Source organism: Hemiscyllium ocellatum, chromosome 6 (genome assembly GCF_020745735.1).
Source record: "Hemiscyllium ocellatum isolate sHemOce1 chromosome 6, sHemOce1.pat.X.cur, whole genome shotgun sequence".
In the NCBI taxonomy this organism is placed as follows: Eukaryota; Metazoa; Chordata; class Chondrichthyes; order Orectolobiformes; family Hemiscylliidae; genus Hemiscyllium; species Hemiscyllium ocellatum.
Genome location: NC_083406.1, coordinates 83,479,414 through 84,572,990, shown reverse-complemented (window position 1 = coordinate 84,572,990; position 1,093,577 = coordinate 83,479,414). Strand labels below are relative to the sequence as shown.

Below are 1,093,577 nucleotides of genomic sequence, written 5' to 3'. Positions count from 1 at the left end.
TGCTGCTGACTACCACGTCCTTGAATAATGTTGATGTTTTGAAAACAATTCGAATTACAGAAGAAAAAGTACTGGAGATCTTAGAAAATATACAGGTGGATAAGTCTCTGGGACCTGATCTAGTGTAGCCCAGAACTTTGCAGGGCCTCTTGCAGAAATATTTGTTCCATTTATAAATATGGGTGAGGTGCCAAATGACTGGAGAGCGGCTAACATGTGTCTTTATTTAAGAAAGAATGTAAGGATAAGCCTGGGAACTATAGACCTATGAGTCTGACTTCAGAGTTGTTTGAAGTGATTCTGAAAGATAGAATTTGGATAGTCAGCATGGTTTTATGTGAGGGAAATAGTGTCTCACAAACTTGATTAAGTTTTTCCAGGAAGTAATCAAGAAGGTTGATGAGGGCAGAGCAGTAGACATTGTCTACTTGGACTTTAATAAAGAGTTTGGCAAGGTTCTGCGTGGCAGACTAGTTGTTAAAGTTGGATCACATGGGATTCAGGGTGAGCTTGCTGTTTGAATGCAAAATTGGCTTAATGGCAGGAGACAGAGAGTGAGGGTGGAGGGTTGTTTTTCAGACTGGATGCCTGTCCAGGGTGTTTCAAAGGGATCAGTATTGAGGTCACTTTTGTTTGTCCTTTATATAAATGATTTGGATGCAAATATAGAAGGCATGGTTAGTAAATTTGCGGGATGACACCAAAATTGGTGGCATAGTAGACAGTGAGGAAGCAGAGAGATCCTGATGGAATCTCTGTGGAGTGCCAGATGGAATTTACTTTGGATAAATGTGAGGTATTGCATTTTGGTATAACTACCCAATGTCCTACTTTTAATTGTATAAGTCTGGCCTTTGTTTATTGTGTTGAGCAAAGAGACCTAGGGGTTCAGCTACATAATTCTTTGAAGTTTGTATCACATATAGACAGGTGGTTAAAAAGGCATTTAGTATGCTTGTCTTCATTGCTCAGACTTTTTGATTATAGGAGTTGGGATGTTATATTGAGATTATACAGGACATTGGTGAGGTCTCTTCAGGAGTGCTGTGTCCAGTTCTGGTCTCCTGTTATAGGTAGGATATTATTACGTTGGAGAGGGTTCAGAAAAGATTTACCAGGATGTTGACAGGAACAGAAGTTTGAGTTAAAAGGAGCGGCTGGATAGTCTGGGACTTCTTTCACGGGAGCATAGGAGATTGAGATGTGACCTTATAGCAGTTTATAAAAAAATTAGATTTGATTACTTACAGTGTGGAAACAGGCCCTTCGGCCCAACAAGTACACATGATCCTCCAAAGAGCAACCCAACCAGACCCATTCCCTTTCATTTACCCCTTTGCCTAACTCTATGGGCAATTTAGCGTGGCCAATTCACCTAACCTGCACATTTTTTTGGACTGTGGGAGGAAACCGGAGCACCTGGAGGAAACCCACGCAGACACGGGGAGAATGTGCAAACTCCACACAGAGACAGTTGCCAAGGCCGGAATTGAACCTGGGTCTCTGGTGCTGTGAGGCAGCAGTGCTAACTACTGTGCCACCATGCTGCCCGGTGTGAATGGCAGGTGTCTTTCCCTAAAGTGGGGGATTTCAAGACGAGGAGGCATATTTTTAAGGTGAGAGGAGAAAGATGTTAAAAAGACATTAGGGGCTAGTCTCTTACACAGCGCGGTTTGCATATGGAATGAATTTCTTGAGAAAGTGGTGAATGTGGGTGCAATTACAATGATTAAAAGACAAGAACAAGAGATATGGGCCAGAAGAAGGCAGGCAGGGCTAGTTTAGTTTGAGATTATGTTTGGCATGGACTGGTTGGAGAAAAGGATCAGTTTCCATGCTGTATGATTCTATGACTCCTTTGCCAACATCTGGGGACTTGAGCTAAAATTGGGAGAACTGCTCCACACAATCACCAACAGCTTGACCGACAGAGTCATATTCACTAAATCATATGTTTCAAACAATTCTCATCAACTCCATTCCCAGGTATGCCTTGTCCCACTGGCAGGACAAACTCACTGGAAGAGGAGGCACAATTGTGTGGAGTTGGGACTTGGGAGATCTCAAAGTTGGCTCTTGAAGTCTCATGGTATCAGGAAAAAAGAAATCACCCTGCTAGTTATCACCTCAGCTGATAAATTTGTGGTAACCCATCTTGAACATAATTTGGAAGAAGAATTGAATGGCAAGAATACAGATTATGTTTCGGCAGGAGAACTTCAGTGTACATCTCCAAGAATGGTTTGGTAACTCACTGCTGATTGTGTTTGCCGAACTTGAAGGACTGGACCAGTAACAGTTATTGATGGTACCAACAAGAGAAAAAAAACTGATTAGACCTGTGCTCAAAATGCATGGAGGCAGGAGGTGAATTTGTCTCTAAAGTCATAAAGACATTTGGGAAAATTCAATCATGAGGAGACCAATCAGAAAAGTTAAGTAGAATGGATAAGATTAGTGAGAGGCTGCTCTTCCAATCAAACCTAGTTCTCTCCTGTGCTTCCTGGAGTGAACCTATCAGCAATAAGCACAGGAGAGAACCAGACTCTGATTGGAGGAGCTGCTAGCACAGTAAGTAAATAAAACAAGAGAGATGTTGGGGAAGCCTGTGTCTGAGGTGCTGGGAGAAAGAAGCTGCACTCCACATCAACACATTTATACCTGATATGTTCCCGTCTGTAAGAAACTTCATGGTATATCTTCGGTCATCTTACAGGATGCTGCAACACTTCAATGTTGCACCAAGGACACTGAGCTCAGGGCCATACATGGAGCTCAAGGATATGATAAGATGATAGAATCCATAGAGTGCAGGAAGAGGCCATTCGGTTCATTGAATCTGCACCGACCCTCTGAACTGCATCCCACCCAGATTCACCTCCCGACCCCATCCCTGTAACCGTGCATGGAATTTTTCCATGGTTAATCCAGCTAACCTGTACATCTTTGGACTGTGGGTGGAAAACAGAAGCAACCGGCAGAATGTAATGCAGACACGGGGAGAACTTGTAAACTCTACACTGACAGTCACCCAAGGATGGAATCAAACCCGGGTCCTGTCACTGTGAGGCAGCAGTGATAACTACTGAGCCACTGTGCTGCCCAAGTATGTTCTGATTCCCTGACTGGGCAGTATGTGGCAGTGTGAGTGCGGAATCCTAACCACAAGACTATAAGGGAAGATATAGTTAGAAAACGCATTAGGCCTTTTTGCAAAAAGCGCAATGAAACGCACACATAGGGCCAAATCTTATATTTTCATGGCAATGTGATTGTACCATTTAATAATGAATTAAAGAGAATGAAAAGTAACTCCTGAAATTCAAAAGGTAGCACTCAAGACAATTTCATGAAGAACCTTCATAAACTAAATTATGTCCTACCTTCCTTTGGCAGTTTCACCTATCCATGCAGTGATTGGCAGGAGTGACCACTTTCAGGAGACTAAGTTCTATCTTCACACTGAGGATAGCCTCCACTCTATTGTGTGGCATAATCACAATGCTACATCATGTTGTGTAAGTAACAATTATGCAGCTAACTGGAGCAGGAAGTGATACAAATATCCCTATCTTCAATGAGGGATCTCTGAAATTAGCACAAAAGACTGAAGTCTTTGCAACCATCTTCAGCCAGAAGTGCCAAAGTGACATCCTGGGAATTACCATTGGTAAGAAACAACTGCATTGACTGTGAGTACTGTAACCAAAGAAGCAGACTGAAGGCTGCAAGTCAGTCAGCAATCTGCCTTTGCAAAGCACGCACTTAATTCTATGTGCTGACCAGCGTCCCTCATTCAATGCAATCATTTCAGAGCATTTATCATCTTGCTGTACAAAAATGACTGGCATGTTTTCCTGCAAAAATGGTCACTACTCTTAGAACATAACTTGGTGGCTGTAAAAAGACAGACATTTTAAGCATGTAAAGGCACCACATAAATCCAAGTTAATTCTTTTCCCAGTTTATATTGGCAGACATGATATTTATATAATGTCAGGGACAGAGACGTTTTTCGATGTAGAAACATAGTATGTCTGGCATTATCTGTCGGAAGAGAAAAGGCAGTTAATGTTTTGAATCTGGTATGACTCTCGTTGCTGTGACTGACTCCTACAATGGTGAGGTCGGAATATGTGGTGGATTCATGTAACTTATTAAATAGTGACCATATTTCAATTTCTGAAACTAAAATTGCAAACAATGGGCAAGAAAGAGTGGCATCTGACATTTTAAAATATGAACATAATGCAATTGACGTTAAAAAAAATACTTGCAAAAGAGACTAAATATTTTAAATTGCATAACAAAAGAGACTAAATATTTTAAATTGCAAATTGTTTCTTTACAAAATACTTTATCATCACAGGATGTGGCCATACTAGCATTTATTGTCCATCCCTTGAGTGTTGTCGGAACTGCGTTCATCCAGGTAAGTGGGTGTGTAGCACCACACTCCTGACTTGTGCATTATAGATGCTGGACAGGTTTTGACAAATGTCAGAAAAGTAGCAACGATTTGCAGTCGTTATTGTGTTAATTAAGGGTAGCTTTCATTCAGTACTTGGAGATGACTTTAAAGTGCAAGGAATATAAAGGTAAGCAGTCCGCTGTGGAGTAGTTTTAGGCTGTCCTATCAGTAGTTATACTCTCGGACATGGGATTTATATGAAATGTGTCACAGTGATTGTGGGCGACTTTAATGTATTTGTAGATTGTAACTTAGCAAAGGCTGGTTAAAAACTTTAGTTTATAGATTATCTTGGAGATAATTTCTTGGAGGAGGACATTCTGGAGCTAGCGAGCAGGCTGTTCTGGATCTAATAATTGTACAATAAGACCAGATTAATCAGTAACCTTCTGGTCATGCAACCTGTGAGTGACAGTCATCAGATCATGGTAGAATTGCATGTTCAGTTTGAAAGGTAGATTATTGTTTTGAAACTTAAACAAAGGTAACTATGTAGGCAAAGTTGAATAAGGAGACCTGGGAAACTAGGTTAAAAAATCAGTAGAGTTGCAGAGTCAGACTTTATGGAGCTATTTGACTGGAGTGGCACAGTGGCTCTGGTTAGCAGTACTGCCTCGTAGCGCCAGGGACCCAGGTTCAATTCTAGCCTTGGGTGACTGCCTGTGTGGGATTTGCACATTCTCCCTGTGTCTGCATCGGTTTCCTCCCGGTGCTTCGATTTCCTCCCACAGTCCAAAGATGTGCAGGTTAGATGAATTGGCCATGCTAAATTTCCCATAGTGTTCAGGGATGTGCAGGTTTGGTGCGTTAATCAGGGGAAATGTAGAGTAATAAAATATGGAAATGGGTCTGGGTGGGATACCCTTCAGAGGGTCTAGGTGGATTTGTTGGGCCAAATGGCCTGTTTCCACACTGTAGGGAATCTATGATGACTCTCAACAAAGATATAATCTAGTGAGAAAGAAAGGCACTTCAAGGAAAAGCTCATCATCGATGGCTAAATAAGGAATTTACAGATTGTTGTTTCTGTCAATTTAATACTATTTGCAAATTGACAATTGGCAAAGGTCAGTGTTAGGTAAGAGGACAGATTTTTAAAACCCAGCAAAGAATGAAAGATATTAAAAGGCAGGAAACACAGTATGAGAGAAAGCTGCCGAGTATGATAAAAACAGATAGTAAGATTTTCTGCGAGTATTTGAATAGGACAATTATAACTAAAACCTGATGTTGATGCTCTAGAGCAAATGTGTGGGAAATTAATCATGGAAAACAGAGGTGAAGGAATTGGGAAAATGGGATGGAGTTGTTGTAGGATACTGAGTGGGAGGAAGTGTAGTCCAGGTAGTTATGGGAATCTGTGGGTTTGTAATAGACATCCATCTGGAGACTGTTGCCCGAGATGGAAATGGAGTGATCAAGAAAGGGGAGGGAAGTGTCCGAGGTGGACCAAATGAATTTGAAGGTGGGTGGAAGTTGTGGGCGAAGTCGATGAACTGCTCCAGTTCAGCCTGGGTGCAGGATGCAGCACCGATGCAGTCATCAATGTAAAGGCAGAAGAGTTGGGGCACAGTGCCTGTGTAGGTGCTGAAGTGGGACTGTTCCATGTAACGAACAAAGAGGCAGGCTTAGCGGGGACCCATATGGGTGCCCAAGGCCACCCCCAGGATTTGGAAGAAATGGGAGGAGTTAAAGGAAAAGTTATTGAGGGTAAGGACCAGTTTGGCGAGGCAGAGGAGGGTATTGGTGGAGGGGGACTGTTGGAGAGAAAGAAGCAGAAGGCCTAGAGGCCATCCTTGTGAGATATGGACGTGTATAAAGACTGCAATGCATAATGAAGATAAAGCACTGGTGGCCATGGAACTGTAAGTTGCTGAAGAGATGGAGGGTGTGGTTGGTGTCACGGATATAGGTGGGAAGTGCCTGGACAAAGAGGGAGAGGATAGAGGCGAGGTAGCATGAGATGAGTTCGGTGGGGCAGGAACATGCCAAGACGATGGGTCAGCCAGATCAGTTGGGCTTGTGGATCTTGAGGAGCAGGTAGAACCAGGCGGTGCAAGGCTGGGGGATGGAGTATACTTATCAGTCACTGAGATCATGAACTGGAATGGAATGCTCTCAATGTTACGCGATGGCTGGAAAGAAATGTCTGTTTATCCTATGTACAGGCAGTAAGAGTTTTGCACAATATTCCGGCAAGAAAGTTTCATAATTGCCCAGTTTAGGTCTCAAATGCCAACCATCAGTTTTCTAGGGGTGGGGTTTAATCTGCAGAGAGTCTCAGGCCCTGGTCAACAGCAGCCGTCTTGGTTCAGCTGGAGGGGGAATGCGCAGGCGTGGTCAGCCTGATGATGTCACAGTGAGTGGGTATGGCTGTGCATAGCCCTTCCCCAGTTTCCTGAGTTCCCTCTTCCTCTTCCCCTCCCCCACTCTTCACCCATCTGTCCCCAATCTGACCTAATGTCTCCATCTGGGGCTCTGCTGTTTTGTTTGATTACTTCCAGTGGAAGGTGGAGTTACTGCGGTCAAAGTGCAATATGAAGGGGAGATGAAGCTGGATGTGAAAAAAAACAGCAATTCCACCAGAATCCAACTCCTGTAACCCCCAGTAAATTTACAGGGCTCTCAGCAGCTGAATATCCGACTGAATCCTTCCTGCACATGGAGCAGGGGGAATGGTCTGTGCCCAGTGTGATTGCACCATTGGATGACCAGCTCAGCTGGGCAACTGTATCCCTGTCATCATCCTGATATTTCTACGGGATCTCCATAGTGTAGGGATCTTTTGTCTCTTCTGGCTGGATGATCAGATATATTCTTATCAAATGGACAGAGCATCCATTTGGATTTTCTCAACCATATGTGGTGGAAATTTGCTTCAGTCAAAGTTGAAAGTTCTTTCCACAGCCATTGCAACATAGTCACTCAAAAAAAATGTAAATTGTCAGTTCAATTAAACAGTTGCAAACAATGGATGCCAAAGCTTTGTTCAATCCTTGGCTAATAGGTTGTTGGGTTAGTGGATGGGTATATGAATAGGGAGGGTTTAGAGGGAAATGGGCCAAGTGCTGGCAAATGGGACTAGATTGGTTTGGGATATCTGGTCGGCATGGACAAGTTGGACTGAAGGGTCTATTTCCGTGCTGTACATCTCTATGACTGTGAATGGTAGCAGCTTTGAACAGGCTTTTCGACTGTCATTACAATAGGAGACACAGTAATTGACCAAGTAGAATTTGTTCTACATTTTGTGTACAAACAGGCCTGTGCTGTTTTCAAGTTACTGGATAGAAGCCAGTGTTGTAGCTGTACTGGGACAGATTGGCTCAAAGCGAAACACGTTTTGGAGCAGAGGTCTTCAGTACTACTGCCAGAATATTATAAAGATCCACAGTCATTGCAGTATTCTATACTTTCAGTCATTTCTTGATATAATGTGGAGTGAATTGCATTGGCTGAAGTCTGGCATCCATGATATAGAAATCCCTAGAGGAGGCTAAGATAGATCATCAAGGAGAAAGTGAGGACTGCAGATGCTGGAGATCAGAGCTGAAAATGTGTTGCTGGAAAAGCACAGCAGGTCAGGCAGTATCCAAGGAGCAGGAGAATCGACGTTTCGGGCATGAGCCCTTCAGGAATGAGGAAAGTGTGCCAAGCAGGCTAAGATAAAAGATAGGGAGGAGGGACTTGGGGGAGGGGCATTGGAAATGCGATAGGTAAGGTGAGGGTGATAGGCCGGAGTGGGGGTGGGGGCGTAGAGGTCAGGAAGAAGATTGCAGGTTAGGAAGGTGGTGCTGAGTTCGAGGGTTGGGAATAAGACAAGGTGGGGGGAGGGGAAATGAGGAAATTGGAGAAATCTGAGTTCATCCCTTGTGGTGGGAGGGTTCCTAGGTGGAAGATGAGGCACTCTTCCTCCAGCCGTCGTGTTGCTATGGTCTGACGATGGAGGAGTCCAAGGACCTGCATGTCCTTAGTGGAGTGGGAGGGGGAGTTGAAGTGTTGAGCCACGGGGTGGTTGGGTTGGTTGGTCCGGGTGTCCCAGATGTGTTCACTGAAACGTTCCGCAAGTAAGCGGCCTGTCTCCCCAATATAGAGGAGACCACATTGGATGCAGTAAATGATGTGTGTGGAGGTGCAGGTGAACCTGTGGCAGATATGGAAGGATCCCTTGGGGCCTTAAAGGGAAGTAAGGGGGAGGTGTGGGCACAAGTTTTGCATTTCTTGCGGTTGCAGGGGAAGGTGCCAGGAGTGGAGGTTGGGTTGGTGGAGGGTGTGGGCCTGACGAGGGAGTCGCGGAGGGAGTGGTCTTTTCGAAACACTGATAGGGGAGGGGAGGGAAATATATCCCTAGTGGTGAAGTCCGTTTGAAGGTGGCGGAAATGATGAAGGATGATACGATGTATATGGAGGATGGTGGGGTGGTAGGTGAGGACCAGTGGGGTTCTGTCCTGGTGGCGATTGGAGGAGCGGGGCACAAGGGCGGAGGAGCGGGAAGTGGAGGAGATGCGGTGGAGAGCCTCGTCGACCACCTCTGGGGGGAAATTGTGGTCTTGAAGGAGGCCATCTGGGTTGTTCTGTATTCCAATACCGGAAGTTTAGGTTTTGAGCTATGGGAAGAAACTGAATAAGCTGGGGCTTTTTTTCCCTGGACCGTCAGAGACTGAGGGGTGACCTTATAAAGGTGTATAGAATTATGAGGGGCATGAATAGGATGAATAGCCAAGGTCTTTTTCCTATGTTGGGGGAATCTAAAACTAAAGGATTAAGGTGAGAGGGGAAAAATTTGAAAGGAATCCAATGATCAACATTTCATGCAGAGGGTGGATGTGTGTGGAACAACCAGAGGATTGTGGAGGCTGGTACATTTACAATTACGACATTTAAAAGGCATCTATGAATAGAAAGGCTTAAGAGGGATATGGGTCAAATGTTCACAAATGAGACCAATTCAGAGTGGGATATGTGGTTGCTATGGATGAATTGGACACAAGTGTCTGTCTCCATACTGTATGACACTTGTTGCAAATGCTTTAGCCTTGTCCTTCACAATGAAGTGCTTTACTCCCCTATCATTGTAAATAGGGGAGATTTATGGAGGCTGTTCCAATGTATTGATAATTGTCCACCAACCTTCAAACCAGGATGTGGCAGAACTTAAGATCTGATCCATTGGTGCTGGAGTCACTTAGCCCCATCTAACACTTATTGTCTATTCTATTTGGCACACAAATAATCCTGTGTTCTCGCTTCACAGATGGACAGCTAATCTTTAAGTTTGCTTCGTGCTAGTTCGAGTTTACCATCTTTGAATGACAGTTGATCCCCTGGCTGGTTGGGAATGGTAGAATGGGGGAATACCCCAAGCAGTGAAGTTTAAGATAGTGCTTAATTGCAGTTCTGCTGCTGTGATGGCCCACAGTGCCTCCAGGATGCCCAAAGTTGAGTTGCTAGTTTGAGTTTGAAATGTAGTCCATTGAGCATGGTAATTGTGCCAAACAACATGATGGGAATTGAACTGAATTTAATTGTATTAGCTTTATCATCATATGTACTCAAATGAGTACAGTGAAAAGTTTATAATTCACCACTTACAGTGCCATCTAGGGTAGCAAGGTACTTAGGTCCAGTTTTTTTGGTTACAGATTAATTACAGAGTAATAATGTCACCAACACATGGCACCATCTTAGGTACAGAGTACTTAGGTGCAATCCTTAGTTACAGAATAGAGATTTGAAAAGTTACATTACAGTATAACTGTAGACCAGAAAAAGAAGAGCTGAAAATGTGTTGCTGGTTAAAGCGCAGCAGGTCAGGCAGCATCCAAGGAACAGGAAATTCGACGTTTCGGGCACAAGCCCTTCATCAGGAATTTGTGCCCGAAATGTCGAATTTCCTGTTCCTTGGATGCTGCCTGACGTGCTGCGCTTTAACCAGCAACACATTTTCAGCTCTGATCTCCAGCATCTGCAGACCTCACTTTTTACCAGAAAAAGAAGAGACAATGTTAAAAAGGCAAACGTCACAACCTGTTTCCAAGTGCTGTCTGCAATGGATCGGCGCCTAGGGACCTCCGTGGGGTCTGAGCACTGGCTGCTGTCCCCACTTCACTCTGGCACAATGTCCCCACCCCCTACACCGGGCTGCTGTCCCTGGGGGACTGTCCCCATCTTCTACACCGGGCTGCTGTCCCTGGGGCACTGTCCCTACCCCCTACACCGGGCTGCTGTCCCTGGGGGACTGTCCCCATCTTCTACACCGGGCTGCTGTCCCTGGGGCACTGTCCCTACCCTCTACACTGGGCTGCTGTCCCTGAGGGACTGTCCCCATCCTCTACACCGGGCTGCTGTCCCTGGGACACTCTCCCCACCCACTACACTAGGCTGCTGTCCCTGAGGGACTATCCCCACCCTCTACACCGGGCTGCTGTCCCTCGGGGACTGTCCCCACCCTCTACACCAGGCTGCTGTCCCTGGGACACTCCCCATCCTCTACACCGGGCTGCTGTCCCTGGGACATCTCCCCACCCTCTACACTGGACTGCTGTCCCTGGGACACTGTCCCTACCCTCTACACTGGGCTGCTGTCCCTGGCATACCGTCCTCACCCTCTCCACCGGGCTGCTGTCCTGGAACACTGTCCCTACCCTTTACACTGGGCTGCTGTCCCTGGGATAACGTCCCCACCCTCTACACCGGGCTGCTGTCCCTGGGACACTGTCCCTACCCTTTACACTGGGCTGCTGTCCCTGGGACACCGTCCCCACCCTCTACACCGGGCTGCTGTCCCTGGGACACTCACCCCACCCTCTACCCCGGGCTGCTGTCCCTGGGACACTGTCCCTACCCTTTACACTGGGCTGCTGTCCCTGGGACACTGTCCCTACCCTTTACACTGGGCTGCTGTCCCTGGGATAACGTCCCCACCCTCTACACCGGGCTGCTGTCCATGGGATACCGTCCCCCCCTCTACACCAGGCTGCTGTCCCTGGGACACTGTCCCTACCCTTTACACTGGGCTGCTGTCCCTGGGACACTCACCCCACCCTCTACCCCGGGCTGCTGTCCCTGGGACACTCACCCCACCCTCTACCCCGGGCTGCTGTCCCTGGGACACTGTCCCTACCCTTTACACTGGGCTGCTGTCCCTGGGACACCGTCCCCACCCTCTACACCGGGCTGCTGTCCCTGGGACACTCACCCCACCCTCTACCCCGGGCTGCTGTCCCTGGGACACTGTCCCTACCCTTTACACTGGGCTGCTGTCCCTGGGACACTGTCCCTACCCTTTACACTGGGCTGCTGTCCCTGGGATAACGTCCCCACCCTCTACACCGGGCTGCTGTCCATGGGATACCGTCCCCCCCTCTACACCAGGCTGCTGTCCCTGGGACACTGTCCCTACCCTTTACACTGGGCTGCTGTCCCTGGGACACCGTCCCCACCCTCTACACCGGGCTGCTGTCCCTGGGACACTCTCCCCACCCTCTACCCCGGGCTGCTGTCCCTGGGACACACTCCCCACCCTCTACACTGGGCTGCTGTCCCTGGGACACCGTCCCCACTCTACACCGGGCTGCTGTCTCTGGGACACTGTCCCCACCCTCTACACCGGGCTGCTGTCCCTGGGACACTGTCCCCACCCTCTACACCGGGCTGCTGTCTCTGGGACACCTTCCCCACCCTCTATGCTGGGCTGCTGTCCCTGGGACACTCTCCCCACCCTCTACACCGGGCTGCTGTCCCTGGGACACTCTCCCCACCCTCTACACCGGGCTGCTGTCCCTGGGACACTCTCCCCACCCACTACACCAGGCTACTGTCCCTGGGACTGTCCCCACCCTCTACACCAGGCTGCTGTCCCTGGGACTGTCCCCACCCTCTACACCGGGCTGCTGTCCCTGGGACACTCTCCCCACCCTCTACACCGGGCTGCTGTCCCTGGGACACTCTCCCCACCCTCTACAACGGGCTGCTGTCCCACTGTGTCACTGGCCTCCTTACTTCGGGTCAGGTAAAACTTCATCAGAACAGTTCTGAGGCAGGGTCACTGGATCTGAAATATTAACTCTGCTTTCTGTCCTCAGATGCTGTGTTTTTTCCACAATTTCTGATTTTTGTTTCTGATTTCCAGCATTTGCAGTTCTTTGTTTATTTAAAATTGAAACTGCCCACAATGGGCATTTGAATGTTATAACAATGTTATTTTTATTTCTTTTAGGTATTTGTAATCAACCTTTTGGGATGTGTCATGATCCACCTTTGGAATAGATGGAACCTGAACCTGGGCTTCCAGGCTCATTTTACTGTGTTCCGAAGAAGAGTCAGACTTGACCCGAACAGTTAACTCTTGTTTCTCTTTCTACAGATGTGGCCAGACCTGCTGAGTTTCTCCAGCATTCTCCTTGTTTGTCAATGTGATAAACTGATGGTTACAATATTTTAATGGGTTACCAGTTCCTTTTCCCAGCCTCTGTTCCAAAATCAGAAGCTGTTACAAAGCTGGCCAGTGTGAAATCGAGGTGCCACGTGCATCTGCCCCTAGCCCTGTGCATGGTGATTTTCGTGCAAATTGTTTCTTCCTTCTTATGATTACACAATAACCTACCAATCACCAATAAGCAGTTTCTGTATTAAACACGTCAACTGCATATACAGAATGCAATTTTTATGAGTGAAAGATTTTACAGAATAACGGAACATCATCTTTCCTGAAAAAATGCAGTGCTTGTAAAAATGCTGCTGACAATAATACCTATATTTAATAAGCTAGTAATTCTGCATTTTCTCTCTTTAATGTAAGCTCTCAATAGTTCAGCTTGTAAGAGTACTGTTGTGAAACGTATCTGCACAAACTAGGAATACTTCAATTACAATCGCCAGTTTGTAATGAATTAACTGACCCAACTGGGGCAGTGGCAGCAATTCCACTCCCTGCAGTGGCAGCAATTCCACTCCCTGCAGTGGCAGCAATTCCACTCCCTGCAGTGGCAGCAATTCCACTCCCTGCAGTGGCAGCAATTCCACTCCCTGCAGTGGCAGCAATTCCACTCCCTGCAGTGGCAGCAATTCCACTCCCTGCAGTGGCAGCAATTCCACTCCCTGCAGTGGCAGCAATTCCACTCCCTGCAGTGGCAGCAATTCCACTCCCTGCAGTGGCAGCAATTCCACTCCCTGCAGTGGCAGAATGGGAATCAGTGAGGGAATGGAAATATGATTAAAAGCATTCATTGATTAAAATTATGCTCTAGTTTCAGGATGTTAAACTTGCGGTAAATAAAAAATTCTGTGTTTCACATTACATTGAAACCAGTTCTATACTCTGCAATGTGAGGACGTAACTGATTGTATTAAAGATGATATTAAATGAGTTCCATTTTTGTAAATTTCAAAACTAATATGTGCTTTTCTGTCTACTGCTTTATGTATCTCATGATTGTCCCCACCCCTAACAAGGACTAGTCTCTCAAAGATATGTTTATTTCTGACTCCCAATCACAGAATCCCACTTGTCTACATCTTTCAATACAGCAATATCAGTGTTATTCAAGACAGCTTCATCCAGCAATATATCAATTGTGCAAAAGCACCAGATACTGATGACCCTCGTGAATCCCTTCACTTTGTGGAACCACCCCCTCCCCTATTCTCTGGATCCCCCCTGTAGAGTGACTTGATGGTGATGTCACAAAACCTGGGAGCCCTCTTCTTCCCTTGCTTCTCCCTGAATGATTGTACCACAATTATCCAGCAAACTGCAGTGCATTGCAGAACTCACCTTTTATCCTTTTGTGGGAATTGCTGGAATAGATGGTTTCTCAACTAATGTGCAGAGCCTTCTGGAAGGTGCAGAGGATATCTGCACTGGAACAGGGCCAGGGCATCATGGGGGCTGCTTACTGGACTTGCTGCAATCGTGGCAATAAAATTGGGTGATAAATTTACAGTTTTATCTACCTTATTATCCTCGGCATGCAGGGAATCATGACCTCCAAGTTCAAATAACAGATGTATTTTACAAGCCTTGTATCTGGAAAGTACTGGTAGAATACTTCTGTCATCTGTGATTATGTTGCATGTTTAGAAACATTTTAAAAAATGCACAAATTTTATGAAATCCAAATAGTGCCAAGGCTATGGCTCATGTGGGCTACTCTAGTTCTTCTAAAGCTTTGTGTTAATTGCCTATGTAATTTTTTAGTCAGTGTAGATAATTACAGGCACAATCCATATAGATAACTTCTAATTTAGTAATACCCCCTCATTAAACTAAACACAGTAATGTGAGTAATTATTATACAAGTCTTCAAGTAAGTTAACCTACCATTATTCCCAGCAATGGCAACATTCAAGTCATATTACAGAGAAGATTAGATGTTTTGAATCAAAAGTTGAAGTACATTTGCTCCATGTGTGACTAAACATTTCAAAAAGATTTTTATTATTACAATGGTTTATTAAAATCTTTTGAGCATTACTTATTAATTTAGCCACATTGTACCTTTGATCCCATCTCTGCTGCATGCAATTAGCAGGTTAACTTTTATTTATGTTTAATGGGATGTCACTGACCAGGCAAACGCATATACCCCACTCTGAACTGTCCTTGAGATAGTAACCTTGATGAACTGCCTTAAGCCGCAAAATCTATGTGGTGTGGCCAGGCATTTGCCTGATGGGTGCATCAGAGCCCAATAGCCATGCCCTGGCACTCAGGTCTGCAGTGTCCAGATGAGAAGTAGAGGGTATGGTGGAACTCTCTGGGTCAGGATCACCCATGTTCTGTCCCTGGATACAGATATACCCACAGTGTTGTCAAGAGGAAATTGTAGGATTTTGAGTCAGTGACAGTGAAGACAATATCTTTCCACGTCAGGATGTATGTAACATGGTGTCATACCTGCAAGTGGTGATGTTTGCATGCAACTTTTGCCTGTCCAGGTACTAAATTTGTAGGTTTGTGAAATGCTACTTCAAGTAGTTTTGGCAAATTTTTGCAAATGATCTTGTAGATGTCACACTTGTGATATGGAATGCCAATTAAGTGGATTACTTTATCCTGATTGATGTTGGCCATCCTGTGTGTTTTTTGGTGGTAAGTAGGGAATATTTCATCATACTCCTGACTTGTGCCTTTTAGGTGATGGGGAGGGTTTGAGGAATCAGGAGATGAGTTACTCGTTGCAGAATATTCAGCCTCTGATCTGCTGTTGCTATAATATTGAGGTGGGTGGTCCGGTTAAATCTCTGATACTCATAATGTTGATGGTGGAGTATTCGATGATGATAATTGATTTGAATGTCAAAAGGAGATGGTTGAACTGTCTTGATGCAGATAATCACTGCCTTCCATATATCTGGACCTGCCCTTATTGCAATTATAAGTCCACTTTGTCAAGTAGATATCAGTGTTGAAGCTACACTGGAACAGATCGATTAGTGGTGTGGCTAGGTCTTCAGAATTACAACTTTTCCTGTCAATAGTGCCCAAAAGTATTACTTGATTACACATGGAGTGAATTGAGTTGGATGGAGACGAGTAATTGGTGCTGAAACCACAGGGCAAGGCTGAAAGGGATCATCCATGTGGCATTTCTGGCTGAAGTTAGTTGCAAATGCTTCATCCTTGCCCTTTGCACTGCTGTGCTGGCTGCCTCATAATCTGAAAATGGGAATATTTATGGAACTTACTCCTCCTATTGGTTAATTATACGCCACCATTAACAACCGGATAGGGCTGATGGGCTTTGACCTGATCAGTTGACTGTGATAGGATCACTGCTGTGAGCAAGCGCTTTTGCTGTTCAGCATACATTATACTCCTATCTTTATCGTGGAATCCCTACAGTGTGGAAGCAGGCTATTCAGCTGGGTCCACACTGAACCTCCAAAGAGCATCCCACCTGGACCCTGTAACCCTACTTTTCCCATGGACAATCCACCTGACCTACACATCTTTGGACTGTGGGAGGAAACAGGAGCACCCAAGTCACAGGGAAAATATGCAAACGCCACACAGGCAGTTACCTGAGGCTGAAGTTTAACCTGGGTCCCTGATGCTGTGAGGAAGCAATGCTAACCACTGAGCCACCGTGCCATTGAAAGGTTGCGCTAAATTAGTACTTACTTCAGAATGTTTCACTCATGCTATCCTATTCTCAATGAATCATGATTGGTCTAAAATCAAAAACTGCTGGAGAATCTCAGCAGAACTGGGGCAGAGACCTTCATGACTTTTGAGCACGACATGACATTGAGCTCTTCTAATGTCGCTTTTGCCTCCGTGCCCATTTCTTTGAACAAGAGTTTCTCTCCACATCCCAAAGACCCTTTCCCCATCTCCAACATTCTCCCTCTACCTGTACCCCTTCCCCTGGCTTTTTACTTGCACTCGACCTGTTCATCAAGAACTATTGACGTGACATTGCTCTCCTCAATTTCTCTGCCTCCACCATTCTTACCTATTCCAACCTATCTCCCCATGAACTGACTGCATCCATTCTCTCAGATCAACCCTGACTTCGTAATCAAGCCTGATGACAAGGGTGATGCTGTCGTCTGGCACTCTGACTTCTACATTGCAGAGGATGAGGGCCAGCTCTCAGATACCTCCTCCGCGCTCTCCTGGACCATGGGCCCACCATTGAACATCAGGTTACTGTGTCCACAATGATCACTAACTTCATTTTTATCTGATGATCTCCCCTCCAATGCCTCCCAAACCTGCACAGCTCACTTCTACCTTCTCCTCAAAATCCACAAACAGGATTGCCTGGGGAGACTCGTGAGTTCTGCCTGCTCCTGCCCCACAGAACGCATCTCTTCCTACCTTGACTTGGTTTTCTCTCCCCTTGTCCAGTCCCTGCCCACTTCCATCCACGATTCCTCTGATGCTTCACGTCAGTTTCAGAATTTCCAGTTCGCTGGCAGCCACCTCCTCTTCACCACGGGTATGTAATCCCTTTACATGTCCATTCCTTATCAGGAGGATCTCTTGAGAAAAAGGCCCAAACTCTCTCCATCCACTACCACCACCTTCGTCTGACTGAGTTTGTCCTCGCTGTGAACAACTTCTCCTTTAACTCCTCCCATTTTCTTCAGGTCAAAGGGGTGGCCTTGGGTACCCATAAGGGCCCCAGTTATGCCTGTCTCTTTGTGGAACATTCCTTCTTTCTGTCCTACTCCAGCCCCCACCTACAACTCTTTCTCTGATATATCAATTATATCATTGGTGCTGCTTTCCTCTCTCATCCAGAATTGGGAAAGTTTATCAATTTCACTTCCAATTTCCACACCGCTTCACCTTCACCTGATCTATCTCTGACTCCTTCCTTCCCTTTCTAGACATCTTTGTTTCCATTTCTGGGGATAGGCTGGCCACCAATATCCACATAAACCCACTGACTCTCACAGCTACCTGGACTGTACATCCTCACACCCTGCTTCTTATAAAGACTCTATTCCATTCTCCCAGTTCCCCTGTCTCGGTCACATCTGTTCTGCTGATGCCAACTTCATTAAGGGGGCCTCCAAAATGTCCACCTGCTTCCTCAGCCGAGGATTCCCCAACTCTGTAGTTGACAGGGCCCTTAGCTGGGTTTGACCTATCTCCCGCACTTTGGCCCCCACCCCCACTCTCCCCTCCCACAACAGCGATAGGGTCCCCCTTGTTCTTATCTATCATCGCACCACATCCACATCTAGAAGATCATCAGACACATATTCCCCTTCCCTCACTTGTCTGCCTTGTGTAAGGACCGTTCTCTCCAGTACACCCTGGTCCACTCCTCCTTCACTCCCAACACCCTCCCACAGCCCCACAGCAACTTCCCCTGCAACTGCCAAAGGCATTACACTTGCCTGCTTACTTCCTCCAACCTCAGTATCCAAGAGCCCAGTCATACCTTCTAGGTGAAGGAGCACTTTACCTGCACTTCATGCAATTTAGTTTACTGCATTCGCTGCTCACAATGTGGTCTCCTCTACATTGGGGAAGTGAAGTGTAAACTGGGTGACCACTTCACAGAACACCTATAGTCTGACCACAATAAAGATCCTAAGCTTCCAGGTGCCTGGCACTTCAACACACCAGGCAGATGCTAGAGATGAGAATCAAGGTTAGAGTAGTGCTGGAAAAGCACAGCAGGTCAGGCAGCATCCGAGGAGCAGGAAAAATATTCCCTGGCCAACATCTCTATCTCAGGCTTGCTGCAGTTCTCCCTCGTATCTCTGCAAACTGGAAGACCTGCAAATTGCAAACTGCACCTGAGAACTCTACAGTGGAACAAATGGACTTAATATTGCATTCAACAATTTTCAGGTTTGAGGTACCTTCTCCCATGCCCATTACCCAACCCCCCACACACCAGGCCTTGTTATTCACATGCTGTGTTCCCCACCCGGCCCAACTAACTACCATCACTTCTGAAGAAGGGTCACTAGAGCAGAAACATTAACTCTGATTTCTCTCCACAGATGCTGCCAGACCTGCTGACATTTTCCAGCAATTTGTTTTATTTTCTAATCTATATCACCCACAGTTCTTTTGGTTTTTAATTTACGAGGTGATGGAATACTCTACTTGCATGGGTGGGTGCAGCTCAAACACCACTTAAGAAGCTAAACATCAATCCGGAAAAAAGCTGATCATTTGATTTGCACAACTTTCACTATGTACAACACTGGCTCCCTTCATCACTGATGCACAATGGCAGCAGAGTGTGCTACCTATAAGATGCACTGCTATAACCCACCAAGGCTTCTTCACTGTACTTTCTAAGTCCACTACCTATAACACCTGGAATGATAAGGGCAGAAGTTGCAAGGATGCATTACAGCTGACAAGTTTCCCTTCAATTCACACACCTGTCTGATCTGGACCCACGTTGTTATTCGGTGTTGATGGTCCTCCAAGTGCACTTGATGTTAGTCTCAGTGTGCTTCCCTAGGAACAGAACAGGCAGCACAGAGTCTTGCATCATAGAGCTGCGTGCGATGAAGCTCGACAAAAACCACTGCACCTTTCTCCAGACTTCCTTTGCAAAGGGTCACTCTAGTGGGCGATGTGTGATAGTTTCTATTCTCACACAGCTGCTTCGAGGGCAGCATGCGTGGTGCAGAGTCCGTCGTGCGTTAAGGATCACCGGTTGTGTCCCTCTTACCACCAGCCAAGCGATGTCATGGCCCTTGTTGGGAAGTTCTGGTGATGAGGCATTCTCCAAATAACAGTCTGCTCAGGGAACCACCTGACAGGATCCACCCTATCCTTTTCCCATAGGGTCTCAAGGACGCTACATGGTGACCACTTCCCCTGAACCTTGTTGGTCTTCTAAAGTAAGTAGTTGGGACTCACCAAATGTTGCAGACTGGCACATTCCAAAGTCCAGGACTATGTGTTGAGGGACACATTAAAGCCAGGGGCAGCTGCTACCAAGGCACAGTGGAGAAGGACCACTGAGTAAGGTCTTTCTGACCAAGTTAAATAGGGTTCTGTTCAAATATCAAACCCTCTCAGTGTGTAAATGTAGGTAGTCTTGTAGAAATAAGAAATGTCTTGGGTTTGTTTGTTCAACATATGTAAGGACTGGGTACAGAGCTGAACTACTGTACTGACTTTGTATGCAAAGATATTTTGTGAATAAGGTATGTTTTTGAAACAAAAAAAAATCCTTTACTTGCTGGGTCAAAGTCCTGGATTGCTCTTCTTAATGGAATTATGGGTGTAACTGCACCCCAAGGGCTGCAGCATTTCAATAAGGCAGCTTGTCACCACCTTCCAAAGGGCAATCAATCCTAAACTAGCCCATACCTCGTCAACGAATGAATAAAAATAACCTATGGGACAGAGTTATGAATAAGTATTAACAAGTCAGGTTTTTCAATCGTGCAATATCACTAGCATACAGCAATAAAGGGAAAACTGGGTGCAAAGGCAGTCCGCAAGAAAGTAGCTAAACCATGCTTTTTTTATTTCAATAACAGAGACCTGAAACAGAACAAAGGAATGTATATAAGAATCAAGTTATTGAATATCAACTGCAAGTGGGTAATCATGTTTTTCAGCCTGCATGTCTAATCCTCATCAAAAGCAACAAGAATGAAAATACATTCCATACACCCAGACTTCAAACTCCCAACAGGAGTCCTGCCAGTGGCTGGGTAATATTACAATGCCCACTCAAGCAGTGAAACCTTAAAAATAAAACATAAGCCCTCAGTTATTGAAAGTCGACTGACCCCGAACATCAAACAGATGAAAACTGCTTCTAGCGTGGCCTGTGATATGAAGAATTGTTACTTTGTTGTGGGCTCTTTGAGAGAGTATAGATTGAAATTCCTATGATGTGCCTCCAAGAAACAAAACCTTGCAGTGAATTAATCCCCAACGTTGAGTACAATGACTGAAGTGTAGATTACTACCTGCAGCACATTCCGTTTCATGGGCCACTTCAGTAAGAGAGAAAACAAAGAGCCTTTATATTGTGTGACCACGTACATGCGACTTTTCATGGCTAGAGAATCAGAATTGTGTACAGTGTATAATACAGGGACAAAACTGTATAATGCACGCTTTGTTTTAAGGAAATGCAATCTGACCCATATTAGTTGGGGTGTTAGTATGATCTCTCCAGCATCAAACCTATATTGTGTATCACCTTGAGCCATTTATTTACCACCAGGTAAAACTTTCTCTTGTCCATTGTCTCTCCTCATTTTAACATTGTAAAATAGGCAAAATATAAGTTCCAAACAATTAAGGTTTCTTGAAGTGAGATGCATTAAAATATTCTGTATATGTTTCTGTCTTTTTACATTCTTTCTTTTTATGATCACACATGATCTACTCTGCCTTCTATATCGTAAATCCCTAGCAAACTTAAAATCACATCAACCCCTTGCTGTAAGGTTCATAAGTCCATAGCCAGGCTTTATCTCCTGGTTACAGACCCTTTATCTTTTTATCTCTTACTTCAAAATGATTTAAAGTGATACAAAAACAGAAAGTGCTGGAGAAACACAGCAGGTCTGGCAGGATCTATAGATAGAAAAGCAGAGTTAATGTTTTGAGTTCAGTGACCTTTCATCAGAACTGAAAATAGCTGGGAAAGGATGATATTTACGCTGATGGCAGAGTTGGGGTCGGGGATAGGGAGCGTTGCGAGTTAATATTGGTGGGGAGTGAGTAGAGTACATGGAGACAGTGCCCAGAGAGAGACAGAGACACAGAGAGAGAGAGAGAGTAAAGGGATAGCAAACAAAGAGATGGCTGATGATAGAGAGAGAAGGAGATTAATACCAGTTGGGTTGCTAATGAGAATGGAAGCTAGTGATTCCAAATAAATCTGTTGGACTATAACCTGGCGTTCCGTGATTTTTAACTTTTGCTAATGAGAAGTGTGAGTGGTTGGAAATGGGTTGGTTATGCAGGGAGCAACACACACCAAATACAAAACAGGAGCTGTGGTGTCAATGGAGGGTAACAAACATGGAGGAGGGGGGGTTCACGCTCTGAAATTGGAAAACTCAGTGTTGAGTACTGAAAGCTCAGGTACTGAGGCAGCATTATTCCTCCAATGTGCACTGAGCCCTTGCTGCAGCACTACAGCAGGCCTGAGGTGGAATTGTTGGCAAGGAAGCATGGGTGGTGTGTTGACGTGGCAGACCACTGGAAGTTTGGGGGTCATTTTTACAGACAGAGAGTAGGTGTTCAGCAAAGCAGTCCCCGGTCAGTGATTCACCTCCCCAGTGTGTAGGAAACCACATTGTGAGCAGGGAATATGGTACACCAAGAAGATTAGATTAGATTAGATTACTTACAGTGTGAAACAGGCCCTTCGGCCCAACAAGTCCACACCGATCCGCCGAAGCGCACACATCCGGACCCATTCCCCTACATTTACTGCTGCATCTAACACTACGGGCAATTTAGCATGGCCAATTCACCTAACCTGCACATTTTTGGACTGTGGGAGGAAACCCACGCAAACACGGGGAGAATGTGCAAACTCCACACAGACAGTTGCCTGAGGCAGGAATTGAACCTGAGTCTCTGGCGCTGAGAGGCAGCAGTGCTAACCACTGTGCCACCGTGCTGCCCACACGGGCAGATGTGTTGGGGCATTGGATTGCGAAGACAGAAAGTAATTGGACAGGTTTTACACCTTATGCAAATGCATGGGAAGGTGCCTTGGGAGAGAGGGAGGGGCTGGGAGGGGGGGAGGAGTGGACCAAAGTGTCCCAGAGGGAAGGGGTATATGTGTCTGGTGATGGCATCCCACTGGAGATAATGAAAATGGTAACTTATGATTCTTTGACTACAGCGACTGGTATGGTGGGAAGTGAGGTTGAGAAGAGGGAAGGAGTAAGGACAAAAGTGTGGGAAATTGATCAGGTATGGCTAAGGGCTCTCTAAACCACAGTGATAGGCAATCCCTAGTGAACATTTTTGTGGCTCCCCTCCAAAAGGTGGCATCCTCAGAACAGATGTGACTGAGAACACGATGGAGAGAATGGGATGGAGTGCTTTCGGGAGGCAAGCTGAGGATTTATAGTCAAGGTAATCAGGAGTCAGTGGGTTTGTAGTGAATATCATTGACCAACCGTCCCCTGGAATGGAAACAGAGATCTCGAATAAGAGAGGGAAGGAGTTTAGAGATGGACCTGTTGAAGGTCAGAGTGGGGTGGAAATGGAAGTGAACTTGATAAACTTTTCCAATTCTGGACAAGAGAGGAAAGCAGTACCTATTATACCATTGATGTATTAGAGAAAGAGTTGTGGGAGGGACCTGGGTTGGATTGGAACAAGGAATGTTCCATCTACCCCACAAGTGGATTAATGTAAGTGGGCCCCTTGCGGGTACCCCCATGACCAACCCTTTCATAGAATCTGTACGGTGTGGAAACAAGCCATTCCGCTCATCGAATCCACACCAGCCATGTTAAGACCCTCCCACCAGACACACTTCCACCCTACCCTTGTAATCCTGCATTTCCCATGGCTAATCCACCCAGTCTGCACATCCCTGGACATTGCAGGGCAATTTAGCATTGTCAATCCACCTAACCTGCACATCTTTGGCCTGTTGGAAGAAACCGAAGCACCCAGAGGAAACCCACACAGACACGGAGAGAATGTGCAAACTCCACAGCTGTACCATCAAGATCGGAGATGGTCATAGAGAGTGGTGAACTCGGCCCAGATGATTACAAAGGCCAACCTCCCATCTATAGAATCCATCTACCAGGCCCAGTATTCTTAATGATCCATCCCACTCTGGCAATGTTTTTCTAAAATCCCTCTCATCATGGAGAAGGTACAGAAGCCTGAACATACTCACCAGTCGGTTTCATAACAGTTTCTACCCTGCTGTTGTCAGAATACCGAATGGACTCACAAACTCTTAACATTCACCTGTGTCTGTGTTTCTGTTTTTGCCACTATTTACCTATTATTTACTTATCTACGCAACTTAACTCTGTGATCTGCCTGTCCTGCTCGCAAGACAAAGGTTTTCACAGTACCTTGGTACACGTGACAATAAATTAAATTCAATTCAATTCAATTCAACAATTACCCACAGGTGAAATCAAGCTCAGGTCCCTGGTGCACTGAGGCAGCAGTGCTAACCACTGAGCTTCTATGCCTGCTCCTTTGACCTGAAGAAGATGAGAGGAGTTAAAGGAGAAGTTGTTCAAAGTGAGGATGAGCTCAACCCGGCGGAGGAGGCTGGTGGTGGATGGAGACAGTTCAGGCCTCCACTCAAGGAAGAAGCAGAGAGCTCTGAGACCATTCTGATGGGTCTGAAACAAAGGGTCTGCCCAGACCGTCTTGTTTGTGAGTTTTGGGAAGATGATAGAAGCAGGTGGTAGGAGAGGTGGTTGCGGCCGATGAGGTGTGAATCTGTGAGTGAGGATCCCCAGATGAGATGTGGTTAGTGAAGGTTACAGAAACAAAAGCCTGGTGTTTGATGATGGGGTCATGGTCCAGGAGGAGATATGATATGGAGGTGCTGGCATTAGCCTGGACAAAGTTAAAAATCACACGACACCAGGTTATAGTCCAACAGGTTTATTTGGAAATACAAGCTTTGGGAGCGATGCTCCTTCATCAGGTAGCTAGTGGGGCAGGATCATAGGACACAGAATTTATAAGTGAAAGATCAAAGTGTCATCTAACTGATGCAATGTATTAGACAAACCTAGATGACGGTTAATTCTTTAATCACTTAGAATGGGGATGCAGGATTTGATTAATATGTAAATCTCAGAATTTCTTTCAAGTCACAGCTTGAGATAACTTAAGGTTTTATCAATGGATAAAAAAGGTGATATTTCAGCTCAGACAATACGTTAAAGATATGAGGTTAGAGTCTGTCTGGATCCCAATCTGGAGTCAGACTGGATTTATGTCCAACCTTCAGGACTCAGCTTTACAATTAACAGTTTCAGAACATGAACACCCTCTTCTGTACTCGTAACCACCCCTCGCACACCAGGTCCTGTCTTGTATGGATTGCTCCCAACACAGCCAACCCATTTTCAACCATTCACACTTGTCACTAGCGTCCTACCTGGCATTATAATCAGCAATCTCTTTCTTTGCCTATCCTTTTATTTGCTTTCTCTCTCTCTCTGGGCACTGCCTCCGTACACTCTATTATTCCCCCCCACCTTTAGATTTTTAACATCCTTTGTTTTTGTTTCTGATTCAAAGTGATAACTGTTATTTGCAATATTGGGTTTGTGTTGGTCAGTATCAGTGAGGCTGGATACACGCTGGGAAATTGGGAAGTTGCAGTATTGTTTATTTTGAAAGGCAGCACAAAAGAATGGATTGTTATTTAAATGGAGCAAAACTACAGAAAGCTGCAACATATGGGTGTTGATGTATATTTTGTTCCACAAATCCAGACAGCACAAGTTTCTGTACAACGGTAGATATTTTATTATCGGACAGCTGGCGAGAGATTCAAAATGTCCCCAAAGTAGCCGTGCGTCTACTTGCGGTGACACTTTTTCACAAATCTCTGCCCTACACACAGTGATAGTATATTTTATAGGAATTAAACAAAAGGTTTATCAGTCACATGGACGATTGTCATCACATAGTTTAAAGTAGGTAATTATGAACTTACAAAGAATGTTGATGTCCTATGATAACATGTGAATGGATTATAGAAACTAATTATCGTATTCTTCATGATTATGTATTGATGGGAAGAGATTAAAGCAGAAGGGTTTTGCCTGCTGCAAATGGAGGATTCACATACCCATGCTAATATGGAGGGAAGTAAGACAATGGTAGCAGGAGGCAGTTTAACTGGGTTGTGGCCAAGGCGATCAGTCTTGTCTGGAAAGGGCAAATATCTCTGTCTGGGGCTACAGGGGAAATCCACATGTGTGGCTCCACTAGGCTCTATTTCTAAGATTTTGGATTAGTGGTGCTGGAAGAGCACAGCAGTTCAGGCAGCATCCAAGGAGCAGCAAAATGGATATTTCGGGCAAAAGTCCTTCATGAAGAATAAAAAAGCTATTTCTAAGATACAGTCCGCCTCCCCCCTAACTGAGATGTTCTGTCTGCATTGTAAGAGTACAGACTTTCATTAAGTCTGTTGGCAGTGAAATGTTTAACCCTTGAGTCCTCAATGTGTCCTGAAAGAGAAGCAAAGCATAGAATTGACCCCTCTGTGGTATTTTAACCTCTTCAAGGGTACTAGGGGGTACTTGTACGCGAAACACAGAAAGCTGGCACACAGTTACAGCAGGTAACCAGGAAAGCTAATGGAATGTTGCCCCTTATTCCAAGAGATTTGGTATATAAGACTTATGGAAGTCTTACTACAACTATACAAGTTGTTGGTGAGACCACACCTGGAATACTGTGAGCAGTTTTGATCCCTTATTACAGGAAGAACCATTGTTTTACTGGAAGATAATTCAGAAAAGATTCACAAGGATGATCCCCAGTATGGAGGAATTTCCAACACCTACAGTCAGACCCTACCACCAGAGATGTATATAACCCTCCCGAACCCATCTGCATTCCGTAGAGACCATTCTTTCTGTGACTCCCTTGTTAGGTCCACACCCCCCACCAGCCCACCCCCCGCACCCGACATCTTCCGTTGCCACCACAAGAGGTGTAAAACCTGCACCCACAGCTCCCCCCTCACCTCCATCCAAGGCCTCAAAGGATCCTTCCACATCCAGCAGAGATTTTCCTCTGCATCCACCCACCACGTCTATGTGTCCGTTGCTGTCGATGTGGTCTCCTCTACATTGGGGACGCCAACTCACGGAACGTTTCAGGGAACATCCCTGGGACACATGCATCAAACAACCCCACCTCCCTGTGGCCGACCACGTCAACTCTCACTCCCACTCCATCAAGGACATGCAAGTCCTGGGCCTGCTCCACCGCCAAGTCCTAACTACCCTACGCCTGGGGGAAGAACACCTCATCTTCCGCTTTAGGATCCTTCAATCACATGGGATCAATGTCAACATCACCAGTTTCCTCATCTCCCCTGCCCCACTTCATCTCAGATCCAACCCTCCAACCCACACCCACCCTCTTGAACTGTCTTACCTGTCCATCTTCCTTCCCAGCTATCCATTCTACCTTCCACTCCAACCTATCACCATCACCCTCCACCTGTATCTACCTATCACCTTCCATGCTACCTTTCCCCCAACCTTCTATTTATCTCTCAGCCAACCACACCCCCCCTCCCCCCCCGCCCCCGACATTCCTGATGAAAGGCTTGCGCCTGAAAAGTCGACTGTCCTGTTCCTCGGATGCTGCCTGACTGGCTTTGCTTTTCAAGCGCCACACATTTCGACTTGAACATGGAGGGATTGTCTGACGAGCAAAGGTTAAACAGTGTGGGACTCTTACTCACTGGAGGTGGTCTCATTGAACTACATAGAAACCTTCAGGTACTTGACAGGATAAATGCTGAAAGGATGTTTTGTCCTCGGGGGAGAGTCTCGTAGCAGACGGTATAGTCTTGGAATAAAGGGGCACCAACTTAAGACTGAGATGAGGAGAAATTTCTTTTCTCAGAAGTTTAAAAGTCTTTAGAACTCCTTACCACAGATGGCTGTGGGAGCAGAGTCCTTGTGTATAATTAAGGCTGAGAAAGACACATTCTTGATCAAGGATTAGGGGAAAAAGACAGGAAAGTGGACAGAAGGAATGCTGGGTCAGCCATGATCCTATTGAATGGCAGTACAGGCTTGATTGGCCTACTCCCGTTCCTATTTCTTATGATTTTATGGTCTTTTGCAAAGACTTGAGTATTAAAGTGCAGCAGCATTGCCATTACCCCCTGGGAGGAGTGTGATCCTCATGTATTCACTCTGTGGTCACACCAGTCAACATGACACATACATGTGTGGTCCTCCTGCTAGCTCAGGTTTCCTGTGAGGGGCTGTCTGTGGAATGATTGTAAACCAACTCTGGCTGATTAGCTTTCTTCCTCTGCCAAAGCAATCCTTCTTTATTATTAATTTTCACAGCAGAAGCATGATAATTTAACCAGGGATTAGCTCGCAATATTTTGAAAGATCTAATTACAAAGGATGCCACTATAACCATCTGTGCCTGCATCAACCAGATCAGATTCTCAGGAAGTTAGGCTCATGAAGCTCAGCTCCTATACCAGTTTGTAAACATTCTAACGCCAGTGTTTGGCCAAATGATGATTATGGACCCTGGTTTATTTTGTTTCAGCCTAACTGCACCCGAGTCTCTGGCGGATGCTTATTTTTCAGTTCACACACACAGGAAACTGTCCCGTTTTCACACTTATAGGATGACTGCCAAAGTTTTTGCATTTGTTAAAATCTCCATCTCTTTTACACTTTTTGAGCTAATTGAGCATTTTGTTAATGAAGGTCCAGATCACAATCTCTCATCTAATCACCTTTAAAATGTTTTTACTCGAAGGAATGAAATAGTTCATAAGAATAGTTCATCACAGCAAAATTAAAGAAGCATTCAGTCATGGTATTTAGGTTAGTCCTTGTTAATTAGCAGAAAGCATAATGTAGAGATTTCCAGGATTCTTACAGTCCCCCAGAAAGTGTGAGCATTCTCACGGTCAAATCTCCCCATGGGCTTCCCTCTCTTTTCAGCGTAACCCCACCGGCCCTTCACCTTGTTTTCACAATCATCTCACACTTGATCTTGTTGCACATATTTTCTGCCCTTCCAACACCTGTCTCCTTTGTTTTCTTTAGCTGTTTCCTCTCTTGTTTTGGTTGTTATTCCTTCAGGAATTTCCATTTTCTTTAGTACAACCTCAGCAAACATTGGAGGCAAGTTTTGAGCTAATGAGTTTTATTCGAAAGTCTGCTGTATTTCTCCTTCCAGACAGTGAAGGTCACTCTTTGGGAGGCTCTTTATGTCTTGTGGCTGTGCAATGAATTAATAAGCATTGTAGCTCCAGTTGACCAGTAAAAGAGGGATGTATGTCTAAGCTGGTAGACAGAATGCTGATCAATCCAATTACTTTATCCCAGATGGTGTGAATCTACTTGGCTCCTGTTACATTTTCTCATGTCCAGCTTTACCTACATGCAGATTTTGTATTATCTAATGTGTAGCTGTTGTCCAAGATGGCAGTGGGTAGGATGCTCCAGCCAGAGCATCCACCTGTTTTTCTCTTCCTCTCTTATTTTTTCTTTATTGTTGTTTTCTTTTTTCTCTCCCAGCCTTTGGCCTTGGATGACTGGCGACCTCCTGGTTGGCACAGTGGCCTCCCATAGCGGCCTCCCATTATGGCATGATGATCTACCAGCCTGGCATTGCGATCTCCTGGTGTGATGTGGTGACATACTAGGCCGGTGTGGTGACTTCCCAATGTGGCATGGTGACCTACCGGCCTGGTGTGGCGACCTCCCAGACTGTTGTAGTGGCCTCCCGGGGGGCCTCCTGACTCAGTGTGGTGGTCTGAAGCAATCTCCCAGGCTCATGATCCTCAAGGTGAAGCCCACCGCAGTCTGGAGCCAGAGCCCTGTGCAGTCTGGAACCAGGGCCCTGTGCAGTCTGGAACCAGAGCCCTCTGCAGTCTGGAGCCAGGGCCCTGTGCAGTCTGGACCCAGGGCCCTGTGCAGTCTGGAACCAGAGCCCTCTGCAGCCTGGAGCCAGGGCCCTGTGCAGTCTGGACCCAGGGCCCTGTGCAGTCTGGAACCAGAGCCCTCTGCAGTCTGGAGCCAGGGCCCTGTGCAGTCTGGACCCAGGGCCCTGTGCAGTCTGGAACCAGAGCCCTGTACAGTCTGGAGCCAGGGCCCTGTGCAGTCTGGACCCAGGGTCCTGTGCAGTCTGGAACCTCCCAGGGACCTGTGCAGTCTGGAACCAGGGCCCTGTGCAGCCTGGAGCCAGAGCCCTGTACAGTCTGGAGCCAGGGCTCTGTGCAGTCTGAAGCCAGGGCCCTGTACAGTCTGGAGCCAGGGCTCTGTGCAGTCTGGAGCCAGGGCCCTCTGCAGTCTGGAGCCAGGACCCTGTACAGTCTGGAGCCAGAGCCCTGTACAGTCTGGAGCCAGGGCTCTGTGCAGTCTGGAGCCAGGGCCCTGTACAGTCTGGAGCCAGAGCCCTCTGCAGTCTGGAGCCAGGGCCCTGTGCAGTCTGGAGCCAGAGACCTCTGCAGCCTGGAGCCAGAGCCCTGTACAGTCTGGAGCCAGAGCCCTCTGCAGCCTGGAGCCAGAGCCCTGTACAGTCTGGAGCCAGGGCCCTGTACAGCCTGGAGCCAGAGCCCTGTACAGTCTGGAGCCAGAGCCCTCTGCAGTCTGGAGCCAGGACCCTGTGTGGTCTGGAGCCAGGACCCTGTGCAGTCTAGAGCCAGGGTCCTGTGCAGTCTGGAACCAGGGCCTGATGCAGTCTGGAGTCAGGGTCCAATGCGGTCTGGAGCCAGGGCCCGATACGGTCTGGGGTCAGGACCCAATGCGGTCTGGAGCCAGGGCCCAGTGCAGTCTGGGGCTTGATATGGACAGGAGGCTAGGTGCCACTATGGTCTGGGTTGGAAGATCATTTTCTGAACTTTTATTTCTGCAATGCTGGATGTTCTATTTCTCCATTTTCTAAGATCTTGTGACTAAAGAAGTACTAAAGTACCTTTGAACCTAAGCCAGTGCTGTAAGTGGTGACGTATAAACTTTTCACTATACTCATTGAGTATATGTGACAATAAAGGCTACTTCAATTCAATTCTATTAAATTCAATTCAAATTGTAGTAGAGTGAACAAAATACTCTTTACAGGAATGTATCATGTGCCAATACCTTTCCCTGTCTTTGACTATCTACTCCAGCAGACTGTGATTCAGATTCTGCCAACAAGTGATTTATTTGCAGAAAACAGGTGGATGGTATAAAAACAATGGTATAAAACAATGGTATAAAACAATGAATCATAGATATTTGAGAGCTGACTTAAAAATAGGTGATATTATGCATTTTCAATAAATTATAATATAGACAATTTCTAGGAGTTCCTCCCATTCTTCTGATCCAGCAGTACTGGAAATGCTGGTCACTCCCTCATTAAGAAGTAGAGTTTTCACCGCACGTACAGTGATATGCTTATAGAGGAATTTATTATCGCCTGTGGTGGATGCATCCAGTAGCTGGAGAGGCAGAGACAGGTCAGCCATAGCTATTTCCAGGAGTCCTGTCTGAATCAAATTCCAAAGAAGTGGTCTGCTGTCAGGAACCCCAGTTCCCGTGCAAGGAATGACCTGCCTCTGAGAGCTGCTCACCAATCAGAGGATGATAGACTTTCAATACCAGCAATGGTCCACCAGAGGCGCTGCAACAGATCAGGAGATGGACTGCTAAGTGGGTTTAATCCACCAAGGCTCTTGGAAAGGGCTTTCTAAAGTGTCTTCCAGTAGGGCAGCCCTACCAGGCCTGTATTCCTGATGAAGGGCTTTTGCCGAAACGTTGATTTTCCTGCTCCTCGGATGCTGCCTGAACTGCTGTGCTTTTCCAGCACCACTCTACTCCAGAATCTGGTTTCCAACATCTGAGTCATTGTTTTCCCTTGCAGATATGCCTACCCTCAGCTACTGATAGAATATTGGCATTCAGGTGGGAAGGCCAAACTTGCCTATGACTTCCTGGATTTAATAGGAGGGGGACAGAACAGTGACAAGATCTGTAATCTGGCCTTCCTACCCCATTGTATGGTATGGTATCTCCAACCACTTCCCATCCAGCTCCTGGGGTGACTGGGGCGTTACATTCTGCCTGAGGTAATTTCAGGTCATTGATGTTAGACTATAACTCGCATACGGTGTAGGTGTACCTATACAGTCTCCAACGAACTGAACCTCTCTGCTGATTGACTAAAACAAGTTTTTTGAATCCTGGCTACGGATCTGCAGCTCAGCCCATACGATCATCCTGACATCCTGATCTAAATGCACAAAGTTAAAAATTGCACAACACCAGGTTATAGTCCAACAGGTTTAATTGGAATCACACTAACTTTCGGAGTGACGTTCCTTCATCAGATGATAGTGGAGGGCTCAATCCTAAGACACAGAATTTACAGCAATCATGTACAGTGTGATGTAACTGAAATTATACATTGAAAAATACCTTGATTGTCTGTTGAGTCTTTCATCTGTTTGAATACCATGATAGTCTCACTTCTTTCCTGTGTAAATCACAAAACCTTTTTTAAAAGTTAAAAATCACACAACACCAGGTTATAGTCCAACAGGTTTAATTGGAAGCACACTAGCTTGAGGAGCGACGTTCCTTCATCAGGTGATTGTGGAGGGCTCGATTGTGTAACTCTGCAAGTACAAATTCACCCCACAAAATATATGTGGATATGTGGGTGTTTGTCTGTGTGTGTGTGTGTGTCTGTCTGTCTGTCTGGGTTGTGTGTGTGTGTGTGTGTGTGTATACAGTGCAATGGTGGTCACCTGTAATGAGACGTGAACCCAAGGTCCTGGTTGAGGCCATCCCTATGGGTCCTGAACTTAGCTCGCTCACGTTTCGCTGCTGCCTGTCCCGAGGTCCACCTTGGAAAATGGTCACCCGAAGGTCCGAGGTCGAATGTCCTGGACCGCTGAAGTGTTCCCCAACTGGGAGGGAACACTCCTGTCTGTTGATTGTTGTGCGGTGCCCATTCATCCGTTGTCGTAGCCTTTGCTTGGTTTCCCCAATGTACCATGCCTCAGGGCATCCTTGCCTGCAACGGATAAGATAGACAACGGTGGCTGAGTCACATGAGTACTTACTATATACAAGGTGGGAGGTGTCCCCACGTGTAATGGTGGCATTTATGCCCACACTCTGACACGTCTTGCAGCGCCTACCGTGACAGGGTTGTATGGAGGTGTTCTGAGAGCTGGGCAGCTTGCTACAAACAATGATCTGTTTGAGGTTTAGCGGTTGTTTAAAGACAAGTAGTGGAGGTGTGGGGAAGATCTTGGCGAGGTGCTCATCCTCATTGATAATGCGTTGCAGGTCACGAAGAACATGGCGTAGTTCTTCAGCTCCTAAGAAGTACAGAACAATGAAGGGTACCTTGTCGGTTGCAGCAAGTGTCTGTCTCCTGAGGAGGTCATTACAGTTCCTTGCTGTGGCATGTCGGAACTGGCCGTCGATGAGTTGGGCATCATACCCCGTTCTTGTGAGAGCATCCCTGAGTACTTCCAGGTGTCTGTCACGTTCCTCCTCATCTGAGCAGATCCGGTGTACGCATAGGGCTTGTCCAGAGGGGATGGCTGTTTTAATATGCTTTGGGTGGAATCTGGAGAAGTGTAGCATTGTGAGGTTATCTGTGGGTTTGCAGTAGAGCGTGGTGCTGAGGCGCCCATCCTTGATGGAGATGCATGTGTCCAAGAATGAGACAGATAGTCGAGAGTAGTCCATGGTGAGTTTGATGGTGGGATGAAACTTGTTGAAGTCCCTGTGTAGTTTTATCAGTGACTCCTCGCCATGGGTCCAGAGGAAGAAAATGTCATCAATGTACCTGGTGTACAATGTTGGTTGGAGATCCTGCATAGAAAACAAGTCTTGTTCAAACCTGTGCATAAAAATGTTGGCATATTGGGGTGCAAATTTGGTCCCCATGGCTGTTCTGTGTGTCTGGATGAAGAACTGGCTGTCAAAGGTGAAGACGTTGTGATCGAGGATAAAGTGGATGAGTTGTACGATGGTGTTTGGAGATTGGCAGTTGTTGGTGTTGAGTACTGAGGCTGTTGCCGCGATGCCATCATTGTGGGGGATGCTGGTGTAGAGTGCGGGAACATCCATTGTGATGAGGAATGTTCCCAGTTCGACTGGTCCATGGGTGCTGAGTTTCTGTAAGAAATCCGTAGTGTCGTGACAGAAACTGGGGATCCCCTGTACAATAGGTTTCAAGATGCCTTCAACATAGCTGGAGAGATTCTCACATAGGGTCCCATTGCCTGATACAGTGGGACGTCCTGGTGTGTTGGCTTTGTGTACCTTTAGAAGGCAGTAGAAGTCGCCTACACAAGAATAATGTGGGATGGGTGTGTGTAGGAAACACTGAAGGACTGGATCCAAAGTTCTGGACACCTCAGCACCACACTCTACCGCAAACCCACAGACTACCTCACAATGCTGCACTTCTCCAGGCTCCACCTAAAACATATTAAAACAACCATCCCCTATGGACAAGCCCTATCTATACACCGGATTAGATGAGGAGGAACGTGACGGGCACCTGCAAATACTCAGGGATGCTCTCACAAGAACAGGGTATGATGCCCAACTCATCGACTGCCAGTTCCGACGTGCCACAGCAAGGAACTGTAATGACCTCCTCAGGAGACAGACACGTGCTGCAACCGACAGGATACTCTTCGTTGTTCAGTATTTCCCAGGAGCTGAAGAACTACGCCATGTTCTTTGTGATCTGCAACACATTATCAATGAGGATGAGCACCTCGCCAAGACCTTCCCCACACCTCCACTACTTGTCTTTAAACAACCGCTAAACCTCAAACAGATCATTGTTCGTAGCAAGCTGCCCAGCTCTCAGAACACCTCCATACAACCCTGTCACGGTAGGCGCTGCAAGACGTGTCAGATTGTGGACATAGATACCACCATTACACGTGGGGACACCTCCCACCTTGTACATGGCAGGTACTCATGTGACTCAGCCAGCGTTGTCTATCTTATACGTTGCAGGCAAGGATGCCCGGAGGCATGGTACATTGGGGAAACCGAGCAAAGGCTACGACAATGGATGAATGGGCACCGCACAACAATCGACAGACAGGAGGGTTCCCTCCCAGTTGGGGAACACTTCAGTGGTCCAGGACATTCAACCTCAGACCTTCGGGTGACCATCCTCCAAGGTGGACTTCGGGACAGGCAGCAGCGAAAAGTGGCCGAGCAGAGGCTTATAGCTAAGTTCGGTACCCATAGGGAGGGCCTCAACCAGGACCTTGGGTTCATGTCACATTACAGGTGACCACCATTGCACTATACATACACATGGACACTCCTACACACACACACACACACACACAGGCACTCCTATACACACATACACACTGACACATATATAGACAGACATGCACACAGACACCCACACACACCCTTACAGACACACACACACTCCCACACTCACACAGGCATCCTCTCAGAGACTTAGACCGCTCTACAATCATGCACACACATATACACTCTCTTTCACAGACACTCACAACCCCCCACCCCAGACATGCACACACACTCCCACACTCAAAATTCCCCCCCGCTCACAGACTTAAGACACTCTACACTCACTACACGCACACACACACATACACTCTCTCTCTCACACTCACACCCCCAACCCAGACAGATAGACAGACAAACACCCCCATGCACACATATATTTTGTGGGGTGAATTTGTACTTGCAGAGTTACATTGTACTTTGCTCAAAAACTGCATGAATTCATGTAAAACTCCGTTAGCTCGCTTTTTAGATTAGAATCAATCTAAACAGCATGCCATCAACAGAGAACGGAGGGGGCTAACACCTTCAACATATTTCTAGCTATCACACATTGTTATAGCTAACCTGAGAATGCAACTTTTAAAAAAGGTTTTGTGATTTACACAGGAAAGAAGTGAGACTATCATGGTATTCAAACAGATGAAAGACTCAACAGACAATCAAGGTATTTTTCAATGTATAACTTCAGTTACATCACACTGTAAATTTTTGCTATAAATTCTGTGTCTTAGGATTGAGCCCTCCACTATCACCTGATGAAGGAGCGACGCTCCGAAAGCTAGTGTGCTTCCAATTAAACCTGTTGGACTATAACCTGGTGTTGTATGATTTTTAGTTTGTCTTGTGAGGATTAGTTGAGGACTCTGTGGGTCTGTACTCAATGGAGTTTAGAAGGATGAGGGAGGATCTGATTGAAACATGCAGAATACTGAAAGACCTCGATAACGTGAATATGGAAACAATGTTTCCATTAGTAGGAGAGACTAGGATGCCACCTCAGAGTGAAGGCATGACCATTTTGACCCTTTTGACCCTGAGATGACAAGGAATCTCTTCAGCCAGATGGTAATCTGTGGAACTCATTATTGCAGAAGACTGTGAAGGCCAAACCATTGAGTGTATTTAAGTCAGAGATAGATAGATCCTTGATTAGTAAGGGGATCAAGGGTTTCAGGGAGGAGGCAGGAGAATGGGGTTGAGAAACATATCAGCCATAATTGAATGGTGAAGCAGATTTGATGGCCTAATTCTGCTCTGATATTGTCATATGATACATATGAATCTGCATCAAGATGGCGTTATACCACTTGTGTCTTACACTGAAATGAGATCAGTTCATGAATCCATGTCTTATTATTACATTGGATGAAAAGGACATTCATCAGTAATGAATAATGGTAATAAACTTTGACAATGAATATTAACAGCATTACCAATGAAGTGTATTAACAAAAAAAAACTCTCTGGTTCACTAAGGTTCCTGAAGAAAGGAAGTTTACTTTCCTTTCCCCATCTGGCCTATCTGTGCCATACCAGCGTGGTTGTCTTAACTCTCCTCTGGTTGTCCACTAATCCATTTGACCAATTGTAACGGTTCAATAAAAAGTTCAAGCACCACCCTTGTGGAGTAACTAAGGATGAGTCATAAATGCAGCCTTGCTAGAATGCCCACATTCAAAAAATAAATAACTTTCAAAGCATTGTATCAGTGCAGTATATGCTGGCCTTCTAAACTCAGATCAGAAGTACTTTCTTTGACCAGTGCCAAATGAGTTTGCATTCTCATGCAGTACATGCTATACTTCGTCTCAGAGCATTTGCCCTTATTAACATTGGATACATGTTCTACCCATCATCAGGGACATGTTCCATCTTGATCAGCTCAAACATTCATTTCCTTTACTCAACAAGGAAATACAATTAATGGAGGTCATAGCACGTATTTGTTTTAGTCATTTCTGTTGATACTGTCGTTATAAAATGCCCATAATTTGCTGGAGAATCTCATGACATGCCTAGTTAGTAGGATTTGTACCTGCACCCTTCAGTTAAAATATATTCTTCTCAGAAAGTTGCTTCAGTGCAAGTTGAGAATGGATCAATGAATGATGCAGGGTATCGGGAAGGTCAAAGGAGTACCACCTTCCCCAGTGAGGAAGGAGTGAGAAGAATTCAAATAGGTAAGTGTTAAATCAAGTACAGGAAGAGAAATAATGAGAGGAAATGAAAGAAGGAGGAAAAAGAGATAACTGTAAAAATGTAAAACTTTGCATTTTCAGACATTTCTGAAGATGGACTTGTTGTGCCGTGGATAGTGTTCCTGCCTCTGAGCCAGAAGGTCTGGGTTTTAGTCCAGTCCAGGATCTGATAGCCAAGGTATGTTTATAATGCAGCCAAACAGGTTGCCCTGAATGTGATATGGCCTTTCTGTTGTGGCAAAACAGCAGAGAATCCTGCAAAGTACAAATCCCATCCCTGAACATGGCACTTCCCATTTTTCGGGGGGTTGTGAATAAGGTCAGGTCAGGACTCATAGTGCACCATCATCTCATGGTTGGTGAACAGGCTGTGGAGAGTCAGAAGGTGAGAAACCCCTCTGTCACATTCATAGCCTTGAACTTGCTGTTAATGATATGGCTGTTCCAGTTCAGTTTCAGATTCGGTGTAGTGATAGCTTATGTAGAATACAATTCCAGTTAGCAGCTAACAAACTTACATAGGGCAGGTTAAGGCTTTACATGAATAACTGATTTGATGTGGAATTCTCAGTTTGCCCATTTAATATATCAACAAAAGAAAAGAAATTAATATTTTCACAGAAATAGTTGTTCATTAGACATAATTTAACATGATTTAAATAAAAATCATAGTTGAAATTTTGTACATAAAAGTATGTTTCAAATAAATGATTTTATTACAAATTAATTTACTTTCAAGGGAAGGACATACCTTTTATACTCCAGGTTCAGCCTTATTAGATGCATCACAGTCTGTGGTTTGGGAAAAAGCACTGGTTAAATTGCAGGTCGATAGCAATTCTGAAGCTAAGGATCTGTACATGTAAGGGATCATCTAGAAAGGCACGCTAAAAAAGATTGACAATGTGCATCTATAGATTTTGTGTTAAATTACTTTCAGAAGGTATTTGATAAAATTTTACACAAGAAAATATTCAGTAGGAAAGTAAATTGTTAAGAGAATGTAAGAAGGCTACAAATGGATACAGATAGATTAACTGAATGGGCAGAGTGCCTGGACAGTATTAAATGAATGGGCAGTATTATGAAGGCTTCATATTTAATTTTTTAAGGACCTGAGTATTGAAGGGTTGTGAAGCAATTAATTTAATGTTCTGTGAAGGTGGCCAGATCTGTTTTGTTTTTAAGAAAGGACAAATAAAGGACTTCTGGAATATTAAAAAAAAACTTCTGGAAAATCACCTGATTTCATCTATTGGCTTCGACTCTCTTTTCAGAGATCACCTGCTTGGGTTCGATGGCTCTATTTGAACAGTATTTTGCAGGTGATGGACATTGGTTTGGTTTTCATTTGAGAGTTGTTGTCCAGCCTGAACAAAATAAGCTTCCAAACTTCTCTCTCCTGTTTCTGCAAAATCTTCTCTAATACAAACTGTCGTTTAGTATAGAAAGTCACAAATCTGAATTTGCTGCTGACACAAAGTTGCAAACATTGTAGATGATAGCATAACATTACAAAAAAGCATTGACAGACTAACTGAATGGGCAAAACTGTGTAAGATGGAGTCCAGTATAAGCAAGAGTGAGGTTATTTATTCTGGAGCGAGAAATGATGGACCAAGGTACTTTCTAGATGGTATGAAGTTAAGTACAATTGATGTACAAAGAGACATGAGGTTTCAAGTGCACAAGTCATTAAAATGCCACAGGCAATTGCAGAAAATCATTGCAAAGTCTCATGGAATACTGCTCTTTATATTTAGAGAATTGGAATACAAAATACTACAGATGTTGTGCTGCTGTTAGACAAAACCCTGGTTAGACCCCACTTGGAGTACTGTGAGCAGATCTGAGTTTAATTTGACTTATTGCCATGTGTACTTTGTTACAAAATGCATTGAAAAGTAATGTTTACTGTCGCCACTCCCTGCTGCCATCTTAAAACACACAGAAATAAATCAGAACATAGAATATAAAGGCAGAATGATAAAGAAATACAGAAAACATGTTCAGCTTTACAGTCCTTCATGTTAAGTGTTCTGCCAATGGCCTGGTAGGCAGGCATGAGTCCTTTCTCCATGCCACCACTGGAATGAAAGTCATCACCCTTCAGCACCATCTCATCTCCACTGACACCGTCACTAGTATGAGTCCTCACTGGACCTTGCCACACCAGTCATCACAGATACCAGCTACCGCACTGGCCCAACACAGGTCTACAGTTGCCATGAGTCTACTTTGGACCCACCTCACCGATACAACCACTGCCGATGCCACAGGCTCTCATAGTGGGCTCAAACCCACCTCTGCCGCTGCCCCCATGAATCTGTGCTGGACACAGATGCTGCCGGGAACCCAACTCCCTTCTGCTGTGGCAACCACGGGTCAGCGCCAGGACCGCCTTGGTGATGCACCCTGTCTCTGATGCTGGCCGCTACGGGTCCACACTGGGCCCACTTACTGAGCACCACGAGTCTATGATAGGCCTACTTATAGAGTCATAGAGATGTACAGCACAGAAACAGACCTTTCAGTCCAACCTGTCCATGCCAACTAGATATCCCAATCTAGTCTCACCTGCTAGCACCTGGCCCATATCCCTCCAAACCCTTCCTATTCATATACCCATCGAAATGCCTCTTAAATGTTGCTATTGTACCAACCTCCATCACTTGGTCTGACAGCTCATTCCATACATGTACCACCCTATGTGTGAAAAAGGTGCCCCTTAGGTCTCTTTTATATCTTTCCCCTCTCACCCAAAAGCTATGCCTTCTAGTTCTGGGCACCCCTACCCCAGGGAAAAGACCTTGTCTATTTACCCTGTCCATGCCCCTCATCATTTTATAAACCTCTAAAAGGTCACCCTCAGCCTCTGACGCCCCAGGGAAAGCAGCCCCAGCCGATTCAACCTCTCCCGATAGCTCAAATCCACCAACCCTGGCAACATCCTTGTTGATCTTTTCTGAACCCTTTTCAAGTTTCCCAACATCCTTCCAATAGGAAGCAGATCAGAACTGCATGCAATATTCCAAAAGTGGCCTAACCAATGTCCTGTACAGTCACAACTCCTGTACTCAATACTCTGACCAATAAAGGAAAGCATACCAAATGCCTTCTTCACTATCCTATCTACTTGTGACTCTATTTTCAAGGAGCGATGAACCTGCTCTCCAAGGTCTCCAAGAGTTAATCAGCAACACTCCCTAGGACCTTACCATTAAGCGTATAAGTCCTGCTAAGATTTGCTTTCCCAAAATTCACCACCTGCCATTTATCTGAATTAAACTCCATCTGCTACTCCTCAGCCCAATGGCTCATCTGATCAAGATCCTATTGCAATCCAAGGTAACCTTCTTCGCTGTCCACTGCACTTCCAATTTTGGTGTCATCTGCAAACTAACTAACTATATCTCTTAAGCTCACATCCAAATCATTTATATAAATGATGAAAAGTAGTGGACCCAGCACTGATCCTTGTGGCACTCCACTGGTCACAGGCCTCCAGTCTGAAAAACAGCACTCCACCACCACCATCTGTCTTCTACCTTTGAGCTAGTTATGTATCCAAATGGCTAGTTCTCCCTGTATTCCATGAGATCTAACCTTGCTAACCAGCCTCCCAAGGGGAGCCTTGTCGAACGTCGTATTGAAGTCCATGTAGACCACGTTCACCGCTCTGCCCTCATCAATCCTCTTTGTTACTTCTTCAAAATCTCAATCAAGTTTGTGAGATATGATTTCCCATGCACAAAACCATGTTGACTATCCCTAATCAATCCTTGTCTCACCACCACAAGTCCTCACTGAGCCCACATTTCTTATCACCACAAGTCTGCACTGGGCCCATGTACTGACCGCAATGAGTATGCACTGGGCCCACTTACTGACCACCATGAGTCCGCACTGGGCCCACCTACTGACCACCATGAGTCCACACTGAGCCCACCTACTGACCAGCACGAGTCTGCACTGGGCCCTCTTCCTGATCGCCATGAGTATGCACTGGGCCCATTTACTGATCAGCATGAGTCCGTTCTCAGCCCACTTACTGACCACCATGAGTCTGCACTGGGTCCACTTACTGACCACCATGAGTCCTCACGGGGCCCACTTACTGACCATCTTGAGTCTGCACTGGACCCACTTACTGACTACCACGAGTCTGCACTGGGCCCTTTTACTGACCACCATGAGTCCACACTGGGCCCATTTACTGACCACCATGAGTCCACACTGGGCCCACCTACTGACCACCGCAAGTCTAAACTGGGCTCACTTACTAATCAGCATGAGTCCGTGCTCAACCCACTTACTGACCACCATGAGTCCTCACCGGACCCACTTACTGACCACCATGAGTCTGCACTGGGCCCACTTACTGACCACCATGAGTCCGCACTGGATCTAATTGCAATCACCGATGTTGTTGCCGTTATCTTCTAAGCTCTTCAACAGGAGCTAAATAAAATGGAGAAGAGAAAATGAGAAAATGGAAGAAAAGGCAATAAAAGCGCACTCAGTGGACGGAGCTGATGGAGTGGACACAGGGAATCAAGAGGACGGAGGGAACAGAGGGGACAAACTGGACTGAGGGGATGGAGGGGACGGAGGGGATAGAGATGGCAGAGGGAATGGAGGGGATGGAGGGAGCAGAGGGAACGGAGGGGATGGAGGGAACAGAAGGAACGGAGGAGATGGAGGGAACGGAGGGGATGGAGGGAACAGAGGGAATGAGCTTTGGGCTCAGAGGCCCTATTCCATCGCCATCTTACTGGGCACTACACTTTAGGAAGGAGGAATTCCAATATAGGTTTAAAAGATGATACCTGTGCTCAGGGGTTAATTTATGAAGAGAGATTAATCAAATTAGGCCTGCCTGCTTGAATAATGCCTATGAAGAACTTGACGCCTTCCCCAGAATTTTAAAAATGGCCAGTGCAATTAGATAATTTTCACTGGCCTTTTAAGGAACTGGTGCTGGAAATTACTGCACGTGAATGAAATTATAGTCTCTATATTTAGGAGTCTTACTGCATTCAGAGAAATGAGTTTTAGTCAGTCTGTCCTAGAGTCGAATGAAGAGCTGGATGATGAAAGTTATAACTCATCACACCACCCAGTCACTACTTCTTTGTTAAAGAATCTGTAAACAGATGAAGGCAGACATTACTCATGGATTACTCTTTGCAGGTGTTAACTACATCAAAGAATAAGGTATACAACAAAGGAAGACATCATTTTGAAGTCAAGTACATAGCTATCACAATAATATATTCAGAAGAACATGTTCAAAGATAATACAGATGGAGGTTTTTTTAAATAACTTATCCTTTCCAGCTAGCTTTTATAAGTTTCATCTGCACTCACTTAAGCTTTGAAAAATAATGTCTTAATAAGAAATAATTCCTTACATTCTATCACATTACAAAATTCAATTGAAATTGGAAAATGGCACTATCATCTGAACACAGACAGTGAGCACAGGATTAATTTGGAAGTGACTTCCTAGATGGAGTAGATTGGTTAGACAAAATCCAGCAGGCCTGAATCTGTGATCATAACTCAATTGAAATAATTGATTTAGACATTTGGACGAGAGATCATCAAGCTGCACGCCCAACGAATCAGATTTCAACTGTATTTAAAAGGCCAATGCACAGTTAGAAATTGGAGGTGTTCACAATATTCAGGATAGTTGCAGTATGTTGAACAAAGGGACCACCCAGACACAACGGCAAACCATTTGAGTTACTATTGTATGATGTCAGGAGTGGGAGGACCACATCTTTCCTCAGTATAGGACTGAAGATATAAGAAGCCTACACCAACAACAAACATACAAACAAGGAGCAGGAGTAGGTTGTCCAGTTCAATGAGCTTGCTCTGCCTTCAATAAGGTATTGACTGATCTGAATGTAACCACAATTCCTCATTGACCCCTAACACAGATAACCTTTCACCCCCTTGCTTACCAGGAATTTATCTACCTCCAAAAACATTCTAGGACTCTGATTCCACTAGCTTTTCAGGAAGAGAATTCCAAAGACTCACGACCAGGGCAGGACTTATTCCTGATGAAGGGTTTATGCCCAAAACATTGATTCTCCTGCTCCTCGGATGCTGCTGACCTTTTGTGCTTTTCCAGCACCACACTCTCGATACAGGACTTGTACAGTTAATGGTAGGGCCCTGAGGAGAGACCTAGGGCTGCAGGTGTGTCGTTCCTTGAAAGTGAAGTCGCAGATATACAAGATGGTGAAGACGGTGTTGAGCATGCTTGCTTTCATTGGTCAGAATGGGATTTCATATTGCAACACCTACAGAACACTTTTAGAATATTGCATACAATACTGGCTGCCCTTCTATAGGAAGGATGTTGTTAAACTTAAGAGGATGCAGAAAAGATTTACAAGGAGGTTGCTGGGACTGGAGGGTTTGAGTTATGGGGAGAGGTTGAATAGGCTGGGACTTCTTTCCCTGGAGTGTCAGAGGCTGAGGGGTGACCTTATAGGTTTATAAAATCACGGTGAATGGCAAAGTCTTTTTTCTGGGGTGGAGGAGTCCAAAACTACAGTGCATAGATTTAAGATGAGAGGGAAAAGATTTAAAAAGGACCTGAGGGGTAACGTTTTCATGCAGAGGGTGGTGTATGTATGGAATAAGCTGCCAGAGGAAATGGTGGCAGCTGGTACAATTACAATGTTTAAAAAGCATCTCTATGTGTATATGGATAGGAAGAGTTTAGAGGGATGTGGGCCAAGCACTGGTAAAAGGGACAAGGTCAGATTGGGATGTGTGGTCAGTGTGGACAGATTGGACTGAAGGGTTTGCTTCCACGCTGCATGACTCTGTGACTATAATCTCTGAGAGAATCATTTCACTTTTTTTAAAATCAGCAGCTCCTGGTTTTTAAGCAGTGACCGCTAATCCTGGATTCTCCCATAAGAGGACATATCCTCACCATTCTGCAACCTGTTCAGTTGTAGGGCAGCAGCCTTCCATTAGCCACTGGTGAATCACCTTTTCTGTGCCCAAGGAAAGGCAAAAGACACAAGGAGGGCATGTACTTAAGGAATGTGCAAGGGTGGTTAGTTTAATTTTAATGACTAGATTGTACAGGAAGCAATATATTAGCAGAAGCTCCTCTGAGTACCGCAGAAGTGAACTGTTCCCTAAGACGTTGATGGTGTGTCCCATAATGTTTCTGGTGACTGCATGGCCTTCATATGATGCTGACACACATGTGGTGCAAGGGTTCTAGACCAGAGTCACATGCAACATCATACGTGGATAATTTTTGTCTCCCTGCAGCCCAGCTTTGACCAGTCAATTTAATACAGCTAGGATAGAGGACTGTCAATAAATTAAGAAATTGTGACTATTGCTGGGATATTGGACACTTGGTTGTACGGTGCTCTGCCTGTGGCTCTACATTAACTGTAAATTGAGGAAGAGACATTCTTCCTCAGTTTAAGAAAATAGGTTCACATGAGTTGCAGGAAAAGTAAGCACATGCAGCCAATGAAAACATGCCAACACTTGCAATTTCACAGTAAAGTAAAGCCTCTTGCGTTCTTGCAAGAGGGCTTTCAAGTTTCATGATTTTGCCCAGGCTGCTCCTCCCCTGGGTGAATCATGAAGACAATGTGCCCAATAGTCAGTAACATTAGGTTAGTATAGACCTGGTGACGAGGCTGAGGTTTGGGCATACATAGGGTGTTTTATGTCTGCTCCCATTGTGACTGACTGGTGCAGCTTTAATATAACTAGCAAGTTCCCCTCCAGTTCACACATGATCGTTACTTGGAAATATATCACGATCCCTTCACTGTCGCTGGATCAATATCCTGGAACACACTTCCAAACAGAATTATGGGTGGCCATACACTCCAAGGATTGCAGCAACTCAAGAGACAGCTCAGAGCTACCTTCTACAAAGAAATTAGGGATGGGCAATAAATGTTAGTCCAGTCAGTGATGCTCATGAACAAAATTTTTTAAAAGTCTGCCCCTTGTTGCATGGCCCCTCTTTATTTTGCTATTGCTACTCAATTCCCTCAAGAAGCATTTGATCAACTTTGTAGCTGTCCATCTGCTAGTCCACAAGGCGCATAGGACAGAGAGTAATGTTCTTGCTGAGGCAAATGTCTTGAAGTTTGTGTACATTATTAAGTGGTTATATGGTTGCTTTATTATAGAATTACACAGAGTCTGGCTTCTATGCTTACCGAGGTTACAGTACATTACACAGATATAGCTGACAGACAAAAGACACTACACTGAATCCACGACACAGAGAATGACTGAATGTGAGGTGGCTACGCTTGTATTGGCATGTTACATTTTGTGATTCATGTAATTGTCTTAAATAGAGAAACCTATCTTATCTGGAATGGACACCATCATACAATAGCACAAACAGCAAAACATATCCATCTATAAGCAGCCTGTTTCAGCATTAAGTTAAAATTCGCACAACACCAGGTTGTAGTCCAACAGATTTATTTGGAGGTACTAGCTTTCAGAGCGCTGCTCCTCCATCAGGTAGTTGTGGAGTATAAGATCATAAGACACAGACTTTATAGCAAAAGTTTATAATGTGATGTAACTGAAATTATATATGGAAAAAGACCTGGATTGTTTGTTAAGTCTGTCATCGGTGGCACAGTGGTTAGCACTGCTGCCTCACAGTGCCAAAGATCTGGGTTCAATTCCCACCTCAGGCAACTGTGGAGTTTGCACACTCTCCCTGTGTCTGCGTGGGTTTCCTCCCATAGTCCAAAAATGTGCAGGTTAGATGAATTGGCCATGCAAAATTACCTGTAGTGTTAGGTGAAGGGGTAAATGTAGGGGAATGGGTCAGGGTGGGTTGTGCGTCAGTGTGGACCTGTTGGGCTGAAGGGCCTGTTTCCACACTGTAAATAATCTAATCTTTTAGAATGACCATGTTGGTTTCAGTACTTTTGTATGTAAATCCCAGAACATTTTTTAAAGTTACATTCTCAAGTGTACTTTAACTGTGCGGGTCATGTCAGCTCAGATAATGCATTGAAGGTGTGAAGTTAAAGTGTGTCTGTCTGTTCAGACTGATTCTATTTCTACAAAAGGGATTTACAGACTCTTACATGAATTCATGCAGTTTTTGAGCAAAATAAAATATAATTCTGCAAATACAAATTCACCCACAAACCCGTGTGTGACCACACTGACCCTCCAAAGAGTAACTCACCCTGACACATTCCCCTCCTCCAGACCTGGGCATTTTACGGCCCGTAGGCCATACCGGCCCTTTGGTCGTTCCTGTCCGGCCCGCATGAGGTCAATTTTAAATTAGAACATAAATGAAAATGTATTTATACCATGTAAACAATACAACTGTGTTGCTTTTGTTTTGAAAAGGATGCTTTTTTTATTTACGTATGGACGTACATGCGCGTGTATGTGCCTGCATGAACAGCTAAACGTAATACTTGCTGGCTAGCCCTCAAAATGTCAGCAAACACCAAGCCAAGTTCTGTCATATCCCACAAAATCGCCAGAAACAGTAAACCGTTTTCTGATGGAGAGTTTATTAAGGAGTGCTTGTCGAACTCTGCAGAACTAACATGCCTGGAGAAAAAGGAGGCATTTGAGAATGTGCCCCTCTCCCGACGCACTGTAACAAGAAGGACTGGGGACATCGCGAGAAATCTGGAGCTTCAGCTGCAGCACAGAGCGGTCAACTTTGACTTGTTTTCCTTGGCTTTGGGTGAGAGCTGCGATGTACGTGACACAGCTCAGCTACTCATCTTCGTCCGTGGGATAACTATGGACTTTAAAATCACGGAGGAGCTGACAGCCATGCAGTCAATGAAAGGAACAACAACTGGTAATGATTTGTTCACGGGAGGTAAATGCATGTTTGGACACTTTGGAACTAAAATGGGACAAGCTGGCGGGTGTGACAATGGGTGGTTGTCCAAATCTAACGGGAACAAAACGTTGGACCCTTAAAGAGAATGCAGGATAAAGTGACAGAAATTGATCCTGAACAGAAATTGATATTTTTGCATTGTATTATAATCAGGAAGTGTTGTGTAGGTCAGTGTTAAAAACTAACCATGTAGTTGTTGTTGTAATTAAAATAGTTAACTTCATCAGGGCAAGAGCTTTGAATCACAGGCAGTTTGTTGCACTTTTGGAGGAAAGTGAGACCTTACATTGTGACATAGGCTACCACACAGCTGTCAGGTGGCTCAGCCTGGGCAAGATGCTGAAAGGTGTATGGGACCTGAGAGAAGAGATTCAAGATTTCGGTGTGAAGGAAGGGAATGGCATTCCACAGCTTTCAGATGCAGACCGGATTGCAGACCTTGGTTTTGCTGTTGATGTGACTGCACTTATGAATGAACTAATTGTGAAACTGCAGTGCAAGGGCCTTTTTGTGCATTAAATGTACAACTTGGTGAAGGCTTTTATGAGAAAGTTGCAGCTTCTCTCAAGGCAAATGGAGGACAACATTCTCACCCACTTGCCAACACTGAAAGAAGCCACACCTTCAGCTGATCACCTCCACAGGTACTGTGCATGGTGAATCTTCAAGGCGATTTCAAGACTTTAAAACGGTTGAGAATGAAATGTACATGATTTTTTTCCCCATTTATATGCAGTGTGGAGAAGGCACCTAGTGATGTTCAGCTTGAACCCATTGACCTGCAGTCTGACACACTTCTGGCAGAGTACTTTAGGTCAGTCTCACTGCTTGATTTTTACTCTTCCCTCAAAGAGGAGAATTTTCCGCACATGAGGAGGCATGCTCAGAAGATTCTAGTCCTTTTTGGATCTACCTATATATGTGAACAGACATTCTCAGTGATGAAGTTCAACAAATCCAAATCCCGATCCTCTATCACTGATGATCACCTCGCAGCTGTCCTTCACATATCCACCTCAGACATTCAACCAGATTTCAGTGCACTTGTTCAAGCTCAAAACAGACTGGATTTTTCTCACTAAACAAGTAAAATGAACTGAAAAACATCAAAAGCACTTATTGCTTTTTGTATAGAGTTGAACAATAATGAAACAACTTTTCATTATTGGTTTGTGAGATTAACATGTTAAAAATAAAATGAAATACTGAAATTATTGTTTTTACAGTTTATTTCTTCTATATTTGACCTACTCCACAATTTCATATCTTTATTGTAACAGAATATCCTTATTCTTTTGATTATAAGTTTCAGTGCAAACCTATAGAATTTAGTACTTTTTACAATGGGAGAAAATTAATACTGAGCAGAATTATGTTCAACTTATTGTTGGTTTGGCCCTCCAACACAACTCAAGTTTCTCATATGGCCCCTTGGAAGAATTAATTGCCCACCCTGCCCTACTCTATTATCCTATATTTACCCCTGATCAATGCACCTCACCTACACATTCCTGAACACGATGGGCAATTTAGCTTGGCCATTCCACCTAGTCTGTACATCTTTAGACTGTGGCAGGAAACCGGAGCACTTGGAGGAAACCCATACCAACACGGGGAGAATGTGCAAATTCCACACAGACAGTCAACCGAGTTTGGAATCAAACCCGGGTCCCTGGCACTGTGAGGCAGCAGTGCTAACCACTGAATCACCGTGCTGTCCAGAAAATCCATATAGACAGTCATTCGAGGCTAGAATCCAACCCGGGTCACTGGCATGATGAGGCAGCGGTGTTAACTGAGCCACCATGCCACTTAACCATTAACCCAAGGTCCCTGTTGAGGCCAACCCCATGGGTACTGAACTTGGCCATCAGCTTCTGCTTGGCCACTTTGTGTTGTTGCCTATCAGGATGGTCGCCTGAAGTTCCGAGATCGAATGTCCCGGACTGCCGAAGTGTTCCACATCTGGAGAGAATACTCCTGCCTGGTGATTGTTGTGCAGTGTCCAAATACTCAAGGATGTCTTCATAAAAATGAGGTATGATGCTCAACTCATCGACCGCCAGTTCCAATGTGCTACCGCGAGAAACCATAATGACCTCCTCAGGAGATAGACATGGGCTGCAACTGACAGGGTACCCTTCATAGTCCAGTACTTCCCAGGAGCCAAAAGACTACGCCATGTTCTTCGCAGCCTGCAACACATAATCGCTAAAACCTTCTCCATGCCTCCACTTCTCGCCTTTAAAAAACCCACCAAACCTCAACCGATCATTGTTCAAAGCAAACTGCCCAGCTTTCAGGACAACATCATACAACCCTGTCATGGCAGACGCTGCAAGACGTGTCAGAGTGTCAATACGGATACCACCAATACACATGGGGACACCACCCAACATGGACGCAGCAGGTATTCATGTGACTCAGCCAACATTATCTATCTCATACGCTGTGGGCAAGGATGCCCTGAGGCATGGTACATTGGTGAGATTGAGTAAAGGTTGTGACAACGGACGAATGGAAACCGCACAACAATCAACAGCCAGGAGTGTGCCCTCCCAGTTGGAGAACACCTTCAGCAGTGTGAGGCATTTGACCTCGGACAATCGGGTGACCGTCCTCCAAGGTGGAGTTCAGGACAGGCAACAACGAAAAGTGGCCGAGCAGAGGCTGATAGCCAAGTTCGGTACCCATGGAGATGGCCTCAACTGGAACTGGAACAAGTGACCCCACTGCACTACACACACATGCGTATGCGCGCAAACTCTCTCATATGTTCACACATATGCACCCTCTCACAGACTTATATCCCTTTACACTCACTCACACAGATATATATACACACACACATATATATAGACACACTCCCTCACAGAGTCACACCTCCTCACACCCCCCCCTCACACACACACACACACACACACACACACACATATAAGTTGGTGGGTGAATTTGTACTTGCAGATTTATATTTTAGTTTGCTCAAAAACTGTATGAATCCATGTAAGATTCTGTATTTCTCCACAACCACCTGATGAAGGTGTGGCTCTCTGAAAGCTAGTGTGCTTCCAATTAAACCTGTTGGACTATAACCTGGTGTTGTGTGATTTTTAACTAAGATTCTGGAAATCCCTTTTGTACAAATAGAATCAGTCTGACCATTGGGACACAGACAGGTAGACTTTAACTTCACACCTTCAATACATTATCTGAGCAGACATGACACGCATTGTTAAAGTGCACTTGAGAATGTAACTTTAAAAAGAAGTTCTGGGATTTACATATGAAAGAACTGAAACCAACATGGTCATTCTAAAAGATGAGAGACTTAACAAACAAACTAGGTCTTTTACAATATATAATTTCAGTTACATCACACTATAAACCTTTGCTCTAAATTTTGTGTCTTACAATCTTATACTCCACAATCATCTGATGAAGGGGCGGTGCTCCGAAAGCTAGTGCTTCCAATTAAACCTGTTGGACTATAAGTTGGTGTTGTGTGATTTTTAACTTTGTCCACCCCAGTCCAACATCGGCACCTCCACATCATGTTTCAACACAAGATGCTAAATTACCAAAAACTATTTCAGCACCAGCCAGACCATTCCAAATGTTAGCCAAGTATAGGAAAGCTTCAAATCATGTAAATTACACCATCAGTCAAAAGAAATTATCCAACAATTATCCTATAAGTGGTTAATGACTCCTTTAAATAACACTGTTGAGTGCTCTTTAGCCTTACATTCAGCTTTTTGTGTTTAAGGCAGAGAGCAGGCAGAATGTTTGTAAGTGGCAGCACTGGTGTCAAATCAACATTGCTCACTGATTTGCTTCACCCTTTCATTATGCAATATGCTGCCATGGGCTGTTAACATACAGATCTCTTTACTTAGATGGTGTGCTATGTATTTACTGTCAGAAATGCGTGAGCGTTTCTGAGACTGTATCTGTGATTTCTATGTAGCTACGTGCTGTATAACAGCAGGTACTGCCCTTCTAATTAAATGGTCACACACCCAGTAATTTGAGATATACATCAAAAGCAGTGGAGAAGTTTGAGCTTCAACTTGGTAATAATTTCCAAACACTTTCACAGCGTAACTGACTCCTCCTGAAGGTCCCCGAGGATATCTGCAGTAATTTTCCCATTCCTCCCATTCTGTCCACACTCTGCATGGTTTTATATAATTGTACCTCTGAGAGAGATTGCCGCACACCCTCAGTATTGTGTTGGAGAGTCAGCCTTGATTTATTGTGTGTTCAATTCCACAATCTTCTGACTCAAAGGAGAGAGAGTTCCACCAACTGAGACCACCACTGCTCTTCAGATGACACAGAAGACTCTATGAAAAACGCCTGTGAAGAGCAAGGGACTTATCCCAGGGTTCTGGCCAATTCATAGCACATTAATAGATGACCTGGTTATTGTGACATTGATTTTTATGGAAGTTCATTATGTATATATTGGCTGGTGCTTTTCCCTTATTAATGGAGATTTTGTAAAACAGAGGATGGTGTCTCAGAAGCTGTGACAGAAGTGAGCCAATAGTTGTGAGTTCAAATACTTGATGGTCCCTCTAAGTTGCTGGGGAGCTCCATGCACACCGATCGGCATGTCTTCTACTATTGGAGGCCACTGCCATACGTGCACATTGGGGTTTGCACAGCCAGAAGACAAATAGAGGGAATGTTACTTGTTGAACAAGAAAGGTGTATTCTCAATGTGGCAAAAATGGTTGAGCATCTAATTGTAAAATCTTCCAACACACATTGGGAACAATACCTGGTTAACCCTGTGTTGGAAAGAAAATGGGAGCCTCTATCATCATTATCCATAGCAGCAGAGTGCAACAAGCATGTAAAAGTACATGTTTCCAGAGCAGCACTGTGGGTTGATATTTCAAAATCACTTCACTGGCTGGACAGTGCTTTGGGATGTCTTAAGTTCTTAAAAGGGGTTGTATAGATATAAATCCTTTTTTCTGGAAGTAACAACAAATGGTTGAATGAGTATCTGCAAAGCTATGAGGCATAGTTTGTACTTTCTCCCGATGCAGAGAGGAGATGGTATGTTTTGTCAGTTTAAAAGACTGCAGCTACTTCACAGCTGGAATAAATATATAAAATATATTTATTGTTGCCTGTGAAATTGTACAACTGAGTAATAAGTACTGATAGATATCCTAAAGCTTTGTTCACAGGTGTCTGAGCATAGTCTGTGGTTTTTGATGTTCGCTGCAGCCCCACTAGTCCAAACATGACAACAGTTAACAAAACACATTTGCTGATGTTCTTGTTATGATCCCAGCTAATGGTAATGCTGGGAAAGTCAGATCCTGGAATGACAGTCAGCTTGACAAACCATTATTTTTATTTTTTTCTTTATTGTTAATCATTGATGTCAGTCATTTACCATTTTCAAAAGAAGCTACCAGTGTACTTTAAACAAAATAGCATAAAGGTTTACTACACAAAACAAAAACATTAACCATATTACAGTTCACAAAAACTATTGTGAAATGAACTAATTACATATAATACAAAGTGAAAAATCACACAACAAGCTGTGGTTTCAAGTAAGTCTTTTGAACTATAACCTGGTGTTGTGTGATTTTTGACTTTGCCCATCCCAGCCAAATACTGGTTCCACCAAACAATACAAAGAATCACCTCTTTTACTAGAATAAACCATTGACAGACACTCAAGTGAAGTGACACCTCTACCTTCATGCTAATGCTCATCGGTCAGCTGGCTTGGCTGTAATCAAGTCCCAGGGAGGATGTCTTCCTCTCTGATACCTCAACAGCCTTCTGCTTCTGCATTGTTCTCCTCAGCAATTCGAAACCTCTTCCCCAGCTCAGCCCTAACTGATTTAGGAGATTGCTCCCCATGACACCTCTTCTCTTTGAATGAACCTGCTCCACACTATCACTGGTTTATAAAACTCAAGTCAGCACAAACTTTAGTGATTATTTCCTGTCAGGCTTGCTAGACATTTAGCTTGAATGAAATCCTTTCTTGGAAATGCTAGTTTTAGCTCACTGTGGCAAATGAATTTCTGAACCATTAAAAATAAAACAAATCAGACCTTCACGAAACTGGAAGCTAAAAATCTATATTTTCTCCACTTCAGAATCTAAATTTCCAAAATAATATTAATAATAAATCACAAACCTTCGTCACACTATGGAGCATATGAATGATGTGTGTACATACAAACCCCCGAATGTACAGACCAGGAACAGGAATAGGTCCTTCAGCCCCTTCAGCCTGCTCTGCCATTCAATAAGATATTGACTGATCTGATTTGAGATTATTAGGGATTAAGTATTTCATCCCTAATATTTAAAGATATTTAAAGATAAAGATCTGTTTCTATTTTTGTTTTTTCTATTATTTCACAGAAGTGTTTTGGACAAAGATAATTTGCCTCTATGTAACCCTACTAAATGCACAGAAACAGTCCTATAAGCTTCACTGAGATGTGAGAAGAGACACATTGAACCATAGAAATGAGTACTCATCAAAAATAATGTTAAAGCTACATTGTGAGAAGGTGGGAGGTTTACAGTTAAGAATATCAGAGCATTGGGCTGAAGCAGTGAAAAGAGAGCCATCAACCGAAGGGGAAAGGTGGGACTGTATAGGTATAAGTCCTTTTTTCTGGAATTAACAATGAATGGTTGAATGAGTATCTGCAAAGCAATGTAGCATAGTTTGTCCTTCCTCCCGATGCAGAGAGGCGATGATATGTTTTGCCAGTTTAAAGTTTGCACACAAAGTTTTAATCAGAGGAACTTTCCTGCAAGCAATGTAGAAATCCCTCCTCATGTATGCAAATCAATAAACTCAGTATGGTGGAACTGAATGATGGAATATAGGCCTGAGGGTGGGGTCATCTGGAGAACGCAGTGTAGCTGGTTTCCAAAGTATGCAGAACAGCATTCTAGAAGTTCTAAATGATATTCAGTTGACTCTCTCTCTTTCAATGGTTTAGACTAGATTAAATTCCCTACAGTGTGGAAACAGGCCCAACAAGTTTGCACCGATCGTCTGAAGAGTAGCCCCACCAGACCCATTTCCCTCTGACTAATGCACCTAACAGTATCTCTTTGATTTGTTGAGGCATATTGTCCTATTGTTAACCAGTATCCCAGCTATTTCCAAACCAAAGACAAATATTGTCTACGCAGCTTAGAGAGCAAGTGGACACCAATAGAGCTCCACTGAATTGTTCATCTTTGCAAAATCAGACAGACAAAACAAATTCATTACCAAGTCATTATTGTCTTCCAAGTCTGATAGGGTACTGATAAATGAGAGTTACAATGTTTTGCTGTGGTCACATACACCTCAAGCCTTTGGCTTGAGATTATAGTTGGCAGGCTTTAAATAGGTAGAGGCAATTTCACATGAGGTTGCAGAGTGTCAGATTTAAATAGTGTCCTTCTAAATTCTATAACAACCAACAAGATCTTGCTGTAACGCCTGTATGGCTCTGATTGAGGAACAGTTAATGTTGTGATGTTGAAGCTCAGGAACAGGATGTGGCCAGGCAGCGCTCAATTGTTCATTTACCACTTAGGCCACAAGTCATAGAGGAGAGGTAGGCCATTTGGCCCACTTTGGCTCTGCTAGTCAATGCGATTGATACTGATCTGATAATCCTCAACTCTACTTTCCTACTTTTCCTCATAACCTTTGATTCCCTTACTGATTAAAAATATCTATCTCAGCCTTGAATATACTTAACAACCCAGCCTGGGCAGTCCTGATACCACAGATTAGCCTCTGAGAGAAGAACTTTCTGTTTATCTCTAATTTAAATAGAATCTCTACCATGCAGAAGGAGGATATTCAGCCCATCAAGTCCACACTGACTGTCTGAGCATCATACCATCCAGACCCTGCCCCATCCCACCATATCCCATAGCCCTGCATTTACCATGGCTTAATCCACCTAGTCTACACATCCCTGAACACTATGGGCAATCTCAGCATGGCCAAACTAACCTGCACATCTTTGGACTGTGAGAGAAAACCCATACAGACAAAGAGAGAATGTGCAAACTCCACACAGATAGCTGCCCGAGGCCAGAATCACATCCGGGTTCTGGGTGCTGTGAGGCAGCAGTGCTAACCACTGAGCCAGTGATAAAAAGGCATGATATACGCTTGAGTTTGAATTTTCTTCTTAAAATTCATTGTAAATCTGAAAACTGTATTTTTGTATTTAAAATAAGATTTTAAAATGTGCAAACTTACTCTATGGATGTGAGTTGTAAAACCAGTCTGGCAATATTAATTTTTGATCACACCATCAAATATACGGATGGAAGTGAATAACAAAAAAAATGTAAAACTGAGTACATCAACTGATCATAGCGAGTTTTGAGAAGATTTGTAGCTCAGGTGGAGGTTCTGGATATAGGTTTGCTCACTGAGCTGGAAGGTTCATTTCCAGACGTTTCGTCACCCTACTAGATAACATCTTCAATGGGCCTCAGGCGAAGCACTGTACATGAATCCTGCTTTCTGTTTATATGTTTGGGTTTCTTTGGATTGGTGTTATCATTTCCTGTGGTGATGTCATGTCCTGTTCCTCTTCTCAGGGGGTGGTAGATGGTGTCTAACTGGATGCCTTTGTTGATAGAGTTCCAGTTGGAGTGCCATGCTTATCGGAATTCTCATGTGTGTCTCTGTTTGGCTTGTCCTAAGATGGATGTGTTGTCCCATTCGAAGTGGTGTCCTTCCTTATCTGTATGTAAGGATACTAGTGAGAGAGGGTCATGCCGTTTTGTGGCTAGTTGGTGTTCATGTATCCTGTGGGCTAGTTTTCTGCCTGTTTGTCCAATGTAGTCACCACCCTGAGGAAAAGAACAGGAAATGACATCACCACAGGAAATGACAACACCAACCCAAAGAAACCCAAACATATAAATAGAAAGCAGGAATCATGTACAGTGTTTCACCTGAATCCCACTGAACATGTTACCTAGTAGGGTGATGAAACATCTGGAAATGAACCTTCCAGCTCAGCGAGCAAACCTACATCCAGATTTACTGATCAGTTTTAGACTTTTTGTGATAGTTGTCAACGTCAAGCCACAGATATTCTAATTTATTGAAAGCACTGTGAGGCTTTCAGTTTACGAACATCTAACTTACAAATGCTCGAATTACGCAGGGGTGTAATTTTAAAAACCTGGGATCTGAACATTTCCTGCACTTACGAACGGCTGCTTTCCATTATGTTTCAACTTGCGTACAAATCAATTTTTGAATGGACTCCAGAGTGAAATCCATTCACTACCCAAGGACTGCCTTCAACTCTGAAATTAGTCCATGAGAAATGGACATGCAGTCCACTTAAACATATGTTGTAGTGAGGCAGTTAAGAAGAATTTTATTTGCTCTAATTTGCTGATTTAATCTCTAAAATACAAGCTAATCATTCGTGAGCATTGAATGGGGGAATAGAAAATAATTGTTGATGCTAATTATTTTTTTAAATGCTGGATCTCACAGGACAGCAGGTTGTTACCTTGCAGACTTCCTTCATTAATTTGACAGCTATATATATTGGTACAAGTCATTTTGTACTTTGCAGTTAATTCTGTTGTTTTAACTTCATAACCTTTAGAAATGCCTGATGATGCATACTCCTCACCAACCCCCTCAGTTATACTGGCAACATGTGATTCAGAAGAGATGAACATTTCCCTTACGCTGACACATTTCCCAGCAGTCGAAGAAAAAAAAAGTTCACTGATCTTTTGCCAATAATTATCTGAAGGAAAGCTTTGAAGAAGCAGTGTGTACATATTTACAAAATCTGCAGGGTTGCAGGCTGTATCCAGCAGCTGGGAACATTCAGTTACTGCAACAATTCTGCAGATGTTTTTCAAAATAGGTTTTCTTTATCCTTCTTCCCCAAAGTAGCTAACTGTAAAGTGTGAGGACAAAGTGGAACTCCAAAAGGACTTTGGCAAATTGGTGGAGTGGGTGGATAGGTGGCATATACGGTACAGTGCATAGAAGTGTGAGGTGATGGACTTTAGTTGGAAGAATGTTGGAAGGCACTATATAAGGGCAACAATTCTAAAGAGAGTGCAGAAGCAGAGGGACCTGGATGTATTTATGTACAACTAGGCGAAAGTGAGGACTGCAGATGCTGGAGATTAGAGTCAAGAATGTGGTGCTGGAAAAGCACAGCAGGTCAGGCAGCATCTGAGGAGCAGGAGAGTCAGGTGATTCGCCTGCTCCTCGGATGCTGCCTGAAATGCTGTGCTTTTCCAGCACCACACTCTTGACTGTATTTATGCACAGACCAGGTGGAGAATGCAGTTAGTAAAGCACACACTGTTCTAGGTTTCATTAACAGGACCCAGTGCTGTAATAAGAGCAAGGAAAAATGTTGAATTTTTACGAGACATTTGTTAGACCTCAGCTGGAGTTTTGCATATAGTTGTATCCGCCACATTATAGGAATGATGTGAATGCACTGAAAAAAATGCAGAAGCAATTTCCAAGAATGGTTCCAGGAATGAGAAACTTTAGTTGTGAGGATACATTGAAGAAATTGGGTCTGTTCCCCTTTGAGAGAAAGCTGAGAGGAAATTTGATCGAATTTTTTTTTAGATTAGATTACTTACAGTGTGGAAACAGGCCCTTCGGCCCAACAAGTCCACACCGACCCACCGAAGCGCAACCCACCCATACCCCTACATTTACCCCTTACCTAACATTACAGACAATTTAGCATGGCCAATTCACCTGACCCACACATCTTTGGACTGTGGGAGGAAACTGGAGCACCCGGAGGAAACCCACGCAGACACGGGGAGAATTTTCAAAATTATGAGCATGGGCAGGGAGAATCTATTGCTGCTCATAAATGAGAGGGCATAGTATTAAAAGTGATACATAAAATAAGAGCAGTCTGAGAAAAAAATCTTGTATCACTTGGCCATTTAACATGATTAATCCTGGACAATTGGTGACTACAGCCTATACACTGTAAAAGTAGAAGTCATTTCTGCTTTTGACATTTACTTACACACACATTTCATTTTGGGATTGGTGCAGAGAAAATCCAGGCTGACTTTTCCACTCTGCACCACAAAAGTGGTAGGACCATGGCATTTTTGAAACGGGGGAATGACAGAATGTACCTAAACAAGATCAGACTGAGGGACTGCAAATTATTTCTATAATCATGCCAGGAGTGAAAGAACTAAGCACAAACTGTAAATATGTCATTTGACAGGTTCTGTCCGCACTCTCACAAATTAGCTTATAAATTTTCATAAACATTTGGTAAAATGAGTCTTGTATTTGTTAGATATGGGCAAATCTGATAGAAGTGCAACAATGTTCAAAGGAAGCAAAAGACTTGTAATAATTATTTCCAAATAATATATTACGTAGAATTCAAAAGTGACTGATTATTCAATAATCGGTATATTTCCACCAGTATTGATGATGTGGAGGCTAGATCACTGAAATTTTTGAAACTGGAGGTTAATGACTTTTTAAAAAAAAATCAGGCAGTTGAATGCTTTAAGGAGCCGGCGCACAAGAGGAGTTGAGACCTGGAGTAGATCAGCCATGACCATATAGATTGGCCGGGCAAACTTGAGGGGGCAAATATCTTGTTGCTCCTTTTTCTTATTAAGTGTTGGCTTTTTGCTCAGTGGTAGCTCTCTTAGTTCATTGAATCAAAAGGTTATGTGATTCAACCTGTATTCAGGGCTTCAGTACATATTGTGCACTAACTATTCAGTGCAGTGCCAAAAGAGTGCTGTAGTGTTTGAAGTCCTGTCTTAGATGAAGTGCTAAACTCAATGTTCCATCTCCTTCTTACTGCGATCTAAAAGATATGATGGCAGAAGACCATGAGAATTCTCCAAGCTACTATTTATACCTCTGTTTAAAGGGATAGAACCGATTATTTAACTCCTTCATGTTTGTGAAGTTTGCAGCAGACTTCCTGCTGCATTTGCCTATTTATTAGTGACCGGTGTCAAAATATTCATCAGTTATGTCACATTCTGGGTTCTCCTGACACTGTGAAAAGTGATATGAAAGGCTTATTTTTAACCATTCTTCAATATTTATTCCTAATGCAATTTTAATTTTCAGGTTGTATGACAAAACGACCTGATTGTATTATAAGGTCCATGTGTGCTCCACTTATTTAAGCCCACATTTTCCAGATACTTACTGAAAAAAGACACTTTTTGTCAAAGCTTTTTGCTTGCACTCATCAAGACAATTCAAAAGAATATAAATGTTAAGGGCAACAGCATTTTTATCATGTATGGACAGTCCATGTCGATTAATTAAAGTGGACTCAGATTGGTGGAAGTGTTGTCATGGAGAATGCACCAGTTAGATGATGACTGCCAAATAATTGCTAAGTTTTGTTCAGTCGAAGCCAGGCATGTTGATTTTAATTAGTCAAGGCTTTGTCCTGAAGAATGAACCAGAGAATGGATGCCACCTATCTTGCTGAGTTGAAACACATACAGTATATGTGCACATTTTGTCTATCTGCAAAGAACAGAGCCCTATGTATTAATATTTGCAGCTTCCAGTACGTGCAGGCAAACCACACTGTAAACCTGCCTGGCAATTTTAAATTCTGAGCACAATTGTGATTATTTAGCATATGTTGTCCAACTGCAGAAATGTTTTGACAAAATGTGTATTCTTTCTGCATTGCTCAAGTTCAGTACTCATAAACAACTATTTTCCAGATACTGGATTGGCATTTTGCTATTACAGTGTTCCAATGTGCAGGACAATGAGTGATCATTTGGAATAAGTATAAACCCCTAGCTGCTTAAGCTCAGATAACAATGCAGTATAAACCCATCATTTAGGCAATACTGTTATTTAAAAGATGCACTAGAGAGACAGAAAGGTAGGATGCATTTTCTTGTACTTTATTGAGTTTGTAGCCATTAGCTAAAGAAGTCTTGAAATCTACTCAGATGCACAGTTGGCCATCCTTTTTAAAATAAATTGTATAAGCACCAAAGTTCGACATTTAATATTAATAAAAAAAGCCATAAGCGTTTGAATGATGTGATTCAACTGAGTAATCCAGTCCTTTGAAGGGAAATGGAATATTGTATGATGAACAAACTTATTGTCTGGCCACTTATGGCATGCACTAACATGTATAAACAAAAGTCATTCAATTCCACCTCCACATTGTTCCAATATTTAGTGCACAATCAGCTAGGCCAATCTAGCTTCCCTTAGCAAGGAGAACGATAAACACATCATTCACAGTGACAGGTTTTTTTTCATTGATGCACTATGGTAGTACAATGGAAGAGGTGGAACACAATATAAATGGCTACCGTCTTCATTTATAATTATTTATACTTAACAAAAATTCATTATCTGCAATGTATAGTGGCAACTTTCTAAACAAAACATTAAAGTGTACAACTTTTTTCTAAAGCTTTAATAACAAAGATTTATAGTTAGATATCTAATAAATCAAAATCATTTTTGTGGACCCCCACTTCCCACAATCCTCGCCAGGCAGTGTCTGTGGCCACACTTGTTAACACTTCACTGTCACATGTAAGAGCCAACCACAGTCAGAGCTTTAACACACTGGTTGCTGTGTGAACCATGGATTTCCTTGTCATTTATCTTCAGAAATCCTTTAGCAGTTTGAGCACAATGACGTTTTGACAGAGTTCTTCATCACCACCACTGCATTCGTAAACATTCCTCCCAAGACCTTTGAACAACGTGCCAAATGTTTCATACAAAAAAAAAGCAAATAGTAAATCACCACTGGTAGAAATAGACTGCTGCTTAAAATGAAGCACATATTCACTGGGATGTGGTTCCTGTCTGCGACAAATTCAGACCAATTGATGTAGCCCACAGTTTGCCATAGTTGGGCTGAGAAAACCATATAATCCTGAAATTTCAGGCCTCGGTAGAATGTATCTTTAGCTTGAAAGAGTCAATGGAGAAGGATAAAAAGGCAGACATTCCTGTGATACCATCAAGATGTGTTCTAGACACAGTTCTGGAAAGAGAAAATTACAGTCAATACAAAGTCAAAAATAGGTTTTCACTGACACGTTGGAGAAAATTAATGGCTAACCTTTTCAGCACATCAATCAAGCCAGTTTAAAACAAAACTTCCTTTATTCCAATACCAGTAACAACATGTTCAATTTGACATTTCTTTTCCTTCATTTTCGGGGTGTCGCTGGCCAGGCCAACATTTATTGCCCATTTCTACTTGCTCAGAGGGCAGTTTTGAGACAACCACACTGCTGTCACATGTAGGCTGGGCAAACTTTCCACCTTAAAAGACGTTAGTGAAGCAGATTCTGTTTTGATTGACAATTGGCAATGGTTTACACAGTTGTCATTATGCTGGGTTTTTATTTAATTTAAAAGTTTACCATTGGCAGACTAGAATTCAAATTCACGTCCCCCCAGAACACCAGCATAAGGTTCTGGATTGCCAGGCCAGTGACATTACCACAACACCAGCACCTACCCTTATATTGAGCAATATGATGCTCTCTCTGCACCAGCCTTTAAAATGAAATACGTATTGTTTTGAAGCACACAAGACAATGTGACACTCTAATTAAAATGTATAGACGAGGCATTCTATAAACATTACTATTAGTAAGCCACTATAAGTATCTGCCACCACTGGTTACAGACTTCAACCTTCCAGATTGTGTGATGCCCTGACTTTAGAATGCTTTTTATACAAATTTGAACACACTCAATTACTTGCTTTGAATTTGAACTATTTGTAATTGAGGATAGTTCATAGGATCATAGAATGGTTATAGTGCAGAAGGAGGCTCTTTGGCCCTTCAATATAGGCTCTCTAAAGGAGGAATTCACGTTGTGATATACCCTCACCATCTATTCTCATGGCCCCGCACTTTTATCCTTTTCACGTTATAATCCAATTCCTCTTCAATGCAATGGCTGGACACGTTTTCACCACTCTCACAGGTAATGCATGCTGGATCCTAACTATAGGTCAAAACGGAACTGGCAGAAAGGGCATTGGTGACCACTAAGCAGAGTACAGGAAGGCAGGTAGTGCAGGGGTCTCCTGTGGCCATCCCTTTCTACCAGACGTACCAATGTGGATACTGGTGGGGGAGATGACTGCAAGGAAAAGCAGTGGAGCCAACTTCATGATACCATGGGTGAGTCTGCTGCCCCAGATGGAATGAATGGCTGTGCTATATTGGTAGACAATTCAATTGTAAGGGGAACAGACAAACATTTCTGCAGCCTCAGGAAGAGACTCACAATACCTCCTTACAGTGTTAAGGGGATGGCATGTTGCCTCCCTGGTGCCAGGGTCAAGAATGGCACTGAATGGCTGCAGGGCATTTTGAAACACAAACAGACTGAAATCGTAGTCCATTTCGTACTGGTAACATAGGGCAGAAAAAGGGATAAGGTCCTGCAAGCAGAATTTAGGGAACTAGAAAGTTGATTTAGAAAACGGGATCCAGAAGGTCTGGATAATTCCTGCTAATATGCCTAGTGATTTTAGAAATAGGAGGCTAGTCCACATAAATAGGTGGCTGGGGAGATGCTGCTGGGGGGAGGTGGGAAGGGGCTTTAAGTTTCTAGGACATTGGGCCATTTTTGAGTGTGGTGGGACCTGTAAAGGGCAGACGGATTGCATCTGTTCTTTCCAGAGAGGTTAGCTAGTGTTGTTGGGGAAGGTTTAAACTAGGAGAAAGTGATGTCTGCAGATACTGGAGTATCAGAGCTTAAAATGTGTTGCTGGAAAAGCGCAGCAAGTCAGGCAGCTTCCAAGGAACAGGAAATTTGACGTTTTGGGCATAAGCCCTTCATCAGGAATGGGTTTAAACTAACTTGGTAGGGGGGGTGGGATCCAGAAAGCAGTTCAGCAGGGCGAGATGAACAGCCAGAATTAGAAGAGACAGAAAGGGAGTCAAGAAGTTATCAAAATTATTGGCCAATTGCAAAGGAGTTTGGCAAAGTTAGATGGCATTTATTTTAATGCCAAGAGTCTGGCCAGCAAGAGTATGAATTGACAGAACAAATTAAAACAGGAAGTATGATGTCAGTGCAGTCGCTGAGACAAGGTTGAGAAAGGGGCAGAGACTGATAGCTCAATATTCCAGGATATAAAGTCTTCAAAGAAGACAAAGGGTTCACGCAGTATTGATCAGGGAATCAATACAACAGTAAGGAGGATGGTTTCTCCATTGGCTCCTCAAGTGAAGCAATACGGGGAGAACTTCAAAACTGAAAAGAGACAATCACAATGCTGGGAATGTACTGCATTAATACACCGAGAGAAATAGAAGAGCAGATATATAATCACATTTCAGAGAAGTGTAAAGTAGGGAATTTCAACTTGCTCAGCATTAACTGGGGTAGTCGTAGTTTGAAAACTTTAAAAGAAGCAGAATTCTTGAAATGTATCTGGGGAGCTTTTTAAGCATATACACACAAGGCTCCACTGGAGAGGGTGTGGTCCTGGATTTAATTTGACAATACAAAGCTAGACAAATGGTTGAAGTATGGTTAGTGAAACTGCCCTCAGTTCCCCAGGGTTAGTGAAACTGCCCTCAGTTCCCTGTGTCAGTGAAACTGCCCTCAGTTCCCCCGGATTAGTGAAATCGGCCTGGGTTTCCTGGGTTAGTGAAACTGGCCTCAGTTCCCTGGGTTAGTGAAACTGCCCTCAGTTCCCCCGGATTAGTGAAATCGGCCTGGGTTTCCTGGGTTAGTGAAACTGGCCTCAGTTCCCTGGGTTAGTGAAACTGGCCTCAGTTCTCCCGAGTTAGTGAAACTGGTCTCAGTTCCCCTGGGTTAATGAAACTGGTCTCAGTTCCTCCATGTTAGTGAAACTGGCCTCAGTTCCATGGGTTAGTGAAACTGGCCTCAGTTCCCCAGGTTAGTGAAACTGGTCTCAGTTCCCCTGGGTTAGTGAAACTGGCTTCAGTTCCCCTGGGTTAGTGCAACTGCCCTCAGCTCCCCACGTTAGTGAAACTGGCCTCAGTTCTCCCGGGTTAGTGAAACTGGCCTCAATTCACTGCGTTAGTGAAACTGGCCTCAGTTCCCCGGGTTATTGAAACGACCCTCAGTTCTCTTGGTTAGTGAAACTGGCGTCAATTCTCTGGGTTAGTGAAACTGGCCTCAGTTCCCCCGGGTTAGTGAAACTGCCCTCAGTTCCCTGGGTTAGTGAAACGGCCCTCAGTTCCCTGGGTTAGTGAAACTGGCCTCTGTTCCCCCAGGTTAGTCAAACTGCCCACAGTTCCCCCGGGTTAGTGAAACTGGCCACAGTTCCCCAGGTTAGTGAAACTGCTCTCAGTTCCCTGGGTTAGTGAAACTGGCATCAGTTCCCCGGGTTAGTGAAACTGGCATCAGTTCCCCCGGGTTAGTGAAACTGGACTCAGTTCCCCTGGGTTAGTGAAACTGGCATCAGTTCCCCCGGGTTAGTGAAACTGGACTCAGTTCCCCCGGGTTAGTGAAACCAGCCTCAGTCCCGTGGGTTAGTGAAACTGACCTCAGTTCCCCGGGTTAGTGAAACTGGCATCAGTTCCCCCAGGTTAGTGAAACTGGACTCAGTTCCCCTGGTTAGTGAAACTGGCGTCAGTTCCCTGGGTTAGTGAAACTGGACTCAGTTCCCTGGGTTAGTGAAACAGCCCTCAGTTCCCCTGGTTAGTGAAACTGTCCTCAGTTCCCCCAGGTTAGTGAAACTGCCCTCAGTTCCCCTGGTTAGTGAAACTGGTGTCAGTTCCCTGGGTTAGTGAAACTGGACTCAGTTCCCTGGGTTAGTGAAACAGCCCTCAGTTCCCCTGGTTAGTGAAACTGACCTCAGTTCCCTGGGTTAATGAAACTGCCCTCAGTACCTCAGGTTAGTGAAACTGGTGTCAGTTCCCCCGGGTTAGTAAAACTGGTCTCAGTTCCCCGGGATAGTGAAACTGGCGTCAGTTCCTTGGGTCAGTGAAACTGGCCTCAATTCTCCCGGGTTAGTGAAACTGGCCTCTGTTCCCGCGGCTAGTGTAACTGCCCTCAGGTCCCTGGGTTAGTGAAACTGCCCTCAGTTCCCCCTGGGTTAGTGAAACTGGCCTCAATACCCTGGGTTAGTGAAACTGCCCTCAGTTCCCCTTGGTTAGTGAAACTGGCCTCAATACCCTGCGTTAGTGAAACTGGCCTCCGTTCGTCTGGGTTAGTGAAACTGGCCTCAGTTCCCTGGGTTAGTGAAACTGACCTCAGTTCCCAGAGTTAGTGCAACTGCCCTCAGTTTCCCCACGTTAGTGAAACTGCCCTCAGTTCCCTGGGTTAGTGAAACTGCCCTCAGTTCCCTGGGTTAGTGTAACTGGCCTCAGTTCCCTTGGTTAGTGAAACTGGCCTCTCTGTTCCCTTGGTTAGTGAAACAGGCCACAGTTCCCCCAGGTTAGTGAAACTAGCCTCAGTTGCCCAGGTTAGTGAAACTGGACTCAGTTCCCCAGGGTTCGTGAAACTGCCCTCAATTCCCTGGGTTAGTGAAACTGGCCTCAGTTCCCCCAGGTTAGTGAAACTGCCCTCAATTCCCAGGGATGGTGAAACGGCCCTCAGTTGCCCAGGTTAGTGAAACTGCCCTCTGTTCCCTGGGTTAGTGAAACTGGCCTCAGCTCCCTGGGTTAGTGATACTGGTCACAGGTCCCCCGGGTTAGTGAAACTGGACTCTGTTCCCCCGGGTTAGTGAAGCTGCCCTCAGGTGCCTGGGTTAATAAAACTGGCCTCAGTTCCCCAGGTTAGTGAAACTGGTCTCAGTTCCCGGGTTAGTGAAACTGGCGTCAGTTCCCTGGGTTAGTGAAACTGGCCTCAGTTCCCCCGGGTTAGTGAAACTGGCCTCAGTCCCATGGGTTAGTGAAACTGGCCTCAGTACCATGGGTTAGTGATACTGGTCACAGGCCCCCCGGGTTAGTGAAACTGCCCTCAGGTGCCTGGGTTAGTGAAACAGCCCTCAGTTCCCTGGGTTAATAAAACTGGCCTCAGTTCCCCGGGTTAGCGAATCTGGCCTCAGTTCCCCCGGGTTAGTGAATCTGGCCTCAGTTCCCCCACGTTAGTGAAACTGTCCTCAGTTCCCCCGGGTTAGTGAAAGTCGCCTCAGTTCCCTGGGTGAGTGAAACTGCCCTCAGTTTACCTGGGTTGGTGAAACTGCCCCAATTCTCCTGGGTTAGTGAATCAGCCCTCAGTTTCCCTGGGTTAGTGAAACTGGACTCAGTTCCCCTATGTTAGTGAAACTGCCCTCAGTTCCCCGGGTTAGTGAAACTGGCCTCCGTTCCCCTATGTTAGTGAAACTGCCCTCAGTTTACCTGGGTTAGTGAAACTGGCCTCAATTCTCTGGGTTAGTGAAACTGCCCACAGTTCCCTGGGTTAGTGAAACTGCCCTCAGTTCCCTGGGTTAGTGAAACTGGCCTCAGTTGCCCCGCGTTAGTGAAACTGGACTCAGTTCCCTGGATTAGTGAAACTGACCTCAGTTCCCAGAGTTAGTGCAACTGGCCTCAGTTCCCCAGTGTTAATGAAAGACCCCTCAGGTCCACTGGTTCGTGAAACTGGCCTCTGTTCCCTGGGTGAGTGAAACTGCCCTCAGTTCCCCAGGTTAGTGATACTGGCCTCAATTCCCACGGGTTAGTGAAACTGGACTCAGTTTCCCCACGTTAGTGAAATGGCCCTCAGTTCCCTGGGTTAGTGTAACTGGCCTCAGTTCCCGCGGGTTAGTGAAACTGGACTCAGTTCCCTGAGTTAGTGAAACTGGCCTCTCTGTTCCCTCGGTAAGTGAAACTGGCCACAGTTCCCCCAGGTTAGTGAAACTAGCCTCAGTTCCCCCAGGTTAGTGAAACTGCCCTCAATTCCCAGGGATGGTGAAACGGCCCTCAGTTGCCCAGGTTAGTGAAACTGGACTCAGTTCCCCAGGGTTCGTGAAACTGGCCTCAATTCCCCAGGGTTCCTGAAACTGGCCTCAATTCCCTGGGTTAGTGAAACTGCCCTCAGTTCCCTGGGTTAGTGAAACTGGCCTCCGTTCCCCTATGTTAGTGAAACTGCCCTCAGTTTACCTGGGTTAGTGAAACTGGCCTCAATTCTCTGGGTTAGTGAAACTGCCCACTGTTCCCTGGGTTAGTGAAACTGCCCTCAGTTCCCCGGGTTAGTGAAACTGGCCTCAATTCTCTGGGTTAGTGAAACTGCTCACAGTTCCCTGGGTTAGTGAAACTGGACTCAGTTGCCCCGCGTTAGTGAAACTGGACTCAGTTCCCTGGATTAGTGAAACTGACCTCAGTTCCCAGAGTTAGTGCAACTGGCCTCAGTTCCCCAGTGTTAATGAAAGACCCCTCAGGTCCACTGGTTCGTGAAACTGGCCTCTGTTCCCTGGATGTGTGAAACCGCCCTCAGTTCCCCAGGTTAGTGATACTGGCCTCAGTTCCCCCGGGTTAGTGAATCTGGCCTCAGTTCCCCCACGTTAGTGAAACTGTCCTCAGTTCCCCCGGGTTAGTGAAAGTCGCCTCAGTTCCCTGGGTGAGTGAAACTGCCCTCAGTTTCCCTGGGTTAGTGAAACTGGCCTCAATTCCCCGGGTTAGTGAAACTGGACTCAGTTCCCTGGGTTAGTGAAACTGCCCTCAGTTCCCCGGGTTAGTGAAACTGGCGTCCGTTCCCTGGGTTAGTGAAACTGGACTCAGTTCCCTGGGTTAGTGAAACAGCCCTCAGTTCCCCTGGTTAGTGAAACTGCCTTCAGATCCCCGGGTTAGTGAAACTGGCGTCAGTTCCCTGGGTTAGTGAAACTGGACTCAGTTCCCTCGGGTTAGTGAAAAATGCCTCAGTTCCCCTGTGTTGGTGAAACCGCTCTCAGTTTACCCGGTTTAGTGAAACTGGCCTCAATTATCTGGGTTAGTGAAACTGGCCTCAATTATCTGGGTTAGTGAAACTGGTGTCAGTTCCCCGGGTTAGTAAAACTGGTCTCAGTTCCCGGGTTAGTGAAACTGGCATCAGTTCCCTGGGTTAGTGAAACTGGCCTCAGTTCCCCCGGGTTAGTGAAACTGGCCTCAGTCCCATGGGTTAGTGAAACTGGCCTCAGTACCCTGGGTTAGTGATACTGGTCACAGGTCCCCCGGGTTAGTGAAACTGCCCTCAGGTACCTGGGTTAGTGAAACAGCCCTCAGTTCCCTGGGTTAATAAAACTGGCCTCAGTTCCCCGGGTTAGCGAAACTGCCCTCAGTTCCCCCGGGTTAGTGAATCTGGCCTCAGTTCCCCCACGTTAGTGAAACTGTCCTCAGTTCCCCCGGGTTAGTGAAAGTCGCCTCAGTTCCCTGGGTGAGTGAAACTGCCCTCAGTTTACCTGGGTTGGTGAAACTGCCCCAATTCTCCTGGGTTAGTGAATCAGCCCTCAGTTTCCCTGGGTTAGTGAAACTGGACTCAGTTCCCTGGGTTAGTGAAACTGCCCTCAGTTCCCCGGGTTAGTGAAACTGGCCTCCGTTCCCCTATGTTAGTGAAACTGCCCTCAGTTTACCTGGGTTAGTGAAACTGGCCTCAATTCTCTGGGTTAGTGAAACTGCCCACAGTTCCCTGGGTTAGTGAAACAGCCCTCGGTTCCCCCGCGTTAGTGCAACTGGCCTCAGTTCCCCAGTGTTAATGAAAGACCCCTCAGGTCCACTGGTTCGTGAAACTGGCCTCTGTTCCCTGGGTGTGTGAAACTGCCCTCAGTTCCCCAGGTTAGTGATACTGGCCTCAATTCCCCCGGGTTAGTGAAACTGCCCTCAGTTTTACCACGTTAGTGAAATGGCCCTCAGTTCCCTGGGTTAGTGAAACTGCCCTCAGTTCCCTGGGTTAGTGTAACTGACCTCAGTTCCCGCGGGTTAGTGAAACTGGACTCAGTTCCCTGAGTTAGTGAAACTGGCCTCTCTGTTCCCTCGGTTAGTGAAACTGGCCACAGTTCCCCAAGGTTAGTGAAACTAGCCTCAGTTCCCCCAGGTTTGTGAAACTGCCCTCAATTCCCAGGGATGGTGAAACGGCCCTCAGTTGCCCAGGTTAGTGAAACTGGACTCAGTTCCCCAGGGTTAGTGAAACAGGCCTCAGTTCCCCAGGGTTCGTGAAACTGGCCGCAATTCCCTGGGTGAGTGAAACTGCCCTTAGCTTCCCGAGTTAGTGAAACTGTCCTCAGTTCCCCTGGGTTAGTGAAACTGGCCTCAGCTCCCGGGTTAGTGAAACTGTCCTCAGTTCCCCCGGGTTAGTGAAACTGGCCTCAGTCCCATGGGTTAGTGAAACTGGCCTCAGTACCCTGGGTTAGTGATACTGGTCACAGGTCCCCCGGGTTAGTGAAACTCGACTCTGTTCCCCCGGGTTAGTGAAGCTGCCCTCAGGTGCCTGGGTTAGTGAAACAGCCCTCAGTTCCCTGGGTTAATAAAACTGGCCTCAGCTCCCCAGGTTAGTGAAACTGGACTCAGTTCCCTGGGTTATTGAAACTGCCCTCAGTTCCCCCATGTTAGTGAAACTGCCCTCAGATCCCCCGTGTTAGTGAAACAGGACTCAGTTCCCTCGGGTTAGTGAAAAATGCCTCAGTTCCCCTGTGTTGGTGAAACTGCTCTCAGTTTACCTGGTTTAGTGAAACTGGCCTCAATTATCTGGGTTAGTGAAACTGGCCTCAATTCCCTGGGTTAGTGAAACAGCCCTCCGTTCCCCTGGTTAGTGAAACTGCCCTCAGTTCCCCGGGTTAGTGAAACTGGCGTCAGTTCCCTGGGTTAGTGAAACTGGCCTCAGTTCCCTGGGTTAGTGAAACAGCCCTCAGTTCCCCTGGTTAGTGAAACTGGCCTCAGTTCCCCGGGTTAGTGAAACTGCCCTCAGTTCCCCGGGTTAGTGAAACTGGCGTCAGTTCCCTGGGTTAGTGAAACAGCCCTCAGTTCCCCTGGTTAGTGAAACTGCCCTCAGTTCCCTGGGTTAGTGAAACTGGCGTCAGTTCCCTGGGTTAGTGAAACTGGCCTCAGTTCCCTGGGTTAGTGAAACAGCCCTCAGTTCCCCTGGTTAGTGAAACTGGCCTCAGTTCCCCGGGTTAGTGAAACTGCCCTCAGTTCCCCGGGTTAGTGAAACTGGCGTCAGTTCCCTGGGTTAGTGAAACAGCCCTCAGTTCCCCTGGTTAGTGAAACTGCCCTCAGTTCCCCGGGTTAGTGAAACTGGCGTCAGTTCCCTGGGTTAGTAAAACTGGACTCAGTTCCCTCGGGTTAGTGAAAAATGCCTCAGTTCCCCTGTGTTGGTGAAACTGCTCTCAGTTTACCCGGTTTAGTGAAACTGGCCTCAATTATCTGGGTTAGTGAAACAGGCCTCACTACCCCTGGGTTAGTGAAATTCGCCTCAGTCCCTGGGTTAGTGAAATTGCCCTCAGTTCCCTCGGGTTAGTGAAACTGGCCTCAGTTCCCCCGGGTTAGTGAAACTGCCCTCAGTTCCCCCACGTTAGTGAAACTGTCCTCATGTCCCCCGGGTTAGTGAAAATCGCCTCAGTTCCTTGGGTGAGTGAAACTGCCCTCAGTTTACCTGGGTTGGTGAAACTGGCCTCAGTTCCCCCCGTGTTACTGAAACTGCCGTAATTCTCCCGGGTTAGTGAATGAGCCCTAAGTTTCCCTGGGTTAGTGAAACTGGCCTCAATTCCCTGGGTTAGTGAAACAGACCTCAGTTCCCCTGGGTTAGTGAAACTGGCCTCAGCTCCCCGCGTTAGTGAAACTGGCCTCAGTTCCCTGAGTTAGTGCAACTGGCCCTCAGTTTCCCAGGGTTAATGAAACTCCCCTCAGGTTCCCTGGTTAGTGAAACTGGCCTCATTTCCCTGAGTTAGTGAAACTGGCCTCAGTTTTCCAGATAAGTGAAACTGGCCTCAGTTCCCCGGTTAGTGAAACTGGCCTCAGTTCCCTGGGTTCGTGAAACTGGCCTCAGCTCCCTGGGATAGTGAAACTGGACTCAGTTTCGCCGGGTTAGTGAAACTGCCCTCAGTTCCCCAGGTTAGTGAAACTGCCCTCAGTTCCCCCAGATTAGTGAAACTGCCCTCAGTTTACCTGGGTTAGTGAAACTGCCCACAGTTCCCTGGGTTAGTGAAACTGCCCTCAGTTCCCTGGGTTAGTGAAACAGCCCTCAGTTCCCCGGGTTAGTGAAACTGGCCTCAGTTGCCCCGCGTTAGTGAAACTGGACTCAGTTCCCTGGATTAGTGAAACTGACCTCAGTTCCCAGAGTTAGTGCAACTGGCCTCAGTTCCCCAGTGTTAATGAAAGTCCCTTCAGTTTCCCCGGGTTAGTGAAACTGGCCTCAGTTCCCCTGGGTTAGTGAATCTGGCCTCAGTTCCCCCACGTTAGTGAAACTGTCCTCAGTTCCCTGGGTTAGTGAAACTGCCCTCAGTTCCCTTGGGTTAGTGAAACTGGCCTCCGCTCCCCGGGTTAGTGAAACTGGCCTCAGCTCCCCAGGTTAGTGAAACTGGACTCAGTTCCCTCGGGTTAGTGAAAAATGCCTCAGTTCCCCTGTGTTGGTGAAACTGCCCTCAGTTAACCTTCGTTAGTGAAACTGGCCTCAATTCTCTCGTTAGTGAAATGTTCTCAGTTCCCCAGGTTAGTGATACTGGCCTCAGTTCCCCCGGGTTAGTGAAACTGCCCTCAGTTTCCCCACGTTAGTTAAACTGGACTCAGTTCCCCGGGTTAGTGAAACAGGCCTCAGTTCCCCTGGTTAGTGAAACTCGCCTCAGTTCCCTGGTTTAGTGAAACTGGCCTCAGTTCCCTCGGGTTAGTGAAACTGGTCTCAGCTCCCCGGGTTAGTGAAACTGCCCTCAGTTCCTCAGGTTAGTAAAAAATGCCTTAGTTCCCCTGTGTTGGTGAAACTGCCCTCAGTTAACCTGGGTTAGTGAAACTGGCCTCAATTCTCTGGGTTAGTGAAATGTTCTCAGTTCCCCAGGTTAGTGAAACTGGCCTCAGTTCCCCCAGATTAGTGAAACTGCCCTCAGTTTACCTGGTTTTGTGAAACTGGCCTCAATTCTCTGGGTTAGTGAAGCTGCCCACAGTTCCCTGGGTTAGTGAAACAGCCCTCAGTTTCCCTGGATTAGTGAAACTGACCTCAGTTCCCTGAGTTAGTGCAACTGGCCTCAGTTCCCCAGTGTTAAAGAAAGTCCCCTCAGGTCCCCTGGTTCGTGAAACTGGCCTCTGTTCCCCAGGTTAGTGAAACTGGACTCAGTTCCCCGCTTTAGTGAAACTGTCCTCAGTTCCCCCGTGTTAGCAAAACTGCCTCAGTTCCTTGGGTTCGTGAAACTGCCCTCAATTCACCCGGGTTAGTGAAACTGCCCTCAGTTTCCCTGGGTGAGTGAAACAGGCCTCAGTTCCCCCTGGTTAGTGAAACTCGCCTCAGTTCCCTGGGTAAGTGAAACTGCCGTCAGTTCTGCTGGGTTCGTGAAACTGGCCTGAATTCTCTCGGTGAGTGAAACTGCCCTCAGTTCCCTCGGGTTAGTGAAACTGGACTCAGTTCCCACGGGTTAGTGAAAAATGCCTCAGTTCTCCTGTGTTGGTGAAACTGCCCTCAGTTAACCTGGGTTAGTGAAACTGGCCTCAATTCTCTCGGTTAGTGAAATGTTCTCAGGTCCCCAGGTTAGTGAAACTGCCCTCAGTTCCCACAGATTAGTGAAACTGCCCTCAGTTTACCTGGTTTAGTGAAACTGCCCTCAGTTCCCTGGATGAGTGAAACTGCCCTCAGTTTACCTGGGTTCGTGAAACAGGCCTCAGTTCCCCCTGGTTAGTGAAACTCGCCTCAGTTCCCTGGGTGAGTGAAACTGCCCGTTGTTCCTCGGGTTAGTGAAACTGGCCTCAATTCTCTGGGTTAGTGAAATGTTCTCTGTTCCCCAGGTTAGTGATACTGGCCTCAGTTCCCCCAGATTAGTGAAACTGCCCTGAGCTCCCCCGTGTTAGTGAAACTGGCCTCAATTCCCTGAGTTAGTGCAACTGGCATCAGTTCCCCAGGTTAGTGAAACTGCCCTCAGTTCCCCAGGTTAGTGAAACTGGCCTCAGTTCCCACGGGTTAGTGGAACTGGTCTCAGCTCCCCGTGTTAGAGAAACTGCCCTCAGTTCCTCGGGTTAGTGAAAAATGCCTCAGTTCCCCTGTGTTGGTGAAACTGCCCTCAGTTAACCTGGGTTAGTGAAACTGGCCTCAATTCTCTGGGTTACTGAAATATTCTCAGTTCCCCAGGTTAGTGAAACTGCCCTCAGTTCCCCCAGATTAGTGAAACTGCCCTCAGTTTACCTGGTTTTGTGAAACTGGCCTCAATTCTCTGGGTTAGTGAAACTGCTCACAGTTCCCTGGGTTAGTGAAACAGCCCTCAGTTCCCCCGCGTTAGTGAAACTGGACTCAGTTCCCTGGATTAGTGAAACTGACCTCAGTTCTCTGAGTTAGTGCCACTGGCCTCAGTTCCCCAGTGTTAATGAAAGTCCTCTCAGGTCCCCTGGTTCGTGAAACTGGCCTCTGTTCCCTGGGTGTGTGAAACTGCCCTCAGTTCCCCGGGTTAGTGAAACTGTCCTCAGTTCCCTGGGTGAGTGAAACTGGCCTCAGCTCCCTGTGTTAGTGAAACTGCCCTCAGTTCCTCAGGTTAGTGAAAAATGCCTCAGTTCCCCTATGTTGGTGAAACTGCCCTCACTTTACCTGGATTAGTGAAACTGGCCTCAATTCTCTGGGTTAGTGAATCAGCCCTCAGTTCCCCTGGGCGAGTGAAACTGCCCTCAGTTCCCCTGGGTTCGTGAAACTGGCCTGAATTCCCTAGGTGAGTGAAAGTGCCCTTTTCCCCGGGTTAGGGGAACTGGCCTCAGTTCCCTGAGTGAGTGCAACTGGCCTCAGTTTTCCAGGGTTAATGAAACTCCCCTCAGGTTCCCTGGTAGTGAATCTGGCCTCAGTTCGCTGAGTTAGTGAAACTGGCCTCAGTTCCCCAGGTTAGTGAAACTGGCCTCAGTTCCCCCGGGTTAGTGAAACTGCCCTCAGTTCCCTGGGTTAGTGACACTGGCCTCAGCTCCCCAGGTTAGTGAAACTGGACTCAGTTCCCACGGGTTAGTGAAACTTCCGTCAATTCACCCGGGTTAGTGAATCAGCCCTCAGTTCCCCTGGGCGAGTGAAACTGCCCTCAGTTCCCCTGGGTTCGTGAAACTGGCCTGAATTCCCTAGGTGAGTGAAAGTGCCCTTTTCCCCGGGTTAGTGAAACTGGCCTCAGTTCCCTGAGTGAGTGCAACTGGCCTCAGTTTTCCAGGGTTAATGAAACTCCCCTCAGGTTCCCTGGTAGTGAATCTGGCCTCAGTTCGCTGAGTTAGTGAAACTGGCCTCAGTTCCCCAGGTTAGTGAAACTGGCCTCAGTTCCCCCGGGTTAGTGAAACTGCCCTCAGTTCCCTGGGTTAGTGACACTGGCCTCAGCTCCCCAGGTTAGTGAAACTGGACTCAGTTCCCACGGGTTAGTGAAACTTCCGTCAATTCACCCGGGTTAGTGAATCAGCCCTCAGTTTCCCTGGGTTAGTGAAACTGGCCTGAATTCCCTAGGTGAGTGAAAGTGCCCTCAACTCCCCGGGTTAGTGAAACTGGCCTCAGTCTCCCAAGGTTAATGAAACTCCCCTCAGGTTCCCTGTTAGTGAATCTGGCCTCAGTTCCCTGAGTTAGTGAAACTGGCCTCAGTTCCCCCGGGTTAGTGAAACTGCCCTCAGTTCCCCCACGTTAGTGAAACTGGCCTCAGTTCCCCCGGGTTAGTGAAACTGGCCTCTGTTCCCCGGGTAAGTGAAACTGCCTTCAGTTCCCCTGGGTTAGTGAAACTGCCCTCAGTTTACCTGGATTCATGAAACTGGCCTGAATTCCCTGGGTAAGTGAAACTGGCCTCAGCCCCCCAGGTTAGTGAAACTGGCCTCAGCTCCCACGGGTTAGTGAAACTGCCGTCAATTCACCCGGGTAGTGAATCAGCCCTCAATTTCCCTGGGTTAGTGAAACTGGACTCAGTTCCCTCGGGTTAGTGAAAAATGCCTCAGTTCCCCTGTGTTGGTGAAACTGCCCTCAGTTCCCCTGGGTTAGTGAAACTGGCCTCAGCTCCCCAGGGTTAATGAAACTCCCCTCAGGTTCCCTGGTTAGTGAAACTGGCCTCAGCTCCCTGAGTTAGTGAAACTGGCCTCAGGCCCCCAGGTTAGTGAGACTGGCCTCAGTTCCCCCGGGTTAGTGAAACTGCCCTCAGTTCCCTGGGTGAGTGAAAGTGCCCTCAGCTCCTCAGGTTAGTGAAACTGGCCTCAGTTCCCCACATTAGTGACACTGGACTCAGTTCCCTCGGGTTAGTGAAAAATGCCTCAGTTCCCCTGCGTTGGTGAAACTGCCCTCAGTTAACCTGGGTTAGTGAAACTGGCCTCAGCTCCCCAGGTTAGTGAAATGTTCTCAGTTCCCCAGGTTAGTGAAACTGCTCTCAGTTCCCCCCGGATTAGTGAAACTGCTCTCAGTTCCCTGGGTTAGTAAAACTGGCCTCAGCTCCCCGGGTTAGTGAAACTGCCCTCAGTTCCACCGGTTTAGTGAAACTGCCCTCAATTCCTCCGGTTATTGATACTGGATTAAGGTCCCCCGGGTTAGTGAAACTGCCCTCAGTTCCCCGGGTTAGGGGAACTGGTCTCAGTTCCCCCGCGTTAGTGAAACCGCCCTCAGTTTCCCTGGGTTAGTGAAACTGCCCTCAGTTCCCATGGGTTAGTGAACCCTGATCTCAGTTCCCTCGTTTAGTGAAACTGCCCTCAGTTCCCACACGTTTGTGAAAGTTGACTCAGTTCCCCGGGTTAGTGAAACTGGCATCAGTTCCCTGGGTGAATGAAACTGCCCTCAGTTCCCCAGGTTAGTGAAACTGGCCTCCGTTCCCCTATGTTAGTGAAACTGCCCTCACTTTACCTGGGTTAGTGAAACTGCCCTCAATTCACCCGGGTTAGTGAATCAGCCCTCAGTTCCCCTGGGTTCGTGAAACTGGCCTGAATTCCCTAGGTGAGTGAAAGTGCCCTCAACTCCCCGGGTTAGTGAAACTGGCCTCAGTTCCCAGGGTTAATGAAACTCCCCTCAGGTTCCCTGTTAGTGAATCTGGCCTCAGTTCCCTGAGTTAGTGAAACTGCCCTCAGTTCCCCAGGTTTGTGAAACTGGCCTCAGTTTCCCCGGGTTAGTGAAACTGGCCTCAGTTCCCCCGGGTTAGTGAAACTGCCTTCAGTTCCCCTGGGTTAGTGAAACTGCCCTCAGTTTACCTGGATTCATGAAACTGGCCTGAATTCCCTGGGTAAGTGAAACTGGCCTCAGCTCCCTGGGTTAGTGACACTGGACTCAGTTCCCACGGGTTAGTGAAAAATGCCTCAGTTCCCCTGTGTTGGTGAAACTGCCCTCAGTTAACCTGGGTTAGTGAAACTGGCCTCAGCTCCCCAGGTTAGTGAAATGTTCTCAGTTCCCCAGGTTAGTGAAACTGCCCTCAGTTCCCCCCGGATTAGTGAAACTGCTCTCAGTTCCCTGGGTTAGTGAAACTGCCCTCAGTTCCCCCCGGATTAGTGAAACTGCTCTCAGTTCCCTGGGTTAGTAAAACTGGCCTCAGCTCCCCGGGTTAGTGAAACTGGACTGAGTTCCACCGGTTTAGTGAAACTGCCCTCAATTCCTCCGGTTATTGATATTGGATTAAGGTCCCCTGGGTTAGTGAAACTGCCCTCAGTTCCCGGGTTAGTGAAACCGCCCTCAGTTTCCCTGGGTTAGTGAAACTGCCCTCAGTTCCCATGGGTTAGTGAACCCTGATCTCAGTTCCCTAGTTTAGTGAAACTGCCCTCAGTTCCCACACGTTTGTGAAAGTTGACTCAGTTCCCCAGGTTAGTGAAACTGGCATCAGTTCCCTGGGTGAATGAAACTGCCCTCAGTTCCCCTTGGTTAGTGAAACTGGCCTCAATACCCTGGGTTAGTGAAACTGCCCTCAGTTCCCCTTGGTTAGTGAAACTGGTCTCAATACCCTGCGTTAGTGAAACTGGCCTCCGTTCGTCTGGGTTAGTGAAACTTCCCTCAGTTCCCTGGGTTAGTGAAATGTTCTCAGTTCTCCAGGTTAGTGAAACTGCCCTCAGTTTCCCCAGGTTAGTGAAATTGACCTCAGTTCCCTGGGTTAGTGAAACTGCCCTCAAGTCCCCCACGTTAGTGAAACTGGACTCAGTTCCCTGAGTGAGTGAAACTGGCCTCAGTTCCCCCAGGTTAGTGAAACTGCCCTCAGTCTCCTTGGTTAGTGAAACTGGTGTGAGTTCCCTGGGTTCGTGAAACTGGCCTCAGTTCCCCCAGGTTAGTGAAACTGCCCTCAGTACCCGGGTTAGTGAAACTGGTGTGAGTTCCCTGGGTTCGTGAAACTGGCCTCAGCTCCCCCAGGTTAGTGAAACTGCCCTCAGTACCCGGGTTAGTGAAACTGGTGTGAGTTCCCTGGGTTAGTGAAACTGGCCTCAGTTCCCCCAGGTTAGTGAAACTGCCCTCAGTTCCCCTGGTTTAGTGAAACTGGCCTCAGTTCCCCCAGGTTAGTAAAACTGCCCTCAGTACCCTGGGTTAGTGAAACTGGCCTCTGTTCCCCCGGGTTAGTGAAACTGCCCTCAGGTGCCTGGGTTAGTGAAACTGGCCCTGTTCCTCGGGTTAGTGAAACTGGCCCTGTTCCCCGGATTAGTGAAACTGCCCTCGGTTCCCTCGGGTTAGTGAAACTGCTCTCAGTTCCCTGTTAGTAAAACTGGCCTCAGTGAACATGGGTGAGACTGTGTAAATGTAGTTACTGCTTTGATGATGATTTCATAATTTTCCACTAGTCCCTCTGACTCTCCGTGTTTCACACTTAGCTTTGGAAATATGATTGCAAAAATGCACTTGCATTGCCAACAGTGCAGTGAGGAGGCAAGCTGAACTAGGAATTAGATTGTTGGCTGGAAAGAAAGACGATGGTTTGAGAGTGGCACAGCGCATTGTTCGTTTATGGAGCTGCTGCAGACATAATAGTCAAATGTTCTCCTTCTGCACTGTTAACAATCGTGTGATTCAATATCTTCCAGACAGAGTAGTCCGGTGACATTCATTATCTGGGGTCATGAAAAATGTCTATGAATGTTGCCCCATCTCAGAGGAACATACCACTCAGGAGTAGGACTAAGCCAATCAGTCTATTGAAATTGCTGCAACCTTGATTGGCTAATCCCACTGGGGTCTGAATTCCACTTTCTTTGCTGCTTTTTTTAATCCTGACTCCACTCCCTATTAAAAATCAATACAACTCAGCACAGAATAAGCTCAAGGACCATGCCTCTATTATCTTCAGGGAAGTAGAATTTCACAGATCACCAACTCTCTGACTAAATGAAATTCTCATTATCTCCATGTTAAAAGCGGGGCCTCGACTCCTTAAACCATGTCGCTCAACTTTAGTCTCTCCCGCAAAGCGTGACTACCTTTCAGAATCCCATGGGATGGCAAGGCATCGATGGCATCAGAAGAAAGGAACAAAACCAGTGGAAAAAAGATGAATAAAGACTTGCGACACTTGTAAATAAGCAAGTGAAAGATTTAGATTTGTAGCACTCCAGTAAAGTTTTCAGAATATTCTTTGAATATTACGGAAAATGTAATTTTCTAATGTACTGAGATTCGGGCCAGGATTTTTATGTCTCCTTGACATGTAGGTGGGACAGTATTGATTTAAAAATGGCAGCCAGCTGGAAGGAGGTGGATGTGAGAAGTGAGCCCTGATTGAGCAACTCTAACATTATATGCGCCACTGCGAGGTTGAGTATTTAAGATCCCTGGCTACTTTTATGGAGTCAGTCCCATTTTGGTAGGACACATAGTTCACACCATCTCAGAGTAATCAAGGACCATTGTCCAGATTTGGGAATCTTTTGAAAGATAAGTCACTGTGCATTCTCATATCCCACACACCCACTTCATGGTCACTCATGTCTCCTATGCTCTTGTTTCATCTGCCATATCACTTACATAACCTCAGTGCCCTTTCCCATACCACCCTCTGCATTTTCCATGTCCATTAACTTGGTATGCACTATGTATATTGAGTCGTATAATAAATAATGACAATTATTTGAAATGCTCATGAAAATAACACCCATTTAAAAATCATCCTTGAAATAAATTGCTGCTCTGACAAACTAATAGAAGTGTTAATCAGCACAGTCACTCAAAGTATCAACAATAGAAGCTTTATTCTATTTCAGACACATAGCTGTAAAAAGAGGTCAAAAGAACACACAATTTATTATGACATCAAAATGATGTCAATCAAAGTTAGAATGTCCTGTTTGGCCATTTGTTTCCATTGATACAGTTCCCAGATGGCCTCATTATGAATATCTGATTGAGTTCCAAGGCTCAGTAATGAATCAGCTCAACTGGGTTGCTTATGCAATTTGAAGAGGAGTGATAGGTCTGATTAGTGAGGATAAGGCATGGGTGTTATGTGAGGGCTTGGGGGACTTGAGCGGGCATTAGGGTGTTTGGGACATTGAGGAAGTCTAAAGAGTAAGGGCTAGAAGGCCTTTAATACACTAAGGCTGAAGTCTCGAGGAACTGAGGTTAGCCTTCTACAAGCATGCCTCAGTACTCACAAACCTCATGGTCACCTGTAAACTGTTTCCAGAGGCAACGGGGCTGACTCCATCCCACAATGACCTCTGAAACCTAAAAATACCCTTGTAGGGGCCCTTTTAAAAGAAATGGATCTGTCAGGCTTGTTTTCAGACTCAAGCTTCCCAACTTCTTGATAAAAATCCAGACGTTGATGCCTATCAAGATTATATAAACCAGATAAGTGTAAGATTTTAGTCAAACAAGCACAGATAAAGCAATTGTTGATTATTCCACCTTACCTCGATTTCTTCATTTGGAGCATTGTTCTCCATTGGGTGCTGCTCTTTGTCTCCAATGTCCAATGATGGGGGATCACCTGGATCTTCTGCACCTTGTTGCTTTCTGAGCCCTACGACAGTTCCACTCATCTCCACTGAAAGGGGCTGCAGACAAAGTGACTCAGATTGATCTTCCTGCCTTGGACACGTATCTGAAGGTGGGATATTTGGAGTTTTCGACTGTAGGCTAATACTAGTAACGTCCTCTGGGGAAGCCTCAGGGTTTGATGGGTTAAGAGAGTCACAGAAAGAGGCAGCATCACTGCAGGCAGAGTCTCGTATTAGAGGCCAGGCTTCTGAAGTGTCACTACCAAAGGACGGTGTAAAAACATCAAGGAGAGAGGGCAGCATTTCACCACCACATTCCACATTCCTGTTTGTGACAAAAAGCAATATTAAACTTAATATTTGAATTAATCAACACTAACTTGACATTCTTTTGTTGTTAAATATCACATTCTGTATGGCATCAATCAGTGACTCAGTAGAAGTGTCCCAATACATACGCCATAATGATACAAATAACTTTCAAAAGACATTACAGCATAATTTCCTCAATAATTGTTTGACTAACTGCAATTTTAAAACAACTAATTATTCACTAAACACTATGCTGTCAATGATTTTTGAAGAGCATAATTTGTCATGAAATGTTAATATCAAATTCAGGGTATCTTATTGGAAGATGTTTATTCATCAGCTCCTATAAAACTAATGTAATGGTATCTGAAATGCCTCATGGGAATCCTACCTGTTTGCTCAATACAGAAGCAAATTACACGATGGCTTGGTGGGTTAGGCCCAGCGTTTTGTTCTTGGGTCAAGGGTGCAGAGGAAGCAGAATCCCAGCTCCACGATCCTGATTTTTAAAAGTAGCTGTCTGCATTTTGGATTTTGGGTCCAGGTTTCCTGTTGGATTGAGAATGGGGCCAGTGGACCTGGGAAGAGTCTGATTCCTGAGGAGCATTAGGCAGAAAGGCTTCCTTGGGACTTTGGTACATGGGCAACATTTAAAAATAAAAATGTAAACTGAAAATCTTTCTCCTGCTCTCACCCTCTCACATTCCCCACTCGCTATGCCCATCCATGTGCTTCTTTACCCCGCTGTGGCTACTCCTATGGCCTCTCATACCTCAGTGCCACCCAATGCCCATCTCACTATGCCCCATGGTTCTTCATACTCGCATTGCCAATTTGTGTCCCTGTGGCAACTTCCATTACCCTTCACATCCCCTCTGTCACTCTCTGCCCATCCACCCAGCCCTATAACACATGACACCCAATACCTCCTGCAGCAACCTCATATATCCTGTGCACACTGTACCCTGAACTCATACCGTAATGGTGCCTCATACCCAGTCCCCACCATCAGGGCCTTCATACTCCATAATATCCCAATCATCCCCATTGCCTCTATAGCCCCAATACTAACCCAGGGCCAATATACTGTGCACTCACTACCTTTCTCCTTCCCTCACTCCACCAACTCATCTACTTTCCTGCATAAGCATTTTTCAGCATCATTACACAAATAAAGTTACCAGTTTATTGATAATGTCACTACCAAAAAAAAGTAATCAATACAAAATACAGTGAAATTGTCCCCTTTAGTCCCTCACAAAAATAAACATCTCACTCGTGGTTAATAACCTATATCAAAAATTGTCTCACCTGTGTCTGTAAAAACTTAATGTCATTAAAACTTCTATTCAATAAGCAGGTGGAGCTATCCATCAAAGATAGCCCACTGTGATAGTTTGATAAATCAAACATGCAACACCATTCATATCATGGCTCTATAAACCCAGACACTCTGTAATAGACTAGCATGTCTTCCATTAACTGAACACGTTTTTGGACAGTTTATTGAAAGTCCCACACATCTCAATAAGCTTATGCGCTTTTTGAACATATCATTTCACAATTCTAAAGGATGCCTTACTTCCTCCAAAAGTAACTCAGGAGCGAATTTAAAAGTGCACCATATCTTTCCAAGAGGGAGAATTAACACCTCTTCCAAAGCCCATGGGCCTTGTAACCCCCTCTGCTAACTTAGTGCCTCCTTTAATCCCCTAATGGTTAGCACTGCTGTCTCACAGCGCCAGGGATCTGGATTCAATTCCCACCTCGGGTAACCGTCTGTGTGGAGTTTGCACATTCTCCCTGTGTCTGCGTGGGTTTCCTCTGGTTTCCTCTCACAGTCCAAAGATGTGCAGGTCAGGTTAGGTGCATTAGTCAGGGGTGGGTTGCTCTTCGGAGGGTCAGTGTAGACTTGTTGGGCCAAAGGGCCTGTTTGCATACTGTAGGGAATCTAATCTATCCTTACTCCCTTCATCTACCATGGTAAAAGAAATCTTGGATGAGCTCAACACCATCCACGTCAAAGATTACATGATCGGCACGGCATCCAATATCATCAATATTCATTTCCACCACCAATGATATACAGTCATAAGCTTGTGTACCATTTATATGATACACTGCAACAATTCACCAAGGTACCTTTGGCTGCGCTCTCTACCAGTGAGGAGGACAAGGGCTGAAGATACAGGTTAAAACCACCTGCAACACCATTCTGACTTGGAATTAAACCCAAACATTCACATGTACCATGCATATGAATTTTTATATTTCACACCACACTTTATTGAGAAAACACCATTATTTGACTAAAAAAAATTTCACAGATTATGGGCATCAGCTGGCTCTGCCAGAATTTATTGTATATTCCCAGTTGTCCTTTAGAAAGTGCTGGTAAGCTGCTTTCTTGAATCGCTGCAGTCCATGTGTTGGTACATCCATTGTGCTATTGAGGAGGGAGTTCTAGCATTTTGATCTCGTGACAGTGAAGAAATGGCAATATAGTTATGAGCCACTATTGGAAGAAACTTACAGGTCAGTTGCCCTTGGCCTTCTAGGTGGTCGAGATTGTAAGTCTGGAAGATGCTATTTAAGGAACCTTGGTAACTTGTCCCTGAACATCTTGTAGATAGTACACACTGCAGCCACTGTCAATGGTGGAGGCAGTAAATGTTCAATGTGTCATATGGGGGTGCCAATAACGTGGGCTATTTTGTTCAGGATGGTGCAAGTTTCTCACATGTAGTTGGACGTACACTCATTTAGACAAGTGGAGAATATTCCATTACACTCCTGATTTGTAGGGGGAGGACAGGTTATGAGGAGTTGGGAAATGTGTTAATCACCATAGAATTCACAGCTTTGGTCTTGTAGTCACTGTATTTGTATGGCTGGTCCATATCAGTTTCTGGTCAATGGTAACCCCAAGAAACTTCTTGACAGGTCAACGTTTCTTGATACTTGTCGATATTCCAACTGTTGTTGGACAGTTTCAAGGAGTTGATGCACCATTTACACCCAGTTTTCTCCAGTTAACTGTCCCAAAGGGCTGACCACCCCTCATGACCAAAAGTTCCCTGAACCTCACCCACAAGCTGGCTTTGCACCACATCAGCAGATCTCCAAAGCAGTCCCCTGGCTACATACAAGAAATGTACTGAGGACAGACCCGCTCTTACCTGATCTAATCTCCTAACTTCCACACTCCAAATTGCCACTTTGGTGGAAGAAGCTAATTATTTAAATTGCCCACCACTGTGAAAGATTGGCTTGGGGCAGGACTTACAATTCCTGACAAATTCTGGCACTAGAAAGGAAAACTGAGAGCCACAGGGAAGGCAATGGGCAGGGCCCATATTGTGGGATTTGCTTCAGGCACCACATCCTCTAGGGACAATTCTGGCTACAGTCTATTACAATATTCTGCACAAATCTGGCTACCAGACTCCCAAAAATCACTCAGTCAAAACATCAAACACCAACTTTGTGGAAGCCTTTACACCCATCTGATTTTTCTCAATAACCCAAATTGTTAACGTTCACAAATACAGACCGATACTGAATAAAGTTATATTGTTAAATATTTCACAGAACCTAACTTCCCAGGATGTGTGAGTGAGCACTGTTCCACCAGTAGGATACGATCCTTTGCTGCTCACTGTTTCAGTTCAGTAGCTTTTCATTAAATTATTTTGAAGCAACAAAACATTTCAAAGTCTTTATTGAGTCAAAATTAGCAGTGAAGGTTTTTTCTACAGTATGTAAAATTGATGTACACGTCCAATGCTACACTTACTGAAGCTTTTGTTTGTCTTACAGAAAAAGAGGGGGGTGGGGCGGGGGGCGGGGGGAGGCGAGGATGCTCACTGCTGATCCTGATATCAAGGTCAAACAGAGGTTAGGATCTTGCCCCCCTGCTGAGGAAATCTCACCTAGCTGTGACTTTAGCCAAATTTGTCACTTTGCTACCAGCAAGTGGTCTATATGTCTAAGTACAACTGATTCTGGACATTGAAGGGCCAAGAGATCCCCTCTCTCCAACATGTTAATGTTTTAAAAGATATACTAGAATCACTAACTATCCACATCATTGGTGTATGGCTACAGCTGAAGCCCAGTAGGTGAGAAGGATGTCAAAGACTGCCTGGACTCCTGTCCTCCAGGTCTTCCACCTTTGAGAATGAATATTGCTCCTCACTGGCTGACTGGAAAATCTGACAATCAATATTTTTTTCAACTCAATTCAACACAGAACAGGAACAGGCCCTTCGGCCCACCAAGCCTATGCCAATTCCTAATCCTTAGACTTGCTACTTATTGCCCATGCATGGCTTCTATCCATCGGTTCATCTGTCTATCAAGATATACCTTAACGTGACCGCTTCCATTACCGTGGGCGGCACGGTGGCACAGTGGTTAGCACTGCTGCCTCACAGCGCCAGAGACTCGGGTTCATTTCCCGCCTCAGGCGACTGTCTGTGTGGAGTTTTCACATTCTCCCTGTGTCTGCGTGGGTTTTTTCCGGGTGCTCCGGTTTCCTCCCACAGTCCAAAAAATGTGCAGGTTAGGTGAATTGGCCATGCTAAATTGCCCGTAGTGTTACGTGTAGGGGAATGGGTCTGGGTGGGTGCGCTTCGGCGGGTCGGTGTGGACTAGTTGGGCAGAAGGGCCTGCTTCCATACTGTAAGTAATCTAATCTAAAAAACCTCCACTGCCAGTGTGTTCCAGGCACCCACCACACTCTGTGTGAAAGATTTTCCCCTTTTCACCTTGAACCTATGCCCTCTTGTAGTTGAACTTTCTACCCTGGGTAAAAGCCTGTAACTAACCACCCTGTCTATGCCTCTCCTAATTTTGTAGACCTCTATCAGGTCGCCCGTCTGAACAGACTTAGTTGGCTGTCGGCCACTTAAGTTCAGCCTAGAGTGTCTCAGGGAGAGAAAGAGTATGGGAGTTTTACTTTATTTATTAACTCAATTCAAAATCATTTATTAAGTTTTGAAAATAATAACACTGATGTTTGAAATGGTCAGAATTAATCAAAAACAACTATGGTGCAGAAACATTTATTTTTAAAGGTTACCCCTCAGGCTCTTTTTAAATCCTCCTGTCTCACCTTAAACCTATGCCTTTGGGTTTGAACTCCCCGGTCTAAGGAAAAGGACCTTGGTTATCCATGCTCCTCAGGTTTTATAAACCTATATAAGGTCACACCTCAGCCTCCAACACCCCAGCTTATTCAGCCTCTCCCTACAATGCAAACCCTCCAGTCCCAGCAACACCCTTGTAAATGTTTTCTGCATCATTTCAAGTTTACCAACATCTTTTCTATAGAAGAGCAACTAAAATTGAATGCAGAAGTCTAAAAGTGGCCTCACCAACACCTTGTAGCGCTGCAAATGACATCCCAACTCCTATATACAATGTTCTTACCAACGAAGGCAAGCATTCCCTGTCTACCTGTGACTCCATGTTCAAGGAACTATGCACCTGCAGCACTAAATCTCTTTGCTTGGCAATAATCCCCAGGGACCTACCATTAACTGTCTTAGGTCCTGCCCTGGTTTGCCCTACCAAAATGCAACACCGCACATTTATCTAAATTAAACTCCATCTGCCATTCCTCAGTCCATTGGCCAATCTGATCAATGTCCCATTGTACTCTGAGATAATCTTCTTCACTGTCCAATACACCATCTATTTTGGTATCATCTGCAAACTTACTAGCCATACCTCCTATGTTCACATGCAAGTCATTTATATAAATGACGAAAATCAGTGGACTCAGCACCAATCCTTGAGGCACACCGCTGGTCACATACTTCTTTGCACTTTCTGCTGAGCTGATTTGAAATAAGGAGACTGTATAGGATTAAAGGTGAAATAAATGAAAATGGGATAATGCACTGGGGAACTCTCAGGGGTTACTTTGGTCATACAGAGGGCAAGTGGTAGATGTAGCAATACATCTGATGAGGTGGTAGGAATAGAAATGAGCCATACAACGATAACGTGGTTCAGGAAGTCAATGGAAAGACAGCCACATGGAAATGCATTTGTTGTTCTGTCTGTGTCACATAATACCGCAGTGTATCAATCAATTACGCTCCTCCAACATGCAGGCAAGAGAAAAAGGCTAGGGAAAAGTAGGATAGTGTGAAGAGAAGCAAACTAAGCATGCCTTCATCACTTAGTCCTTTGAGTACAGGATTGAGAAGTCACGTTGAAGTTGGACAGGACATTGGTGAGACCTCTTCTGGAATATCGTGTCCAGTGCTGGTTGCCCAGTTATAGGAAGGATATTATTAAGCTGGAGACGGTTCAAGAGAGATTTACCAGCTAGGTTGCCAGTTATGAAAGGTTTGAGTTATAAAGAAAGGCTGGATAGACTAGCACTTTTTTCACTGGAGGTTGAGAGGTGACCTTATAGTGGTTTATAAAATAATGAGGGGTATAGATAGAATTAATGGTGGTTGTTTTTTCCTCTAGGATGGGGGATTTCTAGACTATGGGGCACCGTTCTAAGGTAAGAGGAGAGAGATTTTTAAAACGGGCAAATTTTTTACACAGAGGGTGGTTCCTGTGTGGAACGAACTTCTTGAGGAAGTGGTGGATGTGGGTACAATTACAACATTTGGATAGGAAAGGTTTGGAGGCATATGGGCCAGGAGCAGGCAGGTGGGACTTGTTTAGTTTGAGATTAGATTACTTACAGTACGGAAACAGGCCCGCACTGACCTGCTGAAGCACAACCCACCCAGACCCATCCCCATTCCCCTACACCTAACACTACAGGCAATTTAGCATGGCCAATTCACTTAATCTACACATCTTTGGACTGTGGAAGGAAACCGGCAGACACAGGGAGAATGTGCAAACTCCACACAGTCAGTTGCCTGAGGTAGGAATTGAACCCAGGTCTCTGGCACTGTGAATGCAACAGTGCTAACCACTGTGCCACCGTGCCACCCACGGTGATCAACGTGGACTCGTTGGACTGAAAGGTCTGAAAAGTCTGTATGACTCTATAACTATGGACAGAAAAGCAGCAGATAAGTGAAAGAAAAAATACTATTTGTAAGCAGTGGGATAATCAACAACACGAAGACATCAGAGACAAATCTGTGATCAACTGTGTACAGTATCACAGGAGATTAATCATTTAGAACTAGTGAAATGATTCAGATGAAATTCAAACAAAGTACTGTGTGGACGCTGGAAATCTGAAATAAGATGAGAAAGTGCTGAAGAAAGTCTGCAGGTTTGGTAAATCTGAGGAGACAGAAACAGAGATAACATTTCAAGTCGCATGTGACTTCTTCAGAACACCTGACTCAGATGTTACTCCCTGAATGAATGGAATGAGAAATTGACGTAACTAGTCAGACTGATCACAGTTGGACACAACTACTGAGGTAAGTTCTGCTGTTACCTTTTAAAATTCACCGATTCAGATGGAGGATAGGTACTCTCACTGCTGTACTCCAGACTACAGGCATCATCAAAACAACAAGAGGGAACCAGGTGAACAGGTCCTAAAATAAAATAAATATTGTTAATGAATACAAATTGAATAGGGACACTGTTAGTTGGGTATAGGTAATGTTCATCTATTTTCATCCTCAAACTGAGAATCCTTTGAATCCATTTTACTCTCTCATTCTGTAATTTATAGTAAAAGTTTTGAATGTAAAGGGCATGACATCTGAGGTACAAATTAATCATTTATCCTTAAAATTGCTGCCATTTGTCACTTAATATATGAAGCTGAATTTTACACTTATGGGTAATGGATTTAGGAGAAATTCTTTTAATTCCTTTCAAACACCATTTACAGAGGAATCTCGATTATCCAAATATCAATTATCCAAATATCAATTATCCGAATATCAGATTATCCAAAGGGGAGTTCAAGGTCCCGATACAAACATTATGTCAAAGAGCTGTTTCAACCCTGATCGCGTCTTGCGTTCACAGGTACAATGATGAAAAACAAACTTTGCTGCTGAGAACAGTTGTGGGCAGTCCAGGCACTGTCACCAAATGACTGACCACCCACCCTCTTTTTGTCTCCCCCACACTTTCCCTGGAGTTCTACACAGGGATGTACCCTAAACCCCCTTCCTCAGATAATCTCTCCAACATTGTCCAGTACAGGACAAAGATGGAACCTGTCAAAACATTTTGTGTGTGTGTGCGCGCGCGAATGGATGGGGGTGCTGTTTTGGGGGTGGGTGGGGAGTCGGACTGGGGGGCGGTGTTGGACTGGGTAGGGGGCAGGCGAGGGTCAGGGTGGGAGCGGATGGAGTTGGGGTGGACGGGGTTGGGGTGGGCAGGTCAGATGTGAGTCGGACGGTGGGTGGGGATGGATGGGTGGGGTGGAGTCCCATGCGCAATGTGCTTTTGCCTAGTCTCCTGAACGGGGATCAGACTTCACAGAAAACTCCGAGCCCTAGAAGAAACCAATTAACCGAATAATCAATTATCTGAACAAAATAGTACCTGCCCATATCGTTCGGATAATTGAGGTTCCTCTGTACTTGAAAGTAAATAGCATTTTCAAGTGAGGTAGATTTGGGGGTGGTGATTTTCAGTGGACTGAAAAACTAAGTGTTACCAGGGGAGGAGGGGCTATTGAAAGAGCAAAAGTGTTTGCCCTAAGCACCCCCAAAACCTTCGGCAGCAGACTTGCTACCAGGCTGAAACTTGGCACTCAAGGATTGCCATCAGTGCATTCGTGAAGCCAAGACTTCACTCACCTTCCTCATTTTGGGCACTGTGTGAAAGCCCCCTCTTACATCTCACGTGGCACATCTGTGGTACCTGCAGCTTGTCCACTTATTCATCATTTTTGAGTTAGTACTATGCCAGAAAAGTAGCTACAGGAGCACCCATAATGTGGTCAAGTTAGAATCATAGAGTCATAGCGATGTACAGCATGGAAGCAATTTGTTTCAACTTTGGTCAAACTCTTCCACGTCGACCAGATATCCCAACCTAATCTAGTCGCATTTGCCAGCACTTGGCTCATATCCCTCTAAACCCTTCCTATTCATAAATCCATCCAGATGCCTTTTAAACGATATAATTGTACCAGCTTCCACCATTTCCTTTGGGAGCTCATTCCATACACATTCCTCTGTGTGAAATGATTGTCCCTTAGCTCCCTTTTAAATCTTTCCCCTCTCACCCTAAACCTATGCCTCTAGTTCTGGACTCCCCACTCCAGGGAAAAGACCCTGTCTATTTATCCTATCCATGCCCCTCATGATTTTATAAACCTCTGTAAGGTCACCCCTCAACCTCCGATGCTCCAGGGAAAACAGCCCCAGCCTATCCAGCCTCACCCTGTGGCTCAAATTCTCCAACCCTGGCAACATCCTTGTTAATCTTTTCTGAACGCTTTCAATTTTCACAACATCCTTCTGATAGGAAGAAAACCAGAATTGCATGCAATATTCAAAAGTGGCCGAACCAATGTCTTGTAACCATAACATGACTGCCCAACTCCTATACTCAATGCAGTGACTCAAAGCAATAACAGAAAGCATACCAAACTCCTTCTTCACTACCCTATCTACCCGTGACTCCACCTTCAAGGAGCTATGAACCTGCACTCCAAGGGCTCTTTGGTCAGCAACACTCCCCATGGCCTAACCATTAAGTGTATAAGTCCTACTCTGATTTGCTTTTTCAACAGGCAGCACTTCACATTTATTGAAATTACACTCCATCAGCCACTCTTCAGCCCATGAGCTCATCTGATCAAAGTCCCGTTGCATTCTGAGGTAACCTTCTTCGCTGTCCACTATACCTTCAATTTTGGTCTCTTCTGCAAACTTACTAACCATACCTCCTATGTTCACATTCAAATCATTTATGTAAATGACAAAAAGCACTGGACCCAGCGCCGATCCTTGTGGCCCTCCACTGGTCACAGGCCTCCAGTCTGAACAGCAACCCTCCACCACCACCCTCTATCTTCTACCTATGAGCCAGTTCTGTATCCAAATGGCTAGTTCTCACTGTATTCCATGAGATATAACCTTGATAACCAGTCTACCATGAGGAACCTTATTGAACGCCTTACTGAAGTCCTTATAGATCATGTCTACCGCTCTGGCCTCACCAATCTTCTTTGTTACTTCTTCAAAACACTCAATCATGTTTGTGAGACATGATTCCCCACGCACAAAGCCATGCTGATCCCTAATCAGTCTTTGCCTTTCCAAATACATGCACATCCTGTCCCTCAGGTTTCCCCAGTTTGTTTTCCATAATTGATTTTTATTTGCATGAAGTCATTTTCCTAAAGAATGTAAAGAATAGGCTGCTTCTTTGATCGAGTAAAATTAGCAACAAAGGAGTTTTGGGTGGCTGCTGTTATTGTCCTCTGTTGCAGTTCATTGTTAAGCACAGCCCCATGCTGTTGTATGTATAGTGCCAAGCTGGATATTTGTGCTTGTATGCATCTGTGGAAAAGCATGAAACTGTCCCAATTATTAGAAGAAATATTGTATTTCTTTGGACCATCTGTGATTCATAAGATCCATCAGCAAATCAGTGCCTTTGATCAAATCCCTGGTGTTTTGTCTAAATTTAATCTTGTGCAATATTTTGTTAATTCCTGATCAAGCAATTATCTTCTTTGTCATTTGAACTTGAGTTGAAATGTGTTTGTCTTTTTTGATCAAGTTGGGAACTATGTCCCTTGGTGATACGTTTTATATTCTGAATGGGATATTGCAAGTAAAGTCAGCAATTGCTGCCCGTTCCTAACTGACCTTGAGAAAGCGAAGGTGAGCTGCCTTCATGAACTGCTGCAGTCCATGTGGTGGAAGTATACCCAAAGAGCTGTTAGGAAACTGCTTTCAGAGTTTGACCCAGCAACCATAAAAGAGTGATTATGTAGTTCTAAATCAAGATCATGTGTGTTGTGGAGGGCAATTGCATGTGGTGGTGTTCCCCTCTGCTGTCTGTGTCTTTCTTGGGGATAGAGGCCATGCATTTGGAAGGAACAAGGCTTGGTGAGTGCCTGCAGTATATGGTTTGCACATCAGTGGTGGAAGGAGTGAACGCTGAAGGGAGTGGGTTGGGCCAATCAACCAAAATGGACTGCTTTGTCCTGAATGGTGTTCTAGCTTTCCGAGTGGTTGGAGCTACTTTCAGGCAAATGGTAAGTATTCCATCACATGCTTGAGTTGTGCCTTGTAGCTGTTGAACAGGCATTGGGAGACAAAAAGTGAGTTACTCACTGCAGAATTCCTAACTTTTGAATCGCTCTTGTAGCTACAGTATTTGTATGGTTGGTCTAGTCCATTCCTGCTCAATGGTAACCACCAGGATCATGGGTCTTGCAATAAGGAAACACATCAACGATTGTGTTCACTGGCAGTCACAAACCTGGCTTTCTTGTAGGACTAATAATGACCAAGAAATCAATATTCTCTGCCCTCTGGATAGACTGAGACCTATTTCACTGGGACGTAGGAGGTTGAGGGGTGATTTTACAGAGGTTTATAAAATTATGATGAGTATAGATAAGTTGAATGGCTGGTGTCTTTTCCCTAGGGTGGGGCATTTCAAGACTAGAAGACATACTTTAAGGCGTAAGGAGAAAGATTTAAACAAGACATGAGGGAAAATATGTTTAAATAAAGAGTGGTTCTTGTGTGGAATGAACTTCCATAAGTGATGGATGTGGGTACAGCTGCAATGTTTAAAAGACATTTGGATAAATACATGAATAAGAAAAGTTTGGAGGGATATGGGCCAAATGCAGGCACTAGGTTAGCTTGGGATTATGGTTGGCATGGACTGGTTAGACTCTATTTTCATGCAGTGTGACTCTATGATGATGACTCTGTGCCCCATTTGTCCTGTTTTCCAGGCCTATGGGATTACCATTTCAGACCCTAGGGTGTCCCAAAGCAAGGTTGACATGTTTGGTTTGGCTAAACTATGTTTTTCTTTAAAATTGAAGCTTCTAAAATCAATTTAAACATGCTGGAAAACACTCTGGTTCATTCTCCAGCTCTTTGTTACATATCAGTAATGACATGCAGTTGTTTTAAGGACAGTACTCATCCTTTGCTGACAGATATTTCAATAACAGCAGGAATTCTTTTAGCAGTGTGGGAAATTCCAAAACAGCTTGGTTCAGAAAAACATATCTGATTGAAAAATCAGATTGTTAACTTAATTAATATACCACACCATATTAAGATTTGATCGTCCTTAAATAACTGATACAGTTGAACTGATATTTAAGCATTATGTCCTTATTGGATCCCTCTTTGTTATTTTCTCTCTCTCCTTTAGTTCTTTTGTACCAAGATCAAAAGGGATAGGCAGATGGCCTACTCCCTGGACTCTGTGAAAGCTGCTTTGTAATTATTTCCATGGAGGCATAAGGGCCTGTCTGGATAAGTCTGTTTCCAATTCTTCCTTTTATTCTGAGAAAGCGGTCTCTTGGCAGGAAATTTCCCAACTCTCTAGCTAACTTCCTATTGGAAGAATTATCCAATGATATCCAGAATCTTCCAAAGACTAGTCACTACTGTGCATACTTAGTGCAGAATGAAAAAAATATGAAGAGATCGCGTGCATGCAGCGACAACAGTATAACTGCTGCGAATGTTACTCTGTGAACAGCTTCTGTGAAGTGGAGCATGGCAGGCAGTATTAGATTCCACCTCCAAGTCCACGAAAAAACATTGGCAGAGTCTCTGCTGTAACTTGATCATAGGGAGAAGGACAGTAATTGAGCCAGCCTCGTTCAAATGACAAACAAAATAAATTGTTTATCAGTTTACCACAAAAAAACACACACATTTACTTTTGGTCAAACACCAAAGATCTTGTCATGGGTATCAAATCAATGAAATTACTTACATTTGTTAGGTTTTATGTATCAGGGAATAAAAAAAATAAACAAATAGTGTTTCTTTCATCAACTGGACATGTTTTATCTTCCTGTTCCCAATGCACACAAACATAATGAAAACTGCAATTTTTGCAGTACCCACTATCTACACATACATCTCACATTGCACATAAAAGGTGATTGTCAACTATCTTAAACACTTAAGGGATATACTTAGGAGAAAGCACATCATTCAACTATAATGGGAGTGTCAACAAGTCTCCTTGAATAAAGAAGTCCTCTGAGGATTCTTTCTTTACACCTACCATAAGCCTGTGCTGGACCTTGTTGACAGTGTGTGCAGGTTCTCTGTGGACTCAGATTAATCCTCTGTCTGTCAAAGGAAGACAGTTCTGCCCCATTTAACGGAGTATCCTGCAGCCTCATTGACCCTTTGAAGTGGGGGGTGGGGAGGAGACAGAGAGAGAGAAAAGGTATAAAAAAATGATGTTTTGACAGACCTTCATAATTCCTGTAACCTGCTTCAGTCACTCCTACCCTCCCTTTAGTATATTTCATGGTCATTCTTGTTGATTGTGGTCATTGCATTTTTTTCAAATATTCAGTTTTTCCTGAGATCAGAGCAACAGAAACAGTATTGTGAGATAAACAGTTCTGATTGCAAACACAAGGCCTGGGTTAGTCTCTGTTTAAAAAAACAACAATGTGGCATGCCAGGGAATACCGATTTATCCAAAAATCTCAAATATTTAAAGACACTCAGAGTGAGACTTGTTGGATTTTGCTTGTAACCAATGCGTGCACAAATGGTAATGCTAGAGTAAGCATTAATACCGTTGAAGCACAGTGACCTTGTGTAAAGGACATAGCAAGGAATACTCTAGATATTTGTGTTCATCCAAACCAAAGATGCTTCAAATGAAGCCACTGGCATTCTATTGCAAAGACGGTTAAAAATATTTAAATAAACACACCCAAGTCTGCAACCAACAAACTGAAAACTTTTAACACTTGCATGCTTCATTTCATTTAAAATCAACTCGCCTTTTCAATAAAAGTTAATAGTGAAACATGGCAATTCTTCCTGCACAAATTGCATCAGACTACTGCACATAGTTCATCTGATAGTGTTGGTCGCTTCACTGGGGTTTTTGTTTTAATATAACGTAATTGAAAACATGCGCAAATGTCTTTTTAAGCTTAGGAGCCTTCTCAGCCAAGCCTGGACCTAATCACGGTGCTCGGCAGGTCATCTGCCTCCCAGATCAACCTTTGAAATACACAACTTGTTTGTCTAGATACAATATAACTGCTGTTTACGGGTGGTCTGCATCCCTGATGTTAGAAGCAACTTATGGGCACGTTCAGATCCAATCTCAATCAGATGTTGCTTGTACAACAGAAAGCTGTTCCATTTTTCTGCTTATTGGGCGCAGTGCAGTTAACTGCATTTGGTTTAACGAGAGACCGAGAATAAAATGACATTTCCCCATTATCATATTCAAATTCATCACACCAGCCCGCAGGTCTTTTACACTGAGCTTTCTATCTCCCTTATGAACAGGGATTCTGCTGTATTTTGAACCATATGCATGTAGATCGGGAGCTTTCTAGTTTCTTGAGAAGCACGCTGCTTTCCAATCTCATTGGAAGAATCAAAACAGCAAGCAATCGAGCGAAAACAGGAATTGCTGGAGAAACTCAGCATGGTCAGGCAGCACCTGTGGAGAGTAAGCAGAGTCAACGTTTCAGGGTCAGTGACCTTTCCAGCTCAGAAAAGTGTCATTGGACCTGAAATGTTAAATCCGTTTTCTCTCCACAGATGTTGGTGGAAGTGAGGACTGCAGATGCTGGGGAGTCAGCGTCGAAAAGTGTGGTGCTGGAAAAGCACAGCAGGTCAGGCAGTGTCCAAGGAGCAGGAGAGTCGATATTTCGGGCATCAGCCCTTCATCAGGTACGATGCCCGAAACATTGACTCTCCTGCTCCTCGGATGCTGCCTGGCCTGCTGTGCTTTTCCAGCACCGCGCTTTTCGACTCTTCACAAAGGCTGCCAAACCTGCTGAGTTTCTCCAGCAATTCCTATTTTTGTTGCAGATTTCCAACGTCTGCAGTTCTCTATTTTCGGTGCCGCAAGTTCCATTTGATTTTTCTGTTAAGACACTCATTCATGCACAGATCTCCACCCAAGTCACTGGATATTACATTTGTCCCGTCTCTGGCACAAGAACATTTATACCAATTTTACTCCCTCCCTCACCTTCGAAGAGAGTAGTTAGCTGACCACAGACCAGAAATTAAACCTGCACTTTCTTTAGGTTTCACAGCTTCATCTTAGACTAAGTGCATAATCTAAAACACCATTTTGGGGGAAGTCAGAAACATTGTTGCAACATAAAACTTACAGTTGGGTTTTTTTTCCATAAATTGCTTCTTGCAGTAGATGATGCACAGGATAAGGAGAGCTAGCAAAACCATGGCCAAAGCACTGCATATCACAGCTGCTAATGCAGTATCACGCGGGCTGGAGGCAGTTGATGGGATCTTCACCAGGTTTACTCTAGTGCTACCTGAAACCAGAAACAGCACATGAGGAATTATAACAAGATCGTAACATTTTTAATCCCATACCTTAGCCAGAAACCAACTTTTATACCAACTTCTACAACACATGGTGTTTATATTGATGCATTCTGAACATTTTGTGTTGACAATGCTTTAAATCCTTTTCCATTCATTTGTTGGGATGATGTTTAACAATTCCAAATTTCAAACGTTTCAGTTGCTATTGCATTATTTTAGTTGAATTGATTTTACGAACAATATTAGGCAGGACTGGAATTGTCTCTTCCGCACTCTGTTGACATAAATTATTGTTTCAGGCAAAAGCAATTAGTATGTGAAATGGTTAACGAACAACAAAAGGTAAGCTCTGCTCATCAGTATATAAAGACATGTTGCTGTGAGGAGCAAACCAGTCTTCAGCATGTATTTCAGTGATGGTTAGTGTTAACATCATGTTGTTAAAGCAGTAACATGTACAGGTATCTGTATTTACTTTTAAGGTGAGCCTGATGCCTCAAGAGTCAATCATATATCTTAGATGAAATGGAACCAGCTACTAAACAGTATGTAATAAATATATTGACTACTCATTAAGACAAATCTACATTCTGCTTGACATGTCAAGTGGACATCCTCCCCAACATGGTATCAGAAGCTGAGCTTAATATCTGAAAGAAGGATTTGTGTTGGTGGATCTATCCAAGTTATCCCAGATCATATCTGACCATATAAGATGGCAACTGAAGTGAGGACTTTTCAATTATAAGATGTTAGTAGCTGACTCCAATTATAAAATGAAGTGTGACAAAGTCTGGAATGTCACCTGCTCTGACCTAAGAAGTATCTCTTATCTTGGATATGGTCAGATACTGTTTGCTAGAATACAAGCCAATCCACCCTTTGGAGATAGAACTGCAGTTTGCCCCTCTGACACAAATCCCCAAACCACACGGAGGTCACACTACTTCCTTTTTGTTTTAACCCTAACATGACCTTTGAAACAAAGAGTTGCTTGTAATGTGATGGATAGATAGATAGAGATTTCTGAACATACAGTAAGTGAGGTTGAGAAAGTGGATTTGAGGATTGTCAGACCAGCCATGATCTCATTGAATGGCAGAGTGAATTCGATGGGCTGAATGGTCTACTTCTGTTCCTACTTCTTACGGTCATTGGTATCCAAGTTGTGCAAAGTTGCTGGCCTGAACAATTTCAGTGAGTTTAGGCTGAAAGAAGAGCCCATGCTGACCTTTCACTGCAGTTACCTGACTACAGGTTTGTCAGTTTCACCGTGTATCCTGCTCATTTCAGGGCAGTTTCCAGGGCTGGGTCCCTGCCCTGCATTCACCTTCCCCTCTCTGGTCAGCTGCAGTATGCTGAATAAGGCTCTTAACTGCCATTTAAATAACCACATTTGGCTTCCTGTCAGACCAACAATGATTTCCTGCTGAACTTACAAGTCACTGTGGAGAAAGCTGGGAACAGGTAGGATCACTTTGGGATCCAGTACATTGCCATTTTTTAGACAGTTCCCTGTCCGACTTGCTCCTAATACTGCTCCCAGCAGGCTACCAGACTTATTCAACATTTCCATCGTTTTCTGTTTCTCTTGCAATTTTTCAGATTGAGCTTGGACAATAATTGTATAAGAGCAAAGTTCATGTGGTTAAAAAATACAATGCTTGAACATACCTATAACAACAGCACATGCAAAGTTAATTTTTAGCGTTCATGCTTTTTGGTTTGTCACTGGATAAGCTACATGTTAAGTCAGTAAAGAAAATAAAACTTGCAGTGTTGCCCTCTATGGCTGAGTCAAACAACTCAGCTTGTCAAAACGAACAGGGTGTATGCCATGTCAACAACTTGATACCTTTCACTGCATGGGTTATTTTTGGGTAGGGAGAGGGGAACTTCTTTTGTAGGCCCCTTAAGCCAATTCGAGGAACTATGGTTATTCCCATGTTTTCATCCTCCCCCACTGGCCTCTTAATCCAACTCTCCCAACCCACCCTGATTTAGGGCACAGATTTATCAGCATCCCTCAGTTTGGTGGGACTGTCTGTAATCCCTGAAGTAGCATCTACTCCCAGTTTCACTGCTGGGTTTACAGCGTTACCAACGTCCAATTGGTAGGCAGTTCCCTATGGGAGAACTTCCTCATAGAAAGGGGCAGCAGTCTCACCTCAAAGCAATGAATGCAGCTTCCAATGTTAGATTCCTTTGGGTCAGCAATTGGGATTGTGGGCAGGCTCTGCTTTGACAAGTAATGGGAGGACAGCTAGAAACCAAGGCACCAGGAAAATCCAGCTCATTATCTCATGTGCCATGAAAATCAAACATTTGATAAAAAAAATTGCGTATAGCTTCATGCAATACATTACATAGCTGTAGCTGAGAACCTTGTGCAATATCTAGAAACCATTCTCCTAAGCCTTTTCATTTTGTGTTTTCATTTTATTATTTTGAGGTGCACAATTTATTTGTAATTTGATAATCAGATCATAGGCAAGCGTTATAGTGCCAAACTTTGTTCTTCTGAAGCCAGAGATGTAAAGCAATTATAGATATGAATTTCAGATTCTTGCCAATACGTGTGAAAACTACTAAGTGACAAAACAATATCGTTATACCAAAATCCTGGACATTGAAATACAACCCCTGCTATGTACAATATTTAAACTCCCACATATAAACAAGTGATTTCCAGACATACAAGTAAAACATGTTCCTCATATACAAAAGGCTGAAGTTGATCATACACAAAACTTTCAGCCACACCCTCGCTCCCCGTGCGCCTTTTCTTTAACTGTCCCAGGAGTTTAACAGCTGCAATGTTTCATCCTCAGGACTTTACTATGCAGGGACTCAAGGACCGCTGAAGGCTGATCCCTGATTATTACCAATGGCTAATCTTGGTCTAACTTCTCCCAACAGGGATTGGGAGACTCCTCCCTGTTCTACGCAGTGGAAAGGACTGAAGCAGAACGAAAGGCGAAATTTGTTTTGCATGCAAATGTGCAATGTCAAAAGGACATTGTTTACCTACGTGTTCTGTCCAACATTGTGCCTAATTGAATTGGTTGCTGTATGTGCTGATCTCAAGGCTTTGCAGGTCACCCTCCATGTTTCTATGGGAAAGGCTCTATGTTACAATTCTGATTTTTGTGTGCCGGTTGAAACTTTGTCCTGTTTTTGGAGAAAAGCCCCTCAATGCTTGCAACGCGAAAGATTTGTTCAGGATCAGAAGATCGTTTACATTTTGTAATTAGTGTACCTTCTCATTTAAGGTAGCACCAGGCACTAGCTGAACTTGTTTGCTTCATAATATTGCCATTAAAGTTGGGGCTTGATGCTTCCAGTTCCTGAATATAAATGCAGCACATGGCTCTCTTTTTAACAGGCTCTTGGAGCAATCCTAAGTACACATTGCATCTCAATTTAAACTTAAAATAGCCCAGTTGGAACTTCGGTGGTCATTGGTTGTGATCCCTCAGTGAGAAAGTTCAGAAGAAAGGGGCATAAAGTTGAACATTAGAGTTTGACCATTCAGGGCTGTTATCAGAAAGCAATTCACACAATGGGCAGTGGCTATCCAGCACTCCGGCCTCCCAAGAAGGCACTGAGGTTAAGTCAACTTGAATTTTCCAAACTGAAATTTATGGTACTAAAATGGGTAGATGGAATTAAAATACGTAATCTAACTGAATGAATGTCAGAACAGGCTTGAAGGATTGAGTGGCATGTTCCTGTGAGGACAAAATGGACAACCTCTACGAATTGCTTTCAGGCTGGAAAACGAACCTGCAAGTTGAAACAGTATTTTCTGAAGTGTGCTGTACTTGCAGTTACACCCAAAAGGTTCTGTCTATGTACTTACTGAATGGTGACAGGCAGAATCTTGAACTAGGATGGGTAATAAAGGCTGAGTTGACTCATGAGAATTCTTGCAAACTCCTTTGAAATTATTTAAACAAACAATAAAAAGAATAAGTTGATTAGGTTCATCTCCGCTGAATGCAAATTGCCAAGTGGGCTATACGCTGATGTAGGAGGATGTCACCACGATGAAATAATGGATTTGGCTCTAGTTTCCTATTTAGATGCTCAAACCTGCCTGGTTTTATGCTTTGTTCTAAATTGCTTTGACTCAATATGATGTAGAGCAAATTTTCTTTTACAGAACATAGATGATTTTGCTGCACATTTAAAACTACTTTTAAAATAACATAACAAAACTCTTAGCCTTGTTAATCTTTTGCAAGGGTGGGGCATCAACAGGGCTGAATAAATGCTATCTCAACTTCAACTTTCACTCAAATGAGGCGCTGCAAGGCAAAAACATACTACTCTCTAAAAATGCCAAAGCTCAAAAACAATAAGTCCGAAGTGAACAAAATCTCAGTTTTGACAGGTCTGGATACGGATCATCTTTGCAACAATTTTATCAAAAATGAGACGATTGGCCTCAGAGGCATAGTTTTACAGAGTAAAATCCTGGAACAAAGATGTCTACTTAAAAGAAATGTACAGAACATAAAAAAAGATTGTTGTTGATCTACATTTTGATGGGGATCTTAAAGTTTTGACTTGTTGTCCTTTCCAGCAGAACAGCTTGTTACTCTGAGAGCTAAGTATTGAGCTGTTGACAACGAAAATGTGAAAATGTGGCACGTGGCTCAGTGGTTAGCACTGATGCCTCATTGCACTAGGGTCCCAGGTTTCATTCCAGCCTTGGGTGACTGTCTGTGTGGAGTTTGCACATTCTCCCTGTGTCTGCATGGGTTTCCTCCAGGTGCCCTGGTTTCCTCCCATAGTCCAAAGAAATGCAGGTCAGGTGATTTGGCCATGCTAAATTGCCCATAGTGTTAGGTTCATTAGTCAGAGAGTGAAATGGGTCTGAGTGGGTTGCTCTTTTGAGGGTTGGTGTGGACTGGTTGGGCTGAAGGGCCTGTTTCCACACTGTAGGGAATCTTATCAAAAATATAGGGTTGTAGATTGCATTATTCATCTGACTCTAACTGAACATTCTTTAAACAGAGTTTTTTTTTTACTTACTTTTCACCTTAAGATAAATGTCTGACTGGTAATGAATCTAGCAAAGAGATAACAGATGTGCGTTCTCACTATTCAAATTATTTTTTATTTGTTTGTCTTACAACCAGAAATTCAACTTAAAAAAAAGGTTGTGACTCATAAAATTTGTTTTATTTTCAATTAAAAATGCCTGAGCTCAGAAATGGTGTCAATGATATGACAATGAATGAATACCCAGATCTGCAGCCAGAGACACTAGGTGGGAATGCACTGGCATGCCAATTAGTGTGCATGAACCCTCAGGGTAGTTGCACGGTGAGTGTCTTGCCCCTCTCCCTCCTGGCACTGTTACGAATCAGCACCTCTTCTTGCCAGACGTTGCAAAGTCAAAGGGCACTTTTAACATCTCCTCCAGACCAGGACCTGAATGTGCTGGGGGCGCAAATCATCCCGTAAAATGTTAAAACAAAACCCATTAGGCTGGTAGGTCAGTCTTTTTCTGTAAACAAACCCTCTCAGAGCTGCAGGGATAACCGCTTTGTGGCAGTGTAATTTGGATGGTTAGGCAAGGATAGTGGCCTCAAAGTCAGACAGTCAGGGAGGTACCAATAGGATCAGGGTGCAGGAGGTTTAGGAAGCAGGATTGGTCACTAGTAGGAGGTATTACAAATAGAAATATATACATTTTTTAAAAATTGAACTTTATTTTAAAAGTTATTTCATTGACCAATATAGGAATTTTAACAACGTAAAGTACTTCAATTAATTTTGTATGTCATTTCTTGATAAAGAAGGTCCTATAAAATCTAACTCCAACTTTAACTTTGATTCCTAGCAAAACCCAAGTTTCACTTCATGTTGTTTTACTTAAAGTCACAATTTTCAGGAATGGATCCATAACTTGTGAGTTCTCCAATTACACATTAGTGGGCAGCACAGTGGCACAGTGGTTAGCACTGCTGCCTCACAGAGCCAGTGACCCGGGTTCAATTCCCGCCTCAGGCGACTGACTGTGTGGAGTTTGCACGTTCTCCCCGTGTCTGCGGGTTTCCTTCGGGTGCTCCGGTTTCCTCCCACAGTCCAAAGATATGTGGGTCAGGTGAGTTGGCCATGCTAAATTGCCCGTAGTGCTAGGGGCATGGATGGGTTGCGGGTCCGTGTGGGCTTGTTGGGCCGAAGGGCCTGTTTCCACACTGTAAGTAATCTAAATATGTTCTCTTCTTTTTGCAAGATCTTTCTTGCCTCTTTTAGCTTTCCCATTCACCAATCGAGGGTCTCCTGTTCCTGACCCTCCACTCTAGTAGATGTCCTCTGGAGGTCTTTACACCAGACGTGTAGCACAGCCGACAGGACAGCATTAGAGAACCACCAGGATATCCAGTACTAGTGAGGATCTAACAAACTGTGTCTGTCAATTTATTATTAGGTTAAAGCCACATATTTCAGTCACTTACCTACTTCTGTGTTAAGCAACTGTGTGGGGCACAGAACATCAAGGAACACTGGCATCAGCCACCAAATGATAACAGGGCAAGAGATGGCTGTTGCCAAACAGGAACTAAAGCCTGTTACGCATAAAAGCTGCTCAAAAAGGTATAGGACACATTTCTTCTTTTTTTTCTTTCTCCACCTTGATAAATTTAGTTGATGATATCTGAAGTTTGCTGCATTGGGCACGAAAGCCACTCTGTACCTTTGTATAGCTGCCTATTTTCTTGATTTCCCACAAACATCACTTCCTGCTTGAGCAGAATTCCATCGTCCTTCAGTGACAATGCTAAAAATAACACATTGCAAATGTGTCTGTGGTCAATGAGGTCTCCAGTATTGATTGGTTAGTAATCTGCATCTTCTTTGAAATATAGATAAATACTGGTAACAATGCTCCAATTATTGTGCAGCAATCATTGATTGAAAAGAAAAGTCTATTTGATAGACTCTGCTCCCATATGTCTGATCCAAGTTGCTTGATAAAAGCACTCCTGGGTTTTTTTTAAAGTAATTGCTTTTTCTAAAGGAGATGAATCATTAGTATCAAAACAATGGAGAAAAGTCTGGCCTCTCCCACAATAGATCTGTTGATACAGGATTATGTCATGTGTTTTTAACTTTGTTCCTAAACCTGAATAATTTACTATATCTTTAATTAAGCACTTTTAGCATTACTTATAATGTTGATCATTGAAATGTCTATACTTTTAATTAATTAAAGGGAGTAAAACATAAAAACTTGTAAATATTTGTAATGCAAAACTAATTTTACAACTTACTTAACAATTCTATTTGAAATAATCAGATATGGGTAGATGAAGAATTTTAAAACCACAATAAATGGATTTATTTTGAATGAATTTTCATCATTGGTTGATCTGTTTTTAAATGATTTGTTCACCGGGTGTGGCATGTCCAGCATATCTCAAATAAAAGCAAAGAACTGTGGATGCTGAAAATCTGAGATAAGACCAGAAAATGCTCGAGAAACTCAGAGGGTCAGGCAGAATTTCTAGAAAGAGAAACAGGGTTAACCTTTAAAGTCCAACGTAACATTTCTCTGAATTTTAAGGGAGATGAAAAATGAGTTTTTTTAATGCTGCAAGACCAAATGCTGACTCAGTGGCCACTTTGCATACTCTCTGTAAGAACGAGCCTGACCTTCCAGTTACTTACAATTTCATTAATAATCTGACTTTTATGCTCTCATGTCTGTCCCAGACCTGTTGCAGCCCTCCAGTGAAGCCTCCCTTGATGGAGGAACAGCACTTCATTTTTAGCTTAGGCACTTTACAATCTTCAGGACTCAACACTGAGTTCAGCAATTTCAGACCATGAACACTGTCCTCTGCTTTGATTCCACCCTCTCACCCCTCAATGTCATGTTTGCATGAGTTTGCTCTTAGCAAAGACAATCTACTTTCTACTGTTCACGTCTACTGTTACCACCTACTTTGCATCTATATTATCTCCTCTAATACTATTTGTTTTTGTTCTGTGCATTCTCACTGTCTGCTTCACTTGCTCCTTCTCCCACTTTGTCAACAGCAGAAAAATAAGCATCTCATGCTCTCTATAACGGCAAAATATTGTGGCTGCTGGAAATCTGAATAAAAAAAAATGAGAAGGCTCCAGAAACTCATCAGATCTGGTCACATCTGTAGAAAGAGACAAACAGAGTTTGCATTTTGAATCCAGCTTGACTTCTTCAGAACTGCAGGCGATTTCAGGAAGGACCCACATTGCTGTGGCTCTGGACTCACATTTAGAACAAACGGAGTAAGAATGGCAAATTTCCTTCCCGAATGGCCGCAGGAGGCTTTGTGCAGCCTGCAAATCTTTTGGCAATGCTCCAGCCATTCAAATTTCTGGAGTTTGTGTGGAACTGTAATGAGGGAAGGTGTAGTGACATGACAAGATAAAGGATATCAAATAAACAAAGCAATCCATTAGTTGCATGATCATATTACCAATACTAGTTTTTTTATTATTCCAGACTTATGTTATCAACTCAATTTAAATTCCTTAGCTGCCTTGATGGAATTTGAACTCATATCTTTGATAAGTTACTTTGGGCATTTGGTACTAATCCAGTAACATAATCATTGTGGTATCACACTGGGGATATCATTTGCATATCTTATTTTTTTAAGGTAACTGATGATTGCACAAAGAGGAGGAAGCAATGAGTAGCAAAGTAATGGTGCAGTAAAAGTGGCTTAAACGTTAACAACATTTCCACTAATTGTTTATTACTACAAGACAATAATATTGTGTAAGTACCCTATCTGTGTCCTGCTCAGAAACAGCTCTGAACAAGTTTTACAGCTTTCGGGCATCCTGTATCACATATACTATTGAGAGAGCGAACTTCCTACATGCTTGGAAATCCATGCTTCCTATGTGCTGTCAACCCTCCCCCTTCCATGCCAATGTATTGGGGTAAATAAAATTTTCCCTCGTTCTTGCACTGCAGTAGAGACTGGGAGTCACCTGATGCGTACATTGCATAATATACTCAGCTTAACACTTTTGTGCAATCTTCAAAGCCCCTAAACAATGTGAACATTGGTGAGTCAAATGGTAAAATGTGGTGAGATCAGAAGAAATGGATTCCGGACATTGAGGAAAAGAAATTCTGAAACCAGGTTTTCAGCAGCAGGATAAGTATATCATCAGAAAGCGCTGCAAAACCTATTTACATCTATTTTGGTGATATCAGCACTAAATTCTCCCTCATTGGTATACAATTCTTCCTCATGGTAGATAAAACTAGACAGTGAAAACATCAGATGTGAAAGTCACCAAGTGGGTACCTGGTGGTTCTAGCTTGCTGCTTGCACCTTGGGCCTTCATCTTGGGTAGCCGTCCCCAACAATCTCAAGGCACTTTCCATGGACAGTGACTACCCTCAGCCTGCTCAGTGTGTGGCAGTGGTGGGTACAACAAGCTGGACAGGTCTGTATTGAGACCTGCTTCTCATTGTGAGCTGTTGCTGTGACCCCTCATTGACTGTAAATTTATTATTGCTCAAAAGGCAAGCAGTCCCCATCTATTTCCAGGAGCAAATGCAACTTCTTTTTGCTTGTTATTTTTTCTTTGTTTTTGGCATTGTTGAATGAAAGCGAATATTGTCAACCATTTGAATGCTTTCCAGCATGTGGTGTTCATACCTTGGTCAATGGAAAGTTGTTATGCTGCTGTAAAGGAAAGAGTAACTCTCTAATACCGGGTTTCTCAGGTGAAATGATACTAAGAATGTTGTAGTTGTAGTTTGATTCTTATAGCTGCAATTACAATGATAGTCAATTAGACATATCATGATGAAAAGGACAAATATGATCTTGAATTTGCAATGAAGTGTCATCCATGCCCTATCCTTTTCTCTCCCCTCTCACTAGATGCCGTGTGAGGGACAGCTCGTGATTGGCAGGACTGAACCTGATGTACAACTGTGCTTTAAAAATGGTGCCAGCATTGGAAATACAGGGAGGTCCAGCAGTGGCAAAAATGTCTGTCCTTTCTGAGCACATGATAGTGTGAGTGGGGCACCATAGAGACATGATGCATAGCTAATGGAGCAAACAGCAGAGAAAACTGTGAAAGAATCCACTCGAATTCACAGAGAGAGATCATCCATGAAACTTCCCGAAATTGACACTTGGCTGATCTCTGGCAAAATCCAGCCTCTTTTTGCTTACCTTTGACTGTTGTTGATTTTGTCCCATTGCCTTTTAAAGTCTAAATCCTAATTTTCAAAGACCCACCACCACCTTGCTCCTTGAGTCGCATGTGAGTAGCACCATCATGTTAGCTGACGAGCTGACAATACATCTTATAGCAGGTAACAGCATTGGTGGCTAGAATTCTGAGGCAAATTTTCGAACAACATTTTAAATTGCTTTTGATGAATAGCAATCGGAAACATATCAAGTGCAAACCATGAGAAGTGACAGAGGGAAACAACCAATTCATGCACACAATGTAAGGAAGCCTCTGGGTTTGGTGGACCTGTCTTGGGAGAATGTCAGTCCACGTGGGCAGGTACATGCTGGGGTCAGGTCCATCCACCCTCTGAAACAGTGTGTAGGCAATCAGAGAGGTTACATTGATTGATTAATTTACTGTTGTCACATGTAATGAGATACAGTGAAAAGTGTTGTTTTGCATGGTATATAGAAAGATCATACCATACGAAGTGCAAGAAGGTAGCAGAACAGAGTGCAGAATACAGTGCTACAGCTGCAGAGAAGGTGCATAGATAGAGATCAACATTAACATTCGAGAGGTTCATTCAAAAGTCTGACCACAGAGGAAGAAGCTGTTCTTGAATCTGTTCACACATGTTTTCAAACCTTTATATCTTCTGCCAGATGGAAGAGGGTGGAAGAGAGTATAATTGGGTTGGGAGAGGTCTTGATTACATTGGTTGCTTTCCTGAAGCCACAGGAAGTATAGATAGACTTTACTGTTGGAAGGCTGGTTTGCATGATGGACTGGGACGTGTTCACAACTCTCTGCAGTTTCTTGTAGACTTGGGAAGAGCAGTTGCCATTCCACGCTGTGATGCATCCAGATAGGATGCCTTTTATGGTGCATCTATAAAAATTGGTAAGAGTCCTTGTGGACATGTCAATTTCCTTTCATCTCCTGAGGAAGTAGAGAAATTGACATGTGTGGACTAGGACAGATTGTTGGTGATCATCATTCCAGGAATTTGATGGTCTTGATCATCTCCATCTCAGCAGCATTGATGCAGTCAGGGTCATACCCTCCACTTAGCTTCCTGAAGTCAATGACTGGCTCCTTCATTTTGCTGACGTTGATGGAGAGATTGTTTTCTTTACACCACGTCACTAAGCACTCAATCTCCTTCCTGTATTCTGTCTCATTGTTGTTCGAGATCTGACCTGCAATGGTGATGTTGACAGAAAACTTGGAAATGGAGTTGGGGTGGAATTTGTCCCCACATTTGTGAGTGTATGAGGAATATAGTAGGGGACAGAGTAAACAATCCTGCTGGGCACCGGTGTTCAGGATTATGGTGGAGGTGTTGTTGCCTAGTCTTACTGATTGCGGTCTATACGTTAGAAGGTTGTAGATTCAGTTACAGAGGGGGCAGCCGAGACCTAGGTCTCAGAGGTTAGAGATGTGTTTGTTTGGAATTATGGCGTTGAAGGCAGAAATGTAATGAATAAATATGAGCCTGATGAAGGTGCCCTTGTTATCCAGATGTTCCAGGGATGAGTGTAGGGTATCTGTTGTGGACTCGCTCCACCAATAAGTGAACTGCAAAGGATGAAGGCAAGCTGGGAGGCTGGAGGTGATGTGAGTCATGACTAACCTCTTGAAGCATTTCATAATCATGGAGGTCACAGCCACAGGACAGTGTCATTGAGGCATGATGCATGATTTTTCTTTGGCAACAGGATGATGGTGGTCTTCTTGAAGTAGGGGGGGCTTCAGATTGTAATAAGGAGAGGCTAAACATGTCTGTGAATGCCTCCACAACAGGATCTGAGTGCACGGCTGGTGACTACATCCGGGCCAGTCATTTTCTCTGCATTCGCTCTCAGGAAAGCCACATGTGGTGATGACCATAGGCACAGATGCACCCGAGGATGATGGGATTGGTGACATCATTTCACTGCCCACCTGCTCAAAGCAAGCATAGAATGTATTCAGCTCATTGGGTAGTGATGTACTGTTGCCCGTGATTCTGTTTGACTTCGCTTTGTAGTCCGTAACGTCGTGTAAGCTTTGCCGGTAACCGTGTGGTTGGTCTGGGTCTTGAGCTTTGTTTGGTATTGCCACTTAGTGCCCCTGATGGCCTTACAAAGGTCATAGCTGGATTCCTTGTATAGGTCAGGATTGCCCTACTTGAATGCGTCAGATCTAGACATCAGTGGGGTGTGGTTCTCCCGGCTCCTCCATGGTTTCCAGTTGGGGAACATTCAGATTAACTTCTTTGGCACGCAGTCCTCTACACGCTTGCTAACGAATTTTGTAACTATAATGGCATACTCATTTAGGGTTGATCATTGTGTTCTTGAATATGGACCAGTCTATCAACTCTAAGCAGTCCCGTAGAAGCCCTTTCACTACCTCAGACCTACACTGCACTACTTTCTGTCCTGGATTCTCATGCTTCAGTTTCTGCCTGGAAACTGGGAGGAGGGACACAGCATTGTGATCTAGTTTTCCAAAATGTGGATAGGGAGTGGGGTGGTAAGCATCTTTGATAGCTGTATAGCAATGATCAAAGATGTCTGGATCTCTGGTGGGACTAAAGATGTATTGATGGCATTTTGGTAGCATGTTCTTCGGGTTGGCCTACTGGAAGTCACCGGCTACGATGAACAAAGCCTTGGAGTGTTCTGTCTCAAGGCTTTTTGTAGTGTTGTATACTTCATCAAGTGTACTCTGCACTTCCATATGGGGTGGGATGTAAACCACTGTCAGGGTAGTGGAGGTGAACACATGTAGTAGGGATGGCTATTCACTGTTAGATATTCTGAGTCTGGGAAGCCCTCAATTTGTGAGGCACAGTCAGTTGTCGCAGGAGTGAGTCATGTCTCTGTGAAGCAGAGCACATAGCAGTCTCTCAATTCCGTCTGGAAGATAAGTCTCGTTTCATGAGTCTCCACTCCACCACAACCATCTTCGAACATTGTTCATCTTGTATAGTGAGATTCCACACTTTACCTCGACTGAATGGAAAATCCTAGAAGCATCCAGTAGGAGCCTCTGGATTGCTGAGCAAGTCTGGTGTCCTTATTAAGTCTGATCTTCTGTCACAAAATAAAAACAATCTGTAACGTAAGGCTGATGGCTCAAAGGTTTGACAGCACTCAATGATTTTGGCGCGATCAATAATCAATAGGTTTGGTGAATGACATTACCGAATTTCATCAACATGGGAGAGAGAAAGTGGTGGCTCTGCCTGTAGCTTTTCAATTTATGGCAGACATTAGTCAATCTTTGCTCAATACATGGTGCAATCCTACTCATTCTTGCCAAGATCTCAGGTGAACTAATTTTATAGAATTGCATAGAGAGCAAAAATGGTACCTTTCCATCTGATCAAAATCAATTTCTCTGCATAGACATGAAAGATATTACGGTTGGTGCCTGTTCACGGAACAGTGGCAAACACTTCAACAATATTTCCTTTGTTTTCAACTGAAAAGCAAATTCCAAAGCTTTCAAGATCACAATCTCCACATTCTCTTCTATGTTTTAAGTTCAGATTCAGAAAACAATTCAGTTTGCACACGTACAGATAGGGGCTGGGGTAGATTGAAATTAAATAAGCATACGATTATTTGGACATTAAAGGTTGCGCTACAACATCGGGAAGTTTTTCTATTTGGGATTGGAATCCCAGTGTTGGCATCAAATGTGGGTCCTGACTCCACACTGTCTCAGGATCAACCCAATGTTGACTTGAAGTAAGCAAATGCTGGTCTAGGGTGGGCTAACCCAGCTAATTAAGATTGAGGGATTGGCTGTTGAAGCTGAAGGATCTCCAGAAAGAGAGGAGATCAGGCGGCTGATGTAGGTAAGAGAGAGCGAGAGGATTGCCCCACCGTCAGGCCCCCCTGCTATCAATTTTACAACATTTGAAACAAAACATGGCCACAGCCATTGGGCTGGCATTGTAGAGAGGCAACCTGGACTTCTCCTGTCACTGGCCTCAATATTTAGACTTTAGATCACCAGTGCATTGTAGCTGCAGAACGTACTTCTTAGAGAATGCACTGTTTTCTTTTTCAAAAGATTATATCAAAACACTGTCCACGTTCCATGGAGAATGCTAAGAGCCACGATATGTTGGAAAGCCATCACCTCCGAATTCCCCTCCAACTCTCATGCTTCACTGGCCTGTGTCAAGTAACAGTGATGCTGGCTGGTTGTTGCATCATCACAAGAAATAACAGTAAAATAAGAAGGCTATATGCCACGTTTCTAGAATAATTAGGGACAAGAAATTCTTGTGACCTTACTGGCATCACACAAGTTATGAGAAGAAACGTGCTGATCCAATCCTAGGATAAAATCTGGAATCTTTCTAATCCATGTGATGTATTACAATGATCAATAAGCAGTGTCAGACAGGACAGTGTAATTTAGTCATTGCAAGGACCTTGGGTAAGACCAGGCTTGGCTGTGATGTCCTCAGTAAGTAAACTGCCTTTCAATTCTTACTGCCAGATTTACACATGAGGAAAAGAGGGGATAAGAGGAGTGGAGGGGCAACGATAATGACAGTAAGACAGGAAGAAACAGAACATTAGGAGGAAATGCAAAAAAATTAAGGAAATCTCATGTAAACAACAATGGGGGAGTTTACAGATAAACATGACAGGTCAGTATAAACGAGGTTGGATGTTTCCAATGTCAGAAGAGAAAGCTGAATTGTATGCCTTCTTGCAAGTGAATAAGATTTCCACGGTAGAATTCAGTTAAATCTCTTGCATCAACTATTTTTCAAAGAATTACTCAGCTGCAAAATAAAAAGCTTTTACCGAAGTACTTCATTATGATATTGTGAGCAGTTGGAGTGATTTGTCAGCTTATTTCTATTTATTTTCACACCTGAATGTGTGCTTGTTCGCTCTGGAGCACACTGGCCTGACCACAAGCAAACAGCAACCTTCTGAGGATTTCCATAATGGGATAAAGATGTATTAACAATCAGTAGTGTCTCCCTTCCATTCTTACTAAATTCTATTTATCCTTCTCACAGAACAAAACTGACAGGTCTGTCATCAAATGAATTTACAAACAACTTATTAAGATAAAGGCACTATCAAAACAAACTTACAGCTTGGCAGAAGGGACCTAGTCTTTACTTAATTGTTCAGGTAGAAAACGTTTTTAACAAAAATGAAAGAAGGAAATAACCTAACAGACTCACAAAGAGGGCTGACTGTTGATGTGGATTCAACTACTTAACATTTCAGAGGAAGAATTTCAATAAGCAATGCTGGAAAACAGTGAAGGAATGCGAGTGGACAATTTGTTATCCAAACATAAAACTGTCACCACTCGGGAGGAAAGCTCTTGACTCCACTTTACTGTCTTTTGGTCTGGAACATCACCAACTCACTCACACCCACACACGTACACTGCAGCAAACTCAAGGGAACTCTGTGTTCCTTCGGTCCTTGTCTTATGTATATGTATGGAATTAATCTTCAATTTGTCAGTTGTGATACTAAGTTGTCATCCTTTGCTTTAAAGACAACTTGGGAGATAATGATATGAAGATTCTATTGACAAGTCTAATTAGTAAATAGCAAATCTACAATTTGCTGCAATTCTAGTGCAGTTTTTTAATGTTAGAAAAGTGCTTGAGGTACAATGGCTGTCGAATTGTTTGAAAGTGAAGCCAATGTAGCTTGTGGTAATACTCATTAATCACTGTCTGCCTCTCCGAAATATTAAAGAAGCTTACATTACATAGGCATGCTTGAGTTAACACACCTGTTCTCGTCTAATCTCGATGTGATCACGGACTCCAATTAATTGCCTTTCCACACTGAACTACTTTCAGAAAATTACTTTTGACACCACTTAGGTGATTCTTTCCATTTTCTAGCTGACTTTACCGATCTACTGGATATCTCAGATCTGGTAAGTACCATATGCACATTTAACGCTTTGTGAAATAAGCAAAAGCCCAAATATTGTTTTTGAACTGTTAATTTCCTGAGTTTATTTTATGTTTAACTGTCTCTTACATATTTCTGTGATGAGCTTTGTAATAAGCTGATGCTTAAAATGGAATACTACTCATGCATACAGAGTTCTGAAAACCATCGCGACCTTTCACTTTATGGTATTTAGTCAAGCGTAAATAATAATAAAATAATTCAAATGAATCAAACACAAATATCTCAAAGTAGTAAGATGGATTTAGCCCCATTTAGTGAAACCAAAACTGAGCATGTGACTTTTCAAATGACCTTACATCCTATACAAAAGACCTCTCAAATGTCATGAACTGTGAACTTTGCATACATTTTTGGTCAGGTAAGCTGCATGCCTGAAACCACCTTCAATATGCTGATCAATGATTGGGGATGTTGTTGATCTCCCAATACCCAGTTTTAACATGGGCTGAATGCACGAGGTCTTGGAGGTTTTCCCACAAGATTGAAGAGAGTTCAGACTTGCCAGAAGATGAGACTCAAACAACAAATACTGCTAGTTTGTTTTGTGCCCCCAGAAGGGGAGAAGGTGCATTCCAGACTTCACAATCAAGGCCAGGGCCTCTCCCGTCCAGCACTGTTGTTTAATGAAGGAAGGAAAATTTACAAGTTGATGTCACTCAATGGGATTCAACATCATTCAAACGTACAAAGAATTGAACTGGTTGTATGTTTTTGTGAATCATTTTTATGTGTGGCAATGATCTGTTTGAAAGAGTTAATGAGAATTTCAGCAGGACCATTTAATATGCATTTTCTAGAACTCACTTTCAACCAGATTATAGTTGCATGTTTTATTTCCTGCATATGCCTGGATATAAACAATTCATCTTGACATTCTGCCAGTACTTCCTGTTGAATTTCTTTTTTCATAATGCTGGATGCATGAAACATTGACAAATTGGTGCTTAGAAAGGCTCTGTAATATTCACTCAATATCCAAACCCTTTAGGATTATTTGTAATCAATCCCAAAGCAGAAGAGATTTGAACCCAGACATGCCAGAGGTTGGAACATTACCATGTGCCACAAGAACCACTCTGCACTCGTCATATGCTTGTCAGTGTTGGCAGTAAGTAATTTGAGATCTATCCTGTTTCTACACTCTGCATACCAATAATTGTTACACTTACTCTATAATTAAAAAACATTGGACAAAGTTAATAAAACAAAGGAACTCATACGCTTTTCACAACGTCTGGGCATCTAAAAGTGTTTTTCAGCCATTGAAGGAGGCAGGCAGAAAAGTGGGTTTAAAGCCAGACTCAGATCAGCCTTCATCTTGTTGAATGGGGCAGTAGGGTTAAGAGGCCAATGTACAAACATGGAAACATCGAAACAAGGAGCACATCCAATTGAGGTACAGAAGTAGTTCATTCAGGCCCTCGAGCTTGTTCTGTCATTCAAGAAGATCCTGGCTGCTTTGATTGTTTTTTTTGAATTCCCCATTTCCAACTACTCAGGCAATTTTTGATTCCTTTGCCTAACAAGAATCTATTTACCTCTGCCTTTAAAATATTCAATGACCCTGCTTCTAGACCTTCCTGAGGCACAGCATTAAAAAATTGCCCAGTCTAGTAGACCTCCTCTGAAGTATCTCCAAAGCATTTACATCCTTATTTCATTAAGCAGAATGACGCATGGTATTTGAGATGAGGTTTCACCAAGTCTTAGAAACTGAAACCTATCTTCCTCACTTTTATGTTCAAAATTCCTCTGACAGTGAAAGGTAGCCTTCCTGATTAGTTGCTGTCCATACAAAGTAACCTTTTGCGACTCATGTACTGGAACAACTTGGTTTGAATGGGCCTACTTCTTGGCCACCAGCTTATGATCTTATATTTTCTTGAAGTGTAGTCATCATTGTAACGCAGTAGAAGCAATGAAAGGTGTGATTGAATGGCATGATTGCCAGGTGTATTTTATATAATTTTATAGTTAAATATTAAATATATTATATTTTATTATTCTAATGTACTTTCAGAAGCTATTGGTCCAGCTCCAGCTGGAAATGAATTTACAATATCAGGGGTAGGTCTGAAAGATATTTATGTCAAGGTTGTTTACTTACAATGAGGCTCATAAGCAGGAGGAGGGTCCCCACATGGAATGCACTCCATTTCTTGAAAACCACCTAATTTGGTCTTCCTATAAAATCTGGAAGGAGAGAAGGTCGTGTCAGTTTTGTGGAACACAATTTAATGGGATCTAGCAGTACACTCAACATTTGTCTCTCCCATTTTGAAATGTAAAGCCAAGCACCTGGGTGCCACAGTAGTCCCACCACCCAGATACTGCAGCTGGCTCATTCTTTGTTGTCAAACCAGCTGTAAAGCCTGAAGACCTTAAAAGGGGAAAGAATGCTAACAGGACGGAAATATTGCATTTCAAAATGTAAAGTGCTTCAAAATTAATAAAGGGAAAAAAAATACACTTAAAATGGAGCTCTGCTTGTTTTTGACTGTGATGTAATTTATAGTAAAATTGTATGCCAAGACTTATTAGGAGCCTCATTTATTAATGGTAAAAGGAAAGGGATTTAATGGTTCCAGAGAGGAAGAAAAAGAGACTAAGAGAATTGTGCAATACAACAAGGTAGATGAATCATAAAAGATTTAGTGATTAAGTAAAGACATTAGTATATTTACACATTGCCACATGTGATTAGTGTTGAACGAAAGCACTTGAAGGGCAGAAATGTTGCATTAAGTTAATACATTTGAAGCTGTAGACAACTCTTTTCAAAAATAAACTAATTCTGCTTATTTCAGTACTACCATCTCCTCAAAAATCTAGTGTAGGACACAGTGTTGAAGCCAGATGCTCAACACTAAATATTGTGCACTGTAACAAATGTAAATTGAGGTATTGCTGCAGGATCAATCATGGAAAAACTAAAGATTGTAGTTTTAAATTTGAGGGAACTAAAGTTCTTCATGAAAAAATCCATTATATTATAAAACTGCACTTCTGAAAAGAAACCTGCATTAGCTCAATAGAACTTTTAATTCTTTACTGTAATGGTTCAAACTGATATCACAACTTTTGATAATCTTTGTGGTAAGCACCGGCCCAATTCATGCATCTGCCCCTAAACTTGATTCAATTTGGTACTAAATATGGTACTAAACTGGTCACAAAGTGGCCACTGGATTTTGAACAGATTGGAAATCATGTACTGAAGTTAAAGGCAAGACATACTGTTGAAATAAAGGGAACTTTATTCAAGATATAGCCATGTTATACATGACCTTAAAATGCTCATTCCATAACTAAATCTGAAAAGTGTCCCCCCAATACCATCACCTCTTATTCTGATAATTATAAAAGAATGGAAAAGCTAGCTATATGACTAATGAGGCGAAAGTGAGGACTGCAGATGCTAGATCAGAGTGGTGCTGGAAAAGCACAGCAGGTCAGGCAGCATCCGAGGAGCAGGAAAATTGACGTTTCGGGCAAAGGCCATTCCTGATGAAGGGCTTTTGCATGAAACATCGATTTTCCTGCTCCTGACCTGCTGTGCTTTTTCAGCACCACTCTAATCTAGACTTATATGACTAATGATCCTTCTTCAGCCCTATCCTTCAACTTCCCTCACTCCATTGTCACCTTTTCTGTCTGTATTTTCATGGAATTATTATGGACCAGAGCTCCTCAAATCTCTATCACGAGTCTCAAATACACCCCATCCTCAATATTCCTCTCCTTCTCTTCCCATCTGTTGAAATTCAGACGTGTTCAATTATCTTTCATGCTATGCACTTCTTTACTCCTCTTAGACTTCTGTTCCTTCTATAATCTGCTAGGTTTTGACAAGCAGAGTTTGTGATATCTAATTCTTACTTTATTGATTTGACTAAGTTTGTTTCCCACCCTTTTCAAACTTGATGTCATCTTCCATTGTAAGCCATTGCTTCATCAGTCAGCAATCCAGTAATTGTTGAAAATAGGTTTAGATTTTAAACAGTTGCAAATGTGTTGCTGGTCAAAGCACAGCAGGCCAGGCAGCATCTCAGGAATAGAGAATTCGACGTTTCGAGCATAAGCCCTTCATCAGGAATAAGAGAGAGAGCCAAGCAGGCTAAGATAAAAGGTAGGGAGGAGGGACTAGGGGGAGGGGCGATGGAGGTGGGATAGGTGGAAGGAGGTCAAGGTGAGGGTGATAGGCCGGAGTGGGGTGGGGGCGGAGAGGTCAGGAAGAGCCTGGCCTGCTGTGCTTTGACCAGCAACACATTTGCAGCTTAGATTTTAAACAGCAAAGTTATTGTTCTAAAGGTATTCTAAAGATCAGATGGAACAGCTACGGTAAAGCTGGCTAAATCCTATGGGAAAAAAGCTTGTGATTTCAAATAAACCAGTTGGACTATAATCTGGTGTCCTGTGACTTCTGACTTTGTACACCACAGTTCAACACCGGCACCTCCACATCACCAAAGGAAATGATTTAACAGTTGGGGAGCCCTTTATTACTTATAAAACAGACACAAAACAAAGACTTGCATCAATTTAGGTTCATCAATAATTTCACACACAGGACATACACTAGGAAAGCTTGAGACTAATACATTTCATTTGTCTGAAATACATATGCCATCAGATTGCAAAAATCACCACAGCAAAACTGCAAATTATTCCGCTTATGCCTCAACAGAAGGTGATTTTGATTTTAGAGGAATTAGAAGGAGCAAAGTATTAAAATAATTTGTTTGTTATTCCCTTTCGTACAGTCATGAATCCTGAACCAAATATTTAAGAAGTCTTAAATTTCTTAAACGCTTGTGTCAAAACTGTGGACCTGCCTTCTGCTCTCAGTCTTCCCTTGTATCCAACAACTTACAGGATTTTGAAATCCAAACTAGGCATCAGTTAACTGTTACTTGTTTCCACAGACACCTCATCTTTGATGATATGGTGCTGGACCCTACAGCAGGGATTCTTAACGAATTCTAAACACCAGAATCATACTCTGGAAGAGGTTTTTGTTCTACTAAAATGGAACACACAATAAGGTTAGGAATGCTACTTGGCTATTTGAACAACTGTGGAAAATTCTTAGTATCCACCCTTGTTTACAGTTCTCACTTCCTGAGTTAATTCCTCACAAAAGTAAATTGTCAAAGTATTAAATTCAACCATTTAAATGGAATGATAGACACTACATCATACAAACTAACCTTCCATTACCTCTTTTAAAAGATTAGTTAGTGAACAAAGGAATAGTTAAAGTAATGCAACAATTAAACATCAGGCTGTTCATCTCAGACTGAGCAATAAACAGAATGGCAGGCAATAAAGCTGTGAGACATGCTAATGGCTTGTAAAAAGTCTTCTTTAATTGGCACAGTTGTCAGTGTTAGCTAAAGGATCAAGAGATCACACATGAAAACAAATAAAACATTAGTGGTAGAATCTGGAGAGTTTCTGTGGCTTGCAAAGAGACTGGAGGTGAGGAGGAATGAAGGAAAGCCAGTATCTTTATCTAAACTCTCCCTTTCCCTATCCCTTAACTTCCCCTCAAATCCTCAATCTAAAATGAGGACACACCACGCAGCTCCTGATCTTTGTTGTGATTCTGTGGTGAAATCCTGAGGCAGTTTTGAATAGAGGGGAAGAGCAAGAGAAAGAGAGAGAGAGAGAGAGAGAGAGAAAGGTGCTGAGGGGCACATATCATCATCAGTTGTATAATTCAAGGAAAATATGAAGAATATAACTTAGAAAGACAGAGTTGCCATTCAGAGAGAAAGAACATATTTTACATTGGATTTTTGGTGGATTTGTCCCAGATCAGACAATACGTAATCTGTACACACAGCCTTGTTTAATTTTCTATCATCAAAAAAAAACTTACCTTGGAAAGTGGAGTAAATGACATCGATTTGAAATGGTTCCGTTGGATTATTTTACAAAAGTGCATAGGCAATGAATGGATTTGTTTTGTTAACTAATGTCCCGTGGGAAGCGTTCAGTAGGAATTTGACAACACCTCAAGGTTGAGGGAGATTGAAATTGGGTCATCCCAGATACATAGTAAGTATGCAGAACAAATCTGATGCTCCTTGAACCTACCCTGACAAGCAATCTCCGCACACAGCATTACTGGTGGCTGTGCAGTTGGCCTTTTGGATGCGGTTTACGAGAGCACAGTCCAGGCATGGCTTGCACTTTTGAAATCCCCAGTCTTCCTTGAACCTGCTTGGCCTGCAGGTCACGCACTGTCCATCATCCCCATATCCAAATCCACATTCCTGCAAGGATTAACAAGAAATACCCACTGTTAGAAGAAAAAAGGAGCGTGAATAAGGAGAAATTACTACGATAAAAACAAGAGGCATGTGTAATGATTACTGCAGACAGGCCTCAGTCAGGAGACAATGGCAACCTTTCACTGAATTCCAATGTCCCTTTCAGTGCTAATAATCTCCCTTACTGCTTTAATCAACACTTAATCATTCCGTTATTTCACAATACACAGAAAATTTGAATGACAATAAGGCTTGAGGTCTCCTACAGCTACATTATTAATAGCTATAGTGGAGTTATTTTTTTAATTAAGTCAGTCATGTGAATGTCCAGGAGCAGGGCGTAAATGAAATGCTTCTGCATTCATTCATTGTGCTGTTCCAAAATCAGAACAGTGGAGGGATTCATTTGTTTCTGAGGAATAGATTATTTTTGTACCTTTGACGACTCTGCTTGAGGCTTAATTCTATTTTCAAATTATAGTGCTCGAATTAATTTGTGTGCTCACAAATGTCACTTCCAATTCCCAGTCCAATGAGCAAAGCCATTAAAGCAGTGGAACACTGAGAATAAAGTAACAATTCCCTTATTTCATCTATTCCATCATTAGGTTTCCATATGTTCCATTACTGACAAACAAATAACTATTGTCATCCAGGATCTGTGCTTACTGCCAGCAAGCAGGCCCCAGATTTCTCCTGACAAGCCAAAATCCTAACTGCTTTAGGCCTGAACCTCCCACTGATTTCCAAAGTGCAGTGCTGCATGCCAACCAACTAATCAAGTCTTTTGTTCCCCGACATTTTGGTTGCCAAACTAAAAACCTGGCATTGTGAACTCATTTGGGTCATTTAGTTCTAACTGTAACTCAAGGTCACTACTCCCTCGCTGAGGATTCCCTGCTAGGCTGCAAGTTGCATCATTCCATCTTATTGGAGGAGAAAGTGAGGTCTGCAGATGCTGGAGATCAGAGCTGAAAATGTGTTGCTGGAAAAGCGCAGCAGGTCAGACAGCATCCAAGGAACAGGAAATTCGACGTTCCGGGCATCCTGATGAAGGGCTTATGCCCGAAACGTCGAATTTCCTGTTCCTTGGATGCTGCCTGACCTGCTGCGCTTTTCCAGCAACACATTTTCAGCTCATTCCATTTTATTGTCATCTAGAATCAAGCGCTATTTCCTCATCTTATGAGCTCACTCAGGACAATATCCTTTCTCTTGTCCACTTTGTTTCTGATCCTATTATTAATATGTCACACATTACCCTTCTGACTGTCCATTCAACATTTTACTGTTCCTATGCCCATCGTTCCAGCCACTGTACCAAGGTTGCTCCTCTAATCCATTTCCCTCTTACAATATCTTTTGCTTCAGTTGCTTTCCCCCCACACGAAGATTTATCATATGTTCCATTAACAGCCACCATCAGATTTTGTATTCATGCTTACTCCCCTGGCATCTTCTATTTTGAGATTTCAGTGTTGCTGGGTCAAAGTTCTGGGAAGTCCCTCCCTATGTGCATTGTGGGTCAACCCACAGCAGGTGGATCATAGTAGTTCAAGAAGGCAGCTCATCATCATCTTCTCAAGGGCGACTAGGGACGGGCAGTAAATGCTGACGAGCCAGTAACACCCACTTGAGCTAAAAATGTGTTGCCTGAAAAGCGCAGCAGGTCAGGCAGCATCCAAGGAGCAGGAGAATCGACGTTTCGGGCATAAGCACTTCTTCAGAGATTCCTTGGATGCTACCTGACCTGCTGTGTTTTTCCAGCAACACATTTTGCAGCTCTGACCTCCAGCATCTGCAGTCCTCACTTTCTCCTAGTAACACCCACTTGTTATAAATGAAAAAAAAAGTATGTCCCCCTACAATTATTGCTGAAAAAAAACCCCAGAAATGTTCTTGAAGCTTTTTTTCTTAAACTCATCAGGGTAAATGCAATAATGTCAAAGTTCAAACAATCACAACAACTTATTTTTCAAGGCAATAAAAAGGAAGCTGCTTGTTTGGCAAGTCAACTCTGATTGGTCAAGCCATTGCCACAGAGAAAGTAACAAAGAGCTATTGGCTCCCTAATTTCCCAGGTAACTCGAAAAAGGCAGAAATCTTGAGTATCTTCCTTTTGCTTTTTAAGAAAAGATCCCTGCATATAAATGTTGCTACTGAAGTTAATATGAGCCTACATTAATGTCAACTGGTTTAGCTGAGCTTGATTCCTGTATTCTTGCTCGAAGTAACATTCCTATGCAGGACCAGATCTTTGCTGAATTAGTGCAAATACTATAAACCTTAGCCTTGAGTTCAAAATAACCTTATCAGAGACAATTTGGATATCAATTAACAATTGTTGACAAAACACAGCAGGTTTCATAGCATCTGTAGAGAGAAAGAGAGTTAATGTTTTGAGTCCAGTGATTCTTCGTGAACACAGAACTGGATATCCTTAACATGTGCTACAGATGTAAGAATGTAAGATTTTACTACAGGGCTGAGGTTTGCCCTTCAGGATTGAAACAATTTTTGAGGTGTTCAGATGACAAATAATTTTAATGGAAACATTACCATATGAGTCTGTTAAAACAATTTAAAACCTAGTGAGGAACTGTTTACGATGTAGTCTCACTTTACTTAGCTGCTTTAATTGTTTTTTTCTAGTTTATAATGAAATATTATTCATCTTACATGGCATACTGTGGATGCTGGAAATTTGAAACAAACACATCTGTGAAGAGAGAAACAGAGTCAACATTTTGAGTCTGTTATGACTTTGCTGATGAAACATTAATCTACTTTCTCTCTACAGATGATGCCAAACCTGCTGGGTCTCTCCAGCATTCTCTGATTTTGCTTATTATTCATCTTTTAGTTGCTTTAAAATATTTAATTGGTTCACTATTTAGAGAAGGAAGCCCATTGAAGTCAGAATTCAACAGGTTTTATTGAGTCATTTAGTGAGCATTGCCTTTTAAAGCTAACTCTCAACTGATTTAATAAAAGATAGTTGTGCTCTTGCATTACCTCACAGTTAAATGTAAAGAGAATCAGAAATACATTGTTTAATGAGATATTGCCACTTCCAGTCTTCCACACAAGGTCCAAAAGACATGCCCCAAACAACTATACCAAGGGATCTTGCACATGATCAAATATTAAGATAAAAGAAAACATCTCTTTTACACACAGAGGCTACGTTCCAACTGTGCAGATATCCAAAATCAACCACTGAAACTATGCATCTCCTCTGGTCAAGGTTATGCCTGAAAAATTTCTAACACTGAATATTTTAGTACAGGTTGGAAATTATTTTCAAGTACTTCCTTGAATAGCTATTGGTTAAGGCACTGTCAAATGCAACACTAAGTCAGGCAGACAAGTAGGTTGCTGGCTCAATAACTAGCCTGTCTGAGTTGTAGCCAGGACAATTAAGAAAACAGAGTGTAAAAATAAATAGGAAGCTTTCAGGTTGACAGGCTGTAACAGCAAAGAACCACAAAGATCAGTACTTGGGCCTCAGCTACTTACAATCTATATGAATGACTTATATGAGGGGAATTTAGAGTGACCTTGATAGATTTGCTGATATACAAAGTTAGGTGGGAAGTTAAGTGATGTGAACACAACGAAGCTGCAGAGGGATATAGTTGGGTAAAGAGATTTGGCAAGAACATAGAAAACAATATCAAGTTTGAAGTTAACGGCTCTGGTAGGATTTTTACTTTTAAGAATATTTTCTTAATTGTGACAAACATGGAAGTGTCTACATTCAGAAACGCCTGGATGTCTTTGCACATGAATTATACAGAAGTTAGCAATGTAGGTACAGCAAAAAATTAGAAAGAAATATGTTAACTTTTGTCACAAAGGGATTGAAGTATTAGTGTTAAGAAGCTTTATTATAATTATATAGACCATTTGGGAAGCCATGCCTGGAGCTGGATTAAATGGGGTGCCACGGACTCAAGTGAAAGGTCAGGATGGATGAGGAGCCCTTCCTGGCAGCGGCCCCACTTACCCAATGTGAACAACAATGAGTGGTTGGAAATGGGACATTATCCTTTATCCAGGGAGGACATCCACTCAGGGAGTTGCTGACAATCATACAATACCAACAAGGGGTATTGTAACCTGGTGGTTAGTCCAGGACTTTTACCAGGGCCAGGCTGGACACATCCTGATGTCGGAATGGCATGCTGGATTTGAGAGGTCAAGTGGAGGATAAAGTGAGGGTACGACCTTGGGGAAACATAAAGGGGCCACTGAAGAGCCATTTACATTGCCATTAATAGATAGTAACCCAGTTTCAATAATTTCATGGTCACTATTACTAAAACTAGCTTTCAATTTCAGATTTATTAATTGAAATTAAACTCAGCCAGCTATCAGGGTGAAATTTGAACTCAGATATCCTGATATAGCTTCCACCTTATTCCACGTACATGGCCCAGCAAGCCATGAAGTTGTAACAACTGACAAAACGACTATAAGGTATAAAACTAGGCAGACCACTGGGACAGAGTGATGCTCAAAGGTCTTCTCACTGGCACCTGGGAGTTTGTGTTAAAATAGGGAAAGCTGTCTCATATACTAGTCTAACAACAATCTGACAAGGCTATACTCACAGAATTTTATAACTAATGAACCAGATTCCTCCATAGCCAACCCTGGTTATGTCCTGCTCCAACAGACATAGTGGCACCAGCAAAGAGGGATTGGCCCTGGAAGTGATCAACATTGTTTATGAATCCCACGAAGGCATCACATCAAATACGGAAAGCCTACTGAGTTCTGAAGGATACATCTGTTAGACTGGATATGCAGCAGTTGATGAGAGAACTAATAAGAGAGAAAGGCCTATTTAACCTTAACCATCAGCAAGCTTTTTCCTTGATTGGGGTGGGAGCCTTATTGGCCGGGCCAGCATTTATTACCCATTGATCAGCGCTATGATGTAGAACATTATTTCCATGTAAAATGGGGTAGGTTAAGAACAGATTTGCTATGAGCACTGTGGGACATCAGCAGCAGCAGCATTATATTCAACCTCAAGCTGTAATCTAATGGCCTGGCATATTCTTCACTTTAGCATTGCCATCTGATTTCATGAGAAGTAACACCAGCTATATGTTAAAATGAGGTGCCAACTTACTGATGCTACAACACAGGAATACTAGCATGCAAGCAACAGAAGCCGCTGTGATTTATCCAGCTAAACCATCCCAGAAGCAGCAGATCAAAGTTCTGCAATCCTGTCACATCTAGTCATGAATGTTGGGTGGACAATTAAACAACAAAATATGGTGGCGGGAGTTGAGAAAATCCCTACTTTCTGGGTTGGGATAGCCCAGTATGCTGATGCAAAAGACAGGGCTGAAACATTTGAAACCATCTCCAGCTAGAAATGCCAAGTGGATGATCCATCTTGGCTTCCTCCTGAGGTCCCCAGCATCCCAGCTGTCACTCCACTATCAGTTTGATTCATTTCAAACTGCAAATGGCATTGGAAGGACTTTGGACCCTGACAACATTCTGGGAGCAGTACTGAAGACTTGTGATCCAGAATGAGCCATGCCCCTGGCTAAGCTGTTCTAGAACATGTATCAGAGAGAATCGGCGAAACCCTACACTGTGGAAAGAGGTCATTCAGCCCATCGAGTCTGCACCAACCCTCCAAAGAGCATCCCACCCAGACCCAGGCCCCTAACCCTGTAACCTTGGCCTATCCTAGTAAGCTTGCATTTATCATAGCCAGTCAATCTAAGCTGCACATCTCTGGACTGTTGAAGGAAACAGGAGCACCCGGCGCAAACCCACGCAGAGACAGGGAGAATGTGCAAATTCCACACAGAGAAGCTCCAGGTCTTAGCAGCTAGAAGCCTGATCTTCATCTTTCTCTCCCTCTCAAGAGTCTCATCTCCTGAAACCACCTCAGACTTCACCTGCCAAACTAGGCCGATTCTCTGAGTACAAGAAGTATTGCTACAGCTTCATAAGAACATAAGAAATAGGAGAAGGAGTAGGCCACCTAGCCAGTCTTTAAACTCCTGTACCCTAGCTCCCAGGAGAGGAGCTCGGTTACAATATCAACTGACTTACAGTCTCCAGCTGGACAGTGACTGACTGTACTCACTGTAGTCATGTGAACCAATATCAATATGTTTGATTTTGAATGAAATTCATAAGTTGTAACTTCTTTCCTTCCTTTTCTCTTTCTTTCTACCCTTCGTATATGTGAATGCAATACTGAAGCAACTCCCTGGCATTTTGAATGTTTCGTTAATAAGATCTACCTTTGATTTCATCTTAAAGCTTTCTGTTGTGAGTTTGTTTTCAAACTTAACATGTGAGAAATGAGGATTTAGGGAGGACCTTTGTGCTTACCATGGTAAAGGAAAGAAGTAAAAAGGAAAATAGGGATAAATCAAATAATACCTCACCATTGAAAATGCGTTGCTGGTTAAAGCACAGCAGGTCAGGCAGCATCCAAGGAATAGGAAATTCGACGTTTCGGGCATAAGCCCTTCTTCATTCCTGAAGAAGGGCTTATGCCCGAAACGTCGAATTTCCTATTCCTTGGATGCTGCCTGACTTGCTGTGCTTTAACCAGCAACGCATTTTCAACTGTGATCTCCAGCATCTGCAGACCTCATTTTTACCCTAATACCTCACCATGCCAGGCTTACAAAGGGAATGGGCTGGAAATGTGTTGCTGGAAAAGCGCAGGTCAGGCAGCATCCAAGGAACAGGAGATTCGATGTTTCGGGCATAAGCCCTTCTTCATTCCTGAAGAAGGGCTTATGCCCGAAACGTCGAATCTCCTGTTCCTTGGATGCTGCCTGACCTGCTGCGCTTTTCCAGCAACACATTTTCAGCTCTGATCTCCAGCATCTGCAGTCCTCACTTTCTCCTCAAAGGCCTTACAAAGGGAATGGAACAAACAATCCTCAATTCCCACTTTGTTTGTGACACCACCCACCCCCCCATTCCTCACCCATTGCTCCTTTATGTCTATCACTGGCAACTATACAATAACATGAAAAAATTACTCTGATAAGTCCGATCCACAGAAAGCAGAAAGAACTCAAATCCAGCCAACTTCTAGCATGTTCATTTACTCTCAATCATCAGCAAAGCAATGGAATGTGTAATGAACAGTACTGTCAATCTGTACTTATGCAGCAATAGCCTCTTTTATTGATGCTCAGTTTGGGGGCTACCAATAACTTCTGGTTCCAAATTTCAATTTTGATAATAAGAGCTGAATTCCAAAGGTGAGCTGAGGGTGAATGCGTTTAAAATCAAAATCAAAGCAGCATTTTAACAAAGGTGGCTTAAAGGAGCCCGAGAAAAATTGATGTCAATAAAAATCATGGGGAAAATTCTCCACTGGCTGGATTGATGCCTAGCAAGAAGGAAGATTGTTATGGTCGTTTGAGATCAATCATCTTTACATCAATACGTTGTTGCAGGAGTTCCTCAGGGAACTGTACTCAGCCTAACTATTTCAGCTCAGCTCAGCTCAGCTCAGAATTGGGGATGTTCACTGATATTCACTGTATTGAGCAGCCCATTCACTGCCTCCATCCCTCCCTATTGGCTTACGGTTCAGTGATTTCAGCACTATATATTCAGCACTTTAACATGTCAATTCAGAGAGATCAGATCAGATTCCCTACAGTATGGAAACATGGCCCTACAAGTCCACACAGACCATCCAAAGAGTAACCCACCCAAACCCATTCCCCTATCCCCTGACTAATGCACCTAATACTATGGGCAATTTAGCATGGTCAATTCACCTGATCTGCACATCTTTGGAGTGTGGAAGGAAACCGGAACGCCTCAAGGAAACCCACACAGACACAGGGAGAATGTGCAAGTTTCACACAGACAGTCGCCTGAGGCGGGTATCGAATCTGACTCTCTGGCACCGCTGGCAATAGTGCTAACCACTGAGCCACCATGCCACCTGAAAGGGTGAGATCAGGTAATGATTAATAGAATCCTACAGTGAGGAAGTAGGCCATTCAGCCCATCTTGTCTACACTGACCCTCTGATGAGCATCCTATCCAAACTCACCTCCTTCACTATTATTGCATTTCCCCTGGCTAATCCAGCTAGCCTACAGGGTAATCTAGCATGGCCAATCCACCTAACCTGCATATCTTTGGACTATGGGAGGAAAGCAGAGCAGTTCGAGGAAATGCATGCAGGAACGGGGAGAATGTGCAAATTCTACACAGAATATCACCTGAGGGGAGAATTGAAACCAGGTCCCTGGTGCTATGAGGCAGCGGTGCTAACCACTGAGCCACCGTGCTGCGGTGGAGGACACCGGAAGTATATTCAATCCTGTCCTCACCCAATATTCACGTAGAATTTCCAGCAGCAACTACTGTATAAAAAGGAGAAACCAGACTGATTTTTTTCCTTTGTAAATAAGTGTTGATCCAAATTGGCCACAATTGTCCGAATGAGACCAGCTATCTACACACAGGATAATTGAATATGTTTTCTGGTTACCTTAATCAGTTGCATGATTTGCAGCGCTGGTATCATTCATTGATGTTTTGAAAGATTATTTTGACATGTTATTTCCCTTAACAAGGAGATAGTGACTAGCCCTTTTCTTCTGCTGTATACTCCTCTTGTTCAGTTGGGCCTGTTTTAAAAATTATTTTCCCAAAATATATGGAATAAAATCCAAACAAACCTCATTTGTGAACGTCCCCAGCCAAAGAAAATGATGAAGGAGGCCTGTCAGAGTTGGGCTGCAAGTAAGATCTTAAAAATGATCAGTTTATATCAGAATGCACGGAAAACGGAGCACTGTCAGATTCAAATTATTTATATATAAACTGCTGTAATATTAACAAGGTCAGATTGCTTTGAAGTGTTCGCCAAGCATGGATAAAAAAATACAAGTGGCTTTGTGTAAAGCCTACTTCCTGACAGTTTGTTGAAAAGAATATATGGTTACATTTAGATAAGACCAAAGATGTGAGTTGCAAAGAGGTAACACGATTCTTCAAAAATAATCCTTAAACCCCATGCTGGACTGTGGAAATGATTTATTCTGTTATATAAGTGTGATCTTTTGAAAAAACTGAAACATCTCTATACATGTTAGATTCTTTGTTGAAAGCTGGTAAATTTTCTTTGTGCAGACCAGATTATATATTCACTCAGGCTTACAGTGGAAGTGCACATTTTGTGCTGTATTCCTTTTTTGGCTGCAGTGCACTGATTCTTTTGGCTTTCTGTCTGAAATGCAAAGCAAGTACAGTATTAATTTAATAAAGTTAATCGTTTGCTGCTTAAAAGCATTTATGCATTATCCTGTGGGTAGGAATTAATGACTCACTGTTTTTGGAATTTGCCTCTTGATTTGAATGAACTTAGGAACCTCAATGATCAAAGTACAGGTGATGGGTGACAGAATGAAGTTAGTACCTTCAGTTCAAACAATGTAACTAAGAATTTTAGAAATACTGTGGGCCATCGGTGAATTCTAAATATTTGGTTTGTAGATTTTTTTAACATAAAAGAAATAATCTTTATTTATACAATGCCTTTCATAACCTAGGACAATGGGGAGAATTGCCCAGCTCTTCTTTGTATCAGGTCAAAGGGTCTATTTATGTCTAATAGAGCAAATAGGGCCTGATTCAACAACTGCACTGAAAGGTGACATCTTCACTCCATCAGAATTGTGCTTGAATACCAACCTGGATTCGTGCTCAAGTTTCTGAAGCAGGACGTTTCTGACTCAGAGCCAAAAGTGTTGCACCATGAAATTTTGTGGAACATCTCTTCAGTTGTGTACCAATTAGAAATCTATTGGAAAACTCCCAGCCTCAGGTTGGACTCAAATTCCTGGCCTCAGCATGGACTCAAATACCTGGATTCAGCGTGGACCCGGACTCAGCCTCAGAGTGGACTGAAAGACCTGGCCTCAGAGTGGTCTCAAAACACCCGGCCTCAGCTTGGACCTGGACTCACAGCGTCAGGGTGGACTCAAACACCCGGCCTCAGCGTGGACCTGGACTCCCAGCCTCAGAGTGGACTCAAACACCCGGCCTCAGGATGGACTCAAATTCCTGGCCTCAGCATGGACTCAAATACCTGGATTCAGCGTGGACCCGGACTCAGCCTCAGAGTGGACTGAAAGACCTGGCCTCAGAGTGGACTCAAAACACCCGGCCTCAGCTTGGACCTGGACTCACAGCGTCAGGGTGGACTCAAACACCCGGCCTCAGCGTGGACCTGGACTCCCAGCCTCAGAGTGGACTCAAACACCCAGCCTCAGTGTGGACCTGGACTCCCAGCCTCAGCATGGACTCAAACTCCTGAACTCAGCATAGAATCAAATTCCCGAACTTAGCGTGTGCTCGAACTCGGGGCCTCAGAGTGGACTAGAACTCCTGGCCTCAGGGTGGACTCAAACCCTTGGCCTCAGTATGGACTCCTCACCTCACTGTGATCTCCTGGTGTCAACACAGACTCCTGGCCTCAGCATAGATTCAAATCCAGCATTCCTGGCCTTGAGGTAAAGCCTGATGCGGTCTGAGTTAGAAGAACTGTTATTCTGAACTCTTATTTCCCTATTTTTTTTTAAATTTATTGCTGGAGTGAGTACATGTGACAATAAAGCTAATTCAAGTCACAATGCCTTCTTCATTTTCACAGATGCTGCTGCACTCATCCTACATGACTAAGTGTTGTCAAACTGAAATGCTAAAGCTATCTTTGTCTCACCACAGATGCTAGGGTCTAGATTAGAGTGGTGCTGGAAAAGCCCAGGAGGTCAGGCAGCATCCGAGGAGCAGGAAAATCGACGTTTTGGGCAAAAGCCCTTCATCAGGAATGAAACCACAGATGTTGTTAATCTGCAGCGTGTTTCCAGTACTTCTTCTTTTTCACAACATCTGTACTATTTTAGTTTTTTTTTCTGGACTGGAAATTCTGAAGGATATCAGTGGTAGCCCAAATAGATGAACAATAATTGTATTATTCAATGAAAAGATCAAATAAGGTTACAAAATTATTGTACTGTGAAATTGGGATATACATTTTTTTTAAATCACGCATTTTGTTATATGTTCTTTTCATTTTAAGCTGCGCGGATTGTTTTCTGAGTTGCTACAATAACACACCAATTGTAGTTCACAAATGTATCACAATATTAGCACTGATTGGGAAAGCCATTGGCACCTTGTTAATGACCTTTCATTTAAACAATTTCTTCTGCATTTTGGATCGTAAAATAGAATTCATCTGACAGCACCTGCCAGAAATGAGATTTCCAGCACTATCCTACTTCAATTCCAAAGTAATAAAGGTTTTAATGTATTTCGTTTATTTTTACAATACATTCCTCAATGTAAAAGTAATCCTCTAAAGTCCTTTTATAAGATTATTGCTAATTAAATCAGAAAATGAAACAGAATAATTGACTCCAGGCCTCAATTTTACCATTTTCGATGATCAAACATGTTTATACTTCTAGACTAACATTTAACATTTTTCATTCAGTCCTCAATAGGATCTTGACTAAACAAAATGGACCACATTCAGAGTAACACCTTTGATTTTATTCTTTAATTCAGTCTTTTTTGAAGTGCTTCTACCTGTTTCAAAATGATTAAACTGGAAACAAGCAAGCTAGAGACCTCTACTTCCTAAAATGTCTTGTGTGAATATAGGTCAGTTTTCTGTTCAAACCATCAGGTCTCAGAATTTTAATGCAGCAGGTCCAGACCTTTTATACTGTGCTTTGACAACACAATGCAAGTTGTTGTTGTTGTGAGGTGTTATCGCCTGCAGCCAATGGGTCGAGTGACGATAAATCTGCTCCAAAGGGTCTGCAGTAGTTTAAGAAGGCAGCTCATCACTTGATCTTCTCAAGAGCAACAAACAATCAATGCTGGCCCAGCCAGCAACATCCACATCCTATGAGTGAATATAAAAAAAAGTAACAAGCTATCGATAAAAGAATGCAATAACAGATTTTCAAGTTATTGCAAATAAAATGCTCTTGGTTTATGAGGTAACATAGTAAAACTGACAGAAGATTGGCTTGCTAATAGAGTCAGCAGAAATGGGCTTTCATCTGGATATCAAGATGTGACAAGGGGTGTGCCACAAGGATCAGTGCTGGGAACTCAAGTGGTAACAATTCATATACCTGTAAATGATTTGACAGCTCTGAATGTATAATTGCTAAATTTGCCCATGACACAGGTAGTTTGAAAGATAAGTTGTGTATAGATGTAAGGAAGCTACAAAGGGTAATATATAGCTTAAGTGAGTGGGTAATATCTGACAGATGGAGTGTAATATGGAAAAGTGTCAAATTGGTGAATTTTGGCAAGAAGATTAAAATAATGGCACATATTATCAAAATGGTGAGAGATTGTAGAACCCTGAGATGTGGAGTGCACCTTAGTGGATGAATTATAAAAGACTAGTATGTGGATACAGAGGACCCTTGATTATCTGAATATGAATTAGCTGAATATCAGGTTATCCGAAGGAGATCTTGAGGTCCAATAGAAACATTACATCAAAGACGTGTTTGCGGCACTGATTGTGTCTTTTGTTTACAGTGATTAAACAGGCACCCACCCCCAAATGACTGACTGCCCGTGCTCTCTCTCTCTCTCTCTCTCTATCTCTCTCCCCACACTTTCCCTGGACTTCTACATAGGTGTACCCTAAACCCCCCTTCCCCAGATAATCTGTCCTGTACAGGGCAAAGGTGGAACCTGCTAAAATGTTCCAGTGAAAAGATGTGTGCATGTACACGCGCACATGTGTGCGTGCTATTTGGAGACTCAGCCCCCAAAAGTTAGCTTCAGCAACAATCTTATTGGTTTCCAGTCTGGCTGCCCCGGAGAAGGGGGAGGGGTACATGGGGGGGGCGGGCAGGGGTGCGGAGTTGGACGGTGACGGCGGCGGGGGAGTGGTGTTGGACGAGGTTGGGGAGGGCGGGAGGGAGTGGTATTGGACGGGGATGGGAGGCGGGCGGAGGGAGCGGGGGCTCACGTGCAGTGTGCTGCTGCTTTGTCTCCTTGATGGGGAGCAGACCTAAAATACTCTGAGCACCAGAGGAAAGGCATTTAATCGATTAACCAAATTATCAATTATCCGTACGAAATAGTGCCCGCCCGTCTAAAATTGGATAATCGAGGTTCCTCTGTACAGCGAGGAATTAACAAAGCTAATAAAATGTTAATATTTATTGAGAGAGGAATTGTACATAAAGATAGGGAGGTTATGCTTCAGCTATACTGGTACGATCACATGTAGTGTACCGTGTGGAGAATTTGTCTCCTAATTTGAGGAAGTGTAGAAATGTATTGGAAGCAGTTCAGAGAGCATTTACTAGACTAATACCTAGAATGGATGGGTTTCATATGTGGAAAGGTTGAATAGATTTTGTAGTGTAGGTGGTGTAGAACAAGCATTGGGAAGACAGATGTGGAAAAACAGGATAAGCCAGTGAGTCTTGTTGAAGTGGTAAAGGAAAACACAGTGGAAGCTAAAAAGCTGCAGAAGAATGTACAACTTGATCAGGGGTTGGTTGAGAAAACAAGTGCCAGATCTCTTTTAAAGAATTTACCTGTGTGGGTAAGGTTTACTCATGTATGCCAAGAGAGGTAAGGGATGTGGGAACAAATTATTCTTTGATGGCGAGAGATGAGGAGATGTGTAATTCATAAGGAGTATTGCAGAGAAAGTGTTAAATGTGGAATGTATGGGGAAAAGAGCAGTTTTCCATTATGTAAAGTGAGGTTGGACAGTCTGGTGTCAAGTGGTGAAATGGTGGTAGGAATAGTAGAGAAATTCTCGGTTCTGGGAGTACAGTCTATCCCTGGTAGTGACACAGCTGCGTCACAGGTGGGAGTGGTGCCTACTGTGGTTGAAAAGCCAGTGGAAAGCCAGGTCACTGAGATGTTACCGGATGTATTTTCTGGGATTTCCCCTGACAAGGTCACAAAAACACAGTTGGAAACAGGAGGAAAAATCAAAGAATCAAAGAATAAAGAACTTCAATTATCCAAAACTATGCTTGATCAAATGGTTGCAAAAAAAAACAAATGGAGGAAATAGTTACAACCGAACGAGGAAAAACTAAAGCAGTTTTATCAAAAAGCATGTACAGAAGAAGAATCTGAGTGTATCGCAGAACATTACTACCTTAAAATTTAAGTCTTGATGAAGAAGTAGAGATCATCATATGATGAAAAACGGGCACAAGGTGTACTACTGGTAGGTTATAGATATTGCGGGTAGCACATAAAAAATATTTTTATTGGGCCGGACTGCAGAAGGATGTGGTTGACTTTTTCTGGACATATCATATGTCTCAGGTAATTGGAAACCTCAGGCAGTAATAAAGCCAGCACCCTTAATACCCATTCCTGCATTTGAGGAACCTTATACAATGGTCTTAATTGATTGCATAGGACCCCTACCTAAAACAAGTGGGAATTAGTGTTGGTGGCCCGTCTACTAGATTTCCAGACGCTATTTCATTACGCATATTGCGGCTAAAAGGATTGTAGAAGAGTTATTCAATTATTTTACTAGATACGGACTACCTACAAAAATAAAATTGAATCCAGGAATCAAATTTTACATGAAAATTCTTCAAGGAAGTTATGGATTGCTTGGGAATAAGATGATTCAAATCCACTGCGTACCATCCAGAATCGCAGGGAGCATTAGAACAAAGGCCGTATTGAGAGCTTATAGTCAAGACTATCCAGAATATTAGGATAAAGGAATTCCATTTGTACTTTTTGCAAGTAGGGATGTACCTAATGAATCAACTAAATTTAGTCCATTTGAATTATATTTTGGGCATGAGGTGAGAAAACAACTGAAATTAATTAAGTTGAAATTGGTAGATCAGAGTTCAGAGACCACACATTTGGACTAAGTATCAAAACTTAGGGAAGGGTTAAGTAAAGTGTCGAGACAGCATTTGAAAGTAGCACAATATGTGATGAAACAGGAAGCAGACAAGAGATCAAAAATTTGTAATTTGGCTAGTGGAGCTAAAGTGTTGCTGTTACTCCCAGCAGTAGGTAAACCTTTAAAAGCAAGGTGTTATCAATTCGAAAGGAAGTTGATTGATAAGAATGCCAGTCTCAGAGTGTGTCACTGTGTGCAGTTCTGGTCTCCCTCCTATCTGAAGAATGTTGTGAAACTTGAAAAGGTTTAGAAAAGATTTACAAGGATGTTGCCAGGGTTTGAGGATTTGAGCTACAGGGAGAAGCTGAATAGGCTGTGGTTGTTTTCTGTAGTGTGTTGGAGGCTGAAGGGTGACCTAATGGAGGTTTATAAAATCATGAGGAGCATGGATAGGATAAATAGACAATCTTTTACCGGGGTGGGGGAGTCCACATTTGGGTGAGAGGTGAAAGATTTAAAAGGGACCTAAGGGGCAACTTTTTCATGCACAGGGTGGTGCATGTATGGAACGAGCTGCCAGGGAAGTGGTGGAGGCTGGTACAATTGCAACATTTAAAAAGCATCTGGATGGGTATATGAATAGGGATGGTTTGGAGGGATATGGGCTAAGTGCTGGCAAATGGGGCTAGATTAGGTTAGGATATCTGGTCAGCATGGGCAAGTTGAACCAAAGGGTCTATTTCTACGCTGTACATCTCTATGACTCTATGTGAATCTGCTCAAAAGTAGAATGTGTTACTGATTACAACACAGAGTGAAGAACCAAGTTCAGATGATTCTGAATTCGATATTCCTCAAATTAAATTGGATTATGAAGATAAATTATTGGATTACCTTCCAGAGGAAAATCCAAAATGACCTGAAAGTGTTATTACAATCACACGGGAAGATATTGGAATAAACTGGGAAGTACTAATCTGATTACAAATGATGTAGATATATAAAATGCTCTTTCAATTAAACAAGGTATTTATAGACTTAACCTGCTAAAGTTGGCACAAGTTCAAAAAGAGATGTTATGCATGCTCAAAGATAATTTAATCAAAGTGAGTTGCAGTAATATTAATGAAGTCAAAACCAGATGGTACCCAACGATTATGTGTGGACTATTGCAAAGCCAATGCAATTACAAAATCTGATTCATATCCTATTCCACTTCGGAAGACTGTATTGTGAAGGTGGGATGAGCAACTTATATTTCTAAGTTAGACTTAGTCACAGGTTACTGGCAGACAGCTTTATCTGAAAGAATGAAGGAAATTTCAGCTTTTGTGACACTGAATGGACTAAACCAGTTTAAATGATGTCATTTGGTATGAAAAGTACGCCAGCCACATTTCAAAGACTAACCAATAAAGTCAGGATTATCTAATGGCATGGTGTACATCAATGATCTGGTGATTGATATGGACAAATGGTTCCACAGGATGTAGAAACAGAGGTTACTGGGGAGTTTACCATACCATCAATGAAGAGGGAAGTATTACGATCCCCGGGACTGAGTGACTTTTATCAGAAGTTCGGACCGAATTTTAACAGTGTGGATGCTCCACTGTTGAAGAAGTGCAGAAATTATCAGTGGACAGAGGAATGTGAGAAGGCATTTGACAGCCTGAAGGCGGTGTTAACCACTGCCCCAGTGTGGCCATACCCAACTATGCAAAGCCATTCAAGACAGCTATTGATGCGAGTGATGTGGGTGTCAGTGCTGTACTGTTGACGAAAAGATAGAAAGACCTATTGGGTATTTTTTCCATCAACAGAAATATTCCACAATTGAGAAGGAGATCATGAGTTTAGTGTTGGAATTGCAACATTTCAACTTTTATATTGCTAGTAATGTGTCTGAGACAATTGTATATACTGATGATAACCCCTTCATGTTTTTTAAAAAATTAAGGATAAAAATTCCAGACTGTTTAGATGGAGCTTATTATTGTAGCTCTACAAATTTAAAATTTAACACGTGGCAGGATGAGAGAACGTAATTGTCGACGTGTTGTCATAACTTTGACGAAGGAAGATGACGACATTCAGTGGCGGGAGAAAATGGACTGAAATGGACAGTGAAGGTGAACGTTTGCATGCTTAGAGTCAATGTAGTGTTCAAATAAGCGTAAGGCTGACCATTTTTAATTCTTTGAATATTGACGTTTAATTTCTTTAAAGGTGGCAGGTGTGGCGATATTATGGCTTTAAAAGGTGTATTTTATCCTCTTTTATGAAGAAAGGTCGAGCAGAGGTAGAATAGTGTGCTCAAAGTGAATAAAGTAAACAACATGTGAGGCCTTGACTGTTAGAAGAGAAGCAGCCTGATTGGGTGGGGTCAATCTCCCAGAGAACCAGGAGTTTTCATTTTAGCTTTCTGCGGATGCTTGGTCTTGAAGCTGGATATGAAAGCACTTATTCCTTTCTTTTTTATAGCCAAAAACCAGGATCCTCTTCCGGCTGCTAGAGTTGCATGTGAGACAAAGTATTTTACTGAATTTGCCTTTGGAAAAGGTGCATTTATGGCATGTCACTACATTGGAACAGTTAATTAGCAGTAGTAAAAAGTTAGGGTCTAGGCTATCTTCTTGATCTATTTTGAGGGGGTTCAGTCTGATCCATAACACTTGCAATAAAGACCAACTTGTCCACTTGCCTTCTCAATTTTTAAGACCATAAGATCAGAAGTAGGAGAAGTAGGCCTTTCAGCCTCTTAAGCCTGCTCTGCTATCCAATCCGATCTGGTAATCCCATCTCCACTTTCCCCACAGCCCTCAATTCCCTAACTAATTATGAATCTGTCTGTCTCAGTCTTGAATAGATTTAATGATCCAGCCTCAACTGCCCTCTCGGGGAGGGAAACCCACAGTCTGAACACCCTCTTGATGTAGAAATTCCCCCTTATCTATGTCTTAAAAATGTAACACCCTTATTTGGAGATTACAGCCCCTAGTCCTAGACTCACCCACAAGGGGGAGAAGGTTTCTGTATCTGTCCTTTCAAATCCCCTAAGAATCTTGTATGTTCAATACAGTTGCCTCTCATTCTTCTATTTTCCAATAAGTACAGGTCAAATCTACTCAAACTCTGTTCATAAGATGGACCCTCCATGTCTTATATTGTCCAAGTGAACCTTCTCTGGACTGCCAACGCCAGCACAGGGGAACCTCGATTATCCGAATGCCAATTATCTGAAAATTGGATTATTCGATGGAGGTCCTGAAGTCCCAACAGAAACATTACATCAAAAACACGTGCCCTACACTGATCACATCTTATGGTTACAGTGATTTAAAGTGCTGCCGAGAACTGTCCTGGACAGATAGCAGCGCAGGTACCATCTCTAAATGATTGACCTCCCACTCCCTCTCTCTCTCTTCCCACACTTTCTCTGGAGATCTACGCAGATATGTACCCTAAACCCCCCTTCCCCAGATAATCTCTCTAACGTTGTCCAGTACAGGGCAGAGATGGAACCTGTCAAAAAGTTGCAGTAAAAAGGTGTGCGCGTGGTATTTGAAGACTCACCCCCCAAAAGGCAGTAGCAGCAGCAGCGGTCTGGCTGTTGGTGTCCAGTCCGGCTACCCCAGGCTGGACGTGGGGGTTGGGAGTGATGTTCGAGGCAGTTGGGCGAGGGCCGGATTGGGGGGTGGGAGTGGTGTTGGAGTGGGCAAGGGGGGCAGTGTTGGACAGGGTTTGAGGGCGGCAGGTGGTGGGCGATGTTGGACGGCAGAGTCGGGGGGGGCGTTGTTGAGGTTGGAGGCTGGTGGAGGGGCGGTGTTGGATGGGGTTTGGGGGGCTGGCGGAGGGGCGGTGTTGGATGGGGTTTGGGGGGCTGGCGGAGGGGCGGTGTTGGACGGGGTTTGGGGGCGGGCAGAGGGGCGTTGTTAGAAGGGGTTTGGGGGGGCTGGCAGAGGGGCGGTGTTGGATGGAGTTTGGGGGGGCTGGCGGAGGAGCAGTGTTGGATGAGGTTTGGCGGAGCAGGTGGAGGGACGGTGTTGCTCGGGGTATGTGGGGGCTGGCGGAGGGGCGGTTTTGGACGGGGTATGTGGGGGCTGGTGGAGGGGCGGTTTTGGACGGGGTATGTGGGGGCTGGCGGAGGGGCGGTTTTGGACGGGGTATGTGGGGGCTGGTGGAGGGGCGGTGTTGGACGGGGTTGGGGCCGCGAGTGGAGGGGCGGTGCTGGATGGGGTTTGGAGGGCTTGCGGAGGGGCGGTGTTGGATGGGGTTTGGGGGGCTGGCGGAGGGGCGGTGTTGGACGGGGTTTGGGGGCGGGCAGAGGGGCGTTGTTAGAAGGGGTTTGGGGGGGCTGGCAGAGGGGCGGTGTTGGATGGAGTTTGGGGGGGCTGGCGGAGGAGCGGTGTTGGATGAGGTTTGGCGGAGCAGGTGGAGGGACGGTGTTGCTCGGGGTATGTGGGGGCTGGCGGAGGGGCGGTTTTGGACGGGGTATGTGGGGGCTGGTGGAGGGGCGGTTTTGGACGGGGTATGTGGGGGCTGGCGGAGGGGCGGTTTTGGACGGGGTATGTGGGGGCTGGTGGAGGGGCGGTGTTGGACGGGGTTTGGAGGGCTTGCGGAGGGGCGGTGTTAGATGGGGTTGGGGGGCAGGCGCAGGGGCGGTGTTGGACGGGGTATGTGGGGGCTGGTGCAGGGGCGGGGTTGGACAGGGTTTGGGGGGAGGGCGGAGGGGCGTGTTGGACAGGGTTTGGATGGGGTTTGTGGGGGCTGGCGGAGGGGCGTGTTGGACAGGGTTTGGGGTGGTGGGCGGAGGGGCGGTGTTGGACGGGGTTTGTGGGGGGGCCTGGCGGAGGGGCGGTGTTGGACGGGGTTTGGGGTGGTGGGCGGAGGGGCGGTGTTGGATGGGGTTTGGGGTGGTGGGTGGAGGGGCGGTGTTGGACGGGGTTTGGGGTGGTGGGCGGAGGGGCGGTGTTGGACGGGGTTTGGGGTGGTGGGCGGAGGGGCGGTGTTGGATGGGGTTTGGGGTGGTGGGTGGAGGGGCGGTGTTGGACGGGGTTTGGGGTAGTGGGCGGAGGGGCGGTGTTGGACGGGGTTTGGGGTGGTGGGCGGAGGGGCGGTGTTGGACGGGGTTTGGGGTGGTGGTTGGAGGGGCGGTGTTGGACGGGGTTTGTGGGGGGGGCTGGCGGAGGGGCGGTGTTGGACAGGGTTTGGGGTAGTGGGCGGAGGGGCGGTGTTGGACGGGGTTTGGGGTGGTGGGTGGAGGGGCGGTGTTGGACGGGGTTTGGGGTGGTGGGTGGAGGGGCGGTGTTGGACGGGGTTTGGGGTGGTGGGCGGAGGGGCGGTGTTGGGGGGGTTGGGGGTGGTGAGCGGAGGTGCGGTGTTGGACGGGGTTTGGGGGGCTGATGGAGGGGCGGTGTTGGACGGGGTTTGAGGGCGGGTGGAGGAACTGTGTTGGACAGGGTTTGGGGGCGCGGGTGGAGGTGCGGTGTTGGACGGGGTTTGGGGGCGCGGGTGGAGGTGCGGTGTTGGACGGGGTTTGGGGGCGCGGGTGGAGGTGCAGTATTGGACGGGGTTTGTGGCTGGATGATGAAAGAACTAAGCAGTAAGATGAAGCAGAAAAAGAGGACGTATAATAGATGACAGAACTGTATTTCAAACAAAAACCAGGTTGAAGATAAATAATTCAGAATGGAAATGAGAGCATGAGAGGAGTCTGGCAGCTAACTGAAAAATGGATCTAAGTCAATCTAAGTCAATAGTAGGTAGGCATGAGGCTGGAAGGAGGCAGGTGATTCAGTGGTTAGCACTGCTGCCTCACAGCACCAGGGTCCCAGGTTTGATTCCAGCCTTGGGCGACTGTCTGTGTGGAGTTTGCACATTCTCCCTGTTTCCACTGGGTGCTCCGGCTTCCTCCCACAGTCCAAAGATATGCAGGTCAGGTGAATTGGCCAAGCTAAATTGCCCGTAGTGTTAGGTGCATTAGTCAGAGGGAGATGGGTCTTCGGAGGGACGGTGTGGGCTGGTTGGGCCAAAGGGCCTGTTTCCACACTGTAGGGAATCTAATCTAAACACAGCAAGCCAGGCATCATCAAGAAGTGGAGAAGTCAGCATTTCGGATGTAACCCTGCTTCAGGACTGGGGTGGGGGGGTGGGTGTAGGGGGTGCTGCAGATAAAGGGGGTGTTGGGTGCAGAGTGATGAAATGGGGATAGGTGAAGACAGGCAGAGGGTATGACCTTGTGGTCAATGGGAGGAATGAATCCGGTTAATGGCTGGCAGGAGTGGAAGGGAGGGGGAGGGGCTGGGAAGGGAGTCGGGGGATGGGAAGGGAGGTTATTTGGAATTGGAGAACTCAATGTTGAGTCCTCCAAGCTGTATGCTGCCCAGGTGGAAAATGAGGTGTCGTTCCTCCAATTTGCGGTTTGGTTCATTGTGGTGACGGTGGAGGCCAAGGATGGTCATGTGGGAAGGAAAATTAAAATGGGTGGTGACTGCGAGGACCGGTTGGCCCCTGCAGGACGGGCTGAGAAGCTTGGCGAGCCATTCCCTAAGTTTACGTTTGGTCTCCCCGATGTAGAGAAGACCACATCGGGAGCACCTGATGCAGTAAATAGGTTGGAAGGGAGATAGTGAACCTCTGGCTCACTGGAAGGACTATTTGGGGCCCTGAAACGGAGGTGAAGGGAGGGGTGTATTGTACCGCCAGGTTTTACATCATTTCCGGTTGCTGGGGAAGGTACTGGGGGTTCGGGGGGTTGGTGGGGCGAATGGCACTGACCAAGGACTGTCGAAGGGAACAGTCGTTGTGGAAGGCAGAGACGGATGGCGAGGGGAAGATATTCTTGGTGGTGGGGTCTAGTTGGAGTTGGTAGAAGTGTTTAAGGATGATGTGGAGACTGGTGGGATGGTAGGTGAGGACAAGAGGCACTCTGGCTTTATTGTATTGGGGGTTCAGAGCAGTGGAACAGGGAATGGAAGTGGCGCGGTGGAGGGCTTGTCTGGATGACAGAGGAAGGAAAAGTATGTTGTTTGAAACAGATGGACATCTGGGATGCTTGGGAGTGGAATGTCTCCACATCTGAGCAGATGTGGCCGGAGACGGAGGAATTGGGAGAATGGAGTTCTTGCAGGATACTGGATGGGAGGAAGTGTAGTCCAGGTAGTTATGGGAGTCTGTGAGTCTGTAGGACCAAGCAGACTGGACCTCCCAGTCACCGCCCCATTTTAATTTTCTTTCCCACTCCCTTTCTGACATGACCATCCTTGCCCTCCTCCATTGCCACAATGAACCAAGCCACAAATTGGAGGAACAACACCTCATCTTCCAGCTGGGCAGTCTACAGCCTGGAGGAATCAACATTGAGTTGTCCAATTTCAAATAACCTCCTTTCCCATTCCCTGACTCCCTTCCCAGCCCATCCTCCTCCTTTCCACTCCTTCCAGCCACCTACTGGATCCATTCCTCCCATTGACTAACCAGGTCATACCGTCTACCTGTCTTCATCTATCCCCACTTCAAAGGCAAAGGCTACACAGTCAGTTAGTTGCCTGAGGCAGGAATTGAGCCCAGGTCTCTGGCCCTATGGGGCAGCAGTGCTAACCACTGAGCCACCGTGCCGCCCATACCATTGCTTTTCTTGGCATAATATCAATCATCTAGACTTGGGCACACAGGATGCAATTTTAAAACCTAAAAATGCTAATAAGTTTGGACATTTTGTGAATTGTGAAGTGGACCATTACAGGTTTTGAGAAGGTACACAATCTGACCCAAGGAGCATATGTGTGGCACACGTAATTTAATATAAAAAAGGATGAGGGATACATTTTGATAGGAAGAATGAGGAGGTACAAATTAAGTAAAGAGTGCAATTTTAAAGGAGTTATAAGAAGAGAAAAGTGAGATCAAGTCAGCGTAGATTTACCAGACCACATGGGCTCGCCCATGAGACAGAGACAACTAGTAGTGGTTTAACCTTAAGGTCACCATGCCTCAGGTGAGGGGGCAAGTCCATCATGGCAACCTCAGCTGGTATGGGAATTAAACCTAAACTGTTGGCATTGGTCTGCATCACTGAGCTAACCCCACTGGGAGGAGAAAGAATTGGGATATATGTGCATATATCATTGAAGGTGGCAGGGCAGCTTGAGAAATGAATTTAAAAGAAGCACTGGTGATCTTGGGTTTTCTATGTAGAGACATAGAAATCAAAACTAAGGATATCGTGATGAACCTTTATAGAAGATTTGCTTGGCCTGACATGGCAAGAGAAATGACTTCCTCTGCTCCAAAGCTCTTGGATCTCATTTAAATCATCATATGTTAATAGTTTTCGATACCTGACGTAAACCAGATAAAGCTCTCATTTGATGAATCAAAATTTAGATGTGAACATAGGAGGTACACTTAGTAAGTTTGCAAATGACACCAAAATTGGAGGTATAGGGGACAGTGAAGAAGGTTACTTCTAAATACAATGGGATCTTGATCAGGCAGGCTAATGGGCTGAGGAGTGGCAGACAGAGTTTAATTTAAATAAATACGAGGTGTTGCATTTTGGAAAGGCAAATCATGGCAGGTGTTTTACACTTAACAACAAGATCCTGGAGAGTGTGGCTGAACAAAGAGATCCTGAGTGCAGGTTGATAGTTCCTTGAAAGTGGAGTCACAGGTAGATAGGATAGTGAAGAAGGTGTTTGGTATGAGTGCCTTTACTGGTCAGTGCATTGAGTATAGGAGCTGAGAGGTCATGTTGCAGCTGTGCAGGACATTGGTTCGGCCACTATTGGAATACTGCATGCAATTCTGGGAGGATGTTGTGAAACTTGAAAGGGTTCAGAAAAGATTTACAAGGATGTTGCCAGGGTTGGTGGGTTTCAGCTACAGGGAGAGGCTGAATAGGCTGGGGCTATTTTCCCTGGAGTGTTAATGGCTGAGGGGTGACCTTACAGATGTTTATAAATTCATGAGGAGCATAGATAGGGTGAATAGACAAGGTCTTTTCCCTGGGGTGAGAGGGTCCAAAACTAGAGGGCATAGGTTTAAGGTGAGAAGGGAAAAATTTAAAAGGGACCTAAGGGGCAACTCTTTCATGCAGAGGGTAGTGCATATATGTAATGAGCTGCTAGAGGAAATGGTGGAGGTTAGTATAATTACAACATTTAAAAGGCATCTAGAGGGATATATGAAGGGTATAGGAAGGGTTTGGAGAAATATTGCCCAAATGGGACTAGATTTATTTAAGATCTCTAGTCAGTTTGGACGAGTTGGACCAAAGGATCTGTTTCCATGCTGTATAGCTCTTTGACGCTATGACACATCATTAAGATTTATACAAATTAATCCCTGTGTAATCACTTTACATATTTATTGAATTGATACCTTGTGTAATTGTTCAGTTTGTAAGGTAACATTTGTTCACGCATTCATTGCTTGCTGCAAGTATACTGGATAATTTAAACAGATAAAGTAGGCTGTGTTTGTAGCTGGCAACAGTCCCAATTTTGTCAACATTATGGCTTAATGCCTAAAGCGTGCATGTGTACAGCAAGCATCAAGCAGGAGTGGACCAAAGAAACTTATCAGTGAGAAATATTGGAATTTTTATTATAAATGGGCTTGAATAGCTAAACTGGCATTTTCATTTTTATGGTGTAATTATATATAATTATTGTGCATGCTACAACAGGAATAGCAAACTATTCATTAGGTATATCATTTAAACAGCTATTTAAACTTAGAAACATGGAACTGTGTTATCATGTATGCATTCTAATGGTCTCACTTTCATTCATTATTTCTAATAAGAGTTTAATGAACTTCCAACAGAAATTTAGGCTTAGCTGCCATCCAATTCATTAAATTCTAAATGTTTGAAGAAAAGATTTTCCAATCGGTGAAATTGACGTATACGTGCTTAATATGCTTCAACTACATTTGAAGTGTTCTTCTTTTAAACTACAGATATGCTAAATGGATCTCAACACAGCTCATTTGGAATTTGTACAATTGTGTTGAGCAGTTGGATGGGCATTTTGCTGATCAGAAAATCTATCCTTTTTAAACTGAAAACCTATTCTTTTTAAACTGAAAATAGCGCTTAGAAAAAGTTGGGAATCTCATAATCATATTACATTGGCCTTTGGTTTGTGCTGAAGCATTCAATCTGAAAAGTGTTCGTTAAAGGAGTTAGGAACAAAATGGGTGTTACTTGAAGTTTGTAAGGCTTGTAAGGTATGATGTGAGAAAGTAATATTGGTGACAGGTAATAAATAAACAATTATGCAAATAATTATAAAAAAGTCTACCATTTATCTTGCATTCTATCATATCCTGAACTAATTAATTCTTTTTAAAATGCAGTCATTACTGTTATATAAGTAAATGTGGCAGGTAGGCAGCTTACATATTGCAAGATCCCATAATTAAAATGACTGAATGACGTGATCATTGATACTTGGTTTGTTAACTAGGAATATAGTAAAACCCCTGATCTTTTTCAAATAGTGCTGTGAGATCTTTTACATTCTCCCAAGCAAGCAAACTTGGTTTAATGTCTAAAAGATAACACAGTATGATTCAGCACTTCTTGATAATATATTTTACCAGGATTTCACTCAGTGACATGTGTAACCAGCTAGGCTTAACTGACTGAGCAAGGGATTATTTAAAAAAGCCAAAGCAATGTCTAAACCATCCTTTTTTGGAGTTATCTCTTGATAGCTAAGACAAATGGGTTGCTCTTTGAGGGGGTGTTTAGCATTAGCAACAGACAACATAGAACTCAATGGTGGAGTGATTAAAGTCCAAAATGGTTAAGAAACCAGAAACTGACATATAGTCAGTTCCTGTGAAGCACTTTGGAACCTTTGACGATATTACCTTTGCGACATGTTGTTGATGCGAGTAAACAGGATAGATGGCTATTTGATTATCTCCATAATCAAGAATCAACCAATGGTTTAATTAAATTGAATTTTTTCACAATGTTTCACAAAATAATCCTTGAATGATGTGACTTGCTTGTTCTGAAATAGGACAGTTACCCTCCCATTAACAACATTCATAAACAAGGAATAAAATGTACATCAATTCACTTTGAGTATTGCTGTTGCTGGTTATGTCCAAGACATAATTCTCTGTTTGTCTTTATAATATGCCTTATATTCTCCAACCTCCACTAGAACCACCAGAGCATACAGTCAGAGTGGATCAAGCAAAGAGGTCTTCAGTTTCCATCTCATCCAAAGATCAGCATGTTCAGTGATGCCACATTCCCTCTATGCTTTACAGAAGTATCAGCCTGAATTATGAGTTCATTCATTGTTATGGAACTTAAATCCATATCCTTCTGATTCACTTAGAAGAGAGCTCTGAAAGGGCCCTAAAGTTACAGAAGGCATCACAGCTGCCTCAGTTTAATGTCCACACATGCATTTTCCAGCATCAATGAACTAAAGAGTGATCAAGAGCTGATATTTTCACTCCTTAGCCTAGGGGCACTTAGCCCAATTACAGTGCTCCTGCTGCTTTGTTAGCTGAGATTAGCTAACTCAGCACACAATGGAATTAACTGTACAGAAATATTCGTTGCAAAGCTAAAAGGTACAAAAGAAAGACAGGGAAAGGATTGTTGGAATATCACAGGAAAATGATGATATTGTAAGTAGGAATTACTAATTCGACTACCCTTGCTTAAACTTGTGTGTAATTTTGTTCCTCAGTTCCCGGGCCAATGATCAAAATTCGTAATGGTCCATGAACAACAAAGAGTTAGTTGAGCACAAAGGCACAATGTGCACAAGAACAAACACTTGAATTTGAATGGATGACATGGCATTCTCACAAACAAAAAGTCACCATTGTCCCTGACTTCTTAGCATGACCATGTAAAGCAGTTCTAATGTGGGTAGGAACAAGATGATAGAACTAAAGATAACTTGAAGCCAAAACAGTCCTCTATGTCTGACAAAGTAAACAACAACTTAATCTAGTTTCCCCAACAATGGGACTTCTAAATCACTTTTCTCTCTCTTTCCCCTCCCATTTTCATGCTAATCATTAACCGATTTAATCAAGGCGCATTTTAAATCAGGATTTTAAATGCTTCAAGCCAATTTTGATCACTTGATAGCAAGCTAATTAAGCACTGGCGAATTGTGGGAGCATTTGAGACTTTTTTTTAGAAGTTAGATTTCTGCGGGGCGATCCAATTAACTGGCAACATTTTAAAACTTCATTATCTCCATTTTCATTTCAAACCACACAGCCTTTAGGATTTTTTTTGAAAATAATAGTGTTGGGTTATCACATTCTGAATATTAAGAGTTAAAAGAACAAATGAGTTATTTATTTTAAAGTACAGTGTATGTTTCTAATATTCTTTGAAAAATGGGCCCTTTTAATCAGTTCTGGACCTGAGTTTCATTTTCACAGTGAATCTGGAGTCAATTCTGTTCACTTTTATTTTGAACTTGCAGCAGGAATTGGCAGAGCCCCCAGAAGATCTAAATCAAGCTAACCCTCAAATTCCAGCATTGGGATGCCAGACCCAGAGCCTGCCTTATGCATGCACATCACTGACAAAACCTCTGGCACACACATTTTGAAAACACCGCCTTCAACCATTTCATCAGATTGTCTGACAGCACGAAACAAAACATCAGGTTAAAAAGCAAACTGAGTTCTGGTTCAATTCAGAGTGTGTCTTTTTGGCAATAATTCCAAATTTATTCCAAAATGAGCTCAAGACCCATTTACAGCAGGTTTTATTTCAACTTGAAAATTTCTTTATTGCATCTTGAGTATGTGCCCCATATGCAAATGGAGTTTCCAGCAAGCCTTGTGAATCAGTCTAAGCCCCAGTGTGTCAAGAGTTGATTTTACTACATATGCACAAAAAGACAATGCCAAGCACAGTGGGGCTCCGTGCCTGACCTTTTTGTATTCCCTTGTGATCTCTGAACCAATGTCCCTTTGTGTGCCAGGACCCATAAACAAACCCAAATGACATGAACTCACTCACTTTTCAAGTCTAAGACAGCAACTGATTTAAATTAATTGTTTCAAATATACACAAGGGAAGGAACATTAACTCACAGCTTTCAGCGCTGGCTATTGGTATGTGTTTTGTACTCTGCCAGTACTAGTCTTCAGTTCCATTCACTGAAAACTTGTGCTGGCAAGTGTATGTAATGGAGATTCAAATTTCAGAATGAACTTGCATATAATATGTTTAATCTGATTTAACGATGCATCCTATGATTATAGAAAACAGAGGATGAAACCAGAGAAACAAATCCTTCAGCTCTTCATACCTTTGAGAGTTCTTGCCCTGGACCACACTGTTTGCAGGCCACACAGTTTCCAACTTGATCTCTGTATTCCTGCTCCCGGCAGTCTCCTGTCTCACCTGCAGCTTCATGAATCTAATGAAAACAGGAAGATTTACGAAAAAAAACCTCAGTTCCATAAGCGTTTTATCTTTTTCACTGAAGTTGAGATGAAAACTGTTGCTTAGTTATCACTGGTTAATTAAGAAAAAATATTCCTTTCTGTATGCATAATGGCAATCTGCAAAGTAATATTTAATATTGATATTAGCAAGATATAATCTAAACGTATTAACTTTCTGAAGCAAGCAAAAACAGAAATTGCTGGAGAAATTCAGCAGGTCTGGCAGCATCTGTGGAGAGGAAACAGTTAACATTTTGAATCCACTGATATCTTCTTCACAGCTAGTCCTGAAGATGTGTCTTTGAACCATAAATGTAAATTTGTTTTCTCTCCACAGATTCTGTCAGACTTGCTGAGTTTCTCCAGCAATTTCAGCTTTTGCTTGTTTCCGATCTCCAGCATCTGCAGTTCTTCATTATATTAATGCATAAATGTTCTGGCTACCCTAAGTCAATGAGGAATCAAAGCAGATAAAGTTTGAGGAAATATCTTTTAAACTCAACACCAATTAACTGCTTTTTGTTCTTTCAAGATGCCACCTGTCTTTATATAACATGCAATCTTTTAAGTTTTGGTTTTCATGTGTTAAGATCTGGAGTATTCTGATGGTTGATGCTGGGGGAAGTCTGACATTGCATCAATGTCTGAGTGAATGTTGTATTGATTCCAACTGCAAGCTTGAAAGTAGCAGTTCTACTGAAAATAAAGCTTGTAGCATGAATGTTTGATCTGTGCCATTTGCTTTCAGGACAATGGGAGGCTGGCAGTCTGACATTAGAGTTTTTCAGTCTGCTCTGTTTGCTTGCATGGTTTGACTCCATGGTCTCATGCCTCTAGTGATGTAAAAGTGGGGACATCGAACATCTCAGCCGATTCCAGAATGAACCAAACCCGCATAACTTTGCTCTGGGAGGTAATACTATATCATCAGCGCAGTTTCCAACATCAAAACATTCTCTGACAAAAGGTACATTATTTCTGGAGCTCCTAGCATTTGGGTTATGCAATGGCCTCAGCACGATATCAAGTTAAGTTCCAAATTTATTATTAGACACTGCCTGTTTGTTCTCCTGAGTGCTATTCTAGTAATTCCTTATCAAGTTGCCTTGATTTTACTTAATTCAAAAAGTTAAAACAGGTGTAAGAATATGTGGTTAAAATTCAGCAATATAAACTGTGTTTTGTTGAAATCTGAAAAAAGATATAAGGGGTTAAGGAACATCCAAGCATAAAAATCCTTGGCATTCATTTAAAATTAAAGGATAAACATGGCTTTATTAAAGTGGCATTGCAGAAACAAACATCTGTGAATTGTAATGTAATTTTTGTGCAACTGCTGCTTTGTGATATATAAAAGGATATTAGATGGTCCAACATGACAAAGATATTGAAGAATCTGCTTGAGAGATGAGAATTATTTGAGGAAGTAATAAGCAAGTTAGATAAATGGGAAGCAGTAGAGGTGATATATTTGGATTTCCAAAAGGTAGTTGATAAGGTACCATGCAAAATACTACTTAACAACATAAGAGCCCATGGTTTTGGGGACAGTGTATTAGCATGGATAGAGGATTGGCCAATAGAAGACAGAGAGTTGAGATAAAGAAGGCATTTTCAGGATAGTAAGCTGTAATTATGCAGTGTCACAGGGATCAGAGCAGGAGCGCCAATTATTTACAAAATAGGTGAGTGACGTGGACACGGGAAGCTGACACAAAGATTGTTGGGAAGGCAGGGAGTAAGGATGACACAAAAAGTCTACAAAGGGATATAATCAGGGGGTGTAAGTGAGAAAAATCTTGGCAGATGGAATATAATGTGGGAAATATGAGATTATGCACTTTGACAGGGAGAATAAAGAAGCTGAATATTATTTAAATGGGAAAAGACTGCAGAAAGCTGCAGCACAGAGACTTGGGATTTCTTGTGCAGAAAGCACAAAAAGCATCCAAGTTCAATGGATATTAAGGAGTGTTGGCCTTATTTCAAAAGGAATGGAGTAAGAAAATAGGAAGTCCTGCTCAAACTATACAAGGCACTAGTCATACAACATCTAGAAAACTGAACAGTTTCATAACTAGGTAAGGATATACTGGCTTGGAGGCAGTCAGAGAAGGTTTACTGGCTTGGTCCCATTTATGAAGGAAATTCCTTCTGGGGAGAGGTTGTGTGGGTTGGACCTGGACTTATTGGAGTTTAGAAGAATAGGATGCAGTCTGGTCTCCTTTCCTATCAGAACGATGTTGTGAAACTAGAAAGGGTTTGGAAAAGATTTACAAGAATGTTGCCAGGGTTAGAAGAATTGAACTCTAGGGAGAGGCTGAACAGGCTGGGGCTGTTTTCCCTGAAGCGTGGAGACTGAGGGGTGACCTCATCGAGGTTTATAAAATCATGAGAGGCATGGATAAGTTAAATAGACAAAGTCATTTCCCTGGGGTGGGGGAGTCCACAGCTAGAGGGCATAGGTTTAGGATGAGAGGGGAAAGATATAAAAGGGACCTGAGGGGCAACTTTTTCACACAGAGGGTGGTGCGTGTATGGAATGAGCTGCCAGAGGAAATGGTTGAGGCTGGTACAATTGCAGCATTTAAAAGGCATCTGAATAGGGAGGGTTTAGAGGAATATGGTCAAGTATTAGCAAATGGGACTGGATTAGGTTAGGATATCTGGTTGGCACGGATGAGTTGGACTGAAAGGTCTGTTTCCGTACCGAACATCTCTATGACTCTATGACCAATTGAAAGAGAATATTTTTAGCAGACTTCACAGAATGGATGCAGAGAGGCAAATATACAAGATGTTACTCAGCCCACAGCTGGAATACTGTGACCAGTTTTCGGCCCCTTATCTAAGGTAAGATATTCTGGCATTGGAGGCAGTCCAGACAAGATTCACTAGGCTGACCCCAGATAAAATGGGAGTCTCTTATGAGCAGAAGTTGAGTAATTTTGATATGTATTCACTGGAGTTTAGAAGAATGGGAGATGACCTTACTGAAACACACAAAATTGTTAGGAGCTTGACAGGGTAGATGCAGAAAGCTTGTTTCCCCCATGGAAGAGCTTATGACCAGCGGGCATAATCTCAGTATAAGGGGTCACCCATTTAAGATAAAGATGAGAAGGAATTAGATTAGACTTACAGTGTGGAAACAGGCCCTTCGGCCCAACAAGTCCACACCGACCCGCCGAAGCGTAACCCACCCATACCCCTACATTACCCCTTACCTAACACTATGGGCAATTTAGCATGGCCAATTCACCTGACCCGCACATCTTTGTGACTGTGGGAGGAAACCGGAGCACCCAGAGGAAACCCACGCAGACACGGGGAGAACGTGCAAACTCCACACAGTCAGTCGCCTGAGTCGGGAATTGAACCCGGGTCTACAGGCGCTGTGAGGCAGCAGTGCTAACCACTGTGCCACCGTGCCGCCCTTAAATTCTCTTCGATTGTAGTGAATTTGTGAAATACTTTATTGCAAAGGGTGTGGAGACTGGGTCATTAAGAGTATTTAAGGCTGAGACAGACAGATTTTTAGCCAGAAAGGGAATCAAGGGCTAGATGGAAAAGACAGGAACATAAGAGCTCAGGATTATCAGATTAACCACAATCTTGGTGAATGATGGAGCAGACTCAATGAGCCAACATCTACATCATGTGTTCTGGAATCTATTACAGCAGTGTTCTGAGATCCCTAATCTCCTACAAATGCATTTACTCTGATTTATGTTTTAGTAAACACTACTCACTGAGGAAGATTTCATTTTGCATAATTAAAGGGCTGCATTTTTCCATGGCCCCAATTGGACGTGCCAAGTACACAACGGGATAAATTATAGGACATTAAAGTGACAAGACAGGCATATCTTCAGACTAGGAGGTCGTTTTCAGATTCATATAAGCCACAACAGTAGATGCGGGGCAAGGGATTAGAAGTAATAATATTAATAACTTACAAGTTGAAATGAGATAAAAGGAGGTGCATTTAAGGTCTAGACCTGTTGGACCAAACACCATATTCCTGCTCTGTAAATTCAGCGCAATTTGACGTATTCAATTAGGTGAAACTTTGAGTTGAGTGCATTTTGAGAGATAACTTGTAACCCTGGAAGCTTTTATTCATTTTTTAATTAGCTTATCAACTAGTGCAGTTAGTCACAATTCAGCTAGTTTATTCAAAAGGAATTAGAGAGATTTATAATTCAGCATGGAGTACAGTGAAACGGTTTGAATTAGAAATTAAATGGGATTAGCTCAGCGCCAGTCCTGAAAATCATCTTAATTGGGCAAAGAATTCTTATGTTACTACTACATTGCTTGGCTCCTTTCACCTTAATACTTAAACATAACTAGAACCAAATGTTCTAGTTGAATTATCTTTGCTCAAATTATTAATTTGAAAGATTATTAAATTTTATTAGCATGCCTAACATACTGATGGCTTACAACTAAGACAGCTTGCGACAAGTGAAGCAATTGATTGATTTATAAGTTTCAGAAATCCTTTTACTGGAATGACAAAGTCATACTTGCATTCATATACTGGCTTTAAAACAAAAAATGTCCCAATGAAAGGAAACGCTATAAAGAGGTAATCAAAAGTTTGGTCCATGAGATAGGTTTTGTGGATAGACTTCCAGTGATGGGAGGAGTGGAAAGGTGGAAAGGTTTCAGGAGACAATTCCAAAATGGCTGATGGCTTGGCTACTAATGGTGCGGTGAAGGCGATGGAAGACTGTACAAAGGGGCAAAGTTCATGGAATGTGAGTTCCAAACATTTGTTGGAAGCATCAAAGACACAAAAGGGATATTGAGGGATTAGGAGCCAATGCAGATCATTGAGGAATGAGTCAACAGGTCTTGATCAATGACAACTTGCACTCTGTAGAATCTTTACATAATAATATGTGACAAACATTTCTCAGAGGCACTATCAAATAAAACTTGAAATCGAATCACTCAAGGCGCTATTTGGGTAGATGATCCAAGTCTTGATTAAAGAGTTAGGTTTTAAAAGAATATATTTTAAAGGAGGAATGAGGGGCAGACTGCTGGAGGTGTTTAGAAGAGCATTCCAAAACTTAGGTGCTCAACACCTAAGATCACAGAGACTGACAGCACATCAAGTAAATCAGGGATGCACAGAATTAAAGGAACACAGATTTCCCAGAAGGTTGTATGGCTAGAGCAGGATACATAATTAGAAATGGGTGGGTCTAAGGACAGATTTGAAAACAAAGGCAAAAATATATAAACTGATGAGTGTCCCAACAGGGAGTCAATGTAGGTCAATGCCTGTAAAATATTAACATGATATTTAATGGTACACCATTACTTCATATGAAAATTTTAAAATAAAGAAAAGGAAATTTATTTTGCACATAGTAGCTGCTTTATGTAAATTTTACAGTTTTTATTCACATATTTTGTTTGTTCTGTTTCTGCCAACAAAGAATAACTCAAGACCTGAAATATTTTAGTGACAGGAAGCTGTTTGGCTGTGATCTAAGGCAAAGGCAAAACTTGTTCAGATTCAGTGAAAACATAATTCCAAACATTTTACTCGGACAAATTTGCCCTCTGGTCAAGCAAGAGCTATCTTTACATCAAAAGCCAAATTCCTGACAGCTATTCTGCTATGAATCCGCAATAACAAAAGTTGACTGTATTCAATGGGTCCTGAATAAATTTTATTAATAAACTAACTCTTTTCCAGACCCTTCCCAATGAACAAGGAGTCTAAAAAAATCTGTGCAACTACTCAGTACTTTGAAGGGTGAATGGTATATCAGTTTGGAAAGGATTTCTTGCTCATGGGTATTTGGCCAAAGGAGTGTAGTCTTTACTTTCTTGGACTGACTATATTGACAATCTTTTGCGAAATTATAACAAGAGACTTTGTGCTACCTGCTTCCTGAGAATTGGAGCTGGTAGCAATACTTTTCATATTTCTCAGTATACACTTCAATCTGCAGAAAGGAACCAATCTGCCTTTTTTGGTTAAAGTCTTCTATATTTTAATACAAAGCACACCCCGATTATATTTGGACGTAAAATACCATAATCATTGTTTTGGAATCTTCTGATAGCGTTCGTCCCTGTAATGATGCAGTAATATTCCACACTGTAGGGAATCTAATCAAATATGCTGGAAAATCGAGACTTTTTCAAGGACTGGTGCAAAGACATAATTATAAAATCCTTACCAGACACAACAAAGCGATCAGCAGGTGTTGCAACATGCATTTCTGTTTGTGGGACATCCCGACTCTCATTCCTGCGGTAAAAGGTATCTCCACTGAGATCTACCTCGGCTTTCTCATCAAGAAACAGAGAAACTGGGGGGGAAGAGAAGCTCTCTAGTAAGGCTCAAGTGGATAATGGAAGTACAGATAACTAAAAACTGCATCAAACAACAATCGGTCCTTAGACCAGCAACAGAACAAAACCTCAAGTGAAGTGCTTAAACAATTACTGCTCATGTGACAGCGGCACAAAATCTGTGCATTTGAAAGAAATCCTGGTGTGGACAACTACGATCCTTTCTAAGAATTAAACAGCAGCAAACGCCACTTTTTGTTTGCATGTAAACGGATGCAATACTTCTGATTAACTTACGAACTAATCCTGGGATCCACAGCTTCCCCCACAGCCGTCTGCATTAATTGTATCGTTTTAACCTAAACATTTGGGAAGTTGATCACAAACTCGAGTGGAGAGGTCTCAATGCCGGGCGGATAGGATGAAATGTAAAGGCGGCGGCTTTGCTCTTTCAGAGTGTGCGTTCACCCCACACCGAGTGGACAAGCGAATCCAAATCTCAGACTCAGCTGGCTGGATGCTCGGGGAGGGGGGAACAGAGGAAGTCTTTGAGGAACAGATTCCCCAAAGTGGTGAGCGAATTCTGAGCAACTTCGCCTGAATTCCGGTTGGATTGGGAAAGCTGGGGTCGGGGTGGGGGGAATCCCACGTGTCCCACAGTTTGTTTCTGTTAGCGACAGCCTGAGTACATGTGGGGCTGGGAAAGAGCGGCTGATGGCGCTCCCTGTTGTGAACAATCCTTTCTCCTTCAGAAACACTGCGGTATGTCTCAGGGAAATTGCTCTTCAACTCCAGCCCAGCTGGTGGCTTTCTTAAAAAAAAATTCCACAAATGGATCCTGAGATTTCACCCACACACACTCCTTGGGGTGAACTTTCTGTCCATCATTCCAAGCTCCTATCCCCCAGGGCTGGGAGCTCGCTTCTTCCATTGAGACACACTCTACGCCCATGTAGAAAGCCAAACACTTCACATCTAAAAGCTTTACCCCACCTCCCCCGTTCAAATCACTGCCCAGCCACAAAGGGTGACACATTCAACAACAAGCCGCCCCAATTCTTCCAGCTCCTAACCACCTTGATACCTGCCTTTGCTTTCCTCAGCTCAAGCTTTAAAATGCATCCCATCCTCCTCAGCTCCGAGCCTCTCCCCCCACCCCCCAGCCCAGCTCTGCCTGTGATCGCCCGGCAGCGTCTGAAAGCAGTGCAGCCCTCTGGTAATCTGATCTGGGATCAGTGAGCAATCAAAGACCGCAGAGAACCAGGTACAGCAGCAAGCGCACAGACCCCATTTCATGTGGCGCGATACCTCGAAAGTCGCTTCCTGTATTTGGGTTTCTTCTCTCGTTTGGAGATCCCTTTTTGCTCGTCTGTAGCACTCCGAAAGGGAAAAAAAGCGAGCGAGCTTCCTGCGCTGTGCGATGGTGGGGGTGTTTGATCTGAGTGCAGTGGTAGCGGCTGTGGTGGCTCTGCACCGTGTCTGTCTGTGTGTGTGTGTGTATGAAGCACTTCACAGCACCAGTGGTTACACTCTTATCCCTTTCATCTCCCTCTTCAGATCCCATGACATCATCTAAACTTCAGACTGCAAAGGGATTGGTTAGGAATGAGGCATCCTGGGGAAAGTTGGTCATAGTATAGAACAAAACTTTAATCCTCCTTTAGAGTGATTTTGTACACATGTCTGCTCAAATTGAGAACGTAATCCTGACTAGCCCTGGACAAAGACACAAGCATCGCAGTCAGATGCAGCATCCTGCTTACTGTCAATTCACGCTTCTTTGAAAATCTCGCCGAATCAGTCGGAATGCGTGAACGAACTTATTTATAGCAATGATAATGACCTCAAGATTCTTATTGTTGGAAGTGCTTTGCATGGAGTATTCCCTCTGTAATGAGCCAGAAAGTGTGCAAAGTTATATACAACCACACCATAGACAAAGCACAATCCATTTGTTAGTGCTTACAAAATCGACAACAAATGGACAACTTTTCATAATCTTGACAATGCGGGGATTTTAGAGGGAATTTGACTTTGATTTTATTTGTGTTTGCTTTTTCTCCTGCCCTTTTCCCCCTCTTCCACTGTTCAGTAGGTGTTGACTCCGAGACTAAGGGTCCAGTTGCTCTGCAGTTCTTTGTCCATGAATACTGGGCAGCAGCCTCCAGCCTGCAAAACTGAGCGAATCCCACGTCCAAACATGTACCATTCCAACAGGGTTTGTTACCAGGCAATCAAAAGTAGGAATCCTGGTAATAATTGCACTCCTGAAGCCAGGGAGGGAGCTGAGTGCTGCACTCTGGCTCACAGTTTCTAGCACAAATTACAATGAACTTTCAGTTCTGTGTAATTTAACAATTCACGAGTAAGATGTCAAGGGAACTTGGTCTGTAATTTAGAATCAATGCAGGAAATGATTTTTCCATTAGCTCACCTTTTAACACATTTTTTTCTGAATTTACAAAAACAAACTAACTGATTTTTCAGGTTGATCAAGTCAACTGTTGTTTCATTCTCCAAAGATGCTACCTGGCCAGCTGAGTGATGCATCCTCTACTTTCGTTTCAGATTTATTTCAGTCCGAAGATATGGATTGGCTAAGCTATTATTGGCTAAGCTAATGTCCAGGCATGAGTAGACTAGATAGAATAGCCATGGCAGGTGTAGGGATAGGGTGGGTCTAGGTGTGATCAACTTGTTGCGCCGAATGGCCTATTTCCACACTGTAGGGATGCTATGATGTCCAGGATCCATGGTATACTAATTTTACAGATTTTGTACTTGGCAAATATTTGCAGATAGATTGCCAGCACTGCCACACTGTGGATACCTAACACAGTTTTGACTTAGTCATGCTTTTGGTTATTTTGCCACAAATACATTATTCTATAAATCTTCTGCTGTTGACTGAAACAAATTTTGAGACTATCTTCATTTAAAAGTATCAAAGTATCACTGAACATAAAAGGTAATTCAATATAACACAATCTTGTGGCTCTTTGAATGTGTGATCTAATTTGACCTCCTCCACAGTCTATTTCATATAATCATGTATAATTTCCTTTTCAACTTTAAGTACAAATACTTGAATAAGGATAAAAAACCCTCTATATTTGCCATGTGTATTGCATATTGAAAGCAAAATGTGACAATACATTCCTTCCGAAGAATCATTGTAACAAAAAAATGGGAAAACAATCACATTTTTTTTCTGAATTTCAGACATGCAGTTGTTCTGCTCCTTTTCAAGAAGATACATGAACAACCTTTCAAATCATTTACAACAAATAAACAAGAACTTCTAATGTGGTGCCTGTTGTTTTCTGTGAAATTTGTCCAACTGCTTAGGGTGAACTTCAAAAGCCAGATTAACTCATTGATATTGCTGGCTGAATGATAAAAGAGTTGCCACAAGCAATTGTACTACATGTGCAGGCATTGGTGATTGAACCCCTGGGTGGCAATGCAGTTCAGATTTCATTTTGATGAGATAACTGAAATGTAGGAAATATTGATTCTCAATATTTTTAAGAATGTTTAATTTACAAGTTATCTCTAGTTTTTTTTTCATACTAACTATCATCCAGAATTGAGTGGATTACAGGGAGTACATGCCAGGCACTTGCCTCGTGCAGAACATTGATTGCAATCCAAAGTGCTAAACTCTCAGTTGTACTGCAGTTAGTGCACCAATGCATTATTCTTTACATCTAGCTTAATTTGTTTTACTGTCTACAGCGCTAACACTGCCACTGCAGAAGAAAGTTTGAGGAGATCTGTATTTACTTCACACATCTCAATACCATTCTGAAAGGAGGAATAGAGGTTAGAAAACATGGCAGACTAAGTGGCACATTTTATCCTCTGCAGTCTGTCCAAAATTGTAGAATCCCTACAGAGTGGAAGCGGGCCAATTGGCTGATTGAGCCCACGCCAACCATCCAAAGAGGATCCCACTCAAACCCACCCACACTATCTGTGTAACCCTGCATTTCCTGTGGCTAATTTAGCTAGCCTGCACATCATAAGCAATTTAGAATAGTCAATCCACCTAACCTGCACACTTTGGGACTACTGTGCACCTGATGAAGGAGCGGCGCACCGAAAGCTAATGCTTCCAATTAAACCTGTTGGACTATAACCTGGTATTATGTGATTTTTAATTTTGTACACCCCAGTCCAACACTGACATCTCCAAATCATCAACTTGGGACTGTGGGACAAAACCCACACAAACATGGGAAGAATGTGCAAATGCCACACTGACAGTTACTTGAGGTTGGAATTGAACCCAGATTCCTAGCACAATGAGGTAGCAGTGCTAACCACTGAGCCACAGTGCCACATGAAGCCATATTAGTCTCAGACCTTTATGTTCAAACTCTTCAATCATTCAAGACTGCCTTTGCATATCTTTACAGCCTTCTTTGTGAAGATTTTCAATTGCTTTCATATCTTTCAGTGTGATAGTAAACATTTCCCCAATTTGTTTTGGCACCAAATCCTCTTGAAGTACTTTTGGGAAACTGCACCGTCAACTGAGACAGGCATGGGTGTGTTTTTCAAATAAAGCTTTGGAGTTTGGCAGCACATAGAGAGAGGGGGGAGGGAGTTATAGAGTTGGACCACATTGTTAGATTCCCTCACCTTGTAAGACACCTACCATCCCCATTCCAAGATATAGTCCTGTCTGCCCCTTTTGTTGGTCCACCTCTTTCAGCAGATCTTAAAATTCAAACCCTTTTGTTCAGATGCTATCCTGTTATACCTAGTGTGCACAAGTTGTGTTTTATAATGGTTCTAGCAAGATGCACATAAGCTGAAAATGGGAGCTGGCCAGTGTAGATAAAACACAACTGGGTTGAAGAACGAACCTGCAAAATCTCTTTGCTCCCATAAGGACATGACAAACAAGAGTAGGTGTGGATCCCATTGGCCATCAAGCTTGACCCATTATTTAATATTATCATGGCTGACCTTCTGTTTCCATGCAATCTTCATACCTACTCCCACATCCCTTGCTATCCTGCAATACCAAAAATATACTTATCTCTACCTCAAGTGTATTCAATGATGAAGCATCTACAACTCTCTATAGCATAGAATTTCAAAGGTGTACAAAAGTGCACTGAAGAAATTTCTCCTGATCTAAATGATCAATTCCTTGTACTGAGGCTGTACTTCCACATTCTGGATTCCCCAGCCAAGAGAAATGATCAGTGAGTGTGCATGCTGTAAATCCCCTGCCTCAGTGATTTGATAAAGGCTGTAGCCTCACAGAAGTGCTGCACTTTGATTTGAAATTTTCTGGCGCCAAGTCAATTTACTTTGCTTTAGAATGCACATTATGAAGGTATGGGCTTTCAACTTTTAACTTCCACCATCTGCTTGTTATGCCTGAAACATTTCTTGGACTAAAATAGATTTCTAAAAAGAAGAATCATGGCTGCATTGATCGCGTGACCACAGCTTTGTGAGACCCATGGAATAAACAGGCAACAGAGTCAGTGACAGGAAATTTATCTCCTGTTTAATTCACAGGTGAATGGTGATTTCAAAAACTGGGAGGTGAAAGGCTCAACTAACCAGCTTAGAAGACTATGAAGCTCGACATCAGGATACGTAATGAACTATATTTTAATAGCTGCTTTTGTGCAGTACAACAGAGAGAGAAGAAAATATTAACTTGTGGTATCAAGAGTTAGTTTCTCTTATAATTTCAGAATAAAACATCCATTGAAATAATAAAGTGGTAAAACAACTATTCACCAAGAACTCAAAAGAACTCAAACTACTGCTGACAATATAACCATTAAACCACTGTGATCCCAATTAAGGATCTAACATCTAATTAACCCTAAGGAGTGTTCAACTACATGACTTTTATTTTCTGCCCATACAGCCATTTTCCTTTCTAAATTTAAGACTTTTTCTTCATGAATATGATGTTACTTTTTTTTTAGTGGGTATTAAAATTCCTTTTTCATTTATTCAAGAAAGCTATGGTAAATAACTGTGACATACACTAGTGAACTACATGTTATTTGAAGTGTAATATCTATGTGCTCAAAAGAAATAATAATATTAGTTTAACTCAGCTGATTGGGGTTGTAAAAGGGAAGGTGTTCGCCCTCCGCACTTGGTTGTGACATGCAACAAGTTTTGCTCACATTTTAACTGAAAGCAAATACACCAAATAGACAGATGTTAGATAATGAACCTTGACTTGTGATAGATCTATTTCAGAATGGTGCCAAACAAGAGACTTCACTGTGGACATGCAGAAGTGAAGTTGAAATATCAGACAGTACACACTAGTCTCTAAACAGTTCAATTTACAAACTCATCTTTCCCAAACAAGCAGAGTCTGCAGATTGTCTGTTTGACTATCAGACATCCCAAAACTCATCAAACCATTCTGAACCCTTGATCTAATTCTCCCAGTGAGGAGGCAATCGGAAGAAAGACACAGATTCAATCACATTGAATGAGGCCCCAATGGTCTCAGGAGAACCAGGTTCATCATGGTGTGATGGAACATGGGCAAGAAGGCCACATAAGGCTAAGAATGCAGCCTAATATTCACAGAATGGATTATCCAGGTCCAGTGTGAGAGCATCTATAGTTAGTTTGGTGGAGATCTGAGAGCACCAGTGTTTCCGAAGACTGTATCCATCTGGTAAGTTTAACCTGGAGGAGGAGTTGAGACCACTGGGATGTGCTCACAACCTATTGCTTATGGCAATGAAGCTGATCAGGATGCTCAACTTTTACACCTCAAGTTAATATTAGTGATCACCTGGAGACATTTGTGTCATTTCACAGTAATAGTCCATCATTGCATTAAGCACGCTGTGGTTTTCAAATTACTTGTAAGCCTTCATGGATGGAAATTGTGTGACAAGGATATGCGTTAAAGACAAAGCTGTTTACACCTGAGGAGATTTATATCTGCTGCCATGTCATGGGACATGATGTGGAAGTGCCGGTGTTGGACTGAGGTGGACAAAGTTAAAACTCACAACACCAGGGTATAGTCCAACAGGTTTATTTGGAGGCACAAGCTTTCAGGGAACTGCTCCTTTATCAAGTAGCTAGTGGGGCAGGATCATATTACTATAAATCCTGTGTCCGAAGCTAGTGCTTCCAAATAACCTGTTGGATTATAACCTGGTGTGAGTTTTATATTTTTCCCACATCACACTCCATTTGCCAACTTTTTGCCCACTTACTGAATGTATCAATTTCTCTCTGCAAACTTTTTGTATCCTTCTCAAACCTACCTTTCTATCTGTTTTTGTGTTGTCTGCTAATTTGTCTACAATCCATTCAGTTCGCCCTTCCCCCCACCCAGTTCATTGATATCTATTGTAAACAGTTGTGGTCCCAGCACAGATCCCTGTGGAATCTCATTGGACACTGGTCATCTACCTGAAAAAAACTCTTATTCCCTCTCACTGCTTCCTGTCCATGAGCCAGTTCTCTATCCATGCCAATATTCTACCTCCAGCACCGTGGGCTGTATGACCTAACCTTTTCTGGAAAGCCTTCTGGAAAAGTCCATCCACAATACATCTACTGGTTCTGTTCTATCCACTCTAGTTGAGACTTCCTCGGAAAACTCTAATAAATTAGTCAGACATGATTTCCCTTTCATGAAGCTATGCTGACTCTGCTAGATTTGATTGTGATTTTCCAAATGTTCTGCTATTACTTCTTTAATAATTGATGCCAACATTTTACTACAAATATGGAAAATAATCTCATTGCCTATGGTTACCTGCTTTTGCCTCCCTATCTTATTGAATAGGGATGTCACATTAACAATTTTCCAATACTTTTCCAGAATCTAAGGATTTTTGGAAAAGTACAGTCAATGCATCCACTATTTCTGTAGCTACATCTTATTGGATCCGAGAGACAATCCATCAGAACCAGGGAACCTATCTGCCTTTAGCCCTATTAATTTGTCTACTACAATAAGTCCTGTCAGAAATGTATGCACTTCAATGAGATGTCCTCTCATTCTTTTAAACTTTGGTAAATGTAAACTTGGTTGACCCAATCTCTCTTCATATGACAAGCCTGCGATCCCAGGACAATATGCCTAGTAAACTTTCACTGCACTTGCTCTGGGGAAAATATATCTATTTTTTATGTTAGGAGACTAAAGTTGCACAAAAGGTCTGTGCAACTACAATAAGACTTTCTTGCTCTGTACTCTACCTTTCTTACAATGTAGGCCAATATATCATTTGTCTTCCTAACTGTTTTCTGTACCTGCATATTTGCTTTCAGAGTCTGGTCTACAATGATACTCAGGTCTCTTTTTACACAAACATTTTCCAATCTATCCCCATATTACTACTTGCCATTCAGTTTGTGTTACTGTTGTGGTTGACTTCTCATTTACCTATGTTTATACCACATTTACTATGTATTTGCTTACCCACTCAAATTGTCTAATCCACCCTGAAGCCTCTTTATATCCACCTCACCATTTTGGTGTCATCAACAAACTTTAAAACATTATACCTGATTCCTTCATCCAAATCATTGATATAATATGAATAGCTGGGCCAAATATTGACCTTTGCAGCACCTCACTTGTCAATGTCTTTCTTTCTGAATATATTCTTTTCTATCTGCTAGCCAAATCTCGATCCATGCCGATGTAATCACTACAAATCCTATGTGTTTTGATTTTGTGCATTAAACTCTTACGTATGATTTTATCAAAAGGTTCCTTTAAATTGAAATATACCACATTCATTGGTTCTCCCTCATCTATTCTACTACTTACATCCTCAAACAAAAGACCCAAGTGGGTTTGTAAAACATGATTTCCCTTCATAACTCCTTGTTGAGTTTGTTTAATACTATCTGTTATTTCTAAGTGTTGTACTATCTCATCCTTTAGTACAGATGTGGTGATTATAATGAGGTCAGTCAGATATACCTCATCGAGTACAAGTTTCCTGTTTGGGGCTTTTGATCTAGTCCAATTAACAGCCCCAATCAGGAAAGTCATATCCTCTGAGGTCTGCCTGGCTGACATTGTTAGAATCACTAAACCTCCCTCCTCTGTTCCTTCAGACACACGTTCCACAAGTTTATTATCCATTTCCTGATCTTGCTGACGTGTGGCACTGGGAATAATCCTGAGATTGCTATCTTTAAGGTCCTGCTTTTTAATTTATTCAATGTTCCCATATTCTGCTTTTAGGATATCATCCCTCATTTTTACATTTGCAATTGGAACTGACATGGAGCACAACTTCTGATTGTTCTCCCTTCCCCTTCAGAATATCCTGTGGCCACTCAGTGACATCTTCTTACATTGTGCCTAGGTCCTCAGCCTTTCTGGTTGATGGTGGCCTGCCCCTGGTTGGGCTGATAAAATTCAGAGGGGTGTCAATCAGCTCATGGCATGATTTCCATCTGCGTCTGGCAGTTCCCAAGCTGGCAAGGGACTGGCAATAGGTGGAGGTTTTGTGGGAATATATCTGACAAGTCAAAGAGGGCTGTAAAGGAACACACTCTCCCTTGCCAATCACTAAGAGGTGAGACCTGATGAGCTTCAAACTTGGCTTCGTACCTCACCCACTATGGAAAAAAATTGCGATAGTGGCTTCTGTTCTCTGAAGGAAAATAAGTAATAAAATTAGCAAATGAGACAAACTCATCCAACTCGTCTTGTAAACTTCAAATACAACCCAAGAATTATTGGTATTATCCTGACTTTTCCCTCTGGGTAAAATATTCCCCATGTAAAATTGCAGGGGACTAGTTGCTGGGAGTAATGCCCAATTTCCTGGATCGCATTTACCGAGCTCTTTATTTTGAGTGTAAATGTTGAGATTACAGGACAGTCAGCTTTTACCAAACACAAGCTACCATTCTAACAGCATTGAGAGCAGCTCTGCATGTGATCTGAAGATACAATAGAGTGGACCTTTGCTCAATATTGAATTTTCAACCCTCTCGGCAGGCCTCGTTACAAACTCAGGATCTACTTTTATCTGTTTTGTTCATTACTTCTGTGAGGAAACACTGCCTCTCTCAAGGGCATTGGCTAGACAGCCTGCTGAAGACAGATAGATCATTGCCATAGAATCCTGAGTGTACCAGCTGGTGGCAGGGATGTTGGAAGTTTAATGAGGCACCAGTGCAATGCTCACAGAATAAGTTAAAGTAGTGCTATGTGCTTTCATTTAACTTCTGGTGGAGAAATACCAGTGCAGATAACATAGAGTTAAAGCAGACTGATTGCTTCACCCTTGAGAAAATACTTCAGTGCAGCTCTAGGGAAAATGACCAGGAAGCAACATTATCAGATTTGATGGGAATCAGTAACATGAAGAAAAGAACAGGAAGATACAAAGCAGCTGCTGAGTCTGGTGATTGAGATCAAAAGTGATTTTTACAATTTTGTTTTCGGGATGTGGTATGCTGGCAAGGCTGCATTTGCTGCCTGTCCCTGGATGCCCTGGAAAATTCTCCTTTTACTGCTGAAATCTTGATGAGGATGATCATTCCACAGTCCAGTCTGGGAGAGATTTCCAAGTCATTAGTCCAGTGATAGTGGAGGGCCTGCGGCCTATTTTCAACTGACAATGGTGTGTGGCTTAAAGGGAAACCTGGAGATTGTAGAATTCCCATGATTTTACTGATTATTTGTTTCTTGGGATTTGAAGCAATGGGACGAGAGATTGTGATGACGTAAGATTAGTAACTTTCCAGTGATAGCAACATACTAACCTGTGGGGGGATGTGGCAGTCAGTTGTGGATTACTGATCAACAAAACTGTTTTGTCTAGATGTGGAGGTGCCATTGTTGGACTGGGGTGGATAAGGTCAAAAGTCACACAACACCAGGTTGTAGTCCAACAGTTTTATTTGAAAGGAGTGCTGCCCCTTTGTCAGGTGAAGTTCATGGGTCATCCATTTGACATTTCTGGCTGAAGATTGCTGTGAATACTTCAGCCTTAACTTTTGTACTAATGTGATGTGCTCCCCATCATTGAGCTTGGGGGGAAATTTATGGAGTAAGAGTTGTTTAATTGTCTACCACTATTCAGACTAGATGTGCAGAGCTTTGATCTGATCCACTGGTTGTGAAATCACTTAGATCTGCATATCACTTGATTCTTATACTGTTTGGCAACAAGTAGTCCTGTTTGGTGGCTTCACCAAGTTGATACCTCACTTTTAGATATATCTACTTGTAGGCTGCTCATTTCTCTGCTCTGATATATTAAACCCTTGGGAATTTGAACCTGTAAGGGCTCTACCAAATGCTGCCTCACTCTTACAGTGACAGGTGGTGTTAATAGGACCAAAGACAGCATGTAGGATTAACTGAGGAAAGCTGTTGGGGCAATGAGGGAAAAGTTGAGGATTTGGCTGGAGGAATGAGAGTGATTGAAGCAGAGTTCTCATTTCCAGGTCCTTTCATGGCCTTTCGTACTTTCTTGCAATAAAGTTTGGAGAGCACTTTTTTACAACTTAGTGTGGTGATGAATTGTTAAGATGAGGCTATCTTCAATTCTGTTTAAACTGGCAGACTGAGTATACAGGCCACCGGTCAGATCGCTTGTCACCTCTAATGGTCAATGCAGGAGGCCACTCCTTCCATGGCATTGATATTAGCTTAGAAACTGAAACATCATGGATCTTATGGTGAAAAGAAGCTCCTCCAATCTCTCTCTGATGCTGCATTGTGTCCCCAGACATGACCTCATTCTTTTTCTATTGTTGCTCTAGAATAGTTCCTTGAGGCTCAGCATTTGATTGCAGTTAAGCAGTTTGGAGAGCCTTGCGCTGTTTGATGGGCTCTCTTCACTACTGGGCCTGCCTGCAGAACCTGCTCCTGCTCACTTGGCAAATAAGTCTCATCATGGGACCACCCAAGTGGGACTTGAAGGTCCCAAGAGGTGCAAGTATCTGAGCTGGTGGAGCACGTACATAAGTCATGTGACAACGCACTGTTAGAGTACGCAACCTCCTTCATAAAGTTGTCCTTCAGCACTAGCTCCTGTGCAACATTTGCAAGACTTGGGGGAGATATGGAAAGCGGTAGGACTGACAATGTAAGAGGGTTTTCAACTAACATTGAGCAGATCATTACTTCTCAATGCCTGTAATTGTCAAATCAATAGAAGTAAGTGCAGGCAACTGACTTCAGGCAACTGGAAGACGCCTATCTGTCTAACCCTAATCGCCATGCACGCAAAACCCTGTTTATCTCCAGTGCATCCAGAGACCAAGAGTCATGATGGAGGGGCACCCCTGGTTTTCTGGTATTTTTCACTATCTCTGTGCTCTCTTCTGTAAGTAGACAAAGAAGTTTCAGAAGTGGAGTGTTGAGAGGACCGGAGAGACTTATTTGTGGAGAGGAATAATGAAGGACGATGTGGGATGACAAAAGAATTAGGATGAGTTTCACTAGCACCTGCTTAAATGGGAAGGTGCCTCAAAAGGGAGGGTTGGAGGCATCAGCAAGGTGTATTGATATAATGAGAGATGACTTGGGAAACCAGAGTGAGGGGTTTGGCACTGGAATGTGGCATACCTCTTATCTTTCCTTCCCTGATCTGATCATTGAATCTGTACTATATCCATCAGCACAGCACCACACTCCTGCTGTTCAGCTCCTCCAGCCACTGTCAGCCATTCCTGCGTTGCTGCTGAGGCAGGTTTCTTCTTCGAGTCTGCTGGGAATCTGTGAGATCTACAGCACTTAACATGATGGCCATGAATTCATCGCAAAATTTCATTACTCCAACTTGTCAGTTTTTGAGTTTTGCTGGGAGAAGGGGTTCATTAACCAGTGAAACTTCAAAAGTTATGTCCAGGCTATAATCAGACTATAATAATTAGCAAACATCAGGTGGGTTACTAAGGGAATAGTTTCATTAAAGAACCACCGAAAAACCAATTGCTCCAATTTGTATGACTTTGACCCATTACTGACCATCCCTGCCATTAATGGATATGAACTTTGAAATTTATCCTTTTCATTCTGTTTTTCTCTCACTCTATAGAAATGCATTTAGCCTCCAGTTACCGTCTTTCCCAGTTAGCTGTCGATAGCTGGAACTCTTTGTACACTGAATCACAGTGAATGCTAACAAAATATTTACCATGTGGACCATTGCAAATAAATCTGATATCGTTTTAGATAAAACTGCAAAGTCAACCCTTCACTCCCTTTGCAATGAACTGAGGTCAGCAGTTGTCTTAATGACTAATTAGTACTGTCAGTGCAATTACTAATTTAGCTGTTTGATCATCATAGAATCCCACAGTGTTTGACTTATATTAATGTAAGAACTATATTGCTACATGGAAATAAATTGGATTTAGTTCCAGTTTTGATTTTGATTGAATTTGTGCAATGACTTGACTGATGTTTACAATAGAGTTGGTGTAATGTATGGTGCGAATGTCATTGATATTGTTCTGCGTCAGTATTTCTGGGTGTAACTGAGATATTTTGGATTCTGTTGATCCACACTTATTACGGTTATGCAAACTATGTATGAGTATAAAATTTCTGAGAGTAATGAGTCATTTCACTGTTTTAATGTTTTTATGTCATGAAGGACATGAGAGCAAAAGCTAGAAAATTAGCAGTTAAAGAAAGTAGCTGGGCAAGATTAAACATCAAAGTCTGGTGAAATGAGAGGCGTGGAGGACGGTGAGAAAATGAAAGAGCAGAATGCATGATTTGAAGGATGATTAAGAACTTCAAAAAAACCCATTATAGCTAAAAGAAGCACTGCCCAGTTTTATAACTGGTTGAAATGGGTACTGCAGATGCTGGAGATTAGACTCAAGTTTAGAATAGGGCTGGAAAAGCACACCAGGTAAGGCAGCATCTGAGGAGCATGAAAATCGACGTTTTGGGTAAAAGCCCTTCATCAGTATTATAATTAGCGTCCATTCAGAAATTAAGGTCACATTGCATTGTAAATGATGCCCATTGTTACTGCATTACAGAGAACTCAATTAATCCCCCATGTTGAAATGCATTTAAATTAAAGGTTTGTGACTTTCTGCTACATTTTTGGAATATTGACAATTCCGGAAAAGAACAGTATAATTTCCAGTGTAGGAAACTCAGTTGAAAGTCATTTTTTGCTATTAGTATGCTTCCCTTTGCATTTATTTTGCATTCTTGGACATTCTATGTTTCGCTCGCTGGCCTTGTTCACGGGCATAGCCTGTCAGACATTGGTGCCATGGATCCAACTTTCTTGGTATAATTCAATTCAGATGGGTAGCTCCAGTCAGAAAATTTCTCAGCGTGTTGGACCCACCTTGGTAAAGATGATGCACACAATGTTTGCTGATGGAATGGGTGTAGTATAGAGCTGGGCTGCTGACCCCAGAAGAAGAGCATCAGTGGGCAAGGGTCATACTTTCGTATCTCTTTAGAAGGTCCATCATTGTTCTCTGGGACTTTGTCCCAGTTGAGTTAAAAGTGTTTTAAGCCCACTAAAGCTCACGCCCTTGCACACATTCAGCTAGCCCTTATGGCTCCTTATAGTTTCCATGCCTACTCACGTCAGCTCATTCACTCACATGACCCTTTACACAGTCCATCTCAATGCTAACTCAATTGTCCTAACCACTCCCTCCATGGATACTTGTACTCTCCATGCTAACTCAATGCCAATGCATGCCCCACCATTCACCACTATAGGCCCTTTATACTTTCCATCGAATTTAATGCCAACTCATACCCCGTCCATGCCATTCACACTATATGTACTAAGTACATAACCGAAAGGTCACTTATTAACAATGGCAGATGTAGAACTGTGAAGAGCAAAAAAAACACAAATCTTCTTTAAAATGGCAATCAGACAGACCATTAAACATGTATAAGAGAGCTTTCAAACACATTACATGTTTTAATCTTGTCCAAATAAACATTGAGACATTAAGAAAAGAGATCACAGAGGGAACACCTTATTATAATCACTTGAAGCTATCAATCAAGCAATGTCAGCTATTCACTTCAATTGTTAAGATAGAATTCTCTGCTGAGCTATTGCGTTTATTGGTCTGAGTTCATATCTGATCTTACGGCGCTGTCTGACAAAACTCTGAACCAGTTTAGCAATTACTGAAATGCCTGTGCACAACAGTGCTGATCTATGAACTGCCATATTGGTGATTGTTGCAGTCATTTTAGCCTCATATTTGGGTATAACAATCTTTAGTTGTGAATTCAAAATTTCTTAAACACATTCTTTTCTATAACCTGCAACAGTCATTAGTTACATTCTCATCAGTATCCAGTGTAAAGAATGACCCTTCACATTTCAGTTTAATGGAACCTTGATCTTTATTACCATTATCACTTCTCTGGATAAAAGCCTCTGACCGGGGGGCTACAAGAGATGACGTAAGTACCACAGGTAAGTATTTGGAACAGAGACAGTCAGAAGAAAATGAAGCAACTGGAAATGGTGAGAGACTTGGTACTGATTCTCCTCTTTCCCATTATCTGCATAGACCTTAAGGGTAAAAAAACTTTCAAGTTTCTCCTTTATCTCCGTTTGTTGGCATTTTCATTTTTCTTTGGTTGTGTATCTTGTAACTGTGGAGCACCTTCAACGGCCAGGATGGGCTGAATAGCCACCTTAGGGTGACAGAAGGAAGAAGCAGGGAGTGTATTCCTCTCAGGATAATGAAGAGGCTGGAAGGTTGTGTCTGTGTGGTACTTCACTAGGCTAGTAGGCCAATAACCTAGCTGCTGAGTAACTCATCTAGACCTAGCATGATGACCTAGACATTACCATTTCCCACATTTCAAGCCAAGTCAGTGTCCTCATTGCAAGAAATGGACCTAAGGGTAGGGATGATATTCCTCCTCAGGCTTGACTCAGCGACCCTCAACATCATCCTTCAATGTCACTCTTCCATTTTACAGACGTATAGGACTGTCTTCGCCTAATTCCATTCTTATCTATTCAGTCATAGTGGTTTAAAAAAACCCACAATGGTTACTGGTCCAACTCTTGCAAGTTGTTATTATTGAATTTAATGACACCGTCTCTTGTGATGAACTAAAGTGATGGAAGTTAGAGCTTGCAATTGAGTAGCATGAGACAACATCAAGTGGTATGAGGCAGATAAAGAATGGATATTGGAATCATGAGAGTTATAAACAGAAAGAGGTGATGCCAAAATTCTGTAAGGAGTTTCTTGTGTGTTGGAAGAGATGTGTAACCATAATGCAGGATGTGTGATTCGGGGTTCATACAAAAGTTCATGCATACAGAACAGGCACAGAGGTAGGCCAGGCGGAAGTGGGTACTGCAGATGCTGGAGATTAGAGTCAAGGTTAGAGTGGTACTGGAAAAGCACATCAGGTCAGGCAGCATCTGAGAAGCAGGGAAATCAATGTTTCGGGCAAAAGTCCTTCATCAGGAAAGGGCTTGATCCTGATGAAGGACTTTTGCCCAAAACATCAATTTTCCTGCTCCTTGGATGCTGCCTGACCTGCTGTGCTTTTCCAGCACCACTCTAATTTTGACAGAAATAGGCCATTCATCCCTCAAGCCTGCTCTGCCATTCATGAAGCTCATGATTGATCCATGTGTGTTTCAAATTCCACTTTCCCATCTGATAGCCCCCTGATAACTTTTGATTCCCCTGCCTAACACGAAGAAGGGCCACTGGACCTAAAACATTGACACTGTTTTCTCTCTAAAGATGCTGCCAGACTGGCTGAGTTTCTTCAGCAATTTCTGTTCTGTTTTGAATTTTCAGCTTCCGCAGTTCTTTGCTATATTAAAAATTATTCACCTCTGTCTTTAAAAAATATTCAATTATCTGCCTCCAATACCATCTGAGGCAATGAAACCCAAAGTTGCACAAACCTCTGAAAAAAATTCTCCTCATCCCTGTCCTAAAAGTGTGATCCCTAATTTTTAAATAAAATGCAACCCCCAATTCTGGACTAATGCACAAGAGGAAACATCAGGCTGAACTTTCCCAAGATTTGGCTAAGTATCAATTTCAGGAAGTTTCATAAAGCACTTCTCCCTGTGAACACTAACAGGTTTTCTTTAGCAATTTTAATGTTTTTATCTCATTAAGCATGCACCATGTCTCTAAGGCATCTCTCCCGCACTATTGTGTACTCACCTATAGTGGGAGGGCTCAGCCCTTCCAGGGTCTAACAGGATCCCCACCGCCATTCCACATTTAAACCCCAGCTTTGTACCAAGCAAATTGCTGCCTCCCAGGACCTGCCATTCCAAGTTGCAGTCTGTGAAGAATTGCCATAGAGATCGTTGATAGATGCAAGTTGTCACCCATCATCTACTGATAAGGACCTGGATGACCTGGTGGAAGGGGTGGTGGGTCCAAGTGCCGTCCTCAATCCTCAGACCACTCACCAGACCCTGCCAGCCTAGCCTGATGATGCCATCCAGGTCAGTACAACATTCACAATGCAAAGGATCTCCCAGCAGTGCAGGAAGAAGATTAGTGACCATTTTTGCTCTATATGGGTTCCTGCCACTATGTACTTTCTGCTATTTCGCACTCAGTCTGCCTCAACCACCTCCCACCAAGACTGTGAAGATGACATTCCTTCTGGTCACTGTCCCCATTGTCCTACTCACTGCAATGCTGTGGCTCTCACAGATCTTCCATGTCCATCACAGACTTGTTGTGTCTTCTGATTGTCCAGAGCACATACTGTGAGTACTATATGGTGCTGCCTGACCCCAGACCGGACCAATCATTGCAACCTCATATTGATGAGACGTCATTTGGCCCTTGACGGTCCCATAGGAAAAATATGTTGTGTTGCATATATATGCTAGTGTGGCATTCTGATCATTACCTGTGCATAGTCTGTAGCACTCTGTAAGTGCAATGCTGCATTAGATGACACAGTTTCGTCATGGTGTGCTGAGGCCAAAACGTTGTGTTTTCAAGAAGGAAGTTAATGTGGCTCTTGTAACTAAAGGGACCAAGAGATATGGGGGGAGTGTGGGATTAGGGTATTGATCTCAATGTTCAGCTATGATCATATTGAATGGTGGAGCAGGGGTTGATTGGCCCCTACTTGTTCCTGTCTTCTATGTATCTATGTTTATATGTGAGGTTAAAAGGGGACGTGGAGACTCTGGGATACCAGGAGGAAACCAGTGCTGACAGTGTCCACTGTGAACTGCATTCCCTGGCATCACTTTCTGTTCACTGGATGCGAAGTGCAATGGAAAGTGGTTGGGACCAGGCCTTAGGTGGGTGAAGTCAGTGTCAGCTTGATGGATGATGAATGAGATTCTCATCTGCTGGATATTGAAGGGGCAAGCACATGAAGCATGAATTTGTAGACTGCAAAAGCATTTAATTTGCAATCATTTATTGTCCACATGCAACACACGCAGAGTGAATGTATTCAGAGTTCAATGCTTGTCAGAGGCGATTTGCATTATGTCATTGGTCTTGCAAATTGAATATGGACACCTCAGTGAAGCAGAAGTGAGCAGCAATGACCTATAAGTTGGTGAACATGGACCAAAAGTGAGTCTTAACTTATGAAGCTTCCAAGGGTGCTGTGGGAGGCAGAGACAATATTTTCTTCTGTCATGTAATTATCACCATGTATGTGACTGAGTGTAATGATAGGTTTCATGTGTTGATGTGGGTCTAGAATGGGAAGTGGATAATAACTCAGCAGGTATCTCCTTGTTGTGTCAGTCACCCAGCTGTCATGGCACCTTCACCAGGTTCCTGCATGTATTGAGGCTGAAGCTAAGTGAATGATGGAGACATGGCCCTTGCTGCATGTCCCACTGTCTGCAGGAGTGTGTACAGCCCTCATCTGCGGGGTGTTCCACCATTGACTGCCCTCAGAGTCAGGAGCCTGTTTCACTCCTTATCTTGTCAACAGAGGTCATTGCCAGCAAGAGTCATGCACTCAGTCACTGGTGGGACATTGGTTGTTGTAGCCAGCTTCTCAGGACGGTGAAGGTAAAGCAGGAGGATGTGCAGTAAGCCCACCAGGAGCAGCAGCATCAGATGCCCAGCTCAGGGAGTGGTCACTGCTGCTGACTCAGCATTCACTGGGTCCACTGGAGGATTAGAGTTCTTTGCCCTGAATTCAGTTCCTGGGGATGAGCGAGGTGCAGTGTTGATGTGTGCCCTGGGACACTGTGTTCGATCTATGTCGGATGCTAGAGCCACAGCCATCTCTCACTGTGAAGGTGACAGTCACTTTGAACACCTTCATTACTGGCTCCTTCCAAGGAGTGAAGGGTGACTTGTGTGGGATCTCTCAGTGGTACATTCACAAATGTATCAGAACAGTGACTGATGCCATCTGTGCAGGATCCCAGCAACTCATTGAACTTCCAGTGCTGCAACTTGGGCAGTGGGATTCTGGAACCTAGTACAGGGGGCCATCGATTAGACACACTTGGCACTAGGAGGGCTGTGTCACAACACTGAGATCTTCAGTGGGAAGGGGTTCCATTCCATGAATGTTCAGATGATTTGTGAACACCCTGCCAAATTCTTGGAGGTGCCCACTGCCCTGGCAGCTACTCTGACCCCTACATCCTATAGCGCTCTTGTGTTCTTGGTTTACATGAGAGTCCAAATGCCTTTCTAGGCTGGTTACTACAGAACAACATTGTAACTATGGATCATGACACATTTGCATGACATCCTGACTGAATGCATAATGCAGATGTAATGTTGCACATTCTTTGACCAGAGACCATATTGGAGCACCTGATAGAGCTGCTGAAATCTGCGACAGTTCTGTAGCTCGACCTGGTCTGGGCTGAACCCTAGTCCAGTCCGGAGAGAGTGTGCTGCATCATCCTGGCATGTTGTGCTTCAGAGCTGAAAATGTGTTGCTGGAAAAGCGCAGCAGGTCAGGCAGCATCCAAGGAGCAGGAGAGTCAACGTTTCAGGCATGAGCCCTTCTTCAGGAATCCAGGTCAGGCAGCATCCAAGGAGCAGGAGAGTCGACGTGTTGTGCTTCATACCATTAGAGCAGGTAATATGACAATGCTGAGGAACTGGAGGAATGGGAGCAGTCTTCCAAGGAGGAAGGCAAGGGTGAAGATGAGGACACTGTGGAGGAGGAAGCTGTGCCTGTACATGATAGAGCTCAGCCGTGTTGGCTGCTGCAACTAGACAAGATCTGACTGATTCTTGGATCCAGTCGATGATGAGAGCTGGATGCAGCAGACCATCAAGGAATGTGAAATAGTCATTGCTCAACTTGCCAGCATTCTGTGAGCATTGTGGGGGTGAACTTCAGCCTCAATTGGTTTTGTTTGCATTCCATTTTGCTGGCTGTAAATGCAAGCTCATGTTTGGATTTGTCCAGCATCGTTGTCTGCCTCCATGCGATGCTTCCCCATGGGACAATGACAAATTGTGCATCTACAGCCGGCATTCGAGTCAGAGTAGCGGTGACCTTGAGAGAATGTTTGGATGGCATTTAACTAAAGACAAGGAGATGCGGTTGTATGTGCAAGGGAGTGTCAGCCATGCTGGCTTTGTACTGTGAGCAGCATGCCTTTGTGGTTACTGTGCCATTACACTGCCAGTGGTGGGCAACGGCAGATTGCCAACTCCTGTCTGGGTGCACAGTGGCCTTTAAAAGATGGCACTTGTGGCAGGGATGCTGGTGTTTCAGCTGATATCTGCTCCATGGTGATTCTTTCTTAGAATAGCAACTCGTAAGAGGGCTTTAGAATCGAGCTAGAGGGAAATCATGAGGGTTTGGAAGCTAGTTAATGAGGTGAGTTTGATAAAATGCAGTGAGCAATCTTGCTCTGCTTCAGAGCATAAACCACCCAGGAAACTCAATGAAACTGACAACTGAGATTCAGTCCACAGGTTTAATACCAGTTATAATAAAATCTTGTATTACAGACAGGAATGAAAGAGAACCAAAACCCTAATTCCCTTCCTTTACTGTCTATATTCTGTGTGTTTTTGAAAGGAAGACTTTGTGTGTTTCTTAAATCCTGAGAGGGTGACATTTTGAATAAACAGCGCAAAGCTTTCGTGTGTTTAAATAAAGAATATTATTTATTCATGCATTCACCCTGAAAGTTTAGCACTATGTTACTCACTCAGCACTCACGCACACACACTTGAGGAAAAGTACAGGTGTATAGAACAGCGCACTGTTATGAGTAAACAGAGCATAGTCTGTAATTGACATGTTCGGCTTGACAAGGACGAAGCATACACTGTTGGCCCAGCAAAGAAAGTGTTTCAATCCTGACAAGTATTCCAGGTAAATTTAATACAAAGTATTAAATACAAAGTGCAGAATTCACTCAAAGAAATGATTTTGAATCAAGTCACAACATTTCTGGCTTTTTGTCTTATCACTCGGCGTTTGATTATCGGTATTAGTAGTCTTGAAAAGAAACAGGCTTGAAGATTTTAAGGTGTGCAGTGTGTCATTTTAAAGGCACAAGTATTGCTACCTTTCTTTCTGCTATTGTCTATAGTTCCAACCCCACCCCCCACCCCAACTGTCTGGCTATGTTCCACCCCCTTACAGTTCTTGAGGTAATAAGATTCTTTAGTTGTTACCGATTCTAATTACTTGATCAATATTTCAATTTTCTAATTGGGACAATTGAAGTTCAAAGCCATTGTTGCACAATGGGAGAAAAATGTTGGCCATTGAGACCCGGTTCAGATAAAATGGATCTGGAAGTTTATTGATATTGAGTTTTGGCTAAGTCCACAGAAGTAAGAGGTGTGAATTCCACAGATGGGCTTCACTTTGGCATGCCCATTCAAGGGAGCACCACCTCCACCATCTGTGGTCATTTAACTTTCGGTAATCTATGCAGAAATTGGCTCAGTGGTTATGGGCGGCATGGTGGCTCAGTGGTTAGCACTGCTGCCTCACAGCACCAGGGTCCAAGGTTTGATTCCAGCCTCAGGCGACTCTCTGTGTGGAGTTTGCACATTCTCCCCCTGTCTGTGTAGGTTTCCTCTGGGTGCTCTGGTTTCCTCGTACAGGTCAGGTGAATTGGCCATGCTAAATTGCCCATAGTGTTTGGTGCATTAGCCAGAGGGAAATGGGATTGGGTGGGTTAATCCTCGGAGGATCGGTGTGGACTTGTTGGGCTGAAGGGCCTGTTTCCACACTGTAGGGAATCTAATCTAAATTGCAAAAGTCACATGACTATCAGCAACCTTTTAATATTCAAACATCAGACCAGCATCCACACCCAAATGAACATTAGCCACCATTTCTGCCACCTCCAACAGGATGCCACTTTCCACTCCGGGACCCTGAAGCCTTCTGGGCCTATTTTCAAGTTCAAAAACTTTAGAGCTTGAGCATCTTATCCCACATCTTTACTCCAACGCCCACACACCAGGCCTGTCATTACATGGCTGCTACCACACACAACCCATTGTCAGCCAGTACTCCTCTCAATCCCCAACCCATCTTCAGCTTGTATATCAACCTTTTCCCCAGCTAAAATCAGTTCTAAAGAAGGGCTATTGGGCCTGAACTGTTAACTCTGCTTTCTCTGCACATATAATGCCACATCTGCTGAGATTTCTGTTTTGATTTCTGATTTCCAGCATCCACAAGTTCTTTTATTTTTGGTCTCGCCTTTCAATGTCCATTTTTTAAAGAGACAACAATTCCAGAAAGTTCTACACTGAATGCAGTTCCATGTTTGAAGTAATGAATATGACATGCCAATAGTCGACATGACGTTTATTAGTTACACTTTTAAAATTGAACTGAGTTGGTCCACATCTTCACCTATAACTCATAAAAAATTAATATCACTTAATGATTTATGCCTTGCTTAGAAAATTGTTTGAGGAAAACAGATTATAGAAAGTGTTTGGTAATAATTATAGTCCAAGATAAGATGATTGCTATTCAGCCATATAATTAATATTAGTCATGATGTCTTATTTTAATAATACTTAAGCAGTAAAATAAACCTCAAAATTATGTTTTGCATGTTAACTAACTCCAATGATGTTGTAACACAATAACTGTAGTCTATGTAACAACTTCTGACAGATGGGTTTTGGATAATGAGGCATTCATCACCCTGTCTGCCAATTTGGAGTTGATTGTATGGAGTGAAATTGGAAATATTTTGCACACACTAGAACAGTGCCAAATCTAATTTTGTAACTTTTATTTTATCTTGATTTGTGTAATAGTTGCTGAAAATGTGTTGCTGGAAATGTGCTTTTCCAGCAACACGTTTTCAGCTCTGATCTCCAGCATCTGCAGTCCTCACTTTCTCCTTGTCTAATAGTTGATCATTTATCCAACAGCTTCAGTTTGATTTGATTTCTGGAGTAAATTCTGTACCCTTCCAACCAGCAATTGACTTGATATAAGCTCTGAGTTGCTAAAAATTTTCCGTTGAATTTGCATTATTACCAAATTTAATTTGGCATGAATTTAGTTCTGATAGCTTAGTATTAGTGATTCATCAAAACAACACTGTTTAAATTTAATCAGTGCGAAATAATGCCTCAAGGCTATTATACTTCTGGATATAATGTGAATTATGCATGATTAGAAGTGTCATAAACTCAATATACCTTCCACTCTACAGGCATGAACATGCCATAAAAATTGTTTACATACCTGCACACACAAGTGGAATTGCTCCAAGCATTGACAAAAATCGGAACATCTCACATATGTGGTCCTATTAATCTGGCCACACACATTATCTACCTTTTGGTGGAGAGGTCTATGAATCTCTGCCTGCATTAATTAGATATTGAATGGTTCATTGTGTGTCAAGAAATCATAATGAAATAGTGTGGTATACTGGGGAAATACTATTAAGTTGAAAACAGAGTGATATGAAACAGACGCAGACCGGTACAAATGTATTTGTCAAGCTCTAAATCACAGCAAATTGAATTAAACTGAATCACTAACAAGAAAATCTGAGTATTATTCAACTAGCAGTGATTTGGAGATGCCAGTATTGGACTGGGGTGCACAAAGTTAAAAATCTCACAACACCAGGTTTTGGTCCAACCGATTTATTTGGAAGCACTAGCTTTTGGAGTGCTGCTCTTTCATCGGGTGATCACCTGATGAAGGAGCAGCGCTCCGAAAGCTAGTGCTTCCAAATAAACCTGTTCAATTAGCAATATCACTCAAAACACAATACAGATGGTCTGTGAAAAAAAATTCTGGATTTCTTTGAGGAATTGATAGCCTATGTTTCCTGCAGTAAATATTGTGTTCTTTTGCTTCCAAAAGCTATTTGATAAAGTTCCTTGTGAAGAGCTGCTAATGAAGCTCAAAGCTGTGGGTAGTGAGAGTAAAATTTGAGAATGGATCAAAAGACATTAATAAGTTATCACCAATCGGGGAAGTATTTAATGGGCCACACCAGCGTGCTAGTATTTCAAATTTCACATGGCAGATTCAAATTCAGAAACTCAAAGGAACGTGCTCACATTAGGGTTGATCCGACACTTAGAAGGAGCAGAGAAGCCAGACCAGAAATTATAAAACGAGTTGAATGGAAGAGTGCTATTGACAAAATCTGCTGAGATTGAGTTGGAGATGTGGTTCTGTTCGCCGAGCTGGGAATTTATGTTGCAGACATTTTGTCCCCTGTCTAGGTGACATCCTCAGTGCTTAGGAGCCTCCTGTGAAGCACTTCTGTGATGTTTCCTCCTGCTTTTATAGTGATTTGTACCTGCTGTTTCCGGTTGTCAGTTCCAGCTGTCTGCTGCAGTGTCTGGTATATTGGGTCCAGGTCGATGTGCTGATTGATTGAATCTGTGGATGAGTGCCATGCCTCTAGGAATTCCCTGGCTGTTCTCTGTTTGGCTTGTCCTATAATAGTAGTGTTGTCCCAGTCAAACTTATGTTGCTTGTCATCTGAGTGTGTGGCTACTAAGGTCATGTCAATTCGTGGCTAGTTGGTGTTCATGGATGCGGACCATCACAGAAGCGCTTCACAGGAGGCTCCCAAGCACTGAGGATGTCACCTAGACAGGGGACGAAATGCCTGTAACACAAATTCCCAGCTCGGCGAGCAGAACCACAACAACGAGCACCTGAGCTACAAATCTTCTCCCAAACTTTGAACACCTATGGGCGAAAGACACTAAGACAAGCCAGGAAATGGGAATCCTGTGCCAACCGCCTAAGCGCCACATACGAACAACTCCAGTTCCTGTACAAACGCCGAAAGAATCGAATCCTTCCACCATGTGTCAGATACAGACCACTAGTCAACAACCCACAAGCCAGGGACACAGCCAGACAGAATGGATTCAGGATGATCCAGGTAATGATTACAGATGCACACAACAGACTACACAAATACAGACAAGAAATTGTGCGCCAAAAATCGTTAATTTCAAAAACCACCAATCAGGAATGGACCCGGACCATAGAACAGGCCATGACCATAGTACAGAATAGGACCACACACCGCAAAAAAATGGCGCTAAAAGAAAAAAATGGCCAAACTAACACACAACAGAGAGGACACCACAACACACTCCTGGATTAGAAACCTCTCCCAGAGACAGCTCACGGACACGGAAAGAACAATACTGGCCAAGGGACTCAACTACAACCACAGGGACGCCAAGACAGCAGACTTCCTAGCAGCATTAGAATGCACACTCAGAAACAATGGATTGACAGAAGAGACACAACAAACACTGAGATAAAGTATTGTACCCCTGATAACAAGGAAAAGACAAACATATAACCTCAACATCAAGGAGAGGGAAGCACTAAAAGCACGAAGAAACGATAAGAACATAATCATACTACCAGCAGACAAAGGCAGAATGACAGTCATCCTGGACAAAGCAGACTACATCCAAACAGCACAACAACTACTTGCAGATACCAACACCTACCAAAAGAGGGAGTTTGACACCACCACCAATAGGATAAACAACACGTTGAGGAACCTACAAAAAAACGGACAGATAACCAGGTCTGACCTACAGAGAATGAAACCTGAAAGCAACAACACCCCCAGATTCTATGGACTACCTAAAGTGCACAAACTAAACATCCCACTCAGACCCATAGTATCACTATCAGGGACACCATCACAAAAACTGGCTAAAGAACCACAGCAGAAACTGAAACACCTGATCAGCGGATCCAGACACTCTATACAGTCAACACAGGAATTCTTGGACATCATCAGATATATACACATAAACAAGGAAGAAACCATGGTCTCATTCAATGAAACGGCACTGTTCATCTCTCTCGACAAAACCCTAGCCAGAGAAACAATAGCCAACCTGCTGGACATACAGAACAGACAACAAGACAGGGAACCTATCAACAAAGACTGCATACTCAAACTACTGGACCTGTGCCTCACAACACACTTCACATTCAACAACCAAATATATGAACAAATCAACGGCACACCCATGGGCTTACCCATCTCTGGACTCAGATGACAAGCAACATGAGTTTGACTGGGACAACACTACTATTATATAACAAGCCAAACAGAGAACAGCCAGGGAATTCCTAGAGGCATGGCACTCATCCACAGATTCAATCAACAAGCACATCGACCTGGACCCAATATACCGGCCACTGCAGCGGACAGCTGGAACTGACAACTGGAAGCGGCAGATACAAATCACTATAAATGCCGGAGGAAACATCACAGAAGCGCTTCACAGGAGGCTCCCAAGCACTGAGGATGTCACCTAGACAGGGGATGAAACGTTTGCAACACAAATTCCCAGCTCGGCAAACAGAACCACAACAATGAGCACCCGAGCTACAAATCTTCTCCCAAACTTTGAATTGAGTTGGAGAGCTTTGCTGAGGTGAAATTACATTGAAGTTTGCACATACTCACTACCACAAGCCTGAAAAGAAAATACCAAATTAACCAATGCTATTAGTAACTATTATAGATTGTAACAGGGCATCCTCGAGCATCTCAAAGGTAAGCGAAATTGAAGTATTCTTCAATTTATTCACATGCTTACCTATAGCTGGACAGGTAAGATCAACTGCAGATATAATGATTCCCAATTTGAAGGTTGAGAGCCTCTCAATGAGACTGTTAGGAGAGGGGAGCCATAGCAATTGGATGGACTCAGCAGGACAAGCTGTTGTTGAAGGCAAGCCAGATTTGGACAGAGCACAACATGTTAGATGCATTCAATTCTCTACAGAGGATGTGTGTCTATGGCACCTGTGTGGGTCTTTAATACCAGCAGAAGTTGCTGACCACTCGGATATAGTTGAAGGCATATTCTCCAGCAGGTACAGCAGCAGAGGAGGAAGGAACAAGGGCTCCAGCTACACTGGAAACATCATGGCATATACAGCCATGCCAAGACACTCTAGACCTAATTCCACCATATCTTCCACCGGCAAAGATACCCTCACATCAATGAGTTTTCATGTGTCTGTTAAACAGCTGAGAAAGAGGAGGTCATGAAACTCAAGGCAGATGTGAGCTGCTTCCTTTTAGCTTTGTGAATGCTCCATAGAAGCAAGCATGGAACTGTATAGCTTAGCATTGAGATTATTTCCCTGGGTGATAACAGTCTGATAGCTGCTAAAACCTTTAATGTTCAACAAGAGCTAAAGATCTTGGCATTCAATTTTTTTTATTTTCCTGCAACATTGGAGAGCTACATATGTAAAGCTAAATATATGGAAGCATGTAAAAGTGGGATCCTGAGAGAAAGCCTTGGCTGCCAAGTAAGGTTACCTCTGGGGGAGAACTTTTTGTTTTGGTGACTCCTTGCATTTATCCTGAAGTATCTGCTAATAAGAGAGATGGTAGTCTCCCTCCCATGGACATCACTTCCATTGAGATAAACCCTGCAGTGCCTTCTTTGTTAATTGACATATTTTGAGGTATCCCATGCTCATTCCCCTCATAAAAGGATACAGCTCACTCAGTCTCTTCCTCTGCATTCATCACTACAGCACTCTGGGGCACCAGGTTATGCAATGAACAACAGACAACTGTAATGAAAAGAGCATGTTGTCTAGTTCCCTCAAATTTACTGAGGCTTTGAAACCTCATTTTCAATGACCGATGGTGACCCTTGTAGTTATTTGGCAGTGTTTGTGAGTGTCCTGTGCTGCCGTGTTCAGGAGTTAAGGCTGCAAGGTGATTCCCCAGCTTACTCAAAATGTTGCACTTCCTCAGAATGTGCCTTGAAGGGAATCGGACTCTTAGCCTTCATTATATGCTCATGCCTTTGAAGTGTGGAGTCAAGTTAGAAAGTTCAAACAAGAAGACTACCACTGAATAAAGGCTGAAAGCCACAGGACACAGGAATGTTGCCAAAATCATTGAAATGTTTTAAATTATCTTTTTACCATACCCTATACTGAAGGATTTGAAAAAGATCCAGTTTTCAATTAAGCATTGACATAAATAGAACAGAATACTGGAATAATCAAAACAATGAGGCTTGCGAGCAACATCTATCATTGCCTTGTAAATAATTTGTTGTCTGGCTCTTGCCACTGGCTCAATTTTCTTAAATCTCTTGGCACTTTCACTTGGGAGAGTGAGAGGAAGCCTTTGAACTGTTTTACTGTGACTCTTAACTGGAATGCATCAACAAAGATCTTTACTCCAAACATCTGCCTTTCAGAGTGCTTCACTGGCAACATGACGAGAGAATAGATGCCAGTTTTTAGCAGCTGCCACCATCAGTCCGACACATTTGCGCCACCTGCTGGACTTTAGATCCTCCCCACTGTACAGAATTGACTGGCACTATGTGAGATTAAAGGCCAACTCTATTCAGATTTGACCAATTTGAATCTTAAAAGGTGCAACTTTCTGTCTGACCATTGCTTTGTCTGTTTAATAAAAACATAATTTGCCATTGAAATTGTTCGTCTTTTCTTCTCATTGGATTTTTAGGTGCCCATCATTGAAAAGGTAAGGCTTTCGCAACAATTTTCAGTCAGAAATGTCGAGTGGATGATCCATCTCAACCTCCCCCAGAGGTCTCCGGCATCACCAAGACCAGTATTCAGCCAATTCAATTCACTCCATATGGTATCAAGAAATAGTTGGTGACACAAGATACTACAATTGCTGTGGGCCGTGACAATATTCCTGAAAAGACTTGTACTGAAGACGTGTGCTTCAGAACTTGCTGCGCCCCTAGCCAAGTTTGTTTCCTTACGGATCCAATGCTGGCATGTAGCTGACAATGTGGAAAATTGCCAAGGTATGTCCTGTACACAAAGAGAGGATGAAGCCAACTTAACCAATTACTGCCCCATCAGTGTATTCTCAATCATCAGTAAATGATGGAAGGCCTAATTAACAATGCTATCAAGCAGTGCTTACTTAGTAATGACCTGCTCGCTGATACTCAGCTTGGGTTCCACCATAGCCACTGACCCCATTTTAGTTTTGGTCCAAACATGGACAAAAGGAGCTGAATTCCAGAGGTGAGGTGAGATGAAAGTGACCGTTCTTGACATAAAAGCACATTTGACCAAATGTGGCATCGAGGAGCTCTGGCAAAACAAGAGTCAATGGGATAGAGGGAAAGCTCTCTGCTGGTTGGAGTCTGGAACAAAGGCAGGTAGTTGTGGTTGTTGGAGGTTGATTATCTCGGCCCTGGGATATCTCTGCAGGAGTTCTTCATGTTATGGCAGGATACTAGGAAGCTCAGAGAAAAAGAAGGAGCTTGGGGTACTTGCCCACAGACTCCCACAGGCAGTAGGGTAGGTTAAGGTCATTAAGAAGGCATATGAGACATTTGCCTTTAATTAATCAAGGAATAGATTATAAGAATAGAAAGGTTATGTTGGAGCTGCATAGGACTTTGGTTAGGCCACAGTTAGAAAACAAGAGTGCAGGTCTGGTCATCATACAATGAAAGGATAAGATTGCACTGGAGGAGGTACAGAGGAGGTTCACCAGGGTGTCGTCTGTGATGGAGCATCTTAGCTAATCAGAGAGGCTGCATAAGCTTGAGCTGTTTTCGTTGGAGCAGAAAAGATTGTGGGGGGAGGTGGTGGTGGGGGGAGATCTGATAGAGGTGTATAAGATTATGAGGTGCATGGACAGGATGGAGAGAAAACAGCTGTTCTTCTTAGTTGAAGGGTGAATAACAAAGAGGCACATGTTTCAGATGAATTACAAGATTTAGAGGAGACTAGAGCAAAATGTTTTTCACTCAGAGGGTGGTGGGGGTCTGGAGTGTACTGTCTGGGAGGCATGGTGACTCAGTGGTTAGCACTGCTGCCTCACAGCGCCAGGGACCCAGGTTCAATTCCAACCTTGGGTGACTGTGTGGAGATTGCACATTTTCCACGTGTCTGTTGGGTTTCGTCCGGGTGATCCAATTTCCTCCCACAGTCCAAAGATGTGCAGGTTAGGTGAATTGGCCATGCTAAACTGCCCATAGTATTTGAGGATGTGTAGGTTAGGTGCATTAGTCAGGGGTAAATACAGAGTAATAGGGTAGGGGAATGTGTCTGGTGGGATATTCTCTGCAGGGTTGGTGTGGACTTGTTGAGCCAAATGGCCTGATACTACACTGTAGTGATACGGTGATATTTGAGGCAGGTAACCTCACAAACCATAAAAAGTACTTGAAGTGTCCTAATGTTTAAGGCTATAGGCATGGAATCCCTACAGTGTGGAAGAAGGCCATTTGGCCCATTGAGTCCATACTGACCCCCACCCCCCCCATCCCTGAGGATCCAACCCACCCATCCCTGGATAGTATGTGTAATACAGCATGGCCAGTCTATCTAATCTGCACAACCTTGGACTGTGGAAGGAAACTGGAGCACCTGGAGGAAGCCCACACAGACACAGGGAGAATGGGCAAACTCCACCCAGACAGTTGCCTGATAGAACATAGAACATAGAAAAATACAGCGCAGTACAGGCTCTTCGGCCCTACCCCTAATATCTGTCCTATACCAACCTCCCCTTAATTTAAAGCTGTGTCCCCTAGTAACAGCTGACTCCATACGCGGAAAAAGGTTCTCACTGTCAACCCTATCTAAACCCCTAATCATCTTGTACACCTCTATCAAATCTCCCCTAAACCTTCTTTTCTCCAATGAGAACAGCCCCAAGTGCCTCAGCCTTTCCTCATACGATCTTCCTACCATGCCAGGCAACATCCTGGTAAACCTCCTCTGCACCCCTTCCAGTGCCTCCACATCCTTCCTATAGTATGGCGACCAAAACTGCACACAATACTCAAGATGAGGCCGCACCAGATGTTAGAATTGAACTCAGATCTCTGGCGCTATGATTCAGTAGGGCTAACCACTGAGCCACTGTGCTTCCCCAAATGGTGCAAGAAAATAGGACTATTGTAGATTAGCGTAGCTTTGGTGGCAAAGACTCAATGGACTGAAGGGCCTCTTCTTTACTACATGATCCTATGATATGCTGGTCATGTCCTGTGCCCAACCATCTTCAGCTGCTTCATCATTGACCATCCCTCCATCTTAAAGGTCCAAAGTGGGCATGTTCACTGATGATTTCACAATGTTCAGCACCATTTGCGTCTCCTCAGGTATTGAAGCTATTGAATCCAAATGCAGCAAGATCTGGTCAATATCTAGATGTGGACTAAGAAGTCTTAAGTAACATTTGCAACACACAAGTGCCAAGCAATGACCGTTTCCAACAAGAGAGAATCTAACAATTGCCCTTGACATTCAATGGCATCACCATCACTGAATCCTTCAACATCATCATCCTAAGGGTTACCTTTGACCAGAAACTGAACAGGATGAATCATATAAATATTGCAGCTACAACACCAGGTCAGAATCCAGAATTCTGTCAGCCAATAATTCAACTCCTGACTCCCAAAGCCTGTCCACCATCTACAAAGTACAAGTCAGAACTCTGATGGAATACTGTTCACTTGCCTTGATTTTGAAACCATTCAGGACAAAGCAGCCCACTTGATTGTCATCACATCCATAAACAGTTATTCCTTCCACCATCGACACTCATGAATATCACTGTGTACCATCTACAAGATGCACTGCAGAGTTTCACCAAGGCTCCTGAGCAGCACCTTCCAAATCCATGACCCATCGAGATGAAACAAAGGCATCAAAACATGGCAACACCAACATCTGCAAGTTTCCCTCCAAGCCATTCACCATTCTGACTTGGAAACATGTCATCGTTCCTTCTGTTGTTGCTGGGTCAAAATCTCAATATTCCCACAAGGATTTCATTGTTGGCCTCCTTATACCACAGGGACTTCAGCGATTTAAGAAGCTGACTTTAAATCTCTTGAAGGGCCCTATGAATGAGTAAAAAAGTGCTGGCCTTGACGGTGATGCCTACATCCCATGAATGAATTTAAAAAATGGACATCCCTGAACCTGACAGAGTAGCAATGTATCGAAAGGTTCGATTTCTGCAACCAGCTAGTTACTCAGATAGATCCCCTGCTACAGGAGGAATTGGAAGTAGATACTAAAGCATTGCTTTAGTGATCATCATGAATTAGCCATTGATGAAAAAGGTAAGCCTATGTACACCTGGAGGATGATTTGCATACATTAAAATCTGCAGGGTTATTGTTCTTGTTGAAAGACTATAGTTCTAGTTTCAGTCAAATCTAGTTTCCCTCCCAGGAAAACCTTAAACATTTCTGACATTGCCCCTCAGACATTTGAAGGTAGTTGGTGTCTGCTCTTAACCAACTCCTTGGCAACAAAAATGGCTTGGTTGCCTTTCATCTGTTTTCAATGTTTAGACAGAACAAGACCCTCCTCTGGTGAATTCTCTTCTCCAATGCCCTCGGTTGCAAAAATATTAGGTGTGTGAACCCCATTGTGAATCCATAATGTGAACTCTGTGAGGAAGCCAGGCGTTAATGAGAGTACCTCTGTTTACGTGGTCTTCATTCCTTGAGCCTCTACTTTTGACTAATTAGAAAGCATAACCTTGCGCTGGACCACCCTCAGAACATCTTCCATGTCCTAATGGCCTCCCTCCCACAGAATGTAATCTCTTGCATGATAAAAGTTTCCTGGTAACACCTGATCTCCAGTGAGTCTTCTTAGCAGTTTGTCACAGTAGACATTAATACTATGATACTATAGTTGCAGCCCATCCACTTCCTGTTCCATGATGACCTAAAATCTACCATCTCGTTTAATCCTTCCAACAACTCCTTCTTCCAATTATTCCAGAGCATCCAATTATCCCCCAGGATCTGGAGCTATTGACCCTACACTCTTGAACTCTGTCACCCTCAATCGATCCACCCTCGCCTTCAACCTTCCTGCTTTCAACCATCTCTCAACCCACCCTCATAGCCCATTGATCTACAAACCAATCCTGGAGAAACACTGCTTCACTGCTTTATGTTCCTTCCCTTTCTCTTCACTGACCAAACAAAAAATTATTTGGAGGTTGGTCCCAGGTCACCGCTTGGATGAATGCTGTCTCCACGTTGCAGAGAACCAGACACCACGTTGCAAGAAGATCAATGATCTTTCCTACTGCATCAGTTAAATGTCGCATTTTTCCCTCAGTTATCTCACTTATTCTGCTAATTGCTGCTAGTTCACCCACCTCCCATCAAGGCTCGTGGTCTACCAGTCCTGCTATTACCTGCAACATTTTCCCTAATTTGCTGTCACCCACCCCAACACCACACACTGCTAACCCTGCATGCCCACTGCACTTCCTCCTCACTCCCTCAGAACACCTCATCACCTTTCCACCACCTGTGCCAGCACCAACCATGGTGCCATCCACTGTTGCCTTAACTCAGTTCCTCCCTTTCTCCCATTATAGGGAAAGATGGCCCATAAAAATGCAGAAAGAGCTTCTGCAACCGGCCATTCAGCTCCTCACCTATGAGGAGCGACACTTGACCTCACAGGAGAATAAAATTGCTCCATTGAAAATGCTGAAACATCCATGCCCAGCCTAATGTGTAAATTATAGAATCCCTACAGTGTGGAAGCAAGCTATTCAGCCCATTGAATCCACATTGGCTCTCCAAAGAGCATCCACCCAGACCAACCACACTACGCAATCCCAGTAACCCTGTATTTCCCATAGCTAACCCACCTAGCCTGTACATCCCTAGATTCTCTGGGCAATTTAGCACTGCCTAATCACCTAACCTGCACATCTTTCGGCTGTGGGAGGAAACTGGAGCAAGCCCACACAGACACAGGGAGAATGTGCAGACTCCACACAGACAGTTGCCTGAGGGTGGAACTGAACTCAGGTTCCCAGCACCGTGAGGCAGCAGTGCTAACCACTGAGCCAACGTACGAAAACAGCTGCAATACTGTAACTCTCACTTTAATAGCACAGCCATTCTCGTTTGTTGCAGTCCAATTCTAATCACTGGCTATGACATCTCAGGGCAGCATGGTGGCTCAGTGGTTAGCACTGCAGTCTCACAGCATCAGGGACCCAGGTTCAATTCCAGCCTTGGGCGACTGTCTGTGTGCAGTTTGCACATTCTCCCCATGTCTGTGTGGGTTTCCTCTGGGTGCCCCGGTTTCCTCCCACAGTCCAAAGATGTGCTGGTCAGGTGAATTGATCATGCTACATTGCCTGTAGTGTTAGGTGTATTAGTTAGAGGGAAATGGGTCTTGGTGGATTACTCTTCAGAGGGTCGGTGTGGACTTGTTGGGCCGAAGGGCCTGTTTCCACACTATAGGGAATCTAATCTAATCCCATGTGTCATGTGTGTCTTGCAGACTCCATCTGCCACCCCGTGGAGTAACGCACATATACCCAGAATGCTCTCCTGAATGTCTGTTAACAAAAGTACTAAGGCCTCAGAGAGAGCATTAGCTAGGCTGCCTCCTGCACTCCCCAACCAGTGCAGATGTTGGCACCTCAATGGGAACATCAGGCTTGGAGAGAGTGTGGGATCACAAACTAGTGAGCACATCACTGTGACAGCTCTACAGTTGGCTGAGGAAGCAATATTCCAATCCTCTGGCACTTAGAAAATGATTGGAGACCAAATATCTGCTCAGCCTCAGACAGGAGAGGACCCTGTGCAGTCAGCAATCACATACTTCATCTCACTTCCCAGGCTGGGCAATAGCAATGGCAGGCAGGTATTGGAAGATTATGGTCCTCATTGCCCAGAGCCTGCAGCAGTGCAGCAAATCATTCCAGTGTCTGTGTGTCCCCCTGGGTTGGTGGCTGCTATGTGGAGAGCCAGTCTAGTACAAACCTACACTTCATTGCCTCACTTGGTAGCCCTCAGGACTGACAGCATGATGAAAGGGGAATGGGGAGCCTCGACCCCAGGCTCACAGGGTATAGGGTGGTGCCAGGAGGCATGAGTTCTGGAAGAGAAGCCACACATGCCACAGCGTCAGTCCAGGATCTGGGGTCTATAAGGGGTTTAGGGAGGTATAGTGCAGATATGTGCAATAACTATGATGCCTTCCTAATACTTATTCAGGAGTTAGACTATGTATTAAATAGTCTAACTTTTCTTCTGCAACTATTTTGCTTAATTTCATTGGAGGAACCCATAATTTCCAGGAATTGCCGTGAAAGGATTCTTCATTTTTCTAGGTCATTACCTTGGAGTCTGCTACAAGGAGTATTCTACAGGGCCCCCATGAGCACCTCCACTCGACATTGGAATAATGGTTATCTGACCAGAGGAAAATATGCCCCTTTGTGATTGCCTGTTCACCATGACAGGAAAACATTTTCGATTCCATTTCAATATTTTGTTTATTTCAATCATGGGAATGTTGTTTTTACTGGCAAGGCCAGCATTCGTTGCCCACCCCGAAGTGTCCTTGAACTGAGTGGCTTGCTCGGATATCTCAGAGAGCAGTCAACCACATTGCTCAGGGTCTGGAGTCACATATCAGCCAGACTGGGAAAGGATAGTAGGTTTCCTTCTCTAAAGGACATTAATTAACAATGTGAGTTTTTCCTTCCCATGGATAATTGGAGAAAGCTACAGCTACAGGCTAAAAAAAACTTGAAACTTTGTTGCAGCCAATCAGGGAGATTGGAATGAAGGGAACTGATACACCCCTCCTGACCTGGTCATAACAAATCGAAGAGGGGGGAGGATGTGGAGCTCACTAACCCAGGGAGTGGTTGAAACAAGTAATACAAGTCCATCAAAGGGAAACTAGACCAAATGGATGAGGGAGAAGGGAATCATTGGTTACTGAAATAGATGTTAGCATCCTGTCACAAAGTCACCCTTTATTTACACATGAACAATCACTGACTATAGTACAGCCTCATACAGAGCATCAGTATCTCTGATGCTTACTCCTGTTAGTCAGGGCTCCCTGATTGGACCAAGTTGACTGTCAATTTGCAACGATGCCACAGATTTTCTACTACCTTGGCCATTTTTTTCCCTGTTCAACAGCGTTTATGATCCTGTCTTTTTAAAATTGAGTGGGCCAAATGAAACCAAAACCTCTAATTGACAATAACTTCCCACATAATGAGCAATATTCAGATGTAATGTATCCAATCTAATAATTTACATTGTGCTTAAAAATTGCTGACCAATTCTTTTGGCATACCACTACCATTTTGCCTTCCATTGTAACCCCTTTGTTATATAGGTGCTCTTGCCCACCACTGTAATCATAAACCTTCCCTATATTTTCTCTTTCCTTTCCACAGTATCTACAATAAAATCTATTCACCTTCCAGTGATGATGAAAGGGTGATCCATCCAAAATGTTAACTGTGTTGCTCTTTCCATAGATATTGAATATTTCCAAGTTACTCTGTGTTATTTTCTATCTTGCCCAGATAACAAAGTCTGCTTCTGGTACACATTTACATTATGAACCCTCCTGTTCAATTATTCACCCATTGTTGGTTTGTCTTTCCAATTTGTGCCATGCTATGTAGAGTCACCACAATATTGGTTGATCACCTCCACATCAATGACCACTTTTGGTTTTGGCACGGTTAACACTTTTATTATGTTTATTCCTGCAATGCAGGCGCCATAGCATCCCTACAGTGTTACAAGAGACTGTTCAGACCATTGAATCTACACCAACTCTCCAAAGAGCATCCCACCCAGACTCAGTTGTTCATTCTCTCTTCATAGGGCAATTTATCATGGCCAACGTACATAACGTGCACATCATTGGACAGTGGGAGGAAACTGGAGCACCTGGTGGAAACCCACCCCAAATACAGGGAAAATGTGCAAACTCCACACAGATAGTTGGCCAAGGTTAGAATTGAACCTGGGTCCCTGGCGCTGTGAGGCAGCAGTGCTAACACAGGGCCACTGTGATTAGGATATCTGGTTGGCATGGATGAGTTGGACCAAAGGGTCTGTTTCCCTGCTGTACATCTCTATGACTATGAAACAGAGTTTGTGTCAGAGACTGAAACCTCCAATAAAATAATGCAAAGACTGAAAACAATCCTTCCAATAGTTGATGAGAGGCGCCCCATATCACTGTCAAGGCTGATGTATATTGCCCATCTCTAATTGCCCTTGAACCGAGTGGCTTGCCAGACTATTTCAGAGGCAGTTAAGAGTTAATCACATTGCTTTCTGTCTGGAGTCACATGTAGGTCAGACCAGTAAGGATGGCAAAATTCCTTCCTTAAAGGACGTGAATGAAACATTGGTTTTTACAACAAAAAAGACATGGTCATCACGAAACCAGCTCTTTAAAATTTCACCATAATCCATATGGGGTTTGAACCCATGTCCCCAATGTGGGATTCTTGATTACTAAACCAGTGCCAGATACCTCTCTTGTTGCCAACCCACTCCACTTATCCATTAACCATACTCACTATCTTGCGTGTACCAGTGTCTGACTTCTATTCATGTTAAGAAGTCCGAGAGTGGACCTTGAACCCAGCCTTGGTAGTTTCAAGACAGGAAATCCACCCACTAAACCAATCCAGCTTTTATTTAGCCATCATTTAATTCTGTTTAGCCCAACTAAATTCTTATTCTCTGCTTTAACCCCAAGCTCACCCAGTAATTGAGCAAAGGAAGGCACATTGCTTGCCGGAACAAGATGGTTCTTACTTACAGGAGTGGTCTGAAATATTAATCTTGTGGAAGAAAAATGTAGTACTGCTCTCAGTAATTCTCTCAATGACCTTTACCCTGAATTATGATCTATAATGCTGCAGTTGTGGGTTCCCCACAGAGCCTTTTTGTGTTCATTTGTATATTAATGAAATAGAAGGAACTGCTGAATTGGCAATAGAAAAGCTGTCTTAGTTTTGACATGAACCTGTTAATCAATCATTCCACCCAGAGACTATTAACATCAAAAGGTAGCTTTTGTATTGAAGTAAAGCTGTTTATCACCTGTATGATTTCAAATATAGATTTTACTTGTTGGAACAGTGCCTCAAATAATTACCTCCATTTCTTTAACTGTTTCTCTCACACCTGGAACACTGCAAATATGCTGACTTTTATTGAAGGGGGATAAATTGTTTTCAGTGTTTGAAAGGTCAATAGCTAGAGGCACACAGATTTTGGGAATTTTGTATTCTTCTTGTTAAAAAAATGAGAATGCTGGAAATACAGGTTTTGGTCGAATGACCTTTCATCAAATTGAAGGTGATTAACAGAAACACCAGCGGCAACAGGAGGAAAAATGTTTTTGGAGAATGAAAGACTAAGAGTTGGAGTGCAATATCTGAAAAGGTGGTGGGAATAGATTCAGTGGTGCTCACAAACTGGAGGGAGGAGAAAAACATTGCAGGGGTGTATTGGAAAGAGTGGAGGCATGAAGGAGAATTGATTGTTTTTCAAAGAGCTGGCATATAAGTGATGGAGCAGAAGGTACGTTTTCGTATTATGGTAACTCCTTGGTTTTCAGAAATGTAAGTGCTGAAGGTCCTATTCTTCCTTTTTAATCTTCGTAAAAATAATGAGTAACTCAATGTTGTGGGACAAATCCTAACCATGTCTCACTATGTTGAATGAGGTAACTGGACTTTTGATGACAATGAACTGTTAGCATCCTTTGCTGTTACCACCCTGTTTTTGGTTTGTATTTGCTGCATCTATTTTCTCTCAGGTGGTAGAGGTAAACCATCTATTGAGAAAAGATTATTTTCTTAAACAAGCTACAGTTTTTTTGCATGACAGCAATCTGTATGATCTAATTAGTTACTAAGATTATGAGGCTGCCTGACTTGATGAGCATTTCCAACATTTTTTGTTTTGTTTTACAATAGCGTGTTGCTTGTCTCAGATCCAGTGTTGGAGAAACCAAAATTCCCTCCCATCAACTATTGGGAGGATTATTTTCAGTCTTTGCATTATTTTATTGGAGGATTCAATCTCTGACACAAACTCTGTTTCATAGTCATCCCTGTTGAAGGTCATAGTCAGAGACAGAATCACTCCAAAGACAGTGCAACACAACCACTGATATCCTTCTCCCTTTCTTGCAGGACAAATCATCCCATAACAGGATGAAGCAGTGTAGAATTGGCAGGGAGCATGCTCTCCTGTATTATCTGAACCCTGAGGAGCAGATCGTGGTCTGTATCATGGGAACAGCTGGAAAAAAATGGCCATCACATGAAGTACTGGTAAAAATGTATAGTATGTTGTGTCACATTCAGCTCCTCACCTTCATCCTGCTGTTTGGAATGTGGTGCAATTGCAGATGGTAGGACTATGGACTTTTTCACATGTTGTGTCGTCTCCCCAACCTTCCCCTTCAGTATTTATGTTTTCAGTTTCCCAAGAATTGCCACTGGCTAGCCAGACAGTGTTATGATGATGGGAGATGGTTATAACTGATCTGTGATGAAGGATTATCATCACTTAATCCAACAACAATCCCAGCTACCAGCTCAGAGATTGGGCACTGTGTGTACCTTAGAGGGTGTTAAAGATTTGGATTTAGCATGTGCTAAGTCACTGTGCACAAGTGGGCTACAGCCAGGAGGAATGGACTGTTCATTTACAGGGAGGGGATGCATGCAGGTTCTGGTGTGATGAAGACTTTACTGGGATGGAGTACAGGAGAACGTTGACGGGTATGAAAACACTGCTGACTGCCTCACACCGCTGTCAAAAAACATGCAGGAATGTAGCTTCATGAGTTGGTACAGGGTTTCAGACAGAACTTGGAGCCCATCATTTCCAGTATAGAAGTCACATCTAACTCCAGGATAGCATTTTGTGGACCACCTGTGAGGCAGGGTGTGGCGGTCGGTTTCTCAGGTTCAAATGCACCAGAAGCAGAAACCAGTCTCAGTGTAGAATGGAGGTTCAGACTGAGGCCCTGGGATCCATGCTTTATACAAACCCAGCTTGGTGCTGGGATGTGGATACCTGTGCTCTAAACTGGCTAGTCAGTTGTGCTCCAGCAGTTTACTAGCATTGCTGAGGGGTCACCTCAGGGGAATAGCAGTGGCACCCAATGCTCTCATCATTGCTACTCCACTAGCATTCTTGTTGTTGCCTTTCAGTTAGCTAATCCAGACTGCTGCCTTCAGACAGTATGGTGCAGTAGGAAGCTTCGCCCACAAGGCATAGAACTGTGTACCACCATCCTGCATGTTTACCTACAGTCATTGCCAGTTCAACTCAACCCTCTTCATCTTCTTCCACTCAGGCAATCCCTTAAGATTAAGGATGTATTTTCACCACTTTGGATTTGTGGATTTTGATTTGACAGTATAGTCCGACGTTGGATCTGAAACTGCAACAGGAACTGAACTATACTTGCTGTTTAAATATGGTCAGTTCTGCTATAATAGTGTGGTAGTTCAATTCTTGTGCAACCCATATTATAAGAAAGTCGTGTAATAGCAGCACCATTTAAGCTAATGGGACCAGAATTGTGTTATAACCAATACATGCTTTAAAGGTTTGTGCTATAGAAACAGTGTCTCAAACCCATCAATAGTGTTATAGGGAATTCGCATTAACGAATGTGTGTTCTTGCAGAACAATCCGTAGTGGATACAAGAGCAGGCTAGAGTCTAGGGGATTCTGTAGGTTATTTGGCCAGTACTTATTGCTATAATCTATTGATTGCTGCTTTTGGACAGAACTCATGAGTTCCAATCCATGATACACATTATCTTTGCCAGAGGCCTCCCATGCCTTCCTCACAGTTAGACCTGTGTTTTTCTTAATCCGTAAGTGCAGACATTCCACAGACAAATCATATGTAAGTCTGCTCCTTTTGAAACATAGCTGTGTACAAATTAGATGCTGCATTTATTTACAGTAAAATTAATCTTGTGGTGATCTGGAATGTCTTGATATCTTGATAAGATGCAACATAGATTCATGTTTGTTCCTTTTCACTGCAGCGATTCTCTACCTGATTTCTGCCTATTGTGGTCAGAGTGTTGAATTGGATTCAGGGCTAACAATGCAGCTAGATTCCTGCAGCATTCATTTGTCATTACATTGTATGTTTGCTAAAAAAAAACAAAATGTTACCATGCAAAATTCAGTTCAAAATTGCTGAAAAATAGATCTTTGAGCTGGAAAGTGTTTTCCTTTACGAAATGAGACTGACAGGCTATATTAATGGTACATACTTGTTTTAACGAGGAGTAACAATTTCAGAATAGCTTAGTTTCATTGACATGATTGTGTTCATTCTTGCCCACATGCTGCTTGTGATAAATCCAATGAAGACAATGAGGATGCCTCCATCTAGTGGATTTATAACACATTGTACTTACTGTTCATAATATGTTTCCGTTTACTTGGAGTAAAAAAATGATGTGAGCCAAGTTCTTCCATTGTAGCTTTTGTTAAAAGTGATTTTTTAAACTTTTTCTTTCACTGACGTTATCAGGGTCACCAATATGTTGTAAGAGATAAAATGTAGCTGGGCTGAAGATGCATCTTTTCATAGAAACTTGAGACCTACCTGCCTTTTCAATAATTCAAAAGACTTTTCTTCTGCTTCCAAATTCAAAAGACTGTTCTAGACTCTGATTTCTGTATATTTGAAGAAGAGCTTCCTAATATTAGGGCACAGCTTGGCTTTGATCACGTGACATGGTAGTTCAGTGGTTAGCACTGCTGCCTCTCAGCACCAGGGATATGGGTTTGATTCCACCCTTGGACAACTGTCTGAGTGCAGTCTGCGTGGGTGTACTCCAGCTTCCTCCCATGGTGCAAATATGTGCAGGTTAGGTGGATTGGCCAGGCTAAATTGCCCCATAGTGTCCAGGGATGTGGACGCTAGGTGGTTTAGCCATGGGTAATGCAGTGTTACAGAGCTGGGGATGATCTGGGTGAGATGATCTTTGGAAAGTTGGTGTGGATTCGATGGGCCAAATGGCCTGTTTCCACACTGTAGGGATTCTATAATTTGTTTTGCAGAATCAACCATTGTTTTCTTATTTGGCATTTTATAAATCTCCAAAATATACTGTTTCATTCACCTCCTCTTAAGACTGAAGAAGCAAACATTTCTAATCTTACATTATAACTTTCATGATCCTCATGGAGACCAATAAACTAAAAGAAATGGAAGAAACTATGTGACAAGACGTCATGTTCTATTGCTAAAAAAGATATATTTTGCAAAGATTTACATCTTACACTCATCAGGTCAATTTACTAGAATACCAATTTTATGAAAATGCAACATTTTATTGTAGGAGAGAAGAGTGCTGATTGGTTGGCGAACGCACTCTAATTGGCAGAGGGGTTGCTATGGAGAATGTACCAGTTAATGATGATTAATGGATAATTGTCAGCTTTGTTTAAATTATAAATTTTATCCCAGGCAAATTGATTGTTCAAGATATTATCCTGTGAAATAAGCCAGCAAATGGCTAACCCATATTTTATTGAGTTGCAACAGATATAAGACGTGTACAGGTTTTTCCAGAGCCTTGTGTATTAATACATGCAGCTTCTGGTAAATGTAAGCATGCTACACTGCAAACACAACTAACAAATTCGTTGTCAGTGTAATTTTTCACACACTCAAGATCCTGAAAATATTGTTTGTCCAATGCAAAATCACATCTCATAATGGACACCAAATTTTGAGTTTCATAAGCATAGACTGGTTGGGTAGAGTCAGTATTGTATATACCTTGTTTGTTGCAAACAGCTGATGATATATGCTGTTTGATATGTCCACTCATGTTTGGGACACATAGCCTGCATCACCGACATCACAGCAGCACTGAAATTCAAGTACCACATTACACGTGGTGTAATAGGCAGAATGTCTTTTTTCCTTGATGGAGCAGTGGTAAAATCATTTGTGTTGCTACTGTATAATCACAGCATGAAATAGCTATTGTCACCTCTTGTTTGAACATTTGACACTCCTTACTCTCACCCAAATCTGAGATAAACAGAACACTTTCCAGAACCTAATTTGATGTATTTGCATTATACTTCACAAGAAATATCTGATCAAGGTAGTCATTAACCCACAGGATTGCTTTGTTAGGCCCTATCTCAGCATCAAGCTTGCATCGATTTACAAGGTTGCCAATAAAACCAATCTTATCCTGAATTGAATTGGGAAATTTGTGGTACAGTAGTTATGGCCCTTCCTCTGGGGCAGGTGGCCTGGGTTCAAGTCCCACTTATACCAGGGATGTGACATAACATAGCTGGCCAGGTTGATTAAAACATCAATCGTGCGTAGAATTGTAGTAATCCCTAGGCAATCCTTAACAAACACAATACATCAGTAAAATGCATACTAGTCTTAATTTATTCAGCTTGCTTTCAAGTCATGCTGAGTAGCAGGTCCAATGGATACAAATTTAAATCAACCATTAAGAACAGTTTGTTACTTATGTAAGAACAATGGGCTGCTGGATGTTATAAACAATGGGATTCGTCTTCATAGTTCACTGTATCAACATATCTCTGGACTATCCAAGATACTTGATAGTCCTTTTATGCCCTATCTTATCTATGACCAGTTGGCATAAAATGAATTTGCTAAAACCAATGTTGAGCAAGTTTTTCACTTATAGGATGAAGGATCCCTTCACATTTGTGAAAACCATACAGGAGTTGGATATCAATAGCAACTGAGCATCCATGTCCATTTGACTTTGCTAACCTATTCATCAATGTACCACTGAAGGAAACCATAGACATCTGGTGACTATGTTAAACCATTTCTCATCATTTTTTGAACTTGTATACAATCTTTGACAAAGATAACCACACCCAATTCTGCTGATTTCTCTCCAGCCAACGTCTCTCTGTTCTCCAGCCTGGGGACTGCTCTCGGATCACTCCCATATCTATCCTGTAGTAAGTGAAGAACCACCTGCAATAATATCTTTTCCTGCTCCCATACTTTTACTTTTGGAAACCATGACAGCTATCCTTGGCCTCATGCTATTTCTATTATATCCGTTGCCTCATGGTGACATCATTCAAAAGAGAAGGATGGTGAAGGATTGTTTAACAGGATCAACAGATTACTATGCTTACAATGTCAGGTACTATATGTGCAACCCAGCTCTATCTCATCAACAATTCTCTTGAGACACCACATTCATTGGTTTGCCACTTTGCCTATCTCACCATTACTGATCCTAAATAGGTAGCAATTTCCTCCAAGGAAACATTAGGAAGTCCAAAATGATGGAGGAATTTGAAATAACACATGAATGGACTGATTATTATTATTATTAGTCAGTGGCTCGATTACTTAGTGAAGACACGGAGATGAGTGAATGAAATATGGTGTGAGTTTGATGTTGGCAGCAGAGTTTTGGATGAGTTCAAGGGGGCAGGGGCATAGTGGAGGGCCGAGAGTTTGTTTCCTTTCATGGGATGTGACACAGTTTGCTGCCTATTCCTAGTTATCCTTGAACTGAGTGATTTACAAAGACATTGTCGAGGACTGTTAAGAATCAACACATTGTTGTGAGTCTGGAATTATATGTAGGTCAGATGGGGTACAGGTGTCAGATTTCACAAACTAGATAGATTGTTATCAGTTAGTTGTAATTGTCATGCACCCTATCACTGAGATTAGCTTTATATTCCAGATTTAATCATGAGTTTAAATTCCAACAGCACCCAAGATGGTAATGAGCCCATGTCCCCACTGCATTATTGTCAGTGTCTGGGTTACTAGTCCAGTGTCAACATGTGTGGCGCTGGAAAAGCCAACAGCCAGTCAGGCAGCATACGAGGAACAGGAGTGTCGACGTTCCTGATGAAGGACTTATGCTTGAAATGTCATCTCTCCTGCTCCTCGGATGCTGCCTGACCTGCTGTGCTTTTCCAGCATCACACTTTTTGACTCTGATTTTCAGCATCTGCAGTCCTCACTGTCTCCTTACTAGTCCACTGACATTACTGCTACACCATCACCTGCCCAGAAGTGGAACAGTCAAACCTCAAGTAACTAAAGCCCTGCCGACTCTATCTCTGTAACCTTCACCAGTCATGCAACCTTTTCAGATCTTTGTGTTCCTCCAATTCTGGCCTCTTGTGGATCCCAGTTTGAATTACACAGTATTGGTATCAATCACATAATCTGTGCCCTAACTCTAGAATACCCTGCCCCAACATCTCCTCCTCTCCTCTTGTGAAATTAGGGATGCTTATCACGCATTGCAAAATACTTAATATCTATGATCCCTTAGATACTGAAGCAGACCATGACCCATATTCAGCAAGACCTGAACAACATGCAGGCTTGGGGTGAAAACTGGCAAGTAACATTCACACCGCACAAGTTCCAGATAATGACTATCTCTAATAAAAGAGAATGCAATCATTGTTCCTTGATGGTTAATGGTATTACCATTCCTGAATCCCCCATTATCAGCATCCTGGGGATTACATTGACAAGATTAATAATAAATCTTGTCTATAGATTTATTTATATAAATAATATTTATATAAATAATATTTATATATATCTATAAATACAGTGATTACAAAGCAGGTCATATGTTAGGTATTCTGTGATGAATAACTAAGCACGGGAGACCTTGCGTTCTAAAAAAGCAGTATGACTCGTACCTAGGCTGGCAGCCTGGAACTCAGGGCATATGCTGGATGATTGATACAGACACAGTAGACTAATGGCATTTTTCCATGATGTAAAAGCTCAACGAATTTATAATTCTATAAGGTCAATGTGCACTTAGAAAGCAATATGAAGTGTTAAAGCGATTGAGTGCGAGGAAATGAAGCTAAATGCGATAAAATGTGTGTGTAAATGGGAGTGCAACAGCAGATGTATACGATGCACAGTGACCTGGCAGAACCATCCAATTCACAGGTGTTTCTGAGCTCCAAAGTGAAGCCTGAAGAACTGAAATGATGTGTGAGTTGCTCAGAGAGCCAAGATGATGACGTGGTGAGGCTGATGGCTTGCTGTAGCCAAATTACAGAAAGGAAGGCTGAAGGATGACAGTGTTGATGAAACATTGTGATGAAGATATTACTGTCTGAAAGTCTGGGGAAGCAGGAGGTGAGTTGCAGCTGTGACTGTGACTTACTTGTTGAGGAGTTGCCCTGTCCAGTGTCTCAGGGAAGGTGAGAAGAATTGTAAGCTGCGTAGAAATGAGGTGAGTTAGGCTAATACGAGATGCGAATACATCTTGTAATAAGGTAATCATGCTTATTAGCAAGATTCTGAAGTTGCTAATCAGGAATTGAGAGGAAAGTCAGGAACACTTTTGTGATGCTGAGAATCTGATGTTTTCATTCTTGCCTTATTCTGTCATCATGCTTGCCAGACTAGGAGGAAAAAATTCCATTTTTTTTATTTGAAATGGAAAAAACATTCCATTTACAAGAACTGATTTTCCTTCTCTTGAAGTGAACAATAAAAGAAAAATTTTTAAATGGAAAAAAAAAGTAAGTTTTCTTTAATTTTCCGAAATCTGGCAAGGGAAAATTTGCTAGAGATGAATCACCATATAGTAATCCATGTTAGAAAGGCCTGCTTAAGGATATAGCACAGAATCAGTGTAGTGATTATTGTAGTGCAGAAGGAGGCCATTGAGCCCTATTGTTTTACTCAGTCTGTGCTGAGGTAGCCTGGATTGTCCAGGCACAACAGCTGCATTTAAGCTAGAAGGTCACCATGCACACATTGCTAGGGGTGTAGAACACACTGAGCAGTCTTCTTTTTTGCAATTGTATTCACTCTCCATCCTCTTGTTCACATCTGAAACAGTGCAGTCAAACACTACAACTGGAAACATTTCATCGCTGCTTCTGCTTAGTAAATTTATCTATACTTTTTGATATATTTTTAAACTTTTTGTATCTTGCTTTTTCTCAGGTATGTTATTTCAGGGTCACAGAGAAACCTAATATGATTCCTTTAGCATTTGATGAATTCTGATGTAGCCTTTAGGGAATGTGTCTAAATGACCCTATGGGATCTTACAGGATTACATCATCCCATAAAAATGTAGAAAGAACAGCTGCAGTGAAAATAAATCCAACTGAATGGATTGATACGTCGGATTTGCAAGACCATTCTCTGATTATTATTTAATAACAACTGGGAGCTGTTTGCTCATATCGGTCTACATTCAATACTACATTTACAGAAAACGTTTTCAGCAAATTGAATGTCCTAAAAAAGTTAAATATTTTGCCTCTTTTTAAGCCTACTGTAATAAAAGACAAACTCTTGTTGAAGCATTGAGATCTCAACAACAACTTGGAGAACTGATGAGGGACTAACTTTGTCCCTTCTCAGGAAGGCCCATCAAAATCCAAACCAGTCATCGCCCTCACCTGGAAAATATCATAATTCCTTCAGTATTACTGAATCAGGATCCTGGAACTCTCTATCTCACAACATTGTTGGTGAACTTATACAAAATGGACCATATCAATTCAAAAAAGACAGTCACCACCACATTCTCAAAGGCAACTAGGGATGGGCAATAAATGGTAACCCATTCAATGATGCCCATGGCCTCTGAAGAAATAAAGAAGAAATTGGCTCTTAAGATGGTGACTGGCCTACCAAGAGCTGTTGGCCAATGAGAGACTTGCACTTTGTGAGGTCAAAGCGCCACTGAGAGGCTTTGGGGTCCTACCAGATTGCCATCATATCGCCATGGAGCAATCCAACTCACCGGTAAGTAATAAGTGGGGGTTGGGGTTAGGGTGGTGGTTGTTTTCCAGAGGGTGACTCTCTCTTTTGGTATCACCTGCTGTCACTGCAGCCTTAGTTCAATCATGGACAAAATGTTGAACTTCCAGAGGTGAAGCAAGACTGACTATCAAGCTGAAATGTGAGCATTATCAAGGAGCATAACAAAACTGGAGTTAATGGGAATCAGGGAAACTTTCTGCTGTTGAGGGTCATAAAAGAAGATGGTTTTAATTGTTGGAGGTTAGTCATCTCAGCTCCAGAATATCTCTTACTGAAGTTGTTCAAGGTAGTGTCTTACACTGCACCATCTTCAGCTGCTTCATCAATGATCATCCCTCCATTTTAAGGTCAAATGTGTGGTTGGTGTGAGGATTGCATGATCTGCAGCATTACTCATGACTCCTCAGGTACTAAAGCAGTTCTTGCCCAAATGTAACATCCAGACTTGGGCTGACAAGTGGCAAGTAACATTCACGTGACAGAATTAGGTGGATTGGCAATGCTAACTTGCCAATAGTGTCCAGGATGGTGCATGCCACCTGGATTAGCCATGGGAAATGCAGGGTTACAGGGATAGGGTGGGGGATTGGGCCTGGGTGGAATGCTCTTTGGAGGGTCGGTGTGGATTTAGTGGGCTGAATGGCCGTTTTCCACACTGTAGGGATTCTATGATTCTGGAAGTGCCAAGCAATGATAATCTCCTCCAACAAGTGAGAATCTCATCATTGCCTCTTGACATATTGTCCAGAAACTGAACTGGACTAGCCATGTAAATACTATGGCTGCAAGACCAGGTTGGAATTTGGGAATCCTGCAATGAATAACTTACCTCTTGACTCCTCAAAGCTAGTGTACCATCTACAAGTCACAAGTCCCGCTTATCTTGATGATTTGGAGATGCCGGTGTTGGACTGGGGTGTACAAAGTTAAAAATCACACAGCACCAGGATATAGTCCAACAGGTTTAATCAGAAGCACTAGCTTTCGGAGCACTGCTCTTTCATCAGGTAATTGAAGGTGCTCCGAAAGCTAGTGCTTCTGATTAAACCTGTTGGACTATAACCTGGTGTTGTGTGATTTTTAATTTTGTTTTGATGAGTGCAACCTCACCAATGCCCAAGTGGCTTGTCAATATTCAGCATCAAAACATTGATTGATAGATGTCGCATCTACAAACTTTTACTCCCTCCACCACTGACACTTAGTAGCAGCAATGTGTACAAATTACAAGATGCACTGCATAGACTCCTTTGACAGCATCTTCTAAACCCACAACTAACATTTTGAATGACAAGAGTGGTAGATACAGGGGCCTTTCTGTTCTGAACATAGTTTTGGCGAAGGCTGAAAGGCAGTGGCTTGAGGCAAAAACAAGGACAGAAATCATTTACCCTACTGCTGCTTTTGGTTTGATCCTCCCCTACCACTGAAATGCACACAACCTGTCTCTTCGAGCTTTGACTCCTGTTTATTGAGCCCTCATGTACCCTCTTTCTGGGCTCTGAGATCATTTATGCCATCATCTTGCCATACATGCCCTCCTGTAGCACCAAGAATTAATACTTTCATATAAATTGTCATTCTATATAATTAGCATTGTAATATTGTAGTAGATCACATGACATCAGATTCTTGAGAAAGGTGTTTCTCTGTCAAACATTGTGTTAAATTTTATCTCATAAATAGTTTGTAGAATGTTTAATAATAGCTAAAGCTACAAATAACCTAATTTCTAACAGTCGAAGGACACACCTTTTCTAAGAGCTAGGGTAAAAAATGAGGTCTGCAGATGCTGGAGATCACAGCTGAAAATGTGTTGCTGGTTAAAGCACAGCAGGTTAGGCAGCATCCAAGGGATAGGAAATTCGACGTTTCGGGCATAAGCCCTTCATCAGGAATGAGGAGAGAGTAGCCAAGCAGGCTAAGTTAAAAGGTAGGGAGGAGGGACTTGGGGGAGTGGCGATGGAGATGTGATAGGTGGAAGGAGGTCAAGGTGAGGGTGATAGGCCGGAGTGGGGTGGGGGTGGAGAGGTCAGGAAGAAGATTGCAGGTTAGGAGGACGGTGCTGAGTTGAGGGAACCGACTGAGACAAGGTGGGGGGAGGGGAAATGAGGAAACGCCTGGGAATCCTCCAACCACAAGGAATGAACTCAGATTTCTCCAGTTTCCTCATTTCCCCTCCCCCCACCTTGTCTCAGTCGATTCCCTTGAACTCAGCACCGCCCTCCTAACCTGCAATCTTCTTCCTGACCTCTCTGCCCCACCCCCACTCCGGCCTATCACCCTCACCTTGACCTCCTTCCACCTATCACATCTCCATCGCCCCTCCCCCAAGTCCCTCCTCCCTACCTTTTATCTTAGCCTGCTTGGCTACTCTCTCCTCATTCCTGATGAAGGGCTTATGCCCGAAACGTCGAATTTCCTATTCCTTGGATGCTGCCTGACCTGCTGTGCTTTAACCAGCAACACATTTTCAGCTTTTCTAAGAGCTATGCAACTCTGTACCATGAAGATATTACTAATGAGCAGAACATCTTTGATGTTTCTGCAGCTTTTGGTATTTCGTGAAGAATCCAGATAAAAATATACTAATTCCTGAGGAACTGGGAAATAAAACCCTTCATTCTTACCCATAGTGGTATTCCATATGTTGTGAGAATGGTAGGAGACTTTCAATAGTTCAACTTCCATAATCTGGTTGTTGATACTTGAGATCTCATAGACTGTGAAGAAGAACAAATACGACTGAAAGTGGCTGCCATGATCACCTGACTGTGTTAAGACAAGCTCATGAAATGCTCAATAAGCACGAATCAGAATAAGCTGAAGATTAGCATCATCAAAAAAATCCGTGAAACCTCAATCAGTCTCCCAGTTGATTCACTCTGTACATGCTCCTTATCCTCAGGTTATGTTCCTAGGTCCTAGTCTCGTCAGCCTGTGGAAATATTGAACTTGCATCTGCACAGCAATACCTTTGTAAGGTTTCAATCAGATCACCTCCCGGTCTTCTAAACTCGAGCGAATACAGACCCGCTTTCCTCAGTCTCTCTTCGCCTTCCTCCCTGTACTAGCCATCACCTTTGCTTGTATGTATGTTTGACACCAGGTTTTTGTTATTTCCTTACGTAGTAGGTAATAAAATTTCTCCTTACACTCAAGAAAACTTTGTATTTCACACCATCATTTTGATTCTATTAATTATAGGTTAATTGAGGTATGATAATTCCAGAAGTAATTTTTTTTAGCATAAAACTGGTTGGGGGTCATAAAGATCACCCATCCTTGTGGGATTGAACCATGGAAAGAAGAAGAAATATTCTATTGGAAAGTGGTAGGAACTTCAATATAAATTTGGAAAGCATCATTTTGGTGCCTCATGTGCATTCTTATATCCTTTTCAGCAGTTTAGTCCAACTTAAATCTAATCAATCAGGCAAGGCTTCAAAGCCTAACAGTGAAAAGAATGCTGTGGTTCTGTTCGCCGAGCTGGGAATTTGTGTTGCAGGCGTTTCGTCCCCTGTCTAGGTGACATCCTCAGTGCTTGGGAGCCTCCTGTGAAGCGCTTCTGTGATCTTTCCTCCGGCATTTGTAGTGGTTTGAATCTGTCGCTTCCGGTTGTCAGTTCCAGCTGTCCGCTGCAGTGGTCGGCATATTGGGTCTAGGTCGATGTGCTTATTGATTAAATCTGTGGATGAGTGCCATGCCTCTAGGAATTCCCTGGCTGTTCTCTGTTTGGCTTGTCCTATAATAGTAGTGTTGTCCCAGTCGAATTCATGTTGCTTGTCATCTGTGTGTGTGGCTACTAAGGATAGCTGGTCATGTCGTTTTGTGGCTAGTTGGTGTTCATGGATGCGGGCCGTTAGCTGTCTGCCTGTTTGTCCTATGTAGTGTTTTGTGCAGTCCTTGCATGGCATTTTGCACACTACATTGGTTTTGGTCATGCTGGGTATCGGGTCCTTTGTTCTGGTGAGTTGTTGTCTGAGAGTGGCTGTTGGTTTGTGTGCTGTTATGAGTCCTAGTGGTCGCAGTAGTCTGGCTGTCAGTTCGGAAATGCTCTTGATGTATGGTAGTGTGGCTAGTCCTTTGGGTTGTGGCATGTTCTCGTTCCATTGTTTTTCCCTTAGGCATCTGTTGATGAAATTGCGCGGGTATCCGTTTTTGGTGAATACATTGTAAGGTGTTCTTCTTCCTCTTTTTGCAGTTCTGGAGTACTGCAGTGTGTTGTGGCCATTTTGAATAGTGTCTTGATGCAACCTCTTTTGTGTGTTGAGCAAAAAGGAAAAACATAATAACTGACACCAATTTTATACATAACACCATAAGATCTAGAAGCAGCGCTGGTCATTCAGTGTATTGAGTCAATATTTATCAAGTAATGTTCAACTTCTCTATTCTTCCTGCCAATGTGTATAACCTTACATTTCCATGCATTATATTCTCACCCCTTAACCAATCTCTTTGCCTCTGCCGACTCTGTTATTGTCCTCAACTGACATGAGTCAGCACAAACTTCCAGCAGAGAGGTGAACGGCGGCTCAGAGCATGAATTGTGGCTGATGTTCTTCTCCCTGGATGAATGAAATAAGTTGTCATGCCAGCCAAGGATTAGTTGGAATCAGCTAACTCAGCACAATCCAAGGATTGAACCTGTGACCTTCCTAATCTGCATGTTCAGCTGTTTGCTCAGAAAACTTGCTTTGAATGATTTAATAGAGGTATGTAAGATTTTTCAATCAGCATTAGTCATTTGGGGATGACAACAATGGAAATCTATGAACAGACTTTCTTGTATGTTATTCATTTTATAATGCATATGTTATTTTCCAGTAGGTGCATGCTGTACAATTCACTACTGGAACATAAATTGCTGGTTTCTCCAATGTAACAACTGTACACAGCTCTAACTCTACACTCATACAACCAGATTAGGCTAATTGAAAAACTCTGCCTCTTTAAAATAACAATATTGAAGTGTGGCAGGCAGATTGTGCATGACATTTATACTCCTGGCTCACTTTTCATTTATACGCTTACAGATCACAAAATTGGATTGTCTGAGTATTTTCTCATCAGAATACAATAAAGAGATTGCATTTATTTAATGGCGGTCGCTGCAGGAGGCCAACAATACCAGACATCAGAGCTCGCAGCCTGGGGAGCACTGCAGCACATGTGGAGAAATGTCACAGCAACTGGAGAGTATGTCATCGTGGGCTTCCCATTGCTAATCCCACAACCAAACAATGCAACAAAATCACCCGTTTTTATGAATACAATGGTTTAATTTCAAGTGACAAATGTTGATGAGAACAGCAAACTTTATTGCAGTACATTCTTTAGTCTCCTGTGTTTTGCAAAAATATTTCAGAAAGATCTCTTTTTAAGTGACTCTTCTGTTCCAACCATCGACTGCCAGGCATTGAAGCACCTAGTACCAAACTGCAGTCAGACTGACCAGTACAGCAAGGAGCCACAGTCCAGGAAGGACCAGAGCTATCTCCCTCCATGAGAAAGAGACAGAGATAGACAATTGATACAGAGCACATGTTCAAGAGGGTAAGGTAGATTTACAAGAATGTTGCCAGGGTTGGAGGATTTGAGCTACGTGGAGAGGCTGGATAGGCTGGGGCTGTTTTCCCTGGAGCGTCAGAGGCTGAGGGGTGATCTTATAGATGTTTATAAAATCATGAGGGGCATGGATAGGGCAAATAGACAAGGTTTATTCCCTAGGGCAGGGGAGTCTAGAACTAGAAGCATAGGTTTATGGTGAGAGGGGAAAGATATGAAAGAGACCTAAGGGGCAACTTTTTCATGCAGAGGGTGGTGTATGCATGGAATGAACTGCCAGAGGAAGTGGTGGAGGCTGATACAATTGCTGTATTTAAAAGACATCTTGATGGATATATGAATAGGAAGGGTTTAGAGGAATATGGGCCAGATGCTGGCAAATGGGACTAGAGTAGGTTGGGATATCTGGTGACATGGACGAGTTGGACCGAAGGGTCTGTTTCCGTGCTGTACATCTCTATGACTCTAAAGAGGCAGGGTCCTCTTGAAGTACTGTAGCCATAGTATTATTCTGTAACACACTCTAGTCATCTTGACAACTGAGCTAACCACCAATGTTGAGTATAAAACAGATCTCTCTCTCACACACACACACACGCACGTGCGCACACACTTATGACATCCTGCTAAAAATAAATGTAATAAGTTTTGCTAAATAGTGACAGCATCATTCTCAGGATCTGGAGGATGCTTCATGTTTTCAAAATAGCAAGAGATCATACTATTTATTTTCACACGCATAATAACAACTGCAAGAAGAATGTAACCTTTTATGGATGGTCACTAATTCTTAGTGTTGAGATTTTGGCTGGCCATCAAATATATTTGGAAGTATGACTAAAGAGACAAAGCAGTTAATGTTCAAAGTGAAGGCAGTAATGCAAGTAGATGATTGTTGTACAAGGTAATGGCTCTGAAAGAGTTAATGTTGAAATTGCATTAACTCCACCCTATCTGATGACGTCACACAGTCTGGATGAGACAGTGAGTTCTGCATGAGCACCTGAAGGGAGCTGACGTATTCTGTACAATTCCCGAGAGTGCCTATCTAACAATATAAGTTGTAGCTATTGTTATCATAAAACAAACTCTCTTGTTAACAAAGACAAGTACCTTTACTATTTTGGCTCACCAGTTGTTTATTCTCTATCACTAATAAATAGACAGGCCCTAGATACAGTTATGAAAATCCATGATTAGGCCTTAGAAAATGTAGATTCATTGTAATAATTACAATAAGGTCGGTCAGGTGGACCTCATAGAGTATAAACTCCCTGATAGGGGCTGTTAATCTGTTTCAGTAAGGAAGCCCTGGCTGACAGATAAGAACAGGAATTTTAGGAGCTCTGCTCACTCTGAGAGCTGGCTCTGAGGGAGCTTTCAATATTAGAGTGGTGCTGGAAAAGCACAGCAGGTCAGGCAGCATCCAGGGAGCAGGAAAATCAATGTTTTGGGCAAAAGCCCTTCATCAGGAATGATGCTGGGAGCGTCCAGGATGGAGAGATAAATGGGAGGGGGGTGGGGCTGGGGAAAAGGTAGCTAAGAGTGCAGTAGGTGGAAGGAGGTGGGGATAAAGGTGATAGGTCGGAGAAGAGGGTGGAGCGGATAGGTGGGAAGGAAGATTGGCAGATAGGGCAGGTCATGAGGATGGTGCTGAGCTGGCAGGTTGGAACTGGAGTAAGGTTGGGGGGACGGGAAATGAGGAAATTGATGCCACATTACCAAAGTCCACATTGATGCCCTGGGATTGAAGTGTACTGAGGTTGAAGATGAGGTGTTCTTCCTCCAGGTGCCGGGCGGTGAGGGAGTGGCAGAGGCCCAGGACCTGCATGTCCTCGGCAGAGTGGGAAGGGGAAATTGAGATATTCAGCCACGGGGCGGTGGGGTTGATTAGTGCGGGTGTCTCGGAGCTGGATCAGTGTCAAGGACTCTCCACATGTAAATAAAGGGTGACTTGGTGACAGGATACTGGCCTCTGTGGAGTTATTTCATTGGTGACGGGAGAAAAGCAGGCTCGTGATGAAATTCGCTGACAACAGTTGTCTTTGAGTTGGGGAAAGCATTTCTGGCATCATGTAGTCACTTGGGAAGCTTGAATCATTCGATCCTGCCATCGAAGACTGGGCCCAGTATGTGGAGAGAATGACCTATTTTTTTCTGAACAATGACATTGGGGCAAATGAAAAGCAATAAGTAATTCTCCTAACAGCTTGTGGACTCGCAGCTTTTTGGGTTATTGGGAGCCTAATTTTCCCTGCAGGTACCAGATACTAAAACCTTTCAAGAGTTGACGGATTTAGTGAAGGAACATTACGACCTCAAGCCTCCTCTAATTCTGAGATGTTATTGACATCAGCAATTTGAGAACCAGAGGAATCCGTATCAGGTCTTTGGATTAAGTTAAGATGACTGGTAGAGGCATGTGACTTTGGTTTACCGCTTAATGAGATGCTGAGAGACTGTCTGGTATGTGGGAGTAATGATGTAACCATACAAAAACATCAAATAGCTGAAGCCCAACTGGACATCAAACAAATACTAGAACTGGCTTTATCATTGGAAAATGTGGTACGTGGAGCATATGGCTGCAGGGTATTCTGATGGAAGTGTACACCCTCACCAGGCTGACTGAGTTTGGGGAACACCACTTGAATGGAGGCAAATGTGGACTCAAGATAGCAAAAGAGTCCCACTTGACCTCAACTGAGTACAAGAACTCTTGGACCAGTATCCATGATAGTGCATACCTTGGAAAGTCGATCCACATCTGGTTTGGAGTGGTTAAATTGCTTAGCAGCATCCAAATAAGAACCAAATGAAATAAACATTTGGTTAAATGGTGACCCAGTTCTAATGGAGGTTGATACTGGCATTGCCGTTTCGGTGATGACAGATACAGTCTTTAACAATATTCACATTGGACTCCATCTCTTAAGCTTGTGTAAGACCTTGGCTAGACTGAGAACCTACAGTGGGGAGCTTTCACCGATTAAGGGTATTACTTCGGTTCCTGTCCCTTCTGAGAGCAGCTAATTCCATTGCTTGTAGTAAAAGGCTTGGGGCCCAGCTTGATGGGTTGGAATTGATTGAGAAAGATTGACTGCCTAAGTGAAATCCTCATTAAATACTTAGAAGTTTTTCAGGAAGGTCTTGGGACTATCAAAGGAGTCGAGGCCACCTTGCATGTTGACCAGGAAGCAATTCCACAATTCTGCATGGCACACCCAGTACCATTTGCCTTACGGTAAAAATTAGAGGCAGAAGTCAGAAGGCTGGAAAGTGAAGGAATCATCAAACTGGTCCGGTTTGCAGAATGGACAGCACTGGTCGTACCTATTGTAAAACCTGACAGGTCAGTTAGCCTTTGTGGGGATTTTGAACAAACGGTAAATCACATTTCATAACTGGATAAATACCTAATCCCTCACATAGAGGATTTATACGCAAAGCTGGCTGCAGGGGGCGGGGGGCTGGGGCTGTCCTTCATGAAGCTGGATACAGGTCATGCCTACTTGCAATTGTGGTTAGATGAGGATTCCCAGAAATATGCTACAATTAATATCCATAAGTGTTTGTACCAATAAACAAGACTGCAATATGGTGTATCATCAGCCTGTGCAATATTTCAGTGGATGATTGGAAAACATTTTACAAGCGTTACTCCAGATCACTGTTTATCTAGATGACGGGCTAATAACAGGGAAGACCAATAAGGAGCATTTTGAGACTTGGACATAGTCCTTAGATGCTTCTCCTGAGCTGGTGTATGCCTAAGAGGAGAAAAATATGTGTTCCAGGCATCCCAACCGACCTGCCTGGGCTGCAGAGTCAATAAGACTAGGTTACACCTGTTAGAAGATAAAGTGAGGGCAATCAAAGATGCCCTGGTTCCCAGGTCTGTACTAGAGCTTAGGCCTTTCTGTGGGCTGGTGAATTATAATAGAAAGTTCCGACATAACCTGGCCTCCACCTTGGCATCAACTCTTAAAAAGGATCAGCCTTGGAAATTGTCACTTAACTAAGCCAAAACTTACAGGGAAGTGAAGAAATAGCCTTCATCTTCTAAAGTGTGGGCACACTGTGATCCCAAATGAAACCTGGTATTGACTTGCAATGCCTCCCCATACAGCATCGGGGTAGTATTAGCTTATAGGTGGCCCAACGGAGCTGAACGCCCAATAGTGTATACATCCAGGACTTTGGCTGATGCAGAGCATATACATGCCCCCTAGACAGAGAAGGAAAGTGTTGGAGTCAGATGGTTCCACCATTAGGTTTATCTTTACAGACATAAATTTGTAATAGTAACGGAGCACAAACCCCTGCTAGGTCTATTTAAAAAGGACAAGTCAGTGTTGCCCAGAGCTTCAGGCTGAATTCGGTGGTGGGCTCTAAGTGCATGTAATTACAAGTTGGAACACTGTCTAGGAGGCGAAGTAGCAAATGCGGATGCATTGAGCTACCTCCCACTGGCAGATACACCACTGGTGGCAACACCACTGGAAGAGTCCATAAAGGTTTTTAAATTTATGGACACCCTTCCAGTCACAGCTGACAATATCAGACTTTGGATGCAGAAAGATCCGGTCCTGGCAAAACTGAAACAGCAGGTGGTGATGGGGGGAAACCAAAGGGCAGTCACAAGCAGAATTGAAACCTGTTTGGACACAGAGAAACCTGCTCACAGTAGAGGATGGCATATTATTATGGGGAGATAGAGTGATGTCCTGAGCAAAGGTTGCTGCCAGATATGGGCTGAACTTCACCAGGGTCATCCAAGGGTTTACAAAATGAAGATGTTGGCGAGAAGTTATGTCTGGTGGCCAGATGCAGTCACAGCCATGTTGGTGGGGCAGTGCCCAGAGTGCCAACAAAGGCTAACATTACCGCCAGCAGCTCCCTCCCGCACTTCGTGGGAATGGCTGGGTAAGCCCTGGACTCGGTTCTACATTGACTATGTAGGTTCTTTCATGGGTTCAATGTTCTTAGTCACTGTGAGCAGCCACTCAAAGTGGCTTGACATGCATGGAGTTCATTCGTCAAACACAGGGATGAGGATAGAAAAACTGAAAGCATCATTTGCAATATACATAGAACATAGAACATAGAAAAGTACAGCACAGAACAGGCCCTTTAGCCCACGACATTGTGCCGATATTTAATCCTAATGTAAAATATAATAACTTAACCTACGCACCCCTCAACTCACAGCTATCCATGTGCATGTCCAGCAGTTGCTTAAATGTCCCCAAGGACTCTGCTTCCACCATTTATTGCTGGCAACACATTCCATGCATTCACAACTCTGCGTAAAGAACCTATCCCTGACGTTTCCTTTATACCTTCCTCCTAATATCTTCAAACTATAACTTCTCGTCCCAGTCAATCCTGCCTTGGGGAAAAGACTCTGGCTATTGACTCTATCTATTCCTCTCATTATTTTGTACACCTTGAGCAGACCTCCTCTCTTTCTCCTTCTTTCCAAAGAGAAAAATCTCAGCTTATTCAACCTTTCTTCATAAGGCAAGCCCTCCAGTCCAGGCAGTATCCTGGTAAACCTTCTTTGCACACTCTCCAAAGCCTCTGTATCTTTCCTATGGTAGGGCGACCAGAACCGGACACAATATTCCAAGTGTGGTCTCACCAGGGACTTGTAGAGTTGTAGCAAATCCTTGTGGCCCTTAAACTCAATCCCCCTGTTAATGAAAGCCAAAACATCGTATGCTTTCTTAACAGCCCTATCCACTTGGGTGGCAAGTTTTAGGGATCTATGTACTTTCACACCCAGGTCCCTCTGTTCCTCCACACTGCCAAGAATCCTGTCTTTAATCCTATATTCAGCATTCAAGTTCGACCTTCCAAAATGCATCATTTCACATTTATCCAGGTTGAACTCCATCTGCCATTTCTCAGCCCAGCTCTGCATCCTGTCTATGTCGCGCTGCAGCCTGTAGCAGCCCTCTATACTATCGATGACACCTCCAACCTTTGTGTCATCTGCAAATTTACTAATCCATCCCTCAACCACCTCATCCAAATCATTTATAAAAACTACAAAGAGCAGAAGCCCGAGAACAGAATCCTGCGGGACCCCACTCAACACTGTCCTCCAGGCAGAATACTTTCCATCTACAGCCACTCTCTGCCTTCTGTCAGCCAGCCAATTCTGAATCCAGACAGCCAAATCTCCCTGTATCCCATACTTCCTGACTTTATGAATGAGCTAACCATGGGGAACCTTATCAAATGCCTGGCTGAAGTCCATATACAACACATACATAGCTCGACCATCGTCGACCTGTCTTGATACCTCCTCAAAGAACTCAATAAGATTTGGGAGGCATGACCTGCCCCTCACAAAACCATGCTGACTGCCTTTAGTCATACTATGCTTTGCCAAATAGTCATAAATCCTATCCTTCAGGATTCTTTCCAAAACTTTGTCGACCACAGACTGACTGGTCTGTAATTGCCAGGGATTTTCCTATTACCCTTCTTGAGAAGAGGAACAACATTCACCTCCTTCCAATCCTCCGGTACGACTCCCGTGGAGAGTGAGGAGGCAAATATCCTCGCCTGCGGCTTAGCAACCTCCTTTCTCGCTTCCTGGAGCAGCCTCGGATAAATCTGGTCTGGCCCTGGGGACTTATCAATCTTAATGTTTTCCAAAATTTCCAGCACATCAACTTCATCAACCTTGATCTGGTCAAGACTGCACCCCATCTCCTCTAAGTTTTCATTCACAACAAGGTCCCGTTCCTTGGTGAAAACCGAAGCAAAAAACCCATTTAAGGCTCCCCCTATCTGCTCAGACTTCATGCACAAGTTCCCTCCGTTATCCCTGATCGACCCTACCTTCTCCCTGATCATTCTCTTATTCCTCACGTATGAGTAAAATGCCTTTGGGTTCTTCCTAATCCTTCTTGCCAAGCCTTTTTCGTGCCCCCTCCTGGCTCTCCTCAGTCCATTTCTGAGCTCCTTTCTAGCAAGCCTGTAATCCTGTAAAGCTGTGCTAGATCCTTGCTTCCTCCACCTTACGTACGCTGCCTTCTTCCTTTTGACGAAAAGTTCCTCTGTTCTCGTCACCCAAGGTTCCTTCATCTTACCCCTTCTTACCTGTCTCAGAGGAACAAATTTTTCATCACTTGCAACAACTGCTCCTTAAATAGTCTCCACATGTCTGCTGTGCCCTTTCTATGGAACAATTGCTCCCAGTCTGTACTGCCCAACTCCTGTTTGATAGCGTCATAATTTTCTATTCCCCAATTAAATATCTTCCCTCGGTAACTGCTCCTTTCACTCTCCAAAGCTATGCTAAATGTGAGGTAGTTGTGATCATTTTCACCAAAGTGCTCTGCCACCGCGAGATCTGACACCTGTCCTGGCTTGTTGCCAAGCACCAAATCCAAAATGGCCTCTCCCCTCGTCGGTTTGTCTACATACTGATTAAGGAAACCCTCCTGAACACACCTGACAAAAACGGCTCCATCCAAACCATCTGCACTTTGGAGGCTCCAGTCAATATTGGAAAAGTTGAAATCACCCATAACAACAACCTTGCTACTTTAGCAATTTCCCAGAATCTGCCTGCCTATGAGATCTTCAATTTCTCTACTGCTATTAGGTGGTCTGTAGAAAACCTCCAATGCGGTGGTTGTTCCCCTGCTGTTCCTAATTTCCACCCATACTGACTCAGTAGACAAGCCTTCCTCAACAACCTTTGTTTCTATAGCTGTGATGCACTCTCTGATTTGCAATGCTACACCTCCTTCTCTTTTTCCACCCTCCCTATTCTTTTTAAACATTCTAAACCCTGGAACATCAAACAACGATTCCTGCCCCTATGCAACCTATGTCTCTGTTATGGCCACAACATCATAGCCCCAAGTACTGAGCCATGCTCGAAGTTCCTCACTCTTATTTCGGATACTCCTTGCATTAAAGCAGACACACTTTAACCGATCCCTTTGTTTCATCGTGTGAGAAGACTTCCTGATAAATTCAAGATATCCTGTCACTGTCCCATCTGCAACTGGCCCCCTCTCAGACATGTGGCTCTGATTCCCACCCCCCCGCCAATCTAGTTTAAACCCTCCTGAATCACACGAGTAAATCTTCCACCCAGGACATTTGTTCCCCTCCAGTTCAGGTGCAACCCGTCCTTCATGTACAGGTCCCACCTTCCCCAGAAGGTATCCCAATGGTCTAGGTGAAGTGAAGTGTTGGTCACAGATAATAGGCCATTTTTTACCAGCAGGGAATTTTGAACATTTCCTAAAGTCGAATGGTATTCGTCATGTAAGGACAACTCCATACCATCCAATGGCCTGGCTGAAAGAGCAGTCCAAACTTTGACGACAGACTTAAAGAAACAACCTACAGCTTCACTAGATACCAAACTGTCCCAGTTCCTATTTGATTATAGGATCACCCATCACACAAGGGATAGCTCCAGCAGAGTTGCTGAAATTGAGAAGACTCCACAACAGGTTAAATCTGATCTTCCTGGATCTGAATGGGGAGACTGAAGCAGCATCAGGAAGGTGAATGTTGGATGCAAGACCCCAATCAGTGAGAGACACAGTTTACTTCAGGGATTGAAATTTGGGAAATATGGGAATGAGGCAGCACGGTGGCTCAGCAGTTAGCACCGCTGCCTTACAGCATTAGGGACCCAGATTCGATTCCAGCCTCAGGCGACTGTCTGTGTGAAATTTGCACATTCTCCCAGTGTCTGCGTGGGTTTCCTCCAGGTGATCTGGTTTCCTCCCACAATCCAAAGATGTGCAGGTTAGGTAGGTTGGCCATGCTAACTTGCCCATAGTGCATTTGTCAGGGGAAGTGTAGAGTAATAGGTCTGGATGGGATACTCTTTAGAGGTTGGTGTGGACTTGTTGGGCCAAATGACCTGTTTTCGCACTGAAGTGATTCTATGAAAGGCTCTGCATGGGTAAAAGGCATCATCAACGAGAGGTCAGGTTCAGTGATATATAAAGTTCAGGTAGGTGCGACAGTCTTGAACAAGCACGTGGGTCATTTGAAAGCTGCAACCTTGCAAAACGTGCCATGGTTATTCCTGTTTTGGTCAAACGTTGAAGATATCTCGGAATCTGAGATGGACACAGTGTTGTTGCTACCTCGGTGCCTTTGCCGCCTGAAGAAGAGAATGAAGTTCTTTCGAGATGCTCCGGATGCAAGAGATGAGCTATAACATGTTACACCCCACACATATGGGGGCAGCACTGTGGCACTGTGGTTAGCACTGCTGCCTGACAGCGCCAGAGACCCGGGTTCAATTCCTGCCTCAGGCAACTGTCTGTGTGGAGTTTGCACATTCTCCCCGTGACTGCATGGGTTTCCTCCGGGTGCTCCGGTTTCCTCCCACAAAGATGTGCACATTAGGTGAATTGGCCAAGATAAATTGCCCGTAGTGTTAGGTGAAGGGGTAAATGTAGGGGAACGGGTCTGGATGGGCTGTTCTTTGGAGGGTCAGTGTGGACTTTTTGGGCCGGAGGGCCTGCTTCCACACTGTAAGTAATCTAATATCTGAGGCAGAGTTGGAGGAACCTGACCCAATGCTAAAACACATCAGAAGGAACAAACGAGAAAACCTGCCTTTGTCCTCAGACTCTGAGGGGATGGGATGTAATGATTTAGCAGCACGGTGGCACAGTGTTTAGCACTGCTGCCTTACAGTGCTAGAGACCTGGGTTCAATTCCTGCCTCAGGTGACTGACTGTGGAGTTTGCATATTTTCCCCATGGGTTCGCTCCACATGAAAAATGTGCAGGTCAGGTGAATTGGCCATGCTAAATTGGCTGTAATGTTAGGTGTAGGGGTATGGGTGGGTTGCGCTTCAGCGGGTTGGTGTGGACTTGTTGGGCTGAAGGGCCTGTTTCCACACTGTAAGTAATCTAATCTAAGATACCTGACTGCACTAAGTGTTCTGAACAAGATACAATGTAACCTTCTGGTCCAGCAGCTGGTGTAGTTGGTTGCCTGAAGACAAAAAATAAGAAATATGAGTGTCAGAGGTTCTGTTCACTCTGAGAGCTGGCTCTGAGGCAGCTAGATCAGTGTCAAGGGCCCTCCATGTGTAAATAAATAGGAGTTTGGTGATGGGATACTGGCCTCTGTGGAATTGCTTCACCCATAATTCATACCTTGTCGCCTATTGTTAAGTGTTACGACACAGTGGTGAACACTTTTGCTAACTAAACTAAATATCAAGAAAAGGTCACCTTGCCTCATAATCTGTTAAAGTATGAGAGACAGAGAACTCAGAAATTCCACTATTTAAAGAAAAAGCATCAATTTATTCTTTAACTCAAAAATGAACATTAAACAACAGCTATTTACAATTCTAAGCCTACTTTCTCTTAAATGTTTGTTATCTACCTGCCACTCTATAACAATATACTGGTCTGATAAAACCCATATTAAAATTACATCAACTTAATTTCAAAACCACACAGCGGCTGTCATCATCAGTGCCTGTCTTTCTCTGGCTATAGATCTCCCTGGGTCATCTTTGGTCTTTTGCTGCAAAGATGTTTCATATGAAAAAGGTACTTTTGATAGAGAGTATGTTGCTGGCAGTTATTCTGGTGATGGCAGTTGGTCTCTCTGTCTAACTGTCAAAATACCTGCTTCTTTATACCCCCAGCATTGATCATCTCATTGGTTTGATGTTTGGCAAAACAATAAATTAAAAATTGATTGGTTTTTAGTATCCTGGGGCATAATTTAAACTGATTGGTTCAATTTTAATTGTTGTAAAAATAGCAACCAAAACCCAGGTATTTGTTTCATAGCCAAACGTTACATATTTTCAAGTTTGCAGTACACCCTGAGACTGCTAGTCAGTCACAAGACACGTGCCTGCAAACTTTCACTGCAAAACAGCATTCACTCTCTCTTAAAGGTACAGTACATGCCTTCACCTTCATAACAAAAGAAAGCCATTGAAGACAAGTTTTAACACTGCCTTCAATGTGCCAACTCAGGTTTTAAATGCCTGAGAAAGAGAGCATTTGAAGACTAGGAGCTCAAACATAGCACCAAGCTTACGGCCTACAGTTGAGCCGTGATACCCACCTTCCTATATGGCTCAGAGATATGGACTATAAACAGTGGGCATCACAAACCAATGATGCCTTATTAAGATCCTGAAAATCCTTTGGCAGGATCGATGTGCAAGCATCAGAGTTCTTGCTCAGCTCAATGCCCCAGCATCAGAACATTGGCCATGCTTGACCAACTCTGCTGGGTGTGCCTCATAGTCCATGAGACTCCTGACACTAGCACTTTCCTCAATGCATCAGCACGGCAAGTGAGCCCCAGATGGGCTGAGGGAACACTTCGGCAACAACCAAAAGCATTCCCATTGACATCTGGGAAACCCTTACTCAAAGACTGCCAACAGTGGAGAGAAAGTATATGGGAGGGATATTGAATCTCATCATCAACAACACGCTGAACTCAAATATTGACATAGAAAAGAGCATCTCACCCTCCCAATTTGCCAACCACCATCTGTTCCACTGCAGGTCATGCGCTGGACTCTTTAGGCACCTGAGAACTCATTTCAAATCTGGAAGCAAGTCAACATCAACCAAGAGGGACTGCTTAAAAAGATGGATTGTCAAAGGAGGACTGATGGCAGTAAACCTCATACAAAGTGAATGAAGTCATGGAATATTGGTGTACGAAACCTGATGGATGCTGTTGAAATTCTTCTCTTCATTACTTTAATAGTGACATTAACGTAGCAGCTTAAAATGGATTAAGAGTTCTGCTAGAATTGCAGACTTACAAACAACTTCATTGGTTTACTAGTACTTCAGAGTATAATCTTTGGACTATTTAACAAGCTCTGCTCCCTCCTATTTCTCCAGCTGCTGTGTGGATCTCTGCAGTTCCTGTGTGGCAGCAGCTGGAGAAATGGTTAGTGACTGCAGCAGCATGATGTTGGTATGCTGACTGCCATGCACAGAGCTGCAGAGAGGCTGCACAATCACCTAGCTCAATCCCAATCCCCACGGGACATAACGACGCAGAGAAAACACGCCTTTCAGCTTGTTATGTATTAGTTCTGTCTCTCTTTCAGCCTTCCCTTCTCTTGAACAATCATCAGCTTTTTAATTTGCGTTACGTAGTTATAATTTTTAAAAAAATCTAGAATAGCCTGTCATCTTAGAGGTTTGCATCCTGGAAGAGGCACATTTTAGACTTGTATTGCAAATTGACGCATGAATGGAATTAAAAGTGAAGGAAGACATTCTGTGATGTGAAAACAATATTTTAGGGCATTTGAATTCAGTGAATGTACTTCTATAGCTCAGGAAAGGTAACATGATCTACACATAAAAGGATCCTCAAAGTTAAAGTCATCACAGTCTTACCAGGCCATTGGGTTTCCCTCTCGTTACAGAGAGAGAGAGAGAGACAGAGAGAGAGAGTCAGAGAAAGAGAGAGAGAGAGACAGAGAGAGAGAGAGAGAGAGAGAGAGAGAGAGAGAAAGAGATGACTGGTGATGGCATCACCTGAGCGTCACCATGCCGAAGGTGAGGGGAGAGGTTGAGAAGGAGAGCTCTTCATGATAACCTCAGCAACATGAGAAATTAAACCCATACTGTTATCATCACTCTGCATCATGAACTAGCTATCCAGCTAACCAACTCCCTCCCTCAAAGATAAGGTCCAAATAATCACATTTGACCATCCACGGGAGTTAAATTTTATGAACCCCAAAACCAAAAAACAATAACGTATTTACTGATGCCTGTCCTTTTTGATTAAAACAGCAGACCAACTTCACGCTACCTAAATGGCTCATGCTGGGTTATGACTATTTAAAATCAGCTTTCACTGCTTAAAGTGAGTGTGCACGTCTTGAACAGAAGGTACATTCCGGATGGAGCAGATGCACAAACTACTGGAGATAGTCAGAGCAGGGTGAAGGGTAAATTATGGTGCAACAGGAGACAAGAGTGTGCTCCAAGATTTTAACATTGCACTGAAGTCTTGGGGGCAGAGGTTGAGAGGAAGAGATAGGTCACCTATCTGCAGGAGTCCAGGATATCTACCAGACAAACTGCATGAAAACAAAGGAACAGTGAAGGGATCCCAGCTGTCTCAGCCTTTCCTCCTCCTTCCAAGGTGGCCTCTTAAGACCTGGTAGCAAGGGCTGCATCTTCAAGGTTGTGGAGGATGGAATAGGCCTTCAGAAACATGGAGACATGTTCCAGTGAGTACTGGAGAGCACCTCCCAAGAACCTCAGGCTGTTGACTATTGTTTTGGAATGTCAATCGTAGTTCCATATACTGCTTGGTTGCTGTCGATGTTCAGTGTAGGTCTGCCCTTCTCCTGTAGTCACCAGTTGGAGGGGGAGGCACAAGACAGGTGTGAAATCGGTATCTTTTATCACCTAGTAATCAGTATCTGGTTCTTCACAGCATGCAATGATAGCCCTTGCAGTTCTGGTAGTCTGTCTATTATCAAGGGGGGCCCTCAGAACTACATGCAGATAGTTGATTATACCCTACACTCCTGCTATTGTCCACCAGCCAAGCAAATCCATCTGCTCTCTTCTCCTGTTTCTCTCTAGCTGGTACAAAAATGATGATGACCCCTCTACAAGGCCTCAGTCACCTTCTTAAGTTAGTAATGAGAATTGGATACCACCTCTCTACTCAGAAGGCTGAATGAAAGGGAAAATAAAGACCATGGTGACCTCGACAGCACTAGCAGCAGTGTACTTTCCCTGTTGAGTGGCTGAAGACTAGCTATTAGGTGTGGTACAGTCCACTTGTCTAGAAATGTCATCTTAAGTTTCTGTAGCACTGGTTTCTGTAGCACTGGCCCTTACATCCAAGCTTCCCACCTCTCATCATTGCTAAACCCCTGGTTAGGAGATGGTGGCAAACTTAAGAATCTTAAGCATTTAACTGATTACATCCCCAGAGCTTCATTTTGCTGCCTTGCTAGTTTCATCCCTTGTTGAATTGCTGCAGTCTTTATGCCATAATAATATTCCAGGATATTGCCTCAGTGATGTGTATAGGCAGTGGCATATCTCCATTTCAGGTTTGTGTGTTATTTAGAGGGGACTTTGAAAAATGATGATATTTCTGTGGAAATGCTACTCTTCTCCTTCTGGGTGATGGATGTGCTGTGGCCAGGAAGTGCTGACACAGACTTGGTGAATTACTGCAGTGCATCCTCTACCTTGTAGGTCCTAAACTACAGTGCACTGGAACTTACAGGGGGAATAGAGTCTTGTGTAAGCTATCCGAAAGTGTTTAATCTCCCTACACCTCATAACATTAAACTGCGCATGTATGAAACTGTTCTGATGAGATGTGCACATAGTATTTTAAGTACAATTATATTAATAATTTGCAATGATAATGATTCATACTGACTCAAAAATAATATTGTAAGGCATACTATAATCTGATTTATTGTACTTAGCCCACTGAGCATTGTTGTGACACCTTCAATTTACCTGGTCACTGTTATATTTCATTTTTCAAGTTCATTAATTTATTTTCTGTTTTAAGAATAGTTGTTACTGACCTGATTTGTTCTCTGTAATCCCCTCTGCAGTTCTCTACTTTGAATTTTAACTGCTTCATATCTGCCCAATTCCATTGTTCAACTGTGGCTTGAGAACATTCACTGGCATTGTACTGCCTGTAGGTTTAGCCACTCTAGTCTGTGACTCTTAGCTTTATAATGAAGCAAAAGAGGTTCTAAAACAAACCTCATGTAGGACCCCACTGATAACGTGCTCCGAGGCTGATGACAATTACTATAGATTCGAGCAGATGATCATTGAAAAATATTTCCACTAATTTCCATTTCCTTTATTTTCAAGAACAGCCTAGCTCCAAATAAATTGCATGCACTGTCTTATCATCATCAAGCTCCATTTGAATTTATCCAACAATGTTCAGTAACTCAGGGTGGTAACCCTTTGAAGTCATGGGGCCATATTGGCTTTAACTTTATTTCTATCCAGACCTTTCACGTTCAGTAAGGATTTATTTGATTTTGTCCACAATGGATATCAAACTCATTAACCTGTAGTTTTCTGGGTCACTTTTTACTGTAACATATTTCTCCAGTTCTCAGGATCCACTCGAGCATTCATTGATTTCTTCAGGATTTGTACTGGAGTTCGTATAATTTCGTTTCTCATTTCCATCTGTTCACAGATACATCATGACAATATAATAAGAAATTCAGATGGTTTGGCATCACAGACTGGACCAGCATTTAATGCCCACTCCTCATTGCCCTCAATAAGATGGTGTCGAGATATCTTCTTGAACCACTGCAGTCCTTGCAGTGGATGCACCCTCAGTATTATTTGGAAGGGCATTCCAGGTTTTTCATGCACAGTGACAACCTTCTATTTAATTAATTTATAAGTCATTTCTTTTTTTTAACTGTGGAGACTCTTTAAAATAGATTCAATATTGTTGTAGAAATCCTTATAAGAACATTAACATATATTTGTAACGACTTTTCTCTTGGTAATGGAAGTTATTTACAGCAGTAAACCAATGAAAAATAAACATTGTCAGCAATATCAAAAATATAAAAAATATTAGTAGTCAATCTTATCCAGATCTGAAATCCTAAGATTGAATTTGGTTGTTAAATTTAATTCACTATATGTTTAATTTTGCAATATGACAAACGCTCTGAATTTTTAAAAAAATCAGTGTTTTCCTTAATAATGGAAGTTTCTCTATGACCTTGGAATCACTTTCAATAGAATAGCAGATACTAGCAATTTTATGGAACAGATAATGGATTATGTGATAGCAGCTGTATCAAACTATTTTTATCAATATGTCAGTGAGACATTCAATCCTTTGCATCTGCCAGAAGAAGACACACAGTTTAAAACTGTGGAATCTTGATGTTGTTGTAAAATCACAGAAAAGTCTCACAGTGACTTATTTGAAAAACTCCACAGACAGTATTTATTTTTATAAAAGAATGATGCATAAATTTTTATTCTTCTTGTGAATAAATTGAACTTTTTGGACAATGTGTAACAGTTATGAGTGAATTGGCAACCCACTTTACACTAACACACTATATGAACATTAGCCTGTTTATTTCTAGTCCTGGGAAGATATGCATCCTGGTGTATTGTTGTTCTGCAGGTAAAGGTATCTCTCTAATAAGTGTCCAGATGATGAATCTACTCAACTTTGATTATGAAATTCAACGGTGAGATCAGTGTGGCTAAACCCATTCTATATGGCTTAAAAACATAAGAAACAGGAGCAGACGCAAGTATGCCATTCAGCCCTTCATGCCTATTTGATCATTGAATGAAAGCATGTGACATTCATGATGTTTTCTCAACAGTAGTTATGAAATAGTGAGCAGGGCAATTTTTTTTTGTTATTCCTTCAAACTCAAAATAGTGAAATAAATTGCAGTACCTGTAATCCTCAACAACTTAACTTAGGTTGGTTAACTTGTCTTTTTTTTAAAAACAAATAACACTCCTATTTTAGGCTTTTAATCTAAATAAAAATCTCAATGTGCTTCACAAGAGCAAAATCCAATATTGCACCACACAGGTGAGATGACAGCAGAGACCAGAATTAGGTGAGCACAAATGTTCGAGCGATTCATTGACCAGGAGCAGATGACAGCAAGGTCATGCAGAAACTTCAACCAAGGATAGGGATTCAGACTAATCAGTGAACCACTGTAAGTCAGAGGTACAGTATGGCCACACATAAATCATAGCTGTATTTGCTTTCATCAGCTCAAACCGCTCATTAATCCACAATCAAAACCCTACCTTGGCAGTGAAACAGCCCTAATTAAATTTTAAATGATGTTCTCTACAATTCTAACAAAGGTGCATTTTCGAACTTTGACCATAAACCTAGATCCTTGCTACTTATTCCATCTGCCCTCAGCACTGTGTCAAGTCAAATCATAAATGTGGTCGTCTTAACATTCTTGTTAACCCCAAACAGAACTTCGATACCATGTCCTTTAGGTTACACAGGCCACCTAGTTACACATATATTCTAATCAATTTTGTTTTCTAATTTTTGATGGGATATGGATGTTGTTGCCTTGGCAAATGTTGATTGTCCATCCATAATTTCCCTTGAGAATAGTAATGGCAAGTGCCCTACTTGAACCATCACAGCCTGTGATGTACAGGAGTACCCACAATACTGTTAGGGAGGAACTTATGGGATTTTGACCCAGGGGCAGTGAAGAAACTGATCCAAGTTGGAATGCTGTATGGTTTAAATGAGAACTTGCAGGTTCAAGTAGTTCTATGTATCTGTTGCCCTTGCTCTTCTGGTAGTGATTGTGATGTTGGAAGGGGCGGTCAAAGGCACCTTGGTGAATTGTGCAATTCACATTGTGGAGGGCACACTGTGTGTCAACGGTGTAGGGAGTGAATACAATGTATTAAATGGGTGGCAATTAAGCAGCTTACTTTGTTCTGGAGGTTCCAAGCTTCTTGAATGTTGTTGGACTGCACTCATCCAAGCAAGTAGATGGTGAACAGGCTCTTAGGAGTCAGGAGGTGCGTTACCTACAGCAGAATTCCCAGCTCTGACTTTCTATTGTAACTATAGTATCTGTATGGTTCTGCATCTCATCCACTTCCTGCACCTCTGCCCTCGAACCCCACTCCTCCAACCGCAACAAAGACAGAACCTCCCTGGTCCTCACCTTGTACCCCACCAACCATCATATACATCGCATCATCCTCTGCCAATTCCGCCACCTACAAATGGACCCCACCACCCGAGATATATTTCCGTCCCCATCCCTATCCACTTTCCGTAAAGACTATTCCCTCCGTGATTACCTTGTCAGGTCCACGCATACCCCCTCACCCAACAACCACTCTCCCCTCCTGGCACCTTCCCCTTCTACCACAGGAATCGCAAAACCTGCGCCCACACCTCCGTCCAAGGCCCAAAAGGAGTCACAGCCATCAACGTTTCACCTGAACTTCCACATGTGTCATTTACTATATCTGTAGTCTCCGCTACATTGGGAAGTCTGGACGCCTACTCGCAGAGCGCTTTAGAGAACACCTCCGGGACACCAGCACCAACCGACCCCACTGCCCCTTCAACTCCCTCTTCCACTCCGCCAAAGACATGCAGGTCCAGGGCCTGCTCCATCGCCACATCCTCACCACCCGATGCCTCATTTTCCACCTTGGAACCCTTCAACCCCCATGGCATCAATGTGGATTTCACCAGTTTCCTCATTTTACCTCCCCCTACCTTATTCCAGTTCCAATCCCCCAGCTCAGCACTGTCCTCATGACCTGTCTCACCTGTCCATCTTCCTTCCAACATATCCGCTCCACCCTCCTCTCTGACCTATTACCCCCACCCCATCCACCTATTGCACTTTCAACTACCATCGCCCAGCTCCACTCCCCACCCATTTATCTCTCCACGCCCGAGGCTCCCAGCCTCATTCCTGATGAAGGGCCTTTGCCCGAAACGTCGATTTTCCTGCTCTTTGAATGCTGCCTGACCTGCTGTGCTTTTCCAGCACCACACTCTTGACTCTAATCTCCAGCATCTGCAGTCCTAACTTTTGCCTGTTCCTGTTTAGTTCCTGGTCAGTAGTAACAAACAGGATGTTGATATTGGGAAGTGGTTGAGGTTGGGGGCTTGTTTTCACTGAAGGTAATGCCACATGTCAACGGATGTTTTATTTCATTATATGGGCTAGACATAATGTAAGTTGTTGCTTTCAAGAAAGTTGAGGAATCTACCAGGAAACTGATCCCAGGCAGCTTATGATTGTTCCTCGTGGTATGCCAAGTATTTGGAATCAGAAAGAGATTTTGGAGGATATGATAGATATGGATTGTGAAGTTAGTGATGGTTGGGATAAGACCATCATGGGATTTAAAGATGAACATGAGGATTCTGGGTAATCCAAGATGGAGGACAGGAAAAATTTCTGGCTGTAACAGCTGCTCCTTTTTTTGAGGTATTTTAGGTGCTGGAGGTGATTTTCTCAAATTCCGGGAGCAGCAATTACTGATTTATATGCTGTTGCATTGTTTTGTAGTGGACAGCGAAGAAGGTTACCGCAGATTACAACAGAATCTTGCCAGATGGGCAATGGGCTGAGAAGTGGCAGATGGAGTTTAATTCAGATAAATGCGAGGTGCTGCATTTTGGGAAAGCAAATCTTAGTAGGACTTATACACTTAATGATAAGGTCCTAGGGAGTGTTGCTGAACAAAGAGACCTTGGAGTGCAGCTTCATAGCTCCTTGAAAGTGGAGTCGCAGGTAAATAGGATAGCGAAGAAGGTGTTTGGTATGCTTTCCTTTATTGGTCAGAATGCTGAGTACAGGAGTTGGGAGGTCATGTTGCGGCTATACAGGTCATTGGTTAAGCCACTGTTGGAATATTGCATGCAATTCTGGTCTCCTTCCTATCGGAAAGATGTTGTGAAACTTGAAAGGGTTCAGAAAAGATTTACAAGGGTTTTGCCAGGGTTGGAGGATTTGAGTTATAGGGAGATGCTGAACAGGCTGGGGCTGTTTTCCCTGGAGCATCAGAGGCTGAGGGGTGACCTTATAGAGGTTTACAAAATGATGAGGGTCATGGATAGGATAAATAGACAAAGTCTTTTCCCTGGGGTCGGGGAGTCCAGAACTAGAGGGCATAGGTTTGGGGTGAGAGGGGAAGATATAAAATAGACCTAAGGGGAAACTTTTTCAACACAGAGGGTGGTGTGTGTATGGAATGAGCTGCCAGAGGTAGTGGTGGGGGCTGGTACAATTGCAACATTTAAAAGGCATTTGGATGGGTATATGAATAGGAAGGGTTTGGAGGGATATAGGCCAGGTGCTGGCAGGTGGGACTAGATTGGGTTAGGATATATGGTCGGCATGGACGAGTTGGACCGTTGGGTCTGTTTCTGTGCCGTACGTCTATATGACTTTATGATTATTACAATTTGAAATGTTAAAAGGCTGGGAGCCAATAAGGTAGGGTGTTAGTGTGATGATGAGAATTTATGAAAGGTGCCAGCAGCAAGATTTAGCCATACTGGAATTGATAAAGGAAGAAACGTGGTCAACAAAGAAAAGTTCAAGTTTGGAGGTGGCTCATGAAGTAATTGAGACATAATGGAGTTTGATGTGGTTACGTCAGACTGGATTAAGCCAGTTGTGCAATAGGTACCTTTGCGTTAGAGGGAAGCAAGTTACCGGCGGAATGACACAGGCCGGAGTCAATGGTGATTTTCTGAGTGAGAGGATTGTGTTATGAGTTGGGGAACTTGGAATAGGCAGGAAGCAAGGTTATAAATCAGAGAACTGGCTCATGAAACAACCATGTGTATTTTTGGAGTAGAGAAAACAAAACACAAGTCAGAGAAGTTGTCCAGCTAAGAACCAATTAATTAATTGTCTTCTGAATGACATATAAGCTTTAGAATTACGTTTTTCTCCTTAACCTGGAAGACAGTTCCACCGTTGAAGAAACTTCCGTGAAAGTCACTGTCTTTGAACCGTTGATTAGCAAGCGTAGAAGGCCATTCAATATCTCTTATGAACTTAGCCTGGCTCGAGAAAAAGGTAGTTAATACAGCATCTCAAAACTGTAAAGTTTCTTCTTTAATTTCCATCCATCATTTATCAATGGAGGATTTACCGCTTTAAAATATGAATCATAGTCATTCAAGACTTAAAGGCCTCTCGGCCCATCACGTCCAAAGTGAAGTACGTAACCAATTAACAGTGGTGATTATAAGTGGTGGAGGCTGGTACAATTGCAACATTTAAAAGGCATTTGGATGGGTATATGAATAGGAAGGGTTTGGAGGGATATGGGCCAGATGCTGGCAAATGGGACTAGATTGGGTTGGGATTTCTGGTCAGCATGGACGAGTTGGACCATGGGTCTGTTTCTGTGCTGTACGTCTATATGACTATTACAATTTGAAATGTTAAAAGGCTTTAATTTCCATCCACCATTTACCAATGGAGGATTTACCGCTTTAAAATGTGAATCATAGTCATTCAAGACTTAAAGGCCTCTCGGCCCATCACGGCCGAGTGTGGCTGGCTGTATCTGTGCACAGTTAAAGTTAGATTTAACTTTTAGATTTCATTGACACGTGTGCTCAAGTACGGGAGTACAGTGAAAGTGTCTAGCTTTGAGGTATCAGGCGTTTTGACCAATCGGACAGTCAATGAGATATGATCTGAGGTAATAGATTTAATTCTCCCGCGACTTCTGCGATGTTTTTGACTGTACGGCACACAAAGGTCATTCTTGTTGCTTGAAATGAGCTAGACGCCTGCGCAGTGCAGTGTGCAGGAAGAGAGAGAGAGAGAGTGGGTATTGTTTGATGCTGCTGCATTGGATGTTTAATGATGTGGTTGCAGCTGAGGCTGCGGCACCCTCAGCATACATTACCTTCTACTCATTTCATCCCGGAAAACCGGACTATGTTCGGTTACAGCGCGGAGATCCCCTGCCAAACCTGCAGTGGCACCGATCTGTCCTGAAGCAACACTCCACTGTTAAAGACTAAAGGATATTTGAGGATACCTCCAAGACAGAGAGAGGAACTGGGGCAAAAAGTGTAAGTACTGCCTTTATTTCCAGAGCTGATATTTATGTTTTAGAGGTCTCATTAGCACAATTTTGGAAAATGGATCAGCCCTGAGGAGCAACAATGATCATAGTGCAGTGCTGGCCAGTCCATAGGGACAGGAACCTCAGCAATCTCCTCTCCTCTGCTTTTTTTCCCGGCGCCGCAGTCCTTTGTGCATGTTTACATACAGGATTAGTACTCAGGGCTGTACCTCATGGGGGTTTCTCACCCTCTGATGACAGCTCTCGATGCTCAATGCGCAGCAGCCAACTGCGGTCATCTCGATCAAAGCCGTGGATGTGGTGCAGTATGGTCGAGGCATGGAAATAAACGGCATCTGATAGGCGGTGGACCAGTGTACGCTAGTTAGTTCGGAAGTCCTAGTTATAAAGGTAACAGGTTAACGTTGCGTTTCTGGACCATAATTAATTATTTTCATCTCGTAATTAAGAATAAAAAGCTAAATATAACGTGGAGAGGGTTTGGTCTTGCCTGATGGCAACTCAAATATTTAAACCAATTACAGTAATTGAATTAATCTTTGCTCGGACAGATATTTTAATGAATATTTTAACCCCAAATGGCATTGACCTTCATCGTTCTAAAGAATCTGCATGTTTTTCTACTAAGTAGAAATAAGGAATTACGTTGAAGATTAAAACTTCCCCTGACTTTTCCAATATCAGTTTCATTATTCGAGAGTGGGGAATTATTTGTTTCACTGGCTGTTGAAATATTGTCTTCGGATCTATGTTGCTAATTGTTGCAAAAACAAAATTCTAAAGCTTTCTGGACAAATATGACATTTTGTTATTTCACGATGGTTATTCGGCAGTGCAATTAACATTGAAGCTGTTTCCTGAATTAAGTCACCGGTCTGGAATTACAGTACCTGCTGTTGCTTCAAATGCCAGGAGATTTGAAGGTTGTTTTGCTTGTAAACGTGAACTCAGAGTCAAATTAGAGAAGCAAAGAATACCCACCTGGTGCAGCGAAGTGAAGGCTTTAGCACTTTCAGTGAAATAGATATAATTTTGAGAAGGAGGGCTTTAAGTTCTAAAACATTTTAGTAGAATGATTACATGGAATGCAGTTGCATGCTTTGCTTTGTGTGGTTCTTATTTCTTATTGAAGGGAATAAAAAGGCCTAGTTGCCGCGATGTATATCGTAAGTTTCCAATCAATTTTACAAAGTGCATTGTCAGAGAGATCTACAGCACAAGAAAAGGCCCTTTGGCCCATTGCACGCATACCATTCAAAAACAATCACTGGACTATTCTAATCCCATTTTCCTGCACCTGGTGCACAGCCTTGTAAGCTTTGGCATTGCATTTGCACATGTAAATTCTACTTAAATGTTATGAGGACTTCTGTCATTATCACCCTCAGAAGCAGTTAGTTCCAGATTCCAAACACCTTTTAGGTGAAAAAGGTTTTCCTCATATTTCCTCTAATCTGTGCTTACTGTAATTCCATGCCCCCGGTCACTGATCTCTCCATAATGGGAACAAGTCCCTTCCTCTCTATCCTGTCTATGCCCCTCATAGATGTATCCATTCTCAATCATGTCCCCTGAACTTAAGGAAAACAACTGCAGTCTGTTTAAACTCTTTTCAGAACTGAAACTTCCTAGGCAACATCCTGGTGAATCTCCTCTGCACCCTCTCCAATGCTATCACATCCCTCCTGTAATGTGAATTCGAGAGCTGTACACAATACTTTAGTTATGCCCTAACCAATGTTTTATACAGTAACCTCCTTGCTGGAAACTCTGCACCTCGACTAACAAAGGCAAGTATCCTATATGCTTCTTAACCACTTTATCCACTTGTCATGCTACCTTAAAGGACCAATGTACATGCGTACCAAGATTCCTTTGATCCTCAATGTTTCCCAGTATCCTACCTTACATCCTGTATGCCCTAGCCTTGTTTTTCCTAAAGAAATGTACCCCCAGTTACATTAATCAACTTTTCTAGACATGTTATGATACACCTGGTAAGACTTGAACTCAGGCCTTCTGGCTCAGAGATAGGGACTCTAGGATACTGTTCTGCAAGACTCCTCAGAATTTGGGGTTAACATGAATGCAAGTGATGCTGAATAGTGTGAGGATTGAACCAACAACCTTGGTAATTACACTCCAGCCATGGAGCTAAAGACCTAAAGAGACGTAGGCTACCCTTACAAGTAAGTGAGGTGCTAGTTTTCTGAAAACATTGACAAAAGTAAAAGTTAGCAAGACATTCTAATGGGAAACCGTAATTGGCTTGTCATTTGATATCGTTACTAGTTGCGACTTGGAGTAAACTCACAGAAATAATATTCATTAACTGTGCTTTTTGCACAGATGGCATTAGAATTTGAATTAAATTCAGAACTCACATTAAACCGACATTGTGAAAAATGTCAATATTATAGAGGAGGAGGTGCTGCAAGTCGTAAAATGCTTAAGGTGGATAATTCCCCAGGACTTGATCACGTGTACCCGAAAGCCCTGTGGGAAGCCAGGGAAGTGATTGCTGGGCCCCTTGCTGAGATACTTGTATCATGGATAGCCACAGGTGAGGTGCCAGAAGCCTGGAGGTTGGCTAATGTGGTGCCACTATTTAAGAAGGGTGGTAAGGACAAGCTGGAGAACTGGAGATTTGTGAGGCTGATGTCAGTGGTGGGCAAATTGTTGGCGGGAATCCTGAGGGACAGGATTTACATGTATTTGGAAAGGCAAGGACTGATTAGGGAGAGTCAGCATGACTTTGTGCATGAGAAATTGTGTCTCACAAACTTGATTGAGTTTTTTGGAGAAGTAATGAAGAGAATTGATGATGGCAGAGCAGTGGATGTAATCTTTATGGACTTCAGTAACATGTTCGATAAGGTTCCTCATGGTAGACTAGTTAGCAAGATTAGATCACATGGAATACAGGGAGAACTAGCCATTTGGATACAGAGCTAGCTTAAAGTTAGAAGACAGAGGGTGGAGCTGGAGGGTTGCTTTTCAGACTGGAGGCCTGTGACCAGTGGAGTTCCACAAGGATCGGTCTTGGTCCACTGCTTTTTGCCATTTATATAAATGATTTGGATGTGAACGTAGGAGGTATGGTTCGTACGTTTACAGTCAGTTTGGAAGTGTAGTGAATAGCGAAGAAGATTACCTTAGAGTGCAATGGGACCTTCATCAGATGGGTAAAAAGTGAGGTCTGCAGATGCTGGAGATCAGAGCTGAAAATGTGTTGCTGGTTAAAGCACAGCAGGTCAGCATCCAAGGAACAGGAAATTTGACGTTTTGGGCCAGAGCCCTTCATCAGGAAATGAAGGAATATTTGAAGGAATATGAAGGAATGCAGGAATATTTCCTGATGAAGGGCTCTGGACCGAAACGTCGAATTTCCTGTTCCTTGGATGCTGCCTGACCTGCTGTGCTTTAACCAGCAACACATTTTCAGCCTTCATCAGATGGGCCAATGGACCAAAGAGTGGAGTTTAATTAGATAAATGTGAGGTGCTGCAGTTTGGAAAGGCCAATCTGGACTTATATACTTAATGGTAAGATTCTGGACAGTGTTACTGAACAAAGGGATTTTGGAGCGCAGGAACATATTGAGAATAGAATTTATGTTGCAGTTGTAGAGGACATTGGTTAGGCCATTTATGGAATACTGCATGCAATTCTGGTCTCCCTGCTACAGGAGGGATGTTGTGAAACTTGAAAGGGTTCATAAAAGATTTACAAGGATGTTGTCAGGTTTGAAGGGTTTGAAATATAGGAAGAGGCTGAACAGGCTGGGGCTATTTTCCCTGGAGCATCAGAGGCTGAGGTGTGACCTTACAGAGGTTTATAAAATCATGTGGGGCATGGGTAGGGTAAATAAACAAGCTATTACCCTGGCATTTCCAAAACTAGAGGGCATAAGTTTAAAGTGAGAGGGGAAAGATTAAAATGGTTCCTAAGGGGCAACGTTTTCATGCAGCGGGTGGTGTGTGTATGGAATGAGCTGCCAGAGAAAATGGTGGAGGCTGGTACAATTAAACATTTAAAAGGCATCTGGATGGGTATATGAATAGGAAGGGTTTGGAGGGATATGGGCCAAATGCTGGTAAATAGGACAAGATTAATTTCGGATAAATCGTCAGCATGGATGAGTTGGACCGAAGGGTCTGGTTCCATGCTGTACTGCTTTACGACTCTATGTCACTATAACACTAATGATTGGGGATAGTCAGATAAAGGAAAGAAATACTTTGGATGTATATGCACAGGGAGTACTTTGGGTGAAATGCGCCTATCTTCCCTTTTTCACAATTGTTGGTGGCAGCCCACCACGACTTCTGCTGACAGAATCCAATCAGGTTTCTGCTGATTCTAAAGTGCATCAGGTATGTCTCCAACACACGAACAAGTGTTGTGCTGTTAGACTTGTATAATTGAACAAGCAAAAGGAGACTCTGCAATTACTCCGGCTTCCATATTGGATAATATAAATTATTTCAAAAGAAAAGTTAAAGCTGTTGTTCTTGTTTTCTATTGGAGTCAGGTCAGATGTAGCCATATGAACAATAATCACCAGAAGCCAGTATCTTTCATGCAGATGGCCGTGCAATGGTCGAAACCTTGCAGGTGGAATGAGAATTTATAAAGTTTGTGCGTATATGGTAGTCTTAACCTCTATTATTCTTGGCTGTCTCATCACTAGCCTGTTCCTAGTGACTTCATCCCTTTCCATGGCAACTGTCTGACATTAAACCTGTACTTTTCAGGCCCTGGTTTCAGAATTGATTCCATACTGAGCTTCTGACCACATTTCTGCACTCACATAAAGAATACCTGACTTAGTTCCTGCCTGAGCTCATCTATAATTGAATTACTCATGTATGCCTTTATTTGCTCTACGCTTGACTATTCTAATGCATTCCAGGCTTGTCTTCCATCTTCCTCTCTCCATTAACTGAAGGTGAGATAAAAATAAGCCCATGTCTTATGTCACCAAGACTTGTTCACCTGTCATCACTAACCCTCCTGACCTACAATGGTTTCTGGTCTGGCAATGACTTGATTTTAAAATTTTCTTCCTTGTTTACAAATTCGTCCATGGCCTTGCCCCTTCAATGCAAGACTCTTGAACATCCCCGATTTTATTTGTGCCATTATTACCCGCTATGTGTCCAACTGCTGAGGCCAAATGCTCTGGAAACTGCTCACTAAACTTCTTACAACTCATTTTTCTTTCAAGGAGCTCTTTAAGACTTACTTAGAGTCAAAGAGTCATAGAATCATTATGCTGAACATAATCCCAAACTAAACCAGCTCCACCTGTTTGCTTCTGGCCCATAACCTTCCAAAGCTTTCCTATTCATGTATCTATCCAAATTTCTTTTAGACGTTGTGTTGTACCCACATTCACCACTTTCTCAGCAAGTTCATGAACCACCCTCTGTATAAAACCTTCGTCTCTTATGTCATTTTAAAATCTCTCTCCTCTCATTTTAAAAAGATGCCTCCTAGTCATGGAATCCCCCATCTTAGGGAAAAGACAACAGCCATTAACTCTATCTATAACTCTCCTTATTTTATAAACTTCTATCAGATCGCCTCTCAATCTCTGAAGCTCCAATGAAAGAAGTTCCAGCCTTTCTTTATAACTCAAACCTTCCATACCTGACAACATCCTGGTAGATCTCTTCTGAACCCTCTTCAGCTGGATAATATTCTTTCTATAACTTCCTATTACTTCTTTGACAGCTTTGAACTTTGGTTTTAATACGTTGTTAAGGGGTTTGTGCGTAATTGCGGCTGGTAACACTTATTGTGAAATTCTTTGACATACTTAAGGTTGTATATTAATATATGTTATTGTTGTTAAGTGAAACATTTTGAATGTGGGCATCTTTGGCACAAGTCACACTGGCTTCCCTTCTCAGACCAGAACTAAAATTATAATCCAAATGCAATTACATCCTTAAACCCCGACTGGCATCTTGAAAGAAAAACCTCAGTAGCATCAGGGAGATAGGTGCAATTGTTGCTTGCTCAGGGAAATGGGTTAAAATTGAAGACTGGAAAAGGCAGGGTAAATAAATGTAAACTGGTTAGATATTCGAGAGCTATAGGGCAGAGTCTAAAATTTAGGACAAGACCCTACAGGGGAAGGGTATGTAGGGAAGCAATCCTACATCCGATGTCTGGAACTCTCTTCCACAAACTGCAATGGATACTGGGTCAGTTGTTAATTTTAAACCTGAAATAGATGTATTTTGTTAAGCAAAGCTGTTTAGAGATATAGTCCAAAGGCAGGTATATGGAGTGAGGCTACAGATCAACCATGATCTTATTGAAGGGCGAAACAGGTTTGAGATGCTGAATGGCCACCTTTTGTGCCTATGTACCTAAGACAATATGATCCATTGAAAATTTTCTTTTTAATAGTCCACCACTGGTTTCTGTCAGGTGGCTAAGTTTAAAGTTGTCCCTATAATGTCTGCACCTAAATATCTTGCTGATATGTATTTCTATACATGACCTCATCTCTAAGACAGTAGGATTTTTCTTACTCACTGGAATGCACTCATTCATTTTTTTAATGCGTGTTCTTAGAAATTCTATAGCAAAAATTTAAAATTCTCTCTATTCTTATCATTCATCTCCTTTTCTACTTGATAATATATTTCTGTACATGACCTTCATTTCCAAATGAAGACAGGCGAATCAGTTTTCATTTTCAAAGACTGAGACATTCACTTCCCACATGGTAACTTGAGATAAAGAAGGACAATTGGACCATTTGAGTCCATCCTTCCACAATAAGAACCCAACCGAGTTTCACTTACATCCATTGTTTTGTACAAATGGGCCCAGACTACTGGATTGGACCACCATTCCCAACACCCCTTTTCAATCATTGCACCATTCTTTCCACAAGAAGTAGTTCCTTTTGCATGTTGCTTGTGAGAATTGCTATACCTCAGTTGGTACTGTCCCTTCCTCTGAACCAGAAGGTTGTGGGTTCCTGATCCGTTCAAGAACTTAAGAATAAATGTTAAAGCTGATATTCAAATGCAGTCCTCGAAGTTGCGAATCTTTTGGAAGTGCCATTTTTTGGATGAAATTTTAAATCTTCTCAGGCAGTTGCGAAAATTCTCAGGATTCCATTTCAGGGAACCATCCTTGCTGTCCTGTCTCATATCAAGCTGAAAGAAGGTCTAATTAACTTATGGTTGTTGACAATTAAAATCTTCCAGTGTTTGGAAAATTAGAATATACTGCAGATACTGGAAATCTGAAACAGAAACTGGGGATTCTGGAGAGATGCAGCAGATCTGGCAACATCGATGGAGAGAGAAACAGCATATGGTGTCCAGAATAACTTGTTCAGAACTGAAGAGTTGTGAAAAATGTTTTTTAGATACTTTTGACAGAGGTGGACGAGGAGCAAGGGGAAGGTGGTGAAGAGGTTCAGTGTAAAGGTCAAAGGGGTTATTGATAGTGGTGAATGAAAAAGAGAATTAAAATGGATGGAAATTAAGATGTGACAGGGAAAAAATGGGCCCTCTCTACTAATAGCAAAGTAAGAATAAGAGAAATAGATGTCATGTGGTCAGTTTCTGAAGTTATGGAATTAAAATTGCAACCTAAGGGCAGTAAAGTGCCTATGTAGAAAATGAGGTGCTGTACTGCGCATCATTGGAGCATTGTAGCAAGCCCAGCACAGAAATGTTGGCATGGGAGCAAACATTTGCTTTTAGTAAACTATTTGGATAATCAAACTGCTCAGAGGTACTATTGCACACCTCTGGAGTAGGTAGGATTTGAACAAGGGGAGGGACATTACCAATACACCAAGCAAGATGGATTCTGGAAACAGCAGGCAGCTGGGAGGTAAGGGTTGTTCCTATGGACAGAGCAAACATATTCTGGGAAGTAGTCACCTGGATTGCATTTGGTATCACCAGTGTGGATTGTGAGCAGCAAATGCAGTAGACTGCTGTGTTGTGAGTAGTCACTGGCAGCAACGCAGTCTCCTTTACACACTTTAGCTTGGTCTATTTATTGCTTTGGGTTGTGTGGATATTCCACTATTATTAAAAATCCCTGCTTCCTTTTCATGCTTTTGCTGTTCCTCTTTCAAGTGCTGTTGTTGGCAGATCAAGATCGACTTCTCTTACAGTCACAAAGTCATAGAGATATACAGCACGGAAACAGACCCTTTGGTCCAACTTGTTCATGCTGACCAGATATCCCAATCCAATCTAGTCCCACCTGACAGTACCCGGCCCATATCCCTCCAAACCCTTCCTATTCATATACCCATCCAGATGCCTTTTAAATGTTGCAATTGTACTAACGTCCACCACTTCCTCTGGCAGCTCATTCCATACATGTACCACCTTCTGCATGAAAAAGGTGCCCCTTAGATCTCTTTTATATCTTTCTCCTCTCACCCTAAACCTATGCCCTCTAGTTCTGGACGCCCTCACTCCAGGGAAAAGACTTTGTCTGTTTATCCTATCCATGCCCCTCATGATTTTATAAAACTCCATAAGGTCATCCCTCAGCCTCAGTCGCTGCAGGGAAAACAACCCTAGACTATTCAACCTCTCCCTATAGCTCAACTCCTCCAACTCTGGCAACATCCTTGTAAATCTTTTCTGAACACTTTCAAGTTTCACAACATCTTTCCGATAGGAAGGAGACCAGAATTGCACGCAATATTCCAACAGTGGCCTAACCAATGTCCTGTACAGCCACAACACGACCTCCCAACTCCAATACTCTGACAAATAAAGGAAAGCATACCAAATGCCTTCTTCATTATTCTACCTACCTGCGGTTTTCTGGATATCTGCCATTCCAAATCAGCAAGCTTCTTGTAAGGAAAATAGTTAATGTTGATATCTCAATAATTCTGTGTTAATGAGGCTCAGCCACAAACATTGCTTGTGGTGTCTTCAAATCATAAATTTTCCATCTTTGCAACCAGCAGGTGAAGAGATAAGAGACACTTTCTGAGAAAACTCATTTTTTTGCAAAAGCAATTAATGAATTTGCCAAAGTAATTCCAAAGTCTTAGACTTCCAGCTCAGGTCTTCAAATTCCACAGTTCATCCCTCTTCTAATGCTCTGAAGTCCCTAGACTTGACTGGTGTTCCTGAACCCCATGTTTTTTTCTCTCAGCGTGCTTAAATGGCAGCCCTCTGCAGCATTTTGCTTCTTTTTTTGCTGTGTGTTCTCGACTTTATAAAAGATAAAATAAAGTTTATGTATAAAGGAATGTAAGCACACAATAATAATACTCGTGGTCACTGGCGTATAGTTCTTATAGAAAAATGACCAAAATTCCAGAATTCAGACTTAAAGAGTGAACAACTATATTCTACCTTCACCATGAATTAGAAATTCTGACAACATATTGTAGCTCCGACAATACTAATTTTTGCTAAATTCCTTGGATGCCGTTTGAGTGTGATGACACATCCAGAAGTGAATTTGGCGATGGGCCTCATTTCTGTCTGGAACCAAATCAGAGTAGTTACGTGCACAATGTATCTGTATCTGTATTAAGTTAGAATAATAGAGTACCAGAAAGGCATTTAAAACATCTTTATATATATTTGGAGAAGGATTTGCCTCACATTAAAATTCTGCAAACCTGATTTGGAATTTACAATACACATCTTCTTGTTTGGAATTGTATTGGGGAGGAGTACTACAGGATGATGAAATGGATGTGTAGCAGGATATTCTTTCATTCAGCATGGGAGTGTGGCTGTTGGTGACAAGATCAGCTTGCATGGCAGATCCCATGTTGCCTTTGAGAAAATGTCGATGGGACCACTCTTGAACTGCTATTGGGTAATTGGTTTGTAGTAAATGGATGCAGTTGATTATTTACTTGGAGAATTTGCTGGGCAATTAGTCAAACCATGTTGGCGTGCATCTCCAAACTGACCAGTGAATTGTTTGCATTTATGCTGTTCTCCAAATCATGTATCTGTCTTGCACTTGTCCTTCCAAATATTTTTGCATTGTCTGCAAATTTGGCTGTAGTATATTCACTTTCTTTTTCCAAGTCATTAATATAAATATCGTAAGAGGTTGTAGTCCCCGTGCTGAACTCTGTGGAATTCCATTGGTCAAGACTGCCAACTTGAAAAGGAACCCCTTATCCCTCCTTTTGTTTCCTGCCCATGATCTAATTCTCTATCCACACCAATATATTACCTTACATCAGTGTAGGCTCCTATCTTATGACTTAACCTACTCCCCATGGACTATAGTGATTCTAAATGGCATGTTCTCAAGGGTAATTAGGGCAAACAATAATGCTGACCCAGACAGTGATGCCCACATCCCACAAGTGAATATTTAAAAAAATCCTACTTCTCACAGGTCCTTTCCTTGAACATGTGACCTCTGGTTGAGGTATCATATGAAAATTATATCTACAGCATGCCGCTGTAGAATTTCAATCTTATCATGGTGTAAAAAGTTGCTTTGGCTAAGTGTAAGTGTTACATTTCGTTGCAAATTATATTACACATTTTCTATTAGTGTTTAATTACTCACACAGATTTGGATAAAGTACATCTATTTAATTCTATTGTTAACTTTACTATGTTAAAAGCAATTAAAGAAGGAATTCTGTACATTTTCAGTCCAGTAGCGGGAAAGAATTAAACTGATTTTACTTGGAATGTAAGGCATGTGAGTATAAACAGGAGAAAGAGAGAGAGGAGCTCATGACAGTATGGTGGCATAGTGGTTAGCACTGCTGCCTCACAGCGCTAGGAACCTGGGTTTGATTCCAGCCTTGGGTGACTGTGTCAATTTTGCACATTCTCTCTGTGTCTGCATGGACTTCCTTCCACAGTGCAGGTTAAATGGATTGGCCATACTAATTTGCCCCAGAATATGCAGGTTAGATGGATTAATCATAGCTATTGCGAGGTTATGGGGATAGGTGGGTTTGGGTGAGATGCTCTGTGGAGGATTGGTACAGACCTGATGGGCTGAATGGCCACTTTTTGCACTGTAGTGATCCTATGATACCATGAAAAACTGTTGGATACAAATTTTAAAATAATAGTAGAAATCACAGCTCAGCAAATTTAAAAAAGTCATTTCCTTTGTATTTACTTTCAGAGGTACTGCACTTATTTTTGTTAGACTTTTTTTAACCATTTGAATAATTGAGTGCATTGTGGTATAGTCTCTCACCTATCATCAATATTACCATGTTCTAATGATGAAGATGTTATAATGATGAAGGTTATTTGCAGGATCGTTGAGGGTTCAGAAACTCAATCCATGGCTAAATGAGCAGACAGAGCTGCACTTTAGCCGCATATATATCTAATTAATTTATGTTTCACAAGTGACCTCAGGCAGAAGTGATGTACAGTATCAAATGCACATTGAAGTGTAATTCTCCAGTGGGACTAGGCTATTACATCATTGCTGCACACCACTGTCTACCATTCAAACCCTATTTGCAAAAGCCTGATTTTGCTTTCTTCTAACAATTCAACAAGAAATAATTTTCCTTATTTCGATTATAAAAATAGGCTTTTACCTCCGGTGTTAGGTATTGGTAATAACTGGAACTTCGGTCAATGTAAGCCCTTACCTTTTCCCACTGAAACCACTCACATTCTTCTTGTTAGCTTCTGCCACTTAGACTGTAACAACTCGTATCCTTAATTAGAAGATAGTAATTTGGTCCTGCAGCTACCTTTTAGCATCTTTCAATGTTGCATGAAAAGGTACTTTGAGCTATCTGGATAACTTTGCCTTAGGCTGTCAGTACTGAGAAAAGTACGCTGAATTTGGGAAACATGAATATGGCGAATATCATAAAATGGACAATACACTGCCCTTATGTTCTTTTGGCTGGACCGATTGGCCCAGTTTATACGCTGGTATGCCAAAAACTGGTAGTCCCCAGCAATACAGATACCAGTCTTCAACTGATTTGATTCATTCCCCGTGAAATCAAAAAACGATTGGAGGCACTGGATACTGTAAAGGCAATGGGCCCTGACAACATTCCAGCAACAGTACTGAAGACTCATGTTCCAGAACTTGTCATTCTTCTAGACATGCCTTCCTGTAAAGTTACAACACTGGCATCTATCCAACAGTATGGAAAATTGTCCAGCTATGTCTTGGACAAAAAAAGTAGCACAATCCAACCTGACAAATACTGCCCCATCAGTCAACACTTGATTATTAGTAAAGTGATGGAAGGTGTCATTAACAGTGCTATCAAGCAGCACCTGCTCAGCAATAACCTGTTCACTGGCACCAAATTTAGGTTCTGCCAGGGCCAATCAGCTTTTGATCTCATTACAGCTTTGGTTCAAACATGGACAAAACAGCTGAGTTCTGGAGAGTGACAGCCCTTGACATCAAGACCACATTCGACCAAGGTGGCATCAAGGAACTCTCGGAATTAACAGCAATCAGGGAGCAAACTCTCTGTTGGCTGGAGTCATAGCTTGGTTGTGATTGTTGGAGGTCAGTCATCTCAGTTCTACAATGTCTATGCAGGAGGTCCTCGGGGTAGTGTTCTAGGCCCAGCCATGACCTTCCCTCTATCATAAGGTCATAAGTGAGGATATTCACCGATGTTGTAAATGATATTCAGCCTCATCTGTGACTCCTCAGATACTGAAGCAGTCCCTGTTTCAATGCAACAAGATATGGACGATATCCAGGCTTGGGACGACAAGTAGCAAGGAACATTTACTCCACACAAATACCAGGCAATGACCATTTTCAATAAGAGATAATCCAACCCCCAAATCCTTCACTTTCAATGGTGTTACCATCACTGAGTTCCCCATTGTCAACATTAAAGGAGTTACCCTTGACCAGAAACTCAACTGGACTCGCCACTTACATACAATGCCTACAAGATCAGGTCAGAAGTTAGGAATACTGTAGCGATTAGTTCACCTCCTGACTTCCAAAGCCTGTCCACCATCTAAAAATGCACAAGACAGAGTGTGATGCAATACTCCCCATACTCAAGAAGCTTGACACCATTCAGGACAAAGCAGCCTGCTTTACTGGCACCACATCCACAAACATCCACTCCGTCCACCACAGATGCTCAGTAACAGCAGTATGCATTGTCTACAAGATGCACTGGAGGAATTCACCAAAGATCCTCAGGCAACATCTTTCAAACCAATGACCATTCCACCTAGAAGAACAAGCGCAGCAGATATATGGGGAATACCATGACCTCTCGTTCCCCTCCAAGTCAGTAGCCATCCTGACTTGGAAATATATTATCGATCCTTCACTGTTACTGGGTAAAGATCGTGGAATTCCCTTCCTAAGGGCTGTGTGGGCCAACCTACTGCACATGGACTGCAGCAGCTCAAAAAGGCAGCTCACCACCACCTTCTCAAGGGCAATTAGGGATAGACAATGCCCTTGTCCCACGAGTGATTTAAAAAAAAGCAAAAATCTTGGATCACTGAGATGAATCCATTTACAAAAGAATAGCCGTTGGCTTTAGTCATTGTAACATCGATTCGAAGATTGGTGGAGTTGTGGATAGTGAGGAGGGCTGTTATCGGCTGCAAAGGGACTTAGATATTATGCAGAGCTGGGTTGAGGAGTGGCAGATGGAGTTCAACCCTGTCAAGTGTGAGGTTGTCCATTATGGAAGGACAAATAAGAATGCGGAATACAGGGTTAACGATAGGGTTCTTAGTAAGGTGGAGGAGCAGAGGGATCTTGGGGTCAATGTTCATAGCTCTTTGAAAGTTGCTACTCAGGTGGATAGAGCTTGTAAGGAGGCCTATGGTGTATTAGCGTTCATTAGCAGAGGGATCGAATTCAAGAGTTCCTGAGGTGATGTTGCAGCTGTACAGGGCCTTGGTAAGGCCACATTTGGAGTACTGTGTGCAGTTCTGGTCGCCTCACTTTAGGAAAGATGTGGAAGCTTTGGAGAGGGTGCAGAAGAAATTCACCAGGATGTTGCCTGGAATGGAGAATAGGTCGTACGAGGATAGGTTGAGAGTGCTAGGCCTTTTCTCATTGGAATAGCGAAGGATGAGGGGTGACTTGATAGAGGTTTATAAGATGATCAGGGGAATAGATAGAGTAGACATTCAGAGACTTTTTCCCCGGGTACAACAGTGTTACAAGGGGACATAAATTTAAGGTGAAGGGTGGAAGATATGGGGGGATGTCAGGGGTAGGTTCTTTACCCAGAGAGTGGTGGGGGCATGGAATGCGCTGCCTGTGGGAGTGGCAGAGTCAGAATCATTGGTGACCTTTAAGCGGCAATTGGATAGGTACATGGATAGGTGCTTAAGCTGGGACAAATGTCTGGCACAACATCGTGGGCCGAAGGGCCTGTTCTGTGCTGTATTGTTCTATGTAACATGTTGTTTCTTGTTGAATTGATTATTCAAAGCTACAGCAGACTTTGTATTTGGCAGCTTGTAACTGTAGTCAGCTTATCTGTGCTGTTGCAGTTGCATGTAAATAGGTCAGTACTGTAGTTGCAAAAAACACTTTTTAACATAAATCATTCCTTTTATGTCTCCTCGTCTTATTTTCTGTGAAGAGGAGCAGTGACTGAGAGAAATTGTATCGAAATACATAGGTCATCACATGTGCATGCTGCCATTTGAGGTGAAAATGCTGAATGAGTCTTTCTCCTCTGTAAAGAACAAAAGATTTGCCAACCACAATTTCATGAAAACAATACCACTTTTGTCATCTACTTTTCTGTGTAATGCGGAATAAGTAAATTGATGCATTGTACTGTGACTTGTTTTCTGTTCATTCAAATGTTTTACAGAAAATAAATTTGCTTTTTAGTTTACTGATCTGACTTCTTTGATAGCTTAGTAAAGTCATTATTTATATTAGTAATAAACTTATTCGTTTCAATTTGAATAATTCAGCTTTGTTTCCCTATGTCCTGAGTTAACGGATTTTCAATAGGATCACATTAGGGTCTATGTAATTTTAGCAAGGTACCTCATGGCAGACTGATCAGGAAAGTAAGAGCCTATGAGAGTCAAGGCAAGTTGGAACGTTTGGCTCCAAAATTTTCTGAGAGGCAGGAAGCAGAGAATGATGGTAGCGGAATGTTTCTGTGACTGAAAATCTGTTTGCATTGTGATTCCACAGGGCTTGGTGCTGGGACCCTTGCTGTCTGTGGTGTACATAAATAAATTGGACTTAAATATAAGGGTTATGGTCGAGACATTTACAGATGACTTGAAAATAGGCAGGATGGAAATAGTGAGCATGTTAGCCATAAATGTCAGGAATATATCAGTCTGGGGGATATCATTGGACTGATCAGGTTGGCAGAGCAGTGGCAAATGGAATGCAACTGGAAATATGAGAAGAATTGTGTGAGGAGAGGACTAATAAGATAAGGATTACACCATGAATGGTAAGATCCTGGGAAGTACTGATGATCGGAGGGAACATGGCGTCCGTAGATTACTGAAAACAGCAAGCAGGTGGATAAGGTGGTTCAGAACGAAATGGGATACTTGCCTTTACTGGCAGAGACACAGAATACAAGAGTAAGGTGGTTATGCTGGAACTATATGAAACACTGATTAGGCCACAACTGGAGTAGTGTTGTGCTGTTCTGTCACCACATTATAGGAAGAATTTGATTGCATTAGAGAGGGTGCAGCTGAAATATACTGGGAGGGTCTGAGCTATGAGCAAGAATTGAGTTGTTTTCCTTGAAACAGTGTACTTTGAAAAGTCATGAGGTGGAGGTACCGGAGTCGGACTGGGGTGGACAAAGTTAAAAATCACACAACACCAGTTATACTCCAACAGGTTTATTTGGAAGTACTAGCTTTCGGAGCGCTGCTTCTTCATCAGATGGTTGTGATGACGGAGCAGCGCTTCAAAAGCTAGTGCTTCCAAATAAAGCTGTTGGACTATAACCTGGTGTTGTGTGATTTTTTTTGTTTTGCTTTGAAAAGGGACTTGATAGAGGTGTATACGTTTGTGAGGGACATAGATAGGATGGATAGAAAGGCACTTTCCCATTGGTAGAGAGATTGATAACCAAGGGACTTAGATTTAAGGTAAAAGTTGGAAGTACAAGAGGAGAGTTGATGTGAAAATTTTTAACTCCGAGGGAACTTCTGGAGTTTGCTTGGCAATAAACTTATGTAGTTTCATTCTTAGCGACTAGATTGTTTTACTGAGAAGAAGGTACAAGGTATTGACACTTGGAGACAATGAAATCTATCTCTGGGTTTGCAATGGCTTGAATGAACCAGAAAGGTGCTGATGGTACCAAGTTGTAAACAGTTGTGCTCTAAACTATTCATTTACCTCAAAGATTAAAAGTGAGCTGGGATTAAGAATATTTAGTTCGCATTTCTATTTTGTTATAATGTCAATGTAAATCATCCTGTCACATGGAAAAAAAGCATTGGAAATCATTTTTGAAACATTACATGCTTCTGCATAAATCACTGACAAGTATTCTGTGTGGTTAGCACAGAGAAATGGCTGCTACCTCTTACAGCCAGTACAGGAAAGGGATGGTATCTCGTAGAAGAGATATATCCTTCACTCTTCTATGGATAAAGTAACTTTGTTCTGGTATGACTAAGGAACAGAAAATCATCAGAACATGCTTTATTGCTGGTGGTAGATTTAAGAAACCTGTGGAAGGCATTTGAAGACTGAGTGAAACAGAGAGGTAGGGATCATTGGAAATTGGAAATAACTGTGTACAGTTTGTTCTAAGGAATATAATTTTGTGAAGAGTGTGACGTGTGACAATTATAAAAGTGAGTGATTGTTTTCAGTGGTTTAAAGAATCAATAGCCGACTGTTATGGCTGAAATGGGAGAGTGCCATGGTCCCACTATTCCATGGGTTGTAGCATAACATGAAAAATATTTTGCTTAAATTTTGATAAGCACTTGTATGCTTTCTCATCGAAGAGACTTAGAATAACAAGATCCATTAGCCAGGTTTCTTTAATAAAAGGAATTTACTCAATTTATTGATTTATAATCAAAACCATTTTCAAGGAAGATGCAGAATTGGTCAACACGTAGTTTGTAAAATGAAGATATTGAATAACTCTGTTGAGTCTGGTAACCCATCACCAACTCACGCTTTATTTACACATGCGCAGAACATGGACTCTGACCAGCTAGCTCAGAGCCAGTCCCCAGAATGAGGAGAATCTCTGAGATTCCTCTTTATATCTGTCAGCCAGGGCTCCCTGCTTGGCCTAGGTTAACACCCCAACCATACTTAATGAGATCCACCTGGCCCTCGTTCCACAAACACTAATGCAAATATTTCAGATAAAGGGAAAATAGACTTTATTCTGCAAATATTGAGTTTAAACAGAAAAACAAAATTCTGGTCAATGGCAGTTATACTTGAAGGAAAATGATAAAGAAGAATAAGGCATAGAATATTCTGGAGTTTGTCAATCTGATGTTCTTACATATGTGGCCAAGTCACTAATCACACACAGTTGTCTCTGTCATCTTGACCGACACAGCTTGTTCAGTGAACACAATATTGAGAAGTTTTTTTCAGTCACTTAGAGAAGATTGATCCTGATCTCTTAGCTAAGGTTTTAGAATCAGGAGATATTAACTGAGTTACTGGTTCTCTGGGAGTCTTTCTCCAATTGAAAAACTCAAACACAAACTCCAAGCCTGCAAGCATACCTTAAACAGAATAGCCACAAAACCCAGTCATAGTGACTTCATGCAATTATCTGAAGTCACATAATTTCTAAAAAGTCTTGCTTTAAAAAAATGTTTCAGAGTCTCAAGGCTTTTCAGGGCCATCTTTTACAAATCTAGCCAGTGTTCAAATACATTTTGAAATAGATCAGTTTTGCAAGTCCTTCAAATCTCAAGTCCACAAATATTATTAAGTATGAAACATTTTCACAACACTACAAAAACAATTGTTTAGCTAATAGTGCTTTCAGTCATTTGTCGCAGTAAATGTTTTAAAGTGTGAAATTTTACCATGTAATTCTTTCAGTTAATAGCAGACAGTAACTTTTTAAAAAAAAGTTTATCAATATCTATGCAGATTGTAATAAAGTATGTGATGTGTTATTGGATGTAAAATGTTTTGGGGGATGTCCAGTGGTTGTGAAAGATGCTAAGTAAATGCAAGTCTTTCTTTTAGGTTATGAATGTAAGTACTTGTGATTGAACAACTTCTGAGTTTTTGTGCTTCATGTTAGCAAGTACTCTAAGTCAATTAGAGTGCAGGTTAACTACAAAATGAAGCTTGCTTTATTCTGCTTTTTCAGTTCTAATCACAGAAGAGCACACCAAACTACTGCACAAATTGTCTTCCATTTCCCATCCAGGCCTTGTTCATACTGCTTCAGCTGATATCTCAAAATGAACTATACACTGTTTAGATGGACTTATTGGTCCAATTGGCTTGTTTTTGCGCGATGTAGTCTGTGCAGAACTTACGTTGAAATTGCCCAAATTTTTTTCGTACATTTCTAGCCAACAGAGGGCAGTTTTGTACTAGCAGTTTGTTCTAAATTTCAACGACTTTCATCAGACAAAAGTCTACTATTCTACCCCATTGCATCACTGGCTTCACTCATTTTAGCCACCATATGCTTTAGGGCTTAAGTGTTCAAAGACTGGTATTCATGCATACAGTTATGCAGCAACCTCCGCAATTATTTAACAATGATTTTTATTACCATTGTTATAATTTCTGAAAGAATGTCCTTGTGTTTAACTTTTAAACTAACTTCAGAATAATGATGGGATTGGCACATGACCATTACCACTGGGATTGTGCAAATAATAAATAACAGATTATACAACTGGGGTTATCAACCAGGCACATTATCTTATAGAAAACAATGTAGGCATGGGCATGTCTTTAGGATGTTAAAGTCATTCAAAAAACACAAATTGCAACATTTTGAGGATTTTAAAGTTGAGCTAAAATAATGTCAATAGAAAATGACTACCATCAATATTTACTAAATCATGAAGGGTATAGACAGGGTGGATAGAGACAAGCTTTTTGCCAGGGTGAAGAATTCAATGAGAGGTCATGCTTTCAAGGTAAGAGGTGGAAAGTTTAAGGGGAATACACGCGGCAAGTACTTCACACAGAGGGTGGTGGGCGTTTGGAACGTGTTGCCAGCAGAGGTGGTAGAGGCAAGCACAGTAGATTCATTTAAGATGCATCTGGGCAGGTGCATGAGTAGGTGTGGAGCAGAGGGATACAGATGCTTAGGAATTGACCAACAGGTTTAGACAGTACATTTGGATCGGCTCAGGCTTGGAGGGCCGAAAGGCCTGTTCTTGGGCTGTAAATTTTCTTTGTTCTTGTTCTTTGTATTTGTCCTCATTTCCAGTTCACTATGGTCTAATGCAGTTGTTTTGTGCAATACCTGACCGAAATATTTAAGGTGCCACATGGTATTTTAAAGGTGGGATTTCCTCAGACCCCCTTTCACTCTGCCACTGTAAATGGAAATAAGCTGGTGATCATTTACCAGTGAGGTTTCTGAACTTGCTGTTTAAGCCTTAATAGGAAAAGCCGAAATCCTTTTTCTAAACATTAAGTTCTGATTTTATTTTTTCATTTCCACTATATTTTCCACATTTCCCACCATTGACCATACCATTCAAGGGAATTTAATTTTTTTTTCAGAATGCATTTTCAGGAAGGAAGAAAGAAAGGTTTCCTTATTCTCATTTTTAAGTGTCCATTATCTCAGGATGCATAAAGCACCTTATGGCTATTGAAGGGCTTTTGAGGAATGGATATAATCTCAGGAAACATGGCAGCAGCTGATGAGTAAATGACATCCAAGACACTCAGAGAACTCTAGGTCTTCTTTAAATAGCTGGGCTGGAATCTGCATGTGAGGGCATTTCTGTGCATTTAAAATTGCATCTGGCTTTCAAGGTACTGATACACTTGGGAAGAAGGATGACACATGAGTTTAAAAGCTTTCTTTGAAATTAGCTGTATACCAGGAATGTGAGTGTGATGTCACATTAGAGATTGTTTTGATGCAAGCTCTTGCCCTTGCATCAAACTTTCTGTCTGCTCACATCTGAAAACCTTGTGAACATACCTATGCACCATGGTCTACAGCGGTTGAAGAAGGCAGTTCATCACCAGCTTCTCAAGGTCAACTAGGATCGACAACAAATGTTGCTCTTGACAGTGATGCCCACACACCCTGAATGATTTGGGAAAAACAGTGCTTTGCCTTTACTTCTTTCACCATATATATTTTACATAAGTTTACATGGTGTTGTTTCACTCTAAAGATAGTTGATAGAAAATTTGAAATCAACATTCTGAATCAGTCTGTCTGTACTTGTGGTTCCCATTTAAGCACAAATCTGACTCTATATTTTACCTTGCTGCATTTCTTTTAGCTTTCTATAATTCTGTCAATGAGAGGAAAGTAGGGATGCTGGAAATGTTTGATTTGTGGCACTGCATTTGAAACGTAGCCAATACAACAGAATTACACAAATAATCGTCAATGTTTTGGCATGATTCACAGCCAAGACTGTGTACTTTGATTGGAATGTCTGTAAACTCCAGATGAAATTAACACAGTCAGCACATTTTTGTACCATTGCCCATTTAATTATTCAAATAAGTCGATAAAAAAAGACAATACGAAACACCGCAGAAAGGATATACTGGAGCAGCTAGAGGTGCTGATGTCTTTGGCAGCTGTTAAATACATATAATGGTTAAAAAAAACACAGAAAAGTGAGGATTATTTTGCCCCTAGGTCAGGATTATGTTTACATTTTATGCATGATTGAGGAATACTATACAATGGGAGTGGCTAGAAAATGTTTTCCTTAATGTGAATATGTAAATGCCTTGAACAGCAGTTGTGTAATAGAAATATCATATATTTTGACAACTTAAAATATTTTAATTGAAAACTTTAAATATCTTAAAATGCTGAGATTGAGACAGACATTTTGTTTTTGTTGAATTTTTCATGTCTTTAATGTCTGTTGTTTTTCTGTACCATCTTTACTAAGATGACAAGCACTCTCAGCTTCCTTGTCTGGAGTGCGCTGAAGTCACAGATTTATCCACATGTTAAATGTTCCATTCTCCCAACTGAAACTTGCAGAACCTTTCTTCAATACATCCCCTTTGGTGCAGCTTAGGCTAAAAACACAGTCCAATTCTTTCACTACATGAGACAGTGTTTGGAGCACCAGCCCACAGTGTAATCTTATTGCCCATTTTCTGGATATTGCAAGTTTGCATGTATACTAAATGAATTATAAATCTAGCTGAGTTGTAAACATGATATTGCAAATTTGAACATGGTTTGAGTGCATGAATATTATTAACATTAATGTTGTTTGTTGGTCAGGCAGTACACTGCAATGCATAGATTAGAAAGTTGCAAGTTATGAAGTAATTGACATTTAAAACCAAATACGTATGCCAAGGAATCTCTTTTGGCATGAGTTATTAGGCAACAAACTCTTTAGTCAGTTTTTCCAGCTCCCTCTTCCTAATCTCACAAAATTTGAGGAGCTCATGGTCTTCCTAGTCATAAAGATTTTATATACCCATTCAGCTTTAGCAAATACTCCCTTTTCCAATTATCAGCAAGCCAAACATCCTTTAAAATTCCTCTTGTATCCTTGCCCTGAATATATGTCCTTCCTTAATTTCTTGCATATTACCTCCACACCCACACATTTCCCTACTCTCCTGCTCCCAACTCAACATCGTCACCATCAGGAAACAAGCTGCCCTTGATTTGATCTAAACCTAAGCATGTACCAGAGTTATGGATGGAAGATTCTGGGGTATTGGCTGAGTGTGGTTTTGTGAGTAAACAGTTGCTTGACTAATCTGTGACACTGCCAGCCAAGATTAACATTGTCCCTTGAGATTCACAAAGGTAACTTTATAAGGCTGAGCAGGCTGAGATGTTTTGGTGAAATGGTCCAATTTCAACAAAAAAATGTTCCTTTCAATCTGTTTGAGTACTACTTCAGAAGCAGTTAACCACCTCAGTATGATAGTGGAGTCAAAGATAAAAAAGGGAATAAACTACATTTGTATAGTGCTTTCTTGGGATGTGTGAAAATGCTCTACAAGCAATGAAGTACTTAAAGTGTATTTGCACTTGTAATGTGGATTTCAAACTGGGTGACGATGTTGGGCTTTGCAATCTGATAAAGAAAATAGTGAATTAGTTGAATTACCAACTTCTTATTTCCAAATCTTTTAAACCTAAATACAGTTTTCCAAATGGACATGCTAGATCAAAATTTATGTTGCCCAGATTAATGCAGTAACATTAGCTCTATACTATCCTAACCAACTACTGGTCAAATCTGGTCTGGTAGCATCTGTGAAGAGAAATCAAAGTTAATGTTTCGGGTCCAGTGACCCTTCCTCAGACCTGATGGTAGCTTGGGAAGATATGGATTTTTATGCACAAGGTAGTGTGGGGTAGTGGGTAATGAGTAAACTGTAGGTGGGGATAGAGCCCAAAGAGAGAGGAAAACAGTTGGACAGACAAAGGAGTGGGTAATGACCTGGCTAAGAGGGTGAATTGTTGGAGACTGTTAATGGTGAACAATGGGTTGTGTGTAATAGCAGACTATGTGCTGCCAGACCTGCTGAGCTTTTTCAGCAATGCCTGTTTTTGTATGAGCTTACAAGACCTGGTGTGTCGGAGTGGGGGTTAGGACATAGGAGAGTTCAATCCCTAAAGTTAAAAATCAGGTGGTTGCGATGAGTCTGATGAACTACCTGATGAAGGAGCGTCGCTCCAAAAGCTAGTGCTTCCAATTAAACCTGTTGGAGTATAACCTGGTGTTGTGTGCTTTGTACCTTTGTACACCCCAGTCCAACACTGACATCTCCAAACCATCAAGCCCTAAAGTTATTGAAAGCTATTCCCCCACCTATATCTCTGTCTCTGATATTTTGATGATATCATTGGTGCTACTTTCCTTTCTTGTCTGGAATTGGAAAGGTTCATCGATTTTTGCCTCCAATTTCCCCTCTGCCCTCACTCTCACCTGCCATCTCTGACTCCTCCCTTCCTTGACATCTCTCGTTTCTATTTTTGGGATTAGACTGGCCACTGATATCCATTATAAACCCACCAAATCCATCCCCAACCCCATTCATCTATTGTACTCTATGCTACTTTCTCCCCACCCCCACCCCCCTCTCATTTCTCGCTCCACTCTGCAGGCACCCTGCCTCTATTCCTGATGAAGGGCTTTTGCCCAAAACGTCGATTTTCCTGCTCCTCGGATGCTACCTGACCTGCTGTGCTTTTTCAGCACCACTCTAATCTAGACTCTGGTTTCTAGCATCTGCAGTCCTTGTTTTTACCTACTGTCAAAGGGAGACTTCTGACCAGGCTGCATTGGCAGTTGTATCAAAGACAAAGAATTTTTGTCTTTCCAAGATTAAAGTGTGATTATTGTAAACATCTGGAAGTCACAAGACAACCAGATGGTATAACACTAATTGTTAACAATGAAATTGCAGAAACTTGTTTGAACTAACATAAGATCCTACTATAGCACCTTTGGCACAAAGGACAAATGGAATTACATCTGAGCTTTATCTATTGTTATAAGTATTCAACACTGAATACCCATTTATCAACTCCACATTATCAAAATCCTAGATTGACTGCTATCTTCTCTTTGTACCCTAACAGATGATCACTTACTCCTGTACATTTTCTCAATGTAAACTGAGTACCTTTCCAAATATTTCTAGGCATTTTTCTGCCTGTTGTATGTAGCAAAACATTGCAAGCTGCTTCTGAAACTTAGAAACTTTGAATGCAAACAGTTGAAAATAGTTCTGGCTTGTGCAGGTATCCTGGTTACATGAAGCATTCAGGACTCCGCACATTGTGCAGATCAATGGTATTGTATTAAACTCTGCATTTCAACAAGTTAGCAACTTAACTACTCATGGCTGCCTTTTACTTTAGCTAATTTTCCTGTTGATACTAAAAAGAAGATTCTTCAATTTTCCTCTGCTTAGGCTGAATCATAGAATCCATAAAGTATGGAAGCAGGCCATTCGACCCATCAAATCCACACTGACTCTCCGAAGATCCAGACCCACACCCCCATCCTGTCCCTGTAACCCTGCATTTCCCATGGCCAATCCATCTAATCTGCACATCTTTGGACTGTGGGAGGAAACTGGAGCACCTGGAGGGAGATCACATAGATGTGGGAAGAATGTGTAAACCCCACACAGATAGTGGCCCGAAGTTGGAATCACACCTGGGTCCCCAGTGCTGTGAGGCAGCAGTCCTAACAACTGAGCCACTGTACCAACCCTCCTGCAAAGTTTTAAGTTTTTTACTAGTTGTTCCCTAAAAATAGGGAGCTTTTAATAAAGTGTATTTCTTCCTGCTATGTGGCCTGAAAATTGATGATGCAGCAAATCTCAGAGCTCCATTGTAGAGATCTCTCCATTGGAAATCTCTGCTACTGAATCTGAAGGACTTTTGAGATCATAAGGTCATTCGCGAGTGCGCATTGGGATACACTAGAGGTACAGGTTGGGTGCTTATCAAATGAAACTTGTTGTGATGGCTCTGGGAATAGCCCTGGGTCTTTGATGCATCAAAGTTGGTCTGAGCTTCAGTAGCAATGAGTAATTATTTTGGAAATGCTGTAATTGGAATTCTGGGGTTGTATAGCATGGATGAGTTCCTCTCCTTTAACATTACTGCGAGGAGGAACCAGCAGAAGGAACATCAGCTTGGAATTAGTTCGGTGATTTCTGGGGCCTGATATTCATGAGAAGGTGAGGCAGGAGCAGGGATGGATGTTTCCAGGAGATATAGATGCCTTACTGAAATCATGGGCAGGCATCCATTATCATTAGTCATTGCTCAGCCTTTATTTAACCCCATCCCAGCCTAGCAGCTGGTTGGATTGAAAGGCTGGCTGCCTGCCAGGGAGAAAAGTTAGCCAATGCACTTTGTCAACTATGATGTGGAGGTCAGACTGGCAATAGGTAGGGACTGAAGAAGTTAAATTTGGGGAATGGGGGTCAGACCAGTATTTGTGAACGATGGGAGATTGGGAGAAGAATATAAAAAAGGATACCTTTATACCATAAGCATCTCATTGTCCAAATTCCAATCTTGCTTTATACAAATATAAAAAATACTTCTTAAATACAATCTAAAATATTAAATGTAATGTATGATATAGGCAGTCTATTTTAAGTCATTTTTAATGTTATTAACTTCATTGTCACCTCATGAGGGAACAATTAATCTTATCTTAAATGTTATTGTTTTCCTCATTCTCCATCAGATTCTGTCACCTCCTGTTTTAAATCTCTTCTAACTTCAAAGCCCCTTTAGAATACTGTTGTTAGCATTACCATCTATCTGTGCAAGATTGCTTATAAATGCCCGCTGACAGTAACTGCTAGGATGTATAAGGTCCATCTGCTATTAAATAATTCCTCAGAAAGCAGCATTACTGCTCCAAACAATCTATATTTACAGATACATGATCTTTGACAATAGCACTACCTCTGACTAAGTCAGGCATTCGGCGGGGGGGGGAGCGCAATAGCCCTGACATTCGCTCTCTCCAACTCAGTAGATCAGGACGGTGTTTTCCCTGGGTAAGGGTCTAGAACAAGGTTATATTGTCTCAGACTAATAGGTTAGTTATTTAGAACTAAGATGAAGAGCAATTTCCTTTCTCAGAGTGTGTGAATTTTTGGAATTCATGCTTCAAGAGGGTTGTTGAGAGTAATTCACTGAGACAGATCAAGAAAAAAGATGAATAGATTTCTAGATATCACTTCTTGATGTCATGAGGAATTAAGGGCTATGGGGAGAATGCGGGTAAGTGGAGTTGAAATACCCATCAGCCATAATTGAATGGCGGAGTGAACTCGATGGGCCGAATGGCCTTACTTCCACTCATATGTCTTATGGTCTTATATTGAAAACATTAAGGATTTTTAAGAATCATGCAGAAAGTGTTGCTGAGGTAAAAGATTAGGCATCATTTGATGAACAGCAGAGTTAGCTCAAGGGATCATATCAGCCAGCTCTCCCTGATTTCACCAGATTAACAACTCAATCAGGAAACTCCAGCCGGCTGATCTCATTATAATCACTATGTTAGAAGATTCATTAATTGAAGTCTGTTCTTTACTCTTACAGTAGAAACCTCCATTTAACCTTTACAGTTTAAATTCATTCTAACACAATTAAAAAAAAATGCCTGGTATATCTGCCTGTCGGTGCTTCCCTTTCACAATAGGGTTTGTCCAGTATGGTTAATGCTCAATTCAAATAACTGTCAGAATCTCAAGAGCAGTGACACATTATAATTGTAAAGCTGCCTCTCCAGAGCAATTACCTGTGCGCTTTCAAACCCATTGGGGTTAAAATGGAAGGTATGGACTTGACAGCTTTTAGTAGTGGATAAAGTGAATGGTTCCAGACAGGATCACAGAAATTAGTGGCAAGAATAGGACATATGGTCCCTTAAGCCAACTCTGCAGTTCATCAAATTGTGCCTAATCTTCGACCTCAGCAACATTTTCTGCATTATTCTTAAAATCCTTAATGTTTTTAATATCTATTCATCTTTTTTCTTGATCCACCTCAATGAATTACCCTGAACAATCCTCTTTTGGCATAAATTTCAAAGATTCACACACTCTGAGAAAAGAAACTGCTCTTCATCTTTGTTCTAAATAGCCAACCTATTAGTCTGAGACAATATAACCTTGTTCTAGACATCTATCCAGGAAAAACACCTTCCTGATCTACTGGATTGAACTCTGTAAAAATCTGTATTTATCAGTGAGATCAACTCTCAATAGAGAACATGGGATTGGTCTATTTAATCTTTTATCACAGGACAATCCCATCATCCAGGAATCAATTTGGTGAACCTTAGTTACCTTCCCTCTAATGCAAATATATTATTCCTTAGATAAGGATATAAAATCTTGTAAAACTCATTCCTAGTTACATATAAACAATTATATTTGATGTTCTGTGATTGATTTCTGGTTTGTAACACAGTGGCTACATCGTTTCCTGTGTCTGTTTCTCTGGACTATTTGGGTCCTTATCACAATTTGTTCTTCTGTCTGTGTCTCATAAGTGTCAATTGTTCAAACGTCTCCATTATCTAACTACCAGATGATAATAAGATGATAAAGAAAGCTTTTTCACTGCTAGCTAAAATAATTTATTTGTTTCGCCTTAAATTATAACTCAAATTAAGATTTAGAAAGATGGTGAGTGTTGTTACTTTTGCCTGTCTGATATGTTCTAGGCTTCTCCAAGTTGTTTCATGTGTATGAGTTAAACTTCCAAATGACAAAACACAGGCTTTGGTTTGAGGCTTGATGTATATTTTCAAAATTCATATTGCTTGCTTTATTAATGAAATGAAACTAAGGTGTGAAGAATCTGTGTATGATAATCTGTGACATTTTAACATTTTTGAAACGTTCAGATGATGTACAAATATCAACTAAAAGGAATTTCCCTTTATGTAATTGTTTTTACATCCTTAAGATATGTCAAAAGATTAACATTCACTTAATTATTTTGAAATGCCACTGTTATATCTGTAAATATGGGCAGACAATTGATGCATTAAAGTCACACACACAAAACAATCGATATTAATGACTGGTCAATACATTTTCCTGAGGGAAACCGGAAGGTGGGGTTAAGGCCACAGTCAGATCTGCTTTAACCTTATAGAATAATGGAGCAGGCTTAAGATGCTCAAAGGCCTCCTCCTGTCCCTAACTCTTATGTTCTGGCAGTCATGTATCATCAGTTGGCTAAAGAAGAGTCTGCTCACTGGTCTTTCAACTGGTGTGGGAAAGTTACTGATCCACTGTCAGATTGGGCATGTTGGGTGGTCAATGGCTTGGCTGTGGGTGGAGGGAGGAGATCATGGGATGACATTTCTGGGGATGTGTCTGGCTGGAGCTGACAAATTCCAGAGGTTACCTGTGAACTTTCTCAGTGTGAGTGAAAAAGTCCTAACCTCCCTTTTCAATCAATCATGGTTTGGAGGTGCCGGTGTTGGACTGAGGTGTACAAAGTTAAAATTCACACAACACCAGGTTATAGTCCAACAGGTTTAATTGGAAGCACACTAGCTTTCGGTGCGTCGCTCCTTCACCTATCACCTGATGAATGAGTGTCGCTCCTAAAGCTAGTGTGCTCCCAATTAAACCTGTTGGACTATAACCTGGTGTTGTGTGATTTTTAACTTTGAATCAATCATTGTCTCTACACTTTGACAGAATTTTCCAGAATTAATGCATCATTCTGCAGAGAGGAAAAAAAAATGCCCCACAATACTGGGATTGGAAGGATCCTGCATGAAGAAGGATCTGTCAAACTGAAGGAGTAGGAGGTGGGCCGACGTGATGTGACATTGCAATGGTTTGGAGACTACAGCTTCCAGCATGCAATGTCCAGGCGCTGAGTAATCCTTTCCCTGGTGCGCTTGAAACTGAGCGGTTTATAATTAGTAACGCATTTAGCGTTACTGTAGCAGGAAGTGACTGACCTCTGACTCCTAATGATTTCCTTTTAATTTTTTTTGTGTGTGTAGTGCGGATCAGACGCAGAAGGAGGGAGCCGGAACCAGTCCTTTTTCAAAAAGAAATTACAATGAAGAGCCGAGGAGATTGATTTGGAGGCGCGAAAGCCAAAAAAAAAGTAGGACCCGTTTCGCAAGGATTTGAAGCACAAATTGCGGTGGGAGAGTGGAATGATTTGCAGTGGGACCTTCGAAAGTGCAGGCTCAGTGAGAAAGGGCAGTGTATAACGGTGCTACAGGCGGATGGCTGCAGGGACCGCTGTCTTTCTGCGGGAGCACTTAGAGCGCACTGTGTCCGTGAGCGGCCCCGGCTCCTAGCAGCTGAGCAAGCGGCAAGGGATGGAGAACCGGCTTGGACTGAGGTAGGGTCACAGCAAGGCACTGTCACTCGGTCAGGCTCACGCTGCGCGGCTGCTGCTGCTGTTTTAAAACAAAAAAAACCCCTTTCAAACTGAACCGTCACTTGCAGTTAGCCAGTGAAATCCCGGGCTGGTTTGAGTTTGAATGAGAGGGGAAGGGGAATGCTCACTAGATTGTCACACTGCCGTTTCTTTTCCACTTGTGACAGAATGGCCTGATCCCTCTCCAGGGTATTCCAGGTCCTGGGGACTTTAGGGGAAATGATTCTGCTTATTAATCGTGGCTATACTTGACGGTTGAACACCGTTGTCGCCCGCTTTTTGCAAATCATATCCAGTCTGTGAGTTGGCACTTAAAAGCAAAACTACAAATGTACATTTCTCATTTCTAATGAATTCTAAGATGATGGATATTACAGCTATTGAACACTGTCTGGTCAGACATTGTACATCATTGCTCTCCCCAGTTATAAACAAAACCCAGCTGCACTGGTGTGGCATTGGCAATTCTCATCCCAAGATGCCATCTGGGGTTTATACAAAGCAATACGAGGCCATTTTAATTCATGCAGCCAAAGACTTGCTTAAAGACATAGATTTTATGGAGCATCTGAAAGGAGGGGATTTCTTTTATGCCAGGAAAACTTGACAGTGTATTGAATCCGTGAGCACCCTGACTCATGGGAGAGAAGTCACACAGCACGGAAACAGACCCTTCGGTCCAACCAGTCCATGCTGAACATAATCCCAAACCAAACTAGTCCCACCTGCTTGCTCCTGGCCCATATCTCTCCAAACCTTTCCTATCCATGTACTTATCCAAATGTCTTTTAAATGTTGTAATTGTATCCACATCCGCCACTTCCTCAGGAAGTTCATACCACATGTGAACCACCCCCTGTGTAAGAAAATTTGCCTCTCATGTCTTTTTTTAAATTTTTCTCCTCTCACCTTAACGTGTCCCCTAGTCTTGAAATCCCCCATTCTAGGGAAAAGACAACCACAACTAACTCTATATTTACCTCTCATTATTTTTATAAACTTCTATAAGGTCACCTGTCAACCTCCTGTACTCCAGTGATCAAAGTTTCAACTTCTCCAGCCTTCTTTTATAACTCAAACCTTCCATACCTGGCAACATCCTGGGTATCTTTTCTGATCCCTCTCCAACTTAATAATATCCTTCTGGGTGACCAGAACTGGACACAGTCTTCCAGAACAGGCCTCTCCAATGTCCTATACAATTCAACATGACTTCCCAAATCCTATGGTCAAAGGACTGAGCAATGAAAGCAAGCATACCAAATGCCTTTTTAACAACCCTGTCTATAAGTGACGTAAACTTCAAAGAATTATGTACCTGAACCCCAGGTCCCTCTGTTGTACAACACTACCGAAGGCCCTACTGTAGTTTCTTATACCAAAATGCAGTACTTTGCATTTATCCAGATAGAGAACTAGCTGATAAATGAGTTAAGATCACAGCACTGCCAGCCAATGAGGCTCATGTTGTGAGCTGCTGTAAAACCTTCCTTTCGAACTAAACCTTCATCCCTTTCAGAAACCGAGTGGATTATGGATGATCAGTGAGAAAGTAGAGCCCGGCGCCAAGATAGCTGAAGGTGTGGCCATCAGTGCTGGAAAAATTACAATTAGAGATGTTCAAGAGGCCAGAATTAAATTAAGGCAGACCCATTGACCATGTGTCCTGATGACCGTGTTGTCTGCTTGAGGCCAGGGTTAAGTTTATCTCCTTAGAGTTAGAGAGGAAGAATCAGTTGCCATTGTCCACATGGGTACTAACAACACAGACAGGACAAGGAAAGAGATTCTACTGAGGGATTACAAGCAGTTAAGACACAATTAACAAAGCAAAACCACAAAAGTGGTCATTCTTGGAAGACTACAAAAGTCACAAGCAAATTGGCATTCAGTAAACAAAATTAAAGAGGGTAATGAGTGTTGCAAAGAATGGTGTGGGAAAAGTGGGTTATAATTCTTGGGAACTGGACACTGGTGAAAGAGAGAGCTGAACTGCTGGGAGAATATTTGTCTGGACGAAGTTGGGATCAGTGTACTGGCAAATGTTTTGGCTAGGCATATAAGGAGGGCTTTAAATTAAATAGTGAGAAGAGGATGGTTCACATGAGCGGAGATTTCATAAATTGGGGAGGACATGGCAATAGTACAGGATTGCAATGAAGTTAACGATAATCAGAGTGAGGCAAGAAGATTGTACAAGGATTTTATCCAGTATCAGAACTGAACCTGTGTTGATGTCAAACTGCATAACAAACCAGCCATCTAGGCATTTGAGGTAATAGACCCCACCAAAAGAAGACGATTTTTCTTAGCCCTATCCTAAAAAGGTGACACTTTCTTAAAAGAGTGTGGGGAGACAGGATAGTTAGGGGGACATGTCATCTTGTTCCCTCTCTCAGTCAAAGCAAAATGCTCAGAAACACAGTGTAGTTTTACCTCCTTCATCTTTATTCTGGGCCCTGGAGGGAGAGAGAACAATTGCCCATGTGCACAGAGACATGAGTTCACAGTCTTCTCTGGAACAGCAGTTTCTCAATTAATTTTTTTTGGTCATTCTGCAGGGAGGAGCATCCAGATAAGACAACATACATACTGATTAGGTGACCGTTAGAATCAGCAAGTACCAACAGCCATTAAGCCATCTGCTGTTGCACAATGAATAACTGACTTCACGTAATGAATACTTTTCACCTTGTTAAACTGTCCTCACATACTGAATGCTTCCTCATCTTGTTAAATGACTTCAAATAATGAATGTTTTTCCATCTTGATAACCCATTACCCTTGCTTCCAGCACCCATTGTTAATTGTAGGTTCTTATCTGATCCGAGTCATGCTCGGCTGAACCTCTTGTTTCACAAAACTCAGAACTTAACTCTTTCCTTGCCTGCTTATACCGTGCACACATTCTCATTCCCTCCTTTTATCATTTCATGATAACTGATGGCTCTACCAGCTTTCATAAAACTCTGACAGCCAGTATTTAAGCAAGTTATTGACACATAGCATACAATGATTATAACAACAAAAATTACTAGTCTGTAACAGTAATTAGAATTTGAAGACTCCTGCCATATGGAAAAAATAATTCACCAGTAAAGTTTTTAAATCTTCAGTCCTTAGTGACCACTCCAGCCCCTCCAAGTCAAGTGGAAACGAGCCAGTTCTCCAAAACCTCCATTAGTAAAGTCCAGCCTGAAAACAAAATTCAGTCTATTCTTGCATCACTCCTCGGAGAAATCTGAATTCTTGGATAAGGGCAATTAAATACTTTACAAAACTGATGAGACTTCCATCTTTTCAGAGGTCCTTCAGATGGAGGATACCAGCACATCTGTGTAGTGCAGCAGCTGCAGCTGCAGGCTAGGTGGACACTGCATTCCTAGCTGCTTCTGCTCCCACTCTGCTGTTAAATGTAACACACACCAATTGGCTGCTGTGATGGTAGTTTGATCAGTGAACCTTCATATCCCTTAAATGATTGAAAGACAAGGTAAAAATCAAGTGGTTTAATGTCCATAGGAAGGCCACTGACAAAACGTGTACCAACCTCCTCTTTACTGTTGTTAGCTTCTTCCCTTTTCATGGTCATGACTGGGATGGTGATTGAATCTGTTGGATCAAGCTGTGGAGGGGTGGGTGGTAGTCCAAAAGCGTGCTTTACCTGTGAATGGAGAAACTCTAGAGACAATGTTAGCTGCTGAAAGTATCTCTGCATTTCCCTTCTCATTCCCTCCTTGCCAAGGTGGATATCAGTATGAAGACAGTCACACAGTTAACTACACTAAATTGCGTCTGCCTATTTCAACATGTTTTGAATTCTTGAAGTCTGTTACTCTGTTCACTATTTATATTTCCAAGTTTTATACAATCCATAAACTTCTAAATTGTACTGCCTAAACAATTCAGTCAATTGTAAATAACAATCAATCGTCCTAAAGTTAAACTCTTTGGTACCTCATTCAGGTTATTCAAAAATTATTTTCCTTTAACAACTTGATAGTTGGCTAATTTAAAAGCTGTCTGGAAAAATATTATAAAAATCAGAAACAGCAAGAAAACAACAAAATGTTTCCTGTGCTTTAGCAATTGAAGAGGAAGTTTCAGTTCAGATTTAAATCGTGAATATTCGTGGGAAACAAATGGTGAATATTTTAAAATATGTTCTCCACATGAACGTTCCCAAATAAAACAGTCGGAATTGCAGTGGCAACTTTGGTAGAGATCAACATTCTTTGAATTTGCAATATGAAGGGGGCCAATGAAATCTTAACATTAATTAACAGAATCTCCAGGGTAATAATCTCTGGATTACTAGCCGAACCACAGGCAAATTGGCATAGGTTAAATAAAGTCAAAGTGTTAAGCATGTATTTAAGAGAATGGTGGGGGTGGAATGGCTTTCAGTTTATGCAGCATTGACATCCGTACTGGGCTAGAAGGGACTGTTCTGGTGGAATGCACTTTGTTTGAACCCTACTGTGATCTGTGTCTTGGCAAAATGAATAACTAGGGCTGCAGAGTGGGCTTTAAATTAATTGGAATGGGGGAGGGTTCAGGATAGGAGAAATGTAGTCTTGCATGGAAAAGGTTATGAGTGCAGCTATATGGAAAATGATACCCTCAATGTGACAGGAAGGGATGGAGTATGCAAACATCGAGGAACACCAGTAAATAGAGTCAGTGGTAGTGGGGAAATGGTAAAAAGGCTAATTTAATAGCACTTCACTCAAATACATGTAGTAGTTGAAACAAAATAAATTAATTAAGACAAATGCAGGTTATGATCTTGTAGCCATTAGAAAGGTATGATGATAAAGTGATCGAAGTTGGGAACTAAATATTCAGAAGTATGAACTTTTAGAAAGGAAAGGCAGGAAGGAAAGAGTGGTGGGGTAGCATTATTGGTTTGGGACGGAGTAAGTACAAATTGCAAAAATGACGTTGGATCAGAGGGTGTGGAATCTGTATGGGTGGAGTTAAGAATTAAAAAATGGAAGAAAACACTGGAGTATCTATAGGCTCCTTAACAGTTGCAATAGTGTAGGATAGAGAATATATCAGGAGATAATAAAGGCATATAAAAAAGGCAGTACATTAATCATTGTTGACTTTAATCTTCATGCAGATTGGGATAGTTATTGATAGAGGTAGCGACAAGAAGAATTCATAGTGTATTTAGAATAGTTTCCTATTTGGATTAGTGAATATACATCAGTGCTGTGAAGGGCTTCTATGCTGCATGGCTTTGACTCATTAATACGGTATATTGTGAATCCAATTTGGAATTAAGCTATTTTGGGTCTGGTGATGTTTCATTAATGATAACAGAGTAAAAGATTTCCTTGAAAACAGTGACCATGACATGGTAGAATTTACTATTCATTTTGAGAGAGAGACCCATGGGTCAGAGACATCTGAGCTAAGCTTAAATAAGGGTAATTACATAGGGATGAGGGCACAGCTGACTGGAGTGGACTCAGAAAGGAGTTAAGCAGCAAAGGGAGCTGAGGAACAGTGACAGACACTTAAGAAAATAGTTCTGGCTAACAATAAAGACATACCCCAGTGAGGAAGAAAGATTCTAAGAAGGGGATGAACTAATGATGGTTAATCAGGGTAGTCCAGGATAGCATCACATTGAAAGAAACAAATACAACGTAGCAAACATCAGTGGTAATCCAGCAGATTGGGTAAGTTGTAAAAAAAAGCAACCAAAAAATAGAGACAGAGAAGGTAAGCATTTAGGGTAAACTTGCAAATAACAAAGTTGGCAACAAGACCTTTTTTAAATATATAAAAAGGAAGAGGGATGCCCAAGTGAACATAGAGAATGGGAATAGGGAAGTAATAATGGGGAACCATGAAATGATAGAGGAAGTGAATAAACACTTTGCATCAGCTTTCACAGGAATAGATATGACTAGCAATCCAAAAGTGCTAAATAATCAAGGGACAAAAGGAGGAGATGAAATAAATACAAGAACTATCACAAAAGAGAATGTGTTCAAGAAATTGATGGCTAACGACTGACAAGTCCCTGAATCTGATGGGATGAATCCTGAGATATTCCACGAAGCAGCTACAGTTATAGTAAGTGGATTGGTAGTAAGTGGATTGGGCGGCACGGTGGCACAGTGGTTAGCACTGCTGCCTCACAGCGCCTGTAGACCCGGGTTCAATTCCCGACTCAGGCGACTGACTGTGTGGAGTTTGCACGTTCTCCCCGTGTCTGCGTGGGTTTCCTCCGGGTGCTCCGGTTTCCTCCCACAGTCACAAAGATGTGCGGGTCAGGTGAATTGGCCAAGCTAAATTGCCCGTAGTGTTAGGTAAGGGGTAAGTGTAGGGGTATGGGTGGGTTGCGCTTCGGCGGGTCGGTGTGGACTTGTTGGGCCGAAGGGCCTGTTTCCACACTGTAAGTCTAATCTAATCTAATCTTCCAGCAATTCTAGATTCTGGAAGAGCACCAGAGGGTTGGAAAACTGCCAATGTAATGTAGTAGGGATGCGTTAAAGAATCTGCAGAGGGATGTAGATGAGGCAAGTGGGTAAGAACTTGGCAAATGGAATATAATATGGGAAAATGTGAGCTTATACACCTTGGCAAGAAGAATAGAGGAGCTGAACATTACTTAAATGGAGAAAGACTGCGACAGCAGAGAGGGATTTGTGAGTCCTTGTGCATAAATCATAAAAGCTAGCATCCAAGTTCATTTCATAAGGAAGTCCAGTGTAATGTTGACCTTTATTTCAAAGGGAATGGAGAATAACAATAGGGAGGTCTTGCTAAACCTTTCCAAAGCACCCGTCAGACCATAGCTGGAATACTGTGAACAGATTGGACCTTTTTTTAAAAAACAATTCATTGATGGGATGGGAGCATCGCTGGCTGGGCCAGCATTTAATGTCCATGTCTCATTGCCTCACTTGAGAGTCAGCCACATTACTGTGAGTCCAGAGTCACATGTAGGCGAGAACAGGTAGGGATGGCAAATTTCCTTCCCTAAAGGATATTAGGGAACCAGATTGGATTTTCTGACAGTTGGCACCTTTTGTGGTCATCATGAGACTCTTAGTTCCAGATTTGTTTTATTATTGAATTTAAATTCCATCATCTGCCATGGTGGGATTTGAAACTATTACCTGGGTCTCTTGGTTAATAGTCAAGTGATAATGCCACCACGCCTTTGCCTCTTCCATGGAAATGTGTAAGGAATACAGCTAAGGACCTATGTAATGTCATTGAGGCAGTCCTGGATATGGAGGGGTTGGCGTGTGAGGAAACATTGTTTAAGTTGACCTGTGTACTCATTGGTGTTTAGAAGAATGAGTGGCGACCTTATTGAAACATCCATTGGTAAAATTCTAGAATCCATCATTAAGGATGAGGTTTCTAAATTCTTGGAAGAGCAGAGTCTGATTAGAACAAGTCAGCATGGATTTAGTAAGGGGAAGTCGTGCCTGACAAACCTGTTGGAATTCTTTGAAGAGGTGACAAGTAGATTAGACCAGGAAACCCAGTGGATGTGGTGTATCTCGACTTCCAAAAGGCCTTTGATAAGGTGCCACATGGGAGGCTGCTGAGCAAGGGGAGGGCCCGTGGTGTTTGAGGTGAGCTACTGGTATGGATTGAGGATTGGCTGTCTGACAGAAGGCAGAGAGTTGGGATAAAAGGTTCTTTTTCGGAATGGCAGCCGGTGACAAGCGGTGTCCCGCAGGGCTCAGTGTTGGGGCCACAGCTGTTCACATTATATCTTAATGATCTGGATGAAGGGACTTGGGGCATTCTAGTGAAGTTTGCTGATGATACGAAGTTAGGTGGACAGACAGGTAGTACTGAGGAAGTGGGGAGGCTGCAGAAGGATCTAGACAGTTTGGGAGAGTGGTCCAAGAAATGGCTGATGGAATTCAACATGAGCAAATGCGAGGTCTTGCACTTTGCAAAAAAGAATAAAAGCATAGACTACTTTCTAAACGGTGAGAAAATTCATAAAGCCAAAGTACAAAGGGATCTGGGAGTACTAGTCAAGGATTCTCTAAAGGTAAAAATGCGGGCTGAGTCCATGATTAAGAAAGCGAATGCAATATTGTCACTTATCTCAAGAGGGTTGGAATATAAAAGCACCGTTGTGCTACTGAGACTTTATAAAGCTCTGGTTAGGCCCCATTTGGAGTACTGTGTCCAATTTTGGTCCCCACACCTCAGGATGGACATACTGGCACTGGAACATGTCCAGCGGAGATTCACACGGATGATCCCTGGAATGGTTGGTCTAATATATGAGGAACGGCTGAGGATCCTGGGATTGTATTCATTGGAGTTTAGAATATTAAGGGGAGATCTAATAGAAACTTACAAGATAATACCAGGCTTGGAAAGGGTGGACGCTAGGAAATTTTTTCCGTTAGGCAAGGAGACTAGGACCCTTGGACACCGCCTTAAAATTAGAGGGGGTCAATTAAGAACAGAAATGTGGAGACATTTTTTCAGCCAGAGAGTGCTGGGCCTGTGGAATTCATTGCCGCAGAGTGCAGTGGAGGCCGGGACGCTAAATGTCTTCAAGGCAGAGATTGATAGATTCTTGATGTCACGAGGAATTCAGGGCTACGGGGAGAATGTGGGTAAGTGGAGTCGAAATGCCAGCAGCCTTGATTGAATGGCGGAGTAGACTCGATGGGCCGAACGGCCTTACTTCCACTCCTATGTCTTATGGTCTTATGTCTTATGAATTGTACAGGCTTGACAGTGTAGATATGGAAAGGATGTTTCCCCTTGTGGAAGGGTATAGGACCAGAGGGCATAATCTCAGAGTTAGAGAATGCCCACTTAAGATTGGGACGAGGAGGGGAATGAATCTGTGGAATTCTTTACCGCAGAGGGCTGTTGAACCTGGGTCATTTAGTATATCCAGGGTTGGATAGAGAGATCTTTAATTATTAAGGGGATTGAGGGTTATGGAAAAAAAATGCTGGAAATTAGAGTTGTGAATCATCAGATAAGCTATAGTTTTAAAAAAACACATGAAAATCCCAGAACGTTTTAAAGTTACATTCTCAAGATAGCTTTTAACAATAGGTGTCATCTCAGCTCAGATAATGCATTGAAGGTATGAAGTTAAAGTCTGTGTCTCAATGTTAGGTCAGACTAATTCTATTTCTAAAGTGGGAATTTTACATAGATTTATGCAGTTTTTGAGCAGAATAAAATGTAATTCTGCAAGTACAAATTCACCCCACAAACTTGTGTGTGCGTGCTCATGACAGACTGAGTGTGTGTGTGTGTGTGTATGCGTGTGTTGCGGTGTGAGTGTCTGTGAGAGAGTATCTGTGTGTGTGTAATGTAACTCTTAAAAAAAAGTTCTGGAATTTACATACAAAGGAACCGAAGCCAATATGATCACTGAAAGATGAAAGACTCAAGCTAAATTTGTTTAATATTACATTTCAATGACACTGCAATCCTGTTGCTATAAATTCTGCGTTGTATGATCCCGCTCCACAACCACCTGATGAAGAAGCAGCGCTTCGAAAGCCAGTGCCTCCAAGTAAACCTGTTGGAACATAACCTGGTGTTGAGTAATTTTTAACTTTGTCCACCCCAGACCAACACGGGCACCTCCAAATCAGATAAGCCATGATCTCATTGAATGGTGGAGCAGACTTGATGGGCCTACTACTGCTCCACTATTTTCTAATCATACCTCCTAGTTCTAGATTCAACTGTAAAACAAAACATCTCTTCCACATCCACATGAATTGTATACCTTTTAATCAAGTCACCCCTCGATCATCTAAACCCCAGTGGATGTAAGCCTAGCCTGTCCAACCTAGCTTCATAAGACACTCCACTCATTCCAGGTGTCAATTTTCCACCAATCATGTGCAACAAGGATCAATGATGCTCTAGAACTCCTTCCCAGACTAACCAGTTTGATAAACTTTTTTTGTATTTTGAATGGACCATCAATTAAATAATAATGTTCACTTTCCGTTATGGGATTTGTTTGTGCTATTAAAATGCTGACAAGTATAGTATTGTTCACATCTATTAAAAGAACATCTGCCCTTGGTCTGATGACCCATCGGTTGTGGCCAGTTGCATTGGTTACTGTAGCATATTACTGTTTTCAAGATGTCTCAAGATTCGTATTTTCAATGGATATCAAATATTTAGTTTTTTTTTGTTGGCTAGCCTAGCATGGTTGAAAATCCTTTTTTAGTTGTTTGTCTGTTTTTGAAACTATTTAAAGACTCTTGTTGAAATGACTAATCCAGATTTATCCAAATTCCCACATGAATACATCTGTTGTACAGTACTCTCGGTACCATGTTGAAATATCCATAAGAGCTTTAGATATGACTGCACATACCTTTAAACTGATTTCATTAAGTTGTCACGGTGCAGGTTAAATATTTTCACAATTTAAGTGCTGTTTAAGTGCACATGACCTATAGTTTGAAAGTGAAAGTAAAAAAAAAGTATGATTGGGTTTAAAAAATAAATAGGTAAAAACGATGACTGCAGATGCTTGGAAAAGTAAATAGCCAGACTTGTGATCTAATTTTTTTTAGATTTCTTAGTGTGGAAACAGGCCCTTTGGCCCAACAAGTCCACACCGACTCTCTGAAGAGCAACCCACTCAGACCCCTACATTTACCCCTTCACCTAACACTATGGGCAATTTAGCATAGCCAATTCACCTAACCTACACATCTTTGGACTGTGGGAGGAAACTGGAGCACCAGGAGGAAACCCACGCAGACACAGGGAGAATGTGCAAACTCCACACAGACAGTTGCCAGAGGTGGGAATTGAACCCAGATCTCTGGTGCTGTGAGGTAACAGTGCTAACCACTGTGCCACCGTGCCACCCATTTGATGTGAAACTTTGGGAATGTGAAATTAACAAATTTTGAACTTGGCCTCCCTTCTGTGGTGCTGCTAATATATGATTCCGTATTGTAATTAAGGAATGAAGTGAAGCAGAATACTGGATAATAAGCTAGCAACTAAAACATGAGAAAATGTGACATGAGAAAAGGGAGTAACTAAAACTAACTTGTGTTATTTTTTTCTCAGTGATGTAACAGACAATGTCTTTGTTAGAAATGCGTACTATCTAATCACTGTTCTGAAAAAGAATTGCTTCCAATTGGTTCCATTTATTTTGAACTCTGTATATGGGTGAAACAAAACGATGCCAATGTTTTAATAAAGCTGATGACTCTAAATTTAACTTACGATATAAATAATTTTTAAAAAGCTGATTGTAGAAACAGCAGCTTTTCTTTCACTGTATCTTGCATTTGCTGGAGAAACTTTGTTTTTCTTTCTTCAAAGGCTTCCAAAGGTCACTGTTCTCCATGAATATATAGGGAGAAGAGTGTATGAAGTTGTTCCATGTGCAACTGTTCAAGACATCAAGGAGTTAATCTATGTGGAAACGGATTTTCCTGTTTCAGAACAGCGGTTACTATACGATGGGAAAGAGGTAACCTTGACTTTGAGTTGAAATGGTATGGGTGCAACAATGTGACTTCCTTTATTTAATTATCCTTATAAAGCCATAGAGGGAAATGTAGTTCTTTCCTACTCAGATTGGTAAAGTATGGCCAAGAAGGGACTCAGATTTTCACCAAAACATTTGTTTTATGGTAAAAGTACAGGTATTTAATGAAGCAAAGTGCACCTGAGATTTAAATTTTATTCACTGCCATGGTGCTGTGCCAGCTTACCTGGTCCTGGTTCACCATTTGATTAAATCACTTATACCTTTTTAAGGCCCATCTGAGTGCATTGTCTTTGCTCAGTTTCATTCCTATCTGTCCAATGGAGCAAGCAAATAAAAACCAAAATAACTGCTGATGCTGGAAATCAGAGACAAAAACAGAAGTTGCTGGAAAAGCTCAGCAGGTCTGGCAACATCTGTGAAGAGAAATCAGAGTCAATGTTTCTGGTCCAGTGACCACTCCTCAAAATTGATGGTAGTGAGGAAAATGGTAGTTTTTGTGCAGAAGATAGGGTTGGGGGAGAGGGTAAGGAGAAAACAATAGATGCAGATAAAGCCCTGACAGAGAGAGAGGACAGTGGACATATAAAGGAATGTTGCAAGCACCCTTTTTCTAACCCTTCATGATCACTTTGGATGCTATTAGAAGCTTAATCTCAAGAAAGCCTCTAATCCTGAGTTATATGTTGTCCCTGCTGACACCCTGTGATGTAGGCAGGAGATCAGTTTTTTTTATGTTACTGGCACCCAGTTCCACCTCTCTGCTTGAACATTCTCCAGCTCAACATTGGCAAGGCTGATCAGTCTGCTTCATCGCTGCCAAGAAGTTTAGGAACATAGTTTTGGATTCTACTCCTGTCTTGCTGCTTGCTCAGATTGAACCTAATGGTGAGAAAATTTGGTGTAGTGCTAAACTACAAGCTGGTTTTCTGCCAGCATCCTATCCATTATTGCAACTGTATGTTTCTGCCTTGATAGTGTCATCTTCCACCATTAGCTTTACTGCCATCCTATAGCTGAAACCCAGTCTGCGCTTTCATCTCTAGGCTCAGATTCTCCAATGTTCTTTCTTGTGGCCACTTTGAACATCATTCTATAAATGTCCAACTCATCAAAACTTCACTGCCCACAACCCGTCATACGGTAAATGTTTTGTTTCTTTTTCACTTCAGTTCTTGCAATTATTTGCTGCCTCCCCAGCCACATTCTTGTAATTGACACAGTCACTCTTATGTTGGAAACGCAGCTTGACCATGAACTAATATAATAGTGGAATGTATTTAAAGTACTTTGTACCCTGGTTCCTGTATATGATCATTTCTTGACTATGTGTCTGAGAAAATAATGAGATACCAATCCAAATAATCAGAGGAATCTTTAGTGATTCAAGTAGTTCTGCCTGTTCTAATAGACCGGTAACCACCCATGTCCCACAAAAATGTATTTGTCATTCATATTTACTGTTAGTTTATTTAAAATGAGAAGCCAATATATAGGCCCCAGGCTCATAATGGAGGAGGCAGAAACAGTTAAAACAATAAGCAGTTAAGGAGAGGACCACAGATGAGATCGTTCATAATACATGATGAATTCCAGTTTTGAATGAATCTGTATGATGTCTTTGTGCACTTGCATTAATTACGAGAAGGAGATGATAATAATTTCCTATTAGCAACTGTGTTTCATGTGTTCACTGTGATGATTAACATAATTGAATGCAATTTTGCCATCGATAAATTTGCAATGCTTATAATGGGATTTTGTTGCTTGTAAGATTACCATATCTTTTTAAGTTGTAATATAGTGAAGCACTTCAGTATTTAAATATGGATTTGGTTTATGTTTCTGCATGTGTGGTGGAAGTTAGCAGCTTAGCGCAGAGTGTCCTGTTTTTCCACTGCAGTCTGTCAGATCTGTGCCAGTCTTTTTAAAAACATAGAAACTAGAATCAAGAGTTACGCATTTGGCCCTTTGAGCTTTCCACCATTCATTAACCCCATCTCCGTTTGAACCTCAGCTGAATGCCATATTCCTGCTTTCTCCCCATACTCTTTGATGCCTATAAAATATAAAAGTATCTATTTTTTCTTCAATATATTCAGTGATTTGGTCAACACAGCTTTCTCTGGCAGAGAATTCCAACAGTACACTGTTTGAATGAAGAAATCTTTCCTCATCTCAGCCCTAAGTAATCTACCCTACATCCTGAGACTGTCTCCTGGTTCTAGACTTCCTGGCCAGGGAAAGCATCATCTTCCAGTCCTGTTAAAACATTTTATACATTTGAATCTGGTCCTCTCCATGGTGACTTATTAGTATCTTGGAGATCATGTCCTTGTTTTGACCCTCACTTTGAGAAGCCCTGGTCTATATGTATAAGGACACAAATCAATTCTCAGTTAATCCTCATCACTTGCATATAATTAAAGACCATTCACGTCCAATGAACAGTAGAAGAGATGACTGTCAATCGGACATTTTGCCTTGAGTTGCATTGAACTTCTTCAGAGAGGTTAGAGCTGCATTTATCTGGGCAGATGAAGGATATTCACCCTCTGGGCATGGGGCACAGTTGAAATAGTAGATGGTTAAGGGTTCAGCACTGTTCCTCACCATATTGACTGATAGAATCAACACCAGTAACCAGCAACAAAAGAAAAGCCACAAGCCTGTAAAAAGCAGCACCTGTATTTATGCACTCTGAGCAAAAGCCATCTTTTGACAAAACAGTGGAATCTCGTTTCAACGAACCTTGCTCAGAAGTCTTACAAAGGGATATTTAATGAGAATATACTGCCTGCAATTCCTTAACTGCTGAGTAACCAACCAGTCCGCCCCCACAAGGACATTGAGACTGCAAACTCCCATTTTTGGTTTTTGGCCTCCATCTTAAAAATAAAGACGCTGATTAACTGGTATCTCTCAGTTTTTTGTATTTGTCATTATGAATTGAATAATCCCTTTATCTGTTGCGGTTCTGTCTTACTTTGTAAGTTTGTAAGTTTGTAATTGTGATTGTATTGCAACATTTCCCCCATGCCCATGAGTGTGTGAAATGCAACCTGTTTCTGGTTTAATGTTAACACAATGTTGTTGCATTGCCTGCAACGTCACAGCCTGTAAACACAGAGTGGGAGCAAATGTGCCCCACTGTGGTTTTTTAATAAAGGAGAAATTTAAATAAAAATTTACTTGTGGATAGGGGGTGACGTTAGGGTGGGAGATTTGTTTTAAAGATCGCAATCTGTGCCTAACTGAATACTCTCCACCTGCTTGAATGAGTGTAACTCCAACAGCACTCGAGAAGCTTGAACTATCCGGGACAAAGCAGCCATTTGATTGACATCACCCTCAACATTCACTTCCTCCAGCACTGATGCACATGTGAACCATCTACAAGATTCACTGCAGCAACCTACAATGACCCTTTGAAAGCACGTCCCAAACTTGAGACTTTACTTAGGACAAAGGCAGTAGATGCGTTGAAGCACTTTTACTTGCATGTTCCCCTGTTAGGCACGCACACCCTGACTTGGAACTATGCCATTATTCCTTCAGTATCACTGATTAAAAGTCCTGGAGTTTGCTTCCTAACACTGCTATGGTGCACCTTCGCCTCTGTGGTCTTCAGCGGTTCAAGAACACACTTCATTCCCACCTTCTTGAGGGGAATTGGTGATGGACAGTACATGCTGGCATAGCCAGTAATATCCACACCCATTGAACAAAAAATTTAAAATAACTAAACACTGCAACATCAGCAAATGCTCCCACTTTTCTCTTATAATGGAAGGAAGATAAAGCAGCTGATAATTAATTAGCCTTGGAAACTCATTTAAGGAAGGCCTGTAGCAGTGCCCTCTGATTGACCTCTTGCCACCACTAATCTTCCTTGATACTAGATATAGATACTAGGTAGTGTAACATTTCCCTGCTGGAATTCCCATTGACTTGATTTTTAAGGGCTTGCTGATATTACACTTGCTCAAGTATTGCCTTTGTCATTCAAACTTCTCTGGAATTCAGGTCTTTTTGCCAGTGTTTGAACTAAAATTAGAATTAGATCTGGATTGTATGAGGTGTGGGTCACTTCACACCCTGGCTTCTGAGTTAGACTACAGGTTCAGGTTTCACTCCTCTAATCACAACCATCTAGATTGAAGTTCCAGTGCTACACTGAAGATTTACTTCACTGACACAAGTTCCTACATTTGATTGAGACAATTTGAATGCACTTGTAGCTCAGTGGTAATGTCCCTACCTCTAAGTTCGGAAGTCTGTGTTCAAGTCTCACCTCCATGCGTCATAACTCATCTGAACCGTTTGATTATAGATATTTTTAATGAGATCTGGAGCACGAAGATGCACGTAGAATCCAGACTGAGTACAGTTGGTCAGTTTATTGATGAACATGTGCAACTTGATAGCACAATCAATGACTCAGAATAGACTGATGAGGTGGTAATTGGGTGGATTGAATTTCTCCTGTTTTTTTTTGTGGACAGGATGTATCTGGATGCTTTTCCACTTTGTCAGGTAGATGCCAGTTTTATGGCTGTGCTGAAAAAGTTGGGTAGAACTTGAATTTCCCTGATGGGAGGTTTCAAGGCTTGGAATGGGAGGAGCCCTGAGTCAGGCAGTAAGGAACCTGCTGCCTACCCACTGCCACCTGATTTAAGTCCTGAATGGAAGGCTTATGGATGCCCTCCTGCCCATTTACTAGTTGAGGCCTTTATGTTTGCTTCAGCCAATGTACAATGAGCACATTTATAGGACCTTTTGACTTTTGTAAGACATACGAATGAAATGTTTTGTGCAAATGAACCAAGAGAATTGTTAACCTGTGATATTCACTTTTAATTACTGAGAATTATTCACTTCCCGACTCAGGCGACTGACTGTGTGGAGTTTGCACGTTCTCCCCGTGTCTGCGTGGGTTTCCTCCGGGTGCTCCGGTTTCCTCCCACAGTCCAAAGATGTGCGGGTCAGGTGAATTGGCCATTCTAAATTGCCCATAGTGGTAAGGGGCAAGGGATAATGTAGGGGTATGGGTGGGTTGCGCTTCGGCGGGTCGGTGTGGACTTGTTGGGCTGAAGGGCCTGTTTCCACACTGTAAGTAATCTAATCTTAATTGAGGGCTTTTACTGATGGGAAACTTCTTCCACTTTTTTATTGCTCAGTGCCAGTGTTTATCACCATGTTGAGCTGTGTGAAATTCTTAAGGGACTTGACAGGGTAGATGCTCGGAGGTTGTTTCTCCTTCAGGGAGAATCTAGTATCAGAGGACATGACCTGGAGTAAACAGTCACCCATTTAAGACAGATCAGGAGGAATTCCTTCTTGCACAAGATAGTGAGTTTGTAGAATTCTTTACAGTACAGGGCTGTGGAGGCTGGGTCATTTAGATTAGATTAGATTACTTACAGTGTGGAAACAGGCTCTTCAGCCCAACAAGCCCACACTGACCCGCCACCCACCCAGATACATTCCCCTACATTTCACCCCTTCACCTACTGCTATGGGCAATTTAGCATGGCCAATTCATCTAACCTGCACATTCTTGGACTGTGGGAGGAAACCGGAGCACCCGGAGGAAACCCACGCAGACACGGGGAGAATGTGCAAACTCCACACAGTCAGTCGCCTGAGACGGGAATTGAACTTGGGTCTCTGGTGCTGTGAGGCAACAGTGCTAACCACTGTGCCACTGTGCCGCCCTAAATAAATTTAGTTTATTTAAAGCTGAAATAGAGAGATTTTAAGCAGTAAGAGAATAGGCAGAAATGTGGGAGCTAAGGGTTATCAGATTTGTCATACGCTTATTGAATGGTGGAGCCATTCAATTCATAGAGTCATATAACACGGAATCAAACTCTTCGGTCCACCAGTCCATGCCGAACATAATCCAACCCGCCTGCTCCTGCTCCAAACCTTCCCTATTCATGTATCTACCCAAATGTCTTTTAAACACTGTAATAGTACCCACATCCACTATTTTCTCAGGAAGTTCATTCCACATGTGAACCACTTTGTGTAAAGACAATTTGCATCTTTTTACGTTTTTTTAAACTTCTCTCCTCTCAGCTTTTAAAAATATGCCCCCTAGTCTTGAAACCTGCCATCCTAGAGAAAAGACAACTACAATTAATTCTATCTATTCCCCTTATTATTTTATAAACTTCTATAAGGTCGCCTCTCAATCTACTATGTTCCAAAGAAAAAGGTCCCAGCAAATGCAGCCTTTCTTTATAACTCAAATGTTCCATACCCGGCAGCGTCTGGTAAATCTCTTCTGATTCCTCACCAGCTTAATAATGTCCTATAACTGGCTGATCAGAACTGGACACAGTATTATAGAAGAGGCCTCCCCAATGTTTTGTAAAACCTCAAGATTATGTCCCACCTCCTATACTCAAAGGGCTGAGCAATGAAGGCAAGCCTTTTTAACCTCTCTGTCTATATATGATGCAAACTTCAAAGAATTATGTACCTGCACCCCAAGTCCCTCTGTTCTACAACACTATCAAAGGCTCTACCATTAATTGTAAAAGTCCAACACTGTTTGTTGTACCAAAATGCAATACCTCACATATATCCAGATTGAACTCCATCTGCCATTTTTCAACCCATTGACCCATTTGATCAAGATCCCTTTGGAACCTTAGAAAACCTTATTCACTGTCTAAAATGTCAGCAATTTTGGTGTCATCTGCAAACCCACTAACCATGCTTTCTATATTGTCATCCAAATCATTTATACAAATGACCAACAAAAGAGGATCCAAAACCGATCCCTGTGGAACACCGCTGGTTACAGGCCTTCAGTCGGAAAAGCAACCTTCCATTATTACTCTCTTTCTCCTGCCATTAAGTCTATTATGTGTCCACTGGAAAGCTCACCCTGAATCCCATGCGATCTAACTTTACTAATTAGTCTAATTAGTCTACCATGTCAAAAGGCTTTACTAAAATCTAAATAAACAATGTTTACTGCCCTGCCATCATCAATGTTTTTGGTAACTTCCTCAAACAACTCAGACACAATTTTCCTCACACAAAACCATGAGTCAACATCCCTGAATCAATTTTTGCCTTTCTAAATATACATCAATCCTATCTTCTATAATCACCTCCCACAATTTACCCACAACTAAATCTTGACTTTCAGATCAATAGTTCACTAGTTTCTCCTTTCAATCTTTCTCAAACAAAAGTGCAACATCAGCCAACCTCAAGTCACCAGGCATCTCATCTATAGTTATAGACGATCCAGATATTTCTGCAAGGGGTCTTGTAATGTTCTCCCTTACTTCCCACAATGTTCTGGGATATGTTAGATCTGATCCTAGCAATTTACCCATCTTTATATTCTTTAAGACCTCTCGTAATTTCTCTTGTGTAATATGATCTGTTTATGAAACATCAAAGTTTATTTTTCTGCACAGATTTGTTTCTCCACAGTAAAAACTGATATGAGTTGATGGCATGACTAGCCTATTTCAGCTTCTACATCTTATGGTCATATCTGCATCAATACTCCCAGATGAGCAATAGTATGATCACATGTTGAGTAAAGGTCCCTTCACGCTTGTCTTCTAGCTTAATCTCAGCCTCCAAAACAGTACACAACTGTGAATCAGTGTAATCGTTCACCCTTCTTGAACCATTCCAGAATGTACACAATAGTTCAAGTGTCCATTTATATTCAAATATTATCAGAAATTACCCAGGTTAGGCTGTTATATCTTTCAGGTGGTCAAAAAAACAGTATGATAATAGCCTGTGTCAATTAATTCCTCCAGCATTAACAAATATTGACTAAAGCTGAGTTTAAGGAACTCATGCATTTGCTCTGTAGTTAAAGCAGTGGTGCAGTTTGTTTTAAGTGTCTCACAGAGACGTGCCAGCTGAAGGAAAAAGCGTTTAGTGAATATACGAGATTCATCAGCAGGAACTCAGCTAAGACAGTGCCAGTAAAAAGTGAGGCCTGCAGATGCTGGAGATCCGAGCTGAAAATGTGTTGCTGGTTAAAGCGCAGCAGGTCAGGCAGCATCCAAGGAACAGGAAATTCGACGTTTCGGGCAAAAGCCCTTCATCAGGAATGAGGAAAGTGTGTCCAGCAGGCTAAGATAAAAGGTAGGGAGGAGGGACTTGGGGGAGGGGCGATGGAGATGTGATGGTGGAAGGAGGTCAAGGTGAGGGTGATAGGCCAGAGTAGGGTGGGGGCGGAGAGGTCAGGAAGAAAATTGCAGGTTAGGAGGGCGGTGCTGAGTTCCAGGGAATTGACCGAGACAAGGTGGGGGGAGGGGAAATGAGGAAACTGGAGAAATCTGAGTTCATCCCTTGTGGTTGGAGGGTTCCCAGGCGGAAGATGAGGCGCTCTTCCTCCAACCGTCATGTTGTTATGTTCTGGCGATGGAGGAGTCCAAGGACCTGCATGTCCTTGGTGGAGTGGGAGGGGGAGTTAAAGTGTTGAGCCACGGGGTGGTTGGGTTCGTTGGTCCGGGCGTCCCAGAGGTGTTCACATCATCTTTTGCATCCGCTGCACCCGATGTGGCCTCCTCTATATTGGGGAGACGGGCCGCCTACTTGCCGAACGTTTCAGGGAACACCTCTGGGATGCCCGGACCAACCAACCCAACCACCCCGTGGCTCAACACTTTAACTTCCCCCTCCCACTCCACCAAGGACATGCAGGTCCTTGGACTCCTCCATCGCCAGAACATAACAACACGACGGTTGGAGGAAGAGCGCCTCATCTCCCGCCTGGGAACCCTCCAACCACAAGGGATGAACTCAGATTTCTCCAGTTTCCTCATTTCCCCTCCCCCCACCATGTCTCAGTCGATTCCCTTGAACTCAGCACCGCCCTCCTAACCTGCAATTTTCTTCCTGACCTCTCTGCCCCCACCCCACTCCGGCCTATCACCCTCACCTTGACCTCCTTCCACCTATCACATCTCCATCGCCCCTCCCCCAAGTCCCTCCTCCCTACCTTTTATCTTAGCCGGCTGGACACACTTTCCTCATTCCTGATGAAGGGCTTTTGCCCGAAATGTCGAATTTCCTGTTCCTTGGATGCTGCCTGACCTGCTGCGCTTTAAGACAGTGCCAGCCCAAGTAAGAAGACTTGGTGTGGAGATAGTGTCCTGTGTTTCTAATGGTATTGCTGAGTAAAAGGAATAGTGTGAATTTGATTCTTTTTCTGGTGTTTGTAATGAAATGTTTTCAACCTTTTTTAGTATAATATAGCTCATGTTTTTATTCTTTGAGAAGAAGTATGCCAATTTGCGTGAACATGCTCGGTGACTGACCTCTACAGTTTGAGAAAACACAAAACTTTGATCAATCAAGCCAAGTTTCACTCTGGGGTTTGATTTGTCCAATATTAACATCACCTTGGATCATACCGTTTGCCTAATTTCTCTTACCCATGGTAATAGTGACTGCGTAAAGAATTTGCATCTGGATTTGTAAATTATTCTATACGAGGCAGGCAATTACTTCTTCAGATGCGTACAATAGTGTTCAAATTTAATGTGTCTGTAACACTCTTGAACAGACTCAACAGCCAGACTGTGCATTAGTTTAAATCCTAGCCTTTGGGCAATTTCAGTAAGGATTTTGATTCCCATCTTGCTTACAGGTTGGTTCTTAGCTTTTTAGTAAATATATGTTTTTTTCTCTCTGTTCCCCACCAGTATTTACAAACTGAAATCATTGTCAGAGCTAAGGAACAGGAGTAGACGTTTCAGCCCCTTGAACTGGTTCTGCCATTCAGTGGGGTCATGGCTGATCTGTGCCCTAAGAGTTCCAAAACTCTAACCTCCTTTTTCTGTATAAAAGTGCATCTTCGCATCTCTCCTGAATGGTCTAGCCCTAATTCTCAGATTATGCCTCCTAGTTCTAGAAACCCCAACGAATGGAAATAATTTATTTTTTTTCTACTGTCTTTTCCTGTTGGTATCTGGGAGACTTTCATCAGATCACTACTTGACTTTCTAAATTCTAGAGCAAACGGACCTAATTTGTGTAATCTTTCTTCATAACATGACCCTTGAATGCCAGTTATCATTCTTGTTAATCAATGTTGTCCTCCCTCCAAGGCCATTATGTCCTTCCTATGGTGTGATGCACAGATCTGCTCACAATACTTCAAGAGGTGGCCAACCAGGGTTTTGTCTAACTGCAGTGTAACTTCTGCGTTCTTATACTCCAGTTCCCCGGACGTAAAAGCGAGGATTCCATGTGCTTTCTTGATTATTTTCTGCACCTATTCATGATATTTTAAATTCCTATACACCTGAACCCCTGAGTTTCTTTGGACAATCACTATATTTAACCTCATACAATCCAGAAAGTACCCATGATCTTCCTTTTTTGATTTAGGTTCAATCTTCTGTGGAAGTTTGTTTGCACTACTCATTTTTTTTGGTGGAATGCTGCTTACTTTGAAACATTGCCAAGCAAGTGTTATTATAGTTGAAATTGTGAAATTAGTAATTGAATAAATAGTATTAAAGCTGATTTTCTTTGAGGGGAAATATAGTCTTGAGTGATCAAATATTTTATTTATAAAGCATTTCCTATTTTTGTTTCTATATATGAATGTAAGCTATTACTACAATTGTACCTGCCAGCACATTTGATGGAATAGTCATTATCAAGTTCACACAAGCATTTAATTTGCCTCTTAATTCTAATGCATTAGTTCAAAATTGAATCACATACTGTTTATCCTGTTCTCTCTGTTAGTTGTACGACTCAGCACAGATTGAGAATTTGTTGCAAACTGGAACCCATGAGATTAACTTGACTTTACAAGGAAGAGGACTTAAGGGAGGAGGTAATCAATTGATTTACAATGTCTAATGCTCAATAATATAAATAATGCTAACTATACGGACATTTTTAAAAACTAGGACATCGGAAAGGAAACAGATTAACCTTGGTAAATTTAATATTACTGATCTGCAATAGTTTGAAATTGATCTTGGGTGCAGTGGGAGGATCCCAATGCAGTGACAAGGAATCAGCAAATCTCACTGGTATCCTGAAATGCTTGTATGGTTATAATAAAAGCTTCCATATGGGGTTCTTTCTTTCCTTTGGTACTTGTGGAATTGGTCTATTTTCATTGATTTTCTGTGCCTTTCCTGATGGACTGGGAGAATTGAAATTCCCCTCTTGTCACTACAAGGCTAACTGTAAATCTTCATATTATTACTGTTGTAGCCTTCTTTCAAAATCAATGTTCATAGTTTAAAATTGTGATAGGAACAAACACTAATGAAACCTTCTTCTTGAATTAGGAACTGAAAGCTATGTTCGCTTTTACAGGCAAATTTGGACAAACAACACCACCACTTGTAGACTTTCTTAAGGATATTCTGAGGAGGTATCCAGAGGGAGGACAGATTCTTAAGGTGAGCATCTTTATTACTTGTTTGGTTCTATTGAAATGACAGTGTTGGGTCCTTTGTGGTTTTATGTCTCTGGCAACCCAGTTGGTTGAATGTTGGTAAATAGAGAGATAAAGTATTCAAACCAGAGATGCCAAAAAAATTGCACATTTCTCTTTGTGAGAGACTCAGCAATTGGAAGAAATTAAACTTCAGCCATTTGACTGCCAAGTGGAGATGCTTCGATATATTGCAGAGTACTGTACCATAAGGAGAAAGTAGGGACTGCAGGTGCTAGAGATCAGAGTCGAAAATATGGTGTTGGAAAAGCACAGCAGGTGTGGCAGCATCTGGATACAATTCCTGATGAAGGGTTTATGCCCGAAATGTCAATTCTCCTGTTTCTTGGATGCTGCCTGACCTGCTGTGCTTTTCCAGCACCACACTCTCAACTACTGTGTCTTAAGGTCATACAGCTTTTGGCTAGCACCGTATATTTAATCAAACTGTGACTAAAAATGGATATTTGGTATTTTGTTTGTGTAACATTGCAGAAGCCTGTGGACACTGTACTCAATGAGACATAGAACAGAGAACAATACAGTGCAGAACAGGCTCTTTGGCCCTCACTGTTGCACAGACCTGTGTACTAATCTAAGCCCATGCCCCTGCACTATTCCATCATCATCCATGTGCTGATCCAAGGATTGTATAAATCTCCCTAATGTGGCTGAGTTAACTACATTGGCAGGCAGGGTATTCCACGCCCTTACCATTCTGAGTAAAGAACTTGCATCTGACATCTTTCTTAATCTATCACCCCTCAATTTGTGGCTATGCTCCCTCATACAAGCTAATGTCATCATCCTAGGAAAAAGGATCCACTGTTGATCCTATCTAATCCTCTGATCATCTTGTATTTGTCTCTATCAAATCCCTTCTTATCTTCTCCATTGAGAACAGACCCAAGTCTCTCAGCCTTTTCTCATAAGACCTTCCATCCAGACCAGGCAACACCCTGGTAAATCTCCTCTGCACCTTTTCCAATGCTTCCACATCCTTCCTGTAATGGGGTGACCAGAACTGTACACAATATTCCAAGTGCAGCCATAGTAGCATTTTGTATAGTTGCAGCATGACATCGTGGCTCTGGAACTCAATCCCTCTACCAATAAAACCTAACACACCGTTAGCCTTCTTAACAGCACTATCAACCTGGGTGGCAACTTTCAGGGTTCTGTGTATGTGGACTCCAAGATCCCTCTGCACATGCACACTACCAAGAATCTTGCCATTGACCTAGTATTCTGCTTTCCTGTTATTCTTCCCAAAGTGAATCATCTCACATTTATCTGCATTGAACTCCATTTGCCACCTCTCAGCTCAATTCTGCAGTTTATCCAAGTCCTCCTACAACCTGCAGCATTCTTCCACACTGTCCACTACTCCACCGACTTCAGTGTCATCTGCAAACTTACTGACCCATCCATCTATGCTTGCATCTGAGTCATTTATAAAAATTACAATCAGCAGTAGTCCCAAAACAGATCCTTGTGGCACACCACTAGTAACCAGACTCCAGGCTGAATATTTTGCATCAACCACCACTCGCTGCCTTCTTTCAGAAAACCAGTTTCTAATTCAAACTGCTAAATCACCCTCAATCTCATGCCTCTGCATTTTCTCCAACAGCCTACCATGTGGAACTTTTGCTATTGATAATGGAAAAGGTTGAAAGTATAGCAACAAGAATGTAAGGGTCTCTGAGAAGCCCTCTGAACAACCATGAATGAATGGGAAAGAAGACTAATCATAAAACTTTGACCTAACTTTTAAAATATCTTTGAAACTATTGGAAAATGCATGAGAGAACCAGGAAAAACTGTTGGAATAAATGCAAACTTTGCTTTATATTAAAAGTAGGGAATGAGAAGCGTACATAAAGTTGGGTTAAAATAGTGGTTACAATGGAATGAATAGCTTTTCAATTTTTTTTGTAGCACCTTTTGAATTGAGTACTGGATTAGTTGGATGTTTTGATTGTAAAGCTAGGCCATATGCTGTGAAAACTTCAAAGCTTACTTAAAAAACTCTGATAGGCAATCTGCACAAGGTGCATAAAAATCAACTGCATTAAATATTTTCCTTGATTAATAAGATGTGTAATTTGTTGGTAACGAAGAATCAATGTAGCATGACTGGTGTTAACATCTCTGTTCTGTTGTGATCCATAAAACATACTTTAATGTGAGCCCGAAGCGCAAGTTCTCATGTTTGTAACTTGACCTAGTTTATCAATTTCACAGTCAATTTCAGAAGGGACTTGTTGATGACATTTGGACTGTAAACAGACTGGAGTTCAATGAAAAGTTACGTACCTAACTGTGTGCCATGGAATAAATACAGAAGATGCAATAAATGCATAGCATATTGCCATCTGAAAAAATATGGCATTGTTTTGGTTGGAAACTGGGTTACACAGTAGTGTTTCCAACATTTTCTCACTCTCTTGCAATGCCTTTATATATTTCTGTTATTTTCTGGCTTCCACAGTTAACTATCTTTCCGCATGCTTGCAGGTTCTTTTGCCTTCTGCCGTCTCCTTTCTCCCTCTTCCTTCTCTTCTTTTGCCCCTGTATTCTTTATGCAAATTGGTTTTCTTTGCTTTACAATGCTGACATTGGCATAATGAGTACCATTAGCAGCAACAAAATGACTGCTAAGGTTGAGATCTAGTATTCTTTGAGGATCCCAGAGTTATTATGGAGGTGTGCAGCAGCTGGGAAACCCACAGAAATAACAAGTATATTCTCATTTAATTCTTTGCTTTTAGGAGCTGATACAAAATGCTGAAGATGCTGGAGCTACTGAGGTGAAGTTTTTATATGATGAGACAGAATATGGAGCAACTTCACTCTGGTCAGAGTTGTTGAAGGAATATCAAGGTAAGACATCACCTGAACAACAACAATGGATTCAAAATACAACTGAGACATCTTGCAGCAGATCCTGTCGATAAGATCAGTGGGAGAATAGTGGGCATTATAGAATGCCTTTTAATATTATTTTATATCTTAATCAGTGTGGTTAGATTTATCAGTAGCCACTGCAGAAGGATCAAGGCCTGAATCATTGAAATTGTTGCTTCGTTTGTTATTAGATGGCTGATTATAAGCACAAATGATCCCCTTCCCCACTCATTCAAACTGTAATGCTGTGTTCCTGTTAACACTTCTGAATGTTTGTGGATGTGGTACCGATCAAGTGGGCTGCTTTGTCTTGGATGGGGTTGAACACGTTACTTGCCTTGCTTTGTCTCTCCAGTGTTGGTTACCAGGGATCCCCCACAGCTGTCACCAGAACATGATTAACAATGGGAAAGGTGATATCCACATTGCAGAGCCCACAGTAGGCTGTTTCCTTTGAGCCCAGGCAGCGAGCATCATTCTTAGGTCGCTGACCACAAATGTACCCAAGATGGATGATAAGTTAATCCTTGAAACAAGGAAACCTTAAGCTAGTGCGATCCATTGCCAAAGCAGTATTGGCTGCAAATGTGTTGAATTCGTAAGGTGCAGGCAGGAATATACTTTTGTGATGTAAGTTTCAACGAGTATGCACAGTTTTCCACCTCGATGACACTGGAGTGCCTGGATAGATTTTAATTAAATAACAACTTTGATTATTTCTTCAGGCCCAGCCTTGTACTCGTACAACAATGCTGTGTTCACTCCTGAGGACTGGCATGGAATTCAGGAAATAGCAAGAAGTAGGAAAAGAGATGACCCCCTGAAAGTTGGGCGATTTGGAATTGGTTTCAATTCTGTTTATCACGTCACAGGTAGGTGAATTGTCTGCGCTTTGCAGTGTTTTGAATAGTACTTTTGTTTAGTTTACAGCTCCTTGGTGCAAGATTAATTTAGAATTGGTGCTGGATTCTCCCCCATTTTGTTGTACGTTGTATCTAGTTTGTTTTTGATAACCTGCAGTGCATTAAAGTATCTAAAAGAGAAAAGAAAGCATTTATTTTATGATGTTCACTTTGTATTTGGAACTCCAATTTCTAGGCATCCAGCAGTCTGTTCCTCCCCACCAGAAAGATTCATGGTAATTGGCAAAACGAAACAAAGCCAACTTGGGGAAACAAACTACATAGTAAGATATACAGGTGTGGAGAAGGCAGACTCAATAATTTATTTCAATAGATAGTTGGATAAACGTGGAAACAGAAATTTACACGGCTGTGGTGAAGGAGCAGGAAAGTGGTACTATTCACAAAGTTCATTCAAAGAGATGGCATTTACACAATGAACTGAATGGCCTCCATCTATTCAATCTTATTCTCTGATTCAAAAAGAAGCTTGTAGATCTAGAGAGGTGTTTATTTACAGCAAGTAGATTCTTGGGCAGAAAGACGCAAGCCACGTTAAACATCTCAACAGAGTAATAGTGTAATGCTCCAGTCATTAAAATATAGCAGCCCACAGGAGAGCAGCAAATTGGACTGGATTTCGAATGGCTGCAGAGGAAGAATTAGAGTGACTGGGTAAAATCATCACGAGAGAGCAGCAGGTCAGTGTATCTGCATCTTCCTGCCTCTGCGGTGTTTTTCAGGAGACTCGTTTGGAGACTACCCACCTGCAAACTGCAGGTAACCAAACTGAAGCAATTAGAGGGCCTGTCAAGGCCTGTCTCTCATGTCTTCTGCAATTTTCCATGTCTCGAGAATAATTGAAAGTCATTTTCTGTCCCCTGATGGTGCAAATAAATGGCTACAGCTGCAGGCACAGACCACCTTCGCAATGATGGATTAACAGCTGTGACTATTTTTATTTTCAAAAGTTTAAAAAGTGCTGAGAGGCTGCTTCTATCCTGAGGTGCTCTCAATCTCTGCCCTCGCTCTCTCTGAGCATGTTCCGGAGTGACTGATTCATCCAGTCAAGGAATATCTTTATTTTAAATTCACATCTTTGTTTATAAATCCCCAGTGCCTTCATGGCCTTGCCCACCCTTCTCATGCTAGTCCTTTCCAGCTCAATAACTCTCTGTTATACTAATCTTCTAATTCTGATGTTTTGAACATCACCAATGTAATGAATACACGGCCTTAAATTTTGGAATTCTGTTCCTAAACCTCTCTACCTCTGTTCAGACACTCCCTAAAACCTTCCTTTTTTTGGCCAAGTTTTTTATCATCTTGTCCAATAATATCTCCTTACGTGTCTTTGTGTCATGCACTGCTTGATAATGCTCCTCTGAAGCACTTTGGGCTGTTTCATTATGTTAAAGGCGCTATATAAATACAAGTTGTTGCCTTAAATGATTCTCGAGATTTGGTTTTGTGTGGTATCAGTTGTTTGGAGTTCATTTCTATTGTTGCATCGAAAGATGTCTTGCAAAAATTCATTCAGTTATTAAAAAGGAAAGCAACCTGAAGCCAAAAATTAAGTTTGGGCTCCGTGAAGCAGACCGACGGTTCGGTGGTCATGGGGCAAGGGTCTTCTCAGTCCCAAGAGGCCAGTTTTATCTACTTCACATCCAAATTCATCTCAAGACATTGGCCTCCAAGGAGCACCCAGATGCAGCATCATGATGTAAAATGGACCAAAAGTATTGGTGCAAGCATGATACTGAGAAGACCTGGTTGATTTGTCATAAAACCGTCATAATTCAACTTTCCTGTACAGGACCATGACATTGATGTTTCACAAAATCTGGTAGCAGTAGTCACACAGTGTTATTTTTGGTGGTGACTCTAAAGGCACATGTTTATGCGTGGAATGACTGAGGTTGCCAGGAAAACTAGGGGAATGTTGTGATGAAATGCTGCAAAGGGGGAGGCCTTTGGGGAAAAAAAGATCTGAGGGGGGAGGGGTAGGAAGCAAAATTGCAGGGAAAGCTTATCCATGTCTTTCCTCCCAATTTTAAAATTTCATCTATCTGATTCAAGCCGATGCATCCCTTTTTAAATCTGCTGCTTATGTTCTGCTGACGTGATCGGAGCCTGCTGTGCTATTTTAACACAATGCCTGAACGAAACAACACAGAGGGGTTTTGTTGCTAGGCTGAGTCTGTGGGAGGCAGAATGAGAGCATGGGGGTGTACCTCACTAATGTAAAATTATTTGCTCAGCTCTTCATGGTAGTAACAGGGAGTCCCATGTTGCTCAGTAATATTCTTCATTGCATATGGGGGTTGACATTGTGCTGGTGTTCGGAGAAACTGGGAGTCCCATTCGGAGAAATTCAAAGTCCTGTCATATAAACAGAACACTCCAAAAATAGATCAGGCAGCATTGGTCGAGAGAGTCAGTCATTTGAAGTTAAATTTATTCTCATCTCAGATTTTAGGTTTTCAATTTATTTTGGATTTCCGGCTTCTGTAATATTTTAATTTTGTATATCCATGGTAGCGATTGTTGCAATACTTAATCTACTGTTGTGTTTAGATTTCCCAGGATATATTAAATAGTATTATTTCTTGTCCACAGATGCACCTTGCATATTTAGTGGAGCGCAAATTGGCATATTGGATCCACATCAATCGCTCTTTGGATCCCACGAAAGCGGGCAGAGTTGGAATTTAGCAAGTGATCGCGAAGAGATTAATGGGCACCCAGACCAGTTTGCACCATATGTTGGAATCTTTGATAGCACCAAAGAAACCTTTAAAGATGGTTTTTTTCCAGGTACCATATTCAGATTCCCTCTCCGTAAGAAACCATCCTACATCAGCAACAATGTGTATAATAAAGATAAAGTTCTTGAGTTGTTTGAGTCATTCAAAGCAGATGCAAGTTCTCTTCTACTTTTCCTGAAAAATGTGCAGAGTGTTACTTTATATGTCAGGGAATCCAATGGCACAGAGCAAATCCTCTTCCGAGTGACTGTCTCTGAGGGGAAAGAGCTGAAACATGAGAGGTCAAACTCCTTAAAAATCCTAAGGACTGCTGCAGATCGCTACTGCAATAATATTCCAAACAACAATATAACATGTGTGACATACCATGTGAACATTGTGACTGAAGATGTAGCTTCAAAGAATGTAGATGAAATGTCTTGGCTTGTTTGCAACAGTGTAGGAGGCAGAGGGATGTGCAATGAATTGGACTGTTTGGCTGAAGATTTGAAGTACATTCCTAATATTGCCATTGCCATGCCTCTGTTGGACAATGAGGATGTGAAAGGAGCTGTACCTCAGTTCATAGGGCGAGCATTCTGCTTTCTTCCTTTACCACCCAGTGAAGAAAGCAAGACTGGCCTGCCAGTACACATCAGCGGCTTCTTTGGATTAACAGATAACAGAAGGAGTATTAAGTGGCGGGAAGTGGACCAGTGGAGAGACCCAGCTGCGCTATGGAATGAGCTCCTCATTAATAACGTGGTTCCCAAAACCTATGCTACCCTGGTTCTAGAAGCTGTCAAGCGAATGCAAACTGAAAAAGACCACGCTTCTCCATTAACACCTGAGGCCATTCACAAAGTATGGCCTGATGTCAGCAAGATCCGAGTGCACTGGAAGCCAATTTTAGAGCCTCTCTTTAAGGAACTGATTGAACATCCTGTCATCTATTCAATGAGCAATCGCTGGGTGAAAGTTGACTTGGTTTATTTCTGTGAAATAGACAACAGCAAGGAGTGTGCAGAAACTGTTCTCAACTTCCTTAATAAAGCGGGTATACAGATAGCCCGAGTGCCTGAAAATGTCTTTAATGCTGTCCAGGCCTACAGTTCAGACGCGAAGAACCTAAAGAGAGTCAGTCCTGCTCTGGTACGGCAGGTGATTCGGAAATTCAGACACCGAGGCAGTGCGGAGGAAAAGCTCCAGCTTCTGGAGTATGTGCTAACTGACCACAACTTTGGAGAATTGATTGGACTTGAGCTACTTCCACTACAGAATGGGAATTTCATATCTTTTGATTCATCTGTAGCAGATAAGGATGCCGTTTACATTACCACAGATGATCATCCCAGGTACGTTTCTGCAAGATGCTACATATTCTTAGAGACGTACAGCACGGAAACAGACCCTTTGGTCCAACTCATCCATGTTGACCAGATGTCCGAACCCAATCTCGCCCCAGCTGCCAGCACCCTCCAAACCCTTCCTATTCATATACCCATCCAGATGCCTTTTAAATGTTGCAATTGTACAAGCCTCCACCACATCCTCTGGCAGCTCATTCCATACATGTACCACCCTCTGCGTGAAAGGTTGCCCCTTAGGTCTCTCACCTTGAACCTATTCCCTGTAGTTCTGGACTCCCCATACCCCCACCCCGACCCCAGGGAAATTACTTTGTCTATTTGTCATATCCATGCCCCTCATCATTTTGTAAACTTCTATAAGGTCACCCATCAGCCTCCGATGCTCCAGAGAAAACAGCCCCAGCCTGTTCAGCCTCTCCCTATAGCTCAAATTGACCAACCTTGGCAACATCCTGGTTAATCTTTTCTGAACCCTTTCAAGTTTCGCAACATTCTTCCAATGGGAAGGAGATCAGAATCGCACGCAATATTCCAAAAGTGGCCTAACCAATGTACAGCCACAACATGACCTTCCAACTCCTGTACTCAATACACTGACCAATCAAGGAAAGCATACAAAATGCTGCCTTCACTATCCTATCTATCTGCGACTCTACTTTCAAGGAACTATGAGCCTGCACTCCAAGGTCTCTTTGTTCAGCAATGCTCCCTAGGACCTTACCATTAAGTGGATAAGTCCTGCTAAAATTTGTTTTCCCAAAATGCAGCACCTGTCATTTATCCAAATTAAAATCCATCTGCCACTTCTCAGCCCATTGGCCCAAGTGATCAAGATCCTGTTATACTCTGAGGTAACCTTCTTCGCTGTCCACTACACCTCCAATTTTGGTGTCATCTACAAACTTACTAAGTCTACCTCTTATGCACACATCCAAATCATTTATGTAAATGACAAAAAGTAGAGGACCTAGCACCGATCCTTGTGGCACTCCTGTTATAATGACAAAGCATTTTAATAATATCCTTCCTATAACCGGGCGTTCAGTACTCGATGCAGCACTCCAGAAGAGGCCTCACTAACATTCTGTCCCAACTCTTATACTCAAAGGTCTGAGTAATGAAGGAAAACATGCAAAACACTTTCTTAACCATCCTATCTATGTGTAACTCAAACTTGATAGAGAGTGGGGAGATACCAGCCCCATGAAAAGGGGCGAGTACGAAGTATATGAAGACATTCCCAGTAATTGCACTTGCCCAGTTTAATGCCAGAGATGAGGAAGGTATTACAAACATTAGTAAAGGGGTTTGGGGGCAATATCGGGTACTTGGAGAGGCCTGAATTAAGAACGGTCAGCATTTATAGAAGACAGATGAGGTGGTGATAATGTCACTGGATGAGAAGTTGAGATCTAAAGTAATGCTGTGTGGGCATGGGTTTAAAATCTACCATGACAGCTTGTGGATTTTAAGTTCAGTTAATTAATGAACAAAAAGCTGGAATTGAAAGTTAATGTCAGTAATGTCTGACATAAGTAATAGTGACCTTGAAATTATCATTGATTGTCTTAAAAACCCAAATGGTTCACTTATATCCTTAAAATGAAATGATGGCCTAGTGGTGTGGTCCCAGACTATTAATCTAGAGACTGAGGAAATGTTCTAGGGCCTGAGTTCAAGTCCCACCATGGCAGATGGTGGAACTTGAATTCAATAAAAATTCAACTTTCTGTGACTAAGAGTTGACTACAAAACTGTTGTTAGCTGTCGGGAGAAAACCCATCTGCTGATCCTATTAGCCTAGCCTACACGTGACTTCAGATCCACTGCAATGTGGTTGACTTTTAACTACTCTCAAGGGCAATCCACAATACTCACATCTCATGAAATTGAACTTGAATTTTTTTTCATGAAGTATTCAAGAAATTTGATGAAGTAAGTACAGTGAATGTTATCTATATGGATCATATGAAAGTGTGACAAAGTATTAACATCTTCCAAGCTCATTCCACAAGTCCATTCCAACCTATGTAGGAATACCACCACCTGAAAATTCCTTTTCTAGCTACACTCCATCCAGACTTCAAGCTGTATTGTCATTTATGACCAAAACTCGGAAACTCCCTTCCTAATAATACTGTGGGTGTACCTACCCAACATAGACTGCAGAATTTCATGGAGGTGAACACCCTGGCTTTCTCAAGGCAAACGAAGCCCACAATCCATGAACAGATTTTTTTTTAATAAAGTACTTATAAAAGATTCTTTAAAGGCTGTTTAACTTCCACATAACTTTATATCTGTGATAATGAGTTGGACCTTGCTCTCTATGCAGGTGTTGGAAGTGAAGTAGTCTCTAATTTCAAAAGGAAATTGGATTGAAAGTGGAGGGAAATAAATGTCCAAGGCTGTGGGAATAGAATGTGATAATGGGATTGAAGAGATTAGAGAGAGCTAGTGTGGAAGTGATGGTCTGAGGGACCTGCTTCTGTGCTGAAATGACTCTTTGATTCAAAGAAATGTATTACAGAGGAAAAGAGGTAAGTCTGAAATAACTGACAGTTAATTACAATCCAACAATGAATAACTTTGATTTGGCCATTCTAATTAGACTAAAGGGAGTTGAGACAATAGGGCTAGATGACATGCATCCTGGAATCTCAAGGTAGTAAATTGTCTAAGCCTAAGTAATTACACCAGATTTCTGTTGAATTTGTAATGAGCTCGAGGGCTGACCAATGTGGCTTGTATCTCTTAGGCAACCAGGATGACTTGCATAATCCGAGTAATTTCAGCCTCTCAGCATCTGTCTTTGGAGAACATTGAAGTCATTACATACCTAGGTGAAAAGAAACTGGTTGAAAGTGTCCAGAATTTATCTCAAAAGATCTTTCAGGAGAGTAGCATACATAACGGAATAATAGATAGATGTAATTTACATTGATTTAATACTTCCTCAGATGCAAGGTTTTATTCGTGAATGTTAAACGATATGGAATTAGGTATCATTTATAGTTGGTAACAGTTACAAGATTTTGTTTTGGGGCCACTTGAGTTTACAACGTATCATTAAGTTTAGATATAGGCTTGAGGGAATTGTGTCAAAATACCAAATTATTCTGCGTAGAGGCAAAAGAAACAGTAATCCATGAGAAACCTAACAAAGAAAGAAGGCTATAGAACTTAATGTAAATGTGTGATAATGAAAAAAACATGGGAATAGCAGTCTAAGCAGAAGAAGGACTAGTGTTGTTGGAGAGCAGAGGGATCATTGGCAGATGGAGTGACCTGGAGTCACCCATGTAGAGACAGAGGTGAGCCAATGCCAAAGCGACCAAGTAAAAGACCTGCCTAAGGTCACACGGTCATCAGCCCAATTTTTCAGATCAGCCCAACGGCTCTCGTTATCCTTACCCTTTAACCCTTCACCTCTATTAACCCATCCAGCCCCCTAAACTACTCACTCATCAAACAGAACACTCAAGCCCTACAATAACAATGGGAGTGAAAATTCCATTGGTGTGGCAAATTAAACAAACATCGTTTGAATATGGTGTTGAATTTTAGTAGGATCTAAACCTTTAAATGTAATTTTTATGGCAACTCATGCCCATATCAATAGTCTATCTGTCCCCTTTCCACTGTTTCTTTTCTCATTGCAATTATTTGTACTGCTACAAGAATTTAACTTCTTTGAATGCCGAAGAGCAACCTTCTTGCAAATGGTAGCATAACTGTTTTCAGTTATGTTATTTTCTGAAAGCAGAAGTGACTGTTGGTTGCTGTTGGATCCCACAATGGATTCTTATCAGTTATTCAAAATGTTTTCCTACCAATTGAATGATGAAACAGTATGGTGCCTCAGTGAGGTGCAATGGTCCCGTTGACTGTGAAACAGAACGTTGATTTTGGAGCATGTTGTTTACAAAGGCATATGAGAATCTAAGCTTTGATTTTCCAATAGGTCTCTTTTCCCCGGATTGGAGAGAAGATTGCTAGCTGAAAATCTGAAGCCATCCGTGTCGTTTTTGCTGAGGAAAGCTGCTGAAAGTCGAGGTAAAACACTTGCTAAATAACTCCAGTTATTTACAGCAACTTTAAACAGGGCTGGTTTAAATTCAGGTTTGGCTTCATTGAAGCAGAGTATTATCAGATTGTAATATTAACAGTCTGCAAACCCTCAGGCTGTAAGGTGGCGTGAGACTTGTTGCTTTGCAAATGTGCAGTTCTGTTAAATGGAATTTTCTCCTTGCTTGGGATGAGCTTTTAAGGGCTGAAGAGTTCACATAACAGTTTCTCCAAAAGCATCAGGTTGAGGGTGGAACCTTCACTTCTGCTGTAACTCTGGTGGGTGAGTTGTGAGTGGGAAGCTTGGGTTTCGATCAGCACCAAATTATTGATCCACATGTAAGGCCAGTCTCATAAAAGTGCCCTGGGCCAGAAATGGCGCATTCCTAGGCTAAGAATTTCCACATTCTTGGTCATCAGAGAAATAAAGGGACCTTCTCTGACCTCGCTAAATGGCAGTATCAGCAGAAGAATCTCAGTGTTGGTGAATCCTGGCACTTGTACCTCCCCCCTCAATGGATTTTATTTCAGCTCAGTAGTTTATAAGCACTTTGTTACAAAGTAACATTGGCGTATTTTCACTCAAAAATACATGTTTGACCCAGGAGTAAGTGCTCATTGAAAGGTAGTGCAGCATATTTTTTTAATAGCTCTATCTTTATTTTAAAATCTGTATAACTTGGTTTGAATACCTTTTAAAAAAAAGCAAAACCTGCAAGAAGTGTGGTTGCTGGAAATCTGAAGAAGAAACAGAAATGGCTGGAGAAACTCAGCAGGTCATAGAATCCTAGAATCCCTATGATGCAGATAGCTGCAGTTAAGCCCGTTGACCCTCTGAAGAGCATTCCAGCCCCCCCATCCTATCACTGTGACCTTGCATTTCCCATGGCTAACTCATCAATGTGCAACCCTGGACGCTACAGAGCAATTTAGCATGCCAATCCACCTAACCTGCACATACTTGGACTATGGGAGGAAACTGGAGTACCCAGAGGAAACCCACATAGACATGGGGCGAAGGTGCAGACTCCACGCAGACAGTCATTTGAGTCGCAATCAAATCAAGGTCCTTATCACGGTGAGGCAACAGCGTTAACCACTGAGCCACCATGCAACCCAATATAAAAAACTGTAGCGTATAAAATGAAAAGGTCTGGCAGCATCTGTGGAGAGAAAGGAGAGTTAATATTTCAGGTCCAGTGACTTTAGAACATCTTTTATTGTTTCAGCAATCTAGATTCACGTGATACAGGGTAGATACGGCAAACGGATTCTCTGTTGACAACACGGCCTATTTCTAAGAGGGAGAAGAAATTTAGAACCTCTTGTTTTGTAGTGGGGCCTAGAGAAGCTCAGCTTCTCTTCCAGGCCCACAAGAGAAATTTCAACTGAATATTCTTTTCTTGGTTTCTTTAGGCTTGTAGCCTCCTTCTATCGGGTTTTCCTTGTGCAGTCAATACTGTACCTGAGTTGCATGGCCAGTACTAGCCTAAAATGTGGTGTGCCTTATGGCATCAGAACATTTTAATGCCATTAAGGCCTCGGCCTACCTGTGGTGGGGGAATCTAAAGCTGCTCAGACTGTGCCCATTTAAATGGTATGAATTGTGAGGTGTCTGATGGATAAGGTGACAGAATTTGGCAGCATGGGATAAAAAAAATAGATCGAACATGACTCTGCACCAAATTCTAGCCTGCCTGCCTCTTTAATGCTGCAGTGGGTGAACTGCAGTAGTCCAAGAAGGTGACTCACCACCACCTTCTCAGGAGCAACACGGGACAGGCAATCTGTCCTACCCAGGCAGCAATGCCACAAATTAGTGTTTTTTTTTAAAAGAAAAAGCTGATTTTTTTCTTTAATGCTCCTGGCCTAGAAATTTCTGACATGGTCTGTTTTAAACCAGATTATAAACTTTGGGCAATTGATTAATTTTGTATAAGAGCATATTTTGAAACCTGGAGTATTCAGTTCTTTGCAGGACAGTGTCTAATAATATATACATGCCTTAGTGAGAGTAGACTTTTCACCTGGAGTTTGGTAGCACTTTTGGGAAAATGTTAATCTCTGTATTAATGCAAAGAATCTGCCAACAGGGATCCTATATGTTCACTTAGTGGTTTAAAAGTGTTTGTTTTTGATATGGATCCTGTGGATCAATGATATTCATAATAGAAAATCATACTCAAACAGAACTCATTTTCACCGATGTTGAGCAGAAATCACTAATGGGACCAATGGTTATTTACAATACCATTATATGGCTTGCGAGTTATGTCTTCTGTATGGATTTAGAAATCCTTTTATCAATTTAGTTAAATTACAAGTCCATTGTAGTGACTGGTCTCTTTTTGTCTTATTACTATGTACCTGTAGCCTAATTATTTTGCTGGTATTCCATAATTTCTTTTGTTGTTTTTATGTTAAAACTTTGAAGCTTCACAATGCACTTTCTGGAGCTCTAGTCTCTCTCTCTATGTATATTTTTTAATATATATGGTGCCTCCAAAGATTAGACAAAAACACATTGCAGATGAAATTGTTTGCTTGAGAATATAAGGGTGGATAGTTTGATGTCAAATTCAATGGTGTAAGATACCCTTTAAACATTAAACGTGACCAGATGATTTGTAACTAACTGTCTGAAATTCAACCATGTATTTAGTGTATCCTTGTTTATAAGATATATAATATTTTATTCTGCTATAATTTGCAATCTAGATTGTGGAGAGAAGACGTTTGTGAAAGGGTCTTCACCTCCCAGTAACATATTTCATTGGATCAGATTCCCGAGGTTGATATCTCCAGGCCTCCTAAAATTGAATCAAACCTCTCTGAGGCATTCCCAAAATAATAGGCACGTTAACAAGGAAACTGGGCTGTAAGGTGGTACATAGCGAAGATGGCAGTGGCAAGACAGGAGCCAGGTAAATACTATGAGGCAGAGAAGACAAAAGAATGCAACCAGGGTTTAGAAAGTGCAGGCCCTGGAGCAGCGTGTGGGGAAAGAAACAAAATAATCAGTAAAGTAGCAGAAATGTCAAGCAGAGGTTGTAAATGGAATGGCACATTGAGGCAGTAGGCAATGTAATAAATAACCAACAGTTGTAGAAGGAGGGGGACTCTGGGCAAACATATACATAAAGGTCAGTAATCAGATAGCAGTGTGACGAATAAGAGCAGGATGGAGCCAGACCTTGAGGTGACATGACAGGTCAGAAATTGCACTACATAAAAGCAATAAATATGACTCTCAAATTGTGCACTCTTAAAAACAAAAATGTATTCTATATGCAATTATATGATTACATTTGTGATGTATGTTTTGTATATCTGTGTTATGCATGTTATGAATTAATAGTCTCTTTAGAATTTATCAGAAGGAACTCATGTTCCGAGTTTAAGTTCAGTGTGCCTGTGTGATTTGCCATAAATTAAAAATAACATATTGGGAATGGAAGAACATGCGCAAATTCTAAAATTGTGCCCTTTAATGTGAAGCTCTGCGTTAGGAGTTTTAAACGAGTTGTAAGAAGATTTGTAGCTCGGCTTGAGGTTCTGGATGTAGGTTTTCTCACTGAGCTGGAAGGTTCATTTTCAGATGTTTCGTCACCCTACTTTCGTCACACAACAAACACACTGAGTTAGACCCCATCTACCACCTCCTGAGAAAAAGAACAGGAAATAACATCAGCAACCCAAAGAAACCCAAGCCTATAGATAAAAATCAGGACTGATCAACTGTGTTTCGCCTGAGGCCCACTGAAGATGTTACCTAGTCGGGTGACGAAACGTCTGGAAATGAACCTTCCAGCTCAGTGAGCAAACCTACATCCAGAGGAGCTTTAAAATTTACCCAATACTTTTAAGTAACATTTGAGAGAATGCATTGAGCCTTTGATTTTCAAGTTTGATATTTGTAAAATTGAGCAACTTTGATATTGTATATTCTCGAGTAATAGTTGCTTTTGTGTAACAGTCAACAGTTATTTGACATTTGGCCAAAAGTTATTCTTTGTACGCCTCATGTATAGATTGAACTAATGTATTCTAGTGAAAGAAGTCCAAGCATATTGTATTTTGCACCTGCTCACTTCCGAAGTCAGACTTCTCCTGGTGCTAACCTCCTTGAATGAACCTTCCGATAGCAGTCCATGCAGGGTGGCAGTCCAGATTTTCTTCTCTGCGCAGTATGTTTCACTCTTTTTGTGCTACTTAGGAGGATGGGTTCGGTCAGTTTTTGTCCTCGCAACACTGCAATATTGAGAGAATCGATTTCAACTACTTCAAGAAGGTTGAATGTATTGGCACGGTTTTAGTCAAATAAGCAGAGGTTGAGAGAAAAAAAAATCCCTTTTAGTGCTTTTGGAAGAGATTTGTGCTACTGTTCATCTGCTTGTGAATTTTGACTTGATGCTTCAAAAACCCAGAAGAAATATGCCCTGCTGCAGATCACTTTCACACTTACAGTTTTAGAGAAGAGCAGAGTATTTGTTTACTGAGCCGCTTTTAGGTTGTGAATGACAACAAGAGCAGTCAGGGATAACATCAGTCACTTTGCTCTGATCTTTTTTATTTAACTTAGTCTAGAAACTATTACTCTTCTCATGGATTCTGGGTAAAGATGTAAAATGACAAGACAATGATGGATGGCTTTGAGGGTGATACTTGTTTTGATTGCTTTCTCTTTTAACAGTAGACTATGATTTTTAATAAACAGCAGTCCCTTCTGTAACCTGACATTTGCTGTAATTAGCCCTGTGAATTCCCAGTTGACTCTCTGAAAGTTCTAACTGATGTGGCAAATACAGCAACCACCATATCCACGTGTCTACAATATATAAAAATAAAGTATTGCAGATGCTGAAAATGGAAATAAAATCAGAAATGCTGTGGAAACTCAGTGGGTCTGATGGCTTCTATGGAGAGAGAAACAACAGTAATATTTTCAGTAATATTTCTTTTGAACTGGAAGGAGGTTGGAAAATGATACGTTTTACGTTTTTTGATAAATGGGGAGAAGGAGCATTTGGAACTGATTGTGAGACTGCTCGGAGGAGGAGACAAAGAGAGTGCTAATTGTAGTGGAGGAGTGATATAGGCATTTAATAGATGCGGATGGTTGGTGTAAATAGTAGAAAATAGTAGAAAACTTACTGAGAATAAACTCTTGTAAACCAGATCCTGGTGGAAGAGTGAATATAATCCAAATTGAGGACTGCAGTGTATGACAACATTGAACTCCACATTGAGTTCTGAAGGCTGTAGAGTTCCTACCCAGAAAATGAGCTGCTGTTCCACTAGCTTGCATGGGCTTTGCTGCAACACTTGCAGTCAACTGAGGACTGAAGTGTTAAGTGTTATGATTTGGGACATATCGAGCAGAGAATTGTAAAACAAAATCTGTAAATGTGCCTGGTCCGGGAACTGAGATTGGTGTCTGGGGTAGGGTGATTGCTGTGAGATAAATAATAAATGATCACCAAAAAGGATTAATAAATTAGTTATAAAATACTTTGTTTCAAAACCCAATCAAATTGAATTACTACATTTTCGCAACAATAACAGTGTTGTTGAGAGTTAATTTTTGAGATTTGACCTGTCTTGTGACTTCTAGCAATGCATTCTCAGCAGAATGTCCTTGCATACATTCCATCTCACATTTCAAGTATATTAAAAACAGAAATGTCTTACTGCGTTAGCAATTGTAACTAAATTAATTATCACCCATGACTCAACATTGTTTTTTCACTGATGGAATATGCCAAATTTACCAGTTTGTTAGTTCCCCATATAAGTAGTCATTTTGTAGCCAACATTCGAGCTGAACAGTTTTCCTAAGGGGGTGTAACTGATACTGCTCTGTGTTAATGGAACTTTTAAAGTGATTTTTCATTCATTCATCTGCTTCAGTCAACATCTGGCACCTAACTTTGGATTTGGTCTTTCCTGTCTCATTTTTTCCTAATACTGCCATAGGCCAGTACTAGAGATTAATAGAGTTACTATTTATTTGATATACTATATGCTTCGGACTCCATCCAGGAAATTGTCTATGCAGCCGCATTAAATGGCAAGTTTCACACAAGCCATTTTCTCAATTTATACCTGATGATTTCATAACTTGCTTTGGTACTAGTTCCAACAGTAACTTTTTGTCCTTATTTACTCTGATACTTAGATACTCCTGCTTTCCCATGTAGAAGTAAATTCTTTGCTGCATTCTCAACAATTTTCAGCTTCCTTTCTCCTTCGGCTGTCCCTTAGGGTTGGGGGTGTAATGACTTGCTTCCACTCTGGGAGGTTGGGTTCTACAATGGCAAGTTAGATTGGCCCTGAGCTGCACACTCTGCTGCAGGCAGGATAGGTGGTGTTTCGTGGGTTGATGGGAAGCTCTGGATCCTGCTCTTTCTGCTGCTTGCGTGTGACCTCAATGTGCTCCAGTGCACCACGCTCAAAGTGGTTGGCACTTTTCGCAACTGCTTCTCCGGTTTTGTGCAGTGCTGGGCATGTTGTATTTGTCCAAGGAGGTTGTCGGGGTATCCTCTGTTCTTTTAGAGCAAAAGGAGGTTGTTCAGTTCATCTGCCTACGCTAATTGCATTTTCCAGTTCTTGGCCCATAGCCATGGAAGCTGTGGGAATGCAAGTGAATGTCTCAATCGTATTGAAGTACTCCAAGAGTTTCTGACTCACTACTGTTTTTTCAGGCAGTGAGTTCCAGACAAATTTCTCCTCCACTTTCATGTTCGCCTTCGAGCTGTTACATGAAATCTGGTTATTGACCCCCTCTACTAATGGAAAAAGCGTCTTCCTATCCACCCTATCTGTCTCCCTCATGAGTTTATACACCTCTAGCAGCTCCCCTTGCGACCTTTGCTGCTTGAAGCAAAACAGTCCCACCTATCCGTCCTCAAATAACAGAGGAGTTGAATAATACTTTGCATCAGTGTTCACAACAGAAGGCACTAGTAGCTCTTCAGGATTACTAAATAATTAAGGCCAAAAGGAAGAGTGGATGTAAATGCAATAACTACCACTAGGGAAAAATTGCTGTGGAAATTAATGGATTCAAAAACCGATAAACCCCCTGGATCTAATGGGATGCATTCTAGGATGTTAAAGGAAGTAGCTACAAAGATAGTAGATGCACTGGTAGTAATCTTCCAAGAATCCGCAGATACAGAAAATATTCTAGAGGAATAGAAAACTGCTAATATAATACTTTTGCTGAAAAAGGAAAGGAGACAAAAAGTAGTTCACTATAGGCCATTAGTTTAATGTCTGTTATTAGGAAAATGTTAGAATTTATAATAAACAGTGTGATAGCAGAGCATTTTGAAATACATAGTATGTTCAAACAGAGCCTGTATAGCTTCATGAAGGGGATATCATGCCTGACTAATCCATTAGAATTCTTTGAGGAAGTAACTAGCAGGATAGTTGAAGGGGAATCCGTGGATATAATATATTTGGATTTTCAGAAGATTTTTGATGAGGTATACATATTTGGTTACTTGTTAAGATATGAGCCCATAATGTTGGAAATAATATATTAGCATGGATAGGGGTTTGGCTAACTAATAGAAGAATAGGGAGGGTATTTACAGGATAGCAACCTTAAACTAGTGGAGTACCACAGGAAACAGTACTGGGGCCACAATTGCTTACAATATATAATAATGACTTGGATGAGAAAAGTGAATGTACTGTCGCCAAGTTTGTGGCTGAGTAAGTGGGAAGTCGTGAGTCTGATGCAAAGTTTATAGAGGAATATAAACAGGAAAAGCAGGTGAACAAAAACTGGGCAGATGGAATTTAATCTGGGAAAATGTGAGGTTATGCACTTTGGCATGAAGATAGAGGAGCTGAATGTTATTTAAATGGAGGAAAACTATAGAAAGCCGCAGAACAGGGGATTTGGGAGTTCTTATGCATGAACCACAAAAAGCGAGCATCCAAGTTCAATGGGTAATAGGGAAGGCAAATGGAATATTGGCCTTTATTTCAAAAGGAATGGAGTATAAAAGTCGGGAGATTTTATTCAAGTTATACAAGACACTATTCAGGTCACAGTTGAGATACTGTGAAAAGTTTTGGACCCCTTTGGCTAAAGAAAGATATATTGGCACTGTATGCAGTCCCGTCCAGAGAAAGTTCAGTAAGCTCTGATTCCAGGTATGGAGAGAGTTATGTATGAGCAGAGGTTGCATCTGTTGGGCGTGTACTCATTGAAATATAGAAGAATGAGAGGCACCTTTGCTGAAATACACATGATTCTTAGGAGACTTGACAGGGTAAATGCAGAAAGGTTGGTTCCCCCTGTGGGAGAGTCTAATACCAGAGGGTGTAATTTGGTAAGGGATCTCTCATTTTAAACAGATGAAAAATTTCTTCTCTGAAGTTAATGAGTCTGTTGAATTCTTTACCACAGAGTGCTGTTCAGGCTGGATCGTTAAGTACATTCAAGGCTGAGACAGGCATTTTTTTAATCCATAAGGAAGTATAGGGTTACAGGGAAAAGCTAGGAAAGTGGAGTTGAGGATTATCAAATCAGTCATGATGATTTAATTGAATGTTGGAGTGGACTCATTGAGCTGAATGGTCTGCTTCTGCTCCCACATGTTATGGTCTTTCCTTCTAGCTCAGTTCCTCCAGCCCAGGCAGTATCCTGGTATTTCTGGTCTGCACCCTCTACAGTGCAAAGATATCCTTCCTATAATGTGGTGACCAGAACTGCACACAATAGTCCAGTACTCCATTACTTGGGTCATTTGAATGATTTCATTTGACAAAATTCATTGATTTCAAAAGCAAGAACAAATGCTGTGTCTGTACATATCCAGGAGTTTCACAGCATCAGCTAGTAATTGTTAGTTTGATTGAGCAAGTTATTCTAAATCATATGTAAGCGAGGAATAGAAAGCAAAAACAAAATTACACAATAATATATTCTTGAATAAGGTATTTACTATAATAGTGAGGTTTACTTAAATAATTGGAGAGCACATTCCTGTATAGTGTGTTTCAAGTTCATTGCTATATTAATATTTTATTTGATTTAAATTACAGTTCAGCAGCATCTTTTGGGATGTCCAGGTAGGAAAGATTGCAGTGTTGTGTTGGGGTCTGATTTCCATGCATGTTCATATTGGAGAGTGCACAAAAAAACATGCATGCCCTTTGCTGTGTGTATTTTCTTGGGTAATTATGCTACGCAACAAACTATTAAACAGACTCTTTTAAAGAATTCTAATTTTAACTTTATTGTTGCTGTGAAAGACATTTGTGTGGTTTGTGAAGATAGATCCTGCAGGACCTTTAAGGCTAACAATATAAGTTTTTTTTTAGATTAATTCAGCTTTTTTTTATAAAATTGTCAGTAAAGCACTGTAAAGGAAACTGCATGCTTTGGTGAAAACCATACTGTTAATTATGATACTATAGAAAGATGGAATTGATAGAATATCAAAATAACTTGTCCAAAATAGGTCTGGTGGTACTATGCTCACTGAAATTGTTGGTTCTATATTTATTCAGATCTACTCTGATTAATGTGATAAGTTAGATGATTCCTGAAACCTAGAAACTTAGAAAAGTAGACCAGGAGTAGGCCATTCATTATGATCATGGCTGATCATCCAATACAATAGCTTTTCCCTTTTTCTCCCACATTTTTTTAGCTCCATGTACTTTTCCCTTGAAATCATACACTGTTTTAGCCTCGACTAATTTTTTTTATGGTAATGAATTCCATAGACTCAGCACTCACCGGGTGAAAAGATTTCTCCTGTCTCAGTCCTAAATGGCCTATCCCATATCCATAAGGCTGTGATCCCCTGGTTCTGGACTCCCTCAGCAATCCTTCTTGCATCTACCCTGGAAGGGAATTTTATAGGTGTCCATGAGATCCTGAATTCCAGTAACTGTAATCCTAACCGATTCAACATCTCCTCATATTTCAGTCCTGCCATCCCAGAATTCTGTCTTGTAAACCTTTACTGCACTCCCTCTATAGCAAGAACATTCTTGCTCAGATAAGGAGACCAAAATTCACACAATACTCCAGATGTGGTCTCACCTGTCGAATTGGTGCAAGGCATTCCTGTTCCTGAACTTGAATCCTCTCACTATATGAGGGCCAACATACTATTGGCCTTCTCAAAGTTGCTCACAATTGAAGCCTGCAATGTCCACATTCATGTGCAATATACTCTGTATTTACTTGGCAGATGAAAGTAAATTGACATCTTAATGAAATAACAAGTTAATTTTGATAGGTCGCAATGCTATGCAGTCACTGAAAACCAACAAGATAGTGATGACCCTTTTGTACATTATTCCAAAGAAACTATTGAGAATGCAGGCCGTTCATTGATGTTGGAAGTTGCTTATTATCCCTATGTTGTAATACAGCTTCAGCTATTTGGGGGTTATGTATTTCATGTCACCTAATGAAAATAAATGAGCAAACAAATTGTTTGTCTCCAGTTAGAATATTTGCTTGGTGGTTTGGATAGTCCGGGCTATGAATCTTAACAATAATGGCCGGTAAAGTTTCCGATAGTTATAAGACCATGAGCTCAGGAGCAGGAGTAGGCCATTTGGCCCTTTAAACCAGCTCAGCTGATCTCTTTGTGGCATCACTTCATTTTCCTCACTATCCCTCAGCTGTTGACTGTTTTTTCTATCCAGAGCCTATCGAATTCTGCTTTGAATAAATTCCATGACCCAGCCTCCACTTCTTTTTGGGGAAGAGACCCCCACGTACTGACAATCTTCTAAGAGCAAAAACATGTCATAGTTTCCAATGTAAAAGGGAGACGTATTTTTCTTAAATTGTGTCTCCTGGTCATCCCACATGAGGAAGCTATCTCCCGGTATTCATTGTATTAAGTCATTTTAGGATCTTAGATGTTTCAGTAGAATTGCCCCTTATTCTTCTAAACTCCAGTGGGTGAGAGCCCAGTCTGTTCAACCTTTCTACTGAAGGTATGCTGGTTACCTTCAGCATGTATTGAGTGAACGTCCTCTGAACTGCTTCTAATGCATTTTATTTTTCCAGAGGAGGCCAAAGCTGTTCAGAGTGCTACAGATATGGTCTTACCAACGGCCTTTCCAGAAGTGGTAAACTTTACTACTTCTGTATTCCATTCCACCAACAATAAACATCAACATTCCATTTGCATTCCTAACCACTTTTGTACCTGCATACTAACTTTTGTGATTTACCAGGACACCCAAATCCCTTTGTATTACCAAATTTTGCAATCTCCCTCTATTCAAAGGATATACTGCTTTTCAAATCGTACTGCCCAAGTGGACAAGTTTGTATTTTCTCACGTTGTACTCCATCTGTCAATGTTTTGTCCACTTGTCAAACCTGTCATTATCCCTTTGCATACTCTTCTCTTGAAAACTTACTTTCCAGCTATCTTGGTGGCATTGGCAAAATTAGCCAGCATAGATTCATTCCCTTCATCAAAGTCATTGATAGAGATTGTAGAAAGATAAGGCCACAGCACTGCTCCCTGTGGCTCTCCACTAGTTACACCTAGTCAACCTTAAAAAGATCAATTTATTCCTGTTCTTTGCTTCCAGCTAACATGACAATTTTGTTTTGCAACCCTCTCATCTTCCTCTTTCCAAATGTGTGCACTATTTAATTTGAAATCACTTCATGTAATGGCCTAAATAACTCTTGAGATTATTTCAGGACAAAAATATGTTTGAGGATCAGTATTATAAAACTAAATATATGATGAGGTTTCTTTTTTAAAGATAGTTCTGATTTAGGTTTGTCTTTAAGGTAATCTGGAGGTGTCATGTCATCTGAATTGAGGTCTGCCTGACAGAAGCCTGGGTGGTTTGTTTGTTGAAGATTGTTTTAGTGGGAAGAAAGTACAAAGTGTTTGTGCTTGGAAACAATGGATGCAATCAGTGCTCTAACAGTGGATTGATTGGGAATCACCAAAGACCCAGGAAAATGGTGAGGATTGGGTAGAATACTAACAGCTAGACCAAAGCCTCTCCAAGTTGTGTTGCAAACTGAAACGGCTCAGTGGTTAGCACTGCTGCCTCACAACACCAGGTTCAGTTCCAGATTTGGGTGACTATCTGTGTGGAGTTTGCACATTCTCCCAGTGTCTGTGTGGGTTTCCTCCAAGTACTCCGGTTTCCTCCCACAGTCCAAAGATGTGCAGGATAGGTGAATTGGCCATGTTAAATTACCCATAGTGTTAGGTGCATTAGTCGGAGGGAAATGAGTCTGGGTGGGTTACTCTTCGGCGGGTCGGTGTGGACTGGTTGAGCTGAAGGGACTGTTACCACACAGTAGGAAATCTAATCCAATCTTATTGGGGCCACAAGCTCAAGATAACAATGGCTGCAGTGGAACTTTGACTGAGTTCCAACAGCTACCCTCCAGCAGTAACCTCCAGTCTCCGTATGTGTCATTGAGAGGATAGGACAATTTTCATGCCTCAAAAAGGGATTGCAGTAAGTGGGAAAATATTTGGGAATTCCTGAACTAGATCTCAAAAGTCTTAGTTTTTTGGAATGTGGTTGGAAGCTTCTGCTCTGATTGAAGACACCAAATTCACCTGGAGTTAAAATGAGGCTGGGAGGTTTGCCTAGCTTAAGTTAGAAGGAGATGTTTCCAGGAAAACATGCAACATGATAGGCAGTTTTGGAGTTAAAAGCTTTTAGGTTAGGAAAGGAAGAGATCAGATGTAAATCGTCAGGGACAAGGAATTATTTTAGACGATATCTGAGTGAATTCAATGTTTACTTAAAGGATATGTTAACATATAACTGCAAAGTTTGCTTTTTTTCAGTTGAGCTTATAATAAAAGCGGGGGTGGGGGGTTGGGGGCAGAGCAGAGAGTGTGGTGATAGTCTCTTCCATAGTTTAAAGTACACATTACCCAGTTAAAAAGGTAGTGTTTAGTGAGTAGCACTTTAAGTCACTAGTGAATAGCATTTTGTAGGAGAGACTAGGACCCAAGGGGACAGCCTTCGAGTAAAGGGAAGCCCTTTTAGAATGGAGATAAGGAGAAACTTCTTCAGCCAGAGAGTGGTGAATGTATGGACTTCATTGCCACATAAGACTGTGGGGAGGCCTGCTCAAATGGAGATAGATAGGTTATTGAGGATCAAGGGTTATGGGGAGAAAGTGGGAGAATGGGGTTGAGAAACTTGTCAGCCATGAATGAATGGCTGAGCAGACTGAATGGCCTAATTTCTGCTCCTATGTTCTGTGGTCACTATTATTAAAATGACAAAGCCAATGTCAGAGTTTGAGCTGTTAACTGAAAATTTGCATTTCTTTCTTCTTATGGTGATTATATTAGCATCGTGAAAGTATTCACTGAAGGAGAGTATCATGGTTATGCCATCTATCATAGCAGATGCTACAACTGCTATGCATAAAATTTGCATGGATATCCAAGAATGGCTTAATGGCTGAAAGAAATAAATCATCATGGGTCGATGCTGTGTATGTAAGGGCATAAAGTGAGATGAAAGAAATGTGTAAAACACTAATAGTTATCCTGAAGGAGTCAATGGAAATCAGGAAATGTAGTTTCAGTTTTCAAGAAGGGGAATAAATATCATGAATAACTCCACTTAGTGTTGTCTTACATTAATAACGGGTAAAATAATAGAATTGATGATTTGAAACAATGCTGAAGATTACTAATGTGGAATTAGCTTAGTAAGTGTCTGTCACTAAATTAAAGCCATTTTCTCAGTTATCATTGCTGTTTGTACACTTCCCATTGTCCAACAAGTAAACCTCTCCCTTCCCTTCAACAATGTTGTTCTCTACACTGCCCCTTATCCCATGGCCTTCCTTAGCTTCTTAACTGATTCCAGCTACTACATCCTCTCCAAACTGATCTCATCTGTTAGACCCACTTTCTATTTCTCTAACCCTGATATGTCTTATCCCATACCAAGTTTTGCTCATCCTTTACTCCTGTCCTTGATGATATAAACTAGCTCTTAAGATTTCAGTACCTTTAGACTCTGAATAATCATTCTTGTCTTTAATCCCACCTTGGCATTATCACTCCTATTTCTGAATCCTGATCTTATCTCTCACTTGCCCCTTGCTTAAGTTTTCTTGTTCTTTTTCCTCTAACCCCACTATTGTCAGTCATGATTTCAACTGCACAAACACCATAATTTGGAGCCCTCTCCTCCCCTTTTCCCCCACCCAAAAAAAACTATTTCTCCATAACTCCTCTTTACCTCTGTGACAAAGTGTTTGGATATCTTCCCATGATATTTTTGTCAGCCTGGGGGTTAATTTTTGTTTGGTTATGACTTTGTGAAGAAACTTGGGGCCATTTCCCTACTTTAGGGATATGGATGTGATGGATATGGCACTGTGCACCCACTGCATAATTCCTCCTCCTTTGCCTCAGTTGTTAAAGCTGAGGTTTGGACTGAAGAGGGTACTACATAGCTTCAAGTGAGTGGGGTACTGGAGAGGAGATGATGGCAGAGTAGAGAAGGACATTGAGTTTCATACAATGCTGGATATTCCTCCATCAGCTGAGACTGCTTCAACGCAAGTGCTGACCTCTAGTCAGGCTGGTGTGCTCGTGTGTTGAGGTCTCCACTGCTGCTCCTGGGAAAGCAGGGAAATCTGTGTTGTTGCCAGTCCAAGAGGCAGCACTTTTAAGACCCTGCACAAAAAGCAGGGCACCACTTACCCCCTGTTTGCCATGTGCAGAGTCCATGTAGGGCACCATGGGACTGATGGTACTTACCCGGGTGCATGGTGGGATTTTGAAGATGTCAGGGCTTTGCATGGGTGTGTGGTAAGATGGGGTCGAATTCTGAAGTGAGGGACACTGGATGGGGTAGGTAATTAATGAGGTGGATTTGATCAGATATGAAGAGGGAACTTGTTAGACTTCACAGTGACAAACCCTCCAAAAATTCAGGTGTAAGATTCAATCCTGTTATTCCGCTTTATTTATTGATTATTGCTTTGCTTTGGATGTAGTCTGTGTTGAATTTATAGAAGGAGCAATTGGCATTTTCTGACAGTCAGTTATGCCAAATTCCCCAGGTGGTTGCAGTTGCAAGGGTGAATTTGCCCCATTGGCTTTCTTCTTCCTCTATTCAGAGCATTCTGGCCACTAATTTAAGTCACTTGATTTCTTGTAGAGAATTATGAATAAAGAACTCCATCATTGGTTTGCAGCCTCTTTAAAGATACTTCTCGAATGTATCTTTTTTTAAAAAAAATCATATTGTGTAGGTTACTCTGCAGACTCAACTTGTGCATTTGCCTATAGTTATCAGCTAGACCAAGAAGTCAAGCTGTACTTTAGTGAAGCAGGGCTGTTAATGTAACGTGTTTCAACCAGAAAAATAAGAGAGAACTATTTGTTGGTTGTACAGACACAAACATTATTATTATTTTGAAGACTGTAGGGTGTTGGGAAGTGGAGTCTTTGTGTAATTATGATATCTTGAGAATGGTAAGCAAATCTGTCATGTCAGTCACATGGGAAATTAATGGGTCTCATCAGAATTCAGTTGTATTCCTTGTTGATTGCTGCCTTAACTAGCAGAGGTAATCCACAACTTGTGCAGTTAACATTTTCTCCCACTTGTGACTAGACAGTTACTGTCAATGGAGTCGACAGGTGATATGCAGCAGAAATATAAATTCTTTACATCAGCTTTGCACAAACTTTAAAACAAATCACAAAATGATCACATGTATACCTGAGCACAGAGCACCAGATGTCTGCTTTTGAGTGCTATTAATGTGATTATTCACATAAAAGTTAAATTTTCACAGTAACAACAACGTTGACCTTGCATCAATGATGGACTAAAACTTGGTTACAAAGAGTAAATCTACACCTTGGAGTGCCAGAGATGGAGAGTTAAATGTACAAGGAAAACATTGTTGCAGTTTGAAGTTTGGATCTGATACCTAATCTGGTAAGTGCTGCATTATTTTTACAAATCCATGTTTTGTTATTTCAATTATCACATACAGTATCCAGTATTTCTGTTCAATAAAAATTGCAAATCTTCTCTCTCATATTTATGTATTAACTGGTCCAATATGTGATTTCAACACTTTCAGCTTCTGTAAAGTCCCTACAATAAAGGAATAACTGTATCCTTTTATACTTTTTCAGATAGTTCCATGAGATTTGTAACCTTGGTTTGAAGAGACTAGCCTGGGTGAGGATGACCTACATACCAAAGAGATGGGGGAAGGATCTGACACTACCTCAGTTACATAACAGACAACCTCCCATCGGTGGAAATATCTTTTGGAGGAAACTTGTAAAAGGCCACAATTCCCTCAGAATATGCAGTTGATGCCCTTTTACCCCTTTCACTGAAAGATCAACATATTAACATGAGGGAGATTGATATCTGTATTTCACATCTGATTTTATATTGCATCAATTCACTTGGGGCAATTGTGGGATTTTGCTGGATGGAAGATTGGCATTCATCACCTATATTTCTAAATTCTAAACGAGACAAAATATGAATTTTTAGGAAAAATCAAATTTTAGTGAAAGGATTTATCTTTCTCCAAATTAATATCATACATTTAAATATATAATTCAGCTCTTTAACTGTGTTATTTTGGTCAAATAATTCTTGTGTTTTCAGTTTACAAGTAATGTTAATTTAGCTGCATTCAGTTTATAAAAAATGTTAAATTTTTCTCATTGTCATGTTTTCTCTTACTTGGAAATAAAACTGTTATACCAACCTGTCCTCCTATATCCTGCTTTGATGCTAATCTTCATTCCTTCATGTTTTGTATCGACTGCAGATGACACAATAGGTGTCAATGTTACCTTAATGAATTTCTCTCAAGTGCTTGTTTCATGATTTGTATTATGTCACCTCACCAGTTTTTAAAATAAAAGTTTATTGAACCATTGAGTCATATGTCTCATTCATTTTCTGCTTTTTAGCTACCCAATTGTAATATATAATATCTTTTTCCCCTAGTAGTTTCTGTGTCTTCTATGTATGAATATAATTGTGAAGGAATCCATCAATTGAGCATTTCTGAAAAAAAATGCTTAGTCAATGTTTATAGTCTTGTGGTCATCAGGACAATTCACATTAAATACCAGAGTAGGAGGAGAACAATAGCTAAAACGATTGAGAAGTGACTGTTTGGTTGGCAAGTAAACTTCTTGAGGCATTGTCATTGGGCAAGAATATGCATGCTGCACCGATCCAACTCCACAGAATAAGTGATAGCTGATCTATGCTTCACTTTTTAGGGCAATGCCTTAATCGATCAATAAATCTGCCTGGTTTAAAATGTAAACAAAGTTTGGCAGTTAACAGTCAGTCGTCACTAACTGCTGTACGCTCAATATCAACATCTCCACCAATCCAAATTCCCTATCAACCAATCGACACTCTCCTTGTGTAAATGTTTTTTCCTTTTACTTTGGAGTTTGCTTTAATTATCCTGATGAAAAGCTTCAACTAGTTGTGTCTCTTTTCAGTGAAATGCAAGTTCTGTACTGCTAAATGAAAGTTTTGAATAATGTTGAGTGTTTAGCAAATCCTACAGTGTTCCTACACCAATGTTGGTTGGCCCTTTAGTATTTACAAGAAAATATATCCATACAGCATGAGCACCTTGACTACTGTATATCCTTCAGCACTTTCTAGTGATTTAAATGTGAGATTAAAAACTAGCAGATTCTTTAATCTGTCACATTAATTTCAATTGTTCATCAGGGATTGATTAGCTCTGTTGGGTAGTTTATTGGGAGCTTACACATAGTAAGTTAGGAAGTGGGCATTGCAACTGATTTCTGTATGTGCAACTTGCAATTACCCATAGCAGAATAACTGTCCGATGGAGTCGCAACATTCTGTACATACAACACAGGAAATCCTCAAAGGCAAGTTACATGTACAACAAAACCTATTGCATGCCTTTCAAGCCTTTAACATTCAGATTAACTAGTTGGTGGTTCTTAAGGAGTTTATTTCAACAGAACTAGTTCAATTTCTGCACTGGCTGAGGTTACAATGAAAATTCTGCCTTCTCACTCTTATCTGTTACCTGAGGTGTGGTGACCCTCAGGTTAAACTCAACACCAGTCATTTCTTTCTGGTGAGAGAGCAGCCTTATGGTCCTCTGTGACTCTGGGGCTTAGTTTACTTCAACTGGTAAAGTCCGAGGACTGTGTTAATGGATGAGGAGCATCCTGAGAGCAAAAACCGAACTGAAGTCTGAGAATTGAATTTCAGATCTGTTTTAAATCATCAAAATATTTCATTGAGACCAATATAGCAGTAATGCAGCCTCATTTTCAGAAACAAATCAGCTGACATAAAATTAGATGAAGTGCAGATCAATTTTAACAATCTATATCTGTATCCAACAAAGCTCCAGTTCTTTGTGAGGCCCTGCAGAGCCATATTGACTAATAATAACATAAAAACTGCAAACTTAATGCTGTGCTGCACTTAACCCATGCCAAGTCTATAGATCTGAGCTTTCTCAGATGTGATTTGATATAAACCCTCCTTATGATTCAATTGTTCTACATACCAAGTAGGAAAAGAGATAAGTGTCAACAGTTTTGTTTTCTTTCAATGATCCTTCAACTGAAAAGATATACAAATTCCGAATTTATATTTAGAATTGAGAATATATTTATCTTGGTTTGTTAGTTATGGTTAAATTTCATAAAGTACCCTTGATATTTCCAAAGCTATTTTTACCAGTGCAGTTACACTGCAGTAATTGTCGTCTTCTTGTTCTAGAAATTTGAAGATTTGTATTAAGCTGGCTGATTAATTTATTACTATCCTGTTTATCTGTCCTTGTAATTGAACTTGACCAGAGACTTAGCTGGATCAGCCACATAATTGAGGTGGACATTATAGCAGATCCGAGGCCGGATACTCTTGGCAAGTAGCTCATCTGCTTACACAAGCCTGTCTATTGCCTGTAAGGCATAATCAGACAAGACTATGCTGAAATACTCTTCACTTACCTGGGTAGAGGCAACTGCATCAAACTGGAGAATGCAATTCACTTGAACGTCACCTCAATCATTAACGTCAGTAAATATTTCTTTTGCTATGGTGGCTGCAATGTGTACCACCCACAACATGCAGCCCTGCTCAGATAGCTGAGATCTAAATATGATAAGTGCATGTCGAAGGGCCAAGGGAAGGAGGGGCATAGTGCACTTGATACCTGCAAGTTCCACTCCAAGTGCCCCACTATATGACTTGGAACAATATCCCTGTTCCTTTATTATTGCTGCCTGGAACTGCCTCCTCCCCAGCACTGCGTGGGTGCAACCAGACTGCTGTGGTTCAAGAAGCTGGTTCGCCACTGCCCTCTGAGGGGCAGTTAGGAAAAGCACTGGAGAAATCCTAGCATGAGAAATTTTAAAATGAAGATATTGAATCCCAGTCATTGTAGATTGGCCACGGTTTGTAACTTAGCGATAGAAATATTGAAATGTGTGCAGTGAGTTCTCTGGCCATATATCATAGATTTGGCTAGCCTGAGCATCAGTCCTGAAAGGAGTCACTTCTGGCTGCTTTGAAAACAAAACGAAAGCAATTGAACGTAATATTCTTGTGAAAGTAGCTGTGACTAATTCTCTTCCCCCCAACCATCACCACTAACTTGTAGGATATTGAGAAGCAAGTCACACTGGGGCAATCAATTGGCCAGATATAACTCTGGCCTGAAAATGGCTCTCTCCTCTTCAATCCTGGGACAAGAGTATTTTGGATTATGTCATTTATAGTATCCAGTCTAGCAGAGGTGAACAGTCAGTGATCAATGTGACCATATATTCAGAGCTCACTGGGGTTTCATACTTGCTGCTTTACTGAGATCATGTAGCTCAGCACTGAACAGCAATCAAACCTAGGACTATCACACCATTGGGTCAAGTTTCCATTCAGCTAGGCAGGGTGGCATCATGCCTTTAGAATGTTTTTGTAATAAACCATCATCCATGTTTTACCTTTGTCATTATGGTTGTGTTTCTGTTTTAACAATATAAACATGATATTGATGTAGTTCCATTGCTGGCTACAAACTGCAATGGTTTCTGACATTTGGCTAAATTTTCAGCCTGGTTAGACATGTACTGCATTCAATAGTGCTCAAAGCTCCTGGCCCACTGATTCACCTACTGTCTGTCCTGATGAAGGGCTTATGCCCAAAACATTGAATTTCCTGTTACTTGGATGCTGCCTGACCTGCTGCGCTTTTCCAGCAACACATTTTCAGCTATTGTCAGTCCTCCACAAGATGAGGCTTTCGGATTCTTTTGGGTTGCTATTTCTTGGAAAACATTGATTCGTCATCTGAATGGAAACTTAATAGGCATTCATTGCAGGTTTAGAAAGAGCATGTAGGATTTTCTATCAGCTTGTACAAGATTTATTCATTTTTCAGTTAAATCTGCTTGATGTTCTGCAGTTGATGTAAATTAACAGTCCTGTCTTGTTCAAAGTATTAATCAATTACTCTGTGAAGCTTTCAGGGTCTCTAATAGATTTTCTAAAATAGCTCCAGATTCAAAGCAATTCCTCATGTAGAATAATTCATCAACTTCTTCATGGCAGCCTTTTTTTTGTCAAATCAAAAGAAATTGTATCACATATTATTTTACAATGTTACATTGTTGAGCATATTGACTGTTGGTGGAATTCAGTTCTGTCAATGGCAAATGTCCTCCAGAGAAATCATACCTTACATAAGTACATAAGGGTAATAGAACAGAATGTGGAATATAGTGTTAACAGCTACAGAGAAGGTGCAGAGAAAGATCAGCTTTAATATTCGAGACATCTGCTCATTAGTCTGATTACAATGGGGAAAAAACTGTCCTTAAATCTGTTTTACATGTTTTCAAAATTTTGGTATCTTCTGCCCAAAGGAAGAGGGTGGAAGAGAGCATGACAGTGGCTGGGAGGGGTGTTTGATTATGTTGGCTGCTTTCCTGAGGCAGTGGGGAGCATAGATTGAGTCAGTGGGAAGAAGGTTGGTTTCTGTGCTAGACCAGGCTGTGTTCACAACTCTGTAAAATTCTTGCCGTCCTGGGCAGAACAGTTGCCATACCAAGCTGTCATGCATCCAGATAGATGCATCTATAAAAATTAGGAAGCATCATTGTGGACATGCTGAATTTCCTTTGCTTTCTGAGGAATTAAAAGCATTGATGCGTTTTCTTGACTCTGGTGTCAACATGGATGGATCAGGATAGATTGTTAGTGATATTTGCTCCCAGGAACTTGAAGCTGTCAACCACTCAGCCTCAGCAGGTGGGCCTGCCCTTCACTCTGCTTCCTGAGGTTGATGGCTAGGTCCTTCATTTTGCTGACTTTGAGGGAGAGATTGGTGTCTTTACACCATGCCATCTCAGCACTCAATATCCTTCCAGGACTCTGTCTGATTGTTGCTTGAGTGCAAACAGAGTTAAAAATGTGTTGCTGGAAAAGCGCAGCAGGTCAGGCAGCATCCAAGGAACAGGAAATTCGACGTTTCGGGCATAAGCCCTTCATCAGGGCTTATGCCCGAAACGTCGAATTTCCTGTTCCTTGGATGCTGCCTGACCTGCTGCGCTTTTCCAGCAACACATTTTCAGCTCTGATGTCCAGCATCTGCAGACCTCACTTTCTGCTGCAAACAGAGTTAATTGACAGACCAGTAAACAATGGCGGACACCAGAATTGAGTATAATTGTGCTGTCTGCAACTATTGGCCATGCATTCTGGGTTGGCGGGTAACACATAGGAGCAGGATGGTTTGTTTACCTTTAACTTTCCTCATTAAAACTAATCCCTGTGAAAAGTTTGGGTTTGAAATATTTGCTTAGTTTGGGTTTGGTTGGCAGGTGCTGTGGATAGAATCCAATTTATTTGCTCAGGCCTGTTGTTACTAATATAGGAAAGTGCCTAGCCATTTGCTTTCTAGGTATCGAGTATGCGCAAAGTTTTTCTTTACTGTCCCTTGAGTGATAAGTCACTTTCTGCTGATAACACCCTGGCCTGCAGTGCACTGCTAACACAGCTTCAACCAGCTTCCAGAGACAGCTGAGTATGTTTGAAAGCCTGGTCAGGACAGCAGCTGGCACTCTGACAAAATTCACAAGTGTTTCTTTTATTTATTCCCCCGTGCAATTCTTCCAAACACTTGACAGCAGAAGATGTTCTTCTTTGTGAAGTGCTTACTGAAGTGTTACCTTGTGCAAGTTTGAATTAACTTGTTGGCTGTTGGAACCCACCAGTGTCCACAGGATATTAATTCAAATGTACCTCGGCTTTGAATACTAATGGCCTATGGCATAGTTATGCAGCATGCTTTCTTTAAAGAGCAACTGAAGTGCTGTTCAACTAATGAAGCATTCTGCTGGAGATAATCGGTGGAATTTAATACCCTACCCCACATTCAAGGGAGTTTGGTGGCATTGGGTTATTTTATTAAGGCAGGAATATAGCAGATGGGCCTCTAATGTCTTCCTGCCTCCATCCCAATTACGTCTAAACATTTTCACTCAGTCAGTAGTTAAGTGGTTCTTAAATGGGCAGCTATTACCATTCGATAAATGCCATTCAGTAGGGCTTTTGAAGGCATTTGAGGATGGCACGGTGGCCCAGTGGTTAGCACTGCTGCCTCACAGTCCTAGGCTGGTTTGATTCCAGTCTTGGGCAACTGTCTGTGTGGAGTTTGCACATTCTCCCCGTGTCTGTGTGGGTCTCCTTTGGGTGCTCTGGTTTCCTCCTACAGTCCAGAGATGTGCAGATCAGGTGAATTGGCCATGCCAAGATGCCCATAGTGTTCAGGGCTGTGTAGGTTAGGGGCATTAGTTAGGGGAAATGTAGGGTAGGGGTGCGGGTCTGGGTGGGATACTCTTCGGAAGGTTGGTGTGGGCTTGTTGGGCCAAATAGCCTGTTTCCATACTGTAGGGAGTCTATCTAGATTCTGTCGAGGCTACCCTGGACTCTCTGAGCCTGGAATCCTTGACCCCCAAAGCTGTTTGTTGCAATTACTTTTAAAGATCACAGCCAATGCCTGGCTATTCTGATCTCTTTTGGCTCGTGATTGAAGCTGTTTTGACATGTGGGTTTGGGGCAGAATGTAAAGGACCAGATGATCAGATGAACTAACAAATGATGAAATGTTGTGGCCTCGGCGTACTGGCGTAATGGATAAAGCGTCTGACTTCTGATTAGTAGATTGGCGATTCGAGCCCCGCTGGGCTCAAGTGCAACTCCACGTCCTTGTTGCTTGTTAACGGTTTGGGCCAGCGCCTACGGCCATAATGGTCTGAAAACGTCTGATCTCAGAAGCTCAGTAGACTCAGGCCTGGTTAGTACTTGGATGGGAGATCGCCTGGGAAGAATAGGTGATGAAATGTTGTGGAGAGTCATCGTCATCGAGATGTACAGCACGCATACAGACCCTTCAGTCCAATCGTGAATGTTGACCAGATACCCCAACCTAATCTAGTCCCACTTGCCAGTACCTGGCCCATATTCATCCAAACCCTTCCTATTCATATACCCATCTAGATGCCTTTTAAATGTTGCAATGTATCAGCCTCCACCACTTCCTTTGGCAGCCCATTCCACACACACACACACACACACACACTCACACACACTCTACGCTCTGCGTGAAAAAGTTGCCCCTTAGGTCCTTTTTATATCCTTCCTCTCTCACCCTAAACCTATGCCCTCTAGTTCTGGACGCTCTCCACCCCAGGGAAAAGACCTTGTCTGTTTATCCTATCCATGCCCCTCATGATTTTATAAACATCTATAAGGTCACCCCTCAGCGTACGACATTCCAGGGAAAACAGCCCCAGCCTATTCAACCTCTCCCTATAGCTCAAATCCTTCAGCCTCGTAAATCTTTTCTGAACCCCTTCAAGTTCCACAACATCCTTCCGACAGGAAGGAGACCAGAATTGCATGCAATATTCCAACAGTGATCTAACCAATGTCCTGTACAGCCACAACATGACCTCCCAACTCCTGTACTCAATACTCTGACCAAGAAAGGAAAGCATACCAAACGCTGCCTTCACTATCCTAATGATCCAATAAATTTGGTAAATGTTATTAGGACAAGGCAGAGTCTGGGCAGAGCAGGTTTTAGGATGTATGGAGTTATAAGAAAAATGAGGGAGTTTTCCATAGATTAGTTATGTTTCAAGGGAGATCTCAAGATAGAAACAGAAAGAAGAGACTATCACTGCTAATAGCTTGAAAATTGAAGCAAGTTATTGGCAAGTGAAAAGAATGGTACAAGATAATGAGACGCCGAAAGACAATTAAGAGCCAAGGATCCACCTTGAAGATAGCACACGATGATGATGAGTGACTGAGATAACAAGGAATTTCATTAATGAAAGTGGAAAGCTGGTTTATATTTGAAAAATAAATGTCACGACACTGGTATGTTTAGCTCTCCTCTGTAAGTCTGGCACTGAATTTAAAGGTCATGGACTTTCAGAAGTGAATCATGGTGCTCTGAAACGAAATCTTGTTGAACATAATATTGCTTTGTAATCATTAATTGTGTTTCAGTTTAAATCTGAAAGCTAAGTAGTGTCTTGACCTTTAAAGTTACTTGTTTTTTTTTGTATAAATGGTAAAGAGTGAAGTCATGTACATTGTACCAACTTAAACTAATTATGACAGAAAACAGTGCAAGTCAAAACATGGATAATCTCAAGGATGGGTTTTAAAAGTTAGAAGGTTGTATTAAGAAGGAGAAATTAAATGAGGTGGGTAGTGTAACAGTTCTGAATGTAGAACAATTTTAAAAGTTGTCCAACATGATCAATGGTGTAAAATCTGAAAGAACTGTGAATACTTAAATCAAAAACAAAAATGGAAATTGCTGGAAAAGCTCAGTAGGTCTGGCAGTATCTGTGGAGAGAAATCAGAATTAATGTTTTGAGTCAAGTGATCCTTCCTCAGCATTGATCAATAGTGTGTGTCTTTATTCCATTCAAACCTTCAGCAACAGATCATAGATATTTTCAACCAGAAATATTTCTGACCAGATTTGCTGTATACTCCAACAGTTCCTCAATGATGACTGGTTAGACCTCACATCAGCTGGGTCAAATGGGAAGAGCATGTAGGCTATGCCCACTGTCTATTTGCACTTGGAAGAAACACGGGATCTAGATTTGCATATGCAGTCAGCGTCCAACCTACTAGGGGGTGGACATACTGAAGACACCCAAAGTGAGCTTTGGGTATCCAAGAGATGGCCACTGATCGTTCTGCCATTTTTATTTGTATGCTGTAAAGGTATCAGTGAAATCACTCTGTGTGTGATGGCTCCTGGTTTCAATAGTGTACAACTCGGGAAGAAGAGGAAATCTAAAATGGTGTATTTTGCCCTTTGGTGGGGCAAGAGAAAAGAGTTCAGCAGAGCATTGAAATTTATAGCATTAACCAAACAAAGGCAAAAGGATTTGCGCATAAATACAACTTTGTGCAACTAGGCCGAATATCCATTAGTAAAAATTCAGCATGATCTGAATTTACTTATCTTTTTGAGAATGTTACGGTGAATGGGGGAGGTGTCACTAGCCCACTGAGCTAAGATGACGACAGTTTACTGCAGAATAAAACAAACAGTGTGGGTTCAACACTCATGCTGACACCTGCATGGTAGTTCCTGAACACCTGCCCCCTCACCTTACTCTGTACTCCTGTAGTGGTTAGTTTCAAGTGATACGCTTTATTAGCAATAAGAGGAAGGTAGATTATTATCTGAATTAATAGATTAGGAAAGGGGTAGGTGCAACAAGACCTGAGTGTCTTGTACATCAGTTGCTGAAAGTAAGCACGCAGGTGCAGCAGATGGTGAAGAAGGCTGGACTTCATAGTGAGACAGGAGCAGGGATGTCTTGCTGCATTTGTACAGTGCCATGTGAATCTTCACCTGGAGTATTGATCTTTTCAAACAGGGCCCAAGATTCATGAATACAGTCTTGGAGGCGCTCATGGGCTGCTACATGTCACTGTGTGGAGAATCTCATTACCAACCAATATTGTGGTACTGACGCATAGAATATTCCCTAGTATCTGTCCAGATTGCTCATGCATAGGTTGTTAGGTTTTGGACTGATGGAGGCAATCTGACACTGCAGATTTGCGTTTTTGTGTGAAAAATTAGTGTTTGAGATGCATAATTAATTGTTTGCAAGCTTTTCAAATGTGACTTGCACATGTGTACACAAATGCTTCACATTTTGCCTTAAAGACTTAGTACAAAATGGAATCACTTTCAAACTTTTCTGATCGATTTCGCAGGCTGGGAAACCAGATAGACGGGGGACTTCAGCTGGGCCTCAAATCCCCAGCTGCTGCTGCAGGCAGCTTTGAGGTTGGAGACCGTCTTCTTCCTTGCCGCCTCCATCAATATCATCTTCATTCAGTTGAGAACGATCCTATCCAAAGGTTCTCTCTTTTGTGGAAATTCTATTCTTTCTAGATTGCATTGCAAGTAGCTACCAGTACAATCCAGACTTTGGACCTTTTGAAGTCTTCAGTGCTTCTTTTCCCCCAGAGGCTTTTGTTTGATGGTGGGTTTGATTGTAACACGTTACAGCTGCTGAATTTGAGTTCCCGATTGGAACCACAGACTATGAGTACAGAGGTTAGCTCTCGTCTGCGCTGTTGGTCATTACATAGGAGTTGCACATTAAGGAATGGAAATTGTCATTTGCAACTTGCCTTTGGGAGCAACATGGATGCATTCTGTGATGCCTTGAATTTGGGTGCTTCTGGAACTGGCAGAATACCCAGTGTTATATTCCCTTATGAACATGAGGAAAGTGACAAAAAATATTAGTTGTAGGAATTACCTATTTAATGCAAACATGATCTGCAAACTGGCTGATGTTATCGGCAACCTAAATGGAGCTTTAGGCAAATAAGTTGAGGACAGCAATGACCTTTGATGCAAGAAATAATATTGTGACAGTAATTGTGATTTGATTGTAAATCTGTGATTTCACCAGAGAAATGAAACCTTCTTACTAACTGCAGGTATGCTTTCCTCTGTCTGTGTGCTGCTGGAAAGTTAAAAATGCTTGCAAACATTCTCTCTTCTCTTCACTCACGACTGAAGCTCTGTTCTCTTCCTTGCTGCTGCTGTTCCTCTTGCTAGATTGGAATCTTCAGATCATCTTCCCAGAAAGGATAGCGATCACTGCAGGAGACCTTTTAGGAATTTATACACCCCAGATGATGCCTCCTTCTCCCAGTTCATTTGGTTCCTTAGTTTGCCAAATCCATCCACCCGTCCAAAACAAAATTTAGAGCATTTTTGTACATAACGACCCTTCAAATGTCTCAGCAAATGGCTGTCTCTCAATTTGTGCAAATCACGGTTTTCAATTAGGAGCAGGAAGTGGCAGGAGCAACATGGGCAGGGAGAAGAATGATGTTGTGATCTTGAGAATGGCATTTAGCTTTGATTTTCTGGTTTTTGTTGGTGGCCCAATCAAGGGCTACCCTAAAATCTGAGAAAGTAAACAGATAAAGTCAGCCACCAGTTATATTTTGCCCGCAGCTCAGAGATACATTCATGCAGTAGAGAGATGTCAATCATCCCCACAAAATTTATCTTTAAGTTTTATTTTAAAATGAAATTCCAACGGTCTTTATGAAACTAATATCTCTGGATATTGAGGGACAGTCAGTTATTCAATTCTCATCTCTGGTCACCTTGCAGTCGTGTCTCCATAATCTCAACAATATTACACCTGTTCATACCTATTTGCTCAACTAATTCATTCATTTTAATGTGAATTGTTATGTGCATTAAGAATCCGGGGTTGCACTGACTGCTTGAAATGTTCCAATGTATAAAAAGCATTTTACTAAACACTGATGGACGCAATTCACCTTTAACCATTGCTGTGTGCTTCCATATTAGATTAGATTCCCTACAGTGTGGAAACAGGCCCTTTGGCCCAACGACCCTCCGAAGAGCAACTCACCCACACCCATTTCCCCTCTGAGTAATGCAACTAACATGATAGGCAATTTAACATGGCCAATTCACCTGCCCTGCATATCTTTGGATTGTGGGAGGAAACCGGAGCACCCGGAGGAAATCCACGCAGACACGGGGAGAATGTGCAAACTCCACATAGACAGTTGCTTGGGTCTTTTAAAAGTTTGTACGAGTCAGATGTTCAGTGTTTAGAATGTATTGCCCCAACTACTATAAGTTGTCTATTGATGTGAACCATCTTTTTTTAGAACTTGCACTTTAGGCATTAAACATTAAGGACTTTTCCTCTAGCCACTGAAATTGTTACTGAATATCACATTTTCGCAAAATGAGCACTTGTTTTCAGAAAAGCTGCATCTACTTCATTAAATGCTGCAATTATTGTACCATTATTTTAACTTGATTTATAGTCAAAGAGGAGAAAGTGAGGTCTGCAGATGCTGGAGATCAGAGCTGAAAATGTGTTGCTGGAAAAGCGCAGCAGGTCAGGCAGCATCCAAGGAACAGGAGAATCGATGTTTCAGGAAGAAGGGCTTATGCCCGAAACGTCAAATCTCCTGATTTATAGTCAACCATTGCATGCTATTTTAGGATAGTCCCAACAATGGAAACAATCCAGACTGTCTGAGGTGAATGTCTTGACATAATCCCTCCTCCTTCAATCAACTTTGATTTTGGATGTAATCTAATTTTTAAGTAAGTTGGTTGACTCCACATTGACAGTTCTTTGAAGCTAACTATAACTTGTCCATGGGTGAGCTTTGCATATTTCAATGAGCAAGTTTAATATATAATATTTTTTTTTAATAGATATTTTTATTGGGAATTTAACATTTTGACAAATTTACAAAAATAAGCAGAATTTTCAAGCACAAACATTAATATAAAAATAGATCTTAAATATATAATCATCAAAATTCAACTAATCCACAATCATCCAGAGTGTATAGTTGAGTCGCTTACATCCTTCAAATAAGAGAAAATGTTCTCTAATACACTCATAACAGTATGATAAAAAGGAAGTTATTTCCAAACAATAAGAACAAAAAAAAATTAAACATGTTTGAATGGAGATCTTCCCCCTTGTTCTCAGGGGGCCTTACTACCTTTCCAACGTTCCACCATATCCTCTTCCAAACAGTGTCCCACCCTCGACCCGGGCGCTCCTTAATAGGATTTAGATATAATACCGAGCTAGAGTTAACAGTGAGCTCCGCACCCCCACCCCTCCCCACCCATACCTGAGTATATCTGCTAGCATCAATGCCACGTACAAACACATTTTCAGCTCTGATCTCCAGCATCTGCAGACCTCACTTTCTCCTCTTTGACTATAAATCAAGTTAAAATAATGGTACAATAATTGCAGCATTTAATGAAGTAGATGCAGCTTTTCTGAAAACAAGTGCTCATTTTGCGAAAATGTGATATTCAGTAACAATTTCAGTGGCTAGAGGAAAAGTCCTTAATGTTTAATGCCTAAAGTGCAAGTTCTAAAAAAAGATGGTTCACATCAATAGACAACTTATAGTAGTTGGGGCAATACATTCTAAACACTGAACATCTGACTCGTACAAACTTTTAAAAGACCCAAGCAACTGTCTATGTGGAGTTTGCACATTCTCCCCGTGTCTGCGTGGATTTCCTCCGGGTGCTCCGGTTTCCTCCCACAATCCAAAGATATGCAGGGCAGGTGAATTGGCCATGTTAAATTGCCTATCATGTTAGTTGCATTACTCAGAGGGGAAATGGGTGTGGGTGAGTTGCTCTTCGGAGGGTCGTTGGGCCAAAGGGCCTGTTTCCACACTGTAGGGAATCTAATCTAATATGGAAGCACACAGCAATGGTTAAAGGTGAATTGCGTCCATCAGTGTTTAGTAAAATGCTTTTTATACATTGGAACATTTCAAGCAGTCAGTGCAACCCCGGATTCTTAATGCACATAACAATTCACATTAAAATGAATGAATTAGTTGAGCAAATAGGTATGAACAGGTGTAATATTGTTGAGATTATGGAGACACGACTGCAAGGTGACCAGAGATGAGAATTGAATAACTGACTGTCCCTCAATATCCAGAGATATTAGTTTCATAAAGGACAGATATAAAAGATAAGGATTGAGGTGAAAGAGGAAATTATTGCAGTAGTGAAGTGAAATCTGTATGGGTAAAACCTAGAGACATCAATGGGCAGAAAACAACAGTAGAGGTTGCAGTTAGACGCCCAAACTGAAGTGGTAATGTTTAGGGAAGACATTCAAAAGGCAATTAGTAACACAGGCAATAAAGATATGGCAATAAAGGGTTCTGAATTTAAGCTAAAGAAACTGTGATGAGAGGAGATGTGGACTGGTTATGATAATTTTGGGAATGTAACTAAAAGGGATAGCAATGGTGAACATTTAAAGAGTGCAGGCAACAATTGTTATTCCTGCTTGGCACAAAAATAAATGGAAAAGGGATCCCTAACAAAGGAAATTATGGATAATATTGAATCCAAGGAAGGGCCATACAAATTGATAAAAAAAGTGTAGTAGACCTGAGGATTGGGAGCCGTTTAGATTTCAGAACAGAGGATTGGTTAAAATTGGGGGAGGGGGAGGGGGAGGGGTTGTGGTGGGGTTGGTAATAGAGTACAAGAATAAGCTTCTGAGCAGCATGTAAACTGACTGTAAAAGCTTCTATAGTTATGTGAAGTGTAAAAGGCTACAATCAGAAACTAGGGAAGTTATAATGGGAAACAAAGAATTGGCAGATCAATTAAATGCATATTTTGTTTCTGTTGTCATGAACATAGACACAAATAACATCCTAAAAATGTTACAGAACATGGGGTCTTGTGAAATTTGAACTGAGCGAAACTAGTAATAGTAGGGAAATGGTGTTCAGGAAATTGATGAGATTAAAGGCTGATAAATCCCCTGGGGCTGATAATTTATATATCACTGTACTTAAGGAAGTGTTTCTAGAAATAGTGGATATATTTGTCATCTTTCAAGATTCAATAGATTCCATGGTTGTACCTATGGATTGGAGGCTAGCTAATGTAACCCGACTCTTGAAAAAGGAAGTACAGAGGAAGAGGGGAATTATAGACTGGTTAGTCTGGCATTGGAAGTGGAGAATATGATAGAGTCCATTATAAAAGATATAATAGCAGAGCATTTGGAAAACAGTGCAGATATATCTAGTAGAGTTGGTAAAGGGAAACCTGTTGGTGTGGTTTGACTTTCAGAAAGCTTTTAATAAGGTCCCATGCAAGAGATTAGCATATAAAATTAAACCATGTGGGATAGGATTGGCATGGACAACAAACTGGTTGGCAGACAGGAAACAAAGAGTAGGAATAAAAGGTCTTTTCCAAGTGGCAGCCAGGTGACTAGTGGTGTACCACAAAGATCGGTGTTTGGACCCCAGCTGTTCATATATATTAATGATTTAGATGAGGGAAATAAATGTAATATCTCCAAGTTTGCAGATGAACAAAGCTGGGTGGAAGACTAAGTTGTGAGGAGGTTGCAGGGATGCTTCAGTGTGATTTGGGCAAGTTGAGTGAGTGGGTAAATGCATCGAAGATGTCGTGTAATGTGGATAATTGTGAGGTTATCCACAAAAAAAGAACAGCAGAATATGAATGGTGATCGATTGAGAAAAGGGAAGTGGAACAAGACCTGGGTATCCTTATCCAATCGCTGAAAGTAAGATGCAGGTGCAGCTGACATTGAAGAAAGCACATAATATGTTGACTTTAAAGCAAGAGGATTCAAACACAGGGGCAGGCCTGTCTTTTTGTACAAGGCCTTAGTGAGACAACACCTGGAGTATTGTGTGCAGTTCTGGTCTGCTTATCTAAGGAAGGAATTTGTGGCTATGGAGAGAATGCAGCGATAGCTTTACCAGACTGATTCCTGGGATGGCAAAAACTGACCTATGAAGAGAGACTGGATCAGTGAGGACAGTATTCACTGGGGTTTAGAAGAATGGGATGGGGGTTGGGGTGAGGAGGACAGTTTGGGTGGAGGGAGAGGGGGCTGATATCTCATAGTAACCTATAAAATTCTGACAGGACCAGGCAGGTTAAAGGTAGGAAGAATCTTCCCAATGACCAGGAAGTTCAGAATCAGAGATTACAATTTAAGGATTTGGGGTAGACCATTTAGGACTGAGATAAGGAAAAATGTTTTCACCCAGAAAGTGGTGAGCCTGTAGAATTCTCTGCAACAGAAAACATTGAACATTTTCAAGAAGAAGTTAGATATAGTCCTCAGGGCTAAAAGGACCAAAAGATATAGGGACAGGAGAAAGTAGGAGCAGGATACTGGATGATCAGCCTATCGCTGCTCCTATTTTCTATGTTTCTATGAAAATTACATCTTTCTCAAAGTATTCTTTGTTGAATTTCCACAGAATTATCTTGTAATGTTGATGTTTGTTTACAGATAAGCTGCAATCTGTAACAGCAACTCCAGCTTACCCTGAAGCCTTTTTGAAATATTGTCGGAAGAAGGTTTAGGAGTAACATGGAAGAAGTTTGTTTTCCCATGTTTTAGAATATGTCAAGACATGACCTTGTCAGGTCAGGAGATATGAAACATTCCATATAATAAATGAGTGAAGAAGGAAACACTTCCCGAAACCATTTGAAAGGATTATATATGTATCGATGGATTTAAAAATTTTGCCCATGTTTGTGATTTTATTATCTATGTGCATTTTACAGATTTTGCCATACTTTTAAAATGATGAAAGTTGTTAATGCACCTTTTCTTCTCTAATTATACTGTAAACTCGAATGTATTGTTCCCATTAGTAACAATTTCTCATGTCTGTATAATTAAGTTAATTTTTAAAAAATTTAATTATGAATTGCTCCTTTTAACTCTTTTATTTTTACTGCTGCTAATATATAGGTCGGCTGTGCACACAACTGCAAATAATGACCTCCGATCGTTCAGCACGTCTTATTAAGGAACTGATGAATACTTGCTGGCCTGGGAGAGAGATGATGGTGCAGTGGTCGCCAGGAAACGTACAGAAGAAGCACCCACCCATGTCTTGGCTGACAACAGTCTGGAGATACTTATACCACAACTTCCCTGAAGACCTGACTCTGTTTGAAGAATTACCATTGATCCCCAAGATGCCATTGGACGAAACTCAAACCACAGTTAATCTTTTACGTCTCCGAGATCCATCTCCCATAATCATGGAAGCTGACAATGAATCCCAACTCCCTGAGCTCCTACCAGACACAGTTAAGAAACTTGGTGGAGTTGTCATTAAAGAACTTGACCCATGTTTGCAGCACCCCCTTATAAAAAGATACATCCATTCTCCTTTGCCTAGCACTTTGTTACAGATCTTGGATAAGGCTGCACCACAAAAGATTTTCAGTCAGGTTATGTTACTACCTCCAACACACAAAGTTGCACTGAGATGTTTCTTAGCTAGTTTGCCAGAAGTGAATGATCGAGACAAGAAAATTCTTCAGGAATTGATGATTTTTAACAAAGTCGAACCATCCTTTGAGAAAAGCAGCCGCAGTTTTATCGCGTTAAAAGGAAGTAAAGTCTTGCATCACACTGCAAAGCTTCCACCAAACATCCGACTATCCATTCCAGTAGTAAATTGCAGCGATGAGGCTTCAATCCGGCTTGTTACCTTGCTGAAAATTGAACAATTAAAAAGTACAGACTGCTTAAAGATTATATTACAAGACATTGAGAAAACCTTTTACTCTACTAAGGACATCACAGATATTGTGGTTTGGATTCTGATCAATTTAGCTTTCCTCAAGGAGGAAAATGTATTGTTTGTGGAATGGCTGAGGTCCTTGAAATTTATATCTACTTCTCAGGGAAGATTAATGTCAGCTAATGAATTGTTTGATCCTGAAATAGAAACATTACAGAACTTGTTTTACGCGGATGAGAAAACATTTTTTCCTCCAGAGAGTTTCACCTCAACGCCAGATATCTTACACGCTCTGAGACAAATAGGTTTAAAAAATGAAGATCAGATAACTGAAAAGGAAGTTGTACAAGTGGCCAAAAGAATTGAAGTGCTGCAGAGCAGTAACAAAGTTGAGCAAGATCTGGTGACCAGAAAAGCTAAAACATTACTTGCGATTCTGCACAAACAAAAAAGTTTGTTGTTTTCGACTGAAGCAAAGGCAACAATGCAGAAGTTAAAGTGGGTTCCAGTCTGTAAGAAGCGCCCTTTGAATTACCCTCAATCCCTAGCTTGGAAAGGAGATCTGTTAGATTTTCACAAGGCGTGTGAAATGCGAAATGTATCTGAAGCTGTATTATTGGGCTCTGCAGTGCCCCTTGTGGAGAACATCTCCTCGGAGGTTAGAACATTATTGGGTTTTTCCAAGGAGCCCAGTCTGAACAAGGTTTTAGGGCACTTGAAGAATGTTGTCGATTGGCACACATCTCAGGATTTCAATGATGATGAATGGTACCAGTTTCAGCATTTTTTGCTCGATATTTATGAGTATATGCAGGGCAATCTGGAGAAAGGTAAAGAAGCATTCAGATCATTGACATTTCCCTGGGTGTGGACAGGAAAGCTTTTTTCTGTTCCTGAGCAGGTAGCTATAAAACCAATTCCAGATCTTGATCTGGAGCCTTACTTATATATCCTTCCAAAAACCATGGCAAAGTATAAGAAGTTGTTTACCTTCTTTGGAGCACTGGAAGAGGTAAATACTGAGTATGTCTTCAGCATTATCAAGAGTGTCAAACAACAATGTGGTGATGAGATTGACGAACAGGCAAATAAACAAAACCTACTTCTGGTACTGAATATCTTAAGATGGTTATATAGTAATCAGATCCAAGTTAGCCTTGATACTCCAATACCTATTCATTATGGCAAAGATCGCAACAGATTAATAATGGAACCCATTCACAATTGTAGCTACTGTGACATCAAAATAGATGATCTTAATGAATTGCTTGATGATTCTTCAGAGCCCATCTACTTAGTACATGAGGACATCCCTATGAAAATGGCTGAAGCACTGCAAGTGCCATGCCTTAGTACCAGGCTCATTAACCCAGAGAACCTGGGCTTTGAGCAGTCTGGACAACGAGAGCCACTCACAGTGCGCATCAGAAACATTCTTGAAGAATACCCATCAGTTGCAGATATATTCAAGGAGCTGCTACAAAATGCAGACGATGCTGAGGCAACTGAGTGCAGCTTTCTGATTGACACACGGAGAAACGCAGATATCCGAGAGAACCTTCTGGATCCAGGAATGGCTGTGTGCCATGGGCCTGCCCTGTGGTCATTTAATAACTCTGATTTTACAGATTCTGACTTTCTCAACATAACCAGACTAGGTGGATCACTGAAAAGGAGTGAGGTTGACAAAGTTGGGAAATTTGGACTTGGGTTCAACTCTGTGTACCATATTACAGACATCCCTATAATTTTAAGCCGTGAGTTTATGATAATGTTTGATCCAAATATCAATCATTTGGGAAAGCATATCCGTGACAAAACAAATCCTGGGATTAAGATCAATTGGAACAAACACCAAAAGATGTTAAGGAAATTCCCCAATCAGTTCAAGCCATTTGTGAATGTATTTGGTTGTGATTTGCCACTTACTGTTGAGAAGCCTTTCTGCTATTTGGGAACTCTTTTTAGACTTCCTTTCAGAATGGAGGAGGAGGCAACTGTCAGTGAAATTAGCAGTGTGTCCTACAGTACAGAGGATATCTATTCTCTGGTTAATGAGTTTAGCTTGTGTGGCCACAGGCTAATTCTCTTCTCTCAGAATGTAAATACCATGTTCCTAAACTACTTAAAATCAGATGAAACTGATCCTGCCTTGGCACAGACCATCATTGCCATCAAGAAAATAGTGTGTTCATCGAAAGCTGTGACAACACCGATGAACATCTTAAAGGAGGCTGCAAAACTGATGAAAATGCTTGCTAATACAAGACAGCTTCCATCTGAAGCACCGAGGTGTGCCTGCATAGTACAAATTGTGGTAGATGAATTTTTTCAGGTGTTCAGACGGATTGTAGATCTCCAGTCGCCACTATTCAGAGGTCCAGAAGAAGAAACTACACCTTTCTTTGAAGTTTCAGCCAAAACAGCACAGAACAAAAAGGTAAATGAAGACCTACCACAAAAAGTGACTGAATCCACTACTTGGTTGATATGTTCATGCATGGATATTGGAGAAGCTCTGATATTTTCACTGCAAGAAAGTGGAAGAAGATTAGGACTTGTCCCATGTGGGGCTGTCAGTGTTTTGCTGTCTGAAACAGAAGACAACAAGTGGAGCATTAAAACAAATGGCAGTGCTTATGGGGAAGTGTTCTGTTACTTGCCTTTGAGAATCAAAACTGGATTACCAGTGCATATCAATGGTTGCTTTGCAGTTTCCTCCAATCGAAAAGAAATCTGGAAAACAGACACAAAAGGGAGGTGGAACACGATATTTATGAGACATGTGATTGTTCAAGCATATTTAGAAGCTCTCGCTGTGTTACGAGACATGGCTGTTAATGGAGAACTTGTTAATTACAATTATTATACCCTCTGGCCTGATATTGCCTTGGTTCATGATGACTTTGCTGACGTGTGGCAAGGCCTCTATGAGGACATTGCCAAAGGAAGAGGAAACAAACTGACAGAAGTATTTTCAGATGGCACTTCCTGGGTTTCAATCGAAAACATTAGATTTTTGGATGATGCTTTGCTTCACAGACCAGTTGTTGGGCCTTTGGCTTTTGAGATACTTTTGAAGTTCCTTAAGAAGGCAAAGCCTCAACCATTGTGTGCTGTGGAGCTTCCATCTTGGGTCAGAGCTGGCTTTGAAGAGGCAGAATGCAAGAGTATATTATTGGAGAATACCTTTTCTGAAAGGCAGTTTTTTACAGAGGCATTTTTCCCATACATTGAAGAGCTTGAGGCAGAGCTGCGAGATCCTTTAATGCTTTACGTTCTTGATGAAAAGGTATTGGAGCTTTCAGGGTTCCTGCGTGTTACCTGTTGCATACCATCTTCAGGGGAGCACCACCAGCTATCTGTTCCCTCAAGACTCATCCATCCAGAAGGTCGAGTCGCTAAGTTATACGAGCCAAGCGATGGGCGATTCCCATTTGGAACTACACAAGACTATTTGAACCCAGTCCGTTTAGTAAAACTGGTGCAGCTTGGCATGATTAAGGATGACATTTCGTGGGAGGATTTACTAGAGCGGGCAGAGTCTGTGGCAGCACTGAATCAAAGTGACCATGGAGCAGCTTGCCACCGTAGCAGCATCGTTCTGAGTTTAATTGAAGAGAAAGTGAAGTTTCGGGATCACAGAGCCAAAGACTTTGCTGAGAAATTTCAATCCATACCCCTCTTTCCTTTTCTAAAAAAGCCTCCTGGTTTCACATTGCAGTGGAAAGGAAATGACTTTCAGCCTGAAACCATGTTTGCAGCGAAGGAGCTTTACACCGCTGAGTACCAGGATGTAGTTTGTCTTCTACATCCTATTTTAAATGAAAATCCCCCCAGTAAAGGATGTGGTCCCCTATCTTCTGGTGTCAAAGATCTCTTTGGGTTACTGAAAAAACCACCTATTCTTGTAGTGTTGGATCAGTTAAAGAAAGTAGCCACTTGCTCTGATGGTATTACCCTGTGCCAAGAGAGCATCACAAATGCTTGTTACAAATACCTTCATGAGGCCATGTTGAAGAATGAAACTGTAAAGTTACAGCTTAACGAAGAACTTCAGAATTTTAATTTTGTTCTGGTCGAAAACACCTATGTTGAGTCAGCCAAGGTTGCATTCCACCTCAACTTTGATGCAACTCCTTACCTGTATCAGCTCCCAAACAAGTACCGGAACAATTTCCGTGAGTTCTTTGAAAAACTCGGCGTCCAATCTTCGTTCACAGTCGAAGACTTTGCGTCCGTCCTTCAAGACCTAAAAACGGAATGTGCCCAGGAGCCCTTAAGCGAGACTAATTTTCAACTCTGCCGAAGAATCATTAGTGAAGGTGTGTGGGGTCTCATTAGAGAGAAAAATCGAGACTATTGCAAGAGAAAGTATGGAACGCTTCTGTTGCCAGACAGTGAGCGGTTCCTTGTTTCAGCGAAATCCCTGTGTTACAATGATTGTCCTTGGATAAGAGTAAGTGATAAAAGTGTGAAATACTGCCATTCTGACATACCAAGAGAGGTAGCGGTTAAACTTGGAGCACTCCCGAAGCGCCACAAAGCTTTAGAGCGTTACGCGTCCAATATCTGCTTTGCAACTCTTGGCAGTGAATTTGGACAGAAAGAGAAGCTAACCAGCAGGATTAAGAGCATTCTCAATGCTTATCCTTCTGAGAAAGAAATGCTGAAAGAACTACTCCAAAATGCAGACGATGCCAAAGCCACTGAGATCTACTTTATCTTCGATCCTAGAGAACATCCAGGAGATCGAATCTTCGATGAGAAGTGGGCCCCCCTCCAAGGTCCTGCAATTTGTGTTTACAACAATCAGCCATTCACAGAAGATGATATTAGAGGCATTCAGAATCTTGGGAGAGGAACAAAGGAAGGGAATCCAGGTAAAACTGGGCAGTATGGAATAGGATTCAATTCTGTGTATCATATAACAGACTGCCCAGCATTTATTTCTGACAATGATGTACTCTGCATATTTGATCCCCATGCAAGGTATGCTCCAGGGTCCACCAATGTTAGTCCTGGGCGTATGTTTCGGGATTTGGATTCAGACTTCCGAACCCAGTTTGCAGATGTGCTGAACCCATTTCTTGGCACTCTTTTCAAACTTGAAAACGCCACCATGTTTCGGTTTCCAGTACGAAATGCTGAGATGGCCAAAATGTCTGAAATCTGTCAAGTTCCTGTTTCAGATCAAATGGTACAGAATCTTTTGGACAAACTGCGTAGTGACGGAGCTGAGCTTCTAATGTTTTTAAATCACATGGAGAAAATTTCCATTTGCGAGATTGAAAAGGCAACTGGGAACCTAAATGTTCTCTATTCTGTGAAAGCTAAGATTACGGACGGTGACAGATTGAAACGGAAACAGTTTCACATATCTGTACTTGATAGTGTCAATAAAAGGAAACAACTTAGCCAAATCCCCGTTCAACAGATTACTTACACTATGGACATTGAAGATTCCGAAGGCAACCTTACAAGCTGGTTAGTTTGCAACAGATCAGGTTTCTCAGATATGGAGAAAGTGTTAAAGTCTGTTATATCAGCCCATAAAAATGAAGACATAACCCTTTTCCCCAGAGGAGGAGTTGCTGCCTGTATCAGCCACAACTACAAAAAACCTTACAGAGCTTTCTGCTTTCTGCCATTGTCATTGGAGACAGGGTTGCCTGTCCATGTAAATGGGCACTTTGCTCTGGATTCAGCCAGGAGAAATTTGTGGCGCGATGACAATGGTATTGGAGTGCGCAGCGATTGGAACAATAACCTTATGACAACGCTGATTGCTCCAGCCTATGTGGAGTTGCTGGTACAGGTACGGAAACGCTACTTTCTAGGTGCTGACCCATCTATAACAGTTTTGCACAATACACCCATTCATGTTTTGAAAGATTTAATGAAAAAGTATATGACCTTCTTCGCTGCTAATAAAGCTGACATACAGCCAGATTGGTACTGCCTTGTGAAATCTGTCTATTGTTGTCTTCATGATGATCTCAAGCGTCTTCTGCCAATAGTCCGCATACCAAATGCAGACAGTGGAGAACTGCAGCCTACAATTTTTATTAGCTGGGTGAATACGTCCACAACGAACAGAAATCGAGCTTTCTTTGACAATTTGCTACAAGATGAACTGCAGCACATGAAAAACACAGAATACAATATAGCAGTGCGGAAAGCCATTGCTGAGAATGTTTACAGGTTGAAAAATCTGCTTCTGGACATAGGATTTAACTTAGTCTACAGCTCTGATGAAACGTCCAACATTTACCACTGTTTTGAGGAGTCAGGAGCTCCTGTGCAATATGTGACACCTGCTGACGTGCGCGAGTTCTTGCACTCGTTCACATCGCCTGATTCAAGCTGTCACCTTGGAAAGTTACCCAGTCGATTGCACCAAACTACCTTGAAGCTGTTCCACAATTTGAAACTCTTGGTTGACTACTGCTTCAAAGATTCGGAAGAGAATGAGATTCGTGTGGAAGGCCTCCCACTTCTCATTACTCTCGATAATGTCCTGCAAGTGTTTGATGCAAAGCGCCCAAAGTTCCTGACAACCTACCACGAATTGGTTCCATCACGTAAAGAATTGTTTATGAACACACTCTACATGAAATATAATAACATCCTGCTCAATTGCGGTGTTGCAAAAGCTTTTGATGTCAGCAGCTTTGCTGAGTTGCTATCATTTGTGCTGCCGAGAGAATACAGAGCAAAATCTATTGTGAAATGGAAAGACAATTTTGGAAGTGAATCCTGGTTGAAGAACTGCTGGCATTTTATTAGCGACACGATTTCTATTAAGGAAGGGGAGGCTGAGATCAGACCAACATTTGAAACGATCATTGAGATATTAAAAGACTGGGCTTTGTTGCCTTCAATAAAGTTCACCGTTTCTAGCAATAGGATGCTAGTGCCAGAGTGTGATGTTCTGGTACCCCTCAGTTTGATGACTGTCCCTATCTACCCGAATGGCCAGAATGAAAAAGTTTTCAATACTCTGATGAAGGCAGGTTGCATTCAACTAGCATTAAGTAAAATTTGTGCTAAAGATAATATTTTAGTTTCACAGTTGTCCTTGCACATGGCAAATGTTGAGAGTCCCGCGAGCATTCTGAAGGCTCTTGATTATATGATCCGAACGTCAACACTCAGGACAGATCACTTGTCCGACAATGACTTTGATGTGCTTCTGATGTACTTCAACAGCAACTTGAAACAACTGACAGCCCAAGATGACGTAAGGATTCTGAAGTCCCTGCCGTTTTATAAAGCAATTAATGGCAACTATGTCAGTATTTTCAAATATGGCTCATGCTTTGTTCTAACAAAGAGCATTCCTCTAACTGGGATCGATAGATGGGCAATGTCTACTGCTTTTGCATTTCTTGCAGACAATCCCCACCTGAAGGAGCTGTATGCTTTCCTCAATTGTACTCCTATCGATGATCTTGAAGTATATTTGAAGCACTTGCTGCCCAAGTTTGATAACCTGTCCAGTTCAGCTAAGATCGAACATCTGGTGCATTTGAAGAAGAAACTTTCTAACCTGGAGGAAGGAACCGCAATCAGGGAAAAGCTGTTTGAAAAGCTTGAAAGTCTCGCAATTATTCCGGACACATCGTACCGCTTAAAGCCTGCAAAGAATTTTTATGACAGAACAGAAAATGTTTTTGAAGTTATGCTGCCAGAAAGCGCTTTCATTTCTCAGGAGTTTTTTCGGAAACTGGAGCAAGTGGAGAAACCTAAGAACCGTGCGGCGTTCCTTACGTCATGGATAACGTTCTTCCGAAACATAGGATTGAAGTACTCAGTCTCCCAACAGCAGTTGTTGCAGTTTGCTAAGGAGATTGGAGCTCGTGCTCAACCAGAGAATTGGTCCAAAGAGACCATACAGAACAAGGTTGACGTCCTGTTAAATCATATATTTCAAGAAAGGACAGACCTGTTTTCTGGAAATTTTCTGAAGGAGCTTTCATTGGTTCAGTTTATCTATCCAGAACGTGCACCAGCAGATCTTTTGAAACTTCACCCCCAATTTCAAGAATTAAATGGGATCCTCCCTCTAATACAGTTCAATGGCTCTCAGGTCAATCCCAAATTCAAGCAAACTGATGTTATGCAGTTGCTGTGGACATCATGTCCAATTCTCCCAGAGAAAGCAATACCTCAAAGTATTAAGGAGCAGGAAAATAGCAAACTTAGTAACCAGGAGCAAGTAGAAGAAGTCCTGGCAATGCTCAATGTCAGTCTGGATCCTCCACCTGACAAAGTCATAAGCAACTGCAAAAACATCTGTAACATTGCAGCTCCGGAGGATGACATGATAAAAACAAGAGTCAAAGTCTTACGCAGTACTTATGAATATTTGAATGCAGAGAAAAAAGATTTCCGTTTTCAGCTTCGAGGTGTTGCCTTTGTGATGGTCGAAGATGGTTGGAAGCTGCTCAAACCTGAGGAGGTTGTAATAAGCCTCGAGCATGAATCTGATTTTAAACCTTACCTGTACAAATTGCCTTTAGAACTGGGCACTTTCCATCAGTTGTTTAAACTTCTGGGTACAGAGGATATTGTTTCCACACGACAGTATATTGAAGTTCTTGGACGTATATTTAAAATATCTGAGGGGAAACAGCTGGAGCCAAATGAGATGCGAACTGTCAAGAGGGTTGTCTCTGGTCTATTTAAGAGCCTTCAGAATGACCCAGTAAAAGTCAGACTTGATCTTGACAATGTTCGAGAATTAGGTCTTTATCTTCCAAGTAGTGATGGTAGATTAACAAAGTCCAACATATTGGTTTTTGATGATGCCCCACATTATAAAAGCCGAATGCAAGGTAACGTAGGTGTCTTAATGCTTGTGGATCTCAGCCAGTGTTACCTCGGCAAAGACCATGCTTTTCACACAAAACTAATCATGCTACTTCCTTCAAAGTTGAGGCCGAAGTTACTTAGTGGAATCTTGGAAGAGACCCTGGATGAAGAAACACCAAAAATATGTCAGTTTGGAGCACTTTGCTCGTTACAGGGTCGTCTTCAGTTGCTGCTGTCTTCTGAACAGTTCATCACTGGTCTCATCCGGATAATGAAGCATGAAAATGACAACGCCTATCTGGCGAATGAGGAAAAAGCCAGTCGACTCTGCAAGGCCTTGCGTGAGGGTTTGAAAGTTTCTTGTTTTGAGAAGTTGCAGACAAGTCTTCGAATAAAAGGATGTAGCCCAATCCCTCACAGTAAGAGTGAAACCTTAGCATTCCTGAAGAGATATGGAAATGCAGTGATACATCTGTACATCCAGCATGCAGAGAGCAAGGATATCAATTTCCTCTTAGCTCTAGCAATGACTCTTAAAACTGCAACTGACAACTTGATTTCAGATACCTCCTACCTGATAGCTATGCTTGGTTGTAATGACATCTATAGAATCAATGAAAAGCTGGACAATTTAGGTGTTAAATATGATTCCTCTACTGAACCTTCAAAACTTGAGCTGCCTTTGCCAGGTACACCTATACCAGCTGAAATTCATTACTTACTCCTTATGGACCCTATGAATGTATTTTACCCAGGAGAATATGTTGGCTATCTTGTTGATGCTGAAGGTGGTGATATTTATGGATCATACCAGCCAACCTACACTTATGCCATTATTGTACAAGAAGTAGAAAGAGAGGGAAATGAGAATTCTAGCTTTTTGGGTAAGTATTTCCAAATTGATATTGGGTACAGTGAGTATAAAATTGTAAGCTCTCTCGACCTGTATAAATTTTCGAGACCTGATGAAAGTTCCCAAGGACGAGACAGTACTCCAACCACACCCACAAGCCCCACAGAATGCCTTTCACCCGGTCTCCGGCCAATTCCTCCCCATTTTCCTGGAAGGGAAAGCCACAGACTGCCAACTTCAAAGAGCCAGTCTCCAAAGAAAATAAAACTGCACGCTCTGCCTGAAATCCTTCGAGAGGTCACAGCAGTGTTAGAGCAGGCTTGGAGGCTACCTGAACCAGAAAGGAAAAAAATTATCCGGCGGTTATACCTCAAGTGGCATCCCGACAAAAATGCAGAGAATCTGGAGATTGCAACAGAAGTCTTTAAACACCTGCAAAATGAAATCAATCGACTAGAAAAACAAGGACTTGGAGGTTCTGATTTCGGCTCAGACCGGGCATCAAGGAGGGCTTATCCCTCATCATCTGCTCGGTTCCAATCAGAAAAGTTTTCGTTTCAGAGGTTTTATACTTCATGGAACCAAGAAGCAACAAGCCATAAATCAGACAGACAGCATTTTAAAGGGAGGTTTGCTTCAGCACCAGGTTCATCACACTCCTCGCGGTTTTTTGTGCCTCCAACTTATAAAACTGTGGGCAATCCTATAGAGGCGCGAAGGTGGCTCAGACAGGCTCGGGCAAATTTTTCCGCAGCCAGGAATGACCTGCATAAAAATGCCAATGAGTGGGTGTGCTTCAAGTGTTACTTAGCAGCAAAACTCTCTTTGATAGCAGCTGAATATGCAGTCAAAGGCAAGTCTGACAAAGATGTCAAGCCAATTGCACTTGCACAGAAAGTGGAGGAATACAGTCAAAGTCTGGCAGGACTTGTAGCCGATGTAAGTACTCTGGAAGCGTATGGTGTTGATGGATTGAGGACCCGGTATCCAGACCTCCTCCCTTTTCCTCTAATTCCAAATGATAAATTTACATCTGACGTTGCGATGAGAGTGATGGAGTGCACTGCTCGGATCATCATAAAACTGGAAAATTTCATTCAGCAAAAATTATAAGTTCACACTCAGTACAATTCACAAATACATGAACTCTAACCAGGGAAGTAGTTCATTATAATCAACTTCCAGACTGCTCCTAGCATTTAATTCAGTCAAGTTTTGTTTCTGGGAAAAGAGTGATATGAACATCTGAATGTTTTCCTTATTTAATCTTAACACTTGCGTTCATTGAGACTATTAAATTATTTTTATTTAATGTAATAAAATGAATAATATTTGAAAGCTGAACTCAGATCCAAGGCTCCAGCCAGAAATATCAGTAGAATAAAGGAGCAATTTAAAGTTGATATTGTAGTATGAGTAAAGCAATACACTGCATTTCCTCAACACTACAGCATTGCAGTGGGTCTTGAGCCTAATTTGCTTTAGTAATGGAGAAAGTATTGTTTTAAATATATACAGTAAACAATGCTAGTTAGTTTACTTGCTGCAAACTGTACGTATGAAATTGCTGTAAAATAAGAAATTTTTTAAAAAATTGCTTTAATCATGTAAAGACAATTAAATTATCTGATAAGTTACGTAAACACAGAACAGTCCTCCTTTGATACAGGAGGTTGTTTTCTACAATTGGTTCAATGCTGCACATAATACATAAATGTAATTTCATTAAGGTCAGAATGTTTAATTATAAGCCATACAGAAAGAACATCTGATGTAAGGTAATTCTGATTCAGCAAAGGAAAATAGTTTTTTTTTTAAAATACAGAGCTACATTTTCAACCCTAATTAATACTCTGATCATTTATCTGTCATTGCCATCTGTTCGGTCTAATGATGAAATTATTTCAGTGACTTAAGGCTCCAAGTAAAACTTCCAAATGATCGTCTCACCTTTCTGTGCCCTCGGGAATTGAGTAAAGCTTTTCAAGCTACTGTTATTTACCTTGAGAGACAAGTTTAAGTTTTATTTTTAACAAAATAGTTCTGTTTTCCCAGTGCAATTGGCAAAGCATGATTGAATTAGCCTTTTTATGCATCATCTGATTGTAACAGTGGTGAAACATTGTGATGTTTGCTGTATCTTCATAATCTGGAATATAGCAGTGTAGGGTAAAGCTGAAATATATACAGCTGCTGGAATTGAGCTACTGTACCCTATATACAGGCAAGCTTATTTTCCATTGTTTTAATGCCTTAAATACATGCGACAGGTTATGGTAACTTGCACTAGATTAATTGAAGAATTACTTAACCGTGCTCTTTGGGGGTTAAGGAGAGTGTTAAGATTTAATTTTCTGTAATGCTTGCAGTTGAACTCCCAATGGCTGTTATTATGCAAACAGGTTATTTTTGCCAAATATATACAGTAGAAAGTCTTGACACTACCCATTCTATAAGTATTCACAAATATGGGCTGGGTCCAAACTGTGGACTATAACAATGTGTTTCACACCATAGTTTTACAGAATTAATTAAATATAAGCAACTGTTTTCAGGTTTTAGATGGACAAATTCTATTTAATTGTTTGATGAAAAAAAAACTCATTTTGTATATGCAGCATTGTGCAATATTTATGTTCTTCAAAGTGTTTGAGTACTTGATGTCCCTAATTTTCCAAAAACACTTTATTCATTAAATCAACAGTCAGGCCTAATGGACAGATATATTTTTGACTACGTCACATGACATTTTCATAGCACGTTTCTGCTATTCGTTATGCAGATGAGGTGTGTTTTAATGTGTTTTCAGTTTTACTTTTATATTACTGTATTTTATTAGTGAACAAATGGTAACGGTGCTGGTCTGCATTTATATATTAATGTGTTTTGTGTATTTTGTTTACGACGTCCTCATATTTCTAGAATTTATTGAAGAGATGGGTTAACTTTTTCGCCTTATTGTGTTTGTAATGAATGTAGTAACAAGATGTACTTTTGTTTTAGTTTTAAATATAGGTGGATTGGCCATGCTAAATTGCCCATAGTGTCCAGGGACATGTAGGCTAGGTGGATTAACTATGGGAGATGTAGGGTAACGGAGAGAGTAGAGGGGTGGATTTGGGTGGGATGCTTTTTGGAGGGGCGGTGTGGACTCGATGGGCAGAATGGCCTGCTTCCACACTGGGGGATTCTATGATTATGTATGTATTAGCCACTGTATTTGGCATCCTAGATCATTGACCGTGAGATGTGTTTTCAATTTTGGAAACATTTAGAACTATTGTTTGGGTTTTTTTTCCCGATGTTGAGTACTATTCCAGCTGTTTTGCTGAAAAATGTTTTTTCTCCCCTGTTGTAAAGATAACTTCTCTGTTTGCCATACAGAACACGGTTTTCAGCATTACATGACAAAGCAGTAGATATGGACCATTTATGTTGACTCTCACTACCCAGTGAATCCCTTACCTAGTGTTTCATGTGTATCAACAGTCATCCTTTGTTGGTCTAATCCTAGTGTTGCATTCTCTCTGAGGAAATAATTTAAGCATTTTTTTTATTTCCGTAACAAGAAACTGAGGCAGAGTTAGCCATCATCTCTGACTAAGCACAATGTTCTATAAAAGTGACACTTTGCTGATTTCTAAGAACACATATAATGTCTGTAAGTTTTCTATGCATAGTGACATTTGAAACACGTGGGTGCTTTATTTACACGGAATATTTGTTGTAATTTGCTCACTTCTATTCTCTGGGTTTGGATTTCACAACTGCTGTCACAACTACGATAACACAAATGTCAGTGACTCAAAGCAAAAATTGTGCTCAGTACTCGGGATATCAAAACACAGACAGGACTGTGTGGCAAGTTAACCATTATACTTTCTTGACATTCAACAGCAACTTCCGTACCATTTAGGTACATTGTACCATAATCACATGTAGAGCATACTGTCTGAATTGATTTTGCTGTTGTGTATATTTGACAGAACTGTTACTGCAAGACTATGGTGTGATGTTTACGAGCAGCTGATAAAATTGTGTACAGGCTGCTGTGATGAGAAATGCATTTTGAAGAATGATTTTAGTACTGCTTTTGAATTTGGAGCTGTTAGCACTGTTAGCTGATGCACCAAGTACCAATGACAATAAAATAACTTCATTAAAAAGTTGTCTTCATTATTATAACTACTAGAACAACAAATGCAATAATCTATGCTACTTCTAAATTTGGAGATGCTGGTGTTGGACTGGGGTGTACAAAGTTAAAAATCACACAACACCAGGTCATAGTCCCACAGGTTTAATTGGAAGCACACTAGCTTTCGGAGCGATGCTCGTTATTTTCCAAATAAGCTTCTTCACTACTTGCCACCACATTTAATAAGAACTGGGTTCCCTCCTTTAATGCTTCTTTTCCACTGGTGAATAGTGTTAGTCAACGCTGAACAAATTCATAATGTGCTATTTATTGATATATAACTATTGGAAATTGTTCCTGTACAGTAAGGGGTGGAGGGTTAGACATCCTTCTGTAATCTTTACAAAATTCGGTAGAAAATAGGAAATAATACATCTGCCCCAAACAGAGATAATCACTTGGGGTGAAATTGGCTTTGGGCTGTTGCTGGTCTCACAAAAAAAAAGTGCTGAAGCATATCTGTTGATCACTCTTCTGCTGTATCTCCAACATATACACCAAAATTGCAACTGGGATTTTATGTCTGTCACAGGCCTTGATTAACAGAGTAAAGAGTCAATTCCCTGATTGGATTGGTGTACCATGACTCAACTCTTAGCCCTGTTTGAGAATAACAGTGACTGGAACGCTATGGAGTAGGGAGGGTAAGTCATTTTGGGGTCCCTAATCTCCTGTTTACATCAAGTAATGTTGAATGAAATGAATTCAAGTTATAATCTACCCAGACCGAGCCTTCATTTAGATGTGGCAAACTTTAAACCCAAGTAGGAAATGAGATATTCTCATCCCATCAATCATTTTCAGTTCTGAGAAAGAATAAAAAGAACTTCAGTATGCAATATTTTATTATTTTATTGACGTTTTTGAAAAATATGATGAAAAGTTGAGACCTCAAAAGAGATTCCAAGGACACCTGAGACTGCATACTTTTTATCCTCAGTATCTAGACTGAATTCTACTAATTGGCTGCTAGAGCCAGAAGTAGCCATAATGGAACAGTGACTGCAATCCTTCCATAGGTACCAGTGAAGGAGTTATTTTGTGAACCAGGGAGATGGGAGTCTGCAGTAGGAGGATTCACAGTAAGACCTAGCTGGTATTCCACTCTGAGAGTTGATGCCATTGAAACAGGTGAAAGACCATGAAGGTGCTACTATAAGTTCTCTGTAACATTAGGAAAAAGTAAAAATATTATCTGACAGTTGTGGTCATGCATTTGGTGTGGGAAGGAAACTCTTTACAGGCTGGATTGTAGCCAAGGCAGTGTGTATCACAGAGGGTCTCTGCTGGGTTGACTGAGAGGTGGTGTTAATAGTCCTTCTCTCCCACCCTCCCTGATGACAGGTGGCCACCTCTGGTTAAAGGCTGTCCTCCAGATATCATCACACTATGAATCTTCCCCCAGTTGGTCCATTCATGCTGACCTGCTGCAGCCAGGTGGATACTGCTGTTACATGGACCCCCCCTCAGCCAAGATCACTCAGAGGTGGGTATGCTGTTAGTGGGTGAGCTGATGTACTACTTTACAATTTCATTCCCATTCCTGTCTCTGTGGGCCTGACACTTAACTCCCAGCCAATTTCTTACCCATTCCACACGGTTCCCTCCAATTACGTCACTTGTGCTCCTACTCTCTGCTGCAGAACCCCATCAAATATTTTTAGTCAGTCTGCATAAATAATATCCCTAAACTAAACACTGAGAGTTACACAATTTAAACTGAGGACCATGGGAAGAAATTTAAAGTGTATTTATTTTATATTAAAAATGAATTAAAAACATATATTAGCATTATTAGCTGCTTCTATTTCTGGTAAGTTTATCACTTTGTGTTTAGTAGGATATTTCAAATGTTTAATTATATGAAACAAATAAAAATCTTTTCAGACTGAATTGAAAATGATACCTCATGAGTGATAACTTTGACATGAAGCGCTGAGAGTTGTTGGTGCACTGCAAAGGTTTATTTTTAGTAACATACTGAAAATGTAAGTATCACAATTCAAAGTGCATTTGAGACAACTACAAACCTGTCTTACAATGTCCTTAAATTTATACATTTCAAGCTTGGAGCCATTATTATACAGTACTTTGAACTGCCTGGAGGTGGCATCAGTGCAACACGATTCACCACAGCAAGACAACTCACACATCTGAAGGAAGGAAAATAGTAGCCCAGAGAAAAGTTGTTGTATGAACTTTTGCCCCATTATAACTTCAACCACTGCAGACTGTTTAGTAGCACAATCTCTTGATCATTCTTGTTTTGAAGTCATGCTAAATGCACACAGGTAGTTCTTGATTAACATGGTTTCAAAAATTTAGTCTTTTTTTCGCCAATCTGCAGAGACATTATTACACAATACTGGAGCAGGTGGGACTTGAACCTGGGTCTCTTGGCTCAGAGGTAGGGACATTATCACTAACCCAGTCTTTATTTTGCTACCTTTGACTCAAATCATGTGCACTTGATTTTCCATAATGTGGTTCATGCCTGACATCCAGCAGCACAGAGAAATAAATGTATAACAAAACTTAGCATTCCTGGGAGCTTTCCAGTTTATTTAGCTCGATTTGACTATTGCCTGCCTCAGTGAATACTGGGATTTTTAAAAAAATTTCCCCCAAGGACACTCAATAGTCCAACTACAAAGCAGCAGCACAGCAGACTCATCATTCTTCCCTTCAACTTCGAGAACTACAGATGGTTCAGGTGATGATCCACAGCCTTCCCACCTCCAGGTTTTGTACATGCAGCAAGAAATATTTTAAGATACCCTTTTGCATATTTTTAGGTCTAGTCTTATTTTTTATTAACTCTGTGCTCACACTCTGTTTATATTTGATATTCTGGGGGATATAATGCAGTTTCACTTAGCGTGATTTTCAGGAATGTAACTACTGTGTCAACCAAAAACTAACTATTTCCCAGTTTTGCCTGCTTCTGTATGTTTTTGTGTGGGAACATTTTACTGCCTGCAGAAACAATGAATGCTGTGGAGTCCAAAATGGCATGGTTTATCAACAGGTGAAAAATACTACATGGCATATTGGTTAGTGAGCCTGGATTTATTTTATATTGTATGTTTGTTATGAAGGTGTAGGTGTGTACTGTACTTTAAGAGAGAGAGGAAGCTGGCAAGGACTGACTGAAAGCACAGAGTGTGCTGAAATATTTAAAAATTTGGTAGAAATGATTGGCTGGAGTTGTGTTGCCATGGCACAAAAACAAATTCAAATTCGGCTAATCAGTTTAAATTTTGCCCGAGATTCAAAATCCGATCAAATTTGAATTTTACTGTTTGGGAATGACATCAAACCAATGAAATGATCTGATATAAAACTGGACATTTTGAACAGTTGGGGGAGAATTGCCAAGAACATCAACAAGTACAGACTGGTAGCCAAATAGCTCTCTGAAAGAAAAGTTGTGCAGCCAAAGACCGAAGAAGTGACGACCTAGGAAAATACAGAGAAAAATCTACAAAGGAGAATTGACAAAGCTGTCTGGTTTGAAATATGATTTTTTTGTTTATAGATCTTAATCGGGATTTTTATCCGACCAGTATTGTAGAGTCAGAGGTAAAAGATAGGTTTAAGAGAAAGGAGTTATAAATAGCTGTTGTTTTAGTGTTCTTGGTTGGACTTAAAGACTAAAATTGTTAATTTTTACTTCAAAAGGTGGCACCTGGGATAGGTCTTTGCCTCTCGATACTTAACAGTTTATGGCATGAGGTGAGCTGTTCTGTGTATTGGGTTTAAATTAGCAGAGGGGTTTACCTGTGCCGTAAAAGTTTGGTGGCTTTTGTCCGTGATTTGAACAGGTTTAGACAGATCCAGTCTGAGATTTGGACAGATTTGAATCGATTTGGGGTACGAGAAAAGCCCAGTAGATTTACACACTTGCCAGTTAGTGTCCTAGATCTTCAAATGGAATGTAGGTGAGACAAGCTTTTTATTTTTGTTTAGTTGTGGTTGGTTAAATTAAAAATGAGAGAAATGGCTCTTAAAATGACGAAAGAGGTTCTGGGTTTTGAAGATGATTCCCAAATTTGCCAAGAAGGTGGAGAAAGAAAAGATCATACTCTTAGAATTAGCAATGAGGTTAGAATTGGGTTTAACCAAGGGCAAAAGTAAAGCTGAAATTGTAAGGGAATTACTCAAACACTTTGGTATGTCAGAGAAATAGACAAGTGCAGTAAGTTGGAAAAACCTAAATTACAATTGAGGAAAATTCAGTTAGAAGATAAACAGAGAGAGAGAGAGAAAGAGAAAGAGGAACAAGAGAAAGTTCTTAGCTGAGCAAAGAGGGAGAGAGAAGGAGAGAAGGGAGAGAGAAAGAAGGTTCTTCGCTGAGCAAAAAGAGAGTTTGAACTGGAAAAGTTGTGACTTAGTCAGCGAAGTCAAGTTAACAGGATGGAGATTAAAAGAAAAGGTAGTGAAACACACAAATATGTCAAAACTCTCACATTTTGATGGGAAAGATGTCAAAGCCTTCTTTATTTCATTTGAAAAATTGTCTGGGCAGATGGTGTGGTCTGAGGATTTATGGGTAATGCTTGTTCAGACTCTACCTAAATTGGTAGGCAGAGCTAGTGAAGTATCTGCCGCACTGTTAGATGAAGGTTCAAGAGATTATGAAGAGGTCAAACAGATTGTTTTAAGTGATTATGAATTGGTATCAGAAGTGTATGGACAGCAGCTCAGACATAAAGGAGGAAGCAGGTCAGTTTGAAAGAATTAAACATAGACATTTTGATAGGTGGGTGCAGGCCTTACAGATAGATAAGAACTATGAGGCTGTACGAGAGATTATTCTGCTGGAGGAGTTTAAAAGATTACTTCCAGGGATGATAAGAATTAATTTGGATGAACAGAAAGTTTGGGAAGTGAGAAGGGCAGCAGGATTAATAGATGAATCAATGAAGACAAACTTCCAGCCAGAATTTCATCCTGTGAGGGATAGACGTTGGGAGAAGGGGAGATCCTACCCTACGAAACCAAGAGTAGAGAACACTGATAAGTGTTTACAAAAGGTTAGAAAAGAACCTCAAGAGGGTGGAAAGAAGGTGAAAGGCTTCAGATGTTTCCCCTGTGGTAAAGTGGGACATGTAAAGTCACACTGCTGGTCATTAAAGAAAGGCACTGTGGGAAAAAAAATGTGGTGAAAGAAGCTAAGCCAGTGGTAAAGTAGTAAAGGAGCCCCTAAGATGACCTGAGGAGCTGCAGGAGAGTGCATTGCCTAGGTAGGGGCTGATTATGGAGTTAGTGCCTGATCTCTATAAAAAATTCACCTGTATTAGTAACGTTCCCTCAGAAAGAACAGGGGGAGAAGGGCAAGAAGTTATAATGTTGAGAGATACAGGATCTAACCAGTCACTGATAGTAAGAGATGAGCAAATTTGCACTCTTTCTGATCTGTTATCTGAGATTGTGGTAATTTGTGGGATAGACATTTAGCATTCCCCCATGTAAGATCAGATTGGAGTGCTAACTCAAGACTGGGGAAGTAAGAGTGGGAGTGATTGACAGAGTATCAGTACTAGGAATCCAGTTTGTTCTTGGGAATGATTTAGCAGGATCGGGGTGGGAGTGACACCGCTTATGGAGAAGCCCAAGGAAGATCAAGAAATTGAGGAGTGAAAAAAGAAATATTCTGGCATTTTCCCAGACTGTGTGGCAACCAGATCCCACTATCATGTCACAGCATAAAGCAAAAATTAAAGGGAAAGATGAAGGAGTTGAGGTTCAGTTAGTGGACAGCCTGTTTGACAGTGCAGGAAAAACCTGAACAGGCAGAGGATCAGACAGAAGTGTTTAGTCCTGAAAGGCTAAGAGACTTGCAATGAAAAGACAAAATGATGAAAAAAACATATGTGGACACATACTTCGAAAAGGAGGCAGAGAATAGTTCTGAGGGTTATTCTCTGAAAGATAGAATCCTAAGACGGAAATGGAGACCACAGCAGATTAATGCAGAAGAGAAATGGGCCGAAGTGCACCAAATTGTGTTGCCAGTAACACAGGTAGCACTACCTGTAGGAAGTCACTTAGGGGTACAAAAGACTAGGCTAAGGTATAAAAACATTTTTATCAGCCTGGAATGCACAAGGATGTGGTTGACTTTTGCCGTATGTGTCATACATGTCCAGTAGTAGGTAAGCCATAGGCAGTAATTAAACGAACACCATTTTTTATCGACCTTTCACATGGGTTATAACTGAGTGTGTAGATCCCCTCCAGAGAACTAGAAGAGAGAAAGAACTGAAGAAACAGGTATTAGTTATTGTCCTACAGAGTGAGGAATCAAATCCAGATGTTGTTGATTTTGATGTGCCTCAAAATATGTCAAAAAATGAAGAAGTCCTTGAGTGGGATAGGTTAGTAAACTTTCTGTCTCAGGAGAAAAGAATACAGTTGAAAGGTTTGTTAATGCAGTACGAGGACATATTTTAGGAATCAGATGGGGAGGACTAATGCTATTGTATATGAAGTAGCTGTAGGGAATACTGCTCTGATAAAACAACACCCCTATCAGTTTAATCCTTTCAAAGCCAGACAGGTTGAGAAGGTGTTGGAGGCCATGCTCAATGAGGGTATCATTAAACCAAGCCAGAGCGAGTGAAGTTCACCGTTTGTCTTAATTCACAAACCTGATGGGACTCAATGATTTTGCGTGGATTATCTGAAGGTCAATCCCTCACAAAATTGAACTCATATCCAATACCGAGATTGGAGGACTGTATTGACAAAGTTAGACTAGCCAGTTACATCGCCAAGATGGATTTACTGAGTGGTTATTGGCAAGTACCTTTATCAGAGATGGTGAAAGAAATTTCTGCGTTTTGTAACCCCATATGGGCTACATCAATTCAAATTGATGCACTTTGGAATGAAGAATGTACCCGCCATATTCCAAAGACTCATGAACAGAGTTGTGGCAGGGTTAACAAACTGTGCAGTCTATTTCAATGAAGTTGTGATCTTTAGTAAGTCCTGGGAAGATTACATGGTATAGTTGGCAGAGTTCTTTGAACGACTACGAGAAGCAAATCTAGTAATAAACATAGCAAAACTGAATTTGCGTAAGTAGGGGTGACTTCCTTGGAACATAACATCAGTCATGGAAGTTTGACTCCACAAAGATGAAGGCCATTGAGGAATTTCCATGACCAACCTCGAAGAAAGAGGTGGTTACTCAGCAGATTCTATCAGAAGTTTGTCCCAAGCTTCAGCAGTGTAGTGGCACCGATAATCAATTTGCTGAAGAAGAACAATGCCAGGAGACATTCGACCATTTGAACACAATATTAACCACTGCACCAGTTTTGGCTCTGGCAAACGTCTTGAAACCCTACAAAGTTGCCATCAATGCTAGTGACATAGGAGTTGGAGCTGTACAGCTACAGGAAGATGATGATAGGATTGAACTGCCAGTTGGTTACTTTTTGAAGAAACTCAACATGCAGCAGAGGGAATACTCCACGACTGAAAAAGAACTATTGAGTTTGGTACTGGCCTTACAACATTTTAATGTGTACATCACGAACAGTGTGTTGGAGACAGTTGTGTACACGGATCACAATCCTCTTACATTCTTGGAATGCTTTAAAGCCACAAATATGAGACTATTTTGTTGGAATCTTCTGTTACAGACTTTTAATTTATAAATCGTGCATGTTGTGGGTCGTAAGAATGCAATTGCAGTTGTGTTATTGCAGATTTAACTGATAAAGTGTCGATGAGATTGATATCTAGTCAATGTTATACATATGTGGGAAGAAGTTGATATGAACTTAGATTAAAGTCATATGTATGCCATGGTGATGTGGTTAAGGAATAGAGAAAAAAATTAAGCCATCTTTTCATTATGATGCATGTTTTCATAAGTGGGAAGTTGTTATGAAGGTGTATGTGTGCATTGAATCGTTAAGAGAGAGAGGAAGCTGGCAAAGACTGATTGAAAGCACAGAATGTGCTAAACAATTTAAAAATGTAACACTTGGTTGAAACAAATAGCTGGAGTTGTGTTGCCATGGAACAAAAACAAATTCAAATTCAGCCAATCAGTTTATATCATGCTCCAGATACCAAAATCCAATCGAATTTGAATTTTACTGCTTGGGATGACAGCAAAGCCAATGAAATGATCCGATGTTTTGGGGTATAAAACCAGACATTTTGAACAGTAACTGTCAAGAACACCAACAAGTAGAGACTGCTGGCCAAATAGCTCTCTAAAAGGTACCTGTCCATAAGAAATGTTGTGCAGCAGAAGACCGAAGATGAGATGACCCAGGGAAATACAGGAAAATCTACAAAGGAAAATCAACAAAGCTGACTGGTTTTGAAATGTGATTTTTTTTTGTAAATCTTACTTGGATTTTTTTTATCGAACCAGTATTGTAGTGTGGGAGGTAAAAAATAGATTCAAGAGAGAGGAGTTGAAAATAGTTGTTGTTTTAGTGTTCTCTGTTGGATTTAAATAATAAAATTGTCCACTGGATCTGTAATGCTAACTTTGATTTCTCTTCACAGATGCTGCCACACTTGCTGAGCTTTTCCGGCAAGTTCTGTTCTTGGTTTCTGATTTACAGCATCTGCAGTTCTTTCACTTTTTACTCTATGGATTGCCTTCTGATAAGACCACTGACTATAGTCACCCAAACCCCCAGGACTTACTTTGGACCCAATCCTGGAATAACCTGTGAGACAGCCCTGACTGATCATAGTCCACTCCCAGACTGATGTCTGTACAGCTCCCTGAGTGACTTACTTATAATCCCTCAACTAGTTAGGCTTGGCCTGCAAGACTGACTGTAACCCAATCCCTAGACAGTAAAGACAATGATCCAGAGACAATGACAGGACCAAATGGCTGACTGATTGACCGTAGTCAAGTCCTTGCACTATAATCAGCTAAGCCTCTTGATTACTTCTGACAGTATGACTCTGAATGATAGTGTCTCCTTTGACCTCTTTGACTTTCAGACATGGCCATTTGATTGAACAGTGTTTATTATATCAGTAAATGCAGATGGTTAGGTGTGGCACTGATGTAGCATAGTACCAAACGGCAACGTGTCCAGCCCCTTGACTGTTTGGTGCTGTCTGCCTTTCTGTCTGCATTGAAGGCCAAGCCAAGTCAGAGATGCTGAGAGCCTGTAAACTCTCATTGAGCATGAAAAGGCACTGCAATCCAGAGATGCTGTGAGCCTCAAAGTAAGCAGACGTGGAAGAATCCTGTGTAGGTAAATGAGGGACACATGTCCCTGCAAGCAAAATGACCTGCCAGAGGCGTGTAAGTGTCATTGAGATCCCAAGTGAAGGTCAGAAGTGATGGGTGCCATCTGTTCCTGGAGTTGAGCAGCCCTGGTGAGCCTGTTGACTTAGCAATGCTTCCGTGCTTGGGCAAAGGGTGCAAAAGTCCGTGGGACAATCAGGGAAATGGTCAAGATGGAGCTGGATGAAGGTTCAGAGAGGCAAACAGCAAGCTGTGCCATCAGATAACCACACAGACTTTCATAGTGACATTGATGTTATTTGGATTCTTTGGGAAGGAGGAGAAAATAGTGGACTGCACAGAAATAAATATAATAAGGGAATAACTGGACAATTTTTCTCAATATCAGAAAACTGACCTTTAATGAGAATAAAGGAAAATACAAGGGGTAGAAAAAAAAGGCAATAGATTAGTGAAAGACCTATTAGGTACCACGGCTATAATGTGATGTGGTCCTGGAAGATAGGGGCATAGTTCTCAATGAAAACTTTGCATTGGTCTTCATAATGGAAAAGGATGATGCAAGTATAGACATCAGGGTGGAGGATTGTGAAATATTAGATGACTTTAACAGAGAAATAGGAGGCAGTAGCCAGTTTGGCAGCTTTAAATATGGATAAGTCTAGAGGCTTGGATGAGATATATCCAAGTTTGTTGAGGAGGCAAGAATGGAGAATTCAGGGGTCCTGGCAGCCATTTTGAGGTAAGGTGCATGAAGACTAAAGGACTGTTAATGTTGTCCATTGGGATAGACCAGGAAATTACAGGCCAGTCTGTCTAATCTCACCGATGGGGAAGTTATTAGAAAGAATTCTCGGACAGAATATTCTGCACCTGGAGAGACATGGACTAACCTGGCATAGTCAGCATGGGTTTGTTAAGAGAAATGGGACTGGAAGTCTATTTCCAGTGGGGAACTGCAGGGCTCAGTGCAGGGGGCCCTTGCTGTCTGTTGTTATGTTAATGATTTGAACTTAGGTGTAGGGGGCATGATCACAAAATGCACAAATGACACAAAATTGTAAGGGGGGAAGTAGTGAGGTGGATAGCTGTAAAATGTCCCGCCCTTTCAGGCAGTGAACTTCACATAATGACCACTTGCTGCATGAAAAACATCTTGTTGCCTCTCTTGTTCTTTTGTCAATTATCTTAAATCCTGCGGTCAGTGACCATCTCATCACCTCATAGCTAATGTATCTATAGGTTAAAGCAATGAAATATAACTTGTTGCTAAGTAATAGGGATTGAAAAAGCAGCCAAATGCAAGTAGGGATTGCGTACTTTTATTTCATACATTTCAACATAGCTTTTATAAAAAGACTAAGAAAGGGTACTGCAACTTTAATACTGTGGTTTACATATAGATGGTAAAGCTTTGGGTATTTTATTCCACGTTGTAATTTTGTACAAAAAGCACAGCTCTTGTGGTTCAAGTGTTATTGCAGGAAAAAAAAAGTTATTGCATAGAGATCAAACGGACACCGGTCAAAATCAACCCAGTCCCCGCTGTAAGTGTATCAAAATTTAATTAATACAATGTAGTTTAATTGTTAAAAAAATGAATCTTAGATGTTGGCATACGATTTGGATGATGTCGAAGTTAGTTTGATGCACTGATAGAAAATGTTGATTTATAATTCAGAGTCCATATAGCTTTCCTATAAAAATCAGGTTCAATAATCAGGTGATCATCTGAAGCAACTGTTTATAGTACATCATGTCGCAGTCCATTATGTGGAGCGTTTAGTAATGTTGTATGTGCAACAATGGCAATTGAGTCCGAGTTAGATTTCTGCTTCCACTATTTGAAGTTAAGAGTTTTGAATTGTGCTCTTGTTGTCCATTTGCAAATTGATTAATTTCGGTTTTTCTGGGGCAATAGGGATTTCTGTTTAATGTCTCAGATTAGATGTATTGGTGCAGGGAAATATTTTACCACTTTTTTTAAAAAAAAGATTATATGGCACTGATACTTGCAGCTGCATTTACTGAAGAAAATTCAAACGTTTTCAAAATTGCTGGATGAAATGTCAAGTTCTCAGAAGATTTCAGAAGACACCAAGATGTGCTCACTGGCACACCCGGCTGTATTCCTGGCAGGTGGATCCCACTCCTGCGACCGACAGGTACAGTTTTCCATCTGGACAGACACAAACTTCATAAAGTCCCTGAGGATTTCCAGATCCCCCCTGAGCCCCATGAGGCAACTTGGGTAGTTTCACAGTCTCAGCATCTAACATTACCTGTTGAAAAATGGGACAAAAAGTCAAATTAATTACGCTGCATTACATATTTCAGGCTATAGGAATATAGGAAGAGAAGTAGGCCATTCAGCCCATTGAACCTGCCCCATTCCTTTTGCCCATCCCATTATTATTAATGTCTGCTGTAACTATATTCAAATACTCCACAGCCCAGGAATTCTAAAGGTGGACCACACTCTGATTAAAATAATTTCCCTTATTTTCAAACAGTGTCACCCAGGTATAAACTCCCCAATCAGGAGAAATATGAGGTCAGCACTTTTGTCTCGCAGCACCAGGGTCCCAGGTTTGATTCCAGCCTCGGGTGACTGTCTGTGTGGAATTTGCACATTCTCCCTGTGTCTGTGGTTTCCGCCCACAGTCCAAAGATGTGCAGGACAGGTGAATTGGCCATGCTAAATTGCACATAGTGTTAAGTGCATTAGTTAGAGTGAAATGGGTCCGGGTGGGTTACTCTTTGGAGGGTCGGTGTGGACTGGTTGGGCCGAAGGGTCTGTTTCCACACTGTAGGGAATCTAATCGAATCTTACCTGCATCCACCATGTCTATCCCTTTAAGTATTTTCTAGGTGGCAATGAGATCACCTCTTATTCTTCCAAGAGAATATAGGCCCAGTTTGTTCAATTTCTCTTCATAGGACAATCCCACCAACCAGGAACATGTCTGATAGGCCTTTATTGCATTCCCTCCATTGTAATAATACTTGCCTGAGGTAAGGAGACTAACAATACTCTAGGTGCAGTCTAGCAGTGTTTCTATGCAGCTGAAGTAATACTTCACTACTCCTGTACTAAAATCCTTCTGCAATAACAACCAAAGTTCCATCAGCCTTCCTACTAACTTGCTGCACCTGCATGTTAGTCTCCCAGGGACTTGCTATAGAGAGCACAAAATTGGATGATCTCTGAAAGCAGGAGCAAGGATCAGGATGGATGATTGATCTATGCCCAATCCTTCTGCTATCGGCTGCTTGGAAACATCCTGCTGCCTGCCTGTACCAGGATTGCAGCCTATAGCTTGTTCTGAAAGTGCTCAAGTGGCTCCACACAATAATCAGAAATTCCAAGTTAGTGTAAAGATACAGATCACAGAACACCAGGTTATAGTCCAACAGGTTTATCTGGAAGCATGAGCTTTCTGTACAGTATCTGATGAAGGAGCAGTGCTCCAAAAGCTTGTACTTACAGATAAACCTGTTGGACTATAATATGGCGTTGTGTGATTTTTAACTTTGCCCACCCCCATCCAACATCGGCTTTTCCACATCAATGTTAGTGTCGGGCTGGTACTTAGTAAAAGAACGATATATTTTCATTGGAGGTAGTCCACAGGTTGACTAGGTTGATTCCTGGGATGAAAGGTTTGTTTTCTAATGAAAGGCTCAGCAGACTCGAGGCCAACGTTCATTGGAGCTCAAAGGAATAAAGGGATATCTATTTGAAACACAAATTATTCTGAGGGGGCTTGTCAAGGCCGATGCTGAATGTGCTTCCATTTGTGGAGAAATTCCTACTCACAACATGTCATTTATGTTTGAAATGAACATAGAAGGCTGGGTCATTCAATATGTTCAGGAAGCAGGAAGACAGATTTTCAATTGGGAAAAGAAGAGTCAAAGGTTATAGGGAGTTGGAAGGAAAGATGAATTAAGGTTACAATCAGATCAGACATGATTTTATAAAATGTCAAAGCAGGCTTGAATGGTCCATTCCTGTTCTTGTTTCTTATGTGCTACTTAAAGTCTAAAAGGAAGGAGTATTCTCCTGGAGCTGGTGATGGAAGTAGATGGCAAAGTGTATCTGTGCACAAAGAACATTGACTAATGTTTGAACATGGCAAAGCCCTTGTTCCAACTATCTCGGATGCATCAGAGCTGGCAGCAAGAGTGGACAGTCATCAATGTCAAGAGTGTGGTGCTGAAAAAGCACAGCAGGTCAGGCAGCATCTGAGGAGCAGGAAAATTGACGTTTTGGGCAAAAGCCGTTCATCAGCGATGTCAATGTTAGCATTGCAGTCCCAAAGATAAGGATGTTGTGCCACAAGACATAAAATGATCTTGCACAATTAGTCAAGGTCAGAATGCATTAGAATGCTATATCCTACCAATTGAACTATTAACCTTACACACTGCTCAATATCCAACCTCCTCCTTAACTCACCTATTAACCTGCTTCACAAATACATTAGGACAGGAAAGTCTCGATCTACTCCTGTTTCAATAATAGGAAGTCAGATGAGAGTCTGGTCTAATGGATGCCTCCCTACTTTAGTACCAAGCAATTTTCTGTGATAATTTCTGCCATATTGAGGAAGTTTGGATGGGTTCAGGGTAATGAGATAATTTATTTTCTGCTGTTCCTACTGCATTTTTGCCAGGGCCTAATCACGCCACTATAAACTACACAAGGAACACAGTACACTAGCTTGAAGTAATTTTAAGCCAGTATGCTGCAAGTTTAAAGGGGATAAATTTACTAATTTTCTGTTAAAACCTTATGACTATGTCGTTTTCTCTTGGTGAGTACTTTATTAGCTATCGAAATACAACTGTTTTGAGACTGCCATTAACTTGTCCTTTACCAAATAGGTTACTTTAGGTTTGTTTTAGGGATTCCACATTTGTGTTGATTCTTAGAAGTAAGCAGAAAGACAGAGTACAGACAGTCCAGTGACAGCAACAGACATACCTGCCAATGCCTCAGATTACAAGTGAAGTGGTTTGACCTGCATTTCATTAAGAAGCATTGCCTGCAGAGAGGTACAATTTATAAAGCAGGATGTGACTTAGTCAAACTACATCCTACATGTGGAGCTGCAACTCAGGCTCATCATATAGCAGAAGCTATTAAATTCAGCACCACATTTCACTTGTGTGAAGTCATTTGAGGCTGTTACTCAGTATCATTGATTAAAGAGCTGTGACCTGATGCTCTGGGCAAATTATCAATACGTTGGTTACTACAATGAGACATTTTGTCATCTTCTTGCAGCAACATGGCAGAGTGCTGATACATCTCCGATTGGCAGGATTCTCTGAGATCTAAGGAATCAACGTTGACACACAAACATGTACTTTCCCCATCAATGCCCAAATATACATCACCAGGAAAGTGCATCATGTTTGTGCAACTTGTTATGACTCAGAAAACAAGGCTACACAATGAATACTCACTCCCAAAAATAGCTTGACATAAGGGCTGTCTACACTTCCAGCTGCCTTCATGCAGATGGAGAGGTGGCTATATGTAGAAGGAATCTATCCTCTACAGCCTTACTTGATGTCATTGGTTTTTTTTGTCAAGATCATAGCCATTCATCCCACATTCATCTGTAGTGTCTTTACAATTCTAGACGAGTCAGAACTGAATGAGGTGGGAAACACAGCACCAAACAAATCAACTCAGAGACATGCTCAAGAGGAAATCACTCTCTGCTATTTGTCACCTGAGGCCTGTATGGCAGCAAATAATGTCCTTTGAGATGTTTCTGCAGCTGTTACTTGCTCCATGATGAAAGTCAATGTTGTCAAATAGCATTCCAATGTGCCGCTCAAATGAGCTCCTGTATCCAAATTGACAGATATAGTCCATAAGAGTCTATATTAAAATGGCGCTGGATTCATGATGAAGGGCTTTTGCCTGAAACGTTGATTTTCTTGCTCCTCAGCTGCTGCCTGACCTGCTGTGCTTTTCCAGCAGCACTCTAATCTAGACTCTGGTTTCCAGCATCTGTAGTCCTTGTTTTTATTTTGGTATAGTCCGTAATGCTTGCTTCTGTAAGGGTAGTGGCTATGGACTTCTAATCCCCAAGAAAGCCTAGCTAACTACACCATGTCTTCCCAAGTATCTCAATATACTCAGTGTTCTATCCCTTTGGCAGCAGAGATCTATTTTGGGAGAGGTAGGCTTGAAACCTACCAATATGTTTGAATGGACAGAGATAGCTGTTGCATCCTGGAAGACCAGGGTTCCTCTGCAGGGCAGAAAAATATTCAGCGATCTCAGCTATCATGAACTCACTCTCTGATCTTCCCTTGTAGTTTCTTACATGTGAGGCACCTCCATAATTTGTAACTTAAAGGATACCAGAAGAGTCAGAGGTGAAAATGGGATTTGGCAATGGGCAACGGAGTTCCACAGAATTCAACCCAAAGGTTCAGATCTCAGAGGTGTCTGCTTAATTAAATAGCAGAATGTTCAAATAGGCAACAGAATATCATTAGACACAGATTAGCCTTTCAAACAAGGTTAAAACATTGAAACTGAAACAGCTTTTGCAGTACAGCCACAAAATCCATAACTTAAAACCAAGAAGAATGGTCTTGGCTGACTTAAAAACAAAATTCACATTTGTGCTGATTAAATGCTTCTTAACCTGAATCTGTAACAGAAAGCCAGTGTCATCTTGAAAACATTTCCAAGTTTATTATTTTGTAGGTATACCCTGACCAGAATGGGAGGTACCAATGTAAACTCACCATTCCTTCACTTGTATGGAAAACAATGTCCCTCTGAGAAGAGGCTTCAACATTTCCAGCTCTTGCTTTGATCTGAATTCCTTTAGGTGCGTCCATGCACAAAGAACGTGTTGGAGACTCCAGCCTGAAAACAAAAGAAGGTTATGTTTGAGAGCTAATATCCTCAATTCCCACAGAATGTAAGAGAAACATGTTTGCCAGTCTGTAAATAATACTCTAATGAAATCCAAATCAGTGTATTGGAGAAAAGTTTGCTTTTTGTTGTCTTTAGAATTCAAGTTAAAACTATGTTAACAGATAAAATATCCATGACAGTAAGTTTTCTGTTTCAGATCTTTACTGCTCCAGCTTTTCATACAGTTGCACAGATTACATTAGATTCAACTTATAAATGTTACATAAAACAAAACAAACAGCAATTTTTATTGCATGATAAAAGTGCTTCTGAAGTGCTATTCTTACAAACTTGTTTCTAGAGGAATGTTTTCCAGTTGTCCTGAGGTTTGCACCATGCACATAATCGAGAAGAAGAGGATGGCTTGTGAAGCAGTCAACATCAGGCATGCAGATTTGGGATAGAGCTTTCCTTACTTTCATGAAGGAGACACTGAGGCCAGTTGTGGTGTGGCAGAGTTCATAGTGGTAATGTTCGAGAATGATTCAACACAACGTAGCCAGGCGCAATTGGGGCATCTGTACCTGAAGAAGCAGGTTCTGATCATTGTGCTTGAACCTTTCTCAGTTTCGAAAATCTGAGGAGGTCAGGAGTCCAGGCAAAGGATGCCTTCGAAAACAAGGCAACGTTATTGTCCCGATAAAGATCTTAAGGCCTGGAGACTGGCAGTCAGTCCAGGATTTGATGGGTGGATGAAGAGAAACAATTTCCTTTTATTGGTGAGTCCGGAACAAGGGGACTGTCATGACCAGGTTCCTGGGCAAGGTTCCCCAATTTGTTCCGGCTTCAGACAGGATACTGCAAACCTTCCAGTTCCCAAATGAGGGTGTGAACCCTGCCCTTTAGTTGGTCAAAATAAGGTGAATATAAACAGGATCCCATCCCTTGTGGATATTTTTCTCTCTGTACTCAAACTAACTAATATCTTGAAAGGATTCAATTTAATTAAATTTGCTTGACTGAACAAAAAAGTGAATTTATTAATTACGAAATGCAAGCTGAAATAGTAATGCAACACGTAAGGCTGAATTTTATGTTTCTTGGCTCAGTGTTAATTTCCTGGAGGGTTTCTCTCAGGCGATGCTGCTGGGGGCTATCATCCCAAAGTTACCTCATTAACTTTGAACACTGTCCTTGTGACAATGAAGCAAATTCAATTCAATTCAATTGTGACACCCCCTTTCTCTGATGCTACTCGCCTGATTCTTCCACTTGTTGGAAAAATACGCCATTATTTGGCTGTGCCTAACAACATCCCTGTCACTGGAGCTATCTTAGAAAAATTTTTTGCACACCCAGCCAAGCGCCATCAGTCTAGTGCTGCCCTGTGTGGTGGCATTTACCCTGGACATTGCAGATTTGACAATGGCTGATTGTTATTGGCACCTTGCTTTGTGCCTGGCACCCAGAAGGCCTGGTGGATGGTAAGTTGCAGAGGAGGGCCATCTTTCTCCCCCGCCTATCCCTTGCACTGGTAGCGGAAATGGTGTCACCAGACCTTGCCAGCCTGCTCTATGATTGCCAGCTGGGTGATTGGGGTCTTGGCCATCTTGAGGAATACCCAGTAAAATACAAAGAAGGTCAATGACTTTCTCTGTTTCCTAAAGGTAGGCAGCACCATTCTTCTCGCTCTATCTCTGCTACTGTCCCCAACCCCGATCAAGCCTCATCCTCTATCACTCTCCTATCACGTGCAACATCCCCTCACCCGCTTTCACCCTCACCTCTTTCCAAACCCACATACTGCCATTCATGCCTGGCCTCTGTACCCACTACGAACACACTACCAATCCCCTATGAGTACCAACACTGACAGCTGCCTTAATATCTCCCTTTCTCTTATTCCAGAATACAGGTTACAAAAAGGAAGGACCAGGATAGATGGTGGGCTATCTGACATTTGGCTGTTCACCCTTTACAAGGATACGATCCTGACCATCATGGATAGGATAAATAGACAAAGTCTTTTCCCTGGAGTCGAGGAGTCCAGAACTAGAGGGCATAGGTTTAGGGTGAAAGGGGAAAGATATAAAAGGGACCTAAGGGGCAACTTGCTCACGCAGAGGGTGGTATGTGTATGGAATTAGCTGCCAGAGGAAGTAGTGGAGGCTGGTACAATTGCAACATTTAAAAGGCATCTTGATGGATATATGAATAGGAAGGGTTTGGAGGGATATGGGCCGGGTGCTGGCAGGAAGGACTGGATTGGGTTGGGATATCTGGTCAGCATGGGCGAGTTGGACCGAAGGGTCTGTTTCCATGCTGTACATCTCTATGACTCTGTGACTCTGTGACTCTAATTGGCTCACTGACCATGCCCCAAGCCCTAGGACTGCTATCAGAGTCTGCTCTGAACTTACTTTACTGGAACATACAGACCGAAGGCGATGTCTGTTGACTTGTCTAAGACTGCTGCCAACTATGACAAGCTGCTTGGTTTTGTGCTCATGTTAAATGGCAAGGCAGTGAGCCTGGTAGCTCTAGCTGAGCCTGCAATGTGCAAAAAAGGAGGACATGGCAAGGAATGGATGCTTTGTTCATCAAGATAATAGCACTAAGACATTGAGTTCGAAGACAGATACAGCCAAGTCCAGCTGTGAGCTGGGGTGACTGTTCCTCTGTGGTCTATGTCCTTGTGACAGCAATGTGAAGATAATGGCTGGTGCACCTTAAGGTTCAGCATGGCTATGCAGAGGCATGGTCCAAGTGGATTGGAGATGTGCCATGTTGATGCGAGGGTGAGCAAATATCTGATGCCAAAGTGTGTGGAAATAGGAGGCATGCAGTCACTGCTCCTGAGTGTACCTCTGCTGGGTTTCCAAGATGGAGGTTCAAGCATGGAACCAGTGATCTGGAATCTCAAGGTATCTTCTTCACTATCTCAGTGTTTAGTTTTCTTGCCTGGGGTTTGGATAGGAAGCTGCATATTAATGAGGCAAGATCTCCACTAAATGAGGCTGAAAGCCAGCAATAGTCTCTCTCTTAATAGGCATCTTGTTGCTCTCTAGATAGAATCTCAGCTTGAAGCCCAGTGTTGCTCCTGACATTGGGAAAGGTCTCACTGGACTTCTCATGCAATTCTGCCAGATGTCTTGCCATAGCCCATGTTATCAGGTCTCTGAATGATTCTAGCCAAATACACAGATTGGACAAAATATATGAGTTCAGTAAAATACTGTCTCTGAATTGTTCATTAAGTGGAATATTGTGGCTATTGCAGTGATTTCCTGTAGCCTTAACATTGGCAGTTGAACAATCAATTTTGAGATTCTTGGCTTTTCAGATTGATTGAAACTCATTTTTCCTTTTCTTTTGACAGTCCAGAGTGAGAGATAAGCTTTTTCTTTTGTATTACTTGCAATGACCTTCCCTCCTTCATAAAGTCAGAAGTGGGGATGTTCACTGATGATTGCACAATGTTCAGCACCATTTGCGATTCCTCAGCTACTGAAGCAGTCCATTTTCAAATGCAGCCCCTTGACATTCAATGGTGTTACCATCATTGAATTCCCCACCGTCAACATCCTGGGGATACCATTGATCAGAAACTCAACTGGACTCACCATGTGATTAATTCACCTCTTGACTCCTCATACCATTCCTGAAGAAGGACTCATGCCCGACTCTCCTGCTCCTTGGATGCTACCTGACCTGCTGCGCTTTTCCAGCAACACATTTTCAACTCCTCATACCTTGCCCACTATCTACAAGGCACAAGTCAGGAGTGTGATGGAATACTTCCCACTTGCCTGGAGGACTGCAGCCCCAACAACACAAGAAGCTTGACACCATCTAGGATAAAGCTGCCCGCTTGATCGGCACCACATCCACAAGCATCCACTCCTTCCACTGCCGACACTCAGTAGCAGCAATCTGTACTCTGTACAAGATGCACCGCAGAAATTCACCAAAGATCCTCAGACAGCACTTTCCAAACCCATGATCAGTTCCATTTGAAAGGACAAGGGCAGCAGATACATGGGAGCATGCCACCACCTTCAAGTTCCCCTCCAAGTCACTCACCATCCTGACTCGGAAAAATATTGCTGTTCCTTCCCTGTCACCTAGTCAAAATCCTGGAATTCCCTCTATAATGGCATTCGGGAACGTTACATGTTCTTCGAACTGTGGTCTTCACAGCACACTAATCCACATACTAGGACATCAGGCCATTAACACATGTACATTAGGGTCGAAACTCACTTCTAAATCCTATTCCTGTGGGAAAATGGAAACAGATCTCTCATCCAGAGTGATGTTTTTTTAAACATTATGCTCACAGTCTGAGATACTCCAGGAGTGTACACATTCAGTTTGTAGTATATTTTCTCCCTTTGAGCTTTCTTTGACATTCCAAAGTCTCTGTCTGTCTTTCACCAGGCAGCCACTAAATTTTGACCAGCAATCACTTTTGCAGTAAGTCCTTGTTTTAAAGGACCCAAAAGAAAACATGTTTTAATTAAAGTTCAACAAGTGCACAGGCAATCCATGGTTATGCTCCATGGTCATGAAAGGATGTAATATTGTAAGGTGTGAAATCAGGAAGCACATTTTCACACAAAACGTAGTATAATTCCAGAACTCCATCCACAAAAAGGTGATGAATGTTTGTTATTGATTGAACGGCAATGGGACAGGAAGACCCAAGAGCCTGTCTGCCACTGGCCATCACTGAGGCTGAGGCAGGAAAGTGATGGGGTCCCACCCAGCTGCATAAATACCTCCTCCACTTTCAAATCTGCCTTAGGACAGGACATTAAATTCTGTCCAATGTCTACCGAAACACCAGGATTTTCATTGTGTTCAATCCTTATCCTAAGGGGACTGAAGTACTTTCTATCCACCACTGGATGTTCTGACTGATGTTAGTTCACTCAGCATAGTCTGGGAATTAGGACAAACAATCAGGCAGGATATTAAGGTGAGCTGTTTTGATGGGATCTCTTGATCCATAACACAGAACGTTTTTATCCATTAGGCCATTGCAATGACTCCAAATATCGGTTTCTATATCAGTTATAATGTACAATGATGAGGACTCTGGAATGGGCATAAAATGACAACTGGATAGGTTATATAGATAATTAGAACTAACGTTATGGAAGCTAATTTGTTGCTTAATTTATCTGTATGACATAATAGCGTGTATGTAAATTCAGAAAGTGTATTTTTTTAAAAGAAGTTTGCCATTGCTGACTGGCTTCTGATAAACAGACCTCTGTGCACATGGATTGCTTGGGGCACAGTCAGTTACACATGGTGTGCCCGAATCAGCAACTTGAAGTTGCATTTATATCATGCCTTTAACACTAACAATGAGCAGCTTTGTAATGGATGAAATAATGCTAAGTGATGGGAAGCCAAGGTTCGAGTGAGTGATAGGTTAGCAGTGGTCAGGGAAATAAAGGTGGGAGAGGTTGCAGGTCACGGCTGCATAGATGATCTGAATGTTAAGAGTTGAACAAACTCTCTTTGGTGTTAGAAACAATGTTGAACAGATGGGGAGAAAGCAGTTTGAAAACATGCGTGTTATGGAGCAAAGGGTTTGATTATTCCTTTCCCAAATGATTTAATTAGATTACTTACAGTGTGGAAACAGGCCCTTCAGCCCAACAAGTCCACAGCGACCCGCCGAAGCACAACCCACCATACCCCTACATTTACCCCTTACCTAACACTACGGGCAATTTAGCATGGCCAATTCACCTGACCCGCACATCTTTGGACTGTGGGAGGAAACCGGAGCACCCAGAGGAAACCAACGCAGACATGGGGAGAACGTGCAAACTCCACACAGTCAATCGCCTGAGTCGGGAATTGAACCCGGGTCTCAGGCGCTGTGAGGCAGCAGTGCTAACCACTGTGCCACCGTGCCGCCCATAATTATTAAACTAAGGTTATATGTAAATGTGTTCTGACAGGTGGGTAACAATTTAAGTTAGAAATGCTTGCACTGCTCCAGAAATGATTATTCAAAAGGAATGGAGACAAATAGGGAAAGGAGCAGGGAATTGTAGCATAGGAAATTAACATTAGAAATATTAAGCAAGTTTTGGGGCAAACAGGATAATAACTGATTGATATTTTAATTAATTAAATGATGAGCTAAGTTTGAAATACTGTTACTGGAAGGATATATACTTGAACCATCAGATGGCGCTATTTGTTGAAGCCAGGTTTGGACCCTGAAACTTTTTTTTAGGAAAAATGACAAATGCACAACGTTAATGCACAGTAGGTTAGGGTTAGGGTAAGACAGGTATTCCAACAAGCAAAACCATATTGTGAAGTGTAAGTTTCAGTGGTAATTTAATTAGCAAACTGTTAAACTTTATTACCATTGTGTTTAAAAAAAACTTTGCAATGATTTAATTGGCTAATAAGGACATTAAAAATACTAAGTGCTTATGTTTATATTTCACTTTGTCTATGTAACAACAAGCAATCAAGGCCAAAGGAAATTGATCCATACATGAAGATCATTCAGATCCTTTAAAATGAAAAATGCTGTAAAAGGAAATGATAGAATATACATTAAAATGCTATCCAATACAGTTTTAATAGTAGGAAGTAAGGTTAAATGTAAATGTGTTTTGGCAGGTGGGTAACAATTTAAGTTAGAAATGCTTGCACTGCTCCAGAAATGAAGCCCAAAGTATTTTAATTCCTGATATAAGGGTGCAAGTGTTTGAAAGGGTTAGTGGCGAGGTGTGCACAAAGCACTGAATAAGCTGATGATACATCAACTTGTGCAATAAAACACGTTTGGACCTCAAAGCAATAAAACCTAATTTTAAAGGACCCCAATAGTAACACTGTCTTTCATACCAGTACAACTTACTGTCATGTAATAAAATGTACCTTTTAAAAGAAGAGCTTCTTCTTATAAGACTACCATGTTCTTTTCCTGTGCAACACTAGACTCGCCAGGCTCTGAGCATTCCTACCACTAGAGAGGATGGTGGCAGCCTATGTACCAGTTACACATAATAACGTGATGAACTGTGGTGACGGTCCATCATGTTCATATGGTACCAGTATGGGCATGACTTCATCTTATAAGTAAATAGCAAGTGGTGGAGGTCTAAAGAATTTTCAGAGACAGCTTTAAGGAAGCCCTCTAGCTTTTAAGAATCCAGCAGAAGAGACATTTGTGGCAAGATGCTTCAAGGCAGAATCAATTGCAAAAAGGTGTTTCAGACCTGGTAAAAGACATGCTGCAGTGCGAATAGACAATAGGTGCAGGAGTATGCCATTCTGCCCTTCGAGCCTGCACCACCATTCAATATGATCATGGCTGATCATCCTTAATCAGTATCCTGTTCCTGCCTTATCTCCATAACCCTTGATTCTACAAGGTTAGGAATTTCCTGGGACTGGAGAATTAGTAACTCCAAAGCAGATACAGGCAATGGTCTGTGGGAGTATTCCCATGTTGGAGTTTAGTCAGTGAGCAAACAGTCATCAGAGGCTTTGTGAGTAAAGTTTAAAATCTCTGTTGGGCAAGGGTAAAACTGTAAAAACAGCACAGGTACAGGTTCTGTTTAGAAGTAGGTGAAGTATTATAGTTTGGATCCAGTGTCGCTGTCATAGTGGTTGGACACCAAGAGGACTGATTGTAGCAGGTAAATCAAAGGCCATGGAAATAAGTTAAATTTAAAAACAAAATTTGAATGTAAAACCTGGCCACAGACCTGGTATTGTTGCCTAGCCAGAATTAAAGTGATAAAGGGCATATTAGAGTTATGTAGGATTTCATGGAATAAGACATTTAGGACATTATTGGGGCCTCAGAGGGTGCAGGAGATCCATTACTTCAAATCATTTTAAAGGCAGGAAGCATTTACTTTCGCTATTCACAGCAGGACTCATTCAGAAGAAAAATGCGAACAAATAAGTACGTTTTTACGAGCACTGCAAACAGCATAAATCATCTTAAGAAATCTGTGAAAGGTACAGGATTTATCTTATTGAGATACAAAGAGTAGGATTTATTCAATATTTCCATTAAGAGAATGGGCACCATTTATTAAAAGACATAGGAAGGGAAGTCACTCAGTAAAGCAATGAAGGAAAAGGGAATTGTCCAATGGGCCAATTGTCCAATGGGCCACAATTAATGGGATTCATCTGGCGAATACGCAAACGAAGGTAAACATCACTTTTGCTTGCAAAAGACAGGAATCATCCATTTTTGCACAAAGTAGAATTTTCCATTTGATCACATAGACATGAGGAAAGCTTCCAGTACACATCAGCAGCATAATTATCCTGTAAATCAAAAACCTTTAAGGCAAATGTATAACTGTATTTGGAATATATAGAACACAGAACAGTACAACACAGTGCAGACCCTTCAGGCCTCGATGTGGTGCCGTCCTTTTATCCTACTCTAAGATTAGACTAACCTACTCGCTCACATGTCCCTAATGTATCTGACTCTACTCCCACTACTGGTGGTGCATTCCATGCACCCACCACTCTCTGTGTGAAAAGACCTCCCTTTGACATGTCCCCTAAACCTTCCTCCAATTACCTTAAATTATACCCCCTTGTGATAGACATTTCTGCCCTGGAAAAAAAAGTCTATGGCTATCCACTCTATCTATGCCTCTCAACATCTTGTACATCTCTATCAAGTCACCTCTTACCCTTCTTCACTCCAATGAGAAAAGCCTTATCCTTTCTTCATAAGACATAGACTCCAGTCCAGGCAGCATCCTGGTAAATAGCCTCTGCACCCTCTCGAAAGCTTTTAAATCCTTCCTATAATAAGCTGACCCAAATTGAACACAACATTTCAAGTGTAGTCTAACCAGGGCTTGAAAGAGCTGCAGCATAATCTCACGGCTCTTGAACTCAATTCCCCTGCTAATGAAAGCCAACATGCCATATGCCTTCTCAACAACCTTATCAACTTGGGGAGCAACTTTGAGGGATCTGTGGACATGGAACCCAAGATCCCTGTGTTCCTCCATATTGCCAAGAATCCTGCTTTTAATCCTGTATTCTACCTTCAAATTTGACCTTCCAAAGTGAATCACTTCACATTTTTCCAGGTTGAACTCCATCTGCCACTTCTCAGCTCAGCTCTACATCGTCAATGTCCCGTTGCAACCTACGACAGCCCTCCACACTATTCACAACTCCACCAACCTTCATGTCATTGGAAAACTTACCCCCCCACTTCTTCATCCAAGTCATTTCTATAAATCACAAAAAGCAGAGGTCCCAGAACTGATCCTTGCAGAATGCCACTGGTCACTGAGCTCCAGGCTGAATATTTTCCATCAACTAACACCGTCTGTCTTCTATGGGTCAGCTTATTCTGTATCCAGCCAAATTTCCATGTATCCCGTGCCTCCTTATTTACTGAATGAGCCTACCATGGGGAACCTTATCAAATGCCTTGCTAAAATCCATGTACACCACATCCACTGTTCTACCTTCATCAATGCATTTTGTCACATCCTCAAAAATTTCAATAAGGTTTGTGAGGCATGACCTGCCCCTCTCAAAGCCATGCTGATTATCTAATCAAACTATGGTTTTCCAAATAATCATAAATCCTGTCTCTCAGAATCCTCTCCAATAATTTGCTCACCACAAATGTAAGACTGACTGGTCTCTAATTCCCAGGATTATCCCTATTCCCTTTCTTGAACAAGGGAATAACATTTGCCACCTTCCAATGATCTGACACTACTCCGACGGACAGTGAGGATTCAAAGATCATCATCAAAGGTAGAGCAATCTCTTCCCTCACTTTCTGTAGTATTCTAGGGTATGTCCCATCTGGCTCAGGGGATTTATCTATCCTTATGTTTTTCAAAATTTTCAGCACATCATCCTTCCTATGACAGCCGACATAATATTTCCAGGAAGTTATAAATTCAGAAAAGAACCAAATAAAACATGGAGTTGGATATCATGGAGAAAATTATTAGCTCAGATACAGAATTGTTTTTAAAGTGGATTCTAAACCAGAAGCTGAACAAGTAAAGAAACATTTATATCCAAATAAAATTACAGCTGACAGTATTATAAATTGCCAAGGCATAAGAGAAGCAATAACTATGTTTAATGAAGTTATGCAAGTTTTTAAGACTGTTATTTTAACATTACATAAAATAAAATTCTTGATTAAGCAAGATTTAATAGAAGAGTTCAGCATCTGGGGAATCCATAGATCGTATATTTAATGATCTCTCCAAATCAAAGTGGAGAAAAGTGACCATTAAGTCAGAATTCATTGTAGTTGGAATTCCTAATAAGGAAATCTTTGTCAGATTTAGTACATTTCAAGGAAAATTTGACTTTGGAAAAAGGCATTCAGATGAGGAGCAAAGCAGAAGTCCAGAAACTACACAGATCAATCCTAAGTGGATTTGATTATATTGATCAGCAAAATCTGTTCATTTCTTAATAAAAACTCAGAGAACCCACATGATAAGCCAACAAAGAGTATAGGCCAGATAGCAGATACTTCTGTTAATATCCGCAATATGGAACAAAAACACCTCACAAGTACAAGCAGTGTCAAAAAGGGTTTAAAAAAGAATGCATCCTGTCAATGTCCCTTTGCAACCTACAACAGCCCTCTATGCTATCCACAACTCCACCAACCTTCATGTCATCGGAAAATGTTGTCACAAGGTCACTTCCACAGGAAGTGTCAAAGTATGACTAAGTCAAGATAAACAGGAAGTTAAACAGCTACTCACACAAAAATTCATGTTATAGAACAAGCTACAATTTTAAAAAAAGCGAAAGCTATTACAAGGGAAAATAGATGATCGAGAATTAAACATTTGACAAGAACATATTTATGTTAATAGAGACCCCACTAATTTTAAGCTTGATGTAGAACAACTATCAATATATTATCAGCTGGGGTAACATTGCTTACAACCTAGAACAGTAACTACATAACTACATGGTTCAGGAGGGATACCACTTCAGATTAAAGGTGCGCTACAAGGGTGTCCATGACGAGAAAAAGGGATGTAGGATAAGGGAGCACAGAATTTTGAAGTCTTATCTCAGTACATATGTATGACTTTACTTCAAAACTCTTGAAATGGCTGAAGGTGTTAAACTAGTATAGTCAAGCCATAACTGTTCAAAGAACAGCAGTCAGGGAAGTATTGACCAAAGACATTTCAGTTCCTGAGTAACTGGACATGGGACAACAGGTAAAATATTTCATAGGGCTTCCTAGACTCTTCATGGAACCCAGATAGAAGATAGAATCCATTGTAACTAGTTAAGTTGGCATGAGAAATTTATTTCATATTGTTGATAAGAGATGGTGGCCAGCCAGTTTAATCAGCTTCATCAAATATAAGACAGACAGAGAAGCAAATTAGACTATGACACCATTTCTTGGTATTTTGTGGAAAGATAGCCAGATCAAAGGTCCATGGTGTTGGTGATAAACATATGATTTGAGCACCAACAGCATTTCACAGTTATAGGTGACTTGCTGGCATATAGTGGAAAAATGCTTATTCCAGCTTCACTATTGGATAAGTATCTGGGAAAGTATATACTGGTGATGGTTAAGACATTACATTGGTAGTGCCAGAAATTGGTCCTGATGTAGTGGCCTGAAATCACCTAAGATCTCATAACACTTTGTGAAACTTGCAACCAAACAGGATTGGCAGGAACGCTTTCCATTCTTATCGGTGAATGGAGTTCAGACTGCTAGAATCAGCAATGCGTGTGAGGAAGTATAAACAATGGGAAAGCATATGAGCAGAGTATCTCACCTGAGCTTACTGAAGAACCTTCAGCTAATTCTTTATCACAGATTGGTGAGCAGAAATAATGGCAGATTTAAGTCTGATTCAGATGCTGAGAAGATGTGAGTTCAAGCAGAACGTATAATTTCTTTACCTTCACAGGGAAAATCAGCAGTTTCACAGAAACACATCATGCCAATCAAGAAGCAGTCACTAAATAAGACATCGGAAGGAGTGAAAATACTGATTTCATCATTGATGTAATCACCAATCACAAAGGGCAAATGAGAATGTTCAACCCCAGCTTTGAGGTAAAGATTATACAATTCAGCACAGATTTTCTACAAGATTAAGAATAAAATCTGTTTTTACAGATTGAAGCTGCAGTGTATATAACTCCATAAAAGCCACCACTGAGATGAGGTAACCAATATCCACAGAACAAGGTACTGTCAAAAAGTAATGGAGTTTTGAAGAATGAATTGGAATCTCATTGAAACCTGTAAAATTCTAACAAGGATAAATGTGGGAAGGATGCGGCCAATGACCAGGGAGGATGCATCCAGGAAGTTACTGTTTAAGGAACAAAATCAGAAATTACTGGAAAACCTCAAAGTTAAAAATCACACAACACCAGGTTGTAGTCCAACAGGTTTAATTGGAAGCACACTAGCTTTCGGAGCGTCGCTCCTTCACAATCACCTGATGAAGAAGCGTCATTCCGAAAGCTAGTGTGCTTCCAATTAAACCTGTTGGACTACAACCTGGTGTTGTGTGATTTTTAACTTTGTACACCCCAGTCCAACACCGGCATCTCCAAATCATGGAAAATCTCAGTGTGTCTGGCACCCTCTGTGGCGGGAAAGCAGAGTTAATGCTTTAGGTCCAGTGACCCTTCCTCAGAACAGGTTCAGTTTTCCCAGCAATTTCTGATTACCAACTACTGCAGTTCTTTAATTTTTTTTATTCACAGTTTAAGGATCTGAGTAGGCTATTTAAGACTGAGTCAAAAAATGTAGCACTGGAAAAACACAGCACATCAGGCAGCATCCGAAGAGCAGGAGAGTTGGCGTGTCAGGCATAAACCCTTCATCAGGAATGTTGACATTCCTGATGAAGGGCTTATGCCTGAAAAATCGACTCTCCTGTTCCTCAGATTTTGCCTGACCTGCTGTGCTTTTCCAGAATCACACTTTTTGACTCTGACTCTCCAGCATCTGCAGTCCTCACTTTTCCTATTTAAGACTGAGACAAGGAGAAATATCTTCACCCAGAGAGTGATGAGCCCATGGAATTCTCTGCCACAGAACGTGGTTGAGGCCAAAATGTTGAATATTTTCAAAAAGGAGTAAGTGTAAGTTCTTAGGGCAAAAGGGATGAAAGGGTATGGGGAGAAAGCCTTAGTGGCCTACTCATACTCTTAATTTTTGTGTTATTGAGTCCTTCGCAAAGGAAATCCAGGAGATTTTCAGTTTGAAAGGATATACTCTGTCCAGAACAGAGTCAAAGTCAACTGTCTTCAATGCAGAGGCCTTTGAGGTTACTAAATATCAAGTCTGAAGTGAACACTTTCTTACAGAATAGTGAAACCTACACACTACCTGAATTGTGATGTCAAACACTTACCATGAGATGGGATAGTCACAAATTATGTTGAAAAAAAAAACTTAGAGTGGGATGGGTGATGTGTAAAGGTCTGAAATAGTTAATGCTCAGGAGGGCATTAAGCACCACCCTACACTATGATGTCACATGAACTCAAGCAGAACAGCTTTGGACTGCAATGGATTAATCCCTAAAACTGAGGTTACACACAATCTTAGTAACTATGCCCATCACACAATGTGATTTGCACTGAGTTGCTATCATTATAATAAATTATATCTTGTTTAACAAAAGAGCGTCTTCTTTTTAGATTATTAAATGGATGTCCTGGTACCACACAAGGTCAACCAAGTTCTGCAGATCACTAACAGAAAAGAGGATGGTGGCAGTAAATCTACCTATTAGATTTATATTACATCCTAAGGGGTTATGTTGAACATCCGCTATGTAACACCAGGCATCTTATATTCCAATGGAATATATGACAATAAACCAGACAGTGCATCCTCTGGAGATCCCACAGTACAGGATGGACAATGAGGTTAGTAGGGCAATAATACACTGATCTCTGCCACATTTTAGAATGGAGCTGTATTTGGACCCCCCTCTTCTGGTTGTTTAATCTTCCACTACCATTCACAACTGGACATGTTAAGGCTGATATGATCAGTTTATTGCAGGTATTCTTAGCTCTCTCTCTATTGGCCAGCATGTATGGAGACTTGTGTTGTAGCTTCACCTCGTTGGCCCCTCATTTTTAGATTAGATTAGATTAGATTACTTACAGTGTGGAAACAGGCCCTTCGGCTCAACAAGTCCACACCGACCCGCCGAAGCGCATCCCACCCATACCCCTACATTTACCCCTTACCTAACACTACGGGCAATTTAGCATGGCCAATTCACCTGACCCGCACATCTTTGGACTGTGGGAGGAAACCGGAGCACCCAGAGGAAACCCACACAGACACAGGGAGAACGTGCAAACTCCACACAGTCAGTCGCCTGAGGTGGGAATTGAACCCGGGTCTCAGGCGCTGTGAGGCAGCAGTGCTAACCACTGTGCCACCGTGCCGCCAACTTGCTGCAAGTAGTCCAATTTTATTGATGCTCTGGCTATGTAGGAGCTAGCAATTTGTGCAAGGAATATAAGTTCTTATTTCTATGTTTACATTAAAATTAACTGACTTCTACTAATTCATTTTGATTTCTAGGTTTCATGTTTTAAAGCTGTACAATGGGTGTGGTGTACACCCATGTGATCTGATCTCAATGTCCTGAATAAACTAAAGGACTTGTAGAAAGACACAAGAAATATGTTATAACATCTATGATACAATCACTTAACATTTATAGTTTATAACCACAGTTATTAGCCAGCACAAAAATCAATTCATTATTGACTTCCCACTTTGTAAGTGTACCGAATTTCACTTAATAACAAATTGAATGAAGCAAAGAATAAAATCTTGTCATTGAGATGCTTTGCACCAGAAATTTCACTTTCAATTCTTACTAAATAATTTGAAGCTTGATATGTTTAATTTTTAAATCGATTGACTTGGTATAAAAAGATATCCAATGAGAGATAATCAGATTATTCCATCAGCCATGCAAGTTATCTAACCCGCTGAACTTGATTACAAAATGCAGCCCTTGTCTATCCATCTGCTAATGATTGGTGATTTTACAACTGCACTGAACATCAAATATTGGCACAGCATGCTAGATAGCAGGAGTGTGGTGCAGGATAATGTCTGGTTAAATCCTTGCATCGGATATGATCATTCATAGTGTCCTGACTCATTCCCTTCCTTGATGCAGAATGAAGAGAGTAATGTGGAGGTAAGGGTGTGCCCCCACAGACTTCATTTGCGGGATGTACGTCCTGCTTCAGCTCCCCGAGAACCATGGAACTGGAACTGGAGCTGGTTGAACTTTGGATTATTCGGGAGGCTGAGGAGGTTATTGAGTGGAGTTACAGGGAAGCAGTCACACCTCAGGTACAGGAAAACTGTAGCTGGGTTACAGTCAGGCAATGGAAAGAGAACTGCAGACAGTGCAGAGATCCCTGTGTCCGTCCCCCCTAATAACAAGTATACAGTTTTGGATATTGTTGAGGGGGGGTCTTATCAGGGGTAAGCAATTGGGCACAGGTCTCTGGCACAGTGTCTGTCCCTGTTGCTCAAAAGGGAAGGGGGGAGAGGAGCAGAGCATTAGTCATTGGGGTCGAGAGAGACTCACATTTGGTGAGTTGTCACCCAGGTGCTAGGGTTCGTGATGTCTCAGTTCGTGTTTTCAGGATCCTTGAGGGGGAAGGAGAGCAGCCCCAAGTCGTGGTCCACATAGGCACCAACGGCATAGGTAGGAAAGGGGATGGGGATTTAAGGCAGAGATTTAGGGATCCAGGGTGGAAGCTTAGAGTTAGAACAAACAGAGTTGTTATCTCTGGTTTGTTATCCATGTCACATGCTAGTGAGGCAAGGAACAGGGAGGAGTTGAACACATCGCTACAGGGATGGTGCAAGAAGGAGGGATTCAGATACCTGGATAATTGGGGCTCATTCTGGGGTAGGTGGGACTTCTACAAACAGGGTGGTCTACACCTGAACCAGAGGGGTACCAATATTCTGGGGGTGGGTGAAATTTGCTAATTGTCTTCAGGAGGGTTTAAACTAATTCAGCAGCGGGATGGGAACCTGAATTGTAGCTCCAGTGTACAGGAGGTCGAGAGTTATGAGGTCAGAAATAACGTTTCAAGGTCGCAGGATTGTACTGGCAGGCAGGAAGCTGGTTTGAAGTGTGTTTACTTCAACCCAGGAGCATCCGGAATAAGGTGGGTGAACTTGCAGCATGGGTTGGTACCTGGGACTTCGATGTTATGGCCATTTTGGAGATATGGATAGAGCAGGCACAGTAATGGTTGTTGCAGTTTCAAGGATTTAGATGTTTCAGTAAGAACAGGGAAGGTGGTAAAAGAGGAGGAGGTGTGACATTGTTAGTCAAGGATAGCATTATGGTGGCAGAAAGGATGTTTGATGAGGACTCATCTACTGTGGTAGTATGGGCTGAGGTTAGAAACAGGAAAGGCAAAGTCACCCTGTTGGGAGTTTTCTATCGGCTTCCGAAATGTTCCTCCGAAATGTTCCAAAGATGTTGAGGAAAGGATTGCAAGGATGATTGTGGATCGGAGTGAAAGTAGCAGGGTAGTTATTATAGGGGCCTTTAACTTTGCAAATATTGACTGGAAACGCTATCATTCGAATACCTTAGATGGGTCAGTTTTTGTCCAGCGTGTGCAGGAGGGTTTCCTGACACAGTATGTAGACAGGCCAACAAAGGGTGAGGCCACATTGGATTTGGTATTGGGTAATGAACTAGGCCAGGTGTTAGATTTGGAGGTAGATGAGCACTTTGATGATAGTGACCACAATTTGGTTATGTTTACTTTAGTGCTGGAAAGGGATAGATATATACCGCAGGGCAATTATGATACGATTAGGCAAGATTTAAGATGCACAGGATGGGGAAAGAAACTGCAGAGGATGGGCACAATTGAAATGTGGAGCTTATTCAAGGACTAGCTACTGCGTGTAGTATGTTGCAAATATATACCTGTCAGGCAGGGAGGAAGTGGTTGAGCGAGGGAGCTGTGGTTTACTAAAAGAGTTGAACCTCTTGTCAAGAGGAAGAAGAAGGTTTATTAAAGATGAGATGTGAAGGCTCAGTTAGGGTGCTTGAGAGATACAAGTTAGCCAGGAAGGACCTAAAGAGAGAGCTAAGAAAGACCAAGAGGGGGCATGAGAAGTCTTTGGCAGGTAGGATCAAGGAAAATGCTAAAGCTTTCTCTATAACTGCTTGGCACCTGGGAAGCAACACACCAACCATGAGTCTCTCTCATTCCCAAAGAACCTCCTATCTCTCCCCCTAACTATGGAGATCCCAATGACAGGAATAAAAGAATGACTAGAGTAAGGTTAAGGCCAGTCAAGGTCAGTAGTGGGAAGTTTTACGTGGAGTCTGAGGAGATAAGAATGGCACTAAATGTATATTTTTTGTCAGTATTCATACTGGAAAATGACAATGTTGTTGAGAATACTGAGATACAGGCTACTAGATTTGACGGGACTTAGGTTCATAAGGAGGAGGTGCTAGCAATTCTAGAAAGTGTGAAAATAGATAAGTCCCCTGGGCCAGATGGGATTTCTCCTAGGATTCTCTGGGAAGCTAGGGAGGAGATTGCTGAATCTTTGGCTTGGATGTTTGTGTTATCAGTCTACAGGAATAGTGCCAGAAGACTGGAGGATAGCAAATATTGTCCCCCTTTTCAAGAAGGGGAGTAGGGACAACCCTGGTAATTATAGACCAGTGAGCCCTACTTCAGTTGTGGCTAAAGTGTTGGACAGGATTATAAGAGGTAGGATTTATAATAATCTAGAAAGGAATAATTTGATTCGGGATAATCAACACGATTTTGTGAATGGTAGGTTGTGCCTCACAAACCTTATTGAGTTCTTTGAGAACTGCAAATGTGTTGCTGGTCAAAGCACAGCAGGTTAGGCAGCATCTCAGGAATAGAGAATTCGACGTTTCGAGCATAAGCCCTTCATCAGGAATAAGAGAGAGAGAGCCAAGCCGGCTGAGATAAAAGGTAGGGAGGAGGGACTAGGGGGAGGGGCGATGGAGGTGGGATAGGTGGAAGGAGGTCAAGGTGAGGGTGATAGGCCGGAGTGGGGTGGGGGCGGAGAGGTCAGGCAGAGGATTGCAGGTTAGGAGGGCGGTGCTGAGTTGAGGGAACCGACTGAGACCCGGTGGGGGGAGGGGAAATGAGGAAGCTGGAGAAATCTGAATTCATACCTTGTGGTTGGAGGGTTCCCAGGCGGAAGATGAGGCGCTCCTCCTCCAGCCGTCGTGTAGTTGTGTTCTGCCGGTGGAGGAGTCCAAGGACCTGCATGTCCTCGGTGGAGTGGGAGGGGGAGTTAAAGTGTTGAGCCACGGGGTGATTGGGTTGGTTGGTTCGGGCGGCCCAGAGGTGTTCTCTGAAGCGTTCCGCAAGTAAGCGGCCTGTCTCACCAATATAGAGGAGGCCACATCGGGTGCAGCGGATGCAATAGATGATGTGTGTGGAGGTACAGGTGAACTTGTGGCGGATATGGAAGGATCCCTTGGGGCCTTGGAGGGAAGTGAGTGTGGAGGTGTGGGCGCAAGTTTTACATTTCCTGCGGTTGCAGGGGAAGGTGCCGGGGGTGGAGGTTGGGTTGGTGGGGGGTGTGGATCTGACAAGGGAGTCACGAAGGGAGTGGTCCTTGCGGAACGCTGATAGGGGAGGGGAGGGAAATATATCCTTGGTGGTGGGGTCCGTTTGGAGGTGGCGGAAATGGCGGCGGATAATACGTTGTATGCGCAGGTTGGTGGGGTGGTAGGTGAGAACCAGTGGGGTTCTGTCTTGGTGGCGGTTGGAGGAGCGGGGCTCAAGGGCGGAGGAGCGGGAAGTGGAGGAGATGCGGTGGAGGGCATCGTCGATCACGTCTGGGGGGATGTGGGGTGGTAGGTGAGAACCAGTGGGGTTCTGTCTTGGTGGCAGTTGGAGGAGCGGGGCTCAAGGGCGGAGGAGCGGGAAGTGGAGGTGGGGTGGTAGGTGAGAACCAGTGGGGTTCTGTCTTGGTGGCGGTTGTGGGGTGGTAGGTGAGAACCAGTGGGTGGGGTGGTAGGTGAGAACCAGTGGGCCTCAGATGGCCTCCTTCTTCAAGGACCGCACAACCCAGATGGCCTCCTTCTTCAAGGACCGCAGATTCCCCCCAGACGTGATCGACGATGCCCTCCACCGCATCTCCTCCACTTCCCGCTCCTCCGCCCTTGAGCCCCGCTCCTCCAACCGCCACCAAGACAGAACCCCACTGGTTCTCACCTACCACCCCACCAACCTGCGCATACAACGTATTATCCGCCGCCATTTCCGCCACCTCCAAACGGACCCCACCACCAAGGATATATTTCCCTCCCCTCCCCTATCAGCGTTCCGCAAGGACCACTCCCTTCGTGACTCCCTTGTCAGATCCACACCCCCCACCAACCCAACCTCCACCCCCGGCACCTTCCCCTGCAACCGCAGGAAATGTAAAACTTGCGCCCACACCTCCACACTCACTTCCCTCCAAGGCCCCAAGGGATCCTTCCATATCCGCCACAAGTTCACCTGTACCTCCACACACATCATCTATTGCATCCGCTGCACCCGATGTGGCCTCCTCTATATTGGTGAGACAGGCCGCTTACTTGCGGAACGCTTCAGAGAACACCTCTGGGCCGCCCGAACCAACCAACCCAATCACCCCGTGGCTCAACACTTTAACTCCCCCTCCCACTCCACCGAGGACATGCAGGTCCTTGGACTCCTCCACCGGCAGAACACAACTACACGACGGCTGGAGGAGGAGCGCCTCATCTTCCGCCTGGGAACCCTCCAACCACAAGGTATGAATTCAGATTTCTCCAGCTTCCTCATTTCCCCTCCCCCCACCTTGTCTCAGTCGGTTCCCTCAACTCAGCACCGCCCTCCTAACCTGCAATCCTCTTCCTGACCTCTCCGCCCCCACCCCACTCCGGCCTATCACCCTCACCTTGACCTCCTTCCACCTATCCCACCTCCATCGCCCCTCCCCCTAGTCCCTCCTCCCTACCTTTTATCTCAGCCGGCTTGGCTCTCTCTCTCTTATTCCTGATGAAGGGCTTATGCTCGAAACGTCGAATTCTCTATTCCTGAGATGCTGCCTAACCTGCTGTGCTTTGACCAGCAACACATTTGCAGCTGTGATCTCCAGCATCTGCAGACCTCATTTTTTACTTGAGTTCTTTGAGAAGGTGATCAAACAGGTGGATGAGGGTAAAGTGGTTGATGTGGTGTATATTAGATTAGATTAGATTAGATTAGATTAGATTAGATTACTTACAGTGTGGAAACAGGCCCTTTGGCCCAACAAGTCCACACCGACCCGCCGAAGCACAACCCACCCATACCCCTACATTTACCCCGTACCTAAAACTACGGGCAATTTAGCATGGCCAATTCACCTGACCCACACATCTTTGGACTGTGGGAGGAAACCAGAGCACCCGGAGGAAACCCACGCAGACACGGGGAGAACGTGCAAACTCCACACAGTCAGTTGCCTGAGTTGGGAAATGAACCCAGGTCTCTGGCGCTGTGAGGCAGCAGGGCTAACCACTGTGCCACCGTGCTGCCCACATATGATTTCAGTAAAACATTTGATAAGGTTCCCCATGGTAGACTATTGCAGAAAATATGGAGGCATAGGATTGAGGATGATTTAGTAATTTGGATCAGAAATTGGCTAGCTGAAAAAAACACAGAGGGTGGTGGTTGATAGGAAATGTTCATCCTGGAGTTCAGTTACTAGTGGGGTACTGCAAATATCTGTTTTGGGACCACTGCTGTTTGTCATTTTTATAAATGACCTGGATGAGGGTGGAGAAAGATGGATTAGTAAATGTGCAGATGACACGAAGGTTAGTACAGTTGTGAACAGTACTGAAGGATGTTGTAGATCACAGAGAGACATAGATAAGTTGCAGAGCTGGGCTGAGAGGTGGCAAATGGAGTTTAATGTGGAAAAGTGTGAAGTGATTCACTTTGGAAGGAGTAACAGGAATACAGAGTATTGGGCTAATGGTAAGATTCTTGGTAGTGTGGTTGGGCAGAGAGATGTTGGTGTCCATGTACATAGATCCCTGAAAGCTGCCACCCAGGTTGATAGGGTTGTTAAGAAGGCATATGATGTGTTAGCTTTTATTGGTAGGGGGATTGAGTTTTGGAGCCATGAGGTCATGTTGCAGCTGTACAAAACTCTGGTGCAGCCGCACTTGGAGTATTGCATACAGTTCTGGTCGCCACATTATAGGAAGGATATGGAAACGTTGCAAAGGGCTCAGAGGGGATTTACCATGATGTTGTCTGGTATAGAGGGAAGATTTTATAAGGCAAGGCTGAGGGACTTGGGGCTATTTTCATTAGAGAGAAGGACGTTGAGAGGTGACCTAATACAGACATGCAAGATCATCAGAGGATTAGGTAGAGTGGATAGTGAAAGCCTTTTCCCTCAGATGGTGATGGCTAGCACAAGAGGACATAGCTTTAAATTGAGGGGTGATAGAAATAGGACAGATGTCAGAAGTAGTTTCTTTACTCAGAGAGTAGTAGGGGCATGGAACGCACTGCCTGCAACAGTAGCAGACTCACCAACTTTAAGGGCATTTAAATGGTCATTGGATAGACATACGGATGATAATGGAATAGTGTAGGTTAGATGTGCTTCAGATTGGTTTCACAGGTCAGTGCAACATCATGGGCCGAAGAGCCTGCACTGCACTGTAATGTTCTATATTCTATGCCCATGGTCAGATAATTGCCATTAAGCTCAGTACAATTTCAGGTTCTTCTTAATTTCCTTTGTTCAGCAGTCTTGACTACATCCACATCCCAAAACCTGCAGCCCAGTTTCTGGTAAGGGCCCACAAAACAGGATTAGGCCTGTAATTAGCATATGCTTAATTCATGTTTCAAATGGACACCTGAGACTTTGTCCAATCCAAAGCTGGAAACTTTGCCCAAAGGAGTCACAATGTCCCAAATTAAGTCCTGTTCTGCAGATTTTACACCTATCAACAAATCATGTCATGGACCAATTTTTATCCTCTGGCCTTTTGAGTCAGGGTGAGTCAAAATCTGGGTCCTTGCTGTTCATCTTCTTTTATGTTCAGCATCATGGAAACACATGAAGAAGACCTTTAGTCATGTTGTATATTTCAAGCTATTGCTTCACATTTACTGCTCACCCATGCAGAAATCTGTCACAAATTTCCAGTTGTGTCATTGCTCCCTCATTGCATAGCCGCCACTTCGTTTACCTCCCAGTCATGATATGTAAGCCAAATAATTGAAAACACAAATACTTGTTACTGAGCAATGATGGCTCACTTGCTGACATGCTGTTACTACACATGGATAGAGACCATGCTTCAAATTTTAACTTCTCCAAAAGAATTATTTTTCTGCTGGAAGATGTCACATCAAGGGTGCCTTGTGAAGCATAGGTACATATCATTTCTGACAAACCCAAACATCTCACATGGATCTGTGGTTCTGCATTTTTTTGTTGGTAAACTCACCCACATGCATACATTCCCCTAATTATTCCCTTCCACCTTCTCTTCATCTTCAAGCTTCCCTAAGGGATGAGGAATTCCCAAAGGATTATCTATTCCACTAGCACAAGCCACAGTGTGGATTGGATAACACCAGAAAAATAGTTGGTATAACACTGAATTCTATGGTTGTGTTAATTTTTAGGTAGCTAACATAAGTTAAATCCGCAATAGGAGTACTTAATGTGTATTTTAATCTTAAATATTCATGTTAACTACACAATTTTCTGTCTCCCAATGGATTCCAGTCTAATCTTGACTAAATATTCTGCATTTATTGCCTTTCCATTCTGCCACCAAAGAACATTTTTTCTGCTAAGTGGTTGAAATAAATATCTGATAACAGTCAAATTCAATTACTTTAAAAGCTGGTGCAAATAGCAAATATATCTTAGATTGTGGTTCGTGAGAAAATGCAGCAGTTGAAAGAGTCATTCCCTTTCGTTATTTGGCATCTTAGTTACAATTACATGTTGATTGGAGATAATTGCTGCGATATAATATAACTTGCGCAACTGCAGAATTAACAGTCAGCTCTTAGTTTATGTTTTTGTGTGAGAAAATTAAGTTGTTTTATTTAAGTACGGAGTGCTGTGATGCAATTTGTATTACTACTGTTGCATTATACAAACATTCCAAAGGTACACTTCTTTATGCACGTTGCCCAGCCATTAAAAGACAAGTAAGTAGCAAAATATTTTTGTGTTATTTTTGTTTCACAGTCCATTTTGACATGGCAAAGTTCCTCAGGAACACTGTAATCCTCCTAACCTTCTATGTCTGGCTTTGTTGGAGACTGCCTCAAGCAGCTGCCATCTCATTATACACTTCTCTCTGTATCTCTCAGTTATAGAGTCATAGAGCCATAGACACATACAGCACAGAAACAGACCCTTTGGTCCAACTCGTCCATGCCGACCAGATATCCCATCTCAATCTAGTCCCACCTGCCAGCACCTGGCCCATATCCCTACAAACCCTTCTTATTCATAAACTCATCCAGATGCCTTTTAAATGTCGCAATTGTACCAGCCTCCACTACTTCATCTGCCAGCTCATTCCATCCACATACCACTCTCTGCATGAAAACGTTGTCCCTTAGGTCTCTTTTATATCTTTCCTCTCTCACCCTAAACCTGTGCCCTCTAGTTCTGGCCTCCCCCACCCCAGGAAAAAGACTTTGTCTATTTATCCTATCAAGCCCCTCATGATTTTATAAACATCTATAAAGTCACCCCTCAGCCTCCGATGCTCCAGGGAAAACAGACCCTGCCTATTCAACCTCTCCCTGTAGCTCTGCATGATGTGTTTGTTTTCATTAGCATGGGGATTGCATTTAAGAGCCACGGGGTTATGCTGCAGCTGTATAAAGGCCTGGTTAGACCACAATTGGAATATTGTGTTCAGTCCTGGTGGCCTCATTATAGGAAGGATGTGGAAGCTTTGGAGTGGGTGTAGAGGAAATTTACCAGGATGTTGCCTGGATTGGACGGCATGTCTCATGAAGAAAGATTGGGCGAGCTAGGGCTTTTCTCACTGGAGTGAAAAAGGATGAGATAAAGGTGTACAAGATATTGAGGGGCAGAAATAGAGTGGATAGCCAGAGACATTTTCCTCAGGGCAGAAATGTCAATTATGAGGAGACATAATTTTAAGGTGATTGGAGGAAGGTTTAGGGGAGATGTCAGATGTAGGTTCTTTACTCAGAGAGTGATGTGTGCGTGGAATGCACTGCCAGCAGTGATAGTAGAGTCAGATACATTAGGGACATATAAGCGACTCTTGGATTGGCACATGGGTGATAGTAAAATGAAGGGTATGTAGGTTAGTTTGATCTTAGAGTAGGATAAAAGGTCTGCACAACATCGAGGACTGAAGGGCTTGTACTGTTCTATATTCTTTTGTCTATTTCATTGATGTGCTGGCCCCCTCCATCCTTAGGAATAGGCATGTTTGTGTGTAGCTTTCTCCTACTGTCAGTTGTCACTCAAAGAATGTCAGTTTGTTGTCTTCTTCTTTCAAGGGGTATGACAGTTTACTTGCTGGCTGGTTGCCCCTTCATTTCTGGGTGCCACACAGTTGGAAAGCTATGAATGAAGTGGATGACTGCAGGAGATGTTTGTAAGAATGGAATGAGAAACTCCAGGTATGAAGATAAATTGGAGAAAATGGGACTCCTTGAAGAGAAGATGTTTTCCCCGATCGATCTTCTCTACTGTACAGCCCAAGAATCAGTTGTTCTTTGAAGCTGTTATCCCACTCCACCCCTCTCCTCCTCTTCCATTGTAATGACAAGAGAGCACAGATGACTTCCAAGAGAGTTAGGAGTGCTATTGCAGATTAATGCCCTAGGCAAAATAGACTAATGGGAATGTGGGAGACAAGACCGGTATTCACTCTAATTTTATTCCCTCTGAGGCCCCTGTGTGGCAGAAACTTCCAGATTTGGAAGTCAGTGCTGTGATCGGTGTGCCCCTGTGCGGATCATCATAGTGACTGTGCACATGTACAATTGTGCAGTTTTGAGGGAGCATTAGTGAAGAGCTAAATGTTCATAGTTAAATGTTAATGTTTAATGGACTGTAAAAAAAGCCGGGGAATTGGTGGCTTAATGAGTTTTACCTGTGTCTTTACTCTGACAATAACTACTGAGCATGTTCATAAGCAGCTATGTCATTGTGACATCAGATCACATGGAACTGAAGCCTGAGCCTTGAGGGTTCCAGAAGATGTCCTCTCTTAATATCACTTATCTGTTGTAAAATGTAATGAGGCTTGTTAATGTTCACTCAAGAGTAAGGTCCTGATCTTGCCACAATACTCACCTCCTAACTTTCCCAAAGCCTGTTTACCATCAATAAAGCACAAGTCAGAAGTGTAATGGAATACTCTCCATTGTCTGACTGAGTATAGCTCCAACACTCAAGAAATTCAATAGCATCCAGAACAATGCACCTGACCCTAGTTCCTACCACCTAGAAAGATAATGGCAGCAGATGCATAAGAAAACCATGATCGACAGGTTCCCCATCAAGTCACAAATCATCCTGACTTGAGACTATTAAACCATTTCTTCATCCACAGGGTCAAAGTCTTGGAACTCTCTCAATCCCAGCAGTGTGGATGTACATTTCCCTCATGTATTGCAGTGGTTCAGGAAGGCAGCTTAACAAGGGTATCACCTTCTCAAGGGTAATTATGCTGATGACAGGTGTCAGGTAGGAAATATAATTCCGAGTCAAGATTAGAGTGGTGCTGGCAATGCACAGCAGGTCAGGCAGCATCCGAGCAGAGGGAAAATCGACGGTCCAGGCCAAAGCCCTTCGATTTTCCTGCTCCTTGGATGCTGCCTGACCTGCTGTGCTTTGCCAGCACCACTCTAATCTTGAGTCTGATCTCCAGCATCCGCAGTACCCACTTGCGCCAATATAATTCCGAACAGGCTAAATAAAAAATGTTCAGAATGTAAGCGTAACAGCAAATAAAAGAAGCAAAACAGGAATATGAGAAAAGGCTGGCAGCCAACATAGAGAGAATTCCAAAGTCTTCTATAGGCACATAAGTAGTAACAGGATAGTCAGAGGAGGATAAGGGTCAATTAGGGACCAAAGAAATGATTTGTGGAAGCTGGGATTATGTCTACATATCTTATATTTATCATTATAAGATAGTCACAGCAGAGAGATTGGAGTGTGAATCTACCTTAGCCATTTAAAGAGACAAGACAAGAATGTCCAACCAGGAAAGGTGGTGAAGGCAGATCTAGTTGAGGCATTCAGGAAGGTATTAGATGACAATTTAAATAGAAATAACCTGCCAGGCTACAGGGGAGAGTTAAAGATTGGCAATAAGTCAGGGTCAACAGCAACAAAAACAGAAATTGCGTAAAGACTCAGCAGGTCTGGCAGCATCTTTGGAGAGAAAGCAAAGTTGATGTTTCGGGTCCATTGATCCTCCTTCAGAACTGAATGCAGCTAGGATAATGTTGGTATGTCGGCTGAAGATGGGTGGGTGGAGGACACATGCATGAGTAAACAATGGTTGGAGATGGAGCCCAGATAGAGAGGAAAATTGTTGGGCAGACAAAGGAATGGGTAAAGGTCAGCCTGAGAAAATGAATAGCTGCTAATGGAGACCATTAGTGGTTGACAATGGGTTGTTTGTGATAACAGCCCATGAGATGACAAGACTTAGTAGGATGGGCTTGGAGTAAGGACATGAGAAAAGGTGCTCAGGCCCTAAAATTATTGAACTCAATCTGGAGTCCTGTAGGCTGCAGAGTCCCCTTGGAAAATGAGTTGCTATTCTTCTAATTTGAGCTGAGCTTTATTGGAGCACTGCAGCAAACCCGAGTCAGAAATTGGAACATGGTGGTGTATTGAAGTAGCAGGTAACAAGAAGTTCAGGGTCATTATTACGGACAGAATACAGATGTTCTGCAAAGTGGCCACCCAGTCTGCCTTTTATCCCCCCAGTGTAGACGCCACTGATGCTCTTTTGGAGAGTTGGTCCACACATGATGAAACGACCTTGTTCCTCACCGTAACAATTCTGTGATATATTGATTATACTGCTGTTCAGCAAAGGGCAATTCATTGAAAATTAGCGCTATTTTCTTCATTGTTGTGATAACAATCAGTGCCTTGATCATCATGTAATTGCTAGTGTATAGCGCTAGCTGCTCGAATGGAATATGCCTCTGTGAGGACGGTCAGCAAGCAAACTGCTGTCAGACTTTGACAAAAACTGCACGAAGGCTCTCTGAAATGTTTAAAAACAACTCCTGGTGACTTTTCTCTGACATTACATCAACTGCCTTGACAAGTGACTTAATGTCTCACCAGACAGCCTGACTGAGATGTATTACATGTTGACATTTATTCTTTCCAGAGTCGTTATAACAGCAGTGGGAAATGATTGATGTTTGCAGTCCTCTCGGGTAAAGTTGTGAGCTTCACAAACCACCCTAGTCTGTCCTGACTGACATCTGCCATTTTCTTCGTATAGTACATTATTTTGGAACAAGGTGACAATCAGTTGATGGCATTTGAGTCAAAATAGAGAATGCTCCTGATGATTCAAAGTTGTGGAACCATCCATTGGCACTTTGTGGTTGGGCTAGAGCGCTACAATCAATTCTTCTTTCTAAACTATTTCTAAGGGCCGTTTGGTTATTTGGAGAGGATGAACCACCTGTGGATCTTAACAAGAAGAAGCACCAGTCTTAACAACAAGATGTGGTTCATTGATCATAGCAACCGGTACAATTTACATTGGCTAGTTAGACGTAATTACAAAGATGATCAGGAGCAAGAGTTGACACATCTGCTTCATTGGGATTGAAAGCTGGACTCTCTGCTTCTCTGCCAGTATTGCGTGACATCAGATTGGGTGGCACATAATGTAGTGTAAAAAATTAGCCCTTTCAGAACCAGGATCTCATACAACACCATCAGAATGCAAGTGATCACTGCAAAGTTGTGCAGTGAGCAACATATGGTGGCCTCTCTGTGGCTGTCCTTGACCAGCCCTTAAATCTTGCCTGTTAACCAGTGAAAAAGGACATGTAAAACCTGAAATTAACTTAGTTGCTGTAAAATATGGCACAGATTTGACATGAATATTCAAAACTATGAATATTTTATTATTTATCAACATTAAAACATTTAATATATTTCTTCATAACACACCTGTTTTCCATCCAGCATTCACTGCACAGATCCGATGCATTTATCATCTCCAGTCTTGTATAGCTGTTCACAGCTAGCACAGACCCACAGGGATCAGGCATGGATCATGAAATTTATATCCTGCTGCTTTTTCTTCACTTATCTAGGAGCAGTTAATGTTTTACTGGCTCTTGACAACCAGCATCACCTCTGCGACTTCCTGCCAAAAGTGACCACGTATATTTGGGCTGGGTATCATTATTAGGGAGAAAATGAAATAACTTCTCTTTGAGAATTAACCAACCAATTTAACAAATCACCTACTTTTCCTGTTCAAAGAATTGAACAGTTACCTGTCGCACCATTGCTACAGCCAGGAGACAAGTTGGAAATTCACCCCAGGATGTTCAGCGGACATGTGCAGCAAAAGACATTGGGCCTTTTTCACTTTTCAGTGAGTGAATTGCAAAATGCATAGCTACCCTTTCAGGAAGCAAAGAAGTCCCAGTTATTTGAAACCGCAATCTCACTTGAATCTGGTAAGACAATTGCAGGACATCTACTGTTGTGCAGCCCACAAAAATAACTGCCTACTAACAATTGGCAAACCTCTTTGTTTCCATCACCATGTCACAGTACCCCACTTTCTGGATTAAAGGGAGTCTGAATCTGTAATGAAGAATTGACAGGCAGCCACTTTGGACACCTAACACTTGGCCCCTTGTGAAATGCACTAAGTTACATGGCATTTAGTTGCCCTGTTAATGCCAGGTAAAAGTAGTCATATTCCATCCCTATTTTGTGCACCATAGAAATGGCTTTCTACTATAAACTTATGTAAACTAGCATATTCATCCAATACATTTATCTATCCAGAATTTTGCTACCATACTGCTTATACCTTGATAATTTTTGCCATGTCAGCCTCTCAAAGTCAGCCTCTCAGATGTACAACAGGGAAACAGACCCTTTGGTCGATCTTACCCATGCTGACCAGATACCCTAAATTAATCTCATTCCAATTTGCCAGTATTTGGCTCATATTCCTCTAAACACTTTCTATTCTTGTACCCACCTGGATGCCTGGTGTAAATGTTGTAATAATACCAGCCTCCATCACCTCCTCTGGCAGCTCATTCCATACACACACCATCCTCTTCATGAAAAAAATTGCCCCTTAGGTCCCTTTTAAATTTTTCCCCTCTCACCTTAAACCTATGCCCTCTGGTTATAGATTCTCTTACCCTGGGGAAAAGACCTTGCCCCCCCCACTTCTTCTAATGCTGTTTCGAGTTTAAAAATTTAACCAACCCTTTCATGTTTGAAAGCTGAAGATGATTAAGTGGTTAATCACAATATAATTATTCTGATGCTTTGCTGTTTTGTTTACTTTTATCAGGTGGCAAATATCTAATTTCTAATGTCTTACCACTAACTGTAAAAGACATTCACAATAGACAAAATCAGATACAAAATTAAAATCTAATAAACATATTAGCTGTGATTGAGATGTAAATAGTGCACTTGCCTTTTATTCTCACAAAGCTGGAATGCATTGAATGGCTAGCAAATGAAAACAATGCCACCATCAAACTCTCTGCCTGCCAATGTGACATTTTTAAGATTTGATCCAAATTTCTTTCGAATTTCCTCCAGTCTGCTTAATCAACTGCCTTGGCACTTTGCAGCCAATCAGTAAATTATTCAAATTAGATTTGGTCTATAAGTAATTTATAAGTGTTATCATCCACTGAGAATGCTTACAATATTGACAGCTCTGTGATAGAAAGACTTTGAATAAAATAAAAGCTAAGATTTAAAATTAATGGATACTCCCTGGAATATCTTAAACTCTTAAAGATATTTGGAAGTGATTGTGCCGCAATATCCATCTATTAGCATAATTACATTTCCATTTTAAAGATGTTGCAATGTATTTCTAGAACCGTGTGTACAATTTGTCACTGTTACAAACCAGTGCGTGCCTGTACCCACTAAACACACCCAATGATCCAAAATTAAACATCTAGTGACCTAGTGATTTCAGATCAAATTAATTCCTTTTTTCATAAGTATCCAGAGATTCATATCAAACTGATTGAATAAAGCAAGCAGCAGAGTTGCCGATGGACTCGCAGAAGCAAAGGAATTATTTCAAGTCAGAATCTAATCTAAGATTCCAGTTCATTTGACATTTTGAAGTTTTTCAAGCATGCACACACTTTAAATCAAATCTCCAGATATCACATAGTACTCAAGGCAAACCTAAAACTCTTGTTATCCCAATCAAGGTCCTTTATTGCCAGGAGCCTGTGCAATTCCAAGGCTTTCTGCTTCTTATAGCAATGCTCTCCCCCAGAACTTATTATCAATATTAACATAGATCTGCATTTACGGAAGGTACAGCAACAGAATGGGCCATTTGATATAACTAGCTGAAAATGTGTTGCTGGAAAAGCGCAGCAGGTCAGGCAGCATCCAAGGAACAGGAAATTCGACGTTTCGGGCATAAGCCCTTCATCAGGAATCATTTGATATAACTAGTCTGGGATGATTGACTGTAAGGTTAGCAAATAAATCTAAATGCATTTCCACTGTTCTTCATGCTCTTTTCCATTATTCACTTAAGCAACTTCATCTCGAATGTAGACAGCATCTCTGCTTCGAGTATCAGTGCTGAAAAACAATTTCCTAGCCTCAAAATTGTGTGATACATCTGCAATGTCTTCCACTTGTTATCATCCTCAGGAATTGGTAATAATGAAGTCCTTAAATAATTTTATAGCCTGTCCAATTTCATTAAGTTTACAATTCCAGAGGCAGCCCACCTTGGAGAAGGCTTCATGGTGTCAGGAATAACGCTGGAGGAGTTCTCTGCAACTTATTTGCCTGATCCTCACCCACCACTAGGCCAAAGCATATCTCCATGAAGCCAGAAAAACCTCCCAAACAGTCAGAAAACATGACCTTTGGCTTATAATAGGCCAGATCATGGAAACCACTGCCTGGTGATTGTTTCTGCCAGAGTGACAGGTCAGCCCTCTGACTTGAACCTGAAAAGTACTAAATTAGATTAGATTAAATTAGATTACTTACAGCGTGGAAACAGGCCCTTCGGCCCTACAAGTCCACACTGACCCGCCGAAGTGCAACACACCCAGACCCATTCCCCTACATTCCCCCCTTCACCTAACACTACGGGCAATTTAGTATGGCCAATTCACCTGACCTGCACATTTTTGGACTTTGGGAGGAAACTGGAGCACCCAGAGGAAACCCACGCAGACACGGGGAGAATGTGCAAACTCCACACAGACAGTCGCCTGAGGCGGGAACTGAACACAAATTGACACAATTATTAAAATCCTTGCCTACTTCTTGTGGGCTAGAGCTCACAACCTTTGATCCAAATGTCATGATCAAATCATCATCTCAACCATTGTTGACATTGCTGAGACGATAGCTAACTCAGCACAGGCTGACATCAACCATGTTCAATTTTGTTTTTATAGGACTAAACTACAGTCTGCTTGCCTCCATTGAGAATTGGCATTTTTAATGTTAATTAATACCAATAATATTTATTCAGGGTTGCATTGGGATTTAATGCTTACTAATTAGAATTGACTGAACATGAGAGAAAAGAACTACAACCCAGAGGGAAAAGCTGAAACCAAAACAGCAATGCTTAGAAATGAATGCACTGGTCATACCAGAGCTCCATTGGGAGTTATAGAGGATGAATTGAACCAATATGTCATTTGCATGTTTTACTTTTTCTTCAAAGAAGGCAGGATAAAAATAACAACCACACATCACACACAGTCAAACATGCTATTAGAAGTGGATTCAAACATTATTTCCAATAAAGGTGCTGTGGAAACATTCATTGCTGCTTTTCGTTTAGATATTACAAAACCATTTAAGGAGACATTCTGGAGTGTCACTGCTACAAAAGGCTTGCTCTAATTAGAGTTGGTCTAATGTTCTGTTATTAATGTGCAAGTTTTATAAGGTCACTTTTGCTCATCAAAATTTCAGGTGACAATAACCAGCTCAAGGTCTGAACCAGGTAAACAGCTGAAAAAGCCACAAGTGAAAAAATTCATTTGGGATTTATAAATGAAAAGCACTCTCCTAGTAATATACAGGAAGATTGATTCAGTTCACATAATCAAACTTTAATGTTGCTTTGACAGTAAGCTATTCAACAAAACCAAATGTATAAAAACTTCAATCTTCATAGATGCTATTTGGCCCATCAGATCTGTGCTGGTAATCAGTGATCAGACTACACTAATCTCATTTTCCAGCTCTTTGCTCACAGCCCTGGAGGCTGTGGCAATGCAAGTGAATATCTAAATACTTCTTAAATATTTTAGGACTGTTTGCTTGAACCATCCTTTCAAGTAGTCAGTTTCAGGCTCTGCTATCCCCGGGTGAAACAGAAATCTCCTCAATTCCTCTCTTAGCATTCCACCTTATGTCTATTCTCCCTGGTTATTGACTCCTTGACTAATGGAGAAAAGTGCCTTCCTAAGCACATATATTCACCCCTCATAATCTCACACACCTCCATTAGGCTCACTCTCATTCTTACCCCAGGAGTGCCTCAGAAGAATTTCATTCTCTTCTTCTGGAGGAGAAGGCATAGAGGCAGCTGCTTACATCAAGCCTGATTCAGGGGGCACATCAACACTTCATGGAGGTGTGCCATCTGCAAATTTGCAGTTTTCACATGGCCCATGGGCTTATTCAGGATCATCATATCTACCCAAACATTATACGTCACTGGTCGTGACCTGTATCGACCATGTCTCTTACCCATGTGCGGCCATTTCCATGATTCCTACTTCAAACTCTGTCCCCTGAAGTAACCCGTCTCTCTCGCTTGTCAGAGTCTTGTATCCGGCATTGGTGTTCCAGATGCCATTTCACATCCCCACCCCCCCCCACCCCCCCGACCCAACAAGGTTTTGGAAGATCAGATTTGACCTAGTTCTACCCATTAACAACTCTGCTGGTGCTCTCCCTGTAATTGCATGGCGAGTCCTACAATCAAATAAGAACTGTGACAGCTTGGTATCTCGCGAGGCAGTGGGCTGTTTCTTCAAGGCAGATTGCTAAGTTTGAACTGCTATTTCTGCCAGACCATTGGATGATGGGTGGTATGGAGGTGACCTTATACGTTGAATCCCATTGGACTTTCGGAAACACCCAGATGCTGGTAAACGATGACCTTTCTCTGTGATCAACACTTCTGGGACTCTGTGTGTTGAAATACATATGCACTGTTTTTCTATTGTTGTCCCTGTGTTCGATTAATTAATTCTATGCAGGTCCAGCCATTTTGTGTGGGCATCAAGAATGACAAAGAACATTGAGTCATGGAAGGACCTGAGACCAAGTTTTACCCAGTCTTTCCCACTGATGTGAAGGAGCTGTTGGCAGTAAATTTTGACCTTGTTGGCACTCTGGGCACTGCTCTACCAACGTGGCTATGTCTGCATCCAGGCCTAGCTACCAGACATAACTTCTTGCCAACATCATTAATTTAGAGATCCCTGGATTGCCCTGGTGGAGTTCACTCAGTATCTGGTGGTGACTTTTGCTAGGGACAGTCACCCTTGCTCCCCATAATAATTTGCAATCCTCTACTATGATCAGGTCTCTCTGGGTCCAAAGAGATTACAATTCTAGTTGTGATGGCCCTTTGGTTTCCCACAGCACCATCAGTTGTTTCACTTTTGCCAGGACCAGATCTTTCTGAATTCAAAGTCTGATATGGCCAGCTGTTACTGGAAGTGTGTCCAGAAAATTTAAAACCAATAAGGATTTTTCCAGTGGCGGTAACATCAGTGGTGTACTTGCCAGCAGGAGGCAACTCAATGCATGTGTATTCGCTACTCTGCCCCACCGGTACTGTTCTAATTTGTAATTATAAACACTTAGTATTAGTGCCCACCACTGAACATGAGCCAAAGCTATGGGCAGCATTTCCTTGTCCTCTTTAAGATGACCAACTAGGATTTTGTGGTCTGTTATTGTCACCAAGTTGTGTCTATAAAGGTGCACAGATTAGATTAGATTGCCTACAGTGTGGAAACAGGCCCTTCGGCCCAACAAGTCCACACCGACCCTCCAAAGAGAAACCCCCCCCCCCCCCCCATATTTACCCCTGACTTAATCCATCTAACATCACGGGCAATTTAGCATGGCCAATTCACCTGACCTGTACATCTTTGGACTGTGGGAGGAAACTGGAGCATCCGGAGGAAACCCACGCAGTCACGGGGAGAATGTGCAAACTCCACACAGACAGCTGCCCGAGGCGGGAATTGAACCCAGGTCCCTGACGCTGTATGAGCAGTGCCCAGAGTGCCAGAACTTCCTGACCACCAATCCTTTCCCTACTTAGGTGCATTTACGCTCTGTATTAGCCAAAGTTCTGGATGCATACGCTGTTGGGCGTTCCCCTCCATTGGGCCACTTATGAGCTAATAATACCCCAATGCTGTGCAGGAAGGCATCTCATATCGATACTAGATCTCCCTTCAGTTCATAGTGTGTCAACACCTTACAGGAGAGTTTCTTTACTCCACTGAAAGCTAGGGCTTTTCTATGCAACTTTTTTCAATGTTGACACTTTTCTAGGAGTTGATGCAAAGGTGCCAGGATGGAGGCCAGGTTATGTTTGAACTTCCCATAATAATTTACCAGCCCGAAAAATGACCTTAGCTCTTGGACAGATGTAGAAGCTGGGGCACCTTTGATCGTCCTCACTTTATCTTCCAATGGTCTTATCAGTCTTATCAATTCTGTGGCCCAGGTAGGTCACTTGGTGGGCCTGGAACACACATTTTTCCTCTCTGAGACATACATTCACCTTGGAAAAAACACCTTAAGGCTTTGTCCAAGTTCTCTAAGGGTTCTTGATTAGTTTTTGCTGTCATCTATATAAATGGCAACCTGGGGTAGACTTTGCAAAATGTCCTCTTCTGTCCACTGAAAAATTGATTAGGCTGATGATACCCCAAATGGCAGCATTGTATATTAGTACAAACCCTTATGTCTATTAATTGTAGCATACTTCTGAGAATCCTGATCTAACTACAATTGCATGGCTCATGTTCACGTTTGTGAAGGACTGCTCCCCCTTACTGAGGGATTGGGTATTCATTCATCTTGGTTTACTATTTGTTTAAAATTCCCACAAAGGCAAATCGACCTGTTGGGTTTCACAGTCGATATTACCGGTGCTGCCCATTCTTCAAACTGAACTGGTTTGATGATTCCTTCACTTTCCAACCTTCTGATTTCTGCCTCTACTTTTGCCCGTAAGGCAAATGACACTACGTGGGCCTTGCAAAACCATTGAATTGCTGCCTGGTTAACATGTAAGGTGGCCTTAGCTCTTCTGATAGTTCCTGGATCTTCCTGGAATACTCCTAGGTACTTAATTACTCAGGCAGCCACTTTCTAATTGAAACATGTTTTGCCAATCTCAGTGAGTCTCTTGCAACTAACCTCATTCCATCAAGCTTGGGCCCAAGCCTTTTATTACAATCAGTGGTAACTGAACCAGCTGCTTTTCGGACAAATTGTACCCTTAATCTGTAACAGTTCCCTGGTATTGGTTCTCAGTCTAGTTGAGGTATTTGGCAAGCTGAAGGGCTGGAGTACAGCTGGAGAATTTTGTTAAAAACAGGTTCTGCAATTATTGGTATGGCCATACCTGCATCGACCTCCATTAGAACCACTTAATAACCATGAATTTAATTTAGTGACCATTTAACCAGAGATTTATTTTGACTAGTTCTGATCTGGATGTTCCTGAGCAACATAACTGTTCCAAACCAGATGTAGGTGGTCTTTCCAGGGATGAACTCTCATGGATACTGGCCCATGAGTTATCATATTCAATTTAGGTCTATTAAGACTCTTTCACTGTCTTGAGTCCGCATACCGGCTGCAACTCCAATAGTTTGCTAGCCAGGATCCTGAAGACAATTTTAACCTTTTGGCTGAGGCTTGGATTTGTTTTGGGGTTTTGCGGGGGGTTGACCTAGAATCCCTATGTTCAGAATATGTCCTGAGGGAGGCTATGCAATTGCCTGCAGTCACGTGGTGTTCCTCAGGTCAGTTGGACTGGCAAGGGTGCCTACATCAATTAGAATATGCTGAAATCATATGCTACACTCGCCAATTTTCCAATGATAAAGCCAGTTATCATACCTGTTTGAAGCCCAGTCTTCAACCAGTAGAACTTTTGCATAGTTATTAATCTCACAGAGCAGATGGTCTCTTATGGATTAAGCCAAAATCGCATGCTTCTGCCAGTCATTTTAACCTAGTCAAAAATCCCGATACGGATTCCCCTGGTTCTCAAATTGCTGAGTAAGAACAACAGTACCTTAGTATTAGAGCAGACTTGGGGTCATAATATTCTTTCACTGTGTCTGTCAGTTCTTGAAAAATGTTCATGGCTTCTGCCTCAGGTCAAGTGAGGCTCCTAATAACAGGAAAAGCTACCACTCCACAAGCTGTCAGGAGAATAACTTCTTGCTGTTCATCTGCCACAATGCTGATTGCCCAGAAAAAATAACGCATACTTTCCACATGCTGGGCTCAGTCCTCAACAGTAGGATTAACAAAGGCAAAAAGTAAAAAACGCTTACCCCAACTCAAAGGTGACTATTGAGAGTGAGTCTCTTCAGGAACATGCTTTACTCTCGTTGCCACTGAAATGACTCCACAGAGGCTTGTGTCTTGTCAGCAAGTCACCCTTTAGTTACACATGGAGAGTCCTTCAGAGTCAGCTGCCAGCTGGCTGGTCTTGTTGCAATCACTAAACTAGTTTATCAAGGGCTCCTTGATGACACACTCATTAAATGCATTCACTGATGTGAAGGGCTGTCACTTTCACCTCACCTCTGGAATTCATAACTTTCATTCATGTTTGAACCAAGGCTGTAATGAGGTCAGGAGCTTAATGGCCCTGGTGGAACCCAAACAGGGCATAACTGAGCAGATTAAGTTAAAAATCACACAACACCAGGTTATAGTCCAACAGGTTTAATTGGGAGCACACTAGCTTTTGGAGCGACACTCCTTCATCAGGTGATAGTGGATGAAGGAGCGTTGCTCCGAAAGCTAGTGTGCTTCCAATTAAACCTGTTGGACTATAACCTGGTGGTTGTGTGATTTTTAACTTTGTACACCCCAGTCCAACACCAGCGTCTCCAAATCATGAGCAGATTAATGCTGAGTAGATTCTGTTTGATAGCACTATTGATGACACCTTCTGTGTTATCACGAATATACTGATGGGGCAGTAATTCGCCTGGTTGGATTAGTCCTGTTTTGTGTGGCCAGGACATACCTAAGCAGTTTTCCACATTGTATTATAGCTGGATTAGAACAGCTGGCTAAGGGTACAATTAGTCCTGGAACACAAGTCTTCAGCCCTATTACCATAATGCTGTCAGGGCCCATAGCTTTTGCAATTTTCAGTGTCTCCACCTGTGTTTTTGGTAGTGACATGGAGTGAATCAAATTGGCTGAAGACTGGCATCTGTGATGCTGGCGCCCTCTGGAGGAGCTTGTCATGGATCATCCACTTGGTACTTAATGACCAAACAACTGTTGCAAATACAGAGGAACCTTGATTATCCAGCATTCAATTATCCAAATATCGGATTATCCAGCAAGATTGCAAGGTCCCAATGCTTAGTTAAACTATGTTATCCAGCATTCGATTAATGGAACAAAATGCTCCCCACCCTTGTCCTTCGGATAATCGAGATTCCTCTGTACATCTGCCTTTTACTTACACTGATGTGCTGAGCTTCCTTCATCATTGAGGATGGGGTTAGTTGTGTAGCCTCCTCCTCTTATAGTGAGTTATTTAATTGTCTACCATCACCACACTCAGAATGTGGTAGGACTTCATTGTTTGGATCTGATCTGTTGATTGTGGGATTATTTGCTCATGCTAAACTTGCTGCATATGCTGTTTAGCATGTAAGTAATCCTGTTTGGTAGCTTCACCAGGTTAGAACCTCATTGTTAGTGATACCTAGCAGTGTTGAAAATGTGTTGCTGGAAAAGCGCAGCAGGTCAGGCAGCATCCAAGGAACAGGAAATTCGACGTTTTGGGCATAAGCCCCAATACCTAGCATTGTTCCTGGAATGCCCTTCAGTTCATTAACCAGGATTGATCCCATGGGTTGTTGGTAATGGTAGAGTGGGGGATATGCCATGCTGTGAAGTTGCAGATTGTGTTGGAGTATAATTTTGCTGATGTCCCACGGTGCCTCACGGATGTTCAGTCTTGAGTTGCTAGATCTGTTTGAGATCTCTCCATTTTGCATTGTTCCCACTTCCATCACACAATGTTCACATTTTGGCACCTGTTTCCCTTCCATATAAAGACATAGGAGCAGGAGTAGACCATTGAACCTACTGCACCAGCTTAGATCATGGCTCATGATAAGCACTTTGCTTGCACTTTCCCTTGATAACATTAGTTATCTAATAAACTCTATCTTGAACATATTCAACAATGGAACTTCCACAGACCTCCAGAGTAGAGGATTCCAAAGATTCACTATCCCCAGAGTGAAGAGCTGCTCCCTCATCTCTGATCTAAATAGCTTTCCTCTTCTTGTGAGACTGTGTCCCCTGCCAAAGGAAACATCCTTTCTGCCTCCACCCTGTTTGGTCTTTTACAAGTCTTGTAAGTTTTAATAAGATCATCTCTCATTCTTCTTGACTTTAGAGGGAAGGGAAGAAAGTATAATTTTAAACAGGCAGGATGATCTCAGGTTGCTGTAATCTGTGACCTTCATGTGGGATTGGCCTGCCAGATTTACAGCGTAAAGTCCAGCCCAATTTCACCATTTGTCTGAGTGTCTAAATGGAGCAATAATAAGAGACACAAACAGCAGGAGAGGTACAGTAGCTAGCACTTCCATCCAGAACTATATTTAATAGCATTCCTAACAATGAATGACATCCAACAATAGGATGAGTCATTCCATGCTTTCGATAAGGTAACCTCAATCAAATTGTCATAAAAAAATGAGATTTCTATTATTTTATTTGTTATCCCTAGTTATCTCTTAATAGCAGTGAAAAGCATATATTGCATTTTAATCAGTCCATGAGTGAACTTCTTAAAGCATCAATTTTATTATCACTTTTTGATTCTTCTAACACAGTAGTAGAATTCTGGTAGATACCAAATGTTTTCACAATCATTGTATGCTTTTGCTGCTTTTAATTTCATTCGGTATCAGTGCAGTCATGAAAATTGAGGGTGGTGACGTTGCTCTTCAAAACATTACTGCTCATCACTCTTTTCAAAAAGTACTGGTTGTCTTTTTAAAATCATATTAATATTATAATGGATTATGGTCTTTGTCTCTTGTCCTTTGTGCCCAAACTCAAATCACTGTCTGCAAAGTAGAATGTTCAAATATACACAGGTATGACCAGAGGCATTACATAATAGATACAGTACATGTACATTGTTAATTGAATATCAAAGGAGTCCTGGTGAAAATAGGTATATTATTAGGCATTCTACAAATGTGTCATTCACATTTTGTGTCATATACCCTGTACTGTAAACATCTGAAATGTGAACTTCGGAAATTAATGATGAACCGTGATATCTAAGGTGAACTTTCAGAGATATAAAAAGCAATGTTGCATTTTGTCGCAACTTGAGTGCTTATGAAAACCAACAGTTGGCAGTAAGGATAATAAGCATTGAGTTACAATGAAATTTGAGTACAGGGTATTTTCGATGCTGAACTAGTCGTCTGCCTTTGATGGCAATTCTTAAATTCATGTCTGCTTTGGTTAATTGAAAGTAATCTTTAGAAGATGCTCAGAATTTTCTTGTACATTCTATTTCCTTTCTACAACAGAACTAAGTGGAGTCTTATTGTATTCATTGAGGGAATTTGACAGGTAGATGCAAAAAGAGGCTTTCCCATTGTGCAGGAATCTCAAACTAATGGACCCAGGATCAGCCTCAAAGTTAACCTATTTAAGGTCGCTAAGATGAAGAATTTCTTCTTTCTTAGGTTTGCTAACCTTTGGAATTTTTTCACCCTAGAAAACAGAGAAGGTCATTGAACATATTCAAGGTTGCGAAACAGAACTGTTTGAATTTCAAGGGAGTAAAGAGTTGTGAGAGGATGAGGGAGGGAAGTGGAGTTGAGGCACAATTGGATCATCGGTGATCTTACTGAATAGTGGAGCAGTTGTGGGGAGCCACGTATACGACTGCTACTCCCAATTTGTATTATTTTCTCTTTTCTTTCAAAGGATGGGGGCAATCAATTGGCAATTCCTGATGATACCATGGAGTTCAATCTACCCATTTAAAGAGGACCTTGTCAGCTAGCAGCATGTGATACTGCAATTCAAAATAAGGGCAGGAAAGGAATGGATTTATCCCGTGTCCTGGTTAACTGTCATCTCCAGCCAGGGTGTTTTTTGTTTTTATCCATTCACAGGATGAGGACGACACTGGATAGGCCAGCATTTATTGCCTATTTCCAATGGTGCAGATAACTGTTAAGAGTCAACCACTTTGCTGTAGGTCGTATGTCACTGATAGACCAGAGCAGGTAAGGATGGCAGTTTGTCTTCCCTAAAGGACAGTAGTGAACCAGATGGGTTTTTCAACAGTTGATAATGTTTGCATGATCTCCATTACAATGGTTTTTCTTTAATTCCAGAATTTTCTAAACAGCTGACATGGTGGGAGATAAGCCTGTGTTTCTATACCACAAGTTGATGACCTCGTGATATTATCACTGGGCTACTAATTCAGAGACCCAGGCAATTTTCTGGGGACCTAGATTAAAACTTGGAATTAAGAGTCAAATGATGACCATGAATCAATTGTTGGAAGAACCCATTTGGTTCACTATTGTTCTTTAGGGAAGGAAACTGCTGTTCCTGCCTGGTCTGGCCTAGGTGTGACTTCAGACCCACAGCAATGTGGTTGACTCTTAACTGCCCTCTGGACAATTAAGGATGGACCATAAATGCTGGCCAAGCTAGTGATGCCCTCACCCTGTGAATGGATACAAATAAAAATCACCTGAAATAGTGACCCTGGCAGGAGATAACAGTTAACCTGGACATGGGGATAAATCTGTTCCTCTCCTAACCTTATTTTGAATTACAGTATCACATGCTGCGAGCTGACAAGGTCCTCTTTAAATGGGTACATTGAGCTCCATGCTATCATCAGGACTTGATATGTTGTAACTTGAGGTTTGTGCTGGGATGTACAGTGGCTTTTTAGCCTGGCCAAACCAGCTAGAAAACTAAATAGAAACCACCAACAAACAAAACCTTAAAATGTTACATTTAGGTTTCCTTATGGGCCAGGTGTGTTTCAGCAGTTCCATTCATTATTTCCATGGCTTCCTAGCATTGTCTTCCAGCTTGCTGAATGCCCCTCTGATCAGTGATGTCTTTCGTTAAAAGGATGCCAGGAATTACAATTTATTTGGGATTTGACCAATCACAGACTGACCTTAATCAGATTCAAATCGGAGTTTCTGTTTTGAAAATTATTTCTTGTCCAGTGCATGGATGTGTGCATATTACTTTCGGCTATTTGAAAACATGAAGCAATGTCATTTTCAATAAAAACCAAAGAGCTGGTGAAACCTGCGCAGTCCACTTTCTGAAAAGCTATTGGATGATGCTCACTCCAGATGTTTCAAGAATAGAGATTAAATATAAAAAAAGAATAATTTAAAGAAAAAGATTGAAGACAATGATAACTTCATAATAAAAAGTTAAAGAGATTAAGAAACAGATGAGATTTAGGGCAAGTTCAAAAATCAGAAATATAAATGAAATATTCTGCATTAGTTTTTATAAAGGATAATGTGAATGAAATATACATGTGCTAGAGCAGGTGGTGGAACAATTATATTTCTAACTATAGAAAAGACATTGGTTCTTGCAAAATAACTAGGTTATTAGGTGGATAAGCCATCAGAGAAAGAACTAACAGAGACTATAAACATTTTTGTAACAATTTTATTCAAGCAGGGACAAATGGCATCACTGGATATCAATGTATAGTTAATCTAACATTAGTCATGAGCAGACTGTTAGGTCTAAATTTCCACAGAGACAGAAGGGGCTCTGTTCTTAGCCAAACGGGTGCTGAAGTGTCAAATGCTGAAATCCAGTGCCTGTATTTTTCACCTGGCATATTTGGTGCTGGGGGTTGAGGGAGAGGATTCATACAGTGGGGCATATTGCGCACTTGTGCAATTCATGGAGCAGTGACACATTTAAAACTGCAGCTGCTTCAATTCAGAAACGAGTTGGAAACCACAGTTTCTGAAGATAACTCATACAACTTATAAATTTTAAGAGAAGACCTAAACCTACAGATAGCTTTGGAGAAGCCAGCTACCCTTTTGGAATTGTTGGTATTTTGAAAAAGATGGAAAAGACTTGGGTAACTGTAAAGCTGTCAATTTATTTAAATAAGCTGCCTTTTAAATGTTAAACCAAAACGTTTGCAGTGACTTGCAGGCAAAGGAAGTAGTGCTTACAATTCTAATAACCTGTGCATTATTAGTGAAACTGACAGCTCCTGTAACTTACCATTACCACAGCATTGTGCCTGTAACTACAGTTTGTTTGACAACTCCGAGTACTTTAAAGGTATTAGTTGTCTTATGCGAAGTTATAAATGCAAATATTTGTTAAAAGGGATTATGGACTTGAAAGGATTCAAAATGTCTTGAGTTTGCTTTTATTAAAGAGGTATATATTTAAATATGGTGAAGTCTGCAATAGATATTCTGAATGTAATTTTGTCTCAGCATGGTTCCTGACGTTTGTCTATTTTGTTCCCAAAAGGGCCTTTTAGCCTTCATTCCTTGCACTGCATTTCTCATCAATGTCACCTCACCCCCCCAAGCTTATCTCCATGGCCTGTCATCTTAATTGCCAACCTGTAACCTCTAGCTGCCTTTCACTGCCTCTTTACCCACCTTCCACAATTACTCATACCCTTCACACAAACCTATACTTCTCTATTTAATCTTCAGGGCCCCATATGCCCTGCATGTCAACTTATCCAGGCTTCATCATTAGCTGCACATTTTGAACAGCCAGCCTTGACCTGGCAGCTGCTATGTCTACCTCTGCACTATTACCAGGGTGTGTAGACTTTACAAATATATGAATTAGGAGCAGAAGCAGGCCATTCGGCCCTCTAAACCTTCTGCACCGTTTAAATAGATCATCGCTGATCTGAGTTCCAAATTCCACATTCCCATCTACTCCTGGTAATCTTGGTTCCTTTGCCTAAAAGAATTTAGCTACCTCTGCTTTAAAAATATTCGATGACCCCAGCTCCATCACCTTTTGAGATAGAGTTCCAAAGCTGCACAACTCTTGAAGGAAAATGTTCTCGTCTATGTCCTAAAGAGGAACTTCGAATTTTAAAACAGCATTGCTCAGTTCTAGATTTATCAAAAGAAACATTCTTTCCACATCCGCCTTGTCAAGACCAACCAAATCACTCTCGCCCTTCTAAACTCCCGTGAAAACAAGTCCAATTTGTCCAATCTTTCTTCATAAGACAACTTTCTCATTTAAGATATTAACCTACTAAGCCTCCTCTTAACTGCCTCCAATATATTTACTGTATATGCTTCCTTAGATAAGGAGACCAAAACTACAGACAGTATTTGAGATTTGGTCTCACCAATGTCCTTCAATAGAAGCGCAATATCTTTACTTTTATGTTCAGTTCCTCTCATATTAAAGAATAGTATTTTGTTAAACTTCTTAATCACTTGCAACACCTGCATTCTAACTTTATGTGGCTCATCAATAGGACATCTAATTTCCACTTTACTTTACAGTTCCATAGTTTTTCTCCATTTAAACAATACTGTGTTTCTAATTCTTCCTTCACATTTTCCCACGTTAAATTCCTACTGCCAGAAATTGCCCACTTAGTTAACTGGCTGCATTAATATTGTCATCTTTACAACATACGTTGCTACCAAATTTAGCCACAATACCTTGTTATCCCCATCAAATTCATTGATAAATTGTAAACATTTAAGGGCTCAGCACAGAATAATTCAGAGCCCCACTCTTCTGAAGAAGAACCATACAGACTCAAAACATGAAATCTTTCTCTTCACAGATGCAACCAGGCCGGCTGAGTTTCTCCAGCATTCACCTTGTTTGCCCCTCTTATCACATTCTGAAAAAAGGTCCACACTTATACAGACTCTCTGTTTTCTGCCAGCCAGCCAATCTTCTACTGATGCTAGTATGTTACCTCATAATATGAGCTTCACTTTGTGCAATAAACCTTTTATTAATCAATTAAAGAAATGGAACTTTGCTGGCTGAACTAGCATTTATTGCCCATCCACAACTGCCCCGAGAAATGATGAGCTGTCTTACGGTATGACTGCAGTCATGTGGTATAGGAACATCCACAGTGTACTGTTAGGAAGTGAGTTCCTGCGTTTGATCGCAGAACAGTGACAAATCCACAACACAGAGTCATATGTACGCATGAAAACAGACCCTTCGGTCCAACCCATCCATGCCGACCAGATATCCCAACCCAATCAAGTCCCACCTGCCAGCACCCGGCCCATATCCCTCCAAACCCCTTCTATTCATATACCCATCCAAATACCTCTTAAATGTTGCAATTGTACCAGCCTCCACCACTTCCTCTGGCATCTCATTCCATACACGTACCACTCTCTGTGTGAAAAAGTTGCTCCTTAGGTCTCTTTTATATCTTTCCCCTCTCACCCTAAACCTATGCCCTCTAGTTCTAGATCCCCATCCCCAGGGAAAAGACTTTGTCAATTTATCCTATCCATGCCCCTTATAATTTTGTAAACCTCTATAAGGTCACCCCTCAGCCTCTGATGCTCCAGGGAAAATAGCCCCAGCCTGTTCAGCCTCTCCCTGTAGTTCAAGTCCTCCAACCCTGGCCACATCCTTGTAAATCTTTTCTGAACTCTTTCAAGTTTCACAACATCTTTCTGCTAGGAAGGAGGCCAGAATTGCATGCAATATTCCAACAGTGGCCTAACCATCAGGATGGAGTGGGCCTTGGAATGGAACTTGCAGCTGGTAGGCACTCATGTGCATCTGCTCTCAATGTCCTTCTAAAGCCTATGCGAATTTTGCTGACACCTGTCAGCAAGGTGAGTAATGAATGCTATTCTTTTAATGCTGGCCATACAATTCAAGCCAATATCCTTGTCTATAAGTAGCCCTCAGGACCAGTGGCAAAAGATGGACAGTTATCTCATGTTTCTGATATATAAGATCTAAACAGATCTAGCTACTCAGGAGTGGGTATCTATGAGCTGCTGTGAGCCATCAGCAGCAGCAGAATTGTACTCCAACACAATCTGGAATCTCATGATCTGGCATATCCCCACATAACCATTTACCAACAAGCCACGTGGTTCAATGAAGAGTGCAGCAAGGCATGCCAGGTTCAGGACTAGGCATACGTAAAATGAGGTTCAACCTGGTGAAACAACAACTTGGTATTATTTATGTGTCAGACAATATAACCAAGTGATAGACAGAGCCAAGTGATTTCACAACCAATGGATCAGATCTAAGTCTGCAATTTGTAAATGATAGTGGCCAATTCACTGGAGGCTCCACAAACATCCCCATTCTCCATAATGGAAGAGCTCAGATTGAAGCATTCGCAGCAGTCTTCAGCCAGAAGTACTGAGTGGATAATCCATATTGGCTTCTGCCAGTGGTCCCTAGTATCACAGATGTCAGTCTTTGTTCTATTTATTCTCTCCATGTGATGTCAAAAACAGTTGGAGGCAGTGAATTGCAAAGGCCTGATGACATTCCGGCAACAGTACTGAAGACTTGTGCTCCAGAACTTGCAGCTTCCCTAACCAAACTCTTCCAGTACAGTAACACCTCTGGCATCTATCCCACAATGGAGCCTGATAACTCCCTCCTGACTGCATACCCCTGTGCTGCCATCTCTGGTAGATCTGGTCTGCTGATGAGACAGGACACGTCCAGGTGATAGTGTTTTCTGGGATGTTGTCTGTAAGGTCTGATTCCATGTGTATGACTGTCAGGCTAGTCTGTGGGACAACTCTCCCAATTTTAGTACAAGCCCCCAGATGTTGGTAAGGAGGATGTTGCAGTTGTCAACAGGGTTGGGTTTGCTGTAATAAAAATACAAGTGCAAGAGAAACCCTGCCAGCCTGGCAGCATCTCTGGTGAGATCAAGAATGTTAACATTTTGAATTTAACATGACTCTTCTATGAAACTGTTTGATGTTATTTCTGGTGCTTTTGGTTGATACCGGGCGGTCTGGCTGACTTTGTAACAGTATGATACAACAGAGTGACTTTCGAGGTAATTTTAGAGTGCATTTAGGAGCCAATGGCATGCCTAACATTTTTCAGTGGTACTTCATATTTAATTCACATTTTGCATTTTTTTTGCTTAGTTTGATATTATTTTGAAAGGTGAAGTGTTTTGATTATTCTTAAAACATAGATAATTGTATAAATATGTTGGAGTAATTATTGTTTCTCCACTTTCCAAAAACTAATCCAAATATTTAGAAGCATATTTTGCTAAGTTAAAAACTGCTTTGTCAATGCAGGCGCACTCACTCCTTAGTTAAATTCACATGAAATTTATGCCGAATCCATTAGGGAATAAAAGGAATAGTGTGGTGGTGCAACTCAATATTATTAAGTACAATTAGTAATATAAACTGAACATCTAAGGTATGTCTAAACCATTGTGATATATCTCTGCTTTAAAAAATGGACAGAAACACAACCATGCTTAAAGAATTATAAATGCAAACTGTTTTCCTGTCTCATCCTGTATTGAGGTGCTCAACTGATCTATATCCTATGAATGTAACCACAGACTGCATGGGTAAGAACCAAGGCTTCACTGAGTACTAACTGTGCACAGGACTATTGTTCAGGTTTAACAATACAAACATAATTCGTTGGCTGCTGCTTGTGCAGCTCGGACCTTACAGCATTCATTGTTATCTGGAAGTCAATGGGAAGATCCGATGTCCCTGGTGACAGACTTACCTGTGCAGGTTTACTGCTGTATTGACTTGATAAAGTATCAAATGATGAGCTAGCTTTTAGATTTTTTTATCGAGACAAAACAGAAACATTCAGAAATTCAGGTACAGCACAGATTAAAAGATGTGACACTTTCAACCTTTTTTTTATTGCACTATGAGCACTTTGAGCAAACTGGAGTTTCTTGCTTATTCTATTTGATTTTGACTGCCTTGTAATCAAAATTAATTATCAGGGAATCAATGGCAAGAAGCTAATCAGATTAAATTCTGTTACCATTGCTTTTGAAGAATTTACATATGTTTGGACATAGAAAACTTTCACTGTTTTGTGTACCGGATATGATTATTATAGAAGGATGATTTTAAAACATCTTATTCTGGGACTAAAATAAGCAGGGGCTTATTACATTAAGTTTTGTACAATGATACCAAGTAAAAGTGCCAAGATGTTGTCACTTGTTAATGATTAATGATTAATAATCATCTTGTTAATGATTCATGTTTCTTAAATGCCTAAAATTATTGAAATATGTTATCAGTATTTCTCATTTAACTTTAGTAATCAGGAATTAATTGAAAAATCTATATGCAGAAATCTCACTATGAACAAAAGTTTATAAATTACCTCCATTAGTTTATAAAAGTTTGGTCTAAGTAAATGCATTAAAGGATGTAACGCACAAATTAAATGACCAATTATGCTCTAACATTTGAAAATTATTGCTGCAACAATTGTATCAGCATTATGAATCTACTCAAAACAATTTTGCATTTTTGAATGGTACTTGCAATTTTGTTGAAACTACATTAGAATTCAGACACACAGCTAAAACAAGTTGGTCTTTGTTATTTATGAGTTTGTTTCCTACCTGAGCTGCTTGAATGGTTCAGCTCTGACAACTGGTGTCTCCACAGAATGTTCAAAGAGAGCACCTTCTGGCCCTGGATAAAGAGAGACATAATAAATGCAATTCAGTTGAACCAATGACACAGCATCAACACAAGATCAAATGAGGAACTTGGTTTTCACATCAAATACAACAGTTGCAAATCTCTGTTGAGTAAACTTAAAAGTGCTGCACAAGTATGGATTGAAGGCCTTTCTGTCACCAAAATAACAACTGTAATGTTTGTGATTAATCATAACATCAGCTCAGTAAGTTATCGTTAACTGACAGCTGTAGAGCACAATTTTCTTCTTGAGTTCCAAGTCTGTCACCAATGTAAAACAAATGCTTTCCTTCTTCATCATGTAACTGAAAACAGGGTCAAAACTTCCTTTCATTGTTAGGGGTGTGAGAAATGGCTCTCACTCTTCAATAATTTCAGTCTGAGTCAAATTCCGAAGCAGGTATTTATTAAAACATTCTTATAAGAATGGGTGACAAGTAAGCACCCCAATTAACACGTTACATAGCAAGTTATACAGTTCAGCTGAGTCTCTCAGTACTCCTCTTTTACCTTATTGGCTTAGCATGCAAAATGTTAAATCTATCATTAGCTACTCACTTCACTCCTCCTCTGTTTACTTCTCCCACTACGCTAAGCCTGTCGCCCCTTACTCTTGTTTGTTTCTTGCCTTATTTGGCCTTACACGTGACAAAGTGCAGGTGTTAGCTTGACCGTTTCATCACATCCCTCTGTGGTCTTTTGTAAGCGTGCGCCCCTTTTCGCTGCAAACTGTGTACATGCTTGCTAGGTTAACACTTCTCCCCCACACTGAGCCTTATGACCTGTTTGTGGTTTTGTGTATGTGTTTGCTAAGGCAACATTTCGTCCCCTATGGTCCACACTGAGCCTTATGACCTCTGATTGTGGTTTCTGCAGCACTGTGCCTTATATTTTACACAAAATTTATTTTTCACAAGCATATTCTCCACAGGGGTCAGTGACAGTGAACGATTTCTTGCATTCTTGTTTTCTGTCAAAATTTACGCCCGCTTATAATTTGGTGGGAATAGCAAAGGTAGGAAATCTCTCTACGCTTCTGAGGTTCTTTAGTGAGCAAACAAGAATTCTCTACTAAAATTAAAATAGAACAACATCACATAATTTGTAATATTAAGTGATTAGAACATGTTGGGAAAATGATTACAATGATGAGTTTCTTTGCTGCCATAGAGACTTCATCATTTCGGAATGGGTTATAATGTTTTCAAAGTCAAGTATGATTCACATTCATGAAAAGAAAATAGGGCTAGGAACTAATTGGACAACAGGATAACACATGGTTGGTTAGAGATAGACAGCCAAACCAAATCAGCCTTTCTGCCTCTGTATTCACAACACAGTAAAATTAAACCTTTGGAGACCCCCAGCAGTTACTCCCATGGTTCCTAATCAGGTTTAGGAATATCCAATCCCAGACTTGTAAATATTTAATTCCAGACATTGATTTTTGCATCTCAAGCAAAAGACTCAACCATTTATTAAACGTACAATACCTTTAGCAGAGAGAAAGAGAAACACTAAGGCAATCTGATTAATGTCTGTGCTTTAAACCCAAAACATTTGTTCTCAGCCCCTAGTCACACAAAAGACAGCCAGCCAAACACAATTAAAAGATAAATAAAGTAACATAACTGGTCAGATTATTTAAATGCTTTTCACAATGTGTTGTTTCACAGGCATTGATGTGAACTCCTTGGTTGCTTTTCTGGAACTGTTGATCAGGGTCACCTTCTCAGTTCAGTCAGATAAATGTAGTCATACTTTTAACTCAGCCTTCCCCTCTCTGAGATCCAAAGGCCTGTGTGGGAAATTAGGTGGGGAGCTTTCAAATCTTCATGTTGTGTTGTCAACAGTCAAGGTCATTTCCTTCACACAAACCACAGTTGAAAGACAACTCTAACTCTGCTTCTGTCTCATAGACTGATTTTCTTTTCTTGAGGCTTCAATTACCACTGAACATCTGCCATCTGCTTGAACATAGGATCTCATCCAGACATGTCGAACCAATTCCGAGGAACTGATTTGGTTAATAACTTGCTGTGTCAGTTCAAAACACTTTGATTAAGGCTCATCCTGCAATGAGTCTGCAGGCCTGGCCTTACAGACAAACAGAAGCTTGTTTTGATCTGTTAATTTACCTTTTACTACAAACTGTTTCACAAAGTACACAAGTCATCTTCAGCCCCCAAACCAAAATCAACAAAAAAAATATTAAAATAACGAAAAAATAATGAGGGTTCTAACATCATTCTCTGCTATTTTTTGCATTCAGGCCAGTCATCTGACCTGCCACTCACCTTTGCATAATTAAATGCTTTCTCCTTAAATTCTTAAATTCTTCAGTTAACCACAGATGGTGAGTCCTCCCCTTGAGAATTCATCATGGTGGTAGGCATAGATTTATGCTGAATTCTCTGAAATATCCCTTTAAATGTCTACCGCTGCTTTTTTTCTGATCTATCTTCTGGACAAATATTGCAATTCACTTCAACTAATTCAGCTTTCATGCCCAGTTGGTTGCCGTTTTTAAGTTCAAAGTATAGTCTTAAACATACCCTTCTCCATTTTAAACTGGATAGAAAATTCAATCATGATGTGATCATTGTTACCTAAGGTGACTTTACTCAGACGTTATTAAATAATCCTGATACTTTGCATAGAATCGAGTCCAGTATAACCTCTAGTCTGTGTTCTGAAGCTGAGTCATATCAGATTCCAAAGGCTTACTCTGATTCTGTCTCCAGAGATGCGACCAGACATGCTGTGTTTCTCCAGCTCTTTTGTTTTTGATTTTTATATTAGCCTGATCTCTGGTCAGTTCCAGAATGTTGTACTCTCAGGAACTCTCTCAACAGCATTCTATGGTCTCTTCATCAAGGCTGCTGTGACAAGTTTATATTTAGATTAAAATCATAAAAATTAGTGCCATCCATTTATCTTAAGCCAATATATCTCAAGCACTTTTTGTATACTTTGTCCTACATCATGGTTACATCATAGAATCAGTAGATCACTCCCAAAAGTGATCTCTTTTGTTACGACATGGAGGTGAACCCCTCTCCTAATCAAGTCAAACACCCAGAAAAGCGTGCCTCGCCTTGTAATCTGTTCAAATATGAGGGACAGAGAACTCCCCAAATTCCACTATTTAAAGAAAATAATATTAATTTATTCTTTAACTCTAAAAGTAAATATCAAACAACAACTATTCACAACTCTAAGCCCCCCTTTCTCTTAACTGTTTATTATCTGCCTCCAACTCTATAACAATATGCTGTTCCAATACAACACTTATTAAAATTGCACCAATTTAATTTCAAAACCACACGGTGGCTGTCTTCTCCAGTGTCTTTCTTCTCCTGGCTGAGGATCTCGTTGGGCCGTCTTCTTTCTTTTTACTGCGATTATCTTTCATATGAAAAGGTGCCTTTGATAGAGAGTGTTTTCTAATTTCTTTGAGAGCAAGATGTTAGCTCTCCATGAGTTTCTTTTTTTATGGCAGTTACTCTCTGACCCAACTTCAAAATGTTTGCATTTTAGATCCCCCCCAACCAATGTCAGATTGTCTCATTGGTTTGATGTTGGTAAAACAATAAATTCAAATTCAATTGGGTTTTAGCACACTGTGACATAATTTAAACTGATTGGTCAAATTCAAATTGTTGTCAAAACAGCAATCGAAATTCAGGTATCCATTTCACAGCCAAATGTTACGTATTTTCAATTTTCCAGTACACTCTGGGTTTGCCATCTAGTGCTTTACATGGGTGCTTGTAACTCTCTGTCCAGAACAGCATTCTGTCTCTCTTTAAAGTACACTACATGCCTTCAACTTCACGACACTTTCCTCTACTCTTTCCATCTCCACACAAACTGACTGTACATCCTGATCTCCTGAGCAAGGTTATTTCTAACTATTGCACAAAGACCATTTTGACTAGCACTGATAATCCTCCATATACTTCAGCCTTTCTGTTCTTCTTGGAATATTCCTATATTCCTCTTATTTCCTGGCTATCTTAACACTCGCTCACCTTGCTTAGACATGATGAGTTATTTGGGCTAGTGTTGGGATATTAAAGCTCAGAATGAGGGCATGACCTTTTGAACTTGCCTTTCAAAGTTTTCCTCATTTATAGAGTCATAGAGATGTACAGCATGGATACAGACCCTTCGGTCCAACCCGTTCATGCCGACCAGATATCCCAACCCAATTTAGTCCCACCTACTAGCACCCGGCCCATATTCCTCTAAACCCTTCCTATTCATATACCCATCCAAATGCCTTTTAAATGTTGCAATTGTACCAGCCTCCACCACTTCCTCTGGGAGCTCATTCCATACTTGTACCACCCTCTGTGTGAAAAAGTTGGCCCTTAGGTCTCTTTTATATCTTTCCCCTCACACCCTAAACTTATGCCCTCTACTTCTAGACTCTCCAACCCCAGGGAAAAGACTTTGTCTATTTATCCTATCCATGCCCCTCATAATTTTGTAAACCTCTATAAGGTCACCGCTCAGCCTCATGATATCTCAAGGTTCCATGAAACACATGCTTCATTTAGCACTTTAAACTGTCTGACTCCATGAAAACTGCAGAGAAATAAGAGATGCTGACCCCTGGCTTGGAATTGGTCAGATGGGAGTCATGTTGAGGGCTTGAGATCATCGTAAAAGTTTTTGTAATGAGTTTATGTCGAGAATTTGAACACAAAAAACAGGGTTTGGGGAAAATCCCTTTAGCCTACCTTAGCAAGCAAAGGGAGTAAAAGGAGAGATGAGTAATTAAATAATACTTTGTAGTCTTGAGCTTAAGAGAGAAAAAAAATCTAATTCAATTTCACCCCCAATCTCCCTTTTTCTGTAACATCCATGATGATGTTTTTAAATTGTGTACTGATACCTGAACCATACACTTGTTAACATAATCCTGATCATTGGTTCAAACCATGATTTGAGAACCTCAGCACTTGGCACCATTCAAAGAATAGAGACATGCTCTGAGATTGTATACTAAGCTGTATCATTCCAAGAGTTATTAAATATGGATGGAATCATAGACAATATTTAATAGTGCTCAGATAAAATTTCAATTAAGTTAATTTACAAACATTGATTTGCAGAAGTATAAATCCAGCAGATTATTCAATGCATCACTGGTGCTGTTCAATTCTTACATTTCTATTGGTTGAAATCAGTACTAGAACGGAATTTTAAATCTCTGGTATCAAGGATTTAATAGACTATAAAACCAATGGTAGCTTAGGCCTAATAACGATAAGGGATGAAAAATGACAGGCAATACTGGAACAGTTACAGTTGACTCTAACTACTGTATTCCCTGTTGTGTATTTTCATCTCTTGAATATCTCTGTCTGGTTAATTTTACATTTCATTCTTCATCAGTTCACTTTGCTTCACATCTGAGGAGACTGATCATATTATTTGTCAACAAGCAAGTCATTTGACACACTTATGAATGATCGTTCAGCAGAATAAGATCTTTACATCCTCTGGATACTGAGCATAATCACTAAACCAATTGCAAAGCCCTTTAGTAATTTACCACATTTTCAGATTCTTTTTCCTTTCACCTTGGAAACTCAGTTTCAGACTAAGAGCCGAATTTTATAAGAAATTGTCAGAGCGTCAGTTTTATTGAGTTGCGTGAAGGGTTTCCATTTGTGAGGCGTAGCAGGTTTTCCCATCCAATCTTATTAACTACATGCCATGCCCTATGGCAACTCTCTTATCTGATGCTAGCCCATTTTTCCCATTTATTGTAGCCAGAAGTACTTGCCACTGCCAGGGTATCCTGAGATCTCTTGTTAAAAGGTCATTGCACTTTTGGTCAAACACTGGCAGCTCAGAACTGCTCTGAAATTTAGGAAACATTTGCCCAGGACATGGCAAATGGGGAAAACTGCTGCCCTTTTTGCACACAGGGACATGGAGACTACATTCCCTCTCATTTTCCTAGTGTTGCCTGGACCTCCATGATTCACATGTGGTAGCAGATTCCAGAACTGGAAATCAATGTGTCCGCACGCTGATCAGCAAATGCTGACACTCCGAGCGGCTGTGCTGTTGAGAGGGAACATTGCTTGAAGATCCTGCTGGAAGGGGTGATGAACAAGAGGGAGGTCCTCACCTCCCCCCAGACAGGCAGAGGGGGCGACGACACCAGATCGGCCAGCCTGGTCTGAGGCTGCCAGCCAGGCCAGTGCCATAGTCTGGAAAAAACTCAGCAGCTGGGCCTAAAGAAAGCAATGGACCTTCCCCGCTGTGACACAGTAAGAGCTAACATCTTCTGTCTGCTACCTCATCCCCACTGTATCTGCATCCAACTCCACTGAGACTTAGGCTGTCACCTCTAAGCTCTTCCCTCACTTGGTCTTACACCCCTCCTAAAAATCCCCATTTTACTAACCCAGAATGGAGGCTGCGCTGCCTACTCACCTACTAGAGGGTTACAAATCACGCAACACCAGGTTATAGTCCAACAGGTTTAATTGGAAGCAGTATCTTTTGGAGCACTGCTTCTTCATCAGGTGGTACTCCGAAAGCCAGTGCTTCCAATTAAACCTGTCAGTCTATAATCTGGTGTTGTGTGGTGTGTAACTTTGTACACCCCAGTCCAACACTGGTATCTCCAAATCATAACCTACTAGAGGGGACTTCGCCAACCTCCCCAGCTGTACCATCCATGTTCATCTGAGTCAATCCCATGGTTTCTTGCATTTCAAGTGAAAACAGTCCATAGGAGGAGAGAAAGAGCCAGGGACACAAGGTGGGGTGCTGAATATTAGTCTGCTCACTTGCTCTGGGGAGAGGATTCTGTGTCACCTTTGGGCATGAGTGACCTACCCATGGTCTTTGTGATCAAGAGGCTGACCCCACAAGCCATGCCCTCCTCCATCTCTGAGGAAGAGAGTAGAGGTACCAGTGAGGAAACACCAGCAAGGCTGCTTTCTGCACCCACCACCAACTCAGATCTGACACCTTGGTGGTTATTTTATCCAGATTAGAGGTGCGTGGAGCTGTTGGTGATCTCTTTACTACACATTTCCAAAGTTGACTGAGGAAGAAATTCACCAGATTGCTGGCACTCGGAGAAGTGGGATAACACCCAAGACCTGGTGTAGGAAAATGGGACTAGTGTAGGTAGTAGGGTCTGTACAGGCTCAATGGGCCAAAGGGTCTCTTCTGTATTGTATGATTAGATGATTCAAAGACTGCCAGAAACCAGGCCCATGCTCAAACCCCAGGTAGGAGAGCATCCCACATTATTGGCAATTTCGCACTTCATATTGCTGCTCAAGGCAGGTTTATCAAGGAGACAAAGGCTACCTCCACGGACAGGTTGGTGATTGCCTTGTATAGACAGGCCCAGCACCCTGATTTACATGTAGACCCACACTGCATTGCTCAAGCCACCGGTGCTCACCACCCACGCTCAGTTGACTGGGGGATGAGGGAGCTTTGACATCACTCCGGGTGCCCCTTCCTCATAAGAAATACAGGGCTGGTAGACATGTCATTTGAAATACATTTTTATATCTGTAAATATATTTTCACTTTTCACTGTAGGATTGAAGGTACAGGGCCCACCCAATCTTAGTGCTTAAAGTTCAACGGTACGTGTTGTAAAATGAGCTGCTCCAGCATCTCATTTTGTGTAAATGGCAAGTGACTGCTGCTTTGGCAAACAAACGCTCTCTTCCTAGGCAGGCAAACATTGTTGTCATGTCACAGCCATTAGAGGGATTATCTTTCACTACATGGTCATGGTATGGGGCAAGGATTTGGACAGCACACAGCAGGCTAATGCCTTTGGTTCACAAAATAAGTATTACTCAGAGGTGCACTGTCCTTCCATGGAAGTAAGGATGCTGCTTACAGTCAATAAGCCCCATCTCCCTGCATTAATTAACCCTTTCCCTCCTGTGCTTTATCATTATCCCTTCCTTGTATATTGAGTTGTTGCCTTCACTACTGTAATCCACTCCGTATTCCAGCATTTTGACTCCACTCCCCACAATTAAGTTCCTAAGTCTCCCTCCTGTAACATTAACCCCTGATATTTCCCTCTGGAGTTTTAGTGAATGGATCTCCAGGATTGATCTTGTGGTCCCCCTGCCCTCTTTGAATGACTTACTTGGAGAGCCTAGAACAATGAGTGATGAGATCCCTGACTGGTATCTATACAACACCCTTGACATCCTGAGATTGGATTCACTGGACCCATTGGGCTGAGCATGGCCCACTTTCCTATATGAAGAGGTACAGACCCTCTGATGCTGACTGCCCTGGCAATCAGCTGACTGTGCAAAAGCCCCTGCATTGGTATAGGAGGCTGCCATTAACTAACTGTGCATGGACAACCACATTGAAGGATGTCTCCCGGCACTTGACGGAATACGACTCCCCTCTGACTTTCAGAAATGGCTGACTACCTGCTGCCCATGTAATGTGTTTGGCATATGGCGCAGGTATCAGGTTGACCTAGCAGTGTACCACAGAGCAGCATGGCCAGCCCCTTGACAGATGATTACTGACCAGTGTGACAAGCTGCTGGCTTTGTGTCAACAAGATCAAAGAACTGTCAATATTTAAGTTCTAGCAGAGGGGGCAAAACCCAAAAAGGCAAAGCAGGAATATGTGAGCATCCAGGTAGTGGGCATTAAGACACCAAGCAAACAGCTTGAAAATGCAACTTGGTCTAATCCATCAGCTGAGTGTCTGTCCCTCTTTGTAGCAGCATCCAAAGAGAGGTACTGGTGTGCTGCAAGGTATAATATTGAAGTACAGGACCATGCCAGAAGTGGATCTGTGATGTGGTGAGGTTGATATGTGTCAGATACCAATGTCTGTGGAAATGATATTCTTTCAGCTGCTGCCTATGGAGTGTGCCCTGAGACGTTGGTGCTGGATATCCAAGATGGCGACCTGGAAGAGCAAGTGGTGAGTCTTGGAGTGACCAGGTATCGATTAAGCCTTTCATGGCATAAACTCTTGGTGTCTAGTTTCCATCTGGTGGTTGGTAGAATAGGAGAGTCCATATTAATGAGATGAGATCAGATAGTAATGAGGGTGGTAATGAGTGATAATCTTCAACTATTGGCTTCTCAACACTCACTGTCTAGAATCCCAATCTTGACATCCAGATCAGGAAGTGTGTCACATCCTCGAGATATGCCTCACTTATTACCTCCCCAAATTTTCCCAAATTTCTTGTCATAGCCCACATTGCTCAGGGTCTAGGAAGTTTCTGTCCTCTGACTTCTTTCTTGGCTTAGAGACAAACCACGAGAGTAATTTATTTTGCTGAGCTGCAGAAAGCACAGCTCGCTGTAACTCGGTGGTAAATAATTCATGTATATTAGTAAGCTATTGTCCAGTCAGTACATTTTAAATAATCCCACTGTACTCAGGAGACTACTGCAGTTTCAGTTATGTGCCACTTGTGTCACTCTATCCCCAACATGTTGTTTTCATAGTGCAGAGGATTAATATGTAGTTGTATAATGTACTGTTCTACAACGATAGAGATATGTAAATGGCTATCACAGCAGTGCCAATAATCACCATGATTATGTAAATAACAGAACTTGCATAACTGCTATTTGCTATTTAATGAAAATCCTTCAGGGAACCCTATTTCCATATATAGAATAGCATATTCCCAGTGATTCCTGGGAACCTACTATAAATTGTAGGCTATTCTATGCAGAGGCTGGGTTTCCTTAAATGTGGGAATGCCTTCAGTGAGGACAAAGATAAAAATCGCACAACACCAGGTCATAGTCCAACAGGTACGTTTGAAAGCCCTTGCTGTGTTTTGGAACCATGGCAGAGAAGTTGTAAAATTTACTAATGTAAACTTTTGTATTCATTACAACTAGCATTTTGGGATTTCATACTAAACACATTAAGTAGACAAGCTTAAGTCCTTGCCTGCTGAGTGTGTAGTGAATTAAACAGTTACAGACTGTGCTGTTGAAATCTGCAGTTGCAAGATACAAGATTCACAACACTGTGAGGAGAACTGAATTACTGATAAGAACTCAGTATGCTTGCTTGTCTGTACTGAGTCACAGAATCCGATTGTCTTAATCACGTACTCAAACTCAAACAGAACTGATTCTCTGTCTGACTCCTTCCTTACAATGATGAAGACTAGTACAAATACAAATCACACATACCTTTTAAATTAGGATAGTTTTCTAACACTCTGATCATTTGGTTATATTCAATAGTAATACATTTAAGATTTATTTTCCTGTTTTTCCACAAAAGAAGCCATTTAACATGTTTTAACATCTTCAGAAGGTTAACTAGCTATACTGCATGAATAAGAGGAAACTTGTTTTCTGGAAGTCTCACAGGTAAGGCGAAGCACAAAGTATGACCATATGTTTCCAGTTACTGACCACAACAGCTGAGCCATGAAGGTGAGAGAAAAAGCTAGTGACTGCCCTTTCAATCAATTGAAAGGGTTATGATAGGTCCAGACATGGCAGAAGGATGTTCAGAATTAGAAATAATATAAAAGAATCCAAGTCATCTTGGGCATCATCATTACCATCACTTTTATAGTGACAATACTCCTGAGATATAATAAAGCAAGACAAAGAGAAGGAGAATTGTGCCATTAATGTTCAAGGGGTCCTTAGACTTTGAGGATTAATCCATGCTGTCTTCACTGCTGGGAGAAAGTGAGGACTGCAGATGCTGGAGTTGATAGTGTTTTGCTGGGAAAGCACAGCAGGTCAGGCAGCATCTGAGGAGCAGGAGAATCCTGATGAAGGGCTTGTGCCCAAGACATTGAGTCTCCTGCTCCTCAGGTGCTGCCTGACCTGCTGTGCTTTCCCAGCAACACACTATCGTCACTGGTGGTCAAGCATATTTAGCCTTCAAGAAATTCTGCTTTAGTTCATCATACTGTTTGTCTCTTTCTCTCACTTCACTATATTTTGCAGGTTTGTTCAAGAGGGCTCATTCATCTAAGCAGTGAATTTAGAAGTTAGCATTAATTTGCCTAAAAAGTATCAGACATCCTCAATGTGAAACTGGGGACAGACTCAGATACAGTTGGATAGTGGCTTCAGAGGAAAAGTAAGAGTTATAACACCATCTTGGCAACAGGAGCTGTGACGTCTTAATTGAAATCCATGCTAAGTGTAGTCAATTATTGCAGGAAGCATAGGACGTGCATCATAATTTGGGCATGTATAGTCATAAGATCCATTTTTCTGTTCACCTATGTTTTTGTATAAAATTGGCAACTGTGAAGGGGTTTAACTGGAAAATGTGTCTTTCAGGGATAGAATGCTACATTCAATTTTGACTAGGAATAGTGGAGGGACTCTGTTGGAGTCTTTTAAGGCATCAATCCGAATAATTCAAAGTTCAAGCAGTTCAGCAGTTAATTTGTCAGTGAGAGAGAGGGAATTAGAAGGATGTGAAAGTGTTGCTGTTAGCTGATGCCATGCAGTTAAGAAAAGAAGGTGGCCATTGGCGGTAGAGTACTGTGCTATGCAGCGAGAGAGTTGTGCCACTGATTAGATGCTGGAGTTTGGTCTTGTGAAGCCCAGTGGAATGTAATTTCAACAGCAGCGATTGCATAGCTGGGAGATCAAGAATTTTGTGCAGCAGTTTATCTGAGAAGCTGGAAATTCAAGTCCCAGGAGGTGATCAGTAGCTGAGAGTGTGCATGGAAGAATCCCAGAAGCAGTATTTGCACGGAATGCTTGAGAAATATTGGAGTTTTAGGGAAGGCTGGGAGCAGACTACCTCAGTGAAACTAGCAGTATGAAAGGGCTGGAATTGTGCTGTGAGTAGGTGCTGGAAGGCAATCTCAGGAATCAAGTAGAATGCACTGTTAGGGCAGACATGATGTGAGCTGTTCATGATAGATTGGCTTTTGAGTGAGGTTCAAAGCTGGATCTTTGAAAGTGAAAGAATCCTTTGCAAAGGAGGCAGTCTTAATGAATTTCATGACCCTCGTGTCACTATTGCCTGGGGAGTTGCTCACAAATATGTGGATTCTGTCTTGACTGCTTCTGCTATTTAATGTAAGATGTTCTGCAAGCAAACTCAAATGATCTCATATTAATTCGGAATGTTTGAGCATAAGTTGTGGGCGTGTGTATTTGTATGTGTGTATTTGTGCATATGTATATTTTAATACTTTTCTAATCTTGTTAAGTAAATTATAATTTGTGTATACAAACCCATGGAATCAAATTGTTTTACTTTCTTACTATGTTCTAGGGTTCACAAACATTGCCTACTTGAAAGATCACTGATCCACAGCCAGATAATAATTTAGAGGACTTGCCTCAGATTGTTACAGGATAAAAGTTAGATTTTGTTTCAGTGATGCCATGATTATGTGATTAAAAAAAAAGGATGCAGCAATATTTCAGATCTTGATAATAGAGGCCAACAGGTTGAGAGGGGGAATAACACACACACACACACACACACACACACACACAGTTCAACATTGATCCTGACTGAGGCCAATGCAGTTTTATCCTCTTTTATATGTCTACAGACTGTAAGCAATCAATTACAATGATACTGTAATCCTATTGAAGGTAACTTGGAGAAAATGTCAAAGCTTCTGACCTTTAAAAGTTGGATAAAGTTAAATGTAAACTTGTAAATCCCAGGTTTAATGTGTCTTATGGAGGTCTGAATCTGTGTCAATTTGTACATTGAAAGAAATCTTGCAATATTTTCTAAAACTTAAAATGGTATCTTTTAGAAGTAATGGGTGGAATTTAACTTTTCCAGAAGATGGTCACCAAACTCAGAATAATCTTTTAAATTCAGGTTTTGGTCATTAGTTAAGGTGACTGATTGGAAAAGCATCTAAGGACCTGAGCACTCTACTTGAAGAAACTACACAGCTGCCTTGCCTTTCCTAACAAAATAAACTTCAAAGTCCTTTATTCATAAACCCCCCTTATTTAATTTGACTGATTATCGCATATTCGCATATCATAGAATTCCTACATTAGGGAAACAGGTCATTCATCTCATCACGCCCACACGGACCCTCCAAAGAGCATCCCACTCAGACCCAACCTCGACTCTATAACTATGTATTTTCCAGGGCTAATCCAACTAGTCTGCACATCCCTGGACAATTTAAAATGGCCAATACACCTAACCTGCACATCTTTGGACTCGATCAGAGCACCCAGAGGACACTCATGCAGACATGGTGAGAACGTGCAAACTTCAGACAGACAGGCGCCCGAGGGTGGAAGATTCTAGATTAGAGTGGTGCTGGAAAAGCACAGCAGTTCTGGTAGCATCTGAGGGGCAGGAAAATCGACGTTTCGGGCAAAAGCCCTTCATCAGGAATAGAGGCAGAGTGCCTGCAGGGTGGAGAGATAAATGAGAGGGGGGTTGGAGTGGGGAGAAAGTAGCATAGAGTACAATAGGTGAACAGGGGTCAGGATGGAGGTGATAGGTCAGGGAGGAGGGTGGGGGAAGGTAGCAAAGAGTACAATGGGTGAATGGGGGTGGGGATAAAGGTGATAGGTCAGAGAGGTGGGTGGACTGGATATGGAAAGGAAGATAGGCAGGTTGGACAAGTCATGGGGACAGTGCTGAGCTGGAAGTTTGGAGCTGGGGTGAGGTGGGGGGAGGGGAAATGAGGAAACTGGTGAAGTCCACATTGATGCCCTGGGGTTGAAGTGTTCTGAGGTGGAAGATGAGGCGTTCTTCCTCCAGGCGTCGAGTGGTGAGGGAGCAAGCGGTGAAGGAGGCCCCGGACCTCCATGTCCTCGGCAGAGTGGGAGGGGGAGTTGAAATGTTAGGCCACAGGGCGGTGTGGTTGATTGGTGCGGGTGTCCCAGAGATGTTCCCTAAAGTGCTCTGCTAGGAGGCGTCCAGTCTCCCCAGTGTAGAGGAGACCGCATTGGGAGCAATGGATACAATAAATGATATTGGTGGATGTGCAGGTAAAACTTTGATGGATGTGGAAGGCTCCTTTGGGGCCTTAGATGGAAGTGAGGGAGGAGGTATGGGAGCAGGTTTTGCAATTCCTGTGGTGGCAGGGAAAAGTGCCAGGACGGGAGGGTGGGTTGTTGGGGGGCGTGGACCTGACCAGGTAGTCATAGAGGGAATGGTCTTTGCGGAAGGTGGAAAGGGGTGGGGAGGGAAGTATATCCCTGGTGGTGGGGTCTGTTTGGAGGTGGCAGAAATGTTGTCGGATGATTTGGTTTATGCGAAAGTTGGTAGGGTGGAATGTGTTGGTGAAGTTAATGAATTGCTCAACCTCCTCGTGGAAGCATGAGGTGGTGCCAATGCAATCATCAATGTAGCGGAGGAAGAGGTGGGGAGTGGTGCCGGTGTAACTATGGAAGATGGACTGTTCTACTTAGCCAATAAAGAGACAGGCATAGCTGGGGCCCATACGGGTGCCCATGGCTACCCCTTTGGTCTGGAGGAAGTGGGAGGATTTGAAGGAGAAATTGTTAAGGGTGAGGACCAGTTCGGCCAAACGAATGAAAGTGTCGGTGGAAGGATACTGTTGGAGACGTCAGGAGAGGAAGAATTGGAGGGCTTGGAGGCCCTGGTCATGGCAGATGGATGTGTAGAAGGATTGGATATACATGGTGAAGATGAGGTGTTAGAGAAATGGAAGTCTTGGAAGAGGTGGAGGGCATGGGTGGTGTCTCGAATTTATGCGTAATCATACCCAGGTCCCCAGCCCTGGGAGGCAGTAGTGCTAAAACTGAGCCACTGTGCTGTCCTACCATTTCAAAATATGTCCTCTTCTTTCATATGCTTTCATGCTTCAATGATGACAACAGCTTGATGAGACCTTGAACATTTGAGCAATACAGGATGAGATTTTAGCATGAAATTCAATTATAGAATCAGCCCACATTTTGACACTAACTGTAATACTCTAGGGTAGAGATTCAGTTTGGGTGTTGGCATGAAACAGGCTGTATTGGATTAGCCCCCATTATCCACAGTGATATTCAATTCCACTGACTGCATTGTACACATTTTACCTTTTAATATATCTTGCAACCTTTAATGATCTGAATGACTGGTTGTACATGGGTCTGAAACTTGGGAGTTTGAGGAGTGCCATAAACACCATCCACTGTAGCAATGTATGTATTTGTTTGCACAACATTTTCAGATCTCAGAGGAGTGAGCCCTGACATCTGGTCACCTTCAAAGTCTTTATTAAGCTGTTCGATTATATCACTGCAATCTGTAACTAGTTGCTAACTTTAAATGAACTGTATTTTGCTAACTACAATAAACCTCTCCCACTTCTTCTGTTCATTTAGGGATGTGAGCGATGCTGGCTGAGCAGCATGTATTGTCCATCTCTAATTATTGCCTTTGTGACCTGCCAACCTCCTTCTCATGTCGATAGACTCACAAGGTTGTGAGGAAGGAAATTCTAGGATTTTGATCCAGGGACACTGCAGGAATATTGATAACTTTCCACGTCAGGATGGTGAGTGGCTTGGCTGGGGGGGATCTGGTGGTGGTGTTCCTATTTACCAGTTGCCCTTGTACTTCTAGATGGAAGTGGTTGTGGATTTGGAAGGTGCAATCCAAGACTCTTGGTAAATTTCTGCAGTGTATCTTGCAGATGGTACATACTGCTACTACTGAGTGTTGGTAAAAGAGGGTGTGAATGTTTGTGGATGTGGCTTTGCTATATAATCCTGGATGGTGTCCAATATCTTGAGTACTGTTGAAGCTGCAACTCGTCCAGATAAGTGGGGAATATTCCATCACACTTGTGCCTTGTAGATATTGAACAAGCTTTGGGGAGTCAGGAAGTCAGTTACTCATTGCAGTTCAGTTTCTGGTGAATGATCACCCCAGAATCTCAGTGATGGTAAAACCATTGTATGTCAAGAGGTGATGGTTAGATTCTTTCTTCCTGCTGATGGCCATTGCTTGTCACTACTGAATCATAAACATTACTTGTCACTTATTAGAACAAGCCTGGATATTGTCCAGGTCTTGCTGCATCTGAACATTTGAACTGCTTTAGTAACTGAAGAGTCATGAATAGTGCTGAACATTGTGCAATCATTAGCAAACATCCCTTTTTCTGACCTTATGACGGAGGGAAGGACATTGATGAAGCAGCTGAAATGGTTGGGCCTAGGAAACTATCCTGAGGAACTCCTGCAGCAATGTCCTGCAATGGAGATGACTGACACCAAACACATCCATTTTCCTTTCAGCTAGATATGACACCATTAGTGGAGAGTTTATCTCGGATATCTATTGACTCCAGTTTTTCTGTGGCTCCTTGATTCCATTCTTGGCATTGTTTTCTTGATATTAAGGACAGCCACTCTCACCTCACCTCTGGAGTTCACCTCTTTTGCCCATGTTTGAACCAAGGATGTAATGAAGTCAGGAACTGAGTGGCTCTGGTGGAACCTACGCAGAGCATTTGTGGGTCATTGCTAAGCAGGTGCTGCTTGGTAGCACTGTTCATGACTCCTTGTATCACTTTATTGATAATTGAAAGTGGACTGATAGGGTGATAATAAGGTAGTTGAATATGTCCTGGCTTTTGTAGACAGGACATAATTTCTCACATTGTCCAGTAGATACCAGTGTTGCTACAGTGGAACAGCTTGGCTCGAAGCAAGACAAGTCCTGAAGCACAGGATTTCAATAATAAGGCTGAGATGGATCATCCACTTAACATCTAAAAATTGCTGCAAAATCTTCTAGCTTTTTTCTGTCTTGAATGGGGGAATCTTTTCCTCATGGCAGAAATATCTAGGATTAGAGGGCATAAGTTTAAACTGAGGAGCAAGTAGTTTAGAGAAGATCAGAGAAAAACATTTTAACCCACAGGGTGGGAGAAATATGGAATGTGCTAACTGAGAGGGTGGTGAAGTCAGAGGCACCATGTCATGAGGTGAGATGGGGTGGGGGCCTCTGCAGACAGAAACCTGCGGGCTTGAGGCACCCATTCAGTTCTGAGTTCCAAAGTCAATAGGAAAATCCAGCCCAAGTATGCTGTGGAGAGATGTGGACAGATTAAATAAATATAAAAGCAACCATTCACAGGATGAGGGCGTTGCTGGCTCGGACAGCATTTATTGCCCATCCTGAATTGCCAAGAGGGCTGTTAAGAGTCAACCCCATTGATGTGGATCTGGACTCACATGTAGGCCAGACCAGGTAACAATGCGATTTTCTTTCCTAAAGGACATTAATGAACCAGATGGGGTTTTCCTGGCAATTAATTCATGGTTATCATTAGACTCTTAATTCCAGATTGTTCTATTGAATTCAAATTCCACCATGTGTCATGACAGGATTTGAACCTGGGTGTCCAGAACACTGTTTGGGCCTCTAGATTAACAGTCTGCAATAATGCCAGTCGGCCATTACCTCCCCACAACTGGGCAGCAAGGTTTGCATATGGAATGTAACATGGGACATACGAGGTTATTCACTTTAATGGTAAGAAAGGAAAAGCAGAATATTTTTAAAAGGAGTAAAACATGTACATTTTGCCATTTGCACTGACTTTGGTGAACATACAGGTGCAATGAACAGCTAAGAAGGAAAATGGTACATTGGCCTTTATTGTGTGAGTTTGATACAAGCTGTGCTAATTAAACAGGTGAATGCTGGAAATCTGAAATAAAACAGAAATGTTTCAAGTCCAATGACTCTTCTTTGGAAAAGCAGAAGAGTCATTCTGGACTCAAAACAAGAATTCTGCTTTCTCTCCACAGCTGCCATACCTGCTGAGTTTCTCCATACATTTCTATTTTTGTAATTAAACAGGGGTTTGGTGAACAGTTTTCATCCACATATCTAAGGAAGATTTTAATTGCTTTTGAGGTCTATTGCTCTGGTCAGTATGCTCAATCTTGTGATAAGAAGTAGCCCAGTAATGCAGCTCAGTAAACTGAGTTTACATTCTTTGTCATTTAGAAGATTGAGAGGCAGTCTCATTGAAATATATCACATTCTAAAAGGGCTTGACAGGGGATACACTCAGAGGTTGCTTCCTGGCTAGATAACATAGAACAAGGACACAATCTTAGGATAGATAGCCTATCATTTATGACTGAGATGAGCCTCAAAGCATAGTGAATCTTTGGATTTCATCTATACCAGAGGAATGCCTCATCTTTGGACACCTTTAAGGATGAGATAGATTTTAGAACCCTCAGGGCAAAAAGGAATTTGGGAAGTGTGTGGGAAAATGGAGTTGTGGCAGTGGATCAGCGCTGATCAACTTGCATGGTGGAATAGGTTGCAAATGCCATATGGTTTCCCCCTCTACTACTTGCATTTTTTTCTGATTTTAACAACAGCGCCATAGCAGACCCTGATGTCAAACCTGCAGATGCATGGTGTCCAATGCCTTTTAGCATTTGAAACGTTTCTTATTGATTCATTTTGAAGGAATTACTTTTCAACTCCTGTGCTCAAAAGATTGAGGCAAGCTGACTGACAAGTATATGCAGATAACAGCAAACTTGTTTGACTTTATCACTTCAGTGGCCACCTTTTAATGAAGATTCTGGAACATTATTCATTTTTTAAAAAGCAAGGTCCTTCATTAATACTTTGCAATACAATGAATTAAATAAATCAATAGAATTTGAGTGATTTTAATCTACATTCACTGTAAATCATTGTCATGCTTAGCTTTATTATTGTGATTTTGAAACAGCAAGAAACTTCTATTAAATTTGTTGAAATAAATCATGGGTCTTTGAGTGAATCGACTGGTAATGAAAACAACCGTACTTCCACTCATTCATTTTAATTGTAGTTGGCAAAAATTAATTATCTCAAACCATATTATGAGTCATGCATCCATGTAATTATGCTGTATTTGGCTTAGGTGTGCATGTTAAATATTGCAGCATCCGGACATGCAACCTTTCAGTTCAAATGATTTGTTCATGAGTTCCACAGCAGCATCGCTGTGCTGATTCTTATCAATTTAAATGGTGCATCAGACAATGACTGAAATGCTAGGCTGTGAAATGTAAGATTTTCTCCAGATATTGCATTGACAATTATTGAAAGAAGATTAACTGCTGCCTGCTGACAAAATTTTGTGTCAGTGAGTTTTCTTTCTTCTGTTTATCTCTCCCAGCGAAAAGGCTGGTTTGTGTTGAGACGTCAGAAATGTTAATAAAACAGAACTCAATTTTTGCTAACGTTAGGAAATTAATAAACAAAAAGCCTTTTGTAGCACATTAGTAATTATTCTTATGGTCCTTAAGGAATGGTGCTAAAATTTCTGAAATAAGAAAATACCTCATCTGGAGGCACAATACAGAGTATATATGCACTCTCATATTATCACATACCAAAGTGCACTAGTAAGCCCGGAAGCAAATTTACAGCTAATAATGAATTACGCTAATAAAATTTGTTCCTTTTCCATTAAACAATCCTGATATGTTTTCATATAATTTGAGTTCCTTTGGTGAGACCCTAAGGCTGAAAATACGTAGGGTGGGGCACTGAAATACCACAGATGCTCCTCAGGTAGGACTGGCAAACAAAGTTTCGGGGCATTGGAGTTAGTTGACCATTTGAACTGTTTCCATGGGTGTTCTGGCAATCCCTAATCAATCACAGTGGGCAAATATCTCAACATTTTTGCCATAGCATCTTGTACACATTGCAGGTATATAAACTCCCAGTGAAAATGTATTTGAAGTATTTCTTACTAAGTTGTAGTTAGTTTCCAACTAACTTACTCCATGTCATAAGGTGACAAGTGGGGATATTCATTGATGACCGCAAATGTTTAGCACCATTCGTGACTCCTCAGATACTGAGGCAGTCTGAGTCCGAATGAAGAGGGACTTGGACAATATCCAAATTTGGGCTGACAAGTAGCAAGTAACCTTTGTGCCACACAAATGGCAGAAAATGACCATCTCCAACAAGAGAGAATCCAACCACTGACCCTTCACATTCAATGGCAGCAACATCAATATTCTGGAATCACCCACTGTCTTCATCCTTCTGTTACATTGATCAGAAACCGATCTGGACTAGCCGTATAAATATTGCGGCTACAACAGCGAGTCAGAGGCTAGGAATCCTGCAGGGAGTAACTCACCTCCTGACTCTCCAATGCCTGTCCACCGTCTACAAGGCACAAGTCAGGAGTGTGATGGAATACTCCCCTCTTGCTAGGACAGGTGCAACGTCAACAACACTCAAGAAGCTTGACACTCTCCAAGACAAAGCAGCCCGCCTAATTGACACCACATCCACAAACATCCATTCCCTCTATCTCTGATGCTTAGTAGCAGCAGGATGTATTATCTAGAAGGTGCACTGCAGAAATTCACCAAGGCTTCTTAGACAGGAAATAGTCATAATGTTTATTTCTTCAAATGCTTTCAAGTTTTCAACTCCTGCTGAATTAGTTAGCTTGGTCATAGGAGATGTGGTGAAACAGTTAGAGAAATGGCTTTGGGCACACATGGTCTTGGATAGAAGAGAAATGCAAGGTCAGCCGTGCCTCCTTTGGAGTGACCGTGGAGGGAACTATAGGTCTTCTCAAGACATCATCTCACTGTGACTTAAGTTTTATTTTATTGAAAAATGAGGATAACTAGCTGGAAAAAGCAAATGCGAGGTCTTGCACTTTGGAAAAAAGAATACAGGCACGGACTATTTTCTAAACGGTGAGAAAATTCATAAAGCCAAAGTACAAATGGATCTGGGAGTGCAAGTCCAGGGTTCTCTAAAGGTTGACTTGCAGGTTGAGTCGTGGTTCAGAAAGCAAATGTAATGTTGCCCTTTATCTCAAGAGAGTTGGAATGTAAAAGCGGCAATGTGCTACTGAGACTTTATAAAGCTCTGGTTAAAGTAAAAAATGAGGTCTGCAGATGCTGGAGATCACAGCTGCAAATGTGTTGCTGGTCAAAGCACAGCAGGTTAGGCAGCATCTCAGGAATAGAGAATTCGACGTTTCGAGCATAAGCCCTTCATAAGGAATGAGAGAGAGAGCCAAGCCGGCTGAGATAAAAGGTAGGGAGGAGGGACTAGGGGGAGGGGCGATGGAGGTGGGATAGGTGGAAGGAGGTCAAGGTGAGGGTGATAGGCCGGAGTGGGGTGGGGGCGGAGAGGTCAGGAAGAGGATTGCAGGTTAGGAGGGCGGTGCTGAGTTGAGGGAACCGACTGAGACAAGGTGGGGGGAGGGGAAATGAGGAAGCTGGAGAAATCTGAATTCATACCGTGTGGTTGGAGGGTTCCCAGGCGGAAGATGAGGCGCTCCTCCTCCAGCCGTCGTGTAGTTGTGTTCTGCCGGTGGAGGAGTCCAAGGACCTGCATGTCCTCGGTGGAGTGGGAGGGGGAGTTAAAGTGTTGAGCCACGGGGTGATTGGGTTGGTTGGTTCGGGCGGCCCAGAGGTGTTCTCTGAAGCGTTCCGCAAGTAAGCGGCCTGTCTCACCAATATAGAGGAGGCCACATCGGGTGCAGCGGATGCAATAGATGATGTGTGTGGAGGTACAGGTGAACTTGTGGCGGATATGGAAGGATCCCTTGGGGCCTTGGAGGGAAGTGAGTGTGGAGGTGTGGGCGCAAGTTTTACATTTCCTGCGGTTGCAGGGGAAGGTGCCGGGGGTGGAGGTTGGGTTGGTGGGGGGTGTGGATCTGACAAGGGAGTCACGAAGGGAGTGGTCCTTGCGGAACGCTGATAGGGGAGGGGAGGGAAATATATCCTTGGTGGTGGGGTCCGTTTGGAGGTGGCGGAAATGGCGGCGGATAATACGTTGTATGCGCAGGTTGGTGGGGTGGTAGGTGAGAACCAGTGGGGTTCTGTCTTGGTGGCGGTTGGAGGAGCGGGGCTCAAGGGCGGAGGAGCGGGAAGTGGAGGAGATGCGGTGGAGGGCATCGTCGATCACGTCTGGGGGGAATCTGCGGTCCTTGAAGAAGGAGGCCATCTGGGTTGTGCGGTGTTGGAATTGGTCCTCCTGGGAGCAGATGCGGCGGAGACGAAGGAATTGGGAATATGGGATGGCGTTTTTACAGGGGGCAGGGTGGGAGGAGGTGTAGTCCAGGTAGCTGTGGGAGTCAGTCGGTTTATAATAGATGTCTGTGTTGAGTCGGTCGCCCGAGATAGAAATGGAAAGGTCTAGGAAGGGGAGGGAGGAGTCTGAGACAGTCCAGGTGAATTTCAGGTCGGGATGGAAGGTGTTAGTAAAGTTGATGAACTGTTTAACCTCCTCGTGGGAGCACGAGGCAGCGCCGATACAGTCATCGATGTAGCGGAGGAAAAGGTGGGGGGTGGTGCCAGTGTAGTTGCGGAAGATGGACTGTTCCACATATCCTACGAAGAGGCAGGCATAGCTGGGGCCCATGCGGGTGCCCATGGCAACTCCTTTAGTTTGGAGGAAGTGGGAGGATTGAAAAGAGAAGTTATTCAGGGTGAGGACCAGTTCAGTCAGTCGAAGGAGGGTGTCAGTGGAAGGGTACTGGTTAGTGCGGCGGGAAAGGAAGAAGCGGAGGGCTTTGAGTCCTTCGTGATGGGGGATGGAGGTGTCCTTCGTGATGGGGGATGGAGGTGACCCCTCCAAAGCCCTCCGCTTCTTCCTTTCCCGCCGCACTAACCAGTACCCTTCCACTGACACCCTCCTTCGACTGACTGAACTGGTCCTCACCCTGAATAACTTCTCTTTTCAATCCTCCCACTTCCTCCAAACTAAAGGAGTTGCCATGGGCACCCGCATGGGCCCCAGCTATGCCTGCCTCTTCGTAGGATATGTGGAACAGTCCATCTTCCGCAACTACACTGGCACCACCCCCCACCTTTTCCTCCGCTACATCGATGACTGTATCGGCGCTGCCTCGTGCTCCCACGAGGAGGTTGAACAGTTCATCAACTTTACTAACACCTTCCATCCCGACCTGAAATTCACCTGGACTGTCTCAGACTCCTCCCTCCCCTTCCTAGACCTTTCCATTTCTATCTCGGGCGACCGACTCAACACAGACATCTATTATAAACCGACTGACTCCCACAGCTACCTGGACTACACCTCCTCCCACCCTGCCCCCTGTAAAAACGCCATCCCATATTCCCAATTCCTTCGTCTCCGCCGCATCTGCTCCCAGGAGGACCAATTCCAACACCGCACAACCCAGATGGCCTCCTTCTTCAAGGACCGCAGATTCCCCCCAGACGTGATCGACGATGCCCTCCACCGCATCTCCTCCACTTCCCGCTCCTCCGCCCTTGAGCCCCGCTCCTCCAACCGCCACCAAGACAGAACCCCACTGGTTCTCACCTACCACCCCACCAACCTGCGCATACAACGTATTATCCGCCGCCATTTCCGCCACCTCCAAACGGACCCCACCACCAAGGATATATTTCCCTCCCCTCCCCTATCAGCGTTCCGCAAGGACCACTCCCTTCGTGACTCCCTTGTCAGATCCACACCCCCCACCAACCCAACCTCCACCCCCGGCACCTTCCCCTGCAACCGCAGGAAATGTAAAACTTGCGCCCACACCTCCACACTCACTTCCCTCCAAGGCCCCAAGGGATCCTTCCATATCCGCCACAAGTTCACCTGTACCTCCACACACATCATCTATTGCATCCGCTGCACCCGATGTGGCCTCCTCTATATTGGTGAGACAGGCCGCTTACTTGCGGAACGCTTCAGAGAACACCTCTGGGCCGCCCGAACCAACCAACCCAATCACCCCGTGGCTCAACACTTTAACTCCCCCTCCCACTCCACCGAGGACATGCAGGTCCTTGGACTCCTCCACCGGCAGAACACAACTACACGACGGCTGGAGGAGGAGCGCCTCATCTTCCGCCTGGGAACCCTCCAACCACAAGGTATGAATTCAGATTTCTCCAGCTTCCTCATTTCCCCTCCCCCCACCTTGTCTCAGTCGGTTCCCTCAACTCAGCACCGCCCTCCTAACCTGCAATCCTCTTCCTGACCTCTCCGCCCCCACCCCACTCCGGCCTATCACCCTCACCTTGACCTCCTTCCACCTATCCCACCTCCATCGCCCCTCCCCCTAGTCCCTCCTCCCTACCTTTTATCTCAGCCGGCTTGGCTCTCTCTCTCTTATTCCTGATGAAGGGCTTATGCTCGAAACGTCGAATTCTCTATTCCTGAGATGCTGCCTAACCTGCTGTGCTTTGACCAGCAACACATTTGCAGCAAAGCTCTGGTTAAGCCCCATTTAAAATACTGTGTCCAGTTTGGGCCCCACATTTCAGGAAGGACATACTGGCACTGGATCGTGTCCAGTGGAGATTCACATGGATGATCCCTGGAATGGTAGGCCTAACATATGATGAATGGCTGAGGATCCTGGGATTGCATTCATTAGAGTTTAGAAGGTTAGGGGAGATCTAATAGAAGCTTACAAGATAATGCATGGCTTAGAAAGGGTGGATGCTGGGAATTTGTTTCCATTAGTTGAGGATAGTAGGACCCATGGGCACAGCCTTAGAATTAGAGGGGGTCAATTTAGAATGGAAATGAGGAGACATTTCTTCAGCCAGAGAGTGGTTGATCTGTGGAATTCATTGCCACGAAGTGCAGTGGAGGCCGGGGCGTTAAATATCTTCAAGGCAGAGATTGATAAATTCTTAATCTCGCAAGGAATTTAGGGAGAGTACGGGTAAGTGGTGTTGAAATGCCCATCAGCCATGACTGAATGGCGGGGTGGACTCAAGGGGCTGAACGGCCTTACTTTCATATCTTACGGTCTTAAAATATATTAGAAAATACTCACAATTTTGCTGACATCCACCATTAGGTGATTGAGAATGGTACATTGTCATCCACAAAGACCCAACAAGTTATAATGTCTAATTACAGAACTCTCTCAACTTATCTTAGTTATAATTGAGTTATTTCTCCATAAAACTGATTAATAATTTTGAGTGTAACACCAAAAATTCTCTCTTCAGTCTTTAAGAGGCATTACAGTCATTTTCTTGATTATTTTAACTCATTTATGAAGCTATGATTTAGCATACGACTAAGATGGAGAAAGGAGAAGAAAAATATTGCAGTGTTTTCTGTGACTTCTGCTTCGCTATGTTAAAATCTACTTATTAATTAATCTTAGCAGCCTAAAGGAAGGTCTGACCCTTCGTTTCTAACATGCCTTTTGGATTATGAATAAAATTTGCACAACAGCAGTTTTCTGATAACAATATTCTACCATTGAATGAATGGCAGCATGGGAATGAATTGGTGGTTTCTGTTCCTCGCTTCTTGTATATTTTATATTCTGTTTCCTTTTGATTTAGGTCTGATTGAATTGTTGAGTCTTTCTCTCATTCAGATGAAGCATGCAGATTTAGTAGCTGCATGATGCCTGATCGACATCACAACTGAAATCAATAGTTATGGCAGCTGACCATTTTTCTTATTAATAACAGATGATCATTGAAATGATGATTCAGGAGACCAAATCCATTTTTCCCACCGCAGCAATCTAACAAAATCCCATTATCCTGCTCTACATCATATCTTTTCATCAATGAAAACACAGGAAATCCACAGCAGGTCAGTCAGCATCTGGAAAAATGATTAATCGCTCTGTTTCCTGAGAGTGAACAAATTCCAACATTGTCTGACTTATTTCTGCTTTCTTGCATATGCAGCTTGTTTTAATTTTCATCTAGCTCTTAAAATAAGCCAAAACAATCTAAATTAAACCAGGTTAAGGGATGCCAGCCCATTAAAGTGGCACCGGAACAGGAGTGTGCAGAGTTAAACAAACAGCATTCAAATTAAAATGATGTTTTGAAGGTAAGCACTGCACTTCAGCCACTGCACTGTGCAACAGTAGTATGAAGCCTCCAGAGCTCCAGTGGGTACCACATGATCCATTCTCCAGGACACACAGGTACAGAGGTTACCATGGGCCGACAATCAGGCTGAACGATACCTCATATGCCTGCTGTCGGGACGTGTTCATTAACCATCTCGACCAGGCCCAGGAGTAGATTCACAAGGAGGCCCTTGGATCTGCTCACTCGCCCCTTCGCAACACGTGGCTAGAGGTTAGAAGTGTGGGGCTAATGGGCAAACAAAATTTGAGGAGCAGCTCCTTCAATGAGTCAAAGAGACACTGAAAATAACTTGCATGGGGTTAATATGTGGCAAACAGACTCTTTGAGATCACAATAATCACAATCAGGTCTAGAGTCTGGAGGAACCTGAATCTTTTATTACACAGGACTACTGCATGCAACACCTTCCATGCCAAAGCCCTGGAGATGTTTACGTTTCACCTATGTTTGATGTAATATTAATCACAAATATGATTTTTTGAATGGTTCTGTTAGTCACAAGATGCACTGTGGTGCCAAACCTATCAGGTGTAATGCCATATTCAAAACTATTTCAAAATAATAAACTGAAAACCTTTATGAGTGTTATGTAGGAGAAAAATATTTTTGAATTCCTCACCCTTAAAATTTAAATAGGCCATGGGCATGTCCTGGTTATTAAGCTTGCAAATTTGGACATGTTAATAAGCAATTGGGATCACAATTTTCTTAAAATTCCCATTGGAAACGTTTATTGGTCAAAGATTCAATGCAGCATTTTTTTCAATTAATGCTACATTTCACCTGCAGATGGGGCTGTGGTGCATTTTATGTTTTATTGTTGAATGGAGTAACTGCACTTTCTCTTATTCTAGTGGAAAGTATTTATGCGATAGACCTGTAACCTTGCTCTTAGTGAAACGTAAAGTATATGATTCAGATGGGCTCATTGTATCTCTACCAACACTCTGCAATCTTGGTCTTAATTCATAAATAATTGTCTTTTATTGGTAATTTTGCTAGGAAGATACTAGAGAAAGCAAGAATGCATAAAACTACAAAGTTAGAACATAATTCATGGGAAATAATTCTTCAGTCCATGGTAACAATTTCAATGCTTTAGTTTTGTTTTGGATAGTTAATCTGTTTTAAATAATTTTCCTGACCTCAACTGCACTAGTTGGAGACTATCTCCATTGAATGAACAGGCTAAAAACCCTTCAAGTATTTTCTTTAACTATTTTACAGTTTGATTGGATATTGTAGGCTAGAAGAAGGCCATTATTTCTGTTATGCCCATGTTACTGTTACAAATTTTATCAGATGCTTATCAGATTGAATCTGTCTCCATCACACACTCAGGCGGGAAATTGCAGCTTCAAACACGCCACTGTATGAATGTTTTATCTTTGAGATATTTTGGTTTTTTAGCCAATCACCTTTATTCCATTGGCACTCTCTATTTATGTACTCTTTTGCCAATCTAAATAGTTTCTTTCTAACTCGCGCTTTTTTTGCATAAGCAACATGTTCAGCCAGCTCAGTTTCAGAAGTACTCAGTCAGCGCTGGAGTTTAAATTCTTCCTGGAAAAAGGATACTGATATGAGGCATGGATTAGGTAAGCCATGTAAAAAATGCTATTGTGGAATATATTCAATAAATAGCTCTTGGATAAATGCAGTTTGACCACTTACACTTAATTGTGACAGAGAGAATTGAAACTTCATTTAGAACCAAAATTCTATAAAGTTCAAGCTACCATGACTTTTACTACTGCTGGCATTCATTATGGCTGTTCTTTATTACTATGAAGCATAGTTGCATGTTATGTTGAAACAGTTGTGAAGAAAGGTGAATTATATATGTATTATGTATGCACAGATAATATTTGGGATTTGGATTTTAAAATAGAGGCAGATGGATATAGGTTGTTCTGTGAATATCTTTTTTTTAAAAAAAACAGGTCACAGAGTCCTTTGAAGCAATGACCTAAGTGTATCAATTCAGAAGAAAGCAAGTCACTTTACTCATGTGTTTGTCAGGACTCATTGCACAGAAGAATCAATCTTTCAAATCCGTGGAACCAATCACCTTGCCCAAAGTGCTTTAGGTTTTTGTTAAACACTCATGGGATGTGGGCATCATTGGCAGGGTCAACATTTATTTCCCAGCTCTAATTGCCCTTGAGAAGGTTGCGGTGAACCACCTTCTTGAACCATTTTCATTCATATGCTGTAGGTAGACATAGTAATACTGTGAGGGAGGGAATTCCAGAATTTTAACCCAGCAATAGTAAAGGAGTGGTGGTACATTTCCAAGTCAGGATGGTGAGTGACTTAGAGGGGAAGATGCATGTTGTAGTGCTCCCATGTATCTGCTGCCCTTGTCCTTCTAAATGTTAGTGGTTGTGGGTATGGAAGGTGCGATCTAAGGATCCTGATAAACTTCTGCAATGCATCGTGTCGATGATTCATACAGCTACTATTGGCAAGAGGGACTGAATGGTTGTCAATATGGTGCCAATCTAATGGGCTACTTTGTTCAGGATGGTGTCAAGCTTCATGTGTGTTTTTGGAGTTCCACAAGCTTTAGAGAGTCAAAAGTTGAGTTATATGCTGCAGGATTCCTAGCCTTTCGCCTGTTCTTGCAGCCACTGTCTTCATATGATTAGTCCAATCCAGTTTCTGGTCAGTGGTAACCACAGGATATATAGATAGTGGGGGATTCAGTGATGGTGATGATATTACATGTCACGAGTTAGATTCTTTCTTATTGGAGATGGTGATTGTGTGGCTCAAATGTAATTTGCCATTTGTTAGCCCATGCCTGGGTATTATCTAGGGCTTGCTACAGTTAGATATGGACTGCTTCAATTTCTGAGGCATTGTGAATGGCGCTGAACATTGTGCAGTCATCAGCAAACATTTGTCCTTCTGACCATATGATAGAGGGAAGGTCATTGAAGAAGCAGATGAGATGCTTGGGCCAAGGGCAGTTTAGTTTTAGAAGCTTCGAAGCTGGGAGAGCTTGGATAGAAGAGTAAAAAATGAGGTCTGCAGATGCTGGAGATCACAGCTGCAAATGTGTTGCTGGTCAAAGCACAGCAGGTTAGGCAGCATCTCAGGAATAGAGAATTCGACGTTTCGAGCATAAGCCCTTCATCAGGAATAAGAGAGAGAGAGCCAAGCCGGCTGAGATAAAAGGTAGGGAGGAGGGACTAGGGGGAGGGGCGATGGAGGTGGGATAGGTGGAAGGAGGTCAAGGTGAGGGTGATAGGCCGGAGTGGGGTGGGGGCGGAGAGGTCAGGAAGAGGATTGCAGGTTAGGAGGGCGGTGCTGAGTTGAGGGAACCGACTGAGACAAGGTGGGGGGAGGGGAAATGAGGAAGCTGGAGAAATCTGAATTCATACCTTGTGGTTGGAGGGTTCCCAGGCGGAAGATGAGGCGCTCCTCCTCCAGCCGTCGTGTAGTTGTGTTCTGCCGGTGGAGGAGTCCAAGGACCTGCATGTCCTCGGTGGAGTGGGAGGGGGAGTTAAAGTGTTGAGCCACGGGGTGATTGGGTTGGTTGGTTCGGGCGGCCCAGAGGTGTTCTCTGAAGCGTTCCGCAAGTAAGCGGCCTGTCTCACCAATATAGAGGAGGCCACATCGGGTGCAGCGGATGCAATAGATGATGTGTGTGGAGGTACAGGTGAACTTGTGGCGGATATGGAAGGATCCCTTGGGGCCTTGGAGGGAAGTGAGTGTGGAGGTGTGGGCGCAAGTTTTACATTTCCTGCGGTTGCAGGGGAAGGTGCCGGGGGTGGAGGTTGGGTTGGTGGGGGGTGTGGATCTGACAAGGGAGTCACGAAGGGAGTGGTCCTTGCGGAACGCTGATAGGGGAGGGGAGGGAAATATATCCTTGGTGGTGGGGTCCGTTTGGAGGTGGCGGAAATGGCGGCGGATAATACGTTGTATGCGCAGGTTGGTGGGGTGGTAGGTGAGAACCAGTGGGGTTCTGTCTTGGTGGCGGTTGGAGGAGCGGGGCTCAAGGGCGGAGGAGCGGGAAGTGGAGGAGATGCGGTGGAGGGCATCGTCGATCACGTCTGGGGGGAATCTGCGGTCCTTGAAGAAGGAGGCCATCTGGGTTGTGCGGTGTTGGAATTGGTCCTCCTGGGAGCAGATGCGGCGGAGACGAAGGAATTGGGAATATGGGATGGCGTTTTTACAGGGGGCAGGGTGGGAGGAGGTGTAGTCCAGGTAGCTGTGGGAGTCAGTCGGTTTATAATAGATGTCTGTGTTGAGTCGGTCGCCCGAGATAGAAATGGAAAGGTCTAGGAAGGGGAGGGAGGAGTCTGAGACAGTCCAGGTGAATTTCAGGTCGGGATGGAAGGTGTTAGTAAAGTTGATGAACTGTTCAACCTCCTCGTGGGAGCACGAGGCAGCGCCGATACAGTCATCGATGTAGCGGAGGAAAAGGTGGGGGGTGGTGCCAGTGTAGTTGCGGAAGATGGACTGTTCCACATATCCTACGAAGAGGCAGGCATAGCTGGGGCCCATGCGGGTGCCCATGGCAACTCCTTTAGTTTGGAGGAAGTGGGAGGATTGAAAAGAGAAGTTATTCAGGGTGAGGACCAGTTCAGTCAGTCGAAGGAGGGTGTCAGTGGAAGGGTACTGGTTAGTGCGGCGGGAAAGGAAGAAGCGGAGGGCTTTGAGTCCTTCGTGATGGGGGATGGAGGTGTACAGGGACTGGATGTCCATAGTGAAAATAAGGCGTTGGGGACCGGGGAAGCGAAAATCCTGGAGGAGGTGGAGGGCGTGGGTGGTGTCCCGAACGTAGGTGGGGAGTTCTTGGACTAAAGGGGACAGGACCGTGTCGAGGTATTGGGAGATGAGTTCGGTGGGGCAGGAGCAGGCTGAGACAATGGGTCGGCCGGGGCAGGCAGGTTTGTGGATTTTGGGCAGGAGGTAGAAACGGGCGGTGCGGGGTTGTGGGACTATGAGGTTGGAGGCGGTGGATGGGAGATCCCCTGAGGTGATGAGGTCCTGGATGGTCTGGGAGATGATGGTTTGGTGGTGGGAGGTGGGGTCGTGGTCAAGGGGGCGATAAGAGGAGGCGTCCGCGAGCTGGCGTTTGGCTTCAGCGGTGTACAGGTCAGTGCGCCAAACTACCACTGCGCCTCCCTTGTCTGCGGGTTTGATGGTGAGGTTGGGATTGGAGCGGAGGGAGTGGAGGGCTGCACATTCTGAGGGTGAGAGGTTGGAGTGGGTGAGAGGGGTGGACAGGTTGAGTCGGTTGATGTCACGGCGGCAGTAGTCCCTCCTCCCTACCTTTTATCTCAGCCGGCTTGGCTCTCTCTCTCTTATTCCTGATGAAGGGCTTATGCTCGAAACGTCGAATTCTCTATTCCTGAGCTTGGATAGAAGTCAAGTTGTTACAATTGAAAAGGTTTGGACCATCAGAATTATGCAAGACTGATGTCAGTGCATTTGGAGCTTTATTAAAACATTGAACAGTACAGCTCAAGAACGGGCCCTTCAGCCAATGATGTTGTGCAGAACATAGCGCCAAATTAAACTAATCGCTTCTGTTTGACCCTAATCCATATCCCTCCATATTTTGCATCTTAATGTGCTGACCTAAATGTTCCTTGAACACCTCTATTCTATCTGCCTCCACCACAACCCCTGGCAGCACATTCCAGAGAGGGCTTTTGCCCGAGATGTCGATTTTCCTGCTCCTTGGATGCTGCCTGACCTGCTGTGCTTTTCCAGCACCACTCTAATCTTGACTCTGATCTCCAGTATCTGCAGTCCTCACTTTCACCGAGCATGTTCCAGACTCCTATCACTCTTTGTGGAAAAACCTTGTCCCTTACTTCTGCATGCCCGCTAGTATTAGACATTTCAACTCTGGGAAAAAGATTCTAGGCATCAACCTTATCAATGCATTGCATAATTTTGTAGCCTTTTATCAAGTCTCCTCTGATGCTCCAAACCAAGTTTTTCCAGCTGTCCTTATAGCTCATACCTTCTAATCCAAGCTTCATTCTGGTAAACCTCTTCTGCACCCTCTCCAAAGCCTCCATAACCTTTCTGTAATGTGGTGAGCAGAATTGAATGCAATACTCTAAGTGTGGCCTAACCAAGTCTGATAAAGCTGCAACATGACATCCTGATTCTTATACTCATTTCACCAGCCAGTAAAGGCAAGCATGGCATATGCCTTCTTTTCCACCCTATCTACTTGTGTGGCCACTTTCAGGGAGCTATGGACTTGAACCCCAAGATCCTTCTGTACATCAATACTGTTCAGGATCCTGCCATTAACTGTATGCTTTCCCTGGACATTTGACCTCCCAAAGTGCAGCACTGCATACTTATCCGGATTAAACTCCATCTACCATTTCTCTGCCCAAATGCTGCAACTAATCTATACCCCGCTGTATTCTTTTAACAATCTTCCATACTATCCATAACACCGATCTTTGTGTCGTCTGTGAAATAAACATATGCTCTATTGTTAAAGAACACCTTCAGTGTCGAGTGAATCAATTTCAGTGACTAACTATTGCAGTAATCAATTGCAAAGCTGAAACATATCAAGCCACTTTTAGATTTGACTTGTCCAGTTTTACCATCAATTTGGATTGTAATGTAGCATTTAATTGCTATAATATTTCCAAAAGCAAGGCTGGAATCTGTGTTGTAACAAGCTGGGGGAAACAAAATGGATAGGTGCACCTAGTTGTGCAGGAGGTGAAATGTTACTTCCTAAGGGTGGGATGAAAGTAGGGGATAAAGGTCACAGCAGATAGAAGGCAGATAGGTTTCCCAATGACAAGGAGCAGAAATCTCCTTCCAGTACATTAGCAAGTAATGCATGCTTATTAAAACTCCATGTTGTTAGATTAAGTTCTACATTTACAATTAATTGTAGTGAATTAGAAGCATTTGCTTTCAGATTCACGGTTGATTAATGATGGCACACGGTCGGTGATGTTATATTGTTAGCCAACTTGGAATGAGTAGAAGTTTCTTTTCTTTAATGGGGCACTTTGCTTGACCACAGGAGAGGAAGAATTGAGATTGGGTGGTGACTGTTCAAGAGGCTCAAGACATGGTTAAACAAGGGAGGGCAAGGAGAGGGAGGGGGAAGGTGTTAAGGGGATAGGGGCTTGGCTCACTGAGTGAGGGAAGTAGGCAAGGTGCTGGGGGATAGGGACATGAATCACTTTGGGAGGGAGGGTAGGTTCATGCAGATATACAAGTGTTCACGGGGGACAGAGGAAGGTGGATCTCGAAGGAAAAGTCAATATCTACAGATGATAGATAGTGAGGACTGTAGAAGCTGGAAGTCAGAGTCGATAAAATGTGGAGCTGGAAAAATACAGCACAATCCCCCCACAATCGTAGAGTCATAGAGATGTACTGCATGGAAACAGACCCTGCGGATTAACCCGTCCATGCCGATCAGATATCCCAACCCAATATAGTCCCACCTGCCCATATCCCTCCAAACCCTTCCGATTCTGATTCAAAATGTTGACTTTCGTACTCCTCTGATGCTGTCTGACCTGCTGTGCTTTTCCAACTCTGTATTTTATTGATTTTATAGATGGGAAGTCAATCATGAAACATGAAAGGGTTCAGAAAAGATTTACAAGGATGTTGCCAGGGTTGGAGGATTTGAGCTATAGGGAGAGGCTGTACAGGCTAGGGCTGTTTTCCCTGGAGTGTTGGAGGCTGAGGGATGGCCTTATAGAGGTTTACGAAATTATGAGGAGCATAGATAGGGTAAGTAGACAAAGTCTTTTCCTTGGGGTCTGGGAGTCCAGAACTAAAGGGTATTGGTTTAGGGTGAGAGGGGCAAGATATAAAAGGGACCTAAGGGGCAACGTTTTCATGCAGATGGTGGTACGTGTATAGAATGAGCTGCCAGAGGAAGTGGTGGAGGCTGATATAATTGCAACATTTAAGATGCATTTGGATGGGTATATGAATCGGAAGGGTTTGGAGGGATATGGGCCGTTTACTGGCAGGTGGGACTATATTGGGTTGGGATATCTGATCGGCATGGGCGGGTTGAACCGCAGGGTCTGTTTCCATGCTGTACATCTCTATGACTCTACGATTGTGGGGGGATCCAGGACTATCGAGAGTTAATGGTGATGTCCTGACAGCAGAGGGTTAGAGAAAGCAGGTTAAAGGTGATGGAAGTTCAATGGATGATGGCATATCAAGGGTAGCTCAGTGAGGGAAAAGCTCAGGGTGATTGAATGTTCAGCAAGGGGAATGGTGGATAGCTTGAGGTTCAGCAAATGCAAGATGAGAAGGATGGAGTGAGTGCCAAGATAAATGAAACAAGGGTCAATATTTGACTGAGTAATAGATTCATAGAGTCATAGCAATGTACAGCATGGACCCTTTGGTCCAACTCGTCCATGCCGAACAGATATCCCAACCCAATCTAGTTCCATTTGGCAGCATTTGGCCCATATCCTTCCAAACCCTTCCTATTCATATACCCATCCAGATGCCTTTTAAATGTTGCAATTGTACCAGTCTCTACCACTTCCTCTGGCAGCTCATTCTATACACGTACCACCCTCTGTGTGAAAAGTTGCCCGTTAGGCCCCTTTAATATCTTTCCCCTTTGACTCTAGATCTATGCCCTCTAGTTCTAGACTCCCCCACCCCAGGGAAAAAAAACTTTTGTCTATTTACCCAATCCATGTCCCTCATAATTTTATAAACCCATATAAGGTCATCCGTCAGCCTTCGACACTCCAGGGAAAACAGCACCAGCCTGTTCAGCCTCTCCCTATAGCTCAAATCCTCCAACCCTGGCAACATCCTTGTAAATCTTTTCTGAACCTTTTCAAGATACACAACATCCTTCCAATAGGAAGCAGACCAGAATTGCATGCAATATTCCAACAGTGGCCTAACCAATGTCCTGTACAGCCGCAACATGATCGCCCAACTCTGAGACTCAGTGCTCTGCCCAATAAAAGAAAGCATACCAAATGCCTTCTTCACTATCCTATCTACCTGTGACTCCACTTTCAAGGAGCTATGAACCTGCACTCTAAGGTCTCTTTGTTCAGCAACACTCCCAGGGACCTTACCATTAAGTGTATAAATCCTGCTGAGACTTGCTTTCCCAAAATGCAGCACCTCACATTTATCTAAATTAAACTCCATCTGTTATCCTCAGCCCATTGTCCCATCTGATCAAAGTCCTGTTGTAGTCTGAGGAAACCTTCCTTGCTGTCCACTACACCTCCAATTTTGGTACCATCTGCAAACTTACTAACTATACCTCCTATGTGCATATCTAAATAATTTATATAAATAATGAAATGTAGCGGTCAAAGTTTGTGAGAAGATTTGTAGCTCGGGTGCTCGTTGTTGTGGTTCTGTTTGCCGAGCTGGGAGTTTTTGTTGCAAACGTTTTGTCCCCTTTCTAGGTGACATCCTCAGTGCTTGGGAGCCTCCTGTGAAGCGCTGCTGATTCTGTGCATTTATAGTGGTTTGAATCTGCCGCTTCCGGTTGTCAGTTGCTGTCCTCTGCACTGGCCGGTATGTAGGGTCTAGGTCAATATGTCTGTTGATAGAACTTGTGGATGAGTGCCATGCCTCTAGGAATTCCCTGGCTGTTCTCTGTTTGGCTTGCCCTATAATAGTGGTGTTGTTCCAATCGAATTCATGTTGTTTGTCATCTGAGTGTGGCTACTGAGGATAGCTGGTCGTGTCGTTTCGTGGCTAGTTGGTGTTCGTGGATGCGGGTTGTTAGCTGTCTTCCTGTTTGTCCTATGTAGTGTTTTGTGCAGTCCTTGCATGGGATTTTGTACACTATGTTGGTTTTGCTCATGCTGGGTATTGGGTCCTTTGCCCTGGTGAGTTGTTGTCTGAGCGTGGCTGTTGGTTTGTGTGCTGTTATGAGTCCTAGAGAACACCGAACGGAGAATTCACCACGAAGGTATACAGAAAAGCCACACACACAGACCAAGTCCTGAACTATGAAAGCAACCACTCCAACACACACAAACGAATTTACATCAGGACATTATTCAAAAGGACCACAACACACTGCAGCACACCAGAACTACAAAAAGAGGAAGAAGAACACCTATACAAGGTATTCAACAAAAACGGATACTCGCGCAATTTCATCAACAGATGCCTAAGGGAAAGACAAAGAAATGAGGACATGCCACAACCCAAAGGACTGGCCACACTCCCATACATCAGGAGCATTTCTGAACTGACAGCCAGACTGCTGCGACCACTAGGACTCATAACAGCACACAAACCAACAGCCACTCTCAGACAACAACTCACCAGAATGAAGGACCCGATACCCAGCATGAGCAAAACCAATGTAGTGTACAAAATCCCATGCAAGGACTGCACGAAATACTACATAGGACAAACAGGAAGACAGCTAATAACCCACATCCACGAACACCAACTAGCCACGAAACGACACGACCAGCTATCCTTAGTAGCTATTCACTCAGATGACAACAACATGAATTCGATTGGGACAACACCACTATTATAGGGCAAGCCAAACAGAGGACAGCCAGGGAATTCCTAGAGGCATGGCACTCATCCACAAATTCTATCAACAGACACCTAGACCCTATATACCGGCCACTGCAGCGGACAGCAACTGACAACCAGAAGCGGCAGATTCAAACCACTATAAATGCCGGAGGAATCAGCACAGAAGTGCTTCACAGGAGGCTCCCAAGCACTGAGGATGTCACCTAGAAAGGGGACGAAACGTTTGCAACAAAAACTGCCAGCTCGGCGAACAGAACCACAACAATGAAATGTAGTGGACCCAGCACCGATCCTTGTGGCACTCCACTGGTCACAGGCCTCCAGTCTGAAAAACAACCCTCCACCACCACCCTCTGTCTTCTACTTTTGAGCCAGTTCTGTATCCAAATGGCTAGTTCACCCTGTATTCCGTGAGATCTAATCTTGCTAACCAGTCTCCCATGGGGAACCTTATCAAACACCTTACTGAAGTAAATGTAATCTGCCCTTATCAGTCCTCTTTATTACTTTTTCAAAAAACACAATCAAGTTTGTGAAACATGATTTCCCATGCACAAAACCATATTGACTATCCCTAATCAGTCCTTGCCTTTCCAAATATGTGTAAATCCTGTTCCTCAGGATTCCCTCCAAAAACTTGCCCATCACTGACGTCAGGTTCACTGGTGTATAGTTCCCTGGCTTGCCCTTACCACCTTCTTAAACAGTGGCACCACGTTAGCCAACCTCCAGTCTTCCGGCACCTCACCTGTGACTATTAATGATACAAATATCTCAGCAAGGGACCCAGCAATCACTTTCCTAGCTTCCCACAGAGTTCTGAGATATACCTGATTATGTCCTTGAGATTTATCCGCTTTTATGCATTTCAAGACATCCAGCACTTCCTCTTCTGTAATATAGGCATTTTTCAAGATCTCACCACTTATTTCCTCACATTCTATATCTTCCATGCCCTTCTCCAAGTAAACACTGGTGCAAAATATTCATTTAGTGTCTCCCCCAACTCCTGCGGCTCCACACAAAGGCTGCCTTGCTGATCTTTTAAGGGGCTTATTCTCTCCCTAGTTACCCTTTTGTCCTTAATGTATTTGTAAAAACCTTTTGCATTCTCCTTAACTCTAGTTGCCAAAGCTATCTCATGTCCGCCTTTTGCCCTCCTGATTTCCCTCTTTCTGACATATGCTTCTGACATATTTTTCTAAACCAAATCCTCAATTTCTTTAGTCATCCAGCGTTGCCTACCCCTACCAGCCTTTCCTTTCACTCTAACAGGAATATATAGTCTATGAATTCTCGTTAGTTAATTTCTGAAGACTTCCCATTTTCCAGCCATCCCTTTACCTGTGAACATCTGCCCCCATCAGCTTTTGAAAGTTCTCGCCTAATACTGTCAAAATTGGCCTTACTCCAATTTTGAACTTCAACTGTTAGATCTGGTCTATCCATTTCCATAACTATTTTAAAACTAATAGAATTATGGTCGCTGGCCCCAAAATGCTCCCCCACTGACACCTCAGTCACCTGCCCTGCCTTATTTCCCAAGAGTAGGTCAAGTTTTGCACCTTCTTTAGGAGGTGCATCCACATACTGACTCAGAAAAGTTTCTTGTACACTCTTAACAAATTCATCTCCATCTAACCCCTTAACACTATGGCAGTCCCAGTCTATGTTTGGAAAGTTAAAATCCCCTACCATAACCACCCTGTTATTCTTACAGATAGCTGAGAGCTCCTTACAAATTTGTTTCTCACTTTCCCACTGACTATTAGGGGGTTTATAGGGGGTTATAATACAATCCAAATTAGGTGATCATCCCTTTCTTATTTCTCATTTACACCTAAATAACTTCCCTGGATGTATTTCCAGGAATATCCTCCTTTAGCACAGTTGTAATACTATCCCTTCTCCCATAAGACCAGCTCCTCAGCCACATATTCATCTGCTCTATCCTCCTATTCCTACCCTCATTAGCTCCTAGAGCCAGGAGTAATCCAGATATTACTACCCTCAGGACCTCCTTTTTAAATTCCTGCCTAACTTTCTATATTCTCCCTTCAGAAGCTAATTTTCTTCCCTTCCTGAGTTGTTGGTACTAATGTATACAAAGACCTCCTGGTGGTCCCTCTCCCTTTTGAGAACATCCTGCACCTTCTCTGAAACATCCTTGGCACCAGGGAGGCAACACACCATTCTGATTTTCCGCTGTTGGCTGCAGAAACATCTGTCTGTAACTCTGACTAGAGGGTCCCTTAGCACAACCAATCACTTGGAGCCTGACATACTCCTCATTACATTAGAGCCGGTCTTGATACCAGAAACTTGGCTGTTCGCGCTACCTTCCCCTGAAAGTCCATCACCCCCTACATTTTCCAAAACAGCATACTTGTTTGAAATGGGGACAGCCACAGAAGACACTTGTACTACCTACCTCTCCTACCTTTCTTGGAGTTAACCCATCTATCTGCCTGTATCCATGGCTTTTCTCCCTTCCTATAACTGCCATCTACCACATCCCCTAGCTCTTATAAGTTCCTTATTGCCTGTAACTGTTGCTCCAACTGATCCATTCGATCTGACAGGATTCACAACTAATGACATTTGTTACAGATATATTCCTCAGTAACCCTTAAACTCTCCTGAAACTCCCACATACCAACAAGAAGAACATATCGCTCTACTAAAGGCCATTTTGCTCCTTCCAATTTATAGACCCAAAATGTAGCACCATCTTATTGCTCTACAGACCACTGCTTTAGGCAAACTTACTACTTACAGCTTATATTTTTAAAAATTTAATGAAGACACAGATCCCATTAAAAACATATAATCAAAAAAGAACCCATTCTACTCACTATTGTAGATTTACAGCAAGGCTATACTGTAGCTTATTCACTGATCTGTTTCTGTGCTGTGACCTCTCCCAAACAGGTTCCTCCAAGATCAGTTGTGAATTTCACTGTTTGTTAAGTTTTCCTTGATACACTCCGATGTCCAGTTATACATGAAATCTAACAGCAAAGGCAGTGACTGTGCAGATTCACTGCTGGTTCAGTTAGCAGTGTGGGTTTCTTTCTCTCTCTCCCTTATAGACCATGTGCTTGCTGCCTTTCTCCCTTTAAAAAGTGCTGTTGTTTTGATTTTTTTCTCTGAAGTTCCAACACAATTGCAACAGCATATAAAACAGTAATTGCTGCTCCTGGAATTTGAGGAAATCACCTCTAACACCTGAAATATTTCAAAAAAGGAGCAGCCTGTTCCAGCCAGAAATTTTTCCCATCTTCCATCTTGGATTACTTCATGTTGCTGGATGATGGTTTTCAGCTTCAGGGTCAATGTGGGAGTTCCACAGACAGAGCAGCAGTACCACAGAGAGGTTTCAGCAGTGCAGTTTAAGGATGGAGATAACCACAACAGTGGTTATGGCAGAAGAGTAAATATGCAAATGCTGGACAAGCAATATCAAAGATGGCTGAGACATCAAGAGATTCCGCTACTCATCTATGTGATGAGACTTAGGATGATCCAAGCTCCCATGCACTGGAGACAACTCAATGCCAACAGCTTTAGAGGTCCTTAAAGTCTTAACTTTCTATGTCACTGGAATGTTCTCCGCCTCTTGAGGAGACTATGGTGACTTCTCACTGTCAGCCATTCAAAAGTATCAAGGAGGTCACCTTTATTCAATAAATTTAAAAGATTCATCACTGCCTGAGCTGTGGGATTTAATGTTATTGCTGGATTTTACAGATACAAGGGGCAGCTGACTGTACATACACAGAGTCAAGAATGAGATATGCCTGGAAATAGCCAACAGCATTATCCATAAACTGAAAAGGCATGCAATCTCTCAAAGTAGAATTGATCTGATTATTGCAATCTTACATTCGAGTGCATGCAGGCAAGTTCCATCAAATTCCTGACTTGTGCCTTGTAGAAGGTGGGAGACAGAAGGAGAACTACTTGCTGCATAATGCTGTAGTTGCCTCATATTGAAAGATTGCAGCTCCAATTACCCACAAGGTATTTGGATAAAACATCTTGCAATGAAACTTCACACTGTAGCACCTTTCTTTTCAGTGCTGAGGGTGTAATTTTGCAGGAAACATTGCAATTATAGCTCATGTGCCAACACCAGTGCAGGCCATTTCCAGACACTGTTTTGATGAGAGCGTTAAGACGCATGCCGGAAACATCTATCAGAAATGTCAGGAGCTGTGATTGTTCCTCATTGTTTATATGTTGCTGCCGTTGGTTATATATCACCTTGTCCTGCAAGACAGGTGTAAGAGTGTACTGCATTTGGTATCTGTTTGCCATTCATTGAAAAACTAGTAGTTTACAAGCAATGAAATGTTAGTGTGAGCTTGCAGCACAATGATGATACTACTAATCCCTGGCCTGAGTCCTGATTGATAGACAGGTGATAGATATTGTGTTGTTAGCTGTGTGTGAAACCAATGAGTAACACAGGAAGTTCAACTTATATGAAGTCATTGAACTTGTTGCAGCACCGCATCCAGAGTCTCAGGGCCTTGACTGTTGATATTGGCTGGCCTAGTCACCTGGGTTCATTGTCTTTGCAACATTTGCTCAGAGAGTCCTCAGTGGAAAAAAAGTCAGCTTTGGTCCTCTCAGAAAATCCCAAATCCCATTCTCTGCCATGTTATTTGATTGGTGCATTTTCTCAGGTAAGAATCAGTTATAAAGAGACAGCTCCTGTCAAAATACATCGCCCTTTTAAAGGGAACAGGTAGGGTTTACAAGTCAGTTGCCTGGGAATCATCATTTTCTGCCATATTCTTCCTATTGCTCAGCCTTAACAGAGGTAGTTGCACACTACAATCATGTAAATGGCAGGAAAGAGGGCATTTTATGTGCAGGCTGCATTGGAAATCAAGGGGTGTGGATTTATGACATGTTGCAACTTGATGCCTATTTTCAAACATATCTAGGCTTCATGAAGTGGGCCATAGAGTATAAAAGCAGTGAGCTTCTGATGGACTTATATAATGCACAAGTAAGACCCGAGGAACTGCCTGAGGCAGTTCTGAGGAAGGATCACTCCGCTCGCAAAATAAACTGTGATTTCTCTCCACAGATGCTACTAGACCTGCTGAGCTATTCCAGCCATTTCTGTTTTTGTTTCTGGTTTCCAGCATTTTCAGTTCTTTCAATTTGTACCAGTTAGATCTCAGCTGGAATATTGTGTAAAGTTTGAGGTGCCACACTTTAGTACGGGACTGAATGCATGAACAGAGTGCAGAAGAGATTTATGAGAATGGTTTCAGGCATGATACACTTCAGTCATGAGGAAAGACTGGAGAACTTGGGACTATTTTTATTGGAGAGGAGAAAGGTAAGAGGAGATTTGATAGAAATTTTTAAAACCATGATGGGTTTGGACAGAATGGTCGGGAGAAACTGTTTCCATTCTTAAGCAGACTGAGAATTAGATTTTACAGCAAATGTGAGGTGAGAAAGAAACACTTTCATGCAGTGAGTGGTTAGGGTATGGAACGAATTGCCTGAAACTAAGGTGGTGGAATGTTCAAGTGAGGCACTCAAGAAGGCTTGAGATGAATATTTAAATAGAAACAGTGTTATAGGGAAAAGACGGAAGACTGGCACTAAATTAAAATGCTCAGAGAGCCAGTGCAGACATGAATAGCTTCATTTTGCACTGTAAGAATCATGTGATTGATTCTGTGACATTGAACTGTTCAGGACTGGCAAGATTGTGACTCGGCCTAGAACACTGGAAACATCAGACAGTTAGAAACATGAAACCTACTTAAATAAGTATATGTGTCAGATTAAATGGGAAAAATCAACAGTTCCACACAAAACTTATATTTGTTGCAAAAGTATTTTTGAAACCTCGATGCACAGTGTAGCACATTAATTAGATGTGTTGATTATGATGGAGTATTGGCATGTTTATTCAGAATTCAAAGTCAATCTGGATTAAATGCACAAATTAAAATGAACTTCAGTATCAATTATCTATACCCTTCCTACACCTCCTTTCTCTATCAATACATACTTTTATCTGATTCTGATAATAAGTTGGACTGAATCCAAATGAACGATCTCTATATAAATGTTAATATTTACACAATCCTCTAAACCCTCTGAGATTTCTTCATTACCTGAAGACACCACTGATGCAGAGAACACAAAGTATTAGTCTAACAAATGGATCATTCCCTGTTATTCTCTTCATTCTTTAATTAAATTGGTGAGTCACACTAGCAGATAGAACAAATACTACTTGGATAAAATATAGCCTTTGCAGTGAAGTGAAAGCTAGTTATCTCATTTAAGATAGTTATGTTCACTATCCAGTTAGGTCTAATGGGAATTAAGACTTAATTGCAATTCAGAGATATGTTCAACTATATTTCTATTAAAACAGTATTATTAGTAAGTTGCATTGGTGGATAAGTGCTACAGACTTGACTGATTTGATGATATTAGCCTCCAGATCTTTTGGATTTGATTAATAACTAGGAAACCTGCCCATCTTCAAAAGGACATCAGTGAGATAGTGTTAATATGGACAAGAACATCAGATAATTCTGGGGCTTAAAGCCTAAGTTCTGAGATAAGGCTGGAATTGAACTTATTTTAAAGTAAAGAAGATTGAAAGACATGACAATGAGTCAGGGAATTTATATCTTTTTCATTTCTCCTTTTCAATAAATCTTGAGCACATTTGTTCTCATTAAGGGGAGGGATATTAGTAATGAAATACAACAATTTGTGAAGTGAATGTTCAATATCAGCATGTAGCATTTTTACATATGTATCAGATTCGGGATAAAATATCCTTCTATTCTCTCTCCTAGCCTACGGCCATACTAGTCTGAAAATGCCTGATCCTATCTGATCTCAGAGGTTAAGCAGACTCAGGCCTGGTTAGCACTTGGATGGGAGACCGCCTGGGACCGCAGAAGGCTTTGGATGGCACAGTGGCACAACGGTTAACACTGCTGCCTCACAGCACCAGAGATCTGGGTTCAATTCCTGCCTCAGGCAACTGTCTGTGTGGAGTTTGCACATTCTCCCTGTGCCTGTGTGGGCTTGCTCTGGTTTCCTCCCACAGTCCAAAAATGTGCAGATTAGGTGAATTGACCATGCTAAATTGCCTGTGGTGTTAGGTATAGGGGAATGGGTCTGGGTGGGTTGCTGTTCGAAGGATCAGTGTGGACTTGTTGGGCCGAAGGGCCTGTTTCCATACTGTAAGTAATCAAAATCTAGTTAGTCACGTTTTACATTCAGTATCAGGGGACGAGGAAAACACATCCATTTTCGATGCCACCCACCAAAGTAGTTTGAAGATTACTTTCTGATAACATTGTTTTGGACAGAAATACCTTTACCCTAGGAATTAGAACAGCCATGAAGGATTTTTTGAAAGAGAAAAAGCCTCAGGCGCTCAGCCTGGCACACATTGTTATTGCTCGGTAACCTCTTCGGCAAGTCCCATTCATGCATAAAAGCTGAATAGATTTACTGAAAGGGAAGGAAGTCAGAAATGAACAAAGTTACTTACAAAATCTACTTTGAGTGCATTGCTGACAATCACGATTTCCATCATTGCGGTGAATGACAATCTAGTCTTGATCTCTAATTACTAATTGGGGTCCTACTTGAGTCCAAAGAAGGATTATCATGAAGAATGCTTTTCCACACATGGGATATCAAACATCAGACTTGATTTCCTCTGGATTCTTTACTTGTTCACCAGCTGGTTATGACTTTCATTTTCATAGCACAGGGAAATTTTAAATATTTTCCTCCTCACACATTCTATCCTATGTCAATTAATGTGCTGTATATTTGTGGTTGGTGTTTTTAGGCAATCCTAATACTCTTTGAACTGACAGCAGGAGAGTGTTTATTAAGTTTCAGCCCTATGAATACCCTCACAGAAAATCTAGGACTATATACCCAGGCTCATAGATCAGCTCACTTTAGTTGGACCTTTCAAATCTTTCCCTCTTTGGGTACATTTGCTCTTCTGAAAAACTTTGAGATCAAAATCTCAGGCCATAGTCAAATTTCCATAATTTTTCAGAGGAATTTAGATGGAAAGGATTAAGTTTTGTGGTGTGGCCACTGTATGTGGTACAACTATAGGACAGCAAAGAAATTGTAACTATTGCTTTTATTCAGAATTGGTGCTTATGGCATAAGGTAGAAAACAATCAGGCCAAAAATAAATTTTAGCCCCTCATTATAGAAAAACATTACTTGCAAGGTGGGAGCATTGCTAGTTAGACCAGTATTTATTCACCATCCCTGATTTTCCTTGAGAAGATGGTAGTGAGCTGTATTCTTGAACTACTTCAGTTCATCTGGTGGAGGTCCACCCATGGTGCGGGTTGAGGAATTTTTCAGTCGGAGTAGAATAATTGAAGCATCCAACCTACCTATTAATTTTAACTGATGAAATAATCAGGGCTTTAACTGCGAGCTGTGAACAGTGTGAGATCATCTCATTACCTCAGAATACCTTCTTGCATATACCTACACTGCCTGTTTGCTTGTTTCAGTATGCTTGCCTATATTTCCAGATGGAGATTCTCTGATTTGCAAGCTAAGTGTGGGGAAATGGGGGAAAAAGTCATCCGTGACTGAATCTCTGCCCCCAATCATTGAGCCAATCAGCTTCTTTACAGCTGACCAATGAACCTCTGAACCTGTGCTGCTGGCTATTCAGAGTTACAGCAGCATCAGTTTCCAAAGGTCATTGGTCAACTTTTGGTTTTTGGGGGTCCAACAGCAAGAAGGTAAATGATTTTCCTAGAGCAGAGGCAAGAGATGACTTTCAGAAGACACCCATTTGTCCCTCATCCGTGTCTCTGATTATCTTCAAGTTGGGGAAAAATGGAGGTACCCCAAAGTCAGCAAGCATGTGACCCTAGTTTGCTAATTTTGGAAACCAAAGAAGAACAATGAACAATCCAGCACAGGAACAAGCCCTTTGGTGCACAAGCCTGCGCCATCACATTTTGCCCTTCTGTACTAAAACTGTCTTCACTTACAAGATCTGTATCCCTCTATTCTCTTCCTATTCATGTATCTGGCCGGATGCTTCCTGAATGCTGCCATTGTGTCAACTTCAACTAGCTCCTCTGGCAATGCGTTCCAGGTACTTGCCACCCTTTGTGTGAAAAACTTTCCTTGTACATCTCTTTTAAACTCCCCCCCCCCCCTCACAACTTGAACCTGTGTCCCCTAGTAATTAACCCCTCCACCCTAGGAAAAAGCCACTCTATCCATGCCATTCACAATCTTATAAAGTTCTATTAGGCCTCTACTCAACTTTCTCTGTTCCAGTGAAAACAAAGCCAGTCTATTCTACCTTTCTTCATTGCTAAAATCCCTCATACCAGACAACATCCTGGTAAACCGTTTCCGTATTCTCTCCAAAGCATCCACATCCTTCTGGTAGTATGGTGACCAGAACTGTACACAATATTGCAAGCATGGCCTAACTAAAGTTCTATAAAGCTCCAGCATAACATGTCTGTCCTTATACTCAATGCCCCTTCCAATGAAGGCAAACATGCCACAGGCCTTTTTCACTACTTTATCTACCTGCGCTGCCACCTTCAGTGATCTGTGGACCCGCACATGCAGTTATCAATACTGTTAAGGGTTTTGCTATTAACCGTATAATTTCCACCTATCCTTGACCTTCTAAAATGTATTGTGTCACATTTGTCTGGATTAAACTACATCTGCTATTTTTCTGCCCATGCCTCCAACTGATCTATATCCTGCTGTATCCTCTGACAATTCTCCTCACTATCCACAATTCTACAAACAATCTGTGTATTGTCGGCAAACTTACTAACTAGACAGCCACGTTTTCCTTCCAATCATTTATGTAGATCACGAACAGCAGAGGTCCCAGCACTGATCCCTGTGGAACACTGCTAGTCACAGACCTCCATTCTGAAAAGCATCCTTCTACCTCTCTCCTATGACTAAGCCAGTTTTGCATCTATCTTGCCAGCTCACCCCCGATACCATGTGACTTCACCTTTTGTACCAGTCTGCCATGAGGGAACTGGTCAAAGGCTTTACTGAATGCCATGTCGACAACATCCAACCCTCAATCATATTCATCACCTCCTCAAAACATTGATCAAGTTAGTGAGGCACCACCTCCCCCACACAAAATCATGCTGTTTATTGCTAATAAGTTCATTTGCCTCTCAGTGCATATGGGTCTTGTCCCTGAGAATCTTTTCCAATATTTTCCCTACCATCGATGTGAGACTCACAGACCTGTAATTTCCTGGATTATCCCTGCTACCCTTCTTAAATACTGGGAAAACATTGGTTATTCTTCAGTCCTCTGGGACCTCACCTGTGGCCAGAGAGGATCAAAGATGTCTATCAATGCTTCAGCAATTTGTACTCTTGCCTCCCTCAATATTCTGAGATAGACTCCATCAGGACCCAGGGATTTATCTACCTTAATACATCTCAAGATGCACAATATCTCTTTCTTTTTAATTGAAACTTGCCGTAGAAACTTGACACTACCCTGGGATCATCCTCCACTAATTCCTTCTCTTTGGTGAATATTAACACAAAGTATTCATTTTGGACCACATCTGTCTCCGTGCATAGACTCCCTGCTTTGTCCTTGAATGGCCAACCCTTTCCTTGGCTATCCTTTTTAGATTAGATTAGATTTTCTACAGTGTGGAAACATGTCCTTTGACCCAACAACTCCACACTGCCCCTCCAAAGAGAAACCCCACCGAAACCCATTCCCCTACCCTATATTTACACGTGACTAACACACCTAACACTGTGGGCAATTTAGCATGGCCAATTCACCTGACCTGCACATCTTTGGATTGTGGGAGGAAACTGCAGCACCCAGAGGAAACCCCATGCAGACACTGGGAGAATGTGCAAACTCCACAAGACAGGCAGGAATTGAACCCAGGACCCTGGTGCTGTGAGGCAACAGTGCTAACCACTGAGCCACCGTGCCGCCCATTTTGCTGTTTATATATTTAAAAAGCCTTGGGATTTTCCTTAATCCTGCTTGCTAATAACTTTTCATGACCCTTTTCAGTCCTTCTGATTCCTTGTTTAAATTCTTTCTTACTTTCCTTATGTACTTCATGGGCTTAGTCAGTTCCCATTCTCCTACACTATACATATGCTTCCTTATTCTTTCTGACCAAAGTCATAACATCTCTGGTCACCCAAGGTTCATGTAACTTGCCATAACTATCCTTCATTCTCTCAGGAACATGCCACTCTAAACTCTTATCAACTGCTGTTTGAAATACTACCACATGTCCACTGTAGATTTACCCTTAAACTGCTGTCTCCAATCAATATGGTGGTATGGTCGCTACTCCCAAAATGCTCCCCCGCTGGAACTTCACTCATCTGGCTTGGCTCATTTCCTGAGACCAAGTCCAGTATAACCCCCTTCCTGGTTGGACTGTTTACGTATACAGTTCCACACGGATGGAACACTAGCAAACCATAGATCAATTTTCTTTGTCTAGCACTCCCCAAAATCTTCTCTCTTTCCCGAAGAATGACCCTGGAAGCAAAGTCCTGAGACCACCAGTGGAAAGCAGAAAGCAAAGGCCAACCCAGGTATATCACCCTGAGACAAGAGCCTCCCAAATGAACTCTATGAATTATTGAGGCCTCTGGTTGTTGTAGAGCAGTGACATAACTCCTGAAAGTATTCAGTCAAATTGAATTTATACAAGTCACACAACAACACTTTGTCGAGAGATTTCTCACGGGTCTGGCCAAATGCACACTACAATGATAAATGTCCACTAGCCAATAATTAACTTGAATACTTGAACACCAGTGGATACACTTCATCCTATGTAGGTATTGAAGTCAAACCAGCAGTACAACTCTATCATCATAAGCAGCAAGACACTTGATATTGAGAGAAGGTTTCAGTGTAGAGTTACATAGTTTATAGTTTATATACAGTTCATAATTGGCTTTTTTTTTGCTGACCGCCAACTGACTTAATTGATGTCTTTGATATTTGATTGACAGTCTCAGTAATTTAAGGACCCCTTTGAGTGACTGATCATTTACAGAACCATCTTAGAGGCAGCCATGTGAGATTCAGCTTTATTAATACTGACAATGACTCAGCTGTTAAGATTCCGCTTCACAAGCTTTTATATTTAAGAAGTAAACTTCACCAGCAGAGCTTCAAAGGAATAGCAAATAAAATTAGTATGTCACACTTCTACCTTTGACTCTGCCTCAAATCTCCACTGCATCTGACCAAGGTAAAATAAATCACCCCAAAACTGTGAAATCCTCCAATACTAAGTACAATAAAGTAAAATCAAACAGTAATCATTCGCTTGACTGAAAGACCTGGCCACCAATCTCATTCAGGAATTAAACTGCCTATCTTCAATTACAGCCTAATCTAATCTTGAGCATCATTACTGTCTGAGCAAAACACATCACGTCTATGTAATATTTATTTTTATACACCAGTTGCATTTTGAATACTGAAGACTCAAATTCAGATCATTGAATGACATTCTTTTTTGGATTTTAAGGACGCAGTTGATGCTAATTCATTTCAAGTGTTTATTAGTAAAAATATGCTAGTATAGCTCAGAAGCTGTCTCAGTGATCTGACTTTCAAACAAATTAAATTTGAGAATATATGTCTAATTGGTGTAGGTAGTCTCATATCACCTTGTGCTTTCATCCAGTTGTGTTATACCTTTGAGAGGCATCACCAGACAGAACATGACAGAAGGTGAATGTGACAAAATGTGAATGCTGCCTGCTTGATTGGCAGCACATCCACTGGCACTCACTACAGCAGTGTGAAGTATCTTTTTGATGCCCTGCAGAAATTTATGAACGCTCCTTCGACAGCATCTTCCAAATCCACGACCACTTCCATCTCAAAGGACAAGGGCAGCAAAGACATGGGAACACCACCACCTGCAAGTTCCCCTTCAAGCCACTCACCATCCTAACTTGGACATACATTGCTATTCCTTCCCTGTCACTGGGTTAAGAAACTGGAATTACCTCCCTAAAGACATTGTGCATTGTTATGGACTAGACCAGACCCCCTCAAAATATATTATTAAGGTAGCCTAGACTTTTTCTTACATTCAAAGGTAAATGTTAAGTGCAGTGTTCCAGATACAATTTGATTGGTCAAACTACTCAATGTTCAGCAAAACACAATTTATTCAAACACTATAGTTAAAATACAACAAAAGAAAGAAGAACTTGGAATAACTTAACTCTACTGGAAAGCTTAACAGAAGAATAGATCCAGTAACTATTACTAATTAACTGTTCCAATAACTTCCTGTAAACACACCCCTTGCAAAAGGCAAATGCAGAAAACTGATTTTGCCTCACGTGTAATTCAACAGCTTAGGGATAGAATGCCCAGACTTTGGTTGCAATCGAGTGAGGGAAAAATGGCATCTACTTCAAGACCAAAACAGCAACTGGTGCTGAAAACTAAAAGCTAAAAATCCCCGGTTCGTTGGGTGGGAGCTGCACCACACCCATTTAGGCTGCTTTGTACTGTTCCAGCTTTTGAAAAAAACACCCAAAACTTCACAAGCTGGTTATCCTCTCATGGACTGTTCAGCATCTCTCCCCCAATCTCTTTCTCTGGGGCTGTTTCTAGTTCAAGTAAAGTTGAACCAGGAGCCCAGCGCAAGCCAAGTTGGAAGAGGCCAGAACAAAAAACACACCTCTTAAATTATTGCATCATCAGCACATGGCCTGCAGCGGTTCAAGAAGGCAGCTCACCATCATCATCATCTGAAAGACAATAAATGCTGGCAAACCAGCAATGCTCATGTTCCAAAAGTGAATTTTAAAAGTGCTCAGACAAAGATACTGCAATTAGTCACCCAGCAGTTATTTTATATATCGTTTTATGCCTCCAACTAAAATAACTCATCTAATTTGAGTTGCCAATCCTTGGTAAGTGGTTGGTGTCTTTATGTAAGGTAGAAAATGTAATAAGGTAACAGTGATGGTGTTTGAAGATTTGAAGATTTTGCAGAACCAGCAACACTGAACCACTCCATATGCAACAGAATTTTAAAAGCTTGAGTAGCTAACAATTACACCTTGCAGCTCTGGGTCTTTGCAACACTGTAGGCATCCATAGTGTAAAGCAAATCTGGGTAGTCAGGCCATCACACCTTTCTCCAATAGTTGGGCTCTGGGAAAAGGTCCGAAGGAATGTAAATCTGAGTCAACAGCTTGTACAACAAGCTTCCAGCTTCCAGCTCTCCATGCTTCCAGCTCACTGCCTTTATTCCTGATGAAGGGCTTTTGCCCGAAACATCGATTTCGCTGCTCGTTGGATGCTGCCTGAACTGCTGTGCTCTTCCAGCACTACTGATCCAGAATCTGGTTTCCAGCATCTGCAGTCATTGTTTTTACCAGCTTGTACAACAATTTCAAGTGAACCAACTGAATGAAATGCACCACTGGACTGGGTTCCATGAACAGGGGCGACTGCTTCTCTTGCAGTTTGAAAGTAATTGGGGAGGGAGGAGTGACCAAAAGATTGCAATAAGTGAGGCAAAAGAAGCCAGCTAGCAGTAAACTCCAACAGCTGGCTGGAAAAGAACCATCACCACTGTTAATTTCTTGAAGGGTCAAGGCATGTCTGTGCCAAAACATTTCTTTTTGGTCATGGCCTAGGAAAAACACAGGGTGCCAGTAACAGCACCATCCATCCTAATTCTGACAGTCGGATGTGCAGAGTCTGGCTGACAGAAAGCAAGTGGACTCACAGAATCTAAGCTCTGAAGAGCAGTACAGTCTGAGTACTTGCTGCTGCTACTGGTACCACTGAAACACCTGTGAAAACTGACAGGAAACCTCCATCTCAGAATTGAGCAATGGCAGGCCATCTTACTGAGTTCAATTTGTTCAGGCAACAGATGAAACCATGTTTTCTGGATTTTGCTCTCTGTAAACCCAGTTAGACTAGGCATAGGAACAGAGGTCTCTGCAGAATAAACACACCAAATTGAAGAAGTTGAAACCTATTCTCCTGGAAGTGAAAAAGGCTCAGAATGAATCTTACAGAGGTTTTCAAAATCATGAGCCATCTCAGACGGAGGAGATAGAAACAAACTATTCCCACTGCTAAAAGAAACAGAAATGAAAGGACATAGGTTTAAATTGATTGACAAAAGAAACGAGGGCGACGTTTGAAGAAACCTTTTCACTCAGTGAGTAGTTAGGGTGTGGAATGCACTGCCTGGAGGTGTGGTGGAGACACATTCCATTGGGTATTCAAGACAGCATTGGATGATTATTTGGATTGAAAAAGTATGGGAGAAAACAGGATACTACCACTAGGTAATGAATATTTCTGATGAAAGGCTTGTGCTCGAAACATCGACTCTCCTGCTCCTCAGATGCTGCCTGACCTGCTGTACTTTTGTAGTGCTGCACTCCTCAACTAGGTAAAGTTGTTCATTTGAAGAGCTGGTGCAGGCACAATGGGCCAAATAGCCTCTTTCTACAATTCTACAAATCTGTAACCCTCAAAAGACAACCTCAAAGATCCAATCAAAATCTGAGCTGTGCTGGAAGATGGACTTGGAGCTGATGCAGATATAAGAAGGATGATTGTGACTCTTCAGAAACAGAATCATGATGTTGGTGATATCTTTGACCCCAATTAGAGCATGTCAAGTAGATCCTATGGACCATCAAAAGAGGTTACAGCTTGGAAGCATTGCTAAAAAGAAGACACAAATATGACACAATCCCTTGCGGGTTGACAGACTTTACCAGGCTGTTCATTACATCCGCCATTGACACAGTATCCATTTCCAACAAACCTACTGAACCCAAGCAGGCTGTGCAGTTTCAGCCAGAAATCCCTCAGCTTTCCATGAAATATACAAGGCATGTGGCATCAGAGGCCAGAAGCCAAAGCCAGAACAGATGGTGTAACACCATGATCAGACAGAGTCAGATGCAAGGTAGGTATAGCAATTCAGCAAACAAGGGAAACATACCAAACATCACAATGAGCAAGTCTACAAAGATGGATGTTTACGATGCGCACTAATACACAGGTAGGCACTGCATTCAGTCAGCATCACTGAACATGTTGGCATGATTGTGCTATCTGAAATCTTTGCCCCAATTGTATGCTCACAGAAGCCCGAGAAGCCGATGCTTTAGCAAAGATCGATATAGGGTGGGTGCCAACATTCTTCCTCTACATGTACTGAAAAGTATGAAGCTGCGAAGATGACTCAAACACCCACTGCCAGACCACATAGCGTTGGTAGGTGACCTTCCCCAAAGGAAGGAAGGAAACACTCTTTTTTTTTATATAACCAGATTCAAGGCCTTCAAGGCCATTTGCCCCTTTGAGGGGTTTTGGCAATTAGGGTCATTAAGAACCTTTTTTAAAGATATAGGATTCTCCAGTTTTTCCAAAATGACAGAGGCTGGAATAACTACCTTGAGAAGGGCATCTTGCAGCAGGTCACAGTGCCAGTTCTTCTGGTGGGTACACAGTCCCTCCTGCCTACCTGGATAGCAATGTAGCCGTAGGACACTCTTTGAAGTCTCAGAGAAACAAATGACAGGACACCTTCTCTCAGTTGCTTATACTGCTCTGTGCCCTGCAGTTTCTCTGAAGTTGGGAAGTTTCTGGCTGGGCTTACACCTTTTAAGAGTCTGCCTGTCTCCCAGGAACAAGAGACTCTTCTTATCAATTCAGAGCTCACCCAACTGAAAACCTTGACACTAATTAGTTTCCTATTGGAGGCATATTAGGGGCCTGAAAGCTAGTTCACATCTGTATGGGATTATTCAGCCTTGTTCCAGTTTCACTATGTGATTTAAACACACGTCTCAGAACTATTACCTAGATTATTACATAGATTTCTCCTCCTGCAATGCCACCATGACTCGACTGTTCCTGAATCTCTTTGATCTTTTGAGATCATCTGTCAATCTGTCTGCTTCAACACATCTCCGTCACCAAAACAGGCTCGACTCCAAGTTATAGAGATTCAGGTAGGAGTCTTCAGCAATTGAATCCTGTGAGGTTGCTTGCTAGATATTTCGGGTGCTAAAGGAAACAAAAGTCATTTTCTGCGATTGTGTTGCAATTTCCAGGGACATTTTAAAAGTTTACTTATACCTGCTCTAGATTTTCTCTTGCAAAACCAGAAATTGCTGGGAAAATTCAGCTGGTCTGGCAGTATCTGTGGAGACAAAACATAGTCAGTGCTACAGGACCAGCAACCCATCATCGGTTTTGGCATTCTGATGAAGGGTCACTGGACTTGAAATGTTTACTCTGTTCTCTGTTTCTGTTTTCGTTTTAGATTTTCAGCATTCACAGTTCTCTGTTGTATTTTCTGTAACTTTGCACAAACATTTCTAGCTGAAAATGTGTTGCTGGTTAAAGCACAGCAGGTTAGGCAGCATCCAAGGAACAGGAAATTCGACGTTTTGGCCCGAAACGTCGAATTTCCTGTTCCTTGGATGCTGCCTAACCTGCTGTGTTTTAACCAGCAACACATTTTCAGCTCTGATCTCCAGCATCTGCAGACCTCCCTTTTTACATAAACATTTCTAGCCCAAGTAATTCCAAGATAGGTGTTTCGAATGTGAACATTAAATGAGTTAAAACCCTTATTTTCATCATTAAAGAGGAAAACATATCCTATTAATTTTGTGATTTCCATTGCTCCTGGTGTTTACATTGATTTCATGTAAAGACTTTCGAAACTTGTGTGAAGTTAAATCTGTGTATATTGTGCCACTTGTGGCTCCATTTCCTACATTTGAAGTCACTTCTATAATGTGGAGGCAATGACTTGTAAGAATTAATATTATTTGAGAGTTTTTCATAACTTTCATTGGTTTCATTTCTATTCATCATAAGTAACTTGGCTTTGTTTGTCATTTGTTTTTATAAGTTACTTTTACTCAAAATAGACTGAATTAACAAAATAATCTGAACACTAAGAAAAAGGAAATACATTTCATTTGATTAGCTGCTCTGAGAAGACTGTTATGAGAACATAAAGGACTTGAAGCAAATAACATTGAAACTTTATTCCCTGCAAATTGAATGACGTTACTGTGCTAACTTAGAGTCATAGAGTCATAGCGATGTACAGCATGGAAACAGACCCTTTGGTTCAATGCATCCATGCCGACCAGATAACCTAACCTAATCTAGTCCCATTTGCCAGCACTTGGCCCATATGTCTTTGAACCCTTCCAATTCATATGCCCATCAGATGCCTTTTAAATGCTGCAATTGTATCAGCCTCCACCACTTCCTCTGCCAGTTCATTCTATACACGTACCACCCTCTGCGTGAAAAGATTGCCCCTTAGGTCCCTTTCATATCTTTCCTCTCTCATCCTAAAACTATGCCCTCTAGTTCTGGACTCCCCCACCCCAGGGAAAATACCTTGTCTATTTATCCTATCCATGCCCCTTATGATGTTATAAACCTCCTTAAAGTCACCCCTCAGCCTCTGACGCTCCGGGGAAAACAGCCCCAGCCTATTCAGCCTCTCCCTGTAGCTCAAATCCTCCAACCTTGGCAACATTCTTGTAAATCTTTTCTGAACCCTTTCAAGTTTCACAATAAAAATAACATTAAAAATATATTTAAAAAATGACATGATGGGCAGGATCTTATGGGGCTTGAATGATGTGGGCTATGGCAAGTTTTGTGGCAGAAGCAGGTGAGAATTTTGTTTTATCAAGTCCCTACAGTGTGGAAATAGGCCCTTTGGCTCAACAAGTCCACTCTGACCCATCGAACAGCATCCCACCCAGATCCATCCCCCCCACCCTACATTTTCCACAGCTAACACACCTTCACAACTCTGGACATTATAGGGAAATTTAGCATGGCCAATCCACCTAACTTTCATATCTTTGGATTGTGGGAGAAATCCAGAGCACCCAGAGGAAAACCACGCAGAAACAGAGAGAATGTGCAAACGCCATACAGACAGTGAACCGAAGTTTGAATTGAACCCAGGTCCCTGGCACTGTGAGGTAGCAGTGCTAACCACTGTGCCATCTTCAATCTCAATATTGGGAGTAACTCACCAGATCTTTTATGCATTTGCTGAGCAGTGTGACAAATTTCTCACTAGGCAGCAGAGAATCACCAGTTAATGGGGATCTTAGCTTAATGTACGCCTTGTAAAATATTTGCTTGTTGAGTATCACTATGTCACCTGTTGAGTGAAAATGATGAGTTCAATGCTAAATTTCATGGTTGATGTTGGTCTGGCATGGGAAGGAGTTCAGAGCCCAGTAGGCACACCCTTATGATGTAATGTGTTGATGACTTGGACCTTCGGAACACATTCTGCCACCAGGCTGTGTTATAGCAAAAAATGGGACTTCTCAAAATATAGTTCTACAGTTTACAGAAGTCTGGGGAGGTCCTCCAGCATAGAATGTGCTGCATTATCCTGGTGTGTTGTACTTGGCACAATTGGAGCAGATAATGAGGCCGGATGCCAAGGAACTGAAAGAGCAGGAACATTCTTCCAAGGAGGAGGATGTGGATATTGGGGAGGAGGAAGCTTTCCTTGTGCATGATGGAGTTCAGCTGCGTTGAGTCATTCAGGACATGATGGAAGCTGAGTGCAGCAGAATATTATGGAATATTACACAGTTGCTAGTCATCACGCCAGCATTTGCTGTGCATTGTTGGGGTGAACTTCAGCCTTGATTGGTTGTGTTAGTGCCTGCCTTTGTTTGGAAATAAAAGCTCCTGTTTAGAATTGTCCTGTATGTGTGGCTCCCCCCCTGGACAATGGCAAGCTGTGAGTATACAATGGGCATTGAGGATTGAGTGGCAGTGACTTAGAGCGGGTGGTTAGATGGGATGTAGCTTAGGAGAGGTGACATGTGTAGCCTGGAGGCTAAACAGTGACAGGATAAGAGAACGAGGTTGTGTACGCGAAGGATTGTCAGCCATGCCAGTTATGTGCTGTGGGCAGTGTGGCTTTATGGTTGCTGTGCCTTTACGTTGCCAGTGAGGGGCAGTGCCGGATTGCGAACACATGTCCAGATGCAGTGGCTTTTCAAATTTGACACAGGTGAAGGTACAGGTGATGCCAGTCTTTTGGCAGATATCACTGGGTGGTGAGCTCTTTTGGAATGGCACATAAGATGGGAATCAAATTGGCTGAAGGTAGGCTAGGAAGTTAATGAAGGGCGTTTGGTAAAATACAACAAGAAATCTCACTTTAAAAAACCTCCAGAAAACTCAGTACAATTCACAAATAGCCAAAACAAATGGAAGATTCAGCCCGGTAACTTTCTAATCGCCTCCCGCCCACTGCTGATCCTACTTCTTTGAACCTCCTGTTTACCACACACCCCTTTGGTTGACCCCCCCCCCCCCCCACCCGGTGACTGTAGACCTTTCCTACATCCCTCCACCAACCTGCAGCCTCTCCTCTAACTTTCCTTCTCACTGGTCCTTGCTGTCACTAAATTTCCTGCAGATACCTCAGATGGTTATGGGGATGAAGGAGAACTGTGGAGATGGGTCGATGACAAAGCCAAGGAGGCGTGTGAATCTCAAGTGACAAATTTTGTTCGCCCACTCTCTGCTTCCCTCTCCAGAACCATGGCAGTGAACGAGAGCTTTGGAGGTCAACAGTGAGAAACAGACTGAGCAACTTTGGCCTGATCCCATTTGTTCATTTTATAGACCTTGTGCTAAGGCCGCTGACCATGTTTCTATTGCTACTCTGGCTGAATACAGCAAAGACGAAGGGCATGAGCAGGTGAGACCAGAGGAGTCTGTGCCAGCCTGTTCCTGCTACCAGACATAGTGCCAGTTTGCTGGCATTCTATAACTGCTGGATCACTTAGGAAGATGTGCAGGGGCAGAGAACAGTAGTGATAACAGCAACCCTCACACAAACAGGGAGTCACCATTTAAACCAATGGGAGGGCCTTTTCAGTCTATTCTCCTGTGACATACTGGGATCTTCCTTCTGCATGTGAGCCCCTGCTAAGGCCATAATGTGGTTGGTGAATAGAACCAGCTTTTCGACAACAGATTGTGAAGGAGAGGTTTGTGCTGTCTCCTGCAATTTTATAGCTGCTGCATTTATCATTGGTGTCACAGCTGCGGCCATCTTGTGAAGGACTTCTTCTCTCCAATGGCAGGACGTTTGAGACTATACTGATCTGGGTGGTAACCTGGAAAGAGTCTGATGAGGTCTGATGCCATAGCCTCCTCTGTCAGTACAGGAAGAAGTGGATCCTCCTGTACACCACCAGGATCTTCAGCTCTGTTCCACAAACTGGGTCACCACATTTCCCTCACGTGCCATATCCAAAGCGAAAGTCATGAACCTGCAGGGCAGGTGTGGACTAATAGAGCTTGGCTAGGTGTACACAGACTTTGTAAAAATGCTGCCAGTGCCGGGAATCCCAGGATGTCCTGCTCATGGCAAGTACACTACAGCGAAAGGAACAATCAAATCAAATTGGATGTATAGGGCATCAAATGTGTGTGCTAATCCGTTAATGAAGAAAGTGTGAGTTTGGATGGTAGTGTGAGAAAACTTTCCTTTCTAGGCCTTGCAGAAAGAAATTCTCCATGAAACTCCTCAAAAATGACACTAAGATGATTTCTGATAAGCTTCAGCCCATGATGTGTATACAAGCAAAGTCCATCAGTCTACTCAAGGAAATACATTGCTGTCACATATTTAATAATTATGTGGGCCTCTTGTGCTTTTAGTATGGAGAGTTAGTCTAACTAAATGAATTAGCATGGACTGCGGACAGTTGTGTGGGAATAATGGATTAACTAAGCCATTGATGTCTATTTTGTGTGCCTTTTGATTTCTGATAGACGTGAAACTGGAAAGATTTTTGAGCAGAAATGATATCCTGCAACATTTAAAAATCAGATGATATCTTAGATTCTCTTAAAATGACATTTTAATTGAATGTTTCAAATATATTTTTTGCAAAGTGAAGCAGCATAAAATGGAATCATAATTAAACGCACTACGTTCAATGTAATGTCAAACCATGTACAGGCTAAATTTTACAAGCCTGCAGAGTAGTGCAAACAATTTTTAGGATACTAACATGGCAATTAAAATTTTCCGGATGAACAGGCTTGTCCCCAGGACAACAGTGGTCTTTTTGTGATCAATTACTGACAGTTTTAGATACTAAAACCAAGAATTCAGGCTAAGGTACAATACCAGACATTATTATCAGTTTTTGTAGTTTTTATGAAATTCATATATTTTTGCTTCAAAATCCCAATCTGATCAAATCTCTTCTGAAAGGCCTGAGTCAGATTTTAATGTTATCCAAACCTATTCTCCATATTCTAGTCTCCCCTAGCCAGCACAAAATGTCTTAATCCGTCTACCACATCAATTCATTTCAAAATCCTAAAACACTTCATTTTTCAGCAAAATGATAGAAAGTGTTGTCAAAATGGCATTATTGAGTGGCACATACTCATTAATGACCTGCCCACTGACACTCAGGTTGATTTATGACAGGGTCTCTCAGCTCCTAACTTTATTACAGCCTTGGTCCAAAATGGATAAAAGAGCTGAAGGCCAGAGGTGAAGTGAAAGTCATTGCCCTTGACCGGCTGCGTTTGAATGAGGGTGGCATCAAAGAGTCCTAATAAAACCAGGGCCACTGGAAAGCAGGAATTGAGAGTATTGGCTGCTTACAGCCGCACCTAGTGTAAATTAAGATTGTTGTAATTGATAGAATGCCCAGACCATCTCTGCAGGAGTCCCTCAGGGTAGTGTCCTGGACCCAACCATTTTCAGTTGCTTCATCAATGACCTTCTCTCTATTACGAGGGGATGCTTGTTGATAATTGTCCGATGTTCAGCACCATTCATGACTTCTCACTTACTGAAGTAGCCCATGTCCATGTGCAACAAAATTACTAGCTAGGCTTGGGCTGATAAGTGACCAGCAATGTTCCCTCAATTTTTCTTTTCAGCTCTGTAGATCTCTGGCATAGGCATGGCAGTGAATTCTGGAACTGGAAGTCAGTGCTGCGATCCATGTCAGCCTGCCAATCATCACGCATGGAATGTCAAAGTGGCAAGTCGTATTTATGCCACACGAGTACCAGGCAAACACTGTATCTAACCGTCTCCCTTTACATTCAGTGACGTTATCATTACTGATTCCTCAACAGAGCTGAAAATGTGTTGCTGGAAAAGCGCAGCAGGTCAGGCAGCATCCAAGGAACAGGAGAATCGATGTTTCGGGCATGAGCCCTTCTTCAGCTCTGATCTCCAGCATCTGCAGTCCTCACTTTCTCCTAGAAGATTGATTCCTCAACAGCCTTACTGTTGATAAGAAACTGAACTGGACCAGCCATATAAATCCGGTGACCTTCACACTACACCACACCCTCCTATCTTGCAAATCTGCAATTTCTACCACCTAGAAGGACAGGTGCCGCAGATATACGGGAACATCATCACCTGCAAGTTTCTTCACATGCTATACAACATCCTGATTTGGAAACTCATTGCAGTTCCTTCACTATCAGAGGTTCAATGGCATGAAACTCCCTTCCTAATAGCATTGTGGGTGTACCCACACCTCATGTTCTGCAGCAGTTTCAGAAGGTGGCTCACCACCAGCTTTTCATGGACAATTAGAGATGGGCAATAAATGTTGACCTCGTCAGTGATATTCACATCTTGTAACTTACTGAAGAAAAGTTTTAAGGCATTCCAGCTAAGAATGATCAGCAGGCATAGAACGGCTGGCTGGTTGGGTTTTTAACATATACAACCCAGGAGACATATCTCGGCATAGATCTCTAGTTTGCAGCTCTCCCTCCTAGCACAGGGAGCCCTAGACATGAAGAGCAGCAGTTTGAATGCCTTAAGGCCTGAACGTTATTTTTCAAGAGAATGACAAACTTCAAAATTGACAGTATATTGTACCAGATGAAGCTATTTGATCTTTGACCTGCCCTTCAGGTTTCTCTGTAGGCCGTTGTGCTAATTCAGCCATCCTCTTCTCGCATCTTGGACTTTTACATGATGCAGGATTTGTGACATCAGATTGGGAATGCCCCTTCCTACCCACTTACATGGACGAAGTCTGTGAGTCCAAGCTTGGTCTTGGTGCAGTGCCAGGACTGCCCATGAGGGACCAACATAGAAGTGAAAAGAAGCTTTATTGCAGGAACAGGCCATGGGCAATTAATCCATGTCGGTCAGGGTTCACATTTCAAATGAGCAAATATTCAGTCATAGTCACTCATGCTGCAGTCTTGTTCCTTCATCTTCTTTTCTTCATGCACTATTTCCAAACTAATCTTGAAATTTGGCACAGACACTAAACATGCAAGTAAATTCCACAGCTTCACATCTCTTTTGGAAAACTTTTGTCCTGCCCTCTGTTCTAAATCACTTATGTTAAATCATCCAAGATCACTTATTTTTGATGGCTAAACATCTGGAAACAGTTTCCACATACCTGCCGATCCTTTTGTCCCACCAAACCCTTTTTCACACAAAATTTTCAAACTTTGATGTTTGTATTTTCCCATTTACACAAATCTTGGAAACTTTGCTAATTTTCACTGATGTGAAATCAATGCTGACTGTAATAGTCCTGCAGGTTTTTTAAGGATTAGTGTAAGTTTATTGTAACAGCTTGACTTTTATATTTTAAACTTTGAGATGAAACTGAGAATTATTGTAATCCAAGTTTAGCAGGTAATAGAGAGATCAAATGGAATGTTGGTTTTTATTTCAAAGGGATTAGAATAGAAAAATAGAGATGTCTTGCTAAAAATATACACTAAAACTGCAGCTGGAATACTGTGAACAGTTTTGGTCCCGTTTGAAAGGAAAGATATACTGGCTCTGGAGAAAGTGCAGGGAAGGTTCATTTGTTTGATCCCAGGTTTGGAAGGATTGGTTTATGAGGAGAGGTTGAATAGATTGGGTTTATATTTGTTGGAGTTAGAAGTTTAAGAGGTGACCTTATTGAAAAATACAAGATTCCTAGCTGACTTAATGGGGTAGATGCGGAGAGGATGTTTCTCCTTATGGGAGATTCTAGGACCAGAAGGCATATTCTCACAATAAAGAACTGTGTTTCTAAAACAGGGATGAGGAGGACGTTCATCTTCGAGAGGGTAAATAATTAATGAAATCTTTTCGCAGAATGCTGTGAATGTTGGGTCATTAAATATTGTTAAGACTGAGATAGAATATTCTATCAGTAAGAGATTCATGGTTTTATGGGATAAAGGTAAGGAAAAGGGAATTGAGGATTATCACCTCAACCATGTTCTTATTGGTGATGGTGATCAGGCTTGACAGGCTGAATGTCCTGCTTCTGTCCCTATGGTCTTACAGTCTAATACAAAAATGAAATACTGAGGATCTTATTGGAGATCTGAAATAAGAACAAAATAAGACAGAAAAGCTCAACAGGTCAGGCAGCACTTCAGAGAGAAACAGAGTGAATATTTCAGGACAATAACCTTTCACTAAAGTTTCAGTGAGCCGCCGTTGTTATTAGGTCATGAGGTCAATCAATCATTTCAGCTACAGACCAGGGCAGCTCCATGAACAAGGAGTGAAAAGCACTCATATCATGAATTTTTCAGAAACTAATTTCAATATCCATATGTCAGCCAGGGGCAACCTGCATCCATAGAATCCGTACAGTGTGGAAGCAGACCATTCAGCCCATCCAGTCCACACCAACTCTTTGAAGAGTGACCCCCCCACCCCCCCTCCCCAAAAACACTGCATTTCCCATGCTAATTCACTTAGCCTATTTTTCCCTGGACACTATGGGCAATTTAGCATGGCCAATCCACTTAACATGCACATCTTTGAACTCTGGAAGGAAACTGAAGCACCCGACGGAAACCACACAAACGTAGGGAGAATGTGCAAACCCCACATTGACAGTTGCTTGAGGCTGGAGTCGAACCCAGGTCCCTGGTGCTGTGAGACAGCAGTGCTAATCACTGAGCTCCGTGCCACCTGAGGTGGTGGTTATTGAACTGTGCCATTTTCTTCAAGAAGGCCAGCATTCTCATACAAGAGTAAGGTTGGCCACAAAGCTTTCACAGTTTGCCATCTATCACTACAACTGGGAATGATAAAGGCAAACTATGTGAAACAAAGTGATTTTTATCCTGGTCTATCTAAGCAGAAAGAAGGGGAAGGGGGCCAGGCAGACTTTTCAAGGAAGTGGTATTTTGAATGGTGAAGGCAGCAGTTGACAATACACATCTAGCTCTGCAGGCTCCAAATGTCAACCCAGCAAAGTACAGGAACTCTAAGGACTTGCTGCACAATTGCATCGATATGCTATTATACAAAACCCTAATATTACAGAAGCCTGGAAATTTGGAAGTAGCTGGTCTACCATCACTCTGAGATATCTTTGGACTTCCAGGAAGTATCAGAGGGTTACTACAGGGTACTCTACATGTGACCGATGGACTGATATGACTCCATTGCTGGACCACAAAAGGACAATGGGTGTAAATGCAAGCCATGCAGCTGTCAGAAACATCTTGCAGCAGACCAGGCAATAGCTTTGTGGGCAGCACAGTGGAACAGTGGTTAGCACTGCTTCCTCACAGCGCCAGAGACTCTGGTTCAATCCCCGCCTCAGGTGACTCTCTGTGTGGAGTTTACACATTCTCCCCGTGTCTGTGTGGGTCTCCTCTGGATGCTCCGGTTTCCTCCCACAATCCAAAAATGTGCAGGTTAGGTGAATTGGCGAGGCTAAATTGCCCATAGTGTAATGTGAAAGGGTAAATGTAGGGGAATGGGTCAGGGTGATTTGCGCTTCGGCGGGTTGGTGTGGACTTGTTGGGCCGAAGGGCCTGTTTCCACACTGTAGGTAATCTAATCTGTTCAAGGTGAGTGTCTTGCTAGAGCAAGTCCTCAAAGTCCTGCTATATCCTTGACAATCCTGCCATGAGGCTGCAGCCATTATCACCAGGCATTCAGAGGTGAAGCAGTGGAGGGGTTGGAGCTGATAAATAGTTGATGGTTTATATGTTATTTCCTGACGCTCCTTTTTGTGCCACTGAGGCAGCACAATATATTGTTACCCAGGAATGGATAGTTAACATACAATGTAAAGGCATGGCCTTTTGAACTGATGAACTAAACTAAAGAAAAGGACAACATAGTTAACTCTTTAACTTTTGTTTGCAACTAACTTGCTTTGTATTTTCACTGAGGATTTGGGTGCAACTAACATTTTTAGTGACTGAGGCCACAAGGACATAAATGCCAGTAAATTACATATTTAGCTAGTATCTGTTGTATATTTTGTTTGTAACTGTTGTATATTGTGCACTAAGCAAAACTGCCTTTTGAGTTTTAACTTTCTTATTTAATTTAAGATGTGAATCACTTCAGAAAACAAAACCTAAGAGCTTTAGATAAGTGCATTTATATGAAGGGTTACTATATTAGTGAACAACATGCTATCAACTTTCAATGTACACAAGTATTTTAGTACCTGAGACCTTCACTGAGTAAAATGGTTATAACATGGAAGAAACGTGACTTAAACTCACTGCAATGATCACCTAACAAGGATTGAGACCAATTCAAGAAACAATGGTGGAATAAACAAGTTGCCTAAACTAAAATTATAATTTTTACAGAAGACATGGAAACCAGCCAACTGAGTCAAATGTCAAGAAAGTTGTATGTCTTGTTGTAATATACACTTGTACGAGAAGTTACACATAATATGAAAAGGCTGCCAGCTTGGAAAGACAATGGAGCCAGACTCAAGAATAGATAAACTTCAGTATCTATTTGGCAGAACAGCAGAAGAAACTGGATTTATAAAGAACCGAAAGACTCTATCTATTTTTCTCTCTCTCTCTATCTCTCTCCCTTGAAAGCCAATACTGATGATAAAATGAATCAGATAAACACCAATTCAATGAGGAATCAACCACCTTAGAAAAACAAAAGAACTGTGGGTGCTGGAAATGAGAAACAAAAACAGAAATTTCTGGAAAAGCTCAACAGGTCTGGCAGCATCTAGGGAGAGGAATCAAAGTTAGTGTTTTGGGTCCATTGACCTACCTTCAGAACCATCCTCATTCTGAGGAAGGATCTCTGGACTGGAAACATTTAACTTTGATGTCTCTCTACAGATGCTGAGTTTTGTTAGCACTTTCTATTTTTATTTTGTTATTCTGTACCAACTCTAAACATTTATGCAACTTATTTTGTACAGTCATAGAAGTGTACAGCACAGAAACAGACCTTTGGTCCAACTCATGCATGTTGACCGGATAACCTAATTTGCCAGTACCCAGCCCAAATCCCTCCAAACCCTTCCTATGCATATACCCATCCAGATGCCTCTTAAATGATGTAATTGGACCAGCCTCCACCACTTCCTCTGGCAGCTCATTCCATACATGTACTACCCTCTGCCTGACAACGTTGCCCTTTAGGTCCATTTCAAATCTTTCCCTTCTCACCTTAAACTTATGCTCTCTAGTTTTGGATTCCCCCACCCCAGGAAAAAGCTCATGTACATTTACCCTATCCATGCCTCTCATGATTTTATAAGCCTCTATAAGTTCACCGCTCAGCCTCTGATACTCCAGGGAAAACAGCCCCAGCCTATTCAACCTCTCCCTATAGCTCAAATCCTCCAATCCTAGCAACATTTTTGTGAATCTTTTCTGAACCCTTTCAAGTTTCACAACATCCTTCCTATTGAAGGGAGACCAGAATTGGATTCAATATTCCAAAAGTGGCCAAATCAAAAGTGTCTGTACAGCCACAATGTGACCTCTCAACTCCTATACTCAATGCATTAACCAATAAAGGAAAGCATACCAAACACCTTCTTCATTATCCTATCTACCTGAGACTCCTCTTTCAACAAACTATGAACCTGCACTCCAAGGTCTCTTTGTTCAGGAACACTCCCCAGGACCTGATAATTTGACATCAAGATCGTGACTTGGTTTACTGTCCCTGGGGCAATTATTAATGGTTATGAGCTGCAGGACTTCACTTAAACCAAATGGCTATGGTACCTGGATCTGATAATGTTTGAATTTAAAATATGTAAACATCCAACGTGTAGAATGTTCATCCATCCTTAAACCAGACCTTTCACTCTTTGAAAAATTAATTGAATTTGACAGAGTGAAGGAGTTGAACTCAATTAACATTGGTAGAGATACGGTCATTAACTTTGGGATGCTTCAGCAATCTTGTCACTTTGACTGTACATTAATTCAACTCCATCATACTGTCAGGTTCAGTAGCTCCTCCACAATAAATACTTAAATTTAACAAAAATATTTACTAAAATGGGGAAATCAGCATTCACTTTAATTTTTCCTCATGGTTGAGCATGAAGTCTGATAAACTTAGAATATGTTGTTTCTCGCAAATTTTGAGTCTTCTAAGTCAGGAAGTGGAATAATTAAACTGATCCATTTGAAGGGTTTGTAATTGATTAAAAATGAAAGGTAAAAGACACAAGGGGCGAAATATTCCCAGGCCATGAATGACAGGGAGACTCTTGATGGTGAGACTGAAACATCCCATTTTCAACCCTAGGTGTTGTAGGGGCCGAGAGGTCTCTGAACAAGAATATAGTTCATTATCACTCTCTTTATTACTTGAGCTTGCCTGATTAATATGGGCTGCCATTCTGTCACCAACCAGAAAGAAACTAGAGGTTGAGAATTCCTAACATGTAAGTCAGAGCAGACTCACTGCTTGCTCTATCTTGGATTCCTAGCACTAATGTCTCAGGGCACGATCCACTGAAGTTGGCATTTGATAAGTATCATCTTCAGTGCATCATCATGGCTCATCTCCAGGCTAGTTCACTTCCACAGCAGAAGGAGCGGTGAGAGTGAGAATCGGGTAAATTTCCCTCTGAAAGCGTCAGCACCCTTCATTTGCAGCAGCGGTGGGAACATTGAAAGCGAGGAGCTGAGTGGGAGCAGTCGGATTGCACTCTGTGAAGGTGAGTGAACTGATATGTTTGGGCAGCAGCTGAACCCAAGACAATACATGTGTAGTGTCTCCTACCCACCCTCCTCCTCTTTGTGGTGTGCTGATAAGGTAAGGTTTTCTATTTCTTTTTTACTGTGTCATTGGACTAAGTTAAGCTTAAGATTAAAAATGGCAGGAGATCTCAGACCTGTGTTACGCTCCTCCTGCTCAAGTGGGAGCTCAGAGGTGCGGCTGATGTCCCTGACTCCTTCACGTACAGGAAGTGTGTCCAGCTGCAGCTCTTGTTAGACTGCACGACAGCTCTGGAGCTGCAGATGGACTCACTGTGGAGCATCTGCGATGCTGAGCGGGTCATGGATAGCACATTTAATGAATCGGTCACACCACAGATTAGGATTGCTGAGGGAGAAAGGGAATGGGTGACCAAAAGGCAGAGAAAGAGCAGGAAGGCAGTGCAGGTATCCCTTGCAGCCATCTCCCTTCAAAGCAGGTATACTGTTTTGGATACTGTTGGGGGAGATGGCTCACCAGGGGAAGGCAGCAGTAGTCAGGTTTATACCACCATGGCTGGTTATGCTGCTCAGAAGACAGGAAAAAGAGTGGAAGGGCTATAGTCATAGGGGATTCAATTGTAAGCAGAGTAGATAGGCGGTTCAGTGGTCGAAAACGGGACTCCCACATGGCATGTTGCCTCCCATGTCCGGGATGTCTCAGATGAGCTGCAGAACATTCTCAAGGGGAAGGGTGATCAGCCAGTTGTCTTGGTGCATATAGGCACAAGCGATACAGATAGAATATGGGATGAGGTCCTACAAGGAGAATTTAGGGAATTAGGAGCCAAGTTAAAAAGTAGGACCTCAGAGGTAGTAATCTCAGGATTGCTACCAGTGCCACGTGCTAGTCAGAGTAGAAATAAAAGAATTGACAGGATGAATGCGTGGCTTGAAAGATGGTGCAGGAGGGAGGGGTTCAGATTTTTGGAACATTGGAAGCATACATAAGGTCTGGGAGACTGGAGACAAATAAAGATTTGGAAGAATATCAGGAATGTAGGACCAATCTGAAAATAGGAATTTGGAGGGTAAAAGGGATCAGGAAATACCTTTAGCAAACAGGGTGAAAGAAAATCCCAAAGCCTTTTATTCAAATATAATGAGCAAGAGGTAACTAGAGAAAGGGTTGGCCCACTCAAGGACAAAGGAGGAAAGTCATGCATGGAGTCAGAGAAAATAGGTGAGATTCTTCACGAGTACTTTGCATTGGTATTCATCGAGGAGAGGGACATGGTGGGTGTTGAGGCTAGGGATAGATGTTTGATAACTCTAAGTCAAGTCAGCATAAGGAGGGAGGAAGTGTTGGGTATTCTAAAAGGCATTAAGGTGGACAACCCTCCAGGTCCAGATTGGATCTATTTCAGGTTACTGAGAGATGTGAGAGAAGAAAAAGCTAGGACCTTAACAGATATCTTTGCAGCATCCTTCAACATGGGTGAGGTCCCGGAGGACTGAAAAATTGCTAATATTGTAGCAGGGATAACCAGGTAACTATAGACCCGTGAGCCTGACATCAGTGATAGAGAAGCTGCTGGAGAAGATACTGAGGGATAGGATCTATTCCCATTTGAAAGAAAATGGGACTACCAGTGGTAGGCTACATGGTGTTTTGCAGAGAAGATCATGTCTTACCAACTTAATAGAATTCTTTGAGGAAGTGACAAAGTTGATTGATGAGGGAAGGCCTGTAAATGTCATATACATGGACTTCAGTAAGGCATTTAACAAGGTTCCCCATGGTAGGCTGATGGAGAAGGTGAAGCAGCATGGGATTCAGGGCATGCTAGCTGGATGGATAGAAAACTGGTTGGCAACAGGAGACAGAGTAGTAGTGGAAGAGAGTTTTTTTTCAAAATGGAGACCTGTGACCAGTAGTATTCCACAAGGATCATTGATGGGGCCACTATTGCTTGTGATATATATAAATGATCTAGAGGAAGGTACAGGTGGTCTGATTAGCAAGTTTGCAGATGACACTAAGATTGGTGGGGTAGCCGTTACTGAAGGGAAGTGTCATAGAATACAGCAGAATATAGATGGATTGGAGAGCTGGTCAGAGAAATGGCAAATGCCAGGTGATGCATTTTGGAAGATCCAATTCAAGAGTGAACTATATGGTAACTGGAAAAGTCCTGGGGAAAATTAATGTACAGAGAGATCTGGGTGTTCAGGTCCGTTGTTCCCTGAAGGTGGCAATGCAGATGGATATGGTCAAGAAGGTAAATGGCATGCTTCCCTTCATCGGAGGGGTATTGAGTACAAGAGGTGGCGGGTCATGTTACAGTTGTATAAGACTTTGGTTCAGCCACATTGAGAATACTGCATACAATTCTGGTTGAAACATTATCAAAAGGATGTGGATGCTTTGGAGAGGGTGCAGAAGAGGTTCATCAGAATGTTGTCTGATATAGAGACCTCTAGCTGTAAAGAGAGATTGGGTAGATTAGGATTATTTTCATTAGAAAGATGGAGGTTGAAGGGGGACCTGATTGAGGTCTAGAAAATCATGAGAGGTATAGACAGGGTGGATAGCAAGAAGCTTTTTCCCCAGAGTGGGGGACTCAATTACATGGGGTCATGAGTTCACGGTGAGAAGGGAAAATTTTAAAGGAGATATGTGTGGAAAGTTCTTTACGCAGAGGGTGATATGTGCCGGGAACATGTTGCCAGTGGGGGTGGTAGAGGCGGGCACCATAGTGTCATTTAAGATGTATCTAGACAGATACATGACTGGGCAGGGAGCAGAAGGGTACAGATACCTAGAAAATAGGCAGCAGGTTTAGATGGAGGATCTGGATCGGTGCAGGCTTGGAGGGCTGAAGAGACTGTTGCTGTGATATAATTTTCCTTGTTCTTTGTTCTTCTACTTACAGCACTGCCAGATGGCCATTTGGAGCATTCTGTCACCTTTTATTACAGTCAAAGGGCAGTCTGTATGCATGCACCCAGCTCACTGGCTGGACCAGGCTGCATCTGAAAGCATGCTTGCTTGCTCTCTTAGTGCTGTCTCACTTTGCACCATTAGTATCGTGGACAGATGAAGATTGTGATAAGCCCTGAATGTGTGGAACTTGTAAAATTGAATGACCTTCTGATCTGCAGAAAGCTAAACCTTGGGCAACAGGATGAAGGGCACAAGTTTACTTTCCATGGAATAATTCTTGAAGGAACATTTCCCGGATCTCTGACCTCAGCATTAATCAAAGAAAATCATTACACAGTCGTTTATAGGCTACTTCTGTTTCTGTTTATCTTCTTCATGTGAAAGTTAGTTGTTTTCCTGACATTGTATTTGAATAATGGTACATTTGAGTATTTTCATTTTTGTCTTTTGCAAACTATGGGCTGAGTATTATTTTTGGCAAAATGTAATTCCTGACAATTTCAATGGAGTGTTTCTCTCCACCAGGTCTAGCGAGTTTTCTCAAATGATTGTTCCATTAACAAGGTATCGGGTGCCCATGGCACCCATTGTGTCCAATGTTATCCTGATTCACTCACACACTGCAGACAGAGGGATTGCTCCTGTAAGGATTACCGAGAATAAACCATCATCCTTGGTGCCTATATCATCATTACAAAGCCCTGTACACCCAGACAAGTGCTGGCATTGTAGTGTTCCTCTTCACGGTGGCACAGAGGCACAGTAGCTGTGAATCAGCAACTCTCACAGCACAGAGGCAGGGTGGCTGACAGTGCATTGCACGATAGCAGCCCATCCCTACCCTAAGCGCTGTTTAAACACCAGACCGCACACTTCGCTGATTCTGAGGTACATCCCATCTCACATCTTCTGTAAGTCACTATTACTCTTTTCTCAACGTCCACATAGCACAGCATCTTATTATTGTTCACCGTGGGACCTTCGCATACAAGGAAGCCTTCAAATGTATACTTACAAACTCTAAAAACAGAAATCAGACAAACAGAAGCTGCATTTCTCTCCTGTTTGCCTGTTGAGCACCAAGTATTCTGCAGTCACTGAGTGATCACTGCTCCCAGCTCTCATCAGCTGGAATTGAGCATTGATTACATTCTGTCTGGTTAGTGGCGGTCTGACATGCACAAGGTGAGGATCCTCCTGCTCCAGATGCTCATTGTCCTCATCAGAAGATTCATCTCACCTTCCCAATTCCTCAGGACCGACCACTTTCCCCTTTTGCTTGCTCCAGTTGTGTCAGGCACAGCATGCCAGGATGATATGGTACACTGTCTGGGCTGTACTGAAGGGCCCCATTGAGACTGGTCCAAGCGGTGAAACACCATCTTCTAGAGGACTGCTCTCTGTTCTAGGATGGCCTCAGTCGATGAATGAGCTGCATTTATTTACGCTCCACCTTAGTCAGGAGTTGTGTAATGGAGTTGATCATGATCGTAGAGAGTAACCCTAGTCCCCAAGTAACCAGCCTTGCATGGCTTTGAACCCTTGAATGTAGCAGGAACATATGAATTCTTCAGGATGTAGCAACCATCGCAGCCCCCAGGGCACAGACCTTTAGGAAGTGACAATGATCATCACAGATCACTTACACACTGATGGGATGAAAGCCTTTCCCATTGATGATCTCAGCTGCATTGTGATATAGCCCTCCCAGCACGATGTGTGTACAGTTGATGGTGCTCTGTATGGGGGCGGGGGTGTAGGAGGAGTGGGGGTGTGGGGGGGAGGGTGGAGCGATGGGAGGCAGCTATGTTCCTGAGGCCTAGTGCCTGGCCTACAGCACTGCCCTCGTCACGGGGAAGGGGAACAGTATGATTGAGCACAATGACCATTGGTCACAGCACGATGTATTTGTAGCTGGACAATTGAAAGATCCTACTAAGCCCCTCACCCCCGCCACTCCCACTCACCATGGCTCCTTCAGATAGAAGTCCATTGCAGGTGTCGCCTTGACAACCACTGTGATAGGATGGCTACTCAGGTATCAGGTCCCTATCCAGCAGCTGGGAAAGTTCAGTCATAGTGTCCTGGGACACCCTCAGCCTGGGAAGATGCTAAACCTTGTTCATCTGAAGGAAATGGTGTCGTGGACAACAAACTCTGGCCCTCATCATGTCTCCAGTACATCCTGAGGGGCCTTTGAGCTGTGACCTCTCATGTGGTGGACGCTGTTCAACTGCTGATAAAGCCTTTCCTGATGAAAGGCTTTTTGATTTTCCTGCTCCTTGGATGCTGCCTGACCTGCTGTGCTTTTTCAACACCACACTCTCAACTCTAACCTCCAGTCCTCACTTTTGCTGTTCAATTGCTGCCTGTTGCTCCTGGCCTGGATTTGTTGGCACATCTGTACCTCCTCCAACTTCCTGCACCTTCACTGCATGGCAGCTATAGTCCCCATAACCCCTGATGTGGCTGGGTCCATCAGCCAAACCAGCAATGAACCTGTGTCAGCAGCAAGAAGAACAGAACAGGTTATTAGCAATGAGAGCAGTCAACAGTCACATCCTTTACCAACGACAGATTAATATACACCTCCACAGAGTGAGACATGTTGTAGTCTAACAATGAGGACCAAGGAAGGATTCAACTTTGCCATTGAACCTTAGTTCAAAGAGTGCTGCACTATTCATGTGGAAAAGAGATAGTATGAGCACCGAGTCCTTCCCCTCCAGCCCCAGGTCACCCATGAAAGGCATCTTTGCACATTCGAGAGACTTGCTTGATATTTACAATTCACATAGAGAGAGAATCAGTTCCAGGTCCCTGAGAACTTGGGAGGCTTTGCATTAGCCGTGCACACTGGGGCCCCAGGTGCCTCTTTTAAGGTTGGCTGTGACCATTCTGTTTCATAGAGATGTCTCTCTGTGGTTCGCAATGGCATGGTTGATATTGCCTGTTCTCAGCATTTTCCCCTCAAATCCCTATACACGGCATGTCTTTCATCTTCACCATGGATGATTCTAACTGATGTAAACCTACATTCTGCAAGTTCATGATTGATACAATTACCCCTTGAAGGACCTTGCATCACACACGAATAGAGCCTGTGTTTTTGATCTCAAACTGACACTAGCTCCACCCACTCTGGGCAGAGTAACATCCATTTTCCAAATGCAGGTCTCTTCCACCTATTGGCAGATCGTGGGAGACAAAGCAGGTCATGACTGAGAAGCATAATAACACAACAGCAGGAGAGCTATACTGGACAAATTGGGGAAGGAGATGGAGATGATGACGGACATCTTATACCCCAAACTTTGTCATCCCTGCTCAAATCCAATATCACCCTTCCCACCTTGATCTTTGTTTCTAAAGCAACTTTTGCCTTGAATGCTTTTTGAAATAAATATTAGGCCGAATTTTCCCCACATTGTCTGAAGTCTTGCTGATGGGAATGAAAGGGGGCGAGTTGATCTTACTGTGATTGATGGTGGGACTTAAGGAGAAATATTTTCAGTAAACGTCCCTCATTTGGATGTTGCTGGGGTTGCCATCCATATTAAGGACAGGGGTCCACCTCCAAGGGCTGTCGATCCAATCAGAGGGTCAGTGGCTCAGCAGTGTAACCACTGATGATGGGCAGAATGGAGGCCGCAGTTCTAACAAAAAGGAACTACAATGGCTGGATGGCCTTGAAGAGATGCAAGTTGAGTTGGTGACTGTACAAGCTAGGCAGGCAGCCCCCCCCCCCCCCCCACCCCCCAGTTAGGTAGTGTTTGAGGTGGGGGTCATGAGGAAAAGGCACTTTGTTGTTACTGGCTGGTGATTGTCACCAGAATGCAACCCTGTTGGACACTCTGCATCAGAAAAAAAAGGCTTCAGAACCCATTCCAGCAGCAGTTTCACAACGTAACTAATTTGCCAGTGAAGGCGGGACGTAGCCCTTCAACTGGCATCTTACCTGGCACATTTATACTCCGGGCAGGCTTCTTTCCAACTGCTGCCAGGACGGCAATAAGCCCAAAGACCACTCTTGCCACTTTCCTTGCCTTTGGTAAATGCCTGGTAAAATTTCAGCTTACAACTCTCTTGAACACTTCATGACTGTTGTCAACTGTTTGGTCTATAATTCTTATGTAATGTTTTAAAGTCAGGATTACATCTGTTCCAATAATACAATACAATCTCTCAAATGTTCTTATCTGGCTGTAACATGTCTTCGGTTCTTGGGTGATTGTTTAAACATGCTTTTAATAATAAATATTTCTTTCTTATTTTTTGATTTGCAGGAATCGCTTTTACTTCTGGAGTTCCTATAAAAATGAACAAGATCTTTAAGATAGTTGGTAAAAGAACCAGAAAAATGATGAGAAATTATTCTTTTATGTCGCAATCTATGAGCTGGAATTCACTTCTGAAAGGATGGTGGAAATTCAGAAGTGACTTTCAAAGAAAATTGGACATGAAAATGAAACATTTGCAGGACTGGAAGAAAGAGTGTGACTTTCTATCCAGAGGGATAGAAATGGGTTGAATGGCCTGATTCTATAATTCATGTATTTTCTTGCTCATTTCTTTAAAGACTTCACAGGGGTGAGATTCACAACTAATCATTCCAGTCAATAGTTTTTGAGTCTTAGCCCCGACTGATTATTTTCATCGGTGTTATAACACCAAGCAACCAGCCAATCTGACCCTGAATTGCCACATCAGGCTGTCTGCTGTTCTCTGGTTTAGTACCCCAGAAAGACCAAACCTTCCCTAATACCACGGGTTGGCTAATAGACTCCTGCATTGATTACAGATTACTTACAGTGTGGAAACAGGCCCTTCGGCCCAATAAGTCCACACCGACCCGCCAAAGTGTAACCCACCCAGATCCATTCCCCTACACCTAACACTACAGACAATTTAGCGTGGCCAATTCACCTAACCTGCATATTTTTGGATTGTGGGAGAAAACCAGAGCACTCGGAGGAAACCTACGCAGCCACGGGGAGAATGTGCAAACTCCACACAGAGAGTCACCTGAGGCGGGAATTGAACGTGAGTCTCTGGCGCTGTGAGGCAACAGTGCTAACCACTGTGCCACCCATAATTGGATTGTTCAGAATCCTTTCCAAAGACCCAAGTCAAGAATTCATTTCATGTCTGCTATTTTAAAATTCCTCTTTCCACAAACAAAAAAAAGGCTTTTTTAAAAAATTCGTGTTTTATGTTGCTGCTGAATTTTCTTTGGATCGTTTACTTCTGCCCCTTGGCACCAAATCAAGATGGTGGACTCAGCAGGTTAGGTGGTGTTTGGGCACCTGGCCCATCCACTCCCTTTCAGCTGACATCCTTTTTTTTATTATTTCTTCTCATTTCTTAATTTGATATTTTGTATCAAATGCCTTTTTCCTTTTTTCTGTGGCTGAGATGTGGTAATTTCGGTTGGACAGCCCCCATCCTTGGCAGTTTCAACAGGCCCCCTGTCCTTGATATTTTGAGAGGCCCCTGTTTTTTGGCAGTTTCGAGAGGCCCCTGGTCCTCTGCAGTTGGGCAGGACCCGGTCCTCAGAAGTGGCTGGTTCGGGAAACCAAGAATTTATAAATAATGATATTTGTCTTCGCTTTTTCTCATTCTTTTATGGTCAGAAGCCACACGACATCAGGTTGCAGTCAGGTGACAAAGGAGCAGCGCTGCGAAAACTTGCAAGTTCAAATATACCTGTTGCACTATAACCTGGTATCGTGTGATCTTTGACCTTGTCCACCCCAATCCAACACCGGCACCTTCACATCATTTTTTTAATGCATAATTTATGTAATTAAATGAATGGTTTTTGTGGTAACTTATGACACATTTTAGTATATTTTCACAAGTACAACTAACAACAAATTTCGATCTATCTCTCAATTCACTGATTGAGTCGTCAGTTTACCAAAGCCTGTATCTCCTCTGGGTAAGCATTTTCCTGGCACCCTCTCAATGAGAAACTGCTTTCCTCAGGAACTTGTAGCTGACAAAATATTTACAAGATCTGAAAATGTTTTGTTCTTGCATTGCACTTGGATCAGAATGGATTTGTCTCTGGCAATCTGAAGGCTTGGGAGACCACACCTAACAAGAGGCTGTGTAAGAGCAGATATAGCACCAATAGTAGGCGGAGGACTCCCAATGCATGTTCCTTTGTTTGGAATTTGAATGATAGAATAAAGGTATCAACGATAGAATCCCCACTGTGTAGAAGCAAGCCATTTGGCCCGTCGATCCCATACCAACCCGCTGAAGAGCATCCCACTCAGACTCAACTCCTCCCCTCACACCCCACCCTATCCCTGCATTTCCCATGACTAATTCACCTACCCTGCACATCCCAAGATGATTTTGCATTTGCCAATCCACCTCATAGAATCATAGAGTCATAGAGATGTATAGCATGGAAACAGACCCTTCAGTCCAACCGTCGATGCGGACCAGATATTCCAACACAATCTAGTCCCACCTGCCAGCACCTGGCCATTTCACACCAAACCCTTCCGATTCATATACCCATCCAAATGCCTTTTAAATGCTGCAATTGTACCAGCCTCCACCACTTGCTCTGGCAGCTCATTCCATACACGTACCACACTCTGCGTGAAACAGTTGCCCCTTAGGTCCCTTTTATATCTTTCCCCTCTCACCCTAAACCTATGCCCTCTAGTTCTGGACTCCCCCAACCCCAGGGGAAAGACTTTGCCTATTTACCCAATCCATGTCCCTCATAATTTTGTAAACCTGTATAAGTTCACACCTCAGCCTCTGACACACCAGGGAAACAGTCCCAGCCTTTTCAGCCTCTCCCTATAGCTCAAATCCTTCAACCCTGGCAACATCCTTGTAAATCTTTTCTGAACCCTTTCAAGTTTCACAATATCTTTCCGATAGGAAGGAGACCAGAATTGCATGCAATATTCCAACAGTGGCCTAACCAATGTCCTGTACAGCTGCAACATGACCTCCCAACCCCTGTACTCAATACTCTGACCAATAAAGGAAAGCATACCAAACGCCTTCTTTACTATCCTATCTACCTGCGACTCCACTTTCAAGGAGCTATGAATCTGTATTCCAAGGTATCTTTGTTCAGCAACACTCTCATAAGTCCTGCTAAGATTTGCTTTCCCAAAGTGCAGCACCTTGCAGTTATCTGAATTAAACTCCATCTGTCTTCTAACTTTGAGCCAGTTCTGTATCCAAATGGCTAGTTCCCCCTGTATTCCATGAGATCTAACCTTGCTAATCAGTCTCCCATGGGGAACCTTGTCAAACACCTTACTGAAGTCCATATAGATCACATCTACTGCTCTGCCCTCATCAATCCTCTTTGTTGCTTCTTCAAAAAACTCAATCAAGTTTGTGAGACATGATTTCCCATGCACAAAGCCATGTTGACTATCCCATATCAGTCCTTCCCTTTCCAAATACATGTACATCCTGTCATTCAGGATTCCCTCCAACAATTTGCCCTCCACCCAAGTCAGGCTCACTGGTCTATAGTTCCCTGGTTTGTCCTTACCACCCTTCTTAAACAGTGGCACCATGTTAGCCAACCTCTAGGCTTCTGGCACCTCACCTGTGACTATCGATGATACAAATATCTCAGCAAGAGGCCCAGCAATCACTTCTCTAGATTCCCACAGAGTTCTAAGGTACACCTGATCAGGTCCTGGGGACTTATCCACCTTTATGCATTTCAAGACATCCAGCACTTCCTCCTCTGTCATATGGTCATTTTTCAAGGTGTCACCATCTATTTCCCTACATTCTATATCTTCCATATCCTTCAGTAAGGCATTTGATAAGGCTCCCCATGGTAGACTAATGGATAAAGTGAAGTCACATGGTATGCAGGATGTTCTAGCTAGGTGGATAAAGGACTGGTTGATCAACAGGAGACAGAGAGTAGTAGTTAAAGGGAGTTTCTCGAAATGGAGAAAGGTGACCAGTGGTGTTCTGCAGGGGTCAGTGTTGGGGCCACTGTTGTTTGTAATATACATAAATGATCTGGAAGAGGGCACTGTTGGTATGATCAGCAAGTTTGCAGATGACACAAAGATTGGTGGAGTATCAGAAAGCACAAGGGACTGTCAGAGAATACAGGAGGATATAGATAGACTGGAGAGTTGGACGGAAAAGTAGCAGATGGCTTTCAATCCGGACAAATGTAAGGTGATGTGTTTAGGCAAGTCAAATTCTACAGCAAATTATACAATGAATGGAAGAGCCTTGGGAACAGTTGATGGGCAGAGAGGTCTGTGAGTGCAGGTCCATTGTACGCTGAACGTTGCTGCCCAGGTGGATAGAGTGGTCAAGAAGGCATATAGTATGCTTGCCTTCATTGGACGGGGTATTAAGTATAAGAGCTGGCAAGTCATGTTAAAATTGTACAAGGCATTAGTTTGGCCGCATTTAGAATATGGTGTACAGTTCTGATTGCCACATTACCAAAAGGATGTGGACGCTTTGGAGAGGGTGCAGAGAAGGTTTACGAGGATGTTGCCTGGTATGGAAGGTGCTAGCTATGAAGAGAGGTTGAATAAGTTAGGTTTATTTTCCCTAGAAAAAAGGAGATTGGGGGGACCTAACTGAGGTTTACAAAATCATGAAGGTTATAGACAGGGTGGATAGAGATAAGCTTTTTCCCAGGTCGAAGAATTCAATAACGAGAGGTCATGCTTTCAAGGTGAGAGGTGGAAAGTTTAAGAGGGATACACGTGGCAAGTACTTCACACAGAGGGTGGTGGGCATTTGGAACATGTTGCCAGCAGAGGTGGTAGAGGCAGGCATGGTAGATTCATTTAAGGTGTGCTTGGACAGATGTATGAGTAGGTGGGGAGCAGAGGGATACAGACGCTTAGGAATTGACCGATAGGTTTAGACAGTACATTTGGATTGGCTCAGGCTTTGAGGGCTGAAGGGCCTGTTCCTGGGCTGTAAATTTTCTTTATTCTTTGTTCTTTTCCACAGCAAATACTGATGCAAAATACTCGTTTCGAATCTCCCCTATTTTCTGCTGCTCCACACAAAGGCCGCCTTGCTGATCTTTGAGGAGCCCTATTCTCTCCCTTTTGTCTTTACGAATTTGTAAAAAACTCTTTGGATTCTCCTTAACTCTATTTGCCAAATCTATCTCATGTCCCCTTTTTGCCCTCCTGATTTCCCTCTTAAGTATATTCCTACTGCCTTTATACTCTTCTAAGGATTCACTCGATCTCTCCTGCCTTATGCTTTCTTCTTTTTCTTAACCAAACCCTCAATTTCTTTAGTCATCCAGCATTCCCTACCAGCCTTTCCTTTCACCCTAACAGGAATATACTTTCTCTGGATTCTCGTTATCTCATTTCTGAAGGCTTCCCATTTTCCAGCTGTCCCTTTACCTGCGAACATCTGCAAACACCGAACCTGCACATCTTCGGAATGTGGGAGGAAACCCACGTAGACACGGGGAGAATGTGCAAACTCCACACTGACAGTTGCCTGAGGCTGGAATCGAACCTAGCCACTGGTACTGTGAGGCAACAGTGCTAACCACTAAAATATCAATGAAGGATAACCCCAAAGGCAGTATCTTTAAGAGACTTGCATGAAAAAGAAAGCACTTGACTAAATAGTTAATAAGAGTGCTTTACAGTTAATGCATGAAAACTGCAGCTAAGTTTTTTATTCATTTGTGGGATGTGGGCATTGCTGTCTGAGCCGGCCCATTAATTGCCCAGAAAGTGGTAGTGAGTAGCTTTCTTGAATCACTGCAGTCCATGTTTTGTAGGTACTCCCCACAGTGCCATTAGGGATGGTACACCTACTGCTACTGAGCTCGATGACTCTGCCATCCCAAAATGCATGGACACAGAGATTTATTGGAAGTGACCGTCAACAGAAAATGGAGGCAAAAGAAAGCATGGATGCAGCATAATGAGGACTGTCACATCATGAGTTCCCCAATGACTACCCAAACAATTAGCAGGACTCAATTTCAAGAGTTGATTCTGACCGTGCCTTGCTTAAAGTTGCAAAATAAGGGGCTGTATCATGAGAGGCGATAATCTGTCCCTGTTGTACCAAACTTCAAAGGACTGAGGTGATCCTCATCTCAAGGCAGTTTGTCCATGAGCTGGAGCTGCTATTGGCATTGTATGTGAATCTGGTATCTGGACACTCTTTTATCTATCAGGAAGATCAGATGCCCTGTCTTGAAAAATGGCCAGCTCCTGTATATTACATCCGTTCTGATGGATTATGGATCTCTTATGATTGTTAATTAGCAGGATGGCTTGCTTAATGGCAGCTTCAAAATACTGAATATCTTAAGTAGATCCACATGCACCAGGAAATGTTTAAAAAAATGGATTGCTGAACCATATAGTTAACTGAACAACTCTCTATCAATGTCCAGATTGTTTATTTGTTCAACAGTAGCATTTTATTACCACTTTTAATAGTGTCGCCCTTGATGACATTGGCAGCATCCAGCTATTTATTTACACTGACTCACTCATTTCTATGGATTGGAGGGTAGCTAATACAATCCCACTATTATATTAAAAGGAAGTCAAGAGAAAACAGGGAATTATAGACCAGTTAGCCTGACATGATTAGTAAGGAAAATGCTCAAGTCCATGATAAAATATTTAATAACACGGCACTTGCAAAATCGTGACAGGGTTGGATCGAGTTTGCATGGATTTGTGAAAGGGAAGTCATGTTTGACAAATCTACTAGAGTTTTTCCAGGATGTGGTTAGTAAAGTCATATGGGGGAGCCAGTGGATGCAGATAACTTGGACTTTCACAAAGCTTTCATTAAGATCCCATGTAAAAAATTAAATCATGTATGTAAAATTAAACCAAGTAGGAACTGGAATAGTGCACTGACATAGATAGTGAACTGACTGGCAGATGGGGAACAAAGAGTAGGAATAAATGGGTCTATTTGTGAGTGGCAGCCAGTGACTATCAGTGTACCACAGGACCATACAGTCATGGCTGATGTGTTTCTCAATCCCAGTCTCCTGCCTTCTCCCCACAACATTTGATTCCCTTGCCAATCAAGAACCTATCTAACTCTGTCTTAAATACAATGAATGACTTGGTGTCCAGGTCCTACAGCGATAGTAAGTTCCACAGAGTCACTGTCTTCTGGCTGAAGAAATTCCTCCTCATCTCACTTCTAAAGGGTCATCCCTTCACTCTGAGGCTGTGTTCTCTGTTCCTAGTCTGTCCTGTCAGTAGAAACTTATTTATCACGTCCATTCTGTCCAGGGTCTTGCGCGCAGTGTGCTTTTGCCCAGTCTGTTGAATGGGGAGAAGACTTCACAGAAAACTCCGAGCCCCAGAGGAAATCAATTAACTGAATGATCAATTATCTGAATGAAATAGTGCTCGCTCATCTCGTTCAGATAATCGAGGTTCCTCTGTACCTCTTCTCCCTTCCTATTCATGTATTTGGCCAGGTGCATCTTCAATGCTATTGTGTCTGCTTCCAGCACCTCCTCTGGCAATGCATTCCTGGCACTCACCAACTTTTGTATGACAAACATGCCTTGCACACCTCTTTTAAACTTCCCTCCTCACACCTTGAACCTGTGTCCCCTCGTAATTGACCCCTTCACACTTGCCATGCTAAATTGCTGATAATGTCCAGGCATGTGCAGGCTAGCTGATTAGCCATAGGAAATGCAGAGTTACAGGGATAGGGTAAGAGGGTGAGTCTGGCTGGAATGCTTTTTGGAGGACCGGTGTGAACCCGATGGGCCAAATGGCCTGCTTTCACATTGTGGCGATTCTATGATACTGCCTTAGGAGTGTATCCCTGGTCTTGTATTCGAGCCCTCTTCAAATGAATGCTAACATTGCATTTGCCTTCCGAATTGTCAACTGAATCGACATGTTAACCTTTAGAGAATAGAGATCAGTGCTAGGACACCAACTATTCACAATCTATGTTAACTGAATGTAATATCTCCAAATTTGTAGGAGTCACAAAGCTGTTGAGAGGGTGAGCTGTGAGAAATGCTTCAGTGTGATTTGGACAAGTTGCGTGAGTGGGCAAATGCATGGCAGTTTATGTATAATGTGAATAAATATGAGATTATTCACTTAGGCAACAAACTACAGGAAAGTCAGATGATTTCTCTGAATGACAATAGATTAGGAAAGTGGGAAGTATGATGAGACCTGGGTACCCTTGCACAGCAGTGGCTGAAAATAAGCATGCAGGTGCAGCATGTGATGAAGAAGGTACGTGGTATGTTGGCCTTTATGAAGTGAGAATTTGAGTACAAGAGCAGGGATGTCCTGGGATGGCAGGACCAACATATGAAGAAAGATTAGGTTAAAAAGGACTATATTCACTGGAGTTCAGACAATGAGGGAAAGATCTCATAGAAACCTACAGCATTTGAACAGGAGTACATAGGGTAAATGCAGAGTGGTTTTCAATGGACGGGGAGTCCAGAATCATAGTCAGAATCAAATGATACAGGATAGGCCATTTAGGACTGAGGTGAGGAGAAACTTTGTCAGAAATAGTGAGCCTGTGAAAATGATTGAGGCCAAAACATTGAGTGTTTTCAAGAAGGAGTTAGACATCGTTCTTAGGTTTAGTGAATGGTGGTGCAGGCTTCAGGAGCGGAATGGCCTACCTGTTCCTATTTCTTATATTTCTCTATTGCTTGGAATCTCACTGTTTATTCAACCTTATACTCCATACTCGTATAAACCTGAGTATCACTGTGGCAGAAATTTGAAATATTCACTTAAAGCCAGTTTGCTCATGATACTGTTTTAATTAAGTCATGATACTAAACGAATTTGAATGTACACTCCCAGCATATAAAGTTATATTTGATTTGTTAAAAAAATCCAATGAAGATATTGAAAATGAGCACAAGGCAAGAATTAATTTCAGGATTAACAGACTCCAACTCATGTTACACGGACAGCAACCCCAAAAGGCTGTTGACCAGTTTGCCAGAAGATGCCATGGCAAAGGGCAGGAGTGACTTTTCCAAAGAGGAACTGTCAATAAGGCTCATTGTGTCTATTTTCATGAAAACCCTAGGCAGGATCTTTCGGCAAGAAAAAGAGCCATCTCATTGACACTTTAACTTCCCTCCCACTCCGCCAAAGACATGCAAGCCCTATGCCTTCTCCACAGCCAAACCCTAACCACTCGATGCCTGGAGGAAGAATGCCTCATCTTCCCCTTTGGGACCCTCCAACCAGGATCAATGTGGATTTCAGTAGTTTTCTCATTTTCCCTCCCCCACCTTATCCCAGATCTAACCTCCCAACTCGGCATTGCCCTCTTGAACTGTCCTACCTGTCCATCTTCCTTCCCATCTATCCACTCCACCACCTTTTCTGACCTATCACCTTCGTCCCCACCTTCACCTACCAATCGCATTCCCAGCTATCTTCCCTCCAGCCTGATCACCTCCCATTTATCTCTCAGCCCCTTTGGGCCACAAGCCTTATTCCCGATGAAGGGCTTATGCCCAAAACGTTGACTCTCCTGCTATTCAGGTGCTGCCTGACTGGCTGTGCTTTTCCAGCGCCACACTCTTTGACTTCAGTTGAAGATGGACAGAAGAATGAGGCCATTTTGGCAATAATGACATAGTCTGGCCAACACTAATGTCACCATTAAAATCTGTAACAGATGCAAGTTGTTACACTGACCCAAAGCTGTTCAGTTTTTTGTCATGGTTAGAAAAAGTCTGATACCATGTAACCCTGTTTCAAAGGCAAATGCAGATTCCAGAACAAAATGCAAATGATCAACAAGATATACAAAGATGAACAGAATTCCTTTTTCTCAGAGGGTCATGTGTGACCTTGATTTCCCTGCCTTAGAAGGCAGTGCAGGCAGGGTCTTTAAATATTTTTAAGACAAAGATCGATAAATTCTTGTTAGGCAGGGGATTAGGAGTAGGCGGGAATGTGAAAATTGAAACACCGACAGATCAGCCATGATTTAATTACAAGGTGGAGCAAGCTTGATGTGCCAAGTGGGCTTCTTCTACTCTATACATTTACATGTCATCCCACAGCACTGGTAACAAGGCAAGTGTTAAGAAGGTGCACAAATGCAAATACATCAATTCGGAGTTAATCAACAAAAGACAAATTTCAGAGGGTGGTCAACATTTTCACATTGTTAATCCCACAAGCCAAGCCAATGTTTCAAGATTAATGGAAGCTTTTACAATGATGAAAATTATACGTCTTAAAAAGGCAAGACTACACAGACTAAAAGCTGAAATTCACATGTGAGCGAGTGCCAACAAATTACCATTGCTCAACCTATAAAGCATATGCTTCAGCAAGTGGTGTTTCATGGTATAGCCTATAAGAAACCAACTCTTGATATGTAATGGATCATCCATTCCATACATAAGTGCCAATACTCAACTTTCCAAAACCTTCTACCGGGTAAATACCAATGGTTAAGTAGTGGACTGCTACCAAAATCTTGGTGAAGTCACAATTCATGAGATTCAAACCACACCCATTGTAGCAGAACAGACTACATGTGATGCAATCAAATCTCAACCCCTGTTCCCAGATGGATTTGACGTGACCAGCGATTTTAAAGCTGATACAAGTTTGCATCTTGAGGATGATACTACCCCATTAATTCAGAAAGTTCAGTGTTCACAGTCAGGAGAAACTTGAAGCAAAGCTGAATGAGTTCGAGCGAAATGTATAAGTAGGAAGTTCAGCCATCAGATAGATATAGCTCCATTTAAGTTTGAATGAACAGTAACACCATAACAGTATGCCCAAATGCAGTCAGTCCAAGTGACATTTTATAAATTCCTACTTTGGGAATAGAACCAGTCTGACTCAAGGTTGGGCTACAGGCAGACTGTAATCTCACACCTTCAATGCATTGTCTAAACTGAAAATGTGATCTTTTTCTTTACACTGATAAAACCTTAGGTTATCTCAGGACTGTGGCTTAAAAGAAGTTCTGAGATTTACATAATAATCAATCGAAATCTGCATCCCCATTCTAAATGATGAAAGACTTAACAGCAATGTAGGTTTGTTCAATACATTGCATCAGCTATAGGACACTTTGATCTTTTATTATAAATTCTGTTCCCTATGATCCTGCTCCAATAGCTACCTGACAAAGGAGCAGTGCTCTAAAAGCTTGTACTTTCAAATAAACCTGTTTGGACTATAACCTGCTGTTGTGTGATTTTTAACCTTGCTCCAATTCAAGACACCTCAATCTTTCCCTTAAAAGTTGTCCAGACAAAATAACGACACTGGAAGAATTAAGTCCTAAATTTTTTGGAGCTTTTGCTGCTTTATCCTGGATTGTGTTAAGCTTCTTCTATCATTCTATCATTAAATCATTTAATTACTTACAGCGTGGAAAAAGGTCCTTCGGCCCAACAAGTCCACACCGACCCGCCACCCACCCATACCCCTACATTTACCCCTTACCTAACACTACAGGAAATTCAGCATGGCCAATTCACCTGACCCGCACATCTGTGGGAGGAAACCGGAGCACCCGGAGGAAACCCACGCAGACATGGGGAGAACATCAGTCGCCTGAGGCGGGAATTGAACCTGGGTCTCTGGTGCTGTGCGGCAGCAGTGCTAACCACTGTGCCATTATGCCGCCCTATCATACTCCTGACTTGTGACCTATAGTTGGTCGACTAGCTCTGGGAAGTCAGGAGGTGAAGTACTTGCCACAGAATTCCTAGTCTCTGACCTGCACTTGGAGCCATAGTATTTATAAAGCAGGTCAGGTTCAGTGAAGAAGTGATGGTTCGATTCTCACTTGCCGAAGATAGTTATTTTCTGGAACTTATGTGGCATGAATGTTACTTGCCACTTGCCAGCTCAGGCTTGGATGTTGTCCAAGCTCTGCTGCATTTGCCCAGTTTGGTCATTGCTGTTGATGGAATCTCCCTCTGGGCAAATTGGCTGAATCACTTTGCTGCATTACAGCAGAGGCTATACTTCAAGAGTATCTTACTGGCTGTGAAGCAGTTTGGAAAGTCCTGGGTTTATGAAGGGCACTATACAAATGCACGTTTAGTCCAACAGACTTAAGGTTTGAAATGCACAGGTAATATGAGACAATTGGCTGTGGACCAAACTAAGTCAGATGGAGTACATGCAAATACAATGGAAATGTGACTTATCCTCTGAGACAAATGCACATCAGACAGGGTGCAGCGCTAGAAGTTAGGCAGAGACTTCCTCTAAGTAACCAGTCTCCAGCAGCATTAATCAAAATAATTGTGGTGAGTGTCTGGGGATAAAGGGAGGACCTTTTGGCTGCTGTCCATTAGTAACAGAGATTAGGCCTTCAACATCAATCATTTCTCCAGCGATCTTTGAAAAATAAAGGTCATCTCCCTTCAATACTTTGTGCTTGCTTTTTGATTTTAAGTGCTTCTGAAAGTCTATTCCACTGGGAGCAACTGTGTTATAACAATGAAACAAAAGGACAAATGAAACAGGAGAGGCATAAATCTGTTTTTTCACGTAATTTACACAGCGCTTCTTACCCTGTTTCAATAGCTCAGTGGAACTCCTAGTAAACAAATTGGAAATGAAAGTGTAGCATTGGATATATCCTCCCCTAATTTGTGCAGAGCTTACCCAAAGAATAAATGTTCTCCAAAGGAAAACTAGAGGATATCAGCCTCAATGTGGTACATTGTAATCTGACTGCAGCAATGTCATTCCTCTCAATTTTATCTATTACTGCTGAGTACAGTCCTTGAACCCTCTCCTTATTAGCACTGTGTGGGTATATATACCACATGGACTGAAATGGTTCGAAAAGGCAGTTCACCTTCTAAAGGGCAATTAAGGATCAGCATTAAATGCTGTTCTTGCTTGAGATGCTGACATCCCATGAACAACTTTAAAAAAACTGCATATTGCAATAATTCATTTCATCCTGAAAACTACTGATGGTTGTGACTTTTCCTTTTGAAATGGGTCAAGTGCTTCCCAATGATCAATAAATCTTTTGGATGGGGTGGGGGTGGGGGGTTGCTGGGGAGGGAGTGGACACTGAATTCAAGAACAGCAGGGACAAAACCAAGGGAATGAAGATCACAATAATCAAGGCGAGTTTGTGATTGGTAAAATTGATAGTTTTTGAGCAGCTTGTACAGTGAAGTATATGGGTAATCGATGTAATTGACAGGCTTTTTTTGGACATTAAGGGAAACAAAGGATAATGAGATAGTCCAGGCAAGTATTGAAGTAAAAGATTCTCTGTGACCTTATTGAATGGTGGAGCAGGGTGAAGGGAATTCCTGCTGTTATTTCGAAAGTGATATTCTTATAAAGATGTTCACCATACTATTTTGATTGAAGCATTATTCAATCTGATCTAATTGGCTAAAACTAGTGAAGGGAGTTGTTCGACACAAGTACATTAAGTATTTATGGAACACTATGATAGATTGTTTTCAGCCTTTTTGTTTATCAGTGGGAGTAGGACAAAAATGGGCTCAATGGAAATATCACAAACTTCTCCTGTTCTTGAAAGTTCCAAATAGAATTCTTTGGCATTCTGGGAGACTTTATAAATTATAAATGGCAATGTATCTGCCCAATAATAAGTAGATTACTTCTAAATACTCACAAATGAATTAAACAGGAATAAAATTCTACTTTAGTCAAATATATTTTAAAAACTGCTCTAAATGTGTAGAAAGTACAATTTTTATGGATGTCTTAAAGGGAAATAAAACATTGTTTACCTCTTTATACATGACTATCACATGGAGGTGGAAAATACTTCATGCAAATATAAAGATCCAAGTTTGGACATAACATCAAAGGATGAGATTAGCAATGATATAACTGAAATTACAATAAAAAGAGAAATAACAAACAATCGAATTCAAAGAGGATAAGCCTCTATTATGAATGGAAGATGTAATAAATAATTTAATTTAAAGATGATAAACTTCTGCTATGAATAGATTGCTGAGAGCAATTTAGAAGAATCAAAGAAAGAGATAGCAGAGTTACTATTCTACATATTTAATTATTGTTAGTAAAATGTGTAATGCCAGAGGGCTGGTAAAGAACAAATGTTTTTTTTTAATTTTGTATGAGAGATAGGTCAGGGATTTGTAGAACTGTCATTCTGGTACTGGTAAGATAATCGAATTCCCATTGAAGACAAACAAAGAAATACCATATAGAAGCCAAAACCATAATTCTGAATATTCCACATGGATTTCAAAAGGGAATGCCTTTCTTAATCAACCTCATTTCATTCTTTGATGAGATATTCGGGTGAGTAAACAAGGATAATTTATTAGATTTAATATCTAGATTTCTGAATAAAAATTTCAGTGAAGTATCACTTAATAGACTAAAAAGATGATCAGAGTATGTGAAGTCTGGCAATGAACAGCTGAATAGATGCCTTGCTGGCAACAAAAGACAGAAAGCAAAGAGTAGGTGGAAAGAGTAGTTTTTCAGCATGGTATAAGATGGGAAATGGGTGTGCTGGGGGACATGGATCAGAGGTTGCATCACTGCTATTCATAATTTATGGTTACTCTTTAAATGCTGAAAAGTGAAATTTCTGGACATAAATGAATGGGAATAGTCAATACTGACCAATATTGACTGTGCCTAATTACAAGAAGATGTGCAGAATGGGCATGTATTTGTTAATTAATTTCAACGAACATGAGTGTTAAGAAGGAAAGTACGAGATCATATATTACTTGGAAAATAAGGAACTAAATAAGATAGAGGAACAAATATAAATACAAACACAAACATGAACACAAATATAGGAATCACTAAAAGGAGCAAGGAATTTGACTAATTATGCCATTGAAAAATTATAGGTATTTATTTCAAAATACTGTATATCAAAAAGTAAGTAAGGAGGTAAGTTATGCTAAACTTGTATTAAATCTTGGTTACATCAAGAGTTCTGGGCATCATTTAGTAAAAGGGATCTGGAGACAATGGAAAGGGTTCAAATCGGGGACAATACTGATATTAACAACCCAAAACTATGAGGCCATGCCTCTTGAAAGGATGAACAAGCTATGTCTCCTTAAAAAGATGAAGACTGAGGGATAACCTAAAATAAGTTTTTAAAAATGTCAACCTTTCTCAGAAGACACAGAGACTGTTCCATTTCAAAGGGAAGAACAAAAATATGGAGGTTGATATAAAATAAACTCAAAAAAAGTCAAATAGGAAAATCAGAAGAAATGATTTTGTCTCGAAATTAGTGAGAATGTGAAAGTTGCTATCATGAGGAATACTTGAGACAAACTGTGTTGCTTAATGTCTTGCAGCAGATATGTTACATACCTTTAAGGCACATGTTCAAGATGATATTACGATATTATGGCATGTGACCTAATGGCATGACACTCTCCATCATTCTGAGCTCTAATTGGTTGCAGCATGACACACTGAAGGGAGCATGCTGCAGTACATCTGAATTGCTTCGCTCAAGTCCAGAGACACAAGTGCCTATGATGATAATATTCATACATAAATACCAAGTCCTTTAATAAAGGTTCATTGCATTCTTCAGTAGTATGTGACCCGTATCTTGTCCTTATGTTACAGAAGCCAACACAATTATCACAGTGCATTGATGGCAGATTGTCGGTAAATCATAACACATCATGTCATGGTGATATAACATGTAAAACAATGTATATTCCTTTTAGGGGAAGCTGCACTACACATGGAAGAGAAGAGAATAGAGGGTTATGCTAGTTAGATGAGCAAAGATGGGAGGAAACTCACATCGAACTTAATGCAAATGTGGACTGGTTGAAGATGTAGAAAATATAAGTTTTACATGTGGAGTGTACTAATTTAATCAAGTTATCATAATTAAATTTTGCTCCATTCTCAAATCAGTGAAGCTGAAAATAAATGCTGATGTTATGCATTTTCCCTTATTACCACTTTAACTTCGCTATCACAAAACTCTGATCTAAAGTGATTGATTTAACCTTTCAATAAAGAACATATTCACTAAAGTAAGCCTTTTACAATGATGCCCATTTTATGTCGATTTGAAGCCAAAACTGGAAAGGGGAATTTTTATTATTAGTGATTACTTCTAATAAACCTGCCCTGTCTTGATGTGGTTATGTAGCATACCTTTCATTCAACAGGCCCTGTCCTGTTGGAATAATGATATCACTGCTTGTGCCTGGTATAGTAAACTGCCATTATAATGTATATTTAGGAAAACTAGAACAAGCCTAAGCCATGTCACTAATGAAAGATTCCCCACCTTGTAATACTTTCTCAAGAAGCTTACTGTGACATTTTTAGGCTTACAATCAACTTGCTGATAAAGCCATTAAAATACAGTCTATCTTATGTCTGCTGTAAATTAGGGTACTGCTTCAACAGCAGCACTTTAAAGTAAATGAAGTGGTGCTGGGGTTTCTAGAGCTACCAAGTGCTACATGAAGAGATGTTCTTTTGCCTGCATTACTGGAGAAAACTGCATCACAGCAACAATTATGTTTGATGCAATCAGAGGTTGAAAGAGTGTCTTTATTGCCGATGGCTGAATTGAGTGCTCAGCTCAAAGCAGAGGTCAGAAATGAACAATAGGATTTTCAGAGTGGCTGAGTTATCACAAACATAATTGCAGTTAGACTTGGCTGCATTGCATAGTATGGAATGTAAAAGTGATGTTTGGATTGAAGTGCAATCAGATACAAATGTCCTCTTGGTTCAGCATAGTCATCATGACACACACACACACAAACACACGCACACACACATGCATACACACACATGCAAAAACACACACACACATACACACACACACAAGAATTGGCTGGTTATAGTGATGTCGGCATCATAATTATTGTGCCTTACTGTTTTGAAGAAACTCTCTCTCTCTCTCTCTCCCTCTGCAGGAAACCACTTTAAAGGCACTTGAGAAAATACCTTGTGTTGAACACATTGCCATGTTGTACGTATGAAACATCATGTCAGGGGTTGAGCTGAGACTGTGGGTGATAAAATGCATAGCTGCTGATGGACAGACACAGAATGGTCTACAACTATGCAAGATACCCCTAAAAGAAAGTGCAGGAAGAACAACAAATCAAGCCATAATTGAAACACTGGTTTAGAGAAAATCATTGCACATTTTTCTCTATTAACTCCAGTTGAAATGAAAACTGATGTTAAGCAAAACTAACAGCTTTTCCAAGTCCAATAGCAGAATTATGAAATAACAACTGATTTGTTTAGCGAGCCAGGGCAATTATGAGTAACTGCACTTTTATCAATTTTGGGTAGAGACTGAAGAACAGTAAAAGCAGATTGCAGACAATGTGAAATCAATGAAAAAGCCTTGAATACATGCCATGAGCCCCAAGTGAAAGATACCTATGAGACGCCCATGTTCAATACTGTGTATTTAAACAAGCCTCTTGTCATTCACCAGTGAGATTCAGAAAATCAGATCTTTTCTCTCAACACTGATTTGCCATTGCCCATGTCGTTCAGGGCTGGGAAAGTCCATCCCTCAGTGTTTCAAATGCAAGAAGCAAAACCATTTGCAAGTAAGCCTTTAGTTGGGTCGCAGACAAACAAACCTATAAAGAATATAGAAACAATTACCAGAGTGATTTGGATGAAGAGTCAAATAATTCAATCTGCACCTTAGAGCAAGTTGGAAATATCAAATCTAAAGGAGAAAAATGGTTTGTAAGTATTGCTTTGAAGACAGCAAAATGAGAGCATCAAATCAATATGAAGTATCAAATAGAAACTGTTTGGGCTTTGTATACCAGCAGAAAGTTCCACCAAATAGCATCCATAAGGTAAATTCTCGAAGATAATGTTGAGGCTCTGTGTTAGAACAACTCTCACCTTGAGAGGACAAATTAGTCTAAGAGGTCAATGTGATACCAAATCTGAAGATCTGGTATTACAGGAAGCTAAAACCACTCAAAAGACAAAAGTTCAAACTGACAACTCTAAACCCCCTTTGAAGTGTTCTGAAGGCCACACGGACTGACAAACAGATGAACAAACAGCTCAAGGCAGCGAATGCCCAACTGCAGGAGCACAATCTAAGCTTGATGCCAATGAAAGAAAAGAACAAAAGATTGCTTAGCAGGACACAGCTAATGTAATTAAAGGATAGAGATCTCCAAGACAACAATGTAAATTGTCAGTCAGCTGAGAAGATTTTGAAACTGCACCACGGAGCAACTCATTCCTATCAGTAGATATTGAAAAGTAATCTGACAACTTGTATATTTATCATCACAAGACCCAAACATTTTAAAGATACTGTGCTTGTAAATAAATGGATGAAACTGGGATGACATCAACACAAACAGTTGTTAATGGCCAAAATCAGTTAGTTTCATCATTTGGAACTTGGGTAACAGTTCCAAGTAGCACATCCAATTTTTTTCTCTTTGTTATGGGAAGAGGGCAGGAAACTGGACTTGAGGAATGTAAAATTGGCCATGATTCAATTGAATACCAGAGCAGGCTCAAGGGGCAGAACAACTTGCTATTTGCTATTTCTTCAGGTCTTAGAGTTCTAAAAAAGGGGGCGTTTGAATTGAAATGCGATCATATCCAAATGTTCGTCTTAGTCTGCCAAAGTCATGTGACCTCTACCGTGAGGCACACACACTGCAGGGCGCCATCTTCGAGGCACTTTAATAAAGACCTTGTGTTGAACACACTCCTGTATTATGCAGAACAAAGTAATGCTGAATTGTAAGAGTCTTTTTTGAAAGCTACAGCAGTAAATTATTTTTTGTAATCAAAGATTTTGGGCCATAACTTTCAGCTGAGGGTAGGTCACCACAGGACAGCATCATTTTGAGACTCAGAAAATATCACGTCATAATAAAGGCCCCATGTTTAACAAAATTACCTTTGGATGCTCCTGAAAGTATAACCTGGTTTGTTTCACTATTCCATTTAACCTGGATGTATTATCCAGAGCATCAAAAGTGGATAACACTGCAGTGCAATTACATCATATTTTTAGTTTCATTTTAGCATCAGCAGAAACAGATCCTCTGCTGAAGTTGTCTATTGTTCTATTTTGTTTTCCTTAGCATGGAGACATCAGCATGGGGCACAGAACACTTGAACTTACTTCATCCCAGTTGTCCCAATATAAATTCTCTTGCCACTCACTTGAAACCAAGGTTCCTAATTACTTGCTGCTGAACTCTATCAGTTACACAGAATCATCCTTCACCCTAATAATCCAGGTGAGATTGAAACCATGACTCAGATGTCAAGGTTCAGTATTCTACATTAGAGTGAACCAGTCTGCAACGTGTGGTAACAGGAGGTCAAGTTACCAGTCCTGCTAGGTTTTAGCAGTAGTTTAACAACATTCAGTTAACTGTCATCTTAATTTCTTGAAACACTGATTTTAATATATTTAAGGCTGCTATACACTGATTTTTAATCAGTTAAGGATCCAAACATTATGGAGAAAATACAGGAAAGTGTAGTTGGGGAATATTAAGTAGTATCTGATCTGGATCACATCCCTTTGCTTGTCTGGTGCTCTTTTCTACTTTTGGACAGCGTTGAGGTATTGAGTTGGTTGTTTCCATTTTTCCCTGCTCTTCCTAACATTGAGGGTGGTTGTTGCTCTGGAATAATCATGTTAATACACAAAGGGGTGTTCTTCCATCATCATTGAGTGACAGTAATATTCAGATAAGGTGGTTATCTGAAAGATTCAAAACAAGTAATGATCTCATTAAAAGGTGGAGCAGACTCAGTGGGCTGAATGGCTTTTTTCTGCTCTTATGTTTTATGGTTTTACCTGTCATGAGTTTAAAAAGAAACCTATCTCATTAAAATGGCTAAATGTGTGTGTTACATGCTCAACTACGAATGCAAAACTACTATTTAACTGTGCCCATAGTCATTCTCATTATTATCTGGTTAAAATTGGATTCATATTTTTAATTAGAATATTTAAAATCTATTCAGTGTTAGATATTATGGACAGAACACATTGCATACCTTCCCCTAAGAATGGCCTATGAGGCCAGGATCCTTAGATTTGGGTAGGAAAGGTAGAAAGGGTGGTTCAGTGGCTAGCACTGTTGCCTCACAGCGCCAGGGACCCGAATTCAATTCCCGCCTTGGGCAACTGACTGTGTGGAGTTTGCACATCCTCCCGTGTCTGCATGGGTTTCCTCCGGGTGCTCTGGTTTCCTCCCACAGTCCAAAGATGCGCAGGTTAGGTGAATTGGCCATGCTAAATTGTCCATAGTGTTAGGTGTAGGGGAATGGTCTGGGTGGGTTGCTCTTCAGAAGGTCAGTGAGGACTTGTTGGGCTGAAGGGCCTGTTTCCACACTGTAGGGAATCTAATCTAATCTAAAAAGGAAAGAGATATAGAGTCTGTCATCCTACTGATTCCCTTCCCACTCAGTGTACCTGATTCAATCAGAGGTAGGGTGAGTTTAAGTTCCCACCCCTAGGCCAACTGATGTCCTTAAGTGTCCAATTAACGACCACTTACTGGTCTCAAATTGTTAATGCCGGTCTTTCACCAATGCTGGGGCAATATGCAATGTGGGAAGGCCCCTAGACTTGCCCTGTCAGTTGCCCTGGGTCTGGGAATTGAGCATCCTTGGCAAGTGGCAATGGCTGCCTCCAATAGAAATCCTCTTGTCATCCTCCACATTCTCCACCTTTCGATGGGGCCTGCTTGCCTGGCACTGGGAAATCTGCCTCATTCGTGGGTGGCATAGTGGTTAGCACTGCTGCCTCACAGCACCAGAGACGCGGGTTCAATTCCTGCCTCAAGCAACTGTCTGTGTGGAGTTTGCACATTCTCAATGTGTCTGTGTGGTTTCCTCTGGGTGCTCCGGTTTCCTCCCACAGTGCAAAAATGTGTAGGTTAGGTGAATTGGCCATGTTAAAATTTCCCATAGTGTTAGGTGAAGGGGTAGATGCAGGGGAATGGGTCTGGGTGGGCTGCTCTTCGAAGGGTTGGTGTGGACTTGTTGGGCCAAAGGGCCTGTTTCCACACTGTAAGTAATTTAATCTAAAAAAAACTCTCTTCAAGGACTTTCATTAATGCTGCTTCTTGGTTGGGGGGGGGGGGGGGGGCGGTGGGGTGGGGGGCGCTGATGTAGTTCTAAAGGTGACCACCATTTCTGGTGGCATTGCTGAGACTGAAGAGTTTGCAGCCATCTTATTGGCTCGCAGCTTCTCAACATTGGAGCTGCACTTTTAAAGGCACAGGGACCATTATAGGAGGTCCCCTGTTAGGAAATTAATGCACTCAAAATGACCCAATGCTGATGTTTTGGCTGGTGAATAGAGTCACCACCATCACCATTGAATTCAACCCAACTTGTGTGAAGCTTTTGTCTGTTGTACTATAAAGGTTAAGGAGTTACATTTTCAATTTAGAGAGGAGTTTTTAGGCTAACATTTGGCATTTGCTAAAATCCTTCATGGACTCAAGTGTCTGTGACACACACTGACTGCAGCAATACAAAAACAAGCCAGTAGGACTGATAATGTGAAAGAAAGAATATCTGGCAAAATCTAGACATTTAGGCAGCTGAATTTCCCCAGACCTTGGGCAAGGAAATGTTGAAAAGTTTGGCGTAGTTTATTTGCAGGCAAGATAACGAGAGTTCAAGGTCTATATGTTCCTGTGAAGGTGAAGGACAAGGTTGACAGGAATAGGGAACACTAGATGACAAGAGATATTGGGGCTTTGATCAGACAAAAGGAGGTATGGTTCAGGTACAGGCAGCTGGAATCAAGGGAATGCCTGGAGGTATACAGGGGATACATGACTTTACTGAAGAAGGAAATCAGGAGGGCAAAAAGGGGACACAAGATAGCCTTAGCTGAGAAGATCAGGGTGAATCCAAAAAGGTCCTTTAAGTATAGTAACGGTGAAAGAATAACAAGAGAGAGAATAGGGCCCCTCAAGAACCAACATGGATATATATGTACAGAACTGCAGGAGATGGGTGAGATACTCAATAATTCTCCTCTGTGTTTTCCATGGAGAAGACATGAAAACATGGGAACTAGGGGAGGTTAGTGGTGATATCCTAGTAGAGGAAGTGTTGGATGTATATATGAAGGTGGATAAATCTCCTGGTCCTGATCAGATATATCCAAGAACACTGCAAGAGGCTAGAGAAGAATTTTGGGGGGGAGGTTGGCTGATATTTTTGCATCATTGTTAACTATGGGTGAGGTCCCAGAAACCTGGAGGATAGTAAATATTGTGCCCTTATTCAAGGAGGGCTACAAAGAAAAATCTGGACACTATGAACCAGTAAGCCTAACCTCTGTGTGAGGTAAGTTACTTGAGAAGATTCTGAGAGATAAGACATACATGCATTTGGAAAGACAGAGTTTGATTAGGAGTAGTCAGCATGGCTCTGTGTGTGGGAGATCACATCTTGCAAATTTGTTAGAGTTGTTTGATGAAGTGACCAGGAAGGTTGATGAGGGCAGGATGGTAGATGTAATCCACATTGATTTCAATAAGGCCTTTGGTAAAGTTCCATCTGGTAGGCTGTTCTGGAAGGTTAGATCTCATGGAATCCAGGGAGAGTTGGAAAATTGGAAACACAATTGGCTTGATGGTTGAAAGCACAGGGCAATAGTGAAAGGATGCTTGCCAGACTGGAGGCTTGTGACTAGTGAAGCACCTCAGGGGTTGGTGCTGGGCCCATACTGTTTGTTATGTACATCAATGATTTGGATGAGAATGTACAAGGTATGATTAATAAGTTTGCGAATGACACTAAAATAGGAGCTATTGTGGACAGTGCAGAAGGCAATCAGAAAATGAAGCCGGACCTTGATCAGCTGGGGAAGTGTGCCGAGGAATGACGAATGGAGTTTAATATAGATAAGTGCAACTCTGGACTCCCTCCTAACGGAAGGATGTTGTGAAACTTGAAAGGGCTCAGAAAAGATTTACAAGGATGTTGCCAGGGTTGGAGGATTTGAGCTATAGGGAGAGGCTGAATTGGCTGGGGCTGTTTTCCTTGGAGTGTCAGAGGCTGAAGGGTGACCTTATGTTGGTTCATAAAATAGTGAGGGGCATGGATAGGGTAAGTAGACAAGGTCTTTTCCGTGGGGAGGGGGAGTCCAGAACTAGAGGCATAGGTGAGAAGGGAAATATTTGAAAGAGACCTAAGGGTCAACTTTTTCATGCAAAGGGTGATGCGTGTATGGAATGAGCTGCCAGAGGAAGTGATGGAGGCTGGTACAATTACAACATTTAAAAGGCACCTGGATGGGTACATGAATAGGAAAAGTTTAGAGGAATATGGGCCAAGTGTTGGCCAATGGGACTAGATTAGGTTAGGACATCTGGTCGGCATGGATGCGTTGGATAGAGGGGTCTGTTTCCATGCTGTACATCTCTTAGACTTTATGACACTAAGTGTGAGGTCTTGCATTTTGGAAAGTCAAATCAAGGTAGGAGTTTCATAGTGAATGATAGGGCTTTAAGGAGTGTAGTGGAACAGATAGACCTTGGAGTTCAGGTGCATAGTTCTTTGAAAGTGGAGTCACAGGTAGACAGGGCAGTAAAGAAAGCTATTGGCGCAGTGGCCTTCATCTGTCGGGTCATGGAGTATAGAAGTTGTAGTTCTACGGGACATTGGTAGGGCCACACTTGGAGCATTGTGTTCAGTTTTGGTCACCTTGTTACAGGAAGGATGCTATGACACTGGAAAGAGTGCAGAAGTAATTTACAAAGATGTTGCCAGGACTGAAGGGTCTGAGTTATAGGGAGAATTTGGAGAAGCTAGGACTTTTTTCTTTAGAGCGTAGGAGACTGATGGTGAATTTTATTGAAGTGTATAAGATCATGAGAGGCATGAATAGGGTGAATGCTCTCAGTCTTTTTTCCAATTGAGGACTCGAGTGCATCAGTTTAAGGTTAGAGGAGAAAGAATAAAAGGAAACCTGAGGTGCAACATTTTTACACAGAGTGTAGTACCCACACGGGAGTAGAAGTAGTTGAGGCGGGTACATTAACAACATTTAAAAGACATTTGGACAAATACATGGATAGGAAAGGTTTAGAAGGATAAGAGCCAAATGCAGGGAAATGGGGTTAGAGTGGATGGACAATTTGGTCGGCATGAACCAGTTTGGGCCAACGGGCCTGTCTACATACTACATTACTCTAATGTGGAAAGAATGGAAAAATGAGATTATTGACGTTCAGAAAAGAAGTCTGATTTTTCACTTAAAATCTGATCAGAGAGGTGTGAATTTCACATTCTAGCTTCAAGTACTTCATTTCATGCACTTGCATCTCATGGTTAGCTAGTTTAACCTTGTCCATCTTGCGATGTGCGATTCTCCCAGGTGCCAATGAGAAACTAAATTGCGGTTACTTGGCATATGCCACACGCTGGTATCTTCTCTGGGCTCTCAATGAGCTTCATTCCTTGCCACCTCATGGCATACACTCTGGGCAATGTCTGCCTCCACCTTCCAACCATGGAGTTGGCATCAGTAAAACATCAACTTCATCAAATCATTGTGGATGATCTTGGCCTACACCCATTAATGAAGCAAGCTCACAGCACTAAATCTCTGCCTGTTCAATGCATGCGATTGGTCTGTTTCCTTGCATGCAAACTGCATTGCATGAGAATTGGAACGTAAATTGCTAATGAGCTCAAAAGTGTATTAGATGCCATACAGCTACCACATGGAGAAACTTCAACAGAAGATCCCCTCATGATAAGAAGGGAATTTAGCAAATCCAGAGCGTGCAATCCTTAATATGTAAGACATCGTAAAACCATAAGACTTATGAGAAGAAAACACAAGGCTGGAATGAACTTTCGCTCCCAGAAAAGTGTAATCGTAGTCGTTGTCATTCACAACCCCTGGCTTATGAATGGGATAGAATTTAGAATAGAAATTTATTGTCTCGTGTGCTTTTACATGAACAATACAGCGAGAAGTTTTATACGTCGCCCCACCACGGTGCCTACATCAATAATACAAGTCATATATAACAAAAAAGTAAAAACAAAAAGTAAAATTAAGACAAAGTTCATCACAGTTCAGTTAAGGACTCCTGGGCTCATGGAAAGCTGATTAAAGAATAATGGAATACCCTGAAGAAGCAGCCAGGATGAGATCACCATTCCTGGATGAAACCACCTGCCGGGTCATAGGAATACTTGGAAGAAGACGTTCGCATGGACATGAGACCTCCACGCCAGGTCAAGACCGCCACACCAGGAGACTGCCAAGTCGGGCCCATAACATCACTTCTCCTACTTCAGGTGCTCGGGCCTAGTTGCAAACCTGGAGCCTAGGCCTAATCTGTGAGTCTGGGCTGGGGGGGGGGGGGGTGGGTCAGCCTGGGACCTGCTCCTTGCTTGCTGGGAAATCCCAGGCTGTGTGGCGCCATGTTCGGCTCGTCCTGATGTTGTTGCTGCCACTGCTGGACGCTTCCTCCTTCACTCGCCGCTCTCCAGGTTCGTTGCCTTACTTGGACACAGGCTCTGCTGCTGAATATGAGCATGTTTGTACACCTCAGAAATTCCTAGAAAATGTAGTTGTATACACAAAGTGGCTGTAAGTGTGAAACATGAGTGGATGCAAGTACCGTTCACAGAGTGTTCCCGTTAACGTTTTCATCACTAATCTTCTCAAAGTACGGTGTCTTGGTTGCAGTTGCAGTTCTGAATATAAAGAATAAAGGATGTCTGAAACATGTAACTATCCAGGTGCATTCTCAGAAATCAATTCTCCTTGGGATGTAATGAAATGGCTGTTTAACTCTGAAATAGTATCCAGTTAATTCAGTACTGCTCTGTCCTCAGTGTGCTATTTTTCAATCCACACTGATACCTTATCCCCAGTACTTTGAACAGTAAATCAGATAGATCTTCAGAATTGAGTCATACTGGCTTCAAAACATTAACTCTGTTTCTCGCTCCACGGAAGTTGCCATATATGTTGAGTTTCTTCAGTATTCTCTTTGCTTGTTTCAGATTTCCAGCATCCACAGTCAAAATTCCATTTGTCTTTTTAATTACTTGCTGCATCTGCACATTAGCATTTTATGCTTCATGCACAAGAACACCCACAAACGTCTGTGCTGCACTTTTTGGAAGTCTCTCTCCATTTAAATATGGTTTGCCTTTGATTCTTTCAACCACAGTTGTGCATAACCTCACACTTTCCTAGATTAAACTCCATTTACCAAGCTTCCGTCCAATCACTCAAACATCCTTATTACAACAAGCCCTTCTACCATCAAAAAATCTGTATACAGTACACCTGTCTCTTCCTATAAGTCACTAATATTGATGGCAAATAATTGAAGGCCTACAATGTGATTTTCCATTAGTTACATCTTTCCAACTGGAAAAAGATCCATTAATCCCAATTCTCTGTCCTCAGTGTGCTGACTATTTTTCAATCCACACTGATACATTATTCCCAGTACTGTGAACTCAAACCTTTTGCAATTATCTTTTATGTGACATCTTATCATTTGCATATTTTTATTCAGTCACAGAATGTGGGCATCACTGGCTTGGCCAGCATTTATTGCCCATCCCTAATTGTCAAGAGGGCAGAGTCAACCACATTGCTGTAGGTCTGGAGTCACATGTAGGCCACAGGTAAGGGCCTTAGTGAAAGAAATGGGTTTTTCTAACAATCAATGATGGATCAATGATCATCATTGGACTCTTCATTCCAGATAATCAATGAACTCAAATTCTACCATCTGCCTTGTTGGGATTTGAACCTGGACCCTGCAAACCTTAGCTGGGTTGCTGGAATAATGTTCAAGTGATAATACCACTAGGCCATCACCTCACAAATTCTAGCGTCCAAATACTCTACATCTATCAGTCCCCCTTTATCAACTCTACTTGTTATACCCTAAAAGAACTCTGGCAAATTTGTCAAACATGATTTCCCTTTCACAAAACAATGTTCATTAGTTTGATTGTGCTTATACTTTGCGAAATGTCCTGCTAGTTCTTCCTTAGGAATGGACTATCATTTTCCCAACTCGTGACATTAGACAAACTGGCTTTCTGTTTCTGTTCCTTCCTTGAAAAGGAGAGTCACATTATCCAAATTCTAAACCACTGTAACCTTCCCAGAATCTAGCAGGTCCTAGAATATTTTGACCAATGTCCCCATCATCATTCCATCCAGTTCATTTAAAAGCCTTGGATGAAACCATCAGGTCCTGGCAACTTGCTTCTCTTCAGTTCCATTAGTTTGTCAAATGCTTTGTCCCTCTGACAGAGACTGTTATAAGATCTTTCCTCCTGTTAGCACCTTGTTTATATGTTTGGGTTTAAGTTATGTTCCATCACCTCATTCCTTGTAATTAATTCCTCAGTCGCATATTCCAAGGGTTGCAAACTGACATTCGATCCTGTCTTTGTATATACCCATAGAAGCTCTTGCTGTTATTTTTTATGTTTCTTTCCAATTAACTTCCATAATCAATTTTCTCCCTTTTGATTAGCTTTTTAGTCATCTGCTGCTGGTTCCTAAAATATTTTCAATTCTCTGGCCGACTATTAGCTTCTGCTGCTTTGCATGCTTTAGCTTTGATTGAGTACTCTCCTTCACTGACTTTGTTAACCATGGGTGGTTCATCCTTCTCATCAAGTCCTTCTCCTTAACTAGAATAAATATTTGCTGAATGTTCTGAAATTTCTGCTTAAAAACCTGCCACTGTTCACCCACTGACTTTCTTCTTTGTTTGTTTTCCAGCCCACTTTAGACGATTCTTTCTTGATATCCCTGTAATTACCCTCATTTCAGTTGTGGACACTCGTTTGAGACCTGAACTTTCTCTCTCAAACCAAATTTGAAATTCTACTAAAGTTATGATCGCTACTCCCCAGAGGATTTTTATCTGCAAGATCTCTACTGCCTCCCTCATTATGTACATGGAGAGAGAAGGAGCATGAAATTTAAATGGGATTCAGTTGTGACATGGTTGGTGAAGGTGGTGTTTGAGAATGCGAGAGGGGGAAGTGAGGAGGCAAGTGGAGAGTGAGGATGTGGAAGGGGGCAGGGAAGACATTGGTTGGGATGGAAGACTTGGGATAGAGGTGTTTGGATGTGGGCAGGGGAAGGGAAAACCTGGGAGGGGGGATTGAGGACTTGACAGGGTGTTGCATGGATGTGGGAGGGTGAGTGAACACATAGGAAGTGAAGGCCCAGGAACTGTGTGTGGTGGGAGGGGAGAAAAGGCCCAGCAGACTGGGAAGGAGAGCACGAGAGTCTGGGATGGGGTGGGTGTGGAGAGAAAAGTCCCAGCATGGGAGGGAGTGTAGAGAAAAGGCTAACGAGAGATAGTGGGACAGGGGGACGAGACAAAAAGCTTGCGAGGTGAAAGGAGTTGACTGAGAAGGATGGTTTCCTCCCTGCCAGGCCTTTTCGATATCTTCCTTCTGGGCCCTACCTTCCTCGCTGTTTTGCCCAACAGTACCAAGCACCCTTTCTTTCTCCTCTCCACATACGCCACCATATCCCTGGCTCAATCCTTGGTTCGCTCAACCCTTATTCACAACTGCTACCATTACCCAGGCATTACTGCATATGGCACGCTCGTATCAGCAAGCACGGTCTTTTAATTTAACCCTGAATTGCTCCTGATGCCTCAGCAGAACCTCTTTCCAGTCGTACACACACTGTTGGTATCTATGTGAAACCTTCCCCACCCAACTCCAAATTCCTCTCCAGCCCAGAAGAGTTGTCCTGAACTTTAGCATCAACTAGGCAACACAGCTGTTGGGTCTCTCTGTCTTTGTTGCAGAGAACTGTATCTATTTCCAAAATTCTGCTTTCCCCTATTGTTATGACTTTCATTCTTTTCATCTGTGACTTGGATGGCCACAGTATAATGGTCAGTTCACTTGGCCTCCCTACAGTCTGTGCCATTGTCCACACCAGAAGCAAGAACCCCATACATATTGGACAAGGACACTTGCTTAGGCTCTGCCAAAGGTGAATTCTAGATTGCCATATCTGCTTCATTTGCAGACACTCCCGTCTGCAGCTCCAAACAAAATTTGATGTAATTGATCTAAGGGGTGTGACTGTCTCTTGAGACAGTATCTCGGTAGCTCTCTTGCTCCCTGATGAGTCGCAGTGTCTGCTGCTTTGAGCTCATGTTCCTCAAGCAGTCAATACTAACTGCAGATGTGGTCACTGTGGATCATCGCATTGTCCACCAGCTCCCCCATGCTACAGCTGCAATGCATTACCTGCCCAGACATCAAAATTCTATTCCATAAATTAGTTTCGCCATTAAATATTTCTGCCCTAAGAACATTTACTAATTTAAACCAAATGGCCAATCAAAAGAGACAGTAGGAATGTCTACCGATTACCTTACATAGAACATAGAACATAGAAAAATACAGCGCAGTACAGGCCCTTCGGCCCTCGATGTTGCGCTGATCCAAGCCTACCTAACCTACACTAGCCCACTTTCCTCCATATGCCTATCCAATGCCCGTTTAAATGCCCATAAAGAGGGAGAGTCCACCACTGTTACTGGCAGGGCATTCCACGAACTCACGACTCGCTGAGTAAAGAATCTACCCCTAACATCTGTCCTATACCTACCACCCCTTAATTTAAAGCTATGCCCCCTCGTAATATCTGACTCCATATGTGGAAAAAGGTTCTCATGGTCAACCCTATCTAAACCCCAATCATCTTGTACACCTCTATCAAGTCACCCCTAAACCTTCTTTTCTCCAATGAAAACAGCCCCAAGTGCCTCAGCCTTTCCTCATACAATCTTCCTACCATACCAGGCAACATCCTGGTAAACCTCCTCTGCACCTGTTCCAGTGCCTCCACTTCCTTCCTATAGTATGACGACCTAAACTGCACACAATACTCCAGATGCGGCCGCACCAGAGTCTTATACAACTGCAACATGACCTCAGGACTCCGGAACTCAATTCCTTTACCAATAAAAGCCAGTACGCCATATGCCTTCTTCACAGCACTATTTACCTGGGTGGCAACTTTCAGAGATCTGTGTACATGGACACCAAGATCCCTCTGCTCATCCACACTACCAAGTTTCTGACCATTAGCCCAGTATCCATCTTTTTGTTACTCTTACCAAAGTGAATCACTTCACACTTAGCTACATTGAACTCCATTTGCCACCTTTCTGCCCAGCTCTGCAGCTTATCTATATCCCGCTGTAACCTACCACATCCTTCCTCACTGTCAACAACTCCACTGACTTTCGTATCATCCGCAAACTTGCTCACCAAACCTTCTAGCCACTCCTCCAGGTCATTTATAAAAATGACAAACAGCTATGGTCCCAAAACAGATCCTTGCAGAACACCACTGGTAACTGGTTACCTGTTTTCCTATGGTCTCTCTCCTTGGCTCTCACAGTGAATACAGGGCTGATGGGGCTGTCTGCCATCAGTTTTTATCTACTACACTGCAGCCCTTCTCAAGCAGGTCCATTCGTCTCTTTATGAAGTGATAGCGTTACACTGTATGGGAGGACGTACAGACAAGGTGATGGCACTTACCTTTGCAGAGCACAGGAGGTCACGACCTTCATATGGCACTGCTGTGCATTGCTTCCAACCCAGGTAACTATCTCTGTCCACACTGGCAGTGTCTGCTGTTGTGGTAGCTACTATAGCTATTGGTGGATCTGGGAAAATAAGTTGACATTCCTGTCAACCACCCCATCGATTAAAACCTTCAGATCCCAGTTGGCAAACCACAGGGTTCCATTTTCCGGTTCTCATCCATCCCTTTTTGAATGCAATCAAAGGATACACTTTGAATGGTTAACTCCAGCTTACAGTGTTTGAACTTGTGCGCAGCTGGAGTTTAAAAATGGAAGACATAGAAGGTCCCAGTGGTGGCGAGTAGAAACCATTAAGACCAAAAGATGTAGAAACAGAAGCTGGCCATTCAGCCCATCAAGTCTGCTCCACAATTCAATGTCCATAGAGGTAACCCTTCTAGAAAACAGCTGAAATTGACACTTGGACAAAATTATTGAAAGATTCAGCCCTTGCTATGTCTTTTCTTTATAAAGTTTTTTTGTAGCGTGTACTTTGAATTTGGAACTTTAGTGAGTCAACTTCGGCAGAATGCATCAACCATTTCCCTTGGTGCTCAGTTGTGAAGAACTAGGTGAAATTATGCTGAAGGTGAGTTGTAAAAGAACATCCTATCTTACTCATCATTTCAGGGAATTGTCTTACACCTGAGGGGCAGGCAGTTCTTATTGGAAACTTACAATTTCCAAATTTTACAGATAGGTTTATTTTTTAGATTAGATTAGACTTACAGTGTGGAAACAGGCCCTTCGGCCCAACAAGTCCACACCGACCCGCCGAAGCGCAACCCACCCATACCCCTACATTTAACCCTTACCTAACACTACGGGCAATTTAGCTTGGCCAATTCACCTGACCTGCACATCTTTGGACTGTGGGAGGAAACCGGAGCACCCGGAGGAAACCCACGCAGACACGGGGAGAACGTGCAAACTCCACACAGTCAGTCACCTGAGTCGGGAATTGAACCCGGGTCTACAGGTGCTGTGAGGCAGCAGTGCTAACCACTGCGCCACCGTGCCGCCCACATTTTCTTGATGTCCATCATTTTAATGCATGTTTCAACAAACTTAGTGATTACAAAGAGTACAGAGAACAGTACAGCACAAGAGCAAGCCCTTTGGCCCACCACAATCTAACACATGTTGTCTTCTGAACTTAAAAAAACCTTTTGCCTCTACATGTTCTGTATCTTTCTATTCTCTGCCTATCTGTCAAGATGTCTCTTAAATGTTGTCATAGTATCTACCTCCACCACCTCCTCTGGCAGCTCATTCCAGGCATTTGCCACCCTCTGTGTTAAATACTTGCCTCTCACATCTCCTTTAAAGTTTACCCCCTTTTACCTTAAACTTATGACATCTCTACACTGAGACAAAGACCTCAACCATCCATTATCGCTATGCATCTCATAAACCAATAAACTTCTATCAGGTCTCCTCGCATCCTTCGATGTTCAAACCTAGTTTGTCCACTCTCTGCTCATAGCTAATACCCTTTAAACTAGGCAACATTCTGGTAAACCTTTTCTGTACCCTCTCCAAAGCCCCCACATCATTCTGGTAGCATGGCAACCAGAACTAAACGCAATATTCCAAATATGTCCTAACTAAAGTTCGATATGGATGCAGCATGATTTGCCAAATTTTATACTCGACGCCATGACCTATAAAAGCAAGCATTCCATGTGCCTTCTTGACTGCCTTATCCATTTTATGTTTCAGGGAATTATGGACCTAACTCTATATATTGATGCGACTGAAGGTTCTACCATTTATTGCATATTGTACATTTTAGATCTTCCAAAATGTATTGCCTCATATTTGTCTGGATTAAACATTACCTGCCATTTCTCTGCCTAAGTCTCCAGCCTATCTGTATCCCTGCTGTATTCTCTGGCAATCCTCCTCACTTTCCACAGCTCTACCAATCTGTGTTTCAACTGCAAACTCACTAATCAAACCACTTACATTCTTCTAAAAATCATTTATGTATCTATGATTAACAACCGGGAGACCACCGCTCGCAGATCTCCACTCAGAAAAAAACCCTTCCACCTCTACTCTCTGTCTTCTATGACCAAGCCAGTCCTGTATTCCAGGACCAGCTCACTGTGGGTCCTATGTGATTTTTTAAATTCATTCACATAATGAGGACTTTGCTGGCTAGGCCAACATTTATTACCCATTCCTAATTTCTCTGGGGCAATTAAAAGTCAATGAAAATGCTGTGGGTCTGGAGTCACATGTCGGCCAGACCAGATAATTATGGTAATTTTCTTCCCTAAAGAACATTAGTGAACTAGATAGGTTTTTCTAACAATCGACAATGGATTTGTGGTCATCATTAGACTCCTAATTCCAGATTATTTAATTGAAATCAAATTCCACCATCTGCTGTGGTGGGATTCAAACTCAGGTCTCCAAATATTATCTGGGTCTCTGGATGAATAGTCCAGTGATAATACTCAATCAAGTTTGTGAGGTAGGATCTTCCCTATACAAAGCCATGCTGCCTTCTGCTAATAAGTCCATATTTTTCCAAATGTGAGTAAGTCCTACCTCTAAGAATTTTCTTCAATAATTTCACACATTTTAATTGCCTTGTAATTTCCTGGATTATCCCTATTGCCTGTCTTAAATAAAAAACAACAACATTGGCTAGTCTCCACACCTCTGAGATATCTCCTGTGACCAAAGAGGACACAGAAATTTCATACAGGATCCCAGCAATTTCCTCAGCTGTCACTTCAGCATGCTGGGATAGATCCCAACAGGTTCTGGGAACTTGTCTATCTTAATGCTTTTCAAAACACCCAAAACCACATCCTTTTTTTATATTAGCATGCCCCAAAATATCTGCACACCCCTCCCAAGATCCACCACCCACTATGTCCTTCTCCTCAGTGAATACTGATACAAGTATTCATTGAGGACCTCACTCATTTCTTACAGCTCCACACATAACTTTCTTGTGTGGACCTACCCTTGCCCTAGCTACCCTCTTGCTCCTTATATATTATAAAACACCTTGAGATGTTTCTTCATTTTGTTAGCCAAAATCATTTCATGTCAACAGTGTGGTGCTGGAAAAGCACAGCAGCTCAGACAGCATGAAAGATGCAGGAAAATCAGGAATGAAGATGAAGGGCTTTTGCCCAAAACGTTGATTTTCCTGCTTCTCTCATGCTGCCTGAGCTGCTGAGCTTTTCCAGCACCACACTCTTGACTCTGATCTCCAGCATCTGCAGTCCTCACTTTCACCTAAAATCATTTCATGGCCCTTTTATCCTAATGCCTTGTTTGAGTTCATTCCTGCTATCTTTGTATTCTTTGAGGCATGTATCTGTCTTCAGGTTACTAAACCTTACCTATCGCTCCATTTTCTTTTTGACTAAGCTCTCGATTTCTATTTGTTGAAGGTGCTCTGAATCTTGCCATTCTTATCCTTCATTTGAACTCTAACCAACAAGACTTTAAAAGTTTCCCACATGCTAGATGTGGAGTTACCATCAAACAGCCATTTGCAAATGATATTCCCCAGCTCCTGCTAATATTGAGATAGTTAGCTTTCCTCCAGTTTAGTACTTACCATAGATGACTACTGTCATCCTTATCCATAAGTAACTTAAAACTTACAGAACTTTTTTTGAAATGCTCCCCCACTGAAACCTCGATCACCTGGCCAGGCTAATTCAACAATATCAGGTCTTATATAGGCTTTTCTCTAGTTTGATTATTTACATATTGGTTCAAAAAACTGTCCTAGAACATAGAACATAGAAAAATACAGCGCAGTACAGGCTCTTTGGCCCTCGATGTTGCGCCGATCCAAGGCCACCTAATCTACACTAGTCTACTACCCTCTATATACCTATCCAATGCCCGTTTAAATGCCCATAAAGAGGGAGAGTCCACCACTGCTACTGGCAGGGCAATCCATGTCCTATTCTCACCCATCTAGACTCCTGGCCCTAAGCTTGTTCCAGTCAATATAGGGGAAGTTAAAATCATCCACCACAACAACCCTGTTCACACTTTTCCATAATCTGTTCACATATCTGTTCTTCTATCATCCATTGGTTCTTGGGAGGTCTGTAATACAATCCCATCAAAGTGATTGCACCTTTCCTATTACTGAACTCTACCCATAAGGTCTAGCTGGATTAGCCCCTGTGAATGTTCTGCAATTTTTAAAAAGTTTTTGTTGACCTAATTCAGCTGTTCATACCATTAAACATTAAATTCATTTGGCTTAATTCATCAAATATCCAATTTAAAAAAAAACTAAATATGCAGTGCCTTCTTTTGCTCTAATTCATTGTTATAATTCTGCTTTGCCTCTAAGCTTTAAGAGTGCCTGTGGGTTGCAGAAACATTAGAGCTCACTGGTTTGCCAGATTTGCTTACATGCTGCTTATCAGGATGCTGAAATAAAAGGAGCAATAAAGCAGAAATGAACCCATTAGAACAACAGTAATACTATATTACAAGAACAACCTTAAATTTCATCAAGCAGTGCAGTTTAGAAATGAAAATAAGCCCTTACATCATTAGCAAACTTCCCTCCTGTTCACAATGACTGTCATACATCTGCATCGAGACAATCTGCTACCCTGAGAGTCTGCAGGTGCCAACCTATTCTAATGTTAAGCTGGGGTTGGTGGGGTATATCAAGTCCCTCAGAAAGGTAAAGTGCAGTAGCCTAATAGCAATTGCTTGTTTAGGATGTGACATACATTCAAGAACCATTCTTCATACATAAACCTATAGGCATTAAATGTTTGCAGACTACTCGGTCTGGTTAAGATAGGCACATACCAGTAAGGTGTATTGGAGGTTGATGAATCTTAACCAATTAGAACACTTGTTTGGTTGGTCTAGGTGCATGATTTTAGAAATCTTGTGGCACAGTGGTACTGTCCCTACCTTTGGTCCAGGAGGCCTTAGTTCATGTCCCACATGCTCCAGAGATATGTCATATATGCCTGAGCAGGTTCACTAAGAATATCTGAACCCTAGCTGATATTGTATTTTCTTCTGCATAATTCAAATGCACTGATCCCAATTAACTTGCTCTTCCTTCTGCCTTTGATGCAATGTAGCTTGTGTATCTAACCTGGAACTTATTTCCCTATATCATCAGTATTATACCATTTACTGGTCAAATCTGTACTTGCTTATTTTGCTGGAGTTTCTTTGAGTTCAAATCAATGTACAGCATGACTGGAACATCACTGGCAAGTCATTGAAGTCGACGTACATGTAACTTTGCGAAGCAGATTTTAAAGCCCTCTCTTTTCTCACTGAAATAAATTTTGGATAAAGTTATTGTATAACCCAAGTCTCTGCTTCACTTTCAGTGAAAATACAGTACTAAGAGTAGAAGTGGGCGTTTTGGGCCTCCATCTTTGCCTCATCCACTCACCCTGAATTTGAGTTTCACAACCTCACAATTCTTAATGTAAGAGCGATTTCTCCCACACTCCAATATAAAATTCCTTCAGTTACACTTGTTTCTATGAATTTAAACCTGAACATATTGGGAACCAACTTTAAATTGTGGCAATGAATGGTACAATTTTAGCATCACTGCATGAAGGCAGAGGCCTTACTTTTATGAAGGTCAGAAACAGAGCATAATGCCAGAAGCAGGTTAAAAAAACCTCAGGTTTAAAAATATAACAGTGGGTTTGTGTACTCTCCATGAGGTTTACTGTTCTTGCATGAAGGCATGAAGAGTTATAATTTGATGATTTAGGTTCTGTGCCTACTGCTTTGTCTTTTTGAAATGAGTCGTTTCTAACATTCCATACCTGTGACCCGAAGTCTGTCAGCACCAACCACCACCTCATTCTCGTCTGCAGAAAACAGCATTCTGCCTGTGTTTGAGTTGACTTCAAAATGTTTTCCATGAGCTTGCACTGTACTGGGACCTTGAGCCAAAAGATAAACAATATCAAAATATCAGGAGCTTGTGAGATGAAGTATTCCTAAAGGGAGAAATAGAAATCAATATCAAATCACCTGTGAGAATGCTTCAAGAATGTTATTGATGTACTTTGAAAAAAAAAATGGCAACGCTTTCAGAGTAGATATTTTGAAAGGTTTCTGTTCACTTTTTGTCTCTTGGATGTTTCAAACAAATGGTCAAAAAGTGACAATTTTCAATGGTGACCTTAATAGCATTCTTGAGAAAAGAGTTATAAAATGGCAATGGAAAATATTCTGTCACAGGATTTTACAGTCAGCTAATGAACGGTTCTTAATGGAGTGTACATTAAAATAAAAAGACAAACTGGACAGAACATTAGGAATGGAGATTCCATAATCAGCAAATAAAGACAAAGGAGAAACAAAAAACATTATCAAAGCATTTCTCTAATTTAGTATTATTCTGTACATTTGCCAATACCTTTTCTACCTCCATCTTATTGCAAAATGGAACTTTACTTTTCCAATTCTTTGTAAACCATTCAAGTTTGGTATAAAAATTACTTTTATCTGGGTTGCCACATTGCTTTTTATCAGTTGTGTGGCATCTGCCTACCAGTGTGAAGTGTCAGGGTTCCAATGTGGTATGCTACAGATGGTAGATTTTATACTGGAGTCTCTGCATCTTGTATTTGTGAGTTTATGATCTCTGCTATTCCAGAGAAATTAATAGCAGAGCCCCTCAGGCTGTTATAGTCACAATAAAATTAGTAGGACACCCTGAGGGGAAGACTGCCAGCTTATTGGTTTGCCAAGAGAAATAAAAAGGGAGAGACAGCAAAGTCCAGTACATTTTCCTCTCTCCCCATTAATGATTTATTTCTGTGACATTAGGATGGCCTGACTTGAAGCAGAATTCATAGCTGTTTTAAACCAGCATTACTGAGGACCGAAAGAAAAGAAAGTTGAACTTGCTAAAATTTCGCTGCAGTGCATCAGTGTGAACTGTCATGATTGGCTGAATTTGATTTTTAATATTCCACCCAACTTTCAGTGATGCTGTGGTACTTGTATTTCAGAATTCAGGCTGGTGTTCTTGGGAAATGGGTTCGTATTGCACCATGACAGATAGTGAAATTTGAATTCAATAAAATTGGGAAGTGAAAGCTAGCCAAATGATGGCTAAGTAGCCACTTGTTGATTGTTGCATAAACTCACCTGACTCCTACACAGAAGCAAAGAAAATAGGAGTAAGTTGTTTGATTCTTTGAACCTTCTCCATCATTCAACATCTGATCATCTAAGTCAAAATGTTCAATATTTTAACCTCATCTCTGTCAGTGGCAGAGAATTCTGAAGGTTCACCACTGGCTGGATGAAGAAATTGTCTCCTCATCTCAGTCCTCAATGGCCCACCCTGTATCCTGAGTGATCCCTGGTTCTGAACTTTGCTGTCATCAGGAACACCCTTCCTAGGTTTACCCTATTAGTCCTGTTAAAACTTTAGAGGTTTCCAGGAGAACATTCTTCTGAATTCAAGTGAATATTGTCCCAACCAATCCAATCTCTCTTCATAAATCAGTGTGCCATTCCAAGATCAGTCCAGTAAACCTTTATTGTGCTCCATCCAAAGCTAGAATATCCTTCCTCAGATAAGGAGACCAAAACTACACACAACATTCCAGCTCAAGTCTCCCTAAGGCCATGTACAAATGCCACAGGATATTGCCACTCCCGTACTCAAATCATCCCGCTATGAAGGCCAAGATATCATTTGGCTTCTTTACTGCCTGCTGCCCCTGCATACTTATTTTCACAGACTGGTTGAGAATGACACCCACATCTTATTGCACCTCCTCACTTCCCCAAACTATTACCATTTAAATCATAACCTGTGTATCTGTTTTTGCTACCATTGTGGAAAACTTCACAATCATCCACATTAGGCTTCATCTAGCATGAATTTTCCCATTCCTTTAACGGGTCAAAATTACACTGAACCATCTCTGCATTCTCCTCACAGTTCACCCTTCCACCAGCTTTGAGCAAGAACACTCTCTAGGGAAGGAATTCTACCAAACCTTGCCAGGTCTGGCCCACAAGTGATTAGACCTACAGCAATGTGGCTGACTCATGAGACTCTCTTCTGGGCAAATAGGAACAAACAATATATGATGACTCAGCACACATCCCATGTGTTTGTTCCCATGGGTGTTCATCCATATCCCATGAACAAATAAAAGATCTGAGCCAAACAAATCAAGTAGAGCAGAACAATCAGGTAGATTCCATCGTAAGCTGTGAGGGCCCATCTAAGAAAAAGTGGTGCCTATTTCTCAGCTTACAAGACAAGATTTCTCAAAGAGAAGGTTTGAATTTGGATTGGGAGAAGGCAGGTTTGATTAAAACAAAGCAGGATCTGGCTAAAGTAGACTAGAAACAGTTATTTAGGGGTAGATGTGCAACAGAACAAGGGGAGGCATTCAAAAAGGTATTGGCGAGCAAATAGGCCCAAAATGTTCCCATTAGGGTGAAAAACAGGAGCAGAAAGCCCAGAGAACTCTAGAAGTCAAATGATATCCAGAACTGGATAAAGAGGAAATGAGAGGCATATAACAGGGACAAAGGCAGTAAATCTATTGGAGCTTGGAGGAGTGTAGAAAGTGCAGGAGGGATCTTAAGAAAGCAATTAGGAGAGAAAAGAAGGGTCATGAAAATCCTTGGTGGGCAACCTTAGGGTGAACTCTTAAGATATTTTACATGTATCTCAATGAGAAGAGAGTAACTAGGGAAAGAGAAGGGAGGAAGGATGAAATCTGTGTGTGGAGTGAGAGGATACTGATGTAGTGTTACAGTGCTTCATATTAGTCTTTAATTTGGCGAAAGAGGATGTAGGGACAGAATTCAAGAAGATGTAAGGACAGAAGTTGAGCAGTTTGACATCAAGAATGAGGATGTATTGGGGGATTTGACAGCTTAAAAGCAGACAACCACCAAGGTCCAGAGAAGTTGTATCCCAGGCTGCCGTAGGAGATAAGGAAGGAAATTACATCAGCTTGGACCTAAATTTTTACTTCCTCTCTGATGGCAGGGAAGGTACCAGAAGCCTGGAGACCAGCTATTGTGGTTCCACTTCTCAACAAGGGTGGTAGAGATCGACTTGGAAACTACAGATCGGGGAGTCTGACATCACTGGTAGGAAAATGCATTGAGAAAATTCTGAAGAAGGAAATTAATATTTATTTCGCGAGAAAAGGTTTGTTCATGGATAGTCAGCATGACCTTTGATAGGGGGAGGTCATGTCTTACAAATCTGGTTCAATATTTTTACAAGGTGACCAAGTGTGTAGATAAGGGGAGTGCAGTTGATGTAGTTTATAATGGATTTTAGGAAGGCCTTCAACAAGATCCCACATGGAGATGAATAAGGAAGGTGAAATTAAGTGGGATCCAGAGTAAATTGGCAAATTGGATCAAAAATTGATTGGGGTACATCCAGTAGCATAGCATTAGGATCAATAATGGGTCACTTATTGTTTGAGATACATAAATGATTTGGATGAGAACATGGGGGTGAATGATAAGTAAAGTGAGAATGACACACAGTTTGACAATGAGGGAGTAGATTTCAGGCTACAGGACGATATAAATAGATTGGTCAGATGGGCAGATCAATGGCAGATGGAATTTAACTCTGATCAGTGTGAGGTGATGCACTTTGAAACAAGACAATGAGTATACAATGAATGGCAGGACCTTAAGAAGCTCAGATGAACATAGAGATCTTGGAGTGCTTGCCCATAGATCCCTGAAAGTGGCAGGACAGATTAATGACATAGTGAAGAAGGCATATGGAACTTGCCTTTATTAGTCCAGGCATAGATTATAAGAGCAAGAAGATTATATTGGATCTGTACAGGATTTTGGGTATGTCCACAGCTGGAATACTATGTGCAGTTCTAATCAGTACACTATAGGAAGAATGTGATTGCACTGGAGAGGGTGCAGAGGAGATTCACCAGGATGTTGCCTGGCTTAGAACATCTTGGCCACAAAGAGAGGCTGGATAAACTTAATTTGATTTCTTTGGTGCAGGGAAGGTTGTGAGGGCGATCTGATGGACGTGTATAAGATTATTTGGGCTGTGAAGTGGGTGGATAGGAAATTGTTCCCCTTTGTCGAAGGGTCAATAACAAAGGAGCATTACTGTACAATGAAAGGCAGAAGGTTTAGAGGGGACACAAGAAAAAATATTTTCACCCAGAAGGTGATAGGGGTTTGGAATGTACATTTTGGAGGAAAGTTGACTGGGGTAACTTCACAATGTTGAACAAGTGCATGAGCATTTGAAGTATATGCCATTTTGAAGGCTATGGACCGAAGCCTCTATTGTACCGATGATTCTATGACCTTATTATTCCTCCGATGAGAATAGCGCAATTCTGCTCAATGTTGCCTGTTTTACAGAAAATCTATTTTAAAAGCTGTAGTCATTACCACACTGATATTCACTTCGAAAGTAAGTCTGTTTCATTAAAAATGTAATAGAGCGCTAATGAAGCATTCTGTAAAAGTGTGTAAGGGTTTAACAATGGCATGGCTGGGAAACCCTGCAGCAAATTTCACAAAGTTCAGCTAATTAATAACGTCATAAAAATCATTAGCATTTTCTTTTCAGTTGTCTGAGAACACATCCATTAAAAAAAATCATTGAGAAAAACAGCCATTTGCTTGATAAAGATGAAAGCATGCATTTTTGTAATGCTGAAGGAGATAATTATTTGTGCAGTTTAATCCATGTCCAGCCAGGTTGTAAGACTAATCATAACAAATAGTGAGCAGACAAGCTACAAAGGTGAATAGATTTTTCTATGACAGATAAAATGCTTTTAGTGACTTTTTTTTGGCTGCAAAGTCCAAAACACAGCAAAGAAATATAATGTTATATTTTAGAAACTAACAACCTATATCTACAAAATGGTTTTAAATGCTTCACAGGGATAATTTTAAATAAGATTTGATGCATTTCATCAAATGAGTTTTAAAATGTATTTGTTAGGCTAGAATTTGTGTGGCATTTAACAGAGAGCAAGCAGACACAAACTGTCTTCCCAGGCGACAGTTCCAACACTTCACTGCTAACAATTTTGTTCCTCTTTGCCAATACCAATCCATTTCTGAACATATGTTAGACTGCTAGGTGAAAGATTCCCTTCCGGCCACTGATTTCATTGCGTTATGCTGCCATATTGATAGGCTTGGGTACGTGCCTGTGTCAGAATGAGTAAATGCACAAGCAAGTAGATAGAAAAGCAGTGCAAAAGTGGTGCTAACTCTCAGCCTGGAGTAAACCTTGGCTTTCATCTTATCAATGGTCTCCATTTGTAGAGTTGTGGTCATGGTTTTCTTGAATGTTGCCAACAGCCTGACATTGCTGGGGTCTCCTTCTTTTTGCTTTGATTTCTCATTATCTTGTCTTGCAAACAGAGAAATAGGGACCAATATTTCCTCTCTGGGTCACTGCTGGGTCCTGCATTGGCAGTTCACTCCTTTCAGAGGTGAGTATCTAATACCGAAGGCAGCTCATCACCCCCTTTTCCAGGGCAATTAGAAATGGGCAATTACTCACCCTGCCAGTGACACCCATACCTCATGAAAGAATTTGTTAAAAGTTCTGCTTCTGGCACTTTGGCTTGTTCAGTCATCAGATCGAGTCTGTAATCTGCCCAACCCCTCTGCTGCCATTTTGTGGCATCCTCTTTGGTGCTGTCCCTACACAGTATTATCGTTAAAATGCTTTAATGAGTGATCACTGATCATACCTTGTGGACTCCAGTTTGCAAACCCATGGCATGGCAAGATATGATTTTATGTGCTGCCATATTTCTAAATAACTTGGGAAAGCCAGCAGGAAATAGCTTCTAGGAGTAAAAGGTTAGAACCTGTGACGCAGGTTATATGACTGCATTCCTGTCATTTAATCAAACTCTGATGGCTTTGCAGTGATATTCCCGAAAGAATATGTTGCACCCATATGTTTCTCATGCAAATCATGCACAAGGCTGTGCTTGAAATTCTGGCACATGCACAGCTAAACAAAAACATAGCTATCCAAACATAGCTATCCAAAAACATAGCTAGTCAGCCAAGCTATCCAAAATAAAAATTGGTATGTTGCTCTTAATGTATGCTGTATTTCAATTTTCAATGGCAATGCATACACTTTAAGCAATAAATTGGTGTTGCCAGGGTGGGAATAAGTCAACCTTGCAAGAGGATTCGCAGTAGGGTTAAAATCAACGAGGTAAAAACAATGACTGCAGATGCTGGAAACTAGATTCCGGATTAGTGGTGCTGGAAGAGCACAGCAGTTCAGGCAGCATCCAAAGTGCAGCGAAATAGATGTTTCAGGCAAAAGCCCTTCATCAGGAATAAATCATGGTTACTCTGCAAATGCTAAATTTCTATAGATCAACAGATGTTTCAGATTTTTTTTCATAATGCAGGTCGAGGCTTATTCATGTGAATGTCTAGAAATATGGCTATAGGTGGAATCTAAGCAGGTAAGGAGAATAAATGAAGCACAGCTATTTTAGGTCCCCTGCCTGATGTTACTGGGGTGTAATTTAGAATTTCCTCTAAGCTAATTAAATAACCAAAGGTTGTGTATTTTCAGCATTTTACAATTTTTTCTACATTTATTGGATTTATGTGATAATTTCTTGAGAATGGTAATGATATTTGTTGCTTTTCACTTTAAAGAGACAAATGGGCTGAATTTTAATCAGCAGGAAAGCATAGTTTTGGTGTGAGTGGGACTTAAAACGACTGAAATTGAGAGGAGTTCGAGAGTCAGATTGCCACTTGATTACTTTCACTTTTCACTCCAGTCCACCTGACGGTGTGCACGCACTCGTCATGTGTTAATTGTTCAACACAAGCAGTTTTACACATCACTTTTGAGTTTAATGTTGGGTCCATGGGTTTTCTCTGAGCTTTCTGAAACTCAGCAAAGAAACCAAGTTGAGCACATGCATTTAAGGTGTCAGATGCAATGTCAATGTAAAAGTGACACTCAGTATTCACAGCTGCTTTCTTCTCTGGCAGCACAAGAGGATTTATTTACAGTATTTTTACTTTGAGGTTATATTGTACAATTTACAGGTTACTTTCCACACTTCGGAGGCTTGTTCTATTAGATTAGTTCAGATGTCAGATATATTGCCATTGATTGGGTATCACAGAAGGACCACTATGTACATCAACAGTACTTGCAGTTACCCACAGACCTGGAGTTTCAAAGCAGAGAAGAAACTAGACGCTATACAAGGTCCACACGTAGACAGTTTTCTTGTCAAACCTGAACAGTAGTATCTCAAGTGACTCCGAATATCATGTAAAGTAGTGACAGATGTCTGCAGCTTACTTGAGGAAGACATACTCAGTCTGGTGGACATGGGCTGCCAGAGACAGTCAAAGATACCACTGCCCTCAATATTTTGCCTCCACATCCTTCCAGGATTCTGCTACATACTTACCCCAGATTTTCCTGTTGACCGCACAAAAATATATTATAAACAGGAGTCCTGAGTTTAAGAACATGGGTGCGAGGTGTGAAGGGCCTCACATTGGACACAGAAGGTAGGAGTGGGATGAATGTACTGGATGTCTTGATAGAGAGGGTAAGGTATTAAGAAGTACCTTTCAGCTACAGATGCTGGGGAGGAGCAGTCAGAAGTTGAAAGGAGGTCTTTGAGAAAGATGGCCCCCTCCCACCCAAGGCTAGAACAGGTGACCTCCAAAGCATGCTGCCTGCCTCATAGTACATATCAATAATTAGCCAATTCAGAGTTATAGAGTCACTTAAGGCTCTCAACTGGGGCAATTTTAGCTTTGCATGCCTGGCCCAGTTTACTTAAGGAAATTTGGCGATGGGCTAGTGATATTATCACTAGATATTAAGCCAGAAACTCAGCTGTGCTGGGGACCCAGTTCTAATCCTGTCACAGCAGATGGTTGGGATTTGAATTCAATAAAAAAAACCTGGAATTAAAAAAATGGACTGATGACCATGAAATTATTGTTGATTGGAATTAAAAAAATGGACTGATGACCATGAAATTATTGTCGATTGTCCGAAAAACCCATGTGGTTCACTAGTTCTGTTCAGGGAAGGAAATCTGACATCCTCAGCCAGTCTGCCCTATATGTGACTCCAGTCCCACTGCAATGTGGTTGACTGTCAATTGCCCTCTGGCTTACTCGACCATTTCATTCATTTGTACCAGTCACTACAAAATCTTTTCAAGAGCAACTAGAGACAGGCAATAAACGCTGGCCAGCCAGCGACGCCCACATCCTGCAAATGAAACCCTTGCCCCCTACCCCCCCAAAGTGGAGACCTTGTCACTCATGTTAATCCCTGTAAAGACATATCTGGTTCACTAATGTCCTTGAGAGAAGTGAGTCTGTCATCCTTACCTGATCAGCCCTAAACATGATACATCTGACTTTACCAACTGTGATGTGATTGCTTCGTAACTCAATTAGGGAAGAGCAATAAAGCCTGGAATCTCCAAATAGGTTCATATACCATGAAAGAATAAAATAAAAATCAGGGATGGGTAGGAACGTTCCCCAGGAAATATTATGAGTGCTCACCTTCATACACATCAGTAAGGTCTTTGTGTTTTTGCCCATGTCTCTATGAGTCTCTACCACAGACACCTTGGTCCTGATAGTTACACGGATGGATTTTGAGAGAGGAAGATGGAAGGTACAGCAGCAAAATCCAAAATGTGGGTTTCCCTTAACAGAACATTAACTCTACACCATTACCTTCCCCCCCACCTCCCCCACCATATTTCTTGCCTGATAGTTGGCCTGATTGACAAACTAGACTACCGTCAAGCAAGAAAAGCACCGAAGGATGGTGTGTATGGAATGAGCTGCCAGAGTTAGTGGTAGAGGTCGATACAATTACAACATTTAAAAGACACGCACGACCCTGTGTGAAAAAGTTGCTTCTCAGATCCCTTTAAAATCTTTCCCCTCTCACCTTAAACTTGTGCCTTCTAGTTTTGGACTACTCTACTCTCGAAAAAATATCTTGGCTATTCAACATATCTATATCCTCATGATTTTACAAACTTTCCGAAGATCACTCTTCAGCCTCCTGTGCCCCAGTGAAAAAAGTCCCAGCCTGTCCAATCTCTCCTTCTAACTCAAACCTTCCAGTCTCAGTAACATCCTTGTCGATCTGTTTTGCACCCCTTCCAGTTTAATAACATCCTTTGGATAGCAGGGTGACAGGTACATGGATAGGAAATGTTTAGGGGAATATGGACCAAATGCAGGCAAATAGGACCAGTTCAGTTTAGGAAACCTGGTCAGCATGGACAAATTGGGCCGAAAGGTCTGTTTCCATACTGTATGACTCTACAATTCTCGACCTAGTGTTTGAGTGGACTGCAGTGGTGATGGGCAGACAATTGCAGGGGAGGAGCAGCATCTAGTGGGGAGTGTGTGTTGGAATCTATAAGGAAAGATCACTGAGGTCGGAGATCATGAAGAGTTTTACGGCATTGGTGATTTGTGGGAGGAATTCAGTGATGGGCACAATTCTGGGGAGAATTTGGAGGTGAAGAAGACCCTTATGGAGTGAGCTCAATCTTTTTTTTAAAGGTTGCATTGAGATTGGATTGATCACCCACTCTTCTTCAAAACTTCCTTTAAAACCAAGAGAACCGAACTGTGAGTTTGAGGTGGTTTGACTCCCTGTCTGAAAATTTCAATCTTTTACTTTCTGACTGAAAACATTTCATCTTTTTTTGGGTGGGAAGGTTGTGCACTTAAAACAGCCAGTTATAAGAATACTTTAATTTTTTCAACCTTATTAAATGTTGACTATAACCTGTTTCTCTTTCAGCTGTATGAATGGACAATGAAGGGAAGTTCAGGAATAAAATCAAGTGGCAAATAATCAGGCAATACTTGTCGATGTCTGGAGATTAGAAAGAACATGGTTATGCTGCGTGAAACCATAAGTGCACTTAACTCAAATGAAATTGTGGAATATTTTATTATTATAATAGTCCACTTATCACTGTCTATTTATTGTCATTGATTATTATCACAACCCATTTCAGTGAAGCACACATATCTGACTTCATAATTTCATATTTTCATTCTGTATTTCTACTTACTGCCACATGTGCACACATATTTCCTGAATGTAAGCACTTTATTGTTATTTCATGTTCCTCAGCATGCAGTTAAAGTGAAGTGATATGAAATGACACTTGAAAAGGAGTTTATTTTTCCAAACCATTAATTTTGACTATTACTTAAAAATTACTGCAATTTGTCGACTTGTAAGTCTTGTGAGAAAGCCCAGTTTAGAAAGAGCAATGGTGACATATAAGGTACACAAGGAAAATAGCTCAGCAAATCAGAAGCAAGCAATTTCATAATTTTAATGTCATTGTGTCATGAATTCCTACGCAACTCTGCATGAATAGTTTTGCTTATCTCCCCTGGAGCCAGAGTCACAGAGTTATCTATTAATGTTTTCTTGCAGATATTCAGATCTCCATGAAGCTACAGTAGCAATCACTGGTAGAGGGATTTTCATACACATAGTGACTTTCCTGCAAAGTGGCTTGTCTCTTTTACTCTGTGGTTAGGTTATACAACAAATGGAGGGAAAACCTGCATGACCGTCTCCAAGACATTGATGAATATCAAATAGTAAAAATGCATATTGCCACCATTTTGAACCAACTTTTCATTGGTATAACCAGGTAATTAGCTTCTGAAATTAATGCAACACTGCAAAACATTTTTTTTAGATTTAGGCTTAGACTTTATTGTCACGTGTCCTCAAGTACAAAAGTATAGGAGTACTGTTTCAATGTTGCCACACAAAGCACCATCTTAAGTACAAGTACCTATGTGCAAAAATTTAAGAACACGGTAGAAAGACATAAGGAGCAAAATTTAAATTTAAATTTTACAGTCACTCTTAATATAGCGTTAAAGAAGTTAGCATTATAGTCCTTCTTAATATTGAGTCACAAAATAAAGAAATAAAGCTAAAAGTTCAACTAGTGCTTAGCCATGCTGGGACTGCACTTCCACAACAGCTCCATTCCCGTCACTTTGGCATGCTTTCCCCATGCTGGCTCAATCCCTCCTGCTATCAATGTCACTGCAGATTTCAGGGGAAACTCCATTGTCGTGTTGGATCTCAGACTGCCAAAGCCCCAATCCAGGTGCCTGGCACTTCTATTGGTTGCCATAAGATATACATTTGAGTACACAATGTTGGGAATACCTAGCTCATGGTTGACGTATTTATTTCCGTTTTAAGAATTGAAGTTTAACTGTAGAAAATGGGATAATGCAATTAAGAGAAGCTTTGAATTCCACAATACTTAAAATGATGGTGCTATGTTAATAGTAGAGATTGAGTTGTAAAATAACAGTTGGGCGAGAGTTAGCTAGAGTTGGAGAGGTGACCTTTGCAACCTTTAATGTAATAGCATTCCAGAGAGATGTTTACATTTTGGGAGGTCGGGTTAAATTCAGTTAAAATCATTTAATAAATGCTGAAGTGTTGTGAAACCCATTTATTTAGATAGATTAAAGATAACATTTAAATGAGAAATGAATAATTATCCTAAAGGTCAGTTAAAGGATAGCCCAGAGTGTGCTACATTATCATGGAGATGGGTAGAGCTGAGCAAGGTTCTTTGGTTTTAGTTTTTCTAAGTCATTCTACTGAGAGAGTCAGTTACAATTTGGACCTGATAAGGTTTGCAATTCACTATGAGTTGGTACAGCTGAAACCAATGGAAGGTAGTCTCTAGAGAACTCTGATACAGTTGTGGCGATGCCTACAGAAATCAATAACTTTAAGATTGATGTGTCTTAAAAGAGAATTCTCAGAGAGATAAGAAGCAAACTTGAGTTAATAACAGATGTAGTTGTAAAACATGTAACTAAATTAATAATGCTTGTTATCATTAATTCTTTTGTATGCATTCAAGCCTATTTTGTAAATAAACTGAAATCTTGTGGCATAGTTCTTTTGGTTACAACAAAACTTTTTGATTTATTTTGAAAAGTTAATGGTCCTAACTGGATTGCAACCAAGTGAAATGGCCTGCTAAGCAATTGCTGAAGTCAGGTATCTTAAGCTGTAACTGTGTAGTTGGCTTTAAGCAATTGTATTTTCATTTATTGCAAGCCTTGATGTTGATTACCCTTGTGTAATTGAACCAAAAAGTATTCAAAACACTCAGTAAATTTTGCAGCATCTGAGGCAGCAGGCATTATGGTTTCAGATTGGACTTCCTCTCAGGTACTACAGATATTGAAGTGCACCAAAACATAGTGGAAAATCAGGAGTCTCAGGGACATGAAATCATTTCACTATAATATTTTTATATGATTTTGGATTCAGAGTCACTTGATTTCTGGACTCATGTCTAGAATGTAACCTTACGACATTCATTAGCGGCTTGTAATAAAAAAAATGACTTGAGTGTACTGTTTGCAGTATTATGCATGAATGATTATAACATTCGATGCTTCTCTATCACCTAATTAAAAAAAGATCATTCATTTAGTTTAAAATGTCTGTGGAAGAACTTGATTGGAAGGATGCGAGAGTTGGAAACATACACCTGATGCATAGGAAGATGGTTGTGGCAACCGGAGGTCAGTCATCTTGACTCCAGTACATTTCTGCAGGAGTTCCTTAGAATAGCATCCTAGGCCCAACCATCTTCATCTGATTCATCAATGACCTTCTCTCCATCATAAGGTCAGAAGTAGTGATGTTCACCAATGACTGCACAATGTTTAGTGCCATTCACGATTCCTTGGGAGCTGAAGTGGTCCATGTTCAAATGCAACAAGATCTCGACAATATGCAATGGTGCTAGGGTGAGAGGGGAAAGATATAAAAGAGACCTAAGGGGCAATCTTTTCACATAGAGGATCGTATGTGCATGGAATGAGCTGCCAGAGGATGTGGTGGAGGCTGGTACAATTGCAACATTTAAGAGGCATTTGGATGGGTATATGAATAGGAAGGGTTTGGAGGGATATGGGCTGGGCGCTGGCAGGTGGGACTAGATTGGATTGGGATATCTGGTCGGCATGGACGGGTTGGACCAAAGGGTCTGTTTCCGTGTGTACATCTCTATGACTCTATGACTATGACACACAAAAGCCAGGCAATGACCATCTCCAATAAGAGTTTAGATTACTTACAGTGTCGAAACAGGCCCTTCAGCCCAACAAGTCCACACCGACCCGCCAAAGCGCAACCCACCCATACCCCTACATTTACCCCTTAACCTAACACTATGGGCAATTTAGCATGGCCAATTCACCTCACCGGTGCATCTTTAGACTGTGGGAGGAATCCAGAGCACCCGGAGGAAACCCACGCAGCCCTTTTGCCTGAAGCGCCAACTTTCCTGCTCCTTGGATGCTGCCTGACCTGCTGTGCCTTTCCAGCGCCACACTCTCATCTCTAATCTCCAGTATCTGCAGTCCTCACTGTCACCTAGTTGATTTTAACTTCACTTCGAAGCCTCTTCTAAGGATGCCTACCTTGAAGAAGTGCTCCTCCTAAGGGCTTATGCCTGAAATGTCAACTCTCTTGCTCCTCGGACGCTGCCCGATCTGCTGTGCTTTTCCAACACCATACTCTCGACTCTAATCTCCGGTATCTGCAGTCCTCACTTTTGCCATCTTCATTAAAAGACAATTTAACCATCATCCCTTGACATTCACCGGTGCTATCATCACTGAATCCCCCACTAGCAACATCCTTGCAGTTACCATTAACCAGAAACTCAACTGGACTCATCACATAAACAGAATCTTTCAAACCAACAGCCACTACATCTAGAAGGACAAGGGCAAGCAGTTAAATGGGAACATCACCACCTGCAAGTTCCCCTCCAAGAGACTCACCATCCTGACCTGGAAATATATCACCACTCCTTCACCGGAATGCTATTCTGCTATTCCTTCCCTAAGGCAGCTCACCATCACCTTCTCAAGGACAACTAGGGATGGGCAATAAAATGCTGGTGACATCTACATCCCATCAGTGAATAAAAATGGGATAGGTGTGGTCCATGTAATAATTAAGAATATACATTGAATTAAGCAAGGTTGGTGGAGAGTGTTTGAGCACCTGGATTTGAAACTAAGCAGATTCTTCAAGTAATAATCTCTCGATGACTACTTGAGTTTACCTGAGATTGATATAGGGTCAAGTAGACTAGAAAATGTAAATGTCTACCTGAAAGAGAACAGTGGGAAGGTGGATTCTGATGCATGGATCACTAGCACTTGTACTGTTGTTACATTGGAATGGGTTCCATTTAAAGCAGACTGGGATCGTTGTCCTGGTGTATCATGCAATTAGATTGGATCTTAATGACAAGAGGAGTGATGGTGGGTGTTGGGTTGGTTAGGAATCAAATGAAAGCAAATTTTGAGATATACAGAAAATGGTTCAGGATACAGAGCTGTGTTGCTGATTTGGGTAAAAACAAGTAGAGAACAATGAGAAGGTAGAAAGTTTAGTATATCCATGGACAGGTTCATACAAAGAATAGTAGTTAAAAGAAAAGTTCTTTCTCTGAACACGTGAAATATGTGTAACAAGATAGATGAACTGTTGTCTGAAATAAAGACAAATAGTTTTGATCTTATTGGTATTACAGAGATCCAGTTGCCGGGTGATTGACTATAAAGATAGAAGTAAGAAACGAGCTTGGCTCAGGTGTTTGGGAACTAGAAGTGGTATGGGTAAAGATTAGGAAAAAGAAGGGAATAAAAATGCTGGGAGGTGAAGTTTGGAACTCCTTTAATATAATTATTCCAAGGGACACAGTATTCAGCTGTGGTTGATACCACAGACAACCCATTGTCAGCTACTAATCATTAGCAGCTATTGATACTGCCAGGTTGACCTTTACCCGTTCCTTAATCTGTCCAACTGTTATTCTCTCTCTCTCTCTCTCTGGGCTCCATCCCCGTCTGTTGTTTACTTTTCCCCCTTCCTCTCACCCCATTTTTGGCGAAAAAAAACCATTTTCACTGCCACAATTAGTTCCGAAGAAGGGTTACTGGACCTGAAATGTTAACTCTGCTTTCTCGTCACAGATAGTCATAGAGTCAGACAGGACAGAAACAGACCCTTTGGCCCAAGTCACCCATATCGACCAGGTTCTCCAAACTGAACTAGTCCCATTTGCCTGTGTTTGGCCCATATCCCTTTAAACCTTTCATATCCATGCATCTATCCAAATGTGTTTTAAATGCTCTAATTGTACCTGCATCTACCATTTCCTTTGGCATATTCCTCATTCCATACGCACACCACCCTCTGTGTGAAAATGTTACCCCTCAGGTCCATTTTAAATCTTTCCCCTCTCACCTTAAACCCATGCCATCTAGTTTTGGATTGCCATATCCTCACCTCATTTATGCCACTCATGATTTTATAAACCTCTATAAGGTCATCCCTTAGTCACTTAAGGTTCAGGGAAAAAAGGTCCTAGCCTATTCAGCCTTTCATTACAACTTAGACATTCCAGTCTCAGTGACATCAATTTAAATCTTTTTTGCACCCTTTTCCAGTTTAACAACATCCTTCCTATGGCAGGTCGACCAGAATTGTATGCAGTACTCCAAGTAAGGTTTTACCAATGTCTTGTACAGCTGTAACATGACATCCTGACTCCGATACCCAGTGCTCTAACCGATAAATGCAAGTGTGCCAATGCCTTCTTCACCACTCTGTCTACCTGTGACGCCACTTTCAAGGAACTATGTACTGAACCCCTAGGTCTCTCTGTTCGACAACATTCCCTAGGGCTCTGCCATTAACTCTGTAAGTCCTGCCCTGGTTTGTCTTACTAAAATTAAACATCGAATCTTTATCCGAATTAAACTCTATCTGCCATTCCTCAGCCCACTAGCCCAAATGATAAAGATCCATTGTACTCATAGATAACCATCTTCACTGTTCACTATACTATCTATTTTGGTGTCATCTGGAAACTTATTAACCATGTCTCCAATATTCTCATCCAAATTGTTTATATAAGTGATGAACAACATTGGACTCAGCCCCCATCCTTACAGGACACTGTTGAACACAGGACTCCAGTCCAAACAATTAGCCCCTACCACAACCCCCTGTATCCAATTGGCTAGCTCTCCCTGGATCCCTTGATCCTGATCTAACCTTATTAACTAACCTACCATGCTGAACCTTATCGAAGACCTTGCCAAAGTCTATGTAAACAATGCCTACTGCTCTGCCTTCATCTATCTTCTTTGTCACTTCTTCAAAAAACTCAATCAACTTTGTGAGACATGATTTCTCACACACAAAGCCATGCTGTCTATTTCTAATCAGTCCTTGCCTTTCCAAATGCATGGAAATCCTGTCTCCCAGAATCTCCTCCAACAACTTACCCATGATTGACGTAAAGCTCATCAGTCTGCAGTTCCCGGGCTTATTTCCTTTCTTAAATAATGGTGTAAAATTAGCCACCTTTCAGTATTCATGGCTGTTGATTATACAAATATCTCTGCTAGGGGCCCTACAAACTCTTCCCTTGCTTCCCGCAATGTCCGGGGACAAACTTGATCAGGTCCTGGGGATTCATCTACCTTTATGCACTTTAAGGCCTCCAGTACCTACTCCAGCTCGTACTCTTCTGTAATGTGGACTCTGTTTCAGCCACCACTATTTGCTTCTCCAAGTTTCTTAGCTTCCATGTCTTTCTCCAAGATAAATACCGATGTAAAATGTTTGTTTAGGATCTCACCCATCTCCTGTGGCATCCCACATTGATGGTATCGTTAATCTTTATGGGGCCCTATTTTCTCCCTCGTTGCTCTTTTGCCCTTAATATATTTGTCAAACCTTTTTGGACTCTCCTTTACCCTATCTGCCAAACCTCACTCATGTCCCTTTTTTGCCCTCATCGTTTCCCTCTTCAGTGAGCTCTTCCACCCTCTGTACTCTCAAGGTTCTTTATTTTAAATTTGTCAGGCATGATTTCCTCTTCATTAAGCCATATTGACTCTGCTTGATTATATCTTGTATTTATAATTGCTCTGCTATTATGTACTTTACAACAGAGTCGAACAATTTCCAATGCCTTATGTTAAATGGCCTATAATCACCTGTTTTTATCCCCCCCTCCCCCTTTTGAATAAAAATGTTACATCGCCAGTTTTTCAATCATTCTGGGATTTTTACAGACCATAGGGATTCTGGAAGAGCTACAGAAAGATAGACAGAATAGGTCCCAAGTACTTATCAACATGGAAGGATGGTGGGGGTGAGGGAGGCAAAGTGAGGCATAGGCAGGGCAGGGCCAATTTGAGGGATTGGGTTTACTTAACTTTGATCTTATTTTCACCTCAGCAGGTGTATATGCCATGCTGTCTTTGGCAAAATTCATAGCAAAGTGAGGATTGGCAGGGATTGTCCTCCTCTCTCGGGGTGCTTTGTGGATAGATTCTTGGTGAGGAGGAGTTGGGAACATTGGTCTGTGTCTGGCTCATTCAGTCTCAGACCTCACATCTCTGCTTCCTCTGTCAAATACTATGATCATTTCCTTGTTCACACACACACACACACACACGTACTCACATACAGGCATACACACACACAAACAGAGGTACACACACACACACACACACACACACACACACACCAAGACACACATAGAGTCATAGTGTCAGAGATGCACAGCGTGGAAACAAATCCTTGAGTCCAACTCATCCATGCCAACCAGATATCCCAACTTAATCTTGTTCCATTTGCCAGAACCTGGCCCATATCCCTCCAAACCCTTCCTATTCACATATCCATCCAGATGCCTTTTAAATGTTGCAATTGTCCCAACCTCCACCACTTCCTCTGCCAGCTCATTCCATACACGTACCACCCTCTGTGTGAAAAAGTTGCCCCTTACGTCTCTTTTATATCTTTCCTCTCTTACCCTAGTCCTATGCCCTCTAGTGCTGGACTCCCCCACCTCAGCGAAAAGACCTTGTCTATTTATCCTATTCATGCCCTTCGTAATTTTATAAACCTCTATAAGGTGACCCCTCAGCCTCCGACGCTCCAGGGAAAACAAGCCCTGCTTATTCAACCTCTCCCTATAGTTCAAATACTCCAAACCTGGAAACATCCTTGAAAATCTTTTCTGAACTCTTTCAAGTCTCACAATTTTCTGAAAGTGGCCTAACTTTATGTACAACATCCTGTACAGCCACAACATGAACTCCCAACACTTGTATTCAATGCTCTGACCAATAAAGGAAAGCATACCAAACACCTTCTTCACTATCCCATCTACCTGCAACTCTACTTTCAAGGAGCTGTGAACCTGCACTCCAAGGTCTCTTTGTTGAGCAACATTCCCTCGGACCTTACCATAAAATGTACATGTCCAGCTAAGATTTGCTTTCCCAAAATGCATTTATCTAAATTAAACTCCATCTGCCGCTCCTCTGCCCACTGGCCCATCTGATCAAGACCCCGTTGTAATCTGAGGTAACTTTCTTCGCTTTCCACTACACCTCCAATTTTGCTGTCATCTGCAAACTTACTAACTATACCTCTTATGCTCCCATCCAAATCACTTGTATAAATGACGAAAAGTAGTGGATCCATCACCGATCCTTGTGGGGCACCACTGGTCACAGGCCTCCAGTCTGAAAAACAACTATCCACCACCACCCTCTGCCTTCTACTTTCGAGCCAGTTTTGTATCCAAATGACTAGTTCTCCATGTATTCCATGAGATCAAACCTTGCTAACTACAAGCACCCTGAGAGAAGAGGACAATCCCTGCCAATCCTCACTTTGCTATGAATTTTGCCAAAGACAGCATGGCATGTACACCTGCAGAGGTGAATGTAAGGTCAAAGTTAATTAAACCCAATCCCTCAAAGTGATCCTGCCCTGCCTATAGGGAACCTTGTTGAATGCCTTACTGAAGTCCATACAGATCACGTCCACCACTCTGCCCTCATCAATCCTCTTTGTCACTTCTTCAAAACCTCAATCGAGTTCATGAGACATGATTTCCCACACAGAAAGCCATGTTGACTGTCACTAATCTGTCCTTGCCTTTCCAAATATGTGTAAATCCTGTCCCTCAGGATTCCCTCCATCAACTTGCCCACCACATCAAGCTCACTGGTCTATACCTCCCTGGCTTGCCCTTACCACCTTCCTTAAATAATAGTACCATGTTAGCCAACCTCCAGTCTTCTGGCACCTCACCTGTGACTATCGATGATACAAATATGTCCAGATACAAGTGTGCACAGATGCACATGTTCACACACACATTCACACACGTACAGACACGCACACACACAGGCAGACACACATACGTATGTGATTTTTGGAGGTCTAACAATGAATGCTGTATAATTCCACTTATCTTTCTTTCCTCTCCTGCTTTTCTCACTGATAGCTTTTCTCAACTGGCTGATACTCATACTCTACTTTTCCTGTCACACACAGCTCAACTGGCATTCATTCTTTTTCTCTCTGTCTGCTCGATTCTCATGGACGTTTTTATCCCCTTTTTTACCCTCACTTCATTTGAAGATAGCTGTTATCCCAAAACCCAGTTCCTCAATTCATTGTATGACTTCCACATCATGCATCTGAGTGTCAACCATTGCACAGTGTGCCATGCCCCTTGAGTAGTAAAATCAAGGCTGGCACTGCTTGATTTGCTGGTACTGAGGGAGCTCCACACATCTGGAGGTGCCATCATTAAGTTAAACCCTTATCTGCCTGAAAGGATAATGGCCTATTTTAAAGAACAATAGGGGAGTGACTTGTGGCCAATATTGGTCTCCCAACCTGCATCAACGAGAGAGATTATCTGGCCATTTTCACTTTGCTGTTTGTAGGAGTTTAACTGTGTGAAAATTGGCTGCTGTATTCCCCACATTATAACAGGAACTACACTTCAAGAAGTACTTCCTTCATTATAATGTATTTTGAAGCTTCCAGTCATTATGAAAACTACAGAACTGCAAGAAACATAAGAGAGAGGAGACAGTGAAACCTTTTTTACAGACCATGTCCAATTCAAAATCCTGGACCAAAATCCAATTACAGGTGGCAGCCTGCACCTCCAGTCCAGCTCTGCTGCCAACCCAGCACAAGCAATATGGTCATTGCTGTGGCTGCAAGGGAAGAGAGAGTATACTTTCACCCTCATGGGCAAGTTATAAACCTATTTCTCTGTACTAGGGCCAGACAAACAGGTAAATGGATCACCCTAAGTGGAATATCAAGCCTCCAGAAAGGGAAGGCACCTTCCCACATCCTGAAATGCCTTTGGCAGATGTCCTTGGTGAAGCTGGCATACTATTCTTATGCTGAATGACTCATTCTGATGCTGGGCAAATGCTGAGGAGTATTGTAGAATGGCCAGTAATCAGTCGGTTAATTAGCTGTCTACCTCAAGCCGACATGAGGCAGAGCTTCTGTGATAATGATAACACATCAGGCTTCCCCACTGACGAATGACACTGCCATTTTACAACCTTCCATTCTCTAGCCCTTCTCTAAGGGGTTTGCAAAATTCAGCTTGATATCCTGTGGGAAATGCTGTCAAAAAGAAAAGCACTGTTGATTGACTGGTGTGATTCTGTCCTTGGTAATATATATATAAAATGCTCTTTATTTATTTATAATTTAATTTTCAAACTTCAACTCCATTCCCTTGTTATAGCCTGAATCATGCCATCATATAAAAGAGTAATAATACGATAATGGGTTGTCAGACTGCTTCTGATCATTGTGTATTTAGTTAAAAGCTTTGGAAGCTACATGCATATTCAAGGTGTCACAATTTTATGAACACCAACAAATCAGAACTTTAGAACTATGCAAAAAGAGCAAGCAATAAAGTTGCTTTTTTTCTGACCTTGAGTGAATGTAAAGACTTTATCATGAGAGGGCATACAGCATTTTAAGTGGGGAAGGGAAACAGTCAGACATCATAGTCCATAATAATGACATAGGAAGGTAAAGGTTCAGGAGCTACTGGAGGAAATTATAACGTAGGACCTCAAGGATCATAATCTCTTGGATTATTCCTAGGATCACGTGTTTATACATGTGGGAATAGTGGGATAAATAGATTAACACGTAGTTAGAGAAATGAGACAGGAGAACAACCCTGACCTTCTGCAGGTATTAGGGCATTGGAACTAATTCTGAGAAAAGAAGGATTTGTTCAAGATGTTTGTGACAAATATATTAGGGTCTTTTGAAGTTGTAGTGAGCTGGGCAGATGAAGAGGAACCAACTAATGTGGATTATTTAGAATTCCAGAAAACAGTTGATATGGCATGACTTCAAAAGTTACTGTCAGAAGTCACACGATACCAGATTATTGTCCAACAGGTTTATTTGGAATCACAAACTTTTAGCGAGTTACTCCTTTGTCAGAAGGAGGAGTGCTCTGAAAGCTTGTGATTTCAAATAAATCTGTTGGACAATATTCTGGTGTCATGTGACTTCTGACTTTGTTCACCCCAGTCCAATATCGGCACCTCCACATCATCAAAGGTTACTGAGTTGTTGGTCATATATTAGTGTGGGATGGAGAATTGCTTAACTAACACAAAACAAATATTTGGATTAATAGGATATTTCAGGTTGGCAATCCATAATTAGTAGAATGCCATAGAACCTGTCTTGGTGTCTCAACCATTTACAATTTATGTTAATGATTTGGATAAAAGGCCCAACCAAACCTGCTGATAAAGCAAAATTAGATTAAAACCCTATGTCTGGATAATTAACAGTCAATGCGGTGGGATGATTTTCATTTGCAAGTGACCGAATTGGGTAGAGAAGAGCTTGAAGCCAATTAGTGAGGTTAAGACGAATAGGTTTTCAATTTATAGTGGAGTCAAAGGTTAGAGAACAGGCAGCAAAATGGAGTTGATGCCAAGATCAGGGCACCCATGATCAGAAGTGGAGCAGATCTGAGAGGCTGCATGACCCTATTCCTGTTCTTATTTCTTGTTGCTGTTCAAACGGAGCTTGCTACAATGACCTCAATGGTCAAGTTAAATCACACTGTGGTCGAGGGTTTAAATGAATTTGCAAAGGGATGGGCACTCCAGGGAAACATGAGAAAGAAGAAATAGAGTACCGTGGAGGTAAAAAACAGAACTCGAGTAAAAGAATAATTTAGAGCTCAGAGAGTTCAGACAGTTGGCAAATAGAAAATTATTTAAGATGGTTCAGAGCGCATGCACGTGAAAATGCATAAAATGGAAAATAAGTTTTGGTGAGAACACAAGAACTTGATAAATTGGAGCAGCAGCAGACCATTCAGCTCTTTGACCCTATTTCACCATTCAGTGAGATCATAGATGGCTTTTATTACAACTTCACCTTCCTGCACATTTAACTCCTGTCGTACCCATAAGACTATCATCTTCTGTGCTGAACATATTCAAGCACTATACATCAATGGCTCTGTGGGGTTCAGAATTTTATAGATTCACAAGTCTTTCAATAAGAAACGCCTCCTCATCTCAATTCTGAACGACAAATTCTTACTGTCGGACTTTATGGCTCCCTAGTTCTGAGCTCGCTAGAAAGGGGAAACATTTCCTCAACAAGACTGTTAAGAATTTTATTTGTGGCAATTATGTCATCTTTCTTCCTCCAACCTCCAGAATATACAAGCCTACCCTAGAAATCTCTCCTCAGGAAAGAAGTCCCTCATCCCAGGAATGGATTTCATGGACCTCTCGGTCAAGTATGCCTTCCATAGGTAAGGAAAGCAAAATTCCATTCAGGACTCCAGGTACTCAACGAGGAGGCCTCACCAATGTTCTGCATACTTTAATAAGACTATTTTAACCTTATATTTCAATTGCATTGAAACAAAGGTTAACATATCATTTACTTTCCAAATTGCTTGGTGCACCTGCACATTACCTTCCTGTGATTCATGTATACAAGGACATCCAAATAAAATCCAAACAATCTTCCTTTGCAGCTTATTTGCATCAACCTCACTCATGACTTTCCCACCAAACTTTGTGTTGGCATGGATAGCTTACATAGTCCCCTTATCTAAATCGTTAATGTAGGTTCTAAATTGCTCAGGTTCAAGTACTGATCCTTGTGATCATCCATTAGTTAGGGCTTGCCACCTGAAAATGATCAATTTATTCTTACTCTCTGTTCTCTGCCTATCAACCAGTTTTCGATCCATGCTAATATATTAGTCTAATGTCATGATTTCTAATTGTTTTTGCAATCACTTCTTACTTGACATATACCAAATTTATAAAAAATAAATTCATTACATTGATATTCCTCTTATTATCTTGCCAGTTAAATCCTCAAAGAACTCTTAACACAATTTCCTTTAGGTAAATCCATGTTGCCTATGCTTAGTCATGTTATGGTCTTGCAAGTGGTCTCTTACCGCAAACTTAATAATAGATTCTAGTATTTCTTCTTCTATTGACTACGGCCCAAACATCAGACATTCTAAATTGACCCACAGCCTTGGAAATCAGGCTTGACAGAAAATTAGTCAAACTAAATTAAGCAGCAGCCATTGGCCACAGAAAACAGTGGAAACCAAGATCAAAGAGGTTACAAAGATTCAAGGGAAATCAGTTACAATCAGTGTGAGAGTTGTGCATGGGAGAAGCATCAATCAGACATTCTGGCATCCTGACTGCCTGAGTATGTATACTTTACACCTCCTGGCATGGCAACCATGACGCATGTTGGCACTACCCCATTGACTGATTTGAACCTAGCCTATTGGCCAAATGCCTCTGAACATTCTGGAAGGTCAGGGGCAAGGGGAGATGAGAACACATACCTCAACACCACCTCTTCAATGAAGGTCTAATTTGGTCCAGGAACAGAGTGGTTGGGAGAGGCGGGAGAGGCGGGAGAGGTGGGAGAGGCGGGGGGCGGGGGGTTGGTGGGGTGGTGGAGGGATGGAGGGATGGAGGGAGAGAGAGAGAGAGAGAGAGAGAGAGACAAGGAAAGAGAGAGAGTTGTATCTGCCCTGACCTGCGAGACTCACCTGTGTGAAGGAGGCTCCAACAGTTCAGCTCAAACACATGAATTGCTGCAAGTAATATCACTATCCTCAGTATTCAGTTTTTCTATTGTATGCCAATCCTTGGAAATTGTTCAAGAATCTAAGGCATTCAGGAGGTTCAGAAGAAATACATTCACTTGTCACAACAGTTACTTCTTTTAAAGCCTTAGAATGCAGGTTGTCAAATTCCCTGAGTATTTGTCGCCATTTCATCCCATTAATTCTTCTAGCACTTGACATACAGATTTCTTGGAAGTTCCTCATTCTCACCAGATCCATTTGTTTCTAAGATATCTTTTTGATGCTTTCAGCCATGAAAAACATACAAAGTATTTAAGTATTTATGTATCTGCCACTTCCTTATAGTCCTAGTATAGTTTAACAGTATTTGCATCTACCTTCACTCATCTCTTCATAGTTAAAATATCTATAGAAATGATTACAATTTGCTTTGGTCTTTTGCTAGTCTGCTCTCATTTTCTCTTTCCTTATGAAATTACACTCCTGCTTTGCTGAATTCTAAATTTTTCCCAGTACTCAGGGATATTAATTTTTCGAAAAATAATATAGGCCTCCATTTCTGATCAAATATTACCTTTAATTCCTCTTATTGAATTACTTTTTCTGTGGGGATTTTGTGCCTGAAAGGAATGCATATTAAAATTGTAAATTATGTAGTAATTATTTCATTGCTTGTCTAACATCATAGCTCTTAATGTAGTTTCCAAATCTATGATAAGCCAAATTGCCCCACATACATATGTAGCTTGAATTGAATTGAACACCGTCATTTTGGACTTGAGTAAATAACTTTGAAATTTAATATGGAATTCCTCATATTGTGACCACTCTTTCCTGAAGGTCCAATTTACTACGGTTAACCATTTCTTACTGCACAACAAGAGAAAGTCTGTTCCTTAGCAATGGTAATACAATTTCGGGATTCATATAAAAAAAACTTTTCACTGTCATTTCTATCTCTGTGTGTTCTGATGCTGAAAGTTTCTCTCCTAAGCCACATGATCTATCCTTGACATGCTGGTGTAGAAAGTGATCTTTCGAATATTACATTAATGTATTCTCCACAGTACAACTGTACTGAAAAATTGATCGGCATAGTTTATGTGATGATTAAGGACCTCATGATTACTGTATGATTATAATATGTGCTGAACTAAAGGCACAAGTCACCACAAAGTTCTTTGAGCGAGTACCAAAAACAGAGACCTGGTCCAAAGAAGAATATGAAATATTCCTGGCTACAAGCTACTCAGGAAGAAAGATAGGGAAGGGAAAGGACCGAGTGGCAATATTGATACAAAGAAAAATTAATATAGCAGTGGAAAGAGATGATATAGTGGATGATTTACTCGCTGAGCCGGAAGGTTCATTTTCAGATGTTCCGTTACCCCACTAGGTAACATCTTCAGTGGACGCATTTTGTCTGCTTGTTTGGATTTATTGCTGAGAAATCTGTGGACTGTGTTCATTGGGTACCCATTCTTTTTGAATACAATGAACACAGTCCGCAGATTTCTCAGCAACAAACCCAAACAAGCTGACAAAACATGTCCAGAAATCCTAGCCACTCTCCCCTACATCAAAGACATATCGAAATGCCTGCCAGACTACTCAGACCCTTTGGCATCATGGTAGGCCACAAACCTACCAACACACTAAAACAGCAGCTAATGAACTTGAAAGACCATACACAAACAAGCAAAACTAATGTTACTTACAAACCTCCGTGCAAGGACTGTAATAAACACCACAATGGACAAACAGGCAGAAAACTAGCCACTTGGATACATGAACATCAACAAGCCATAAACGACATGGCCCTCTCTCACTAGTACCCTTACACACAGATGAGGAAGGACACCACTTCGGCTGGGACAACATATCCATCCTAGGACAAGCCAAACAGAGACACACACGAGAATTCCTAGAAGCATGGCATTCCAACCGAAAATCTATCAACAAGCACATTGACTTGGATCCCATTTGCCACCCCCTGAGAAAAAGAACAGGAAATGACATCACCACAGGAAATGACATCACCAACCCAAAGAAACCCATAAATATAAATAGAAAGCAGGAATTATCAACAATGCTTCACTGGAGCTATTACCTAGTAGGGTGACGAAATGTCTGGAAATGAACCTTTCAGTTCAGTGAGCAAACCTACATACAGGACCTCAACCTGAGCTACAAATCTTCTCAAAACTCGCTAAAGATGATATAGGTCAGGGGCTGTTGGAAACATTAGCTATTTTTATAATTTCTGGATCATTTTTATGTTTTGTGGTCAATGGATTATTTCCTCTATATTCTTTAGTCCTTGGCAGTGGAACCGTTAATCTCAGATGTATGAGGAAATATTGTCTGTGTGACTTTGAATTGGATTCATGATTTAATGGGAATCGATGGTGTAAATTTATAAGGCAAACATGAAAAGACCAGCAGAGACCTAATGTCTGAAAAATGTTATCAGTTATGGGATGTGTGCATCGCTGGCTCTGTCAGCATTTATTGCTCATCCCTATTTGCCCTTGAGAAGGTAGTGGTGAGCTGCATTCTTGAACTGCTGCAATTTACATGCTGCAGGTAGATCCACAAAGAAATAGGGAGAGAATTCTATAAATTTGTAATTGAAGTCATAGTCAAAAGGTATGCTTTGAAATGTATAGATCAATGATTTTGAGGCTATAGTTAAATCAAATAGTCTTTGGAGGAGCAGTGCAGGTATACTGCGGCACAACTCTGACCTGCTACTTTCAAGGGTGTCTGTCATTGGTTCATACTGGCTTGTTGCATTTCCACAAAGATCGCCACATTATCCGGGTGCAGTATTATCCAGAGTGGGCTGGCTCTACTCCTTTTGATGTTGAATTGAGAATGATGGTGAAGAAGAGCAGGTTGAGGACTCAGGTTTGACAGGCCCAACCTTTACCTTGAAGTTTCTTGAGTCGCCAGTGCGACTGCTCACTGACACCAACAGTCCCTGTATGTGTCCCAAATGAGCCTCGTGTATCTTTCCAGGACACCACTTTCTTTCAGACATTCCCACATCTTTCTCCTTGTGTTCTGACATACACTTTTGTCAGATTAAGTGAGCTAGGTATGAATCCTGTTGCCCCTTGCAATTTGTCTTGACCAATTAGTACGCAGTGAAAATTGGGACCATGGTGCTTGGTCCTGGTATGAAGCCAAACTGCCCATCACTGATCTCTATGATCATTGGTAGGGGAGAGTCAATCTCACATTATCACACACTGGCGGTGTGGGATGTTGGCATCATCCCACTGCAGTTTCTGTATGTTTGAATGATTTGCTCTGTTTGAAAATCAGCAGCAAATATTTCCTTTCTGCTCATCTGGCTCATTCTCCCTGGCTATAATGACTGTGTGTGTGTGTGTGTGTGTGTGTGTGTGTGTGTGTGTGTGACCCAGCACCATGTGTGTGTGTCACCCAGCACCTTCCAGGCCTCCACCCTTGATGGAGGGAACATTGCCCAGCAATTGTATACTGCAGTGCCCTACATATTGAGAGATACTGCTACAACTATCAGCTGCAGCAGTGTAAATCTATGGCAGGAAAAATAAGAATCATGGTCAACTCAACGACCAAAGCCAGTGATGTCCATTCCCTGGTTTGCACCTCCAGTTGTGACTACAGTAGGTAACATAAGTTGATAACAGCCATTTGGTGAAATCAATGTGGGAAAAGTGCTTCCTGGAGACTCTGTATGGACATAGACCTCCATCGCAGTGCCACACTCCTCACACTCTCCTGCCTACTCTCCTTCTTTCTCCAGCTCAAAGCCTGACTCATGGCTTGGATAAACTGTTTCCAAATTTGACTAAAATAATCTAGTCGCCAGCACAACATTGTCAGTGGAAATCAGAATCCATTCATAGATCACAGAAAACATAGCCTGAAGGGAGTGCCAGAGGCTATGTAGTATCCTTAGAGGGCAAAGCAGCAAGTAAGCATAATGTAGGAATGTACCATGTATATGGTGCTCTTGAGTGTTCCTTACTGATTGTTAACATTATAATTTGCTGGTTGTACATCAATTTACTTAAATATTATACTGAGAATATTTAATGCTTCAGACACAAGCTATGGACGTCATGGTGCAGCTTGACTTAGTATTGTTAAAATTAAAATCTGCTGGACTATAACCTGCGATTTTTAACTTTGTCCACCCCAGTCCAACACCGACTCCTCTTGTTTGGCAGCTGATGCTAACCAAAGGTTCGAGTCCAGAAACTGCATTGCAGGCCCAACCTATATGTGAGTAATTCAACAGGAGATCAGTCAATTCAACTATTCAGTGTGCTTTAGCCAAAACTAGGCCCCAGGCTCATTGTTTGCAGATGGTTCATTTGATCTTAGTCTGTGCTGGTTTACCATAGCATTCCAATCTGATGAGATGAATGAGATGGCACATCCCAATTTTACCCCAGACAGAACTGGAAATGAACACATTCTGCTGATGTTATTCTGAACCACACAGTAATCACTTAGCCAAATGAGCTAACTGGCTTCTAATTCTTTGACTATTTTATCATCACAACAGAACACAACTGATAGGGATTGAGTTGAAGACTGCTATTTAATCTTGGAGTTCAGATTGAATCTGCAAGTGACTTGAACTTCATCCCCCTTGTTAATTATGTTCTCACATCTCTTGATTAAATCTTGGCCTCATTAGTCCCTCTAAAATCATCACGATTCGAAATACAAATAATGATTTACTTCATCCACCTGAATAAATTCCTTATGAAATTCTTTACACGTCCTTTTTTCAATTTGAAACAAGTCTTAATAAATTGCCAAGTACATCATTGTGTTTAAAGTAGCCACAAAAGTTATGTGCAGCAGTAGAAAAGATGAGTGACAGGCCTGAAGAACAGGCAAGAAAATGTGTAAAAAACATATTTTAAAGAGGATACTGATGATCTTGCCAACTGACCTTTAGTTTACAGGAACCCAGTGAGCAATCCAATCATTGATTTATCTTCTCTTAAATTCAGGTGACATTTACTGATGCCACAATGCTTTTACCTCTAGAATTATGATTAACTGCACCTCATAAATGCAAATATCTCAATGTATTACATGGAAATGAGTTGTGGTATAGGTTGTACGATTGCACAAGATTGATGACTGGGGTTGATCACACGTGTTGCCAAGGATAAGCAAGGGCTTCCAATAATGTGACAAATGTAACAGTTGCCCAAACAATTGCATAATGTGAAAGAATAAAGACACATGCAGTGTTATAGCATTGTCTCATTTCAAACGTTTTTGACCATTTTTCAACAGAAGGAATGTGAGTAAAAGAATTATGTTTTAAGGTTGGGTTTTGAAGCAAAGGTTAAAAAAGCAGTGAGATAAAAGGTATTAAAAATGCCAATGAGCTAAACTCTGGTGTTAATGTCTCAACGGCTGTAAACAATAACCAATTCATTAGCTTGTCTTTTTATTTGATAAACATTGTTTTGAGATCCCCCTGAATGAGGTACTTCTACTCAGAAAAAGACAGATAGTCTTTTATTTAAATAGAAAGCAATAATACTGAGAGTATTAAAGTGCAAGATTATTAAAAGAAGCTATGTTGTTTAGAAGAATATTAAGATGATTCGCTAATTTACTCCTTATTAAAAAATATGTTATTAAGTCAGTTTTTACCAGTAGAACTAAGTGACTCTGATAATTGCTGCTTTGTTTATTCACTTGATATATAATAAAGCATACTAATGATTCTTATCTTGCCTCACCTTTACAAAATGCTTTTTCTTCTCTGTTTGCGACATGTATGAGAGATAAGTATCTTAAACCACTATATAGTTGGATAGGTAATATTATCAGCACATGTGAAGTTCTAGTTGCTATGACCACCAATGCCAGGCCCAAAATGTTTCACAGCTAACTATATTAGGAATTAGCTGTGGAACCCTGATTTATGATTTACGAAGACAAATGTAGATACAGTCAGAACAACACAATAGAAGCCCAATTAAATACATACTTTAGTTTAGTCCTCACAAAATAGGACACAAACAAGGTCCTACAAATATTGGGAAACACATACAGTCATACAGATGTCCAGGATGGAAACAAACCCTTTGGTCCAACTTGTCTGGGCTGACCAAAATCCTAAATTAATCTACAGGGGAACTTTGATTATCCGAACACCAATTTTCCGAAAATCGGATTATCCGAAGGTGATCTCCTGGTCCCGATGGGAACATTACATCAAAGATGTGTTTCCAACAGTGATCGTGTCTTTTGTTTACAATGATTAAACAGACACCGTCTCCAAATGACTGTCTGCCCGCTCTCTCTCTCCCCACACTTCCGCTGGAGTTCTATACAGTGGTGTACCCTAAACCCCTCCTTCCCCAGATAATCTCTCCAACATTGTTGTCCTGTACAGGGCAAAGTTGGAACGTGTGTGTGTGTGTGTGTGTGTGTCCTATTTAGAAACTTACCCCACAAAGGCAGCAACAGCAGCAGTCTTGTTGTTGGTGTACAGTCCAGCTGCTCTGGAGAGGGGGCGTTGGTGTGCGCGGGGTTGTCGGGCAGGTGGAGGGGCGGTGTTGGATGGGCTTGGTGGTTGGCACGTGGTGTTGGGGCAGGGGGGCGGGGGATGGTGTTGCACGGAGTTAGGATGCAGTGTTGGGGGTGGGGGAGGCGGTGTTGGGGCAGGAGAGGGGTGCGGGGGTGGGGGCGCGGTATTGGGGCAGGGGATGGTGTTGGGGCAGGGGGTGGTGTTGGGGCAGGGGCGGTGCTGGAGGGACAGTGTGGGGGTGGGGGGGTGTTGGGGCAGGGACGGTGTTGGGGGCGGGGGGGATCGGTGTTGGGGCAGGGGCGGTGTTGGATCAGGGAGACAGTGTGAGGGCTGGGGGGCGGTGTTGGGGCAGGGTGGTGTTGGGGTGGGGGCATGTGGAGGCGAGTGGGCAGTGTTGCACGGGGTTGGGGGCGGGGGCGATGTTATGGCAGGGGCAGTGTTTGGGCAGGGGTGGTGTTGGGGAGGGGGCGGAGTTGGGGCAGGGGTGGTGTTGGGGGTAGGGGCGGTGTTGGGGGCTGGGCCAGTGTGGGGGCGGGGTGTGGTGTTGCATGGGGTTGGGGCTGGGGTCGGTGTTGGGGCAGTGGCGGTGTTAGGGCGGGGGGGCGTTGTTGGGACGGGGCGGTGTTGGGACAGGGGTGGTGTTGGGGCAGGGGTGGTGTTGGGGTGGGGGCGGTGTTGGGACAGGGGTGGTGTTGGGGCAGGGGTGGTGTTGGGGTGGGGGCGGTGTTGGGACAGGGGTGGTGTTGGGGCAGGGGCGGTGTTGGGGGCGGGAGCAGTGTGGGGGCAGGGGGCAGTGTTGCATGAGGTTGGGGGCTGGGGGCGGTGTTGGGGCAGTGGCGGTGTTAGGGCGGGGGGCAGTGTTGAGGCAGTGGCGATGTTAGGGCGGGGGCAGTGTTGGGACAGGAGTGGAGTTGGGGCAGGGGTGGTGTTGCATGTGGTTGGGGCGCGGTATTGGGGTGGGGGCGGTGTTGGGGCAGGGGGCGGTGTTGCACAGTGTTGGGGGCAGGGGGCGGTGTTGGGGCATGGGCGGTGTTGGGGGCTGGGGGCGGTGTTGGGGCATGGGCGGTGTTGGGGGCTGGGGGCAGTGTTGCATGGGGTTGGGGGCTGGGGGCGGTGTTGGGGCAGTGGTGGTATTAGGGCGGGGGCAGTGTTGGGGCAGGGGTGGTGTTGGGGTGGGGGGCGGTGTTGGGGCAGTGGCGGTGTTAGGGCGGGGGCCAGTGTTGGGGCAGTGGCGATGTCAGGGCAGGGGCAGTGTTGGGACAGGGGTGGTGTTGGGGCAGGGGCGGTATTCCATTGGGTTGGGGGTGGGGGCGCGGTGTTGGGGTGGAGGCGGTGTTGGGGCGGTGTTGCACAGGTTTGGGGGCGGGGGGGCGGTTTTGGGCAGGGGCGGTGTTGGGGCAGGGGCGGTGTTGGGGCAGGGGCGGTGTTGGGGGCTGGGGGCAGTGTTGGGGGTCGGGGGACGGTGTTGCACTGGGTTGGGGGCTGGGTGGACGGTGTTGGGAGTGGGGGGATCGGGACCTCATGCATCATGAGCTGCTGCAATCTCCTGAATGGGGAGCCAACTTTAAAAGCTCCGAGCCCCAGAGGAGAGGCATTTTAATCAATTTACCGAATAATCGATTATCCAAACGAAATAGTGCCCGCCTATCACGTTCGGATAATCGAGGTTCCCCTGTAGTCCCTTTTACCAGCATTTGGTCATATCCCTTCTCATTCTTCCTATCCATATACCCATCCAGGTGCCTTTAAATGGCGCAATTCTACTAGCCTTCACCATGAATGGGGCAGGAGGACAGTGATAATCTACATCATAAAGTACTTAAAGAAGTGGCCCTCTTAGAAATGACTGATGTATTGGTTCAAGGTTCTACAGTTATGGAATAGTTTCTTTGGATTGGAGTGGAGCTAATGTCAGCCACTGTTTAAAGGAGGAGATAGGGAGAAACCTGAGTAATTATAGACTGGCTAGCTTAACATCAGTCATGGGGGAAAAGCTGGAGTCCATTATAATAGGATTTAATAGCAGAGCAGTTGAATAACAGTGTAGGATCAGACAGAGTTAGCATGGATTTACAAAAGGGGTATTATGTTTGACAAATCTACTGGAATGTTTTTAGGGTTGAGCTAGCCAAATTGATAAGGGGGAGCTAGTGGATGTGATTTACTTAGACTTTGAAAAGGCTTTCAATAACGTCCCACGTAAGATATTGGCATGAAAAACTAATGGGATTGGAGGTAATTTACTGACATGAATAGAGAATTGGTTGGCAGACAAGAAACAAAGAATAGGAAAAAGAGGATCTTTTTCTGAGTGATAGTCAGTGCTTGGACATATATTTTGATATTCGTATCTAAGGATATGGGGTAGGCAATTTCAGACTGAGATGAGGAAAAATGTCTTCACTCAGAGAGTGGTATGCTGTGGAATTCTCCATCACCAAACATAATTGAGCCTAAAATATTGAATGTTTTCAAGAAGGTATCAGATATAGTTCTCAGGACGAAAGTGATAAAATGATATGGGGAGAAAGGGGGAACAGGGCACTGATCATATGATCATATTGTATGGCACAGCAGGTCTGAAAGGCTGAATGGCCCATTCCTGCTCCTATTTTCATATTTCTGTTATTATCTATTTCATTGGAGAAGCTAAATGTAATATCTCAATTTTTCAGATGATACAAAGCTGTGCAGGAGGTTGAGCTGTGAGCAGGATGCACAAATGCTTTAGTGTGATTTGGACAAGTTGACTGAGCGGGCAAATGCATAATGGGTGAAGTATAATATGGATAATTGTGAGGCTATTCACTTTGGTAGCAAAAACAAGAAGCCAATAGATTGGGAAAGGGGCAATTGCAATGAGACCTGGTGTCCTTGTACACCAGTTGCTGAAAATAAGTAAAGAGGTGCTGTGTACAAATGGTATGTTGGCTTTCACAGTGAGAGGATTTGATTACAGAAGCAGGGATGTCTTGCTACAATTGTATAGAGCCTTGTGAGACCACAACTGGAGTATTGTGTGAAGTTTTGGTTTCCTTATTTGTGGAAGGATGTTCTAGCTATGATTTGAATTGATTTGATTTGATTTATTTATTGTCACATATATCTTGCCACAAAGTACAGTGAGAAGTGTTGTTGGTGTCACTATGCTCCGGTACCATCTTAAAACACAGTATAATAAAGCAAAACATAGAAAATAAAGGTTGAAAAATTAAGATATAAAGGAGGTGTTCAACTTTACAATCTTTCTTGTTAAATGCCCTGTCATTGACCATGGGCCAGGTGGCCAGGCATGAATCCCCTTTGCTGCGCTGCCACCTTAGAATGAAGGTCACCGCTCGTTGGTGCCATCTCACCTCCACCAATGCTCTTGTCACTATGAGTCCTCACCGGTGCTCATCGATGCAGATATCACCAATGCTGCCAGATCCTGAACTAGCCCAAACGTGACTCTACCGCTGCCATCAGTCCACTTTGGACCTAAACTCATCTCCGCCTCCATGAATCTGTGCTGAACCACACACTGCTGGGATCCAAGCTCACCTCCACAGCAGCAGCCATGAGTTGACATTCGGACTGTCTTGACGTTGCAAGAACCTGCCAGGAACCAAAACTCTCCTCTGATGCTGCTGCCATAGGTCTGCACTGCTGGGGCTACTTGAGGCCCTGCTGCTAGGCCAACTTGAATTTATGCTTCTGGGCCTACTTCAGCCCCTTTGCTGGTTCTACTCGAGTCCCTGCTGCTGTGTCTACTTGAGTCCCTGCTAGTTATTCTACTTGAGTCCCTGCTGCTGGGTCTACTCGAGTCCCTCCTGCTGGGTCTACTCAAGTCCCTGCTGCAGGGCCTATATGAGTCCCTACTGCTGGGCCTACTTGTGTCCGCACTGCTGAGCCTACTCGAGTCTGTGCTGCTGGGCCTACTTGAGTTCCTGCTGTTGGGCTACTCGAGTCCTTGCTCCTGAGGCTACGCAAACCCCCCCGTTGCTGGGCCTACTCGAGTTCCAGCTGCTGGGCATGTGCGAGTCCATGTTACTAGGCCTACTCAAGTCCCTGCTACTGTGGCTTAGACGTATTCACGCTGCTGGACCTACTCGAGTTTGCGCTGCTGGACCTACTCGAGTTTATGCTGCTGGTCCTACTCGAGTTTGTGCTGCTGGTCCTACTTGACTCTGCATTGTTGGGCCTACTCGCTGATGCTATCACCGCAACCCAACTCTTCACTGAAGGATGAGTATAATAAAATCGTACATAAAAGACACGAGAGAATAAAATGAAAACAAACAAAAAGAAAATTCGGCAGAGCAGATGGGCCCTGGGTTCAGAAGCCCTACTCCACCACTATCTCACCGGAAGTAATGGAGTGAATGCAGGCATGGAAATGTAAAAAAAACACATTCTTTCATAACACAATTTATTCTATAAACTATTAGACAGCTTTATTGAACAGTAAATAAATATATGAATGATAAGTACAAACAAATAGTAGATGTATAAATTTATATACTTGAGCGCAGCTTCTCAGGATATTAAAAACAATAAAATGGTTTCTCTTGCATCACACATGGTAGATTAAAACTTTGAAATACAATGACAGTTCATTGTTGGCCTGCTCTTATCTATGATGACTTCAGAATAACTACTGAGCTGGGCATAGACTTTCAAATATAAATCCATATCAAACTCTTTGTACCTAGAAATTTGTTCTACAAACAGAATGCCATTACAAATTACCCACTCCCCCGACACCCCTGAACTCCTATTGACCTGATTCAAACCTAGCTTCCTATCCTATAACAAGCTCAAAAAGGTTCACAGCATTTTGCAGTTCCACCAACTGAGGTATTACAAACCCCTATGAGATGTTCTTGTGCATTCCTAAAGTTAAGGTGGTCTGAGAAAGCACCTCACATTAAGTCACATTTAAAGTGACTGCTAGCCTCCTATACAAAGATATTAAAATATATTGCTTGTCATTTTATCACAAACGTGACTCCAACTCTCTATATCATGCATATCAAATGGTCACTTGAATTTATTTATAATGTTTTAGATAAAAAGTTAATACTTTGAATACACTATCAGTCTCTGATATGTATCACAAAAGAGACAGTTCTTTCTCTACAGCCTTTACAAGCCGACACTATTGTACAATTTATATTTTTCTAAAAAAATTTATCAATTCAATAATTTCAGTGACAAGCAGCACAGAATAGTGTCTGTATATTGTGACATGATGTATAGATTTACACTTGAACTACTTCCCAGGATACTCATACTGTGCCAGATTTATTCAGACACTCAAGTAGAATGCTCATAAGCCTGGAAGAGACTACATTTCAACATAAATCTTGATAACATGCAAGGCAATAGACAAGCTGGCAACTTAATCAAAGTCTGGTAATGGTTACTGCCATATGGTCTCGCAAACAGCAGCAATTATTGTTGGTGTGAGCTTTTCTTTTAGGAAAACATGATCAAACTATGCTGAATTTTATAGACAACAATTTTGTAATGCAAGTTGAAGCTTTTAATTCCATCATTTCTGTATCAGATTTAGGCAATCTAAATTGAGCCCCTTTGTCCAATTCTCTCTTCATAGACCTGTATTGTTTTGCTTCAATTACTTATCCATACTTCCCTGTAAATATGCAGTTGTTGCTTTCACAACTACTGCCTGTGGCAAAGCATTACTGACTATGGAACTCTCTGTATATTGAATTTCTTCAATCTTCACTCCTTTCTCTCTTTCCAATTGACCTCTCTTCATTGTTTTTCCCAACCAGAATTCTCCTCTCAATTTCTCAAAATCTCCTTTAGGATAGCTGATAGCCATCTTAGCTGCTACGAAACTACTATCAGTGCCTCCTCATCCTCGTGAATCTACATGCTATATGAAGTTAAAGGCCTTTTTTCATTTAGGTGACCAAAATCAATACCACCAGCAACTCAATATTTCAGATTGATACAATGCTGCTGAACTAGAAAAATATCCCTCATGTTTCACAGATATGCAGTAAGAAATGGATGTTAAACCAAGGAGAGATATATTATAAGCAGTGAGTCACAAAATGCTTGAAAAGGGGGCAGTATTCAAGAAGGTCTTAACATAGGAAAGGATTTGGGAAGGTGGGGTTTAGGCAACTGAAGACATGGCTGTGAATAAAAGCATTGGACTCGCAACATTGATGCTGTTTCTCCGTGGATGCAGCCAGACCTACTGACTTTCTCCAGCATTTTCTGTTTTTAATACAGATTTCCAGCACTTGGAATATTTTACTTCTGTGTGGCTGTGAATACTAAGTTATTTGAAGGAATGGGATTCCTGAATCAGAGGAATAGCAAATTTGGAAATTCATGTCTTTGAGGTGGAAGGAACTGGAGGGGCTGGAGAATAAAGACGAGAATTTTCACTTTGAGACACTGTTGAACTGTGATTCAAGATCGGTGAACAATGATGGAGGTGATGACTGAAATAACTCCACAGAGACTAGTATCCTGTCACCAGGTCACCCTTTATTTACAAGTTGAGAGTCCTTGACACTGATCCAGCTCCCTCAGAGCCAGTTCCCAGACTGAGTCTGACATTCCTGTTTCTATCTGAAAGCCAGGGCTCCCTGATTGGACTAGATTAACAGCCCCAATCAGGGAACTCATATTCTAAGAGGTACAACTAGCTGACCTTGTTATGATCGATGAGAATGTGCAATATTGTATGGAATTGTGGTACCAGAGGTTTTCAAGAGTTGAAGCTTATGGAGGATGGTAGAAAAAAATAAGACTGTAAAGACATGCTCAAGTCAAATATTTAAAGAAGTTTTCTACAAGGAGTGGTGTGAGATCAGCAGCAGTTCTATGGAGCTGGAAGCTAGCTGTCTTTTATTTAACAATAGTATTGGACTGAAACTCAGCACAGATTTAAATAGAGTCATGAGGTTTTAAGTTTCTTTTTACTCGTTCTTGGGATATGGCTGTTGCTTGCTGCACCAACATTTATTGCCCATTCCTAATTATCGCTTCAACTGAGTGGCTTGCTATGACTATTTCAGAGGGCAGGAAAGAGCTCAGCACATTTCTCTGCGTTGGAATCATGTATAGGCCAATCTAGGTAAAGATAAGAAATTTCCTTGTCTAAAGGAACTAGTAAACCAGCTGGATTTTTACCACAATCAGCAACAGCTCCATGGTTACCACTAGGCTTACATTTTTTTGAAGAATCCAGATTTTCACTGATACACCTTCTGCCATGGTCAGATTTGTACCCAACCCTCCAGCCTTGGTCTCTGTACTATTAGCTCAGTGACAATATCACTATGTCACCATCTCACCTGAAATATTTGATAAAGGCTGGGGAAGTAGATAGAACCAGTGAAGAAGGAATAGTACATATGGCAGAGTCCAAAAAAATGACTTAGGTTTCCTAAAATTCAGCTTAAGGCTGGGTGTCAAATCTAACAGAGCAGTGACATTGGAAAAAATGAGAGAAGTGGTCAGAGTGGTTCAGTTGGAACACACTGGGGAGAAATTTATTCTTGTGGTATTGCTTCAGAAGCACAGTGTCAGTTCCCCAGAGATATTCAGCACCATGGTTCACTACCTGCAGAGTCCATTGATTTAATAGTCGATATTATGGAAAATTGCCACATGAAGGAAGGAAAGAGCAGTTGATCGAACCATCTGTTTCCAGGGAATTAATGTAGGGTACATGGCAAAGTAGCAGTCCCCAAAATAAATTTCAGTCCCCTTTCTTTCTGAAAATCTATACACACACATGTGCTGCAATTACTTTTATTCATATGGTCACTTATTAAAACAAAACTACTCATATCTGTCAAATATGACTTGCCTGAGACAACTCAGTGCTGAATCTCAATTGTTACTCAATGCAACTGTAAATGGTCATAACCTATAATTCATAGCAGCTTACGCTGGTTATCAGTTTGATTAACTAAGGACGAATGAATGAGAGTACTAGTAATTTATCTTGGAAACACACACACAAAATTCTGGTCACTAGTTAGCAAGGTGGGAGTACCTTTAACCTCCCTAATCTGTAAACAATGAGGTCAGTTGCAGTTCCCTGTGACTATTCTTGCTGAACCTAAAGAAGCCTGTGTGCAATCTGGACAAAATCACAGCCCCTTTAGTTTCTAATGTGCAGTGTTTGATGTAATGTTGCATAATTGCATACATATCGAGCAAAGGAAGTTACTCATGGAGCTAATTTTGCCATTCAATGGGCAACTTCCTGCTGACATCTAGCAGTTGAAAATTAAGGAGTAAAAACAAAAATGGTTTCAGTACCACCTGGTGCATTTACGCATTGAATCATGAGGGAGACAAGTCAATACAAATTTTGCAAATGATATTTGAGATACAACTGAATTTCATACAGTTATGTCACAGTATGAAGTTTACATGTAGACACAAAAGAACAATTCGTCCTAAGCAGTCATGTGACTTTCTCATCTAAATGTATTCTAAAATGTAATAAACTGGATAGATATTCCTATCAGAAGTTCATTCAATATAATAGTTTTCAAGCATAACTTTTAAGGTCCTAAACAGTCTAAGTCCACAATGGACATCAACTTCAAAAAGATTTCAAGTTATCAATGCTAATGATTTTGCTTTTATCTTTTGGCATCCACTATTAGCCCAAAGCACTTATATTATCAAGTACAATTCATAAAGGTTGAGCTTTCGTTCCATTGGATTAAGGGCTACCAGTACAATGTAAACAATTTCTTTAAATGACCCAAATGACGCATTTTACTTGCAGACTCCAATGTGCACTGCTTACCCCTGCCAACCATTTGGCCTTTTCATGTGACAATCTCAAGATGGTTATTGTTGAATTGATTGTGTTCTTTAAAATTGTGAGACATATTTGAGTGAGCAGGTATGTAAGCAGATTGTAAAACAACACTCACCCACTGTTAATCTGCCAGTGATTTGTCCTTCAGAGTTACGAGCATTAACAGTCACATTCTGTGAAGAATCCACAAGCAAGGGGGAATCCTGCAGGAATTAAAAAAAAAGGAATTTGCTTTGAATATTTAGGTATTTTGTGGAGAAAAAAACTGACCAAAGCATCCTATACAGGGGCCAACATTACCAAAGAATTATGAAATAGAATACAAACACCAAAACTAGGAATAGGAGGAGGCCATTTAGCTCCTTGAGCCTGTTCCACAATTCAATATGATCATGGCAGGTATTATATCTCAACATCATTTACCTGCATTCTCCCCATACTGCTTGATGCTTTTAAGAACTAAATATTTATCAAACTCTTATTTGATTATACTAAGTAACCTGGCCTCCACGTCCTTCTGTGATATCAAATTTTACAGGTTGATCACAGTCTGAGTGAAGAAATGTTTCCTCATCTCAATCCTAAATAGCCTACACCACATCTTGAGGCTATGACCCCTGATTCTAAACTCCCCAACCAACGGAAACATCCTCCCTGCATCTAGTCTGTCTTGTCATGTTAGAATTTTATACACTTCAATCAGATTCCCCTCTTATTCCTCTAAACTCAAGTGAATCCAGGCCCAGTTGAACCAACCTGTCCACATTGTATAGTCCTACCATCCCTGACATCAACCTATTGAATCTCTATTGCATTCCCACTATGGCAATGTATTCAAATGAATGTGAATGTTACGAGTATTGCTCTGGCAAATGGGAGTAAATCTCCCAAGTAATAATGGAAGACTTTGACAGCTTAGTCAACAAACTAACTAAAGTCAGGATCACCAATTTGTTATACCAGCTATCCAATTTGCAATAGCTCTGAAACAAATAAAAGTGGTTATCAAATGTTTCCATAATGGAAATCCATTTAGTCCGTTTACCAAAAATAGTGAGCATAAAAATTGCCCCAATTAATTTTATTCTTTTGTCCTTTATTTTTAACATGCAATATGTAAAGGCAGCACATCACCAAGATTAGAAAGATTAGTCAAAGTAAATCAAAAGTTCATGACTGACTAAGGTCCTTTTACAAAATTATAATACTTCAAAAATAATTCTCTATATACTGTAAGTGTCAATTTTTATTCAGCTCTAATGTTCTCAATAGATTATTGCAGTGATGATATTTTAGAATGCAGTAATTTGAAGAGAAGCAAAAATGTAATGTTTGTAATTACAAAGTGCGGATTCAAGCTATCAACCTTGAATGTAGGATTTTAATAATTGACTTATTAGCTGTCAGTTTTTTAAAGGTATTCAGGCAATTATAAGCATTAATACATTTGAATAAACTTGTGTAATAAAAACAGAAAATATTCCATCTTCAGCAGTCGTTATCTGCAAAGAAAGAAGACCGGTTAAGACATTTTTTTATGAACTTTTCAACTGAATAGACTAGACATGTTTGAAAAAATGTCATCTGACAGAGATAGCAGGATCTTTGTTAATATCTCTTCTTCCAGTGTAGCACTCTCTCAATATTGCCACCTATCTCGATTATATGCTCAAGCCATTGAAGTAAAGCTTGAACCAATGACCTCCTAATACAAAGAACAGAGTGTGACCAATGAGGCAAGTGCGACTCATTTTTGGAGAGAATAATGGAACTTGGGGGGTTCCCTTCTCAAAAGAAAGGTTTGCTTTTTGACCTAGACAAATATTACATGGCTTTCAAAAAGGAGGTAGAGCAATCATTTAACATTAATGCTGGATGCTAATGATTTCACTAGTTCCTTTACTCCCAGGCTTGTTCATGAGAATGCACAAGAAAAGATTTTAAATATCCCATTAAAAATATATAAAGCTCTCAGACTTGATTGTTGAACATCTTTGAAGTTCTGACCTCAATTCCATCTTTGAACATGTATTAAAGTATAACACAAAAATTACAATAGAGTCAAGCACAGGCATCATGTTCAATATTCTAAATTTCTTGTCATGAAATTTTAAATCTTGCATAACCCTTTTGGAGACTTATAAATGTCCTTGAGAAACAGAGAAAATGAAATGAAAACCATGTAGATATTGCAATGAATTGGTCCTATTCAATCTTGAATTGCTGAGCAATACTCTATCAGTAAAAGCACAATTTACAACTAGATTTTAAACCTTTTGTAGAGATATTCCTTAAAAATCTTAATGTGGATTATTATTCAACCAAGACATCGAGAACAAGTTATACACTCCATCTTATATAATTATTAAAAAGGAGAATAAAATAACAGATGACACATGTTAACAAAAAATAAGACTTGACATTTCATAATTTCAGCAGGTGTAAAGTGACAAAAATATGAAGGCAAACTGTTACTGTTTAACAACTTCAGTGTTTCACCATTATTTAACAAAATCATGCAGATGTTCTTAAGACTTCTGCAGATGCGGATTATGAGAACGATGTGATACTCACATCCCTTTTCTATTTTTTCACATTTTAACCCAACTTTTCGAGTTCACAACAGTGGTGAGTGCTGGACATGTTGATGAGTTAAGAGTTAATAACTAAATGAAAATAAAGTATATTCATAACTATTAGACATCCCAAAGCTCTTTACTGTCAATGAAGCAATTTTTGAAGTGTGGTCACTATTGTAATGTAGTTACCACGACAGTCAATTTGCGCACAATAAACTCTTACTAAGGAGGAGTAAGGATGGCAGAGCAGGTTATGAGTTGCAATTGCAAAATGGGAGTGCTTTGAGGTGATCCAGGATGGACACATCTGCAGTAATTGTTTTCAAGTGCAGGAAGTTCAGTTTGGAATTTATCAGCTGGAAGCCAGATGGCAGATGCTATGATGCATTAAGGAGGGAGAATGTTACCTAAGCACTTTGATCCAGGAGATGGTCACACACCTTGGGGTATTTTGATTTGGTCAGTGCTCACTGACAGCAAGTAGGATTATGTGTGAGTTAGTTCCAGGGACTCAGAGGCTGCCTTTTCAGGGAGCCTCAGCCTTTCCAGTTGTTCCATAGACTCTAAGTCTTTGCAGCCTGTATGAATGAAAACAGTGACTGCAGGGTAATTAAGCAAACTGATCATACCACCAATGTCTGAAACCCTTTCAAGCAGTGTGAGTTAAAATTTATGTATGTAGGAGGGGAATAGGTAGGGAATACATATTATTCTCTTTCTGTTAAGAGTTTGAGTCCAAATAGCAATCCTGATGAAGGGCTTATGCCCGAAATGTCAAATTTCCTGTTCCTTGGATGCTGCCTGACCTGCTGCGCTTTTCCAGCAACACATTTTCAGCTTCAAATAGCCTGCCAGGATTTGGGATGTTTGCAGTGGAATGGCTAGAATTTAGTTGTTTTGGTCCATGCAGGTGCCAGTAACATAGGTAGAAGTAGGGGAAAGATGTTGTGCTGAGGGATGATGAGGAGCTAAGGGCTTAGCTATAAAAATAGAAAAGTAGGCTGAATCAATTGCTCTTTACTTAAACGTGCATAGAGTTCAGAACAAAATGGATGAATTAACAGCACAAATGCACATTATTGGGTGCAATTTTATAGTCATTTCACAGATATGGTTATGAGGAAATCAAAGCTGACAACTGAACACTCAGGGGTTTGTGACCTTTCAAAGGACAGGAAGAAGGGAAGGGTATTGGGATAGATTTGTTGTATTGGGGTAGCTTTGCTGTATGAGGTGGAAGCAATGCAGTAGCAAGAAATGGTCTTGGATTGGATGATGTAGAATCTTTCTGGGCAGAGGTAAGAAATAACAATGGAAAGAAGACTCTGGTGGGAGTATAGCTGTTCTACAGAACAGAGAATAAATCTATGGATAATGAGAGCATGTAAAATAATACAGCACATTAATCATGGGTAACTTTAATTTTCATGTAGATTGAGAAAATCAAATTGGCAAGGGTGGCCAGTAAACAGTTTCCTCGAGCAATATGTTATAGATCCAGCCAGGGATCAGACTATTTTGTAATGCATAATGGGCCGGTGTAATGAATAATTTCAGAGTAAATGACACCTAGGCAACTGTGAATATAACATGATTGAAGTCAGCATTCAGTTTGAAAGGGAGGAACCTGGGTCAGAAACATTGGAGCTGAGGGCAGAGTTGGCTGGAGCAGATGAGGAAAAGAGTTCAGCAGAAAAGATAGCTGAGAACAGTCATAAACAGTTCCAGACTCACAGCAGAGTTAAATCTCAGTGAGAAAGAAGGATTCGAGGAAGATGGATAAGCTGATTGTGGTTAACCAAGGAAATTAAGGAGAGTATCAAATTAAAACAAAACAAACATACAGTAGAGCAAATATCAATGGGTAAGCCAGATGATTGAGAAAGTTTTAAAAGCCAAGAAAGGGAGATCAAATGATTAAAAAAGGGGTCAAAAACAATCTGAGGGCAAACTGGCAAGTAATATAAAAGCAGAGTAAAAGCATCTTTAGATGTAGAAAACGGAAGAGACAGGACAAGGTGAATGTTCTATAGCCAAGTTTGTGAATGACAGAGAAATAGTGCCAGAAGGGGACTAGTCAGTATAACACATAGAGTCTGCAGAGGGTGCATATACAGGGTAAGTGAGTATGCTAAGTTTTAGCAGATGTAATATAATGTGGGAAAGTGTGAAGTTAGGCAGTGTGAACAGATGAACAGAGGAGCTGAATATTACTTAGCTGAAGAATGACTGCAAAATGCTGCAAAGCAAAAAGATTTGGTAGTCCTTGTGCATGAATCATATAAAGCTAGGATATAAATTCATTGGGTTATAGGGACGACAAATGGAATGTTGGCCAGTATTTCAAAGGCAATTGCATACAAAAATGGGGAAGCCTTGCTAAAAATATACAAAGCACTAGTTAGACAACACCTGGAATACTATAAGCAAGGAGAGAGATATTGGTATTGAAGGCACTCACGGGTTTTCTTATGAGGAGAAGTTGAGTACTTTGGGCTTGTATTCATTGTGGTTTAGAAGAAGGAGATCTGATTGAAACTTGGTAAAATTCTTAGAGAGGGTACATACTCAAAGGTTGTTTTTCCTTTTGGGAGAGTCTAGGACCAGAGGAATAATCTCAGAGTAAGGTGGCACCTATTTAAGATTTAGATGATGAATTTATTCTTTCAGATGGTAGTGAATCTGTAGAGTTCTTTATCATAGAGACCTGTTGAGGCAGGTTTGTTAAGAATATTTGAGGCTGAGACAGGCATTTTTAATCAGTAAAGGAATCAATAGTAATGAGGAACAGGCAGGAATGTGGAGTTGAGGATCATCAGATGAGCCAAGATCTCATTGAATGGTGGAGCAATCTTAATGGGCCAAATAGCCCACATCTTCTCCTGTGCTTTACATTTTTATGGTGGTTGAGAGTGATTTGGGTGTCTTGGTACATGCATCACAAAAGGTAATGCAGGTGTTGGAGACCTAAAATGAGAGAACTCTAAATTACTTCTTAGATTAGATTAGATTATTCACAGTGTGGAAACAGGCCCTTCGGCCCAACAAGTCCACACCGATCCGCCAAAGCGCAACCCACCCATACCCCTACATTTACCCCTCACCTAACACTATGGGCAATTTAGCATAGCCAATTCACCTGACCCGCACATCTTTGTGACTGTGGGAGGAAACCGGAGCACCCGGAGGAAACCCACGCAGACACGGGGAGAACGTGCAAACTCCACACAGTCAGTTGCCTGAGTCGGGAATTATTGTACAATACTGATTGATCAACTACGAACCTTCATAAACCTTGCATCAACTACACTATATGAACTTAGACTGTACTGTACTGAATGTCAGCATTGGAAACCGAAGAAGAAAGGATATTGATTAACAATTGGCTCAACTCTGTTTTACTGCCAAAACTCCTTTTTAAAAACTTCAGTTCCAAATAAGAGTGTTTAGACTCAAAACGTTGATTTGTATAAATGTTAATCATCCAGGCCCTTTAAAGTTTCAAAACTTTGAGGAGACAAAGTGTCGCAAACATTGTAAAATTGATAGACATCAGACTGGCGGAGATGTCCATCAAGTTAGAGTGCAGCTCTTTTAATTATTTAATATTTGTCTGGACAAATTGTCATACTGAAGATCTGCTCAGAATCCAGAAAATCATTCGATAATTGAAACATCTAAATCCTTGCATGAGTGACAGGCCTATTGAACTATACAAAATTATGAACTATCCACCTACCATAATAATAAGCATTTCCTTTAAGATCCTAAAATGAAGACCTTTTGGTCTTGTTTCAATTGTTTTCACAATCCCTTTCCCTGATGATTGTAGTTGTTCTCTCCTGTTTAACTCCTGATTCATAAGTATTTCTGGGATGTTATTTGTGTCTTCTACGATGAAGAAAGGCACAAAATATCTGTTCAACATTTAATTCTCCAGACTCCTCACTAGAGGACAAACAGCCACTTTAGTTGTTTTTTTTAAGTCCTTTTCTTCCTAGAGCTCCTTGAATCATTCCACTGTCTATAAATGGTATTTTTCTTTCAAGAAAACTAAATCATATGTGATTTCTATTTTTAATTGCTTTGTGACTGGCTGTCTTTTAGAGTGTTTGAAATTGAAGCCTTGTATAAATTGAATATGTTGAACTCTTTACCCTGTAAACACATCATACGTTTTCTTAGGTTCAACTAATGCAAGGTTTCATATTATACACCGGTGTAGCATATTAGCTATACTGTGTTTGAAAAAGTACTTCTGAAGTATCCATGTTGTGTGTTTGATGACTTAGATGGAATTTTATATAACATGCAATTTAAATAAAAGTAAACCTGAAGCAAACATGTTCTGTCAACCTAAACAAAATCTTGACAGTGATGTTTCAATCAATTCAAGTACTCTGTTTCTACTTAGCTTACATTGAAAACTTGTTTCAGTTTTATTCATAATGATTTTTTTCTCTCTTTGTCATTTTGTTAATTTAATTTGGTTGCTTCTGCTTTTTTCTTTCAGTTCTTGCCTGTTTTCTAGACAACCTGTTGATCTGGTAGAGTTGACTCAAAAATCTCATGGGGTTACGACAATAACGCTCATGCATTTTCATGAATAAATTCAGGCAGTGTGCTAGGATATAGTTATCTCCCATGGATGATGAATACAGGAATATTCTATACAGGAATATAGAAATGCTGATTATGTTCCTGAATGAAAATATGACGTGACTAAATATGCTGCTATTGTTTGGAATTAATAATTTTCACCAGTCTCATTGCAAATTGCTCTGAATTTAAATGCTAGTTTTATCTGTTAATAGCTTGAAACTTTTAAAACTATTTTCATACATAATTAAAATGATCGCTGGTCAGATCTTCTGCACAATGGCAATGCTAGGGCAATCATTGTTGATGGTGAAAATACTTATCGCTGTACCTTCGTCCTTCATTGCAGATAGGTCCCTAGTTCAGTCATCTATAGGGAGCAATGGGAAAACGGAGCTGTGGGATGGTCACATCACCTTTTTACCACACTACTTGCCATATTCGGGTATGTTATTAATGGTGTTGGGGTTTTTAATGGGTCGGTAAGCAGATGAGTGAGTCGGTCAGAGAGTGAGTGGGTACATGGGCAGGTTGGGAGGGGTTGGATAGTTAGATTGGAGATGGACAGTTTTAGGGGCATTTTTAGTTGGGTCTATAAGGTGGGATTCTAAATGAATGGCTGGCTGCTTGGAGATGGATAGTTGGTTCAGTTTGTCAGAGCTTCAGAGTGGGACAATACTAGTGTCATTGAAAGTGTAAATCTCTGGAGCAACGACTGTACATTTGTAGGCATCAGGGTATTCAAAGATTTCTGATTTGGGCCCGTATGTCTCTAACTTTCTTTCTTCAGATGAGGTGTCAGGACAACCCAGAACTTAATACTTACTGGAACATATTTCAGACACCAATACATAATATATTGAGGCAGCAAATTCTAGTTTTCATTTTCCCTGAAATAGAAATGCAGACTAACATTCAGCCTGCTTATCCATTTTCTCAACTGAGGATTTATAAAATACAGTAGAAATTGAGAATAGCAAGTTTTACTGTCAAGAAATTGGAGACAATAGTCCATGTCACTGCTTTGTAAAGCACTGTTCTTGTCAGTAGAATAACTGGCTATCTTTGTGCACAAAACACTTGAGCTGAGAATATTAGGTGGCAATTGTATTTGGAGACAACTATCACATTTATAATCCTATACAGTTGTACCAACTTACTACCAAGTGTCTGCAAAGAGGAATTAAATTCACTCATCCAGTTAGATAGTGAGATATCAATGTACATCTTGTTGCTGATTTCATGATTCCCAATGGATTTGTGTAAGCAATTTAGATGCATGTCAGTATAACTAGGACAGTTGAAATGGACTGAGATATTCTTGTTTTACACGATGATTTTTACAAAACTCAGAGCCAAACAGCAGTAAATTTGGTGTGAAATTGCTATTTAAGCCAAATAGTAGAGCAGTCTCTCCACTGTTAACTACATCAATATAGTATGTGGATTGTGACAATTGTTTTTGTACAAACTATTACTACATGTGGAGAAATTGATTTTCCCATACAAACTATAGCATGGAGCACTGCTATTCTCAGTGTCAAATATAAAGTTATCTCAAAATATTATGTAAACAGTTGACAAATTACAATATTCTATCACAGAAATCATAGCAGCAAAAATGATGATGTTATAGTGATAGAGCTAGTTAACTGGGACAAATAATGTGTAGTTATGGACAGAGCTGTTCCAAACACGTGGCTTCTTGTGTCTTACATAAACTTAACTGGTAAGGAACACATTTTCTTGCAAGAAACAGCTGTTAGGGACTGTCTGTAAATGGTATATATTAGAAAAGTTTATTATTAAGCATGAGAAATAAATGGAAGTCAGGAGTAACAAAATAAAGTAATATAAGTCAGCCATAGCTGGATAAGGGAAAGAGAATAAATCTAATATAAGGGAAGTAAGTTTATGACTAAGACAAAGCATGGCAGGCAGCTCAGTTCCATGTTTTACATGACCTGCAGTACATGGGAAATCTTAGATATTCCTTATAGTCTGGATAACCACATCGGCATGAAGTGCCATTAGTTTGATCAGCTTCAGCACTGGGTTTTCGAACTTGAGCATCAGCTGGAATTGAAGAGTTTTGTCGTCAGTGTATTTTTAGATGTGGTTATCCCGCAGCTTAATGAGGTGCAGTCAGGGAAGGAATGGATGACCAAGAGTCAGAAAAAGGGAGGCAGGCAGGAAAGCCCCAGGAGTGCATCACACTGAGGAACATTCTTCCGTGTAATAAAGTGCTGACAATGATGGTGCCCCTGGGGAGTGCAGCCACAGCCTGTTGGTACATGTGAGGAGCTGAAACAAATGGAGAACAGTAGTAGAAGGAGACTCAGTAAGAACGGTACAGGCAGACATTTCTCCAGCCACAGATGTGACTCCAGGATGGTGAGCAGTCAGTGATCCTGGTTCTCATTAGGGCCAATGCCACAGATAGTGAGAAGCATGTGGTTCTTCAGCAGGAATTTAAGGAGCATAATAACAGCAAGACCCCCCAAAGATTATAATCTCTTGTTTAGCCACATGCTAGTGAATGTAGGAATAGGCAGCCAGAACAAATGAATGCGTGGCTGAAGAGTTGGACAGGAGAGAGGGCTTCAGATTCCTTTGTCACAGGGTCCAGTTCTGGGGAAGGTGGAATGTAAAAAAATGGTGTAAAAGGGATAACATAAAGTTCTCTGCTGAATGCAGGTTGTTCAACATCAGAAAGGGGAAGGTCAGAGGGTATAGTGAGTCCATGGCATGAAGTGAGACTAGATGAAGGGATAGAGTTGGAGAGCAGGGAAGGGGATAAAGATCCATATCCCGAGAGATGTTGGTACTTATGTGTTTTGGAGGTTGCATTTCTTAACTTCTGAAAGAAGAAGAAAAGGGGTTTTTTTGTTAAAGCATCAAGTAAGACAAGGAATTAAATGGAACGGGAGACTGGGACAGCTTTAAGATATCATGAGGCAATGCTGATGGAGAGCGAAGTCAAGAGTGTGCATGTGGAGATGAATGGCACTGAGTGTGGATCTCTGGAGAGTTGTTTGTTTTGGAGATACCTGTCATTTTGATAGGGTAAGTAACAAGAAGGATGGAGCTTCAGTTGGAATCCATGCAGGGTAAGGCAGAGCCCAGAACATTCTCTGAGGAAGCAGATGTGGCTGTGAAAATGAATTTTGATAAATACTTTATCTAACACTAGGAGATAAAAGGCAATGAAGGTGAATAACCCACAAGATTCAAACTTTCAGTTCTGGAGAAGTATCATACTGGGCTTGCAACGTGCACTCAGTTTCTCTCCTCATAGATGATGTCAGACCTGAAGAGTTTCTCCAGCATTCACTGTATTTCCCCTCAAACATAAAGTTGCTTTTCAGGGCCAGTGAAGATGTTAACAATCATAGTGAACTTGGGACATGATTAAAAACCATGTTTCATCTCATAAGGTGCAACGTTTTTCAGGGATTTTGTGGTGAGACAAATAGCATTCGAAGGAAGTACTTATTAAGTCAAGATTACAAGGACAATATACTTTGTGGGAATGTTTATAACGCACATTACGGAGCTTTCTGCACTCACTGACTGAACATTTTGAACTTCTCTGTCCTTCTGCATGCTTAAATTTCTGAAGTTGTTGGTAATGACAATGGATGGATAATGGAAATTGTTGAGGGTTTCCGTCACTACTGAAGCTAAATCCAGGACATTTTTTGCACCGTGGAATGTCTAATTCTAAGAAATGGCCGAAGTACAGGTGAGTTTCATAAATAGGAGAATGCCATCACATTTTAAAATGTAAGAAATATAAGACGGACCTGAATGTCACAGGAGTGTGGGCCATTCAATCAGTAATAACATCAGCACATCCATCAGAAACACAGTGAATAGATATTGTGTTTCGATAAGTAAAATTACCATTTGTCAGGCACACCAAGAGCCTCGTTAAATGCTTTCCACATTTGTTGTGTTAAAAATACCATACTCAGAGGTAGGCAGGCAAGTGGAATTGAGGTCATGATCAGATTAGCTGTGACTCATAGATTCATAGAGACATGCAGTACTGAAGAGGGCCTTTGGCACATGGGTCTGCAAGACAAAAACCCATCACACTCACCCCATCTTCCCACACTTCGTCCATAGCCTTTAATGTGCTGGCATTTCAAGAACTCACCCAAATACTTTTTGAAGGTTGTGAAGTTTCCCATGTCTACTATCCTCCAACGCATTAAAATTACACCCCCTCATTATGGACCCTCAACTAAATGGAACAGCTGCTTCCTATCCATGCCCCTCACAATCTTATAAATCTCAATCAGGTCTCCCCTCAGTTCCCTCTGCTTTAAATAAAATAACCCATCCAGCCTCTCCTTGTAGCTAAACCGCTCCAAGCCAGGCAACGTCCTGATGAATCTCTTCTGTACCCACCTCTCCAGTCAATCACATTCTTCTTATAGTGTATTGATCTGAACAGCACACAGTACTCTAGTTGTGAGTGTGGTGCTGGAAAAGCACAGCAGGTCAGGCATCATCCGAGGAGCAGAAGAATCAATGTTTTGGGCATAAGCTCTTCATCAGAGAATCTAAAACGTCGATTCTCCTGCTCCTCAGATGCTGGCTGACTTGCTGTGCTTTTCCAGCACCACACTCTCGACTCTGATCTCCAGCATCTGCAGTCCTCACTTTCTCCTAGTACATTGGTTATGGCCAAACCAAAGTTCTATACAGCTCAAACACAACCCAACTACTCTTCTAATCTAATCTGTGTCAACTGATAATGGTAAGTGCCCCATAAACTTTCTTAACTACTCCATTACCTTGTCCTCCCACCTTCAGGGATTTGTGGTCAAGCACTCCAAAATCCCTCTGTTCCTCTGAGCTTCCTAGTGTCCTGTCATTCATTGAGTACTCCCTTATCTTGTTACTTCTTCCAAACTGCATCACTTCTCACTTTTCAGACCTAAGTTCTATCTGCTACTGATCTGTCCACCTGATCAGTCTGTTTATATTCCTCCATTAACCAAAGACCTTCCTCTGCACTCACTTTCGTAAACTTACTTATCATCCTTCAGACATTCTCAACTGCATTATTTATATATATTACAAGCAATAAGGGTCTCCCTCACAGATCCCTGTGGCATGCCAATGGACACTGGCCTCCAGTCACACAAACCATCACCCTCTGTCTTCTACCAAACCAATTGTAGATCCAACGTGCCATGTTACCCTGGATACTATGTGCTTTTTCCTTCTTTATCAGTCTCCCATGTGAGACCATGTCAAATGCCTTGCTGTAATTCATATGAACTACATCAACTGCACCACTCTCATCTTACACAGCTGGTCACATCCTTGAAGAATTCAATCAAATTTATTGGGCATGACTTCCCTCAGACTTGGCCATGCTGATGATGCATAATATGGCCTATTTCTGAAACAAAGTGGTGGAGGAACTCAGCAGGCCTGGCAGCATCTGTAGAGAGAAGAAGAGTTAACAATTAATATGACAATAAAGGTTATTCTACGCTAAAGTTCGAGTCCAGTTATGAAGGGTCACTGCATTTGAAATATTAACTCTGTTTCCTTCTCACTACAGCTGCTGCCAGACCTGCTGAGTTTCTCCAACACTTTGTGTTTTTGAGTCAGAGTTTCTCCATCAGCAGTTTTTTTTCTGAATTCACATTTTTTTTAATGTTCGGATAGGCATATGCAGCTTCATTCTAACAAACTAAACGTGGTTTAAATGCTCATGTCTGAGTCCTTAGCATTACGTCTTACTGCTTGCTGCCTAAATAGACTTGAATGCCTTGCAATTATAAGGCTTTAACTTCAAATGATACCAGAGATTTCCTACTGAAGTGAACTTTATTTGTTTGACATTCTGTAGATCTCTTTGAAGTGTAAGTTTGATTGGCAGCTTTATCTGAATTGGATAAATATGTTTTACTTCCCTTTGTTCTCAATATAATCAAAGGAATTTGAAAATGCATTCAGAGTTATTTCCAAATTTCCCCTCATTCTGAAGATGACAGTGATTTATTTGATTCATTTATTTGATTTTATTTATTTATTGTCATGTGTATTTTGTTATAAAATGCAGTGAAAATATAGTGTCACTACTATCCAAAACCATCTTAAAACACACAAAGTTAAACCAAAACATGGAATATAAAGGCAGAAAAATAAAGAAGTAAAGAAAAAGTGTTCAACTTTACAGTCCTTCTTGTTAAGTCTGAGGGCTTATGCCCGAAACGTCGAATCTCCTGTTCCTTGGATGCTGCTTGACCTGCTGCGCTTTTCCAGCAACACATTTTCTGCTTCTTGTTAAGTGCTCTACCATGGACCATGGGCCTAATGGTCAGGTTATGGTGCCCTTTGCTATGCTAATAGAACAGACTGGGAACTCAATGGTAATAGAGTGCCATGTAAGACATAATGAACTGTGGGACTGATTTTCCTACATTGGTAATGTGTGTGTACCACATTGGAAATAGGTTGCACCTGGGAATATGAAGAAGTAGCAGAATTTCCTGCTGATTCTCAGCTGCTTATTGAGGGCTGGCTATGTGCACATGTAATGGCGCAGATGGATTCCTACGAACAACAAATTTGTGTACACTCAGGTCTTTAAGGTCTGACAGATACATGGGGCAAAGGAGGATACCCAGCTTCAATAGGCCTTGGGTTTCTTTCAAGATGGTAAGTGACTTGTAGCTGTTGATACTGTATTTTAAAAATGTGAAGGAATAAACTTTGTGAAAGTCTTTATGTGAGTTGATTTCACCATATTCACAACTTCACTGCAATGCTTGTTCTTGCTGTTTTTGAAGTTATACTCTTTACTATTGATTTTCTGTACATCTGATGCAGCTGGCTTATACCATTGTGACAGACCATGCACTGGGCTAGCACTTAATATAGAAGAAAAAGATGATCCAGGGTAAACTGTCAATATGGATCATCAGGTGGTGAACAGACACAGAGCAATGTGAGAACATTGGCTGCGGCTAAAGAAAATAGAATGCTTATTTGGCCTCATGTATTTCTAGGCACAGGAGCAACTATGTTTACATCTTGTATGACAGGTATGCATAACATAATAAAGCAAGGAAAACAAAGGCTACTGCGATGATATTGTCACTTCAACAAGGTTATTTTGTCCTTGGGTTGTTTTCAAAAGAAGTCATAAAGGCAGAAGTGCCGAAATGTCTGAAAAGGCTCTAGTTTAACAATGGCAGGGGAGTGACCGGTTCTCCAAGTTCAGATTTTGTTTCTCGTTTGGTTTAGTTGTAGCAGAGAATCTGTTTCCATGCTTCAGCAGATGATCCCTGGCTGACTTCGCTCTGAAATCTCTCCTACCTGTAAGAACCTATGTTGAATTTACATTTTGGCAAGAGATGTGTTTATGGGATGTTATGAGAATTGGATCACCCCCTCCTCAGTAAAGTTGCAGTATTGAGTTGGTTTTCCAGTAGTTGAGTTATTCTAAATTCTGTTTTCTTTTGCTCGTGTTTCAACTGGAGTGTTTAAATAATTCTGTTTTGCTTAAAGCCTGTGGTTTTACCAGCTGCATCACACATGGAATGTCTACTTCACATCTGTTACTAAAACAAGAAAAAGTTAGGGTCTAGGCTACCTTCTTCAAATATTTTGAGGGGGTCTGGCCTAGTCCATAACACTACACAGATTGATAAAGTCACCATTGAGGAGCAGCCGAAGATTGTCGGAAGGTAGACAGCAGTGGTGGACCCTCCACCAGATAGAAATTTATCAAAACTAGCTGGATGAAATATCTGCCAGAAACCATGGCAGAGCGAAATGGACATTGCACCACATATGAAGACAGTCCCAGAGAAATCACTAATTCAGTCAGAAGAGGCAAGATAGGACACATTTTGGCAATACCTCTGATCAAGAGAGAAGACAGCCTGTGGCATGCAGCTCAGTATATTGTCCACCTCACAATCTCTTTTGTATGTATCCTGAAATCCTGAAGTCTACATTCTTTTAAATCTGCTTTCACCATCACCAATTTCTACTGTGTCAGTCTCCTCAAAATAACAAACAACTTTTCACCAAATGAAATACTACACTTTATCTTATTATTCATTCATGGGATGTGGACATTGCTGGCTAGCTGAGAATTTATTGTTCTTACCTAATTGCTGCAGTGCAGATGATGGTGAGGTGCCGTTTGGAAGTACCGCAGTCCATGGGGTGTAGGCATACCTGCAGTGCTATCAGAGCTATCAGAAAGAAGGTCCCAGGGACACCTACAGTGCAATTAGAAATAGTGTTCCAAGGATACCTAAAGTGCTGTCAGAAATAGAGTTCCTGGATTACCTATAGTGAGAAAGAAGGTTTCAGGATTATATATAGTGCTGTTAGAAAGAGAGTTCCAGGATTACCTGAGGTTCTGTTAGAAAGAGAGTGCTAGGATTACACACAGTGCTGTTAGAAAGAGGGTTCTAGGATTACCTACGGTGTAGTTATAAAGAGGGTTTCAGGGTAAACTTCAGTGTTGTTAGAAAGAGGTTCTAGAATTACCTACGATGTTGTTAGAAAGATGGTTCCAGCATCACCACAGTGCTGTTAGAAATATAGTTCCAGGATTGCCCAGAGTGTTGTTATTAAGAGGGTTCCAGAATTACCCTATAGTGTTGTTAGAAAGAGAGTTCCAGAATTACCAATAGTGCCGCGAGAAAGAGTGTTCCAGGATTATCTATAGTGCTGTTCGAAAAAGGGTTCAAGGGTCACCTATAGTGTTGTTAGAAAGAGGGTTCTACAGTCATCTTCAGTGCTTTTAGAAAGAGGGTTCCAGGGTCACCTACAATGTTGTTAGAAAGAGGGTTCCAGGATTACCTACAATGTTGCTAGAAAGAGGTTCCAGGATGACCACAGTACTGCTATAAAGAGAGTTTCAGGGTCGCCTACAGTGCTGTAAGGAAGAGAGTTCCAGGATCACCTACAGTGTTGTTAGAAATTAGGTTCCAAGATTACCTACAATGCTATTAGAAAGAGGGTACCTGGATCACATTCCACCTGATGAAGGAGCGTCGCTCTGAAAGCTAGTGTGCTTCCAATTAAACCTGTTGGACTATAACCTGCTGTTGTGTGATTTTTAACCTTGGTCACATACAGTGTTATTAGAAAGAGGGTTCCAGCGTCAGTGTTGTTAGAAAGCGGGTTCTAGGGTCACCTACAATGCTGTTAGAAAGAGGGTTCCAGAATTACCCACAGTGTTGTTCATAAGATGGTTCCAAGGTCACTGACAGGACTGTTACAAAGAGGGTTCCAGGATTACCCACAGTGATGTTAGTAAGATGGTTCCAGGATTACCTACAGTGCTGTTAGACAAAGGGCTGCAGGGTGACCTATGGTGTTGTTATAAAAAGGATTTCTGGGTCACCTACAGTGCTGTTAGAAAGAGAGTTCCAGGATTACCTACAGTGCTGTTAGAAAGAGGGTTCAAGAATTCTCTACATTGCTGTAAGAAAGAGAGTTCAAGGGTCACCTACAGTGCTGTTAGAAAGAGGTTCCAGGATTACCTTCCATGTTGTTAGAGAGAGGGGCCAGGAATACCTATCGTGGTGTTAGAAAGAGGGTTTTAGGATCACCTGCAATGTTGTTAGAAAGAGGGTTCCAATGTCATCTACAGTGCTGTTAAAAAGTAGGTTCCAGCATTACCTATAGTGCTGTTTGAAAGGGGGTTCCAGGATTACCTACAGTGTTGTTAGAAAGAGGGTTCCAGGATCACTCACAGTGTTACTAGACAGAGGGTTCCAGGGTGAACTATAGTGCTGTTCGAAAGAGGGCTCCAGGATTCCCCTCAGTGCCATCAGAATGAGGGATCCTGGGCCACCTACAGTGTCATTTGAAAGAGGGTTCGAGGATAACCTATAGTGCTGTTAGAAAGAGGGTTCCAGAATAATCTATAATGCTGTTAGAAAGAGGACTCCGGGGTGACCTGCAGTGCTGTTAGTAAGGGGGCTCCAGGATTATCCATAGCGCTGTTAGAAAGAGGTTCCAGGATTATCTATCATGTTGTTATAAAGAGGTTCCAGTATTACCTACGGTGTTGTTATAAAGAGTGTTTCAGGGTCACCTACAGTGTTGTTAGAAAGGGTGTACCAGGATTACCTACAGTGCTGTTAGAAAGAGTGTTCCAGGATTACCTATACTGTTGTTAGAATGAGGGTTCCAGGGTCACCAACAAGGCTGTTAGAAATGTGGCTCCAGGATTACCTACAGTGCTGTTAGAAAGAGGGTTCCAGAATTCTCCACAGAGTCATCAGAAGGAGGGATCCAGAGCAACCTACAGTGCTGTTTGAAAGAGGGTTCGAGGATAACCTATAGTGCTGTTAGAAAGAGGGTTCTAGAAATACCCACAGTGTTGTTAGAAAGAGGGCTCCAGGGTGAACTATAGTGCTGTTAGAAAGAGGGTTCTAGAAATACCCACAGTGTTGTTAGAAAGAGGATTCCACGGTGACCTGCAGTGCTGTTAGAAAGGATTATCTATCATGTTGTTATAAAGAGTGTTTCAGGGTCACCTACAGTGGTGCTAGAAAGTGGGTTCCAGGATCACCTACAGTGCTGTTAGAAAGAGTGTCCCAGGATTACCTTCTGTGTTGTTAGAAAGATGGTTCCAGGGTTATCAAAAGTTCTGTTAGAAATAAGGTCCAGGATTACCTACAGTAATGTTAGAAAGATGGTTCTACGATTACCTACAATGTTGTTAGAAAGAGGGTTCCAGCCGTCATGTACACTGCTGTTAAAAAGTAGGTTCCAGGATTACCTACAATGTTGTTTGAAAGAGGGTTCCAGGATTACTATTAGCGTTGTTCGAATGAGGGTTCGAGGATCATCTACAGTGCTGTTAGAAAGATTGTTCCAGGATTACTTACAATGTTGTTAGAAAGAGGGTTCCCGGGTCACCTACAGTGTTTTTAGAATGAGGACTCCAGGATTACACACAGTGCTGTTAGAAAGAGAGTTCCAGGATTACCTAAAGTGCTGTTAGAAAGAGGGATCCGGGGTTACACCCAGCAAAAATGAAGGAAAATGGATCATCTGTGACATGGACAGGAACTTGTGAATGGTTATTCGCAGCGGGTTGTGGTAACATCACCCATTTCTGACATGGGGTTCTTTGAATTTTCTTGTTGGCATGAGATAATCTAATTCCTTGTTTAATTTTATTTTACAGGACACCATCTTACACAAGATCACCTGTTAATAAGAGGAAGCGGCAAACCCTCCTGGAATAGACCTTTCACCAAATGACACCATGCCACTGAGTACATAGAGACTTGAGAAGGAAGTGAGTGACTCCTAGTAATGGATAAGATTCCCACTGCTCCCGACCATTACCTACCATTGAGGACTCTGATGGGGTTTACATGACTACTGAAAAAAATGTAAAGTAAGTATGACCTTCTCAGTTTGTCTGTCACTAACATTTTCATGTACTTGCATGATTTCCTCATGTAATACCTCCTGAGACTCATTTAACAAATACTTCCATTTCATTCCTATCACTGTGTTCCAAAATCACAACTTAGGCATTTCTTGGGCTATCCTTTCATGGTGGTTTACTTCTCAGGTGCTCCAGGGTAAGTAATTATGCTCTCATAACCTGCCTGTAATACTGAGTGAACATTCAAACTAAGACTATTTTCCAATCTCGATTTGCACTCAATTAGTTACTGCCTTTCTGTGGACAGTCAACAAGCAAAGATGAAAGTGAGTCTGTGCGCTGAAGATTTGGGAATAATTGGTTCTTGTAAATTTGACTGTGATTTATATTGATTGGGATATAATGGAAACCTAGATTTCTAATCCATTGGATGGGTCTCTGCAGAGGGTCAAGTTACATATTCTCAGCAGCTTTGGGAGGTGGTTGCAGCTATTGCTTTTATACCACTTGCAAATCTGTCATCTTTGAAAGCAGAAGGCGAATGTAGGGGTATTTGAGAGAGATTTGTGCACAAAATAATGAGAGTTACAGCATTCAGCAACAATTTCTAAAGTTGGAGAACCATTGCTTGTTGAAAGTGACAATAATAAGTGCCTTTTGTCAAAAGGGTAGACTGCACCTCGAATGTAGAACACACCTAAATGGATGTTTTTGAAGTTAGAATTCTTGCTTCAAAAAGAAGCATTTTATTCCTAACCTGCACCTGGTGCTAAAACAGGAAATTGGAGTGCAGAGGTGTAGGTTATTCATTTGCAACAATTTAGTTTGCTGTGCTCTATTCAGGAACAAGTAAGCCACTCTATGTGAAAAACTATCTAAATACAGAATTGGGGATTTGCCTGGAGTTGTCTGGAGCATGGTGGGGATTTAGTTTGTTGGAGGATGGGGGAATGTGGATTTGGATTTCCATTGATGCTCTGCATAATAGCCATTTTCCAGAGCCATTTTGGTATTAATCCCACAATAATTGCTCTTTATGTTTCAAAATGTCATTGCAAGTGCTGAGAGGAGTAATAAGTAATTGATGTAAAACTATTGGCTGCATTTAATTTGATTCATCCACCTGTTTAATGCTCAATAAATCTGTCTAGTAATTTGTAGCCTGAGGCATGGTCTGATAGCGAGTTTAATCTTCCACATTTCAAAGCTCATAAAGGGCTACAGTTCACTATAAAGGCAGAATTGTGGTAGAGGCAGAAAAGTTAAATAATTGCTCACATTTGTATCCAACAGTGTTCTTTACAATGCTCAAAAGCTTGAGCTATACAAATGAACATTAACTCATTTTGAGGCTGAAGACCACATACCAACAAATGCACAGGCAAAGGCTGCATTGGGAGTACCACAGGTCAAGTTAATGTTTGGCAGGCTTACTAAACTGGAAAAAAGTTGAACACAATATTAACTTGAATATCACTGATAAAGATACGGTAAAGTCACCACAGCCTTAACAGACAGTAGGGTTGCTCTCTTATTAGAGAAATGACTGGTGGTGGTTTAAAACAAGAGTCAGGCAAGGGGAAAAGTTGAGAAGGATATTGGTGGTAAAAGACACAAACGTTTGGAGCTTTTTGCCCTGCATTCATCTATACAGAAACAAGATTGCCAAATTTCAAATAAACTACAATTTCTACAACATGAGAAAAGAATGCTGAAAAGAATGCACCATGATTCTGCCTGATTATGCCATTGCCAGGGAGAACATACCAGTGATCTATTGTTCCTTATTCTTTTATTTAGTTCAGAAATGGCACAATCCTAGACATGTTCTTTTTGCTTACAGATGATTGTTCCCTGCGTATGAATATATGCAGCTTCTAGCAAGCATAAGTGGGCCACATTCTGAGCTTGATGATTGCATTGGTTGCTTATGTAATTCTTAGCAGACTTGGAATTGTTCAGTGAGTCCTGTCGTATTGTAGAATCTCTTCAGACATTATATCTTAGGTTTTGCAAGCTTGGTTTGGTTGAGTTGCTTGTACTCTGCCTATTGCGAATATCAGAAAAGACATGATTCAATCTGCCAGACACAGGAATATATGGCCTTTGCACCTGACATGACACTGGTACAGGAATTCATATACTGCATTACTAACTTGTGTGGCAGGTTGAACTTCTTTATTCAGGAATACTCAAGCTCTGTATTACCAATTGACAATAGAAATCCTTCTAATTCATGAAAGTTGCAGCATTTTGGGGAAGCTCCTGGAGAGCAATTGGTTAATGTCTTTTCATATTCTGGACCTGAGGTACTGTCTTCCCATATCCTTGTTTTATAGAAAACACGGCAGCGACAGATGTTACCAATGACCATGTAGATTATCTTTTTTGCAGCTCCATGCACGATAGTAGAAGCTGCAGTGTCTCCTGATGATCCATCAGTCTGAGCCTCCTCACACTCCCCTGGTATCCATTAGGGTGGGCCACATTATCCTACATTCCCACTTTGGGAAAAGACATGTCTTCTTTCATTAAACACTGAACATGGAGCTGAACATGAAGCTGATCTCTTAAATGGCTGCATCCTACAAGCTTCCTTCTATGGTGCAACATTGACCTGTGTGCAGTCAGGCCTCAGGTTGGAAAACTTTCAGAGCCAACAAGATTCAGCCCATGATGAACATTGGCATTTGAGATCTACTTGTGTTAAAGTGTTTTGGAATTAGTGAAAGCAGCATTATGTGTATTAATGGATTAAATGCCATGTTTGAAAAGTCAGAGTTTAAATTGAGAATGATTTACTTAGAAAGCGCTGTGCGATTAACACAGCAATCTTTCCAAACTGACATTTAATCTATCAATATAAATCAACCAGACTTCAATCATTCTTTAATTACAATTACAAAACTCCAAATATAAAATGGATTTTAGTTGTTTCATGAATATGCTTCAGAGACACCATGACTGAAAGACTATGCAGATTGACTTCTCTTCATTTAATGCCCTTTTCTAGTGTTACAGCTCAGATACCTGTATATATGAAAAGACATAACCTATGGCTAATGAAATAAAGTGACAAGTCTTTTTAGAAAAAGCTAAAAGATTCAATTTGTAAGAATATGCAGTCAATTGCTTTATGGCCAAATAGCTTAAATAAAATTCTCTCTTTTACAGCTGGAAACCACATTTATCCATGACCACAACTATTGAATGCTATATACATTATCAATTTAATTGTTATTTTAAAATGATAATTAACTATTTTTTGTGGAAAGCATGCTTGGTATTTGTTATTTATTATGATGCTTCATTTCCTACCCTTTCTGGAAAATTCCTATGCATAAATATTAATAACATGTGAAAGTATCTCTCAGAATAACTGTGGAAAATTACATCACATGCTGATGATATCACCAATAACTCAGTGGCTGAATATGATGTAAAAATAATTTTAAATTATGTTATGCATAATGAAGATACCTCATTTCCTTAGCCAGCTGTTCCAGTGAACCTATAACACTGGCATCTGGCTGGCAATATGAAAGATTGAGTTAACAAGTGTGGTGCTGGAAAAGCACAGCTGGTCAGGCAGCATCTGAGGGGCAGGAGAATCGATGTTTTAGGCATGAGCTCTTCATCAAGAATGTTGGGGTGGGGTGAAGAGGGGGTAATGGGGGGGTGGGGAAGGAGGCTGAGGGATAAACAGGATGTGGGGGTGAGAAGAAGGTAGCTGGGAAGGCGATAGGTAGATGCAGGTGGGGCATGATTGTGATAGGTCACTGGGGAGAGTGGAGTGGATAGGTGAGAAGGAAAATGGACAGATGGGACAGGTCAATAGGGCAGTGTTGAGTTGTAATGTTGGATCTGGGATGATGTGGGGCAGAGAGATTCGGAAACTAGTGATGTCGACGTTGATCCCAAGTTGTTGAAGGGTCCTAAGGGAGAAGATGAGGCGTTCTTTCCCCAGTCATCACGTGACTTAGGCTTGGCAGTGGAGGAGGCCAAGGACTTGCATGTCCTTGGTGGAGTGGGAGGAGTAGTTGAAGTGGTTGGCCACAGGATGGTGGGGTTGTTGGGTGTGTGTGTGTCCCAGAGAGGTTTCCTGAAATGATCCGCGAGTTGGTATTCTGTCTCCCAATGTAGAGGAGACCATATTGACAGCAACGGACACAGTAGATGAAGTGGGTAGATGCGCAGGAAAATATCTGCCAGATATGAAAAGATCCTTTGAGGCCTTGGACGGAGGTGAGGGAGATGTGGGTACAGGTGTTACACCTTTTGCGGTGGCAAGGGAAGCTGCCGGGTGTGCAGGCTGGGTTGGCGGGGGGGATGTGGACCTAACGAGGGAGTCATGGATGGAATGATCTCTGCAGAAATTAGCTAAGGGTTTGGGAGGGAAACATATCTCTAGTGGTAGGGTGTGGTTGTAGGTGGCGGAAATGTTGGAGGATAATGCACTGTATCCAGAAATTAGTGAGGTGGAAGGTGAGGACCAGGGTGGTTCCATTCTTGTTCTGGTTCCTCTGAACTAGGTACGTTTCTGTGCAGAAAACAACTTTAAACTATTATAAAGTTTGAAATGGTGTACAAACACAATTCACAAATAAAATAAACGTAAAGATAAAATAAACTTTAAAATAATAAGTAGAATATAAATGCAATTTGCAGAAATCAATTAAAATAATTAAATGTATCTTGATAAAGTTTTAATTGATTAGTCTCCATCTCATGGTGGAGGTTGATCAGTGTGGATAGAATTACCTATGCCAACGAACCCCTGCCATTAGGTGAGTCCAGCACTTCGCTGCTAGTTCAGAATGGCAGCCAGGATCAAGTGGACTCTGGAGGCTTTAAATGTATGAACAAAAAGTGGAATTGGAGCTTGGGGGGAATCTGTGGTTAGAGGTTGGTCGAAAGTGTTTGAGAGTAGAACTAGAGGACAGCCAAGGGGTTGAGTCCAGGAGCAGAAACATAGGGAAAAGGCAAGCTGCAGAGTAAATCTGGAACAGGTAACACTCAATTGAAACTCAGAACATCAAATTACTATATTGTCACAATGTTACTAAAGAAAATGTTACTTTAGACAGAAACGCACTGAGTTTGATTACACGCAATAATGGTCAATCAAATGACTAAGTAAATTACATTTTGTTGAAATGTAGTTTATAAAATATTGATGTCACACCATGTTGTCTGTCTGTATGCTAAGTGAGATTTGTAAATTACCTTCGGGTCAAGACAAGCAAGTGGTAAACAACAAACAACTAACTGTTACATTTATAGCTGTGTCAAAAGGCAAATACTAAATCACAGCTTTGACTTCTAGGACATTACTAAATCTTAGCTTTATTTGGTTTTATAACTTGGCATCTGTAACAAGGTTATACATTGTATTGCAATAAGTTATATAATCAATTTTGTAGCTATGGTTATTTTGACTTTCATGTATTTATGGAGTGTATTGTGATATGATACTTCACTACATCAGTTTTAACACACTTCAGTTCAGTAATGTGGTTTGGTCTGCTATGGTCCAATGAGAAGTCTGGTAAACCATGTCACCCCTATATCGTTGAAGAACAAACAGCAACCCTGAAAAGACAGTATAATCCTTTCCAAGTGATTGACACTTCAGACAACCAGTCAGGAGCTAATAAGAAGTGATATCAGTAAGATGGCCATCACTTTTAAGAAGCCGAATCAAGCTGTTTTGACCCGTTAAGTTGCTCTGGTATTCACTGATATTGTGGCTGATTTGTTTATGCTTTGAATTCTACATTCCTATCTAAGCCTGATAACCTTTGATTCCCTTGTCAAATGTATGAACATGTGAACAAAAGACTGGAGTAAGGCCATTCAGTTCATTGACCCTTCTCTGCCTTACAAAAAGATCATGTACGGTCTGACTTTAACCAAAAATCCACAATCCCACCTACCCCAGATAACATAACACCTCATTTCTTACCAAGAATCTATCTATCTCTGCCCTCAAAATGTTCAAAGTTTCAGCTTACATCACCTTTTCAGGAAGAAGGTTCCAAAGATTCCTGACACTCTGTGAGAAAAAGAAATTAATTTCTTTTTTCAATGGGTAAACCATTCTTGTTCAACAGTGAGCCCTGGTTTTAGAATCTCCCATAAGAGGAAATATCCTCTACAGAGCTACCTTGTCATGAATCCTCAGGATCTGATGTGGTTCAATCAGAAGTTGCCTCTTACTCTTCTAAATGCCAGCAGATATAAGTGCAACCTGTTCCAACTTTTTCTCAAAAGATAACTTGTCCACTCCAGATGACATATGATCTCTAAACTGCTTCCAATGCATTTACTTCCTTGTGTAAATCAGGTCACCAATGCTATGCACAGTACTCCTGAAGCACTTTCACTTGTGCACTGTATTATTGAAGCATAACCTTAATCCTTATTTCAAGCTATCTTGTTTGAAAGGATACTACAACATTATCCTTCATAATCATTGCTATACCTGCATATTAACCTTCTGTGACTCATGTACTGGCATGACTAGTTTCACAGTGCCATCCTTGATTGACAATACTACCTCTTCACCTTTACCTATTGTTGTATTCTTCATGAGTATTATATACCTCTTAATACTGGATTCTACCCTTATCATCATATAACCGTGTTTCCATAATGGCTATCAGGTTAAATTTATTTACCTCAATGTGCACTGTCATTTAATTTACTTTCTTACGAATATTATGTGCTTTCAAATACGGAACTCTTACATGTCTTGTTGTGTTGATGTTAACATATATTGATATATATGAATGAACTCTACCCACCCGTCTCTTCACAGGTGGTGGGTTGAAACGTCAAATGCTTCTCCAAGAATCATCAGCATAAATAAAAATCTGGGGTTAAGAGTCAGATGATGATCATGTGTAGTGATTGGAACCATGGCCATGTGAAACTCATTGGCTAGGAAATTCTTGATTGGAATTGTTAACCTGAGCCAATCAGGGAGCTCTGGCTGTCAGGTATAACTAGGAGATTTGACTCCTGTCCTTATACACATACAGCAGAGGCAGTAAACAAAAAAAAGAGAGAAAAAAAAATACAATGAACAAGAGATACAAAGGTTCTCCTCAGTCAAGAAATTAGCTTTGAACTGGTTGGTTGTAGCCCACGTACAGTGTTCAAATAAACAGAGGATGACTTGGTGATGAGACCTTGAAACCATTAGCAATTGTTGGAAAAACCAATCTGGTTCAGAGAAGGAAGCTGCTATCCTTGCCTGATCTGAACTACATGTAATTCAATTCACTGCAATGTGGTTGACTTTCATCATCTGGGTGATCAAGGATGGATAATAAATATTGGCCCAGCCAGCAATACATAGCCTTTGAAAGAAAAAAACGTCTTGCAGACACTTTAACTTTGAACTTAAACTCATCTAATATTAGAGATGCTAAAATTCCATCTGATATTTCCTCCATCTTGAATACTATCTTCTATTCACCTGAAATATTCACAATAGGCAAAGAAACCCCTTCATTTAATGAAATTGTTCTCTCTCTGCATTATGTAATAGTAAGTGTATGTACCTGCTTCAGCATCAGCTGTCATCTGAGGACAAGTGCAGTGCCCATGCGATCTCTACATTTTCTTGGAGAGGGAAACAGTCTCACATTCTGCTGCAAACATTAAGCCAAATCTCCTCCCACAAACAGAGCATCAAGGAAATGAAGATTGAAAGAGTGTACACAATGGAATATCATTGTGTTCTGTGTGTTAATGTACAAAGAAATAAAATTCACAATGTCTACAAGAACATTGGTACTTTGAAGGAGCCAAATGGTGCAAAAGCATGAAAAATTCTTCTGTATCCAAGTTTCAGCAAGTTAAACATTGATAAAAGGTCTTTAAGTAATCCTTTCCCTGTCTAATATGGGCCCAGAAATCAAGGAACACTCCTCAAGTTACAGCACTGCCTTTTGCAGAGGCTGAGCAGGGGAAAGTAGATTGAAAGAAGTTCCTTTATAACAGCAATAATTATACTGTAGGTAGCATGCAACAGGCAAGATGGCACCAGGTACAACCAAATGGCCATGTGGTGATTTCAGTAGCCTTATTTTTAAATTGGGATAGGACAGTCTGATTCCTCATTCTGAAATGACTTAACAACAGACAATGAAAGGAAGATCCAAATTACCTTGATGGAAGCTGAAAATTTCATTATTTAATTTGGAAATCCCAGTCTTCAGTATTCTGGCTGGTTTAATCGAGGAAGTTCAGCCACAGCTATAACATTCGGTAGACTCCATCAGCATTTGAATGCTAATGTTTCACTCTATGATGCCAGAGTGCTAACCTTCAAAATCTGCCATGCCATGCAGTCAAATTCCAGACAAAAAGAAATGACCTGACAATTAAGCAGCTCCATCCACCCAGCCAAAGAATGCAGATTTACTTGGATTTTGGGTTTCCAGTTTATCAGTGGAAAACTGCCAAGTAACTATTCAGACAGAGTTCAGGGAAACTTTCATCAAAGCATTCCATTCACAGGCTTCCAGTTGAACATACAAGGGGAAAATAAAACACCATAAAAAGGAAAAAAATGAGGGAATCAAGCAGGTTTTTGGTACTGGAACAAAGCATTGCTAGTCATGCAACTGTCAAGACTGAGATAGTGATCCTAAAAAGGACTCTGAAAAAGAAGTTGCGATCAGACTAACCTCCTAAGAAAGTAAAGTGATATTTTAGATATAGTGATAAACTTCAGTGAGAAATGCATAAAAATACAAGACAGCCAAGGAGTCACTTGACAGGCATACAGTGGGGGTGCCAAACAGTCTGCACCAGGATATGCTTGTGTCGTTGCTGGCTCTCACTAATGATGCACGAGAGGTTTATTAAACACTGAAAGATTTATTGACTCACAATTTCCCCAGAGTTGTCTAAGAAATAGCACAGTGTTCTGTGCCAACAATAGGTCACAAACAAAGAATTCCCAATGTGCAAGGTCATGTTTTCTTGAAGCTGGAGCAAGTTGTTTCACTAATAATTGTATTTTTTGACATTTTTGTTGCCTTTAACATTTGATTTGTAACAATTATTGGCTACTTCATTCATTTTGTTCTCAGATTGCAACATTTAATCAAGCTTCAACCATTTTCATGCATCATTAGGCATTCCTCATATTCCTACTCCTGAGATGGGTGACAGGATCTTATTTGTTGATGGATTGTGGGTATTGGTAAACCCAGCATTTCTTGATCATTCATAATTGCCCTTGTGAAGGTATTGGTGAGCCACTTCCTTGAACTGTTCCAGTCAATGTGGAATTGCGCTACCCCACTGTGATTTAGGAAGGAAACAGTGAAGGGACAGCAATGAGGTAATAATTCAATAATGTCGGAACTTGCCTGTTGTGCAAATGCCCTGTGCATCTGTAGCTGTTGTTCTTCTGGGTCATAACGGCTGTGGTTTGGAAGATGATTGATGAGTTGCTGCCTTGTCTCTTGTAGATGGCACATATTTCCATCTTTGTGCATCAATGGTGGTGCGACTGAATATTCAAAGTAATGAAATGGTATGCCAATCAATCGGGTTACTTAGTGCTGGATATTATTGAGCTTCTTGAGTGTTGTCAGAGTTACACTCATCCAGGCTTAGGTCACACTCCATCAAACTCTGCAGGAATGTAAGAACATAGGAGCAAGCACAGGCTATTCTTCAGTCTAGATCCTCTGGTTCGATCATAGTTGATCATTTACCTCAATGCCAACTTCCTGTGTCATCCCTGTATCCTTTGATGTAATTCGTATCTAGACATCTGTCAATTTCAATGTTAAGTATCTCCACTGACTGAGCTTCCATAGCCCTCTGATACAGTGAACTCCAAAGACTCATCATCTTCTGATGAAGACGTTGCACCCCATCTCCATTTAATGGCTTGTGTCTTATTCTGAGCTTATTTGGCCTGGAGGTCACCACCCCACTTTTCAAAATCTCTCTTCAAACATATCTCCCCCCCCCACCCACGAGATTAGCCTGATGAATGTGCATTGCAATCCTTATATAATAAAGACATTCTTCCTTAGATGAAGAGACCTTAACTCCACATGATACTCCAAATGTGGTCTCAACAAAGCTATATAAAATTGCAGCTGAAAATATGTTGCTGGGAAAGTGCAGCAGGTCAGGCAGCATCCAAGGAGCAGGAGAATCAACGTTTCAGGCATGAACCCTTCTTCAGAAATGCCTGAAACGTCGATTCTCCTACTCCTTGGATGCTGCCTGACCTGCTGCGCTTTTCCAGCAACACATTTTCAGCTCTGAGCTCCAGCATCTGCAGTCCTCACTTTCTCCTATATAAAATTGCAACAAGACATCTTTAGTCCTGTACTCCAACCTTCGTTGCAGTGAAGGCCAACACACCATTTGCGTTCTAATTACTTGCTGCACCTGTATTATTGCTTTTACTGACTCATGAACAAGGACATCTGGTCACTTTGGACAACACCAATTCCCAATCTATCACCATGTAAGAAATACTCTGGCTTTCTGTTTTTCTAAATTCACAACTTATTCACTTTATATTCCAGCTGTCATGTTATTGCACCTTCCCTTAGCTTGACTAAATTCCCTCAAAGCCTTATTGTCTCCTTCCCACAGCTTTCATTCTGAGGTAGGTTTACAGCATCAGTAAGTAATATTTCGGTCCCCTTATCCAAATTATTTATATAGATTGTGAATAGCTGTGGTCTCAGCATTGATCCCAGTAGCAACCCCATGAATCACAGCCCGCCTGAGATCTTAAAATCTGAGAATGACCTGCTTAATTGTCTTCTCTGTTTTCTGTCTGTCAACCAATTCTCAATCCAGAGAATATTACCCCCAAACCCATGTGATCTGATTTTGTTTACTAACACCTGAGTCTTATCAAGAGTCTTCTGGAAATCTAAATAAGATAAAGCTGCCCGAACCCTATTAGACTATATGACTGCTCACTTATTAGAGAAAGATGACTGGCTAACCTAAGGACCACAACACCTCAGGCAAGGGGAGAGGTTGAGAAGGAGAGTCATCATGTTCGCCTCACATGGTGTGGGAATGTGATGGGATCACTCTGCATCACAAACGAGCCAGCAAGCCAACTGAGCGAGCTAACACCCCCCCTACAAACGTCCTTCACTGGGACTCAAAACTGAGCCGCAGTGGTGAACATGTTGAATGCTAACTACTAGACCACAATATCCCACATATTTTGGTTCATCTTTACTATGCTATAAATAGAATCCCCAAAATACTTCATTAGATTTGTCAAATATGATTCTTCTTTCATAATTTCATGATTCTGTCCAATCATGTTATTATTTTCTGTGCTGAGTTAACATATTCTCATAATAGGATCCAGCGTTTTCTGTATTTCTGATATCAAACTAATGGAATCAGAATGCATGCCATTGTGTGAGGTTGAAAGCAAGACAAACAACATTTCTTTGTGGAGAATTTAGATATTTTCTAATCAACTTGTTCAGAGATTACACACGTCTCAAGCACATGAGACTTGGCACCAGACCTTGTGGTTCAGATGCAGGTCATTATCATAAGAGCCCTCACAGCTACTTGTATGTTTCAGATAATTATTTGTCTCCTTTAACTTTAAACAAGCATTAACAACTACCAGTTTGCTGTAATCGTCACTTTCTCTCTTCCTCCCTTCTTTAAAAGTTTGTTACTTTCCAGCCAGTATAATTATCCACAAAGTGTATAGCATTTTGGAAGATAACCACCAATGCATTCATTATGTCTTTGATCACTTTCTTCAACACTCTGGGAGGTTTCTCATCCTTCAATCCAGTTAATTTTTTGAGTAGCAGTTCTTCTAATACAAATTTCTTTGTGTTTCTAATGTTTCTAAAGACAGTACTTGTTTAGTTTCTCTGCCAGCTTTCTATTCTCCATTATAAATTTTCCTGCAGCTACCTCAAATGGACCCACATTTGTCTTCACAAATGATTTATTTTTTAGATATACCTAAAAAAATGTTACAACACCTATATGTTTCTCGCTAGTTTTTATTCATTTTCTCTTTTCACTTTCTTTGTCATTTGCTTGATCAGCCTTTGCTGGATTCTAAATAGCTCCAAGTCCTGAGGCTTATCAGTTTTTTTTGCCAACTTTATCAACCATTTTGTTTGATCTAATGCAATTTTTCATTTCCCTTCTGAGATTGTTGATTCATCTTTCCTATTGGGCTTTTAAATCCTAGAGGACTGTACATTTGTTTTAGATCATGTAATGCTTCTTTAAAGACTGAACATTTTCTGTCTTCTGTCAATTCTTTTGAGTATTTTTCTAATCGACCGTAGTTAACTTGCCCTTCACATATTCTAGCTTCTTTCATTCAGACTGAAGACCCTAGTTTCAGAATTAATTATATCACTTTCAAACTTAGTGTAAACTTTTATCATATTATGAACACCGTTTTCTAAGGTTCCATTTTTAGCAATGTTATTAATTGGTCCTTTCTTGTCACATAATCTAAATGTAAAAGCTCAAACCCGTAGCTGGTTCTTCTAAGTACTGTTCCAGGAACCTATTGCATATATAATCCAGGAAATTCATCCCCCACAGCATTTGTGCTCATTAGATTTGCCAGTCTAAATGGGATTTTAAGGTGCCCATTATTATTGCATTACCCTCTTACATGCACCTCAAATTTCCTGTTTGTACTTTATCCAACATTGTTAGACAGCTTTTCTTCACAGTTGTCACGTGATGTGGACATGTGGGCATTTATTGCTCATTTCTAATTGCCATGGAGAAAGTGTTGATGAGCCACCTTCCTTCAATCTCTGCAGTCCTTGGCATGTAAGAATACCCATACTGTGTTGGAAAGGGAGTTTCAGTGTTTTGGCTCAGCCATGGTGAAGGAATGGTCATATACCTTCAAGTCAGAATAGGGATATTGCAGGTGGTGGTGTTCTCATGCATCTGCTGCCCTTTTCCTTCTAGATGTTAGAGTTCATGGTTTGAAAGGTGCTGTTGAAGGAACCTTGGTGATTTATTGCAGTGCATCTTGTAGAAGGTAAACATTGCTGCTTCTGTGTGTCAGTAGGAAGGGAGTAAATATTAAAGGTGGTGGACGGAGTGGCAATCAAATGGATGTCTTGTCCTTAATAGAGTCAGCCTTCTTGAATGTTGTTGGAGGTATACTCATCTATGCAAATAGAGAGCATTCTATTATATTTGTGATGAGAACATTGTATATGGTGAATAGGCATTAGGAAAAGCAGAAGAGGTTTACTTTCTGCATAATTCCAAGCCTTTAACTCATTCTTGTATCTTTTATATGACCAGTGGAGTTCACTATCTGGCATGGTTCTGGTTCTAGCAAAGGTGGCATGGTGGCTCAATGGTTAGCACTGCTGCCTCACAGCACCAGGATCTGAGTTCAATTCCTGCCTTGGGCAACTGTCTATGTGGAATTTGCACATTCTCCCCGCGTCTGAGTGGGTTTCCTCCAGATGCTCGAGTTTCTTCCCATAATCAAAAGATGTGAAGGTCGGGTGAATTGGCCATAGTATTAGGTGCATTAGTCAGGCATAAATATAGGATAGGAGAATGGGTCTGGGTGGGTTACTGTTCGGAGGTTCAGTGTGGACTTGCTGGGCCAAATGGCCTGTTTCCATTCTATAGAGAATCTAATCTTAACATTGGTTAGTGGTAACCTGCAGGACGTTGTTAGTGGGAGATTCAGTCATGGTGGTGTCATTGGTCATCAAGGAACACTGGTTATATTCTCTCTTGTTGGAGATGATCATTGCCAGGCTCTTGTGTGGTGCAAATGTTAATTGCTACTTGTCAGTCCAAGACTGAATGTTGTTCCATTTAATCATATGAATGATATGAAGTGGAATGGATCTACATATGAACTGAGATCACTTCAGGACCTGAAAAATCCAAAATGGTGCCAAACATTGTTCAATTGTCACTGCACATGTAGCCTTATGATGGCTGGATGCTCATTGATAAAGCAGCTGAGTTTGGTTGGGTTGAGAATTCCGCTGTGAGGAACTCCTGCCGAGGTGTCCTGCGAATGAGATGGTTGACCTCCAGTAACCACATGACCATCTTCTTTTACATTGCATAGGACTTGAAACAATATAGATTTCCATTGACTCCAGTTTTGATGGTGTTCCTTGATACCATACTTGGTCAAACGGTGTCTCGAATTTCAGGCAGTCACACTCAGGCAGTTACCTATAAATAACTACTATCGATGTTTACAAAAATCTCATATTTGAGGAGTTGGGCGATCACAGATCTCCCACCTCTTACCAGCTCTTGTAGCCACAATATCCATATGGCTGGTCTTGGAGTCATAGAGATCTATAGCTTTGGAAAAAGCCCTTCAGACCATCATGTCTGCATCAGTCAAAAAAAAATCACCTCATGATTCTAATCCCTTTTTTTTTAGCACTTTGCACATAGTCTTATAAGCCTTGGCATCACAAGTGTACATCTAAATTCTTTATAAATACTGTGAGAGTTTCTGCCTCTATCACCCATAAAGGCAATGAGTTCCAGATTCCCACCATCCTGTGTATGAGAAGGCCCAGTTCGCTTTCTAGTCAATGGTAACATTGTGGGGGAATGTAGCAATCATGATCCTGTTGAATATCTTGTTGGAGATAGCCATGCCTGGGTCTTCTATGACAGAAATATTACTTACCACTCAACAGTCTAAGCCTGAAAGATGTCCAGATTTGCTTAATGTGAACATAGACTATGCCAGTATCTTTGGAGTTGTGAATGACATTGAAACTTGTTGATCTCCACTAATCACAACAATCTCCCTTTGTGCTTGGTTAGTATGACTTCATAAGACCGTAAGACCACAAGACATAGGAGCAGAAATTAGGCCATTCAGCCCATCAAGTCTGCTCCGCCCTCCAATCATAGTTGATAAGTTTCTTAACCCCATTGTCCCACTTTCTTCCTGTAACTCCTGATCCTCTTGATACTCAAGAACCTATATACCTCACTCAATGACTTGGCCTCTACCGCCTTCTGTGGCAATGAATTCTATAGATTCACCACTCTCTGGCTGAAGAAATTTCTCCTTATCTCCGTTCTAAAATACGTTCCCTTTACTCTAAGGCTGTGCCCTTGGGTTCTAGTCTCTCCTACCAAAGGAAGCATCTCCCCAATATCTTCTCTGTCTAGATCATTCAGTATTCTGTATTCTGTATGTTTCATTTAGATTTCCCCACATCCTTCTAAACTCTATTGAGTATAGACCCAGAATCTTTAAACTTACCTCGTATGTTCAGCTTTTCATTCCTGGGATCATTCTTGTGAGCCTCTTTTGAACATGCTCCAAGGCCAATACATCCTTCCTAAGATAAGGGGCCCAAAACTGCAAACAATACTCCAAATGTGGTCTGGCGAGAGTCTTATAGAGCCTCAGATGTACATCTCTGCTTTTATATTCAAGTCCTCTCAAAATAAGTGCTATCATTGCATTTGCTATCCCAACTCAACTTGCAAGAATCCAAAACTAGATCTCCCAAGTCACTTTGCATTTCAGACTTCTGAAGTTTCTCTCCATTTAGAAAATAGTCCATGCGTCTATTCTTCCAACTGAAGTGCATGACCTCATAAAGGTCCTAGGGAGTGTTGCTGAACAAAGAAACCTTGGAGTGCAGACTCATAGCTCCTTGAAAGTGGAGTCGCAGATAGATAGGATCCTGAAGAAGGCATTTGGTATGCTTTCTTTTATTGATCAGCGTATTGAGTACAGGAGTTGGGAGGTCATGTTGCGGCTGTACAGGACATTGGTTAGGCCACTGTTGGAATATTGCGTGCAATTCTGGTCTCCTTCCTATTGGAAAGATGTTGTGAAACTTGAAAGGGTTCCGAAAAGATTTACAAGGATGTTGCCAGGGTTGGAGGATTTGACAGGGAGAGATTGAATAGGCTAGGGCTGTTCTCCCCCTGGAGTGTCAGAGGTTGAGGGGTGACCTTATAGAGGTTCATAAAATCATGGGGGGCATAGATAGAATAAATAGACAAAGTCTTTTCCCTGGGGTGGGGGAATCCAGAACCAGATGGCATAGGTTTTGGGTGAGAAGGGGAAGATATAAAAGAGACCTAAGGGGCAACTTTTTTACGCAGATGGTGATTTGTATATGGAATGAGCTGCCAGAAGAAGTTGTAGAGGTTAGTACAATTGCAACATTTAAAAGGCATCTGGATGGGTATACATATAAGAATGGTTTGGAGGGATATGTTGGGTACTGGCAGGTGGGACTAGATTGGGTTAGGATATCTGGTTGGCACGGACAAGTTGGACCAAAGGGTCTGTTTCCATGCCGTACATCTCTATGACTTTATGTTCCCATATTGTATTCCATCTGCCACTTCTTTGACTACTCCCCTAACCTGTCCCAATCCTTCTGCAAGCTCCCTGCCTTCTCAATGCTACCTATCTTTGTATCATCTGCAAACAAAGCCAGAATGCCCTCAGTTCCTTCATCTAGATCGTTTATATATATCGTGAAAAGTTGTGGTTCCAACACAGAGCCTTGTGGTTCCAACACTGAGCCAGCTGCCATCCTGAGAAAGACCCTTTTATCCCCACTCCCTGCTTCTGTCAGACAGCCAAGCTAGCATCTTGCCTCTTGCCCTTATCTTACTCAGTAGCCTCCTGTATGGCACCTTGCTAAAGGCCTTCTTGAAATCCAGATAGATAACATCCATTGGCTCTCCTTGGTCTAAACTGCTTGTTACTTCTTCAAAGAATCCTAGAAGATTTGTCAGGCATGACCTCTCCTTAATGAAACCATACTGACTTTGCCCCATTTTACCATATATTTCCAAGTATTTAGAAATCTCATCCTTTACAATAGATTCCAGGATCTTACCCACAAGTAAGGTTAGACTAATGAGTCTGTAATTTTCCTCTTTTGCCTTACTCCCTTTTTAAGCAGAGGTGTCATGTTAGTGATTTTCCAGTCCTTTGGGACCTTCCTGATTCCAACAGTTCCTGAAGGATCATCTATCATTATCCCTTCAGATATCTCCCTTAGAACTCTGGGGTGGAGTCCATCTGATCCAGGGGATTTATCCACCTGCAGGCCATTCAGTTTTTCTAGCAATCAGTGGAGAGTTTCCCTTGATTTTCAATGCTTTCAATTTAGCTAAGTCTTTGCGTTAACACACTCAGTCACATCTGATTTGACATCATAAGCAATCGGTCTCACCATTATTCTCGGAAACTCAGCATCTTTTGCCTGCATATAGACAGAGGCTGTAATGAGATAAGGGGGTCGAATCATTTCTGCACTGATCACAGTTGCAGCTCAACAAATGTTGTAAGGTTCTTTGAACAGATTTGTAATATGTCATATGTCTTCAACGAGTTGTATAACTTTGGACAGATCAGAACTGTGTATTCAACATGACATTTTGTTGTCGAAATTGAAAAGTCACCTTAAAATGTTGGAAGTTAATGGTGGACATGTGTTTTTATTGCTAATGTTTTGGATCCAGTGACCCTTCCTAAGAAAGGAAACGTTAACTCTAAGTTCTTTTCACAGATGCTGCCAGACCTCCTGAGCTTTTCCAGCAACTTCGGTTTTTGTTTTTGATTTACAGTATCCACAATTCTTCTGGTTTTTATGTATATTGATTGATATATTTGTAGCCCGCAATTTTTAATCACCAACTTCAATAATTGATTATGCATCATGTAATTTTGCAATGACCTGCAGCGCTCTTACTGCAAAACAAGTATATGAAGCAAGATTTCAATTGTAAATTGCATCTCAAAGTTGTAGGCCATGCAAGGATGAGGTATGATTATGCAGAGGATGCAGTGAAACAGTTGCAGTTTTGTGCAGAGACTTGGCATGGCGACAGGACATAAATTCATCGGAAATGTGCATCCACAATTTTGATGCACGTTGTCACAGGAGTTTCTGATTGAAAAAGCAAACCTTCATCCAGAACAACAGAGTTGATTTAACTTCCAACAAGTTTTTAGGCAAGTAAAGGGTGGATGCACACAAAATATACCTGTATGCATGATTTCAGATCCAGTCTTTTGTTAATTCATGAGCCACTGATCTATATTATGAGTCGAAGCACATGGGAAGCACCAAAATAAAACCAAGAACTGCAGATGCTGGAAATCTGAAACAAGAACAGAAATTGCTGGAGAAACTCAGCATATGGACAGAAAGCAGAGTGAATGTTTTGGGTTCAGTGTCCAATTGTCAGAACAGAAGCACCAACTTCCATTAGCAGATGGAAGTGAGAGTCTGGCTAACAGATGTTGCCTGATGTACAAGGTATTGGTCACTGAGAAAGTGCTCAGCGCAGAAAGGGGATTAGGTCCAAGTTAACATCTGATCAGTCCCATTGTTATGTCTACTTTCATAAACCATTCACCTCCTTCCTACTTAGGTTGGCACCTCAGATACCTATTTACTGTGAGATGTTGAAACGATTGTTCGCAGAATTGGGCCGTTAAGTACTCACATTTCCTTTAAATACTTTCTGTCTTGGAATATGATTTATGGCATTCATAAAATTGCAAAGGTAAATGCAGTTTCCGTTTGCTACAGATTATTCTTTGTACATGGAAAATGGTTTTATTTCTAATGCGTATCTTAGGCAGAGAGAGCATGTTGTGAACATTTGTCCCCTGGACTCTTCCATATAATAGTGTAGAAGTGCAGTGTAACACACCAGTACTTTCCACATTGTAATTCAAATTCTGTTACTTGCCTGCAAAACACCAGACTAACTTATCTCTGATGACTCTTATCACAAATACTAGTCTTGAGTCAAGCATGTCTGCAAAGTCTGCCAGTCTATATGACTGTACCATCAGCCAAGCTCCCAGTTAAACCTGGAAAGACTGGACTCATTGTTGCAACTTTGATTTTTACCTGCGTCAGCTCCTGCAACACTCTGCACACCAACAGGAAGCTATGGGGTTTTAATGTAAGGATAAACTTGGTGGTCATTTGAAGCTAAATAATACAAACCAGCATAAAGTGTTGGCTGCTTAACTCTCAATAATCTCAGGGAAATGAATAATTCAGATGACTCTTGTTGTCCACCAAAATGGCCTAAAACGCAGAAAGAAGTCATTCAGCCATCATGTCTGCACTAGCTCTCCAAATAAGTGATTCACTTAGGTCCATTCTGTCACCTTCTTCCCATATCCCTGCTAATCTTCCTTTCCCAAGAGCACTCAAATTGAGTGCTTCAATTGACCTGCCTCCACCACAATCTCAAAGTTTGTCCCTGACCTTAATTAGTGGAAATGTTTTTTTTCATGTCACTTTTGCTTTTTTTTTGCCAATTATTTTAAACCTGTGCCTTCTTGTTCCTGATCCTTTAACATACAGGAACAGATTCTCCCTATCTCCCTGTCAATGATATGTGGATTTCACCAGGTATAAATCTGGTGCATTATATCACACATTTAGGTGATTTCATAATTTGACTTATTCTGATTTTAGTCAATGCACAGATTTTTTTTTTCCACAATTAAATGATAAATTATTTACATAATGGTACTAGGGTAATTTTGGACTATTCTAACACTGTCCCACCCACTTCTGGCTCCTTCCTGCCAACTTTGCCAGGATATTGAAACAGGTTTATCCCCACTTATGCAATATGATTCTAAAATGGTTTTAAATCTGAGCAGAAACTGTTCAGAGAGTGTAGCATTTATTTAGTCAGGAAGAAAACAAATATGATATTAAAATGTAAGCCCCGTTGTAATGCCATTTCAAGGATCCAGAAGTCTGATTACTGTTAGCTTAATCTTTTGGAGCTTTTTTACTTGCATAGAGCCTAGAAGTAATTTGGAATATTTTTGGAGGTGCCATGAGTTTCTCGATTTCCTGGATAGTGCTCCTACATTTTCACAGGGATAGGGTTGTTCAGAGGAGTTTGATGACCTCTGCACACAAAGAATGGAACAGGCATGAGGGCCGCAGATGAAGTGTCTCTGGGTCAGCAAGACAACAAAGTGATGGAACAGAGGCCAGCGAGACAATGAGTCTGAATCAAAACCCCTTCTAAGCTGGTGCTGGACTTCACCATGCTCTTTAACAGCCTCAGGAGACTGGTTGGCATGCCTGCCAATTCACCTAGCATCTTGGTATGTTTGCTTATTCAATATAGGCTGCCCCATGGACGTCCTTATTTGAGTCAACTGCAATAGTACTCACCTACCACATCGGCTTCTGGTAATGGGCAAACAACCTATACCTTTACCCTTCGATGAATGATCCCAAATCAATACGTGCCTCTAGATACAGGCAATGGCATTATTTGAGCTGGTGTTAACGGTCAGATTAGATAACAAAGATACTGCATTAATGCTGTGCAACTGTTCTTTCTCTCTCCTGAAGCTGCATGAGTCCATGAGACCACATCATTTAAAAATTTGTAATTTGACCTTCAAAGGTTTTAATTTGGTAGGTAGGTTTTGGGTAAAAGAACAAAACAGATAGATGGAGTTATGGCACAGATCATCCATGATCTAATTTAATATAGAAAAAGCTCAAGGACCTGAATGGTCTATTTCTGTTCTTATGTCTTTATATCAATTCATCGCTCTATTACTTTAATTTATAGGCAGTAGCCCACTTAATGACATTAATGAAGTAACAGGGAGAGGAATTTGATGTAAGCCTGTTCAATGTTTGCACAATAAGATGACCAGTTATAATTTCCAGGCTTATAAGCCCATTATTACATTTCATGGAGCATTAGCAAGGACACCTTCAAACTTTCTATGCTCTCCATTACCATCCCATTAGTAAACACATAATCGGTGTTCTGCCATGAGCCAGAAATCCCAATGTGCATTCCCAATTTTGGAACTTCTGCAAAGGAAGCATTGAATCATCAAATTTATTCTAATGGAAAGATAAATTGTCCTTGAGCTCTGACAATAATTGCCAGTTGGATTCACAAGTTGTTGATACGTTTAACATTTCACAGCACTTAATAATGGTGAACATTAAATTCTCTTACTTCACTGGAGTTCCATACAAGATTATTACTACATACCGTTCTGGAGCGAATTTCTTTGGCATACAACGGGAAAAGAAATTCCGACTCTCCTTCCAGACGAAGTCCATTTTCTGTAACTCTCAGATATCCCATTCCATCCTGCAGGAAATAAAATCAAGCACAAATCAAACTCTAGACCATGCTGCAGAGACTGATGGGAAATTTCAGAATTATATCTAAGAGGAGACATAGTAGAGGCCTTATATATTCTGAATGTAATTAAAGACCCCAATGGAATCATAGCTATTTAGATTACTGAATACTGTAGTTAGCTTTCTATACCATTATCTCCAGCATAGTGAAAATCCTGTGTGGAACGATAACACAAAAAGCAACCAACAAAAAAAAAATTACTGAACACTTTTGTCTCACATTTCAATGCCCCCTTAATCTAACCCCAAGCAAATATCAGTAAAGTTTATTTCAACCACAAAACAGGCAGGCTAAAACAAGTGACAAAGTGCACAGATACGCAATCATGCAGCATGAGTGATTTTAACAGCAGACTAACTTTTCATAGATCACCCCTCATTGTCTGAAACTGGCCCAAAGTTCATGGGAAGTAAAAGGATCAAAAATTTCAATTTCACATTTAACTGTCGATTCCGCACCTAGTGAATGAACATTAGTAAAATTGTCACTGGTATTTCAATCCCAGGCAGTGGTAATCCAGGACAAGTCAGATCTCAAAGTGAAACGTGACATGATAGACTATTATTAGTTAATGTGGTGGGCAGTCACTGAACATACTCACATGAGACTGCCACTTTACCTTTAAGGAACAAAATATATCTACACTAATCACTTAAAAGAAGAATTAAACAAGCTATGATAGTGTGAAAGTATCGTGTCAGAAACAGAGGAAAAAGCCCTTTTTCCCAAAAACATAATTTACAGACACTCAACTCCAATGAAGTATCTCTCCAATTTTTTCTGTTTAATGTCTTACTCAATTGACAAGTTTGTTTGCATTTCCTTTCAGAGCTTCTTCACATTCATCAGATGTCATTATCTCCTTTAGTCTCAGAAACAGTAAAATACAGGTTAACCCTATTGATTTTTCTCACAGAAACTTTAGGATATTCAGCATCTTTCCCAGCCTTTCTCCTTGATATGCTAATTAAAAATTATTTCAAGTTGGAAGAAGTTCATTATGTAAACAGTCTTTCTGCTGAAATTAATCTTTCCTTCCAAACTCAATTGGCTAGCAACATTTGATTACTTTTCTGTATATCACAAAATACAACTTTGTCAACATTTCATCAATTAACTCCCCATATAGATTGCTAGCCATTTAAATTAAGTCACTAATTTTCTTGGGAATGGTGTTTGAACTCTGTTAAAAAAAATCTGATTTCTTAAAAAAACACAAGTCAATGTCACAGAACTGAAAACTAAACGTCCTTTTTCCTCTACTTTTGAATCCAATCTCCCAAATAATATATCGTAAACCTTCATCATACATTTCGTCATCACCCTATTCATACAAAGGTACTTTAAGAGGCATTGTAATTTGCTATGACAATATATGAAAATCACTAGTTATATTTTACTTTGACAGCATTAAGATTTAGCATTAAACACACAAGGATTTGCATAACAATCATATTTTTACACAAGGCTATTTTGATGACAATGTTAATTTTCTTCCATGACTATTCTAGGCAAGATATCTGCTATCCCACTCTTTTTTTAAAAATCAGAAATCAGTTGCAGAACTCATTTTAAAATGATGGGGCTATTGTGGCATTAAGCTCTAACGAAACTAATCTCAGATTTTTATTAAGAAGTTTCATTAGAAGAATGATTATAGTCTATACAAATAAATAAACAGTGATGTATGAAAATGTGGTTAAAATCGCTCATGCTGCATGATTTAGTATTTGTACACTTTATCTCTTGGTTGAGCCTGCCTGTTTTGTGATTGAAATAAACTTTACTGATATTTGCTATGGGTTAGACTAAGGGGGTATTGAAATGTGAATTATTTGATATGTACACTTGAAATAATGTAGAACTAATGCCAGGTCTTGGTGTCTTTTTCTTGTCTGCTTAATATTTCTGTTGATACACATTTCATTTCCTGCAAAAATAACCGATTGGTCATTCTGAGACCCATCTCAATTTCTTGTAACAGTGCTGCAACAACATTGAGGTTGTTGGCATCAACAGCCAATTTAAATTGCTTATGATACTTGGTATTCCTAGGACAGTTACAATAGTCAGCAAAGCTTTCATATTGTCAAAGACACTTGGATATTCTTTTGCCTGTTCAAATTTCTTGTCTTTCTTTGATAAGCTTGTCAAAGGAGATACTATAGCGTCGAAATTCGGAATGAAGCTTGGATAAAATGCACACATATTACAAAATTTCACTTCGGCATGGAAAAGCCCTTAGTTTTACTTTCTAAGTGTTATGTAGCTTGTCCCATGGTAATGATTCAAATATGTCATTTTTTTCTTTGGCAAATGCACTTTTAACCAAATTTATGACCAAATTTGCCATTTGTAACTGATCAACCAGTTTGTCAAGTGTTATAAATGTTCTTCCCAGGTTAGACTGAAAGCAACCAAATAAACAATATAGACAACACATTTGCACAACTTTTAGTAGTTTTGCCAGTTAATAATTGAAACATTGCTGATACATTTTATCTTCCAAACTGCATGACTTTACATTGATAAAATACAGCAAGTGTTACAAAAACTAGTATTTCTTTGGTTGTTTCAGTCAATAGAATTTGCCAGTATTCCTTTAAATACTCAATCTTCATAGTACATTTTATTTTTCCCATCCCATCAATATAATCATCCCATCAGGGAATTGGAAATGAATCCACCTTTGTTATCACATTGACTTTGCAATAGTTGTGATCAATCTACTTTCAACATCATCACCATAGGTGAGATCCAGCTACTTGTTATGCCACATGGGATAATGCTGGAAAATCAAGTCTCACAATTTCTGGAGGCATCACAAGAGGTAAAGATTTTTAAGAAGTATGCAGAATTGCCCATTTTGCCTGTCGATCCAAGATGACAGAACGTTTGGACCAACTTTCTGTACCTAACTATCTATTACAAATAAACAGATTCTGACTACAAACAATTATGAAGCTCTAATCTACTTATAAACTCACCCTCTGCAAACATACGCTCAGGCACAAATAATCATGTTATTTACGGGGGAGGGGAAGACTAGGGAAGGAGTTTAGCAGTCTCTATTCAGAGGGTTTGCTGAGATCTTCCTTTTCCTGATCAGAGCACTACTTCGTAACTTTCCTCTTCCAAGTACTTTCAGGAGGCACAGGGCAACTGCGTCATAATTTATAAAAGTCACTGACATATTTCTTAAAAGTTACACCATACAGTAACTGATGAGGGTAAATAATCTGGTTAACTTCAGGCATGAGATGCCTTTAACTGCACAGCAAAAGCCATTCCTTACCTTCCAGCGGTCTGATGGCTTCTCCCTCAAACATTCACACCGATAAGCTGTTCAACAATCTGGGAGCTAAGCACAATGTTGTTGGCAAGCAGAAGGCCTTTGACATTAATAAGTTGCTGCCATGCCACAGCTATTTGTTGTGCATCAAATCTCCATTTGTGCTCACCTTTGGCTTTAACTCACTTGCAACTAGTATTGCTGCTTAACTACAGCGTACACAATCAGCTATGTAAACAAAACTTACAATGAGTGTCAGACTGTACTTGCTCTTAAAAAGTACAATCATCCTTTAACAATCTTTGCTTTTAAAAATAGTTCTCTTCTAATTTCAGTCCAATCAAAATGCAGAAAACTAAAAAGATAGTCTTTACATGCGATAACTCAGTTCAGTAATGTTACTGTTCATCATGAACTTAATTTCTTTGTTTTATTAAGCTAATTTATTTGAGTTGAATCTGTAAGGATGCTATTTTATGGTTAATGTATTCTCTACTTAACATTATCTATAGCCAAAGATGTTTACCCTAGCATGTTTACACAAATCAATTCTTAATTATGGATGAAATTTTGTTCAATAATTTCCTTGGAGATAGGATACTATTCTATATACATTTATCAACACCTTTGTATTATCCAATTACTAAAGGGACAACTTTCGTATTTTCAATTTCTGATTCATTTATTAATTGTTCTGATCTTTTTTATTTCACTCCCTATTTCATTCATCTTTGCAAACCCTATTCTGTTCAAACTATCCTCCTTGTCATAGTATCATTTTAACATATTAACATGACATAATTACTGATTTTCCATTGTCTGCAATACTCCCTACATAAGTTTTATCAATTTTTATTTGATAAGCTCCAGTGAAAAATTGCTTTCAATGATTCCCCAAGGATTCGACTAACACCTTATCCCAAACAACATTCTGAGTTTTTGTCTTTGAATCTGTTCATGATTTCCTTGATTGTTGAACACTTTTCAAATATAACCCACACATTTTGATTCTGTTTTGAACAGAAACATGACAAATATGTTGTCTGAGATCCAATTTATTTCTCTAATTTCTGTAATCAATTTCTTGCCTAAGTCCATATAGCAGTTCAAAAAGACTGAACTGTGTAGATTCATTGCTTATCTCTAGTGGAAAACAGGAACAAGAAAATTCTTTTATCCCAATCGTTAGAACAGCTATGACAATGATGTCTAACCATGGTCTTTAAAGTTTGATGACAACTTTCCAAAGCTCTTTGAGATTGTCGATGATAAGCTCAAGATGTAAATTGTAATACTTCCAAATTATTCATGATTTCTTTGAATATATGTGACATAAAATATTAAACTGAGCTGATTTTATTTCTTTGGGTAATTCAAATCTTATAATAAATTTGACTAACTTCTGCACTTCTGTTTCTGTCAAATTTTTCTCAACTATACTGCTTCAGGAAACTCTGTTGAAACAGATCTTGTTAAAAACACAAATTTCCAATCTTGGATTTAGGTAGGAGTTTATACAATCTATTAAGACTTTTAAATGATTCTTTGTAAACTGCTATTGGAAGTAAAAGGCACAAGTTTAATTTATTGTTAGGGTTTCTCCACTTTTTGACATGTCTAACTAAATTTACCATGCTGTTATAAAATTCTGCCCAATAAAGCTGTTTTTGTATTTTAGCCCTTATCTTCCTAATAGCTAAGTAACCTGCTTTCGGAATTTCCTATGTAACTCATAAATGTATAAGTGACACTCAAAATACTGCCCATTCTTCATTGGCTTGTATTTGAGATTTTCTACATTTCCTATTTGCACTTGACTTGCAAGTAATAATACTCAGATACTGATTTTGATTCAATTTCTGAGTAGGCTGTTTGATATAGCTCTCTCAAATCAGGATCTGTCTGTTACATTTCTATTAAAGATGATGGCTAAATACATCAGCCTATTTTCACTTTTCCTTCATCCTTCCTGTTTAATTTTTTAAAAAATGTGTCAGATAACAAAAATTCCAAATCATGCCCTTTTTCATAGATTTCATTTCTTCCTATCTAATTCCATCAGCTTGAGGTCTAGTCATAACAGTCAGGAAACAACCCATGATGTTCCTTCTGTAACAGAAAGTTGCTCTATTGGTTGCTTCATTACCTTCATAAAGGCTCATATTTTTGAACCAGCTAGATCATTTCTCAAGATAAAATTATTTCCTTCTAATGGGCTTTGTTATACTATTCAAACTACAACAGCTGAATTTACTAAGTCAGTTTTAAACCAGTTCTGTATTATGGGACTACTTTGTAATAACCATCTTTCTCTCCAATTAATACATTATCTTTGATTAATAACATTTGGAAGCTAACTTTTATATTTAGCTGACTTCTACCAGGGATTCTCAATATCTTTACTGGTTGCAGAGAAGAATAAGAAAATATCTCTTCATTTGAAATAAAATACTCGAATCCTACAGTTTTCTGATTGTCTTCATGAAGAAAACATTTTCTTGCCTGTCCTGAGTCATCTCTCCCTTCCTAGTAGTTCAGAGGGAACGTGCTAAACTGGTACAAGTTTTTATGTGCATTTTATTTCATGATGCAGGCATTTCAATCGACTCCTTAGGTTTTCCAACCACTGCAATATCTCTCCTATTTAATTTCCAGCAATTAACTTTAGTATCTCCAGACTTTTTCCCTTGATGAAGGGATCAATTTCTGAGATGAGGGGGGTGGGGGAGCATATATGCAAGGTAAGGGGCAGAAGGTTTAGTGATGATGTGAGGAAAAGCTTTTACACACCCAGAATGTGTTGGGAATCTAGAACTGTTAAGGTGGTGGAGGCAGAAACCCTGACACCATTTAGGAAGTATTTAGTTGTACGTTTGTGATGCCAAGGCATATAAGGTTATGGCCTAAGTGCTGGAAAATTAGAATTGTTAGTGATTGTTTTTCACTGACGCTGACACAATGGCCTAAAGGGACTTTTTCTATGACTCTTATAACAGTGAAAGCATATTAATGTCTTTACATCACTTCTAGGTGTTCTTGTGTTTCTCCTTTATCATTTTGGCATCTTTCTGTTTGCTCTCTGAAATTAATCTCTTATCCATCCTCAGATTTTCTATTCCTTCACTTTCCTTGTGACTGACATCTGAATATTTCCCCATATGTAACCGTCTGTATGAGATTACGTCAGCATCTGCCAGAATTAATGCATCTTAGATCTTTAATACTGATGCTTAACTAACTAAATCTTCAGAGTTGCCAGATTACTATTTTGGAATTATCCCTAAGCATGATTTCCCTTATATTTTTAATATTTTTTTTAAGAGCAGTGATCAAATGGACCATTCCCACAGTATTTGCTTTTCTCTTACAAATCCTACAAATGTCTGATTTGATTTTTTTCTTAAAAGTCTTAAATGTTAATTGATAAGTTTCAGAGACAAGCTCATAGAGTATTGTCCTTGTCACCATTTTGTATTCTGCAGATTATTCTTCTGATACACTAATGTACACATTCACAACTCAACTTATGAAAACATCTTTTGGCCATCTCATCTTCCAGGTACTTTTTCAAATGATGTGAAGTAACTTTCAATTTCTTGACTGTCTATTTAGGCCCTAAACATAGATTGCTAGATAAATCAAATCTCTTACTGAGGGAATATAGTTTCTAACCACAAACTAAACTGACTTCTGTAGAAATATCGCTAATTTATTCTGAACTTAACTTACATGTTGTCCTTGACAATCTGTTTCTCCAAAGTTGTGTACTGTCTTGGAAATGATGTTTGAACTTACTTTAAAAAATGAATTCTACCCTCTCTAAAATATTCACCAAATGAAAACTAAAATCCATTTTTCTTCCACTTTCAAATCCAATTTCCTAAATAGTAAAAATATATTATATACATCTACATCACACTTGGCACTATAAAACGTGAGTATTTTTGGAAAAGTGAGAGAAACATTACAAACTACAAGCAGAAGTAAAATATTCGGCCCTTTGAGTTTGCTCTGTTACTTGATATCATGGCTGATCCTCTATCTCAAAGCCATATTCCTGCTTTTCCTCCATACACCTTGAATCCTTCAATATCTAAAAAATTATCAATGTTTTTCTTGAGTATACTCAGTGACCCAGCCTCCAGTGCCTGGTGCAACAAAATCCACAAGTTGACCACCCTCTAAGTGAAGAAGTAAGATATGCTGTCAAAGCTTTTTGTGTTGCACACATCAGGAGAGGCACATGAATGCTCAATGTCAAAGACAGCAATAATTTACACTACGTTGCTGAATAGTTGGTGAATTGACTCTGATTGGTCAAAGTCTTGCCATGGAGACTTTACTACTGACCCCCATGCTTTCATTTAGATTAGATTAGATTAGATTACTTCGATTAGATTAGTGTGTTTGTTTGTGTGCTTTTTTTTATTTGTCTGGCAGATTTAATTCAAAAAAAGACATAAGGCCTCAACAGATTCTTTTTTCCTGAAAGGCTTCGAGTCTTATGTAATGATTCTAACTAGAAGAAGTCAGCCACATTATGGGCCTGACAGATAAGTTTAAATTTTCTGAAAATATTGCCCAAGTTTTCTCAAGACAACATCTATATGGTATGAGAAAGCAAGGCTAATTGGTTGGCAATTGGACTCTGGGTAGAGAGGTTGCCATGGAGATGCAATAATCATGTTCTGTGTTACAAAATGACTGATCTTAAATGTGTTGTTAGTAAAGGACCTCTGTAACGCTTGACAGAGTGATTGATTCAACTTGAAGAGAATGGCAAGTATTTATCTTTAAACTCCTTTTAAAATATTTTGATGCTGAAAGTTCTATTCGCACAATGAGGTCACTAAGTGTTTGTTTGTGTGCTAATTTTTTTATTTGTCTGGCAGATTTATAAAATGGATGACCTGAACTTTTAACAGGCATACTGCACATCTGTAAATTTACCTCAGCTTTACTAGAACTCTTTTGGATTTCTCCCCAAATCATAAAGCACTCAGCTATCTTTTAGCAGAAATAACTTTGGCATAAATTGAATTTTTCTTACAGGTCAGGATGACTTTATGGCTCAACAACTACATAGTTGCAAGTAAATTAAGACGTTCTTCTTTGTGCATGGGATAAAATTAGTATCTCACTATGACCAACCCCATCAAATTTTAAACAGACTAAATTAGCATTCATTAGAAATTGAATTTCAAGTCCACTCAGCTAGTTGCAAACTGTTAGATGGATCTCAACAGAATAGTAAGTATAGAAATTATATCACTAATGTATCATTGGTGTTTTAATGCATGGCATACATCAGAAATTGATGAATAAATTGTGGTCAATTCATCCTGTTTTAGTAAAATCGTGGGCTGAATTTTCCCAGCCCCTGAATGACATGGGAAATTATGACTCAGTTGGGGAAATACGTTTAGATCAGAAAATTGAAGATTCTCAAAATCAGGAAGAAACACCCCATTTTTCACCTAAAGGCTAAACAGGGAGACCAGACTGACACTAGTGAGCTGCAAGAGGCCCATTCCCATTCATTTATTTCTCATTATCATCCAACCTCACCTCATTTATATGCAGTTTGCTATTCTCACATGTGACAGAGAGAAACAAGATGGCGAAAATTTGGTCATGAAAGTCAGCTTACTTCAGAATACAGTTATTCACTTTAATGCTGAAAATTGCAGCAGACTAACAGCTTTCACTGTACTTCAATGTAAGCAAGTGGAACAGAACATATACAGGCCATTGGGTCCTGCTGACACCATTGCCTCACATCTGACAATATCCTTATTCTTCCCCTGGCCTTTCTGTCCAAAGATGTTGGTGTAAATGAGGTAGTCACTGATGTTTGGGGCAGGGAGATGTACAGCACACAGGGAATCAATGCATTAGGATGACCAGGAATTAGGGAGCCCATAGATCTGTGTCCTGTAAAGTGCACGGGTTTGAGTGTGGTGTTTGTTTTCCTTCTAAAGGGCCTACAGCAGTGGGCCTTGCAGCTCCCTTACTCATAGGTCATGACACTTGCCCCATCTACTCCGGGTAAAGTCACAGTTGTGTTCTTTCCTACTGTGGAGTTTGGATTTCCTGCATGATAGAAAGTGACAGCCAATGGTCCCCAGCTGCTGTCTCTAAATATCGGTGAGGTCTTGAACATTCAGATCCCCTTCTGTACACCATATAGCCTTCACACCTCTTCAGGTCCCCATTCAACCCATTGACATGAGCTTTCACCTGCCAACCTATTACCCTGGCATTTGGGTTGACCATGACCAGTGTGGTTTTACACTGCTTCCCGTTGGAACCTGGGTGCTCCTGACAATCTGACATGACTCCTTTCTTGCCGGCTTAGAGCAAGGATGAATAACAATTGTCAGCGGGTGAGCAACAGTGTCTGTAAGGAGGGACACGGTAAAGCATGGATTGGAAAGGGGTCACCAGACACTGGCCTCATGTGGCTATTTGGAAATCTAGATGTTAATCACATTTCTAATGAATAAAAATGACACCATTATCAAGCAAGTGATTCAATATCTCAGACTCACAGAATGTTTAAGGCACATGAGGTCACCATTCAGTCCATCATGCCTGTAACAATTCTATTATCCAATGGAAATCTCCTGCCTATCCCACATATCCCTACACACCATTTGTATTCAAATAATTATCCAATGCCCTCACAAATGTCTTAATTAAACCTGCCTCCACCAAATTTCCAAACAGCATATTCCATACTATAACAACTCACTGCGTGAAAAACTTTTCTCACTCATCACCCCTTCTTATTTTGCACATCACTTTAAACCTGTGCCCACTCACATTATTTTCTATTATGAGTTTTCCCTAAGTACTCTGTCTAGTTTATTTAGCAATTTGAAAACCACTTTCACATCTCCTCTCAGCCTTCGTCATTCCAAGGACAACTGTCTCAGTATTCACATTTATGTCATATGGGAATGTGCTTTTTCAACTTTTGGTTTATTTGTTGGTAAAATATTTGTTGCTGATGAACAGAAATGTGGAAGTCACTTTTTTTTACTGTAAATGTTACTACTTCTAGGAGAAAGTGAGGACTGCAGATGCTGGAGATCAGAGCTGAAAAATGTGTTGCTGGAAAAGCGCAGATTCCTGAAGAAGGGCTTATGCTCGAAACGTCGATTCTCCTGCTCCTTGGATGCTGCCTGGCCTGCTGCGCTTTTCTAGCAACACGTTTTTCAACTGTGAATATTTCACCTCCTTGAAGTGGTAGATGTTTGTAAATTAAATATAAAAAAATCAAAAATATTTACATGTGTTGTGTGAGTGCGTGCATGGTAGCTTCAACTTAAATTCTTCTATGTGGCTCATCAGGGAGCCATGGTTGTGATCTCAATCTGACAATTCTACCTCATTGGATCAGAAACAGGATATTCTTTTTTTTCCGCAGTCTAAAGATTTTTTTTTACAGGCATATTCTATTAACATTCACTTGGTTTTTAATGTCTCACTGGTTATTTAACAAAGCTGACAATATGTTGGCCTAACACAGTGTGTTTTGCTCTCTGTTTAAAGATCAGATCCTGGCCTAGCAGGAGTCACATCAATCCTTCTTTGGATATATTCTTTATCCATAATATTCTTTCAAAACGTAGAAGTTGTGCTGCAATTAATTTCAAGTCAAAATAAACCCTGTTGTAACGGGCATCTAGTCAGTAGCTCAATGTAAGTTAAAGGTTAATTGCATAGTAGGCATGTAGTGATAAGCTCACTTAATAGTACTTCTTGCTTGAGCATGATCGGGAATGGACTGTGGATAATATTACATTCCAGTAATTAATCTTTGCACAATAATCCTGAAGCATTTAGATTTTTGGATATTAGGCAATTGGTTCTGGTTCAAAGTCAGTTTGACCTCTATTAATATTGTTTGTTGCTGAATTGAAAGGCAAACTCCCAGTTCTTGTTAGCTATCTCATTGTACATAGTAACAAATACTTATAATGCTTGGAGAGAAGTTGTTCAGTTTCTACAAGGCATAATTAAATTTTAACATAGTGGTTGCAGCTGTGCAGTGCTCATTTGATTCTTAAAAATGGTTTGAAATATTTTTAGTTAAAAATCACACAACACCAGGTTATAGTCCAACAGGTTTAATTGGAAGCACACTAGCTTTTGGAGCATTGCTCCTTCATCAGATGATTGTGGAGGGCTTGATCGTAACACAGAATTTATAGCAAAAATTTGCAGTGTGATGTAACTGAAATTATACATCGAAAAATTGATTGTCTGTTAAGCCTTTCATCTGTTAGAATACAGTGATAGTTTCACTTCTTTCATGTGTAAATCACAAAACCCTTCTTTTTAAAGTTGCATTCTCAGGTTAGCTGCTAACAATGGTGATAGTGAGACAATATGTTGAAGGTGTTAGCCCCCTGTGTTCTCTGTCTATGACCTGATGTTTAGATTGATTCTAATCTAATAAGTGAGATAACAGTGTTTTACATAACTTCCTGCAGTTTTTGAGCTCAGAGTTCTACATGAATGTATGCAGTTTTTGAGCAAATTGTAATGTAACTCTGCAATACAAATTCACCACACAAAATATATGTGTGCGTGTGGGTCTTTGTCTGTCTGGGATGGGGGTTGTGAGTGTGAGAAAGTTGTGTGTGTGTGTGTGTGTGTGTGTGTGTAGTGGGTGCAGAGTGTCTTAAGTCTGCGAGGGGGTGCATATGTGAGCGTGGGAGTGTGTGTGTGGGTGTAAGTGTGCACGTCTATGTGTACCTGTGTACGTGTGTATGTGAGCTAGTGTGCTTCCAATTAAACCTGTTGGACTATATCCTAGTGTTGTGTGATTTTTAACTTTGTACATCCCAATCCAACACTGGCATCTCCAAATCTTGAAATATTTTGGCTTTGTATTTGACCAACATATCAGAATTAAAAAGTATGGGAAAAGGCACCTTAGCTCAAGAACAAGGAAGAGGACAGTTGTCAAATAAATGATCGTTTAGAGTCATAGAGTCATCGAGATGTACAGCATGGAACAGACCCTTCCGTCCAACTCGTCCATGTCAACCAGATTTTCAGATTTCCAGATTTCCAAATTAATCTCGTCCCATTTGCCAGTACTTGGCCCAAATCCCTCAAAATCATTCCTATTCATATACCCATCCAGATGCCTTTTAAATGTTGTAATTGTATCTGCCTCCACCATTTCCTGTGACAGCTGTCACAAAGCTAGTCCCTTTTTTTCTAAAAGCTGTTCCTGGCTCAAGGAGACTCTATCCTTGATTTTTTTTTCAGAGGGGTAATAAACCGGACTGGGCTCCAATCAGTCTGGTTTGGCACAGTGATGAAAAATATTTTGAGAGCCTTTTGTTTATATGTAAACAGATGAGATTTCAGGCCAAAGTGGTTATGTTTTAGAAGTGACCTGTATAATGAAAGGGGAATGGCCAGCTCTTCAGCTGAGCTGACCTGAGCTGTTTTTAGTTCAGTTCTGAACTGGAAAGTTCAACAGGGAGCAGTGTGGAAACTCTCTCTCTTTTCTGCCCTTCAACTTCAACCTGTAAGCATGTGTTCCATTTCTACTGGGTTTTAAAGAGAGTTTGCTTATTGGGGCTGTTGTATATATTCAGGACAGCGTAATTAAGTTTAGCTGGATAGGCTGAGTTCTGTAGGGGTTTTTTTTATTGTTTGTGGTTCAGTGTATAATTTTGTGAATAAATATTTTGTCTGTTTTAAAATCTTGAAGTCAACCCAACTATCTTACTCCGGGTAATTTTCACTGTCCACTTACTGAAGCAAATTGCAAAGTTATGATTTGGGGCTGCATGCTTAAGAATATTTTGAGTGGTCTGGCCTCATCCATCACACAGCTCATTCCATACACGCACCACCCTGTGCCTGAAAAAGTTGCCCCTTCAGTCCCTTTTAAATCTTTCCCCTCTCACCTTTAACTTATGTTGTCTAATTTTGGTCTGTCCCATCCTGGAGAAAATACCTTGTCTATTTACCCTATCCATAAACCTCTATAAAGTCACCACTCACCCTCTGACACTCTAGGGAAAACAGCTACAGCCTATTCAGCCTCTCCCTGTAGCTCAAACCCTCCAACCCTGGAAATATCTTTGTCAATCTTTTCTTGAATCTTTTCAAGTTTCACAACAGCCTTCCTATAGATGGGAGACCAGAATTGCATGCAGTAAACCAATGGTCTATCCAATGTCCTGAACTGCGTAACATGACCTCCCAACTCCTATACTCCATGCACTGACCAATAAAGGTGAGCATACCAAACACCATCTTCATTATCCTGTCTACCTGTAACTCCACTTTCAAGGAACTGCACTCCAGGATCACTTTGTTCAGCAACACTCCCCAGAACCTTACCATTAAGTGTATAAGTCCTGCTCTGATTTGCTTTTCTAAAACGGAGCAACTCACATTTATCTGAATTAAACCCCATCTGCTACTTCTCGGCACATTGGTCCACCTGATCAAGATCTTGTTACACACTAGGGTAACCTTCTTCACTGTCCACTAATTTTGGTGTCATTTGCAAACTTACTAACCATACCTCTTATGTTCACACTCAAATCATTTATGCAAATGATGAAAAGCGTATGAACATATGAAATAGGAGTAGAAATAGGCCATTCAGCCCTTCAAGCCATTTAGCAAGATCATAGCTGGTCTGTTTGTGTTTCAAATTCCATATTTCCATCCATTCTAGATCATAAAACTCTTCTCTATGGCTGCCTTAAAAAAATTCAATGACGCCTCTTCCATTCTTTGTTCAGTGAGGTGCAAAGTTGCACAACCATCAGGTAAAAATATTCTCCTCATCTCTTTCCTAAAAGAGGAACCCTCATTTTAAAACAGAGTTGTCTAGTTCAGGACTTATCCTTATTAGGACACATTCATTCCAAGTCAGGAGCATTCAGTATTTTATGCATTTTAATTATGGTCTCCATTACTCTTCAGAATTCAAGCAGACGTAAGCCCAGCTTCTCCAACCCATCCTCACAACTCAACCCATGCATTCCAGGTTTCAATTTCATAATTTTGTTCTGAACTGCCTCCAATAGTGAGGTTTGTGCCAGAACTGCTTGTTTGGGGGGGTTGCATGGGCAGTGGGGGCAGTACTGCTAGAACGAAATGGGGAGGCAAAGCAAAGGGGAGAAAGCAGAGGCATGTGCAGAGATGGGGAGAAAGGGAGTAATGAAGGCAAACTTAAGGTGAATAGTGTTCAGTCAAACAGCACTGGGGTGGGGGGTTCATTGGTTAGTTGTGGTGACAGGACTCAAGGCAGCTGAAAACCAAGTTCAATTGGGAGTGGGAGTATATGCATAGAAATGGACTGTCAGTGATAGTGAGTGGTAGAAGGGGATATGGAGGATCTAGTGTGGGGGGAGTTAGGGAAAGTGTGCACCTGTTGGCCAGATAGAGCGCAGTGCTGATAGAATCTATATTGAACTGCATTCTCCGTGATCACATGCTGCACAAAGTAAGTGTCCTTTAATAAGGGAAAGGATAGGATCCACACCTATTGGACTCTAGGAATTTGACGGGCCAGTAACACGAATTGTAGGTTTGTAAAATCCAAATACATTTGACTGGCAATAATTTCTTCACTGATTTGCAATGCGTATGGAGTGAAAATACTAAAGATACAAGTGCTGGTTTAAGACAATGCCAGTGCCATCAAGAAATGGCCGAAGGCACTGGATACTCAAAAGGCTGCGGGCCCTGACAAAATTCTGACAAAAGTTTTGAAGACTTGTGCTCCAACAATTGCTGCTTCCCCAGCTTGCAAGCAGCATTTGCTGAATAATAATCACATCCAGTTTAGATTCTGCAAGGGCCACTCAGCTCCTGCAGTACTGGTTCAAACATGGATGAAGATATTAAATTCTGTTGGTGAGGCGAGAGTGAACCCTCTTGACACCAAAGCCCCAGTTGACCAAGTATGGCAACGAGAAACCATAGCAATCTGGAGTAAAGAGGACTCAGGGGAGGCAAAACCGTCACTGGTTAGAATCACATGGCACAAAGGAAAGTGCTGTAGTTGTTGAAGGTCAGTCATCTCAGTCTCAGGACATCTCTGTAGGAGTTCATCAGAGTAATGTCCTTGGCCTAACCATCTCCAGCTGCTTCATCAATGACCATCTCCACCAGAATATCAGAATATGGTGCTTGCACAATATTTATGACTCCTCAAATACTGAGGCAGTCTATGTCCAAATGCAGCAAAACCTGGACAATATCCAAATTTGGGCTGAAAAGTGGTACGTAACAGTCACGTCACACAAATGCCAAGTAATGACCATCTCCATCAACACAGAATCTAAGCATGCCCCTTGACATTCAATAGAGTTATTATCTGAGTATCAATCTCAGCATCAACATCCTGGAGTTTTCCATAGACCAGAAACTTAACTGGGCGAAAGTGGGTACTGCAGATGCTGGAGATTAGAGTGAAGATTCAAGTGGTGCTGGGAAAGCACAGCAGATCAGGCAGTATCTGAGGAGCAGGAAAGTCGGCATTTTGGGCAAAAGCTCTTCATTGGGAATTCCTGATGAAGAGCTTTTGCCCGAAACGTCGATTTTGTTGCTCCTTGGATGCTGTCTGACCTGCTGTGCTTTTCCAGCACTGCTCTAATCTAGAAACTCAACTAGACTGGCCTTATACATACTGTCTTCAAGGAGAAAGTGAGGTCTGCAGATGCTGGAGATCAGAGCTGAAAATGTGTTGCTGGAAAAGCGCAGCAGGTCAGGCAGCATCCAAGGAACAGGAGAATCGGACTTATGCCCGAAACGTCAAATCACCTGTTCCTTGGATGCTGCCTGACCTGCTGCGCTTTTCCAGCAACACATTTTCAGCTTATACATACTGTGGCTGCAAGAGCAGGTCAGAGACAAGGAAACCTGCAGTGAATAACTCACTTCCTGATTTCCCAAAGCCATCTATAAGGCTTACGTCAGGAGTGTGATAGAATAGTCCCCTTGAATGACTAAAGCTTCAGCAACATTCAAGAAGCTTGAAATCATCCAGGACAAAGCAACCTGCTTAATTGGCACCACATTCACACACATCTACTCCCTCCACCACTGAAGCTCAGTATCAGCAGTGCACACTATCTGCAAGAAACACTGCAGAATTCACCACAGCTCCGAAGGATGTATCATTCAAACCGACAACCACTTCCATCTAGAAGGACAAGGGCAGCACATAAATGGGAACACTGACGCCTGCAAGTTCACCTCAAAGTCACTCAACATCCTAACATGGAAATATATTGCTTTTCCTTCATTGACGCTGAGTCAAAATCCTGGAACTTCCTTCCTCAAGGCATTGTGGGTCCGACTACAGCACACGGACTGCAGTGTGGTTGAAGAAGGCAGCTCACCACCACCTTCTCAAGGGCTACTAGTGACAGACAATAAATGCCAGTTAAGCACCCATATTCCATAAATGAATTTTAAAAAAATTACAGTCAGTACTTAAAGCTCAGATCAAGCATTGTTGCCATAGCAGGTAAGCTCTGTGAAGCACAGTTATAGCAAGGGAAATTAAGGGTCACAAAAGCAATTTAAACAGAGCTAAGGATAATGCAAAGCCAGAATTAAAGCAACAGACAAGCAGATAGGGAACCTAAGCAACCCTAGTCTAACGGAATAAGAAAGTACACAACAGTATTGCCTGCTTAATCTCTTTTGCCCTGGTAAGATAAGTAAAATCCATTGGCAGGGTGAAAATTGAGTTTTTTTTATTTACACAAGCATAGTTGAAGAAAGCATAATATTGGGGCTGAAGAGTTTTCGTTGTAAATAAGTGGGGTTAACTTGTACATTGTAATTTATGGTGAACTGAAAATAATACAGAATATATATAATGTATTGGTGGCACTTGGGCAACTTATACATCATTTGAAGGATACCTCAGTAGCAAAATGGTTCAGAACTGCTGCAAATAGGCCACATTTTAAACATTAACTTGTCTGTCTTTCTAATACTTTACAAACCTGCAAGTAGTATGATGTCTTTTGCTGTTATTTCAGTTTTAAATCCTTTCCATTCACTTGGAAGCAAACATCGATTCTCTTCCACGTTTTTAAATATTATTCAAATTATCCAAACATTATTCAAACCTCTAAACGTAAATCTTGATGGCTTTGAAATGCAGTGAAATGTGCTAATAGCACAGGTGATTTGGACTGTTAACTATCAAAGGTTTATGAAGTATAGACTGTACATAAGCTCGCTGAGCTAGAAGATTTATACTCAGATACTCCATCGCCATGCTAAGTAACATCATCAGTGAGCCTCTGCTGAAGCGTTGGTGCTCTGTCCCACTTTCTATTTGGTCTGTCTTGGTTGTTACGGTGGGTGATATCATTTGCGGTTCCTTTTCTCAGAGGTTGGTAAATGGGGTCCAAATTAATGTGTTTATTGATGAAGTTGTGGTTTGAATGCCAGGCCTCTAGGAATTACCGTGTGTGTCTTTGTTTAGCCTGTCCCAGGATGGATGTAATGTGCCAGTTGAACTGGTGTCCCTCGTTGGTCTGGGTGTAAGGATACTAGTGATAGTTGGTTGTGTCTTTTGATGGCTAGTTGGTGCTTGTGTATCCTGGTGGCTAGCTTTCTGCCAGTCTGTCTGATGTAATGTTTGTTACAGTCCTTGCAGGGTATTTTGTATATGATGTTTGTTCTGCTGGTTATTGGTACAGGGTCCTTTAGATTCATCAGTAGCTGTTTCAGTGTGTTGATAGGTTTGTGCGCTACCATGACGCCAATGGGCCGGAGTAGTCAGGTCATCATCTCCAAGATGTCTTTAATGTATGGTAGTGTGGCTAGAGTCTCTGGGCGTGTTGTGCCTTACATAACAAACCTAAACAAGAAGACACATTACACCCAGAGACTCTAGCCACACTATCATATATTAAAGATATCTTGGAGATGACGAACAGACTATTCCGGCCCCTAGGCATCATGGTAGCCCACAAACCTACCAACACACTGAAACAATTCTTGATGAATCTAAATGATCCTGTACAAATAATCAGTTGAACTAACGTTATGTGCAAAATACCCATCAAGGACTACAACAAACATTACATCGGACAGACTGGCAGGAAACTGACCACCAGAATACACGAGCACGACTAGCCACCAAAGGACACGACCCACTATCACTAGCATCCTTAAACACAAATGACTGGGACATTACAGCCATCCTGGGACAGGCTAAACAAAAACACGCAAGGGAATTCCTAGAGGCCTGGCATTCAAACCGGAACTCAATCAACAAACACATTGATTTGGACCCCATTTACCAACCTCTCAGAAAAAGAACCAGAAGTGATATCACCCACCACGACAGACCAAGACACATAAATAGAAAGTGGGACAATACATCAATACTTCAACGGAAGCTCACTGATGATGTCATCTAGCATCATGACTAAACATCTGAGAACAAACCTTCCAGCCCAACCTCAACCTCAACCTCAACCTCAACCTCAACCTGAGCTACAAATCTTCTCAAACATTGTTTATGAAGTATTTTCTGTAAACTTAGCTGCCCTCAGAAATTTGCCAACACCTTCCACTTATTCCATTTGGTCATGGTGATAAGGATGAGACCTACTTGCAGTAGTTCTGAACATTTTACTTTTGAAATGTCCTTGTTAAAATTCCAAAATCCCCATATAACATGTATATTTTCTGTATAATGTTTAGATACCATAGATCACAGAGTACAAGTTTGACTTGGCCTATTTATGATCTAAGCAGTGATATTCACCAATCGAATCATCACAGACCTAGTTTCCATAACGATTGGAGATAAACAAGATTGTGTTATTGTATCAACCGTCTTCTCACCTTCATCACTGTAATACTGTGCCACACCCCCATCTAAGTATCCATAGGTACACTGACACTCCCTTCAATCCATCAAAATCTATTAACTTTATCATTGAGCTCCAGTATGCAGTTAATGTCCTATTACAATTTTATTACAACTTTTTCTTTAAAAAAATTTGAACTCGAAGTGACCAACTGAAAAAAACTACATAAGACTTTTATTGTAGTAACCAACTTAAAATCAATTATCAACTGATCATTACTAAGTATGCAATTAATACCCTAAATTACAGAAACAGTGGGTTATTAATGTCCTAATGAGTCTAAGTTGGTCTTTGTAGGTAATTGTCCATAGTCAATCGATATGACCACTCCTGGCACCTTCCCCTGCAACCACAAGAAGTGCAAAACTTGCGCCCACATCTCCCCCCTCACCTCCCTCCAAGGCCCCAATGGATCCTTCCATATCCATCACAAACTCACCTGCACCTCCACACACATCATTGACTGTATCCGTTGCACCCGATGTGGTCTCCTCTACATTGGGGAGACAGGCCGCCTACATGCGACACGTTTCAGGGAACACCTCTGGGACACCCGCACTAACCAACCCAACCGCCCCGTGGCTGAACACTTTAACTCCCCATCCCACTCTGCCAAGGATGTGTAGGTCCTTGGTCTCCTCCATTGCCAGACCCTGACCACACGACGCCTGGAGGAAGAGCGCCTCATCTTCTGCCTAGGAACCCTCCACCACACGATGAATGTAGATTTCTCCAGCTTCCTCATTTCCCCTCCCCCCACCTTATCTCAGTCCCAGCCCCCGGATTCAGCACTGCCCTCTTGACCTGCAATCGTCTTCCCGACCTCTCCGCCCCCACCCCCTCCTCGGCCTATCACCCTCACCTCCTTTCACCTATCGTATTCCCAGTGCCCCTCCCCCAAATTCCCTCCCCTCTACTCTTTATTTCAGCCCGCTTGGCAAACCAGCCTCATTCCTGAAGAAGGGCTTATGCCCGAAATGTCGATTCTCCTGCTCTTCGGATGGTGCCTGGCCTGCTGTGTTTTTCCAGCACCATATTTTTCAACTCTGGTCTTCAGCATCTGCAGTCCTCACTTTCTTCCACATGACCATTCAAGCCATTTCCCTCAATTCTCTGAGAATTCCCAAAATGACTTCCAACAGTAAGGAGAAAGTGAGCATTGCAGATGCTCGAGATCAGAATCGAAAAATGTGGTGCTGGAAAAGCACAGTTGGTCAGGCAGCATCTGAGGAGTAGGAAAGTCAGCATTTTGAGCATAAGCTCAACGTCGATTATCCTGCTCCTCAGATGCTGCCTGCCCGGCTGTGCTTTACCAGCACCACACCCTTCGACTTTCAACAGTAAGGTCACTCCATTGATCACTTCTCCCAGCCTCGTCAAGGCAAATCTTCCAATGTCCTTAAATCCTTGGGGTAAACAATCTTTCTCTAGCATTCTGTCTGGTTGGTAACACAGAAATTAAAATTTTCCTTTGTAGATTACAGCACTGCTGTTCTATTTCAGTTTCTCTCCCTCTGTGTCACGGTTTTTGTCAAACAGACTATCTGGAATCCTGAAAGGCTTCACAAGGTAAAATACAGAAGTCTCTTTGTGTTCAGATGTGAAAAATAACGTGTTCAGTAAGTCACACTCTAGAATCCTCTTTCCTATGGTAACCATCACCCGGCCTGTTGTTGGCTTCATCAAATACAAATTTGCAACATCCTTTTTTCCCAGGCCATTCTGTTTCAAGTTAAAAGGGAAAATTTAAAAACAAATCTTGTAAAATCATGTATTCATACCAATGCACTCACTCCGAAACTGATCTCCCAGTCATTGTCAACTCCTTCTCCAAAGCACATGAGAAAATGTCTTTCATTTAAAAAAACGCTGAAAATTAAATCCTATCCCAAGCAGACCCTGCAGCACAACACTTCTCCCTGTTGATTGAGATCAATGGACCATTTCTATATCTTAGGAGCTTCCTCTTGACCAAGTTCGATATAGATGACAACATTTATCACTGCTTCCATTGTGTCAGCTCAGCCTTGTCAGACTAAGCACGAGAATATTTGAGGACCAGGATCTCAAGATGTAGGTCATGGCATACCAAGCAGTGTTCCCAAATGTTCACGAAAGTTGAACAACCAATAGCAGGAAACCCAAAGCACTGGAGAAGGATTGCTAGTGATTTCTTTGTAAATCCGATGGCACAAAAGGATATTAAACATCATCCCGCCCCAAACCAGCTTCCCCAGCTTTGAGATGCTCATCACTCAAAAAACCAGCATCTCTGGACAGAACATGTTGATCATTCCTGAAGCAACTATTTGGAATTTGATCATGGCCGGAGAATGCGGGGAGGACAGCAGAAACACTTTAGAGATGCTCTCAAAGTATCCCTGAAGAGGTTAAACATCCCCACCACCTGTGGGAGACTTGGATAGTAAAAGAGCAAGTGAAGAAGGCTCATTTAGTACCAAACACATCAAGGGATTTTGTTGGGAATAGGCAGAAACCAATGCATTGTCTGAAATGTCACAGTAACTTGTGCACTCAGCTCTGAAAGAACCATGACCTGCATGAGTCTGCGTGGGTACTGGATTTATCAGCCATTTCAGAAACTGTCGAACTGGAGTCGATGCAAGGCATCTTTGGTCCTGACTGCCTCAGAAGAAAAAGGCATAGTCCTCAAATTTAACAACATACAGGATACAACTGAAACCGAGCAAATCGAACTTTTTATAACACTCGGATAGACAAATGTAGCACAGTATTGGTTTTACACTGAGCTAATGCTTATTTGATCACATGCCTTTCAATTGAACACTGATTGAACAGTTTATATCCTGACAGGTATTATAATTTATAATGCCAACTGCTGATCCAACAACAACTATCATTTATATTGCCATCTACATCAATCACTTAGTACTTGGGAATGCCAGTATATTGGCATTCCTATTAATGATGCTGGCAAAGGCAATTGAGAATACAATCTCATATATCATCAGTCCATCAATATTAACTCATTCACGCAAATGTTAATGATTCAATCTTTGTTGTTTTCCAATAGATTGTACTGCAGAGGAGCTGCTCTGTCCATGACTCAGTGACAGAATGACTATTTGTTGATTGAAAATCTCTGTTTTTCATTACGAAAACCATGCTAAAGTTTAAAAAAAGTAATTAAAATGTATCCAATGAGAACCGCTGTGTCTCAATATCGTCTTTGACATCAACAAAGCTTCTGGTCTGTGACAAAATAAATTAGCATATGGACCTGACATTTCCTTTCAGCAGTTACAGTTGTTTCTCCATAACCTTATCAGCCGTGTGCTAGAAAAAAAATGGAGTTTCTGCCTCATTTGCATGAAGCTTTATTGATAGTGTGGGAGAAATGCTGAGGAAAGTCTAGGCCATGATGTTTCTAGTCTTCCATTCAAACTAAGGCTTCCAGTATGAGGCAGAACATGCAGTTTTATAAAGTCTCCTATTCAAGCTTGTGTTTGTTAGCCCCTAGTTTTGACCATTCCAACATGATCCTAAGTGGCCTCCAATATTCCCCCTTACACCTTACCCATCCTGGAATCTGCTGACTGTATTCTAAGTTGCACCAAGACCCTTCACACATCACTGAAATGTTCACTAATCTAACTGGCTTCCCTTCCTATTTTCAAACCCTTCCATGGTCTTGACCTTTTGTAACATGCTTTGAAACACTCCGAAATGTCAGTGTTCCTTCAGTTCTCTCCTCTTGTGTGTCCACTAATTTTATCACTCCATCATTGGCAACTGTAACTTCAGATGTTTATGCCTCAATGATAGAATGCAAATTTTCTGGCCTCTTGAACTCACCCTATTTTAGAAGGAAACATATTTGTAATCAAATTGCTAACTCTCAACTTCAGGGCAGGGAAGACTTGACTTTGGGCCAAGATATAGGGACACTGCACCATAAGACTCTTTACTCTTCTCCTTCAAAATGCTCCTTAATAATACGTCTTTGGCCAAGCTTTTGGTCAGCTCTCTTGCATTTACTATTAGTGTGGATGATGTATATCTGCAACAAATATATAAAATATCAGCGCTAAAAACATCTAGAACAGTTAGGTCACAATAAACATTATTAGGAAATTAGCAAAGGCAGTGCAGCCATGCAAGTTAATTGCCGGTGCTCATCGTTGGAGGGGCTTGTAACTCCATGCTGGTGTCCCTGTTATGGGACTGGAAGGTATATTTTCATATTCCAGCTGTCTCAGAGGTGTATCATAGCAAGTACAAACCAGCTGATAAAATAATTTTTCTGGATGTTCATTATTTCTATCCTTGGATAGACAAATACTCAAAAGTGTGAGACAAGGATTAGGCAATTGACTCACAATACCTTTGCACAAGTGGCAGCAGATATGCAATTCCAGGAAAGGACTGCATGTTACTCAGCTCCACAGAAAATAAAGTTTCCAGACTAAGAAGCTTACAGGAAACTACAACTGGCCAATATGCTACTGTTTCATTTCATGCATCTGGGAAGATTGTGGTGAGTGGAGGAATAATGGTGGAAGAGTTGTAGGAGCAGAATGATGTAAATGAGATTCAAGGTATTTGCTTGCATAGTGGACAAATGCTAACATAAGCAAAGTGTAACCCATTGTCAGCTGCTTCTTCAGTTGGTCTTAACAATAAAACAGAAGTTTATTACATAAAATAAATGAAAATAGTACAGAACAAACCAAGCTATATATAATTTAAGGTTATCAAAGCTGGCAGAACAATGGCAGAACAAAATGCCATCTATCCCAACACCATCACTTTATAATATCCAAATACGAGAAAGAAAAAGAGAGAGAGAGAAAAACAGAGTTCATTTCTCTATCACATCTATAAATTTGTCTTAACTGTTTCTTCTCCAATTCAATATTTTGAGAACTTAGTGCCCTTTCCTTGATTCTTCACATACTTGACCATATACTTTCTCAGCTTTAATTAACCCTTCATGGTTCTAACCAAGCACTTCTGGCCTGGAATTTTCAAACTAAAATCCTTTTATTGAGGTAACCTATCTCCTAATTATTCTGAACTAAGCTTTTCCTCTATGCAAGTCTCTTCAATGCTTCTTTAATGACCTTCCCTCCATCATAAAGTCAGAAGTGGGGATGTCAACTGATGATTGCATAATGTTCAGCACCACTCATGACTCCTCAGATGCTGAAGCAATCTATGTTCAAATATAACAAGACCTGCACAAGTCAGTGTGAACCTGTTGGGCCGAATGGTCTGTTTCCACACTGTAGGGATTCTATGAGTCTAATATTCAGGCTTGGGCTGACAAGTGGCTAGCAATATTCACGCCAAACAAATGCTAGACATGATCTGCCTTCAGTGCCATGATGCCAGCATGGATACCACCAGACATCATTAGGACAATTCATATAAATATTATTGTCATAAATATAAGAAGCTCCATTATAAAAATGACATACATTCTGTAGACATCGAAGGCCAGAAGACATAATCTGAGACATTGGATTGCAAGAGATAAGCATGGGGAGTAATGGGAAAGGCCCTGGAGAGATCTGAAAATAGTGATAATGAATTTCTAGTAAAAAGTGAGGTCTGCAGATGCTGGAGATCAGAGCTGAAAATGTGTTGCTGGTTAAAGCACAGCAGGTTAGGCAGCATCCAAGGAACAGGAAATTCGACGTTTCGGGCCAGAGCCTTCCTGATGAAGGGCTCTGGCCCGAAATGTCGAATTTCCTGTTCCTTGGATGCTGCCTAACCTGCTGTGCATAATGAATTTCTAAACAAGAGAGACAGCTGAGATTGTTGAGCACAGAACTAACAGGGGGATATATAAAGACCAGAATTTTATGTTTCATTAATGGTGTGCTTGAAAGTGATAAGCATTGAAATCCAATTCTTACTGACCTACTTGTCAAAGATTTGTCTGCAATTTTCTGGGTAGATTGGGATGCATTGGACTGCTTGCCAGTTTTCAACATACGTAAGCTTGTAAGTTAGTAAATAATAGCCCCTTAAGGACCTCATCCTGTTCCTGCTTGCATCTTATTTGTAGGTGGGGGGAAGGGTGGGGGGGGGGGGGGGGGTGTGGTGATGTGGCTCAAAACAATTTGAGAACTTTTAGCTGCGCCATCAGAGACAGTTGCCTCCAAATTCACCCCCATTTTGACTCTCATCCTAGTCTCTTGATTTGTCCTCTCCCTTGCCTCCATCCACCCCTCTCACTGATATCCTGACCCTGAATTTACTTGGACACCTAGCATAGTAGGATCGACTATAATTCCAAGGCTGGCCCCCTCTCCAGTCTGGTACTGCTGGGAGCCATCAATTGGCCAGCAAACTCCTGTGGTGGGAAAAAGGCAGAAGGTCACATTTTAAAGCAATTAGTGCCCCAAAAGTGAAATTGCTGTTGGACAGCCAGTGGGATCATAGCCAGGTTGCCTCCACCCACAAAGTTTGAGGAATGCAGAAGCCCATAAAATCCAGCTTGAAAGGTTAATGCACAAATTACACAGATTTTATATTGAGACATTTCCTGCAGAAAAACAGGCAATAGATGCAATGTTTGTATATTTAGATTGCATTTTTACAAGTAGGAAAGAACATTAAACTTTATCCAAAGGCTGAGCATAACAACGTGCCTGCATCGTTCTCGTTCATTGTAGATGCACTGCTTTTTTCCATTTAAATCTATTCTCCCTTCACACTTCACTACATTGTAAAGTCATTAGTTAAAGCAGCTCAGTAAGTTAAAGCTGTAATATACTTTTTGGCATTTCCCTTCAGTCCTTATTTGCAACAGAATTTTATCATCATTTCATGCAGCAAACAAATGTAAAGCAAGCCAGTCCATTAGTGAGCTTCCCCGAGTGACACTTCCTCTTATTGCCTATCTGAGATTTCAGAATCCTTCATTATTCTTTTATTTATATTCAGCAGAGCCATAAAAACTATTAAATATCCCTGAAAGCTTACAGATTTTTGTCAAGCTATATCTCTCACCATCACATTTACTCTAATCTAAAATATGTCAAAGTTAAGCAAGCATACAAGCCAAGATCTTGCTTTCGCTTTCTCCTTCCCCTTTCTCAGTCCGAGTTCCAGTCTACAATAAGAAGATAAGTAAGCAAGGAATAAGGAAGATGGTTATTCAACCCATCAGACTTTTGATTCTGTCATCCATGTAGAACTCGCTCTTTCACTTTACCAATTCTTAATAAAGCTTTCACAAAGTTTCTTCCTGCTCTAATCATGATGAGTCGAGCAAATCTCCAGAAGACCTTTCTAATTTCTAATGTTACGCCCTACATCATGCCTCCCTTGACATGACATATCCAAGGTTCCAGCAGCTCAGGAACAATCATGCTCAACAGAGCTTTTGATTATTTCCATCTGAACCAGGGCTGCTGTGCAATGTAAAACAAAAACATCGATTAATCTCACGACTAAAACAAAAATTAATCACAGCTAAATTTTTGTTTTAAATGTTTTAATTTCACCGGTGCATTTACTGAATCAATCTCACAGATTAATATGGAATTTGTTTAAATGATGTATGATTATAATAAGCTGTTTATAAATGATGAAATGACTGGGAAAGGGACCACATATTATTACTGAAAACAGAACAACAAGACCAACTGAACTGTAACATGGGCTCGGCCCAACTCATTGAGCTGAGGTATTAAATGAAAAGAGCATGTGAACCTCTGCTGCTTGTCATTAGTTACATCACAAATCAGCAAGATATTAAAAAGACATCATTTAATTAAAACCTTAATTATTACATTTAGAAGCTTCACAACTCTTACATAGGCAAGAGCCAGCCGTGGAATAAACTCAGTCTGTAACTGAAATATTAAAGACCTGCCTCAGGGTGAAAATCCAACACAGTGAATTTTGCGAAGGTTTCTGCTGTATAAAATTTATTATTGCTGCTTTCAGCAAATATGTTAGTTAGCTATATAACAGAATAAACAGATTTTTCCCACATTCATGAACTCTTTGTAGAAACAATAAATCAAAACAACCAAACTTATGGAATCATACTGAAAGGAGAAACGACCAATGTGATTTCATTTTTTATAACTATCACTTTAAATGAAACTTGACCAAGGTAACATGATTTACCAGGTAAATTATAGTTCAAATTAAAACCAAAGTTAAATTACACTTTTAAGTAAGTGATACAACAGACACATATCTCACAAAGCTATAAACATCCACGGAATTCCATAGAGACATATGGGACAGCATACAGTTCCAAAGTTCTTAAACTCAGCCTCTGGAACTTTTTCACTCAATTTATTTGGCCTTCTAGTGTTATCTGTTGGCAGAGATATTCAATTTGAATAGCCGCATGCAGAGGCAGTCATCACCCAAATGGTACAATCCTACAAAACCTCCTTAGCTAGGTTCACATGAGTCTGATGGACCAGATTCCCCAGAGACTCCTTTATCAAATTCTGTAACAAAACCCTGTTAAGTAGTCTGGTCAACCATGGCAAAACAGGAGTAACAACACCAGCAATAAAATTGTCAACTTAACAATCCATGCTCGAACCCTGTCTTCAGATTTCTGACCTGCTTAAACAGATTACAAAAACACTCATCCTCTGTTCCACCTCAGCAGCAGATTTCTTTGTTCACTTCAGCTCTCTTTGTCTGTCTTTGCAGTATCTAACCTTTCATATGTACCTTCATTCCAACTGGTAGTTTTCAGGTCAAGACCTATCCGGTCACATGGATTAGTGCTCCTTATTATCCAAGAAAATCACAACTGGTCCCTTTACAAAAAATGCAAACTCTTAAAAGTCCGTTTGAAACTTTCTTCGAAAACAATTACAGATTTCATCGACCATTTAAAGAAAGCACCAATGTTTCTTACTGTATCGCTTCCAGGTTAATATACCATACACGCTTTCTGCATGAGGACAACAAACCAGCCTGATTGTAAAGCCCTGTCGGATACTTCATGGTTTTATATTCAAGCCCTTCGTTAATACACTCACATTCAAAACCATGATTATAGTTCCCCGTGAGAATCACTCAGGTGGGAGCCAAGGTGGACAGGAAACTATCAGGCCCTTTGTACATCCGTAGTGTAGAAGATATGAAGTTCTGGACCACATTGCTATGATTCTCACTTTGCCAGTTTTCACCAGGTGTATTGGTGCTGGCTCTCAGCCAACCCTTGACGCTCAGTATTTACTACAGCGGACTTGACTCACTGGCATTGCTGATATTTCGGCCTTTCATTTCAAGCAAAATGTCAAAGCTACTGAGCAACATCTATGAATCATATATTTTATGAGTCTTATTGTTAACAGCTCTCACCCGCTCAGCTTTCAAACAAATGTTCATTGAGCCAACAGAGAATGTACTAATTCAACTGTGTTTAGTAAAGTATGTCCATTTTGTGATTTAAGAACTGGCAAACATCTTTGATCAGGAGAGCTACAGATACCTTTGAGACAGAATGTGCCACGGTGATAAAGGGTAGCATGGTGGATGTGTGGTTAGCACTAGTGCCCCACAGAACCAGGGCACTGGGTTCAGTATCAGCCTTGGGTGGAGTTTGCATGTTCTTCCTGTGTCTGTGTGGTTTCTGCTGGGTGCTCCATTTCCTCCTACAGTCAGAAGAGGTGCAGGCGAGATGGATTAGCCATGCTGAATTACCCTGTAGTTTAGGTGGATTAGCCATGCTGAATTGCCCTGTAGATTAGGTGGATTAGCCGTGCTGAATTACCCTGTATATTAGGTGGATTAACAATGCTGAATTGCCCTGTAGATTAGGTGGATTAGCCACGCTGAATTGCCCTGTAGATTAGGTGGATTAGCCATGCTGAATTACTCTGTAGTTTAGGTGGATTAACAATGCTGAATTGCCCTGTAGATTAGCTAGATTAGCCATGCTGAATTGCCCTGTAGTTTAGGTGGATTAGCCATGCTGAATTACCCTGTAGATTAGGTGGATTAGCCGTGCTGAATTGCCATGTAGTTTAGGTGGATTAGCAATGCTGAATTGCCCTGTAGATTAGGTGGATTAGCCATGCTGAATTGCCCTGTAGTTTAGATGGATTAACAATGCTGAATTGCCCTGTAGATTAGCCATGCTGAATTACCCCGTAGTTTAGATGGATTAGACATGCTGAATTGCCCTGTAGATTAGGTGGATTAGACATGCTGAATTGCCCTGTAGATTAGGTGGATAAACCGTACTGAATTGCCCTGTAGATTAGGTGGATTAGCCATGCTGAATTACCCTGTAGTTTAGGTGGATTAGGCATGCTGAATTGCCCTGTAGTTTAGGTGGATTAGCTGTGCTGAATTGCCCCGTAGTTTAGGTGGATTAGCCACGCTGAATTGCCCTGTGGATTAGGTGGATTAGCCATGCTGAATTGCCCTGTAGTTTAGGTGGATTAGCAATGCTGAATTGCCCTGTAGATTAGGTGGATTAGCAATGCTGAATTGCCCTGTAGATTAGTTGGGTAAACTATGCTGAATTGCCCTATAGATTAGGTGGGTAAACCATGCTGAAGTGCCCCGTAGATTAGGTGGATTAGCCACGCTGAATTGCCCTGTAGTTTAGGTGGATTAGCCATGCTGAATTGCCCTGTAGATTCGCTGGATTAGCTGTGCTGAATTGCCCTTCTGTATATTAGGTGGATTAGCGGTGGAGAATTACCCTGTAGCATAGGTGGATTAGCCATGCTGAATTGCCCTGTAGATTAGGTGGATTAACTGTGCTGAATTGCCTTGTAGTTTAGGTGGATTAGCCATGCTGAACTGCCCTGTAGATTAGGTGGACTGGCCATGCTGAATTGCCCTGTAGATTAGGTGGATTAGCCGTGCTGAATTGCCCTGTAGTTTAGGTGGATTAGCCGTGTTGAATTGCCCTGTAGTTTAGGTGGATTAGCAATGCTGAATTGCCCTGTACATTAGGTGGATTAGCCATGCTGAATTGCCCTGTAGTTTAGATGGATTAGCCATGCTGAATTGCCCCATAGATTAGGTGGATTAGCCGTGCTGAAGTGCCCTGTAGATTAGGTGGATTAGCCACGCTGAATTGCCCTGTAGAGTAGGTGGATTAGCTGTGCCGAATTGCCCTGTAGTTTAGGTGGATTAGCCATGCTGAATTGCCCTGTAGATTAGGTGGATTAGGTGTGCTGAATTGTCCTGCAGTTTAGGTGGATTAGCCACGCTGAATTGCCCTGTAGTTTAGGTGGACTGGCCATGCTGAATTGCCCTGTAGATTAAGTGGATTAGCCATGCTGAATTGCCCTGTATATTAGGTGGATTAGCCGTGCTGAATTGCCCTGTAGTTTAGGTGGATTAGCCGTGTCGAATTGCCCTGTAGTTTAGGTGGATTAGCAATGCTGAATTGCCCTGTACATTAGGTGGATTAGCCATGCTGAATTGCCCTGTAGTTTAGATGGATTAGCCATGCTGAATTGCCCCATAGATTAGGTGGATTAGCCGTGCTGAAGTGCCCTGTAGATTAGGTGGATTAGCCACGCTGAATTGCCCTGTAGAGTAGGTGGATTAGCTGTGCCGAATTGCCCTGTAGTTTAGGTGGATTAGCCATGCTGAATTGCCCTGTAGATTAGGTGGATTAGGTGTGCTGAATTGTCCTGCAGTTTAGGTGGATTAGCCACGCTGAATTGCCCTGTAGTTTAGGTGGATTAGCCATGCTGAATTGCCCTGTAGATTCGCTGGATTAGCCCTGCTGAATTGCCCTTAGTTTAGGTGGATTAGCCTTGCTGAATTGCCCTGTAGATTTGATGGATTAGCCGTGCAGAATTGCCCTGTAGATTAGGTGGATTAGCCCTGCTGAATTGCCCTGTAGATTAGGTGGATTAGTGGTGCAGAATTACCCTGTAGCATAGGTGGATTAGCCATGCTGAATTGCCCTGTAGATTAAGTGGATTAACTGTGCTGAATTGCCTTGTAGTTTAGGTGGATTAGCCATGCTGAATTGCTCTGTAGTTTAGGTGGATTAACTGTGCTGAATTGCCCTTAGTTTAGGTGGATTAGCCATGCTGAATTGCCCTGTAGATTAGGTGGACTGGCCATGCTGAATTGCCCTGTAGATTAAGTGGATTAGCCATGCTGAATTGCCCTGTAGATTAGGTGGATTCACTGTGCTGAATTGCCCTGTAGTTTAGGTGGATTAGCCACGCTGAATTGCCCTGTAGATTAGGTGGACTGGCCATGCTGAATTGCCCTGTAGATTAAGTGGATTAGACATGCTGAATTGCCCTGTAGAATAGGTGGATTTACCACGCTGAATTGCCTGTAGTTTAGGTGGATTAGCCATGCTGAATTACCCTGCAGTTTACGTGGAATAGCCACGCTGAATTGCCCTGTAGATTAGGTGGATTAGCCATGCTGAATTACCCTGTAGAATAGGTGGATTTACCACGCTGAATTGCCTGTAGTTTAGGTGGATTAGCCATGCTGAATTACCCTGTAGTTTACGTGGATTAGCCACACTGAATTGCCCTGTAGTTTAGATGGATTAGCCGTGTTGAATTGCCCCATAGATTAGGTGGATTAGCCATGCTGAATTGCCCTGTAGAATAGGTGGATTTACCACGCTGAATTGCCTGTAGTTTAGGTGGATTAGCCACGCTGAATTGCCCTGTAGTTTAGATGGATTAGCCGTGCTGAATTGCCCCATAGATTAGGTGAATTAGCCATGCTGAATTGCCCTGTAGTTTAGGTGAATTAGCAATGCTGAATTGCCCTGTAGATTAGGTGGATTAGCAATGCTGAATTGCCCTGTAGATTAGGTGGATTAGCCATGCTGAATTGCCCTGTAGATTAGTTGGGTAAGCTATGCTGAATTGCCCTGTAGATTAGGTGGATTAGCCATGCTGAATTGCCCTGTTGATTAGGTGGTTTCGCCATGCCGAATTGCCATGTAGATTAGGTGGGTAAACCATGCTGAATTGCCCTGTAGTTTAGGTGGATTAGCTGTGCCGAATTGCCCTGTAGTATAGGTGGATTAGCAATGCTGAATTGCCCTGTAGATTAGGTGGATTAGCCACGCTGAATTGCCCTGTAGTTTAGTTGGATTAGCCATGCTGAATTGCCCTGTAGTTTAGATGGATTAGCCGTGCTGAATTGCCCTGTAGTTTAGATGGATTAGCCATGCTGAATTGCCCTGTAGTTTAGGTGGATTAGCTATGGTAAATGCATGTTAAGGGGTGGGTGGTTGGCATGTTTTTTGCAGGGTCAGTGTGTGGTAAATTGTGACTTTCCACACTGTAGGGATTATATGAGAATGACAAACGAGCATGGGAAGAGGAGCTAGATTCATTGTCCCCAGTGGAGATTATAACCTCAGCAGTACCCAATATGACAGAATCCATTTGTCACAAAAAGCCTGACTAGCCTCCAGCAGGGCTACTGAAGATTAATACAAACTTCCTAAAATCTTCATCTGCAAATTAAAGCTGACAGAGGCAGTTAGAATATTTTGATGAAGTCAGCTTTAGGAAAATCTGAACAGCAACAAAACCTAATAACATGCAATGATTTTGGCTCATCTCCCCAAGGAGATTTCACCTTGTTGACTTGAGGAACCTACCACCCAGCCAACAGAGGTGAAGCTGAATCCCTGAAATGATTGGATTGGGTTGTGTTAGATGCTAAAGTTTTACAAACTTCCAAACACAACTGTTCCTGCTGTTCCAGCTGCTCAGTAAAACACAGTTTGGGTTTCACCAGGGTCACTCAGTTTCTGACCTCATCATAGCCTTCGTTCAAGCATGGTCCAAAGAGTTGAACTCCAGAAGAGAGGTGACAGTGACAATCCTCGACATCCAAGCTGCATTTGACCAAATGTGGCATCAAGGAGCCATCACAAAAATCGAGTCAGTCAGAATCAGGGGTAAAATACTATGTTGATTGCAATCATAAGAGGCACTTAGAATAATGCCCATGGTTGCTGGTGGTCAGTCATTTCAACTCCAGGAGTTCTCTGGGTAATGTCATAGGCTCAATCATCTCCAGCTGCTTCAGCAAGGATTATCCCTCCACCATTATGTCAGAAGTGATTTGATTGTGGTGATGGTACAATCTTCAGCACCATTCACAACTCCTCAGATACTGAAGTAGTGTCAAAGTGCAGAAAGACTTGAACATTATCCAAACTTGAGCTGATAAGTGGCACGTAATATTTGTGCCATCCAAAAAAAAACAGGCAATGATCATCTCCAACAAGAGGGAATTCAACAATCACTCCTTAAAATTCAATGGCAGTGCCATCACTGAATCTGCCACTATCAACATATTAGGGGTTGATATTGACCAGAAACTGAATTGGACCAGCCATATAAATACAGTGGCTAGAAATGCATGTCAAGTCCAAGAATCCTGCAGCAAGTAACTTCATTCTCGCCTTCCTGATGCCTGTCCACCATCTTCAAGACACATGTTGGGAGTATGATGGAATACTCCCCACTTGCCTGGATGACTGCAGCTGCAACAATAGTCAAAAAGCTTGATATCATACAGGACAAAATAACCCACTTGATTGACACCACATCCACAATTTTTCACTCCTTCCACCACTGACTCTCAGGAGCAGCAGTGTGTGCCATCTATAAGATGCACTGCAGAAATTCATCAAAATTCCTTAGACAGTACCTTCTAAATCTATGACTACTTTCATCTAGGACAAGGTAAGCGGATACATGGAACACCACCATTAGAACGTTCCTCTCTAGCCATTTGTGATCCTGACTTAGAAATCAATCAATCTTACTTCAGGGTCATTGGATCAAGAGGCAGCTCAACATCACCCACTGAAGAGCAATTAAGGAAAGGCAATTAATGACCAGCCCAGGCAGCAACATCCCATGACTGAATAAATAAAATCATATTATCAGCCATTGTCATGTAATGTCATAGATGATCCTGTTTTCTCATTATTACTGGTATTCAAAAGCACCAAGATGAGAGAGATTTCTCCAGGGAGAAATGGAACAATGAGGTCAAGTTGTGCTTCTCATACCAGAAATAAAGGAATATCCACCTTGCAATTATCATCCTTTTGTCAAAAAGTCTTCTGTGACTAGTTTCATCTAATCTCAGAGACACATTTTGTGTACAAATCTGAGAAAACAAAATCACAGCTCTTTCACCATCTGAATGTCAACACAGAAACTGGTTTATTGTTACTTTAAAGTCCCTGCACCATTGAATCCAATAGCCTTAGCTGATTATGCACTAGCTTCTTTAATAGCGAATACAACATTGTCAGTTTTAGACTGCTTGTACTTTTGTAATAAATCCTGTAGCAGAGGAATTGTTGTTGACATAATATAGCTGTAATTAAAAGGGAGTAATGTGATTTTACAACTTAAAAGCATGACAGGCAATGAAAAAAAATGCTGATAAATGGAAGAATTTATTCTTAATAGGAACTCAGTGTCATTGAGATGAATAAGGACGGTGGATAATCAACACTGGAGAAAACTTATTTTTATAAAGCCCTTCATGTACCCTTCTCTCCTTTGTTTCTGATGGCCTGTCTGTGGAACCTTTTATTTCTTTCATTTCCATGATTTATCCAATCCACCTGAAAAGAGCAGGAAAATCAAAATTCTCCACCTCTCTCCAAGGTTTCTTCCAGACGAATTAAGTTCTCATTCTGACATATGAATAAAGACTGGATTGACTAGGCTTGTACTTTCTGGAACTGAGAAGAATGAAGGGAGATCTCACTGAAACAAGAATGTTTCCTGATGTTAGGGAGGTCCAGAACTGGGGGGGGGGGTCACAGTCTAAGAATAAGGGGTAAGCACTCAGAACTGGTATAAGGAAGAATCTCTTCATTCAGAGAATTGTGAAACTGTGGAATTCTCTTCCACAGGAAGCTGTTGGGACCAGTTCATTACATACATTCAAGAGGGAGCTAAAGGGATCATGGGGTCTGGAGAGAAAGTGGGAATGGGATACTGAGTTTACATGACCAGCCATGATCATATTGAACGGTGGTGCTGATTTAAAGGGCCGAATGGCCTTCTCCTGCACCTTGTTTCTATGTTTCTATTCACAATTTCCTTGCAGATGTTAAACTGACATTCAGACTTTGTCAGTTATTTAGCTTGTGGGTGGTAAACACATTATCCCTTTCCATGGTCTGCCTATATTTTCCATTCAGAGCCTAACCAAGTTAAAATTCTTTTCATTGGATCACTCTACCCTGTCCTCCCTATTCTTTGCCAACTCCCATTCACCGAACATCAATGTTTCTTATCTCATTGTTGTTCAAGTCCACTTTTTCAAAACATTTTGTCATTCACCTAATTTTTGTTAAGGCTAATCCAATGCAATATTTATCACTGTTGAAGGCGTGCAGCCTGGTTTGGGCCCATCTATCCACATAGCATTGCAGCAAGATTATTCTTCACCTCTGTTTTCTCAGATCTACTGTGATTTCTAGTCCTCGGTGCCTCACATTTAAAATTCTTTTAAAACTGCGAAAGTCCTCAATGGCCTTCACCCTTGCAGCCTTGTAATCTCCATCAATCTTACAATTTTCTGACCCAGGCCTTTGTGGCAGAAATTTATATGTGTAATGCCACTTCTTGCAATACAATACAGACTGAAGTCAAATCTCCAGGGGCAGGGAATTCTGTGGGCCACTACCTGCATATTTACTGTTATCTACTTTGATGATACAATGAAAAAAGTTATATGGGCTGCTGAAGTAGTAACTCTACTGTGAGCTCCTAGGGAACTGAAGTAATTCTGTGTCATGCTGTTAAATGTGGTGCTATGCAAACAAATTGTCTGTTTTGGTTCCTCTGCCTTCTTCTTCAGCCCTATCCTTTAATTCCCCCCCAATGATCTTTCTAGTTTATTCTCATCTTATGTGGCTCTCCTTAAAATACTTTTATTGAATAAGGTTGCTCCTTTCTCACTTTGCTTTGACTTGATGCCTTTTGTTTCCTTATCTCTTTGCATTCAGCCGTCAGATATTTTGTATATTTGAGGTGCTAAATTAATGCGAGTTGGTGTTTTGGTGGATCCCACAAGAAAAATAATTTCATCACATTTCAGTGGGAAGAGCCTTCTTAAATATGTTGGATTCAGAAACTCATATTCTGCTGTGCTCTACATTGTCTAGTTCTGTTTGCTGAAATTATGCTCTTGAAAACTGAAACTGCAGATTAAAGATAGAGAGCTTTAAATTTAAATATTTGACCATGAAAAATGCCCTTAAAAAGACTCTCCATGTCTGCAAACTGCAATCTGAATTCTAAATTGCATCTCTCCAACCTACTTTTGAATCTGAATATCCTTAATACTGCAATAGATTTCTGAGGACAGGGTGATGGAATTACAGTCTAATGGTTGCGACTGAAGTAACGCAGTCAAATGGAACAATACTAATTTAGTGCAGAAGCTTGAAATGCAAACAGAAATCTAATCATCCCACAATTACTGGGTACTGCAGAGGTTCGACTCCACTATCGGGTAAACAGAAACCTGGTTAAACTGGAGCTGAAATAACATTATTTCTGCACAATGAAGGAAAAACTAATTCCAGAGAAAGATTCAAATTGTGAAAGGAAGGACAAGACAGGATGAATAATTTGATAGAAGCAATGCAATATCAGACACTGCAGACACTGTAATCAAAAAAATATGGAATTTGTTTATTTCAGCATAATGAAAGAATGAGTTTTTGTAGCAACAGTACAACAATGAAGTGAAACCACTTTATTGTTTACTTTGGAGGTAAATTACAAAGACAAGATTTTAATGAAGAGCTTGCAGAGACTGCAATAATCCTGTCAGCTCTTAAGCTTGCCAAAATCTATTTATTAATGCATTAGTTTTTCCCTATTAATAGTTTTGGACATACCTTTGTACAATATCAGCATTTGGATTCTGGAATTAATTAATTACTATTGTTTAGACCATTTACAATTAAGCATTCCAAGTTCAAGTAGTTATAATATGAGGGCAATACAAGGTGACATGCTATAATATTACAAAGATGGGCAGTGGGTTTTGAAAATATCAGAATTTGGATACTGACCCTGCCCCCCACCTCCAGTACCCTTACCCTTGAATGAATTTGTGAATGTCCTGTTTAAAATAAATAATACTCTTAACATTGGAAGTTCTTGTATTCCAGTGGATTATGTTCCTCCCTCTGACCTGCTCCCACTCCAGGACTTGAAGGCCAAAGAAGGTGTCAGATCACAACATGAATCATACAATCCATACAATAAGAGTTGAAGAGAATCCTGATTAGAGTAGAATACAGAAGAATGAAAGGAGAATTCATTGAAACATATACAATTCTTAGGGGACCTGACAGGGAAAATGGGAAAAGGTTTTTTTCCCCTTTGTAGGACAATCCAGGATCAGAGAGCATAATCTCAGAAAGATGTGTTGTCCATTGGAGACAGAGATGAAGAGAAGTTTCTTCTTTCAGAGGGTTGAGTGGCTGTGAATTTTGTTTTACCACAGAGAACAGTTGAGACTGGGCCATTAAACATATTCAAGGCTGAGGAAGACAGGTTTTTAACCAGTAAAGGAATTGATAGATACGGGAAAAGGGCAGGAAGGTGGATTGAGATTTATCAGTTCAGCCAAGATCTCATTAGATGGCCGAGCAAACTTGATGGATTGAATGGCTGACTTCAGTCCCTATGATTTCAGGTCTTATATGATGGAAAGGAATTTGAAGTCTTTATAATCATTATCCATTGCTCCAAACTACAACATGCATGTGAATTAATGTAAAATTCATATTGTCACTGCAATTCCTTGACTGAACTGTAAGACGCCACAATTAGTCTCAACATCTGTAAGCAGAATTTTGTTGATCTCAGGAAACCCAGCAGCTCGAGAGAATAGAGAGTAGAAAATGCCTGGATCCATTAAGTGAGTACTGTTAGAGTACATCTTGTGGAACAGGAGAGATTCCTCACCTTACTTCCACAGCTTATTTCTTAGTTTATTAGGTGACCGTTAAAAGGACACTTTCCTGAATCCATTGTGCCCATGCGGGTTTGATTGCCACATCTAAACTCTGATGTCCTACTCATCTCCTTCCAATGTCTAATATCTCCCTGATCTTGAAACTCCCTCCAGCTCTGTTGTCTGTTTTCCACCACCACAAGCTTTGACTGCACACCCACAGCATCTTGAGGTCCAATGACCCTCAAGATGGTTAGACCATTCTCAATGCCTGACTGTCCCCATCCCTATATTGCTGTCCAACATCCTTTCCCCTTGACCCCACCACCCCCAGACTTTGACATGACTCTGCTCCATTCCCCTGCCTGCTTGGCAGCCTGGCAGTGTCTCAGTCTGATTATCCTCAGATTGTTAAATAATTCTATCGTCTGCTGGGAAATCACTGTGTTTCCTGGTTATTAAAAGTCCTCTGCCTGGTCACTTCTGCTTTGAGGGTACTATCAGGATCTTTAAGCTTTCGGTATCCTCTTCGGAGAGAGAGGTAACTGGTTGGTGGCTTCAGCCAACAGTCACCACACCTTAGGTAAAAGGAGAGGTCGAGCAAGAGAATCTTTCTGGTAACCTCAAGCAATGTGGAAACTACTGTTTGTATTACTTTGCATTGCAAACCAAATGGCTAGCCAACAGAGCCAACCAAAACCGTCAGACAGATGATTAGGTTTCATACTAAAAGAAACGCTGCAGTTAAGCGATGATACTGAGTCGACCTTTGTGGTCAGGACTGCAATGAGAATACCAAGAACAGTCAGACAGTTCCTTACATTAGCCCTCAGGGATGGCTTCAGATCCAATAGGTACAGCTGAGTATTGAAGTCAAGGCTTCTGAATGTACCGGAATCTGTGAGAGTATTGGAAACTCTTTAGTTTCCTCAAGTAGGCCATCAACTGAAAACTCAAAACTATTTCAAAAGCAGAAGCTGCAACTCCATCATAAACCCAGGGAAGATGCATGACATATAAGTAATACATTGTTTAAAATTCCACTGTCATTTCATTAGCCTCCTAAAAAGAAACAATGTAGGTATCCACAAATCTTCAAACTTAAATCCACCAAAATTCTTAAATATGATGCCATTGTAACAACCTTCATCCTACTCCTATGCTGCCTCCTTTTTTAAGGACCGATGTAGGAATCTATATTGAACTGCACAATTAGATAACTCTCTGTTCCAAATTTTTATTGAATTCAAATTACACCATCTGCCAAGGTGGGATTTGAACCCATGTCCACAAAGTATTTAAACTGGGCATCAAAATTGCGAGTCTAATGATATTACCAGTATGCTACCACCTCCATTACAAAAACTGCATTGTCTAGTAACCAAAAAAGAAGTTTGTAAAACCCTTGCAAATATGTATCACACCTCCCTAATCTGTCATTCTCTGGGCTGATAATCTCCGTGGTCCATAAAATATCTGGTTTTCCAATGCTCTATAGGTATTTTCTAAACAGCCTGTTCAGTGATGTTATTGCATACTTCTAGAGAAGGTAGGACTGGAACCTGGATCCTTCAGCTCAGAGGGAGGGAACATGATCACTCCACAAGAGCCCCTGCAATACTGCATACCTTTCTGCCCAAAATGATTTTTTGGCTGGAACAATTAATAGACTTGTTCCAGCCAGTTTCCAATTGATCGTCAGCATAATGGGTCCATGTAAAGTTGCTGCTTAGGTGTTTATGTGCGCATATATTCAGTTTAAACTCACATAAAGCAGACTGTGAGCAGAAGGAAGATGGACGAAAACATTGACAAAGCAATAGGAATTGTGCTGAGAAGTAAAAAGATCATCTGTATTCTCAAAAATAACAGGTTTTCATAACATTTTAGGATTCCCTGTGCTTTTCAAACATGTTTAAAAGCGTCCGTGCTGACCCTGACATGTGACCTATTGTAGTCTTGGAAATTCTCTGGAATGGCTAAGGTTTGGTCCTGAGGGTATCAGGTTTCAGAGGTAGAAACCCAAATTCCTATAGATCATCATTGGCATTGCTAATGCTGGGCTGGAGGTAAGAGTTCGTGCGTATGTTGGAATTTGGGAAAGCTTGGATCAGTTGACACTTTTTGTGACTTGAATAAAATGTTGAACTTTTACGAGCCTTGTTATGTTCAAAAATTGTAATTGTTGGAGGAAGATAATGAGGTGGGTGATGGCACAATAAAGTCACTGGAGAGATTTAAGTAGAACTTTGCTTCAGAAGCAATTACATTTTATAGTTTTTTGATTGGATTCAATTGTAATATTTTGCAGCATAAGACTTATTGCTGTATCTCATTGGCACAGTATCCAATGCACCACTTTTGTAAATGGTTAGGTATGTCGAAATATGAGTCAGCCATTCATTCCCTTGAAGATATCCTGATTGTCAATGAGGTCATGACAGATCTGGATCTAAACTTCATCCACCAGCATGGATCGATTACTTTGGTAGATACATAAATAGATAGTTGCTTTTAAGCAGTTAAATGCCACTGCATAATAAAAAATATGATGATGAACAACAGCAGATTGCAAGCAAGCAGCAGTGTCTCTTATTTCCATTTTTTTTTGGTTAAAAGATTTAATTAAGTTTTTTTCAATCCTCAAGGTGCAGCACATAACAATGTGTTATTCAATTATTGTCACCGCACTTACACTGTTAATAAACATAGTGTAATGGCTGTTCTGGAGGTTTACACAGGTACATGCCTTTCAGATTAAAACTTTAATAACAGTGAAGGATGAAATGCGCCTTAGGTTATTCACCCACTATCATCTGTTCCTATAATACACAGATTGGTTATTGTAATTTTCTTCTTTTCAGGTAAGTTGTCTCTTGCTATGTCAAAATGAGTTAATTTTTTATCTGAAGTGATGTCATGCATGAGGACAGCCAACTGGTACATCCCACTAATCGCCTGCAGCAGCACGATTGTAACAGGGCTATGATTACATTCCCCACCAACGTGCTTTTGTTTGTCTTAATTTTAACAGCTTTCTTTACAAAATAGGAGTTTACCATTCTAATGACACAAAGGTACAATACTGACTTCTCAACCGTGCATTTGTTTGTCTTATTATTAACCACTTTCCTTATGAAACAGGTGTTTACTATTTCGATAACACAGAGGTAAAGGTAGCAGTAAATCCAGTGTGAAACAATTCTGATCTTTGAACTGATCTTCAAATCTTATCTCATCAAGGCCTCCTAATTCCACCTAGGTAACACCTCAATTGGAGTTAGCTAAAGGTGGAAAGGATATGAGCAAACTGGTTCAGTGATGGCTTCCAGTGGAAAACAATGCAACTTAGCTGCAGTCTATTTCCACCATGTGCATTGCATTGCCAGTGACTGTAAAGCTCAATACTGTGTTAAGTCCTCGTGGCACATCATTGAGGGATACCAGCAACATTACTCAGTGGACTGTACGCACTGGTACTTGGCCGGTAATTGAGGGATACCAGCAACATTACTCAGTGGACTGTACACACTGGTCCTTGGCTGGTCATGTAACCATTGTTTGCTCATTAAGTCATTTCATAATATTTTCTATAGGTCATGTCTGGCAATAGCATGATAGCTTAATGTAATTTTAATGTGACGATAGGTCATGGATTTGTCTGAAAAGGTCACAAATTGATCTTAATTACATGTCATCACACTATCAATTCAACATATTAATAAAAATAGCTACTGCTACCTCAATGTCTAGTTAATTTGTAATCAACACAGCATCATACAAATCAATGCTCATTTCCTTGACAGCTATCTTGATGCAATTGTATGACGTTTGTATTGCAGCACTTTCGAGCAGAAAAAGAAGTGACAAGTTAGATCCTGAGAATCAAGATCATATTGTATATTATTAGCTGGCAACGCACGTGCACTGTCGTAGATTGCCAGCTGAGAACCACTTCAATGAAATCTTTTCTATCAGAATTATCACGAAGCTCATACCTAGTACGCTACGTGGATCATGAGTGTTCTTCACAAAAGGAACTAGAAATAGAAACCACAGAAGAGGAAGTACCCCAGGAAACCAATGTTATGAAGGTGACTAAGAGGGAAGACAAACTGAGGACAATACATTGTTAATTGACAAAGATATCTGCAACTGTTTTGATTCAGGAGAAGCTCATTGGATTATTTCACCAGCACACTGCATCATGCCATTATTTGGGAAGCTTGAATTGTTTACTCCTGCTGTCGAAGACTGGGCCAAGTATGTGGGAAGAATGTGTTATTTTTTCCGGGCAAATGGCACTGATGCAGATGAAAAGCAATGAATAATTCTCCTTACAGCTTGCAGACCCGCAGCTTTTTCGGTGAGAAGGAGCTTTGCTTTTCCTGAGGAACCAGATACTGAAACCTTTCAAGAATTGACAAATTTAGTTAAGCAATATTATAACCCCAAGCCTCTGAAAATTTTGAGGCACTATCAGTTTTGCTTCGGAATTTGAGAACCAGGTTATGATGACTGGTAGAGGCATGTGATTTCAGTTAAGCCCTTATTGAAATACTGAGAGACCTTTTGGTGTTTGAGATTAATGGTGTAACAGTGCAAAAAGCACCTTCTATCTGAAGCCCAACTGGACTTCAAACAGGCACTACAGCTGGCTTCGTCATTAGAAAATGTGAAAAGTGGAACACATAAGATGCAGGGAATGTCAATGCAAGTGGAGACCCTTGCCAGGCTGAACGAGCTTGGGGAACACATTTGAATGAAGGCAATTGCATAGCCCCACTCAGGGACATATCCTGAACAGAGGGACTCCAGGTCAGCCCACGGCAAAACTCTAAAACAAAGCCAAGCCTCAGCCAAATGGTTAACAATTTGTTCAGGATCAGTGAAGGCAAGCCATTGTAGTTGCTACTATTACGCGGAAAAAAGAGTCCCACTAGATTTAAATTGAGTAAGAGAACTCCTAGGCTGGTATCCAGGAGAGTGCACACCCTGCAATATCTAGCTGCAGCTCAATTGGAACAGTTAAATTCCTTAGCAACATCCAGATCAGAACCAACCAAAATAAATGTCTCGATGAATGGTCACCTGGTTCTAATGGAACCAGGCTGTTTCGGTGATCATAGAACAAGTCTTTAACAAAATTTACTCTGGACGTCATCCCTTAGATTTGTGCAAGACCTTGGGTGGACTAAGAACCTATACTGGAGAACCTTCACAAATTAAGGGTGTAATTTCACTTCTGGTCTCTTCTGAGAAGCAATGGGGTCAGTTACCACTGATTGCAGTAATAGGATTAGGCCCAAGATTGAAGGGACAAAATTGGCTGACAAAGATTCAACTTGATTGGCTCAACATTTTTTGATTAGAAAATGAATACCTGGATGAAGTCCTAACTAAATACCTGGAGGTTCTGGGAAATTCTAAGGACTATCAAAGGAGTCAAGGCCACCTTGCATGTTGACCAGGAAGCAATTGCACAATTCTGCCAGGCCCGGACAGTGCCATTTGTCTTACAGGAAAAAGTAGAAGCCGAAATCAGAATTCCGGAAAGTGACGGAATCATCAACCAGCCCAATTTGCAGCACTGGTTGTACTGACCGTGAAACCCAACAGGTCGACTCACCTTTGTGGGGATTTTCAACACACAATTAACTGCTTTTCAAAGCAGGATAAATACCCAATCCCTCACATAGAGGATTTATATGCAAAGCTGGCTGCGGGGATGTGGGGGTGGGGGGGGGGGGGGGGGGACGGGGGTGGGGGGGACTGTCTTTCACAAAGCTGGACATGAGCCACGCATACTTGCAGTTGTGGGGACATGAGGATTCCCAGAAGTATGCCATAATTATTATTGTAAGTGTTTGTACCAATAAACAAGATTGGCATTTGGGGTATCGTCAGCTGTCCAATTTTTCAGCGGATGGCAGAAAACATTTTACAAGGATTACTCCAGGTCACCATTTATGTAGATAACATGCTAATAACAGGGAAGACCAATAAAGAACGCCTAGACAATTTAGACATAGTCATAGAACATAAAACTACAGTGCAGTACAGGCCCTTCAGCCCTTGATGTTGTGCCAACATGTGAAATCAATCTGAAGCCCATCTGATTCCATTTTTGTCCATATGTCTATCCAACGATCATTTAAGTGCCCTTAAAGTCGGTGAGTCTACTGCTATTGCAAGCAGTGCATTCTATGCCCCTACTACTCTCTGAGTAAAGAAACTACCTCTGACATCTGACCTATATCTATCATCCCTCAATTTAAAGCTATGTCCCTCGTGCTAGTCATTAATATCCGACAAAAAAGACACTCACTGTCCATCGTATCTAACCCTCTGATTATTTTGTATGTCTCAATTAAGTCGCCTCTCAACCTGCTTCTCTCTAATGAAACCAGCTTCAAGTCCCTCAGCCTTTCCTCGTAAAATCTTCCCTCCATACCAGACACCATTCTAGTAAATCTCCTCTGCACCCTTTCTAAAGGCTCCATATCCATCCAATAATACGGTGACCAGAACTATATGCAATACTTAAAGTGCGGCCGCACCAGAGTTTTGTTTTTCTGCTGCATGATCTCATAGTTCTGAAACTCAGTCCCTCTACTAATAAAATCTAACACACTGTATGCCTTCTTAACAATCCTATCAACCTGGGTGACAATTTTCAGAGATCTATGTACATGGACACCAAGATCTCTCTGCTCATCTAAACTACCAAAAATCTTACCATTAGCCCAGTACTCTACATTCCTGTTACTCCTTCCAAAGTGAATCACCTCACATTTTTCTGCATTAAATATCATTTGCCACCTCTCAGCCCATCTCTGCAGCTTATCTATATCCCTCTGTAACCTCCAGCATTCTTTGGCACTATCCACAACTCCAATGACCTTAGTGTTCTGCAAATTTACTAACCCATCCTTCTATGCCCTCATCCAGGTCATTTATAAAAATGACAAAGAACAGTGGACCCAAAACAGACCCTTGCGGTACACCACTAGAATCTGAACTCCAGGATGAACATTTCCTATCAACTACCGCCCTCTGTGTTTTTTTCAGCTAGTCAATTTCTGATCCAAACCACTAAATCACCCTCAGTCCCTCTGAAGTTTGTGCAATAGCCTACTGTAGGGAACCTTATCAAATGCCTTACTGATATCCATATATACAACATTAACTGCTTTACCCTCATCCTGTTTGGTCACCTTCTCAACGAACTCAGTAAGGTTTGTGAGGCATAACCTATCCTTCACAAAACTGTGTTGATTATCCATAATCAACTTATTCCTTTCTAGATGATTATAAATCCTATCTCATAAAGTTTTCCAACACTTTACCCACCAAAGTAAGGCGCACTGGTCTATAATTACCAGGGTTGTCTCTACTCCCCTTCTAGAACAAGGGAACAACATTTACTATTCCTGTAGACAATGACAACATAAAAATCAAAGCCAAAGGCTTGACAATCTCCTCGCTGGCTTCCCAGAGAAACCTAGGATAAATCCTATCCAGCCCAGCGACCTTATCCATTTTCACACTTTCTAAAATTGCTAACACCTCCGCCTTATGAACGTCAATCCTGTCTAGTCTGGTCACCTGTATCTCAATATTCTCCTTGACAACATTTTTTTTCTAGTGTGAACACTGATGAAAATTATTCATTTAATTCATAAAGTAATTGCCCTCACTTTATCTTCAAATGGGTGTAGCCCAGTCTTGTCGACTCAGTAGCCCAAATAGGTCACTTCAGGTGGCTGGAACACACAGTTTCCTTTTAGAAGGCGTATGCCCATCTGGTGGAAATATCTAAGGAGCACTATCAAGGAGAGTAGTGGGAAATTGTGTTTGGAGTAGAGGACATGGGGAAGTGGATCCCCTATCTCCTCTGACGCCATGCACAACTTCCCACTACTATCCTTGATAGTATTCCTAGATATTTCTCCCAGATGGGCAAACACCTTACAAAGGGAAAGAGTGTGTTCCAGCCACCTGAAGTGACCTACTTCGGCTACTGAGTCGACAAGACTGGGCTACACCCATTTGAAGATTAAGTGAGGGCAATCAAAGGTGTCCAAGCTCATGTCTGTTCAGAACCGTCTTTCCTTGGACTGGTGAATTATTAAGGAGAGTTCAGACATAACCTGGCCTCCATCCTAGCACCTTTGTGTCAACTCTTAAAAAACGGTCAGCCTTGGAAATGGTCACATAGCCATGCCATAGCTTTCAGGGAAGCGAAGGAACAACTACCAATCTCTAAGGTGTTGGCAGACTATGATTCTAAAGCAAGATCCGGTATTGACATATGACACCTCCCTGTATGACATTGGAATAATATTAGTTCATAGGTGGCCCAGTTGACGGTAATGACCAATAGCATATTATCCAGGACTTTGGCTAATGCAGAGCGTAAATACGCTCAGGTAGAGAAGGTAGGTTTAGCGATCGTGTTTGGAGTCAGAAGATTGTACCAATACCTTTACGGATATAAATTTGTAATAATAAAGGACCACAAAGCACAACTAGGGCTACTTAAAGAGGACAAGGCTGTGCACCACTAACTTCAGGCTAAATTCAGGTTGGCTCTAATACTAAGTGTGTATAATTATAAGCTGCAACACTGTCTGGGAGGCAGGTAGTAAATGAGGTTGCATTGAGACACCTCTGCTGACAGATTGGTGGCACTATCATTGAAAGAGTCTGTCGTGGTTTTAAATTTCCTGGACACGCTTCCAGTCCCAGGAAGTATGTCCAGGAAATATCAGACTTTACACACGGACAAATCTGGTTCCAGCAAAACTGAAACAGCTGACGGTGATGGGGAAACCAATGGGCCGTCACAACCAGAATTGAAATCTGTTTGGATCCTGAGAGATCAGATCTCAGTCAAGAATGGCAAATTATTGTGGGGAGCAAGAGTGATTGTCCCGAGCAAAGGTTGCCGCCAGATACTGCTTGGACTCCATCAAGGTCATCCGGGAGTTTCCAAAATGAAGATGCTGTCAAAAAGTTATGTCTGGTGATCAGGCCTGGATGCAAACATAGCTGTGTTGGTGGGCAGTGCCCAGAGTGCCAACAAAACCAGCAGCTTCCCCACATTTGTGGGAATGGCTGAGTAAACCCTGGACTTGGTTGCACATCGAGTGTGCAGGTTCTTTCATGGGCTCAATGTCCTTAGTCATTGTGGACACCCATTCAAAATGCTGAACGTGCATAGAGTTCATTAGTCAAACATGAGTATGATGATAGAAAAACTGCACACATTTTTTGCAATATGTGGACTCCCAGAAGTGTTGATCACAGGTAACAGGCCATTGTTTACCAGCAGGGAATTTGAGTATTTCCTGAAGTCAAATGATATTCGTCATATAAGGACAACTCCTACATCCAATGGTTTGGCAGAAAGAGCAATCCAAAGTTTGAAGGCAGGCTTAAATCAACAACCCACAGCTTCACAATACCAAATTGTACTGGTTCCTATTTGAGTTTTGGATCATCCTTCATGCAACTACAGGGATAGCTCCAGCAGAGTTGATAATGAGAGAAGACTCCTTACAAAGTTAAATCTGATCTTTCTGGATGTGACAGGGAGAGTGAAACAGCACTAGGAACAACAATGCCAGACACAAGACCCCACAAAATGGGGACACAGAATTTCAGGGGATGAAATTTGGTGTAGGAACCATGAAAATGGCCATGCGTGGGTAAGAGGCATGCTCAACATCAGGTGTAGTGACATAGGAAGTTTGGGTAGGTGCAACGGTCCTGAACAAGCACGTAAACCGTACGAAAGGTGGAGACCTGTAAACGGTGCAGGGGCAAAACATGCCCAATTCGACCTCCTTTCCAACTGTTCTGGAACCTGCTTGTTAAGTGTTGAAGATAGTTCAGAATCTGAGATGGATACAGCGGGCATTGCTGCCTTGACACCTTTGCTACCTGAAGAGGAGAATGAATTTCTTTTCAAGCACTCTGTGTGCAAAAAGTGAACCACTATGTATTACACACCGCTTGTAACAGAGGCTGATCTGGAGGAACATGAAACATCACAAAAAATGAACCAGCCTATATCCTCAGACTCGGGGGAATGTGGTGAATGTAGTGATTGTAACAAGGTCAGCCAGATGGACCTAATGGAATATGAGTTCCCTGATTGGGGCTGTTAATATGGTCTAATCAGGGAGTCCTGGCTGACAGAAATAAATAGGAGTGTCAAACGTTCTACTCACTCTGAGAGCTAGCTCTAAGGAAGCTGGTTTAGTGTCAAGTGCTCTCCATCTGTAAATAAAGGGTGATTTGGTGACAGAATACTGCCCTCTGTGGAGTTATTTCAGGCAGCAACAGACTAATAGTTCAATGGTACTGCACTGTTAATTTTAACATTACAATAGACATCAGTGAGGAACACTGAGTTGAGATGCAATGACATTCATTATTCAAGAAGGAAAGGTACAATTTTCCTTTTGGTAATTGTATGCATATGTAATTGTCATAGACCAGCAAAACCCCCTCAAAATATACAGAAGATAGATTTGACCCTTTTTCTTATTTTAAGGGCAAATGTAAGATGTTGCATTCCAGATGCAATTTGATTGGTCAAACTACTGGATTTAAAGCAAAACACACTTTATTCATCCACTATAGTTAAAATATAACAAAAGAAAGAAGGAATTGGAATAACAACTCTACTGGAAAACTTAATAGTATATACTTAACAATATATACAGTAACTATTGCTAATTAACTATTCCAATGCAGTATCTTCCCATAAACACATTCTTGACAAAAGATAAATTCAGAACACAGATTGTCTTGCAGGAAACTCCTGTAGCAGACAGAGAACCCCAGTCTTTGGCTCTAACCAAGAGAAAGAGAAAAAAAAGCTTCCACCTCTTCAAGACCTCAACAGCAACTGCTGAAAGTGAAACTATAAACCTTGGTTCTGTGCACATTTGACCATGCCCATTCATGCTACTTCTATTATTCCAATTTTTAAAAACAACAAGGCCTCACAAGCTATTTACTCTCGTAGTTCTGGTAGACTTCTCATCATCTCTGCCTTAAAAACCTCTCTTAAAAAAAAACCCAGGACAAAATACCCTCCTAAAGCCACAGTATCATCACACAGTCATAGGGGTATAACAAATTGATCAAAACATACAATACAAGTTATGAGAGTCATCCTAGGAAATATTAATCTGAATACTTTTGGATTCAGTGAAATCTACAAATTTTCTACCATATGTGGAATGTGTGACTTGATTTATCTATCAGACACAAACTTTCTAATCGATGCTGAGAGATAAAATAGATGCATTTGAGCAAAGAGTGGAAAATCAATAAAGAGTCAAGAAATCAAATAAAGCGTGCTAAGATCCTGAATGTATAAAATGTAACACCTGTCCAAAAGAATTTACAGCTTTCTGGCCACTTCTGCCTTCAAAGTTAGTTTTTCCATAATCTGACTTAACTCAACAAGATGTGGTCCATAAATTTGGGTGCTCAGATCCCAAGAAATTAATATATTAAAAAAAATCAGTGAACATTGGGATGTTGGAAAGGCACATACTGTTACAGGCCTACATTAGTTGGGATTAAAAGTAATAAAAGCCTGACGTAATACTCATGGGTCACACTAAATCTGAAACAAGTGTGACACCAGTTAAACTTGACTGTGCTTTATCAGAGCTTAGAAAAGTAATTGTTTGATTGCCGTCATGAGACAACCAGACTTGACTTTCCCCTTGGCTCAGACTCGCTGAAATCATCGCATTGTGATCAGCCAAGCAAGTACAGGCTGATATTTTCCATTGTGTAGTTCAGGCTGTAGAAACTGACAGTGCCAATCCTATCATTGCTTTTGCTGTGGCCCAGTTTATTCAGCGAGGGATTTTCCATCTTTGAATGGCTTAGGCTGTATATTTATGAGCTATGTTTTATGTGTAATATAGCTATTTTATTCCATTTAACATTTTGAAGGTGTTCTTTTCAGAATGAAACTTTTATTTCCATTGTGTTATGTATCAGATACAAGATCAAATTGTTTTTGTGTTGACTGCTATTTGTACAAACTATATTAAAGCAATGTGATGAGTTGCAGAGTTGGCATAGAACACATCATGATAGCATTACCAAGTGACATTATCATGGAACACACCAAAATCGATGTTGCAGCTTAAAATGGTTTCATATTGCAGGGATTGATTATCTCTGGTAGCTTAGTATTTAGCTGATTCAAAGCTATGTTTGGGGCATTTCATTTTTCTCATGTGATACTTCCAAAATTTAATAAATGAGAAAGCAGATTACTCCACAAAATATGCCATTTAGCTTTTAGGATATGCGTACCCCATCCAGTTACCTATAGCTTGTCAAATTGCAATGCTAAATGTTACAGAATTTGGAAAAAATCTAGATCGCATTGAGTTAAAGCTTATTAACATTACAAGCTGAAAAAAAAGGTAAGCAATATCCTTGCAAAATGGTCTGGAAATGTGATGGTAATTCTCAATTGTCTGCTAATTAATTATAAAAAAGATGTAAAAAAAAATCAACTGTGTTAAAAATGTTGGATAATTTATACCCAGCTTCCAAGTATGCCACATAAATCAATAATCACATGGGTTGATAAGAAACTCTGCACAAAGGTGACAGTGAAACAAGCTTCTCTCAGTTGTGGTGCTTCTTTATAAATGAGTGGCTTTTGGCATAAGCTTCACTCAAATGGATGGGAAAATTCAGAAAATTTCTAAGTATACACGATGGTTAGCTACCTACAAGAGACAAAAATAAGATACCTGTACTACACACATGATCCACACGATTTGTGCTGGTTTGAGTTGTTCCTATCATTGACAAAAGAATTTGCAGCTCATCTATGACTCGACAAAAAAAAATTATAAGATACTTTAATCATGTGCCACATGCAACTAATTGAAAATTCAAATTTGATGAACTGCATCATTGATTGGTAAATAAAACTCACCTAATTACCACCATCATTGAACATGTAATCTCTAACTCTTAATTGCATATCCTATGCATGTGCACTTAATCACTGGTGAACTATCGAGAGAATCCAAATGCTGTCCCTCATCTCTATTTGAAGTATAAAAATGAACCATTAAGCGCTATTTCCTCTTTTCACCTCTTTCCAATTTCTACTATCACTTACTTTCACCTATGACTCTTTTCTTCTGATATTCAACTTTTTTCTTTATTTTTGAGAATAGGCAATCACCCAATATCTACCATAAGCACATTGGCCTCTACAGTGACCATCCATGATGACACTTTTTCCTATTTCTGCTTCCTCTGAGGATTTGATTTTATTCTCCCAGATTTTCCTTGTCTTCTGTTTATTCTGATGATGTCATTTTTTATGTCAACATTATTGATTGGTTTTTATTCTTGTCAGTCAAGGAATCCCATCAATGGTGGTTGACAGGCCTTGACCATCTGCATCCCAAGTCCCACATTTCTATTCTCACCCATTCCTTCCTCCCTGAATGACAATAAAGCTCCCTTTGTCTCACCTCCCAAGTCACCAAATTCCAAAGTTGATCATCCACCACCTCGAGTATGATGCCACCATCAAACACATCCTCCCTTTCAGCAATTGGAAGGGACTATTTCCTCAGTGGCATCCTGGTTCACTTTTTAATCACTCTCAATACCTCCTCCACATTTCATGGCATCTTCTCATGCAAGTGTAGAAGTTGCAATGCTTGACATTTTTCTATTCAGGGCCTGAAGCACTGAATTGAAACAATAATTTATTTGGAATTCTTCGAGGTAGTTGAAGAACTGCGAAAAGACCATCACATGTAGGCTGCTAGTCAGAACTCTCTGAGAGGTACCTGTCTAGAGAAGGAGTTTGCACAGAGGAAAACTTCAACACTGACCTGGAGAGTAACTCTACAGAGGAAGATAAAGAAGAGGTTTGACTTCTGGCTGGTTTTGAAATTTGAAATTTTCAACAAACCTTAATCGGAGGCTTTATCGGACTAGTATTAAAGAAGGGAAAGTAAAAGGTAGGTTAGAGGAAGGAGTTGTAAATAGTTGTTGGTTAATTATTCTCTGTTATACTTTAAGAAATAAAGTTGTTAATTTTTTAAAAATTAAAATAGTTCTTGTCCTCTCGGATTTTCACAGATTATTGCATGGGATAAATCTCTTCTGTGTTGCTGGTTTAAATTAAGCAGGAGGGTTTACCCTGTGTCATAACACCCTCATGATTTAATAAACCTCTGTCAGGTCACCCCTCAATCTTTTATGCTCCAGTGATAAAAGTCCCAGTCCACCTAGGATCTCATTACAGCTCAAATCCTCCAATCCTGGCAACATCCTGATAAATCTTTTCTGAACCCACTCCAGCTTAACAATGTTCTTCTTATAACAAGGGTGACGAGAACTGGCTCTCATCTTTAAATTAGGCACTTTAGAGTGAGAGTGCACTGTGAGTGGGAGAGAGACTTTGCCTTCATGACACAGAGGCCAAGGGAGTATATTTGACAATTTGGTCCAAAGTAAGCATGTGGTGCAGAGGTGGAAGGGAATGTTTTTTGTTCAGGTTTCTGCAAAAAGTGAAGTGTACTGAGCAAGGGAGTGTGATGAAGGATTTTCTTCTACTTCTCCCATTAATTGGTTGATAAGAAACTGTTATTGGGGCTACAAAGTTAGAAATCACACAACACCAGGTTATAATCCAACAGGTTTATTTGGAAGCACTAGCTTTCAGAGTGATTAGATTAGATTAGACTTACAGTGTGGAAACAGGCCCTTCGGCCCAACAAGTCCACACCGACCCGCCGAAGCGCAACCCACCCATACCCCTACATTTACCCCTTACCTAACACTATGGGCAATTTAGCTTGGCCAATTCACCTGACCCGCACATCTTTGTGACTGTGGGAGGAAACCGGAGCACCCGGAGGAAACCCACGCAGACACGGGGAGAACGTGCAAACTCCACACAGTCAGTCGCCTGAGTCGGGAATTGAACCCGGGTCTACAGGCGCTGTGAGGCAGCAGTGCTAACCACTGTGCCACCGTGCCGCCCACAGTGCTGCTCTTCCAGCAGGTCATTGTGGAGTATAAGATTGTAGGGCACAGAATTTATAGCAAAAGTTTCCAGTCTGATGTAACTGAAATTATATATTGAAAAAGACCTGGATTGCTTGTTAAATCTCTTATCTTTTAGAATTGCCATGTTGGTTTCAGTTCTTTCATACGTAAATCGCAAAACTTCTTTAAAAATTACATTCTCAAGTGAGTCAAGTGTCTGGTCAGTTGAGATTGATTTTACAAGTGGATCAGTGGCTGGGGGCATGGTCAGTCCAGGGAGTCTGTTCAGTGAAAGGCAAAGGTGTGGTGGTCATTATCAGGGTTCAACTGTGGTTCGAGGGCGCAGGAGAAATCAATCACAGGGTTTGGAGACAGCATGATGGGATGCAGAGGGGATATTCATTGTTAAGGACACAACTCAATATCGAGGTGGGAGACAATACAGCAAGGGAAGGCAAGGGGCTATGCAGGAGGAGTATCACCAACAAACACCGGCACGCTGGCTTCAATGGGGGGTAACAGTGCAGGACTAAGTTTGGCATAAATTAGCTGTATGCCTGGGTTTTGGCGGTAAAGTGAGGAGATGAAGACTTCAATAAAAGAGTTGTATGGAAGCACGTGCAAGCTGAAACGTAAATGGGGTTGATGAGGACTGCAAGGCAGAATGGAACATGAAGGTTTGGATTGTTGGGAGCATCATCTGGATTGACAGACTGAGTTGGTAACTCACTGTAAAATGCTACCCATTTTACCTTCCATCCTCGCAAGTGTCCAACTGAAATGGAAACTGAATGCCAGCATATCTGGTGGAGTAATTTGAGGAAGAGGGCAGAATGACCCTTTAAGGGGCAATTTCAATTCACAGACACACACAGTGCTGGTATCATGGGCCAGTATTTACTGCCCACCCCTACTGCTCAGAAGGCAGGTAAGAGTTAATTACATGGATGTGGGTCTTGAGTCACATGTAAGTCAGACCAGGTAAGGATGGCAGTTAATTAGATGGGTCTTGAAGACAATCAACAAAGGTTATCATTATAGAAGCATGGAGTCAGAGAATCATAGAATGCGGACAGTGGGGAAGCAGACCATTCAGTCCATCGAGTCCACACTGACCCTCTGAAGAGTATTCCACCCAGATCCAACCTCCTGACCTATCCCTGTAACCCTGCATTTTCCATAGCTAATCCACCTAGCCTGCATATGGCTGGATGCTATGGGAAGCTTAGCACTGCCAATCCACTTAACTTGCACCTAAGCCAGTCTTGGAATGTAGGAGGAAACTGGACCATCCGGAGGAAATGTGAGCAGATGCAGGGAGAATGTGTAATCCCATAGTGAGCACACAAGGTCTCAGAGCAGATTACTTCACACCCTGGACTATAGAATGGTGACATTATTATTCGATCTGGAATACTGTCTTCCTTGGCTTAATGTGGAGTTTTAAGGTTCAGGGTCAGGGGAGAGGTTCCCATTCATTGACACAGATACAATCTCTTCCAAGTGCCAAATGGCTTGAATTGTCTACATCTGAATTAGGTCACCAATGTGCCCAAAACATGTTGAGGCATCTCACAGGCTTCTTTGAGGGTGGCCTCCATGTCCCAGTGTTTGGAGGTTACTGTAAAAATGTTTTTGCGTGTGCTCCGACTGCTGAGTGATCACATGACAGAGGATCTGCTTTGGTTCTGATATTAACTTGAGGGCTCTTTGGAACTGCCAAGCCATGCTTGGCTCTGTGTCTGCTACATTAAGAGCTCTCACAGGAGTGCCGCAAATTTGATCCGAACTGGAAAAGGAGCTTCTTGGCTTATTTTTTTAAATGCTTTTCACGGCATGTAATATAAACTAAGGTTCCAAACCAGTTTGAGGGTCCAGACAGGCTGGCAGTGTCCTGACCTGATCTCCTATAGGATTGGAGATTTCCAGCAGGATGTAGGTATAGTCAGTGGTGGGGAGGTTCACCTCTGGGGCATCCTGAGAGGAGGGTGTCTGTGTATTGTTCCTCCTCCATCTGGATGTTACTGGCACCACCTGTGAGGAAGGTGCCCCTGGACTGAGTTGCCCCCTCCCCAAACGTCAATAGCTAGAGTGATGGAATGCAGGTCTCTCTGCATTCTTGATAACATCAAATGTACTGGATTTGAGTTTCCATGACAGCCAATAATCTTAACATGGAGAAAGTGAGGACTGCAGATGCCGGAGATCAGAGTCAAGAATGTGGTCTTGGAAAAGCACAGCAGGTCAGGCAGCATCCGAGGAGCAGGAGAATCGAAGTTTCATCAGGAATCCATGGAGACAGCCTGATGCATTAATTCTGAAGCAGCACAATAGAGATTGCTCCAAACTTTGCTCCAGGTTCCCAAATGTCTCTGACAATTCTGCCTCCTCCACCTCTATACATCAGTACATCTGAATGAAATTATTAATATTCAAGACTATGAGTCATCTTTTGCCTAGAACTGAACATGTGTAGATTTCAGCATCGCCATTCGAGCGGTCTCCATTCTCTCTCACTAAGACAAGGATTCTCTACTCATTGAGGAATGAATATGAGAACCCACCATCTGCCTTGGCCATCTCTGCCCTATTGTGTACTCTTGTCTCTTGTAATGAGACGAAGGAAGGGGTTGAAAGAGATTAGATTCAATTCAATTCAATTCCCTAAAATGTGGAAACAGGCCATTTGGCCCAACAAATCCACACCGATCCTACGAAGAGTAACACATTCCCCTATATTTATCTGTAACTAATGCACCTAACATTATAGGGCAATTTAACATGGCCAATTCACCGAACTTGCACATCTTTGGATTGTGGGAGGAAACCGGAGCACCCGGAGGAAACCCACGCAGACATTGGGAGAATGTGCAAACTCCAAATGGACAGATGGCTGAGGCTGGAATTGAGCCTGAGTCTCATGCGCTGTGAGGCAGCAGTGCTAACCACTGAGCCACCGTGCAATCTTTGATGATAACGGGGTAGAGGAAATGTTAAAAGTGATTGAAGGAACGTGCTGTGTGTGAGAGTGGTATTCAATGAGGCTTGGTGGGAAGTGTATGCAATAGCAAAGATAGACTGAGTGTGAGCTGCACAGTGAAAGGTGGTGGTGTGCTTACCCTTGCAGAGTGCAGAAGGTCATTAAATATCTTCCTGTATTGTTGAGTGTTTTTATGGACCTTGGGTGCTGCACTGATCAACGCTACAACTTCAGATCAGGCTAGCAGCGGGCCCAGTGCCACGTGCCCCTCTGGCAGACCTGAGCAAAGAGAACCATCCTTCCCTCCATGGCCCTATCCACCAGAACCTCCAGGCTCCTGTTGGCGAAGAGGAGTGTCAACTTCCCTCTCTCAGCCATCTAGCAAGGCAATGGATGGCAGTTTCTGACTGGCAGCATTTGACCTCATGCACAGGAAAGATTTAAATATGGTGCCAATGGCACAAATCCTCAGAGGTTCCGACAACGGAGATATACCTGGACCTATTAAACTGACCAAGATTAGTTCCTAAAAACGTCTGGGCAAATTTTATAAGGACGGTGAGATTTGTAAAGGTGTCATTATTGGGCTCAACATTTAGAGAATACTTGTAGATATTAACTGTGTGAGAATATTTCATTTCTCACAGTAAGGCACTTACAAGTGTATCATGGTTAATGCTTGATTCACCTTGTAGCTTTCATAAAAATGACCATCTCCTTTGTGGTTTCAATTCAAAGGCATTAACAATGATAGAGTCAAAATCTGAGCCTGAATTTAGTGTCTAAGCTGCTTTACAGTTTTTCAGTTACTTTTGTCATATTTGGTACGTTGCTGCAATTACTTACTTCCCATGATTTGACTTCCACAACTTTCTATTGGTTGAAACTTTTCCACTTTGTGTATTGCTAGTCAATATGTATCACAGTGCAAACGTAGAAAAGAAGGACAAGCAAGGCTAGGGCTTTGAAACATCCACAGTGCTTTGTTCTTATCAGTATTTCAATGTTTTGATTAATGTCTGTGGAAGATTTATCACCTAAATTTTTCTCCCAAATTAAAAGTAACCTATTCTCCTTTAAGCACAGTAATGATGACTCCCTTGGGAACATTGCCTGAACAACACACATTATAGTTTCTAGATTTATGAGACAATAAACTTCTCAAAATAAATGGTGACATGAAGAAATATAAGTGAGAACAGAATATGCTGGAAATACTCAGTGCAACTGACAGCAGCTTTGGAGAAAGAAACAGCATTACGTTTCAGGTCAATGACATTTTGTCAGCAGTATTTTACACCTGAAGCAGCATAATTGCTGCAGTTAAAGGGAAAGTTAAGTTTAGTGCAATTATTTATTAATCATGAACTCTTCCTGGAAGAAAGTAATGGCTTAAATGGAGAATGGCAAAGTTTTCACTGGCATGCAGTGTTTTAAAAATGAGCTCCTTCTCCATTAGACCATTTAGGAGATGGAAATTCATCCCATTTTGGAGTTGAAAATTCATGCTTTGTATTGCAGCATTTTAACTCTCTGTGACGCTACTTGCAATTCAAAGTTACCAAAGCAAACGAGCCCTGTGGTAATTTAAGGATTTCCATGTCAATAAGAAAATCAGGCACTGACATTAGGCCATGGAAATTAACAATACAAACATTATCATTCTTATCATAAATCTTGTCTTTGTTATTTTTATCAGTTTAAAATAAAGTCAAACAACAACGTTAATAAAATTACACACTCCTCAGCAATTGTATGAGTTATATAGTTGTCCAGAATCTTGTGTCCAGTGTAAGACCTTTTTCTTTGAGAATAATCAATAAAAATGTACTTTGACAAACAGTTTGATTTGAAGAATTTGCAACTTCTGTACGAATGGACGGGAGGATGTGGCCAGAGTAGCTACGTGTCCCAGAGCACTAATGCAAATGAAAGCATTTGATTTCACCAATATCGGCTCTTTTAAAATTCATGTGGAGCTTTACCTTATTTATTTAACATTTTAAGCCTCCATTGTCTAAAAGCTGTGAAGATACTCTGACTTAGTCCTATTGGTTAATCTGAGACCAATCTGTAATGGAAGGATTGGCTCCTGTATATCTCAGCCCAGCATACTTTTTTCAGGAGCTTGATCGAGGTTAGTTTTTAACTGCGTGTTAACAGTATCAATACAAACTGACAAATAACTTGTCGTTTTCTACCACTATTGCTCGTGATTGTCTGCAGTTGCTTTTTTTTGTCAAAGTTAACCCAGAGGAAAATGCTTCAATGTGACAGGACAACTAGCTCCTAAAATTGGCATGTCACTTTGTTTTATCTTTTATAGTATGGCCCCCAATACTAATACATTGTGCTTTCAAGTTGCAATTTGCTTAACAGAACAGATGTTTGATAATGATTACCCAAACCAGCAATGCAAAGCAAGTACTAAATGCTTCAGTCATAATAAAGGAAAGGAAGGGAGGTATCAGGAGTAAACCAAAATGCAAATTATTTTAACATTATAAATAGTTAAAAACAAATGGGCTTGATTAGCTGAATTAATTTTTATAAGTCCTAATTTTCTATGTAGTTAAAATGGAAAATGCTCAATTAATTGGACAAATGAAACAGTGAAATTGATCTAATATGCTAAATGTTAATTTCTGTAAAGATACATCTTCACTCCACTGTGGGGTTTGGTCCAGAGGGCAATCACTAAAATCAAAACAGCCCTGCAACAGAACCATGCCATGAGTAAACAGTCTATTTTCTGTTGTTATTGAACGCTACTTTAATGTCACTATTGGGTGACTCTAATATCACATCTGCGTTATTAGAAAATCGTATACAAAATCTCATTCAGATTCTCCACATGAAAGGGAAATCAGTGTAATTATCTCTGAAAATACATTTAAACATAGAAAATAGCAACATGATTTGAAGTATGAGGTGGTTGTTTTTGATTGACACAGACTTGATGGGTCGAAAGCCATTTTCAGTGCTGTAGATCTCCACGACTGCAGGAGTAGGTTATTTGGCCATTCAATACGATCATAGCTATATCCAACTTTGCACGCTGCTCCTGTTTTCATCCTACACCTTTGTTCCCTTTAGGCTCAAGAACTAAATCTCATTCTTTCTTGAAAGCATTTAATGTTTGGCCTCAATCACTTTTTGTGACAGAGCATTCCACAGGTTCACAACTCTCTGGATGAAACAGTTTCTCCTCATCTCAGTCCTAAATGGCCTGCCTCGTATTTTGAGACTACAACTCATGGTTTCGGACAGCTTGGTCATCGGTAACATCCATCCTGCATTTATGCTGTCTAATTAAAGTGTTAAAGTCTTATAGGTGTCAATGAGATTCCTCCCTCGTTCTTCTAAACTCCTGTGAATGTAGCCAAACTTATCCAATCTGTCTTCATACTTCAGTCCTGCCTCCACATTGTTTCTGCAATGAGAAATTGAGAATCTATAACCTGACTCTATACTATTCTTATTAGAAAACATATGCATGTACATGATGCTTCTGTTATGTTCACTTATAAATTCAAACAAGGCACAGAATTTTCCCAGCTCCTGAACAACCGAAGCAATGGTGAGTTAACTGTGAAAATATTCCCAAAGCAGAAAAATGAGATCTCAGTATCAAGGATAAAAAGTCCGATGTTCCACCGCAAGTGTTAACGGCTAGGTGAGAATCTTGTTAGTAAGCAACGAGAGGCCAACTTGCAATAATCTTGCCTCAGTTATATTTAATTGTTATTTTTCCAGGCAGGAAAACAAAGATAGGCAGTGACATCTCATGAAATGGAAGTCAGAGAAATCACCCAGTGGTTGTAACTTGTTGATACCTTCTCTGGTCTGCATCGTGGCCAACATTCTCCAACGTTGTTTCATGGGCAGTGACTACCACTGCCTTCTGTTGGTACTGGACAAACGTCTACCACACCACATCATTATGACATATCATGGTCTCAATTATAACACAGTTCAGCACTTCATCATTGCAGTTTGTAACTCAGTGACACCTTACTTTGCAATGCTGCTCTACATGCAGGGACAGACACCTTGCATCAGAACAGAATGTATCTCTGGGATTTCAACTTGCTGTTGTAGTTCCCAATCACTTTGGATGCTCACAGCATCTCTGCCTTGCCTTGTCTTGCCTATTTAAAAATGGCTCCTTCATTCAGAAATGACAGGATCACTGCACATCTGACTTGCCTTGCATTTTAGCGTAGACACAAAGTCAGGCAAGTTGTCATGGTTGCCAGCAATGATCAGCCAATGGGCTGCATGGCAACATGATAAATCAATGTCCCATTTATACCATTTGCCAGCAGCTTCCACATAAAGCACACTCGACGTCTTCCAGCCAAATAGCCATGTTCCTCAGCCAAATTTATGGGACTATCAATAGAAAGCAAGGACATTGTCTGATCTCGGTCCAAGGGCTGGGACACAATCAATCAGCTGCTGGAGATATTCTTGTCAGGGATTTCATATAATTACATTCAGGGATTGGACTATGGTCAGTCCTGCAGATCAAGTTCAACCAGTCCTCGGCTCAGTGGTAAGTCAGTTAGGGATGCCCAAGTTGGACAGGGAGTTGGGCCTTTGTCAGTCCTGGGCATCTGTTCACTGAATGTTAAGGAGAATTATTAGGGCTGCTGCTGTGCAGCAGAGCAGGAGTAGTCAGTATTGGATATTGGAGGCAGCATGCTGAGTTGCACAGAGGACAATAAAGGTTGTGAGAGGGATGCCACATATGGGTGAGAGATAAAAGAGAGCTGGGCCTACAGACTGCAAGGCAGAATGGAATATGAAGGCTTAGAGAGAGGAGCGGTTAGATTGACAGGCTGAGGCTGGGACTCAGTTTGGGAGAGAAAACCTGTACAGTTAGTTCTTCTGTATTGCGATGGTTACGTTCTTGTGCAACATTGCATTATAGAAAAATCACATTTTAGAAACAGCACTTAAAGTGTTGGCACTGTAATCCCTGAACACTTGCTTCAAAAGTTCATGCTTTAGAAACAGCGTTCCCAATTCATCAATTGTGTTGCAGCGAACTTGCGTTGATGAAATGCATGTTATAGCAGAACGACTGGTACTGTTTTCCACTCTCCTCCAAATGACAAAAGCTGAATAGAACTTGTAAGTGACTGCCACCACACCCAGAACTGGCAGAGTTAGTGTTTCTTTTATGTCTGTGGAGGCTGCTCTACTTGTGAGTGATGTGAGTTCAAGGGGCAATTGCATTGACCTGTTATATGTATGTGCCTGATCAGACATCTGTCACCTCAAAATTAAGCTTATGAGCCACATCCAGTCATGAACTATGTAGAAAACAAGCCCCGACCACAAGCAATTTTAAATTATATGCCTCTGGTTATTGAAAATTCATAAATGTTATCAGGAGGACTTAGAAGTGGGGCCACAATTCACAAAACATAAACCAAGCTCCCATAGGCTATACAGGGTCACAGAGCTGCTTTCTTGTCATATTGAACAGTAAGCATTTAACAACATGCTCTTATATAAAATGCTGCATTTGTTGGGTAATGAGTTCGGGGGGTCAGGTTGGGGGCTTCAGTAATTTTACTGCATTTACAATTCTCTTACAGCAATTGCATGACATGACTTGTGTCGATTACATTAGAATAAGGTCCACACCATGAAAGCCCGCATGGACTCCGGACTATGTTCAGACCCCCGCATGGACTCCGGACTAAGTTCAGACACCCCGCATGGACTCCGGACTATGTTCAGACATGCCTGAAACGTCGATTCTCCTGCTCCTTGGATGCTGCCTGACTTGCTGCGTTTTTCCAGCAACAAATTTTTCAGCTCTGATCTCCAACATCTACAGTCCTCACTTTCTCCTAGTTGATTTTAACCTACTGTGAATCCTCTTTCAAGGATGCCTTCCTTGAAGAAGCTGTCTTCCTCCCTTTACAAGAATTTCGGTGAGTCCCTCTCTCACTGCACCCCCCAGGTCATATCCTCTGCCCTGAAGCTCTTCAGCCATGTCCTCAAACAGACTCGCTACCACAGCCACATCTCTTTCCTCAGCACCTGTCTATGGAACCGACTGACCCCACACGGACTCCGGACTACGTTCAGATCCCAGGAGGACCAATTCCAATACCGAACAACCCAGATGGCCTCCTTTTTCAAAGACCGCAATTTCCCCTCAGATGTGCTTGACGATGCTCTCCACCGCATCTCCTCTGCTTCCAGCTCCTCCGCCCTTGAACCTGGCCCCTCCAAGTGCCACCAGGACAGAACCCCACTGGTCCTCACCTACCATCCCACCAACCTCCAGACACATCGTATCATCCTTCGTCATTTCCGCCACCTCCAGACAGACCCCACCACCAGGGATATATTTCCCTCCTCTCCCCTATCAGCGTTCAGGAAAGACCACTCCCTCCGCGACTCCCTCGTCAGGCCCACACCCCCTACCAACCCAACCTCCACACCCGGCACCTTCCCCTGCAACCACAAGAAATGCAAAACTTGCGCCCACACCTCCCCCCTCACTTCCCTCCAAGGCCCCAAGGGATCCTTCCATATCTGTCACAAATTCACCTGCACCTCCACATACATCATTTACTGCATCCGCTGCACCCAGTGTGGCCTCCTCTACATTGGGGAGACGGGCCGCCTACTTGTGGAACGTTTCAGAGAACACCTCTCAGACACCCGCACCAACCAACTCAACCGCTCCGTGGCTGAACACTTTAACTCCCCCTCCCACTCCGCCAAGGACATGCAGGTCCGTGGCCTCCTCCATCGCCAGACTATGGCAACACGACGTCTGGAGGAAGAGCGCTTCATCTTCCGCCTAGGAACCCTCAACCACAAGGGATGAACTCAGACTTCTCCAGTTTCCTCATTTCCTCTCGCCCCACCTTGTCTCAGTCCCAACCTCGGACTCAGCACCACTTTCTTGACCTGCAATCTTCCTCCTGATCTCTCCATCTCCACCCTCTCTCCAGCCTATCACCCTCACCTTAACCTCCTTCCATCTATCGCATTCCCAACGCCCATCCCCCAAGTCCCTCCTCCCTACCTTTTATCTTAGCCTGCTTGGCACACTTTCCTCATTCCTGAAGAAGGGCTTATGCCTGAAACATCTATTCTCCTATTCCTTGGATACTGCCTGACCTGTTGTGCGTTTCCAGCAACACATTTTTCAGCTCTGATCTCCAGCATCTGCAGTCCTCACTTTCTCCCACTCCATCAAAGGTCCATGTTCACACTCCATGACTCACTTTGTTGGAGTTGTATTGTAGACTACAATAAGCTGTCATTTGTGTTTGATATGAATGCTAACTGCTTACATTACTAATGATCTGTTTTGGTTAGGGTATTCCCCACATAAGTTCATTGGAACCACCACCAGTGGATCCAGCCATAACAGGGGTTATTGTTGGTATGGCTGCAAATGCCACAAAATTGCAGAGAAATTGAATGAGAACAGATTTGCCAATAAGCATAGGACCAGTAGTAATAACCTCCATATGAAGTTGTCGTGGCTGAAGGAAGGACAAACACCCTCAGTTTTGCATCTTTGATGTAATTTCTCCAGCTGAGATGCATTGCTGCTGCACATTGAGGATTCCCAAGACACTGGAGCAGGACAGATGAACTGAAGGAGTAAGTGTCAAGAGTGTGGTGCTGGAAAAGCACAGCATCAGACAAGATGAAGGGCTTTTGCCTGAAACGTCAATTTTCCTGCTTCTCTGATGCTGTCTGACCTGCTGTGCTTTTTCAGCACCACACTCTCGACTCTGATCTCCAGCATCTGCAGTCCTCACTTTTTCCTGAAGGAGTAGGTGGCCATCCTATCCCAATAGGCAGTCAAATGGCATCTGTATTAAATTCTTACGTCCCAGGATCGACTGGAGTCCTGTGTGGTGTCTCTCAATCTTCGACTCACAAATGCCAAGGTTGTATGATACAATTTGAGACAGATCACAGCGCTTCAACTCATTTCACTGCGATACGGTCAGTACTGCACCCAGCAGGAGGCTTTGCTGACATAGCTCACTTTCTCAGCCACAGGGTGCTGCAGAATGTGAACATCGTGGGTGGTACTGTGGCTCAATGGTTAGCACTGCTGCCTCACTGCGCAAGGAACCCGGGTTCGATTCCAGCCTCGGGCGACTTTGCACATTCTCCCCATGTCTGCCTGGGTTTCCTCCCACAGTCCAAAGATATGCAGGTTAGGGACAATTAGCCATGCTAAATCGTCCATACTGTTAGATGCATTAGTCAGGGGTAAATATAGGGTAGGGGAATGGGTCTGGATGGGTTACTCTTTGGAGGGTCGGTGTGGACTTGTTGGGCCAAATGTTCCCACAATGTAGGGAATCAAATGTAATCTAATCATAGCCCAGCAAATCTCATCAATACTAAAGGAGAGAGTGTGTGTTCTGCGCAGTTAGAGCAGGCAGCAAGGTGAACAATGAATGCAGAAGAGCTGGCAAAATGACAGCTGTCTTGCAAGCTCTTCCAAGGGAGACGAGGAAGATATTGAGCAGAAGATCTATCTGTGGCTGGCAGTGATTGACCTGATGTACAGTTGGACTGTAAACATGGCATTGCTTTCAGGAAATGCAAAAGGACCTGACAGTGATGAACACTTTCGCAGCTGGTAAGTGCCAATGGGAGCCAAATCTGTAGAGGTGTCTAATCCATTTAATGAGGAGAGCATCAGCCAATTGTGTGTGATGACTCACTAGAGCTCACAGAAAGGAACTCTCCATGAAATTAACACTTGGTCGAATTTCGCAAAATTCAGTCCAAGGTTCCAACAAAATGTGCAAAATTTGACACTTACCTGCACAAAATATATCAGGCAGAATATAGTCTCAATGCATCACTAATATAGGACTTGGAAGGGGTTTGCTAATTGGGGTCTTGCTTCTGAGATTAAAATTCAAACCTCAGAATTCAAAATTCAGACTAATGTGACAAAAACCTTTTTTGTAAGAAACGTAGAAAATTTCAGCCTAGCGTGCTGTTATAGGACATAAACTGATTGCATAAACTGCCCCTACCTTGACACTGATCGGCAATTTCATTCAGAAAGACCAGAATATAATTGAAGTGTGAAGTGGTAAAATTGCACAGTAGCATGTTTGGAATGAAGTATGTTGTTACAGTAGAGTGGAGTCAGCATTACTCTGTACCTAACATTTGTATCAGACCTGGGAGTGCTAAAGCTAATATTATCAAATAGATTTCCAGTTTATCACCAGATATTAAGCATCACCTCTGTGGAGTGTGAAGAGGAAAGTTTCCTTTTTGAGGATGGCACACAGATGACAAAGTTTGCTTACTTCTGCTTTAATTTCAAATGATGGGGGGGGGGAAGAGGGAATTATTTATAAAGGTTTTTCCAATCTGGTCTTTCTCCCTATACTATATGCAAGTGATGTTTAACACTCTTATAGCAAAAACATCAAAACTGGCTGTGTATGAAATGAGAAACGTTCTATTCCTTCACATTCATTCATAAAGAAAACAAATATTGAAAACCATGCATTTGTTTTGAAAGCTCAGGTTTCTTCAAATAGGAAGTGCTGAATCTCATGTTTTGCTTTTTGATACCTAAATAAATCAGAGACAATAATGTAATCTAGGGGTGAATATTATTAAGTTCAAACATTGTTTGCCAATGCTTAAATATTGTTTAAATAATGGTTCAGATGATGAAAAAAAAAATCTTTACATTGGAAGCATTGGTGGGCGGCACGGTGGCACAGTGGTTAGCACTGTTGCCTCACAGCGCCTGAGATCCGGGTTCAATTCCCGCCTCAGGCGACTGACTGTGTGGAGTTTGCACATTCTCCCCGTGTCTGCGTGGGTTTCCTCCGGGTGCTCCGGTTTCCTCCCACAGTCCAAAGATGTGCGGGTCAGGTGAATTGGCCGTGCTAAATTGCCCGTAGTGTTAGGTAAGGGGTATATGTAGGGGTATGGGTGGGTTGCGCTTCGGCGGGTCGGTGTGGACTTGTTGGGCCGAAGGGCCTGTTTCCACACTGTAAGTCTAATCTAATCTAATCAATTCCCGGCTCAGGCGACTGACTGTGTGGAGTTTGCATGTTCTCCCTGTGTCTGCGTGGGTTTCCTCCGGGTTCTCCGGTTTCCTCCCACAGTCCAAAGATGTGCGGGTCAGGTGAATTGGCCGTGCTAAATTGCCCGTAGTGTTAGGTAAGGGGTAAATGTAGGGGTATGGGTGGGTTGCGCTTCGGCGGGTCGGTGTGGACTTTTTGGGCCGAAGGGCCTGTTTCCACACTGTAAGTAATCTAATCTAATCTAATCTAATCTAACATTAAAAAAATTGCGGTTTTAAGGGTCATTTGCTAGCTGGAGTAGGTTTAGGGTCAGAGGGGAAAACTTTAAAAGGGACCTAAGGGACAACTTTTTCCATGCAGAGGATGGTACGTGTATGGAATGAGCTGCCAGGGGAAGTGATGGAGGCTGGTCCAATTCCAACATTTAAAAGGCTTTTAGATGGGTATATGAACAGGAAGGGTTTAGAGGGATATGGGCCAAGTACTGGCAAATAGGACTAGATTAATTTAGGATATCTGGTCAGCATGGACAATTTGGATTGAAGAGTCTGATTCCATGTTGTACATCTCTATGACTATGGAGTAGATGGTGTTAAAATATAAATATAACCAATAGTTGACTATGTGGCACTGCCATCTATATGCCAAGAGTTCAGAGTACACATTGTTTACTGTTATCGGATGCTTAATGAAAGAACATCCTTTTTTTCCCCAACTTCTACAAACACAAACATATTAAAGCACTTTGTAGTCAGACAGGCACTTTGATCCAATGAATCAATGCTAGTTTTGTGCATTACTCAAGTCTCTTCCTATTTTTCTTCATTCAAATGTAAAACTGCAGCCCACTATTTCAACCTCCCTTATATGCTTTACTAGGGTCTATATCTAGCTTGGATGGCTGGTTTTCAAAGCAGGGTTTTGCCAACAGTGTGGGTTCAATTCCTATCACCAGCTGAAGATAACACAAAGGACTCTCCTTCTCAACATCTTCCCTTGCCTGAGATATGGCTCTCAGGTTAAATCAGCACCAGTCATCTCTCTCTAATGAAAGAGCAGCCCCTATGGTCTGGGAAGACCACAGTGTCACAAAGAAAAAGATAAGCTTTACCAGCTTCTCCTTTAAAAACCATCCACTTCACCCGTTTATTGTCACCGATCTTTGTTGTGGAAGTATCTTCAAAATTCCCTATTGGATTTTTTGGTGACTGTGCTAAATTCATGGCTTCTAGTTTATTTTCATTTAGTTTTCATGAGATTTGGCCACCTGAATTACCAATCCAATAACATTACTTTTACGCCACAACATCCCTAGCAACAAATGGACTGAACATAAGAGAGCGTTGTAAGATATTTTACAAAGATGTCAATTTAAAAACAAGTGAAGGCTGTGATGGGAATGATTTCGGCATTCATTTGATCAAAAACCTTTCAACATTTTAGAGACCTCTATCTGATTGGCATTCAGCCTTCTTTTAACAAGGTAATCTTTTCCTCATATGCAGACCCATGCATTTCCAATATCATTCTTGTAAATCTTCTCTGTATCCTTTCCAATGCCTTTGTAAACTTTTCATATGGTGATGACAACTGCTTGCCATACTCTAAGTTTGATTGAACCAAGGTCTGCTATAGGTTTAGCATAATTTTTCAGTTTTATCCTTCTGGAAATTAAATCTTGTGCTTGGTTTGTCTTTTTGAATAGCCTTACTAACTTATTGTGCAATACTTATTGATTGGTGTACGTCAACTCTGAGATCTGAGTTCCCTTTATTCCATTAACCACCTTAACTTACAACTTCTCTATTATTCCTACTAGAATGACCTTACATTTATCCATAGGAGAAAGTGAGGACTGCAGCTGCTGGAGATCAGAGCTGAGAATGTGTTGCTGGAAAAGCGCAGCATCCAAGGAGCAGGAGAATCGATGTTTCAGGAATCCTGAAGAAGGGCTCATGCCCAAAACGTCGATTCTCCTGCTCCTTGGATGCTGCCTAACTTGCTGCGCTTTTCCAGCAACACATTTTCAGCTTACATTTATTCATATTAATCTCAATTTACAATTATGTTTTCATCCACAAGCTTAGTAATGCCATAATTTGCTGCAGTCTTTTCAGCATTAACAATCTCCCTTCATTTTGAGTCATCTGCAAATTTTTGATTCCAAAGCACAATGTAAACTGTGGAATAACAACAATCTTGATCCTTGCGGAATACCACATCCTACCTTCTACCGCACTGAGCAGCTTTCCTGGCTTCCACTCTTTGCTTCCCATCTTGAAGTTAGAAAGCAATTATTTCAGCCACTTAATCCCTGACTGTGCATTCCCTGACTTTAGTCATTTGTCTATTTTGGAGCACTTTATTGAAAGCCTTTTGAAAATCTGAGTAAATCCACCAGTTCTCTAACACTACACTTTTTCGAATGAATTATTAAATTTGATCAGTAATGCTTCTTCAATGTTTTCCCAGACTATTTTAAACTAAATAGATACAATCCATCTGGACCAGAGTTCAATACATTTATTTTTTATGTAAATGCGTTTACCTCATTAATTATTTCACTGCTCAATGTCATGTCTAACCATTCTATTCCAGTGGGTGGGTTGGGGTTGGGGTGGGACCAGGGAGAGAGTGAGGAAAGAGATCAATCTGACACTGGTACAGTTGAGAACACAAGCAGCTCAAACAGTCAGGGCAGACAGGGACAAGGTAGGACTAATAAATTAAACTGCTTTTATTTCAATGCAAGGGGCCTAACAGGGAAGGCAGATGAACTCAGGGCATGGTTAGGGGAAACATGGGACGTGGATATTGTAACAATTACAGAAGCATGGCTCAGGGATGGACAGGACTGGCAGCTTAATGTTCCAGGATACAAATACTACAGGAAGGATAGAAACGAAGGCAAGAGAGGAGGGGGAGTGGCATTTTTGATAAGGGATAGATAGCATTACAGCTGTGCTGAGGGAGGATATTCCTGGAAATTCATTCAGGGAAGTTATTTGGGTGGAACTGAGAAATAAGAAAGGGATGATCACCTTATTGGGATTGTATTATAGACCCCCGTATAGCCAGAGGGAAATTGAGAAACAAACTTATAAGGAGATCTCAGCTATCTGTAGGAATAATAGGGTGGTTATGGTAGGTGATTTTAACTTTCCAAACATAGACTGGGACTGCCATAGTGTTCAGGTTTTAGATGGAGAGGAATTTGTTAAGTGTGTACAAGACAATTTTCTGATTCAGTATGTGGATGTACCTACTAGAGAAGGTGCAAAACTTGACCTACTCTTGGGAAATAAGGCAGGGCAGGTGACTGAGGTGTCAGTGGGGAAGCACTTTGGGCTCAGCGATCATAATTCTATTAGATTTGAAATAATGATGGAAAAGGATAGACCAGATCTAAAAGTTGAAGTTCTAAATTGGAGAAAAGCCAATTTTGATGGTATTAGGCAAGAACTTTCAAAAGCTGATTGGGCGTAGATGTTTGCAGGTAAAGGGACGGCTGGAAAATGGGAAGCCTTCAGAAATTAGATAACAAGAATCCAGAGAAAGTATATTCCTGTCAGGGTGAAAGGAAAGGCTGGTAGGGAATGCTGGATGACTAGAGACGTTGAGGGTTTGGTGAAGAAAAAGAAGGAAGCATATGTAAGGTATAGACAGGACAGATCAAGTGAATCCTTAGAATAGTATAAAGGAAGTAGGAGTATACTTAAGAGGGAAATCAGGAGGGCAAAAAGGGGACATGAGATAGCTTTGGCAAATAGAATTAAGGAGAATCCAAAGAGATTTTACAAATACATTAAGGACAAAAAGGTAACGAGGGAGAGAATAGGGCCCCACAAAAATCAGCAAGGTGGCATTTGTGTGGAGCCGCAGAAAATGGGGGAGATACTAAATGAGTATTTTGCGTCAGTATTTACTGTGGAAAAGGATATGGAAGATATAGACTGTAGGGAAATAGATGATGACATCTTGCAAAATGTTCATATTACAGAGGAGGAAGTGCTGGATGTTTTCAAATGGGTAAAGGTGGATAAATCCTCAGGACCTGATCAGGTGTACCCTAGAACTTTGTGAGAAGCTACAGAAGTGATTGCTGGGCTTCTCGCTGAGATATTTGTATCATCGATAGTCACAGGTGAGGTGCTGGAAGACTGGAGGTTTGCTAACGTGGTGCCACTGTTTAAGAAGGGTGGTAAGGACAAGCCAGGGAACTATAGACTGGTGAGCCTGACATCGGTGGTGGGAAAGCTGTTGGAGAGAATCCTGAGGGACAGGATGTACATGAATTTGGAAAGGCAAGGACTGATTCGGGTTAGTCAACATGACTTTGGACATGGAAAATCATGTCTCAATCATGATTGAGTTTTTTGTGGAAATTACAAAGAGGATTGATGAGAACAGTAGATGCGATCTATATGGACTTCAGTAAGGCGTTCGACAAGGTTCCCCATGGGAGACTGATTATCAAGGTTAGATCACATGGAATACAGGGAGAACTAGCCATTTAGACACAGAACTGGCTCAAAGGTAAAAGACAGAGGGTGGTGGTGGAGGGTAATTTTCAGACTGGAGGCCTGTGACCAGTGGAGTGCCACAAGGATCGGTGCTGGGTCCTCTACTTTTTGTCATTTACGTAAGTGATTTGGATACGAGCATAAGAGGTACAGTTAGTAAGTTTGCAAAATTGGAGGTGTAGTGGACAGGGAAGAGGGTTATCTCAGATTACAACAGGAACTTGATCAGCTGCGCCAAAGGGCAGAGAGGTGGCAGATGGCGAAGTGCTGCATTTTGGGAAAGCAAATTTTAGCAGGACTAATACACTTAATGGTCAGGTCTGAGGGAGTGTTGCTGAATAAAGAGACCTTGGAGTGCAGGTTCATAGCTCCTTGAAAGTGGAGTTGCAGGTAGATAGGATAGTGAAGAAGGTGTTTGGTATGCTTTCCTTTACAGGACAGAGTATTGAGTACAGGAGTTGGGAGGTCATGTTGCGGCTGTACAGGAGTTGGTTAGGTCATTATTGGAATTTTGCATGCAATTCTGGGCTCCTTCTTATCGGAAAGATGTTGTGAAACTTGAAAGGGTTCAGATAAGATTTACAAGGGTGTTGGCAGGGTTGGAGGATTTGAGCTATGGGGAGAGGCTGAACAGGCTGGGGCTGTTTTCTCTGGAGCATCAGAAGCTGAGGGCTGACTTTATAGAGGTTTACAAAATTATGAGGGGCATGGATAGGGTAAATAGGCAAAGTCAGGGAGTCCAGAACAAGATGGCATAGGTTTAGGGTGAGAGGGGAAAGATATAAATGAGACCTAAGGGGCAACGTTTTCACATAGAGAGTGGTATATGTATGGAATGAGCTGCCAGAGAATATGGTGGAGGCTGGTACAATTGCAGCATTTAAGAGGCATTTGGATGGGTATATGAATAGGAAGCAAGGTTTGTGAAGGTTTGCAGCTCAAGTTGAGGTTTAGGGTGTAGGTTTGCTCGCTGAGCAGCAGGTTTGATATCCAGACGTTTTATTACCTGGCTAGGTAACATCATCAGTGGTGACCTCCAAGTGAAGTGAAGCTGTTGTCTCCTGCTTTCTATTTATATGTTTGTCTTGGATGGGGTTACTGGAGTTTGTGGTGATGTCATTTCCTGTTCATTTTCTGAGGGGTTGATAGATGGTATCTAGATCTATGTGTTTGTTTATGGCGTTGTGGTTGGAGTGTCAGGCCTCTAGGAATTCTCTGGCATGTCCTTGCTTAGCCTGCCCCAGGATAGATGTGTTGTCCCAGAAGAAATGGTGTTTTTTTTCATCCATGTGTAGGGCTACGAGGGAGAGAGGGTCATGTCTTTTTGTGGCTAGCTGGTGTTCGTGTATCCTGGTGGCTAACTTTCTTCCTGTTTGTCCTACGTTGGTTTGTGACAGTCCTTGCACGGAATTTTATAGATGACATTGGTTTTATCCATGGGTTGTACTGGGTCTTTTAAGTTTGTTAGTTTTTGTTTGAGAGTGTTGGTGGGTTTGTGTGCTACTAGGATTCCGAGGGGTCTTAGTAGTCTGGCTGTCATTTCTGAAACTTCTTTGATGTATGGTAAGGTGGTTAGGGTGTCTGGCTGTGTTTGGTCTGCTTGCCATGGTTTGTTCTTGAGGAAGTATCCATTCTTCTTGAATACGTTGTATAGGTGGTTCTCCTCTGTTTTTCAAAGTTTCTTTGTGCTGCAGTGTGTGGCAGCTCATTGGAATAGTGTTCTGATACAGCTTTGTTTGAGTGTGTTGGGATGGTTGCTGGTGTAGTTAAGTATTTGGTCAGTGTTTGTCGGTTTTCTGTATACGCAGGTTTGTAGTTCTCCGTTGTCCTTTTTTTCGACTGTGACGTCCAGGAATGCGAGTTTGTTGTCGGTTTCTTCCTCCTTGGTGAACTTTATGCTTGTGAGGGTGTTGTTGATGATGTTAAATGTCTCTTCTATCTTGTTTCGTTTTGTGATGACAAAGGTGTCATCTACATAGCGGACCCAGATTTTTGGTCTGATGGTTAGTAGGGCTGTTTGTTCTCGTCTTTGCATTACCGCTTCTGCTATGAATCCTGAGAGTGGCGATCCCATGGGTGTACCATTGGTTTGTTTTTAGATTTGGTTGTTGAAGGTGATGTGGATGGTGAGGCACAGGTCCACTAGCCTCATGATGTTTTCATTGGTATTATGATTGATGGTGGTCGGGGTGTGTGTGATGGTCTCGTCTAAAAATGTGGTAAGTGTTTCCTTTGCCAGGTCGATGTTGATGGAGGTGAACAGTGCTGTTACGTCGAATGAGATCATTGTTTCATCTTACTCTATTTTGGTGTTTTTGATGATATTTAGGAACTCCTGGGTGGAGTGGATGGAATGCTGTGACTCTTCTACTAGGTATTTCAGTCTTGCGTGTTGTTCTTTGGCCAGTCTGTAAGTGGATGTTCTGGGTAGTGAGACTATGGGTCTGAGGGGGGCTCCTGGTTTATGGATTTTATGAATAGAAAGGGTTTGGAGGGATTATGGGCCGGGTGCTGGCAGGTGGGACTAGATTGGGTTGGGATATCTGGTCGGCATGGATGGGTTGGACCGAAGGGTCTGTTTTCATGCTGTACCTCTCTATGACTCTAAGATGGTTGTAGGTTACAGAAAGATATAGATGGATTAGTCAGATGAGCAGAGTGTGATGCACAGTAGGTCAGGCAGCTTCTGAGGAGCAGGAGAATTGGTGTTTCGGGCAAAAGCCCTTCATCAGGATTTCCTCCTCTCTCTACAACAGCACCACTAATCCAGAATCTGGTTTCCAGCGTCTGCAGTCATTGTTTTTACCTCGTTGATTTTAACCCTACTGCGAATCCTCTTGCAAGGATGCCTGCATTGAAGTTTTCCTCCTCTCTCTACAAGAATCTCAGGGAGTCCCTCTCCCACTGCAACTCCCAGGTCATTTCCTCTGCCCTGAAGCTCTTCAACCATGTCGTGAAACACTGTCCCCATGACTTGTCCGGACTTGGGTGACTGGCTGTGTGGAGTTTGCATATTCTCCTCATGTCTGTGTGGGTTTCTTCCCAAAGTCAGTGGGAAATTAGTCTGGATGGGTTACTTGTCTAAGGGCCTGTTTCCACACTGTAGGGAATTTAAACTTTGTCTGGATTGTCTCCAATGCCAATGTATCATTCTTTAGATAACAGGAACAAAACTGTTTAAAGTATTCGCCTTGCATACTTTTCATAATATTGTATTATTTTTACACTCCATTTCCTTTTATATAAAGGCTGACAATCCATTTGCATTCCCTATTACCTGCTGAACTTGTACAGTAGCTTTTTGTGATTTACAGACAAGAACTCCCAAATCCCTCTGTGCTGTAGCTTTTGCAGCCTTTCTCCATTTAGATAATAGTCAGCTCAACGATTTTTTCTGCAAAACTTCACATTTCCCCATGTATTTCACCCGCCAAGTGTTTGGTCACTCACTTGTCTTGTCTACATACCTTTGTGTCTTCTTCCCTTGTCAAAGCCATTCACATATATTGTAAATATTTATGGCTCCAGCACTGATCCCTGTGATAATCCATTAGCTGCAGGTTGCCATCATGAAAATACCCCTCTTATCTCAACTGCTGGCTTTGACAAATTACCTCAACCCATGTCAATTTATTACACCCTAAACCATGGGTTATTATCTTATTAGGTAGTCTAATGTCCAGTACGTTATCAAATGGCTTTTGGAAATCTAAATATATTGAATCTGCTTACTCCCCTTTATCTACCTTGCTTGTTGCCTCCTCAGAGAACTGTAGGAAATTTGTCAGGCATCATTTCCCCTTCTTAAGCAGTGCTGACTCTGCTTGGATATTTATTATATTTCTAAATGTTTTCCTTTCACTTTATAATGGACACCAACATTTCCTGATGTCAGATGTTCTGCTAACTGATCGATAGAGACTTGTTGGGTGCTTCCCTTCCTTTTTGGAAAAAGATGTGGAAACATAGAAATGAGTATCAGGAGTAGCTCATTCAGCCCTTCAAGCCTGCTCTGTATTCAATATGATCATGGCTGATCATCCAATTCAGTGACCTGTTCCTATTTTCTCCCATACCCGTTGATCCCTTCAGCTCTAAGAACTATATATAACTCATTGAAAATACTCAGTGCTTTGGGCTCAACTGCTTTCTGTGGTGAAGAATTCCATAGGATCACCACTCTCTGGGTGAAGAAATTCCTCCTCACCTCAGTCCTTAATGCTTTACCCTATGACCTTAGTTCAGGACTGCCTAGTCATCAGGAACATCCTTCCTGTGTTTACTCTATCTTAGAATGTTATAAGTTGCTATGAGATCTCTCCTCATTCTTTTAAATGCCAGTGAATATACTCCGAACTTATTCAGTCTCGCTTCACGCATCAGTCCTGCCATCCCAGGAATCATTCTGGTAAATTTTTGTTGCTTTCCTCCATAGCCTGAACATCCTTTCCCAGATAATGAGATCAAAAAATACTCACAATACTGACTTCTGCCATGCTTTTCTTTTTGAAGGGTCTTCTACTATGAAGAGTGATGCAATGTATTTATTCAACTCCTATACCACTTTCTGGATTGTCATTATTATTTCCTTAACCTCATTTCCTCAGGGGTTTGTGATCTCTTCCTTCCTTCCTTTTTATATATGTTTAAATAAGACTTTAGAGTGGACATGAGTTTAGAAGGTACTTCATCTGAAACTTGCAGCTAACATCTCAAATATTTGTGTGGCATACACTTTAGACTGTGATATAGAGTCAACAGCAGCAAGTTGAGTCACCCAGCATGAATGAACTCTAGGCTGGCCAGGGGAAAAGCACAGTTTATATGTCAGGTCCTGGAGGTGGGATTGCATATGAATCTCTCTGCAGGGGGGTCAGATGTGGAACTCAGTAGTGGTATACCAGATGATGATAATGATACTGAGATGCTTGGTGCACTGGTAGGGCTATGAGACAGTTCCTGTCAGTATTTCAGTCAAGAAACCTGGCTTCAAAAGGGATTGAACGTCCAGGTGGAAGTGGCCATGACAGCAGTGGGGGACCTGACCATGATTCAGAACCTGATGTCCACAGTCTCAGCTTCCACTATAGTGAGACAGAAGCATCTCAATGCAGCACCCAGCACCCCACCAACCCTTGGCTGATGAATCAATATTCCTCAACAGCTTGTTCTGCTATAAGGAGTGTTTCATTAATACAAATTTGCTGTAATGGTGTGTTGGCTGTAATGTAATTTCATTGCCAACGCTTAACGCGTTGTTCCTAAAGAATGATTTTTCTATAATGCAGAGTTGTACAAGAACACAGCCATCACGTTATATGAGAACTACCTGTATTTTGAACACCATTTGGGAGGAAACGCTGGATGTGGCAAAGATGGGAGATTTCCACATTCATTGTTACACCTCATGAAGGCCGCATGCTAGAAATCAAGCCTTACTCTGCCTGGAGTCATCCCTAAAGTTAAGAAGTACATGAACTCCCCAGTTTACCTGTTGGGTAGACCCATGTTAACAAAACTCATCGCCCAGGTTTCAGTACTTAACAAGGATGAATCTTTGTTACAAATAACTAAATTTCAACCGTAGACAAATAATTACAAACTGTCAGCGTATAAACCCCTGATAAAACCTTCTACATTCAGACAGACATAGTTGGCCAAAAGACAGAATTGTGTTATGGCTGGATGCGTAAAAAAAACTGGTAAAGCAGTTCAATGGGACTGTCCACAGGGTTCACTGAGATGAGACTTTTCCTTGCCAGATTTTTCAGTTCTTTAATCTCTCTTCAGGTTCTTTTCACTTCTTTGTAGGTGGCACCAATGATTGATACGCCAACTGCAAAGTCTTTTAATTAAGGGTTAAAAACCATGGAAGGCGCCGTTGAAGAACCACTGGTGATTTGCTGCAGTGCATCTTGTAGATGGTATGCATTGCTGCTACTGAGCATTGGTGATGGATGGAGTGAATGTTTAGGTTGATAACCGAAGTGCTCATATGTACACATATGACACGGTAAGTGGTTGTTGCTACCACACAGTCTTGCAAAGTAGCATTAAGGAGGCAGTGTTACAGCAATTGTTTTACACTGTGGGATATCTCGGTGGCTCAGTGGTTAGCACTGCTGTCTTACAGTGCCAGGGACCCAGGTTCGAATTCAGCTTCAGGCGACTATTTGTGTGGAGTTTGCACATTCTCCCAGTGTCTGTGTGGGTTTCCTCCGGGTGCTCCGGTTTCCCCCCACAATCCAAAGATGTGCAGGTTAGGTGAATTGGCCATGCTAAATTGCCCTTGTGTTCAGGGATATGTAGGTTAGGTGCATTAGTCAGGGGTCAATGTAGATGAATGGGTATGGGTGGGACACTCTTCCGTGTTGGGCCAAAGGGCCTGTTTCCACACTGTAGGGATTCTATGATTCAATTCATCTCCTTGTTTTTCTAAAGTCTGCTGAATGGTCAAGGAATAGAGCTTCTTTTTATTCTGCCTTGATCTAAACCAAAGCTGCAAAGTTCCATTGTTTCTTCCCTCACTTCTATAAATATGCCATAATTTGACATTCTGAGATGACTAAATTATGCAATTGAATCACCCTGCAGATCCTCATCAAGTAAACTGACAAGACTGTATATAGCAGTGATTAAAATTGTATTTCCTGGGCAGGCATGATTCCTCTTTGTGGTGAATATTTGTAAGCTTCAGTATAGAGAAAAAATAATCTGAAATTAGAAAATCCATTAGAGTTGTTCTGGCGGAACACATAAATTTCAACCAACTTATCACTTTACTTTCTCAAATGTTATATACCATGGCTGTCTTGAGTATCAGGAGAATTGATAGTGACAAGATTTCTAGTTGGTGATAGGAGTGTTCATTTCTCATGTAGTCTATGGGAGCACAGAATGGGGCCTTAAAACATAACTATCATGGTCATGTTACCTGAATATTACTTTTGCAAATGAATGGGGATTTCTGTAAAACAGTCAATGCAGTATTTAAAATACAGCTAATATTTCAACATAAAAATATGTTTAAATCCTTGAAGTTTATGTGTTGGGAGGAAACATGACTTAGCATTAATTTAGTTTACTTCCTACAAGTGATGAATTACAGCCTTACAAGATATTAGGCAAAAAAAAGTCTTCGAAATTAGATAAATGAGGATTGTCTCAGAATTCAAGGACAGATTATGCAATGTAATGTTTTGTAGAATAGCTGGGCATTTGAGAAGAAAAATGATTTTATTTATATATCCCTTTAAATTCTCAGAATCTCCCTAAGCAGTTTCAGCTAACATATTACTTCTGATGTGCAGAAACTGTCTCTTTGGAGGCAAACATAGCTGCCAGTTTGTGTCCAACAAATAGCAAGAGGATAAATGACAAATTCCCTTGAAAAATTCCTTCTCCGTGAGGAGACAAAGATGACAATGCTCATCATCTGCAGTGTCTGATAAAGTCCTGGTGGGTAAATAGATGACTGCCAATGGCATCCTACATATGGAAGATTCTGCCGCAAGTAGGGCGGACGCCAACGATGATTGATTATTGGTCAAATAGTTGGCTTGAGATTTCCTCTATGCCCAATGTGTCATTGCTGTCTGAAGGAACCTGGGCTATGCTTCTGGTGGTTGCAGCATTAGTGATCCATGGGATAATCTTCTCCCAGGATGTGGGGTTGACGTCCAAACTCGTAAGTGAAGCTCTCAGCAAATTACCTTGTAGATTTATCATTGACCAGCGCACCCCATACTCAAGCATTCCATAGAAGATTCATTTTGGCAACCAAGGGTAAGGTCAATTGTGACTGTCTCAATATATTGTGGAAATTTGTATGACTGTTCAGGTTAGCACCTCAGTGCCTGGTATTTTGTCCTGTTAACTAACCTTCAAAAGCTGCTGAAAAGGGTTATCACTTGACAGACTTTCAGTTTGCTGATCAGATTTACTTACTGTACACTCAAACCGATGTTCAAATTCTGCTGCAGGCTATTGCTGATCTTGCACCTGTCTTGTCAACCCTGTATAGATCGTTTAAGCTGGTGTAATGCTGAGATTAAGGATCTTAGCCACTGCCGATAGCTTTAGGTCTGAAACCATGGGATCAAGATCTAGCTTGCCTTAGAACAGGAATGTTGCCTCAATTTTCTTTGTGTTGATTATCAGGCCAAGATTTTCCCAAGCAATTCCTTTCAGTCCGCACAGGTAGACAATGGAGATAACTTTATATTCTCAGGCAATGATTTTGTGTTTCCACATACACTGAAAATGATCAGTGAACTTCTTGATCAGGTATTGAGCTCCAAATAATCGGAAAGCATCAGCCCTTAATCTTTGCCACCAGACTGGAATTTTTAAAAATATAATTCATTTGTGGAACATGGGTGTCTCTGGCTGGCCAGTATTTATTGCCTGTCCCTAGTTGACCTTGAGAAGGAGGGAGTGAGATTCCTTCCTGAACTGCTGTTGTAAGTTGACCCAAACTACTGTTAGGGAGGGAATTCCAGGATTCTGACCCAACAACAATGAAGGAATAGTGATTGTTTCCAAGTCAGGATGGTGGGTGCCTTGGAGATCAACTTGCAGGTGGTGGTGCTTGCATTTATCTGCTCCCCTTGTCCTTCTAGCTGGAAGTGATCATGGGTTTGGAAGGTGCTGTCTAAGGATTTTTAATGAATTTCTGCAGTGTACTTTGTAAGTGGTTCACATTGCTACTATTGAGCATCAGTTGTGGAGGATGTGGATGTTTATGGAGGTGGTGCCAATCAAGTGGGCTGGATGGTATCAAGCTTCTTGCTGTTGGAGCTGCACCCATCTAGACAAGTGGGGTGTATTCCATCACACTCTTGACTTGTGTTTTGTAGGTGATGAACAGGCTTTTGGAGAGTCAGGAGGTGAAATACTCGCTGCAGTATTCTTCGTCTCTGACCTGCTCTTGTAGTCATTGTGTTTATGTGGTGAGTTCAGTTGAGTTTCTGGTCCATGGTACCCCCAGGATGTTGATAGTGGGGGATTCAGATTGTAATAAGAAGTTCACCAAGAGCTCAGCTGATGCAAACCTGTGGTAACCTGCTGATTCCTTCTTCATTAATAGGTGAAGCCAAATGAGATTTGATTAAAGTGCTCTGTGTTCTTTTGAGAATTTAGGCTATTTCTGTGAACAGTGTTAGTACGAAGGCTTGGTACCAACCCAGTAAACTATTACATATTTCAAAGCATTGTAACATCTCTTCCGGTCTCTGTGGTTTACATTGGACTGCAGTTCACCTGCTTTCTGATTCAGGCAAGTGTCTTGCACCTCTCTGAGCTCACCTGAGACAGTCTTATGGATGTTTTAGTCGGTACTGTGCTTGGAAAGTGACGACTTGTCATTGACGAAAAGCCCGTTGAGGAAAAACTTACAAGAAGTAGGGCTACATAAGACACTGGTCACATCCCACTATACTAATGATACAGATATGTCATTGGTAACAATTGCTGGTATCCAGACAAGTGGAACTGGGACAAAGCCAACATGTTTTTGGAATGCTCTTTCTCACCTAACTCTCTCTATATATCAAAAAATCACAGAATGCTTATTAGTTTCTATTCATCAGTATGAAGCAGATTGTCTCTCTACACCACCTGAATATAACTTCCACATCTAAAGCAATGGAGTGCTCAAATTCACTGAAGGTTGTCCAATCATCTGTGATGCAGCAAGTGTCCATTTTTGCCACTTGCAGGAACCTCACAAGATTCTCTGAGAGAGATTCTGTCCAGTTGAATTTTGAGATGTTGAGATATTTCTGGACCTTCATATCCTGCAGGTATCTGGTCAAGGTAGATCATGATATTTAACTTTGAGATAATGAAATGGGTGGTTAAGTACATATGACCTCTGTTATACATGTCTCCAAATTGTCCCTGTCCCTTGGTCATGGTGTAGTCAATAAGAGGCCATAGGTCAGAGGTTTAGAATTGGGTAAGGTGGTCTGTATCAAAGCTGTCTTGTTGGGATTGGGGGTAGAAAAGAGCTCATACTCGGCACACATCCTCAGCAAGTGAACAGTATTGCCTTCACAACTGCCAGTCCTGTTTCTCTGATTGCTCCTTCTCATGCCTGGTGACCTGTGTCAACGTGACATCCCCAAGAATTATTACCTTGTTTGACTTTGGTAAAGCAGTGATCTGGAGGTCACTGAAAATTTATCAAAGGTGAATGTGGTAGGGATATACACATGAATGAGAGGTGCTCACTCACTGCTGTGCAAGGTGAGTTTTACTTCTGTTGGATAATCTTGAACAGACTAGGGAAGGCGAGTCAACTTCCTCAAAAGGTAGCTTGAGATAGGAAAGCCCACATCAGCTTTATGTCATTCCTGTCAAAATATCTTTCATTCAAGGACAAATGTTTTGTAGTCACAAACCACTCTCAACAAACCCTCCACCAACCCCACCTCTCCATGTTTTAATTCTAACACGATATCACATAATTTTTAAATTCATTTATGGAGTATGGGCATCTCTAATAAAACCAGAATTTACTGGCCTTGAAAACATGGTGGAAAACATGTTTGAAAAATGATTTTAAGAAGATATTGTTTTTCACTGCTGACCCTCCAGCACTCTCTTTCTGTGGGAGGTAACCAGCCCACTTTGAGCTTTTTATGTTGCAGTCACACTGGGATCCCAGCTCATTTCTCATTAGTTTCCCACCTCCTGAAAAGTCTCTACAGATCTTCCAGGGGTCCACAGACACCAATTTAATAACCACTGCTTAGAGGTAGCAGAATAAAGATTCAGCAGGGTACTGTCAAGCATGATAAATCTCCAATCTACGACCTAATCCAGCACTCTGACGAAACAAAATAAATATTGCTGATTGTCAAAGAAGAAATGAATTCTGTCATCTTCCTGGGTGGGATCGCTTCTTGCCCAAATTATTTGACTGGTATCACATACTACTTGTGAATTAATAGAAAATTGTTAATGCCAGAGTCTTCCTTGTTAGAATATGTGGTCCAGCCAATCTGCTCTTCTTAAAGGTACTCTGCTTCTCACAGGGAAGCTGCCATTTAAAACATGGAGAATGGAGCCCTGGGGAGAGAGAGAGAGAGAGAGACAGAGAGACAGAGAGAGAGACAGAGAGAGAGACAGAGAGAAAGAGAGAGAGAAAAAGAGACGGTGGGGGGGGGGGGTTCCAGGATAACAGGTGTGGCTCTGTGGCATCAGTCATAAAGGGGGGGGGGTGCAGGAGGAGAGACCTCATGTCTCTTCAAGGATTGCTTTCACAACACAAGTGGAAGCAAGTGACTGGGGAGATCAATTCTGGAATGTATGGATCAGAGGATCTGCCAATAATGCCAACGGAAGTCTCATCCTCTCACATGGGTGATCACCATCAGTGAATATGAATATCTCGTAGCATTTCAAACCACCACAGCCCATGTGCTGTTCAATGCATTCCCTAGCATTCTAGCTCAACCTCACAATTACCAGCCTCGTACCACATCTCGCAGCCTCCATGCAGTTCTATCTTTTTAAGCAGGTATATCACTTAAACACACTGTTGTATTAACTTTGACATTCTGCCCTGTCATTGTGGAACAGGGTAACAACAAATCAAAGGCAGTGAAGCAGAACCAATCAGGGAGAAGGACACCAGCACCTCCTGAGCTATAAGGAGATAGCCCTCATCACCGTGGTGCTGGCTGAAATACAGCCCAAGGTCTATGACATGGAGGATGAGGGCATGTTTGTTGACTGTATCCCTACTCCATTCTGATCATGCCCTTATCTCATTCAATCAATGTTGATGGTGTGATTGCGGACTTCCCCAAACTTTCTGATTTCCTACTTTCAGATACCCAGGAACTGCTAATCCCCAGAAGCTTAATGAGGAAGAGAGAAGGTAAAACATGACACCAATGAAAATGATCTATCGTGTGATCTGAAACTTGCAGCCATCAAGTCACGCTTTGGCACATGTTTTGAGAGGAAATATGGGTTGAAATCAACAAACCGAAAGTCATCTGGACAGCAGGTCAAGAAGGAACAAAGCATGGTTTGTTTTCCAGCCCTTAGGAGGACAAAATCACAGTAGAGTTCTGCTGCAATGGATTCAAGTAAGAACCTCAATGTAGAGAAGAACGCTGATGGTCATATACAGCAAGATGCTGGGTACACTGACTAACCAGATAGAAGATTTCTGTCATTGTGAGGGAGCAAAAAGGAGTCTGGATGCAAACCAGCAGAGGACACTGAAGAGACATTTCCCTTCTGCAGCCTTTGTTCAATCTTCCTGGTTGTCCTCCTGATTAAAAACACTCCTGAGCTGCCCCCATTCCTCCTGCAGCCTTTTTAATACAAGCTACCTAATTGTCTCACTTCCTGTGGGGAAATGACAACACTTCTTGATAAGACCAAGAACTTATCATAACTTCACCAAAACTACTCCTCATTACTTTCAGAGACTTAGCAACAGAGACGTTGTGGTAAAATAGCAAAAGTGGTCAAGACAGATCCCATGAATTTCTCTTTCAGAGTTCACTGAATGCTTTTACCAACATTAGCATTAAAACCCAAAACAAATAGTCTTTCTGAACTGTCACTATTGCAAAACCACATCTCCAGTGATTCCTCCAAGCATTAGTTAAACTATGCATTTCCAGATCGCATTAAAACATTATCCTGTTTATGAAGAGTTCCAAAAAGTCACTCACAAAAACCTAGCTTCAGAACCCTCCCACATTCTGTTACCAGTTATCTCAACAACTGTTCAACAGTAGGTAGTTCAACCTCTTCCCTTCAGACTGTATTTCATTAGATTCCTGAAATTGTACACCAATATCTATTTATGGTCACATTTTCAATTTGTTTTGCATTCGGCTAGCTTCACCAAACTGACAATACTTTCGGGATTTCTCTGAGTTTCAACATTTCTCAGCTGCACAAAGCAGATGCTTCTTACTGTACCCCTATGGCTTCCACACGCTTCTCCAGACCTAACTGATTTGATTCTGCTAATGACGGCACTTCTGCTTCAGCACTCTTTCAGCTCAAAGTTGCAAGTATTTTTTCCCAGAAATCACACACTCAGATAAATTGAAACCAGAGATCCTTAAGATCCATTTGCCTGCTTTGAGCTAATGGGTATTCTAGTCTTTCAGAGTTCACTGAGTGTTTTTAACTAATTCTGCATTAATTCCCAGAAAAAAAACCACTCTGAACTGTCTTTACAATCTTTGCAAACACCATGGTTGCAGCTAAGTCATCTGACGTATTTACAGCTACATTTCTTCGAAATTAATTAACAAATGTCAGTTGGCGTCTAAACTACCATTTGTTTTAAGTGTTAAGACAATCACAATAACCTGGAATTTCAATTATCTTAGCCTCTGCAATGTTCGGATCCAGGTTGACTATGAGATCCTTGATTGGGGTTGTTACCCAGGCCAATCAGGAAAACCTTGGCTGACCAATATTATCAGGAGATTTGAATCTCCTCAGTTGAGGACTGACTTTGTGTTGGCTGGCTACAGCCAGTGCACTGTGCACAAAAAAATACAGGGTGACTTGGTGACAGGATACCGGCCTCTGTACAGTTATTTCAGTCTCTTAGCTGTTAATCTCAAAAAATATGATCTTCATGTTTTAAATACAATGAACAGCAAGAAACTTCAGTAATGTTTATCCCATTTAATATAGTTTAATTCTGAAAACTAACATTTATAGAAGCACATGATTTATGAACAAAATACTTGCAATAGTTGATCTCTGATTCTTTACACTAATGTTATCCTCTATCATTTTATCCAAGCACCCATAACTTCAGAATAAGTTCCAATAGCAAGCACTACTGTCCAGTCAACTGGATGAGACGGTGTTGCTCAGATCAATTCTGCTATCACCCACTTCCCGATGGGAATGACTGGATAATGATCAAGAACATGAACATTTGACTCATCTCTAATCTCTAAGTCCCATCGCTAATTGGGCAACTAAAGTCAATTATAGCAGTCCGCTGCCTGACTCAGAAGGCTAAACCAAGCATTTAACATATTCAGAAATATTGAATCAACTCTTTTACAGACGTGGAAAAGATAAGGTAGAAATTAATGAGGTCCTGTTGTAAGATTTTTACTTAATAGCAAATATAGTCTTGGTTCTGGTAAAGTAAATTAATATTCATGCGGGGCTACACTGTACATACTCCTAAGCTTCTTCTCCATTTTCTATATTGATATGCCTGGAGCATTAGTGCTAATTTAGTGTGAAATGCAAGGCAATTATCATCACCCGAGTTGATAGTGCTGCTGATTAATGGATTTAATGGTTAAGATTTTTGCATTGCTTTCTCTTTGACAGATATCTCATGTCTAAGTAATAAGTAAATAACCTTTCATGTATAACATCTTCTAAGCAGAGTGGGATTGTAGTGTATTATTTACTAAGAATGGTTTCATTATTTTAATGATGAGCTAGAGGGTTACTTTTGCATATTGCACTAGGCAGTAAGATGTGTGCTTAGTCTTCTACAAGTGCATGATGTCTCCACGTACATCAGGTGTTTAAGACACAAACTCATAATTTACAATGGTAATTTGAATCCTAAACAACATCACAAAACTGAAGTCAGAATGATGGAAGTTGTTCATTAGTTGATAAAATGCGTCAGACAAATAGAGTGTGCATACCATGCTGGGCATATGAAGGTGCCCAGTGTGCCACATGTAATTCAATTTACAGTGCAGCATTCATTTGATTAGACATTTATGTGAATTTTTTTTATTGTGGTAGCTGCTGAGTTCCATAGAAATATTACATATGACAGTGTCACTTATGGCTGAACATTCAAAAAACAAGTACCTTAAGGATGCTGAACAAGCAGCAGGCACATTTCTATATGAAACAGGATTTTAAAAAGAGAACAATATCTAAAATCATAGAACACCTATATTGAAGAAAAAGGCCAGTCAGCCTTCAATGAGCATCCTCCTCACCTCTCTATGGGGTTTTAACCATGGCTGACCTGCACATCTCTGAACATTACAAGGCAATGCCTTTTTTTTAAAAGTGTTGCCAATCCATCTAACCTGCACACCTTTGGACTACAGGAAGAAACCGGGGTATTTGAAGGAAACCCATGCAGACCCAGGGAGAATGTGCAAACTCCACACAGAGGCTGGAATCATTCCCTCCCACTCTGGTTATTATCTCTTCCATCCTCTTCTGTCAGGTAGAAGCTACAAAAGCTTAAAAATACAACGCGTTCAAGAACAGCTTCTTCCTTGCTGTTATTAGACTTCTGAACGGACAAATGTTGATCTTGTCAAACCTAATGTTGATCTTGCTTTCTGTGCACCTTATTGGCAGCTGTAACTTTGTTCACCTTGCTCTGTTCAATCACCCAATGACCTTTGTACAGTATAATCTGCCTGCACTGCACACAAAATAAAACGTTTCACTGTACTCAAGTTTATGTGACAATAATACATCAAATCAAATTTAATCAAATCAAACAAAGTGTGACTGAAGCTGCATTCTGCCAAACCAGATGTTATCTGCTAGTTTCCATATGAGATTCCCTCTGGAGATATCGACGGGTAGGTCAATGAATATTCAAGGATAATACATAGATATTTTAGCATTGAATCATTAGCCAGTGGTTGGCAACAGACAGGATATGAAGTTCTTCCATGGCCTTCACATTGTTCAGATAGAAGACTGAAACAACAGCCTTGGCTGCATTTGGCTGAAGTCTCCATTTTCTGAAGAAGGCTTCCACATCATGAACATAGATCTGCGAGAAATGTTTCCTTAATGCCCTGTTCTTCTTTGGTCCGGCAATCCAGGGTCAAGTTGTCAGCACATGAAGAAAGACATGAATTTGTAGTTGGAAGTCATGAAGAGGATCAAAGTGAAGATTGATGTCTATGAGAGATTGGCGTTGGTTATGGCTGGGAGGCTGAATGAATCTTTGAAGATGTGAGTTGATTGCTAGTTTATCACCTGAATGTATGGATGCCACTAGTGAAACTATCTGTGTATTTCATCAATAATTATTTCTAGTGCCTCAAATTATAATGGATATCTCAAATGACCCAGAGAGAATGACTTCCCCTGATTGCTAATCTAAAAGATTCTGGCAGATTTATAATGATGTTGTCACTGACTGCAAAAGATCCCTGAGCTAAAGAATATAAGAGCAGCTATTGTGTACCTGTTTTTTTAAACACCATTATGATATTATGTAACAGAATTTGCAGCATTTTTTTACCTGGATAATAAGCTAAAGCACCCAGCATTGTAAAAATCCTTAATATCCAATCTTTTGAAAATAGATCTCATCCCTGAAGACATTCTTGTAAATATTCAGAACAGATGATCTTTATAGACTTGCTAATGTTGGTAATGGAATGGCTGCAGACCTCATGGAGTAACTGTTAATGCATAACTTGTATTTCTTTTCATTTACTTTGCATATACAATCTTGGCTGTGGTTGAGACAGCCATTTACTTATGAAGATTTTAATTTACACATACAATGAGCTTCTACATTTCTGATTAATGCTTCAGCATTAATGTTAATTTAGTGGGAAATGCCAGACAATTATCAACACATGACTTAATAATGATTAAATCTTTCCCATAAATTTGAATGCACACACCTACATCCATCTAAAACAGAACATTATCCACCATTTTAGCTTCATTAATTGCTGTCATTTAAAACCGCACAGCCTATTAGTAAACCAGACTTACTAATAAAAAATTCCTTTTTTAAAAAACTCTGCTTGCCCCAATTTGTTTCTTCCATCACTGGTTGTGACTGCAGGGATACTGCATGCTGGGAGGCCTATAAAACTGTTCCCTCTCACAAGAAATTCGCCATCAACCCAGACGGCCATGCGGTTGCTCTCTGATTAAAGAGAGATGACTAGCAATGACTTTAACCTGAGGGTCATCACGCATCAGGCACAGGGCAAGTTCAAGAAGACACGACATTTATGTTAACATCAGCTGGTACGGACATTACATCACTCCACATTTTGTTGTTGACATCACTCCACATTTGCAAACCAGTCAACTGAAATAACCAACCCCATAGTTGTTCCATATGATCATGAAGAGATGGCCAAAGCAAATCTGGAAGTGGTAACTTTCTGGCTTCTCTTGGCAATGAGATTTCCTTAGACACATTGCTTTCTTAGAAGTTGGGAGGACCACATTTCTTGCCAATCTTTAGCCATAATGACAAGATGGTGTAATCAAAGGTTTCCTTCGCTGTGTGACATTTCTGTTATAGTTAACAGCCTCACCTACCAACCTAATATTATGTATTGAAGCAGAACCAAGAGAAGAAGGAATAGTGGAATGTCTGCTGCACTAACATCTCTACATCACCATGTTCTGTTGGTAAACGGACCACAGCTTCAGCAGAGCGAACATGAAAAACTCAATGAAAACTGTCACAGGATCAGCGCCTCCATAGGACATTACTGCTATATCCTGATCTCTAAAGGCTATTAAGTCCCTATTGAAAACACAGCCTTAGATGGAACACCTTTCAGAGGAAAGAACCTACCACCCACACATGACCTGACCTACACATGACTCCAGTCAGTAATTTTCAGCATGGTCCAAACCAACTGTATCTGAGAACCACCATTAAAAGTTTCTCAAGCACCATCGTGTCAGGGTATAAGAACCGTGGACTTGCAAACTAAACACACATGCTGGGAATAAAGAAAAGAAAAGCATCTATACTCAGAAGAACAGATACACTAAGTAAAGACTGAATCATGGAGAACATGAGATGCCAGTTAATGTCTTGCATGAGGTCTCTATGGAGCCAGATGTGATAGTTATAATTACGCCTGATTAGTTAATGTTAATTACATATATTGCTATAATGTAATAAACAAAATACATTGTTATGTAAGATAGGCAATTCTTCTTGTTAAGATTCTGTAATTATTTATTCTATACCACTGATAATTCAACTGGGCATTGGACTCAACATAGAAAGGAGGAAATGATATCAATAGTTGCTACCCAGAGCCCAATACGACAGCAGCAGGAGTCTCATTACATTTTAGAAAATAAATTTTGGTTGTGTACATGAACTGCTGTAACCTACAGGCCAAAGTGAGAGAGTACAGTTTCAGGTGACTAGCTCATTTTTGGCTGGTTTAGATATGACAGACTGAATGGATTATTCTGTACTTCTATGTTTTCAAGTCATATTTTCATTATAAACGGAACTATTAAATTTTTGGAATTGCAGAAGCACCAGCTTTGAGTAAAATGCAGTAATTGCAGAATGGTGGTCCAGACATTCCTTTGCAGCAAACATGAAGAGCACTTCTTTTGGATGAGCTTCTCAAACAAATAGAAAAATTCCAGTTTTGAGACTGAATTGATTTATGAGTTGTGGGCAATTTCTGGAGAAGTCACAGTAACAAGCTCAGATCATGATCCCTTGTGACTGGTCTGCATTTACAGTCCATTGCAAAACTCAATCTTTTAATGAATCATGCAATTCATCTCAGTGCAGCTAAAATATATTTCTTTTAAATCGCTCAGGTAGTTCTGTCAAGGACAGGCTCAGAATGGTTACCTTTCAAATGGCAAAATAGTCTCAAAAATTAGCAATGTTTCCAGTAAAACAAAACTCACTGCATTTTTATGGCATTAAGAATCTTGGGGTCTGGAGTTTCCACTGTACTTTCAATTGACGACCAGTAGAACCCCACAAAAAATTGATATTTTAGTTAGTTCTTTGGAGTATTTGCTGATTCTCACCTAAGTGAGAAACTAGAAAAATCCATTGCAGAATCTTCCAGTTTTTGCACCTGTACAACATTTCTCACTGCAAAGCATAAGTTCCTGTTGATATTCTATTCAATTTGTATCAACTTTTTTCCATTACACATTTATGGAATGAATTGTTAACTTGTTGTTTCTGTGTATAAACCTAGAATTGGGGATCAATGGTGTGCTGTAGAAAATGCCTAATTTTCATCTCCATTAGTGATTGGGAGTGGAATAGTGCCAAGGTTAATTTACATCACAGCCAGGCTGATGACTTACATCACCGCATTGAGATATACAGCAACAGTCCTATCGATAACATCGCTAGGACAAGACGATTAGCTTGGCAACCTTTATGACATCAGTAAACCCTACATTTTTCCTGAAATACTGAAGAAATTTCTGTTGTAGATAAAGCTTCAAAGGTAGTGCTCTGAACTTTTCTTTCTATTTAATAATGCATGCAAAACACACTGGTAAAAGGTGTAGAATGTTGCTCTGCTACTCTCACAGAGTCTCTGAGCTCAGTGCACAGCCTGAGTGCACTGCATAGCAAAGTCCCAGAGATTTGTCACTTAATAAAACAGTCACACTCTCCTTCTTTGTCTATCTTCTGATTCAATTTCACTGTCATTTAATGCAGGGGATGTAACTGATTTTGAATTTATTTTCACATTTATTGTAATCGTTGGGGCCAAGAATGAGAGAGCATGGATTCATGTTTCTTGGTTTGCTTTTTACAATGAGTCAAATCATTAAGTCTCTTAAAGTTCTGAATTTTTCAGAAAGAAAAAGATCTGTTTTCATTTTGCATCACCTGTGGCTGTGGAGAAGCACAAAATCTTCAGTGGCTTTTCGGATTGTTAAATATATGCTCTGTAATAAGAAACAAATGAGATGTGCTTTGTCGATGAAAATTCAGTAATGTATTTTATGTAAATGAAGATCAGTCAGTTTAGTTTAAATGTTAAACACAAATTCCATTTGCAGATCAGAACGACGAGTTGGAACAGTTGTTTTCCAAGGAACTGAAGGGTTATATTGCCCTTTAGGGTCTTTTGAATGCTGATTTTTATCTGCTGAAACACTTTCATAATATTTACTGCAAGTTGCGAACAGCCTTCAAACATTAGATTGCTCACAGGCAGACTAGGGCATAGAGTGCAGTTTTTAATATGTCCTAGAAGCCCAAGACAGTGCGTGACCTAATTCTTCCATCTCTAATACAGCAATTCACTGCAGCAATATATCAGACGACTGAATGAAAACAAAAAGAAGCCTCATCTTTTTTAAGATTATAAAACATACGTTTCACATATATAAAATACTCTCCTGTTACCTAACTACTTTGGAGAAGATGGTTAAGAGACTGGTGGTATGTGCAATTAATTCTCCAAAACCTCATCTTCAGTCATTTACATGATAAGTTTGATTTTGCCCACTCCCAGTACAGGTTTGCCTGATTGCAAAGAATCTTTTCTTAAAACTTTTCTTTTTCCATTTCACTTATTTGGATGACTAATAAAAATTTCCTCCAATGAGTATGATATTTTTGCAGACAGAAACACCGGACAGACACATGGATTTCTAATTCCTAACTGAATTGGTGTATTCTAGTTTGCTTATGCACGTATAAGATACCTGGCCACAGGAGAATATTAGTACACTCATCCAATTCTTTGAGTCAAAAGCTTGTGATATATTTTGCTTATTTTATGTAGTGCATCTCAAATTACTATGTTCAGAATTAATCCTTAGAACAAGGTTTTCATCGCTGAAGTCAAAAGTACTGAAGTGAATAAAAGAGAAACAATCCAGGCAGAAAGAGTTATGATTAGTATAGAATGAGAGAAACAACTCTGCAGTTGATACAGAAAGTAAAGATGAAAACGCATCATAATAATAGATGTAGAATTAGCTACCAGGAAAAGTCATAAAAATATGTGGGCCTCATATATTATGCGCAGTCAAGGTGGTTGGCAGCAGAAATGTTAGGTTGGTTCATATAGAACCCCCCACAATGTAAAGATTATTTAATGTTTCAATTTCATGCAACATTGTACCAATTTGTTTTTTATTTGTTTATCGTGTAAGAGCCATTTATTTTCTTGACTGAAAAGTGGTAAACTGGAAGTGTTGGGACTCCGCCTATGTTACAGAACATTTGCCATGTTACTTTTGCAAGTCAAAATTGGATCTGGTGTTTGGGCTTCATGTATTGTTTCCCAAAGGGTGGAGTAACTGCAGACTTCTTTCTCTCGATCTACACCAATCTTAACTCTTTCTGTCTGGATTGTTTCTCTTTTACTCACTTCAGTACATTTAACTTCATCAAAGAATTAGTTCTGAATGTAGTAATTTGAAGTGTGTTACATTAAAATAAACAAAATGTATCAGGAGCTTTTGAGCCAAAGAACTGGCATTTTCAATAATTTGTGTGTAGCTTTTGTTTAACAGGATCACGGTTAACAATTTGTACTGTGCACTCGGTGGCTGAATGATACTGTGGAATTCGACCTCATGAATTTTATGAACTCTTCTGAGCAAAACAGAGGTCTGCTGTTGGATATAATTTCCTCTGGACAGAGATATTGAGCCTTAGGTGTTATTCACGAAGGAAGACACTTCTGGAGCAGCAGCAGGACATGGGTGAGTGACTGAGGACATTAACAGAGGCACTGCACCTCTTCCAAGAGAGATTTAAGGAGTTTTTCTCAAGCTTGAGTACCTGATGTCTCAGATAATACCCATCACCTTGGAAGAATGGCCCCTTACATGAAGCATCAAGTGAGACAGGCAATCAGTTTATTCCAACTAATGCCATGTATTTCCATTTGACTTTTTAAATAGCATGGGGTGGGGGGGGGGGGAGGCGGGGGGGGACATTATTTTGGCCAAGTAGCAACTTTCTGAACAGTAGACAAATGTCCCCCAGCTGTTGGTTAATAGGGAAGTGGAACATGGAAATATGTGCAGCAGAAGGCCATTTGACCCCTCAAATTGGTTCCAACACTCAACATAATCTTGCCTCATCCTTTATCTCAATGCCATACTCCTGCTCTTGGCACAACACTCTGACAACTTTCAGAAATCTATTTCTTTCTTGAACATATTCGGTGGGTTTGCCTCCATGCCATTCTGTGGTAGAGAATTCCACAGGTCAACCACCCTTTGAGCAAAGACCCTTCTTGTCAGCTTGGCCTGAAATGGTCTTCCTTGCTTCCTGAGATTGTGACCCTTTGTCCTGAAACCCCAGTCGGGGGAAATACCATTCTTGCATTCATCTGTGCAGCTCTGCCAGAATTGTAAATGGTACTAATACATTCTCTCTCTTCTGGAGCCTAGTGAACATAAGCCTATTTAATACAATCTCTCTTTACATCAAAACTATCATTCCAGGAATCAGTTTGGTGAACTCTATCCTTCCTGCCAAAGTATGTAAGCTTCCCTCAATATGTGCTTCATTAAACAGGGAAATAAAAGGGATCATGTTGAGATTTTGACATGCCAGTATCCTCTATGTTCTCTGGGGCATTAAAATTCCCAGAATTATTTCAATACTTTTACTGTCCTTGTTGGACTCCTTTATCTACCATCATTAAAGTTCAAATTGTCCAAAATACAGATGTTCACATTGTATCGCATAATAAACCCCTTTATCTATCATTGATTGTATTCAATATCCTCACTCCCTTAAATCCTTTCATAGCTCATTCCATTTTACCTCTGCTCTTCTATATCTACTTTGTTTTTACTATACCTTTACCTCTGATGTGGTCCTTTTACCCTATATTTAGTTGCAGACTATTTATTCTGTTATTAGCATGTTATTCAAAATATTAATTTATCTCCATTTCCAATCAATGATAGAAAGCACTTTGCAAAGCAAAAGACAGCCAATATTGCTACAGCACCATTACTGTTACATTTGCAAAGGAAACAGCTGCATGGATTTAGATTCCAAACCAACAACATTTTCAGATAGGTCACATGACCCAGTATGTTGAAAATAAAGGTACTGGTTTTGAACAGAGACAGTCAGAGAGAGCCAACTTGATGGAGAAGTCACTACTACCCTCTTTTCTCTGAAACCCCTCCCAAAGATGAGGAGTTGTAATCTCACAGAAAAAGCTCATCACCACAAGTGGAAGATTCCTAAAAGAGAATTTGAAATGGTTGCCAGAAAGCTGAATGCATGCAGTCAATAGCTGATGTGAAGTGATTTTGGCTGTCGACCAACATTTGGACTACTAGTTAAAAATTCTCTTTTCTGAATTTAACAGCTCCTTGGTCAAAGTACATTTAAAGTAACTCTCCGGACAGTCATATTTGTTTTCTTCTGGTGCAGTGTGTGTTATTTTTCAAGTGTAGTTATGTTTTTTACACAGTTTGCGCCTTTTGCTAATCATATTTACACATTTACTATAGTAAGTTTGTTTGCAACAACTTGTTTCTTAAGGAAACTGATTGAGTTTCAGATACTGAACTTTATAATGTGGTTCGATTATTCTAAAATATATAAGTTGGTAATATCACCTCCCTTTTTAAATTCAAACTTTGTTTTGATCAGTGAAGGTGTGAGATGAGGAAAAACAAATCAGTTCATGCCTTCCAATTCAGTCAAATCAATTCATATACTTAAACGCTGCTTTCAAAATGTCTTCTCAAAATCTGTCACCTATCAGCTTCTCAGTCTTTTGAAAATCTTCCTAAAACACATCTTTTCACTGAACCCCCAGTCACCTTTCTGAACTCTCTCCCTGCTAAGCAGGCAATTCCCGGATATCTAGTCTTGGGGAAAGGCTTGTTTGAAACATTAAATGTTTGTACCATCAAGCAGCCAAAGTAAGAGGAATAAGTCTGATTTCTTCCTTTACATAATAATTGAAGTGGAGAAGAAAAATAACAGCCAAAAAAAAATGTGAATAATTTATTTGAGCAATTAATTTGGCCATTCTTCTGACATTTTGTCATTTGTTAATGGCATCTTTGAAAAACAGTCACAATTTGATTGAATTTATGTCCATTATTCATTCATTATTGGTATTCCTGGCAACTTTTTAAGTTGCCCACACTCCATCAATGAGAGATTTGGTGCGTTAACAGGGAAATGTATATTTCAAACTGTTCATAAATTCTTTTACCTTACAGAAAGAAAATACCTTGATGTGAGCCTGAGCTTCCAATTAAATGAATAATCTTTAGAAGGTTAATATGAGTGAAGCCCAAGCTCATACTTTTCTTTCAATTTCATAAAATTATCTCTGCCCTCCTTTTGGACTTATGGTATTACACTATTCTTGAAAGAGGAAGGCAGACTATTTCCACAGCTTTGGACTTATTATTGGCTATTATGAATGCAGAGCAGAATAAGAACATTTTTAATTACTTTCAATGTCCTTAGTTGCTGTAGGAAACACTTGCTGTCTGTTAGCCTGGCTGAGATGAGGAATCATCTGTATGCAGAACTTTAGGTCAACTTAATGACAATTACTCAATGACCTTTTTTACTGGAGAGTAGGAGGTTGAGGATGACTTATAGAGGTATATAAAATCATAAGGCATATAGATAAGGGGAATAGCAGATATCTTTACCATAGGGAGGGGATTTCAAGAGCAGGAGGCATCTTTTTAAGGTGAGAGGAGAAAGATTTAAAAAGGACATGACAGGCAATATTTTTACACAGAGAGTGGATTGTGTGTGGAAGAGGAAATGGTGGATGGAGGAACAGTTACAATGTTTAAAAGACATTTGGATAAGTACATGATCAAGAAATGTTTGGAGGGATATGGGCCAAGCACAGGCAGGTGAGATTAGTTTAGTTTGGGATTATGGTTATAATGGACTGGTTGGAATAAAGGGTCTGTTTCCATGCTGTCTGACTCCATGACTTCCATTCTGCAGAGTAATTCCATGGTGTACCAAGGTTCATCAGCAATAACACCTCTCTGTGAAATAATTAACAAAGATCATACCAATTGTTTATCAACATTTACATCAGCTAAAAGTCAGAGTTTTTTATCAACATAATGTATTGTTGATATCAATAATTTGTGCCATGCTTCATAGTTCAAAGATCATAAACTGCTGAATCGTCCCATTTTCTACCTTCTGGCTGGCAAGTGACTCATGCAGGAATATTGGCTGCACAGATGCTGCAAGCCCTAAAGCATCCTTCTTGAGTGATTATCAGCAGTTTATTGTTGAAACCCTTTCCATGTGTGTTGGAGGGATTAACAACATTGAGTCCCACCTTAACCAGACTTGCTGTTGAAATTGGCAGTGATTTCATCCTCCTGTCCTGAGGATACGGCAGTTAATTGGTCTGGCCTGTTTCTTGTCTTTTGAAAAACAGAGTCGCAATACACAATGCTCCTGGTTTCGGCTGAAGGAATGGAATTAATCCCTGAGGATACTTGGTGGACATGGCCTCTTGCTGAGAGACCCCTCCTCCTCTGTGTTGCATGCATTGCATCACTGCTATTCTGGAAACAAGTCATCTTTATGTATTCCATCAAAATCCTTCAAGATTTTGAAGAAGTCTACTAAATCTGTCATCTTTTAAGACAGCCATTCACTCATCCAGCATAATCAAGCTTTCTCATCCTTGGTATCATTTCAGTGAAACTTCTCCACACCCTCTCTGAGGCCTCGACATCCTTCCTCAGATATGGTTCCCAGAACTGTCCACAATAATCTACCCCAGACCTAACAAATACCTTAAAAAAGACTAAGAATAGCATTCTTATGTTTGTGATTTGTTCTTCTATTTATAAAACAAATATTCTTAGATGTAACTTTTATAACAACATGCCTACTTTCAGAGACTTGTGTACACTTACTCCCAGGTGTCTTTGCTTCTAATCTCCTTGTAACACTTTAAATAAAGTACTACAATAGTCTTATTTTGCAGTTTTTGTATCATTTTGTAACCTTCTTGCAAATTTGTTTTCTATATCTTTCTTACTGACTGATGGTTGATAGAATATGATCTGCAGTGTAGTGTTACTGCTATCTTGTTTCCTAACTCTAATTAAATATATCACAAATGAAAAATGTACAAACTATGAGCCAGTGAGGCTTTTCAGTCCCTTGTACTTGCTCCAGTATTTGATAAGATCATGGCTGATCAACTTGATGATTCGATCTTCCTGTCCACCCCCCTGTAACCCTTGACCAGTCTTTAACTTCTTTTTTCTGTCAAATCCTTCACCTCAAGCTTCCTAATCAAGTTTCCCTCATTACACATCATCAAATCCAAAATTGCCTGTTCCTTAGTGATCTGTACCACAAGATGTTCCAAATAACATCACATAGACATTCCACAAATTCCTTTTATTAAGGTCCACAATCAATCTGATTTTGACAGTCTACCTGCATATTAAGTTCACCATGATTTGGTTGTAATAGTACTTTTCTCATATGCCTTTTGTACCTCCTGATTTATTTTCTTCTCCACATGATGCTAGGAGGCCTGTACACAACTTTCATCATGGTCTTTTTTCCTTTGTGGTTCCTCAACTCTACTCACACAGATTCTATGACTTCCGACTCTATGCCAACCCTTGCTACTGATCTAATTTCATTTCATACTATTGAGGCAACCCTACCTATCTGCCTGTCTTATTAATATGATGTGTATCCTTGGTTATTTAGTTCCCAGTCCTGATCCCCTTACAATCACGTCTCAGTGATACCCATAATTTCATACCTGCCAAACGTGGTCTGCGCTACAAGCATATTTAGCTTGTTTTGTATACTCCTGCATTTAAGGACCACACCCTCAGTCTGTATTGACCTCCCCCCTTCCCCTATCTGCCATGGGCTGAAGTTAGATTCTTGCCATATTTTCAGTTCCATTACTTGTTCTGGAAACTTTAATAACTTCTGCTTAGCCCTCCTCCATTTTAACATTTTTCATAATTTTCCATGCAACTGAACCCTCCATCCCGATGATTTAGTTTAAAATCCAATCCACAGCCCTAGTTATGTGATTCGCTAAGCCTCTGGTCCCAGCATGCTTTATCTGGAAGCTATGATAGTGCAACAGCTCCTTCTCTTCTTAGTGCTAGTGACAATGTCCCATGAATTCAAATCCATTTCTCCCACACCAATCTTTGAATCATGCATTTACCTCTTTAATTTTGTTGACCCTGCACCAAATAATGTGTGACTCAGATCATCATCCAGAGATTATTGCCTTTGGGTTGCTTTTTAATTCAGCCTCTGGATGCTCATATTCCCTCAGCGGGACCTCTTTCTTTTTTCTATCTATGCCATTGTTATCCATGTGGACCACGACAATTGGATCTTTCCTTTCCCACTCCAAACTCCTGTGCAGCCCAGCTGATGTCTCTTGAATACACGTTTGGGTGGCTTGTTAATGATAGTGAGTAATGGTGAGAAATCTCACTACACCTCGTGGCGGGAAACTCTCCATTAAAAGCTCATTGCCACTCACACTTAGCAAACAATGTGAGGTACAGCTCCATTTTTATTTTTGCTGGCCTATTCATAGAATCCCTACTGTGTAGAAACATGCCATTTTGGCTCAACAGATCTACACCGAACCCCCCCCTCCGAAGAGTGACCCCCATACATTTACCCCTTACTAATGCACCTAATCTACACATTCCCGAACACTATGGGCAGTTTAGGGTGGCCAATTCACCTAACCTGCACATCTTTGGACTGTGGGAGGAAACTGGAGGACCTGGAGAAAACACCCGCAGACACAGGAAGAATGTGCAAACTCCACACAGACAGTCTTTCGAGGAGGGAATCGAACCCAGGTCCTGGCACTGTGAGGCAGCAATGCTAACTACTGACCCACCATGCTGCCATTTGAAATAGAGCTTACAACGTGTGCAAGGGATGGGGCCTGGTAACTATTCTCTCACAAATAAAAACATAATTGCATACTGTATGGTAGAATATTAAACCTGCCTAGGCTTAGTATTGAAACTCAATTCCAAAGTTAGCTATTAGAACTGTTATGGGCGGCACGGTGGCTAGCGCTGCTGCCTCACAGCACCAGGGTCCCAGGTTCGATTCCAGACTCGGGTGACTGTGTGGAGTTTGCACATTCTTCCCATGTCTGCATGGATTTCCTCCAGGTGCTCCGGTTTCCTCCCACAGTCACAAAGATGTGCTGGTCAGTTGAATTGGCCTTGCTAAATTGCCCATAATGTTGGGTGCATTCGTCAGAGGGAAATGCGTCTGGGCGGGTTACTCTTCAGAGGGTCGGTGTGGATTGGTTGGGCCCAAGGGCCTGTTTCCACACTGTAGGGAATCTAATCAAAAACCTCTAGGAAATGAGAGCGGCAAGGGCAGTTGGATTTTATCAAGGTCAGCAGCTTGTGGTCAGTGATAAAACCTGACCCACCGCTAGTTGGTGCCTCTCTCCTGTTCTCAGTAAAGTGGCTTCCTTTGTTTGTGGAGTTGCCTCCAGGAATTCTTCTGTGAAGTGTTGGATCAGCAAGAGGATTGGTGGTCACTCAGTGAACTAAAATCATTTCCAAATATAGCAGTTATGGAGCCTGGAGGTGAATTTCAGTGAAAACATCAACAGTTCTATTGGGGAAAATGAATGAAATGTCAGAGCAGGAAATCCTCTGGCCTGACTCATGTGCACAAAACAGAAAATGTGTTGCTGGAAAAGTGCAGCAGGTCAGGCAATATCCAAGGAGCAGGAGGGTCGATGTTTCGGGCATAGCCCTTCTTCAGGCTCCTTGGATGCTGCCTGACCTGTGCTTTTCCAGCAACACATTTTCAGCTTTGATCTCCAGCATCTGCAGTCCTCACTTTCTCATGTGCACAAAACAGCCAGTTTGGCTGTTTCTCATTCCCATTTTTAATCTGTTCACCTTAGTGACGAGGCTGTCAGCAGACTAGGCTCCAAGGCCTGGAATTTCTTTCTTAAATCTATCTGTTTTCTGCCTCATTATCCCTTCCCTTTAACACTTCCTTCATCAAATTCTTTTCCTTTAAATTTGGTCACAGGTTGTTAATATCATTGGTTAAGCTAGCATTTCTTGCCAATCTCTAATTTATGTGTCCTCAAATCTCTTTATGTAACTGTTTTGAATCCCTATAGTGTGGAAGCAGGTCACTCAGCCCGTCGAGTCCACACTGACTCTCGGAACAGCATCCCACTCCCCTACCTGGAAACCCTGCATTTGGGGCGGCATGGATGGTCAGTGGTTGGCACTGCTGCCTCACAGTGCCAGGGACCTGTGTTTGATTCCAGTCTTAGGCAACTGTCTGTGTGGAGTTTGTACATTCTTCCCATTTTGCCTGGGTTTCCACCCACAATTCAAAGATGTGCAGGTTAGGAGAATCAGCCATGCTAAATTGCCCACAGTGTTCAGGGATGTGAAGATTTGGTGCATCAATCAGGGATAAATATGGGGTGTGGGAATGGGTCAGGGTGAATTACTCTTTGGAGGGTCAGTGTGGGCTTGTTGGACCGAATGGCCTGTTTCCATATTGTAGGGATTCTATGATATCCCATGGCTAATCCACCTAACCTGCACATTTAAGATTAAATTCCCAAGAGTATGGAAACAGGCCCTTTGGCCCAACAATTCCACACTGACCCTCCAAAAAGTGACCCATTCCACTACCCATATTTACCCCTGACTAATGCCCTGACTTACCCCTGAACACTATGGGCAATTTAACATGGCCAATTCACCTGGCCTGCACACCTTTGGATTGTGGGAGGAAACCCACGCAGACACAGGGAGAATGTGCAAGCCCCACACAGACAGTCACCCAAGGCAGGAATCGAAACCAGGTTCGAAACTGTGAGGCAGCAGTGCTAACCACTGAGCCACTGTGATACCCCATCTTTGTGATGGTGGGAGGAAACTTGCAGGAAAGACACACAGACATAGGGAGACTGTGCAAACTCTACACAGACAGTTGCCCAAGGCTGGAATTGAACTCAATTCCCTGATGCAGTGAGGCAGAAGCACTACACACTGTGCCACCCTTGTCAGCGTTTGTTTGGTAACACTGTAAAGTACTGCAGGGCGACATTAAAGGAACTATTTAAATTCTATTGTGGCAATGCAGGGAAAAAGAGGAAAGCAATATCTGACATAGATGGCGCACTTTCCCAAATTTAAGCATGTCCCAAAACTTATTATGGCCATTACAGCATTGTTGTCATTTTTGTAACACAGTATGTAGCATCCAATTTACGCAGAGTAAGTTCCTGCATACAGCAATAGTCAAATAGCTAGATAGTCTGATTTAGTTATAATGATAGAGGGATAACTGTTGGTTATAACAATTGTCTGTTCTTTTTAATATGATGCATGGAATCTTGTACAATCACTTGAGAAAGTTGATGGGCATATGTCTTTTGCAAAACCTAAGAGTTACAATAATGCTGCACTGCAAACAGGAGGTTGGCCTCAATTGTATATTCAAGTGGCAGGATTGAGACTTTTACAGTGCAGTTTCACAGCTCTGACATTTCTAGCAGAAGGAATAAATTCCAGCTTGGCTTCCAACAAACCTTCCTGCAATATAGTGTACCATAATTATATACAAGATTCAAAGCATAGCTCCAATTAGTGAACCATTATTACAATTATTGGCAGAGGCAAAATATCTTCCTTGTGAAATATACGGTGAGAGGAATCTACGGTGAGAGGAATCTACGGTGAGAGGAATCTATGGTGAGAGGAATCTACGGTGAGACAGATCTATTGTGAGAGGAATCTATTTTGAGAGGAATCTACGGTGAGAGGAACATGTCCTTATTCTGGTCATTCGATCAGCTCTAATTCACTGATGGGGTTGAAGCAAGGCCAAGAAGACAAGAACTGGCCTACTACAAGGTTCCAGAGGCTTTGCTGCCGAGGTTTTCAAATGAACTTTGACTGGATCTTTTTTAGAATCACTACAGTGTGGAAACAGGCCATTCGGCCCAACAGGTCCTCACCGACCCTCCAAAGAGTAACCTACCCACACCCATTCCCCTACCACTCTACATTTACACCTGACTAATGTACCTAATCTACACATCCCTAAACACTAAAACTTTAGTATAACTAATCCACCTACCCTGCACATCTTTGGATTGTGGGAGGAAACTGGAGCAAACGCAGACACGGGGAGAATGTGCAAATTCCACACAGTCACCTGAGGCCGGAATCAAACCATGGTCCCTGGGCCACTGAGCCACTGTGACATCACATATTTGTAACTGAGCTTATGATTGCTTGGCTAGAGACAGGCTGTTCTACACCATGCCATGCAATCTCATCATAATGCAAGGAGTTGGGGACAAAAACAGAACTATCAAGTCTTAAAAGATTTGTGGGAATGAGATCTGACAAGAAGAAAGTCAGACTATATTGCATTTTCTACACTTGTAGCTGAGCAGGATAAGTCTTCCTGCTCTTTGCTGGCAGTAATTCTTTGTCATTCCTCGTCTACATCATCAAATCAGCCCATCGCTCTCCTTTAAAACAGTGCTGCAGGCATGTGCTGTATGGCTGACCTGTTTGACTTCCTGCCCTTCCATGTTGCTGTGCTGCCTACTGACACGTGGATCATACAGACAGCTCACAGATTACAGTTAATTGAAACTGGACCATCAAAGCATGGGGCCAGTGGCCAACAGCAGGTAAGTGGTATGATGACAGAATTAATTAGATGGAAGATTGGAAAAGAAATGTCACTTGGTTGAGTAAAGTGAATTCTGTATCTCAATCCTTTGTGTAGCAGTGATCACAAATTCTATTAAAAAAAACAAAAAGCCAGTTTGAGAGAGAATTAAAAAAAATCAGAGGACATGGGGAGTAAGCCAAAGAGTAGGATTCAATGAGATAGCTCATGTAGTGAGGAACAATAAGACTGTGAATCATTGCTAGTGTTCAGCTGCTTGGCTGACATCTGGCTTTCCAACAATAAATATTATCTGTTTGATAAATGGAATGGATTCTGAGATCTTCTCTTGTGATACAATTTATACAGACACACTTTGCAGGAGATATTTCTTTCAAATGACCCAACACAGATTGTCTGGAGGTCTGCCAGGCACTGTCACATATGGAAATTGGTGCTTTATTAAGTAGTTTCAGGGATCTGGGATCTGAATAAGTATCACCTCTTTTTGAAAAGTCCATCAACTCAGCCAGACTGCTGCAGGTACTCAAACATTGTTCAACATAACCTTTATGATCCATTTTATAGAAGAAATGGTCTTGTTGACATTAACAAAATCCCACAAAGTCATGAATTGCCAATCAGGTGTAATAGTTCCTTTTAGTCCCAGAACATTTTTTGACTGAAATAAACAGGACTTCTCAACTTGGGTAAAATTTCTTGGACACTGCTATTCATCTAGAAAATTTAATTCTGAACTTGTGCATTAGAAAGTGAGATTGATCCAAATGACCATGAGGTCATCTGCCAAGAGCTGGCAAGACCAGAAGAACAAAGGTCCATGGGAGGTCCGGTGATAGGGAAGAGTGTAATTAAAGCAATGAAAGCCTAAGGTATTCTTCAGTAGTCTAGAAGATCGTTGCCGTACTCTGTGGGTCCTTAGGGTGATTTGAACACTAATCCTCCCAGTTATGGCATCTTCTGGCTTCAATCCAACTTTCACAGGCATGGCCTCGTGAGAAATGTACTGCCATTTATAAAACAGACCATGTATTAAGATACAGCCATCACACTTCAGCTAAAAAGTTCCTGGTAGCTTTGAGTTAATATTCGTGTTGCATGTGATGAAAATGACAACCTGTCAACTCCCAGAAGCTCCCGGACAAGTAAGTGATCTCAAGTAGTTTGACTTCACATCCAGTATTTGAAAAAGAAAAACCATTAAGGTACCTAAAATGAGTCTAGCTTTTGTTATTGCTAATCTGTTATTGGGTCAAGGATTTGGCAGCACCGTGCTGTATTGCTAGAATAACAATTCTGCTGAATCATTTATTATTTATTGAATTATATATATATATAAAATAAGCCATTCAGAAGACCTTGTAAATGATGCTCAAGAACATTTTTACATCCATCACTTGTTAAAGTTATAAGAATAACCTCTAAAACGCAATAATATTCTTCTTAATTATCATCTACATCCTTCAGGTCATTCTATATTCACCTTTATTGCATGTGTCTTCTGTACGCGTAAAGACACAACTAATGTGTCTGAAGCTGCAGTTCGTCCAGCGGTAAAAGCTTGTGACTTGAGCAGCTGACATTTGCAATCATCGTTGTAATCTGATTGTGCAATTTATAATCTAATCAGTTGTAAAAATGAGAAACCATCAAGAACAATCGAATCTCACCGAATGAAAATGAATGAGAGAATATGGAGAATGAAGGAGATGGTGATGGACACACGATAGAATTAGGAAGGGAGCAGAAAACGATAAAGAGAAAAAGATGAAAAATTTCTAATCGTCCGTTTAACAAAGCATTGTCAAGAAGCGCATTCAAAATAAAACAAATGGATGCTAGAAATCCGAGGTAACACTTACTGTAGAAAACCACATCACTTTCAGAATCCAGATGGTTAATGCAAAATTCACAACCAAGATGATGAGGAGCAGCAGCACAAATAAATAAAGGCAGCGCTTCCTCCAGCCATAGATCCCAATCTTGTAGACATATTGGTTCTCTGGCCTCTGTAGGCTGCAGCCTTGTGTTGTCAGGTATTGTTCCCGTACCATCTGCTGGGAGAGGGAGAGAAGGGAAATTAGTTACATTCCATAACCAAATAAAAATACCTAATTTTTGACAAGTCTTGGAGATTGTAAAATGGACAAACTGAGTGTCTAAATAAGGTTCACTTGTAAAAAGGCGGTGGATGTCATTCAAGTTCTGTTTCATTTGTTAGAAATAAAAGGCAAAGTCACCATAGTCCTACTCTGTCACTGGACAGGACTGGTGGTAGCCTAACGTATGGGGTGAGATTGAGAAGATGGCACCTTCACAGTAACCTCAACTAGTGCAGGAATTACACCCTCACTGTTGGCATCATTCTGTATTGCAAACCAGCTGTGCTAACAAGCCCCCTGCTTTGTAATGAAAGGTCATCACACAGACAGATCCATCAGTGTCAGGAAACTGGCAAAATAACTTCTTAATAAAAGAGAAATCAACTGCAGGTGACTGTCAGGAAGAAAAGAACACCCATAATGTATAATGCATCAGGCATAGAATTCCCAGGGCATTCCATTAATAAAAGCTTTGAGTTACGCTGGGAGATTAAAATTTTGTTGACATGGTCTATTTATCAACACTAACAGCAGGCAACATCTGTTACAATGCTTCCCGATGCAGAAGCTAATCAACTGTCAGGGCGCTGGGCAATTCTGCAAGCCCTAGAATTACATATTCAAGCCAGGTGAGTCCCAGCAGACCTCCCATCCACAAAGCCTACATAATTCTCCCCTCTGCTATTTTCACAACAAGATTCACTGCCTGAGAAGTTAATCGAATGAAGACAGGGCCCAGAGTGAGGCCCATTTATAGTTCTGCATCTCCACAAGGGAATAATGGTTTACTGTGTTCAGCACATACAATTTGACAAACATGATTAAATCTCTTCACTTTTGCAACTAAGTTATTCCAACTGTTAAACAACTTAATTGTCAGATTTTGTGCTGCTAAGATCCGTGAGTTCTCCTCAGTAAACTCCTGCTGTGTTCATCTTCACTGTATTTCCGTGCTCTCTGAGGGTGACTCACAGAGAAATTTCAAATGAAGTAGGAAAGCAACTGATTGTAGTCAGCTCAGACCAGCATTTACAGGCATGTTGGCCCTTATTCATCCTGAGACAGACACTGGTTTGGATGCGAGCCCGACAGTAAATTCATGCAAATTCCGGCAGCCTGTGCATTCCTCCCTGCAGCCATTTTCAAAGGTCTCGCTTCAGGGAGTGGAGTTCAGTGGTGGAGTTGAAAGTAAATAGGTAGGGGGTAGATGAGGTGAAGTTGGTAGATGATGTGATGAAAACTAACCATGACCCAGCAGCTCAAAGACCACAAGAGCAAGAAGGTGATGTTGAACTTGTAGAAGGAGCTTTTTAGATCCCTGCTGGAGTGTTGTGTATAGTTCTGGGCACCACACTATAGGGAAGATGCAAGTGCAGTTGAGACAATGCAGAAGCAATTTAGTAGAAAACTGTTCTCGGGAACGGGAAATTTCAATCATGAGGAGAGATTGAAGAGGTTGGGACTGTTTTCCCTGGAATAAAAGGAGATTTGATAGAGGTTTAAAAAATCTTGAGTGGGCAAGATACTGTTGATAGGAAGAAGCTGGTCCCGCTCGTAAAAGGAACAAGAATGAAAGGGGATAAATTTAAAGTGATGTGCAAATGAAGCAAGAGTGATGTGAGTGAAAACATTTTCACACAGCGAGTTGTTAGAGTTTGGAATGCACTGCCTGGAAATGTGGTGGAGGCAGGGACAAATTGAAGCATCAAGAGGGAAGGGGCTAATTATTTGGATACAAATAATGTGCAGCGGTTTTGGGGGAGAAGCAGGAGATTGGCACAAGGCGATGATGCTTGTTTGTAGAGTCAGTGCAAGCATGATGGGCCAAATAGACTCCTGCTGCACTGCAACATTTCTGAGATTCTGAGCTCATAGCCATCTGGTCAATTGAAGTCAGTCTTCATTCAGTGTGTGAGAAATGAATTGTAGCTGGAGTCCATCAATGGAATAATTGTCATCTGGGGAACATGCTGAGGGTGGAGAGTGGTATTTTCCATCTTGCAAAACCGACTGGTATGTCTGCTGGGCCTTAAAAAGGCACAGCTGGGCATTCTACAAAAAGGCTCCCTCTGCCAGTGATGTGCCCTCACAGACTCCCACCAATTGTGGCAGTACCCAACATCACTTGTGGGTTTGCCACTTCCATTGAGACTCAGACACACACATTGTCCCTTCCAGTTGTGGAGCCTTCCATCGAATTGGACAGAGATTCTAGTTGTGGCCTTTTATCTGATCCTCCGACTAAAATTCAGCTCATTGTTACTGACTGCCACCATTTTATCTGAGACCAACCTTTCATGTAAACGAAGCTGGTGTTAAGCATCATTGTCATTAATGAAATTTAAGATCATTAAATAGACAGTGCTTAATTTTTATTTGACTGCTGGTTTGTTTGAAAATGCAGGTTCTCTCGGGTTTTATGTTCATTTCTCCCCCTGCCATTCAGAAGGTGTTAGACAGAAATTTTCACTTTGTTGGTGTCTTCACTGAAATGGCAAATTTGTGGATGCATCTTACAGGCTGCCGATCCGATTGGACATTAACTGTTGAACGCCTATTTCAGACCATGTGGTAGCAGCATGAAAACTTGCTTCATTTCCAGGAAATTGTATTTGCAGCCATCAATGATATTAATGAGATCCAAAAATATAATTATTGTCTGAGTTTGGCAAAGGTTACAATGGGATGGGCAAAGTTCCCAGGATGTAAACACTGGTAGAAATAATGAAGTATGGAGTCACTTGCTCTTCAATTTTCTCTGACTTTTGCATCATTCAGGGCTCCCTAAATAGAAAATACACCATTATGATAATACATGTCCTCAGGACCTCAACTCAACACACTGCACTTTATAGCCTCAAGCTCCAGGTTGTGCTCCTAACAGTATGCATCAGTTATACAGTTTTATAAGCCTTTGGTTAGGCCACACTTAGACTACTGTGCTCAATTCTGGTCACCAATAAGCAAGGATGTGGAGAGGGTGTAAAAGAGGTTTACCAGGATTTTGCCTGGATTCAACGATATAAACCATAAGGAGAGGCGAGAAAAACTTACGTTGTTTTCTCTGGCGTGGTGGAGGCTGAGGGGAGACTTGATAGAAGTCTACAAAATTATGAGATGCACGAATAGCGTTGACTGTCAGAACATTTTTGAAATGTCTAATATTGGGGGACATGCATTTAAGGAACTTTTAGAGAAGTACATGAATATGCAAGGAATGGAATGACATGGACCAAGGGGAGGCAAAAGTGATTAATTTAATTTGGCATCATGTTCTACACAACATCATGAGCCAAAAGGTCCATTCCTGTGCTGTACCGTTCTATGTTCTATGCATGTTCTATACTAAATGGGGAATCTCCACTGACCCTTAAATGGTGAAGATTCTTGGTGGGTGCAATCCCAATGCCATTGTTGGAATCATATTCCATGGACCTTTCAGAGCCCTTAGCAAGGTTAAGCATTGGACATCACATTTTATTCAAATTTGTCTGAAACTGGAAGCCTGTAGTAGACAGCTAATCCTCGGTAGATAAGGTCATATGATGGGAGATAAGGCCCATTCCAAAGGAACATGATGACATTTACTAGGATACATCATACAGAAGGTTAGTTTGGTGAGGCTTTATTCACATCAGTACGGAACATTAGCTGGGAAATTTGGCAGGGAAGAAAACTTAACCTGATTTTGTTCTAACTTAATTTTGTATAAAGGTTGGGAATACAATGAATCAGGCAGATTGACCAGATCTCAGAATCTTCTAATCTGTGACATCAGTAACAAGGGCTTTGTTCTGGGCTTTGCTCAGTGTTTCAGTATGTACCTTCTCATGTCCCCTGCAGGCCTATCATTTGAATTCACAAAGTTGGTGAGCTGCTGTTCAATATTGTGATGGATGTGGGCAGATGAAATGCCAATAAAAAATGAAGGGCAGCAATTGAATCCTGAAACACTGAACTCAACATCTGGGAAGACACGACCACCAATAAGCCACAATAAGATTCATTTTGTCAGATCTGTCTGAATGAATTTGAAGTCAAATGATTGCAAGTAATGGCAGACATACTGGACTATCATCTATTGGCCATGTCTGACTTGCAAGGCATCATGCACAATGACGTCCATGCGTTCTTCTCTCATCAATCCACCGATAATAACTGATGCTTCAAAATTAATTCAACAGAAGTCTCAGTCGTTCTTTAATTTGTACAAGTGAAACTTTATGTATAAAATACCTTTCTGATACCCTGGCTTTATGAGTTAGTTCAGAACACAGCCTGGGAATTTGCATTTATTTTCAAATTTGATTTTCTTATTATTGAATCAACAATAGAGCTGATACCTGAGTTTATCTGTATATGAGAAAAAAAGCTTAGATTGATTCAGATACTGTTTGTTTGAAAAAGTCAAACAGAAACCCAAAGTTGAGCCAATTCTCAGCTAGTGATTAAGCTGGATGAGGGATTTGGCTGAGATCTGATGCAATTGCCATTTGCTCAACCTTATTGTACAAAGGGAAATGTTCCAGGAAAGCAACAGTCAATTTGTACCAGACCTTCTGTGGATTGGACTCTTTTGTGATTTAATTACTGAATCTCTAATTAACACATGCAGTTGATGAATAGAACAATGAAGCCAAATCCAATTGGATTGTGGCTTTGTTGGAACCTCATCAGTTATATTCGAAACAAAAAAAATAACAAAACGAGGCATCAGGAGAAAAATAATTTGATTGGGCCTCTCTTGGGGATTTTTTAAAGATCATTTGGAATATTTATAATGTTTCATTTGCTTTAACTACATATTAGTTAAGAGATTTTCTTTTATTTTTTCCCCTCTCGTTGTAGGTTCACGAGGTCATTTCTCCAGCTGACAGTGAGTGCAGAAATCTGCTTATGTTTTTGAGTAAAGAATGGGTGGGTTGTCATCTTGCAGGCAGATAGCAGGAGTCAGGGACAATTGTCATTTGGCCAAATCCTTGCTTTGAAAGAAAGTAGACAGGCAGGAGGCTGGAAGAATACAGCAAGCCAGGCATCATCAGAAGATGGAGAAGTCGATGCTTTGGGTGTAACCCTTATTCAGGATTGGGGATGGGTTTGAGGGGAGCGACAGATAAAGGGGTGGTGAGGGCAAGGTGGTGAAGTGGGGATAGGTGAAGACATGTAGAGGATATAATCAATGGGAGGAATGAATCCAGTAGGCAGCTGGGAGGAGTGGAAGAGAGGGGGAGGCACTGGGAAGGGAGTTGGAGGTTGGGAAGAGAGGTTATTTGAAATTGGAGAACTCGATGTTGAGTCCTCCGGGCTGTAGGTTGCCCAGGTGGAAGATGAGGTGTTGTTCCTCCAGTTTGCGGTTTGATTCATTATGGCAATGGAGGAGGCCAAAGAGGGTCATGTTGGAAAGGAAGTGGGAAGGGAAATTAAAATGGGCAGTGACTGGGAGGTCCGGTCGGCCCCCGCAGGCCTGGCTGAAGTGCTCGGCGAACCATTCCCTTAGTTTATGTTTGGTTTCTACAGTGGTTAGCACTGCTGCCTCACAGCACCTGGAGACCCGGGTTCAATTCCCGACTCAGGCGACTGACTGTGTGGAGTTTGCACGTTCTCCCCGTGTCTGCGTGGGTTTCCTCCGGGTGCTCCGGTTTCCTCCCACAGTCCAAAGATGTGCTGGTCAGGTGAATTGGCCATTCTAAATCGCCCGTAGTGGTAAGGGGTAAGGGATAATGTAGGGGTATGGGTGGGTTGCGCTTCGGCGGGTCGGTGTGGACTTGTTGGGCCGAAGGGCCTGTTTCCACACTGTAAGTAATCTAAGTAATCTAATCTAAAAACCACACAGGGAGCACCTGACGCAGTAAACTAGTTTGAAAGAGAGACAGGTGAATCTCTGTCTCACCTGGAAGGATTGTTTGGGGTCCTGGATGGAGGTGAGGGGGATGGTGTCCAGACAGGTTTTATATCATTTCCGGTTGCAGTGGAAGGTACCTGGGGGTTCAGGGGGGTTGATGGGGAGAGTGCCACAAACCAAGAACTGTTGAAGGGAATGGTCATTGTGGAAGGCACAGAGGGATGGGGAGAGGAAGATGTTCTTAGTGGTGGGGTCTAGTTGGAGTTGGCAGAAGTGTTAAAGGATGATGCGTTGGATGCGGAGACTGGTGGGGTGGTAGGTGAGGGCAAGGGGTTCTCTGTCTTTATTATATTTGGAAGGGGGTTAGAGCAGTGGAATGGGGAATGGAGGTGGCATGGTGGAGGGCTGTCTGGATGACAGAGTGAGGAAAAGTATATTGTTCGAAATAGACGGACATCTAGGATGTTTGGGAGTGAAATATCTCCTCATCTGAGCAGATGCAGCAGAGGCAGAGGAATTGGGAAAACGGGATGGAGTTCTTCCAGGATACTGGGTGGGAGGAGGTGTAGTCCAGGTAGGTATGGGAGTCTGTGGGTTTGTAGTAAACGTCTGTCTGGAGACTGTTACCAGAGATAGAAATGCAGAGATCAAGAAAGGTGTCCGAAATGGACCAAGTGAATTTGAAGGCAGGGTGGGAGTAGTGGGTGAGGTTGATGAACTGCTCCAGTTCAGCCTGGGTACGGGATGCTGCACTGATGTAGTCATCGATGTTAAGGCGGAAGAGTTGAGGCACAGTGCCTTTGTAGATACTGAAGAGGGACTGTTCGACATAGCCGACAAAGAGGCAGGCGTAGCTGAGGCCCATCCAGGTACCCATGGCCACCCCCTTGATTTGGAAGAAATGGGAGGAGTTAAAGGAAAAGTTATTAAAGGTGAGAACCAGTTCGGTGAGGCGGAGGAGAGTATTGGTGGAGGGGGACTGGATGGGTCTGTTGGAGAGGAAGAAGCAGAAGGCCTGGAGGCCATCCTTGTGGGATATGGACGTGTATAATGACTGCACATCCATAGTGAAAATAAAGCACTGGGGCTGGGGAAGTGCAAGGGAATGGTCATTGGAGGGCATGGTTGGTATCGTGGATGTAGGTAGGAAGTGCCTGAATGAAGGGGGTGAAGATGGAGTCGAGTTAGGACAAGATGAGTTCGGTGGGGGGCAGGAGCATGTCGAGGTGATGGGTCAGCCAGGATCTTGGGGAATAGGTAGAACTGGCCGGTGCAGGGGTGGGGGACTATGAGATTGGAGATAATGGAAGGGAGATCACCAGAGGCAATGAGGGCACAGACAATGCGAGTGATTTTGGCCTAATGGGTCACAGTGGGGTCACGGGCAAGAAGGAAGTATGACATGGTGTCGGAGAGTTGGCGTTCGGCCTCTGCAACATAGAGGTCCGTTCTCCAGACAACCACTGCCCCACCTTTGTCAGCAGGTTTGATGGTGAACTGGGGGTTGGTGCAGAGAGAGTAGAGCACTGCACATTCCGAGGGTGTGATATTGGAGTGGGTGGCGGGGGGGGGGGGGGGGGGCGGAGAAATTGAGGCATCCGATGTCACGTCAGCAGTCAGCAATGAAACGCTCTAAGGCAGTTACAATACTGGCGGGGGTGACCAAGTGGAGGAGGAAGGTTGGAGGTGGGAGAAGAGGTGCGCAGAGAGAGGTTTGGAGTTTTTGTCAAAGAAGAAGGTATGGAGACCGAGGCGGTAGAAGAAAATCTCCATGCCATGCTGGGTACGGAATTTGTTGACATGAGGTCGGAGGGGCACAAACATGAGCCCTTTCCTGATGACGGATCATTTGGCTTCCAGAGTTTGAGGTCGGGGGGATAGTGAATATGTGGCAAGGTTCGGAGTGGGGTTTTGGGGGCTCGCGAGGGGGCGGAGGGAGGGGAAGGGGGCAGGGTGATGGCATGTGGTGGGTGAGGGAGGGATGTGGTGTGGTGGAGGCAGAGTGAAAGGGGGTGCTGGCAACGGCAGGAGTTTGTAATGCAAGGGATGGAGAGGAAAGTGCCAGCTAAACTGAAAAAGAGTCCAGGGAGCTGCTGGTTGTAAAGACAAGCTGTTTGAAAGAAGCAACTCAATGTTATGGGATTTTGTTCCAATTCTCACAAAAAAAATAAGCTAAAAATGAATATCATTGTCCAAGATACTCCTACCTCTCCCTGACACTTGTCAACTCCTACCTTTACAGTTGTTCTTGTATGTAGACTCAATCAAAGCAGTATTTGAAAGTGGAATATTAAGAATAGATATCAGGTGATCAGGTTCAGTTTATTTTTAGCCCAGTTTGCTAACTTTGAGTCATAGCGATGTACACCATAGAAACACACCCTTTGTTCCAACTCATCCATGCCGACTAGATATTTTAAATTAACCTAATCCCATTTGCCAACATTTTACCAAATTCCTTGTGAAGCCATCCAGATGCCTTTTAAATGTTGTGATTGTACCAGCCTCCACTACTTCCTCTGGCAGCTCGTTCCATACATACACTACCCTCTGGGTGAAATCGTTGTCCCTTAGGTCCCTTTTAAAACTTTCTACTCTCACCTCAAACCTTTGCCCCCTAGTTTCGGACTCCAAAAACATTTGTTTGGCAAGGAAAAATTCTTTCAAAGAATGAAATATTGTCTGCACGTGTATGGAACTGGATCTGGATTTTTGTTTGACTTTGCACCTGGTAATGTATCAGACATTCTCCAGCCCATGAGGACACAGACGAATAGCATAGCATAGTAACTTAGGTATAAATAAATGCTCGGGTAATTCAAAGCATACTTTTGCTTAAAAATACCCGAAAAATTACAGCTGTCAACATTAGTGGGTGAACACATAATAACAAGTTGAAAGGCCTGCTGCCTTTAATGTGCTTTAAAAGTTCTAAGGTGTTTCATACAGCATTATTGAACAAAATTTGACGCTGAGTCACTTAAGAAGATAATATGGCAGGTGACCAGAAACTTGGTTAAAGTGGTAGGTTTGAAGGATTATCTTGAAGGAGGATAGAGAGGTTTAAGCAATGAATACACGAGCTTAGGGGCTTTGTAGCTGTGATGGAGTGTTTAAAATTGCTGATGAGAAAGAAAACCTAATTGGAACATTGCAGGTAACTGAAAGTTAAGGGGTTGGAGGAAATTGTGGAATCAGTGATAAGCAAGACATGGAGAGCTTTGGATGACCTTAAGTCTTCCTAAGATGAAATATACAAACAGTCCATGTTTCTTGGATGGTTTACTCCTCTAAATTATCCTCTGTTCTTTTAAAACTGTTACCGTCGTCCCTTTCTGAGAAGATCCAAGTCAGAGAGAATAGAGGGGCACCATCACTTCCTCCAGTAATATTTTGAAAATCCCATGCAAGCCTCCAATTCTATTTCCTTTCAAATCCAGAAATCTCTTCAGTCTGTTGTTTTCCATTGCCACAACATTGAGACCATCTTACACAATATCACCAGTGGTACTTTTTCCTGTTTGATGTTGAGGTATACCATCTCACTTCAACTGTCCTGCCATTGTCAATATATTTAACCACATTGCACTCTTCTACTCCCTTGTCTTCAATGGAACCATGCACCTATACTTCCAATAGTGTCTGCCTTCATAAATTCAACAGATCTCCTGCAATGGTTTCTACTCCCGTGTTCACGTATTCAGCTAAGTGCGTTTCAAGATTTCATCCATGGGACATTTCATGCCAACCTTAGTGAAAATTTCTATAAGCATGTGATCAACTTTCATATGTATCCTGATGATATCTAACTTGAACATTCCTCCACCATCCTACATTCCTAAACAATTGTTGCTTGTCCAATATCAATGGGTGTTTGGAGCAAAGCCTTTTGTCATTCAATCATATCAGGAAGGTGCTGAGGATGCTTTCTCTAGTTAGAGAGCTTATATATTAATTAGAAGTCAATCCCTCAGGATAAGATGTCAACCATTCAGGAGAAGACAAGGAGAAATATCTTCAGTTAAAGAGTTTTTCTTTGGGATCTCTACAAATCTCAGAGAGCTTTGGATACTTCACCATTGAGTATACTGAAGTCAGAGTTCAATAAATATTTGGGCCCAACAGGAATCAAGGAACATTTCAGGTAGAATGTGAAAGGGAAGTTGACATAGAAGACTATCCATGATTCTATTGATTGGGAGAGCAGGTTTGAGGTGGAGTATGTTGCATTTCTGATTCTACTTATGACGTTTTTATGACCCCAATCGCGCCTCTTTCCCAGATGCCCACACTGTATAATTTATCTAGTTGCTCAATACTGAACTAGTTTCAAATTACACATTCACTTCTTCAACGGTACTGCCCACTATTCACTATAACGTATGTGCCTTGAAGGGTAATGGCTTGTTTCTACTTTCCAACTTCAGAAAGGCATGTGTTTCTTATCATATGATTAATTCCAGATTATTACTGGCATATACAGATTTGGCTCCGTCTCTAAAGGAATGGATTATTGCTAAAATCTCTCTTCAGTGTCACTTGTCAAGTCAATGTATCCTGGGGTTATGCTGAAGGCTAAATTAGACCCTTGTTGCTCTTTCCTTTTTTTCTTTTTCATGGGATCTTATACTTGTTAGGAAGTTGCATTTGATGTCGACCATTCTGGATGAGATTGGAACGGGGTTCTGTTTTTAAAGTGTCCTGAATCAAAGTAAAAAAGCTGCAACAAATGACAGCATTGTTTCTTATAATCATCATTCAAAGTTCACACATCTGTGGAAGAACTGTCAATATTCTATAAACAATCAACATAATTCCATGCACAGTAACACATTTATCTGCATAAAAGGGAAGGCATCAGATTTTTGTTTTTAATAAAATCAGTTCCTTACATTCATTACTCTAGAAAACTCAAGACTTTGCTGGCTTCCTATTTTAGAGATTAGAAATACGAATTAAAGCACAAACATTGTATTCAGGTAGACATTTAACGTAAAAAATGAGGTCTGCAGATGCTGGAGATCACAGCTGAAAATGTGTTGCTGGTCAAAGCACAGCAGGCCAGGCAGCATCTCAGGAACAGGGAATTCGACGTTTCGAGCATAAGCCTGATGAAGGGCTTATGCTCGAAACGTCGAATTCCCTGTTCCTGAGATGCTGCCTGGCCTGCTGTACTTTGACCAGCAACACATTTTCAGACATTTCACGTGCTAATATATTAACATTATCGAGATGCAATGTTGAATCCTTTCAAAATAAAGAAAAAAAATACATGCAGGGCCAAGAAATTGGCAAGTTTGTAATTTCAAATGTTTAAAAGATCTTGCCTTTATTCTAATTCTTCCCCAAGGTCTTGATGGAATCTATCTTTTGCTGCTCCCAAATGCGCTATTAATCCTATGTACCAATCAGCAAACTATCTGAGAGTACGGGAAGGGATGTTTTGAAGTCCTATACATCCTGGAAAACTCACACTGCCGCAACTACTAAAGGAAATCCTGCTTGAATTAGAGGTGTGATATTTCATTAACTTCCTTGTTCATGCTGGAAACATCCTAAGTTCTAACGAAATCCAAATACTGTGGACTGTCAAATCTCTGCAAATTTCATAACTCGGGCCAACTATTTTTTGGAGTCTTGTACCATATGAATTATGTTGAATTCTTCCAGACCCTATTTGGAAAGATCTTTTATCACCTTTTTGGATTGGGAAAAGAGTATTTTATGGCTTGCAATTCTTTTTTTGTTAACTCATTCATGAGGTGCTAGGAATAGAACACACTTCCTTGATTACTTGTTTCCATTGTCAGTGCTTGTATTCTTCTTGACTTTGATTATGTCCTGATGAAGGGCTTTTGTCCGAAACGTCGATTCTCCTGCTCCTTGGATGTCGCCTGACCTGCTGTGCTTTTCCAGCACCACTCTAATCTTGACTTTGATTATGTCAGACCAATACATCCTTTACCTTGTCCAGTTCTCCTCCAGCACCGCATTGATCCCCCACTCTCTCAGCTTGTTGACTCTGTTGGGGTGTTGTTTCTATTCGGTTGTCCTAGTTTGTTCAGCACAGTTTATTCCGTGTCCATCAACCCTACTTACAGCTCGAGGAATTTTCAGCACAGATTATATATATCCAGTACAAATCAAATTTCTCTGATTTTTATAGCTGTATTAAAGAAACATTGTACTGAAGGTTGACCCCACCCACATACTTTTGGATCTAATTAATCACCATGGTAACTATTAAGCCTATTTCTGACCCTTCAAAAAGGCTCTTACAAATGAGGCTTCTTTGGGAGTGGAAAGACATTAACATAGAAGCTTTAAAGTATTGAGAAATGTTTAAATAACTGTGGAAATAATCAGGAAATGAATCTGATGGGAATTGAAAGTCTTTTGCAAGCACTTAAAAACATATTACTTATTGGGCACTGATAAAATATGTATTTCATCTGTATTAATAAGAATAGATCATGTAACTATTAAATACTTTAATTAATAAATTTTAATTATAAGTGTAAAATTAAGTAATATTTTTTGAAATATTGCCTAACTGCTCTGGTTCATAGAAGAGTTTATGGCTGCAGCTATACACAGGATGGCATGGTGGTTTAATGGTTAGCACTGCTGCCACACAGCACCAGGCACCTGGATTCAATTCCACTGTTGGGCAACTGTCTGGGTGGAGTTGATGTATTCGCCCTGTGTCTGTGTGGGTTTCCTCCAGGTGCACTGTTTTCCTCCCACAGTCCAAAGATGTGGAAGTTAGGTGGATTGGCCACACTAAATTGCCCCTAGTGCCTAGGGATGTGCAGGCCAGGTAGATTAGCCATGGAAATGCAGAGTTACAGGGATGGGATGGGAGGCTTTTCAGAGAGTAGGTGTGGACTCAATGGGCTGAAGGGCCTACTTCCATTCTGTAGGGATTCTATAATAAGCAAATGAGTTTGAATTGAAGTGTGAACAAAAATACAATTCAAGCAACTTTGAGTGCAGTCTGTGTCAGTTCACTAGGGCCTAAAGCAACACTGAAAAGTTACTTATTGATTGATTGGTCATAATACTGGAGTCACTTTTCGAACAGCCATCTCAATTTGTGTTTAAGAGTCTTTGTTGATGGTTGAAATTTGAGAAAATAAAACTGGCCTCTTCCTAAATGACAGCTTTCCAAACGGTCAGTACAGTGTGAGAATTGCTGCTTTTCCCTTATTAAGGTATATAATTGCTTTTGTGTTCTGGCAGTATGTGCTTGTAGTTTCATACTAGTTTTAAATGTATCTGAGAAACACACTCCATGTGATCAGCAATCTGCATATCCTGATGCAAAGTCCTTGACCTGAAAAGTTGACATGATTTTTGATTCCCCAGATGATGCCAAATGTGCTGAATACTTCCAGCATATTCTTTTTGTATTCTGTATCCTTGTTGCACTGGTTCTCACCAGTTCATTCTCCCAAACTACTAACTGTCTTGCCCTCTGCACTTCCTACGTTCACAATGAGGACACCTTACTCTTTCTCCTGTCTCTGCGTCACTACCAATGGCTCTTCCATCCTTTTGCACCATTTTTTGCCATAGCATCAGGCGTCAAAAGTCAAGACGGAACATGTATGTGTGTGTGTGTGTGTGTGTGTACAGCTGTGTGGCTCAGGATGGCAGACATAGGTCCCCGTACTCCATATAGGGAGAAAATGTAAGACTAGGTAGGAGAAGAGCATGATTATATAGACCTCCATGGCAACCAACCGAGAGTTCCCAGAATATGTGGCACACATCTCCAAAATCTGTCATCAATGGCCACAGGTAAGTTGAACATTGAGGAAGCTGTAGCATTTCCTTTTGGCAAACTCTGCAGTTTGGTGATAGGTTGCTGTCAATGCAACATGAATGCAATCTATGGAGAATCTCACTTCTCGGTGTCTTTGATCCTCTTTGTCTCAGAAGGAGCATGTAAACTTTCCTCAAGAAAATATCATCAGTGATATCCTGGATAATTTGTAAGCTGGGGATTGGGAGATAGCACACAGGTCCCCACTTGCTCTTTGTAATAAGCTGCTGACATAACTATTGAAGAATTAGGGAGCATCAATGAACATTGCGAGTGGATGGCTACCCAGTCATCATGATTGCAGGCCCTATTTCAGCAGATGACAAAGGTCAGTGATGATGGCCTGGAGTTTCCTCAATTTGCACCCATGTTCCTGTGAGCTGACAGCTCCATTCATTCCCCATCTTCTTGGAGTACTCACCTATAGCTTCTCCCTCTGGAGGCTGCAAAGGAGCAACGGAGGTTGCTGCTCTTGCTGTTAGAAAGGTAGAAAGTTAATGGATGATTCATGAGCCAATTGCAGTTAGTCTGCTTTGAACTATTTTTATTGATACTAAATCTATGCTGAATTGCAGAACTGTAATTCCCATAGTGATGATTTAGCAAGTCAGCCATTGAAGCAGACCATGTAAATTGATTGACAAAATAATTGGATGTCTTCCTGTCAGGGAGAAATTGACAGATTGGTGGGGCTGAGGCCCATCAAAGAGATAGCTTGTCAAAGTTAATGGTCTTCTTCTAAAAATTCTTGTTACATCTTTGATATTCTGCTTTCCACCTTTGAACGAATTTTTCAAAGAATTTTTGCTATGGTACACAATGCTTCATTTAGCCCAAAAAGATTAGATAAACAAAAATTACAAATTGATTTCTTATTCCAAGATAAGACCAATGGTAGTACTGACAACAATATTAATCAAAATACCTAGTATCAGTGTCTTACACATCATGACAGTTCATATGTGCTCATGGGTAACATGCATTCTTAAAGATCTTTAGATTTTCTATGGTGAATGGGGATAGCTGAAATATTGCCTTCACCTGTAATTACAAGCATTCAGATTGAAAAGGTGATATGAATTATATTTTAGCCCATGATTACATAGACTAATATATAATAATTCATGGAAATTGTTTAAATCAACTATTTTCAGATAATCCAAATTAATCTCTCAGGTCCTCATTAGATGTTACGGTCACATTCTGACATGTTGGAAATGATAGCCTCTGCTGAAAATGTGTTGCTGGAAAAAGCGCAGCAGGTCAGGCAGCATCCAAGGAGCAGGAGAGTCGACATTTCGGGCATGAGCCCTTCTTCAGGATAGCCTGTGCCCAATTAAAAACAGTACCATTATTGTCACTTCCTATATTGGTATTATGATTTGAAAATCTTTTGGGAGATGGAATTTTTGATAACTGATGTACATTTTCTCATGCTGTCCAAAGCAAGTAATGAAACCAGTCAAATGTCAGTATTAAATATAACAGCAATGTTCACTTAAGTAGAATGCTGAAAATCTTTTAAAGCCATTATGGATCACATGGGATTTATTGTAAAACCAATCTACTATATAATGAAGATGAAAAAGCTAAAATAAAATAGTGTGATAAATTTAGAAAGACTCTGATTATACCAGTCAAAGGATTGGAAAACTCAAATTTAGTGGATTTCTTCCCAACTGTAATGGAAGTTGCAATTTGAGTTTTCCAATTCCTTTGAGTGAATTTCTGGAATCTCTGCTTCCATGTGATCTAGTGCATTTAGGCACAGACCCTATACATCAACAAGTGGCTGATTGTCACCCTGCTGCACTGAGGAAGACACCGGCATGAAATTTAGAAGAGGGGATCAGAATTTGGAATCTAAATTCTCAATTAATTCTTATTCTCAACTCAAAGCCATCCTTTCAAAGCATTTTTGGAGGCTATTTGTAATCTAAATACTCGTACTTCCGTCAAATGCCTGACATTGCTGTCATATCGTATTAAAGCCGTGAAGAGAATGAAATATTATCACTTTTATCTTCACAATTATGCAAACCCAAGCATGAAGTCAGACAATACCATTCAACTTAATATTCTCAATTCATTCATAAACTAATGTGCCCTGTCATGTACTATAATCTACCCACTCATGTTCAGAAGAGGTGTTCTACATACTTGCTGATGTCCAAAAGCAACATTCCAAAGTAAGTCTTCCTACTTCCCCTCATCAAACTGAGTCAACTGCCACAACAACATTTCTCAGTCTAGCAACAGAGAAGTGCTTGAGGGCTGTCTCTGATCTGCCCATCAGCATCAAACACCATAGCTTTTACACAGCTGAATAAGCCAATGGTTCACATAACTTCAACCGGTCAAGTACCATCATAGAGATGTCATTTTTATATGATACAGGTGATTAGTTTGCAAAGATCACATGTGGGAAAGCACAGTGCAAGTGAGGAAGAGCAAGTTCAATTTTATGATAATTTCTGGTCCTGGCCTCTAAACTCAATCTGGCATATCGTTTTTGAATGAAGCGAGTGGAGACATTGCTTGCAGATGACATATCTGCTAGATAGAGAGATACTGTAGTTCTTGTTTTCCTCAGCCACCATGGATTTGGACATCATAGGAATGTTCTTAAAGGAAGTTCAATATTGAAATACATTCAGGGGGATTTGAAAAATATTAGAGAGGCAGAAGAGAGAAAAAATGCAGACACACAAGAATAAATTTTTGAAATTGCACTGAAGAAGGTATGTGAAAATGACATAAAGAGACAAAAAAGAAACATAGGTCAAAAAAACAAGAACATTTTGAGAATAGATGAACAAAGGTACTTATCATATGTGAACCATATAGATATTTATTTTTGCCTTTGAGCATTAAAACTGAAATGAAAAGTAAATGCTGTATTTAAAATGTAATTATATCACATACCAAACCATGTACTGATCCATTTTAAACTAACTGTGACACCTATCTATATGCTGACAGTATCTGTGACTCAAGGAATTTATAAAGTCCTTGTGTTGAGGTGATACTGCACCTTTCCAAAGTCAAATGCATGTCAATATTTGTAGAAATGAGTGTAACATGAATAACTATAATCCTGTGTTAATGGGGTCAATTTTACACAGAAGCTTATTTCAGACAGATTAGGAAAGGAGCAAAATATTTTAAACCTTGAGATTTATGAAAACATGTTGTTCTATTTCTCAATTGGAATAAGTGTGAAGGAGCTGAAGGGCATCTTCCAGCAGGTAATGACAGGGCATCCCTTAATCACCCACTATTTCTGCAGGCTTATGTGACAGGGAAGGATTTCTAGGAGAAGGGAATCTCATTGAATGAATGAATGGTGGATTCAGAGGCAAAAGAAGAGGCTGTGATTTTCCTTTTGGAGCCAGTAGGAGTACTCTTGTGCTTATTGCAGCCAGAGAAGGAAGTGTCCCACTTACCTCAAAAGGTCACCTCATCCTTGTAGTTGCAGAACAATTTCAGGAAAGCTGTAAAGTCAAAGTGGCTTCCCCACACTGGCTCCGGTTAAAGTATATAAACTGAAGTCATATTTATGCCTTAGTTTGCAGAAATTCACAAGGTCTCGGTCTGCTATAGTAGAGTACTTTGCCCATTCACAGGTTACAATAAAGAATAGTGTGGGGTTATAGATACAAGCAACTTAGTAACCTGCTTATTTATAACTGCTTCAACCTATTTCTTCTAAGCGTGTTCAATTTATACTGCAGTTTGAGCTGTGGATCAGAAAGTTGTCAGCTGGCTTCTAGTTTGACTTTCAGATGGTGCAGAAGTGTTTTTGTATAAAATTCGGGAGATGGGTGAGTCATGGTGTGTGGTGCTTTTGGAATGCTACAGTTGGTCTTGATGTAGAGTTAGCACCACACAGCCTATAAACAATCATTCCCAATTCACCTTTAAAAAAGATCACATGCTACGAAAATATACGATAACACCTTCAGCACTGATAACAGGTTGTAAAAGAGTAAGTGGTGTCCTGAAACCTATTGGCATTGTAAATAGTCATTCATCTTTCACACCGAATTTCAATGTGGATTACGCCCCTCAATATAGAGACTGTCGGGATACTTTATCAAAACAGGCCAAAAATGACATTTAGCTCACCACTTTCCCAAAACAGTCCAAAAATAAATTTTGCTCATCTCTTCCCCAAAACTCCACATCATTTATTTAGAACATAAAGTAAAAAAAAGTCACACAGAAACAATTTCATGCATGAAATTAATAACAACGAACAAAACCTTGTTATAATAATGGGAATTTTCATACAGGAACTGATGCCATAACCATTCAATTCAAGCACAGATACATTGGGCATTGGGGAAAAACATAACAGCTGTTACCATGCAAACAAGTTCAAGCTTCAGCTTTTGTTTTTGATTTTAATTAACCTTCTGATACATTTAAAAATGTTGGGCATCATCAAGTTATTGATTATTCTGTTGGGCATCCCTTAGTAACAAAATCAGTCAAGTGGAAGACAACACCAGATGAAAATGGTTCTTAACACACAACATTAACCTCCAATATTGGGTTGCATGAGGGCTGATGTTTTATGAAATATTGCAAACCTTAGGAAAAAAAATTGTTTTTCAACTGCACAGTGTTTGCCAGCTAAAAGCAGGAATCACATGGATGTGCTACAAAATACTAAGCTATACACCTATGCCCTTTCATTGTCCCTCATATTTGGGGTTGGTACAACTTAACAGGCCACGAATGATGATGTTCTGGCCTGAACTCAGAATGGCCAAATATTTCACTGTTTCAAATGGTGCGCCTTTTGATTATGAACATTAGAGTTGTTTGAAATCAGCAATGTTATAGGAAGTCACAGAGATGGGTATCCATACCCTGTGTAGCAAGGAGTGGGCAGATTGGAGGATCTCCTCATGGGTCTGCTGCTGGGCCTGGCCAAAGTGTCAGATGTCCAGTTAGTGGGCTGTGGAAGGGGGAAGGTCACAACATCCAACTGTCTGCTATCCTCTGGGGTTATGTCTGTACTTGGATGTCTGTGGAGAGGCAGCACACAGAGCCCATTGGCACAGGATAAGCCTTTCCTGTTCAGTGGATTCCACAGGGATTGGAGTGCAGCATCATGGAAGAAGATGACATTTTCATTTGGGTTTGATCAGTTTCTGTAATCTGTTAGTAAGTGTCCATTAACAATTTGATTCTTTGTTGCAATGCCTCATTCAAGCTTGTTTAAACTATTTGCATTTTAGAAGAGATGAGGTTCCTGACTATGCCAAAGAAACTCCTCTCCTTCATCTTGGAATGTCCTGATATCAAAGAGATCCCATTTCCCAATCCCAAAGGGAATGTCTAAGGAAGTAGATTGCGCAAGTGGCACAACAGTCAGTGAGTACTTTACAAGATCCAACAGCTAAAGTGACATCAATGGCAGGTTCATTTACTTGGTTGATTTGGGTGCAGAGATAATGTTGCTGTGAACACTTTGTTTCTTTGACTCTTGCTATGGAACCTATTACATCCATTTGAAGAACATGACAGTCACTTTGGCAGTTGGGCTAGGTGGGTGTTAATACAAGTGAGCACGTGAGTCTGGTGTTGATGGAGGGCAAAATCCTGGAAGAATCCAAGTTCATTAGTTCGAACCCACTGACGGCTATATTTTACTGCAGTGGGTAAAGGCTGCATGGCTGCCTTGGGAGATAGCTTGTCAATTTCAAAATGATTAATGTTCAGTTAAAGTAGTGTTGAATACAGATTCTTGAGGCACAATAGTATTAATTAAAAATAACTCAGATCTATATTAATGCAGTTCAATTTTGGCTCCATATGTTTCCCAGTCATTTGGGAAATCAACAGTGAAAAAAAAATGGAAATGAAGTGGCAATTCAGGAATCAGAAGCCATGGCAAGGAAAAATGGCATAAGTACTGAGTACCATCAATTGTTTTGTTACCTACTTGTATGAAAAGTTTTGTTCACAGTACATGCAGTGAAGGTCACTTTACACAGTTTGGCGATTTCACCTACACTCTGTGGGTTGATATTCTAATCTCCACTTTAGATCTTTAAACTTGGATAAATTTATACCAGCGTGGGTGGCTCGTGTGGTGTGACACTATGGAAGGTGATGAAGAACAAGAAGCTCAGCAGGAGGAGCAACCGTAGCAGAAGCAGCAGGCTAGTGACATCAGACAGAAGAAGCTCACTCCTGATATGCCTGGATGAAGCTTCACTGACCTGGAGACCATGAATATGCAGTTAAAACATGGCTGATGAGACCACCCTGAAATCCAAGCAATGAGCCATAAAGTGAAAGACAGACTGAAATAATTCCACAGAGACCTGAACTCCATCACCAAGGCACCATTTATTTACACGTGGAGAGTCTTTGACACATACAATTCCCTCAGAGAAAGCTCTCAGAGTGACCAGAATCTCTGACACTTCTGTTCTTACTGGACCAGATAAACAGCCCCAATCAGGGAACCCATATACTATGTGGTCCACCTGGCTGGCCTCATTACAATCAATAGATATGCCATTACAAAACCATCTTCATACTGAGATGCATTTCAGGTGATTAAACAGAACTGGAGATGCATTTCAGAATGGATCAGCCAGGCATTCAGAAGAACCATAGTGTGCTGTACTCTGCACAATAATACATGGTTGCAAGCTTTGGACTCATGGGAGAAACAAAGTGTAGAAACAGAACCTCTTCAGCCAATTCTGGGAGGACAAAGAGGCAAGTGAGATTTTAGGAAGAGAAAACAAGATGATGCAGACAATACATCATCAGCAGTGCATCTTTCTACCTTCAATGCTGTCATTATTAAGAAGGTCATGCAGATTCCAATGAGGGGTACATCCGTCTGCAAAAGCAGCCTGTGTTTCAGCCATCCCAGTGCAACCAGCACATAACAAACCTACAAATTAACACACCTTTTCATCACATTCCACCATTGTTTGTCATCTGTACAAATCTTCCCATTCATTATCATGAAACTGAATAGACCAAGTGACAGCTACTAACTGAGTAAGCAACACAAAAAAGAGACTGCATCAAAATTATTTATGTGACTTGAATAGAAAACAAAAACATATCATTCTAACAATGCATACACATTCACCTAGTGTTCCCTATTCCAATCCTGAATCAATCATTACTCTTACCTCGAGAGGCTCGAGACCAAACTTCTAAGTTTATGAAGGCGAAATGCTGATGTAGTTATTTGGATATATGCCAATATTTGGGGTACCTAGTAGAGGGCAATGAGTGAGAAATGAAAGCTCTTTGCATTTTTATTACCAAATGGCCAATTTTACATTTCTCCACATTATACACCAGTTGCTGAATCTTTACTGCTCATGTGACCTATCTATATTCCTTTATGCACTCTTCACAACTAATTTTTCTACCTACCTTGGTGTTGTCACAGATTTAGCAAGCATACTTTCAGTCCCTTCATCTAAGTCATCTATAGCTCATCAGTCAACATATTTTGCCAACCAGAAAATGACCCACTTATGCCGACTCTCTATTTTCATGTCAGCCAGTCTTTTATCCATGCCAATATGTTACCACCTACACTGTAAATATTTCACAAAAGCCTTTGACGTGAAATTTTCTCAAATATTTTCTTTACATCTATGTACAATACATTGATCCAACCCATTTATTTACAGCACATCACTTCCCCAAAAAAACAATAAATTTGTTTAGCATGATTTCCTGTTTACAAAAACACATTGTTTCTACCTGATTATAGACAATAGACAATAGACAATAGGTGCAGGAGTAGGCCATTCTGCCCTTCGAGCCTGCACCACCATTCAATATGATTATGGCTGATCATCCTTAATCAGTATCCTGTTCCTGCCTTATCTCCATAACTCTTGATTCCACAATCCTTGAGAGCTCTATCCAACTCTTTCTTAAATGAATCCAGAGACTGGGCCTCCACTGCCCTCTGGGGCAGAGCTTTCCACACAGCCACCACTCTCTGGGTGAAGAAGTTTCTTCTCATCTCTGTCTTAAATGGTCTACCCCGTATTTTTAAGCTGTGTCCTCTGGTTCGGCACTCACCCATCAGTGGAAATATGTTTCCTGCCTCCAGTGTCCAATCCTTTAATAATCTTATATGTCTCGATCTGAGACATATATAGCCCAGTTCTCTCCAGTCTTTCAGGGTAAGGTAATCCCGCCATTCCAGGAATTGACCTCGTGAACCTACGCTGCACTCCCTCAATAGCCAGAATGTCTTTCCACAAATTTGGAGACCAGAACTGCACACAGTACTCCAGGTGTGGTCTCACCAGGGCCCTGTACAGCTGCAGATGAACCTCTTTGCTTCAATCCCTCTTGTTATGAAGGCCAGCATGCTATTAGGCTGCTTCATTACCTGCTTGTACCTGCATGCTTACCTTCATTGACTGGTGTACAAGAACACCCAGATCTCTCTGTACTGCCCCTTTACCTAAATTGATTCCATTGAGGTAGTAATTTGCCTTCCTGTTCTTGCCACCAAAGTGGATAACCATGCATTTATCCACATTAAACTGCATCTGCCATGCATCTGACCACTCACCTAACTTGCCCAGGTCACCCTGTAATCTCCCAACATCCTCATCACAATTCACCCTGCTACCCAGCTTAGTATCATCAGCAAATTTGCTAATGTCATTGCTAATACCATCTTCTATATCATTAACACATATTGCAAAAAGCTGCGGTCCCAGTACTGATCCCTACTGGATCCCACTGGTCACTGCCTGCCATTCCGAAATGGAGCCGTTTATCACTAGTCTTTGTTTCCTATCAGCCAACCAACTTTCAATCCAAGTTAGTACTTTGCCCCCAATACCATGAGCCCTAATTTTGCTCACTAACCTCCTATGTGGGATTTTATTAAAAGCTTTCTGAAAGTCCAGGTACACTACATCTATTGGATCTCCCTCGTCCATATTCAGAGTTACATCCTCAAAAAATTCCAAAAGATTAGTCAAGCATGACTTCCCCTTCATAAATCCATACTGACTCTGACCTATCCTGTTACTACTATCCAGATGTGTCATAATTTCATCCTTTATAATAGACTCCAGCATGTTTCCCACCACTGAGGTCAGACTAACTGGTCTATAATTTCCTGTTTTCTCTCTCCTACCCTTCTTAAAACATGGTACAACACTAGCCACCCTCCAATCCGTAGGAACTGATCCCGAATCTATCGAACTCTGGAAAATAATCACCAACGCATCCACGATTTCTACAGCCACCTCCTTCAGTACCCTGGGATGTAGACCATCAGGCCCCGGGGACTTATCAACCTTCAGACTTAACAGTCTCTCCAACACCAATTCCTGGCAAATATAAATTCCCTTAAGTTCAGGTCCTTCAGCCACTGTTACCTCAGGGAGATTGCTTGTGTCTTCCCTAGTGAACACAGATCTGAAGTACCAATTCAATTCTTCTGCCATTTCTTTGTTCCCCATAATATATTCCCCTGTTTCTGTCTTCAAGGGCCCAATTTTAGTCCTAACCATTTTTTTGCCTTTCACATACCTAAAAATACTTTTACTATCCTCCTTTATATTATTGGCCAGTTTACCTTCGTACCTCATTTTTTTTCTGCGTATTTCCTTCTTAGTAATCCTCTGTTGTTCTTTAAAAGCTTCCCAGTCCTCCGTTTTCCCACTTATCTTTGCTATGTTATACTTTTTCTCTTTTAACTTTATATGTTTCTTAACTTCCCTCGTCAGCCACGGCCACCCATGCCTCCCCTTAGGATCCTTCTTCCTTTTTGGAATGAGCTGATCCTGCAACTTCTGCATTATACACAGAAATATCCGCCATTGTTTCCTCCACGGTCATCCCTGCTAAAGTATTGACCATTAAACTTTAGCCAGCTCCTCCCTCATAGCTCCATAGTTCCCTTTATTCAACAGAAATATTGTCACTTCCGAATGTACCCTCTCCCTCTCAAATTGCAGATTGAAACTTACTGTATTATGGTCACTACTTCCCAATGGCTTCTTCACTTCAAGGTCCCTGACCAATTCTGGTTCGTTACACAATATCAGATCCAGAATTGCCTTCTCCCTGGTTGGCTCCAGCACCAGCTGCTCTAAGAATCCATCTCTAAGGCACTCCACAAAAGTCTCTTTCTTGAGATCCAATACCATCCTGATTCTCCCAGTCTACCTGCATATTAAAATCCCCCATAACAACTGTAGTAACATCTTTGCAACAGGCCAATTTCAGCTCCTGATTTAACTTACATCCGACATCCAGACTACTGTTTGGGGGCCTGTAGATAACTCCCAAGAGGGTCTTTTACCCTTAGTATTTCTCAGCTCTATCCACACTGACTCTACATCCCCTGATTCTAGGTCCCCCCCGCGCAAGAGACTGAATATCATCCCTTACCAACATGGCCACCCCACCCCCTCTGCCTGTCAGTCTGTCCTTACGATAGCACGTGTAGCCTTGAATATTCATTTCCCAGGCCCTGTCCACTTTAAGCCACGTCTCAGTTATCCCCACAATATCGTATCTGCCTATTTCCAAAAGAGCCTCAAGCTCATCCATCTTATTTCTAATGCTTCTTGCATTCATGCATAGTATTTTTAGTTTGTTATTGCCTTTACCTTTCCCATCAACTCCTTTTTCACTCAACCTTACAGCATGATCCCTTTCTGAGTTTTCTGCCTCATTGATACAGTTGTTTTTCTTGACTTCCCTTGTTCTAACTTTCCCTCCAATTTCCTTCTTAAACATCCAGTTTGTCCCCTCACCCCCTGCTACTTAGTTTAAATGTAGCGATGTTGCAGTAGCAAACCTGCCTGCCAGAATGCTGGTCCCTAACCTATTAAGGTGCAGACCATCTGTCTTGTAGAATTTATGCTTACCACAAAACATACCCAGTGATCCAAGAATTTTAATCCTTGCTTCCTGCACCAGTTCCCAGCCACACGTTCAAGTCCATTATCTCCCTGTTTCTGGCCTCACCAGCCTGAGGAACTGGAAGCAAACCGGAGATAACCACCTTGGACGTCCTGCTTTTCAGCCTTCTTCCTAGTTCTCTGAAGTCCCGCTGTAGTATGTTCTTCCTCTTCTTCCCGACATCATTTGTGCCGACATGTACCACCACCTCTGGCTCTTCACCTTCGTCCTTGAGGATTTCCTGCACTCTGTCTGTGATGTCTTTAATCCTGGCACCAGGAAGGCAACACACCATCCTTAAATCCCATCTGCTGCCACAAAAACCCCGGTCAGTTCCTCTCACGATGGAGTCCCCTATTATCACGGCTCTGTGCGATGTCCGACTCTTTCGCACTGACTCCACGCCAACATTTGATTGACAGACCTGGCCACCTTGTGGACTGGCAGTGTCATCTGTCTCTACTGTTTCCAAAAGATTCAACTTGTTCCTGACAGGTACTTTCCCGGGGTCTCTTGAACCTGTCTCCTCTCTGCCTTCCTCATCGTCTGCTCTCTTCTGCTCTCTTCTGGTACGATTGGTGTAATAACCTCGCTGAAGGTCTTGTCCAGAAAGATCTCGTTCTCTCAGATGAGCCTAAGGTCCTCGAGTTCTTTCATCAGTGCTGCGATATGCTCTGTCAGTAGCTGAATGTTCACACACTTTCCACAGATATACGAGCCAGACACACCAGAGTCATTGACCTCCCACATCAAGCACGTAGCACACTGAACCAGCTTGGCAGTCATGTCTTCACCCTCTTCAACTGTGGCGTAATCACTTCACTCAACCTCCTTGTCAAAGACCCCTGAGCTAAAGCCTCACTCTTCAATCCACAGGAACTTCCTTGGACCCTCTTTTTGGGGCAAGTCTGTGGACTTTTAATTTAGGTTAGAGGAGGAGGGAGGGAGGGACGCCTTACTTTGTAGGATCTGGGGTCTAGAACACACCCACTCAAATAACAATCACTTACCTTCCCGACCGGCTTTGCGCTCTGCCTTCACTTCCACCCAGTTCCCGCCGCTCTCTGATGCGAAAAGACTGTTGGCGTCAAGGTAAGTTCTTAAATAACAATCACTTACCTTCCTGACCGGCTTTGCACTCTGATAAGAAAGAACAATACAGCACAGGAATAGGCTCTTCAGCCTTTCAAGCTCGTGCTGACACATTTTGCCCTTCCATACTAAAACTAATTAAATGTAACTTTGTCTGAGAACCCTATTATAACATATTAAATAATAGCTTCTAACACCCTCCCTCTGACAGATGTTAAGCTGTATACAGAAACTCCCACTGTTTTTATATTTCTGGATAGCTTTCTCTCATGCTCTAAGTTTTCCTTTCCTTAGCCATTCTTTTTTGTGCTTTATATTCTGTCCCATTTTCTGACTTGCTATATTTGCAGAATTATATACATTTTCATCAAGTTTGAAACTATCTTTAATTTTTTTAGTTACCCATGGACAATGGCTTGTTCCCTTGAAATTATTCCTTCTTGTTGGAATGTATCTGCTTTGTGTGTTAAACACAAATATTCCCTTAAATATCTGCTACTGCAGTCCTTTCAACTATCTTTAAGTCGAAGTTGCCAGTTTATGTCGGTTTGCCCTGCTTTCATTTGCTCATAATTGCTCTTATTTATGCTTCGAATACAGGAATTACACTGATTCTTCTCTCCCTCAACTGAATGTAAAATTCAATTATATTCTGATCACTGCTACCTAGGGATGTCTTTGCTGTGAATTTATTAATTAATCCTGTCTGTTTGCACAATACTAGGAATAATATCTCCTGCTTTCTGGTTGGCTTCCAAAATACTGTTCTAAGAAACTGCTTAAAAAATGTTCTGTAAGCTGCTCATTAAAGCTACCTTTGCCTTCCTAATTTTTCCAGCTATATGCAGATCAAAATCCTCCACAAGCCCCCACTATTTATTGCTTTCCATTCTGATCTAACATTTGATTGATGTTGGGGTTGTTGGGGGTATTATATTAACTTCCCTGTATGATATCTCACCTCTATCGTTCCATGTCTTACCCAAGCCACCTGTATATTCTGGTTTTCCTGTATATTGTGTCAATTTCAACATTAATTAAAGAGCCACCCATTCACATTTTCCTCACATCCTTCCTTTCTAAATGGCATGTACCTTTGAATATTCAGGTTCCAATGCATAACATCCTGCAGCCACAACTCCTGGGCTATCATTTACATTGTGAGTTCATCTGATTTGTTTGGAATGCTACCTGCTTTCAGACAAAGAGCTTTAGTTTTATTGGTTTATTGTTTTGTTACCTGTGGATTTACTCTTACATTACTACCATCACTCCCTTCCTGTTAACAGTCTGTTTATATTTTCAATGTTGATAACTTCCTCTCTTGCTTTGCCTCTACTCCTTGTTTTACAACATGTTCACAAATATGATGTCTTACCCCGATTACTCAACTAATTTTAAAAAAGCCTCTATTTCCCTAGTTATGCAGCTCACTAAAACACTGGACCTACCATGGTTCAGGTGTAGGCATCCCAAGGTCCAGACCCACTCTCCCCAGTACTGCTGGCAATGCCTCCTATCAAATCCCACTTATACCTTCTTAGTCTCCAATCTTATTTGTTACATTCCAAGTGACTGAGATAATAATCCAGAAATATTACCTTTGAGGTTCTGCATAGTAATGCAGTGCCTAGCTATTCATGCTGACTACACAGGACTTTTTTCTTTGTCCTACCTATGTCATTTCTACTTGCATAGGCCAAAATGACTGGATCCTCGCCTTCTCATGGTATGTTAGATCTTGAGCTGTGAGCAGATGTCCAAATCCCTGGCTGTGGGCAAATAGTACAGCCTTCTGTACAACACTTTGCTACAGAGGGCAGTGTCAATCCCCCTTGTTACATTGTCACCTGGTACTGTTACATTCTTTTATGCCCCTCACCCTTCCTGAAGTGGGTACCATAGTCATTTAGTTCACCCACCCTGTAGCCTTCATGCTTGTCCCAATAAACTAATAGAATATCAAAGTGATTGACAATTGCATATGCTGAGACACCTGTACTCCAAGTCACCCTAACTGCCTCAGATGCAGCCACGCTCCTTTATCCTTGAGTACTGAGCAAATCGGAAGACCCCAATCTAACAAGTGCGTTCAACTCCTGGTACAAAATGTCAGGGAACTCCCCTTCTTTTTCTGATGTGTCACAAGCTCAGCCTCCAGCTCACTGATTCCAAATAAATATCCTGAAACAGCAAGTGCTGACTTGTTTATTCTGGATCACACTGGCATCTAGGAAATCCCACATGCTGCAGCTACGACACATCCCCTGTCCTATCATCCTTAAAGTACACTTAATGGTAAGGTCCTAGGGAGTGTTGCTGAACAAAGAGACCTTGGAGTGCAGGTTCATAGCTCCTTGAAAGTGGAGTCGCAGGTAGATAGGATAGTGAAGAACGCATTTGGTATGCTTTCTTTTATTGGTCAGAGTATTGAGGACAGGAGTTGGGAGGTCATGTTGCAGCTGTACAAGACATCGATTAGGTCACTGTTGGAATATTGCGTTCAATTCTGGTCTCCTTCCTATCGGAAAGATGTTGTGAAACCTGAAAGAGTTCAGAAAGATTTACAAGGATGTTGCCAGGGTTGGAGGATCTGAGCTATAGGGAGAGGCTGAACAGGCTGGAGCTGTTTTCTCTGGAGCATCGGAGGCTGAGGGGTGACCTTATAGAGGCTTACAAAATTATGAGGGGCATGGATAGGGTAAATAGACAAAGTCTTTTCTCTGGGGTCGGTGAGTCCAGAACTAGAGGGCATAGGTTTAGGGTGTGAGGGGAAAGATATAAAAGAGACCTAAGGGGCAACTTTTTCACGCAGAGGGTGGTATGTGTATGGAATGAACTGCCAGAGGACGTGGTTGAGGCTGATACAATTGCAACATTTAAGAGGCATTTGGATGGGTATATGAATAGGAAGGGTTTGGAGGGACATGGGCCGGGTGCTGGTAGGTGGGACTAGATTGGGTTGGGATATCTGATCGGCATGGACGGGTTGGACCGGAGGGTCTGTTTCCATGCTGTACATCTCTATGACTCTATGACTATAACTCTGAGTTCGAGACCCAGTCCAGGACTTGAGTTTGCTTATAATGTGCCAAAGATTTGCATAACAATCTGCAAATACTTTCACATACCCAACTGGAGGCAGTAAGAGAGAAATTACTGGTTGTTCACTGGATAGAAAAAAATGTGGACCCACCACCAATGTTATTCATAGTTCCTGACGACAAGATGCCTTTCAGCATATATATTGCCACAACAACGTGGATTCCAGAAGAGTAGCTGCTGGACAGCCAGTGTGGATCAAACTGGTTCTAATAGTTTGGGCTTGATTAAAGGTCTGGTTTGAGTGGTTTCCGAACCTGCTGACTTGACTCGCATTTGGAGGAGATTGTGGGGTTTGGGTTGGTTTTGCCTTTGGACAGAGAATTGAATAAGAATTCTCTGTAGGTCATAAGACACAAAACTCAGATTGGTGCTGCAGTCTAACTTCACTGGGACTGTGTGGAAGGGGACTCAAACAACCATGCTGACTCATATACACGAAAGCTGAAGGGATTAGCACTTTGCCTCTTCTTAGGAGATTCTACCGCTTTCAAAGCCAATTAAAAACTTAACTGGGCAATGTCATGCTTCCACCAGGATCAGGAACTGTGGCAGTGTGAGGGGAGATGTTAGAACTCCTGCTCACCACTCAGAAGCTGGCAGTTCTTCTGGCGGAGCCCTCTAGAATGTAGCAGTTGCTAATCATACCATACCTACTCAGGTCTAAGGTCACTGTGAACCAAGGCAAAATGAATAATGGCTTAAAAGGAAGGACCATCACAGGCTGGGGGCATTTGGAGGCAGTGCTCTGGCATCAAGGACAATCGCTGTCAGTATTCTCCCCACACTTCGATGTTGACTCCCCCCAAAAGATGCTAATTGCCTGATAATGCCCATCTCAGCAGCCCACAAGGAAAGACACCTAAGTTTGTTTTTCAGGCTCACTGTACGACAAACACTTGTGCCAACACATTGCGACAATATTTAAGACAGAGCTTGAAACTACTGTTTGAAGCTGTTTATATTAAGTCATAGTTATATTACTTATTACGCTACAGAGACTGGTGTGGCTTCATGTGCCATGATTGTTTCAGAAATGAAACCCAAGAGGTTTTCTGGCTTTCTTCAATGTGTTCAATGCAAAAACTGACTCTTAGTACTTTACAAATTGTTTTTTACCATATATTTTATGCTAACTCAATTGTTTATTTCCAAACTTCTTTTTCAATGATTTCACATCAAAAGCTGTTATGTCCACTGGCATTGGGGAAGGAGATTAATCATGGACAGGTAGAAAGTAACACATAAAATGCTTTATGCATGCATAAACTTACCACCCACTGACCTTAGCCTAACAATAAATATATGTTGGAACTTGTAAAATACAAAATACATTCTTGTGACGAGCGATCACATTGTAGCATCTATTTAGGTATCCTTTTTTCAAAACTGTGAGATTCAATAATTGTAATTTTCTTTAGCTACAAGTGTCTAAAAGTTGTCCTTTGTTAATGTAATTATAGAGCTAAGATAAAAAGTAAAAGTAAATTTGCAGAGAATGAATGGCAATGCATTTCATTTTCCTTTGGTTCTTCCATCTATAATTACAGTTTATATATAAACTATGAAAATATTAAGCTTTTTAAAATTCTCCTGCAGCAGGTCCATTTTATATCTTTGACAGGATTGCAATCATGGTGCCTGCACTACAATCACAGAGCCATTGTGAATTATTAATTTTCAGGCTCTGTTCCTCATATTTGTTGAACCACAGAAACAAATTACATCAAGAAAGCAAAATCCAGCAGTTATTCCGTCTTCATAGCATTTGCAATGTCATGACAATAACAAAGCTACTCCTACATAACAACAAGGTAACACCTATTTCAGGTGGCTTCAGTTCTTCTCCACTTTGTCACTTTTTGGGCTGGAGAGAATGGGCTCTATGCTCCATGAGAAATCTTGTGCCACTTTTATGATTGTACTCTTCCATTAACCTTCACATTAACTGCTGTCTTCTTGACGGGTTTGTCAATGCACCAAGACTTTCAGTGAGCCTAACCATCAGTCTTTCCTGGAGACTACTACAACAAGATGATCTTCTAAGCCTTCTGTTGTGGAGTACATGCAACTGAGCACTGTTTCCGGTCCTGGCTACAAGACATTGCTGTTTGGGTGGGTCAACATGTATAGATTCTGTCCCTGTGCTATACAATGCTAATGTCTGAGTTAATGGTTATAAGTCTGAAAGTGAGTAATTCTACATCAGCATCCTCCTGTTATTCCTGTTATGTGGTCAGGTTGTAGTTCTTGGTAAATGAAGTCAAAGTCTTGAGAGTTAGGTTGGGGATGAGTAGCAGGTTGGAAAACAAGAGATGCCTTTGCATACCATTGTAAAGCCAGAAGACAGTGTGAGATGAAGAGGGACTGCATTATGAGGAACAGATTCAGGTATCAGCACACCATCACCTTTGGATGATTTCAACCCTGGTTACAGCCTCAATTGTGGCTGCTCCAATAATGACATGTACTGTCTCCTCCACAGTCATGATGTCATGTAGCCTGAGGTCCTCCACTGATTAGGTACTGCTGCTGCAAGTCACCTTGTCCTGCAAGAGATTGGGAGTGTATCAGTGAATGTGCTGCAGTGTGTGTTTGAGTGATTGAACCATAGTAAAAAGGTACAGTAATAGATGATTCAGCCCATCAACATTGCTCTGCCATTACATATGATGATGGGCTGATCATCTATTTCAACAGCATACTGCTGCTCCCTTCCCATATACCTTGCTGTCTGTAGTGTTGGGACATCCATCTATATCTTCCTTGAATATATTCAGTGAGATTCTGTACACAACCATAGATTCACCAAATTCTGAAAGGATATATCTCAGTCCTGAGACTTTGACCCTTTGATTCCAAGTTCTCATAAACATGGGAAATATCATCCCTGCATCCAATCTGCCCAGCCCTATCAGAGTTCTTTACACACCAATGAGACTCCTTTTTATTCTCCTAAACTCAGTAGAGGTTCAGTTGACTCATCCTCTCCTCACTTAACAAACTTGACATCCCAGGAAGTAGGAGAAAGTGAGGACTGCAGATGCTGGAGATCAGAGCTGAAAATGTGTTGCTGGAAAAGCGCAGCAGGTCAGGCAGCATCCAAGGAGCAGGAGAGTCGACGTTTCGGGCATGAGCCCTTCTTCAGGAATGAGGAAAGTGTGCCAAGCAGGCTAAGATAAAAGGTAGGGAGGAGGGACTTGGAGGAGGGGTGTTGGAAATGTGATAGGTGGAAATTTGAGGGAGGGCGTTGGAAATGTGATAGGTGGAATATCGCATTTCCAACGCCCCTCCCCCAAGTCCCTCCTCCTTACCTTTTATCTTAGCCTGCTTGGCACACTTTCTTTATTCCTGAAGAAGGGCTCATACCCGAAACGTCGATTCTCCTGCTCCTTGGATGCTGCCTGACCTGTTGCGCTTTTCCAGCAACACATTTTCAGCTCATCCCAGGAAGTAGCCTATTGAACTTTGCTGCACTCCATCTATTGACATATGATCTTTCTTAGCTAAGGAATGTCAAATGGTACACAATACTTGAGGTGTGTTCACCAAGGTCCTGTACAGCTGCAGCAAAACATTCTTACTCCTGTATTCAAATCCTCTTGCCAGGGAACATTGCATTTGCCTTCCAAACTGCTTCCTGCACCTGCACACACGCTTTCAGTTACGGGTGTAAAAAAGGCCAACTAGGCCCCTCTGTACAGCAATAATGTACTTGAATTATGAGGATTGTTGAAGAAGTTGGGACTGTTCCCCTTGGAGAGAAGGCAGCTAAAAGAAGATTCAATTGAATTTTCAAAATCATGAGCAGGGTAGATACATTAGATGGGAAGAAATTATTCCTGCTTGTCAGAGGAACATGAATAAGAGGGCACAGATTTCAACTGATCTGCAAAAGAAGCAAGGTTGAAGTGAGGAAAACCTTTTCACTCAGCGTTCATTTAGGGTATGGGAATGCACTGCCTGGAAGAGTGGTGATGGCAGGTTGTACTGAAACATTCAAGGGACATTGGATGGTTATTTAGGTAAAAATAACATGCAAAGGTATAGGAGAGAACCAGGAGATGAGGTAATAATGCTCATATAAAGAGCTGGTGCTAGCATAAAAGGTTGGATGGCCTCCTCTGTACCCTAAGATTTCCATGAATCTGTGATCAACATTTTCTAATCTACCATGATTTAAATGACATTTCTCCTTTTATAACTGATGGGATTAGATAGCGAGTCAGCGGGCATAGGTGAATGCAATGGCCATTACTAAGGAGAAGACACTGGGAAAGCTGCAAGTGTAACATCCCTGGTAAAGAAGGCAAGAGACAGGAGATTATAGGCTGGTTAGCCTGGCCTCGTCGTTAGTAAGATTTTGGAGTCATTGTTAAAGGTGAGATTGTGGAGCACTTGGAAATGCAGGATAAAATAGGGCTGAGTCAGCATGGCTTCATCAAGGTGTGGTGGCGGGCGGAGGGGGAGAATAAGTGGAAATCATGCCTATCAAATTTTTTAGAATTTTTTGAGGAAGTAACAAGCAAGTTAAACATTGGACAGCCAATGGATGTCATCTATTTGGATTTCCAGAAGGCCTTTGACAAGGTGCCACATAAAAGGCTGCTGAATAAATTAAGAGCCATGGTGCTAGGGTCAAGGTACTGGCATGGATAGAGTATTGGCTGACTGGCAGAAGGCAGACTGTGAGGATAAAAGGATCTTTTTCAGGATGGAAGCTCATGAAAAGTACATTCTGCCGAGGTCACAACATTTCATGTTATACATTGCTGATCTTTGCAAATGATACAAAGCTAGATGAAGGAACTGGTAGCATTGAGAGAGTGGGGAGGCTGTAGAAGGACTTGGATAGGCTAAGAGTGTGGGTAGAAGTGATCGATGGAATATAATGGAGAAAAATATGAGTTTATGCTTTGTTAGGAAGAAAGCAAGTGTAGACTATTTTCTAAACAGGGAAAGGCTTCAGAAGTCTGATGCACAAAGGGACTTAGGAGTCCAAGTACAAGATTCCCTCAAGGTTAATATACAGGTTTATTTGGCAGTTAGGCAAACAAAATTTGGATTGCATTCATTTCAAGAGGGCTAGAATACAACCGTACACATGTACTACTGAGGCTGTATAAGGCTCTGGTCAGACTGCATTTGGAATACTGTGAGCAGTTTTGGGCCCCAAGTCTGAAGAAGGATATGTTCTCATTGGAGTGGTCCAAAGGAAGTTTATAAGACTGGTATTGGTACGATGGGTTTATTATATGAGGAGTGACTGAGGACTCTGGGTCATTACTTGATAGAGTTTAGAAGGATGAAGGGGAATCTGGCTAAGACTTACAGAATACTGATAGGCCTGGATAGAGTGGATGTGGTGATGTTTCCATTAGTAGGAGAGACTAGGAGTCAAGGTCACAGCCTCAGACTGAAGTGACAACCCTTTTGACTTGAGAAGAGGAGGAGTTTCTTCAGCCAGAGGATGGAGAATCTGTGGAACGCTGCCACAGAGGGCTGTGAAGGCCATCTGATTGAGTGCATTAAGATGGAGATGGATAAGGGAATCAAAGGTTATGGGGAAAAGGCATGAGAATGAGGTTGAGAAACATATCAACCATGATCAAATGGTGCACCAAATTTGATGGTTTGAATGGCCTAATTCTGCTCCTACATTTTATCATCTTTGGGGAATCGCTCGCAATGGATCTATCTCTTGTCATGTGACTTTGCCATTATGTTCTTAATAGCTTTCAGGCAAACAGGACAGGTATATGAAAGGCTTATGAATGAAAAGGCTTATGAAAGGTACATGAATGAAAAAAATGTAAACATTTTGAAAGACAATGAAGTCTTTATGTAGGGTATGGTAACTGAAAAATTGTGCTACTGGAATATCAAACCAGACATCTTGGGTTCAAATGTCACCAAAGTAATTTGTAAAATCAAATTCAATAAATCTGGCAATCGTGGGCAGGCATCATAAAGAAATAGGAATCCGAACATTGCTATGTGGTCATAAAACACCAACCGGTTCACTATTGACCATCAGGGATGGGACCCCTAGCTCCCTAGAACCAGCCTAATCTGCAGGTTACTCCAGTACCACTGTCTATTGTTGACATTTAATGCTTTCAAGGTAACTAACATAGGCAGTAAATTCAGCCTTTCCAGAATTTTCACATCCTATCGCAAATTTATTTTTAAAACATTCTGTGGAAGAAAGTGATGTTTATGCATCAAGTCCATGAAGGTTAGATATAACTGATCTGCTGGTAGTTAACTGCAGTAGTTGGTACCTGTCTGTTAGCACTCCTACTGCTACATTTGTTTATTTTTGAACAGTGTAAGAAGGAGATGGTTCTTCGTAATCATAATTTTTACCTAGATTGGAACTGTTAGAATCCATTTTAGAAGTTATGATTCATTCAATTATTCAACCTAATAGAAGCCAGTCTCCGTCCATGAGTATACTGTCTGCAAGTATATATGTAACTTTTCTTTATTGTGGCTGCATTCACCACTCTTCCAGGCAGTCTATCCCTGATCATAAAATTTCTACTGGCTATCTTTTTTTGTGCAAACATGATGGAAGCTTGACTAATCTGCCAGATGTCCCATGTGATGTACTCCAATGATCTAGATGCATAGAAATGTAATACAATTGTGTGGATCAAAGCTGTAGGAAGATTTTTCCGGGGCAACATTGGTTGATCACTGAGTTTCTGTAATTAGTTTAAAGGGGCTAATGCTTAACTGTCGGATATGTGAATGAGATACTGGAAGTGATACAAAGTCACATGATTTTGTGCTGTTATGCAGTCCTGAAGCAACAACATGATGTGAAATAAAGTTAACGCTTTTCCTTGCCTTATCAGATTCAGTAAGTATTCTTGAGCAGCACAATGGAATCAACAATATTATGCTGCAGAGAAGACCAAATGGTAAACGTAGATCATCTCTGGGTACAAACTGTTGTTTATGAAGACTGATTCTTGGTTGTGAACACACTGCTTGAGCTATCACTGGATCTGAAGATAGCATCCTATTATGAATTGGCTCAGCTCATTCAAATCATGGAGCAGTCAGGTCAACCAACCAAAAGGGATTTGCATCTGTCCAGTCTTGCTAAATGAATCTTGTATGTGAACAGTAATTGAGATGAAGAAACTGAGGTTTTGAAAACTGAAGTCATTGGCAAAAGTATGTAAGATGCTCAATTCTCCTGTATAGAGTGCTCAGCATCAATTTAAAGGACTTACTTTACCAATCACTATGCTGTCAGCTAGGCATATTTATCTGTCACCTATGAAATTCTGTTCTGCTGGCAAAGTTTCATGCAGTCTATCTTAGAAGAATCGAAACTAATGTCCACAACACACAAAGCCCCATCTTTATTTTCTGAGCACATTGCTTAGAAATTTCCTGTCAAGTTCGTGAGGTGGCCATAAGAATGCACCACTGCAGCAGTTCAGAAATTCACCCCTCTCTGTTTAAATAATGTCGTATGGGATCTAATATATAATTATTTGGAACGAATAGTTATAAAATTCTTTCTTTGCTTTTTAATCCTATTTACATTGTATGAACTTAGAAGTCAGCAGATAATTTGAAATGTGTATAAATACCAATTTTACACCATATTGTTTAATCAGAATACCACTATATGTATCACTAACATGACACAAATCTTGTAATCAGTACAAACATGCTAATCAGATTCAAAGATCTGAAGCAAAATCAATGACAAATATACAGTAATGCACAGGGGAGCACTGGATCCATAGACTGCCAAAGTTGTGCACTGCACAGAGATAACTTGCATATGGGAAATTGGGGATACAGGTACAAATTAATGACCAGTTCCGTGAGGAGAAAGATTAAATCCCAAGGCTCCTCATTATATACTCTCTATTTAAAGACACAATGTTATTCAGAAATATTGAAGGCCCCGCTTTCAAACATTCCACAATGCTTTTACATTTTAGGAGACACATTATTATCTTCGTTTCGAAAGTATTTTTTTCTTCCTCTTTCCACTCATCAAACAGCCATCCACATGTTCTATCTGGTGTAATAGGCAGAAAAGCTGTCCCTGTTTTGAATCAAAGCTGCTTCTTAATTAATTTACTGTTACGCCTGCAGAGTGCATGAGAGCGGCCAATGACAAATACATGCTTAACCAATCTAGGCATCCTGTAATTAATTCTAGTGTCCATCGATATTAACTAATGCAATATGAATCAAATAGCTCCTTTCTGATCTGTTCAGCTGACAGTTTATTTCTGTTGCTGGAGATCCAACTTCTGTATTTTCAATAGGAATCTGATACAAGTTAGATCTCTGTAGCCTGGCAGGATTATGCCATTCAAAATATATGCACTGGAATTCATGGATGAAAAGTGTAGCCTTTAAAAAATTCTTTCACAGGATGTGGGCACGATAGGCCTGCCCAATATTTATTGCTCATCCCTAATTGTCCTTACATGGTGCTGGTGAGTTACTATCTTGAACTGCGATAGGACCAGTGACAGAGGGACACACACAATGCTATTTGGGAGTTCCGGGATTTTGACCCAGTGACAATGAGGCACCAGCAATAGAGTTCCAAGTCAGAATGATATGTGACTTGGAGGGGATGTTTAAATGTGGTATTCCCATGCATCTGCTGCCCTTGTGCTTTTAAGTGACTCAGGTCAGAAGCTCAGAAAGAGTAGGAAGAGCCTTGGTGAGTCATTGAAGTTTGTCTTGGAGATGTTGCAAACAGTTGTCCTGATGAATATGACTGTGAGTCAGTGTGGAGGGAGTGAATGTTGAAGAAGTTAGATGGGCTACTTTTTGAGTGCTGCTTGAGCTGCACTTAGCCAGGTAAAGTGGAGAATATTCCATCACACTGTGGACCAGGCAGGAGATGACTCACTCCAGAATTCCCAGCTCAGTCCTGCTCTTGTAGCAATTTTATTTATAGTACTAATACTAATCCAGTTCAGTCTTTGGTTAAAGGTAGCCCTCCGGATGTTTGATAGCAGGGGATTAAACAATAGTTGAATTCTCTCTTGTCAGAGATGGTCATTACTTGCCATTTGTTAGCACAAATATTGCTTGCCATTTATCAACCAAGTCTGTATGTTGTCCAGGTCTTACTGCATTTGAACACAGGTTGCTTCAATATCTAATGAGTTGCAATTGTTTCTGAATATTGTGCAATTGTTGATTAACATACCCACATCTGACTTTAAAAAGGAGGGAAGATCATTGATGGCGTAGCTGAAAATGGTTGGGCCTAGGACACTCCCCTGATGAACACCTGCAAAAATACCCTGGTACAGAGATGACTGATCTCTAACAATTACAACCATCATTCTTCATGGCAGCTATAACTCCAACCAGCAGAGAGTTTCCTCCATCATTCCCAGTTTTGTTTGGAATTCTTGATGCCATATTCCATCAAATGCAGCTTCAATGTCAAGGGCAGTAACTCTCAACTCACCTCTGAAATTCATCTCTTTTGTCCATGTTGGTAGTAATTAGGTTCTGAAATGCATAGCCTGGAAGTACACGGTGGGAGCAAGTTCAATCAAAGCAATCAAAAGGATGTTACATGATTATTTGAACAGGAACAATTTGCAAGGTCAAGGAAAAGGCAGAAAATGGTATTAAATTGTATAATTTATCTGAAGAGCTGTTGCGGATATTCCACACCATAACAATTTTGTGAATCTGTGATTTGGTGAGAAAACTGATCAAAAATATATTTGTTAAAGTTTTTCTTCCTTCTTTTCTAGATTTCCCCATTTTTTTCTGCCCTTTTTCCACTGAAAATACTAATAACTGGTTTGTCGTTTGATTCTGTAACGGAGTGGCATTTCATCAAGTTTATTTGTGAACATAATTGTACTACCTCACCCTATCTTTACCCAGAATGAAAATATGCTCACTTACTCAAAGAGTCACTTGATTCATACAAACGTGGAACAAGATAAGGCCATTTGGGTCTTTGAGCCTGCTTTGTCATTCAGTACAATCATGATTGATCCTCTATCTCAAAGCAATATTTCCATTTTCACTCCATACCCCTTGAAGCCTTTAATATTGAAATATGTGCTTACCTCTTTCTTAAATATACTCAGTAACCCAGCCTTCACATCCTTCTGTGGTAATGAATTCCAAAGGTTGATCACCTTCTAAGTGAAGCGTTATTTCCTCATTTCAGACCCAAATGGTCTACCCTGTATCCTCAGACTGTGACCCCTTGTTCAAGACTCTCCAACTCGGTGAAACAACCTCCCTGCACCTGACAATCCTGTTAGAGGTTTTTATGTTTCAATCAGATCCCCTTTCAACCTTATAGATTCAAGTGAATACAAGTCCAGTCAAACTAACCTCACTACATATGATAGTCCTGCTATCCTTGGTATCAGCTTGGTGAACTTTTGCTGCACTCCTTCTGTGGCAAGTATATCTTTTCTTTGGTGGGGAGACCAAAACTGTGATTTAATACTCTCAACAAGACATTGTATAAGTGCAGTAAGACATTTTTATTTCTGAACTCAAATCCCCTTGCAATGAAGCACAATATACCACTTGCCTTCTTAATTCTTTGCTGCACCGGACTGTTTGCTTTCATTGATTCAGGAGACTCATATTCCTTTGTAAATCCACATTTTTCCCTGTCTCACCATTTAAATAATATTCTGTCTTTCTGTTTTAGTAACCAAACTGTATAATGACATACTTATCCATGTTATACTGCATCTGCCATATGTTTGCCCACATGCTTAACTTGTCTAGAAATCCTGAACCCTCCTTTCATCCTGTTCACAACCCACAATACTCCTAGTTTTCGGGTCATCAGCAAACTTGGAGATATTGCTCCAAACAAAAATGGAAATTTCTTGAGAAACTCAGCAGGTCTGACAGCATCTGTGAAAAGAAAACCGAGTTAACATTTCAAGTCCCATGACCTTTCCTTAGAAAAGGTACTGAAGAAGGATCACTGGACTCAAAAAATCATTTTATTATTTGAAGATATTGAATTTGGTTCTCTCATTCAAGTCATTTATATATAATGTGAATAGCTGGGGCCCAAGCACTGACCTCAGCAGCAGAGCATTTGTCCACCACTTGCTATCCAGAAAAAGACCCACTTATTCCCAGTTTGTCAACCAATTTACAATTCTTCATATTAACCTCAATCCTGTGTGTTCCAATTTTCCCATTAACTTCTTATGTGGAATCCAAATAATCCACACCCTCTGATTCTCCATTATCTCTTCCACTAGTTACATCTTCACAAAACTGTAGTAGATTTATTTATGATTTCTCTTTCACAAACCCATGCTGATTTTTCTAATACCATTCATGCTTTCCAAGTATTCTGTTATTACATCTTTTGGAATAGATTTTAGCATTTTCCCCACTACAGATGTTAAGCTAAGCAATCTATAATTCTCAATTGCAATCATAAGCAAGAATCTTGGGCTGTTTTTCCCCTCCTAATATAGTGAGACCCATTATAACCCTCTGAGAGCACCGATTCCTACAGCTAAGATTATTGCTCAAACCTGTGACATTTCTGATCTTTATTGGTCAGCTGATTACTGTGTAAATGTTTAACCTCGTTTGAGGAGAATTACTATCATGCTCATGCTCTCTCTCCTGGGTATATACAAAAATAATAACTGTATAAATAAGCACATTGAATATTCAGGTGAGCCAAGTATTTCTAATTCCCTCCCTGATGCCTGTGCACTTTGAACCAATGCAACCTGCAGAGATGGCAATACGTCACTGGTGTCAGAACATAAATGATGTTACATTTATTTCTGAGTCATAAATGGAAACCAATAAATTTAAACACAATGACATTTTAAATGTTATATATGACAAAGTTGCGCATCAAGTAATTTTATTAAACCACTACAGTTAGCTTGTCTACTGCTTATTTTTACTGAAGTCAAGTCACTCTGACACAATTTGTTTTTCCTCCCCTTGTACTGGATAGAATGCTAACATTTTCAGACTTTGCTCAGTGTTATTGTAAATTGTGTAACGCGTTTATCATTTGCTATTCTTAGAGGCTGTGTGTACCTTTAATTTTAAATTTAGACTTAAGCCCATTAACTGTCTCCTTTAATAACCAAGGATAATTATAAAGTCAAAACTATCTCAACAGCAGGCATTCTTGAGGTTTTGCCAAATTTGACTAACTATCATAAACAACAACCTTTGTAATGTGAATGAGGAAGGGAATAACAGGATAATAGATTAACGGTGATTATAAAGCCATTTTGCAATAGTAAAAAAGCTGTTTCCAAAAGCCCAAGGTGACATTTTTCCAGTTTCTTATATCACACTCAGCCTAAATTATCATCAGTTCGAAGGCTAAAGCATTTAGACTGCAGATTTACTGTCACTCTTTTATCATTATAAAACAGTTTCAGTGTGCATCACTGAAACAGGCAGCATAAGTCAGAAGTTAAGTTCTGGTTTGATCCCTGGGCACACTAAAGCAAGAGGTGGAAGCCCACTTCTCGTCTGTACTCTCAGCATGGTTACACTTCTCATTCTCAATGTAATTCAGACAGATATGAAGCTAATGGATATTATTTAATCTTCAAAACCTTATTTTCCAATTTTTTCAATGTTCAGAGGAAGCAAAAATTGTGCCTAACCAGTCAATGTTAAAACTTAGCTGCCTGAAGAACAAGTGTTTTGTCCTGGTGCACAAAACTGAGTTCCAGACGTGAGGGGAGAGTGACTGCACTTGAAACCAAGGCAGCATTTGACTGAGCATGGCTTTGAGGATCCCCAGCAATCTGGAGTCAATGGATACCAGACTGGTTGCAGCAATACCTAGAAGAGAGAAAGATGGTTGTGGTTGTTGGAGATCAATCATCTCATTTTCAAGGCATTTTTGCAGGAGGGTCCTTGGTCCAACTATTTTCAGATGTCCATCAATGACCTTCCCTCCATCATAAAGTCAGAAGTGGGAACGTTTGCTGATGAATACACTATGTTCAGCACGATTTGTGATTCCTCAGATCATAAAGTGATCTGTGCTTAAATGTAGCAAGAGCTGAACAATATCCAGACCCAAGCTTGTAAGTGGCAAGTAAGATTTGAACCACAGGAGTGCAGGCAATGACCATCTCCATCAGGAGAGAGTCCAATCATCACCCATTCATATTTAGTGGCATTCCTATTGCTGAATTCTTCCACAATCAACATCCTGACATTTACCATTAAGCAGAAACTGAACTAAATCAGCCACACACATACTGAGGCTACAGGAGCAGCTGAGAAGCTGAGAATCCTGCGGTGAATAATTCATCTCCCGACTCGCCAGAGTCCATCCACCATCTACAAGCCACAAGTGTGCAGTGTGATGGAATATCCTCCATGTGACTGGATGAGTGGATTTCCAATAATACTCTTGAAACCATTCAAAACAAATTATCCTGTTTGATTCGTGCCTTAACATATCAAACATTCATTTCCTTCACTATGGTGCACACTGGCAACTGAGTGTACCATCTACAAGATGCTCTGCATCAACTGACCAAGGCTCCTTCAACAGAACCCTCCAAACCTGCCACCCCTACTAACCAGATGGGCAGCAGACACACAGGAACACCAGAACCTGTAAGTTCCCCTCCAGGCCACATGATCGATCCTGATTGGAACTATATTATAATTCTTTCAACATCCTGGAATTCAACTTCCTAACAGAATTGTGAATGTACATATTCCCCCACGAATGACAAATTTCCTCAAGAAAGCAGCTCACCATCACCTTTTCAAGGGCAATTGGTAATGGGTTATAAATGTAAATTATAACTACATTAATTAATACATTTTGAGAAAAAGTTGATCAGTTTGTTTTTCTGTTTAGGTTGATGCAAATGCAGTCCATAGTAAAGTTGCCACCCAGGTTGACAGGGTTGTTAAGAAGGCATACAGTGTTTTAGCTTTTATTAATAGTGGGACCGAGTTCCGGAACCATGAGGTTATGCTACAGCTGTACAAAACTCTGGTGTGGCCACACTTGGAGTATTCTGTACAGTTCTGGTCACCGCATTATAAGAAGGATGTGGAAGCTTTGGAAAGGGTGCAGAGGAGATTTACTAGGATGTTGCCTGCTATGGAGGGAAGGTCTTACGAGGAAAGCTTGAGGGACTTGAAGCCATTTTCATTAGAGAGAAGGTTGAGAGGTGACTTAATAGAGACATACAAGATAATCAGAGGATTAGATAGGGTGGACAGGGAGAGCCTTTTTCCAAGAATGGTGACAGCGAGCAGGAGGGGGCATAGCTTTAAATTGAGGGGTGATAGATATAGGACAGATGTCAGAGGTAGTTTCTTTACTCAGAGAGTAGTAGGGTATGGAATGCTTTGCCTGCAACGGAAGTAGATTCGCCAACTTTAAGTACATTTAAGTCGTCATTGGACAAGCATATGGACGTACATGGAATAGTGTAGGTTAGATGGGCTTCAGATTGGTATGACAGGTCGGCGCAACATCCAGGGCCGAAGGGCCTGTACTGCGCTGTAATGTTCTATGTTCTATAATTTTGGTCTGCTGCTGACAAAATGGACTGTGCAGCATTAGTTTCTGGCTGGTACTTGTTCTGAACAGGCAAAATATTATTTGCACTATTTTTCCTACAATGAGGGAAAATATATAACAACTTGATCTTTTTATATCCTATATATAACTCACAGTCTGGAGTGACAGAGCAAAGGAACAAAAACCAGGAATGGAAACCCCTTAGAGTTGGCAGCAGTACAAAACAATATGTAGAAAATTATTTTGGAAATTTCAGAGACTGAAGACAAAAAATGTTGTATCTTTTATTTCTATTGTAAAATGATCACCCTTTTGTAAAATACTTCATAACTTTTCTTTTAATATTGATTAAAAAAGGACTGGAATTTATCTAATGCTTTTCACAACATCACAAAACAATGAAGTACTTATTGCAATCGTTATTATAATGTACAAATCTGCCAACTGGTTTGCACATGACAATCTTCAATAAATAACAATGTATTAATAACCAGATAATCTGACTCCCTGATATTGATTTAGGATCAATGTGACTCTTCTTTGAAAACATGCCATGGATTTTTAAAAAAAATATGTTTTTAACCTGAGAATGCTAACACTGCTTCAGTTTAACATCTTGTCCAAAAAACATTACCCCTCAGAATGCAGCATTCCCTGAGTGTAGTGTTCAAGGGTAAACCTAGACTTCTGTGCTCAAGTCCTAAAGTTGCGCTTGAACTAGCAGCTTTATGACTGAAAGGCAAGAGTGCTATCTACTGCATCATTGCTGACACCTATGATACATTATGGTGCGGTTTCTTTTCAACACCTGATAACCATCTTCCATAACTTAGAATAATGATGGTGAGTTATAAGTAGGATTTTCCAAGAATGGCAATCCCTTACTAATTTTCCCTCTATTACTTCTTTTTTAACACCATGAAAGAATTTCTTGATTTCTAAGAAATTCCAATTGGAACTCTTTCAGAGATGAGGAGCCATACTTACATTCTGATAGGTCTCTTGTCATATAGAATGGTTGTGGTGGAATGGCAAGCTATGTCCCCTTTTCCCAGTAATCAGCTGTCGTATTCTGAAAATTAAACACTCAGAATCACAGACAGCCACATTGACAGCTTCTGTCAGAAGGAAAATACATAGGATTACTGTGAGGTTAGGATTCTGGGAGGGTGAGCTACCAATCGGGTAGGGGAGTAGGGTGTCAGGGGGATAGGATGCCAAGTGGACATTGGTAGGGAGGGGTGGAGGTGATCAGGTCCAGTGCTGGGTCAAATGTGTCAGGACTGGAACAGGGAATATGGATTTAGATTTACAGTGGGAGAAGGAGGGAGTTAGGTGAGAAATGGGGTAGTTGCAGTTTTCTCTGTTGTGGGGCAGTGGGGGAGGGGTGTTGGGACTGGTAGGGGAAAAGAAATTCAGATCCGTGGCCATTATCAGGTTGTGGACATCAATGGTGGGGAATCCACACAGTACCTCAGGCACAGATCCCATCTACCTTTCAGAAATGACTGTTGGAATATTGAGGTCAATGTTGTGAAGAAGAAATAAGGAGTTTGCAGACAGAAATAGATTAGTTGAGTGAGTTGGCAGATTGAGTACAATAATGGAAATGTGAAGTTGTTCACTTTGGCAGAAAGAACAAAATGAGAATGACTGCAGAATACTGAGACGCAGAGTGATTGAAGTGTTCTAGCACATGAATCACAAGAAATTAGTATGCAGGTACATTTTGAAATCAAGACAGCCAACAGGATGATATCCGAAAGGAATTGAATTTAGGACTAAGGATGCTGGTTTTCAGTTCTTAGAGCATTTGCAAGACTGTTGTGTGCAGTTTTGGTTTCTTATTTAAGGAATAATGTAAATGATTTGTAAATGGTTCAAAGGAGGTTTCCTCAGTTGATATCTGGAATAAATGTAGTGGCCTGTTACCATGAGAGTTTAGAAGATCCTGAATGGAATTGACAAGGTGATTATGGAAAGGATGTTTCTTCTTGGGATAAAACCTGAATAAGGATCACTGTTGTAAAATTAAGGGCTGCCCTTTTAATGACAAGATAAGGAAGACTTCTTTTTCTGTCAAAGGGTTGGGCAACTTCGAAACTCTATGCCTCAGAAGGCAATGAAAGTGGGGTCATTAAGGCTGCAGTAGTAATTTCTTGTTAGGCAAGTGGTAATTGGGAATGTGCATGATCTTATTGAAGGACAGCACAGGATCAAGGGGCCAAATGGCCTGCTTTTACTTCCATTGTACTTTTGCAGACTTTAAACAAAGTGCTTTATTTAGCTAACTTGCAGGCAGTGGATTAGACCTAAATTCATGGGTCCCACACACACTGTGGAATTTTATCTCCCTGCCTGTCCCTGATGTCACTGATCAGCTTTCTGTCTAAGTGAAAAGGGTCAGATTTTGCATTAGAGTGGGAGTCAATAAAAGCTGAGGTCAATTGGTGGTTGGTCAATCGTATTTGAGGCTGTTGTTCAAAAATGGGGAAGGAAGGGGATTATAAGTTAGAATGTTGATCAGTTTACTGAAGTTCTGCTTCAACTCTTAATTGCTGTAAGAGTTGTATTCCACTCCAACAGTTCCTGCATTTCTGATTAGACAACCTTGCACATCAGTGCTTTCAATATGTCTGCTTTTCTCCTCAATTGAGGATCCCCACCCAGTGTAGTTGGCAGGGCTCTCTAACAGGTCCAATCCATTTCATGCACTTCTGCTCCTCACCTTTTCCTCCCAGAACCATGAGTTCATGGTGAACAAATGGCCCAAGCCCTATTTATGAGGTTGCCAATAGGGCAATCACATAGTGCATGGAACTATAGGAATCCCAACATGTATATTGACTGTTGAGTGTAGATATATGGCAGATAGTCATACAGAACCTTCTGGCCAATTTGGTTCACCATGCAAATTTGTTGCTGGAATAGGGCACCTGAAAGCCATCCTGCAAGAGAATGGCTACCTTGATCAGATCATCTCTCACTGTATATCATGCAAATACATGGAAAGCCATAAGGCTATCACCCTTAGTTCTGAAAAAAAATGTGTCCTGCCTACTTCAGATTACATTGAAGTGCAAAATATTTCAAAATATTTGAGTGAAGCTATCTGCTTCCATGAAGTAGTAACATTGCTAGTGTTCAGCCTAAACGGATGCTGCTGTAATGTTAAGAATGATGTTCTGCCTATTATACAAATACATAATGTGGTACATGAATTTCAGTGCCAGTGTGATGCCAGGAATGTATGTCCCAAAGACTTATAGAGCATATTGTCACAAAGCTAATCCCTTTTTTTCTAAAAGGTTTTCCTTGGCTCAAGGAGACACTGTCCTAGATTTTTTTCAGAGGGGCAATAAACCAGATTCCAATCAGTCTAGTTTGGTACAGAGATTAAAAGGATTTTGAGAGATCTTTTGTTTATAGGTAAGCAGATGAGACTTCAGGCCAAAGTGGTTATGCTTTAGAAGTGACCTGTATAAAGAGAGGGGAGTGGTCAGCTCTTTAGCTGAGCTGAGCTGTTTTTTGTTCAGTCCTGAACTGGCAAGTTCAACAGGGAGATGTGTGGCAAAACTCTTTTTTCTGCCCTCCAACCTGTAAGCATGTGTTTCATTTTTACTGGATTTTAAAGGGAGTTTGCTTATTGGGACTGTTTTGTATATTCGGAACAGCCTAATTAAGTCTAGCCGGATAGGTTGACTTCTGTAGGGTTCTTTATACTGTTCATTGTGCTTCATTGTGCAATTTTGTGAATACATTTCTTGTCTGTTTTAAAATCTAGTAGTCAACCTAGCTATCTTACTCCATGTGATTTTCACTGTGCACTTACTGAAACAAATTGCAAAGTTAGGTCTAGGGCTGCCTGCTTAAGAATGTTTTGAGTGGTCTAGCCTAGTCTATAACAGTATCAAACAGCATATCCCTTCGACAATAAGCAAGATATTCAACCAGCCCATATTTGTAAAGCCTGAAACTCATTACTGTGATTCTGCAATTTGTCAACATTCACTGGATAAGCCTAAATTTGCACAAAATTATCTGACAACCCAATTTACGATTGTCAGTCAGGATCATAGTGTCATATACTTGTATGTCCTAGAAATAAAATATATAAATACATAGGTTCTTGATCGTTGCAAACAGAGTGCATATATAAATTCACTCTGTCTGTTTCAATTCCATATTTCTCAGGTCAGTATCTGGATCAATCAGTATTAACCTACCTGGTTTAAAATTGAAGCCAAGCCTGGCAGTTAATTGTCAATCAGCATTAATAAGTGCATTCTCAATGGCAACACTTCTCCCAGTCAGAGTCCATTTACTGTCAATCAACATCCTCCTCTCCTGTACTATATAAATGTTTTCTCCCTGAACCTATATTCTTGTGAAATGTCTGAGTATGTGAAAGACAAGTTTGGCCCTGCCAAATGTCTATTTTTATCTTTCTTCAGTTTTGATGAAAAGTGAAGACCTGAAATGTTAACTTTGTTTATCTTCTCAAATGCTGCCTGACCTATTGATTTTGTCTAACATTTTTGGCTTAACTCAATGTTTCTAACATCCACAGAATTTCACTTTTGGATGACTTGATACAGGTTGCTTTTTCCTGCTCATAGATTCATTGAGCACAGAAAAGGCCCTTTGGCCCATCAAATCTGCACCAACATAACTACCACTAAAGGCACACTCATCCCAATTTTCTGCACTTGTCCCATATCCTTAAATGTAATGATATTTGAAGTGCTCATCTAAATATTTTTTGAAGGTTGTAAGGTTTCCAGCCTCCACTACCTTCCCAGGCAATGCATTCCAGATTCCCACCACCTATTGAATTACAACGTCTTTTACAAAATCCCCTCTGAATTTCCTGTCCCTTATTCTAAAGTTACATCCTCTCATGATTAACCCCTCAACCAAGGGGAACAGCTGCTCTCTATTCACCCTGTCCATACTCCTCACAATCTAACACACCTCAATCATGTCCCCCCTCAATCTTTCCTGCTCTATAGAAAATAATCCAAGCCTATCTAGTCTATGCTGATAGCTCAACTTCTTCATCCCAGGTAATATCCTTGTGAACCTCCTCTGTGCCTCCTCAAGTGTTATCACATCCTTCCTGTAGTGAGGTGACCAGAACTCCAGCTGTGAACTGATCAACCCTCTGTTCAACTCCAACATTACCTCCTTGCTCTTGTACTCTATGCCATGACTGATGAAAGTGTCCCATATGCCTTCTTAATTACCTTATTCACGTGCTCTACTGACTTCATGGATCTGTGAATAATTACTCCAGGATCCCTCTATTCCTCTAAACTACCCAGTGTCCTGCCATTTATTATATACTCCTTTATCTTGTTTCTTCTTTGAAGTGCATCACTTCACACTTATCTGGGTTAAATAGCATCTGCCACTAGTTTGCCTATCTGACTAACCCATCTATATCTTCCTGAAACCTACAACTATATTCTTCACCATTAACCACTCTACCAATCTTGATGTTATCTGCAAATTTTCTTAACACTCTCCCCACATTTTCATCTATATCATTTATGTATATAACAAACAATAATTTTCCCAGTACTTATCCTTCTGGTATACCGCTGGGCACTGACCTCCATCACTCAGCCTTCCACCGCTATCCTTTATGTCCTATTACTAAGCCAGTTTCTGATCTATCTCCTTCAATTCCATGTACTTCTCAATCAGTCTCTCATTGCTTCAAGTCATCACCTCATTTGAGGTCCATTGAAAAGCAGCAAAAAAACCCACCGCTATGCCGATCTGATAGAACTAAGTCCAATGTCAAATTCAGATGCACATACCTTGAAGGATGTGAAAGCAATCTCTAAGGTAGAAACATTTACTCCTCATCACAAGTTCTGTGACCAAAACCTCTCACATATTCAAGCTGAAGAGTAGGTGTGACATTTCAGTATTAACTGATACCTTTCCCTTGGCCTCCTAAATCACCAATGTTTTCTCAACTTGCTTTTACTGATCAGTTTCTAGAAGCCATGGGAACTGATGGACACACAGTTGAATTTCAAAAGCTGGAAGTAAGTGACTAACCTATTGAAATTAACAACCTGTCTTGCCTGAGGGAGTTGCTCATTCACATCCGAATGCATTGCTGCTGAACATGAATCTGGGCTGATGATGCATTGTCACTTCAGCTTCCCATTCAATCTTTCAAGTTAAGATACAGTTCAAAACATAATACATAATTCAGGCATTTTTTTCAATCTTCTGCTTTATCTACCTTTTACATCTCCAAAGCATGTGATCCAGCAAGGTATGAAGAACAGCTCCGTTTTTAATAACCTATGCTCACAACATTGAAGAATATTTGTTATGCCTCACTGGGGTAGCAAGATAATGAAGGTCCATTATTCCCAGAGTCATCAAAAAGTTGTTTAAATGTATTAAATTGTGCAAAGTCCCCAATTTATCTGATGGATAGATATGGGTTAACAGAAAACAGGAACCATATTTCTGTACTTAATGACTATTTATTACAAGTAAATAGACTCTATTTGTTATATACATAAACAACTATGATCCATGAACATATAACATTGCTGGTTAACATTCTAAATTCCTCTCAAAACCCCCAAAACACACATATAGACACACATCAGATATAAAAATATTATCATTATGAATGGAGTAGAAACAGAAACTGGGCAAACTTTAGTCCACAGGATTCATTGAGATGATCCTTTTGCTTGACAGGGTTTTCTGTTCTTCAGTCTCGCATCTCCAGCTTCAGGGTGGCACAGTGGTTAGCACTGTTGCCTCACAGTGCCAGAGGCCCAGGTTCAATTCCTGCCTCGGGCAACTGTCTGTGTGGAGTTTGCACGTTGTCTACATGGGTTTCCTCTGGATGCTATGGTTTCCTCCCACAGTCCAAAGATGTGCAGGTTAGATGAATTGGCTGTGCTAAATTGCCCGCAGTGTTAGGTGAAGGGGTAAATGTAAGGGAATGGATCTGGGTGGGTTGGTCTTTGGAGGGTCAGTGTGGACTCGTTGGGCTAATGGGCCTGTTTCCACACTGTAAGTAATCTAATCTTTTCTGGATACATCAGTAATTAGCACCCTAAATACAAAGTCTCTTAGTTACTGGTTAAAGGCTACAACTTACAACAACTGCAGAGAGAAAATAAACTGACTTTCTTTATACTCAGGTATTTTCTTGGAGCGAAAGATATGAAAGATGTCTCTTTCAGCATTGTGAAAGCTTCTGACAGTATTGTTTTGTTCACACCCACAAGCTGTTCAGCTACCCAGGAACCAATCAGAGAGTTGCTATCTGGCTGATGGCCTTTGGCATCCACAACTGGTCACAGTTCCACAACCAAGCAACTTGAGGGCAGATAAGTCTCACTTTGTCCATATGCCCGGGGCCAACCAGTTCACAAACAGCTCCCCACTGCTTGAAAAAAAGCAGCAATGTAAACATGATCTACAATGAGTTTTACTAATTTGCTTTTTAAAGCTTCAGCAATTCCTTCCACAATCCTTTGTTTAAAACATTCCTTTTACCTATTGCAGTCCATAGTCCAAAATAACAATAAATAGAAAGCTACAGGGCTGAATCTTACAGTTTTGTGGCTAAGCCCAAGTTGAGTTGAGCTTTGTGGAATTTTCTGCTGTGAAACCTTGACGATTCATTTGCCAGGTTGTCACAGTAATTATTTACCCTGCCCTATATCATCTCAGACTGAATTTGGCCCTACCATACCATCCATCACTCTCAGAACAATATGCCATCAGATAGCTTGGAATTCACCAGCATCACTTGTGCCTACCCTATTGTGCACTGTCAGTTCAGAGTTGCTCTGCATGATTTTTGATATTTGCCCTGCATCTGGCAGACTGGAGGATATTGGTGTCATGTTTTGGGGTCAGAGACCTAGAGGATCTGCTGTTCAGGATGATGCAGAGGTGGGGTGACCTCTTGTCTTACTACCGGGAGTGGAGGCCATAATACCAGGCTGTGCCATTGTGGACCGAGGTTGCCTCCTGGGACAATCTCAGCATCTGGAGAAAAACCCAGAAAAGATAGTCAAAGATTTTCTCCACTCCGCCAGCAATATCTTCTCTTTGACACTCCACACTCATGCTATCTCTGCTTCTGTATCCACCTCCCACCAATGCTCACACTCTATCACTGTCACGAAGGCCTGCAACATCTTCCCTCGCTTGCTGTCACACCGCTCCCCCCCCCACCCAAATCCCTGATACCACTAACTCTGCATGGTCTCTGTGCTGCTGATACTCTCATTTGGGACACCACCACCCCCAACCCCACACCACAACCCCCACCCCCACCCCCACCCCCCACCTACATCAACAATAATAGCATGCTGCTTGTACAAACCAGGGAACAAATTGCTCCTGATGTCAAGATAGGCCTCGCCGAACCTCTCATCTAATTCTGCCACACAACTCGCCATAGCCCATGTCACTATAAGATCCAGCCCGCAGCATTCCTATTTTAATTGAGAATGCGATCACCTGATTTCAGTTATTGAGATTACTCAACCTTCAGGATGTTTCTCAGGTCTTAGATATGATAATGAATCTGTTATGTTCGTCCCGGATTGGGTCTATGCTCAGGTTGCACTTGGGAAGAACATGCAGTTGCAATGTTTCTAATACAAACATCTGAGAAATACAGCGCTGTTGGAGTAGCAGGAGGATTCATCAGTGAGTATAGTACAATTCTGTAATACAACTAAATCACTCCATTTCCACCCCCGCTCTTCTTTGAGAATATTATATTTCTCTGGTTCCTTAGATTTGACCTGTATGCAAAGTATCAATTGCCAACTAACAGCACAGATAGGTCACCTCTTCTAAGGCATTTATATTGTTCCATAACTTGTTGCTAAGAGATGAGTGGAAACACCGTGGGAAAACATTTCCTCTGTTCATTCGCTGCAGCAAAATCAGAAATGTGCTCTCTCTGTTCACACTTATGCTTCCACTAGGCATAGCGGAAATATTTTACTGAGTTCAACTTGTCCTCTGATTTTTGCCCATTCATTTGGAGAAAGGTTGCTCTTTCCCAGGGGTCACCACACGGGCTTAAGAATGCTATTAAGAAATTGAGGCCTGTGAATATGAATTCACATCCATGGTGTAGTATATTCAAGTAGCAAGGCATGAATTTCATCTTCGAATTGCTTAGAGTTCTGCTTTACAGATCTGTATTATTTAGTATCAGATTTCAGCCAAGTCATTTATGGAGATCCAGGAAGACTCTTCTTGATGCCAGGAATTTCAATCTGAAGTTGACCAGATTAAGGCTGTAAACCCATTTTCAAGTCCTCACCTATACTGGATCTAATTAGGTTGTGTATATTGCTGCTAAAATTCATCTCACCATCATCCCATATAAAATCACGAATAAATCCTTTGATAATTGTACTGGACTTACTCTTGGTCTTTCTGAAGTTTAGTGTGGTCACAGTAAGAACAATAATGCATTATTTTTATGTCAATCTCATGATTATGCACACAGGATATTCTAGCTGACCAGTCAATTCTAATTCTTAGTCCCATATTTTTGTGCTACAATAATTGTTATAGCTTGTTTGCTACTGGTAATTTGTTTTAAATATGAATAGCCTACTTTGTCTACGAGAGATATTGAAAACAACCTCCCCAACATCTGTAGTTTATTTCTAAATTTCCTCTCCTGTGCTTGTCTCCATGCTCAGTTTAAATATTCATTTTAATGAGAATGCTAATATACCTATGCAATAAATCAGATCTTACTTAACATTCATCTAATCAGTTTTGTAAAAAAACTGAAACAAGACAAAGTGTGGATCAGTCACAATGTCCCCCAGATCCGTGCAGGGAACAACACAAGGTAAGGTCGATTATGAATTTGGGAACAAAACATGGAAAAAATATGAAAAGGAGCACCATAGAGATATGGTCGGTAGTTAGTTAGGTGAGAAAATGTGTTATTAGCCAATAAAAACTTAAATTAAATTAACTTATGAATTAATGTCCAGAGAGAGCAGTGGACAGAAAAATGACATACAAAACTTAACAATCGTCCAACCACTTACATTGCTACACAGCTAGCAATAATTTCTAGGTTCATGTATTGCATTGAGAGGCTCAATAAAATTGGGTGAAATGTAGATTTTCTTTCCAGTTGTAAGTTCAGGTTCTAAGTTGCGAGTATCATTACACCACACCAACCATGACTGAACATTGCCTCAGGCACTCTGTTGGAAATTTGTTAATAGAGCCTTTTGCCCTCATTTCTACAGAATCAAGATATTTAGCAGGATGTATGTCAGAAAATCCAGATTTCTAAGTAGTTATAAAACAAAAGTTGCAACTGTTTGGCAGATCAGACAAAATGAGTTGACTGCATGAATCAATGACCATTTTCTGGAGTGAATCTTTTCATATGTTGGTTAAGAGTTATCTCTGTTTCACAGAGGCTTCCTCTCTGTGAGGCACAATCTTCCTCAACCTGTCTCAGTAACAACTGACCACATTCCCATGTCACCCTCTCATCTTACGCTAGTGAACAGAGTAGTGCGATGAAGGGTGGCTTTCTTTCCCCATGACACCAGAACCCAGTCTGATCTGAGGTTGCCACCCTGGTCAGTGTAGTCTCAACCATCTAGAGGAATGCACAGCAATATCACAGGAAGATCAATGGTTTTCTCTGCTCTACCAGAACAAATGTGACTGTCTTCTCTCTGCTATCTCACAGTCACTCTATCTCTGCTTTTGCAGCCACCTCCCACCAAGGCTCGTGCTGTACCATGTTGTGTATGATGTAGGTATCACAGAGATGTGGCTGCAAGGGGATCAGGGTTGGCAGCTAAATATCCAAGGATAGACATGCTATTGAAAAGACAGGCAGATGGGCAGAAGAGGTGGGGCTACCTTGTTGGTAAGCTGAAATTAAATCAATAGAAAGAAGTGATACAGGGTCAGAAGGCATAGAATCAGTGTATGTTGCATTTAAGAGCCACAAAGGATAAAAGACCATGATGGGAGTTGTGCTGAGGCTTCCCAGCAGTGGGTAGGATGTGGGGCAGCAAATAAATTAAGAAATAGAAAGGGTATGTAAGAAAGGCACTATTACAATAATTATGGAGGATTTCAATATGTAGCTGGAAATCAGGTGGGAACAAATCCTAAGGAACAGAATTTATGGAATGTCTATGAGATGATTTTTTGGAGCAACTTATGATGCAACTCACTAAGGAACAAACAATTCTAGATTTGGTGATGTGTGAAGAGGCAAATTTGATGAGGGAAAAGTGATCATAATATCACCCTGCAGTTTGAGATGGTAAGCTGGAATCAGTAATAATGGTGTTACAATTGAGTAAAGGTATCTCCAAAGACATGTGGGAGGAGCTGGCCCCAAGGGGAGCCAATAGGGAAGACAATGGAGCATCAATGACATGAGTTCCTATGGGTAATTCAGGAGGCACAGACGAAACTCAAACCAAGAAGATGAAATACACTGAGAAGGACAAGGCTACCAAGAGAAGTCAGGGACAGCCTTAAAGAAAAAGAAAAAAAAATTCAATGTAGTGATGATCAATGAGAAAGCAAAGAAACCTTTAAAAACCAGCAGAGGACAACTGAAAAAGCAATAAGAGGCCAGTATTATTAATTAAGATAAGCATTGCTGTGCCAGATGTGAACACTGTTGTGGGGAAAGCATATACCACGAGTACTATGTGGCTGTTATGTAAGATATTTTGTCAAGTATCTGCTATTAAAAAGATATCCACTCTGCCTTTTTGGCAATATTATGACTTGTTTGTGAAGAAGCAAAATTATTAATCCAACTCCACTGATAGATTTTGATTCAGTGATTAAAAGTGCACCATTCATTGGCTCAGCTCCTGAGAACTGAATGTTTCTGATGATAGCAGTAGAATAGTCAGTCAACTGAATTAGCAATAGGTTATGAGAAATCCATTTAGTTATACCGTAAACGTTGAAAACCTCACCAGAATAGTGACAGAGGGTTGCAGTGTTTGGTTAATTATATGCAAATAAAACTGACAGTATTCTTCCAATTGTAAAACTTAGACTTTCTAACCTAAATTACAGGCTGAGAGTTATTCAAAAAGGGTTGAATACATCAGCTTCACTCCAGCTCTGTAAATCAACAGTCTTCCACCTCATTGCATGAGTTCTGAAATTACACTGTTAGAGGCTAGTTTAATGTATCATTCAGAATCCCATTCTCCATTATTTTGCAGCAGACATTAAACATTTATTTTCAACCTTTGCTCAAACAGCAGGGAGAGGAATTTCAGACAGCTGCATTAGGCATTCAAATTTTATTTTATCCCACAGTTTTACTTCAATGCCATAAGAAATGAATGGCTGTGTTTACATGCAAATGGCTGTCAAATATCTGTGCACACAAACTTCCTTTATGAGTACCAAGTCAGCATCAGGGATAGACTGCCCCAAGCGAGTCTGGAACTACTTTAGATATTTTTATGATTGGATTTCCAAACTAATATAATGTTATGAATTGTATTAGCGCTATCTGTGATGTGCATTATTTGGAAAAATTACTTTGATATTTTGATGACAGACTATTTTACTTTTAATAACAATGACCTGGGTAAGCTTGTAGAACTAGCAAAAAAAAAGGAATATTCCAGGACCTCTACTGCTTCTGTCCTCTTAAGAACATTAGAACTAAGAGTAGGAGTAGGCAATTTAGCCCCTCGAGCTTGCTCTACTATTTAATACAATCATGGCTGATTTCATCTCGGTCTCAACTCTACTTTTCTGCCTGTACCCGATAACCCAATAACCCTTCAACCCACTGCTTATCAAAAATCTGTCTATCTCCTCCTTAAATTCATTCAGTGTGCCAGTATCCATGGCACTGTGGGGTAGTGAATTCCACAGTGAATGACCTTTGAGAGAAATAATTCTTCTTCATCTCTGTTTTAATCTGCCACCCCTCAGCCTAACACAATGACATCTCATTCTAGATTTCCCTACAACTGGAAAAGGTAAAAACAATGACAGCAGATGCTGGAAACCAGATTCTGAATTAGTGGTGCTGGAAGAGCACAGCAGTTCAGACAGCATCCAAGGAGCATCAAAATCGACGTTCCTGATGAAGGGCTTTTGCCCGAAACGTCGATTTCGCTGCTCCTTGGATGCTGCCTGAACTGCTGTGCTCTTCCAGCACCACTAATCCAGCGACAAGTAGAAAAATTCATTCTATGTCTGCTTTGTCAACCCTCTTTAGTATCTTATATACCTCAATTAGATCTCCTATCATCCTTCCAAAAATGAGTACATCAAGGACTGAACTGTACAATCTCTCCTCACAAAACAAACTTTTAAACTCTGGAATGACTCTAGTGAACCTTCTTTAAACAGTTTCTGATGCAGTTGTGGGCAGGTTATAAGGCGGCAATATGCAGCATTACTCTGCACTGGGGTCTGCATCCAATAATACATTCACCACATACATGCTTACAGTATTTAAACTGGAGCCAATCAGAAGTTTAGCCATTTTTTTTCTATTGTGGAGTGCATTATTACCACACCTTCCTTACCATAGGAAATAACATCAGGAATTTGCATTTATACATAATGCTTTTCACGTGGTAAAGTATCTCAAACTGTGTCACAAGCTGGGACTTGGGCAGGGATGAGGTGTCAGCAGTTTACTTCCAAAAAGCAGAACAGTAACACATATGTTTGGTGTTGAATGCACTGTTGCATTTGTTGGCATTACTCAGCCCTAATAGATATTCATTTTTCATTCTTTCTCATCTTCTAAAGGAGCAAGTTGATCTTGGAATCTTATTCATACTTTTATTCTTCATATACCACCCAGCTTGCTCCACATCACCAAGAGAGATATCTCCGCTGAGCTTAATCTTGTCCTCACTCCAATGCACAGATAACTTCCACACTTACTCTGGCTCATGCTTTCTGACCACAGAAATTTCAATTCTTTCCATAGCTTCAATTTTAGGTGGTGCTTTGATGGTTAAATTTATCTGCAATATCAGCAAATAATCTGACACAAAGATCCACAGGAATATTTTCCCCAGTATCTGGAGGGTAACAGAGGGTTGATCAACATATCAGTTCAGCACATAAATAGTATGGATTCCAGTTTAAATCTTGACATAGGAGAAAGTGAGGACTGCAGATGCTGGAGATCAGAGCTTAAAAATGTGTTGCTGGAAAAATGCAGCAGGTCAGGCAGCATCAAAGGAACAGGAGAATCGACATTTCGGACATAAGCCCTTCCCTGAAGAAGGGCTTATGCCTGAAACGTCGATTTTCCTGTTCCTTAAATCTTGACATAGACAATCAGGTAATAAATATGTTTATTTGGATCAGAGTTTAAAAACTGCCTTCAAGCCCTTGGTTATTTTACAGTTACTGGAAAACAACCGATTGTTTATAAAAAATGAGCCTTCCCAATTTTATACTAAGCCTTATACTTCGCTGTAGATCCAAACTTAAGTTTGAATGGAAACCGAAAGAATTGCAAATGCTGTAAATCAGAAAGAAAAGCAGAAATTGCTGGTAAAGCTTAGCAAGTCCGGCAACATCTGTGAAGAGAATTAATGTTTCAGGTTGCCGGACCTGAAATGTTAACACTGACTTCTCTTCACAGATGCTGTCAGACCAGTCCTTAAATCTGATTCATTTAAAATAACAGTCAATAAATATTCCATAAGTGACTAGAATGGGGCTGCACAATGGGGCTGCATGATGAGGATTTCATTTCTAAAAGACCAAGGATTTAATCCACACTAATGGCGTCAACTGCATCTATAGCTGCTATCAGCTCATTTAAAATAAACATAATCAAATAATCAAAACATTAATAATACTGAAGAATCATGAGCAAGTTCATTAAAAATTCTGTAGAATAATGGAAACTGTCAAATGGCTTACTTTTTACTGAAGTAATTCAGTAAAGGTCAGGTGATTGGCAAAGTTGGCATATACTGCTGTAGCAAAATGATGGCTATCTATGTAGAAATGGGAAAATGCATTTGACACCAAGGGCAGAAATGAAGCCCACAGGAGTTTGCAAGGTTTACTTATTTAAGCAGCTGTTTGGTTCTCCCAATGCAGGTAGACACAAGGAATTTCAGTTATGTAGACCATGGAATCAGGACGTCTGATGCAACAGAGGGTTTGAAGCACCTGTACCAAAAACAGTTCAGCAGTTCACATTTGGAGCAGGATAAATGATGTGAACTGCATTACAAGAGATGGTTGATAGTCAAGCAAAGGCTCAAGGAGCAGTAAGGTCTGCATTTTAACATTGAAAGTCCTGAAGGTTAAGTGGCAAGGAATTGAAAAGAGCTGAACTGAGTTCAAAGGACACAACCTTCAGTAATCTACTGCACAGTACAAAGTGACAAAGCAAGTCGTCCTTGTTCGATACGTTACAAAGGTTACTAGAACTGATGTGAAATTATTTAACACATTGTGAAGGTTTGTGGATTGAAGTGTGTCTTCAATATGGCCGCAATGCTTGTCATCACTCTGACCAATCCCTCGCAGGCTTTATGCTGAAGGGGGCAGAGTGACAATGCGATGAACAACAAGGCTCTTCAATGCCATGGGGTTGTACCATGTAGTGCAGGAAGTATTCGTCCAAGGAAGATTGAGCAACAACTCGAGGACTAATTACATGAAGCCCTGAATTCAACTTGAGAAAACTGCTCTGCAGATAATAGTTTCAACATTGATGTAGCCATTTCGAAAGCACCATCTCACATCTCCAGGTGAGCATTGAAAATTGTTGTTTTTTCTTAATCTTTCATATACTGACACAATCTCATCAATTACAAACCCAGAATACACCACAAAATGATTACAAAACATATGCAGCAAATTTGTTGGAAGGATTATACTGATCATATTGTAATATTCTTTCTGTTCTCTTTGAATTTTTATTCATCTCACCAAGGAGCTACAGAACCTGAAAGCTGCACTCACTTCACCTTGTCCCATATAATATTAAGGATGCACTGATTAGGGGCTTGTAGTCTGAAACAAAACGCTGGAATTTTACCAGGCCCTGAACAATGTGGGCTATTGCATGAAATCTGGGAGAATGATGTCAGAAATCTAGCCAGAACACTCTCAATGTTGGGAGGAACAAATCACGCTTTCTAATAGAATTGTAGAGCTGATACAAGATACTCGCTAGAAAGTGGCAAGATGACTATTGATAGGGACTATTACTCATTAACATCCTTATTAACACTCAATATTGCCTCATTAATATGCAGGTCTCTTTTAAGTATACGCTGAAAATTCCTGACATGAAAGTCTGAACGGGTACCCAGTGACTCTAGCTCACCACTTGCTCTTCCAGACCCCATTTGGGACACCCTGCACCAATATCTTAGAGAATAGCTATGGGCTACAACTGCAGTCTCTGACACTGATGTTGTCCAATATGTGCCCATTTCTTAACAACAGTATGGCTTTGATCCATTATCGGGAAGAATATACATTGTAAAGCTGCACTTCAGAGTGCATCATCAACTATCATTGCAAGAACACTGTATACTCAGGAAAAGGTGCCCAGCTCAAAGATTAGACCAGGCTGTCTCTCGGGGCTTCTCACTCATTTGCTGAGTGCACACTCAGTTAGCATCTACCTGGATGCTTGCAACATCGCTGTCTTACCTTGATTTGCCTTGTGCTCTTGTACCTTGACATCGCGGGTACAGCCTGAAGGCTTGCCTTGCTGTTTGGTGCAGACACAAGTTATGCTTGTCAGTAGCCATCAGTCAAGTGGATGGACATGTTGCTGTACAGCAGAGTGAGATGTCAGTCTCACACCAATATCATGTGTCAGGATGTCTGAATGTCAAATATACTGTGTTTCAGTCAAATAACTGTATCTCAAAATTAAAGGGAATTGTTCTAAACTGAGTCAAAGGGGCCAATCAAGACCAGTATCCATCCACAATGCAGGCGCATAGGCATACTGAGTTATCCTCTTCGAGTGGTCACAGTCAGGGGTCTGTCTCAGTGCAGAAGGCAAGTGGGCCACAGTCAGCCCTGGGTGTCAGTGGAGTTTGCCTTGGGGGCATATGAAGGGACACTGTAGGGATTGGACGGAGGAGAGGATTGATGGTGTAGGCAGCAACTTGTGCTGCAGAGAAGATATGAATGTTGAAGGAAGGCATTTCGATATATAAGGAGGTGGGAGCTAGTAGGGCATGGGATGCTGCAGAAGATGAACTGGTTATCATCATCAGTACGGCTTGGATTGAAGATTGCACAGTACAACAGTGGGCATCATTGAACTGTAGTTACAGATCTCAAGAATATGAAAGAAAGCTGGAGTTGTAGTTCAAGGTGATGGAAGGGAACATGTGGGGTTTTGGACAAGACAGGCTGTCCAGGGAATGCCAGGTAGAAAGGGACATGCAGTTCAGTGGAGGGGACATCATTGCCAGGCTGAGTCTAGGACTCATAGTGTCCAGCATGGCCTGTCATTCCTCCCACGTTAGCTGGACGAGACCTGTGTTTGGAAAATGGCTGCAACAATGGCCAGAGTGGGCAGAGCTGGTTTTAGTTTGATTTGATTTGGTTGATTGTAGTCATGTGTGCCCAGATACAGTGAAAAGCTTTGTTTGTGAGCAGTACAGGCAGATCATAGCAGGACATTTAGGTCATAAGATGCTTGGATAGAGTGAGGCATACAGGCTACACTGCGTAGGAAGTGTGCGAATCAAGATCAACATTAGCAAGATCAGCATTATTTGAAGTTAGAGAGGTCCATTCAGCAGTCTAATAACCGTAGGGAAAAAGCTGTTCTTGAACCTGTTCGTGCATGTGTTCAAACTTCTGTGTCTTTTGCCTAATGGAAAAGGTTGTAGGAGAGCATTACAAAGGTGGGAGGAGTCTTTGATGATGTTGGCAGCCTTTCTGCAGCAACAAGAAATGGAAATGGAGCCTATGGATAGGAGGTTCGCTTCCATGATGGTCTGGGCTGTGCACATGACCTTCTGTCGTTTCTTATGACCTTGTGCAAAGCAGTTGCCATACCAGGCCATTATGCACTTGAATAGTATGCATTCAATGGTGCATCAGTAAAGTTGGTGAGGTCCTTATGGATATGCCAAATTTCCTGGGCTACCTGATGAAGAAGAGGTGTTGTTGTGCCTTCTCGACTGTCACACCTACATGGGAGGTCCAGGACAGTTTGATAGTCAAAAACATAGGCTCTATTTCTGTGTGACACGAAGTCCTTCAAGGGGAAATTGTATCAATCAGGAGCCTTCAGAGTACAGGTTTACATTAGTTAGAATCATACATGGTCCAGGTGAAAGACATGCAGTGTACAGGGATTTAGGGGGAAATGCTGAGAACAGGCAATGTCAACCATGCCATTGCGAACCACAGAGAGACATCTCTATGATACCGAATGGTTACAGGCAACCTTAAAAGAGGCACCTGGGGCCCCAGTGCACACGGCTAATGCAAAACCGCCTGAGTGCTCAGGGACCTGGAACTGATTCCCTCTCTGCCTGAATTGTAAGAATCAAGCAAGTTTTTCTTTTATTCACTCACAGGATGAGGGCATCACTGGCTAGGTCAGTATTTATTGCCCATTGCTGTGGATCTGGCGACACATGTAGACCAGACTAAGTAAGCATGGCAGTTTCCACCCCAAAAGGACTTCAGTGATCCAGGCGGGTTTTTCCTGACAATTGCTTCATGTTTATCACTAGACTCCTAATTCCAAATCTTCATTGAATTCAAATTCCACCATCTGCCTTGGTGGGATTAGAACCCAGCTTCTCAGAACATGATCTGGGTCACTGGATTAACAGTGCAGTGGTAATACCACTAGGCCATCCCCTCCCCAGGTATGTGCAAAGATACCTTTCATTGGTGATCTTGGACTGGAGGGGAAGGACTCAGTGCTCATTCTACCTCTTTTCCACATTATTAGTGTGGCACTCTTTGAAGTAAAGTCCTATGGCGAAGTTGAATCCTTCCTTGTTCTTCATTGTTGGAATGCAACATGTCTCACTCTGTGGAGGTATATATTAATCTGTCGTTGGTAAGGGATGTGACTGTTGACTGCTCTCATTGCTAATAAACTGTTGCGTTCCGCTTGCTGCTGACACAGGCTCATTGCTGGTTTGACCGATGGACCCAGCCACAGCAGGGGTTATGGGGACTATAGCTGCGATGCAGTGAAGGTGCAGGGAGATAGAGGAGGTACAGATGTGCCGGCAAATCTGGGCCAGCAGTAACGAGCAGCAGTTGAACAGAGTCCACCAAATGAGAGGTCACAGCTCAAAGGTCCCTCAGGATGTACTGGAGACACGAGGAGGGCCAGGGTTTGTTGTCCACAACACCATTTCCTCTAGATGAACAAGGTGTAGCATCTTCCCAGGCTGAGGATGTCCCAGGGCACTGTGACTGAACTTTCCCAGCTGCTGGACATGGACCTAATAGCTGAGTGGCCATCCTATCACAGTGATTGTCAAAGTGACAGCTGCAATGGACCTCTATGTGAAGGAACCATGGTGAGTGGGAGTGGTGGTGGGCAGGGCTTAGAGAGATCTTTTAATTGTCCAGCTACAAATACATTACGCTGTGATCAATGGTCATTGTGCTCAATCATGCTGTTCCCCTTCCCGGTGACAAGTTCAGTGCTGCAAGCCAGGCACTAGGCCTCAGGAACATAGCTGGCTCCACAGCTCACTCTGGTACACAGCACCATTAGCTGTACACACATCGTGATAGGAGGGCTATATCACAATGCAGATGAGATCATCAATGGGAAAGGCTTTCATCCCGTCAGTGTGTAAGTGATCTGTGATGATCATTGTCACTTCCTAAAGGTCTGTGCCCCTGGGGGCTGTCATGGTTGCTACATCCTGAAGAACTCATATGTTCCTGCTACATTCAAGAGTTCAAAGCCATGCAAGGCTGGTTACTTGGGGTAAAAAGTGAGGTCTGCAGATGCTGGAGATCAGAGCTGAAAATGTGTTGCTGGTTAAAGCGCAGCAGGTCAGGCAGCATCCAAGGAACAGGAAATTCGATGTTTCGGGCAAAAGCCCTTCATCAGGAAATCTTCCTGTTCCTTGGATGCTGCCTGACCTGCTGCGCTTTAACCAGCAACACATTTTCAGCTCTGGTTTCTTGGGGACTAGGGTTACTCTCTACGACCATGATCAACTCCATTACACAACCCCTGACTAAGGTGGAGTGCAGATAAATGCAGCTCATTCATCGACTGAGGCCATCCTGGAACAGGGAGCAGTCCTCTGGAAGATGGTGTTTCACCGCTTGGACCAGTCTCAATGAAGCCCTTCAGTACAGCCCAGAGAGTGTACCACATCATCCGGGCATGCTGTGCCTGACACAACTGGAACAAGCAAAAGGGGAAAGTGGTCGGTCCTGAGGAATTGGGAAGGTGAGATGAATTTTCTATGAGGACAATGAGCATCTGGAGCAGGAGGATCCTCACCTTGTGCATGTCAGACCGCCACTAACCAGACAGAATGTAATCAATGCTCAATTCCAGCCAATGAGAGCTGGGAGCAGTGATCACTCAGTGACTGTAAAATACTTGGTGCTCAACAGGCAAACAGGAGAGAAGTGCAGCTTCTGTTTGTCTGATTTGTGTTTGTTTTTGGAGTTTGTAAGTATACATTTGAAGGCTTCCCTGTATGTGATGGTCCCATGGTGAACAATAATAAGATGCTGTGCAATGGTGGACTTTGAGAAAAGAGTAATAGTGACTTACAGAAGATGTGAGATGGGATGTGCCACAGAATCAGTGGTGAGCTGGTGTTTAAACAGCGCTTAGGGTAGGGATGGGCTGTTATATGTGCTACCCTCCCTCTGTGCTGTGAAAGATGCTGGTTCACACCTACTGTGCCTCTGTGCCACCATGAAGGGGAACACTGCAGTGCCAGCACTTGTCTGGGTGTACAAGGGCCTTATAATGATGGTGCAGGCACCAGGTACGATGGTCTATCCTGGGATATTCAGGCGGTGATGAGTACTTCTGTCCACAGTGAGTGGGAGAATCAGACCAGCATTGGACATGAGAACTGCGTAGGGCAGTGTACCTACTTTAATAATACAAGTTTGAGATGATTGCTGAGAAAACACACTCAGCCTCACAGAGAGTAAGCCTCCCACGAAACTCACCATAAATGACACCTTGCCAAGATTTGAGAACATTCAGCCTAAAGAGATTGGTGCTTTTTAAGTAGTCCATGTGAGTAATGAATTATGAGCTGCTGACATCTGATACACAAGATCAACACTATGTCAGAATATTACTACAAGCTGACAATGTGAGTGAAATGTAGATCAGAAAAAATGTTATTTGGTGTTGTTTACTCCTTCCACTGAGGACAAAGCCCTCAAGGAACCTGAATGACTAAGAATAAATATTTACCATAGCCTGGATGTAGCCAGCCAAGTGTCCCTGATTAATTTGATTCTGAAAAAGCCTTTCTCCTCTACCTCAGATCATTGTGAACGTCACATTTCATACAATGATAATGAATGTCTTCTTAATATTTAAACAGACCTCTGCCTGTCTGTAGTGGCAGCTTTGGGCAAATTCAAAGTCAGTGTAGATAAAATTTAGTTGTGTTGTAACAATAAAAATTTGGATATGCCAGTAAAGTCAGAGAATGCCTTCCAAACGTCACAAATCTGCCAAGCTAGGCAGAGGGTGAGTGGAATGGTGGAACAGAGTACCAGTGCTGGAATGTGTTGTAGTTAAAATTGATTCCATGAAAAGCATCAAATTTAGATTGATAGTAAGCAATGATAAAATTATTAGATGTACTAAGATAAATATTTTATGGCAATTCTACTTGTATGAAGTGATTTTGATTGTCGATTACAATTGAATATAACCCTGATCATGTTTTTTGGATTTTCATTTTGTACACTTTTCTTAGATTGTACCAAATATTTCACCAATATGGGTCTTTGCTTTCTGTGACCTGGAGAGTGCAAACTATCTGGGTATTTTATAGTTCATCTGGGAATCAAACAGGAACACTGCTATTTTTTCTTCATGGATTGTCAATGCTGCTAGCAAGACCAGCACTTACTACAATTTGGAAAAAGTGAGGACTGCAAATGCTGGAAATCAGAGTCTAGATTAGAGTGGTGCTGGAAAAGTACAGCAGGTCAGGCAGCATCCGAGGAGCAGGAAAATCAATTACTACAATTTCCATTATTGGACATATCGTAAGTCCTGAAGAAAGGCTCATGCCCGAAACGTCGATTCTCCTGCTACTTGGATGCTGCCTGACCTGCTGTACTTTTCCAGCAACACATTTTCATATCATAAGCAGCCACTTGATCTTTCTGGGTTTTGGAAGGTAGTAGAATTAATCATTCATTTCACCCTGCTTAAACTGTAGACTTACATAACAAATTTCTTAAACAGTAAATAATAAGAAAATAGAAAAAAAAATGCCTTGTCATAATTTACAGTAATTGGAAGAATTACAATCCTTGCTCAAAAGATAGAAAATAAGAAATTCAATTAGCAGCAATAAACAGCAATGTAGTGACATCAAATACAGGGTGCTAACCTAAATGTGCTGGTTCTTTGTAGTCAATTTATACCCTCAGATTGCTTCTTCTGGGATATCTGATTGAAAAATGACAGCTTGAATCATTTTTTTCAAAATTTGACTGAGATGAAAGATGTTTAAATTGACAGGCCAATTATAATCTCACTTGCCCAGCAAAAAAATCACACACTTTAATTTACTCCAGTTGCTTATTCACCCTGTAGATGCCAGAGTTGAGGTTTCCTATGTTTAAATGACTGAACAGCAAGGGTCTTGCAAACTTGTCTGTAGCCACACGTGCATTTCATGTTCTGATGATGTCACTGGGACTTGCCTGCTGCTGAGTTCAAAAGCTAGCAGGGGGTATGTCCTGAAGATGCCAAGATAATGGAGTGGTTTTTTTACTTCCTTTGAGCCATCTCAAGGTTCAAGAGTCCTGGTGACAGTCTCTTGGCTAGATTATTTTTGGACAATTTCATAGCTAATTCTCAACTGGCATAATTGCAAACTTCACTAAAAACCTTAAATTTTGCACAGAATAAAACCTCATTTGAGGAGTAACAATTGAGTGGTTAATTTGCACTGCTACTCATTTATCAAACAGGAGGCTGGAAGAACACAGCAAGCCAGGCAGCATCAGGAGGTGGAGAAGTCACCGTTACAGATCTCAGAAGGGTTACACCCAAAACGTTGACTTCTTCAACTCCCGATGCTGCGTGCCTTGCTGTGTTCTTCCATCCTTCTGCTTGTCTCTCTTGGATTTCCAGCATCTTCAGTTCTTTTGTGTCTACTCAATTATTGAAGACTGATTGTGGTTAACATTAGGTTCCACGGGGTAGATGTAACACAGTGTTAGAGTCTCCATCCACTTCCAGGTCCAAAGGTTGGCGCTGAGGCCATTCCACTCTGGTGGCTTGCCTTGCAGATATTTAATGGTCAGTAGGCTGTTAAATGTTTTGATGAGGAGCTTTCAACACCATTTTGGAGCTTGCCAGCCAATCTGACAGAGTGGTAGCCACTTCTGGGATTGCATCCAATCATCAGTGATGTAGTGCTGGAGCTGAAGTGAGAGCGAAGTGGTGGTGGTTTCACTGGAGGGCAGTGGGCATGGCCAGACTGGCAGGCATCAGCGAGGGGTACTGAGGAATTGGAGTGCTAAGGTGGATAGGGTGTAGGGAAGGGTAACAGGGAGGGGATCTCTGCCACTGCTGTTTTAATTACAGTGCCAACAGGAAGAACCCTATAAATGAGTGCAATTGGCTACTTAAGGGCTCATTGGAAGGTAAGCTACCTAACAGCCATTGTTAAATGATGGCAGCAACCAACACAGCAGGCACAATCCCCAAGGCATTTTACAGGCCCCCCGTCTGCAAACTCACCACTAGAGGGGTGGACATTTCAATCTAACAGTTTGTCTCAGAAATGCAACCCGACCTGCCAATCAGTGCATATTAAAGTTCAACCCACAGGATCTTTATATTTGAATGGAGTAGCTAAATAGGAACAATGTTTTTTTTCTGAGATTACTGTGCCTCAATACAAACTAAAGCATTTTTCTCTGAATGCACCTGAATCCTAACACTTTATTGGTTCAAACCAAACAGTTGGTAAAACTATTGACACAACAGACAAGTTAAATAACTTGTTCAATGCATTTGTAAATTCCCTTGTACTAATAGTCATTTCCAGCTTACACAGTACTCTTTATTGGAGATCACTGCATTTGCATTTATGCACCATCTATCTAGATAATCCCATGCTGATTTTATGCGCAGCTTGAATCTACACTAACTACACTTGCAGATTACATTTTTTGCATCCCTCTTATTCTTCCTTTCAATCAACAGAACAAAGCATGGTTGCAAAGAGGACAAAATATTTAACAATGCAATGATTCTTATTATATCAAAAACAATTTTTGGACATTGGATCATTTACTGTTACGTGTTCTTGAGATGTGAAAGCTATTGTTAAAGGCAGCATTTATTGCATAACTCTTAGCTGCCTTTCTGAACCATTACACCCACAGTGTTGTGAGGGAATTCCAGGATTTTAACTCAGCAACAGTGGAGGACAGGTGGTCCATCAGGATGGTGTGCTATTTTGAGGAGTACTTGAGGATGGTGGTTTGCCATGTATCTCATGCCCTTCAGCAGGTTTACTCAAAATTACTTCAAAATTTCTGTACGGAAGCAGATTATTTGGTTCAATTAGTCTATGCAGCTAATTAAGCTCCACACGAGGCCCCTCCATCTTGTTTAATCTCACCTCATGATCATACCCTTCTATTCATTTCTCCATCGTGTGTTTACCTAATGCATCTTTCTTTGAATCTTTAGCAAATTGCCTAACAATCCCACGTGATAGCAAACTTAAAATTCCTATTTGTGAGGAGGAGAAAATTAACTAAAGAATGCTGAAAATTTGAGGCAATGTAATAGAAAATTCTGGAAGTCAGTACTGAATCCATTAAGATCTGTAGACCAGAAGCATTAACATTTCAAATATAATTCTTCATCTGAACCTTGCACTGAATTGCTGATCAACCTGCCATACATTTCAAGCATTTTGTTTAGAATGATAAGATCATTTTTAAATTTATCAAGCAGAAAATTGGAAATTGCAGTCATTAATATTCACTCCATTTACATACATTCACGTACAATATTGACTTTGATCAGCAGCAATATTGCTCTCAATACAACTATTTCATAAATCCAGAATGACAAGACCTCTCCAGTCACTTAACCTGATCTAACAACAGACTGCCAGTAGATAAATAATCATAATAAAATCCAGCTCATTTAAAAATATGGACTGGCATGTAATTGTAAAAGTGATTTTGGGGAGAATATATATTTATTCCATTAGAAATATTTACCTAAGTACATAAGGTCAAACAAAATGAGCAGAAAGGTCAACAAGGAATGCTGATTAATATATTCTTAATTCTTCTATAGAAGAAGAAATCATCTCAATCTTCTGTTTTATTTGTATCTCAGAGACTGTATGAATGCAGACTTCAAATAGATATATTGTTATAATAAGCCTATAGCACAAGAACAGGCCATTCTGCCCAAGTCATCAATGCCAGACTTTAAATTACACAGAAATCTCCTTCAACTCTCTTCATCTAAAATTGTCAGCATATCCTGCTATGTCTTTCTACCCGATGTGTTTATCAGACTTCTGTTCACAGTAAATTGTATCTGTATTTTTTACCTCAATGTCACATATCCTCTGTACAAATGATCTTCCTCCACTTTTCTTGGTTAAAAGAAGCAGATCTTCCTGCCTGAATTGATGATATGCTGAATTGATTCTTGAATCTCCATGGCGGTAGTTGAAAATTTGTGTTTATTTACCTCATGCTCACAACATTTTTGAATCCAATTCACATTGTCAGTATTTATTTCAATTAATTAGCTGCAAAGTACATTTAAAATGACACTGCTAATGAACATATTAGATTTAATTGGGCAATAATAAATGGTATGGAATAGCTTAATCTGAAATTTGATTCGAACTTGGCTCCTGACAAACTAGATCAAATTATCAACTTGATTAAACATTATTTCTGAATAATATATGGTCGTACTAATTTAGCATACAGCTGATACCTTTCATAGTTTCTAAAAGAGGGAAGTATTGCATAATTTTACAAATTTCAGGATTAGTATTGTGTGTTAATGCTTCTTTGGGGAATAATTGGTAGTTGAAGAACCTTTCTTTTCTCTTTTCGCTGTTAGTATAAATGCGGAAAGGACTCATAATCAATCAAATCAACAATTTTTTTTGAAAAGATTTGTAGCTCAGGTTGAGGTCTGGATATAGGTTTGCTCGCTGAGCTGGAAGGCTTGTTTTCAGATGTTTTGTCACCATATTAACATCATTGATGAGCTTCCGGGTGAAGTACTGTTTATGTGTTTAGGTTTCCTTGGGTTGGTGATGTCATTTCATGTGGTGATGTCTCTTGTTGTGGTGATGTCATTTCCTGTTCTTTTTCTCAGAGGTGACAAATGGGATCCAATTCAATGTGTTTGTTGATAGAGTTCTGGTTGGAATGCCATGCTTTTATGAATTCTCATGCGTGTCTCTGTTTGGCTTGTCCTAGGATGGATGTGTTATCCCAGTTGAAGTGGTGTCCTTCGTCATCTGCATGTAAGTGAGAGTGGGTCATGTGTTTTTGTGGCTAATTGATGTTCATGTATCCTGATGGCTAGGTTTCTATTGTCCAATGTAATGTTTGTTACAGTTCTTGCAAAAAAAAAAGCAAATTTAATGTCATTTACAAAATACCATGCAAGAACTGTAACAAACACTACATTGGACAAACAGGCAGAAAACTAGCCACCAGGATATATGAACATCAACTAGGCACAAAAAGGCATGGACCACTCTCACTAACGTTCTTACATAGAGGTGAGGAAGGACACTACTTCAACTAGGACAACACATCCATCCTAGGACAAGCCAAACAAAATCATGCACGGGAATTCCTAGAACCTGCAACCAGAACTCTGTCAACAAACATATCACTACAGAAAATGAAATCACCAACCCAAGGAAATCTAAACACATAAACAGAAAGAGGGCCATGCCAACAGTGCTTCATCCGGAGGCTCACTGATGATGTTACCTAGTATGGTGACGAAACATCTAAAAATGAACCTTCCAGCTCAGCGAGCAAACCTACATCTAGCAAATCAACAATGATGGACATGTTCAACCAATTATATTATTCTTACTGTCATTAGGAAATGAGAAAAAATCGATATTTGATGGCAGATGCTGCAAGTCCAAACTTCAAGTAACCAACATGAACTGCAATCACAAAACTGGCGATCTTGGTTAATGGCAGATTCAAATACAGAGGGTGTTGGGGTGGAGAAGAATTATTGGGGGTAGATGGGTTAAAATTCTGAGAGGTGGCATTGATCAGGATTCTGGCATGAAACTCCCATTTCTGGATTGAACCCAGACCCATTCATAGGCAGGCATGGAAATCCCATGGAGCTGTCAGATAAATAATAGTCATTAACCCCAATTAACTCAGGACTTTGGAACACAGTGGCCAGGGTTTCCAAGCTTTGAAATTCATGGAAGGCAATAAGATAGAGGAAAGCTTTAAGAAATTGAACCCGAATAGTTGCTGCTGTGCCTTGATGAAAGGTTGGTGCTTGGAGTATTTCCTTTTAGTTGCTTCTCTTGTTTGATAAGTGATTATATTTTCTATGGAAATCAGTTTAGCTGTTTGACTTTCTTCACTTTCAACTATGCTTCTCAGCTGTAGGCCTTCATTGGAATATGGAGGAAACTTACACAACTCTACCTCCAATCCCTGATGACGAACAGAAGGAAGGTCAGGGACAACATCAACGATGCTAACAGCACAAGTAACTGGAGCTGTAGGAGTGCTGCCTTCTCCTCAACCACAGGCTGTTTCCATGGAACAGAGGAATGGAAGGAGAGATCTCGTTCCAAGAAGGCAAGATCTGAACACATGGTGTACAGGGGGAGGATCAGCTCCCTCAGCATACATGACTTTGGAGATTCACCCAGCCTACACACGAGCGCCAGCACCTCAGAAGATTGATTTCAGCGCTCTGCTGAAGAAAGTGGGCAAGTCAAAGTAAGACAAAGGGCAGGGGGGAGGTGATAACTGAAACTGTCTTGTCACCCATCTTTCCTGACCTCCTCAGGTCATTCTCCAAGGGCACCATCTCCAGGTTCAAGGGATTACACTGCTGCATCTCACTTTCTGGAAATCTGGAAGTGCGATACTAACACTGAGGGCGAGTTAAAGAGAAGAAACTGCTTCAATGACAAACAGATCCAGACTCATTAACAGCTGCCCAGCACACAACCCAGCAGCAGCCCACCTCAAGCTCCACTGTCTATGGGTTTATTAAGTTACAATCCTATCCTTAGTGCAGCTTGCGAACAACCAAAGGGGATAAAACTTGTCAACACTTCAACATATAACACAGAAGCATTTTTATTATCATTATTATTGCAGCTAGAGTACTGTATAAACGACATTAAAGGAAGGATGTGAGTGCACGAGAGGGAGCATAGTAGATGAAGCAAGGGTGAAGCAAGGCAAAACCTTGAGATTCAGTGAGTTGTAAGTACTGCCTGGAAATGTGGTGGAAGCCAATTCAATTGAGACATTTAAGAGGGCATTGAACATTTATTTGATGAAAAATAATTTGCGAGGGTATGTGGACAAAGCAAGAAATTGGCAATTGGTTTAGTTCATGAGCCAGTGTTGACATGATGAGCTGAATGGCCTCCTTCTGTGCTATAACTACCTGTGTACTAATCACAACTAGTGTGAATCTCCAAAGTCCCAGAAATGTGTTAAAAATGCTGGTTGTAAACATTTGTGCTTTAAACTGTTCATTCATTTTCAAGATTAAAGAGAGTAGGCAGTCTCAAAAATAGCAAATCAGAATTATCTACTTGGATATATGATTCACATTATCATCTAAATGGGCTATGTGTTGGGGAGGGCCTAAGATAGCTCTGAAAACTCACAAATATAGTTGGTTATGTTCTGGGTGAGGGAGAGCAGACAGTGGCACAATGATACACCATCCAGGATTGAAGGTAGGACTTCATGCTGGGATGGAAAAGAACAAGTGCATAAAGTGGTAGGTTCACTTAACTTGTATTATGGGAAGAATCTGTGGGGGGGGGGGGGGGGGGGGGGGGGGGTAAAACCGAAGTGGCAACTGAAAGAAAAGGGAAAAGAAGAAAGAACTGGCGAGCAGAGGAGTTCCAACAGGAGCGTCCTACTCTCTCACTATCTTGAGGAATGTGTGATGACTTCTGAATTAGTGTGCATCTTTGGGCTCCACACTTCAGGAAGGATGTAGAATTTATACATTATCTTCAGAATAAAGAACAAACCTAAAATGATTCACAGGAGGATTAATCAAACAGAATTTGACACCAAGCTACTTTAGTAACACACAGACACTACATAAACATCAGCCAACCATCTCCAACAAAACAGAAACTAACCATTACCTGTTAATGTCTAATCGCATTACCATTGCCGAATCCACCACCATCAACATTTTCAGGGTCACCATTGGACCTATAAATACTTGGATACAAGGAGTCAGACACTAGGAATTCCGTGATGAGCAACTCATGTCTCCTTGATGGCTGTTCACCATCCAGAAGGTGCAAGTCAGGAATGTGATGAAAAGCTTTCCATTTGCCTGGACAAGTTCAACTCCAACAACACTCAAGATCCTTAAGATTGTTCTTTGTGTTACAATGCCAACTACTTCTGCATTGTGGCTGGGTCATTTGCTGTCACTGTCTGTTTTCATTGCTTGACTCAGAGGCCTGACGTGCCATGCTGGGGAAAACCTCTCATGAATCTTAATGAGAAAAGACTCTTGTTGAAACAAGGTGTAATGTATTGCATGTCAGCAATTAGGTACATGTCATATTGGTAAGTTAGAGATGATTACTAAGACTTTGAAGAGTCTTACGATGTAGCTCTTTATTGTAAAGATCCTGAGCTATTCTACCTTTTCCCGACTCAACTCTGTATGGTATCATCAGATTGGATGGACCTTAATGCATTCTCCAGCATTAAACCTTTCAGAACTATTCCTTATAGAACAAAGACTATTCAGGACACATCAGCCCATTTGATTGATATTTCAGTCACAAACCTTCAGCTTTAATTCTCGTCACCACCAATACACAGTGGCTTCAGCGTGTACCATTTAAACAATGTATTGCGGCACGGTGGCACAGTGGTTAGCACTGCTGCCTCACAGCACCTGAAACCCGGGTTCAATTCCCGACTCAGGCGACTGACTGTGTGGAGTTTGCACGTTCTCCCCGTGTCTGCGTGGGTTTCCTCCGGGTGCTCCGGTTTCCTCCCACAGTCCAAAGACGTGCGGGTCAGGTGAATTGGCCATGCTAAATTGCCCGTAGTGTTAGGTAGGGGTATGGGTGGGTTTCGCTTCGGTGGGTCGGTGTGGACTTGTTGGGCCAAAGGGCCTGTTTCCACACTGTAAGTCTAATCTAATCTAAACTCACCCAGGCTCATAGAACATAGAACATAGAAGAGTACAGCACAGAACAGGCCCTTTGGCCCACGATGTTGTGCCGAGATTTAATCCTAATTAAAATATAATAACTTAACCTATGCATTCCTCAACTCACTGCTATCCATGTGCATGTCCAACAGTCACTTAAATGTCCCCAATGACTCTGCTTCCACCACCACAATTGGCAACGCATTCCATGCATTCGCAACTCTCTGCGTAAAGAATCTACCTCTGACGTCTCCTTCATACCTTCCTCCTAATACCTTCAAACTATGACTCCTCATACCAGTCAATCCTGCCCTGGTGAAAAATCTCTGGCTATTGAGTCCATCTATTACACACATTATCTTGTATACCTCGATCAGGTCTCCTCTCTTCCTCCTTCTCTCCAGAGAGAAAAGTCTGAGTTTATCCAACCTTTCTTCATAAGGCAAGCCCTCCAGCCCAGGCAGCATCCTGGTAAACCTTCTTTGCACCCTCTCCAAAGCCTCTGTATCTTTCCTATAGTAGGGTGACCAGAACTGGACACAATACTCCAAGTGTGGTCTCACAGGTTCTTGTAGAGCTATAGCAAATCTTGCGGCTCTTAAACTCGATCCCCCTCTTAATGAAAGCCAAAACACCATATGCTTTCTTAACAACCCTTTCCATTTGGATGGCAACTTTGAAGGATCTATGTAAGTGTACACCCAGAACCCTCTGTTCCTCCAATCTGCCAAAGAATCCTGTCTTTAATCCTATATTCATTCGAGTTTGACCTTCCAAAATGCATCACTTCGGATTTGTCCAAGTTGAACTCCATCTGCCATTTCTCAGCCCAGTTTTGCCTCCTATCTATGTTGCGCTTCAGCCTGCAGTAGCCCTTGATATTATCAACTGCACCTCCAACCTTTGTGTCATCTGCAAATTTACTAACCCACCCCTCAACGTCCTCATCCACGTCATTTATAAAAGCTACAAAGAGCAGAGGCCCAAGAACAGAATCCTGCGGGACCCCACTCAACACTGACCTCCAGGCAAAATACTTTCATCAACACCTACCCTCTGTCTTCTGTCAGCCAATCAATTCTGAATCCAGACAGCCAAATCTCCCCATATCCCATACTTCCTGACTTTATGAATGAGCCTACCATGGGGGACCATATTAAATGCCTTGCTGAAGTCCATATACACCACATCCACTGCTCAACCTTGGTCGACCTGTCTTCATACCTCCTCAAAGAACTCAGTAAGATTTGTGAGGCATGACCTGCCCCTCACAAAGTCATGCTGACTGCCTTTAGTCATACAATGCCTTGCCAAATAGTCATAAATCCTATCCCTCAGGATTCTTTCTAAAACTTTGTTGACCACAGACATAAGACTGACTGGTCTGTAATTGTCAGGGATTTCCCTGTTACCCTTCTTTAAAAGATGAACAACATTCACCTCCTTCCAATCCTCCGGTACCACTCCCGTGGAGAGTGAGGAAGCAAATATCCTCACCAGTGGCTTAGCAACCTCCTTTCTCATATCTCAGAGCAGCCTAGGATAAATCTGGTCTGGCCCTGGGGATGTATCAATTTTAATGTTTTCCAAACTTTCCAGCACATCAATTTCATCAACCTTAATCTGGTCAAACCTGTGTCCCATCTCCTCAAAGTTCTCATTCACAACAAGGTCCCTTTCCTTCATGAAAACCAAAGCAAAAAACTCATTTAGGCTTCCCCTATTTGCTCAGACTCCACGCAGAAATTCCCTCTGCTATCACTGATCAGCTCTACCTTCTCCCTGATCATTCTCTTACTCCTCACGTAAAATGCCTTTGGGTTCTTCCTAATCCTTCTTGCCAAGCCTTTTTCGTGCCCCCTCCTTGCTCTCTTCAGTCCATTTCTGAGCTCCTTTCTAGCGAGCCTGTAATCCTCTAACGCTGTGCTAGATCCTTGCTTCCTCCACCTGACGTAACCTTCCTTCTTCCTTTTGACGAGAAGCTCCTCTGTTCTCGTCATCCAAGGTTCTTTAATCTTACCCCTTCTTACCTGTCTCAGAGGAACAAATTTGTGCATCACTCGCAACAACTGGTCCTTAAATAGTCTCCACATGTCTGCTATGCCCTTTCAGTTGAACAATTGCTCCCAGTCTGCACTTCCCAAATCCTGTCTGAAAGCGTCATAATTTCCTTTTCCCCATTTAAATATCTTCCCTCGGTAACTGCTCCTTTCACTCTCCAAGGCTATGCTAAATGTGAGGCAGTTGTGATCACTTTCACCAAAGTGCTCTCCCAGTGTGAGATCTGACACCTGTCCTGGCTTGTTGCCAAGCACCAAATCCAAAATGGCCTCTCCCCTCGTCAGCCTGTCTACATACTGAATAAGGAAACCCTCCTGAACACATCTGACAAAAACAGCTTCATCCAAACCATCTGCACTTAGGAGGTTCCAGTCAATATTGGAAAATTGAAATCACCCATAACAGCAACCCTGCTACTTCTGCATTTTTCCAGAATCTGTCTGCCTATGAGTTCTTCAATCTCTCTACTGCTTTTAGGTGGTCTGTAGAAAAGCCCCAATGCAGTGGCTGTTCCCTTGCTATTCCTAACTTCCACCCATACTGACTCAATAGACAAACCTTCCTCAACAACCTTTGTTAACACTTTCCAAGCCTCTATCACCTGGAAGGACAAGGACTGCAAGATTCATGGAAACATTATGAATATTCCCCTCCTGACTTGCTTCACAGTCAGTGGAACTCCATTAAGAGCCACACTTGAAGAAAACAGCTCACCATCACTTTCTGCAGGGCAACTGGTGATGGGTAATAAATGTTGGCCCTAGCAGTTATGCCCATATCCCATGAATGAATAAAAGAAGAGGATGTTACGACAGCCGACCGAAATCTTTCTCTACAAGTAGTTTGAGGAGTTCTTTTTTTAAATACGGGAGAGAGGGCAAAATTGAAGGACAGAGAAGTTGTGTAGTGGACAAGGTTCGTGATGAATATTCAGAGCACATATAACTGAAAGCTTGATCCTCAAAAGTAAACCAAAGAAAATCTGGGATTTGCTAAAAGCCCAAATTGCAAGAATGCAGATATATGGAGGATTACAATCAATGTCTACTTTAACTTTTGGCTTGTTGAACTGCAAGTTTTAAGTTGGCCTGGCTGCTAGCATATGTGTATCCCGAAGGGAACGTTACTTACATACAACCTTTTTTGCCCCCACACAGCACAATCCTGATTGCCACATGTCCATGTATTGCTGCAATTTAAATGGAACATGGGTTGCCACACAGAGGTCACAGAGGAAAGGAGGGAAAAGGCTATGAACATTATTCAAAACAAGGATGTGGATTTTAGAATGGGTTTGTTGATGGACCCTGAGCCAATGCAGGTCAGCAAGCACACGGTGAATGAGTGAATGGGAGCTCGAGTAAGTTCAGGTATGGTAAACAGAGTATTGGATGAGTTCATGTTTATAAATATGTACTGTTGGAGGCTGCTAAGAATTGCATTAAATCTGTCGCAGCTGAACTAAGAGTGCTGGATGTCAATGCCTTTTATGGACTGGATGAAATGCCCTCAAAATATATGGAGAAGATAACTAGCCCGCCTAGCCTGCACATCCCTGGACACAATGGATCACTGCCCGTGGCCAATCTCCCTAATCTGCACATCTTTAGACTGTGGGAGGAAACTGGAGTACCTGGAGGAAAACCACAGCTGGAGAAGGTGCAACTCCAAACAGACAGAAGCCCAAGGCTGAATCGACCTGTGAGCCACCGTACTTCCCAATAAGAGCTTTCATATCCAGATTCAGGATCCCAGCAACTGCTAAAAGCTAAAACTAAAATTTCTGGTTCTGTGGGAGCTTGATCCCGACCCATTCAGGCTGCTTCTATTGTTCCAAATTTAATGGAAACCTCAAGGCCTCACAAGCTGTTTATTCTATTAGCTTTGAGCAGACTACCTCTGGCTCAACCTTTCTTCATTAAATAAAGGACATAGTATCATTGTGTGACTCAGAAATTGAAATGGGCAGTGTTTGTATGCAAGGACTTGCAGTATTGGAAGCTCATATCAAGGTCAAACAGGAGAACGCAGTTACAAAATATTCAGCTTCAGACTGTGGCTGAAGAGAGTAATGGAATCTGTCGGGTACCTGGGGCTATCAAGTATTTCTTGCATCCAAAGCACAGGAAATATATTGAAAGGCATGTTTTAACAGTTTGTATAATTTTCATCAAAACATTGCATTTTATGGAGTAAAATTGAATCTAGACCTATTTTCAACCCCAGAACTGCTGTTGGAGAGGCAGTGTGCATTTAACATAAGAAGCCAAAGGTCAATGGAATTGGTCCCTGGATCATATCTGATTAACTGGGACAAATTGCCAGAAGGTCACACCTCTGCTGGTACCCATATTGTGTCACACATGCTGTAGAGCCTGCAAACAGTTTTGTCCCAGGAGGGAAAAAGTGATGGACGCAGATCATTTGTAACCTGTGTGAAAGCGGGAAAACAGTGTGACTTGTCTCAACTTTACAAAAAGGCATTTTTCTTTAAAAAATGATAGCTTTTGTCCTGCTGCTGTTGAAGAATCCTGAATGAGCAGAAAATATGAACCAACATCTCAGTAAGGGATAGTCATGAGGTATTGTGTTTAGCTGTACTGACTCCATTCATTCTCCACCTGAATCTGTTAATGTGCTGTATACATCACAAATGGTTTCATAGAACATTCACAATCACAAAATATATGAGCCAATTTGCTGCAGTGACACTACAATCTATTGTAATAGATGAGGATGATTAAATAAATATTTCCATTATGTAAAAAAGACTTTGGTTCCAATACAAATCTCTTGTTACCCATGCTGAATGCATACCATACTTTGTTTTAATAGGCCTGATATTTCAAAGGTTCCTGCTTTCATTCTGTTATTGTGCACTCTCAGATTTTTGTTTCAAACTTTTCACCATACATACACTGGAGAACATACATCCAAACCCCTCAGGTGAGCTAAAGTCAACAATTCAGCTGGACTTTGATTTCAATATACTCTGTACTCTGCAGTTTGTCCAGTGGCCAGATTTAATGTATAATAATCTTTTCCCTGAAGAAATATTGGTATTTCCACACATACATTTCCCAAAGAGATTACATATCTAGGAATTTCCTAGACTGGAGAAATTTAATAAAGGTTTGGAATGAATTGAACAGTCCTCTTAAAAATGATGGTGACCTTTACGACAATATTTGTTAGAAATAAAGGCTTTCGGGAATGAATTGTGAGTGAAGATTCAACATCACTTCAGAGCTGCCTATATCTTTTGACAAAACCTATCATCATACATAACTTTTCTAATGATTCATAGAATAAGCTCTGAACAGTCTAACCATTAAAAATCACTTATGTCAATCCTGAGTGAGGCACGTTCTGCTACCTAGCATGTTTGGCTGTTGTGGGCAGTGTTCTTCCAGGTCAACGGTACTGGAGGAATTTTAGCCATTTAACTGGATTAGTACAGAATTAAAGGATTTCAGTTGAAATTGATACTTTGAACAAGCAGCAGAAAGCAGAGGTGAAAGAAGACTGAAGGAGTGTTCAAAATCATCAGATATCTGGGGACATTTGATAAAGAGGGCAGGATTTCCTATTATTTGGCTGTTTCATTTTCAGGGAGTTTCATCTGGCTAGCAGTGAATTTTCACAAATCACCTTCTCTCCTGGTGCTAGTGGAAGGCTGTTGTGTGACTGGAGCCCAATGTGCTATGGTGTACGACAAGGATCACTTCTGGATATCTTATTGTTTGTGATATTCATAAGAACATACGATCGTAAGAAATAGAAGTAGGAGTGGGCCATCTGGCTTGTTGAGCCCGCTCTGCCATTCAATAAGATCATGGCTGATCTTTTCTTGGGCTCAGTTTCACTTGCCCGCTCGCTTACCAGAACCCTTAATTACTTCACTGTTCAATAATCTATCTTTGCCTTAGAAATATTCAACGAGGTAGCCTCAGCTGCTTTACTGGGCCAGGAATTGCACAGATTCACAACCCATCGGGTGAAGAAGTTCCTCCTCAATAAATGATGTAAATGTGAATGTGGGTGAGATGATAAATCGGTTTGCAGATGACACAAAAATTGACTGCGTGATTGAGAGTGAGGGGAAGGTCAGTCAGTAAGGTCAGTAAAGTAATCAGCATCTATTAGCAAAATTAAGAACTTGCCATTGAAATTTTAAGGAGAAGATCAAAAATATTTTGTAGTCGTTGAGATTCAAATTTTTTTGACCTTCACCGTATTTTCTCATTGCTCTTGCCATTGCTCATCCATTAGAGAAAGTGTACGGTTGGAGTGGGCTACATTCAGACTTCAGAACAAGAGCAGAAGCAGACCATTTGGTCTCTCCTCTGCCAGTCAATATGCTCATGGTTGATTTTCTAACATTCCTTCACTTTCCCACCCACTTCCCATATCCCTCAATTTGCTGAGAGACCCTAAATTTACTTAACATTGGAGGATACATGGCTCTCTAAGATAGACAAATCCAAAGATTTGAAGATATTGCTCTGCATCTAAAACCAAAAGGATCAACCATTTTTCCTGACAGTGCATCTGACTTCTAGATTCTCCAGCCAGGGGAAATAATCTCCTGATGACTACTCTGTTGAGCTCCCCTTCAACACCTGTGCATGATTCAATGAGATGCCCTCTCGTTCTTCAAAACTCCGCAATTTATTGATGCAATGTATGCAGCCTCTCAATTACTGCCATTATCGCATTCCTGCACTCTATTCTCCTTGAAATATCGACCAACCTATTATTTGCCCTTCTATTCTCTTGCTTTCCGAACATGCTACTGTTCTGTTCATTGCCTGGCTACACCAAAGTCTGTCTGTACATTAACATTTATAAGTTTCAAGCCTTTTATAAAATATCTGCCTTTCCCTTCTTACTAACAAAGTAAAGAACCTCATACCAGCATATGTATGAACATGGAACGTAAATAGGCCACTTGGCCTTCAAGTCGACTCCACTATTTAGATTACTTACAGTGTGGAAACAGGCCCTTTGGCTCAACAAGTCCACACCGACCCGTCGAAGCGCAACCCACCCATACCCCTACATTTACCCCTTACCTAACACTACGGGCAATTTAGCATGGCCAATTCACCTGACCCGCACATCTTTGGACTGTGGGAGGAAACCGGAGCACCCGGAGGAAACCCACGCAGACACGGGGAGAACGTGCAAACTCCACACTGTCAGTCACCTGAGGTGGGAATTGAACCCGGGTGTCTGGCGCTGTGATGCAGCAGTGCTAACCACTGTGCCACCATGCCGCCCATTATTCATTAAGGTAACGGTTAATCTGACTTATAACCTCAACTCTACATTTCTGCATACTCTTGATAATCAAGAATCTATTTACCCTTGCCCTTAGATATATTTAAAGATTCTGCATCCATTGTCTTTTGAGGAAGTAAATTCCAAAGACTTTTAATTCCTGAGAGAAAACAGAAATCCTCATCTGTCTTGCATGAGTGATACCTTATTTTTAAACAATGACCCCTAGTTCTAGATTCTCCCACAAGAGGAAACATCTTTTCCAGAGCTACATGGTCAAATCCCCTGAGGATGTGCTATGTTACAATTAAGTAGGACTCTTCTAAACTCGAAAGGATGCCTAGCCTGAGTAGCCTCTCCTCATAAGACATTCCACTCATCCCAGGTTTCCCACAGTTTATTCCATTAGCCATTTTGTTGCCTACTCGCATAAATTGTCTATAACTTTTAGCAGACCCTCTGCGTCCACCCCACTATTTACTTTTGAATCTGGCTTTGCATCATCAGCAAATTTAGATAAATTACAGTCTCTTCATCTAACTCACTAATATTATACATAAATAGCTGAAGCCTCAGCTCCAATTCTTGCAGTCCGCCATTAGTTAGAGACTTTTAACTTGAAAATGCGTCAGGTATTCCTCTGCTCTGTCCTCCACTCTAGTTAATCTATTTATCTTCAACTCTGTGAGGCCATGTGTCACTCAATATATTGGCACTGGAAAAAAATAGCATCCGAGGAGCAAGAGAGTTGACGGTTTGAGTATAAGCCCTTCATCAGGAATGTGAAGGCAGTCACCCTGAAGCTCTGACTGAGATGTGATGGAGGAGCAAGTTCCTGAATCCAGAGCCCTTCCACCTAGGAAACTTATTGATGTGTGTAAGGAAGATAATTAGTGTATTGGGTATTATTATCTATGTACAATGGGGAACCCAGATACTCAGGGAGTTAGTCTGAGACTTGATATGTGTCTGCACAAGAGTGTGCTCTGAGCTTGTGATGCTTCAAGAGATAAACAGCAGGGACATCTCAAGTCTCAGACAGTTAGACTAACTCCCTACGTACCTGGGTTCCCCATTGTACATAGATAATAATACCCAATGCACTAACTGTCTTCCTTACACACATCAATAAGCTTCCTGGTGGAAGGGCTCTGCCTTCAGGGACCTGCTATTCCATCACATCTCAGTCGGAGCTTCAGGATGACTGCCTTCACATTCCTGATGAAGGGCTTATACTCGAAACGTCGATTCTCGTGCACCTCGGATGCTGCCTGACCTGCTGTGCTTTTCCTGAAACACATTTTCAGCTCTGATCTCCAGCATCTGCAGTCCTCACTTTCTCCTCCTCACTCAATATATTTGCATCAAGGAAAAAAAATAAACAAAATCACATTTTTAAAACCAATTTGGCCCTTTCTTAAAGTGAATGCAAACACAGGAAGAGCTAAAAGAAATACTACAACAAAGTTTTTATTCTATCATTTTCTATTGTGTTTTTCACTTTTCTAAATTTTGCAAACTAACTTGCTTGGGAACAGAATATGTAAAATTCCTAGCTTGTTCTGCCAGCAGCATAAAACAAAAAGAATCAAATTTCGGAAAAGTTCAGTTCTGGTGCGATAAGAATATTCTTTCTGATGCCAATGATGAAGAAGTTAGAATATGATTGTTGACAGTGGAAATGTGTACATCACTTCTCTCTCAGGAGAGAAATGTTCAGTTTGCATCCAGTCTACCCTTGTGCAGAAACCAAAAGAGAAAATGCTGGAAAATCTCAGCAGGTCTGGCAGCGTCTGTACAGAGAGAAAAGAGCTGACAAAGGGTTAGTCAGACTCGAAACACCAGCTCTTTTCTCTCCTTACAGATGCTGCCAGACCTGCTGAGATTTTCCAGCATTTTCTCTTTTGGTTTCAGATTCCAGCATCCGCAGTATTTGCTTTTACCCTTGTGCAAAATTCAGAGCTGGAGTACCTCTCCAAGATAAAGTCATGGTTGGGTAAAATACTGTCATAGAATCTTAGGGTGGAATCTGGTAGGGATCTGAATGATGTGGACTCTGGTGAAGTGAATGGCAGATTCTGCCCAGAAGGGATTCTGAATAATCCAAGATGGAGGATGGAAAAATTTCTGGCTGTAACAGCTGCTCCATTTTTGAGGTATTTTAGGCGCTGGAGATGATTTCCTTAAATTCCAGGAGCATCAATTACTGTTTTACATACTGTTGCATTGTTTTGGAACTTTGGAAAAAAAAGTGAAAACAAGCTTAATGTTCCAAGATACTAATGCTACAGGAAGGATAGAAAGGGAGGCAAGACAGGAGGGGAGTGGTGTTTTTGATAAGGGATAGCATTACAGCTGTGCTGAGGGAGGGTATTACCAGAAATACATTCAGGGAAGTTATTTGGGTGGAACTGAGAAATAAGAAAGGGATGATCACCTTATTGGGATTGTATTATAGACCCCATAATAGTCAGAGGAACATTGAGAAACAAACTTGTAAGAAGATCTCAGCTATCTGTAAGAATAATAGGGTGGTTATGGTAGGGGATTTTAACTTTTCAAACATAGACTGGGACTGCCATAGTGTTAAAGGTTTAGATGGAGAGGAATTTGTTAAGTGCATACAAGACAATGTTCTGATTCAGTATGTGGATGTTCCTACTAGAGAAGGTGTAAAACTTGACCTACTCTTGGGAAATAAGGCAGGGCAGGTGACTGAGGAGTCAGTGGAGGAGCACTTTGAGGCCAATGACCATAATTCTATTAGATTTAAGATAATGATGGAAAAGGATAGACCAGATCTAAAAGTTGAAGTTCTAAATTGGAGAAAGGCCAATTTTGACGTTATTAGGCAAAAACTTTTGAAAGCTGATTGGAGGCAGATGTTCGCAGGTAAAGGTGCAGCTAGGAAATGGGAAGCCTTCAGAAATGAAATAATGAGAATCCAGAAAAAGTATATTCCTGTCAGGGTGAAAGGAAAGGCAAGTAGATATTGGGAATGCTGAATGACTAAAGACATTGAGGGTTTGGTTAAGAAAAAGAAGGAAGCATATGTAGGGTATAGATAGGATAGATCAAGAGAATCCTTAGAAGAGTTTAAAGGAAGTAGGAGTATACTTAAGAGGGAAATCAGGAGGGCAAAAAAGGGGACATGAGATAGCTTTGGCAAATAAAATTAAGGAGAATCCAAAGGATTTTTACAAATACATAAAGGACAACAGGGTAACTAGGGAGAGAATAGGGCCCCTCAAAGATCAGCAAGGTGGCCTTTGTATGGAGCCACAGAAAATGGGGGAGATACTAAGTGAGTATTTGCATCAGTATTTACTGTGGAAAAGGATATGGAAGATATAGACTGTAGGGAAATAGATGGTGACATCTTGCAAAATGTCCAGATTATAGAGGAGGATGTGCTGGATGTCTTGAAATGGGCTAAAGTGGATAAATACCCAGGACCTGATCAGGTGTACCCGAGAACTCTGTGGGAAGCTAGAGAAGTGAATGCTGGGCCTCTTGCTGAGATATTTGTATCATTGATAGTCACAGGTGTGGTGCTAGAAAGACTGGAGGTTGGCTAATGTGGTGTCATAGTTTAAGAAGGACAATAAGGAAAAACCAGGGAACTATAGACCAGTGGGCCTGATGTTGGTAGTGGGCAAGTTGTTGGAGGAAATCCTGAGGGACAGGATTAACACGTATTTGGAAAGGCAAGGACTGATTAGGGATGGTCAACATGGTTTTGTGCATGGGAAATCATGTCTCACAAACTAGATTGAGTTTTTTGAGGAAGTAATTAAAAAGATTGATGAGGGCCGAGTGTTAGATGTTATCTATATGGACTTCAGTAAGGCCTTCAACAAGGTTCCCCAATGGGAGACTGATTAGCAAGGTTAGATTTCATGGAATACAGGGAGAACTAGCCATTAGAATACAGAACTGGCTCAAAGATAGAAAACAGAGGGTGGTGGTGGAGGGTTGTTTTCAGACTGGAGGCCTGTGACTAGTGGAGTGCCACAAAGATCGGTGCTGGGTCCTCTACTTTTTGTCATTTACATAAATGATTTGGATGTGAGCATAAGATGTACCATTAGTAAGCTTGCAGATGGCACCAAATTTGGAGGTGTAGTGGACAGCGAAGAGGGTTACCTCAGATTACAACAGGATCTTGACCAGATGGGTAAAAACAATGACTGCAGATGCTGGAAACCAGATTCTGGATTAGTGGTGCTGGAAGAGCACAGCAGTTCAGGCAGCATCTGAGGAGCTGCATTTTGGGAAAGCAAATCTTAGCAGGACTTATACACTTAATGGTGAGCTCCTAGAAAGTGTTGCTGAAGAAAGAGACCTTGGAGTGCAGGTTCATAGCTCCTTGAAAGTGGAGTCACAGGTGGATAGGATAGTGAAGAAGGCATTTGGCATGCTTTCCTTTATTGGTCAGAGTATTGAGTATAGGAGTTGGGAGGTCATGTTGTGACTGTACAGGACATTGGTTAGGCCACTGTTGGAATATTGCAATTCTGGTCTCCTTCCTATTGGAAAGATGTTGTGAAACTTGAAAGGGTTCAGTAAAGATTTACAAGGATGTTGCCAGGGTTGGAGGATTTGAGCTATAGGGATAGGCTGAACAGGCTGGGGCTGTTTTCCCTGGAGCATTAGACGCTGAGGGGTGACCTTATAGAGGTTTATAAAATTATGAGGGGCATGGATAGGGTAAATCGGCAAAGTCTTTTCCCTGGGGTCAGGGAGTCCAGAACTAGAGGGCATAGGTTTAGGGTGAGAGGGGAAAGTTATAAAATTCCTGGCAACTTTTTCACACAGCGGATGGTACGTGTATGGAATGAGCTGGTACAATTGCAACATTTAAGAGGCATTTGGATGGGTATATGAATAGGAAGGGTTTGGAGGGATATGGGCCGGGTGCTGGCAGGTGGGACTAGATTGGGTTGGGATATCTGGTTGGCATGAACAGGTTGGACCGAGGGGTCTGTTTCCGTGCTGTACATCTCTCTGACTCTGTGACTGGGACTCTGAGTGTCAAAACATCTTAGTCCGTTCTTTCTGTGTTTCAGAAGCAAGATGGTGATATTCCCACAAAGTAGCTGTGAGCTGCTAAATGATGGTGATCATTGCTGGTTAACTGCCTTGTTAACAATTCAACTCACCTCATTAATATTCAGCCTCCCATCTGAGCAAACTCACCAACCAAGCTGAATGTTAGGAAGGGAACCAGAGGTTGAACCCTGGTGGATTCAGCTCACCACTGCTCTGGAAGACCCCCATGTTAGATATTAGATACTAATGTATCAGGTCACACTCCACCTATATCCATCGAAATTGGTATCCAGCTGTCCCAACCCTTAACAACCTTCCTCTGGCAGGCCTCTGATCCATAGACAGCATGCTTCTGCATTTCAATGCTGCAACTCAGGCTACGCTGGTAACTATCATTGTACTGCTGGAGCAATGACACTGTCTGATAAGTGATATGTTCCCAGTTCAGGGAGTGGAGTAGGTTACCTCTCTCGGCTGTTGTTTACTGTCATAGCACTCAATCCCTCTAAACTTAGCTGACATGGATAGAGAACTGGCTGACAGACAGAAAATTAAAAGTAGGAATCACAAGGTCATTTTCTGAGTGGCTGTAACTAGTGGGGTACTGCAGGGATCAGTGCTTGGACCTCAGCTATTTGCAATATATATTGACATATATTAATGGTTAAAACAAGGGAACTGAATGTACTATCTACAGGTTTGCAGATGACACAAAGCTGGGTGGGAGATGAACTGTGAGGGGGATGCACAACTGCTTCAATATGATTTGGACAAACTGAGTGACTGGACAAATACATGACAGATACATAATGATGTAGAGTTATATTTCGAGTTATCCTAAATGTGAAGTTATCCACTTCGATCGCAAAAAAGGGAAAGCAGATTATTATCTGAATGGCAATAGATTGGAAAATGGGGAGGTACAACAAGACCTGGGATTCTTTGTACATCAGTTGCTGAAAGTAAGCATGCAGGTGCAGCAGATGGTGAAGAAGGCAACGGTACATTGGCCTTCATAGTGAGAGGATTCCAGTGCAGGAGTGGGGATGTGTTGCTGAAATTGTAGTTGGTCTTGATAAGATCACACCTGGAATGTCGTATGCAGTTTTGGTCACCTTATCCAAGAAAGGATATTTTGGTTATAGAGGGAATATAGCAAAGTTTGAGGTGGAATTTCTTCAGCAAGAGGAAGGGTAAACTGCATAGCTCATTGCTGCAGAGGGTTATGGAGGCTTGGTCATGAGGGTTTTTAGGACACAGATAGATAGGTTCATGATTGGTGATGGGATCAAAGGTTATGGGGAGAAGGCAGGAAAATGGGGTTGAGAAACATTACAGCCGTGATAGATTGGTGAAGGAGATTTGATTTGCCAAATTACCTAATTTTGCTCCTCTACCTTATGGACATAACATTTAACTTCAATGGTGGGCCACATCAACGACTGCATTCGACATCTTGGAGAGAAATTTTTTAAAGATATGGGATTGCTTCCAAGCTAGACACTAAATCAGAAACCGAACAAGTAAATGCACTTTTCTATTCAATTGGATTTTTTGCTGCTGATGTTATAACCTGCCAAGGCATAAAGGTAGGGCCAGCTCTATTTTTAGAAAACTGAAAAATCTTAAAATGTCTTCCTGGGAATATTATTTTTGCTGCTATTTCTTCCTAATGTAACTACATATTCTTCCCCTGCTTTTAAAAGTTTTCAATACTCTATGATATTAAAGCTGCTTTGTTCTCCTTCCTCTAAAGAATTTTAGTTCAGCAATTTAACAATGCTACTTTATTCCCCTTGGTTTAAAGGCTTTCAGTCTGCAGTATATAAATCCTGCTTTATTCTCATTTTAAAGATTTTTTTATTTCTTCAGTATATTAGTGTCGGTTATTCCCTGGCTTATAACAGAACTGCTTCTCTGCCTTGGGTTTACCCATGCTTTTGCTTTCAAAATAGAGGATTTCCACCTTTTTGTTGTTAGGACAGAGAATTCCCACCTTTTTACAGCCTAAGAAACTATTCCTAACCTCTTTAATAGCTTTACTGAATAAATCCCTCTATCTGCAGCTTCAAGCTGAATCCTATTCTCGTAAAAAGGCCTTCCCTAGAAAATTCATACTGTCTATGCTGTTGCTAATAATCCCCACTGCACGACAATTCTAATAACGATTCCTGTTCTCTTTAATTGCTTCAATAAATGAATCCTGGTGTCTGCAGCCTTTGTAAATTGTGCCCTCCTTTACTGAAGTTTCAGTTATGGCTCTCCCACCCTTACGATAGCCTTAATAGGCTCCTTACTTACTTCTTTCAATGGACTCTGTCAGCTCAGGCTTCTAAAATGCCACTTTACTGCTTTGCGATGCTCCTGATGAGTACAAGATGGAAAGCTTTGACAAAACATGTATTTTTTCTCAACAAAACTGAAGTTGTGTACTCCTAAAAGCCTAAATGTAGCTTACTAAAGGGTATTCGATAAGCTGTCTCAACATTTGAACCCTTAGCAATTGCATCACCTTAAATGCTTTACTCACTAGTAATGGGTTTGCTCACTGTTTCAAGCTTTACTTGTACTGAATTTGTTATTCAAGTTTGAGTAAAACAGGCTATCTGCAACATTACTTCCACTCGCTTCAGTTATTTTTAATTTTCATGACATTACAATGCTATATATAACAGCTAGAACTGTGTTTTTCCTAAAACTCTCTAATATTGTTTTATTTTGAAACCAAGATCAGACATTCTTTAAATTAAACTAATAGCAATTTCTACCAGCGTATGGTCAAGAAAAATGTTGAGAAGCAAGTGTCAGATAGAGGAATGTTGTCTGCCAATTGAGCTTAAGTGAAAGCAATCAATGCATATTTTTATTGCCTGCAATGTTTCCATTAAACTGTTGACACTCTCTCTTCAGTCACTCAAACCTGCTTCAATGATTTGTGTCATAAAATGCATTTATAGCCTTATTTAATCACAACTTCAGCTCAAACTATTAAAAATCTTTTTTATTGTCTCATTACATTCTGCAGCGCTGCATTTTCATTCAAAGATAATTTATAGATTTTTTTTGCAATTAAGTGTAAGTCCTCAGTAAGTATACAATAAAAGAAATAGCAGCTTTGGAATGGAACCAAATTTGTTATTTATTTTGCATTCAAAATTCATTAAGGTCGATTTTAGGTTAGAGACTATTTAATATACATCTGTGAATTACTCTTCCCATAGAAAAATAAAGTAAACTAATTGGAAATACCTGGCATAATTGTATTACTCTGTATGAAATGCACAATAGTAATCTAGCAAGTAGCATTTCATGTATTCAACAATCAAAGTTAATTATAAAAGTTAAAATTGTACTAGTTTGAAGCAAGCTATAATTTTCCACACCTTTGTTTTAGAAATCTAGTACCCAATTCAACTTTACATTCAAGTTTCTGCTATATTTAGACAAGTCGACAGTATGGTCTTGTCAGATATATATGAGCTGTATAATACTTGCAATTGTGTAGTGAGAGTATTTTTACAAAGAATTCGATATATAAATTCAGAAGAAATATAAGTTATCTCAGTATATGGGCATGAAGGATAAGTGGGCAGGTTTATTAGTTGAAGGACTCTATATGGGAACTTGGGGATCATAGAAAATCTCTTCTGCAGAGCAGGGTAGCTGGATCCGATCATCCTTTCCTTCCTTGTGCTTTTTTTTACTATTTTAGGTTCCTGGCCAAAAATGAACATAACTTTTTAAATGGAGGTATCTTCCACCTAGGATGAAGCTCATCAAACCACAGGTTTGAAAGTCCTGTACTCTGCTACTGCAACTATTATGATAAATGCTCAGTTTAATTATGTGAGCCTGCAGCAACACTGTAATGTACACATTAGGTACTTTATAAAACACTGCTTTATTCACTGCCACATGTATTGTGATTTCTTATCTTTACATGTTCCCAAAAGCCATCTATCTCATACTAAAGTGGCGATTTTATTTTGTTAATCTTGTCATGAGAAAAATGCAAATGTTTAACAAAATCTTTTTCATTGTTTTTAAAAAGTAAACAACACATTTGAAGATACTACAAAAATCTATTTTGTCTGGAATACTTTAAATGAACATACTAATACCAACACAGGTAATTACTCTCCTTCTGAATGGTTGCTTTATGCTTGATTACACAGTACTCTTAAAAATACAATGAGGAGGCAGTGACATGAGAGTGCACAACATGAAGTATATGTTTTATTTTTGTACAACACTTCACATATCAGGGTGCCAGGAGCCAAGATGGCAAACATCTCTTTGGCTGTTGGGGATCACCCAGCCTCATTTTGTAGTAGTCGGGCAATTAACTGCCTCCTGTTGGGGGCTCCCATCTCTTTTAAAAGATGGGAGACTGTCTCCAGGAGCTATGGACAATCTGACACCAACCAAGCTCAGCAATGCCACCATAAACCATGGCTTCTGCCACACAGCAGCTGTCAAAAGTCAACATTGACTTGCCTGGCAAGTAAGTATAATCAGGGCAATGGGGAGCCTTGCGAAAGTTGGATGGAGATATTTAGAAACATAGGAACTAAGAGCAGGAATAAATCATTTGGCCCTTCAGTATGATCATGGCTGATCCTCTATCTCAATGACAGATTCCTATTTTCTGCCTGTACGCCTTAATGTCTTTAAAATCCAAACATAAGCCTATCACTTTCTTGAATATATTCACTGATATACCACAGTTTTCTATGATAGAGAATTCCACACCGTTCACTACCCTTTGAGTGAAACAAATTGTTCCTCATCTCAGTCCTAAACGGCCAACCATGTATCCTGAGACTATGTCCTCTAGTTCTAGATTCCCCAACCAAGGAAAAATTCTTCTTGCACCTCATCTGTGCAGTCCAATAGCATTTCATACATTTCAATCAGATTCTCTCTCATCATTTTAAACTAGAGTGAATACAAGCCATATCTAAAAATTTGTCCTTATAGGACAATGCTGCCACCCCTGGTGAGGGCCTAGTGAACTGCCACTGTACTTCCTTAATGTAAGTCTATCCTTTCATAGTTAGGGAATCTAAAACTGTATTGCATGCAGTAAGCTCACCAAGACCCTATTGCAATGGACATCTCCACTTTTAAACTCAAATGCTCTTGCAACAAAGGCCAACATATCATTTACCTTCCTAATTGCTTGCTGCACTTATCTGTCTACTTTCAATGGTTGATATTCAAGGACACCCAGATCTTTTATATATCCATATTTCCCAATATGTCACCATTTAAATAACACTCTTCCGTTCTGTTTTAAGTGTATCACTTCACATGTAGCCATATCGTTACTGCATGTGCGATTTCTATGAAGGTGGTCCTTACTGCTTTGTGGGGCCTTCCGATAAGGGCAGCAGAGTCCATGATCGAGAGGGTGTGCAAACCCTCTCTCACCTCACCTCAAGCCCACAGATAGGCTGGCAGATTTTACTGGGTAGTCTGTTTACATGGTTGGGGTCCCTCCAGCCTTTGGTAAAACGTCAACACTGATCCAATTTACCTTTAGCACTTTTGCTGATAAAATTCCATAGCATCAGGAACAAATCGACATTTCCTCCTACCCTGTCCTCACTACTTTCCAGATTAGTGGTGCTGGAAGAGCATCTGCAGCTTGGATGCTACCTGAACTGCTGTGCTCTTCCAGCACCACTAATCTAGAATCTGGTTTCCAGCATCTGCAGTCATTGTTTTTACCTCACTACTTTCTAACCCACCTTCCACCCCCAAGCCTATCCGAGAGGGCTAGCAAAATTCAGCCTTGTGCTTTAGTCACATAAATTTTGGCGTGCATTTTTTGATTGCTTCCAGTTGAATCCTGTGGTCTCAGTAATTCATTCAATATCCCAGTAGCAACAAACATTTTTGTTTTAAAGGTATAAGGATAGAATTTCCATGAGAGATCTACCCAAATTGTACAATGTAATTTCACAAAGGATTTGCAGAAATCCTCGTTTCTCACGGCCTTTGTTGATACATAGTGATTGGGTGAGCCCCTGTAGAATTTCCACCTAATTTTATAGCTCAGGCCTTGCTCCAATCATCATAATTTGCCTCTGATTTGATGGCAGTTTCCACAAATAGGCTGAGAACTCTGCAAACTGAGTGCGTTGTTCTGAAGAAACCAGGAGATATTTTACTGCATTAAAGACAATGATCGATGTGTTGTATTCTGTGCTGGCTGTTGGTGGAAAACCTGGAGAATAAAATATGAAAGGTTATCTGAGGCCAAGTAACAGACACTTCTGAGTTTTCCATCCATGCATACTTCCAGCTTTCACTCTGAACATGTGACCTGAGATATCAAGGTCATATGGAATCCAACAGGATGAACAATGACACAATTAACTAAAATTCTTTAACCCACTGTATTGCAATCTTTAATGAAAAATGTTAAATGTTATTGTGGAGAGAGGAAGTTCAAGTGATTGTATTAGCTGTTCATCATTTTGTACTCAATCATGTCATTCAATTTTATTTTGGGGTTCTTACACCAACCTTACTCTTGTTGTCTTGTGCCTTGTAGAAGTGATAAAGCACAGAAGGGGGCCATTCAGCCCATCTGAGTGCATCCTTACCAGTAATGAAGCTGTTGCACAAAGTGGGCAATGAACTCACTGAAATTCAGACATTGAGGGTCTACAGGTATTATTGAGACCCAACCTACTGGGGTCTGAATGATGTGGGCTATGGTGAGGTATGTGGCAGAATCAGGCGACAAGTACAGCCAAGCCCATCTCAATGTCAGGAGCAACTTTCGCCATCTCTTACACTTCACACAAGCAAAATGGCGAGATTCTGGCTAGGCAGCAACAAGTTGCTAAATGCTGGGTATCACTGATTGTTAAACACCTTGTTAGATGTCCAACTTGCCTCAATAACATTCAGCCTCCCATCTTACCAAACCTGCCAACCAAGTTCAGCGTTGGGAAAGCTCAAAAAGGAAACCAGAGAGAGCGTACCTTGTGGATTCAAGACAGAAACCAGTCACCAACATCTCAGGGCAGATTCCATGGGTACCAGTTACACATCCGGCATCCATGGGTATTGGCACCTGACATGTGCCAACTTCTAAGGACCCTCATGGGATACCTCTGATTCACAGAGAGGATGCTTCCGCACTTCAATGTTGCACCTCAGACTACACTGCACCTCTTATTGTCCTTGAAGCAGGGTGACACTGGGTGCTCAAGGCCATGCACCCAACTCATGGATTGGCCTAGGCTGCACCTCTGGGCTTTGCAGAGAAAATGAGTCAACTTTTTTTCTTAACTGTTCCTTAAAACATCACCATTCCCGGTAACTTGGAATCAACTTCCTTACATTTCTCTGCACACACTCGAGCACAATTGCTATCCTTATGATGCTGAGAAACCAGAACTGCCCACTACTCCAGGTGGTTCTGACCAGCTCTCTATGCTGTAATACCTTTGACACACAGTCTTGTCAAAATAAAGATGTGATACTTTATGTCACTCAGTAAGGCAGACATTTTCTATTGGTTTTCTAACCACTCAAATGTTTTTTTTTTAAAGTTTCAAAAGACTTTTTTGCAACTAGGAATCACAGCTACATTTTCCAATAGAAATGTTACAGTATGATGCAGAGTTTAAACTAGCTGACTTACATACAATAAAACCCAGAACTGGGATTTTGGCTGCTTGGAATAAACTGTAAACAGAAATGATGCTCTTTGTCACTACACAACGTACTACAGCAATTCAGAATATCGGTAACCGGAGGGCTGCCTATATTCAGAAACGTTTTTATTCATTCATTATTTGTGGGTATCACCGGCTTATCCAACATTTATTGCCCAACTCTAATTACCCTGGAGAAGGTAGTGATGACCACTCGGAAAGGTGCATAACATGGAGAGGAACTAGGAGATGGTGTCCCCAAGAGTATTTTAGTGCTGAGGTGATGAGCCCAAAGTTTCCAACAATTCCTTAAACTTCTCCGCTGGCGAATTGGACTCCATTGTCACAGATAGGGCCAGATTTTCTGAGAGGTGGCAATTTCACACAGATTTCCACTTTGACCCTCCTTTTTTGCCCCAAAGCAGAGAGCTGAGACTGAAACACACTGCCTCTGACTCCGAGAAGGAATTTGTAGACTCTAGATGGATTATTTTGTGAAGGTGAATTAATGTCATTGCTGGGGTCACATGCAGAATTCCTCAGGCTCTGGGCTGCCCTGCCCTTCCCCTCATTCTATTGAGACATACACATGTTGTAAAATGAGTGAAGAAAGTATCCTGTAGAAGTTTACATACTGCATGGATCATGAAGCCAATTGGAACACAAATTACCAAACTACTTCAATTGGGCACACACCAAATTTTACTGAAATACTTTCTTCAGTAAAACTTCTTGATAGCATAGCCATACATTTACAGGTTGTAGCCAAAGGTTTACACTAGATTTACAGGGTTTACACTACTGGCAAAGTTCAGTGGGTCTGGTAGCATCTGTGAAGAGAAATCAGAGTTAACGTTTCAGGTCCAGGGAAGTTCTGAGGAACGGTCACCAGACCCAAAAGATTAGCATTGATTTCACAGATGCTGTCAGACCTGCTGAGCTTTTCCAGCAACGTCTGTCTTTGTTTCTGATTTACAGCACCCGCAGTTCTTTTCATGAAATTGACTATACTGAGAGTTTTAGATATAAGTCACATCAAGTATAAATTGAACTTCCACAAACTTCAACACTGATTTATTAACCATCATGCAGAAGTTGGTACCAACTGCAGAAATGACTGTGGGAATAATAAGAGTGGAACATTTCTGTGAACTGAGTGTATTTGAGGTGGCTGTTCAAATTACACTTTGGATTTAGGGTGTTCAGGCACCAATGGTCAGTCGAGCTCCTGATGCCAGTCTACCAGCTGGGGCAGCAATTATCTCAGAAAAATACAAGCCCACACATAAATTATACTTTCAGTTGTGTCACATAGAAGAATGTTTTGTTTAAAACCAATATAATTATTACAGGTCTACAATCTAAAATCTGCATTCTCAAACATGAAACCATGTTAGATTTTGAATTATCCTGGATTTTGGTCATGGCACCTATACAATCCTGCTGGCTATCCGCAGGGAGGCTCGGTGATGATTAATGTTGGATCACTGTGAGGTTTGGTAACGTTTAGAAGACGGAGGTGCAATTCAAAGGTCAGAGAAGATGAGAAAGTAACAATTAGAAACAGGGGTGACCAGTGGCCAACAGTGGCCAACAGTCGCCAACAGTCGCCTGTGTGTTCAGGAAAGAGGTTTTCCTCTGCTAGTGGAGACTAGGAATGGCCTCTTTAAAGACTGTTACTTAATCTGTCTGTCATCCTTGTGGCTGCATTCAAGGCAAACCAATTGCATAAATACAACACAATATGGAAATGAGGCCTTTAAATGGCAAGTGCAGAGACAGTCTTTCCTATTTGTGGCGTAGCCCTGGGAGACTTCTTTTGAGGTTAAGCCAATACGACATGTGGATATCTGCCTCTGAATGTCTGTGCATTGCCCTCTGGTAGAATATGCATAGACATTAACTCATGTTTGTGGCACAGCCCTGGGTGGCTTCTTTTGAGGTCTCGTTTAATATGGCAAGTGGGTGTCTGTCTCAATTTCTCCGTGCACTGCCCTCTGTATTGGATGCCTGCAAAACAGCTGAGCCTTCTCCAATTTATTGGAATACTAAAAACATCCAGTTTCCTGGAAGCTCTGTTGGATTACTTCAATAATACATGGAGTTCCTGCTTCATTGTTTCTCATTTATGATCGAATTTACAACAGTGCATATGTTGTCTATACTATTCGTGGTTATAAAATGGAGGAGAGAATGGGATGACAGAGAAATAGGAGAGAACATTGGTGGGCGGCACGGTGGCACAGTGGTTAGCACTGCTGCTTCACAGCGCCAGAGACCCGGGTTCAATTCCCGACTCAGGCGACTGACTGTGTGGAGTTTGCACGTTCTCCCCGTGTCAGCGTGGGTTTCCTCCGGGTGCTCCGGTTTCCTCCCACAGTCCAAAGATGTGCGGGTCAGGTGAATTGGTCATGCTAAATTGCCCGTAGTGTTAGGTAAGGGGTAAATGTAGGGGTATGGGTGGGTTTCGCTTCGGCGGGTCGGTGTGGACTTGTTGGGCCGAAGGGCCTGTTTCCACACTGTAAGTCTAATCTAATCTAATCAAACATGAGACAGAAAGAGGAAAAGACACCAGATGAGAAAAAAAACAGAAGTGGGAGAGATGAGAATGAAAGTGGAAAAATTAGAAAGAGAATAAAAAGGAGGGATAATTGAAATGAGGAAGTATAGGAGAAGACGACAGGAGAGTAAATTACTCTGCAGAGTAAATTACATAATGAAATTGAAGACAGCTCTTAGAGAACAGCAGGAGAACTCACTGGGTGTTTATGAATAGTTGCTTCCCGAAGATGCTGGGAGTGATAGATTGCCTCTTTGTGGTATTGAAAGTCACCCAAAGAGACTCACAGAGCTACTTGAACCAGAAGCAATTCCTATTCTTCATGTCGTGTTAATGGGCGTCTGAGAATACTACATGAGAACACCATGCCAGCTGGACCAACCCACAATGCTTTCATTAGCAAGGACCCAAACATCACATCCATATTCAGAGAAGGTGAATGAGGTGATGGTAAGTTGACTCGGGATAAAGTTCATCCCTTCCTTCTGTGGCTGATTACAATGTGTACCAGACAACGAGGAGGAGGTGTTGATTATTGGCACTTGTGTCTCTCTGTGATAAGCAAGTGGCATGGAGGGGAATTGTTTCACGTACTGGCTACACTTAGGTCTCAGCATTTCGCAGAGAATGGCCACAATTTTCCTACTGGACTGAACACTGAACAATATCATTCTCAAATAAGGTCTGAATTGGGACAGACTAGGAGAGAATCTGGAAGGAGCAACTGAACCAAGATGTTCCAGAAATGGTTAATGGACCAGCACATTATGGGAAAGGTCAATGGACAGGGATATCCCAGGAGAGGAACCAAAGAAGTGGATGCTAAACCTCAGAATGTGGAGTTACAACTCCACATGAGGAGACTCCTGAACAGGGTAGGATTGTTAGCTATCAACTTATAGCCCACTCATACTCGATCAATAACCTCTCTCTACTCCTGTGCACCTCAAACATGTGTATCTGTCTCTCATGTTTCTCTCTAATCGACTCATCCCATCACAGCAAGTCATCATTGTCTTAGATTCTATGGGTCCTCCTCTTCTAATCTGTTGTCAAATACATCTGAGGACACACACCCCACACTGATGATGTCAGCTTGAAAGCCTCTGAGGATAACGAATGCTATTTCTACTCTCAGAAATTTCAGTCAAACATTTGCTCAGGGAATTGTGACACAATAAGTGTATTATTCAGATGGAACAAAGACAGGTTCTCATCTCCATCTGATCTGCTGCTAAAAGTCACCTCCTGTCCATTGATCAGTTTCTCAAGCTTTAGGAAACTTAGATTGTTCCAGAATTGGGTGGTCATGTTGCAGCTCTACAGGACATCGATAAGGCCACTTTTGGAATTCTGGTGCAATTCTGGTTTCCCTCCCATAGGAAGGAAGGATGTTGTGAAACTTAAAAGGGTTCAGAAAATATATCGAGGATGTTGCCAGGGTTGGAGGGTTTGAACTACAGGGAAAACCTGAACAGGCTGAGGCTGTTTTCCCTGGAGCGTCGGAGGTTGAGGGGTGACTTTATAGAGGTTTATGAAGTTATGAGGGGCATGATAAGGTAAATAGACAAGGTAGTTTGCTGGGATGATGGAGGCCAAAACTAGGAGGCTTAGGTGTAAGATGAGAGGGGAAATATTTAAAGGGACCTAAGGATCAACTTTTTCATGCAGAGGGTGATGCGCATTTAGAATGAGCTGCCAGAAGTGGTGGAGGCTGGTACAATTACAGCATTTAAAAGACATCTGGATAGGCATATGAATAGGAAGGGTTTAGAAGGATTTGGGCCAAATGCTGGCAAATGGGACGAGATTCATTTAGGCATGGACGAGTTGGACCAATGAGTCTGTTTCCATACTGTACATCTCTATGAGTCTGTGACTCTAAATATTTAGCTTGGCTGTGAGAAATGTCAATTAGAGAGCCCACTCACATTGCCCATTCTCTCTTCCTTTTCCAGAGTTGATTCACTTCCTACAAGTAAGGAGATAGTGACTGAAGGGGCAGCTTTATACAAACTGTATCACGTAATATCCACAGCAATCCTTGGTAATGTGGGAATGCCCCTTCAGCTAGTGAGAAGGCTTTGTGCTGAAACTGTTTAACAGGAGATAGGTGTTGAATATTGTGTTTATTGCAAGCATTTCCTTTCTGGCTTGCACGCTGAAATTTGTTGATTGCTCATTTCTGAAAATGAGAAGCTGAGGTATAATTATCTGGGAGGTGCAACATATCTGAGGATTCTGACTGATTTCCTATTGCTGGGTTGTGTGTTATCTAGTTGTTATCCTGTGGACTATGAACGGTCAGTTCCCTGTCAGGTGAGAGTCTGCATGTTGTGTTGTTTCAAATCTCTCCCCTACCTTATCTCTGTAACCTCCTTATAAAGAAACAAAATCCCTAGAGCTTTTCATGACTGCCAAATATCCCAAAGTGCTTTACAGCCAATAAAAAAAAAGGTCACTATTGCAATGCTGGGAATATGACAGCCAAATGTTCACAAACCAAGGTTGCCTGGACTGGAGGGCTTGCCGTATGAAGAAAGGTTGAACAAGCTCGGATTTTTCTCTCTGGAGAGAAGGAGGAAGAGAGGAGACCTGATCAAGGTGTACAAAATAATGAGAGGAATAGATAGGGTCAATAGTCAGAGACTTTTCCCCAGAGCAGGATTGACTGGTATGAGATGTCATAGTTTGAAGATATTAGGAAGAAGGTATACAGAAGACATTAGAGGTAGGTTCTTTAGATTAGATTACTTACAGTGTGGAAACAGGCCCTTCGGCCCAACAAGTCCACACCGACCTGCCGAAGCGCAACACACCCAGACCCATTCCCCTATATTTACCCCTTTACCTAACACTACGGGCAATTTAGCATGGCCAATTTACCTAGCCTGCACATCTTTGGACTGTGGGAGGAAACCGGAGCACCCGGAGGAAACCCACGCAGACACGGGGGGAGAATGTGCAAACTCCACACAGTCAGTCGCCTGAGTCGGGAATTGAATCTGGGTCTCAGGCACTGTGAGACAGCAGTGCTAACCACTGTGCCACCGTGCTGTCCACAAGAGAGTTGTGAATGCATGGAATGCATTGCCAGTTGAGGTGGTGGAAGCGAAATCATTGGGGACATTTAAGTGACTGCTGGACTTGCATATGGATAGCAGTGAGTTGAGGGGTGTGTAGGTTAAATTACAATATTTTACATTAGGATTAAATCTCGGCACAACATCATGGACCTAAGGGCCTGTCCTGTGCTGTACTTTTCTATCTACTCTAAGGTCCCTGCCAGAACATCAGAGCAACAGACTCCACAAACTCCCACTCTCCACATTTTGCATTCAACAAAAACCCACTGGCCAATGTGACTTTTTCCAGAAAGTGGAGGGTTAAATGGGAGTAGGGGATGCCTCCAAGGGGGCAGGGGAGCCCCTCACAAGAGATTCCTCCTTACTTGGAACTGGCTTTCACAGGAAAAGCTTGCAGGCTGCCTGCCCTGGGTCACATGGGGTTCGGCCATTAGTTGTCCAGTTAATGGCCCCAATAGTCTGTGAGCGAGTGGGCCATCCAATTTCTCCACATACCCCATAAACCAGGAGACACTTGGAGCACTGGCACCAGGATCATGATGAGGCCACATGCAACATTCAACAAGGCCCCTGCCCACCAACAGCCAGCAATAGGGTGATGATTTTGGCACATTTGTTAACCGTCGATTCTCCTGCTCCTTGGATGCTGCCTGAGCCTGCTGCGCTTTTCCAGCAACACATTTTTCAGCTCACATTTGTCAACCTTGCTGGCAAGGGAAGTTTTTCCAATCACAGAATCTTGAGGAGAGAGTGGTACTGGGTGAGGAAACATTCTCTCCTTTAAATTGCTGAGTATAATTGGATAATTGGCATCAAGGTTTAACCCCCAGATTCATCACTTCTCCCCTTTAACCTTAAATCCTTCAGCCTTCTGGGAATTAAGGACTTAATTTCTACAATTCCTCTGAGGGAAAGTTGGATGGTCAAAGTGGCACAACTGAGAGAGAGAGAGAGAGAGAGAGAGAGAGAGCGTGAGAGTTGGCTCCATGTAGGAGGTGATGGTGTTGGGAGTGGTGCAGAGTTTGTTTCCGTTCTGGTGGGATTAATCAGATGGGGAGGGATGTCAGGTCAGGTTTGCGGAGGGTGGGGTGCTGGTTCAGGTATTGAGTCAGTGTGGTTGTCAGGTCCATGAGGTGTCAAGAAGATATTGTTTGGGATGGGGAAGAGTGAGTGTTGAGCCAGGTTTCCAGTTTAATAGTTCACTAGAGGTCAGAGCAAGTTTCTAACCCTCTGACATTTACTAAGTAACTATTAAGCTGAGCTGAAGTGAGTTGGAAGCCTCAGAATTGAACCTGCTGAATTCTCTGCATTCAAGGGACTTTTTGGGATGGTTCTGGATGCAGGAGATCGCCATCAAAATTTTCAATTTCCCTGACGATTGCATTGGAGTATTTTTAACATTAAACACACAATGTTAGGGCAAAACTGGTCATAGCCAGGCCAATGTGAACTCAGAATGGATTAGTGAATAGATTGTTTATTTTACACACCACCCAAATAGGAAGACTGGGGCTGAGCGGAAGAAAGAAAGTTGTCATGTTGTCTTTTCCTGTTCACTATTCAGTGTCCCTGTTAGAAACTGTAAAGCGCGGGTGGGGATGGGGCTAGAAATCGCTTCTGGCCCCAGTATAGAACAGCAGACTGGCAGTCACACCAACCAAGGAATCAGTCCCTTTAGGAGAAAGTGAGGACTGCAGATGCTGGAGATCAGAGTTGAGAGTCGATAAGCCTTCATCAGGCTTGTGCCCGAAATGTCGATTCGCCTGCTCCTTGGATGCTGCCTGACCTGCCAACCTTGCCAACACTCTCGAATCAGTCCCTTTAGCAAAGGAGAAAAGGTGTTTGGACAAAGTCATGTTTCCTTTTTCTGTTTTACAGAATAATTGCACAGTGCTACACCAGAGAAGAGAATCACCACAGAGTGAGATGCTGACCATCACCCAAAGAACAACTACACAGCTATTGGAAGACAATGCAGCATTGCTCCTTTGCAACACTGCTCAACACAGATAAGGTTGGGCAGTCAAGCCAGCAACTAGATGGGTGGGAGAGCAATGGCATAGAGCCTTCTATCAAGGCTCAGACCTGGAGGAAGTGTGAATGACTTCAACCATGGTGAGAGTGTCAAGTCACATGGGATATCTGAAGAGGCCTCCACATGCTCATAAGATCTATAAACACACAAGGTGCTGTCCAATCTCAACAAGCATAGCCACATGGAACAAAAATTAGTGCCATGTGAGATGAACTATAAAACCAGTCAATACCCTTGGAAAACAGTGATGCATTCACAGAGAGAAGTCGTTCAAGTGTGACGTGTGTGACAAGAGCTTTGCAGAATCATCAGCTCTGGTTAAACACTGGCCCGTTCACACGGGAGAAAAACCAATCACATACAAGGTGTGCAGCAAATTCTTCTCTGACTCCAACTCTGTCTGTCTGTCTCTCTCAGTTGTGTCACTTTTACCATTCAACTTTCCCTTAGAGGAATCCTAGAAATCGAGTCCACAATTCCCAGAAGAGTGAGTGTTGAGCCAGGTTAAAGGGGAGAAGTGATGAACCTTGTTATCTAATTATCACTCCACGACCACAAACACATTCACACGCAGGGGAGAAACCATTCATGTGTGAGGTGTGTGACAAGTTATTCTTGGAGTGACTGAACATTCACAGACACCCACTCATTCACCCCGGGGAGAAGTTGTTCAAGTGTGAAGTCTGTGACAAATCCTTCTTGCAGTCTTCAGGCCTCTGCAAACAACAATGCCTTCACACTGGGGAGCAACCATTGATGTGTGAGGCATGGGACAAGTCATTCTCAGGCTCATCATACCTCTGTGTACGTCAACACTCTCACATTGGGAAGAAACTATTCACATGTATAGTCTGCAACAAATCACTTTCTTGGTCTAACACCTTCCGAAAACACCAACACAGTTGCAAAGGGCATAAACCATTCAGATGTGAGGTATGTGACAAATTATTGTCTGACTCATGGTCCCTGCATGTACACAAATATGATCACACAGGTGAGAAACCATTTACATGTAAAGTGTATGACAAATCATTCTCATGGTCAGGGCTGTCCACAAACATCAATGCATTCACATAGGTGAGAAACCATTCAGATGTGAACTATGTGGAGTATTGTGTTCAGTTTTGGTCTCCTTGCTATAGGAAGGATGTTATTAAACTGGAAAGAGTGCAGAAGTAATTTGCAAGGATGTTGCCTGGACTCAACAGTCTGAGTTATAGCGAGAGCTATGACTTGTTTTCTTTAGAGTGTAGGACACTGAGAAGGGGAGGCGTTTATAGAGATGCATAAGATCATGAGAGACATGAATAGGGTAACTGCACTCAGTCTTTTTCCCAGGGTTGGGGAATCAAGGACTAGAGGGCATCAGCTTAAGGTTAGAGGGGAAAGAATGAAAGGGAACCTATGGGGAAACTTTTTTACACAGACAGTTGTACGTATCTAGAATGAACTGCCAGTGGTTGAGGCAAGAACATTAACAACATTTAAAAGGCATTGGACAAATACACGGATAGGAAAGGATTCGAAGGGTATGGGCCAAATGCAGGGCAATGGGGTTAGAGTAGATGGACATTTTGGTCGGTATGGACCAGTTTGGGCCAAAGGGCCTTTCTCCGTGCTGTAGGACTCTCTGAGTTTATGTGAGAAAGCTTTCACCCAATCCTCTGATCTGAGGCATCAGCTGATCCACACAGGAGACAACTATGAGGGGTGTGATGGAGCCTTCACGCAGGCATCAACACTTTGTAACAGTAACACATTTACAGTAGTGAGAAAACATTTGTGTGCAAGGTGTGTGACAAACCTTTCTCAAGGTCATCACACATCCTGTTCCATCAGTGGATTCACACTGGGGAGTACCCTTTCCATGTGTAAGGCATATGGAAAATCACTCTTGTGACCATCAGACTTCCACATTCACACAGGGAAGAAACCATGCATCTGTGAGATGTGTAATGAAACATTCTTAAATTCATCAACTCTCTGCATACAGCAATATACTAACACATGGGAGAAGCCATTCATGTCGGAGATGTATGACAAATCATTCTCACAATCATCAAAACTGCTGCTCCATCAAAGAATTGACTTGGAGGAATACATTTTCAAGTGGAAGGTTGTAATCAAGCTTTGATCTTCTACATCCTCCTCCACCATCCCCCAACTCCCCCACCTCCAAACCCCCCCCCACCCCACACACACCCCCACTCCCCACACCCCCACCCCACCACACACCCCCCACCCCACCACACAACAAGGGCACCAGAGAATTGACAAAGAAAGAAAACTCTTCAGGAGTGATGTGTCTGACAGGGCTTTCACTCACAGCTTTGATTTTCTGAAACATTAGCAGATAGAAAAATGGTGAGAAATCAATCAGGTGTGAGGTGTGTTAACAAGATGTGATACTTTAATAATTACTTAGGAGTTGGATTACTTAATTAATAGTATAACTATTCCTGAATAACTATTTTACTTAATTTCATCAGAACCCTCAGAAATCTTTGATTTTTATGGAGACTTTCAGAGAGTTACAAGTGGAGAGGAATTGCCCACAGGAGAACTCAATTAGATCATAAGATCATAAGACATAAGAACAGAATTAGGCCATTCAGCCCATCAAGTCTACACAGCCTTTCAAACATGGCTAATAAATTTCTCAATCTCCATTCTCCTGCCTTGCCTCTGTAATCTTTGTTCCCCCTACTCATCAAGTACCTGTCTGTTTCTGTCTTAAATATACTGATGTCATGGCCTCCACCGTCACCGTGGCTGAGTACTCCAGATTAATCACCCTGCAGCTGAAGAAATTCCTCCTCACCTCAGTTTTAAATGATTGTCCATCACTCTGATGCTGTGCTTTCAGGTCCTAGTCTTCCCGACTAATGGAAATATCTCCTCCATGTCCACTGTATTGAGACATATCAGCATTGTGTAAGTTTTAATAAAATCCACCCTGCCCCCCCCCACCATCTTTGGATTGTGGGAGGAAACCAAAGCACCCAGAGGAAACCTACGCAGATAGGGGAGGAATGTGCAAACCCCATGCAGACAGTTGCCCAAGGGTAGAATTAAGCATAGATCCTTGGTGCTGTGAGGCAGCAGTGCAAACTACTGAGCCACTGTGCCACCCACGAAGAGTTACAAGGGTGTTGCCAAGGTTGGAGGATTTGAGACATAGGGAGAGGTTGAGTAGGCTAGGGCTGTTCACCCTGGAGCGTTGGAGGCTGCGGGGTGACCTCATAGAGGTTTAGAAAATCATGAGGGGCATGGATAGGGTAAATAGACAAGATTTTTTCCTTGGGTTGGGGGAGTCCAAAACTAGAGGGCATAGGTTTAGGGTGAGAGAGGAAAGATATAAAACGTACCTACGAGGCCAACTTTTTTATTGCAGAGGGTGATGCATATATGGAGTGAGCTGCCAGAGGAAGTAGTGGAGGCTGGTATAATTACAGCATGTAAAAGGCATTTGGTTGGGTATATGAATAGAAAGGGCTTAGAGGGATATGGGTCAAGTGCTGACAAATGGGACTAGATTAGTTTAGGGTATCTTGTCAGCATGGACGAATGGACCAAAGGGTCTGTTTCTGTGCTGTACATCTCTGTGTCTCTATGACTCTGTGGGAAGTTAGAACAAGACAATAAAGTTCCAGATTGGCAATGACCAATGCTGAGCAGGATGTAATGTGGCAAGTCGAAAAGCAGGTGTACTCTTAACAGAGGAGGTCAACAAGGGGGAGATCCTTAATCTCAGATCCAAACTTCAACAGCACTCGCATCAAATTAGGAAATGTGAAAAATGTGAAATAGCTCAAACAAAAATGAGTGAAATGCACATTTTTAAAATTTAAATTGATTCTATCTATTATTAGCACATGTACCTAGGTATAGTGAAAAGTTTTGTTTTGTGTGCAGTTCAGGTAAATCGTTCCATACAAAGTGCATTCTGGTAACAGAGTAGAGCAAGGAATACAACATTACTGCTGCAGAGAAGGTGTATAAGAGCAAGATCAACATTTAAATTAAAATTTGGGAGGTCCTATTCAGAAGTCTGATAACGGCAGGGATGAAGCTGTTCTTAACACAAGTTCACTGTCAGGTAATGATTTACTTGAGATCAATATAAAGTTGTAAGGAATACGGGAGCATTTAACAGAGGAAAAATGAAAGGTAATAAGCCAAGCAGAGCACACACAGCAGGAAGTCGAATCCCTGGTGGAAGCCAGGTGCATAGAGTGGTTGGAGGAGAAATATACGCTGCAAAATTGTAACAGAGAGATTGAGGAGAATTGTTGTCAGGAACATTACTGACTGCAATCTGCTACTTTAGCTTTGAAAAGGCATAAAACTTTAACACCCAAGTGATACTGTGTATGATGTTTTCAAGAAAAGAAGCTGTTGCAAACTCTGAGGTTGTTATGTTTAATTGTTCATTTTATTTATTTAGACATTAAAAAGTTAATGTTTGGGAAATATAAACAGAAGGTGCCTTATTGTTACATGATTCCAAAAGAATTTAATGAACTATATTAACATGAGTAGGTAGACACATATATCCAGAGTGTGCATCACTCACTATAGATGACATTCTGCAAAACAAAGCAATAGTGTATCACTCTACAGTAGATGGTGAGACCAGAGAAATACATTCAATGGCAGCTCCAATGATCTGTGGAAGATAATATGATTCTTCCTCATATTTGGGAGCCACAATTCATAACAAGCATCAAGTAAATTTGTGCCTTGAGGCTAGCAGCCTATGATTAGATTAGACTTACAGTGTGGAAACAGGCCCTTCGGCCCAACAAGTCCACACCGACCTGCCGAAGCGAAACCCACCCATACCCCTACATTTACCCCTTACCTAACACTACGGGCAATTTAGCATGGCCAATTCACCTGACCCGCACATCTTTGGACTGTGGGAGGAAACCGGAGCACCCGGAGGAAACCCACGCAGACACGGGGAGAACGTGCAAACTCCACACAGTCAGTCACCTGAGTCGGGAATTGAACCCGGGTCTCAGGTGCTGTGAGGCAGCAGTGCTAACCACTGTGCCACCGTGCCTGGAAGTGCATCAGGTGACAGCAGTTTTCCTGAACATGTGGACAAGCCCAAGAGTGGGGTGCTGGAAAAGCACAGCAGATCAGGCAGCATCTAAAGAGCAGGAGCATCAATGTTTCAGGTGTGATGAAACATCGATCCTCCTGCTCCTCCAGCACCCCATTCTCGACTCTGATCTTGAGCATCTGCAGTCTTCACTTTCTCCTATGTGGACAAGGCCTCAAGGTTTAATTTCTGTCCTCTTCTTCAATGTTGTTTTATTGTTCTATTATGCACTGAGTCAAAGCCTATTGTGGAGTAAAAGATTAACAACACTTTTACCTTAATAGTTACCACTAAGCAATCTGCATCAGGAGCCTTCCCTTCTTGATGCCAGATTACTAAGGACTGGGATCCAAGATTGTAGGCTTCCAGAGTATTACTCATTTATCAGCTCACGCATGTAATTACATTCAATAAATGTTGTTAATCTTTATTGTACATAGAGTGGCCTACCTTCCATAAAGAACTCTGATCTGATCTAAGTGCATGATAGCAAGCAGTGAGCAAACTCATAAAATCAGAGCCAAGCAGCAGGCAAGTGCTGGAAGTGAAGTCTTATGGCAGTACGTCAAAATAAGTGAAGGACAAGACCAGCGCAATAATCCAGACAAAGAGGTGGGGAGAAAGTCAGAAGACAAGCATCGTGGTTGTCACCAAGACCTTCCCCACACCTCCACTACTTGCCTTTAAACACCCGCCAAACCTCAAGCAGATCATTGTTCGTAGCAAACCGCCCGGCTCTCAGGATAACTCCATACAACCCTGTCAAGACATGTCAGATTGTGGACATAGATACCACTATTACGCATGGGAACACCTCCCACCTTACACATGGCAGGTACTCATGTGACTCAGCCAATGCTGTCTATCTTATACGTTGCAGGCAAGGATGCCCTGAGGCATGGTACATTGGGGAAACTGAGCAAAGGCTACGACAACGGATGAATGGTCACCGCACAACAATCGACAGACAGGAGGATTCCCTCCCAGTTGGGGAACACTTCAGTGGTCCAGGACATTCAGCCTCAGACCTTCGGGTGACCATTCTCCAAGGTGGACCTTGGGACAGGCAGCAGAGAAAAGTGGCTGAGCAGAGGCTGATAGCTAAGTTCGGTACCCATAGGGAGGGCCTCAACCAGGACCTTGGGTTCATGTCACATTACAGGTGATCACCATTGCACTAACACACACACAGAGATATTCCTACACACACACTCTCACATACACACTGACACAGGTACACACAGACACCCACAAATACCCACACTCACACATGCACCCCCTCACAGACTTAAGACACTCTGCACTCAACACACACACAAAACACACACACACACACACACACACACACACACACCCTCCACCCCAGACAGACAAAGACCCACATGTACACATATATTTTGTGGGGTGAATTTGTACTTGCAGAGTTACATAGTATTTTGCTCAAAAACTGCATACACTCATGTAGAACTCTGAGCTCAAAAACTGCATGAATTTATGTTAAACTCTGTTATCTCACTTTTTAGATTAGAATCAATCTAAACATCATAGCATAGACAGAGAACACAGGGGGCCAACACCTTCAACATATTGTCTAGCTATCAACATTGTTAACAGCTAACCCGAGAATGCAACTTTAAAAAAAGGTTTTGTGATTTACACATGAAAGAAGTGAAACTATTACTGTATTCTAACAAATGAAAGGCTTAACATACAATCAATTTTTCAATGTATAATTTCAGTTACATCACACTGTAAATTTTTGCTATACATTCTGTGTTACGATCGAGCCCTCCACTATCACCTGATGAAGGAACGTCACTCCGAAAGCTAGTGTGCTTCCAATTAAACCTGTTGGATTATAACCTGGTGTTGTGTGATTTTTAACATGGTTGTATAATACAACTAGAGACTCAAGCACAGAATGAACAGCTGCACAGTACTGAGAAAGCTTAGGAAAACCTGCCACAGGGATGAAGCAAGCTGGAAAATCTATCATCCATAGTGAATGAAAATATTATTATATATCAGCGGTCTTCATAAAGCTAAGAAAAAAAGAGACCACTCAAAGTCTGCCAGCAGAAAGCATGGGAAGCAACAGGAAAACATGAACACACCAAGGGTCACCATTGGCCGGAGCGTTGGCCAGTCCATTGTACAGAAATCAGGAACATAGAACATAGAACATAGAACATTACAGTGCAGTACAGGCCCTTCGGCCCTCGATGTTGCGCTGCCCTGTCAGACCAATCTGAAGCCCATCCCACCTACACTATTCCATGTACGGCAATATGCCTGTCCAATGATAACTTAAATGCACTTAAACTTGGCAAATCTACTACCATTGCAGACAAAGCATTCCATACCCTTACTACTCTCTGAGTAAGAAGTGAGGTCTGCAGATGCTGGAGATCAGAGCTGAAAATGTGTTGCTGGTTAAAGCATAGCAGGTTAGACAGCATCCAAGGAACAGGAAATTTGACGTTTCGGGCCAGAGCCCTTCATCAGGAATGAGGAGAGGGTGCCAGGCAGGCTAAGATAAAAGGTAGGGAGGAGGGACTTGGGGGAGGAGCGATGGAGATGTGATAGGTGGAAGGAGGTCAAGGTGAGGGTGATAGGCTGGAGTGGGGTGGGGGCGGAGAGGTCAGGAAGAGGATTGCAAGTTAGGAGGGCGGTGCTGAGTTCAAGGGAATCGACTGAGACAAGGTGGGGGGAGGGGAAATGAGGAAACTGGAGAAATCCGAGTTCATCCCTTGTGGCTGGAGGGTTCCCAGGCGGAAGATGAGGCACTCGTCCTCCAACCATCGTGTTGTTATGTTCTGGCAATGGAGAAGTCCAAGGAAGGGGAGGGAGGAGTCTGAGACAGTCCAGGTGAATTTGAGGTCGGGATGGAAGGTGTTGGTAAAGTTGATGAACTGTTCAACCTCCTCGTGGGAGCACGAGGCAGCACCGATACAGTCTTGACCTCAAATTCATCTGGACTGTCTCAGACTCCTCCCTCCCCTTCCTAGACCTTTCCATTTCTATCTCGGGCGACCGACTCAACACAGACATCTACTATAACCCGACTGACTCCCACAGCTACCTGGACTACACCTCCTCCCACCCTGCCGCCTGTAAAAACTCCATCCCATATTCCCAGTTCCTTCGTCTCCGCCGCATCTGCTCCCAGGAAGACCAGTTCCAATACCGTACAGCCCAGATGGCCTCCTTCTTCAAGGACCGCAGATTCCCCCCAGACGTGATCGACGATGCCTTCCACCGCATCTCCTCCACTTCCCGCTCCTCCGCCCTTGAGCCCCGCCCCTCCAACCGCCCCCACCCCACTCCGGCCTATCACCCTCACCTTGACCTCCTTCCACCTATCATATCTCCATCGCCCCTCCCCCAAGTCCCTCCTCCCTACCTTTTATCTTAGCCTGCCTGGCACCCTCTCCTCATTCCTGATGAAGGGCTCTGGCCCGAAACGTCGAATTTCCTGTTCCTTGGATGCTGCCTAACCTGCTGTGCTTTAACCAGCAACACATTTTCAGCTACTCTCTGAGTAAAGAAACTACCTCTGACATCTGTCTTATACCTATCTCCTCTCACTTTAAAGTTGTGTCCCCTCATGTTTGCCGTTCCTATACTTGGAAAAAGGCTCTCCCTGTCCATCCAAGAAAGAGATCATTTTAAATCTGGATCTGGCAATAAAGAAAATTCAGAACAGATCACAACAGTGTCTAGTTTTCCAAGCATTACAAGATACTGATAAATGGATGAATTATTTCTGAATGAGAAAGATCTATTGCAGGACTTCAACTCCTCTGATTGCATAGACAGACAAGACAAATTCTGTTATGCATATATCATAGTTAATAGCAAACGTCTAACTTAAAGGGGATGGTGCATCCATTCTTTCAGATGTTAACCCTGGCTGAGCTTGCTTTGAACCTTCTTCATTAACATTTGGAGAGACATTGAGGTTCATTTAGTGTACCATGAATTAGCCTTTACTATAGTAATTGTATCTCTGAGACCACAGGAAGATAACATAGATCAGTCATTTATCCCAGAAGAGAGTCTGTATGTAGCTGAAAATGTGTTGCTGGAAAAGCGCAGCAGGTCAGGCAGCATCCAAGGAACAGGAAATTCGACGTTTCGGGCATAAGCCCTTCATCAGGAAGGCTTATGCCCGAAACATCGAATTTCCTGTTCCTTGGATGCTGCCTGACCTGCTGCGCTTTTCCAGCAACACATTTTCAGCTCTGATCTCCAGCATCTGCAGACCTCACTTTCTCCTCGAAGTGTCTGTATGTAGCCAGCGGAATAAAGCATCAGGAATGACAGTGACCAGCTATAGTTTTCTGGACATTAGGTTGCCTTTGAGGAAGGAGTAAGAGAGAATGAAACTCCTCCTAATGCTCTTGATTTGGTGGAGGCAGTGGCCCTGGATCATCCTATACTCTTTGACACAAGTCGCTTTGATCAGAAAGCCTACATTGTCTCTTTTGAAGAGAATTGCCTTATTGTTGAACAAAGAGGTAAATTTGTAACTTCATTCCATTATACACCAATGACCTCAACAACAACTACAGCAACAGTGACAATTAGATATAGAAATTCTTTTCGATCTGGGATGCCAGAGCATTACAGGAACAAAAAGAGACCAATGTCCTCAAGTCTCAGTTGCTGTTTGCTGCATATCATTAAAGATTAATAAATCCTTGATAAAAGTAAGGGAAATATAAGTGGATGTATTGGAATTGCTAGGGTACAGGCTAACTGTAACACATAGCAGATATTTAGGGAAAGGAGCTTGCATAGTGGTAATGGCATTGCTCTAGATATCCAGACTGGCTATCTGTTATCCCAGATAAGGTTTTGGGACCTGGGAGCTAAGTCTTTAGGGTCCTATTACCATCCTCTCTTAGCATCTCCTGTATGTAATTATACTTAATAAGGTTTGTTGATGTTCATTGACAGTGGTGTGTAAAACCTTCCAGCAACACCCCAGACCAGATCTGACTTCACCTATCTTAAGTGACACGCATAGTTTTAATTACCCAGTGTTCAAAAGGATATTACTCTGTCTAAGTTCACATAGAAAAAAAACCAGTAAGATCATTTCAATTCCAATGTTGTCAGTCTAAAAAATAATTGATATCACCTTTATCATCTCGGAGACATAGCAATACTGGAACACTAGCATATTGTGCTATGACTGTGTTACCGCGTGATAATGATACTAACATCATTGCTATCTAGTGGGTGGCAGTTTGAAACAAAACTTGGCAATACTAGGCTATACTGCTCGCTCTGCATCATTGTCAGGCCAAGCATGCTGAATGGACTCCTTCTCCTGTGCTCCTTTATCATAAAGAGGAACTGGCTCATATAGTCAGCTCATTTTTTTAATCAAAACAGTTGATAGCTTCAAAGTCATGTAAGTTATACTGTAGCCAATCCAAAGCTGAAGTGATTCGAGACTACTGCACTAGCTCATGAAAACATCACACAACTTAACAAAACCCAATGTGCCACTTGTTCAGCAAACCCATGCATTATTTATTCAATATTATCATAGCATCAATTTTCACGGCATAACTTTAGTTTGGAGGAGTTCCCATCTCCCAAAAAAACATCATTAATATCACAATGAAGTTTCACAGATCTGACATAAAAGTTATTTAGAATAGTTGTCAGTATGTTCTTCTATCCAGAGGGAGATTTATAATGGACCCACTTATGTTCTGTCAAATTCCATTTAATCAAAAAAAGAATGCAGTGACGATCGATAATTGTCAAATGACATTACAGTTATAGACCTAGAATGTCCTCAATAAATTCTGAATAAAACATCAAGCATTTGTTTTTGATTTAGGATGAGATAAATATGACTCAACTCAACTGGAGGAGATTTGAATAATTGAGAATTTATAGTGCTTACAATTGGACAAATAAAACACAGACACCAGCAATAAAACAAGTATATTAATGAGTCAAATATTGCTGGAGTAGGGTATATAAATGAAATATGAAGATAGGGTAGTTGATGTGCACGTATGGACTTTCAAAAAGCATTTTAAAAAGTACCACACAATAGACTTTTTTAAGCAAAGTTGAAGCCATGGGAGTGAAGAGGCAGTAGTAGGGATTTAAATTGCCTAAGCGCAGAAATCAGAGAATAGTGATGAGTATTGTGTTTCAGAATGGAGGCAAATTGTGTTATTATGCCTCCCGGAGGTCAGTATTGGGAAGACTGAAATATTAATGACCTAGACTTGGTCATACAGAATTTAATTTCAATGTTTCTGGATGGCATGAAACTCAGAAATGTAGAGAGAGTGAGGAGGATAGTGGGAGCCTTTTGGAGGACATAGACAAACTGGCAAAATGTGTGGACTCATGGCAGATGCAACCCATGACAGAAATAGGTGAATGGATTCTTTGACAGAAAAATTGAGGAGTGGCCATGTGAACAAAATTGTATGATCTTACAGGAAATACAAGAACAGAGAGTTCTGGAGTTAATGTACACGACTCTTATGGGGGTTCAGGAGGCTGGAATCCTTATCTATACAATACAAACACTAAATGCAAAAACAAGAAAGCTACGCTAAATATTTATAAGCTAATGGCCATGCTTCACTGAACTAATTCTGGGCAGCTATCTTTAGGAAGGCTCCCAAAGAAGAAATCGACAAGAAGCACCAAAAATGCAGGATGACAATTATATTACAAAAAAGGAATCCTGATTATTCTTCTTAAAGTAGAAAGATTAAGAGGAGATTTGATGGATAATGTTAAAAAAAAATAAGAAGGACACCATTTTATGCTTGTTTGACGAATGTCAGTTGCGTTGAATTTTTGGAATGGATTTTCACTCCGAGACAAAACGCATTTTTTCGCTGTATCTTACCAAACTCATTAATTATTCACCCCACCCATGCTATATCCCATCTGACCATGCAACATTCCCAGTGCAACTCACAACTAAGCAGACACCCACTGAAAGACTGTCATCCCTGGCACCTGTGCCATGGTGTACCTGGACGAGCACTGGCATTCCAAAGCTGCCCCTGTTCACTAACAGACACAATCTGAATGTGTCAGAGAAGGGAAAGATGGCACAACAATTCTTTACCAAACACCTAGGCATTCCCTTCTGCATAAAATGGAGAAGAAGCCTCCACATATTCTACTTGGTGTCTCACTTCCAAGAAGGTGGGTCTTGCAGGTTAAGGCAGATCTTTTCTCTCTCTTGCTCTCTGCAGCTGGTCAGAACTCTGTCGGTTGGCCAAATTGAGACTTTGCTGTGAGTCTTTACTGGGTCTTTACTGAGGGGGTGGTGTTCAGGTGTGTGTTCTTAGCCCCACCCCCTTAACCTGTGACCTTCCAGAATATTTTTGGCTAATGGGGTCATGAGCTCGTTTAAAATCATCCAATGGAGTTGTACCAACTCTTCACTGTTGCCAAGCTGCAAGATGTAAAATCCATATCCTCAGTCAGTGAAGATGCTGGAACATCTGATTGGCATTTCTCCAATGCACAACCCTCGGGCTAGTTGTAACTGGTTCCCCTTGAACTTTTGTAACTCTTTGATCTTGGTTTCCACTGTTCTCTGTAGACGATAGATGCTGGCTGCTGTTTCAGTTAGTTTGCCCAATTTTCTGTTAAGCCTGATTTCTCCAGCTGTGGGTCAATTTAGAGTGTCCAATTTTGGATCTGTAGTTGCTTGACCACAGTCCCTGCTGCTTATCCCTTGGAGCATCACAGGCTCAGACCACACTCTTGTGCAGACACATATCAAGTCTCAGACTGATAGACTAACTCCCTAATATCTGGGTTCCCATTGTACATTGCCCAATACACAAATTCTCTTCCTTAGACACATCAATCAGCTTCCTCGGTGGAAGGGCTCTGGCTGTGAGGGACTTACTCCTCCATCACATCTCAGTGAGAACTTCAAAACAACTGCTTTCATAAAGGGATTGTCTCTGTCTCTGGGCTAGAGTGCTGAAAAGGACACTTTCTTGGCTGGACTCTCTAACCAGCCCTTTTGCTTCAGAGATGCTGCACACTGAGGCTGCCTCTTCTGGCAAGAATTGGTGGGTCCAGCTATGGGTCAGTTCTCAAGGCTGAGTCTTATCAGGTGAAACAGTGTCCAAGGCTGGTCCAGAATCCTGGCTGGACCAGTAACCGGGACTGGTCCTGGATTAGGATTAGGAATTTGGATGGGATCAATGGGATTTGGATCAGGACTCAGGTTAGAGTCTACTTCTCCCAGTTCTTTTGAAGCACGTGGAGTTGGCAGCTGTTGCTCTGGGCTCCTTTGGCTTTTAACTGATTAATGTGATACCTCCCAATGTTTGCTATATCTAGCAAAAGTTCTGTCCACCATCAAATGGGGACCTGGTTATCTGGAGGGGTAGGTGGTTCCTGGCTGGAAAATTTGTACCATCACTAACTGCCCTACCTTGTACACGGTTCACCTTCCCATCAAAATAGACCATGCTCCACCTTTCCATTGCCATTCTGAGAGCTGCTGCTTTGTGTGCAACCTGTACATTTTCTAATAGAGTTTTCTCACGGCAGAAGCTTCAATCTCAGTCTCCGTCAAGATCAGCCCTATTAAGAGTTTAATACCTCTCTTGGGTGTCTAGTCATTAGAACATTAGGGTGAATCCAGTTGAACAGGAGTTCCATATGAGCATGAGGACAACGGGTAAAACCACGTTCCAGGTTGAGTTGTTTTGCTGGATGACTTTTTGCAGCATCCCTTTGAAGGTGTGATTCACCCTCTGTACGATCCCACTGGACTGAGGATGGTAGATAACGTGGAACATTTGGCTAATGCCAAATCTATTCATCACTGCCTGCATTACCTGGGATGTGAATAGGTTCCCTGATCTGCATCTATACTGCAGAGAAGACTCCATCTCGTGAAAGCGTGTTGGATTAAGACACTTGCAACAACTCTCGTGATATTCATTCAAGTGAGGAGTGCCTCTACCCATTTGCTAGAAATGTCCACAATGACCATGATTTGCTTATCTCTCCTTTACAGGGTGGTAGAGGGCTGATGTAATGTCTTTGAACGTCATTTCATGGCCCTGCTACTAGCTAGTGTGCTTCAGTTCAGGGGACTAAATCTGAGCTATCTGGCTACAGCGTACTGTACAGCGGTAAATAAAGGGTGACTTGGTGATAGGATACCAGCCTCTGTGCAGTTATTTCATCCCCCTTTCCCCAAAGCCTGCAGCCCTCAATTCCTAAGAATAACTTGTCAAATCTCCTGCCCACAGTGGCAGCTCCATTGTTTCTTCGACAGAACACCCCAGCCTCCTTACCCTTTAGTTTCTGTGGACCATACAGACTGACCGTGACCCATCCCCTTGAATGATCTTGAAGCGTCAAGACCCCTGATCTCCCTGACCACATTAATCCTACAACCACATCCCCCAACTGGCTGCTATGCAGCCACAGGACCATGCCCACAGAACCATGATTGACTCCCTAGGCTTCAGATGGTATTTGATGACCAATCTTCCTGACTGGTATAATTACTGTGCCAGGACCTGTGGACTGACAGGTGCCTCCATCGACTTCGCTGAGGCCTAATCCCCTAATAGTTTGAGAGATGGTTGCTTGTTTATTACACGTGCACTGTGTTTGCCATATAAATTGCTGGCACACGGAGCCATTGTGAGCATGTCAAGACAAACAATATATAGTATAAACACGTAGGTAGTGAGCAGGCCTGAGATGTAGTCTGGCCCAATCCTGCAGCTGGGTTTCCATCTGTGTATGCAAAGTTACTGGAGCACCATGCAATGCAAGTCTGAGAGGGCTTTGCAGATGATGCTGGATATGAACGTCTGTAGAGGAAGGGTGCATATAGTTGGAGCCCTTGAATGATGACCACATGCGTCATGGAGGCTGTGGTTTCCATGGTGAGGCTTCTTGAAGACGAGCTTGATTAGCATATTTCACAAGATAGGAATCTGAATATTGCTGAGGTAAGTTGAGCCATTCACAAGACTTTTAACAAGCAATAATTCCCTTTAATTGGTATGTTACTGCTGAGGGTTCTTATGGGACAGAGGGATTGTCCCTAACTCCAGTCTAGGAGGTCTGAGTTCCAATACCATCACTTACCATTTCTGAACAATTTGGATTAGAAAATAAATAAAGAAACGTCACTGTTAGCCTGGTGGGAAACTGCTATACTGCTTGTCAAAGATATAACAGACTCTCAATTTTGAGATGGAGCCTGTCAGACTTCTTGTTCTATTCCACCACAAACTTCACCCTAGCCTATGTCATTCAGACCCTGTTTCCAGTTCAAATAAAGGTTCAATAACTAATGGAAAAGTTTTATAGAAACTGACTGAAAAACCAAAAGCTACACGAGGAAACTTTTTTTTTGTTTTTGTATTTATTACAAAACAGAAAGCTCTTTTGGATTACTTGTAACTCCAGACCCAGAGCAGTTTGGTTGACTTTTAACTGCCCCCTGAAATGCCTTAACATGCCACTTAGCTGAGGGCAATTAAGAATGGGCAACAAATGCTGACCTCGCCACTAACACCCCCATCCTATGAAAGAAAAACTTTTCAAAAATTGCTGAATGTAGGGTTGAGGGTCAAAAGTTTAAGTTATTCCCCTTTCATGCCGGGGAGATTGCTAACTAATACATTAGCAATTATGAATACTAACCTTCTGCGGTGAACAATTAATGAACAACTGATGTGTCAACCCAGCAAACTCTGAGAATATAATGGAGACATTATGGGTGAGAGGCTGTTTCTGTGAAAGTAAGTTGATCTGCAAGTTCTTGAGATTCAGAAGTGTTGGCACTCTCTTCATCTGCTGAATGTAGAACTATTTGTTGCCTTCATAGTGACATGTGATTGGTGAACCACCATTATTTATCCAGCAATATCTGTGTAAATGTCTTTCCCTATTGGGATAAATCCATAATGGAACTACGTTGTCATACTTGTACTGTGAGTTTGCCAAACAGTATTAAGTGAACATATTTACTTTAGATCTACATTTCTATGAATACTGAACAAAAAATTGTCCATTTATAAATTAAACAATTAAATCAACTATATTCTGCAAGAAATTTATACAAGAGCAGCGAGATCTACTAAACATGGTGCGTTATGTAAAGTGAATTCTTAGCAGGTGAATTTGGTCTGAAAATCCAGAACAATTTATATCTCCATCAAATTTTCTATGAGAGTTGCCCTACTGTAGTAACTAATCCCATTGAACAGGAAGTACTGTTCCATTGGATTTCAGATTTGAAATTATCTGGTCGATACTGGGAGTATAGTGAAAAGTAATTTTGAAAACTTGCAAAGGTCAGGTTCCGAAAGTTTCATAAGTTGTTTTAGCTTGTGCTCGTTCAGGTTGGAACGTGAAGGTCCACCTTAAACAATTATGTTCCTACTGAATAAACCCTGCCAACACTATGAAACACAAAATTAGTCACTGTAATCCTTTTTTTTCCAGTGTTTTCAGATCTCTTTTTTTCCACTTTCTGGGAGAGTAGTCAGCTTGGCTATTGACAGATAGTTATTGAAATAACTCCACAGAGGTCAATATCCTGTCACCAAGTCTCCTTTTATTTACATATGTACAGTACATAGATTCTGACCAGCCAACTGAGAACCAATCCCTCTAATGAGGAGAAACCCTGAGGCTCCTGTTTACTTCTATCAGCCAGGACTCCCTGAGCGGACCAGGTTAACAGCCCCAATCAGGAACTCATACACAATGAAATTAACCTGGCCAATCTCTACCAATCACTACACTTTTATTTACACTGAAGGGTATTTGAGTATGAAAGTGGGCAAGTGTTGCTACAGCTGCCTAGTGTGACAATAAGACTGCATTTCGAGTACTGTGTGCTATTGAATCTCCTTCCTAAAGTAAAATTATAACTTGGAAGCAGTTCTAAAAAGATTCTCTCAACAGATTCTTGGTATGAATGGGATTATCCTAGGAGGGGGTTGGGTCTTCACACTTTGAAATTTAGAAATCTGAGAGAAGATCAGACAACTGGACAAGCTAGATGCAAGGAGATGTTTCCCTGGTTAGGGAATCTAGAACCAGGGGTCACAGCCTTGGCATATGGGGTAAATTATATAGGGCTAAGATGAGGAAGCATTTCTTCACTGAAAAAGTACTGAACGCATTGAATTGCCTAACACAGAATGCTGTGAAGGCCAAGTCACTGAATATATTCAATAAAGATATAGGTACTTTTTAAGCATCATGGGGTATGGAGAGAAACTAGGAGTATGTCAATGAAGTAGAGGATCAGCCATGACTAGATTAAATGGTGGAACATTCATGTTCACGGGCAAAATGGTTTAATCCTGCTCCTAGTTTCCATATTTCTATGTTTCCATGATTGTATTGAAACTGATAAAATCTTGACAGGATTGGACAAGGTGGATAATGGGAGGATGTTTCTTCCTGTGGGGTACAGACTCGTTCTGGTCCAGAGGAATGCCAATCAGTTCATTGTGCCTGCATTGTTTATCTGAGTATTTTGACCATAGGCCAATCTCCCGTCTTTTCCCCATATGCCTGCATGATGTTTCTATCTGAACAACTGGCCAATGCACAATATATCAGTTGAACCTACCCCAACACGCTTCCAAACAGTGAATTCCAGATTCTAATTACACATTGAGTGACAAAGGTATTTTTTTCTCACCTTGCATTTGCTTCTCTCCCAAAATATTTTAATCAGTGCCCTCTAGTTCTTTATTCTCCTAAGAGCAGGGATAGTTTCACCCTTTCTGTACAGCTCTCTCATGACTTTGAAAATTTCTTTCATATCTCCTGTTAGCCTTCTTCTCCCCAAGGAAAAACAGTTTCACCTTGTAGGTAGTGAGGAAACATAATATTTCCAAATTTATGGATGATGCAAAGCCAAGTGGGAATGTGCGCTGTGATGAAGAATTTGGACAAACTTCGTGAATGCACGAGAATACAATCGATGGTACGTAATGTGAAAAAATATGATGTTGTCCACTTTGGTAGGAGAAGCAGATGTGCAGAGTATTTTTCAACGGTGATATGTTGGAAAGTGTAGAAATATAAAAGGGAGCGACATGAACTTGTTGATATGTCACTGAAGGTTAACATGCAGGTGCAGCAGATTATTAAGGAGGCTGGTGGATTGTTCACTTTATTTCTTCAGGAATTTTGTACAGGAGTAAGGAGGTCTTATTTCAGTTGTATAGGGGCTTGTATATAGACCACACCTATTGTGTGCAACTTTGGTCTCCTTATCTAAGGAAAGATATTATTACCACAGAGGGACACAACCCTATTCCTATTCCTATGTTCATAAGGGCATCACCATGGGACACATTATTCCTTGTAGACATCTGCAACTGTAACAGTTCATATGAATCTTAATTGTAACTATGGTCATTATTGTTGCACCCTGATCCATGTTATACTCGAGGGCAGATACCCCCAGACTGGTATGATTTATCCAAAATGGCTTCTGACATTGTCAACACCAGAACTGGGCACATGTGATGTGGAAGCAAATTTTAACCCAAAACAGCACCTAAATAGGTTACACAGCTGAATTGTTAAGCAAAAGGTTCTGTGTCACCGAGAGAGCAAGTGAGAGATAAGGGAAGAAAAGAAGGCAAGTTGAACTAAAGGTTCCGAAAGTTGCGATAGCTGCACAAAGCAGCAGACAAAAACACATCAATCAGTTAAAGGCTGTGAATAAAGCTCTGAATTAGGAGTGAAAAAATATATAAATAGAAATGGTTGCCAGAACAAAATCTTTATGGCTTTTTTTAGCATATTTAAATGTAAAAGTATTCCTAAGCTAATGGTTTCTCAAATAGTTTAATCACAATCAACCTATGTTCTTGAATGACTTATGCTTCGTAGACAGTGACTGATGTATTGTAGTTTGATGTGCAATTAATCTGATTTTCAACTGCAGTGAGATATATAAAATGACTTCACCTGAAGAAATATTCATAAAGTTGTGTAAAAACATAAATTCAATGAGTAATGACCTTTCAAGTTGCCAGCCAAGGTCAGGTTAATGAGGATGCAGCTGCATCCCCCTTAAATCTGCCACTGACAATAAGTACTTGCTGTGCTAATCTTTGCCCTTCCTTTAAATGACAAACCCCATTCTGAGTCACAGTGCAGGAATGAGAAACTCAGCAAGCAATGTCTTTGCTTTTTAATATGTTCCCCTGGACTTTACTCCATCATTGGTTCCCTGGCACTTCCTCTCTTCTGTTAATATTCTCCTTAAAATCGCCTCCTTGCACAGACTTTTGGTCTCCTCACTTAACGTCTTCTTTGTCTCAGCTTCCAATTTTGTTTGATCATGTACACATACATTGGGATTATTTTCTATATTAAAGGCATATATATGTGCAAGTCCTATCTATGTTCCACTTGTAGGAATGACTGATTTTTGTTTGTCATCATTGGTCAGCATACTAAGCCAGTCCTCCTCAGCAGACCCAATGATCTAAATGGGTCCAAATACTGAACTAATTTACCGACAGCATTGTAGATTGAAGACATTTGAAAAAGTAGAACTTCCACTAGAGCAGGGAAATTTCAATTTGCTTCAGATTGCTAATTCAGTATTCCGAAACAGACTACCAGCAGTAAGCAATGGGTAAATCTGCTCATAAACTGTGTGGCTTTAGAGGGGTAAATTTCAGCATCACAGTGTCCATACTTCAGTTTTCCTTAACTTTGCTAATCTGTACTTAGGACCCAATAATTCAGATAATTTGAGTATTTCACAAAGGAGGATGGGGAGTATGCCCTACATGTTAGACAAACAGAAGTGCTTTCCTTTTTCCCTCCTCTACCAGAAAATTAGTTTTCAGAATCTTATGTAGTGTAATGGGTTTCCATACATCTCATGCACCCAGGTAAACTGAAAGAAAGTTCTCAACAAGTATACTTTCCATTAATTATCACTACTCCACTTACAGCCATTCTAAAATTCAAGCAAAATTGAGATCAATAAGGCAAATGAAACTGCTTTTGCTCAACTCATTAACATTCAAAGGATAATGTGCTCTGTGATTTTAATGGTCTCTGTATTGTGCTGTGATTTTCTTTGTATTAGTTGAAATAAATAATACAAAATTCTCCCCATAACTTTTATGCAGCTCTGCATTCAACAGGAATCTGGGCCTGGAATTTATTGTGTATTTACACCCAGGAACCCATGCAACCGGATCCCGGAAAATGGTGTATGCAATTTACATATACATTTATAATACATCCAAATCTGTTTGGCCGTTTTACAACAATACATCGGTCATTAAACTTACCTTTGTTATAATGGTTCCACTCTCAGGCTGAAGAGTAATAAAATCAAAATTACACTGGTTCAAAATGGATGTAAAATTAAACTCAGACCAAAACTAATTTGCTATATTTTCATTGTCTTTTTTCAATTGTTTAATTAAGATTATCACGGATCCCTGAACAGAATTTGCTCTGTCTTGCAAAGCATTATGCTATTACATGTCTCGTTGCTAACTTTCAACCTCCCTGGTTGGAAGTTTTACAAAGTGCTCTGCTTAAAGTACATGAATGATGGTTATTTGAACTCATTTGTTTAATTTTCGTACTAAAGAAGAAATAAATATTATAATTTTATCACTTCGCTTGGGTCCCAGTTATTTATGGATGATTTACACTAATTTTTGTGTTTGCACATAATCTAAATGAAATTAGTAGGAAACTTGCATGGAATTTGACAGAATGGGCATATTTCAGGTTTCAAATTTCATGTTGTGGCTCGACAGGAAAATTCAGGTCCAAATATATAATGAATGATATCCCGATGATAACAAATTGCCCTATATAGGATAACTATGTGTGGAGAGTTTTTATTTTTAGTTTGTGAATAATGAATTCATGGTGCTCAGAATAAATTAAGCTATAAAAATATGAGCCATTAACTGTGTGATTACAGAATTAAAACTACACTTTTATGTCCCATAATAAAAAAGTTAATTTTTAATTTTACTTATGAAGAGATGGAAGTCTAAATTACATTAATTTAGAGAAGCAATGCTGAACATATTGAACAATGCTAGAGGGGAAACCTGTAGAATGTAATATTTGGAATGGATCCATCACATGCTTTAAGTAAGTGGCTGGCTGCTTTAGAAGCAGTGTTACATCATATAACTGCTGGGCCAAAAAGAAAACAGACTTTCCAAAATACACAGAGCCTACAGTAGCATTTCTCATCCAAAAATGGTCATTACATAGCTAGGTCCTTACTGTCATTACAGCCATGAAAATCAATGAACTTAAAGCAGCATGAAATGCCACAACTTGCAGATACACATTCAAGTGCCAGAATGATAATCAATTTGTCTATCCCTTCTCCCCATTTCCTCCCTTCCTCTTCTGTGTGATATGTTACACGGGAGTAGAGTTTCACTTGGGTGACCATCGGCATCCAAATCAGTGAAGTGGGTTTTTGTACAGAGAGTGCTGGCAGGCCACAGAACCACGGGAGGACCTTGCAGCTGCAACGGATCCTGTTACATTTAGGATTAATATGCAAACATTCTCCACAGGAGCCACTTGATAGCAAACAGGAGGAGGAATCCTAAATGATTCACTTGCTGTTTCCTTAGTCCAGAAATCAAGTGTTGCCTTTGCTTTCAGTGAACAGAGAGAAGCTAAAGCAGATCAGTATAAGAAATCTTTAGGGTCTGTGTTCCTCAGGCCCATAGTGTTCAGTAAAATGATCAAACGAGCCATGGAACCAAATATGGAATGAAAATTGATTTTGATTACACCTGAATTTTTTGGAGTGAAATATGCCTGAAACATAATCTAACAGTGGGAACGCCTACACTAATCATTACCTGCATCATTTGATATCCCATTTCAATTGAGTTGACCTGGCAAAGCAAGAGGGAGGAGGTGTAACAATATAAATGATTGTATATTCTAATGCACATAGTAAATGCCTGACATGAGCAGCTGGTAAACTCACAGAATACTTCTTTAGATGATCCAGAGCTGCAGTGAGTGTTGGGATGGAGTCTATTCAAGCTTGCAAAGCCTTTGTACATCAGTAGAAACTAATTTACTGCATACTTGCAAACAACATACAATCTCACTCATCTGACTCTATTCAAATCCATGCAAGCTATCCTTCCCCTGTGATCTCCGACATTATAATAGTCAATGGGGTTACTTCCACTCTTTCAGGCACTAATGCTTTCAGATTCATACACAACAGGGGCCAAATTAGTCAATCAATCCCCTGCTATAGCTTGTGACTTGCTCCAATTCCCTCAATTTGGATGTTTGGATACATATTCAGCACTGGTGCCAAATATACTGATGAGGTCTGGGGATCAATTTTTCTCAACGCTCAGCTCTCTTCTCTCAGGTACAAGCTGGCTGTGCAGTGCTAAGTTTGAATCTGGGACCCACTCCCACATTTTAAGATGGTCACCAGCTGCTTCTGTATCCTGGCAAAACAGCCTGCACATTTCAGGCATTTGCTACATGGATAAAAACAAACAACCATTTTATATTGTAACACCTCCTCCCTTTTTCCTCACCATGGCAACTCAATTGAAACTAATGGGATATAAAATGATGCATTAAAACTGTTTATTACAGGCAGTCTCTGCAATCTATATTTCACAGGTCTATGTCAATCCTCCTTCAGTATTGGAGATCAATTTGTGTCAGTTCTTGATGCGCAGGAAATAATCTATTTGAGTATAAAAGTGCAAGCTGTAATTTTTGCATATTTGTTCAATAGATTAGTGAAATTATTCATATGGTTAGCCCTACTTTTAGGACAGTGGGTCAACCAAGCTCTCTCTCCCGAAATTGTATATTTGTATCAAAAGTAGTTCAAGGAACACAACATAAATACACTTTAATCAAGATTCTCACATCTATTAGAACTATGAACAGCCAATACTTTTGAATTATTTTCATTTTTAAAAGTAAGGTAAGTGATAGCCAAATTGCACAAAGTAAGGTCTCAGAAATGACTTTTAAGTAAGTGATCAGATTATCCACATTCAAGGCAGTGGAGTTTTAATGCTCTCTTGACTAGGCAGGTACAGCCTCAGTTTAAGATCCATTCCAAAGGACAGTATACACCTCTCTTGTTGCGACAGATTTGACATGTGAAGCTTTTCTACTCCAGTGAATCCTGAACCTATAAACTTCACTGATCCAAGGTAGACACATAACATTGCTTTCTTCAAACAATTTCACTTCCAACGCACACAATTTTAACTGTCCTTCACAGAAAGAACGAAGTCTACAGGGTGCTAACACTGGCCTGAGTCCAATTGGACCTCAAGCTTACTCAGATTAGCTCAACACGACCTCATCACCACCATTTTTCCAAGTAACCGAGGCTCCCACCTTCTCTTGAGTCCTCAATAGTCCACCAATTTAAAAACAAGTCAGACCTCCGCAGTCTTCAGTTCTTATTTTGAGAATTTATTCCAGTCATATGGAACTTCGCTGTGCTTAGCTTCAGAGCTGCATTACACGTAGTTGGACGATTAATCATCTGCACTCGCTTTCAGGCATAGACTCTGTGTAGTGCACACCTAATCACTGGCAGACAGGTCTTCATGGAAACACGTGGCCAATAGTGTTCTGGAGACATGAACAGGAGTATCAGAACACGATTTGCCTGAGGCATCCCCTGCATCTAGCACATTACAGAGGGTACACAATACACAAGAAGACTGATAGTTATATGTTTTGAACTGAGTTGAAGGAGGTCAACGGAAACTACTGTGGGATCTTCAAACTGGCCATCTGAACTCTGGAGTGAAGAACTGAGCTAGTGACAGCTTTGTGAATATTTTGTCTCAACTCAAAATAACAATAGAATCCAAGCTAGTGACATTTCAATTAATTTTGACAATACTATGTTTCGAGAAACACTCCCTTGTCTTTTACTTACCTGTCTATCTAATATTCATCTTTTAGGAGTCCCATGGAATAGCATGTTAGTAAATGCCAAGTGACAAATCAATTGCCTGCTCTGATGTACATGGTGGAAGTCCAGCACTTGAAAGCACAATGAAATAGAATATGCACAATTTCCCATGGTACCAAAAAATAAGAATCTGAAGTTAGAATACTGATATCCAGTCATCATCTTTGCCATCATTATAGTCACTGCACTCAGCCGACTGCATGAAAGTACCATCCTGTATTGCAGTGCAGTGATCTCTCATGCTGAGCGGAAGGAGCAGGAGTAATACCAATAACAGCAACTGTACTCCTCAACCACTCTGTACGACTGAGGGGAATACAAGAGTTCCAGCACACTGGAGGCGATAATCTCAACATTGTGTGGGGAGGAGAAAATTAATATCTAACATGGCAGAACACTTATCTATTCCTCTCACTGCTTGCCTTTAATTCCTATCCTACCATTCTTCATGGGGCAGCAGGCCATCTGGAAGATAACAGGAACAAATGGGAAAGATGGCACAAATACAGTTTGTGACTCAAAATATTTAATGGAAATGGTTCAATTTAACAGTGTTAAATACCCTACTCATGCAATTATAATCCTTTCTCTTCCTTTTCTCTTACTTTTTACGGTCATTCCCTCTGCAGAAGTAGAAACAGACTGTTTATATCCCTGCTGACTGAGTAGATGTATTTGGCTGACATCCTCTGAAATTTGGAGTCAGTGTGGGATGTACCTAGGACCGGACTTATTCGACCACTCAGGCAGGAGGCAGCTGACAGATCTCTGCCTGTAAGGTGCCTATTGTGGAGGTAGAGAAGGATCAGTGTGGAAACACTTCTAACAGAGTGCCCAGTCTCATGTGTCTTTTCTCAATCATGAAGCCCCTGCACTCCCCTTCTGTTGAAGAGTTGAGAGTACCTTACACTTAACTGCCAAGGGAAGACTTTCCTTAATAATGCTTAGGCTGACTAACTAAGCATGCAACCTACTCGTGAGGCTCAATAGGCACTCAGTTGATGCTTCAAACAGATGGTCAAGCTTTCCATCAGTATGAAGTTCTGAGAAATCAGGTTACTCATGTTCAAGATTGACGTCTCTAACACCACTCCAGCTGTGCACAGTATCTCTAGAAATGTTGGCAGAACATCATACACTTTCTTTGTTGCTCCAGATTTCACTGGCCATAATTTTCCAATCCTCCTTAGAATCAGTGCCTAAGGAACAGAGAATTGCAAATGCTAATTTTAAAAAAAAATCTACAAGGATAAACCCAGCAATGACCAGCCAGTTTAACTTTGGTGGTGATAAAGCTTTTTTGTCGCTAATTTGAGACAAAATGAATATTCAGTTGGACAAATGTGGGTTAATTAAAGATAGCTATCCCAACTTTTTTGATGGTAAATTGTATTTCAGTAACTCCTTTTGAGTTTTTTGAACTAATGGAATGGGTTGACGCAGTTAATACTGCTAATGCGTTACACATGAACTTCCGAAAGGCATTTAACAAATTGCCACACACCAGACATGCAAGAAACCTTCTCGCTAATGGATTAAAAGGGACAGCAACAATGTGTATGTGAAATTTGACAAGAAACAAAGTGTAGCTGTGAACGTTTGGTTTTTGGACCGGAAGAAGTTTTGTTGTGGGGCTCCCCAGGTATCAGTGTCTGAATTATTCTGCATCTTAATTATTTTAATGATCTAAACCAAGCACAGGACACTATTTTAAACAAATGTGGATGGCATAAACTTGGAAGCATTGCGAATTGTGAGAAAGATCATGTTGAACTTCAAATGGACTTTTTCATGTTGGTGGAGTAGGTGGACAAGCAGCTGATAAAATGTATTGCAGAAAATTGAGAATTAATTAATGAAGAATGGAGAGATTATATTCCCTACAGTATGGAAACAGGCCATTCAGCCCAACAAGTGTACACCTACTCTCCAAAGAGTAACCCACCCAGACCCATTCCCCTAATTAGCGTACCTAACACTACGGGCAATTTAACATGGCCAATTCACCTGACCTGCACATCTTTTGGATTGTGAGAGGAAACCAATGCAGACACAGTGAGAATGCACAAACTCCACACAGACAGTCACCCGAGGTGGGAATCAAACCTGAGTCCCTGGCACTGTGAGGCAGCAGTGCTAACCACTGAGCGACCATGCTCCCCCGGCAAGCGGCAAGACAAAAGTAAAGAGTACAATGCTGACTGCCCATAGTGACCTGAAGGTATATACATATCCATCATTGAGGCAGAGAGTAGGTTGATGGGTTGGTTACAAAAGCAAAGTTTTAAAGCAAAGCTTTAAAAATAATGACACAGAGTGCAACAGCAAGGAAAGATAAGATAAACCTGTCAAAAACATAGGTTCAAGTTGGGAAATAGGTACCATTACTGTAGTTTCAAGCCCACACTAATGCACTGGGAACATGGGTTCAAAAACCACATGGCAGCTGGTGGAATTTGAATTTGATTAATAAATCTGGAATTGAAAGCTCATCTCCAGCAATGGTAACTGTGAAACATCATCGAATGTCATAATAACCCATCTGGTTTACTAATGCCCTGTTACATGTGACTTCAGCACTGAATATGTGTTTGTCTTTTAATTTGCTGGGCTATGCAAGAAAAGCAAGTTAGGTGAATTGCTCTTACAGATGGCCAGTATCCATGTCACAGCCAAAATGGCTTCCTTTTGTACTGTTCTGTGATGTCATGATTCTAAAGTCAAATAGACAGTTATTCAGGAATCACTAGCAGAGTGTTGATTTTGGCAGAGATTTGTGCCAGTTACCTATTACAAGCAGTCAACAGTTGAGAGTAATTTTCTAACAGTTTACTGAGTTTGTTAAGAAGCAATAGTTTAGATTTGGTCTATTAGTGAATTAGATAAGGAAAGTACATAGATGCCACAATTCAGCATGGTTCACTGAATCCAGCTGATATATAGGCAGTGAATGTATTGTTCTTGTTAAAGTTGAGAAGGCAGCTTCCTGCTGTCTTGTCAAAGTATTACAGATGTTTTCCCTGGGTCTTCCTCTTCCTCTTCTGTTCAGCTCCCATCTGAATTCAACAAGGACTGGCCTCTAACCTGCAGCAGTTGTTGACATACACTTTTATTCAGGCTAGTCGCTTTCACTGTGTCAATAAATGATCTGAATCCTTTTGGCTCATACTCATGGGGAGTTACTCACGATGTTGGATAATCATTGTCCCCTTCCCTACTTCCATTTGAAGGTCAGTTTTCATTCCGTCCGGGAACAAATATTCCTTATTTCAAAACATTGCATTCATAGCAGGGTAGTGTGGCACCAATATATGTTTCGTTTACCTTTGTTTACTAGTCACTACTGTATCGTTAAATGAGGTCTTGTGTTACATGGGAAATAATCAATATGGATCAATAAGAGAACACATTTTTAAAGATGATCTCAGTTTCCAACAAAGATCACGACCCTCATTATGGATCCCTCTCTTGCAAACCTTCAAAACATCAACACAGTCTTTCATTTTTAAAAACTTATAGACATCTGAGGAAACACAAAGCTCAGATTGCATCTACCTAAGATCACATGTAGAAGTTGAGCCAACATATAAGGCAAACTAATTTAAACACAAGCAAAAATTATGCTTTTGCGTTGACGTAGAATATCAGTTTACACGTCTATTCAGCTGTGACATATTTGCATTAATAGCCTTGATTCTTTTGTCTCACAAATTCATTTTCATTATTACAGGACCTAAGTGATTGAGCAGATGGCATGAAACGAAAACAGAAATTTCTGGAAAAACTCAGCAGGTTTGTGGAGTGAAACAGAACTAATGTTTTGGATCCAGTGACCCTTCTTCAGAACTGATTGCGGTTTGGAAAAGGTTGGTACATATGCTAGAGAATGAGGTTGCATTGGCGGGGGGGTGGGGGGGGGGGGGGGGGAGAGACTAAATGATAGGTGGAGATGGAGCCCAGAGAGAGAAAAACACAGCTGCACTTACAAAGGACTGGTCTCCAACTATTTCTAACTGTTCTCACTCACCCAGGTCACATCACCACCTTCCCTTCTGTCAGCGCTAACAGCTGTGCAACCCATTTACATCTCACTCAATCCTCTCCTTTCTCTCAGTCCAAGAGAAAATGGTCCAAAATAGGGCAGGCAGATTAAAAATGAGAGTTGGAATGCTCGGCATTCAATTCCTCTTTTCTAATGAGGGGATGCTTCTGACCCTAGCTGTGCTCAGGGATCATCTGCCGGTGTTCAAGTTCTCATACTAATATAGGAACCTGTCCGTGGCTTACTGGCTAGGGACCCTCAGACAGAAGGCTGTCTTCCTTAATGTGACTAAGCACCACACTCTTTGAGACTTGGCCATTTGGGTGAATCCCATGCAGTGTGCTGGCTATAGCAACTGTTGGAACAGAGGGCAGGTGTAATACTGTTAACTAGCAACATGTCCATCCCTGGACTGGTGACTGCTGACAACCAAGACAAGTTGCTCCTGGCTTTGTGTCAGTGCTAAAAGGCAAAGTAAGGAGACAGGCAAAAATAAAGATGCTGCAAGTATCCACGAGAGTGCAATGTAAGTGAGCCCTAGGAGAGAAAGCGAGGATCCCTGAGATGCACCCTGATCCAATCTGTGTGTACAAAGTGTCCTTGCAGATGTATTCCAATAAGAGATGCTGCTGTGGTCCAAAATGCAGAATTGTACTGTATGTGCATCCGAGATTTATCATGAGGTTAGCATGCATCGGATGCCAAGGAGTGTGGGCAGAAGGTGCATAGGGTTGCTGTCCATACAGCTTGCTCTGAAATGTTGGTGCCAAATGTCCAGGATGAAGCTTTGGAGGACCATATGGTCAGCCGTTGTTACCAAATACTCACACTGACTTAACATGTTGGGAATTCTCGTCACTTTTTTTCTATTTGGCCTATGATAGAATAGGAAGCTACATTTGAATGAGGCTAGTACTCGAGGTCATGGTTTAAAAATAAGGGGCAGCCATTTAAAATAGAGATGCGGCTTTTTTTTTCTCTGAGAAGGTTGAAAGTCTTTGAAATTCCCTTCCTTAAAAGACAGTGGAAGCAGAATTGTTAAGCATTTTTAGGGTAGAAGAAGAAATGTTCTTGATTATAAAGGGGATGAGACTACCAGAATATGTGGGAATGTAGAGTTGAGATTAAAATCAGATCAGCCATGATCTTACCGAATGGCAGAGCAGGCTCAATTATCTGAGTGGCCTACCCTTGTTCCTGGCTCATACATTCATGGTCATAAGCGACAATCCCTATTAATAAGCACCTCACTGCTCCACAGCAAGAATCTGCCTCTTCCCCCAGAATTCTGTTGTTAAAAAGTTATGTGTTGCTCTCAAGGTTGAGAAAATCTGGGCTGGATTTCTCACATGGTTCTCCTGGATTTCTCGTCACAGCCCACATTCTTCAGAGATTTATAAGATTCCACCCAAATAATTTGTTTGGTGTTAAAGTGTTTACTTTGTAGTTAAATCTTTGGACAAATAATTTATTTAATAAACCTTGTCACTGACATTTAATATGAATTACCATGTTATATATTTCTGAACATTTCAAAATGGTGACCGCCCACACCAGTAGTTTACATTGTATACATGTATACTCATTGGGGAAATGCATTTGTAAATTGTATACTAAGACCTTCCATAGACATGTAACATCTGACCTAGTTACTTTGAATTAAAGCAGGAGATAGTAAACCCACTACATGAACCATAGTTGACACTCATTTTTGGAATGAGCTTTGGAAGCTTCAAAGTTCAACACTTAGGCTATCTCAATTTTTTCATCATTTTTGAACCTCTTTTAGATCAATCTTCTCTGTTCCAGTGAAATCAGCTCAATTTCTCATGCCACCTTTTGTAGCTATCGTCTCTTATTCCTTATAAAGAATTATTATGGTATACTCCCATCAATCTAATATCATTCCTATAAAAAAACCCACACGTTATTAATATTTATTCACTTTATCAGAACTAGGCCTATCTTTTTGTCTGATTTGTTCCCACATTCCTTAATTCTCTTTGGTTATACATCTGAATTACTCATAAATGATGACATGGTCTTTGCTTCATTTATTAACTCCAAGATGCTCATTCCACTGCTTCACAAACCTCTGTGTGAAACTCTTTTCCTGTTCTCTGCCTTAAATTACTTCAATTGAATCTTATATTTGTGCTCATTGGGTTCAAATTCCTCAGCCACTGGAAACATTTTTTTCCACTATTTTCACTCTCATATCCCTTCATTTTCAAACATCTCACATAAGTTCCACCTTCACTTCATTAGCTCTTGACTAGTTCTAATGAAAACAACACAAACTTTCCAATTCTTTCTTATTGGTATTTTCAGTATCCTAATGAATCTGCTCTGGCTCCTCTCAATTTCTTCAACTTGCTCCTTATAGCGTAGAACCCAAAATTGTACATGTTACTCCAGATAAGGTGTTACAAGGTTTTATGTGACTTCATCATTTCAGCTCACCTTTTATGCTCTATTCATCTTGCCATAAATCCCAATATTCCATTAGCTTTCTTTATAGCCTTATCCACTTGAGGTGTTGTTTTTAATACTTTATGAACCTGAATCCCCAAATCCCTTAGCTCATCCATATCAACTAACTCTCCCCTTCTTATGCTTGTTTTTCTTTCAGCCATAATATATCATTTCGATTTTGTTGACATTGATTTTCAGGTGCTACCTTTTTGACCATTTCAACATCTTAATAGCATCCTCCTGCAGCTTACTTTGGTTCCTGCATTTTTAGAGTGCACCTATCCTGTAACTGGGTGCTGTCCTCCTGCCATGTTCTGTGTTGGTGTCAATCCTTGAGGGCAGCAATGTCTTTGTGATTGCTGAGGTCACATCTGCACATTTTCAGGCCTCTTACAGATTTCAATAATAATTAGTTTTAAGAAATTATTCATTGCTTACCAGACTATGTAATGTGCACTTTCCTGATAGCCTTGAAGAGAAATTGACAAGAAGTGTCATATTAACACCATTTACTAAAACTACATCCTTAAAAGTCATATTGAGTAACAAACCCAGACCACTGACCAATTATCAATTTTTAATCAGACTGTTCATGTTAAAAATTGAAAATCACATTCAGAGTTTCTTTCTTTCACATTAAATATGGGTTATACTTTCATAGTTTTTAAAATTGTTACATTTTACATTCTTCAGATTCTATTAAATTAACTTTCTATGCAATTTCGACAAAAAATGATGAAATGTACATACAGATGGGTCAAATTAAGTCACCTTAATCTTACCAGACCATAGGGTGTCCCTCATTAAAGAGAGACTAGTCATGATTTAACCTGAGGGTCACTACACCTCAGGCAAGGGGAAAGGTTGAAAAGGAGAGTTTGTCATGGTAATCTCATCCAGTGTGGGAACTGAACCTACTCTATCAACAAAACACTGCTTTACAAACCAACCATTCAGCCAACTGAACTAAACCAACCCCATGCATAGTTATTCTCATCATTTTATCATTTAAAATTTCCTTTCTTTCTCCCTTCCATTGTTACACTGAAGTCTCCCTGCAGAACTTAATCATTCAGCACACTAAAGGCAATAATTAGAAATGGAAATATGCTTCAGCCATCTTGTGCTCCTATGTCATAGACATGAACTTTTCTGTTGGTGAAAATGAAGTGGTTATTCAAAATAAATATATCTTAATTCCGTAAAATGACCAGGTCACCTACAGAATTTCATTATGTGAAAATGGCTTATTTCTGCTAAAATATGACTCATGACCAGGTTTAAAAAGAATACTATTGAATAATGCAAAAGTGTTCACTGTTCATTAACAGAAGAGCGTCTTGTTGTGGGAATGCATCAATATTGTTCATAAAGGAATGAGAGACTACTCTCCTGAGGTAAACACAATTACTGGGCTTATCAAACATGACTCAAACGTGGTGCTGCCTGTACGGTGACACTACATTAATAAAAATCTCATGCTACTGCATAAACACAGACCTTTATTTCATTTCTTATCAGTTTTCTTTTTGCTTCTGCGCTTGAATATGCTAAGCTGGGGAAAGATTTTGACTTAGCGGGTGTTAATGTAAGCTGGACCATTGCTAACACACAGATATTTTAAAAACATCCATAGATGGACACATTCCTGTGAAACAAAGTATGAGCTCTGAGTATGGGACAATAATAACAGCCTGAGTGTGTTCCAGCTTAACTGTCGGAATACATTTGCAGAAATTCTTACTGGACATAACAAAAGATGTTCTTGAATAACTTGGAATGAACTTCACAAATTGTTGAACACTAATTTCTGATACCTCAGAAGTAAAGCTTTATCCATTAGGATAAGCATGCCATAGGCACTTTGCACCGACACAGCAGTTAACTAATTTTTTTCACAATGCTAGTTTTCATTCAATTCCCCCAGTAAAATTTGAGTGAATCAGGCAACAATTACATTAGTTCATGCTTGTTTCATAATTTTAAAAGCCTACACCTTGATCCCATTCAGCAAATTAGACATGAGAAGCTCAGATTGCTGTGGAGGATCTTAAAGAGAAGCCAATTACAAATGGGGATTGACAAGGAAGAGAGTGCTGTAGTGTAAAATGTAAACTTATAATCAATTATTTCAGGGTTTGCTATCAGCAAAGTGTGAATGCATCAGCAAAACATTCTCAACAGAACAACTCCATTCTTGAATAAATGTGCAATGAAAGGGAAGTGAGTTCTGTTGAAATATGTATTTATGACTAAGGTTGAGTAAGAATCACTATGTTCAGCAATTTTACCACCAGCCTGCCAAAATTTATATTGAGTAAAAAGACTTCATCAAATAACTATCCCATTATTTTACTTGCAAAAAAGTTGGACACTGATGTAGCTCTGCAAACCTCCAGCAATTCACTTTAAGGATATTGATGAATTAAGCATTTGTTTTGCTTAAATGTCATAAAAGTTTAAGCTTTTTACCTCGCACTCATCAGGACTTTAGAAAGAAGCAATAATTTGCACAATAGGAAAATAGGGTGTTTGTTTTGGTTGGGTTGTGGCTAGAAGGAAGAGACAACGGTCGAAAAGTGTGGTACTGGAAAAGCACAGCAGGTCAGGCAGCATCCCAGGAGCAGGAAATCTGACGTTTCAGGCATAAGCACTTCATCTGAAAAGCTGCCTGAGCAGCTGTGCTTCTCCAGCGCTCCACTTTTCAACTCTAATCTCCAGCATCTGCAGTCCACACTTTCTCCATGGAGAGCTGTTAACTGGCTCAGTTTAATTCAAGCCAAGCAGGTCAAATATGGTTGGTCAGGGCATTGCAGTGGAGATACAGCAGGGATTGACTAGTTCCATTGCCATTTCAGTCAGTTAAAGAGGTGCAATGTGTGGATATACCCCTTCTACCTGAAAAGAACAGAGCCTTATGTGTGAATAACCGCAATTTCTTCTAGTTATAGCTTCAGTCTTGATAAGGACAAGATAAAAAGCTTCAAATTTGTACCTTTCTTCAGCAATGTTTCAGGTTTGTATTGTCAAACAATTAAACATACAGTGAATTGTATTTGTTTTAACTGGCATCTAGCAACTGTCCCTCTTGATAAGCTGGCAAAAACCCCTCAAATACTGCAATCTCCTGCAATGGCTGCGTATTTATATTGTATGTATAACAGTGACGTGTCTACCCTCTGCACTACATTCCTGTTACTTACTCTGTGCTTTTACATTGATTTTAGGAGATGAGTTGATGTTTTTACTTAGATTTTTCAGGCATGTTGATGCCTTGAGGCTTTGCTTGGTCTGGGTTTGCTGCAGTTATGAGTAACTCTTGATTTTCAAGAGTATTGATCAACTGGCACACTCCTTCTCCCGTAGGTGCTGATTAATATAAAGTTTACTGTACAGTATTTGTTTCCTACACCTTGGAAATGGAGCCACTATTCCCTGTATATTACTGACAGTGTATTTCTTCCCCCAGACATGCTGCATTCATGGGTTTCCCATGGAAAGCGGCAACATTACAGATCCTGAAAATGTTTGACTCCACAACCTGTCTATTACTTTAGGATTGGGTCCATCAGGATCCTCCAGGTTTTCACTGCTAGGAAGATTTTCTCCAATTTGACACCAAGATGAAATTCCGATTTGCTAAGGAAGCTGAAACCTGTAGGAATGACGAGGGTCTGAGTATGCCATGGCATTCCAGATACACAATTACAGCTAAATCCTTTATGAGTGAACCATACAAAAATATATTTTAAAATCACTGGATAGTTCTGGCTCTGACTAGATCCACCTCTGCCAACCACTCAGCAGAAGTCCAGGATACAGGGAACCTCTGGTTTTCCTCCTGCCCCATCCTCAGTGGTTGAGTAGACCAGGAAATTTGGAGCAATATTCAGTTTTACAGAACTTCCAGTAAATTCCCAGCTTGACTCTGGTGGATGCATGGGGCAACAGCCCCTAATGAAGCTGAATTCATGAGTAATTTTTGGAATTTCAAACTTCATAGATTAGATTAGATTACTTACGGTGTGGAAACAGGCCTTTCGGCTCAACAAGTCCACACCGACCCTCCGAAGAGCAACCCACCCATACCCATTCCTCTGCATTTACCCTTTTCACCTAACACTATGGACAATTTAGCACGGCCAATTCACCTAACCAGCACATCTTTGGACTGTGGGAGGACACCCGAGTACCCACGCAGACATGGAGAGAATGTGCAAACTCCACACAGACAGTTGCCCGAGGCAGGAATCGAACCTGGGTCTCTGGCGCTGCGAGGCAGCAGTGCCACTGTGCTGGCCCAAATGAGATCCCATTGCATATCTATGTAAACAAAGCATCTAGTAGCCAACCAGCACTGCATTAACATTTGCAAAACAGAACTGGGAATTATGTCATGCCAAGTTTTTGTCCACCGAGCATGTCCAAAGAAACTTGATGGGAAGAGTGGGAGGTAGGAAAGTCAATAACGTCTCTGTAGGTTTTGGAGAACATGTGTTTCATGTCTTTTAAATTCAATTGTTATATTCATATTCTGTGTTTTTTTCAGCTGGTGCTTGGTTATTCATGAGGCTCTGTGGCAGGTAGTTGTTTTTGCTGCAAGCTTCCCCTTTTTGCATTGGAAAGTTTGCCGAGAGGGATCCTTCAGGCTGACATGATCATAAGAAAAAGAAGAGTTTTGGAGTGATGCCAGGTGTGTCAAACAGCCAAGGAGGTGTTCTGTTCCCTTCTGCTTGGTAACTTCAATCTGGCATCCACACACAGAGAGAAGGCATGTACTTTGCCAGATATTGTCTGCCCCTGAATGATTCTGTGTCAGCTGATCCCAGTGGCACCAAATTGAGTTATGAATGTCCGATGAATAAAACCTGGCCCTAGTTTATTTACTAGCTTGAGTGCAAGTGAGTTAAGCATGTGTTGCTGGAAAAGCACAGCAGGTCAGGCAGCATTTGAGGAGCAAGAAAATCAATGTTTTGAACCGTGGCCAAAGGGCTCTGGCCCAACACATCGCTTTTCCTGCTCCTCGGATGCTGCGTGACCTGCTGTGCTTTTCCAGCACACACTCTCAACTCTGATCTCCAGCATCCGAAGACCTCACTGTCTCCTACTCGATTGCAAGTGATACTACCATATAAGAATGCAAAGGGTGTAATTCAACTCCTGGTATCGTGGGCTAGGAGCTGATTCAGGAAAGAAAGTGCTTGTTTTTAAACATCACTTTCAACATGCAAGCACTTCTGATCAGCTATTCAAGCCATGTTCCAAGTGTGAAATGCAAATTTCTAATACTTTGCCAAAATAAGTATGGTCAGTAGGTTTACAAATAAATATGCTTATTTTTAATTTCAGATTACCTCTTCAAAAAGTATGCATTCTTGATTTTCCATTGTTCCCATAATTCATTCATTACTCTGAAAAACTGAAACCTAGCTTTTTATTGGGCTGCTTATGGTTTACTGAACAAGCTGTAACCCATGTGCATTTCAGACTCTATTCTTGAATTTGATTGCCATGTCTCCCCCAGATGATGACACCTACATTATGTCATCATTCATATTAATAAAAAAATTATAAAATACTGAAATTAGTTGTGATCTTGTTACTCAGTTGCAAATTATCTGTTAGTATGAAAGTGTCATTTAATCTTTCTCAAGTTCTCTTCTGGGGAATAATATACTGGGATCTACAGAGATCTCCTAATATTAAAATTATCCAAACAGCTTTCTTTTACAAATTAATATGTTAATAAAAATAAATTATTGTAGTCAGTCTCTTAATTATGAAAAACAAACTGTAATTTTACTTAATATTTATGTTGGAAATGTATCTTCCCAATTCCTAAGTAAAAATCAAGAACAATTTATTTTGCTGTTAACTGTTTGTAGCAGATGTATTGGAATTAATCAAATCTGTTCATACAACTGATAACATTAGTTCTTTTAAAATAGTGTACACTTTCTACTAAATGCCAATCAAAGTTTGATCTTGCAGAATTGTCAGGACACCATTGAAACTCAACTCGGTAACAAGCTTTCTGTTCATTCATGATTTCATCAACATTATGCACCCAACACTCAACAAAGATGTCATCCTTCTGATTTCAGTCCTACAAAATAAGAATGGTGAGCGTAAGGATCATGTTTTCTTGGTGAATGTGTTTACTTTATGAAATGCTCTTTTAGAACAGGGCAAATTGCTCAGTTTGGATATCTCATGGGACATCCATGGCCCATCAGGTTTTGAGGAGCTGGATGGCCTGCTCCTACTCCTATTTCTTATGTTCCATTGTTCACAGAAAAAAATGATCCCAGAAGTTCCCTCAGCCACTTGGCATGATGAGGCTGCCATCAGTATCAGCAGTGGTCACAGCTGCTGGCTAATTGCAGCATTAAATTATGACAGGGCAGCCTTCAAGATAATGATCAAACAATACCAGGTTATAGGTCAACAGGTTTAATTGGAAGCACACTAGCTTTCGTAGCAACGCTCCTTCATCAGGTGATAGTAGGAGCGTTGCTTCGAAAGCTAGTGTGCTTCCAATTAAATCTGTTGGACTACAACCTGGTGTTGTGTGATTTTTAACTTTGTACACCCCAGTCCAACACCGGCATCTCCAATTCAAAATAATGGGTGGGCATCCACCCTGACACTGAAGGGAACATATGGATTAAGCACTTTGTAGCATTTAGCCCCATTGTGGCGAATGAAAGGCTTCCACACTAACATTAACTAACTTTTTTCTGTTCCTTGAAATCCAAACATCCATTTTAGAGCGGAAACCAGATTGCAAATCTTTCCTTTATGCTCATCATAAGGCTATTTGTCGGCATATGAGAATTAAGCATTGTAAGGATTTACATTGTTATATCTTTGGAACAATAACAATTAACATATTTAAAGCAAACAGAGGTGTGTAGTCATGATGTATTTCATCTTGAGGGTTGGCACACCCCCATTATGCATTGACATCTGATTAATGTTGTTGGATTGGCCAATGCTGAACACAATTTAAATTTTGTTTGCAATGGCAGTTTGCAAAGTGCAAAAGGCCTGAACATTGTTAAAAATTAGTTTAAGGGTTGCTTAATGTTTTCCATGACAAGTTCTTGGCTAAAAGACGAAGGATGTCCTTTCTCAAAAGGCATTCATACTTGACAGTTATAATGTTTACGTGAACCAAACACATTTCTATTTTAGGCTGCTCAGATAAATACTTTTCATTACCTTCTTTTCTTCAGACATATGCTTCAGATTTATACTTTACTCAGTTCATTGTTCTGAATGAACCCATGAACTGTCACAAGCCATGCAATAATTTATGACAAAGACAAAGTATTATGGAATCTGGAAACCTAAAATAAGAATAAAAAATGCTGGAAAATCTCAGCCGAAGGTCATTGACCCGAAAGGTTGACTCTGTTTCTGTCTTCACAGATTCTGTCTGACCTGCTAAGTTTTTCTAGCTTTTTTTCACTTGTTGGAATAAATTATAACCACACAACTGTGAATGTAATATTTCAAGAGTGTATTAGCATTTAAGCACCTCTCATCAGCAGACTCAGAAAATTACAATGGGATCTTTAGCTTTGTGCGTCAGGGACAGAGTCAAAAGCATTTAAAAAAAGTTGTATTTAAATATTGAATCTCCCATGGCTTCAGGATGATGATGCATATTTCATACTTATTCAATAAAGTTCCTTTGTTATAAATGCAGCATAGAAAATGTACAAACACTGGATGAGGTTCAATAACTACAAGGTTCCATAAACAGCAAAGGGGTAATGATGAGATAATTTGGCTTTTTAATGTTGGTTAATTTGTCACAATACAGAATAAAGCTTCCATGCCCTCCTTTGAAAAACCTTCAAGAGATCTTTTTTATTAAAGCGAAGGGCAAATAGAAACTTGGTTTAACATTTCCAGTGGTTGTGGTATCTAGAGCTTTTAGAAAATTGTGCTTTAGTTGGGAACTTCACCCACAATAACTACATTGTTTAAAAATTAATTTATGGGATGTGGGCATTGCTGGCTGGGCCAACATGTTTTGCTCAACCCGCATTGTACTTGAGAAAGTGGTGGTGGTGCTAATGGTGTCATTAGGAATTTGTGGGTAGATTCTTAATGAGATTCTATCTGTTAAGAACGCACTTTTGTGAAACTGACTTGATATTGTCAATGTGAAATAATTGGAGGATGTGTTGACACTACAATTATGTCGTGCTTGTGCGGGAGTGGAATATGGTCCAGGATCAGCCAGCTGCATTGGAAGGCACTTGGTATAAGGGATATGTCAGGGTTAGTTTTACAAAATCTGCCCATTTCTGCTGAGCTGATAGCAATGGTAGAAATCTCATAATGGCTTGATCTTGTGTTCTGAAGAAGGCTCACTGGACATGAAACATTAAGTCTGCTTTCACTCCACAGATGCTATGTTTTTCCAGCAATTTCTGATTTCCAGTATCCATAACACTTTTTTCGTCAAGGTCCAATTGCTCCTCCTTTGGCAGGGGCATATGCGAATCGGAAGTTGGGCAGAATCCACAACACCTAGCTGATCTACTATTATTTGTTTTCACCACAGCTGAATTTTATCTAAATGGCAATTTTAAAAAATAATGTTCATGGTGCATGGTTATCCCAGGCTGGTGAAGCATTTTTTCTCCTTCAGACTAAGGTGGTGGCATGCTGCATTCTTGGGGTACTTGGGGCGTACGTACACCTACAGTACTGCTAAGAAATTGCAAGATTATGACCTCGTATCAGTAAAGGAAAGTCTATCGTTCTAAGCCAGGATGGTGCACTTGTAGGAGATATACTGCCCTTATCCTTCAAGATGGTAGAGTTTATGGGATTGGGAGGAGCCTTGCTACATTGTTATAGTGCAGCTTGTAGATATAGTCTATGCATGGATGATAGAGGGATTGTTTGTTAAAAGCCCATCATGTTGTGCCAATCAAATGGGCTATCTTCCCCTGGTTGGTTTCAAGCTTCTTTGACCTACACTCATCCAGACAAGTGGAGAATATTTCATTACAGTCTTGCATGAGAGATTGGACAGAGCTGAAAATGTGTTGCTGGTTAAAGCACAGCAGGTTAGGCAGCATCCAAGGAACAGGAAATTCGACATTTCGGGCCAGAGCCCTTCATCAGGCCCGAAACGTCGAATTTCCTGTTCCTTGGATGCTGCCTAACCTGCTGTGCTTTAACCAGCAACACATTTTCAGTTCTGATCTCCAGCATCTGCAGACCTCACTTTTTACTGAGAGATTGGACAGACTAGGATCGTTTTCCTTACAGCAGAGGAGATTGAGAAGGGGACATGATTATGGTATATAAAATTATGAGGGGCATAGATAGGGCAGATAGGAAGAAACATTTGCCTGTGAGGGAGGGATCAGTGACCAGGCGCATAGATTTAAGATCAGAGGCAGAAGGTTAAAGGTGATACAAGGAAAATCTTTTTCACTGAGAAAATGGTGGAAATCTGAAACTGACTAGGTCACTGGTCTTGACCAGCACAGATACAATGGGCTAAAGGGCCTTTTTCTGTGCTGTAGACTTCTCTGATTCTATGACTCAAGCATTATAGATGGTTGATAGTCTTTACGGCGTCAGGAGGTGAGTTACTCACAGCAAAATTGTTAGATTCTGATCTGCCCTTATAACCATACTATTTATATGGATAGTCCAGATCAGATTCTAATTCAATGGTAATCCTTAGTGTTTGATAGTGGGTGGATTCAAAAATACCATTCAATGGTTAGATTCTTTCTTGTTGTTGCTGGTCATTTCTTTGGGCTTGGGGTTACACAAATGTTACTTGCCCTTTATCAGCCCAAGTCTGGGTGTTGTGCAAAAAAAATTTGGACATCAGTATGAACTGCTTCAATATCTGAAGGTTCTGCATGAGACTGAACAATGTGCAAACATCAGCAGAGATCTTCACTCTGACCTGAAGATGGAAGAAAAGATGATTGGGCCTACCCCACCATTGTACTTCAATGCTAAGCAATTCCAGCTCATGAATGGGTCTGAAAGGAATATTTTACTGACACCGACAGAGTACATGAATTTGAACTTTTTTATTTATGTGTGGGACAGTGGTCAACATTTATTGCCCATTCCAGATGCCGTTGAGAAGGTGGTGGTGACATGCCTTCTTGAACTACTGCAGTCCAAGTGCTGTAGATAGACCCACAATGCCCTTAGGGCAGGATGTTGACCAGTCAGGATGGTGAGTGGCTTGGAGGGGAACTTGCAGGTAATGGTGTTCCCATGCATCTGCTGCCCTTGTCCTTCTGGATGGTCATGGGTTCAGAAGGTGCTGTTTATAGAGGTTTGGTGCATTTCTGCAATGTGTCTTATAAAATGTGTGCACTGCTGCTCTTGAGCATAAGTGGAGGAGGAAGTGGATATTTATGGATGTAACAGTGCCATGTTTATTACTAGGTTGGTAATTCAGGGATCAGGACTGTTAATCCAAAAAAAATGAGTTAAATTCCCAAAATAGAAGATTGAGAATTTAAATTTAGTTTAAAAATAAAAATATAAATAAATAAAGCTTCAGGAAAAGGAATCATGAAACTGTTGAAATTCAAAAACTCTAAACAGTTTGCTGGTGGAAAACTGATCACAACAACAGTCTCACACCAAAGTGCTTTACAGCAATCAGCTCTCTGACATGGCAGGTCAAGCCACTTAGCTGGATTAAACCCCTTGTTGCTGTTCATAAATGGCCCCATTTCCCAAGGCAATGAATACTGTGCAAAATGATAGTCTTGTCAGCAACATTCCCATTCCCTGAATGACAGAAATGCACTTCCTTCATTTGCTGACCCACTGATGAACATTTCATGCTGTGGTGTAAAATCAGAGAACTGTAATAGATTTTCCCTGTGGATTTTTCAATGCATTTATGTTATTAACTCAGATATGTTCCTCCAGATCAAACAGTAACCTCGATTTGCCTTCAGTTGATTATGAAGTGAGACTGATTTTTAATTGTGCACTGGTATGTATGTTTTGTTGAGTTTGTTGCTATGGTGATTTCCATCAAACATAATACTTTGGTCAATAATATGGATATGTTTTGGTATTTCATTCAACATGCCAGTCAGCTTGCTTGATCTTCAGTTCAGAATTTGGGTTATGTCTGTGCTATAGTTTTCTTTTGAAACATTTGATTTCTTTTTGAAAGGCCATTGAGCTGCAACATTAACCTGTTTTTCTCTCTTACACATGAATCTTTCTAGCAATTTCTGTTATTATTTCAGAATTCCAGCATCTGTACTATGTTGCTTTGTAGTTTGTAAGATGATCTGGTTAAAGTTCTTGTGCACGTCACTGTAACAAAATCAGTAGCGGTAGGTACAGATAACATGAATAAGGGACTTCTCTCTGTCTACCCTGCCCCTGCCCCCTCCCATCAACCCCTCTGCCATCTCGTGGGAGTCGGCTAATTGTGTCTGAAGACTTGACCAAAACTGACCGCAAATAATTTAGTCGCCTAGTTTGTAAATTCCTGACCACTATCACCTTGTGGTTTTGTTTGACATAAACTGCAACACATCAATGAAAGGTGTAATTACATCGGTGCTGTAGAATTTGACACAAACAATTCATGTAGAATACTTGCATAGTACACAAGTACAGCTTTCTTGTTTAGCAAATGATTATAGTGCTAGATTGTTGTGCTGAATAATGTTTTTGGGTAAGTTGTTACTAATTACAACATTAGGCTAATTCTACAGAATGAATGGAAAAATGTTACTTCAGTTTGAAGAGGTGGGTCTTATCAGCAATGTGTTTGGGCTCTCCTCTACACAGTACTTTAGGAACAAGGGAAGTTACTCCACATTATTTGTGATCGTACTACTGAGAAATTAATTTTTTGCTGAAATCAATACATGATATAAACATCCTGACTGAAAAATATGCTCAAAGACTTTGGACCTCAAGTGTACAAAGGCAGAATTCATAGGACCATGATAACATTAGGAATTTGGAGCAGGAGTAGGCAATTCAGCCCTTCGAACCCACTCCACCATTTAAGATGAGCATGGCTGATCTTATCCTGGTCACAAGTCCAATTTCCTACCTTCTCCCCATAGTCCTTTATCCCCTATTTCATCAAAAATATAAATGTTTTGTTCTTGAATCTGTTGGTTGAATCTGCCTCCACTGCACTTTGTGACAGCGAGTTCCATAGATGCAAAACCCTCTGAGAGAAGTAGTTTCTCCTCATCTCAGTTTTGAACCTACCTCCTCTCACTCCATATCTATACCTTTTTGTTCTAGACTCTCCCACAAGGGGGAGCAGCTGTTCCATATCCACCTTCAGCATTTTATATCCCTCAATCAGATCCCCCTTATTCTTCTGAACTACAGCCAGTACAAGCCCTAGCTATTTAACTGCTCTTTGTCCGGCAGCCCTTTCATTCCTGGAATCAACATGGCTAAACTTCTCTGAATGGCCTCCAGTGCCACCACATCCTTCCTCAAGTAAGGAAACCAAAACTGAACACAGTACTCTACTTGTGGTCTCACCAATGCCTTCTGTAATTATAATAAGCGTGTTTACTTTTATAATCCAGTCATTTTGCAATAAAAGCCAGGATTCCATTTGCCTTTCTTATTATACGCTGCATCTACATATACATTTCCTGCGATTCATGCACAAAGATACCCAGATCCCTCTGCACTGATGCAATTTGAATCTATAAATATTTCCCATTTAAAGAATAATTTGCCTTTTCTTTTTTCAGCCAAAATTAAACACCATCTGCCAGTTCTGACCCATCTTCTGAGGCTATCAATATCTATCTGTAAACTCATTATCTCCTCATCATTGCCCATTTTGCCACCTATTTTACTGTCATCTACAAATTTTACTTTATTACTCTTTGTCCCTGCTTGCAGATCATTGATATAGTTTATAAATAGTTGAGTCTAAGAACCGAACCCTGCACTAGTTAGAGTTCACCATTCAGAGAAGGAACCTCTGCTTTTTATTGGTCAGCCAATACTCTACCCTTACACCCTGGGATATAACTTCCTGGATCAGGTTTTTATGCAGCACCTTGTCAAATGCCTTCTGGAAGTCTAGATATACCACATCCACGGGATCCCCATTATCCACTTTGCTGATTGCATCCTCAAAGAACTCCAGCAAGTTTGTCGAGCACAACTCACCCTTCATGAAACCATGCTGACATTGGTGAATTGAACTTTGTTGTTTCAAGTGTTCAGTTACCTCCTCTTTTATGAATGACTTCAGTAACTTCCCCACTACAGAGGCCAAACTAACTGCTTTTTAGTTTCCCATTATTTTCCTATTTCCTTTTTTGAATAAGTGTGTCACATTAGCATGCTTCCAATCCACTGGCACCTTTCCAGAATCCAGGAATTTTGGATTTTCATAACTAATGCACCCATGATCTCTGCTGACACTTCCTTTAACACACTGGGGTGCAAGCCATCAGGACTCCAGGACTTATCTGGCATTAATATAATCAGTTTACTTAAAACCTTCTCCCTAGCCATAGCAATTTCACTAAGTCCCTCTGTAGTAACTGCAGTTTTTGGGAAGATATTATCTTCCACTGTGAAAACACAGACAAAATATTGGTTTAATGCCTCGGCCATTTCTGGGTTTCCCATTATGACCTCACTATTTTTGTCCTCCAAAGGTCCAACCTTTATCTTCGTTATTCTCTTCCTTTTTATATACTTATAGGAGCTTTTAGTAGCAGTGCTTATGTTTTCTGCTAGTTTCCTTTCGTAGTTCATCTTATTGCTTTTAGTTTTGTGTTTAGTAACTTTTTTCTGACATTTAAAGTGCTCCCAGTCCTCCACAATGCCACTAACATTTACAATATGGTATGCCTTAGGTTTTGACTTCGTGTTACCCTTGACTTCCTTGATAAGCTGTGGATGATTTTTCACCATTTTACAATTCCTCTTCCTGTCAGGAATATACTTTAAATGTGATGTATTTAGCATTTCCCTAAGCACTTGCCACTGTTCTTCAGCTGTCCTGCCCTTTAATATTTTTGCTCAGACCATTTGGGCCAACTCCTTCCTCAGGCCTGTATAACTGCCTTTGCCTAACACCAAAACTCTCGCATGCGACTCCATTTTCGCTCTTTCAATCTGAATTGGAAATTCTAGCATGTTGTGATCACTCCTTCCAAGAGGATCCTTAACTGCAAGATCATTTATCTTGTTACATAATACCAAATCTAAAGTAGCTAGCTCTCTGATTGGCTCCATGACATCTTGATCTAAGAAATAATCCCTCATACACTCTGAATCTTTCCTCGAGACTACCCTTGCCTAGTCGATTAATCAAAGATAGAGCTTGGTTTCACTAATGTACACATGGTAGTCAGGGTTTGGCAGTGATGTTACTGCCATTGACTTTGCCACTTATAGTCAGCATGAATCATGGTGGTGTCACATTTTGGGGTAAATCTGTTTTGTCCTGGCTGTCACTCCCTGCTTTCAGTGGGCCTTGGACATCTCTACCGAAACATGACTTGTCAAATGGGCAGGCCAAAGCATACTCACACAGTTGAAATGGCAGTCCACTAAATAGCTGAACCTCAATAATGGAATCATCATGGGAGTTCGCTGTCCTGTACATGCCATTTCTGCACTGTATTAAAATCAGGGCTTTGTTAAATTTGTTTGTAATTTAACAATCAACGCCCTTCAGGGTTGATCGAGCACATGAGATTATGTCTGGGAGTTGTTTACCCTGATGCTAATCTTGTACCCATAGAATGAGCATATTGCAGAAAGAAATTCTCACTCTCCCTGTTTACTGGGACTGATGCCACCTCAAATGGAGATAAGTGTGCTCCTGGGGTACGGAAAGGAAAATCCAGCGGGATTTAAAATGGATTAAAATTTGTACACTTTAGCTGATGCTTGAAAAAAAACTGACAGAAATACACATATGTGTATTTATAAAACGTTATATAAATGGGTTAGGAAGGAATGATTATTTAAGTGATAGCAATTGGTCATCATCAGTTACTCCACAGAGGCAAAGCCTGCAAAGATCAGTCCACAAAAAGTCATTTTGCAAATGTTACTCGGTATTTTCTGATCCAGAATTGCCTGCTGCACAATTCCAATGTTGACAGAATTGAAGAAGTATTATCATGCAGAAGGAGGCCATTTGGCCCATTGTTCACTGTTCTTATTCCTGATTTCAAGTATTTGCAGTTGATTTGATGAGGTACAGATGTGTTTGCATTGAATTCTCTTTGAAATATAATCCAGCATTGTTCAATAAAAAAAGCTGCATTCCATATCATCACCATAGGATAAGATGACAAAACAATATATCTTGGTACAAATAAAAGCTCAGCAGATAAAAGAATGCACTTATTAATTTGACTGTTATAACCTACAGTGAAATATTGTATAAAATAATCATTAGATATATGCTACATGGAAATGATTAAACAGATAGACATGATAATATTTCTTTATGGCCAAATGAATCAAATTCATTTTTACATGCCTCTTGTATTTGACACATTTTATTATGTGCAGTATACTTGCATCATGTATTATTTAAAAGACAATTTAAATGTGAATTATACATTAGAAATTGTACTGTCACCAGAGAATTACAAGAGTTTTTTTACAGGTTCAGGCTCATAAGGGCAAGGAAGCTTTACTGTAACAGTCTTTTGCAAAAAGAAAAAAATATATAAATACACCCACATGGCTATGAAATCTTTCTCATTTCACAAGAGCAAATTTTATTCCCCTTCCATCTCCTGAGCTGTATTTGGGGCTGGCTAATGTTCGAATATCTACAATATTCCTGTGGCCGCTTCCCACATGCAAGCCGGAAGGTGATAGATTCAGGACGAAACTCAGCTCAGCCCCGTTCTGTCCATACCCTCATATACAGGGCATTTTCAGCAGTTTCAATAGGACCGCATAAAAGATACTCACCTGACGGAGGAAGAGCACTCCAAAAGCTTCCAATTTCAAATAAACCTGTTGGACTATAACTGGTATCATGTGACTTCTGACCTGGTCCATCCCAGTACAACATTAGCACCTCCACATCATGATATTTACTGGGTAAACATTTCAAAGCCAGCAGACTGAGCTACATTGCAGAAAAAGGCTATTTGGCCCAACTGGTTCACATCAACCTCCGAACAGCATCTCACCCACACCCATCCCCTCTTCTGTAACCCTGCGTTTCCCAAGGCCAACCTGCCTAGCCTGCGCATCTTGAACACTATAGGCAATTTAGCATTGCCAATCCACCAAAGTGGCAGATCTTTAGACAGTGGTAGGAAACCGGAGCAACTGGTGGAAACCCATGCGGGCACAGGGAGAATGTGCAAACTCCACACAGACAGCCACCCAAGGGTGGAATCAAACCCAGTTCTCTGGTACTGTGAGGCAGCAGTGCTAACCACTGTGCCACCCTCCCATCTTATGGAAGTCTTTGTCTTTCTGTATGCCTGACAGTGGTGGTATTGGGAGGGCAAGGGGGGTGGGGGGGAAGGGTAGGTGGTGGCAGTGCCTTTTGCGCATCAGGAGCACCTGTCCATGATGTTATCCTCCCTTTTTCCACTTTCCATCTAGCCACCAGAGCACCCCACCCTGACCCCTTCCGTTGTTTCCTGATTCTTTCCTGTCAAAAACCCAAGAGTTACTTGGGTCTGGACACCCTGGTGGTTTTTATTCTGGGGACTTGTTGGAGTCCCAGTAGCTCCCACCTCTAAGTCCTGGCACTGTTGAGGCCGCATGAGCTGTCGCGAAGGGCTTATGCCCGAAACGTCAACTCTCCTGCTCCTCAGATGCTGCCTCACCTGCTGTGCTTTTCCAGCAACACACTTTGACTTTGACTCTCCAGTATCTGCAGTCCTCACTTTCTCCTGGTTTTGGAAGGTGGGACATTCTTCCACTGAGAGGTTGCAGTCCTACTAATACCTACTTAAGGCCACCTGCAGCATGAATGTGGGTCCACTGGTGTTTGACATTCTCTCCACGGGGAGTGGGAAGGGATAAGAACAGTAAAATACCTGTATATCCTCTGGTTTTGGAACTGGCAGCCAGACAGTCTTGGATTTGGAAAAAACTCCTGCTGATAAATCTGAAACTTTGCATAGCCAGGAGATGCTCCTATTGTCACAAGTCAATCAGAAACCAACAGAATAAACTGGAGATTTCAAATTTGAATAAAATGTGCTCTTGACACTACATAAAGGCAGAAAAATGTCAAACCTGACATGTGATGCCTCAATAACAGATCGTTACTATAACCAATTGGGACACAACTCGGTACAAGTAAACTAGTGAAAATGCAACCAAAGGCACTTGAACAAATCAGTCGGGTGCATGCCAAAAGAAAGAATCAATACAGCACCAGCCCCCACCAAATCAATATTAACAGAATAAGAGATCAATAAATCAATCAAGCAATGGACACCAGCCAATTGGTGAGTCACACAGCAGCAGTTGCTGAAACAGTTACAAATTGAAAAAAAATAATGACCAGCAATGATTAATAAATTAATAGAAATGCAGGAACCACAAGTGGATACAGCAGTAGGATTGGAAAAATATCTAAATTAGTGAAGCATTGGATGTAGCAATCAATAAATTCCGAGTGTAGAAAGCACTGGAATATTAATAAAATAATATAGACACACAAATCAATTAAATTAATATAGGATCAGGCACCAGGGAATCAATAATTTACCAGACCTCCAGACAAATTTATACTACAATGGGTAACAGTGTAGAAAAATTAATGAACAGCCAAATGCCAATGTATTAACAAATGGGCAAATGAGTGGGAATATAATTTGTATCAATGTTTCTGTGCAATCACCACCTACTTGTTGCTTTGCGTTGATTCTCATTTGGGATCAGAGCTGAGAGAGAAAGGAGCAAGTAGTGTTGAGGTAAGGCAGCAAGACAGGGGCGTGGGAAATCTAATAAGTCCTGAGGTAAAAGAAGGACATGATTGAGTCTGAATGCCTGGAAATAGGGCCAAAGCTGCTGCTTCAGGACGAGAGGGGAGCCGCAGGTCCAGTAGGAGGAGATAAAAGAAGCACAAATTTTGAGTCCAGGATGGGGGCTAGTGGGGTTCGAGGCCAGGTAAATGAGATCAAACTTAGGAAGAAGATGAAACCCATACGGGAACAGGATCAGACAGAAAGGGAGAGTGAGGTGAGAGAAAGTGTGATAAGTAAAGTCTGAAAATAAAGCTGTACAGAAGCAAAAATCAGTAAAACTTGTGAAATGACTGGATACTGGTGCATCTTGTTTTGTATGCCTCAGAACAGTGCTCTGTTTTGACCAACACATTCATTGCCAAGCACTATTCTTATTGCTCCCCTCTGGGGAAGCAAAAATAAATCACAATATACAAAGTAGATGACAAAATAAAAATAACAAACAAAATGGCAGCCAGACCTGCTGCACAGCTATCAATAGTTAGCGTAGCTGAACAGTGATGTTAAGTATCTGCGTAATAAATGCAGGTGTTACCATTATAGTTTCGTCCAGTACAACAAAAGTACTACTAAATTCTGGGAACTAGTCATAAGAATGTCAAAGGAAAAATGAAAGCCTTTTTAATATGTTACTATAAGTCATGTACTGCTAATTACAGTGACTCCATGTTTTTTAATTAATTATAGTGACTGTAATTAATTCTCACCTGAATCAGCAGTAAACTACTATTCAGTGACAGACATGGATGGGATTGCAGTATTAATATATTATTTTCAATTGAACAATGCAAATAACATTGAATAACTAAAGGTAAAACTAAATTTATGTCTCAGAACTATAGCTGCATCATGATGATTCAGGAAGAACATAGCCTCCCAGGCAAAACAGCAAATTGAATCCTGACTCTCACTGACTTGATTTTTTTTCAGAAACCCAAGTGAAACTCATTCTAACAAACATTCAATGAAGATAAGATCAGTTCTGTGAATTGTATTTAACACAATAAGTTATCGCAGTTAGTTTTGGACTGATAACAGAAGGCATTGCTCAAGTCTGTTCCAAAACCATTCGTATTTGTTATCTTCAATATGAAGGTCTCGTACTGGTCAAATCAAGACTCATGTAAACAAAAGAAATATTGTCAGGAACATAGGCTGCATGGCCCTTCATCAGAGTTTGTACTTTAAATCCAGGTAGCAAAAGACGCACACAGACTGCAATCTGGACTTTGTACCTAACCACGACTAACTACTGAAAAAGCTTCTGGCCATGAGGAGCACTACCTTCTCACTTAGCTTGCCATTATTATTTCTTTTCTCATATTTCAAAAAGATATCAAGAGATTTTTTTTCTAATTTTAATGCATTATAGAAATGTTAGGTGTTGTGTTGATAATGCAATTGTTTTCCACATTGTGAATCGCTTCGTTACAACTCAAAGTGATACAGCTATCATGCCGTGCCGACTGTTATCCTTCATGCAACCCATAATAACTTCTGAGCCAAAACTTTTTTTTTAACTTTGATACATGTGATACTTAACCATGCTGAGAGCTTACTGTATATGCCCATCAGTTAGAAGTGCCAAATATGAAATAGGGACAAGTGGCTGCCAGTTAGTTTACAGTCATTTCAAATCAGGGATTTGCTCAAAATGATTAAACCCAAACTGAAGTTGGTCAAATTAAAAAGTGAATACAGGCATAATTTTTGACACACACATTCAATTAAACAAATCGAATATTAATGTGCTGGCTACTAAATTGCTGATGTTCACATCATTAGGGTTTTTGTTCAAATTTTCTGATGCTCCTTGTACACAAGCAATTAGACGAAGATCAATCAATATTTATTTACTGCTGTCATTGACACCGAGTGGCAACAAATCAATATTCTGTCCAATGCCTCGAGCATGTCTTTTTTGAATAATATAGACTTGAACCATGATTGACAAGATGCTTGAGTCTTCCTTTGGCTCCGTGGGCTTGACTCAAGTCATTAACTATTTGCGGGGAATTGGAGTACAAAAAACAATATGACAGTCAACATTCAGCAGTCACTCAAAACAGCTTTTAACAAGTATCTGCAATTGATTTGGAAATACATCCCATCCTCAACGTAACAATGTGATGTAAAAATTCTAAGCAATTAGAGTTTGGCAAAAGGATTTGTAATGTTTTGTGAGAGCTGTTAAGAAGGACTTAAGCTAACTTGGCCATTACTCTTGAGGAGATCCAGCATAGACATGATGGGGCAAATAACCCCCTCTGTGCTGTACACATGCTAAGATTCTATGACTGAAGCTAAGAAATAGATTGAAGCTCAAATGTCCTAGCATGAAATGCCCGTGGGTCAAAATAGTAGATTTTCAACCATCCAGTAATTAATATTGAGAAATTTCTACGATGGATAGCATATGGCCAAATGACATGTTAATGCCAAAGCCTATACCCACACCTTACAGCTTATAATAGAGTTGGGAGCATGATCGGGAGGTGAGGACTCTCAGATTAAGGAAAACCCTAAGGCCTTCTACACTGATGTGAGGAACAAGTGGATGGCCAGAGTGAGGGTAGAGTTGAACAGTGATAGTGGCAGGAATCTGCTCCTGGAGTGGTAGGAGGTCCTTAATGAATACTTTGCTTCAGTATTCACTACTGAGAGGAACCTTGATGTTTCTGAGGACAGCATGAACCAGACAAAACGACACGACCAGCTATCCCTAGTAGCCACACACACAGACAACAAGCAACATGAATTCGACTGGGACAACACCACTATCATAGGGCAAGCCAGACAGAGAACAGCCAGGGAATTCCTAGAGGCATGGCATTCATCCACAAACTCCATCAACAAACACATCGACCTGGACCCAATATACCAACCACTACAGCGACAGCTGAAACTGACAACCGGAAGCGGCAAGGACAGACCCTATAAATACCAGAAGAAACATCAAAGAAGCGCTTCGCAGGAGGCTCCAAAGCACTGATGATGTCGCCTAGCCAGAGGATGAAACATTTGCAACAAAAACTTCCAGCTCGGCGAACAGAACCACAACAACGAGCACCCGAGCTACAAATCTTCGCACAAACCTTGAACCAGACTGATATGCTTGAACATTATTAAGATAACATATTACTAATATTAAGAAGGAGAATGTGAAAAACATAATGACAGATAAATCCCCTGGGCTAGATGGGATATACCCTGAGTTACTTCAAGAAGAGAAGGAAGAGATTGCTGTGCCTTTGGCAATGATCTTTGTGTCCTCACTGTCCACTGGAGTAGCACCAGATGATTGGGAGGGGGCGGGGGGGGGGGGGGGGGGGGGGGGGTGGCAAATGTTATTCCTTCGTTCAAAAAAGGGAATAGAAATAATCCTGGGAATTACATACCAGTCTGTGTTGGGCAAAGTACTGGAAAGAATTCTGAGGGACCGGATTTATGATAATTTGAAAAATCATTGTTTGATTAGAGATAGTCAGCATGGCTTTGTGATGGGTAGGTTATGCCTCACAAATGTTATTGAATTCTCTGAGGATGTGACAAAGTATGTTGATGAAGGTAGAGCAGTAGATGTGGTGTACATGGATGTTATCAAGGTGTTTGATAAGTTTCCCCATCGTAGGCTCATTCGGAAAGTAAGAAGGAACGGGATATAGGGATCTGGCTGTCTGGTACAAAAGGTTGGTGGTAGAATTTCATAGAATACCTACAGTGTGGAAACAAGCTATTTGGCCCAACAAGTCCACACCGAGTAATCCACCCAGACCCATTCCCCTACCACTCTATTTTAACCCTGACTAATGCACCTAACCCACACATCCCTGAACACTATGGGCAATTTAGCATAGCCAATTCATAATCTTTGGATTGTGGGAGGAAACCGGAGCATCTGGAGGAAACCATTTAGACATGGGGAGAATGTGCAAGTACCACACAGACAGTTTGGAATCAAATCCGGCTCCCTGGCACTGTGAGGCAGCATTGCTAACAACTGAGCCACCGTGCCACCCATAATGGAGCTTGTTGACCTCTCGGGGGATTGGTTCTGGGACTGCTGCTGTTTGTGATTTTTATAAATGACTTGGATGAGGAAGTGGAAGTGTGGAATAGTAAGGTTGCTGATGACATGAAGGTTGGTGGAGTTGTAGATAGTGTGGAGGGCTGTTGTAAGTTGCAAATAGATTAGATTAGACTTACAGTGTGGAAACAGGCCCTTTGGCCCAACAAGTCCACACCGACCCGCCGAAGCGCAACCCACCCATACCCCTACATTTACCCCTTACCTAACACTACAGGCAATTTAGCATGGCCAATTCACTTGACCCGCACATCTTTGGACTGTGGGAGGAAACCGGAGCACCCGGAGGAAACCCACGCAGACACGGGGAGAACGTGCAAACTCCACACAGTCAGTCCCTGAGTCGGGAATTGAACCCGGGTCTCAGGCGCTGTAAGGCAGCAGTGCTAACCACTGTGCCACCATGCCCCAATGGGAGATTGGGAAGCAGAACTGGGCTGATAAGTGGCAGCTGGAGTTCAACCTGGAAAAGTGTGCATTGATTCACTTTGAAAAGTTGAATTTGAATGCAGAATACAGGGTTAAAGGTAGGATTCTTGAGTGTGTGAAGGAACAGAGGGATCTTGGGGGGGTCCATGTTCATAGATCCTTCAAAGTTGCCACCCGAATTTAGAAGGCGTATGGTGTGTTGGCTTTTATTAGCAGGGGGATTGAATTTAACAGCCACAAGATTATGCTGTAGCTCTATAGAGCCCTGGTTAGACAACACTTGGAAAATTATGTTCGGTTCTGGTCACCTCATGACAGGAAAGATGTAGAAGCTTTAGAGATGGTGCAAAGCAAGTTTATCAGGATGTTGCCTGGACTGGAGGGCCTGTCTTATGAAGAAAGATGTTTCTTCCACATAATATTTTTTGCATTTGCAAGTAAGAACAGTTACATCCCATGTGTTGCGTATACTGACATGTTCTGGATGGGCACATTGGTCTTTTATATTCAAAATTAGAAATAGTCACACCTAGATAAGTACTATGCTCACTGTCATTTTGATGTTTAAGAGTGACATGTTGTTGGTATGTGTTTCCCATTTCACTTAATGAGCATTATACGTGGCCTGAAATGATGCAAATGAAAATAAGAGACACGTTTTGGAAAACTGCTGTAGTGATCTTTCCTTTCTGCGGTTTAATTTCAATTGTTGCCTCTCGAAAAAGAATACATTCATAAACTATTCTATTACAGTTATTTGTGAATCTCATCAGGTGCATGTGGAAAGAATGTTACTTACCTAGTGAAAAATGTAGTGCAAGTGCATGTGACATTCTGTGCACAATTTGTCTGATTGTAACAACCAGAGTCAGGAAGTCAAATTAATTTTCAAGTACTCTGCATGATAAACATTCATGGATTAACGTGGGTCCAATGACTGGGCATGTTTTTTTTCAAACAAACTCACAGTTCATTGGTTCTTATCCAAAATAGGAAAATGAAATTGCATTTAAAGGTCAATTTCTTATTAATTTCTAGCTCTTTGCATTACAGGAATTTGTTAAGAGTGGCAATACAGCAGTAGCAGATAAAATTATTCTGCTCTGTGTAATCTCAGGCTGCCAGAACATCAAATTCCATCATCTTCATTTTGAAACTATCCAGTATTAACATTGGGTAATATTTGCATATCTGAATATCATTCAGGACATTATGGAATGATATTTTTCTTCCCTCAAACAATACAAAAAGACAACATTTTATATCTTAACAGTTTTAATGACTTTAACAGCATGAATGTCTACTTGACATTTATGGGCTTTCCACCACCAGATCAGAATTGGAACTGACTCAACACATCTGCAAATTCCCAGTCTCTAAAATCAAAGTCACGTATAGGGAAGCCAAGCTTCAGTGAAACCTCCAAAACAAAGATATAAACAATGGGCCAGTGCTGTGCAGCTAAATAACATACTTTATATAACAATGTAACTGTAACTGAATACTGAGAAAGAGGATGTGATATTCTGCATGTTAACTACCTAAAGATGTATCTTAAGTGATCCTTGAGCCAACACTTTGGGATGAGGATTAATGTTGGTTTTCCTTACTCCTGCCTTTACTTACTCATGTGAAGCTTACTTTCTCAAATTTGTCAAAATTGACATCACTTGCCACTAGAATCCCACCTTTCATACATCAAGCACACCAACACCTTCCAATATAGAATCAGTCGAAAGTATTAGGTTTTCAAACCAAAATAATGAGTGGAAGTATTACGGCATTTCAAGCTGCCAACATTCAGAGAATGTGCAAATTGATTAACTAAATGTACTACATTGGTGAAAATAATTCAGCAAAGGTTATTTGGATAAATGAGTAGGAAACTGTATTTTCAAATAAAAACAGAAAAATCAGGACTTGTCCATGCAGATACATAGGCACTCGTCAAAGTAAAGACAGGCTCAATTCAGTGTTTCTCTCCAATGACCATTTTAGGTTTATATTTTATGCCTTCCCAGTTGGCATTTTGTTGCAGGGGTTTGAAAGATGGTTACACAGAAGGTGACACTAACCTGAGCTGCTCCCATGTATGGTGGGTGAGGAATACATCAACCAGCCTGCACACTTTTAGGCCTAATGAGAACTTAATTGGATAGTTAATGGGAAGTGGTGCATTATTTCATGTGGCTGGTGAAGGTGGAATGAAGGAGACTAACCAATACTTTCACCAACTTGGGTGAAAAACTGAGAAAGAACATGGTGAAACAGAAGCTCCCAACAGGAACACTTTTACCAACATGTTATTCACTCCCCAGCTTTGTGGCTCCATCCATCCATCCACCCACCCACTCAACCTCTAAATCCCTTCTCCCACACCCCTTACCCACCATCCTCTTGGTCCAACATTGCTTTGTATATGATAATCCCGGTCATATTCAATGTATTCACTAAGGCTGACCACACGCCCTGCCCAAGTATCCTCTTGAGCTATTGGTGGACAGGGCCATTTTTTAACAGTCATATGAATCCTCACTGCCACCCCTGTAAAATGCAGCTCAGAGCAATGCTCCAGCAAATGCGAACCGCTTTTCCCTGATGATCTCCTGCGATATTCCAAGGCCAGCTGTTTTTCAGATGATTTGCAGTGTGCACAGCAGATGAAGAAGCCTTACACTGAAGGTACCTGTTGAATGAATGCATGAGATATGTGGCTGCTGGGTGTCAATGTGAACTTCCAGGGACTGAGGTGGTCCTCAGACAAGTTCTGATAAAGACCTCCTGCATATTTTCTGTTGCTGCAAGGGAAATGTGGCTCATGGGGAGGTACATATACTGTGATCCAAATAGGCAGTCCCATCATCATAGCACATTCCTGCCAGTTCACTATTTCTGGGTATTGATCTGCAAGAACATGGAATGGCTGGCACCACTGAAATGGGTAATATTTTGCCTATCAAGATCTGGAGTGACAGCCGTCAACAATCTGGCATTTATGATACAAAGGGAGCAGTTGCTCCTATCATTGGGTTTTATTCACAGATGTTTATGGAGCTGCCATACCCAATGGCACACTGTATTTCATTGTGCACTTCATTGCTGCTTTTCAGCACATCATCTGATAGATTTTTGAGTCTGCCCCAATTCTTGATGTTCTACTATTATCATTCTTTTTAAATGCAGGTACAAAAGATGGTATCTCCTGTTGAACAGACATTAATACCTTCCTGCCTGGTTGCTGCCATAATTTCCCGTGCTTATTCATATTATGTATTGTTTTAATTATGTCAGTCTCTCAGTTCTCCTGGATGTAAATCTCATCGTCTGCATTCTTGAACTGAAGCTTGCTGCTGGGTCTGGCTGTGGCATTTGAAGAGGAAGCCATGCTAAAATAGTTTTCAATCATCCCATGGCATTAGTTGAAACAAACTACAGAGTTTCCTGGTCTTTCAGCTAAGGTTCACTCCACAAAAATTTCATCAAAGATACATTAGAAGCAAGTTTATTTCTTAGAATCCCTACAGTATGGAAACAGCCCAACAAGCCCACACTGACCCACTGAAGAGTATCCCACACAAGGCAATTCCTTTACATTTACCCCTGACTAATACACCCTCAAAACTATGGACAATTTAGCATGATCAATTAAGCTAACCTGTACATCTTTGGATGTGGGAGGAAACCAGAGCACCTGGAGGAAACCCACATAGGGAGAATGTGCAAACTCCACACAGAAGTCACTCGAGGCTAGAATTGAACTCAGGTCCCTGGCGCTGTGAGGCAGCAGTGCTAACCATTGAGCCACCATGCCACCCCTAAATTTGAATTTCACTATTTACCACAATGGGATTTGAACTTGGTTCCCCTGAGCATGGGTCTCTGGATTACTAGTCCAGTGGCAATGCCACTCAGACATTGCCTTTCCATTTCAGTGTTGTATATTGGTCTTTGCCAGGACAGAACTGTTCCCATATTTGTCAACTGTAGTTGATGCACTGCAAAGGCAATTCATTGTGTGAAGTACTTTTGAGATGCTTTGAACTGATAAGTTGCTTCATAAACACAATTCATTTTCTTGCAAGACGAATGACCCTGTTCTTCCTCGTCGGTGGTACATTCAGATACTAGATCCTAAAGTTCTCAGTTTCACACCTTTACTCATTTAGTGAAACTTCAGTATGTTATAAATCATTAAAAGCATTGTGGGAAAAATATAATCCCACAATACATTATTCACACCCACCCGTGAGCAAGCCACTGATTCAGAAATATCAATAATATATTAGGAATGCCCTCGGTGAGAGTGGGAACAACCCAACTGCAAAACCTAGCACAAAATCAGTCTCAAGTTTTTAAGGTGAGTTTTTCATAAGCTTTTGCGACAATTGTAAAGCAATGACCAAAAAGGTCAACATCAAAGCAATGTAGTCTTTTTGGGGTCAGCCACCATACACAATCGCAGCATAACCACATTGTCCCAGCCTTCTGACAGGACCATATACGGCATGAGGCTGGAAAGTACTCTGCTGATTTATTTATGTATTTATGAATTCATTTGTTCAGAACAGATCCTTGAAATTGAGCAGCGTTTTTTTCTGTGAAGTGAAAATAAATTATATTGGATATGAACAACCGAGCCACATCTGAAAAAGGAAGATAGGCTCAAGCTTTGAGTGAATCCTTTTCCTTTCTTTCAGAGCTTTTCAGTTTAATTTTTTTTATATCTGCATGGTTATCCTGCAACGATATCATGTAAAAGCACAGGCTGTCCTGATACAAAGTTCCTGAGATTGTGAAAAAGTGAAAAATAGTGAACCTAGAATTATCTGATACCCTCTAGGATACTTGCAGTTATTTGCACGAAAATCATTATTTTGTTCTTGTTTCAAAAGAATAAAATGGAATTGGAAAGGGGAAGAAGACACAGATGGGAGTAGACCCTGAAATGGTGGTTGTTCTGTCAATAAATCAGAAGATAACAGAGCATGTACAATTGGCAAAACACATGGGTGACTTTAATCTTCATGTGATTGGCAAATTCAAGCTGACATAGATAGCCAAGATGTGGAGGTACCAGCGTTGGACTGGGGTGAACAAGGTCAGAAGTCACACAACACCAGGTTATAGTTCAACAAGTTTATTTGAAATCACAAACTTTTGGAGTGCTGCTCCTTTGTCAAGCAAAATGGACTTCGCCTGATGAAGGGGCAGTGCCCTGAAAGCTTCTGATTTCAAATAGACCTGCTGGACTATAAGCTAGTGTCATGTGACTTTTGACACAGGTAGCCATGAGGACGAATTCATACATTGTACTTGAGACAACGTCCTGGAACAATGTATTGTGAATCCAACCAAGGATCAGACTATTTTTGATTTGCTAATGTGTGAGGACGCACGTTTAATATACTATCTCAGAGTAAGAATTCCACTATGGCACAGTGACCACTACCTTGTAGAATGTAGCACACAGTTTGGGGCAATTTGGGGCAGAAAAACAAAACTGTGGTCATCTTAAAGAAGAGAAATTACATAGGGATGATGGCTGAGTTTAGTTGGAGTGGATTAGGAAAAGATTTTAGCAAAAAAGTCAGTTGAGAAACAATGGCAAGAAAATAGCTCATGTCTCACAGCAAAGATATATTCCAATGAGGAAGAAGGATTCCATAAAGGGGATAAAACAATCATAATCTATCAAGGAAGTTAAGGATAGTATTTAATTGAAAAAAATGCGCACATTGTGGCAAAAATTAGTTGTAAAACAAAGGATTTGTAAAGTTCTGAAAGCAAACAGAAGATAGAACATGGAACAAAGAACAATACAGGATAGATACAGGCCCTTCGGCCCACAATGTTGTGCTGAATATGACATCAAGTTAAACTAATCCTTTCTGCTTGCCCATGGTTCATATCCCCCCACTCCTTGCCTATTCATGTGCTTATCTAAAAGCTCCTTGAATGCTGTTCTCAAATCTGCCTCCATCACACCACTGGCAGCCTGTTACAAGGACCTACCATTCTCTGCATTAAAAATTGCCCCCCACCCCCTCCCCAATCTCCTTTGAACATTCCCCTTCTTACCTTAAATGCATGCCTTCTAATATTAGACATTTCAATTCTAGAAAAAGATTCTGACTGTCAACTATACTTATGCATCTCAGAATTTTATAACTTTTATCGAGTCTCTGCTCAGCCTCTGCCACTCCAGAGAAAACAACCAGGGTTTGTCCATCCTCTTCTTATAGCTCATACCCTCTAATCCATGTAGCATTCTGGTAAACCTCTTCTGCACCCTCTCCAAAGCCTCCACATCCTTCTTGTAGTGTGGTGACCAGAACTGAATGCAATACTTTAATTGTGGCCTAACCAAACTTTTCAAAAGCTGCAACATCACTTCCTTACTCTTGTACCCAATTCCCTGACCAATAAAATAAGCATGCTAAATGCCTTCTTTACCTATCTTCCTGTGAGGCCACTTGCAGGGAGTTTTGGGTTGGGACCACAAGATCCCTCTATACGTCAATGCTGTTAAAGGTCCTGCCATTAACTGTGAACCTTCCCTTAACATTTGATCTCCCTAATGCAGCACCTCACACTTGCCTGAATTAAACTCCATCTGTCATTTCTCTGCCCATATCTGCAACTGATCTATATCCCACTGTATCCTTTGGCAATTTTCTACATTATCCACAACTCACCATCTTTGTGTCATCTGCAAACTTATTAATCCACCCATTTACATTTTTATCCTAGTCATTCATATAAATCACAAACTGCAGAGATCCCAGTATAGATCCCTGCACAACACCACTAGTCATAGATCTCCAGCCAGAAAAATACCCTCCCACACTACCCTCTGTCTTCTATGGCAAGGCAATTCTGAATCCGTAGGGCCAAGTCCAAATGCATCTTAATCTTCTCAATGAGCCTACCATGATGGACCTTGTCAAAAGCCATACTAAAATCCAAGTAAACAATGTTCACTGCTCTACTCCCTTCAATCACCCTCGGCATCTCCTCAAAAAAAAAATCAAATTAGTAAGTCATGGCACAAAGCCATACTAACTGTCCCTAATTAGACCACGTTTCTCCAAGTGTGCGTAAATCTATACGTAACAATTCTTTCCAATAATATCCAAACCATCGATGTGAAACTCACCGATCTATATATCCATTTTCTATCTTGAACTGAGAAACAACATTAACTACTCATCAGGCCTCAGGGACATCTCCAGTGGCTAGAGAGATTACAAAGATCTTGGTCAAGGCCCGACCATCTCTCCTCTTGCCTCTCGCAATAACCTGGGATAGATCCCATCGGATCCTTGGAACTTATCTACCTTAATGCTCTTCTAGAAACCCAACGCCACTTCTTTCTTGACCTCAAAATGCCCTAGCATTATAGCATGCCCCACACTAATCTCACTATCATCCATATCCTTCTCCTGGGTGAATAGTGAGGCAAAGCACTCATTTAGGAACTTGCCCATATCTTCAATTCCAAGCATAAATTTGCGCCTTTATCCTTGAGTGGTCCTATCTTCTCCCAAATTATTCTAAAGGACATTTCATGACCCCTCCTTGCTCTCCTAATTTCTTGCATGAGTTGTTTCCTATGTTCTTATATTCCTCACAGGCCCTGTCCAATTTTAGTTTCCTAAATCTTACATATGTTTCCTTTTACTTTTCGAATAAATTCACAATCTCCCCTGTCATCTAAGGGTCTCATACTAGCCATCCCTGTCCTCCCTTGTCACAGGAATATACTGGTCCTGAACTCTGATGAATAGACATTTAAACAACTCCTAATTGTCAAATGTGGACTTGTCAGATAACAGCTGCTCCCAATTAACTCTCTCTGGTTCCTGCCTAATATGGACATAATTTGCTCTCCCCCAATTTAGATGATCAAAAAATATTAAGAGGGAGAAAATTAACTATGATAACAAACTAACAAATAACAAAAATGGATAGTAAGAACTTCAAACATATAAAAAAGAAAAGAGAGGTCAAAGTGAGTACAGACTCCTTGGAGAACAAAGTTAAAGATATAATCATAGGGAACCAGGAAGCAGCAGAGAAGTTAAGTAAATCCTTGACTTCAGCTTTCATGGTAGAGGACAGTAATAGCACGCCAAAAGTATTAAATAACCAAGGAGTCCAAGGTTGGGAGAAAAATAAGACAATAACTATTGCCATCGAAAACATACTAAGAAATCTAATGGAGCTAAAGGCTCTTAAATCTCCTGGACTTGTTGAGTTGTATCCTGGATTTTTGAAGATAATTGATAGTAATCTTCTAAGAATTCTTAGATTTAGGAAAATCCCCAGGTGATTAGAAAACTGTCGATGTGTCAACCTTTATCAACAAGGGAAGGAGACCAAAAAGAGATAGCCACTTAGCTTAACATTTGCAAATTGCTAGACTGCATTTGAAAAGATGCAATAACAGAGCTTTCGAAAAGCATAATAAAATCAAATGAAGTTAGCTTGGCTTCATGTAGGAGAAATCATACATGACAGGTTTATTCTTTGTGGAGGTAACAAACATAATCAATAAAGGAGAAACAAGAGTTATAGATGGATTTCAAAAAGATGTTCGATAAGATACTGCACAAAAGGCCATTTATGGACATGGGAAGAGACCTACCATCCGGATCTGCCTCATCATCTCTGCAATAATCAGTATAATTTGCACCTCGCTCCTGTCATTAATAAACTATATCTTGTTTAAGACAAGAATCTCTTTTACTCGATTTTCCTCTCCAGCATTCCATCAAACTGGCCCTGCCAATCATTACCTTTAAAGAGAGCAGTAGCAGCAAACCTACCTTTTAATGGGCAATAGAACAGAGAGCTCACAAAACATGATGAGCAGCAGTACTGATTGTTCATTCAACAATGCCCACCCACAACACAGACAGCCTCTACCTCTGAGGTTGCCGTTTTTCAAAGGCTGTGACTAGATCTGTTTTCTCAGAGAGCAAGGACCTTAAATCCCAGGTTCAGAAAGCAGAGCGGAACATAAGTTCTTGACTGGTTGGTGCGGGGTGGGGGGGTTGTTTCAGGACTCTGTCACTTTTAGACAGGAATGTTAAATTCAGGTCAACAGGGAATGCCAAGAGCAGAATTTGCATTCCCCTTCCACTATCAGGAGGGCAAGTCCGAGAATGTTTCTAGTTTTGCTTTGGGAGTCCACTTTTAGACTTTCCATGTACCCTGAATAGATCTCACACCAGCTAAGAGTTAACACAAGTAACGCCAATATCCCAGAAAATGCCCAAGGAGGTCCTGAAAGAAATAATCAACTTTTGAAAGGATCAAGTCCCTCTTTTTCAAATGGATAACAGGTCTACAGGTCTCTTGAAGCTGAAGACTTTCAGCTGAAAACTCTTTCTGCTTCAATCCCAGGATATGTTTACCTAGAGAAATGATTTTGAAGTGTTTCACTTACAGGCAGACAGAAAAAGGTGGTCGAAGTCTGCAAGCACAATGTGCTCACCCTGATCATAGATCCTGTTCCCAACATCTCAGCAAGTGGGCAGAAATGCCACTGTCCCAGGACCTTCAGGCCAGATTATTGCAAGATTGTCTTTGGTTTGTCATTTACATTTGGAGTAAACTGCAGGTGGTAACTTGTAAAAACACGTATGTCTGGAGGTCACTAATCATCTTCTAAAACATTATGGTTGACTTGAAGCACTCCCCAGATAAAATTACACAAAAAATATAGAGTTAGGGCCTGGCCTGTGGAGACAGGCAATCTGCAACTCACAGGGAGTTTGAGATTCACATCAATGTGAGAACAGCAAGATAGAAGGGCATGGAATATCTGAGAGAAGCCAAATACATATCTTTCAATTTTAAGGGAAAGAAATTTCTGGTTCACTCACAGCAAGAATTCAATAGGGCAGTAATAGTCAAGAATTGTGATGTACAACCAAAGCTGCAGTGTTATATTTCCATACGTAGGCATTTTTACACATGGTTAAAAGGAATGAACTTACGTTGTGCATCTCCTGTTTGTCTGTCATAGTTTCAATACGAGAGCTATGGATGTCTCAGATACATTTTTACACCATTTTTTTCAGCATTGAGTCATGAAAAGTATGCAGAAGAGCCTTCATGCAAGTTCACTTCCGTCACTACTGAAGTCATCATCTGGACCCAAAATACGAGAGATGCGTGAATTAATCTTTGGGATGCATGAGCAGCAACCATGCAATGTATGGCCAAGTGTTATTGCATATTCTTTCAGGCTCCTTCCTAACAGTTAAGTGTAGAGCACGAGATTGTAATTCCACTGAGTTGAATACAATGAAGAAGCTTGAGAGGATACTGTGGGCAACAATGCTGAAAGCTAAGCAGGTAGAGGAGACAAGAAGGAAACATCATTCTACATAGTTACAGAAGTTGAGATTTTGTCAGGTTTTTCTTGGAACTAAACTAAAATGTAAACTAAACTGAAAGAGCTCACGACACAGCGATGACTGAGATAAGGATGGAGCTTGGAGATGCAGACAAGAACTAAATTAGAGAGAAAAGGATAGAAAGGCCATGAAGTTATTGTTAAGGAAAGAACAGACTTCATGCTTTTGAAGTTGGAGCTGGGATATTTTTCCCAGTGACCACTTCCAGGACATGCAGTATTTGCCACCTCTAGCAGTATCTGGCACTGGCTCAGGATTGTTTTAGGTAGTTTACTGCCAATAGTCCACCTTTATCTTTGCTTTGTCTTGGGCTTATCAAAAGGATTAATGGTAAAGGGTGAAGCAATGTGGAGTATCCATAGAAGTGGTATTCTTCTTGGAAAGCAAGAATGTTTCTTGCATGATGGCAATAAATACGACAACATTTGGTCAGGCACAGTTACTAGGACTCAAGAAGGCTAGTAATGTAACATCTGCTCCACCCTAAAGCTAGTGTAGAATTCATGTCCCCACCCACAGGCTTTTGGGTGACATCAGAAGAATGACTAGAGCCTTTGATCTTATTCAATAACAGCCAGTACTTTGGTAAAAAAAGGAGGCAATAATAAGTTACCACATATTAAGGAGCGATCAAGAATAGGTCAGACTGGCAAGATCTCACAGCGCAGCCAAATTTGTTGAGGACTGGGAGGGTAAATGGAAAGCAGTAATAGAGAATTCTGGTAATGCTTTTTTAAGACCAATAAATAAACAGTTGAATTATCATCCAGTAGAAAAAAATCACTCCTAGTGTTTCACATATTTAAAATTGTTTAGCAATCATAAAGTTTAAATTTGAAGTTTAAAAATATATGTTCATTAAATGATAAGAATTCATTTAAACCTATTCTGAAAGTGCCTAGTGGTGTAAGCTATCTGACTGACAGTCCTATTAAATGCAAGAGCCAAGTTAGGAAACAGCGACTGAACAGATGATTTAGAACTTGGGAGCTCACATTTGGTTTTACATAAATTAAAAGAAAGTATGTGTTGGTGCTCAAACTAGCTCCTCTAGTTGTTTATTAACTCACATTGGAATTCACACATGGTGCTTACAGTGTTCTGGTCCAAGGATATTTTAAGCCTGGCAAAGAATTAGTAGAGAAATGTACTCACATGGTGTGTCAGGCATCACATTCTGACTCTCTAGACTGATGCCATAAAACGGCTGCTGAGTTTGCTTCATAACATCAGCCCACTCCTTAGAATATTTGCTTGCTCCTTTACAAATAATGCAATTGTGTTCTGCAAAACTTTAATGATACACTATGCCAACAAGTTCTGATTTTAAGAACATATTTTTCTTCCTAAGACTAAGATCTAGTTCAACTTTGTGAATGTTACAGACTTCATGACCCTGGATTCACATCGATGATTTAACATGAATTCAGGCCAGAGCAATTTAGAAACAATCAAGTCATTGAAACATTTTCTCTTACATACTTAGGCAAAAGAAATCAGAATTAAATTAGTTATAAAAGGCAAGCTTTCCTGAGTAGAACACTGCAATATTGAAGAGTGATGGGGTGCAATCATTCCATGTGTTAAAAGGTTTTAATGTCTAAGATTGTCCAATCTCTGAAATTTGTTCAATGACATCATTTGTCAATTACGTTCCTCTCTGCTATCAGATTCTAATGCAAAGCCTGTGCTCTAATTGTAGAATGGAACTTTTTGAGCCACACCCTGCCTCAGATACTTTTGCCACATGATTAGATTAACAGATTGCTTCAGCAAAGTTCACATAAACTTGTCAGTCTATGTCCATCACCTAGGTTTGTCAAAGTATTTGCTTGTGGTCCCCCTTTGACAACAAATGTTAAAAGCAGAATATGTATTTTTGGAAGCTGGAAAACTCTGTAAATTAATATTAGGTGTTATAACTAATATTATATGTGAACAAAACCTTTAACCATATTTTATGATAGTTTTTCCAACCTTTTTACTCACGGTAAATCATCAAATGCCACTCTAAACAGCAGCTAGGTGAAATATATTACCCATGACTGTTAGATCTAATAACTCAATACATAAACAAGGACGGAGCTTGATTAATTCTGAGGGCTTTAGAGCGGATGTCTCTAGGCATCAATTAACTGCAACATTTAGCATGGTTTTGTTATGTATAATTGAAATAACTTCACCAAAATTTATCTGTATCTCATAATAAGCAACAATCGCTTCTACTTATCATACTAGAAACTTGTCACAAATAGAAGGCTCTGATTACAGTCTTGCCTGAAAACAATTCTACCCGTTGTTAAAGAAAAGGTAACATACAAACAATAATATTTTGTGAAAAATACAGTAACAGATATAATAAAGGTTAGGGTTAACTACGAAGTTGAACTGTTTCCTACCCTAGTTTCTTGTGCTGGGCTTGCTTTTCTGTGCAAGTCTCCCTGCTTTACTGCGTTTCACACTGCTGTTTAATGCTGAGACTCGTATCAGACATCCAACAGCTGCAGGTTATAAATTTAGGTCTGTCATGGTTCAAACTAATCGTGTGGGTACCAGTCACCCTTGCCTTTTATAAATTCCCTACCCAGATTCCTCTTCTTTGCTTGCATTCAAAATATTTACTACTACTTCCAAAATATGATTAGTGGGAGGTTTTCAAGCCTTTGGACCTGATTATAATAAATACTTGCAGAGTGGCTGTTGAATTTTATCTAAGGTTTCGTCAACAGGATATGCACAATGGCATCCTTTAAACTCTTGATACTCCCACAACCTAGTAGGACAAATTCTATTTGAAATAATACTTTGCATGAATATAAGAACAGGCTTCTTCCCAGCACCAGAGCAAATTGCCCTTTCCCCTCAATAGTGTTGCAGCTTTGCCACAAAGCATAAAACACAGCAGCTTTGTATTTCAGATGCCTGATAATGTTCATTTTCCCTTTTGCCCAGGACAATGTCATATTGGAGATATGTTGTGATAACCCTTTTGAGGCTCATGGGGAATCACTCATTAATCTACAGAAGGAGCTTATGGCTTTGAGTTCCCTTAGTAACAGGTAATGGCCTGACCAGTTAGAACTCATCACCTGAGCCCTTTATAAAGCAGACCCAAACAAACTGACTGGGAGAAGTGGGCCCTGTGAGGGGTACAGTGATTTATTTCCTCATCTAACTCCATTTTGATTTATCCCCCTCCTTCTCTCAATTTCCTGATGTCAGCATTGTCCTTAACAGACTTTGCTCGTTAATACAAAATTGGCCACATGGGTGTTTTCCTCGTGTAAAGTAGAATAAAGTCTATTCACAACAGTGTCATTAATTTCTGTCTCACTGTATATAAAAGAAATAAATAGGACTCAGGAGCTCTTATGGTGCAGTGGTTGGGTCCCTGTTATTGAGCCAAGCGACCCAGGTACATGTCCCACCTGTTCCCGAGGTGTGTAAGAACATCACTGAACAGGTTGATTAGAAAAATAGAAAAAGAGAAACTAAGAAGCAGACCCATAGACAGGGCTAGCCTATGTACATCATGAGTGTTATAACTAACAGCACATGTGAACAAAAACTTTAACCATATTTTATGATCGTTTTCCCAACCTTTTTACTCGTGGCAAATCATCAAATGCCACACTAAACCGGAGCTAGGTGAAATATATTACCCATGAATGCTAGATCTAATAGCTCAACACATGAACAAGGATGTAGCTTGATTAATTCTGAGGGCTTTAGAGTGGACATTTCTAGGCATCAATTAACTGCAACATTTAGAATGGTTTTGTTATGTATATTTGAAATAACTTCACCAAAACTTATCTGTATCTCATAATCACTTCCAGGTCTATTTTGGTGTTCAACAATAAACAATGTTGCTTTCCAGTTGGGCGTCTTGCATTATTGCATTGGTGACAGTCTTGCCTTTCAACAAACCAAATAATACCCTGGAAGGGATTTATGAGAAGTATTGGGAAACTGGAACCTTATGATGAGCGTGTGGAGGATTGGCCCCAATATGTTGAAAGAATGAGATACTTTTTACAGGTAAATGGGATAGATACCCCGGACCATGCATTGAGGATTTGTAAAAAAGCTGGCAGGTGTCACATCTTTTCTAAACTGAACGTGAGCACAACTGGAGCTTGAGAGGTCATCCAGGAAGTACATGACTGTAAGTACTCACAAAGGACTGCATCAGTACACTCACTTGCCTTTCAGGGTATCTTTGGCTGATGTCATCTTTCAAATGGAAATGGAGAACATCCTCCAGAGAGGTAGTCTATCTGGAAGACATTTTACTCTCAGGAGCTACAGCAAAGGAACATGTGGAAAGTTTGGGAGAGGCATAACAGTATATCTCCGTATACACTGCATCATCTTCTGCCATTTCTGCCACCTACAAACGGACCCCACCACCAGAGATATATTTCCCCCACCACTCTATCCGCTTTCCATAAAGACCATTCCCTCCATGACTAACTTGTCAGGTCCACATCTCCTAACAACCCACCCTCACCTCTTGGCACCTTCCCCTGCCACCGTAGGAATTGCAAAACCTGCGCCCATGCCTCCCCTCTGTCCAAAGTCCCAAAGGAGCCTTCCACATCCATCAAAGTTTCACCTGCACGTCCACACATGTCATTTACTGTATCCGTTGCTCCCAATGCGGTCTCCTGTACAGTGGGGAGACAGGATGCCTACTCACAGAGTGCTTCACAGAATATCTCTGGGATCCTGCACCAATCAACCCCACCGCCCTGAGGTTGAACACTCCAGCTATCCCCCCCCACCTCCCTATTCTGCCAAGGTATTGTAGGTCCTGGGCCTCCTCCATTGCCACTCCCTTGCCATCCAACGCCTGGAGGAAAAACACCTCATCTTCCGCCTCAGGACCCTTCAACCCCATGGCATCAATGTGGATTTCACCAGTGTCCTCATTTCCCCTTGCCCCACCTTACCATAGTGCCAACTTTCCAGCTCAGCACCATCCTCATGATCTGTCCCATCTGCCAATCTTCTTTCCCACCAATCAGCTCCACCCTCCCCTCCGACCTATTGCCTTTACCCCCACCTTCATCTACTTATTGCACTCTCAGTGACCTTCCCCCCAGCTCCACACTCTCCCATTTATTCCCCCCTCCCACCTCCACCCCACCGCACCCCCCACCCCGCCCTCCCCCGCAACCCCGAGGCTCCCAGCCTCATTCCTGATGAAGGGCTTTTGCCAAAAAGATCAATTTTCCTGCTCCTCAGATGCTGCCTGACCTGCTGAGCTTTTCCAGCACCACACTCTTGACTCTAATCTCCGGCATCTACAGTCCTCACTTATGCCTAGTATTTTTCTGAAGCCAGCATCAGGCTAAAAAGGAAAAATGTGTGTTCCAGGTAACTGAGGTAACATACCTTTGGTTCAGAAATGACAAAGCTGGATTATACCCTCTCAAAAGAGAAGGAGAATTCCATAAAAAGGATTCTGACTCCAAGGAACACAATGGAGTCAACATTTTCCTAGGTCTCAACAATTATTGGGGGAGACACAGAAAATGTGAGGAAATTCGGTGTGCCTCTCTGGGTGTCCTGGGAGTGCTTCTTAAAAACACAGGTCTGGCACTGTATATGGTTAAAACTGGGAGAAGACCGCAAGCAAAAAAGAAAATACGATGACCAACTCAGGGGACCCACAGAGGTACTGTTCCAACTGACACGTCATGGAGGAGGAGACGTCTTTAGTGATTCTTCAATGGTCTTCATGGAAGAGACATTTACCTATTTATTATGTAGCCTCGACCAGACGCATAAAGGAACAGAAAAATGGCCATCATAGGAGAAGGGGGTATCTCATGGACTCAGAGGGGATAACTCCTTTAGTGCCACGGGGATTTACGAACTAATCTCCCTCTGGAGCTCATTGAGTATAAATTCCTCTGGTAACACGTAGTGGTCTGTCCTATTGGAATTCATCACCTGAGTCCTTTATAGAGCAGATCCAATGGCGATTTGGTGGTGGGACAACTGTTCATTGTGGTAAAAGTATTTATGGATTTTTTAAAAATTAAAGCAGACCCAGCGATGGGTCTACAGAACTGTCAGTCCTGGACTGGGACTGTCCTATGTATGTCATGAGTATTGGCTCTATTCTGGTGTCCACCAATAAATGATGTTCCTTTCCAAGTTGGGCTGCCTGATTTAACACATGGTAAAGGATGGGATCTGTTAGAGATGGTCTTGGGTCACTTTAAAAAAATCCATATTCAATACATTAGGTCCTATTCATTGTTCATATCAGAATTACAACTTCATATTAAATGCACATTATGTTTGGGGAGAAAAAAACAGTTTTACAAAGAATGTCATAATTTCACTGAGATTATGACAGAAAGAAAGCCTTCTTTCTCTATGAGTCAAATTAAATGAGAGTGTCCATATGACCAGTGCATAACCAACTCATTAGCTTGTCAGATATGTTTTATATTGCAGTAAATCAACAAATCTGAACACAGGCAGGTTGTGGGAAGTACTGGCCTCTTTCAGACCAAAATTGATTGAAAGGTAAATCAATGCTTGGTCAGGTTTGGCACAGAGGATAACGGAACTACAGATCCTGACCTGGCCAAAAATATTGAGAAGATGCTTAAAACTGAGCAACATTCAAAGAAGAAATAAGAAAATACTTGATAAACTGGTTTTGTAAGTAGAGGTACAGAATGTTTTGAGAAGATTTGTAGCTCAGGTTGAGGTTCTGGATGTAGGTTTGCTCGCTGAGCTGAAAGGTTCATTTCCAGATGTTTTGTTACCTTACTAACTAACATCTTCAGTGGACCTCATGGGAAGCAATGCTGAAAATTCCTGCTTTCTATTTATATGTTTGGGTTTCTTTGGGTTGGTGATGTAATTACCACTGGTGATGTTATTTCCTGTTCCTTTTCTTAGGGCTGGTAGATGGAGTCTAACTCAATGTGTTTGTTGATAGAGTTCCGGTTGGAATGCCATGCTTCTAGGAAGTTTTGTGCATGTTTTTGTTTGGCTTGTCCTAGGATGGGTGTGTTGTCCCAGTCGAAGTGGTGTCCTTCCTCATCTGTATGTGAGGATACTAGTGAGAGAGGGTCATGTCTTTTTGTGGCTAGTTGGTGTTCATATATCCTGGTGGCTAGTTTTCTGCCTGTTTGTCCAATGCAGTGTTTGTTACAGTCCTTGCATGGTATTTTGTAAATGACGTTAGTTTTGCTCATTGTCTGTATAGGATCTTTCAAGTTCATTAGCTGCTGTTTTAGGGTGTTGGTGGGTTTGTGGGCTACCATGATGCCAAGGGGTCTGAGTAGTCTGGCAGTCATTTCTGAGATGTCTTTGATGTAGGGGACAGTGGCTCGGGTTTCTGGACGTATTTCCAGCCTTTTCTCCATAATACTTGATTCCCTCACTGATTAAGAATGTGTCTATCTCAGCCTTTAATATATTTAACCCAGGTGTGACAGCCTTCTGTGGTAAAGAATTCCACAGATTCACAACTTTCTGAAAGAAGAAATTCCTCCTCATCTCTGTCTTAAAGCTGTGACCCCTTGTTCTGAGATGATGCCCTTTTATCCGAGACTTATCCACGAGGGCATAACAACCTTCCTGCATTCATTCTGTCAAGTCCTCTAAGAATCTTGCATATTTCAATAAGATCACCTCTCATTCTTCTATATTCCAGCAAGTAGAGGCCCAGTCTACTAAATCTCTCCTCGTAAGACAGTCCCTCCAAACCTGTTAAAAAAAACTGAAAGAACTGCAGATGTCAGAAATTAGAAATAAAAATGAAAATTACTGGAAAATATCAAATTCTAATGTCACTTTCAACATTTGTTGGCTACACAGTGTCAAACATAAGCATCTGTGCAGAAAAAATAAAGTTAATGTTTCTGTCTAGTGACCTTTCTTCAGAACTCAGTTATGAAAGCAAACAAAAAGGCAGCAACTGAATACAATTCCCCATCCGAGATTATTGTAACATTTGTGACTGACTTGAGTCAGATTGTAACACAGCACAGTGAACAACTAGCTAGGACAAATTCAAGCAGTGCAGTACATGTGGAGATGATTAGAAAGGGACAAGATTCAGTAGAATATCTGACTTCATCTTCCAAAAATGAATCCACAGCTACCACAATGAATATTGTGATACGCAAGAAGGATTATTCAGATAACAAAACTGAGGAAGTGATCAAGTTGTTTTGTTTTCACCAGTAATTCAATCACCAATGGCAAAGAAGAAACTCCAAATTAATCAATAAGTTGCAGTAAATGTTCAGATCTTGTGATGGGAAGTTAGCCAATACAGTATCACTGAGACCATGTGGAAGCCCTAATTCAGTAGACCATGATGGTGACACTCAACTAGACTTAGAAACTTCAGAGAGTTCCAATTGAATCTGGAAAAGATAGAGGAACCAACAGCTGCTCTAACTCTTGTGTAACCTTTGAATTGAAGCCCTGGCACAGTACTAACTATCACCCTATTGACCCCCTATGGACAGCCAACTACCCCCAGACACTTCAAGCTAAATTCTCCACTAGGCCTGTTACCCTCTGATTGCTGCTGCTCTGTGTGTTTCAGCCTGTTTATCAGCTACTGATGCATGTGGAACAATCTCCCAGACAGAGTGTTTCACTCAGCCTCTTTCTCAACAGTTCAGTCTGTCTATTGGCATGGTTCAATCTGCCTGCTGCAGTCTGTGTAGATCAGTATATCTCCTGCTGGTCTCTGTGGATCAGTATATTTCTATTACACTGATAACAACAGAGGTTTGACAAATCACATTCCATTTGTGTCCTCAACAGTGCATGAATAAGAGCCAAATATCTAATTTCTACCCTTTCAATTTATTAATGTTAACATTTTAAAATCTGCTTCCCTGTCAAACTGTTTCTTCATACCATATATATTTAATAATTCTTCCATATTACATGAGGTTTTTATTACAAATCCAAAAAATCATTTTCTGATTACTCGATATAGTATTGGATAAGTAAAGATAATGGCTTTCGTTCCGATTAATTATTGGGAAAAGATGTCCCAAGATGATATTGTTTGACACTCCAATTTAAAAATATAATATTTAACAATTATATATTAAGAAAAGAATTGAAGCCAACATTCAATAAAGATACCCTCTCTAATACAAGATGTAGTGGTTTATAGGTCCTCCTCTAACTTTACATTAAATTATTACTATCCAAGTAAGATTTCAAATCAGAAGCAAAATAGGTTTATAATTTCTTACTTTATGAATCACTTTAACAGAGCTGTTCTGTTATCTGCAAATTTTTTCCATTTGTTTTCCTTAATTTAAAAATTCTGGAATATTTTTCCTTGGGTCAGAGTATTCCAATACCGTCACTGGGTCAACATTTTTTATTTGTCTTTATTTTCACTGCATATTTTCTCTTTCCCTTTCCCACAGGACTGCAAGTTCATAGATGCGAGCTCCCAGAGCCAGCATTACCTGCATGTTTATTTTTCATAATGAGCTCAAACAGTGTATTGGGGACAATGAAAATCAACATAGGCCCTCAGTCCTCAACCACCTCATATATACCCCAGTGCTCACTATGTCACAATCAGAAGCAAGATCCCTGGCTAATTGTCTCCTTATTAACCCAGTGCAGCTCCTAATATTTGTCTTCCCACTCCAATCCAGCCTGAGGTAATGCAGAGCATATTGAAGAACAACCTAGGAATGTACTGTTCGGGGTGCACAATATGCCACATCTAATCATTCTAGTTAGTTACGATAGTTTCTTCCTTTCCTTCACCATATCCAGGCTGGACTGACCTCTTTAACCTAAGGGAAGGATGGTATCGTCTATGCAGATTTTAAAAGATATTCTCAGTGTTAATCTCCTGTTGTCTGCCAATGGTCTTTTGAACAGTTTCTCTCTCTTTTCTAATGTCCACACATATTAACCATGCTCTATCTCCAATAAAATGCTTAATTGGCAATTAACATATAATTACATTTAATAAACACATCAAATTTAGATTTCTTTGTTCCAATATACTATATGGTTCACATTAGTCTTTCTAAGCACACAACAGTCTTGATGGCTGAGGGAAGCATTAACATGATGCAGTTCATTCATATATAGGCTCATTAAAACAATACAAGCCTTTTTACAGATTACAGCTGCAGGAACATAAGGTTGGATGTAAAACTGCAGCAAAAGAGAAGATCGACAGAGAGAGTGAGCAGTAAAAGAATACCCATGAAGAGGATAAACACTGTATAGATCAGTGGGATTGAAAGATCTGCTCCTGTGCTGTGGAGTCAATATGACAGCAGTCAAAATGTAGTGGGACAGGACCAATCAGAGAAGGAACAGCCCCATGTGTGAAAGGCAGAACCTGTCGAAAGTTGCTGCTGCAATCAGAGATCTGAGTGAGCCAATTAGCAGCAAACAGCAGAGACAATCAGCCCATGGTTGCAGAAGCAAGTGGGAAGGGAGGAGGCTGAGGTAAGTGTGTCTTGATGTTTGGGATGGCATAGGCTTTGGGATCTGGATGAGCCAATATTGACCAGCATTGAATTTCTGCTTTTGAAGACCCAACTTCGATTATTGGAGGGATTATTTCTTCTACATTGCCTGAAAACTGCCTGCCTGAATTTTGTCTCTTTCCCCAGCTCTCTGTCGGACAATGCTAAAAGGGTAGCCAACAATAAAAATGTGAAGACCATCCTATAGCATGGAGTCATTGACACCACTGACTGGGTGCACTCAGTCTGGCCCCTTCTAATTTATCAAATCACTTTGAGACTCAGGGATTCAGTGATGAGATTGACAGCTGGCAACAAAGCTTGAAGGAATAAGATAACCCGACACCTCAAATTCCCAACTGCACCAACAACATTGTGTTCCCACTGCAAAATAAAACTGCTGGTCCAAACTTGCAATTCATCTGAAGACTCACCTCGGCTGACAGGACTTCATCCTTAATTACAAAGAACCATCAATAATCTTTGATAAATTTCAATATTGTCTTCCTCAAAAATTGTATCTTGTCTCTTAAACTTTATTTTATTTATTTGTTTATCGGTCATCCCTGGTAACTTATTCAATGTCTCTACTGCCTTTCAGATAAGATATTGCCTACATTTTCACCACTTCAAAGTAATTTGTATTTCATCTTTTGAACTCTTACTACCAGTAGATTTTCCCCAATTCAATCATCATCAATTCCTTACTTAAGACCAAAAGACAATGAGACAAAGGCAAAGAAGTCAGCTTCTCAGTCCATTGAGTATGCTCTGCCATTTAATGACATCATGGTTCATCTGATAACCCTCAAATTCATTTTTCTGCCTTACCCCCATCATTCTTGATTTCCTTACAGATTAAAAAGGACCGATTGATCTCAGCCTTCAATATGTTTAATGACCCAGGCTGTGCAGTGGCTCAGTGGTTAGCACTGCTACCTCACAGCACCACAGACCTGGGTTTGATTCCACCCTTAGGTGAGTGTTGGTGTGGAGTTTGCACATTCTTATGAGTGCTTTGAATAGTATTAATCAGAGCTCCCTATTTTGATATTCCATTCCCTTTTAAATAAAGACAAATAGTCCATTTGTCCTCTCTATTAGCCACTGAATGTGATTGCTTGCTTTTTGAGATTCATGCACTATGACACCCATATCCCTCTGTGCTGTAGCCTTCTGCACTCTTTATCCATTCTCCATCCTCCAAAGATAGAGATGCTTGAAACTGTTAAGTTCCTAGGAGTGACTGTAGATCTGACAAGATCCTGAAGAAGGGCCCATGCCCGAAACATTGACTTTCCTGCTCCTTGGATGCTGCCTGACCTGCAGCAACACATTTTCAGATCTGACAAGAAGGCACAACAACACCTGTGCTTCCATAGGTGGCTGAGGAAATTTGTCATGTCGATAAGGACCTGCACGTACTTTTACAGATGTACCATAGAAAGCATTCTATCAAGATGCATCACATCTTGGTATGGGAACTGCTCTATCAAGGATCGTAACAAACTACAGAAAGGTGTGGACATAGCCCAGCCCATCACGCAATCCATTGATTCCATCTACACTTGTCATTACAGCGGAAAGGCAGCCAATGTTATCAAAAACCCCTCCCACCTTGGTTATAATCACTTCCAACCTCTGCTATCAGGCAGTAGATACAAAAGCTTAATCACATGTACTAATGGGTTCAAGAACAGTTTCTTGGCTTGTGAACGGACTTCTCAAATTTCAAACCTCATGTTGATCTCACTCTTTGTGCACATTCTCTGCAGCCGTAACTTTATATTCTTTAGCCTGTTGAATCACCCTTTGTATGGTATGATCGGCCTGTACTGCACACAAAGCAAACCTTTTCATTGTATTTAGGTACATGTGATAATAAGAAATCAAATAAAACAGTTATATTTAATCTGCTTTATTCTTCCCACCAATGTGCATAATCTCACATTTTCCCACATCATATTCCATCTGCCAGGCTTTTGCCCACTCACTTATGTCTCTAAATCCCCTTGTAGAATCCTTGTTTCAATCTCATAACTTGCTTTCAACCAACCACCACAAAGTTGTATCGTTTTGTCAAAAAGAATAAACCAACGTTCTAAATTTTCTGCCTTAAACTTTAGATGTCAGCAATCATCTACATTGCTCACTTTTGTATGCTTCACATGATCTTCATGTGATTAAGTGATTAGAATTCCACAGTCATTCAGATATGGACTAACCAAACCTTATCCAACAATTCAGCTTTGTACTCTATCTGTTGGGCTATTAAAGCCACTGCTCCTGCAGCATGTTCTGATGGTTGCATAAATTTATCAGTTATGATGTAATGATCTTTTCCTGAATAGAAAATTATCATATGATCTATTCAACACATGCTTCCTCTTTAGGTCACTTGACTCAACGCTAATTACTTTATGTACCTCTGTAGTGAACTGCATTTCCTGTCTATCAGTCAGATAATTGTACATGGTTGGATTTTCTTCATTTTTTGTAATATTTTGTAATCTGTCAATCATCAACCCTGGTCATAATCATCAAAACAAGGTCATAAACTTGTTTTCAACATTTAATGCTTAACATCCCTTTATTTTAATTTTTAAATCAATGTAAAGTTAATTTCTTAGCCAGTGATTCACTATGTCAATCGTTGATTGCCATGGTGGAACCTAACCAATTTCTCAAAACAATTTTGAAGCCTTTCCATCCTAATAGTTGTTTGGTAGCACAGATTTTGCATGTTTGTAACAGATGGGTGAATTTTTACAATCAGTTTGAGCACGTTTTCCACTGACATAGTTGAAGATTTATTTGAGAAGACTTTACAGGAGCTTGAATATTGATAGGAATGTGATATCCATGTGCTTATTTGACATTGTCAGCCTATTAACCATTAAAAGGAAATGTTTTGAGTCTGACATGACTGTTCTTCCATTCTGAAGGTGAGTCCTATTAGACTCAAAATTTTAAGACCTGCTCTGTCCAGAGATGCTGCCAAACCTGCTGAGTTCTGACAAAGTTCTCTACTTTTAGTTTCAGATTTCCAGCACCTGCAATATTTTGCTTTAAGATTTTGCCAATGTGATGACAGTTATGTCGGCCGTATACTCCAAAGACTGGTGGATTGCATCAAAAAGCGATTCTTTTTCCTGTTTAGAGCAAGCAAGGTACAGATCGTACTCAATCATCCTATGCTTGCAAAACTTACAACACTGTGCACTACATTAGATGTGATTATATAATTGGACAGCACTTGCTAGATAATTCTGAATGTATGAAGAATAATACTGACAACCAAGTTAAGACTGTCATAAAAGCCAAGGAACTGCAGATACTGGAAATCTGAAACAAAAACAGAAATTGCTGGAAAATCTTGGTAGGTCTGCAGTATATGTGGAGGGAAATCAGAATTAACACTTCGGGTCCAGTGGCTCTTCTTCAGAACACTGTAGATTTCTAATACAAAGGGCATTGTTCTTAGCAAATAGAAAGAGCACGTAGATGCATTACACCTGCTTCAACACAGAAATATGACCATCGTTCAATGTTTATTTCTCATGATAATTAACTAACCAATCAGAGTCAACTGGTTTAAAATTCAAACAATGCCTTGCAGTAAATCATCAATCAGCATTAATGGGCGTATTCACCATGACAACACCTCCATCAATCAGAATCCACTTGCCAACCAATCAGCACTCTCCTCTCCCACTGAATAAATGTTGTTTTCTCTTTATATTCGTTTTCTTGCAAATCGTTCTTTTGAGTGCAAGATGAAAAAAATTGACAAACTGTCTTTTTAAATCAATGCAACATCTTCAACTATCTGGACACATTAGAATAAATTAGCAGCTTAAAGACTGACCAGGATGTGTACAATTGAGAATAGTGAATTCAATATCAAATCAGACACAGAAACAGAAATAAAGCAAGGGAAAGAGAGATTGGGTGCTGAGGGAGACAAGAAAGAATTAGATTTAATTAGAATAGATTCCCTACAGTATGGAAACAGGCCATTTGGCCCAACAAGTCCACACTGACCCTTTGAAGAGTAACCCACCCAGATCCACTCCCTTACTCTATATTTACCTCTAACACTATGGGCAATTTAGCATTGTCCCATTCACCTGACCTGCATATTTTTGGAATGATAAAAGAATAACTTTTGTATTCAAATTTTGAACAATGATTAAAAGATGCAGAACTGAATGTCATTTTTTAAAAAAATACTAATTTCCATTTTGAGAGAATTTCCATGAGAGGGTGACTGGTAGAAACTAACACTTAACAGGTCAATATGAAGGTTCTTTAACTTAAAATGATGTGACGTAACTCTCTGTGGCGATTTAACATTGTATTTACCAATGAAGAACATTTGTTACTCATTGCGGGGGGACAGGCAGCAAGATGCCATTTTCACAAAGTTAATGGCAGAGTGGGACATCCTTGAAAGCGCGTTTTTGATTTCTGCATTAATTTAGCATCTAATGTCTCCGGAGTCACTGTGGCACTGCACATAAATAATGGTGAGTGCTCTTAGCCTTGCTATTAGTTTGAAAGCAACTTGTAGATCAATATAACTTGTAGATCTTTTCCATTTGCATACTATCTGCTATGTCTTCTGCTGTTTCTGGTAATCTAAATTTTGACTTGGTTAACCTGCCTGATCTTCCTCAATACAGACAGATGTGAAAAAATGTTGAGTGAATAAAGCTATCCATAAATTCCAACCATCATTTTAAGTATCCTTTGTTTACAGTGTTCTTATTTGTAGAACGTTTAGAGATATTCTCAACAAATTCAATTCTTTTTGAAACTCACTACATTTTTAGTACGTTTTGCTCAGCATTATTAATCATTTGGTGCCTATTAGATGACTAGTGTGTTTTGAAATTCACCTACTTGCAACTAATATTGTTCTTGATCCATACCAAATTAGTTTGACCCCTGTCCCTGATTAATCTGCTTTAAAGTGGGTAGCAGTGATTTTCAAAGCTGCATCACAAACAATTATCCTCCAATTAGCATTACAACATTACTTTTTATTACCAAGAAGATTTATCTTTTAAATTCCATTCAAAAGGGGATGCAGGCAATGTTTAGGGCTGGAATGGAAGTGTGGATCATGCGTGTTGGAAATATTAGCTGGAATGTTAAACTACATACAGGGTCAGTTGACATGTTAGAGGAGTGGTACAGTTGAAGAAGACCATAAGACATAAGAGCAAAATTAGGCCATTTGGCCCATCGAGTCTGCTCCATCATTCGATCATGGCTGATATGCTTCTCAACCCCATTCTGATGCCTTCACCCCATAACCCTTAATCCCCTTACCAATCAGGAACCATCTCTGTCCTAAATATACTCAATGATTTGGACTCCACAGCCCTCTGCAGCAATGAGTTCCACAAATTCACCACCCTCTTGCTGAAGAAATTCCACATCATCTCAGTTCAAATTGGTCATCCCTTCAGATGAGCCTGTGCCCTTGGGTCCTAATCTCACTGATTAGTGGGAACACCTTCTCCATGTCTACTCTATCCAGGCAACTCTGTATTCTGTAAGTTTCAAAGAGATTGCCCCTCATCCTTCTAAACTCCATCAACTACAGACCCAGAGTCCTCAAGTACTTCACATATGTCAAGTCCTTCATCCCTGGGATCATTCTTGTAAACCTTCCCTGGACCTCCTTCAACACCAGCACACCTTTCTTTAGATAAAGGGTCCAAAACTGCTAAAGATATTCCAAACATGTTCTGACCAGAACCTTATACAGCCTAAACAATAAATTTCTGCTCTTATATTGCACCTTCTTGAAGTGAATGCTAACATTGCACTTACCTTCTGAACTGCCAAACGAATCTGCATGTTAACCTGAAATGAATCTTGAACTAGGACTCCCAAGTCCCTTTGTGCTTCAGATGTCCAAAGCATTTTCCCTTTTAGAAAATAGTCTCTGCCTCTATTCTTCCTACCACACACTTTCCCACATTGTATTCCACCTGCCACCTTTGCCCACTCTCCTAGCCTAAATCCTTCTGCAGCCTCCCCACTCCCTCAACACTGCCTGCCTCTCCACCTTTCTCTCTATCTTCTGTAAATGTAGCAACGATGCCCTCAATTCTTTCGTCCATATAATGTTTCTCACAAGAAGGCGGCACTGGCATAGTAGGTATTGTTCGGGCCAAGCCTGTCTGCTCCAGGCTGGCTGCATTCTTTTTCTCTCTCTCCTTTTTGTCTTTTATTCTTTATCTTTTTCTTTTCTTCATCTTACTGACATTGCAGGGATGATGCAGGGATGGTGGATTTGGAATTTCTGGCTTCATAGGTTCAGAACATGGGCTCTTTCATTGGCAGCAGTTTGTCAACTGTGTCTATATTGGTGTCATGAGCAGGGGCTCCTGGCTGCGGTAGGCCCTGGGTGGGGGTCCAGGCTATAGGAAGCCCGGAGTGGGGGCATCTGGCTGCGGTAGTCCAAAAGCAGGGGCTCCTGCCTGCGCTAGGCCCAGAGAGGGGGCATCTGGCTAGGTAGGCCCAGAGCAGAGATTCCTGACTGCAGTAGGCCTGGAGCAGGGTCTCCTGGCTAGGCTAGGCCCAGGGCAGGGACTCCTGGCTGCAGTAGGCCCAGAGAGAGGATCTTGAAAAAGTCCTGGAGCCAGGTTTGGGACCCTAATCGATGAAGATATACTCTATAGAAGTACATTCTTTTATTCTTTTGTACTTCAAATTGGTGCCAAATTGTAGTGACCAAACACTTTTCAATGTAACTCCCCAACTATATGTCACAATAAATCATTCATTCATTAATGTATTACGTGAATAATAAGGTCACAAAACTAACCCCTGTAGTATTCCTCTGCACACTAGCTGCCATCCTGAAAAATACCCCTTTATTCCCCACTCTCTGCCTTCTGCCAACCAGCCAATCCTTTATCCATGACAATACCTTTCCCTAACATCATGGGCTCTTACCTTATTTAGCAGCCTCCTGCGTGGTACATTGTCAAAGGCCTTCTGGAAATCCAAATAGAATATGCCTAATGGCTCCTCCTCTTTGGCCAACTTGCTCATCATCTCCTCAAAGAATTTTACCAGATTTGTCAGGCATGGCCACAAGTTAAAGTTAAGATGGAACAGAACTGACTTGGCAAAAGGGAGAGTACTGACAATAACCGTGGGTACAAGGAATACTGAGGGAGATCAGAAGAACTGTGAAAAGTGCAAGACGTCCGAAAATCCTGGTGCTATATTATTAAAAATAGTCACAGTACAAATCTGGTCTTAAGCAAAGCAAATTAACAATGAGGAAAATCGCTGGTCAGTGAATTGAAAATGGTGCACAAAGGAGGTGAAGATCCTTTTAAGTGGAGTGTGAGAGATGCTAGAAAGAGACAAGCATTATTCAATTTCAGCGGTGCATCTCAAAGGGGGTATGGCAGCCTCATCTATATGCTGTTCCTTGGGAATGCAGACTAAAGAAGACTGTTCACACAATTGGCCCCAAGATGTGATTCCAACCACCCATTTCATTCTAAGGCAAAAACCACTTTGTCACATCACTCAGCTTTACTCAACTCATTGGCTGCTGAAAACCTTATCCAAGCCTCTATTCTCTCTCGACTTAATGATTCCAATGCACTTCTGACTGGCTTCCAAATTTTCCATCCGACATAAACTTGAGTTGCCTGTATTGCACTAAGTCTAATTCACCTAATCATGTTGTGCTCATTGTCCCATCTGGACTGTCCCACTGGCTCCTGATCTGACAAAGCTGAATTTTAAACCTTTCCTATGTGATGGCCTAGATGGCCATGATCCTCCTTATCTTTGTAACATCCTCTTGCCCAAAAACCCTCCATACAGGCGAAAGTGAAGATTGCAGATGCTAGAGATTAGAGTCGAGAATGTGGTGCTGGAAAAGCACAGCAGGTTAGGCAGCATCCAAGGAGCAGGAGAATCGACATTTCGGGTCCCAGCCATTGCTCTACCCTCCCTTCTGACCCATCACTATTACCGTCCATCTACCTATTGCGCTCTCAGCTACCTTCCCCCCACAGCCCCACACCCCCTCCCATTTATCTCTCCACCCCCAAGGCACTCAGCTTAATTCTTGAAGAAGGTCTTTTGCCAAAACGTCGATTTTCCTGCTCCTCGGATTCTGCCTGCCTTGCTGTGCTTTTCCAGCACCACACTCTCAACCCTCCAAGATATTTGCACTCTTCTGTTCTGGCCTTTCGTATAACTCTGACTTTAATTGATTGTAGTCAAACTTCTGGAATTCGCTCCACAAACCTTTCCTCTTTCTATCACTCTTCCCTCCTTTAAGATACTGCTTAAGACCTACTCCTAGAACTACGTTTCTGGTCATCTATCCTTTTGGTCTGGTTTCAGTTTGGCACCAGTTTGTGCCTTGTGAAACATCTGACTGTCCACCCATTCATATTTACAATGTGCAGTTCATTATTGCAAATTTTCAAACTTAAAATGTGAAATTGCTAAGCTGAAATTGATAGATTCTCTTCTGTGTAGAAACAGGCCCTTTGGCCCAACAAGTCCACACCGCCCCTCCGAAGAGAAACCAACCCAGACCCATTCCCCTACCCTGTATTTACCGCTCACTAACACACCTAACACTGTGGGCAATTTAGCATGGCCTGCACATCTTTGGATTGTGGGAGGAAACCGGAGCACATGGAGAAAACCCACGCAGACACGGGAAGAATGTGCACACTCCACACAGACAGGCAGGAATTGAACCCAGGTCCCTGGTGCTATGAGGCAGCAGTGCTAACTCTTAACAATTGGATTTTAATACATTAAAATATTTTATATACATTAAGGAGTTCTGCATTTTGCAACATTTTGTAATTATTTATTTGATGTAATGTTCATAATTTTGTAATTCTTTTTATTATTTTTCATTTGTTCATTTAACTAATGATTACTTATTCTATTTGCAGTTGCTTGATAGTACAAAACTTGAGCATTGCTGAGAAAAGATATTTTGTCGAAGCATTTCATCCTGCCATTCACAATTATCACTGTAAAGGAAATCAACATTTTTATACTTGTGAGATAAATGCACTGATTGATTGACTAGTGGACTCTGATCGATGGAGGCATTGCCATCGAGAAAGCACCATACAATGATGACTGACAGTTAACTGCCAAGCTTTATTTAAATTTGAATGCAGCACATGTACTTTCTGTCTGCAAATTGCACACATTGTACATGTTTCATCTGAACAAATAGATGACAGCCACTCTCTGGTTCATCCTTCAGGGAAATTCCTTGACCAGAGTTAACGTATCGCATTCAATTTTAAATAAATCTTGGCAGATCACTGTCAGATAAATTCAAAGGCAAGATACTGACCGTACCATACACAGGATTCTGTGTATTAATGTATATAACTTCCAATACATGCAAGTGTGCCTCCTGTGACCCTGACTAACAAACCAAATTGGTTGTCAATGCAGTTAGGTTTATTTTGCCAATATCGTCCATCTACAGATTAATGCCTAATGTTGGAAACATGAGCTTGTTTGTTATGGTCAGGACCTTGCCTGTTGCTGAAGGATTGTTTTGTATAATCTGTCAGTCTTTGGGATGTGTGGCCTATGAATCTAGCATCTCACTGGCTCTGAAATTCGTATACTAATGTACTCATTTGCATGATAGACAGACTTTTTTTGGCTTAATGGCAGCATCCTATTAGTAGTAAATATCATTCAGCATTCTATTGCTTATTAGTAATGTCGAAGAGCCAGACCATCATGTAACAGGTGCATTTTCCATAGCAATATCCCTACCATGCTGAGTCTACTCACCAACAGTTCAATATGGTCTCCTCATATAATATAAATTATTTTCCACTTTACATTGGTATTCTTGCAAATTATCCTGAGGACTGCCAGGTAAAAAGCTTTGACAAAAGGATCTGTTTTATTTGCATTTTCATCATAATTTGCCACTGGCCACCATCATGGTTTTCCAAAAAATCAGTTATCCATAAATGCCACAATGTGCCATGAATCTGGTGACATTTTGAATTTCAACAAGGAAATTCTTCAAGCACATAGATTCAGGATTTAGTTGCACCAAAGTTAAATTTCTTCTATTGATTGCTGGTCTTAACGATGCATTGGATGAATTCTGAACATGGGCTGGACTTAATGGAAAGTGGCATGAGAGCCTATATAACCATCTGGGCAGGCATGCTCCATCTGCTCCCTTGTCGAGTGACCATCTGAATCGGATGGTCTCTGCCCTAATTGATGACCACAAGGATGAAAGGCCATAACCCCATGCAGGAATAAGGCCATGAAGCCTATCCCTTGGATTGATAGATCACCTGGTTTTGTACCTTTTAGGTTTGTCACTTTTATGAAGGCAGCTGTGGAGACTATTGTGCTGAGGTAGCTTTGTGTTGCTCTCCCTGCCTCAGTGGAGTCTACTGCTCTGTGTGGGGCTGCCAGCCTGACAAATCTACGTACCCTACATTTATGATTACAGCATCAAGGATCCATATATGGATACGGCCAATTAAGAAGTGGTTAGAATGTTGCATCAGTGGGTGCACAAAGGACATGTCTGGACCCAGGAGTTTGTACAGGCCTAACATGAGAGTCATCAGATCTGCTGGAAAATCTAGCAAAACTAGCTAAGGATAAAAGTCAAGTGACACAGCTAAGAGCAGAGAGGCAGTTTCTTTGTTGTGGTTGAGCAGATGGAAATCAAAGAAAATTCAGGAACTGAACTAATTAAAATAAGGTTCACATATAGTAGTGTGTTAGTAATAAGTAGAATAAGTAGTAAAAGATTGGGAGTTGAATGATAAAGTTGAATCCACATGCTTAGGAACTTGGGTGATTTGAAGCTTTTAATCAGGTGGGAGGGTAATGGGGAAGGAACATCATGATGTTTCTGCCTCTGCGACCAGAACAAAGGGATCACACACTGCCTTTTATGGCCTGGTACTTATTGAGGTCCTTACCCGAGTAATTATTTTCCCCCAAAACAGGTATTTGCCCAATAGTGGACGATATGGTGGACATGCACAAAGTGCGAAAAGAAAACCCTGTTGATGCTGCTTGAGGATTTCCCCAGATGCTCCTCCCCATCCCACCCTGGGGCCTGTGTCTGTTACAGCATCCAGGTGATCCTGGTCTGCTCTCTGACTGGACAGAAGCTCTTGAGTGTACGAAGCTTGGGAGTGTGAGGCAGGATGGTGAAAGTGAGATCTGTGTCAATTCTGGTAAATACAGTCTATTAGAATGATGTTAAAAATCACACAACACCAAGTTATAATCCAACAGGTTTATTTGGAAATACTGGCTTTCAGGGCATTTTATCATTTATTGTGAGGGGAATTGAATCTAACATTAGGCAGGTTATGTTTCACTTATACTGCACACTGATAAGACTGTACCTGGAGTGTTGGGCACAATATTGGCACCTTACTTCATCAATCTTAACAATAAAGAGATCCCTGGGCTCCTTGTATGTGTTGCTGGAGAGAGAGGAGAGGGGAAAGTGAAGAGAGATGTATGAAAATGGCTTATAGAGGGTGACATGGTGGTTCAGTGGTTAGCTCTGCTGACTCACAGTACCAGGGACTTGGTTCAATTCCAACCTTAGGCAATAGTCTGTGTGGAGTTTGCACATTCTCCCTGTGTCTGTGTGGGTTCTCTCTGGGTGCTCTGGTTTCCTCCCACAGTCCAAAGGTGTGCAGGTCAGGTGAATTGGCCATGCTAAATTGCCCATAGTCATCAGGGATGTGTAGATCAGATGCATTAGACAGGGGTAAATGTAGAGTAATAGTGTAGGGGCATGGGTCTGGTTGGGATACTCCTTGAAGGGTTGCTGTGGACTTGTTGGGCCAAATGGCCTGTTCCCACACTGTAGGGATTCTAATCTATGAACAGTAAAAAAGTTGGGGTTATCATTGTATTCCAAGATTCATCAATATTACAACCATCACAGTCCATGTTGAACAAACCTTATTTCTATGAACAGATCTTATTTGATCAAAATTTTAATGCTGTCATCAGAGACATTCGGAGGGAAATTTCAGAATGTTATTAATCTGGTCTTCTGTAATTTACTAGATAATTTGCATTAGTAAGGATTATCCTGATTTAAATGGGGCCACTCAAAATAGTACGTAGTCAGTAGTATGGACTCTACTGCAATACAAGTTGCAAATATTCGCTGTAAAATTGGGATTCGAAGGCTCATTACTTAAACCACTTAAGAATTGCACAATTTTCTGCAGATTATTTAATCAATTCTTTCTGAATGAAACTCTGAATCAAAATTGCCTTGTCCAGAATTTCCTGATATTCTCTATTGCAACACATCATATGTACCTTGCCAATGAAGGTACGGAGGGCTATTGCCTTGCTGTGAATGGATGCATATTACGTAGTGAGTTAAGAAAAACTTGGCAGGAAATTGGAACCCTTGTCACTATTTACTCCCAAGATCCAGGCTGCAGTGCCAGAAGAAAAAGCCAATGATCTCACCAGATGTATGATATAGCTACATGGATGGGATACAAAGCTTGTAAAGGATGAACAGAGCAGCAGCTTGAGCAGAGTCAGATTAGAATGCATATTGCAATATATAATGTATAGACTTTGAGAAAGCCACAATCATGGTAGAGTCTGCCTTTGGAGGAGGTGATGGAAGTGTTTGTTCTTGTTGGTTTGCAGATTGACTCATGTTAAAAAAGCTCCTGTGAAGAAATGGCAAAATGTTTAAGGCTGCAGTGATATTTAACTTGCTCTGATCTCCTTAGTATTCTTAAGGTCATCTTGGAATGCAAAGATAACCCTAACTTTTTTTTAACTATTGTACAAGCCATTTTCAAACATCTCTCTTCCCTTTTCCCTCTCCACTCACTCCAACAACAAATACAAGGAGCTCAGGGATCTCTTTGTTGTTAAGATTGATTAAGTAAGGTGGCCAATACTGTGCACAACACTTCAGGTACAGTCTTATTGGGGTGCAATATAAGTGAAGCATAACTTGCCTAATATTAGATTCAATTTCCCTCGTGATAAGTGATAACATTCTATTAGCATTCCTAATTAGTTGCTATAAATGCATAGTAACCTTTTACAAGATAAAAGATCCCTCTGCATCTCAGAACACTGCAATCTCTCTACCTTTAGATAATGTGCTTCTTTTACATTCTACCTGCCAAAATGGAACATTTCACATGCAACATCTTTGCCCACTCGCTTAACTGATCAATATCTTTTTGTAACCTTTTTATATCCTCTTCACAACTTATTTACCTTTACGTTATCAGCAAATTTGGCAACCTTTATCCAAGTCATTTGTATAAATTGTAAACATTTGTATAAATTGTATCAGTACCAGTGCCTGTGGCACAGCACTGGTTACAACTTGCCAACCTGAAAAAGATCCAATTGGATCTCCTCTCTGCTTTCTGTTCGCCAGCCAAGCTTCTATCTATGCCAATATGCTACTCCCTATAATATGAGCTTTTATTTTCTGCAATGACTTCTAACCTAGCATTTTCTCAGATTCCTTTTCGAAATGTAAGTACAGTACATTTTGAATTCTCCAAATATGTTTTATCTTCTTAAAGAACTCTAATACATTGGTCAAACAATTTCTCTTTCTTAAAACCATGTGGACTCTGCTCACTTTGGTAACTCTTTAAATATTTATAGAAACTTTTAATGTTTGTTTTTATATTTTGGGCTAACTTCTCTTCCACTTTAATCTTTACCTCTTTTCTTTTGGCCATTCTTTGCCATTTATCATATTCGGTCCAATCTTCTGACCTTTGCACAATCTTTGAACAATTATATGCTTTGTCTTGCAGGTTGATACTATGTTTAACATTTCTAGTTAACCACGTATGGTGAGTCTGATATCTAGAATTTTTCTTACTCATTGAAATATATAATATTCTGTGTATTCTGAAATATCCCATTTAATGCATCTCTATTGGTACAAGATTACTTTAGCCAGTTCTGGTTTCATGTCCTCATAACTGCCTTTATTTAAACTTTATGAAATATTGTTGGACTTCCTCCTCTTTGCCTCAAACTGAATGTAAAATTCAATCAAAATTTAACAACCAGATTGTGTTATAAGGAAAGGCTAGACAAGTTGGCCTGTTTTGAAGAATCAGAGGTGACTTTATTGAGACATATGAAACCTTGGGGACTTGTCTGATCTGACTTGAAAAGATGTTTCCTCTTACGGGAGAATCTTGGACTACGGTCACTTTTAAAAGTAAGGGATCACAGTTTTAAGACAAAGATGAGGGGAAAAAGTTCTCTCATAGGATTGTGAGTCTTTCAAATTTCTTTCCTCAAAAGGCAGTGGTGCAGAATCTTTAAAAATTATTAAGGCCGAGATGGATAAGTTCTAAGGGAATGAAAGATTATCAGGGGTATGCAGGAATCTACAGCTGAAGTTAAAATCAGATCAGCCCTGATCTTATTGAATGGTGGACCACATGTGATCCTCGCTCATTTATTCATATCATATGATGGTTGCTGCTACCTTAAGACAGCTTTACGATGCGACCATTAATTAGTCCTATCTCACTGAAAAGTGCAAACTCAAGAATAGTCTGCCTGCTGCTTGGATCAAGTATGTGCTGTTCGAGTCATAGAGTCATAGAGATGTACCGCATGGAAACAGACCCTTCAGTCCAACTCGTCCATGCTGACCAGACATCCCAACCTGATCTGTTCCCACCTGCCAGCACCCGGGCCAAATCGCTCCAAAACTTTCCACTTCAGATACCCATCCAGATGTCTTTTAAATGTTGCAATTGTACCAACCTCCAATACTTCCTCTGGCAGCCCATTCTACACATGCACCACCCTCAGTGTGAAAACTGTGTCCTTTAGGTCTCTTTTATATCTTTCCCCTCTCACCCTAAACCTATGCCCTCTAGATCTGGACTCCCCCACCCTAGCGAATGGACCTTGTCAATTTATCCCATCCATGCCCCTCATGATTTTATGAACTTCTATAAGGTCACCCCTCAGCCTCCAACACTCCAGGGAAAAAGCCCCAGCCTATTCATCCTCTCTCTACAGCTCAAATGCTGCAACCCTGGCAACATCCTTGTTAATCTTTTCTGAACCCTTTCAAGTTTCACAACATCCTAACAATATGAAGGAGACTAGAAATGCACGCAATATTCCAAAAGTGGCCTAACCAATGTCCTGTACAGCTGCAACATGACCTCCCAACTCCTGTACTCTGACCAAGAAAGGGAAGCATACCAAACACCTTCTTCACTATCCTACCTACCTGCGACTCTACTTAGAAGGAGCTATGAACCTGCACTCCAAGGCATCTTTTTTCAGCAAAACTCCCTAGGACCTTAACAATAAGTGTGTAAGTCCTGCTAAGATTTGCTTTCCCAAAATGCAGCATCTCACATTTACCTAAATTAAACTCCATCTGTCACTTCTCAGCCCATTGGCTCATCTGATCAAGAGCCCTTTGGAAACCAAGATAACCATCTACGCTGTCCACTACACCTTCAATTTTGGCATCATCTGCAAACCTACTAATTGTGCCCTTAAGCCCACTCCCAATCACTTATATGAATGACGAAAAGTAGTGGACCCAGCACCAATCCTTGTGGCACTCCACTGGTCATAGGCCTCCAACCTGAAAAACAACCCCCCACCACCACCCTCTGTCTGCTACTTTGAGCCAGTTCTGTGTCTAAATGGCTAGTTCTCCCTGTATTCCTTTGAGATCCAACCTTGTTAACCTGTCTCTATGATGCTATTCTAAGCTATGTTTGCCGATCTGACTTTGGCAGTCAAACTACAGGTTAAAATTTCCTTTGATTATTACTGAGTCTTTCTGAGAAACTCTGACTATTTTTTTTCCTTTAAGCCTCACCCTACCACATGGTGATTGTCAGGGGCCTTGTACACTATTCACAGAAGTGACTTCTTGCCTTTATCAATTCTTATTTCTACCCAACAGTTTCCACTTGTGGGGTTCTTGAACTGAGGCTATCGCTCTCTCTTGTAGTATTGTGCCTCATTAGCTACAAAGCCACCCCTCTAAATTTAGGGACCTTTCTGTCATTCCTAAATGTCATGTACTCTTCAAGACCAAGGTCCCAATCCATGTGATCCTGTAATGACATATGTAATAGATACCAGATTGGGTATTCACTTCTATTTACACTGTTTGTCCATCTGTCTTGTTTTAAAAGCCTTGTGCATTCAGATACAAATTCTTTAGTTTTAGCATTTACTCTATTACTAATTTGTACTCTCATCTGTTGGTTTACCCTTAGTTTAATTCTCACCATCCCTTCCTGTCATGGTCTGTATATCATTTAGAGTCATAGAGTTATAGAGTCATCACAGAAACTGACTCTTGGTCCAACTCGTACATGCCAACCAGATATTCTAAATAAATCTAGTCCTATTTGCCAGCATTTGGTCCATATCCCTCTAACCCTTCCTATTCATATATCAAATGTTATAATTGTACCAGCCTCTACCACTTCCTCTGGCAGCTCATTCCAAACATGCACCACCCTGTGCGTAAAAAAGATTGTTCCTTAGGTCCTTTTTAAATCTTTCTCCTTTCACCTTAAACCTAACCACATGACCTCCCAACTCCTATACTCAATGCACTCACCAATAAAGGGAAGCATACCAAACATCTTCTTTATTATACTATCTGTCTGCAACCCTATTTTCAAGGAACTTTGAACCTATACTCCAAGGTCTCTTTGTTCAGCAACACACTTACATTAAGTTTATAATCCTGCCCTGATTTACATTTCCAAATTGCAGCATCTCACATTTATCTAAATTAAACTCCATCTACCACCCCTTAGCCCATTGGCCTATCTGATCTAAATTAATACCTATTTCTATGTCCTTAGCCCTAATTTTTGACTTATCACACTGTGCTAAATTTGATCCCTTGCCCCAGCATTCAGTTTAAAATTATCTCCATTTTCCAAGTTATGCAGTTGGCAAGAATACCAGCCCCAGCATTCTACATTAAGAGACTGTCCCATTGGTAGATATTTCACTTTCCCCAGCACTGGTTTCACTGCCCCACAAGCTGGAACCTACTTCTCTCACAACAGCCTTTACGCCATGCTGTCTCTCTCGAATCTGATTTGCCCTCTGCCAATTTGGTGAATGTTCATGTCGTGGACAGATTATGATCTTTGAGGTTCTGCTTCTTAATTTGACACGTTGCACGTCATGCCGACTGTATAGAACCTCTTTTTTTTGTTATGCTTTCGTTGTTCTTGAGCTCTTGAAGGGCCAGAGGCTGCATCATTATAACTCCCTGGCTAGCGAAATGAACCTTCCTCACACCCCAGGATCTCTACATACAGCACCATCTCCTGATTGTGATCAGCAACTCATAACACTGATAGCATACCCTTCATCTCTCCCTCTCCCTCTTTCCTTCCTCACTCAAATGCCTTCGAATCATGATGTCCAGTGTTCTTAACTGTCAGCAGCTCTTGCCTTGAATCAAAAGCTTTCCAGTCTGGGGAGCTGCTTAATGAGAAATGGAACAGAGAAATTCTAGCTTGTCATTCAATCTTGCCATTAAACGTGGCAGATCATCTGTCTTCACAATCATAAATAACAACGATGTTCCCTCCCACCTTTCCATAAATATCAAGGATCTGTACTGCAGATTAACATTTCAAAACTAAATGTGGAAGTGCTTCATTCACTTTTCTGCTACTTTACCAGGCGTATTAGCCTGTGTATCTTAAATCTTTTGGAAGAAAAAATGCAATAGACTACATTAAAAACAAATTGGACTGCATTATATTCTGAGTGCAAATGAGCTCCATTATATGTTTATAACATATCCCAGAATTGTTTTTAAAATTAATTACATCCCATTACCATGTTACTTGTCCTTAATCTTTGAATATCTCTATCTGAAATCATTACACTTTGAAACATATATGTCTTAATTAAAATGTATTCCAGGATATTTGTGCAGACTTTCATATATCAATAAGTGCTGTAGTCTCTTTGCAGTTCAAACTACCTTTCATGAATTTGTGACATTATTGAATCTATTGGAAAAAAAACCAACACAACTGTTACCAATGGATGTACCTGTGATACTTAAACAGAGTAAGGTTTTACACAATGAAACCTTTATTTTCAAGACATTTGCACTAGCTCAAGTGTTTTATATTTGTGCTAACAATTAAATTCCATTTTCACTAATACAATGTCTTTACATCACTCCTGAATGAAGCAAAAATGTGACCAACAGGTGCAAATGTCCCTCAATATATTGCAAAACATTACACTGAAAGAAAATCTTTGAACATGCTCTTGCATATTTTGTAGGTATTTAGTAGAGTATAAATTTTCTTTTGTCCTTTTCCATGATATATATGAAGTATTCATGACAAAAAGCTCTCAAAATACAGCTAAAGTTTGAGAAGCAATAAACAGCTGATTGAAGATAACCAGTAAGATTCAGTTCAGTTGAAAGTTTAGAAGGGTCTGCACTCATTATAGATAACTGTGGATATCCAGGTCAACTGATATGTAGTTACCGAGTAATTATATTTTTCCATTTTTGGGTAGTTTTTGACATTCTTCCTGTTATTTTGGAGGATTTGCAATCACATTAGGTCTTTTCATATTTAGAACATAGAACATAGCATATAGAACTGTACTGCACAGAACTGGCACTTCTGCCCTTAATGTTGTGCCAACCTTTTATCCTATTCGAAGATCAGACTAACTTACATACCCTTCATTGTACTATCTCCCATGTGTCTATCCTAGAGTTGCTTAAATGTCCTAATGTATCTGAGCTACTACCTCTACTGGCAGTGCATTCCACGCACTCACCACTCTCTGTGTGAAGAACCTACCTCCAACGTCGCCCCTAAACCTTCGTTCAAGCACTTTAACATTATGCCCACTCGTGATAGTCATTTCCACCCTGGGAAAAAGTCTCTGGTTTTCCAGTCTATCTCTACCTCTCATCCATCAAGTCGCCTCTCATCCTTCTTCGCTCCAAAGAGAAAAGCCCTAACTCCCTCAACCATTCGGCGGCGGGCGGCACGGTGGCACAGTGGTTAGCACTGCTGCCTCACAGCGCCAAAGACCCGGGTTCAATTCCCACCTCAGGCGATTGACTGTGTGGAGTTTGCACGTTCTCCCCGTGTCTGCGTGGGTTTCCTCCGGGTGCTCCGGTTTCCTCCCACAGTCCAAAGATGTGCGGGTCAGGTGAATTGGCCATGCTAAATTGCCCGTAGTGTTAGGTAAGAGGTAAATGTAGGGGTATGTGTGGGTTGCGCTTCGGTGGGTCGGTGTGGACTTGTTGGGCCGAAGGGCCTGTTTCCACACTGTAAGTAATCTAATCTAATCTAATCTAATTCTTCATAAGTTCAGGCAGCATCCTGGTAAATCTGCTCTGCACCCCCTCTAAAGCTTTCACATCCTTACTATAATGAGGAGACCAGAACTGAACACAATATTCCACGCGTCGTCTAACCAGGGCTCTATAAAGCTGCAGCATAGCCTCGCGGCTCTTAAACTCAATCCCCATGTGAATGAAAGCCAACACACCATACGCCTTCTTAACAACCCTATCAATTTGGGTGGCAACTTTCAGGGATCTATGGACATGGACCCCAAGATCCCTTTGTTCCTCCACACTGCCAAGAATCCTGCCTTTAACCCTGTATTCTGCATTCAAATTCAACCATCTAAAGTGACTCACTTCATACTTTTCCAGGTTGAACTCCATCTGCCACTTATCAGCCCAGTTCTGCATCCTGTCAATGTCCTGTTGCAGCCCTCCACATGATCTACCACTCCACTAACCTTCGTGTCATCTGCAAACTTACTGACCCACCCTTCACTTTCTCATCCAAGTCATTTATAAAAATTATGAAGAGCAGAGATCCCAGTACTGATCCTTGCAGAACCAAGCTACAGGCTGAATGCTTATCATTGCCATCACCCTCTCTGTCTTCTATAGACCAGCCAATTCTGTATCCAGATAGCCAGATTTTCCTGTATCCCATGCCTCTTTACTTACTGAATGAGCCTACCATGGGGAGCCTTATCAAATGCCTTGCTAAAATCCACATATACCGCATCCACTGCTCTACCTTCATCAATGTGTTTTGTCATATCCTCAGAGAATTCAATAAGGTTTGTGAGGCATGACTTGCCCCTCACACAGCCAAGCTGACTATCTGATCAAACTATGGTTTTCCAAGTAATCATAAATCCTGTCCTTCAGAATCCTCGACAATACTTTGCGCACCATAGATGTAAGACTGACTGGTCTGTAATTCCCAGGATTATCCCTATACCCTTTCTTGAACAAGGGAATAACATTTGCCACCTTCCAATCATCTGGCATACTCCAGTGACAGTGACAACACAAGTATTATTGCCAAAGATGCAGTAATCTCTTCCCTTGCTCCCTGTAGTAGCCCAGGCTACATCCTGTCTGGCCGAGGGGATTTATCTATTCTTGTGATTTTCAAAATTTTCAGCACATCCTCCTTCTTAATATCAACCTGTTGAGCATTTCAGTCTGCTTCACGCTCAAGGTGCCTCTCAGTAGTGAATAGGGAACCAAAGTATTCATTCAGGACCTCCCCTACCTCTCCTGATGCCAGGTGCAAGTTCCCACCACTATTCCTGATCAGCCCTACCCTCACTCTGGCCATCCTCTTGTTCCTCACGTAAGTGTAGAATGCCTTAGGGTTTTCCTTAATCCTACCTGCTAAAGCTTTTTCATGCCCCCTTCTAGCTCTCCTAAGTCCATTCTTCAGTTCCTTCCTGGCTGCCTTATAACTCTCCAGAGCTCTGTCTGATCCTTGCCTCCTCAACCTTAAGAAAGCTTCCTTCTTCCTCTTGACGAGATGTCCCACATCCCTTGTCACCCAAGGTTCTATCAACCTACCATCCCTTCCTTGCCTCAGTGGAACAAACTTGTCCAGCACTATCAGCAAGTGCCTCTGAAACAACATCCACATTTCTGTCGAGTGTTTCCCTGAGAACATCTGTTCCCAAAATAGGTGGCCCAGTTCTTGCCTAATAGCACTGTAATCCACCCCCCCCCCCCCAATTAAATACTTTCCCATACCGTCTGCTCCTGTCCCTCTCCATGAATATAGTAAAGGTCAGGGTGTTGTAATCACTATCATCGAAAGGATCTCCCACCGAGAGATCTGATACTTGGCATGGTTCATCGCCAAACGCAAAATCCAATATGACCGCCCTCCAGTCTGCCTGTTTGCATATTGAGTCAGTAACCTTTCCTGGACACACCTACCAAAAAATGCTTCATCCAAACTATTTGAACCAAGGAGGTTCCAATCAATATTAGGGAAGTTGAAGTCACCCATGACAACAACCCTGTTATTTCTGCACCTCTCCAAAACCTGCCTCCCAATCTGCTCCTCTGTGTCTCTATTGATATTGGGTGATCTGTAGAACATTCCCAACAAAATGATTGTTCCTTTCCTGCTTCTGACTTCCACCCACACTGACTCTGTAGACAAATGCTCCTCAGAGACCTCCCTTTCTGCGGCTGTGATACTATACCTGATTAGCAATGCCACTCCCCCACATCTTTTACCTCCCTCCCTATTCCTTTTGAAACATCAAAACCCTGGAACATCCAATGACCATTCCTGCCCCTGTGATATCCAAGTCTGTGTAATGGCCACAAAATCATAGTTCCAAGTACTTATCCTTGCTCTGAGTGTGTCACCCTTATTCCTGATCTTCTTGTATGAAAATAGACACACTTTAACCTATCACACTGACTGCACCTTTGGCCTATCAAGTGCCTATCCCGCCACACAGACTCTCTGCCTGCTGTATCTGGCTGTTCACTACCTATCCCATCATCTGATGCATAGCTCTGGTTCCCAGCCCCCTGCTTATCTAGTTTAAACCCTCCCAAAGAGTTGTAGCAAACCTCCCACCCAGGATATTGGTGCCCCTCCACTTCAGGTGCAACCCATCCTCCTTGTACAGGTCCCAACTTCCCACCTTTGGACAAACAGTTTGTAATGGACAATTAAGAACGTTCTCCTATTATTTCAGAATCCAACAGTTTTAATGGTGCCTGGCAGGTTGAAATTCTGCAAACTAAAGAACCACGGATGCTGGAAATCAAAAACAAGAACAGACCCTTCTGAAGAAGGATGACTGGACCCGCAGCGCTAACTCTGCTTTCGCTCCATAGATGCTGCCAGACTTGCAGAGATTTTTCAGCAATTTCTGTTGTTGTTGAAATCCTGCAATCCTGATATTTTTACTTCAATGCAACAAATCAGTGTCTTTGAACAAAGTGATCACTCTGTCTTAACCAGCTAGTGTTAATGAAACATAACACTAATTAATTTTTTAGACCAGCATTCATTTACACTGACAACGAGGTAACATGCTTAGATAAGCTTTGGTTCGGTTTTACAAAACACAGTGGCATATGTTTGGATAACAAAGGTTAGCAATAGCACATGGACAAGCCTCCCATGGCCCGGAAATCATTTCCATAAAATTATTCTACAACTTCAGGACAATGCAAAAGAATTCACACCTAATAGACTGCCTATTGAGTTGTGATCACTGCTGATGTGTGACAGCGTGGTTCAGGATTGACAGGATGTCAATGTTTCAAAGAAGATAAACTTAACTGGTGCAATAAAAACATATTTTAATTTTGAGTTTGCGACTTCTGAATTATCAGAGTTTATACTTTGATTATGAGGAAGAAACATTGCGTATATCTCCCTTAAACATTCAGACAATGGGCCCTGGGACAAATCCTGAGGTCTGAGGGAAACAGTGTTCATTAACTGTCTTTACGGAGGGCAGCTTTGAAAGGCCTGTGCCACCAACGTGAATCTAACCAGAGGAACAACAGTGGCATGAGGGTCACTGGAGCCTCAGAATTTTATACTTCAGGCTAATTCCAAGGTACCACATTAAAGATAAACAACGTGCCATTTCACAGTGCGCAGATACATCAAGACCTTACTGAGGCATTCTTCACTAAGCAAATAAGTTCATCTCCCTGGAGGTCTAACACTAGGTTTTGAGGACCTTGGAATTAATCATATTGCAGGATTCCCCAAAGTTCAGGGTCTGAAACTCCACTGTTTTTGCTAAGCAGTCACAAAACTGCACAAAAAGAAGTAGTTCATTTTCTGCAGCTGGCATTATATCTTGCAGGATTTAAGGTCCTGTTGACAACAAAATGATGCTGCAGGAGCCGTGTCTTGCTTTAGGATGCAAACCTAGTGATAAATGTAGTGTCTGCTACAACTGAGGATGAATGCAAATTGAAGCACAAACAATCAAGTTCTTTCTCTTCCTCTGCCACTATCAATTGCTCATTCTTGTTTAATGTATCGCCTGCTGACCTTTCTCAAATTAATTATATCCTCTTGGGTAAATAAAGCTGTGTTAATAATTTAAAATGGAGTTAATGATGCATGGTTTTGGATTCATGGACACCACTGATTCTTCAAGATTCCCCACAGTAAAATTGGATGGAATGTGGGCTACAAGACCTACTTCCAAACATAGCTTACAATTAATTGCGCATTATTCTGAAGTTCCAGAGTATAAGTAGGTGAAAGTGAGTAGAACAGCAGAAAAATGGTAAAATTAATCGTCAGCAGCAGAGAGGCCTCTAGCTTTGCCTGAGGATGTTGAGAATAGCCAGTTAAAATGATCTGCTGATCTAAAATAATTGGTTCTCCTCTCATTCAAACTTTCTCTCTCTTGTCATGCTCTCTCTAATCCTGAAAGAAGAGTAGTGTTGAAAGGTTGAAAGTTTTTGTGTGAGTATATGAATACATTGTATTTGTCATGCAGTTTGTGGGATCATAATCCAAATGGTAATGGAGCAAGTGATGTAAATGGAACTTGTTATGCATTGGCATGGGCAGATGTATGAGGAATGGGAAATGCTTATTTAGAGGAACTCACTGTTCCGCCTCTGTTGTGGATGAGCAGAGTGAAAGCAACCATATGCATCATGCATATTTTGTCATTCACAAATAATGAACTCAGACTCCTCGTACACATGCAAATGTCCATAGTCTACTAAGTTTTATTCCTCATCTAACTTCATAATCCTTTAGCCATATGATGCAGTCTGTGCAACAATTTATATCTGTTTAAAAATGCATTGTTGTTCTTCAAAACAGGAGATTCTCTGATGTACTCAGAGTCATAGAGTTATTCAACACAGAAACAGACCCTTTGGTCCAACCAGTCCCCTCCGATCATGTTCCCAAACTAAACTAGTCCCATCTGCCTACAATTGCTCATATCCCTCCAACCCTTTCCTATTCAATAATCTGTCCAAATGCCTTTGAAACATTGTAACTGTACTTGTATTTACCATTTTCTCCGGATTGCATATACAGCTCGAAACAAGTATGCAGAACTAAAGGTGTTTTGCATCAATGCTCATTTAGGATGGTAATTTGACTTTGGCACAAATTTTCACAAAGCTTAAAAGGCTCTATGCTTTGGCTAAAAACCCCTGGAGCCCTGATTCTGCAACTATGACTCCCATATCCACATATTTTTGCTGTGGATTAGGATATTGGGAGCAAGAGATGTTTCACACAATTGCATTTCATAGAGTCAGCAGCTGCCTTCAACCAGGAACTCTTTTTGTTACAAACACAGAGAAACCTGGAGAAACTCAGCAGATCTCTCAGCATTTATGTAAAGAGAAACAGAGTTAACATTGTGTGTCCAATATGACCGATTTTCAGAACCGGAGCTATTTTTTGATTAGTTTAGATTCCCTACAGTATGGAAACAGGCCCTTCGACTCAACATGTCCACACGGACCCTCCGAAGAGTAATCCACTCAGACTCATTCTGGATTATCCTCTCACTCTGCCGAGGACATGGAGATCCTGGGCCTCCATCACCGCCGCTCCCTCAACACCTGACGCCTGGAGGAAGAACTCATCTTCCACCTCGGAACACTTCAACCCCAGGACATCAATGTGGACTTCAACAGTTTCCTCATGTCTCCTTCCCCCACCTCACCCCAGTTCCAAACTTCCAGCTCAGCACTGTCCCCATGACTTGTCCTACCTGCCTATCTTCTTTTTCACCTATCTGCTCGGCCCTCCTCCCCAACCTATCACCTTTATCCCCTCCCCCACTCACCTATTGTACTCTATGCTACTTTCTCCCCATCCCCACCCTCCTCTCATTTAACTCTCTCCTGATGAAGGGCTTTTGCCCAAAACGTCGATTTTACTGCTCCTTGCATGCTGCCTGAACTGCTGTGCTTTTCCAGCACCTCTAATCCAGAATCTGGTTTCCAGCATCTGCAGTCATTGGTTTTACTGAGACTCATTCCCCTACATTTACCCCAACTAACGTCCCTAACACTATGGGCAATTTAACATGGCCAATTTACCTGACCTGCACATCTTTGGATTGTGGGAGGAAATCGGAGCACCCGGAGGAAACCCACGCAGACATGGGGAGAATGCGCAAACTCCATACAGACAGTAGCTCAAGATGGGAATTGCACCCAGGTCCCTGGCACTATGAGGCAGCAGTGCTAATCACTGAACCACCATGTCACCCTCTAAAGACAATGAGCAACCCTGACACTGCAAGCATTGCTCAGTTGCAAACCTGAGCACTATGCCTGGTCAGTGTGCGGATTGAACCCACGACCTTGGCATTATTAACACCAAGCTCTAATTATCTGATCCAACCAACCTATTAGGATGGTTACTAGGATTTTCAAAATACAACTCAATCTATTTATGGAGTGGAGGAAAGCACCTAAATCTTCCCAAGTGTTCCTTAAAAAGGTTGCTTATGCTTTAGGGGAAATCCCAGCACGCTTATGAAATTGGGAAGAGCAGAGATTAATCTGTGCAAAAAGTGGATAAGGACTGTCAAACTGTCAAATCATTTAAAACCACTGCTCTTGAAAGTTTGAAACAGTAAATGACTGGAAGTCATTGCCTGGAATTTCTATGCATGTTTGTTGACAGGATCTTAAGGGCTACCATGATAAATTAGCATTGATTGACTATTTGCACAACCTTTCATTAATGAAGTTGAAGAGACAAAAGTTCACAATTTGCTTGACAGCTCCAGGTTTCTGTAAAGGAATTAACTGTCTTTGGGAATAACACAGTTTTTTTTGGTTTTTATTAGATACTAAGTATGCGAAGGAATTTAAATGTATTGGATCGACTTTTATTTTGTTAATTTGGAGAGATTTCCAATCAGTCAGGTTTGGGGAGTTAGGAATTTTCTTCACTCTGTGCACCCTCCTTGGCAGCGAAGAGTTCAGACCTGAAGGCAGCTGGAGCCAGCCTAGCTCCATGGGGGTCAATGTGAAGTCTAGATTTTAACGTGTGCCTTATAAGACTGACCAGTTCCCTTCTTTTAAAGTTTGATGTAAGGTTTTCAGGAAACAATGGTGAAGGACCAAGTAGTGCACATCCTCAATTAGGATAGGAGGCAATGGTAAGTAGGGTTGGTGGAGTTTGAGTCTCCAGTCACAGTAGTTTTAACCCCAGTAAGGGAAGGGTTCAGACCCTGGGAGCGTGAACTAATCCTGGGTTGGGTCTTATCTGTGACTCCAGGTAGATATGGTTCACTAATGCTTCCCCAAAGGTGATCCGAACCCTAACCCCTGAGGGGATTCTGATTCCATGGTGAATCCAGTCCTGGGATGGGATGGCTATAATATTAGGCCTAGGGGAAGGGAATGGAGGAGGAATTGAGTCTGATTGTAGAGTGGTTTTGTATGTGTGAATGAGGATGGAGATTCAGGGCTGTGGGGTGTTGTGAGAAATGCCTGCAGATTGCACTTGCTTGTGTCATTCTTTGGATAGATTTGCTTCTACCAACCCTGTTTGTAACCCATGGATCACTACTGTTATCTGGTGATGGATTAAACACTGACAACTCTACAGCAGAAGAAGTATGCAGTTGTGTATCAAGAAGTAGTTTATATAATGGCAAGATAACAGGTTAGATGCATTTCATACTGGTTAACTGCATTAATATTAACATCAAGAGACTGTGTTACATAACGGATAGTACCTAGGAGCAGAATCTTCCCTGCCCTGAACAATAGTAAGAATGGCAAGAAAGTTGAGAAAATTACAATAAAGTTGGGAAAATCACATGGGATAGCCAATGAGGACCTTCTTGGTGTGAAGAACAAAACATCCCATTTCCTAACCAAGTGTTGAACAGCGAGACAAGGTTCTTGCAAGTAAGCAGCGAGAGACTTCTTTGCAATTGCTAACATACATTGTCATCATTGTTACCGAAACTCACTTCATCAATACGCAATTTCCCATTCTACTACCAGAGACGAACAAATTAGAGCATACTCCATGGGCAGTGACTGCACACACCTCCCCATCCACAGACGTTGGCTACCAGACTCATCACACCACCATAGAACATCTCTGATCTACTTACAGTGTAGTCCTGCTGTTCAATACTACACTTCCAAGCTCACCGGCACTATTCATTAGAACACTGCTGCCAGGATTTACAGCTGCTTCTCAAGACTCCTTGCTCACTTACTTTGTACCTACTTCAATGATTACAGCATCCAAGTCTTAGCTTGGCTTTTAGTGAATTGCCACTCAGCTTGCGCTTAAAGGCACACAGTACTTCAGTCTGCTTAGAACAGACATAAAGACAGGCAGGTTGTCATGGTTGTCAGCAAATTTATTGGTGCTCAAAAGGCAAGCAGTCAGTTTCTGTTCTGAGAGACAAGTGTAGCTTCTGTTTTCATTGCGGCTTCTGTTCTTTTGTTCGATTTGTTGTTGCTGTACAGAAGTAAACGCTGTGAAGCATTTGAAGGCTTTCCAATATCTGATGGTTTCACTGAACAATGACCATCAGATTGTCATTGTTCAGTGCTGGGCTACACTGGGCAACAGGGATAGAGAAACAAGAACAGAAATTTGTGTAGAGGCTCAGCAGGAATGTCAGCATCTCAAGAGAAAACAGAGTTAGTGTTTCAAATCCAGTGACCCTTCTTCAGAATTAGCAGTAGCTAGAAAAAGGTGGTTGAAGACAAGGGGTGGAAGATGGAATGAGTTGATAGGTGGAAATGGAGCCCAGACACAGAGAATGATGGTTAGGCAGACAAAAGTTTGATGATAGCAATTCAGGGAGAAAGCTCTTTGGATGCTGCCCGACCTGCTGTGCTTTTCCAGCACCACACCCTCGACTTTAATCTCCAGCATCTGCAGTGCTCACTTTCCAGGAGAAAGGAGAGCTGATAATGGGGACCATATGTAGGTGCGAATGTGTTGGCTGTGCTGGAAACAGTCCATGTCATGACAAGGCCTGAAGTGTGCGGGTGGGTCAGGGACATACAGGAAGGTGTTAATGTTCTAAAATTGTTGAACTCGATATTGGCTCCTGAAGGCTACGGTGTCCCCAAGTGGAAAATGAGGTGTTGTTCTTCCAGTGTGCACTGAGCTTCGCTGGAGCACTGCAGCAAGCCTAAGACAGAGAAGTTGGCCAGGGATTCAGTGGTGTGTTGAAGGAGCAGGCAACTGGAAATTATGGGTCATTTTTACAGACAGAATGTAGGTATTCCACAAAGCAATCACTCAGTTTGCATTTTGTCTCCCCAGTGTAGAAGAAACCACGTTATGAGCAGAGAATACAGGAGAGTAGATTGAGTGAAGTGCAAGTAAATCATTGCTTCACCTGTAAGGTGTGTCTGGGGCCTTGGATACTGAGGACAGAGGTGTGTTACATCTTCTGGGTGGGTGTGGGGATAGAGCAGGAGTGGACCTGGGTGTCTCAGTGGGTATGGTTCCTGAAAAATGCTGGACGAAATTGAGGACTGCAGATGCTGGAGATTAGAGTCGAGAGCGTAGTGCTGGAAAAGCTCAGTGAGTCAGGCAGCATCCAAGAAGAGGAAAATCGAAGTTTTGGGCAACTGGAAGTGGCAGAAATGGGGGCTAATGATCCTCTGGATGTGGATGCTGGTGTGATGGTAAGTGAGGACTGGGGGATCCTGTCAGTAATGTGGGAGGGAAGAGAACGTCTGACGGCAGAAGTGCTGGAGATGGGTTGGACATGGCTAAGGGCCCCATCAGCTACTGAGCTGGGGAATCCTAAGTTAAGGAAAAGAGTAGCACTCGTTTAGTCAGGATTGTGGGATGGGATGTGGCTAAGTGTGTGGTTTTATTCTTCAGAGAAGTGTTGGCTTGTAGTTGTACTGCCACTATGTGCAAATAGAGACAAAAAAACTGCAGATGCTCAATCCAAAGCGGGTCAGCAGGAGGCTGGAAGAACACAGCAAGCCAAGCAACAACAGGAGGTGGAGAAGTCAACATTTGGGTATAACCCTTCTTCAGGACTCGGGGCCTGGAGAAGGGTGACACCCGAAACATCGACTTTTTAATCTCCTGATGCTGCCTGGCTTGCTGTGTTCTTCCAGCCTCCTGCTGGTCTACTATGCACATGGAGGGCAAACCTGACAGTCAGCACTTGACCAGATATATGGTTGGCATTCAAAGATGTCGCTGGTGCCAGGGATCTGAAGATCCCGCCAGTGTGAAGAACTTTCACATATGACCAGTGGGAGGAAAGGATAAGCAAGAAATCTGGTGCATAAGTAATGAGGTGCGTTTGGAAAGATTGTGTGAGAAGCCATGCAGAGAGAAGCCCTTCATGAAGCAGACCGAAAATAAGACTTAGCCGGTTCCTTCGGATTCAGCCTTAGGTCTGTGTGACATAATTACAGACTGTGGAACTGACTATCAACTCAAAATGAACCAACTAGCTTAGAATTGATTAGATGCTCCCAGAAACAATCACTTTTCTGTCAGTGGGTGGAGATATTCAAGAGCTTCTGAATCGACCCTGTCGGGTTAAACTGCTCCTGTAACTTCACTAGTCAAGCTTTCCTTTATCGGCCAGAGTATTGAGTACAGGAGTTGGGAGGTCATGTTGCAGCTGTACATGACTTTGGTTCGGCCATTGTTGGAAGATTGCGTGCAATTCTGGTTTCCTTCCTATCAGAAAGATGTTGTGAAACTTGAAAGGATTCAGAAAAAACTTACAAGGATGTTGCCAGGGTTGGAGGATTTGAGCTATAGGGAGAGGCTGAACAGGCTGGGGCTGTTTTCCCTGGAGCGTTGGAGGTTGAAGGGTAACCTTATAGAGGTTTATAAAATTATGAGGGGTACGAATAGGATAAATAGACAAAGTCTTTTCCCTGGGGTGGGGGGATCCAGAACTAGAGGGCATAGGTTCAGGGTAAGAGGGGAAAAATATAAAACAGACTTAAGGGGCAACTTTTTTACGCAGAAGGTGATACATATATGGAATGAGCTGCCAGAGGAAGTGGTGGAGGCTGGTACAATTGCAACATTCAAGAGACATTTGGATGGGTATATGAATAGGAAAGGTTTGGAGGGATATGGGCTGGTGCTGGCAAGTGGGACTAGATTGGTTTGGGATATCTGGTCGGCACGGACAGGTTGGACCGAAGGGTCTGGTTCCGTGCTATACATCACTATGACTATGACTCTAAGTCCAGTTTCCCTCTTCCATAACAGTGTAAAGCAAAACTGTACAGATAGATTAAAGGAAATGGTTTTAGAATAAAAGACTCAAGAAGATCATAAAAACTGGATAAATCCTGAGACACAATTGTTAGGGAAGTGGGGAGTAAAGGTGGAGGAAGATTACAATGGCCAGCAACAGCACAATACTAACTCCAACCCTTCTGTCATCTAGGTGAGTGCTAACCGTTTGCTGACAACTCCAGCGTTATCCTTAAAGACAGCCATTTGGTTGTTGCGCATCTGCAAACACTGAAGAAATTAACTGAAAATGGAATGTTTATGTTTCAGTGAATCAGGGACTAAGTTTGGGAATTGAACCTCAACAACTTCTTGATTTGCATAAACAGCCCGATGCAGAGGCATTGACGGGTGCTGGACACTCTAACTAATATGGCATAGAGAATCCCGACAGCGCAAAAAGAAGCCATTTGGCCCATCAAGTCTGCACTTACCCTCCAAACAGCATCCACTCAAACACAGCCCCTGACTCTGTTCCCATAATCCTGCATTTACCATGGCTAATCCACCAAACCCACACATCCCTGAACCCAGTGCTAGAAACAGGATGCAAATTTAGAAGGGACATGAGGTGCAGCTTTTTCACACAAACAGTTCGTATATGGAACGAATTGCCAGAGGAAATTTAGATGCAGGTACAATTACAACATTTGAAAAATATTTGGACAGGTACATGAACAGGAAAGGTAGAGGGATGTGTGTCAAATGCAGGCAATTTGGGTTAGTTTAGCTTGGGAAACTTGGTCAGTGTGGACAAGTTGGTCCAAATGGTCTGTTTCTGTGCTGTATGACTCTCTGACCATGGGAGGAAAACAAAACATTAAGCAGATACTCACAGAGAATGTGAAAACTCCACATAGCCAATCACCCCAGTGTGGAATTGAACCCAGGTTTCAGGCATTATGAGGAACCAGTGCTAACCACTGTGCCACCCCGAATATTTTGAGCCATGGACTGAACATTCACCAACCAAATGCCTCCTTGTGCACTTTAGCACCCAAATGAATTTCTAGTCTTCTATATTAAACATAAATTCTTGCCAAAACATCATCAACATTTCCTGATATTTCAATACTAGAAAATGGGAAAAAAACTCAGTGTCAAACCCATTTGGTCCTTACAATGTGGCCATTATGTAATGGCAGTGATCCTTATGGCTTAACAGAATCCTACAATTTGCTGACTAGGTTGGTACAAGAAGAGTGGCCACTGAGGTATTATATTAAATAGTCGCAACCACCATGGGTCACCACATTCTGAGGAAGGAAGAGAAATATAAGTGACAACTTGAAGCTAAAGCTCAAAATAGAATGCAGATGGAGCAGGTCTGGTGAAAAGCCAAGACTTAGATTGAAATTTAATGGGGTCCAGCAATGGACCTTGACAAGTTTAATAGGACTGGTGTAAAGCATCAGAATTTATAGCAGTCGAGACGAAAGAAACAATGCATGGCTGATCAGCAAGAACAAACCAATCAAGAGTTGCCAGTAAGTGAGTAGAAACCAATAACTGTGGTGTAGCTATCTAATTAAGACATATTGATGTGAGTTCTTTCTGAGTTCCTGAAGGCACCAGGTCACCGGTTCATTGGTCTGTCTTAAAGTTCTCAACACATTAATGTTCTATAAATTGTTTTTCACGAAGTGAAACAACTTCAGAAAATGCTCACTTTAATTCTTGGCTTCACATTGATGCATATAGTTAAAGTGGTCATATCATCAAGTTTAGCTCTGCTTTGACTTTCTGATGTCACATTATTTTCACTGTCTTAACTGAGAACTCTGCAAGAAATGTGACGAATAGTGAAGCTATAATGATTGGAATGTGGTTATGAGTTCCCAGATTGGGGCTGTTAATGCAGTCAAATCTGGGAGCCCTGGCTGACAGATATAAACAAGAGTGTCAGAGTTTCTGACAGCTGACTCTGAGGAAGCTGGACCTGTGTCAAGTGCTATGTACGTTTAAATAAAGGGTGACTTGGTGATGGAAGATTGGCCCCATGGAGTTATTTCAGTGGTGCCGAGTGAAAAAAAATACACTCCTGAAGAAACCCTTTTGCAAAAGTCATCTTTGAGTTGGAATAAGTATCATGCAATTATTTGGAAAGATTGACTCATTCAATCCTGCTGTTGAAGACTAGGCCCAGGATATGGAAAAAACTGAGTTTTTTTCAGGCAATTTACATTGGAGCAGATGAAAAGCAATGCGTAATTATCCTGCCATTTTTAGGCTATTAGGGACATAACATTCCCTGAGGCACCAGATACTAAAACCTTTCAAGAGTTGACAGATTTAGTTAATGAATATTATGACCCCAGGCCTCCTCGAATTCTCAGATGCTATCTGATTTACTCAGCAGTTTGAGAACCAGGGGAATCCATGTTGGGATTTCTGACAAGATAAAGACAGAGGCATGTGACTTTGGTTTCACCCTTAACGTGAGGCTGAGAGATCACTTGGTATGTGGGACTAATGATATGACCATGCAAAAGCGCCTACTGTCTGAAGCTCAACAGGACTTCAAAAAGCATTACAACTGGCTTTATCATTAGAAAATGCAGCAAAAGGAGCATATGATTTATAGGGTATGCCAATTGAAGTGAATATCCTCGCCAGGCCAACAGAGCTTGAGGGACACCATTTTGAGTGAAAGAAATTGCATAGCCTCACTCAGGACATACCCTGAACAGAAGGTCTCTCCATCAACCCACAGCTAAACCCCAAAATGAAGTCAAGTCTCAGCCAAACCGTTCACATTTTCTTCAGGATCCAGACTGGCAAGCCATTGTAATTGCTGACTACATGCGGACTTGAGACAGCAAATGTCTCCCACTAGGCCTGAATTGAGTAAGAAAACACGTAGGCTGGTATCCAGAAGGTTGTATACACTGGAAAGGTCAATCTACATCTGACTTAGAACAGCTAAATTGCTCAGCAACATCCAAATCAGAATTAACCAATATAAACATCTCGAAAAATGGTCACTTTGTTCTAATGGAGGTTGATACCAGCGTGGGTGTATCAGCAATTGCAGAACCAATTGTTAACAAATTTGTTCCGGATTCCAACCCTTTGTGTAAGACCTCAGCCAGAGTGAGAATCTATACTGGGGAACCTCTACAGATGAAGAGTACAACTTTGGTTGCACTCTTGTGTGAGTAACAGCTGGTTCATTATCACCGATTGTTGTAAAAGATTCGGGCCCAAGCCTCATGGTGATATTAGCTGGGCACGATTCACCTCGATTGGATCAACATTTTTCGATTAGAAAAGGACTGCCTGAGAAAAATCCTAATTAAATATCTAAATATTTTTCAGGAGGGTCTAGGGACTACCAAAAGAACCAAGACCACCTTGCCTGTTGACCAAGGAACAATTCCCCAATTCTGCAAGGCCTGCCCTGTGCCATTTGCCTTACGGGCACTGCTGACAATATCAGACTGTGAACGCAAAAAGATCCAATCATGGCACAACGATAATAGCCGTTGGTGATGGGGGAAACAAAAGGGCCTTCACAACCAGAAATGAAACCTTTCTGCATCTAGCTAGACTAGATTACAGGAGGAAGGCACTTTCTTATGAGGAGCAAGAGTGATTGTCCTGAGCAAAGGTTACAACCGGATACTGGCTGAACTCCACCAGGGTCATCCAGGGGTGTTCAAAATAGAGCTGTTGGTGAGAAGGTACAGAATGTGACCAGAGTTGGATGTAGACGTAGTTGCAATGGTAGGGCAGTGCCCAGAGTGCCAACAAGGACAACAATTACTCCCAACAGCTCCCCCACAATCACAAGAATGGCCAGGTAAACCCTGGACTCAGTTATGCATTGTCTATGCGGACCCTTTCAAGGGCTCAACACTCTTAGTCATTGTGGGCACCCATTCAAAATGGTTGGACGTTAATTCGTCCAACATGGGGATGATGATAGAAAAGCTGCAAGCATCCTTCGCAATACACAGGCTTCTGAAAGTGTTGGTGACAAACAACAGGCCATCATTTACCAGCAGGGAATTCCAGTATTTCCTAAAGTGAAATGGTATACAGCAGAAAAGGACAGCTCCACGCCATCCATCATCCAATCGTCTGGTGGAAACAGCAGTCCAAACTTTGACAGCAAGCTTAAAGCAACAGCCTACAGCTTCACTCCCATTTCCATTTGATTATTGGACCACTCCTCATGCAACTATAGGGGCAGCTCCAGCAGAGTTGCTAATGGGGAGAAAACTCCACACCTGGTTAAATCTGATTTCTCTGGACCTGGGGTGGAGGGTGAAATGGCATCAGAAATGCCAATAAGAGACTTTTACGTGAGAAAGACAGTTTCCCTCTGGGAATGAAATTTGGTGCTGTAATGGAGGGAATGTCCCTGCATGGATAAGAGGCATGGTTGACATGAGGTAACTTCCTGTGAAGTACAAAGTTCTGGTAGATGAGGCCATCCTGAACAAGCACGCAGATCACATGAAAGCTGCAAACTTGAAAACAGGGCAGGAGCAGAACCACCCCAGCCCCTCAGAACATCCAGCAAGGCTGTTACAATCCGTATGTTCTCCCGCTCCGCCTAACATCGAAGAAACCTCAGAGTTTGGGATGGACACACCAGATGTCGCAGTCTCAACTGCCTTTATTGCCTGAAGAAGAGAACAAATTTCTTCCGAGATGCTCTGGAGGCAACAAATGGGCTATGGTCCCGTACATGCCGCCCATATCTGAGGCTGAGTCAGAGGAACTGGACCTGGTGTGAAAATGCCCCAGGAGAGGCTACAGGAAAACGAACAGGTCTACATTCCCAGACTGACAGGGGGACGGATGTAGTGATGGTAAGGAGGTCAGCCAGGTGGACCTCACAGAATATGTGTTCCCTGATTGGGGCTGTCAAGCTGGCATAATCAGGGAAACCTGGCTGACAGATAGAAACAGGAGTGTCAGAGGTTCTGTTCATTCTGAGAGCCGGCTCTGACAAAGCCCTCCTGAAGAAGGGCTTATGTCCGAAACGTCGAATCTCCTGTTCCTTGGATGCTGCCTGACCTGCTGCGCTTTTCCAGCAACACATTTTCAGCTCTGACAAAGCTGGACCAATGCCAATTATATTCACAGATAAATAAAGGGTGAACTAGTGACAGGGTACCTGCCTATGTGGAGTCATTTCATTGGCCGTACCTTATCCATCAGAAACAGTACAAATCCAACCTTTGTCAACTGGCTTGAAAATAAGCCTGGAATAAGCACAGTGTAAAAAGAATATCTGCTGTCTGTGTCAAAAGGATTCTTTAAATTTATCAGTGAAAACATCTTTTGGAGAGATTTGTGTGAAATATGTAATGTGGTGGTAACATAATCCTCTGTTTTGAAAGTGATTTCTTGATTCAAATACTGCAGGTGATCAATATCCACCTCAACAAAGCTTTCAAGGAAGTTAGAAACACCGTCCCAGGTTGCTAAAATGGCCAGGCAAGCTGATGTAGCAATGCTGCAGAATGGAACAGCTTGAAGGCCCAAGAACAATTCCCATCAAAATGTGTTCTCAGCCTCTACTTGGATTGGCAGGACAGAGCCAATAGAAATCAAATGTTTTCCTCCAAGGAAGAAAACCTGCTCCCCACAGCCTGCAGGAAAATCCCCAATGGCGAACCACCAGATCTCAAAAAATTCTCAAAGAACTGAGTGACTCTCACACTGGCCTCAGATATTCCACAAGGTCAGTAAATAGGATAGGGACCAACAGGTGCAATCTTAGGGTGACTGAGGAGTTTTGACACCATTAAAGTTTAATAAAAATTCCATATGGATCTGTGTTTTCTCCTGATGGTTGCTATTCAAGCTGTTATTTGTTTTGTGCATCTTACTGAATGTGTCTCACCACTAAATGATCCTGTATGTTTCCAGCAGCCAGTGCATTGAGAAACTGGTTGGCAAATTTGAGGCAACAACTTTTCACATTCATTTCTCCATGACATGAAGAAGGGGGAGGTAGGACTAAAAATGATAAAATAAATGGGATAGGGCAATTTTTAAAAAAGAAGTCCACATTAATATTGTACTGGCAGGTCCAATTTCCTAATTTTTATTTTAAATTTTAGCGAGTTTTGCGAAGATTTGTAGCTCAGGTTGAGGTTCTGGATGTAGGTTTGCTCACTGAGCTGGAAGGTTTATTTCCAGACGTTTCATCACCCTACTAAGTAATATCTTCAGTGGGCTTCCAAGCGAAGTACTGCTGCTAATTCCTACTTCCAATTTATATGTTTGGGTTTCTTTGGGTTGGTGATGTCATTTCCTGTGGTGATGTCATTTCCTGTTCTTTATCTCAGGTGGTGGTAGATGGGGTCTAACTCGATGTGTTTGTCGATAGAGTTCTGGTTGGAATGCCATGCTTCTAGGATTTCTCGTGCATGTCTCTGTTTGGCTTGTCCTAGGATGGATGTGTTATCCCAGTTGAAGTGGTGTCCTTCCTTATCTATATGTAAGGATACTTGTGAGAGAGGGTTGTGTCATTTTGTGGCTAGTTGATGTTCATGTATCCTGCTGGCTAATTTTAAGTTTCATCCAGTAAGGAATTTAAAAAGAATCCTCAGCCTGCTATTATCCCACTTGTACTTTCTGGAAATGTGGATAATTTTAAAGTTCATTAACGTTTTTCATTTAGGCAAGCTGTTATTAGGGTAAGTTTGAATTGCAGCTAAATGACAAAGCAAAACATTTAGCATCCTTGTTCAAGATTCAAAAGTCAGAAAGTCAATTAATCACATATGTTAATGAGATTTTATTTTGGCAAAGGTTTATTAAAGAATTTTACATGGTTTTCAGAGGCCATAAACCAGCATGTAACTACACTTTATTCAAGAGTTTAACTGCACAGTAACTACATTTTAACTGTGTGATTTCACAGTTGAAACAATATTATTAACATGCTAAACAGCAATGGCTAGATGAGTTTATACATTTGGCCTGAACGCCATGAAGATTTAGTTGTTAAATATGGTAACTTGTTATGTAAGCATTTTAAAAATGCTTTCACCGTGAGCTATTTATAGGAGCAGGAAGAGGCCATTTAGCCATCACATCCATTCCATCATTCAGTGAGTCATCAACTGCCAAGTGACTCCATGAACCTGCCTTTGCCCCTTGTGCCCTAATAACTTAGGACAATAAAAATCTATCGATTGCAGATTTGAAAACTACAACTCACCTCACATTAGTTGCTGTTTGTGGAAGAGATTTTGAAAGTTCTCCCAGGCTTTGTGTGTAATAGTGCTTTATAATTGCATTTCTGAAAGGCTGTTTTAATCTTTAGACCATGGGCTTGATTGGATGCTCCTCTGTCAGCATGTCTGCAGGCAATGAGAGGGCTTTTAGAATCCAGGCCTTCCTGCTAGCTGCCTGCCCCCGACTTGGATGAAACTTTATAGTGAGTGGTGGAGGGTTTAGGTGCCCTGCATATGTTTGGGCTCTGATTGCTGTTTTCCTGGCAACAGAAGGGCACCACCACATCTAGAAAGCCTGACTGTTTTAGCCGCATGAGTTGCTATCAGGAATGGGAGGTGGGGGTCGGGGGGTGGGGGGGGGGGGCGTTGGGAGGTGCTGGCAGGGATTTTGTGAATCCCCTCTGCTGATTGGAAGCACCCTCACTGAGGATCGCACATCCTCCTTTATCCTCCCTTGCCCTCCCAAGCCTACTTTCCAACTCCCTCATCAGCTCCCCTGCCAGCCTAGCCCTAGTGAAACCATCCACACTTACCTTGGTGTGCAGCATCAGTGACAGTCTCTTGATGTCTGTCTATATTCTCAAAAGTAGTCCCTCCCCCTGCCTGCTGTAGCAGGGACTACGGAGTGTCTGGCCATCCAAATGGCAGGCAGCTGCCTGAGGCGGGACCTCCTGTCCTTAAGGTGCAAAATACCTCATCTCCAGGATATTAATAGTCCATTGGCCATTAATGTCAGTGAGCTGTTCTTTCCCTGGTTGAGCTCCTCACTGACTTATTAGCCATGTGAGTGAAGATGATGCTGTCCCATAAAATCCAGCCCCATAAATCTTAGTCCCAGACTGCCCAGCCACAGGAAACAGTTTTGCTGTATCTAGCTCCCCGAATACCTTGGTGTTCTTGACATTTACTGATAGTTTCCTATTTCTTCGACCCTGTAGAGCAGATCAACACTTCACAGAAGGAGGTACATTCTGTTTTTGCCAAAAAGGAAAGAAGCCAGTGAAGTATGTCCACATGATGATGGTGAACTGGAATACTCCAGTAGTTTGTTGCAGAATGTGATTTAAATGAATCTAACCTTGCTTTTCTTTGCTTGAAAATGATTCAAATGAGCAGAGCATTCAAATTGGGTGACACTGAATTGAAAGCAGTTGACTGTGCTTAAAGTTTGACCAAGAGTTAAACTCATCTCAATCCTGAGCTTCTGTTCATTCTTGATGAACCCAACAGCAACTGCATTGCACACAGGGAGACTGTGCTCCTTGAATGAGCTGAAATAGCTTAGGCTGAAGTTGAAAGAAAGCTGGGTTCTGTCAGTAAACTTAATGTTCACATGCCAGGAATACTGCAGTTCCTCCTGTAACTTTAATGGAAGTTCAGCAAAGCCTCTGATAGGTCTGTTAGTAGATTTATGATAATCTACCAACGAAGATGCATTAACCATTCAAGAGAACTCGTGACAAAATTCTATCAGATCATGCTGAACATCAAAAGCGAACAGAATGCTGAATCAAACAGCCTAAGGGTCTGCATTACCAGGTTCCATTCTGACAAGTAACTGATGGAGCTTGGGTTTTGCAGGTTGAAAGCAAGTGTGTGAGATGTGATCTTATATAAGTATACCGACAAATCTAAAAGCTGGAAAAGATCATGCGAATATAACCTTGCAGACTCCAAGAGTAAAGCAAGATGAGCTCAAAGTAGTGAGTTCACATGATGAGATCAATCATAGGAAAAAATAAATTAACATACAGATAGACTTCAGTATAGACTGGGTAGCAGAGGCATGCGCCACAGAATCATGGAATGATCCATTTAAGAAAAGGTCAATTGGGTGCTGTAGTGGCTGAATGGCTTTCATCCATAAATGGCTTTGTGATCTTTTCAAAACTCAGTGAAGACCATGTTTAGCAAAATTTTGGTTAAACTTTAAGTGAATTACTGAACAGAAAGCTGGCACACAGGTACAGCAGGTAATCAGGAAGGTGAATAAAGTGCTGGCCCTTATTTCAAGGAGAGTTTAATTTCAATTGAAGTATAAGGATAGGGAAATCTTACCGCAAGTATGTCAGGTTCCGGTGAGACCACATCTGTAATACCGTGAGCAGTTTTGGTCGCCTTATCTAAGAAAATATATTGTTCCATTGGATGTTTCCTGATATGGAGGAATTGTCTTGTGAGCAAAAGCTAAACAAGTTGGACTTTACTCACTGGGGTTCAGGAGAATGAGAGGTGATCTGATTGAAACATACAGGATTCTGAAGAGGTTTGAGAGGGTCAATACTGAGAGGACGTTTCTCCTCATGGGAGAACCTAGGACCAGAAGGCACAGTCTCAGAGTTAAGGGGAACTAATTTAAGACTGAGATGAGGAGAAATGTCTTCTCTCAGAGGGTTGTGAGTCTTTGGCACAAGAGCTGCGGGGCAGAGTCTTTGTGTATCTTAGAGGCTACGATAGATAGATTCTTGATCAATAGGGGAATCCAGGTTTATGGGGAAAGGGCAGGAATTTGGATATGATTCAAGATCCTATGAATGGTGGAGCAGGATCAAGGGGCTAAATGGCCCACTGCTGTTCCTACCTCTTATGGTCTTGCTTGTAATTATCAGTACATTCAGAGAATCCTGGAGAAGGATTATCCTTCTCAAATTCAGGGGACTGTACCACTGCTATCAATTGTCAATGTTCTGGGCCTGAATTCCCATTAGGGCTAAAAGGTGACCCTACGCGACATCCTGCCATTGGCTGACTAAAGAGGCTGATCCCTCTTTCAAATTCTGCCAGCCCAGTCTGATTAGGGCTCACTAGGGCTTGTCACTGCTTGCAGTGCTATAACTGAGACTGCGTCTGGAGAGGAAGAGAATGCCAGGATGGTGTGGCACCCTGAAAGAAAGGTACGTCTAGCTGAGGAGAATGTTGGTGGGGCACTGGCAGTACCGTTCCTGTGGGTGACCCTTCCATTTTTGCATGGAGCACTGCAAAGGAGTGACCACCCCCTACCATGAACCAACTTGGAGACAGCTAGTATTTACCTAACAATCTTTACATGTGGTCCTCTGATGCAATAAGACCTCCCAATGCAAATAAAATACCAGGGGGCTGTTGGAGTAGCCTTTACTTGGCCATTTAAGTGACTGAATTAGCCCCTAGTGAGTAGTTAAACTAACAATATGGCATGGCAACAGTGGGCATACCAACCAGTGTTTTCCCAACCATGTTGTCAGTCTTCTACTTTCCATTAATCACCAATGGGCTTGAGGTGGCATGGGTTAAAGGCAAATCAATCTTCCTTAGTGTTTCTTAATGCACAGCTTTGAGAGGAAGGCAAAACACATAAACAATGTAAAAATGAAACGACTTTTCCTTCTGATGAATTTTTTTACCTCATTCCCTTTTCTGAGTAAAAATTGAATTAAATAATAGATCGCCACTGGAAAGCTGACAGCCAAACATCAGGGACACTACAAAGACATCTAATTGTGATGAGTGTGAGAAGAAGCTGAGACTACTCACCTTCTTTGATCTTCTTCAAAATGAGTCTATCAACGTGGTGGGCATTTTCTACCTTCTTCTTAATCAGCAGAAAGATTAAACGTCCTCAGTATTCCAATCCTACATAAATGAATAACTTGTTTAAAATACTAACATTTTGCAGCAAAGACATAAAGAGTGCAAACATAAAACCATAGAACTATTAAAATGATACACCACAGAAGGGGCTAATCAGCCCACCTTCTCCATGCAGACCCAAACACCATCAGATGCCCTTTCTAATCCCATCTTCCTGCACTCAGCCCACAACCCTGCAGCTCAAAGCACTTATGGTGCAGATCCACATTCTTTTCAAAAGAGATTAAGGTCTCTGTCTTCACCACCAACTCAGGCAGTGAGTTCCAGACACCCACCACCCTCTGTGTAAAAAGGATATTCCTCACATCCTCTCCAACCCTTCTGCAACTTCACTTAAATCTATGCCCTTGGTTTTTGAACTCTCATACAAGGTAAACTGGTTCCCTACCTCTCTCCTTCATAATTTTGTATACCTCAATCATGTCACTCCCCCAGCCTTCTCTGTTCCAAGGAAAACAACTCCAATCTCTTCTCGGAGCTGCAATTCTCCAGCCCTGGAAACATGCTAGTAAAATGTCTCTGCTGTTTCGCAAAAGCGATTACATCCTTCCTGCACACAATAATCCAGTTCTGGCCCCACCAGTGCCATATACAGTTTCATCATCATATCTCTACTCATGTATTCCATACCTCTGCCAATAAAAGACAACATTCCATATGCCTCCTTTACTACCTGCACTGCTACATTTAGGGACCTGTGCACTTGCATGCCAAGATCTGCCATCTGCCCAACTACTTTTGCCCAACATTGCCAAAGACAAGCCCGACATTTTTTTTTAAACAATGATTCCTCTCTAATTCTCAGAGCAATTCAAGGGAAAAGCATGCCTGTTAAAATGGGTTTATCCTCTGGGCGGGACTTAAAATGAAAATCTGAAGCAAGTTTCAACTCAAAAAATAACTCAGCATTCTCTTTCAGATACTGACTAACCTGATGTACATCTCAGTTTGTTTTTTACTTCAAAAGGAATGCTGGAATATGTGAGTGCATCCAGTCACTGTTGGATAATTTAATGTTTCTCCTATGCCAAAGCCATTAATTCGGAATGTCAGATCAGCTCCAAAGGGAGCTAAACCCAAGGGATACACTTCAATGTTAAATCTCCCCTGCGCTCAATTACAATTGATTTCCAGTCATTACTTCTTAACTCAGCTTAAAATAACAATAAGGAGAAATCATCTTTCACACATTAGTACTTTCCATTTGAAGAAAACAAATACATAAAAATACAAACAGCTGGGATCAGATTTTCCAAGATTTGGAAATTTAGAACCAGGTGTGGACTGGTCTTTAAAACTGAGGTCCAGATGATCATCTCAGGATCCAATGCCTCCCTGAAAGATTTTGGGAATTGTAGCTGCCGCCAATTATCAGCACCTAAAGGAACATGCTAAGGGTCCTTTGCATGGTTGTCAGGTTTACCACATGGCCCAGGTAAATGCCTTACATCTTTCTTTTGAGCCAGTTAGTTTCAGTATGAGCACCACTCCTACCAGCCTTGTTTACAATCAATTTTCATCATGGTCAACCTTAAGAAGCTGCCCATTCTAACCAGCCAGGCATCAGCATCTCCCCAACATGGCAGCTGCCTGCCTCTGTAAGAATGGCACAACTTGAGTGAAGACTCGGAACTGATCCATCCGTTTCCTATGTTGAATATCCACTCCCTGATTTCAGACTGAATATAGTGTTAGCTATAATTTAATGATTGTAATCCAATTTGATACAAGAGTGGGAAGAAAGATATCAAGTTATCAAGCAATAACAAGCTTTATCCCAAAAATGTTTTGCAACCATTTTGTTTGGAAACTGTATCTCAACTCTGAACAACTTGGGTGGGAGTATTTGTTATTGCCACACTGAATAACTATTTACTGATCTCCAATTTGAACAATCAAAATTCTGATGAAGAAAGAAGAGATTACATAACGAACCTGCAGAATACGTTCTTGATTCATGTTACCTGAACTTTGTATATAGAAAAGGCAATCATCAATGAAAGTTCAATTAAGGTTGACCAACATGTTTGGCTTAAGACAAAGCTGCTTCAAATTAATCAAGGTCTATTTTGTGAAACAGGAAGACATTCCACAAAGTGATAATGTAGAAATACAAAGAGTGAATAAGACATCTTTGCAAAGCTGAAGTGTTAATAATTTATTTCATTTTAATAATAAAATGAAATTAAACTAATTAAGTAGTATAGATGTTGGGGAGAGCACTTAACAAAGCAGCACAATCGGAGATACTGACATAGAGAAATAATACAATCTTGAAATAATAAATGTGAGCAAAATACAATCTTAACAGACTCCCTGATACTTTCCATTCTTGAAATCACTTTGTTTCTAGACACATTACAGGTTCTTATAATGTTCCTCTGCTTTTTATAATGTAAGCATTAATCTTTCAATTTAAGTAATTTAATGTTTCCCTTAAAATAGAGGACACTGAATGTCATGAGAACATGTTAAATGTTTGTAAGTTAATATTGTCAACAGTGATTTCTTCTTTAGTCTTCTAATTGATGCCTTTTTTGTGCTTTTCTATTTCAATCTCTCCTAACTGAATCAAATTTGTCTTACTTATTCTACTGAGTTACCTACTCTTCTAAATATGCTGTATTAATAGTGTTTCTCAGGTATTATTCTTTAGAGAATTCATACACTTTTCATCCAGAAGGGGGTGGCCCAAGCATGAAACTGACCTAATGTCATTAATTTGAGGCCTGAGCCATTTAACTCCCGGGCCCCATTCATGTCTCACAGGATAGGTGTCTCTCTGAAAGAGATGCAAACATATAGCTGGTCAGCAAATGAAAGTTAAAGATTAGGTTATAGAGTTTGACCTGACAAATACCTGTAAAAATTCACTTTACAAAATTTCAATTGACCAAGTCTCAGCAGTTCTTGGGGGCTAGATTTCATTTTATACAACCTTTCCTGATGCCTCAATGACACAGCCTAGCTTTAAGGTTCTGTTCTTTTATCCTGGAATTGTCAGTGGAGGAAATACTTCCTGCTTATCTCCCCGATCAAACTTCTGAATCATTTTCTACATCATAATATCTCCCCTTTATCTTCGATACCCAAGGGAATACATGTCTAGGACAAGTTTGGAGGTGGCTAGGACATTTAATGGAGTGGGTGGGGACACAGCAACCTTCCTGCTTCTGCCACAAGTAAGTCTAGTCTTTCCATTCTGCTAGCAATTTGTGCCCTTAGAAGGGGAATTAATGCCAAGTAAGGGCCTCAGCCTTCCACGGCTGGTATGCATTGGAAAGCAAGCAGGACAGTCACCACATAATTTTGCTTGACCCATTAGGAAAGACAATGTAGGCAAAAGCAGTAAAACTTTGAAATGAACATTTTGAAGTGCATGATTTGACCAATATATCTCATCTAACAGTTTTACTGGTTTTGACTCCTGGAAGGCAGTAAGGTGGGGATACTTAGTATTACTTCAAATGACTCAGAATCATGAAGGAGAGGACCCAATGAGATCCTCTCCCACCCTTACCCCTCTGTGGTCAAAGCCCCTCAGTGACCTTTGGTCTCTCCCTGGGTATCAGGCTGACAGTTAGCTCTGCTCCTGATAACACTGTCTACAATGGACAGCTGCCAGTTTCCAAATGGCCAGCTGCTTTCAGGCAGTGCAATTTCTTTCCCTTGGGTCCTTTATCATGGACAAGACCCACTGTTGGCTACATGAGTGCCTGAAAGGCACTGAATTTGGTGAGTCTTCATCAAAGGAGGCAACGCAGAAGTCTCACCAACACTTCAGACAGTGGACGAGACCTTCATTGTCTGCATTAAAAACTATTCCTAGTTAATATAACTTGTCCTCATAATTTAAACCTTTCTGTTGAATCTGTGCAATGCTCAATCCATGTCATTAAATTCCTTCTGAATTGCACTGTGCTGTGAGCACTTTACTGTAAAATTGATTAAACTGGTGCTTAATTCAACAGTAGCTCAACTTCCACCTTTTTTCAATCTGAGGTCAAGGCCATCATTTTATTATTGTATCAGCCTTTTCAATGATTTCTTTTCTAATTGCCTACTGTATATGGACCCTTAAATTTCACTGTGGTACTATCCTAGCTTCTTAAAGAAAGAAAAATAAATGTTTGATCTTTCCTTTCCAGTTCCAAGTTGGGTAGCTGCTTACTTTTGTAAAGATGCTGTCCCTTTAACAAGATTATGTAGTCCTTGGTTTTTTTCAAGGGAGGTTGTGAAGTCAGTGGTGCTGAAATGGCTAACAGACACTGTCTCAGTCAACAATCAGAGGAGGCCTTTAGGTTTTTTCAACATAGTCGTACTATGAAAGGGGAGTGGCCAGTTCTCCCAGTTCAGCTTTTTTCTAATTTGATCTGTTTTAGCAAGCAGTCAAAAACTGCTGGGGACCTAGAGAAGCAGCTTTAGTGAACCGAGGTTTTGCCTGAACTTTCTCTCTGAAATCTCTCATGCTTGTAAGAACCGAGGTTTGAATATACCTTTTGCCAAGGGAAGTGTTTTTGGGTCTTGTAGAAATTGGAACAGCTCCTTAGTTAAGTTGCAGTAGATTGGTTGGATTATCAAATAAGTTATTCTAAATTCTGTTTCCTTTTGTTTGTGCTTCACCCGTAGTGGTTAAATAAATTCTGTTTTGTTCAAATCTGTGTGGTTTGACCAGCTGCATCACTTCTGAAATATCCATTCTACATCAGCTGAAAAAAAATGTTTGGTTCTGGGTTACCTTCTTTAAACATTTTGAGGGGGTCTGGCCTGGTCCATAGCAGACTGGGGGGTCTGGCCAGGTTCACAACACTTTCTATTTGAATTCCATTTGCCACAGTTATGCCTATTCAGTGTCAGATGGGTGAGGAGCAGAATAATTTTGGGAAGGCTGAAACAGACATTTGAAGCCAGCTGGCTATTATGCTCTTCAATCTGAAAGGGATAGATGATAGAGGTGTTGATGGAGGTAAGTAGTCTTATACTGACATAGGCAGGCCATCTTTGTGATGTACAGAATGTGGAGGGCTAATAATTCAAGAGTCAAAAAAGTTGCTGCAATCACCTGGAGCAAGAGACAGTTAACTATGAAGGGTGATGAAGTTTGTAATAGGGTAAGAACAATGGCTTTGATCTCCCAATGTTTAGGTGCAATAAATTATGGCTTATCATAAACAATATTTTAAACACCCAATTTGATAGGACAAAGGAATAGTAGGGTTGAATTGGGGGTGAAGTGTAAATCAGGTTTCAATATATATATGCAATCTGATCACATGTCATCAGATGTGTTAAAAGCCATTTTTAAAATGAGGAACAGGCAAAGGAAGTGTCTTTGAGACATTTCTGAGGTGATGTTTAGAAGAAAAATCATTGTTTCTGCTAATCTATCGACAGCTCTATTGTGATCCCGGCACAAACTAAAGATTGTACTTGATTCCTTAATTAGTCAGTTCCACAATGGGTAGTCCACAAGAAAACTGGATTTCTTTTTCAAATCTGCACCACTGTTCCTTCTACAAGCATCACAGCAGACACCACAGCTTAAACAATGATTAATTGATGTGTAAAGAGGTCTTCGCAGCATTGCAATGAGTCAATGTCTTATTTGTTAGCTGCCTCTGATATTGCATCTTTATATATGCTTATCTAGCAAATAAAATATTCAGTCTGCTTGGGGTGAGCCATAACTTGCAAATTAACAGAGAGAGAAAAAAAAATTGTTACCAGGTTGCAGGAAGTAAGCAATGCAGCTAAGACTGCAGCAACTCTGTCCTTGGTCACAAGTGACATCCGTCATGATCAGAGCTAATAAATTGTGTTGTGGCACTGCAAGCATTGCCTCACATAATGCTATGAGGAGAAGAGCCACTAGCTGTCAGACAATATTGAGTCCCTTCCCAGAAAAATAGAAAGTGGTTAAACTATAGCAAGTGACTGATAACTGTCTCAATTTGTTAGTTTCCAGAACATTATGAATTCTGTGGCAGAGTGATGTGCAAATGCCGGCATCTGTGTACAATCTGATAGGAGTGGCAGCCTTGCCTCAGTTGGTGGCAATCTTGCCTCTGAATCCAATTACTGTGGGACTTGCACACAAGAAACACAGGACTGCTATTCCAGAGCAGTGCTGGGAGAGTGCTGCACTATTGAAGAAGCTATCTTTCACATGAGATGTTAAATTGAGGCTCCTTCTGACCTCTCAACTTGGTGCAACCAATCCGAGAACATTATGATGTGCTGGATATTTTTTGCAATATCCTGGATAATATATACCTGTCAATCAACATTACAAAACAGATTATCTCTACAATTGCTGTTAGTAGGAGTTTGCCTTGCATGTATACATTGATTGCTCCACTTCTTACAGTATTGTACAATAGTGACTATACTTTAAATCTGCTTCATTGGCTGAAAGGAATTTTGGGATAACCTGTAGTTGTTAACTGTGCTATATAAATGCAAGCCTGTTTATTGAAAACCTTGTGATTTAATCTTCTGGAAAAATACATAAAAGTCTTCCTGAAATTGGTTATATTGTGCTTGTGATGCTGTCAAAATTGGTGCTATAGTGGACTGTGAAGGGAGTTATTTAAGAGTATAATGGGAACTTGATCAGATAGACCAATTGACCAATGAAGTTTAATTTAGATAAATATGAGGTGTTGTATTTTGGTAAGGTCAACCAGGGCAGGACTTTACATTTAATGGTAGGACCCTAGGGAGTACTGTTAGACAGAGGGATCTGGGGATGCAGGTTCATAGTTCCTCGAAAGTGGCGTGACACTTGGACAGAGTGGTGAGAAGGATTCGTCATGCCTGCCTTCATCAGTCAGAGCATTAGATAAAAGAGTTGCGAAGTCATGCTGCGGCAGTAGAAGACATTGGTGAGGCCACTTTTAGAATACGGTGTACAATTCTGGTCACCCTGCTACAGGAAGCACGTGGTTAAAGCAGAAAGGGTACAGAAAAAATTTACAAGGGTGTTGCCATGTCTTATAAGGATATATTGAATAGGCTGGGGCATCTTTTTAATTATCTGGAGCATTGAAGGCTGAGGAGTGACCTTGTAAAGGTTGATAAATCATGAGGAACATAATGGAGATGAGTAGTCATGGTCTTTTTCCAAGGCAGGGGAGGTCAAAACTAGAGAGCATACATTTAAGATAAGATGGGAAACATTTAGAAGGGACCTGAAGAGCCACCTTTGCACACAGAGGGTGTGTGTATAAAATGACCAGGCAGAGGAAGTGGTAGAGGCAATTACAACATTTAAAAGACACTTGGACAGATACATAAATAGGAAACGTTAAGAGGGATATGGACCGAACCTAGGCAAATGGAACTAGTGCAATTTATGATATCTGGTCAGCATGGATGCGTTGGACTGAAGAGGTTGTTTCTGTACTGAATGATTTTGCAACTCTGCAATTTAATAACTAGCATATTCTTTGGACAGTAAAAGAATTATTAAAACAGAAGAGGTTGTTTTGCTTGCACTTTTTAAAAAAATAAACTTTTGATGCAAACAATATAATCGAAAGCTGAAAACATTTTTGAAGTTTCTTTTCTCAATCTTTTCTTTGCCCTTTAGTGGTAATTTGCAAAATGAACAAGGTCCTCCCACTCTCCCACTTCCAGCCTCGTGACAGGTGCTCAGCATTGCACTCGCTGAAAATAATGTTCTATGTACAGCTCTGTGGTTCCATGAACTCTCCACTGAGGGATATTGTGAAATCCTCAAGGAATTTCTAGGCCATTATTTCTCAGAAAAATTACTCATATTAAAAGTGACACTATTTATTGTTCTCCCTTGAGTGGCACTTGGAAAGTGAGTATGTTGAAGGAATTGTAAAAGCATGTTCCTACCCAACTAAAGCTCATCCTCATTTTCCAAGCATCTGGAAATGACTCACTGTTACAGTTGTTATTGAAAGCAGGCAGAGTTAAGCATGCTGGAGTTCAGTGAAGATACTAAAATGGATAGCAAAAAATGTGGAAGGATGGAACCTGAATGCAATTGCGGTGTCCAACATACTGCAGGGAAAGTTGTCACTTTTTGGCAAAGACAATTGGAAGATTATCTTAAGTAGCAACAGTCTCAGGAACATTAATGATCTGAAGGAGTCTTTCCAGATGTTTTTCCCTTTCCAGAGAGTTCAAAAGCATCCATTTCCTTAATATCCTATCCACTGCCTGCAGTGAGGAAGTTCATTCTCTCACCGCCTTCATATTGCACGTGTAAAAATGTTGGATATTGGTCCCTCTGGGAATACTGCTTCATTCAGAGAAGGGTCAATACATGTCTTTGGGATTCCAGGCCAGACCACCAATCTGGTATAGACCAGATCAGATGCTCTTAAAATGTTTTAGGAAGGGAGCCCAGACCCTAACGTTTTTAATTTTTTAAGCAGATGTAAAGTAGATATTCCAGGAATGATGCTGCTGGTCAAACAAACCACTGAGCTTTAAACAGAATTTACTTAAACACTACAGATGAAACATGAACAAAAGAAAACAGAATTTAGAATAATTTAACTTATTTGATAACCCAACCAACTGTATCACAACTTAATGAAGGAGCTGTTCCTAACCTTGCAACATCCCATAAACGCAGCCCTTGGCAAAAGGTAAATTCAAACACAGGTTCTTACAGGTAGGAGAGGTTTCAGCGAGGAAGTTCAGGCAAGATCTCTGTTGAAGCACAGAACCTCTTTTCACTGTAGCTGCTTCTCTTGATGGGATACAGGTACGTTACATATCCCATTGCTGTGAAAATGATGGCAGATTTGCCTACCGTATGCTAGGATCACACTTAGCAATTTTAACATTTTAACCTCTCTACCACTTCAATCCTTGTGGGACCCAAGAGGTTAAATGCCTAGTACTGTTCCCAAGTTCATGTGTGTATGTGATGGAGAGGAGTGGATGTGGAGAGATTAATATCCATTCTATTGTTATCCTTTTTTTTCTGTTCATTCATTTTGAAGACATGAATGAACAGAAGGCTTCATTCATTTTGAGGACATAAGAAATGACATCAGAAGTCAACCATATGGCCTCTCAAGCCTGCTCCATCATTCAACAAGGCCATGATGGATGATTAGCCTCAACTCCACTACGCTGTCCACTCCCATATCACTTCACTTCCTGAGAAACCAAAACTCTATCTGTCGCAACCTTAAATATATTCACTGATAGAGTATTCACAACATCTGGAGTAGACAATTCCAAAGATTCATAATATATTGACATTTTCTGATCATACTATGGTTTTCTAAGTGCAGTGTTCTTTTTAAATAATAATTTTCAGCATTTTCCTGATGACTGTTGGTATACTAACTCGCCTGTGGTCCCTACTTTCCCTTTCCCCCTGTCTTGAATAGCAGTTTTCATTTGTTACATTCTAATCTACTCCGATTGTTTTAGAATCTAGAGTATTTCGGAAAATATATTCACTATATCTGCAACTATTTTGTTTATAGCCCTAAGATATAGACCATCATCAGATCCTGGGGACTTGTCAGATTTTAGTCACTTAAGTTTCACTAATTTTTTTTGTTTATGTTAATTATCTAAAGTTCAAAACCCTTATCAGCCTCCCTGATTACTCACCCTTTCTGATGTACAACTTGTGATGTATAACAGCTGTGAAAATACACACAAAATATTATTTCAATGTGTCTATCATTTTCTCATCCCTCAGAATAATTTTCCATGGCTTTGTTCCTAAAGAGTCAATATTTACTTCAGCTACTCTTCTCGTTTTTATCTGTTGGTAAAACTATAAAATCTGCTTTCAAGACAAGGTATAATTATGTAGATCTAAGTACTCCCTTAGCCCTTTCTCCAGGCTACATACATATTCCAAGCATTAGCAGTATTTTTGAGTTTACGATAAGAAATTGCAGCTGTACTCAATCCTACTAAAGCCTCACATTCTTGACATATATTTTGCAACAGGATCAGGCTTATATTTTTCCCCTCCAATGCACTTCTGCCATTGGGAACTTTCCCAGAGTCAGACAAGTAATAGGAGTGGCTGACTATGCCAATTAGGGCACTTAATTACCAGTGATTTAGCTGCATTAACTAAACATTGCTATGGGGAAACCAAGCCTTGCACCCTATGGGAAGATGATGAACTCATTGGAAGCAACCTCCATTTAGTAGATTTGCGATTTATCTAAAATAGAAGATTGTACCTACAGTGTAAGGTACTGTTAAAGCACAATCAAAAGCTGCTTTTGGTTTGGGCTCCTAGCCCCATCACTCACCCCAATTCCAACTCCAACTTGGTGGCCCTCAAGATGTACCTCCAGTCTGTGTCCTGCTAGCAGCATCTATCTCTCAGTACATCCCCACGATGGGTCTGATTGATGGGAGACCATCCTTCCATAACAGGATGGTGAGTGCAGAGGCAACTAATTAGGAGATCGCTTCTTTGGAAGTGAGGCCTCAGGACTCCTGGTACAGAGTCCATAATCACACAGGAATATCAAGGCCAGACACTGTTTATTAGTAATAGATCTGTCATTTATAATTAATTCATGACAAGGCAACTGCTATGACAGTGGCATTTCAATAATTGGTATACCAAACAGTAGAATCTGGGAGTCACATTGCAGGTTCTGTCATTACAGGGAGTCACATTGGGGGTTCTGTAATTATAGGGAGTCACATTACAGGATCTTTAACAACAGGGAGTCACATTACAAGATTTTTTAACTACAGGGAGTCACATTGCAGGATCTGTAATTACACAGAGTCATATTGCAGGTTCTGTAATTACAGCGAGTCACATTGCAGGTTCTGTATTTTCATAGAGTCACATTGCAGGTTCTGTAATTACAGGGAGTCATATGGAGGTTCTGTAATTACAGGGAGTCACATTGCAGGTTCTGTAATTACAGGGAGTGACATTGCGGGTTCTGTAATTACAGGGAATCATATTGGAGGTTCTGTAATTATAGCGAGTCACATTGCAGGTTCTGTAATTATAGGGAGTCACATTGCAGGCTCTGTAATTCCAGGGAGTCACATCGGAGGTTCTGTAATTGCATGGAGTGACACTGCAGGTTCTGTAATTACACAGAGTCACATTGGAGGTTCTGTAATTACAGGGAGTAACATTGCAGGATCTGTAATTCCAGCAAGTCACATTGCAGGCTCTGTAATTACACAGTTACATTGCAGGTTCTGTAATTACAGGAAGTCACATTGCAGGTTCTGTAAATACAGGGAGTTACATTGCAGGTTTTGTAATTACAGAGTCACATTGCAGGTTCTGTATTTACAGGGAGTCACATTAGACGTTATGTAATTGCAGGGACTTACGTTACAGGTTCTGTAATTATAGGGAGTAAAATCTTTGCAGGTTCTGTAATTACAGGGAGTCATATTACAGGTTCTGTAATTACGGGGAGTAACATTGCAGGTTATGTAATTGCAGGGAGTAACATAACAGGTTCTGTAATTTCAGGGAGTCACATTACAGGTTCGATAATTAAAAGGAGTTAAATTGCAGGTTCTGTAATTACTGGGAGTAACATTGGAGGTTATGTAATTGCAATGAGTTATATTGCAGGTTCTGCAATTACAGGGAATCACGTTGGAAGTTCTATAATTCAAAAAGAGCTAAATTGCAAGTTCTGTAATTACAGGGAGTAACTTTGCAGGTTATGTAATTGCAGGGAGTTACGTTACAGGTTTGGTAATTACAGGGAGTTACATTGCAGGTTCTGTAATTACAGAGTCATACTGCAGGTTCATCGATGCTGAACTCGAGTTTGCTTTGTTTTTGATAAGCGTCAAATGGTAAATCAGTTCTTACGCAATTTTGTGCACTGGTTTCTTGGTGGGATGTAGTTCCATTAGATTTCTGCAGTAGAATAGAGGTGTTGAGATTCCTAGCCCAATCTGTCTTTATTTTATGAATTCATTTATGGAATGTGGATGTCATTAGCTCAGCCAGCAGTTTCTGCTCATCCCTAACTGCCCTTGAGAAGATGGTGGTGAGCTGCCTACTTGAACCACTGCAATCTTTGGGGTATGGACAGTGCTGTTAGGAAAGCAGTTCCAGGAATAGGCTTTCAATGCTTTTTGAGCTATTTAGACATGAGCTATATCAAATTATGCAGCAAAGATAGTGGTTTTATAATTTGTAATTCTTTTGAACAAACAATTGCTATGTATTAAATCAGACAGACATACCTGTAGCAAGTCTGAGCTCATACAGGTGAGTGTGGTTCACTTTGGAGATCTGAAACCTGGCAATGTTTTTAAATGGAGTTACAGCAGAGCTTTTAAAGTGATAGTTGTTGCCATGCAGCTGGATTTGAGTCGTACTTACACCTGGCAGCCTGTCAAAATTTCTTCCCTGCAGCCACAGAAAAAGATTCAGTGTGCCAACTATAGGAGTCCCCATAGACATGCAATTATAGTTGAGGATGAAAGCTGGAGGAACAGTACACATGAAAGGAGAGCAGGGCAGCATATCAGAAGACAGTATAGTACATAATATCACATTCCAAAGAATGTGCAGGCCCTGGAAATTTTCATAAGGAATCTATTCTGAAAACTGTACTCCACTCCAAGCAGAGCTGTCACCGATATTATATTAGTTGTGTGGTCAATACAATTCTCAAGAAGGAAGAAAGATTTGCATTTACATAGCACCTTTCATGACCACAGTGTGTCTCAAAGTGCCTTACTGCCAGTGAAGAAGTTTTGAAGTCAGTCATCATTGTAGGCTGAAGGAAATCTGCCCAGTTCTGTCTGTGACCATGTAAGTGGTGCTGCACTCAATGTTTATGCAACAGTTTAATCATTTAAATAACATGAGTGATTCGCAATGTTCCAGGAAGTAGGACCACCTCCACCATCATAGGGTGATGAGAAATGGGCAATAGATACATTCGGAGGAAATATATGGATATTAGCTGGTAAAACGAAAACAGTTCAAAACGATTTCAAGAAAAGATCCAAAATAAGTCCGTTCGTGTTTCATTTGATTTGCAAATACATTAAAACCAAGTGAAAAATGAACCCCTCCAGTTGTCTGTCTCACAGGATTTGAGTTTGGCCACATGTAATTCTAATTCCAGGCTGAGACTACAGTGCTTAACTTGAACATTGGTTAACTTTACTCTTCAAACTTCCATTGGTTCTCTTCTTTCTCATTGTTTCAGACTCCAAGAACACTACAAGGGGGTGCTATCAATGTCAATGACAGGCTGTGGGAAATGGGTGGAGGTGCTTTTAGAAATGAAACAGAATCTTCAAGCTGTATCACAGTGGAATTCACAAACAACACAACAGATTACACAAGAGCAACAGGACAAGATATCAAGGAGGTCATTTTTTCCCAGTCGCCCAGCACAGGAAATGGAGGACATCAGGCTCAAGTTTACTTAACACCTTACCCCAATTCAACTTTCTAATGAAAGCATAATCATGCCCACCAGACTGAGTTAGAACAGTAAAATCAGTAATATGTTAAAACCACAATCTTAATAAATCATCAAATTATTTTTATGAAAATAAGATAAAACTGAAAGCAACATGAAACAAGGTCATAAAATCAAATTTCTGGGGTCAATTAAAATCATATTAACCAAATTCAATTGAAATAGATTTGAAATCCCAAACCCTCTTATAATTCAGCTGCTACAATTATAAATGGAAAGAGGATTCAATCACAGTTTAAAATCCTACAATTGTAATTCACCCAGCATCCAAAAAAAAGCATAAATCGCATGAAAAAGCTTACATTTCACTTTTTAGGTATTAACTTGTGATTCAACACTTTGTAAATCTAACACAGGGAAATAATGAAGTGATTTGATGTGACAGTGTTTCGGAGTTCATCATTTTACAATGGTCAGCCAGGCAATATCTAAAAAAAAGCTTTACTCAAAACTCAAAATGTCTTAATCATTGGTCTTTTAAAAAAAAGAAATAAAACATATAATAAAAAGAAGGCAATTGATTGACGTGATAGTTACACACATGAAGCTTTAAGAGACATTAGGACTGGCAAAAGTCCGGTTATGAGCTCAGCGTTGTCTATGCAGACTTTATAATATGGTCGATTTGTTTCTACTGTGCTGCTTCAGCAGTGTAGTTAGTGAACCAACAGTTAACCTTTGATTAAAATAGAAAACCTCAAGGCTAGAAAAAAACATGGCGATGATTTTCATCTAGAATTCACAATAGCTGCCCTTTGTCAAGTTTAGAACTTCATTTAGGTCTTTAAGAACAGACAATGAAGGTTACTAATCTGTTTCTCTAAACATCCTGACTCATCCTTCTGCTCTCCTTTGATATTTTACTTACTTCAGAACACCACCGGCAAACTGCAGTAACCTCCATCAGTACCCTTCCGAACATTCTGTTCTACCTCTCCAACACCTCTTTAACCCTCTACCGCTTCTGTGTTTTCAAATTCCTGGTCCAGCATCCAATCTTTAATAAGCTGTGCTTTATTTCAGTGGGGAGTCTTTGGCTTCCAGCACATATTCTACACCCATTGTGATTTCATCACCCTCCATTGTTGGTAGACTAAATGAGAGGTAAGAGTGAATGAAATGGGAGAACGTGAGTGAAATGGAAATGGCATAGCATTAAGCAAGCAATCTGAATTGTTTACCAAGAGAGGGAAAGCAGATTATTAATGTATGCAAAGAGACATTGATGAGATTCTTGATGGGTCTTTAGTAGAAAGCCAAGAGAGTAGCTGTAAGCTTATTCAAGGGGATTCCAGCCTGGGAAGGTGGTAGAAGAGTAGGAGGTTAGAGAGGCTGGGGAATTGCAAAAGGAAAGAATGAAGGGTAATGTGACTGGGAAGTAGGGGAAGACCGTCTGAGTGTTAGAAGCTATGGGTTAGGTCCAGTTTGTGGTGATTCTGTCTTTTAATGAACGCTCTTTGTGTAAAAAGCCAGCAATTTGCAAAAATGGTGACATTCAAGGATACAAAGAATTCCCAGAATCATTAGCAACACTCTGTGTTGCAAAAATGCAAGATTTTTATCACAGGTTATGCAGGAAATCACTGAAAAGCAGTTCTGTGGACAGAGGTTGTTAGAGAGACAGAGGGCAAACTCATGCTAGCAGTACTAATGTTTATTTGTCCTGCAGGAAAGAAATCAGGAACAGTTGGAAGGCTCTGTGCCATTAGAAAAACTCGGGAAGGATTTCTAGAAATTAGAAAGCAATTAAGATTTAGAGTCATGACTCAGAAGAAGTGAGAAAGTATACACTACTCTCTAAATCCTTCACATCCTTTCGAAAGTGCAGTGCTCTGACTTTGACACAATCCTCCAGTGGAATCCAAACCAATGTTTTATGAAGATTTATCTTGCTTTCCTGCTTTATTGGGCTGAATTTAACACAGGCTTTGGGAACTGACTGTCAGACTCAAATAGGGGCCCTGTGTCCACACTGTCAGGTTAACAATAACTGTCTGATAACTAATTGCTCGCCAGGGATTGATTAAATCTGTAAGTTGAAAATGTGTTGCTGGAAAAACGCAACAGGTCAGGCAGCATCCAAGGAGCAGGAGAGTCAAAATTTCGGGCCTGAGCCCTTCTTCAGGAATGAGGAAAGTGTGTCAAGCAGGCTAAGATAAAAGTTAGGGAGGAGGGACTTGGGGGAGGGGCATTGGAAATACGATAGGTGGAAGCAGGTTAAGGTGAGCGTGATAAGGTGAGGACGATAGGTCGGAGTGAGGGTGGGGGCGGAAAGGTCAGGAAGAAGATTGCAGGTTAGAAAGGTGGTCTTGAGTTCGAGGGTTGGAACTGAGAAAAGGTGGGGGGGAGGGGAAATGAGGAAAGTGGAGAAGTCTGAGTTCATCCCTTGTGGTTGGAGGGTTCCTAGGCGGAAGATGAGGCGCTCTTCCTCCAGCCATCGTGTCGCTATGGTCTGGCAATGGAGAAGTCCAAGGACCTGCATGTCCTTGGTGGAGTGGGAGGGGGAGTTGAAGTGTTGAGCCATGGGGTGGTTGGGTTGTTTGGTTCGGGTGTCCCAGAGGTGTTCTCTGAAATGTTTCGCAAGTAGGCAGCCTGTCTCCCCAATATAGAGGAGGCCACATCGGGTGCAGCGGATGCAATAGATGATGTGTGTGGAGGTGCAGGTGAACTTGTGGCGGATATGGAAGGATCCCTTGGGGCCTTGGAGAGAAGTGAGGGGGAAGGTGTGGGCGCAAGTTTTGCATTTCTTGCGGTTGTACGGGAAGGTGCTGGGAGTGGAGGTTGGGTTGGTGGGGGGTGTGGACCTGACAAGGGGGTCACGGAGGGAGTGGTCTTTCCGGAACGCTGATAGGGGAGGGAAGGGAAATATAACCCTGGTGGTGGGGTCCATTTGGAGGTGGCGGAAATGACGACGGATGATACCTCCAAACGCCACCTCCAAACGGACCCCACCATCAGAGATATATTTCCCTCCCCTCCCCTATCAGTGTTCCAAAAAGACCACTTCCTCTGTGACCCCCTCATTGGGTCCACACCCCCCACCAACCCAATCTCCACTCCCGGCACCTTCCCCTACAACCGCAAAAAATGCAAAACTTGCGCTCACACCTCCCTCCTTACTTCCTCCAAGGCCCCAAGGGATCCTTGCATATGCACCACAAATTCACCTGCACCTCTACACACATCATTCACTGCACCTGATGTGGCCTCCTCTATTTTGGGGAGACAGGCCGCCTACTTGCAGAACGTTTCAGGGAACACCTCTGGGACACCCGGACCAACCGACCCAACCAACGCATGGCTCAACACTTCAACTCCCCCTCCCACTCCACCAAGGACATGCAGGTCCTTGGACTCCTCCATCGCCAGACCATAACAACACGACGGTTGGAGGAAGAGCGCCTCATCTTCCGCCTAGGAACCCTCCAACCACAAGGGGTGAACTCAGACTTCTCCACTTTCCTCATTTCCCCTCCCCCCACCTTGTCTCAGTTCCAACCCTCGAACTCAGCACCACCTTCCTAATCTGCAATCCTCTTCCTGACCTCTCCGCCCCCACCCCCACTCCAGCCTATCACCCCCACCTTATCACGTTCACCTTGACCTCCTTCCACCTATCGCATTCCCAACACCCCTCCCCCAAGTCCCTCCTCCCTCCCTTCATCTTAGTCTGCTTGGCACACTTTCCTCATTCCTGAAGAAGGGCTCAGGCCCAAAACGTCAACTCTCCTGCTCCTTGGATGCTGCCTGACCTGCTTTGTTTTTCCAGCAACACACTTTCAGCTCTAATCTCCAGCATCTTTAAAACAGTAAAACACAATTGATCATGAAGTCGACATCACTGTAAACGAGCCGATTTTTCAGTGTGTGGCTGTGTGTGTGTGTCTGTGTTTCTGGTTTGTAGACCTAGATGTCTGATGGTCAGGTAGAATTTCAATATTATACACACAACATATGGTGCCCTTCAAAGGTGAACTCTCTTAAAGGCAAGATACACTTACAACAGTCACTTGATGAAAAAGTGGCCTTGGGAGTGTTAGTTGGAATAATGACCTCCGAATTAGTTGCCAATGAAGAAGGTTAGGCAGGCTCCCAAGTAGCAGTGGCACCTCAGCAGTCCCAGCAGGAATTGGAGGGGCATTTCTCCAATTTGGAGAATCAAGAAGCTACTTCAATATAGAGGCACCTTCACAGAGATCATTTAAAATTAAAAATTCAGGAGTCAAACAGACAGGCCCCTCCAACTGGCAGTAAATCTCCAACTCATCTTCAAATAGTGCTGTTAACTTTCCCTGCTGCAGTCCCTTTGTGGGGAATGAACCTCTGGTGGCAACTGCAGAAAGTCACTCGGAGGCCAGCTCCATGAGCATCGCAGGCTTGGGGCCTATTTCTAACTGGCAAAGCACTGGCAGACCTGAAAAATCATTTGTAACCGGGGCCTTAATAAATTTAACTATACTTATGCACTGATGATACTTGTAAAGAAACTTGAACATTGAGGTCCAGTTATGTCACCCCAAACCCCATCACTACACTTCAGGTTCCCAGACAGATGAGGAGACAGCCTGAAGTCTGATTCCAGGTTCAGAGATCAGGAAAATTGCAAAGCTGCAGGATGAAAGCATAATGGTAGTTACTAGGGAATTTAGAGGCTGCACACCAGCTGCAGTTTTAAGATGTTGAAGAGCTTGTATTCAACAAATGTTTCTGGGTGCTCCAAATGCCGTGCACTGCACGTCTGGGAAGCCAGCTTGCACCACAAAAGCCACTCACTCATTTTGACTGACTGGCACCATGACTGGCAAAACTGAACAATTATTGGCTCCTCAGTCACTCTTTTAATGGACTAATAGGCAAATGAGCAGGAGACTCCCACTTGTTATCTGGCAGAGCCCCTGGAAAACTTAGGAGGCAAAATACTTGAGGGCAGTGATAAGTGTGGTATTGCATGGCTATGAGGTCCAGCAGGGAGCAAGTTTTCTTCAAGGATGCTGTAATTGTCTTTTGTCATGTATTATAATATCCTGAAGCCACATGAGGCCTGGTGCTTGTTTGTAGACCTGTGGTCATTGTTCTGTGGATAATACATCCTGCGGACTGTCCCTCTGAGCCACTCTGCTCTCTGCAATGCAGCTACAGGCTTAACCACAGCAGAGTGCTGTTGGCCACCTTGATCTTTTTGTGATGTCCAATTTAAAGCAGTGTAACGAGCACCCATCCTTCTATGGAACAGCAAATCTCCAAAGTGTAAAAGTAACCTGCGATTTTTGTGAAGTAGCACAAATATACAAGCTCTATAAATGTAATGAATTGCGCTATTGCTAATAGATCTGGACAAATAATCCAGAAACAAACAGAGAGAATGTTCAAGATACACTGCAAGTCTAACATTACCTGGGGAGATAGCAATAGTTAATATTTCCAGTCCATTATGATTCTTCTCCAGACACTCAGCCAATGCTCTGGGAACATAGAATCAAATCCTACTACAGCAGATACGGACATGAAAAGCAGGAATAGACCCTTCAAGCCAGTTCAAGGATTCAATAGGATTATGACTGATATGCCCAAGTTCTCAAGTCTTCTTTCATGGGCAGCTCCTTGTAGCCCTCCACTCCTCAATATTTTGAAAATTTTTCTACTATTTGTTTAAATACTATCAGTGATCCAGCTTCCACAACTCTCTGGGGTAGAGAATTCCAGTATTCACAAACCTCTGGGAGAAGGAGTTCATTCACAGCTCAGTTTTAAATGAAATTCTCCATATTCTGTTACTACAATCCCCTAGTTTGAGATGACTTCATTAATGGAAACATCTTCTCCATACGCACCCTATCTTTAACGCCTTCAGGATCTTGTATTATTCAATAAGGACACTTCTCAATCTCGTAAACTCCAATGAATAAAAGCCTAACTTGTCTAGCTGTCCTTGATAAGTCAACTCCTTCATCTCAGAAATCAGCTGAAGAAAATCTATTTTTAACTGCCTCCAAAATGAAGATATGCTTCTGTGAATATGGAGATCCAAACAGTAGCCCGTACTCTACGTGTGGCTTGAACAGCAGCCTGTAGAGTGAAGTTTGAACACAAATATCTGGATTTAAAAATCTAACAATGACCAGAAAGCCATTGTTAACTGTCATAAAAAAACGTTTAGTTCACTGATGTCTTTTAGGGAAGGAAATCTGCTGAATTTATGCAGTCTGGCTTCTATGTAACTCCTGACCAACAACGACAGGGTTGATTCTAATCGGCCGATGAAATGGTCCAACAAGCCATCAGTTGTATCTAACCATTGAAAAGTCTCAAAAACAACAACGGAAACCTGACATCAACTTCGCCACTGCCAATGACAATGGCAAACTCAACCCTGTCAACCTGCAAGGTCCTCCTTACAAAACAAAACTACCCCAAAGAACTGGATGCTGGAAAACAGAAGCAAGATAAGCAACTGCTGGAAAAACTCAGCAGGTCTGGCTGCATCTCTGAAGAGAAAAAAGGTCACTTGACCCAAAATGTTAACTCTGCTTTCTCTCCAGACATGCAGCCAGATCTACTGAGTTTTTCCAGCAATTTCTATTTTATCTTTCCTTATTAATATTTGGGGGCTATGCCAACATTGAAAGAGCTGTCTCATAGATGAGTCAAACAATAGCCTGATATAGTTACATTCATGGAATCATACCTTACAGATGATGTCTCAGACAACACTATCACCGTCACTGGGTATGTCCTGTCCCACTCATAGGACAGTAGATGGCAGCATTGAGAAGGAAGTCACCCTGCGAGTCTTCAACATTGATTCAAGACCTCATGATACTAGATAAAACATGGGTAAGGAAACCGCCTGTTGATTACCATGTACTGCCCACCCTCAGCTAATGAATCAACACTACAACATATTGAACACCACCTGGAGGAAGCACTGAGGGTGGCAGGAGTTCAGAATGCTGTCTAGGTGAGGGACTTCAAAGTCCATCACAATGTGAAACTCGGCAGCACCATCACAGCTGGTCGAGTCCTAAAGGGTATTGCTGCTAGATTGCATCTTCAACAGGTGGTGTGAGAAACAACATGAGGGAAAAAAATACTTGACCTCATCCCCATCAATCTGTCTATAGCAAATGCAGTTCATGACAGTATTGGTAAGAGTGACCTGCACACAATCCTTATGGAGACAAAGTCCCATATTCCCATAAAGAATACTCTTCCTCATGTTGTATAACACTATTAACAAAATGGGATAGACTTTGAACAGATTTAGTCGCTTTAGACAGAGCATCCATTTGGCAGTGTGGGCCGTAAGCAGCAGCAGAATCATACTCCAACACAATCTCCAACTTCATAGATGGATATATCCCTCAAAACGTCTACTTCCCTGCTCCTTGGATGCTGCTCGACCGGCTGTGCTTTTCTGGCACCACACTTTTTGACTCTGATCTCCAGCACTGGCAGTCCTCATTTTCTCCTGATATATACCTCACTCTGTCAATGCCATCAAACATTCAACTCTATTTCAACGAAGAGTGCAGGAGGGATGTCAGGAGTAGCATTAGGGACACCTAAAATTAGGGTGTCAAACTGGTGATGCTACAAAACTAACCTACTGCCATGGCATTAGCAGCAGGTGACCATAGACTCATAGACATCTACAACACACAAGGAGGCTTTATGGCCCATTACATCCGTGCTGGTCAACAAAGATCTGATTACATTAATCTGAAATGTTCAGCTTTTGGCCCATAACCCATATCTAAAATTGCTTAAATGTTATGAGAGTATCTGACTCAATACTACCCTCTGAATGAAAAAACAATCTTCAACTCTGCTCTTAGCCTTCTGCCTCTTGTCTTAAATCTATTTCCCTTGGTATTAGACAGAGGTAATGGCTAGGGCTAAATGATTTCACAACCAATGGATCAGATCTAAACTCTGCTGTCCTGCCACATCCAGTCATGAATGGAAATAGAAAATTATGCAGCTCACTGCAGAAAGAAGCTCCATAAATATGCCCATCCTCAATGATGTTGAGCCCACTACATTACTGCCAAAGATGATGCTTATAGCATTCACTATAATTTTCAGCCAAGTGCCGAGTGGATGATTCAGCCTTCTCCAGAAGTGGCCAGCATCACGGATGCGAGTCTTCAGCCAACTTAATTCACTGTTTGTATTATCAACGAATAGCTGTCAGCACTGGATACTGTAAAGCCTATGACCCAGAAAACATTCCTGCAATAATACTGAAAATCTATACTCCAGAATTTACCACAACCTGAGCCAAGCAATCCAGTGCAATTGTAACATTGGCAACTCCCCAACAATGTAGAAAATTGGCCCAGGTATATCCGGTACAGCAAAAGCAGGACAAATCCAATGCAACCAATTACCACCTTTACTCTGCTGGTGATCACCAGTAAAGTGGTGCAAGTTGTCACCAACAGTGCTATCAAGCAGCACTTGCTTCACAATAATCTGGTTACTGAAGCTCAGCTCGACTCCTATCAGGGCCACTCAGTTCCTAACCTCATTGCAGCTTTGATGCAAAAATTGAAAGAAGCACTGAATTTGAGAGGTGAAGTGGGAGTGACTGCCCTTGATTGGAAAGCCTCAATTCTAAGCATGGAATTAAAGAGCTCTCGCCAAATAAATGTCAATGGAAATTGGTGGGAAAACATCCATAAATTGGCATCATACATGGCACGAAGGAAGATGGTTGTGGTTATTGGAGGTCAGTCATCTCAGCTCCAGGACATCTCTGCAGGAGTTCCTCAGATAACAGAAGTAGCATGATGGCTCAGTGGTTAGCACTGCTGCCTCACAGCATCAGGAACCCTGGTTCAATTCTAGCCTCAGGCGACTATCTATGTGGAGTTTGCACATTCTATCCATGTCTGTGTGGATCTCCTCTGGGTGCTCTGGTTTCTTACCACAGTCCAAAGATATGCAGGTTAGATGCTTTGGCCATGTTAAGTTGCCCATAATGTACAGGAATGTACAGGCTAGGTGGGTTAGCCATGGGAACTGCAGGGTTACAGGGATGAGGAGAGATGCTCTTTGAAGGTTCAGTGTGAATTGATGGGGTGAATGGCTAACTTGAACATTTTGAAGATTCTATGACAATGTTAGAGTCTTAGGCCCAACCATCTTCAGCTGTTTCATCAATAACCATTTCTCCATAAGAAGATCAGTTGTGGAGATGTTCCCTGATAACTGCGATGTTCAGTACCACTTGTGACTCTTCAGATACTGAAGCAGTCTATGTCCAAATGTAGCAAGACCTGGACAATATCCAGGTTTGGGCTGACAAGCAGCAAGTAACCTTGCATCTCACAAGTGTTAGGCAATGGCCATCTACAACAAGTGGAGAATCTAATAGCTGCTCTTGACATTCAATAGTATTATCATCACTGAGTCCACCATTATCAACATCCTAGGGGTTACCAATGATAAAAAACTGATCTGCACGAGCAGCATAAATCCCATGGCTTCAGAAGCTAGGAATCCTACAGCAAGCATCTCTTTTCATGGCTCTCAATAAGCTGGTCACTGTCTCCAAGCACAAGTCAGTAGTGCGATGGAAACCTCTCTACCTGCTTAGATGAATGCAGCTCCAACTCAAGAAGCTTAACATCATTCAGGACAAAGAAGCTTGCTTGATTAGTATCACATCCATAAACATTCACCATCACCCTGCCATCATCAATGTTCATTGTCAGTGTGTACCATCTAAAAGATGTATTGCAGAAATTCACCAAGTCACACCAAGTACCTTCTGAATCCACAATAACTACATCTCGAAGTACAAGGGCAGCAGACACATGGGAACCGTGCAAGTTCCCCTCAAAACCATCTAGACTTAAACCCATATCAGCATTCCTTCAGTGTCGCTGGGTCAAAAGTCTCAAACTCCCTAACTACAGCACTGGGGGCTTACTTACACAAACTGGACTGCAATTGTACAAGATGGCAGATTACCAGCAGCTTTGCCTTGGACAATTAGGAATGAACAATAGATGCTGGCCCAGCCAGCAAAGTCTAAATGCTGTGAACATGTACCAAAAAAAAATCCTTCCCATAAGCAGATTAAAAAAAAACTGCTGTGAATTTCTAAACATTTATTACCATATTTGACTGAGATTGCTTCATCCTCTCAATCCCCTCACGTACTTGACTTGGTTTCACTGGCAAGGTTCAGGAAGGCTAAGAGACTAATCTGAAACAATGTGGCAACATGGCTCTAATTGGATGATTAGCATATGGAAATTGACAGTGCACCTCTTCTGAGAACACTGTGTACATAGAATCATATGCAATTCACTCAGCAGTTTAGAGGTTGCTTCCTGAGATGCTATCAGATTCATTGGCTTTAACACCACTCCAACCCCAACTGTACCCAAACCCACATTAAAATTCAGCCTGCAATTATAGACAGACATTACATTCACTCTTTCTTTTCTCTGAGTAATGTAATGGGAGATCTGTTAGAATTATATATATTACATTGAAAAGTCGCATGCATTCCAACAATGCCAAACAAGGTCAGTTAGTAGATTAAATATATTCAGCCTTTTCTGCTGTTGTTCGATTAGTGCAGAATGCTGCTGCTTATTATTTTTCATTGAAGTGGCAGCCTCACGTTATGACATTTTTCAGATTCTGAAAGCATTAAGACTTGAAAAATTACACTTCATCAATATCACAATCATGATTACAGAATCAAAGGTTCAATAAGCACTAGCATAGATCATAAGGTTCAACAGGCAATATTAATTTAACAACCTATTTTTAGAAAACCTGTCATTTCTCTTCCTAATAAACTTTTATACCCATTAATGATTTTCTTCAGAACTTGGCAAGAAATTTGCAAGATTATCACAGGGTAATGAAAAACATTCAGATGTGTGTCTCAGCCACGGTTTTGTCTATTTTAAAATAATTTATAAGCATACTGTTCTGATCTTCCAACTTTACATTTTACAATCATTATCTTTATCATTCATTAATACAGAATTTACAAAAAGAAACTGAAATGCCAATGCTCTGATCATTATTGGTAATGTCACCATGCAAGGGCAAGCAATTGCCACATATGAAGATCAAAAAATAATTCACGTGTGAAATAACGCTTGGCAATTGACAATGGGGCTGGCTCTTTTCTGAATACATTTATTTTTAGTTACAACATTCACTCCCTCAGATCTCCACCCATTATCTACAGCTACATTCCTCTTGCCATTCTTTAAATGTGACAGTCTGGGTTGCTGAACTCTTCCCATTCATCATCTTCACTTACTGACTGACAAGAAATGCATTTAACACAGAATTGCTCCCGTTAGTTTCTTTCCTAAGTGGCCCTGCAAAGAGCCTGGGAAATTCATTCATTGATCTCTAGTTCTCTGATTTCTTAATTTTGGATGTGTTGACCTCTGAGAGTAATAAGTCAGTGATACAATGTAGTTCCATCCACTGTTTCGGATTTCACTTGAGATGCTAAATAGAATTAAGTGCTTTTGCGAAGTGAAACCTGATCCCAGATTGCTGAGGCTAGCTTAAAGCCTCACAGCAATAAGGCAAGAAATGGGAAAACTGCTTGGTGCCTTCAAATTTAGTGCATCTAATGAGGGCAAACTGAACCTTTTAACATGGAGGAGAAAATTAAATTTGCCTCCTGTATGAATGATATGGCTTCTATTTGTAAGCATGCATCTAAATAATTAATACAATGATTGTGAATTGCTGGTGTGCTGCCCTTTGTTATCCGTATGCCATGTATGACTAAAAGCTGAATGTTGGCGAGAGAACTCTGAGAATTCAAAGAAGCCCTACTCTGCAGAAGCAGCCCATTCAGCCCATCGACTTCACAACGATCCTCTGGAAAGCGTTCCTACCCATCATCCTTATACCTGTAACCCTGCATTTCCCATTTAACCTCCATATCCCTGGATACTATGGGCAATTTATCATGGCTAATCCACCTAACCTGCACATCTTTGAATTGTGAGAGAAATCTACACAGACGCAGGGAGAATGTGCAAAGTCCACACAGACAGTTGCACGATACTGGGATCAAACACAGATCCCTAGCGCTGTGAGGCAGCAGTGCTAGCCACTGAGCCACCATGCACTTCAGTTGGGCTTCTGTCACTTGTGACTTACGAATGGTTCAGTTTAGTGTTAAAAAAAACTCATCACATCTTCCAGCGTCTTTTATTTACTGAAAGTATAACTATCACTATCTGACACGTTTTGTTAATTTGTTGATAATCTCATCAGGAAAAGATTCGGGCAAATTTAAAATGAGCTGCAATCAAGCAAGTTTAAATGATGTTGATGACATTCTACTAAGTTAATTGATTCTGAAGTAAGATTCATATAAACAGCATTTACAGAAACGAGTCAAAAATAGTCATTAGATAGCCATTATCAATTTGTTGAATAATATAAGCCAATGCCTCTGGAAATCTGCAGGAATTAGTATATATATCAAGATTGTGCCCCAGTGCAAATCATAGAAATGGGGGTTACTGTTTGGACAACAGAAATTAAATGGGGAGCATGAAATGTAGCTGACCTGGTGGCTGCCTCATCAATGCGTAATGATCATTCATGCACAAAGATAACCAATATCCGTTTTTAAAAACAGCCTGCACCACGATGGATCCATGAGCTGGATTTGAATGGCATGGTCCACTTTCAGTTAGAGATTAGAATGTCTCAGTAATCACATGGCAAGTCAGAGATTTCTTAGATCATGACTGCATCAAGTTTAAGCTCCTCAAAAGAGAATACTCTCAAACTAACTCCACCCTTCTCAATTTCAACATTTACTTTGAAAGAGGCAAAGGTTTCATTCTAATTACATAAGTTGAAAGAGTTCAACAAAAATCTTAAATTACAGTGACTCAGAACAGCCCGTTCTTTTCAAATATTTTGAAGAGTGAGTGGGGTTGTCAATGGTTGTTTCATTGAAGTTAAAGCAGGAAAGTGGATCTTCTGTGGATTTCAAGCCTCAAATTTTCTTGAGATCTTTTGGAGCTGAAGCACAGACTCATGAAAACATATGAACATTGACTATGATCAGAATCAAATACAGAAGTGTTTGATCATCCATACAGATCATTCATAGCATCCTGCAGTCAAGTCATCAAGATCACCACAATAGTTGCCAAGAACGCAAAGGGCACCATTCAGGATGATAGAAAATGCTAAGAGAACACCAATCAATGTTTGATAAATAGACTCAGCAAGCAAGTGCAGCAGAAAAATGTTCTGAAAATTTGCAGTCCATTGTGATTTTATAGTTGTCAATAACAGCATTGAAGCAGGTAATATTAGACAATGAAGGTCTTTCAAATCTCTGTTCATTTTGCATTACATACATAACTCTTAGGGATCTGGTGACTTTCTGAATTGAAGCTACGCTAAAATTAAAAGGTGTGTGGTATTTTTGGTGCACTTCTACTGAAACAACTGAGGCTTTTTTATTCACTTGTGGGACATGGACATCACTGGTTTGGTCAGCATTTACTGTCAGTGCTTACTTATCCTTGAGAAAGTGGCAGTGAGCTGCCTTCTTGTACCTCTGCGGTCTATGTGCTGAAGGTAGAGCCACAATGCCATTAGGAAGGGAATTCCAGGATTCTGACACAATGACAGTAAAGGAACACAATCTATTTCCAAGTGAGGATGGTGAGAGATTTGGAAGGGAACTTGTGGGTAGTGGTGTTCCCATACCTGTTGCCCTTGTCTTTCTAAATGGATATGGTCGTGCGTTTGGAAGGTGCTGTCTTAAGGGTCTATGGTAAATTTCTGCAATGCTTACCTGTAGATGGTACACACTGCTGCTACTGAGCAATGGTGGTGGAATAACTGAATGTTTGTCGAGAAGTCTTTAGGGCATCAGGGGTGAGTTGCTGCAGGATTCCGTGTCTCTGACTCACTCTTGTAGCCATTGCATTTATATGCTGAGTTCAGTTTCTGGTCAATGGAGCCCTCAGGGTGTTGTTAGTGTAAAATTCAGTGATGGTAGTACCATGAAATATCAAAGGCTGATGGTTAAATTGCCTCCATCTGGAGGTCATCATTGCCTAGCATTTGTGTGCTGTGAATGTTACTTGTCACTTTTCAGCCCAAGCCTGGAAAATGTCTGGCTCATGTTACATTTAGACATGGACTGCATCAGTATCCAAGGAGTTGTGAATGCTGCTGCACATTGTGCACACATTGGCAAACATCTCCACTCTGACCTCATGATGGAATGAGGGTCATTAATGAAGCAGCTGAAGATGGTTGGGCCTAGGACTACTCTTGAGGAACTCCTGTAGAGATGCCCTGGAGCTGAGATGACTGACTTCCAACAACCACAGCCATCTTGTTATGTGAGAGGTATGACTCCAACCAGTGGCGAATTTTCTCTGATTCCCATTAATAGCAGTTTTGCTTGGGTTTCTTGATGCTACATTTGGTCAAATTCAACTATGAGGTCAATTGCTTTCACTCTCAGCTTACCTGTTACAAAATGACTAGAAAGACAAGAATATGCCAAGAACTGACTACATTTGGAGTTTCCATAATGCCTTGTAAGAGGTATAACTTCCATCAATCTGTTAACAATGCCATGAGTGTGCAGGGGATTAAAAGAGTTTTAGTGAGCTTAAATTCCACAAAGTCAGATAATCTTTGGAAGCTGGATCTTCCAGTGATGCTGAAAATTCAGAGGGATGTAATTTCAGACATTACTGCTACTTCTCCTGGGATATGTAGGATAAAGGCAATTGAATCTGCATATCAAAGGCAGCCTGTCATTGGGGACACAGCAACAACAAAGTCAAAACTTTGGAGTTCATAACTCAACACAACTCTGAGAGCAATTTCACCAGAAGGCTTTCAGCACTTTAAATAAAGGCCCTTCACTAACTTCCCGAGGAAATAGCGATGGGCGATAAATCCCAGCCTTGCCAACAAAACACATATTTGAAAGATGAATTTTAAAAATTGTATTATATTAGGTTTTGCACATTTCTATTCAAATTATTTTGAGTTAAATATATACATTTACCACCTGCAAACCTTTACATCAAAATGTGCAGCTGAAAAATAATGTCGAGATCAATTTTAAATGAATGATTCATAGCCCCAATCTTGAATAGCAACGTTTAACTCATTTAAATGACATTCTGTAACAAATAACTCAGCAGTAAAGTGCGTAATTCTCATTTATATCTGTTACTGACCTTTTAATTCAGTTCTATTATGGATGGTAGGACACACCTGGCTGGACAGAGCAGTTAGCAGTGTTAGCTAGATGTCCAGTATGTGGTTCAGAAAAAAAAAATTGACAGCATGGGTTCAATTCCTGTTCCAGATGAGATTCCCTCATCTCTTGCTGTTGGGTGTGAAAAGACAATGGCAGAACACCACTCATAAGAGCTGTCAACAAAACAGCTCAGGATAAAGCATTAACTGACCATGAGACAAAGATCTGTCTTTAGAAAGATCACTGATGAATATATTTGAAGGAAGTAGGCTTTGGATTCTAAAAGGTTTTTTTTCTTAGATTAAGACATTAGTCAATAATGAATCAAAGTTATCTCATGTGTATAATTCAGATCGGTATATATATGTGGCAGAACTGTGACTAACCAACTGAGCAACAGGTAGGCAATTAAATGTAGCCTTTTGGCATAAATCAGTATTATACACATACACTGAAAAATTGAAACTTAATGTATTTCAGTCAGGTAGAAACCTTATATTTGGTTCAATTAGTGATTTAATTCATTTGTGTGAATGTATACAATCATTTTCAAATCACTGAAGAAATTTTGAATTGCTGTAATTATTTCAAAAGAATTGCCAAAATGTCAACAATCTGCCTGAAGTTGTTACTTATCCGAGGCCGTACAGCAGCGAAATATAGCTTTTAGACTGGAACCTGAAGGCAGATTGGTGAAGTTAAGCTACAGGAGTATCTGCTGGCTGGGAGCCCAGCAATACTTTCAGACAGGTCATGGGAATAGAGGGTGAAATGAAGTTGAGGAGACAGAGCACAAGTACTGATAACCCATAGGATGGAATCACATAAGCAATTGACTGTGTTATAGACACAGGCAAGCAGAATCGAGTGAGGTGATTATCGGGATCAACTCCATCCCCAATCCACCCCAACTCCATCCCCACCACCCCCCACCCCCATCACCTCCCCCCCCCCCCCCATCCCCCTACCATCTCCACCGCTTTGCTCAAGTGCTGTGGTAAGATTCTCACCAATGAGCGGTGAGCTCCCAATTGATTGCCTTTTGGGTTTGCCTGTTTAACAGCCCAACTCACCATATTGTGCAATCTTACCAAATGTGCCATACGAACTAGTCTAAAGGCTTGACAGAAAAATCAGAGCAGTTACTTGGTGGGTCTAGCTCACTGCTTGCCCATGACCAAACCGCAGAGCAGGGTACAACCCACAAGGGCAGCCACATCCATCCTTCCACCACAGGCAATGCACCTGACTTTCAGGGGGTCATTGTCGTGATGAAGTGAGGCAGGTATAGGCATCTTGACTCGGCTTTGGTGATGGAGTTTAGAGTGTGAGCCCTGAGGGGTTGATGAGGGCAGGGTGATGTTGAAGTCCCTGCCACACCTTGATGCTGAGGGTGAAAGCCAGTGCCAGAAGAGCCATTTTATCATGAAGCACATAGACATTTGCAATGTCCAGGAGGATGGCTATGAATGCACAGCTGGAGATGTAAGTGAACGACAGTGGGAGGGAGGGGGCTGTATCTACAACTGATCACTGGACATTCACAGAAATATTGACATTGGCAATGTACACGAGATGTAAATGACATAGACATGGAGACTGTGTGCTCCCTGGCCAATGTGTAGTATTGACCCTCACTAGGTGTTGAGCTTTCCACTGTTACTGTCAGAGACTGGTTGAGATAACACTCCTGCACACAGCCAGCTGAACAGTGGTCAGTAGTGAAGGGTGGGGTTGGAGTGAGCCAATGCACTGAAACTGCCCTGCTAACCCTGCTCCCACACAAAGTTATTGGTGTTCAGCATAATCCCCACACCACATAATATCCTTAGGGACAAAAGAATGATGTCATAGGGTGTAATGAAGCATCAAGGCCCCACATGCAGACAAAGATAACCTCATGAACAGTGATAAACAAATCTTTATCACAGACTCAAGTTTAGTATTTAAATGTCAACTAGGACCCTCATGTGGCCCTCACAAAACATTCCTTTCCCTTTCCTTGCTGCTACCCCTCAATGGGCTTCCATGTTGTGTTGAACTGATGGAGTCCTTTGGTCTTGAAGATTTGCTGCAGCAATACCAGGAGCACTTTTGTCTGGACAATCAGAGAGTCTTCTAGCCTGTTGTAGGGTGACCATTCCCGTCAGACCTTCCAAGATTGGATTGACGTAGGCAGCATGGAGGTGGAGAACTCAGTCTCCTAAGTACACACTGTCGAGGGTTTTATGGGTGGCACCTCCTTCATCTGGGTGCCCCCTGGCCTGGCTATCTCCTTGTGAGGACGGGGCACCTGGACTGTGGCTAACGCGACTCCCCACTCCGCCCTGGTTTTGGTCCTGAGGACAATGTCTGAGGCAATGGTTTGAAAGGTGTGACACTCCAGGAGACCCTGAGGTGCTGGGGCTGTCTCTCCATGGCAACCACCAACCTGTCAATGAAGACTGACAGACAGTCAATGGATTGGCTGCAAACTCCAGCTTCTCAGTGAGAGAGAGAGCTATAACATCTCAAGCATCCACCTGATGATCTCGATCCTTCATGAAAGCTCTCACCTCCTGAATAACAGGGACCTCTCTTTCCACAGGCTGATCAGACTCCTGCTCACCAGCAGCAGAGTGCCAGTGATGTGGCCATTTCTCCCTCACCCAGCTGCCCAATGTGGGTATGTGGTCCTCAACAACCTCTCAACCCACATGCCCTTCGCCGATCAAGAACACTGACTTTTCAGTGTCGCCGCTGGTGGGGGGGTTCAGTGGGCAGATGCTACACCCTGTGCTACACCCTGAAGTCTCTTTCTCCAACAGCGAGGAATGTCTTTTCGATAGCCGCCTCTCAGCTGATGTGCTCAGCACACTGGCTGCAGCTGGAAGACATAAAAGGCAGAAGAAGGAGTCATGGCCAATGATGAGGTACAGTGCCAGATGAGCACACTGAGCACCTGGGGAGTGTCAGGGTTTCAGCTTTTCTATACAGTGCCAGACAAGGACATCTCTACAGCTCTGCCAGACGTGTCCCAATCCTCCCCAGCCAGGATGAGAATCCTCTCTCCTGGGGAAGGTAGGATTGGTGGGGAGGGGAGCAGGGAGGGGGAAGGATGCTGAAATCTGGTATTGCACCCCCTTCTCGAAGAATTTGTCTTTGTTTCATCCTGTTGTGGGATGTCTTCACCTGTAATGACATAAAGAGGATACATGAGTTAGACACAAGTGGAATGCACTGCTGTTGGTGCCAGGGAGTGCAGAGGAAAGGTGTTGAGGTGTTCCTGTGGAGTGAGGAGCCGGTGTGGAAGTGATACAGATGGGGGAGGATGTTTGGTGGAGGAGTCAGGGAAGCCGGTTTGGGAAGGTGTTGGCCATAACAGAGGAAGTGTCAGAGCAGACACTTTGGTGGGAGGTGAGTGTAGCGACAGAAATAAAGTGAGTGGCAGCAGAGAGCAGAGAATGCACTTAGCCTGAAACCACGGAGAGGGTCATTGATCTTCTGTAAGCACTGCTGCCTAGTTCCCCAAACCCTGGTCAGGGCACTGACCTGCGTGGTGATCTCTGACCAGGCATACATTGTGCACTGGTACAGCCTCCTTTGTCTCTCCTCCAGAAAGAGGAAGGTCCCCCTGTGCACCACCCCTTCAACCAGCATCTCCACAATCCTGTCGAATAACCTCAGTGCCAGACAATTCCATCCAGTCACCAGTCATCAGTAGCACAGATGGGAGATGACAGCGCTCCTCCAGGGCATAATGCACTCTCGAACATGGTACAGACCCAATGAAAGCTGGTCTTCTGGTGGATGTCTGGTGAGTGGTGGGTTTTTCTGGGTATAGTGCATGGTAACATGAGATGGTGATACAACACGACACTCACCATTGGACTGGCAATGGCTATTTAAAGTTTGGCAAGATAACGCAGCTGGTCCGATGACAGAATCACTCCACCAAACCCAATATGACTTGCACTTAAGCAGAAAACTGTAAGATTCTACCTATAGTATTTTTCTGTCATTCAGAAGAGCAGCACAGTTGCTCCAGTACCCCTACGCCCCCAAATTCAACATTGAACCATTCACAGGATACGCTTTATCCTGTCAACTGGCTGGTTGCAGAGAACCTCTACTTAATAGATGCTCAACCATTCCTCTCCTTAAATGGCAATCAGATTAAATCTTCTTCCACCATTACCTTCTGTGTGATTTTCTGGGGTACTATCTCCCTGTTGTATTTGAGTGATTCATCTGACAATTCAACCTAATGATTTCCAAAATGGCGAAATCAGTGAACAATGATTTTGATTATGACTATTTGATTTGAATAATTAGTCAGTTAGCCAAACTTTTTCGTTGCCACCTTAATTTATCATATTATGACAATTTGACAACTGTAAACAGCATTCAAATGGCAGGTCATTTCTAGAGAGATACAATCATACTGCAGAGAAACAGATCCTTCAGCCCAACCATTCCATGCTGACCATAATCCCAAACTAAACTAGTCCCACATACCTGCACTTAGCCCATATCCCTCTAAACATTTCTTATTCATGTGTTTATTTAAAAATCGTTTAAATATTGTACCTGCACTTAAGTGCACTCCACCACTTCCTCTGGAACTTCAGTCCATACATAAACCGTTCTGTGCTAAATAATTGCCCCTCATGTCTTTTTAAAATATTTCTCCTCTCGCTTTAAAGATATGCCCCCTCACCTTGAAACCCCTGCCCCCCCCCCCCCCGCCCACCCCCCGAGAGAAAGACACCTGCCATTCACCTGATCTATACCTTTTAAGATTTTATAAACCTCTGTAAGGTCACCCTTTGGTTCAATCCCAGGCCTACAGGAGGGAGGACTGTGTCTCTAACACCCTGTGAAATCTATGGAAAGGGTTACACATTGCTGTCACTATTGGAACAATATCTTTATCTGAAACAAAGTAACAGTGGACTCGCTTCCACTTCAGACACAACACTAGTCAAAGTGTGATTCAAGTGTTTCTCATAATTTATTTTGGTTCATCATGCTACATAGACAATTAACCATCGCATTTATTCACCGAAACTTTCATTAAAATTAATGACTGAGCCACTCAATGAATGAGCTCAGAGCTTACAGAACCCTCTGTGCTTCATAAATATAGTTTAATTTGGTAATTTAATTTCTTGGACATGTCTAAACATCTGCTACGCATATGTTCCTTCAAAAAACATTAGGTTCTAAATTACGTTCTAAAACTTATACATTTCACAACGATTTATTAACCTTCATTCTTTTGTACACTAGCTATAATTTCTCATTAACAATCTGAAAGATCTTCCCTGCAATGTCATACATTGCTATTTGGCAAAACTGTTTATTAATGAAGATAAAAGCACTTTATGTACTGCTTTGAACATTTGAATCTTTCAACAGCGAGTGCACAGCAGAGATTAAAGCCCAGTGATAGGAAATTTTGAATGAACACAGTGGTAGGGCTATGGTAAATTGTTTCACTGGTATTGTTTACTTCTAAACAGTGACCTGCTAATCCAGAGGCAGTTTGCAAGCCCTGGTTTGGGGTTGAGGTATAGTGAAGTGGGACAATATCTGTTAACTCAGATGTCAGCTGAATGTATTAGCTCTCGGATGCTTCCTGACCTGCTGTGCTTTCCCAGCACCACACGCTCGACTGTAATATCAATGTACCAATTAAAGAATGTTCACACTGGGTTTGTTAAACTGAGGATAATTTGGATTAAAAAAGCCATAGTTAAAAGGTATGCTGTCAACCTGCAGTATTTCTTGGATGACACCAAAAGCCTTTGAGGCAATGCTAAACAAGAAATAATATATCAGTTGCTGTTATAAAGTCTACTTGAAATTCAGACCTATTAAATGTATGAACATGCGGTGGAGAGTTTAATAGGAAACTCATGGCCAAGTTAGGTTCCTACTCTTACAACTATAGCCATTACTGCTCCTTTTTGGAAGTTTATCTTGTTCAGTTGGATCTTTATTAATGGGCTTTGATCTCCTGTTTTATCTAACAATTCAACTCTGCTGTGTTATCTATATGGTCTGACCTGTAATAGAATTCAGTTGAACATCAGGGCCACTCTTAAGCTGAAATATCAAATCAAAACTGAAGAAACACTTCAAACAACCATATCTCAAATGATCAAATGTAGTGACTGTTGCAACCAACATCAACTTTTTGAAAGGAGTATAACTGCAAGAAATAAAATCAGCTTACTTTCAAATTGTTTCAGGAAAATTCATTAAAAAATTTTTTAAATGACTTTTGCTTTAATTAATTTCTCACCACAAATCCTTGAGAGTTCTTGGAAGAATAATAAAATTCCAATTTTTATCAAATAATTTGCTGTTTGTCATTGCTTTTTATGATACATGTTTCCGTGGAGAATACTTTATAAAAAGCTATTCATTTACAGATTGCACTTATTCAAAATAAACAGTTTTAAACCGTAATCTTTTAAAATTCTGTTGCTTGCATTTAAATAAATTATCAAACTGAGTGCTGCCAAGCTTCATCCATCCGTATATATGTAAATCCTTCTGGTCCAATAACCCATCAGAAATACTTCATTTGTTCGGCCACAACTTCTGTTACATCCTCACTTCCTTATCTGCACCACTGGCAGCTATTACCTTCAGCTGTCTCAAGCCAAAAGCTCTGAATTCCCTTCTTCAATCTCTCTCTATCTGCTAACTTCTCCTTTCAGGCACTCCTTGTAATTAATGAATTTGACAAAACTTTTAATCATCCTATCCTAATGTCTCCTATTATGGCTCAGTGTCAATTTCTGTCTAATTATGCATCTGCAATGTAACTTGGGATGTTTTACCTGCAGGCAAAATAACAGAAATTAGCAATAATTGTATCATAACTCAATACAAACTTGCTTTCTGTATTAGATGCAAGTTACAAATTTAGCTCACTTAATCTTACTTAGGGTTAATCTATGTTTTGCTGGATGGTTAAATGAAAACTGATCTCTGAGATTCAAGCAAGCATAGGAGTCCACTTAAACTTGAGGAGTGCTTTCTGTGAGAGGTGTTCTTATTGGAAAATAAATTGAAAAACTCCATCAGAGTCTGGCAAAAGAGCAATCCACTTCAGAACCTTAATTGAGAAGGACGGCAGCAGACTTTATCAGAGCTCAGAAAATTGTCACTGGACAGAGATGAAAATCCTTGGCCGTTAGTCAAAGGCACAAGAGACTAATTGAACAGGAAACAATTTGATGAAAGTGAAAGGAGGCGATAAGCAAAAACATAAAGTGTGTAAAGTTTGGATCAGTAGCACTTCCACACACTGCACAGGGAAAGTTGAAAGACCTTCAGGTTGGATGCACTATGCCTTGAGTTGTTTGTGGCTTGGTCTGTATGGGGCCCAATGCTGAAAAGGGGACCCCTGTGTTACAAGGCTCTGAACTGACTTCACTTAGCTATGATAAAGGTTTCAGATATATTATTAGGATTTACTAGTTTGAATTTTACAATTGATGCAAATGACTTTAGTTTGATTAGATTAGATTACTTACAGTGTTGAAACAGACCCTTCAGCCCAACAAGTCCACACCAACCCTCAATTCCCCCCTTCACCTAACACTACGGACAATTTAGCATGGCCAATTCAACTAACCTGCACATTTTGAACAGTGGGAGGAAAACCCCGTAGGAAACCCACGCAGACACTAGAAGAACGTGCAAACTCCACACAATCAGTTGCCTGAGGCGGGAATTGAACCCTGGCCTCTGGCACTGTGAGGCAGCAGTGCTAACCACTGTGCCACCGTGTTCTGTGAAGGAATTGTGTTGGTATAAAAAGTCAGAAAGTAATTTTTTGAAAAGTTTTGAGGAAGACTGTGACTTAAGCCAAGCAGATAGATTACCTCAGAATTTATTGATGAAATATTTTCAAAGTTGAAATTTAATTACATATTGAAAGATAGACCAGGGGCTGCAATCGGGTTTCTGTTGATGTAAACATGTTCATATCACAAATTACAGAAGGCTAGTTTAGTTTGTAGTGGGCTTTCAGTGCTGGGGAAATGCCTTAAAACTGTCTTAGCATTTTAAATAGATGAGAGGACTTTTCTTTCTGTGCTATTAGGAAAAGTTAGAGAAGCAACCAGTATCCTGGAGGAAAGACAGTGACAGAATGGATTACATTTGGTGAATGATCAGAAAGTCACTGAAAGAAAATGAATGCAACCTTGTTTGTTAAATCAAAACTTTAAGAGTTAAGAGTAATACTTGCGACAAAGCTGCTCCTTTAACAGGGTTATGCAGTACTTGGCTTTTTTTTTCAAAGAGGTCATAAATGATACAGACTCTGAAAAGTCTGGGGTTTTGGGTTTTAGGGCAATTTGATAATAGCTGACAGACACTTCCTTAGGCAGAAGGCTTTCAAATTAAAAACACTTGTACAGTGAAAGGGGAGTGGCCAGTTTTCCCAGCTCAGATTTTCTCTGGTTTGTTTTTTTTAGCAGTTATGTGAAAAAGAACTGCTGGATCTACAAAAGCAGGTCCAGGCTGGTACTCTGTCTCTGACTTCTTTGTTGTCAGAAGTTGTGTTTGATTTTATATTTTGTGCCAAAGGGTGTTTATGGGGATTGTTGCAAGTATTTGTAACAGCACCATTAAGTTGAGATAATATGTTGGGTGTTCAGAGAAGTTAATTTTTTCGGTATTCTGTTTTTTGTTGTTTGTGTTTCATTCAGTAATATTATAAATAAATACTGTTTCATTTAAAACTAAGCTGTTTGACCAGCTGATTCTCTCCTGGAATATCTGCTTTACACCTGCTTAAATAACTAGCAAAGTTAGGGTCTGATCTACTTTCTTGAAATGTTTTGAGGGAATCTGACCTGGCCATAACATACTTCACTGGCATTGAATTACCTGTTAAGTTTTTCTTTTGTTGTTTATGCTGAGATCTTTCAAAATGGTCATACACGTATGCTTTTTGCATTATCAACTTAACTTCTTTTGTTTATCAAACATTGGGAAGATCATGTGAGTGCGTTCAGTGATCTTACCACCATGTAAAACAACCAACAAAAACATGATATTATGATCTACCAAGTCAGGTTTTACTCTGGAACCTGACTTGTCTGGTATCACCATCAGCTGGAATCATAACATACCTACTGACTGTTTTGACACTGTATTTGCAAACTTGGACCTCACAGGATTATTTCATGTATTCACTTGTCCCTCAAAGTAATGAGCAAGATATCCCACAAGGAACTAAGTCTGTTCAGATGCAAGCCAACTCTTCCAGAGCCAGTCCCAGTGTCCTAGGAATCTAAAGCCTTCCCTCATGCGCCGTTTTTCCAACCACACATTCCTCTGCCTTATCTTCTTATTTCTGTATGCACTTGCATGTGGTATTGGGAGCAACACAGAGATTATGACTTTACAGACCCTGCCATAACTTTTCTGCTTAACTCCTTAAATTCTGATTGCAGGACCACAATCTCCTTCCTATCAGTGTCAAGGAGACCAATGTGGACTATGACCTCTGGCTGTTCTTTCCCAGTTAAAAGCCCTGCAGCCCTTCTGCAACATCTGTGACCATGGCATCACGGAGGCAGCTCGCCATCTGAGATTCAAGTTGACAGCCATAGAAATTTCTGGCTGTTCCCTTAACTAAAGAATCTCCTGTGAGTATCACTCTTCCACTCTCCCTCTTTGTACAGCTGGGTCACCCATAAAATCCATAGAGCTGGCCCCTGCTGCTTTGCCTTAAGGATCCATCAAACTCATGGATATCCAAAACAGAAACTTAGTTTCACAAATGGAGCTCTGGGAATCCTGCAGTGCCTTCCAGTTTCTCTTGGATTGCCTGGCAGTGACCTATTCCCAATCTGCTTACTTACCCCTAACATGTAGTGTGACTATCTCTCTGAATGTGCTTAGTTCTCTGCATCAAGGATGCCCTCCAATTTACCCCAGAGTACTCAGGAGGTGTGGTTTCAGGAGCCCCAACAATTTTGCTCAGTTTCCATTGGCGTTATGTGACACCTTGACCTGCAAGGGAAGGGTGTATGTCAATGAATATTTTGCACTATATTTTGGTAACGTAACTGCCTCAACTAAATAGCAGGAGGTAGGTGGAAGCAGCAGAAGCTGAGTGAGAGATTATCTTCATTAGAATGTGTGTAAGGAGAAGTGAATTACCCCAATGATCAGTATGAGTCCTGAATACCCAGGGTTTGTGATGAATGGGTGGTGGAAGTGCAGTGTGAGATCGTTCATTTAGTGGGTAGGAAATATTTAGAGAAAGTGCATTCACTTACCTCCAACCCTCCCTCCTCCTCCTGTCCATTTCCACGAGGAAGGCTTTTAGCATTGCCAGCTTGAATCTGAGAAGGACCATTCCTTCTGTCATGGCATTCTGTGGGTCCTTGTTTAAATTTGCATCATTGATATTTAGCAGTAGCCTATTTGTGATTTAGTACAACTTTCCATGAAGAGGGATAAACTGTTTCAAAGTGAAGCCATCTGTACTCACCATTTGCTCTCAGAAAACTGCTCAGCTCCTGCTAAATGCTCAGACAGTCAACAGCAAAGGCCTTGTTTAGACTAGTCCTAGAGTCACCACAATGACAGCACAGTACCATGTATGACAGTTGCTAAGTTCATGGCAAAAGGTGCAGACTGGTTGCAAATTGTAACCTGTTCAAAAAATGTCCAATTTCTAGACTAAAATAGCTGATAGCCTGTAAAAGAATTAGGATGATATTATTCATTATTTTATCATCTCCAAGACCATAAAAGGAATTAAAGAACCAGTCTAAAGACCTTCAAATAGACTCATATGCTGTCCAAAATTTTTACTACTTTAAAACAGAGCTTTGTACCATCTTGTGCATATCATCAAAACCAGATCCTAAAATGTTTTATGAGGATTCTATGTTCATTGTCTTTAGTTCAGATGACCTTGCCATCTTATAAATTCTCGTTCATTGTCCCTGCACTGTGGGAGTGAGACAATTGTCATTTGTTTAGTTTGTGCAGTCAGTATCTAATAGAATCATAGAATCCCTATAGTGCAGAAATATTAGAATATTAATTTCGTGTGTAGGAATGAATGTGAAAAATGGTAAGCATTATGTTTAACTAGGAAAATAGCAGACATTCTAGAGACATTGAAACATTACAAAGACACAACTCAGTGTGTCTTTTAAGTTCATCTCATGGAGTGGGGCTCAAATCCACAACTTTTCCAGATGCAAGAATACTACCATTTAATCTATATATCAAAGTTACATAATGGCCAAGGAAACCTAATGGTCTATACAATCAACTGCATGTAAAATTGGTTGTTTTAGGTTCCAGGCCCTGAAGCATGAATTTTAAAAATCCTTAAGTTAATGTTGTAAGTACTCCCAACACTTATTGTTGAACCATTTTGTGAAACTGTACTTCCTAGCATGAGTTATCTCGAAAGACAGACTGACCAACTGACCAATGGAGTAATTGCTTGAAATTTAGTGGGGATCAAATACATTGCTGGTTAGCAGTGTAATCCCAAAATTGAATTTTACTTAACATGTCTTTATCCTCTACTCTTTCTTCAAATATTGCAAATATAGCCAACTGCAAAAGGTTAGTTTCTACTAATAGTCAATCTTCCAAGATATTAAATACCAAGATTTCTTTTTTTTAATCTCCTGAAATTCAGTCCAGTTAACCTAAGTCACTGACTTAATCAATCTAGTGCTATTTAGATCTAATTTCTTTTCCATGTCGTAGCCTGACTACTTTCACTGCAGATATCTCTTCCCCAGTTTTTGCATGACACAAATCCTGTCCCATTGTGGATTCAGTCATGCACTTTCTTAAAGGTTGAAAAGTTGGAGAAGATACACTTGATACATTGCAGGCAATTTATAAATGTGAGGACTTTCGTGCAACTCCTCAGTTACTATGGCAGTTCAGGAAAAATTCACAATTAGAACAATTAGTAGGAATCACTAGCAATCACGCTGCTTCCTTTACTTCAAAACAAAACAATAAGCAACATCCAGGTCTAAGCCACAGACCCTGAACCCTCTAAGCTCAGTTATTGCCTCTGCTATGCAAATATCCTTTTATATTGACCTTAAACATTTACCTTAAACATTCCCTATGTGACTCAAGTTCTGATTCGAGTGGCTCAGAAGTTTTTGGTTTCTTAAGTGACATGGGCATTGCTGGAAAGACCTGTCCTTTTATCCATTTCTGATTACCCTTGAGAAGACATTGAGTTGACTTTTTAAACAGCTGCCATCTTTGTGGTTTTACCTATACTGGACTTTTGATGGTGTTCTTGATTTTGGTTCAGCATCAGTGGAGAAATGGTTATATATATGATCTGGTGGTGCTTCCATGAACCTTTGCCCTGCTTGAGGTGATCGTCACAGGTTTGGAATGTGATATCAAAACATCATTAGTGAGCAACTACTGTGCATCTTGCACATGGTATATACTGCTACCACGACGCACCAGTGGTGGATATTGAAGGTGATGGATGGATGCCAGTCAAGCAGTATTCTTTGTCCCTCATGATGTCAATCTTCTTGCATGTTACTTGTACCATACTCACGCAAGTGGGCAGAATTCCATTACACTCCTGACTGGTATCTTATAGATGGTGGACAAACTTTGGAAGTTCAGGAGGTAACTTACTTGGCAGAGAACTTTCAGCTTCTGACATATGATTGCAGCCACAGTAGAGAAGTCTCACTGCAACTGTACACGGTGAGACCTTATCTGGAGTACTGTGAGCAGTTTTGGTTTCCTTACTTAAGGAAAGATATCATTTCATTGCAGGCAGTTCAGAGAAGGTTCAAAGGATAATTCCTGGTATGGAGGGATTGGCTTATGAACAAAACCTAAACAGAGTTGGGAGTCTACTCACTGGAGTTTGGAAGAATGAGAGGTGATCTCAGGAAACATACAGGATTCCTAAGAGGCATGAAAGGGCAAATGCTGACAGGATGTTTCCCTCATGGGAGAGTCTAGGACCATAGGGTATAGTCTCTGAATAAAGTGGTGTCAATTTAAGGCTGAGATAAGGAAGAATTTCTTCTCTCAGGGGCTTGTGAATCTTTGGAATTCCATGCCATAGAGAGTTGTGGGGTTAAGAGTCCTTGTATATATTTAAAACTGAGATAGATGGTTTCTTGATCAGTAGGGAATCAAAAGTTACTAGGAAAGTGGGCATAACTAGGGGCGGCACGGTGGCACAGTGATTAGCTTTGCTGCCTCACAGTGCCAGGCACCTGAGTTCGATTCCAGCCTTGGGCGACTGTCTGTGTAGAGTTTGCATATTCTCCCTATATCTGCGTAGGTTTCCTTCAGGTGCTCTGGTTTCCTCCCACAATCCAAAGATGAGCAGATTAGGTGAATTGGCCATGCTAAATAGCCAAAGTATTCAGGGCTGTTTAGGTTAGGTGCAGGAGTCAGGGGTAAAAGGTCTGGGTAGGATACTCTTCAGAGAGTCAGTGTGGACTTGTTGGGCCACACAATAGGGATTCTAATTCTAATGTCAGATCAACCATGGTCATATTGAATGGTGGAGCAGGCTCGAGGGCTGAACAGTTTGCTCCTGTCCCTATTTCTTATTGTCTTATTTATGTGACTGGTCAATTCAGTCTCTGGTTAATGGTAATCCCCAGGATATTGAAGCTGGACTAATCAGTGATGGTAATGCCATCAAATATCAAGAGCAATGGTTGGTTTCCCTTCTTTTGGAGATTATCATTGTCTGATCTATCTGTCCAAACCTGGACGTTATGTGCATCTTGATGCATTTGCTCACAGACTGCCTCAGTAACTGAAGTGTTGTGTATGGTGCTGAACATTATGCAGCCATTCGCGAATATCTCCACTTCTGATCAAAGAAAGAAGGATGGTCATTCATGATGCAGTTTAAGATGATTAGGCCAAGAACACTACCCTGGACGTTAAATTGTCCTGGAACATGAGGTTATTGGCTTTCAAAACCTTCAGTCACCTTCCTTTGTACTAGGTGTGACTCCAACCAATGAAGAGCCTTCTTCCATTCAGATTGACTTCAATTTCCTCCTTGATGTCTTTACATGTCATCTGGTACCATTCTGGGGAAGAAGGAGCTGTGCCAGTGGTGTGGGTTCCACCCAAATTGGGATAGTAAAGATGGGATGACAAAGGCTTTAAGCCAGTAAGATGGGTGTAGGAATCTACAAGGAAAGTGAACAGCCTCACTGTAGAAAAACTAGGGTTGGAAAGCAAATAAAGTAGATAACCTAAGGGATAATATTAATGGCAAGAGGATAAACAGAATTATAGAAATATAAACAGAATAAAAAGATGATTAAAGCTAAGGTGAAAACTGTTACAACGAAAGATTAAAAGTACTTATAGCCTTTTTTTAAATATTTAATTCCAAAATATGTTTTTATTTAAAAAGAAGAACTGCTACAGGAAAAGAAAAACCGTGGATGGAAATTTTGTGATGAGCAAAGTGTTATATGAAGCTGATACAATAGTAAGGAAACTTCAAACACTGAGAAACTTCACAAGGAGAGAACTAAGTGGCTAGCTCTTCCCCTTCTCAGTAGAATGCCTTTCGTAGATATGTCTGTTTTATTCTGCAGGGGTATACAAGAAAAAAAAGTTAAAAATTGATTGCAAGGCTTATCAATGGGTATTATTGGCCAAATTTCCTAGTGTGTGGATTAGCGCACTCTGAGAGGCAGAGTTTTATTCAATCAGTTTAAACACCCCTGCTCTGCAGGTAAAAACAAGGAGCCCTTCACTCTGAGTGTTGACGGTCAGTTCAAAAGGAATCAGGAATCGACCTACAAAACTAAGAATTTCGAGATTGAAGGCTCAACTACCAACGTCAATGCTATAGGCACTATCCAGAAATGGCCACACCATCTTCATACCTGGTGTTTATCAACAGCTCAGAGGCTGATTTGTATTTTTGTTAGTTCAAGAAAGTCTTGTTCACTGCAAAAGTGCATTTCAGTCTGGAAGAAAGATAACCACAAGAGAAGAGATCTTTCTAAAATTAACTTTAACTTTAATTAGAATGGCTGAATAACTGAGGGGAGCCAACTCAGCCTTCCTCATCGCTTTAATAATTTGGGATGTTCCGTCTGAAACCATAACAAATAGGACCTCATCTGGGAACCAGTTGTAGCCAAAGGAAATTCCATTAAAAGTTACTTTAGAAGTCTGGACAGTAATGCACAGAGTGTAATGAAATATGGGTGGGGAATTGGTTGCAATCATATGTTAGGAGGAATAAGGCATAGTATGAAGTGTTGAGATATGGCTACAGATAAATCAGGACTTGGACTTAAACATTGCAGGGTTTAACATACTTAGAAAAGGTAAAAAGGGAGAAACTATTTGGATTATTTGTAGTGACACAGTGCCAAATTTTACAGGCCCCTGATAGTGGGTGTGCAAGTGATTGGGCTTGTAAAATTACTGAGGAGCCCCCCATCCATGTCCTGAGCCCATCCACAACAGCCTATTTATCATTTTACAGGAGAGGATGGCAGTTGAGATAGCCCTCAGGCCCTCATCCCATTGAGGCACTTACAAGATCAATTAAGCCAAGTTTTGAACCTTGATTAAACACACTTAGTGCACTGCATGCAGTCATGGTTACCATACTACAAAAATGATCTAGAGATGCTGGAGGGGTTGCAGAGAAAGTGACACCTGAAATGTGTAAATGTACATATAAGGAAGGCTTGACAGAAAGGGTTCCTCTTCTCCAGAAAACAGACTTTTAGGAGTGACCTAATAATTGATGGGAGCATTCTGTCAGTACGACTAAATTTTACATTGCAGCAACCAATTCACTCTATGTTAAGCATTCTTGGTGTGACTCGGTCTAGCATGGAGGCCTCTCCAATTTGCTGCAGATTTGCTGCAATGGACTGAGAAGATGTGTATGATTTCCTGGTCTCTGATCTCTCTTGACCAACTTCTCAGCCAGAACAAACTTTCATTTTTGCTCACCTCTTCCAATGCCCTTCAAAGCTGTCCGTCTCCAGGTCACAGCTATCAGAGATTGTTCCTCAGTTGCCAGTTTTAAGGACTTGACTGGGTCTACTCTTTATTGTCTGTGTTCTGATCCAATGCCTTTGCTCCACCTACAAACCAGATATATGGCTTCTCTCTGAAAATTTTAAGAACTCAGTTGAGCAGCTTGAGTTTCTTTTTGCAAATGTCACATATTTCCCTGTTGCAGTCAGTCAGTCTTGTTTGCCTTCAAAATTATAATTCCCAAAAAATTCAACATATAGAAAAATGTCCAGTCAATTGTATTCTAAATTAATATTTCTAATAATATATCTTTAGGACAAATGCAAGTTTTGCAATGAGATAATTAATCATTTTAAATTAATGGATTTAGGATTGTTAGAAGAAGTTTATATGTCAGGCAGTGCAGCACATTTGGAATGAATTAATCAATTAAGTACTTTTTGGAATCATTATTGTGAAAATAAGAAGCAGAATGTCACTTGCAATGTCTTTTATTCATTAATGTGGGAAGTTTCAAGCATTAGGGAAAAAACCTGATAAAACATGCTTATTAAAATATATTGATAATTCACTGAAGACACTTGATCTTATTACAGCCGAAAAGGAAACAGCACTCGTCAACATTGGGTGTTGATCATTGATTACAATTCGATGTGTCGATGCTGAAAACTCTCATGGGATATCAGAAGTCCTCTTTTGAATTAGGAATTCTGTGTCATCAAAATACTAAACACTCTGAAGGTCACATGTTTTCCCTGCTTTACTGAGCCGACCATCTCAAATCTGAATAACATTAAATTAAGGTAGCTCTGAAGGTAGCTTTTGTGCCAAAAAAAACAATGAATAATAGATATGTCCTGTCAGTCCTGAATACAACCAGAAATTCACAAAAATCAGAAAACTAAGAAAATTTTAAAAAGCATTTGGTACAACCTGAATTACATGAGGAAAGAAAATTGGAGCATCTTTCTTTACCAAAGACCATGCCCAGTTTGTATCAGTATTAATATACTTAAGAAGTATTTAGAATTGTCATAGAGCTGTTTTGTTTTGTGGAGAAATAAATTGAGAGTGTAAGTCAGAAGCGATATGTGACTCCTGAACATATTTGGAACTGGAAAGTAAAAACTCGTGAACTGGTGAACAATAGCCATTTTGGACAATAAATCTCTAAAATTGCAGCCACCAAATTGTTCTTTTCTACCTTGGGTAATCATGATGACATGATATTACTCAGTCATAAGACTTACAAAACGACAATCAACCCCTAATTCAGTGCAGGATGGAGTGTATGTTTCACATTTGAGCTTTCAGCACAATGCTCTGCATTCCAGACATATATATTGAGTTTAGCCACTGAGGTATAGAAGTCGCGTACGATTTTGTGAACACTGATTTCAATAGATGGAAAATCCTGCACAGTCTGCTGACCTTTGTGCACAAACTTTCAACTGTATATTGTCCTGCAAGAAAATGTGTTTTAGTAAAATTTACCTTTCCTAATGCACTCCAAATCCACTGTGAAGCCTGCCAGCTAACTGCATAATAATGTACAGACTACACAATTTACAAAATCCAGAAATAAATCAGGCTGTCAGTTTACAAGTTACAATCTCCCAAGAAGCCTTGACCTACACATGAGTTTTTACACTATTCAACAATCATAGCACTGAGCACAATTGCTGCATTCTCTTATTCCCATAAATAAAGTGCATATTCTTTCAAAATGCATTTGGATGTTTAGAATAAGCTCTTCCAAATTTGGAAGAAGCTTAAACAATTGGATACAGGAAGTCATTTTAACCTAACCCATGTCTGAGGGCAGCTGACAGAATCAGATATGGCACCTAGTCTATGTGGACCTGAATTTCCATTGCACTGGCTTCATTAGTGAGTAAAATTGGTTGGGATATAAAAACAGGCAGGCAATCTGATCCCGTCAGGTTCCCGTGTGCATGTTAGGCTAAGATTATTTGCACATTGTCTTCCAAATTCAGATTCTCAATCAGGCAAATCATATCTGAGTAAACGGTCAGTTTTCCCGTTTTTTTTTGAGCGAAAGCTAAGCAACAAATCATTTGTGACAGAGTCAGTAGAGAGCTAGGGGTGTATTTTCAACTGTTCAGTGTGTTGCTTTGAGCATTTGAGCTTTGTCAATGCTGAGAACGAAGAAAACTTAACATTGGACCATTAAAATTGTTGCTATTGAACAGTATCTATTGCATTTTTTCGTTTATTTGCTACATAGATACCTTGGGTTCCCAGAAGTTACCCTTGCAGTCTGTTATGAAACAGGCTCAGCCGTTAATCAGCAGCAAGTCCCAGGGTCACTGGAATATAGCACGCATTGTCATGTATGGACTCCATGGACTCCAATTGACCATCAATCAAGTTACACACCAATGAACAAGATATTTAACAATAAATTGTTAATTAAGAGTATTCAATACAAGCAACATATTTATAATGATGGTAGATTGTAGGGAGTTAGGAAGCAGGTTAAAAAGAAAGGACCTTAAAAGGTACAGATCTCAGGATTGCTACTGGTGTGACATGCTTGTCAGAGTAGAAAAGCAGCACATATCAGGTGAAAATATGGCTGGAGTGATGATGCAAGGGAAGAGGGCTTCAGATTCCTGGGGCATCTAAGGGAGGTACACCAGTATCAGTTGGACAGGTTGCACCTTGGCAAGACTGGTGCTGATGTCCAAGGGGGAGTACTTGTGAATGTGGTTGGGGAGGGTTTACACTAAAATGGCAGGCAGATGGGAACATATACAAGGAAATGGATGACACGGAAAAAAAGACTAAAACAAAAGACAGAATGGGAAATAAGAAAGCTGACTGGCAGAAAATTCAAGGGCTGGAATCAAGCAAAGCTGCAATGACTAAGAAAACTAAAAGACAAGTCTGAATGCTTTGTACCTTAATGCGTCGAGCATTTACAAAGAAATGAATGAATCAGTCAAACAGATAGGTCAAAATTACAGATTACAGAGATTTGGCTGAAGGGTGACCAGGAATGGTAATGGAATATCCAGGGGTTTAGAAAGGACAAAGCAAAAGGACAAGAGGGATTTGGGGGGGGGGAGGGGAGGGGGGGATAGCACTCCTGATTAAAGAAGAAATCAATAAGATTGTGAGGAAGGATGTTAGCTCTGATGAAGTAGAATCTATATGGGTTGAGCATGGAAACATTAAGGCACAGCAAACAATAGCAGGGATTGCATATAGACTTTCAAACCATAGTAGTAATATTAGGGAAGGGATTAAAAAGGAAACTCTAATCTGCATGTTGTGATTGTACAGGATATTCGTCAGGCCGCTCTAGAGTACTGTGTCCAGTTTGGGTTGCCCTGTTACAAGAAGGATGTTATCAAGCTGGAGAGGGTTCAGAAAAGATTTACCAGGTATTGCTAGGAATGGAGGGTTTGAGTGAGGAGAAGCTGAATATATTGGATATTTTTCATTGGATAGTTGGAGGGTTCAAGGGTGACCTTATAGAGGTTTATAAAATCATGAAGGGTATAGATAAGGTAATTGGCAGGTGACTTTCTCCCTAGGGTGGGAGATTTCAAGACTAGGGGCTGAGGTAAGAAAGATGTAAAAAGTACATGAGGGGCAATTTTTTTTTATAGAGAGTGGTTATGTGTGGAATGAACTTCCAGAGAAAGTGGTGGATATGGGTACAGTTATAAAATTTAAACACCATTTGGATAAATAAATGAATAAGAAAAGTTTGGAGGGATGTGGGCCAAGCACAGGCAAGTGGGACTAATTTAGTTTGGGACTGAAATAAATTAATATTAGTAAGGAAATAGTGTTGGGAAAACTAATAGGATTAAAAGCAAAAAAATCCCCAGGGCCTGACAAGTTTCATCCCAGAGGACATAAGGAAGTGACTCTAGGAATAGTTGATGAGCTAGTGATTATCTTCCAAAACTTTATTGGCTTTGGAACAGTATGTATCCATTGGAGGGTAGCTAGAGCAACTTCACTGTGTACAATGGGAGACAGAGATAAAACAGAGAATTATTGACTTGGTTAGCCTGATGTTGGTAGCAGGAATAGTCGTGCACTTGGAAGATAATGACAGGATCAAAAAGAGTCAGCATGGATTCACAAAGGGAACAAAGAGTAGTGATGAACATGTCTTTTTCAGGTCTTTGACAGGCAGTGACTAATGGAGTACCATAGGGATTAGTGCATGGATCCCAGGTATTTACAGTATATTCTAATGATTTAGATGAGGAAACTGTATGTCGTTTTCCCAAATTTGGAAACAACACAAAACAGGATGTGAAGGTATGCTGTGAGGAAAATACAAAGATGCTTCAGTGTGATTTGGACAAGTTGAGTAAGTGGGCAAATGCATGACAGATGCAATACAAAGGGGATAAATGCAAGGTTAAGCACTTTGTTAGCAAAAACAAGAAGGCAGATTATTATCTGGATGGTGGTAGATTGGAGAAGGGGTAAGTGCAACAAGACCTGGGTGTCCTTACACAATAGCTGCTGAAAGTAAGCCTGCAGATGCAGCAGGCAGTGAAGACATTAATGGGATGCCTGAGAAGAATATGTTGGCTTTCATAGGGAAAGGATTCAAGCACAGGAGCAGGGATGTCATGCTGCAACTATAAAGGCCATTAGCACGACCACACCATTAGCAAGAGTAGTGACTCCAGTTTTGGTCTACTTATTTGAGGAAGGATGTTTTGATTAATGATGGAGTGCAAAAAAGGTTTACCAGACAATTCCTGGGTTGGCAGGACTGACATACAGGGAGAGTTGAAGAATGTGGTGTTGAAAAAACACAACCGGTCAGGCAGCATCTGAGGAGCAGGAGAGCAGACATTTCAAGCATAAGTTCTTCATCATCTTCATCTTCTGCTCCTCGGATGCTGCCTGACTGGCTGTGCTTTTCCTGTACCATACTCTTCGACTCTGATCTCCAGCATTCGCAGTCCTCACTTTCACCCTCCTGACATACAGGGAGAGTCTGGATTGGTCAGGACTATACTCACATGTAGTTCCGATGAATGAGGGGGGAATCTCACAGAAGCTTACTAATAGAACTGGACAGGGCGGGAAGGATGTTCCAATGATCAGAGAGTGCAGAACTAGAGGTAAGAGTCTCAGAATAAGAGGTAGGCCTTTCAGAACGGGGGTGAACAGGAATTTCTTCACCCAGCCTATAGTGAACCTGTGAAATTCTCTGCCACAGAAAAGTGTTGAGGCTAAAACATTGAAATTGTTCAAGAAAGATGTAGACATAGTTCTTAGGACTAATTGCCTCAAAGAATATGCAGAGAAAGCAGGAACAAGGCACTGAGTTGCATGATCAGCCATGATCATATGGAACAGCAGATTCAGACCGAAGGGCTGAATTGACTTCTCCTGCTTGCATATTCAATGGCATACTGTACAAATATCCTTAGAATATAAAACTAATGAAGATACTTTGATTGTGATTGGTCTTAACAAAACATTGAACCTTGAATCACAATCACTCACTGTTTATAAGACAAGATGTTACGACAAACCTCTGATAAACCCCACAAATCTGTTGCCTTCTGGAGAGGTTAATGAAGGGAAACATAAATCTACAGCTGCAAACTTCAAGCCACAGAATGTTGCATTAAAGCAGCCCAAAAATGTTTTGACTATGCTCCTCTCAGATACCTGATTTTACCAGAAGCATAACTATCAATTAATGATGCCAGCTTATAAGTGGCATTGGTATGTTAATAAAGTGAGACTGTTTGTATTGAATAAGGTAACTTAATGCATTTCCCTGTGCAAAGTTATAAAGATCCTATTATTTGATAATGAACCATACAGACTAAGGACAATCTGAAATATGTATGATTCTGCATTTTTTCTGAAGTATTATTCAGAAAATTATTCAGACTTCAACTTGCAGAAATGGCTACAGGCTGTTAATCTTAATCCTGTGTGTGCCATATTCAGCAAGAAGGAATCCAATAAATAATCTAATGTTAACAAAAATACATCATTTTGTCACAACCATATGTGTGTTCTGTTTTGTTAATTCTGTCAAGCATGGCTAGCCTATTATTCCCTTGGTGAAGCCTTTGCTGTACGTTATATTCAAATTCTTTTCAAACATTTCTGTATTCTGATTTCCCTATAAAAGCTGTAAAATTAATGCAGGACTTGATAACTGATGTAAGAGTCAATTCAAATAACATTTTAGCAAAGCTAATATTGATTGTAAGGTTTTTTCTGAGCCAAATTCATAGTCATATCCACAATCAGAATTCATGTCATACTGATCTCCCGTTGCCAAAAGCAGTTTTATCAGGTGGTATTTTTAAGAGAGATGGAAGACAAAATTAGATTCTAACCAAAGAACAAATGGTACTAGAATTTAACAGTTAATTATAATTTGAATGGCAAAATTCTCTTCGCCCTTGTGCTACCTCATTAGTTCCCCTCTGGGTTTGCAGATAATATATCTTCCGATCATGGAAAACAATAACACAGGAAGAAACTGTTAGACAATTGAATTGGATGTCAAACCACCATGGGTTAACCATGGATACTGACTGGAAGCACTATTATTATATATTGTTTGACTGATGCAAAATTCCTGAAGTTTATAGTTGATTAGGAAATGGAAATCCTGTCCTCTCAGCTAGTAAAGGTTGCCTGCTACAATTAACTCCGGGGTAATAACTAAAACCGGTTTGCATTTATCTCTATCAGTCCTTGATATTTTGATTAATAAACAATTACTTGGGAAATTGCACCAAGCACTTCTTCCCTGAAGCTCTACAATCATTGATTTTGTTAACCAAAAAGTGGAACGGGTGCACTAGGATGACATAGCCAAAAGGATTTTCTTAATGTCTTTCTGCTCCTTATTTTTCATATCAGTTAAATAGCAATCTGGTGTCTTCAGCCCTGGGCTGCTATTTTTGCCTCCTGAAAATATCCACTAAGGAATTTTTCATTTGGAGTATGCAACAGAGCGTATCACTACAACACTCTTTCACCACTGTGCTTGATGCTCAAACACAACCCAAACTGATGGGGTGAAATTTGATATCTTCACTGATCCTAAATTCATATCAGCCCTGCTGGGTAGCTGCAGGGGTATATAGGCCAAGGCTGCCTCTACGTCTGTGGCTCAAGGAAATAAGATGCAGCTTCAAGCTGCTTTCTTCACATGTTTTGGATTGTGAATTGATGACTATCCAACATCCTTCAAAGTTAGAAAGCGTTCAAACTTGCAAAATTACAAACCTATAATCTAACACCTGTGCATAACTTTTGTCAATATTTTGTATGATAATTTTCTATACCCATGTTTATATAATGGAAACTGCCTATATAAACCGTTCACACTGCGATTACGTCTTATCTTCAGGTGAAGACATTTTTATTGATAGATCTCATTCAGTATGTGGATGTACCTACTAGAGAAGGTGCAAAACCTGATCTACTCTTGGGAAATAAGGCAGGGCAGGTGACTGAGGTGTCAGTGGGGGAGCACTTTGGGACCAGCCACCATAATTCTATTTGTTTAAAATAATGATGGAAAAGGATAGACCAGATCTAAAAGTTGAAGTTCTAAATTGGAGAAAGGTCAATTTTGACGGTATTAGGCAAGAACTTTCGAAATCTGATTAGAGGCAGATGTTCGCAGGTAAAGGGACGGCTGGAAAATGGGAAGCCTTCAGAAATGAGATAACAAGAATCCAGAGAATGTATATTTCTGTTAGGGTGAAAGGGATGGCTGGTAGGTATAGGAAATGTTGGATGACGAAAGAAATTGGGCGTTTGGTTAAGCGAAAGGAAGCATAAGTCAGGTATAGACAGGATAGATCAAGTGAATCCTTAGAAGAGTATAAAGAAAGTAAGAGAATACCTAAGAGGGAAATCAGGAGGGCAAAACGGGGACATGAGATAGCTTTGGCAAATAGAATTAAGGAGAATTCAAAGAGTTTTTACAAATACATTAAGGACAAATGGGTAACTAGGGAGAGAAAATAGGGCCCCTCAAAGATCAGCAAGGCGGCCTTTGTGTGGAGCCACAGAAAATGGGGGAGATACTAAATCAATATTTTGCATCAATATTTACTGTGGAAAAGGATATGGAAGATATAGCCTGTAGGGAAAGAGATGGTGACATCTTGCAAAATGTCCAGATTACAGAGGAGGAAGCGCTGGATGCCTTGAAACGGTTAACGGTGGATAAATCCCCAGACCTGATCAGGTATACATTGTGGGAAGCTAGAGAAGTGATTGCTGGGCCTCTTGCTGAGATATTTGTATCATCGATAATCACAGGTGAGGTGCCAGAAAACTGGAGGTTGGCAAACATGGTGCCACTGTTTAAGAAGGGCGGTAAAGACAAGCTAGGAGAACTATAGACCGGTGAACCTGACCTCGATGGTGGGCAAGTTGTTGGAGGGAATCCTGAGGGACAGGATGTACAAGTATTTGGAAAGGCAAGGACTGATTCAGGATCGTCAACATGGTTTTGTGCGTGGGAAATCATGTCTCAAAAACTTGATTGAGTTTTTTGAAGAAGTAACAAAGAAGATTGATGAGGGCAGAGCAGTAGATGTGATCTATATGGACTTCAGTAATGCATTCAACAAGGTTCCCCAATGGGAGACTGATTAGCAAGGTTAGATCTCATGGAATACAGGGAGAACTAGCCATTTGGATACAGAACTGGCTCAAAGGTAGAAGACAGAGGGTGGTGGTGGAGTGTTGTTTTTCAGACTGGAGGCCTGTGACCAGTGGAGTGCCACAAGGATCAGTGCTGGGCCCTCTACTTTCTGTCATTTACATAAATGATTCGGATGTGAGCATAAGAGGTACAATTAGTAAGTTTGCAGATGACACCAAAATTGAAGGTGCAGTGGACAGCGAAGAGGGTACCTCAGATTACAACAGGATTTGGACCAGATGGACCAATGGGCTGAGAAGTGGCAGATGGAGTTTAATTCAGATAAATGCGAGGTGCTGCATTTTGGGAAAGCAAATCTTAGCAGGACTTATACACTTAATGGTGAGGTCCGAGGGAGTGTTGCTGAATAAAGAGACCTTGGAGTGCAGATTCATAGCTCCTTGAAAGTGGAGTCGCAGGTAGATAGGATAATGAAGAAGGTGTTTGGTATGCTTTCCTTTATTGGTCAGAGTATTGAGTACAGGAGTTGGGAGGTCATGTTACGGCTGCACAGGACATTGGTTAGGCCACTGTTGGAATATTGCATGCAATTCTGGTCTCCTTCTTATCAGAAAAACGTTGTGAAATTTGAAGGGGTTCAGAAAAGATTTATGTTGTCAGGGTTGGAGATCTGAGCTACAGGGAGAGGCTGAACAGGCTGGGATTGTTTTTCCTAGAGCATCGGAGGCTGAGGGGTGACCTTATCGAGGTTTACAAAGTTATGAGGGGCATAGGTAGGTTAAATAGACAAAGTCTTTTCCCTGGAGTTGGGGAGTCCAGAACTAGAGGGCATAGGTTTAGGGTGAGAGGGGAAAGATATAAAAGAGACCCAAGGGGCAACTTTTTCACACAGAGGGTGGTACGTGTATGGAATGAGCTGCCAGAGGCTGGTACAATTGCAACATTTAAGAGGCATTTGGATGGGTATATGAATAGGAAGGGTTTGGAGGGATATGGGCTGAGTGCTGGCAGGTGGGACTAGATTGGGTTGGGATATCTGGTCAGCATGGACGGGTTGGACCAAAGGGTCTGCCTCCATGCTGTACATCTCTATGACTCTGTTATAAATGTGAACATAGCAATTTATAAAAGTAAGAATAGCTGTAATCTAATTAGCTTCCATCCTATGATTCTGTTTTACCTGAAGACAACATTCAGCTTGTCTCCAGGTAGGCAATGGAATGGTAGAATAACGGCACACCAATGTGCCAGGGACATGGGCTCAAAATGTAACTCAAAAAAGGCTGTGGGTAAGTTTAAAGTTCAATCTTTTAATCAGTCTAGTAGCAATGAGCATAAAACTACTAAATTGTTGGATAAGCCCATTCAGTTCACTCATGCCCTTCAAGAAAATAAAGCTGCTGTCTTCAGACCCATCACAATGTATTTAGAGCTTAACTATGTTTTTAATGGCCTTGAAAGCCCTTTAGTTGTGTTAAATTCCTATAGAAGTGTAAATAAGATGAAGACCACTCATCATTGAAAATATTTATCTTACAGTACCCTCCTCACTAACATCTGTATTAAAATTTGAAAAACTGTCTGAAATTTTAGTTAAGCAACATAGTCATATTCATGAATCATATCTTAAACGCCACATCCTAAACTCCTCCAAAGTCATCCCTGGGTATGAAGAGCAAGTTGCCTCAAACAGGGTATTTGTCTCTGATGCAGCCATACTTGTTTTACCACTTGTAACATGAAAACTTAGATGTGCATAACATGGTAATTCAACATCCAACAGAATGGTTATGACAACTCAACATTATATGCAGTCATTACATTCACAGACATGTAGGTGCCTGAGCTAGTGGTAGACTATTTGGTTACAAAGAGCAGGATGTGTTCATCAGTATGTTATGCTTCAAGTGACTCAACTAAGGTGGAATTTAAGATCTTTATCCCATCAAGTCACACTATGATACCATGATGTTATTATGTGCATGTATGTTAAAGGTGTACTGACATTCTAGCTATGAGATGTAACCCAACAGGCATGTCCTAATGCATTACATTAAAGATTCTTGAGCATGAAAGTAAAGAAATTGGGACTGCACCTCATAGAGAGGAATGAGTGTGAATTTGAAAGAGATGCCCAAAATCATCACATCCAACTCCAGAGTGGAGAAAGGAAAACTGTTCCCCATTGACTGAAAATTTGAGAGCCAGAGGACCACGCTTACTCCAGAACATTTTAGGGAGTGAATGGTCACAATCGAAAATGCACTCTTTAATAGAGGAGGCAGGAACAATCATGGCATTTTAAACAAATTATGTCACTATACTAAGAGAACTTATTTACAGGGCTGCAGGTAAAAGGCAAATGAATGGGACTAGGTGGGTGTTCTTGCAGTGAGTCAGCATGGAAACATTAATTGCAATCGCTGCCTTCTGGGCTATATTCTATTCTCCAGGAATCTGGCTGCATTGTGGTAGCGCACTACCAGGAAGGAGGTGTGGCTCAATCTTGGCTCCAATCCCATAAATCACTGGGGGTGTTCAAAAATAGGAAAAGGCAAAGGCAATCTTGTGTTGATTGCATCTGACTCCTTTCCTTAGATAACAAACCAGTGCTCTGCAATGTTGAACACCAACTAAAGGAGCAATGGGGATAGCAAAGGCACAGAACATACTCAATACCCATCACTAAATTTGGTTTGATAGCAGCACAACTGATCCTGATGTTCTGTTGGACACACACGCGCGTGCGCGCGCGCACACACACACACACACACACACACGTGTATGACTGGAGGTGCAGAATGACAGGAGATGGGAAACTGGAATGAACGAACCCACTCACTGTATTTTGAAGAGTTAAGTCCATAGTAGTGAAATAAGTAAAGGAATCTTACATCATTCCATATAATTAATTGAGGCATCCAATGGTGAGATAGCAACAGGAGAACATTTCATCTTGGACAACAACTGGTGTGTGTATTTGTCTTAATTATATATCTGCAGCCCTAAGTAGCTGTTATCCAATTTGTACATAAAAAGTGACAAATGCTGATTGCATTACAGTAACTTTCACAACAAAGTATTGCCCATTCTCTTTGCTGCCTCAAAAACATTTACATGAGAATGGAGAGCCCAATGATTTGTATCAGGCTATTGAACAGGATGAACTGCAGCTGAAGACAAGGACAGTTACTTCTGTAGTTCTGTTAGTGCGGTGTAATACAAATGGAGTTCATTATTGCTCTTAAACACCAGTTTCTACTGCTGGTTGATTCACTTCTCTACTTCTGTTATTTTTGCAGCTTTTCTGTGTCTCTCTCGTTACAGACAATATAGCTTGCTATTACTACTGACACATTGTAGTAGGTACATCCTGTAAAGTAATTGATTTTCCAAGATGAGAAGATGTCATATAAAAAGTAAAGATGAAACCCTTCAGGCATTATACAACCAAACTGCATTATAGACCCGCAATCCCATCTTCACCTCTCTTCTACCCTTTGCCTTGGCTGGCATGAGCTTGCTCCTGGGAATACAGAGCTTCCAGTCCTGGAAATAGTTACTATGTCCCAATGGGATACATTATCAGTCCATAATATGCTGTTGCTCCATAATTTTATAGGATCTCATTGGGACATGATGCCATGAATTCTGAAGCTATGCTGGAGAACTGGAAGTGGATTCAAGCTGATCATAATTCTTCATCCACTGACTCATGATTCCCAGTATGTTCATTCAGTCAGCCAAAACTTATAAACTTAAATTTCACCCTTACCTTCTCCAAAAGAAAATAAATCTCTTCCTACATTGGGTTTTGCATTTTACAAAACTGAGACTAACGTTGGATAACAATTTCATAAATGTTACATATGTTGTTAAATTAGTATCTGCAACCCATCCTCTGACCCACCCACAATTCCACCATTCCTTGTGTCCCAGACTGCCTTGGAATGCTTGTCACCATTGTCATCCTGGAACCTCCCCCATTTCTTGCCAAGCCCGTCCATGTTTGTGTTTATTCCCCTACTTTTCCATGTAAGCCCCTAACCAACCAGCTCCCATTGCCCTTCCTGAATCTCGATCCTATTATCATCAATGCCAGACCATTGCCTTCAATAACCTCCTGTGAGATTGTGCAATCTCAGAACATGACTCTCCAACTTCCACCTTACCAATCCACTAAACCAAGGAGGTCAGGAGCTGGATGGTCCTGGAAGATGCCATCCTAGGCATCAGTGAACAAATTTTTGCTGGAGCAGGAGCTTCCCATAGCAAGGGCCATACCCTGGGCAGCCAGCTCTTTGTATTCTCCATTATCAGTCATCAACCCAAATGCCCCAAATCATAAGAAATGGAAGCAGAATTAGGCCATTTGGCCATCGATTCTGCTCCATCATTTGATCATGGCTGATCTATTTCTCTAACCCATTCTCCTAACCTTCTCCCAATAATCCTTGATCCTCTTTCTAATCTAAAACTTTTCCAAGACAGGACTGAAACTGCTGCGACATCCAGCTTTCAACAGTTGGATGGTCACTAGCCCACCTTAGGTCGGTTGTCTCTTCTTCCTTTAACCATTTCCATCAATTTGCTCAAAGTAACAACCACCTTCCTACTTCTAGCCACTTCTGCTCCAGCTTGCTCCACAGTCAAGACCATCCTCCTAGTAGTTTCAATTGTGTTTGCAGACCTTACATTGCAACTCAATGAAAGCATTATTTGAAGCTGTACCTATATAATGGCAAAGCAGCAATTCCAAGAAAAGTGAAGGTTGCCAGAGACGACTTGAATTACAACACTGTTGAGTATCTGAAACTCAATTGGATTTCTCAATTGGATAGAGCTTATTTGGGAGCAAGCACGTAATTTGAGTGAGCAAGCTAACGTTTCAATTCCAAATGACTCTTCATCTCGATGGCTCTGATGAAGAGTCATCTAGATGAGACATGTTGGCTTGTTTTCTCTCCATGCATGCTGCCAGACCCATTGTGATTTCCAGCATTTTTTGCTTTCAGCACAAGGTTCCAATACTTGCAGTAACTTTCTCCTTAATTTCAGTGAGTTGGATTTATAACTGCTTTACTACACCATACACATACACAGCATGTAGGAAGGCAGGACATGAAAGGATATGAACTGCAAGTTTTAGTTAAATCCAAATATATTTTTAAAAATCAGCTCACTTGAGTTACTTCTGTGATGAAAGGAGTATGATTTATGTACAATAAACTTTTTTTCGAGTTGAGTTTTCAAACTAGTGCTATATGGGTTTTCAAAGTTAAAAATCACACAAGACCAGGTTATAGTCCAACAGGTTTAATTGGAAGCACACTAGCTTTTGGAGCGACGCTCCTTCATCAGGTGATTGTGGAGGGCACAGAATTTATAGCAAAAATTTACAGTGTGATGTAACTGAAATTATACATTGAAAAATACCTTGATTATCTGTTGAGTCTTTCATCTGTTTGAATAGTTTCACTTCTTTCTTGTGTAAATCACAAAACCATTTTCTAAAAGTTACATTCTCAGGTTAACTGTAACAATTGGTGTTAGTTAGACAATATGTTGAAGGTGTTAGCCCCCTGTGTTTTATGTCTATGCCATGTGTTTAGATTGATTCTAATCTAAAACGTGGGATAACAGAGTTTTACATTAATTCATGCAATTTTTGAGCAAAGTGCAATATAACTCTGCAAGTACAAACTCACCCCACAAAATATATGTATATGTGTGTATGTGGGTTTTTGAGTGTGTGTGTGTTTGGGTTAGGGAGTTGTGAGTATGAGAGAGTGTGTGTATATGTGTGCGTATGCGAGTGTAGAGCGTCTTAAGTCTGTGAAGGGGTGCATGTGTGTGTGTGTGTGTGTGTGTGTGTGTGTGTGTCTCTGTGTATATGAGTGTCCATGTGTATGTTTGTGTACTGGAGTGCCTGTGTGTGTGTGTGTGTGTGTGTGTGTGTGTGTGTGTGTATAGTGCAATGGCGGTCACCTGTAATGTGACATGAACCCTAGGTGGGTACGGAACTTAGCTATCAGCCTCTGCTCAGCCACTTTTCGCTGCTGCCTATCCCGAAGTCCGCCTTGGAGGATAGTCACCCGAAGGCCCGAGGTCGAATGTCCTGGACCGCTGAAGTGTACCCCAACTGGAAGGGAACACTCCCGTCTGTTGATTGTTGTATGGCGCCCAGTTATCCGTTGTTGTAGCCTTTGATCTGTTTCCCCAATGTACCATACTTCAGGGCATCTTTGCCTGCAACGTATAAGATAGACAACGTTGGCTGAGTCACATGAGTACCTGTCATGTACAAGGTGGGAGGTGTCCCCACGTGTAATGGTGGTATCTGCGTCCATACTCTGACACGTCTTGCATCGCCTACCATGACAGGGTTGTATGGAGTTGACCTGATTGCTGGGCAGTTTGCTACAAACAATGACCTGTTTGAGTTTGGCGTTTGTTTAAAGAAGAGCAGTGGAGGTGTGGGGATGGACTTGGCGAGGTGCTCATCCTCATTGATAATGTGCTGCAGGTCATGAAGAACATGGCACAACTTTTCAGCTCCTGGGATGTACTGAACAACGAAAAGTATCCTGTCAGTTGCAGCATGTATCTGTCTCCTGAGGAGGTCATTACAGTTCCTTGCTGTGGCACATCGGAACTGGCAGTCGATGAGTTGAGCATCATACCTCGCTCTTATGAGGACATCCCTGACTACTTCCAAGTGCCCGTCACATTCCTCCTCATCTGAGCAGATCCGGTGTACTCATAGGACTTGTCCATAGGGGATGGATGTTTTGTGTGGAAGCTGGAGAAGTACAGCATTGTGAAGTTGTCTGTGGGTTTGCGGTAGAGTGTGACGCTGAGGTGTCCATCCTTGATGGAGATGCATGTGTCCAAGAATGAGACAGAGAGTAGTCCACGGTGAGTTTAATGGTGGGATGAAACTTGTTGATATCACTGTGCAGTTTTATTAATGACTCTTCGCCATGGGTCCAGAGGAAGAAAATGTCGTCAATGTACCTGGTGTATAATGTTGGTTGGAGGTCCTGCATGTATGGGTGTTGGTATGCTTTTGTGAAGGGAATTAAAAATTAAACTTGGTCAGCCTACAATTTTAGTCTAGTTCATTCCAGTTAACTGCAAGGCTTTGTGGGGTGATAATTAAAGCTTAAATGTTGCTAAAAAGAGATTAGAAGTTGAAGCTTTTCAACATGCATTCATGGTAACTAGGGCAAGAGAAGCAGACTTGGGGGGAAAAAAGACATCATTTCATACAGAATGAGTAAGGATTGCCTGGGCCATAATTGGCACAGAGTTACAATAAGAACAGTTCACTGTCAACCTTAATTTTCACACCAGACAAGTAGGTTCTCATTAGGTAGGGCATTGCCATGGGGATGCAATAGACTTTTGCAGTTTCCATGACCCTTTGTTTGAAAAGGTGCAACGTATGTATAAATTTATTTTGCCTACATTTTAACTGAAGAAGGGTTATACTCGAAATGTCGACTTCTCCACCTCCTGAGGCTGCCTGGCTTGCTGTGTTCTTCCAGCTTCGTGCTTGGCTATTTTACTTTCTAACTGGCAGAGTTTTCTCCCTCTTTTGCTCGACTTTCTCAATGCTATATATGGTCACACGATGCTATAATGTCAAGGGCAGTCACTCACAGCTCACCTCTGGAGTTCAGATCTTTTAGCCAGCCTTGGACCAAGGCTGAAAAGAGGTCAGGAGCTGATTGCTCCTGACACAGTCCCAACTCAGTGTCAGTAAGCAGGTTATTTCTTTATAAGTGCCACTTAATAGCAATGTCAATGACCCTTTCCATTACTTTACTGATGATTGAGAGTAGAGCAACAGGGTGGTAATTAGCTGGGCTGGATTTGTCATGCTTTTTGTATATAGAAAGATTGTCACTGTCAAAGTAGTGTTGAAACAGCTTGGCATCTAGTCCTGGAACAACACTTTTCAGTGCTATTGCCAGAATGTTGTTAGGGCCCATAGCTTTTGAATTACCCAGTGTCTACCAATTCTTGATATAACATGGAGTGAGTTGAACTGGTTGAAAACTGGCATTTGTGATGCTGGGGGCTTCAGGGAGAGGCTGAGATGGATCTTCCACTCAGCACTTTTGGCTGAAGGATTCAATTAATTTGGTTTTGTATTTTGCACTGTCATGGTGGGTTCTCCCGGCATTGAGGATGGGAATATTTGTGGACCTTCTGTTTCTAGTGAGTTATTTAATTGTCCACTGCCATTCACAACTAGATGTCACAAGGCCATAGAGCTTAAATCTGATCCATTGGTTATGCCATGTAGCCCTATCCCTTGCATGCTACCTCTGCTGTTTAGCACGTGAATCATCCTGTTTCACAGGTTCACCATGTTGACGTATCATATGATTGTTGTCGAATGCACCTTGAACCTATGGAAATGATGGGAGAAAAGCTTAATGTCAAACCTGCCCCAACCAACACCCCCCAACTCCCCTGACACCAAGCCCCATGTCAAGGGGTGAAGGAGATGTATTGCTGGGTTTGTACGAACAGAGAATCAGTGAGTACCCAATGCACTAATGAGTTGATGCCAGTGGAATCTCACAAAGCTCCCCAGTGACTCCCTGAAATGGTCTACTAGGATAGAAGTTGAGAGAGGTTATTACCTTTAGGACTAATGGGATAGGATTTCTACACAGTCCATGTGATTATTAATCTTTGTCCATTAGATTCTTGATATGAAACAATTTATGTTTAATTCACTCATGGGATGTGGGCTGGGCCAGCATTTATTGCCCATCCCTAGTTGCCCCTGAGAAGGTGATGCTGAATTGGCTTGTAAACCACTGCACCACTACGGAGGTGATGGCTAGTGGTATTTCTGCTAGACTATTCATTGAGAGACCCAGGAAATATTCTGGCTACCCAGGTTTGAATCCTGTCGTGGTTGATGGTAGAATTTGAATTTGTTTGAATAAAGTGGAATTAAGAATCTAATGATGATCATGAAACCATTGTTGATGATCACAAAGACAAATCTGACTCATTAATGCCTTTTAGAAAGGAAATTGCCATCCTTAGCTGGTCTGGCCTACATGTGACTCCAGACCTCCAACAATGTGGCTGATTTTTATCTGCCCTATGAGCAATTAGGAATGGGTGATAAATGCTACCCTCGCCAGTGACACTTACATCAGTGAATTAATTCTTTTAAAAATCCGTTTGCAGTAGATAGACCCACAATGCTCTTTGGGAGGAAGTTCCAGGATTTTGAGCCGATGACACTAAAGGAACAATAATATATTTCCAAGTCAGGATGGTGAGTGGCTTAGAATGGTACGCTTAGGTGATAATGATCCCATGAATTTGCTGCCCTAGTCATTCTAGTGGATGCTAGAGTTTAGAAGGTGATGTCCAAGGAGCCTTGATGAATCGCTGCAGTGCATCTTGTAGATGGTACACACTACTGTGACTGAACATTGATAGTGAAGTGACTGAATGTTTGTAGCTGTGGTGCCTATCAAGCAGACTGCTTTGTTCTGGATGGTATCAAATTTCTTGAGTGTTGTTGGTGATGTAGACATCCAGGTAAATGATGAGTATTCCTTCACACTCCCATTTGTGCCTTGTAGATAGTGCACACACGCTCGGGAGTCAGGAGATGAGTTTTTTGCTGCAGGATTCCTAGTCTCTGATCTGCTCTTATAGCCAATAACACAGTCAGTTTAGTTTCTGGTCAATGGTGACCTCCAGGATGTTGATAATCACGGAATCAGTGATGTTCATACCATTGAATATCAAGGGTGCTGGCTAAATTCTCTTTTGTTATAGATGGTTATTTCCAGACAATTGTGTGGCGTGAATGTTACCTACCATTTGTCAACTTAAGCCTGGATATTGTCTGAGTTACGTTGAATTTGCATACGGACTGTTGCACACGGACTGTCTGAGGAGTTCACAAATGGTGCTGAACATTATGCAATCAAACATGTCCATTCTCACCTTATAGTGGAGGGAAGGTCATTGGTGAAGATGTTCTAAAGAAAGACCACTGGACTTGAAAAGATCGCCTCTGCTTTCTCTCCACAGATGCTGCCAGACCTGCTGAGTTTCTCTAGCAATTTCTGTTTTTATTTAAGATCATTGGGCCTTAGACACTACCTGAGAACATACTAGAGAATTGCACACATTTCTGGAAATGAGTCAAAGCTCCTGGACACTATTTTACAAGAGAGTTCTCCAACGACATGGTGGTTTTTGTCTTCAGGCTGTATGACAGCCAGCAACGACTGCTGCTGTCGCTGTTCACATTGGGTACTTCAAGAGGAATTGTAGGAGCAAAACAAGAGTTTTTGGGTTGACCTGTGTCATGCTCCTTTTGCATGCAGGAGGTCCTTGAGAACAGTCAGGGAAAGCACACAGTCCTATTAAAGGGATATTTTATCCCTGACAACCCTCTCAATTGTGCCCTCAGAGGTTATTCTCTCACTAGGGTAAATTGTAACCAGCACATGTTCCATGTGATTCTATATTGCTCTGTGGCTGAAGAGACCACTCCTTGCCACCAACATCACAGGCTCTTGGAGGTATCTGCTGCTTACAAGACCTCTTTTCATGCATAATAGTAATCCTGATGTAATTTATTTACTCTCAAAGTGGCAAGATAGTCTTGAATGAAATGGCTATCTTGAAACAGCCCCCTTCCCAAAATTCTTTAACCTTACCGTACCAGACTTCTCCTTCATCCTTCATTTTTTATGTGAGGACACAAAAGTAGTCATGGGATAATTTGCAGTCTTTATAAAGGTCTGCCATCACCAATTGGAAAGATGAGGTATTGACTGAATGTCCCTGCTCCATTGACTTTTGCAAACCTGAGACATTAGAAGGTGTCAATCAGTGTCTTAAGAGATCAAGTCATAGTTGAATGTAAAGTGTTATGCTGATGTGTTGCTTAAGTGAGAGTTGCAGGCTGATGTTGAATATTGAATTATCACTGTGCCCTTGATGACTTGAGTATACCTTACTTGGCCGCACACTCCAGCTTCAGTTCTGCCCCTTTTTACAGAAAACACTACTTACTTCTGCCACTTTGGGTGCAGCCTTCCTAAAATCAAAAGTACATTGCACAGTGGCTTTCAGGTTGAGGCAGTGAGCTTCAGAATTTGTGTCCATTGCTGAGTAGCAGTCTCTTTCATGACCCATATTATGCCACCCACCTCTACACCCCAGTGTTCAGCACCTCCATTTCATGATCTATTTTTCTTCAATGATCCTTAATCTCCCTCTGTTTTAGTTAAATCCCACCACATTATGATCAGTATCTCCATTCTCCCCCCCCACCCCCCTGAGACCCTCACAATCAAGGTGCCAATTTCATGTTGGTCTGTACCCCTCCCTAGATCCAGGCTAGAGTCACCCTGATTTTCCATGACACCTCCTTTCAGACCAACGAGATCCCATGCTATCCCATTCAATTTCTTCCTTTGACTGTAACCTCAGTTAATGAAGAGAGCTAGGCCATCCCCAGTTAGAAACAGCCCATGTCAGTCACATATCATGAACGTGGTCATCACCCAAGAGTAGAAATGGCCTAGTTACCGTGTCTGTACTCTTGACTGACAGGCATTCACCCTCACCCCACTAACCATGCCCCATTTCCCATTCAAATGGCTCCATGCTACCCATTGCAAATGTCCTGTGTTTGCCACCTACATGTATCATTTCTGGTAATGGATGCAGCACCGTGCACTTCAGAGAAACCCTTTCATATTGATGTTTAATTGTGCCTTACAGCCAGAAGCTGCTGCTGCTGCACTGCTGTTCTTCTGTCAAGTTCAATGAGAGCCCAGGGACATATGTGACCTTGGTCCCTTGGACACAGAGTTCACAGCAAAAGTGAAAACCTCAAATATTTGCAACATTTCGCTAGAAGAATACAAGGCAGAGAGTTACCTAGACTGGAGGCCGAAGACCAAACTTCCAGATATGTGACGAGTATCTGAAGCAGTGAATATCTCAACTGAACATAAAACTTAATTGGGAGGGATGAATAAATTTCAGTGGTGAGATGTAAATGCATGCAAAACAGATTCTTGATACCTGATGGTGAGATGGGGACATTCATCTTTGGAGGAGGAATAATTTAATTATTAAAGCTTATCTCGATGGCTAGAATCTCAAATTTGGATTCTGGCCCAAATAATTTCTTATGCCCGCCATTCTTCGCATCTCCTCTGGGAACAGAAAATTGGGCTCTGAATTCTTGATTCTTGCCCAATTAAGTTCTACCACCCACTGTTCTCCTTATCTCCTCCATGATTGGAAGATTCCACTGTTACCTTCACAAAAGTGAAATAATAAAAAATAAGTAACAATTATGAACATAAAAGTTCTCTATAGGAACAAGGATTTCCATAACATAATAAAGAAAGATAAGATAGCAAAGTTTGAAGGATGTCCAGAAACAAACTGAAGTGTATTTCTGCAGCAAATTGTAAACTTAAACAGATCTTCATTCCTTAAACTGATTTTGCGATTGAAGAACTATGTGCTTTAGGAAATGTTTTGAACTTTGTAAGTGCAATAATCAAAAATTGTCAAATAACTGGTGAATCTGTAGGAAGCTGCAAAGATATCTGTGCTTGATAGGTTAACATCCGTAAATGATATGACTATTAAGTTTTAACTCAACTTGTCCTCTTGGAAAAATTAATGGAGTTATTATTAGACAGGCTTACATAATTACCAGTTTGACTGTTTGTATTTCACCCTGCTGCACATGAGTAGATTACTCAGTTCAAAGATTGAAAATTGAAGTGTAACATTTTAAATACTGCTGCCCTTTTTAAAAGCATAATTGCTTTTCCAAGATTAGTCTAAAACTGTGGATAATTTTCAGTTTGTCAGATTCCATTGTTTATGCCAACCTTGAACAAAATTATAAATCTACTTTGACGCATAAAAAATAATGATAATCTTTAAAATAGAGTAGGAGTTCACGAATAACAGGATCGCGTACACTATGCATTTTTAATGCTGATGTTTAAAATTGCTAATAGATTTAGGATATTTTTCTTGTCAGGTATAGAGAACACATATACTAGGCAGAAAATATATAATATTTTCATTGGTTGAGTCTTTGTGCCTTTTGGCTGATTTCGACAGATGCAACTTAAAAAAGAACTTGTTACAATTTTTATCTGGTTTACTGGCATGTTTATTTAAGACTTCCTAGGCTCATAGTTAGCATTCTCTTCAGGATTATTTACTACATCAGATGCTTTTAATCATTGGATTTCCTTATTACAGCAATTATAAGCCCAGGAAGAACACTATTCTGATTTTGTTTTCTTCATTCCTAGAAACAACATAAATGGCTTTTGTTACTTGATTGGCAACTCCACGGCAAAGGCAATGTCATGCTGTGGAAAGCAATCATTGTCAAAAACCTTCTTGGCTGCTGAAACTAGGAGTAAGACAAATGTCAACATCACACCATCTTTATCTGTACAACAGCAACTTTCACAGACAGGCTCCTGAAGCTGTTTGCCATGGTCTCTAATAAAAATGACAAAACAAAGATGTGTGCAAAAAAAATGTTCAGACCGTATCAGTTAAAAAGCATGTATGTAGCAAGCTGAAATTACATCTCCTAACCCCTGAATCTCAGAATGTTATGAAAGTGAGTTAACTGTTTGTTCCAAAGCCAAATCAACATTACTGGCTATCCCTCACAGATGAGAACAATTGTTTTCTATGGGTCTGAAGATGGCATATGTGTATGCTATATGCAGCATTGTAGTCATCCTTACCCATCAGAATTACAATTTATTCTATTTGAATTATTCTTGGGATGTGAGCAACACTAACAAGGATACCTGTGTGACTACTTCCCGTTGCCTTGATAACCTCTCATTTTGGCACAGGCTGGAAATTGGGGCAACCACCAAATGCCCTTGATAGGTGGCATCAAAACTGAAAAATTTAAACTTATGAAGAAATGAAGGCTAGGTGAGGTGGAGGTACTAGATCCATTTCTCTAAGAGACATTAGTGAACCAGATGAAATTTTATCATAATTCACCATTGTCTGTGGTCGTTTACCAAGTGCAAAAACAAACTATCAATTTAACTAAATTCAATAACCCAGCGTCTATAGTAGGCTCTGAAGGAATCCTGTTTGGATCTCTAGCCTGGCACAATTAAAACAAAGTTTGTGAGAAGATTTGTAGCTCGGGTGCTCGTTGTTGTGGTTCTGTTCGCTGAGCTGGGAATTTGTGTTGCATTAATTGTTTTAATTATAACAGTTAAGTAAACGTGAATTACACCTCTTCTTAAAATCGACAGTTATCGTGTTTACCATGTCATGTCTATCTTTGTGACGTACACACAGAGTTAAACCCCAAACTGATAATAAATATAAAACATTACATTTCCATGACCGATGCCATCCAATGTCAGGAGACCTGTAATGTAGCCATTCCCAGCTGCCATTGATTCTAAACTGTACTTGAGCATTGGGAAATACCCATCAGCAAACAAACATAATTTTGCCTCAGATTATTCTTCTCTCCCTGTACAATCAGACAACTTGCTGTTCACCTGATTCATGGGTTAAGTTAGAAACTCACTAAGTCCCAAGTATTTGTATGCACCAAGTTTGGTTCTATCAGGATGCATTACAAGAATTTAAGCACATTTAATCTTGGGTATAAGTTTATTGACCTAAATATTGTTTTGTAAAATCACACAAAAATGATATTATCCAGTTATAAATGGAACTAAAAAGTGCTGTGTCTGCATCTGTCACTTGATAGACTTTCAACTTGAAAAAGATTTTCCTGAGTATTTGTTGAAGTGGGAACCATTAATGATGCAGTGACACAACTGAGTATTTGGGATCTCAGTGAATGGCACAGACAACATGGTACCTGCTTCAGCTGAGAGATTTCAGGGATGGCAAATAAACACATTGGAACTGAGAAGACAGGTGAATTAAACAGGTGAAGTCAATATCAAATTAAATAAGAAGCAAGAAATAAAGAAAGGGGATGAAGATTTAATTAAGAGAAAATAAAAAGAAACTAAATGCGAAAGTATGGAAATATCCATCACTCCTCCATTCAAAACCTATGTTATGAGATTGCACATTTATAAAGATTAGGTTTGGATATCAGTAACCAGGACATCATGCTTGATCTTGAGAGGAACTTCTGATCATATATTCAGACCATCAGTGAAATGCCTTTTCTCACCTCTTTAATATCACCTGACTCCATCCTGTATCAACACATCTGTTGCTGAAAACTTCATTCTTGTCTTTGTTACTTCTAGACTTGACTTCCAATGCTCCTCCGGCTGGTCTTACATTTTCCACCTTCAATAAACTGAAATTCATCAAACCCTTTGGTAAAACCCTAACTCTGATCACTCCTTTCTCACATCACCCCTATGCTTGAATGGTGATACTGATCTCAATATGGCAATAGCTCAACGTCAATGTTCTAAAGCTTGCTTTCACAACTTCCAACTGGTTCACCCCACCCTCTCTGTGAAACCATCTCCAACTCTACGACCAGCACTCCTCCAATGTTGGCAACTTGCACCATCCTCAATTTTACTCTTTACCTCTGGTAGATATACCTTCTGTAACCTTCTAGGTAGTTAGTTCTGAATTTCCATTCCTAAAATTTTTTATCCCCCTCTCCTCTGTGAAACACTTCCTAAAACAAATCTCTTTGGATTTTTGATTATCTGTTCTAACACCTTAGAGTCAAAGATCATGTGGAATGTAAACAAAACCCTTCAGTCCAACCTATCAATGCCAACCAAATTTCCCAAACTAAACTAGTCCCATTTGTTTGCATTTGGCCCTTACACCTCTAACCTTTTCTCATTCATGATGCTATCCAAATGACTTTTAAATGTTGTAACTGTACCTGCATCTAACCACTTCCTCTAGCAGTTCATTCCACATTTTAACCACATTCTGTGTGAAAACGTTGTCACTTGGCTTCCTTTTAAATCTTTCTTCTCTCAACTTAAAATTATGCCCTTCAGTTTTGCACTCCCAAGCCATGGGAAAAAAAGCTTTGCAATTCACCTTATCTACTGACAAGGCTGTTGCCAGGATTGTAGGATTTGAGTTATGGGGAGAGGCTGAACAGGCTGGGGTTATTTTCCCTGGAGTGTCAGAGGCTGAGGGGTGACCTTATAGAGGTTTACAAAATTATGAGGGGCATGAATAGGATAAATAGACAAAGTCTTTTTTGTGTGGTGGGGGAGTCCAGAATTAGGGCATAGGTTTAGGATGAGAGGGGAAAGATATAAAAGGAAACTAAGGGGCAACTTTTTCATGCAGAGGGTGGTACCTGTATGGAATGAGCTGCCAGAGGGTGTGGTGGAGACTGGTACAATTGCAACATTTAAAAGGCATTTGGATGTGTATATGAATAGAAATGAGTTTGGAGGGATATGAGCCAGGTGCAGGTAGGTGGGACTAGATTGGGTTGGGATATCTGATCAGCATGGACTAGTTGGACCGAAGGGTCTGTTTCTGTGCTGTACACCTCTATGACTCTATGTCCCTCATGATTTTATAAACCTTCAAAAGGTGACCCCTCCACCTCCTATGCTCCAATGAAAAAGTCTCAGCTTATCCAGCCTCTCGTTATGACTCAAACCCTCCAGTCCTGGCAACATCTTTTCTGCATTCTCCCCAATTTAATAATATTCTCCATGTTAAGAGACAAAATTTGTCTGATAATGTTCCTATGAAGAATTTCAAGATACTTTATTATGTTAAAAGTGTCACGCAATTAGAAGTTGTTGTGGTTTGCCATTCATTAACTCTGAGAGACGAAATAAAACTACAGATGCTGGATACCAAGGTAGACAAGCAGGAGGCTGGAAGAACACAGCAAGCTAGGCGGTAACAGGAGATGGAGAAGTCAATGCTTCGGGTACCCTTCTTACATTAACTCTTACCATATCGTAAAAAGGCTGCTTATATCAGTCTCAAGACTTAACCTTCTGTGGCAAATACCCTGTACCTATATATAATAGGAAGACAAACAGTGGATTCTGTTTTTGCAAAGCTGCAGTGAACAGTGAACTGGTGTAGTTCAGAAAGCAACTTTTGGATGTTTACATTTCTTCACATATCCGCTCCCCTCCTGAAATTATTGTACCCTTTAGCCATCACTAACAGGAAAGATTATTTGTCTTGCCATTATGTTGATAGCGAATTCTAACACAATATTTTCATTTCATCTTCCAAATTATTTTTCAAAACATGTACTCATACACCAATAGGGAAAATCTTTCAAATATTAATAGCAGTCAATCTGAATTTTTAAACAAATTTCTTCAGGCATCTGAATATTTCTGAAATATTCAATGAGAATGTAATATTGTTTCTTTTCATGAACCTGAATTATTCAAAAGTGCTAGAAAGAAAGCTGAATAAGATCTTCAAATTATATCGTTAGCCTTATTTATTTATTATGCATCGAAACCATTTTCTACCTCAATAACTTACAGGCTATTTTCTTGATGCAAAGATATGTTTTCACATTTGTAAAGTGCATTTCCTTAACATTCATGTACGTAGCAATGAAAATATAAATCGACAATTGAAAACCTTAGCACTTTAGAACGAATGACACAGCAACTCTCTTAAAATAACACGTCAGACGAAATGTACAATTCCTCCTTTATACTCCTATAATCCCTTCTCATCTAGAACTCTACTCTTTGCTTTTCTGATTTGAAATTTATATTTACTATTATCTATGTTTTTGGCGATTAAAGAAGATTCTAAATTAGTACCAATTGATGCGAAGTTTGAAACTATATGCTGTAAAGCAGCTTGGGCACTGACATGAAATGTACAATCTGTTTAGGAGCAGGGGTTGACTACATGCCCACCCAGCTGGCTCTGCCATTTAAATAGATCAGGGCTGATCATCTACCTTAATGCCACTTTCCCGTAAGATCCCCAGATCTGATGAGGTCATCGTTATCCAGAAATCTATTGATTTCTATTTTGGACGTGATCAATAATTGAAGCTTTGCAGCTTTGTGGGGTAGAGAATTACAAAGATTCACCACCCTTAGGGCAATGAAATTCCACCTCGTCCCAGTCTTAAATGACCTGCCTTTATTCTGAGAATGTGTCTCCTGGTTCTAGGCTCGCAATCCAGTGGAAATCTCCAGTCCATATCTGCCCCGTCACATTCTTAACACCATAATCCTCAATCCAGATTAAATTTTAACCTAAGAACATTGTGGCACATTTTAAAAATTATATTTAGTCTTCGTATTGAAAGCTTGTGAAATGCTTGTGTTCTGATCTGGTCTGTGTGAACCAGCTCATAAGATCAAAGAAACAAGCATTAGTCTCTTGGGCTTGTTCTGCTGTTCAGTAAAATCAGGGCTGATCTGATTGTGGCCTCAATTCCACTCTCCTGTTTGTTGCCCCAGAAGCTTTAATTCCCAAGGCAATCAGGAATTTATCTAACTCAGTCTTGCATATTCTGGATGACCCAACCTCTATGCTTTCTGTGGGAGAAAATTCCAAAGGCTAACCACCTTCTGAAAGACAAAAAAAATCTGCATTCTTAAATGCGAGACTCCTTATTGTGAAACTGCGCCTGTAGTACCAGAATCTTCCATGAGGAGAAATATCTCTACCTTGTCAAAATCCTCAGAATTATTCATCTTTTGAAAGATCACCTTTCTTTGCTCTGACTCAATGGGGTAGTGCATTGGAAATATAGCTCTGCTTTCCCTGGAGTCAAAAGATAAAGATTGTACAAAGTAGCCACAGTCCCCCAATTTACCTCATTTTCAGACCCAGGTTGTTAGAAAGCATGGATCAGTGGTCTGTCCTGAACATAATCCTGATTCCCTTACTGATTAAAATTTGACTACCTCAGTCTTGCATACACTTAACAAACCAATCTTGATAGCCTTCTGCACTAAAAAAACTTTGCACCCCTTTGACAGAAAAGATTTCTCCTCATCTCTGTCTTAAATGTGTGATCCCTATCCTCAGACTCTGCCTTTGCATCCGACTTTCTCACAAGGGGAAGTGACTGCATCTACCCTGTCAAATTCTCAAAGAATCTTGTACGTTTCAATAAGCTCACCTCTTATTCATCTAAATGCCAGTGGAACAATTCCAATCAACTTAAGCTCTCATCAAAAGACAGTCCCTTCCTGTTTCCTCACCCAACTTGAATGGCTCCCTGTACCAAGGTGTGTGGTCATTTTGCTCATCCTCCCAGTAGTCCCCACTCCCATCTGCACAGCTTGCAAGAACATCATAACTATTCGACAATCCTAGAGGTTGAGGCTTCTCAATTTTAACCCTCACATCGGCCTCCTCTGCAGTCATACACCCTTGTTCCTGATCACAGAAAAATTGTAAGTTTCTTAATCTGAGACCATCCTCTGGAACAAAGTATCCAGGTAATTTGCTCCTTCCCTGATGTAGTGTAACATCCAGAGCTCAGATTCCAGCTTCTTAACTTAGATCTGAAGTTCCTCAAACTGCAAACCCTTACTGTAGATGTGTTCACTCTGGATATCCAGCTGCTTCCACATCACTCATCCTACTGCCATTATCATGTTTGATTGAATTTATAAGTGAATTACTCTCGATTCCTTACTCTTTACACTTCGCTATACTGATGCACTATTCTTATTAACTAAAGAGAAAAATAAAATCACCAACATCAATCTAATACTTAAGCAGCTAATTTTGGAAAAGGAGAATTAAAACACTGGAGACCTAATTCATGTATCGTTGGACATCGGAGTGGATCTGGGAAAATTAACAAACTGTGAAATTCACAACTGATCTTAGAAGAACTGTTGGGTGAAGTTCACAGCACAGAATCAGATAAGTTAATCGTTGTTTTAAGTGTGGCCTACAGAGAATCTGCAGTAATGAGGTGAGTGGGTTCTTTCTTGATTAAATGTTTTTGGAGATATGTCTCTTGATTAAACTTAAAATATAAACCATAACTATTAATTTAACCTGGGGTAATGTTTGTAGAGGAATAAGACAATGTTAATTTCTGGGTCTGTAGATTGTAAAGGAGCAAAAATGACCTTTAATAGAGTGATATGTACTTCTTGTCAGATGTGGGAGTCATGGAACCACAATTCAAGGAAACGGTTGTGATTGAGCAACCAGTTGGCAAACAACCAAGGAAATGATACCAAGTAGACAATTTCATAATGCTTCCCAGACTCATGACAGAACTCTTGAAGAGCAAAGAGACCTGGGAAGGTGATAGGTAGATGCAGGTGAAGGGGGATAGTGGTTGGGAGGTCATGTTATGGGCCGTACAGGACATTGGTTAGGCCACTGTTGGAATACTGTGTGCAATTCTGGTCGCCCTCCTATAGGAAAGATGTTGTGAAACTTGAAAGGGTTCAGAAAAGATTTACAAGGATGTTGCCAGAGTTGGAGGATTTGAGCTATAGGGAGAGGCTGATGGGTGACCTCATAGAGGTTTACAAAATCATGAGGGGCATGGATAGGGTAAATAGGCAAAGTCTTTTCCCCGAACTAGAGGTCATAGGTTTAGGGTGAGAGGGGAAAGATATAAAAGAGACCTACGGGACAACTTTTTCACGAGAGAGTGATACATGTATGGAATGAGCTGCCAGAGGGAGTGTTGGAGGCTGGTACAATTGCAACATTTAAGAAGCTTTTGGATGGGTAAATGAATAGGAAGGGTTTGGAGGGATATGGGCTGGGTGCTGGCAAGTGGGACTAGATTGGGTTGGGATATCTGGTTGGCATGGACGGGTTGGACCAAAGGGTCTGTTTCCATGCTGTACATCTCTATGACTCTAAACATAAACTAAAAACCTCACTTTTAAAATAAAGACTGGAAATATTCACCAATCCTCCTCACCAATCAGCTTCTTTCCCTGAACTTACAGCTCATTGGTCTGTGATACCACTCCATCATTGCTTTCACTACAGGTTGCCTTCTCGATTTATATATTTTCATTTCTCTCACTTACCTCTGGAGAGTTTACTTATAGTCATGGAGTCATACAGCACGGAAACAGACCCAAAGGTCCAATCAATCCATGCCAAACATAATCCCAAACTAAACTAATCCCACCTGCCTGTTCCTGGCCCATATCCCTCCAAATCTTTCCTATTCATGTATCTATCCAAATGTATTTTAAACATTGCAACTGTAGCTGTACCAATGACTTCCTCTGGAAGTTCATTCCACATGCGCATCACCTTGTATATAAGAAATTTGCCCCTCATACCTTTCTTAAATCTTTCTTATCTCACCTTAAAAATATGCCCCCAATCTTGAAATCTTCCATTAGAGAGAAAAGACAATGACCAATTATTCAATTCTATACCCCTCATTATTTTATAAAATTCTATATGGTCGCTTCTCAACCTACTACGCTCCGTGAAAACAGTCGTGGTCTATCCAACCTTTCTTTCAAACTCAAACCTTCCATACCCAGCAATATCCTGGTAAATCTCTTCTGAACACTCTCCAGTTTAATGATATCCTTCCCTATGACTGGCAGACCAGAACTGGACACAGTTTCTTCTTGCAGTAAACCCATATTAAAGCATCTCGACCCCCTTGTACTGAACATCCACTTTGAATCAAATTTCCTACAAGGGATAGTACCTCGTTTAGCCTTTGACACACGTTGCTGCAGTCCCACACTGACCGTGCTCCTTACTAACCGAGTGGTGAATGACGTCTCTTTCTTATAAAGATCCGATCAGAGAATCTATTTAGCTACACTAATCATACTTCATTTTGACAAAGGAATCGTGCTTTTTGAATTCTGTCAGCCCAAATTAAGTAGCTATCTTCTTTAACTAAGCTATTTAACTTACTTGAAGATTACTGTCCCATTCTGATGTTAACTCTAAAAAACTTAACTTGGGAATGGATGCACCAGTTGAATTTCCAACAGTAGTTGGTAACTCACATGCCCTTTGTCTCATTCTGCAGTCCCACACTGACTATACAGTTGAATAGTCAGTTGAACTTTGGTGGGGGGGAGGCACCAACTTTTAGAAATGATAATTCACAACAAAATGAGTAGCAATTTGGGAAAATGCATGTTAATTAAGGGAGGCTGATACAGATTTTTATAATGGTTATTCGGCCCATCAAGGTCTACAGTAACCCTCCAAACAGCAGCCCACCAAAGCTCAATCCCCCCACCCGATCCCTGTCTCCCTACATTTCCCATAGCTAATCCAACTGGCCTGCACTTCCCTTGATGCTATGGGCAATTTAGCTTGGCTAATCCACCTAAGCTAACAGCTTTGGACTGTGAGAGAAAATCAGAGCATCAAGAAGAAACCCATGCAGACATGGGGAGAACGTGCAAACTCCACATAGACCGTTGGCTAAGGCTGGAATCAAAACCAGATCCCTGGTGCTGTGAGGCAGCAGTGCTAACCACAGAGCCACCTTACCATCCCATGTTTATTAACTTGTTTGAGTTTTTGGGGAAAGTAACTGTTACAACTATAGAATTTATAAAATTATGTTTTGAGACTTCCTCTTTAATTTACAGCAAAGTGAGGGGGTTATGTGTCCTGCTCTGCCCAGCAAGAAGTCTGAGGGACAAGAAGGCTCAAAATTGAATGACTTGCTGAAGAGATGCCAGATATTTAGACCAGAGAATACTGGCAAGTGTGTTTGTGCTGACTGTGTGGGTGCTCCAAGTTTCACAGGGAGATATTGTCACCTTTTGTAAATAGTTATACTTGAAAGCACATATTTAATTCCAAGGCTAGAATAAAGTTGAAGGTCTAGGGAATAGCTAATTGGATACAAGGCTTATGCGATTCACATTGACTTTGGGAAGAATCCATACCAATCCACTCTACTGTTAGCTTTCCAACAATTTTCTCAGCTGTCACTGAGCCTCACACATCCACGTGACTCTGTTAGAATCTGTGAGAAAGAGAGAGCAGGAAATGCAGGCAGCTCTTCCTAAAGCTGAAGCAAAAGGTGGTATGCGTTTGTGCACAGATTGAAAAGGTGGAAGTTATGAGATCTAATGGAAGCTGGACGAATAACTTAAATTACCAGCTGCAAAAAGGAAGCAGCTGTTAGGACCTGAGAATACCTTTGGAGGAACTCAGAATAAATTATCCATTTAAGGCACAGCATAAACATGGCGTGGAAATGTCAGGCCTTTTCAAATTGAAGTGGGGAAATATTTCAGGAGTTTATCTGTCTACTAAACAGCGTTTAGTCAATGGTGCTTTTAGATTACAATGAGCGGTTAGGATCTAGAATGTGATGCCTGAGAGTTTAATTCAAACATTGTCCATGATGCCTCTCAGTCAGTAACTGAAGCCGAAAACGCTGGCAGGAGAAAGGTCTGGTGAGTTACTCTTGCAGAGACAGTGCGGGCATGACGGGCCGAATGCCCTCCCTCTGTGCTGTAACCATTCTATGATTCTAATCCAGCTAGCGGCACAAATGTGGAAAAGTTCCTCTCTCGCTGGTTGGGTAAAATCCAAGTGTCAGTTCAATTTCCAATTTCCGAACTTAGAGCAAAATGTTAACTAAACACAGGGGAAACCTGGAGTGTGGGATCACTCTCAGTCTCGGGCAGGTGGCCTCAAGGATTCAGGGACAAACCTCTGGATCGTCGTTTTCCAACAAGCCGTTTGCCAGACCATTCAGTGCTGGTGAAGGGTCACTTACCTAACCCCACCCCGGCCACATCAGAATGACTGGCTTCTCCACAAGGCGCCATCGAGCTCACAACATCTTCCAAGATCCCGTGTGGGGGAATCCGGCTGAGCACAGAAATATAACCCCGCCCCCCCACCCCTCTTTCTGATCATGTCGATGGAACATCAGGCTCGGTGAGGATTGATACAAACTTCACTGAGGGTGTAGGACATTTTAGTTCAGAAACAATCGGAAAGAATGCTAATTAGAAGCAGCAAACCATCCAAAGAAGCGGCACTCCATCGAGGGTTAAAAAGGGTCATTCCCTGCCACTGTTATCAGGAGTTGGTTTTAAAAGGAGCTGCCTCTTTTCCGCCGGCTCGTGTGCCTGGGAATTGTTGCAAGTCCCATCACTGAAGGAAATTTCTCTCACTCATAGCACGCAGTAGCTTTTCCATCTTTAACCCAAAGTTAACACACGAAGCGCAGCCAAAACGTAAAGCGGGCTGAGTGTTTTTTTTTGTCATTCATTTATTAAGGGATGTCAACACAAAGTCAGGATAACTGGTACCGCCACCAATGAACAGCGTGGCTGAGTTTTACAAACTGTAACAACACGATGATTAAATATGCTAAATACATTGGATGGAGAACCCGAATTTGGGTATCATTCAGCAACACGCTCTGACACCTACCCGTCATTTCACGATATTCAGTCCCACATTGTTAGTCATCAAACTAACCGGACACACAGCAGCCGACTGCTCCTTAACTTTGTTGTCTGTTGGGAATGTTGAACACACGGTAAAAATCGGTAGTTCCTGAATCCATCTGGCATGCAGCCCCCTGGGTGATGGGTGGTTTTAGTTTTGCAACAGTATATACTACTCCATCGGGTGCGGGGGAATTCTGGTCGGATTCAATCTGCCTTTTCTTTCTCCCCGTCTATATTCTGAACAGGCAGCGTTTCGCTGAGAATGGATTAGACTCCAAATACTGTTTGGCGTTATAAATGAACAGAGATATCAAAACAAAATTACAGCCTCTGTATGAATGCCATTTCCTTCAGCACCAGCCTCGATCACCCAGGCGCTGGGGTTTGTAAACTTGCAAACGAAGTGCAGGCAACACACGGCAGTTCGTCCTTTTAAGAAATATATATATTACCCAACACATGGGAGGTAAATCTTGTCTCCTAAAACCAATGAGCTGCTCATGATTAAAACGAATCTTTACAAGTTAGAGTCCCTCTGGCATTCGGGTGTGGTTATGTTCAAATTTCTAACGATTATATAAACCTGCAAGATTACTGTATTGTATCGAGGCCTCTGGCTATTAAAAGTTATTTAAATATAATTGAAGTTTTTCATCTACAGATGGTGCTCTTTCTATTTCATATACAGAAAGATCAGCTCTTTTTTGTATTATCTACATGTAGGTAACATGTTAAAATATATGTTTTTTTCCCTAATAGTTTAACCAAAAGATGATGGGTGACAAATGTAACTGTTTATTACTTGGGTCGCCACCTCAATTATGATTCAAGTTCATAGTATTTAAACATAGCAAAATAAAACCTTACCTGAACCCTCTCGGCACCTGCGAGAAGCGAGTTCCTCAGCTATTACGGGATAAGCCAGCGGTAAGAGGGTGCTCCGCAACAGTGTTATACAGTAACAAATTCTGACAAGTTCATTTTCATCATCACACCACGCCTTTTTTTTAACATGGTAACACCCGGCCTACCTAGCGGCAGATACGCTCATTTCTGTCCAACCGTACCAAGATTAATACTCCGCAATATTCACGTATCCTTCTCACATTACATTTGCCAATCAACTCTTAAAAATAAGGTATCTTCCACACGTGGCCTCACAAATTAAATTTAAAAACTAGTTTTTTCTAAGTTTGTAATTAAATCCTTGACACTCCAGTTTATGACACACAGCGGCAACAAGGTCTCATTCCTTCGCTGTAGGGCGAAACATTGAATCATATTATTGGCACAGCACCATACGATCCAGCCGGTAAATCCCTCACTGGGGGAAGGCTCAGCACTCCAGGCTTTGCAGCGCCTGCGCTCATGTTGCACTCTGGGCTTTGTAGTTCACCGGCCAGCCCCCAGTTTCAGAGGCGAAACGAGAGCTGCTTTTGGGAGTGGAGTTCAACCTCTCACACCAGGCTCCTGGAGACGCCGCGGGTGCCCCAGTGTGGGATCAAGCGCAATACAGTCTCCAGTCTCCACAGCGGCATCTGAAGGACGGCTGGGGAAGGACAGTGCAAACCCGCAACCAGAAATGCCCCTTTGCAATGCCACTGCTTCCCTGGCTAACCATAAATCGTTTTATTGTGCTAAATCCGAGGTGTATTGTTAAATTGCTTAAATCTTAAAATAGTTTAATCCGGTGTGTTCCATTTGTATGATCACAAGTTTGCCATTAACAGTTTGTCAATGAAGTTACCATGACGGTCACTGCTACTCATTTCTTCCAGCGAGAATATTCACACTCAGTGAAAGCTAACAGCAGCTGACCGGTTTTATCACAGCGTTCTCCACCAGTCAGTAAATGCCATCCACTGAAAATGAGTTTATCACAGTGGGACGCTCATCATTGATATGTGAGAAGTCGCATAGGTGTGTCTAACTTTGGAAGCTCTTCTTAATCCCGGCAGACCCACCACAGACTCGCCTCTGAGTGAACGAGCGTTTGTACGATTTTAGGCTGTTTTGAAGATATTGTGCCAACTGCTAAGAAAACAAGCATGCTTTTAACAATGGATCAGAAAAGATTCACCAGGACGTCACCGGGAATGGAGGGTTTATATGAGCAAAGGCTGTATAGACTGGGACTTTTTCACTGGAGTGTAGGAGATTGAAGGGTGACCTTATAGAGGTTTAGAACATCATGCCGGCTAGGATAAGGTAAATAGCAAAAGTCTTTCCCCTAGGATGGGAGAGTTCAAAACGAAGTGTCATATTTTTAAGGTGAGAGGAGAAAGTTTTACAAAGGGCATGAGGGGCAATTTTTTTTACACAGAGCACGAGTAGAGTGTGGAATGAGCTACCAGAGGAAGTGATGGATGCAGGTACTTTTATAACATTGAAGAGACATTTGGATAAGCACATGAATAGGAATGGTTTAGAGGGATATGAGTCAAATGCAGTTCAGTGGAATTGGTATACTTTGGGAACATGGCTGGTCTGGACTGGTTCGACCAAGGGATCTGCTTCCATCCTGCCTGACTCTGAGGGTCTATGATAATGCAGTGTTGCTGGTGGCAAACAACATAGGCATTTGAGAAAGTGGAATTCCTTTCAGGGTTTCAGCCTGATCTTGCTGCATTGAACTCATTTCTTCTCATCTTGACTGTATTTTACACCCCCATCCAGTCTCTTTCCACTTACATTCATAATTCTTCCGATGCTTTACAAAGGTTTCATGATTTCTAGCTTTCAAGCCAGCTCCTTTCCATGTCCAGTCCCCACCAGCATGGTCTGAAGAGTCTCTACTTCTCCCTGGAAAAGAGGCCTGAACAGTCTCCATTCAATACTCTTGCCTGGCTGACCATGCTCTCCCTTTGAACAATTTCTCCTTTAACTCATCCCATTTCCTCCAAGTCAAAGGTATACCAATGGATACCTGTGATATCAAGATGTTGGGTGTACTGTACCTTTAAGACAGTTAAAAGCAACAGAACTACCTGACAGAACCAAGTGTTCAGAAAAAAAAATACAATATAACATGTGCTCCAGCTACTGGGGTAACTGCAGTAGCTGATTGGCCTAATTCAGATCTGCTTTGTCATTTCCAGGCAATCAGTTTAAATTATATCCTGAAAAATACCAAACACCAAACCAGCTTGAATTTAGTATATTGACAATCTTAAAAGCCAACGACGCAATCCGATGCTTTGGGAGTATAAGCCTGGGGAAAATTGAACAGTTGAGAGGAGAACTGCCAAACCAATGACATCTGCATACTGCCCAGAAGAAGAAAGCTCTCTTAAAAGGTACCTTTATTGATCAGTAACCTGTGAAGTAATATCCCCAAGGAAAAGGAAAGAAGGCCAAAATACAGAGAAGAATGAAAGCTGCCTGGTTTTGAGATAAGAAGTTTTTTTTTGTAAATCTTAATCGGGGGATTTTATTGGACCAGTACTGCAGAGGAGAAAGTAAAAGTTAGGTTGAGGAAGGAGTTGTAAACATGTGTTAGTTAATTATTCTCTGTTAAACTTTAAGAAATAAAGTTGTTAATTTTTACTTTAAACAGCCCTTTGTCTTGAACTTTCACAGATTACTGCACAGGATAAATCTTTTCTGTGTCGCAGGTTTACATTAAGCAGGAAAGTTTACCCCATGTTGAACACCCGCATGGATACCAGCTCTTCCTGATCTTTGTGGGGTATGTGAAACATTTCTTCTTTCAGCACTTTTTGGGTCACCACCCACAACTCTTTCTCTATCAATTACACCACCAGCCCTGCTTCTTGCTGTTGTTCAGAATTGGAAAAAGATGGTCAGTTTTGCTTGCAATTTCCATCCTTCTCTCACTTGGTCCATGTCTGATTCTTCCCTTTGCTTCCCGAACTTCACTGTTTCTATTTCTGGGAATAGGCTGCCCACCAATATCTACTAAAAACCTCCCAGGTCCCACAGTTACCTTGACTACACCTCCACATACCTTGCTTCTTGTGAAGATTGAATTCCATTCTCCTTTCTCCATCTTTGTCACATCTGTTCCGATCAGGTCACCTTCCACCTGACTGCCTCTGAAATAACCGTCTTTTCTGTCAAACAAGGATTCCCACTCAGTGTGGTTGACAGGCCTTTCAGCCATGTGCGATCCATCTCCCACACATCTACCCTTAACTCCCTCTCCTCCTTCCCAGAACAATAATAGAGTTTCCCTTGTCATTATTTTCCTCCCCACTAGTCTCGGCATTCAAAGGATCATCCAGCAGTATCCCACAGAGATGTTCCCTTCATAATACCCTGCTCCACACTTCCATCCCTCATAATGCTTCCACACTGTACCATGGCAGCTTCCCATGCAATCGAAGGAAATGCAACACTTGCCCATTCAACTCCTCCCTCCTCACTGTCAAAGGCCTCAAGGCACACCTTCCAGGTGAGGTGGGATTGCACTTGCATTTCTTTCAATCTCCTTTGCATTCACTGCTCGCAATGCGGCATCCTTCACACTGGGAGACTGAACTAACACTAAATAACTATTTTGCAGAACACGCTGCTCCATACGAATGACTCCAACCTCCCAGTTGCTTGGCACTTCAATAAACTACCTTGCTCTCATGCTAACATGGGCCTGCTTTACAATGTTCTAACAAAGCACAATGCAAACTTGAAGAAGACTTCATTTTCCACCAAGGCACTTTACCAGCTCAAGGTCAGAATATTGATTTAAATAACTTCAGAAACTGATTGCACTGTGCATGTTATCCATGTTTTTCTCCCTTTGCCCCAGCAGCTGTGTTGTGTTTGTGTTTTGTTTACTTTGCATTTGTACTGAGGACCAATTCTCTCTCTTTCATGCCCTATATAAACCATTTTTTTTCCTCTTTCTCTGCTGTAACAAACCCTTTGTCTTTCGCATTATACTGTCTGTCTCTAGCTTTTCCTCTGCCACTGTCAAAAGTATAAAAATGAACCCATCTTCCAACACTTTTCAGTCCTGAAGGACTCAATGTGTTAACTCTGTTTCTCTGTCCACAGATGCTGCCAGACATTCTGAGTTTCTCCAGCGATTTCTGTGTTTTGGAATTTCTTCCTGTTGAGTCACTGAGTATGGATGCAGGTTGGGTTGTGATCTCTTCAACCTTGGGCAGTCCTTTCATTCTGTAGGATTGCTTTATCATGTCAAGCTGCTGTCAGTTGTCAATGGGGAAAATGAATAAGCGGATTTTCTGTAGCAAGAAAATAACCTGTGATTTGGTTCAGGTCACTGCGCACAGCGAATTGACTGATGCTACTGATCTGCCAAATGTCAGTCTGGAATGTCCGGTTTACAATTTTCTATGTGACTGCTCTTCCCTCAGTGGCTCCTGCTATGAGTAAGCACATTTGACTATGCAGAATACACGACTTATCTAGCTTAAGTAATCAAATGATACAGCACAAGGATGGCACTAGGTTTCTCTGGAATGCCTCCTTATTAAGCTTCAGGGTTACACCACCTTCGGATTTCTAACTCCATCAACTCTTTCATGATTAACTACTACCAGCACATGATTTAGCTATCCCAGAGCTTCTCAATTATAGCCTGCTTAATCAAATGATAACAGGCATCCATTCTATACTATCCCTCTATTGATATTGTTACACTAATCCCTAAAGTTATGCATTAATCACTCATGCCAGAGTCACATTTTTTCGCATGATCATCCCTTGCAGCTGCTGAGAAGACTGCTGGAATTGAAGGTAATTTATTTCTGTTTACTTACACACTGCAACCTCCAGTTCTCTCCCTTTCTCTTATGCCTCAACAGTCTGTTGACCCACGAGCCAATTATTATTTATAGAGTTCAAGTTGATTGTTAACTTTTAACATCTAATGTGTTCAATCAACAGTGACCAACCCACAGTGTCTGCCAGAATCCCAGCAGCCACATGTCAATGTGAAATAAATAAACTGCTCAGGTCCTCAAGGGCAATTAGCAGTAGGCAATAAATGTTGATACAGTCAGCAACACCCCTTATCCTGTGAATGCATTAACTAAAGTTAGTTTACCCTGGTCTATGGACTCAAAAATTGAATACGTAAATATCATCGAATAGTAAGTGGCAGGAGACTGGCAGAAATTGTGTTAATCAAAAGCTAATAGATAGTCAGGAATTATTAAATGTGCAAAACCTTTCTGCTGCTAACGCCTGTTCATTTTGCATGTCTGGCTGCCTTTTTTCTACAGAAGACTGTAACTTTTCCTTAAGGTATTTCCCTGTGGCGTTTATGAGGAGTACATAGAGAAAGGGAACCAAAGCCAGCAAGAAAAGCTGGCAGTTAATCCTTTACTCCAGAGAAAATGTGCACAACAGGAACTTTACAAGATGCCATTTAAACGTGAGCACATTTCATAAGGGACGCCTTCAGCTGTACCATTGGCTACATCATCCTGGCTCTTATGTTTCTTGTTTAACATCCATCTGATCATTCTTAGCTGGCAGTTGTCTCCATTGCCCAATAAGAATTGCTTTAAGTTCAGAAATATGTAATTCCCTTTGGCTTTTCTCCACCAATCGACAATCACCACAATTCTTTTATCAACATAAACAGCCATGTGTTCCTATCGCCATGGGAGACTTTGAACTGTTCCTCAATGACAGCAGCTCTGAGGTGATTGGCTGCTTCATTTGAGCATGAATCTCTCGGGATAGAATGTTCTTCTGTCAGGGAAGCTGAAGCCTATTCTGTGTGGTGAAGTAAATCCTGACGGCTGTGGCTGATGTGTCCCCTTTATGTATATTTCCGAGAAGATTGACAAGGTTGTGCACATGAAATATTGAATTGAGAGGTGGTGAAACTGGAAGCCATCACTTCCTCCTACCTCCTGCTGGACCACGACCACAGAACTTAACATCAAACCATCATCTCCAGGACTGTCGCTGACCTCAAACTCCCTGGCAATCTTCCCTCCACAATCTCTAATCTTCTACTTCCTTCCTGAGATCCAAAACAAACAGGACTGACCTGGTGGAGCCATCAGTTCAACCTGCTCTTATCTGACTGAACTAATTTAATCCTGTAATAAAACTTTTTTTCTTCTCTTGATCAGTCTTTTTGCACTTAAATCTTTGATTTTTGGAACACCCTCCATCATGTTAGTAGTTTCAAATTGCCTTAGCCTGGCCATCTCCTGTTCAACAGGGCCACCCAGTTTCCGCCCACCCCACCATGACGGTTTGAAGCCTCTCCACTTCCACCTTGAACAGAACCTCAATTGATTGACTTTTTTTTTCATGTCCCGAAGTGTTCTCAAACAGAACTGAGCGATTTTCATCCCTCCAAATCATCATGATTTTTTGTAAGCTACTAACCTGTGTAGACAATTAAAGATTTACAAGTAAGTCCATTATGGTCAATGCAAACCATCAAAAGTAAGGGGGAGGTAGGGAGACAGGGAAGGGGCTAAATCAAAATGGAGGAAGAAATAAAGCACTGCATCTGCCATAGTGCCAACTTCTCTCTGAAGGTATGGACACTGCATACTCCCTCTCCAAGGACGCCTGGGCACAAACATGACCACGCATATAGCCAATTGTTACACTGATGAAGGTTTACAAGATTGACGTGCTTTGGGACTATGACAGAGTGGCCTATTTAAAAACATTGGAACCCAGGAGCAAAAGTAGGCCATTCAGCCTGGTGACCCTGCTTCACTAATCATTTAGACCATGGCTAATAATTTTCCACACCACAACTTTCTTGCTCTATCATAGAAAAAACATAGACATATAACATAACAGCGCAGTACAGACCCTTCGGCCCTTGACGTTGCGCCAACCTGTGAAATCAATCTGAAGCCCATCTAACCTGCACTTTTCCATTTTCATCCATTTGTCTATCCAATGACCATTTAAATACCCTGAAGGTTGGCATGTGTGAATACAAATCTGCAGATTTACACACTGAATTATAGATGTAATTATAAAAGTGGTGTTATGTCACCTTAAGCATTAATCAGGTGGAAACTTTGAATGTACTGGAGGCTTTCCATCCTCTTACAGATCTGTGACATCCAGTAAGTCAGACCTTACTAGAGCCCTTGATGTAATTAGTATCCAGAGATCGATTGGTCATTGTCTTTAATCTTAAACAATTTGAAACGTACTACCCGGAACATCTGGTACACAGCATTTCAAAGACTAACACCCCCAAGTTAAAAAAAATCTCCTCAGCTCAGTTTTAAGTGACATGCCCCTTATCCTTAACTTATGTTCCTGGGTTCTAGGCTCGTCAGCCTGGGGAAATATTGAACTTGCATCTGCACAGCAATAACTTTGTAAGGTTTCAATCAGATCACCTCCCGGTCTTCTAAACTCAAGCAAATACAGACCCGTTTTCCTCAGTCTCTCCTCACATGACAATGTGCCATTCTACATATTAGTGGGAAATACATATTGCAAGTATTTGCTTCCTCAGATAAAGATACTGTACACAATGCTTCAGGTGAGACCACATAAAGGTGCTCTATAATTGCAGCAAGTAACCTTTATTGTTGCACTCAAATAACCTTGAGATGAAAGGTATTTGTCTAATTGCTTGCTGTATGCCAGCTTTCAGTGACTTATGAACTAGGATTCTAGTCCATTTGGATATGAATCAATCCCAACCTCTCACCATTTAAGAAATACACTACCTTACTGTGTTTTTTCAATCAAATGTTATGACGTTACACTTATTATGAGAAGCACCATATCAGACTCTGACTAGTGTGGCCTGTGGTGAGATGAATGGTAGAATTGGGCAAGATGGTTGTCCTGACATTTATTCCTTAATGGGATGAGACCATCATTGGCCAGGCCAGCATTTATTGCCCTTTCCTAATTACCCAGATGGCAGTTAAGAGACCATCACATTTCTGCCGATCTTGAGTCACATGTAGGGCAGGTGAGGTAATGATGGCAGTTCCCTTCCCTTACAGACATTAGTGAACCAGGTATTTTTTTCTGACAATTGCTAATGGATTCATTGCCATCGTTAGACTCGTCAAGATCAGCTCATGACAACTTCCCTACTTTGCTGAAGTGATGTGATGAGATTCTCATCAGGGTGCAGCCAGTTTCCATTTGGTGTTATTTATTGCTTGTTAAACAGCTTGTTAACAACTCAATTCACCATGGGTTTGTGATCTTACCAACTGCATCAAACAAATTGGGAAATCTTGACATGGAAACTAGAGCAACTTCAAAAGACCTCCACGTTAGAGACTGGGCACTAACATCTTATGTACGCATCACAGGGCACTAGCCACACTCACCCATGTCCAAGGAGATGGCATTTGACATGTGCCAACCTCTATGAATCCTCATGGGACATCTCTGACACACTTTCAGGAAACTTCTGCACCTCAATGCTTCAGCTATCACTGTAATGCTGCAGCAAGGACAGTACAAGCCCAGTAACATGTCCAAATGAGCTTCTGGACTGGACCAGTCTACATTTTCAGGCTCTTCACTCACTGTTATAGCACTCACTCATCCTGAAGCAAACATGAATGTTCACAGCATCGCTGCTTTAGATTGCCTTGCTCTTTTGCACTTTGCCATTATCCAAAGATACTGGGCTTATATTACTAACATCTCACAATGCAATTTAGCACTGACACAAAAGAAGGAAGGTTTGCCATGGTGTCAGTAAGCCTCAGTCCAATCAAAGGAGGAGTGCCTTCACTCAGAGGGTCCCTGTACCGTGAGTGTAGTCTCTCATTCCCATCCAGACCTTCCTTGAATCGGTCAGAGTTAGGATCCTGTGGTCATCAGAGGTGAGCAGCTGAATGACAGGCAGTTTGCCACCTGACTGGACTCTTCCTGCCCTGTTATGGGATGATGTGCTCCTGCAATGAAAGAGGATGCTATTACGTGGGGTGAATGTGATGGCACAGCTACTCTTGTTGGTGCAGATGGGGTGGTATCCTGAGTAAGTGAGATAGCAGCACAGAGCATGTGTAGGGTTAGTGGTACAGCAGTTTGGGGCTGGTGAGGATAGATGGAGATGTTGCAGTTAATAGTGAGAGTGGTACAGCATGAGCCTTGGTAGGAGGCAGTTACAGAAACAGAGTAATCTTAGAGAGAGATTGCAGTCCTTATGCTGGTAGGGTGGTGAAAATTCTTCCTGCACTGTTGGGCATTCCTACACACTGCCAAGGCAGTGGCAACATTGGATCAGGCTGCTATGGTCTGGTGTCTACTGCTGCTCCTGGAGGAAGAGAGAATGCCACCAGAGGAGCACTCCATTCAGCAGAAGGCCCATGACCACATCTGCAAGGGGAAATGTAGGTCTCTCGCTGTCTGCTATGTCAGGGGTGAATGTCAGGAACTGTGCTGAGTAGCTCCAGACAGACAGGGTTTGGCTGGGCAGACAACAGCCTTCTAAAGATGGCGCAAGCACTTGTGAGGCCAATCATTCCGGAATCTCCAGTGAGTGGCGGGTCACTCTGGGAATGGCATATGGTAAGATGGGGCAGAAGTAGGCACTATTCCTGCTGTAAGGGCTTAAAGAGCAATTCAAACTTTGATAGATATGGCAAGAAAACTCACTTAGCCTCGCTATAAAGATTCACTCCTCAAAACTTGACGTGACTTGCACCTAGCCAAAAAAATGGTAAGACTTTACCCAGAATTCCATCTGGCAAGGTCTTACCCATTTGTTTACCCTTGACGATCCCTTGCATCATCCTCACAACTTATGTTCCCATCTAGTTTGGGCCATTAGTGAATTTGGAAATATTACAGGTGGTCGCACATCCAAATCATTTATATTGATTGTGAACAGTTTTGGCCATAGCACTGATCTTTCAGGTACCATGATGACAGCCTGATATCCTGAGATGAGCTGTTGATTCACAACTCTACTTTCCATATGTTAACCAATTTGAAATCTAAACCAATATGTTCTCCCAATCCCATGTGCTCTAATCTTGTTCACTGACCTCCTATTTGGGGACATGATCAAAAGCTGTTTGAACATCCAGACACATTACACCCACTAGTTCTTTTGTATTAGTGTTACTAGAGATTAAGGGGGAGAGTGGCAGCTTATTTTACTGAGAAGAAGGTACAATGCATTTGAATTTGGTGGCAATGGTAGCACCCTGTGATCTAACAGTGCTCGGAATATAATCTCATGGAGGTGACGGAGGGTCTTGCCAGCTGGCAGGAGCCAGTTAACCACATACCAATCTGGCAGCTGAGAGAACACAGCAGGTCTTCCCCAGGATCAGAACTCTGTGGGAAGAGGTTCTACCTTCCTTGAGCTATTAGGTGATAAGGCAGGACAGTTCCTTAGCTCAGCAGTATCAATCAGGCCCAGGATCAGGGAGCTGCCTAAACCAGAGGTAAGTAATGGCAGGAAGGGTTACCTAGGATAGGAGTCACAGAGTGAAATGTGGGGGATTGGCTTTTCTTGAGGTTGGGTCTCTGAATCAAGAACTGAGCACAAATGAAAGAGGAAGACCTGGCTAAAAGATGACAGGCAACCTGCACAGGTTATGTTCCCTTCATGGTGACAGGCTCACCTCCAGACAGGTTAATACTAGAGCAATAGATGAGGCCTGTAAGTAATTATTAACTGTCAACTTAAAGGCCTCAATTGACACTAACATGCAATGGCTGACAGTAGGCTGTCCTACACTGGATTCTACCAGGGTGAAGGATAGGGTATTCAACTGTCACCCTCATAACTAATTAAATACCATTCCTGTCTTCAAATGGGCAATCGGAAAAAAACAGGATATTCCATCCCCAGGGTTTTCTAAGTCCCACAGGATTGCTGAGATTGTCAAGTTGCAAGTCATTTGGTGTTAAACTGTTCATTTATTTCCAAGACAAAACACTAGTTGGTGTCTCAAGGACAGCTAATCAGCATTTCTACCTGGATTCAAACCCCCATATGATGCTTTTTGCTTTAAGACGGGAAAGGTCTAATACTTCCCTGGAAATTCATAGGCAATGTCAGGCTACCAGGATCCAGAAAAGAGAGAGCAGCTATAAGCAGTGAGATAGTATGGCTCACTATGTCGAAATGCAAATGAGAATTCAGTCTCAGATCGTAAATACCAACTTCACAAGGAGTTAACATGAGGCTGTAATCAAACTAGATTCAGTTGGTCTGTGTTTCCTCAAACACTCATTATTCCTCCTATTTATTACCAATCAATTTCCTCTATGCACTAAACTAAGATGAGGATATCCATTGTATCGCCAGTGATCATTACATCCCCTCCTTTTTTTCTCCTTAGTGACAAAAGGATTCTTTTGGCTAGCTTTTATAAGTATGGTTAGCTCAGTTGGCTGGTTTGCAATATAGAGTAATGCTGGTTCAAATCCCCAATTAGACCGGAATGATTATCTTACTACAAGTAACGTAGTTCATTTTTGTGTATGGCCTAAAGCCTTCTGCTATACGTTGTCATTGATATAACAAGTTTCTTTTTACTTGTTAAATTTGGATTAAATATGAATTTTCAACCCAAATAGATGACAAGTACAGTCATTATTACAATTGCAATCATAGGCAAATACTTGCTAACAAATACGATTGTCAAATAGGAAATTTCACGTCACTGGTCATGGGTCCTGTTAAGTCTGATCCTAGAGCTGCATCTCCGACAGCACATTTGACAGGTGTTTATGGGAGGTGGTATTGGTCCTTGGCTTCGAGATTGTTAGCATTCAATTCTCCACTTCCTTTTCCATACTTTCTGTTGCTGCCAAGCTTTCTTAAAGAATTGTTTCCTTTCATACAGAAGTTTTCTCCAAGTTGCATTTTTTCTGAAAAACATCTCCCATGTGTTGATATCTGTGTTGCATTCCTTAGGGGATGCCTCCGGGGAATGCCTGCCTTGAGCTGGGTGAAGCTGATTTACTTTGGTAGTCAGAATCCAGACATCTTAAGCACTTGGCCAGCCAAGTGCAGTTGGTTTTGAAAGATCATGACCTCGATACTGGCGCTGTTAATTGCTTCATAGACGCTGATGTTAGTAAACCTGCCAGCTGATATGGAGAATCATGATGGTAGTTCTCAAGGATCTTCAGATTGTGACTATATGTAGGCCAAGCCTGCGAGCCATGTAGAAGAGTAAGAAGGTTGACTGCCTTATACACAAGGATCTTGATATCATCACGGATGTCACAGTCATCAAAGGTTCTCATCCTTAGCTGTCCAAAGGTGGCGCTCACAGATTGGATGCCATGTTGAATCTCTGCATTGATGTCAGCTTTAGGCAAGAGGTAGCTTTCCAGGTCAATTTGCCTTGTTAAAATAAGCCAACAGTATAAATGTAAAATTAGTTATGTCACAGGTAAGTTTCTACATTACCAATTGTGTTAAATTATGCTAACTGCAGATTTGTACATTTTCTTTAATTCCACCTTAATGATTATCTTCAAAGTGCAGTGAATTGTCCTTTGGCTATGTGTACCCATGCCATCCTGTATGCAAATATAACCGAGACTTTCGATCAAACGTCTTCAAAAGTTGCAACAGTTGAGCAAGAAAAGCCCCAAGGAAATTCTTTCTGAATATTTCATTGGAAAATTCACTTGTAAAATCTCATCTGTCTGCTAGCCATAAGGGATATGAAACACAAAATAAATGATTTTACATTGTATTACATATAATGTACAACATAGAGACAGGCCATTTACTCCAAACAATTCATATTTGTGTTCATCTTTCACACAAGCAGTGATTTCCAGTGGAAATTTCATTGGAAAAGGTCACTTTAACAAATCTCATCTGTCTGCTGGCTCTCAGGGATATGAAACATGGAATAATTTCCTTTGCCCTGAATTATGTGGAACTTACAATATAGAAACAGACTGCTTATCCTAACAAATTAATATTTATATATCACTTTTAGACCTAAATCCACCCGTTTGCCTTGTGCTGAAACATTATTAATACCCTTTCCTAAAGTTAACAGTCAAACCTAGTCTTAAACATTTGCTTGGTCTCTCCTTCAATTACAAATTCATGTGACCCCAAAGTTGTGAATGTACTGGTTTAATCTTAGACTATTGTCAGAGAGAGTCATGAAGTTGCATGTTATGGAACAGAGTTTGGAGCAAGGATTGAAAACAAAGCTTCAGTCTTCCCAGTAGTAGCCTTTACCCTGATGGGGTGGCACGGTCGCTCAGTAGTTAGCACTATTGTCTCACAGCACTAGGGACCTGAGTTTGATTCCAGCCTTGGGCGACTGTCTGTTGGAGTTTGCATGTTCTCCTGTATCTGTGTGGATTTCCTCTGGGTGCTCCTGTTTTCTCCGACAGTCCAAAGATGTTCTGGTTAAGTGGATTGACCATACTAAATTGACCTGTAGCATATAGACTAGGTAGATTAGCCATGGGAAATGCAGGATTACAGGGATAGATTGGAGGAGCATCTAGTTGGGATGCACTTTAAAGAGTTGATACTGACTCAATGAGCTGAATGTCCTCTTCCCACACTATAGGAATTCTATGATGATTCTAATCCAGGTAGTCATATATTATAAAATAACTGTTTTTCTGTAATGTTAACTGAGCAGAAAGAGAAGCTTAAAATGCCTCAGATAGACCTGGAAATGGGAGAATGGTTCAGGAGAACCATTCTCCTGATAGAGTGGAAATCAGAGAGTGGAAATCAGAGAATAGGCCAACCAGTAGCCTTCAAAGTATTCTCAATGATTGGTCAATTTTGAGATAAGACTGTTAACAGAGTTGGAGGCCTTGTGTGGGAAAAACACAAACATACAGGAAGAGTTTTTTTCACATAATAATACCTCAGAGCATGCTTCACAACTGCCTTAATTTCCTAGACAGGAGCTTAAAGGAAATGTTGCCAGTAGAGAATGATTCACTCCTTGTTTGGTGGTGACATCATTCTAGAAATGGTGGGGAATGATCCACTAAATATGATGAGGGTGAAAGATGAGGACAAGAGTGACCCAATCATTGTTCTGTGAGGCAGTTGAAAGGACATGAGCAGACATAAATGGACATAGTTAAGGGTCCTATTAACCACCACGGAGGAAGAATCCTCATTTAGAAAATAAGACAATGCATCAGAAGCATTAATGTGGAAGATTGCATCATCTGAACAGAGATAGAGATGGAGAAATGGGGAGAATCAACTGGCATTCATACAGCAAGCAGAGTTTGAGGAAATAATGTGAATGTACCTGTTGGAATCACAGTGTTTATAATTAATATCAGTTGATAAACTATCCTTAGAGACAGAAGGGAAAGAAAGACTCAAAGATGGAGCATGTGAGTACAAATGAAAAGAATCAGTGGATGGAAACTGATTGGGCCTTCATTTGAGGAAGAAGCACCCATCTCTTTAATCTTTCTGATCCTTCTGACGCTGGAAATCTGAAATAAAAATTGGAGTACTCAGCAGGTTTGGTAGCATCTGTGTAGAAAGGGTATCAATGTTTTAGGCCTGTGACCTCTATTGCATGATTATTTAGTGTGTATCCTTGCATTTCATTTTTGCCTGGTATTTCATCTTTGCCAAAACATTTAAAATCTATTTGGAGCCATTATAAGAAATTTGTTTCCATATGATGTCAATTAAGCATTGCACATGTGCTGAAATTTGTGCTGTTGGCTACACTTCCTACATCCACCATTAGGTTGGCTCCCTGTGCAAGACCAAATATCCATTGGGAATATATGCTAATTGTTCAAATGAATTGACCCCAATGTATGTCAGGCTGGCAGCTAATTGCATTATTTTGCCGTGCTTATTATGTCAACAGCTACCCATATTTGGCACAAATTCCAAACCTAGTCCACAATTTTAACATTATTTGAACATAAAAATCATGGCATGATGTAAATGAATGCAAACATGTTGAACATAAGTTAATATCATTTCACATTCAGTGAAGCAACTAAGCAGCAATCATCAGGACCATAGCATCATCTCTTTTTCTTTCTGACTGATCACTTAGCAGATATATTGCTGTTTATTTTGCATAAAGATTCAGTTACTTTGTGGCCTAAGTAATCGACTTCTAAGGCTGCTCCTAGTGAAGAATGGTTTCAGGGCTCCAGAGATCAATGTCATTTGCCACAATTAACAAATTATAAGCATATATTTTCTTCCATTCAGTAATTACAGCAAAAAATTAGTTGCAAGTCCTTGAATATTTATATTTTTAAATGTTTTATGAACATTACTGACTGGAATAAAAGGTAGCTGATTGCTGCAGCTTAGCTCAAATATTTACAGACGGGGGTGGGGTCACAATGAGGAACTTTAAAATACCCTGCCAATCACAATTTCAGTAACTCTCCTCTCAATTCCCTCCTAGCAGCCAGTCAGATTAAGAGGCTAGGCAGGAAAGGTAAAAGGTAAAAGGTGGAACCTGAGAGTTGCTCAAAAAGGTCTAGGGCAACTGGGGCAAAGCAAAGGCAATGATGTGTGAGGAAAAGTGACACCAAGATGGGATTTCTGAAGGTCATTTTTTGGTAAGCAAATTTGCTTGTAAGGATAAATGAAACATTCCTATTCCTTTTAATCCATTAATACTCAATGCTTCAGTTGATAGTTCCTGCCTCCCTGTAGCTGTCTTTTTTCCCAAAAGAAAACACAGGCTGTCCAATGTCCAATCTAAATTTGATCCAAAATCTGAGAAGTTAAGCCTTACTTAAAAATTACAATCACAGGCCTGCCTCTGCAGAGCAATGGATGCATTTAAACTGGGTTTCAGTTTCCTATTTCTATTAACTTCATCACTTTCATTTGTATTACAAAGGTGGGACTGATGTTTGTAAAAAATCTTTATTTTGTTACCCATTCCCTCTTGCCCTTAAACTGAATGATGTGCTAGACCACTTCAGAGTGTAGTCAACTTTGGATGTGGAGTCACATGTCAACCAGACCAGGTAAAGTGCAGATTTTCCTTCTTAAAGGTCACAAGTGATTTTTATGACCAGCATTATGGAGCAAGATCAGTCAGCCTACAGTTTACTACAGCTTTAGCCTGGGCTCTGGATTACTAAATCTAGTAACATTACACTATGCCACTATCTCTGCCTATGTCTATTCTTGTTTGATTGCACCACGGCAAGGTACATTGGATGGGAGATGAATCACAAGTTGCAACCCACTTACTGTCTGTTTATTGAAAGCTACCTGCTGCCTATTGAAAGATATTGTAAAACTTGAAAGGGTTCAGTAAAGATTTACAAGGTTATTGCAGAGTTAGAGGGTTTGAGCTTTAGGGAGGGGTTGAATAGGCTAGGGTGCCTGGAGCATCAGAGACTGAGGGGTGACCTTATAGAGGTTTATAAAATCATGAAGGGCATGGAAAGGTGACTAAGCAAGGTCTTTTCCCCATGGTAGAGAAGTCCAAAATTAGAGAGGATAAGTTTCAGGTGAGAGAAGAAAACTTTAAAAGGGACCTAAGTAGCAATTTTCTTTCATGCAGAGGGTGGTGCATGTAAGGAATGAACTTCCAGAGGAAGTGGTGGAGGCTGGCACAATTACAATGTTTAAAAGGCATCTGGACAGGTAAATGAATAGGAAGGGTTTTGAGGGATAGGGGCCAAATGCCAGCAAATTTGACTAGATTAAATTAAGCTATCTGGTCAGCATGGATGAGTTGGACCAAAGGGTCTGTTTCCATGCTGCATAGCTCCATGACTCAATAACCCTACTGTAAGCTGCTCATAAGACCTGTTCTGGAATGTGTCTTTTCTCTTATTTGGAGATAATTTCTGTAAATTTAGAGGTAATTTCAGCTCCTTGTTTGACCTGCACATTCCTGCTGATACCCTTTTCAACTCTGTCAGAGCAGCTTCTGCAGCTTTATCATAGACCCCTGGTGAGGAAGAGGAGACCAGTACCATGACCCTCATGGTATTCTCATGTGATTGAACCCAATATGAGTTGGAATTGTCAGAGTTCAAATTTAAATGATGTATCCCTTTGAAAAGAGATCGTACATCAGGCAAAATGGATGTGGGTGAAGGAATCTGGATTTGGCTCTGTAAATCACTTCTCTTTCCTCCACCACACAAGAATACAATGGTTAGAAGCAGGAGTAGGCTATTTGACACCTAGAACCTGCTCTAGCTTTCAATAAGATAATAACCAACACGATTGTGGCCTTGCTCTTATTCTCTTTACCATCCTTTATAGCCATTGATCACTTGTCAATAAAAAAAAATGTCTAACTCGGTCTTAAATACATTCAATGGCTCAGACTCCACTGTCTCTTGATATGGAGAATTCTACAGATTAATGAGCCTCTGAGTAAAATAAAATCCTCATAACTGAGTCTTAAAATTGAATCATTTTTAAAATGTGTCCCCTAATTCTAGACTCTTTCCAAACTGAAAACTCTTACACTTAGTTAGTTAACAGGAAGGACAGGGTCAGGATAAAAGGGTCATTTTCAAGTTGGTAAACTGTTACAAGTTGAGCACCACAAGGATCAACACTTGGGTCACAATTATTTCCAATCCATTTCAATGACTTGGATTGCTGCACCAAATGTATGGTAGCTACTTTATGATCGCTAGGAAGATAAGTTGTGAAAGGTCCCAAAGAGCCTACAAAAGGATGTAGAAGTAAGTGAGTGGATAAAGATTGGGAAATCCATTTTGGCAAATTTATCTGAGAATTAGGACAATACAAAAATGATCATCCTTTTATCACAAATCCTCATTATTTATTCAAATTTGTTATGAATGCTGTATGTATTCAGACAAAGAACCTTAAATTCTTTTTTTTTTTAAAACCATTCTTATAATTTATGGTCTTATCTGCTGGAACACTTATGTTTATGGCTCTGAGCTTTCCAGCCACATCCTGGTCATTGTTACCACCCAACTCTTTAGCTTTGTATTTTCAAGTTACTATGTCTCCCATCACATCTCCCATTACTTAGATTAAAGTCCTTCACTGTTCTAGTTAGAGGACTCACCAGAAATTGGTCCCAGCGCTATTCAGATGGAAGTTGTCAAACAGTACAACTCCCACATTCCCTAATACTGGGGCCAGTACCCCATAAATTCCAACCCATTTTACCTCCACCAGTCCTTGAGCTACTCATTCAACTCTTTAATCGTCATGACCATGTGCCTAAGGGTCAGTTATGAATCCAGAAATTGTTACCTTTCAGGTGCTACTTTTTAATTAGCTGCTCATAATGCTGAAGTGGAACCTCTTTCTCATACTATTTGTGCTATTGACAACACCTGCATGCACTCTCTCCCACTCCCAAGTTTTTCTCCAGCCTGGAGCAGGTGTCCTGAAACATGGCACGAGGTAGGGGACATAACCTTCCAAAGTCATCCTCTTGTTTTCAGAGTGGTGTTTATCTTCCTGTCTATACAGTCTCCTACAAACATGACATTTCAATTTACATACCCCACTTGAATTGCTCCTGTACGCAGTGTCATTGGTTAAATGACTTTGCCCCCTTCTTCTGTTCTGCACTCATTGCCTCTTTTTTCGGCTCTGGACTTGCCCTACACACCACCCTCCATCACCACTCTGGACCCCATCTGTCTATGAACTCCACTCCCCTCCCTCCAAGAACAAACCAGATCCTTCTCCCTACTGGGCCTGATATCTCTTGGAGCTGAAAATGTGTTGCTGGAAAAGCGCAGCAGGTCAGGCAGCATCCAAGGAGAGGAGAATCGACGTTTCGGGCATGAGCCCTTCTTCATGAATGAGTTTCGGTTTATGCCTGAAATGTTGCTTCTCCTTCTCCTTGGATGCTGCCTGACCTACTGCGCTTTTCCAGCAACACATTTTCAGCTCTGATCTACAGCATCTGCAGTCCTCACTTTCTCCTGATACCTCTTGGACCCAACATCCAGCTTTCCCTCCCTCCTGCTGGACCAGATATCTCCCACCATCCTTGATCTACCCTACACACTACATAACCTATCTGTCTCCCTTGTCACCTTGCATGCTACCCACATGGCATCCAACTCTCTGGCAAGCTTCCCCTTACCCATTTTGCATCAACTCAGCTTGCATCCTATCTAGTATCCATTTGGAATTTTACCTAACTGCCATCCTACCCCAACCTACTTGGCACCCTATCCTCCTGACTCACTGCTCCCTCCCATTTGGCATCTTACCCACTTGGCATTCCAAACCACACTTAACTTTACAAAATGTACATACCATTTGACTGCAGCTGTTGAAGTGGCTGTCTGGGATCTGGAGATTTCCAGGTTGCTGATTGCTGTGAAAACAGGAGATTGCCACTCCTCAGAAATTCCAGCCCAGTAGTTACCAAGAATATATTCACTTAAGGTATCTCTTCCCAGAACTACTTTAGCTCCAAGCTTTTTAGCTGACTCTTTCTCAATTTTCCACAGTTACAGTTACATCACAGCACATGTTAGAGCTCACGTGCATATCCATTAAACCTTATATCTACATGATTGTCAGGGTACCAGTGTTCATCAGCCCATAGATAATGTCAGCATTTCCCACTGACATCGGCTAATGTTTCCCTAGTTTGAAACTGAATGTTTGTTGCTTTCATATCATTCTTAAAGATGAGTCTTATATCACAATGATGGCGTTGCTATTTGGGTCAGAAGTTTTGGGTTCAAGTTTCACATCAGGACTTGTGGTGGCGATAAGAAAGTTCCTGACTGATTTCAGCAGACTGTTAATCAGTCTAGAAACCCTTCCACAATTTCTGCATTATTTTCATAAAGGGACGAAGTATATGTGAGTATACACTTTAAAAAAAGAGTTCTGAGGAAGAGTCACTCAATCCGAAACATTAACTCTGATTTCTCTTCACAGATGTTTCTGGATCTGCTGAGGTTTTTGAGCAATTTCTGTTTGTGTTTAAAAAAGGTGATGCTTGCAAGAAGCCTTGAAGAGAAGATCTGGGTCTTACTAGTCTTATTACCCCAAATATGTTGCCATACAGAAAACTCTTGGGAATGCATCCACCTTGTAAATATATGCAAGCCAACTTTGAAGGCTAGGCTACTAGTATGGTAGTTCATGGAGGCTTGCCTTCCAACCTTGCTCAGTTGCCTCAAGATTTACCTTTTGAGGAGTCTTTCACATTTACAAATTCACCCTTCCATGAGATACTGAAGATTTTCCACAACGATGAAGATGAAAATCATTGAGCTACCTTTCACTATAGTTCTGGTATGCTCATGCCTCACAGAATGACATGGAATGCTTTGTATAAAAACTAGTGGAAGGGAACTAGTCAGAGTTCAGACAATTACCCTGGATCAAGAAAACATCGGCAACATCCAGCAAAGTTCCACTAAAAAGAAAGACTCACAACATATGCAGTGAGGTGATTGGAATCCATGCTGTTCTGTAACATTAGTTCAGAGAGATAACTCTATTTCGTTGTTTTATGACAAAAATTAATTTACTCTTACCAATATAGAGTTGATAGCCAAAGATTATTTCCCAGGGCAGAAATGACTAACATGAGGGGTCATAGTTTTAAGCTGGTTGGAGGAAAGTATAGAGGGGATGTCAGAGGCGGGTTCTTTACACAGTGAGTTGTGAGAGCATGGAATGCGTTGCCAGTGGCAGTTGTGGAAGCAAGGTCATTGGGGACATTTAAGAGACTACTGGACATGCATATGGTCACAGAAATTTGAGGGTGTATACATGAGGATCAGTGATCGGCACAACATCGTGGGCTGAAGGGCCTGTTCTGTGCTGCACTGTTCTATGTTCTAATATTGTAGAGCTTCCAGAACATGTCACAGCATGAATTTGTTTCTGAAATTAACGCAATCTTAAAAAAAGATTAAAAATTGACCTTTGATTTTTTTGAGTTATGGAAGAAATAGCTCTATAATTACTGTGTAACAGCCTAAGAAAGTAATAAATATTGTAAAAATAGTTCTCCGTCTTTCTCAATGAAGTTTCTAAAGCAGTGTGCAGAGCTGATACTGACGCATGCAGCCTAGCTTTGTTATCTCTGCCATGGCAATGACACTAGCAGCAGTCCTGATAGATGACATGCCTGAGCATGAATAGGTAGAGGATGTCCTGCCCCACATTTAAACCAAGTCTGGGCATTGTCAACACAACATTCAGGCTATGGAATGATTTCATGGACTGGTGGACAGAACTGAAGGAATCTATCTTGAATATCTATACCTTTAGAGTACTGAATGGCAGATTGGCTGTTGTCTGATGTCAGCCTTCTAGAAATAAAGTACACCAACACTCAGGAAGAAAGAAAAACTTTAGATTGGGAAGAACCTTGATTAGCTCAAAGATATTGGGTGATTGAAAGGTTTGAGGAAAATTCACGCTGCATGTAGAATAACAACTGGATGAGCTCAAGAAGACCAAGTGCTGGGACTAACACCACCTGCCAGGGGAGGTAAACATCACTGTTTCTTCTGACATTTTCCTGGTTGGAACAATGAACCATTCTCATCTGTTATGAGCCATATGTCTTCATTCTTGATGAAGGACTTTTGCCCGAAACATCGATTTTCCTGCTCCTTGGATGCTGCCTGACCTGCTGTGCTTTTCCAGCGCCACTCTAATTTAAACTCTGGTTTCCAGCATCTACAGTCCTCACTTTTGCCATATGCCTTCTCTGCCTTTTAGCTTATGCATCATCTATCAGTCATTGACTCTTAAAAGACTGCATCAAAACCACCTATCACTTTGATCCATTTTTGCATAATCTCTGATTCCCTAACTAAATCTTACAATTGCACTTTACAGATTGTCAAGAAGTTGGAGTTGTTTGATCTGTGCCGTTTTGATCAAACAGTTACAGCAGATTTCAATCGGATTATACCAACTGTGATGTACCTTTCATATGGGTGATATATTGTGAAATGTATTTGGAAAATTCTACTTCAAAGGAAGCTAACAGTAACATTATTCTTGAGACCTAAAGGTTTAAGGGCTTGAGCCTGAAACGGCACAGTGTGTGCTCAGATTTCTAATTATTAATTCTAGTAGGCAAGATTTATTGTAGAGTGGATATGTGGAATCATTTCCGAATATTATAACATTTAGTTTGCTAAACACTTATGCTTTGTTTATTAATTAATATATTAAGTACTATGGTGTGTGACGTGTAACCTATGCAGTCACGTATGTGCTGTTGTGAGGCTATGTTAAGACCAGGAAGGCAGATGTAAAACAGTTGTTAATTTCTCAGATGTGCATTTCTGTGAGAGATGAATTTATAAATGTTCACATGGGATAAATTTCACAAGTGGCAACTGCTGTTAAACCATATAGACAGAGGATCCTTCTGTAAAAACCCTAAATTGTAAATTTAATTGAAAGCACAATTGTGTTATATTTTCCTTTTTACAATAGATCACTGTAGTAATGTCTTGCACGAAGTCTACTGGGCTTTCTTGTGTCAGTCAATTCACTTAAATGTAAGTTCGTGGCCTTCAATTTGATCGATGGGTTGTCTACCAGAGTGAATATGTCAGTTTGATGTATAAATGCAAGTACATTTAAATGATAGAAAACATCAAACATAATGAGTGGCTTGAAAATCTGGCACATAGAGTTTTGCATTTACTGTGAACTGCAAATCCTTTGTTATGATTTAAAGTCAAAGGGTTTAGCTTCATAAATTAATAGTTTAAATCTTGCCCTCTACCAGTTCACAAAATCATATCATACATGACAGCACAAGCCATCTCTGTAGAACTAACTAACTCCTATTATCTTTAACCACAACCGTGTGACTTTGCACAATTCTCTTCAAAAGTTATTCTTGAATCTGCTTCCAACACCATTTTAGATGTTGAATTCTGGATCATAACAACTCTATGCTTAAGCAGCAACAACAAAAATTGCTGGAAAAGTTCAGCAGGTCTGGTGGCATCTGTGGAGAAAAATCGGTTAATATTTTGGGTCCAGTGACCCTTCGTCATTCACAAAAGTTATAAGTTGGTTATCCATGTGATACAGTTTACAGGCCGTCACATTAGGGCATAAAAACAAGAAATGACCAATTAACAAGAATACAATAACTGAATGCCAGAAAAGTGAAAGTACTGCTGAAACTTTAGGTGACCATCCATGAAACATGTACCACCAATGATGCGCAGTAAGGTTTCCTAAATTGTTTGCTGTTCAAATCAATCAATCATGGCTGTAAGTCACAGCGGTTTCTTGCCATACGAAGCCATAGTGTACTATTGCTAAATTAGATACTGTGTGGGAAGGCCCATAATTTGTTAAATGCCAGTTGTGTAGGAATCCTACTTGATTGATTGGTGTTGCAATGCATGATTATCGCCTCCCATTCTTTGATTATGTATGGTTTATGTCTAATTGCACCACAAATAACATATTTTTTCTTCTCCAGATTAGTTGATTGGTAGTCATTCTCTCTTGTCATTAAGAAAAACAGCAGGAATGCTATTTACCCATGAATGCTATTTTAGGGATGATTTTGTGAATGACTGCATCCTTGACTGCTAGCTTCCTCCAAATGCAAGTACCCGTGCTATGCTGCAATTTGCATAGTTCAAAGGTAGTGCTGTGAAAGGGGGATAGTAAGCCTTCTGAACACTGTTCACAATCATCCTCTTGGTGGCTTCGGTTGTTTCCTTCCAGCTGTTTGCCATAAAACACAGATGTCCCAATTGTGATGAAGTAGCTAGTCCATGCCATTGTGTCAAACCATGTAGCTCTTACAAATTAGCAAACCTCCAAACCATGTTGGACAGAAACCAGTTTACTAAATCTCTATGTGCTAGTGGTTTGGTCCATGCAGCAGATAATTTAATAGCTTCCCTAGTTAATTGTCCAACTCTAGCAATCTTATTTTATAAGGTCTCCATTTCCATAGAATTTAACACCCCTATTCCTGCTTTCAGTAAAGCAACAAGCATTTAGTTTTGTGTTACATTTTGCTTACCTTTATCCTGGGGTTTCCTTACTCTATTCTCCTGCAGAACCTGATTCTTATCCTAGCCCTGTACAGGACGTTGGTCAGGCCATTTTTGGAATATTGTGTGCGATTCTGGTCTCTCTCCTATAGAAAGGATGTTGTGAAACTTGAAAGGATACAGAAAAGATTTACAAGGATGTTGCCAGGGTTGGAAGGTTTGAGCTACAAGGAGGGGCCGAATAAGCTGGGGGCGCTTTCGCTGGAGAATTGGAGGCTGAGGGGTGACCTTATAAAATCATGAGGGGCATGGATAGGATAAATAGACAATGTCTTTTTCCTGGGTTGGGAAGTCCAGAGCTAGAGAGCATAGGAAAGATTTAAAAGGGACATATGGGGCAACTTTTTCATGCAGAGTGTGGTGTGTGTATGGACTGAGCTGCCAGAGGGAGTGGTGGAGGCTGGTATGATTAGAACATTTAAAAAGCGTCAAGATGGGTATATAAATAGGAAGGGTTTAGAGGGATATGGACCAAGTGCTGGCCAATCGAACTAAAATAATTTGGCCATCTGGTAAGTGTGGACAAGTTGGACCGAAGGATCTGTTTCCATGCTGTACATCTCTATGACTCTACAACATATACTAGCTGTCTAATAACATTACAATTTCACCTACTGGTTTCACCACTGGGGCACATGTATCATGCAACTGCTAAAGACAGGGCAACTGTGTGTAACTGATGGACCCTACCACTCAGCCCACCAGAAGTCCCACAGAGTCCATGTATTTTCAGTTTTATAACATTTTGACATAAAAGCTATTTACCCTTTTCACTTCAATTTTTTTTTAACTAATGCCACTTTATTATTTTGAAATCCATTTCTCTGTGGGTTATGTGTCAGTTTATCACTCAAATTATGTTTTTGTGCTCTTCTAAGGCCACAATAACCAATTTGTCAGGTCAGTGCACATGTCTGAGACTTGTTCTTCAGTGCATTTTCACTGTGTATTCCCTCTTGTTTGTTGCTTCAGATGTAACTATCTCATTTGCACTCGATATCTCAATGACATGCATTTTTGACTTTCAGCCAATCTCTTGAAAGATCTAAAGTCAGTGGAAGGTGCTGGTGTATCATCCTCATCTGGTCCAATGTTCCAGGTGTGACCAAATCAGTCCCCTTTAAAAAATAACCTACAGGGAAGGGCACACATTTGGAAGAGAAAAGTGTTAATTATCTAATTTTATCTACACTTTAAATTCATTAAACATATTCCAGTTAACTACAGTCAAGGTGAGTCATTCCCATTTCCATTTGATGCTGTAGTTCTTTTTCCCTATCACTATTCTTTTAATCTGAGTGTGCCCATCTTTAATTACCATCATAACTAATTCAGGAGATCCGGAGAAAATGAGTAAACAAAAAAAGAATGTTTTTCTCAACAGCTTTAAAAGAAACAAACAAACATTGTTATTGTGTGGATTGGGGTATTACCAAACTTTGCTTCTTTGGTCATCTTACAAAAAGGTACATACAATTTTCTCAAATATAACTCATTAGATTATACTCTACTTTCTTTCAAAATAATTCCAAATGCAAAATTAACAACAACAGATTTTTATTCTGCACAGCTCCATCAGTGTTGTTGGGCTAACAGGTTTCATTGGTGTCAATTCATACCTTCCCAAACAATCTTTCCATTTTTTTTCACAAATTAAAATCACCTCCACTGTTTCCTTTGACTCTTGTCTTAAAATAAATTTAAGAATCTAAGTTTATTTGCTCTTTAAACTTCAACTGAATTTCTAATTTTTGTGTTTGAACTAGCAATGTGGGTCAAATAATTTTATCAATCCCAATTTCAGAAGCAGTTCTATCCAGGTTTGGTGGTTTTAAGCAATGTCCTTCTATTGGAGATCCAAGTACTTGTAGACAATTCAGAGTTGTCCTGTTTTCAAGGACTTCACAAATCCTCTAGCTCCTTTATTGTGTTCTTGGCACCTTTTAAAGAAAAATATCCATTCTGGCTCTGAAAGAAGCCCATTGGGCTAATAATATCCACACAACACAACACAGAAGCTGTATGAGAAGATTTAAAACTGTCAGAAGAATTAACTCTGAGAATGTGTAGAGCCCAAGTCACTGGGTGACATTAAATTGTACTTCGTGTATTCAGTTCAAAACTATGAAAAACATCTTCTGATAATCTCGAACTGGCATTATAAATCTCTATTTTTTCCAAGAAAGCATTTTCTAGACCTTTCTTTTAAGCTTACCTTCAAAAAGAAACAATACAAGTATATGGACAAAACACTTCTCTCTCCAAATTGATTTCAATTGGATGTCTTCGGAAAAGATTTATCAATGTTTTGAGAACAAGCTAGATCTTACTTCTCACAGCATTTTTTCTAGCAATTAAAAAAAGTTTTCAAATTTTTCAATGAAATAAGATTTCAAAATTTTGAATGGTTGAGGACTACTTTCTGTTTTAGTGCTGACTTCAGTCAAATGTAGGGAATGCTTTCATTGTAACTCACAAGGAAACACTCTGTGATTACAATCCAGTTTCCATAGAGGGCTTCTTTAATTTCACGAGGGGAGAGGGACTTGCTGATCTCTTCCTTACCTGTGCATTAGTGTCCTATTTCTTAGACCACTTTTCCAGCTCCTGGATAACATTACATACCAGCTTTGCCACATTACAGAGAATTGGAACAGTTGTGAAAATGCTGTCAACTCTATTCTCATTGTTAGCTGCCTTGTCTTGCAAGCTAACGGCCTGAGATGCACAAATTTCTGTTTGACATGTTTTGATTTTTTGCTATATCAAGAGAGAAGTCCATCTCAGCTTTAACCCCAAAAATCAACAGCTGGAAGTCTGCAACAAATTCTGGATTAGTGGTGCTGGAAGAGCACCGCAGTTCAGGCAGCATCCAAGGAGCAGTAAAATCGACGTTTCGGGCAAAAGCCCTTCATCAGGAATCAAAGTCAGAAATTCAAAGCTGTTTGAAAAAAAAATCTTTGACTTTGGTTTTCTAGATTTTAGCAGAGGGAATTACATTTCCAACTTTCAACTTTTCTCTATTTTTCAGAACAACAAGCATTTAAGAAAGCAAATCCTATTCTCAGGAATTAAAGATTCACTCATATATTAAAATGATATTTGAAGACAGAAAATGAAATTCCAAACATAATGATTCTATCATAAAAGAATGTACCAAGGAGTCTTACCTTTAAACTAAATACAACACATATAGGACAGTGTTTTAAGAAAGGAGGGAATATGTTAAGCCATTTAACTTCCTAACTGGTTTCAAATGACTGCAACCGATTCCAAGTGGTAAATATTCACCAGGATCTGAAGAAATTGATTCCACTTAAACACTTAATAGCAGGGTTTTCTTATGCAGCCACTGAGAGTTCCTTAAAGGGATATTAACTTAAGCCTCCCCAGATCTTGAACATGAGGGGGCAAGTGAATGGGTGAGTAAATGTCTCTGTCTCTACCACTCACATTAACTCAGCTTTCTCCAGTTAAATCTCAATTGTGAATCATAGAATTCCTACAGTGTGGAACGAGACCCTTCAGCCTAACAATTACACACAGACCCTCTGAAGAGTACCCCACTCAGACTGTTCCCCCACCCTAGATTTACACTTGACTAATGCACCTAACGTACACATCCCTGAACACTATGGGCAGTTTACATGGCCAATTCACCTAACCTACACATCTTCAGATTTTGGAAGAAACCGGAGCACCAGGAGGAAGCCTATGCAGATAAGGGGAGAATGTGCAAACTCCACACAGACAGTCACCCAAGGCTGGCATTGAACCTGAGTGCCTGGTGCTGTGAGGCAGCAGTGCTAACCACTGAGCCACCATGCTGCCCATGACAGCCATTCTCGCACAACTAATTCACTATCTACCATCTTCTGATATTTCATGGACCAGTGGAACAACTAAATGAATTCATTCAACATTCTCAGTCCACTTGCAGTATCAATGGGTTAATTGTAGATATCTGTCTCTCTCTCTCTTGTTCAGTCAGCTGAAGCTAATAAAACTTGGATTCACCTTCCATGTTCCTCCAGCTTGTTATGCTGGACAATAATAACTTGAGCCGCATCTGCCAGCACTGACCTCTGCTGTTCTGCACAATCACTGCAGCAGTCAAAGGCTAAAGGGTTAACGGGCGAGGACAAACTTCATATATTAGGTTTGTAAATTCTTGAATGTGAAAGTTAGGGAATGATCCAGCTTGGGGTTTAAGATGCATAAAAGTGCTGTAAGAATAAATTGCATGGAAACTTTGTCAAATGATGGTAGATCAGAACAAGAAGCTGAAATTTTAAAATTACAGGTAGGCCACTCAAGTGCGATGTTAGAAATATTTCTTTACAGGACTGGAAATCTAAAACTAGCTCCACAAAACACTGTTGAAGGTAGATCATCCAAAAATTTAAAGACAGAGATCAGTAGCTTTTCGATACAAGGATATGAACATTTACAGAAACAAAATAGTGTTAAGGTGGTGTAACCAACTGAATGCAGCACACCAACTCTCACCAACCCTAATCAAATTCCTAGGCCATGATTTTTGCCAGAAAAGCTGTTTGTATCTGTCTTCAGCAGATGTCTGAGTGCACACCTCAAAAGATCTGTAGTTAGAAGAAGGATGGTTTATAAGTCACAATTGTTGGACACAGCGCCAAATACTTTCAGCAATTACAAAAAAGACAAATTGTAGAGGAATCCATTAGCATCATCTGCACTGTGCATGGAATCATGGGGCATCAATCGTCGGACAATTTCAGGGATGGCTGGCATACAGCTTCCCACTGCAGTATTCACAAATTCAGTCAGATCTGGGTACAAAATTTTGAGGCAACTGATTCAAGTGGTTCTGTTCGCCGAGCTGGAAGTTTTTGTTGCAAACGTTTCGTCCCCTGGCTAGGAGACATCATCAGTGCTGTGGAGCCTCCTGCGAAGCGCTTCTTTGATGTTTCTTCCGGCATTTATAGTGGTCTGTCCTTGCTGCTTCCGGGTGTCAGTTTCAGCTGTCCGCTGTAGTGATTGGTATATTGGGTCCAGGTCGATGTGTCTGTTGATGGAATTTGTGGATGAATGCCATGCCTCTAGGAATTCCCTGGCTGTTCTCTGTCTGGCTTGCCCTATGATAGTAGTGTTTTCCCAGTCGACTTCATGTTGCTTGTTGTCTGAGTGTGTGGCTACTAGGGATAGCTGGTCGTGTCGTTTCGTGGCTAGTTGGTGTTCATGTATGCGGATTGTTAGCTGTCTTCCTGTCACGAAACGACACGACCAGCTATCCCTAGTAGCCACACACTCAGACAACAAGCAACATGAATTCGACTGGGAAAATACTACTATCATAGGGCAAGCCAGACAGAGAACAGCCAGGGAATTCCTAGAGGCATGGCATTCATCCACAAATTCCATCAACAGACACATCGACCTGGACCCAATATACCAATCACTACAGCGGATAGCTGAAACTGACACCCGGAAGCGGCAAGGACAGACCACTATAAATGCCGGAAGAAACATCAAAGAAGCGCTTCGCAGGAGGCTCCACAGCACTGATGATGTCTCCTAGCCAGGGGACGAAACGTTTGCAACAAAAACTTCCAGCTCGGCGAACAGAACCACTACAACAAGCACCCGAGCTACAAATCTTCGCACAAACTTTGAGCAACTGATTCAAATTTATAGTACTAAAAGCCTTTTGTTTTTAATCTTTTCTAACCTTGATCATATAAATATGTCCATCCTTGACTTTAAAACTGACAACTAGTTCCTAATTATTCCTTCTGACAAAATTCAGTATCCCTATTGATTTGTAATTAAAAAAAATGGGGCATTTGTTCACCAACGTCTTGCAGTTCTGATGAAAAATTAAAAGCTGACACATGAACCCTGTTCCTCTCTCCACAAGCATTCCCTGCTTATTTCCAGTATGTTTTTAACTTCCAATCGTTTATGTGACAATGTTTAAACATCTGGATTGTGTTTTCCACATATTTGCAGCTCCCATTCTGCTTGAAAATCAATCAGAATAATCTGATTTCATGGCTGGTCCCTCATCACACAATAATATACCTAGCTGCTCAATTGTTCCTTGTAGCCAGTTAGCAGGACGGTTACCTCAAAGAACAGTTGGACATTATTTAAATGATATGTTGCAGAAGTGATTTTGTTTCCATTATATGATTCTTACCGAAGTGAAACAAGTTGTTAGATATAGATATTAATAGCGCCCATGTCATGGCGCTGGTCTTGTATTGTATAAAATGTAATTACATTTTTAAAAAAAATGTTCATGAGAAACTGGAATAAGGAGCAGGATTCTTGTACTACAAAGAGTTATGAGCCCAGAGCAGGATGAGGGTCAGGGGAGCAACCCACTCACAAATGGCTGGAAACTATTTCGGGGAGTTTGAAGATCTACTAAGGCCGAACGGCTGAGTAAATCTTCCAGTCAGGTATCTGCCCACTGGAGGCATTGGGACCGAAGCTAAGTGCCTGGTGGCAGACAGGGAATCATCCAGCCTGGCAGGCTTTTATACATGATGTAGGGAGAAGCATGAAGTGGAGGCTGAAGTGTTGATCAGATTGGGCACTAAAGACCCAGGGATTGAACTACCTGCTCCTTTTTCTGTTTCTTATGTTTTAGCATCCTCCCCACTTTCCTGGTCATAGCTGTGGCTGTAGGTTGTCCTGTGGTAGGGAACCCCATGACGGTGAAAACACATTTTTACTGGAAGAGATTAAAAAGATGAGAAGAAGACACCCCAAGGTGGAGAGTCAATAAAGAGTAGCACTGGAAAAAGCAAAGCAGGTCAGGCAGCATCTGAAGAGCAAGACAGTCAATGTTTCAGGCATAGCATCATCAGCACTCCCAATGAAAGATTATGCCCTAAGTATCAACTCTCTTGCTCCTCAGATGCTGGCTGACCTGTTGTGCTTTTTCCAGCGTCACACTTTACTGACTCTGACTTCATCAGCGTCAGCAGTCCTCACTATCTCCTAGTCCCAAGATGGAAGTATACTCTCCCTTACTTACCCACAATGGCAGGTTACTGCTTCATTTTAGTTGGATAGCATCCTATTGTCCCTCCATCTTCATGAGGATAGCCACAATCCTGAATTGGAAAAGAACATTTTTAAATAAAAAATGTTTGGACATGTTACAAGACAACTCTGGGACTTGGTAGGTGCGACTTGTACCCAGATATTCTGCCAGTTATATCCCTATCACTGTGCCTCAGATCCCTTTTACTTTCCTTAATTGGGTGGTGAGCCTGTCCCTGGCCATCTGGTAACCAGTTTAAGGTCTGCCATGTATCTGTTCACTGTCACATATCTGCCACACCGACGGGCTGAAGCGAAACCCACCCATACCCTTACATTCACCCCTTACCTAACACTACGGACAATTTAGCATGGCCAATTCACCTGACCCGCACATCTTTGGACTGTGGGAGGAAACCGGAGCACCCGGAGGAAACCCACGCAGACATGGGGAGAACGTGCAAACTCCACACAGTCAGTCACCTGAGTCGGGAATTGAACTCGGGTCTCTGGCGCTGTGAGGCAGCAGTGCTAACCACTGTGCCACCGTGCCGCCCTACAAAGAGACAAATGAGTTCTGACCTTAAACCCTAAAAGGTCCTGAGTGACTTCCAAGAAATTGTTTTCTTCAGACTTTTGAACATTTGTTATTCTGGAGCTGGGGAAGGGACACGGAGTGTAGGGTGGACACATACTGGGGAGGGGAGCTGTGGCGAGTGGTGAAATGACCTGTACCTGCCTCCGTGTAATCTCAAGGGCATATATATGTGTCACATCTCCATATATATATATGTGCTCAGAAAAACTTCACTAGAAATATTCAATGAGGATTTTATCTTGTGTTTCATTAATGGTGGTTAAACAAAAGCAGGAGGTTAAGGATTAAAGAGAATTATACATCATAAAAGACACTGCCAGGAACAGAATGTGACCAATCTGACTCCACAAGGCAGCAGTAAGAATTTACAGCCTCTCACAGCACCCTTGCCAGGACTTTGATTAAGGGATCTATTTCAGAAGGTTGCACTTCCCAGTGAAGTACTGGAAAACTGTCTTCTATTGCATTACACATGACAAATGGAAAACTGGGCTTTTCAAATCCAGGTTCTCTCATGATGCTCAGGTCTCCCCTCATCTACAGAATCTGACCCTGAATCCTCTGTGCTGCTTGACACCAGATACTTAACAGCATTTAGTTGGTGCAATTCATATTTTCTGTTTCTCCAAACAGACCATCCTTTCCCTACTCACCTTGCAATTGGTTTTAATTAATGATGGATTTACTCATTAAATGAATTGACGGGTATGCCATTATATTCATGACTAGTGCCTTCTAGGTGATTCTGAGGGATAGGATTTACATGCATTTGGAAAGGCAAGGACTGATTAGGGATAGTCAACATGGCTTTGTATGTGTGAAATCGTGTCTTACTAACATGATTGAGTTTTTTGAAGAGATGACAAAGACAAGTGCTTTAGGCAGAATGGCAGAGGTTGTCTATATGGATTTCAGTAAAGCATTTGATCAGATTGCAATGGCAGACTGGTAGTAAGAATAAACCATATGAAATCGAGGGGGAGCTAGCCAATTGGATACAAAATTGGCTTGAAGGTAGGAGACCGAGGGTGATGGCATAGATTTACTTTTCAGACAGGAAGCCTGTGATTAGTAGTGTGCCACAAGGATTGATACTGGATCCACTGTTTTTTGCCATTTATAAGTATCATTTTAGATGTAAGTATAGGAGGCACGGTTAGTAAATTTGCAGATGACATGAAAGTAAGTGATGTAGTGAACAGTGAAGAAGATTATCTCAGAGTACAACAGGATCTTGATCACATGGGCCAATGGGCAGAGTCGTCGAAGATAGAATTTAATTTAGATAAATGTGAGGTGTTGCATTTTGGTAAAGCAAAGCAGAGCAGGACTTATACAGTTAATAGTAGGGCCCTGGGGAATGTTGCTGAACAAAGAGACCTCAGGGCGCAGGTGTATTGCTTCATGAAAGTTGAATCGCAGTTACCCAGCCTATTGAAAAAAGCATTTGGCATGCGTGCCTTTATTGATCACAGCATTGAGTATAAGAATTGGGACATCATGTTGGGGCTATAAAGACATTGGTGACACTTCTGGAATACTGCATACAATTCTAGTTGTCCTTCTATAGGAAGCATATTGTTAAACTTGAGACGGAGCAGAAAAAGTTTACAAGGATGTTGCTGGGACTGGAGAGTTTGAGTTATAGGAAGGGGATGAATAGGCTGGGGCTTTTTTCCCTAGAACATCGGAGGCTGAGGGGTGAATTTATAGAGGTTTGTAAAATACGAGGGGCATGGATAGGATAAATAGTCAATTCTTTTTCTGAGGGTGGGGCAGTCCAAAAATAGAGAGTATAGGTTTAAGGGGTGGTGGGTGGGGGGGGGGGGGGGTGGAGAAATGTAAGAAAGACCTAAGGGGTAACATTTTCATGCAGAGCGTGGTGCATGTATGGAATGAATTGCCAAAGGAAGTGGTGGAGGCTTGTATAATTACAACATTTAAAAGGCATCTTGATGGGTACCTGAATAGGAATCATTTAGAGGGATATGGGTCAAATGCTGACAAATGGAACTAGGTCAGATTGTGATGTGTTGGCGCGGACGAGTTGGACTGATGGGTCTGCTTCCATGCCGCTTGACCCTATGACTCTATGATTGACAGACACCGGGGAGTCAGAAAGGTGAGTTTTCCACCACAGAATTTCCCAGCCTCTGACATGTTCTTATAGCTACAGTATTTACATAGCTGGTCCAGTTCAGTTTCAAATCAATGATAAACCTTAGCTTGTTAATTTTGGGGAATTCAGTAATGGAACACCATTGAATGTCAAGGGATGATGGTGAGATTTTCTCATTTGTTGGTAATTACCTAACACTTGTGAGCCATGAATGTTACTTATCACTGAACAACCCATGCCTGGTAGTTGACCAGATATTGCTGCATATGGACATGGACTGCTTCAATATCCAAGGATGTTGTTGAACATTGCACAATCATTAGTGAATGTCCCCACTTTGACATTATGGTAGATTAAGCTCATTGATGGAGTAGATGAAGATGGTTGCATGTACCTGAGGTATTCCAGCACAGATGATTGACCTCACACAATTACAGCCATCTTCATCTGTGCTCGGTAAATTTCTAACCAGGCAGAGAGTTTTACCCTCCTCTGATTCCCATGGACTTCAATTTTACTAGGGATCCTTGGGAACACATTCAGTTAAGTGTTGCCATTATACAAATGCCAGTCACTCTCACTTCTCCTTTGGAAATCAGTTCTTCTGTCTGTTTTGCCAAGATAGCTAGATAGTCCTGATGGCACATAAACTGAGCATTGTTGACCAGATCACTTACTTGTATCATTGATGACAAGCTTGATTAAGGGCTGCACTGTGGCTCAGTGGTTAGCACTGCTGCCTCACAGTGCCATGGACCTGGATTCAATTCCAACCTCAGGCATTTGTCTGTACGGAGTTTGCACCTTCTTCCTCTGTTTACATGTGTTTCTGTCTCATGGTCCAGTTTCCTCTCATGGTCCAAAGGTGTGCAGGTTAGGTGAATTGGTCAAGCTAAATTATCCATAGTGTCCAGGAATGTGCAGAAAAAAGTTTGTTAACCATGAGAAATGCAGGGTTATAGGGTACGGGGTGGGGGGGGGGCATGGGTCTGCGTGGGGTCCTCTTCAGAGGGTTGGTGTGTTCTCATTGGGCTGAATGGCCTGTTTCCTCACTGTGGGGTTTCTATGAATTCTCTGTTGACAACTGAGAATACATTAATCATCTGCCATTTACAGCTTTGGCTGAAGTTCATATGGTGCCCACCTATTTACAACCAGAGCCTACCTGGGCAATTTCTTATATTATCGGGAAGATGGTAGTGTTGTTGCTGTATTATGGTGGTTTGTCTAGGAGTGTGGCTAATTCTGTAGCACAAGCCTTCACTTCTAAGATTGTGACAATATTGGGTTCCTGGTCTTTGCTGTATCCAATGTCTTCGACCATTTCTCAACGTCAAGTGGAGCGAACTAAATTATTTGAACGCTGACATCTATGATGTTGGGCACCTCAGCGGATGGCTGAGATGATTGGTCCACTTGGAACTTGGAAAGTGGTTGCAGTCAGCTTTGTCTTTCACATTGAAGTGTTAGAGTTGTCTATTGTTGATAAAAATGTGCCCGTTGAACCTCCTCTTCCTGTTTAAATATCTTATCCACTCACAAGGTGTAGACAGTACTTCCTGAGCAGGCATTTACTGGACTTCTCTCATTGTCCTGGAGAAAATGTTGATTCGCTATCATCATCAGCTGCAGTCCATCCGGGATAGTTACATCTATAGCTAAGAAGAATGAGGTCAAGTATTTTGATCCAATTGCAGTGAAGGAATGGTGATATACTTCCAAGTCAGAATAATGTAAGATTTGGAGAGGAACTTGTAGGTGATAGTGTTCCCATGCATCTACTGCCTTTGATCTTCTCAAAGGTAGAAATGACGTATTTGGGAGGTCCTATTGCAGAGCATTCTGCATAGGGTACAAATTTTTGCCATTTTGCATTAGTGGTAGAGGCAGTAAATGATCAAAGTGGTGGATGGGTGCTAATCAAGTAAGCTACTTTGTCTGACCCCAACCTTAACCCTAAGCCTAACGCTATTGCAGGTGTCAAGCTTCTTGAGTCTCAATGAAGCTACACTCATCCAAGCAAGTGGGGAATACTTATCACATCCTGTGCCTTGTAGTTGGTGACAGGCTTTGGAGAGTCATGTGGTGAGTTACTTGTCGCAGAATTCCAAGCCTCTGATTTGGTCTTCAAGCCACAGTATTTATTATACCATCTGGTGAATGGTAACTCCAGGAAGTTAAATTGTCCACCACTACTAATGCATGGATGTGGCAGGAATGCAGAGCTCTGTTCTATTGACTGTGGCATCACTTAATCCTGACTATTCAGCTGTATAAACAAAAGCACTGAATACAGAAAAAACCATAAACCACTGGTTAAGCCTCAGCTGAAGTATGTGAACAATTCTAGACACACATTTTAGTCAGGGTTCAAAACATTGAAGATGGTAGAGAGGTAGTTTATCAGCTTGATCCCAACAATGGGAATTGAGAGAGTTTGGTTATAAGGAGACATTGGAAGAGCTAAAATTGTTCTCCTTGGAGCAGAGATATTGGAGGGAATACCTATTAGAGGTATTCCAAATTCTGAAACCAAAAGAGAAAATGCTGGAAAATCTCAGCAGGTCTGGTAGCATCTATAAGGAGAGAAAAGAGCTGACGTTTTGAGTCTAACTGACCCTTTGTCAAAGCTGCATTCTTCTGACAAATTAAGTGGAAAGAAACCTTTTCCCTTGTCAACTAGCTCCGTAACAAGATTTTACAGAATTGACAAAAGACCTAGGAAGCATAGTCATAGAGTAATAGAGTCATATAGCATGGAACCAGATCCTTCGGTCCAACTCATCCATGTCGTCCAGCTAACCTAACCTCCTCTAATCCCATTTGCCAACACTTGGCCCATATTCGTCTAAACCTTTCCTATTCATACACCCATCCAGATGCTTTTTAAATGTTGTAATTGCACCACCCTCCACCACTTCCTCTGGCATCTCATTCCATACAAGTACCACCTTCTGTGTGAAAAACTTGCCCCATAGCTCCCTTTTAAATTTTCCCCCTCTTACCTTAAAGCTTTGTCCTCTAGTTTTGGAGTCCCCTACCTCGTGAAAATCTGGAAACATTTTCCACACAGCAAGTTAAGTTCTGGAACATAGGATCAGAAAGGTAGTGGAAGCAGATTCTTTAGACAACTTCAAAATGTACTTGAAGAGAACTAATTTGCAATGTTTTGGGGAGAAGCCTGCGATGTGGGATAATGTTGGGGAGCTCATTCAGAATTGGAGCAGGCACTCATTTGGAGTGATAAGCTTCCCTGAAAATCTTGATGATTTGTGCAGTGAAGGTATTTGAGTGAGAAAACAACAAAAGTGCAAAGCTGAAAAACAAGCTGACTTGCTTGTCACTAGAATGACTGAGCTATACTTTTTGAGGACTGGGAGACACAGGAAAAAAAAAGGTAGTCAATTGGGTCCATTTTACCATTAAGATTATGGCTGATCTGAAAAAAAAACAGTCACACATATATCAGCTTTTTGTTTTGGAAGCAAGACACCACTGAGGTTTGAACTCAGGGATCTCATGTTTATTAGAGACATGCATTAACCCACAAGGCTATAGTGCATTGAAGCTTCAGGGTGCTCTTGTGTTTGCCCCCACCATTCTACACCAATGGACACACAAATAAGCTTACTCTGGAAATTTGATGTAATTTGCCCTAGTGGGTAATAGTGGATGCAACTCTCATCTGAACAGGTTAGGCTAGACTGCTCTGGGATGTGTTTGTTGATATATTTTCACATTTCCAATGACGACTGCATCACCAACCTTGACGCATGACATTATGCTCGAGTCTTTGTGTGGTTTAATAAAAAATTACATTTCTATAACTGCCATTCATCTTTGTAAAGACAGACCATAATCCCAAAATAACCTTGAGCCATTCTTCTGTTGTACAGTTAATGTTAAAATGTGTGAAAGTGCAAGTGTGAAATGCTATTTATCTGCAACAAGATTGTCAACAATAAGATTTGCCACAGAAAAAATGCATCAGAAAGACATTTTTTTCCAAATGTGTATATATGGGATGAGAAATATTTTCTAATTTGTCAGAATATAATAAGCACCTTCTAGTTTTCAGTACAAACAATGACATCAATAATTATGTGAAGTGTGTTGGAGAGACTGCAAACAGCTAAAGCATCACAATCTGTGGTTGGAGGGGAAGTGAGTGCTGCCAAGCATTCTACAGCAGGACTCTGTTGACCTTTCATTTTTCTTTTTATTTTCCATCTGAGAACTGACTATAATTTTTCAGCATGAATAACGTACCCTAACTCAGTTATCAGTGAACCTCAACATTTTCATCTCTTGTGCGCATCTGGAGGCAGCAAGGGGGAGCTGCAATTTGGTCAAGGGCGACAGATTCATCTTTGGGGCTTGATAGGATGTTACCATGATCAAGACTTGGTCATGAGGCCACTGGAGCAAGGAAGAGGGAGTTATGATCACAGCAATGGGAGAGGGAGGAAGTAATCAGCAGAGTGCAGTCCAGACGATTACAAATGCTGGATTTGAGAATGCAAAGAATTTCATTACTTGCTCCTACTCTTCGGACCAACAGGTTTTATTCAGTTAATTACATCTGCCAATGAAAAGATTCTCCATTGGTTTTTGCTTGAATAAACATAATGAAATCTTTGGCTGAACAGTAACATGATCTGCAGAAACCTATTTTAACTTTGCATGATATGAACTGTCAAGTGCAAACTACTGAACATAAAGACATTGCTGGAGGTTGTTCTTTTAAACTTTCATTTTCATTGCAACTAATAATTCACTTTCAGCTGTATTTTTGGCAGCCTATTTCCATTAAGTTACTACTTGTGCACTTACTAAGTACTCCAGTGTGATGCATTTTGCAATTATTATGTTTTGTTATTACCTCACAACGATGTACATATATCACAATACTCTATTTTCTACAAACTGAAGCTTCGAATTTTATAACATTTACCTACCCACTTACAGTCCATCAATTATTTTACACTCGGAGGCAAGAAATGATCAGCTAATTTTTCATCAATCTAGGAGTGTCTTTCTGGTGTAAAATCCTGAGTTTTTAGGACGCTAAAGCAAGTCTGGTTGGAATATTTGGAGTAGAATTTTAAACAAGATGCACATTTCAGACAGTGTGCAGGAAGTAGGCGGCATTTGTAATCTCTTGGTTTTTGCTGGTTCCCATCTAATTACTAAGAAAGTAATGGTGGCACACCGGGAGTTGTATGTGATTAGTTGACAGAGGAGTCTATTCAGGAGTGAAACTCATCATCAGCTGAGAATGCAGCAAGTGGAGATGAGTTATGAAGAAATGTTCTGGACAATCAAGAGGTTTTACATTTTGGCTACAATTTTCCTGTCCACCTCCATTGTCACTAAATTAAGACATTGAGAGTACAAAGGTGATACAGATGCTTTCAGAATTGAATTTCACTTGTAAGCATTCACATTACTTTGGTTTCACTTTATTCCTGTGCACATTACTGTTATTTATTGGGACTTGCTTAGTGGAGAACTACATGTACCATCAAATCTAATAATTGGCACATATTCTTGGTTGCAGGAGAGTTAGGAGCATTTCCCTATTATTGAAGAAAAGATGTTGTGTTTTAGTGTTCACTTTTTATTGATTGTTCATGGTGGTGTTCATTGTTGTTCTCATCATGATAGAACATGGTGGAACTTGCAGGCTTCTGATGCATTACTAAGGGACACTGTTCGAGATACAATTCAGCAGGAATAACTGAAATATTGTCACTGAATTCGAAACCTTGAAAGGACTCTGCCAGCCAAAAGCTTGTGATACAGCCAGATGAGAACAGGACTGGCACCACTCTTTGAAAACCATTTTCTTAGATTGATTCATGTCCACCACCCTCCCAGGAGAAAGTGAGGACTGCAGATACTGGAGATCAGAGCTGAAAATGTGTTGCTGGAAAAGCGCAGCAGGTCAGGCAGCATCCAAGGAGCAGGAGAACCAACATTTCTGGCATGAGCCCTTCTTCAACACCCTCCCAGCCAAGATACTAGGTTCTTCCCTCTTCAGTTCTCCCTGTCTCTGACACTACCCTGCCTTAGGTGTCTCCTCAGTCCTTGATGCCTCAAATCTATTCTGTTGCCTTCTATTGCATCCATCTCCCACTTATCATGCCTCCAACTTCACTGCACATTACCCCTCACTATTAACTCACTCCTCCCAGACCCAAGTCTCCATGTGAGCTGTCAGTCCCCTGCTGGCCTTACCTGTCCTACAGAATTCAGGAAGGAACAATCTCTTAAAGCCTGTGACCTCAGGTACAGCTGCACGGGAAATGGGCAGTGTTGCATTGCCAACAGCCAGCAATTAAAGCTTGTTCAACATCTTGTTGACAGCCCAACTCACCTCATTAATATTCAGCTTTCGATCTTACCAAATGTTCCAAAGAAACTTGACTTCCAAAGCTTGATATGGAAACTGGAGTGGGCACCTGGCAGATCCACTTGCTGCATGTTCTGAAGAATTTCCATGTGGGAAACTGGGTGCCAACATTTCAGGGCACATTTCTTGGGCACTAGACACACTCACCTTACATCCACAGGCACTAAGTTAAGATCTGTGCCAATCTCTGAGAACCTTCACAGCACATCTTTGATTTACAGACAGGCTGCTAGTGCACTTCAATGCTGCACCTTGGGCAATGCTGGCACCTATCATTATTTTGCTGCAGCAACGATCCTGTGTGCTCAGGAGCACATACCCAGCTCATGAACTGGATCTCTGGGCTTTTCACTCACTTACCATAGCACTCACTCAGTCTGAGTATACCTGAATGCTCACAGCATCCCTATATTTCCTTGCCTTGTTGCTCCTTCAGCCCAGAGTTACTGGGCTCACATTACTGCTCTCTTGCCATGCTACTTAGTTCTGATGCAATGGAAGAACACTTGTCATGGTTATCAACAGGCCTCAGATATGTCGAGGCCTTCACTCATGGGTTCCTGGTACAGTACATTAAGGGTAGCCTGCGATATCCATCCAGGAGCTTGGAAACAGTCAGTCAGCCACTTTGAACAGTCAGATACAAGATATGCACCTTACAAGAGGTGAGGAGCTAGACTTCAGGCAGCTCACTGCCCATCTTGACTTTTTCTGTCCTATTGTGAGTTATTTTCCTCCTGAGATGCTCAGGTAACTGTTAAAGTTTTGAAACAGGCAAAGAGATGCCTGAGCTAAGCTTCATGACATTTAATCCCTGGATTTTACTCTTGACCAATGCAAGATAGTATCCTATCCAGTAGATAACATATTCTAGTGAGTATGATGTGTTATCAATTTCCACACGATTGTTAATTGCTTCGACCACGTGCTGTATGTAAGACATGACAGCCTGACTGCCATATTATTTAACAGTTACTTATCTTTTCAAAATAAAGTTCCATCATCACTCTCTGGACAAAATACATGACTCAGCACTTCAGTCTGGCATACAAAGCTGGCAACAATCTCTTAAAGTTACCTTTCACATAGTTCCTAGCTTGAAACCATGAAAGCCCAATGGTTTGCAATGTGTTGACAGCTCATCTGGGGCTTTGCACACGATGTACAAAAGGAATGGATTTGAAAGGACACATTCACAATATTTCAGACTGTGGACACTACCAGAGCACATGCAGCTAAAGATGCTAGATACCAGCTAGCTTTCAGTTAAGGGAAAAGCAGCAGGGTGGACTTCATGAAACAACAAAAAAAAACCATTGTACACCAGAGAGAAAGAAAGGTGTACAAAAGCTACAAATACCTGAGTTCACAGAGACAAGGCAATATCTTGTATATGATAAGACTGCAGAGCTTGTGGAAGTTGAATCACTGGGAAAAGATGTGCAGATCAAAGAAAAATCATGGTAAATACATTACCAGAGTCAGAGTAACAGGATGCACGAGAAGGAAAAGAAATCTAAACATTCATACAATGACAGATGATAATGAAATTGTGAACATGAAAGACATAGGATTGATACAATTGCATGAAATGGCTAAATGTGACATTTCTCAAAGAAAAGAAAGTTTGTTCAGGCATTCTGGTCAGAAAGAAGATCAGGAATTATTCCACCTCCATAAATCTGAAGCTGAACCTTCTCCAGCTCAGGCAAGACCAGAAAACCTTTCTTAAACATTTGAAGGAAAATGTTTACCCATTGGGGTAGCATGGTGGCCAGTGGTCAGCACTGCTGTCTCACAGCGCCAGGGATAGGACGGTCTGTGTGGAGTTTACACATTCTCCCGTGTCTGTGTGGGTGTCCTCTGAGTGCTCCAGTTTCTTCCCGCAGTCCAAAGATGTGCCGGTTGGGTGGACTGGCCATAGGAGATTGTCCATAGTATCTAGGAATGCGCAGGTTAGGAGAAAATACAGGATTACAGGGATAGGGTAGGGGGAGGGTCTGGGTGAGATGCTGTTTGGAGGGTGATGTTAGTGTTGCCTCAATGGGCCAAATGGCCTGCTTCCACACTGCAAGGATTCTATGAATGAAAGATGCTCTGATACCAAGCAAAATTATGTTAACGGCATACAGGGGAATTGATAGATAGGAATAGCCTGAATCAGAGGTGACACACAAAGGAAAAGATGTTAACTGAATGTTCCACATCATTGTAAAAGGTGGTGCTGCTGTTCTGGGGTTGAACAAATGCAAAGAGCTGCAGTTGTTGTCAGTAAACTATGTGATTTTTAAAAATCTAGATATAAAGATCAAGTTAGATATCAAGTTAGATTTGAGACCAGCAAAGATGGAGCATTAGAAGGGATTGCTCAGCAAGTGGTCCAGGGTTGGTCTGTTCAGATGTAACAGTTTGACTATATGAATCTACCAGAGATCATATCTCAAAAAGATTGCCAGAGAATAAACATGTTTAAATCTGATCAGGAAGAACTTCTCTGGAAGATGCATAAAGCCCACCTGGGAATGAATAAGTATAAACTCACTGGCAGATCTGCTATGTTTTGCACAGGTACCATAAAGACACCAGATGAATGATATCTATATGCTACACAGTTAGATAATCATTGCAGAATCAGGAAATGAGAGCTACTGAAGTACCACACAGACCATGGAATTCTGTGAGAGCTGATTTATTCACATACAATGAAGAATGATAGAGTTTCAAACTGCTATTCTAAGTTCCTATTACCTGAAATAGGAGCAGAATTAGGCCATTTGGTTCACCAAGTTTGCTCTGCTTTGTGATCATGGCTGGTATCTTTCTTAAACCATTCTCCTGCCTCCTCCCTGTCAGCCTTGAGTTCCTTGAGAACCTATCTATCTCTGTCTTAAATAAACACAATGACTTGGCCTCCCCGGCGTTCTGTTGCAATGAGTTCCACAGAGTCACCACCCCTCTGGCTGAAGAAATTCCTCATCTCAGTTTTAAACTGTCTTCCCTTCACTCTGAGGTTGTGTCTTTGCATTTCTCCTACTTGTGGAAACATCTTTTCCACATCCACTCCAACCAAGCCTGTCAGTATACTGTAAGTTTCAATGAGATCTACCCCTATCCATCTGAAACCCATCGAGTCCTTCTGCAGCCTCCCTGCTTCTTCAGCACTGCCTGACCCTCCATCTATGTTTGTCATCTTCACTACAATGTTCTCAGTTCCTTTGTCCAGGTTATTAATGTATAAAGTGAGTAGTTGTGGTCCCAACACTGGCTCCTCCGGAACTCCATCTGTAAAAGAGGCTTTTAATCCATATTCTCTGTCTTCTGCCAATCAGCCAATCATCTATCCATGCCAATACCTTGTCCCTAACACCATGGACTGTTATGTTATTGAGCAGCCTCCTGCGCAATACCTTATCAAAGGCCTTCTGGAATCCAAATTGGCTCTCTTTGTTTGATGCGTTCATTATCTTCTGAAACAATTCTAACAGATTTGTCAGGCATGACCTCCCTTGACGAATCTGTGTTGACTCAGTCCTATTTTACCATGCACTCCCAAGTACTCAGCAATCCCTTTCTTAATAATGGACTCTAAAATCTCTATAAAGGATTCAATCGTTACAACAATCAACTGAGGAGAATGAGGAGTGCTGTTTGGTGAGCAAGGGATTCTTGAAAGAATGATGCATGACCATGGAATCGAATTCTCTTCCAGAGAACTTAAGAAATTTGCAGAACAGTGTAAGTTCAACATCATCATTGCCTCACCCAAAGGGGCACAAGTACATAGCAAGAAACGTCCAAATAGCCAGTGTATAGTTCACAAAATGCTGAGATAAAGAAATACCCAAATCTTGTCTGATTGGTTATGCCAATCTATACCCCTAAAGGATGATATAAACCACGTGCAGAGCATTTAGGTGAAAAAAGAAATACAAGACAGCCCTGGCAAGTAAAATACTCCTTGTTGTGGTTCTGTTCGCCAAGCTGGGAGTTTTTGTTGCAAACGTTTCGTCCTCTATCTAGGTGACATCCTCAGTGCTTGGGAGCCTCCTGGGAAGCACTTCTGTGATGTTTCCTCCGGCATTTATAGTAAAAAATGAGGTCTGCAGATGCTGGAGATCAGAGCTGAAAATGTGTTGCTGGTTAAAGCACAGCAGGTCAGGCAGCATCCATGGAACAGGAAATTCGACGTTTCGGGCCGGAGCCCTTCATCAGGATTCCTGATGAAGGGCTCTAGCCCGAAACGTCGAATTTCCTGTTCCTTGGATGCTGCCTGACCTGCTGTGCTTTAACCAGCAATACATTTTCAGCTCCGGCATTTATAGTGGCTTGTCTCTGCTGCTTCCGGTTGAATTCGACTGGGACAACACTACTATTATAAGGCAAGCCAAACAGAGAATAGCCAGGGAATTCCAAGAGGCATGGCACTCATCCACAGATTCTATCAACAAACACATCGACCTGGACCTAATATACCGGCCACTGCAGTGGACAGCAACTGACAACCGGAAGCGGCAGAGACAAGCCACTATAAATGCCGAAGGAAACATCACAGAAGCGCTTCACAGGAGGCTCCCAAGCACTGAGGATGTTACCTAGAAAGGGGACAAAACGTTTGCAACAAAAACTCCCAGCTCGGCGAACAGAACCACAACAACGAGTATCCGAGCTACAAATCTTCTCCCAAAGTAAAATACTCCCTCCAAATGACCAGGAAAATGTAAGACACCAACTCATTGACACGCAGTTAGAAAGAGGAAAACACTTTGACATATACATGTTAAATGTGGTGCTGGAAAAACACAGCAGGCCAGGCAGCATCTGAGGAGCAGGAGAATCGACATTTCGGGCTTAAGCCCTTCTTCAAGAATGAGGCTGGTGTGGCAGGCGGGCTGAGATAAAAGGTAGGGGGGAGAGAATTTGGGGGAGGAGCGCTGGGAATACGATAGGTGAAAGGAGGTGAGGGTGAGGGTGATAGGCCGGAGAGGGGGTGGGGACGGAGAGGTCGGGAAGAAGATTGCAGGTCAAGAGGGCGGTGCTGAATCCGGGGGTTGGGACTGTGGTAAGGTGGGGGGAGGGGAAATGACTTTGGATCCAATTTAGAGTCAGAGATTTGGAATAGTACCATGACATTTGTATGGACAGTTTCGAGGGCCAAACAAAAACCTGCTTGAGCTCCTGGATAACTAGTGCCCAGTCACCCTCCCCAGTCTCCTGACTGGTATCCTAGCAATCCAACTTCTCCCTCAACTTCATAATGACCTCCCAGATCTCACCCAACCAATTTCCCCTCTACCTGAATACACTCTGACCGCCTCACAATAGGAATACTCCTCAACATCCAAACTAAGCTCCCAGTCAACATGACTACCCTCCTAATGTCACCAGAATACCCTCTAACCAGAAGAGACTTGCTTTATCTCTTTGCTACCATACATCCTTCTGATGCAGGCAAACTGGATTCGAGGTTGTTCACTATTTTTCTCCCTGCAGCTGCTGACAGACCTGCTGAGTTCCTCCAGCAGTTTCTGTTTTTTTTGTTTCAGATTTCCACCATCCGCAGTTCTTTATTTTCATTCCATTGTGTAGCTAACTTGACTAGACTCCTGACCCAAGCACCACTCCTGAACCCTCACCCTGTCCCCTTATTCATTGAGGAGAAAGTGAGGTCTGCAGATGCTGGAGATCAGAGCTGAAAATGTGTTGCTGAAAAAGCGCAGCAGGTCAGGCAGCATCCAAGGAGCAGGAGAATCGACGTTTCAGTTCCTGAAGAAGGGCTCATGCTCGAAACATTGATTCTCCTGCTCCTTTGATGCTGCTTGACCTGCTGCATTTTTCCAGCAACACATTTTCAGCCCTTATTCATTTACTCAACCAAGGCACTTACCCATCTCACCTTCATATCCACCCCACACACCTCTCCACTTCATTCGTCCACCCTTTCATCCACTCACTCATTCATGAGCATTCAAGTTGGACCTTTAAACTCAAAGGCTTCTGACAAAATTATAAAAATCATCAAAGTTGGCATTTTCCACCCTCCTTCAGTTCCAAACAAGAGTCTTTGAACTTGATACATTAACTTTGTTTCTCTCATCACAGATGCTGCCAGACCTGCTGAGATCCTGCATCACTTTCTGTATTTACTTCAGACCTCCAGCAACTGCTATGTTTAGCTTTTAGCACTGGACACAACCATGCTGACTGATCAAAAGACTTAAGCCAATGTCTTTGCCAAAGCTTCTCAATTTGGTATTTTTAACCAAGATATTTGTTGTCTGTTAACTTAGACTCTATTGTTTAGATACCATTTTTCTTGTTGCATGCATTAATTAGTTAATTCATATGTACAGGACCAGTTAAAAATATAGATTATTCATTCAACCATAAGTATAACTCGATTCACATCTACCCAACTGAAGTGAGCTGTCTCAGCACAAAGTTTTAGGTTCAGCATTAATTTTAAAATGAGAGGTATGCCGCTGGCATGGAATATAATTACGTGGGAGCTGGCCCACTCAGGAGTGTAAATTGCCAGGTTTAAATTCATGCAGCAATTCCTGTTGACTTTACCATTTGGAAGTCAGTGAGCATTCTTGTAAAAAAAGCGCATCTGAAAGTAAAATAGTGGCCTGCTTTTCCCGTAAGTCACAAAGATGATTTCAGAGGAAGAGAAGCAGGTGAGAGAATAGGCCCTTAAGTGACAGATGGTATTGGATCCAAACACAACAGCAGCTAGGAAGAAAGGCAAAGCTACTACTTGCGTGAAGCTAAACTGAAAATAAATAGGAACAACGGTATAATAATGATTTAAATCAGAATACTGCAGATGCAGAAAATTTCAAATAAAAACAAAGTTTTGTGGAAATGCTCAGCAGGTTTATTAATATCTGTGGTGTGAATTAATGTTTTGAATTGAATATAACACTTTTCAGAGTTTTAATAGCTGGTAACTTTTAGGAGCATAAGGCATTTTATTTGGCCGCCTCATGAGATCTCATTAAAGGCTAACAACTGGGCAATGTTACAATAAGAAAAATGTAGTTAGAGCGTGTATAGTGCATCTTTCAGGGAATCATTGACCATTTTTTGGTAGGTGGCCTAACCTAAGCCAATGGTTTGCAATTGCCAGGGACCAAACCATCTTTGCCAATGTCCTGGCAGCTGTGCCATAAGCACAGATGGGCCATGATACCTTGCACATCACTGTATGTCCTTGCTGTCCTCACTTGTTTTAGGTAACAGATAAAAGGATTTAATTCTACCCTCACCTGCCCGTCATCCCCACATCAACCCATTCCCCTCCTTATCATATATAAACTGTGGCGCAATTGGTACCATAAGGTTCTCTGGGTCTTCAGCACAAAAATCAAGGCTGATACACCAGTGTGGTATTGAGGGGGCATTGGGATGACAGGGATGACATCATTCAGATCAGATCTTAAACTGAGGCCTAATTTGCCTGTTTGAGTTGATGTAAATAAATCACATGGCATTTTGAGGAAAGGGAAGGTAGTTCTACCCTTTTTCCCAGCCGATAGTTATCACATAAAGAACAAAGAAGGAAGAACATTACAGCACAGGAACAGGCCCTTCGGCCCTCCAAGTCTGCGCCGATCCAGATTGCCTATCTAAACCTGCTGCCTATTTTCAAAGGATCTGTATCCCTTTGCTCACATTCATGTATCTGTCTAGATACATCTTAAATGACACTATCATTCTCGCCCTTATCACCTCCACTGGTAATGCATTCCAGGCACCCACCACCTTCTGCGTAAAGAACTTTCCACAAATATCTCCCCTAAACCTTTCCCCTCTCACTTTGAACTCATGACCCCTAGTAATTGAGTCCTGCACTCTGGGAAAAAGCTTCTTGCTATCCACCCTTTTACACTTCTCTTGATTTTGAATGATGTCATCCCTGTCATCCCAATGCCCCCTCAATACCACACTGGTGTATCAGCCTTGATTTTTGTGCTAAAGATGCAGAGAACCTTATGGTATCAATCAATACCCCCCCTCAACCTCCTTCTTTCCAATGAAATAATCCTAATCTACTCAACCTCTCCTCATAGCTAGCACCCTCTACACCAAGCAACATCCTGGTGAACCTCCTTTGCATCCTCTCCAAAACATCCATATCCTTTTGATAATGTGGCGACCAGAACTGTACAAAGTATTCTAAATGTGGCCTAACCAAAGTCCTATACAAATGTAACATGACCTGCCAACCCTTGTACTCAATATCCCATCTGATGAAGGAAAGCATGCTGTATGCCTTCTTGACCACTCTACTGACCTCCGTTGCCACCTTCAGGGAGCAATGAGCCTGAACACCCAGATCTCTCTGTACATCAATTTTCCTAGAGCTTTTACATTTACTGTATAGTTCACTCTTGAACTGGATCTTCGAAAATGTATCACCTTGCATTTGTCCGGATTGAACTCCATCTGCCATTTCTCTGCCCAACTCTTCAATTTATCTATAGTCTGCTGTATTCTCTGTCAGTCCCCTTCACCATCTACTACTCCACCAATCTTAGTGTCATCTGCAAACTTGCTAATGAGACGACCTACACCTTCCTCCAAGTCATTTATGTATATCACAAAAAACAAGGGTCCCAACATGGATCCCTGTGGAACACCACTGGTTACAGGTCTCCATTTTGAGAAACTCCCTTCCATTACAACACTATTGCCCAGCCAGTTTTCTATCCATCTAGCTATATGCCCTGGACCCCATGAAACTTTACTTTCTTCATCAGCCTACCATAGGGAATCTTATCAAATGCCTTACTAAAATCCATTAATATGGCATCTACATCCCTTCCCTCATCAATCAACTTTGTCACCTCTTCAATGAATTATATTAGGTTTGTAAGACATAACTTTCCCTGCACAAAACCATGCTGCCTATCACTGATAAGCCCATTTTCTTCCAAATGGGCATTTGTCCTATCCCTCAGTATCTATTATAGTAGCTACCCTACCACTGATGCCAGACTCACAGGTCTGTAATTACCTGGATTATCCCTGTTATCCTTCTTAAATAAGGGGCAACATTATCAATTCTCCAGTCCTCTGGGACCTTCCCCATGTTCAAGGACCATCAATCAACATCGCAGAGACCTGATTATCTAGTCATTAATTTTAGGATAAGGGGTTGTAGATTTAAAACAGAAATGAAGAGAAATTATTTCTCTCAAAGGGTAGTGAACTTGTGGAATTCTCTATCCCAGAGTGTGCTGGCTGCTCGGTCATTGAGTAAATTTAAGGAAGAGATTAACAGATTTTTAATAAGAATCGACATTTCGGGCAAAAGCACTTCATCAGGATCCGATGAAGGGCTTTTGCACAAAACGTCAATTTTCCTACTCCTCGATGCTGCCTGACCTGCTGTGCTTTTCCAGCACCACTCTAATCTAGACTGTGATTTCCAGCATCTGCAGTCCTCACTTTTGCCGAGACTTTTAATGAGTTACAGGTTGAAGGATTATGAAGAGCAGGCAGGAAAGTGGAGTTGAGCTCAAGATGAGATCAGCTTTGATTATATGAAATGGTGGAGCAGGTTTGAATTGTCTACTCCTGCTCCCAGTTCTTAGATTCTTATGTGCATTATCACATTGCTGTTTGAGAGCATTTGTTGTGCTGTCAATAGGTGTTTTCTGCATTGTAACAGTGATTCCACTTCCAAACGTCATTCACTGATTGTGAAGCACTTTGAGACATCTGATAGTTGTGAAAAGTGCTATATAACTGCAAATCTTATTTCTTCCTTTCTTTCTATCCCAATGCTCCCCATTAAACTTGTAAAGGCAATTGGCTCAAGTACAGCAGAATCAAATTCACAAGCAGTCATTGAAATGTACTTTTGAAAATGGAAGATCTTATTAAACTGAAACGTTGCACAGAACAGTTCATCTTATTCTTGTGTGGGATGTGGTCATAACTGGCAAGGTCAGCACTTGTTACTCATCTTTCACTGCCTTTGAGAATCTGAAAGTGAGCCACTGTCTTAAACCACTGGAGTCCATCTGCTGTTTGTAATCCCACTGTGTTTTAAGAAGGGAGTTCCAGGATTTTGCTGTAGTGACAGTGAAAGAATGGTGATGTATTTCCAAGTCAGGATGGTGAGTAGCTTGGAGGGGGACTTGCAGATGGCAGTGTTCCTATGCATCTGTTGCCTCTGTCCTCCTAGGTGGTAGAGGTCATGGCTTTGGAAGGTGCTATAGCAGTAATTGTGCCAAGAGGTGAACTGAAGTCTTTTCAAGAAAATATAAATGAAATGATCGAATGCCACATCCAAAAATTTTGTTAAAATTTAATCTCGAGATCTGAGATCATTATTCCAGCATTTGACAGCAAACTGCGTATCAAAATTTGTTGATAAAGTATAAAGTTCAGCTTTAGGATGTCATGCACTTTAGTGTTGCATTGGCCAAAGTAAAATGAGTTATTTCTATAAAAATATAATTTACAATTAAATGACTGAGATAAATTCTGACAATGAATAAATCTGTTTCATGACAAAAGTTTTGATGAGTTTGTGTCAATGGTTGTTTAGAAGATATTGATTTTATATAATAAACAAATAATAACTTCATTCCTGGCATAATGGCTGCAATATCTAATGTTAAATAAAGGTGAGGGATGAAAATCTACTTCAATAGCTAGTTTGGGAGAGGCCAGATCCAGGTAATATTGTAAGAAGAACTTTCTCTCCTACTCATCATTCTGTATCACCTAGCTGTGTTCTTTGTCACCATAAGATACATTTGCTGCCTCTATCCTTATGTTAGGTTGGGATTTGCAGAGTCCACTGATCTAATGAGGTTGAAGAAAACCATTAGGTAGGCTAGCCTGAAGAATATGGTCTGAAACAAAATGCAGTTTATTCCATGGTAACAATCAAATAAAAGTTATCTTGAAATGACTGACATGGTTTTAGGAATAATGATGGAAACCTAGATGATAGACCTATCTCCTGGCCAAGTCCATTTTACGTCATCTTATTGAGTGGGGCTAAATGCACACCTAAATATTAACCCTTTCAAACTTGACACCTTATACAACACAGTGTCATAGTGCCAGTAAGACATACAGCATGGAAACAGAGCCTTCTGTTCAACTCGTCCATGCTTACCAGATATCCTAAATTAATCTAGTCCCATTTGCCAGCACTTGACCCATATCCCTTTAACCCCTTCCTATTCATTTACCCATCCAGATGCTTTTTAAATTTTGTAATTAGACCAGCCACCACCACTTCCTCTGGCAGCTCATTCCAGACACGTACCACCCTTGAATGAAATCATTGCCGCTTAGGTCCTTTTTATATCTTTTCCCTCTCACCCTAAACCCATGCCCTCTAGTTCTGGACTTCCCCAACCCAGGGAAAAAGCTTTGTTTATTTACTCTCTCCATGCCCCTCATGATTTTGTAAACCTCTATAAGGTCAGCCCTCAGCCTCTGATACTCCAGGGAAAACTGCCCCAGCCTGATCAGCCTCTCCCTATAGCTCAAACCCTCCAACCTTGGCAACATCCTTGTAAATATTTTCTGAACACTTTCAAGTTTCACAACATCTTTCCTATAGGAAGGAGACCAGAATTGCACACGATATTCCAACAGTGGCCTAACCAGTGTTCTGTACAGCTGAACCTTGACCTCCAAACCACTATTACCCTTCACCTGCATCTACCTATCACTTCCCAGGTCTCTTCGCTCTTCAAGAGTTCTGTCATGAGTCTGGGAAGCATTATGAAATCTTCTACTCATTGGTTGTTTGCCAACTGGTTGCTCAATCACAACCGTTTCCTTGAATTGTGGTTCCATGACTGGCTGTTCCATGAACACTAACGGCACAACTGATTGCTTCTCTGCCAGTTCCCTGTTGACTGTAGCAGGTTTACCTGTTTCTGGCACTTAAATAAAGTTGAGACAAAGGCACGAGTTCATGATCAAGAGCAAAAATTCTTGATTGTAACGTGTGTATGTTCTGTAGAGTCAGATAACTTGTCTTATTGCACAGTTGCTTGCAACACACCTTTAAACTGAGTGCAATATTTCTTGGACCAAGAAGCTTCATTGTTAAAAGCTGTAAACACTGTTTCCTCACCTATAGTATATAATTTGATAATGCAATAACACTTTCCTCTCCATATGGTTAAAAATTGTGAGATGTCCATTAACAAATATCTTCTTGGTTTGTGTCGCCTCTTTCCCTGAGAAATATCTTTTTTTAATTTTATTCTTGTCTATTCTATCCCATTAGCTCCCTTGCATCAGTAGCTACTTGACTTTTTGCTGTGTCTTACTTTTACACACCTTTTAGAAATTATCTTTTGCTTTAGGGATAATGCATTCCATTCATAGCTGGGCACTAATTCTGCCTGTGAGGTTTTGCTGCTTCTAAGCATTGCCTTTGATTCTTAGTATCTGCTATCCTGCCTATTCTCTGTACTGGCCTCTCATAGCGTCTAGTGTTTCTGTACCTTAAGAGCAAAATAGATTCTGCTGATTTTCTTGTATCAAGGCAGAAGCTCTCATTTAGAATTCATCTCCAGAATTCCTTTCTGCCTCCTTTTAGCCATCGTCCATTCTCTTGACAATGGAGTCTAGTTTTATTTCACTCACGTAGAGTATGGCAACCCTGATGAATTTTCAGTCATTATTTCCTAAGACTGAGCAAAGTAGAAGAGTGTGGTCAGATTGATGCCTAAATAATTAGACAAAAACAAAAAAAAAATCACTGTACTTGAAAGAGTTCAATGCTATGCATGTGCTGATTAGTTGTGGTATAACTGACACTTTGTGAACAAAATCCAAATGCCTTAATTTTCATCTCTGCAGGAAGACAGGCAAAGGGTTCATTCCTGGGCTGCTCCTATTGACACACACCTGTTTTTCACATTATGTTACTCATTGGATTTTAGACTTTAGTAAAGTTTCTCTATCACTGAGCACAGTGATTTTTTGAATATAGAGTGAAGCAACTCTTGATGATTCACCTTTGGTGCTAGTACAATTAAAAGGCATGCACTTCACTGAAAGACGTTCTGTTTTAAAAAAAAGGGAAGTTTCTTTCAGTGCCAGACATTATCAGATCGTAATCAGTTTTTTTTTTGCAATTTTGTTCCAAGTGGCACATCATACAGGGAAAAATTCTTGTGGATAAACATTCAATGGAACGAATTACTGAGGTTGAGAACTTTAAAGGTATGTGAAGGAAACAGATTGGTAAAATAGATTTGATTTGCAGAATCAGCAAAGAACTAACTTAGTGGGCGGCACGGTGGCGCAGTGGTTAGCACTGCTGCCTCACAGCGCCTGAAGACCCGGGTTCAATTCCCGACTCAGGCGACTGACTGTGTGGAGTTTGCACGTTCTCCCCGTGTCTGCGTGGGTTTCCTCCGGGTGCTCCGGTTTCCTCCCACAGTCCAAAGATGTGCGGGTCAGGTGAATTGGCCATGCTAAACTGCCCGTAGTGTTAGGTAAGGGGTAATGTAGGGGTATGGGTGGGTTTCGCTTCGGCGGGTCGGTGTGGACTTGTTGGGCCGAAGGGCCTGTTTCCACACTGTAAGTCTAATCTAATCTAATCTAACTTCTTGCACATAATAGTTCATTTCGGGGAGGAGGTTAATCATACAAAGATCAGAAACTCTGCCAATAAAGAGACAGCTGCTTAGGTTCCCAGATGAAAATGTACCTCAAAGACTTTATGCACATTATTGTTCATTCAGGAACCCTTGATCATTAATTAAACTTGTGAATATAAGCCAGAGTTCACTTCTATCTTTTAAAACTTCTGCTAATGGAACAGTATGGAATAGTTTTCAACCGGTAAACTAAGGCAAGTTTTGTTTTTCTTTGTGGTGAGTTAGTCTATTGTGACAAGTTCTTAAATGCAACCTTTCTGGTGGCAGTTTTCTGGAACTGATCACAAATTGATCTTTTGAAATTTTTTTTAAAACTGAAGACTCTTCATATCTATGGATCTTATGCCATTTCCCAGCACAACATAAGCAATCAGACCTTTAAAATAGTGAAGAATGAACAATTTCATGAAAATTGAATGTCTCCCCTTACGGTTCTCTCCTTTCTACAATGGTCCATGCCTCCCCATGATAATAGAGTTGAGGCTAGTAATCCAAAAGAATGTTGCAGCCTTGTTTCACTCCAGGGCACAGTGCACTGAAACCCCAATATCCTTGCTTTAACTTTTATAATGTCTTAAAAATTGTTGAATTTGTTTGTAAATTAATATCCAACTGCTCTTTCACAGTAATCAATTTCAAGATAGTTTCTGCAGTAATGAGTTCACAAATCTTATCCTTATGTGATTGCCATCAACCATTAAGGCCATGGAGTGCATTGACAGTTACCTTCTGCACTGACAGCTGCTGCAATCACTGAAGTGGAATAAAGTCTCCACATAAAATGTAAACATAACAGATCCCATGGGGCAATTTCAAGGTTGTAAAGTAAGCTTGACATTCAAGTGATAACAGAAAACAGTTCAAGCTTTACTTTCCAAATTGTAAAGTATTTGGAACCTCTGGATCAGATCATCTCAGAATCCTTCATGCATATCTATTCATTTCTTTAATATAGAGTATAAAATCTGTACCATGTAATCTACAAAATAATATTGCTTTCACAAATCATTTGTAAATTTTGTATGGCTGTGTCAATGATAGAGAGCAATTCAATTCAGTGCCCAATATTCATAGGAACATGTCCTACATGGGAATGGCTAATGAACATGGTCAATTTGATTTCGCACTCTGAATTTCAAACGAGTACTGTCTATTATTTAAGTGTGATGTCTTCATTTCCAGCTTCCTTATGGCCACACTAAATGAGGTGAGGATATCAGTGCTAACTAATACTGGTGCTTGGACAGTCTTGGCATTGTGGATTCATTTTCACCAAGAAGTGAAGCATCCAGAATCCTGTTGACCTGCTATTTGTGTGTGTCCAAATGATGAAATAGCAAAGGTTGCTATCTAAGTCAAATGTCATCAGGTTGTGGGTTCAAACTGTTTCTCCATGAATGGTTTTCAAACAGTTTTGAATAAACTTACCTGAAAATCCAATAGAAATATAGATTATGTGCTAACATACAGAAAAGACTGTACAGCAGCCAAAACAACATAATTGGTGTCATTTGCATCATGTTATGATTATTTACAATGCCTTTTAAAAATCTGAAGCTATAATTACTCAATCTAGTAGGCCTTTCACAACATTGCTCAAAGTGAGTTGCAAAGGAGACTATCCACATGTGCATGAGAAAGGTGTTCAGATGGTGAAACAATTTTTATTAATTGGTTCTGGTGAAATTTTGACCAAATTATGTTTTTTTTCCATATGTGTAACAAGCGGCAAAATATTGTAGATGCTTAAAAACTGAACTATGGACAGAAAATGCTGGAAATACTCAGCAGCTCAAGCAGCCTCGGTGGAGACAGAAAGACCTTAACATTTTAGGTTGATGACCTTTGCATTTTACAGTATGAGACATTTTAAACAAGCAGAGGCAGTGAAAAGCTGGGAAATTAATCACTGCATAATCATTAAACTAAACAGTGGGAAATTGTGCAAGAGAAGTTATCATGGGCCATGGAGCAGTAGTCATGATGAAACACAGTTGGGAAAACAGTTGATCAAAAATGGGAACTTTCAGCCCAGTGCAATGCAAGTGCTATTTTTAAAATTTGCTAAACTGTCCTTGCTTCTTTAAGGTGGTGTATTTTACACTGGAGGGGCTAAAACTAGATTGAGTGCCCACCTTGCAGAACATGTGTGTTTGGTCTGCAAGTGTGACCCTGAATTTCTGATTTGTCTAACATTTAAATTCCCATCTTTATTCCCAACCTTTTCTCTCAGTCCTTGGCCTCTTATAGTATTCTAATGAAGATTACTACAAGTTTAAGGTGCAGCAACATATCAGTTAAAAAGGCACTTTATAGCCTTTGGTCTTAACACTGAGTTCAATACTTTTGAATCATAATTTCTATCATGCTTTGTTTTGTTTTTCATTTTACTTTGTTGATGTTGGTAAAAGTTCTGTATTTTCCCATCCACACTACCTGCAGGCAATTTCTTTAATTGTCTCTTTATCACCTATCTGTGACCTTTTGCCATTTAATCTCTCTTTTCTTTCATGATATCATTGACGTTTTCTTTAGTTCTTTTCTCTTCTCCCCAATTCCCATTCTCCATACATGCTTAAAGCCTGACATTATTTGAAATTGCTTGATCCAATTTTGACAGGAAGCCATTCTGAAATGGTGTCATGGTGCTAATTCCCATCCTTTTTCTCAGTGCCAAGATAGGTAGCAAGCTCTTACTCTGCATTCTTGACCTAGCTGTAGTTAAGAATGTTCTAGTCCCCTCCGTTTTTCATGGAATTCAACTAGTTTCTTTATGGATCCTGACTCATGACCTCTCAGAGGACTGGTGGACCATTATCTGGATTCATGAACTTCTATATCACAGAATTGGTAAAGATAGGGGCTATCCAGCCCATTGAGTCTGCACCAACCCTCCTGAACTCTTCTGCATGGTTGCTGAAACTTGCCCAATAATACCTGCCTCTCTTTCATTCCAGAGGAAAAACAGCTTTGCAGTATGGCAGAAAGAGTTAAGATGGTTGGGGGGCTGCCTGACCTTTGGCTTCTCATCATTTACAAGGAGGGTTTCTGGGCTCTGATGGTCTCCACACTATGCTCCGTACTAATCCATGCCTATCGCTAATTGCCTCTCAAATCCTCCATGCCAAATCACGGCACTTCTATGCCCAATCACCCAGTATATGTATTGTACAGAATCAAAGGACACTATAGTTACAATGGTATGTCTGGAATTCCAAATGAAAACAATTCAAAGTTATTTTTTAAAAAAAATATTATTGTCATAACCCAATAAAAATTGTCAATCAATTGGACCATAAAAAATCTGCAATAGAAGCTATATGTCCTTAACATCTCTTCATCTTGTACAAATCAATATTGAACCATTGATGAAACAAAATTAGAGAAATACACCTTATCATGACACCACAAAGCTGTCAGTGAAGCAAAGATTTTACTTCACTTTATCCGTGTCAACAAAATTAATAGTTTTATAGGAGTCTGGGCTCTCTGCCAAGCCTCATTATACATGTGTGACTGAGAGCCAGACACTCTTAAAGGATTATGTGAATAACTCATTAACACAGGTGAAGCAAAATTTTGACTATACCTGATCGACATCTCAATAAGGTTGTAGTAAGTTATTCCCTATGGAAAGGTCATATTGCAAGTTTTAGTTGGAAAACATTGTAAAGATTGTGATCTTTGAACTCATAAAAGGAATTATCTTTCACACAATAGATCCACACTTCACTGTATTTCATGCATTTGCAGTATCAAGGAAGTTTTTATGCTAGAAATTCCAATTTTCTTGTTTATGTCCAGACTAGCACAAAACTCTATTTGGGCTGTAGGCAGATGATTAAAATGTAGCACAGAGCAGTAACAGATGGCAATTTTCACTTTGCAGAAGTGTGCTGACGAGGAGTTATTGTTTCATGGATCAGTGAATTAAGAGACCACCTTCTTTATAATACTTAAGTATTAAATTACATTTTTTTGATGAGTTGGACAAATGAACAGTATGTCACATAAAAAGTATATATCTATCATAACAATAATTTTAGTATTAGTGTAATGTTTTCAACTTGAGTATCATGGCAACAAATTTGTTCCCTTGTAATGAAATAAGATTTTTCGACATTGAGAGATGGAAGGTAAATCAAATTTACTTCTTATATGGGCTGAGAATGGCCTCTCAGTTATGGAACAACAGACTGTATGCTAACTGTTTAATGCTTAAATTTTGCACACAAAATTTCATTCTGCATTTCTATGCACGCAGGCTGTTTTTTAACTAGGCAAATCTAAGGGAGAGGAAGGAGGACAGTTTGCTTAGTTAACAAGATGCTTACTGAGTCAATCGGAATAAACGCATATTCATAAGTTCAGCGATTTAATTCCTCACTCTGCCCCTTGACAGTGGAAAGCAATGGCAACAGTGACAAGATCTGCCAAGTAAAGAAAGGAGCTCAGCTTGGAATGCCGAAAGTAATGAGCCAAGTAGCTGCCTTCATGCAGAGTAAACGTATATGCACTCACATAATACAAACTCATACACCAGGAATATGAACTTAGGAATTATAAACCTAAATAGACACTTCCTATAAAATTAAGAGTCAAAAGTCAGGTGACCTTTCCTTGCTCTGCCAAAACATGTGGAACTGTGAGAATGTTTATAGAAGTCTTAACAAAGTCATTAAAGTCAACAAAGTCAAAGTAAATGACCATTTTGGATATATCTTTGAATACGCTTTAAAATGTATACAACACTTCCTGTGGTTATTGGCTGCAATTATCCAATAAACTAAAATACTGGTTTCCTAAATTATCGCTGACTTCTAAACTCCAAACTCAATTTTTGGATGATTTAGCTGTAATGGATAACGAAAAGACTTGCACCGGCTGCATTACAGAAACTAGGAGCTGAATTTTATCAATAATCTGCTGTGCAGTTTCATGATGGTTTTGTCTGTGAGTTCTAGTGGGTTATTTCACATAATTCATTACACTGCCTCTGCCATGCCTCTGTGATGTCACACTCGCACTGTCTTGTTCTCACCAGTAACACGTCTCACTTAGGAAAATGTGCTGTTTCTTCGACCCCTCTGTTTCTGGGATCACCACAAAGGTTTATGACCTACTCAAAGCAGGCAAATTCTATAATTCACTTGTGTCGGAATCGGTTTTCAGTGAGAACTCTAGTTTTGAACAAATTAGTAAATTCTAATCGCAAGTAAACAGCTACGTATTATCAACATATGGCTTGACTAAATTAAAATTCTAACCACTTTTTAAACCCTTAAACGTACATACAGACAGACACAGACAAACAAAGTATTGAACTGAATTTTACATCATTTTGGCTAAGTGCCAATTTGATTGTACTTTCTTGACCTTTATTTTCTCCTAAGGGTATAATGAGTTTTCTTGCCAGATCTTACCACAGTTGCCTCATTAATTACCTGCCCCATCTTTATGACAGCCCTCTGGTCTGATACAAGCCCATTTTATTACACTGTGTTCTTTAAGCAACTCTATATCATAGAATCATAGAATTGGTAAAGATAGGGGCTATCCAGCCCATTGAGTCTGCGCCAACCCTCCTGAATTCTTCTGCATGGTTGCTGGAACTTGCCCAATAATACCTGCCTCTCTTTCATTCCAGAGGAAAAACAGCTTTACGGTATGGCAGAAAGAGTTAAGATGGTTGGGGGGCTGTCTGACCTTTGGCTTCTCATCATTTACAAGGAGGGTTTCTGGGCTCTGATGGTCCCAAATGACTGACTGACTACTTCCAAACCTAAGGGCTGGTATCAGAGATGGCCCTTGACTGACTGAGCCAGGCCCAATTAGTGATGGCTGTCATTCATGATATGACTGAGGACTGCTGACAATCATAACGAGCTTCCTGCCTTTGAGTCCACGTTAAATTGCAAGGCATGACAATAAATAACATCAGACTGGTAGCTGTGGCTGAGATAAGACAATGCAAGACAGGACAAGGCATGGATATTGTGAACACTCTGACTACTTCTGTTCCACAGAGATGACTATGAGCAATTTGTAATGAGTGATGGCATGGTCAAGATTGCTTGTAGCCTGGATTAATATTCACCACAGTTAGTTACTGGTGTATTTTACATGCAGATTTCTATGATTATGAATATCTTTATTCTGTATGGTATAAGTGCCCGATTAATGTAAACTTCTCTTGAGGGCCTCACGTTGGTCACAAGTAAAGCCTGTGTGCTCAGACAGGAAAATACCACTTACTCTGCCCACTTGGACATGCTGGCAGCCATTTTTTATTTGCATTGTGCCTTTGTGATTCGGACGAGGATGGAAAGTAACACAACTTGTGCTTCATGGAGTCACAGGCTCAGCCTGGTAATCTAGAGGACTGCCAAGACATTCATTTCCTTTCTTCCTTGCACTCTCTATTCACCCTATCAGTTCTGACTTTCCACATGTTCCCCACCTAAATCTTTAATTTAAACCTTCATTTCATAATATAACAGCCTGTATGCCAGGTCTACAGCTTAACCATGCCAAAATGGCTGTGCCCTTGAAGCCATTGATGACCTATTCCCTCACAGTGTGACCCATATCTCCCAATACACTGTTATCTCCCATTCTTGCATGTTGAGGTGAAATTATTATTCCCCCTATATCCAACATGCTGCTGCCAATCCTACAATTGATTTCTTTTTTTCAACTTTCCTACCAGAGCAGTGGCTCCTGATAACCTTCCCCGACTTTCAATGAACAGATCCCCTGCACTGACCATGGCCCAGCCCCTACTGACCAATGTCTAGTCTAGAGTGACTAGACCTTTGACTGATCTCTGTGCAGCTCTCTGACTGACTAACTGCTAATCCCTTGACTGGTTGCCCTGAACTTGCAAGTCTGACCGTGGACCACTCCCTGAACTGTAATCATATGAAACCTCTGTCCTTGGCAGCCCTAAGCAGCTGACTGGCCATGTCCAAGGCCATGGCCTGAGATCGAATGCTGTCTTTGACTGACTGTGATGGGACTCCATGACTGACAACAGTCCCTCTTAACACGACTGAGGGCTACTCCCCTTAGACATTGAGACATGGCCAGTTGCTTGAAGCAGATGCAGTGTGTTGGCCACCTAACCTGCTAGCAAATGATGCAGATATAACATTGACGCAGCATGGTTTTGTACAGAAATGTGTCCGTTCCCTCCACTAATCAGTGCTACATCAACCAGGACAGATTGCCGGCTTGGAATCTGCATTAAAAGTCAAAGCAGAAGTGCTGCGCTTCTTTACATTCTGAATGAGACAGTAAAGTACAAAAATGCAAGTTGATGCAGGGGAAGGCAGGGATGCTGAGATGCAAAGTAGATGCAAAGTGGGTGAGTATCAGGAAAGCAAGTGAAGAGTCCTTTCCAACACTCGTTAGTGAATTCTTCTCTCACCTTGAATGTAAAATTCGACTTTTCTTTTCTCAACATCAAGTATCTCATTTTTTTGCTCAACAAGAAAGAAGAATCTCAACATTTTCCAAACTGATTCAATGTTGTCCATGTCAATCAGACATTGAGAGGATAGCTTCTGATAAGGTTGACTGTAACAATTTTATATAATTCTCTCATTTGCTTCAGAGATAGCAAGGAGGATATATTTATTTGTTGCACATATCAAGATTATAAACATATTTCTGGCAAAGCAGTAATCTAATTACAGCAAGTAGGTTTTGACCTAAGTCATTTAAATAAGATGTAGAGTTGCTTAGTTTATTTTACTATATTTGAAACAAGATTTATATTTAACATAGGAAAATGTCACAATGCATTTAACAGAGATGGAAAGAACAAAATAAAGCATGGATTTTGTGATGATCACTGTAAAACCAAGTAATAATATAAATAATTGACTTTACTCACTGTATTATTGCAAATCAACATTAATGGATGTTCATTGCTCATTACAGCAGGAGTCAGAATCTGGCATTGTTGCAATATGTGTTTAATTTAAATCACATCTTCATATAGCTGCAAGTTAACAGTTTTGAACAGCCTATTGGATAGCTTAGGTTCTATGGATATTATTAACAATGTTCTAGAGCTTAAACAGCCTTGTGCTTTTGGAAAGCAGGCAGTCAATCTGTTACCTTGTCTTGGTCAGAGATGACAGTTTCTAAAACATGGAACAGATAATCTCCTTGCCCTTCAGACTGTTGGCTCTAATGGAATCCAATTTACTTATGACTGACAGTATCTGAGCTGGATTCTCTCTCGTCTTCCTTGATCTCCATAAATAAATGACTTTTCTGTCAGTATGTACCTGGCTGGCATAGGCAGGTAATTGGCTTTGTTCACCTCACTTTCTGTCCTATATATACTACTACTTGCAGCAGAGCACACACTGCACCTGGAAAAATTCTTAGAGGAGGAGGAAAGGGAATGTCCTTCAAACTTTAATAAGATCATATTTAATGTAAACTTTTCTAAAACAATGTAATAGAGAGAAGGTACCTTTACTTATCTACTATTTTCTAGGTAGGTACTGTTGAGTTCTGACTATTAACAATCACTGGACTATCCAGAAAGTGCAAACCCTCTCTGTTTTTATATCCTAATTTCAAGGAGCAACTCTACACTTAATCAACCAAACAATCAGTTTGATGCATGTATCTTTCTTGATAAGTAAAGTTTCTTGAATCATCATCCTTTGGTTTCACCTAGGCAGGGAAGATGGATGTAGGCAAAAGTGAGGATTGCAGATGCTGGAAACCAGAGTCTAGATTAGAGCGGTGCTGGAAAAGCACAGCAGGTCAGGCAGCATCCAAGGAGCAGGAAAAACGACGTTTCGGGTAAAAGCCCTTCATCAGGAATGAAGGCAGGGACCCTCCAGGGTGGAGAGATAAATGGGATGGGAGTGTGTGTGGGGGTGTGGAAGATGGATGTTCCTGTTCCCAGCGTATCCATCGAGGTGGTTCACACAAATATAATGAGATGTGACATGTTTATGTCTCACTAAGACCTCACTTGGAGTTTTTCTTTCCCACAAATTGAGACACTTGCAGCATTGTTTAAACGTGAAAGAATATCGTTACTATAGTAAAACTGCCTTGACGGTACACAATCCTTCCTGGGGCCATTCTAGAACATTTTACAGTTTAATGAACTCACAGGTTTTAGTATAGACGTTTTTAAAAAAAAAATTATCTGGACTTATGAATAAAAGTCTGGTTGATAGTTTGAATAAATGTGCTTCCAGTCACTTCTAAGCTCAAAGACTGCACTCCATTTTAGGTTCATTTCACAGGCAATTGCCCCAAGGTACCTACTTGTAAGTTTCTATCACTTACAAGCCATTGCAGATCTCTGACATACAAAGAGATCTGATATCCTGTGATATGAAACTAGTGCACAGGTACAGCAAGTGGCTAGGAAGGCAAATGGAATTTATTGCAGGGGGTAGTGTAATATAGAAATTTTACTGCAGCTGAGCAGAGTGTTGTCAAGGATTGGTCTCAAGGATTGCTTCCCGTATAGGTCTCTTCACTTGAAAAATAAAATTGATTTCAAAGCAATTCAGAAAATGCTCGCTTGCTTCATCTGGGGCTTTTCTTATGAAGAAAGGCTGAACAAGTTAAGTCAATATCCATTGGAGTTTAGAAGAATGATAGGTAATTTTATTGAAACATGTAAGCCTCGGGTTTCTATAACTGGCAGGCAATTTGCTGATATGTGCAGTCTCAAGACAGTGACGCCATCTCAATGTACCAACTGATTTCCTTTAGCTATGTGTAATGTTGTCTGTCATTCTTGGGATTTTGTTTTAAGTTTGTTTGTTGGATGTGGGCAGTCTAGGCCAGCATTTATTGTCCATCCCCAATTGCCCCAGAGAACATGATCAACTACCTTTTGAACTGCAGCATTCCTTGGAGTGGAGGGAGTTCCAGGATTGTGACCCAGCAACAGTGAAGGAACAGTGATGTATTTCCAAATCAGGATGGTGAGTGGATTAGAGGCGAGGTTGGAGGGCAAGGTCTTCAATATCTGCAATATAAATGTGGAAACTGACCTTATAATCTGCTGCCGTTGGTGGTAGACAGTGTAGGTTGGAAGGTGCTGTCAAAGGAGTCTTGATATTACAGTGCAGCTTGTAAATAGTACACGCTAATGTTACTATGTTGGAGGGAGTAAATGTTAAAGGCAGTGATTTGGGTACTAATCAGTTTTGCTCTGGATGAAGTCAAGCTTCTTGAATTATGTTGGATCTGTATCCATCCAGGCAAGTGGAGGCTATTCCATCACATTCAGAATTCATGCTTTGTAAATGATGGTCAGGCATTGGGGAGGCAGGAGATGAGTTTCTTTTACATAATTCCTAGCATCTGACCTGCTGTTGTAGCCAAAGTATTTATATTGACCAGATTCTGGTCAATGGTAAACCCTAGGATGTTGACAGCAGGGAATTCAGTGATCATAATGCCTTTAAATTTCAAGAAAATGGTTACATTCTTTCTTGTTGGAGTTGATCATTGTCTAATACAACTGTCACTTGATACTTACCAGCCCAAGCCTGGAAGTTATTAATGTCTTTCTACAGCTGTATACAGACTATATCAGTATCTTAAGAATCATGGATAATATGGAACATTGTGAAATCATCAGTGGAGAGCTTCAACTCTGAATATTTGATGGAGGGAAGATCATTGCTGAAGTCCCCAATGATCATTGAGACTGGGACATTGTCCTAGGTAACTCCTGGAGTAAGGACCAAGAGCTGAGATAATTTTCTTTCAATAACCATAACCATCTTCCTTTGTACTAGATATAGCATCAACCAGCAGAGACTTTTCTGTCTGATTTCCAGTGACTTTGCTCTGGGTCCTTGATACCATAATTAGTCAAATGCTGTCTTGTTGACAAATGCAGTCGCTCTCACCTAACAACTGGAGTTCAGCTCTTTTGTTCTTGTGTGGATCAAGCTGTAATGAGGTTATGAACTGTGTAGTCCTAGCACTAGCTGTTCCTTTTCAAATGCCATTTGATAACACTATGAATACCCCCTTCAATTGTGTTAATGATTGAAAATAGACTGATAGGCTGGTAAATGGTTAGGCTGGATATAACATGGTGTAGGTGTACAGGATGTACTTGAGCAATTTTGTATATAGCTAGATAGATGCCATTTTAGTACCTGGAATGGAATAGTTTGAGGCATGGATAGGAGTTTAGGCTTGGGGTATAGCTAGCTCATAGAGCACAAGACTTCAGTATTATTGCCAGAATGTTGGAAGGGCTCATAACCTTTGAGATCTCCACTGTATTCAGCCAAATCTTGACATCATGTGAATTAATTTGAAAGCTAGCATCTGTGAAGCTGGGGATCTTAGAAGGAGGCCTAGATAGATCATTGATTTAACTATTCAGCCGTGTCTTTTGCTGACCTGCCCGTTGTTGAGGATGGGGATAGTTGTAGAACCTGCCACTCCTGTTATTTGTTTAATTGTTTATCATAATTCATGACTGGATATGGCAGATTTGCATAGCTAAGATCTGGTCTGATGGTTATGGGATCTGTCTATTGCATGCTGCTTCCACTATTTTGCAAAGCAAGTGCTCTGTTTTGAAGTTTCATCAGGATGACATCTCACTTTTATATAAATGCTTAATGCTGCTTCTGGTATGCCATCCTGTACTCTTCACTGAATCAGGGTTTATCCCCGGCTTGATGGTATTGGTAGAGTTAGGGCTACGTTGGACCGTGAGGTTGCAGATTGTTTTGCACTATGATTCTGCTACTGCTGATGGCCCTGACTCATAGATATGCAATTTTCAGTTGTTGGAATTAGTTGAAATCTGTCCCATTTAGATTAGATTACTTCGGCCAACAAGTCCACACCAACCCTCCGTAAACCAACACAGCGAGACCCATTCCCCTACATTTACACCTTCACCTAACACTACGGGCAATTTAGCATGGCCAATTCACCTAACCTGCACATCTTTGGACCGTGGGAGGAAACCTGAGCACCCAGAGGAAACCCACGGAGACCACGGGGAGAATGTGCAAACTCCACACAGACAGTTGCCTGAGGCGGGAATTGAACTCAGGTCTCTGGCGCTGTGAGGCAGCAGTGCTAACCACTGTGCCGCCCAGATCGTACCCCACACAATATGGAGAATATCTAGGGGTGAAGATGGGACTTAGTCTGTAAGAAGGCCTGTGTAGTGGTCCATTAGGGTTCAGCCAGCTTGGTCAGTTGAGGAACTATCAAGCTACACTGGATAGTAGATTTCATTGTCCACCACCAAGAGGAAATTTTGGAGCCTTTCCACTCTTAGTGGTTCCTTCAAGTTTTGTTCAATATGTCAGAACATGGATTCATCACTATCAGCACATGGATAATCCAAGATGGAGGATGGGAAAAAATTGTGGCTGTAAAAGTTGCTCCTTTGTTAAAGTATTTTAGGTGTTGGAGGTAATTTCCTCAAATTCCAGGAGCAGCAATTATTGTTTTACATACTGTTACATTGTTTTTGGAAATTTGGGGGATACAATATCAAGTCAACGGCACTTTATAAAGGAGGAAGACAGGTAAAAGCAACGACTAAATGGTCAGAAAAGAAACCTATACTGCTATCATCTGACACAGCAGTGAATCTGCACAGTTACTGTCTTGTTGTTTGAGTTCAAGTACCTCTGGACATCGGAGTGCATCTAGGAAAAAATAACAAGCAGCAAAATTCATAGCTGACTTTGGAGGAGCCTATGTGGGAGAGCTCATACACAGAAACAGATAAGTGCAGAGCTTTTAAATGCAGCCTTGCTGTAAATCTACAATAGTGAGTAGAGTGGATTCTTTCTTGATTATGTGTTTTATTGAGATCTGTCTCTTGATTGAATTTTAAAAATGTAAGCCATAAGTATTAATATAGCCTGGAGCAATGTTTCTTTAGAGCAATAAGACGGTGCTATTTTCTGTGTCTGTGGATTGCTAAACTGGCCTTTCCCAGGGAAATGTAGCTTTTCTCAGGGGAATGTAGCATGAACAGCCAGGTTTCAGGTATCAAGACAGGCTCAAATGTAATTTAAAAAGGAGGTCCTCGAGAGTAGCAGTATCTGGATTACTCCCAGTGCTACGAGCGAGTGAAGGTAGAAACAGGAGGATAGAGCAGATGAATGTGTGGCTAAGGAGATGGTGCAGGGGAGAAGGGTTCACACTTTTGGGTCATCAGACTCTGTTCTGGGGTAGAAGTGACCTGTGTAAGAAGGGTGGATTGCATCCGAATTGGAAGGGGACTAATACACTGTCAGGGAGATTTGCTAGAGTTGCTTTCGGGACAATTTAAACTAATAAGGTGGGGGTGGGTGGGGGGGGGGGGGTTGGTGGGAGTGAGTGGGACACAGCGAAATAGTAAAGAAACAGATCAATTTGAGACTGGTGCATCTGCAAAAATGACTGGGTCAAACAGTTAGGGCAGGCAGGAACAAAGCAGAAATCAAGGTAGGACTGATAAATTAAACTGCATTTATTTCAATGCAAGGGGGAAGGCAGATGAACTCAGGGCATGGTTAGGTATATGGGACTGGAATATAATAGCAATTACAGAGAAATGGCTCTGGGATGGACAGGACTGTCAGCTTAATTTTCCAGGATACAAATGCTATAGGAAGGATAGAAAGGGAGGCAAGAGAGGAGAGGGAGTGGCGTTTTTGATAAGGGATAGCATTACAGTTGTACTTAGGGAGGATATTCCTGGAAATACGTCCAGGGAAGTTATTTGGGTGGAACTGAGAAATAGGAAAGGGATGATCATCTGACTGGGATTGTACAATAGAACCCCAAATAGTCAGCAGGAAATTGAGAAATGGATTCGTAAGGCGGTCTCATTTACCTGTGAGAATAATAGGGTGGTTATGGTAGAGGATTTTAACTTTCCAAACATCGACTGGGACTGCCATAGTGTTAAGTGTTTAGATGAAGAGGAATTTGTTAAGTGTGCACAAGAAAATTTTCTGATTCAGTATGTGGATGACCCTACCAGAGAAGGTGCAAAACTTGACCTACTCTTGGGAAATAAGGCAGGGCAGGTGACTGAGATGTCAGTGGGGGAGGGGCATTTTGGGGAAAGCAACCATAATCCTATTAGTTTTAAAATTGTAATGGAAAAGGATAAACCAGATCTAAAAGTTAAAGTTCTAAATTGGGGATAAGCCAATTTTGACAGTATTAGGCAAGAACTTTCAAAAGCTGATTGGGTGCAGATGGTCGCAGGTAAAGGGACGGCTAGAAAATGGGAAGCCTTCAGAAATGAGATAACAAGAATCCAGAGAAAGTACATTCCTGTTAGCATGAAAGGAAAGGCTGGTAGCTGTAGGGAATGCTGGATGATGAAAGAAATTGAGGGTTTGGTTAAGAAAAAGAAGGAAGCATATGTAAGGTATAGACAGGATAGATTGAGTGATTCCTCAGGAGAGTATAAAGGCAGTAGGAGTATATTTAAGAGGAAAATCAGAAAGGCAAAAGAGTACATGAGATAGCTTCAGAAATTAGGGTTAAGGAGAATCCAAAGGGATTTTATAAATATATTAAGGACAAATGGGTAATTTTTGAGAGAATAATACCCTTCAAAGATTAAAGGTATTACTTTATGTGTAACTAAAGGAGATGGTGGAGATACTAAATGAGTATTTTCACAACTGTTTATTTTGGAGAAGGACATAGAAGGTACAGAATGTGGGGAAATAGATGGTGACATCTTGCAAAGTGGCCATATTACAGAGGAGGAGATGTTAAATGTCTTGAAATGCATAAAGGTGGATAAATCCTCGGGACCTGATCAGGTGAACCCTCAAACTCTGTGGGAAACAAGGGAAGTGATTGATGGGCCTCTTGCTGAGATAATTAGTATCAATAGTCACAGGTGAGGTGCCAGAAGACTGGAGGTTGGCTTCCGTGGTGCCACAATTTAAGGCAGGTGGTAACAAAAAGCCAGGAAACAATAGATCAGTGAGCCTAACATCAGTGCTGGGAAATTTGTTGGAAGGAATCCTAAGGACTTGGATGTACATGTATTTGGAAAGGCAAGGACTGATAAGGTATAGTCAACATGGTTTCGTGCGTGGGAAATCATACGTCATGAACTTGGTTGCATTTTTAGAATAAGTAACGAAGAGGATTGATGAGGACAGAATGCTGGATGTAATCTATGTGGACTTCAGTAAGGCGTCCAACAAAATTCCTCATCGTCAACTGGGTACCAAGGTTAGATCTCATGGTCTACTGGGAGAGACGGCTATTTGGATACAGAACTGGCTTGAAAGTAGAAGACAGAAAGTGAAGGTGGGGGGTTGCTTTTCAGACTTGAGGCCTGTGCCCAGTGGTGTGCCACAAGGATTGGTACTGGGTTCACTGCTTTTCATCTTTTATATAAATGATTTGGATGCGAACATAGGAAGTATGGTTAGTAGATTTGCAGATGACACCAAAGTTGGGGGTGTAGTGGACAGCAAAGAAGTTTACTTGAAAGTACGATGGGACCTTGATCAGGAGAGCCAATGGGCTGAGGAGTAGCAGATGGAGTTTAATTTAGATAAATGTGAGGTGCTGCATTTTGGAAAGACAAATCAGAGCAGGACTTATACACTTAATGGTAAGGTCCTGGGGAGCAGTGCTAAACAAAGAGACCTTGCAGTGCACTTCATAGCTCCTGGAAAGTGGAGTTGCAGGTAGAGAGAAAAATGAAGAAGGCGTTTAATGTGTTCTCCATTATTTGACTGAGCATTGAGTACAGGAATTGGGAAGCTTTGTTATGGCTATACAGGACATTGGTTAGGCCAAGTTTGGAATATTGTGTGCAATTCTGATCTCCATCCTATTGGAAAGATGTTGTGAAACTTGCAAGGGTTCAGAAAAGATTTACAAGGATTTTGCCAGGGTTGGAGAATTTGAACTATAGGGAGAGGTTGAATAGGCTGGGGCTGTTTCCCCTGGAGCATCGGAGGCTGAGGGGTGACCTTATAGAGGTTTACAAAATAATGAGGGGCATGGACAGGACAAAGGACAAGCTCTTTTGCCTGTCCAGAACTAGAGGGCATAGGTTTGGGGTGAGAGGGAAAAAATTTAAAAGGGACCTAAGGGACAACTTTTTCACACAGAGGGTAGTGCATGTAAGGAATGAATTGCCAGAGGAAGTGGTAGAGGCTGGTATGAATATAACATTTTAAGAGCATCTGGCTGGGTAAATGATTAGGAAGGGTTTAGAGGGATATGGGCCAAGTGCTGGCAAATAGAACTAGATTAGTTTGTGATATCTGGTCGGCCACAGCAAGAAACCGTAATGACCTCCTCAGGAGATTGGCATGGGATGGAACCGATGTGGTACCCTTTGTTGTCCAGTACTTCTTCGGAGCTGAGAAACTATGTCATGTTCTTCACTGCCTACAACACATTATCGATGAGGATGAACACATCACCAAGGCCTTTCTCGATGCCTCCACTTGTTGGCAGCAAACTGCCCAGCCTTCAGGCGGACATTGACCACAACACCAAAAAACCCTCTCATGGCGACCACTGCAAGACGCGTCAGAGTGTCGATATGGATACCACCATTACACATCGGGACACCACCCACCATGCATGCGGCAGGTACTCATGTGACTCGGCTAATGTTGTCTATCTCATATGCTATAGGCAAGGATGTCCCGAGGCAGTGTACATTGGAGAGACCCAGCCAATGCTACAACAATGGATGAATGGACACTGCGCAACAATCGCCAGACAGGGGTGTTCCCTCCCAGTCAGGGAACACTTCAGCCATGGATCTTCAGGTGACCATCCTCCAAGGTGAACTTCGGGATACACAACTACGCAGAGTGGCCGAGCAGAGGCTGATAGCCAAGTTCAGTACCCATGAGGATGGCCTCAACTGGAACCTTCAGGTCACGCTTCCAGCCTCATTTCTGATGAAGGGCTTTTGCCCGAAATGTCGATTTTCCTGCTCCTCGGATGCTGCCTAACCTGCTGTTCTTTTCCAGCACCACTCTAATCTTGACTTTAATCTCCAGCATCTGCGGTCCTCACTTGCGCTGTCATGTCACACTACACTCTACACTTGCTCACTTGCACACACACAAACACATATACACACCCACTCTTCCATACTCTCACACTCATGCAGAACCCTGTCTCATACACATGCTCTCTCTCAGACACACTCTCCACACTCACAGCCATGCATAAACCCTCTCATAGGCTTATACTCTGTCATACTCACACAACACTCTACCAAGCACGTGCATATTAATGAACTGAAACCTGCAACCCATTCTAAAAGATGAAAGAATTAACAGCAATCTAGGTTAGTTCAAAATATCATTTCAGTTATGTAACGTTATTTGTTCAATCATTTATGGGCTTAGATTCGGATTTGAATTAATCATGCAATTTAAGGTAAATGTATATGATTTCCCAACAGAGGCAAATAAATAAAGTGATTGACAAACCAGAATCCAAAGGGCAGTGAATGCATGCTTCGCACTGTCAATCTCGTGCAAAAAAAGTTAATGTCATCACACAAACTGAACTGTTTGCAAATATCTGAATTATCTGTTCTCCAAGAAGTGGTGACTTTTTGTTATTGGCTAGGATTGACAAAGTGCTCTGCAAAACAATATACGTCCAATGACATGGGAAGCCATGACAAAACCTAGAAATGTAAAGCTTTCAGGTCACAACGGTTCACTAATTCCACATTCAGGTTCTGTAGTAAGCAAAGCATGGATGCTGTCAATCCATCTCCTCTTCATGGTTGTTCTACATCGTAACCACTATTAAAACTAACAATTTCAGGTATACCAGTCATGACCTAAGGTGGATTAAAATCTGTCAGACAACAAACCAAGCTCAGAAGCTTCACCCATCACTTCATTTCATGACTTGACATTAAAATATCCAGAATAATTTGATAAAATTGATGGTTTCAATTGAACTGAAATGTTGCTCTTGAAGGAGAATGCCAGCCCCTCTATTGATACACCACTTAAGTGCAGGGTCCACTTAAAAGACAAATTGAGGATTGAACTTGGGGTCAAAGTGGAATGAAATTGAGTCAATAAGAGTACAACAGCACACAGACTGGTGCAGCTCAATAAAGCATGATAAAGAAAGATGGATGTTATCAAAGTATGTCTTGATGTGCCAACGGCTTTGAGACTAAAATATCTACTTTAGAAGAGCTCAGTCTGAGATTTGCAGGTCTGAAGTTCTCATTGACACTTTATACCATGCATGGTTTCTGGCATGGCTTCATCTTTACTGAGGAGTCCAGAGGGCTCACTACATTCTGTGTCTCATTCAGTTGACAAAGTTAAAAATTACACCACCAGCTTATGGTCCAACAAGTTTATTTGGAAGTACTAGCTTTTGGAATGCTGCTCCTTCATTGGGTAGCTGTGGAGCAGTATCATAAAACACATAATTTATTGCAATTGAAATGATATAGTGAACAAACCTAGATCGCTGTTAAGTCTTTCATCTTTTAGAATGGGTTGCAGCTTTTGATACATTAATATATAAGTGATTGAAAGAGTGTTGCATGAGTGAGTATAAGCCTGTGAGAGGGTGTGTGCATGGGTGAGTGTGGGGTTTGTGTGTCTGAGAGAGAGCATGTGTATGAGAGAGGGTCTGTGTGAGTAGTGAAGAGTGTGTGTGTATGTGTGCTTGTGTGTGTGTGTGTGTTGCTTACAGTTAAATTAAAATTAGATACAGACTGTCAAATTCATTCCGGTATTACACCATTATAGTGTCCAGCTGTTTCTTCAATGACTCCAAGGCTTTGAACTCCATGACCTCTGTACTGAAGACCATTACAGATATTGATGACAGTGAAGAAGTGCTCCTGAGAACAGTTCACATGCTGAGATGAAAATCATTTGTCTCCTTTTCCTTATCGAGGTTTCAGTTTTTGATGTGAATTTCTGGTGCAAAGTCATTAGCCTGTACAGTTAACTTTGTATATTGATAATTGCATTAACATGATTCCATGCTGGGCAAAATATTCCCATTAGGTTAAAAATGAGGTAAAAATGAGGTAAAAACGAGATCAGCACCACTGATCCAGAAAATATTCCCATTATTTATAGAGGGTGTTCAAAAAGTATAATCATAATATATTTTATTTAATTTATTTCGTTCAGTAATTACAAATGTTTGCAGGTGGCACAAAACTGTGTGGGAGGGTGAAATGTGAGGAGGATGCTGAGGTGTTTCAGTATGATTTGGACAAATTGAGTGAATGGATATAACTGCATAGCAGAGGAAGTATATAATGGTAAGGATTGGGAAAAGGGGAGGTACAACAAAGCCTGGGTGGTCCTTGTATATCGGTTGTTGAAAGTCAACTTGCAGGTACTGCAGGTGGTGAAGAAGGTAAATGGCACGCCATCCTTCATAGTGAGAGGTTTCAAGAACAAGTTGAAGGATGTTATGCTCTGGTGAGATCACACTTGGAATATTCGATTACTTTTTTTTTGATTAGATTACTTACAATGTAGAAACAGGTCCTTCGGCCCAACAAGTCCACACTGGCCCTCCGAAGCATAACCCACCCAGACCCATTCCCCTACATTTACCCCTTCACCTAACACTACAGGCTGTGGGAGGAAACCGGAGCACCTGGAGGAAACCCACGCAGACACGGGAGAATGTGCAAACTCCACACAGACAGTAGCCTGAGGTGGGAATTGAACCTGGGTCTCTGACTCTGTGAGGCAGCAGTGCTAACCACTGTACCACTGTGCCACCCATGACCTGTGCTATTTTTGTGTTATTAACTAAGAATGTTTTGCGATGGAGGAAGTGTTATAAAGGTTTACCAGACTGATTTCTTGGGTAGTCAGAACTGATGTACGAAGAAAGATTGGATTAGTGAGGACCACGTTCACTACAGTTTAGAAGAATGACAGGGTATCTTATAGAGCTGTATAAAATTTGAACTGGATTAAATAGGGTAAATGCAGGAAGCATGTTCCCAATGACCAGGGAATCCAGAACTTTGGGTTACAGTTTAAAGATAGGGCGGCATGGTTAGAACTGCTACCTCACAATGCCAGAGACCCAGGTTCATATCCTGCTTCAGGCAACTGTCTGTGTGGAGTTTGCACATTCTCCCCGTGTCTGCGAGGGTTTCCTTCGGGTACTCCGGTTTCCTCCCACAGTCCAAAATTGTGCAGATTATGTGAATTGGCCATGCTAACTTGCCCGTAGTGTTAGGTGAAGGGGTAAATGTAAGGGAATGGGTCTGGGTGGGTTGCTCTTTGGAGGGTCGGTGTGAACTTATTGGGCTGAAGGGCCTGTTTCCACACCGTAAGTGATCTAAGTAATCTAAACTAAGAATATGGAATTATCTGAGATGAGGAGAATTCTATGTTCTCTGCCACAAAAAGCAGTTGAAATCAAACCATTAAATATTTTGAAGCAGGTGTTAGGTATGGTAATTAGGACTAAAGAGGTCAAAGAGTATGAGTAGAGTGTGAGGATAAGGTGCTATTAGTTGAATGTAGAAAAACTGCAGAAAACCACAAAATAGGAAATTTGGAGACCTTCATGATTCACATAAATATGGCAATCAAGTTCAACGGGTTATAGGACAGACAATTGAGATGTTAGCCTTCATTTTTAAAGGGAACAGAATGTAAAAATGGAAAGGTTTTGCTAAAACTATATAATGCACTAATTAGACCACAGCTGGAATCCTATGAATGGTTTTGGGTTCCTTATCTAAAGAAAGATACACCGTCATTTGAGGCAGTCCAGGGAAAGTTCACTAGGCTGAAACCAGTTATGAAGGGACTGTGTTATGACGAGAGATTGAGTAGATTGCACCTGTACTCACCAAAATATAGAAGAATGAGAGGTGACATCACAACATACAAGATTCTTAGAGACTTGACAGAGTCGATGTGGAAAGGTTATTTCCTCTTGTCTAAGAATATAGGGTCTCACATTGGAGATATGGATGAAGGGGAATTTCATCTGAGGGTTGTGAGCCTGTGGAATTCTTTATCCCAGAGAGGTGTTGAAGTTGTTGTCATTAAGTATATTCAAGATGGAGACAGACAGATTTTTAATCAATACGGAAATTGAGGCTACTGGGAAAAAGGCTGGAAAGTGGAACTGAGGATTATCAGATGATCTCACTGAATAGTAAAATGGTCTTAATGGGTTGAATGGCCTATTTCTGCTCCTTTATCTTATAGCCTTATATGGAGAACAAACTGCAAATAATACTCCAGGCATAGTCTCACCACAACCTGTATAATTACAGAAAAACATTCCTGCTCCTGGACTTGAATCCTCTCAGTACCTTCTTCACTGCCTGCTGCACTTGTATGCTTAATTTCCGTGACTGGTGTAGGATACCCAAGTCTCATTGCACTTCCTCCTTTCCAAATCTATCACCATTCAGATAATAATCCGCCTTTCAGTTTTTGCTACCAAAGTGGTTAACTTTATATTTATCCACATTATATTTCATCTACCATACATTTGCTCGCTTACTCAGCTTGTCCAAATCACATGAGCATCTGAGCAACCTGGTCACATTTCACCCTCCCACCCAGCTCTGTGTCATCGGAAAACTTAGGTTCCCTCATCTACATCATGAATATACATTATTAGTAGTTATGGTCCAAGCACTGATCTCTGTGGTACCCCACTAGTCACTGCCTGCCATTTGGAAAAAAAAGCACATTTAGACCCATTCTTTGCTTGCTGTTTGCAAACCAGTTTTCTGTCCATGTCACCATGCTACACTAAATCCCATTTGCTTTAATTTTACATGATAACCTCTTATGTGGAAGGTTACTGAAAGCCTTCTTAATATACAATTGAACCACATCCACTAGATCTCCCTTAGTAACAATGAAATACATTATTGAAAATGTCCAATTGATTTAAAGTCAGAGAAGTCATAGAGTCATACAGCATGGAAACAGACCCTCTGGTTCAACTAGTCCATGCCAACCATTTTCACAAATTAAACTGGACCCATATACCTGCATTTGGCCCATATGTCTCCAAACCTTTCCTATTCATGTACCTGTCCAAATGTTTTTTAAACGTTGTAACTGTACTTGCATCTACCACTTCCTCTCCCTGTTCATTCCACATATGAACCACCCTCTGTGTGAAGAGGTTGCTCCTTTTAAATCTTTCTCCTCTCACTTTAAAAATTTGCCCTCTAGTTTTGAACTCCCCCACCTTAGGAATATATTCTGAAAATAGACATTTGGCATGGGGGTGAGGATAGAACAAAGGTACACAATTCCTTCACATGTTCAGCTCATCAGGATATCTCAGGGCCCTCCATTCTTCCTGGAAAAAAGGCCTGAACATGCCTCATCATCACCCTTCTTCATCTGGTCAAGCTCATCCTCATTTTAAACAACTTCTCCTTTAATTCCTCCCACTTTCTTCGGTTCAAAGGGGCAGCCATAGATACTTGCATGGACCCAGTTATGCCTGTCTCTTTGTGGGTTTGTGGAATACTCTTTGTTCCAGTCCTAATTGGGTCCCTCCCCACAACTATTTCTCCTGTATATTGTTGACATCATCAGTGCTGCTTCCCTCTCTCATCTGGAATTAGAAAAAGCTTATCAATTTCACTTCTAATTTTCACCTCTCTCTCAACTTCACCTGGTCTATCTCTGACTCCTCCCTTCCTTTCCTCAACATCTGTTTCCATTTCAGTACTTGGCCACCAGTATCCAATACAAATACATTAATTCCCACAGTTGCCTGGACTATTTATTCTGACACCCTGCTTCCACATTGCATTCTCTCAGTTTCTCCATCTCCATCACATCTGTTCAAATGACGCTACCTTTTATTCGGGAGCATCTGAAATGCCCACCTTTTCCCTCAACTAAACATTCTCCAAGACAATGGTTGACAAAGCCTCAACCATGCCTGACACATCTCCAGGATTTCTGCCGTCATTACTTCTCTTCTCTCCCACAATAATGAGAGGATCCCCCGGTGCACTTACTTTCTACCTCATCCATATCCAAAGGATCATAAACTGTCATTTCTGCCACCACCAGATACATTCTTCGCTCCCCTCTCCTGTCAACTTCCTGCAAGGATTGTTCCCTCTGGGCCACCCTGATCCACTCCTCCTTCATTCCCAAAACCACCCCACAGCTTCTCAATATCTTCCCATACAATCACAGAAGGTATAACACCTGCCTGTTTACCTCCCCCCTTCTCAGTATCCATGGCTCCAGACTCCTTCCAGGTAAAGCAGCGATTTACTTTCACTTGACAAAATCTACTCTGCTGTATTCACTGCTCACAATGTGGTCTCCTCTATAGTGGGAGATGAAGTGCAGGCTGGGTGACCGTTTTGTGGAACACCTATGTTCTGTCCACAAAACTGACCTTGAGCTTCTGGTTACATGCCATTTCAACACACCACCATGTTGCCTAGCTAACATCTATGTCTCAGGCCTGTAGCATTGCTCCAGCGCTCCAGTGAAGCTCAGCACAATCTGGAAGAATACCATCTCATTTTACACTTCGGGACCATGTGCCTTCAGGACTCAATATCAATTTCAAATATTTGAGGGCTCAAGCACCTTCTGTATTGTCCTTTACTGAGCTCTATACCCTTGGCCATGTTATGGCATGTGCTGCTTTCAACACAGTCAACCTATTTCACCTAGTTGTGACCTCTGTTATCAGCTTTTTAAAATTCCTAGCTTAGAATTATCCATACCTTTATTTGGCTGTCTTTCTCTCCTTCTGGGCTCCATCTTCAACTATCCTATCGCTCCTTTACCCACTGTCTTCGGCATATGTACCATCTCTTCTTAGCTGCTATGAGTTCTGATGAAGGGTCACTGCACTCAAAACGTTATCTCTAATTTCTCTCCACAGATGCTGTCAGACCTGCTGAATTTTTCCAGCAATTTCTGTTGTTATTTCTTCTATATCAAGTCAAGTATTTCCCAGGTTTTGATACAACAAAATCGAACAAAATCAGTAACAACACTCAAGAAGTTGATTTTTAGAGAAAACGGCTTCACACACATCAGCCTTTTCCACCTTAAGAACTCTTGGGTTCTCACTGCAGGTGGATCAGCAGAGTGCATGACATGACATTACACAGAACATGAAGCAAAAAAAAATATGAGGAGTCATCTAAATCGATGAAGGTTGACATGGAATGTGTGAGGGCACTTTAGGCTGGACCAGAAGGCAGGCTGGAAGATCATGTGCAGAATAAATGGAGCAGGGTTATAGAGGAAGCAATCTCTGTCCAACTTCCGAATCCTTGTGTGTTCAGTTTGAGCCTTTAAGACCTATTATTTTTTCTGATGAGGATAGTCATTTAATATTTTTGTGACATTTGGTAGTGGTCTGTGTACTCTGGTGAATTGGGAGGTTAGAATGATTGATTAACAAAGTCATTTTGCTTGTCTGAGAGGCTGGGAAACATATTCTGAAAAAAATCAATAACCTAAATTCTGTGAAGATGGGGAGTGTGAAAAAACTGAGAAGGTGATGGATTTCACAATAAGCTGTCTTAATGTAGGTATTTATTGCTGTATTATTTCGGCAGGATTTCTTCAATGCTACCATCTATGTCTCTCACCCATTTCCTTTATTTTGGAAGATTTTGTTTCACTATTGTTCATTCACATTATGACACAGATAATATGTATATTCAGCCAGGATCATATTAAATGGTGAAGCTGGCTCATAGGGCTGAGCTCCTAGTTCTGACAAATGTAAAAAGAACATTTTCACATAGTCATGGAGACATAGAGATGTACAGCACGGAAACAGACCTTTTGGTCCAACTCATCCATGCTGACCAGATAACCTAAATTAATCTAGTCTTATTTGCAAGCATTTGTCCCATTTCCCTCTAAACCGTTCCTATTCATATACCCCCCAGATGCCTTTTAAATGTTGTAATTGGATCAGCCTCCACCACTTCCTCTGATAGCTCATTTCATGCACCTACCACCCTCTACATTAAAAGATTGCCCCTTAGGTCCCTTTTAAATCTTTCCCTTCTCATCTTAAACCTATGCCCTCTAGTTTTGCATTCCCTCACCCTTGCAAAAAGATCTTGTCCATTTACCCCATCCATGCTCCTCATAATTTTATAAATCTCTATAAGTTCACTCCTCAACCTCCGATGCTCCAGCCTGTTTATCTTCTCCCTATAGCTCAAACCCTCCAACCCTAGTAACGTTCTTGTCAATCTTTTCTGAACCCTTTCAAGTTTCACAGCATCCTTCCTATTGCAGGGAGGTCAAAACGGCATGCAGTATTCCAAACGTGGTCTAACCAATGTCCTGTACAGCTGCAACATGACCTCCCAACTCCTATACTCAATGCACTGACCAGTAAAGGAAAGCATACCAAACGCCTTCTTCACTATTTTATCTACCTGCAACTCCACTTTCATGGAGCTATGAACCTGCACTCCAAGGTCCCGTTGTTCAGCAACACTCCCCAGGATGGTACCATTAAGTGCACAAGTCCTGCCCTGATTTGCCTTTCCAAAATGCAGCACCTCACATTTATCTAAATTAAACTTTATCTGTTACTCCTCGGATCATTGGCCCATCTGATGACCTGCAACATTGGACTATGAGCATCGGGGAAAAAATGACATAGAAGGAGCTTGTGTTGTTGTAGTAATAGGAATATGAGAACAGAAGTAGGCCATTCAGTCCCTTTACCCTGCTCTAATATTCAATGTGGTCATGGCTGATTTGTGCCCTAACTCTATATACCTGCCTTTGACCCATATCTCTTAATATCTTTGCTTAACAGAAAGTTATCTATCTCAAGATTTAAAATTAACAAATGATCCAGCATCCAAAACCATTTGTGGAAGAAAGCTCCAAACATCTGTCATCCTTTCTGTGTGGAAATGCTTCCTAACATCTTTCCTGAGCAGTCTGATCCTAATTCTGAGACTCTGCCCCCTGGTTCTAGAATACTGGCCCTCACCCCAATGTCCACCAGCTCCCCCCATGAATCTTGATTCCTTTGTCCATCAAATTTATCAATGATTATGTTTAATTGCTCAGCTTCAACTGCTCACTGGGGGAGGAAATTCCACACACTCAAGACCCTGTGAGGGAAGACGCTCTCTTCATCTCTGTCTTGAATGGAGAATCCTTTATTTCCCGAGCCTTGATTCTGTCAAAAGGGGAAACATCCTCTCAGTGTCTGTCCTGTCAGGACATCATAGAACATATTTTAAGAAGATCACCTCTCAGCCTTCTAAGCTCCAGTGGGTACAGGCCTAATCTGCGAGCAGGAAGTGAGGACTGCAGATGCTGGAGATTAGAGCCCTCCAACCACAAGGGATGAACACAGATTTCTCCAGTTTCCTCATTTCCCCTCCCCCCACCTTGTCTCAGTCAAATCCCTTGAACTCAGCACCGCCTTCCTAACCTGCAATCTTCTTTCTGACCTCTCCGCCCCACCCCCACTCCGGCCTATCACCCTCACCTTGACCTCCTTCCACCTATCGCTTTTCCAACGCCTCCCCCCAAGTTCCTCCTCCCTACCTTTTATCTTAGCCTGCTGGACACACTTTCCTCATTCCTGAAGAAGGGCTCATGCCCAAAACGTTGATTTTCCTGTTCCTTGGATGCTGCCTGACCTGCTGCACTTTTCCAGCAACACATTTTCAGCACAGGCCTAATCTGCTCAATCTTTTCTCACGTGAAAACGCCTTCATCCCAGGAAGCAACTTAGTGAGCCTTCTCTGAATTGCTTCCAGTAGAAGTACGTATCTCCTTAAATAAGGAGATCAAAACTGTCCACAGTATTCTAGGTGTTGTCTCACCATTGCTCAATACAGTTGTAGCAAGATGTTTCCACCTTTATTCTCCTTCCCTCTTGCAATCTCTGTTTCATCTATCAGGAGTGAAGTCAGGTCAAGTTGAAGTCAATCTTGGAATTGGTGGCAGCTGCGCTAATACTAAATAATTCCAGGTTGCTCCCTAATCCATTTTCGAATATATTAAAGACTGTGATAACCACATTTTTGGTTTCACAAAGAATTGAGGGATTTGGGGAAGATCAGGACAGTGGAATTGAAGCCAAAAATCTGCCATGATTGTATTGAAAAGCAGGACTAATGGGCTAAATGGCCAATTCCTGCCCCTTTTCTTCTAATCCTCATTAAACTTTCCTGCCAATTAATAATTCCAAGGAAATGTTATAGAATCATAGAGCCATATAGCACAGACACAGACCCTTTGATTCAAGTAGTCCATGCTAAGTTTCCCAAACTAAACGAGTGTCACTTGCCCATAACCCTCTAAACCTCTACTATTCATGTACCTATCTGTATGTCTTTTATATGTTGTAATGGTACTTGGATCCCTCACTTCCTCAGGCAGTTCATTCCACATACAAGCCAGCTTCTGTGTGAAAATGTTGCCCCTCAGATCACTTTTAAATCTTTCTTCTCTCACCTTAAAATTGCACCCCCTATCTGGCGCAATACACAACCTAATATCCATAAATGTATCAAACAAATAGTGTTTAGAAGGACCGTACCTTGTTGCTGCTTGGTAGAAGTTGCTGTGTGCATGTTGGCTGCAGTGTTTGATTAGACTTTAGATCAGATTCCCTACAGTGTGGAAACAGGCCCTTTGGCCCAACCAGTTCATACCGACCCTCCAAAGAGTAATCCACCAGACCCATTTCCCTGTGACTAATGCACCTAACACTATGGGCAATTTAGCATGGCCAATTCACCTGACCTGCACATCTTTGGATTATGGGAGGAAACCAGGGCACCCGAAGGAAACCCATGCAGACCCAGGGAGAATGTGCAAACTCCACACAGTCACCCGAGCTGGAATCGAACCTGGTGCTGTGAGGCAACAGTGCTAACCACTGAACCACTGTGGTGCCCCAAAGGAAAGCCACGGAGACAATAGACAAACTCCGCACAGTCACCTGAAGGTGGAATCAAACCCAGGATCCTGGGGCTGTGAGATAGAAGAGCTAACCACTAAGCCATCATGCCACCCCAAACAATAGTGATCAGCAGAACACCTGTGGCACATTGCTAGCATCTGAGCCAGGAGGACTGGGAACAAGCCTCAACTGGTTCAGAAGTGTGTAATTATATCTCTGAACAGGTTGATTAGAAAGCTTCAGCAATAGTGACTACACTGATAAAGTAATACACTGGCTGTCGTGAAATGCCTTGAAGGCACAAAAATAGATTCTTACCTGAAGATTGGAGAACATTCCAGTGGAAAATCCAGTTCTTTCATTTAAGGGTTGCTTGTTAGTACTTTTTAATTCATTCACAGGATGAAGACATCACTAGCTAGGCCAACATTTATTGCTCATCCCCTAATTACCCAGCAGACTGTTAAGAGTCAACCACATTACCGTGGGTCTGGAGTCATATGTAGGCCAGACCAGGTAAGGATGGCAGCTTCCTTCCCTAAAAGACATTAGTGAACAAGATGGGCTTTCCTGACCGTTAGAAAAGGAATATTGGTCATTATTAGACTTGTAATTCCAGATAGATATTGAACTCAAATTCCATATACCAAGACAGGATTCGAATCCATGTCCCCAGAATTGCAGGATTAATAATTTCACAGTGATACCATGCAGCCATCATCATCATTAACTGTTAGATCATTAAACATTCAGGACATTTAGGATGCAATACCTGAAACAAGACAACATTAATATGAGACCCCCAAAGAGTAACAAACTTTTGCTGACATGTAAAATCCTGAGATGAATTCACAGTTGAGGGTCCATTATTTTCATAGATGTGTGTAACTATAATTTACCAACTGCACAAATATTCAATTACTGCACACATAATGTCAGTTCTAGCAAGGTCTGACAAATCCCTTGGTTGCCTGAAAGCAATTACAAGTTTCTTATTTAGCAATTAAGATAAATGTAATGTTTCTCCTTTTTAAGAAATCCTCCCCTGTTATAGAGTCATAGAGATGTACGGCATGGAAACAGACCCTTAGGTCCAACTGGTCCTTACCGACCAGGTAACCCAACCTAATCCAGTTCCATCTGCCAACACTTGGCCCGTATCTTGCTAAACCCTTCCTATTCATATACCCATCCAGATGTCTTTTAAATATTGTAATTGTACCAGCCTCCACCACTCCCCCTGGCTGCTCATTCCATACATGTACCACCCTCTGCGTGAAGAAGTTGCCCCTTCGGCCCCTTTTATATCTTTCCCCTCTCACCCTAAACCTATGCCCTCCCGTTCTGGACTCCCCCACCCCAGGTAAAAGACTTTGTCCATTTATCCTATCCATGCCCCTCATAATTTTGTAAACCTCTATCAGATCACCCCTCAGCCTCTGACGCTCCAGGGAAAACAGCCCTACCCTTTCAGCCTCTCCCTATAGCTCAAAGCCTCCAACCCTGGCAACATCCTTGTTAATCTTTTCTGAACCCTTTCAAGTTTCACAACATCCTTCTGATAGGAAGGATACCAGAATTGCATGCAATATTCCAAAAGTGGCCAAACCAGTGTCTTGTACAGCCACAGCTGAAAATGTGTTGCTGGTTAAAGCACAGCAGGTTAGGCAGCATCTCAGGAATAGGGAATTCGACATTTCGAGCATAAGCCCTTCATCAGGAATGAGAGAGAGTAGCCAAGCAGGCTAAGATAAAAGGTAGGGAGGAGGGACTTGGGGGAGGGGCGATGGAGGTGGGATAGGTGGAAGGAGGTCAAGGTGAGGGTGATAGGCCGGAGTGGGGTGGGGGCGGAGAGGTCAGTAAGGAGATTGCAGGTTAGGAGTCTGTGTTGAGTCGGTCGCCCGAGATAGAGATGGAAAGGTCTAGGAAGGGGAGGGAGGAGTCTGAGACAGTCCAGGTGAATTTCAGGGTCTGTGTTGAGTCGGTCGCCCGACAGCCACAACATGATCTCTCAACTCCTATACTCTATGCTCTGGCCTCTAAAAGTTATGTCAGTGGGTAATTGGATTTGCCAATCTGAGAAGTGGATTCTGTCCAGGGCAAATTGAAACATTTTTTGATCTAATTGGATTCAGAAATATGTTGAGGTTACAATCCAGAAAGTCTCCATTTGATCTGACACATTCACATCAGTGTTAGCTCTCCATGTGAGCAAAGCAATCTAATACTCTTACACTTCCTTTTCCCATATTCCTTCAATTCCTTTTCTTCATACCTCTCTCCTTAAGATATAGGAATATAAAATTGCACCACTTGACCTATCGAGTCTGCTCCACCATTTGATCATGACTACTATGTTTCTCAACTCCATCCTCCTGCCTTCTCCTCATAACCTTGATCTCCCTACTAATCAAGAACCTATCTATCTCTATCTTTAATTCAGTCAATGACTTGGTCTCCACAGCTTTCTATAGCAATGATTTCCATTGATTCACCACTCTCTAGATGAAAAAAACTCCTCCTCATCTCATTGTAAAGGCTGTCCCTTCACTCTGAAGCTGTGCCTTGGGTCATAGTTTCTCCGACTGGTAGAAATATCTTCTCCATGTTCAATCTATCCAGTATTATTGTGAAATCATGAAACCAAAGAAACAAACTTTCTGAATGTCCTGCAGCATATAACTCTCAGGTTCTTCCATGCATAGGCAGCCTGACAAGCTGGAAGCCTTTTGAACAAACCCATTTTGTTTCAGCTAAGAAACCAGTGGTGCAAAACTGACAAGGAGGTTGGACAAATCAAAAAGTAGTGATTAGACAATGGTTCAGGTTTTATTACTTGTGAAAGGGCATATATTAATGGAGAAAAGAAGATTCAACATTGTGAGGTTTTAACAAAGAATGGTAATTGATCTTAATCACCAATTACAAAGAAACTGTGGTGTAAAGAAAATGATTAAAATTGAAATAACATCCCATTGGTTTATTTGGTGAAACACATCATTTTTGCAGAAACAATTTGGCTTCTGACCAGAGCCTGTGTACATGTCACTCAAACAGTTTCTGAAGAAGATTCATACTCTACTCAAAACTTTAACTCTCCCGCTCAACAGATGTGCCAGATCCAATGAGTTTTTCCAGCGCTTTTTCTTTTTATTTCAGGTTTCCAGAATCCACAATATTTTACTTTTGCCCAGACTGATATATTATTTTAAACCAAGTTTGCAAGACTCGCAAGCAATGCCTATTGCAGTCCTTGAGGTTGATAGAGGCATTGATAAGTAACAAGCTTTCAAAAGCCACTTAGAGACTTCGCAGCTTTGGAAATCTGTTTGTACTGAAATGCAATCATGTTCAGATGCCCTTCCTGGTCTGCCATAATGATGCGATCTCCACCATGACGCTCTCATACTGCAGGTAGCCATCTTATTGATACTTTAATAAAGACTTCATTCTGATCTGACTGCTGTCTATTGGTGTTCTGACTTGGTGTCAGAAGTGGAGCTAAGACTGAGTATGTGAAGGAAGTTCAAATATATCAACACAACTGTGCCATACATTTTGGAACAAACGTACTTTCCCTGGAGATGCAGTCAAAATTGTGAAAAAAGGTGAGCTAACAGTATTTGCATCTGAAATTTTAAAGTGCTCTTTCCACAATTAAAAACCATTTTGTTGATCCCTAGCACATACAGCTTCTGGTTTATGTGACAAAATGATACCAAAATGCTCCATTTCTGTGAAGGCTCTAATAAGTAATTGAAAGAAACTAAAGTCTAACAAAGCAACAGACCACAACTGCAATATGATAAGAGAGCTTGGATGCAACTTTTCCAGAAGAAATTGTTTCAAAGTACATTCCACCCTGAATCTCTCTGAAGAATTTAAAAGAACATACTGCAGAAATTTTGAAAACCTTGAAGGCATGCTGGAATTCCAAGGGAATCTAACTTATGAATGGTATGTGTTCAATATTAGAGTCCAAGGTAAAATAAATCTGTGGATCAACATGTGACCACATTAACACAGCTCACTTAATCCTGTGAATTTGCATCATTAAAAGATGATCAAATTAAAGACAGGATTGCATTTGGCACAAGAGTTTCTTCATTGAGAGCAATGTTACTGAAAGATGAAAATCCTACACTTTGAAAAGGAGTTAGTGTGTGCAGCAATACTGAGGTTATATATCAGCAGCTAGAGCATATGCACAGCAGAACCAACCAAAGCTTGCATTTGACTAACAGATAGACCAGTCAAACAGCAGTGTGATCGTGGACAAAAAGAAGGCTGTAAATAGTGCAGAGGATATCATGCAAAGAGGACAAAGGCCTATTTAGCAAGTGGAAAGAAGTGAAACAAAAACAGATCTTGCTGGTCTGGCCACATCCGTGGGGAGAAAATAGAGTTAACATTTCGAATCTGGTAACTCTTCATCAGAGCTGCACATAAAGAAGTGTTTTTACTTAAGAAGCTGAAACATTTTGCACTCCAAGTATACAGTTAGAAGGAAGCACGAAAGCAAGTATGCATGGCCACTGGAGAGAGACAGCTGAAGATTCCAATGAATCACTCGTACAGCATAACAACTGATTGATTTAGTCAGGTCGATGGTTTGTGACCATTGGAAAGATAAGTGTAGAATGTGAACATAAAGTCAACATAAGATGTCAGAAAAATATTGATGTATCGTGCAGCATCATGACCTTCACAGACCTCTGCAAAGTGGCTTAGTATGGCGCTTGAAAAATGGAGACCTCAAAAGTAAGCTTGAGGCTATCTGTTGTCATCATATTCACGCTGAGAGGACAGATTACTCTGCAAGCCCTGTGCAATAACGTGAACAAAAGTCTGAAATTCTAGATCATAGACCACAAGAAAAAAACACTCATCTCAGTCAAAGCAAGTCTAAAATTTTGATTGCTAACCCTCAACATGCCAAAATAGATTTGCAACATTTCATACAACACTAAACTAGTAACGTGTATGAGGAGCACAGCAATGCGTTTGCAGTATTTCAATGTCTTCTTGGAGAATATCATCTGGAAGCAGAAGAGAGTGGAAGTCCCATTCAGCGTCTACCGAGGGAAGCTCCAGATGCCTCAAGGCAATAAAAGAGCTGGAAAAGAAGGAAGTATTTACAAAAGTGACAACTCGAGAGTGGCATTCATTTCCTCTCTTCCTCCCACAGTCTTATTGTTTGTGGCCTTGTTTAGTTTGCTCTGAGTTTTTAGGACCCATACTCTCCCTTTCACACCGACCTTTTCTTTTTCCCACTATTAATAACCCTTTGTCTTTTGCACTGGGCTTCCGCCTTTGTCAAAATAATAAAAAGGAAGATTTCCCACCCCTTTCAGTTCTGAGGAAGAGTCATACCAGACACAAAGCATTAACTCTGTTCCTATCTCCACAGACCTGTTGAGTTCCTCCAGCACTACTTACATTTGTTGCAAATCTCCATGTGTGGCAAGAAGTAATGATTAAATGCATGCTCAATAGCATGAAGAACACGACTGTTGCTATAAGAGCATTTTTCAGATTCATTCATGGCACATGGCCAGCATTTATTGCCCATCCCGAGTTGGTCTTGAGAAGCTGGTGGTGAGCTGCCTTCTTAAATGACTGCAGTCCATTTGGTGCAAATAGACCCATAAAACTCTTAGGAAGGGAATTCCAGGATTCTGTACCATTAATGATGTAGGTTGGTCAGATGGGCCAATGGGCCAAGGAGCAGCAGATCGACTTTAACTTAGATACGTGTGAGGTGCTGCATTTTGGAAAGGCAAATCAGGGCAGGACTTATACATTTAATGATAAGGTCCTGGGGAATGTGGCTGAACAAAGAGACCTTGGCATGTAGGTTCATAGTTCCTTGAAAATAGAGTCACAGGTGGATAGGATAGTGAAGAAGGCGTTTGGTATGCTTTCTTTTATTGGTCAGAGTATTGAGCATAGGTGTTGTGAGGTTATTTTGCAGCTGTATGAGACATTGGTTAGACCACTGTTGGAATATTGCATGCAATTCTGGTCTCCTTCCTATCGGAAGGATGTTGTGAAACTTGAAAAGGTTCAGAAAAGACTTACAAGGATGTTGCCAGGGTTGGATAATTTGAGCTTTAGGGAGAGGCTGAATAGGTTGGGGCAGTTTTCCTTGGAGCATCAGAGGCTGAGGGGTGACCTTATAGAGGTTAATAAAATCATGGATGTGGGGGTATGGATAGGATAAATAGACAAAGTCTTTTATCTGGGATGGGGGAGTCCAGAACTAGAGGGCCTAGGTTTAGGGTGAGAGGGGAAAGATATAAAAGGCACCTAATGGGCAACTTTTTCACGCAGAGAGTGGTGCACATTTGGAATGAGCTGCCAGAGGAAGTGGTAGGGGTTGGTACAATTACAGCATTTAACAGACATCTGGACGGGTATATAAATAGGAAGGGTTTGAAGAGATATGGGCCAAGTGCTGGAAAATGGGACTAGATTAGAGTAGGATATCTGGTCGACATGGATGAGTTGGGCCGAAGGGTCTCTTTCCATGCTGTACATTTCAATGAGTCTATGAAAAGGGATTATGGGCTCAGTTTGGGATGGTAGTGAAAGAGAAACTTGCTGATTCCCATGTAACTGGTGCCTTTGTCCTTCTTGGTCGAAGTGGTAGCGAGTTTGAAAGTGCTTTCTGAACAGCTTTGGTAAACGAGTTTTGAGAAGGTTTGTAGCTCAGGTTGAGATTCTGGATGTAGTTTTGCTCATGAGCTGTAAACGAACCTTACATTTCAGTGAACAAACCTACATCCAGCTTTGGTAAACATCTGCAGTGTATTGTTGCTATGCTATGAAAAAAGTAGAAGGAGTGAATATTTGTGGTGCCAATCAAGTGGGATGCTTTGATTCCTGGATGGTGTCTAGCTTCTTGAATGCTGTTGGAGCTGCAGATGTGGGGGCAAGTGGGGTGTTCTTCAGGGTACAGAGGAACTTTGATTATCTGAGCGACATGAGCGGGGAGTATTTTGTTTGAATAATCCAATGCCAGATAACACAGTTTACCCAAACATTGGGACCTCATAATCATGTTCGGATGATCCGAAATTCAAATAATTGAATGCCGTATAATTGAGGTTCCTCTGTATACAGAGATACATTGACAAAGGAAATAGAGCCATTGTCCCTATGGAGTTATATGGAGTGTTGCTGCAGCGCCAGAATGCAAGCTACCAATTGATTCAAGGTTGAGGAAGGCAAGAGGTGTGCTTGAGAACCAAACACAAGCAAAAAGAGATCAAGCACCACACCAGCCAGTGCAATGATTGTAATGAGTACCAAGCAAGCTACAGAGCTACTGATAATAAGTGATGTCACAGATGGACTATGGTTGAAGCTGGGAATAGATTCCTTTCCAATCTCAGGAACTGATTACCTTTCCAGTCCAGACTATCATTCTGACTACTGAATGGACAGATGACCAGTGAGAGTGTCAACTGTCTAAAAGCACATTACAGCATTCCCCTAACATTGTCATGAACAATAGTGGCCTTCTATATAAAAGTGAAGAATTCAGCCATGTTATAAAGCATTGAGAAATTCAACACCATACATCGTCTTCACGATATCTCTTGTCAAATAGAAATGCAGCATCGAAAATCACCAAAGGAGTTATAAAAAAAACAAACAAGCCCTGCACAGAAGAATACAAAGCATCCTCATGTGGAGAAACAGATGCATTAAAGGCTTGGAGAGTTGTCCAGTTTAAAGGCTAATATCATGCCCATCCACACTATTCATCCAAAAATGAGAGACCAGATGTAATAACAGATATAATTGGCAAAATCAAGGTGAAATAGCAGAAAGACAAGTTTAGTTTTCACAAAACTGATTAACCATTGTCAGAGTTGAGCACTGGAGAACTAGACAGGGTACACATTTTCAAGGTTCTCAAAAATTCCAGCCCAAGTGGCAACTTAGGCCCTGCATAGAGGAGCTGACATCTCAGAGCATACACAGTGGAATTGTACAATTTTCTCACAATTGCAAACACGTACATCCAACTGGAGAAGTTGTTCTGTTAACTGCAAGTAGATGATCAGGAAGATATAATCTCATCATCTGCACAGTCTACAGGTCAACCATCAAGCCCAGAGGATCACAGCTAAAATGGAAGAACAAAATATACCACAATTACAACTAATGGCACAGAAACAACATCCCTGACAAAGGAACATCGTTCTGGTAAACAGCCAATGACAACACATGTATGTACTATGAAGTGACAAGTATAATTTAAAGATCATGTATGAAATGCATATTTACAGTCTAATGAAAAATTGAACAATGTATGTGAAATAACTGCACAGTGGCCAGTATCCAGCACTGAGTCACTCTTTATGAACTGTCCTTGCCTTTAGTATTGCTACATTCAGAGCAGCTACCAATGGGTCAGCATCTCTGCTACTCCCCTTTTTATATGTCAGCCAGGGCTCCCTAACTAGACTAGATTAACAGCCTCAATCAGGGAACTCATATTCGATAGGCCCATCTGACCTCATTTCAATCACTACACTTTACGTGATAACAATAATGTATAGTTGGGTAACTCAAAATGTGCATGATCACATATATGAATTTTTGGACAAAAGGAGCAATGTTAAGATTGAAATGTAATCATGTACAAATGTCCACGCCTGTTCTTGACATGTGATCTCTGAAAGGTGGCATACACCCTGCAGGCAGCCATCTTACTAACACTTCAAAACAGAATTACTTCTGACCAGACAGCTGGCTGTTGTGTTCAGAACACTTTCTTTTACATACCTGTAACTGTCATCTGTTTGGACCTGCTCCCACCTCACTGACTGTATAGTAGAAACATTCTTCTTGGGTTCCTGGTAGTGACACAATACTATGTGGTTTCTTGATCATGCTTTATACTCTCACTATCAGACTTGCTGGGCTTGTGTGAACATTGGCCCTGGGAGCGAGTGACAACTTTCACAATGAGTCAAACCACTCCTCTGGATGGCCACATCCCTTCTCCAGTAGTCTGATCCTGAGTTTTAAAAGAAGCTTATGCCGATCAAAAAACTGCTCAACAATGCTTTTCCACTACAAGGCATAAAAGTAGAAAAAAAGTAAGAAAACACATTAATGGAACTGATAAAGAATATGGTTGAAGAATAATCAGCCAATGACTTCCTTCTTTTAAGCCAGGGATCTCGATGGTAACAATTTCTTTTAGCAACAATAGCAATTTAAATTTGCCTAGAACTTTTAAAATAAATAAACAAACAAAAAGCATGAATGACATAGGAACATTTCAGCTTGCTAAAAGCACATTCCCAGCCTTTTTCTGGTTTCTTACTTCGTGCGTAAATAAGTAAATTAATATACATGGAGTGGGTAAGTTGAATGGTAAAGTTGCTTAGTAAGGTAATTCTCCAAAAGATCAAGTAACACCCTTGTGGTTCAAATTACAGTGCAGAAAATAAAATGTTAAAAGAGCATTTTCTGAACCCTTAATATCAGTAAGGGTCCAGCAGGATCATGGATAACTGTTAATGGGCTGCATAATTTACTGGTTTGCTTATTATAGAGTGTAACGTTGAACAGCTTTGTCCTGACAGACTTTTGTGAGGCTAATAATCTTCTGTTCAGATGTCTTCAGGTCATCTGAATGCTGCATTTTTTAAGATAATTGGCAGAAGATCCAGAGGGAGTGGGGATAAAAAGCAATATTTTTATGCAGCGAGTTGTCATATTGGGAATGCATTGCCTGAAAGTGCAGTGGAAGAAATTTAAACGATAAAATTCAAAAGGGAATTTATTTGAATTAAATTGAAAAGCGGGTAGCTAAGATGCATATCGTCCATGATCTAATTGAATTGTGGAATAAGCTCGGTGGGGTTGAATGGTATACTCCTGCTCCTATGTTCCTGCATATAAAAAGCAAGGGACTGGGACTAATTGGACAGCTTTTACAAAGAAGTACGCAGTGGAGAATGACCTCCTTATGCACTTATAATTCAGTGATGTTATACCCTGAGTTCCAACTTCTGCCAGACGGCTGCTAAATTCAGGCTGAAAAGAGTGAAATCTTTTTGTTATAATTCCAAGGAGACTTCCAACTATGTATCTAAGAATGAAATTGATCTACTCCTTCCGACAACCATTTCTTTCATTTCCAACAACAACAATCACATCCCTTTAACTGGCAGCAGCAGCCTCAAAGAGCTGCTTCTGTGCATTATTTTCTGCTTCTTCAGCACAGGAACTCCCACAAGTCAGTCCACATTGGACTGAGAGTGGCCAATGTTGACTAAGCAGGATGGTGTTATCTTGGTAGCGGGACCAAAAAATGTCCTTCCTATCCAGGCAGATAATGCCTTTCACAGCTACTGATCTTTACGGCTTAATATGACTTATTTAAAATTAATTTATGGAATATGGGCATTTCTGGCTAGGCCAACATTTGCTCTCCATCCCTAATTTATAGCTAACTACATTGCTGAAGTCACATGGAAACCAGAGCAGGTAAGGATAGCAGATTTCTTTCCAGATGGTCTTCAACTTGCATTTGACAATGATGGTGTTGTCACCATTAAGTTAAAGTTTTACACCAAGTTTGCGTTGAATTCGAATTTCGCCATTTGCCACATTGGGATTTGAACCCATGCCCCCAGAATATTAGCATAAAATTCTCCAGAATTCCCAAGGCGTTACCATTATACCACCACCTCCCATAAATGGTGTGAATGCTTTTCAATTCAGTTGCCTCAAATGGTTGAGAAAGCACAACAATGTCTCTGCCTCCTCTGGAGGTGAAATGAAATTCAGCACGTGCACAAGCACTCTTATCAACTTTTATAGATGCATCATAGAAGCATTCTAATGGGATGCATCACACCATGGGATGGCAACTGCTCTTCCCAAGACCTCAAGAAACTAGAGTAATGAACCCAGTCTAGTCCATCATGCAAGCTAGACACCCATCCATTGAGTTCATCTATATATCCCACTCTGGAAAGCAGCTGACATAATCAAAGACCCCTCCCATCCTAGTGATACTCTCTTCCACCCTCTTCTGTTGGGCAGAAGATATAAAAGTTTGCACATGTGTACGAATAAAACAAGAACAGCTTTTTCTCTGCTGTTAATAGACTTCCAAATGGACCTACATTCCTGAAGAAGGGCTTATGCCCGAAACGTCGAATCTCCTGTTCCTTGGATGCTGCCTGACCTGCTGCGCTTTTCCAGCAGCTCCTTTCAAATGGACTTGTCAAATTTAAAATTTAATGTTGATCTCGCTGTCTGTGCACCTTCGCTGTAGCCGTAACATTGTATTCCTCGCTCTGTTCTATTACTCTTACGCACTTTGTATGGTACAATCTGCCTGTACTGCATGCAAAGCAAACCTTTTCACTGTACCTAGCTACATGTGACAATAATAAATCAAATCAAATCAAAACTGGCCTTTGGGAAGCTCTGAATTCATTGATTGAATTACAGAGTTGTTACAGTACAGAAAAGGACCATTCAGCTACTGACTTATTGAATGAGCAGTTCACCTAGTCCACAGTCCTGCCTTCACAGCAACTCTCTACCTATTCAGATAATAATCTAATTCCATTTTTAATACTTTGATTGACCTGCCTCCACCATTCTTTCAGGCAGAAAGCAGAGAATGCAACGTCTTAACCACTCACAGCATGATAATATTTCTCCTCATGTCTCCATTGCTACTTTTCTCTGTCTTCTTGATCTCAAATCTTCCACCAGTGGGAATTGTTTTTTTTTCCTATCCATTCTGTCCAACATCTCATGATTTTGAAAACCTCTGTTTAACTGTTGGCTGGTTAAAGTAATTGAGCATCAGGATCTTTGAGTTGAAATTGAAACATGATCTACTAAGCAAGGGGAGATGGCCCAATGGTGTTGCAGCTTATGCTATTAGTCCAGTAACACACATAATGTTCCAGGGACCCATGTTCAAATCCCACTGTGGCAGATGGCTGAATTTGAACTAAGTTTTAAAAATTTTGAATTAAATGTGAAACAATGCCCCTTGAAACAATTGCCAGGAAAAATATGCCTGGTTTGCAAATATCCTTCCTTTGGGGGAAGATAGTTGACATCCTTACCAGGTCTGGCCTCCATGTGACTCAAAACCCACAGCAGTGTTGCTGACATGATGGCTCAGTGTTTAGCACTGAGTCCTCGGTTCGATTCCAGCCTTGGGCAACTGTCTGTGTGGAGTTTGCACATTCACCTCATGTCTGCGTTGATTTCCTCCCACAGTCCAAAGATGTGCAGGTCAGGTGAATTGGTGATGCTAAATTGCCCATAGTGTTAGGTTCATTAAATGGGTCTGGGTGGGTTACTCTTTGGAGGGTCAGTGTGGACTGGTTGGGTTAAAGGGTCTGTTTTTACACTGTAGGGAATCTAATCCAATCTTAACTGTCCTCTGGGCAATTAGAAATGGGCAATAAATGAACCATCACACTGGAGGGAAAACAAGGCATCCTCAATCATGAGAACTGCCTCAGAGAAGAAATGGGATGAGGGTTTCTGCATCTTCTCTGCTTTTTGGTAATGAGTTTTGCATATACCTCTCGTCAAACCTCCAGATGGCAAAGATTCTTAAGTCCCCTCTAATCCTTCCACCAATTCCATCAAATTTATGCATCCTGTTAATTGTCTTCTCTGATAAAAGAAATAGATCCTTCCAAATAACTCTAACTAGGACCGTCATAATATTTTAAACCTCAGTTGAATCTCCCTTTAATCTAGTTCAGAAGTAAGCAACCTGCAGCCGACCCAAATGTTCCTTGTAGTTGGATTCTCTCAGGCCTAACCACATCTTCATAAAGTTCCTCTGTTCCTTTTCCAGTGTAACCAAATTCTTTCTGGTGCCCAGAACTCTCGCTGTGTTCTCCTTATTGAGGAAAATAAAATGTATTTATGTCTTTTACAGTTATGCAAAGGAAATACATAGGTCAGGGACTTGTGGCAAAACTTGAGTGAGCTCTCCTGCTCACTAGTCAAGAAACAACCTGTCACAGTCATACTCACAAAATCACACATTACAAACAATGTCCCAGAATCCATCCCTGGGTATGTCTTATCCCACTAGCAGTGATGACACTATGGGATACGGCTAGGAGGGAATAGCCCTGGATATTCACAACATTGACACCAGATTCCATGAAATCTCACAGCATCAGGTCCTGTCTTATCAGAATTAAACACTTAACGTACTGGAGGAAGAGGCTTCATAAAATCCCCATCCTCAATGATGGGTGCCCAATACATCGGAGAGAAATGACCATTTATAACATTTACAGCCAGAAATACAAAGTGAATGGTTAATCTTGGCCTTCATCAGATGTGCCTAACATCATTGCTGTCAGTCCCCAGCAACTCAGTTTACTCCGCATGGCATCACGACATGGCTGAATGCATTGGATACAGCAAACGGCATGGGCACTGACAACATTCTGGCAGGAATGAAAAAGACTTGTGCCCTAGAACAAGTTGCCCCCAGCATCAAGTTATTTCAATGCACTACAACCGCTGGCAACTATCCAAGAAAACAGAAAATTGGCTAGAAATGACCTGTCCAATAAAAGAAAACAAATCTATTCTTGCTAATTACTACCTTATCAATCTACTTTCGATTAGCAACAAAATGATTGAAGGTGTCAAATAAATTTGGAGAAATATGTGTTTATATTCCAATTCTCCATGGTCATGGAGAACTATTCAGTTTTATTGATACTTCACCTTTTACTCTTCTTGACGGTTTTCTGAAGCAATTGATTTCATAATTTCTCTTATGGGTGAAAATGGAAAATATGGTTCTTTAACTTAGGAAGTTAAGAAAATACAAGAAAATTATTAAACAAAAACTTCTGAAATAGGCTGTTTTAGAGATTCTATTTGTCAAATATTTTCAGTGAGATTCCCTACTCCTATACCTCTTCTCATCACACTCTCTACCTATATATTTGTTCCATGCCCCAATGTTGCCTCCTGCATCTGCCCCTGCAACTGCAGTTTCAACGAACCAACTGTCAAACCTTTGGCCCTCTGCTCACCAGGGCATTTCTACAACTAGCTGCTGGACCATGTCATCGTCTGTACCCTTATTGTCTTAGATCCCAAAAAAGTATTGTATTTTACCTGGTCATTCTCCTTCCTACACCCCATATGTGACAATGCTGCCCCTTTAACAAGGTTATTTTGCCCTTTTTTTAAGGTTGTAAAGGCAGAGATGCTGAAATGTCTGGGAAGAGCCTAGTTTAAAAATGGCAAGAGAGTGGTCAGTTCAGGCTTTTTCTAGTTTCTTTTACTTGTAACAGAGAAGCTGTAGCTGCAGTCCAGAGAAGGGTTCTTTGCTTCAGTTGACTTTTCTTTCTGAAATCTCTCCTACCAGTAAGAACCTGTGTTTGCATTTACCTTTCACCAAAGGGTGCGTTTATGGGATGTTACTGGATTGGAACAACTCCTCAGTTAAGTTGCAGTTTCAGATTAGATTACTTACAGTGTGGAAACAGGGCCTTTGGCCCAACACATCCTCACCAACCCTCCGAAGATCAACCCACCCAGACCCATTCCCCTACACCTAACACTATGGGCAATTTAGCATGGTCAATTCACCTAACCTGCACATTTTTGGAATGTGGGAGGAAACCGGAGCAACCTCACGCAGACACGAGGAGAATATGCAAACTCCACACAGACAGTCGCCTGAGGTGGGAATTGAACCTAGATCTCTGGCGCTGTGAGGCAGCAGTGCTAACCACCATGCCGCCAATGCTCTTCACTACTCCATGATCATCCTGGATTGCTCCAATAATCTATGGCTTCTTATCTATCGAGTTGGTTGAGATTTCAAATAATTAAGTTATTCTAAATTCTGTTTTCTTTCATTGGTGTTTCAACTGTAGTGTGTAAATAAATTGTGTTTTGCTTAAAGCAGTGTGGTTTGACCAGATGCATCACACCTGGAATATCCACTTCACATCTGCCTTTAAAATAAGAAAAAGTTAAGCTCTAGGCTACCTTCTTAAAATATTTTGAGGATGTTTGGCCTGGTCCACAACACATAACTCACAAAACAAAGGGATGCAGACTTGATTGTTTATGGTGGACAATTGGTTTAGTCTTCATCTCTAGGTTGGTCTAGACACATAATCCATTATCACATCCAACTCTCCCCCACCAATGCTCTTCAATATTCCATAATCATCCTGGATTGCTCCAATAATCTATGGCTTCTTATCTATGTGATCAATGAACTTCTTAAACTGTGTCCCACAGATTCTTTCACTTTCACATCGAGCAATAAGCTGCTGGAGCTCATGGGCAAAACCATTTATTCACTTGTCTCTGTCACCTTCCTTCCTACTCCTCCTGATGCCCTGTATCAAACCTCCTTTAATGAATCCACTGCACTCACTAGAACTCTCACCAGCATCTTTCTCTAGCTTCTCCATTTCTCCTCATGTCTTCTCAGAGTTGATGACACCTGACTCCTACTCCTATTCCTATTTCTTGTGTGACAATATTATTTGAACCAAAAAGGCAACAAAAAAGGCAATGCCCCTGGAAGATAAAACATTGGGATTTGGTGTTGGAGCGAGAATTCCATAAACATTGATTCCTTTTTTGAAATCTCCTGTTCTGGACAGTGAGGAAAATAAAATTTATTTATGTCTTTTACAGCTATGCAAAGGATTTAAGCTGTAAAGTAAATCTCAAAATATACTGGTGTTGTAAACACAGAAAGTGCTGCAGAAACTCAGTAGGTCTGGTATCATCTGTGAAGAGAGAAATAGCATTAACATTTTGAGTCTGATGTGACACTCCTTCTCACTCAAAACATTTTCTCTATTTCACTCACCACAGATTCTATCAGACCTGCTGAGCTTCTCTAGCATTTTCTCTTTTCTTTTTAGATTTTCAGCATCCACAGTATTTTGCTTTAATTTATATGTTGATGCAGTGTTTACCGTAGGGCAAAGTTAGTACTAACGTATGTCACAACACATGTACGTTATTTAGCACCACTAGAATTATACCACTCCAAACTCCCAGTTCAGGGTAATCCAACATTCTCGCTCACTAAATCTGATCTTTGTTGTTCATGTTCTTCTTTGTGTGTGCTGTTTCTGTGATTCTTCTGTAAAATGTCTGCCAACAGATTTCTATTTGCATTGATGTAAAAAGAGTTTTTTTAATGTACATGACAGTTTATAAGGTCTGGCTGGGCAGCTGGTTATATTTAAATGACATTATTAAAATGCAGTTTATATGGACACTATCACATTGATATTTGTGGGAGCTGACTGTGTACGAATTGGCTGCAATGTTTCCTCCATTACAACTGTGAATACTGTTTCAAAAAATACTTAATTGATTGCAAAACACTTTGGAATATCTAGAGGTGATGACACCTGACATCTATGTTTCTTGCTGTCTCCCTCCTCTCCCCTCCCTTCCCCTCTTATCCCCTCCCCTCGCCTCCCCCCCGCCCCATCCATTCCTGTCCTTCCCCTCCTAATCTCTAGGGCAGTACATTGTCTCATAGACCTTTAACTGTCTGAAGCATTTGTAATACCTTTCAAGCTTGTTACAGCTCCTCAGCGTGTTGTCACGGACAGTCAAGTTAGCAGTTCTGTGTAGTAATCCATACCTTAGTTTTTGCAATCCATGCAGAACACTATAAGTTCTGGTGGATATTAACACACAATATTAATGAGTAGTCCTATAATACGATAAACAATGACATACGTTTAGCTGCTTTCAAATATGCTCATTAGCTCATGGAAAGATAACCAAAAATAAAATTGTCTCAAAGTCTTAGTGGAGTAGACCTCAGTGAACCCATAGAGAGCACTAGTCAGTCAGAGGGCCTGCCACAGCAGGCACTCCCCAGGCTAACTCAGTTGGAGAAATGTACAAGCATCAGTCAGGGATCTGGTCTCGTCCTGCCTAGGACTGTCCGATTTGATCACTCGCAGGAAGAAACCTTCCGTGAAAATCACTAAAACTAACACTTCGCCAAAAAGACTTAGGATTCATTTCTGGAGGGTCAACATACCAGCTGTTTAATTGTTTACCATTTTATATCAGCAACCATATTTTCTAAGCAATAAAGAGTTATTTTCCTTTTCTGCTACTTGGTGAGCATTGATGAATTGGTAACGTTGGGCTCACCAGGTTATGGATCTGAGGTTCCTATAAAGTTGTTTGTCTGGACTGTTCCTTACATCCTGTCCTTCTAAACTGCTGCACTCTGTTATGCATGGCTGGTTCGATGGAGATGCTTTCTGCCCACTTCAGACCTCTAAGTATTTTCTAAAGATCTCCTGAAGAAGAGAATTTGAGTAAGCCAATCAAGGTCCTTTGC

The 1,093,577-nt window shown here is 41.5% G+C and overlaps 3 protein-coding genes and 1 pseudogene across 10 annotated transcripts; 2 read left to right on the top strand and 2 right to left on the bottom strand.

The window, feature by feature from the left end:
- Positions 1-60,013: 60,013 nt before the first annotated feature.
- tnfrsf19 (tumor necrosis factor receptor superfamily, member 19) lies at positions 60,014-154,569 on the bottom strand. 3 transcript variants are annotated; one of them, XM_060826087.1, is made up of 10 exons: positions 154,326-154,569; positions 152,903-153,034; positions 146,555-146,665; positions 118,143-118,321; positions 114,148-114,233; positions 95,673-95,837; positions 93,575-93,700; positions 87,816-87,918; positions 79,985-80,396; positions 60,014-61,146 (listed from the first exon to the last, which is right to left on the bottom strand). In XM_060826087.1, exons 2-10 carry the CDS (start codon positions 152,969-152,971, stop codon positions 61,135-61,137), a joined length of 1,263 nt encoding a protein of 420 aa, XP_060682070.1. In that variant the 5' UTR covers positions 152,972-153,034; positions 154,326-154,569; the 3' UTR covers positions 60,014-61,134. The 3 variants fall into 3 exon arrangements, with proteins under 3 accessions (XP_060682070.1, XP_060682071.1, XP_060682073.1); XM_060826088.1 differs by lacking the exon at positions 154,326-154,569 and adding an exon at positions 154,106-154,199; XM_060826090.1 differs by lacking the exon at positions 154,326-154,569 and adding an exon at positions 153,315-154,033.
- Positions 154,570-257,180: 102,611 nt separating this feature from the next.
- On the top strand, positions 257,181-337,355 carry sacs (sacsin molecular chaperone). The gene is made up of 9 exons (XM_060826086.1): positions 257,181-257,367; positions 268,747-268,897; positions 279,671-279,761; positions 280,256-280,341; positions 283,151-283,262; positions 284,012-284,158; positions 286,808-288,290; positions 292,270-292,361; positions 325,340-337,355. The coding sequence occupies exons 1-9, from the start codon at positions 257,345-257,347 to the stop codon at positions 336,904-336,906; spliced, it is 13,752 nt and encodes a 4,583-aa protein (XP_060682069.1). The 5' UTR covers positions 257,181-257,344; the 3' UTR covers positions 336,907-337,355.
- Positions 337,356-350,607: 13,252 nt separating this feature from the next.
- sgcg (sarcoglycan, gamma) lies at positions 350,608-994,825 on the bottom strand. 6 transcript variants are annotated; one of them, XM_060826731.1, is made up of 9 exons: positions 994,380-994,825; positions 915,555-915,653; positions 698,043-698,237; positions 593,797-593,898; positions 554,252-554,339; positions 514,436-514,555; positions 404,457-404,529; positions 356,016-356,139; positions 350,608-351,517 (listed from the first exon to the last, which is right to left on the bottom strand). In XM_060826731.1, the coding sequence occupies exons 3-9, from the start codon at positions 698,232-698,234 to the stop codon at positions 351,344-351,346; spliced, it is 873 nt and encodes a 290-aa protein (XP_060682714.1). In that variant the 5' UTR covers positions 698,235-698,237; positions 915,555-915,653; positions 994,380-994,825; the 3' UTR covers positions 350,608-351,343. The 6 variants fall into 6 exon arrangements, with proteins under 6 accessions (XP_060682714.1, XP_060682713.1, XP_060682717.1 ...); XM_060826730.1 differs by having other exon boundaries at positions 698,043-698,234; XM_060826734.1 differs by lacking the exon at positions 994,380-994,825 and adding an exon at positions 919,192-919,241 and having other exon boundaries at positions 698,043-698,234.
- Positions 447,784-447,902, top strand: LOC132817009 (5S ribosomal RNA; annotated as a pseudogene).
- Positions 994,826-1,093,577: the final 98,752 nt, after the last annotated feature.

Coding starts and splice junctions, on each gene's coding strand:
- sacs (XM_060826086.1), top strand. CDS start 257,345: ATGGAGAACCGGCTTGGACTGAG. Junction 279,762..280,255: donor AAGAGGACTTAAGGGAGGAG/GTAATCAATTGA, acceptor TCGCTTTTACAG/GCAAATTTGGACAAACAACA. Junction 288,291..292,269: donor ACCACAGATGATCATCCCAG/GTACGTTTCTGC, acceptor ATTTTCCAATAG/GTCTCTTTTCCCCGGATTGG.
- sgcg (XM_060826731.1), bottom strand. CDS start 698,234: ATGGTACGGGAACAATACCTGACAACACAAGGCTGCAGCCTACAGAGG. Junction 514,556..554,251: donor CACTGGCAGATTAACAGTGG/GTGAGTGTTGTT, acceptor TTTTGGCTCAAG/GTCCCAGTACAGTGCAAGCT. Junction 404,530..514,435: donor TGACAGACTTCGGGTCACAG/GTATGGAATGTT, acceptor CTCTTTATCCAG/GGCCAGAAGGTGCTCTCTTT.
- tnfrsf19 (XM_060826087.1), bottom strand. CDS start 152,971: ATGAGAGTCGGGATGTCCCACAAACAGAAATGCATGTTGCAACACCTG. Junction 93,701..95,672: donor TATGGAAAAAAAACCCAACT/GTAAGTTTTATG, acceptor CCCACTTCAAAG/GGTCAATGAGGCTGCAGGAT. Junction 80,397..87,815: donor GAATCGGTGAATTTTAAAAG/GTAACAGCAGAA, acceptor TGTCACAAACAG/GAATGTGGAATGTGGTGGTG.